Below are 833,441 nucleotides of genomic sequence, written 5' to 3' on the forward strand. Positions count from 1 at the left end.
GGATTTCACACAGGCTTGCTGGGCTGCGCTGTTGGGGTGGGATGTGCAGATGCAGGGGAATGGGGGCACTGTTCTCATGGACTTGATAGTCCAGCAGGGGTATAGGATAACCTGAAGGGGAATCTCAGGTGTAGCCTCGGTCTGGAGAGCTGAGTCCAGCTCTTTCCCGGCCTGTTTCTCTTTACACCAGGGTCTTGCTCAGGGTTTCAGTTATTCCTCTGATTATTAGGAGAGAAGCAAGCAGCTCACCTGAATGGGATTTTAAGCTGACCACTTGTCCCATTTGCCCAGCTCTTGAGGGGTTCCTAGGATGCAAGACTTCGGTACTAAACCCCAGGAACCCCAGGGCAGCTGAAGCAACTTAGTCACCCTATTTGGGTACCAGCCACTTTTCAGGCATTATCTCATTTGTTCCACATCAGTGGTCGTATCATCATCCCTGTTGTACAGAAGAAGAAACTGAGGGTCAAAGAGGCCAAACAAGCTGCCCGAAGACTCAGATGGTGAGGGAAGAGCTGACCTTTGAATGCAGGTCCACTTGATGGGTGTTTTTCTGCTGTCCACCCCCCATCTCCTGATGCCTCTGAGGTTGGGAGCTGAGGAGCACCTTTCATAGGCCACTGTGACAGTAGGCAGCCCTTTGGGAGAGAATTCATCAAAAGGAGGACAGTGCCAGGCATGAGTGGGCATCAGAGTGAAGCTGGAGGTGTCTGAGGTCTGGGTGATGCTCTCCCCACCTGCCCTTTCTGCGCACAGAGTAGTCAACTCTGCCTGGGAGGGATTCTGGAGAAGTTATGTAGGAAGACAAGGAGGAGGAAGGGTCTCCTGGACAAAGACTAACGTGTGCAAAAGCACAGAGGAATAACACCTCCAGGCTGCCTGGCGAGTAGGGTGCACGGTGGTGACAGTAGGGGAAGAGGTGCACAGGATCCAGAGGCAGGGGCCTAGGCTTCTGTCCATTGCTCTGTGATTGAGGCCAGGATGGGACAAGCCAGGCTGGAGGGAAGCGGGCAGCAAGAGAAGGCCGGCCTGGGGGGTAACCCTTCTTTTTGTTGGCTCCCCTGGTATTTCTTCCCCTACCACATACATGCCATCCCCAGAGACCTCCATTGCTGCTCTGAGCTCTGTCTTCATGCCATCATGCCCTTCCCTGCTGGGAGTCTTGGAAATGGAAGTTGGGAGCCTTCCTCTCAAGCAGAAATGTCCAGTCCGAAGAGGAAAGCCCCGACTCCACATGTGTGCCTGTAGGGACTAACAGCAGATGCCATGGGGGTTCAGAAGGAGCCAGTCCCGTGGTTGGGGTGGTCTGGAAGGACTTCTCATACCTGCCCACTGCTTGTGTAGACCTGGCCCGGGGCACTGGGTGAGCCACATGCCCTCCCCCTGTGCTCTGCCAGCTGCAGAGGGCACAGCAGCTCCCACTCAGCGTAAACTGCCCGGATGTCATTGCTGTTCTTCTTCCTCCTGGTGGGTGGCAGCATCTCAGGGGCCAACTCCCGCCTCTTGCCCACGTGTGCGTGTGCGCCAGAGTGCGGACCTAGGTTGGATTCCACATAGCCAAGGAATTTGGCGCTTTTCCTTTTCTCCTCAGTTCTGGTTTCTCTTTTTGGAAGGCACAGGGAGGAGGCTGGAAAGAACTCACTTGACCGATGCTGATCTGGAAAGCGTGAAATTGTGTGGACAGTGGCTAGCGGGCGAGGGTGGCCCTGTCCCGGGGGCCAAGCCCCACGCTGGGCTGTTCTAACAAGAACTTGAACTGAACCAAACCGTGACCCCCAAATTGGAAAAACACTGCCCTGATTCGCAGAACCCAAAACTGAATCCAAATATTATCATTTTTTGACTGTACTCTGAATTGAACTAATGTTTTTTCTTAAATACCAAACAAGCCAGTTTGAACTAGACACAAACATATGTGTTTTCTGAAACTATTGAACCTAAACTTCAAAATAGTCTCCTATCTGAGGGCTAAGTGAGATTGTTTGCTTGAGAGTGTCCTATTCACGGCAGGCCAGTAGAACTTCTGTTACAGCAGGAGTAGCTTTCGTTTGTCCAGTTTTTCCTCTCATCTTTAAAAATCAGGGTACAATTTACATGCAGTGGGCTGGGATGCACAGACCTGAAACGTACACTTTGATCAATTCTGACAGATGCCTGTACCCAAGGAACTGCCCCCACCTGTCAAGATACTGGGCACTTGCCTCAGCCCAGAGAGTTCCCTCTGTCCCCCCAGTCCATCCCGCCCTCCCCCCGGACAACCACTGTTCTCACTTCCATCTCCTTTTGCTTCTAGTTTGAGGCTTACGAACAACCCTTCTCCCCAACCCTGGAAATAAGGACAAATATGATAATACCCATTTTATGGATGAGATAATTGAGGCACAGAGAAACACACATGACTTTCTTGATTGAACTCATAGAGCTGGGTGGTTGCAGGGTTAGAACAACCCAGCTTTCTGGTCTCCCAGCCAAGTGCTCCTTCTCGCCTCAAGGCATCTTCTGAGCAATGGATTTAGCACCTCCACGGGCTTCCTTAGGGAATGTACCCACCTGTGGCTTCCAGGGCCTGATGGGATCTGTTCCCGTCACATGCGGGGTGGTTTTGCCTATTTTTAAGACCTCTTGTCAAAGAGGGCCCGGCGTGTCTGGGTCCCAGGCTGCGCCACCCCTGCAGGGAGGACCCTCTCCTGGGGCCCCTGTGCACCCCCGCGGCGGCAGCCTGCACTGGGATGCCTGTGCCCCATCTCCAGCCTGCCTGTGTGTGGCTGTCTGTTGGTGTCTCTGGCCGCCTGCATGCAGACAAACTGCGTCTGACCCCCAAGGAGCAGCGTCTGTCTCCCTGAGCAGCCCAGCTAGAGAACATTGACCAGGTTCCCAAGCTGGTTTTCCTGGGGAAACATTTTCCAGAGCCTACAACAATGTTGTATTTGATTTGATTTTTTTCCCCCCTTTGCAGGCGATTGTGTGGTTTGGGGTGTTTTGCTCCTAGTTATAATCCAATAAAGAGCAGCTGCTGAGATTTTTCCAAGAGTGCCGCTTTCAACCGCCCTCGTTGAAAATGCTCTAATTTATTTCAGTCGCTTGTGGGAAAACCAGCCTCAGCTCAAAACAAAGGCGTCCTGTGCTGATGTAATTGCCCCATGAGTCTCTGCTCAGGGATCCAGGCCTGCTGGTGCTCACTGAGGCACCGGGGAAGATGCATCCTTTCTAGATGGCGGAAGTTATCCTGAAGGACCCTGCTCTCTCCCCAACCTCCCAGGGGGACACAGGAGTCCCCAAACCCAGTGTGGGCCGGAAGCCAAGATGTCCTCCATGGCTTGTCCATTTCCCATGGCTCACAGAGGTCAGTCTGTTGGTCTGTCACACCTTCAAGTGAATTAATCTGGTCATTTCCTTTCTGTTCAGTAGGTAGTTGAGTGCTGCCCATCGAGGGGCAAGAAGTTTGGGTGACAAGAGTGATTAAGAGAGAGAATTTTGGCTAACCAGACTTCCGATGGGACCCAGGCATGGTGGGACCAGGCATGGTGGAACCTGCAGGAGCAGGTTGTGGACAGTTTGTCGGGGAGGGGAAGGTGGAAGGAGACCTTGGGGGTCAGCATGCTCTCAGCCATCCAGTCTGGCCTCTTCTGCCTCCCATCTGTCCAGGTGACACTAGACCCCTGGCTAAAGTGATTCCAGGCCACCCCGTCGTTGACTCTGTGTGATGGTGTGTGAATGCCTTCCCTCTTTTGAAGCACGAGGGCCTCCTGGGCTAAAAATCACAAATGGTGGCCCCACGGCAGAGGGATACGTGGATCGATTTTGTTATTTTGTCAGCTTGGAGATAAGACTCTGCTTGAGTTACACGGGGTGGTGCTACCTGTTTGGCCATAACTGTGTTTCCCAGTGAGAGACCTAGGGGTATGCTATGGGGCCAGCAGTCTCCAAGGCCCTGTTTTACATTTTACTGGCAAGGCGATTTTCATAGCCACAGCCAAGTCAGAGGAAGTCACGTGCTGGTGAGCATTTGCCTGGGAGGTGCCCTTGCTCTCCCCGGGCTCCCCTCTCCACCCAGCCGTTCCTCTCTTAGACCCACCTAGACGCGCAGAGCGAGTGGTGGGCTGAGTCTTGCACAGGTAGGAGCTAGACCGCTTTCAGCCTTTGATTGTTAGTGGTGATGCAGGCACGGAGGACACCCGAACGCTTTAAAAGTACAGGTTTCTAGGATTCACAGCCATCAGTGATTCTGGTTTAGTCTCTCTGAGATGGACTCAAGCATCTGTATCTCAGAAAATCTTGCAGGGTGCACGCTCATTGAGAACATTTAAAGAAATTAAGAAAATATCTAACATAATGGTCCCCCCTCCAGCAGCCACACTGAACATCACTGCAGACTTCCAGGCTTTATTATTCATACATACATTTCTATCTGGAGCCGAACCAAGCACTCACTTCGGTGGTGTCCTTTTCCTTTCGAGCATCAGGACCATTTTCCCGTGAAGTTCAATATTTTTTGAAAGTATGGTTTGCACAGGCTGCGCATAAAGGAATCTTTGTCCGCGTGTCTGATTACTTCCTTGAGCTGGGTTCCCGGGTGTGTCAGAAAGCTCTAGAGGAGATGTTGACACGCTTAGCTTATTCCCTTGTGCTGGGTGCACCCACCTCCTGCCCCTGACCAGTATGGAGCGCATTTGCTCATTTATTTTCTTAGTTTTAAAATCACAAAGGTGGCGCCTGCTCCAGGAGAACCGGTCAGGCGATGTGAAGGTGCGTGAGCCAAAAGCACTGCCTTCCCGTTTCCCTTCAAGGAACCATTCCCAGTTTGGGTGCACCCTCACACCCCTTTCTCTTGTCTCATTTTTATTTTTAGTGAGTTCTGCTTATGGGCAGGCAGGGAGCTACTAGTGTGGGGAAAGTACAGGCTGGAATCTGAAACCTGAGGACCCATCCTGTCCCCACCCCCACCCCCTCCAGCTCTGGGAGTGTGAGCCCAGTGGAACATCCTGGACCTCGCTTTCATCTTTGCAATGTAGGGATAATGACCTCTCCGCTGCCTGCTCATCCAAAGATTGTTCTGGGATTAGATTAGCTACATTTAGCAAGCAAACAAACAACGAAATAACATCCAACCAAACAGGATGCCTAGTTAAATTTGTCTTTCAAATCAATAAGCCACATCCTCATGGCTGCCTCTTCCCGGGATCAGAGCGCCTTAGACCCTACTTATGTGTGTGCGCACGCTGTGAGGATTGTGTTAAAATGGGGGGCCTGATCCAGTCAGTGTGGGGTGGGGGCCTGAGATTCCCCATTTCTCATGAGCACCAGGTGGCGTCCATGCTGCTGGTCTGGACCACACCCGAGCCGCAGTGCTTTCACTTAGCTAGCATCGCAAGTGTCCAGGCTTTTTAAGGGGGTTGGGGGCAGTTGAGGGGGTACAGTTGTGGTGTGTGAGCCGTCATTGACCTCCAGTCTGGTGGCCACTTTGACCACCATCACTGTAAGCACCAGAGACCAGAAGCAGCCACAGCACACCCACTGTCAGAGCTAGGGGGGCCCCGAGAGACCAGCTAGCTCAGAACACTGAGGCTCAGAGTGGGGACCCAGGGCCGGCCAGATGCCATGACTCTGTCTCACTCAGGCCTCTCACATGGGTGGGCCCAGGGATGCTGTGGGTGCAGGACCCCGGCCCCCATCCCCTGTCCGAGTTATGTCTTCTTATGTCTCACCGTCATGGCTACAGAGGTTGATTTGGGAAGATGGCTGGGGCCTTGGACAGCAAGGTGCCCCTTACTGTGCAAAGAGGCTTTTTAAAAAAAGGTTTTATAGATTTAATGGCACATATTCTATACTGGTTTCTGAACAGAATGCTGCTGAAAGCTTTTAACGGGGCCCAACTGCCAGCCCTTGTCCGCAGCAGGGCTGGCCACTCACTGGGTTTGGCAGCCAGTGCTTCTTGGTCCCCTGCCTACTGCAGCCTCCCAGCCATGAACCACCACCCACCATCCACCTACCCATCCATCCATCCACCCAGCCAGCCAGCCAGCAAATGTCTTTTGCTTTCCTATCATGTGCCTGGAATGACCCTAGAAGCTGTAAGGGGATGCAGAGATGCAGGAATCTAGCTTGTTGCCTTGAGGAGGGGGAGAGAAGTCAAGATACCAGTTATAGTAACTCTCTCCAACTCTCTCCGTGTCCCAGTCCAGTTGCACCCTCCATTCATCTAGTCTTTAAAATCAGAGACTGGACCCCTGGGAGAGACGGTGGTTGAGCCAAGCCACCTGCATCCAGGTGACAGCCGTGCTCACCCGCATCATTTCCTGGGAGCAGTTCTGTGAGGGGAGATGCTAAAGGCACTGAGTGCGTGGGACCTTGGAAGGAAGAGGAATGGTGGGGCCCTGGAGGCCATGGCGGAGCTCCTGTGGGGAGTTTACCATGGAGGGAGGCTTGCAACACAGGTGATTCAGGGTCCGAGGAGCGTGGGGCTGGCAGGGGGACAGCCTGCTAGTCCCTCCCCGGGGAAGGAAAGGAGCCCAGGGCTCACGCTGGGGAGATATTTGCCCCAAGTCATGCTGCCAGTGGGGGCAGAGCTGAGGCTGGGGCCCCCTTATCCTCAAGGGCTGGTTCCCTGCCCTGTTCAGAGCCTGAGTAGCGACCTCCAGTGGCAGACTTGATGTCCCTGCTGGACCCTGCCTGCCCTTCTCCTGTCTTCCGCTGGCCTCCCACTGCACCTCCTCTCAATTCTCAATTTAGGGTTGAACTCCTTTTTTAAGTTGTGACTTTGGGTTGATAATCTCGAGTGAGGCAGGTAAAAGGCCAGGCCTCCACTAAGCTGGCGGCTACGCTAGTCGAGTCACTGATGGTTTTTGAGGACTGCTGAGCTCCCCGTGAAGGGGCAGGTGGGTGTCTGGGCAACGGAGGGCATGGAGGTTCTGGATGTTGTGGGGAGGACAGCTGCTTAAATAGTGTGCGTGAGGTGTTGGCAGTGGGTGGTGTCTGCCCCAAAGACGCTGGCGTGGTGAAGGGGGCTGAGGCGGGAGGTTGCACCAGAGCAAACCTCACTCACCTCGTGGGTGCTCCCTACAACCTCCGCATCTGGGCTTGTGTGTGGGGGCTTGTCCAGCAGCTTCGGTGGGGGCCAGTGTCGGGGGAGTGGTTTCGTTGGTGGTGATGCCCCACCTCCCACTCCAATCTTTGAGGGCTGGGGTGGTGCTGATGGTACTGGCTGTCCTCCTGGGCCCCTGACTCTCACGAGGTGAGGCTTGGGGTCCTGCTGTGACCCAGTTGGGAGCAGGGGAGGCCTGGCGGACCTTTGAGGCCTCACACACTATTTAACGAAAATCATCACTTAGCAGACCCCAGCGTTTACCTGGCACCTTGGGGGTCTGGAGTTGCAGAGGGGCTCTGGAATATTTATGCTTTGCAAACAACCCCTGGGGAGCATCTCCTGGGGTCCATGCCACATGTGTGTGCTAAGGCCCTCACCTGCCTCTCGATGCTCCTGTGAGGCCGGGGGAGGCTGAGGAACACAACTGGGAGGGGCTCCAGCAGCTCTGCCTGACCCCACAGCTCAGCTCCTTCACTCTGAACTCGTAGGATTTAGGTTAAACGTTGGAAGAATGGTCCCCCCGTGATGCACCTGGCCCCGTGCTGGCCTGGGCAGTTGTGGTTTGGTGCACATTGAGATTCCGTCACCTGTCAGGATTTGGGCCCAGGAGGGAAGAGGGGACATGCCGAGTGGGGGTCTCCCTGCTCTGTCTCTACTCCCATCTCACTGTCTCTTGCTTCACTAAGCCTCAGAGTCTGAGAGGGAGAAGAGAGGACACCACTGTGGGTGACTCCCTCCTGTTGCCTTTTTACACTGGGAAAACTGGGGCAGGGAAGAGGGCAATTTGCCCCAAAGCAGCTTCCAAGAGAGTTTTGAAAAGTTCTGGCTCCACGAGAATCTTGCCTGACCGCCTGTGTACCTGGTCCAGCAGCTCTATTCTGGCTCAATTATCTGATTTGTTTAACCCGGGTGTATGTGTGGGCACGTGTGCACATGCACACAAGTGGGCATAATTTTGTGTACAAATGTGTGTGGCACAGGGAAGTCCTCCGCCCTGACTTGAGGCATTGGTGTGTCTTGGGGCAGGTGATAGGCCTTGGGAACAAACTTTTCTTGGGGGCAAGAACCAAGCTCTGAAGTTTCTGTGGGTTTCCATCCGGCCTGAGAACGGGTGCATTCCCTGTACGCTGTACCTGCATCTGAAATGTGTGCGTGTTTTTAGGTTTTCTGAATGCCCGTGACTTAATGCACTCGGAGAATAGGGATGTTTGCAAAGTGCAGATATTTCAGAGATCCTTAGCAACTTCAGATGTCCAAGGTGCCCCTGCAAAGAGAGGAATCCTTTTGTATTAGGGGATAAACCTTCTCTAAAGTGATCTCTGGAGACACTTAAAAATTGCTTCTCTTTAAAAGAGAGGCACCTTGAAATAATGGAGCTTCTTATCACTGAGGGGGAGGCGTGGACTGCAGTGAATTGGGGGCCCTGGGTTTGAGGCTGTGACAATCTTTAACTCAGGTGAGCTGTGTCACCCTGGGCCTAAGGCACCTCCTCTGAAATGAGGTCATGAGCCTGGCTTGTCCCAGTTTTACCGTGCACTTGAATCCCCTGGGAATCCTTACAAAATGCGGGTTCTGATTCAGTAGACCCGAGGATGGGCTCCAGAGCCTGCATTTCTGACCAGCAACAGGTGATGTGATGCTGCGGCCCCTGGGACCACACCTGGAGGAGCAAAGCTCCAGGAAATTCCCAGCCCCCTTTCCATGGGAACGTCCTGGGCTGCAGGTTTGAAGTGGGAGCACAGAAGCTGGACTCCCTGGGCCCAGAGGTTCCCCACCCCCACAAACATATCCCCCTGGGAGAGACAGAGGCAGAAAGAAGGACCAGAAAACAGACAATGGGCACCATGCAGCCAGGAGAAGACACAGTGAAGGATGCTGTGAATAGGAAAAAGACAGGAGGAGGGACCTGGAAACTGAGAGAGGCAGGGGACGTAGATAGGAGGAGGGAGACGGCCCATTAGAGTGCGGAGAAGGAAGAGGAATAGTGGGGGCAAAAGCTTTGCCTCCGTGGGGTAGAGTGTGCAGCCCTGCCCCAGCTTCCTGGTACCCCAGAGGCTGACGCTGCCTCCAGCTTTAATCAGGTCCGCTTCAAGCCCTGAGGGCTCCCATTATTTTATTTCTCATGTTTATATTTGAAAAAAGATCTTCCTTTCCCTCCCCTCTCTCTTCCCCATCACTGGACTCTAGCCACCATCCCAGCCCCGAAGGGGAAGGGTAGACCCCTCCCCCATTAATCAGAGGCAGCCGCGTAAGGGCAGTGAGCGAGGGGGCTGGAAGCTACTGTCTGATTGAACATTAGTCATGCAGCACGTTATATTCTCTAATGAGAAAATTATTCCAAATTGCCCCGAGGGATGGTTGTGATTAAACTATTTGCCTTGACTTCCTCTGCTAAATTGAACGTGTGTGCTTGTGCACACGGACACACACGCACACACACTGATAGTCACCGCCACCAAATCTGCTCACCCAAGGCCTTGGAACACACCCTCCGTTCCAGCGGTTTGGTACAGCTCAAAATTCCAGAGCGCTTATTCCCAACCTGCTCACAGCTTGCCTCTTCCAGCTACAGTCTGAAGCCATCCAGGCCCTGAGGGGGAGGAGGGAGGCTGTTAGCTGGCGGTAGGAAACCCTGTCAACCAACCGCCCCACGAAGGTCCTAATTGCCCACATTCCGAAGGGGGCTCAGCTTCTGTGGGTGAGCGTCTCCTGGGTGTCAGATGTCTTTTAAAAGGAGAATCGTTTTTCAGGGAACAATCTGGAGCTCTTTTCAGATCCTTCTTTATTTGCTCTGAAACTCAAATTTTATTTGGACCTCCTTCACATGCACAAGGCTGGGCCAAGCCATTAATATGCAGCCCCTGTTTGCTGTTACAGGTTTTGGAAGCATTTTCCAAGAGAGAACCAAAGCATGCTATAAAACAAGTATTTGTAGGAACTAGAAAGTTTTTTATGCAGAAGTTATAACATAAAAAAAGAACCCACGAGTACGTGGTCTTGATTATTGGGACATTGTCACACCACTTCCCTGGGTGCCTCCTTTAAATCCCGGCCAGACTTCAAAGTCTAGCACAAATGTGCCCTTCTCTGGGGTCCCTCTCGGATCATCATCTCCATCATAATTAAGCACCCCCCAATCTGGGCTCTCATCAGTTTGTCTCAAGTTGATGAGGTTCAGTGAACATTCGCTGAGTAGCTATCAGTTAGCTTTTGCTGGGTTTTACCATGTTAGGAAACACCCCGACTATCTCAGTGGTTTACAGTAACAGCCTTCCATGTCACCTACAGGCTGGCTGTGACACTGGCTGTTCACTCCGGGGCCCAGGCTAAAGGAGCAGCCTCATCTGGGACATGCTGTCCTCAAGATCAGGGCGAAAAGGGAGCAATGGGGGCTCCACGTGTGGCTCTTCACACGTCTGCTCAGGTGGGGCACATATGCCTCTGTCTACATCCTACTGCCTAAGCTGGTCCCAGGTCTGATGTCCGTGAGGTGGGGTGGGGTGGGGAAGAATAATTCTGTTACCAGAAGCTTCTATATAGCGTCTCCACTTACTGGTGTGGTATGTCCTGGGTATGGATACAGGGGAAAATTCAGCGCCTTCAGACTCATCACCCGGAGCACTTTTGTGTCTGCTCTTTGCACTCTTCCTAAGTTCTCTCAACACTGTCATTAGGGTCTTTGCAATCACCAGGTCTAATCATTCTGTTTTCTTTTTTTAAAGGCAAATTGTGTGCAACTTAATACCTTGGCAGCATATGATTCTGTCAGCAACTCTCTCCTCTCAGCTTCCGGGGCAGAGTTTTCTCGTGCTTCTTTCTACTCCCCTGGCCACCCTAGCTCATCTCTTTGGGTCCATCTTTTCCATCAACCTCTTAAATTCCTTTAAGTGTTATGGTTCCCTTTGGGTTGTGAAACCTCTTCCTTTGAGTTGACTTTAACTTTCTCTTCCATCTCTATGACCGTGAACTTGTTTTCTCTGCTAAACATGGTCCTTCTCTTATGTGACAGATTAAATATGGCCACACCGTTTTTGCAGCTTCTCCTGTCAAGAAGTGGAATCTGTTTCCCCTCCCCCTAAACCTGGGCTGGACTTGTGACTTGCTTGGATGGGCAGAAGCTGATAGAAGGGGCGTTGAGAGAGTTCTGAAGCCTCAGCTTTAAGAGAAGCCCACAGCTGCCATGCAAGGATGCCAGTCTGGCCTGTTGGAGGAAGAGAGGTGGGAGCGAACTGAGGCGCCCTCACTGATGGCCGGTGTCCACTGCCAGGCTCACAGGTGAGGCCAGCTTGGACCTGCCCACCCAGCTGACCCTCCAGCTGAATGCAGCCCAATGAGTGCACTCAGACTAAGCCAGCAAAGGAAGCAACCAGCTAACCCTCTAAATCATGAGCAATAATAAGTCTTTGTTGTTTTCAGTCACAAAGTTTTGGGGTGGTTTATGAGCAATAGAAAAGTGGAAGTGGTTAATGACACCACCGCCTAACCAGCCTTCTAACCCCCAAACCCAGGAGTCCCCCCCCTCTCCTCCCTCTTCTTTATCCCCACACCTAGCAAGTCAACAACTCCTATCGAAGCGATCTGAGGGAGGAGTGGGGGGTTGTTTTTCAGTGGATACAGTTCAGTTTTGCAAGGTGAAAAAGTTCTGGAGATGGATTGTACAACAATGTGAACCTACCTAATACTACTGAACTGTGCACGTAAAAATGCGCAAGATTGTAATTTTATATAACTGTGTTACCACAATTTTAAAAAAGTGATGTATCTCCTGATCCCGCCCCCTCCTCTCCATCTTCACCCACTGCACTGCTTTCTTTCTGAGATGCAGCTCCAACCCTGACTCTTATTTTAAAACCCAGAGTCTCTCCCACTGCCTTCAGGGTAAAACCCAAACCCTGTACCAGGAAGGGTAAGGTTACCAGTCAACGTCTGCTCTCACTAATGTTCTCCCACTGTCTGGGTGTGTTCCAGGCCCTTCCTTGCCTCCATATCTCCAAGCCTTTGCACAAGAAGTTCTTTCCACCAGAATATCCTCACTGCTTCTGATTCAGCACTGGCAATATCCATTGGGTCTTCAAAGGTTCCCGTTTTTACATACAATTTAAATAACCAATATATTCAAACCCTTAATTTTTTTCTTTATTCCTACTAACTGGCTTACTAATTTTAATTTTGAAACTCTAACCCATGACAATAATATCAATGTTAGACAACCAGCAGACACTTCGGGGTTAATGGTTGAGAATAGGCGAGCAGACAGGGCAGTGGACGCCATGGTTTATTGTGACAATCCTGCCCTGTCACAGGAGGTGAACACCTGAACACATTTTGTCACATGCAGCTTCAGCAGGTGCTGAGTGTCTACTGCATGGTGTACCGGGCGGGACACTTTCTGTGAATATCTCTAATCCTTGCCACAACCCCCGTGAGGCAGAAGGTGTTTTTTACTATCCCTTTTTTACAGATGAGGAAACTGAGGTGCAGGTAGAAAAGGTAATTGAAAAAAAGAAACTTTTAATGGAAGTATAACTTACACATAGAGATGTACACACATTCCGTGGAGGATGCTCTGTCCCAGAAGCTGAGAGAAGAGATCAGTTGACAGATTCATGTGCTGCCCAGATGTCAAGTAGCAGGCAACTTGTCTAAAAAAAAAAATGAAAAGAGTCACTAGATTTGATTGAAAACCTCGATGGGTTAGCACAAAGTGAACACATCTGATGACCGCCCCCCAGAATAAGACACAGGACATCTCCAGTGCCGCGGGAACGCCCCCTTGTGTCCCTCCTGGGCACTACCCCACCCTCCGTCCCCAAGGTAACCACCACCCTGGCTTCTAACAAATAGATGGGGCAGTTTGCCTGAAGTTACGCCCTGGGTAAAGGGACTGGTGCCTTCTCTACACCGGGAATATGAGCCCTCAGAGCGGGCAGTGTTCCTGTGAGGGCAGTCACAGGAGAGGTGGGGCAGACTTCACAGTTTGGCTCCGTCTGAGCCCTGACTTCATGAAGGGTAGGCTGGACATCTGTGTGTCTGGGGTGAAGGCCATGCATTCTCAGCAAATGGAGAAAGGCTTTTCAGGGGACCAAGTCTTTTATCTACCTGAGCCAGGGCCTTGGTCTTTTAGGCATGTAGATGTGTGTACAAACACACACCCACCTATGATCCTTCTACCGCTTGAAGTCTGGTTGCAAAGGCAAGCTTTCCTAATAAATCTCTTTTCTCTCCCAGAAAGCTGTTGTGAACTTGGTGGAAGGAAAGCTTTTAAAGTGACCCTCCATTTAAGCCCTGAGTCAAAGCCTTGTGTGTTTTCTTTCCTTTTTCTTAACTGGAAGGTTATGTGTTTCTTAGCTACTGGTCAGACTGGATGAGACTGCCAAAAAGCTTTCAGGGAATTTCCTCACCATGTAACAAATTTATGAGTCATATGAGAAACTGGGAAATGCTTCAGCCAGCTGCCTCTCATTGACTCGGAGCCTTTTTTACAGCACCTTGGTGCTGGAGCCTTGGATGGAGCCAGCAGAGGGGTTCGTTATAACTACAAAGGGCCCAGCGTTGCCTGGGAGGAGCTGTCTTGGTCGTCCTTCTCATTTCCACTCTCCTGTCCTGCCCAGCGGAAAACTAAAAAGTTCTCTGAAACGGCTCGGCCACTGAAAGGCCAACTATGAGGATCCTGGTTGTTCCCTAAAGAACTGGCAGAGGGGTGGGCTGGTGGGTGGGTGGATAAAGGCAGGTCTGGGTCTGTAGCTCCATCTCTGCTTGGATAACCAGTGGGCACCTCGAACTCAATCCGCCTGAAACTGAGCTCTGATCTCCTCCTCCCCCTGCGGCCCTCCCCGAATTAGAAAATGCTAACGTCACCTGCACCGGATCATGTTATCCAAAGAAGGTCACAGTAATATCTACCGTCCCACACGCTCCTCTGCAGTGTAACCTTGCTAACCGTCATCAGGACATAGAGTTAATTTTCCATCCCCTTGAAATAGGCCAGGCCCTGTGACCGCCTTGAATAACAGAACAGGGTGGGAGTGACACTGTGCCTGTTTGGGGCATAGCCCTTAACTAGCCTGGCAGCGTCTAGGTCACGACTCTTGGAAGGCAGCCTCCATGTAAGAGGTGGGACTCCCCAGGTACCACCAGCTCTGTGTGTGTGTGTGTGAGTGTGAGACAAGAAAGGTGCTTAGGAGCACTGAGGAAGCCATCTTGGAGGTAGATGGATCGCCTACCCCAGCCTCCCTGCTGATGTCACATGGAGCAGAGACAAACTACCCAGCCAGCTTTTTCCTAACTCCTGACTCACAAAATCATGAGCAAAACAAACGGTTGTTTCATGCCACGTAGCACTGCGTAACCGAGACACCCTCTTCCCAGTTGCCAGACCCAAACCTTCTCAGATCATTCCTGACTCTTCTCTTTCTCTCATACTCACATCCAATCTGTGTGCAAATCCCATTGGATCTGTCTTCAGATTACATCCAGAATCTGACTATGTTTCATTACTCCTGCCGCCGTCACTCTTGCCCAAGCCCATTTCTCCCCTGGGTTATTGCAGCAGCCTCCTGACTGCCCCCTTCTGTCTGCTCTCTACAGAGCAGATGTCATGGGGAGGGGGAGCTCCCAGGGAAGGGGGCCGTCTGCATGATACCTCCTCGTTTACTTGTGTTCTGCTGATGGGAGCCTTTCCCCTGACCTCATAGTCCAGGATCTGGGGAGCAAGGCTGTGGCCCCTAGGATCAGCCCTGTTTACCCTGACAGACCCTCCCGCTGTCTCCTCATCCGTCACTCCCGAGTCTGGGAGGCCCATCTCTTTAGTCCGCCTGCAACATTAGTGGCCCTTCCCTGCGTTCCTACGGGAGGCCAGTGGCACGCTGACAGCAGGACATTTGGTGGTGGTGAGGGTCCTGTGTGCAAAGGTGTGGGTGTAGGGGAGCTATAGGGATGGTGCTGTGACCTGGGCTCGTGCCAGCCCAGCTGTTCCCACTCTGAGGCCCAAGGGAGGGGAGGAGAGCCACTAAGAGGGGCAGAGGACACGGCCAGCTCAGGGCGACGGCTCAGGGAGGGAAACAGTGAACAGGCACGAAGCATCATTCTCTCCTGTCCTCTGAGCTTCTGCTGGGGCCTCTCGCTTCGGACTGGACCAACCAGAGACCAGAGGACGCATGGGTTGTGGCTGTAGCTGTGGCTGGTTCCCTGGGTCTTGGAGCAGGAGGAAGGGTGGAGAGGATGGGTTGCGGTGAAGGAAGGCCCGGCGCCCTCCTCTGCACGCTCTCCAGCTCCCTCCAAGCGCTCTCAGTGTTCCTGGCCGGCTGCCCTGGGGGCTTGGGCAGGAGACCCTCCAGTTTCTGGTAAGCCTTCAAATAATATCTGCCTTTTGGGGCAAAGAATATAGTGGCCATTATCTTTAGGAATTCTTGAGTCATAACTGATGATTAGTACGAATTTACAATACACAAAGTTTGGGTCATTTCCCCAAATGCAGATCCTTAGACTTGCTCCCCTGAGACTTCCATGGCACACTCCGCTGGCGGGAGCCCACCCTGAGGCTTCTTCCTGGTTGTACAGTTTTGGGGACTGACAATGGTAGAACTTATTTTCTTTCTTTCTTTTTTTATTTTTTAAAAATTGAAGTATAATAAGTTCACAATGTTGTGTCAATTTCTGGTGTATAACAAAATGTTTCAGTCATACGTGTACATACATTACATACATATATTCCTTTTCATTATAAGTTACTAAAAGATATTGAATATGGTTCCTTGTGTTCTACAGTAGAAACTTATTTGTTTATTTTATATGTAGTAGTTAGTATCTGCAAATCTTGAACTCCCAATTTATCCCTCCCCACCCCCTCTCTCCCCTAGTAACCATAAGTTTGTTTTCTATGTCTGTAAGTCTGTTTCTGTTTCATAAGTTAATTTGTGTCTTTTTTTTTAAGATTCCACATATGAGTGATATCATATGGTATTTTTTTTTCTCTTTCTGGCTTGCTTCACTTAGAATGACGATCTCCAGATCCATCCATGTTTCTGCAAATGGCATTATTTCATTCTTTTTTATGGCTGAGTAATATTCCATTGTAGAAATATACCACAACTTCTTTATCCAGTCCTCTGTCAGTGGACACTTAGATTGTTTCTATGTCTTGGCTATTGTAAATAGTGCTGCTATGAACATTGGGGTGCAGGTGTCTTTTTGAATTAGTGTTCCCTCCAGACATATGCCCAGGAGTGGGACTGCTGGATCATACAGTAAGTCTATTTTTAGTTTTTAAAGGAATCTCCATACTGTCCTCCATAGTGGACATTCTCACCAGCAGCGTAGGAGGGTCCAGGTTGTATTTCCTGATAGTCTAGCTGTATCAGTCTGTAAGAAAATGGAAGCCCAGATGAGAAAAGTAATGTAAGGAAAACAAACTTTTCCTTCATTCTCTGCTACTCCCATACTCACACATCTGCTGACCAAATGTGTGGATGTTTTCCCACACCTCCAGATCTCTGGGGGTGGGGGTGGTGTGGGACATAGCTGGGTGTCTGACAATTCTGACAGCTCAGTCATCATTCGAATGAGCTCAGTCAATTCCAATGAGTTCAGACATCAGTCTGCTGTGTGACCTTGAAAAGTCACTTTCCCTCTCTATGAATTGTATATAAAATGACAGGGTTAGACAACGTTGTCCCAAAGGTTCCTTCCAACTCTATGCTTCCTTCTCGCAGGCGTCAGTGGCTTCAGGGATGAGGGCTGATTGAGCAGGAAGGGAAGGGAAGGGGGACAGTTGCTGTCCAGGCTATCGACATCAGAAACAATAGTCATGAAAGCCATAACGTGAGATTCACTGGCAGGGTTTTGTGAAGAGGAGGAAAGGCTCTTGAAAATCATCAAGAGAAAGTTCTGAATGGAATTTTTGCCTTAAGGACAGCCTGGGAGACTCCCTCTTTCCTTCCTACAGCTCCTCTCCACCAGGCGGGCCCCCTTTCCCCCACCCCCTCCCCACAGCCACCACCCAGAGGCAGAGGGCAGAGATGATGGAGAACTCACCTCTGGATGAGTCTCGGTGAACAAGGGGCCTCTAAGGGACTTGGGTTCCTCCTTGGCTACATGGAGCGCTGGTGCTGTCCTCCCCACTGGCCATGGGCATCGAGTAGGAGAACCGGCCAAGGGCCTGGCCTGGACGTGCTACCCTGGGGATGCTCACAGGTGAAGAGTCCCTGCCCTGCTGGGTCCCTAACCCTCCCCAGTGTGGCCTCCCTGCTCCCAGCCTCTCATGCTGTCCCTGTGCAGTAACCTCCCCACCTCTCCGGGCTGTGAGCCATTTGGTCACCACTTTTCCCAGGCCCCAAATGCCCCATCTTGGCCCCAGCTGCCAACCCTACAGTCTCTGGCCACCCATATACCATCACCCCTCAGGACTGGGCCAGCAGTCCGCCTTAAAAGCGGCTCCTCTTTACACGTCCCATCTCTCTTGCTCACCCTCCTCCCGGCCTCTTGCTGATTTTAGTGACACAGGAAGCCTCTAATGGACTGCTTCTCAAACTTGCTTGGGCGTCAGTCTCCTGGAGGGCTGCTAAGGGGGCTTGTTAAATATAAATTGCCAGTCAGAGCCCCAGGGTCCCTGGTGTAGGAGGATGGAGTTGGGGCGTGAGAATTTGCATTTCTAGCTACTGGTCCGGGGGGCAAACTTTGAGAATCACCACCCTGAACAATTTTGAAGTGGCACAAAATTCTTCTGAGGGCCGCTTGGGAAATATGGGGACGGGCAGCTCTCCTCCCCCAAGGCCAGGCTGACGTTGCTTTTGTGCTTCCCGTTTCCTGGCTTTGCTGCTCTGGCAGCGGGTGAGTCTCTTTCTGCGGCTCCTGAGCCCGGAGACATTTGCCTAATTTATGAGACTTGGCGGACACTCAGAGGCTGAGGGCGGACAGAACACTCCATACAGCACATCTGACTCTTGTGTTTGGGCGTTTTTTTTTTATTGCTCATCGGGGAGAGCTCCACGTGGAAGGCCTGCTCCCTGGCCTGCCGTAAAACTCAGTAATGGAGTGCAATGGAGTGGTTACGAGCTCTCCGGGGGCTGTGCCCTTGCCCACCCTGGAGCAGGCTGGGGTCCTTCTGAAAACTGCTGGAGGTGGCACTCAACGGCACTGGTGGGGATTCGTGTGCCCTGTGGGCTGTCATTGTGCACAGAACCCCTGTGTCCCTCGGACTCCCCACCCTCTGTGCCATATAGGCTGGCTCATGTGGTCAGGCTGACTTGTGGGGGGCTAATTCCTCATAGGCAGGTAACCAGGAAGCCCGCCTCAGAAGATGTGTCCAATCCAGGGACAGCACCCCTTGTCTGAGTAATTGGACAGTCACCTTGCTGAGGGCTGAATGCTAAACAGCTTCCCTTCACTGACTACCTGCCGGCTGCACCATTTCATTCTGTCCCTAATGAGAACCCCCGACGCCCTAAAGCACAGCGCCTGCTTGTTGTGGGCCCAGTCAGTACTTGTGCATTAGGGAAGGTGGGATTCAAACCTGGCTCTCTTCTGCACCAGGATGCAGGGAGGGCACCGCCCTTGGCCACGCCTGCCCGTCAGTGCCAGGCTTGTTTCACTCACTGCAAAAGCACCGAAAGCCAGGGCTCCAGCCTTCCAGGTTTGGTCAAGTGTGAGCAGGAAAACCAAGCAGACAAGTGAAGATACATCTACTGTTTGTCCTTCTGGAGAGCCTTCCTTGTGCTGTGCAAACAGTAGAACCTGCCAGAATCCCTCTATCTGGGTGTTGGGGCCACACTCGGTCTGGGCAACTACTCTCTCTTTCATAAAATTGTGCCAGGCAGCTTCAGATGGTGAGGAAACCAGGCTCCAAGAAGTCACCCAGCTCTCTGGGGGCAAAGGAGGAGACTGTCTGCCCTCCCCTCCGTTGGAGTCTCCTCAAATCTCCACATCCCCACTGCCAACTGCCCTCTTTTACACTCTAGACATAAGCAGGAGGAAAAAGTCCCTTTTCTGTTCTCTCCTCAGAGCAGCTGAGAGAGCTGAGACTCGCCTTTAGGAAATTAACTAAGAAACTGAGGATGAAAGATGAGGATAAAATCCCTTTGTGGATGGTAATGAAAGCCCTCAGCACCTACACGCACTGTCCTAAGATTTTCACTGATATTAACCCACTGAATCCTCAAGGAAGCCGTGGATGAAGGGTTATTATTTATTTCTACTTTGTCGATGAGGAAACTGAGGCTCTAAGAGGTGACATTGACGTGGCCAAGGTCACACAACTAGTGATTGGGGAGCCAGGATTTGAACCCAGGCCACCCAGCTCCTCAGTGTGACCTCTGTCAAGTGTGGCCCAACCTGCTCTTCCAGCCTCGTCTCCAGTTCCTCTAAGCCCCCTAAGCAAGCCGTCCAGGAAGCCCACCAGGAACCCACAATGCCTTTGATAACCTAACTTCAGAAGTCATGCACCATCCCCTCCACACAATACTATAGTCACACACACCACCCTGATTCAGTGAGGGAGGAGGCCCCACAGGGCATGAACAGTAGAAGGCAAAGGTCACTGTGGGCTATCTTGGAGGCTGGTGACCGCAAACGCCTAACCTGAAATGATTACAATGATCTGTTTTAGACGAAACCCAGGCAGTGAGCTCTAAAAGGACCACATTTGGAATCAGTGCCTAAATATGAATAAACAGAAAGATTTCTATTGACTGGTTTAATAGAATTGGGGGCCTTTGTAGTTATGAGGTGACTTAGAAGTGATTTATTTCTATACCCCCATTTTACAGAGGAGGAAATTGTTTCCAGGGAGACAAAATGGCTTGTTTCTGGCTAGAGGGTGAGTTTGTGATTGATTAAAGATCAAAGATCCAGTCTCCTACCTTGTGGGTCTGCAGTGCTCGGGACAGGGACAGGACCCTGGATTCAGAATCCAGACATTTGGCCCAAGGTCTCTGAACAGTGACCCGTTCCCCAGTGTCTGCCTCCTGAGCTTAGTCATTGTCTAGACAAAACTGTCTTCCATTTAGGGACAATATTTACGTCTAGTGTTAAATATTCTCAGTGAAACCCAACGTGCTCTTTAAAACATTGGGTTGGTGATGCTTTGTAGCCTTATTCATTTAGTTAATTTATTTTGCCCCAGTAAACAGCTTTGGGGAATTTAAAGCCACGTGACTCTATTTAGTTTGGCTTCATGGACCTGCTGTCAACGCTGTTGACATCCAACGCCTGAGAGTTCAACTCTCAGACACCATGTGCACGAAGCAGCACACTGGGGCACCCGTGGAACACGAGACTTGTTGTCCTATTAGTTAAGCTGTTTTGTTTGTCTTGTTCTGTTTTCCAGTTGCATGTAACAGAAACCCCTCTGGCTAGCTTAAGCAAAGAAAAGTGGTAATTTGTCAGAGAGACCATGGGGTACGTCACAAATCAAAGGAAGGCTTGAATGGCTAAGATCTGGAACGAAATGGGGCTGCCCCTGATGGCTCAGCAGCTGGAGTTCCTGGATCCTCTAATGAGCGGGCTCCCATTAACACAGCCCAGCCCCAGAGATTTCCAGTCCACGTGTGCTGATACAGATGTCACGTTCTTGGGAAGAAGAAGAATGTCTCTGACCCACTTTGGGCCACACGTTCTCCCAGGGGCAGTCAGCTGTGGCCGGTGGCTAGATCATGTCACAGAGACCTGGCCTTTGGGGCCCACCTTGAAATATCCGGCTGTGTCCCCACCACTGGAGGGGGCGTTCCAGGGAGCCACCCAACAGGTGTGCATGGCGCTCTGTGAAATTCCACCACATCAGCAAGGCTTAACCTTGGATGGTGTACAAAGTCATTCCTACCACTTTACAACACAGGAAACCAGCATCCTTAACACCACTATTAACTCACTTGTTTTCACTTATTTTAAGCTTGGAGCTTTGGGATGCTGGCCAAGACCCTTTCCTTCTTGGGATTTAGCTTCTCATCTGTATAGTGAGGGGCTGTCCCTTCAAATTCTAACATAACCTGCTGCCTGGGGAAGCTCAACAGCCCCCTTCTCCTGCCCAGCTGTTGAAGATTCCCTGGCTGGACCCCACACTGTGCAGGGGAATACATACAAGAACATGTGTGTGAATATGGTCTTTAGGAAGATATCTTCTACAGCTCCTAAGCTGCAGTGGTGTATATTCTTTTAATGTGAATGGACCAGTTCTGGGCTGAGCTGGTCTTATGATGAGGGGGGAATCATCTGAATGGACTGTTAAATTTTCCAGGCAGGAAATTCAAGGGCTGGTGTATCTCTCTTCACGTTGTACAATTGTTGGTGTAATTTAGGCTAGAACTGAAATTAAGGGTTCTTCCAGGGTCTGACTGGTAGGAACTGCAGCAACAAGGAGGGGACAGGAAGGGGTAGATGGGTTTCTGGCGGAGAGGGCATGGGTGAATGAGAGGGAGACTTCAGTACATCTCAGAGGCTCATTAAGGGTCAATAGGTACATGGGCTTTAGATGAATATAATCTGTGGGAGGCTTGCAGGAACCCTCTCATCATCAACAGTGGGGAAAATGTGCATCTACCTTATGAGTCATCTAGGGCTGTGGGGGTGGTGATGGAAATGGGGTTGAGGCATGTGTCAACCCCAAGCTGGGAAACACCTATCACTAGGCTCTCAAACATGACCCCACCTTGGTCCCCACCTATGATGGCAAGTCCAACTCAAAGATGAATCTTGAACAATTCCATCCTCTCCTTGGGATCCCAAGTCAAAATCTTGGAGTTAGATGATGATAACCAGACATGTCCTTAGAGAGAGCACAACTTGATCCCAACACTTTCTCCCCAGATCCTCCAAACTCCCGAACTCACATCTTTGGCAGGTCCAGTCAGGTAGGTAGCTCTCCTCTCTGTGATCACTAGGTTTCCACTCTATTGGCTGCTACAGAGACAAGCATCTCACCCTCATACACCCAACCACATTCAGGGCTCATCACTTTTTATCATGGAAGAGAATCTTTCACAGAAACTCCCAACAGACCTTTTTCCTTTTGTCTGACTGGTCAGAAGAAGTGGGTCAAATGTCACCTCAAAACCAACCACTGTTAAAGAACACTGGATTGCCACTCCTGGCTCAGTCTAACCCTGCTTCATCCCCTGGGGCTGGGGGCAGGCATCCCTTCCCTGAGCCCACCGCTGCCCACTAGGTGTGTCTATGGCAATATGATGGGCAGATGTGTGCCAGGTGGGGACGTGGGAGTGGGGAGGGCCACTGGCTGACATGACAGTGGTGGCACTGTCTATCTCAGTCTGGCTATCTCAGTCATCCTTGGGCTCTGAGTGGCCTGCCTGTGGTTGCAAATAAACAGGTCATGTAGGGTTTTTAAAAGCATTTATTTGCATGAGTGTGTGTGTGTGTGTGTGTGTGTGTGTGTGTGTGTGTGTGTGTGTAGCAGATGTGTGCACATGTGACAGAAAGAGAGTTATGACCCAAGGCCTTATAATGTTCCTTCCTTAATTAGACTTGCGGAAATGCGCCATTTTTGCTTTAAAAGACGTGTAATGAAGATGGATTATAGTTCAGGGTCTGATTGGAAAGAGCCAGGAACTAAGATTAATTAGCAGCAGCATGTGGTTTATTTTCAAGGTCATTTTTACTTGGCTTCCAGAAATCCTGGCGTAATATCTTCAAACTCTCACTGAACTTCTCATGTGCAATGGGGTGGAGGGTTTTGTGCTCTTGTTTGCTGTGGAGAGGCATTTGCCCTCCTGTAGTACTCTCTGGGCACCCAGCCCCTGTCACTTGTCCGACTGTCCGTTGATGACCAGTCCAAGCTCAACCCACCCAAGCTCTCGTACCTCGGTATGGCTTTCATATGAGTCGCTTTCCAGCTGACATTTATCAAGAGGTGTGTGGGTGTTGGATTTGATCGTGGTTTTTAATTGTGAAAACTGTTTAAAGTCTCCTAAAATTCTTCAATATCTTTTCTTTTTATTAGTGCTTCACATTTCCAAAGATTTTCTGCGAGAGAGAGAGAGAGGAGAGAGGAGAGAGAGAGAGAGAGAGAGAGAGAGAGAGAGAGAGAGAGAGAGCGAGAGAGAGAGAGAGAGAGAGAGAGAGCTTTAAAGTAGCCCAGTCAGAGCTGTTCTTTCGCCCTTTGGTGGATCTAGACTCCCCCAGGGCCCCACCTGCCCTGACTCTCAGCCCTTCCCCTTCCTCTCTGCGCTCCAGGCACACTGGCTTTCTCTGGATTCCTTAAATAAGTGAACCTTTTTTCCTGCTTCAAAACCTTTCCATAAACTGTCCCTTGTGCCTGCAACATTCTCCCCACTTGGCCACTGGCTAATCCCTTCTTACCTCTCAGGGCTCAGTTTGAACGTGACCTCCTCATGGTGGCCTTCCTCCTTCCTTGACTCTTCCAAATGGGGTCCCTTCTTCAAGTAGCCACCACACCCTCCTGTAGGGTCCTCCATAGAACTCTGTGCCAGTTCCCGTATTTTGCCATTATTTCCCATGCTGAGCCAGTCCTAGTGGGACTCGCCCAACATCCACCCCCATTTCCGGAGGACAGAACCCAGTTTTATTCAAGTGATAGCACGTTTAGTCTTCAGAGGTGAAAACTGGTTCAACTGAAGCCAGCAGTTCATGGCTGCCCTATTTCCCTTTGCCAGGGTTGGTGTGGGGAGGACATGAGACCCTGTTCTGGTCAGTGAGATGTAGAAGGAACTCTCTGGGTGCTTCGAGAAGAGATTTTCTTTCCTGCGGAAAGTAGAGGGTAGTGTGAAGAAAAGTCTTCTGTCCCCCACCTCCTGCTCTAGAAGCGGTTGTGCCGCAGACAAGCTATAGTAGCCGCGAGGGGAAGCCAAGGGGAGCGGAAGCCCTCCGACCCTGATGTTACTGAGCTCCCATCTAGCCCAGGACCCATAACTCAAGTCCTGCTATGATAAAGCAGCAGGAGAAAGTAGACCCTGAGGCCACACCATCTTGGAACCAGTCAAGTCCCGGCTCTGCCACTCACTTGACCTTGGGCACGGTGCTTAACTTTTCTGAAGCTCAGTTTTCTGATCTATAATGTGGAGACCACATATCACCTCCCTTGTAGAAAGGATGTTAGGACTAATTGTATGAAGAAAACATGTAGAAAGGCTGGCAGGCAGCAAGTACTGCATAAGTGTCTGCTATTATGATGTGAGGTCATTAAATATCTTTATTATTTAAACAACCAACAGTTAGGACTTCTATTACTTGCAGCCGAATGCATTCTAATTGATATGGATGCCTAACAGTTATTACGTTTTATTTCATTCCATAGTGGTCTGTCTTTATCACCATCATCAGCATCAGCACCGTTATCTTTACCATCACCAACATCGTTGTTCTCCACATCATCATAATCCTTGACATCATCTTCCTATTTACCCCTTCTCCTCCTCCTTCATCATCAGTATCATCATTTTCATCATCACGGACACCAGCTTCTTTTTGTCTCCTCCTCCTCCTCCTCCTTTTCCTCCTTCATCATCATCATCATCATCATCACCATAACAGGACATTTTATTCAGGTGATTTTGAAAACCACAGACAGACTGTCACTAAGGTTTACCTAGTACTGATAATTTAGGCATCTCTGATCATTCCCTCTTCTCCCTGCCAAGGAGTCTGCAGGGAAGGCTGGCAGAACACCCCAGCAGGAAGTGAGGGGCTCTGGAAAGGTTCAATGCAAGCCAGCCCTGGGGCAAGCCAGGCTGTGAACCAGGAAAATTGGAGCCAAGAAAGCCCACTGAGAACACGGGACTTGGGTCCTGAGGACCATCACCATTTCCCTCAACTTTATGGCAATCTCTGCTGATTTGGGTGGATCTTAGAGATAAAAACAATATTCCTTGTTGTCTCTTCCTTTAAAGCAAAGGCAGTGTGTTGTCCTAGGAGTGAATTTAGAAAGAATACCATCATTCTATTCTGTAACAGACACAACCTTAAAGCTCATTTTTGTCCAAGATTCTTATTTTATAGTGAGGAAATCGAGGCCCAGGGAAGGACAGTGGAATGGCCAAGGCCACGTGGCCAGCTTACTCATCCTCTGCTGGAGGGTCCTACTTGCTGTCATGGACTACACCAGGCTCCTTGTTATGAAGTCTTTTAAAAAACCAAATCAATATGCTTACTATCATTTTTGTTCATCTCTTTGAAAGATGCAATATGCCAGCAAAGTCCACTGTCAATATTTTTATGAACTCTGTGGAAAATATGATGTTAAAGGCTTTTGGTAACCACTTCGTTAAGCTTGGCTTTTTCTAGGCCACCACAAAAGGTAAATAAACCCTAATGAGTAATATGCCCAGACTGAGATCCTGTAAGTTATACAAAAAGTCAGTGCCTCAAAGTACACTTATCCCCCAACTCCAAGCCCCAGGGGAGTCTGGGAAAGGTGATCCCAGCTCTGCACTGTGCACCAAAGACCTTCAGACAAAGACTTATTAACCCGCAAATTAGATACTAACTAAATAAAGCCAGAATTTCCATAGACTGAAAAGAATTACACAGCGTCAGTAATGCTGCAAAGTTAGCATTTGGCCAATTGGCCTCCCATCAAAGCAGAATTCCCTGGTAACCAGTACACAGAGATTAATGTGGGCTGCCAGGCCTAACAATGACCCCAGCTTGTTCTTTCACCCCTCCCACAAATTCTCAGCTAGATGTTGGGGATTCAACAGTGATTAAGACAAAGTACCAGCCCTCAAGGAACTTGTCTTTTGGGGAGAAACTGCAATGCAAGGGAACAGACTATAATCCTGGGGTGCAGTGGGAACTTGTAGGGAGCAGCCAAGAGTACTTACTTGGAAGGACTGCAGAGTTGAAGGAAAGAGCTCCTTTTTCAATTAGGAAAAATTTGAAAATGTTTACAAGATGATGGGAAGGAGCCACTGGAAAAGAGAAAGGGTTGAGGTCAGTTATTGGTCTGAGGTTCCTTAGAAGGATGGAGCCAGGTGGAAGGAAGAGACTCAGGAAGGAGACTCTTGCCTGTGAAACAGATGAGAAAGACACAAGTGTGGACACAGATGTAGATGAGCTGGAAGACAAGAAACCAGAGGCAGGAAATGGGAAGATGCAGCTGCTCTGTGTGAACCAGGAGGTGTGAGCATCTTCTGAGAGTGTTGGGTGGGTGGTGAGAAGGTATAGGGCTTTCTGAGAGGGAAAAGTTTAACAAAGCTGCTGGGAAGGACAGGCATGGGGTCTGACCGTGTCATAGAGGACGTCTACTGGGTGGTGATGGGGGCCTAGTTGGTGTTAGGGACCATGAAAGAAGTGTAGCACCAAAACGAGTTGTTGGGTTGGTTTCCTCAGAAGTGTTCAATAGTATGAGTATAAAAGCCGAGAAAACTGGCTCAATCTGGGGTTCATTTTTTCCAGGTAAATCCAAGGAAAGGAAAATTGGGGTAAAGGGATTAGGAGTTTCTATAAAACAGAGGCTGAAGTGATGGGTCTTGGGGTATAAAGAAGGGATTGGAGACAGAAGGGGCTGATAGAAGAAATGAAGTAGCCAAAGGTCTCAAAGTCTCATTAAAGTTAAAAACAGGTACTGTGAGATTAGTGGAGGAAAAATACTAGGAGAAATGGGTGATCGTTGATAGAAATGAACTATTAGAACTTTGGTTCCAGATAATGATTAGTTAGATTATTTGGACTATCATGCCTATTGGATAAAATATAAAAACACCTTCTTAAAAGTAACAAGAGCAGGCAAGATTGTAAGGAATTACCAGGCCAAGATTTAAGGGAAAAAGAAGCCAGAGAATTAAGTGAGCACAGAATCTGCTTTTGCCCTGAGGAAAGTTGACATTTTAGCAAAATAAACTTTTGTTTTGTCTACCAAAATCGAAGTCAAAGGCCAGCACAAAGTGTAGAGTCTAACAGGAAGCTTTCCCCATTTTAAGCTGGGCTTCCTAAGCCACCTTAATTTGGGTGAACTGAATTAAACCAATTCTTATATAGTCTTAGAGATCATACTTGTATCACCCAGGTGGTCCAGGAAAACTCAAGCCTTGATTGTGGATTAAAGTTGGGTTCTAGACGAAGATTATCAGACACATATTCTCTATAAATAATTTTTCAAATGTAATGACCAGCACACAAATATAACTAAATAACATAAAAAATACAAATTTTACTTACAAACCAGAAATAGACTCACGGACATAGAAAACAAATTTTGGCTACCAAAGGGGAATGGGGAGGGATAAATTAGGAGTTTAGGATGAACAGACATGCTGCTATATATAAAATAGATAAACAACAAGGACCTACTGTGTAGCACAGGGAACTAGATTCCATTTCTTATAATAACCTATAATGGAAAAGAATCTAAAACAGACATATAGACCAATGGAACAGAATAGAGAGCCCAGAAATGAACCCACAAACTTTTGGTCAACTAATCTTCGACAAAGGAGGCAAGAATATACAATGGAATAATGACAGTCTCTTCAGCAAATGGTGTTGGGAAAACTGGACAGCAGCATGTAAAACAATGAAGCTAGAACACTCCCTTACACCATATACAAAAATCAACTCAAAATGGATTAAAGACTTAAACATAAGACAAGATACAATAAACCTCCTAGAGGAAAACATAGGCAAAACATTATCTGACATACATTCAAAAATTTTCTCCTAGAAGAAATAAAAGCAAGAATAAACAAATGGGACCTAATGAAACTTACAAGCTTCTGCACAGCAAAGGAAACCAGAAGTAAAACAAGAAGAAAACCTACAGAATGGGAGAAAATTTTTGCAAGTGAAACCGACAAAGGCTTGATCTCCAGAATATATAAGCAGCTCATACGACTCAATAAGAAAAAAATAAACAACCCAATCCAAAAATGGTCAGAAGACCTAAAGAAGCAATTCTCCAAGGAAGACATACAAATGATCAAAAAGCACATGGAAAAAATGCTCAATATCACTAATTATTAGAGAAATGCAAATCAAAACTACAATGAGGTATCACCTCACACCAGTCAGAATGGTCGTCATTCAAAAATCCACAAATGACAAATGCTGGAGAGGCTGTGGAGAAAGGGGAACCCTCCTACACTGCTGGTGGGAATGCAGTTTGGTGCAGCCACTATGGAAAACAGTGTGGAGATTCCTCAAAAGACTAGGAATAGACTTACCATATGACCCAGGAATCCCACTCCTGGGCTTGTATCCAGAAGGAAATCTACTTCAGGATGACACCTGCACCCCAATGTTCATAGCAGCACTATTTACAATAGCCAAAACATGGAAACAGCCTAAATGTCCATCAACAGGTGACTGGATAAAGAAGAGGTGGTATATTTATACAATGGAATACTACTCAGCCATAAAAACTGACAACATAATGCCATTTGCAGCAACATGGATGCTCCTGGAGAATGTCATTCTAAGTGAAGTAAGCCAGAAAGAGAAAGAAAAATATCATATGAGATCACTCATATGTGGAATCTAAAAAACAAAACCAAAAACAAACAAGCAAACAAAAACAAAGCGTAAATACAGGACAGAAATAGACTCACAGACAGAGAATACAGACTTGTGGTTGCCAGGTGGGTGGAGGGTGGGAAGGGATATACTGGGATTTCAAAATTGTAGAACAGATAAACAAGATTACACTGTATAGCACAGGGAAATATACACAAAATGTTATGATAACTCAGAGAGAAAAAAATGTGACAATGAGTGTATATATGTCCATGAATGACTGAAAAATTGTGCTGAACACTGGAATTTGACACAACATTGTAAAATGATTATAAATCAATAAAAAATAAAAAAAAGAACCAGAAAAGACTGACATTAAAATGAAGTTTCTTTAAAAAAAAAAATCTGAAAAGAAAACAAATATGTGTGTATATGTATAACTGAATCACTTTGCTGTACACCTGAAACTAGCATTGTAAATCAACTACACTTCAATAAAAACAAAATTTAAAAAAAGATACCATGAGCAACCCAAGGATTCAACAGACCATGGATTTCAGATATTGTTACTATCAGACACATTATGAAAAACTATGCTTATTCTGTTTAAAGAAATAAAAAATTAGCTTATTTAAAATATTTAATAGTCATTGTAATAACCACCTCTATGACCACTTTTTAAAAATCATCTTTTTTTTTTTTTTGACTAAACTCTGTCCTTAGCCTGGCTGGAAAGTAGGGTTTTTTGACAGGGTACAGGAAACTATAAAAAAAAAAGACATAGATTTGAAAATCAAACAGAATTCTTAGAATTAAAAAATACAGTAATCAAATAAAGAATGATCTACGTTCGGAGGGAGAGCAGTTACTAGTGTTGACATTGCCCAGCGTGGAGCCAGTAGGAGCTTGTGGCTAAGGTGGAGTGGAGGAGTCATTCAGACGAGCTGAGGTGATGAAGGAACTGAGAGCCTGTGGGGTTGGGTGGGTGGTTCTTGTGACCTGTGAACTCGCCCAAAATTATGGCAGGACTTGGGGTGGGGAGGCAGGTGCCCTGGATGAGGGGAAGGTTAGTAGATGGCAGAGATAAAGAGAGTTGCCAGATGAGGTTGAAACAACGTGGCAAGGAATTCTAACAGGAGTGGAGAAGGAGTGATCTGGAAGTGGCACTGCAGGGTGAGGAGATGGATTTCACCTCCGTGTCAAGGGTCTGGGATTTTACCCCACTTGCAAGCTAACAGGTTAGTCTGATACAGCTTCATGGATGCTGGCAGAAGACTTGAAACTTCCAGGTCAGAGACAAAAGACAGTTTATTACTCACAGCAGGGTCAGTAGCCAGAAGATTATCACTTGCATGGATTCTTTGAGCCTCAGTCCCTACAGGGTGATGTAGAGAAGGTCAAGTGATACATGCACATGAAGTGGGTTATGTTTCAGCATAAAAACCCTGAGTTTAAAGACTGACTCTTTTATAATGGGCAGTAAGTTGGTCTGCCCTCTGCTCTGAAGGGAGACACTATCTCCATTTTCAAAGCCTGGTTACCATACAAACACCTTGAAAAGAAAGTCCAGAATGGAGTCAGTCCCCTTGCTGGCAAGATGTGCTGAAAGGTGAAGGACCCACGGAGAACTGTCAACATTTACAAGCCCAGGTCCACCAGGTAGGAGGATGAATGGTTTTTACTTGACAGGGTTCAGAGGAAGGGATGTTCTCAGAGGCCATCAGGATTTTAAGTCAGGCCAGCAGGTGAAGGATGTCATGATCTTCTGTGAGGAAGTTAAGAATTTATGGGATTTGCTCCACCCATTAAAAACAGAAGTGCTTATTGAATCATTAAAAAAATAAAAACTTGTATCAAAATTACACTTGGTACAACAGAGTACAATACAACATTGTGTTGTATTGTGTTCCACAAAAGACAGAGTTGGGGAGGGGCTGGGCCAGGAAGGAGGAGACCTGGATGGTGGTATAAAAAAGGTGACTAAAAAAAGTGGCTGTAAATAAATAAATCAAAAAAAAAAAAAAAAAAAGGCCATAAAGGTGTTGGCAATGGCTATGAAACAGAAGATGGAAAATATGGCTCCCAATCTAGTGCTGTCCTTTGCCTGGCTTTGGATGCCAGAAGTATATCCATGGCTATTACTGCCTAGATAGTAAATTTGTTTTAACTTTCTGGAGAGGCTGACAGACCAACTCTGATTTCCTAATATAGGAGGAGACATTCAGAGCCTCAGAGAGACAGCATGCATCGGAGAATGAATGTGGGCTTTGGAACCCAGCAGGCCTGGGCATAAATCCAGACTCTTCCACTCATTGGTGATGAAACTGGAGTGTGCTACTATCTGGTGGCCCACCCCACACCCCTTTACTCTGGGAGCTGCGCACGTCCTTTCTGGAGGCTGCCCAGGTGGTTCTGTGGGAAGCTGCACATCTCACATGACCACACCCCCTGGCCACAGTTGATTGGTTAAGGGGTGGGTATCTAGCCCATACTCAGCCAGTCAGTGCCTTCCCTGGGATTTCTAACCCTGGAACTAAGGAATGGAGTCAGTCCTCTGCCAGTGAAGGCTGTGGATGACAGCCATGAGGGAATGTAGGCTGACACATTTCCTGCTATCTGCAGAGAGAGTAAAGACCCAAGGCGGAGAGAGAGGCCTGGGGTATCTAAGCCCCTGCTTCTAGTTGCTCTGAGCTGCTGCACCCTGTCACTCCAGGCATGGTTTGCTTCTTAAACACTTGGTTGGCTAGGTATCCCCTGCTCTTTGAAAGTTCACTTCACACCACTTTGCTTTTATGAGACATCTACACTAGTACCTGTTTTTGCTGAGAGAAATCCAAAGAGGATTTTCCCTAATATGAAGGGGAAAAGCAAAAATAGCGTTCAGTGTTTGTTTTGCAGCCAGCATGATAGGGGCAGCATGCACCCCAAGCAGTGAGAGGGGCACCACCAAGCTCCTTCCCTGGGAACTGCACTCAGCATCTCAGTATCAAGCTGCCATAGCCTTGAACTGTGTCTGTGAGCATCTGTGCTTTCTCTCTGTTTATTTTGTGCATTCCTTAGCGATAGGAGTCCTAAGGTAATTGCTTCTTCGCTTTAGCACTGCTTTCGTACTGTGAGGGAAACCTGTATTTTCAGAACAATTGAGTCCCTTTGTGTGTAAGGTTGGCTGAGTTGGCTTTAACCATTTGCATTTCAAAGAAGTCTGACTCTTTCAGTGCTCACATTCCTGGATCCTCTGTCCACATCAGGGCCTTGAAGGATTATCGCAGGAGCTAAATATCAGTTCACATCACTGACGGGCATCAGGTGCCCTCCAGGCCCCAGCTCCCCTTGCGTGAATTCAGCGCCCCTGTGTAAATGCAGGTGGTCATCCGCGCCAATGGGGCTTGGGTGCCACTGACCTGGGCAGGCGGAGTGTGTGGACCTGCATCTGGTAACTATTACCTTGCTCGCCCGGCTATGCCCTCACCGGGAAGCACCCACCTGCTGCTAGAAAGGACTGGATTTCACTTTCAGCATAAGAACGTAGACATCATAAGGTTTAGGGTTACCCTGAGGAGTAAATGGGGAGGAACGTCATCTGAAATCCAGATTCTAATCACCTTTGGTGGGCGTTTGATGTGCTGGTTGGAGCCTGGCTGTTGGCCCAGCCAGAGCCCCTGGGGCAGGCGCTGCCCAGAGCTGCCTGATGGGGGAGGCTGGAAGGAGGCTGGTGTTGGTGTTGCGCTGCTTAAAACTCCTCAAAGCCTCCCTAGTGTCCCCAGACTCAAGTCCAAATAGACCCTTGTGATCTGGTCTCTGCCTTTCTGGAACCAACTCCCTGATCATTTCACAATTTTCTGAAAGGGCCCCCAACAGGCGGGCCTCCTTTCTCTCTCCTCCTCTGGGATGTTGCAGGTATTCAGGGTGGGGGGCTCCAACCTGTACACCCATCTCTGCTCTGCCTGTGGACTCTTCCTCCTCCTTCAAAGTCAGTTCCAGAAGTTGCCCCTCACTCCTCTGGGCAAATTTATCCTTCAGTGCTCCCCAGAACTTGTTCAGCAAGGGGATGCCAGCTGCTAGAGGGGGCAGCTGCCAAGGTGTGTGCTCCCTGCCTTGGACCCTGCACGCGATGCAAAATGCTCCCACTTCTGCAGCTCCCACTTTGCTGCAGGCTGGGTTCCCTGGGAAGCAGATTCTGAGAAGTTTATGCACAGGATGTTGAGTAAGGAGGGCCCTCGGTGCCTGGGATGGGGTGAAGGGGGAGGCAGGCATGGGCAGGGAGAGAAGGAAAGTGACCCCCAGGGGGGCTCTGCAGCTGGCCTGGCGTTGTTGGAGTAGACCTGCTTTTGGCAGAGATGGCTCTTCCCAGGACCCCAGATAGATCAGTTGTGGACATGGGCTGCCTGGAAAGGGCACAGCTGTGAGGAGACTGCTCCCAGCAGCTGAGGATGCAACTCCTTCCTCAAAGAGGGATCTGGATGGTACATGACAGTGCCCACTACAGGGGTGGGTCCCAGCACCCCGGCAAGCATGAACCACTCCTTCCTCTGTCTCTTCATCCTTTGCATACACTTGGATGAAAGCGTTTGTGGCACGGGGTGGTGGAGCTTGCAGCTATCACTGGGACAGAGATGGTGATGATATAGTGATATGAGGACCTCTGGCACAGAGTGCAGAAGAGGGCCAGCAGATGTACATGGTCTGCTCAGTTGCCCACAGCCCTCGTGCACCCCCAGGGCTGCCTCATCACATCCACGGACCCCAGCTTCCTCCTCAGGCTCCTGCCTAGTGCCAAGCAGGCCACTCTCCACTGAGCACTCACATTTTGTTGGCCTCTGATCCTGCAGTTTCAGGATCCTTTTCCTTTCTGGGCTCCTTTGCTGGGCTTTGGATCCCAGGGAACCCCTCGGGCCTCTGGGAGCAATCTGGAGAAGGGGATGGGGCTGGGTGGCACAGGGCCATGGGGGCTGGAGTCATGGCAGTGGGGTGGGAGGCCCAGCCTTCATCAGCATTCCCCTCTGCAGGGAAGCATGCTGTGGACAGAGATGCATTGTTCTGGGGGAGTCAGACGTGAGGCAGAGGGACTTTTTGCAGCCGCTGGGTCTCTGCCAGGGAGAAGCGGGGGCTGGCTGCCACGTGGAATGCATTTGGTCCTGAAGAGCGACAGTGAGAGCTGTGAGGGTGCAGGTGGCTCAGAGCCGGCGCCTCGAGAAGCACTGGGTCCTGGTAGGCAGTTGTGGAAGCACCGGGTGGGCCTGAGTGCCTTAGGTTGGGGGAGCCCAGACTGACCTGCCCCCCACTTCCCGGGGTGGGAGTGGGTCCCCAGCTGGGCGCCATCTTGGTTGCGTCTCAAAGCCTCTCCAGCCTTCCGTTTCCTCCATCTCTCCTGCCATCTGGCTGCTGTGGGAGGATTATCATGCACCCGATGGGGGCCTGTGTTCTTTGGTCATGGTGACCGAGCCCTGGCCCGGGACCCAGGGCCTGACAAAGACAAATACGATTTAATTAGGGGCTGTGCTGCAAAATCAGGGGCTGACGCCCCCGTATCCATGTGGTGTTAACTGAGGTAAAATAAAAAATCCTCCCTTCTTCCTCGAGCGCCTTACGGGCAAAGCATGAACCCTCCGGGGACCTTGCTGGCCGCGCTGGCGATGGAGTTGTGGAGCAGGGCGAAGAGCCTGTGGTTTAGATCAGGTTTCTTTTTGACTGCCCGGTGAAGCAACAATCCTCTGGATCCTTCTCAGAACACTGTTTTCAAAAGCGTAAGATAAAAAACAAAGGATTACAAAGGAACCCAGTTGTACTGCCATAGTTATAAACGCTGTGCTGGAGCAAAACCTGTTTCATTACAAACCCATCAAACAGCGGGATCCAGCGGCAGGTCGGCAGGACCGAGCTTTGAGGACGCGAGGGGCGTAAGCGGAGTCTGAGTCAGTCTGCGGGGACTGGGGCGTGGCTGCAAACAGGAAGATCGCCACTGCCACGAAGTCCAGGTGTCGTAAACAGTATTTGCGACCACGTTCGTAATGGGAGGAAATGCTAGACTTCCGTTGGCAGTTAGTGAGAAGGAAGGTGTACTTTTTTTTGCACACGTTAGGAGCCAGGTTCAGAGCCCCTGTTCTAGGGCCCCGTGCACGTTACTGGCCGGTGAACCCAGCAGGTGAGTCCCCCCTTTCTGAGTCTCGTTTCCTCACTCGTGACGTGGGGATCACAACACCGACAAGCTCAGAGGTACGTGAAAGTTAAAGGAGACGCTGCGTGAAGAGGCTTAGCTTCTAGCTGCTCAAGTCGGAAACCTGGGCGTCACTCTGAACGTGAACCCTTGCCTCACCCCCCATCCAGTCGCCCCTCAAGCCCTGGTGCTCTCGCCTGCCAGAATCTCCGCGAGCTCCTTTCCCTTCTGTGCCCACTGGGCTTCGCAGTGCCGGCCCTGGGCCCCCGCCTCCGCTGCCCGCTTCAGTTCCAGGCCTCTCAGTGGGGCCAGGGTGCGATGCTCACACGGGCACCACAGGGCCCCTCCACTGATTAATTAATTTATTTATTATTGACGTATAGTTGATTTATTGTGTTGTGTTAGTTTCTGATGTACAGCAAACTAAGTTACACATGTATATGTATATATATAGTCTCCTTTTTTATTATAGGTTATTATAAGTTGCTGAATACAGTTCCCTGTGCCATACAGTAGGATTTTGTTGTTTATCTATTTTATATATAGTAGTTTGTATCTGCTAATCCCAAACTCCCGATTTATTCCTCCCCCTCTTTCTCCCTGGTAACCATAAGTTTGTTTTCTACCCCTGTGAGTCTTTTTCTGTTTTGTAAGTAAGCTCATTTGTGCCATTTTTTAGATATTTGTGTGATATTTGTCTTTGTCTGACTTACTTCACTGAGTATGATCATCTCTAGCAACTGATGTTGCTGCAAATGGCATTATTTTATTCCTTTTGATGGCTGAATAGTATTCCATTGCATATATATACCATATCTTCTTTATCTAATCATCTGTTGATGGAAATTTAGGTTACTTACAACTGGGCTCCTCTTGCTTCAGACCTTCTAGGGCTCCCAGGAGGCTTCAGTGTTGGGCCCAGATGCTGCAGGAAGATTCTCTGACCTCTGGCCTCAACTCACCTCCCCATCTCCCTGGGACCACACCCTCCCTCGCATGTTGGGCACGATGGCTCCTCACCTCCAGGCTGGCCACTTGCTACTCTTGACCCGGCACAAACGTCCCTGTCTTCTCCTTGTCGACTTCTTCTCTGACAGCTTGGTCTCTGGTGTTGCCTCCTCTGAGAAGCCCTCAGCCCTGGGGGGTCACCCTGCCAAGTATTCTTGTGGCAACTGTGAACATTTCTGTCAGGGTTATCACTGTATGATCTGTGCCTTCATCTGCTCAGCTCCACACAGTGTGGGGCTGACCTCTGCAAGCCACGTTTCCCAGGTTCCTGCCCTGGTTGTGGCTTTGGTCAGGTCTCGTCAATGGGAGGCAATGGTCGGAAGCTGGAGAGCAGAGGGCAGGGGAAGCTGGGGGTATTTCTTACCTTCTTCTGGATACTTTGGCAGGGTCCACATTTCCTCCACAGCTTCTGCCCCCACTGGCTTGCTCTGGTGCCTGGGTGTCACTAATCCAGGTTGCCTCCCTGTCCTCTGTGGGTCTCTGTTTCCCTGACTTGATTCACCTAAATGATTCACTTCCCTTGTCCTCTCCAGAGAGTGCATCCCACACCTTTGAGTCCTCAGAGCCAGCAAGAGGATGCTGCATCTGTGCTTCTCCCAGCTCTTCTCTGTCTCACAAGCGTCTCACTCATTCCTGCCTTTATGGTTTCATCTGAACTTTTTTTTATGCCCCTTGTTTCCTCTCTTTCCCAGGTCCATCCAAAGTCTGCCCTTCAAGGTCCCACTCAGATGCCACCTTCTGCATGAAATCCACCTAGACTGCTCCAGCCTGGCCTGTACTGGTTTTGGTGGAGCACATTCTTTGCTCTTGTTTCGAGGTATGTTCATCCTTTTGCCCAGAGATTGTAACTCTTGATGGCAAGAGTAACATGATAATAAATATAGAAATAGCTAGCTGAGGCCCAGAGAGGTTAAATAGCTTGCTTAAGGTCACACAGCTACAAAGTGGCAGAGCTGAGGCTGGATTGGAGCTGCCTGGCTCACAGACTGTGCTCTTACCTGCTGTGCCTTCTCCCTGGGTCACGTTTGGGTCTTGGATAGAAAACACCTTACAGGTGTTTATGGTTGGAGAGTAGGTGTGAGGGCAGATGAAGGGATCTGAGAAGGTGAGCAGAGGGGCTTGTTACCTATCAGATCTCAGCTTCTCATGACAGGGAGACCTGGGTACCAGGCCCCTGAGGTCAGACCCACATGCCCTTCTTTTTTTTCTCATCCCTTGAATTCTGCACCCCCAAGAACTTGCTTCGTATCTCGTTCTCAGCACAGACGCTCCTCCAGCTGTTTCTAACAACTTGCTGCTTCACATGAAACCCCATCCAGGTCATTTCCCACTTCACACTGCAAAGAATAATAGCCAGAGGTCTCTTTCTATAGGAAACACTCCTCAAAGCAGAGCAGCCTTCCACTCGGGGCAGAGAGCAGAAGTCTCAGGGCAGCAGCACCTGCAGGAGCTGGGAAACATTAACTCTGCAGATAGATTTCCCTTTCTCTCTGGCTGCTCCTTGCCGTGGTGACTTTCTGTATTTCCTGGCCATCTGAATCCACTTCTGTGTCTTTAATCACAGGGCCTTGTGTGTCTTTGGGCCCCGCCTGCCCAGCCTCCCTGGGAACTTGGCATGTGGTGTTCTTGGGGCTCTCCTGTCCTGCTGGAGAGATTCAACTCCAGCTGCCTCCAGAGAGCCTTCTGTTTATGCCTCACTGTGGGGCAAGGAGGGGAGTGATGTTTTCGAGCACCTTCTGTGTGTCGGGCATGGTGCTGGTGCTCCTGGATCATAAATTATGATCCTCACAATCTCTGTAACAGGTTGGTTTCTCAGTAGAAGGTTGGTTGTCGAGATGGAGTTTGGGCACAAGATGTTTATGAGGGATTTAGATTGAGGGGTAGGAGAGGAAGCAGGATGTGCAGAGGAAGTTGGTGAATTATGACCTAGGCCTGGTGGGGAGCACTGGGCAAGATTTGCCCCCTAGAGTGTCCAGAGTTGGGCCAAAGTACCTCGTCCTATACCCACCCCCCCTACCTGGCTTTGTAATCAGAGGCAGGCTGTCCTGGGAGGGTTGTGACCTTGGGGATGGTGGGCAGCTCTCTGTAGGGACCCAGATCCTGAGGATCCAGCAGCTGGGGGCCATCGGCTGACTGCACCCCCAGAACCAGGGGCAGTCATGTGTCCTTGAAGAGAGAGCTGGGTGTTGCATCTTTGTGTCTGCAGGGTAGGAGGCAGTCCTCACAGCCTTGTTTTCCGGATGGGGCTCATGGAGGGCATGACAGCCAGTAGGAAGCAGAGCCTGGATCTAAACTCAAGGCCGCTTGAAGCCAAGCCTCATACCTTTCCCGTGATATTTTGCCCAGGGCATGGGGGAAGAGTAAGGAGAACATAGTGTTTTATAACATTTATTTCTGGAGTTGTTCATCAGCGTGCTTCCTATGCAAAGGGAGAGAGAATTTGTTTTGATGAGCAGATGATGACCTGCACAAGCCAATGACTGGGCCCAGAGGCCTGGGATGGAGCTTCACAACTGGGGAGGCTGGCGTGGTCATGGAGTGGGTCATAGGCACTACGCTGGTCTTTCAAATGTGCCTGGGATTTGCATAAAGGGAGGAAGGGAAAAGGCCTGAGCAAAGCAATGGGAGTCAGAACTGAGAAGCCTTCACAGGGAAAGTGGGCAGGGGGGCCGGGTTTGAGGGGAGCAGTGGGACCCAGATAAATGAACTGCAGATGGGGAAAATGAAATTCAGCTTCATTCTATTCAATTCCACCAGCTTCTTGAGCTGGGCCCAGAGTGGACAAGAAGGCTCCCTCCCTCACCTGGTGGACAAGGCCTCAAGCATCCACCTATCCTCTAAGCTTTGGAGCCAAGAGGCCCCAGCCAGTCATGGAGGGGCCACTGCAGGAAGGCTGCTGAGGTCAGCTTGCCTGAGTCTAAGTAGAGCCTCCTTCTCCTTCAGGGAAGGGGCCTTGGCAGGGAGGCAGATTAAGGCCACTCTGTACTCAATGCCAGTCCTCCTTACCTGCCAAGGGAGGGTGAGGGGTCGCTTGTGCCCTCTGGGTGCCCGGGGAGAATGCAGTCAGGCTGAAACCAGCCCTCACTCCTCTGAGGAGCCCTGGGATGAGACCTGGGTGGGAGCTGAGCCAAGGTGGGGTGAGGAGGTGGGAGAGCGGGTACCGAGGAAAATGTTCCCTCCTCTAGCTTCTGGGTAATGGGGTTTCATCACCTGTAAAACAGCAAGAAAAGTAAACAGAAAGCAAGCAAACATCTTTATTCAGCTTAATGACTGTCAGCTTTTTCTTTTTCTCAGTGAGGACATTAGGGGAAAAAACCCACTGTGATTGAATTGTGACTCGCCCCCACCCCGCCCCCGATATGCTGAAGTCGTAACTCTTAGTACCTGCGAAGATGACTTTTTGGAACTAGGGTCATTGCACATGTAAGTGGTTTAAGTTAGGATGAGATCATGCTGGAGCAGAACGGACCCCTAATCCAGTATGACTGGGGTCCTTATGAAAAGAGGAAACTTAGGGGAAAGGAAAGGCGATGTGAAGACACAGACACAGGCAGAAGGACATGTGAGGACAGAGCAGAGATCGGACTCAGGCAGCTGCACTTTTAGGGATGCCAAGGATTGCTGGCTTCCCGCAGAGGCTGGGAAGACACGAGGAGGGATTCTTCCCAGAGGTTCAGAGGGAGCCTGGCCCCGCTGGCACCTTGATTTTGGACTCCTGGCCTCCAGAACTGTGAGACAACAAATTTCTGTAGTTTAAGCTACCCAGTTTGTGGTACTTTGCTTTGGAAACCCTAGGAAACTAACACACTCACTATCTAACAGCCTCTTTATTTAAGGACATTTTAACTCCCGAGTAGGATGGACAGTCTCAAGATACCCTTTGAGCTGAATGCATATAACTTTATGCCAAGTCTACTAAAGGGGCACTTTTCTCTCCTTTTCATCCTGGACCAATGAAAAACCATCCCAGACTGGCCCCTACACTGGACTGGGGCTGGGAGTCTACAGCTGTGCCAGAAGGAAATGGGGGAGGGCGGCAGCCTCTGTGACCCCTGGGGGTCCTCACCCCTCTTTGGGCCACGTGTCCTTGTGGGTTGGACTGTGACCTCTCCTTGGTCCCTCCCACCTCCAAGGTTGTGGGGATCTGTACCTGGGGATGGCTGTTTGGGGGTTCAGGCGTAGTGAAAAGTTCCTTAGTTACTTCTTGTTCCAGAAAATGCACATCCAGAGCTATGGGATGTCCCCATATCTGGAAAGGGGAAATCGGATGTATTGAGGACAGATGAACAATGCTTATGCTTGTAAGATACTCATAGAGGACACGGTGAATATTGTGGAGGCTGAGATGACGAAGATCCTGGTCTCCCAGGGCCTGAGGGAAGGTTACTATTTTCAAATAGGAGGGAAGAATAGGTGATTGGGGGCTAGAATATGCACCTGAGAAAGAGTCACACTGGTGGCTCATGAGTGCATCTGTGTTCATGTCACTACTGCCTGCACAGTTTTAAGCTTTTAGAGCTGCACTTATCCTGCTTCTGTGGAGCAAGGGTTCATTGTGATGTTAAGGGAGGTTAGGTGGACTGGATAACACAAGGAACTATATTCAATAGCTTGTAATAACCTATAATGAAAAGGAATATGAAAAGAACATATATATGTATAACTGAATCACTATGCTGTGCACCAGAAACTAATACAACATTGTAAATCAACTATACTTCAATTAAAAAAAAAGAGGTTAGGTGGAAAACATAATTTACTAGTAAAATATACTTGAGAAATATTAGGTCAAACAGCCTCAGACAGATTTCTCTCCTGCAGGACTTTTCAGAATCTTTAATATGCAAAAGTGCATTGTCAATATGCAGCATCTCCCAAATTCAGTTGGTAGTGGAATTTTTTTTTCCCTCTTAAATATGACCTATCTTTTGGGATTATTTTCTAAAGGACACTCTTTGGGGATCCCTCTTCTAGAAACTAAGATTCTCAAGTTTTCCATGAAGTACCTAGCAGAGTGCCTTGTGAATTTTATCCTTAACCTTTCCAGCTGATGCTGGTGGTCAGGGTGTTATCAATGGTGATGGTGACGGTTGTGAAGAAGAGGTGGGAGTCATGGTTCTGGTGGTGACCCTGGTGAGCAGGACACGGGTAACGAGGGTGGGTAGTTAGGTATCACTTTAGTAAACCCCCAGGGAGGAAGAGCTCCTGACTCAGATAGGCCTTCTGTGTGTGAATGGTACTAGTAGGCTTTGCAGAGTTGATGACCTGGGCTGCCAGGAGATGGTACCTGAGAAAGTCAGGACTGTGCAACCCCAGGAGGTCAATGGGCCCAGAGCCAATAGAAGACCTTAGTGAGCTGGGAAACCCACCGAGGGTGTACAGTCTTGTTTCCTGGAGCCTCTATCAACATGAATGTAATAAAAAGAGTATCATTTCCATGACCATATGAGTCCTGCTATGGCGGAATGCTGAGAAGGCTTGTGAACCCATTAAGAAGTGAAGTGGAAATACGTGTGCTTGTTTCTTCTGGGCTGTGTCCGTTGGAATGGCCCATTCTCAGCTCAGTCATGCTGGAGAAGGTCAGATGATTTACGACCCTCTGAAGGGACCGAGGGAATTGTGAATGTGGCTGTGAAGCTGTGGTGGAGATTTTCATGGTGGTGGCAGTGGTACTGACAGTGATCATGGGGGATGGACAGTAAGGATGATAGTGGTGGTGGCAGGGTCATGGTGAAGGTGAGGACAATGCTGGTGGTGATGGGAGTGACAGAGGCAATGATGGCAGGGTGCAGTGGTTGAGGGTGGCAGTGATGGGGACGCCCCAAGCGTGATACTGGCAACGGTTCTATGGGAATAATGGCAAGGGCTGTGTACCATTAGGGGTCTAAAGTGGCCCTGTGGTCACCTGCCTCCTTTCTTTACAGGTAGGACAGGCTCTGTGAGATGTCAGCTGGCCTGATAAGAACAAGACCTTGCTTTGGAGGCATTGAGTTGTCTTCTGTGTAGAAAGGTGGCCCTTCACTTTCTCCATAAATCAGCGCTGTAAACTTTCTGCTTTGTAATTTGCAGGTTGTCAGCCCCACAAACCATTCCTGCCTGGGATATGGAACTTGAACAAATAAATCACACTTATTATTCACATCAGCAGCAATGTCATCGTGGCACGGGAGTCCAGACCTGGACTGACCTACCCAGGGGACACAGGCAGCACCCCCCGCAATATTGTTCAAGCCAAGCCCACCATGATTCAACACTGAATTTCTAGACAGAGGCCCTTATATCAAAGTGACATAATTTAATAGCACTCTTCTCCCTCGTTGGAGTGGGGCCTCACTGGGGGCGGCAGACATACGGCTTCCCTGGGAGAGGGGCAGTGACTCTTGGAGGCAGGTTCATGCCCTTTCCCTCTGAGAAGACCACTGTCAGGTCCCCAGCCTGTAATTCATGCGGCTTAGCCTCTGACACATTCCTACGCGCACCAGTGCAGCTCGGCTCCCCGCTTTCTGCACATGTCAGCTCCACCTGAATTTAAGGAGGAAATACAGGCTCAGTCTGGGCTCATGTCAGGGTGGCCCCCGCCCTAAGGATGCCGAGATGGCGGCCTCTGGGTAGATTTTTAGCACCTGTGTAGCACATTTTGGCAAGGGCTGCTCATTTACTGATCACAGGCTTGCTATTTGGGGGTCCCTGTTCTTCCTTTTGGGGAATGAACGCTTGATCAAGGCCTCACCGGCCTTTCACGGACGGAACGTTCACTGCCATCCACGGCGTCCTCGACACGAACCAGAAATCACAGCAGTAGTTTAATTAAAGCCGCTGCGCCGTGTTTCTCCATGTTTTTACGCAGGAGGGGCAAGGTGACAGTGGGCTTGCCCTTTTTGCTCTTTTCCGGAAGGAATTATTAGTTTCATTTTATTTTTTGCTTGTTTCTTTTCTCTGGGAATGAAATAACATTCCAGCAACTTCTGGAAAACACCTGCGCTAGTCAGCAGAATGTTAAAGCAGGCGGAGCAGCTCCTTCATAGATGTATCCAGTATTTCCCTATGACTCCACATGGTTGTTAGGGTCCTTGGGAATGCCAGTCAGCAGGGGTGTAGGGCTGTGTGGGGGCTCCTGTTTCAACGTTATAGAAATGAATGTCTTGGGGGAGAAATCTCTGTGGCTTAGTAAATTAAAAGTTCTAGAATATACTGGAAGTAGGTATTTTTGGTTTGGAATATAAATGCATAATACATGGAGAATATATGTTTTGGGGTCATTTTAGGCATAATTCCAGAAGGCAGAGCCTGTGTGTGTAGGAGATCATAGGACTAAGTGAATGTTCACAACAGTTTCATTAATGCTGTGAGGAACAGGTGACATACAAAATACACCACCATTCTTAGCGATTGAATTCCAATTTGCTGGGGGGTAGGGTAGAGCTCAGTGGTGGAGGGCGTGCTTAGCATGTACAAGGTCCTGGGTTCAATCCCCAGTACCGCCATTAAATAAATAAATAAATAACTAGATAAATCTAATTACCTCCCTCCCCCCCACCAAAAAATTTCCAGTTTGGCTTTGGTTTTGAAATGTTTCAAAACACAGGATGCCGGGACGTGAGGATGTGACCAGACAGCCTCTATGATTTTTGCAGTTTCGGTTGTAGGAACCCTGCGGTTGACTCCCCAACATCCATTGCACCCAGATGATTAAGCAGCCTAATTCGGTCACGCTAATTCCACTCCATTTGCCAGGGACTGGCTCAGTGCCTGGCAGGCAGGTGTGAGTCAATTTGGGTCAATGAGACTCCAGGGGAGAAGCTTGGGGCTTCTGGGGAAGAGCAGCCAGTCCCGCTGCCCTTCTCCTTCCGCCCGGCTGGATGTGAACAGGGACGCATGTTGCTCCAGGTGCTCTTGGCAGCCACTTGGAGCCCATGACTCCTGGAGGATGTGGGTGCTAAAGAACAGAGAGGACATAGGTCAGCTGGATCTCTGCATGTGGGTCTTAAAAGACCATGCCATTCTATAGTCTGATGGGATTTCAGAAAAGAAAGACCCCCTCCCAGGTCTGCCTCCTACCTGGAGGGCCACAGGTGGGTCTAGGTAGGGAGCAGTACAGAGTAGGCAGCCCTGGAGTACAGACATGAGTGTTGACATCACCGTGTCCAGGTACACGTGGGTCTTCCATGAGGGGAGCTCTGGGCTTTCCCAGAGTCGGAGGCTCCTGGAACTCACCTCTGGGGGCAGTGTCTCAGGAGCTTGGCTGTGATGACCGGCTCAGAGAACTGCCTTCTAAGGGGGACTTTGAGGATGGGGAGAATTTGAATAAGAGGCAGGTAAGCCTGGGCAGGTGGGAATAATCCCATGAGCAGAGACTTGGAGGAGTCCCCATGGTGTGTGAGGGGAAGCTCAGGGATGACACCCCAGAGGCTGCATGGGGCAGCTGTTCCCCCAGACACCTCGAGACAAGAGCCGGAAGTTTCATTTGAGGACAATATATAGGTATTTAGTATTTAGGACAATTACACCCATCAGTATTGACCTACAGGCAGAGACTGGGAGCAGTTAAGTCTGAAGAACGTCAGTGGGGTTTACAGGGCTTGGTGGGGGCAGACCAAGAAGTGTGCGGAGAGCATCACAGGAGGGGGCCGTGGAGTGGGAGGGAAGAGAAAGCCCAGGTGAGAGGGATGGTGTCTGGTATTTTGGGACTGAGTGCAAGGCCATCCAGAAAGCATGGTCACCCTTCACAGGGCAGGGGAGGGTGTGGGTCCCGCCTTGGGAAGGGGAGCCTTGAGGAGGCTGGAGTTTGCAGGGGAAGGATGACATTTCTGAGACAGACAGCATCGTTCTGAATGGTGAAACCCGGCCAGCTCCCCACCCTCAAAGGCTGCAATTTAGGGACGGAAAAGTGTTCCACCCGTGTTTTCTTACTTCGATGTGTAAACACAAAGCAATCTAGTTGGAGACAGGAGAAAAAGAAACCGCGCCTCGTAGTAATATCCTTTTGCAAAGAAATATGTATTTTGTAAAAGGATGGAAACTTGTGGACGCTTTAGGAGTGTGTTCTTATTTTTAAAAACTCAAGGGTTTTGGTGAAATCAACTTTGTTTTCTCAGGTCCCCAAAGGGATAAACATAGGCGCAGTTTTGGCTGGTGGCTTAGAGAGACAAAGGAAACCACAAAAATAGCTTTCTAATAATTGTCCCCGTCCCCAAACACGGCTGTCGAGGGCTAGTTGGTGCCAACCCCGCTTCCCTAATCGGCGCTCGCTCCGCCTGCCACCCCTCTAACACCCCAGCTCCCACCAGCCGCTGGGGGTTCAGACAAACCTTGCATCTGGTTGCCTTTTGCTTCTTTCTCTTTCTGTCTTTGTTTACTTGCACGAAGAGATGGTTGTTTTTATTAACCCCCTCTGTTTTCTTTAGGTTTTGCACCTGTTTTCATCTGTTCATTTGTCTCCGTCTGTTCCCATACCTTCCTTCTGTGCGGCTCTCGGTGACCTGGTTCCAATAAGGCAGCTGGGTTTTGTCCAGCTCCTTCTTTAAGCTTGAGGAAGGCCCTCCGAGTCCTGTGGCTTCCACCTCTCCCTGGGAAGGCTTTTGTGTTTTGTTATTCCTCTCTTCTATTTGTGTTTCTCCATGCAGGGATCTTGGGTGTTTATAAACTTTTCAGGAGCGCTTACTTTTGAAAGGAGAAAATTGCTTCTGAATTTCTTGAGCTGCCTGCCTGCTGAGATACGTTATCTGTGAAATACCCGCTCTGATGATTGGCAGACTTCTGAGCAGTAGCTCTGCCTTTCCAAGGCTAGCCAGCCCCTCGAGCTGTTGTGTCAGCCTCTGCTTGTGCGTCTTTCTAGGACAGAACAATAATTAAACAAGAACCACTTCATCTGTGCAATACTTTGCCCCCTCAAACCTCATCTTTAAAGTGAATCAAGAAATAACACAGAGAGGTGGATATAGCTCAGTGGTAGAGCACGCACTTAACAGATACGAGGTCCAGGGTTCAATCCCCAGTACCTTCATTTTAAAAAAATAAAAAATATTAATAATATTTTAAAAAGAGAAATAACACAAAATGTCAAAACCTGAAAGAAATAAAATTCTCAGCTGCATCACAAACAGTTCTTCCTTAAGTTGTTACAGTATTGCTGTTGTGTGATCCAGATGGAGACCACGTCATCCTTACCGCTAACCCTCTAAATCTTCACTATTCAAAACGTGGTCCCTGGACCAGCAGCATCAGCATCCTCTGGAAGCTGGTCAGAAATGCACATTTCTGTATTTACTATATCCCAGCTGCTCCTGGGATACAGTCATATGTACCATGAAAAGCTTCTCCGTTGTGTCACAATTATTTCTTTGAGACTTGCTGCAAAAGTTCATGAAGAGGAGGAGTTAATGCCACACGTAAAAGTCTTCATTCGCAAAGCTCTGTGGCTCTGGCTATTCCCCGAATGAGCCACTGAGGATGGAGTTGGCTATTGGGACAAACTGCACTGGGACCTCTATAACGGGACACTGCTGGACTGGCTGACTATATTCCATGACCTGGTGGTCCTGGGCTGGCCCCACGTGAAGGAGCTGCTGCCTCCGAGGACTCCTCTCCACGTCGCGTCCCTGACCAGGCAGCTGTAGGACTGCACGGAGGGCCACCAGCTGCTGCAGTTCAAGGGCGCCACTCTGGCCTTGGTCATCATCACCTTAGAGCTGGAGAGGCTCACGCCCCACTGTTGTTCTCCTATGTCTGATCTGCTAAAGAAAGCACAGGCAGTTGATGGCTTTACAAGGAACTTGTAAAGCAGCAGCTGACATGCTTTTAGTCATCCTCCCGCACAGACAACTTTCTGTTTCCCCTGCCAGCCCCTGTGCCCCGACCCCAGTGCCCTTGAGAGCATAGTGGCAGTCCCTCCTGGCTTGGACTCCTCTTTATTCTAGGCTTTATGGATCCTATAACAAGAAAGGACGAAGGCCCTGGAAGAGCAACTGAGAAAACATTCTTGAGTCTCATAGTCATACTTCCTCCAGATCTACTGAATCAGAATGTGCGTTTTCTAAAGATCCCTGCGTGATTCCCGTCGCGTTGAAGTTTGAGAAGTCCTGCTTTCATAACCATTAAAAACATTAAATGGAGTGTGATACCAAACAAAAATCAGTCAAGTATGTAAATGATGATGTGGCACAGCATCAAGACTGTGGGCAAAATGTCTATCTAGTTTTAGCCTCTGCTCACAGGTGAGTCACCGAGTTCACCTGGCCTCAGCGCTGACGTGCCAGACGGGAGGACAGCACTCCCGTCCCTCTGCACCCGTCAGGGTCGATGCAAGGCTTTTTGGATAAAGATTAAGTGAAACAAATGGGTGAAAAGGCACTTTGTAAAGCACTCCAGAATGTTAGCTGTTCCCGTTTACACATCGCCTCGTTTTAATTTGCGGGCATCTTAGTTCTTCCTTTGCCTGATGCAGATACAGAGGGGAAGTCACCACAGTCAGGACACATCAGGGCAGGAGATGTCAGAACGCCTCATTCGTGAATGGGAATAACAATAACTTCTACTCTGGGGGACACTTGTCAGTTTTTCGCTCTTGCCTGGCACCTGAAAGTCCTTCCTACAGTTGGAGAATTTCTCCCCATATGGGTCTTGATGGGAAGCAGTGCTGCTTCAAAGACAGAAAACCTGAAAGGCAGCCTCTTCTGTCTCCCTGCTGGGCTGCCAACCTCCACCTGCTGGCTCAGGACATAGGCACATACTCCAGGCTCAGCCAAGCCCATCCTTCCCCCCAGGGCTTTGAATCTGGGAGACGTGATGCAGAGGCATGGATGGTGGAGGATTTCTCAGCACCAGCAGCAGCTGCAGTGGCCGTGGCCACATTTGCTATTCAGGGGTGGGTGTGGGGCTGCAGTACCAGGGATATGCTCATCCAGCAATGGCATTAGCTGCTCACAATTTGAACTCAGCTCCTGGTTTCTGCTGGCTCCTTCCCATTTTCTGAACATTCCCTGTAATTCTCTGAGATGCCCTATATCCTCTTGGTAAACTGCTTTTTTCTGCTGAAACCACCCAAGCTGGTTTCAATCACTTGATACCAAGAGGTCTGAGTGATCACTCCACCTACCTGAGTGGCTTGCTCTGAGAAGTGAGGAAACAGTGCACGGTGGATGGCACTTAGAAATGTCCCATCAGTGGGAGCAGAAATGAACAATGCATCTACTTCTGTTTCAACTTGATCGAGCCCCGTTCTTTGATCCTTGAATTCCAAGCTGTGGCTTCTACTAATTCACGGGCAGCTGGCCATCTTTCCTTTCCCATGGAAAGGAGCCCCGCGCCCAGGAAGCTCTTCCGCTGCCCTTGGTTGGAGGCCAACTCCATGTCCTGGTCCTCTAAGGTCACTGCTAAGATCCGGCCCACTCTTCTTTCTTGTCAGCAAAACCAAGGGTGACAGGTTCCCAGACTTCTCCCAACGTTTCATCCAATTTGCCCATCGGCCATCTACTCCAAAGATCTTTAGGACTACTTTCAATCTCTTTTTTGACTTGTCTGGGTTACCAGATTCCCTTCGCTGCCCCACTAAAATTGAACATAAAGCAGACTTCATCAAGGCCATCGTTTCTTGCTCATGGTCAGTGTCAACATGAGGGACCCTACCAGGAAGCTAGTAGGATAATTTGTGTGATTAGCTTTGTTCCTTCGTTAACCCATGTCAAAAGCTGTCACCGATAGCCTTATTTCCCCTGCTTCATTTACTTCCTTCCAGGGCCATATGCTGGTGATTACCAATCTTTGGGGAGTTGAAATACCTTGTCATTATTTCTTTGATTCCAAGACATGCCTCCCTTTAGCAGAAAAGGAGGGGAAAAATCACAGCATGGCATTTATTTTCAAAATGGGAGCAAATGAAAATTATCTTCACGTTGACATCTTCTGAGAATTCAGGTTGTCTATTGAAATGGTGACATCTTAACACTGAGGAACGCCACCTTCAGAATTCCAAATTGTGTGAAAGAAAGCTGCTCAAGGCCATTGTTTATTTCTTCTTTGTAAATTTGCAGGTTTGTGCAGACATTTACTTAATCTTGGACTTATTCTTCCTCAGTCCAATCTGTGCCTTTGAAAGAAGAAGCTGTGACCTTCCTACACCCTGGCATTTGCCTACTTCCATTTACCTTTCCTTTTAAAAAAAAAAAAATCCTGTGTTGCAGCCTCCCTTTGCAAAATGGAAAAAAACACCAACACAACATGTCCCACCTTTGGCTGCTTCTTCTTCTCGTCCCTCAAGTTAGAAAATGTGGCTGCTAAAAAACATAAACAACCTGTGTCCCAGAGAAACTCCTGAGCAGAGCACTGGGAACCTTGAACCAAGCAGTATTGTTGGTAATAGCACGAGACTGGAAACTCCAGCGTCCCTCATAGGAGGGTGGACATAATGTTGAGACACAGTATTCCCACCATGGAATATTATACACCAGTGAAAATAAATGCCAATATGGCTACCTGTAATAACATGTAGAAAAATCTTAGAGACATGGCAGGGGATGAGAAAAGCAGATTGCACAGCACTATATACCATATATATGTGTGTGTGTGTGTGTGTGTGTATTTTTTTCTTTTTTTTGAGGGGTAAAGCTCAAAAACTTAGAGAATCTTGACACAACATTGTAAACTGACTATACCTCAAAAACAAAACAAAACAAAACAAAACTAAGAGAACCCAAGCACAAAGTAAACATGTTGCCTGGGGGTAATATGGAGGAGATTTCTAGAGCTGACTCCTTTCCTGTTATCCTCTCCTCCTGGGCATATGGGAGCATCCCCTTGCAGTGGAGTGAGGCCAAATGACCAGTTCCATCAATGGGCTGTGAGTGAAAGGGGCACATGCCACTCCTGGGTTGAAGCATTTACTCGCTGCTGAGGTGATCGTGGGGGGAGCCTCCTGTTTAGATGGTGGCACTGAAAAATCAAAGTGTTCTGCACTGTGGAGTTGCCACGTGTGGGACAGTTGTCCTGGAGAGCCCTCTGCAGCTGCAGTGGATTCTGCTTAAGCCAGAAACCAACCTTGGACGATGTGTTAAGCAGTTGAGATTTTATTTTATTTATTAATTTTTTTAACTGAAGTACCATCAGTTACAATGTATCAATATCTGGTGTACAGCACAGTGTCTCAGTCATGCATATACATATGTATATTCGTTTTTATATCTTTTTCATTAAGGGTTATTATGAGTTATTGAACATAGTTCCCTGTGCTATACAGCAGAAACTTTTTTAAAATCTATTTTTATATACAGTGGCTAACATTTGTAAATCTCAAACTCCCAAATTTATCCCTTCCCACCCCATTTCCCAGTAACCATCAAATTGTTTACTATGTCTGCGAGTCTGTTTCTATTTTGTATATGAGTTCATAGTGTCCTTTTTTTCTTTTATCTTTTTAGATTCCATAGATAAGTGATATCATATGGTATTTTTCTTTCTCCTTCTAGCTGACTTCAATTACAATGATCATCTCTAGGTCCATCCATGTTGCTGCAAATGGCATTATTTTATTCTTTTTTATGGCTGAGTAGTATTCCACTGTAGAAATGTACCACAACTTCTTTATCCAGTCATCTGTCGATGGACACTTAGGTTGCTTCCATGTCTTGTCTACTGTATACAGTACAAGCAGTTGAGGTTTTAGACTGCTTTGTTACAGCAGCATGACCTGGCCTGCCCTGGCCAGCACAAATGCACACAAAAGCTGTAAGAGAGTTGAAATAACAATCAACCCACCGTTGAGGATATGGCTGCTCTAGGGAGAAGGCAAGTGGATTTTGGAACAGGAAAGAGCACACAGGGAGCTACAAGAGTGAAAGTAATATTTTGGTTCTTAAGCTGGGTGATTTGTTCGTAGGTGTTCATTTTATAATTAGGCTCTATAATTAACACATGGTAATGTAAGTGCCAACTATCACACAATAGAAAACGATTTAAAACAATTTAAACAGTTTAAAACCTAAGCAGTGTTAAAGGCAGAATCTGAATGGCAGGTAAATGGGGAGTCGCTGTAAAATTACCTCAGCTGTGCTCTGCGTTTGACAATTTTCATAATAAAATGTTGGCTAAAAACTCTGAAAGGCTAACAGTTACATTAAGAACTTAAAAAAAAAAAACTGACCTATAATTCAGCTACCCCAACACAGCAACCTGTATTGGTGTTTTTGAGCTTTTCTCTCTGAATACTGTTTTCATAGCTGCGGTCATAGTGTACGTAGTGTTTTATGGCTTTCTATTTTCACTTAACATTTTATTATCAACAATACGTATACTTTAGTACTTGTGCTTTATTTGGATAAATGCATTCATGTTTGGGGAATTCCTTCTATTCCATGCAAATGTGGGCATCCCCGTAAACCTCAGTCATACTTCAGAAACTAAAGACACTTTTTAACTCGATAGTAAGACTAGTCAGAGGTCTAACACACACTGTGCCTTCTAAAGTTTCCTCAGGAGATGCTGTCTGTCTGCCAACTACTATTTTCTTAAGACAAAGGGAAGCTTTTTGAGTTTAAGAGATACCGGGCGAGTAATAGCCTTTCCCCCAATCACGGTTGCGTGCCCACCGTGAGCTTGCGGGGGCACCTGCTGCCCCTTTTCTTCTGGACTTTTCTCCTTTAGCTTTTTTGCTACTTCTGTCTCTCCACTATCTAAAAAACAGCGCTGAATTAAAATCTCAGCAGGTATAAAAAAAATCCACGTATCTTTGGAAGCATATGTCATTTCTTTTTTCCAGGTTGTAAAAATCGTTCATGCTCATAGTAGATAATTTAGAAAATAATGTAGAAAGGAAACCCACCTACCTTTCCACCAACCAAAACTAGACTGCTACTAAAACTTTAGTTTTTTAAAGAAATGTACACTCTTTAATAGTCTTTCTGCCTGAAGACCAAGTGTAAGAAGCCAGATCGTTCCCTGTGTTCGGTTTCTGCCGTGTGCCTGCACATCCACAGTCCAGGTGAAACTGACACCAGCCGTACGGCCCATCCCTTTTTGGCCACGCGGTAGCTGGAACAAGAAGTCTTCCCAGTCATCATTAAGATGTGATTTAATGTGTCGTCAAGTATATAGAAGGCTCCTCCACTCAGAATAGCAAACAGCTGTTCACCATTTCTTGTGAGCCTGCAGGCAGAGGAAGGGGGGACTAAGGATTGGGGTTGCAGGCGAGAGCCTTCATGGGGAGGGCAGGCCGCTCCTGGGGGGTCCTGGCCAAGACCCTGAGCTGTCCATTTACCTAAGGCTTGGATATTTTTTGGCTTGAAACTATGGACCAATTACTTTTCTCTCTCTCTCTTTCTCTTTCTCTCTGTCTCTGACTTTTCAGGACAGCATGTTGGTAGTTTACAGTGGGAGGGTCAGGGGTTGTCTGATTCTCTGTAGGTCTTTAAAAGTAGCCTGTGTTCTCTGAAGGGCATAAGGTGGTCTGAAGTGGGATGGGTTTGGTGACCTCTGGGGGTTCTGTCCACACAGATCTGACATTGCTATTTTGGCTCTCAGCTTCCTTTTCCAGAGATCACTTCTCTGCTGTCCAGCCTCTGCTAGCTGCCACCTGGCCTTCTAGTCCTTGGCCACCCCCTGGGTGGAGGGCTGGGTCTCTTGCTCCGCCAGTCCGAGGAGTGAATGGAGCACAGGCTTGGAGCAACGCGTGTCTGTTTGGTCCACCAGCCTGCGGGAGTGCCTGCCATGTGCTCTGCTTGTCTCCGGGGGCTTAGGATGGTAGCAGACAGCATACAAATCATGGAGCCGGGAGCTCTGAGGCTGTTGTAGCTACCCTCTTGATATTACAGATGAAGAAACCCAAGGCTGTCCTTGTAGAGGGGAAGAGTGGGTGGGTAAGGGAGTGGTTACCGAGCACCCAGTCGATGCAAGGCTGCGTTAGGCAGCCATCTGGGAGGTATATTCTCTTTGTTAATCCCATTTTACAGTTGGGAAAAGTGAGGCTAAGTCACTTGCTAGACACTGCCAGTAGTGGCAGAGCTCACACTTAAATCTGGTGCTCTTTGACTCTAAATCTTGTGCTTTTCTCCACTCTCATGCTGTGGCCCAGAATTTACAAATACGCCCATCAACCGTGACCCTGGCCCTGGGTGCCTTGCTGCTGGCAGTGGCATTCTTAACCATATCATCAGGCCACAAACATGGCCTCCCTCCCCCTTCCAAAACACAGTGACCCCGCACTCCCCTTCCCCACGCATGTGCCCTTTGGGGACTCATTTTCCTCTTTGTCCTGCTTGAACCTCATGGATCATCTGTGCAAATATTCTGTATCAGCAAACGAAGGTGAGGGGTCCCAAGCTCTCCTCAGGAGGGACGCTGGGCAACCTTTGGTTGCCTCCAAGCATGCCTGTGGTATGACTGTGGGCGGGCTGTGGGTGAGTGTTGGCTGTGCAGGTCTGGGGTGGGATCTGTGCCGGACCTCGGCTGACCCAGCCTGCCACGTGTGTCCCTGGCAGTCACATCTGCCTTGTTCCGCAGCATGTCACCTGAGTCTCATGTCCCTTCCAGGTCCTTGAGAACAAGGACTGAGCCACCTTCTCTTTGTGCCACCAGAGAATCAGAAACGTTCATCCCATTAGCAACAATAGACGTTGCTGAATGAACCATGTGGCTGCTTTCCAGAACCAAGCTTCACAGACATGTGCTTTTTCCTTAGGAATAAGCTTTAGGTTGCTATTAATTTTTTAGACTCCTTTTTTTAACCTTTTTAAATTGAGTTGTAGTCATTTTACAATATTGTGTCAAATTCCAGTGTAGAGCACAATTTTTCAGTTATATATGAACATACATATTTTCATTGTCACATTTTTTCTCTGTGAGCCACCACAAGATCTTTTATTTATTTCCCTGTGCTATACAGTATAATCTTGTTTATCTAGTCTACATATGCCTGTCAGTATCTACAAATTTTGAACTCCCAGTCTATCCCTTCCCACCCCCCCGGACTCTTTTTAATGAAAATGTTCAACCTAACAGAAAAGTAGCATGAATACTTTTGACTATAACGAATGCCGTGATGAGAGCTCTTTTACCCTCTGTCTAGATTTAACAACTAGCATTTGCCACGTTTGCAGTAGCTCCCAGAACCCCGGGTTCTCATCTACTCCTGTGGCAATAATGACACTGCCCTGTAGAGGGACTTGTCCAGCACTTCGGAGAAGCGGCACACACAGGGGCCAAGCCCCGGCCCCTTCGAGCTGACTGCTCCCCAGCCCCTCACGACGTGCGGCCCACTGCATGCCGGGCTGCGGGGAGGGCGCCCAGTGACCTCATCGTCTCAGGTGAGGAAGCCTGGGTCCCCGTCTTGAGGCCGTCACCCTCAGCCTAGAGACGGAAGCGTGAGGAGCCGGTTGTGTTCTGACGTGCTGAGTCTAACGCTCCACTTTACATAGACGGACAAACGGAGAAACTTGGAAGCCTGCGGTCTCCTCTCCGGTGAACGTTACTAGTCACAGTTGGGAAACTGCGGCCAGCGGGACCCCGTTTCTTAGCTGTGTGGTCCTTAGCAAGTCCCTGCCCAACTCTGGACACGGTTTTCTCCTCTAGAGGTTAGGGGGTCAGGCTGGACTATTTCAAAGGCCCCCTTCAGCTCCAAGTTTCTAGAACTTTTCATGGTAAAGTATTTCACCGTCCTCCCTTCCGCTCCCTCATTTGCCTGTAACTTCCTCTCGGAGCCAGGGCCTGTAGGAATCGCCAGCTCTGCCTAGATTCCGTGATGGGTTCTAATCCCACCCTCAGTAACCCGTGCCAGGCGGAGGTCTCCCAGTCAGGAATTCCTCTTGTGGAGCAAACCCATGTCCCCACTGCTGCAGTTTCCATTTATTTCCTTTGACTTGTCCTCGGGGGAAGCTCGTGATTACTGGTAATTCTAGTTAATCCTTTAACTAGTAAAAGGAAACTAACCATCTAATAGGCAGAATGAGGGAACGACTTGGCACACGATTTGCAAAATAGAAACCTAAAATATTCCAGAATGTTCTCAGGGAGGCCACAACCATTAACGGCCGGGATCTGGCTGCTGTGAAGCCTTGTCTCCTAGCGCTGGGCACACTTCTGAGCCGAGCCAGGAGCGGGCACAGGCGTCGGCAGCCCCTGCCGTCTTCCCCTCTCCGCATGTTTGTGGCATAATCATTTCACTTGCTAAAGCAGAGCAGCTCCAGCCCCGTAAAGGGCTTTCTGACATTCTCTGAGCAGCTGGCCTTCCCCCATTTTAGGAGATGTCATGGTTTATTAATTCCTTGCAGAAGCAGTAAGAACTGGGTATTGGCTTAATTTGGGGCCAATTTACTGTTATGGTAGAGAAATTGGCTCTGTCTCTTTTTATTCAACACAGGGCCTATAGTTTCTCCCTTAACCCCTCCCTCCTGTGCAGGGCTCTCATCCCACTCACTTCTGACTGTGTGACCTTGGGCCAGTGAGTTAACCTTTATGTGCCTCAGTTTCTTCAATATAAAATCAGGTTAATCACAGTACATATTTCACAGGACTGTTTTGAGTGACTATTAAATTAATGAGTTATTTTAGGATCTCTCTCTACCAGAGGCTTTAAGTGTTTTTTTTTTAAAATCTGGAAATTTCACATAAAAATGCAGATTTTCAGTTTCCCATGTATATGGGAGCCATGACAACCTATGTCCACATTCCTGTGTGGAGCAACTATTTGGAGCTGACTAGAGGTGGTTTCCCTTGTAAAGGATGCCTGGTGCTTCCCAGGTCCCTGGCCCTCCCACCCCATCCTTTCCTCATGTCCCATCTGGCCCTGAGGCCTCGAGTCTGTGGTCTGGACTCCTCTGTTCCCTCATGCTGGGCCGGGCAGAGATCCACACAGCTAAGCTCTCTTCAACCCCCAAAGCCGCTGAGAAGTGTCCTTCTAGCTTTACCTGTACCCACGGTGGCGGGCAGCTCTGATCACGGCGGAAGAAAATCCAAACAAAAGAAACAGAATCTCTCCTGGGGCAAATCTACCTTTGTGGATTGAAGATGAAATTGTAATTTGGAGGAAGAAAGAAGGAAGGGAATAATGCTAAAATGTAGCATGACTCCTATTTTTTTTTTAAATTGAAGTATAGTCAGTTACAACGTGTAATGTTTCAGTCACATATGTACATAAATATACTCCTTTTCATTATAGGTTACTACAAGATATTTAATATAGTTCCCTGTGCTATACAGAAGAAATTTGTTTTTTTTAAATCTATTTTATATATAGTGGTTAATATTTGCAAATCTTGAACTCCCAATTTATACCTTTCCCATCTCCTTTCCCCCCGGTAACCATAAATTTCTTTACTATGTCTGTGAGTCTGTTTCTGTTTTATAGATAAGTTCATTAGTCTTCCTTTTTCTTATTTTTAAGATTCCATATAAAAGTGATATCATATGGAATTTTTCTTTTTCTAGCTTACTTCACTTAGAATGATGATCTCCAGATCCATCCATGTTGCTGCAAATGGCATTATTTTATTCTTTTTTGTGGCTGAGTAGTCTTCCATTATATTTCCTCATCATAATACCATTGTTGAGTCCAAGCTGACCGGTGCTTTATGTACATCCCATTTAAGTGATATCATAGTATCAGCTGGGTAGGGGGGCTTGTTCCTATCTAGCAGATGAGAACAGTGAGGCTCTGAGAGGTTGGGGAACTTGTCCAAGGTTGCATCATTAGGAAGTGGTGAAGGCAGGATAAGGCAGCCCTCATCTGGAGGGCTGGATGAACTGGACTGGATAAACGTGCTCACCTGGGTGGGGCTGGGCTGGAGGCCATACTGGTAGAGCTCACAAGGCATTTAGCGTCCGTCCTGACGCCTGTACGCTGAGCCAGCCATGCGGGAGGTTCCTGCCCTGGGAGAGGATGGGGGAATTTTGGGGAGGAGAGTGGGAATGCTCGCAGGCTCAGAAAGCCCACGGGGCTGTGGTTCTCATCCGAGGGTGACTGGTTCCCCCAGGGCACCTGTGACAAGGCCTGGAGACATTTTCAGTTGTTGTGACTTGGGGGTGCTACTGGCATCTGGTGGGTGGGGGCCAGGGATGCTGCAAACAGCCTACTGTGCACAGAATGTTCCCACAACAAATAATTATGGGTATAAAGTTTGCAGTAGTGTTCAGGTTGAGAAAGCCTGCCCTTGAGCCTCTTTTGAGTGTAAGAGTCTGAGATCGATTTAAGGGTCACCAGAAGCCCCTCTGTCTTGAAATATCGTCTGTAATCATCTTGTCACAGCCTTAGCCCTGAGGGTCCCATGAAGTGTGGACATTATCTGGAGGAGGATTTATCAACAAAGAAAGAATGTCACACCTGGAAGGGACCTTAAGGTCATCTGAGCAAATCCCTCAGTTGTTTTGATGAAGCAACTGAGGCCCAGAGGAGAGAATGTCTTGCTCGGGTTACAGTTAGCTCAGCTGAGCGGTCTGACACCTTATCGCAGAGGGAGGGACACACAGGCAGGCAGGTGCAATCCAGGGGAGGTATGGGCGGCACTCCATGGGAATTCAGGCTACCGGTTGCTTCCACGGCCCCTGGCATGTCTGTCTGTAACAGGAGGTGGAGGAGGCCCAGGCCTCGGGCATTCCCACCCAGGTCTGTTCTCACACTGTCTAGGGCAGTGCTCTCAGTCTCCTGCTGGTGTCAGCATACCCTGGAGGGTCTGTTAAAACACCGATTGTTGGGCTCCACCCCCTGAGTTCCTCATCTAACAGGTCTGGGGACCCTGGATTTCTAGCAAGTTCCCAGCTGATGCTGATGATGCTGGTCCAGGGACCACACTTTGAGAAGCCTGTGCTAGGAGAACAGGTAGATCTGAGATACCTGTTCCTGGGAAGGGTATGAAACATGGCCTCGGAATGGGCTGCTGCAGGCTGGGTGGCAGACACCAGAAGACCCTAACCCCTGCAGTCCTCCTCACACTTTGGCCTAGAGTGGGTCTGTGCCCCCAAACTTGGTGTAGTGAGATCCAAACCCTCGCTTCTGGGAAGGCCACTCTACCTCAGGGGTAGGGTCACCAGATACTTATCTTCCAAAGTGGGTCACACTTGAGTGAGAGATGAGACAGTGCTAATAATTATGTGGAAACAGAAGGCAGACCCTGGGCTTGTCTATGGCAAATTGAGCCGTGGGAGGTCTGCTGGGCCCCTGGGATAATGGCTGGGCCCACATGGAAGCTTAAATCTCCCTCAAAGACCTTTTGATGTGGCCAAGTTGTTTCCACAGGGATCAGAGGAAGGGATGGGGTAATGCTGGCTACCCGAAAGGTTTTCAGGGTGGCCTCCAAAATATGCAGAGTAGAAGCCAGCAGAGCCATGAACTGTGTCACCATACCACCCAGCGGTGGGCTGGTCAGCACCTTGGAGGCCAGCTGGGGCCACCGTCCATGCCTTGGGGAAGCAGTGCCATCAGAGCCAGCCTCACCTGCAGGGTCCTTCCCTGTACGTCCCAGCAGTCAGGGCTAGAGGGCCTCGGGGATCCAGGCAGGAAGGATGTGGGGGCCTCCCCTGGTGTGTAAAAGGAGAGTCTGACGCTCAGGGTGGGGGGGATGGGCTCAAAGTCACCAGTTGGTCAGTAGAGGGACCCGAAGCAGGCTTTCTAGGTCAGAGATCTTTCCATGGACACTGATATACAGATACACTGAATTTGGGCAGGTATGTACATTCAAATGGACGCGCTGCTAAATGTTGGGGCCAACAATCAGCTCAGAGCAGGTGTCGCTTATTTCTCATGCAGATACAGAAACGGGGGCATATGCCTAACTTGAAACCTCGGCTCGTAATTCAGCAAAGACCTGTGTGTTGTAGTGGGGCGCTCATCCTCCTCTGCCGTTGATTCCTATTTCCTTAAAAGTGAGTGTTCCAGATCTTCTTTATACTGTTTTTCATCTCTTGTTCTGCATGATGGTATGGAGATGGCAAGGCGGCCAGGGGAGGAGGACAGGCCACTCCTCAACTTCTGGAAAGGCCATGTTCTCTGGACCCAGTCCAGCAGGAAAGCCAGCAGTGCCACCCGGGTCACCGGCGTGGACAAGTGGGGTGGGGGACATTGGGGCGAGCCCTGGGCCCAGATAGCACGTGATGGGGGCCTGGGGACTCCAGGACAGGCCTGGGCAAGAGGGATCACAGGACCGCACAACTGGAGTCCTATAGGCCAACCCGTTGTGGTGCGGGTGGGGAAACGGAAGCCCAGAGAGGGGAAGGGATTTGCCCAAAGTCACACAGAGAGTTACGCAGCTGGGACTGCAGTCCTTCTCTCTCACTCATGGTCTAGGCCTATTTCCAGCACATGTCACTGGCCAGGCAGGAATCTGGGGTGGGTCTTTAGGTCTCTCACATATTCTGGAGGTGGAAGGTGTAAATACACAGGGCTTTGTTGGAAGCTGTGTGGGGTTGGTCAGGGAGAGTGATTCCTTCATCTCTGTGTCGTCACAAGATGGCGCCGTGCCCGACACAGGTGAGATGGTCGGTATACATTTGTCAGTTGAATCACTTAACAGTGATGCTCCCAAAAGTTTTGTGTAAACAGTTTTTGTAACTTTAACCTACCTTCTAAGGCATCTGAGTGCAAGGAAAGGAAAACAACTAGGGGTTTTATGTGCTCTGTATGTGCATTTTCTTTTAAAAATATTTTATTATTTCATGCATTATACAAGCAATGCATATTTATTGTAGGAAAAAATAGATAAACAAAAACAAAACAAAACAACAACAACAACAATGATGCAAGGAGAGTATGTTTCGGGCTGTAATACTTTGGAACCGTCAGCTCTCTCCCTGTAGCGCCAGACTTCATTTCTGTGTTCTGACCCCCGTTCCGTGTATCCTTGGCGTCACCATCTTTGAAGGAAAGAGCCCCATGAACAAACCAGGTGCTAGCATCTTACCTTGTTTCCTCAGCAAGTACAGCTCAGGGTGGGGCTGCCGCCCACCAGTTGTTTGGCTCAGATGTGTGTTCCTATTTTCCGGAAGAGTGAAACCAGTGTGTCCTGGGAGACTACCCTGGGCCTGGCACGCTCAGAAACATGCCTAATGTGATGCTCGCTAGTGCTCCCCGTGCAATGGAATCTAGGACTTCAAGGAAATAGGCAGGTCAGCTGGGAGCCCAGAGGGCACCCCAACCACCCCACATACTGGGCATCACTGCCACGGATCCGCTCTCCATCAAGGGCATTGGAGCCACGGAAGTCAAAGCAGCTTCTATGCTTCTGTCACACACTGTCTCACAGTCCATTAGTGAGCGGTCCTGAAACAGAGCATCACCCCAGCCCTGCCAAGCTGACACTGGCTGACCCAACGTGTGATGAGGGCCCAGCAGAAGTGGGTCAGGGGACTGGATTTACCAACCTCTGGCAATGTGCCTGCAACAGGCCACTACTGAGCTGTCCCTCTGCAATGTGGGCCAGTACCCTGGCCTGACCTGTTCCATCCTCTGGGATGTTGTGGGACCTGAGGTAACGAGAGTTGAAGTGTGCTCTGGAGGGACCATGCCGCCACCCAGAGTGTTCTCTTTCCACGCCAGCACGAGCTTGACTTAGCTCGAGTGGTTCTAGGATGGACGGCTTTTCTTTCCTTCCTTGGCCTCCTGTCTAGCGATCGCGTTCCCCTCCCCTGCCAAGTGGTGGCATCACTGGCTCCTCGGGACACCCCCTGCCCCCCGGCACCACTGCTCCCCAACTGTTAATGTTCGCTTCTGTGGAAAATGATAGGGTGACAAGCTGCTTCCTGACATTCCCACCATCAGATAAGCCAAGGGGGAAGCGAGTTCTTCTGGAAGAGAAACAGACTGTGCTTGGGAAATTAAATATCCCTTAGAGGAGAGCAGGAAACTTAAGATTCCAGCCATGGGTTTCCGAGGAGGGCTCACCCAGGAGCCAGTGGCACCCCCAGGGTGAGAGCTGGGAAGGATGGAAGCCCTGCTCCTGTCATCTGCAACGTTACCTGGGGACCAGGACAGGGCTGGGCGTCTACCCCAACAACACAGGCAGTGGGGTCCAACCCTTCTTCCCTCCTCTCCCTGTCGGCGTCCCAGCCCCCTTCCATCTGCTCAGCAATCAGAGCACTTGGAGGTTTCCAGCCTAGTCTCTTGATGCTCTCTGCAAGCTGGGGTGTGAGATGCAGCCACTCCCCACCAGGGAAACTGAGACACAAAGAGCGAGCAGTGGTGTGAGTGCCGTTCTGAACAGAGCTCCAAATATGCTCCTCTTTGGCTACCCTGCAGGCGCGCGCGCACACACACGCACACACTCCCGAGTTTTACAGCCCTCTAAAATTTATGAGGAAGTCGAGTACCCAGGATTTCTTAATTAAGCGGCCTTCCCCTAGGAGAAAGGAAATGGGCTTCCATATTCTTAGCACCGACATCGGATCACATGATTTACTACCCAAGACCTGCGTCTCTCCCCAAATCAGCTCCTCTATAGTACAAACATCTATCACTTTGAAGGCGGTTCAGACGCCACTTTCTCCACCTCCTCCCCCTTTTCTGGTGCCCTCTGGGCCTCAGCACTTCTCATCTGCCCCTTATCCTAGAAGTTCGAGGTCAGGCGGGAGCCCTGAACAGACACCCTACTGTAGCCACCCCGGAGAGAGGGAAAGCCCTGAGCCCAGGGCTGGCACCAAGGGGCTGCCCTCACCCATGCGGACGCAAGGGCTGGTCCTGGTCCTTCCTCACAGCCCATGACAGCTGCTGATGGCTGCCATGAAGATATATGGGTTTAATCAGGCCCCTGACAGGTAAAAGACCTTAACAACGAGGACAGTTTGTTCTCCCAAACTGTTGAGTATCTAAGCCCAGTGTTTACTTTGGAATTGAATGAATAACATTGTTCTGGGAAAGGAAATTTTAAAAAGCAGGCTTGTAATTTACAGTAGAGAGAAGAACAGATCTGGAGGTCTTGTCACCCCCACCCCCGAGCCCACACCCACCCCTCCCGCAAACCCTCGCTCTGTCTTCTTGCTGTTTTAAACTTCTAAACACACCACAGCCAACCAGCTCATCCTCTCAGCCCTGCCAGGAAAGGTCTCAACATTGCCAGGCTCCCTAGAGCTGCCAAGAGAACGCATTGCTTCAAGGCAAAGGTTTCCCGCCCCCCATTTCTGTTAAAAACCAAAACCAAATGCCTCTGAAATTCCAAATGCTGTGAGAGCCATTCAAAATGTGGAGCGAAGGGCGATGATTGGGGTGGGCAGAGGTTCACCTGCCCCATGCCCATCAGGTCAGGAGAGTGACTACTTCTAAAAGAAATAAGATGGGGAAGACCACCCCACCAAAAAGCCAGACCTAATGAAACATGCCCCCTCCTAGGGTGGAGGAATTCCTTCACTGAGGAAGCTCGATTTGTCTTTAAATTCTTGGAGTGGGAGTGAGGGAGAGTTTCTTGGTACCCAGCATCTAGAATACTCCCAGGGACTTTCCTTGAGGAGAGACCAGGGCCTGCACCTCTAGCCTGGGCTAAGATGTGGATAGTGGTTTGCCGCAGTGGATGTCCCCGGCAGCCAGGGGGCGCTCGAGACCAGCCTGTTTCCTTCTAATAGAGGTTCATTTCCAAATGAAGCCCTTCACTGAGTGACAGGACCAGCTCAGAGCCCTGAGAATTCCCTCCCTCTCTGGAATCGCCACCAAATGTAAGACAGGAGGAAGGGGTCTGTGCACACAGGCTGCTGAGTGAGGGGAAGGGGTCTGGCTAGAGGGAGGCCCTCAAAACTCCTGGCCTGACCTGGGCAGGGACACTTACCTCTCCTGTCCTCCCCCAGAAACCAGGGCCTGCCTGCCTGCCTGCCCGCCAGCCCGCCCGCCAGCCCACCTCAGATGCCTCGGATTAGCTAACTGATGGGGGGAGACCACTTTGAACATTTCAAGGCCTGGTCAGGGGCCAAGTCTCATTACTTAGCTTCAAAGTCAGAAACTCCATAAAAAGTTCATTGGTAGGGCTGATTGTCCCAGATTGTTCCAACGGAACTGAACCCACCACGGCACCCCGGGCCTCATGTTTTAATGTGGAGTGAGAACACGTGTGTGGTACTGGGCCATGGGCGGGGGGAGCAGGGGCCCCAGACCCAGGTTGCATTTTTTTTCTCTTTTCAAACACTTAAAAATTACAAAAGAAGTATAATCACATTATACAATATTTAGAAAACAGAGAAGAGAAAAAGAAAATATTTCAGAAGCCCACACCTTATTACAACAATAATATTTCTTTCTAGGCATGCTTCTTATGTACAATTTTTATATACTGTTCATTAGCACATGCAAACAAAAATGTTTTTTTTCCCCTCTAAGCATTAAATCATAAGCATTCCTCCACCTCTTCAAAACCGGTATATTAGGTGGCTGTGTGATACTCTGTCCTAGTAATGTAGAGTAATGGTTACACATTTAGGTTGTTTATAGTTTTACTTTTTTTTAATACGAATAACATGGACATTTTCATATTTCCTCATGACTGATTCCTGAATTTACTTTGTTAAAAAAGTAACATTTTTCTGATAATAAAAGTCGCACATATTTATATTTTTGAAGTGTGGAAAATCTGGGGAAGGATAAAGAAGTTAATAAAAATCACCCATAATTTTTCTGCCCAGAGAGGATCACTGTTAACCTTTGGGTTTATTTCCTTCATATATGTATATATTAGAAACAGGCTCACGCTGCACAGAAGTTTTGTAGGTCCCTAGGGCCAGGAGAATAAAATTGGCAGAGGAAATATTATTTCCAGGAGAGATTCAGTGTGCGATACGTGTGGATTTGAAACTGGATGACGTTCTCATTCAGAACATGCAAGCTGGGACAGACCCGTGTCCAGCCCTGAGGCCGGGCGGGCGCCCCCGGGGGTGGCCAGTGGCCGTGCTGTGGCCGTGCTGTGCCCAGCACCGGGGCCTGGCTCAGGGCTGGGGTCAAGGTCAAGGCCATGGTGGGCGTGAGCAAACGCACTTTCCTCATTTCTCCTGACAAGTGCCGCGGAGCCCCTGATTTATGGGCCCACTTCACGGGACACTAGTAAACGTCCCATAGTATATTTTGTAAGAGTAATGACGTCTCAGTAACCCCGGCCCTCCCTGCCGCCTCGGCTAATAAATTTCCTTCCGTGAGCGGGGTGAGCCTGCCCAACGCTTGGCGAGAGTGGCCAGGTGGTGGATGAGCAGGGGGCACCAGGGCCCCTGGGGCCACTGCTCTTGGGCCCCAGTCGTGCTCAGGAGGAGGTGGAGGGCCTGGCTGTGCCCCCCACCTCCTGCCGCCCCTGAAGACAGGCCGGTTGAGCTAAACGCTGAGCTCTCAAAAGGCAGAAGAAAGATGAAGAGTTGAGTCAAGGAGCTGGAAAAGGAGGGGGAGAAACCCCAAACCATAATTGCCCCTTTCCTTCTGCAGCTCAGATTACTGGCCAGGGGCTGATGGGCGGAGGGCTGTTTCTTTTTTGACTACTGTTTCCCTGGGGTTTGAAGATGAACTCAGTATGGGATGAAAGGACATTTTGGGGTGATTGAGATGGGCTAAATTGGGGGGTGCAGGGGCCACCACAGACCAGGAGTCAGGGGCCAGGCTCTCCTCAGTCTCCAGAAGTGGGATGGGGGCGCTGGGGACATCACATCCCGCTCCCAGCCATGTGGACACAGGCACTTCAAAGGGCCAGGGGCAGGGAATCTATCTGCTCTACGAAACAGCTGCCCCTCGAACCTCCCCTCCCATTTCATAGATTTAGTTTCGAGTGCCAGGTTTCTTTTCTCACTATTTTATTCAAGGCTCCTTTCCACCAGTGCCTGCCAGGACTCACACCAGGTGCTGAGGGCACAAAAATGAGTCAGACACAACCCTTGTTGAAGTAACCAAAGTACAAGCTAATGCTTAGTGCTCCTCGTGTGTCAAGCACTGTTCTAAGCACTTTATGTGGATTAATTCATTTACTCCTCACAACCCCCAAAGAAGCAGGCATTTTATCATCATCATTTCAGTGCTGCACAGGCACCTGGAGGTGACGGCTCACCCAAGATGTCCCTGGTTCCTGAGTCCTGGCTCTCAGGGACCCTTGGACTCTTATGAACTCTGAGCAGGCAGGCTCCCCTGGACTTCAACTCCAACAAGCAGGTTACACTACAAACTAGGAAACTGGGGCCCAGAGACAAGAAGTAACTTGCCCAAGGCCACACAACAAAGTGACAAGGCTGGGATTAGAGCCCAATGGCCAGACCCAGTGGCCAGTGCCCTCCCTGCTGTACTGCCCAGCTGCCCTTTAGCCATCTGGGTCCCCCTCACATGTATTCTAAGAAGACAGAGAAGTGAGAACCATTTTATTTTTTTTGACATCTGGAAGCTTCCTGTTTGCGAGCAACTACACTAAAGACCCAGTCTGTGGACCTAGAAGGAAGCGTGAAGAGAGTTGTTCAAAGAAAGAATACGAATGCCAAACCAGCAAGCTGGGGAATGTTCTTGTATCCATGGGGTGAGGAATGAGTTTTGCCAAGTGAAAGATTTATATTTTAGTAACTAGAAATTTCCCATGTGTGTCAATGGGAGTTTACCGATTTGCCCACCCAGACTTGCAGCCCAGGCATAGCTGCCTGGAACAGGGCGCCCTGTGTGACAGACTGTTGGGACATGCGGACACTGGTGCGCACATGAGAAATGGCCCGAGAGCTTGTATCAGAGCCTGAACTGCTGGGCCCACAGGAGGCTAGCTCCTGAGGCTGCTCTAGGGCCCCAGCAGGAATGCCCAACCCCAAAAGCCATCGCGTGCCTGAGACAGACCTCGACGGTGGAGAAGCGAACCTCGCAAATAAAATCTGGGTTTTGAAAAGAACGTGCCTGGCCTAATTCGACAGTGGTTGCTTAACAAGTTGGCTTGTGTAGGAGCACTGGGGCACTAGGGCACTGGGGCTGTTTCTTGCTAGAGTTACCCTGTGCTCTCATACAGGGAAAACCTGGCTCATCTCAGGCTGGTCTCCCAGCAGCACTGGGCGAGGGCCTTCCAGTGGGAGTCAGGGACCTTGATGTCACCACCAGCAGTGGCACTCCCTGTCTCTGTGATTCGGATGCAGCACGTGGTAATCATGGCCATTTCCAGATGAAGAGCCCAAGACGTCCATGGGCTCAGACTCACAGTACTTGGAGGATGGGGTGGAGTGACTCAGAGATAGGGACGTGCTCAGTCAGTCCAGAAGTGCAAAGAGCAAGGTTTTAAACTGTCTCCAGTAAGTGGCTGAGCCCTGCTGCTGGCGGTTCCGGTGCTCAGTCCCTGTCAGTTCCCTCCCCGGTGCCTCCTCCCTCTTTCCTCTCCAGGGCAGGGGACCACCGGAGGGGGCATGTGATGTGGTGACAGAACTCTGGATTGTAAAGATTTGGGGGACCTGGGTTCTGGTCTTGGCGCCAGCATTTACTGGGTGATGGAACAACCTCTCTCCCTCTCTGGGCCTCATTTCTCCACCTGGGAAGGGAGAGGCCTCAGCAGCGCCTTTCAGATCCATAGTTAGAAGTCATTTCACTCTTTTTTAAAATTAAAATAAAAAAAAATTGAAGTGTAGTTAGTTTACAATGTCGTGTCAATTTCTGGTGTACAGCATCATGTTTCAGTCATACATGTACCTACATGTACATACGTATATTCATTGTATATTCTTTTTCATTATAGGTTACAAGATAGTGAATGTTGTTCCCTGTGCTATACAGTAGAAACTTGTTGGTTATCTATTTTATACATAGTAGTATCTGCAAATCTCAGACTCCCAATTTATCCCTTCCCACCTCCTTCCCCCATTGGTAACCGTAAGTTCGTTTTCTGTCTGTGAGTCTTGGAGCCATTTAACTCTTAGGGGCCAGTTTCCTTGTCTGTCGAGCGCCATGCCTCTCCCGGTCGTCTTCAGCGAGTATTTGTATTATTAGGTTGGGCTCTTGCCCAACTCACGGAGCTATTACAAGGGTCAAATAAAATGAAGAAGTTGAAAGTGATTCTTTAACACTGGAGGACTGTTTGTTACCCTGACAGGGAGGATCGGGGGGGAAAGGAATCCCCAGCTCGTCACTTCTGCATTCTTCCTGAGGACACCAGAGAGCGGGGAGCGTGCCCCTGGCAGAAGCAGACACATTTATGGGATTTCTCGGCCTTTCAAACTTGGAACCCCCTCCTGATGAGCGTTAAAAAATCTCAAGCCCTCTCTTGATTTTTTTTTTTTAAATTTCAAAATAAATGAAATAGGGACTTCAAAAAAAAATCAATGGTAATTTTAGATCATGCTTTTTCCAAACTTCTCACGTCCCCTGGAGAGTCTGATAAACACGAGGCGGGCACTGAAAAATCCTATTTTTCATTCAAGGCAGGTGTGGAAATTGAGTTGGTCTGGTGTTGCTAGCGACTCGCCCCGGCTGGCAGTCCAAGGCCATGATGGAGAGGCTCTGTGACAAAACGGTGGGCCATGCCACGTACATTTCTTGACATTATTAATCATGTGGCTACCATTCTTTATGATCCTGTGCTTTTCCACTAGACCACACTGCTTTTTTTTTAAAAAAACTTTTTAAAATTTTATTGAGGTATAGTTAATGTACAACATTATATGTTACAGGTGTACAGCAGTAATTCACAGTTTTTAAAGGTTATACTCCATTTATAGTTATTGTAAAATATTGGCTATATTCCCCGTGTTGTACAACATATCCTTGTCCCTTATTTTATCTAATAGTTTGTACCTCTTAATCCCCTTCCCCTATCTTGCCCCTCCCCGCCTCCCTCCCCGCCCTGGTAACTGCTAGTTTGTTCTCTTTCTCTGTGGTCCACACTGCTTTTTAATTTTGTGTTGACTTCTCAGCAGGAGTGAGCTGCAGGCGCCTTAAGAGAGTCTCTCGGCTCATCATTTATTCTGTTCATTGCGTGGGCTTCGTCTACTGTTCTTTCCCCTTCTCTGTTCACTTATTTGAGCCAGGGCTTCCTGGGTGTCTGTGACACAAGAGACTCTTGGAAACAAATCCCTCCTTAAGGAACTTAGACTTGCTTAGAGGAAACCAGACGGAGACCGATCATAGGTAAATGATTAGGTGTCATTATATGGTTGAGTGCCTTAAAACACAGGCTTTCTGTCCAAGGTAACTATTTTTTCAACTTTCCCTTCCACTCTCTAAGGCCAGAACAAATCTGGCTTAATTACCAACACGGGCAATTCGTCGAACCTCTTTGAACATCAGTTGACTTGAAACCAAGGTTAGATGAGATGGTGCTTAAAGCCCCTTTCGAGTCTGGCCTGGGAGGTGTGGGGGGTTCCTGTCAGCACAAGTGGGGCTGAAGGTTCCTTGTCCCTGAAGCCCTCTGCTCCCACCCTGTCTGGCTCCTCCCGATGGCGCCTCCCTGCTCACTACTGACCCTTTGCTTTTCCAGCTCCTTGTCTTTTTTTTTTTTTTCCTTCTGTCTTTAGGGAAAAAGTGAAAACAGAGGAGTTGGCATTTCTAGGACATTGTGGGTGGCCTGTAAGGGGGATGATGAGGTGGAGGACGGTGGGGAGGGGCGCCCTGGTGACTCACCGGGTTGCCCCGTGGAGTCGTTTGACATCACCACGGCCCTACCCACTGCCAGAGCCCATCACCATCCTTGCTAGGGCCTTGCTGCCAGCTGGCGGGTCCCGCGTCCTGTGGGAGGCCCCCCACGAGCTCGGAGTGATGCTGGCTGTAAATTCAGGGAGGATGGGCTGTGAAGCCCCTTCATCTGGCCTTGGGGGCTGTGGTCCTCTCTAGCTCCAGGCCACTGCCCTGAAAGCCTTCCTTTCTCCAGGCCTCCTTCCCCTGGCCCTGCAGACAGAGAAGCCCCAGCCTGGGCCTTACGGACCACGCCCAGCCCATCCTGGGCATGCAGAGGGGGTAGCTGCTGCCCAGCCCGGCGCCTGACCGCATGGTTGGGACGTGGCCAGTGAAGGTCAGCTTAATGAACAGCTGCTTCAAACCCACAACGTAATAAGTTAAAATAGTTACAAATGAGTAGCCATCAACAAAGCACTTTCTACACGTCACTCATTTTCTTACTAAGATGTATTTACTTTTCCTTGTCCAGCACTCATTGTGTTAAGGACCCAAGGGTGAAGTGCACTTGAACTGGGAACCAGAACGCCTGGGAGAAGTCACTTTACCTCCCTGTGCCTCCGTCACCTGACTGTGCAGGCGATGGTGGTGACATCTGAAGCCTGGCCTGCGGATCGAGCCCACTGTCCTAGGGGAAGGGTTGGGGACAGTTAAAGCAGCTGTGAAAGGTGCGAGGGGCTACTGCTGAGATGTCCCACACGTGCAATGACCATCAAGAAGAGTGTCCCCCATTCTCCCTGGTTAATCGGGCCCCCAGCCCCACTGTCCTGGCATCGTCCAGGAAAGCTTTGGCTCCACCAAACAGTGCTAATCCTGCCACGGGTGATATGATTCTAACGCAATGAGGCCAATTTCCCGAAGCCATCCAAGATGGTGCCATGGTTTTCCTTTGGGCTTGCAGCTTAAATGCCTTCTCATCAGGAAGCCTTTTCTGAAGGGACTGAAGGAGAGAGTGGAGCAAGCAGAGCGTCTGCAGGGAGAGAGTCCCAGACAGAGGGACTGTCTGGCTAGGGCTGAGGGAGCCTGGGGGTGAGGAGGCAGCTTACAGAGCAGCCGCATAGGCCTCCAGTCCATGGGAGGACTTGGGTTTTATTCTAAGAGCAGTTAGAGGTCCCAGGTGGGTTTTGAGTAGGAAAGTGGCACCATCTGGCTGCCTTGTGGAGAGCAGTCCTGGGAGAGGGAGAGAAAGGTGGAGACAAATTTACTGGTGAATTGAGCATGGGGTGTGAGGAAGGAGCAGTCGATGACAGAACTGAGGCTTTCGGTTTGAGTAACCAGATGAATGGAAGGTGTGTTCTCCTGGAACCGGAGTCCAGCCTCACCAGATCTCTCCTTCATTCCTCTCTGTTCTCTCTGCCTCTCCTCTCACTCCTTTCAGGGGCTCCTGCAGAGGCCTCTTACTGCCAGTCAACCCAATGCTTAAAGAACAGGTTTGATTATTTCACAATCATGCTTGAAATGTCTGAGACCCACTTGTATTAGTCATCTCTTGCTGTATAACAAATTGACCCAAAACCTAGCAGCTTAAAACAGTGAATGGTTATTGTCTCCCAGTGTCTGTGGAGCAGGCGTCTGGGGGCAGCTCAGCTGGGTCCTCTGTCTCAGGTCCACATACAGCTGCCATCAAGGTGGTAGCCAGGCTGCAGTCTCATTTGAAGGCTCAAATGGAGGAGGACCAATCTCACTCATGGGGTCATTGGCAGGATTCAGTTTCTTGCTGGCTATTGGCCAGAAACATCCATCTTTTGCCACATGGATCTCTCCATTGGGCAGCTCACAACGTGGCACTGGCTTCCCTCAAAGTGAGCCAGTGAGAGGGCAAGAGAGAGCACCCACGAAGGAAGCCCTAGCCTTGTTAGAGTGAGACAGTAGGTCTGGGCGCCCATGCTCCAGGGCGGGGGTCGTACAAAGGCATGAACACCAGGGGCAGGGACCAGCAGGTGCCGTCTTGCAGGCTGCATACCCCTTCCAGCCACTTCCCTGTGTCTTCCGCACACACTGCTCGCTCTGGTCATGACACCGGACTTGCTGGTCCCAAAAGAGCTGCTTCCTCTGTTTCCTGTCTCACTGCCTTTGTGCGCTTTCTGCCTGGGACTCTGGGAGATCTCTCCTGCTCATTACTTCAGGCCTAGAAGTAAAGCTTTTGGGCATGATCCTCCCTCCCATTTGCTTGCGTCAGCATTCTTCGTCCATGCGTTTGCTCCTCCCAGTTCAGATCTGTGCTCTGTGACAGTCAGGGCTATGTCTTATTCATGTGTGACTTCCCACTGCCAAAGACAGTGGGTGGCATGTAATCAATTCTTATTCAACTCTTTGTTCAGCATAAATGAGTGAATTTTAGTTAAAGTGAAAGAAAAAATTCAGGAGGGTAAATCTACTTATAGGATGGATGCCAAGGTAAAACAAGGCTTTAAGATGATCTATTTTAGTTTTTGATTTTGTTTTTGTTTTTAATTGAAGTATAGTTGATTTACAATGTTGTGTTAGTTTCTGGTGCACAGCATAATGATTCAGCTGGGGGCTCAGGTTTTGACCCTTTACCTCCTTCATGTCTTGGTTCAAATGTGACCTTCTCAGCTAGCATTTCCCTGGCCAACCATTTAAACCTCACTCCTGCCTCCTAGACGCCCAGTCTCCATAACTCTGCTTAAATTCCCCGTAGCATCTGTGACCTTCTGCTTCACTAAATCACTGACTCATTGTCTTCCTCATCTCTTTCCTGACAGTGGCATGTAAGCTCCCGGGAGGGCAGGGCTTTCTGTCTCCCCTGCGCAGAGATGTCTCCCCAGCACCTGGCACCGTGCCTCACACAAAATCAGTGCTGTGGGAAGATGTGCTGGATGAATGAATCCTGAGCGGTGCCCTTGCATGTAGGGTGTTCTCGAAATGCTCGTTTGGTTTTTTGGTGGATTGATAAAGCCAGCCAAGTGAGATCAAACCCATATCCCTCCCTTCTAGAAGAGGCCCTGGACAGATAGCTGAGTCTTGGAGACTCATTTCTCAAGGTCAATGGAATGAGTCTTGTTGAGATTGTCACGGCCCTTCGCAGCTGGGCTGAAAAATGCCTTTGGAATCAGATGCTGGGGAGGCGGGAGGCCAGCTCCAAGACTTCCCAAGGAGCCGGAGTCAGAGCTGGCTCCACATCCCGTTCGTCAGCCCCAGCACGCAGAGGAGAGGCCTTTAGCTGCCAAGGACTTTGTTTTATTGTCACTGCAGCTGGCTCTCCACTGGGTGGGAGCTGCCAGGGCAGCAGCCATCAAGCCTTGGACACCGGGCTGGGGTAATAATAGCAGCTCCATAATTCTTGCTCGAGCCTCAGCTGAAAGGAGGAGCTGCTGGAGGTGGCGGGGAAACAGGAGCCCAGCAGCAGCAGGAGGAGGAGCTGGTACTGGCTGTTCCCTCTCTCTCATAGACCTGGCCCTGGGACGTGGCTCAGGGACCTGCTTCCAGCCTACTCTCAGTTCAGTTTTTCCAAAGCTTGTCACAGGAAGAGGGCTGGATGTTATTCTTAAGTCTTGGGGACATAGCAGAGGATTCTCAGGTAGGAAATTCTGATATCATCTTGCAGACCCTGCCACTGACAGCCTGTATGACAGGCAAGAGGGATCACTGCTTGGGGATGCATTTGAAATGCTACTTCTGTTGTAGGTACCTTTTGGCCCCTGGAAAGAGGTGCTGTTGGACTGAGAAATTACCCCCAAACAGTTCTTGCTACCTCTGGGCTGTGAAGTCCGCACGTGTGTGGGACAATAAATCTTTGCACCAACCTGGTCTGAGATACCCCTGGGTTCTAGCCTTGGAGTGGGCAGGCCAATGGCACTGCCTGGCTGTCTGGGCATCACTGAGCCACTGCAGTAGGCTCGAGTTCCTTGTTTAGGAAGAGGAAATAACTGATGTCCTAAAGCCTCTCTTGTCAAAGAGCCTCCCTGCGGCTAGACCTAGAGGCTCGATCACGTTCAGGTTTGATTTTTCTCCCTAGGTGAGAGGTGGACATGTGCTCTTACATCAGGAGCCTCATAATGTCTGGCTGTCTCTTTTTCTGTGGTGTTAGTGGCTGTGGATCCTCAATGCCCAGATTGATTAATTCATTTGTGCTTTGCTCTGATGTCTGCAGTCTCTGCTCCATGGCCTTGCATCTGGCTTTGCCTCTGGAGTGACATGGCTTTTTCTGATCTCCTTTTATAAACCCCACCCCTTCAGCCTACATGTCCATCCCCAGTCTCCTGTCCAGGAGACCCAGTCCAGGTCAGGAGAAGTCTGAAAGATGAAATTCCCTCAAGGAAGGAGGAGAGAAGACAACTCCATGAGGAGAAGGTGCTGCCAAGGCTGGCAGACATCCTCTGGTCACCCCTGACATGGAATCTAGGGCCAGGCTCTTAGACCCTCGTTTTTGGGTGATAAACATATTCTGAAATTAGATAGTGATGGTAATTACACAACTCTGTGAATATATTAAAAAACATGAAATTATATACACTTCAAGAGGGTTAATTTTATGGTATGTGAATTGTATTTCAATAAAGCTGTTTAAAAAGAGAGGGGGGCGAGTAGGTCTCTGGAGCCAGATTGCTTGAGTTCAAATCCTAGCTCCTCTGATTACTATACGTGTGATCATTTACCCACTCTGTGCCTCAGTTTCCTCATGTGTAAAATGAAGATAATAGTAGTACCTGCCTCATAGGGTTGTGAGGGTTACATGGTCTAATGGGCCGACTCCTGGCACAGAGCAAACACTCCATAAGGGTTAGCTGTTGTTTTTATTATTAATATGCCATGATCCCTGTCATCTGTACCTAAATCAAGAGCCAAAGAAGACGTGTCAGCAAGGCAGGCCTAGTCCAGGGTGATGTCCACAAACAGGGCCAGGGCTTGGAGATGTGGGTAGCTCCCATGATGACAGAACCACTCATGAACCTTGTAGAGCACTTAGTCACCCAAACATACATAAATACCGAATCTGGCTCAAGATTTTTGGCTGGAGTCCACTGAGAGTTATGAATCCCTCTTTGAACAATGGCAGCTATTATTAAAATCTAGAGGCTTTGAGTTGGACGCTTTCTCCAGCCCAGACACTGATTCAGAGCTGCAACATTCTAAATAGCGAGGCTAGAAATTGATGCCGTTTTTGAGCTGATTTATTGAGAGGTTTCTTGATCTGGGTCAGTTTCCTGCAACATTTGGAAAGTGACGACTGTAGCATCATTATTTTCCCCAAATGACCAAAATTATAACCAGTAACTTGAGGCCAGTAAATTTCCCTGCAGCAGATGTTAAACTCTTTTAAAAGATGATTAACAATGGGAGACTTAGGCTCCACGGCAGAGTAACCAATCGGGTGGTGTTGCTGAAGTCAATGTGTGAGGTAAGAGGCACATCCAGACCCCCACGGCGTGGTGGGGGCCCAGGTTGGAGACTGTAAGAACCCACAGGTTGTGATGTAAATCAAGCCTGTGGTCCTCGGTGGCAGGACGTGTGGTACTGTGACAAGAGACCTAGACTGGGTATTGAGAGACCTGGTCTTGCTTCTCCCAGCAGCGTGACTCAGGGCAAACCATTTCCCTTCTCTGGGATATAGTTTCCTCATACTTTAAAATTAGGAGGGACCACAATCAGTGGTCTCTTAGGTATTTTGTGAGTTTTAGACTGATTTGTTCTGTTACTTAAGGAGAAAGCAAATAAATCATTTGCTAACCTCCAAAGAATCTGTGATTTTTAGATGGAGTGGCCACAAAAGAACCAAGTTGGGTTATACAGTTATGATGATGCTTGCTTCACATCACCACTGCCAGAAAGTGTGGGAGTGAAAGGGCATAAGGATGGGTCCAGGGAGACCACCCTTGGATACCCAAACCAGGGCTCTGGGACCAGACACAAACGTTTACTGGTTGAGGACAAGGTTCCATTGCAGTCTCCTTGAGGAATGTTATGTAGCTTTTACTCATCTCTCCAGTAGATAAGTTTCTCTACTTGTTCATCTCTCCTCCCCTTTCCTGAAGGCTTGTCATCTGCCTAGGAGATTTGTGGATCAACTACTCCGTGTGTATACTTACACACGTCACATGCACACATGTCTATGCAGTTGCTGGGTAGAGTTGAATGGTGTTCTAATGAACTTCTCCAATGAGATATCTTTAGACCCCCTTCTCTAACAAGTCCAGCCTCTCCAACCATGCTCCCAGCTTGAGGTCACTGGAGAGTGGAAGGGAATAAACCCAATGGATAGGATCATTGAGATCCTTTAGAAAAATCCCCTTTATCTCTTCCCCCAACACTAAGGGGAAGTGGCCCAGATCCTACACCTCATAGCACTTGAGCCATGGGGCTCTGGGGAGTAGAACTTGAGTTCTTCCAAACTCCCTCTGCTTTATCGTAAGACTCAACACAGCAGCCCTCCTCAGAGGAATCATCCATTCATTCAATCAGTAAATATCGAGCACTTACTAAGTGTCAAATTTGGTGCTAGCCATAGAGATACAATGCTGAACCAATGCCAGGGAAGATCTTAGAATATTTTAGGAGATGAAAAAAAAGCCAGTGTGAGGATTGCATTAGTCCATCTGTTTGGGCTTCTATAACAAAATGCCACAGACTGGGTGGCTTATAAACAACAAATATGTACTCCTCAGAGATCTAGAGGCTGAAAGGTCCAGCATGGTCAAGTAAGGGCCTTCTTCTGGGTCACTGACTTCTCACTGTGTCCTCACATGGTGACAGGGCTGGGGAGTTCTGTGGGGTCTTTTTTGGAAGAGCACTAATCCCATTCATGAGTGTATCCCCCTCCCAAGCACCTTCCAAAGGCCCTGTCTCCTAAAATCATCACATTGGGCACTAGGACTTCAGCATATGAATTTGGGGAGACAGACGTTCAGACCACAGCAAGGAACAATGTAAGAGAGGAGGGAGAACGATACAGGGCAAGACTGGGAACATAGGCAGGGTTCTGGTCATGCGTGGTCTAGGTGGCCCAAGAGGTCAGTTTTCCCACCCACGGTTCTGAAAAACGAGGAACACAGAGAGACATGGCTGAGGGAGGCATGTGGAGTTGGCGTATCCCATGGACGTTTCTTGGATCTATCAAATGGAATTCTTACATCAATTCTAAACTTAATGAAAACTAGCTTTTTAAGGAAGTGAATTCCTGGACATATACGAGAAATATCTGGAACAGAAGAAAGAGCATAGGCTTTAGATTCAGGCTGGAATTTGAATCTGGGCTCTGCTAATTGTTGGGAAACTAAGTTACCTAACTTCTCTGGGTTGAGTTTCTCTCATCCATACAGTAAAGGCAGAGGTATCTCATGGGCTTCTTAGGAGATGATACCTAAGGTCGTGTTTGCAGTATCTGCAGTTGCTGGCATGTGGGTGGTACTCCCTTACGCACCAAGCTCCATACCACCATGCAGACAGTTGCATGTTAAGGTTCTCAGTTGCAAGCAACAGAATCTACTCTGGCTAGTGCTTCCAGGAACTCTCCCAGAACCATGCTGTAGAACTGACCCGATCTGGAAGCTTCTCCCCTCACAAGTGACCTAGAATTACTCCACTTCTACCATCACCCACACCAGTAACAATGGAAGCCCGAGCCATGGAAGTTTCTGGCACTTGGCCGGTGACCCATTTATTCTAGGCAACATTTTATTCATCAAGTAATAAAGGCCTAGACGCCCCCCTGCTATTTCTGCTACACCAGTTTGAACTACCAATGTTAGCTTTTCTTAAGTGAGGTCGTGTGATTCTCCACATGCTTAGTTTGGTGGGGGGTACATGCTCAACGAAAAAAATCAAATTTTCTATGCAACTGATTGATGTAGTTTGTCTCAGCGCTCCTCATAATCTTCTCACTTTTCCAACCTACACTAGGGATTAAAGATAAATTGTGCCATTTGGGGTTTTTCCAAGCAGCTGCTTTCTTTCTTTCTCTCTGCCTCTGTCAATCTCCCTCTCTCCACACACACACATCTTCTGTCTCTATTTTTCTTTCTCCTTCTTCATTGCTTTAAAACAAAACAAAACAAAACAAAAATCACAGAATTTAATTTCTTGAGAAACCTTCAACTTGGAGTTACTAGAAGTCTCTCTGTAGCCTTCTTCTCCTTTCTTCTAACTCAGTTGGGATTTCTCCACACAGTGGGGCCGTGGCTGCTGCCTGCTCTTGACTGACATTTCCCAGATTTATCACTGAATAGGAAAGGGCTTCTCTCTAGCTCTAGCTTAAAAAGTCCCAGGAAAGGTCTTTGGTCATGTAAGCCACCCTTTGGACCAATCATTGAAGCTTGCCAACTGTGATTGGCTGAGGTTAACAAACTACCAGGTCCAGGGGTGTCAGGGTGAGAAGGGAGGGCCGGGGCCTCAGAAGCAGCTGGTGGGGGCACAGACATGACCACGACGAGTCACTGTGGCCAGACAGCAAATGATTTGTGTGGCCTCCACTGTCTCCAGATTTTGTCCTCTTATCCCTCCTGTGTGGTAATATGGAAGGAAAACAGGTGTGCAGTGGAGCAAACAGGATTTGCTTGAAGAGAGGGCCCCCTACACGTTTCCCAGGAGGGAGAACACTTTCATATTCTTGTCCCATGGATAGGGACCAATTCATGCTTGTCCCTAGGAAAAGAGCAGAAACCCAAGTCCACTTCCTGGTCCTTGAAACTCAAACTTGTTAAATTGTAAGTTCTAGCTTGATGACAGGCTGTTTTAGGAAAAAACAGCATTATTGTCTGAACGGTGAGCTTCAGACTTCGGCCCACGAGTGTTGTTACTGTGTGGCTATTATTATTGTTGGTATGTAAAGCTTGCTCGTGAAACTACGTCCAGGGCCTGGAAGTGGTTCTGTTGCACTCCTGCAGACCTCGCTGTTGAGTCCCTTCCAGGCTTAAGGCAGGGGCTTTGTTTGATTGAATCTTCTGAATGGGTGGTTGACTAACAAGAAGACTTTTCTTTTTAATTTAAATCTTAGGGTTGAAAATCTCAACAGAACTTATCAGCCTCTGTCCCCGTCTCAAAAGAGGAGTTCTTCAGAGAGGCAGCTCCAGAAGCAGCAAGGTCTTCGGCAGAAATCAGGTACTGAGCCATTGGCTCTTTCTGAAATTCATATTTTGTCTGTTTCTTATGTAACCTGGTCTGACAATGCCTGCCCTGGTCATCTTCCCTACTACTTCTTGGCATTTCTGTAAAAGGCAGAACTTTGTTATCTTCTCATTAGTCACTAGACACAAGGACTTCCCTTTTTCGGTGGATCCACGCTGCTTCTAAAGGGCTACATCTGCTGTTGCGCTGGCTTCATCCTGGATTTGTTTTCATGGCTGACTGATGAGGAGGGACCCTGGGTGTGAAGAGCAAGAGGGCAGGACTCTGCTGAGTCCTGATTGTCTGAAGTCTGGGCTGCGACCTGATGGACAAACGTCAGTCAGCATCACACATTTAAGGCAGTGCGTTGTTGGGCAACAGCTCCAGAAGGGAAGTTAAGCTGCATTTAATTTATCTCTTACAGAGTGTGTAGAAGCTTTTAAAATTATTCCAAGCACGTAGCCCAAAATATCTGGTTCAAAAGATTCTCCACTTGGACATTCCCCCAAACACAATGTCTCTCCTTGAAAGACGACAAAAATAAAAAGGATACCTCGATCGTGTGGTCCACGCAAACTTCCCTTTGTGAATGACGTGGAATATGATGCGTGTGATGGCGGCAGTCCCCATCCTGTGCTGGGAGAGCTGGGACCGGGTTTACTGAAGCCTGAGGTCTGCAGTTGCCTTGTCCACCTTGCAGAGGGTGCAGCCTCTGATAGTGAACACACTTGATTCTTTGTTTAATGACAGAGTTACTCAGAGATAGAATTATGAACATAAATAATCACTTAGAGGAGTTGTTGAATTTGGGCTGAATGTGAACTGATCCCAGGGTTTATTCTGGAAGCTGAGCTTTAAAAGAAAATGCAGGCGATGGCTCCTGAGAGTGTAGATGTCATATCATCTTGAGTTCTGGCTACCTGGGTTTTATTATATCGAAGAGTTGGAGTGGGTGGGGGTAGAGAGAATTTGGGGGGGGGGGTTGTTGTAGAACCAAAGGTGTAGGCAAAAGCCAGGCGTTGACATGACCAAGACCAGCCTTAAAGCTATACTGATGAACTCAGCCCTCTCAGGCATGGCCCACTCCCTGACACCCCACCCTAGGTTACATTAGGGGGATGTGGCATTCGGGAAAATTTACTGGCTGAATATACTGCCCTGCCCACCTGAGCCCCAAATATCCACTGAAAAGAACTTCCTTTAGAGAAACTAAATAGAAAGGGGCCCTCCCATCGATCCACGGCCATGTATCTCTTTGACAATTTCCTCTGTCTTCTTTTTTCTTTCCTTCTGGAACTCTGGTTAGAAATGTTAGCCCTCTTCCTTCTGTCCTCCACGTCTCTTAATGGCCTCTGGTCCCCATAGGTCTCTCTCTTCTCTGTTCTCTGACAAGACTCTAGTTTGTGCTGTGGGGTTGAACACACGTCATTTCTTCCGAGGCTGCATGTCTTAGTCTTGTCTCCTCAACTAGACCGGAAGCCCCTGGAGGTCAGTGAGTCTTAGGCACCATTTGTATTCCCATGGCACCTGGAGCAGTGCTTGATACAGTAAGTGCTCAGTGAGTACCCCATCTATACAGGCCCATTGGCTCATGCTCCCAAGTTATCCCCGAGCCTGAGTCTTGCACACGTGACCTCTTAGGAGCCAGTTGAGTGCGTTGGACCAGGGCACACCCACTCTTTCTGTATCAGCCTTGGGCAGCCCAGTACGGTGCTCTGCTCCCCTGGCCTCCGCTGACTTCCTTTGGATTGTACACTTACCTTCATGATCCTTCCAGCCCAGGGGGCTTACCTGTGTCCCGGGAACTCACCTCTCATCTTCTCTATCTGGTCTTTTCAAGTCAGTTCTGTTTGGCTGCCACCCAGAGTCCAGAAATACATTTCCAAGGGCAGAACTTGGAACTCTGCGGGACTGAGCGCTACTTCTGAGCAGCAGTTTAGAATTTGACATGTGACTCTACCAGCTGGGAGGCCCTGGGTTCTGAGCCTTAGTTTCCTTATTTGTAAAATGGGAATGATGTGGTGGTGAAAAATAATTGAGGTAATGAATGTGAAAATCCTTAACCAAATGTTGGGTACAGTTATTATCTGCAAAACAACACTGAATGATGGTTGTAACCATTAGACACGGGAAACATAGAAAGTAATCTGCACCAGCTTTGGAAAAATAAAGTTAAACTATATTATTCAGCCTATCTTTTAAAAGATTACTTGAAAAAACTCTATCAATCAAAAAGTGCTCAAAAGAAAAAAAAAACATTTTTTTTTCTGACCAGCAAGATGAAAATTTTTTAAAAAGGAGAGAGAATTGAGTGGTTTATTGAAAACTGTGAGCACCTTGAAACTATTTGAAACCCTGTGTCCTCTTTAAATCACGTTGCTCCAGAGTTAATAGGGAAGATTACAGCCAGGAAAAAGAGAGTAACAGGAAATAAGGGAGAGGATTTAAAACATAAAAAGTGTCAGGCTTCAGAACTTCAAGAATGCTGAATTCCATCTCAAGTCCCAGCATCCTGCCCCTTAAGCCTTTGGTGAGGCCACTGCCTTTGCAAGGATCATCTTCTCTGCTACAAACTGCTTGAAATCAAAGCCACGTGCAAACCTCGCTGCTTCACCCCGTGCCCTCCCCTGTCTCTGTTCCCACTCTCCTTGGGGGCTGGGATGCTGGAATCTTGAAGCCTTTGTAGGAAGCAAGTTCATCCTTGGACACTTTTATGGCAGCAGAGATAGAAAGAGTGACGTCATGACGATGGATGTCCCTTGTCATTGTTACAGACTTGGGTTCATTTCTCCCCAACCACCCAGTGCTCTGTGAGGTGAATAAAAGAGATTAAATGCCCATTTTATAGATGAGAAAACTGAGACTTGCTCAGTTCCAAGTGCTGGGAAGTAGCTGATGCGGAATGACAGCTCAGGTTTCTGTCTCTTATTCTCCCAGGATGGTGTGGGGCTGGGGCAGTTACAGCACTGCTGCTTGTGGGAAAAAAAAAAAGACCCCAAGCTCAAGGGCCTCCCAGGGGTTAAAAAATGCCTGTAAGAGAACCAGCTGTAAGTCCCATTTCATCAGTAAGAACACTGCGGCCCAAGCACTTACCCACAGACCTGCCCACTGGAGGACAGATGGAGCGTCGCTTGTAAACCCCGATTTTGTGACTTTCATTCCATGCTCAAAATGCATTTAATGTTGTGCGTTCTGTTTCTTTGAAAAGTGGAAATCTACGTTTGATGTTTCTATTCACTAGAGGGATTAATTAGTCATTGAAACTGTAGCTTTCATTCACTGAGTTGTCCTCGCTCTACAAAGCCCTTTCATATTCTTGGTCTCATTCGGTCCAGACACCCAAGTGTGGAGGGTGCCAACTAACCAGGATGTGGCTCATCTTCCTGGAAGCTGGAGATCCACAGTATTTCTACAAGCGCTCTCATTTCACAGGCGGAGAAACTGAGTTACAGAAAGCACCTTTCCTCAATAGGGTTGGCTCAGAGTAGAGTTGCTTCTTTTTCGGTCTAAATTACCACCCATGTGTTGTGCCACTAGACTCTCCTTGTAGAAACGTCGATCGTGAAAAGATCCCTGCTTTGGGAATCAGGAGACCTGGGTTCAAGTCCTGTTGGTGCTCACTAGCTGAGTGACCTTGGGCAAGTCACTTTCCCTGTCTAAGCCTCTGACCTCAGAGAGTTCCTGAGAAAATACAAGGTGACTGTGTAAGTTCAATGTCATGTAAAGTGTGCTCAGTAACTATTAGTTGAATTCGAATCTTTCTAGGGCTTAGTTTTCTTCTTTATAAAAGAGGGATAGTAACCACCCTGCCTTGCCTTGTTCATTGGGCTGTTATACGCCTCCGAGGAGACTGTGGATATACAATAACTTTGGGAAATAATGTTAAGATGCTTTTAAAACCATATGGAAGTTGCTGACATTCCTTACAAGTAGGATCCTAGGTACGCATTGGCTTTGGCTCACGCACCTCTCAAACCGGAAGCTATGACGAGCCCTACTTTGCAGACAGAGCCCTCGAGGAGTGATTTACCAATATCAGAACAGAAAGCAGCCGTGGGGTCAGGCACCTGAGACAGGCACGAGTCAGTGAGAGAATTCATAATCTCCCCTTCAAGGATGGTTTGCAGGAGTGCAGTATCTGTGTTGGGCCATTACAAGACTGGGATAGGTAGAAACAGTAGAGGGCAAGGTCAGGCCCAGAAACACCACGGGCGCAGGGCAGGGGACGGGAGAGCACGCAAGTGCAGGAGAGAGAGCGAGTCCTCTCATTTGGGGAAAAATAAAATTCACCAGAAAGTGGCCAGACTAAGAATCCAGCCTCTAGACCACCAAGAGAATGGGCTAGAAGGTTCTGGGGGTGTGACAGGAGGAAAGATTCCACTCAGCCCCTCACTGGTGGGGGCCATGAGCCCAGCCTAAGGGTTCGCTCTAAAAAGAAGGTGATTTCAAAGCTTTAGGAGGCATCTTTCCATTGCTATGGGTGCAACCTGGGAAGGTGTCCCTTTGGTTTAGCAAAGCAGGTGGATGACTTTTTTTCCCTGTAATGATCACTTTCAATGAAAAGTTAGCTTCAGATAATAATTAGGTCCAATAATAACAGCTGCGAACATTTATTGACCGTTTTCTGTGCGCCAGGCACTGTGGGGTTAGTTACATTACTTTCTTAGAGCTACCGTAGCAACTGCCACAAACTGGGTGGCTTTAAATAACAGAAATGCATCCTCTCAAGGTTCTGGTTGCCAGAAGTCCAGACTCAAGGTGCTGGCCTGGCTCCACTCCCTCCGATAACTCTAAGGGGAGAGTCCTGCCTGGCTTCTTGCAGCTTCCATGGCTCAGGCATTCCTTGGCTTGTGGCTGCATCCCTCCCGTCTCTGCCTCTGTCTTTCCGCGGCCTCCTCCTCGGTGTCTCTTATAGGACACTTGGCATTGGATTTAGGGTCCACTCAGGTGATCCAGGATGATCTCATCTCGAGATCCTTCATTTCATCAGCAAAGACCCATTTTCTAAATAAATCCATGGTCACAGATTCTGGGGACAAGTACTTAGGCATGTCTTTTGGGGGATGCCGTTCAAACCAGTTGCAGGGGTTTCCATGCAATACACCATTCAGTCCCCAAAGCAGGGTCACCCTGTGGGGCAGGTCATAACGTCATCCTGGTTTTATAGATGGGGAGACTGAGGCAGGGAGAGAGGTCTGTGACTTAGCAGAGTCCTACGGCCCAGAAGTGGCGGAGCTGGGGTGTGAAGCCCAGGGGTGTGGCCCGGGGCTCTAAGGGCTCCTCACCACCACGCGATTCTGCCTTCTAACGACGTTTGTGAGAGGAACCACTCCTGGTGATAAAGAAACCAGGAATTTTGGAGCCTGTCCTTGGCAGGTTGGGAGGAGGTGGGTATGGGGTCCTTGAAAGGAAGGAAGATGTGGCTGTGGAGACAGGGCTCTGACAAGAGGGAGGACAGGTGGAGTCAGGCCGGAGGAGGAGGACAGCTCCGAGAGTCTGCTTTGAGTGTGTGAGTGTGTGTGAGGGTGTGTGTGTGTGTGTTGGTGGCTGGCTGGGCACCAGGCCCTCTAGAGCAGTGAGGTCTCGCTGTGGCGATATGTGGGTTCCCAGCTTGATACCTTCTTCCCTCTATCTCACAGTAGCGGGTGTGGATTTGTGGTACCTAGAGGAAGGGAGGACGAGCCGTGGGAGTGCAGGAGGACAGCTGCCACGGGAGGTGGGGACCCTGAGAGCGGACCCTCCCAGGAGTCTCTGAATCTGGAGGCAGAGCCGCTCTCCCGCATTCATACGGAATGAGACTGGAGCCTTGTGCTTGCCCGGGTGATCCAGGCCCCAGGAGGTTGGAGAGGGGCTCCCGCCCTGGGTAGCTGACAGAAGGAACCACCCTCCTGGGAAGGGTGGTGAGGCTGTGCCCACAGGAGGGAAGCAGCCCTCGCAGCTGGGCGTTCAGGCGCTGCCGGCAGCTGCAGGGAGCCCGTGGAGGACGCCCTTCTGCACCCGTTTCTTTCCTCCTCCCCAAGACTATTCTGGGAAGGAGGGGATGTGAAGACTGAGCTACGGGGTGGGGGACAGAATTTGCCTTGGTTTTCTCCACTTCATCGCCCTGATGTGCTGTTTTCCTGTTTTCTACCCTCACTGCCATGTTGGCCCCCAAGTGGAAAAGTGACCTTCCCAGAGACAGGTGGGGACACCCCAAAGAAAGACTCCCTGTCCCCAGTGCCTCTCTTGACTCCCCTGGCTGGGTTCTCACGAAAGACTGCAGGAGGCCACCCACCATGGGAGTTCTGTAGAAAAGAGAGAATGAGATGAGATGTGTGACAGTCCGTGGTGGGCCCCACGGTCCTACGCAAGTGCCAAGTGTCAAGGTACTTCCAACAGCTGGACGCCTGGTGCAGTCACCCAGGGAGCTGGGCTCGGTGGTGCTGAGGAAGTCAGAGGTCAGGGGTCTGAGAGCCCCAGTGGCCCCACCTCACTCTGGTCCCCACCTCGTTGTCCCTGCTGATCTGGCTCTTGGTGCCACACACCTGCCGCTCGGCGGTCCTCCTGGCAGGGCCTCACCCGGGGCAGAGCAAATGACAGAGCTCACCGGTCCCCCGGCACGCTAAGGCAGGAGTCTTTGCTGCGGCCCTCCCTCTCCCCCCAGCAGGGCCCCTGTGTGGGAGGTGTGGAGGCAAGCCGGTGATGCATGGACGTCCTGGGGGCGAGCGAATTAGGCAGAAATGGGACTTCTTTGGAATTCTTGGAAGGCTGCGGCCACCGTGGAGACCGTGTGGTCCAGACGGGCTAACCGTGAGTTAGGGAAAGGCTGCCCAGCTGGCAGTGGAATTTTCCTGGGTGAGAAGTAAGTCTTTATCATGCTGAGCCACCGAGATTTGGAGGTTTACTGGGTGGCTCCTCACATTCATTTCTTTGGTGAATACAACCCCTTACATTGAAATAGCCCCTTTGGTGTGCAACATCACTTACTTTTCATAACAACCCTAGGAAGTAGTTTCTCATTTTACGGATGAGCAAACTGCAGCAGTGACCTGCCCAAGGTCATGCACGTAGGAAATAAGCAGACTTGATTGTTGAAGGTTAAGGGGAAGCACAGAGGAGGCAATAAGAGTGACATGAAGAGGTGGCTCACCTGCTTTAGCGATCTAGGCAGGGGGCCAGGCTGAGGGTGGGGTAGAAGGAAGGAAAGAAGTGAGAGTTTCAAGGAGAATCTTGGCTTCTTCTTCCATATCCTTAGCCTCACAGCCAACTTGGGACCCTTGGAAGGCAAAGGGGTGCCCTGTGTAAGCCTCAGCGTCAGGGAGGTGAGACCAAGGAAATGTGTCTTTGGGGACTCCCGAACCTGGTTCTAGATGTGCTCTGGATAGGAGGGTTAGTGGCAATGAAACCAGTGAGACTTTGCACAAAACATGGCAGAATGAGATGTCCCATGGATGCTCTGCCCGAAGCCACCCCTCGTTCTAACCAGGCTGTCATTGCTCAACATGCTTCAGGGGCCCTCTGTGGGGTGTGCCTGTTTACCAGCCACATCCTTTATAGCTAAGCCACGTAAGGGTTGGTTCTGTTTTTCTCTTTCTCTACTGTTTTAAATTTATTTTTCTGAATAGATAACGTCTATAGGGTTCAAACATTAAAACCTATTTCAAGGTATAGCATAAAAAGGCACTCTCCCACCCATGTGCCCACCAGCCCATCTGATGGGTAACCATTGTTGTTAGTCCATTATTCCCATGCAGATTTGTAAATTGGTGAGATAACTGAGATATGCGGTATTTTCATCTTTGCTTTTCTTGTGAATAGTGTGACACTATACTGCATCCTGCTCTTTTCACTTACTCCATCTTGGAAGTATTTCCATACAATAATACAGAGCATAAAGATTGCCCTCTCTCTTTTCAACAGTTGTATAGATTGTAAGAGTACCATGATTTAACAGGTTCCCCACTCAATACATTTAGGTTGCTTCCAACCTTTTGCTGTTACAAATCATCATGCAATGGATATCTTGCACTTATGTCTTTCCCATGCATTCAAGTGTACCTGAAGGATAAATTCCTAAAAGTGGAATTGCTGGGTTGAAGGGTATATGCATTTTATATTTTGATAGATACTAAATTGCCCTCTATAGGGGTTTATTGTGACAATTTTTGTTCCTATCAGCAGTATGTGAGAGTGCCATTTTCTGTATAGTTCCACCAACAGAATGTGTGTCCAAACTTTCAGACTTCTGTCATTCTGATAGAAAAAAAGTGAAATAGTTTTAATTTATATTTTCTTATTATGAGTGAGGTTATAAGGTATTTTCAAATGCTTAAGAGAGATTTGTAGTTCTTTCTTTAAAAAATTACCTGTTTCTATCCTTTGCTTATTTTTGCACTGTGTTGTTGGTCTTTTTTCTTATTAATTTGCAAGAGCTCTTTATTTATTCTAGAGATCAGCTCTTTGTTGATGAGATGAGTTGCAAATGTTTCTTGCTAGTTTGACTTCCTAAAAATTTTTTTGCTTAGGATTTGTTTGCTTTCATTTTTTTGCTGAAGCTTTGATTTTCACATAATCAAATCACACTTCCCTTTTATAATATGGATATTCTGATAGAGTTAGAAAGGCCTTCTCTACTCCAGGGTTTTTAAAGAATTCTCCTATGTCTTTATCTAGCACGTTCATAGTTTTATTATCTTTTGTTTAAGTCTTGGATCAATTTTGAGTTTTCTAAATGAGTGAGTCCAATTTTATTTTTACCTAGCTTGCTAGCAAGATACTCCAGTGCTATTTATTGAATAATCTAGATTCTCCACCAATGATTTGAAATGCCTATGTTTTATCATCACAAATCCTATGTTATTTGGACCCGTTTCTGGTCTTTCTATTCTGTTCCATCCATTTATCTATTTATGTGCCAGTATCACAGTTCTTTAAGTCATTGAATGTGTTTTAATACCTGATAGAGTAGGACCTTCTCATTTCTCTGCTTTTTCAGAGTTGTCTATGTTATTCTTATTTGTTAATTTCTCCATATGAAATTTAGAACCCTATAATCTGGTTCAAAAGATACCTGTCAGCATTTTGGGGGAATTCATTAAATTAAAAGAGTAATTGAAGAAAGATTGACATTTCATTTTGAGGCTGAATCTTCCTCTCCAAGATTATGGTGTGACTTCCATTTTTCTGAGTCTCCATTTGCTTCTCTGTCAGTTCTAGTCTTGCTTACAGAGGGAGGACCTTTGGGAGGTCGAAACATCTCCAAATGCATAAGTAGGTTTGATCTGATCAACATGGCAGCTATAACTAAGGGCCCGGCTTGGTCTCCACTCACCTCTCTCTGGGCCAAAGCGCACTGGCTTCTCCCACATGTGGCATTGGGTTGGGGTTTCGGGGGAAGAAGGGAGGGTCTGTCACCAACAGCTAGAAAAAAGGGACAAGGGAGGGGGCGGTGGAGGTGGGGAGAGAGACACCATCTGGCTATCCAGAACTGAAAGTCAGCAATCTCAGACAAAGATAGAAAGAAAGGGCAGGCGTGGAAGACTGCGGGTTACCGGTGTTGTCTGCAGGAAGGTGGGGAGGAAGAGAAACCAGGACAGGCAACAGCAAGGGATGGGTGAAGAGGAGGGGGCACTGGTCAGGAGCACGCACCAGCAAGGCCCTAAGTAGACCACAACCTCTTCAAGGACCAGGGCGATGTCTTCAGTGTCAGCGTCTTTTTTTCTGTGTAATAACACACATATTAAAAAGTATAAAACATAAATGCATTGTTTACTGAATGGTTATGAAGTCAACTCCCTTTCAATCACCACCAGGTCAAGAAATGGATTATTTACCAGGACTCCAGAACCTCCCTATCCTGTGTCTCCCAGAGGCGACCACTGTCCTAATTTTTTATGATCAGAAGGCAATTGCTATTACAATAAAGAAAAAACATGGTGAAAGATTCCAGACCAGGATTGAAATGTGTAGAGAGGGGACTGGAACCTCTGCTAAGAAGGGACATTCATTGTTTCTATACCAGGACTTTTCCAGCTCCTGAACCCTGTGTCCTCCATGCCTGAGCTCTCTTCCCCAAAAGGAGAAACTGAGAGCTTCCCCTACAAGGGACCCACCGCGGACCACTGAGCGGTGCCCCTGGGCCCAGACAGCCCACCTGATTCCTGAGGTGGGGACCATGCATAGGGCTCTTGGCAAATTGTCCGACACGCAGGGCGTACGGCGGCCGGCTCCTGGTATTGGTGGGCAGGGCACCTGCGGTTCCAAAGTCTGATTGGTCCTGGGAGGCAATCGGGAAATTTGCTGAGGCTCCGTTTGAAGCACTGCTGCCGTGGAGAACATGGGGGAGGGGGGTCACACGAGCAGCCGGCACCCCCTGTTCTCCTGTCGTGGGTGCATCTCAGGGTTTGTTTCTAGGTGAAAGGAGATCTTCCAAAGAGAAAGCGTTGCTGGTCTGCAAGGCGGTGACCGTGCTGTGGGAAGTAGGTGCAGAAAGCTCAAGGTTCTCAATGCCTGGGGCCTGGAGAGACATATTTGCTTTTTGGAGTTGGAATATTTGCATCTGTGCTTAGCCAGTCAGGAGCAAAAAAAAGGGCATGGCCCATGTGAGGCTCTGTTGGAGGAAGGCAGGAAGCTGGGAAGTGGTGCCAGGCCTAGTCAAAGGTCAAGGCCATGTAGGCAGACAGAGGACACTGACAGTGAAGCGGGGCAGGGCAGGCGGTCCTGGAACAAACGTGTGCCTGGGGCGGGCGGCCTGCCTGCGAGGGGCTGGCCCCGTGGTGAGAAGTCCGGCCTCCTGGCCTAAAGATACCACGAGGGACGAGGTCGGGGCCTGTGCTGTCCCCCACAGGGGCATTCAGGGAGGAACTCTTTCAGTCATTCAATCCCATCATGTTTCTGTAAGGCCAGGCTCCAAGGACAGACCGTGCCTATTCGGTGAAGAATCTTTGTGGGGTTCTAGAAGCCCCCTAGGTCCCTTAACATCTCTCCACCCCTCTTTCAAAATCTGGAAATGCCTACGCAAAATGAAGTCTTTGGCTTGAGAATGTTGCTAGAAAGCCCATAAATCGGTCCCATGCTCAAAGCCACGTCTCAGTGAGGTCCGCCGGACCTCCATATTCAAACTGTGGTCCCCTCCCGAAACTTCCAATTTCCCTTATCCTTTCCTACTTTATTTTTATGCACTCTTACCTAACATATGATACCCTTTTGAAGGGGGGGGTGGTAATTAGATGTATTTATTATTTATTTACTTAATGGAAGTACTGGGGATTGAACCCAGGACCTCGTGCATGCTAAGCACACGCCCTACCACTGAGCTGTACCCGCTGCCACAACACCCTCTGCCTGTTTATTTTCTGTCTCCTCCTACCAGAACACATGCTCTGGGGAGGCAGAGGCTATTGGTCTACCATGTTTGTGGATATACCACCCCAGCACCTAAAAAGTATCTGGCATCCGGTGGGCACCCAGCAAACCTCTTCCGGATGAACTGAAGATCTATCTGAGGATGCTGAGGTTGGGATGGAGTGTGTAATATTTTAATCCACGATTCCTTTTGCAGTAGGAAGGCTTCTTTTAAGCTCAGAACGTTTCATGGATACAGATATGATAGTAGCTATACTTGGAAAGTACAAAGTGCTTTTAAATGAATTTGAACCTTATTATCCGTTTGAGAAATATTATGTTATAATCTCTATTTATATCCATTTATGTGACATACCAACACTGCCTGACATCTATATAGATTCACAAACTGTGTGCAGTAACTCTGAGGGCACCAATGTCAGACGCTTGTTTACAGAAGGAAGGCCCCTTTGGGAGGTGGAAACATCTCCAAATGCACAAGTAGGTTTGATCTGATCATCATGGCAGCAATAGCTAAGGACCTGGCTTGGTCTCCACTCACCTCCCTCTGGGCCAAAGTTCACTGGCTTCTCCCCCGTGTGGTGTTGGGTTTGGGTTTAGGGTGAGAGGGGAGGGTCTGTCACCAACAGATAGAGAGACAAGGGAGGAGGTGTTGGAGGTGGGGGAGAGACAGCAGCTGGGTATCCAGATCTGGAAGTCAGCAATCTCGGGCAAAGCTAGGAAGAAAGGGGCAGGCGTTTAAACCATTTGAAACCATTAGCTACTACGAACAGTTGCGCTCTTACAAGTTGACTAGCTTTTCAGTTATTAGACAGGTAGACGCCAAGGGTTTCGAAAGACTGGCAGCTCAGTTTTGGGCAGGGGTTGGAGGCAGCAGGAAAGGACTTAAGAGGAGCATGAGCTTTGGTGCTACAGAGGTTATTTCAGATTTTCACTCTGACAGGGACATGTGGGTGATGGGAAAGATACTTCTGTCTCTCCGTTTGGGACGTGGAGGTAATACGTGACAGTGAGTGCTGGATGCTGAGCGGAGGACCTGGGACATCCAGATACTTAACAAATGTTCCTTCTCCCTAAAATGTCTGAGAGAGGGGCAGTGTCCAGGAAGGCCCTGGGCATCTAGGGGAAGGCAATGAAGCAGGGACAAGGAGGCGCTGAAAGATGGGCTGAGGGTTTCTTGCTCCAGGGCGACAAGGGCGACCTTGAGTGGTTTAGGAACTCGGGGCTCCCGAGGGGTGTGGACAACAGTTATTGCCTGGTCTCTTGAAGCACCGACTTCGGGCAGCAAGGCGGAGTCCTTGGACACATTTGCAACGGGTGAGGGGCACCGTGGTCCCGCAAGTGGTAACCATGTGTTCCTGGCTGAGCAACTGATGAGACGCAGTCCCCTAATTAGAGAGGGAGAGTCCTGTTTGAAGCCTCAAACTGACTCTAATTCTAATCAGCAATTTTAATTCCAGTACATTTGGCAAAATAAAAACAGCTGTGAAGAGAGCCCGGGAAAAAGACAAGGGACCTCTCATCCTTGCCTTTCAACCCTCCAGCTTTTGGAGACGCTTGGCCATTTCGGCAGCTTGCTCTCTCCCCTGTCTCTTCTAGACTTGCCAGGGAACACGATACCTGCCAACAGGCATGTGCCCCCATCCCCTCACCCCCCTAGAGACCTTCCAGGTTCCCGAATGGAGCCGGTCCTCTAGCGTTGTTCTATACGAGTGTCTGTCATTTCAGAAGGGCTCTGTGTCAGGACCAGCCACAAAGACATGAGCCACAGGGATGGCAGCGAGTCTATTTTCAAGAGACTGGGTTGTGAGCAAGTCACAAACAAAACCAGAGAACACGGCCCATCGCCCCAGAGCACCACTTTTCAGCTACTGATGGGTTTGGCCTTGGTCCTCCCTGTTTTTGTGGGTCAGGCGAGAAGTGTCCACTTACATAGGATGTAATTTTAAAGAGCTCAAAGATGTCCAACTACCCTTTGGCCTGAAATAGAAATTCTCCTCCTAGGAGACATGCCTTCAGGTCAAGAAGTCGCCCATCAAAAAACACACACACACACACACACACACACACACACACAAAACAACAGCTAACCAGAGAGGGGCAGCCTGCTTGACCCCAAGCAGGCACCAATACCCAAGCAGGCTTTCATATTTTTGGAGGGGGAGGGTCCATGGTCAAGGTCATGTAATATAGGACAGGCGCCTTTTGATGTGGAGGTGGGTACAGGAAAATCCCTGCGGCCAGAGGAGGAAGTTTCTAGTGGGAAGAGCAGCTTGGGGACCTGCCAACTAGTAAAATTGTATTGAGAGGTGCAGAGCGGGAGTGAGTCCTGATCTCACCCCCTTCATTGTCTTGGCCAATTGACTGTGGCTTCAGGGCTGTGCACTGGTCCAAAGGTTCATGGAACTAATAATGAATTGATGACTCTGACAGTGGTCTCCTAATATTTTACTATGTTCTACAAGGGAAGTGTAATTCCCACTTCTACCTCCCTCAGTTCAACCCTCTAATCTTCTCTCCAGGCTCCATGTTGGATGGCAGGGCCATGACTTTGCTCCTTAACCACCCCTGGGGAGTGGGGACGAGTCAGATGTATGCTTTTTTTGTTATGCTCTTTGGTTGGTGAAGGAACCTGCAACCTGGTTTTGCTCTGACTACCAGGGAAATTAATTCAACGCGGAGACCCTGAGCAGGCCACTGCTCCTTTGGTGCTGTAAAGTAGGACCCTCTCAAAATGAAGGTTGTTTCTGTAGTTGGTGCAGCTGCTGAGATGAAAGTAAATCCATTGAGCGGAGAATATTTAGTATTCCTGATATTTCTCAGTATGTCTTCTGTGCAAAGTTCTGTGTGGGCCAGAGGGGGATCCAGGAGGAATAGAAGTTGGGGGGGGGGGCCACGCTTCCTGTTGCCTGGGGCGGTTCTGGCTTCTGGCTTATACCTGTTGCTCCGATGTAATTCTTTTTTTTTTTTTTTTCTTCCTGTTTTAAGCCTCTGTGTTTTGGGGGTAATTTGTCACATAGCAGTAGATGACTAATACAGGAAGTGAACGGGAAAAGGGGGAAAACATGTAATAGAATCTGATGTAATTCTTATTAGCGCTGCCTGGTCACCTCAGGAGTGCCTGTTTTGGACCATACATCATATGTCCATCTTCAGTAGAAAAGTGCTGCCAGGAGCTCACAACCTAGTGATCTCATGTTTTTGGAAGGATTGAAGTGAGACAAAGCTGGACTGCAGGTGGGGAGCGGCTTATTGGGGTCCAAAGAGAGACCGGCATTCTGCCTTCACTAGCTCCTCAGGTTCCTGTGCAAGCCCCATGTGGCATGGCTGTGGGCATCATAAGCATCCATTCCATGTTGGTAGCACCCTCTGGAGATATCTCTGATGTCTCCAGAGTGAAGGGTGTCCCCTGGAGTTGTGTATCACAGGGCCCTGGCAAGATGCTGAGAGGTCATTGTCTTGTTCCAGCTGCTCACGCCAGCACCTCAAGGCAACGCTCACACCTTGTGCATCTTCACACGTCTTGGCACAAGTTTATGCAACAGAGTAGTTCTCCAATACATGTGGTTTGAATGGAGCCTGATTTAACAATCAACCCCTAAAATGAGCCCCTCAAAGACCTTCAGTAAAGGTGGTCTGACCCAATGGTTATCAAGCATGGCTGGGGAGGTATTAAGATGACTCATGTGCCTTTTTTATCTTTGAATATTGAGTTATATGAGCTATTTATATAGTTTGGATGTTAACCTGTTATCAGTCACATCATTTGCAGATGTGGCATCCGTGTGTGTGTGTGTGTGTGTGTGTGTGTGTGTGTGTAGTTGAATACTACTCAGCCATAAAAAAGAATGAAATTCTTTTTTCAACATGGATGGACCTAGAAGGTATTATGCTTAGTGAAATAAGTTAGACAGAGAAAGAAAAATACTGAATGTTATCACTTATATGTGGAATCTAAAAAAATAAAACAAATGAATATAACAGAACAGAAACAGACTTACAGATATAAAGTACAAACTAGTGGTTACCAGTGGGGAGAGGGAAGGAGGAAGACGAGGGAGGGGATCAAGAGATACAAACTACTATGTATAAAATAAATAAGCTACAAGTATATGTTGTACAGCCAATATAGGAAATAGAGCCAAAATTTTACAGTAACTTTAAATGGAGTATAATCTAGGAAAATAGTGAATCACTATATTGTACACCTGAAACTGATATAATATTATAAATTAACTATACGTCAATAAAAACAAGATGATGTATGTGCCTGGGCCCCTCACAGGTGGGTGGCATCCGCATCTGGGTGGCGGGGCCTGGCGTGTGTGGGGTTCTGCTGTGTACTGGTCCTGGGAGGTCAAAACCCTGTGGGTGGCTCTCCCAGCCTGTGGTTTTAGGACGTCCGTTGGCTGGTTCTCTTCCGAGGGGCTGACTCTGGTTTAGAGAGTAAGTCCAGGCTGTGGGGCTCCACTGGGGGCAGGTTGTGATGCCAGGAGTTGCTAATGTGCAGGGCGGGGCCTCTGCTCTGGAGAAGGGGTGGCTGAAAGCGGGGCGGGTAGGATGCATTTGGATCGCTCCCTTCAAGGCCCTCACTAAGTTAATGCCCCACTTGGACCTCTCCAGCAGGGCCAAGGGCAGGCAGGAGGGAGGAGATCAGGGAATGTGGACCTCCAGACTTGTCCTCACACCAGGCCTTCTGAGGGCTGTGGCAGTGGGTGAACCTCAGGGCCGGCGAGAGTCATTCATTGGTTTCGAGAGAGCCATGTGGCACTGGGTTCGGGGCGGTGAGAGAACTGGGGACAGATGTGAACATATCTGATCCCAGGAAAGGTCTTGGGGATACTCATCAGGGAGGTTCCTCATACAAGGACAAGCTTGTTTGATAAAGGAGCCCCACCTCCCCAGGCTTCTGCCCAAGGCGAGTCGGAGCGTTCACTGGGTGGGCTGGAGCAGGGCAGAGAGCAGACCCAGGAGACCTGGGCGGCTCCTTGGACAGCACAAGGTGCTTTGTGGCAGGCCCAGACCCCTGATGGGGAGGGAGGTCGAGGACGCCGGTGGTGAGCATGCGGCTCTCAGGATGCCCCAGAGAAGCCACTGAGTGGTGGGGTGAGAGGGGGGATATGGGGGCTGGTTCTGATGTCTCCATCAGCTTTCAGAAATTGATTGCTTTAATTCCCAAAGCGCTCTGGGAGTTGCTTCTGTTTGCTCTGTATCATCTTACAGGAGGAGAGGCAGGAAACACACGGTGAAAACAGATGAACTTGGGCAGAGGGATTTCGATTACCCCGTAACCTGTCTCCCAAAAGTGACCAGAAAATCTTGTGCTCCGGCTTCTGCTCTTGAGCCTGGTAATTGGGGGTCCAATCCCAGCCTGGTCACTTTCTCCCTGGATGGCCCTGAGCCTCACTCTTCTCAGCAGTTGCTTGGCGGGCTATGTGAGGACGGAGGGTAACGTATGTCCCTGGCTCTGTGCCAGCCACATCTCAGGGCTCAAGGCCTGGTGGCTGTTAATATGGTCTGAGGAATAATAGGAAGCACCTACCCAGTGCTCTCCAGGCGTCAGGGTCTGCAGTGTACACCCACCGCCCGTGAATCCCCTTAGCCCACTTCCCGAATGACGAAACAGACATACCGAAGGGCCCGATAGGGTCCAGAGACGTTCCCTGTCTTGCTAGTGCAGCAGAGCTGGGATCTGAATGCAGGCAGCCAGAGTCCGGAGTCCACGCTTGTTCTACGGCCTCTGTCCAAAGACAGAATTTATACCAAGGCTAGCAATGACTCCTGTTCTTCCTTGCCCGAGTGCAGCTTATGACACTGACCTCTCCCCTGGCTGTTTCTTCCCTTCTGTGAATGGTCCACATACCTTCTCCGTGTTTCCGCCCCTTGGCTCTGGTGTGGCTGGTGTGGTTCGAGGCACTCTGATTACATCTTCTCTTTGAATCCTCCTGGCAGTTCGTGAAGGTGATCATGCTCTCTTGATTTACAGATGGAAAGTCGTGCTCTTTGGATCCCCCAGCACAGCCTCCCACCCTCAAGGGTCCCTCCTCCAAGGGAGAGCAGTGTGGGCAGAAGCTCTGAGACACCATGGGCCTTTGGGGAATCTGTACATATTACACGCTTAGCGGATGGTCAGAGGACTTGGGGAGTGACATAGTCCAGTCTGTCCTCTCTGCTCGGCCCAAACCCAGAGGGCTGGGGTCACCCTTGTTGGTCCTCACACCGGCCTCCCAACTGTACCTCATGCATCTGACCTGCTTACAAAGTCTTCCTGTTGCCCTGTGGGTCTGCATTTGGGGTGGGTTAGGAAGACCAGCAGGCCCACGAGTGGGGATGGGGGTTTCTGAGGTCTTACTTTCCAGCCCCTCCTCTGGGCTACAGTGGGATGTCACTCAATCTCTAGTGACACTGTGTCCTCAGCTATAAAATAGGTGAGGGCGTGAGGGTAGACATATCTGTTTGGTGAGGAGGGCAGCTGAGCTATGGGAAGGGGCTTCTTGGGAGGGGATGTGATACCCAGGTACCTCCCGGGAGGAGGCTGGGCTTCCTGGGGGCAGCATGGAGGCACTGGAGCCCTGTGGAGACAGAAGAGGGCTTGTCTCTGAAGGGGAAGAGGATGCTGGCAGAGAAATACAGGTGATCACGGCTCCCTCCTCACTCCTACTCTGGGGGTCCACAAGTTGAGTGAGTCCCAACCAGCCGAGCCATCCTGGCTAGCTCCTATTTGAATGCACCCCTGTGGGTTTCCTTCCTGGTTCTCCAGGAACAACCTACATGGTCATTATGATGCACTTACTTTCTGGTTCTCTGGGAATCTTTGCCCCAGTGAAGCAGAGTCTCATACTCCAGAGTATGGTCCAGAGACCCCAGTTTTCCTGGAGATTTCTGATTGCCCGATCTCTGCTCTGAGGCAAAAAAAGTCTATGGGTTCCATAATTTCCAAATGTCCACAGCCACCCTCCATCTTTCCTAAATGAACAGGAGAATCACAGGCAGTGGCCCTGGTCCTTGCGTCTTGGCTGGGGGAAGCCTGCATCCCCGATTCAGAGGAACCCTGGGGCAGCAACTCTGTGTCCTTGAATTTCCAAAAACGTCTTGATTTCAAACCATCTGCCATGTTGGGAGACCATGTGCCAGGCCAGAACCAGATGTGTCCTGATTTTTGTTTCAGAAAATATGGTCTGCTTAACTGGGGAGAGAGAAATTGGAAAGGACAGTAATTGGTGCCTGGTCCTGGGTGGGAGGTGGAAACCACAGAGAGTCTCTGTGTCAGTTTGCTTAAGCAATGGTAGCTCTCACGGCCTATCAGGGCAGAGCAGCTGTCAACGTCAAGGTCGTCTGGTTCAGCCTCTGTCTTTCCATAAACATGTCCTGGTGGCTTTGAGCGCTGGCTCCAAGTCAGACGGAGGCGGGTTTGAATCCTGGCTGTGCTACTTCCTAACTGTGACGTGGGGCGAGATGCTTAACTTCAGTCTCCGTAGTGTGTAGACATGGAAGAATAGTGACACCTATGCCGCAGGGCTGGTTTTAGGGTTAAACAAACAAATGAATGGGAATTGATTAGCCCAGCACCTGGCTCAGTAGTGGTTGCTGTCTTCTTCCTCCTCCTCGCCATGTGCCCGGCACTGGGCTGAGGGTGGGGACACCAGAGTGAACAGGGAATGTGGACACTGCGGTAAACACTGCTCATTGCCTGCTCTTTATCTAGTCTTTCTCCCTCTCTCTCTTCTCCATCCCTCCCTTCCTTCCATGATGAACTCTGGTTTATTCAGGGTGGCAAAGTATCCCTCTAAAACCCACTATGTTTCAATTTGTTTTGGCTGATAGAGGTGGTCGTATGATATGGTTTGGGCCAGTGAGATGTAGGTGGAAGTAACTGGGTGGAATCTAGCAGGATTCTGTAAAAGGAGATGATGCTAGGGGTGGAGTAGCCACCTGTGACAATGGTGGAACAAGCATGATGAGAAAAGCCAACATGCTAACGCAGAGTAGGAAGACAGAGGAGTTGGGTCCTTAATAGCAGAGTCAGCAAAGTCAGACCTGTATGTCAAACCTGGCCCGCCACCTGTTTTTGTCAGTAAAGCTTTATTGAAACACAGCCATGCCTATTCCTTTATGTATTTATCTGTGACTGCTTTCACATTACAATGGCAAGATGGAGTAGTCGTGACAGTGTCTGTGTGGCCCGCAAAACCTAAACTATTTATGATCTGATTTTTTTTCAGAAAAAGTTTGCCAACCTCCACTTAACGGCATCAGCGTGTCTTGTGCCAACTCTGGATTGCTTATCCCCGAGTGTCTTAGTGATGGCAATATAAATCCTTGCATAAATCATTTAATTTAGTGGATATTTTGCTCTCTGACTCTCCCATGCAATAGGAAAAAGTGCACTGTTCTCCCACAGGATTGCTTCCGGTTTTGAAAAAGACCTTGCAAGCTTGTGCTGGGAGACTCAGGAACAAGTGTATGTGTGAGGAGTCATAGGTGGTGAGCAACAGAAACCCCTTCTAACTGATCAAAGCAGAAAGGATATTTTGGGACAGACAAGGAAAGGTTTAAGAATGGATCTAAGAGAGGGACCTGTACTAGGCCGTTTAGGGGAGGGGGGAACAGGAATCAGTCTCTCCCTGAGGCTGGAGGCAGAGTGAATGATGGAACTCTTGGCAGTGGTAGACCAGCACCTCCATTAATAGTCCCTTCACACAGCCTCATGGGAGAGAGGTCCACTCCCAAAAGGGGAATCAGGGTGCTACTGGAGTGCCAAACCACTGAGGATCCATCACAGGGAAGATAGTCCCTACCTCCAAAATAATCCTGTCATTGCTGCGCAGAGCCAGCTGGTTTCCCCCTCCCCATAATATCAATTATTCCCTCCTCTCCCAAGGTCGTAGAATCTCCAAGTTTTTAGCAGGTTGTGTGGCCACCAGAATAAGGATGAGTTTCTCAGTTTCCTTTGCAGCCAGGGGAGGACATATGACTGCATTCTTGAGAGTAAAAGTGAGTAAAAGTGACATATGCGGCTTCTGGGATGTGGACTTAAAGGTGGTGCCCTTCCCCCTTCCTGCTGCTGGGGATGTGGAAGAGCTGTTTCCCCATCTCAGAGGACCGTGTGGGCGAGAGGATCAAGCCGGGGGGAAGCAGTGATTCAAGGCTCCTGGAGCCCCCAAAGCCAGTCCTGGAACGCTCACCTCTAGAAGGCATTTACCATCACAGAAGGGACAGTTCTCTTTTGTTTAAGCCATTGTTAGTTCTGGTCTCTGTTATTCTGGAGACAGTCATTGACTTCCAGGAAGCAATTACTCATATCGAGCTGAGTGCTGAGTTCTGGTAGCTTCCATCCAGTAGATCTCCCCTTGGGACTGTGCAGGATGTTTCTAAGTTCTCTGCCAAAAGACAGTCCATCAAGTATTTCCCAACAACCCCATCCCATCCCCACACCGCCGCTGTCTTTTCAGCCCTAGTTTCTCCGCTGTTTTCTCTGGGACACGGCAGTCTCCTTTGGAAGTGCCCTGATGGTCTTCCTCCATACGCCTCACACCACGTACACTCAGGCCAAGCAGGGAGACCCAAGGAGACTGTCACCTACTCCATTCTATTTTATTTTATTTTTTACATATATACATATGTTTTCAGATTCTCCTCCATTACAGCTCATTACAAGAAATTGAATATAGTCACCTACTCCATTTTAGATTCTCCATTTCAGCTTTTATAAATGGTCAGTGGATCAGTATGCACCCTGAAAGCTGTCAGTTTAATCTTTCTCTTTAGCCCCAATAAAGTATATAGCATTGTATTGGTTTTCTATGGACGCTGTAACAAGTTAATAAATATGTGGCTTAAAACAACACAAACTTATTCTCTTACGGTTCTGGAGCTTTGAAGTCTGACATGGGTCTCACTGGGCTAAGGTCAAGGTGACAGCAGAATTGCGTTCTGGAGGCTCCAGAGAACATCTACTCCTTGCCCGCTTCCATCTTTGGCCACATCCCTTGGCCCATGGTCCTCTTCTTCCATCTTCAAAGCCAACAACCCTGGGCCAAGTCTTTTCATGCTGCCATCTCTCTGGTTCCGACTCCTCTTCTGCCTCACTCTTCCATCTTGAAGGACCCCTGTGATTACCTAAGGGGCTAATGCAGGGTAATCTTCCTATTTTAAGGTCAGCTGATTAGCAACCTTGATTCTGTCTGCAACCTTCATTCTTTTTACCATGTGCCATAACATATTCACAGGTCCCAAGGATATCTTTGGGAGAGGGGGCAATATTTTTCCTACTACATATATTGATGGTGGTGACTCTGGCTACCACTTGTGGAAACTTTCTGTGGGTGAGGTGCAGAGCTAAGCACTTTGTATAAAGTATCTTACTTAACCCCACAACTCTCTGGTAGGCAGAATTCTAAGATGGTCCCAGAGATCTGCCTCCTGGTGTACACATCCTACATAATTCCCTTCCCTTGAGTGTGGGCAGAACTGTGAACATGACAGAATGTCACTCCTGTGATTAGGTTACACAATAAGGCAAAGGGGATAGGACTGTTCATGCCATGATTTGGTTAATATAAGACTTTACATTAGCAAACAGGCAAAGAGACTGTCTCGCTGGCCTTAAAGAAGGGAGCTGCTATGTTGCGAATGGCCAATGGAGGAGGCCACATGGCAAGGAGCTGAGGGCACCTTCTAGGAGCCAAGAGCAGTCAGGTCCACGAGCCGGCAAGAGCACGGGACCTCAAGCACATAGCTTCCAGGAGCTGAGCTCTGCCAACACCTGAATGAGCTGGAGCCACGTTCTTCCTCGGAACCTCCAGAGGAGAGTGGAGGCTGGCCGACACCTTGACTCCAGTCTTGTGAAACCCTGAGCAGAGGACCCACCTGGATTCTGACCTACAGAAACTTTGAGATAAGGAATGTCTGTTTAAGGCCACTGTTGGTGGTCCTGGGTTACATGGCAATATAAAACAAATGCATCTCAACTGGAGAGAGCCGAAGCTCAGAGAATCTAAGAAACTTGCCAAGGTCAGAGCACCAATGAGTGGCAGAGCTGGTATTCAGACTAAGATCTATCCCCAGATCGGAATTTTTAATCCTTACTGCTTCCCAGCTCACAAAAATGAATAATAGATTTGGTGGGTTTTTTTTTTTTTTAACTTGTTAGTACTTTATTTGTGCCTGATAGAAACAGCTCCTGGTTTTTGGAAATGAAATGATGACTTTTGTCTCTGTGACAAGATACCTCACCAATTCTACACCATTTGGGCATTTCTGAGCTTCTGCTGGGCCTCCCATGGCAAAGCGATGCTCTTGTTTTGAACACCATGGCCTCCAAATTTAAATTCTGGAACCAGCTGGCCCCAGAGGCAGCTGTCCCGCAGGTAGCTCAGTGCCTGGCATGCAGTAAGTGCTCAATAGCGCCCAGCCCAGGGGAGTGAGAGCAGGACAGAAAACCCAAGTGGGGCACAGCAGGCCTGGTCTTTCCCCTACTGTGGGGGAAGGACTCGTTCCTCTGGGACTCGGGGACACTAATGGTACTTCAGGCACCCACCCCTGCTGACTCCCTTTGACTTTTGCTTCCTCTGTTTAGAAAGGCCACATTTGTGGCTTCAAATATATCAAGAGAACCTGAAAGAGAGGCAATTTGGCCAGGTTTCAAACCCACTTAAAACTCTGGCTCTAAATTTAGATGTGATCTGGAAACTTGAGTTTCAAGTTCCCCTTAAGTTGGACAAAGCCTGAATTTCAGGCTGTTGCACATTTTAATATATCCGTTCTCATCTTCTTCATTTCCCTAAACTGCTTGCTCCCTTTCCCAAAGCCGTCACTCTGGCTGCTGTATCTTGCATTTGGCCGTGGCCATGACTCTTCTTGCATTATTGCTTGTCATAACTCGGACTTGTCCTGTATGTCACCCTTCAGTCTGGTCTCCGTGGCTGGACTGTAGACCCCTGTGGGCAGGGACTGTCCTCAGACCTTTTTCCTTTCCCCTCAGTGAAACCTGAGTTTCACTGGGTCCAGCATGTCGGGGCCACAGTTAAGGCTGGAGGGGTGTCCTGTCATGAAGCTAGACCATGGGAGAAGGTGGCTTCCTACCAGATTTCCAGAGCCTTGGTTTTCTGATTGGGTTAGTTCCTTCGCTGAAAGTAAACAAGTCAATGAGCGTTGCCAACGTCCAGAGAACAGTGGTTTGAATTAAGAAGTTTACACAATTTAACACAAGTGTGATGAACATCAAGCCTAAATACAACCCATTCAGAAAAACGTTCCCTTGCTCCTGCCACACCGGTGCTGACAGGCTTCTTTGTCTCCATTTTGTGGGAAGGAAAGGACTCAATGGTTAGAATTTAGCACGTGGGGCAGGACTAGAGTTCAGCTCACACATACCTTTCTCACCTTCTCTCTGCTTTTGAAGAAAGAGAGGGTATTTCATTTCCTGGGGCTTCCATCACAAAGCACCACAAACTGGGGAGTGGGGAGGGGTGTGGGTCAACAACAGAAATGTATTGTCTCACAGTCCCAGGGCTGGAGCCCGATCAAAGTCTGGGCAGGGCGGGTTACTTCGGAGGGCTGGGTGGGAACATCTGTCCCCTGCCTCTCCCCTTGCTTCTGGTGGTTTGCTGGTGATCTTGGCTGTTTCCTGGCTTGCAGAGCGCTGCCTTCATCTTCACGTGGTGTCCTCCTTGTCTGTGTCCACACTTCCCCTTTTTGTAAGGACACCAGTCATATCAGATTAGGGGCCCGCCTCAGCCTAGTACGAGCTCATCTTAACTAATCATGTCCATAGCAAGCCTATTTCCAAATAAGGTCACATTCTGAGGTAGTGGGGGAACACATGAATTTTGGGGAGGAAGGGGACAGACACAATGCAACCCATAACAGAGAGTATTGTATTCTTACTTGATTTTATTGTTTTCCAAATCAAGGTGTATCCATATGATTGAGTCTGTGCCACACCTATGAATTTGGATGATAAACATCTAGAAGAAGTGGGTTCCTTTCTCTCACCATTCATCTGTCTATTCATCCATTCATCCATCCGTCCATCCATCCATCCATCCATCCAGTGGTCCATCTACCTAGTCATCCATCCATCCATCCATCTACCCATCTCTTATTACACACACACACACTTTATATAGCTGGGACTTTAGGAGTTTCTAATTGGAAGTCCCTGCTGTGCCAAGGGCACTACTTGGAGTCCTATTGTCATATGTCCTCTGAGCCATCTCAGAGGAGTAAGGTCTGAGTTCAGAATGCAGCCCTGCACTTACCAGCTCCAAGCCTCAGTGACTTCTTCCCCTTTGAGCCTGGGTGTCTTCATTTGTAATGCAGCAGACACTAGAGGAGAGCCTGGTGCCCCACAGGTCCTTGAAAAATGGTGGTAGTTATTAACACTATTACTGTTGAGTGACGTATGGAGAGAGGGAGAGAGTGGAAGCTTGGCCTATCTGCCAACTTCTAGGAGCACAACACGAGACATTCCCCATGTGGAGTTCCCAGCTCCCCCACAGACATCACATCACGTGGTCTGTCCTCACAATAATCCTGGAGCTATGATTCTCACAGTTTTGGAAACTGAATCCCTCTGAGCATCTGATTAAAGCTCTGGATTCTCTTCCCCAAACAGCACATGTGCCTGGACTGCATGCATAAATTTGCACATGATTTCAGAGAGTTTATGCCTCTGCTCCAGCCCATCTGCAGAGGCTAGGAACCCTCACTTGAGAGGGAGAAACCTCAGAAATCCATTTGTTCACTCAGTAAACATTTACTGTGCAGCTGTCACATGCTGGGTGCTGTGTGAGGGGAGCCGGAGAGAGGGCAGGCAGGAGACCGTTCCCCAAGTCTCTCCCAGTCATGTAGAACCGCAATCAGGAGAAATGATTCAGCCTTTTAGGAGAGGTGTAGCTATACTGATGTGAGGATTCTGAGGGGAGAAATTGTCTCCACCGTGCAGGCGGGCGGAATAATCAAGTACGTTCAGCAGCCAGAGTTAGAAAATATAAGGAGAATGAGAGTCTGACTTCAGCTTACACGTCGGCGTTCCCAAGGTGTGCTCTGCGATGGCTCACACAAGCGCGCGTGGGGCATCTGCCTTCACCTGGATGGGACTAGATGGTAGCTTCCTGAAATGCTGCCTCTCTGATGAGAAGCCAGAGACAGTTCATGCTGGGTTCTTCAAATACGGTCTTCTAACTCAAGATCACGTGCCCAGAACACACACGACATTGACGCTCTGCATTTCTTCAGTGTTCACCTCTGTCAGGAGGGAATGTCTGGGGTCTTGACCCCCCAGGGTCAATGCCACGGAGGCCATAGCTCAGCTTTCTGTCCCGCCTTGTAGACAGGAGTCTCAGATGCCCAGGAAGGTGTGGACCTGGGAAGTGCACATCTCTGGGTAGCTGACCACTAACTTCCATTTTCTCTCTACTGGGAAAGAGCTTTCTTCCTACCCTCCCTCCCTCTCTTTTTTAATCCAATCACTAATGGCTAAGAGCTGGAACTCCGTGGGGTCAGAGAAGATTCTGAAGTGGCAGGTTCTGTTCTGCTTTAGCTGCAGTGAAAGTGTGTTTCCCTAGAAGTTTTTCTGAAAGACTTTAGTTCCTTTTGTGGTTCAGTGAAAAGACTGGTATTCAGGTTGGGTGCAGGTTATAGTTAAGCCAGGGTGGAGGCCTGTTCTGGTTTGGGTTTTCCAGGGGGGTTGTTGGCAAGACCTTTATCTCAAGCCATCTTGGATAGACAGGGTAGGAGGATGTGGTGGGGGACCCTTGTCATGGAGAATTTGGTGAGGAACCCAGCAGCAGCAAGCAGGCTTTGAAGAAATATGGGGCCTCGTTCCCTGCACGATAGTTTCAGGTTCCCAACTTCAAAATGAGCTTGGTTTCTGCTTTGTAAATAAGCTCATTTGTGCCATTTCTTTAGATTCCATGTATAAGTGATATCATATGATACTTGTCTCTCTCTGTCTGACTTACTTCACTTAGTATGATAATCTCTAGATCCATCCATGTTGCTGCAGATGGCATTATTTCACTCTTTTTTATGGCTGAGTAGCAGGAAACTATATTCAGTATCTTGTAATAACCTGTAATGATAAAGACTATGAAAAAGAATATATGTATGTATAACTGAATCACTACGCTGTACACCAGAAACTAAAACAACATTGTAAGTCAACTCTACTTCAATTAAAAAAAAAAAGATAGACATTCAGAGTGAAAAAAGAAATGAGTTTGGTGCAGCAAGAAGTGAGGAAAATGATTTCTGCTTCAGACTTGGCTGCAAATTCGCAACATGAGCCCAGGAAGATTAGGTCCCCTCTCTGAGACTCAGTTTCCTTATGTGTAAAATAAGGAAATTGGACTACAAACCGGATGATAGTTAAGGTACCTGTCAGAGGTAAAATGTTATGATGCTATGAAAACAACTTTATTTTAAATTAACTACGACTCTAAGGAAAAGACTCAAAGTCTCCCCTCCCCAGGCACATCTACTTCTTCCTTCATCAAAATCGATCCCCCCGGGTGCCTTAATGTGATGCTCATTAGAGAACTGACTTACTGGGTTAAGCAGCCTTCCTGGACCCCATTTCTATTTTCATGGGGACCTTGGATGTCCTTGCCTGAGGCTCCTTCTAACTGGGGTTGTGTAATAGAGTTGAGGGCCCCCAGCTCACAGAACCTTCCTGCCTCCTTGCCCCCTTCTTTCCCTTCAGTAGACCGTGTGTTGAGAGCTTCCTTTGCATGACACCTTGTTAGGGCAATGTTATGCATGACCCATGTATCCCTTCAAGGTGCTGGAAGGCAGGGCCCGTTTCCGCAGGAAGAGGCAGAGCCCTCCCAGTCCTCCTGTGATCCCATAGGCTGTGGGCTGGAGGAGTTCTAAGGAACTTTACCTGGACTCCTCAGGTATTCACTCCTGTGAATGAAAAATATTGCCTGCCAGGTCAGTAAACGAAGGATGCTGCGGCCATCAAGTCATCAGCCACTACCTACACGTCGTCACCCCACCTCCACCAGTGAGAACTCTGGATGGAGATAAGCAGGCAGCCCCAAGGGTGCCCCCTGAGGGAACTCAGGATAGGAAAAGAACAGGATACTGGCCCTAAATAGCTAGATGCATATCAAAGGATTGATTTCAATGAACCCAGATTTTTGCATCTTCCCATACACAGAAAATCACTAAATTCCTTAATTTGAGATATCTGGTTTTCTTTAATTAATAAGAATCTTTTGATGTTCTGACTACCTGGCCTTTGTTGCAAAAACCATATATCCTCTTCGGGGCAGTCTTTCAGTGCTGAGAGGCTGTCTCCTGGGCTTAAGTTCTCAGAAAGTCCGCCGAATAAAACATAATTCTCAACTTTTAGATTGTGCTTTTTTTCCAGTGGATACTCCCCAGCACCACAAGGTGTGCTAGGTGTTTCTCACACTTGAAACTTACCCTTTAATGAATCAAAGGCTCTCATTCATTTTCGATATTTGAAATGAGAATTGGTCTACTTTTGGTTTCTGGCTTCTAGGCCTTTTAGGATGTGATAAACAGAATCAAACCTCCACCCTAACAAATATTAACTGTCATGCCTCAGATTTTCAGGGGTAAACTGAGGAAATTTAATAGCTCCCTCACATGGCCCTTGGTGGCCCAGTGATTTTGTAAGCAAAGCACTTGCCTGGAAAGAGGTAGGTGCTTCATTAACGGTAATTATTCTTCCATTTGCCAGTTGATTGTATGGTGATATTTTTCAAGGCAACTGGTTTATGGAGAGCAATTTGCCCTCCGAGGAAGTGGCCCCTCGCCCATTAGGCATTTTGATTTCTTGGATGTGAATTAAATAGTTTCTCTTCCTCTGGTTTGTCCCTGGTGGGAAGGCTTGCACCTGACTGCGGCGGCCTCCTCCCGCTCTCCTCCCCCCAGCCTCCCTTGCCTCTCCCTCTTCCCCTTTCCTTATTTCTCTTTTTAAAAGTTTATTAGGAGTTTTTTCATTATTAAAGCACTACACACACATTACAGAAAATTTGAAAAACAATTTAAAAAATGAGAAATTAAAAAAAAAATCACCCATGACATCCAGAGAACTGGATATACTTTGGTATATTCCTCCTTTGTCTCTTTTTTCTTAGCTTTAAGTTGTGTTGGCTTGTTTTACATGTTGAAGTCATACTGTTGATATAATTTTGCATCCGGCTTATTTTTAGATACAATTACAATTACCCTCTGTTAATTAAAAATTCGCCACGAACATCGTCTATGTTGGCAATAGATATAACCAGTTGGCTGGGCACGGTGCTATGGTTTAACTTATTTCCCCCCTTTCAGGCGGATGTTACCTTCTTTCTAATTTGTTGTTTCTAATAGGCTGTGGCTGGGAAACCACCCACCAGGCCTGTTAGAACTGCATGTAAACTAAGAGTTAATCGGTCTTGTGATCTCTTGGGAAGGCCTGAGGGGCTTTCCTTAGGAGTCTTTGGATTTGAATTCTGTGCCGCATTTTTCAGTCTCTCAAAGGCCCCCTTTATGGTTGGGATTATCAAATAATTGACCAATTTATAAATGGAATACACTGTGGTAATAAAAATGATAACATCTACCTTTTTCCAGTTACAGAAAACTTCTCATTAGGGAGGTAGAATGATGCATTGTTAGGAGCTGCCTGTGTTCAAAGCCCAGCCCTCCCACATCCTGGCTGGGTGACCTCAAGCAAGAGCAAGTGCTCGCTGTGCCTCAGTCCCCCTCGTAATGGTTTGATAACAGTATCCACCTTACAGGGTTGTTGTGGGCAGTAAATGAATTTATTCACGTAAGGTCCTTAGGCCAGGGCCTGGCGCTTGGTAAACTCTCGGACATATATGCTATTATTATGGTCTCTATGTGCAGAGAGCATTTTAAAGTTTCTTGTAAACATTTTGACCAAAACTGGGCCAGGAAGTGAGAGTGAAGGCCCAGCCCCAGCCCGGGAGGGAGGCCAGAGCTGAAAATTCCAACCTGAAGGAGGAACGGGCTGGGGTCCGCCCTCCCCCAGGGTCACAGCCAGGAGCTAGAGCCCTGCAGAGTCTGCAGATAAAGCCTGGAGTTTCAGGAGGTGGGTGGGGGAAGTCTAACTATAGAATTTGCAGCTTTCCTTACAGGAGGTCCACCACGGTTGCATTCTGGTAATGGAAGCAAAATTTAAAATATGAGCAGGAAATAAAATTAATTTAAAAATATCTGAAAACATGTATTCTGTGGCTCGTCCAACTGGCTGAGCTTGGCTGGCTTGTTTTTCCTCAGACTGACTGATTAATAGGACAGAAATGAGGAGGTGTGAATTTATTTTGGACCTGGGTGGGGGAGAGGGGGGGCCAGTGGCTGGCATCTACCCACTTAGGCTAAATCTGCATCTTAAAGTCCAAGGAGGAGTGCCCACCTACTGGATGTCCTGGGGGTGGAGGAGTTGGAAGGGAAGCCTTTCTGGCTGAGCTCTTTCTCAGCGAGCTTCTAGAAGCACTTTGTTTTTACCCCTGTTTTGAAAGCACAGTCGTGCAGGCCCAGAGACAGCCCTCTGACCAGTGGGCCCTGGGGGCCTTACCCCTGACCAGGCTGCCGACATGGAGCTGCCCCATGAGGGGAGAGGGAGGTGCAGAGTTTTGAGCCTAAAATGCTCCCTGGGACGAGTTGGGAGGACAGGCCGGCACTCGGGGAAATAAAATAAAATCCCGCTGGGCTGTTTTCTTCACCGAGCATGGAGAATCATTTAGCAGCATGAAAGGTGGTTGAGAAGCAATAAATAATCTTCAAATGGGGAGCCGCCGCCTGGGAAGGGGAGAGAAGGCCGCCACACAGAGCAGTTTATCTGAGTTGAAACTCCGGAGAGAGGCTGATTTCACTGAAGCCCAAGACATGGATAATTAAAAACAAAGACATCTTTAAGACGGATTTAAGTCAGCCTCCTTCACCGGACAAGGCCTGCATGTGCAGCCCCCACCATCTCCTTTTCCCAGAAAAGGCCGGGAACACCCTCTGAAGTAAAATCATCCTAATGAGAGAAGACATGTTCTTGAAGAAATTTCGACTTATGGTTTACAGCCTTAGAAGCATTTCCGTAGAAAGATGTCCCCGCTCGGGCACTCAGTCAAGGGCGCAGGGTTGCAGGGCTAGCGGGGTCTCCTGTGTGACGATTTTTACATTCGCAATTAAAGGCAGATTTTCTGCTGCCTGGTTCTGCCTGGACGAGGGGCGCTGGTGCTCTGGGCTCTCTCAGCCAACACGCACCGGGCGCACGGAGTCACACGAAGGGACACGCTCAGGCAGGACAGCACCCCGCCCGGAAACCGTGCGGGACACGCGTGCCTGCAGCAGAGCCGCCTCTCCCCAAACCCTCTCCGTGAGAACCGGATCGCTCTGCTTCTCTGATACTTCATTTTGATGACGGGAATTTTCCTCAAGCAAAAGTAGGGATAATGGTCTTTTTTTTTTTTTTTTTTTGATACTCCAGAAATGTCAAAGAAAATATGATTACATAAGCTCATATACTGGTCTCAAGAGAAACTGATTATTGTGTGTGTATGACTTTGTGTCTGTGTGTGCATGCATGTGATGCATGTGTGCATGTGTGTCTGTGTGTGCGTGCATGCATGTGTGTGTCGGGAAGGTGGGGATCCTGAGAAGAAAAAGGCAAGGAGGACTCTGCAGAGACGAGGAGTAACGTGGTGGATCTGACAGGAGGTGCGAGGCAGTAGTAGGTGCCGCCCAGGAAGAGAAACGATAGGAGAGGAAGTGTGGAAATCTGGGGGTTCCAACAAATCCCCTGTGAACTCAAGGACTTAGCAGAGGACTTCCAGAAAGTTCCATATTGCCCTTTCTCCTGGGGTGGCCAGTGCTGCCCAGAGTTAGTTGAGAGCAACTTGCAGAAAGAGAAAAGGTTGATTTTTAGGCCTATAACTACCAGCCCCTGCCCCATCGTGCATACCGTGGGCTCTAATGAGGGGAGTTGTTACTTGCCTCCCAGGGTTGGTTTAAGAAGCGGTAAGGAAGGTCAGAGCTCAACTCACCTAAGCAGACAAGCAGGGTTGGTAGCGGAACATGCCAGGCTTCAAGGGGCAGAAAGACCTAGACTTGAATCCCGCTGGCTGCTTCACAAGCAGTGTGATGCTGGGAAAGCTCCTTGACCTCTCTCAGCCTTAGTTTTCTCATCTGTAAATGGGGCCAAGGATCTACATGAGGTGCAGTTCTTATAAGCACAGTGGTGGGTACCTAGTAGGCGCTCAGGAGAGTAGCGGCCCCACGCTCTCCTCTCCCACCAAGCCCTCCAGGCTGCTGCTGGAAGTGGATTCAGCAGAAGGAAGGCTTAATTCCCTGTTAGAAGATCACCCTCCTACACCCCGGCTGCCTCCCTGGCCTTCCCCTCAACACGGGGAGCTGGAGTCTGTCACTCAGGCCCAGGAAGGATCTGGCGGAGATGTTCAGTAAGGAGAAAAGGACAGTGAAAGCTCCACCTGGTCGGGGTGCTGAGGCCCGAGGTGATGGGCAGGACACAGAGACAAACTCCCGCCTGCTCCCAGTACTGCGCCGAGCCAGCCCTGGGTACATGGAGTCCACTGTCTCCAAAACCCGTGTCCTCAGCCCTCCACACCCCCATGTGGACTCCCTCTTGCTCTGGAGAGCATTCTTTGTTTCACTCTGACACTGTCTGTGACCGCCCCGAGCAGCCCCCGCGAGAGTGGCTCTGATGCTGTCCCTTACCAGGCGGCATTCCTAGACGCCACCGTTACTGGTCCTGGGGCTGCCTCTTCGCATCTTGTCTGATCTCTCCCGGAGCCCCTGGGGCGTCTGCACCCGTGCAAGGCTGGGCCAGCCTGGGAGAAGGAAGCCGGAAGTAGGAGTCCCCACCCAGTAACAGTGTGGAAAACAGCATGCAGGTGCTCAGGCGAGGTCTGTGGGGCTGAGGTCGTTGATTTGGAAGTCAGAAGCTGGGCTGTTGGACACTGAAGCTTGGTCCACTGTCAAGTTATTTTCAACCCATCTTTCTTCACAGAAAACTAACTGGATGTAGAACTTTCCTCCCAGCCCTCACTCACCCAGACGTCTCTGAAGCTGGGCTTTCGACATTGATTTTCCCAGCTCGGTGTCAAGTATAGCATCGCTGAAGATCACCCAACTGCTACTTAGACATTTTAAAGATGCAATTTGAGTTCCAGGCAGGGGAAAGGGGTGGATAAAAGAGATTATATGATAATGATATGGCTGTGGAAGCCTGTCAAATAAAGTGCATTTTCTCTGGTGGGTAGGCTATTTCTGGAGCTGGGCATGGGTCGCACCGCCGAGGGGTGTGTTTATCCTAATGGGAAGCAGGACTGAGCTAGGCCGCAGCTCCCTGCACAGTTTTTAAAGTCTTAAGATACCGCAGAGACATTTGTGGTGTCCAGAAGACGCATTTAGTCTGCCCTGGCCCTTTCAATGTGTGCTGACTTGGCTCTGACAGGAGTCAGGAGAAAGCAAGGAGACGTCAGACAGCAGAAGTGGGAGAAAGTGTGTCCGTCCAGACCTGTCCATTCAGGTGCCTTTGGACACAAGGAAGAGAAAAGTCAACAAAAACTGGCTTAAACATTAAGGAGTTTACTATATGATCTAACAAGTAGCCCAGAGCCAGGGCTTCAGGTAGGGTTTCATCAGAATGCTAACTCTGCTTCCCTGTAATCCCGCCTGCTCTGCCCTCTTCTAATTCTTTTCCTTAGGCTGATTCGCCTCATGGCTGCAAGATGGCTGCCAGCAACAGCTCTGGCACTTGCTTCTTTGGTCACATCTGGAGAGAAAGAGAGGAAACCTTTCCCTGCTGTTTGAACTTAAGTCAACTTAAGCCACTACCTGGATTAATAGCAGCCACCAGGCTGACCTCCTGGGCTGATTGGCCCAACCCAGGGTTTTGAACCCTACACAAGCAAAGAGACTTGAGTCACCCTAACTGCTGGGATCAGATTCCTTTGAGACCTAAGCATTCCATGGGGGTGGGGAGGGGAGCAGGGAGAGGCCTTAACGGGACTTTGTAAGGAAGGCAGGGGGACGGTGAGTTGAAAATGAAAGCAGTTAAGCAATCAACAGTGTTCCCAACGAGAAAGGCAGGAGCCCTGTTCTAGCAGAGGTCTGTCGTGGGCTGAGAGACTCAGTCTGGCCTTTCTGCCTCACAGAGTTGTCAGGATCAAGAAAGGTGATGGGAAAGTAAAAATGTGAAATAGGTGTCAATAGTGTGTGTGTATAGATATAGATATAACATAGTAAAGTATAAAATATACATATACAAATAGTATTACTACTGAAGCCAGGAACTTCACAGATGAATGGCCTCACATCTCAGCTTTCTCTGCTGTAAAATGGACACAGGATTACTGATTTATCATCCTTTGCGAAGGGTACAGACTTTTCATGGATGAATTCCAGTGCTCCTAGGGACCTGCTGGACTCCCCAGACGGGGGCTTGTTTTGCCCCATATGGGATGGCGACAACTCCAGCCCCTGGGTACCCTCTCCCTGTCTCCCTATCCACCCCAACCCAGGCTGGTCTCAGCAACACTCCCTCTAGAAAGTATGAAACCGAAACTTCCCAGGAGTTGTCAATCACTGCCCCGACCACCACCTCCGGGGCTGGGCCTCCTGGATCAAAAACATGGAATTCCTTGGAATCACAAGTAGGAACCCACCAAGAGTTCTGGCGGGGCTGCTCAGGGACCATCCCAGGGACGAAGCCTGGCTGTGAGCCTGAGGTGGTGTGGATAGGACGGAGGCAGAACCTGTCGGCTGGGTCTCAGGATGGAGCAGCGCCAGTGACAGACAAGAGGGAGTGAGGAGGGGCGGTCTAGAGCAGGACGCGGCTGGGGGAGTTCCGGAGTGTGAGGAGCAGGGTTTGCTGATGGCCCGGGGAGGTGCAGGTGGGCTTCCACACTCTGCACTAGGACACTCTGCTGCTGTTGTCACAGGTGTACAAGTCCCACCCGGAGCTGAAATAACGGCCATGAAGGCTTCTAGTTCCTGAGAGGCCCCCTGGGAAGTGGAATTGATCACTTCCCCAGGCCCAGCCTCGATTTTCACGGAAGAAGAGCCAGCATTTCAGTTTCCCCAGATGCCAGCCTGGGGGTAGCAGGGAGAGGGAGCTCCTCCCTAGCCTCCCTCTTCCTCCAGGTGTGGTCTCTTCTCATAGGGGAACAGGCACCGAAACATGCATACACACACGTACACACGCACGCACATGCACACACGCACAGACTCACACATGTGCATACACACACATGCACACAGACACAGACTCTCACACATGCGCACAGACTCACGCACACAGACACGCACACACATACATGCGAACACACATTTGCGCACACACGTGTGCACACACACATGTACACAGACTCACGCACATACACACATGGACACAGACCCACACACATGCACAAGCATGCCCTCTTCCGGGTCTTACCTGCTCTGTCCCTCTGGCCACCACACTCAGAGATTGCACTCCACTCTGGGCATGGAGGGTAGACGCAAAAGAGGCATTTTCCCCTTCCCTACTTTACAAGGGGAGATGGACCGTGGGAAATTCTCAAAGGAAGAGCATTGTGGCCTTACGCCTCAGGCCCATCCAGGGCGCCGTCTCTCAGCAACCCCAATTCCATGGATATATGATGCTGAGTGCTTTGGGGGGCGGGGTGAGGAGCAGCTCCTAGAGCTCCTGGGTTCCCCACCCTGTCTTGCACAAAACAGTGACTGTATCAACTGGAAGGGATCTTAGGGGCTTGTGATGCCAGGACAACCTGCAGGGCGGTTGGACAGGGCGCAGGGAGGAGTCTCCTCCAGCTCATGACCCATCTCCTGGAACCTGGTCCAGGCCGCAGGTCTCCTGGGGGGGGCGAGTGGAGGGTGGCTGTAACCCTAAGGAGGGATGCGTTTCCAGCAACATGGTCAGCTCCCCCCTGCCCCCTGCCCTCCCCCCCAGCTTGTTATTGAGAAGAGTCTGGAGGGAAAATCAGCAAGAACTGCGAGGCCCACCTCTGCTCACCACAAGATGGCAACAGAGCTTTGTAGGAGCCCCAGCTTGGTTGGGGGGGTGTGGCGTCCAGCACTCCCCAACAACCGGACCTCGCATCCCCAGCCCCGATGGTTTGAGTATTCTTCAGTATCTTCAGGTCAGGCTGAGAGCTCATTTCACGTGGGCCCGAGTGTGACTCTCCTTCCTGCTTTATCGCCTTTACTCAGTTCTGATGTGCACCGACTGACCGGTCCTGACCGCCGTCCCTTTAGCTCTTCTGTAAGCTCTGCAGGAGTGTGGGCTACGGGCGGACACAGTTCTGCTCACGGCACTTGAGAAAGGCCAGAGGGAAGACCAGCCAGAGATCAAAGCCTGTTAGACAATAGAGAATATGTATAAGTTAGTGTCACATGCGGTGCTGAATTTACATCGTTCATTTTAGAGAAGAGTTGAAAGTGGCTTTTCTGCCTGGCAGCGATATTGCTTGACTCGTACAGACTCTCTCCAGCAGCACTCCCTGCCCCTGCACTCTTCAGTGTTCCTTCCCGGCAGGCCATGTGCTCCGTGGTGTTCCCCCTCTGGGGTGGCAGCACCAGGAGGAGGTTGGCAGCTGGAGCGGGAGGGTGGGGGGCGCACAGCATCCCCACCCAAGATCCCGTTCTCACCGCTCCCCTCCCTGCCTGTGAGATGGCCGACCAGGGTGTCCACTGAAGAATTCACTCCTGTCATGCCAACCACGTGGTGGTCATCACTCCTTCTTGGCCCTGGAAGGCCGGGGTGCCGAGGGAGGAAAGAACAAAACACAACAGGGCGCTGGGCCTTTCAGCACTGCCCTGGAGGCAGGTGTAAGGGGTGAACGCAAGGAAGGCATGGACGCGTTGATGGCATGAATGAATGGTGTGCATGAATGAATGACGTGAATAAATGAATCAATAAAGGTATGGAAGTTGTGGGGGCTAGGGGTAGAGCTCACTGGTAGAGTGCGTGCTTAGCATTCACGAGATCCTGGGTTCAATCCCCAGTACCTCCGTGAAAAAAAAAAAAAAGAAACAAAGTCAAGGCGAGGAGAGGTAAACTTCAGCACACGCCTCTGGCTGGTTGGCCTGTGTGTGCTGTGGCTTTTCCAGTCCCTGGGACGCAGCTGTTCGTGGGTGCTGGGGAAGTCAACCCTTCCACGTGGGAAACACGAGGAAGCCTCTGTTTTGTGCCATCTCTGCCCTGTGGGCTCTCTCATGTAGAAATGAACATCTCTACCCAGCAGAGGCATGGTTAGAGACCCTCTGCGTGCCGCCCAAACGATAGACTTTGGGGGCAACTCCACGGTCAAGGGCCAACAGTAAACATTTTTTACTGATTGTTTAACCACAAAACAATGCGTATGTATTTACATATGTATGTCCAATCTTCTTTATTCACAATTCCGTCATGTGAACTTGCCCACTCAGTGAAATTTGTTTGTAACCCACACGTCAATACACGTGGTGCTCTTGCGGCCATTTGTGGACATGGGCAGAGTGGCAAAAAATGTGAGTCACTCACAGGCACAGCCCCAGCTGAGGTCAAACAAGGTGACACTTGTTTCAGCTCTCATACTGTCAAACTAGGACCCTTCTCCCCATCTCATGACTGCCACGGTTTTTTGCATTTTTGTGTTTTTTTTTTTGTTGGTGGTGATTTTGTTGTTTAAAATGGCCCTGCAAATGTAGTGCCAAAAATCTAAGTGCTTCTAAGTCAAAGGAGGCTGTGATGTGCCTTACAGAAAAAATGCACGTGTTAGATAAGCCTCGTTCAGGTCTGGGTTACAGAGCTGTTGGCTGTGAGTTCGGTGTTCAGGAACCAACAAAATATGTTAAGTAAGGTGTCTTTATACACAGACGCACACATTTTGGCATGACTGTTGTAAGAATAATTTTAGATTCAGAGGAAAGTTGCGAAGATAATACAGAGGGTTCAGTTTACCCGTGGCCTGGTTCCCCCGGTTGTTAACATCTCACACACATTTGTCAACACTAGGAGATTAACGTCGATACGTTACTATTAACTAGACCTCAGACTCTTTTCAGATTTCCCCGGTTTTTCTGCTAATGTCCTTCTTCTGTCCCAGGGTCCCATTGAGGATCCCACATTTAGCAGGTTTGCTTTTAGGAAGATAAACAGTGGCTGTGGTCTGTGGAGTGGACTGGAGAGGCCTGGGTCTGGAGGCCAGGGGACCGGGGAGGAAGTTGGGCCAGGAGACTGGTGGGAGATGCTGAGGCCAGGAATTCCAGCTGTTGCAGAAGGGGAGATGGGAAGGGAGATACGGCCTCGGAAGGTTAAGGAGGTAAACCTGATGGGACTCAATTGGTCTAATACAGTGAGGTTGCCGTGTTACCATGTGTTGGTTGCTGCTACATCATAGCCAGTCGTCCAAGCAGCAGACAAGTATGGAGCACCCACCGGGTGGCAGGCACACATGCTCTCCGGACCCATGGCTCTGGGTTCCACCTGCCACCCTCATACATCTCCATCTTTAGCCTGGTTTTCCCATTGAACTGCCTGGGAATATGTAAAACCAAACTCCACTCCTTAAGAGAAGTCCAGTGCTAAAAGAATTTTCACAGCCTGTCGTTGCTGCTGCCAAGAATATATATTACCAATTTCCAGTGGAAGCTCAAATGTCCCTTTGTAATAACCTGGCCTCCAAGCACTAAGTTCGAGGGGTCACCACAAGTTGGGACTCTACCTGGGGGACCAGTTGCCATGCTGCCAGTGGAGCTGTGGAGGGGAGACAGGTACGAGGCGGGCATGGAGCCTGAGACCCTGGGCCGGGGGTCCTGGAAGCACACTTCCTTGGGTTGCAGCCCAGGGTTTAGAAAAAAAAAAATCCAGAGAAATCCTGGTTGGCATGTTTCTAGCCCAGATGGAAGAGAAATAGGACCAACTGCTAAATGGTTCCAAAACCAACACAGGAGAAGTGCCTGCTGCCAGCAAATTCGAGGTATGTTGGCACGCACAGCAGAGGAGAAATGTATTCACCCGGTGGAAAGGGGAAGACAAGAAGACGGACGGCTGTTGAGAGAAGGCGGGGTGTTCCCTGCCAACTGCGAAACGCCAGCTCTGGGAAGAACGGCTGCTTCCAAACGACCGCGCAGGACTGGCGCGAGCCAGGAGGAAGGGGCGCAGACAGCCAGGCGACAGGCATCTCGAGATGTGGGGCTCGTGGCTTGTCAGCCCGACTCCCCTCGGCCATTCCTTTAGCCACTCAGCCCGCCTTTCCGCACCGCTTGGGAGGCGTCCTGTCCCCACGTTCTTTCAGGAGACCCCCTTCCCTCCAAAGGGCTACTCTTCCATCCTTTGCTAATTCACACTCTGCCCATCTTTGGGGGCATCTCTGCACACCCTCCCTACATTTTAGCCATCTCCTGTGTTACAAATGCCATGTTATCGAGGAATAAGCTAGGAAAACATCTCTAGACTCCTATGCCTTGCATTGTTTGGGACCCGTACGCTTGAGATTTGGGTTTGAGGAGGTGCTCCCATCAGGAGAACCACAAGGGGGCAGCAGAGACCCTTGGTTCCGGAGGATATAGGGTTAAACTTCTGGTTTCCAGTGCAGAGGGTCCTAGGTCCAGAGTTGTTGTGGGGTCTTCTCTAAGGAACTCTTTCCCGTGGTTAGGTGCTTTATGGCTAATGGCTTCAGAATCAGTCTCTCCTGGACATTTTGTGAGCTCTCTAGTAGTCTTGATTAAACTTTTTTCCCCTGTTAAATGATCAAGAATGGATTCTGTTGTTTGCAACCGAGGACTGTGACTATTACACCATCTGTCTTAGTCATTTTGGGGCTGCTATAACAAGGTACTGGGTGGCTTGTTATAGCAACAGACATTCATTTCTCACAGTCTTGGAGGCTGGGAAGTCCGAGATCAGGGTGCCGGCAGATCCGGCGTTGGGAAGAGCCCTCTTCCTGGTTGGCCATCTTCTCCTTGTATCCTCACATGGTGGAGAGAGAGAGATCATCTCTCCTCTTGTTAAGGGCGCTAATCCCATTCATGAGGGCTCCACCCTCATGACCTAATCCCATCACGTTGGAGCATTGGCTTCAATCTATGAATTTGGAGGCAGGGGTGGACACAAACTTGTAGTCCGTAGCACCATCCCTCAAGAGCAGCTGAAGAAACAGCTTTTCTACGACCCCATCTGGGGCTGTAGATTCTGCTGATGTGCCTGTCTTCAGTGCCACCCCATCTCACATTAAATTGCTGGGTTTCTCCTAGTGTTTGCGGTGGTTGGGCTGCCTCCTCCCTGGGTTGGAAACATCTGAAGGCTATCTTGTCTGGTTTGTAGCATCTCACAGCCAGAAAGGGATGAGAGCATGTTGGCCAATCCACTCATCTTTCAGGCAAGGTGGGGCTCAGAGCAGTGAACAGTGGGGTGACTGGTCTAGGGCTGGAGGGAGGAGGAGCTGGAGAACCAGAGCCAGGCCTTTTCTCCTGTCACTTCCTGGTAGGATGCTGGGCCCACGTAGGGCGTTTCTGCGGAAGATGCGTCATGACAGCCCTTGAATTTAAAAAGGGCCTTCCAAGGAGTTCAAAATGCTTCGTTCGACTTGTGAGTTTCCATTTATATTCTTTATACTCCTGGGAGGTACAGTAGGAAAAACTGAGGTCTCAGAAACTGAAGTGATTTGCCCGAGATCAATATCAGAGTTAGGAGTCTCAAGCTCCTCGGATTCCCATGTCTGTTTCAGGAAAACCATAGGATGTGGGTTCCAGTAACAGAAACCCAAGGTGTGTTGAAAGGGGGTGGCCACCTGAGACCCGCCCGCTGAGTGAGGCTGAGTCTTTAGGGGTTCCTTGGAGAGGAGAGGGTAGACAGTATCCATTGCTGCTTGACACAATGCCCAGAAGCTTAGTGGCTGGTGATCCTTTATTATCTCAGAGTTTCCGGGCATCAGGGATTTGGGAGTGACACAGGGCCTCTCATGAGTTTGCAGTTGCAGGACACCTGCGGCTGAGGTCGCCCTGAAGGCTCCTTCACAAACATGTCTGGGACTCAACTGGGAGACTGGACCGGCTGGGGCCCCAGCATCTCTCTCTCTCTGTCTCTATGTGGTCTCTCCAGCAAGGAGGTTTCAGGGTGACACTCAGGCCTCCAAAGCTGTGTGTCCTGTGAGATAGCACCAGGCCTAACCTCGGGGGTCACACAACGTCACCTCTATCGCGCTCTATGCTTCTGTGAGATACGAGTGAGTTACTGAGCTGGCGGTGTGCACAGGGAGGGGAGTCAGGCATCATCTCTTCACAGGAGGAGTGTACAGAATCTGTGGCCCTGTTGTAGCATCACCACAGACTCAGGTTCCAGGGAGTGAAGTGATTTCCCAAAGTTACATGGCCAAGGGGTCAGTGAGCAGGACCAGGATTGGAACAGGATACCCAGTGGCTCGTCACCTTCTTAAAGACCAGCATTAAAATGCTGACAGAAAGCCAGATATGGGTGTCTGACTTGGGGGGTTTTCTTTAGAGTGTTACCTCTTTTTTAAGCTGCTGCAAATCCTCTGGAGAGCAGGATACCTGAAGGGAGCTAAACAAACCAGCAAACCAGCAGACAGACAAACACACCCATAATGAGCTGCTTTTGGTAAGAACTGTGAGCCGGCCCCTTTCTGTTTGTGGAGCACTTGGTCCAGACCCATGCTGAATGGCTTGTCTGAGATCACCCGGCAAGTCAGGTCACACACAGAATTAGAGCCAGAACCCAGCTGTCCCTATTTCTCTTTGCTCTGCCGCGTTGGGTGCCCTGGGTAACCCATCTACTACTTGACGAGGGTTTTCTCATTTCGTCCTTCCTCAAAACAGCAGGAGTGGGACCCATCACTGACTCCTGGGCAGCTGCAGGCAGGGTAACAACCGGGCAGCATGGCTCAGGCCGTTGCTGGGCAGGGCAAGGCTTCACATGGTGAAGGGAACAGCACACAGCCTGGAGCTTGCTCCCAGACCCCCTGGATTCAGAAACTGAGACCAGGTGGGCTGATGGGGTACTCCTCAAGTCCTCTGATGAGTCACAAAGAGGCTGGAGTTCAAATCCAGACCTCTTAATGCAAAATCTAGTCCCCCCTCCCTGATCCCTGTGTGTTTCTGAAGTGAAAAGCAAACTGGTTTTGAAAATGTTAATTCTCATTGGTTTGCTTCCTGCAGAGACCCTGGGAGAGATATTACACTGGGCAACTTACCAAATCCATCGGTCAACGTGCAATTATTCATCACCGTCTGTTGGCCCAGCCTTGTGCTAGGTGTGGATGATACTGAATGTAAAATCTCGGTTTATGCCACATTCATAGTGATGGTTCTTGACTTCAAATAACTTTATGAACCAAACCCCACAGGGCATGCCCTTCAACCAAATATTGATCACAGGGAGGACACAAAATGACCTAATTTCGCAGAAATCACAGCTTCACCGGTACTTTCTAGGAAAAACAAATAATTAATAGTAGTGTGCTTTTATAAAACACACACACACACACGTGATGGCAGTGAACTTAAGTGCTATTGGAAAATCTGAAATGTGTGGCAGCTTTCTAATTAAAAAGATTACTTCCTGCAAACTCAGATGGACTATCCTTCCCCTGCTTCTATTTTTTTCCCATAAAACAAACTCTTTGCAAGAAATGTGACGTTTATTATAAGAGGGAACAGGCTAGCTATCTAAGCATCCTCGTCAGTCTGAGGAAACGAGGCAGTCATGACGCAAAAAACATCTCCCTTTACATACACGTCGGTTCACACGCGTCCGGGTACAACCCAGCACCATGGCCCAAGCCGGCCCCGCAGCAGACTCCGTCTGGTGAATCAGAGCAATGCCGATGAAAATCACCTTCTGAGTCTCCTGCCCCCCCAGACTGCTCCAAACCCCAGCTTCGTCTATTGGACATCCTCCACGACTCTTCCCAGCCAAGGTTTAAATGACTCAGGTTGCACCACGTTCCCCTGGAGGGGGTTACACTGCAGCCAAATAGAACGAACTCACCATTTGGAATTTTTTTTCCCTTTTATTGAATCTAATTTTTCCTCTCCTTCTTTTCCTACTGTCATGTTCTTGCTGGATCCCTCTGGACCACCCACTGTGCCTGCTCTTCCAGCGTGTCGAGCGGAATTTCCCAACGTTACTTGGTCTCTGACACACTTTCTGAATTGTCAGCAGTCACGGCTGTGGCACTGGGGTCCTAACCCTTAGGTTCAGACGTGCGCTAGGCACACCCCTCTGTCTGACCGCACTGTTGATGCTCTAATATGTACATGTACAAACATTCCCTCTTTGTGCCAGGGTTCCATCAGCCCCACTTTCAATCCCTGCGCCAGGTTAGCTCAGTGGAATAAGAAAACGTAGAATGTGGCAAAATAGGAAGATGTCTTTCAGATCCAGAAATAGGTTAGGCTGTCCCAGCTGAGAGTCACTGTCAAACATGAATCTAAAGAGAGACTCTAACTCACTGACTTTTTCTCCTGAGGCATTTTTGCTCTCTTTTGTCATTCTTGCTACTTCATTTTTGAAATCCAACAATTTTCTAAGTCTTCCTTCAAAAACCTTAAGCCAAAGTAATTATGTCTAATTATAGGTGAATAGAATCATTTGGCTGTTTAATTCATATGTTAATCATAATATGGGAATACCAGAAATAAGCCTGATGATATTTATTGATAAATGTACCAAATCATAGGTAGTCTTGTCTAATTCCGAGAGATAGTAAGGAGCCCATTGTACAGGCGAGAAAACTGAGGCTGAAAGGTGTTAAGTAACCTGTGACACAGGCTTGGAATTGGAATTCAGATGATCTGGAGAACATAACCACTGCCAACACTGTCTCCTGATCTCCAGGCAAAGTCACCTTGGAATGACCAAGAAGAAGGTAAAGATGGAGGTGGCGTAGGAACCACACACACCCACACAATTCGCACCACTGAGCTTCTGTCTGCCGTTCTACTGTGCTGCACATAGAACCATATGTGTCAGACTCATTTTCAGGTCCCAGTGACAGTTGTGAGGTCCAGATGTACGTATGTGCATGTCACTCACATAGATGTCAACACTGCATGTGATCAGCCAGGTCCAAGTCCTCCGATGTAGACAGTCACGGGCCATTAGGACTTTGCCTGTAGGGAAGGCGTTCAGACCTGGGCCCAGGAGAGACTCTTGCAGAACAGCGTCCTTTTGTGCTTTGCTCTTACTTTTGAAAGTCTCATCAGGGCTGAAATGATGCCAGTGGCTCCGTCCATCACTGAAGTGGGTGTACCAAATGCAGTGTGCATCGGCATCTCTGGGTTAGTTACCTGAGGTGTCTGCCCCCAGGATCAACAAACAGAAAGAGCTCTGATCCCCGGGCTGCCACTTAACTCTTTCAGAACTCTGTTTTTGAACATCTCTGTTTTCTGTGCTTCAGTTCCCCAATCCCCATGACAGATCAGAATCCGTGTGACCTCTTCTCTCCCTTTCTCAGAAGGATGTTGCCCCCAAATGACAAAACAGAGCTACCCCTGCTGTTCTTGCTCTGTGGTCCTGGAGCAGGGCATGTCCCCATTGATTCTCCACCAGGAGGAACAGCGAGGTTCCCTGCTTTGCGTCCTCCTCCACGCCTCTCTGAGGTGCTGAACCTCCTGTCCGCCCCACGGGACTAGTTCCCGGGGTGCTGGCCCCATCAGCACACTCTGAGGTCATGCTGCTCCTCACATGCCTCACCTCTGAGCATCCCAGTCCCACCCTTTCTGTCTTCACGGCTCAGCCGTCCTGAACCTGCAACTCGGTGTCAGTTCGGGAACATTTCCAGCTATTATGTCTCTGCCCCGTTTCCTCTCTTTTTACCTTTTGAAACTGATTCGACACATCTTGGGCCTTTTCACTCTGTCTTCTATTGGCTTTTCATTTATTTTACATTTTCTACCTCTTTATCTCTTAGGGCTGCATTCTGGATAATTTCTCTGATATTATCCTCCAGTTCACAAAGCCTCTCTTCATGTGGTATGTGGCCTGCTGCTTAACTGTCTCCATTGAGTTTTTAGTTTCGATTTTATTTTATTTCCATACTTTTATTTTCTAGAGGTTCTGTTTTATTCTTTTACAAATCTAAGGCCCTTGGCTCATGTTTTAAAGATTCTCTACCTTTTATGGAAAGAGGTCTGTATTTTGGTTGATAATTCCCAGGCTAGAAGTCTTTGCAGGTTGATTCTGTTGCCTGTCATTTCCACAGCTCTCGCTCTGGGTGCCTCGTTTCCTTATATTTGTGGTGACTCTTAGCTGCGAGCTTCTCATCTTCCTTCGAAATGGCTGGAAATCTTTGGAGGCCAGCAGAAAAAGTGAATTCCTTCAGAGAATATGTCTGTTTGCCTCTTTGGGTGCCCCTCCGTAGTCTAGTCTGGGATCACTTTAATCTAAATGTTCTGCCTGTTTGTTTTTTTTTTTCACATGACCCACGTAGAGTGAATTAAGCTGCAGATACACAAGACGTCTGGCTTGTATTTCTCGGGAGAGCCATTTTCCCCCTTTGCTCCAGTTCCAAGATTCAAGATAAGCAATCTCCCTTGCGGGTGTTACCTGCTCCCCAAATCTGGCAAGGAGGTTTATTTCCAGTCCTTCCTTACACCAAAGGTATGGCCCTTGGATGTTCTAATTCTGTGGGGCGTCTCCTATTAGATTGTCCACCTTCGGCCGACCTGGGTTTGGTCTCCTGCCCACCAAACCTCATAAGGCTCCAAACATATCAATTCTCAAGTTCACTAAATCCAGAAAATTCCTTCAAGGCAAATGCCGGTTCAGTGCCCTTCTCACCTTCGAGTTCTACCTTCATGTATTATTTTGGCCAGAGTGTTCCATACTTTCTTGCTAACTCGTGGAGGCATTTAAAGACAGTAAAAAATATTTTCCCCCACATTTTTAGTGTTTTGAGCCAGAGGGCTAGCCCAGATACTTCGTCCAGCACAAGGCTAGGAGCAGAGGTCTCAGTGTAGGTCCTACCTTTTCTAGGAAGATTTCCACAACCTCTTCAGCCTACAGGGCATCTTGCTTCTCAGAGCCTTAGCTGAGTTTTATCTAGTTAGTCATTTGGTGCTGGAAACAGCTAACTCTTCACCAGCGGGTGATGGGCTGCCCTAGTTGGGAGCCCATCTGAGCGTGGGTTTTTTTTCACTTTCCATCCTACCCAAGCCCCGGAGCTGACCCGCTGACACAGAAAGGTAAGCCCCTGCCCTCCCTTGTTCCTCATGTGCTGTGGTCTGCATTTCCCCCGTTCCTTTCTTTGGTTCCTCCCTGTTTGCTCTCCTTCTAAATAAGTGAACAACATTGTGTCTGTCACTGGGCTAACATAACTCCCTCTACTTTATTTGGGTCTCAACGAAATACCTACTCATGAGCCAGAGGAGAGCAAAAGCTCGTTTTTCTGAACCGAAGGAAATATCTGGTCTGGGTAGTATCTTTAGATGTGGTCAGTTTGTGGAGACCTTTGTGTGTTAAAGGACAAACTGATGTTTCAGATTCTAAATGTGAAGAAAGAAAAGTTAATTCAACAGATCTTAGGCATCTCTGTGACATGCACTGCTAGGCTATGTAAAAAGTTGTCATCCAGTTAAGAAAATGGAAGAGACTTGTCCAAAATTGTTCCAGGATCTTCAACATTTATTCATTAAATAAAAAAATCCATTGTGCACCCACTCCATGCCAGACATGGTGCTAGTCCCAGGGTCCAGCGGTGAGCAACACAGACGTGGCCTTTGCTCTTGAAGGGCACACAGTGTGTACGTATGTGTCCATGATGGGCGTTGGAACCTGAGCTTGGACAACGGCAGGGGATAGGTGGGTGGGTGGGTTGTGGATGAGTCATCAGCCAGACCAGCACGCAGTCAGTGCTCTCTCAAAAACGCCCCCTCCCAGACAGTATGGATGACCTGGGCATAGGTATTTTTTTAAGCACCCTAGTTGATTCTAGTGACTATTCATAGTTGGAAACTTTTGCTTTAATCAATAATTTAGGACAGAATTTCCAAGAAGGGATTCTGGGGATGGGTCACAGAGTGCAAGGTCTTGGTCCACCACCCTCAGTGCTCAGCCAGGGCCTCCAGGTACGTCTCCGCCTCACTTGTTTGCTGCCTTGTGCCTACAAACAACATGCCACCCTGTGGAAAAGGTCGAGAGGTCCTGAGTTTGAATGTCTGTAACATAGGATTTGGCTGTGATTGGCAGAGTGATTTAGTAAGAAAATTAAGAATTCCAGGTCAGATGGACTTAGGTTCTGTCCCTGCTCAGCCCCCGATGTACTGTGTGAGCTCGAGCAAGTTATTTAGCTCCTTGTGGCCTCAGTTTCCACATCTGCAAAATGGGACTCTCACCTATTTTGAACCATTCTTATGGAGATTAGAAATAATACCTGTAAAGTACTTGACCCAGGAGCTGGTTCGTATGGCAGGTGTTTAACGCAGGAGCTGTTATCATGGACGTGGTGACCATTGTTGGCGAATTCTACCCAAATTCCCACCAGGGTCAGAGCCAAAAAATTAAGGATGAAAGAAAAAGATGGAGTCAGGCAGAAACATGGGCAATGGTTTTCCTGGGGCTCTCAGGGATGGACTGTCAACACTACGTGTCTCTCTTCAGGGCCTCTGTGAGCTCCAAGGTCGATGCAGCAACGTCAGTTCAAACCCCCTGGGAAGTGTTTGTGGAGACATTTCTACCCAAGCATGCTGTCCCGGGGCCTCTGGGGCTTCTTGCCTGTTCTTGTTTCAAAGGTACCGGAGGAACCCTAAAGGTCGTTCTCTTCTCTGGGCCGAGTCTGGGGGCTGTGGGAATCGCCTAGGGTCTTCCAAGCCAGGTGTCCTGGCATCAGGAGGGGCTGGGTGAGAAGCTGGGCAGGAGCTGCAGATCCTCCCTGGGACAGGAGAGAGGGGCAGGGACCTGGCCTGCTGCTGAAGCCGCGGTCCCTGCCGCGGGTCCAGCCTCAGGGCAGCTTCCTGAGGGATGGCGGGGCTGAGACAGCTGGCTTCTGGGGTAATCAAGTCTCCCACCCAGACACTGGTGGCAGGTGTCCTCGGGTGATGGCAGCCTGAAAAGCAGAGGTGAGCGTGGACTCCAGGACACCTGCCCTTGATCCGAAGGGACTACTGGGGTGTGTTCCCATGGGGGCGACGGCTACCCGTTTTGCAGAGGGAATGCGTCCATCTAGAAGGTTATCTGTGGGGTTGCCTTCTTCCTCTTGCTACCCCTCACATCCGCCAACCTTCAAGACCCTCAGTTTTTCTCTTGACGCTTCCTATGGTCTGTTTCTTAGTCCATAACATAAAGAAGACGACATGACACCATCTATGCAGGCGCTAACCCTGCACAGGGCCTCGCTGAGGCTCCAGTCCACACTCGGAACCCCAGACTGGGCTGCTTCCCAGGCCAGACTTGTCTCTTCAAGAAGACAGTCAGCTCCTCCAGGGCAGGGACTGTTTCTCCCACGTCCTGTGCAACCCTGGCATGACCTTCTGTTGGAAACAGAATCAACCACAAGAATTTTCTGCGCGCCTGCCAGAGAGGACGGCCCCGGCCTCCCTGCCTTAATGGAAACCCTGCTCCTTTTCACAATCAGGCTGCTGGGCCAAGGAAGCCGCTTCGGCTGTGTGCAGCCAGGCTGGGCTCCCTCCTGGGGCCCTGGTCAGGAGAGGGGACCACGCTGGGCTCAGCCAAGCTACACCCCCGCACCCACCTGCATCCGGGGCAGCCTCCTGTTTCCACGGCACCACCTTGGTGGTTTCTGGGAGCCCATCTGTGGACAGTGCAATTGCACTCCAGCCTCTTCTAGGCCTTTCTCATCTTTCCTCCTCTTCCTCTTCAATGGTCTGAGTCCCAGGACCCACCTATGGTTCATTCTGCTATTAAAAAAAAAAAAATAAAACTTCCTGGCCAGAGGATTTGGGCTTCCAGGAATGCTCTCCCATCACGCGTGGGTGTTGGAAGCTGACCCGGGGGGCCTGCCTGTGGTCAGCCCGCTGTCCCTCCTCCCGGAAGCACTCTCTTTGACTCCCCTCCCCCACCAGTGGAGTTATACTAGCCTCGGGCAGCCAGACCCCGGTGGAAGGAGTCTTGGAGAAGCCCACAACTACCAGTTAGCCAAAGAGACACCACAAGAGGACCTAGGCCGAGACCCCCTCCACCCCAGGCCTGTCCCCTCACCTGCACAGACCCGTGGGTCGGACAGGCCTGACCTCCCACACTCGATTCATAACCCATGTCTCCTCCTGATAAACATTAAAATCCCATGACATCCCCCCCAACCACCAAAGAATACGGTGACCAGCTGCAGTTAGGAACGATGATTATTTTACGTCCTTTGCTGTCTGTGACCCAGTAGATGGATTCCATCGGGCACGTCATGCCCTCGAGCCAAGAAGACGCTGTAGAGCTGCCCTTTCTGTCTCTGCACTTGTGAAAACAGTAGTGTCCCCTATGCTTCCAACAGAACGTCTAATGAGTGTTTGTGAAAGGACAGGTGCTCCCCTCTCACCCCGGGCCCCACCTCCTGGAGAAATGCATGAAGGAGGCCAGGGGAACGGGCACCGGGAGGGGTGACTCCAGGCAGGGAGGAGCCCCAGGACCTTACACCCTGAGGGCTGTGCCGGGAGAGGCCTGCATGTCTGTAGAATGCTGGGCTCTGACAGGAGGTCAGCTCACAGCATCTCAGTCCTGCTTCCCGCTGGTACCCCCCTTGCCCCACCCTCCAACCGACCAGTGGGGCCAGAGTGACCAGAAAGGGCCTGAGACCCCACACGGGAAGCCAAGAGAAGGAAGGCACGGGACCCTGCGGAAGGGGGCAAAGGACCAGGCACCGTGAAGCCACAGAGGGAGGTAGGAGGGCCTCCCCAACCCTGTGGACTCAGGACAGAACAGAGGATAAGACTCAACCTCAGAGTCAAGACTGCTGGGTCCATCTGGGGCTCCCTTCTCAAGCATGACTGACTGATGGCCGCAAGGCTGATCTACCCCATTGAGCGTCAGAGCCTGTGCTTTGGGGTCTGTCACCCCACGTTGTGTTCCCTACCCCACACCGGGGATTCCAGGAGGCCTGCGCCCCCTCCCCCCAGAGCACACAGTCTACTGCTCTGGCACACCTTGTTCTTTGATTCTGGACAAAGTCCTGCATCTCTACAGCATCTCTCAACCGTATCATGGCCTTGCTTCCCCCAGGATTTTACAGACGAGATGTGCCTTGAAATTGCACATTTAGATCCCTTGTCTACACCCTCACCCTCGTTGTCCCCCCACCCCACCAGTCACACCCGTAGCAGCCCTGCCACAAGTCACATGACCTCTCTTACTCCTTCTTTGCCGCCGGCCATGGCCTTCCCGGGGTCCAACCAAGACCAAAAACCCCATGCTGCGTCTGTAACTTGTGATCCTTCTCCCTGTTGGAGCCCCTAATCTACAAATCAACCTCCCCTCACCCCCCAGCCCAACTCAGGGCTTCTCCACTGATGAAAATGAAGTGGGTATTTGAACAACAAAATAAATATCACTGTATTGGATTATAAGCCAGAGTCTAAAATATCCATGAGTTCATACTTGTGTAAATAAACGACTGAGTCAGTAAATAAATGGGGAGAAGAGACAAATCTTCCTACAGAAGAACTCTAAATAAAATGTAGACACTCCCTCCCCCAGGAGGAGGGGCTGAATCCGTCTCCTCTCAGCATGTGGACTGCACACAGCAACTTGATTCCAGAGAGTGGAGTGTGGGAGGGGAGGGGGCCGCTTTATGGTGGAGGAACCAGGCCAACATGAGCAAGGTGGACCTCACCAGTGATAGTCCTGGTGGCCACACTCGGCCCCAGCACGGTGCAACTGAGCAGGCCATTTCACCTCTGTGGTTTTCTCCCAAACCCCTGTCTAGTCATGAGAAAACATCAGACAAACCCAAATTAGGGGCGCGTTCTACAAAATGCCTGGCCAGTGCTCTTCCAAAGTGTGAAGGTCATGAAAAACAAAGACGAGACAGAGTCATCGGTGGAGCCCAGAGGAGCCTCAGGAGACAGGATGACTAAATGCATTGTGGGCACTTGGATGGGATCCTGGAACAGAAAAAGGACGTTCGTGAACTATCTGGTGAAAGCCAAGTGAAGCCCAGAGGCGAGTTAATAGTGATGCACCAACGTTTCAAACCCATGAGCACCGCGCCACAGAAGTGTCAGATGGTAACACGTGGAGAAGCCGACACGGGGTGGGGCAGGGAGCTCTCTGTGCTATTTTGCAACTCTTTTGCGGGGGGTAAAGCTAAAATGATGCCAAAATAAAATATTTATTTCGAAAGACGAGGTGGGCTCATCCAGCCCATTTCTTTCTTCGGGGTGTGTGTGCCTTATTACACAGTTAACATAGAAATATGATCTCATTAGACAGGATTCAAACAGACAGAAGTTTACAGAACAGCACCTGAAAGTCTCCCTGTATCCCCATGTCCCTGCCTTCCGCTCTTGTCCTCAGAGCTGAGATGTCAGTTAGGGCCCCGGCCTGAGAACTGCTTTACCATGTGCTTTATCTCCGCTGAGCGACTGAACTTTGTCTTTACAACAATCCATTGAGGTAGACACGACTTGTCCCGTTTTAAAGGTGGAGAAACTGAGGCACATGGATTAAGGACATTGGCCGAGGCAGGTAATAGGTGGTAGAGCTGGGACTGGAGCCCAGGTGATCGAGTGCCAGCATCCACACTTTAACCGCCTAGAGAGAAGGCACCACTCCCACTGTTTGCACACAACCCTCGTACACACACACACACACACACACACACACCCCTGTTATTGGGACTGACATCCATGTTGTTGGCAACTTGCTTTTTATTCTTAACAGCACATCCCCATGCACCTTCTGTGTCGGTGTCCAGGTCTACAATGTACCGCCATCTTCCCTGATTGCTCCACGCCAGCGGTCTCGGTCAGGGGCAGTTTTGCCTCCAGGGCTCACCTGGCAAAGTCTGAGACATTTTTGGGTGTGGGTTTTACTGGCACGCAGAGGCCAGGGATGCTGCTAAACAGCCTCTAACGCACCAGACAGCCCCCACAGTATTATTTTGGTCTGGAATTATCTGGCCCAAAATGTCGATGGTGCTGAGGTTGGAAACACCTGCTCTGGGGTACTCTGTGGCAAAACCAGAAGATTCCAGCTCCAACTTGCCACCTGCATGCATCTCCTCTCAGACCTAGCACTTGACAGCTCTCTCTGCTCAGTCCTGTTCCATCCCTTCCTGCCGTGGACCTGCCCCCTCCATCCTCAGTGCCTCAGGGCAGGTGCTTCTGAAAACCTGGCTGTGGGTGGCATCTCCCGCTCTGAATCTCACTTTGTCCTCAACAGAACTGCAAGCTCTTGGAGAACAGTCATGGTATCCACGCCTGTATCCTGCACAGGGCCCAGGATGGTATGCGTGGTGGGTGAACCGGAAAATTACATCACTCCTGTCCCTAAAGAAGTCTCACTAGTCAAAGCGATATTTTATCTCAGGATCTCCCGGTCCCAGCTCCACAGTGCAATCACCTGGAGCTCTAAGTAAACACAGATGTCTGAGCCCCTTCCCAGCCACCAGTTGATTCACCATCTCTCTGGCCGGTTCTGCACGTCCCCATTTAAACAAGTTCCCTTGGTGATTCTCATGCACAGCCGGGGAAGAGAGCCACTGGCTAGTGAGTCATTCTGCAGAGTGATCACAAACATCTGAACTGGGTTCTTGAAATTCCTAAGATGATGCCTGGTGATCAATTCGTGTCTCTAATCCAGGGCTTCTCAAATCATGCACACGAATAACCCGGTATCCTGTGAAAATGCAAACTTGGGTTGAGTAGATCTAACAGGGGTGCAGCCTGAGACTGTGCATTTCTAACACGTTCCCAGGGGATGCTGACGCTACTGGTCCAGGGACCACTCTTTGAATAGCAAGACTTGCCATGGAGCATCAGTGGCCAGGGGCCTTCAGGCTGGTCCCCAGAGGGAGGCTCCGAAATGTTTGCTCCTTGGCCAAGCACTCAGCCACCCTCCTGGAAAACTCCACTCAAGCACAGCCGAGCTGAAGCAAAACTGAGGGGAAAGGGCTAACGTTGACCAAGAGTTAGAAAATAAAACGAAGGAATAAACTGGGAATGCTTCAACTCCTAAAGCTTTAAAAAAAAAAAAAAAAAAAAAAAAAAAAAAGAAAAGAACCCAAGCAACCCAACTGGGAACTTCGGGGGCCCCTCCAGTTTTCACAGCCTTGCTGCCACGTCCATTAGAATGTCAGCTAAGATCCATCAAGAGCGCAATTTCCTCCCGCAGACCAGGGACCTCGTTTCTGCTGCCCCGGCCGCACTCTGTTCTCCATCAGTGGGATTTACGCATATGGAACCGAGTGTGGAATTGGGCCCATTACGTTTAACTTCCTTTATCTGACATATTTAATACCTACTTTTCAAATAAATGAAATCCCTGTTTAGTGCTGGCCTGGAAAGGTGCAGTTGGTTAGGGGATTTTTCATGGCAGTCCTGGCTGCACAAGGTGGTTCTGTCGGACCCAGCAGCCTTTTGAAGAGTGTGCAGTGACCCGAGTCCCCTGGAAATCAGGGGACAAAGTTATAGAATAATGGAAGAACTTGCATAGGCAGAGGCATTTTAAAAAGTCTCACTAAAAGAAGAGCTGCTTTGTGTCAGAAATACAATCACTCACACTTAGAAAGGTATGTGTTAGCACCGCTGTGGGAGAAGCTTCTAGAAGGCACTGGATCCATGCATCTACTTTCATTATCTCCTTCCTTCAAGATCCAGAGGGATGCGTGGACCTGGAGTTTGCAGAGTATAATAGTGAAGTCACAAGTTGGCCCAGCTTTGACTGGTCAATCAGGTCTTCATGAATGTTCTCAGCTGCTCATCAGTGACTTGGCTCAGGGGGCTCAGGAAGCGGGTGGCGGAGGCTGGAGGTCAATGCCCACATGCATTCCACCCTTACCAACCGGCTACTTGGCTGCTTGGCCAGCAGGTGTCGAGGTAGACAAACCACAGGTGTCTGGGCTGGGCCAGTGCCGGAGCTCCAGAAACTGGAGCTTCTGGGGAGAAGAGTGAGGCAACCCCACATGCATCCACCCCGAGGACCCTTTGGCAAAAGCTCATTTGCATAGGGTCTTGGTTTGGGACTAATGGGGAGGTGGCACGTGATCAAGTCAAAGAAGAGAAAAATACAGATAAGGTAGAGGATAGTGTGCGTTTCCTAATCTTGATGGAGAAAAGCCAAGATGCTCCTTTCAAGACCTGCTCTGTGAGTTTCCAGGGCCCAAGCAGCATTGCTTCTCAACACAGCGACAGGATGGGGTAGGGGCGGGGTTCGCCAGCCTCCCCTTTCATGTGCAAAACCTGGACCCTCTAGCCAGAGTCACTCCTACAACTGCAGAGGGTGTATCCTGGCAAAGCCTGTCTTTTACACCGGGTCTCTGGGCTTTGGGTCCCTGAATGGGCCAGTGAAGGGGAGGTGGGGATGGGGCGCCCATTAGAGCGTGCAGGGGGAAGTAGCTGTGAAAAAGCTGGTTCTCTGCTTTAGAGGAGTCCCTTTTAGCCATGCATCTCACCCCAGGACACACCAGAGCTTCCAAGAGCAGGATACCCTGAAAACCCAAAAAGAGAACCTGGAGAAAAATTCATAGTTGTGATGTTGTGGTTGTATATGTCCTCAAAACCTCAGTTCAAGTTCAGGGCTCAGCTCACCAGTCATCCGGGCTGGTTCTCTTACCCTCCCGCAAGTTTCCGTCAGGCTGTGATCACCTGGACATCAGAGCTGAGGCCGCCTTGGTCCCGTCCCTGTTGCTTCTGCTGCTGGAGATCCTGGAACCATCCTAGCGGTTTCCGACTGGAAGACAGATGGACGGACGGCTCCACTGCGCACCCCAGCCCCACCCCTCCCAGCCCCAACACAATAACAAACAGCCCTGTAAAAAGCACTTACATTTATGAACTGTTTATAAATTTACCGACATTGATTTATGACCCTTGGCTGGACCCGACATTAGACTCTTTACGGGTATTTCTTTCTTTCTTCCCTTCTCTTTTGGATTTTTTTTTAAGTGTTAATGTTATGGTTCACATTCTTAATATAGCCACACGCCAGGAACTAGGCGGAAGACAGCTGGGAGCCTCACCAATGACCCATGGGCAGGAACGAGACGCGATTTATGCCAGGGGCGGGGGCTGGTGGAGAAAGTCGCTGCTGGTTGGTTCAGGGACAGGTTGGCTGTTGGTCCAGGAGAAGATCCCTGAGGGTCCAGCTCAGCTCCCAGGGGCGCTGGGAGAGCTAAGCAGGAAGAGGCGAACAGGATCTAGAGCTGTGTAGACCTCACCACCTCCTAGATGCGTGACCTTAGGCAAGTGACTTGATCACAATAATACTGACCTGGAATGGTTGTTGCAAGAGTACATGAGGCTTGTCGACTTTGTTTACTCTTTCAAAAAAACAGCTATTGGTTTGATTGATTTTTTCTATTGTTTCTTAAATCTCTATTTTACTTATTTCCTCCCTGATCCTATTATTTCTTTCCTTTTGCTGACTTTAGGAAATTGACACATTGTAAACTGACTATACTTCAATCTAAAAAATTGAAAAAAGAAAGAGTACATGAAGCAATGCTTATAAAATTCTTGACTGTGCCTCCCCTACATAGGGGCTCGGGAGCTGGCGATGAGCATCATGGGGTGAAAACTGATCTGAGCTGGGCACACGGGGCTCTGGAGGACTTTCCAAACAACGCTTAGTCAACAGTGAGCTAGTTGCCTTATTACTCACTAACCTGTTGGTGTAAAGTTTGGAGTGGAAGAGGCTTCAGTGGAGGTGTGATCAGGGACTCCTCTGCCCGGACGTGCACAGGCTGAGGAGCTTGGAGGAAAGCGAGAATGAAGCCGTTCCCTCCACCCCTGAAGTGCTCTGCCCACCCCTCCCACCTCCACCCCCCTCCAAGAAAAAGAAATGTGACTTGCCTTGTGTCGCTAGCCTCTAATTATGACCTGTGTCATTGTCTACATTTTCCTACATCTGCTGAGGAAAGGAGGAATGAACACTTATTGATCACCCTCAGTGGTCAAGAACTTGGCGGACTTCTCTCATTTTAAATCTCGCAGCGCCTCTGAAGTGGGTGTCATCCTCTGTGTCCTTCAGAGAAAGAAACAGGTTCGGAGAGATGAAAGTAGCCTGCCCACCGTCGCACAGCTAGTGAGTGGCTGAGACAAGACAGAAACCCAGCCTGGCTCCTTTAGCCCCGAATCTCTCTCTATACAGACGTATTTATTAAAACAAAACAAAACAAGACTGACTGGGGTCTCTGAAAGCTCCTTGTGGTGTGTGAGAACTGGCCCGGAGCAGAACAAGGCCTTTAATGTGGGGCATGTCCCCAGTTAGCTGTGCCTTCTCTGCTGCTGTCATCCGACAGACCCCACCTTTCACCACAGAGCCTAAAAGAAGAGCACGAAAAACAAAGACAAAAGTGAAAACCTATTCTTCCCGCTTGGCTGGAACCCATCAGCAGTGACCCTCTTGGACACCAGGTGGCGCCCGAGTAAGGCCAAACGGGGAGCTGAGGGGAAACAGCCACCACAAACTGTCAGATGGAGTGGATTAAGGTGACCGCCAGCCAGAGAGGTGTCCTGGCTCTGGTCGGGTGGCACTTTGGTGACAGGCTATGTGACAGGGCCCCATCTCAGCACTAAGCCTCAGAAGCCAATCTCCTGCTGTCCCAGGCAGAGAGACCAGGCAGGGGTTCCCGCCAGGCGGATGAGGGGACCGGACACGGAAGGTGTGTGGTGGGGAGGGCTCCTTCAGTTTATCTAAGACGCCCATTCCCAGCCCCTCCCCAGCTCTGGGTGGCCCTCCATGACCCTCTGGGTAGACATCAGCAGATGCATGTAGTTACATCTGAGGGGCCCTCCTTAGACCCCAAGGTACTTCTTTTGTTGGAAGGGGGGTAATTAGGCTTATTTATTTAATTAATTTATTTTTTAGTGGAGGTACTGGGGATTGAACCCAGGACCTTGTGCATGCTAAGCACCCACTCTACTACTGAGCTATACCCTCCCTCCTAGACCCCAAGCTTCTAAGTCCAGGGAGGGCAGGAGAGGACTCTGATACCAGCACTGCTCCTTAGAAGTGAGGCTTTTCCACCCATGGCCCCCTCCCCTCTCCTGTCCTCGGAGCCTTGATTCCTGATTTCAGTGTGATACCATGTTTGAGGGCAAACATGGACATCTCGGGTCCAGGGGACACAGACAGCCCCCCAAGACGTAACAACATAGCTCACGTAGAGAACAGATATCACCCCACCCTGCCCCCACCATCCCGTTACTGGCACTACCTCAGCCCTTCCAGGACAGGTTCATTTCAGACATCCCAGTTTTTCTCATAAATCTTTGGAAATAGTCTAGAACGCCCAATATTCAACATGGTATTTCCCAAACAACTTCTCTCAACCAGAAGGGGGACAGAACTCCTCTGTTGGGCTAAATGTTCAGGGACTTTGTTTAGATGGAAGGTTGTCCAAGGTGCATCTTATCTCCCTCAGGGCTGGGGGCTCAGGGGACAGGGGAGCTGATTCTCTTCCACCCTTGGCATGTCCACGAGGACAGCCCCCCTGCCACCTAAGCTTTCAGCCTGGAGGCCTTTACCTTCCTCTCCATCTACATGTTGCAGGATTCCAGAGCCAAAATCTTCTAGTCTTTTAGAAACTGGGTTCATGCAGAGATTCATTAATTACATGGCCAAGGAAAGGAAGGGGAAGGAAAAAAAAAACTCATGAAAATGTTCATTTAAAGTTAATTGCTGCCCATACTTTTACTAATTAAAGTAGCTCCATTGGCTTCCACTCACGTACCTGCATGTATATAAAATGGGATATCACACAGTATAAACGCAGCCCCATCACAACCTAACGATGTGGAAAATCTCGGTTTCATAAACAAAGCTGGCTTTGAGTTACTCAGGAGAAACGCCCGCTCACACACACACACACGCACACACGCTCAAAGCACCGGGATCTCAGACCTTCTTTCTCATGTCTTTTCCTTCGTCGTTCAAATTAAACACAGTCTCAGTCTCTTGCTCTCTCTCTTCCTCTCTCTTTCTCTTATTAAATTTATTTTTAACAGCACCTTAAAAAAATAAACACACCCCTCTGTGCCACTCCTATGCCAGGTGCAGCCAGGGGCAAATTTTTACAGCTGAATTACATGACCTGAAATACGGAGCACATAATGAGGACATTGAGAGACACCCATGCAGAGCGCCGGGCTAGCGGCTGGTGTAATAACATTCCTGGATAGAGCAGCAGCCCGAGCAGCGGCAGAGCAGGGCTGGAGCCCTTACTCAGCATGAGGAATTATATATATCTTGGAACTCTTTCCCGAACCTAAACATTATTGCTAAGAAAGGGATAACAGTGTAAGCAGCCATCGCTCTCCAGCCGGGGCTCACACACCGCTGCGTATGTGAGTTTCCACGCGAAGCTGAGGGAAATCCGCCAGACCCGGCTCGGTCTAGGACGGGGACAAAGACGCAGATGAAGGCCAGGGCAGGCTTTGGCTTGAGACTGGCGTGGACATGGCAGTGGGACAGAACTTGGCCCTCTGCAAGCCCAGACTCTGTCACCCAAGGGCCTCCCGAAGGTGTGATGGGCTTTTGAAGTCTTGTGAGCCTGTTCCCTGCAGTGACCAGGCATCGCCCTGGAATCCCTGAGTTATCTGGAGCTCAGATCAGAGCCCCCTCGAACTCAGCAAGAGGCAGGAGGGATGGTGAAGCCATCAAGCTGCAGGAATTACAGCAACAAAGATGGCTTTTATCCTGTGCCCCATCCTAGACAGAGATTTTTTTTTTTTGGAGCTAAAATTCACAGCATAAAATTAATCATTAACCATTTTAACGGGAACAGTTCAGTGGCATTTAGCACATTTGAAATGCTGTGCAACCGTCACTCTGTCTAGTTCCACGACATTTTCATCACCCCTAAAGGAAACCTCTTACCTATTAGGCAGTCACTCCCCCCACCCTCCTCCAGCCCCTGACACCTTCCAGTCTGCTTTCTGTCCCTTTGGATTGACCTATTCTGGATGTTTCATACAAATGGAATCATACGCTGTGTAACTTTCTTGTAAGATACAGATTTGTTAAAGCCTTTATTGGTGCATAATATGCAGACAGTCACAGATCCTAGCTGTACAGCTTGACAAACTTCCATTAATAGACCACACCCAAGTAACCACCAGCCAAATCAAGAAAGAGAACTTTATCAGCCCCAAGAAGCCCTTCATACTACCTCCCAGCCCTCCTGCCCAGAAACAACCGCTCCCTTGACTTCTGCGTCCTGGATTACTTGTACCTGTTTCCATCCGGTTGTGTGTGGTTGTAGCTTGTCCATCTTCATGGCCATGTAGTATTTCATCATGTGACCACACCATGATTTCTAGATCCAGTCAACTGTTGATGAACATCTGGGTAGTTTTCAGCTTCCAAGCTATGTGTTTTTAATTGATATTCAAGTTCAAAAATGTGTTGAGTGGATTTCTCAGACAATAGCAGATTAAAAGCGTCAAAATAGAGGGGATGGGGACTTGTTGGTGGAGGGGGTTGCACTAACTGGTCCCTGAAGTTTTCATGGCTCGGATATCGTATCATTTGAGGCATAGGAGATAAAGCAAAGTGAAGCAAAGCACCTCTGAGCGTCCTCTTCCTAAATAAACTGGGGACATGGGCAGGTAATTGGGTCATGGAGTTAGGAAAGCCCAGACCAGCTCCCAAGTTTCAGGTACCTTTCCTCTCTGCCATTTTGGACTGACAGCTGCTTCCTCTGCCCACAATGGCACACCTCCAGGCCCACCAGACAGTCCCTTCCTCTGTAATCCATGTCATTATAAGGGACAGGGAGCTGGGCACCCAGTGGGGAGAAGGTTTGACCGACTGGTTAATCGGTGGTCTGGGGGCTGCTTGAGGCAGTTTGTGATGAATCCAGGCCTGCCCAGGGCTCGCAGTCCTGGGACTTGATAAGCGCCAGCTTGTACCCAAATTCAGCCACTGTAGAGAGGAGACAGGCTTTGATTCTGTTGTCCATCTGGCCTTGGCTAGACCCAGGGAGATGCAGAAGATCCAGTACATCCCTTTACAGTTTGACTGAGGTGCGTTCTCAAGTTACCCACTTCAGAAATCAGTAGTACATCAAAATATACTTCTCTTTACTATTGTGCCTTTTCCCGTTACACAGTCTGCGCTGTTACCTGCACAGCTAAAGCAGGCTTTTCGCCTGTAGGTTCTGCCTTGGCCAGCCCTATTTCTGGAACGAAGGTTTGGGGCAACTGCTTTGAAAACAAACAAAAGATCCGGGTCAAAGAGTCACGGTCTGCAGAAACCCAGACCCCTCACCTCCCACATCTGTCCAGTCAAAATCAGGGGACTCCCCAGTCCTTTCTCATCCATCCTTTCTGCTAAGCACAGTCTATGTGGGGAAGTGGAGTGAATACCCACCCACCAGCAGACTTCTTCCCAGTGGGACTCCCTTTGTGGAGGGGAGAGATGACTTTGAATGGAGAATTCTCAAGCTTAATTTCTTTTGCCATAACGGGTGCTGTTAGGATGGCACCACCTAACCTCCCCGTGGACATTAATTACATCTTATCACTCCTGAGAGCAGACGGAGAGCCCAGAGCCAGGGCCCGATTTCTGGGTGACCTTGGCTCTTCTCGATGTTTTGTCTACTCTGTTCATTCTTCAAGGTTCAATTCATCTCTGTTTCCTGGGAAACCTGTTCCAGCTGCCCCCCTCCCTCCATGTCACATCCACTTCTGGCAGCCTGGCTACCTGTGGTCACTTACCTGGCCCTTGGTGTTGCACTGTGGTCTGTCTTTCCTCTCTAATTCATCCCTCCCCACCCAAATCAGAAGCCCCTTACGTTGTAGGAGTAGGGGGTGAGTGTCACATCTTCTGCCAGTATCTCAGCTCCCATATGACACTCAGCAAGCCACAGGGTCTCCATAACCTTTTGGGTTGTTGATAACAAACAAACGAAGTGATGGTGTGAAGTAATGGTGTGCTTGGATTTTCTCCAGTGATGTATTTTTGATCAGGGCTCTTAAATTCAGAATTCTGGGAAATTGAAGGCCAGACAGAGATGGCAGGTAAGTTTGAGGCCGGCATCAGTTCCCTCTGATGGTTTGTGGGTGCCTGGAATCCTCTGTTGCATATGCCCAGTGTGGCTGGGCTCAGTGGGGAAGGGTGCTTAGATCAATTAGCAATGTCTGCTGTGGGCACAGAGCAGTGAGAGTAGCAAGTGTGCCACACGTTTGCCACGCTTGATCTCATCCAACTGCTTCATCTTACAGTGGAAGAGACCGAGGTACAGAGAGGGGAAGTGACTTTATCCAAGGAAAATCAATTTCCTAAAAGGACTTTGCGCTCTGGGCGATGAGCTAACACATTGGCACCATTCACGCGCGGCTGTCTCGAGCACGGTCTCCGTAAGACTATCTTCCACTCCCCTTTGAGGTGGTGGATTTTGACACGGGAAGACATGTTAGGAAAAGGCATGACTCAGATCTTCTGAAGCCGCTAAAGAGCATATTAAGCCATCGACAGCTTTTTCTGATTTTCGGTTTTCTTGCAGTCATTGAACTGATTTTTTTTTTCTTTTTAATGTAAACAGACTTTCCCCTCCATAGCCAGCCAAGTCCCCCCAGTGAGTCTGTTTGAGTATGGTGGCTTTATGACTTCACAACCAAAAGAGCTGGAAAAGCAACTGGATGTCATAAGAATTTGTGCTGCTTTTTCTGAGATCATTCCCCAAGGTTTTAGCTGGGGCTTTGCTGTCTTCATTCCTCGAAATTGGCCATGCCTGTTGCCTTGTTTAGCGTCTACTCTGCATTGACTTTGTTCTGAATTACTTTCACGATTGTTGTCTAAACATCGCTGGCCCCAGTGGACAGTGGAATTCTCAAGGGCAGGGACCGTGACTTCCTTATTACCACGTCTGTCCCACAGCCCGGCAGACTACCTTGAACTCTGCCCGTTCAGGAGTTCGTCCATTCGCTTATGCCCGTGTGCCAAAGCTGTTTGTGGTGGGCGGACCGTGTACTGCCAGAATTCATTATGGAGAGAACTGCTGGGATGAGATGGGCAGTGCAGGTACCAGTGACCATCAAAATTCTCGAGGAGTGAGGACTGGGCCGAATGTGGTTTCTCTTCACACAGCTTGCTGCCTTTTAGAGAGCATCAACACAGAGTCCTAGAGGGGTCTGGTTAAAGGGCAGACTAGGAAAAGCTGGGGAGAAGGTGACAGCAGTTATGTGAGGAGGAAAAAAAAATCTCTCCAGCTTCAGAATCTCAGCTATGATTTCCCTTCTTTTACTCTCTTCCTTTCTTTTATGTATTTGTTACTTAACTAATTTCAAACACACACAGGAGTACAGAGAAGAGTATAATGAACACTGAGACCCCATCAGTTATCTTTAACTCGTGACCAATCCTGTTTCATCCTTGTTTTGCTCCCTGTCCCCCGCTCTGAATTATTCTGAAGCAAGGCGTAGACATCATTGCACCTCATTCACCCCGTTTCGATGTGTATTGCTGAAAGAGAAGGAATTTTAAAGACACTCGTAATGCCGTAACATGTAAAAAGAACGGTAACTCCTTAACAATATCAACTATACACAGTTCTGTATTGTCTCATGAATGTTTCTTTTTAATTTTTAAACAGTTGAATTTTTCCTTGCTTGATGCAGTATCCAAATAAGGTCCATGCATTGTGACTGGTCAGTATGTTTTCTAAGCCTCTTTTAGTTTATAGTAATAGTTCTTAACTGAGGGCAGTTTTGCTCCCAGGGGCACTAGGCAAAGTCTAGAGACATTTTTGGTTGTTGCTGCTCAGCTGGGGGGGCTACCGGCATCGAGTGGGTGGAGGCCAGGGTTGGTGCTAACATCCTACGATGCTCAGAACGACCCCAAGGCCGAGAGTGTTGAAGCTAAGAAACCCTGACCTGGGGGTTCCACTTTCCCTTTTTTTATTTCCTTGTAATTTCTTGGTTGAGGAAGCCAGTTTGTGGAGCCCTGCAGCGTCCCCCCGGGTCTGGATGTGCTCCTTGTGCCTCTGTGACGGTTCAATGCGTCCTTCTTAACTCTGAATTTCCTACATCTTGGTGTTTCAGTCGCCCATGTTTTCTCACGATGGGTCCTGTGCCCGGGCCTCTCACACACACGGACATTGTCCTCAGTGGTTGCACCCCATCCTGCCTTCAGCTGGGTCCTTGTACTGTTGGCGGACCAGCGTCACGGACAGCACCTGCCTGCGGGAACCGCCGAGTGAGCCCTACGGGAAGGCACTTGGGGGCGGCCTGGACTCCCCTGGTGGCCCCGTTTGGCCTTCCCTGTGCATCCTTCTCCCAAGAGGGCTAGTTATCCTCCAGCTTAAGCAAAACCTCTGTCCTTTGTGGTTTTGAATTTGAGACTTAAGAAACTTGACATTTACACAGATGCAAGCTTTCAAAGCAGGTTCCAGGAATTAAAGTTATTCTTAATCAAATGAGCCCTTAAAACAACCCGGAAGCCCTGGTTTCTGCAGTTGGCACACTGTCCGTCCCCATCCCCCAGATCTACACGAGGTACTTCACACACACCCCACACGGCCTCCCCTAGTGCTTGTCCGAAAGCCAGATTCCTGCCACCCCAACAACTGAAGACAAAGCCAGGGAGACAAAGGTAGGGAACAAGACGCTGCTTTGTGGGCAGAGCAGCTCAGGGGCCCCGCAGTTTCGTTTTTGAGGCAGGAGAGGCCCTCGCCCAATCATTGGGCATGAAGTAAGACACACAAGTCAACAGAGAGAGGTGAGAACTGACAGTAGAACAAACAGAAGGACTATTTTAAAACCCCCATGGTCTGGGCTTATTCAGGGTGCAGATAAACAGCCTTACTCATGGAGCCCTGGGTTGTAATTACCACCGCCAGCATCAGAGCTAAGGGCGCTGTAGAGCAAGAAAGGAAGAAAAATGGCGCCAGGAGGATGGCGGGCTGACAAGTCAGTCATCACTTGCCATTCTGGGCGCCGGGGAGCAGAGGGGAAGGACAGCTCGGGCCCTTGAGAAGTTCAAGTGGGCACACAGGCAGGATTTTAGTGGGGTGAGATGAATTCCCTAAATGAGGGAGCCCCCCGCCAAACAGGTGGGCTGAATGAAGTCTGGGAAAGCTTCCTGGAGGAGGTTGAAGAAGAGTAGTCAAGTAGAAGCGAGGACCAAAGGACACAGCCACTCTGACCTGCAGGGCGTGTGTCTGGAGTCCAGCATACAGGCTGGAGGTGGGTGGGGTGGAGGAGGGGAGGGGGGAGGGGGGTCGAGGGGAGGGGGGTCGAGGGGAGGCTGAGCAAGAATGCTCAGCGCAGCACACCAGGCATTCAAAACTTGTTCTCAGAGCTACAGGGAATTCTGAAGATTTTAAGAGGGGAGAGACACAGCATGATTTACATTTTGTAAAGGTATTTTGGCCGAAAGCATCAGAGAGAGGAGAGGGAGCAAAAGCAGAGGTTTATTTAGCGGTTGGAGGTAACCCAGGCAAGCAAGGGAGAGTGTGCATGCAGGCAGTGTAGACAGAGAAGAGAGAAAGGGGGTGACAGGGTTATCTCATTTAATCCTCCCCACACCCCCGGAGGTCTAGGGAGACAGACACTGGGAACTGTCAAGGTCATAGGTGGTAAGTGAGGCTGTCCGGATCTGAACCCACTTCTGACTCCCAGCTCTAAGCTTGCTCCAGACCACCAGGGTCAGCCCTCATTTTACTTCATTTCACATCTTCGAGTTAAATTATGCTCAACACAATCAATATGCAGGAAATAAGGCAGGCAGGCCCAACATGTTTTAGAAAGATTTTCAAGAAAACATAGTCGCTGAGAGCATTGTCTGGGGAGAACCTGTAACTTGGGGAGCTGGTGTCCCTGGCTCAGTGGGGGCTGTGAGAGCTGTATCCAGCCACTGGGGCTTTCAGAGAGGCCCTGCCATTCCTGGGGTTATGGGGGTCCCACCAGTTCTCCTAGAAGGCCTGTGTCTGTCCCAGAGACTCATGGAAAGCTGAAAAGACTTTGGGGGAGGACAGTGTGGGTGGCCTTTGTGGAGAGCACGGACCCAGGTCCTGCTGCCATGGGAAGGGCTTGCCCGGCGAAACCTACCACCACCCAAGGGGCTCTTATTGGAAAGTGTGGTGGTACCGTGGGCAAAGACGAATGGTATATTCAGTCTCTCTTTCTCTCTCTCTCTATCTCTCTCTCTCTCTCTCTCTTTCACACGCACAAACACGATCTTTTAAAACGTAAAGAGCAAGGGGAAAAATGTCTCTTTGCACCATCTGGCTTGTTCTTTAAATAGCTCATTCCAAGAAAGAAATATGCTCTCCTTGCCTTAATTTATGTTTTTACCTTTTCCTTCCAATAAGCCTGCAGAAGGAGAGGGGGAGGTGGGGGCAGCTCTGATGCCTCGCAAAGATTCGGCAATGGCTTTGGTATGCTGCTGCCTACACAGCAGTATTTAACCCAATTACAGGATAATAAGGGCTCAGACAAATTATCTGCAAATAGATATGTCTATATGCAAACCCTCACATTTGGAACATGCATCTGGGGCCAAAGAAAAGTTAAGCGCTTACCCAGAGAGGGACTGAGCTGAGCTCACGGCTTTTAATTTTTTTCCAGCCCTGTACATGGAGATATTTGAGTTAGATAAATAAGAAATCCCAGGTACAGACTAGATGGTCCTGCCTTGAAGCTGTCCAGATGAACAGTTTGGCTCCAAGACTGTTGCCGTCGGGGGGGTCTGTGCCTGCCCAGTGACCCAGGGGACACTGATGGGCTCTGCCAGTTGGCCCAGCGTAGCCCTCACACAGACTGCACCCACCCTTCCTACCGGAGGCCCAGCCACCCTCCTCCTGCTCCCTCCCAGAGAAACGGGCACAGGCCGTCCCAAACAGAATGGCTTCAAACCTAAGTAAGCAAAGGCCGTGGACTGGGCATGGGGGCAAAGTGTTTAAGTTGCAAAGGAACTCAAGCTTGCATTTTATGGTTTTAAACCATCAACCAATGCTGACAGAGCTTTAAAATTTCCCTTTACGGCAGAGCAGGAAACTGAGGTCCAGAGAGAAGGGGCTTGCTCAGGCGCCCCAGCTGGCGGGTGGGGAAGCTGAGACAGAAGCCAGGTGCCCTGGCCCCAGGGCTGGGCTCTCCACAGGACCTGCGCTGCCCTCACAGCAAGCCTGGGGGTGTTGAGAACGGGACTTTTCTCTGAGAACACAATTTAAAAGAGAAATTGAAATTCACTTTCTTTTTTCCCCTAATAATTTACACCTAGCGGAAAAAAATTTAAGTATGAGGTATATAACATGTACGATAAAAGTGTAGATTACATGATGCAAAATTCCTTTGTTGCTATGGCAGGGGCGTGTTTGCATGTGCATGTGTGTAAGTGTGTGTGTGTGTGTGTGCGCGCGCACAGGAGCATGGTGGGGACTGTCTCCGAGTGTGGATCTGTGTGTGGGTGCCCTGCTTCCCCCCAGCGCTACAACGTGTTAACCATTCCTGTTGGTTTAACAGTTCCCACTTTTAGCACGTCTCCATCTGCCCCACCCCCACAGCTTGCCTGTGCAGGGTTTTCTCCGTCACGGTGTGTTCTGCTGCACCTTAAACACTATTTTCTTTAGGTGGGCTGTTTGCTGTTTTATGTAGGGCAGTTGACACCAGCCCACATCTAGGCCTTGGAAAATAGTTTTGGTTCCCAGGGAGAGGGAGGTGGACCAACTGTAACCGCTCTCCCAGTGGCTGGGGGCAAGGGGGGCTTCTCTGGTGAGGCCTGCTAAAGACACCTTGATGTTTTACCCTGTCATTTCCAGGAATGTCTTAAATCAGTTTGAACATCTGGCAGACTTTGAGGACGGTCGTGGCAGGGTCTGGGGAGAGGCTGTAGGAGGCACGGGGGGTTGGGGAGGAGGGAGAGGGGTAAGGAATAAACCCAGAGGCCCACCCTCAAAAATCTCCCGTCAGAACTTTGCAAGATGCCCCGATCTACCCAGACCTCCTCCTGTCCGCTTCTACCACCTGTTTTTAGTACCAGAGTTTTCAGTTCATTTCAGTTTCCAGAGAGCAGGGGTCCAGATGAGCACAGAGCAGGCCAGGAACAGTGGAAACACCAGGGTGCTGTTTTTGTAGAGAGGAGGCCTGGTTTTCCTCCGGCGTGAAGAGGTACCCAGGTGTTTTAATGCAGCCCCCAGTGCAGGCCTGGCTGGCTGGAGTGAATTTCAATTCTCCTTTGCCAAACTACACTTTCAAGAGGTGTCAGATATCGAAAACCTCTCCCCTAAGCCAAAGCAAGCATTTGAGGGAGGAGAGGTCCAGAAGGGGCTAGGGATGGTAAGAGAAGATGCTGGTTAAAAAAAAGGGGGGGGGGGTGGGAAGCAAAAGCAAAAAGAAAAGTTCCTTCACATAGTGTTCCAAGTTGGCTGTTTCTTTTTAAAATAATTGGTGAAGCCGTGCACAAAGCCAGGTGAGTCTGCTCTGCATTGCAAAGGCGCCTGGGCAGACTGTTCTTCTTGGCACAGCTGGGCTTTTGGGAATCAGAGCTTTGTAGGACAAGGGAAGGGGCTGTGTCCGGTGACCCAAGGTGACCCATCCCTTAAGGGAAATCCAGAGAGAGAGAAGTAGGTACGAGGGAAGCAGTGGGAGGGAGGAAAGGGAGGGGAGGAGAAGAAAAAGGAGGAGGGGGCAAAGGCAAGAGGTAGGGGGTGGGCCTCAGGTCCCTCGCCTGCAGGATAGGGCCCGCGGGCTGGTCCTCTCCCAGGAGAGCTCCAAGCCTCAGGCTTTAAGCATCAATAACTGTTGACGGCTGCCCCTTCTATAGGGTTCAGAATTCTTCTCTCTAATGACTCATGAAAGCATAAAATTAAGACATTCTGGGAAGCCAAAGGAATCTGGTTTAAAATGTGTGTTTGGGGAATGGAAGGCATTAAAAGAATGCTCGCGTCTGGACTATTCTGTTGTTTTCTTCTCCTGTTTTCTCTTCAAATTAATGAATGAGTCATGGTCGTCTCTAGGCCTGTAAAACGCCCAGAAGGGGGAATCGGGGAGGACTGGGGAAGCTGACAATCTCATTTTCTCTGGCTATTCCGATTCTTCAGAGCTGCTGCTGTTTCTCTCTTCGTCTTTCTCTCCAGAGAAACTCTTTCCCAGGAGTAAGCAACACGACTTGGGCACCTTTCTCCTCCCTCCTCTCAGCCCTGGGACGAGACCGCCCACTGTGAATAAAGTCCAGCCAAGTTGGGGGGATGTGCAGCTGGGTTCCCCCAGAATCTGGGAGGCCAGGCCGACCTGATACCTCACTGGGGTGGGTCTTGTTGGAGCCTGGTTTCTCACCCCCACCTTGGATTCAACCCCTAGTGCCTGCCTCTCATCAGCTCTCCAAACCAAGGGCACCCCCTTGGGGGCCAGGGGTAGGACTAGCCCAACCAACTGAGGGTTAAAGAACAATCTCTTAGCTTCTAAAAAGTGCAGAAGACCTCAATCTTGCTTCTGGAGCCTTCCCCCTGGTCCCTGTCCTGCACCTTAAGGACCCACTCCATCCAGGCCCACTCTCCTAGCCCCTCATCCCTGCTACCAAGCCTGCCCGGCCCCCACCCCCAGGCATCACGTAGCCACTGGGCACTTTAAAAGTAGTCCTCATTCCATAATTGATTCTTTCTTTCTTAATTTCTTCCTTCCTGCCTTCCTTTCCTCTTTTTAAGTTTACAATGTTGTGTCAATTTCTGATGTACAACATAATGTTTCAGTCATACATACACAGACATATATTTGTTTCCACATTAGGTTACTACAAGATAGTGAATATAGTTCCCTGTGCTATACAGAAGAAACTTGTTCTTTATCTGTTTCATGTGTATAGTTAGTATCTGCAAATCTCGAACTCCCTATTTATTCCTTCCCACCCCCTTTCCCCCTGGTAACCATAAGTTTGTTTTCTATGTCTGTGAGTCTGTTTGTTTTGCAAATAAGTTCATTTGTGCATTTGTGTCTTTTTTTTTTTTTTTTTTTTTAGATTCCACACATGAGTGATATCATATGGTATTTTTCTTTCTCTTTCTGGCTTACTTCACTTAGAATGATTATCTCCAGGTCCATCCATGTTGCTGTAAATGGCATTTTTCTTTTTTATGGCTCAGTAGTATTCCATTGTATAAATATACCACAGCTTCTTTATCCAGTCATCTGTCAATGGACATTTAGGTTGTTTCATGTCTTGGCTATTGTATATAGTGCTGCTGTGAACATTGGGGTGCATGTGTCTTTTCAAATTAGAGTTCTTTCCAGATATATGCCCAGGAGTAAGTCTATTTTTAGTCTTTTGAGGAATCTCCATACTGTTTCTTCATAATGGCTGCACCAAACTACATTCCCACCTACAGGGTAGGAGGGTTCCCTTCCCTCATCATTGTTTCTTGAGGGAGCCTCTTTCCTCCACACAGCTCTCCCCTTCCTGCTGGCACTAGGAATTACTCTGATTATCAGGAGGGGAAGAGGGGGTGCTCACCTTTGATCAGCCCCACAGAGGACTCCTCAGCGGAGCTTCTCCAGAGCCCTGTGCAGTTACCATTGACGACATCCCAAGACTGCCCCCCGGCCGGTGCCCCTGACCTTGCTGAGGGCTTCTGTGGGGAAGAGGGGGGAAGGGACCACAGACAACTTACAGGGCGTTTAGTATGCGCCTGGAGGCATACGTTTACGACCCACAGGCCCCTGAGCCTTGCGGAGGTTGAGAAGGAGCCCGAGTTCATACTCCTGGTTCACACCTGGACCAGGGCCAGAGCCCCCTGCCTCCTGGGGCCTCAGAAGCATCTTCCCAAGAGCTGACTCTTGCTCCTTCTTCCAAAAGACAGAACTGGCAGCATCTAGAGCCCACTGTCCTCAGAGGCCCAGCCCGCAGGCTGGGCGCCAGGGAGCACATCTTAGCTCAAGGGTCGGATCAGACCTTCTGGGGAGGGATGTCAGGGGAGGGGGTGTGGGGGGCCCAAACCCTCCGCCTTCCTCCCTCTCTCCCTCTCCCAGCCCATGTCCAGAATGCTTCAAGTTGTTATGCCCAATTGTCGTGAAGAACATTTCTGCCTTATTACCGAGCCGCACAGCAACAACTATGTGAGTAATTAAATATGTATCAGATTCACGGCGCTGTGAGTCTGATTTAATTACGACGCCGGAATTCTACATACCTCTCTACTGTTTTTATAGGTTTTTGCTTGTTGAGTATGGTCATTTGCTCAAAATAAATTGAGGGAACACTGTTTATATGTGCCAGCTTCAGAGCCAGGAGAGAAAAGCTGGTGTTTATGCAAGTTGTGATGATAAAATAATGACTGTGTTTTTTCAGCAAACAGACTAGGACTCCAAAGACATTCCACTGGAAAGCTCCATCCTATTCCAGGGAGGCTGCCGCTGCTCAAGTACCTTGTGGCATCTCTCTTGGAACTGCCTTCAGAGTCCGTTTGTGTGGCCACGTGGAAAAAAAATAAACCACTCCGCCCCACCTCATTATTGACCGAAAAATTCTATTACCCAGTTTGATTACTCACCTAATTCCCTGGGATTGGCCTCAAATGGCTTTCAATTGCTTCTAAATATCAGATCAACCCTCAAATAATGAGAACAATCTTTGGAGGACATTTCCAAGAATGCTGAGCAGGCTCTGGGAGCAATTCCAGAAGAACTGAGATCCCGGCGGGGTTGGAGGGCGAGGCCAGCGTTGAGCTGAGCCTTGAAGGGCAGGAAAGCTCTGGGTGATATGAGCCCTGTACAACTTACCAAGTGCTTTTCCCACTTCTTCCTTCTTTGAAATCTCACAACCAGGGCAGGTGTCATTATGATCACCTGATTATAGATGAAGGATTTAAAGCCCGGAAGAAATCATGTGTCCTAGTTACACAGCAAGCAAATAACAGAGTTGGGACTTGAAATCAAGGCTTTGTGTGCCTGAGTGCACAGCACCCACCATCCTTCTCCGTCCTACAGCATTTCAGGAGGCAGAAGCTAGTCAGCTGGGCTGCCTGGAGGAGAGGATTCCTATAGAGAGGAGGGGGAGGCCGGCCGAGGGAGCAGGTTTTGCTGGCTTCTGGGAGGCCTTTGGAGCAGTTGGAGACTGGCAGTCACTGATGATGTAGCCACTGGCTGTAGACTGGTGGGGACCACACGCATCCCACAGCCTGACCTCTTTCACCTGGACCTGGATGCTGACCCCGGAGACTGGCTCAATAAACATCTGACCTGCCCACCTTCCTGAATCCTAGGGACTGCCCCGTTGTAGCCAGACTTCCCATGATGGCCCAGGTATGCGGAGTGGTGGTCCCACATGAGGCATGGAAGGCAGCAGTGAGCAAGGTGAGGTGGCTGCTGGGTGTGGGGACATCAGATGCCCTGGAGGAGGCATTTGTTTTTTCTGCAACCATCCTCACTGGTCTCCAACATCAGAGGGGTGGACTTTCTGCTGAAATTGTCCCGCAATGTGGTTGGCTGTTTCCTCAGTCTGCAGTTTTCCTAGCTTGGTTCCTCGGCCTTCCAAGAAAATTTAGGAACTCCCCAAAACTCTCTAATAAATTCTTTTGTGTGAACTAGCTAAAGTGGACTCTGCAGTCTGCAACTAAGACCAACTAAGCACTCAGGTCGATCCATCCTCCCGTTCATGGCACAGGTACATCCTTTCCTTCAAACAACTTCAGCATCTACTATGTGTCAGAATTTGTGCCTTGATGTGCATTTTTCTCATTTAACATGACAACCTGCCTTGTGACATAATTATACCCACTTCAAGAGGAACAAACTGAAGCTCAGAGAGGTTAAGAAACATAATTTCAGTCACACATTTGGACAAGATTTTTAACTTTCCCATCATTCCATGACTTAAAACTTACGGATACTTTTGAAAGAAGGCTGGGCTGGTGAAGGAATGAAGGTATGTGTGTCTTTAGAGAGAGGAGGTCCAGCATGCCAGTCTGGGGGCATTTTCAGGGGCCCTGGCTGCACACCATTTAGAAAAATTAGAGGATGATGTGCTGAGGAAGGGACAGAAGAGGAGGCTAATGGAAACCGTCCTCCCGGGGAAGTCACTAGATGTGCCCTATCCCTCGATGTGCCTTGCTTTCCAATAGGGATAGACTTTGTAAAAAGAGGACCAGATTCCTGTAAATTGAGACCTATTTTAAAGTCCTTTGGATAGCTCACTATTCTCAGGACTAGTCTGTAAGCTCTCTTTGTCACAAGAAAAAAACCTTCTGCAATCAGGCTGTCCCCCGAGTTCTCCTTTGTAATTCCAGATTTTCGCCACCAGAGTCCATGTGCAGTGGGGCCCCTCCCCTCCTCTGCAGGGTCCCCCAAGCTTTTCCCTTCGCTCTCTGGACAAAAGGTGCAGGAGCATTTCTTTCTTTTTTTTTTTTTTTAATTTTTTAAGCTTTTTCTATTTTTATTATTTTTATTTTTTTAACTTTTTAAATTGATTTATAATCATTTTACAATGTTGTGTCAAATTCCAGTGTTCAGCACAATTTTTCAGTCATACATGGAGATATACACACTCATTGTCACATTTTTTTCTCTGTGAGCTACCATAACATTTTGTGTATATTTCCCTGTGCTATACAGTGTAATCTTGTTTATCTATTCTACAATTTTGAAATCCCAGTCTATCCCTTCCCACCCTCCACCCCCCTGGCAACCACAAGTCTGTATTCTCTGTCTATGAGTCTATTTCTGTCCTATATTTACACTTTGTTTTTGTTTGTTTGTTTGTTTGTTTTTGTTTTTTAGATTCCACATATGAGCGATCTCATACGGTATTTTTTTTTCTCTTTCTGGCTTACTTCACTTAGAATGACATTCTCCAGGAGCATCCATGTTGCTGCAAATGGCATTATGTTGTCGGTTTTTATGGCTGAGTAGTATTCCATTGTATAAATATACCACCTCTTCTTTATCCAGTCACCTGTTGATGGACATTTAGGCTGTTTCCATGTTTTGGCTATTGGAAATAGTGCTGCTATGAACACTGGGGTGCAGGTGTCATCCTGAAGTAGGGTTCCTTCTGGATACAAGGCGGGGAGCATTTCAATTCTCAAACCTTCCCTCTCCCTGAAGTAGGTGAATTCTTATGCTGCTGGAAGAAGGATCTTGAAAACCCAGGGTGTGCTTCCTCTGATTAAGCCACAAGGAACTGAAAATATGGAAGGCAAAGATTTACGTCAACTGGCTCCCGTTCTCCCTCCTGGGTTCCCCCCTGAGCCCTTGCCCAGCAGGCGTGGGGGTGGCCGGCAGTCAGAGGGACGAGTCTGGCAGCCAGCTGGCCTGGGGCAGCCCTTGGAAGGCCACCTCCCCGCCTTCCTCGCCTACTTCAGTGCCTCACTCTCCTCACTCCCTCACTTCCTTACTCTCTCACCCCTCACCTTCCACATCTCTTTATCTCCACCGCCTTGTCCATCCCTCCCAGATACCCTCATCCCCCTTCACGTCACTTACTCTTCTAATGTCTCCCACCCCCTTGTCCCCTCAGCCTCCTCACCCTTCACCTCCTTTCCTCTTCCCTCACCTGCTTTGTGTCCCTGCATCTGGGTTCTCCATACTGCTGCTTCACTCCACCTGCAGCCTTCTGGCAGAAGCAACAAACCCGGGCCAACTTCTTGGAGATTCTGGGTACGATCATTTCTACTGCAATTAATAGAAAACCCGGCTCAAAAATGACTTGAACAGCAAGGGAATAATACATTAGGAATGTAACTGAAAGTCCAGGAGTGGTTCAGAGAGTGGTTTGATCAGGGCTATGTTTCCATTTCTTTGTGATCCTCTTGGCTCTGCCCTTTTGGATGGCTTGGCTTCACTGCAGCCTGATTTCCCAGATGGCGGCAGTTCTGGGCTTCACATCTACATACCACATCATGGAGAGCAAGAGAGAGAGCTCTCCTGCCTGATGTCACCCCACCTCAGATATTCAACATGAGTCTCATACTTCACTCTGATTAGGCCAACTGGAGCCAGTCATTATGGCCTGGAGAAAGTTGAGCTCTCATTGGCTGGGTTCCTTCCCATCCCTGAACTAATCATTATAGGAGGAGAAGACTGTGCTGATTGGCTTACGGATCTGGGAGAGGGATTAGTTCCCCCGAACAAACGTGGCTGCCCCACTGTGGGAGAGGCATCACATTGTCCCCTCCCCAGGGAGCTGGTCTTTGGTCTTAGATACAATTTGAGCCAGAGGACATGGGCTTTGGGTCCTGCCAGACCCAATTTTGAGCTCATATCATTGGAGCTCAAAAAATTTGGTGAAGGAAGCTTTAGTAAGTTAGTAAGTTCAGTGAGCCTCAGTTTATCTCAGTTGTAAAATGGGCGTAATTCTACCTGCCTTCCAGAGAAGTAATATATGCGGAAGATCTGTGTGATGCCAGGATACCATGGGTACCTGATAGGTAGTAGCAATAATTGTGACATGAGAAGTTTTAAACTCCTGAGTTCAGGTGCAGGCTCTGTCTGTCCCCTGCCCACCCCACCACTGCCCCCTGCTGGAAGGAAGAAGCCCTTTGGGTTGCATCTGAGCCAGAGGCCAATCCAAAATCCTCAGGTGACCCGCTGAGCCTCTTCCCATCCTTGCAGTGTCTGGTGAGTCAGGGACCATGGAGATGCAGCTGATCCCCTCATCCGTTACCCAAGGGCATCCTAGGAGAAGTTGCTCCAGGTGACATACTCAGAATTGGCAGGCATGAGGCTTTGAAAACATTGTTTGCTTCCAAAGTACCAAGCGAGATTCTGGGAAGAAATAAAGGAGCAGCCTTGACCCTGGACATGGGTGTCAGGCTTCAGGGGATGAGATGGGCTTTGGAGTCAGACAGCCCTGGTTCCAATCCCTGTGCTGCCACTTAGGAGCTGTGTGGTTTTTGCCCAAGGGCTAATTTCTTCATTTGCAATAAGGAAATAATAATGGGGCTCACTTCATGGTTTTGTTGTGAAGATGGAGTACAATAAAACAAGCAGTCAACCTAGAACTCTGTCAAGGATAAACGATTATAGATGAATGTTATTTTTATTATCAAATGCCAACAAAATTATTGTATTTGAAGGTTCTCTCTTCATTACATACTAATATTCTAGGATCTTTTAAATTATATCTAAGATTTATAGGATGCTTATACTATCCTCTCAGTTAGTTTAAGTTGAATCAACATGTATTCATTCAACCAAAATTTGATGAGCACCAAAAAAGTGCCAGGTACTCTGCCAGGAGCTCAAAACACAATGAGCTGCCATGCCTGGTTGCACAGGTTGTGCACTGCACAATTCCAGGTGTTCAGTCACATCCTAATCTACATAAATGACCCCCACGCCCCAGAATTGTGCCATGCACAGCCTGTATGGCTGTAGAGTCATCTCCATGCTCTCTACTCCAATCATCCACCATGATATGACTGAAAACTCAGATTCATACAACATAGAAAAGGTAAGGAGTATGATGAGATTTTTATCAAAGGAGGACACAGAACGAGGGCCGAACCATGCAGGCTGGGTTAAACATTTGAGTTTTTATTTCTGAAGCAATGAGAAACCACTGGAAGATTTTTAAAGGGGAACAACGTGATCAGATTTGCATTTTAAAAATACCTGTGTAGACAGTGGACTCCAGGGGGAAGGGTGGAAACAGACTCCTCTGTGAGGCTTTCATGCGAGAGAAGGGGTTATGGCTTGGACCAGTGGGGTAGGAAAAACAGAAAGGAAGGACAAATGCAAGAGTTAACAAGAGCTGGGGTGGAGAGGAAGGACTCAGTGGAGACTGGTGAGTTTTTCTGAGGAGAAACCTGGGAGGAAACGTGTTTGCTCCAGACTTCCTAGGAAGATCTACAATGCCTTTATGTGGTCCTTAGATTTCCACAGAGCTGCAAGAGCAGAGCACTCAAGGGTGAGCAGACAGGGTGGGGTAGAGAAAGAGGCTTGGGGACAGAATCCCAGTCCAGCAGCCCTGCTTGGAAAGATGCTCTGATCTCGGTGAGATTAGAGCTGGCCGTACCTCTGTCATGAGCTGCACTGACAGCCTCAGACAGAGCAGATCCTCGCCCACAGGTGACAGCAAACCTGGCACTTGAATTCCCCAAGGGAAGGAGCCATTATGGAAGCCTGCCCAGGGTGCTGGAAAGATGAGTCAATCCCAGGCACCAGAAGTCTGGGAGGATTGAACCAGCGTCAAGAGTTTACCTGTTGGAAAGCCTATTATTAGCCTCTTCAACTGCCTTAACCCGGCCTGCAGAGGCACACCCTGACGGTATGCAAATCTCCTTTCCACCCTTCACGTCGGGGCCATGAATCACCCATGTCTCCTGGCTTCCAAATGTAGTTCTCCTCCACAGAGATGATCCAACGTGGAGCTGGCACCCCTGAGGACAAAGGTCCCACACACATCAACTGCTCTGCGTCTCCACCACAAGCTTTGACAAAGAACCACTGCCCGGGGCCCAGGCAGACAGGCCACTTTCTCCTGGATGATGGCTGGACCTCTGAGCTTCTCTCTCTCCACAGCTTGACTGTGAAGATGCAGACTCAAGCCGAGTTGCTGGGCTCAGTGGTGAGGGCCCTGCCGGATGCTAGAGAACCCAGTGGGCGCTATTTCCAAAGTGGCCTGCACTCTGGCGCCTCTGGGGGCAAAGAGCTCCGATTGTCAGAGCCACGCTTTACCAACAAGTTCAGTCTCTCAAAAAGAGTGAAAGGTAGGCTTTCCAATGAAAGAGTCCAAAGCACTTGCCTTTTACTGTGTGCTCTTTCTCAGTTCATGTATTTGCTCCTTCATTCACTCACTCATTTAGAAAACGTGAATGGAGCACGAAGTATGCACCAGGCAGCGTGCTGGAGAGAATGGGAGAATAAAGACAGTGGAATTGCCACCAGGCATGGAGTTTGCATCCTCATATGTTGAAATTAAACAGTCTCTTTCGTCCCAAGGTCTGAAAACTTGTGCCTAATGGCCAGATGTGCCCCTGTCACTGTGCCCAGACTTGAGGAAAGGTGGCTTTTTATGTTTTAAATGACTGGTACAGCCGCTGAGTGTGACCACCACCACCCAGCCACTCTTGGAATATCAGCCATGAATTCAAGACCCTGTGGCCAGGATTGTAGAACAGATTATTAAGGGAGGGCTTTACCTAAACCTAGAGAAGCAAATAATAAAGAAAAATAGTAGCTAATACTTGGGCTTTTCATCTTCATGGCCACAGTATGAAAAGGATACCGTGATTGCTTCTACTCCGCAGACAAGGGTAGTGAGACAGACAATGGTTAAACCGCCCGACTCACCCAAGGGGGCCCAGCGGCAGGGCCCGCGCCCCGCCCACTGCACCACACTTTCTCTCCATGAGTGCCTCCTGGAGAGGAATCTGTCCCTCTGGGAGCATGTATGTCAGTCCGTCCACATTCCTTCCTTGACCGGGTTCCAGGAGGAGCACATCAGTCCAGAAACCTGGACAAGACTGAGAACTCCGCCCAAGGGCTGGGTGGGAGGATAGTTAGTTGAGTAACTGTGTTCACGGGGGTGCAGTGGCTGGGTGGGTGTCAGCCTGGAGGGCACTTTCTAGAGGAGAACCACATTCTAGAATGTCGGAACCAAGCATTCAGACAAAGCTGCCCTCAGCTCTGTCCTGCTGAGAATTTTGTTGGTGGTGTGGATGAAAAGTAGCGTGACTGTGCCTATGAGCCCTCAGGGGCCGGGGGAGAGCCAGTGGGCCGTGTAGTTCTCTGCCTTTTGAGTTGGTAGCTGGCAGGTCAGCGGGCAGTTGTTGGCTGGCAGGTCAGCAGCCCTGGCTGGATCCAGTGGGGATGCTGGTTCTATGGTCTTCCCAGGCCGAGACACGCTGGAGCTTGGGGTTCAAATCCCATAAGACCTGGCTGAGTCAGTGGAAAGGGCTCCTCACTCAGCCTGCAGGCAATTTCCGGTGACTGGATCTCCCAGAAGTGATGCAGACATGAGATCAGTAAGCAGAGGCAGGGTTGGGACAGGGGTCAGCTCCAATGGCTTGGCTTGGATCGCCACCCTGGCTTCTGTGAACGCCTGCAAGTCTCCTATTCAATCTGCTCCAGAGCCTCAGCCAGAAGACACCTGTGTCATTGCCGTTTGCAGATTAGCAGGAATTTGTTTATAGTTCCCAGGCCTGGGACCAAGAAGTATAGAATGTTATCTCCAGTTCCCCAGGTCAGAGGTCCTGCAGGGCATGGCTCAGCCCAGAGTCTCACAAGGTCAAAGTCAGGGTGTCCACTGGTCTAGGCCCTTATCTGGACTCTCTGGGGTAGGTGCGCTTCCAGGATCAGTTCAGGTTGTTGGCAGAATCTGGTTCCTTGCTGGATGCCAGCCGGGAGCCTCTCTCAGCTCCTTAAAGCCACCTCATTCCCTATCATTCTGCCCCCTTGCCTTCAAACAGCAAAAGTGGGTCAAGTGCTTTTCATGCTTTGAATCTCTTTGCCTTCCTCTTCTGCCTCATTTCTCTGGCTCCACCCAGAGAAAGTTCTCTGCTTTTTTAGGACTTGAGACTAGAATGGGTCACCCAGGTAATCCAGATTCATCTCCCTGTTTTAAGGTCCCTGACCTTAATTACATCAGCATAGTTCCTTTTGCCACATGATATAACATATTTACAGGTGTAACATCAAGGGCAAAGGTCATAGGGGCCAAAGTTCTGTTCCTCTGCTCCCCAGATCCTTCCTACTTTTGTGACTAGTTCACACCTTCTCAGAATGCAGGCTTCTTGCTTCTTTAACAATTGGGTATATTGTATCTGATGAAATTCAGTTTTAAAATCCACCTCCTCCAGGAAGCCTTCCCTGATTGCCTCCAGCTCTACCTCTATGCCTTCTTATTTGGTGTCCCTTAGCAAAGTGGCTTTTCATTTTCCATCTGTAGGCTTGTTTGCTCTGTAAGCAGCCTCAGGTTAATTCACAGGTGTGCAATCAGACTTGGCAACAGTGTAAGCTCAAGGTCAGAGAGTACTTCTAAATATTACTATTATTATTAGTAGTAGTAGTATTACGATTATTAGTATTATTATTTGTAGCTCCTAAAAAAGGATAAATGGGGCTGGGCACTTGACAAGATCCAAATGCTTAGTTAATTATGGTAAAGATGAAACAGTGAGTTCTAGAAAGGAGGCAAGAGGATAGAAGAGGGATGGTGTGAGCCTGTTTTTTTACCTTCCTATCCAAAGTGAAGATGCTGGGGATGGAGTTATTAAACGCAGGTCAAGCCCTGGCTTCTCAGCTCTTCCAATGACCAACTGTGTGGCTTTGGGCATTTTACCCTAATCTTTCTCTCCCTGAGCCTCACTTTTCTTATCCCCAGTGTGAGGACACCAAGCCCACCTGTGTTAAATGAGAGTGCACAGGGGTAGCTGGGGGCGGCACACAGCTGCTCCATGGCTGGCCCCCTCCCTCCCTCTGCCTGCAGCCACACATCCAGCTGGGACCCATTACTCATTCTCCAGCGTGGGCTCTGCCTCCCACTACCCAGTGGCTCCTGGGCATCTTTGCGATTTACACCCCCACCGCCTGCCCCCAGCCTGATTGGCTGCTCTTTTAAGTCTGTGCACATCCTCTGACCCAACTTGTCCCAGCTCTCCAATCCCAGCCCTGTGGTCACTGGGTCACCCTGTGGTTTGCTGAAGGTCAACCCTGGAGGGTTCTAAACTTTTTTAAGCAGCATCCAAATGCTACCAGTTGGGAGGGCTCGTGAAGGGCGCCAGTGGTGAGCTCTGGCTCCTTCCTCCAACTGCCCTCCCCACCCACATACCCAGGAGGCACCCAGTGTTGAAGGGGCCCCTCTCCTCTTATTTCTTATGCTTTAGCTCAACTGTGTGCCAGCTGATAACTTGACTCAGGAGAGGCAGTCTGGGCCCGCAGACCTGGAGCCATCGGAGGTCCCACACCTTTCCCTGGAGAGTCACAGGGGGCAACTTTGAGTTTCCCAGAAGGGAAAGGGGAGCCATCAGCAGAGGTAGGTCCTTTCCTCACAAACTCCTTGGCAGCATCCTTGGTGGCAACCGTCAGCTCTGTCCGTCCTGGCAAGATGATCACCAGAGCTCCTCAGCCAGAAGTCAGTGACCCCCCACCCATATCCTCAGGATTCACTGTGGATCTGGGCTCCTTGTCCATGGGCAGCCATCACCCCTCCAAGCCCCTCAACAGCAGCTCCAGGGATGGGAGCCAGGATTCCAGTCGCAGGCTCCTGTCCAGGCTCCTGTGTGTCACTTCCCACTCCTCTGCTTTCTTGCTGCCCCCTCCCTTCCTCTGTCCACACTTCCCACCCGCACCTCCGCCTTCTGGCTTGCAAAGCCCAGGCTGTGCTCCAGCCATAACTCAGACTTGTGACCGGAGGGCCATGAAATTAAGGTGAACTCCCGACAGTTGTGACATCACCCTTGTTCTAAAAACCTCTACTTTGGCTCCTCTGACGAGCTCACATCCACTCTAGGGTTTGGCTCCAAAGCCACTGGTCTTAGTTACTCCACGTTACCTAAAAAGAGCTACTTAAGTTCTGCAAACCTCCCCAGCCGCTGAGGTCAACTGCAGCTCATGCAGCGACCATTCCAGCGTTCTGAGGGAAAGGACAGAGGCCCGTGATGCTTTTGGCTCCTCGGAGCCCTTCTGCGGAAATCCCTGCAACCACCAACCAAGTATTTCTCAAATCCCCTTTAAATATGTTCGTATTTTCAAAACATAGAAGGCAACAGCGGAGCCTGGCTGCTTGCAGGCCATCAGGGTGTGAGAGGCAGACCTCACCCCTCACCACTGTCATCCCTCTCGTCTACAGGATCTAGTTTTCCACCCTGAGCAGTTCCTTGCTGTCCGTATAATAAGCTTCATACGGTTGGGTACTTGGATGGTGAAGTTTGATCTTTATTTTGGGGGAGGGGTCCAGTCAGGCCACAGTAATAGTAATAAAATGGCATTTCTGTAGCCCAGAACTGTGACAACCCTGACCTGGGTCCCTCCCCCAGCTCCTCAGTCATGGTCATCCCAGACGTTCTGTAACATCTTGTATCTCGGCCACGTCAGTCTCTGGCTCCAAGGCTGTGGCTCCAGATGGAGCCTGGGGTGACCCAGTGGCTGCTTCACTAAGGGCTTATCTCCTCCTGACATCGGCCAGTAGCTCCCAGGTTGCTACAGCTTCCAACATACCCAGTTTCAGCCCTGTCTCTATTCTGAGTGCCACTGGCCTGAAGTCAGCAAACATCCTTCCCTGCCTCGACAGCCCCAAGGAGATCAGCCTCGACACCATGACACAGTTCTCTTTCTCTCCCAAACTTCTTTCTCTAGAACTCTGGCACCAGTCCGAGCTAACTTGTGTTGGAGGGCTTTTGGTAAATGAACATGAAAAGGAGAGGATGATCTGAGTCATGTTGAAATTATTTTAAGAATGTCCCTGCTCCTCTGGAGATAACCCATTGTCCTTGCACCAGGCGTATGCAATTGTGCATCTCTTCGCTTACAGAAGTGACTCTCCAAAGTGACACACCCGGTAGTAGGAGCACCTGGGGGGATGGCCAGCCTTTCCACACTCACACACAGGCTCTGATGTCTGTGCTCTGCATAGGTGTAGAAGACACTGCTACTTGCCCACTGTGCCAAATTGACTCTTGGTACTCACCACCACTTGGGCCCCCATCTCCTCTGGAAGGCAGGGGCTGGACGCCTGGGAACTACATTTCCCAGAACCCACTGCCAGCAGGCTTGCGGTTCAGGTTTCCCAGTGAGGGACACTCATCTGAGAACTGGAAGGCAGAAGGGAAACACTGGCCACGTTTTTCCCTCCCGCAGTGGTGGGAAGACACATTGGTGTGGGCAGGTGTGAGGCTCTGCCGCCACCTCTGGGTTTCCGGTGAACCACCTGCCTCAGGGCGATGGGGAGTCCCAGCAGCTGTAGCACTAGAACTCGTGGTGGCTTCCCATGGTGGTAACTTCCTGATGTCCTGAAGGCCAGCAGTGGGTGTTAGAGCCAGCACCCACCTTCACTTCCCTCCTTTAGTCCTTCCGATAGTCTTGTAAGCACTCAGTCCCCTGTGCCAACTGTCTTTCTGTTTGAACTACATAAACTGGGTTCTGGTTTTTCTGACAGATACGCATATTCAATATCCTGCTTCCTTAGGAGTAGAATCCTGATTTTACGAAGGCCGCCCATGTAGCCCAGCTAAAATGTCCAATTGTTTTTCTGACCAATAAACCATAGCGAAAGTCTACTGCAGATTTGGGGGAAGCACTTTGCTTTTCTGATACCCAGTATTGCCCCTTCTTCCTTGCCCTTTATTCCTATTTTCCACTTTCTGGCTAGAATTTGGACTTAGTGGCTGGAGATACAGCAGCCACATTGTGACCAGGAGGGAAAGGCCAAAGAAATTCCAGAGACCTTAGCCTAGGAATCCTGAACCCCTGAATACTCAGAACTCTCTCTTCTGGAATTCTTGCTTTGGGAGGGAAAAAATTCTCCTTAATTTATGTTAATCACTATGGAGTCATGATTTCTGTTACTTTTAACCATGCCCAGCGCTAACTAATTCTGTGAAATTACCTCACTGATTTGGGAATCACTGTCAAGCTTCAGTCTCACTACTTTTGAGGTAGAACTTTCTGTAAGGAGGATTCCTTCCAGAGGCTTCTTGGCCTCTCCTACAAATGAGCCCTCTCAAGCTGCTTCAACAGCTTCCAAGCATGCCCAGGCATGTCTGCATCCTCAGGATGTAGACTTCTTAGGCAAACTTTCTAGCATTTCAGCATCTATGAAATTTATCTAGAATCTCTTAATCAAACTCAACCCTAAAATATTACTTGTCTGTTTCATCTCTCTAACACCAAGGCCTACATAACAATCACAATAATCTATTATATGTAACCCAGGGTCACAAATCCATACAAAAAGAAAAAAGAAAACCAAAACCAAAACCAAAATGACCCCCCTCCCCTCCAAATTTCCCAACCACCAGTTAAACAAAAAACCCTTCTGGGTCTTACCATAGAACAGAACTGGCCTACTTTGGAAAAAGTTCTAATCAACATGGGTGATTAATATTACACCAGGAGTAATAGTGACAGAGAAGTATGTCTGTTTTTTTAAGTTGGTTTTTTTTGCTTATTATGGGGAAAAAAGTAATTTTGTCCTAAAATAAGGAGTTTGATTGTTCCAGATGTGAAAGAAGATGGTGAGGGATAAAACATCTATGAACACAGGAAGTATTCAAAGCTTTGTGAAAAGAGAATTTTATTTGCCTTGAATTAGAATGCCTACAAATAATGAGTCTCCCAAAAGGCAATGAAATGTAAAGTGTACAATTTTGCCAAAGCTGGCTAAGGTTTTATGGACTTTTTCATAAGATTTTTAAAAACAAGAAACCTGTTAAGCATTTACTGCCAAATATTATATTAATGCAGAAGTCAGAATTTTGTTTTCTCTCTACTACAGTGACAAATTGGTCCTGGAGTACTCAGTCTGTTCTTAACAAGCCATAGTAAAAGGTTTCTCTTTACCTAGATAGCAGACATTCCATATTTCAGAATGACTTTCTGCCCTCGGTGCTAATTTTTTTCATGCTTTTGATTGCTTTTAACACAGCAAACCACAAAACTTACTTTCAAAAGAGCTAAAGTTCTCAAAACCATTTTCAAGTTTGCTGGTTTGCTAAAACTCACAAAACTAACAGCAGGTTATAATCACAGTGAAGGTTTCTTACAGAAAAAGGAAATAGAGCAAGATAAGAGGAAAAAGGCTGTGCACTCTTGATTTGGGATTATTTTATAGATCCATAACGATAGATGTTAACCTATAGAAAACCAAGAGTGATGCAAATGCCTTTAGTCCAATAAACGTAAATGAATTTTGTTCAGAGGAGATACAATTGTTTCTGTCTGGTAGAAAAGATAACCCCAAAGTTTACAGTATTTTTACTCTGTGGGATATTAACCAGTTATATATCTCAATTAGTCAGTATAAATGGTTTGCTCACTCCAGTTTTCTTTGAATTAGTCCTACTGTCTTGCTGGTTCCACTAATGATCCGTGCTAACTTAAAAACAAACAAAACCCTGAACGCTCAGAATGAAAAAACATCAAAGCTGAGACAAGTTTCTTAACGTTCCTTTGACAATATCATGTGAATCTTCTGACTCTGCAGGAAAACAAAGATAGGCTATCAGTCATCAACTGTAGCCTGGAGTGTCTCCCAACACCATGCAATAAATCCCAACAGAATGCCTTGTGAATACTGTCCAAGTATTGGGACAAAATAAACCAAATAATTTATGTATCTGGAATGACAAATAATGTACAACTTGATTATTTCAACAAAAACCTGACTAGCTTATTTTGCTAGTAATGGGAATATGGGATACAAACAGTGCTCACAGATTGCACCATTAAAACTTGAAAATGCTAAACACTTAACTATGTAATCAGAATAGCAGTTCTCTTCTGGCGAAGCTCACGGTCAGAAGAAAGAAAGTTTGCAGTCATTGGGGAGGAAAAAGGTAAAAGATTATCAGCAGTCAGTTTTATATAAAACAGCATTTTGAAGTCACCAACATTTCTGAAAATAAGGGTTTATCAATGACTGTCAATAAAGAAATAAAAAAACATGTGGAATATACCATTAATCAGACTTTGTAACAATATCAAGTGGTTAGTTAAAAAAACACAGTATTTTCAGATATAAAATATTGAACGAACTTCAAAAAACAGCAATTTCCATATGGGCATATTATAGTCTAGATTTATGGTCCTACTTGTTATAAAACATTTACCTGCTAAAACATGAAATTGTTTTTTGGAAAACTTATACAGCAAAACAGCAAAACGTCAACCATCATTGACAAAGGCTTTAGCCGTTTCACATTGACGTTTTCTTAAAAATGTACTAGTGCAATTTAGACTTTGAAGATAGTTTAATAGATTTTGTTTATCTTATGGAACTGAAAGTAGTGACATTTGAAATAATATATCTAAATTTATCATTAGTGCTTGAGAAGAATAATTTTTCACTGAGCAATAATGATACGAAAATCTCTTTGGATTGTGTACAGGGTACCGGTATAATGCTGTGGAGGCTATCTGAGACTTCAGCCCCAATTTTAGAGAAATTTCCAGTCTATTTTAATTCGGTAAGTCAGTGTGTTCATTTATCTTTGAAATATGCAATGGAAGATGTAAATCAGGTAAATCACCTTAGATCTTTCTTCCATAAACTTTTATCCTTCAAACAAAATATTCTTAGGGATGGAATAATACATTGGAAGACATTAGAATTTAAATAATAAAAACTGGAAGAATACTGAGACCCCAAGAGGCACCCCTACAGGGTAAGAGCTGCATGAGTGGATTGAAAATTGTGTCAAGGTTGGGTATCTGTTTTAAGAGAAATTATGAATAACAATAGTTGAACATTTTGAAATTAAGTTTTTTAGAGATTCAGCTTTAATAGATGATATCCTAACAAAACTATCAATTCTTTCTTGAGCTTTATAAGGGAAAAAAAGTCTCTGTGATGGTTAATTTGGGGGCAGTACATACAACTAAATATGGGGAACTAGGAAAGAGAAACAGATGTTACAGGGACAAAGCGTGCGACCCTCTTCTAGTTGTGCCCGGAGACCCTCCCTCCTTTCTGCTCTGCTCTCTGTCCTGTCAAAGCTGACCTACTGGGCTCATCCTGGGCTCCCTGGCGCTCAGCCTGCCCATGAGCCTGGCGAACTGGAGGATCAGCAAGGGGTCTGAGAAAGCAATGCATCTCCGGTCCCAGCGGGGAGTCTAACTAAGGGCCTGTGGGCTGCCCGTCCCACCCAGTTCTCTCTCCAAATGTTGGGAACAGCTCACTTCTGCCGGGAGCCTGGGCTGAGTGAGGACGCCCTGCTGCTGCTAGCTCCTGGGTGCCGCGCTGTCCCTGGCGGCACTGTCCCTGGCCACCTTCTACAAGTCCCTTTATTAGACTCTCCTCCAGTCACCCAGTTTGAATGTGCCACCTGTTTCTTGCCGAGACCCTGATTTATATCCATTTGAAACAAGAAAAGGATTATCTATTCCAAGGGAGGCAGGGGAAAACTATTAGTTTTTTATTTTTTAAAGGAAGAAACACTTTTAGATTTTTTTTTAAAAAGGAAGAAAAATATTTATCATTTGACAACAAAAAATGGAAAATAGGATGAATGTTTATGTTCTTTTGATTTATTGAATCCTAAAGTATAACTAAATATTTGGGTTGAAGGTGAACAGAATTAATAAAGCGAGGCCAATTAGTTGAATGACATTCTAATAAGTGATTTTGTATGACTCCTTCAGTAATGGAGATGTGGGATACGGAACAGTCAATATTTTAATTTATAATATATAATGAGTGGCTGTATATTTTTAGTAGTGCCTGTGCCATCTACTGTAATATGAATAATAAACAATAGATGGTAGAAACCAATTTAAGTACAGAAGAACTTAAAATAACACAATCCAGACTTTATATTTTTTAACAAAGTAATATTCCAATTTCTTTTGGTCATTGTCTGGGGTTGAATCATAACCACAGTTTTTCATAAAACAGGACACAGTCAAGGGAACAGGACCTGTGATTTTTTCCAGGCACAGGTTCTGGGAGCTAGAAATGGGCTCCCTGTCTTAGCTGGGAACGGACAGACCCCTGACTTCAAGGTTAGAGCGCCGGGCATGGCTATAAAGACCACAGGCCTCCTGGGATAGCACAGTGAGGACCCCGGAGAGCCCAGCCTCTCCCTAGATCTCTGGGGAAGGAAACTGGCGACCATCTGCTTCCCCACCTTGCTTCTCCTGGGAGACCCCGGCTGCAAGTCTGAGAGGGTGCGGGCTCTTCTCCAACCATGTGGGCTGTCACCCAGCCATGGGGATGCAGCCTGCTCAATTCAGACAGGAGTCTCCCTCCGGTTTCAGAGCTCTCGTTGGCAGCCCCACTGGCTCACGGGGGACACCCCACAACCCTAGAGTGAGACCAGCATGGGCAGTGGTCCACCCTGGCCTCCCCAGGGACAGCACGCTCCTGGGACCCCGGGAACGTCTATAGCGACCGCACGAGCCTCAGCCAGGCCTGCCAGGTCTAGTGAAGTTCCTGAGTTGGTGGGGTGGGCTTCCTTCCAACACATGGAAGCTTCAGACACACATCCAGGGCAGGAAAGGTGGGCTGGGGATGAGTCACAAGGGCAGGGAGGCCAGCGTGCTGGGATGTGCAGGGTGGGAGGGGAGGCGGGTGCACTGTTGGCGGCCTGGCCCAGCTGTGCTGGCCTCACAGGCCTGTGAGGCTGGTCTCCAGATGTGCCTTTTCCGATGGCCCCTCTTGGACCAGGGATTCCCTTCACGCTGGGGGACTGGGGACAGGGAATCTCAAGAGAGAAAAAGTTCACCACAGCCAGAACCAAGAGTGGACAGGACCCTAAGGAGTTCATGCCTTGTTTCAAACCTTTCTCCCACCCCAGGAGGCAGGAGAAATAAATTTGATATATTCGTGGCTTAAAATCACACACACACATCAGTCACGCTCGGGTTTTGAGAATGTCACTTACAAATTGTTTTAATGTGGCTGTGATGATGACATCCTTACATGCTAGAAAGGGATTCTCCAGGGACCGAGGCAGCTGGAGGGGGTCACAGGATGGGGCAGACAGTTAAAGTCCTCCTGTGACTCTCGGAGCACACAGAAGAATCTGTCAGCCATTCAGGAACCACAGTGTCAGGCTGCGGCTGCCCCACGAGGAGGCTCAGAGACAGTTCACACAGGGCGGCCGAGGCCCGCGGTTTGGAGATGTGTCTCAGCCCAGCCAGCTGTCGGCATCCAGACCCGAGCGTCAAATGCCTCGGAGGTGGGCCGGGGGCCCTCGCGCTGCTCTTCCCAGGTTGCTACTTCTTATATTACCTCCGGAAAGAAGGACAGGCATGGGCAGCGGGGCGATGAGTTCTCGGGCATGACTCTACTGGGCATGCCTGACTCCTCTTGAGATCTCAGGTGAGGGGAGGGTGGGGGGACAAGGCGAACACCACCTCCACTTCTGGCGGACAGCCATGTGAACCAGGCTGCTTTGCCCGGAGGGTGTGGAAGGTGGGAGAAGAGAAAAACAGCTGCCTTCACCAACTGTGCCCTCTGTTCGGGAAGGCTGGACCCCTCATGGAGGCTGTGATGTCACCCCATGCTCTTCCCTGGGTCCACAGTGTCCCTCTCTTAGTGAGGACCACAGCTTCCACCCATTGCACTGGGAACCACCAATTCACATCTCTCTCCTCTGCCTAGTCAACTTTCACTCCATACACGCGTTTACTCAACACACGTATTGAGCACCTACTGCAGCCTAGACCCAGTGCTAAGCCTGAAAGCTCATGAACTCAGACAGACCTCGGTCCAGATTCCAGTTTGGCCACTTAGCTGTATGACCTCAGGCGTTGCTTAAATTTCCGAGCCTCAGATTGCACAGAAGGGGGACAATCACACATGCCTTAGAATGCAGTTGGGAGAATGAAGTGAGATGATACTTGTGAGGTGCTGAGCACAGGAGGCAACTATCAGAACTCTTGTTCCTCAGCTCTCTTTCCCTTCCTCAAACTTGTGCATCCCCGAGTGCCAGCAGCACCTAGCACATGGGGAGCAATTGCAGAGATGAGGAGGACTCCAGACTTTGCCTGGTGACGAATTAAGACAAAAGAACGTGCCTTGTGCTGAAGGGGTCTCGCTGGGCTGTCCAGCCCTGGTTATGAGCCTTAGAGCGGGAGATGTCTTTAGATAGAGCCACTGTTTCATGTGGTTCTGTTTTATTCTCTTTTTCGTTAGTGAACGAGCCAACCAGGACCGGAGGAGGTGGCTATTTGCCAAGCAGTGGAGTAGGGAGCATGCTGGCCGGGGCCAGGAGATCTGGTTCCAATCATGGACACCACATGGACCACGTGTGTGCTGGTGCCTTCTGTGCTCTCCATGTCCACACCCGCCCCCTCCGAAGCCGTGCGCTCACCCCTGCCCCATCTACTCTGTACAGTTGTCGGCAGAGAACAGAGGATGGTACAAGTACGATTAAAATGACACGGAGGGGTAGCAGAGCTTTGGCAGTGGGGGCTGTCACTGTGATTGTTATCGCTCCTTATTAAACCAGTGCACGTTTGCGCAGACTGAGATGGCTGTCATGTTGGAGTGAACAGGCCACGGGATGCTGACACAGCTACTAAGTTGCAGTGTGGCCTTGAGCATCTCCCTGCCCTCTCTGCAAACCCAGCGGCTGTGCCCGGTAATCATCATGTCCCTCTGGGATTGGAAGGTTGGTGACGTTGAAACGCAGCAAACGCACTCTGGCTCTAGACGCTTTGGAGAGTGACGATCTGGTAGCTGCTTTGGGCCAGACTCTCTTGGCGGTTACCCTGGGGGTGCTTGGTGGGGGGTGGAGAGCTGCCCAGGCCCTCGCTGCAGCCCACATGCAAGGCATCTGGGAGGTTGCAAGGACATATTTGAGAGGAAAATCATTTTCCTTCAGCACAAAGTCTGGCAGCTGCAGAGGATATAGATCCCTGGCCCTGGGGTTTTCTAAGCCCGGTCAGACGTCTGACTCCTTCAGGGAGTTTCTGCACGGAGACGCAGCGAGGGGAACCTTCTGATTTCCCCACTCCTGGTTCTGGAATGGGACTCTCGACACGCCGCCAAGTTACCCATCTTTCGGACCTCTCCCCGCTGTGTCGTGCTGCTCTGCCTCTCAGTGGTCCCACGTTGTATCCTGAGCCCACAAGGCGTCACAGAGAATCAGGGGCCACAGGACCTCTGCATTGGAAGAATCTAGAGACTTGATTTCACTGGTCTTTAGCTCTTTTCAGTAGTTTTGTCAAAAGACAAGGAAATCACTGAAAGTGATACTTTTTTAAGCTCGACTTTGTAACATTGGTGTATTATAGAGCCAATAAGTGAGCACATTGCTGCTGTTTTGATGGACCTCAAAATTGAAAATTCGACGTTAGGCTGATGGTTATAATCACGTTGACATCAGCATTCAATTTAATTCTGCAGCTGTTGTTGCTGCAGATCATTAAGAAGATAAGTGGCTGCAAATGGTAAGTAATTGTTTTAATTAGCTTGCCATCTTAGGATACCCTTCAATTAAATGGAGATGGCCAAGAAGCATCATTTGAGGTCTACTCAAAACAAGTTCACCTGTCTCTCTGGGCATTAGGTTGGATTGGCAAGTTCAAAAACCACAGACAAGTTTACTCAGGGTGACAAACATGCCTTCCACGTCTGGATCTCAGTGCCCAGCACAGCACCTGACTCATCGTAGGAACTTGGTAAGTGTTTGTTGAATGACTGAACAAATGAATGATCAGTTTACTTGATGTTTCCATCTTGAGCCTGTCTTCTTGTCAATTTTTCCATCACATTTTCAGTGAAGATGATGATACAAGTAGATGGTAGATGGATAAATAGATGATTGATGGTAGATAAAGAAGGTTCTAGGAGTGTCTCAGAGGCACCCTTAGAAGAATGAGCTCTCACTATCTGGTGACACTGAACAGCCCACATTCACAGTTTCATACAAAACCTTAACTCCTTAACTCCTCTTTGCTAGAATCCATGCTGTTCAGCCTCCCTTGCAGCAGAATGTGTCCACATAACTAAGTTCTCTGGTGGAATCCGAGCAGAACCGAGGTGTATAACTTCGGCATCACTTGCTTACATGAAAATTAATTGCCTTCCACTTCTGCTGCCCTTTGCTCCTGGGAGCAGGAGCTCTGAGCATCTCCAAAGGATGCAGAGCAACAAAGAGAAGGAGCCTGGGGTAAGAGTGACGGTGCGGAGCGGAGCTTCCCAGCCGGCCTGGGCCCCTCACCTCCAGACTGTGATGAGACAGAGAAACAGCCTTCAGCCTGGTTGGGCTCTCGGTTCCGGCCGCTTATACAGCCGACGCCCGTCTGGGATGTAATCCTCAACTACAATTACTTTTTGCAGAGGATGCATTTTGCTAAAACTATAAAAGGTCAAGGTCAGGGTGTGGTATGGGGAACTCAGGAGGGAAAATCAGATCCCTTTCCCCTGGGATCCAACCTCTCAGGGATGTGTGGAAAGAACCAAGGTGTTGGGACACTAGCAGATGAGGGGGCGGTTCTCTGGGATGTGGAGGAAAGACACTGAGGGGTGTCTCATGGGGCTTCCGTAACCCACAGCTCTGATCACTCCCCTCGGTCCCAGCCAAGTTCTAACCTCAGAAGGGTCAGGGCAGCCTTTCAAAGAAGTAGTGTCATCCCACGACTCCCTTCTGACTAAGAATTTCCGAGTCTTTCTTCATTATGCAGAGTGTGTGTGTGCATGTGTGTGTGCACGTGTGTGCTATGAGGGATAGAAAGAGAGGGTTGAGGATTTAAACAGGCCCCCATGGAAGGCGTACTGCAACTTCCATTCTCTAAATGTGCCAATAACCCAGCTGTGATGGATTGTGACTTTCACACCAGAATTGGCTTTTTCCCCAGACCTCAGGGGACAGCTTCACTGGATTAAGCCTCCCTGGGATGCAGGTCCTCTCTGCCCAGCAGGCAGCCCCTTCTTGGCCTAGACCTTCCATCTCCAATGCCAACATACAAGGCCATGGCGCTGGCAGCCTGGCTAGCTCGCAGGTCTCATGGCTGTTCCATTCCAAAGGCCTCGTCTTCCTCCCTTTTCCTGTTTCTGAGGCTGACAGAAACCCCAGGACTGCAATGGGACTTTGATCCGAATAATAGAATCAGGCAGAGGGAGACAGGAACATATGTTGAAAAGCCTTTTCGGCTGGCTTTGGCTTTAGATGTTTAATAAGAGCAAATTCTGGAAAACCCGGGAAATAAAAACTGAAAGATGTAAATCGGGAGAGATTATCGCTGAATTCTTGTAATTGTCTTACAAGTCCCTCTGGAGGGGCAGACAGTGACTAAGAAGGGACTCTGCCATAGGATGACGATTAGGGCTTGGCAGGCAGAGGTGCGGTTTAGAGTTAGTCCTGAACGAAGCTAAATGTTCCAATCCGGGTTTTTGTTTTTTTTTTTTCCTTCTATCACTGGTTTTGTCAGTTTTCTTCCTCACGCCCCCGCTCTGCAGGCTTGTTAGGCATGAGTCAGGAAGAGGAGGCTGAAGGTCTAGGGAAGTGGGCTGGGTCCCTCCTGCATCTCCACGTGGATGGGCTGCGTGGGTCCCTACTCTGCCCTAACCAGTCACAGGAAGGGACAAAGCTTTCCTTTCACCCTCTGTCTCTGTCCCAGAAGGGTGGTTCCATTCACCTCCCATGATCTCTGTTGGCTTGTTTTCCCTTTTACCTGTGTGCCTGCCCCGTGCTAGACCCCAGATATGGCGCCCAAGAAAGGGGTAACCTCAGGAGGCCAGGGGTCCTGCTGAGGCTGCGAGGCTGAAAGTTGCAGGAACCCATACTCAGAGCAACGCCCGGCTCTTGCCTGGAGCTGGCCTGATCTCCCTGGCTGGGTGTGCTTGGATGTGTTACTTAGCTTCTCCCAGCTTCAGTTTGTTTTAATCTATAAAATGCAAGTTGTGAGTATTGCCATTTGGGACAACAAGGATGGACCTTGAGGGCATCATGCTAAGTGAAACAAGTCAGGTAGAGAAAGACAAATATTGTAAGGTGTCACTTACATGTGGAATTGAAAAAAAAAAAAAAAGTCAAACTCATAGAAACAGAGAGTAGAAAAATGGTTGCCAGGGGCTGGGGGGTGAGGGAATTAGTGGGAGGCTGGTAAAAGGGTACAAACTTGCAGCTAAATGATGAGTAAGGCCTGAGGATCTAATGTACAACATGGTGGCTATAGTTGAGAACACAGATTACATAATTGAAATTTGCTAAGAGAGTAGAACTTAAATGTTCTCACCCCCCTAAATTTATATTTATATATCAAATCATTGTGATTAAAATATCTTACAATTTTACTTGCCAGTTATACCTCAATAAAGCTGAAAAAAATGGGAGTTGTGAGAATGAAATAAAATGTCCTACGTGAAATGTGTAGCATAGTACTTGGTTTGGAGTGAGCGCTCAGTTCATACTCAGGACCACTGCTATTTTTTCTGACTTCTTCTTAGGCCAAGACTCCCTCCTGCAAACCAGACCTGGCCTTTGGATTCTTCAGCCTCCCCTCACCCTCTGACTTTGAAGCTCAAGCTGACCTTGGTAAAGATGGTATGGCTCACCCATGGTGAGAAAGGCACCCTTTAAAAAGATTTTCCTCCCGTCAAGAGCTACCAAGCACTGCAGTTGCCACTTTGCATCCTTATTTCCAATTCTTTCAGCATTCTTACAGGTCAGGCATGATTTTTTTCCCCCTTTATCTTATAGAAAAGAAAACTGGGTTTCAGTGAGACTCAATGAATTGACCAAGGCCACACACTTACAGTGCTGGAGTCAGAATTTGTACCAGTTGGGTCTGGTGCCAAGGCCCACAGAACATCACTGGGTACCAGATGCGCCCTTCCAACTTCACCTTGCCCTCTGAGACCACGTGTACAGTGGCTGACTTGGGCCAAGTGCACAGGATGGGGCCTATGGGTCTGGGGGACACAGCAGGCCAAATGCCCGATTCTGGCACATGGGCTTCACGCTTCTCTGGGCAATGGAGCCAGCCTGCAGGCCAGAGTCCTCCCAGGAAGACTGGGAGAAGAAATCAAGACCTGATTGGAGACATCCAGCAACAGACCCACAGAACGATGGGGAGCTTCACTAAAATGGAATTTTAAATCTGGATAGAGGCTGGCAATGAATTGTGTCTTATTCCTATCAAGAAAAGAACTGGATGTGAGGGCGATCTGGCTGCGACATCTGTCACCCCACTTATCACCAGGGTTGATTCAGCTGATCTGGCTGGCTAGGCGGGTGTCCCCTTCCTCCCTCACCACTCCGTGTGCATCCTGCCTGAAGCTGCGCACTTGGTCGAAGAGGATGACCATCCCCAATAGAGGAGGACCATTCTTCTGGGTCAAGGGTATACGAGCAACTGCGCTCCCCTGCTAGAACCTCCAAACAAGCTCTCAAGAAAGAAAGAACTTGCCAAGCAAATTAATAACATAAACAGGATTTCCCAGAAGAATCTTTAATCCATGTTATCCTTTCCAATTCAATAAACATTTCATAAGTGTATTGGTGATAACAGAACTGAACGAATCTTTCCCTTTCAGTGAGAGTTCACAGGCCAGCCCAGAAGCAAGCATCTTAGTATTCACACACACACACACACACACACACACACACACGATACACTTAAAACATTTTTTAAAATTTTGGGGTTTTTTTGGTTTGTTTTGGGGAGGTAATTGGGTATTTATTTCTAATGGAGGTACTGTAGATTGAACCCACAACCATGCATGCTAAGCATGTGCTCTGTCACTGAGCTGTACCCTCCCCCTACATTTTAAACTTTTTAATGTAAAAAATCAAGTTTTGCATGAGCACAGTGATGAGAGGGATGAATTAGGTTTGGTAAGGTTCAAAAAGCCAAAGCCTCAGTCAACTATTTTAGAAACACGTTCCCTTCAGAAGTACCTTTAATTTGAAACATGAACTTAATGATTCGAATTATTCCTATCAAGTTGGATATCAAAGCAGGATATCAAAGGGCTGATACCACCTCAACTTTGGGAAGCCTAGTTGAAATGATTATGTTAGCTTTAAAATAAAAAGATTTCCCGCCTCCTACGGATAGCCTAGAATTTAAATGTATATTTAGTTCAAATGCCTGTTCCTGTCAGTCCAAGTCAGTCCAGCTTCTCTGTGGGCCATAAGTAGAAAGCTTATGTTTTCCGTTTCTCAGGGGGCCCCGAGCATTTCTTTTCTTTTCCTTTTCCTTTTCCTTTTTCTTTTTTTTGCGATGAACATGCCCCAGAAAAAAATGTGGAGAATATGGTACACAGGGATTCAGGGTTAAGGTCAAAGGGAGAGCACATGGGATGGTACCGAAGGGATGGGAACTGGACCATGACCTCGGCCTTTAATCAGATTTCCTGGAGAGACAGGAGAGGAAGAAACTGGGTGAAGATGTTAGTTAATACACGTCCATGTTCAGAGGCAGAATTGGCATGAGGCAAGAACAGTGGAGCCAGAGGAGGCTTGGGTCTGAGGGATTGACTTCCGAAGGTGGTTGGGAGGTCGTGAACCCTCTGTGACAGGATGTTGGAGCCATGGGAGGTCCATGGACACAACCAGCGGCCGCCCTCAGCGGTTACCTCCCCTGGCTCAGCCCAAGTTGGCTTGTCCCACACACCCCCTCTTTCAAAACCCGAACCTTGAAAGTTCACCCAAGCCCGACTCCACTGACTCAGCAGGCCTTGAAGCACCGAGAAACCCTTTGGGGGAAATCCAAAGCCCAGATCTCCTTATTCTGAGAACCTCCCACCACCGGAAGGAAGCAAAGATCGTGCCACTCAGCACTTTCCAGCCACCATTCCTCTCTCCCGCGGTGGCACTGGCCAGGGGCTGGCGGCTCTGCAACTATTTTTACCCTCTGATTTCCGGAATTGCCGGCTAATCTTGGTTACAGGACACCACAGTAAACTCCACTGTCCACAGCAGTCACAAGAAGCCTAAGCCACAACGCGCAGCTGTGCACGGCCACACTCAACCTTACCCTGGACACACGGCCCCGGCTGCAGAGCCAAGTGCCCAGGTCCCCGCTGGATGGAGGGGGCGGAGGGCAGCTCCTTCCGGCTGCCCAAGCATCAGACGTGATGTGACACATGTCATAGCCAACAGCCTCTGCCTGTTGGAGGAGGACACCAAAGTTTCAAAGTTGGTGTTTTAATCCTTCAAAGGACCTCTAAGTTGAGTGTTCCCATGGTTTTTGGCAGATCCAGTCCAGAGTGGTTCTTTACAGCCACAAAGAGCTGCTTTCTTGCTCCAACCCAGTTTCAGTGATCCCCAACTCAACAGTGGTTCTTTGCCCCTCTTTAGACCTCTCAACTGTGAACTTCCAGGCAGGTTACCTCTGCTTTCCATCTTCCATGTGTCTTTCAGACTCTCCCAGAGGTTCCAGAGGCTGGTGTATTTTATGAAGGAACTCCTTCCTCCTTGTGTAGATGGATAAATAATTTTAAGGCCGGAGAAAAAAACTGAAAGCAAGATAGGAGTTTCCTTCTTCCTGGAAGCTAGGGGAAAGAATCCTATGAACCGTCAGCTCCCACTCAAGGCTTTGTTGGGCGGCTGCAAGGATGGAGGATGAGAATCATTACAGTGATCCCTTCTCTAACGGCAGCCGAGGGCCACAGTTAGAAAACAGGGGAAGGATAATTCCTCATAATTGTTAATAACAGCAGTTGTAACTGTAATGCAGAGACTCCTGCCTGAGGCCAAAGGCTGGCTCTGCTGCGCTCTCAGCCTTCTCCCCGGTGGGGCGGGGGTGGGGTTGGGGGGTGAGGAGGATCACATCGAAAATTTCTCTAACCCCTTGCCATCAAAATGTTGTCAACCGAAAGCCATGGAATAGTCAAACTACCATTTTCTCCTTCTGTCATCGACCAGTGTTTTTTAGGCCTCAAAACACCATGAAATTAGGCGTTGCCCCGTCGGACTTCCCTCGGAAAATGACCTTGGATCAAGGATTCCGTCCACGTGCCTCGGACTCAGGCTCCGCCCACGTCGGCCCGTGGCCCCGCCTTCGCAGGGCCGCTTCCGGTGACCCTAAGTCCGGGGATTTGCAAGCAAGTGGTCTCCATTTCAGTTTCCGAGCCGTGACTCACTGGCTGCAGTGTTTCCAGACCCCCGGTAAGGGCACCACGGGGCTGAGACGGCCGGCGGGGCTGGGGGTGGGAGTGCGGTGAGACGAAGGGTGAGGAAGAGGGAGAGAAAAGAGAGTTACAAAAATCACAGGCTCGATATGCCCACTATTTCATCATGTAATATTCAAATATTAGACCCTGGCCTAAAATAGCTGCCTTTTCCCTTTGCGTTGGCTCCAAGAAACACGACCCGAGAGGGAGCCGAACAAAACGCCTCATTCATGAGAGTCTGGCGGATGCGAGCGGGTTCACGACTTGATAATCCCTGACAGCCCTCATTAAATCTGGGAGCTGCAGGTGTGAAGGCCGCGGGGGGGCGGGGGCTGGAATCCGGGCCAGGGCGCTGCAGCGCGGTCAGCGGAGGGGCCTTGTCAGGACGGGGCAGCCGTCCAAGTTGATAAGGGAACAGCGCCAACTCGGAATGAATGCTTAGGGCAGAAGTCTCTTTTCACGGCAAGAAGTCAGAGGCTGTTCTCTTAATCTGATGTGTGTGCATAAATGCTCGGTTTCTTCAACAAAATTGGACTCCAGATACCCTAAATCTGGCAAAAACGGGAAAAATCTCCCGGTAGGTAGGAGATCCTACTTCTCACAGTCTTGACTCTTCGTCCCTCAGAACTTACCTTCTCTTAGGGGTCAGTCCTAACCACTGTTTCCTGTACCCCAACTGCAGGAGACAGTCTGCCTCCACCAGCACCAGGGAGCAAAGGGGTCCTGCTTTGGTCAGGGAGAGAGCATCTCTACTCCGGGAGGAGGGCCTCCCCCTGGGGCCCTCCCTCCTCATCCATCTCAGACAGAATTTTATTAGGGAAGTGAGTGCACCTCAGGGCATGTTTGTCTGACAAAGGAACAGGTTTATGGGGTTTGGAGGGGGGGTTGTGTGTTGGATTGGCTGCCACCATTGTAGTGTGATTTAAGGAATGCTTTTAGGAAAGTTTGAGGTCAAAAAAATTTGTCCCATACTGCCTTTTTGTCACCTATCCCTGAAATCCCTCAGCAGAGGATTTGTTAATTTTGGTGAATTGCAAGTACTAGTGAGAATCGTAACGCAAAATGCCGTGCCTAATATTACAAGGCACCAAGGTGGGGACACCAAGGAATGAAAGAACCCAGGGCCTGGCCCCCTCACCAGCAAACTTTTGATTGGTAAGGCACAGTCACAAAAGAGAACTGACACGTAACGCAGCTTTGGACAACCTCTTTGGTCCTGTTTCTTCATCTGTAGAAGTGAGATGATGACAACAAAAATAGCACCTAACTCCAGAAGATTGTTAAGAAAATGTAATAAAGTCCAGATATCTGTATGAGCACCTCAACATTATACTAGTCAAGTGGAAACTTCCTGTGTCACCCTCTGCCAGAAAACGGGATGCAGGGAAGTGCAACTCTGTTTGACGCTTTCAGGTGGTTTTGGTTTTGACCTAGTATAGGACGTGCCCTCCAGGGGTGGAAGGCCACAGCATGTGCCCCAAAGATTTGGCTTAGTGAGATTTCAGAGTCAGCTGCTCCAGAGAGGAAATATTGATACACAGGTTGTCTTGTATCTATCGGAACATCTGATTTTCAACTTCAATATACACATTTAAACCTATACTTAGGGAAAATACCTCTTCCTAATTAACTCATTCACCTGGTCACCTAGATAGCAACCAGTATTTGGGGGAACTGGGAACAAAAACACAGAAGTCATTCAAAACAATCCAAACCATTGAAATTCAACCACCGTGTCAACACACTTTGCAAGCAGACAAGAAAAATGTAAAACCGAAGCTATTTCTAATGGCTTTAGCTAAACAAAATAAACCTAGAGGGGAAAATAAAATGATTTCTTCCAACTGGAGTTTTTACAAGGGGAGAAAAAATCAAATGCTTTCCTCAAACTCTACAAAGCAAACATAACCCTTCAAAAGTCCATGAGAAATGGCAGGTATTTAGGTGATTAAGTTTGAGTGGACATGCAAGAAATGTTTCTGGAAAACTGTGGGGAAACTGGCCGGGACAGCACTCATCAGAACCATCAGGCTTTGACAGTATTAGAAATGCAAGCCTGGAGCTACAAACTTGAAACCCAGGACTTGGAAACTGAACCCATTCTTAAACTCCCCCCCACCCCCACCTCCCAACAGAATAAAACCCTAATGTCTTCAGAAAGCCATAATCGTTGAGAAAGAACAGGCGAAATATTTGAAATCATTAACATTTACTGAGGCTTTCCTTCTGTTTTTCTAATTGGCCTTCCTCTGTGTAGTTTGCTAGGGCTGCCATAACGAAACACCACAGACTGGGTGGCTTAAACAACAGAAATGGATTTTCTCACAAGTGGGGAGGCCGGAAGTCCAAGATCAAGGTGTTGGCAGATCTGGTTTCTCCTGAGGCCTCTCTCCTTGGCTTGCAGATGGCCATCTTCTCACTGTGTCCCCACGTGGTCATCTTTCTGGGGACGTTCACCCCTGGAGTTTCTTTGCATGTCCAAATTTCCTCTTCTTATAAAGATATCAGTCAGATTGGTTGAGGGCCCACCCGGATAGCCTCATTTTAACTTAATTTCTTTTTTAAAGTCCCTCTCTTCAAATATATTCACACTCTGAGGCACTGGGAGTTAGGATTTCAGTGTACGAATCTGGGGGAGGGCGTGTGGTACCCAATCACCTCCGTAACACTCTGTTCTTACTCTTTCTACACCTTTGCACTGGGGAGAGTCTGCCATGTGCTCTCTTGCCTGTTTTTCATCTCGTCTTCTGGTCTTTGCTTCTCTGTCTTTCTGACTCTCTCTGTATCCTCAGTTCTTCTCTGGGTATCTCTCTCCCACTCTCACCCCAAGCCCTCTCACCACCTCATTCTTCCAGTCTTTCTTCAAATATCTAATAAGTAATTTCTGCATGCCTCTTATGAGTGATGGCAGCAGAAAAATACTGCTGTTGCCCTCAAGGAATTTTTATTCTAGAAGTTGAAAGGAGGTTTGTCCTCAGATAACCATAACACAAAGGCCGCCTGTCATGAACACCATAAAGGACAAGGGCAGAGATCGGCACACTTCAGCCTGAAGGCCAAACCTGGCCTGCTACCTGTTCTTATAAATTATCATCGGAACACAGCCATGTCCATTTAGGTGTGTATTCTTGATGGCTGCTTCTGCAGAGGGGTGTAATTGTGACAAAGATATTTACTGTCTGGCCCTTTACAGAAATGATTTGCTGACCCCTGGACTAGAGTCAAATTTTATATGAGACAAGATGCAGAAGGAAGCCCATCTGACTGTTGTCTTCTGGGATGTGTCACTGAGAACATGTGACTTAAACTGGGCTTTGAGGGATGAATAAGAGTCCCAGTGGTAAGGGTGGGAAGGGGGTTCTAAGCAACACCAGCAGCATAAGCAGATGTGTGGGGTGGTGGGACTCAAGGCACTGCTGCAGTTCTAAGTGAAGACCGGTGGACATCGAGATAGGAGACTGGACCGCTCCCAGAGGGCTCTGGAGCCCCTTGGAGGGTTTTGGAGCAGGGCCCAACGTATAAGTAGCACATTCTGTGTGAGAGGCCCTGCACACATGCACAGATTCCTGCCATCAGGAGCTTATGACTCTAATAAAGGGAATAAGACAAGTACCCAAACAATGACAGTGCAGGGCAGATAATGCCCCCGTAGGGGGAACTTAAACCAGGAAAGTGATCAAAGAGGGGTTCCAGCAAAGTCTAAGCTGATGATCAGGTGGAGGATGGATTTTTGACGATGATATTGACAGTGCCTGCAGTGTGCACTATGAATGAGGAAAACAAGTGGCTCAGACTGAGGAGGGGTTCAAACCCAAGTTAGATTCACCTGTACTCCATACTTGGTGCACCCAAGTTAGACTCTCCCATCCATGCTCTTTACCACTATGGTGAGTGGGGAGGCAGGGAGGCCTATTAAAAGATTTTTGCAAAAGTTGGAGAGAAGCAAACAGGAGGATTTAGGAGTCATAGTTTATAGTTAGCATTTGCATAGGCTTCAGGTTTTGAAAAAACAATGTACGTGTACTTGGCTCTGATATGGGGTTTGTAAAGGAACAGACTCCCCGCCGCTCCTGTGGCTGTGATGTGCACCTCCATCTGACACGCGGGCCACAGCGCTGTCCTGAGAGATGGGCAGACAGGGAAAGCTTGTCCTCCCCCGGGGGGGCTCTAAAGAGGTGCCATTCTCCATACCGATCCCATGGTGTGTGCTCAGACCATATCTTGTGCTTACGTTTAAATGTACTATAAAGATACTCAAAGAAGTCTCTGACCCCTCCCACCATCCAGGGGGCTACCTTGGATACTGGGAGAGATGCCTCCGGAGGCCTCATGCTACTGAGACCCACAGGTGGAACCAGGACAGAGCAGGGGGCCGGTGCATCACCAAGGAGATCTGTGAGCAGCGATTCCAGTTGGTGGTCAAATAGATGCCGTGGGGTCCTGACAGCCAGCAGGAAGCCAGCAAGGCTTCTTGGCTGCACCGGGGTCCTGATGGGAAAAGTGGGGAGCTGCCCCCAGGGTCCCAGGGAACACAGCGTGGATTAAATGCAGGAACTCAGTGGCTCTTGGCTCCCCCTCTGCCTATCTCCTGGGTTCCCCACATACCACTGGGCTCTAAATGACAAGCGGCAATTACAGTAAAGTGCTAAAGTTACAAGTTGTTCTAAACACTCTTCGACAAAGCGTACTCAGTGAGAAGGAACCCCAGGCGGTTAGAAACCCTTTTAGCTGTGTTGAAACCATAAGGTTTGCATCCAAGAATGTGTTGTCTGTTGAGACCAGCCTTTATTCTTTCTGTCGGGTGCCAGTGGCATACATTTCAAATGAGCGCTTGTCTGTGGCCCCAGCGTCTGTGGCCCAGGCATATCTAATCGGGTTGAGCGGCCGTTCATCCCAGCTGTCAGCTCTCTGGAAATCAGAACATTATCTGCAACCACACACAACTCAAATAGAAGGTTGGCGCTCCAAGCCCTGAATCTCCGACTCCCCCCAACTTGACTGTGGTGGCCCCTGGTTTTTCCTTTTCCTACGTGACTGTATACAACAGTAGCGAAGCTATTTTCAGGATTAAAAGAGCTAATTGCAGATTTCCATCTGGGCCAGCCACTCAGAACACAGGTTTGGAGAGCACGTTGGTGGTCTTCGCCTGTGGGGTGGTTTTGGCTTGTTGGCCTCAAGAAGTCGCTCGTCCACACCCCAGACCCACAGAGCTGTTAATTGGAGGCTCTTCCATGTGAACTACTCGGTTCTGGGCGTGAGGAATTTGGTGGAATTTAGTGCAAAATAGCGTGTGATGTTTTCTTGGCCCTAAAAGCATGGCTGGAAGGGGCCTTTAAAAGTCATCTCCTCAGCCTGCTTCCTGGATAGATGAAGAAACAGCGGTTCAGAGAGTCCCACAGCCAGTTGGAGGCAGAGGTGGGGAGAAGACTTGGGGTTTCCCAATTTTCGTTCTGGTGCTGTCTCTTCTGAAATGTCTGCACAAGTCCATCATGTCACTTAAAAGCCTCAGGGAGGTGGTAAAACAGGCTGGTTTATATCTAACCCCACCTACTGCCCCCACACAGCAGTATGACCCTTGGCGAATTACTTAACCTTGCTGAGTTGTGGTTGTGCCATGTATAAAATGGGGATCATAGGCCTGCCTATCAGGTTGGGCAGTTAATTAAGTGAGATCCCGACACATAGTCAGTGGCCCCTGGACAGTGCTCGGTGGCCGATCACCAGCAGCCCTATATGTGGCTCTTTTCCCTGAGGGAGACTCTGCAGATTCTCCACCTGGGAGGGGATGCGCTAAAGATGGATTTTCATACCGTGACCTCCTCCAGCTTCCGAAGTACTTCCTGTCCTTTCTGAGAGGTGGTCTCCACAAAGTCAGTGGAACCTAGTGCTGGGAAAGCTGGGGACACAGGGGGATCAAAGAAATTCAGGAGAAAAGTGTTATTTCCCACCAAAAAATAATGAAGTTCTTATTTATATTCCAATGAAAATAAGACCTTTGGATTACGGGCCTCCCTTTTCTTTAGAACCGAGTAGATGTGCGGGATAAAGTGCTCACCTCCTGCTCAATGTCCTTGGCCTCTGGGAGGATGCAGTCTGTGTCCCTCCCCCACTGGCCTGAGCAGCAGGCAGTGGCCAGGGACGGCTTCCCTCCTCCAGGGAAAAGCATTTCTTTCATGAGGAAAGACAGGACAGCTTCCTGCTTTGTTCCATCCATCTTCTCCTGCTGACCTGAGACCCGAGAGGATTCAATAGGTCTGAGGACCCTTGAAGACCCAGGCAGGTGCTGGACATGGTGGAGACCACCTGGGCTCCTGGAGATGCTGGGAGGGAAGAGGTTATCCTTCTGCCTAAGCAGAGACCTGTCTTCTAGATCATGTGGGAAAACTTGGAACTTACTGGCAATCTTGCCAGATCTTTGAGGAGGATATAAAAAATGAAGCACTAAGTGAAAAGAAATGTAAGTCTGAAAGTTATGAGACCGATTATTTTGTGTCATAGTGGATGACTTATTCAAAGAACATTTGGTGATTTCAGAGATTTGTCTCTCTTTCTCTCATCAGCTTTTTTCTCGTATTAACTTGTCTTAGCCAATTCAGGTTGCTCTAACAAATACCATAGACTGGGAGGCTTGTGAACAACAAAAATTTATTTCTCTTAGTTCTGGAAGCTGCGAAGTCCAAGACCAGGTCATGGGCAGATTCGGTGTCTTATGGGGCTTCACCTCCTGGGTCACAGACGCACGTCTTTTTGCTGTAGCCTCTGATGGCAGAAGGGGCGAAAGAGCTCTCTGGGGTCTCTTTTATAAGGGCACTAATCCCATTCATGAGGGCTCCATCCTCATAATCTGATCTCCTCCCAAAGGCCCCACCCTCCTAATAACTTCATCTTGGGATTAAGATTTCAACATATGAATTTGGGGTTGAGGGTGGTAAACATTCAGATGGCAGCAGCTGTTCTCTCAAAGAAAATAATAAGTTCAATTAATATATGCATATAATTATATACCTTTATCTTACTATAACATTGACATCTTTTACTAGTCTTAATTCTCTGCCAGATCCTCATCTACAATTTCTTAAAGTTGAGCAAGAACCATGATGTACGGTTTTGTGACTTGAAACTATTTCTAGTGTAGTTTCTCAAAGAATATGTTCAGTAAGGTTAAAAATTTTAAATGCCAAATAAAATGTCAGCCATCCTATTTCAACATCTTATTTAAAAAAAACAAACAAACAAAAAACATAATCCCAGTTATGTAAAGTTTACCCCATGAAGAAAAAGGTAGTTCAAAACCAAAACATCCATCATATAATTCCTCACATTCATGGGTTAAGGAGAAAAGGAATAACATTACCCACTCATTCTAGATGCAAAAGAAGCATTTTTAAAAATTTCAACACTTACATGTGATCAGAGACAAAAGTCTCTGCTGTGGGCTGAATGTTTGTGTCTCCACTCACCACCAAGTTAGTGTTGAAATCCTAACCCCCCAGGAGGTAGTATTAGGAGGTGGGGTTTGGGAGGTGATTAGGTCGTAGGGCTCTGCCCTCATGAATGGGATTAGTACATTTATAAGAGGCTCCAGAGACACCCTTCGCCCCTTCCACCACTTGAGGACAAAGTGAGAAGTCAGCTGTCTACAACTTGGAAGAGGCCTTCACCAGAACCCGATCATGCTGGCATCTTGATGTTGAACTTCCAGCCTCCAGAACTGGGAGAAACACATCCTTGCTGTTTATAGGCTACCCAAGAAGGGAGGGAAATAGCTCAGTGGTAGAAGGCATTTTTAGCAGGCACAAGGTCCTGGGTTCAATCCCCCGTACTGCCATTAAAAAAATAAAAAACTAAAATAAGCCACCCAGTCTATGGTATTATGTTACAGTGGATGGAAAAGACTAAGATAACCTCTTTACAAACGAGAAGTAGGTGGGTACTCCCTCAAGCTGATAGAAGTCATATACATCAAACAGCTATAGTAAACATCATATTTAATGGAGAAACTTTAGAGATCCCCTTTAATATTGTAACAAAACGGGATTTCACTATTGCTGCTGTGACTTAGCAAAGTATTAGTCCTGGAAAAAAAACTATTAAGTACCCTCCCTTCCCCACCAGAACATATTCACAGAGGAACAAGACAATGATAAGAAAAAGCACATAAAGAGTAGCAGAGAAGAAATAGCTATCCTTACTTGCAAAACAGAAACAAAAACAAAAACACCCCCAGCAAACTCATAAGACTGATAAGGATAGTTAGCAAGGTTGCTAGATACAAGTTTAACTTACAAAAAATTAACTAGTAGTATTTTCTTCTGGCAATAGACAACTCAAATGTAATCAAAAATAAAATATTATTAATAATAGTGTTGCAGCAAAGTGTGTTACAACTCAGTATTAAAGCTGAGTGTTACAGCTCAGTTGTGACAGTGACCTGTATCCTGACAAGAGACCAAGCAGCACTCAGAGAGTTGGAGAACTCAGGTTTATTATGCCAGCAGGCCCAGAGGAGGTAACACTCCAAGCTGTGGACCCCAGCTGTAGGTTTACACAGGCTTTTATAGGCTGCCAGTCTAGACTTTTCAACATCATATGCAAATAAGGTGTAACAAAGTTGACTTAATTAGGAATGAGCTTTGTAGAAATGGACCAATCAGGAGTGAGCTCCATGCAAATGAGGCATTACAAAAGGACCAATCAGGAGTTAGCTCAGGGAACCAATAGAATCTTAGGGGTAAGTTCCACTTTCCTAGAAGCAAGCCATTTCAGAGACAAAAAGCCAGATAATGCCGCTGGGCCAGGGAACTGGATGATGCTGGCAGGAGAGTAGTGGCCTTTCCTGGGGGTCCTGCTGATCTTTTTCATGGGGCTTTCCACCTCAATAGAAAAACCTTTTTTATTACTGACATTCTTTAATTTCATTTTTTAGTCTTTTCTTTTTTTCTTGATGGTTTATACTATGAGCTAAATCTAGGATTTCATTTAAAGAATATACCGTGGAAGAAAGTTAAAGTTCTTCTAAGGGGTACCAAAGAAAAAATCTAAATAGCCGGGAGTGTGACTCCATACATTTAGATGGGATGGCATAACATTATAAGGTCGAAATATCTCTTAAATGATCTACAAATTCAATATAATCCTAACCTATAAAAATCTGTTGCAATTTTTGAGAAATTAAATACATTTATTCTAAAATTTTTACAGAAACATAGAAGTGCATGAATAATTATGTCAACAAAAGATGAGCAAAAAGAGAGATTTGCCTTACCCAACATTAATATATATTACAAAGGAAACCCAAATAGATAAAAATGGGAAAATGATGTGAACGGGCAGTTTACAGAAAAGGGAGACCAAATGGCTAAAGAAGCAGGGGGTGGGTGGGGAATATTCAAACACATCAGGAGTCAGAGAAATTAAAATTGAATCGACAATAGAGTTTACACACACTGGGATGTCAAAACTGGAAAGCTGGGTAATGCCAAGGTTGCATGGATCTGGGGAAATAAGAAATATGTGGACTCTGGGTGGAAGTGAGGATAGGGGTACTCATGCTGGAAAACAACCGACAGCACTCAGTCCATGAGGTGTGTTTATGCCCCATGTCTCCACAGCCCCCCTCCTGCACGGGCAGCCCAGTGAACTCATCCTCCAGGTCCATAAGGGAACATGTACGAGCATGGTCACCACAGGTTGCTGTGGAAGCAGGAGGTGGAGGTAACCTCGGTGGAGACAAGTAAAGTGAGTGAGTGGAGCTCTGCGTAGCATAGAAACACGGGGCAACGTACGTCCTTACAACATGGTGTTTAGTGGGGAGGGGGGAGCTAAAACACAGAATGAGGTTCCTGGGACCATATCACTTATACAGAGTACATGTTTGCATGCTTAAACACCATACTGCTCATTTAGAATTATGTGTACAAATTTAAGGATGCATATGACACACATTAAAGGGTTGCCTGTGGGAAGAGAGGATTGGAGACCAGAAATGGGGAATCGGTGGATCCAGGGCTAGCCTTGCAGAGTGGCCAGTGACAGGTGCTGTGAACTGAGTGTGATGCTCTGCACCTGGGGTTTGTATAAAGGGGAGAGAGGAAGGTAAATTCATTGTATATAAAAGAAAGTTCTATGTTTGGCATTTATTTTGAAGTTGCACAACAGCAAGTTTGGAGTGATTTGTTCTCCTAAGGAGATTTTGGTGAGTCTAGTGGGAGTTGACACATGAGATCTGAGGGATTTTGGCTGTGACTAACTATGTCTCCAGCATCTTGCCTGTTTCCATTATGTCTTACAGAACAAGGGCTTAAGGTAGTGTGAGAGCTGGTAGTTGGAAAACAGTGCTTTGCTGTGCGTGAATATTTACAGCAAGAGTTGGTTGTTTTGAGAGGTTTTTAACACCAAACAGCTAAACTGGAGAAAGAATTAGAAAGCCTCACTTTAAAGACTGCTATAAAAGGTAAAAGAGAGAAAAGAGCAAAAATGAGAAATATTAGGTTGGGATTGATGCAAATTTGTATTTTGAAAGTTCTACTCATCTTAAAATTTCGCCATGGAGAAATATTATCTCAACATTTCTTTCTAAATCTTAAGTTCCTTCTCTGTGTGAGGAATGACCCAAACATGAATTCATTACATTCTTTAAGAACACTGTGAATGAGATGATGTAACCCCACTTTGCAGGAGGAAAAACCTGAAGAGAGATTAGAGAGGATGAGTTACTTTTTCCAGGCCAGGAAGGCAGGAAGTGGAGGAGAAGGGGACTCAGCCCAGATGTGGCTGGTCAGCTCCAAAGCACCTGTTCTTTCTAACATATTTGAGCTTAACGATGCTTGTTAAGAGAAGTGTTTTTGACATTATAACAGGGTATGCGGAGTTCAGTGCAGGAAAACCAAAAAATGCTCTCACTGAGTGACAGGAGGATGGTGGGGTCCAGAGGAGACTGAAAATTCAGTGGGCAGGTGTGGGTGCCCGTGACCAGCAGTAGCCAGCCTGGCAATGGAGCCATCTGTTTGGCTGGAACCGACTGCCAGCTCATGGAGGACCAGGCCTCCGGTGCGGAGCAGCTGCCAGGGCTGGAAACGCCTCCGCGGATCTCCCGCAGTCCCCCCAGGGCCTCCGGCTCATTTCCACAGGAGCTCAGCCACTGCCGGAGAGGAAGCTGGAGGACATGAGCAAAGCAGCCAGGAAGGCCCCGCTCCTGCTGTGGGTGCCAAGGATGGAGCTTACACGCGGGAGTCGAGAACCGGGATCACGTGAGTAACTGGTTTAAATGGCCCTCGGCGGAAGGGCCTTTGACAAGGCCCTTTGGTGCCTCCAGAATTGGACCCTGGGGTGCGGCTCATGCTTGACAATCCTTATTTTCCAAATAGCAATGTGAGTGACACATCTTGCATCCGCACCTCCCCACGCGGTGGCCGTGGCCGGTGTGCGCGCTCTGGCCCCGCCGCCGCCTGGCGCTCCATCTCAGAGGGCTGGGGGAGGGCTCCCAAGCCGCACAAGACACTAGAGTGGGATACACGCGCTCGAGCTATTCACTCTCATGACCGGGAGGTGGGCAGAATGAAAACAACGCTGGATTTCAGCACTTGCTTTAGAATCAGGCCACCTGGGTTTGAGTCCCAGGTTTTAATCCTCAAAAAACAGTCTCATCTCCCAGACCCTCAGTTTCCTCATCTGTAAAATGGGGATTAAAAACGCCTACCCCTTGTTGCATTGGATCTGTAGATTGCTTTAGGTAGTATGGCCATTTTGATAATGTTGATTCTTCCAATCCAAGAGCACAAGGTATCTTTCCATTTCTTTGTATCATCTTCAATTTCCTTCATCTATGTTTTAGTTTTCAGAGTATAGATAACTCCTTGGTTAGGTTTGTTTCTAGGTATTTTGGTGTTTTTGATACAATGGGAATGTTTATGCCAGTTATAAAATTCTGGTTTTTGAAGTGCAAAAAAAAAAAAAAAAGTGAGTGAAGGGCCTCAAATGGCAAAATATCCTTCTTTTTTGTGGGTGAGTTGTATTCTGTTTCATATGTGCTACATCTTCTTTATCCATTCATCTATTGATTTGCATTTGGGATGCTTCCATGTCTTGGTGATTGTAAATATTGCTGCTGTTAATAGCAGGGAGTATGTATCTTTTTGAATTAATGTTTCTGTTTTTCTCCAGTATATGCCCAGGAGTGGAATTGCTGGGCCATGTGGTTCTGTTTTTGAGAAACCTCCATATTGTTTTCCATGGTGGCTGCACCAATTTACATTCCCACCAACAGGGTACAAGTGTTCCCTTTTCTCCACGTCCTTGCCAACATTCGTTATTTGTGTTCTTTTTGATAATGGCTATTCTGACAGGTATGAGGTGGTGTCTCGATGTGGTTTTGATTTGTATTTCCCTGATGCGGGGGATGCTGAGCAGCTTTTCATGTTCTTGTTGGCCAACTGCATTTCCTTCGGAAAAATGTCTGTTCTGTTCTGCCTATATTTTAAGTGGGTTGTTCGTTCGTTTGCTTTTTAATTGAAGTACAGTTGATTTAAAATGTTGAATTAGTGTCTGGTGTACACCATGGATGCACTTGGAGGACATTATGCTAAGTGAAGTAAGTCAGACAAAGACAAATACTGTAAGATATCACTTACGTGTGCAATCTAAAAAAATACAACAAACCAGTGAATACAACAGAAAAAAACAGACTCACAGATGTAGAGAAGGAACTAGTGGTTACCAGTGGGGAGAGGGAAGGGGAAGGGGCAAGATGGAGGTGGAGGATTAAGACGTACAAACTATCTGGTGTAAAATAAGCTACAAGGGTGTGTTGTACAGCAGGGGGAATACAGCCAATATTTTATAATAACTATAGTCTAACACACACAATTAAAAATTGTGAATCACTGTATTGTATACCTGTAACATATAATATTGTACATCAACTATACTTCAGCTTAAAAATATGATATTGTAAAGTAAATGCATAAATAAATAAAGTTAAAAATAAAAGCCTATCCCTTGGGGTTGTTAGGAGCATAAAGGAAGGCAAGGGGAGTGAAGAGCTTATACAGAAGGCGCAATGATAACAGTGATAATGATGACGGTCCTTAAGGAAGCTGAGCTTTGGCAGGTAAAGTGACCTGTCCGCCATCATCTATTCAAGAAATGGCAGAACCAGGTCCAGAACCAGGTTTTCTGTACCTACCTTGGAAGCTCCTGCCCCGCCTGGCACTTGCCTTGGAGGCCGCTGCGTTTCGATGGCCAGTGCTCGGGAGTTTTGTTCTCATGATGGTGTAAGATGCACCACCTGTCTTGAATCCTGAAAACTTTATGCTTTGAGCCCGTAGCAGCCAGCCCAGCTCAGGAGGCAGCATCTTAGGCTAATTTCAGAAGAGTGAATTTCCAGTTTGCGGACAACACTATACACTTTGCGGGAGAAGTGGGTCTGTAATGGGGGAAATTCTTTTGGAAAGATAATTTGACTAGAAATAGAAAGAGAAGGGAGCTGTGAGGGGGGAGAAATGCTGCAGGCCTTTGGGCACGGGACTGGACCAGGAGGGCCTGAGGGAAGAGCTGAGCAAGGCCTCCCGGGCGCTGGGACGAGGGCCGGGCGAGGGGCTCTGCCCGCTGACTCCCCTCGGGGAGACGGGCTCCTCACCCTGGGAAGCCAGTTGAAAGTTCTACCTGGTTTGTGCTCCTCGGCTGTTTTCCAATCGCCATGTAGGACTGCCAGCATTTTCCACATTAAGAACAAATCAAAAGAGATTTTTCACTAAGCATGAGTTTGGGGAAGGGAATGAGAGCAAATCAAATTCATGCAAAAATAGAGGAAATTAATTTTTAAAAAGTCCAACCAAACACCCTGTAATTTTCAGTGATTTCCTTTCAGGGAAACTGACCACTGTCACTATAAACAAAGCAAAGGATAAATAAATAAAAAGGGAAAGAAGGGTGTATTTTTTTTCTTCTTGCCTCCCTGATGGATGGTTTATAGAGGCCTCGGGATAGAAGTCAGCCTCTAATCGTTCCCAGATGGTGCCCGCCTCTCCCCTGACTTTGGTGTTTCCCTGAGCCTCAGTCCCCGGCCGACCAGACACGCCGGTGGTGACAGGAGCCGGACCCTCAGCCCCTTGGCTGTGGCCGCAGCCAGATACAGAGGTGCAGCAGAAGGTTGGGGCTGTTGGTAGGAGGGGCAGATGGCCACAAAAACCCCGTTACTGTCATGGAAATGACAAGCCACTGAGCCAGAGCCCGCGCCCTCTCCCTTCAGATGGGCTGGGCTCCTGCGTCTGGTCCTCTGAGGGTCACCTCTCTTACTTGCTCATCACCATGCTCTTGGGGTCCACAGAGATCCAGCCACAAGGAGGGGCCTGGCTGGGCAGAGATCATCTCGTAACTCGGGAGAACTTGGCCCTTCCAGTGCACCACCAGTATTGTGGCATATGGACCAGCAATCATGAGCAGCCTCAAACCCTTTCTGAAATAAGGCAAGGTGTTGGTCGTAATTAGAGAAACCATCTCCTAGCATCTTTGGTCCTGTGGGGTTGGGGTTGGGGGTCTCCATGGCTTGCCCTCAGCTGGCACTGCTGTCCCATCTGCTAGGAGTCCCTCACCCCACGTTGCTGCCCCCAGCACCTCTGCTGCATGTCTGCTTCCTTTAGCACATGACTCTAGGGTTGTCCCTTGGGAAGTGCCTCCTCCCTCCTTCCCCCTCCCTGAATCTGCCTCCCAGGAATGACGCTTGGAGTCCCACGTGATTGGGTCCCCTCCTGATTCCTCGACAACTGGGACTTAGCAAAAATGGGGGTTAGGAGTGCAGTCAGATTCTGAACCTCTATTCTCACCATCTCGGCTTATCTACTGACTGAATTGTAGGGATTCAGGCTCTTTTACAAGATCAGACCCTCTTCTCTATGCATGAGAGGACAAAAACCTTTCTCTAGGAAGGACTTGAAAATAACTTTTTCGTTGTTGAATATCTCTTGCAAAACAAATACCATGATGAGTTGGGGTAAATGAATCAGAAACAGATGGATAAAATTTATCTGAAATACACAGAATTTCAACCCAGAGGGAAGGGGTAGGCAGGGGGAATGTTGGGGTTTCCATGATCCCAAGATACAAGCAAAGGGGCTTGACCCACCTGACTGATCCAGCCAGCTCACCTGGGAGCCTCCGGCCCAGCATCGACAGAGGATGTGTGTGCGGCCCTCCGAGGAGTTAGTTATCAATAACCAGAGCTGCTATCAAGTTTCTAAAACGTGGCTTCTGAAAATAAGCTGTTCTAATTTACAGTATACCTTCTCTTAACTACGCCCCGGGAGCACACGGCCCCATGGGAGATGGAAATTATTTTGGAGATAGCCAGTTGCTGGGTTTGGCATCCATTCTGCAACAGTTACACGTGTGGAAAGAGGCCCTGATTGGTGGGGTTGGGAGTGTGTGGAGGGGGCGGGGGTGGACACATCAGTGGTTTCAACAAGAATGCGAAAATGCTATATTTTGTGACAAAGTTGCTCCAGGGTAGGCAGATTGCTCACAAATCGGTTACAGATTTTCCTGAAATATGTAAGGGCTTCCACGCAGAAGAAAGGGAGGTTGGGGCCCAAATGCATTTGGGGTTGTGCTGAGCTCAAAACTGGGAACAGAGCTGGAGGTGATGACTGGTCCCAGCAGTGGCCCCTGGACCTGCCCTCACCCTCCTACACGTGGCCGTGCTAGTCACACATCTGCAGAAGTCTCAAGGGAACTTACTGCCCACTGGGTTCTCCAGTCGGCCCTGTGCTGTGAGTCCCTCCAAAACTGACCCGAGTCTGTGACCACCACCACCACCATGCAGCTGGCTCCATCTTTCAGAGAAGAAGCCTGCTTTCCATTTTGGGGCATGACATTTTGAAAAGGACAGCGGAATGAAAAGTGATTGGGAACCACTCAGTGCCTGCCCTGAATTTAACGTTCTACTGAAAATTTTAGATTCTCCACCACTGGCCCAACGGTGGTCCTTCCCAGAAAGTCAAAAGCATTCATTAATTTATTGGTTCACACTTTAACGCATCTAAAATGGGACTCTTATTTTTGTTAGTGTCTTACATTCTTATCTCAGATTTCTATTTGATCGTTCCCTCTCGCTCATTCCTCAGACCTGGTCTATAAGGAAGCCCTAGAAGTGAAACCCCCAGGCCCCAAATATTCTGGAGTCTGTGCACTGCCACTGTCCCCCTCCAGGCCACCAGCATCTTCTACCTGGACAAACTCAATCCCCTCTAAGGTGGCCTCCACCACCTCCACTCACTGTTCTGCCTGCCTTTCTGCCCATCCATCCTCCACACAGCTGCCCCAGGGGCCGTTTTTCTTCTCAAAACGTAATTCAGATCATGATGCATTTTGTACGCGTTTCTCAGCGTAAAACTGCTCAGTGGCTTCCCATTGTAGTTGAAATTAAATCCGAACTTCTCACTGTGACCGTTAAACCTTGTACGAACCAACCCCCACCTCCCTCATCTCTCTGTCAGGTTTCCCTCTGCCCTGCACCCCGTCTTCCCTGGGAGCCATGTACGCCCCCTCCTTCCATCTCAAGCCCTTCACAGACACATCACTGGTTCCTGTTCTGCTTCCTTCGAGTCTCAGCTTAACGTCATCTCCTATTTGTTCATTGATAACAAGAATGATCCAAAGCCCGGAGACCTTGATGGAAGTCAGCCCTTGATCAGACTGGAAAATAGAAACGTTTTCTGGCTGCAGATCTTACTTTCTGTTTGGCTGCTGATGCTGATCAGCACATGGATGTACACGTACACTTACCCGTAACACATCCGCGAACCCCGACCCTGGTGAGGACTGCACTGGTGAAGAGGGGCTGACAGGAGCCGAGCTGGGGCTCATGAACAAATACTCGCAACGAAAAAACCAACTGACCTTGGATCCTCCCAGCCCAGTAAACCCTGCCATGGTGGTCCTGCCAACAAGGGCCTCTTTCCTCTTTCCCAACTGTGGAAGATGGAGTCTTGGGACACCGGCTGGGTCACTGGTGTATCAGTTGGGAAGCGCGAACATTCCACTGCACCCGGGGAGACAGGACAGTTTTGTCTAGTCCAGGTCAACCGTCCGGAGCATAAAGGGGAGAAGGATTGTAGGAGGAAGATCTGACCCAAGACAGACGAGGGGCAGGGTGGGGTCCCCTTAGAGCATTTGACTGTCTCTTCTATAACCTATCCCCATTACAAAACAACACAGACTCTCTTGGAAACTTTTAAACATTGTAGAAAAATTAAGATCTATGGGGAACAAATCTCCTTGTGTTTTCTTATCCAAAGACAGCCATTGCTATTAGTTTGATGCATTTATTCCTGCTTTTTCTCGGAGCAGAGTTTTGTTTTTTTTTTCAAGTGTTACACAGCAGCCATCATGCTGCCTATAAAACTTCCTGTCTTGCTTTTTTTCCATTTCACCTAAATTTTTTTAGGTTATTACTTTGTCACCAAGAATATAATTATTAAAGGGATGGATATACCCAAGATACACACTTTCCCTGTGAACAGGCATTTGTTTTCTCTCTCACAGTCAATGATTACACATAAAACAGTGATTAACAGATTTTGTGTATAAGACTTCGGACGACTTTCTCAGGATAGATGAGATGGATTCTTTAGGTTGGGCTGGTTATTTTAACCTGTAACTTCAGATTGATTTAGTTCGTTGTGGTTGGCAATCATTTTGAAGTCTCTTTCTCTCTTGATCTTCGGATTTCCCCGAGTCTTTATAAAGTGCCTTCTGCATGCTGGCAGGGGCTCAGCATCTGTAGGGGTGTGATCGCTGCTCGGCAGCGTCCTTTCTCCCCTTCTTCCTGGGACACAACCGGATCCATTTCCCAGCTTCCCTTGTTGGGAAGATGTGCCACGTGGTTGAGTTTCAGCCAGTGGACCGTCAGAGGAAGTGAGGTGTCCCCCTTCCAGGCCTGATCATAAAGTCTCCCATGGACGGTCCACCATGGTTTTCTCCTTCCGGGAGATGGAGGAGCCTGGGTCCCTGCATGACATGGAGGAGAATCATGCTCCCTTTCTGAACAGCTGTCCAGAACTGTTCATGTGAGTGAGAAATCAACGTGTGTTGTGTTGAGACAGTACTATTTGGGTCTGTTTGTTACAATGCTTCGCAGGGTGCAGATAAAGCCCTGCCACAAGTAACTTCCATGCTTCCAAGTCCTGATTAGAACGAGTGGATGACCTCCTCATCCTCACCCAGGTGATTCTGGAGGTTCTGCTCAGGCTTGTCCCCTTCTTCAAGGTAAACAGAGCAGAGCTGTTATGGAGGCCCAGGGGCATGTGTGGCCTGGGAGTGGAGAGAGTCAGGGCCTCCCCTGAGCTGTCCTCTGGGAGGGGCTCCAGGGGCCCATTAGGACTCCCAGGCTGGATGGAGCCAGGGAAGTTCTGAACGGCATTGCTCAAGGCAGAGGCAAGGTTAAGCAAAGATAGCCTCCTTAAGCCTCCTAATTGAAAGGCGGGGTCCAGGAGGCAGGGGGCAGGCAGAGGGGTGGGGGCAGCAGAGGGTGGGGTGGCCCATCCTGGAGAGTCCCAGGGGCTGGGGTTGGCGGGAGTTGGGGGGCGGGGGCTGTGGCCTTGCTCGCGGGAGCCGAGGGGTCTTCCAAGGTGCCAAATCTGTTTAAACGCGTGCTGCAAAATTATAAATTGCTATTTCCTGAGCTGCCTAATTTAAAAAACCCACATCAAGGACCGGGTAATAAAAATATCATTTCATATTCCACATACGATGAAAGTTTCCTCAGTGCCAGTGTCTCCGCCAAGGAGCCTCTTGCTGCGAGGGTCCCGCTTGCACAGGTTCACGACCCGCCTCTGTCACAGGCGAAGCCACAGCGAAGCCATCACATCCAGCTGCAGCCACTCAGCTAGTCAAGGGCAACGCTGTGCCCTCACTGGGTCCCAGCTTCCTCTTCTGTAGGGTGGGGACAGAAGTGGAAAGCGTCCACAGATATGAGGAGGACTGGGTGAATCAAATCTTGAAAAGTCGCCTAACTGCCTGCAAGATGGCCATTGTTACAAGAAACAGGTTTCCCTGGCTGAATTCGACAGCTTCACACAGACTCTGACCTTATACTTACCGGACACCTGAACCAAGTAAAATAACTGGCCGATTTGGAGAGCACACTTAGGCTTTGTTGTTGTTCCAGTTCAGGTTTTTATTTTCATTAAAAAAAAATTCATCCAAGTCCAGTTATTTTTTTCAAAGTAGGTTTGCTGGGCTTTTGGAAAATCTTTGGTTTGGTTAGTGTCAAACTTTGAAAAACTAGCATTTGGGGTTGGTTTGGCTTTTAGTTGAAGGGAGCAGCTTGGCTGATTCGGGGTACACCGTTTTGGTTCGGCTTAAAGCCCGACCATGGGGTTTTGATTCCGTTTCTCTGCTGCCCCCGGAGCATGCACAAAAAGAGAGAGAAGCAGTGCTGTAGCTACAGACAAGCCAGCGCATCTGAAGAGCCTGCTAGCTTCTGGGACTCGTGCTCTGCATCAAAAAGTTTCTTGCAAAAGCATGGCTCCCGTGCATCTTGAAACACAACAGCTTTAGTGGCCTCAGCACCACTGAGTGTCTCACATGGAAGGACCATGGCAGAGACAGTGTGGGTTTTGTTTTGTTTTGTTTTTTATAAGCAGCATAAGAGCTCTACCTAAGAAAACCACAAGCACCTGGAAGAGTCTGTGGCAGAACCAGGTCTTAACCTGGAAGTTCAGCAGTTATTTGCTCTAAATTCGTGTCCACTGATGAATTTTAACTTCCAGCCTCACACTATGTGAGAACCTCTGAATTTGTAGAAAATGTTGGGGTCATTAACTAAAGAATTGCTTTTAGACATATTTTCCCAACTACTTTGAACCAGAGAGCTTAAGTGATTTTCCAAGTCACCCTCCAGCACGTGAGGTCACAAGAAATACCAGTGAAACCCCTGCTGACTGGAGTCCTGCCCCGACCTCCGCCACAATGTCCTCGTATTCAGGAGGGTGGATACACATCTTACTAGGATCCCAGTTCCCTGGTAAGTCCACGGTGACCCATTCCCCAGGTGAATTTTCTCAGTTCCCTTTTGGGTATCTCAAAATCTGAACAGAGATTTAGGCCTCTAACAGAACAACAATTAAAGTCAAGTATATGAATATGCTGTGACTCTATTTACATCACTTTTCCAGGGCTATTCTTCCCAGGGATCCCAGTTTCCCCAGGTTACAAGCAAGGAGGGATGCCCATTAATGGTAAGAACTAACATCTCACTGTCTCTCTCCTCTGCTCAGGAAGGACCTCAGCATCAACCCCCCAGGTATTTCTGGGAGTTGTTCCCATAGACTCAGCCCATGGTCTGTGGGGAAGGGGCCCCCTCCTGTCTGGGACTGTCCAAGGTTCCCCCTGCCACACTGCTTCCAGATTTTGTTCGTGAAACATCTTCTGTCTGCTCTCAGCCTTCTACCTTTTTAGGTCCCAGAAATGGACCGATGTGTGTTTCAGAGTTGACAAACCACGGTCGCAGATTTCAAGCTTAAACTCTTCAGAACTGCGGCTTCCCTCTGACTCTGATGGGTGTTTTCCCACCTGGGGGAGGTTGGTCCCGCGTGGCTGCCTGTCTCTTGGGCTGTGTTCTTTCAGGTGTTCCCGGTTCCTTTGGTCACATATGCTCCTTGTGACCCTGTCCGTGAGCTTCCCGGACACACCCAGATGAGTCCAAATTCCAAGGGAGGCCTCCTCTGTGTGTCTTGATTAATATAAATCACTGTTGTGGGTAAATGAAATTATCATGAACTTGGAGCTGGAGCTGTCAGTTTATGAGATGGATTTAAACTGGACATATTCAATCAGTAATGAGGAGGCTCACTGTGAACTGTGAGTGCTCCGCAGATAACAGACTAATTTGCCGAAAATCAATTTGCTACACAATCTGCTTGCTAGTGTGCTGGTGTTTCCCGTCTCACTGTGGGCCCCTCCGTCTTTTGATCAGGCTGAATTACCTAATAACCAAAATCGTGTTTCTATTAACTAATTACAATGTTGACAGTTAGTCACATGGCATGAAATGGTTTCCGCAGCCTTTGAGGGTTTTTGTCTTGTTTTCCATTCTAGTTTTGCTAAGGTTTTCTGCAGCCAGTTTCTGTTGTGGGAGAGGGGTTCCCAAGATACTGCCTCTCAGAGCAACAGTGGGGCCCTCCCCTGCCTCATCCTGGCCCCCTAGTTGCCCTGTGTCCTGTCCTCATGCACACCAGGGTGCAGCTGTCACCGCCTCCTCTCACACCATCACAGATCCTGCCAATCCTGTTTGGGGGTAAGACTTAATCTTTTTTTTTTTTTCCCCAACTGTTTTAATTGTGTAAGAAAATACTAACACCAATATTTTAATACATATTTGTTTTGCAAGAACTTCGACATTTTCAATTGAAATTTGATTACAAAGCGTGTCTGTGTGTCAGGCTGAGTTATGAATGAATCTGGTCCTGGGGCACACGTGGTCTTGTAAGACTTTAATCATCAAAAGTGGTCCTGAAGCATATTAATATGAGGATATTAACACTAACACGTGGGATATGCAAATATTTGGATACTGGATTTCTTTTCACTGTATTTCTGTCTCTCTTTTTAAGACGACTTCTTATTGGCGCAGGTTGGCTGCAAATACAACCAGTAACAACTCTTCCCGTCCCTTTGGGCATTGGGAGGGAGGGTCTTGCTCCTTCTCCCTTGGATCTGCGCTGACCTTGTAGAGGTTATATCCCAGAACTTCTGAGCTTAGGCTTTAAGAGGTCTGGTAGCTTCTGCTCTCCTGAAACTCTGAGCCACCCCATGTAAGTCAGACTGCCCTCCAGAGAGAAAAGTTCCATCAGCCCTGGGCTGTTCCAGCCACAGCAGCTGAAGGGCCAGCCATGCGAGTGAGCCTTTCTTGATTTATTCAGCCTCAGTGCAGCCTCCAGACTACAGAATCAGGAGCAAATTAATGGTTCTTGTTTTCAGCCACTAAGTTATGGGGTAGCTTGTTACAAACCAAAAGAGAACTGATACACCATCTGCAGCAAGCTGATTACTCTGGCAGCTTGCCTGTGATTGACTTGAAACTCACTGGGAAGATGTGAGTACATTTGCATAAGGAACTCGGGCCTGCTGGGAGAAACCAGAATGAAACCTTAATCCCTCATCCCAGAGATGTCAACTGGTGGACATTAGTCAGCATGGATCTAGTGTCGACCATAATCCAGGGAGACGGGAGTGCAGCAGCTTCCTGAAATAAGACCAGCGGAGTAGCTGTGATCAGGGCTCAGGACCCTCACTAATGGTCACAGTGCTTCCTGTACTAAGGCAGTAGGCACAGGCAGAGGGAGTCCTAGCCCTCTGCGTAGCTAGCTTCCCTCAGGAACAGCCAGACGGACATACTGGAGTTTCCTTGACATACAGCGAAGGGCAGGTGAAGAGAGGGATGGGCTTGAGAGAGAGAGACTCAGCACACTGGAGTCTCAAGCCCTTTGTGACCATCTGGGATGTTATATTTTGATGCCTGAACTGTGAAGCCAGGCATCCCAGGTGTGTTACTATTAAAATTTTCGGTTTAATTTTCTTTAGATATTTCATCCTGAGGAGGAAAAATCTGTTGCAAGAAAAAAAACCAGGAACAGACATTGTAAAGAAATATCCTCCCGTTCACAAGCAATGTCACTCTTTCTAGAAACAGTGTGTGTAGTGGAACACAAAGGAATAATTTTTAGCATATGAGGAAAATTGTCCGTAACATTCCTGCAACCTACTGCTAGTGCTTGGAAATAAGCTCTTGCCCTCACTGAATACATGAATGGTTAAAATAGTCTTTTTTTTTTTTTTTTTAAACAAGGGCTCCAAAAATGAGTGATTTGGGCTTTTCTCTTCTTTCCTTTTCTCCCCACAACATCAACAAATCAGAACGCACCTCCACCTCGCCGAACTTGAACTCCAAACGTGTGCTTAAGGGAGACAGGGCTGACAGCCCAGGGACTTGAGGGTCCCGTTAGCAGTCATCTACACCCATTACCCTGTCTCTCTGGATTTCCTTTCCTGCCACAGTTCCAATACTCTTTGCAAAGAAAACAGGCAGACAGGTTCTGAAATTTGCATGCAGATCCTTCTTGATAGTAAAAATGCTTCAAGATGTGGCTGGGAGGGTTGCATGGTTGATTTCTGGGGCTTTAAATGGCTCTTCCTGGTTTCAACCCCATTTCTCACGGTGGAGGAGTACTGACCCTAGGCTCTGGAAGAGCACTCCCTCACCTCCTCTGCAGTGAGGCGTTCCCAGAAAGGACAACGTGCCCCGCGGGGTGATGTTCTCTGGAGCTCTTGGAGGTCAAAGCTCAGAGAGGTGGTCTGGGCAGCAAGGAACTGCAGAGGGCACAGTGCGTCAACACAGTGGCTTTGCAAATCCTGGGCAGTGAGTTTCATCATGGCCTGAGTTCAGTGACCAAGGATAGACTCTGGGTAAAGGGGAGGCTGTTTACCAGCTGGGTCCCTCTGCCACATCCCCAGGATGGTCAGAAAGTGGATTCACACATCTGTCAGACATTTTCCTTTAGTGTTAATCTGTCAGATTTCTAGGATTCTCCTCTGGGTATGTCTCTTCAGCACAGGTCTTCTCAACCTGGGGTTAAGATTTCAAGGTGTCCACCGATCTGGATGAGAAGAAAAGTGCATTTTAATTTTTTCTCATCTCAAATTGAAATTTAGTACTCTCTTTTTTAAAATTCAGATGTAACTGACATTTAACATAGTAGTTTCAGGTGTACAACATGATAATTCCATATGTGTACATACGGTGGTGTGATCGCCACAGTAAGTCCAGTTAATATCCATCACCTCACAGAGAGGCAAAACTTTTTTCCTTGTGAGTGAGAACTTTTAAGATCTACTCTCTTAGCAAATTTAAAATATGCAATGCACTATTATTAACTGTAGTCACCATGCTGTACATTACACCCCCACGGACTTACTTATTTTACTGCCAGAAGTTGGTACCTTTTGACCACCTTCACAGGTTCCGCCCACCCCCTACCCTTTAAACAGTCTTTATTTAATCAGCAGAAATCACAGATGCTTTCATATTACGGTTGCACACATCAGAAAATCTTATGCCCATCCTTACTTCACTGTTAACGGTCGTCATTAGACCTACTACGAAAGCTTGTTATTTAAAGTCTTAAGAAAGAAGCACATATAAAAACTACCACATAGTGGGGAAGGTATAGCTCAGTGATAGAGCTTAGCATACATGAGGTGCTGGGTTCACTCTCCAGTACCTCCATTAAAAATAAATAAAATAAAAATAAATAAATCTAATTACCTCCCGCCACAAACAAACATAAAAACTGCATCACATATCTCATACCCATGAGGATGGCTACTACCCCCCCCAAAAGAAACTGCCTGGGACCCAGCCCTGGTTCCTGGATGAAAAAGGATGGCCCCTAGAAAACCAATTTTACTCAAGCGTTACACCTTCCAAACATTTTTATGTGAAAGGAAATGTGGATTATCTTCATGCAGGCAGTGCATGCCTCTGCTGGCCGACCGCCTGTCCTCTGCTCCCCCGACTCCTCTGCAGGTGGCAGCCCCCGTGGATGAGGGTGAGGGCATGTCAGGGGCCTGGGGGTGGGGGGGGGTGGGGCGTGGGGGGCTCTTTGGCCCGGCCTCAGGAGCAAGGTGGGAATCCGGGAGCTCAGGATTGGAGACAGGGAAGGTGAGTGGAGGTGAGTGCCCAGGCAGTGAAGGAGCATTATGACATATTTGTAATAGAGAAGAGACATTGCCCTTGAGAAGGTTGAGAATCCCTCCTCTGAGCAAATGGCAGTTTCCTTCTTCTCCTAAGAATCATAGAATTTCAGGTTTGGAAGAGACCTTGAAGGTCACCTGGTCCTGCCCCTCCCTCCATCCAGTGCTCAAATCTGTGTAGTTGGAATAATGAGAACTGGGGTGCTTCACCCCCTCCTCTCCTTCCTTCCCCTTGGATGTGACCCCTGTGATGCAGCCACGATGGGGCAGAGCAGGACCAGGGGCCTGGAGGACTAAGGACCCAGACTCAGTGAGCCTTTCGGGTCTCAGCAGGAGGTGGTGTAGATATTGGGGTCCAAGAACCACTTATGATGTCCACTGAAAGTTGCAGGCACCATCTTGGTGGGAAAACCCAGGCCTGCCTGCCAAGTAGAAATACTCTACTCTCAAAGGCTCATCCCATCTCAGAGATCCCAGAAATCCAAGCTGGTGAATCAAAACACTGTGTCTCAGTGCATGTCCTGGTGCTTGAGGTCTGAATGACACTGGGCATCTGATACTTGTGAAGCCCTGGGCTGGTGGAGGTGAGTGGGCAGGTGGGCTGAGGTCAGTATGGACTAGAGAGCAACTAACCAAAGGTGTCCACTCTTGGTAGTTTATTCCAGAGCCAAGCATCTCAGACTCCATATTCTAGGACAACGGGACTATGTCAGAAGGTGGGCCAGCCTATGTTTCTGCTGACTCAGTGTCCTCAAAGCTGCTGGGACAGGAGAGAGACACTGGAGAAACCACACATCCTGATATTGGTGTCGCTTTGCTGCACGCTGGTACCACCCTCCATCCTCGTCCTTCCTCCCCAGCGCCCCCTCCACCCCCTGAGTTTGCGACTCTCGTCCTGTCCCACGCCCTGTGCTCTTTCCGCCGCGGGCTGGCCAGCCTTCCTCCACCCCTCCTGCCCACCCCGGGCTGACACAGGGCCCTTGTCTTCCTGTGGAATGCAGTAGCAATTCTGAGCCTGGTGTGTCAGACAAGGAGTCCAGCTCCCCTATAAACTTTTTATAGCTTAGGAAAATAAACATGTGGTTTAAGGTCTTTGCATAGGCAGTGCTCACCGAGTTTGAGCTTGCTTTACAGAACTACGAAAGAAAATATTGGTAGAGCTAATAAATTTCCGAGCCAGCCAAGGGACAGTAGTCCAGAAATCTCGGGGAGGGTTGATGGTTTCGATGATAAAGGAGGGGTTATCTCTGCAGCTGTCATCTTGTCCACTCCCGCTTAGAATCTGCCTGCCTGAGTGATGCAGCCAGGCTCCCAGGTTCCCTGGGGCTGGGAACCAGCAAAGGGATGGGGAATCGCAGCATTTCCCTGTCAGAGCCCTTGGGGATAAGTTTACAAATCAGGAAGCAGAGTCCAGAGAGAGAGAGGAGGAAGTGATCTCGCGGGTCCCACGGCTTGTTAGAGATGGGGACCACCGTACTTTTCACTCAAGCAGCTTTCCAGGCATCTGCCGTGTGCTGGCGGGGGTTGAGGGGTGGGCAGGGAGCCCACTGAATGCACGTGCACAGGGCAGGGCAGAAGACTACTTCTGGGGTTTACTTCCTGGGTTTGTGGAGGAGCAGAGACCCCGGGAGGAGGGGGAAATGAAAGGGAGGTGTCCGATTAGAGCATTGGGTAGTGACAGTAAAAATGATAATACATGTTGCTCTCGTTACCATTTATGAAGCATTGACACTGCATCCGGATCCGATGTCACCTCACTGAATCCTCAAAGCCCTGAGAGGCTATGGTTCTGATCCCTATTCTGCAGCTGGGGAAAACTGCAGCTCACTTTCCCAGTCACCTGGCCGGAAAGTGGCAGAGCCAGGAGTCAAACCAGGCTTCCCGACCCCGACACCTGTGCCTCTGCTCACACAGCTTGCAGGAGCAGGTATGGGAAAGGCAAGAAGGCTGGTTGAGGCTGGATGAGTGTGAAGCTCCCGTGGGACAGTCAGGCGGCGATAAGGTCCAGGCAGGAGGTGGGCATCAGAGCAGGGCAGGTAGATTTGGGGTTACCTGCTGGAGAGTGGGCAATGAAGCTGGGGAAATCCAGTGTGTAGAGAGGGGTGCTGGAGGGTCGGGTGGAAACCTGGGGCACATCACCGGTCATGGGCAGGCAGAAGGCTCCCAGGGCTTTAGAAGTATCTCTGGCCTTGCTTGCCGCATGGAGCAGCGAACGGGGAGGAAGTCCCTGCTCAGGGTGCCATGGCTCTCAAGGCGGACACCACTGCTCTCCAGCGAGAAAAATATGATCCCACGGCCCACAAAGCCCTGGGAGAATGTGCACGTGGGTCTGCCCTCTGAATCCAGCATTTCTGCTTCTAGGAGTTTATTCTGAGGATGTGATCAGGGACATGGCTGAGGAGTCATCCCGGCAATATATGCGCACGAAAAATCCCAAATCATGTAAGTGTCTCCCTATAAGGCATCTGTCACACAACAAAACACACGTAGTCAGTAAGATCAAGAAGTAAAGTAATATTTATGACCAACACTTTTGACATATTCTTAAGCTTTATTTGACAGGCTGTGAACAGTGTGAATAGAGTGAGACAATTTTTTGTCCAGAAAAGAATGGACATTGGTACGTATTTCAGTGCCCACACCAGGTGGTTCTCTTTGGATATGTGGACTGTGGAGGGGAGTTTTTGTTTTTCCTCTGTTTCAGACATTGCCAGGTTGGTCTGCTTCTGTTTACATCTAATGTAGATAATTTTTCTAAGTGGGAGAGAAGTTCTTTCTGGGAGGATTCATCATGGACAATATTGGCAAGCGTTTGCCTGGTGCTGATTCCCTGCCAGGGCTGTTCTGAGTACTGTCCAGGGATTGAGGAATTGACACCTCCAGAGAATTCAGATGGGGAACGGGAGGCTCAGGAAGGTCGGGCAGGGGGCCCAAGTTCACAGAGCTGGTGTGAGGCAGGGCTAGACTGTGAAGCCAAGCCATCTGCCAACAGGGTCCATGCTCTTAACCCCTGCGCAGCCACTCTTGGTCCCCATGGCCCACAGGATGTGGGGGGACCAGCGCGCGCTGCTGTTGGTAACAGGGTTGCCTTATTACACCTTGATCCCCGAGTGCCCCGAGATGGCAGTGCTCCGCACTGTGTCCAGTGAATGAATGAAGTAATTAAAGTATGAATGCATGCATGCAAATGATGGTCCCACTTACCCTCCAGGATCTGAAAAGAAATCCCTGCATGCTTTTTGCATGATGGTGTTAAAACCCAAGGAACCTCCCCCCACTTCAAGAGTGGAGGACTCTAGGAAATGTCTGTCTGCTGAGAAATCTGCCCTGTCTTCCTTCTCCTTGGGAGAAGGGAGGATGGTGCAGAATATGATGGGGGGTTTAGGGGGGTGGGATTCACCAGCTGTCGTCGATCATTGCATTGGTGGCCTCCAATGGACCATGTCTCCCAGAATTCACACTTCTCTGTGGTCCCTTTCCTAAGATTGGCCATGTGGCTTGTTTGGGCTGATGGGACATTAGCAAGTGTGATGCAAGCAGAGGCTTGATAGGGCTTGAACACGGGGCTTGTCATCTCAGAGTGGTCCCTCTGGGAACCCAGCCACCACATTTTAGGGAAGTCCAGATGAGATCACTGCATAATGCCAGGCTGCGGGAGAGAGGCCCCGGAGGGTAAGAGGCCACTGTGGCCACTCCAGCCCCAATCCAGCTCCCAGGTGAGCACAGCTGCTGAGAGAGCCCAGCCAAGCCACAGATTCATGAGAAAGAATAAATCGTAGTTGTTTTAAGCCACTAAGTTGTGGGTGGTTTGTTTGGCAGCCACGGGTAACTGAAATGCTGTCTTCCTTTCCTGGACAGCTCTCGGAGACTCTTTCACATACATTTATGAAGCACCTACTGTGTGCCCAGCCCTATGGGCCGACGACGACAGGACTCTGATGGAGAGATGTGAGCCTGGGGAGCCGAGACGGCTGCACGCAGTAAGAGGAAGAGGCATTTCTGGCTGAACTCCCTGCACAGGGCGGAAAGGTACGCATTTCCACAAGAGTTCACCGCCCAGCAAGCTGCTGCAGCTGACGGGCTTGGTACCCGAGGATGGAGCAGTTGGACACATTGACCTTTTACTTCATTGTAACCATAGTCTTTTTGTCGCCTGGATCCCTGCTTTGCTAAATGATCTTCAGATGAAAGGACAACATTTGATTCCCCATGAGCTTAAAAAGGAACCATCTACATGGACCCTCAGAGCAATGAGAGCAGCTGAGGTGGGAAACTGAGTGGTCTGCTCAGCTGTGGGTGGACCGAGGCACCACCCTTGTTCTTTAGGGGGCAGGAGGGGGACTGGCACTGCACTGGGGCTCTGGCTGGGACTGGCTGCTCCTTGAAGACCCACAGCCAAGAACATCGGAGCTGAGAGGCTCAGCAGTCACCCAGGCTGCACGTTCCCAGGTGTCCCCATTTCCCACCTGGCCCAGCCTCGCACGGCGGGGATGGGCGGGACACCTGGCCTCGGGGACCTTGCTGCAGACGCTGGCCCCACACAACCTTCCCGTAGGGCCTCCCTGAACCAGTCACTCCTTTTCTCTGTTTCCCAATTTCCTCCCTGGGACCAAGTGAGGAGAGCCAGGACTGCGGGAAACCCCGTGGACCCAAGACACATCTGGAATACGCCGGAGGGTCTGGGAGGCCAGGCAAGCCGAGCGTCCGCATTTCACAAGCCGAGGAAGTGCCGGTGAGGAAGGGCAGGGTTTTCTCAAGGCCTGGGGCTGGCGGGCTCCGGGCCAGGAGGGTGATCTCCCAGCTGGAGGGCGGGATGAGTCAGGCCCCGAGGTGTTTTCCTCACATGGTTTCAGTTCTCAGGTCAGATTCTTGGCACCCGAGGGGAGAGCTTGGTCCAGGCCGCTAGGAAATCCTCAGCAGCAGCGGGCTCGGATTGGGCGTGGCCAGGAGGAGAGCGGGCTGCCAATAAGTGATTTACAGCCTGTTCCCTCATGTTTTACGTTTTCATCATTTCGTGTTTCAGCCCAATCTCCAGTAATGGGATCTACAGAGGCGTCAGGCTCCCCAGACTGCTGCCTGGGGGTGGAGCCCGAGTGGGGAAGTCTGCCCAGTGCTGGGCACTTGGCCTTGACTTTCAGTGTGGCTCTGTCGTGTCGCAAAACTCTGTGTCCCAGAAGCTTGATCACGATCACCTCCCTGGACCTCCCTCCCACCTCCTCTTCCTTCACACCTCAGACCCTGAGGGCCTCTGAGGCTGCACTGTTCTGGGCACTGAACTTGGGTGCCCGGCGAACACCAGGGAGGAGCCCCATCTCGACCTCCACACATCACACAAAACCCCCTGGTGAATCCTCCACCACGTGCTGTCTGTCCGAGGATTCCTAGGACCTTTCCACTGGTGGGGACATGAATGACACAGCCCCTGTGGAAAACTTGTCAGCCCTTCCTCCAAAAGTTAACATAGAATGATTTTGTGACCCAGCAATTCCACTCCTTGGTATGTAAGAATTGAAAGCAGAGAACCAAACAAGTACTTGTACACTCATGCTCGGCATAAATCACAGGAGCCAAAGGTGGCAAAAAATCTCTGACAGACAAATGGATAACCAAAATGGGGTATAGACATATAATGGAATATGATTCGGCCATAAAAAGGAATGAAGCAGTGACCTGTACTACATCGTGGGTGGACCTCAAAGACATTACTCTTAAGTGAAAGAAGCCAGACGCTAAAGGCCGTATCTTACAGGACCACATTAATATGAAATGTCCAGAATACGTAAATCCATAGAGACTGAAAGCAGATCAGTGATTGCTGGGGCTGCGGGGAGCGGGAATAGGGACTGCCTAATGGGTGTCGGGTTTCCTTTTGGGGGTGATGAGTATGTTTCAGAACTAGATAAAAGTAGTAGTTGCTAAAGGCCACTGAAGTATACCTTTTTATATGGTAAATTTTATGTTATGTGAGTTTCACCTTAAACCCTTTTTTAATCAAAAAACTTGTCCTATTGCCTTCAAATCTCACCGTGCCCTGGCATATACATCCGTCATTCATACCTCCAGCTACTCACCCAGAACTCCAGATTCATGACAGGAGGTGGTTGGTGAGGTTGTCAAGGTAGGAACTGAGGACTGGCCTGTAATAGGGCCTGCGGTGGGGGCCGTAAGGGCTGCTCTTAGCCAATGGGTGCACAGAGGCCCTCCCTGGGCAGGTCCTGCCCCTCCCAGCTTCTCTTCTCTCTTCTGTCCCCACGCACATTGTCACTGCATTTTTGAGGAAGGTAACTGATGCATTAGTGGTGCCTGAGAAACTGGGGGAGCAGAGAAGACCCCAGGCGCATCCTTTGTGGCTGACGGGACTATCTGAGGCCCAGGTCTTGAGCTTGGGCTTCCAAGCACAACTGCTGGGCCCTCTAGCTCCCTAACATTGTAATAGAGAGGAACAAATCTGACTCCATGTTGGATGTTTCTTTTACTTTAGCCTTTGTGTTCTATTTCTTTCTCTATAGCTGAAAGAAGTTTGCCTATAGCCTGAAAAACACAGGAGAGCCTGTTCTCAAGGTTCTGACCTTTAAAGGTATGACACTTTTCCATTCCCATAGAGATAAAAAGTTGCAGCACAGAGAAGAACATTTGTCTTATTGGAGGTTTATAGGAACACTGTGACCTGACCAATGTGGACAGCTGCAAGAACAAAGGATTCTAACACTAAGAAGTTTGCAGCAACCAACCACACCTCCTTCCCTTTTTTTTTTAAATTGAAGTACAATTACAGTGTGTCAATCTCTGGTGTACAGCACAATGTCCCAGTTATGTATATACATACATATATTCGTTTTCATATTTTTTCTATTAAAGGTTATTACAAGATATTGAACATAGTTCCCTGTGCTATACAAAAGAAACTTTAAAAAATCTATTTTTATATGTGGTGGCTAACATTTGTAAATCTCAAACTTCCAAACTTATCTCTTCCCACCCCCTTTCCCCAGTAACCATAGGATTGTTTACTATGTCTGCTAGTCTGTTTCTGTTTTGAAGATGAGTTCATAGTGTCCTTTTTTTTTTTTGAAGATTCCACATATGAGTGATATCATGACCACATGATACCATTTTTTCTTCTCTTTCTGGCTTACTTCACTTAGAATGACATTCTCTAGGTCCATCCATGTTGCTGCAAATGGCATTATTTTATTCTTTTTTATGGCAGAGTAGTATTCCCTTGTGTAAATATACCACAGCTTCTTTACCCAGTCATCTGTCAATGGACATTTAGGTTGCTTCCATATCTTGGCTATTGTATGTAGTGCTGCTATGAACATTGGGGTGCATGTATCTTTTCACATTAGAGTTTCCTCCAGATGTATACCCAGAATTGGGATTGCTGGATCATATGGTAAGTCTATTTTTAGTTTTTTGAAGAATTTCCATACTGTTTTCCATAATGGCTGCACCAAACTACATTCCCGCCAGCAGTGTAAGAGGGTTCCCTTTTTTCCACACCCTCTCTAGCATTTATTGTTCGTGGACTTTTGAATGATGGCCATTCTGACTGGTGTGAGGTGATACCTCATTGTTGTTTTGATTTGCATTTCTCTGATAATTAGTGATATTGAGCATTTTTTCGTATGTGTATTGGCCATTCGTATGTCTTCATTGGAGAAATGCATGTTTAGGTCTTCTGCCCATTTTTGGATTGGGTTGTTTGTTTTTTTCTTATTAAGTTGTATAAGCTGTTTATATATTCTAGAAATTAAGCCTTTGTCAGTCAGTTGCACCACTTGCAAATATTTTCTCCCGTTCTGTAAGTTGTCGTTTTGTTTTGCTTTTGGTTTCCTTTGCTGTGCAAAAGCTTATGAGTTTAATTAGGTCCCATTTGTTTATTTTTGCTCTTATTTCCATTGCCTGGGTAGATTGCTCTAGGAAAAGCCTGAATTCTAACTTGGTAAGATGCTTCTTTGGTAAACTAGTCTACCATCTTCTCGGTCTGCTGGCTTTCTGAATAAGGTTGCTATTCTTTGCCCCAACAACTAATCTCATTTGTTTATTGTTTATTATTTAAGGGGATTTGGAGTGGGGAAGGGGAGAATAGGCAGGCAGAGGAGACAGAAGGTTAACATAGCCCTGTTGGCTGTCATTGGGGCAGAGTTACCACCTAGGGGAGAGACCATGGAGGGTGGAGGGCACAGGGAGAGGAGGGAGGCTGAGAATAAAGTGAATACCCCCACCCCACACAGAGAAAAAAGAAGAGAATAGGGGGAGGGGCGAGAACACAGAAGGAGCCCTAACTGTCCCCCTCCCTTCCCCTCCACCTCCCTCTGCTGCCAGACACTGATGTTCAGGGGCCTCCCTCTCACATATGGGCCTAATTCAGGTAGAGCGAAATCTCGCATTGCTCTGGTAAAAAATTATTACTTCGAATAATGAAATCTTTGTCATTGAAAACTCCAAAAATGAAAGAAAAAAAAAAGGCCCTCAAAGCCGTGACTTACGGGCAGCATGGTGATGGAAATGAATTCATCATCCCATTTCCCCGCATCTGAACGGGAGGACAAACTTGATTCATAACAGGGCCACGTGCACAGGTCCCCACAGGCAGGGTGGCTGATGGACCTGTGAGGAGCCGGCAGGGGAGGCTCCCGGGGGCATGGGGAGCAAGCCATAAGCATCTCCTTGGCACGTTTGGGCGTCGGGTTTTCTGAGTTTGGATGAGCTGTCAAAACATTTCAGGGCCCTGCAGAGACCTACAGCTCCTACGGAGAAAATCCTGTAATAGCTCTATGAAACGGGCTGTGTTTTTCCTTCAAACCCTAAACCTCACACCCACATGAAAATGTCCCAGACAAAGCAGCGAGACCTGCAGGGGCGAGCAATGCGGCCGAGAATCTCCCTCAGACTGTGATGCTTTTCATCTGAGATGCACGAGTACTTCCGATTTCATATATCATTGATCCCTGCCTCCCTGCAGGGCAGTTAAAGACAGACTGGCTGCATCTGTTCGCCAGAAGAGGAACTTAACTGCATCAGGGTGATGACAAGCCTGGTGGAGGCGGACCCGGGGCCTCGAGGTCCACGCCTGGGGCTGAGCCTCGTCCTCAGGCCTCGACGGGTGGCTCCTGTGCTGGGCCCTGAGTACCTTCCATTCCACCACAAGGCCCCCAAGGCTATGATGGGGAAGAGCTGTCTTTGTTTCCCTGCAGCCCTGAGGTGGGTGAGCAGAAGAGGAGGTGGCAGAGGGGTGGGTGGCTGGGGGCCCAGTGTCCTCTGCAGAGGTCAGGTCAAAGCCTGCTCAGCCAGCCAGGTGGCCCACCAGGTAGGAATGCCGGCTTTGCCTGGGACTCCTACTGGCTGACATCTGCTTGAGATGTGATTTCTCCCCATAGCAATTTTTCAGGGGAAAATGGGCACAAAAAAGTTCTTGGTGAGGTGATTGCAGAAAGAGGGGCATCAAAATGGATAAAGATGATCTGTTCTGGTAATCAGTCTGCCCCCTTCATTCACCAGATATCTGGTGGACGATGGCTGTGTGATCCCTGATCTGGGTGCCGGAAGTTCAGGGAGGGTGGGACAGACATGCTGGTTCTGTCATGCTGGGGGAGGGTGCAGACAATAAATAATGAATGATTAAAGGAACGGAGAAATTTCAGGCCAGTGCCTTGAAGAAAATACACAGGTTGAGGAGGTGGAGAGGGTCTGGGGATGACTTTGGATGGGAGGTTGGGGAGCTTCTCCAAAACCTGAACTGAGTCCCATATTGAAACCTGGGGGGAGAATATTCCAGAGCAGGGCAGTGTCCCTGAGGTGGGAATGGACAGACCCAATTACCAACAACCCCTAGGAGCTGATTTTCTTCCCAGAGCCAACATGGCAGACCCTGGACTCAGGTCAGCCACAGACACTCACCCTGAGCTGGGAGTTGGCAGCCAAGACAGGACTTGGGTTCTACCTGCCCCAGAACCAGGGGCCCAGGGCACAGCCCAAGGCCCCTCACCTGTTGGCTCAAGTTGTGGGGAGAAGGGGAACCGTCACAGAACTTGGAGGCAGACACACCTGATTTGAGTCCTGGCCAGCTGTTTACTAGCCTGGGGCTCTGAGGAAGTGACTCTACCACTGGGAACCTCAGTTTCCTTATCTATTAGTTGGGAGGATAGGTACCTCTCAGGCTTGCTTTGTGGGTTAGCAACGACAGCTGTAAAGGCTTTAGCACAGCTCCTGGCACCCGGGGATTGGATGCTTTGTTTTAGAGCTAAAGGCTCCCCCAACCCTCCCAGGCCTGCCTGCTTTTCTCCTTCCTGACTTCCTTCAACCTGAATCCTGTTGCTCGGGGACCAAGGCCCTCCCTTCTGTGCCAGCCCCTCCCCCTAGGCCCTGGCCTGTGCTCTTGGCCCAGCCACCTACCGTGGGCTCGCGAGATCTCAGGATTGCCTGTCTCTCTGGACTCCAGGCACCCCTGCTTCCTGCCTGGGTTATGCAGACCCCTTCTCAGAACCCCCTGCTCCTCTGGCTGCTGACCCCTCCTGCAGGCCAAGGCGTCAGCCCAGCCCAGGGTCAGCCCAGGAAGAAATGCAACTTTGTGTGAAGACAGATCCCAGTGTGATCCCAGTTCTACTTCTTACTGGCTGTGTGACCTTGACTAAGTTACTTAGCCTGTCTGAGCCCAAATGTCCTCATCCCTAAAGAGTGGTACTTTCAGGGGAAGAAAAGCACCATTTCACCACAGCCCGCATCAATTTCACTTAGGAAAGGAACAGTCTTAGTTTATGAAAATGCACAGATAGGACCCTTAGGGGTGGGAGGGGGCTCCTTGGAGGAAACTGGAGGAAGAGGAGGGATGGAGACTCATCCTAGACTGCATAAGAAGGGACCAGGAGGTGGTGATGGGTTCAGGGCAGGGGGATTAGGGGAGAGAGGGCTGGAGCAACGTGGACCTGAAGCCGAGGGAGAGGAAATGGCCCAGGGACTTCTTAAGAACTTCAGGGTCCACTCTTTATTTCCCCTGCAGCTTGGAGTGAGAGGCATGCTTCTTGCTGTTGCCCCTGAATCTTCAGAAGAATCTCTGCACCCAATTTCCATGCCTGATTGTGTGGAGAGGCTTGGCGGGTGGGGAAAAGGGTCCTCTTCTCCTGGCTCAGTGCTGGGGAGGCATCACAGGAAGAGCACAGAGAGGAGGAGGAGGAACAGAAGCCCAGAACCAGAGCCAGAGGAGGCCAGGATAAAAGGGTCTCGGAGAACTGCTGAAGTCTTGGTGAGGGGACATTGGACATGCCTACTCGGTCTGCATCTTAAGGGACAGGTGGCCTTAGGTGACACTGGGGTTACGCCACCTCGCAAGTCTTGGGGGAATTCAGTGGCATCTGTGGGGATTTGTTTTTAAAGGGCTCCCTTACCGGGCACCTGCTAGCCATTGTCCCAGCTGAGCCCCATCGTGGTCTCTCTCACCCGGCTTTGTCCAGATGATGGGGTTCTGGTGATTTCGGCCAGGGAGAGCTGGTTGGGTAGCTTCCCCACAGTGTGTGGATGCTGGCTGGTACCTTAACGCCTTCTGACAGTTCAGCGCCCCCACTGCGGCCTGTGAGCGTCAGGCTGAGCCTCGGAGAACAGACAGCGCACACTGAAGCCATTTCTGCTCTGAGTGCTGGCACGCTCTGTGGTCCTGCCGGTTATCTGAGCGAGCAAGTGCTGCCGAGGAATTCCCTCCTGTCCGGGGGTTTGTGAGACAGCACCCCTCAGAGTGGGGGATGCTGCCAGCTTCTGCGAGTGAGCCGAGTCCCCCACACCCCCCTACACCCCCCGACTGCATTGGGGGTGCGGCTCCCCCTCCCCCTCCAGAATGGGGTGGGGAGGTTGCAGGGTGGCACCTCTTTGACACAAAAGCCCAAGTTCTAGGCTGGGAGCTAAGAGGGAAGCCAGATACTCAGGCCCGTCCTTGGTCACCCTGGTGGCCAGTGAGCCCCCAGGAGATCTCATTTGGTCTAATGTGGGGGCAGGAGGAGAGAGGGAAGGAAGGCTTGACACAGAGACAGGAAGAGATAAGCAGACAGCTCTTGGCATAAAGAAAAGTCAAACTCCATTATTTGCTGTATATCAAATTAAGTCTGACCCTGAGTCCCCACTGCCTTGGGAGCCCCTCTCCTGGTCTAGTGCAAGAATCAGGGAGTTTGTGGGGCGGAAAACTGGGGTAGGGTCACCTGCAGCTCCTCTCGGTACGTGGTTTCCTCTTGCGGTCAGCCAGGACATCTGCCCCACCCATTTGCCCAAGGCTTACCTAGTTTTAGGGCTGAAAGTCCTTTGTCCTGGAATCCCTTCAGTTCTGGGAAAACTGGGATGGTGGGTCACCTTCCCCACCTCCATCACCCAGGTGCACCGGGTGACCATTTCTCTGGGAGGTCCTGTCACCTCTGTGGGGTGGGGATGGGAGGCTACAGGTCCTACTGATGAGGGAAAATCCAGAGACTGCACTGTATAGGGTCCCCTCGCCCCCTCTCCCCTTGCCCTCTCTTCCACTGACAGATCCTATGAAGCTTCTCCGGTTTCTGGAAGGCATAGGCCCAGAAGATGGATTGTTCCCAAGCAGCCTTTACCCCGAAACTGCACCACAAACCTTCCCAGAGGTGCAGGAGCAGAGGCTTCCTACTTGCAACAGAGGGACAGAGTGCACGTGAGTGTCCCCATGACTTCTCCTGCCCCCATCTTCATGTAAATCACTTCAAACAGGGCTCAGACGTAGGGGAGTTGTAGCAGGTTTGTGTTACCACAAGAAGGCTTTTCCTGGGGCCCTTGGGAGTGCATCTCCTTGAACCCAGGGCTTAGAGAAGGCTCTTAAGCTGCAAAAATGTAACCCCCAGAGACCCTAGCCTCCTCCTTCAGCGTCTCCGCCTGCAAATGGTGTTTACTCACTCCCAAAAGGCTTTTCTCCCTTCATGTTTCCTGACTGGAAGGGTTTCCTCCACATGGACACAGTGCTTTAATGTTTCTGAAGATCGAGAACCTCAGACACCTGTATTTGCTACTGATTAGAGAAATGGCCTGCAATTTAGGACAGTTCTGGGCAAAGTGCAAAAGCCAGCCTAGAGAAAATGATGCTTATTAGCAGGGTAACAGCATGGCTGGTGAGAACCCACCAGCGGGGAAGTGGCGGGATTGGGCTGGGGGCCAGGTAGGGGGTTGCCTGTTTCACCGACTGCAGAAAGATGTAAGGGGGAAGAAAAGGTGGAAGGAAGGGAGACGTTTAATCCACTTAAGAGAACAAATGGCTTTTAAGTACTTTGGAGGTGTAGTTTACATGTAACCAATTGCTGTGCTAATTCCACTTCATTCGTCATCGAAGCACCAGAGGCAGCCCCGCCGCTCTCTCCTTGCCAATAGCCCGTGTCAGGTTACTCTCCGTCCTCAGAAGGAATAAACTGTATTTCTTTAGACGGTGTTTGATTGCTTTAAGAACAGTCTGTAATTGAGAGTTTTTATAAATTCCACTTATTTCCAGTTAGTTCATAGGCAGTAGGCCCATAACAGTTGCCGTCCAGGTGCCCCCAGGTCCCCTCTGATTTCCAGTGCCAGGGGCAGGATGAGGGGGACGCAGCTGGAAGATGTGACATCACCCGCAAGAGGTGAGGGGCATTTCTGAACATCTGTAGCTTCCTGACTCACAAGATTCCACAGGTCACTTAAGAGATGGTGTGGTTCCTCCATGGGCCCCTGGATGGGAGGACATGGTCCACACTTCCCCACAGAGGAGATGGCCTTCCTTTTATTTTCCAGAAGTCAGCTCTGCAGCCCCCCATAGCAGAATCTTTCCTGTCAGACCTGGGGAACAGGGAGGCGTGCCGGTTCACTCGCCTGGACCTCACCCTTCTCAGCTTCACATCTTGAGGGAATGGGCCCCATGCTGAGGCTTTCTTCCCTCTGCTCTCTCTTCCTCTTGGTCAAAGCTGCCCTTCTCGAAATTAACCACATGCCAGTTTTTGGAGGGCTGGCCTGACCTCAGAGCCAGATGAAAGTCACTCAGCACAAAGATCACTCACTGGGATTCCCAATTCTCCTTCCAGGCACTTGGGAGAATTACATTTTCCTGCCCACCTGGAGCCGGGCTTGGCCAGGTGACATGCTGTGGGCAGAAATATGTGAACAGAAGAGGCACACATCACTTCAATGTGGAAGCATTAAGAGCCAGCATGTGATTTCCATGTCTGAACATCCCCTCTGCCGCGATGACTGCCGCCCTACCAGAGAGTGGAGGCTCTGGTGTGCTGCTGAGGAGTGCTGCTCAGCCCCCCAAAAGGACATGGTCCCCAGAGCTCACTTCTGACTTGTCAAAGGGAATAGTGAAAGGCAAAGAATCCTCCAGAGAGCTGATCAGAGGCCTCAGAGAGCAACGGACAATGGGAACTTCTCCAGAGAGTGAACTTTGGGCCAAAACAGGAAACAATCCTGGGTGCCCTCAAAGTGGGACCTCAGTGTCTGCTCTGGGAGGATGGGTGCCCTTGAGGTGGGACTTCCGTGTCTACTCAGGCCTCCCTTTGTTCCCTAACAGGATTGCAGAGCCGTCCTGCCCCGGGCCCCCTGGTACCTTGGAGGGGTGGGGCAGATAACTTGTCATCAAGTTATCAGGAAATGAGCTACTGTGTGTCACCCAGAGCTGCTGGGCCTCCACCAGACGTCTGCAGGGGACTTTCCAACTCTCCCTGAGAGAAGAGGGGACTTGATTTCTCACGGGATGAAGAGGGTGAGTCAAGTATTCTGGGAGCAGAAGGGCAGACTATCACACAAGTGTTTCCTGACCTCCCTCTGAGCACATGGAGGGGCGGTTCTCTCCTTGAAGTGCAGCTTGGTGACTTGCTTCCGTCAATGACACACGAACAGAGGTGAAGTGGGGGTACTTCTGGGCAATGCACAGTCCACAAATCCCCATCTCTCCCTCTGCCGTGGTGACAGGTGCTGTTCCAGGTGATGGCTGCTCCATCAGCCCGAGGCCAGCCTGATGGCAGTTTCCAGCTCTCCGTCAATTGAAGGACATGTTTCATGAGCAAGAAATCAACCTTTTGTGTTTGTTCTAAGCCATTGAGATTTTGGTTTTATTGGTTACCACAGCATGATCTAATTCATTCTAATACTAACAGGCACACGCATGGTTTTATTGAACACATGTTGACTTAGTATGTGCCATCCTGAGTCCAGAGGAGACAGAAATGAATAAAGCTCAGTCTCCTGCTTTTCAGGAGCTCACCATTTGGTGAAGGAGCCAGACAGGGCAATAGCCAAACAACATTTTCCATTATCTGTCCACCTCATATGTATCTGCATTAGATACTAGCATTCTTTGGCACTTTTCTGACTGTATTCTAGTGATCTCTGCTCACCGCCCCTCTACCCAGACTCAAAACTCCTAGAAGACTGGGATTGGTTAGAGGGTGGATAGATGATGGATGGATGGAAATATGGGTGGAGGGATGGATGGTTGGATGGATGCATGGACAGATACATGGATGAAGGGATGGATGGAGGGATGGATGGATGAATACATGGATAGATGGATGGATGGATACATGGACTGAATCATGTGGAGCTGGTCTGATTGATTGAAGAGGCAGCTTCTCAGGGCCCATCCTGTATCCTTTCTCCATACCACATCAAGCACCACAGCAACAGGGACAAAGGTGTTGTCCTTCTCTGACTCTCAGGTATTAGCGGGCTTGATATTGGTGATTCTAGAAGTGTACCTGTGTGACAGCAATACTTAACTCTCTCCCTTATTCATTTGACAAACCTTTGTGAAGCACGTTCTATAGCCATCCTTCCTTTGAAGGACCAAGAATGATTCTTGAACATTTTTGGCCTCTGAACATCTTCCTACAAGCGCCCCCACTGCCCAAATCCCTATATCCCACTCTTCTCTTTTCCATTTCATGCTGCCACTGACTTAAGAATTTGGGGCAATTCCAGGAAGCCTTGAATCTGTCTTCTCTCCACGGTTGCTTCTGACAGGATGGATAAGTCTTTTAGGTCAGACTAGCAATATCAGCATGCAATTTTTAAGTGTTTTGTTTGCTTCTGAACACAGTTTGAGGCCATTCACTACAAGAGTATGTTCTGCAGTAGATGTTACAGTAAGAACAAAACATTGAGAATTTGGGGGGGGAGGCTGGGAAGATAATTTCAGGTAGTACTGGTTGTAGGCTAAATTGTGGTCAAAATCATGGTCTTCAGCCCTATTTTCAACATCCTTATCTCACTCATATCTGATGGCCTCTTCTGATCCGGCCTGGGTGCTGGAAAGAACACGGGTCTGAAGGTCAGGGAGTCTAAGTTCCTCCAGGATCCACCAGGAACTAGCCAGGTAAGTCATCTCATGTCCCTTGACCTTGGTCTCCTCCTCTGTGGGAGTCCAGGGTCATAATTGATGTCCTCTAAAGCCCTTGCCAGGTCCAGAAGTCTAAAGTTTTGTGACTCACATACCAAAGTAACATTTTTATTTCAAATTAAATATTACTTACGATTGAGCAAGTAATACAATCATGTGGTTCAAAACACAACAGGATGAAAAGATGCCCCAGAAGAAGTTCCATCCTACTCCATCCTCATATATCTCATTCCCCTCTTCCTCACCAAGAACTGAGAAGGGATTCACCACCCGCGGTCCAGCAGACAGCAAGCCTGATGCTCACATTGGTCCTCCACGCCTCCCAGGTTCCAGAGGCTACATGGAGAGGCCCAGGTGGGTGCTACACACGTGGTGGGTTTGCCTCACAGCTGAGGATCCCTGAGCTTAGGAACCCTCGATCTTTTACATTGGGCTAAGAACAACAAACCTGCCCAATCTTTGCCCTGGGGTGAGACATTATCTTAATTTTACCAGATTGAAAACAAACTTGTTTTCTGCTCTGGAGGGAGGCACTTATGTATCTTCTTAGGCTGTTTCTACACAAACATCTTTGAAAAGATAATTCACAACAAAACACTGCAGTGCAGGTAATACATCAGTGCAGAAGACGTGCAGAAAACTGTCTTGCAACACCCCCACTCCAACTATCTGGGCAATTGTCCTTCCTAGCTTCCTGTGTATCTTCCCAGGGCTTCTATAGGCAACTGTAAGCAAATGGAAACATGTTTTTGAATCTTACCCTGTTGCATAAACACAGAACCGTGTTCATCATCATGCTTTACTTTTTTCATTTAATAATCTAAGTTTTTTTTTTTAACTACTGCAGAGCAGCCATTGTGGGGATATACCCTTTTATTTAGCCAGTTCCCTAGAAATGGACACTTTTTACTGTTTCAAATGATGCTGCAATAGATAATCTTGAACATGTGCCATTTAGAATGAAGAGAGATTGATTACTGGGCCAAATGGTAATTGAATTGTAATTTAGTTAGATATTGTTCAATTACTCTATGTAAAGGTTGTACCATTTTGTGCTTTCACCAACTTTACCGATTTTATGAGTCATTTTTTGAGTGATCCTCTCAAAAACAGTAAACAAGCAGGAAGCAGACAGGAAGCAAAATAGGAAATAGGAAAGAGCGAGTTCCTCCTCCCACCTGCAACCTTGCAGTCTCCTTCTAGTGTCCCCTAATGGCAGAGCCTGAGAGGGAGCTGCTGGCGAGGCAGTGGTCTGGTTTGCAGTCTCAGCCCCAGCGTCACAAAGCCCAAGAAAGGTGAGTTTGGAGCTGAGCGCGGGTAACTTAGTAACTGGCATGCTTCAGGGTGTGTTGTCAAACATCTGCATGTTTGCCAACCTGATAGGTGAGAAATGGTATCTCAATGGACTTTAAACAGGCATTTCTCTTCTGATGGGTGAGATCGACCAGTTCTTTACACACACAGGGGCCATCTGTATTCTCTTTCTCTGAATTTGCTGTTCGTACCCTTCAGCCACTTCTCAGTTGAGTTGTTGGTCTTTCTGGGCAATATCTTAGTGCAGGTAAGTATGGTAGCTGAGTGATTCCTCACCCAGAGTGTGTTCATGTTGGGGAGCGAGAGGCACCAGGGCAATGAGCTCTTCTGGGTGATTTCAGACATGGACCCAGCTTGGAGACCATTAGGTCTCCAAGTGGACCCCACAGGTTACTACTCTCTTTGCTCAAGTCTACGTTCCTTGTGTCACCAGTTCCTGACCTTGGAAGCCGCCTGTGACTGCCCCTCCTGGAGTGGTTCCCTGCCACCTGGGACTGTGGCTTGGATGGTTGTTTGTACACCTGTGGTCTCCTTGGTGAGCCCTTCAGAGACACACACCTGCCCCTTATTTGTGTCTGAAATACAGGTGGTCTCTGCCAAGGCCACTTCCTCAGCTGACTCACCAAGATGGGAAATTCTGTCACAGAGCAGTTTTTTCAATACCTGGAAAGTCCTGGAGACTTTTACTCAAATTCAGGGAAAGTGGCATTGGAGGCGGAAACACACTTTCCAAAGGGGAACAGAAACCTGCACAAGATGGTTAAATCACGCAGCAGGCTGGGAACCCCCTTGACTACTCTCAGCAGAGAACCAGGAAGGAAGTAGAAAATCCTCAAACCTCTAAGAGGGCCACTCGCTTCCTTCACACGGTTCAGCTCCTCGGCCCCCATCCACAGCCTGTGCACTTTTCTGTAGACAGGAGAGCCAGTTACACAAGAAGAGGGACATTTGGCCTTGAATCACAGTAGCTACCATTCATGGAGTGACCACATTGAGCCGTACTGCTTTGCAGGTTGTTTCTCATGCCTGATGCACTGAGGCGGGGGGGGGGGGTGATGCAATTATCCCCATTTTACAGATGGGAAACAGAGGCCCCTTGGGATCAGGTGACTTGTTGCAGGGCACACATGCAGGAAGCCTGGAGCCAGGTCTGTTTATTGGGATGAAGACTGACAGGTTGACGAATGTGCTAAGGTGGGGGTGGGGCTGCACAGCCCTCTGCGGGGCTGGGAGGATACAGTGGAGGAAGAGACTGGGGCCTAAGGCAGCCCCAGGAGACTTTCTGAAGGCGGTGAGGCTTGAGCAGGGTGTGTGGAAGGTTGAGGAGGATCAGGGTGGGGCGGGGACAAGCCTTCTGACCGTGGGCATGAGGAAGGGCCTTTTATCCCCTTTTCACAGGTAGGGAAGCTGAGGCTTTGAGAGAGTAAGTTAGGCTGCCCAGGTTATGTGAATGTCCAGTTTGAGTCTTTGGTCATTTTGATAAGCTGCTATTGGTCAGACAGAGATGCAGATCTATGATCTCTGGATGATTTATGTCTTATGTCTCCCTTTAAAGTGTCTTGCTTTCTCACCTGACAATACAAGTGTCTATCTTCCTCTATCAGTAAATAGTCTTCTACCACGAAAGGTTTTTTTTTTAATAATTTTTTTCTCTTGTTTTTTTTTTTTTTTAAATGAGGGGGAGTTAATTGGGTTTATTTATTTATATTTGGAGAAGGTACTGGGGATCGAACCCAGGACCTCATGCATGCTAAGCATGCTCTCTACCACTGAGCTATACCTTCTGCCCCCACCACACAAGTTTTACTGTCAGCATTTGGATGCGTGATTTATTAACCAATTTCCTGTAATTGTTTTTTTAAATTTTTAAAAATTTTCCTTCCTTCCTTTCTCTCCCTCCCTCCCTCTTCCTTCCTTCCTTCCTCCCTTCCTTCCTTCCTTCTTTCCATGGAGGTACTGGGGATTGCTAAGCACCGGCTCCACCCACCACTGTGCTATTTCCCTCCCCCGACCCTGTAATTGTTTCCAACTCTTCCCTCAAATGCTCGAGGCTGCTGCAGGCACTCCTTTAGCCGAAGCCCTGCGTGCGTCCAGGACTGCTTGCTTACGGCACACCTGTAGTTTAGGAATTCCAGGTTCAAACAGCGGGTGTGTTTTAAAGGCTTTTGATACAAACTGCCCAACTGCTTACCGAGGGTTGTGACAATTTACCTTCCCGCTGCCACAGGAACAGTGGTCTTACGACATCCTCACAATGCTGGATTTATATTTCAAAACATCCTCGCTGATTTGATGGGTGAAAAGCGATGACTTGTTTTAACTACATTTCTTCCACTCCCCATAGACCGGTGGTCCCCACTGTGGGTCTCCCTCTGAGTCTCTGGGTTTTCTACTTGAAATGAAAAAGTGGTGACACCCAGACCCCTCCCCAAGGTCCCCACACTCCAAATCCGCCCCCTACCCCGCCAGGAAACTCTTCCTAATTAGACCCCAAATGGAGCCACTGAAATGTTCTTTGCTTTGCTCCTTCAAGGTTTTCTCTTTTTTCTTTCATACAAGATGAAACAAATCCACTGTTTCTTTTGGGGCTTATGCACAAATTTCACAGGTACACAAAGCATCCATTACATCCTCTCCTGTAGGGAAGGAGAAGGAAAAGAGAAAAAGGAAGACATTGCAACTCCCAAAACTGTAAGGGAGTCACAAGCAAGGACAAAGTGAATGCGGACCATTTGGAAACTGGATCCTTTCCTCCCTGGGAGGCCACTCGGAATCCTCCTCCTCCTCCTCTCCCACTTCAGGAGCTGGACTGTGGCTTAACAGGTGAGGGTGGAAACTGAGTTAGAGTAGAAAATGCCGGACTCTGCCTCCCCTGGGGATCCCGATGTGAACAGCTGCAGGAATGACTGTCCTTGGGTCCTGGCCGAATGGTTCAGGCTCCCGCCCTCGGCGTCTTCCAGGGCAGAGCTGGCCCTGGCGGCGGATTCCTAAAGTGGTGCTAACATCCTCCGGCTGGAAAGCAGACAGCCTGGTGGTGCGTGGGGGACAGGTCTCCCCTGACCTTGCCTCCCCTCTGGGGGTGTTCGGTGCATTTTTGGAAGCTTCCACATCAGTGTGACTCACATCCAGCACCAGACCCTGGCTGGGTCCCAGGATAGCAGGGGCACAGGTGGTGAGCAGTGTGGCCCCAGGCATGTGAGTGGAGGGGAGACTCTCCCTCTCAGCCTCTGGCCCAGGGCTGGGCCAGCCATCTGGACGCAACACGGGCACCTGCCAGCTGTTTTTAGTGAAGCATGTTGACAAGCAATTCCATCTAGTAATATTCCTGGCTCAGTGGACAATAGTGTGTGGCAGTTAAGAACCAGCTGCATCACTTCCTACCTGGGGGCCTTTCAGCAAGGTACTTAAACTCTCAAAATCTCACTTTGCTCACTGGTAAAATATGAATAGTAAAGGTTCTCGAATTGTATGTAGGGTGACCACCTCCGGTAGTGGGGATTTCATGCCTCCATTTTGCTTAGATCAAAACCTTATCGATCTTCTTGACTCTTCTCTCAGACTCCTTAGCCAGTCTCTCAGCACATCTTACCAGCTCTGCTTGCAAAATGTCAAAACATACCCGGAACCGGAATCTCCACCACGTCCACTGCTTTTTTTTTTCTCGTCCAAGCCACCATCATCTCTTGCTTACATAGTTTTATTAGCTTCTAAATAAGTTCCCCATTTCTGCCCTTGGCTTCCCACACAGCAACCAGAATGATCCTTGTTAAAATATAAAGGCAGACTCTCTCATGTATCCCTTGCTTCAGGGAAGCCAGCTGCCGTGTCATGATGACACTCAAGCAGCCTGTGGCAAGGGCCACGCGGTGAGAAACGGAGGCTGCCTGCCAACACCCATGTGGGTGAGTCAGCTCGGAAACTGGTCCTCCAGTCCCAGGCAAGCCTTCTAATGACTTCAGCTTCTGCTAATATCCTGACGATAACTGCATGAGAGGCCCTGAGCCAGAACCTCTCAGCGAAGCTGGTTCTGAGTCTCTGAACCCCAGAAACTGTGTGATAATAAGTGTTAGGGAGTAATTTGTGACACAGCAATCCATACATAATACAGGTTTTTGGTACCTGGAAGAGGAAGGTCTGCCATAATAAATACCTACGAATCTGGGGTGGCTTTAGAACCTGGGAGTGAGTGGAAGCTAGGAGGATGTTGATGAGGGTGTAAATGAAGACCTAAACAGTTTTGCCTTGAACAGTCCGGATGTAGAGGTGGCTGCAGGTGTGGGCTTAACAGGCAACGAGGATTATGTTATTAGAAATGGGGTAGAGGAGAATCGCTGATATGTAGTGGCAGAAAGTTTAGCAATCGTGTCGCCTGTACTTCTGGGGGGATAGGAGATGCCGCCAAGGAGCTGGGTGAACTACCTAAGATATTATTAGCCAAAGTAATAAAAGTTCCCCTGGATTTTGCTGCTTGCACTGAAATACAGCAAGAGGCAGATGCACTAAAGGAAAGACTACTGAACAAAAAGGAACCAAGACTTGCTGATTTAGAAGCTTCCAAGAACCTCCAGCAGCCAAATGATTATAAAACTGAGAAATATCTTTCAACTAAAGAGTAAATTATGCCAGGAAAGCACGGTCGAGAAATAATGCTGTGGATGTGGCTGTAAAATCCTTTGTTAAGACATCTGAAAGATTGAAGGGTGTGCCTTAGAGTACCATCCATCTAGACAAAAGGTGTTCTAAAGTGTTTAAGGATGTGTCTCACAGATCCTCTCAATCAAACAATAGGGCTTCTAAGAAGCTTACAGGTAAGTTTAGTCATTGCAGTAGAAGCCTAAGGTAGAGAAGAGCTTATCTCAAAGAGATTTGTGTGTGTGGTGTTTGTCTAATGGAGAAAACCCCAAGATCATTCATAGAAAAACCACAAATTTTTAAAGATAATTGTATTAATAAAAAGATCTTGAGGTTGGGCTGAAAAGGTCATTGTGTATATATGTGACTATATATAGTGTGTATGTGTGTGTGTGTATATATATATATATATATACTCCTAAATTACATATATACACATTGTATATCTTATATATATATAGTGTGTATACACACAGACACACACACACAACGAAATACTACTCAGCCATAAAGAAGAATAAAATAATGTGTCTATATGTTTTTAACTTGTATAACTGGAAATATGCTCTAATTTTTGTTCAGTTCCATATTTTCCCACTCAACACTATGCTTTGAGAAATATCCACGTATGTGCTTCTAGTTCATTGCTTCTTGCTGTTGTCTAACATGATCTCTTTACGACTTTAATTTTGATGTCATCACGTTTGTCAGTGTTGTCCTTTACAGTTTGTGCTTACATGCCTTGTTAAAGAACTCCTTCTCTACTCTGAGGTCATGGCAATATCCTCCCCCACTGTATTCTAAAAGATGTACACTGTCGCCTTTCACAGATTTGTAATCCACCTGAAAATTTTTATTTTTATGTAGGGTGTGAGGTAAGAATCCACTTGTATTTTTGTCCTTCATAGGTAACAACGTGTCACAGTTTATGTTGAGTCCATTCTGCTGCTTCTGCCCTGGGTTTAGTATTCTCTTCCATAAGTCTCTTTGTCTCTTCTAGTGCAAATACCACACTATCTTAACCTTATAGTTTTACTGTATGTAAGTTTTGATATCTGGAAGGACAAGTCCCCCCACCTTCAGATTATCCTGACCCCTTGCTGTGTTCTTCCAAATAAATTTTAGAATCAGCTTGTTTAGTTCTTAGTCCACCAGTTCTTCCCCCCACAACCGCTACCATGTACACACATCCAGTGAGATTTTGCTTGGAATTTCATTGACTCTGTACATCAACCTGGGAGCAAATAGACATCTTTTTTTTTTTTAAGTTTTTTTTGGGGGGGGGTAATTTATTTTATTTATTTATTTATTTATTTTTAGAGGAGGTACTGGGGATTGAACCCAGGACCTCGTGCATGCTAAGCACGTACTCTGCCACTTGAGCTATACCCTCCCCCCGCAAACTGACGTCTTTGGACATAGAATCTTCCCATCCAAGTACATACATCATTAATTTAGTTAGGTCTTTGTATCTCTTAATACATGTTTATATCTTTATCTATAGAATGCTTGCAAATCTTTGGTAGATTTATTTTTGCATATTTTATATTTTTGTTGTCATTGTAAGTAGTATCTTTATTACATTGTCTAACTGATTGTTGCTAGTATATAGAAAGGAAATTAACTTATATGTCACCTTAAAAATCTATTTTATTAATAATAATTTATCTCAAGATTACTTTGGGTTTTCTATATGGAAAACCAAATCACCTGCAAATAATGATACTTTTTCTCCCCCAACTCTGCCATCTTATTTCATTTTCTTGTTTTATAGAGATGACTTGGGGCAGTGTTGACTAGGAGTAGTGAGAGTAGGTAACCCCACATTTTTCTGATCTGAAAGGGAGGGCTTCTGGGATTTCAAAGGGCACCTGAGATTTCTGCAAATTCTTTGTAGTTTTCCTTCTCAGACTTAAGAAGAGTTCTTCTATTTCTAGTTTGCAAAGAGCTATTGTTTTCTCATTATGACTTTTTCAATTTTACCTAATGCTTTGTAAGAAATTCATCCTCTTAGCCTGCTCAATAAATTAGAGAGGAGAGGATAAATTACTTTTATTCTCTTCCTTGGTGTATATTGGAATGATTGATTCTTTAAATGACTTATTGAACTCACTATAAAGCTTTCTGGACTGATGTTTTCTTTTAAAAAATTAAACTAGCAATTCAATTTCTTTAATAATTATAGGATTACCCAGATTCTTTATTTCTGCTTAAGCCCCTTTTGGTAAGTTGTATTTTTCTTAAGTTTATCTATTTCATTTCAGCTAAATTTTAAAATTTTCCGACATGAAGTTTTCCCGAAATCTTATCTGTTTCGTCTCTACAGTATATGCAGGTATCTTCTATTTTCATCCCTAAACAAGACCAAGTGAGCCTTCAGGTGGCACCAGAATGACTTCACCCTGTTTCCCCTGCACAGGTGGTGGTATCTCAGCAGAGACTGGCTAATCCTGGAACTTGCCTCACAATTGACTGCTGGCCAGCACCCAAGGCTGGGATGGGGAAAGCGGGGAGCAGCTTGAGCAGAGCCAGTTTCAAAATTGTGAATCCAAGAGTGTGGCCACATGTGAGCCTTGGCGGATGGCCTGCAGCCCTGCTTGCGGGTGGGAAGGGCTCTGTCCAGGCCAGAGGGGTAGCTCAGGCACCAGGCCACCTTTCTGTTGTCTGATGACTCCCAGGATTCTGTGAAGGGCAGCATCTCCCCATCTCACGGTCCCTCTTCTGCATCACTGACCCATCTCACCCCGACACCCACAGGCTCAGGTCCCCTCCGGCTTCCCAACGCCACTGATGACTCAGCACAGGCCCAGATGCCCACTGGAGGGCCATTAGAGGCCCAGCCTGAGCAGAGGGACGGGCAGGATGACAGGGCTGCCCCAGGGGCAGCTTCCTGGAAGATGTTTTAAAGACAGAGCCCGGCTTCCAAGCCCGGTCTCTTGTGATCTTAATTTGTGGCTTTGTCTGATGGGATTCGCTTCCCTCTGCATCTTTGTCTGGCTGTTTATTTGGGTAAAGGATATTCTCCGCCCTTTCATGTCTGAGTGGTTTCCTCCTGCTTGTGTTCACTGTGAGGTCTTCTGCACGCCTGGCCCCGCAGGGAGGGGTGGGTGGGTGCTTCTCCTGAGAAGGGAGCCCTCGAGGGCGGGGAGGTCAGACGGAGCCTCCCTGGGGCTGCCTCCTGGGGGGCCACCGCTGGCCCGTGGACCATCCCTGCCGATCTGAGTGAAACTCTCACAGATTCCCTTGGACTTGGGCTAATAAGATTTTTCCTTTGAAAGGAACTTTCCATTGTTTGTTTTAAAAGTGAAATGAGCATTTTTTCCAACCACAGAGGCGATGCTGAAGGAGCCTGTAATTTCTAGGATCCAAGACTGGAACTTAAAAACAAGAAGAAAAGGAAAATTAAAAAGAGCTTTCCACTTAAAGTGGGTCTCTCCCTTCCTCCCCTCAGGCTTTCTCTCGTCTTCTGTCTCACCTGGGGTATCAGCAGGGCTCATATCTTTCCTTATGCCTCAAACCCTAATGAGCTCAATCTTCCATTCTCTTCGTACCAATGAAGAGATACCTGTAGCTAATTAGTCATGGGGAGTGGGGTCGAATCGGAATCTGAAACTAACATTTCAATGCCACTCAGTTCAATGCGCACCTACTACGTGCCATCTGGTCAGGGCCCACAGCAGGGCCCCTGCTCTCAGGGGACGCATGGTCTAGTAGGGAAACTTGACTCTCTTTTTTTATTTGCTACAAAAACTGTAGCAAATAATCACAATATGGAGTGATGAGATCCACAGCACAGGATGGAAAGGAACAGAGAGGTGCAGGGGGATTGATTGTTCGGTGGTTTGTCTTTTCCTTTTCTCCTCCCAGAGCAAACCAGTCAGTGCTCACCAGGCAGGGGACCAGGGTGAGGGAGATAATCCTTGCCTTCAGGGGACCACAGGCTTTGGGGACAACAGATCCACTTACAAGTCTGGATCAAACCACTAAGCACCTTGACAGAGAAGAGTATGGAGGCTGAGTAGAGGGGCTGCCGAATCTAGATGGGAGGAGGGCTGGGAGGAGACAGAGAGCCCAGGGGTCCCACAGGCCTTTGTGGGGAGAGGGTGCCTGGCCTGGGATCCGGGAGGGTGGCGGGGCGTCAGGGGGCCACCGTCGAGGGAGAAGTGAGGGCCCTCCCCAGTGGTGGGGGGGCTGCCAGTCACTATTCAAAGGAGCCCAGAGCTGACCCGGGCTGAGCACTTGAGTTCATTACCAGTCTTGGTTCTGCCTTCCAGAGTCTGCCGTTTGGCTGGAAAGTTTATGAGAACTGGCTTATTCTCTGGTGTCTTGGCACTTACCCTTCATGTCCTGATTGGAACCAGGGAGGCTGTAAGTGCAAACGTTTTTGTACCTTAGAGTAAATTATATCTGCGTTCCTGGAGGAGGCCGCGGTGAAAGTGTCTCTTGTTTCCAGTGGCCCCGCGCTCCCCCCTCAGGAGACCTGAATTCCAAGCCGGCGCTACTATAAAGTTGATGAATGCGTGCCAGGCCCCCATCCAACAGGCAATTCCCCTTCTCTCTTCCTCTCCTTTCTGCAGGGAAAGGAAGCTGGAGTTTTTAATAAGGTAATAGCACCTCTTTTATATTTTCCTTTCATAAATTAGAATTGAAAGCAGAATCAGGCAGCAGCTTGGCATAATGGAAAGATTACTGAGCTGGGTGGGAGTGTAAATTGGTACAACCACTTCTGGAGAGCAAATTGTCAAGATCTAGTAAAGCTGAAGCCGTGGCTATCCCAGAGCCCAGCGATTCCTCTCAGAAGTCCCGGGAGAAACTCGGGGCCACGTGTCCAGGAGATACGGCAGAGTTGGCTGGGATAGCAACACATTGGGGAAAGAGTCCATGGATAGGAGAATGGAAAAATTGTGTTCTCCAGATGCTTATGGCAACATTATTTGCAACAGTGAAAACAAAAGAAACAGTGAAGAAAAAAAAAAAAAGATCTTAAATGTCCATCAGTGGAAAGAGAAATCAATCATTGTATTTGAGTAACTAAAATGAATGAACCAGTCCTGCACTTATCATCCCGGTTCAATCCCAAAACCATAATAGCAAGTTGCAGAAGGACACGTACAGGGTAATGCTGTTGATATCAAGTTCAAAAACATACAAAATGATTCTATGTACTGTTTATAGATGTATACATGTGTTGTAAAAGTATAAAAACACGTGGGAATGATAAACACCAAATTCAGGATGGTGGTAACCTCTAGGGAGGCGTGGAATTGGGGAGGGTACCCAGGGACCTTCTACTGTGTCATAATGTTTTAAAACAGAAATTGTAGCGAATTTTTGCACAACATAAGAATTCAACAGAGTTGGGACATGGGTACATAATTTACTATGCTTTTCTGTCTGTAGGGTGCCTGGTTATACCCCATGTGACTTGGGACAAGTCAAACCCCTCTTTGGGTCTCAGTAGCCTCATTGGTAGAATGAGAGCTTTGGACCAGATTATCTTGTAACCCAGCAGGAGTCTATGGGCTCTTCCCAGGACAGACCCCTCCTCCATATCCTCTGCTTTAGCTTCTCTCTGAAGGACCTGGCTAATTGCATCTAATATGTCTCTCCGGAGTTTTTCAGATGCTAATTTCTTCCATTGGTGGTGGGTTTTAAGTGCTTGATGATCATGAGCAAGATCCCAGCCCCACTGGTGCCCAAGGATTGATCACCATCAGCCAATCCAAGAATGGTGCACAGCTTAGTCCATTCCTTGGGACGCCCTGCTCTTACCTGGCCTTTAAAAAGGCTCAGCTGAAACCCTTTAGGGATTTTGAGGCTTTTTGGCCATGAGCCCCACCCGTCCTCCGGCTCCTCCCACGTTTCCGTATTGGTTGGCATCACAGTGCGTGGGGTATAAATGCAAGTTCGGTGGCCATCTTGTGGAAGCGAGCTGAGGAGTGTGTGCCCGTGGTGGGTGGGTCCTGGTCCGGGGCAGCCCTACCTGAGTCCCTAGCAGCTACCTGAGTCCCTAGCAGCTGCCGGAGCTCACTTTGCTCTGGGGAACCGGGGAGGACTCTCCCTAACAGGCCTCGGCTGCCCTGCAGGAGGCTGTTTGGAGCCGAGAAACACCCAGAGCTGCCGTCCACATTCGAGAAACATTTGGAGCTGCGTCCACCTTCCATGTCGCTGGAGGGTGAGTCACTCCAGCTCGCGCCAGCTGGGAATTCTCTCTACTCCGACTGGGGTCATTCCTTTCCAGGAGGAGAGCCGCTCTGGGTCCATTCTCTTTCGGGAGCTGGGCCCATCTGTTTGGAGGCCTCTGTCTGGGAGTGGAAGTGGAATTTAGATTTCACCTCTTCTGATTTTTTTCTGTGTGGCTGTAGCTTATTCGTTGTTTGTGTTTTTGTCTGTACCGTTTTGGGGTGAGCCACGCTGGCTTGAGCAGGTTGGGAAGATTCTATCCGCTCCACCTGGGCTAATTCCCTTCCCGGAAGTGAGCCGTTCTAGGCTCATTGGGAGCCACTCTGGGCCCATTGGCTTTCGGAAGCCAGGCCACTCTGGAAGCCTCTGTCTGGGAGTGAAGTGGAATTGTTGGGCTGTGCCTTGTTTGTGGGACCACGTTTGTTGTGTCTGTGTGTGTGTCAGTACTTGCGCTGGCTGGTTTAGAGGGCTTTGGTGAGTAACAAGGTTCACCTGTGACGACTCCCGGGCCTCCTTCCCTAGTGCGTTGGCTTCGCTTGTGTTGGCGGAGCTTTGGTTGAGAGTTTCCCTTTTGGGATTCAGCTTCATCTCTGCTGGGGTATTGGTTGGGGTTCTCCCCTTTTGGACTGATGGAGCGTTGGTTGGGAATCCCCCTTTTTGAGGCTAGGGAGCTGTGACCCTGAGAGACCATTTTGAATTGTTGTTTGCTTGATAGTTGACAACATCAGCTGTGAATAATTAAGTGTGGATGGTCAGAGCTCTGTTAACAGAGCCCTGGGGTATGTTTTGCAAAACTGGGAGATCTTCAGCTATGCTTCCATGAATGAAAGAAAATGATTTTTTAAAATTGTAACACTGTGGCTCAGTACTCCCTGAGATCTGGAGAACAACGGCCCTAATGGCTCTGCTGTGGTATCAAAGTGGGCCTTCTGTAGCTTGGCTTTTATTCTGGGGGGGGGGGGGGTGCGTTGGTGTCTCGGTATCTGAGTTCAAATCCTGTTCTCTTCCTGGTTTTGCTGAAACTGAAACATGTGAATGTGAGTCAATGTATATGCACTATTGTCTATTACTGTTATTTTTTTAAACTGAAGTGGATATTTGGGAACAACAGTGACAAAAATTCTTGAAAATAGCCAAGATGGTTGGGTTTTTTAAAAGCAGTTAAAGGAGCTATTTGCATTTCTCTTTGCCTTCGAGATGTAAATGATCTACCTGGGCTCTCAAAAAAAAAAAAAGTTTTGAAAACTCAAGCGGAAAAACTGAGTTCTCTGTTTCTATCTTTGTGTTAAAAAAATTTCTTTGTGTAAAAAAAAAAATTTCTTTGTAAAAAAAAATTGTAAAAATTTTTTTGTAAAAAAAATCTAACTTGTAAATGAGTTCTATTTAATAGACTTAAAAGTAAATGCTTAGAAATTAAATACTTCTAAGTATAAGAAGCTAGACAAATCTCAGGTTCATGTGATCTAGGAAATACTATTGAATTGATAACTGATTAAAGCTAGCATAAGCTTGTTGGTATAATCAGTACAGACATGTATTTATTGTACGTAAGTTTACTAAAGGTCAATAAATTCATGTTTGTTTCTGTTGCAGTTAGTCAGCAGAAAGAAAAAAATTAACTTGGTATGATGAAATTCTTATAAGTGAATTAAATGCAAATGAGATAGCTTTTGGGTGAACTCTTTAGAAATAATTGTTTTAGGACTGTCTACTTAAGAATGATCTCTCCAGATATTCGGTAACTTGAAATTTTAGAGTTGTGCTAAATTAAGTTAAATGAGGGAAATTTATTGAATAGCTGGGTCATCCTCAAACAAAATAAGATACTGAAACATTCACTAAAGGTTGCGATTTTTAAGAGTTGAGGATTCTAATTTAAATATGTAATTAAAGTTACTAAAAATAAAGGAGACATTTCAGTGAGCAGCAGGAAAGTAGGATTTATGTTTTCAGTAAAAAGGTTTGAGGCGTTGAATTGCATTTTGTTAAGGGATGGGAAAGTGATTTGGTCCTGGAGCTGGTTGTTTCTAGATGGGAAAAAATAAGGGACAAATTAATATGCATACAGAAAGTTGTGAAAAGATTGTAGAAAGAAAACTCTTCAAAAGGAGTTCTGTGCATGGTTGGGCCAAGGTTAGATTAAACTTAATTAGGTAAATGGATTTTGTTATTTAAAGTAGGCTGGTGCAGGACTGGATTTAATTCCTCTCTGTTAAGAGAACACGTTTACTTAGAATGCTTTTGATAACAGATGTGTGGCACTTGATATTTTTTATAAACTTCCTGTCAAATTCTAATTTAAGTTCTTTTGACTTCAGCTAACTTTGCTTCAGAGGGCCCCTGAGACATCTCAGAGAAAGATATTTAACTAGGATTGGTTGGTATGTTGAATTATACAGGAAGCATTGTCAAATGAGTGATGAACCTCTTCAGATTGTATGGTATGGATAAATGTTAATACAGGTATTCTAGAAATTACATGGAGTTTCTGAAGTTGGGATCTGCCCTGATGTAATACTATTAGTCATAGTTCTGGTTGTTAATGTACGTCATAGCAACTTGATTAAACTTCTTTGTTAAAAGCATTGTGATTGGATCTTTCGCCTTGCCTTTTTGGGTCTTTTGTCATTTATGGACAGTTAAGCTGATGCTTTGCAGAACTGCTTCGTCTTCAGGAGGATTCGTGGAGAAGACTTTTTGCTGAGTACAGGCTTCTTTTAAATCATACTGCTGAGCTGGGTAAGATATTTAAGAGTCTAATGAAAACTGAGTTTCATAAAACTATTAATAAAAAAAGATTGGTTGCATGGGGTCGAATGAACTGATGAACATGGTTTAGAATTTTTTGGTTGTCTGAAATACTACTGGCTTCTGCTCTACGTTTTTTAATTGAACTGTTTATCAAATGTTTGTCTCTCTATCAATATTGCCCCCAATGTTTAGGAAAGAGAATTCTCTCATGGAGTTGTCGCAAGAGCATAACTACTCATGATGTGTAACATTGCTTTGAGTCAATTGCTAAAAGCCCATGTACTTGTGTAACAATGGGGTATAAGTGATCAAATGTATGGCCTATAAAATGTTTCCCCACTAACATACCCCTGAGCCTGTTACGACATCTGATTAGCTTCTCCAACGTGGATAACTAGGCAGACGCAAAGGAGGCCTCGCACCGGGGGACATGATCTCAGCCTGGGGCAGGAGCCATCCCCCCCCCCCCCCGCATCGAGGGACAGATATTTTGATCATCAGTGTTTTCTATTGAAAGATTTGTAATCAAAAGAGGAAATGATGGAAAAATCTGTACATATTGAGGTATGGGAAGTCATTCTGGCCTGTGCATGGTTTGACTCAAACTTTACTGACCAAAGCGGCCTGCTGCGTGGCCTTTGGGACTTGCATTGTACGTCTTGTTTGGCCTTGAGGAGGGGGATGCGTTTGAAAGTCTGAATGGAGTAGCTGTGGTTCAGACATCCAAGGTAAAATGAGGTGGCCATTGCGGACATGATTTCAGACGTGTTCCTGGGTTGTTGAGAACTCGGATTTTCTGAGCTGTGTCAGACTCAGGACACCACTAGCCGTTCTCAAAGTGGTGTTGCTGGCAGATGGCAGCTGCAACCTTCTGACCTCAAGGTCTCCTCTTGTAACTTAAATTTTTACACAGTAAAATTACTTTAGATCAGGTGTTAGCAGAAAAAAAAATGTGATGTGTAGTGGCCAATGGCTCTTGTTATACAAATGTTAACACCACATTGAAAGTTAAACCTACTCAGATAAAAGTAGATAGCTGGCTGCAAGTCTCCCCCAGAGTGCCAGGTTCAGACTGATGTTCAGCTTAGTCTCCTGAATTCCCCAGGGAATGAGATCTAATGCTAGAAGACTCAGATCCAGGACTTGGAACTTGGGAATATTTCCAACTCAGTGTCCTTTCCCCAGATCGAGGTGGCCCACACGCCACGTTTCAGCAGGAAGCAGCCCGAGTGGTCATCGCCCGATTCCCTGAGAGACTGAGGGAGGGATGGAACGGGATTAGAGGGTGAAACCGAGTTCCTCTGCTGAGTTCATGACTGACCTCTCCAAATACTGTTTCCCTTTTTGTCCAACCTGGGATCCTCAAGATTGAGGAGTATCAAAGAACAGGGGAAATTGTAACCCAGCAGGACCCTTATGGGGCCTTCCTGGGGCAGCCTCCTCCTCTATACCCTGTGGTAGCTCCTCTCTGAAGTACCCAGATCACTGTATCTGATGGATCTTTCCTGAGTCTTTCAGATGCTAATTTCCTCCATTTTTGTGCTGGTTTTAACTACTTGATGATTCTGAGAAGGTGGCCCACAGCCCTTCTGGTGCCTAAGGACTGATCACCATCAACCAGTCAGAAATGTGCACAGCTGATCACACACGCCCCTCCCTTTAAAAAGGCTCAGCTGAAACCCTTCAGGGAGTTTGAGGTTTTTTGGGGGCACAAGCCACCCATTCTCTGACGTTTTGGTATTTGGCCTCACTGTGCGTTGGGCACATGAATGTGCGTTCAGTCACAATCTGATGTCCTTTCTGTGAGTCAAAGATCTGATGGAAGCTTGGGGGTAATTATGTGATGAGATCCTGAGCATATGTCCAGTGGGACCAAGGAAGGGGGTTTGTGGAGAAGGCCTCCTGTGGCGGGGAAGTGGCTGGCTCCTTCCTGTCCGGCCTGGATCCTCAAAGTGGGGACCCATGCAGAGGATGGAGGACAGAACTCACAGCACTTGGGCGGTTTAGTGTCCAGCCTTCCTGGCAGTCCAAGAGTAGGACAGATGTGGCATATGATCATGACAGAGCACTGAACTGGGAGTCTGGAGAGCTGGGCTCTAGACCCAAATCCTATCAACTGGCTGTGTGACCTTGGGAAATCACCTTACCTCTCCTGATCCCCACGTTGGTGAAAAAATGAGAAAAATGAGGGATTACCCATGCGAGGGGGCTTTTGACAGCCAAATAAGATACCTGGGAAAGTTCTACAGAATGGAAGTCACTGGGTTTGTTTTTTGTTTTGTCTTTGTCTTTGTCATCTCTCCCTGATCCTCACATCCAGTTTTTCTTCCATGTATACCCACCCTGGACAAGGATTCCCTCTACCCACTCTTGTACTCAAACCACACTTTCTTCTAGGACAGAAAGACTGACCCCAGCTACATATGAGTTTGTGGATTCATTCATTCCATAACTATCTGTTGAATTTCTAGTGTTGGGGACACAAGGTCCCTGGGTTTCATAAAATTTGTATTTGGTGAGAGGAGACACAATCCAGTAAATTAACAAGATAGTGTTGAATGATAAAAGGAAACTAAAATAGTGTGAGTGGGTCAGTGGAGGGGAGTTTCTTGAAGTCAGGGAAGGACTCGGGGGTGACACTGAGCTGAAAGGTGAAGACAGGAGGGAGCAACCACATTCTCTCTGTGGGGAGGTAGGCGTGGCAGCAGGAAGTGACTGAAAATTCTAGGAGCTCAGTTCAGAAGTAATGGGGTCTTGGATTAGGGCTGTTGCCATGGAGGTGGAGTGGAGTAGATGAGTAAAGGGGTATATTTTGGCTTGGTGGATATGGGGTTTGGGGGTAGAGGGTGATTGATTGAGGTAACTCCTTACATTCTGAACTCAAGCACCTGAGTGAAATTGGGAAGAAGTTTCTGGCATCAATTGATAATTCTTGGTAAAGAGTTACCTTTTGACCACGTGGAGTTTGAATTGGATATCCAAATGAAGACATCATGTAGGATGCTCACTGGAGAAGCCCGGGCTAGGGATACATATGTGAGAGTCCTTGGCAAAGAGATGGTGTTTAAAGCCGTTAAGAGTGGGAAAGGCATAGCTCAGTGGTAGAGCACATGCCTAGCATGCATGAGATCCTGGGTTCAATCCCTAGTCCCTCTGTTAAAAGTAAAAAAAAAATAAGCCTAATCACCCCAACCCCCCAAAACACCAAAAAAACAAAAAGCCCTAAGATTACAGATGGTTCCTGACTTAACGATGACTCGACTTAGCATGGTTTGACTTTGATGGTGAGGAAGAAATACACATTCAGTAGAAACTGTACTTTGAATTTTTATCTTTTCCTGGGTGGTGATAGGCGGTGAGATCTCTCTCGTGATGCTGGGCAGTGGCAGTGAGCACAGCTCCCCGTCAGCCACCCGGTCATGAGGATGAAAACCAACATGGACCACGGTATGAGACCATTCTGCACCCAGACAACCCTTCTGTTCTTCACTCTCAGTACAGTCTACAATAAATTACATGAGGTAGTTGACACTTAATTATAAAATTGGCTTTTGTGTTAGATGATTTTGCTCGACTGTAGGCTAATGTAAGGATTCTGAGTGTGTTTAAGGTGACAGGCTGAGCCATGGTGTTCGGTAGGTAAGGTGTATTAAATGCAGTTTCAACTTACGGTATTTTCAGCTTAATGATGGGCTTATTGAGATGTAACTCCATCGTGAGTCCAGGAAGATCTGTAGATGTGATCCTCTAGGGAGAGACTGGATAGAAAAGACCTAGGACCAGGCTTTGGGTTCCTCAACAGGAAATGTGTGATCAGAGGAGAAGCCAGCTGAGGAGACAGAGGAATAGCACCTGAGGTCGGGGGAAAGCCAGGTGAGGATGGCCAGTGCTGGACGGACACAAATTATTCTGAGACAAGTCAGACCTCACAGTTACTACCACCGCTGAAGGAGTGTGTGATTTCAATCAATAGGCCTTGAGTTCTGCCATCTTTCTGGTGTCTGTTTCTTTTGTGGGGTCAAGCTTTCAGAGCACAAGGGCTATGTCTAGTGATCAGTGCCACAGTGGATACTCAAGGAATGTTCAGTAAGTGAGTGATTTATTTTTTTTCCTAGACAGATTCTTTTACTTCCGGTAAGAGGGAAGGAAGGAAAGAAAACTAAAAATTTCTGTCCACACAGAGAGCATTCAGCATCACACTGGTGACTGGGAGCCACTTCGCTAATCCACATAACGTGTCACTCCTGGTGGTCTCTCCGGTCGCATGCTGTACCACGAAATCATCCTGTCCTTCAAACCCTCTCCTCTCACCCATGTGTTACATATGTTATATGTATATGTTACACCTTTTGAAGTGTAACAGAGTATTTTTCTTATTTGTCTTTCTCTGTCTGACTTATTACATGTATTTCATTTAGCATAATGCCCTTGAGGTCCATCCATGTGTTGCAAATGGCAAAATTTCATTTTCTTATGGCTCAGTAATATTCCATTCCAAATATGTATTCCACAATTTCTTTATCTGTTCATCATTCATCCATCGACGGACACTTAAGTTGTTTCCCTCCCTACCTTTTTAATGCCATTGATTTGGTGGAGAAATCAGGTTACTTGAGTAGAGGAGGTACCATGTTTTCGGTTGCCCTTCTAGATGTCTTGCTCTGTCTCCTGGGTTTCCTGTATACCTGTAGTTAGAGCTACAGCCTCAGTTAGGATCAGATTCAAGGTTGTTTGGTGATACTTCATGGGGTACATCACATCGTGAAACACAGAATGTTCAGCTGTCCCACCTCTCGTGTTGCTGAGTCTGATGGGGGTGGGTTGAGGTGGTACTGCCTGACTCTCCCATTGTAAACTTCCCTATCAATCTTTTACCCAGTGATTTTGGCAACCTTCAATGATTTGTTGCTAGATACATATTTTGTTAGTTGCAAAAAGGTGATTTTTGTACTTCTATAAGTCTTTCTTGCATTTATTGTCTGGAATTCCTCCACAAGATAAAACTCTATTAACAATTTGGTCACTCCAAATATAGTACATACAGCAAAGATGGGATAAATGCTTAATTTCTTCCAGTTTTTAAAAACAATTTGCAGAATGAGTTGATGGCTCAGTAACCATTAAAAAGGTAACAAAACTTTTCACTTTAGAAGTGTGTTGCGCTCACAGATAAAATATGTAAATATATTTGATGTGTTTTGATCTTTTTGATGTTCAGATTATCCTTAGGCTAACAGGAGCCCCTTCAGGTAGACTCTCCTATGCCCTATGTTCTGTAGAGTAGATTCATTGAAATTAGTCTTGACAGTTTCCTTACCTTCTCGTACAGGGAATCCAAGGCTCATCTTTTTTTTTTAATTGAAGTATAGTCACTTACAGTGTGTCAATTTCTGGTGTACAGCACAATGTCCCAGTCATTTGTGTATGTATATGTCCCATACATATATTTGTTTTCATATTTTTTTACATCAAAGGTTATTACAAGATATTGAGCATAATTCCCTGTGCTATACAAAAGAAACTTGTAAAACATCTATTTTTGTATATAGTGGCTAATATTTGTAAATCTCAAACTCTCAAATTTATCCCCTCCCACCCCTTTCCCTAGTAACCATAAGAATGTTTACTATGTCCGTGAGTCTGTTTCTGTTTTGAAGATGAGCTCATTAGTGTCTTTTTTTTTTTTTCCAGATTCTACATATGAGTGATTATATGGTATTTTTTTTTCTCTTTCTGGCTAAATTCACTTAGTATGACAATCTTCAGGGCCATCCATGTTGCTGCGAATGGCATTATTTTATTCTTTCTTACGGCAGAGTAGTATTCCATTGTATAAATATACCACAATTTCTTTATCCAGTCACCTGTCGATGGACATTTAGGTTGCTTCCATGTTTTGGCTATTGTATATAGTCCTGCTATGAACACTGGAGTGCGTGTATCTTTTCACGTTAGTTTATTTCGGATGTATACCCAGAAATGGGGTTGCTGGATCATGTGGTAAGTCTATTTTTAGTTTTTTGAGAAATCTCCATCCTGTTTTCCATAATGGCTGCACCAGACTACATTCCCACCAGCAGTGCAGGAGGGCTCCCTTTTCTCCACAGCCTCTCCAGCATGTATCGTTTGTAGACATTTGAATGATGGTCATTCTGACTGGTGTGAGGTGATACCTCATTGTAGTTTTGATTTGCATTTCTCTGATAATTAGTGATACTGAACATTTTTTTTTGTATGTGTATTGGCCATTCGTTTGTCTTCACTGGAGAAATGCTTGTTTAGGTCTTCTGCCCATTTTTGGATTGGGTTGTTTGATTTTTTTCTTCAGTTGTATGAACTCTACATATTCTGGAGATTAAGCCTTTGTCAGTCACATCATTTGCAGATATTTTCTCCCATTCTGTAGGTTGTCATTTTGTTTTGCTTATGGTTTCCTTTGCTGTGCAAAAGCTTATGAGTTTAATTAGATCCCGTTTGTTTATTTTTGCTCTTATTTCTGTTGCCTGGGTAGACTGCTCTTGGAGAACATTGTGAAGATTTATGTCAGAGAACGTTTTGCCTATGTTTTCTTCTAGGAGATTTATTGAGTCTTCTATATTTAAGTCCTTAGGCCATTTTGAGTTTATTTTTGTGTATGGAGTGAGGGAGTGTTCTAACTTCATTGATTTACATGCTGCTGTCCAGTCTTCCCAACACCACTTGCTGAAGAGACTGTCTTTTCTCCATTGTATATTCTTGCCTCCTTTGTTGAAGATTAATTGACCATAGGTCTATGAATTTATTTCTGGGCTGTATTCTGTTCCATTGATCCACATGTCTCTTTTTATGCCAATATCCTGCTGTTTTGGTTACTGTAGCTCTGTAATATTGTCTGAAGTCTGGGAGGGTTATTCCTCCAGCTTCATTCTTTTTATTCAATATTGCTTTGGCAATTCTGGGTCTTTTGTGATTCCATATAAATCTTAGGATTGTTTGTTCTAGTTCTGTTAAAAAAAAAAAAAAAGTCCTGGGTAATTTGATAAGAATCGCATTAAATCTGTAGATTGTCTTGGGTAGTGTGGCCATTTTAATGATACTGGTTCTCCCAGTCCAAGAGCATGTGATATCTTTCCATTTCTTTAAGTCTTCTTTAATTTCCTTAATCAATGTTTTGTAGTTCCCCATGTATAAGTCTTTCACCTCCTTGGTCGGATTTATTCCTAATATCTTATTGTTTTGGGTGCAATTTTAAAAGCAATTGTTTCTTTATTTTCTTTTCCTGTTGATTCATTGTTAGTGTAAAGAAATGCAACTAACTTTTGTGCATTAACCTTGTATACTGCTACCTTGCCGAATTCTTTTATTAGCTCTAGTAGTTTTTGTGTGGAGCTTTTAGGGTTTTCTGTGAATAGTATCATGTCATCTGCATATAGTGACAATTTTACCTCTTTTTGAATTTGGATCCATTTTATTTCTTGCCTGATTGCTGTGGCTAGGACTTCAAGACGATGCTGAACAGAAGCAGGTAAGAGTGGGCAATTTTGTCTTGTCCCAGATTTTAGTGGGAAGGTTTTTAGTTTTTCACCATTGAGTACTATGCTGGCTGTACGTTTGTCATAAAAAGCTTTTATTATGTTGATATATGTTCCCCCATACCCAGTTTGGTGAGGGTTTTTATCATAAATGGGTGTTGAATTTTATCAAATGCTTTTTCTGTATCTATTGAGATGATCATACTGTTTTTGTCCTTTTTTTGTGGATGTGATGTATTACATTGATTTGTGTGTGTTGAACCATCCTTGTTTTCCTGGGATGAATCCAGCTTGATTGCGATGTATGATTTTTTTTTATCTGCTGTTAGATTCTGTTTGCTAATATTTTGTTGAGGATTTTTGCATCTATGTTCAACAGTGATATTGGCCTGTAATTTTCTTTTTTGGTAATGTCTTTGTCTGGTTTTGGTATCAGGGTGATGGGTGGCTTCATAGAATGAGTTTGGGAGTACTCCCTCCTTTTCAGTCTTTTGAAAGAGTTTGAGAAGGACTGGTACGAGTTCTTTGTATGTTTGGTAGAATTCCCCAGTGAAGCCATCTGGTCCTGGACTGTTTGCAGGGAGGTTTTTTAATTGCTAATTCTATTTCATTTCTAGTGATCAGTCTGTTCAAGTGGTCAGTTTCTTCTTGATTTAGTCTTGGTGGACTGTATGTTTCTAGAAACTTGTCCATTTCATCTAGGTTATCCAGCTTGTTTCCATATAGTTGTTCATAGTATTCTCTTGTAATATTTTGTATTTCTGTGGTATTGGTTGTAATTTCTCCATTTTCCTTTCTTATTTTGTTTATTTGTGTTCTTTTTTTCTTGGTGAACCTAGCTAGAGGTTTGTCAGTTTTATTTACTCTTTCAAAAACCAGCTCTTGGTTTCATTTCTTTTTCTATTTTTTAATCTCTATTTTATTTCCTCCTTGATCCTTATTATTTCCTTCCTTCTGCTGACTTTTGGTTTTGTTTTCTCTTTTTTAAAAAATTCTTTTAGATGGTACATTAAATTGTTTATTTCAAGGCTCATCTTATATATTTCTTGCCATAGACCTAGAATCAACCATTTCTCCAAGAACCTTTGTTTCCTTTATATGGGAGATCACGTTTAGAGATCAAGAAACTAGGATCTTATTGCTGCTGGGTCATCAGGTTTATAAGTCTTTTAAAGTGGTTAGAGGTAGGAAATATATCATTTTTTAAGAGAAAATGAAATTGTGAACTCATTAATTTTCCATTGAGAACGTAAAAGTATAAGGCTACTCAATAAACTTTAAGATTTCTTTATGGTTCTTTTTGTCCTGGGAATATATCTTAGGGATGTCTAATCAAAATACTGTGTTTTAAAAATAACCTGAAGTAATTCTTTTCTCTGTGTGGCTGTTTCAACATGCAGTATACAATTAAGGCTATTTCTTTCAGTTTGAATAATTTTAAATATTCATTTATATGTTCAGTCATACATCCCCATAGCAGTTATTACTATTGGGAACTTGTTCATTGTTAGTTAGGTTGTCCCTGACCTTCCCCCTTTAGCAGGTGAGCTGCAGGCGACCCTCCCCCTTTAGCAGGGCGCTTCACTTAGCTGTTAAGAGCAGGAGACACAGCAGTGCCCCAAGGACTCCTGAAAGATCAAGTCCTGCTACTGAAGTCCTCTGTCTTGTTCACTGCTTACCCCCCCCCGGACCTAGAATAACTCCTGGCACATAACGTACCCACATAAATGCCTCCAATGTGGTGACTGTTGACAAATGAGAATACATCATCCCAGCAGTGAGAAGTAGGCATTATTATCCCCAATTAAAAGATGAGGAGACGAAGGCTCAAACAGGACTCACGTGAGGCTTCACATGAAGTAACAAGTGGAGACTTGCGTGAGGCTGGGCTGGTGGACGAGATGCTGGACTTGCAGTGGTGCCAGATCTGGATCAACCCCACCGCTGAGTATAGAATGAGAGGCCCCACATTCTCCTTCCTGGAAAAGGAAGCTTGACAGTACCCTTCCAGCAAACGCAGGAAGCGAAGCAGGCTGGGCTTCCCTTGTTGCCCCAGGTCCATATGCTAGGCCATTGTCAAAAACCTTCTGTCTTGGATTTGCAACAAGAAAAAGGATTTCTCCTCAAAGAGATTCCTTGTGGTGGAAAGAGCATTGATGCAGACTTGCTTTGCTTCCCTCACTCCTAGGAACCCCCTTTTTTTGTCTAGAACCACAGAGGGATCTCCAGTTCATCCCGTGGTTCAATCTGTGTGGTCTTAAACCCCTTTGCACCCAGATGTTCATCTGTAGAATAATAGTATCAATCTCAGAGGGTGGTTGTAAAGATTAAATGAGATACAAATCCATGTATTTGCATGTGTGTGTGTACTTTAGGTAACCTTATGTGTAATGTGTGAGCGCTTTTAAACAGTCCTCTCTCTGTTCACTGGGGAAAACTGTCCAATTCTGATCCCCTTTTCCATACCATCATTGGAAGCCAAGATGTTAAGGAGTTGGTTGGAACCGGGAACGTCCAATTCTGAAATCTTAACTTGAAATCATAATAGGGAGAAATGTTTTCCTCTGGTCTGAGAGAAAGGGAAAGAGAATTATGACTGCAAATTGCTGGAGTTTAACTATATGTGTAATTATACATTTATTCTATATAAATACTTCTGCTACTTTCATTTTGCACGAGAGGGGAATAAATGACTTAATTCTCTTTCCATTCTTTTCCTGATTGGAATTTTTGCTCCTCGGTCTCCCTGCTTATTCATCTCTTACACAGCATATCTCAGGTGACGAAGCCTCAGAACAGAAAGGAACAACTTGAGGAAATTTGGGGCTTCTGCGGAGAGCAGCGAGCCGTTGCTAGGGAGGGTGGCGAGAGTGTATTTAACATCCTCACTCCTGCCCTGTCAAATCCAATGGCATGTTATTTCCACTGGGTGGGAGCCAATGCTGAGTTCCTCCTCCCTCTGTCCAACTTTGAACATTGCTCTGCGATTAGGTTTCACCCGGGGATTAGCCGAACGCAGAGGGCAGAAAGCCCGAGAAGGTGTTTGGCACCGGGGCTCAGTGCTGCGTTAGCACAACCCGCGGGCATTCTCGGCTGATGGGCTGATGGCAGAACAGCAACAAACAGGAGGGCTCAGAAGCTCCCGGGAGCGCTGCGGCTTTGGTTACTGTCAGTGGTTTATTTATTGTGTCAAGCTTTTGTGGGTGTTTCTGTTTGTTTGTTTTTTTTATAACCCCCGGAGGAAATGCCAAATAAACAAGCAGTTCACACCCCGCCCCCAACCCTGTCTGCACCGTTTCTGAGCGATCAGAGAATCTGGGAGCAGCTGGGAGTGGGCAGTGAAGAGTTCTTCTTTTCAGACTTGCCACGGGTCATCATTCAGTTTTGAGCAAATCTCAAAGCTGCATTTTTCCTTTTATAAGGGGATAGCGCTTCACTTAGCTGTTACGAGCAGGAGACACAGCAGTGCCCCAAGGACTCCTGAAAGATCAAGTCCTGCTACTGAAGGATCTGCTGGCAAAAGAGGTACAAAGTGGACACTACCGAGTCAGCCTCCGTCTGCCCACGGCCGTCCCTTGAGGGCTTCGGAGCGGAGCTGGGCGTCCGGGCGGCGCTGGGGAGAAGAATGTGCCTGGCGAGGGCTGATGCATTGGCACTTTGCCTCTTCACCCCACACCTGCCCTCCTTTGCTGTGTCGCTGCTGATCGTGAGCATGTGGCCCTTAGAGACGGAGACGTCCGAACAAACACGTGCCGGGAGGAGGAGGGAGGCTGCTTGGAGGAGGTGGCCGTCTCTGGTCCAGGAGCCTGTGTGCAGCGGCCTCTGGCCAACCCTCAGAACCCTAAACTTTTACAGCCCGTCTGGGGGCCTGGGCTGGGGGAGGGGAAGCAGCACTTTAACAGGTACTGAGCTGCCCCAGAGTTGTACAGACCCAGGAGCTCCAGGTCAAGTTTCTCATGGAAACTCTGGGACCGGTGCTTGTGTTGAAAGGCTTAGTGGCACAGTCAGGGAGTGCGTGAGGTCACTAGCTGATCCCATAAACACTGGATGAGGGTTACAGTCCTGGGAAAACACCAGAGACCCTGAGATATCACAGGATGACATCAGAAGAAGGCGGAAGTAAGTGTTCAGGATTCGAGTGACAGGTTTGGGGTTGGGATGTGCAGCCAGAGACTGAGGTGTGAACTGGGACAGAGACAGAAGTGCTAAGGCAGGGCTAGCTGGTAAACCCAGACTTAACAAGAAATAAGAGAATTAAAGTGAGCGAGGGTCTTGAAATCACTTCGTCTGGAATGAAGTGTCTGAAGGTGTGTGGAGGGCAGTGTCTTGCCGGGAACATTTGGCTCCAGGGTTTCCAATACTGTGCCGAGGAGACATACACAGGCCAAGAGCATGGGGTCAGGCTGCATTCGGATCATGAACGCCAGCGCCACTCCCTTCACATGGCCACAAATTGCTCGCTTCTTTGGAGGAAACTACTAAATTCATGCCGTTAGGCCAGAGGGGAATCATCTGAGCGGAATATGAGAAATGGCTTTGAACTTGCTATCAGAAGACCTGGACTCAAGTCCTCCATGGTCACTTACAAGCTCTTGGCAAGCAGTTTACCCTCTCGGAGGCTCTAGTCTCCTTAGCCAGAAAGCCTGAGGGTTGGGCATATTATATAAAATAATCCAAGAGCTTTAAAATTATAAAGCCATTTATTCAGTCACTAAGATTTCAAATGAGGAAATAAAAGCTATTAACAGAGTCTTGGTAGATTAAATATAATACCCACCCTTTGTTACCTTTCCCCGTCCACATCCTTCACACTGTCACTTTGCAAGTCTTCTGGTGAAGAGGTAGAGCCCATTTCCTCACCTGTTGAATCTGGGGAGGCTTTGTGATTTGTTTGGGCCAATAGAATGGCAGAAAGGTTATTTTCCCTTTCCTGTAGGGCTCCGGAGACCTGAGTGCTTGCTTCCTCTCTGTCATGGAATCCTACTGCCTCTGTATGAACAAGCTTGGGCTGGAGACCACAGGGAAAAGAGCCCAGGTGTCTTAGCCACTGCCATCCTAAACCAGCCATGGCCACCTGACCCCCAAGTGTCCAGCCAAGGAATAGCAGAGTTGCCTACCAACCCACTGATGCCAGCTGAGTTGGCCAGCAGAGAGCAGAAGCCCTCTGAACTCAACAGCGATAAGTGCTTATTGGTTTAAATTACTGAGTTTTGGGGTGTGTGTTATGTGGCAATAGCTAACTGATACAGAACTTGCAGAGATTTTGCCACAAAATTAGAACTAATCATCATGGCCCAGATCAATTTCTCAGGCAATGGGAGCAGCACCAACTGAGAGGAGCAGCTAGAGGCCTGCCCTGGGGGGCTCCTCCCTGAGCCCCACCCTTGGGCAGAGGATGCAGTGGCACACCAGATGGTGTCCTGGCCAGGTCTCAGGTGGGTCTGTGATAATACAAGAATAATATGGTGTTAGTGCACAAGAGGCAGTCTCTGAAAGGAAAACCAGTGTTTATTGGACGTTTATGAAAACACCACTGTAACCAGTGAATTCTTCCTGTGGAATCTGTTACACCAACATGCAGCAGCACAGGTAGAAGGGCTCACAGTCAAGATCCTGTTCTTGATTTATAGACTTACCAAATTGACCTGCCAGACTAACACCCTTCTTGCAAAGACAAGCAACTTCCAAGAGTGGGTTCAAATGCCGCGTGGCATTTGCAGGGAAGCTTCTGCTGTGAGGCCCCTGGGATTCCCGTGGGGGCTGGTGGCAGAGGCAGAAATCAACTGATACACGGAGCTGGGGTTGGCATAGCTAACAGGAGTGCGGGGTGGTCCCCGTGGAAGATAAGCTTAGTCAAATCCCTGTCCAAGGGAGCATGGTAATCAGGGCTTGGGCTGGGGTGTCTGTGCACAAGTCTGAGCCGCTGAGTGGGGCCTAGCGGGAGTCTGCACAGGCGGCGCTCAGGAGGCTGGCTCTGGGACCTCCCCTGCTGGGCTGAAGCTGGATCTCAGCGGAGGTTAAAGGAGTAGGAGGCGGGCGTGTCGTGTGGGGCTGAGGGTTGCCATGATGGGTCCTTGCACTGTCTCAGTGGACTGGAAAGGACCTCAGGAAGCCGAGGATGAAACGCAACATCCTCCAGCGCTGGTGAGAACAGCCGTCCCGCCAGGCAGGGACTGGGGCAAGGACGAGGCTAAGACTGGGTTGATGGCTCTGAGTCCCTCTGGAAGTTGGTGACAATTGTGGACAGTCAGGAGGGTTTGAGCCATCATGTCCCTCTGTGTGGATGGAAGACATCATTCGGTCATTAATATCAGTGAGACCTTTCCCCAGGATTTGTGGAAGGAAGTGAGTCCATCCCAGGAATTGGAGTCCTCTCCCCTAAAACTCTAGAGCACCAGGATAGGGAAAGAATGGATGTGGAGGGAGAAGTGGGCTCCTGGGGCTGGGAAGACCACCACTGCAGGCAGAGAGGCCCATTGTGGAAAGTGGTAACTGGATCTGACAGGGCCCAAGACCTCTTCCTGCCCTAGACTTACTGTTTTATGGCAAATCGAGGGAAAACAGCCAGGCCACCCCCCATGGCTCATATCCCCCAACACAGAACCAGACTAGCACCTGATGTGAATGGGCCATGGTTCTCTCTGTGAAAACGGGTTCTGTGGGCTTCGGGCTGATTGAAAATGATTCCTCCTGAAACTGTGGCTGATCCTGGAACTTTGAAAGGTTCCAGACTTGCTGTCTAGGATGAAATCACTTAGGCACTTTTTCCAGAGAAGCAGCACTGTTTCCAGTCACTGCTGATCTAGCCAACATGAGAGGCTGCAGGACCCCGTCGTCTCCACATGCCACGTCCCAACTCCCCCAGGGCTGGTCTCTGGGCCCCTTTGAGTGAACGCAGTGACTCTGCACAAAGGAAAATGTGTCGTCTCAGGGCAGAATTACAAAAAAGCACCTCCTCTAGGTAGAAGAGTCAGAAACGGTCCCTCTGAGTGGGCCCCACTCCTGGCTGACACAGCTCCCGTGTCAGGACACGAGGCTTGGCAAGTGAAGCCCAAGCTGGATGTGGCCCTTCCAGCCCTGGGCAGTGTCTTTGTGCAGGGCAGTCTGTACGACCCTACCCAGGCCCACCTGCTGCCTGGCACCCAACAGCCTGACACCTTGTCCCAACAGGGCCTGGTCCTGTAGGACAGGACAAGCAGGATTCAAACTGGGTGACCAGGAGGCCTGGAGAGAGAGGGTGTGTTTGTGCATGGATATGAGGAAAGGCCTCCCTCCCGAGGAGACTGAAGCTCTTTGTCCTGTGCTGACAGACTTCTCTGAACTGCTTGTCTCTTGCTAATTAAGTGAGGGAGGGGACTCAGGTGAGCTGGAGGAAACACCCCTGTCTCTCTCCAACAGCTGGAACAAGGTGGTTATTTTCTAAAACAAATGTGGGTAATGACCAGAAAAAAGGCCAGTAGACAGATCAAGTTCTATTAAAATAAAAAACAAAAAACAAGTGCAAACATTGCACCCACCATGATGCAGCTCAGGGAGATGACAAACTGGCTGTGTGAGACGCGTCCTGGGCCGGGGGCCGGGTGACCCTCGGAGTCGGGGGTGGGGGCGGGGGAGAGGGAGGCGCAGCCTGGCACGATCTGCGTTGGAGACGGGTTTCATTTCCCCTCTGGTGCATCTCCAGAGCCTGCTGGCAAATGAGCGATTCTACTGTTTCTTGCTTCTCAGCACCAGTGACATCACCACTTAATAAGTCAGGGAATCACAACCACATTTCAAAGAATCATTCAGTTTTCTCATTAAGATTCTATAGGACTTTTTTTTCCACAGCAGCAGCCTTGCCAAAACAATGTTTAAAAATAGACCTGGTAATATTTTTCACATTGGTAGGCAGTCATGAATGTTTAGCAGTGTATATGTCCAGCAGATGCACATAACTTTACAATCAGGCACTGAGTTTTACACAGTAATACAGACGACATATATTTGCCAAAAGGAGTTTTTTGAAAAATGAAGCAAGAAATAAACTTTGGGCTAGATTTACCTAGGGAAAGCAAAACCTGTCAGCCACTTCATTTTCTTGCAGGAAAGTGTGTGTGTTCAATGCATAGAGTATTTAGGGGGTAAATTTTTTTAATTCAAAAGTGGTTAAATTTGGATATGTTGACTTACCAGCTCGGATGGTAAATTTCCCAATCTCAAGGGCCTGAATTCTGGCTCTCAAAGTATAGAAGTATTCCAGAGACTGGAGGCGTCATATGCTTGTCAGGGCCTGCACTGAGTGGGTTAAGTGGGTTAAGTTGGGAAGTGGTTAAGGTCAGAGATCCCCGTGCTGAGAAAATGTACTGAGTCTGACAGCCTGGAATCTTTCAGCAAGATAAGGCCTAACGAGGCACTTTCTAAAAAGAGGCAATGAAGTAAAGTATCACTGTGATGAGTAGGACATGTAAGTGCCTCACATTAGTAACTTTATTTGAGGACTGTGCTGTGTGAGTTCCAAATAAATCATTGGTTTCCAGGGAAAAGGCTAGAAATGGGCCTACGTGATGTCTTCAAAGGATGGCACATGGGCCTCCCTGCGTTTGGAGAATGGAAACGTGCGTGTTTTCTGAGTTCCCTACTTTCTGTCAGTAGTTGGAACTGATCGGTAGGTGATAAAGAATCGATGGCTTTGTAAATACGGCTCCGAAACGTAACCATCATATTGGCCTCGGCTAGAACTTTTTCATCTCTAGAAGTACATCCAACTGATGACACTTTTCTTGCTTTTTGGGCAATCATATAGATGGAGATTAACCCTCTTTTTCCCCCAGGCCCTAAAAATTATTTTGGCCAGAATGTTTGAGTCAGGGGTTTCACATAGCTTAAATGAACTTAAACGAGTCATTAAGAATTTTATTGGTTAAAGTAGGCATATTTTTTTCCTAGTAGACATAATGACATAATGACATAACAGTAATAAAAATGTAATATTCAAGTAATTGCTGTAATGTAATTATAGTTTGGTCATAAAGTAAGATTAGAGGTCTGGGATGGCTGTTTTGTGGGTGTGTATTTTAACGTCTGAATGGAGTCTCCCAGGTTCCTGTCCCGTCTCCCTGGAATTCCAGTGCAGTTCATCACATAACCAGGTGGCCAGGAGCCTGGCTGAGCCAGCGTTACCCAGGGGTTCTGTTTGCCCCGACTGCCCTCTGGACCCCAGCATCCTGCCTGCCGCAGTTACCTAACCATCACCGTAACTGGAAACATTGTTTCTAGTCTTACGTAGACAAAAGAAGGGGAAGTCAAGGCCAGCATCCTCACGAGGGAGGGGACCAGATGGGGTTCAGGGGCCAGCCTGGAACCGCCAACTCTGCCCACAGAGTCCTGTGGCTCTCCGGCTCCCTCTGATCCAGGCGTGGGGTGGGGGGCTCTGCCCTCGTACGTCTCTGCTGTGCTGCAGGGTTGGCTGCTCTGGCTTTTGGAGGAGAGAACAATTTCTGGATTAAATCTGAACAGAAAGACCTGAATTAGGCATTTACCCAAAGTATATTTTATCAAAGGATTTGTTGTCATTGGAGATATTCTTTGAACTATTCTAAGTGAAATTCTGCATTTCTTATTGAATGGCATGGCCTCAAGAAAGAATTCAAGCAAAAGAAGTGCTTAACCATTTGTGACCCAAAACATTAAAAAAAAAATTTAACGTAAAAGTATTTACCATGAATACTTGAAAGAGCAGCAGATTTTCTTTGTTACTAGTTTTCCTTTGTAACTAGCAAGTAATTTGTTGGGAGATAAATGAGACTGTAAACTTCTGCTCCTTGTCAGGCTTTCCCTCACTGGTGATCTGGTAATGCCATGATTCCCCCAGTGTTTATTAGCTGGCATTTCATGGCAAAAGGAGCTTTTGCTTCCTCCTCTGTTGATTCGCGTATTTATGGTGTACTCAAAGCTATTTTATTTTTGGGGTGGTAACTCATTATTATCATCAAATTTCCCCAGATTTAGCCAGTGGGAGCCTCTTCAAGCTCCCATTTTTGACATATCCCTGTGGTTCTTTGAGCAATATTCCTTATTTTCTGGCAAATTAAGACGTTCCCGGCTCATTTTTCAAGGCATCTTTTCCTGCCCCAGTCCTGGAATGAGTTGTTTCTCCAAGGGGCCTGAATACCAGTGGAGAATACTTAGAAGCAAAGATCTGAGTACTAGGTGTGAACGAATAATCACTTTTTAAACGTATAAAATGTATTTCCAGTGTGATTGGTCCATTTGCAAGAATTTAGAGTGCCGATAAAGAGCTGAGTATCCAGAAGTGAAGGCTCCCTCTGGATCCCGAAAGAGGTGGAAATCAGCCCCCTCATCCCCAGTGGTGGCCGTCACGGTCTCGGCAAGTTGATAAGATCCTTAGGCTTGTCTCCCTCTGAGCAAACTCTGTTCTCTGAGCCTCTGATAACCTAGGTGTCTGTTAACCCACGGTTCAATCGCACATCAACAATGTAGATATTTCAGACTTCTTGCCAGTATCTGTGATTTTAAATATCCATGGTCTCTAAATGCCCTCCTTTATGGACAAAAATCTCACGCCTCCAAAGGCCGGTTGTGAATACAGGTTGCACCTGTGCAGTCCGTGCCTCATCACTCCTGCTTCCGCGCCACGTCGGGAAATGGTGTGTAGAGTCATCTGCGAGCCCACAGTCCACGGCTGAGCTGCGGCCTCAGGGGAGGTGGGGGAGCCGGAGGGGGGCAACCGTGCCGGGGCAACGCTGGGCGCACAGGATTTCCTTTTCTTAACTCCTGAGTGAAGTCGAGGGGAAGCAAAGCTTGGGATTTGACTGATCCAGGAGAGCTGTTGGCTTTTACTTGGCATCTACACTCTGACTGCTTGAGAAATGTTATTTTTTCCCTAAACTTCTATCTCATTAATCTTGTGTTAAGACTGGTCTAACCCTGTTAGTTGGGCAGGCTGCTTCTGTTCCAATTAGCATATATCTCCTTAAGTGCTGAGTGCAGAAGGGGACGGAAGAGGCAGAATTTCTAAACTATTGACCTGGAGGGACTTGTACGAAGGTGTGCGTGACGAGAGTGTAATACAACTGAAAAGTGTAATACAACTGGAAAAGCCCCAGTGCTTGGTAAGTTATGGTTGGCCCTGATGATTTATGCTAAGCAGAATAAACTAGGATGGAAACGTAAAATATTTCTAAGCTTACCCTTTAGTCACTCAATACACATAAAACTCAATTTTCCGCCTTAAAAAGTAGATATTTAGAGCACTGAGAATCTCCAGAGGAAATCAGGTTATTTACTGTCTTTCTGTTTGTCCAGGTCACACACTCCCAAGTTTATGAGTTGGACATGCTTTGATAGTCTCAAATGAGAGGTACCGTGTGATGGGCCCCATTTAAATATGAAAACTACTATTCTCCCTGCTATGACATTAAATGACTTTCCTTTCCACTGACAATTTGAAGGGGTAGTGTCAGAACGAGGCTTCAGGAGCTTTTTTATTTCATTGTTCAAGTACTGCAGGCTAGTTGCCTAACCAGGAAATGCAGAATTAAACCAAGGAAGCTTATTTTCAGAGCAGGCCTGTCCCCATCCATGATACATGTGACCAGGAGGGCAACAGGAAGTACTGAGCTGGCTTGGTTTATTCCTACAGGCAGAGAAAGAAATAAAATCAGTGTTTACCAACTGGAAAAGCACAAAACTGGTACACAGAGAAATGCTATTTTCAGGCTTCTAAAAAGGTATTACAAATAACACAAAATTTTAAGCCTATAATTAAAAACTATTTTAAAAAGGCTTCGATTAGGTTCCCTTCAAAAATAGACATTCCAGGCTGAAATAGATTTCTTAAAGGTGACTTCCACCTATGCTGGTTTCCCCTAATCCATTCTCTCTAACGCCCTCTTAAAACAACAGACTTCAAGAGTAAAACCTATGCCTAGAGTCATCGAGAAGTTCAGTGTTCCCACTGAACACATGGGGAATTCAAGGCCCCAAAGTTTAAGCAATTTATAAAATGCCACACAGCCAAGGAGGGGCAGGGGGAATTCAGGATCCAAGTTATTCATGAGGCAAAAGTTATGGATAAACTGAATTTCTTAGTGCCAGACACAAGGACACAACCCTTGTGGTGAAAGGTGCTAAATGCATTGTTGGTGTAATTTTGACTAGAGGCCGAAAGCGTGGTCCTGTGGGTCTAAACTGAGGACTCCCCACGGTCAGAAAGGACGAGACCCTTTCCTCTTTTGGCGTCAATAGTCTCAACTGAAAAATGAGGTGATTTTTGGAGTTCTAATATTGTGAACCTAAGAAGAGAAAGGACTGAAAAAGGTGATACGATCTAGGGAAATAAAAAATAAATGAATGGAAATGAAGGTAATTATTTCGGGCAAGAGTAGTTCATAACATTCAGAAACCTTGTAGGGTTGTCTGAGGTCAATTGAACTTTAATAACCCAGATTTCAGACCAACATCAACACTTAAACCAGGAATAGCCCAAGAAAAGAATGGGCGAAGTACAAGATTAGGGAGTTCAAAAAAAGTGTCTACACAAGGCCAATAAACACATTCAAAATGCTCAACCTCAATGGTATTCAAAGATGCAAATAAATGCAGTGGTCAGAACTTCACCTTTAAACTGGAAAAGACTGAGAAGGGTAGTGATATCTCATGTTGGTGAAGGCACAGAGACACTGATTGTTAATGAGGATGCAAACTGGAAAAACCCAATTGGACCCAAGGTCATTTGGATAACTGTCAAGTTTTTTAAAATGAGGAATACCTTCCATGGAGCAATTCCAGTTCTGAGAATTTGCCTTAAAGGAAATAAACAGATTTCCACAACCAGTTTGGCAGATTGCACCTGGGCACAAATTCTTTGCTGCTCCTCTTAGCAAGTGGTCGAGTCTATCTTCATCCCCTTTAATCTGGACTGGTCCTGTGATTAGTTTTGACTGCAAAATACAGCAGAAGTGATGTTGTGGAACTTCAGAGCCACACCTTAAGAGGCCTGGCAGTTTCCGTTTCATCCTTTTTGGAAGCTGGTTGCCTTTTTTTTTTTAATTGAAGTATAGTTGATTTACAATTCTGTGTCAGTTTCAGGTACAGCCACATGATTCAGTGCATGTACGTGTATATACACTCACACACACGTATATACATACATGCAGGTTATTTTCCATTACAGATTATAAGATGTTGAGTATAGTTCCTTGTGCCATACAGTAAAACCTTGTTGCTTATCTGTTTAATGAGTAGTAGTCGGTATCTGTTAACCCCATACTCCTAATTTGTCTCTTCCCTCCCTCCCCTTCCCCTTTGGTAACCATAAGTTTGTTTTTATGTCTGTGAGTCTGTTTCTGTTTTGTAAATAAGTTCCTTTGTGTCATTTTTCAGATTCCACCTATAAGTGGTATATATTTGGCTTTCTCAGCCTGATTTACTTAGTACGATAATCCCTAGGTCCATCCATGTTGCTGCAAGTGGCATGATTTCATTCTTTCTTATGGATAATTTATGTCCATTGCATGTATATACCACATCATCTTTATCCAGTCATCTGTTGATGGGCACTTGGGTTGTATGTATCTTTTCCAATTAGTGTTTCATTTTTCACTTTCACATATACCCAGGAGTGGAACTGATGGATTATATGGTAGTTTAATTTTAGTTTTTTTAAGGAACCTCCTGTTTTCCATAGTGGCTGCACCAATTTACATCCCCATCAACAGTATATGAAGGTTCCCTTTTCTCCACATCCCTTCCAGCATTTATTCTTTGTAGACTTTTTGATGATGGCCATTCTGACCCGTGCAAGGTGATACCTCATTGTGGTTTTGATTTGCATTTCTCTGCTAATTAGCAATGTTGAGCATCTTTCCATGTGCCTCTTGGCCATCATTATGAAGCCAGCTGCCTTTTAAATCCAACTACTCTTAAAAAACTACCATGCTGTGAGGAAGCCAAGCTTGTCACAAGCCAAATGAGAGATCATGTGGTGCTCTGAGGCTCCAAATCTCCAAATTGATGAGCAGAGCCTTTTTGATCTTCTGGTCCAGTTCAGCTGCCTGCTAAATGCAGCAGACAAACTACCAGATGATGCCATGTGGAGCAGAACTATCTAGTCAAGGCCTGCCTGAATCCCTGACCCCCAGAATCTTGAATAATAAATCACTGTTGTTTTAAGCCACTAAGTTTTGGGGTGACTTGTTATAAAGCCAAAGATCACAAACGGCATCATCCCGTTGAGCAAGGAACCATATGAGCTGAGGTGTTTGTTGAGGACTAAGGGAATATGAACTGGCCAGTGGAAGAAGTGTCACAAACACTAGCCATGACCCTTGGACAGCTACAGGACTGAGGACAGGAGTAGTCTTGAGTACCTCTTCTTCCACGTGAACAGTGTGTCTGTCTAGGTGTTAAACAGTTCTTTTCCTTTACTTTCCCCTCTCCTGTCCCGTTATCAGGTACTAACAGCAGTGACCATGCAGCTCAGCACTTAAGCTACAGATGTTAAAGGGAGAATATAACTCAAGAGGAAAAGAACAAATATCACCCAAAATGGATTTCACATGGGACTTTATATCTTTTTAAAAAAAGACTTATTTTAGAATAGTTTTACATTTATGAAAAATGTGCAATGATAATACAAAGTTCCCATATGCTCCATATCTAGTTTCTCCTTTTACTAATATTTTACATTAGTATGTATATTACGTTATTACATTAGTTACAATTAAGAACCAGCTTCGGTATGTCATTATACACGACAGCCCACACTTATATTCAGATTTCCTTAGTTTTCACCTAATGTCCCTTTCCTGTCCCAGAATCTCATGCAGGATAGCGCATTACATTTATTTATGCTAGGTCCCTCAGGCTCCTCTTGGCCATGACAGTTTCTCGAACGTCCTTGTTTCTGGTGACCTTGATGGTTTTGAGGAGTGCTGGTCGGGTATTTTATAGAATGTCCCTCAACGGAGATTTTTGTTCGGTGCTTTTCTCATGATTAGATTCGGGTTAAGGGTTTTTGGGAGGAAGACCACGAAGGTATTCGTATCCCTTTTGGAGGACAGGGCTGGCATGCCTCATGCTAGTTGGAAGCATTTGCTATTATTTGGGAGATTTTACAGTACGATTAAAAGAGGTATACATGAGTGTCACATTGACAAAGGGCAGACTGGTCATTGGTACTGTGTCAACTTGCTGAAAAGGAAACTGCTTTTCCAAAATCCCTTTCCCTACATGGTTCTGAATTAGAATTGGCCGAAAGAGAAACTTACGCAAGATTAGGAAGGTGGAAGTGAAGCAGTCATTGCCCTTTGACGGTCACTGTGGTTGGATGCAGCTGCAGAGACACAGAAGGGCTGCAGCTCTGGCTTGTCCCTGCTTTCCTCCACTGTACATCCAGCTCTTCTTCCTGACTGAGGACCCCGTCTGCCTACCTTCAGGCTCACTGCCGGACACAGGGAAATGGACCCACAGAGGTGCCAGTTCTACAGAAGCACAGCTTCCTATGAGCCATCACTTAGCAGCTGCTTTTGGCAGGTGGTTGTGCTTTGCTGCTTAAATTGGCGGGTTGGTGACTTTTTCTCTGATCCTCCAGCTTCCTCCCTAGGCTTCCACTCTCCCCAGCCCTCCCACAGCTCTGCAAGATCCGATTCCTGTAAGAACATCTTTATCCCATAACACACAGTGATTCTGACTCTGGTACATCAAGAGATGAGAGACTGATCCTTGACCTGAGAACAATTATAAAAGCTAGACAAATGCAAAACTGTGTAGTAGTTTTCTGTGCGGCTGTTCCAAATCACAACTTTAGAGGCTTAAACAGCACAGCTGCATTATCTGACAATTGTGCAGGTCAGAGGCCTGGTTTGGGTCTTAGGGACTAAAATCAAGGTGTTGGCAGGTGTGCTGCCTTTTGGAGACTGCAGAGGAGAACCACTTCCCGCTCAGCTGGCTGCAAGTTGTCAGTCCCTTGGCCGTAGGACAGATCCCAGTTACCTTGCTGACTGTGAGGGCCAACCTAGAGCCACCACATTCCTTGGCTCATGGCACCCTTAGTCCATCTTCAAAGCCAGCAGCGTTGAGTCCTTCTCAAGAAGGTGTCATATCTATCTTCCCCACTTTTCTGCCTCCTCCTTCTGCTTTTAAGAGCTCACGTGATTAGACTGCGCCTACCTGGGTCATCTAGGATAATCTCCGTAAGATAAAGTCAGTTGATCAGCGACCTTAATTCCATCTGCAGCTTTAATTCCCTTTTGTTATGTAACATGACACATTCACAGCTTCTGGGGGTTTGGATGTGGACATCCTCGGGAGACCACACGTTATCTGAGGCATCAGAAAAAAGCCAAGGTAGTCAGGGTTTGAGAGACTAAGAAATTGAAGAGGAAAGTTCATTTTTTTTCTTGAGGGAATTTGCCAATTAAATGTGAGAGTAAGAGAAGCCACACAGGAAGCAGTAGTCGAGGGCTTGCGGCAGTCTCACTGGGCTGGAGAGGCAGAGGCTGGAGCCTGGGGCTGCCAAGGGAGCTGAGGGACCGAAACGCACACAGGAGGAAACTGCAGAGAAGTAAGCCTATAATTCTACATGCAATTTCCCCTTGAAATGTATGTCAGCTCCAAAGCTGCACCTGTGTCGGGTGAGAGTAGAAGCTGGGGGGCTAACGAGGTAAGCAGAAATTTCATCCATCTTGGGTCCAGGGAGTCAGAGACTGGATTTCAGGGCTCACCAAGGTTGAAGGGTCTGGTAAACACCACAGACTCTCAGCTGAGACCCTAGGGATACTTTCTAGGAATAGGGGCAAAGCAGAAATAGATCAACGTTGATCTGATCACACCCCCTCACCCCCATCTGCCTGTCAGAAGATTGAGTCCTCTCTGGAGGAAGTCATTGTCCAGAGATTCTATACTTTTTCATATACAGTGTCTGATATTCAGTAAAAAACAAACAAAAGCAAAAAACTCCTAGGAATAGCAGGTTACAGAAAAAAGTAACTGAAAACCAAGAGGGAAAAAACCCAGACTTACAGAAGCAGATCTATAAACAATCCAGACACTGGGATAATCAGAAAGGAGATTAAACAAATGCTTTTTCAAAAAAGAATCAAATGGTGGGGAGGGTATAGCTCAAGTGGTAGAGTGTGTGCTTCGTATGCACGAGGTTCTGGGTTCAATCCCCACTACCTCCTCTAAGAATAAATAAATAAAACCTCATTACCTCCCCCCACCAGAAAGAATCAAATGGTGAATGTATAACTAAAAAGAAACCCTGAAATTAAAAGTTGAGTAGATGGGCTTCATAGAATTGGAGACGCAGCAAAAGAGAAGATGAATAAAGAAAAGATGGGTCAGTAGAAAGTATCCAGTTAGAAGCAGAGAGAAAAAGAGATGGGAGATTCTGAAGAGAGCAGAGGAGACACATTGCCTGTGGTGAAAAAATCTGACATATATATAATTAAAATCCTAGAAGATGAATATTTGAAGAAAAGTGGCTGAGGATGTTAAAGTTAACATCTTTCATTAAGCCACAGATTAAATTAGTTCTACAAACTCCAAGAGAGAAACTGGATACAACTGAAGAAAATAAAAACACTAATTTGAAAAGATAATGTACCCCAATGTTTATAGCAGCATTATTTACAGTTGTCAAGATATGGAGGTAACCTAAGTGTCCATCAGATGAATGGATAAAGATGTGTGTGCGCGCATGTGTGTGTGTATTCTATACTTGGCCATTAAAAATGGAATTTTGCCATTTGCAACAACAGATGGACTTGGAGAATATTAAGTGAAATAAGTCAGAGAAAGATAAATACTGTGTGTTATCACTTACATGTAGAATCTAAAAAATAAGACAAACTAGTCAATATAAGAAAGAAACAGACTCATGGAGAACAAATTAGTGGTTACGAGCAGGGAGAGGGAAGGGGAACAGGGCAAGATGGGGGCAGGGAATTAAGAGGCACAAACTACTATGTATAAAATAAAGCTACAAGGATACAACATACAGCACAGGGAATATACCCAATATTTTATAATAACTAGAAATGAAATCTTTAAATAAAATTTGTGATCACTATGTTGTAACCTGAAAGTGTGTGCTACAGGAGCACATTTGTGTATTAAAATGTCAATAATGTTTAGCCTCAATGTTGAAGGGCTGTGGATAATTCTAACCATATTCTTTGTGTTTTTCCAAGTCTTCTATATTTTTGTTTGCAAACAAAACAAGTTGAGTTAAAATGATAAAAATAAAGGGACATAAATTAGTATGTAAAAAAGCTATGATGAGGCCAAGACTAGATCTGCATGCAAGCGTATCAATAACTACATTAAATGTAAACAGTCTATACACCTCAATGAAAAAGCAGAATGTAAAAGTGGGCAAGAAAAAATCAAGAACCAATTTTGGGCTGTCAATGAGAAGGACACTTTTATTAACTTATTTTTTTATGTTTAAAGTAAAAGGGTGTTAAAACATAGAACACACAAACACCAATCAAAAGACAGGCGAAGTGGATTCCTTAATATCAGACCAAGTAGACTTCAGAGCATGAAATACTGCTGGGATAAAGAGGGACATCATATAATGCTAAAGGGGACAATTAATCAAGACAACATATTTCAAAATGTGTATGCAACTGAGAACAGAACTTCAAACAGACTGAGCAAAAACAAAACTTATAAGAGAAATAGACAAAGTCACAAATTTAAGGAGTTGACAACTTCAACACTCTTCTCTCAGTAACTGATTTTTTAAAAAGTAGAAAATCAGTTAAGTATACAGCAGAACTGAACAACACAACACGATCAACCAGCTCAGCCTATTTCATTTACAGAACGCTACGCTGAACACAGCAGAACACACGTTTGCAAGTGCACACACACGTATTCTGGGCCGTATAACAAGCCTTAAGAAACCTGAAAGAACTGTAATCATACAAAGTATGTTTTCTACTATAAAGTTAAAATTTAATAACAGGAAGATAATTAGTTTCCAAATATTTGAGAATATTCCAGATTAACACATTTCTAAATAAGCCATGGGTCAAAGAGAAAATCAGAAAGTAAATTAGAAAATGTCTTTAGTTGAATGAAAATGAAAACACAACACATCAAAGCTTTTGAAGTATAGCTGAAGCAGTGCTTAGAGGGAAACAGATAGCATCAGAATGCCGACAGAAGAGAGAGCTCTCAAATCAAAGAAAAAAAGTGAATTCATCCAAAGTAGAAGGAAGGAAATAATAAAGATAAAAGCAGACTGACACTGAAAATAGGAAAAAAAAATCAATAAAAGACTGAGTCTTTGACAGCTTGTCAATTGTAGTGGTTTTTCAGACTGAGAAGAAGAGAAGAGACAAATTGCCAATATTAGTAATTAAAATGAGAAGCATCAATGCACATCCTACAGACATGTAAAGAATAAGAGAATTTGATGAACAATGTTATGCCACTAAATTTGCTAATTTAGATGAAGGACACATACCTTGAAAGACAAACTACCAAAGTTCTCTCAAGAGAAATAGATAACCAAAATAGCCTTATATCTAAAGTTATTTGTAGCTTAAAACTTTGTCACAAAGAAAAACTTCAGTCCCTGATAGCCTCACTGGTGAGTTCTACTGAATTGAAAAGAAAGAAATAATACTAATTCTGTAGAAACCCAGAAAATAAAGAGTAATATCCTACTCATTTTATAAGGCCAGCATTATCTGATCTAAAAACCAGAAAAAAGACATTACAAGGAAACTCAAGATCAGGATCTTTTATGAACACAGATGCAAAAATACTTAACAAAATATTAGCAAATCAGGTCCAGCAAAATGTAACAGGATTAATACATCATGACCAGGTGGCATTTATCCCAGTAACAGAAGGCTAATTCAACGAATAAAAATCAATGTACAGCTATAAACAAAATGCAAAAAACACAAACATGTAGAGGCTAAACAATACGCTACTAAACAACCAAGGGGTGACTGAAGAAATCCAAGAGAAAATTAAAAAATACCAGGGGACAAATGAAAATGGAAACACAATGATCCAAAACCTATGGGACACAGTGGAAGCGGTTCTGAGGGAAGTTTATAGGAATACAAGCCTACCTTAGGAAACAAGAAACATCTCAAATAAACAATCTAAACTTACACCTACAGGAACTAGAAAAAGAAGAAACAAAACCCAAAGTTAGTAGAAGAAATAATAAAGATCAAAGCAGAAATAAGGAAAATAGAGACTTAAAAAAATAGGAAAGATCAATAAAATAACAGCCAGTTCTTTGAAAAGATAAACAAGACTGATAAACCGTTAGCCAGACTCGAGAGAAAAAGACGGCTCAGAGAAATCAGAAATGAAAGAAGTTACAACTGACACCACAGAAATAAAAAAAGATCATAAAAGATAACTATGAACAATTATAGTCCAATAAAATGGGCAACCTAAACGAAATGGATAAATACCTAGAAATGTAAAATCTCCCAAGACTGAATCAGGAAGCAACAGAAAATATGAACAGACTGAATACCAGAAATGAAATTGGTTGTTGGGAATTTTTTAAACTATTCAAAGTCTAGGACCAGATGGCAAACATTTAAAGAAGAAAAATACAAAAACAAGTATATGTATGTATATTCATGACTGGGGACACTGTACACCAGAAATGGACACATTGTAATTGACTGTACTTCAATTACAAAAATTAAGAGTTAACACCTATCCTTCTTAGACTATTTCAAAAAATTTAAGAGGAAGGAATACTTGCAAACTCATTCTACGAGGCCAGCATCACTCTGATACCGAAACCGAACACCACACAAAAAAAGTAAGTTACAGGCCAATATCACTGATGAACCTAGATGCAAAAATCCTCAACAAAATATTAGTGAACTGAACACTACAGTAAAGGGGTCACATACCGTAATCAGGTGGGATTTGTCCTAGGGATGCAAGGATGGCTTAATATTGGCAGATCAGTCAGTGTGCTACACTTCATTAACAGGATGATCATATGATACTCACTTTTCATCTCAATATACACAGGAGAGGGTTTTGACAAAATTCAACTCAACATCCTTTCATGACAAAAAAAAAACTCTTCACAAAGTGGTATGTATGGAGGGAGGGAACATACTTTAACATAAAGACCATATACAACAAACTTAGAGCCTATATCAGACTTAGAGGAAATGCTTTCAGCTTTTTACTGCTAAGATCAGGAATAAGACAAGGATGCCACTCATTTTACTTTTATTCAACATAGTAGCAGGTAAGTTGTCAATTCTTCCTAAATTGATTAGAAGGCCTAATACAGATATCAGTTCTCTTTGAATCTGAGCTACAGATTTAAAGAAATTCCAATCAAAATCCCAACTGTTTTGTAGAAATATGGAGAATCAAAAAACCTAGAATACAAAAAGATTTTGAAGAATAGTTGAAGGATTCACAAGATTGGATCTCATGACTTTAGTAATCAGGATAGTGAGGTACTGTCTAAGGATAAGATAAGCATATAGATCAATGCAGCAAAACAGACCCACACATATATGGTCAGTTGCTTTTACACAAAGGTGTCAAGGTAATTCATGAAGAAAGAACAGTCTTCTTAACAAAAGGTGTTGGAACATTCTGACAACCATATGGAGGAAAGAAAAAAGAAAGAACCTCAACCCTTATACTTTGGTTTTTTTATATGTTACAAACTCAAAATGAACCAAATACCTGAAAGTTAGAAACTGGAATTTAAAATATCAAGAAGGAAACACTGGAGAAAACCTTCATGAGCTTGGATTAGATCAAGATTTCTTAGATAAGACACAAACAAGTATGATCCATCAACTAATAAAAATTGATAAATGAAACTTCTTCAAAATTAAAACCTTCAGCTCTTCCAAAGACAATAAGCCAAGCTCCAGAGTCAGAGAAAATATGTGAAAAACACATTTCTGTATCTAGAATATATTAAAAACGCTCATATTGTAATAAGACAACCAATTTAAAAAAACATACAAAAGATTTGAACAAACACTTTAACAAAGAAACAAGAGACATGGATGGCATATGAGCACATGTAAAGTGCTTGAGATCAGTCACCGGAGAAAAGCACGTAAAAGCCCAGTGAGATACCATCCTCCTGTTAGGATGGCTAAAATGAAAAAACAGAACAAACAACAGAAGAGATCATACCAAATGCTGGCAAAGGTACAGAGCAACTATAATTCTCGCATTTCTGAAGGTGGTGCCAAATGGTACACACAGCACTTTGGAAAAACACTTTGGCTGTTTTTTTTTTTTTTTTTTTTTTTTAACAAAATTAAGTATTCACTTACCATGCAACTCAGTATCCAATCTTAGATGTTTACTTGTCACAAGTGAACACAGAAGTCCACACAAAGCCCTGTCCATCCATGTTGTTAGAAGCTTTATTTGTAGCAGCCAGAAACTGGGGAACAGTCAAGTTGTCCACTTAATAATGAAGGATAAACAAATGGTGTAGCCATACAAAGGAGTATTACCCAGCAACAGAACGAAACCAACGACTGACACACACTACAACATGGATGAATCCCAAAAGCTTTACGCTAAATGAGTCAGACATGAAAAAACTTTACATCCAAATTCAGATGGAATCATTCCATTTTATATGTGACTCTGGAAAAGGTAAAACTACAGAGACAGAAGTCAGATCAGCAGTTGCCAGGAGTTAGTGATGAGTGGGGGATCAATTACAAAGGAACATGGAGAACGCCCTAGCATTCATGTACCTTGATTATGGTGGTGGTTACACAACTGTTCTTATTTGTCAAAAGTCACTGAATTGTACCACACATCTAAAAAGGGCTTAACTACTCTATGTAAACTATACATTAAACTGGCTTTTAAAAGAGAAATTAGTTCTGTGTGCCCAGTCTAAAAAAAACCCACTACAACATAAGAGATTATAAATAAATGCACTTAAAAATTTGGTAACCTGGAGTTGGGGGGAAAAATTTCAGTAAGTAATGAAATAGATATATCAAAAAGTTTGATAAAATGTTACTGAAAAACTAAGTACATCATAATAACTCTTGCTTGTGTTGGCCAAATTTTTTAATCTGTTGAAGGGACATTGTGATTCAGGAAGTACCGAAATGTAAAAATGCTTAAAGAGTTTTGTTGAACAACACAGTTGAAGTTCAGAGGACTTTGGAAAGTCAAGGGAAAGCAAACAGATGAAGCATGGAGTTGAACCACAAGGCAGGACAGCAGTGAACGGGAACAGACTGGGGAAGAACCCGAGTACCATGGCGTGGGTAGAGGGCTGCAGGGATGTGTGGGATTAAGAGCCCGGTCAGCCATTCAGTCACGTGGGAAAACACTGACCAACGCGCACTAGTTAGTGTCGGGCCCTGCTCTCAGTGCCGGGGACACGACAGTGGACAAAACAGACCGTAATCCTTAATCTCAGACTGTCTACTTCTAGGGAGAGGAGACAAACAAAATAAATGAGATGGTACATACGTGTTACAGTGAAAAAAGAAAAAGGGGAGTATGGTATGTAAGGTAGAGACTGGGGTTTCAGTATTTAAGAGGCAGTTAGAGAAGAGGTTATGTGAGAAAAGCCTTGACGGCGAGGGAGCCATGAGCGTGGCTTTTAAAGGTGGGGGCTTGTACCGCTGGGTTCTCAGGGTGTGCTCAGCCAACATCCAGCCGCTGTGTTGAGACCCATTTAGCTTCCATAATAATGATATGAAAAGATACCATTTACTGTGAAAACTGGTTATGACAGTTTATAAAAATGATTTACGGAATAAGTATAATCTTCATTTTCAACTGAACAAGAAACATTAGAAACCCAACTGAAAGAAAACCACACACCTCAGTTTATTTTTAACTACGACTACCCCGTCCTCTCTCAAACCTGTCCCTCTTTCAGTTTTCATTACACATGATTTTGGAAAACCTGAATGGCACAGTTTAATATTAATAAATTTTTGAGGATCAGCTGGGAAAGGAGGTTAGAAAAAACAGGAGGAAATAGCCTATCCATATGAAAACAATAATCACATAATATTTATTGTCTGGGATTGAAATGTTTCAAATACGCAAAGCAATAAAATGTCAGGAAAAGCAAAACTTCCTAATGTTAAAAAGATCATAAATTTTCCCCAAAATACGACATATGAAAAAAGTTCAGGTGATACTTTATGTCAAAAAAAAAAAAAAAAAAAAAAAACTTTAAATCTGAGCTCAAAAAGCTTAAAACCTTTAGTGGTGAGTAAATTGTGCCTTCCAAAGAACTGTGCAGACAACACGGTTACTGGAAAGCACAGAAAGCCATAGTTTTTTTCTGGTTTTTTTTTTTTTTTTTTTTGAGCTTGAGAATCACTTTTTAACATAAATGAATTCGCTGACCCATGCATTCTATAGCTTGTACTTTTGCTACCTCTTAAATGAAAAAAATATGTAATGTCAGACAGCTACCAGGATTTCAATATCCCTTTTAAATGAATTTATATAAGTCACAACGGCACACACATAAATATTTAAAGCACAGTGGCAACCTAAATGGGCAAAACATTTAATCTATAGATAATTTAATCTACGTGGCCTCCTGAGTCCTTTTAGGAATCCCATGGTTCCCCACAGATCCTTGACTCACCAGGAACTGGAGACTCTGTATTGAGTGCTTGGCTTTCACAGGTGCTAAAAAAATTTTTTGAATGAATGAATGAACAGAGATAAAGCAGGCATCTTAATTGCAAGCTACTGCTGGGTGATAAACTGTTGCTTCCAGCTTAGAAAATCTCATTTTCAGTCTAAGTAGATCTTCATATTTGCTTTCGGTTCAGTGAACATGCTATTTTTATTAGCTTTAGGGAAATCTCATCCTAAAATAGCTCATTGTCTTTACAGTAGACTGGTGGGGAGCCAGCATTGTTTTGAAAAACGGTGCTATAAACAAAAACAGTAACACTATTTCAAGCTGGTGTAGATTCAAGCAGGACACAAAGGTTTAGGCCTCTAGTGACACACAGCTGTGACTGAGGTCACCTCCCTTTGAGGTCGTTGACCCCTTCCACCAAGACTGAAGTCAGAGCGACCTACTCACAAAGACCACAAGACACCTGATGCCCAGCTTGCTTTGAACTGGGTTTCTCTGAAACACTGTATTGTCTTTAAGAAAGAGCCTGTGATCATATATAGGTGAGATTTGCAGCCAAGTAAGTAACACGACCATCAATAAGCAATTAAACAAAAACCTAATCAAAAAAAAATAAGAAAAAATCTCGTGTTCATGTCTAAATGAATAATTTCTATCAACCAACAAATGTTTATTGAATATCTAATATGTACATGTGGTGATGACAAAAAAGTTCTAGATTCAAGATTTACCCTCAAGAAATTGTTAATCTGGGGCAGGCTACAATGCACACAGAGATGATTAGGGACAGAAAATAGGAAGTAGAGAGACCAACAGGGGCTTAAAAAGTCCCGAGGATGCAGAAGGCCTTGTGCACTGAGGCAGGAAGAAGGCCTTATGGGAAAGAAGATGAAAGGAGGCCACCTTGAAAACCTAGGGAAGGAGAGGCAGGTTAACAGGCACATAACTGCACACTGCAGGGGAAAGGCGTGTACATGACCTTGCGCGTCTCCACACGGGCCACGTGGGCAAGGTTCCACCCTCCCCTGCCATCATTTAAGGGATGTGGCAAGACAGCCAGTCCTGGGAGGACGGGGTCATCTGCCTCCCTGGGTAAGGATGCAAGCTATAAAGCTGCCTGTTAGTGGTGTGCAGTGGGTGTCCCATGACACAGTGACCCACCACTCTTTGGTCAGCGGGCCCCCCTGGGTTTGGGACCTTCCAGTGGGACCAGGGCCCTGGGGAGCTGCACCATGCTGGTCTTGCTGAGGCCGCGGGTGAGTCTTCAACTCCCCACACCCACCTGGGCGCATCAGCCAAGCCTGGGGAGTGTGGCCAGTCAACCCACCAGCACAGGAGTCTCTGCGGCTTAGGGACTGCTTGACGGGTTGGCACACAGAGGTCTGGGAGGAGTGACAGAGGTGGCCAGTGTACTGGCAGGCGAACTAACTTCTCCCAAGTGGAGTGGATGGAAAGAGTAAACCGACACCATTCAGAAAAGACAGAAAGCTGCAGGTGTACCGATCCCCAGGCTGAGGCACGGCTGGTTGGGATCTTAAATGTAAGTCAGAAAGTGACTTGTCCTGAGGCAGAAGAGACCCCGGGGTTGAATTAAACGAGCTGCTACCTACTGATGAGCGAGGAAAACCATCATTTCTAATTCAGGTTGTGCTCAGCAACTTCCCGCTTTGTTCAATCTCTCTGTCCATTGCTGCCCCCAGGCGCACACAAACCTGTGTGAGCAGACAGTGACGAGATCATAGTAAATGGGCAAACGTCTAAAAGGGGCGCTTGTATGAAGTCTCAAGGGGCTGCCTTCTGTACCTGCCACTGCAAACACGTGCAAACAAGATGGGGCTTCCTTCACAGCACGGGGATTTATTTTATGCTGGTAGGGAAGTGTAAAAGAGTAGCCCGTGTAATTAGAGCCTTCTGGAGAACTCCAGTCTCCACATAGAAGAGGCCTGTGCACAGGCATCTTTGAGGACGTTTTTCTCATGATCTGTATAGGGGTTCCTAGTGTGTGCACTGATCATGCGCATTTACCTTCAGGTTTCAGATGTTACAGAGGACCTGGCGTCATTCTGTGTAATTATATTCTATTATACATTATGTGATATTCTATTATGTACGTAACACTTGGCCTTATGGAAGGAATGTTGAGTTAAAATGAGATTTCCTTGTACTCACGTTTTTTGGTTCCAAGAAGTGCTTCTAGGTTCAGGGCAGAAATTCTCTTTAATACGTTATCACAAAGCTTGAGTACAGTCTGTGCTGTGTGACTGCGGTTGAGAGTGTGAGCTCTGGGGTCAGTGTGCTGGGGAAATGCTGGCTCCATCTTGGACACTGGGGCATAAGGCACCAAACCTTCTGTCCTTAAATTTCCTTTCAACTAACTCTGGGCAACAGGGCAGATGACAATGCGTATCTCCTAGTGGGGTTGTGAGAATTTAATGAGATAACCACACAAAGTGCTTAGCACACAGGGTGGTACACCACGTCCTATAATTATTACGTGAAACTTATTATTAAAATGCTTACACAATATATCATCATTTTTGATAGCAAGTAAATTGTTACTTAATTAAGTAATCATGATGCTTGACTTTTCCTGTATCTTCTATTTTTATCTTCCTTTGAAAAAAAGGGAAGAGTGACTGCTGGGTGGTGATGCGCAGAAAAGGGAGCATGAATGTAACTCTACACAGAATCACAGTGGTTTCCAACAATGAAATATTGTATGTGGGTTGCTCATGACTTCGTAGGAACTGATTGTTTTAAAATATGCTTCGATTGCCAAAATTCCCTTGACTGATGACAGCCTAGTATTTGATATTTTCTTCCAGAAAACAAATGTAAGTCTCTGTTTTATTATATGTTTTTAAAGTGCTATGGTATCACTAGCCTAGTCATGACACTAGAAATTTACTTTAAGAGATGTGACTTTTTAATATTCGAGTTTTTAAAGGCATCTGGCCCTTATTTAACCATCACATTTACATCCAGTTCCTGCAGGCATGGTTTTGTTGTTTAAGCTTGGCTTGATGCCCTCTGCAGAAAGCCTTTGCTTTGATGAACACAACTCCACTAAAACTGCTAGGGTCCCCTCCCCCCTCTGCCCCCCACCAACTGTACAGTAAGAGCACAGAAAATTTCATCTTGGATTTCAAATAAGATAAAAATGAGACAGTAACTTGCTGTGGAGTCAGCTTTACATGGCCGCCACTGCTATGACATATCCCACTCGATGTCCTTATATTATTTGCAGAAGTGTTTATGTACTATGAAATGTTCAGCCAGAGCATACAGGAAACTGTAAAATATTTTATAAGATGTACATACATGGTTGATGGTAGAGTTTTAAATGCAACCTGGGAAGGTTCTCTCTAAATTCCAGGAGGGCAGATGAGGGAGTCCTTTCTCTGCAGTGACTCGGTTTTATACAAGGGGTTATATGAACTGTAAGGGAAGTACCTGATGTGGGAACTACATAGAAGTTTTTTTTTTTTTTTTTTTTTTCATAAAATCAAAGTTCATAATTTCTAGATTTACTTGTTTTATTTCAGAGCAAGAATCAAATCACAGTTATGTTTATTTGTCTTCTACATGGTAAAGGCATTATGTGTGGATTGTTTGTTATTTTATAGGAATAAAGAACAGTAATAAATGAAGAATTCTCCCCAGATATAGGAATTATATACACCATTAAAAAATATTTGTGCTTTTGATGGTTTTTAAATAACAACTCTTGGTTCTAAAACTGGAACATTATTTATGAATCTCAACTATTGCAACATGTGAAGGCAGGAAGGTTAATGACATAGCCTCAAAATGGCATGTTTGGAAAGTTGCATTTCCAAATTCAGGTGAAGGGAGAAATATTTCTATTTCCTTTACCCTCAAATTTATAAGGCAGTGTCAATTTCCCATAAGAGAAGTTACTTATTTACTTATTTTCAAATTCCATTTCCAAAACACACAGGGCTACCAAAACAGATGCTATTTTGTGTCTTCAGATTTGATTTACAATTGAGTCTGATTTTTATTTTTGTTTTATAGCATCTACCTCATGAAGTCACTGGGAAGAGAATGAAATAGCAAAGGTGAGGTTCCTGACACAAAGGAGGTGCTCAAAGTCTATTAATTCCCTCCTCCCTTTGTTTAAATCGATGTATAACTGACATATTACAGATTATTTAATTAACATCACAGTCCCTCTGAAGATTTGATTTAACATAACACCTGTGCTTCAGGATGTGCCCATAATTAATATCATTTAAAAAAAATGTAGGTTATTGTCTAAGATAAACATGCCATAACCCGTGATGTGTCCTGGTGCTGTCTTTTGCACACAGTGCGGGAAAGTGCAGGACCAGACTGGGAACGAGGGACCGTGGATCCGGCCTCTGGTCTGTCACTGCCATTCTTGAGTGACCTTGGAAGAGTCAGTTTTCCTCCCCAGGACATCATTTTTCAGTTGTAAAACGAGTGGTTGTTTTCAATGGTCTTTCAGACCATCTTCTGCTCTGACATTTTCAGATTCTATATAACACTTTAATCTTCAGAGAAAAACTTATTTAAATCACAGTTTCTGAAACTTTCCTTCTAGAAATGTTCTTTCTGTTTTCCTATACTCAATGCTTAAGGAAATTTTATTTCACTTTAAATTTGTGTTGTGCAAAAAGTCAAAGAACCTAAGTGTAGAAAAGAAAAAAAAATTACAAATATTAATACTGAGCAATTATGGGGACATCTAGGCTGGTTTGGGACAGACATAAATGACCTTGTTTTATTCTAAATTCAGCTCACTGGCTTATGATGAAAAGTGAAAGGTTATTATATGAACTTACTGGGCAAAACCAGATTTTATAAATAATTACCTGTCAGACTGTTCAAGATAGACAAACATACGCCAGACCAACAAAAACACAGACCTGTCATATTTCTGAGAGAAATGTACATTGAGTCTTCCTTCTCTGGGACTATAAGGAGATCAGGTAGAATAAAATGAAGGGAAAAAACCTAAACCCTGTATTTTCTGCCTTGTGCATATTTTAAAATGTATAATGTGGGAGAGGAGGAATTTTGATGTGAAAAATCAGCTCCTGAAAATTTTATACATCTATAAGCCTGGCATCGAAACCAAATACAATAAATGCTGTCGTTTTAAAAGTTAGGATGTTTACTGCAAGCTTATAATTTTCCATGATTAGGGATGCCAAGAAAAATAAGAATGATGATAAAAAGAAAAGTTTAATCATACATTTCACCAAGCACAGATGGAACATCAAAACCCCTTGGCAATTTTTTGATATTATGTATTTGCATTTTTTTGTTGTTTTTGACATGAAGATTTTTTCCATAAGGACTAACATAGAACAGGTAAATGATAGTTAACAAATGTGAACAACACAGTGCAATCACATTAACTGAGCCTCACAGTGATCTGGTCACAGGAGGGAAATCTTTCATGCTTCTCATTTCTGTTTATATTAATTCTTTACAAAGGCTGATCCAGGGTGTGTAAAAACCATGATAAAAGTAAAATTACACAAAACTAAAGAATGAGAGAAATAACTTACTTTTTTTTTTTTTTTTTTCAATTCAAGTTGAATCAGGAACTGTGTATAGCTGCTGTATTTTGGTTTGGTTCCCAGAGTTACAGTTCCTCATTCACCGGAGAAAGTAGAGATGCCAGAAGGGTAATTCAGCCGCTACCAGCAAGAAACTGCCCGGTGCACACCAGGGTTGAGGCGAGAAAGCAGATCACTGGGCTCCCCTCCTCCTGATTCTAATTGTTTTGCTTTTAAATGGGCATGGTGAGTGTGTCGGGGGTGGGCCTGGGATCGGAGGGACAGGGGAAGGGGAGAAATGAAGATGGGGAAGAGGGGTATACTTGAGGGAAACACACGGGAGATGCGCAGGGAGTTGGGAGGAAGGCAGGGAAACGACACAGACGCTACGCGTGGAGTGAAGGGCAGAGAAGATGTAAGCAGACAGTCCATCAGGCCAATTAGGTCTCTGATTAGTGTGAGTGTATAAAATGGACATTTGTCTCTAAGATCACATAGATCTCAGCAGCAGATGTCGGAAAGTAAAGTTGGTGGGATTGTGCAGGGGAAAGCGACCATCCTTTTAATTTTGCTTTCTGTCCCAAATCTGGATTACAAAATGCATCAAACAAAACATAGACTAAACACTGAGAGAAAAAAAAAGACACTGCTTTTAAGATGTGAGCTGAGGGCAGTACATCTCATCCGAATTAAAATTTCAGAATTGTGTGATGTGCATTCTTGTCCACCTACACACCATCCCAAACATCCTGCCATTAATTAGCTAAGTGGCCCATCTGGTAAACAAGACTAAGCATTGAGGGGGCTGGAAAAGGGCTGGAGTCAGCCAGTTGATGGTCACAACAAACCAATCCACTTCACTTGTATTTTATTTTGTCCAAGGAGTGGAACAGAAATCACCTGAACATAACACTGCCTTTCCTGTTGTAGTCAGTCACATCAGCAGGCCAGGAAAGCCATCCCATTCCTGCGGTAAGCACTCTGTCAAAGAAAAAGAAATCTGCAGTGAATTATCCCATCAAGTCAAACCGGGAGAGGAGGCAAAAAAAGCAAGCAGAGCTTTCTTCCTGTTTTGTAGACTGCTGGCTGCAACCTAAGAGGGTGCGTGATCTGTACATTGCTGGTGGCCGAGCTCGAGCCACCACTCTGTCAGTCAGCATGGTTAACAAGTGGTTAGCGATTCTATTTTGGGGGAGTGGGAGATGTATGTAAAATAAGACATCCCACTCTGTTAATTGATTGTGTTTGGTTAGGCCGAAGACACACTGTACTGATCTGTTTGTCCTTTATAAACATGTGTTCTCTATTGAACATGCTCAAGAATCACTTCTAACTAAGTACCCTAATAGTCCATAAATTACTGACTCATTAAATGCTCCCCAGGCCTAATTTATAGTCTCAGCACAAAGCTGTGGGGACAGACACTAATAGAGGCCTTTCTCCCACCCGCCAACAATACCGTGACCTCTAAGGAGCTCTGTACATTAGACGTTACAGAAAACTTCATTTTTACATAATTATATACATTCATGTATACATAGATGTATATATGGATATTCATGATGGGATAAAAATATTCCTGTAAAGGAAAATGGATCCTAATTGCAATAATATGATATATTCCAGTAAAGAAAGTAAAACGGCATGATTTTTTATCCCGAGAAATACATTCTGCGTGTCAGAGCTGGAGGAGCTGGGCCACACGGGACCTCAGTGAGGTGTCCTGAGTCTCACAATGAGACCCATAGTGAAGCAGAATTAAAATCCAGGACATAGGAATAAACTTCCTCTTTCTACCACCATTGCTTTCATTATTTGAATTAGGAACAATCATAACCTTCAACTGGAGCTTTTCTACAATCTGTTTTCAGAAAAATGGGAAAATGACAAAAATCTCATTAGGGAATTTTTTTCGCTCTAGGCTAAGAACTCGGGCTTTTCTGGAGTCTGTATACTTTCAATGAATTTCAATGAATTTACCTTCAATAGCCATATTGTAGGAAATACAGCAGAAACTTTGATTTTTTATTGACATAGTCAGTTTACAATATTGTGTCAATTTCTGGTATACAGCATAATAGTTCAGTCATACATATATTCCTTTTCATTATAGGTTACTACAAGATACTGAATATACAGTATTCTGTGCTATACAGAGGAAACTTCTAATTTATCTATTTTATATATAGTAGTTAGTATCTGCAAATATTGAACTCCCAATTTATCCTTTCCCACCCCCTTTTCCCCCAGGTAACCAAAAGCTTGTTTTCTATGTCTGTGAGTCTGTTTTGTAAATAACTTCATTTGTGTCTTTTTGTTTTTTTAGATTTCACACTTTTTAAAAGATACATGCTATTTTTATTTCTCTTTCTGGCTTACATCACTTAGTATGATGATCTCCAGGTCCATCCATGTTGCTGCAAATGGCATTATTTTATTATTTTTTATGGCTGAATACTATTCCATCGTATGCATATACCACAACTTTATCCAGTCATCTGTCAGTGGACATTTAGGTTGCTTCCACGTCTTGGCTATTGTAAATAGTGCTGCTATAAATACTGGGGTGCATATATATTTTCGAATTAAGAGTTCCCTCTGGATATCCGCCCAGGAGTGGGATTGTTGGATCATATGTTAAGTTTGTTTAGTCTTCTGAGGAATCTCCATACTGTTTTCCACAGTGACTGCACCAAACTACATTCCTACCAGCAGTGTAGGAGGGTACCCTTTTCTCAGCCTCTCCAGCATTTGTCATTTGTGGACTTTTTAATGATGGCCATTCTGACTGGTGTGAGGTGATACCTCATTGTATTTTGATTTGCATTTCTCTGATAACTAGTGATATTGAGCATTTTTTCATGTGCCTATTGGCTATTTGTATGTCTTCATTGGAGAATTGCTTGTTTAGGTCTTCTGTCCATTTTTGGATTGGGTTTTTTTGTTGTTATTAAGTTGTATGAGCTGTTTATATATTCTGGAAATTAAACCTTTGTCAGTCACATCATTTATTCCGTAGGCTGTTGTTTTGTTTTGTTTATGATTTCCTTTGCTGTGCAAAAGCTTATAAGTTTAATTAGGTCCTATTTGTTTATTTTGCTTCTATTTCTATTGCCTGGGTAGACTGCCCTAGGAGAACACTGCTAAGATTTATGTCAGAGAATGTTTTGCCTATGTTGAAAAAATGATTGCTTTTAATTATACTAAAAAAAAAAAAAAAAAAGACAAAAACAAACTGGATCCAAGCTTTTTAGAAAGGCTTCTACAAACATGAGGTGAAACAAAAATGGTTTCCTGAATAACAGTTAAGCATAAAATTCAATTAACTTCAAAACCTTTCCTCCAAATCGCCTGCTTACATCGGATTTACTGTGGTGTCAGTCATTGGCGTCCTGGCTTAAGTGTCATCCATTGGTCGTGCTGTTGCACAGCTGACTCTGGCTCAGTGTATCAAGGACGAGAAAACAGGGGCACGTTCCCCGTTTCCTCCCTCAGGGCTTTCTCTGCGAGCTCGACCTCCCTGCCGGACAGCTCGTGCACGGGACGCTGCCGGCCAGAAGCAGACATTCCAGCAAGGGCTAGGAAACCCCACCTCCACCTCCTGAGCCTGTGCTGGAGCACGGTGCTGAGTGAGGTCCCCGGAGAGCTGCAAATAACCTGCAGGGATGGATAGAGTGTCTTCCCACAACCACAGGCCCGGGAGCCTCAGGCCTTAAACAGCTCCGGCCGCCTCCGGGAGGCTCATGCCCCAGTAATACTTAGCCCTGATACTTCACATTTTACAACCACAGCGACAAACTTTAACATAATATTTAAAGCACAGGGATGGTTTACATGGAGATAAATGGACCTGGGAGTAAAGCTGGATTCCTTTTCAAGGTAAATGGCTGAAGTGAGCCTTGCTTGAAAAAGAAGTCTTGGCTCAGGAGAAGACTTGACTGAGCCCCCCTGAGAAATTACCCAGTTAAATCTTTCCAGGGTGGGTGATCTGAAATGATTCTCTCTAGGATTGAAAAGGTCACTTTTCAAAGATCAGTTCACCTTCACAGATAATTTATCAGTATTATTTGCAAACAACTAAAAAGATTACAGGCTTATTTAATAGCACAGAACCTCAAGTAGCGAAGTCTACTGAGAAAACCAAAGTTTAGAGCTGACCCTGATTTCTGGAATAAGTTCTTCGTATTCTACATCTAAAATAAAGGACAAACAAACAAGCATGTGTAATTAGTGAAGGGCAGTTTCAGCAAACCAATCCCCGAGGGTCCCCCACGCTGAGTCACTACTTTTTCCGTTTGATGTATAAAGGATGTATGTTGTCTGTGTAGGGCAATTATGGGAACGTCCCAGATTTGGCATCCTTTCTAGAGTAAGCAACTTGAAAGGAAGATGGATGAAGACAACTCATCTTTGTGTCAACTGTGAATTTCTCTCTATTTGTGTTGCAAATGCTGAAACTAAATTTAAACACTGCTTGGTGTGAGGACCCTCCAGAGGCCACGTTCTCATGAAACACTCCGTAGCCCACTCACTCTCTACTGTCAGAGCCTATGAACGAGTCCCAGCTCTACATCTTCACAGACACTCTTAGTAAAACCTAGACCTTGACCAGAAAAAGCCAGGACTTGCCCAGCTATTTAACAGTATAAATTAATGACACAATCAGACTTCTCTCCAATCAGCTCTTACCTGCTATATGCCACTTAAGCTTTATTTCTGATTTAATAAAGCTCTGTTCTCAAGCCCTAGTTGCTCCCATGTGACTGTGTTGAAAAGCTCAGACAGTAGCATCTCTCAAAGTTATTAACAAAGATTTTTTTTAAAGGACCAGTGGTAGTTCTTAGGCTTTTTTTCCCTTAATTGGGTATCAAGCTAGATTCTCATATTTGACATCCTTTATTCAGCTTCAAATTATGACCTGTTACTGGATTCTCAATCTATCTGGATAAGCAGACACAGATGCTACCTAATGCACTGAGCACTGGTGGGAAAATTAACTCATAAGTGTGCACTTTTAAAATATGACTTAAAAAAATCTGCATATGGACAGTGGACAAGCTAAAGGAAACATTAAAATCTCAAACTGGCTTGTTTTCTACGGTTCATCATAAATTGCATGTTGTAAGAAATACAAAGTAATATTAAAAAGCAAACGATTAAGCAAAAGATAAATATGCTACAAAACATACCCTGCAGTTCCAAATTGAACATGATTGTGTTTGTTATTTGTGTCCATTAGCCTAATCAGTAAGGCTTTAATTATACATAAAACCACCCCCTCAGTTCAGACCCACGTTTTATTCTCACTACATTTCCTAATTTTTTTCTGCTTTCTTTAAGTAAAATAAGAATTTTAGGGACTGATATCAGCAAGATTGTAGGCTAGAAGGTCCCAAAGCTTGTCTTTTCCACAAAAACAGTTCTGAATGCCAACAGAGAAGCAGCAGAAACTTTCAGGAGCTTAAAAACCAAGCCTGACCGCATCAAAAAGTATAGGAAGCATTTTTTTTCTTTTGCATCACTCCATCCAGGAAGTTCCATATGTGCCTGATCCCAGAACCCCAGCTCCACTGCCAATCTGAATACCAATGCACCAAACCTGGCATTGAAAAGGATCCCCTTGGCTAGAACTTCCTCCCACAGGCAAAAAAGGAAGACCCCAGCAGCCCTGGATACCACTGCCACTTGCAGGACCTCCGCAGTCTGGGCCACCGAAGATCTCCGCAGTCTTTGTCATGTTGACCTCGGCTGATGGAGCGGCATAGAAACTCACTATGCTCTCCCCAGAATCAGAGCTGCTGAGACCCACCCAGCCACAGCCCTCACAGACACCTTCAGATGAAAGTCCTTCCCCATCAGAATCAACCTGAAAAGGCCAGAGGTGACTGCTCCCTCAAGTGTACAAATGTCAATGCAATGCAAAACATGAAAAAGCAAGGAAACATAACACAACCAAAGGAATTCGATAATTTTCTAGGAACTAACCCTAAAGAAATAGTTATCTGTGAGCTACCTGAAAAAGAATTCAAAATAATTATTTTAAGAAAACTAATAAACAACTCAGAGAACTCAGGAAGGCAATGCATGAACAAAATGAGAAGTTAAAGAGACAGAAATCATAAGAAAGAACAAAAGAAATTTTGGTGCTGAAAGATACGATGAATGAAATGAAAAATGCAAGAGAGCTTCAAAAAACAGGCTCAATCAAGCAGAAAAAAGAATGTGCAAACTTGAAGACAGATTTCTTGATATTATTCATTAAGAGGAGAAAAGAAGTAAGAACGAAAAAAGAGTGAAGAAAGTCTATGTAAATTAGGAGACACCATTAACTGAAACAATACAGTCAACCCTCCTCATCTGCAGGTTCTGTGTTTACACATTCAACCAACTGCTGGTCAAAAATAGTTGGAAAAAAATTCCAGGAAGTTCCAAAAATCAAAACTTGGATTTGCTGTGGGCTGGCAACTATTTACATAGTATTTACATTGAATTAGGTATTAAAGTAATCTAGAGATGATTTAAAGTATATGGGAGGATGTACATAGGTTGCATGCAAAACTGTTATTTTATATAAAGTACTTGAACATCTGCAAATTTTGGTATCCATGGAATTCTAATTCTCTGCAGATTCTGAGGGACGACTGTATTTGATTTACTGGAGTTCATAGATGGAGAAGAGAGAGAGGGGGTCAAAAAACTCATTTAAAGAAATAATGGTTGAAAACTTCTGGTATCTGGGGAGAGACATGAGCATCCAGATACATGAAGCTCAAGGATCCCCAAACAGATTCAGCCCAAAGAGATTCACTGAGACATATTATAACCAAAATCTTAAAAATCAAAGAATTCTGAAAGCAGCAAGAGTTTAGAGTCATTACATACAAGTGAACCCAGCTAAGGTTATCAGCAGATTTCTCAGAAGAAACCTTGCAGGCCAGAAGAAAATGAGAAGACATGTTCAAAGTGTTGAAACAAACAAAAACCAAAAAACCCCGCCAATCAAGAATTCTTTACTCAGGAAAGTAGTTTCTGGATAGAGAGAAAGCCTTTCCCAGATAAATTCCCTCAGATTTTGTTTATCACCACTATACTACCTTACAAGAAATACTAAAGGGAGTTCTTCAAGCTGAAGCAAAAGTATGCTAATTAGTAATGTGAAACCTATGAAAGTATAAAAGTCACTGAATAAAGGTAAATCTATAGATAAATTCAAAATATTTTAATACTGCAATGGTGGTATGTAAATCAAGTTGGATTATAGCATATAAATTAAAAGAAAAATGTGAAAAAACTATAGCTGAAATATTGTCATTGATACATGCTATTAAAAATGGAAGTTGTGACACTGACAAGGTGTGTGGGGGACAAGTAAATGTGTAGAACATCTTTATGCAATTAAAGTTGTAACCATCACAAAATAGACCGTTATAAGATGTATTAAGAAAGCCTCGTGGTAATGGCAAAGCAACAGACTATAACTGGAATGCTAGTGATAAAGAGAAGAGACTCACAGCATACCACTACCAAGAAGTCATCAACGCTTAAAGTGAGACAGCTAGAGAGAAAGGAAGGAGGGAACTACAAGATCATCAGAAAACACTTACCAAAATGGCAACACTAAGTCTTTACTAAGTCTTTACCTATCAGTAATCACTCTAAATGGTTTAAATATTCCAGTTAAAACACAGAGTGTGTGAATGGATTAAAACAACCAACCAACAAACAAAAACAAAGAACCAACTGTATGCGGCCTACAAAAGACTCACTTAAGCTTCAAAGATACATAGGCTGAAAGTAAAGGGAGGAAAAAGCGATTCCCTGAAAATGGGAAACAAAAAAGAAATTGGGTAGCTATATTTATGTCAGAAAAAATAGACTTTGAATCAAAAGTTGTAAGAGGAGATACAGAAGGTCCTTACACGGATAAGGGGTCAATTCATCAGAAGGCTGTAACAGTTGTAAATATATATGCACTCGTCATCAGAGCACCTAAATATATTAAAGCATTTTTTAACAGATCTGAAGGCAAGAAACAGCAATATAGTAATAGTAGGAGACTTCTATCCATTGTTGAAAGTGGGGTATTAATCATCCAGACAGAATATCAATAAGAAAATAATGGACTTGACCTACACTTGAGGCCATTTGGACCTAAAAGACATTCTATCCAATAGCAGCAGGATACACATCCTTCTTAAGTACAGACACTCTCCAGGGTAGACCATATCTCAAAACAAGGCTTAAACTTAGGAAAACTGAAATCATACCAAGTTATCTTTTCTAAATGCAATGAAACTAGAAATCAGTAACAGGAGGAAAGCTAGAAAATTCACAAATATGTAGAAATAAAAAACCCCACACATCTGAACAAATGGGTCAAATAAGAAATCAAAAGGGATGTTAAAAAAATCTTGAGACAAACAACAAAAGCCCTACAAACATACCAAAACTTAGTCGCAGCAAAAGCAGCTCTAAATGCCTACATTAAGAAAAAGATTTTAAATATATAAAGTTAGGTTGCTTATTTAAATTGTCCCTCAATAAAGCTAGACAAAAAGGAAAAAAATTATAGCAGGTCTCAAATTCACTTACAAATATTTCAATTTTTCAAAGGCCTAACACAGAAGATTTTGATTCTATAACCTGAATTCCTATACAATGGCATAATTTGATTTTAGCACATCTCAGATATTAAGTTCTAACTCTGTATAAGTCACTATGTGCTTGGTGGTGCAAAGGACACAAAGCTATGTAACACAGTCCCTGCAGTCACTAAAGATTCCAATTTACTGTTAGTGGTTTAACCACCACAAGTAAGATGCATTAAAAGGTCATTCTCAAGGGTTACAAAGAGAAAACATAAGCAATCATTCTGTTTGCTCTTACTTTTAATTACAATATTTAATTTCAAATAACAAAAGAACACAAGATTTGTGTATTTCTCAAAGCAGGGAGGGGCAAATATTTAAAAAAATACATTTTTAATGGGTTATGAAGTCCATATCTAATTTAGTCTTACTACAGCTAATAAAAAAGGTCCTATTTTTCTCCTTTTTAAAGTGACAAGTCTAGTGACTGGTAGATTTAAGATTCAAAGCCCAGGGCCTGTATTCTTTTCATTATACCAAACTGTCTTACATGAAACAAAAGAAAACAAAGAACCCCCTGAAATATGGCCTGATTTATTCCATCCAAATTACCAGAGGCATATTGTCTTCCCACTCCTAATGAACTCGATTCTTGCTAAAACATCACTTAGAGTAAATCAGAATTGTACTTCAAATTTCAGCTAGAGTAGCCCAGCACAGTGCTGCTGAGTGCAGCGATGTGACTTGAATCTGAATCATCTTCGTTCTCAACTAGTGCTTATTTTCCAGACTAATTTTAAGAATAGTATGTAATAAAAAGCACTGTGCATCCAGATCACCTGGGGAGTTTAAAAAAGTGAAGCCAGAATATGTTATTTATTTTTTTTAAGTCAGTTGGGCTGAGTAGGATCAGGGTTTGGAATGTCTTAAAACCAATCCAGGTGACCCAGATGCACGTGAGGGCTGACGGCGGCGGCAGAGGAGGCGAGTATACCGTTACCAGGACCCCAAGTGGTACTGTCAATAAATGGAACCCTTTCAGAGTCTGTCATGATGATACAGTAAACAGTATTTCATAATGGAAATCCTGATGTTAGCATTTAATACAGAAGAAGTGTACATTCTTTTTTACGCAGAGAGCAGACGGGTTACCTGCGTCTTGCACACTCCTTACTTCCTGTGGGCGCCTTCAGACCAGTCGCTGTTTTTCCTTCCCCGATGCTGTGATGCCCTTGTTAGGGACACAGCCCTTCAGATGGCCACGGCACGTTTAGTTCCATAATGACAAAAAGGATGTGGAAACTAAGCCTGTTGACCCAAGTTGAACAAATCTTTTGCTTACATCTAAAACCAAGGAACATTAAAGTTTTGGAATTAGAGAGTATCTTTGTGAATTCTAGGCCAGTTCCTAACTTAACAGATGAAAAAAACTAACGTCCAGAGACAGTGACCCATCCATGGTCACGTGGGCAGGGCCCAGGTTCCTGACTCACTCTAGGGCTCTTTATAGATGGTTCTCATTCTGCCCAAAGCCATGTGTTCAGCTTCTCTGACCTTAATGGGCAAAACAGATGTAGGGAAAAAAATTGTTTTTCCAGATAAAGAACCCCTGGGAGTAGAACAAAAGTGGGGAGACTAGGGGAAGGGAGACGTAATGCCGTCTGAAACAGGACCGCTGAGTCGTCAGAGCTGAGGCCACTGCGAGCTTTCAGCTCTACCCCCGCCTCTCCTGCAACGTGATTAGCTCTCCCTTAGAGAATCACAATTTCCCGGAGTGCCTCACATAATAGTTTTGATAAATGGATGCAATATGAAAATAATTAAGATACCCCTGATGAAAGATTCTGTGGCAAAGTGAGCATCTTGAGGACCTTTAAGGGGGCGTCACACCACTTGCACTGAAGTCTTACTAAGGCTGTGCTCAGTGGCTGATTTAGGGCCAAGCAAATAATGTGGCCAGTCTGGATCTGTTTGGAGTTGGCCAATTTGGGTTAAATCCAGTAGAAAAAGGACAATAAAAAGATTTGGAGCATACATTCACCCTCTCCCAAGCTACCGTTAACTCCCAATTAACTAAGTGTAGGGTAGGCTCTCTGCATTTTGGATGATCTGCGGCCCACAGGAACTGCCCTGGCTGCCAAGGACCTGGTGGTTTCCCGAAAGCTCTCTTCTACTCCACAGGGATGAAGAGGGCACAGGGGGCAGAGGGCCCACAGCGACTGGCTTGGCTCTGCCGGGAGGAAAAGAGGAGGCGGTCATGGAGTAAACGGAAAGCCACAGGCCTCCACTAGTCCTTACAGATTAAGTGAGCCTAAGTGTTCGATTTATTGAAGACTGAGCTGGGCGGGGCCTGGGAAGGTAGGTACCTCTCTGAATTTCATGTATGCACGCTGTTTCCCAAGATAGCTAAATCAGCCCTCCTCACACCCCACCTCTCTCCCGAGTTTCCAGTCAGAACCAGCTGTGCTTTTACCTGGCCTTTTTCTATTTCTGGGAGCAACAGTGGAGACTGCATCACGTTGTGTCAAGTTCACTGCCCCTACCCTGACCCCCTCAGCCCAGATTCAGCCCTGCCCTCTGTGGGGTCGCTGGATTCAGAGTCCAAGCCCTCTCCCAGCCTCCGTTTGCTAAAGGAGGTGACTGTGCCCTCGGAGACATACTGTTTTGCTTTAATACTACAAATCTTTGAAGCTCTGGAGCTTCATATCAAAGCTCTGTAAGAGCTTTTTCAAAGATAAAATATGCCCCCTTTTCTTGCGTGTGGGCAAGAGATTTAATTACAGTGAATAAAACTGAATGGTGGTCTAAGCCTCTTAAAATCAAAGTGGGGCTCATGGCTGAATTTCATTAGCAAACCTAAATACAAATAGGCACATCTTGTTTGTACCAATGCCATGTGACTTGCCCCCTTTTGATAATTTCATTCTAACTCTGATATGTCAGAGAATCTAAATTGAACCATATGATGTATAGCACTGGAACATGCAAAGCTCTTCATTAAACATTTTCCTTTTCTGTATACTTCCCAATGTTATAAACATCCCGTGAAAAATCATGGAGGGCAGTTTGTCAGACAGGAGAGGCTTGATTTAAGACAGTGGAGGGAGCCCTGCCCTTTAAATAAGAGGTCTTCCCTGGCTGGCAGAAGAGGGAACAGACATAGCATTAACTCTCATTCTATTCCAAGTAACTGGAGCCTATAAATCTTGAGGAACGTGTCATTTTATGCATGTTTTTCTCTAAGTCTGTATCATATTCTTCTTAGAAGTTATTTCAGCATTGTAAATAGAAACATCTCTACATTAAGATTTAATTATTAAAAATTACCATTTCTAGTTGCCCAAGTCATCTCAATCAAATTATATGAGAGAACTGGTTAATTTCTTTGCTGTCACTGAGCAGAATAATTACATAGTTGATACAAATAACACTGTATTTTGGAGAAAAGCTTTTTGTGAATGTAATTTTTAGCAATCTTACTGAGACTAAATAAAACTGTACGATTTCTATGTATAAGCTATTCTTTCCATGATATTGTAGACACATTAAACTTTTCTTCAGCTACCTATATTATACACAACCAAACATGGATGTCTGAAATTATTCCAAGCTATAAACACGTATCAATATATGTATAAACAGTAAACTGGCAGGAGGTAGTAATCAAAATCTCCATTTTGGGGGAGCTCAGTAGAACAATTAATTCTCATTTTTCTTGTTTGACCCAAAGTTCTCCAGAAGGCAGGGGTGTTGCCATTTTATTTATCTCTGTATGTCCAGGCTGTAAGCCAACACACGGCACATAAGTAGGTACTCAATAAATAATAATCTAATGAATAAATGCATTTGACTTGCAGGTAGCTTAGTTTCCTCTGGACAGCAATGTGAAATGCTAACGTGTTCACTAGGCTAGTGGGGGCTGAGATATTCTTAGCTCCTAAAAATTAGGCTTAGACCACACACTTATCATTTCACTAGATAACCATCAGCAGCAATTGTAAAGAAAAATAAATTAGTGACCTGAATAAGTCCTAAGCAATGCTGCAAAGCAAATGGTTCCTCTCACGCCAGTTCTCAGCTCCCCCTGGGAGCATGTCTGGGCTTCTCATTACTGTTAATCTGCCAGGAGTAAAAACTTCTGCATCAATGGAGCCAAGTGCCTTGTTTGCCAGGAACAGAATCCAAGTCGTCTGAAACAACACTGTTAAATGGTTTTGATGCATCTAAACATTTTAAGTTCAAGTATTCTGTTACTGAAAATTATAATCAATAGTAAGTTTATAGTAGTATAAAATAATTTTTTAACAATCTCAATTGATTGACAGTGTTACTCCATTGAATTTTCTATTTCCAAAGTTGTCAACAATGATACAATAGAAATTAAAAGAAAACACTGTCTCAGTGCCCTTTGCCACAGCAAAAAACATGGCACGGGACTAAGAACACAAATAGCAGCTGTTTACCAGTGGTGAGGACGTCAGTGGTAAATGAAGGTTCTTAAGAATTTTTGGAAGACAATGAATAACAAAATTATGACACAGAACAATCAAGACAGAGGAGTTAACAATGGCAGCCACCTGAGATGGTGTATTTCTGTATGAACCGACTGTCAGTCACTCATTTCTGTATTTAGTAAGCAGGCTGCAGGTGCAGTGGGGACAGCACTGGTCACAGGTGTGGTTCCTGACCCTCCCGCCGAGCAGTCTAAGGGGAGAGACACTGAGTGAGAAGTGATGGGTGTGATGGGAGTTACACAACGAGAAGTTAGTGCAGTGGGACCCGGTGAGAGGGCAGCAGAGGTGGGTTGTGGTGGTCATGACAGCTTCTTGAAGGAAGAGATACTCAGCTGAGGCCTGAGTTGGGGATGGGAGGGGAATGGGTAGCAGGACAGGGAAGTGTTCTAGGTGAGACCCAGGGGAGAGAGCCTGACTTACTCCCAAATGCCAGTCCAGAGGCTGTGCTTGTCACAGTAAGTATTAAATCCCTGACACCAAACTGCACCACCTACCACTGGAGGGTGTATCAAAATTCAGGTAAGAATTATATAAGCATTCAAACAGTTCTTTTAAATTACTGCTTTAGAGCCTGATAAACTCTTTATATTAAATTGGAATAACTGGAGGACTTCTGGTTTCTGGTCCAGCGTGTAAGAGGAGCTTATAAGTTGCCAATCTGTCCTAACAAGTAAAAGTTATGATATAGTTACAGTACAACAAACTGGAAAAAATCAACTCTTAGGTCCAAAGGAGAAGTAACGTCAGAGGCAAGTACAGACAGTCACAACTTACTGAGGCACAGATCTACAGGCAACAGCCTCTGGGAACCAGTGCTGGGGGAGCGAAAACTGAACTGTAATCAACAAACTGCTAGAAGCTCTGTGGACAAACGTGGGAGATAAAACACGGGGGGACCCAGTCACGTGAGATGGGGAGGAGAACTCAAACTTGTATGAGTTTCACCTCCTGGAACTCTCCCAGGTTCTCACAGTGAATATCACATCCTTCAGGCGAGGAGAGGGATGAAAAACATTTTGAAATACACCAAAGCATTCTGTTCTTCTTAACAAGGTCTAACCCTCAGGAGAAACAAACCAGAGCCTAACTCACCTGGGAAAAGGGAACTATCCAACTTCAGTCCACTGTAGCCACCCTGACCCACATAATAGGTTGTTAGGGGCAGGGGTGGATGGGACACCAAGAAGCGGTTGTGAAATTCACACTCCAGAGGCACAGGCTCACTAAAAGCCTGAGACCCAATCATAGTAGTATAGAATGCCTTCCCTCCTCCCACATCTTACCACCACATTAATACAGGCCTATTTGTGGCAGGTCTTTTTACCTAGTACATCATGTCTGGCTATCAAAACAAAATTACAAGGTATGTTACAAGGCAAATATCAGTTTGAAAAGACAGAGCAAGCATCAGAATCAGACCCATTTGTGCCAGGCATGTTGGAATTAACAGACTATGATGCTAAAGGCTTGAATGGACAAAGGAGACAGCATGCAAGAGCAGATGGCCTATGTAAGCAAAGAGATGGACATTTTAAGGAAAACATAAAAAAAGAAATGCTAAAGATTAAAAAAAAACAGTGTAACAGAAATGAAGAATGGCTCTGATGGGTTTATTAGTAGGCTGGATATGGCTGAGGAAATGAACTCTGGAGCTTGAGGATATCACAGTAGAAACCTCCAAAACTGAAAAGCAAAGAATGAAAAAACATAACAGAATATCTAAGAGCTGTGAGACTGCTATGAATGGTATAAAGCATGCATAATGGGAATACCAGAAGAAGAGGAAAAACAGAAAACAACAAAAGAAGTATTTTAAAAAATGATGACTGAGAATTTTTCCAAATTAATGTCAGACATCAAACTACAGATCCAGGAGCTCAGAGAACACTAAGGAGAATAAATACAAAAAAAAAAAACAAAAAACAAAAAACAAAAACTACACCTAGGCATGTCATATTCAGAAATCAAAGAAATTTTACAAGAAAAATCAAAGAAAAAAATTCAAAAGATGCCAGAGGAAATAACACCTTACATACAAAGAAGCAAAGATAAGAATCATACCTAACTTCGCAGAAATCATGTGGGCAAGAAAAGAGTGGAGTGAAATATTTAAAGTGTTAAGAAAAAAAAAATCCACCAACCCAGATTTCTATACTCTGTGATATAATCCTTTAAAAGTGAAGATTATCAGAGTGGATCAAAATAAGACCCAACTATATGTTGTCTATAAGCAACCCACTTTAAATATAAAGACACACATAGATTAAAATCAGTTTCCCAAGATATAGCAATCTCCAACAGGTTTATGTCTAACAATACAGCATCAAAATACATGAAGCAGTGGGGGAGGGTATAGCTCAAGCAATACTAGCGTGCACAAGGTCCTGTGTACCCAGTACCTCCCCTAAACAAACAAACAAATCTAATTATCTCCCCCACCAAAAAAAGCAAAAATTCATGAAGCAAAAACTGACAGAACTTCAAGGAGAAACACATGAATTCACCATTGTAGCTGGAGACTTCAACACCCCTCTATCAAAAATTGGGGACAGATCCAACAGGCATAAAATAAGTAAGAACATGGAACTCAACAACATCATCAATTAACTGGACATAATGGACATCTTTAGACTACTTCATCCAACAATGATAGATTATAAATTCTTTTCAAGCTTACATGGGACATTGATCAAAATAGACCACATCTGAGGCCATAAAACATACCCTAACAAATTTGAAAGAATGGAAATCATACAATGCTCTCAGAGCACAATGGAATTAAACTAGAAATCAGTAATAGACAGATAGCTGGGGAATTCCAAAATATTTGTAAATTAAACAGCATACTTCTAAATAACACATGGATCAAATTTTATGAGAAATTAAAACTGAAAACACAACATCAAAATTTGTGGGATGCAGAAAAAGTGCTGTTTAGAGGGAAATTTATAGCACTGAATGCACATATTAGAAAATAAGAAAGATCTAAACTCATTCATTTAAGCTTCCAAATTAGGAAACAAGAAAAAAGGGGAAATAAAGAATAGAAATGATAGAACAGATGAATGGAAATAATAAAAAGCAGAGCAGAAACCAATGAAATACAAAACAGGAAGTCAACAGGGGAAAAAAAAGCCCAAGAGAACCAAAAGCTGGTTCTTTGAAAAGATCAATCAAATTGGTAAGCCTCTAACCAGCTAAGAAAAAAAGAGGAAGCAGCTTATTAGTATCAGAAATAGAGGAGGAGATACCACTACAAATCTCTTGAACATTAAAAGGGTAATAAAGGAATATTATGAAAAAACTAAGCTCAGAAACATGGTAACCTAGACGAAATGGACCAATTCCTTGAAATCTGCCAAACTCACACAAGAAGAAAAAGACAGTCTCTATAAATCTATTAAAGAAGTTGAATCAATAATTAATAACCTTATAGAACAAAGAACCAGGCCCAGATGGGTTCACCGGTAAATTCTACCAAACATTTAAGGGAGAAATTATACTAATTCTCCACAATTTTCTTTAAAAGCAGATGGATTCTATCTAATATAACTAATTCTATGAGGTCAGCATTACTCTATTAGCACACACAGACATTACGAAAGAACTACAGACCATTGTCTCTCATCAACACAGATGCAACAATCCTCAAAAAAAAAAAAAAATCAGCAAATTCAATCTAGCAATGAATAAAAAGAATTAGATGCCATGACCAAGTAGGATTTAACCCAGGTATGCAAGGCTGGTTCAACATTTGAAAATCAATTAATGCAATCCATCACATGAACAGGCTAAAGAAGAAAAATCATATGATCACATCAATAGATGCAGGAAAAGCATTTGACAAAATCCAACACCCATTGAGAAAAACTCTTAGTAAACTAGGAATAGAAGAGAACTTCCTCAACTCGATAAAAGAATATCTACAAAAATACTACAGCTAGCATGATACCTAATGGTTACATACCAGATGCTTTCCCACTAAGATCAGGAAAAAAGGCAAGGATGTTCCCTCTCACCACTGCTTTCCAAAATTGTACTGGAAGACCTACTTAATGCAATAAAAGAAAAGGGAAATAAAAGAGAAACAGGTTGGGAAGGTAGAAAGAAAAGTGTTTGTTTGCAGGTGACATGATCATCTATGCAGATAGTCTGAAAGAATGAACAAGATACACTCCTGGAACTACAGCAAGGTTGCAGGGTATAAGGTTAATATACAAAAGTAAATAATTTTCCCATATGCCAGTAACGAACAAATGGAATTTTAAATTAAGAACACATTGCCATTTACATTAGCACCTCCAAAAATAAAATACTTATATATAAATCTAACAGGATATATATTAAGATATATATGAGGAAACTATAAACCTATGATGAAAGAAATAAAAGAAAAACTAAATTAATGAACAGATAATCCATGATCATGGATGGGAAGACTTGATATTGTCAAGATGTCAGTTCTTCGTAATTTGATCTGTAGATTCAAAACAATCCCAATCAAAATCCTAGCAACTTATTTTGTGGATATCGACAAACTGATTCTAAAGTCTACAGGGAGAGGCAAAAGACCCAGAAGAGCCAATGTGAAGAGCAGGAGAAGAAAGTTGGACCACTGACACTACCCAACTCCACGACTTTTATAAATTTACAGTAATCAAGACAGTGTGGCACTGACAAAAGAAAAAGACAAATAAATCACTGCAATGGAACAGAGAGCCCAGAAATAGACTCATATAGATACAACCAAATGATCTTTGACAAAGGAGCAAAGGCAATAAAATTGAACAAAGATAGTCTTTTCAACACATGGTGCTGAAACTAGACATATACATGCAAAAAATGGATCAAGTACCAGACCTTAAACCTTTCACAAAAAATAACTGAAAATGAATCATAGATCTAAGTGTAAATACAAAACTATAAAACTCCTAGAAGGTAACAGGAGGAAATCTAGACAACCTTGGGTTTGGTGATGACTTTTTAGGTACAACACCAAGGTCACCATTCATGAAAGAAAAAAACTGATCAGCTGGACTCCATTAAAATTAATACTCCATTAAGCTGCAAGAGACACTTTCAAGAGAATGAAAAGACAAGCCACAGACTGTGAGAAAATATCTGTAAAGTATTAGGACTGTTTTCCAAAGTATACAAAGAACTCTTAAAACTCAACAGTAAGAAAACAATCTGATTAAAAAATGCCTTGACCAAAATGAGCTACAGCAAATAAGCATATGGAAAGATGCTCCGTGTCATATGCCATCATCAGGGAAATGTAAATGAAAACAATGACAAGCTACCATCCCACACTTGTTAGAACGGGCAAAACCCAGACCACGGACGGCATGAGTGATGGCGAGCATATAGAGAAAGAGGAATTTTCATTCATTGTTGGTGGGTAGGCACAACTGCACAGCCACTTTGGAAGGTGGCTTGGCAGTTTCTCACAAAACTAAACATACTCTTACCATACGATCCAGGGATTGCACTACTTCATATTTACCCAAAGGAAATGAAAACTTAAGTCTGCACAAAACCCTGCACATGGATATTTATAGCAGCTTTATTCATACTTGCCAAAAACTGGAAGCAACCAAGATGTTCTTCAGTAGGTGAATGGATAAATAAACTGTGATACATTCAGACAATGGATTATTATTCAGTGCTAAAAAGAAATGAGACATTAAGCCATGAAAATACATGGAGGAAACTTAGAGCAGTGTTTTCACTTTGAAAATTTACCTGCAAGTATCATAAATAACCAAACTGTGTTCTCCAGTGTGAAAGACGAATTTGAGCAGAGCTATCATATTAAATGACTAAATCGTCTGAGGAATGAAACCATCCCAAGTCAGGCATACTATTTGTATAGCAGCGACAGTGTTCACTTTATTGGGTATTATTCTAGTTAACTCTACAAGGTGGGCTGTTTGGGTCATGGTAACTAGGGTACTGCACTGGCTTGGGCCACCTCTATTACATTGTTGTTCAAAACTAGTTTACTGGTCATATTGCCTCTCAGAAACAGAAGGTTTAGGTTTAGCACATTAACATGAGATGTTCTTAAGTACTTTTAACAGAGTTACTACTACTGAAAATACTGCCTTTTGAAATATTTTGTATTATGAATCACCAGACAGATCTTCAGAAGGCCAGTGGAAAATCCAGACTCAATCCTGGAGGAGGGAACTAAGAAGTCAGTTGAGATTCTTGTCGGCAAAAGTGGAGATCAGAGACACGCCTGCGAAAGAACGTGGCTGTTCTGTTTCGAGAACTCTCTGCGATTTCTCAAGGAAGGGCCGAATGAATTCTACCTTTATGTGTTCTCCTCATGGAGCACTCACATGGAATGTAAGCAGGCATTCTATAAAGTATGGCCTCAGGATGTATAATCCTTACATTGACATTAATCAATGCATCATTTCAACCAGGTTTTAGAAGAGGGGAAGGAAAGTTCTTTTGCACACGAGCCTTCCTCTGCCTGTCCAGTCCCTGCGGTGGCAGCAGCGACTGGGCGGGCAGGTCCCATCACTTGCAGGGTCCACTGGCCCCTGTGCCTGTAGCCAGCCTCTTCCCTTTCACTGCAGCTGTGGGAGGTGAGAGGAGGTCAGCTAACGCGTGGGAAGCTGCCAGGAGAAAAGATGGGAGGGAAAAAAAGCTAAAGAAATATAGTATTTCAATCAAAGTCTGAAATTTGTAGAAGTGGTTTTGGTCTCCATATAGTAAAAATATTTATCCAAGAAACTCCTACTCGGGTGTGAACATCCTACTTCTAGTGGGATTTTGTTTGGCACAACGCTGTGAAAGAGTGGAAGCTAATACAGAACATGTCTATAAACAAATTTATTTAGTTAGTACAGATTGACACATTCACCAGAGGATTGCAGCAATTACATGTGTAAAACTATTTCCTCCAGTGGTTTCCTTTTGTGATTTTGCTAATTTATTCAATCTAGGCCATTTTCATGCATTGACTGTTAGGAGCCATTTAGCCACCCAGGCTGAAATGAACAGATGGAGACTCCATGCCTTCTTTCCAATTTTTCAGGTAAACATGATTATATGGTGATATTAAACAGTCAAACTTTTAGTGAAAAAAAGCCAAGGAAGGTTATGATACTTTAAACCAAGATGCTGTAATCTAACTTTGGAGAAGAGAGATTTGGGCGTTTTGGCTATGATAATGTATACAAAGGTATTCAGTAAGCTGTAAAGCCCTGTATAAGGGTAAGGTGTTTGTATTTGTATTTAATGTATATTATTATTTTAGTTAAATTATAACAACATAATCAAATCATATGTTTGGCGAATTTTAACTTTTGACAAATTACATTAATCGAAATGCATATTCTCAATTCCAGACGCACTTTGATTGTAATTCTCTAATAATACATAGTTCTGTTTGTAAATGTTAGTAAACTTCATTATAGTCCACCTTTCAAACTCCATTTTGGTCATTATTATAGACCCCATAATGCCTTACATTTAGATGCTCAGTAAGTATTTGGTAAACGAGTGAAGCCTATTCAAACCTGGGTAGGGGTAGTCCTCATGTAAGAAAATCCACATTGATAGACACTTACATTTGCAAAATAACTTGTTTTACAAATTGAGAATTTTTACTTCTCAAACATATTTTATAATATATTTGTGATTAATAAAACAAAATGCAGAGTAAATTTCTTAAGTAAAGAGCTGCGCAACTGCTTGAGCGAAGGGACCTGCCCACCCAGTTGCTGCCGCCACCGCAGGGACTGGACAGGCAGAGGAAGGCTCGTGTGCAGAAGAGCTTTCCTTTCCCTCTCCTAAAACCTGGCTGAAATGTTTCATTGAATTAATGTCAGTGTAAAGAAGTGGGAAGGCATCCATAAAATATATTTATGTGAAATGGAGTCCTCGTACTCAGAATAGTTGGGAATCATTGGCCTTGCCCTTGAGCATGGGTGGGCCGACCAGGCAGGAGATGGCAGGGAGTGACAGGGTCCCGGCGTTCAAGGGCAGAGGGAACTTGGGAGAGCTGGTGCCTTGAGCAGGCTGAGTGACAAGCTTCTAAAATCTCCAATCTGGACTCTCAGATCCCTAGGCCACCTGAGAGCTCTCGGTGCTGGGTGGAGAAAGGTCAGATGAGAGGGCATCAGTATCAAAGAGCAACCCGTACGATAGATGAGCAGTGGAGGGAAGGTATCCCATGACTTCATTGTTTTAGAGTTAGGTTGTAATTATCTTTAATGTTCCATGTAAAAGTTCTTTTCTTCTTTTTTTTTTGGTCATTTGTGTTACCATAATAAAATCAGCAGAGCCATTATTTCTATGGATCTTATACTAGTTCTAATTTCATTTACAATTACCATCTTGATATAACAGTAATTAGACGGTGTTATTGGTTAAACTGTGTCCTCTAAAAAGATAAGTTGAAGCCCTAACTCCCAGGAGCAGTGACTGTGACCTTACTTGAAACAGGGTCTTTGCAGATGTAACTGGGTTAAGGTGAGATCATTAAGGTGCCCCTTAATTCAGTATGACTGGCGTCCTCTTAGGAGGAGACAGAGACACACAGGGAGGATGCTGTGTGAAGACAGAAGCAGCGACTGGACTGATGCATCAATAAACCACGGGACAGTAAGAATCAGCGCACTCAAGCACGCACACATAAAGCTACCACAACCTTTTCTGGAAGGATGGTCACAGACCTGCTCGGTCCCATGTGAGTGACAGAGCCAGTTTCAAGTTTTTTTTTTTTTTAAAGTGGCTGTTTTTCAGGAGTTTGCTCATTGGCAAGGGCTGAGTGTAAGCTCTCTAATAACATTTGCAAATAAGAAATAAATAATCTCCCAATTAATTTTTAATTAAAAAAACTCTAAACACAATTCAAGGAAATATTTTTCCTCAAAGAGGTTAGGTTTAGTGATATATTTCCCTCACAAAGTCCTTTAAACCAACCAGTGCCACACAGCATGTGAACATCCATCTACGTGCCAAGAGGGAAAAAATGCACTGATCCCATCTCCACTGTGGAATCATCTGGGAGGAAGAGATGATGTATATTTGGGGCACTTATTTGCAACTCTGACTCAGATACAGCAGCATACAAACATTACTTTCACGAGGAACTCGAAGTCCATCACACATCACGCATGGTGCCACTTCTGTCCTTTTGAGGTCTCACAGAGAGCTCACTGATCCCTAGCAGCTAATACAGACTCTTAACAAGAGACACCAGGGGTTTCAGCAGCTGTTGAGAACACTAGGGCACGGGTGGGTGAAGTCCTGCCTAAAGCAGCTTGGGTTTAGAAATAAATGTGAAAGCTTTGCTTCCTCTAGAAAAACGGGTAACTGCTGTCAGTTTAATAAGAAGCCTGCCAGGACATGCGATCACGAGGCTGGTCAGTGCTGCCCACCTGGGATCATTTCAGTATAAGCAAATGAATGGAAAGAGAAAAACATTACCAGCCATCAACCATTCAAAGGCTTTTTATGCTTCCATACACCTATTTAAAAATTTTATCTCTATGTAATACATACATTAGAGAATATATATAAAAATTAGAAAAAAATCTAAATGCTAGCGATGTAACAAGAGCTGTTCGATGGTCAGTGCTTTCACACGAGGGGGCATGATGACTGTGCGGTGACAGGCAGGCCTGTTCATCCAGCTCCTGTAAGACAGGACGGGACCATTTATCACAGCAGCAGCACAAGGTTATGGCGGCGTCTGTGAATGAATGCGCACATCGGAGTGAATCGTATCAAATGTTCAATGATGCCACTTAATTTTGACGGGAACAGAGACACTGCTCAATGAAAAGGACTCAGGTCCGCTGACTTTTGAAAAGAAATGTACTGTAGTGGAAGGATACTGTCACCTGCGCACTCTGGCCACCTGGATGACAAGATGGATTAGAAAAGAAAGTATCCAATATTGCTAGAGATTTTAGAAATATGAACAAATAAAAGTCTAGTTTTAGGACACACACACTTTGGCATGCTAACAAAGACCTAATGGCAGAAATCATTGTCAGTTGTTTCAAATTAGCAACCTAACACTATACATAAGAAAAAGCCTTAGGAATTCCAAGTGAGGCACATGCACATTTACAAAAAAGACTAAAAACAACAGTGTTTCCCAATTTGATGCAGGACATCTATGAAAAATCCATAGCTGGCATCAATTTTAATTGCGAGGGTTTGAACACATTCCCCATAAGATCAGAAATAAAGCAAGATATCTACTCTTACCATTCCTCTTCACCATCAGTACCAATGAAGTCAATAAAACAAACAAAAGCCATACAAACGGAAAATGCTGAAATAAAGCTGCCTCTGTCTACAGACATCACAACTGTCTACACAGAAAACAGTAAAGAATCTAGAAAATAGTTACTAGAACTAATGAGTTTAGCCAAGGTTACAGACTATGAGGTCAACATAAAAATCAATTTTATGTATGTATTCTAGCTATGAACAAGTAAAAACTGAAATTAAGCTATAAAAGCATAAAAAATTTTAGGGAAAATTTTAACAAAATACACGGCAAGATCTATACAATGAAAATTACCAAATGTTGATGAGAAAAAATTTAAAAGATCTAAATAAATGAAGAGCAATACTGTGTTCATACATCACGAGATAATACTGTTAAGATGTTCTCCACAAACTTATCTATAGATTCAGTGCAATTCCTTTCTAAATCCCACCAGGCTTTTCTGTAGAAAGTGAGGAACTGATTCTAAATGAAAAGGCAAAGGACTCTGAACAGCCAAAAAAAAACCTTGAAAAGGAAGAAAGTTGGAGGGCACACACTACCTGATCTCAAAGCTTAGTATAAAGCTAAAATAATCAGGTCAGTGTGGTAATCACATACAGATACAGATGTAGATGGAAACAAGGTCCTACTGTACAGCATAGGGAACCATATTCAATATCTTTTAATTCCCTATAATGGAAGAGAATATGAAAAAGAATAGATATATACACATATATATGCATGTATAATGGAAGCACTATGCTGTACACCAGAGATTAACACAGCATTGTAAATCGACTGTATTTCAGTTAAAAAAAAAAAAGATGTAGATGCAACAGATGTGTCAAACAGACCCACATGTATGTGGCACATTTATTTTCAGCAAAGGTGCCAAGATAATTCAGTGGAGGAAAGGATAATCTTTTCAAAAGACAGAACTTAAACAATTGTACATCTGTATGCAACCCCCCCACCCCCGCCCCAAACTCTTAATCCTTCCTCACACCATATACAAATAGTCATCCCTCATATCTGTGGGGGATTGTACTGGGAGCCCGACTGGACCAAAATCTGAGGACGCTCAAGTTCCACATCAGTGGATTCAACCAACCTCAGATGAAAATTTTGATCTTCAGTGTGCTGAGTCCTCATATGTGAAACCGGAAAATAAAAGGGCCGCCTGTGTTTATTGAAAAAAATTGCATGTAAATGGACCCACAGAGTTGAAACCCATGCTGTTCAAGAGTCAACTGTATTGACTAGAAATGAATCACAGGCCCAAACATTAGAAACTATAAAACTAGAAGAACAAAGGGGAAAATCTTTGTGACCTTGTGATAAGCAAAGATTTCTTAGGTAATATACTTATACACAAAGAAAAAACACGACAATTTGGACTTCAAAACTACAGACTCGAGAAATGAAAACATGCCCACATAAAGACTTACATGTGAATGTTTACACAGTTTACATTAAACTTTATTCATAATTGCCCCCAGTTGGAAATAAACCAAAATGCCTATTAGCATAGATAAAGAAAGAACTATGGATGGATTTCAAATGCATTATGCTAAATGAAAGAAGTCAGACTCAAAAGTGAACATACATATGATTCCATATTTATATGACATTCTAAAGACAAAGCTACAGGAGCAGAAAACAGATCAGTAGTTCACAAGGCTGGAGATGGGAGGGGAAAAGACCGATTATAAAGGGCCATAAAGACATTTTTTTTCAGCAATGGAAATGCTCTATATCTCAATTGTGATGGTGGTTAAATGACTATAGACAGCTGTCAAAACACATCAAACTATATAAATTACACTTCACTCAAACAAACAAACAAAAAACCCCACGAAAACAAGTATGCTTTCCTGAGGGTGGTCAGAGTTTCTATATCACAGGCAGGAAGAATATCTGGACTTGAACAGTGCCAGGAAATGAAAAACACCACTTCGGAAGTTGCCAAGTTTTCTACATGGCAGCATTCTATGTTTTCACTAGAAAGGTCTAGTTGAATAGAAAACATAGATGACTAGAATTCTTTTGTTAAAACCAAAATTAACTGTATATATATATTTATAAAATCAATTTAATTTGGTGAACATTACTTGCCCACTATGTATCAGGCACTGGCCAAGGCACCACATGGCAAGAAAAGAGATGAGGCATAAAACGGCATCTCCAGGGTCTCTCAGTTAGCAGATCTGAGCCATCCATTCCCACGCTATCACTGGAAAGGACTGGCAATCAGAAAAAGCCTTGAAATGGTGTTTCTCTGTGGACTGCCTGACATCTAACTCCGGAGCACGGCCCTCTCCTAAGGGTGTGTGAAGCAGTGGGCTTTGAGAAGTTGTTTTTGACCATCTCTAGCCCTCGGCACTTTTCACCAACTTGCTCTCCAACTTTGCTCCTTTCCGTGCTATAATTTTCAACTTGACAATCAGGAACTTTTCCTCAACTTAATGCAAAAGTCTAGCTAAGGATACAAGCGGTTGGGTTCACAGATCTCTTCAAGAGCGAGACTTCCAGCTACCCCGACAACATCCCAACTGGCGACCCACATATGATAGTGGCAAGAGGCTGGAGAGCAGTACGGGCACCGAGAAGCCTTGGGGAGAAACTTCAGAGCCTTCAATAAACCACGGGGAGCAGACAGCAAGAGAAACAAAGAGAGCTTTTAGAACTCGGGAAAACTGGGGAAAGGAGGTAAGATGGAGACAGGCGTACAGGCTGCAGGGAAACTGAGAAGGGTCTTTGGAGAGAACACGGGAAGCCTGGCCTTTCTGAACATTTTTGTCTTTTCCCAATTGAAAATATTTTTTGAAGAGTAAAGAATAACTTTCCACACCAGGAATGGAGTTTTTAGCATTACGGTTTCTTTGACTTTCTTGGCTTTTTCTGTGTTTAAAAACAGAACTGAAAACACAGAAATGTGACTTTTTCCTGGTAACTGACGTTAAGGGTCAGACTGAACCCTCGGGCATAAATCAGGACAAGGCTCTGGGAACTGGACCCTGAGCACCACAATGAAAGGCTAATACTTTGTTTCTTGCGTTTTATTTTGGGACTCTGCTAACTACTCTATACTTTTCCAAATGCTGATACAGTTATTTTGCTAAGCATAAAATGCCACTGTCTTTCTTGTGGAAAGATTTTTTTTTGGGGCATTTCTGTAAATGACCTGAGACTACAAGTCTGGTCACAATCAAAGTGTCTGCACAGTAAAGGGAACCGGCCGTGATTAGTTGTAACAACTCACATTAGCCGTTACATAAATATTTACTACAGGGAACAAGAATTGTGAAAATAACACTTAATGCTCATGTTTACATATACCTGTTACCACTTGACTCACTCCACAGCTATCATATTACTGGCTGGAAACTCATTTTCAGATGGAAACTTGAACAATTCTGAGAAGATTTTTGTAACTCCCTCGGTCTTTTCTTCTGCCCTTATTTGCCACCTGGAGGGATGTCAGCTAAGTTACTACAAGACTACTGTTGGAGGCCTGTGGGTTCCACCAGTCTCCTCTACGTTCGTTAGACACAGATAGTCTTCTACCATTGACAGTTATCTCTGTGTGTCCATAAATTCTATCTTTATAACTAGACTTTGGGAGGGTTTTTTTTTTAAATCTCTCTAGCACAGTGATTTTTCTCAACACCAGCTGACTGAACATGAGAATCACCTGGGAATCTTAATCCTAAGGTCCAGACAGCACCCTGAGATAACTAATTTCTGGAAGTGTGGCTGGAGCATCAATTCCAACATTCAATCAGGGCGGAGAACCATTATATAGGGGGAAAAAAAAAATCAAACCCACCTTTGTCTTTCAGATTCATTGAATTTTAATTCCCTGCTGCCCACATCCCTTGTGAGTAAACAGAAATATTGGTTTTAAATGACTTGTCTAAACCTCAGAGTTCAGTGACACAGGCAGGACTAGGAACCAGGACATCTAACTCCCAACCCAGCACAACTTCCACTATTTCATTCCACCCAACCATCCTTTGAAGAACAGAGGTGAGAGATGACTTTCTTGCTATCTTGTGACAAGTTTCAATTCAAATGTGACATTAGAGGCTAAATTAGAGCTGAAGCACTGGGTGCCATATGTGGACTCAGCTTAGTGTAATTTGATGAGGTGCTTGGAATACAGTATGTGGTCAACAAATATTTGTTGAGGGAATAAATGTGCAAAATCCTACCTGAGGCAATGTATGTAACCTTTCTACAGATGTGTCATAGCTTAGAGATGGGCACCCCAAATAATCCCAATTTTCATCCTGGCTTCATCTGCCTAGAACCATAAGGATCTGGAGAATGGGTCAGAAGAAGGAATTCAGCACTCAGGTTGAAATCATCTTGGAGGAAGACAGAGGCAGATGAATGGACCATAAGACTAAACAGACACGGTCCTCTACTCTTCCTGCCTGGAAGGATAATCTTGGGAAGTAATTAAATAGGTACAGGAGAAAATATTAACCGACAACAGCTTGTAAGACCTTCGTATTAAATGAAGATAACTGCAGGAAGAATGAAGATCAGCCAGCTATATGGACCTGAAATGCAACTGTAGAGGCTGCATATTCATACATTTATAAATGCTAATTCATAGTGTTGGTGATGATTTAGTTGGGAAGAAGACAGTTATTATGTATTTGTAATAATGCTCCCAACACACCTGGCCAGAGGACCACCACTAGCAGACATTTGGAGCAATGCAGAGATGCCACTTCCTCTCCAGACATTCAAATCTGAGAAGTTACAAAGTGGATATGAGGCTAAGAATTGGCCAGAGATGACCTGAGAAACAACATGCTAGTTGATGATAATCTAACTACCAAGAAACCAAATTGACAACTTTTAAAAATTCCTAAAGTAAGAATGTATTAATGATCAGACTAGATTTTAACAAAACAAAAAAAAGGTTTTTTAAAAATTAAAAATAATTTTTTTGGGGGAGGTTATTTATCTATTTATTTATTTATTTTTAGAGGAGGTACTGGGGATTGAACCCAGGACCTTGTGCATGCAAAGCACACACTCTACCACTTGAGCTACACCCTGCCTCACAAAAAAACGAATTTTTAAAAATTTAATTTATTGTTTTTGTACTCTGCTTTTATTATTTTTGATTTAACACCTTTATTGTGGTATAATTCCTGTACAGTAAACTACACATATTTCAGATAAAAAAAATTTAAAGAGGCCTCAAGGGTCCATCTCATTATTGAGAAATAAAAACTTACATAAAATAAACAGAAGATTGTTTGGCCCATAGTCTTCCCACTTCTCCCTGCTCTTTTTTCTTGCTTTCCAGATTCTTTCGTCTCTCAGAGAGTCCTTGGTGGGGCTGTGAAGGGACACACACTTCTTGCCATGTATTAGGCAGGTCAAATCCAGATGTATGTTTTTTGAATTAAGATGGCTTATTTAAAGCAATAAGAAGCTGCCACAGAATAGCCAAAATTATAGATATTAGGGATGGAAAAGACCTATTAGATCATCAAGTCTGTCCCCCAGGGCCAGTGCCGGAGAAGCAATCGAAAGAAAATGACCCACTCACTCCAACTGTTCTCTGTGGTTAGTGAGACAAAAACATTCTCAAACAGAAATGAGTCTTGGAAATTTATGACTGAAATGCTGAACTCCCTCTTTTCAGTTATCTTGTTCTTTGTCAGTCAGTCTGGGGCAGCTAGGCTCATTTTGCTATTGGTTTTATGTCCTACCCCTCTGACTATGGAGATGCACCCCTACTTGTATGTATACACGAGACACACACAGGTGCTGTGGAGTCACCGCTTACCACGGCCTTCACCCACCTCTCACAGAGTCACAGCCAGAGTCACTACGAGCCACTGATTCATCCAGAGGTAGAGTCAGATCATGTTCACCACCTGCCAGCGCAGGAATCACACCCATAGGCTAAGCCTCCTCTTTTTTGGACGCTCCACTCAAGATCTAATGATGAGTCTGTGATCACTGGCCGATGGTGCACACGGACGGACCCTCAACGTAGTTCACGGGACGGAATTCTAGATAATGCATTAGTGACGTGGGGACTTTTCCACGTGCAGAGACCATGGGCAGGGAAGGGTTGTTTGCTTCCGTTACTGAAATGGTTCCAGTAATTCTGAATGATACCTTTCCATGAGGTTTTTTGGTATAGTTTTTGAAGAATTTGTATATAAAATTTACCTAAATACAAGAGTAGGATAAAGCCACATCAGTATCTCAGGAATAGAGAGAGTTTTCCAAACTGGCTGGGGAGAGCAGACATGGGGACACAAGAGATCCCCCTTCACTGGTGAACAGGAAGTCCTGGAGGGATACAGACGGGACTCGGGGCGACGAGCCAGCCTGCGTTAGCACCCGCCGCAGCGACGGCCGGCTGCACAGACAGGCTTAGGAGGCAACTCCCAGGAGATGAATCCAACCTCAACCTGCTCTACCAGAAGCACTCATTCTCTAAAACTGGTGCTGGCTGTAGTGGACTCAGCAATGAGAAAAGGGTGATTTCTTCATCAAAGGGCCATCATGGACTGGCCCTACATCCCCCCGAAGAAGCCTGTCAGAATGTTCTCCAAACAGCTCTGACATTTCCAGACTAGTGTAGACATATTGTCGCCTTCTAGTTCCTTAAAATAAAAATGTGAGAGAAATAATTTTTAAAAAGATTCCATATGGTTTACTATGACCTTATAGTAAAAATACATGAAAGTCTTTAGTTATAAAACATGAGAGCCCCTTCTTTAATTGATTTAGTTGATGAAATCTTGGTGTCTGGAGTTATTGCTGTAAAAAGCTGGGCATTAGGCCCTTGGTCAGAATATAAACTCCTACTGAACACTTTCTATGGGAAAATTTTAAATTGACTCACACCATTTTGACTTGACTTGTCAGGTCTTTTCCAGGAATTTAACCTGCCAAAGGGATGAAGATTGACTCCTTGTTTAAAGAGGGGCCCACAGGCATTTCCTATAAATTTGGGTGCCAAAGGAAATGGAAAATCCATCATCCTCTGACACCTGAAGACCAATTCACGGTAATGATACCGTATCTTCTATTTTCCAGCCTTGGGAAACCCAGACTTTTGCTTCTAATTTTTACTGTATTCTAGTGAGGAAGGAAGAGGCTCAGAATCAGCTATTTAGGCCAGAATAGGAAAATGGGCACGTGAGCAAAAGTAATTATTGGTGACACCGGACAAACTCCCCACTACGGTCACCTTTTCTACTTTCACTTTTCAACGAATTCCACTCTTCTGTTTCTTCCCTAATTATGCCCAGTGCTTGGCTATGACAGGCTCAGACCTTGGTCAGCTTCATTAGCCATCCTGAAAGCTACCCCGCGGAGCTGTGAGCGTAAAACATGGCACCCACCTTAAGATGGCTTTAGAGGTCGAAGTTTGGCAAGGCTTCAATTTTGCATTTTTACTTAACTTCTGATTGTAAGGCTACTGAAGGATTTAATCCTTTGAAAAACTGAATGGAGAAGGAACCCTCTCTTCTCCCACGTCTCTGCTTCCTCTCCCTATCCCCCCTACCATTTCCCCACACGAGAAACAGTATTCGTGAACAATAGAAGAAAACAAAAATATTTTAAAAGACGTGCTATGTTCATCCATTCTTCTAATTGGGAGAACACACCATCTTCACAAAAGAAGAGCTGTGATAAATTCTCTGTATTTTTCACCTTTCAGTGTTTTATTAAAGAAAAAGAATCCCGGCACACAGTCTTGTTCCCTCACAAAACTAGTAGGTAATTTGCACAAAGCGAACGTTGCTGCAGACAAGTTTTTCTTGGTGAGCGGACCTTAGGGGAGGCGGAGGGAAGGGGCAGCACCTCGCTACCCAGCAACTGGGTTTCACGCTGTGTGTTTAGGAGGATCCATTCCACCACTCGGTTCAAAGCAATTCTGAACAGAAAGTTCTCCGCTGATCTCTTAAGCATTTCTAAATAATGTCCTAGTGGCCGCAGAAAGTATTTTACTTAGCAGCTGCCTCGCTCTTCTGGAGATTAGAGAGAAATAAGCTTTGTTTCTTTCTGATAATTATAAAGGCTAACACACTGTGTTCCCTCTGTGCCACACACTGTTCTAAGTACTTTACTCACACGAGCACATCGGCATGTGGGGCGGGCGCCGTCAGGAAGGCTACATAACTTGCCCAAGGTCACGTATCCCCTAAGTGGTGGACTCGTGATGTGAACCTATGCGGCTGCTCTGGGGCCATGTTCCCAAGTTGTGTACAGATATGGGCCTTGAATCACTGATACCTCGGGGAGCTCTAAAATCATTGCAGGAAACACACACTCACTAACTGCATGTGTGGGACGAACGCTCACTGAGTGCTGACCCTGTCCCTGACCTCGGCTGTGCACAGGAGACAGAAGAATGAGCAAGACACAGACATCACCGGCAGGGCATGCGGTCATCTAAATAAATGAATACTTATACTATGCTCGGGGCTGGGAAATGCACATAGAGCAAATTAGAAAAGTGAAAAACAGAGGTGGCCCCAAGGAGGGGAATAAAAATGAATGCTGAAATGGTGACAGCAGGCAAAAAAAACAACTGACTGAAGTCAACTTCCCCAAAGCAAAATACACTGTGCCATCTCTATGGACTCCTGTAATAACCTCTGAACTCGTCTCTCTCCTTCTCTTCTGGCCTACAGGACACTCTCTTCACTGCATCTACTTCGAAAAGAAGCCATCAGTCAATCAGGAAAAACTAATACCGAATAGTAGATACTGTGAGTCATTCTGCTCCTCTGTTGAACCTGGTCCTGGAGTGGGACAGAGTAGTGGGGTTGACATCACTGAACAGCCTCCCCCTGCAGAGGCTCCTCCTCCCTGCCTCCATTTGCTGTGTCCCCCCGCCAGAGGTCTCCTTTCTTCTCTTTATGCCTTTTGTAGACCCAGCTCCAACCAGCCTCTGCCGGCCTCTCTCTGCACCGTGTTCCTGTCCCTACTCATGACCAAAAACACAATAAAGCAAAAGTTCAAGCATTTAAAATATATCTAAAGAATGGTTTAATTTTTTTAATGGAGGTACTGGGGATTGAACCCAGGACCTCATGCATGCTAAGCATGCACTCTACCACTGAGCTATACCCTCCTCCTAAACTGTGATTTTAAAATATTCACATAGAAGATAAAAAGACACTTACTTACTACTGAGAGAATTCTTTTATCTTTTAGAGATGTTCTAACAGAATCTGCAAACAGGATAGATGCCTTCAAACACATGAAGGTCTATCTTATGAACCAGGATTAGCTATATCCCTTACATTCCAAGAAACCCCCCAGAGATAAAACAGCATTTCCCTATCTGAAAGGTAAAAGTGAAAAGGAGGAAGTACAATACATGTTCTCGATGAGATACGTGTTAGGATGAAAACAAACACAGAAGTCATTCTTTTCCATTCAGTTCTGCAACCTGAAGTCCTTGGGTTATCAAAGAATGGTCAGACCTGGAGAAGGAACTCATGTTTTCTGATTGCAAAGCTCAGGCTCTTTCCATCACATGGAATTGCATATATAAACACATGCTTTGCTTTCTTGAGAGGGTTGTAGGACACTGCACACTTAACTGTGCCCGCCTCAGCCGGGGTCTCCCTGAGCCGTGGAGGAGGAGGGTGCTGATGGGCTTGAGACCCACCTCTTGGGGTGGGCAGTTTTGATTGGCAGATGCTTCTACTGAGACAGTGGTTTTTCATCTCCCTGGCTTGACGGGCCACACTGGAACAGGTAAGGGGTAGCAGACAGCCTGTCTCTGGTGCACTCAGAAATGAATGCAAACTAATGCAAAACAGAATCAGAAGGGCACAGTTCTCCTTATTTTGCTCTCCTAATGAAACTGTCATTTTTATTCATAGAATGGTTTCTTCATGTCTTCCCACTACTCCTACTGTGCAGCCACAGATACTGACCTGAAATGCGCTGAATTTGACCCTTGGTCAATTCCAGTTTCTCAAATATTGCAGGGAATCAAAAGCTAATACACAACAAAGGCCACTATGACAGAGATGGTGTGTCCATGATTTTGGGCGCATGTGTACATAAGGCAGACAAATGTCAAATACATTCTTACATAATTGTACACCCCTTATATAAGTGTCCACATTTTTTTTTCTATTTTGGTTCAAGAATAGCCTTTAGGTTCCCCCTCTTTCTCTGATCAGGGACATTTCTTATGGCCTAAAAGTCAGTCAAGCATTTACATTATTATTCTTACTTAATAACAAGACTGAAAAGCTTCCTACTGTCTGCCACTAGGCCTACTCAAGTTGATTGTCTTTTAATAGTTTCACTGAAAGTTGTGCAAGGAAATAACATTCTATAACCCTGCATCTCCAGGGAAGAATACAGTCATGCCCTGAAGAGAGTGAGCCTTTGCTGAATCTGCTACTTTAGGAGTAAAACAGGAAGTTCAGCCCTCTTTTATTGTACCTTTTTCATTTTTTGAAAAGCTGCCCAAATAGTTCCAAGTAGAGTTGAAGCCAAGTTATTAATGTCAAGTAGCCAAGATCTTTCTCCATGGTTTGCTGAATGAGGAAAGAAGAACACGGTTTGGACTCAGCTGTCCTCTGCTGCTTCAACTTGAGCCAAAGAAGAGGAAGGAGAGGGAATGGATAAGTGAAAAGAGATAGTGTTTATCGTTTAACAAACTCATGATGTTCTGCACTCAGCTCCGGCAGTCAAATGTGGCCATTGCATCTTTAAGACAAGTAGTCTCTCCTCGGAGAGACGACACACGCATCACAGTGCAGCTGCCGGAGGGAGCTCACACATGCAAACCATTATGTAAAATATAATTTCTTTTTCTTTAAGAACACTCAAGATCATTAGACATGGTTTCTTCAATGCTAGAAAATCAGGCCCAAAATGAAAACAAACAGTTTCAAGTATTTGCAACCTAACTCCCTGCGTGCATTTATGGAAATAGACTGAAAGCGCCCTAAAATGCGGTTTGACATTTCAGGCTACACTGTTTTTCTCTTTTTCCAGTTCTCTCGCGTGGGTCCTCTTATCCTATATCACTTTAGTTTCACTGTATTTCAAATATTCACGTAGCAGTAGCCACAGTTATTAGCAAAGAGCTGGGCTTGGAGGGAGCCAGCGAACAACAGGAAGCAGACCAGAAGCTTGCCGTAAATTAAACCAACTCCTTGTAAATTAAACCCGGTAACATATGAACACCAACGCAGGGCATGACAACATGACATAACTTTTAAAAACAGCAATTAAATGTGTAGCGTTGCTTTCCCTAATGATGTGCTATGCTAATTTAAAGCTAAGGTGATGATTCCGTTGATTTAACAGTTTAACATGGAACTCATAAATGAGAATAAAATCTGTAATAAAGAAATCATGGGGACTGTAGCATTTATGAGCATAGAACTAGGTATGTTATTACACGGGAGAAAGATATACATTTCAGTTCAATCAGTTTTCCATATCATAAACTAACCTAAAATATTTAGGCTGAACAGTAAGCAGTCTTTTCAGATTGAAAAAAAAAAATACATCCCTTTACTAAATATTCAGATTCTCAGTGGGATATTACTTGGTAAATTCTCTTTTTCATTTCTACTCTCTGTTTTGTTCCTTCCACATGATTTACATTTTCAATCTTTAAAAAAAAATAGATATTCTGAAAATACAGTAGAGAAGTCAGGCATCACTTATAACAGGTATCAAACATAAGGTACCATAACGCACATGCAAGTTCTGTCTCTGTACGAGGACAAAGGCAGAAAGAAAAACATACGGGTTTGGCATGGGAAAGGGATGTTCTGTTTGGGTGAGCAGCCTTGCTGGAAGGGATCAGACTGCAGTAATCTTTTGCATTCATTGGTTGTCTCTGTTCTAGGGAAAAAAACCGTATTAGGTTGATCTTTTTCTTCCAGGTTGATTTTTAATGTCCATGTTTAGCTCAGTGATAACTGGCTTTGCTTTTTTTTGAAATGTGCCTTTGAGTTATTCAGATAAATAGGTAATCCAGCTTCTACAATCACATTACTAACTGCTATTATTATGCACTACTATGAACAGATTTCCTTTAAAAGTCCTCTTTCTTATTCCAGAGGTCAGTTTTTAGTCCATTTTTCCTACCTAGGACCTCTGCTATAAAAAAATACCTTTATACATATAGCTACTTACGTACAGGACAAAAACATTAAAGTCAGAATCCCTTGGTGACCAGCTCTCAAGCTATCCGAATTGGCACCTGGCAATAGCTCTTGATCAGACTGGTCGAAACCACACACATTTCTGCTGGGGTGGGAACAGGTGAAGCGTGCTGCTGTGTGGGGTGACAAGCACAAAGCGGGAGGGAAGCAGTGACTTTTCAGTCCCTGCTCAGGCCACACTCAGCGACTTGCAGGGCTGTGAACACATCACGCCCTCTCTTCCTCAGGCCTCTGTTCTTCACACTCATGCTGACAAGACTGATCTTTCTGGCCCTTTATGCTTAACTAACCTCCACTCGTCCCTTGGCTTTCAGCTTAGATGCTGCTTCCTCCAAGAAGCTCCCCTGACTATTAAGACAGAGAGAGGCTTCGCCTATGTGCATCCCCAGCACCCGTTGGCCCCACAGCAGCATTTCCCACCCCACATCAGAACTGTGGTAGACTTGCTTGGAAGCTCCTTAGGGCAGAGAACAGAACCTCTTTAGAAATTTGGTTCCTACACCAGGCATTCAGCCTGCCGTGTAGTCAGATACCAGTAAGTTTTTGTTAAACAACTGAATTAGTAAGATGCTGATAATGATGACAATGTGAATGATGGCCGAATTTACTGAGTGGTGACTGTGTGCCAAGCACTGCTCTGCTAAGCCCTTTACATCTAATCTTCACAACAATCCCACAAGGCAGGTTCCATCACCAGCCCCCATTCTACCTTCTGCATCTTTTTGAGTTGCTTTGTTTTGGAACTGGCTTGTCAGTTTAGGTGAATTTAGCTCATATGCTGGGAACAAAGTTGAACTGATGGGTAACTGCTAATTGATAACAGATCAAAATAATTATTAGGTTGAACCATATGAAACTGTTGACATTCAGTTGGTTTTGACTTACAAATGTGGTGATTTCATATGGTTCAACCTTACACACTGAGTTCAGCTATAGCTCAGTCTTTATCCAAGTGCCCCAGCCCAGGCCCGCACAGCTGGAAAAAACACCTGAGTCCTACAAATTGTCATGCTGGAGAGTGACAGGTACATGGATTAGGACGAGGGAAAGCATTTATGCACAGGCTTCCTTTAAACTGTGTCAACAGAGCCTTGTTTCTATGGCTGTCCGAGACTTAACGATCTCTTTGCCACATACAACCCTCTGTGAACAATGACGTTGGTTGTGATACATTCTGCCTACGTAGACCAAGTCAAGGGCCCCAAAAGACGTACAATCAGTAATAACATGTTTTTCCATAGTTTAAACCCCTCTATGATGACATAAAGCTGAAGGTAAAAGAACAAACAGAATTTGGAGTTGAAAATGATTTTAATTTGCCAGTTCCCGGCACTTCTGGAATGCTGCCAGGGTTAGTTGAGATTGGGCCTTTCAGAGTCTGCATTGCTCCAACCTGATGTAGCCGAAAAATAGACTTGATATAAAGAGGTTATAAAAAAAAAAAGTCCACCTTTTTTGAGTTGTAACTCGACACAAGTGACAGTCTGTTCTCAAGTTGCCTAGCCCTGAGCCAGAATGTTTTATTTGTTTCACTCCAGAAGAGGGTGATACTGTGTCTCGGAGTGAAAGGTATTTGTGATGGAAATAATTTACAGGCTAATCCAAGGCTGTGTAAGGCAAGTGCTCACAGGAGGGACGAGGACTTGTTTTCGAGGTGGAAACATTTTTAGAGTTTGCTGGAGATTTTTATTTCAAAATCTCCAAATTCAACAATTCTTCAGCCTCTGTAAACTTTCAAATGGAAAGCTCCAATATTTAGAGTAAATAATGTCTAAGCTTCCCCTTCATAGCAAGTTTTCTTTTTCTCCCCTGTCATAAGAGTGTTATATCCTGGCAACTGAAATACAGAACCCCTTTGTAGTACAGCTATCATACTATACCACTCAGAATGTGTTGCTAATGAGGTTATTGCTTAATAGAACCATAGAAGGACATTGAAAAAAAAAATTCCCTGACAAATGTGTTGACCAAAGGATGCCAACAACTCTCCCAGGGTCCTGTCCGAAATTCAAGGATTTAAAAAAAAGTAAAAATGAACTTTAGTGTATGTGAAAAATCATAACATTGAAACATAAGTCCATTTATCTTTTAACTATTTTTCTAGTTCTCTTCCAAAATTTTACTGGTTATTAAAACACTGCTGTGTAAATAAAAATGTTCTGCTTTATAACTCACCCCCTATTTCTTGTCCTTACAATATAATAATGTCATTGTTTGTTATATCACACTTATTCTTAAAGTAGTAGGGCTGGATGTGAAGGACTTTAAATAGCATACAGAGGAAGGGCTTCTGCAGAAAGACGAGATTGGGGAATCAAATACAGAAGGGGGAGTTCAGGCAAGGACTCCGAAGGACTTACACAATTCTGCATCCTGAGAGAGTTTATACACCATGAATTTCACAGAGATCAGCAGAGCTCTTCCTAAACATCGCCCTATCTGCTCAGTGAGCTGTCCAAGGCTGAGCTGTCCACTACTGATAAGGTCATGGGGAATGTATTACTGGAATTGCAGTGAAGCCATTCCAATCCCAGACTGGCAATGTAGTTGCAAAAAAATGAATGCACTTCACGAGCATATATCTTTTGCCCTGATGAGTAAATGCGTAAATGCCCACTTCTCTTTCCAGACATTCGCCATCACCTGCTTCATGGACCTAACTGTCCTGAGTCATCAGGACCACCAAAAACGAGAGCTCACGGCAGCCTATAAAACGTCAACACTCTTGAAGACAAAACACAACGTGTGCTGTGATTAGAATCACAGACTGCAGGAGCTGGAATAGGCCTTTGAGGTAATTTAGTTCAATCTTCCCATTGTATAGTTGAGCTCGAGTGACTTTTCCAAATGTTATTCAGCCACTTAATGGCTGGACTGGGAGTAGAACCACGTCTCCTGACCCTTACTCCACTGCTTTTGCCATTAAAACAGGCTTCAGCCATGATATACTATGTAGACAAAGTCAGTAAACTCAGGCATTATCAAGACTTACTGGGGAGGGATTCCACTCACAAGAGGCCTTAACAGCAAACTCCCTGAATCTAACTCCTAAAAATTCAACTTTAGGAATAACTTGGCTACTCTCTCAGCATGAAAAGGCAAAGGGAACTCTATAAACTGGATCCAGTTCTCAAAGAATCTAACATTTAAAAAAATGCATTAAAAATTAATAAGCATGTACTAAATGCAGAAAATTAACTCTAACTTGGACAGTTTTTCTGTCTCGTATCCTGCACCTGCGCAACAGGCGCGAGCAATTTCTGCTGTACGTATTTAAATAGTAAAATCTTCTCCAATGATAGTATATCATACTGCAAAAAAGCACTAAATTTGGAATCAAGAGACCTGGTTCTATTCTGGACTCTCCCATTAATTAGTTTAGATACTCTTAACTTTCTGAATCACAGTTTTCTAGTCTATAAACTGAAAGGGTTGGTTTTTTTTTTTTTTTCTCCTTTAAAGTATGGTCAGAAAAGCCCTAGAGGTTCTGTGAAGGTGTCCGAGGACCTGACAGAGGGTCCCGGAGAAGCGTGAGGGGAAGGCCAAGCGAGGGAGTTCTGAGTTTTCCACCCCGACCTCAACTGGGCAGTTCTGCTCTGATCTGGTTTTGATACCAAGCTAATAGGTAAGATTCTGTTTGAAGAACAAGTGACGTGGTTAAGTTTCAAAACCACCAACTGGAAGTACAACACACTATTCCTTCTAACTCTGATGGTCACTCCCCAGCCGAAAGGGCCTGCAAGCACAGCCGGTGGAGGATTAAGTCCACGCTGCACGATCCGGCTCTCGCCGCGCCCCCGCTTCCTCTCATCTCCAGCCACTCCCACCACGCACTTCGTGCTTTCACATTTTCAAATTGTTGGCGGTTTCCTGACCCCGCGATGCTGTTCCACATGTCCTTGGAGCTCTGCTTTAGCTCACGTTCCCTCTGCATTCCTCCCTCTGCCTGGCTAAACCCTTCCACCCTTCAGACGTCACTCAGGGCCTCCTTCCTCTAGGAAGCCTTCTCTGAAGCCCAGCACTTGCTCCCAGTGGTCCTGCGAAGGATTATCACAGTCGTTAAGCTTTATAATGAAATTCTGTAATTCCCTACCATCTCTTTCCACTGGGCTGGGAAGGTCTCATGGGCAAGGCCTTTTCTTTTACATGTGTTAACATCTCAGTGCCTGAAAGTTCAATAAAGACTTCTAGAAAGAGGGAATCAAGAAAAGAAAAACCTTGATCGAAAAATTTTAATTTCAAAAATTCCAAAAAAGCCCTTGATGACGCACAACTTAACTCTTTGAAGGCGTCTTCTCTTTTTGTGAAAAGCCTTAATTCCGAGCTAAATTAAGAAATGAGTCTCAACAAGGATTTGACTGTGTGATGTTTTGTCTGTTATGAAGCAATAGGGAGGTTCAGCCAGAGAGAACAACACTCTATTTAAAAACTTAAAGTTTTCCTCAAAGGAAAAAACCGAAAAAAATCATGAATTAAAAACAAAAAACCAGAATTACAAAGTTAATCAAAGGGTCAGTATGTATTTGTAGAATATTTATATGTCTCTGTATTTATATGTATCGTTTAGCCAACCATTCATTCATTAGTTATCAAGGACCCACTACTCCCTGGCACTTGTCTACGGGCTGGGGATCCATCTGTGAGCAGAACAGGCCAGGCCCACGTGCAACACACTCCAGTGGGAGAAATACACAGCACAAATACACAGTACTGTCGGGCAGCAAGTGCTGTGGGAAAACGTTAAGCTGGGAAAAGGCGATGGGGGCCCTGAAGAGGGGATGGAGTTACTATCACATGTGAGGATTGGGGGGCGGGGGCTGTCAGCTAAGGCTATGTCTGATCAGAGACCTAGAGGAAGTGAGGGAGTGAGCCATGCAGATACATGACAAAAGAGCGACCCAGGCAGAGAGAACTGCAGGTGGAAAGGGCTGGAGGTAAGAGCAGACAGGCCCGCAAGGCTGCAGCTGAATGAGCAGGACGGTGGGGAGTGGGGTATGAATGAGGAAGGATGTCAGGGACAAGACCGTCAGTGGGCACTGGAGGAAAAGACTCGGAGCACGCCACACACATGAAACAGAATGTTCTCCAACCTTCTAAGGAGTTCTGTTGACAAACGGCCGTAATGGTAAACTGAACTGTCAAGATGGGGAGACTCGAATCTGTTTGTATAGAGACAGGAGGAAGAGAGAAGAGTGAGGGGGAAGGGGAGCGGAGTTCAGGCTCCCTGCTTGACAGGGCAACGAGTACTTCTTCCTCAGAAACAGGCCCAAAACAGAAAAAAGGAATTAGACTACAGACATTTTGAGGTGGAAAAGAAAATAACTTAGAAAGCCTACATTGGCCTTGGATATATTTTTAAAGCAAAGCAGTCACCCTCCTGAGAGTCATGGGGACAAAACTGGAGGCTTGGGAAGAGCTGACAGTTTGGCAGAGTCCCTATGGGGGACGCTGGTGCCACACAAACAAACCCTTCCAACGTCCTTCCCCTCCCCACCCCTGACTTACAGGAGACGGCACAAAAGGTCTGCATGAATCATGTTTTACTGTTAAAGAAAAAGATTAAATGATGAAAGCAGCAGGTTGTAGAGTGAGTTAAGTGAGGCTCAGTCTTTTTCTGTACTAGCCAGGGTGACAACTCCTTTTCCGGTCCAGGGAATCACAAGACCTGAAACCATGCGCCCCGACTTAAGTCCTAGAGAAAGCTCTGGCTACACACATTTATTATTTCCCACAGCCTTCCATGGCTGCTTGAGTGAAGTTCTAAATTATTCTTCAGTTGGTAAAACACTGGCTCCCAGTAAGGCAAGGAGGAAGGAGCGATTGAAATCAGTATAAACACAAATCACTACCTGGGGCTGCTCTTAAGTTAGAGGAACCACACATTTAGTTAAGAGATGTTCTTCAGTTATAAAGAATATCCAAACCCTAGAAATTCTTACATACTGTAGGGAGGAAAGTGAAAGTGTACTTTCCTTGCAATTGTTACACAGTAACAACTGGAAGAAAGTATTCTATTTCTCCAATGAAATGAATTTAAAACTGTCACCATAACTACTGAAATGCAGGCCCTAGATAATTAAATCTTCAAAGAACTTTTTAGACTGCTGCTTATAAAGAAAGATGCAACTTTTATTATTAATGAAATATACATCACGATAAAGGTCTACTAAACAGTCAATCTTCATTCAGAATTATTTAAATTAAATATCTTCTACTACAAGTATGGTTCACTAACATCTAAGGAAGATTTAGCTAGTCAGAATTCCAAACTCCCTTGCTACCTCTTCTTGCAAATTCTTTTTTTTTTTTTTAAGTGGTAATAAGCAACCCCAATGCTGATTTACAATCACAGTTTGCACGTGCAAGCCCATAACAAACGTGCATGACACGTGGTGGAATCTCATTGGTTCACACCCCTGCAAAAACCACAACCCCCCAACTTTGAAGACAGCAAAGGCCTCTTTCCCTAAGTGCACATTAGCTGCTGGCTCAGGCTGGCCGTGTGACATGGCCGCCTCCCCAGCGGGCAGGCACGCCACAGCAAGGCACTCATTAAGCTATTGAGTTTCATTCCAGTAACCATTCAAATGCATTTTTCATTGTACCAAAAGTATGTTTGTTTGATGCTGGAGCTTTGATTCCAACCCGCCCCCCCAAACTCTGCCTCCATTACCCCCTCATCCCCTTACCCGTTTTGGTATTTATTCCCATGCTAACATACTCACAAAAAATCAGTAATTCTCAATGGGTCTCTTGGTCATTAGTGCAAATTAGTGAGGTTTTACTGAATATGGTCAGATTTGATTTGCCAAGTTCTTTTCCCCTTTAAGGTTTTAAACCCATGTGTATTTCAGGGGAAATCTAATTTGTAGGTTTCGGATTCATTTACACTCAACTCACAAACGTGGTTCTGTGAGCGCCTCCATAGCTGGTGTACAAGAAGCCACAGGAGCTGGTTTCCCTTCCTTTTAACAAGTTCTTGTTAGGATGTTGGCTTTGAAGTAGGTATTTGGACCATGCTGGAAGCAAATAGAACTAAACCCCAAGAAAATGTAAAGTCAAAGTTAAAAACCAAGTTCAAAACAGTTTTCCCTTGCCCCAATAATTATACTTTTTAAAGAACACACTCTAAGCCTGGAACCATCCATTTCAGCCTTTCAAGAATGATGTCACCACCTGCCTGCCTAGATGAGACTGCACCTCACAATGCTCCTGTCTTGCAGGATGACAAGAAAACCATCTGTGAGTAGGTGACCTTCTCTGCTGAGCCCTGCCCTGTCCACTCGGCCATCTGCTGACTCTTTGCAGCTGCAGGGACACCCACCCTGCTCCAGCACTCGCACTGGGGCTCTGCTGCTGGGATCCTTCCACGGGTGTGCCCACACCTCCTGCCTCCTGCCTGTCTCCTCCTCTTCGGAGTTCCTGAGTGCTGCCTGTGTTCCTGAACTTCACCCCAGCCGCAGCTTCCTGTGCCCCAACCTTCTGACAGGATAGATCCCTTGTCGCCAGTCACAGACCCCCAGTGCTACTTCTGGTCTGAGGTCCACGACTGCACACCAGTTGCTGCCGTCCTTGAACCATGTCCTTTCACCTCCAGGCTGGGCTTCCATGATGACGACTTCCTGGGTACCTATCTCTACCACCCCAGCTGGTGGACCTACTGCTGCTTCTGCCTCCTCTCTCTCACTCTGGATTGCTCTGAATAAAAGGGCCAAACTTCACTGACGTTTCTGTTACCCATTTCCACAGTGTGAGACCGTCAATAGCAGCACGGGAGTGCTGATGAGACTTCGTGTCCTTGTGGATGGCATCAGCAGTGCTTAAAAAGGCAGACTCCCTCCAGCAGTGCCAGCTCTGGTCCAAACATCAAGTAAACCAATTCTCAACACTGAGAATATGGTGGTTTGTCTTTTTTCCTTTTCTCTCCAAGAGTGCCTGCTTGGAATAGCATATCACACCCCAAGGACTGTGGCAATTCCAAAAAAGCCCTGCTTTACCAACTGTCGCCTGCACAACAACTCCTTCCAGTGCCTGAGAGTTCATTTCCAGTTGACTTGGGAGAAAAACAGCCCTGGATGGTGCTAAATGCTGGGGTGATTCATTATGACAGTGGTGAGCTCCAAGCCATGAACAAAGAGCTGAGAAATAAACCACTAAGAGCAACTAAGACTCCAGCAGATTCAGACAGACTTTAAATTGCATCTGTTCTGAGAAATCTACAATGAATTCAGGGACTAGCAAGAGGCTTGTTGACAAATACTCCTAATATGCTCAGACAATGTGTCTCTGTATATAACTACAAGTACATATGTATTATATACTTGTATTATATAATTATACTATGTATATTACTAGGTATAAGTGCAAAAAAACTAAGTCAATCATGCAAACCTATGAATGACAAAGCCCCTTTCTATTCTAACCTGCCTGGAATCCTTTGCTCCAACACTGCTGGGGAGGACAGAGTGTGCTCCATGAGATGTATCGTAATTATCACCACCAGTGAGGAGTCCCTAGAAAGGACTCTCTGCTAACGACAGTCATTCACTCATTCTCACTCATTCACTCCCTCATCCATCCATCTTTAACAAGGTGACAACCACATGTCTGGAAATACTTGAGATTTTCTCTCTTGGTTAAGAAAGGATTTCTAGGGATAAGTGTGTGGAGGAGAAGCAACATCTTTTTTTTCCCCCCCATTTCCCCACCCTCACATTTACAAATCGAAGCAAGGGCAGGAAGCAAATTATTTAAATATGTATATAAAAAGTGCTCAAATGCCTATAACCTGTCTTTTCCCAATCATCTGCCAAATTTGCCTTTTTAAAAAAAGAATTTTGATATTCCTCTTCATTTTCCTTCTATGCAGCTGTGTCCTTGTTAGTGATTTAAATAATGGTGCTTTCAGGAACCAGCATGTGTTAAAAACAGCGTCTACTAACGGAGCAGTGCCCCTTTCCTCACAACACAGCTCTTCCAATTAACACGTACAGAGAACACAGCAAGACAAATGGCGACCTAAAAACTTCATCAGAATGGTGTGCTTAGATCAGTGCACTTCATTGTATGAAAATTTTATCTTAAAAGAAAAAAAAAATGAGAGGCTCTAAAGTAAAATATCTCAGGGAACCGCTACAGATGTAATTGTGTTTCCCCTTCAAAATTGCTATGCTGAAGCCCTAACGCCCAATGTGACTATATTTGGAGACAGAGCTTCTAGGAGGTAATTAAGGTTAAATGAAGTCATAATGGTGGGGTCCTAACCTGACAGGATTGGTGGCTTTATAAGAGGAAGGGAGGGATCTCTCCCACTGAGGGAAGACCAAGTGAGGTGGTAACAAGAACGTGGCCATTTGCAAGCCAGAAAGAGAGCTCTCACCGGGAACCAAACTGGCCAGCACCTGGATCAGGACTTCCCAGCCTCCAGAACTGTGAGAAAATAAACGTCTGTCGTTTAAGCCACCCAGTCTACGGTATGTTGTAACAGCAGTCTGAGCTGACTAACACAAAGCCTGGAAGTTAAGCATCTGAGGATGCCGAGGTAGTCTGCATGCAATTAGCATGGAGGGGAAGGAAGATCTGAATCAGTCCACCCAGAATGAGAATGATGGAATGTTGTAACTGGAAGAGGTTTCACCAAACATGTCATCAAAACCCTCATTTTACAGACGAGGAAACAGAAGCTCACAGAGGTCAAGTGATTTGTCTGAGTTCCAGCAGAGAGATTAGTGGCAGCTGCCAAGGACTCTAATTACTGCTCTTTTCACCGCACCCTACAGCCTCATTAAATCAAACCCCGTGAGCCAAGTGTTAGCAGCCCAAAATACAATTTCTTTCCTTCTACTGACATCTATTTCAAGAATTTAGCTCCATTTTCCTGACTCTGTACTTTTCTCTCTACTCTTATTTTTATTACAAATCACTTTACTCAAACAGAGTAAAAATTAGAGAGAAGTCTTTTGAATGAACACAAAAACCAACATTTAAATTTAGGCAAATGGTAACTCAACTATTCATTTACAGCAGACGTCTGCATCCCCAAAGACAGCATAGGTGCACGTGAAAAACATCTTACTTCCTAATAGTCGCCTATTATAACATATAAAGGCATTTTAGAAAAATAATAAAAAGTATTTGTTTTCCAAATTAATCATTTATAGTCTAATTTAGCACAGTACTACATCTTTATAACATTTAAAATATCCATTTTGATAAAACATTCTCATAAACAGACCAAGAAAATCACGTTAATAAGCTTGTGTGTTTTATAGGGCAATAAAATAATACATTTTTATAACATTTAAAAATAATATAAAATATAAAAATTGAACAATATAATTGAATATTATTTTCCAAAAAAAAAGTTCTTATAGAACATTTTATTTAACTTTTCCACTATGTAAACTTAGTGTGAAGACAAATACTCTTAATGATGTTGATATAATGGAAATGTGCCAATGACGTCCAGAAACGGTAATAATCTACTATTACCAGTTGATATTTAAAATTTTTTCTTTAGCATTTTTTAAATTTTCTGCATCAACTTAGTTTCACTACACACAGCCACTGAATTGAGCCACAAGACAATCCACTCCGTAATTTTTCTTTTTACATTTGCTAGTAGTTCAAATCTATAGCTCTATGGTATGTTAATAAAATAATACAATTGATTTGTCACCAATGAGTCTTTTCAAAAGAATGTGTTGCAAGTTCTGAAGATAATTACCAGAGTAATTTAAAAAATATTTTGAGTAAAGGCAGCACTGTTTAGAATTGTAGAGCTATTCAAGGACATTTTGTTTTGAAAGACACGGCCTCGGAGAAATAATGCTCTGGTTATATTTGAAAACAAAACAAACAATAAGAATCCTGAAACTAATCAAACTGCCTTCTAGTTTCCACTATCTTTTTAAATTGGCTAAAAGGATGTTTTCACTGTCTGGGGCCGCGGTCACTCCTGATGTAGTAACTGCATAGGAGGCAATGAGATTTTACTTTCTGAGCACTCACCCAAAGCAGAGTCACCGCTAGTGGAAAAGAATGGGGAACAAAGAATCTACTTTAAAACCAAACCACTATTTACTGTGTTGATAGGCTATACGGTAAAAAATGAAGCTCCTCCTCCTCATTCAAGTAAGTGAGGAATCTGAAGACAGAACTGAAGTAGGGTAACCTGAATGATGCCCTCACGGGCAGTGTTAGTGGAACTGAGGCAGCGCGGAGTCCTGGGGAACTAAGTGGAGTTCCCTTCCCGCTTCCTCAGTGGTGATGCCCTGATGGGACTTACTTTTGAAGGCGGCATTGCCATAGTCCCATAGACATTCAGAACCTGAGGGACAGACAACACCCCACCTTCTCATTCCTTACCTATTTTGGTAAAACCACCTTGGCAGAGCTGTTTAGATGGTATGAAAGTAAATTACGTATTTTAAAATAGACAACAAGGTTTGAAAGACATATACACAAATAATGGGGTTTAATAGAAGATGAGAATTCAAGTTCCCACTCTATTATTGTGTGATCTCAGAAAAAAGGATTAATTTTCATGAATCTCAGCTTCCTCGTCTACAAAATCATCACCGTACACATCCTCATCACCGCTAAGACTTAGAGGGTTCTCATTACATTCCGGGCACTGTTCTAAGGGCTTTACACATTTTAACTCATTTAATCCTTAACAAGCCCGTGAGAGGCACTATTGTTAGTCACATTTTCTGCATGCGGCAGCTGAGTCACAGGAGTAATCTGCCCAAAGATAACTCTTCCTCCATAGGGTTACTGTGAGATCAAATAAAAAAATCAGTAAGATGCTGAGTGATGAGAGGAATCTTTAAGATCACCCCATCTTAAACACTAAGTGTAAATACGAGGCATCTCAGGTTCACAAGAGAGCTTGTTAACTGAAGACACTAAACCTCTTCTAGATCTCACACTCGCGGCCTTTTAAAAGCACCTCTTTCCTGTTTTGCGTTTCTCTAAGTCATTTTCACATATTCTTTCATTTATGTGCATGTATGAAATTCCTGTAGGGTAGAAAAGTCAGAAAGGGTGGCCTTCCACTTTTTAAAAGCCAGGTTAGAAAACTCAGGGTACCTCAAAGCAGCATGTAGTACAGCTGCACAGAAGGTCAAGGCCAAGTGTGTGCAGTGGTAATGCCAACATGGTTAGAATGGCTCTGATGCCACCTCACTGACTGCGTCCTGACTCTCTCTGGGGGACTGTGCCAAAGCACCTTATGCACATCACCTCATTTAATGCTAAATCTACCTTTGAGTGTGTAACTTAAAATGTTACTAGTTTTAAAATCAGAGAATGGCTGAGCCTGAGGTTAAAAAAATGCAGACTTTCTGGAGTCAAGATTCCAAATCCCAGTTGTGTTGACTCAGCCCAAGGTCCTGCTACAGAGGATAAACTGAAGGCCGGGCAGACTAGTGTAGGGTTCGGCTAGATGTGGGGAACAGAGGCTTCTCTCCGTGGAGAGGACTCACACAGGCCCTTCAGTACTTTTCAAAGAGCGGGGGGTTAACCTCAACTCTCTCAGCAGAATGTCAGGTTTGTTTGCCAAAATGGATTTTTAAAAACAATGGCTGAATTACCCTCCAGTCCATTAGTCATCCTACAGAAATCTAATGTTAGAAAAAGGCTCACTTAAGATTTAGTGCAGGGGGGAAAACTGGCTGTGGTCCTTTATTCAGTAGAAATTTCCTCCCTTAAAACTGGACATAATATGGCCTAATCTTTAGCATTTGTACTTTTGGAGACAAGATGAAGCTCCTGATTGCGTTACTTTTTTTTTTTTTTTTTTTTTTTTTTTTAAAGTGAGCCCAAATCACTCTCTTCCTAAAGACTACATCCTGCTTGGGATGCTAGGGTAGGCAGCTGCCAGGATAGCCCTTGGAAATTCTTGCCTCCTTGTACTGAAGCCCTTGGGTCGTTCTCTCACACAGAATCAGGGTTGGTGAGAGTAACAGTGTGTGACCTCGGGGCCAGGTCACCGAAGGCCCTGTGAGTCCCACCATGCTCTCTGGGGTTGCTAGCTCTGGAATAAGCCAGCTGTGGTGCAGTGAGGACACCTGAGTGGTACCACGGAGAACTGAGGTCTCCAGTCGTTGGCCAGCACCCCCGTGTCCGTCATGTCAATGGACCACCTGGGAAGTGCATCCTCCGGCCTCCAGGAGCCCCAGGCTGACGACTGACTGCAACCTCACGGGAAACCACAACTCAGAACTGCCCAACCATGCTGTTCCCAAATTCCCAGCCCACAGAAAACATGCCATGATAAGAAACTGATACTGTTGTTTTAAGACACTAAGTTCTGGGGTTGTTGCAGATATCACAGATCTGATACGATAGATAATGAATATGTTGCTAACCTTGAGAGCACGCAACAGCTTACTGCGTCTCATCACCCGTAAACCGCCGCCGTCCCACCAACGTTATTACAGATGGTACTGTCGTTAACGATCACAATTGACTGAAAGGTCAGTAGTTAAATCACCACATTCTGATTTATATTTGGATGTTACAGGCATCACTGTTTCGGGAGGTGCTATTTTTCAGGATGATGATATACACAACATAGCTGTCTCCATTTTCTGAGATGTTGACTTCAAAGGCTTGCAAAATTCCTAATTTGATACAATTATTGGTACTATATGTGTATCTGTATTTTCTCCAATGTTAAGTTTAAAAACAAGAGAAAACTTGCTTAGTGTCCGTTCTGCAGTTAATGTCATGGCTTTGACTGTGGAGGAGTAAGGAAGGGTGAGGGACCGAAACAACAAAGGGAATTTGAAAGAGCAGCAAGAAAAAATCTCCACTGAAATGCATTGCAGTGACTTTCCAAAGGAAGACGTTTTAACAACTCCCCACGTGTCCAAAGGGCTTCATTTCAACTGGTGCAGAAATGAAGCAAGATTTTCAGAAAGATAATTTTCAAACTAGGCACTGGGCACTGGATCTCAATTCTAAACAGAAAAGAAATGCTACACATGAATTCATGGAACTTGCCTGGCTGCCAAAAGTTTGATATTTCACACTGGTACTATGGCAAAAGTATTTAAGAAGACTGCCAACTCTGCAGTCCTGCTTCTTAAATTAGACCCATTCCGTGGTAAAGGAAAGTCACCTCTATACTCCAAAAAGTCTATACTACAAGCCAACTCTGTGTGGGACTATGCAAAGAAGTGCAGAAAGGCAGGTTTATACAACTCCTGGTACGTTAGATACCAGAACACTAAAATACCCGAGAGAAAAGTTAAAAAGTCATCAAGATATTTTGTTTGTAAAATTTCCCACTGGCTCTGCCTTACTCTGAGCTACTGTTTTCTTTAAGATATTTAAAAATAGGTAATACTTGAAACTGGTTTAAAAACTTCAAACCATAGCAAAGGGTAGTATTAACTAGTACGCCTCCCTCTCATCTCTGAACTCACTCCGACAACCACATTCACTAGTTTCACGTGTGCCCTTCCAGATGAGTCCTTGTACAAAGACAGACGTGCACAGACAGACAGCGGTTCTCCCTGATAACCGCTCTTCATGTAAATAATAACGCAATGTTCCTGTCTGTGGCTCTATATCTTAGGTTTTTGTTTTTGTTGTTTGGGTTTGGTTACAAACGTATTTTTGGAGATTATTTTTCTATCTATCATATGCTAAATTCATCATGCATATTTGGGAATACTTTTGGTCTTTCTAGGCTTCTCAAACTATTTATGTACCAACAGCAAACTCTGAATTACTGTAGCTTTGTAGTATGTTTGAGTATTTGGCCTGGCTAATTAATACTCCCTCCCCCAATTGTGTCTTTTGAGAATTTTCCTGGCTATTCTAACAGATTGGATTTTCTAGATGAACTTTAGGATTGCCAATTTAGTCCACTCCCACTTCAAATTTGGATTTTAAAAACTGGAGTCAGAAGTGATGTATCTGTATTTAAGTCTCACACAATCCTATGAAGTAGGTACTCAGGTCTTAACCGTACGCTATACTAATACAATATACACCAATTATCTTACAATTTACATTTATCTAGAATTTTTCTATTTATGAATGTTCACTTTTATCATCTCCTTGACTATTCTTAAGCACTCTGGGACTAAGCAGGACCTATATTATGACTCGCGTCACAGATGGAGAGAGGTTCACGGACTTGTCCTCACGGCTGGGAGGCGAGGCGGGGGCTCTGACACTTGGCCCAGGGTTCTTCCCTCATACCAAAGGCAGAGAGAGTACTGTGATTCTCCAAGAAATATTTTAACAACAGGGATGGTTTGAGTTTTATTGCCATGCTACAGTTTAGGAATGTTGGCAGACTATCAAATTATTAAACTTTTAATGAAGTTGAAAACTTCTAATAATACTGGCAAGAACACAGTGAAATCTGACTCTCACAAATGGCTGGTGGGAGAGTCAACTGGCACAGCCCTGTGAGGACACATTTGGGCAACACAGAGCAGAGGTCTCAGAGTGTCTCAGAGAAAGAACAACACTGCCACTGGGATTTCTGGGCCGCAGCTTCCACTCGCCTCCACTGTGACGCGTATCCTGTGCAGCAGTTGGGTCTCCCATAGACAACTGTTTACTTCTTATAGTTTATACTTCGAAATTAATAAATACTGTTCTCCTCATTAAAATTAAATGATAAACTTTTTCCAACAATGCATGTCCCCCTACTCACCCCACAGAATTTAAATAACTTTGCCAGACATAAAATAAGAGATTCATTGAAAGGCTTTTGTTAGAATGACACACCTTCACCTATAATAAACAGAAAAATCCTCTACGGAAATTAGTTTTAAGATGGCTTGTTTGTGAAAATTCTCCTTCATAATTAGGCAACTGTTTTCATTTCTGGGTTTGAATTTGCCTTAGATTTAGAAAAATATTTTCTCTTAAATTAAAAAAAAAGATATGGCCAAACTTAGGTATAATTTATTGGTATTCTTTTGCTAACATTATTCCCAGCAATTAATAGTTCAAACCAAGTAACTTGTGGATAGCACAATTTCAAATTGATTTCATGTTCTTCCAAAGACTTTAGTTTATTCCTGATTTGAGAAACTTCTGTTGTTTTCTTTTGGGTTCACCTTGTATCTTCTCAAAATTAAATCGAATGGCTTTACTTGTTTTTAGTTTGCATTCCCACAATGTGTTTGACAGTGACTGCAGGGTCAAATTTGGTATCTATTTCATCAAGATGTTCTTTCCTTGGGAAGATCCAGAAAATATCATAAATAACCTTCAAATTGTTTCAAAGAATGTCATTGCTTATTGGCAGGGTTGTCACCACAACTTCTAGTAACAAATTCAAAAGACCAGGGGAAGGGAAATAGCTCAGTGGTAGAGGGCGTGCTTAGCATGCATGAGGTCTTAGGTTCAATCCCCAGTCCTTCAAAAAAAAAAAAAAAAAAAAAAAAAAGGACCACGTGTTGCTCAAAGCATAAAAAATACTACTGTCATTTTCCCCCAATTCTGGCATGTACAGCTTCTCCTTTGCCAGCTGCACTAACACCATTATGATGGCCTTGCCTCTGATATGCTTTTAAATTATTTAAATAAAATTAAAATTTCAATCTTAATTTTTTGAAAACTTAATGGCACCTCCTTATATATTTTTTATTAAAAATAAATATATTTGTAATTCTAATGTTTAATGCTCATCTCACTGCCAACATAAATGACATACTATGCTTCATGTATGTTACATTTAGACTCTACATAGACCAACAAATTTTAAGAGTAATATGAGTAACACCATTTTTCAGCCAGCACATGCAACCACTGTGAATACTGTGTTAATTTGTAAGTATACACTGAATCTTGAAGGAGCACATGAAGAGAAGGATTTGATGAGTTAATTTGCCTTTTCTCATACTTAAAAGCTTCTGCAGCTCAAACCCACCCTTCCTCTGACTTAAGCAATACCCATCTAAGCCTCAGGCAGCAGCACTGGCCACAGACTGTCACCATGTTCCAGGAGCTGCCTTCTTGGAGGGTGGGGGTGGGAAGAGCGAAAAATACATAGAACATAAAATTTTTCAGTTTTTTAAAACATATTTTTGTACCTTTTTTTTTTTTTTAAAGAAAAACCTTTTATTTATTTACTTATTGGGGAGGTTAGGTTTGTATTTATTTAATGGAGGTACTGGGGATTGAAGCCAGGACCTCGTGCAAGCTAAGCACGTGCTCTACCACTGAGCTATATCCTCCCCTCTACATTTTAACCAGTTTTAAGTTAACAGTTCAGTGGCATTACTCCCTATTTCCAAAAATTATTCATCACTCCAAACAAAGGCTATGTACCCGTTAAACAATAATTCTTCCTCTGTTCTGCCCCTAGAAACTTCTAATTTCTGTCTCTATGAATTTGCCTTTTCTAGATATTTCACATAAGTGAAACCAGGCCGTATCTGTCCCTTTGTGTCTGGTTTATTTCACTTGGCATACCGTTTCCAAGGTTCATCCATGTGGTGGCATGGATCCGTACTTCATTCCTTTAGGCGGCTGAATAACAGCCCACTGGACAGAGCCCACATCTGCTTACCCAACCGTTACCGCTTGCCTTTGACTGAGGGCATGATGTGCAGCGAGGGGCCCTGAGCAGTGTTTGTGATAGGCGGCTCCCCCCGCGCAGCGTGCGGCCCAGGGCAGGAGGGCTTCCCACCGGGGCTAGGAGATCGTGCTGCCCCACAGAACCACTGATGCCGACTCTTGGTTAATGCAGCTGTGTGTTTCCCACTGTGTTCCCAAAGCACCTGCCATCGGTGAAGTAAACTGTGACATTTATCTGCAGAGTATGTTACTGTTGCCTGCCCCACAAATGAACTTCAAGTTCCCTTTCTATTCCCAGGCGTTGCTGCCGGGAGTTAATGAGGACTGGCCCTCGGGGTGGCCATGACTTTGAGAGGTGATGGGGCTCAGTGGACGTTCCTTTTCTCCCTGCCTCTCTCCTCCAGGGTCTAATGAGGCATGGATCACACACCAGGAATTCAAAACTGTTGCTGATTAATTAACTATCTAATTGCAAAATGATGTCTTCCTGGCAAAATATGTGAATTACTCATAACCTTAACTCTGTCTTGCCCATCGGGGGAACTGACTTCCCTGCCCAGTGAGAAGACACAAACCAAACACCCGCCTCAAGAAAAACCCAAACTCAGAGAACTGGCTTTCCTATTCCTATACGGGAGGGGTGATTTCCTCGCGTTTCCTTCCCAAGGCTTACCCCCACCTGCCTGTGGGGCAGAGTCACCACCCTTCCAGCCGACAGTGTACATCAGGACACACTCATTTGTGCTGTTTTCCTTTGTTACAATCCTGAGAATTCCTGTTTTTCCCAGGGAAAGCAAGAACTGCAGCATCCCCATGGATGTCTGCTTTTCTTTGGCCTAAAAAGAAAGATGAATTCTCGCCCATCAAGGAAACATGCGGAGCCCCAGTTTCAAACTGCGGCTGTCCAGTGATGTCATTTAGCGAAAGAGCACAAAATATTATATGTTGGGAATGTATTTCTTAATGGGGCGAGAGGAGAGCTCCTCAGTAAGAATGCAGACAACTACCGTCCGTGTGGGAACCTGACATATTTCATGACAACATGTGAAGCTGTGATCCAATGAGGAAACAGTTCTTCCAAATTTGAAAACAAGATGTCTAGACTCTCTTCCTAATTGATGGCCACGCATAAAAATGTATCATAAAAATGTGTCTGAAACTGTACAGGAGCATACCACTAACAAAGGCCCTTTTATCAGAAAAATTAGGTTGTGTCTGTGAGAATACATAATCATCTAACAAACAGACATGTCTTACTATCCAAATAATTCTGTTATTTTGGGTTCTCTAAATCTTGTTTTCTAAGTGGTTATTTCTGGTGCCTATGATTTTTGGCCAAAAGCTTCCAGAATGGATAGGATAGCAGTGATTCAGTGCTACCCCTACCAAGGTACGGTTTCATATTTATAATTGTTGGCCTTAAAAAAATTTTTATTAACTATCAACTTGAGCTCATAAAACAGCCACACCAGTAAAATCTGACTTCATCCACAAAGCAGAATTTTCTATAACAAGGTTACTTCCAGAGCCCAATAGTTGGACACTGCTCTCCTGGATGTTTAAAAAAAACAAACAAACCCTTGCTGTCAAGAGCAATTATGTAAACAAGACTGGGTTCTGTAATAAAAATAACAGCTGGGAGGATTGGACACTTTATACATATATTATCTAATTTCCTAAAACCACTCTGCAGAGTAACTGAACAGTGATGTTAAAAGATAATCCTTAGAGTCTTACAAATGATAGCAAAGTTCCTTCTCATCGGTGAGTATGTAGAGATCTGTCCCTCGGCACTGATCGGAGGTGCTGAGTGCAAGGGTCAGTCAGTTAACAGGTACACATGAGCTCCGGTTACGGCTCCGGCATGAAGCTGGGAGCTGGGCTTCATGCCTTCCCAGTAAGCCAAGGATTCTTCAGTATGTTTGGTATATAACTACCCACTGAACATACTCATTTTAAAATAGATATTGCTCGTGAGGTAACTTGGACATTATTTTGCCTTAAGATTCCAGAGGAATCAATGATTAAGGGCTGGTAATAACGAAGCGACCATATCATCCTTTCTACTGCTCTGCAGTGATCTATACGTATTTAATCCTAGGTAGCGGAGTACCCATAGTTACAGGGCACACCAAATTCAGGGGGCCTGATCAGGGAGATGAAAACTGGACTTTGTTAACTGGAAGACTGTTCTCTCTTCAGACCATCATTTCATCCATCTGACCTTCCATTCATCCTTTTATTTTGAGCTCCAAATAAACAAAAAGCACTGTACTTCACTGAGGGAGATGCCAAGATGATTAAACATAGTCCCTCAGTCTACCTGGAGATAGGTCCTCAGTAGGTTCTGATCAGACCAGGAAACAGGAAGCACCTTGGGGCAAGTGGGTTAATGTTTGGAATCTGGCTCAAAAGGAGAAAACAGTTCAGAGAAAGTCAAGGAAATAAAGAGATGGAATCTTGACTCTCCTACCAGGCCCCACATCACCAGAAGCTCCCTGGGCCCAGATCTACCCAAATCTGAAAAGGACTCCTTCTCTAGCCCTGACCTCTGAGAGGAGTGTGGGCGTACAGAAGCTGTCTGGAGATGAAAGTGGAGACAGTGACAAAATTCTCCCAAGCAACTGTGAGAAATACTGCTACCAAAATTAGACAGGGCCTCGGAGAGTTTGTTCATATAACATTATAGTATTTTTCTTTCCACGAAGGAGAAATAAAGAAAAAATTTCAATTTAGGTTGGAAGAAAAGTGTGCAATGGCTGGATGCTGGAATAACCTGGGTATAGATTTCAATTCTTAGGAGGTTTTTGGAAACAGTATAAATTCTCACTTGTCTTGAATAAGTCGAGTAAGAAGCTTCTACTGAAATGGACCGGGAGAGCGGACCGAGACCATACTAGTTACCACCGGACAATTCTGCTGCATGTGAATCCTCTCACCTAGATATCTGAAATGAAATTTTTCACATGGATACAAAATATATTTTAAGAGAGGACGATGACTCTCCACTAATAGAAGTTTAGGAATCAGCGAAAGAAGGAGTAGGAACCTTTCTAGGTAAGGTCCTTCCCTGATCCTCAAGTTGGAAACTTATCATTAAAGCCAGTTTGCAGTGCACTGGATCCTCCATTCTTTCCTTTCAATCTAAAGCTTCCAACTTCTCAAAGCTCTCATTCCTGGAAAAGCTTCTGGCAGTCACTTTTTGCAACCCACAATTTCTGTGGTGTTTCATCCTTTTACCATACTCTTTCTGCATCTAAGCCTCACTTCCCATATGTGGTCAGTAATGCCACCGCCGCCGGAAGTACAGTGGGCCTCAGCCTGGGCCTGTCTGCCCACACGAGGGCAGAGACGTGGGGCAGGAGAGGAGTCCGGCGGTCGTGGCTCTCAAGATACAAACTGTAAAGAGCACACTATTACCCGTTTTATGCATGTGAAAATGGACGCAAAAACACTCGGGAATTCTCTGAGGGCTCCAAAGAAGCCCATCGGCGCGTCTGGGCCTGCACCCCACCCTCACGCGCCGGGCTGGGCCTGCCTCTGCCCTTCTCAGGGGGGCACTGCTGGCCAACTGGCCCTGCCGTCTCCACTTCTGCATTCCGTCAGGATGATGATATTTCAAAAGAAAACATTCTGTGTGCATTGTGGGAAGCACGCTCTACATTCCAGGCTCTGTGCTAGGAGCTTTCAAGTGCTATTACAAACTACTTACTGAACACCGCTCACTGCCACAAATGATTCAGCTGAGGCTCAGGCAAGCCATCTGACTCCGACCATCAAAGACGGGGGAGTGAATGCACAATGGTGATTTACATGAAACAGCATCGGTGAAATTTTCGGTTCATTTAAGACAATCTTTTACTGTTTATTGAGGATACTGATAATCGTATTACCTTCTAGGTTGTTGTAATGACTAGACGATATCGAATATTTAAAACCCTTAGAAGATAATCTTTTTAAATGAGACACACACATACACATATCAATTATACCTATCTTAAAGATTATACACACACACATACATATATATATGTAAATAAAAGTGACATCTTAATGGAAATACAGTGCTCACATCTCCGACTCTATCTCCTAACAGCAGCAGTCCCTCGTGATGCTTCTTGGAAAGGTGTGTTGGGATCATGACTGACTCACAGACGCGTTCCTGAGACATGTAGCCCCTTGGCAGAACACAGGGAGCTCCGTATCAAGTTATAGGAGTATAAATGAAGCCTCCCGAGTTTTTTGGGAATAAATACCTCTGGGCTTGGTGGAACCACAGAAAAAGAGCCTAGACGCTCTGTTCTTTCCTTACAGTAGTTTGTGAAGTATGACACTGACATCTGTGGAATCCAAGTACTTGAAATGCCTGCACACCATCGTAAGAACAATCATGACATTTAAAATACTCCTCTGTCATCATATAGAACAGAAAAACAGCAGTTCTTTGCAAAGCTTTTTTAACTGAGCTATCTGTATGTCTAAAAGCTATTTTTAAAATTCTGTAAGCATTGCCATGCTCTGTCGGCACAGTACTGGCTTCCTAGTTAGCAAATTCACTGTTAAGTATTAAAGTTGCCCCAGCGGTGATGGTGACCTGCAAGATGAAGTTAAACGGCATATTCAGTGACCAACGAACATCCAGAAAATTAATTCAAAATGATGCATCATTTTTTCAAACGCTCTTAAGAATGAGCTTTTTAGGATCTCTCTTTAGAAATATGAAACCCCTCGAAACCACTACCACAAATAACCAACATTTAAGATAACTGCCAAGCCACCTGCTTTTCTCCAGGAAACATCATAAAACTCACAAGTTTAGTAAAGCTTTGTAAAGCCTACAAAGACTCGCTCTTTCTGATGAAATTTACTTTATTTTGTTTGAGGGACTTTATTTCCCCTGTTTTGAGAAATGAAAAGTCCCCACATCCGAGTCAGTTCAAGACACAGACTTATGTGCAAAAGAAGGTCTCAGAACAGAGGTGGATGCTACAGAACACTTCTTTGTCACTTCAGTTGTGAGCTGCACAATGTTTCAGATGGTATTCATTTGGAATAAAGAGATCGATGACTTCACATGTCCAGTCCTCCTCCATACAACATGGCTTTACTAGAAGTGGGTAAGGGCAGAAAAATATAAATTCATCTGTCTAGAGGCAACCAAAAACATACCAACTGGTCTTGGAGTAATTTAACCAATAAGATGATTTAGAGGACAGTTCAGTGGCACCATTTTTGGAAGGGAAAAGCTTAGCAGGAGGAACATAAATCAAAGGTGACTGGCAGGTAAAGGATATATGTAGCAATCAGCCAAACCATGTGCACACTGGCACAAATTCAATAAGATCATTTATAACATTTCTAAGGCAGGAGTACACAAAAGGGGGTCTGGTGCTAACTAAATCCACAGATAGCTTACATGCCACTGAAATAAACACTTCCAGATGCGGGTGTACAAAAACCTTTCACAGAAAGAAATGTTTTCTTTCATAAATCTGAAGGAGGGACTCGGAGCAGGGAAGGGCGAAACGTCTGAAACTGAGACGGAGCTTCTTATAGATGGAAGTGTTGTTGAGGAGTAAGCACACGGGAGGGATGAGCTGTGCACAGCGTGTCCCCACTTAGAAGCATCACTACAAACACTAAGACTGGACTTCTGTTAAAACAAGGAAAAACGACTAGTGACCTATCACTCCATCGATCCTCTGAAAGCCAGTGTCGGAGCCAGCGATGCTCTCACTCCTTTCCTTAGCGTTTCTTTTCTAGGGGTGGGGGGTGCTGGAGATAATGGGTTCACAGAGAGATGAAAGCCACTAATCAAAGTTTAGAAAAATGATGCTTTGGAATTTATACTTGCACAAAGCTATCGTAGGCATGGCTTTAATGATGAAAAAAGGTCAAAATCTGGTTAGATTATACTCATCTTTCAGGAATGCATGACCAAATTCATTAATGGCTTAGAAAGTCAATTTGTTCATCAAAACAGCACAACAGTATGTGGGACTTTTTTTTTTTTTTTTTGCGTAAAGGTAGATTTATTTAGAGAGATAGATACATACTACATAGCGTGTAGGCTGTTTCAGAAGGCGAGAGAAGGGACTTTCTGGTCATGTATATAAACATTCCCAGAAGTTCAAACAGAAAGCTAGAATGTCTGTGGTTTTTTGGTTTGTTTGTTTTTTTAGGTTCAGGTGAACTATGCATTGTGTTCCCCCCCTTCCCCCAAGAAAATTCCCTTGAAATTAGTTTTCTTCTTGAATCTTTACACTTCATGCAAATTCTATGTATTGAGCACTGAATTTATTGTTGAGACTACTTGTAATTTTCTATTTTATGCATTGACCCAAATGACAAACTCCACACCATCCTCCATACCATCAGCTGCATTTTTTTTTCACAATATGGATTTGTTCCTATCAACCCCTTGCTCAAAAACTCTAACGTAGCTCCTTGATGACTATATCCATTGTTTAAAAAGAAATTTTTCAAACAAAATCTTGCTGAAAACTCAGTATGGATCAGAGATAAGAACTGATCTGCACTATTTAGGGAAAACACTTCATTATTTTGCAGAACACCTGTAAAGTAATTTGCGGTCTCTGCAGAGCACGGTTATGTAACTGCTGGCCTACATCGTAAAGTCCACGTAAACTGGCTTGGGATTCAAAGTCCCTCTCAAACTGTCACCAGCCAACCTCTGATGCTTTATCTGCTCTCAACGTCCTCCAGACTCAGTTCCTCATCTTGGCCTAAAGAGCTACTCTGCCTTCCTACATCTATTCCCCCTCGCCCCGTTTTATTCCTGCTCTTCTTTCTGCCTGAATCATTTTTTCGCAATTCTTACTCATTTCCCTCACCCTGTCTCATGAACTCAGTTCAAATGCTAGTGACCCGACGAAGCTTCCTTGACATTCACAGGCAGGTCGCAGCCTGGTCTCTGTACCGGAGGCGCCATGTCCATCCCGCGGTTACCACGCCAACCACATGGCTCTGTGTACATGCGTGACTCTTTTGCTGTGTTGGACATCCAGCTACTCATGTCCATCTACCCCACCCCCATCAACAGATTTCTAACACGACGTCTGGCAATTGATATTGACTTAATAAAAGAAGACACCAGAGTTCTAAGGATCTCAGGACACGCAGGGGCATTAACACTGGCCCTCTGGCTTCTAAATCATGTGTAATTCAATCATACCAATGCGGAGTCTGCCAAATGGACTGTTACCCCCTAGTCCCAACTCAGAAAGTGCATGCTGGCCTGTGTATGTGAAGGGTGGCTCCATCCTATCAGCAAGGCAGGCACTATGAATGGCTCTTCCAGCAGTGGCTGGTGACAGACTGACTTAGATCAGTACACAGCCCTGCTCCTTGCTCTGCCTTCTTAGTCATTTGTAATTTTAACCATTAACCAAATGGCTGAGGGGGTGAAAGATACCGCTGCCTCCAAACATGGCAGCGAAATGAGTTTACCCACATGAGGATCAATACCAACACTGTCTTCTTTAGATGATGGCTTCAGAGAAAAGTACACTCTCCCTTCCCCCTTCCCTCTCTTCTTTTTTCTTCTCTTCTCCTTGCTCTTTTTTTTTTTTTTTTTAAACCGAAAGCTTGCTTGGATGAGGAATGCTTGTCAACTATAACTTATTAACGTATTGGGCTCTTACCTAATTAGTCTAGAATACGGGAATGGGTGTTTTAGGTTAGATCAGGAATGCAGGATTAAATCAGAGCCAGAAATAGAGTCTCTAACTTCTCTACTGGAAACTATAAAATCTGCACAAGTGTTTGAATTGGAATTGACAGGAACCTGTAGGCCAGCCTCTGAACCTCGGGAGCCAGAGACTCAACTCAGATACTCCCTCCCTGGTATTTCCACCAGGGGCACAGCTGCCCAGCTGTCACCTTGAATGCACCTGGGCAAATGCAGAGCCTGACACTGGGCTCTGCCCTCATGACCTCTGCCAACTAATCAGCCAAAATATTTCCAGATCTGGAGAGCCTACTCCACATTTTGGGTACATGCCCAGAATGGCAAACGCCCTGCAATCAGGTGGGAGCGCCTCTCCAGGTGCCAGGGCAAGAACTAACATCTGACTGACATATGGGCTATGAATTTTCTCTTCTCACAGCTTGGGGTCATGCAGAGGCGGTGTGTGGGAGTGGAATATTTGATCTGTGCCTACATAGCCTAAGGGATTTGGCTTAAATCAAATCATAATTAAAACACCAGTCAGGAAAACAAGGCATAATTATTTTTTTCCTGCGTATTTCTCCTACCTTGGATACAGCCTTAAATATACGCTGGGTACACTAAGGGCAAGGTATCAGTTTCATTTTTGGAAGGTGTAAATTTTCCATTTAAAACAATCCACTTATTATGTTGTGCGATTAACTCTGCAACTGCGTCAGCAAATTAAATGACGGTTCAGTGATTATATTTGTGTGACTAAAGTATATAATACTATTTGAGAAATCACCAAAAAGTAAATCATCTCCAGTCCAACAGGCTCTCGTCACGGCTGTCTGGAGGGGCTTTTCATCACACTATCAATAAGACAGTACACAAATGTTTCACTTAAACAAAACATACTTACGACTGTTAGATGTTTCTGGAAATGGTTAATAAAGAATCTATTTCAATAAGACTAATGTGTTCTTTTCTAATGTCCTTCTAGTTTAGATATAAAATATTACCTGAACAATTTAAACAGTATTTTTGCTAGGTGAACACGAGTAATTTAACATACTGAGTTTATGTCTGACTCATTGTTTACAATCTTCTTATTTATAGACTTTTAAGGAATTTCTTGTCATTTTTAGAGCAATTTTTAAGTTTAGAGATATCTCAGCTTAGTTTTTCCCAACTAATCTTTTTGCTGCTTTCAGGAATTTATGAGTTAAAAGAATCCTCTGATTTTTTTTTTTTTAAGAAAAAATAATTTCCGTTTGGGAGTCACTCAAAATATTTTTCCATTCTATCTCCATTCCCTCAGAAGATGGCAAAAACCTAGAAACTATAATAACACATTCAAATTTCAAGATTTGGTCCTTTTAGAATATTCTGTTGAAAAAGTTCCCCTTTGTCTGTCAGTTACTCCTCTTTCCTTGCACTCGTGCTCAAGTGCTTCCTCTGTTCTCCAAGACAGAGCCTGCCTTTTACAACCAATACAGATACATTTCCTTTTTGAACTACTTCAAGTCCATGTTCCCCATGAGGGAACACCAAATTTCTCCTTTTCTAATCATGTTCCTGAAAACTCTAGGATTCCCTGCAGGATTTCTAGGGGCCTCATCGATGTTTGATCTGAATCACCACTTACAATTTTGGTGCTACTCAAAATAAAAGTTCTGTCATCTTGTGTTGTACACTTGAACTTCCTGTAAATGTTTTGTTGATTAGGAAGTTACGTGTTGGAATTCTGGCCTGATAGTTTTGTGTTTTGATATCTAAAGCAGCCCAAATAAATATTCTGTGTAAAACTGTGCATGTGAGTGTATCACCTTAGGATGTGTAGCCCGTGACGGACTAACCGTGAGGCCTTCACTGTTGATATAAAAGTGAAGGCAGAAAGAAGGAAATGTGTTTAAATAGCCACTGTTTACTGAAGAGCCATACCAGCTGTTAATAGGTTTTCAAAATAGAGCTGGATAACTCCTTTTTAAACAAAATTCATTGGCTGCCCCAATTTAAAGTGTTGCTGCAGAAAGTTCAAATAACATAAGATCTCTCTTCCCTTCTCCTCGCATTCTCCCTGACGATTAAAAAAATATTAACTAAACAGTTTTACAACACAGCAGGATGGTGCCAACTCTGTCTGGCAATATAGAATTAAGATGCTGTGCTTCCAAGAGCAGAAAAAGGATCAGAAATGAATTCACCAAATCTGGGTTCCACAGCCAAAGCAAATAAATTTGACTCTGAAACCTTAAACTGGTATTTTTCAGGGAAGGGTCTTCTGGTGACTGACATTTTCTTTATGACACCTTTGAATAGCTTACAATGTTTGAAGATACCTTAAAAATATTTTCCAGAAAACCATGAAGAGTTATGCTGGATAGGAAATCCATATATTGATTCCCTCTAGACATCACCAGTTTAAAAATGTGACCACTTGTTAGATATTGTCAGTGAAACATCTTTAAAGCAAAAAATTCTTACTATTTCTCTTCTGAGCCAAGACTATTGCAAGTCTCCGTAGAGCCTTATTAAAAACAGCTATATTTGTGAGCCAGAAAGCCTCAATGTTGTGTACATAAAATAAAATATGGAAATCAAGTGTACACTGCGATGAATATAATGTTACAACTTTACTCTGATTTTGAAACAACCTCACTATTCTTATTGAATGAGATTTGAAGAGTGGATCTTGTACGGTGTTAACATACAGATTTTCTCAAATATTTGAGAAAGAAACCTTTTTCTTACGGAGCATCTTTTAATACCTCTTGGAACACCTGTCTTCCACACAGTGTGGTTTAGGAAATGCTACCTTATATTTTCAGGATAAGACCACTTAAAGAGTTAAGAATAGAAGCCAGTCTGCAAAGAGGAGTTTAATGAGGAGGATTAGTGAGAGAATTCATTGAAGCCTGTGGTCCCAGTGAACCACAGAGTAATTAGCTCCTGTCCAATACAGAGAGCCCTGATACTTAACAATACTTAAGCTGGTTCCTTAATTCTCTAAATGTCAGTTTTCTTATCTATAAAGTGGGGATAATAACCCTCATCTTACTTTTGTAAGAATAAATAACAGAATGCAGGTGAAAAGTTTCTTTAAAAAATTAAATGTTATTATTTGATCACACAGCACTGTTCTCAGATTCTAATAATCTTCTCTCCCAAACTCTTCCAATGTCTTTACTCCCGTATTTCAAACATTCTCGCCCTAATCCTAAATTGAACACCATGTAGTTAAACCATATAAAATTTCTGACATTCAACTGTTTCTGACCTAGAGAAACCATTAGTTTATATACTCTTGACATCATAAATTTTGTAACTGAAATTTTTGCTCCACTTTATTTTAAAATTAAAAACTAAATTAAAGATTTTACATTTTTTCTAGAGAACACTCACTGTGAGGTTATTCTTATGTGGTAAATATGCCATATGTTAATTTTTTTTTCTGAGAATCAGCGGCCCCCAATTATAAAAAGGTACTTGGCCCCAATGTATAATAACAGATATAGTACTTCTAAAAAATTATCGAGAAATTTTCACTTGTAGTAAAAATACAAATATTTAAGAACACCCAATTTCTACTTGGTATTTATGTTTGAAAATTATCCCAATCTTTATGACATTTAATTTTTTATGTTGAACACATAAAATGTAGACAGATCTAATGGACTCAAGAGATAAGAATTTTTTCACGAAGGTGAAATTCTAGATAGAAACAGTCACAGCAATCTGCTATGCCACTTTGGTTTTTAAAAGTTTAATGTGAGGAATTCTTAAAGGAAATTTCTTATTTTCGATCCTTATTTGTCTACTGCAAACATTCCCGAAGAACCAGGGATATGAGAGCGTCCCTAGCACCCTAACAGGTACACACACCTCCAAGCGCGTGGCATGGCCGGCCAGCGGAAGAGCGGGCAGCCGAGTCAGAAGGCTGGATCCCAGGGTCAGCCCGGTCAGTCACTCACCAAGTGCCGCTGGGTACGTGGCAAAGACTCTCTGAGACTGAGACTCACTGGCTCTCTCAAGTCTTGGCCTGTTTTAAAATCCTGTGATTCTGTCTCACAGTTTAAGACAGCTGAGTGAATACTGAAGCGATACCCTGAAGGTACTACTTAGATTAATGATCATGCTTAAATGAGAAATTTTATTATCTTGCTACTCTACTTTGATAGAAAGCCAGCTGATAATATGTAAGCTCAGGGGGTTGAGATATTTTTCTACTGTGACTAGCTCTCAGGAGAAACTAAAATATATTTAAGCATTACATACCGGATTATGTCATCCCACTCGGTGAACACAGTTTGCTTTCTCTGGCTTTCAAAATTATAGAGCTGGTTTTATATCAGCCATTTCCAGCACTTCTCACTGAGGGCTGGGATTGCATGTCAGAGCAGGTAACCGTGGGCACCACCCCTGCTGGCATATAGCGAGGATCTACATTAAATGTACGTCTGGCCATCTTTTTCATGACACACAACCCAGTACGCTGGGTTCCTCTTTGGGGAACTTCCTCTGAGAGGAAAAACAAAACGCTCTACCTACAAACACCTACTCTATGTCGACTTAAAATGTCACAAAATTTAAAAATGCTTTTTCCTTCTAGACCTGCACAAGTAAATTCTAAGAATTAAAAAAAAAAAATTACCAAAAGCATTTGAATTTTTAGGCTACAAGAAAATACTCCTCAATTAAACAATTAAATTCAACTAAAACAAATACCAATTAATTTTCTGGTTAGGACAATTCATTTAAAGCTTTGCTACACTTTTTTTCTGGGGCCCGAAGCCCTTCTTAATGTAAGTTTTATTTTATCCTTTACTTTTCTATATTTTCTTAATTTTCTCACATACTAGCATTACTTTCATAAACAGTAAAATGAAGAAATTTTTAAAACTGAGGAAAAATGAGGCTAGTAATTTATTAAAAAAATTATCACCAACTTTGATTTACACATCAGTCTCTGAAAACTTTTCAATAACTTATACAAAAACTCATATAAACTGAATTTGATGAAGCTTCAAAAATCTGAGGCCATGCCATTTGTTCCCTAGACTTTTGTTTCACAGCAGCCAGTCTGCGAAATCTAGCTAGTTTGCAAAAATCAAGTGGTATCTATGTACACCCAGTTACTGAGGCAGTATTTTTTAATGTGACAATGGTGATTAAAAAATCCATTGATGTTCTTTACCACGATTAATTCAAAAAATGAAAATGAACATTTATTTATTCTCAGGAACAATCATCTTTAAATAATATTTAAATTTTAACAGTATAAACTATTAGTCTGTAAAGAAATCACATTATTATACAAGTTTTAGTTTCTTCTGGGATTACAAGGTGAGGCCTGTGTGTGTGTGTCTGTGTGGCTGGGTGTGGGGGAATGGCTTCTACTTTAGTCATTTGTGTTCTTACCTGATACCTTCTAGAAAGTACACTGCAGGCACTACTGCTACTCTTAGTCGCACTGTGATTAACAGAATATATTAAGAGCTCACCACAGTCGGGTTCAGAGTGCTATCTCCGACACCTATCATGATAGAATTCTATCCCGAGGCGTGTACTACTATTTAACTCATTTTACAGATGAGGTAACTGAGCCATCACGAGGTTAAGAAACTTCCTTAAGGCTACTTAGCTAGTAGCTGCAGAGCTGGGATCTGAATCCCGGCCATCTGGCTCTAGGATCAACAGTCTTAATTACCAGGCAATATAACCTCACACAATACCAACTACAATGAGGAAAAGGGCAGGATGAGATGACAAGCATCAGAATGACTCAGGACACTCCAGGTTGCCCAAGAACTCTAAAACAACGACTACAAATCATAGTCTGAAGTGATTTTCAGAATCATTTAGGAAAAATAATAAGCAGAAAGTAACTTAGCCTCTTTACATGTTCTTTAGCATGTGTATACAGAAGGTCAGGTATACAGAGGTGGGGAACAGTTGCAAAAAAATCTAATTCATAGCTTAACCTCAGGAAAATGAATCTCCTAGGTATGATACTCTCTTTTGATCTTCTGCATAGGACTGAGAATACATGAGAACACAGAAAAGAAAGAAGTCACCAATTTAAACCGCCGTGCCAAAGACAGGACTGCTCTAACTGGCTGAGTGGGGAGGGGTGGATTCTAACTGTGTCCGCTCATGTGAGCGGCAGGACACTGAAGTTTCTGCTACCCTGGCCACTGTCCTCTCCACTCCAGCAGCTACTCGGTACAAAGCAGGGTTTGCACTCTTCCCCGCCCCGCCTCCACCTAATGTGGCTTTAATCACTCCTGTCTTCCATCACTTCAACTCATCCCCAAGGTGAAGAACTCACAATTCTTTCTACAATAATTGTATTCCTGAAGTGGATTGTGTCGTAAATCTGTACAAAATTATTTCAGAAGCCGTAAGCAGAAGATGGAACGGCGCCTCACCAAAAGCAGATTTTTCTTAGTTCACTGATTGATGCTGGAATTAAGTTTCCATGTAACCTACTGGTTGTCATTTTAATTCTCCAAATTGGGAACTGGCTATGTATCAATCAAGTTACAAGTATTCTACGTTAGATATCACATTTATACATATTAGGCAAGCAGTTCAGGTTCAGAATGACACGCTGCCAAGACTAAATCTCTATTTCATGAATATGAACAAATTGTTCATGGCCATCTTAGCCTACAAGGGAACTGTATATTGGAGGTAAGTCAGCTCAGCCTTTCTGTATGAAAATTTAGTCTCAGCCTATGGTTGCTATAGAGGCAGCCCACATGCCCCCTCGCTCTTAGGAGCCACAGCTCAAAGCCCAGGCAGCAGAAAGGTCATCTCAGGGAGTGAGCACCAGGGACCTCAGCATCAGCAGCACCTCCTTTCAGCAGCCGAGGGTACATGGGAGCCAGGGCAGCTATTCACACTGTTAGCATATGCCGTCTGCACATCTATCCCACTTCAATGAGAATTTTTAACTTTAAAAGGTAGATTTCTGTATTGCAATATATACCAAGAAACTGCGTCTGCAGGATCCTACTACTCATGGTATGAAATGGAGTATGCGTATTCAGTCCTGCAGGCTGGGCACATTCTCAGAGCCCCAGGTAATGGAGCAGACCTTTCAGCATGGGTCGTTTCCGAGGAGTGATGAAAGCTCAGTGTCCCTCTGTGGTGAAGCTCTCTCTCATCTGCTCTTGGTTTTGCCCGTCTGCTCTGGCAGTGGCTAAGTGAACCTTCTAGATTATGGCTTATTTGTTCTCTATTTTCCAGATCTATTTAAACTAAGCATTTTAAAATTGCATTAGTAGTTTAAAAAATATTAGTTATGTGTTCATTAGGTAAAAATTCGCTTAAACTATATCTGAACCTAGATTCAAGTACATTTCTGACCATCTACTAAAATCTTAGATTATAAAAGCAGCAGTACCCGAGTAATAAGACTATCAGGTGAGACATGCAGGAATGAATACACACACACACAGACACACAATAATGTCATCAACCAAGATGATTCTCAAGTGATCTTTCCAGTCTTTTTAAAAATAAAAAACCTGAAGAATGAAGCAACTACCATTGCCACCACTTCCTTTTGAGGAAGCTTCACAGACCCCATGATTAGGAGACCCCCCCCCATATTAGATACATTTTCCCACTTGTAATTTTATCCATCACTTTCACTTGCCATTTTAAGTTTATTTCTCAAAAATCTTGCTGCCCCTTGCTACCCTTTAATTACTTCTAGATTATTATAAACCCTGCCTTTTTTCTCTCTCCACTCCATTGCCTCAACCTATTAGTCATCATTTGGCTCTTATCACTGGACTTGATATTTTCAATCCTTTGTTATAAATTGGTTCTTTCAACTGCAGTTGGTTTTTAAATTCTTCCAGTCACCTCGTATTTTTCTAAACCTCATCTACCTTTCGGCTCATCACTTAAAATAGTCAGCTGGCATGTAGGAAAAACTAAAACAAGGGATATTGATTTCATTCTTTCTTTTCAATTGTGATAGTCTAGAAACACTCATGCAAAAGGAAATACTGCTTAATCAGCAATATGATGAATATAAATATGATAAATCCTATTCTTATATGACCAATTTTAAATATTAAAGTGAAAATAATCATCACCATTACAAAAACCTTCCGAGACATACATAAATAGCTTCTGACACATTCTTACTGTCACACTGAGGATGCATACAATTAACAATAACTAATGAAAACCAAGAATGGTGAGAAAGCATTCCCTTTAACTAAAACACGGGAAAAAAGGAGATGATACAATTTAGAAGAAATCATGACTTCTATCAACAGATAATAGTAAAATCCAGCCTTAGGGGTAAAAAACATATACCATGCTATACTTACATACGTATGCATCTATAATGCTATACATGTATATTCTGCTTTAGTATGTTAAAGTAGGGTGAATATAAAAAAAAACAAATGGTAACTTCTACCATTCTTTAGTCACAAATCAAACCTCATTTTCTGAAAATTCCTTAAAATTTCCAAACTAATTCCTTAAAAGAGAGAAGAACTTGGAGAAAGTTATATTAACATAACCAAAGATTTTTTTTTTTTTAAAAGGGCCACAAGATGACTATCGAATTTAAAATACACACACACACACACACACACACACACACACTTTCTTTAGGCTGTTGAAATAAAAGTCTTTAATTCTCCATTAAGAAAAAAAAAAACAAACCTTGATTATAAGCTTTAAAACCATTTGAAGATGTGAAGGACTGTCTGCCTTTCAGTCTACTTCAAAGCCAGAAAGAAATCATTTCTTCTTCTTCCAACTCAAAGTATGTTTAGGAGCAGGACCTCTGATAGAAGTGGTGTTGCCAATCTAACCAATTTTAAAATACAAAGTGCTTCGAGCAATATTTGGATACATATAATTTGACAAAAAAAAGTTTTATAAACCTAAGCTTTGGAAAATAGAAAATATAAGCCCCAACAAAAAAGCATAATTCGTAATTGCAAGAAAATAATATTTTGTAGAAAAAAATGGTCCTTCCAAAAAGAGACAAAAATGACTAACTTATTTCCCAAGAGAATTATGCCACTTTTATACAACAAAATTACAGTCACCACAAATTGCTTTCAACAATTCCACTGCTTCTTCATTTGACCACTTGAAAATCAAAATGCTTTCAGATTATAAATATAACTTTTTATAACTCTGTTATTACGTACTGTGAATGGGGAAAGGGGGCCAATCTTGTGGCCGTAGCGTCGAACGGCCTCTCTGATGTGGCAGGGCTGGATGGCATCGCTGTGGGCCTCAACGCCACAGGCCGCGGTGCTCTGCGACAGAAAAACACAGAAATTGTTACTAAATCAAAAACACACAACAGAACTACAGTGTATAAAATACGAAAATAAACTTTTATAAAATGGATGGTTTTTTCCCTTAGGATGCACATCACTGCTGCTATATACTACATCCAAAAAAAAAAATTCCATTAACAAATCAAAGATGACTTTTATATGACCCCTTCCGAGAAGACCAACCAAATGCAATTTTTATGCCCACAATATTTCACCTAGGCCTACAGGTCATGGTACCGGAGAACACAGCTACTTGCGTGCTGATGAGAAGTGTCATGGGGGCTTGCTGACAGAACCGCAGGAAGCTGTTTTTTCAAAAAAATTAAAACATTCATAAATGTTTCTTGGGAGCTTGTTGGATGTATTTCTGAAATAACTTGAGGGTCATCAATTTTAAAATGAAAAATGTGAAACTGCTATATATTTATTTATAATCCTGAGGACTGTCATAAGAGATCAAAAACTTTCCATTTTTATCTGCCTCCTCTGTAAAAGACAGCTTTGAAAGTACAAAAAGGTACAAGAAAGGGAAAGATTATTTGCAATGGAATATGGATGTTAACTCAAGAAATGTATGTAACATGATTAAAACAAATAAAATAGGGGCATTACAGTCTCATGATTTAGTTAGTTGCAGGTTCTGGCTTCCCAGACACCCGAGCCCAGATCCCAGCTGTGTCAGTTACCAGTTCTGTCAAGTTACATAGTATCTCTGCACTTTAGTTTCCTCATCTGTAAAACTGGGATCATAATTACAATTCCTTCATAGGGTTATTGGGAAAATTAAATGAGTCGATGTGTAAACCACTTAGAACAGTGCCTGACACATGTTAGCTATTAATAGCATTAGTTTACTATTTAAATTAAAAATGGAACTTCCAAGCTTCCCAAAATGAATGATAAGCTAATTTACTTAAAAGTGCGGTGGACGCTGGATGCCAGGTCATCAATATTAAAAACTCAAGAGAAAGAAACTTTACTATACTTTAACAGCGGTCTAGAAGTATCACTGTCAGAATTCCTTATAGGGGTGTAACTCTACAACCTCTATGGAGAGCAATTTGGCAAATCTTATCAAAGAAAAAACACAACCATTTTTTGACCCAGCAATTTCATCTCTAAGAATTCATCCTACAGATACATTACACAGGTACGAAACAAACAAATATAGATAGATCGATATACACCACTGCACTATTGGGATTGATGAACTTCATCAATGAGGGAATAGAGAAATAAATTACTATATATTCATTCAATGCAACAGAAAGTACAGCAACCACTTAAAAGAATGAGGCAGTTCCGTACGTATTCCCACAGAGCTATCTCTAAGATACACTGTTTGAAAAAATACTAGGTGTCCACCTGGATAACTATGTTACCACCTGTTAAAAGAAAAAGGGCTGAACATTATATGCTCATTTAAATATAGAATGTTTCTGCATGTGTACACCAAAAACCAGTAACAGTGCTTATCTCTTGGAGTAGAGATGGGTGTCTGGAGGACACGGTTTAGAGGAGACATTTTTCACTGTGTATCCTTCTGTACCTTTCTGTGCTCTGTACATGCTTTTCCTACTATAATCTAGTAAAATAATTTAAAAATTCCTACAAAGAGAATCAGCTAATTAAGCTGAACCCTAAATAAAACAAATTATAAAACAAAACAGATCTTGATTATTTTTATTATTTTAACAAGATTTCAAGTAAGCCAAATAGGAATTTACTATAGAGTCTCTTTCTCAATTTCATTCCAACAATACCCTAAATAACATATCTGCTATGCCCATAATCACAAGGATTAAGTTATCTTAACCCCTCACTTTGGCACTCATATAAAACTGCACAGGGCTGTGTGTGTGTGCATGTGTGCATGTGTTTTAACAGTGTTCTCTTGATTCTCATTCCAAATACTTTGTTTCAGTTGGAATATATTAGAATATATGCAATTACCAGGTACCTGGTAAGGGTAAACACTCTTTGGTGAGTCTGCTCGCCTCCAAGATCTGAATGTGGCTAAATGCAGATTCATCTGCTGCTGGGATTAACAGATGCTTGTGAAGGAAGTTGGGGGGTTCTATCCATTTGTGGAAACGAATGCAAATAATTAGCTGTATTTGGATTCCAAAGTAAGTTTTCCAGTGGAATTCAAGTGGAAACACAAAAGGGAGACATCAAGAGGTCAAACAGCCTGCACACTAAGTGGGTGGGAAGTCCTACCAGAGCATTCCTCTGTGGAATCTCCTTTCTCCCTGCAAGTTGGATTTATTTTTCATTTCTTTTTCTCCATGGCCAATGGAGAGTCTATGCTTCCTCTATTTCCCCAGATAAATATGGTTTTGGTATAGAGCATTTTGGTCAAAATGTCTTAGAACCTCTGGCATGGAAATCAAACAGGACTTGAGCACGCTGAAGCAGGAAGCCTGTTAGAAACTACTTGGGGTTGGTATTTGTAAGATGTGGTGGCAAGTAAGGCAGCCTGTCTGACTCATGTTATCTTTGCTAAAAATATGGTGTTGACATGCTATATAAAAATAAAAACATTCAATTCTGAAAAAATGTTAATTTTATGAATTTCAGGTTTATCGGCTGTAAGTAAGCAACTGCAAACAGTATAAGTTACCATGTGCATGTCTACACTTTCTTGATTTGCCCACTGAGTTCTTTGGAAAGGAATCTTTAAACCTAAAATGTTGTATTCACATAGAATACTACTCGGACACAAAGAAGAATGAAATAATGCCATTTGCAGCAAAATGGATGGGCCTAGAAATGATTACACTAAGTGAACCAGGACAGAGAAAGACAAGTAAAACGTGAAATCACTTTATAATCTAAAAAATGATACAAATGAACTTACCTAAAAAACAGAAGGAGACTCACATAGAAAACAAACTTTATGATTACCAAAGGGGTAATGATGGCGGGTAGGGGTAAGCTAGGATTTTGGGATTAACTGATATACACCACTGCATATAAAATAGATAAACAACAGGGAACTACTCTATAGCACAGGGAACTATATTCAGTATCTTCTAATAACCTATAATGGTAAAAAATCTGGAAAAGAATACATATACATGTGTATGTATAACTGAATCACTTTGCTATACACCTGAAACATTGTAAAATCATTGTAAAATATTTTAAGAAAAAGACTTTTTAAAATATTGTATTCACAGTATTGTTTCCACCTCAATAAATATCTTCTTCTCATTTCTGTAAACATCCAATCCCTCACCAAGGTACCAGTAATCTGTTTAAATTTGAAATCCATATTAAGTTTAGAGTTTTTAATTCATCAGTGACTTCATAATTTTTGTAATATTCTTCAAAATTGTTACAGAAGGATTAGCATTAAATTTATATATCTGCTACTTACTATAAAATATTGTTATAAATACATATGAAGAATGTTACATTTATGTATCAATTCTGCTTTGTCATTCTGATTGTGCCTACATTTTAGAATAGTCTTTAAACTTTCAAAAATGAAATCCACATGTTTGACAAAATACTGAGTCCTGCTGTCCACAAGTGTATCTGTTGAAATCTCTGCAGGACTAAACTCTGTTTCCTTAAGTAAAGCACAGGGGGCTTCACGTGTCAGGTATTCTTTCTCTTGGCTCCATTCATACTCCATTCTTGTGATTCTTCCATTTCATTTTTATGTATGTCTTTTCATCCTGAAAAAGCTTGCTACTGGGTGCTGGAAGGTGAAGTATCATATAGAGTCCTGCGTACTTCCTGGATTTGAGTACCGTTCCTCTGCTTGTTTGCTGGCTTGCATGGAATAAAATCCTCCAACAGCTTTAGACTCTCAACTGTGGTACAAGGAAATTATACTGAAACTTCTATTGCCCCAGGATCTCTTACAAATGTCTATACCTGTCCTGACTCTTTTCTTCCCAACTTAAAAGTTGCTGGGAAGAAACAACTTTAAAAGAAACTTTTTTTCTGAGCCTTCCCCTTGCCAGGTAATGCAATATTTAAGAAGGACGTGAAATCTCAGATAATTGCCTCTTTATTTGTTCCACATCCATAACGGTGGGCTAGATCTTCTGTTAAACTTGATACATTAGATTTTACATAGGAGTAATACATATCTCATGTGAGAGCAAGTAAAAGGTTAGTAGCACTATTACTAACTTCTGTCACTCAGACTACATGATTGATGTATAATCTGAGTGGCCAAGCAAGTGTCTTCTTTCTCCTTACTTGTGTACAAATCTCTCTCTCAGAGCTTTGTGTTTATAGAGGATTTCTTTTCAGATGAAGGTGGGCCATTCTGTGGCCAAAAGCTATAGTATTATATAGTTCAATTTCCATTTTAAAGTTCAATTGAGATGCTGATTATTAAATTTGTAGTTCTATGTAACTATGAAGTTTTTTTTTGTATAAACTTTACACAAATCTTTGACTAAATTCTAAACCATTCCTATGTGGTACCAAATCCAAGAAACCCAGGTTAAAGGTACATGAAGTGAAGAAAGAGTTTAGTTGCTGCCACTGAAGAGGAGTCTGAGTCTGAACTTTAGAGTTTAGTCTAGAAAAGTAAACTGCTTGTTTAACACATATACACACACCACCACCATGACCACCACCACCACCACCACCAACTGTCTTCACAGGAATATAACAATCTGAAATCTTTACAATGTATTACTCACAATGTCCAAGATATAATTCAAAATTATTAGACATACAACAACACAAGAAAGTATGACTTATACTCAAGGAAGACTAAACTAATCCAGATACTTCGCATACAAGGATTTTAAAGCAGCTATTATAAAATAAAATAAACCTGTAATAAATGATAAAAATAACAGTAGATAAGAAGAAATTATAAACAGAAATGAAAATTATAAAACTATAAAATAAAATATCAGAAATAAGACATTACTGGATGGTGTTAAGACTGAAGCTGACATAAGAAAGAGTTTAGAACATAAAGAAAGATTAATAGAAATTATTGAACCTGAAGAACAGAGAAAAGATTGAAACAAATTAAACAGAGCTTCAGGCACACATGGAAAATATCAAAGTAACTGACAAATATGTACCTGGAGTCTCAGAAGGGGAGAAGAGAGAGCATGAGGCAGAAAAAATATCTTAAGAAATAACTGCTGAAAGTTCTCTCTAATTTTAAAATATTCAATATTCAAGAAACTCAGTGAACCCTAAGCAGAATAAATTTTAAAAAAATCATATCTATGGATATCATGACCAAACTGCTGAAAACCAAAAATAAAGATACAATTTTGAAAGCATCCGGAGAAAAATAACACATTACATACACAGAAACAAAAGTACAAGATCTACTGACATATGATTAAGAACAATAGATGCCAGAAAACAGTGGAATGATACAATTAAAGTACTGAAAATAAAACTGCCAATCCAGAATTCTATATCCAGTGAAAATATCTTCCATGAATGAAGGAAAAGTAAAGATTTTTTTAGAAAAATGAAGGTTAAGAGAAACCATCACCAATCACAATGCGCTGTAACAAATGCTACATAAAATTCAGTAGAACAAAAAGGAAAATGACACCAGAAGGAAAGTCTGATCATCAAAAGGAAATAGTGGAACAGTGAAAATGGTAAATGTTAAAATTATTTGATTATTTAAAGCAGAAATGGTATTATGGTTCATAACATATGTTGATGTAAGATGTAAGACAACTATGGTATAAAGAACAAGCATAAACCAGATGGAGCTACATAAATATAAAAGTCTTACTTTTTGTGTGTGAGTACAATAGTACAATAACAACTCCAAGCACACTGAAAATTTACAGATCTATACTGTAATTAGCATAACCACTGAAAAAGTGATGCAAAGAGATATCACTAAGAAATCAGCAGATACATTAAAATGAATTTCTAAAGGAGTGTATACTTAACCCAAAAGAAGACAGGAAAGAAAACAGGAAAAAAATTAGAGAGGACAAACAGCAAAATAGTTGTACTATAGCCAAACCATGTCAATAAATCCATTAAATATCACAGAATTAAAGACTAAAATTAAAAGATACAGTAAGAGAGGAAAAGAAGTGAGAGCCAATAATTTTTTGTTTGTAAGAGATATACATTAAATATTAAAGATAGCAGAAATATTGAAAGGAAATGGCTAAAAAACATATTTCATGTAAACAGCATAAGAAGTCTGGAATAGCTATATTAATCAAATAAGAGATTTCAGGATGGACAGTGCCAGTGGTAAAAAGAGAGATTTCATAAAGGCAAGAAAATGAAGAGATACGTCATGTTCATGGATTGTAAGAGTTGGTATTGTGAGAGCATTCATACCCTCAAACTGACGTCAGTGTTCAATTCAATCCCTTTCAAAATCCCACTAGGCTTTCCCTTTTTCTCTTTCTGTATCTCTCTCCCCCTTTTTTGGTAGAAACTAAATTTTAATTCTAAAATTTACATAGAAATGCAAAGGACACAATGTATCCATATTAAGCCTGAAAAATAAAGTTTGAGGACTTACACCACCTGACTTTAAGACCTACTATAAAGCTACAGCAATCAAGACAGATGACAATGACAACAGAACTGACAAATAAGTCAATAAAACAAAACTGAAATCCTAGAAATAAACTGACGTAAATATAGATCACTTGATTTTCAATGAAGCCACCAAACCAATCCAATGAGAGAAAAGAATCTTCAACAAAGGGTTCTGCAGTAACTAGATAACCATGTGTAAAAGAGTGAACTTGCCCGTAACTCATACATTACACAAAAATTAATCTGACTTGATTAATGGAACTTAACATAAAAGCTAAAGCTAAAAAGCTTCCAGAAGAAAACACAGGAGAATATCATTATGCCTTGGGAGTAGCCAAAGGTTTCCCAGACAGGACACAGAAAGCAATAAACAAAAGGAAAAATCGGATAAATTAGACTTCATTAGAAGTCCAAAACTTCCGCTCATCAAAATACACCATTAACACAATGAATAGGTAAAGCCACAAACTGAGGGAAAACATGTGAAAAACAGATATTTGACATAGGATTGTTACACAGGATATAAAAAGAACTGCTACAAACTGGTAATAAGACAGCCCTTCCTCAAAAATACTGCGAAAAATATTTGAAGAGACTCCTCCCTAAAGAAGATACATGAATGGCCAATCAGCACCCGAAAAAATGCTGTGTTACCAGTCATCAGGGAAACAGAAACTCAAGCTGTGGTGAATTATTATTAAATATCCATTAGAACGGTTCAAAGTAAAACCACCACCACCCCTAAACGCTGATGAGCATGTGAATCTCATATTGCTGGTGGGAAGTATAAAACGATACAACTATTTTGGAGAAAATTCTTGCAGTTTCTTTAAAAACTGAACATATAACTAAGCTATGACCCAGTCATCTCATTCCTAGCTATTCACCTAAGAGAAATGAAAGCATTTGTCCATAAAGATCTGTGTAATAGTGCTCAGAACAGGTTTATTTGTAATATCTCAAAACCTGGAAACAGCCTAGCTGTTCACCAAAAGAAGGAATAAATGGATAAACTCATCAAGCAACTTACTCATCCGATAAAGAAGAATAAATTACACTTACACTGAAAAACGTAAATTTCAAAAAACATCCTGAGTGAAAGAAACTTCACACAAAGGAGTATACATATTACATTCTCTTTATATAAAGTTCTAGAACAGGAAAAACTAGTCTATGATGGAAAACTCAGAACAGTGGTTGCCTTTCTGAAGACAGTGGCAGGACTGATTGCAGGAGGCATGAAGGAACTTTCTGATCTGATGGGGATTTTTTTTAATCTTGAGAAGAGATTAGAAAACAACATTTATACATTTGTCAACATTCCTGAGAGTGGTCCACTGTGTATAAATTTTACCTTAAAAGAAGAAAAGAATCATAGATAAATTATATACAATGAAGCGCTTAGCATGAAATGTACTGATGTCTGCAGCTTACTTTTCAATGTATTAAAAAAAAACCCAGATAAACTGATGGATGAATAAAAGAACAATCAGATGCATATCTATATAGTAAATGTAAATAGAGTAAATATATAGTTAATGTGGTAAATATAGTAAAATGTTAACTGTGGAACCTATGTGGCAGATATATGGCATGACCTCCACAATTCTTTTAACTTTTCTATATGTTTGAAAATTTTTATAATAAAATATTAGAGAAAAACAGAGCACATTTTCCATACCTGTGAAAATGACAAGGCCTCTCCACTCTGTACCAAAAAAAAAAAAAAAAAAGGAAGGAAGGGAAAAATATCACTGACCTTTTTCCTTTTCCTTTGCTTGGTCTTAGCTGAGTCTTGCCCGGCACCCCCGTTCCCTAGGGACGCTGACATGGTTTTCCCCGAGTGCTGTGACCCAGATGACGGAGCTGTTGGTGTGGGAGGAGGTGTGTTCTCAGGAGAGTCTGGGGAGGACTTCATGCAAGACCCCTGTCCAAAGAGATGCGGCTTTGAAATACAGTGACCAGAACTTCCAGTGACATTCGATTTTGCTTACTATCTCATGAACTCAACATTTGAAGGTTACAAATATAAAAACACTATTATTATCCTATCCACAGAAATGATACGTCCATCTTGCCCCTAGGGGTCTAAATATATTAATTTTCAATCTGTCTAATCACTTAGATAAAATAAGGATTCCTCAGATACAGCTTCCAAAATTTCTGATCTTGTCAGATACAGATATTTTCACTGAGAAATTTTGTCAGCACTGCAAACTTACTCAAAAGGAAGCTCTGAACTTTCCCCTCAAACAGGATGCCTTTCCAGATATTATTTGTCAATGGTGACCAGCCTCCTAGTAACTCAGGCTCAGTGCTTTGGGGTCAATGTAGATGGATCTGTAGCTCCTCCAACCCCTAGTTCCCTCCTTCCTTCAGAATATCCCTCACATCTGTCTGGTTTCTTTGGCTATGACTGCAAGTCTGTTCTCTCTTCCATGTGGAAGCACTTCAAATATTTGAAGACTGTTTTATTTCACGGCCTCCTTTCTTATCTATAAGTCAAACACCTTAAGTTCTTTCCACCACTACTATGAGACATGCTTTCAGGGTCCTTCACTCCTGATTACTCTCCTTTAGACATCCTCCATGTGTCAATGTCCATCCCACAGGATGGTGCCTAAACACTGAAACAAAACCAAAAAAGTTTCCTTTTCAGTAACATCACAATATTGGCTCCTAAGAAATTTAACGGCAAATACAAGTCTCTGAGTCTTTTTCACATACAGTATCGTTAATCCACCTCTTCCGCATCCTATCAGCTGCACTAACCCTACCACCTACTGGCCTACAATTCTGTCACACATTTAAAAAATTGTGCTAAATTTTGTAAAATGTTTTGCTGAAATTCAGATATTGGTTTCAAGAGTATTCCTTTGATCTGCTTGCCTAGAAACATCAAATAAGGAGGAATAAAACGAATGTGGCATGAGCTGTTCTTAGGAAAAATAAGGTAACTCCCAGAGCTCACTGCTTCTGTTGCATAAACCGTATGTTAGGAAAAAATATGGAAAATTAACTTAAATTAATATTGAACTCGATAATCTGAGAAACCTAAGCTTAACCTTAATCAGCTCAGTTCCATATATGGTTACTGTTCAAGGATGACAATCATTAAAACAGAATGCGCTGTGAATTAACTCCATGCCTTGAGTTTCCAATTCTAATCTATGGTACATAGCACCTCCATTTGGACCTTCTTAAAATACCCTTTTGAACTCATCACCTGTTAGCCAAGAAACTTTCAACTCTTCCTTAATAACTCTAGGTGTCTAAGGCCTTTATTTTCTAACCACATTTCCTACTGTTCCTTCTCAATGATTCCTCTGCTTGAATATTTTCATCAGTTTTTTTTTTTCCCTGTACAGGTACTCTCAGGCTGCCTCTGAGGCCTGGAGTGTTTCCCGCACTTCTGCCATCTCACTGATGTCCTAGTGCCTCCCTTCAGCACCCAGTTTCCTCCCTGAGGTCTTCTTTGTGATTAGGGAGTTGTTTTTATCTATGAACTTTCTGTCGATGCCATTCATTTGGAAACTAGTATATGCAATCTTGAATTGTCTGTTGGTTTGCTTGTTCATTTATTTCCTTGTTTGTTTTACAGAATATTCTATCTCCTGGAACACAGATTTTATCAGTCTCCAGAGTCCCCATTGGTACTTGATTCGGTAAAGTCCTTAAAAGCAGGCTCTTGATATTATTGGTTGCTGATTTGCAATGTGGATAAGTAAGATTCCCACTTTCGAGTGGCGATTCCTTTTGTGTTGTGGCAGGTAACAAAGGGCAGGAGGACTTCCAGTCCCTCCGAATATCCATTCTGACCTCCATGTACATTGGAGGAGGGGGATGTCCGGTAGGCCAGGGAAAATGTCAGGCTTGTAGTAACACACTAAGCCAGGATGCTACGTATGGGAGCTCATGCCCCCACCTCCCAGAGAGCCCAGGAAATTCAGCACACATAGGGCATTTTTTGTAACTGCTGGGGAGCTGGGAACAGCTGCTGTGGTGGCTGAGCAGTTGCCCAGGGCAGTGTGGCCACCCTGGAGAGCCAAAAAGTGGGGGGAAATAGTTTTCCTAGCCATGCAAGCAATCCCTTGAATTCTAAGGGAAAACTAGGCTTGTTATGTTCACTGTAAATTTCTTCAATTAGAAATGTTACAACAAATTTGTCTGATGTTAATGAAAAGCATACTTAGAGTCACAGAGTGAACATGTACCAAAGACAGTTTAAAGAGTGTTCTTTGACATCATAATTTGGGTTTGTAACATAAAGAAAACAAATAGTGTTTAATCAACTGGGTAAGCTTTAGGGACTTTTAATGTAAGTTCACTGATAATGATGTATGACCTTTGCCAAGAAAAAAATGGATTTTTAATGGGCACAAACATTTTAATTCCAACTTCAATTCTAAGCCAATTCTGGTTCTACAAGGGGCATAAGAAAAGTCAAACTTTTGGCTTGTAGTAAGATATGGCCATATATCTTTACATACTTTCTAAGTATCCTAGAGCAGAGATACTTAAATTTGGGGCTCTTAGGATTCATAGATCCCTTACCACAGAATGGTTTCAGAGGGTCTCTGAACACTCTGAAATTATATACAAAATTTGCTAACGTATTTATGGAGAAAGGGTTTACAGTTTTCATCAGATTCTCAAAGGGGCTTAGTCATTTTCAGGTTATGTTTCATCCGACTTGATCCAGAGCTCACTTCATTATTCATGTGGATATTAACCTAACCTCCTTGCTGCCTTCTCTATGGTTACTAGATTGAATTATATGAAACTGATGTTTCTGCTAGTGAAAAAAAAGGTCAAATATTGGCAAATTCATTCAATAGAGGATTTTACATTTCTGGGTTTTAGGCACATGTTGCTTACAGAGAGTATTTTTTTATACCAAAAATGGCACACGGTTATCACACAAAGCCTTAAGTTGGCAAGAAGACTTTTTGGTCCCCATCGGTGGGGATCCCAGCAACATACACTGAGTCAGAAAGGATGTTACCTTCACATGACAGGGCCAACTGGAACATGGAGGGTAAATGGAGCCACGCCTCCTTAAGGCATGTTCAGAGATGGATCAATAACTAGAGAGTAAAATTAGCAATAAATGCCAGAAATTATTACTACCTGAATAATAATAATCATCTTTTCTTTGAAGCAAAAAGAAATAAATAACTTTTTTCAATGTTATCCTATTACCTAAGCCAGTTGTTCATCTCCCAAGGAAATGAGAGAGGCTCTTTCCCTGAAGGGCCAGAAGGGCTAAATAAGGCAAGGAGAAGGTGAAGACATCACCACACTAAGTGTGTACCTGTTAGGGCCTGGTACATAGTAGATATTTGTTTGAATGCTGAATGTATCAAGATTCTTTGACTGAAAGCTATACATTTCTATATCATCTTTCTCTTAGAACTACTAATGTAAATATGAGACATGAGAAAAAAAAATCAATGGATGTCAAAGACAGATTTTTTTTAATACTTACCTCAGCAGAGTTGTGATACTGAATGAAGGTTGCAGAAATGGCATGGCTGAAGGGGTCTCCTGCCTTGGTCACCATGTCCTGCCTCACGAGAAGTGCCAGATCCACCAACTAGAAGATCAGAGAAATGGAAACAAAGTCACAAGCTGGAAATGATCAGCAGTGTCACTGAAATGGCTGAACTAAAAGTAATATACCCCAAGTGTTACTGATAGTCCTGCCTGCCTACAAGCATGTGCTGTGGGCATGAGCATGTGCTTTACTGGCTGGTAAGTGGACCTACCCGTGACAGAAATGATAGATTCTGACCTTCTAGGGAATGGTTTTCAAAGTTTATAGTCAGTAGGGAGCATTTAAAATACAGATTTCTGGGTTCCAAGCTCCTAGATTCTAATTCAGTGGGTCTGCTTCTTGGGTGTAGCCTAGAAACTTACATTTTAAACAAGAACCAAGGAGATGCTGGTGCGTGTAGCTTAAGAACCATGCTTTGAGAGACTGTTGGAGGGCAGTGATTCCAGACTCGGATCCTGGGAAGCACTCAGCAGATTTTATGAAAGATATTTTTCAAAGCTCAAAAATAATCTCTAAATGAGAGCTGTGTATTTCAAATTCAATGTGGAGGAAAAGTTGGCAAGGGGCCCATTTCTGGTTTGGCTAAAGTTGCAAGAGAGAGTCCTTTTCACCCTAACACACATCAGAGCTGAGGATGCGAATAAACATAATTGAAGTAAATTTCAGAAAAGGATGAGATTATCACAGGAGAAGACTCATGGCTGTTCTCACTCCTGGCAGAGCATCAGACAGAGAAGGACTGACCGTGGAAAGGGACAAGGAGACAGCAGCTGTGTATGGCCTGACACGACAGACTCAAATTCTTACCTGTGCCACCGTCTCGTACGCTAAATATGCTAAAATCTCCATTGCGACAACATTGGGCTTTATCTCCATACTGCTGCAGTCCAACCAGTCTCGAAATTTGGAGGCTTTTTTGGCTAGCCGTTAAAAAAGAGTAGAGGAAATACAGTTTTAGGAGTGTTTTACTACTGCATGTTACTAACACAAAAGGAAAAATACATCTTTTGAAAATTGCATATGAAAATCAGTGCATACAAAAAAATGCAATGTTTTTGAAGTTTTATTACTGCCTTGATGTTCTAGGACCAAGAAATGCCTGATACATCCGCATCCTGTATTTAGTACCTATGCCGTGGAGCACAGCATAGCCAACCACTTAATGTTTAGCACTTTTCACACTGTGTTAAAATAAGTTATCACTGGCCACAGGTTATGTTATAGCAATAGTCAGAAGAATTATTTGCTTGATGGAACTTTAATTTATTCTCGTGGAAAGAAAATTCTGCAAGAAAGAACCTGTGATGAATAAAGGAACGTACAGAAACTGTATTTCTAATCACTTTCAAAATGTATTGAGTACTAGAACTGGCTCAAGGTTGTGAATTTAGAATTAAATAGAATAAACTGGTATCTGGGCTAAGCTAAGCCTGTGGCTACATTTTCCTGATTACAAAGATATACAAATTCTTAAGCCCGACTATCAAAATCATCCAGACTGATTCCAACCTGCCTTTATATTGTTCCCCGTGAAAACGTCACCCAGCCTTAAGTATAATCCTCTCTGTGTTCACCCCTGCTCCTTTCCCTCCCCATCACCCTGCTTCATTCATATGAACCCTGCCCAGACAAGCCAAAGGTGTACTTCCCCACTCTAGCCATTTACTGAACACTTACATCATCAGAGATCTTTCATGTCTGCTTATAATCTCTCAAGCCACATTAGAAGTTTTTTGTGAGCCAATACCATGTGTCACATCTTTCTGCATACCTAACAGTACTAAGCACACATGGAATCTTCCATTCAGTTGCCACAGTGCTAAGCGGAGTCTGACTCGACATAGGGCCTTCATTAGATATTACTAAATTTAACTAGTAACATAGAGGGAAAAGATTGATAGAGAAGATTTTATCACATCTATAACATAATAATCTTAAAAAAAATCCACTGATTATTCTTTTGATTAATCGGGTCCCACTGGTCTACAAAATACTATGATGTTTTGATCCTTATAGATACAGACTTCATGAATTCCACATACAGAAGAGTTTTCTTTGAAATAAATCACTGAAGACATTAAGTCCTGCTATCGAAGTACTTATCCGAAGCTGTCAACTGTGGCAGAATTATGATAATCCCCCTTAAAGTTATCTCCCTAAAGGAACCAATCTTCCAAATTCTCTCTGACATGCAACATTCCATCCACCCAGTACGCTGCAAGGGCTCACAGACACTTGCTTAACATCTGTGGAATACTCTGAAGTCACAGGTAACAGGCAGCAATTTGGCGAGATCAATAAAATGTAACTTATTCACGTCTCCCTTTGACAGGTAACAACACGGAAACAGACATTTTGTGATTATGCTCTAAACATGTTATTTGTAAAGTGAGGGAAAGGACAGTTCTTAGTATTCTGTCCGATCCGTCCACCTAAGCAACAGAATTGGTAGCGTCTTCCGTATATTTTTAGCTGAGAAGGCAGAGGTGAGGGCCATGTGTCCACCATGGCATCCCAGCACCCAAAACAGTGCCTGGCATTAGCAGACTGACAACAAACAGTTCTAGAAGAAATGAATGAGTGAATGAATGAACTAATGAACAAACAAACAAAAGATATTTCTTTAATAAAAGAGTAGGGTCCAAACTTTTCTATACATCAAAGAAGATGAATAGAGGTCCCATCAAACCACTTGGGTGACTGCTATTCCTGCCACAGGTGAAGATCTGCTGAGCTAACCCCCTCCCTGTCACCTGCTTCAGAGATGGACCTTCCAGGATAACGCTGGTTCCACCAAAAGAGGCTCAGATACCCTTAGTCATGGCAGCCTGTTTCATCAAGAGGTGAGGGGTAATCAAACTGAATGAGTTACTTTTCCTTCTGCCCGTGTCTCAGGAGAAAGGGTAATCCTGGGAATTGATCAACAATTTAAATAGAACCTTGACCAAAGGTCAAAAGTTCTAGGAGTCTCAGTTTTCTGACACTACCGGGGTTTTTAGCCCACGCTGGAAATAAAACAAATTTATGTAATAATTTCACATGGAAATTTAAGGTTAGTTGAATCTCATATACTTTCTTTCTCACCAGTGATCACTGGCAAAATTCAAATTTCTCTCAATATTCCATGCTGTCATCCCTGCACACTAGTTCATTATTTCTACCACACCCCTTCTCACCAGCCTTTCTGTTCCTGATCCTTCCCTCAGGGCCCTCTGTGATGACCATTCCACTCCCAAGAAAGTTGTCTGCAACTTCTATCTCTTCAAAATCACTGTTCTTTGGGTTAACTGAAAATAGCCTTCCTCAGAGGGTGTGATTTTCCCTGGAAACTTTTATAGCAGAGATTCCTTCTTTCTTTCCTTTTATTATATATTGATCAGTTACTGACTGCTAGCCTGTTCATTTCCCCATCTACCCGAGGGCCAGGGGCAGTGTCTTCATTCTCCTCCCTCCTCCCACCGGGAAAACACAATGCAAGTAGACGGTGGATTTCTAACCAACAACAGAGGCTATGAGACAACACAGTCATGTTTTAACCAATAACTATTAGTCTACAGTTTCCTACTTAACTATCATTTAAGTATGAGGGCAAAATAAGGCTATTTTTTAAGACGAAAATGAGTGCTTTAAGCACTTACAGAGTCCTAGGAAAAACAAAATTAGGCCAAGAAGAAAAGTTCAGATACAGGCATACCTTGGAGATATTTTGGGTTTGGTTCCAGACCACCATAATATATCAAATATTGCAATAAAGCAAGTCACACAAATTTTTTGGTTTCCCAATGCATATAAAAGCTATGTTTACACTATACTGTGCTCTATTAAGTGTAAAATAACACTATGTCTAAAAGATGGACATAGCTTAATTAAAAATAGTCCTCTATGAAAAATGGCACCAAAAGACTTGCTTGACACAGGGTTGCCACTAACCTTCAATTTGTAAAAATCAGAAAACCTGTGAAGCACAATAAAGCAAAGCCCAATAAAATGAGATCTGCCTGTATTTATCAGCTTTAAACAATCTAAGTCAGGGATGTACTTTAGAAAAATTAAGGATAGCAACTAAGATAAGAACAATATAATATATAATATATAAACTAGTTGAGGAAAAAAGGACTGAAGAAAACCTAATCAACCCAGAGAAAAGGAGGAACAGCAAATAAAAAAAGTACAGTAAATTCAACACACAAACTAAGACAGTGTATGTAAACCCAAACGTATAAGTAATTAAATACATATGAATTAAACTCATCAATTAAAATACAAAGAGACTCTCTGACTGACTAAATAGAAAATTTAGATATTCTGTTTACAAAATCCACATATAAAACAGAAGGTTGAAAGGAAAGGACTGGGAAAAGATTTACCAAATTGTAAGTAAATTAAAACTTTGTGAATCAGTATCAGATTTTTAAAAGACTTTAAGGGAGATGACTATCTGACTTATATACACAAGAAAACAAAATATGGGTGAATCTGATCAGTGTCTCAGTTCTACAACTTACCTGCAGCCTATAAAGTTACAGACTTGCTGTTTTAAAAGGCACCAGGGGTCTCAACTGGGGAGAGCTATGATCAAACATTTAAGAACTCACATACGGCTGGATCACAATTCCTACGTCCTGGTAATCTATGAGGAAAGGAGGGGAAAGAGCCTAACACTGCCCACTGTGGGTATGAGTTCTGAATTCACCCATCCCCTTGGATTAAGGACCCCCAATGACAGCATTGCGGCATATAAAACAGATTGTCTCACTAAGGTTTCATGATGAAGCGTCAATGGGCATCGTGTAAGGAAATATTTTTAAATGCCCAAATCCCTCTTCTTTAAGGAAAAAAAGTTAAGCACAATATACTCTTTATCCTGCAGTTATTTTATACAGAAATGGGAAATATTACTTTTTAATCTACAATAGTTTATTACTGAGTTATGAATAAAAAAGTGAGTTATGAAATATCAGATTTTTCAAACAAAAGGTGTATTAGGACATTTCAATGACTATGTTTTAGTGTGAAATAGCACTTCTGTTCCTTTAAGTAAATTAAGTTTAAAATATGATTTTAAGAAATAGTTCAATAGCACTAAATGTTACTTTATAAAGTGGAGATTTATACTTATAAAAGACTTGAATGCCATTTTTAAACCTAAAAATTACAATACAAAAACCTCTCATTTGCTGAAATTGCCATGATCTGAAGTGTCATTTACTTAATGCTTCACAGATGTATGATGCCAAATTGTTAGTCAGACTGCAAAGTATATTTAGTTCGGAAAAAAATCTTCCAAAACATGTTTTCCTATATTTTACTGACATTTACATGGGGCACTATTTGAAATGTGTCATTTATTTGCACTTTATGATCCATAAATGAAGCTCTCAGTGTCTTTTCCCAAATCAAATGCGTTGTTATTGTGACCACAGAATAGCTTTTCGTTTAAAGACACCATTGTGTTTCTAGTCCCCCAGCCCAGGGTCATGTGCTACTTTGTCATGGTTTTAACTGGACTTTCCATCACACTTACTCTTTGACCTTTACCCCAGGACTCTTAGTCATCACAGAACTGTTGCTGTAAGGAGGTTCTGCTACACAATCTGGCCCCGTATTTCTCACGAGCCTTTACGCACTTTGAGGGAGGCAGTGTGCAGTGATGGAACAGAACTAATTTTACCACTGGGCACAAGAGCACAGGCTGATGAATCTGGCAACCACGGAGCTCATACCACAGCAGGAGGTTACAGACAAAAATGGAAGAGACTGTTGATCTGATCTTCTGTGGTAATATAGATATGCATAAATAAATGGGAAGTTTGGTATTTATTAATATTAGGGGCTTTTAAATGTCATGACTGTACGACTAGAGTCCATTATGGGTCAAGTACAATCAGCAGTACTAGTGTAAAGATGACTAAGAAACAGGAAAAGAAATTTAAATGAGAATATTAAGAAAAACGGAATTTTTCTGACTAGAAGTAATGTGAATAATTGACATGGCCCTCTGTGTATTTCCAGCACCCCTTAAAACCTCTTAATACTATTAACTGCAAAACAGTAGAGTGGGATAAAATTTTTTATGGGTTCCCTACAACGCAGAGGCTATTTCTATAACAGTTATAACCAGGCATATATGTATTAAATTCACCAATTTCTAAGGAACAGAGATTGTGTCATACTTTAGTGTACATAACACATAATCTCCTAAACATATAATGAAGCAAAGTTAAATGCTTACTTACAGAAGCTTAATTGTCGACTTTCACAGAATTCTGCATACTGAGCTGAATCCATAATTCGAGTTTGTCTTTCGGCTCTCTAATAGATAAAAATAAAAAGACACACAAAAGGTTTTAAAGCAAGTGGACTATTACATTTTCACAGCTAAAACTCAGAACTGAAGTTCCACTTCCTTTCCTTACTCTAGGGGAACAGCTGAGTACCCCCATAAATACCATGATACATGAAATTATGATAAGTCACAGCAGTTTTGAAGCTTGTTTCTCTGGGAAATGAGGTAAAAAAATCATTTTCACTCCTCTGTTATTTTTATTATAGCGAAAGAAAATACCTAAAGGGCCTCAATTCTTAGATTGTGCACTTCTAAATTTTATAAATCTTGTCATCCTTTTAAAGAAAAAGCAAACCGTGAGAAGGTAACAAATCAAACAGAAAATCTGTTATTAACTGTCACTGCCCATCTGCCTTAAAGCTGGGAGTTTTCAGCGTTAAAATAGGAGTCAACAAATGGAATCCATATATTTCTCTCATAACATGAGGCCAGAGCTAACAAATCCATACTTTTAATTGCAAAGAAAATAAAGAAAAAGGTAAACACAACACAAATCCTTTGATCTGAGTCCAGGTATGATTCACAGTTCGGTATAGTTTCATTCGTGGGTTTTCTGATTCAGTACAGCAGATGTTTGCTGCTTCACTGTCCCACAAGAGGTAGGATAATTATAATTCACCCATAGTTTGGTGGGAAAGAATATGACCGCTTCCGCTTCCTTGGCAAGGGAAGCGTTTTGAAATAAGACAGGCTGGTACTTCTTGGAATGAGTTTCTGGCCAGTAAAGGAAAAAAAATTCCCTGAGATTTAAAATTTTTTTCTGCTTTGGAAGGACTTTTAGCAAGTTTTCTTTATCACAGTTGATGGAGTGCATACGTACCACTTCTAATGTCTGCGGATATATATATTTTTAAACTAAAATGATTATTTTTCATTTTGCCTGATTTGGGTGAGTGGACAACTTAATTCCAATGATACATCAGTTGATGGAATGAATAATGGTACACTAGCTACAGCTCAATACAGAAAAGACAGATGGGGTGGTGGGAGTTAAGGCAAAATTTACTAACTACTGCAGTTCCTTCTACGACCACTGGCTTTTTGCCCCCTTCCTCTCTTCCTCTCCTCCTTCCCTTCTTTCCTTCCTAATCTCCCCCACACATACTCACAAACACGCATGTGCACTGACACAAACCCGGGCTTCTCTTGTTTATTTATCCTCTAGCTTCAAGTATCCTTTTTGAACATCTACAAATAAATATTACACACACATGTGCGTGTACATGTATGTGTATGGGTATCCTGTTGTGTGTGAATCTGAAACATCAAGTCCCTTAAGGGTATATATTACTGGATAAATTTTTACATACTTTAAAGTATTTTTTGATATATGAATGCATGATTTAGCTTTGTCCTTCTTTTTAATGATTCAACGAATGTTTGCTAATGAGAAATAGGAAGGGATAATTTCTGTGTTTTGAGCATAACAAATCAGTTACTAATGTGTTTATTTAAAAAACCTCTAAAACCAGTATCTTTAATGTATGTTATGTATTACATACGTATGTCTGTATGTCTGTCTGTGTCTGACTGTAGCAGGAACCTCTCCAGTTTGGATTTCCAGCTCCTAGGATATATCTGACACATGATAAATGAGCAATAAAACATTGGTGAAACAAACAAATGCTACCATTTTGGTCATGATGTGGGCAAATGACTATAATGCAGCCACCAGCCCCTGATTATCCAGGCGCCAAACACACGCTAGACAGAAAGCCGGCAGATGACGACGGAAAAAGAAAGTTCCCAACGGGATTCTTAACACTAACTTTGCTTCCAAAAGTTGGACATTCAAGATTTGGCCTCTGCATACATGCTGAGATAGTTGATATACCTGCAGTAAGTATTTCTGGAAATGAAAGTTCGGAAAACTGATCCTAAGAAGTTAAGGTTGCCAGGGTTGCCAACATTAATTTAAGTGAGGTGTTTAACTAGTTGGACACTTCTGAACTGCAAAGCCTACCATCTCACTACATTTCAAAGACACGAGAGGACTTTAAGTGATGAGAACTTAGCTTCATTTCTTTTAGACACCCTCTTCGGTGTCTATTCTCTTTTCTTCATTAAGCATCTTAGTCTGATGTTAATTCCTCTACACAGTAACCTTTGATCTCAGGAGCCCCACGAAGCCACTAGGGCACACAGAGGAATCATCCAAGTGCCTAGCACGCAGCAAGCACTCCATGCAAAGCAGCTGACTCCACAGCAAAGCTTTATAGGCAGTACAAAATCACGGCCTATCAGAGCTCAACAGTAGCTTAAAGCTCCTCTTCTTCAATCTCCCTCACTTTAAAGATAAGGAAATCAAGGTTCAGAGAGAAATGATTTGCCAAAGGTGACAAGTTAGAACTGAAGACCAGAGCTCTCAGTCCCTTGAGCCAGCCTATTTCATTTAAAAGGTTGTCCTCCACCTAATGTTTTACTCCAATATTTTTCTCTGGGATCCCCTAAATTCTATACATTATCTTACTGAAATGTATCATGAAGCCACCATAATTAACACACCCAAACTATTCATGAGAAAATGAAATTAGCAAGGCCCTGGGTTGGCAAAGAAGGCAGATCCTGGGATAATCCAGAGCGTGTACACATTGTCACGCATGTGACAGTGCACAGGGTGGCTGCGAACACGTCCCAGGTGCGCAGGGACACCGAGTCCCCTCAACCTCTGGGCATCACACAAGGCTGTGGCAGCAGAACCCCAGGCCCGTATCTGGTGACGAGATGCCTTGTGCATTTCCCTCGGTGTGGCATAAAAATATGATTTTCTGTGTGTGCTTGACATGAAAAAGGTTGGGAAGACTCCTACTAACACCCTCGAATCCACACCACCTGGCACAGGGCACGTACGCTACTCAGCTCGGTCAAGTGAGTGCAACCGGAAGTCAGAGACACTGCCTGGGACCTGAGGACAACAAGGACGATTCAGACACTCCTCATGCTAAGTTTTGTTTACCTCTCTCTCTTCCCTAGGAATTGTTTCAAGTGACGGAAAGGGGACAAATTCAGCCTTATAAAAGGGTCCCAGTCACTCGGCATCCTGTTGTATTACCCCTTAGTCTTACGCTATTACCTTAAATACCAGGAAAGGCAGGGAATATCTAACCTTCGTGGACTATGTACTGTTCAAGGACAGTAACTATGTTTTGCTTCTATAAACTCAATGTTGGCCACTGCTCAGCTTAGATTTACCTGGGCCTCAGTAAACATGTGCTGGTTGGCTGAGTGACTGGGCAGATGGATGGGTGGATTAAGGCAAAAGAAATGTATATAAATCCTTGTTGGCTGATCTAAAATTAGGAACTGTAACATCTGTAATCAAACTGTACAAATTCCAGAGAAGGTAGGCAGTTTTTTAAGCCAGAGACCCATAAAAAACAAGACCCTGGCCAATGGTGAACTAAGGTTGGCTCTTATTTTCTGTGTGGTCCTAACTCTACTTTCCCTTCTGGCTCTCTTCAGATCACCCACTGTAATCCACACTAACGTGCACGCTGGCAGTCCTCTTCTATTCCTGGAACTTTAAGAAATCTTTGGGAAGAGACACAACGGAGAAAAATCATAAACCTAATAAAAGAGCATGACCAGAATAACAACGCCTCCTCCTTACACAGACCAGCACAATAATCTTTAAGATAAACAGTTTTAGTGAGAGCCTTTCTTTTCATCCATGTAACGGAAATAAGATGCCTGGAAAAAAAAAAAGATAAATAGTTTTTATAGCTCCATCTTACAAGCTGAGCACACTGAGATTTAGGGAAGTAAAAAAAAAAAAATTAAAGCACATAGTTAATAAAAAGGCAAAGCTAAAGTAAAACTTGGGTCCTGAAGGACCTACTCTGAGGCACATCAATGAATAATCGCAACCACAGCTTTTACTCATCCTGAGCATTCTCAAATGACACATGCTCCCCTGATCCCGGGCAGCCACATGAATGTAAGATCATCTCTGGACACTCATGCTCTTGTATCTGCAAGTCCATTTCGTCTTCTGCTTCATCTGTCACTTCTGCCCACTCCTGGTTTTCTTTAGTGTCAGCAGTGTTCTTGAAAATTCCTAAAAATATGCTACATACTCAGAGGCTTTCTTGAAACTGAACCTTGCTAGGACCACAATATAGTGAAGTATCGCCAGGTAGGGGCGTACATGGATAAATTACTTTTGAAAGAATTATTCCTAAAATTTTCCAAATATCCAAAATATTTTAAAATTTAACAGAAATAGCTTAAAAAAAAAAAGGTAAAAGAGAACAATTATGTTCATAGTCATTCATCTCACTACCAAGGTTACAGCTCTTTCTGGTTATTGTACAACTGAAGGTAGAATTCCATGCCAGATGAACTCATTTTCTGGTCCTACCTTAAAGAAAACAGAGGAGAAAACATCCCTACAGATGCAGTATTTCGTAAAATTTGTTTGTTTAATGAACACAAAAGACTCTCAGTATATGCTGGCTAATTTAAATTTTCAGTGAGAAGTTTTTTTTTTCCCCCTTTCCGGTTAATGTGAAATTGCTTGTCTTTGAAAAATACTTTCAGCAGTGACAATCAGTATTTGCCCCTGCCTCTATCAGTCTGAGGTATGAGGTTGGATTATCTCTGCAGCGTGCAGTTTCATTTAAATTCTCTGCGTGCTTTCACTGGCACGTGTGTGAAAGTTCTAGAAGCTGTGTGCCGGCCTGACTCTTGGTGGCCTCTCAAGACACATGACTGTTGTCTTTTCTTCAGCAACACAGAATCACAGAACATAACTTTTAAACCAAGATGAAAGTTTATCTGCTTTGACTTCCACCTGGGATTAAAAAAAAATTCTTATTTTGATTATACTTAGAAGTCTTACAGCCAAAATGCAAAGTCCTTTCTGCATGGAAAAGGCTAAATGCCAATGGTAATCTACCAAATACCTCACATTAGACAGCAAGTGGTTGCTGAACTCAAAAACTTTATATAGAGGGGTTGCCGCGGCCTCCCTGACAGTACGTGAGTTATGGAATGTTTAAGCGTGTTCCTGTGTGCTGTGGTCCACTGCAGAAGGATACCAACAGACCAGTAAACACCACAGAATACTGAAGAATCGTAGGAACCACACCCCCAAGTCACTGTAGACCAGGAAGCTGAGGTCCAGAAAGGTTATAGGGTTTATCTGGACTGTTACAGAGGCAACCCAGTACCCAGGCATGTACTGGTTCTACTCGTGAGATTAGATGTAATTTACTAGATCCTCCTACACAAGAGTTAAGTGAGTCTCCTTCAAAACATCTGGCAGATTCCCCTGCCTTTAACGCTCACTGCAACGCTCAACATTCGGGGCCCGAAGTACTGCAACACGTTTTTGCTGGTTCCTTCCAAACATTTTAACTCTCCCAACCCACCTGGGTTCGATTACTTTAAATGAAAACATAGAAAAAACCTTGGCACATAGGTCTTTTACTCAGGTCACCCTTTGTCACATCCGCCATGCTTTGCTGTTCCCTGCCCCTCCCTCATGAGTGCACTGGCCATCTCCTCTCCCATCCACGTGGTAACTTAACTCCTTCCCTTTCAGCATTGGTACCACCTCCTCTAGGAAGTCCTCCTTGAAGATTCCAGGTCACATTGATTTCACATTGATTTCTCTCTTCTGAAACATATTTGTTCTTCTAGATAGCATTATACTCCACACTTTTCTATGTGTACTACTTCTGTCTCCTCTCAAAGATTACAGCAGTGAGAATGTATTATTAACCAAAGAAAAGCAAGTTGAGAATTAGAATGCTTATGTTTAACATTTACGTTTAAACACAGAAGCGTCCATGTGCACGTGCATACACGTGTGCAAACATCTAGAAGTATATGCCTTATACTTTTGATAGTATTAACCTCTGGGGTCAGCATTATGAGGAACTTTTACTTTTTCAGTTACGTATTTCAGTAATTTGAAATTTTTTAAGTGAATGATAATCAGAAAAGAAAAGATTTTTGAAAGTAAGGCAATCTTGCTTGATTTACAGAAGGTCATTAAATAAATGTCCATACACACAAAAATAATCAAAGTGGTTATGTAAGAGGGAGAAAAATCACAGAGAGACAGCATAGGCTTATGTCCTCAAGGGAGATAAGGCGAGAGCGAGACAGAGAAAGGAGAATGTTACTGCAATATTTAGGAAGCTAACCCAGAATTCTGAGTGATATAATCTTAAAATCAAAAGTCATTTAAGTTTGACTCAGAATTTTCTCTGAATTATACACCTGAATAATAATACAATATATTTCCTAGTCTAAAAATAAAGGTTTCCACTGGTATTAATTTGTTCCCCCAGAGTGATTTTTATAATCCACCAATTTTATGTGTCCAAGGTATTCAGAATGTATTGTAGTAATCATATGCAGTTTCCCAAAGAAACAGCTACAGACTCTAGAACAGTCAAGGGATTTAAAAGGAATTTTGTGCTAAAAATAAGTGAGTAATTCTTAGCAAGTACAAAGCATCAGTGATTGAGAAATACACAAAAGGATATTTGTGATATGAGTTCATAATAGAGTTGTTTCAAAATATTGGATTTTTTTTTGGTCTATACTCTATGAGTCTAAATATATTAGCTAATGTTAATATAGGAGTTTTTTCTTTTTTATACATTTTAAATTGTCAAGAATGAGCACGACTTGTTATATAAGGAAAATATAGTTGTTATTAAAATCAAAACAGTGCATTTAAAATCGGTTTAATGCCTGCTTCAAATTTTTTAAATCTGAATTTATTAAGCTAATGGTGGGGAAAATTATATACAATAAAAAATTCCTGTCCTGGAATAAAACCTATGGCAAAGAAAAGTATCGCTTTTTTTTTCCCCCAGTAACCTAGTACCATACAACCTAATCCGATGTTTAGTTGTAAGCCCTCATGTAGTATTAGTACTAATTTTTACCAATGTTTTCCTGAAATTATAAACATGCTCTGTAATAACTAAGTTGGCAAATAATATAAAAAACTATGCGAATTTCTGCCCAAACTAGTTCTTTAAAGCAAAGAAGAATGGCCTCTTTTCTATTTTCCTGATTGAGGGTGCTCTAACCCTTTTCTGTGGTTTCTACTTGGCTGTACATCCGCATACAGTATGTGCATACTGGATATGTGAGCTCTTTAGGTATTCTGAGTAACACTGGTAGAAATTCTCATAGGTTTATATAATATTCAGACGAGTCGATATGACTTTACAGTCTAGTAAATATACAAGGATATAGTTAAATATTTTGGTCATTTAGGGTAAAACTTGCAACTGGAAAATACGTATATAAAGCAACTATTGACCAAAATTTAGTTCATACTTTCTTTTTAACCCTGAATTAGAAAGCTGTAGACCTTTCCATTTTGATTTAGTCAAGATCACATTCTCAAGCAGACCAACATGCACACCGAACCGAGGATGGCCTCACTTATGCGGTGGGAAAACCTGGCAAATACAAGGTGAAATCCTGCAACTTGGGCAGCCTGTCAGTGCAGCATGGCCCTCACCGTCCTCTTCCAGGATAAACGGGACACTGTACAGAACAAGGGAGAGCCCTGCCTGGAATCTCCTTTTGCTGCTACATATGTGATACATCTGAGTATTTTAATAAGGATTTTTTTATACATGTGAAAATAAAAATTTTATCTTAGCTTAATTCATCAATTAATTCCCCCTAAGCAAGTTCCATGAGCCCTACCTTTAAAACACACCTGGATTAAACCACTTTTCACCACCTTCCACTTTCTGCTACTACTCTGGTCCAAGCCGCCATCATCATCACCATCATTTCTCCCTGCATCATTGAATAATCTCCCAAAGGGTCTTCCTGCTTCCATTCTTCCTCTTCCCCTACCCTTGCCCCTGACTGTCTATTCACTGCACAATGGCCAGAGTGATGTTTTAAAAGATGCAAATCAGATCATGCTATTAAATGATCAAAACTTCCCATAGCTTCTCATCACACATAGAATAAAAGCCAAAATCATGAGAATGGCCTATAAATCCCTAGATAATCTGGTTCCCTGTTCCCTCTCTGATCTCACCTCCTGCCACAATCCTTCTCACTTATTCCACTCCAGCCACACTGGCCTATCCTGAAGTTTCTTGAAAATGCCAAGTACATTCTCACCCCAGAGCCTTTGCATCTGCTATATTCTGTCCCGAATGCCCTAACCGTACATCACTGTCTGGCTTGCTCCTTCACTTCCTGCAGGTCTCTGTTCAAAAGTCACCATAGGAAAGAAGCTGTTTATGACCACTTTACAGAAAGCAGCAGCTCCCCAGGTCACTCTCTACACATTACCCTGAGTCATTTGTCTTCATAGCTCTTACTGCCATCTGCCACAATGATATTATATAATTATTCATTTATTGTCTCTTCCTCCCCAACTAGAATGTAAGTTCCCTGTTGGCAGAGACTACATCTATTTTATTCACTGCTAAACCCCCAAAGCTTCTGCAGAGCTTGACACATAGTAGTGTTTCATAAATATTGGTGGAATGAACCCATATATACTTCTTCCTATATTCTCTTCATAGAAAAGTTAATACCCCTAAGGCAGGGTTTCTCAGTCTTGGCACCACTGACATTTGGGGCTGAACAGTGCTTCGTTGGGGTCTGCCCTGGGCACCGTAGGAGACTTACTGGCATCCCTGACCTCTACTCACTAAATGCCTTTGGCACCTGCCCATTACTCTGTGGGCTATGAAAACCGAAAATGTCTCCAAACGTGGCCAAGTGTTCTCTTGGGGGCAAAACCACACCCAGTTGAGAGCCACTAGTTGAAGGGGAAGGGGACTAACGGCGGTTGACTCATTACTGTATGTGGGTGCCACGCTTGGTCCTTTCATTATCTCTTTTAATTCTCAATGGGCAGATATGATTCCTATTTTTAAGGTGAAGATGCTATGGCTTACACGCGTTAGGCAACTTGTCTAATTTTGCTGAGCAAGCAAGGCGCGCTGCCTTCTGAAGCCAGGTCTGTCTTACTCCAAAGTCTGCGCTCTTCTTACCATGAGCCTCATGGATGACACCGCTAACGCAGAGGTGACACAGGTCAGGCATGCAGCCCTAGAGCCCTCCTATTTTCCTTCTCCTCTGCCAGGTGTTTCTCAATGAAACACCAGAAATTGCAGGGCAGAACTTGAAAACCACTGTGCTTTCCTACACTGCCTGTCCTTCAAGGAGCAAGCAAGCGCCTCCATGTCTCGTTTCAAAACAGAGATCACTTCACACATGGGACTCACAGGACGACCACAACACTGAAGGAACATCGAATCCCCAACTCATCAGAGTGACCTTTAAAAAACGTAATCATGTGTCATTTCCATCAAATCGCTGCTTGGTGCTGACATCATGGTCTGTTGCAAAAGTGACAGGCTTATCCACAGAGCATGTACGAAAGAGCACTTGTCAAACAGAGACCGGAACCAACGCTCCTCCTTCTAAACCTCCTGAACCAACACACCCAGACCTGCTCTTACCTCGCATATGAATCCCACTCCCATCCCAATGCTACACTCTTGCTGCCGGAAATGCTGAGAAGTAGCAGAGAAAACTGGCTCAGTGATAAATTAAATAACCAGCTTATAGTCTCCACCTCCTATAATTTATGGTGATGGTTTCAATCACCCAGTTTATAAAATAATTTAAAAACTGGCACTTCACGTAGTAAACCTTAAGTATTCTAATTAAGACGGTATTCCAGTAAGATAGTAAAATTTTTCATTTAGGAATTTTCAATAGAAGGAATATACTGCTGTAAACAAACTCTGAAATAAAAGGGGGATATAGAAAAACATGTTAAGCAATAAATTTGAATCACACATGCTTTAAAAATTCAAAAACAAGAAAGACGAATAATAAAGATGAACTATTACATGATGAACCAGTGAAGAAACGAAGTCACCAGTCTAGGAGAAATTCCCAAGGGAATATGTTGTAGAAGAAAAATAGGCTTTTATAACTGGACACCATCTGAGTTAAGATGAGAAGCAAAACAAACCAAATTACATTGTTTATTCCCCTAAAGAGAATGCTCTTAATCATTTTAGAGCTGACATTTCTTTGCCCATAATTGGCTGAGCTGTCTTCATGAGTCAGAAATGAGCAAGTTCACAACAGAAACCTGCCACACACTGATCTGGCTGAAAGCATGAGTTAACACAAAACAAAAAGAAGAAAGGGACTTCCTGAGTCTGCCAAGATTTAATCAATGAAAAAAAAGAAAAAACCACACACACACACACACACACAGAAACAGACTTGACCAGCTATGACTATAATGAGAACACAATAGCAATCATCACTATCCAAGTTGCTTTTGTTTCCAATGTAATAAATAAAAGTTCCTAAATTATTAACAGGAATAAGCAGAAATGTCTACACATTCAAAAAATTAATGTCTATTTTCAATTCTTATCTTTTAAAAAAACTCTGCCTAACTAATTAAAAAATAAACAAAAACAGAACTCATCTTTGAAATAACTGTGGGTTCACAATCTTGGAAAGATAGTCCTGTAGGGACTTATCTCCCGAAGAAGCCTGGTGTGTACTTAGATTCAGTATTTCAAGCAGCCTGAATACTATGACAACCTCTTGGGCTTCAAAGAATGCAGAACAGCAAAATCCCCTGGAATCATAAATGTAAAACCTATAATTATGGTTATTTAACAAAATGGTTTCTATTAAGATATTTGATGATGAAATTCCCATCCTTAGATGTCAGTGCCCAAATCTTAATCAGCCTTTACTCATGAGTAAATGTATTATAACTGTTATTTGATTAAATGTCAGCCGCCATTAGGCCGACTTTTTCAGTAAGCAGGCTTGCAGCAGGCAGGCCACAGCGGGTGTGGAATGGATTCCAAAGGGGGAAGAAAGGAGAATTGTTTTAGCAACGTGGTGATGTTAGGCAGTGCTTCATCTTACAGAAAGTAACCACGAAAACTTTAGAGAAGCGAAGACCACTTTGGCAGCGAGAAGAACGAAAGATCAGAGGTAGTTAAATGGGTGAGGTCAGCGAGGAAGACTCGGAGCACAGACAGCAGCGTTTCTGATGTTATGGATACTGCCTTGTTGATTCTCTCAACAGCTGTGTGGGTAGGAAGACCAGCTATTATATCATCTCCATTTTATAGATGAAGACACTGATCTCACTGACTCTCTGTGGCTTAAAAAAAGAAAACCTCTTATTTTGAAATAATTTTAATTTGCAGAAAATTTGCAAAAATAGTAACGGAGAGTTCCTGGGTCCTCTTCCTGCAGGCTCACCAGCCTGGAGACTCCCTGTCCCTTCTCACCTCAGAAGCCAAGCAGGGTCAGGTGTGTTCAGTACTTGGATGAACATTTCTGTTGCTTTTCCTTAAGGCATTTTGCTAGAAAGACTTAAGATTCCTTCTCTAAAGCCAGTGTGCTTCCCACTAGATCACTGACCTATAGAGCAAAACTCCTTCCTCACACAGAACATTTTCTAACTGAATATAGATAGAATTAGCCAAGTAAAATTACCAAACAATTCAACTAGATATTACTGCTACATGTTACAATGCTAGAGACCTAGATTTGCCATAATCTAAAAAATGTTACCTGAAAACCTCTTCAGTAGCTCTGATAAGAAACTGGTTTAGTTTTTACAGAACTGAAAACCCAAAAACTTGAGTTATGTTGTGATAAGATTTAGAAATGCATTCTAATGTGAACAGGGTATTTAGTAAGATCTGAGTGGACCAACGTTACGGAGTTATCTTACACAGTGCCTCTGAGGCTACACACTTTTTCTGAGTCAGTTTACTGGGGACAGCAGTCAGTGTTAGACAGATACTCCAATAACTTGACCTTTCATATATGCTGTAAATTCTCTGGTTCTGACTGTAGTCACTATGAAAGGAAGACTGTACCCAAGCTAAATTTCATTTGTATGTACATCCACAGGAATTGAGCCTCACTGTACATTTTATAAAGAAGACTCTGTTGAAGACAGATACTGTTTCTTAGACACACAGGTGCTGGGCACTGAGCTAGGTACGTTCCAGATGTTACCACAAATCCTTCCCAACAGTTCTAAGATGTGGCCCTGGCTGAGAATCTGAGTCAGAAACATTTAGTAACTTGTCTAGGGTCACAAGGATATCCCAGACAAGATAAAAGATGGAACTGTGATTTGAGCACCAAGGTCTGTCTGACTCAGAGCTAATACTGTGCAGTACAAAGAGAACTCAGAAAGGAGGCAGGAATGTAGCAAACGCTTGGTAAGAGACAGAGAAAAAATCTGTCACTCGATAATAAAAACTTTATACTCTTCTGTGATGACTGACATCCTGAATTAGGAAAATGATGCCAAGGGAAACACACTGGCTTAACACTCTGAGAGTGTGTAGTGTGTGTCTGCGCACGTGGGCGCAGGCGTGCCTGTGTTGTTAGTTTGTAGCTTTAAAGCGGGGAACACACTGTAGTGACGTAAAGCATGTTCTCATCTGTGGGGAAGGTCGTCCTCTTCCACAGAGGAAGACGCAACAAGAAGGCTCCACGGGGGAGGAACAGGGGGAAGGCAAAAGCGGGGAGAGCAGAGTGTAGCCAGTCAGAGAAGTCCCATCGCCCTGATGATCACTGGGGCCACAGTGATCCAATGACCAGATTGGATGTTACCAGATGTTACAGGTGAATTCAAACACACACACACACACACACACACACACACACACACACACACACACACACACACAGCGGCAACACTGAGATGAATGTTGACAGTCCACACCATGAAAATACGATCCTTGCCTAAATAATAAAGTAAGATCCTTCATTGCACAAAAGCAATCCTCTTAAGAGTTCTTTTATATTGGTGCTTTCCTGGTACATTTACAATATGATGAAATAAACTACAGTTTGATTTATATACTACTTCTAAGTAATCCTCCTCCGGCAGCACATCAGGTGTCCCACAAGCAGGGTTAAATGGAGCATGCCCTGTTACTTTGCATGCCCTCCTTTGCATAGTGTTCTTTAGAGGAGGTAGGAAAACACACAGCCCAGATGGTACTTATTTTCTATAGCACAGTATTTTAATTTCTTAAGTAGCAGGATGGATATTTTGATTAACAAACAAACAAAAAATCTAAAATCAAATCCTTTCCCCTACTTTCCCCTACTTCCCTCTGGAATTTTAGAAGCAGGACGCATACTAATAAATGCTGAATGACTTCTTCAACCTTTTGATGTTCCTAAGTTCTGATAAACAAAACTCTTTTAATTAATATGAGACTTAGGCTGAAACGCATTAAGACATGAACACTTGTCCTGGGGGTAGGACAGTTCTTTGAAAATCACAGGCTGTATGACAGAATATTCCTTTAATATGAAAAACAGACTTAGTTTGTCAATTATCTTGGAATTAACAAGAGAGGACAATCAACGTTGTAGGTAAAAGACCCAGACCAGGTCTATGCTAAGAAACGAATTACTTTCTAGAAGTGTATTCTCAATTTTATCAACCTAGGGGGCTCATCCAACAGGTTTCACTAGGTTAAATAATTCTGGCTGCATACAATTTGATACCAAATTATAGTTGTTTAAGCAAGACAGATGTTTATTTTTCCTCATCTACGTGAATTCTGGAGATAAATAGTTCTGGCTTAATATAACCACTTACTGAAGTCACGAGGGCCCTGGTCTCTTCCAGCATTTGCTCTGACATTTTTAGCTGTGGCTCCCCTCCCCTGCCCGCCCACTCACCTTTTAAAAGCTCGCTCTGTCTGTCTGTCTATCCATCCATCCAGTCATCCTGTATGTATATCTATCTACCTACCTACCTACCTATTCATTCACTCACTTGTTCCCTGCCACGCCCCACCCCTTGCTTTATTGGGATATAACAGACATACAACGTTGTGTAGGCTGTGGCTCTGTCTTCATGATTCAGAATGGCTTCTGAAGCTCCAGAAATCACATCTGGATAAAGCAATCAAACACAGAAAGGTATGAAAAAGGCTGCACCCCTTCTATTTTAAGAACACTAGCAGAAGTCCAGTAGAATACTTATGCTTACATTTCACAGGCCACAACTCAGTGGTATGATTAAATGTAGCTGCAAGGTACAAAGAGGGATGTGGCATTTGGATGGCAATATTTCCAGCTACCTGACTCCTGCACCAACTTTCGTTGTGCCTCCCATCTCCCCCACAGAAGGGCACTGGACCGAGGAAACCAGGAGGCCTGGTGATACTGATGATGGAAGAGAGACTGAGGCGTTCGTAAGAATCTGCACTTTCATAATAGATGGAGAAAGGAAAAAGAATTCCAGGTACACTTTCTCAGGGAAGTTAAAAGAGAAGATCATGACTGCTCCGGCTTCAAACACCTCCCCCTCGAGAGGCTCCTGTCACGAACGAGGTCCAATACAAGAAATCTAAGAAGACGTACTAATGGACTTGGCAAAAAATACCAACCACTATGCAATTCATGTGGAGGCTGAATAGTAAGTCTGTCTTTTTAAAATAAATAAAATATACGCTAAAAGCTATCAGCAAACAGCTTTTTTAGAGCAGCAAATCTAGGAGATTGTAGTAGCCAAAGGCATGGATGATGTTCTTTGAAAACAAGAGCAAAATTTTCAAGTGGATGTTTTTCAATACAGATGACCAGAAGAAAAGGGAAACATAATCAAACAGTGTCAGTTACCTCTAAGTCACTGTAGCGTAAGACTTCTTCACTGTACTAGTCTATACAGAGTCACTTGTGAGATTAAAACTAGAAATTCTACAGTTCTAGAAAAGCCTTTGGCATTCTGATCATATGAAAGTAACAGTGAGGCTTCGAAGATGCAGGTATACTTAGTGGACACGTTTTAAACTTCCTTAAAGAAAGTTCTTGTCCATTTTCCAACAGCTAACAAAGCCAGTAGACACCCTCAGTAGGCAGGGAACATGGCCGTACCTCTGCATGTCCCTTAAGAGAAGCATATCCTATACCATTAACTGAAGAAAGAAAAAAACCCTACCAAGTCCCTATTAAGAAGAAATCATATTTGTTATGCCTGTGACACTTTAAAGAGCATATTATGTGGGAAAACAAAATAAACATTTAACCTGGCAAACAAAAATGGATTTGAAGTTTCAACATATTTGGCAGACAGGTAGAATTAAATTCAAGTCAAGTATTCAGAGAAACTAATATAGTATTTAAATATTTGCTTAAGTAATATAGTATTTAAAATAACATATTTGAAGAAATGTTTTTGTTGAAAAGTTTTACGGTTTTAAGTGAGGATACTTCTTTAGAGAAAAAGCTTGACTGAAGAATATTTTACTTTCTTTGTTGTTCTGTGAACTTTAGTGGGATTTTTATATTTACTCTTTCATTAGCCATTTTCTTTTAAGTCTAAGATAACTGGACGGTATCTCCTGTAGCTTTTACGAAGAAATTAGAGTTTGATGAAGATTATGATTGTCACTTTGGAAGTAAAACACTGATAGTCTCAGAACAACTCTTGCATGTATGCGGGCACGCTCTGAATGATGAGCGGGTGGATGGAGGGATGGTCTGAGCAGTAAACAGCTAAGGCGCTGGCTGTCTACTCTTGCTGCCTCCATCCCTAGGGCTGCCCTACAAGCCTCCCTAGGAGAGTGGTTACCGCATGATCCTGCCTTCCAGCCACGCTGCCTGGTCCCAGCCTGGACACCCAACACTAACTGGGTCAACCGGATGCCATTTCCTGAGACTGGATATGGTCATTGCAGAGAGTTGGGTCTGCCTCTCTCCAGGTGAGGAAGTTAACTTTGCAGCACCTGCTGGTGGAATGTTACCCACCAAGTAAAACATGTTGGTCCTACAGGAAGAGAAAAATTAAGCCTCTGTGGAGAGAGAGGCAAGAGATTAGAAACAATGAACAGAAATCTGATTTCACTGGTGTCTGAGTTGCAGTTCCTGAGGCTAAGCTGTATTGCCATCCTTGGGTTGCTTAGAAGACACAGATCCTTACATGAGAAATGTGTCTACATGCAGAGTTAAACATTTTTCTAAACAACCCATCATATGGACTAGAAGTGAATTTATAAATTCAGTTTGTCATCCCTAGTCTCATGAATCCACGATGTCTGTACAGTTGTATACCAATCAGAGAAAGAACAGTGGTAACCTTTTTTGAAGTATAACTCCCATGACAAGTTTGCGTTATCATCCTGAAAAAACTGACCATTGAATTAATACGCATCTTTAATTTACCATCAGTACATTGCCAGTAGCTTGGACATAAATTATATAAAGTCTTAGATGCAATCATAAAGTCCTTTACTTAGGAAATAAAATCATCCTAAATAACGTTATAAAAAAAAATCAGGTGGAGGTGCCAATTTTTTTTTTTTTTTTTTACTATTCTTTAATACCAGGAGTTTTCTGTTTTCAGAGAAAACCAGCTGGACAAAACAGTTTCCAGAGACAGTAAGCGGCTCTGTTGTACTGAAAATGTGTGAACACACAGAAATTCACTTTCAAAACTAAAGTATAAACTCCTCCAACTTACAAATGTGTTATATCCTAAGAGTTTGTTTTAAATTCAGACTGCCTCCTCTCATAGAAATATTGTCTTAAATGGTAGGTAGGTTCCCAAGTAATCAGAAATTAACACAAAAAGTATTAATACAAAAACCTATTTAATCATAGGCATCTAGACTCTACCTGGCTTATCTAAGGATCAGAAGAGGCATAAAAAATTAAGAGAATTTTGTTCACGTCCAATGTTGTGCAAAATTATAAAAACAGGAAGTTGGTGTTTGGTATCTTGTTTTACTTCTTAAATCTCAACTTTCTAGCATCTCTCTCTTGAATTTTCTCTTTCCCACAAACATATAACTTAGCACATCACTTAACGTTCTCTGCTCTTTCAATGTTTCTGTGGTTCAAGACTACCTGACCTCTATTCCTCGCTGACCAAAATTCTTCCGAGAAAGGCCCTTTCAGCTAATGATTAAGAGCGAAGCACTGCGATTTCACATCAGTAGGTAAGCAACTGAGTGTCCTTGGCCCTTCATGTGTTTCTGAAATTTCTGAAAGAAGAAACAGTAATCTCTGATCAACTATGGTTTTGAAAATAGTGGGTTTAAGTGATGAGGTTTCACATTTGTAAAACAAATGTGACAAGTCTGTTCTTTATTAAAATGTGTGATTCTGTTCAGAAATTACCTGAAATGACCAAAGAGAAGCAAAAGTAAAGCAAAATAACCATTTGCCTTGAAACGAGAGCGGCAAGTAACCACACACAATGAAACTCAAGGAATTTCTTTCAGATAAATTTTTCTGGGTTGGAAGAAATATGACACTCTCCTGCTACTTTCCTTTTCCAGACAGTGCAAGCACCCATGCGTTTTCCTTCCTCACACCTTTGCTTTGTAACTGTGATCCTAAGCAAGTTACCTAATCCCTGTGCTTCGGGTCCTGGTCTGCAAAGAGCGGTAATAACAGGACTGACCTCATGGGGCAGACGGTGACGTGAGCTGATACCTATGTCAGGGTTTAGAGCAGCGTCTGGGCATGCATTAAGTCCACACAGGGCTCTTACTATTACTACTATGTCTACTTCTCTGCTATATTACAAATTCTGTCAAGGAAACAACTGTGTTGTGAACATTATGCTATATCCCCAGGATCTAGTACAGTAGATGGCATAAAAAAATTAAAAAATACTAGTTCATTTTTAAGGTTGATAAATTGAGACATATTAAATTCCTGATTCCTCAGAATTTAAAAACAGCCACTGAAACATTTAAGTACAAGTAAATTCTGAAATTACAAATAAAAAGTAATGAAAGAAAAACAGCAGGAAAGCAAAAAAAAAAAAAAAAGCAGAAGAATAAAGTAAGATTAAAAAGATATCTGTTATGTAAATAGAGGTAAATAGGGTAACCTCATCTCCTCAACTGAAAGAAATCAAAGGGAAAAAAATCTTAAGATTTTGGGGAAAACACAAAATTCCACTATATATACACAAAACAGTATACTGTTAATGATGGTTACACCCAAACCAACTGGCTGAGAAAGACTGACAGTAAAGACAGGCAAAGCTATTACAAGCCTAGGTATTCACTGGGACAAGAGAGCCAGTTTCTACTGACGAAGGGTCTATCAACAACGAAGAAAAACTCTTGAGAGTCTCCCTCCTAACGCAGGATAACTGGCCTATGTACAGGAAAAAATGGTTGGATATTAAAGGAGGTATTTACAGAAACATCCCAGCAGTAAAAAACTTGAGTTTTTATGTATCTCTTGTTTTCTATTTGATTAAGTACGAAAAAAGTATGGGGTGTTCAAAATGGAAACACCTATTTCTATTTAATTTACAAAGTGAAATGCATTTTACACGTACTGCTACCTGCATTTGTCCACATGTCCAGTGACTGCATGTAGTAAGTGAAACATCCTAGGGGAGAGCAGCGCTGACATGTGGACGGGCTGACTGTGGCGTTTGCTCAGTTGGAGGTCATCACAATTTCTTTCCCCTTACTTTGTGTAGGAGGATGTCTTCATTGTATCGATTTTCAAAAAAAAACACCAGTAATAGAATCTTTGCAACACTATGAATTGAGATGGAGAATGAACATAAAAACCTTTTATACTACTCAAAGGTTCACAGCTTATCTCCAAGCAAAGTAATTCAAAGCGATAGACCTCAAACACAAATGAATGTTTTCCGTGGTTAGAAGACAAGTGTTATAAATTTGCTGTCTGTGATGACCACTGGATGCTACTAACACATATTTAAAAAAAAAAAAACAACACACTTTACGTATCCCTTTAAAGATCAAAGTATTAAGAAATCAGTGCTTTCCAAATGATGAAACATCTATGACTTACAGATGTTTGGAAATAACTTCATTATTATTAATTTGTTTGTTTGTGTAACATATTTACTGAGTGTGTACTATAGCTACATACTGTTCTGGGCACTGAAGATACTGTAGAGAAGAAAATAGACAAAGCTTTGTGCCTCATCATTAGGGCACTAATCCCACTATGAGAGCCTCACCCTTATGACCTCATCTAAACCTAATTATCCCCCAAAGGCCCCCCCACCCCTTAAATACCATCACATTAGAGGTTAGGGCTTCAACACATGTATTTATGAGGAGACACAATTCAGCCCATAGCACCTTTCTATGCAAGGATGGGGCAGGTCTCTCTGATGATGTGATATCTGAGCAGAGATGGGAGGGAAATGAGAAGGCTAGAGAACCACATGTGAAAATGTCAGTAGGTGGCAATGTGCTTGTCCAGTTCAGAGCCACTGACAGCAGGAGAAAGATGGCAACAATTGAGGTTATTAATGATCTATTCATAAGAGCAATCTCATGAGGGTGGTGGGGATGAAAATTTGATTCAAGTGGGATCTAAAGTGAATGGGAGAGAGCAAATGCAATTCTTTTGAGAAATTTTACTGTAAAAGAGCTGAAGACTGTCGCTGTTTTTTGTTTGCTTTAAGGCAGGGAAAATTACAGCAGCAGAGTTATATTGTGTGTCAGCACTGTGGTAGGAACTTGCAGAAGTGTTCTGATGGCTTGTCTTCTCAGCAAAACAGGAAGCAAGGTGCCGGCTGAGTGAAGACAAGAGAAGTGCCAGAGGTCTGATGAGAAAGGAGGTTGAAATAGGTACTGAGGTCAGGGGGAGAATGAGAGAAGATGTGGTATATTTATACAATGGAATACTACTCAGCCATAAAAACCGACAACATAATGCCATTTGCAGCAACATGGATGCTCCTGGAGAATGTCATTCTAAGTGAAGTAAGCCAGAAAGAGAAAGAAAAGTACCATATGAGATCGCTCATATGTGGAATCTAAAAAACAAAAACAAACAAACAAAAACAAAGCGTAAATACAGGACAGAAATAGACTCACAGACAGAGAATACAGACTTGTGGTTACCAGGGGGTGGAGGGTGGGAAGGGATAGACTGGGATTTCAAAATTGTAGAATAGATAAACAAGATTACACTGTATAGCACAGGGAAATATACACAAAATGTTATGATAACTCACAGAGAAAAAAATGTGACAATGAGTGTGTATACGTCCATGTATGACTGAAAAATTGTGCTGAACACTGGAATTTGACACAACATTGTAAAATGATTATAAATCAATAAAAAATGTTTAAAAAAATAAAAAAAATAAAAAAGTGCAATTAAAGAATATTTACAAAATAATGTTTAAATAGAAGTATTATATATTTTTAGAACATGCGGTCTACAGCAAAAGCTATTCTAAAAAGAAACTTTACAACTTTAATACTTCCATTGTTATACAAAATACTGCTAGAAAGTAAACAATGAACACATCTGATTTTTCAAACAAGTCTTTCTTCAATTATATCCTTAGGAAAATAACTAGAAAGGCAATTTTTGGATCAAAGGGCACATAGGTTTTTTTTTTTTTTAATGTGTCTAATAGATCTTGCCACACTTCTCTCCAGAAAGCTATACCAACTTAGTTTCCCACTAATACATGAGACAGCCTGTTTCTCCACACTCGAGTAAACACTGAATAATCCTTGGTACAATTTAAACAAAATAAATACGTTTTCTAGCTTAAATAAAATGTGATTTTTTTCCTGCTAGCTTTGGTTTGGTTTCTGGAAAGGAAGGGGGCAGATTGAGAGATGAGATTCAATATTATTAAAATGTATTAAAATGAGTTATAAATTTTCTTGCCTCAGAGAATCCACAATTCTTTGGACCCCGAATATAACCAGCTGGCCTACAGTCATCAGAGATGAAAGTACCCAAGTCCCACACAAGTGGGTGGAGTGACTTAAAATAATACCAAGAGACACCAGTAGAAGAATTTTTTTTAGAAGAGCTGATCAGTTGGAGATGACTGCTTTCCTAAAGAAATAATATTCAGGCCACCAAGACACCTTGCCACTCTTTGGTTATAATACATTAAAAATTAAATCTTCATGCTGAGTTTCTCTGATTCATAGGAAAAGTTTAAGCAATATTTAATTATACAAATAATGTACTACATTTTCTCCTTCAACACCATACGATCGATTATCAATAAGAACTGCTTAAGATTGTGTGTGTGTGCACGTGTGTGTGTGTGCGCGTACAGGCATGTGTGGTGGGGCAGTATGGGAAAAGAGAGAGAGGAGGAATGGTGGGAGATGAAGATGAAAAGCTGGTTGGGGCCAGATCATAAAAGACATATTAGTAACATGCTAAGGAATTAACACTCTTCTGTAGAAAATGGAGAGTCATGAAAAGTGGAAGCCTGGTAGGATCTGATCTGCCTTTTGGACCCATTGCTTTAAAAAGAGAGTTCCCGACAGTCATCCAGATGCAACAGATGACACAGATCATTAAGTACTCACAGCCTACTGCAGAATTCCTATTTCTAAATGAGGAATAGAGTGATCTAGGAATTAAGTCTAATTGCACTGAACAGCTTGATTTGCATGATTTACCATCAAGTGGTGGCAACAAAAAGAACTGAACTAAAAGGCAGCTCCTTAGCACGGATGCAAATAAAGGAATAAAGGGAAATTATCTATACCAAACAAGCAATGATCTGTTAATTCTTCTAAATCAACGATGGCATTAAAAAGACAAAACTCTTTCCACAGCACACATTTAACTTCATATTTAGAAGGACTAACTTGCTGAGATTAAACTAATAAAGATAAATAAAAGCCAGACTGTGTAACAACAATCTGCCCACCTACTGTGGAGAATGTGGGTGAAGGAGAAAGAATAGGGAAACATAATACAAAATATTCAGGGCAAAAATATTTTGATTATTACAACAACCACATTTTGAGAACTATAAACATTAAATGTAAATTAGTGGTAAATCCTGTGGTGTTCCTAAATCTGATGATATTTTAAAACTCTTCTCTGCCAAGGTGTTTTATAAACAAGCTGGTGGACTGATCTCTAAGAAAACCCTTGAGATGTATCTTTTAAAAGAGAAGGATTTCATTTTCAAAAGAACAAACTGAAATTCTCTGAGAAAGAAAATATTGATTGATTCTATAAAAAACTTAACTGGGCAGTATAATCAGATGTCTTAGTCAAATAGCCATTTCCACAAGACTAAACAGAGCAGCCCAGGAAGGCCCGCACACGGGCATCAGCACCGGGAGAAGCGCATGCTCTGTTTGCAGTGCTGGTGTGTATCTTCACCCGAGAAACGACCCTCTGCCTTACTGGAGCTGCAACTCCTTGGTGGAGAGGTGGAAGTGAATGGTAATCACTGTCCCGATACTCAGCTACCAAGGCCTGATTTAAAATGTTCTGTCCCCGTAACAGAAGATACTTGTGGACATCAGATCCTAAATCCTGCCTGGATAAAGGGAAGCAGAACTACACTGAGCATTGCTTCAACGCCGTCACCATGTATGTAGCTCGTCAACAGACCGGGAAAAGGGCAGGCAGAAGAATCTTCTAAATTTCACCCAGCCAGTAAATAGTAAAAAAATTCTACACGGGTCTGAGGGTGGAAGACAAAATGGGACTGGGACTCTATTTTTCATCATAAAGATGGTAGTTATTTGATTAATCTTGTTCTAAAATTTTTCTACAGTAAATCAGAACCCAAGAGATTAAACATCCTGTATGTCAGAGGGTGATTAAAGCAACAACAGCAAAACCAAACCGCTGCTGGTTTCATACCTGGTGAGTGAGGGGCTCTAATCAGAGCAAAGTCTGACTCTCCCCACAGTTCACACGGGTAGGAAAAGCCTAAGACAATCCCTCAAGAACCACCGGTTAAATCTGATGTGTTAAAGCTACAGAACAGTGAGGACCTGAACAAGACTTACGGGATGTTCTATTTTTATAAGATCTGTAACTTACTCTTCATGCTTTCTCCAGACGTTTTATGGCAACGAAGGTACAGATCTTACCATTACATAATCAGAAGGTGTAGATAAAGAGTAGTTTGATCGAGCTGGAAGCCAGTTTCAGAGCTACACATTACACCTACCTTTGGGCTCTCCACGTCACACAATACTCCCTGTTCTGCAGTTTCTAGGCCAGAAAAATACATGCTAAATTACATGAATTCTGCTCTGTGTAGCTAGAATTACCATAGGTTTGGGGGAGTATTTCTTCTTAATATTCCCTGAAGAATGATTTCACAGAGTATTTTCAAGTTATCCAAACAAAAGTTACCTTCAAAAGAATAAAAAGACATACACCGATGGGTACTCCTGACACCTCTCTTTTAGAGAAACTCTGACATTTTACACTATTTCATGTTTTTAAATGTATCCTAGTTCTATTATTTTGTTTTATGCCCTCTTCAGCAAACCACACAGAAGCTAATTCTACGGCCCTTTCTGAAGTTAATTATAAAAAATTTCTTAAAGAAGTGACATGCCTTCATGTATAACTGAAAAGTTATGCTCTACACTGGAATTTAACACAACATTGTAAAATGACTATAACTCAATAAAAAACATTAAAAAAAAAAAGTAACATGCCTTACCTCAGAGTAAACTAAATTTCAAATAAAATAGCAAGTGAAATAGTACGTACATGACTCCATCGCACAACCAATAATCCACTAAGAAGGTTCAAAAGCCAAGACCGAATTTAGTAATAATGAGAAGAATAGCAACCATTTATTGAGCCTGCATTCCCCTTACCAGAATGCTCAGTTATCTTGACTTGCCAGTGATGACTAGAGGACTGTGAGGGCAGAAATCAAATTTTGTCTTTTTTATAGTCAAAACCTCAGGACCTAGTACAGTGATTGACTCACAAAAGAATCTCAAGTAAATGCTGAATGAATTTAAGAGTAGAAGGATGGATGGATGATTTGCTTGAATCCAGAGAAAATGCTTTCCACTCATTCTGCCATGCTTGTCTCTCAGGGCAAACCTCCTGGAGATCTGAGGAAAGTCAAGGTTATGAAGAGCCACTCCGTCAATTCTTACATATAACGTAGAGTTCCTTTACATTTAAGGACCTTTGGCACTGCCTTTCCAGCAACCATTCCTTCTTCCTAAAGCTCCAGGGATCCACACTTTTAGAAGCTGATCGCACCCTCCTTTAGGCATGGAACACATGGCTTAGGCTGAGCCAATCAGAGGTGTCATCCTAGCAGCTACTGTTGATAGTGGGGGTTTCAGAAGATCTTGCGACCTAAGTATTTGCAGAGGAAACCCTGTGACAAAGGCTTTCTGTAAAGACCTGGAACTTCTATAGCGTTAGTGCTCCTATGAGGTTATCAGTCTAAAGATTAGGTGAACAAAAACAGAAAGGGGTAAGAAACAGTGGGAAATGGAGCTACAAATCCAGTAACCTCCTGTGAGCCTCAGTATCAAACCTTGCTTAAAGCCGAGTCCACCTCTGGTTGTTCACCTGAGCTGGTGCATTTCCCTAACTGGTTCATTCCATTTGAAAGGGTTTTCTGTTCATTGCAATTAAAAAGCATCATGTGGAAATGTTAACTATTTTAAACTTCTTATGTCATTACTGCAGCTCTAAATAGAGTCCCTATGACACTGAGCAAGGTTATATTCTCTGACTCAGTTGTATAATCATTTAATTTACCTCAAAAAGCATATCCTGTAGCCCCACATGAAACTAAATGCTTTCAATGGGGGGGGGGGAAGAGTAAGATGAAAAGAGAATGTATAGAATAAAGGAAATCAATTGAGGATTAAGAGAAGCATAATATAAATGATAAATACAGTTGACACTTGAACAACGCAGGAGTTAGGGGCCCCAAAACTCTGCACAGTTGCAAATCCAGGTATAACCTGGAGCTGACTCTCGGCCCTCCATAAAAGCAGCCCCTTCACACCCCAGGGTCCACACTGCAGGAATCAACCAGCTGTGGATGAAGTGGTGCGGTAGTACTTACCATCGAAAAGATCCTTGTATAAGTGGATCTGTGCAGTTCAAACCAGTATTGTTCAAGAGTCAACTGTATATATTTACATACAAAAAGCCTCTGAGAAGTCCCAAAATAAACCTCTTAAGTTTCTTAATCTAGGATTTCACAGATTTATCTGAGAGTAGACCACTCCTCTCCACCCCACTCCCCGCAGTGCACCTGTCACCATCTTGAGGAGGAGTATTTCTTGAAAAGCTAGTTTGGGAAACAAAAGCCTGGAAAGTCCTTCCTCAACCCCTAACTGATACTTACTTGTGTTGATTTCTATTTATTAAAAATGGCTTTATTTTTATACCTAATTCTTTCATTCATCTGGAATTTATTTCGATGCAAGGACAAGATTAGGAGTTATCTTTACCATTTTCTTTCCAAATCTTTCACGGATCTCTAATGCTACCTTTATTGTGACTAAATTCTCTCTACTGAATTCTGTCATTTATTCTCTTCACTGGTATGTTTGTTGGACTTTACACCAGTACTACATTACCTTGATGATAGTAGTTTTATGGAGTGTTATATCTGGTAGCACAAATCGAACTCTGCCCTCTACGCTAACCAAAATTTCTTCACTATCCTTATCTTTCTATAATTTTCAATACATTCTGATATTTTATGGTTTAAAAAAATTCTGCTGAGATTTCTGTTAAAATTACATTAAACTACTAAATTAATATGGGCACAGCTGAGGCATTTACAATACCTAGTCTTTGTATACGGGAACAGTGTTCCTTCATATATACTCTCCTATCTCCGTACATTATTAAATCTCACTTCCATATTTCTCTTGTATTTCTTGTTAACATGAAGTTTATCTCCAAATAAGTTTTTTCTTGTATTATTTTGGATAAGACTGTCTTCTCATTTTTGTTCACTGTTAGTGAAACATGAGGGAAACTGCTGATTTTGTAAGCACCTATATAATTTAATAAAGATTTAAACTGATTGTAATAGTTTTTAGATTTTCAAGAATTAGCTAATAAAAGTTGTATTTTCTCTACATAATGATAATTTCTGTCTCATCCCAGTAGCTAAGCCTTTTACTGCACTGGCTAGAACTCCCTGAACTCTGGCAAATAAAAGTGGTAACCGTAGGCATCCTAGAATTTAATGGGACTCTCAATATTTTTAGAACTGTGATGATGTTTGTTCACTTGAATGAGTTATTCTGTATCATGATACGGCAGTATTTTTCTATTTCTAGTTTATTGAGAATTTCTAAGGAGAACAGGAAGTGAATTTTGTCAAATGTCTTCGTATCATCTGCTACGACAATCATATGGGTATTCTCCTATGACCCAGCTATCTGCTGTGCAACAGTAATATATTTTCTAACACTGAAGCATATTTGAACTCATGAAAAAATATCCTATTTGGTTATGGTACATCCCTTATTATTTATACTGTCAAATGAGAATTACCAATATTTTAAGATTCCTGTATCCATATTCATAAGTGAGATTATATTATGATACTTCTGTAAAATATGATGAGTCTTCCTTTTTTCTGTGCTCTGAGATAGTTTATACAGCATGAGAATTAACTGTTTGGTAAGTGTTTAAAAAAGCTCCCCCATAAACTGCTTTAAATTCATAGACTTTGATGACATAATTCTTTAAAAACATTTAGCATTTTTTTCAAGGTTATTGATCCCTGCAGGTTCTCTACTTTCATTTGAATAAAACTAATCATTACATTTTCTTTGGAAAAAACCTATTCTGTCAAGATTTACAAATAGATTAGTACAGAATTATGAGAATTAATTTAAATACATTAGTATAGTTACGAGAACTAATTTCTCCAGCCTATCCTTACTCAGTGCTAATTTCTAGCAGCTATTTTTTCATTTTGTTTTTTATTTAGACTTGTCATAGATTCATTCTGCCACTTCATTTTTATTTTTGTAAAGAATTTCTTAAATTGGTAAATTCAATTACTATGTGTTTTCTAACTTTATGCGTTTATTTTTATATTTTCATTTTTCCTGTTTTCTATTTATTTTTATGTAAAATTTCTAATTTTAGTTGAATGTTGTATTTTCATTTTTCCTAATTTAATAATGAAAGGCTTAAGAGCAAAAAACTGCCCCTTTTTAAAATAAAATTTGTCCAGTCTTAGTAAATTTTATATGGACTATTCTCATCACTGTTATTATCTAAATAGCTCGTGGGAGAGTAATTTTTAATTTATTTGTTGTTGATCCATTAGTTGGTTCTATGGTGTTTTTTTTTTTTTTCCTTTTTAAGTTTTCAATCAGTTAGAGCTTTGTTTAACCTCTGTGACTGCTTTCAGGTTATTATTATTATGATTTTTGCTCTGGTAAGGTAATATGCTCTATAAATTTGTTCACTTTTGGAATCTGTCGACTGTGTGTGTGTGTGTTTATGAGAGAGGAGAGAGAAAGACTCCCTAGGGCAGCTGAGTAGTGGTGTTTTGTAATGATTTTCAATAAAAAAGTGAAACTCCTTTTTTATATTGATGATGTACAGATCCATGATGTAAAACCGAAGGAGTTCTTCTGGTTGAAGGTATGGGGGAAGAAGGGGCCTAGAGCCCCATTAAACCTCCTCTCACTTTCCCTAAAGAGCACCATGGAATCCTTAGAGTTACCTGGCTGAGATTTTTAAAACTGCTGCTCATTTACAAAATGTTTTGTGTGCATTTATTAGATAAACTTAAATTTTTATTATTAAAATTGTTTTCCCCAAGTTAATCTGTTAAATACTGAGAATGGTGTGTTCAAGCCTCCACAACACATGCATTTCTCTGCCCTCTCCCTGAACTACTTGAAGCGTTTGCTTGGTATGTTTCAATTCTCTGGAATTTGATGATTAACATTTTGTATTTAGTATCTTCACTACCTGCAGCATCTTTTAGTAACATAAAAATTACTGACTTTGTGTCACTTTAAAGCTTCTTCTTCTGAATTCTCTTTTCTCTGAACTAATACTGTTATCACTAGCATTTGGGTTTGTCTAATATACCTCTGATTGTTCTTTTACATAAAAAACTAGTAACATTTTATTTCTGTTTGTATAGACACACAATACACACATATGTGGGCACAGTGTATGTATGCATATAAAGGTAGACGTGTATTTGCATATATTGTGAATGTATGTGTACATAAGCTGTATTTTTCTAGTATATAAACTGCATTTCTTAATCCTGTAAGGATCTATATTTTAAACTTTTTTCTGGGTTTTAATCTTTAACGTAACCTTTTCAGTTTTTTTGGTATTTGTAAACTTTTATCTTCCTAGGTTTAGCCTTTTTTATTTTATGATACATCTTATCTAAGACACTATTTTTGAACTCTTAGTCTTAAAGGCATGTTATTTTACTTTCCTTCATAATTAAAACAATCATGATAGGTAGAAAAGGGGAAGAGAAGAAAGAACACACTTCATAAACAGGAGACAAAGAACTTGTACATCCATCCACCTCTCTGGCCTCTTCACCGAGTTCTCCAGTCTACTTAGCTCCCAGAACTATAACACCAGGACTGGAGTCCCTCAGGGATCACACCCTCATCACACCTGGGGCATAACTGACTTCTGCAATCATTCAGCCTTTATTAGAAACTGTGTTTAAAAATCTATGACCAGTCACTTCAGGTTAAATTCATATGACCACCTGGGATCTTATTCAACTTTAAGTCAATTAAACAATTTTTAAGCTGCCTTAAATTTTATGTATTCTGTTCTCCCTTCTCTCCAGATTCCAGGATTGGGCCTCTGACTTAAAAACACAAGATAAACAGTCACTGGGGATTCTCAGCACCCTAAGCTGTTTAAAGGCCGCTCTCTGGGGACCCCTCATCTTCGCTCTCCTGTTTACTTTTACCAGTTTGAGGATGAGTCAGAAGGTAGAGAGCTCACCCAACTTTTTCAGCGTTCCTTATCTACCTCCCCTTCACAAGACCTCATGGTTTATCAGACCAGATATTTACATGATTAGTGACAAGCTTGGGCTCCTCAAGTTCCTTCACACTGGAGCAGCAGCGTCTTAAGGCAGGGCTCTCCTGTGAGTGACCACAGGTTCTCTATTAAGAAAACCCAAAGCTATTTGTAGCATTTAGTGACCCCTTCCTTGGCCTTTGGTTGACACAGTCACATTTAGTTGATTAGATCTCAAAAAGTTAATGTAAGAAACAGGATCAACAGTCAAACACACCTGGTCATTCCGGGGTGGCTTTGCTAAGGGGATTAGGGGTGGCTGGAGGGGAGTTGTATTTATATGTATTATTATGTTTACCATTTCCCCACTTCTCTCTCCCACTCCCTCAAATACACTAAAGCCAGTCTCAATGTTATCTAATCTTTATCTGATAATTTAGAAGTATCTTCAGAGAGCATGGATCATAGATCTCTACTATATCTACACCCATGTGTTAAAAATTTGGTAAAGAAAATAAATGGGGCGAATTATTAGTTAACATATCGTGATGATGGACTAGTGAGTGGAAATGGATACAAAATTTCAGACATTTTTAATTTTTCAAATCATATAATACTTAATGGTAATGAAGTAAATTATGAGTAAAACAGAAAGAGATTATCAGCTGAAGACAACAGGAAAGAACTCGGTTTTTCATATGCTTGCTCAATGTTTTGAGAAAAAGCTAGGGTCTCGAGTGAGTTTTTATGTCTGATTTTTTTTCTTTTCTAACTTAGATTTAAGTGAAAAAAGAAAAAAGAAAAAAAAAACAGCAATAAGCTTTGTTGGTAGGTCTACACCATTTTCATACATTCTAAGGGAGAAGGTAGGAAACAAAGTTTCTGCAACTGTAAGTGATGCTTAGAGGAAAATTAAATCACTGAGTGATGCCAGGGCTGATTATTCTCCTGCACTTTAAAAGCAAGGGATTGCAGTCTGTGAGTCCAAAGTGGTTTCATATGAACTGCCACAGTTGTGGTTTACGCTTGAAACTATAACCTGTCAAATTAGAAGCAGGCAAGGACTATGCTCTTAACGGCTCCACTTTCTACTGTCTACAGTTATGTCTACAAGTTCAGCATTTTTGTTTATTTAAACTCTGTTATTTGGATGAGCAGAATCTCAAAAGTACTCTTTGTTATTTTGGTTAGGATATAAAGCTTAGAGGAACTGCCAATCTAATTTTTATTGTATAGATGAAGCTGACTTCCATTGTAACTATTTTTATCAACTATCGGTATTTTATTAGCCTGGTTACCACGATGAAATATATAATGGAACTACAGTGAAGAGAAATAGAAACCGCATGAGTCCCCAAGCCTTTTCTGCCCTGCATTTCCAAATGCTTTATTCACTTGAACTTGTACCTTCCTGACTCATCATTTTTCCAGGCCTGCAGTAGCCTGCTATTATGAGCTTAGTGGTACAACATGCTCCATTTCTTTTCTTCTCCATGACTGTGGAATGCCCTTCCGGGCAACAGGCTTGGTTGCCAGAGATTTTCCCAGCAAAACTGAAAAGCTGCTTGTTTAACTTTCCTAATATTTCATGTAGAGCCCTTCCTTAATAAATTTTCTTAATGCCCATTTGTATAATATAAAAATGTTTTAAAAATAAAGTGTAAACAATATTTGCTCTCTGTATAATGTATCATAAGTGAAACCATGCCACTAAACAATCACATCCTGTTAAGGCCATAATAACATCAGAAATATATGTTTATCATCTACTTTGGACAACTTTGTATGTTTTTGGCCCAAGGCGAAGTGGAACTAAAACCATTTGCCGTTGCCCCAAACCAAGATAACCACACATTTCTAAGGTAATTGATACCTAAGAAGAACATTGCCTTTAGATCACAGTTCATGATCCAAGCATACTAATTCTTTAAAGAAGGTTGTTAAGGTTTATAAAGCATGTATGTCTATTGGACTTCCTCCAAAATTTAACACTGAAATAATTATATTTTTAGCATGCATAGAGACTATGATAAAGTAGGCAGTTAGCATGATCTTTCTGAGTTCTGGCATTACCTCTCTTGCCTAATTTAAGAGAAAAAATGGAGATTTCTTATTTTACATGTAAAAGTGTTATAATAAGAACAATAAGAGTAATGCCTGTATTTCGGAAGGCACTCAAGTGAAATCAATCATTACTTTTATTTTTCCAGAAGTATTTAAGGAAACAATTTTATAAACAGCTAGCTAAGGTAAATAGAAGGCATACAATTTTCATACTCATTGTTGAAACATACCAGGGAATCCAAACACATATCCCTAACTTTGTTTTACAGTGACGTAAAGCACGTAATTGCCCTGGATACTAACGTAGCTAGAGAGCCCAACCGTAGCCACTACGGCCTGAAAAATAGCTCTTCACACTGTATGTCGACACAAAAGCAGTTAAGAATCACCTTGGCCCACAAAGATAACTGGATGATTTGGAATAAAAACTAAGTAAATACTTAACTACAAGCTAGCTTTTATGGGGTAAAATATTATCAGTAAAAGTAAGATCCTGAAGGAAGCTTAGGGAAATCTACTCCTAGTCAAAGGAGGAAACAAAGAAACAGAAAACTGAAGGTGTTCCCCAAGGTAAACTATGAAGGCAGAGCTGACACCCTTTCCATGGCTCCTCCACTGCACAATGCTGCCTTCAGACATGAAACCACTGATCTGGACATTTCAGACAATGTTTAGAGAACATAAGAAAAGAATCAAATGGTACAGGGATTGCAATGGTTATTCTATTACTGTCTAAAGGGAAAAACGTACTGTACCTCCATTCTTTCTTGTTTGACTTCATCAATTTCATCATCTTCAAACATTGCCAAGAGTTCTCCTGTTTGGTCAATAGAGTTGAGAAAGTCTTGAGCGATTTTTTGTCTTTTGTTCGCATTATTGCTGCCACTCAATTTGTCTTCATAAAGATAAGGGAAGGAAGAAAGAAATCTTCTTAAATAGATTTACATCAGCCCCGATCATTATACGTAGTGCATACTGCATATAAATTCAGAATTGTAATTCTATCAAAACAATCTTCAAAGGGAGAATCCTTGCAACCAAAACAAAAGTTTAAGTCATGCAGAATTAAATCATCTATCTATGTCATGAATAAGACTGAGAGAATAAAAGCAGATGATCAATTACCCCAGTAAGTGTGAATGGATTGATTAAAACTCCTTATAAAAAAGAGAAAGGGCTCTCAGATTTGAAAAAAGAATCCTGCTATCATAAGCCTAATTAAGAAAATAAATAAAAACAAAGGAATAAATAAAAAACATCAGGATTGAGAGATGAAATTAAAAGAAGAAAATATGTATGCTATTGTGCCAATACATCTGAAACCTATGGGATGAAATCTTACTTTTTTTCTCATAAAAGATAAAACTACCATACTTATTTAAAAGCAAAACATAACTCTGAGAAAGTTACTCCAAAAGGTCAGGAAGGAATGTAGTATTACAATAGGTAATTAATATAGTTTAGTACATGAAAGTATCACTGTGAATGAGTAAGAAAGAACTAGATTATTTTTAATGTGATAAATTACATGCTCATAGACCAAATGAAGATAACCCAAACATTTTCCGGGTGAAAGCATCCAATCTTTCACCATTAAGAATGACAACAGGTGTGGCATTTTCAAAGATGGCTGTCTTAGTCAGTCTGGGCTGCTGTAATATACCACAGACAGCTAAAAGACCAAATATTTATTTCTCATAGTTCTGGAGGCTATAAAGTCCAAGATCAGGTTCTGGGGTCCTGATGTGTGATGAGGGCCTGCCTTCTGGTTTGCAGGTGGCTGTCTCCTCATATCTGCACGTGGTGGAGAGCAGAGAGCAAAAGCAAGCTCTCTGTGTCCCTTCTTACAAGGACACTAATCCCATGCATGAAACCTCTGCCCTCATGATCTCATTACTTTCCAAGGACTCAAAATACCATCACACTGGGGATTAGGTTTCAGTATGTGAATTTTAGGGAGATACAAACATTTGGTTCACAGCAATGACCTTCATCAGGTTGAGAAAGTTCCCTTCTCTTGCTAGCGTGCTGAAGAATGTATCAGGCACGTACATACATTGTGCTGAACTCTCACAAGAACACCACATGATAACAGCACAATTTCTGACTTACAAATAAGAAAAATGACCCTCAAAGACACGTAGAAAGCACAGAACTGGGATTAATTGGACTTTAGTTCTGTTTTACTCCATGATGCTTTATGATCTCCACAAAAGCAGTCATTTAAATTCATTTGTAGAACTATTTTCCAACAGTTAAATTCAATGAGAACTGCAGGAATATTAAACAGACAATACTGATTAAACATCTGATCAGAATTTTTTCTTTCATGGCATGGCTATTACACTTGCTGATTTATTGGGGGCCAATGAAAGTGACTGGTTCTCTTTCAAAGTCAGCGAACTCTTCAGTTGGTTTTGAGTAGTTTTCTGGAATCCTTAATACAGTAGAGTTTGTTTAGCTACTTTATCTGTGTATCTTCTAGCAAAGGGGTAACATTATGAGTACCAATATAAAACATGAATTATTTCTAAAAACAGAAAACATTTATTTTGATTAATAAGTATTATTTATTAATTAATAAATTCAGCTTGGCACTATTTGATTTTGCAACATTAATATTTTTTCTAAATATCATAAAATGGAGAACTGAGTCGGAAAATCAGCTAAGGAAAATTTTCTTCTCTGTTAGGCTTTTTGTTAGATTTCAAACAGCATGGAAATAATACACTAAAATGAAGTGACTTAACATCATAAAATAAATGATACTTTCTATAATAAATGAACAAAAAGAAGTATGTCAATTTCAAAGATATTTTATAATAGTCCTGGCTCCCTAAATTCACAACAGAAAACTATGCTTGCTAAAATCGATTATGTTTTTAAATCACCACAATTTTCCTAACTTCATGACATTCTGATGTAAATAAAGCAGGTCATTGTATTAAAAGAAAGTAGTGAAATACCAGATTACACTGAAGTCACACAAATAGAAAAATCATGAGATTTAACTACTAATGAAACAAGTATTTGGATAATTTCTAAACTACATCATTTAATGGAAATACATATATTCTACTCTGCTGGGAAAAGCTACACTGACGTTGTACAAATGTGGCCCGGGCATACACGTGTCTACTGACTAGCTTAGTGCTCTGCTTCTGTTACCTTCCAGAAGATCATCCTCGTCGATGCCTTTGACAATCTTTGATTTGTAGTCTCGGAAAAACATGTATTTTAGCAGTCTTCTGAGTTTTTTCTATTAAAAATATGAGATAAGTAAATAAAAAAACCTTACACATATATTTACTTTACTGATGAAAGACTATTATAACTAAATTGAATAAACTTGTACCCCAGGACTCTGGGGAAATAGAGGAATTTCTCAGTATAATACTATGAATTCAAAATTTAGTTATCAAATTCAACATAAAAGCTAAAACACAAGTAGTGTTAAAAGCACTTTTCATTTGCAAGTATCCAGATGCTCCAGAATCACAACTGTCTTTGCTTTCTGGGATTTGTTGTTGTTGTTGTTAAATTCTTTCTGAAGATTGTAATATCACAGTTCCACACTAAACTGACAATACTGACTTTATGGAATTTTGCACATTCAACACCAAATTTTATTTTTTGAAATGATTTATAAACATCTAGACAAGGAGTATATAACAACTGTTTTAAAAAGCCCAGCACTCTGTGTTTTCTTGTTTTTTTTTTTAATTCTCTGAGAATCTTTTATTTAGAAGAGTTGGTTTATGTTTTATATTTCTGGAAAACATTCTGTAATTTGAGAAACATATGTTTCTGAAACTCAAAGCTGATGAGTGATAGGTGAGTCTTAATGATGGCTTTCTCTGGGTTTATTAGAAGACTAAAATACTGCTTAACTTTAAAAGTAACTGATAATACCTTGTAATCTGTTGTACACTTACACGTAGAATGGATTATTAACGGTTCCTGACCTCCAGGTTTGAGTCAGTGACAGCTGAAACATACTGCTATTTACAAAGCTCTTTTACACGCCTCTATCTGGTATTTTCAACAGCCCTGATACAAATAAAACAAATATAATCACCTCCTTTTTATATATAGGGAAACCGAGGTTAAAGATAGACTTACAACTAGAGCTTAGCAGGGCCAGAAGTAGAACATAACCTTTGAACCTGTTTCCTTATTAACCAAGTAAGTGAAGTGCCCACTTTAGAGGACCGTTGTGAGGAACAAACCTGAGAACGAGTGAGTCTGCCTGGGGAATATGTAAAATGGAGCAGGCAGGCAGTGACCGCTGCCCACACACCGACTGGAATTATTAAGAGAAAAAACACACACCTGTAGACTGGTCTCTGCTACCCTTCTGTCTTCTTTGCTCTGATTCCACCCAGTACTTTAGATTTTATTCTGTCTTATATTCCATCTGAGTAAATTACTTTAAATTCCCTTTGGAACATGTCATCATATAAATGAAATTATTACTTTGAGGAGAAAGATGAGAATACGGGCAACTGTCATATTACAGCTATGTTCTTGGTTGCTAAAAAGATTGTGATTAAGAGTCCTCCTGGATAGTAGAAGGATTTTGACAATTAGTGTACGTTCCTGAAGTTTCAGTATGATTTTAAATTGTGATTTCCCCAAAAGGCAGGAAAAAAGTGTCAATATGGACTATTTTTTGTGCTGGCCTGTTTACCTCGCTAATGCCACTGCCCTCCAGCTGCCTTCATAAAGAGGCTTGGCTCAAGGTCCCCACTCGTGCCAACAGCACCTGCAGGCTTCTTCCTCACGGCACCACTGCTGTACAGCGCCCGCTCCTCCTTCATCTTCCAAGTACGGTGAAGTCAGCAAACCCTGCATATTCTCACTCTTCACTCTCTCTCTGAATAAGCCCCTCCTACCCACTGCCGGAGCCATCATACCAGTAACAGTTTGCCTTGATTACAGAACCTGCATGCTGGTTAGTTCCAATCTACACAGAATTGCACGAGTCTCATCCTATGCAGAAACCTCCACTTCAACAAATGCTACAGCCTCTCCATCTAAGCACACAACCTTAAAATGCTGTGAGTCTCAAAATGGTTCTTCAACTTAATTGTACAGATTTCCTAAACCAGATGATAGCTTCTTGATAGTGAAGCCGTTCTCTTTATAGTCCTGAGCTGGTGTAAGAGTTAATGAACTAAAAATTTATAAAATTTAATGGCAGATTGGTCAAGGTGCAGTTTGTAGATCTCTGAATCTCATTGCGTAAAGAAGAGCAAATATTCCATCCAAGTTCAGTCAATCTTCAGTCAATCAAAAGGAAAAGTTTTACAATATAAAGTAATTGAGTATCAGAAAGGATGTTAACAAGGATATCCAGAAGGTCAGATGTCTGCTGATTAAAAAACAGAGCCAAAAATATACAAAAATGGTGGGAGAGAAATGGGTAAGTGGAGTTAAAAGGCCAGGGGAAAACAATGAAGAATGAAAGATGGGACCTTAGGAACTAAGCCCCAGTTTGGTCACTGAGGGCGTATCCACCATAACATACTGTGGTTATTCACTCAGGTTTTCCACATGTAACTTTGAGATGAAAATTTTATTAAAGACATGTAAAATGTCATAAAATATTTTCAACCAGCTATGCACGGAAGAGAGTTATAACAAAATTAGACATGTCAATATCAGCTTAAATATTTCAATACCAGAGTTCCAAAAGTAAGAAAGGTGGATCTTTATGAAAAAAACCTAGACATTATGGAGCATATTTATGCTATTGGAATATTCATCTTGATCGATTTGCTTTTTTTAAACCAGTGTCAGAGACTAAACTTAGTATTTGAAGTTAAAAACTTACTCTATGAAAGTCTATAATCCTATGTAAAATAAGAAGAAAAATAAATATGCCACTTAGTTATATTCCAGTTACCAGAACAAAGCACCCAATCCAACATTTAGTGAATATTACATAGCAGTGAAAAAGTCTAAATAGATATGTAAAAGTATGTGACAATTAGTTGTCAGCATAGTTTTCCATAAGTGCCCTTGTCCATGGTAAAAATAAAAAATCAATTCTTCTGCAGTAAACCATTTTGTTGTGTAAACGACAAAGACTAAAACATCAGCTCAAGTGTTACGATCCCGATGTGAAAGCTATATAAAAGGACACACGGTTTCCTTATCTAGGTGTAATTAAGCACCAAGCATCACATTTTAATACAATGAAATTGTTTTCTATTACCTTATCTTTGCGCATCAGAAACAGAAGATCTTCAGCAGAGATGACCCTGGCTCCCCGAAGCTGAGAAACTTCAGCAGCTTGCTGTAACTAACAACAAAGGAAAATTTTCTCAATAATCTAAATTAAATACACTACAGTTATGATATCTCAAGAGAGAGAAATACACTAAGAGTTAAAAACCTTTGGGAACCATCCAGCAATCATGTTACTGCTTTTAAAAGGAAAATGTCTTACGTTTTAAGGTATAAAAGAAAAAAATGCAATTAAATTAACTTACAAGCCCACCTGTAACTGATACAATAAACAGCGATCCTTGATTTCTTTCATGCAAAAGAAAAATCATGCGCAGCTTCCAGAAATGCATTAATGCACCTGAAAATAATTTTATGAAATTTTATCCTCATATCCATGTGAGCAATGGTTTCACTCAGTATCACTAGTTGAATAAGTATATTATTAATGTGAGCTCCCATGCTGGTATGATTTGAAATAGGCCCATTCAGAACTTTAAAAGATCAACAAAAACAGTAGCTGTTTCTAATATCCAAAGGAAAAAAAATAGTTTTAGTTTTGGCAAGTCTTCAGTGGGCAAAGGATTCAGTCCATAAATCATAATACTGGACTGCATTAATTTCTTTCCACACTAATCACACACACACAAAAAGTTAACTGTATCTGGAATGCACAACACAAAACATACTGCATGAAAAGTTAGATTCCCCCTGAAATGTTCATCTGGGCCCTTGTATCTACAAAGTCAAGAGTTTTCTGGAATTCAGAAGTCCTAGAAACACAATCTTACTTGAAAATGACCTGGAAAATAAAAGAATGTGAAAAATGATAGTTCTATTTTTTGGCACAGGCAAAATCAGTTTCTTATTTTGATTAGCTGGAAGGAACATAAAATACATCCAGCTGAAAAAAATAAAGATGCTGGAGAAAACACTACAAAAATGTGCCTGTAACTTCTTCCAAATTTGATCAAACCATGGTGATTGCACCAAACCAACTCTATCCAATATTATAAAAATATTTACATATAAAAGCTGTTTCTGAATGCATCTTTCTTTGAAAGGAATAAATCTAACACGTATTTCTAAGAACTAATCTTTAAAAAGTGAACACACTGTTATCTTAACAATTATAAGAAATCAAATAGTGCATTTGTACTAAAGAAATTCTGAATGTTCAAGCGATTTTGCTAAGTAAGCTTCAAACCTTGTCTAAATACACAGACTACAAAATAGACTATAAACTCCCTATGTGTCAGCCTTACCACTGAATTTCCTGGATACTGGTGGTTGGTATGTAAACATAATTCTACCTAAATATAGAAATTTAAATTTAACTGTGAACCATTTAAAAAGAAATCTTGGGGGAAAGGTTTTTAAAAAGATGATATATCTACCCAGAAAGAAACTAAGTTTTCAGCAGGAAAAATGTGAATGTATTTTTCTAAAAACTGGAAGGATGTCAAGGAAATGTGTGTACATGTGTTTTTTCAAATAAAAACATTTCTATCACAGTATAAAATACATAGAATCAGTGTGGAGAGGAACAGGGAGCTCAGTGTCCACTTGTCTGGACACACACAGGACCAGGAGGCAGCACTGTCAAGGAACTGCGTATTTTCTTAAATGAAGGATGGTGGTGATTTGAAAACTGTAAGATACTATACAGATATAAATAATTTTACTCATGCTAAGAGAGAATCAGGATACATATATATCCCTAAACAGCTTTCCCAATTAATCAACTGCTTATCCACACCACATGTAAATAATCTGTATTTATAACACTTTCCAAAACATCAGTTTATAAACACATCCACTAGAACAACAACAACAGAAGAACAAAAAGAAAAAAAAAAAGAAGAAGAAAAAGAAAATGGAAAATAAAGGCAGAGGGTTAGCCACTGTAAAATAAACTTTCCAATCCAGTATACAACTACCGTAGGGATCCAGAATTTATGTCGTGTTATATTGTCATGATTGGCAGGAAAACTTTACCTTTAGTTTCCATCGATCCTTGTTTACTGGTCTCCCTCACCTACCCCAGCACCCTCACTAGCAGGCCCACTGCTAGCACTCTCCACCGTGCTATGCCTTGGACTCCCAGGAAGTGAGTCCTCAGGACTGAAAGCTATCACTGTGTCACCGCACCAAGCTTCCCAAGCCCCGATGTGTCCCCTGCTCCAAAATCACCTCTCCCACACTCTCACCTCCTCTTCTCTACTGAGTGAGGAGAGCAAGTTTATCAGCTAATTATAGTCATCACAATAAAGTGTGTACCACCCATGGGGGCTTCTAGAATTTCTGTCTACAATTACCAGAGAGAGTAAAGAAATTCCTGTTTAACAACACAAGCTTTAAAAAGCAAGCTAGCAGCGTGGCGGTCCAGTCCACAAGAGGCTGGTGCATTCAATGTGGAAACAATGCTGGAACCAGGAAACCGAAATCACAAAATATTCCTAATACCTTCAGTGTTTAAAAAAAAGTTTATTCCATGTTATAAAAAATTCCTCAATTTCATAATCCCTGAAAATGGAAGTGTACTTTATTACTCACTGTAGCAAGTTGAATATTTCTAGCAGTGATTAAAATAACATGAAATGATAGTACATTTTATAATTTTTTCATTACAATGAAAGCAGTATACATTTAATTGCGTTATAAAATATGCAAGAATTGACAGAGCAGAGGAATACTTTAAGACCAATTACCAGTTGAATGAGAATACAAAATTAATTTCTTAACTATATGGACAAAAGTATGGTGACAGTACCCTTACACAGGTTTATCTGCAACTTAGTAAAATTTTGCTAAACGACCTGATGCTACAACAGCAAGTCACCTACAGCATTTTTTCTGATATTATTTCTATTCTTCAAAGTAAATTAAAAACAATGTTATACTTGTAGCAACTGTTTGAAAAAAAAATTTCCCCTAGCATATTAACACTCATCGTATTCGCATTTTAATTATCTTATGATACTTTATCTGCAGGTTGAGCATAAAAGGCACAATTTAAACTTTACACGTCATCCTAAATGCCTCGTCTTTAATCCTACAAATAAATCTCTTCTCAATCTCTCATTGCTATCAATGACACTAACATTCGAACAGTTTGTTTTTTTTTTTCTCACTCTATTTTATTTTCACCAACTTCTGCTGATTTTGTTGTTTGTTTTAATCTGTGCAGGGTCCTGGATTTGCTCTCCATCTCCACAGTATTCATCTGAATGTAGGCCTTTGGAACTTTTCACTCACTGGTTTCCAAATTTCAATTTCAATGTCTCCAAATGGTGAAGCATCCTAGATTTGATCTTCCTTAAATATAATGTTCACAAATCTTGTTCCAGGATTTATGACAATTCACTGTTACCTGACTTCAATGTGGTCTTTAAAGGCTAACGGACTCATGGATTTTCCCTATCCCTTCATTCTCATTAAATATCTTGTTTTTTCTGTCATATTTTCCTACATCTAAGCTCCAATAATTTCAGTTCTATCTTTATGCCCTTGTGTACTTGTGACAGTTCATTTTATGCATCAACTTAACTAGGCCATGGGGTACCCAGACATTTGGTCAAAAATTATTCTGAGTGTGACTGTGAGGGTATTTCTGGATGATATGAACATTGGAATCCCCAAGCTGAGAAAGCAGAGTGCCCCCTGCCCCCAGCTCTTGCTAATGTGAGTGGGCTTCCATCAATAGTTGAATCAGTGAATGGAACAAAAAGGCTGAATAAGAGGGAACATCTTCTACCTGACTGCCTTGACCTGGGACACAGGTATTTTCCAGCCTTTTAACTTAAACCAAAACATCGCCTCGTTCTCAGGCTTTTGAACTCAAACTTGAACTACACTTTGCCTTTCCTGGGTCTCTGGTTTGCCAACTAGAAAACTTGGGATTCTCAGCCTCCAAAGTTATGAAAGCCAACTCCTTATAATAAATCTATCTATCTGTCTATGCACACACACACACACACACACACACACTCGCTCTCTCACACACATATCTTATTCGTTCTAGCCTTCTGGAGAGCCCTAATATAGTATTATATTCAAATTATGAGGTATTCTTGATTCTTTATGGGATATCTTTACGGGATACAGCACTTTCTTCTTTAAAATACAGACTATAAAATAATTTTCCAAAAACAATAAAAGATCTTTGATTATCTTCATACAATAGTGTTTATTATCTAACTTAGGCACGGAACTTATATGCTCACTTGACAATATCTTCATTGTACCTGTCAACAAGTTTCTTCTTTATCTTCCTTAATCAGTCACCTAAAACCTTCACTTCTCAACTTCCTTTTGGACAATATCTCTAGGTCCAGGACCACCATTCCCTCAATGGGCAACCCCCTTGACGGTTTTAAATTTTCCCTCGGATAATATAAATGAATTGAACTAGATGAAGTCAATAACCCCTGCATTTGGCTAGGGCCCATGTAAATTCAGCAGAAAGATTTCTCCGAAGTTCTAAAAGGTTTCAGAAGTACAGCAAAATCAATCCAACGAGTTCACATTAACATCCTGAAAGTATTGCATTTTAACCACACTTCTATTGTATCTCTTTCCTTTGGATTCTGGCTAAATCTCTGGATCTTTCCTTCTGAGAATAAATGGTAATTAAATACACACTAAAAGGTAGGAGTTGTCAGAAGCTACGTGATGGAAGAGGTAAAATCTTAGGGCAGGCTGTCACCTGGCCTAAAATTTATTTGTCTGTCTTTCTATCCGTTGGTCTATCATGCACTATTTATTGGGCCAGGGACTAGGTTAGGAAAAAATAGCTCTGCTTGCTGCCGTATTTGTCAGCCATAGATAACCTCAAAGATCCTCTCCGAATCCTCCATGTTGTGACTAAAGGAAGTAGGAGTTAGGAAAACAAGACTCTAATTCTAGCTGGACCACTGAGTAACTGCATAACGTCAGACAAATCAAACAACTTCCCTGGATTTGCAAGATTATGTATTTTTTTTCCAATTAAAATGGGTAAGCAATGATTTTAATGATTAATAATAATCTTAATAATAATAATAGTAACAGTGACCATCTATTAAGTACCTAATTTGTACTGAGGCCGTACAGGCACTGTGCTATAGGCATTAAAATATTTAATTCTAATTTAAAAATTACTATCTCAGTTAAAATGTATGTAACACTAGAAGTCAAATAATATTCTAAGTTTTATAATGACAGACAGGAATACCTAGCCACACATCCTTCCAGTCAGTAATTCTGCTTCCAAAGGCAAATACTTTCAACTTTTCTAGCTTGTTCTGTTATTTACCCCCATATTTGAAATGTACTTATAACACTAGTTTTATTTTTCAGCTTTAAAAACTACCAATTGACTTCTCACTATGGAAAATGAAGATTTAGTGTCCTCGGCTATCTCATATTTAATTATTTCCTTCCTCCCATCTTGATCTTACTTCTAAAATATAATTTTTTGTTAAATTAATATGTAGTGTTTATATTGTTATGACTGCACAGACACTGTTACAGCTTGGCCACTATGATCAGATTTCTTTTTACAAATTAAAAAAAAAAGTTTTTTCCTATAGTTAAGAATTTCCTTTTCTTTTTTCGGCTTAATTTTTTGTGAATCCAACACTATTTCAACCACATTATTTGCAGTATTTGAAACATGTAAGGATTTCTTTCAATTTCATTGCTTTGTTTTCTCTCAGAGACTCATCTGAAGTCTGTCAGACTCTCTCCAACAATTATATTTTGGACTTTTGTTTTCTTGATCCCATTTGTTCTTATTTAATTTACTTCTGTATTGTGGTAGAGCACATTCTCTGAAGTTTTTAAAGTTTAAAAAGTCTCTTTTTTGTTTTTGAGCAGAGTTGTAATAACTGCTTTAAAAATCCCTGTCTGCTGTTTCAACATTTGGGGCATCCTGGAGTCTGTCACCATTCTGTCTTTTCTCTTGGGTTTGGGTCCTGTTTTCCTGTTACTACATATTTCAATGAATCTGTGATTTTATATGAAATATTATAAATGGTACACTGAAAGGACTCTGGATTCTGTTATGTTCCTCTGAAGAACACTGATCAATTTTTTTTAAGCAGGCAGTTAAGAATAAACTGGAAGTGCAGTATCTCCCTCCCTCCTCTAGAGGTGGGCTGCAGCTGAAAAGTACCTCTGACAGTTTCCTGAGAAAGGGTGCATGAAAAAAAATAAACTTTTAAGGATGCTGTATTCTGAAAATTCATTTATGCCACCCTTGTATTCAACTGATAATCTAACTAGGTATAGGATTTGAGATTAAAAATCATTTTCCCTGAGAATTTTCAACAGACATTGCTCCACTGTCTTCTAGCTTAAAATGTTGCTGTTGAGAATCCAGTTATTTTTTAATTCCTAAACCTTTATATGAGCTTCCCCTGCACAGAAACCTTTACTATTTTTCTTTTTATACCTGAAATTCCAAAATTTCACGATGCAATGTCTGCGTGGGTGGGTAATCTTTCTTCATATGCATACCTGGTTCTCACAGGTGTACTGTAACCCTTTATATTCTTGTCCTCCATGTCTGGAAATTTTCTTGGATTACTCTGAAAATTTCTTTTCTTCTGTTTTCTGGATTCTTTCTAGAATGGCTATTAATAGAAAGCTGGTGGTCTTTGTGTTAGATCTCTAATACCAGAGTTCTCTTTTATTCAGTCTCTCCAGAGAGTAAGCCTATACTGTTTTGCCAGAATGGCAAAGGGCAGTTGACAGCCTGTGTGGTTTTGATAAGGTACTGGGGTAAAATTACTCCCTTACTTTCTACTAACCCTCCTGTTTTTCATCTACGTAAGACTTCTTTCATCAGAGGTAACTTGAATCCTGATTTTTTCCAGGTTGAAAGGCTTCATTTTTCTCAAATCTGTTAAACCTTCAGTATTTCTATCCTCTTTTAAGTTCCCGTAATTTTTTGATATGTCTCATCTGCTATTTATTCTCCCGTTTTCTTGATCTTCATAGATTTATGCTTTTAAAAATTATTTTGCTGTCATTTAGTGGGGTTTTGAGAAGGTCTGGAAATAAACAACGTATCACCCATGTTTACACAGATTCTCCTTTTTCACACTGACATTTACTGACTATATTATCCTGTGCTTCGTGCCTTCTAGATATTATCTCACTGAACCCTCACAACAAACCTACAAGAGATGTCCAGGTACACAAAACGGGTACTAATTAACAAATGCTTAAAATCAAGCCATTCACCTTTCTTGCTAAGATTAATTTCTTATTCAGAACACAGGAAGGTACCATCACTAAATAAAGCCCTCACATTGCATAGAAAAGTCTACCCACAAAAACATTTATTTGCCTTTCAAAACATTTTCATTGCTGGCAAAGAAATGGTTGCCAAAAAAAAAAAAAATAAGGTTTGGATCAAAACATTCAAGTCAGTTACTTCACAGAGACACAGCTTAAGGACTGAGAACTCAGCAAGTGTTTGAAATGAAACGGATCTGTAACTGAATACAGTTAACATTCAGAATACTATAAATGTAAGATATTTGACTTAGTATTTTCCTATCATATGATCTCCTTATTCTTTTTGGTGACTGGTCTTCCACTGTCTTAGACATTTGAAACATAAACAAGTATATAAATTGATAAAAGATGTGCCTAACTTTTGAGAATTTCATTTTAACTCTTCTTTGTAGAATAGTAAGTCAAACACAGTTAGTCAAATTTTAAAAAATATGATAAGCCTATAATCATCAGTACCTCATGACTCAATTCATTTTAATTTATACATATTTTAAAGAATTACTAAGACACAATCAACATAAGCCTGCAAAGCTTAAAAAACATCCAGTAAACAATGACTCTATATATGGTATAAGAACAGCAACCCTGACAAGAAACTAATTCTTTAGTTATTCTTATTTAAATGTGAAATTAGGAGAACAATCATCTGAAAGTTTTCTTGTAAACCTTTTTGCATGTAAGTTATTTGTAAGCAACTTTCAAGTTTAAATATCAAGTTTTGAAAGTAAACAAAAGGATATTTTGGGAATTTTTTGAAGCTGAAACTAAAGTAATAGATTAGACTATGCTTTAACTATTATAGTACACCTAAAGTACTGTACTATACTAAACTAGATAATAATTTAAATACTACATTATGAATTCACTACAGTTAATACTATTTAAAATTTAACTACTTACTATCTAACTATTTAAACTAAGATTCTATTTAACTATTTAAACTAAAACACAATGAAAATTGTACAAAGATGGTAGCAGATCTTGAATTTGCTCATTGTTACATACAGCTATCTTTTGGATAGTCAATAACTGAAAAATGATACAGTTTAAAGGAACAAATACATACATTTCATATGCATTTCCTAAAATTTCAGAAGCATAAAAATTTTTGGTAGCCTACAAAATGTGTACTTTCCTTGTCTACATGTAATAATGTCTTTTTTTCTTCTCTGCTTATTTCTTGGCATCTTTTTGTCTCCTTTCATTTTCCCTTCTGTTCACACTTCTAAAAAGGCATCCACCCAAAGAGTTGTAGCCATTATTTACTTCTCCAAAGGACAAAAAATAACAGACAGAACTCTAATTACCTTTCTTCAGAACGCTACCAAAATTTTTACACGATAACCCAATTTCATTTCACCCTAGATGCTGAGGAAGAAACACAGGTCTCGTACTAAGTCTTCATGTTTAGATCAGAGTATTAAAAGCACTGCCTTACACAAGATCACACACAGACCGATGTGATGACTGGAAAAATTACCAAAAGTAATGCTTAAGAATCATAAGGAAAGAGGAAAACTGATTTCTAATTTTATCTCTATTACTATCACCCTTGTTTTGGCAAAGGCAATTTTATAATTTTGTCTTTTTTGTTGAGAAAATACATGGATAAGATGCCAACTTTAGAATTTTAGAATTGTAGCTTTTGATGCTGGGTTTCAGAGCCTGATCCACGCACGAGGAGGGCAAGAGTGGGCTATGAAACTCAGCTAAAGCTTGGTTTCCTCTGTCAGTGCTGTGGATCCTGAGGGGTTTTCCAGAGCATTCCGATTACTGCTTCCATTTTAAGGTCTAACTCGGCAGATTATCTCCACAGAGTCTCCACTATACAAATTTATTTCACAAGTAGTTTAATCAAGAAGCTTTAACAAAACCATTTCTTTAAAAAAGTTTCTAGAACCATCTTGAATTTTTTCCTCTCATAAATTTTTTAAATGCCTATGGCTTGACGTTTAAGGGAGATAATGTCACGTGGCATAAAGTAAGGCCTGAATAAATGCTATCTACATCCATTTAGAACTGGGAAATTAAATTTCAGGATCACCATAAAGAAGTTTACAATTTTTAAGCTATCATTGGACTATTACTTAGCACTTATGACTTATTTTACCATAAACAAACTTAGGGTGTGAAAATCTGTATGGATAAGTTATACACAATACATATATACACACACACAGCTGTATATATATACACATACACATTTGTATGTATATACAAACTCATACACACGTGAGTGTGTATCACCAGAAGCACTTTCTTACAAGTTTTAAGTAACTCTCACTTAAAGGTAAAGGGAAAACTATGTGTGGGCACCTTTTGATAAGAACCAGTAGCTTCCCTAATAATTTCTCATGTAGAATCCCTTCACCATGAAATACAATTCACGTATTAGTGTGCATGCATTAAAAGTTTTTTTAAAATTATTTTTGGGGGGGAGGTAATTAGGTTTATTTAACTTATTTATTTAATGGAGATACTGGGGATTGGACCCAGGACTTCCTGCATGCTAGGCACGCGCTCTACCACTAGCTATACCCTCCACCCACCCCTCTGCATACATTTTTGAAATTATAGTTTTGAACAGAATAGCTGATCTCTCTGATTCTCAGGTGGGACCTGATGAGAGGGGCACCCCAATGAGCTCCAAAGAGCCTGTCGGCTTTTGCTTTCTGATCCTAATATTTAAGCTCTAGTTATAGTTTACTTTTGGCTCTTTCATCAATGAGAGAAGAAATAAAAAAGAAGAATCATAAGAAGAAATAGTACCTACTTGGTGAGGTGCAGATGGGAGTCAATTTTCAAAGGAAAATCCGCTTCGTTATTATACCAATGGAAAGGGCAACCAAGCCAATTAACTCGATGCGTGTGGCAGGAAGTAGGAGGCTAGATGGTTACTTAGCATTAATGACCTGCTTTACCATAATGTTTGCCATAGTACACAAATCAGCAGGTGATGTAGTTAATTATTCCAGTATCCTACCCAATAGTTCCAGATACATTTGAAAGCCAAAGACAGGATTAAAGCAATGCAATCACTAACGCGTAGAAGAGATTGGTCTCTATCCATTTCCACTCTGCTGTACGCTTTTATCATATGTGGAGCACAGGTAATTTGTATGTACTTTCCCCTCAGTCGGTCAGAGAAAGTAGCCCTTATTCAAATTTTGTATCCAAACATTGCTTGCATAGGAAAACCCATCAATGTTGTCTATAGTATTTATCAAATTAGATGTAGTATATGTAAAACTAAATGAAAAGTCAGGTTTCCTAGGCTCAGGTGTCAGTCCCAAATTCCACCTGAGAATTTAAAAGGTGATTAAAAAGGGCTCAGGAAGGTGATACAGCACAGGTCTTGTTACACAGACAGGTCACTGTGAAGACCGGATGAAATAATGCGGGCAGGCACCTGGAGAACTACCAGGCACTATGCAAAAGAGATCCTGGGCAGGGATGAGAAAGGGGAATAGCAATCTATATAAGAAAAGAAAAAAAATTACTGATGATTTCGCAAGCAGAGAAAATGTTTTAGATTTACTACTAAAAGCCACACTAGGATATTCTTAAAAGATTTATTCAGATCAGGATAAAATGTTACCATCATCCAACAACACTCACACAGGCACACGTGAAAAAGCAGACAGCACAGAGAGGACAGAACCCTGTGTCCTTCAAAAGTGCACGCGAGGCACCGCAGCATCAGAGGTCCTCCCCTGACTCAAGCACAGACCTAATCACCCCCCTTCCATTGTGTCTCCTGGGGACCTTGCACAATTTCAGCCAGCTTATCACTTACCACCCTATTTTATAAAGATCTTTTTACAAGAAAAAAGCTTCCCTTCCAGAGCACAAACTCTCCATTAATGTGTGTTAGAATTAAGTGAAATGGTTATTAAGCAACTGAGCAAAAGCCATGTAAAAGAAGCTGCCTGACTAGGGCAGGGAACTGGCACAGGGGCCAGAGTAGGAAGGCTGAGCCCTGCGGGTTCCAGCACGGGCTGAGCTGAGTGCGGCCAGTAACCAGACGTAACGGAGACTGCACCAACCCAGACGAACAAACCAACCCAAGAATGAAAACAGTTATCTTGAAGGGATGTTAAAAAGAACAAATGAGGAAGAAAAAAATAAACAAAGAGGGAGGGGGTTGGGAAGGGACAGACTGGGAGTTCAAAATTTGTAGATATGACAGGCATATGCAGAATAGATTAACAAGATTATATGGTATAGCACAGGGAAATACATACAAGATCTTGTGATGGCTCACAGCGAAAAAAAAATGTGACAATGAATATACGTATGTTCATGTACGACGAAAAACTGTCCTCTACACTGGAATTTGACACCATGTTGTAAAATGATTATAACGCAATAAAAAATGCTAAAAAACCCCCCCAAAAAACCCCAAAGATAACATCTAAAACATGTATTATGCCCAGCAAATATTAGTCTTTTATTTCCTTCTGTGGACTCTCAGGGCAGTGATGTTCATAAAAGGGAAGTCATAGAAGGGCAACCCTTCAAACAACAGTCTTGTCAGATGAAGCTAAATTGAAATAAATAAGCATGGAGGTTAAAAACCCATGACTTTTAATTGAACATTAGCCCCAGGTTTGTGCAATATCTATTATTGAGCACCTAGTACAGGCCAATTACTGAGCTTAGAACTGGAGATTATGCTAATCAGAAGCAAAGCAAAGCAAGCAAGCAAACAACAAGAAAAAAATCAAAACATGGTTCCTAATCTCAGAATATGTAGACTGTGCTTATTTTTTGAGTTAAGATGCACAATAAATAATATATTATAAAATTCTTATTTTAAATAAGTTAAACAAGTTAATGCTGAAAATTAAAAGAATTGGGAGATAAGTACCACAATTTACATACTACGTGGAAGAGTTCATTCAGCAAATGTTCAAAATGTACAAAAGGTACAAAACGTCCCACAAGGAAGCCATGGACTACACTGAGGTTATTATCTGAAATGAGTCCTGAGACCTTGCTACAGATTATCTAAAATGTCTAAAGAAAATATCCTGACTCTTCTGGAATTAGTTCAGTTAGATATTAGCCATGATGAATTTCCAGCCTAAAAAGGCGAATCAGATTGTGCTTCTGAGTCTCTAATCAGGATTTGGAGAAAACTTCAATTTTTAGAATTTACCTGGCTGAATCTCAGCTAACACATGTGTGTTGGGAGCATCTGTAGGAATGACCCAGACGGGGTCATTGATATTTATTTGAATATACGTTTATCAGTCAGGGTCTTGGAAGGAAAAAGCATAGTTAAGTGGGGTAACTGGAGAAGAGCTTAAACAGAAACTATTCACAAAGATGCAGGGAAGGTTTTGGGAAACTCCATGGGACAGTGTGGTAGCCCCCTGGGTTTAACAACAGGAAACTATTATTAAATTAGGCTTAGAGGGTTAAGGGAAAGGCAACTGACACTGGAACCTAGAAGCTGGAGAAGTTACCTGATGGGGACACAACCAAGCTTGGCCTTACATTCGTCAGGCTCTCAGCTCCCCTGCTAGTGCCTCCCACCGGCCAAACTGAAGCAGAAGTCGGGGGCAAGTAGACTGCAAGAGATGAGCCTCCCAGGTTACAGAAGAGGAGGAAGGGTGAAAAGTGGATCCAGAGGGACAAGCATGAGATATCCATTATCATGAGCGTCTTCACACCTATCAAGGATAATCTCCTTAGGGCCACCTTTCCCCCTAAACACCTAAAGCAGAATGTTTGTCACCCCTCCCCACCTTTAAAAACAGAAACTGGGTGGGAGGTGTTACCCTCCAAATAAACTACGTGATCCAGTGACAGAAACTGTCATTATAGATTTCAACACTTAATTTTAGAAAGGGCGGCATCACTAAAAAGAGCAACAAGAACATAAACTAGCATTTACTGAGTACACTACAAGGTATCTGACACTTTTTACATATTGTAAAAATGGTCAGTTCATCGGATCTTCACAAAAATCCTACAGGTTAAGTGAGATGAGTATTTCATAGATTTGTCATAGATCGGGAATCTGCAGCTCAGAGTATTCACGTGACGAAGATGGGATACGAACCAGCCTGTCAGACAGTGACTCCCTGTCTCCACTGTACCCCACAGATAGTAGACAGCTAACTTTTCTGTTTCCCTTGGGTAAACTCATGCTTAATAGTTTCCTCATATAACAATATTTTAATATGGGAAATTCAGTAACTTGACCAGTCAACATTTAGCACTTCACAGGACTGAGACAGAACTGGCAGTTTAATATAGTTTTTAATGGAGTTTTAAAAGTCTCTGGCAAATTTCTGTAAATATTCTTGTGTAAGCATGTTTTATTTTTTGGAGTAGGAAAACAATCTTTCATATGATCCATAAGAGATCTACACTTAGATACATAGCAATTATTTTAGGAGTCCAAACATGTTATTAAGGCAATTATAACAAAACAGGAACAGACTCACAAATACAGAAATCAAACTGGTGGTTACCAGAGGGGAGAGTGCGGAGGCAGGGGGTGGGCAGCAAAATAGTGCAGGAGATCAAGTGGTACAAACTGCTAGATATAAAAGTAAAAAGTTACAAGGATGGACTGCACTGCCCAGGGAATATAATCAGCATTCGACAATAACTTTGTACAGGTATATAACCCATAAAATATCAAATTACTACACTGTACACCTGAAACTTCCAATATAATACTGTAAGTCAACTATTCTTCCATAAAATAAAACAAAACTAATTAAACTCTAAGTTATCAGTTGATGTTTCAGATCTGACACTGTGAGACCTTGTGCTAAGTAATGATGCAACAATTTTCCACTTTTAGTACGAATGTAATGGCACCTACACTTCAGGATTGTGTAAGGATCATATTAAATTATACATGCCAAGTGGCTGGTACATTTTCTGATATCAGATTCTTAAGAAATTTCATTCCCGTTGTACCCCAATCATTTTCTGTCCAGAAGGATGGATGTGGGAGTTAATGCGAGAAGTCCTAGTACAGAGCCTGACTGGAAGCCCTGCTCTCTGCCTCTTCATAGGCATGGGTGGAGGCTGGAAGGGGAATGTTCATGAACTAATTGGATTCAGGTGTCATATATTTATAGATTCTGGTGTTTCCCTTGCCTCCATCAATATTTATGCCACATATTTGTTTAAGTGATTTGTTTAGTTCTGTATTGCCACAGTCAGAGCCATGAAGTAGAACTGAGAAACTACCAAAGCCAGTTTACTTCCTTGAGTATGCCAACCGGCAAATAAATGTAAATAATTACTACAGATTCAAAAATAACCATAAGTAGGAACCTCACTTTGCAATTTTACTTCTCCAACACACTTAACCTAGCAGAGCACAGTACAAGCAGTTAACCAAGACAAGAAATGACAAATAAGAAAGGATAAGTAAACTGGACAATCAGTCCAGGTCTAACATCCCAAAACAGAAGTTCTGGAGGAGAAAAAAGGAAGGAAAGGAATTACTGAAGAAATAGTTCAAGAGGGTTTCCTAGAACTGATGAACCTAGGATTCCAGAATGATCTACGAACTGCCCAACACAATGGTGAAAAAGGCACAACAAGTCGCACTCACGCATTCATTCACAAACTTCTGCCGAGAACCAGGCACAAGTCCCAAAGGCAGCAATACAACCTTGAGCCAAACAGACAAAGTCCATGCTGCCATGGAGCTTATACTGTAGTGGTCAGGAGACAAATAATAAGTATATTAGCATGTCATAGCAACTCCTATGCAAAAGTAAAAAAGCGAGCAGGAAAAGCGTGTTGGTGTGCTGGAGCGCTGGCTGTGGGTTCGTATTTTATCAGGGTGGTCAGAGAAGTCCTCATTACTGAGGTAACATGTGAGCAGAAATAAGGGAGTGAGCCACAAGGGTATCTGGAGAATGTCCCACGCAGGGGAAGCACAGAGCCTCTGAGGCAAGACCACGCCTGAACACATCAGGGGAAGAGAAAGGAGGCTAGTCTGGCTGGAGAGCGGAGAACGGTGAGGGGTAAGACCACAAGAGCGGCCAACGGAGGGGAGCTGCATGTCATGTCAGACAGTCTAGACGGATCATCGTGAAGTGTCAGCACTCTGAGGGCAAACAGTAGATCCTAAAAACTTACAGAAATAAGGGGGAAAAAAGGAGGCCACACATAAAGCTATTAGAATGTCATCTCAACAACAACTTTTAACACCAGAAAGTAGTGAAGAAATCCCTTTGAAATTCTGAGATAAAATCATTTCTATGAGTTTTCACACATAGGCAAACTGTCAAAAATCTGTGTTAAAACATGCAAATTAAAAAAAATTCACCTCCTATGGATTCTTTCTTAGGAAAACAATAGACAATGTGCTCCAGCAAAACAAAGGAATAAACCAAGAAAGAGGAAGAATTTTCCTTGGTTTACTGCCCTGTAGGAAGTAGTGTAAGACACAAGTGGTCCCACAGGAGATGAGGGAAGTGCCCACGATGGGAAAGGAGATCTCTCCAGGACGGCCGGTGTGTGGCGAGCCCAAAGGAGCACCCTCTTCAGACTGGAGTAAGTGACAGAGAGGTGTTCCTGTAAAGAGATCAAATTACGGGCCATGCCCTTTTCATTTCTATTGGGAGGAGAGTCACACCTAAGGATAGCTGGGCGTGAACTACTGCTGGATAAATACAAAACTAAAAAGAAGTTAAGACAATTGTTGCCAAGAAAACAAAAATTACAAGTAACAGAATGCAGAAGTGGTACAGTACCTAACTCAGCTCTGAATTCCAGCGATCTCAGAGACAAAACAATGTAAACAGTGACTAAAAAACTAGGTGAAAATTACGATGTAACCGTATTGAGAAGCTGGTGTTGGAGTGGCTGCAGGGAACGAGGCGTGATGGATGGAGGGAGAAAGGGATAAAGGAATAAACAAGAAGAGATCATGTGTGAAAGGAGATGAACAGAATGAGAAACAGATGAGAATTTAAGACAGAAGGAAATGGACAGTTTATTTCAGTGGGAAAACAATTTTTTTCATTAGTGGTTTGACAAACAGCTAACTATTGAAAAAGAAGAAAGATTTTATCTTGTTCCGTATGTAACAATAAATTCCAGATGAATTAAAAGCCGAAAATATAGAAGACAAAATGATTAAAAAAATCATAAAAGATTACTTAGGGAACTAGAAAGACAGTCCAAGGGTGCAGAAAACATTCTTAGGCATGGCTAGAAGGTCACAAAGAAAATGCAGACATTGTGGTGGCTTGTCTCCAAAGAAATGCCCCAACGAACAGCACCTCCTGTCCCTGGGCCCTTAAGTAGTTCTATCCTGCACTGAATCTGGGCTGGCCTGTGACTTGTACGAACTGACAGAATGTAGAGGTAGAGATGTTCCAGGACTTAACCTGCCCAGGCAACGAAAAGCCGATGAAGCGTCTACTTTTGAACTTCTGGGGGTTTGGTGAGACATGTAAGACTCTTTTGACAGACCATACAAAGAGACCAGATGGAGTGGAGAGGCTGTGAGTGAGGCTGCACACAGGGAAGGACAGGGGTCCAGCCTTCCTAAGCATCCTGGCTGAGACTCCGGATGACTGAGCACCAGGTACCCTCGGAGTACAATCATGTGAGAGACCACAAGGTGAGTGGAACACCCAGCCTAGCCAAGTCATTGAACCATGAGAAACAATACAAAAAAATTAGATTTTAATCCGCTATATTTTGAGGTGGTTTGCTACACAGCTAGAAACAAAACAATAAAAATTCTGTAAGATGATCTAGGACACAATGTATACAATGTATGTTTTGGAGAGACGTTCTTAACGAAAGCTAGATGCTCAAAAAGGAAAATATAAACACATGTGATTATATAAAATTTTAAAACACTTTCATGGCATATTTGAAATAATCCTGCAATGTAAATTTGCAAGATGAAATATATAGAATAAAAGTTTTTGGAACTTTATAAGAAAATGATCCAATAGAAGGATGGACAAAGGACAGGAACAAGCAATTTAAAGAGGATCAAATCCAAATGTCAACCAACACAAGGATGCTCAGAGTTACCAGAAGTCAGACTGCAACAAGTAAAATGAGCTATTTCTTGAAGCTAGTATTCAGGCAAAAAATAAAAGGAGCTGCAACTTCTTCTGCTAACAGGAATATGAGGAAAAGAATCGGAGAATATATATTAAGATTAATCAAATAAACAAATGATAAAAAAAGAATGCTTATCAATAGAGGAAAGGTAAATTATGGTGCATCTATATTCTGCAACCATTAAAAAACAATGAAATGTTTGCAGCAACATGGATGGACCTAGAAATTATCACACTAAGTCAGAAAGAGAAAGACAAATATTACATGATATTACTTACACATGGAACCCTTAAAAATGATACAAGTGAATTTATTTACAAAGCAAAAACAGACACACAACATAGAAAAACAAATTTATGGTTACCAAAGGTGGGGGGAGGGATAAATTAGGAGTTGGGATTAACAGATACCAAAAAAAAAAGCACAATGAAATAGTTTCACCAGTAGACTTAAAGGAATTTCTATGAAGTATTTTTTAGCAAGAAAGACAAGTTGCAGAAAAGTATGTATAATATATAGTCCCATTTTTATAAATCAGGTAACAATGGGAAAAAACCCTTACATATGTTTATGTTTCTATATATTTAATCATCCACCTAGATATGAATATTAAAACATGGAGAAAAACATGGAAGGATAACTAAAAGGACAACATGGGTTTAGGGATTCATGGGGAGAACCAAACAGAAAAAGGAAAACATCCCTTTAAAAAGGCATTTATGATATGAATACAGTGACATATTCAGTTAAAATTATTTATATGTAGGCTGGTATACAGAGAGACAGCAAGTAAAGTTAGATCTTAATCTCATTCCTTACATCCAAAGAGTTTACAGCTGTGCAATTTAAAATGTAATAAATAAATAAATAAAGCTTAAGATAACGCACGTGAATATTCATTTGTTCTCAAGAAGAACCTTCTCATCACAAAAGCGTTAGTGGTAAAGGGGGAAAAATTAGTGACTTGGATTATATTTATAATGAAAACTTCTGGCATAAAAAATGCACCTAATTAAAAGGTATATGCTGGAAAAATATTTCTAAAGTAGTTCATAAAACACTACTATCCTAAATACATAAAAAGCCCAAGGAAACTGAAAAGAAAAACACTCAAATCCTAAAGGAAAAATGAGCCAATGATATGAATAAAAAATTCATGTAAGAATCTAAGTGGCTAATGTGATCATAAACACAAATTAAGACAACTATAAATTATCACTTTGCACCTCTTAAATTAGCAGGCTTTTAAAAATGCTAATAATCCTGGTTGGGAGGAGTTCAGAAAGCAAGCTGTTTCACTGTTGGAGGGTACAGACTTCCGGAGAGCAATTTCAAATTGTGTAACAATACCCTCTGATCCCTAATTCCATTTCTAGGTATATCTTACAAAATAATCACAAATTCATAATAATGTATGAACATGGATGTTATTTAGTACATTATTTAAGACAGTAAAAGGGGTGGGTACTACCCCAGTGGTAGAGCGTGTGCTTGGCATGCACAGGGGGTTCAACTGTCGGTACCTCTGTTAAAAAATAATAGTAATAAAAAACTTAAAAAAAAAAAAACTGTTAATGAAAATGAAACGCCCAATGATTAGAGCAGCTATTTAAAAGACTGTATTTTTTGTTTTTACATCAGTTTTCATAATACTCAGAAATGATTATTTTACTAGGATAAAAACAATAAAACAGTTAATAATTTCTCCCTCACTGTATCTCTAATCACTGAATAATAACGGCTGGGCAAATACCAGAATTTGCTTTTGCTTTTTAAGTACACACAAATAGCTATCATGTTCTATGCAAATACGAAAAAAAAAAAAATCCCCGGCTGTTATTTTGTCAAAGGCACCAGGATTTCTTACACTAAATCTGCAATTATTTTTATAATGCTAAGAGAAAATCATTTATCAACATAAACAACATGAGTGAATATAGTACGTACGATGAAAATACAATTTGAAGAGAATGTATGATTTTTAAAAGGTTAAAGTACCTATTTCTCTTGATATAAAAACTAAAACTTCTATGATAAGGATTAAGTTGGCAACTAGTTAAATTACACCTCACTGTGTGTATATTATAGCACTGATTTTTTAAATGAGTGAATAGTTACTAAAAATCTTAACATTAGTTTTGGAGTAGCATTTAACTAGATTTAACCATTAGCTATTTCCAGAAAAAAAATTAAGTTTCTGTTCTTTAAAGTGTATTTTTTAATCAACATTCACTTTCCAAGAACATTGATTTGAATGGGCTATTTCACTTCCCTTCAGTACAGAGAGAAAGGATCCCATTTAAACTTTAGAAGGGCCCAGAAAAAAATAAACAAGTCTGCTGAACATAATTTCCCCTTTATTCCTTCTGAAAAGTTATGAAATAAAATCTATTATTTAATTACATTGGATCAAGAAACAGGAAGAAAAAGATGCATTTAAGTCACAACACCCCTAAAAGAATAAATTACTATACTTCCTCTGGGAAGAAAAGTGCTTTAATATGTGGACGGGCACTGCCTAAACATTTCAGATCTACTTTACTAAGGTGTGAAAGGCTTTCAACAAAAATCAACAATAAAACAGCAATGTCAAAATTGAAGGAAGAAATAAAAAACTGCTTGTTCGAACTGATTTATGAGTATTTCTATAATGTTAAAGAATTTTATTCTTGCTCTGAAATGTTTCCATCAGTTTACTTAAAAAAAAAAAACCCCTCTGACATGCACAGCTAAGAACATTTTATTAGACAAGTAGGATTTATCTTTGCCATGCTTGAATAAAGTTTACAAGATGTGCCAAATTTAGCACAATGGTTCTGGAAGTAAGAATAAAGGTTTTTAGCTTTTTTTTAACCTGCAATAGGATTTTGGAGATGGGCAGACTCCAGCAGGACACTAAGCAGATGAGCAGTGATGAACAGATCAGACAAGGTCCCTGCCCCACGTGACCTGCAGCAGAAGCCAAGCAAGCTCTTACTGCAAAGGGCCAAACGGTAAACATTTTCAGGTTTGCAGGCCATACTCTCTGTCACATCGACTCAACTCCACCAATGGAGCATGCAACTAGCCATACACAGTATACAAACGAATGAGCATGTCTGTGTTCCAGAAAACTATTTACAAAAATAGGAAAAGGGCCAGGTGTGGCCCACGGGCCATAGTTTGTTGGCCCCTGGTCTAAAGTATCACGAGGAAAATATAAAAATGATATTGTGTCAGAAAAACAATGCTATGCTATAAAGTAAAACAAATTTAAAAAAAAGCAGCACTCAAAACCCAACATAAACTTGAGAGTTTAAATGCGCGATCCATATACGTACATGCAGATAAAGAATAGTTGGGAAAACACGTGATTAGTTATATTTGCTGTTCAGAAGTTTTGATATGATCTTACAAACTATTTTATTAAAACAGCAGTCAGAACTTTTGACTTTTACTTGCAAAGTCCTTTTCTCTCTGAATGCTATTACTCTTACAAAGACCATCAGCAACTAAAAAAAAAAAACCCATCAGCACCTAAAACAAAAACTTTTTTTTTAACATTTTTTATTGATTTATAATCACTTTACAATGTTGTGTCAAATTCCAGTGTTCAGCACAATTTTTCAGTTATTCATGGACATATACACACTCATTGTCACATTTTTTTCTCTGTGAGTTATCATAACATTTTGTGTATATTTCCCTGTGCTATACAGTGTAGTCTATTTTACAATTTTGAAATCCAAGTCTATCCCTTCCCACCCTCCACCCCCCTGGTAACCACAAGTCTGTATTCTCTGTCTGTGAGTCTGTTTCTGTCCTTTATTTACGCTTTGTTTTTGTTTGTTTGTTTGTTTTTGTTTTTGTTTTTTAGATTCCACATATGAGCGATCTCATATGGTATTTTTCTTTCTCTTTCTGGCTTACTTCACTTAGAATGACATTCTCCAGCAGCATCCAGTTGCTGCAAATGGCATTATGTTGTTGGTTTTTATGGCTGAGTAGTATTCCATTGTATAAATATACCACCTCTTCTTTATCCAGTCACCTGTTGATGGACATTTAGGCTGTTTCCATGTTTTGGCTATTGTAAATAGTGCTGCTATGAACATTGGGGTGCAGGTGTCATCCTGAAGTAGAGTTCCTTCTGGATACAAGCCCAGGAGTGGGATTCCTGGGTCATATGGTAAGTCTATTCCTAGTCTTTTGAGGAATCTCCACACTGTTTTCCATAGTGGCTGCACCAAACTGCATTCCCACCAGCAGTGTAGGAGGGTTCCCCTTTCTCCACAGCCTCTCCAGCATTTGTCATTTGTGGATTTTTGAATGACGGCCATTCTGACTGGTGTGAGGTGATACCTCACTGTAGTTTTGATTTGCATTTCTCTGATAATTAGTGATATTGAGCATTTTTTCATGTGCTTTTTGATCATTTGTATGTCTTCCTTGGAGAATTGCTTCTTTAGGTCTTCTGACCATTTTTGGATTGGGTTGTTTATTTTTTTCTTATTGAGTCGTATGAGCTGCTTATATATTCTGGAGATCAAGCCTTTGTCGGTTTCACTTGCAAAAATTTTCTCCCATTCCGTAGGTTTTCTTCTTGTTTTATTTCTGGTTTCCTTTGCTGTGCAGAAGCTTGTAAGTTTCATTAGGTCCCATTTGTTTATTCTTGCTTTTATTTCTTCTAGGAGAAAATTTTTTAAATGGATGTCAGATAATGTTTTGCCTATGTTTTCCTCTAGGAGGTTTATTGTATCTTGTCTTATGTTTAAGTCTTTAATCCATTTTGAGTTGATTTTTGTATATGGTGTAAGGGAGTGTTCTAGCTTCATTGTTTTACATGCTGCTGTCCAGTTTTCCCAACACCATTTGCTGAAGAGACTGTCTTTATTCCAATGTATATTCTTGCCTCCTTTGTCAAAGATGAGTTGACCAAAAGTTTGTGGGTTCATTTCTGGGCTCTCTATTCTGTTCCATTGGTCTATATGTCTGTTTTGGTATCAATACCATGCTGTCTTGATGATTGTAGCTCTATAGTATTGTCTGAAGTCTGGGAGAGTTATTCCTCCAGCCTCTTTCTTTCTCTTCAGTAATGCTTTGGCAATTCTAGGTCTTTGATGGTTCCATATGAATTTTATTATGATTTTTTCTAGTTCTGTGAAATATGTCCTGGGTAATTGGATAGGGATTGCATTAAATCTGTAGATTGCCTTGGGCAGTGTGACCATTTTAACAATATTGATTCTTCCAATCCAAGAGCATGGAATATCTTTCCATTTTTTAAAGTCTTCTTTAATTTCCTTCATCAATGGTTTATAGTTTTCTGTGTACAATTCTTTCACCTCCTTGGTTAGATTTATTCCCAGATATTTTATTACTTTGGGTGCTATTTTAAAGGGGATTGTTTCTTTACTTTCTTCTTCTGTTGATTTATCGTTAGTGTAAAGAAATGCAACTGATTTTTGAACGTTAATTTTGTAACCTGCTACCTTGCTGAATTCTTCAATCAGCTCTAGTAGCTTTTGTGTGGACCTTTTAGGGTTTTCTATATATAGTAACATGTCATCAGCATATAATGACACTTTTACCTCTTCTTTTCCAATTTGGATCCCTTTTATTTCTTTCTCTTGCCTGACTGCTGTGGCTAGGACTTCCAGGACTATGTTGAATAGGAGTGGTGATAGTGGGCATCCTTGTCTTATCCCAGATTTTAGTGGGAAGCTTTTGAGTTTTTCACTGTTGAGTACTATGCTGGCTGTAGGTTTGTCATATATAGCTTTTATTATGTTGAGATATGTTCCCTCTATACCCACTTTGGCGAGAGTTTTTATCATAAATGGGTGTTGAATTTTATCAAATGCTTTTTCTGCATCGATTGAGATGATCATGTGGTTTTTGTCCTTTCTCTTGTTGATGTGATGTATTACACTGATTGATTTGCGTATGTTGAACCAGCCTTGTGTCCCTGGGATGAACCCCACTTGGTCATGATGTATAATCTTTTTTATGTGTTGTTGGATTCTATTTGCTAAAATTTTGGTGAGGATTTTGGCGTCTATGTTCATCAGTGATATTGGCCTATAATTCTCTTTTTTTGTAGTGTCTTTGCCTGGTTTTGGTATCAGGGTGATGGTGGCTTCATAGAATGAGTTTGGGAGTATTCCCTCCTTTTCAATCGTCTGGAAGGGTTTGAGAAGGACTGGTATGAGTTCTTCTTTGTATGTTTGGTAGAATTCCCCGGTGAAGCCGTCCGGTCCTGGACTTTTATTTGTAGGGAGGTTTTTAATTGCTATTTCTATTTCCTTTCTAGTGATCGGATTGTTCAAGTGTTCAGATTCTTCTTGATTTAGTTTTGGTGGACAGTATGTTTCCAGAAACTTGTCCATCTCCTCTAGGTGATCCAGTTTGGTTCCATATAGTTTTTCATAATATTCTCGTATGATATTCTGTATTTCTATTTTGTTTGTTGTAATTTCTCCATTTTCCTTTCTTATTTTGCTAATTTGTGCTCTCTCTTTTTTCTTCTTTGTGAGTTTGGCCAGAGGTTTGTTGATTTTATTTACTTTTTCAAAAAACCAGCTTTTGGTTTGGTTGATTTTTTCTATGGTCTTGTTAATCTCTATTGTATTTAATTCCTCTCTGATCTTTATTATTTCCTTCCTTCTGCTGCTTTTTGGGGCTTTTTGTTCTTCTTTTTCTAATTCATTCAGGTGGTGGGTTAAATTGTTTATTTGAGATTGTTCTTCTTTTTTGAGGAAGGCCTGTATCGCTATAAACTTCCCTCTTAGCACTGCCTTTCCTGTGTCCCATAGGTTTTGAGTGGTTGTGCTTTCATTATCATTTGTCTCGAGGTATTTTTTAATTTCAGCTTTGATTTCATTGATCCATTGTTTTTTCAATAACATATTGTTTAATCTCCATGCTTTCCTTTTTTTCTCCTTTGTTTCTCTGTTGTTGATTTCCAGTTTCATGGCATTGTGGTCAGTAAAGATGCTTGAGATAATTTCTATCTTCTTAAAATTGTTGAGGTTTCTTTTGTGCCCAAGTACATGATCGATCCTGGAAAATGTTCCATGTGCACTTGAAAAGAATGTATATCCTATTTTTGGGGGGTGTAATGCTCTGAAAATATCCACCAAATCTAGTTTTTCTATTGTAGTATTTAATTTCTCTGTTGCCTTGTTTATTTTCTGTCTGGAAAAAACTTTTTTCAAATAGAAATTCACACTCTGGAGCAACACACTAAATATTGTATTTCTACTACGTCCTCATGATACTGAGTATCAATAATTCTGCTGAATGGAAGAGAAGTACCACAACTTTAAGATGCATGATTACTCAAACATAGGGACAGTGATAAGGAATCCAGAATAAAAACCCATAATCAGCCAAAAGCTTTGAGATTGCTGGTTCTAGCCATTCAAAGAGTGTGCACTGGTGGGGAGAGAGTGGTGGGGATGTGCACACCAGGTAGAAGGAAGAGCATGTGCAAAGGTCCCTGGGCAGCAAAGAACCTAGATTGAATTAGAAATGGAGAGATGACAATAGTGAGTTCAAGAAAAATAAAAATGAGTAAGTGAGGACAGAGAAAAGGGCAGTAGTCAACTGAGGCAGGGCAGCATTGGCCACCGTAAGATGTGTGAATTTATTCGAAGTGCAATGGAAACCACTCAAGAACTTTAGGTTGGTTAACCACATGACTTATCCAGATTGAGACTCTTTGTGAGCATGAAAGAGGGCGTTATCAATAAGTACCCTGGATAACTGGCTTAAACCAGACTGTCCTAAACAGAAAAGCTACAGGTCGGACTGCATTTTTAAGAATTCTTGCGGCTATGAGGAGAATGAATGGCAATGGAGCGGAAGTGCAGGCAGGAAGGTGGCCAGGCCCCTACTGCAGTGCTCTGAGAGAGAACGGTGGTGCCACTGATGGCCCCGGGACCGGAAGTCGCCAATGAATATCGTGGAGGCAGACTCAACAGAACTTGCTACTTTCATCAATAAGTTTATTCAAGGATAAAACTGGTAAAATGTGAAGTACTATTAATGGGAATGAAGTAATGAGCCGGTATACTGATTGACCAGACAATACGTTAGAACTTTTTAAGCCACAGTGACTACCACAAGATACTATAAAACAAAATAAAATGATAAACCAACATGTGCATACCATCTTTGATAATTTTCCTTATGTACTCAACAAAGGTAAACATTTATACAAAATACGAGCAAATGTTGATTTTAAAAACTATTTTAAAGAAAAGCTTATGTAAAGCTAAACTCAGGTTTCTGAGATAGCTACTTCCTTAGTTTACAAATCTTTAGAATCGATAATGGATAAGGTTTTCATAGATGTGCGATATTTCATTAATTTACAAGTCTGTAAGTTCGAAGTTTAACTCAGATGCCTATCTTTATAAACCTTCAAAATTAATAAACTGTAAATGGCAAACTTTCCAAAGCAGAAAATGGCTCATGAAATGGAAATTTCAAAGAACACCAAATACAAAGAGAAAATATACCCTTTTTCTTATCCTGCATTTTTTAAAAATTCTAAACATGTCCTCCTCACTACCAGTCACAAGTCCTGAAACCAGGTAGAACTGTCTTGTGCCAACAGGACATTACAAAGGTCTTTGTGTATTCTCAGGACTCAGTGACTTTGTGTTTCTGGGCCTCAGTTTCCCCATTTGAAATGTGAGATAATAGTAACTACGTCTCCTTAGGTTATTGTAAGATGAGTATGGGCTACTGCCACAGTGTGCGAAGGTGCCCTGGGATGCAGACCTATGCAATAGAGTAAGAGAGGCTAACAGAGAAACACCAGCACATCTTCCAAGTGTCGACTGTACTAGACAGTAATTAAAATATTATATTCATATTGAAATATACACAGAAACAGTATGATATAGAATTAAACTTCATTACTAAAAGACTTCTAAAAAGACAAACTTACTTAAAAATCCATGTAGTCTAATTTCCCCAATATTGGTAAAAGTATGCGAAATGCCTAGGACCTGGGTGACAGCTGGTTACTATCTGCCTGCAACAGGGCAGGCACTCCATGTGAGGCATTATTAGAGAAAACTGCTTTACTGCTTAAGAAACTACTAAGTGCTAAGCTATATACATGTAATTATTTTTATTAAAGAATTATCCCTTTCTCTCAACACTTTGTTTTTAAAAAAGGACTTTACAAAATGGCATTATCCTCCTTTCCTAAATATTTTAAAATGTGGTACTCAACCCATGTAAAAGGACCTTTTCTCCTCGGTTATTTAGAATATTGTGTAAAACATACACTCTTCTGAGAGACTTACATCTAAAAAACAAACCGAAAATCCAAGGCAGATTGCAAAGTGGATGTAGAATCTTTAACTCAATTAATTTGGAATGAATTTCCTTTTATTTCTCCATCCATGAAAATGAGAGCCAACAAATATACAAACACAGACCAAAGAAGTAGAGTCAATGTTGTCAGTCCTTTAAAAAAAAAGCCCCACTCCTCCTTGGGCAAAATCCCCCCCGGGAGCAATAACTGGACTTACATGTTAAGTTAAAAATCCCTTTCTGAAAACTTTCCGAGCATTTGCTTTATTCTCCTTGCAGAACACTATGTTACATGCTATTTAGATTCACAAACAAAATAAGAGAGAGTGGGAAAATGTACAGTAAAAAGTCCCAACCTGCCTTAGGGGGCCTATCCCAGTGTGGGAGACTGTACACACATCTGAGGGGTTGAAAATAAACATACCGAAATTCATAAATAAATATGACCTCAGTATAGCTGTGCATAGCTACTATTTGATAAAATCATATTCCTTTATCTTTCACTAATTTCAAATCTGTAACTGTTGGGATACACTGGACATAGAAATTCAGCTTCTACTTACTGAAGAAAACTGACTTACTAAATGTATTGAAGCTACAAACAATTTAGCCTTCCAAGGCTTTCAAAGGAAGGGCTTTCAAGAAGCACTCATTCATTGCCTTTCTCAGAAACATGTAACTTCAAACAGGATTGACTGATTTCAGGTATGTGAGTCAAGAAAAAGACATTTTTTTTCCCTCTACTTGTATTTGCAACAAAGTGAGCTAAAGTATTTCATTTAAAGTGGAGCTGCTACAGTTTCTTCCCACTCATCTAGCCATGATAATAGTAAAAAAGCAGTGACAGTGGCCGTGGCAGAGTGTATCTATTGATTTCTGAAGCCCCCCGTGCAAATCACATCCCTGTCTTCATCTACCCATCCCCAGGTACTGAGGCCTGCCGCTGTCTCTGAATCTATTACTCCATCAGGTTGGAATAATCTTCCTCATTTTGTCTAGCTGACTCCTACTCCATCTTCAACACTCAGCTCAGACTTCATATCCTCTAGGAAACCTTGCTTAATCCCCTGCGGTCAGAATGCCCAGATCACTACCGAATGAATGATGGCACTGAACCAGGCAGGGAGATTTCGTTTTCTATCTCTACTACTTATCTGCAAAACTACTTGAGGTCAGGAATCACCTCTTATCCAAATGTCTCCCTGGGGTCTAGCATTAGAATACACATTTCAAATATTTCTGTTGAATGAGTGAATGTGACAGGCACTATTCTAGGAATTTAAATATGGCATAATAAATACTTGAATATTTTACAAGAGTAATTACAGAGATAGAAATAGAAATAACTTGCTGAAGGTCTCAGAGTTCCAGGTGATAGAATTAGGAATAAATCCAGGTCTGTTGGGTTTCAGGCCAGGTGACCCTGTGTTGTCAACTCAGAGTATTATCTCAGGTTCTTAGCTGTGATTTCTTCCAGTATGAGAACAGAGCCACAACCCTCTGGCCAGACGAAGAGTCATTTTCAAGCATGCCAACTGGCATTTCACTTAAAAATTTTATTTTAGTGTTTCAAAATGCCAGCAAAGGACTCCTCGAAGCTTCCATAATCATATAAACCGTTTGCTATTTCTAAGGTAGCGGTTCTCAGTTTCACCCCGTGGATTATTTCACGAGAGGAAGAAAGAATGAGGGGCCCAGCAACCCCACCTATACCCGCTTGCTACTGAAAAGAAACCTCAGCATTACTCACGGGAAGAATGGCATCTGAGAAAATACTTCTGAAATGTCATTAAGCAAATTATTAATCCAGGCCATAAAACAGACTACAGACACTGTCATATTATAAGCCTTAGGAGAAACCAGCTGGCAGACCACCCAGAGACTCCTAGGAGCTCATCAGCGGTCTGTGGGGACCACACTTTGAGAACCACTGTTGTAAGAAATGAAACTGCTTCCTCCTCCGTAATTCAGGAACTTTTTTTTTTTTTTTGGTTGGGGGAACATACTGTCCTTGTAAGCCAAAAACATCAAAGTATTAAGACCTCTAAATTCTTCTAAAATACTGTCATAACCCCAGACTACCTTGTTTATGGGATGTAGTTACACAGCTGTAATTAACAAGGCAGTGAACTTCTAATACGTGAGTATGTGTATCTGTACAGAATGTGTACACATAAACACAGCTCTTATTTAGCTTTTGAAATTTCTTTCTTTTTAGCAGTGGCACCACCAGTCATTCTGGAAAAGTAGAACTTACTATATAATAAATGGGCTTTTATCAGATGTACCTAATGTCAGTACCTCAACAAAACAAAACAAAGCCAGGCTGTCATTTAAAGCAGTCTATCTGGATGGCTGTATTCTTAGTCTACAAGGCCATCATCACTGAGAGCACTGCCTTCTCAAAAGGTTTACGAGCCACAGAAAAAAGCAGTCTCAACATTCTGCAGTAAGCACCCAAATGTCTATTGGTCACTGGTTATGTGCCAGGAATATTTAAGGAACTGAGGACACAAGAGTGGGAAGAGAAAGGAAAGGAAATTATCTTCTCACCTTAGAACTTACATTCCAGCAAAGAGAAGGAGATAAACAAGGAAAAGACAGAAGTATGACAGGTGACAGAGTGACAGCGGGAAGGAAGAGGGAGACCGTTAAGTCTGAATGAAGCAGACAGGGAAGAACTCACTGAGGAGGTGACGTGTAGGAAGTGAGGGAGCAAGACAGGCAGGCATCTGGGACAAGAACATTCTAGGCCAAGGGGGTGGCAAACACAAAAGCCCAGAGGCAAGGAACAGCAAGGAGGCCCCAGAGGCAGAAATGCACAGAGTGTGAGTGGTAAGGGATGAGGAAAGTGGTAGGAAACTAGGTCTTGTAGGGCCTGATAGTGACTGTGAGATTCTGGCTTTTATACTAAGTGAGATGAGAAAACACAGGAGGATTTTGAGCAGAGGAATGACAATATCTGACTTACACGTAAAGGATCATCCTGTCTGTTCGGCTGAGATTAAACGCTAGGGAGGACACACCAGAAGCAGAGAGACTAGCTGTAAAGGTTACTGTAAACTGGATAGACAAGTCTGGAGACCAGTTACGAGGTCTGGGCTAGAGACAGAAACTGGGGACTTCCCAGCATGTATCTGGTATTTTAAGCCGTATCCTAAGGCCCAGAAGCAAGTAAAGACAAAGCAAAAAAGGGCTAAGGACTGACATCTGGGGAGCCCCAGGCTGAGGAGGAAAGCCAGCAAAGGAGACTGAGGGAAGTGAGCAAAACAAGAACCTGCAGTGCCCCAAAGCAGAGAAAGACTGTTTCACAGAGGAGAGGACACACAACTGAATCCAACACGACTGACAAATCAAGTAAGGAGAGCACTGTCAATCACCACCGGCCTCAGCAGCTGGAAGTCGCCTGTCCCACAAAAATCCAGTTTCAGAGGAGTAGGGAGGGTGCAATCTGACTGGGAGAGTCTAATGAAAATTGGACTCAAACAACAAAACGATTCAGTAAGGTAGCACAAATATATAAAATTAAAATACAAAAAATCAACACATTTCGATACACAAAGAATAATTATAAAGAGGTAATGGAAGGAAAGACTCCTTTTCAGTGGAAAAAGAAAATACTTTAGGAATAAACATCACAAAAAATGTACAAAACTTATATGGGGAAGTCATTTTTAAAACTCCTGAAAACTATTATAGACTTGAACATGTGAAAAAGACATCCCTTATTTAGAGATAGGATGACTCAATAGTATAAAGATGTCAGTTTACCTTACAGAATTGATCAAGTCAAGGCGATCCCTGTAAAAACACCAATACATTTTTATCTGGAGCCAGACAAGTTTATATGAAAACTCCTGAAGGAAAATAAACATGCAAAAATAGCAATAAGAACTTGAAAGAGAAGAAAAGTAATGGTGGACTTGTCCTATCCAAATTATTAAAATACATGACAAAGTCTCTGTAACGGTTAGTGTGGTGCTAGCATGTGAACCACCAGGCAGACTAGCTCAACAAAGCACGAAGTCCAGAAATGGATCCAAGAATACATGGAAATACTAGGGGAAAGGTAGACATTATTAAAGTCCATTTAATAAATGAAGCTGGGACAACTGGACTGTCATTAGGGAAAAAAAAGATAAATTGTCCATACACAAGAACAAACTCCAAATGGATCACAGATATAATTGTATAAAAACAGAAAGCCACACAATACTTTAAGAAAAAGCAAATAAAGCTTTTACAACCTGGGTACAGAGAAATGCTTCCAAACTGATTCTAAAATGCGGGTGCAATAAAGAAAAAGATGGGTGTATTTGACTACAAGAACAAAAATTTCTTGCATGCAAAAATCACTGTAAGAAAACCCAAAAGAAACATGACAAATTGGGGGAAAGACATTTTCAACATGTGTAAAAGTATATAATAGCCCTAATTTATAAAGAACTATTAAAAACCCCAAGGAAAAAATAAAGACACTACTGGAAAAATAGGCAAAAGATTCTGACAGGCAGTTCATAAAAATGGACATACAAGAAGCCTTTACACATTGATTTCAACCTCACTTGAAATCAGAGAAAAACAAATTAACACTGCACTGAGATATTGTTTCTTGCCTATAAGATGAACAAAAATCCAAAAGTTTAATTTTATTATCCAGGATAGAGAAACAGGCATTCTCAGTCACTGCTGCTGAGAGAGTAAAACTGTATAATCCCTGTGGAAGGGAATTTGGCAACATCTAACACTGATTTACCCAGCAAACCCACTTCGAAAATTGACTCTAAGGATACAACTCCAATAACATGCAAGGAACGTATGCTTAAATTATTCACTGCAGCTTGTTTTGCATACAAAATATTATAAATACTCAAATATCAAAATAATGGAAACTACCTGAATGCCTGTACAATACAGACTGGATGAATAAACTATGGTATAGTCACACAAGGTAGCTCTACTTGGCTGTGGAGAAAAGAATGAGGAATAACATCTCTATGAACTGATATGAAGTCATTTTCAGGATATATTGCTAAATGTTTAAAAAAAACAACAACAATGGGTAAAAAAGTATATAAAGAATACTATCTTTGTGGAGATATCTGTATCATTTATGGAATATATATGCACATGTATGTGTATATATACACATGTCTGTGAACAGGTACATATGTATGTGTGTATACATTAATACAAAAATAGGACTTTACTAAGGAAACTCTTTAATATGTTTCCTGATTTCTGAAACACTTTAATGTTTTATATATTTAAAAAAATCACACTGAATCAATGAGAATGTGTGTGGTTGGGGGAAGGAGGGACTGAAACGAACTAAACTGATATTCACTGATAATATCCAAAAAGAAAAAAATACCCAAATACATTAAAAAAAAAAGTCAACTTTACTAAGTTATAATTTACATATAACAAAATGTCCCTGTTTGTAAGTGTAAAGTTTGATGTGTTGACAAATGTGCACACTCCTGCCCTAACCACCACAACCAACACCTAGGACGTTTCCACAGCCCCCAGACCCTGCCCTGCTCCTCTGCACTCAACACTCCTACCCCCAGTCAACTACCGATAGGGCTTCTGTTACTGTGGATTGAATTTCCCTGTTTCAGAGCTTCGCATGGATCAATCACACCATATTGTATGGAGTCTTTCATTCAGCACAGTGTTTTCTGAGACTGATCCATGTTATTTGTGGTAACTTCAATCCATTCTTTTTTTTCTTGAGTAGTATTCCATAGCAGGAATATCTCACAATTTGCTTCTCCACTGAACTTTTGACAGATACTTAAGTGGTTTCCAATTAGAGACTACTGTGAATAAACTAGAGCCATCATGTAAAAGTAACTGTGCAGGCCTTTTTCTTTTCACTTGGCTTTTCATTTCTCTTAAGTGAATACACAGTAGAATTGCAGGGTCTTAAGGTAAGAATATGTTTATAAGAAGATGCAAAACTCATTTCCAAAGTGTTGGTACCATTTAACATTCCCATCAGCTCTTCACCCTCACCAACAATAAGCATTTTCCACCTTTTTCAGCCATTGTAATGGAAGTACAGCAGTATCACCTTATGGTTCTCATCTGCATTTCTCTCATGACTAATGATGTTGGGCATCTTTGCCTGTGCCTACCAGTCACTCACAAATGTTCTTTTATGAAGGGTCTTTATGAGTTTTTTTGGTCCACTTTTTATTGGATTGTTTGAATCTGCTTGAACACAAAGGGGAATGAACACATATACAAGGGAATGATTATAATTATTGACCATGAAATCTAAAAATAAGTGAGGGGTAAGGGGGGGGGGTGACCGGAGAACAGGACACTTGAAAGTGAAGCTGTAGATGGGCTGCAGTTGTTGACGACAAGGTCTGGGGTGTGCCCGTGGGAATTACTGGCTGACGCAAGACGGAGGACAGCGCCGCTGGAGGGCAGGGCACGAAAGGGAAAGCCCAAGGCATGGAAAGGGTCATGCGTGGAGCTTCTGAAAGGACCAAACAGTACAACAAGAGTGTTATGGACAAGAGGACAATGAACTGGACAATAAGATCTTTTCTGAGAAATCAGAGAGAATGACGTAGATATTTGGTGGTATTATCGTGGAATACTGTTTTCAGTTATAATAGGGAGGTGAGTCAGTGGTAGAAGATTTAAAACACATTTTCTGAAATGGGATAATTAATGGGGTGGGAGAATTATGCCATGAGGGAATTAAGAATCTGAAAAAGCACATTTAAAACAAGATTATTATGATCTGTTTCATCATATTTAATTCATTCTAAAATTTAAATTAAGAAAGGGTATGAGATTTTGTTTACCCGAGGTGATAAGAGCTAAGAAAGATCGTTAAACAGATATAAACTCATACCAAGTTTCACTGAAAGGTTCTCTAGGAATGTGCTGAATATAATTTCCAAATTACGGCATGAATACCTTTCAATAGCTTTGCAAAAATTCAATCATACAAATGGCAGAATTCTGTACAGACTGCATTTCTCAGTAGATGATGACTGTCAATATAATTAAACACCTTTGACGCAGACACTCTTATTTAACTAAGTTTAAAGCAATAGCAAAACAAAACCTCTACATAAATATAGCTCTTAGAAAATGCCCCATTATTACTAACAGACATTACCTTAGTCCTACTGTCAGGAGACACAAATCCATAGACTGACTGTACCTTACCTCACACCCTGAGAGGATTGCCAGTGTACTGGACACTACACCAGAGGCTGGGAATGCAAAGATGATGAAAATGTGGTCCTCATCCTTGGGGAGGTCGTATTTTAATGGGTAAGACAGACCAGAAAAGGAGGGGTGAGACAAGAGGATGAAAAGGGCAAAGTAGATCTGATTGCTCCCTTGGTTGAGTATCTAAGCACCCTGTATTTGTTTATGGCACTTATATTTAGGAGGCTTCACAGAAATAAGACAGGAGGGTAGGATCTGTGTTTTTGCTCATCTTTGCTTTGCTTTAGCACACTTCTGGGCATACTGTATTGGACCACACTCTATTCAGAAATTAGGGATTGTTTATACTTTTAAGCCTGTAACTTACTAAAATGTACACCCATAATTTGTATTATTTTAAGCTTTTGCAATGTTATCTGTGTAGTTTAAAAAACCCATTATCTATGAGTATATAAATCAACATTAGACTAATATTTTAAATGATATTCACGTCAAAAAAAATTCTAGCTAAGCTATCTTTGAAAAAGGCACCCACTGTTCTCAGTTGTTACATTCAGAGTTACATTTCAAAATCAAACTGTGGTACAGGTAAGCTTTTTATCAATGAGGTATTTTTTTGGCAAGGACCCAAATTTTAACTGAAAGGGATTCAACTGAGTGATAATGTGTTGAATGAACATCTACACACTGTTAAAATGGAAGTGTTATTCCATGCCCAAATTTTCTTAAACAATTTAAACAGTATCCAGAATCAATCTACTTCCAAACACAAAGCAAGCAAATTTTCAGATGAATATGCACCTTGCCTCGCGTTTACACTAGAGTCTGAAATGCAAAAGGTTACCAGACGCGTCTTCTAAGTTAGTCATTCAGTCTAGCCCACGACAAACTCAAAGGTGCAGTGCTTTCTGGAAAAGCTGAACCATGCATCTTACCAAGTAACTTACAGAGTACTTGCAAGTAAAGTAACAGATACAACACTACAAAAAATTAAATAATATGAGATAATGACCAACATTATGGCCAACAAGCATTAAATGGAGTGTCAAAGTAGTTCAAGCTTCTTAGGAGTGTATTTTATAGCTCTGGCCTGTGATTCCTTGATATTTACTGACCCTCTATTATGCTCTAGGCATATATGTAAATATAAGTATTTATATATATATAAATAATTGTATATTATATAATAATGTATAAATATAAAACACCAAATTAGAAGCTGAGGAGATAAAGGGAATAATGGATCCTGTCACCAAAAATATTGTAAAGATAGTAAAACACGGCAGCAAATTGTGACCACCACAATGATAGTACAAAGGTATTAGATGAACCAAAGCAGGTGTTGAACAACAGTCTAGCATTCTGAGCAGGGGAAGTGACATGATAAAAGTTGTGTTCAGGAATTCACAGCATGTGTTAGAAAGGGGGGGGGGGGAGGGGGCGGGCAGAACTGCAATCCAGACAGCCACATGGACTAATTTTTAGAGTTGTAGAAAGAGAATGAGAAAAAAGGATGGATCTGTGGTCCTAAGACCACTTAGATTTATAGGCCCTTATAAATTGGCACAGCGTATTTGGCTTGGTTAGGAAGCTTGGGAGGGAAAAAAATGTAAGTATGATTCATGTAAGTATATGTAAACTAATGGAAGGAAACAGTATACTTGTAGTCTCCTCCGTATTTCCTAGAAAGTTCCTGTTAAGAGTTTTAAAGAGTAACTGCTTCAGCACTGCACAAGAAGAATCTGAGATACATGGGCTGAGTAGAGGAAACCACCAAAAAATCCACAGTTTAACAAAATTATATTTTGTACAGAACCCTTAAAAAAAAGTCACTGAATTAGTTTCATTTTTTGAAACACATATGAATGCTAATACTGAGCTACCTTCTCCTCTCCAGGACTTGGGTAACTACTCATACACAGAGGCAAAACACAGTAACTCCGTTCCACCTGTTTAACTGTGCCGAGAGAGAAGACGACCAGTAGCTACTGGGAGCAGCATTTGTTACCTGCTGGGAGAGGGAAATGGCTCTGCTCACATCAGCAGAGTGATGCAACAAAGTGGCCAGATGTGGAAAAGCCATCAGACCAATGCCATGTATCAATACATCATGGTTGGCTGGTTGTTTTATCGTTCGTTTCCAAGAAAGGACTTGTAACAGAGACTGCTTTGAAGCTTCCCTATGCATCCAAAAAAGATCTCCTCCTTTTCATTGGCTATGAATCTAATAAACAGCATATCATTATTAACTTCATATAATCTGGAAATTTAAGGGGGAAAAGATCATTGCTGATCCAATAAACCCATGTTATTCAAGGAACAATCATTATTCAAATGGGAGTTAAAACACGTTGAAATTTATGAGAATTTATAGAGTTTTCAGATCAAAAAGAAGATTTTTGATCTTTTCAGATCACCCCAAAGCCAGTCTGTAAACTAGAGGATCAATCCATTCTCACTGAGTGTTCAGACTCAGAAGTTTCTGCTGAAGGGGTTGCATGCATGGACAACAGCTGGGAAAACGAAACCCTTTCATCTCAAAATGGAAACAATTTCTTTTTACAAACTGGAGTGATGACATGGAAGCAACTGTCACTACCAGGGTAGAGCAAGAAGCCCATGAGTTCAAAACCACCCATGAAATCACAGGAAATAAAACAGATGTGTAAACAACAAACATCTGAGCCACAAAACAAATTCCCTCTCCCTGATGTCTTCTCTTGCCACTTACTGTTAACATCATCAGTGCATTCACTGTACTCAAATCAGAATAAATATGGTAAAGAGTTTATGACTCTTTGACCTTTGACTGAAAAAGAAGTTTCTCAGCATTTTATTTCTGCCTCCCCTTCTGGAAAATATAAAACAAAGAAAAGTGGATAAAGTAATAGAAAGATATGCAGCTTCATATCAGGCAGGTTTCTGTTCACCAAGAGTTTCAAGTTTATTGAGAGACAGGAACAATGAAGCCATGGGAAAGACATCTGGGAAACCCAAATTTTTATTCATTCCACAGGACAGTGAACTGAGGATTCCTTAGGCCAACACTGAGAAGATCCAATCTACATTTTAAAATTACTGGTCAGACACATTTAGAAAGAGCTGCAAAAGTCACAGGTGAGGAATCTACCTAGCCAAATAACTATTATTTGCCTGTCTTTGCTTTGCCCCATTATATCCATTAAAGATCATTAACCTATAAACTGAGTCCTTTCCTAGGCATGGAGCCAATGAGAATGAGTCATCAGTCAGAAAGGGCAAAAGAGAGTCTGTTGTTTTAGCCTGATACCCAACGTGCACAGTAAGTTCTTATACACTCACATGCCAACCAAGACACAGCCTTCCGACACTGTATACCATGCCTCCCAACTGGGCACATGTCCCGGCTGTTAGACGGCACTCCAGGTTCCTTTTGGGGCTAGAGTCTTGTCATGAACACCAGTCTCTAGAAACTGAGATTTGAGGACCCTCTTAGCTTTCAGTGGATCCCCTTCCCTGGAAAGGCAGATCTTGATTTAGTATTAATTGCTTCCTAAAGACCTACTTCAACCCACACAGACATCCTTCCTTCAATTTGACAAAGAAACCTGATGCCCAGACCTACCAAAAGAAACGCACAGGCTGTTGGTGTTCCCTGAATTAAACCTGAGTTTATTGGTCCTTGACATCCAGCTCTATAAAGAGAGGTAATCTCTGTGATGACTCCCAACCAGACCTGGCATCCTAATCACCTCTCTACAGTGGCCTGTCATTCAGTTCCTAGGATATAAAGTCTGGGTGAGAGCGACAACATGGCTTAATTATATGACACTCCTACTATGTCATGCCAAGCAATTTCCATTAATTTTCTTAATCAGCACAACAATGCTATGAGTTAGGGACTAATACTATCCCCATTTTACAATAAGGAGACTGAGGCTCAGAAAGGATATAGGACTTGTCACCAAATTAACAAGGCAGTCTGACTGCAGAAACTGTGGTTTCAGAGAAATTAAGCAATATATACCAAATATTTCATTAAACCTCTAACACCGTTACTTTAGCACTAAGAAAAAAAAAATACGCTGCCAATGAAACTGATAACAATGCTTTCTTATCAGCGCCACTCAAAATACGGGCCCTGACTAGCACCAGACCACAAACTGCTGTCAGTCTCCAGCAAGATAAGAACAAAAATGAGGGTTTAGAAATTTTCATAACATTTTGTTATCATCATGATTTGTATTATCCTTTATAAATGTGGTAAAAGTAAAAAATAACAACAACAACAAAAAAAAACCTGGACTTCTACTTCCAATAGTTTAAGAAGCACTGACTTAGAATTCTGACCCTTCTGAATCTGTTGTGGACGCAGAGTCACCTGTACTGAAGTCCCTCTGTGTTACCAAGGCTGCTCCACAATCAGCTACTGGGCTTTAATCCCAGACACGGACAAGAACTCTTCAAGCCTGGATCCTGGCCCAGAAGGACGCAGGCAACAGCAGTTGTGTCATTACACATTCAAACATCAGAAGGTTAAATGGTAAAAAGAAGCAATCTTAGAGTTCATAAAACAATGGTATCACTTGTCTCCCTGTCATTTCTAAAATTTATTGATGCTCTCAATTGTTTATTTACCCAAATGCAAGTTTGAAAAAAAAATTACTTTTCCCTATAGTGTGTTTGTTGCCCTTTACTTATGCTCATAAACATTTTGGCAGTCTTCATTATCTACACAGACGAGGTACAGGTAGTCCACAAACAGTATTATTAAATATACAGATCTATACAGTCCAAACAACATAATCAAACACATCAACTGAATGTATTCTAGTGGCTTAATTTTCTCCATCTCTTATTTATATGAACTTGAAAATGCATTAGCCAAAATACCCTGATATCTAAATACATCCTCTTAATTAAGCAGACATTGACAAATGTTTAAAGAAAACATTCTACTCTTGGATGTTGTTAATGGCTACTCTTTTGTTCCTGGTTATAAAAGCAGTATGTGTTTATTGTGGAATGCTTGGAAACTATAGAAAAGAATAATAAAGATAAAAACCACCCTTAATCCAAAGTTCAACTTAATTATAATTAGTTTATAAGTAAGTCTAGGGTGAAAATAGACTACTCAATAAAATAGATTATTCAGTTTGAAAAACTACAAATCAATGTTTTGATAACTTCAGTAATGGAAGTCATCAAAATGTGTTTCTAAAGTAAACACAGAACCCTAAGGAATCTTCTACAGAAGAGCAATTGGGTTTCAACCATTGCATGATGCTACCACACCTTTAACACATTAGGGATATCACGTTCTAAAAATTCAGCTAAATAGTTTAAGAAAATACTTAAGATCTTATGGCTGTGGGAATTATGCCTTAGCTTTGAGAAGAGCGGGAAAAACAGACTGAGATTCTGAGAAGTTTAAGAGAGACATTAGATACAGATTCACCAGAGTCACTCCACGTTGACAAATGGAAGTAACCAGTCTGCGTATACATACAGAGGAGAACAGAAAACGAATATGCACAATGACACCAACTTGCTGAAGTGCTGTGGGCATTTCAGGCAGAATTTCATGAATTCACTAGCGGACAAACTGCAGTTAAATACACAGGAGCTAAGGAAAGAGAAATGTTGTTGAACCATACAAATAATGTAAAGGTCACATGGTCTTTTATCCAGTTCCCAAAATGTTGGTGAAACATGGGTAACAAATGTGGCTGGAACTACTGGAGGGGAAAAATAAGCTCCAATATCTATCGCATTCCACAAATAAAAATTCAACATCGATCACAGACTTAAGCATAAAACCCCAAACCATAAAAATGCCAGGAAAAAACCTGAGAATCTTCCTGACTTTGAAGTACACAAAGATTCTCTGGACAAAGCATGGGAAGTACAAATAACCCCTTCAAAACTGAACAGACACATCACAAAGTGCGATACATGAATGGCCAATAAACATATTAAAAGATGCTCAGTATCACTCAACATTAAGGAATGGAAATAAAAATCACAGAGGGATAACACTACGTACCCACTAGAATGTATAAACTTAATAAAGACTAACAAACCCAAGGAAGCTAGACACAAAAAAGAACACTCTATGTAATTCCATTTATGTGAAACCTAGGAACAGACAAGCTGATCTATGGTGATGGAATCACCTAGGGGCAGGGGACAGTTGTGACAGGAAAGAATTTCCTAAAGGAATGGAAATGTTAGTCCTAGTTTGGGGTGATGGTTACACTGTGACATAGAATTGTCAGAGCTCCCCGAACTGAGCAACTAAAATGTTCACTTTCCTGTGCTAATTATATATATATATATAAATATGGATATTTACATATATTACACTTGTGTATTTATATATATTTTCCCCCTCTGTCTACATATAATACTCATAGTCTAGAGGAAGTGTTAAGTTTAATTAGCTAAGCCTTCTTGTAGAACACATAATTTAATATACATATACTGAGTTCCTAGTATGACAAATTACTGGGTTTTGTGTTAAAAATAAACATATCTTAAGTTGACTTAAATGTTCCAATACAAATACTGTGTTTAAAGTAAAACACTCTTTAAATCTCTCTCCTAAGGGATGGTAACTTGTCAATGCTCACATGATAACATGGTTCATTTCCTTTTTCTGCATCCAAGATATCCTGTATCTTTTTAAATAGAATATGCCACAATTTGCAGAAATGAAAACTACAATTACAATAGTTTAAGAATTATTGGTGTTTGCTCTCAGTAACTTTCTATTTCTGTGCTCGAACATTTTAGAACACCTTCCTAAAGCGTACAGTTAACCAAGGCCAGAGAAAAGCACCTGTGCAAGAGCCTGTCAAATCTTGGTCGCGCTTGATATGGGGTCTACTTGGATGGTCAGAACTGTCCTTGCTTTCTCCGCCTACATGGTATTTGTGAGCAATACTTAGGTTTCTACAGACTAGAACATTTCCAACAAAACAGTGCTAATCACTTGCAAAACAACCGCTGAATTTCACAATGTTTCTTTGGTAGAGAAATGCTTACTGTCTTCTGCCTTGACTGCGATGCTTGCGTCACTGCACTATCTGCTGCATTTTCTTGATAGGAAATTCCATTTCACGATAGTAAATTCTCAACACTGTTGTTACAGATCTCTCAAAGTATATGCTATTACAAATTCATGTGCTTCTTGGTGATTTCAAAATTTCTGTAAATACAACAACTGCAAGTTCCAGGCAGAGGAATCTATTATTAGACATACACAGTGTTCCAGCAGTATGCAGAACATGGCCCAGGATGTTCTGATTTTTCCCAATTCCTTAGTTCTTCTAAATTCAGTTAAAGGAAAAAAGTCATCTTGATTTAAAGTTCTCTGAGTCATGTATTATCATTAATAATAATGATCTAAAATCACTACATTTGCATGTATCTAGGATTATAATAAATGCCATGTGTCCAAGGGGGTGTTACTAGAGTAATTTTCATTATCTATAGAATTAGTTCACATAATATATTTAATGGCCTGTTATATGTTTAGCTGGCAAGTTTCTACATTGACTAACCCCATAACTTTAAATTAGAAAATTACATTTCAACCTACTGTTTTTATTTTGACTACATCCAAAATATATTAATTGTGGCACATACCATCAATAAATGAGCCATTATTTCTCCAAGGTGTATAAAATACAAACACAGTGATGCCAATTGCATTAAATTTCCCTGCCAAACAGGAAAACAATTAAAGTTGTGTTAACTATAAAATCAGGATTACATTTATTTTAATAAAAGGAAAAGATTTACCTTATTATTTTTTTTCAACTTCAGACACGCAGTTACGTGAATGGTAACTCAATGCTGACTGTATAAAATATGAACTATGCAAAGGTTTTACAGCTGGTTTTGATCAGCTTCCTTTGTTTAACATTAAAAGTTAACTTCCAGAAGACACATACAAGCTACAGGTAATGATTACCAGATGGAGATGGTCTTCCTGTTACTATGTCCGATATCGTAAAGAACATGCTGTAAGAAGGGAAAAAATAACTCGGGCAGAGGTTCTGATGTATTCTGTGGCACAAACAGGCTCTTCCCAACCTACACTGGCAGCAAAGTAAGATTCCTTAGCATCGGAATGCTTTTGTACTTTTACAACAGAGTGAAATCAGGTTATACTCAGCAGAGAAGGCCAAACATTTTTAAAATTTAAATCAACACTTTTAATTATTAGCTCCTCTTTCCTGTCAAAATGATTTAAGTTGCAGCCGACTGAGTAACATTAATGTTTTCTTACAATCAGCTCAGAATAAAAGCTTTGCTCCCCATCACATACACCACGTTTCCACTGTGCCTACAACCACCTAACCTACTGTCAAGCCCTAGGAGTCTAGACGCCCAGTCTCCCAGCAGGGCCCCCAGCAAGAGCCTCTCTGCCCCAAAGTTCCATGTACTCATATACTCATATTAGCTTGTCATCTAAAAATAGCAACTGAAAGATAAGGCCAAAACTTTAAGAGACTCTCAATTTGTATTAAATGTGGTCTGACAGTTTAAAATTTTTTATTTTCCTGTGTTTCTCTTTCTGGATGATATATGTCCCTCAAATGAACTACTCACTTTTTCAAACTATTTTCTTACCTATTCCTTCCACTATCTAACTCAAAAATTATTTCTAGTCTCTATGAGATCACTTCCTAAGCCCAGCACAAAAATTATTTCCTTCATAAGGCTTTTCCTGATACTTAGAGGAAGAACTAACTTCTCCCTCACTGAACTACTGCAACATCTCATATAATATAACATCTTAGTCAGTAGTATATTCATTTCATAATTGATCATATCCACTATGGACTATATATAACCTCTCTGGTAAGGTAAGTAGAACTCATCCTATATAGTGCCGAGCTCAGGATTTTGCTTATGATAGGTACGTAAGAAATGTTCACAGAATAAATGAATAAACACCTGAATTTCTGCAGGACTGACTGCAACAGTGGTATGGTAGGCTAATTAAGGGAAAAAAAAAAAAAAAAGAGAGACCGTGAACACACATTACAAATATCAGAAATAAAAGAGAAACTACATCATTACAGATCTCATGAATATTAAAAGGATAATAAAGAAATGCTAAGAACTCATATACCCACAAATTTCATAACAGAGATGAAAAAGATTAATTCCTTGAAAGATAGCCTCTCCCAAAACTCACACAAGAAGAAACAGAAAATGTGAATAGAGCTACATCTATTAAAGAAATTGAATCAGTAATTAATAGCCTTCCAAAACAGAAAGCACTAGGACCAAACGGATTCACTGGTGAACTTTATCAAACATTTTAGGAAGAAATTATCCCAATACAATCTCTTTACAATCTCTCTACAATCTATTTCAGAAGATATAAGCTAAGGGAATACTTCCTACTTCTTTCTGTGAGGCTATCATTACCTTAAGAGACAACCAGACAAAGCCATTACAAGAAAGGAAAATGACAGACTAATATTTCTCAGGAACACAGAAATAGAGAATCTTTAAGAAAAAAAAACTGCAAATTGAATCCAACAAATTATAAAATAATCATACACCATGACCAAGTGGGATTTATCCCAGGTATCCATGGCCGGTTCAACATTCAAAATAAATTAGTGTCTCAGTAAACAAGGAATAGAGGGAACTTCCTCAACCTGATAAAAAGTATCTACAAAAAGCCTATGGCAAGCATCATACTTAATGGTGAGAAAACAGAAACTACACACTGGGGAAACAAGAAAACACCCACACCAAAACAGGTCTTGGCATACTCTCAATTACTGGGAGCCACCAAGATCAAAGATAGCTGCTTAGGAAAACACAGAGCTTTAAGAGACAACTAAGAGAGAGGATGAATGATAAGTTTCATCTCCTACACAAGACAATTCCATGAAGACTGGGAGAAGTGGCTCTTATATCTAATAAACAGAGATTAACATAGAGAGTGAAGGAAAATGAAGACAAAGGGAAATATGTTCCAAACAAAAGAAAAAGGTAAAACTCTAGAAACAGACCTTAATGAAATGGAGATAAATGATTAACCTGATAAAGAGTTCAAATGCCCACCAAGGTCAAAAGAACAATGTATGATCAAAGGGAGAATTTTAACAAAGAGACAGAAAATGTAAGAAAGTGCAAGTCAGAAATCACAGAGTTAAAGAATACAATCATTGAACTGAAAAATTCAACAGAAAGGTTCAACAGCAGACTAGATAAAGCAGAAGAAAGAATCAGCAAACTCAAAGACAGTGAATTCATTTAGTAAGAAGGGCAAAAAGAAAAAAAAAATGAAAAAGAGTAAAGACAGCTTAAGGGACTTAAGAAACACTATCAAGTGGACCAATATTTGTGTTACAGGGGTCCCAGGATAAGAGTGAGAGAAAGGAGCAGAGGCTTATTTGAAGAAATAATGGCTGAAAATTTCCCTAACCCAGAGACAGAAAAAGACAGCCAGATCCAGGACACCCTCAGAGTTTCAAAAAAGATGAATCCAAAGAGAACCACACTGAGACATATTATAATTCAATTGGCAAAAGTTAAACACAAGGAGAGAATCTTAAAAGCAAGAAGAGAAAATCAACTGCTTATGTACAAAGAAACCCCTATAAAACTATCAGCAGGTTTTTTAGAAGAAACTTTGCAGGCCAGAAGGGAGTGGCATGATATATTCAAAGTATGGAAAGAAAAAAACTGGCAACCAAGAATACTCTGAACAGCAAAGCTGTCCTTCAGAACTGAAGGAGAGATAAAGAATTTTCCAGACAAGCTTAATTCATAACCACTAGACTGGCCTTACAAGAAATATTTAAAGGGAGTCCTTGAAGCTGACAAAGGATGCTAATTAGTAACAGGAAAATATATGAAAGTGTAAATCTCACCAGTCAAGGTAAATATACAGTTAAATTCAGAATACTTAAATGTTTTAATAGTGGTGGGTAAGTCACTTATAAATCTAGTATGACAGTTAAAAGACAAAAGTATTAAAAATAGCTAGAACTACGACATTGTGTTAATGGATACACAAGGTAAAGAGCTGTAGACTGTGACATTAAAAACGAAAAATGTTGCGGAGGAGTGTAAAAATGTAGAGCTTTGGTATGTGTTTGAAGTTAAGTTGTTATCAGCTTAAAATGGACTTGTATAACTCTAAGATATTTCATATAAATCTCCTGGTAATCAGAAAACAAAAGCCTATAGTAGATACAGAAACAACAAAGAGAAAGGAGTCTAAGCATGTTATAAAAATCATCAAATCACAAAGGAAGAGGAGCCAGAAAACAATGAACAAAATGGCAATAGTAAGTCCATACCTATCAACAATTACTTTAACTGTAAATGAATTAAATTCTCCAATCAGAAGACAAAGAGCAGTTGAATGGATTAAAAAAGCAAGACCCAATTTTATGTTGCCTACAAAACACTCACTTCAATGTAAGGTCTCACAGAGACTGAAAGAAAAGGGATTGGAAAATACATTCTACGCCAATGGAAACTAAAGCAGGGAGAGCTATACTCATACCAAACAAAATAGACTTTAAGCCAAAGACTGTAGTAAGAGACAAAGAAGGTCAGGGTATGATGATAAAAGACCAATTCAACAAGAGAATATAACATGTAAATACTTAGGCACCAATATATGAGTACTTAAATGGTAGGTATCTATTTGTCCAAACTCATAGAATGTACTATACCAAGAGTGAATCCTAAAGTAAACTATGGGTCTGGGTGATGACTATGTTTCAATATAGGTTCATCAATGTTAACAAATTTACCACCCTGAGGAGTGATGTTGATAACGGGAGAAGTGATAAATGTGTGGGGGCAGGAGGCACATGGGAAATCGGTCCTTTCTGCTCAATTCTACTATGAATCTAAAACTGCTCAAAAAAATCAAGTCTATTTAAAAACAAGACTTTAAAATACTTTCCTTCTTTTTTAAAATATCTATATGAGATGACAGAAGTCAATTAAAATTGCTGTGGCAATCATTTCACAGTATATGTATACATTAAACTTACACAGTGCTGTCTATTACATCTTAATAAAACTGGAAAAGGAAAAAACTTAATAAAAAAGAACTTTATTATAATTGATTAAATATGATCAAATCCTATTAGATATTGATGAAGAAACCATTAAAAATTCTTGAAATAGAAGAAACATAATGCCCGCTCACCTTTCACACCTCCTCTCCTACCATTTGACCTACAACTCACTCCACTCCAGACACCCTGAGACTTCTATTTCTGAAGCACATTTCAGTCTCAGGGCCTTTACACCTACTCCCCAGGTCTGGAATGCTCTCTCTCTAGATCCATGGGTGCTATTCTACGTCACATTATCCCAGTTTTTGCTCTAATATCATCTCCTCTGAAGTCATCTAACTTTATCTCTCCCTTTCCTGATCCTGCATGATTTTCTTCATAGCAGGTAATACTGTCTGTTATCATTTATTCGGATATTTATTCTCTTACTTGCACACCAAAATATAAGCTCTATGAGGGCAGAAGCTCCTTGTACCATTGTACTCCCAATGCCTAAAACAATGCTTTGGAACATTTATCAATAAATCTTTGATGAATCAATGAATGATGGAGCCCTGGTGAGGCTAACAATCCACCCAGTCTAACTCTATCTCTTAACATATGTAACATAATTGAGGAGACAAGATTTTACTTATATCACATCAGAATTCACAAAATTATACACTGGTTTTAACAGGGTTCTACCTTAAGAGTAGCAATATAAAACTGCAGTAGTTGCAGAATATTTTACTCTTGGGCCTGTTAAAACATTAAACTAGAACCTATTCTAAAATAACTGCCTGTCCCAGTAGTTTCAGCCAATTTTTGCATCTGGAACAGAGAGGGAAAAAGCCAGGTGAACTTTCACTCAGTAATATGTAAGTGTGACGCCTTTCTTTAATTTTATTTGGGCTTCTAAATGAAATAAGCAATTTGAATACAAAGGGAGCCAATGAACTTTAAAATTTAAAAAGTACAACATTAAGCATTTTCATTAACTGCCTAGGGAAAAATGTGATTTGAAATTTTACTGTCCTGACTTACAAGAAGACTTAAATATTTGATTAAGTCATCTGAAGTATCTGTATACACAGAACCATTGTATTTATGTACATTATGTACCACTACTGCAGTTTTCCCTCAACATTAATTATGATGATATTCCAAATTAAAAGTTTCAATCCATTTAAGCCAAGGAAAAACTATGCACTTCACAACTGTTACCTACTTCATTACTCATTTTTGTTATATTTGACAAGATTCTCTCAGATCTTTTATGTCACATGTGCTATAATGAAAAGGACTGGGCACCTCTTTTCCAAGAACTTGGTTGATTTTTGTGTGAACCTGATTATCCTAAAAACACTAATTCAGAAATGTATTGAAATCTAACCTAAAAAAATAATGTGAGAAATATATTGGAAACTAATAAAAATGAAGAAATGGTAATCAAAATTCTTTCTTATTTTTTTCTGTATTTTTTCATTCTTACCATTTCTGTTAACCAAACCATATGCACAAAAAGACCTCATTAGACACTTACCTCCTGCATCGAAAATACTATCTATCAAATAGCAGATAATATAAATTGTAAATATGTAATATATAATGTGAATTATAAATATAAATTATAAAATTATAAATTATATATAAAATGACAGCTTATGAAACAATTTCCATTTCAAAGTTCTTAGATTAACCAAAAATGTCATAATTATTATTAAAAATAAATCTAGCTCAATTAGGATTATCTCCTATCCTTAAAATGTTTGATTTTTAGTTATAAGACAATCATACTCCATTGAAAGGTATATTTGCATATTTAAATACTGTGAAGTTTGCAGCAATTTTATTAGAAATGACCTGAAATTTAGTCTTTGTCACTGTAAATACTTTAGCAAATTTAATGTTCATTTTTATTTAAAATGTTCATCTTACCAATAATGTCATTCCCTATTTTAACAAAAGATATAAAAAATGAAATGAATAAATTTTACTAGGTGTGCTGGCCACTTGGATTTCTGCTTTAACAACTGCTAACTGCATAAATAAAATTTCTCCAACTTAAATATACATTTTCACTTAACTGCAGATAATCTGACACTAATCTTCTAGACCTTTAAACTTTATTACCAGAAAACCTGGAATACTTAAATCACCCTTAAGAACTCACAGGAAATAGTAAACATATAATATCACAAAGTCACCCATTTCAAAAATTAGAAACTGCACAGCACAGTGACTATAGTTAACAATACTGTATTGCAAATTGGAAAGTTGCTAAGAGAGTAGGTCTTAAAAGTTCTCATCACAAGAAAAAAAGAATTTTTTAAACTATGTATGGTTATGAATGTTAACTAGACTTATTGTGGTGATCATTTTGCTATATCCACAAATACTGAATCATTACATTGTACATCTGAAACTAATGTTACATGTCAAAAGATTATACCTCAATAAAAAAAAAATCAGAAACAACTAAATCTTGCTTCAATCCTGGACAATTAGTAATATTCAAATCTTCACTTGCTTATATGACTAAACATGATTTGTTCTATTACCCAGGAACCAGACTCTCATAAACAAAATCATCCACTGGCACTTGTGTCTTGAAGGAAATTATGTACATAACAAAGCACTGAGATCTTAAGAATCCCTGTTTTAAAAACTCAAGTTCCTTCCACTTCTAAACCTTGATGCTTCTTTCAGTCTTGCTGTGTTCCAAAGAGCATCAGCAATTGATTCATAATGGTGTCATATACATATAACTAGAAAAAATGGCGTTTCACTGGTATTAAAAATAGGAGTTATTGATCTGTGAACAGGTGTACTGCTAAAAAATGCATAACGTAATTTTAGTTCCATAGCTATTAATAACTAAATTTCGATATTTAAGATATCAGGAATAGTGAACACTAGGTGTCAGTGTAAGAAATGGAAAAATATTTTTAAAACCTTTGTTTCCAATCAGGTGTATAACAAAGAAATCAAAAGCAGCTGTGACCACATTTACTTACAATTGCGTAATTCAGTAAACTAGCCAATCTTTCTTTCAAACAAAAATTCCTGTTCCAAAACCATCAAGAATTTAAAATCAGATTAAACTGATTATTAGAAGTCGTGAGTCTTTTGTAATTTCACCTACATAAAGCACAGCAAATAATTTTACTTTTAAGAATACATATTTTGAAGAATGGTGTTAAATATAGGTGTAACTCTAGAAGTATTACGTTGTATAATTTTAGTTGGTGGAAAATAATTATTTTTTAAAATAGTAATGCTAGATGATTAATAAAAATATAGAATTTTAAGTTTTCCCCTGAACAGAAGTCTCCTATACAAATGTCAAGGTATTAGAAGTTAAAATGCTTAAAGGGTCGATTCATAGAAAAAAGAACACATGAACACAGGAAGGATGACTGACTCCCCAAATCCTGGTACCTAGAGTTATTTCTTAAATACAAATGCTAATACTAGTACTAGAAATTGCACGTATTAACTATATTAGAATTTCAGATGAAAATCTTTTCCTATAGATTCTTTGGGTAAAGACTTTTAAAATAAGTTTTGGAAAAGATCATTATTAGCAATGATAATAGAAAATACTGCCTCATACTTTACAAAGTATATTCCTAGTAAATACCTGATTTAGCACCAGTAATAATTTCACAAATCTATACTCACTAGCACAGTAGTCATTCAGGGGCTTAAGCTTTCTTTTCTATCTACTGAACCCTCTCTCACCTACCGATTTACTCATTTCTCTGTTCCATCTCTCAAATCATTATTTACTGATTAAATCTTTCCATGTATTTTTCAAGCATGTTGGGAAACTTTTTCACACAATATTCTGGAAGTTACTAGTTTGTGGGAAAGACAAAAAACTAAACATGGTAGTCATCACTAAAATACAAAATGTTGGGACTCAAAAAAATCATTTAGGAGAACATTCAAGGATCTGTTGAAGAAAAATAAATGGTTTTAGTCAATGCTGTGCTCGTGTTTCACTGATAGTTAAGCTCTACTTGAATTACAGTCATAAAATGAGAAAGCATGAAGTATATGGAAAAGTCTCTCAAGCCCCAGGACTCAAAGGCAATTTGGGCCACTCTGCCTGAAGGGTTCTTCTCAGGGACAGAGTTCAGATGGGAACAGAGAAGGAAGGATCAGGGAGATGTGCACATAATGAATTATATAAACTGATACCTAAAATTTTAAGACACCTAAGTATATCATGACTGAGAAGCAGAAGCAGGAGAGACCGAGATAGAACTGTAGACAGTGGGACATTTAAAGTCAAGAAAGTGACCCCAGAAACAGACACAGCATATGACCCTTCAAGCTCTCTTCTGGATCTTTAGTATCTTTGCCTTTAACATTGTGTTACTCCAAGTGCATAGATTTATGATGAAATTTTTTGGCTGAAATTAATTAAATCATGTTTTCATTGAGAGACAGCATCAATCAGTGCTAAATCATTTATACACATCACCTTAAATAATGCCTACGAGGTAGGTAAATTCCTACAGATAAGTAAACCAAGACTCAGAGAGATAAACAAATAATGCTCAAGGGTGCATAACCAGCAAGTTATGAAGCCAAAATGTAAACCCAGGGATGTGTGTCTCCTGAAGCCCTCCACCCTACCAGCATTTCCCAGCTGGAGGTTCAAAAGCTGTTGTGGGTTTTACAAAAGCAACCAGGAGGGTCACATTTAGAACACTGATCAATAAGTGAGAATATGCCAAACTGGCATGTCCACATGTACTAGGAAGTCAGTCCTCCCATCAGGTTTTCACTCAGATAAACACTGATATCTGTCATAATGGACTTGATTGAGATATCATTTTGAAGTCATTTATTCTTACAGATACAGGATTTAATTTACACCCATAATGGACTGCTGTTTACAGATAGTAAATTTAGTTCAGAACCTGTCACCATGCAACTCAGAGCTAGTAATCTCTCACCTAAAAACTTCAATAACCTTCCAACAGACCTGTCCAGAAGTGGCATCTTGAATCTTTCACTGTCCTACGTAGAATAGCCAGGTTCTTCTGTCGACTTTCCTGACTAAGCCACTTTCTACAATTTTCAATGCACCAAGCAATCTACAGAATTACGTAAATTCCTTAGTTTGAAACCTAATGATCTTGAATATCTAGTCCCAAGCTTCTTTTTCATCCCTTTCTCCAGTATATATTTAAGAAACATTGTTTATATTCCAACTGGAAATCCACATGACTTGATCAAGGTGATTTCACATAAACCAATGGCTAAATTTGATTTCTTGGCATAAAGTGCAAGTTCTGTGCAATTTATCTGACATTTTAAATAGGAATTCTACCTCTGACAACATGATTCACATCCATCTTGAAATCCAATCATAGTTCTAGATATTAATGGCTACTAAGTGGCTTATCATTCAAGCACAAAAATTTAGTTAAAACGAAGAAACAATTGGTTTTAAAATTTGAGTGTAAATAAAAGGATAATTTATTAATTATTATTCCTTCTTTTGGAGAGAAGCCATTCATTCTTCAGTTTTGACATAAATAACTTCTTTCTTGCTTACAAGGAACTTTCATTTCTTGACCAGCATAAAAAGAGAACAAAAAAGATGTGTTAGGAAAAAAATGAATTCTAGTATTTTCTTTATTTCCAAAAGAGAGACATTTGAAAATATTAACTATATCACCATCTGTTCTCTGATTTATATGAAAATGTAAGCTTTATTTTGTACCCAACATGATAGGAAATATTAAAATAATTTAGAAAAAGAGTTAATATGTTTGCTTTTAAATGGAAAAATACCAACAACACACTGAGTTCCTAGTAAAAACAGGCACTGATAGCACCCTTATTCTTATCAATGAAATCAAATGCTCATATATGTTTAGAAAAAAGAACAGTATTCAATTTTTCAAACCTGCCATAGACAACATGATTGAACAGAATAAAGTTGAGACTTTTGTGATGATAGAAAAAGTTAATATGAGAAGAGACTGAAAAGGTATTACTCTTTTTATCTTATATGTGGATCATGAGAAATTTGTTAGGAATATTACTAGCTATTTCACTTCCCATATTATCACCAAATCTTACCTGAAATCTAAAGCTCTTAACGAAAATCTTTAAGGGGACACTTCAAGAAGCAACTTCAGTTCTCAAGGAAAAGGCTTTATTTGCTAGAACTTTGCTTCTTGAAGTCTGCCACCACCACAAGCAGCAAATGGTAGATTTCCAGAGACGTCCACAATATTTTAAATATCTTTTTCAAGTACGTTTTAATCTCTTCTTTCTTAACATTTAATTACTTTTGTCCTGAGATCTATCAAGTTTTGCCTACTTTAATGTTATAAAATTAGCCATTATCCCTAAAACATTTGTTGGCTATTAAGACCATTTCTCACACTGAAGAATGTTACCTTTTCTCTTGATAGACTTAAAAAAATGGGAAATCTTTATCAAAGACACGATAATGAATTTGTATTTTCCACAACAAAAGAAGATTCTGCTTATCTTTCTTGGGGCTTCTCTTTTCTAACCATTTCTTTATGCCCACTATTCTCCACAAACCCTTTAAAAATACAAATCTATTCCGAAAATAACAGTCTTCACTTCGGAGAACCACAGAATACTCAAAAATTAGAAGAGACCTTAGAGATACATAGTAAATTCAGTCAGAAAAGTACCCACTAGTACCCATAAAGGAATCAGAACTTTTCATCCTAAAGCCTCCCAAACTCCGTAAAGAAGAAATTACTTGAATTCTACACCCCCTACTTTAAAGCTGTGTGACTGGACAAGTTGCTTAATCTTTCTGTTCTTCAGTTTCCACGCCAATAAGATGAAGACAGTATTTTCCAGCTCTCTGGGTTTATTGCAAATATTAAGTAAAATGTTTATTATAAGAGATGTCATTCTGTCAGAGTGTGCCTAGATTGAAAGTTTAAAAAGAAAATGTATTTTTTCATGTTCTTAAGGACATTGCTAAATCAAGAAACCTTTACATAAAGTTTCGGCAAAAAAGTTTTTGATCTTTTAGAAACGTATGCTATGTTATATACAACTAAATTTCCAGATAAAAAATTAAACTATATTATTGAGAGACGTGAATCTCTGAAGGGATTAAAAAATATTGGGGGAAAAAAGGATTGTTATGTATTATTCAAGTGTAGAACAAAATATAATGCCGGAATCTGAGAAATAAAGGCTTCTAATTTTATCTATGTAACACTTAATGCAATGCCAAATTGGGTTAAATTTTTCTAAGTTAAAAAGCTATGCAGAAATAATATTTTTTTAAAACCTGGAAAACTGCCAATATATGTACAATAATATATAAAAAAATGCTTTGAGACTGCCTGGCACATAAGAGATATTTACTAACTTTTCTTTTCTTCTTCTCTGCATAATCTCCACACTAATCAAGAGAAACAGCAACACTGGGGAAAGAAGCTATAGGGTTATAAAAAAAAAAAATAAAAGACTTTCAAAGATCTTGTTAAAGGTACTGGAGAACAAGAGCCTGAAAACAACCTCTTGATTCAGATACAGAAAAGAACACAGAAATATTATCAATAAGAATAGAGTTCTTGGGAGACATTTGCCAAATTAAAAGGCACTAGAAGCAAAAATAAACAGAGAGGGAGAAATCTCAGGAGAACTCAGCGCCTGCTAATCCAGACAGGAGATTAGATGGTCACTTCATACATGTAAGTTTATTCTTTACTTAGTTTTCATAATTAATGATTACTAGAATAACTTTAAAAACCAATTTATATCTAAAAACATAATGCAACAGATTGCATGGTTTACTGGTTGGCTGATAAATTCATTTAGTGAAAATACAGGGTGACTTTTAAATGGGATGGTAGATGATTATACTCTATGCATAAAACAGAGAGGTTTTTCAGATATTTAACTTTGAGAAATACAAGTACCTATACAGTCATCAAAAATCATGGTAGTCTTTTTGAGCTTCACTCAAAATGGGCATTATCAAAAACATTATTGACAGCCTTGTAATATGGATTCAGTCACACAATTTCCAGCTGGCACTAATCTGTACCTATTCTAAGTAAGTCATGCAACTCTATGTGGAGAGAAGGAATTTTAGGAAAGGTCTGCATCTCTTTCGTAAATCTGAAATTCTTAGAAGCTATGCCTTAGGCATTTAATAGGAGTTCCAGCACAGGTCAGAAATCTAAGCTTGGCACAGGATCCAAGTAGCCTGCAGAGCTTAGCTTAAGTCAGGCGCTAGGATCCTAGCTGAGCAGCAGGAAATAAATGAAGAACGTGAAAGGAAAAGGCTTGAAACACACGGAAAGGAGGAAGAAACTGTTTTATACCCACGCTAAGCCAACCACGTGACGTGAAAGAGTGCTTGTAGCTTCCTGGAACTGTAAACAGTTTATGCTCTGAGACTATCTCACTTTGAAGAGCTGAATAACTGACTCTGGGTGGGATATACCCCAGCATGAGAAAGAAGACACGCTAAGAGTGGGGCAAGGACTGGAAACTCCTTCCTGGTCAGTCCTCTAGGTTACACCTGTAGCAAACCACCTGGGGCAATTTGTGGGAAAAAATGTAGCTAGAGGCAATCTACTTAGAATATGCCCATCTTGTGTCACAGATTAAAAACTGGGGGGAAGGGTATAGCTCAAGTGGCAGAGTGCATGCTTAGCATGCACGAGGTCCTGGGTTCAATCCCCAGTGCCTGTTCTAAAAATAAATAAATGAATAAACCTAATTACCTCTCCCCTCAAAACAAACTAGGTAACTAAATGTCAACTGCAATACAAACATTTTTTTAAAGAGGAGATACAATACTATTTCTTGAGGTATGGGGTAGTAACATATGACAGAAAATAAGACTAATTAAATAGAAAATATTAACAGCAAACCATCAGAAACAAGTGCCATTCAAAACAATTAGTAAATTTTCCACGGTACATTCATAAGGAAAGGAGTGAAAAAGAAGGAAAGCAATCACTCTTTCGTGACATCCAACATTCTGTATTTCGAACCACTCTGAGTGCATATGTGTGCACGTATGTGTGTGTATTCCACAAAGCAGGTGTGCTTTCCATCTGTTTATGCTAAATATGTGGTACTTCATTTACTCTGCAGTAGAAACAGATGAAATAAGCCAAGAATTTTCCCCATATGGTATCTGTGGACCTCTCTATCCCACTTGTGTAACACAGTGTGTTCCGCTTTGCTGAGTTACATATCCACGCTCTGACTTAGTACAAAGTCTGAATGTTTGGTCAAAAGTAAAAGACTGTTTCCATTCTGTGATTCATTGAGTCCCTGTGGTACCTCTACTTCCTTTATTTTATGCAATCACAAATTATATTAGTTTGTCCTATTTTCATAACCCTTATAATTGAAGTTCTGCACAGGAAACTTTCTTACTATTTTAAAACACACTCATAAACCATTACCGAGGTGGCATAAGTGACAGCCCTGCAGAAGTGGTCATGAGGACTGAACAGTGCCTTGCGCGAGTTCCTTCTAGCAGGAAGATAAACTGCCAAATTAAGAAGTGTTACAAGTGGGGTGGGGGAGGGGACAACTCAGGGCATGCTAATCCAGATGGGAGATTTAAGCAACACTTTTCACTCTTTAATTTGTTATTAAGACTATTAGAATAACCCTGAGAAACTGGTTCTGATGCGAAAACATAGTACAACAGACTGAACAGCTTACTAGTTGCCTGGTAGGTTACACAGTGGAAATCCAGCAAGACTTTGAAATGAAATGGGAGATAATTACATTCTATGCATAAAATAAAGTCCTCTGATATTTAACTTTGAAGGCATACAAAAAATGAAAGAAGCTATTCAGCCATCAGAAATTGTGACAGTTTGGGAACTTGAAAGAATATTATTATCGACAGCATCAACAGCAATCACAAAATTTCCAGTTGGCATAAATTCCTACCTACTTCAAACAGGAGACAGAGCTCAAGGTGGGAAGCGGAGGAGAGGGAAGGTGAGGACACAAAAAGGTTTGCATCTCTTGGGTAAACCTGAAAGAGTATTTACACGGATTCTGCAATCCATTTCTAACATAAATCATGCTGATAAATAGCCCTGTTATCTTATCAGGATTAATCACAATAGTAACCATTTACTACTAGTAACTTCACTAAGGCCTTTGTATACATTATAGCTAAATTTATGACCCTCTATATAAGCACTGTAAAAAGTAAGTATTAGTATTTTATTTTACAAAATAAGAACAGTAAAACTTTTGAAGACTCTCTCTAGTGACAACTAATTAGTATTGCACTGAATCATACACAATTACTGATACTCAACCATTCATGGCTTACTAAAAAAAAAGGCAGTGTCACTTGGTTCAAACTATTAAATAGTAATTTCTGAAATATAATTCAACTTTAAAATTCTGACTTTAATAGTCTAACTTGTTCTTAAATAAAGTCAACAGCTTTATAGAGATTTTAAACTACATGTTTGCATAATTTAACATATTCCATAATCTTCACTCCAGTGAATAAGAGTTCACCGGGGCCTGAGCCGGTCACAGTCTAACAAGTGGAACAGAGCAGAGTCTGCTGGAATCACTCAGAACGGAGGGCAGGCCTGGCGGGAGAACTGAGAAAGAATTAGGAACAGGATGGGAGGGCACAGGTCTCAGGCGGGAATCAGAGGTCAAAGAAACGAGACAGAAGAAAAGTTGTAAAGAAAATCTCCTACATTGAGTCTGCTGCCAGTCTTACTGTTCTATTTCCCAAATGAAACGACACGCAACTGCTGCCCAAGTGATCTAAAACACTGGAGAAAAGTTACAAGGGGCATCTAGCTTAACAACCTTTAAGATACATCATAAAACCTACATAATTAAGAAGGCTGTATTAGCACACGCATAGACAAATAAACCACTGGTATAGAATATACAATCAGAAATAGATCCCAGTTCATATGTTAATTGAGTGTATAATAGAGGAGGCATCTCAGATCATTAGGGAAAGTATGTACTTTTTAATAAATGATGATGGTGTAACTGGAAAAGATATAATTAGATTCACATCTCACACAATAACAAGAATAAACAACAAATGGTTAGGAATCTAAAGGTTAAAAATGAAACTATACAGGTGCTAGAAGGCAATGTGATGAATTTCTCTTTAAATGCAATATCAGAAAAGTGTTCCAAATGGTAATTCAAAATCCAAAGGAAATAAAAGATTGAATGCACTGACTACTTTAAAATAAAAATGTCTGTATTCCCCCCAAAAAGTTCACAGAAACAAAGTCAAAAGATAACTGACACACTGGAAGAATATACTTGTATATATACCACGAAGGACTGATATGCTTAATATGTGAGACATATGACCAAAAATCTGATAGAAAAAATATTACTGCATAATGATCCTAAGAATAAAATTAAATATACACTAAAAATTTAATTACATAAATGGTGATAAAGGATAGCTATTCCTTTCAGAATAACCACAATTAAAAAAGATAAAAGGAAGAAGGAAATAGAAAAACATTATTATGCAAATGTCAGTAATAATTGTCTCAGACAACACCCACCCAAAAATTTTCAGAAAAAGAGTATTTGCACAGTCACAAAGTATCTCCCACAAGATATTTATTAACAACAAAATATAAAAAAGATAGTAACTTCATTATAGTGGAAAAATTCAGCATATACCATTTTAACCAAGTTATGAAGGTTAAGAGGACAAGTAACACCTCAACAACATAGACCCACTGATATGATACACTGAGAAAATCCCATCATGTCTAGTAATCTTGCCAAAAAGGCAGGGAAACCCTCTGACCATAAGAAAACATCAGACCAACTGAAAAAGAAGAGCATTCTAAAAAATAAGATTCTGGTACTTCTGAAAAATGTGAAGGTCATGAAAGAAAAGGAAAGACTGAGGAGCTACCATGGATGGATAGGAAGAAGACCACAAAGATACGACAGCTCACTCCAATGTGTTATCCTGGACAGAAAAGACACATTAATGGGAAAACTGATGAAATTCAAATAAGGTTGGTAATTTCACTTACAGGACTGTACCTATGTTATTCCTGGTTTTGATAGCTGTCCTATGCTTATGCAAGATGTTGAGAGAGGAAGCTGAACGGTATCTGAGAATTCGCTGTACTATTTGGACAATTCTTTTATAAGTCTAAAACTCAGAATAATTTTTTTAAAGTGCTGAAAAAAACTATGCTGGTATAATGATTAAAAACAACAAAACAAAACAGATTCAGTGTTACCAAGGGTCAGTAGTGGGTGAAAGGACCGATTACACAGGGGTACAAGGGTGATAGAAATGCTTCTATATCATGATTGCTCTGGTAGTCACATGACAATATTCAGTCATCAACACACACTGAATTATGCACTGGCGAAATTTCGTTACATGAACAGTATACCTCAATAAGCTGACAAAAAAGAAACCCAAATACAAAAACTGTTTGAAAAAAATCTTAAAAAAAAAATGTTGGGTTGCAATGCCAATATAGGCAGAATACAGAGGAGAGACACCAAATACGATGACACATGCTCTTACCAGATTAATTAACTGAGTGTGTACTACATCTTCGAACCAAAACTGCTGTTTCATGAAGAGGCCTCCTAGCATCACCTAAAGAAAACCTGGAAAGAAAATTAAACACACCAATATTAAGGACTGTAAAACTGAAAAATTATTATAATACTCTGTTTAATGAAGTCCAAGTTGTTCTCTCAAATAACAGAGTGGGTATATAGTTTTCTATGGTCAAAAAATTACATAAGCTGAAATTTCCAGAGGAGAGTGCACTGCAATCAGTGTCATTTCTTGATTTGTGTAGTCGTTTTTGAGAGCATTTACTCTATCAAAATGTAACATATTAACAGCCACTTCATAATACTGGCAACCAGAAAATTAAGTTACCATATCCAAATTACTAACACAACGGGCCCTCCACATCTTTAGGTTCTGCATCCTCAGATTCAACCAACCACGAATTGAAAATTCAAAATAAATTTTTAAATTCCAGAAAGTTCCAAATAGCAAAACTTGATTTTGCCATGCGCTGGCAGCTATTTACACATCATTTACATTGTATTTACAATGATTTATATAGCGTTTACTTTGTATTAAGTACTATAAATAATCTAAAGATGAATTAAAGCTTATGGGAATATGTGCATAGGATATATGAAAATCCTACGTCATTTTATATAAGACACTTGAGCATCTAAGGATTTTGGAATCCGTGGAGGGTTCCTAGAACCAGTCCCCCACAGACACTGAGGGACAACTGTACATGCATAATAGCCATGAAGAAAACTATAAAAGCATGTGATGTAATTAAAATGAATTTTTAAGAAAAAAAATTTATGTAAATGGTATAAACTATCATTTCCAATTATATACAAACGGATTATCAAGAATGAATGATAAGACTGATCTTAAAAGTCTTCTTCCCAATTTTCATATTGTAGACTAGATGTGCAGTGAATCCCTTCCTAAAGAACATTTGAAAATGAACAATAATGTATTAAAAACTTATACTTAAAGCACGTTTTAACCAGCAGTGGAGAAAACAAAAGTGAAGCCAGAGAAGATGAGAAATGTAGTTCCATAGGATTAAGAGAGCCCTGGAGCCAAAACTTATTCTGAAGGCATCTACTGACTCACAGTACCCTATAGCCTAGATTTCAATTAGCACCTTTTTCAAGGTATAGAAAAGAATGCTGTGATCTTAAGCAAGGTAGGAGGTCAGTTTGCGGAACCTAATCTGAAGGTGAAAAAAAGCAACGATCAGATGGTGACACCTGCAGTGTGTAAACTGGGAAATACCACTCCAGGGAAGGCACTTTGCCTATCTTACCCCAGGCTATGAGTGAAAGAGGAAAAAAATGTGGGACTGGCACAAGCAGACAAACAGACAAAAGGAACAGAACAGAAAGTCCAGCGATAAACTTATTATGGTCAACTGAGTTTCAATAAGGGCGGCAAGAACACCCATTTGCAAAGCACAGTCTTTTCAACAACTGGTGGAGAGAAACAAGATGTCCACATGCAAAAAGGATGAAGTTGGAATCTTACCTGTACCATATATAAAACTAAATAAACTAATCTAAGAAAACACCTCAAAATAGATCAAAGACCCAAATTAAAGAGCTAAAACTATAAAACTCTTGGAACAAAACAGAAAGGGAGATCTTTACTACCTTGGATTTGGCAAAGGTTTCTTAAGTGTGACTCCAAAAGCACAGGCAACAAAAGAAAAAATAAATGAATTGGATCAAAATTTAATCCTTTTAGAAATCAAAGAACACCATTTAGAGAAGGAAAAGATAACCCATACAATGGGGAAAAAAAATTGAAAATCATGTATCAGCTAAATAATCAGAGTATGTAAAGAACTCCCACAACACAACAAAAAAACAACCCAACTTAAAAATGGGCAATAGACTTGAATAGACATTTCTTCAATGAAATATACAAATAGACAATTGCAAATGAAAAGATGCTCAGTATCATTAACCATTAGGGAAATGCAAATCAAAAAAAACAGAGATAGCACTTCACACCCACAAGAATGGCTACGATCAACAAAATGGAAAATAGTAAGTGTTGGCTAGGATGTGGAGAAATTGGAAACATTGTACTTTGCTGATGGGAATGCAAAATGGTGCAGCCACTGTGTCAAACAGTGGTTCCAGGAAATGCTAAAAACAGAATTACCATATAACCTAACAATTCCACTCCTAGGTATATAGCCAAAAGAACTGAAAACAGGGATTCAACAGAAATTTGTACACCAGTGTTCATAGCTACATTATTCACAATTGCCAAAAGGTAGAAAACAACCAAAATGTCCATCAACAAATGAATGGATAAACAAAATGTACTATATACATATGATGAAATACTATTTAACCATAAAAAGCAAATAAACACAATACATGCTATTTATTACATGAATCAACTTTCTACTACATAAAAACACCATACTAAGTAAAATAATCCAGACACAAAAGAAAAATATTATATGATATCACCTATATGAGGTACCTGGAATGGGCAAATTCATAGAGACAGAAAATAGAGGTACCAGGGAATTAAGGGAGTTTTTGCTTAATGTGTAGAGAATTTCTGTCTAGGATGATGAAAACTTCTGGAAAATGGTAGTGATGATGGTTGCACAACACAGTGAATATACTTACTGCCAGGGAACTGTACACTTAAAAATAGTTAAAATACAAATTTCATGTTATGTATATTCTACCACAATAATAAAAACAGATTGAAAAAAAACTAAGACCTGTCTAGATTCAGCTAAAAAGATAATTAGTGTTCAGGACACCAGATCTGAGGAAATTACCTGTAGTGTACCATTGATTAGTAAGAAGAGTACCATGACTAATGTTATGCCAAAAATGTTCATGCTATGGTGAAAGGAATAAATTTCAAAAAACTATAAATGATCAAAATTGACAAAGAAAAAATAGGAAACCTGAACAGTTCTATAAATTTTAAAGAAATTGATAAAAACAAAACAAAAAACCTTACTTTTATCTGTAATGTTCCAAATATGTAAAGAATAGGTTATACTAGTTTTACATGATTCTTACTAAGAACAGAAGAGAGACACTCCCTAACACATTTAATTAGGCTAGTATAACCTTGGTATTAAAACCAGAAAAGAAATGCAATAGAAAAAAAAATTACACATAAATATTACTCATGTATATAAAGAGGAAAAAAAAAAACAAAACCAAATAAAACAAAAAGTCTGAATAGTACAAAAGATGGAGTAAAAGTGAGATTCACTCCCCTACCCTGTGCCCCTGGCCTCATAGAAGGCTCCCTATACCCAGCTAACAGAAGAAAAGACTGAGGCCTAATTTACATATGGTTCTGCATCATATGCAGACACTACCTACAAGTGAACAGCTGTGGGGCTCTAGTCCCCTCTGAAGCCTCACTGAAAGGCAGTGGTAAAGGAAGAACTTTTAGCAGTGCACCTTTGTCTACTTTACTTAAAAGAAGAATTGGTCAGATGTACAACTTTATACTGATTCATGGGCTATGAAATGATTGGCTAAAAGGTAAGGGACATGGGAGGAATATGATTAGGAAATTCGTGAGAATGAAATCTGGGGAAGAGGAGGACAGATGTCTCTGAATAAACAAACAAATAAATAAAAACCAAACCCACAAAGACACTGACTATAATTCAATAAACATGAAGATATCTGTCCTGTGTAAATGTTCATGGGAGACCTCAGCAAAGGAAGATTTTAATAATTAAGTGAATACCATCAGCTTTTCCCTCAACCACTCTATCACTGCCCAACGGGCTCATGAACAAAGAGGCCATGGTGGGAGGGACAGAGGATACACAGGGCTCAGTACCATGGACTCCACTCACCAAGGCCACTGCTGAGAGCCCATCTGTCAGCAGCAGAGATCCACACTGAGTTCCCTACATGGCACCGTCCCACAGGGCGATCACCAGCTACCTAGTAACAAGTTGATGACATTAGACCACTTCCATCATGGAAATGGAATTGTATTATTCTTACTGCAATAGACACTCTGGATGTGGCATTGCCAACCCTGCAAGCAGTGCATCTGCCAAAACTACCATCTGTGGACTTACAGAATGCCTATTCACTGGCATGGCATCCCATACAGCACTGCCTCTGATCAAGAAATCCACTTCCCAGCAAAAGAAGGGCTACACTGGGCCCACGCTCACAGAAGTCACTATTCTTAGCATATTCCCACCATCACGAAGTGGCTGGTTTGACAGAAAGCTGAAAATGCCTTTTGTAGACTCCATCATGGTGCCAGCTAGGTGGAATATCTCGCAGGGCTGGGGCAAGGCTCTCCAGAAGACTACACAGCTTATGAAACGGCACCCTATGGTGCTGCCCAAAGACCTACTAGCAAAACTGGTGCTTCCTGCTCCCATGGCCTCACAATCTGCTGGTCTAAAGGTCTTAATTCCAGAGGGAGGAATGCTTTCACATTTAGTCCACTGACACAATTATTACATTGAAATGGAACTTAAGAATACAGCTGAGTCACTTTGGATTCCTCATGCTTCTGAATCAACAAACAAAGGGGGAGTCACTGTGCTGGCCGGAGTGAGTGATACTGACTACCCAGTGGCAACTAGACTGATACTCCACAGCGGAGGTGAGAAAGAGTATGTCTGGAATACAAGAGATCTCTTAGGACATCTCATAGTCTTACCATGCCCTGTGGTTAAGGTCAGTGGAAAACTACAACTCAATCCAGGAAGGACACTAATCGTTCAGATCCTTCAGGAATGAAGGTTTGGGTCATTCCACTAGTTAAAGAACCACAACCAGTTGAGGTGCTTGCTGAAACCAAGGGGAATACAGAATAGGTAGTGAAAGAAGGTAGTTATTAACATCAGCTATGACCATACGACCAGTTACAGAAAGGACTGTAACTGTCATGAATATTTTTTCATTTTGTTATGAATATGTTTGTATGTGTGTGTGAATGTGAGCATTAAAGAAGTATGTTTCCCCCTCTCTTATTCCCTCATCATGTAACACAAAATGTATTGAACTTACAGTATTTAATTAAGTATTATTCATTTTATATCACATATTTAAGTTAGGGATGTCAAGGAGCAGTATGGACATCACTCAAGGACTTAGCCTCACCTTCTGGGAAGGGGTTAGTGCATTCGCAGTAGTGCGCTGGATAACTGCATCACTGTTAGGCAGAACTACAGCCTTGTTATTGTCTATATTTGGAGATTAAGTATAGTTTAAGGAGATGTATATGGGTGTCAAATTGACATAGGTGATGGTTAATTTTACGTCTCAGTTTGACTGGCAAACGTGGTGCCCAGATATTTGGTTAACATTAATTTGATAAGTATTTGAAGGTATTTATGAGTGAGGTTAACATTTGAATCAGTAAACTGAGCAAGACAGATGCCCTCTTCAGTGTGGGTGGGCCTCCTCACTCCTTCTGCTGAAAGCCTGAATAGAACAAGAGGAGGAGGAAGAATTCACCTCTCAGCCCATTTTCAAGTGGACTCATTGGGCTTCCTTCTACTGCCTTTGACCTTGTTCTGAGACACCATCAGCTCCACTACCTCCCGGGTTTCCATGCTGTATTTTTACCCTCCCCCATCACATTTTACGTTTTCATTCTACAGTGTACATCCATTTACTTTGTATATCATTAACAAATTATTGTAGTTACAGTTAATTTTTACTACTTTGGTCTTATAACCTTCTTCTAGGTGTATAACTGATTTACCCACGATTAAAACATCCTGAGTATTCTGAATTTAACCAGTGGAATTTATATTTTTTACTGCTTACTAATTAGTACTCTTTCATTTCAGTTTGAAGAAGTCCCTTTACTATTTCTAAAAGGCAAGTCTAGTGGTTATGAACTCTTTCAACTTTTACTTGCCTAGAAAATTCGTCATCTCTCTTTCAATTCTGAAGGATAACTTTGCTGGGTAGACTACTGTTGGTTGCCAGGAAAGCAAGAGTAAACTATAAATCCATTAATATAATTAACTACATAAACTATGAAAACAGAAGAACAATATGATCATCTCAATAGATGTGGGAAAATCACTAAACAACCATTCCTGACAAAAATTTTAGCAAGCTGGGACCAAAAAGGATTTTCTTTAATCTGATGAAGGGACTCTACCAAAAACCATACAGGAAACAAAACACTCAGAAGCATCCAAACCTTTTGAAACTCAGACCAATATGAAGATTTCCACTATCATCACTTTCAGTCAATATAATACTTAAGATTTTAGCCACAACATTAAGGTAAGAGAAGGTCTAAACTATATAAGCATTGAACAGAAAAAACTAAATTGTTCTTATTCACATTAAATCTGACTATCTACACAGAAAACCCTAAATAATTGGGAGAGAAATTATTTCAACTACTGAAAGAACCAGCAAGTTTTTCAACTATAAGACAATCTAAATGTCACCATCAACACAAAGGCAAAATGAACTCACTGAAACAGACAGCAGAGTGGTGGCTGCCAGGGCTGCGAGGGGTGGTAGGGCAGGGAACAGGGAGATGGTGCTTAAAGGGTACAAACTTCCAGTTGTAAGATGAGTACGTTCTGGGAATGTAATGTACAGCACAGTGATCAGAGTTTACAACATTGTATTATACACTTAAAAGTTGGTGAGAGTAAATCTTTTCTTTTCTTTTTGCCACTTTGATCAGGACTTTATTCAAAATTAGCTGTCCAAAATGATCTGACCTCCATGAAATAAACAAATTTAAGTTTATGCAACAGCCTTCTTTCCTTCTGTGGTGGGCTTCTTTTCTGCAGGCTTCTTGTCAGCTGCTAGTTTCCTGGTCACTGCAGCCTTTTTTCCCACCACAGGATTCTTCTGCTTCTTAACGCCAACAGCCTTCTTTCCTTTCTTTCCCACCACAGGCTTCTTGCCTGGAACCCCCTTCCCATCGGATCTGGCTTCTAGTGCTGCTGTTGCCTTATTCATTCGGATTTTGATTCTCAGTCTGTCCAGAATGGTGTTCTGCTACACCGTCTTTGCATATGAGTTTAGCTTCAACATGATTCTCAGGTTTTTTCAGTGGATTCTTCTTCAGGACTGTGCAATGAGTCTTCTCGCGTGGTGCTCGGAGGGCTCTCTGGATCTCTGGGCTTTTCAAGATTCTGCTGAGGTCTGTACTGAGCATCTTGTGCATGGGGAGGTTGTAGCTCATCTTCAGGGAGGCAGCTTCATGCCAAGCGCCATACAGCTCACCTAACTTGTGGAAAGCACTTCCAGTCCAGATGCAGAAATATTCCACATGCCAACCAAGAGCAAGTTTTACAATGTTCAGCTTGCTTACATTAAGCGGAGTAAGTCCAGGGATGTTTCTGAAGCCCTTGATGACACCACTGTCCTCATGATGGATGATGCAGGGTCCCCTGTGCTGGTTCTCATTTTGCCTCTGCCAGCTCTCATCTGCCGAGAGGTGGAGACCTCTGATATCATTCCAAGCCTTAAGTTTCTTCAGAAGTAAAACAGGCTCCTTGGTCTTCTTGTAGCTTTCAACTTTATCTTCAACCACCAAAGGAAGTTCAGGAACATCCACAGTATGATGACCTTTAGACATGACCAGAGCTGGTAAGGCTGAGGCAGCCAGTGTGGAGCATATGGCATATTGCTTCTGCGCTGTGCTGACTCTCTGGTGCCAACGTCGCCAAATCTTGGTTGGTGCAAACATGCGGCCCCCACAACACGTTTCCAAAAGGATCCTAGCCAGAATGGTGAGTCCCACCACCTCAAACACTGGGAATTCGAGCTATAGCTCTGCCTATGTCCAAGACTGGTTTGATGACCTGCTAATTCACGGACAGCATAGGGCTGTCTGTTGTTTTTGCATCAGTTGGTGTGAACAAAGTTCACAATATCCAGTCGAATGGGAGCCTTGAACACAGCAGGCAAAGTGACATTTTTGTCAGAATACTCCCCCTTTTCAGACAACACTGATAACAGTGGGCGAGCACACACCCTAGCGAGGAGAGGAGAGAGCCACACTCCTCTCACCCCAGGGCTCCCACAGAAAAAGTAAGAGAGTAAATTGTAAATGTTCTCACCACAGAAATGAAATGGTAACTGTACGATGTGATGGAGGTATTAGTTAAAGCTACATTGGTAATCATTTTGCAATAAACAAATATACCAAATGCATAACATGTTGTACTCCTTAAACTTACACAATCTATGTCAATTACACCTCAATAACGCTGGGGAGAAAGGCAGACAATGCAATTCAAAATGTATAAATTAGCTCTAAACTTTCTGTGAAAGAGTCAAGAGCCAAGGAAAGCCAAGACACGTTGGAAGTACAAAATGGAGGATATTTCCTACAAGACTTAGTAATTAAGATGGTGTGTCACTTGCACAACGACAAACAAATAAACCAACAAAACAGAAGGAGAATAAGAAGTCCCCATTAGAGAGCAGACTCCACAATGGCAAAACTCATCTGTTATGTTCACTGACATATTCTCTGGACTGCCTGAGCAAAGTTTCTCTTCCATTATTTTAATTTAAATCTCACCAAAGAAAAAGTACTAAGTTATCAAAGTGAAATAATTGAGTCACAGATAAAACAATGAATTCAATTCACATCTCTAGTAAAAAGAGTATTTTGAAAATACTTCTTATATTAATAACATGTACAAATAATCAACAAGTTTTGCCTTCAGCTTTTATGATAAAGTTAAAACTTTTCTACTAAAAATAGTCTTCATTAGCATAAACATATAAAGTATCTAAAATCAGCTAAAGCTACAACTAGGGATGGGATTTTAATGAGTATATTTTAATTTTCAGGTTGTTAGTTCTTCAGCTTTAACTCCAGAATTTTTTCTCACATTACTTCTGCCGATGTTCCCCCTCAAACACAGAAAGCTAAATATTGTCCAAGTGGTTTCTGGAAAATAGAAATAAAAACCACTGTACCCAGCCGTAGTCTCTTCTTTTTTTGCCCTGCAATGTATACAGTATTTTAAAAGTCACTTAAAGACAAAATCCAGGTAATTGGTACTTATACAAATCTCTTTATTTATTTATTTATTTTTTCCATTAAAGACCTACCTTACTACTCACGGATCCCTAACTGAACTTTCTTGGATCTATTCCCAACCAACGGGACCTGATGCTCAATTCCTTCACGTACTGCTAGATGCTTCTAACTACACTAGTACTACTAAACCACCCTACACTAAAGGTCTTTTTAGGAAACTTTCCTGAAAAAGCTGTCCTTCCCCTGGTTCTGGCAGTAGCTTTGTTGCTGTAACACCAGCCTCCATTTTAGGAAGTTTTGTAATTCTGATAACTATGGTCATGACAAGTGGTAGGTCCAGAGCAACCCTGCTGGACTCCACTTAAATATGACAGTGGCAGAGCCACTTACATTCTATCTTCTCATCCAAACAAGGTTAGTTTTATTCAATCCCAGGATCAGCTGTCTCAGTGAGTACCAGGGCAGCTAATTCTGCAATTCCTTTGTCAAGTGCATAATGAAAATATGAAATAATCAAGACTATTCATGAGACAAAGTTATACTTCTTACTCTGTACTCTTAAGACACACAGGAGAATGTACACTGAACAAAACCATGAGATACTGTCCCCCAAATCCTGCAGAACCTACCACTAAGCCTTTCAGTACTTTTGCCTGTTATGTGTAAGCCCAACAGTCTAAAACTGGGAGATATCCTTTATATAGACATCTATTAAAGTGAAAAAAAAATCTATAAATAGAAAGTGCAGAATAAAATAGACTAAGAACTAGTTACAGAAACATTTCCAAAACACAGAAAATAAATTTTTAAAAATACACACCGAATATTACTACAGTCACTATGTGTTTTCAAAAAATAACACAACTCCATTTAAGTAGTTTCCAACCTCAGTTTAAAAAAAATAGTCTTAAAAAAAAAAACAGAAGGAAGGTGCTAGATATTTATGATCTTACTCTCTGTTGAACCTCTGCTGACATATTTGCTAAGTAATTTAAGTCAAGATGGTTCCCAAATACGGTGATACACCTTTAATGTCCGAAAATTCTAACGCATTATTCATTTACCAAAACCTTTTTGCTAGCCTCCAGATACTATGTAAATGTATATACCCAATGATGTATCCTGGACCTACTCTCCCTACATCCACTTATCACCAACTGTGATAAGAAATCAACCCCAAATTCTTTTTGTAAAATAATTATAACACATTACCTTTTTCAGAGCAGTTACAGAAAAACTGAGTGAAAAGTACAGAGTTTCCATATATTTCCTCGTTTCCTCTCCCTCCATACCCAAGTTTCCCCTATTATTAACCCTTGTATTAGGGAGCCAATATTGCGATGTTATTATTAACTAAAGTCCATAGCTTACTATTAGGGATAAGTCTCTGTGAGTTTCTCTCTCTATGGGTTTTGAGAGATGTATAATGAGATGTATCCACTATTCCAGGATCATACCGAATCGTTTCACTGCCCTGAAAATCCTCTGTGCTCTGCCTATTCATCCCTCCCTCCCCACTACCTGAGGCAATGGCCGATCTTTTTACTGTCTCCACAGTTTTGTCTTTTCCGAAAATGTCATATAGTTGCTATCACACAGTGTGCAGCCTTTTCAGATTGGCTTCTTTCACTTAGCATTAATGCTTTAAAAGGTTCCTTCATGTCTTCTCATGGCCTGGTCACTTTTTTTAATACTACATAATATCCCATTGTATGGATATACCATAGTTTGTTTATCCCTTCACCTACTGAAGGACATCTTAACTGCTTCCAAGTTTGAGCAATTCTGAATAAAACTGCTCTAGACATTTATGGAAGTTTTGTCTGGACATAACTTTTCAAGTTATTTGGGTAAATACCAAACAGTATGTTTACTGGATCACATGGTAAGAGTACTGAGTATTATTTAGTTTTGTAAGAAACTACCAAGCTGCCTTCCCAGCAGCAATGAACGAGAGCTCCTCTTGCTCCACATCCTCTCTAACACCTGTTTTAGATTTTGGTCATTCTAATAGCTGTGTAGTGGTACTTCACTGTTGTTTTAAATTGCAATTCCTTAATGATGTATGATGTTGAACACCAACCCCAAATTCTTTTAATGGCTATAATTGTAAGAAAAATAAACTTTTTTCAGCAAGTACACACAGTATGTATATTCATCTCTTTTAAGTCATACAAACATATTTGTATTAGTACAAAAGCACAGTATAAAAGAAACACAAAAGATAAATTTCAAAGGAGGTAAAAATATATCAACAACATTTTAAAAATAAGTACTATTTTACTTATTGAAATGAAAAACTTTTGGTCTGAAAAAACTATTTATAATAATATAAGTTATTAGCATTATCAACACTGCCAGTTTGCCTGGGACTACAGGATTTTCCAAATTATTTTCTACCAAATAAATCAGCTTAATTAATACTAAAAGGTCATGACATGATTTTAAAAAAAAAAAAACCAAGAAAGAAAGACAAGCCAAAAAAGTTTCTTTTTTAAAGGGAATGAATGAATAATAAATAAAACTTGTACACCAGCTAATTTCAAACAATTACCCTTATTATTTTAATTCTAGGGTCCTAACATAGAGAAACAAATAGCACTTGGGAAACGTATCCCTTCATTTGGAGATGCTTTTCCATGCTGTGAAGTTGAGGACTACATTCATGGCAGTCAGTGAGTGGGTAGCTACCCAGCTGAATCGCACTGTAGTCACTGCCTTCACTCAGAGAAGAAACAGCACCCAGCTGCGTGCAGGGCCAGAGATGTGAGCCGAGAAGAAATGGATATAATTCATATGGACAGTATCCAACTCAGAAGATTACAATAATGCAGCTAAAAGTCCCACTACATCCTGGCCATCAGCTACAAAGAAGAGGCAATCAGTTATGATGAAAAGAAATTAGACTGAAAGTTAGATGACCTGGTTCTGGTTCCTACTCTGAGGCTAAGTTGTACTGCAATCTCGGGCAAGCAACATTTCTGGGTACCTCAGTTCCTCAACAATGAAAGGAGGGGACTGGATTCAATGATTTTAAAGATGCCTTTTCAGATATTTGTTTCAGCCTATGAAAGCAGCCACAACCCTTAAATCCTAAAAATTTCTGTCTTCAAGCATTGTAAGAAAATTATATTTTAAGAAAATCACTTTTATAACTCATGTAAGAAAAGTAAATCTTACTAAATTAAGTAAATTGGGCAATACTCATGAAATTAAGAAGAAACAAAGAAAGAAATTCACAAAGTGAAATAAATTTAAAAAATCGGATGAAAGGCAATAAAGCTACAATTTATTCCCAGGCCTATATGTGGAAATAGTTTCCAAGAAACATTCCACCGCCCCTTAAAAGGCATTAAAAAAAAAAGTGCTTGTACTTGGGGATAGTATCACAGGATTTTATATTATTCTTTTTTAGTATATTTAACAGGTTAACTTTTAAGTCTAAAATACTTGTTTTCAAATTTTCAAGCCTGATTAAGAACAGAGTGGAAGGACTGAAGAAGTTTTAATTAAAGGGATTCCTCAATTAAAGAGATTCTTTCACAATGTATATCAAGTCATCACCCTGAACACTTTAAATATTTAAAGTTACAATTATATTTGTCAATGAGACTTCAGTAAAGCTAGGGGTAGGGGGCCAGGTGGAGTCTGAAAAGGAAGCCAGGAGTGTAAGTTTGGTAAAAATCTGTGACCCAGAGTCTGCTGGAACCATCCTAAAGAACACAAGGCCCACAGGCAGATCTGCACATAAAGATCCAGGAATCCAACATAAGGACAAAACACATTTCTTTATTGCCATGTGTGCATCTTCTTGGATGCTGAGTTGCTTTCAGTACTTACCACTGGCTACAAACTCTAATGCGGTTAAATTATTCTGGATACTGTGGTTAAGTAATTGCTGTGGTCTTGGGAGCTAGTTACTTTTTTTTTTTTTTTTTTTATTACTTCTGGCTTTTTGAACGTTTTCTAACTCAGGTAGTTGACATTACCTTGGAATGGACACTGTGTGACTGCTGCTTGGTGTACGAAGGCCCTGGGAGACTTTCTGTCCCCAAAAGAAAGTTTCCTTTTTCTCTTCAAACCACTTATTTGATTATACTTTTATAGGCTAGGTATTACTATAATACCCAGGAATTTCTCCTAACTGGAATTAGAGTGAATAGCAGGCGAGAGCCCCAGCATACACTTAGCCGGCTACGCTGGCACTAGACAGCACATGCAAACACAGACATCACCCTGTCTATGTCATTCTTACCCAATATTTGTTGAGACTGATTTATCCTCTGTCCAAAAGGGGGAAAAAAATGCAGAAGTTTGACCATGAGCAGTCATTTAAGGCAATCAGACAGCCATAAACACATGCAAATTATCCGTACTCTTCAATTTTTAATACCACTAACCTTCATGACTCTATGATTTTATCTACCTGTTTTCCAAAGGAAGAAGTGAACTCAATTAGCAACAACTCTGAGAAAGCCAAAGTGGCAAGTAAATGAAAATATTAAATAAAGACCTAAGACAACGGTTTTTCTAGCTGTGATCATTTTTCTCATTGCTTGCTTGATTTTTCAACATCCATCCCCTACCCAGTCCTCTACTTTAGTATATATGCATATATAATTTAAATGAACTTTGAGGAATACTTTTAGAATTTTATAACCCTCCATGAGATAAGTATCTTAAGATATAAGAAAAGCAAGATTATGAAATCTTCACTTACAATACAAAATTTACACAACTGATGGGGGGAAAAAGAGATTTATTAAAAATGTACTAAAGTAAAATAAAATTTAAAACAGAGTAGAACTTTGAAAAAGTAAACACTTAAATCACTTGTAAGTACTAATTACTATAGGTACTAATACTCAATCAAGAAATACTTCCCGAGTGTCTCGTATGTGTCAGGCACTGTTCCAGTGACTTAGGATACACCAATGAACAAAGTAGATTTTAAAAACTGAGTAGAGCTTGCATTCCAATGAGGAAAGGATACAACAAACAATATACATAATAAATTACTAAATAAATGCATTGTGTGATAAAATGATGACACAGGACAAAAGAACATAGAAGAGAATAAGGAAACGGGAAGTGTGGACTAGGGGAAGGGAAGCAGTGTGAATATTAAAACGGATAATTACTACTTTTTGATGTGTGGAAGAAACTTTTCGGAAACAGCAAAGAGAAAAAATTAGAAAACTCAGTAAAAACCAAATACCTAGGAAAGCCGATCTAGATTTATCACAAGGCATGGGATTATTTATTTGAGAAAGTTTACAAAAATAGCGTAATATTTATACAAATTTTTTCTAACAATTCATAGGGCAATTTTTCTCACATATCCTGTATTCCTAAGCAGCAAGTAGCCCCATACTCAACCTCTAATGAATAGAAGCATGAAGCAAATGATTACAAGCACTTCTTATTTGGGGAAAAGCAAAGATAATGAATGAGAAGTATACCAATCACTGCATGTTGGGTCAGGAAAGGGCTGAAAAGATTTAGCTCATTCATCTTGTTTTAAGAAGAAGGAAAATAAAGGTCAGAGAGGTTAAATAACCATCTCAGGGTCACAAATCCAGGTAGAGGTTATTTCGTCCAGAACTCTTTTTCTGCAATACCATGTTAAATGTGTGAAAACTGTAACAAATAAGACAAATTAACCTTAAATGCTCATTTATCAAAGATTAAGATTAACGAAATTACATAAAGGAAACCCGGCTCAATTACTTTGTATAACTAAGTAATTTTTTAAGGCTTTTAGAGAGATATGTAATAACTTCAAGAAAGTTATTTTTAGTCCCTTAGGCCCTCAAAACATTAACACAAGGATTTAACTATCTTCTTATTGCGGGAATTTAACATTCAGAAATTAACTTTCTATAACATTGGATATAGACACAGTATAATCACAAATTTCACCCAAATTTTCAAGCACATTTCATGGACTGGGAATCAGAGATTCAAGAAAGTTGAGAGATCCGCCCATGGCGTCAGCCACAGTAAGCTTCAGAATTACATGCTGTTACCTGGAGACAGGAGAATTTTTGCACTATACAGATATTTAGAGAATTAGCAAAACGGATAAATGGGCCATATTAAACCATCATTTCCCAAATTAATGTTGTCCAGAAAAAGAGTAACGTGCAGTCAAATCAATTTAGGAAATGCCTTATATTTGATTCTTCTCTAGATCTGTAATGCATGTTACCATTTTAGACACTCTGAATAGTTCTGGAGGACAGAAACTTTTGGTTTTCAATGTATTTACTGTGCATGTAATCATTTTTCTAAGCTCACTTAGTTACACAGTATTGAAAATCAATTTAGGCAACATTGACATAAGCAAAAAGACTCCAACTATGAGTTAAGAACTTCAGAGATAGGATTCCAAATAAACTGCAGCCTAAGGTGCTTAAACTTCACAGTTCTTCAGTGGTAAACAATTAGACAGTGGTGATAGTAGCAAGCGACTGGTTCGTATGATTAATTTCTTTACTCATTCTACAAATATTTATTGTGGTTCTGTATTTTAGGCATGGAAATTTCCACTAGATGGGAATTTTTAAAGTTACTACAAACTAAGGGTTTCTCTGGAACTATGGTAAGCAGCCACCAGAACCAGATTAGCATTTGGATCAGCGAACAGTGGCAGCTCCCCACTTCTGAGACAATTAGGAACAGACTGATGCCAAATAACCTGCCTGAGTACCAACCAATCCACAGCAGCCTCATCTGGGTGACCTCTCCTCTACAGGTGATGTCAACCTCCACGACACCACCAATCCCCGAGCTCCACGCTTCCTGAAAACTCTACGTAAGATCTGCAGTCACCCCTGCTGAGAGATTGTGCCTGACCAGCACATACTTTTCCTTTATCAAAATGAAAAATAAATCTAGCTTTCAGATATTGAATGCCAAGTAATGGTCTCACTACGTGTCCACTCAGTGTCTGAGAAAGACTGCTTTCACAACCCCGTCAGCCTAACCCCTCCTCCTCTCTTATTTCCCCACTTAACTTTATTTTGAAAGACTTCAAATCAACAGAAAAATTGAAATAACAGTATACTGAACACCTAACATCCTTCAGCTCGAATTACCAATTGTTAACATTTTAGCATATCTGCATTCTCGTACATTCTTGTATAAATGCACACATACATTACACACTAAATACATATATACTTGTATTGCCATCTTTATCTATTTTCCTTTGAACAGCAAACACCTACTGAGTGTTTCCCATGTGCCTGACATGAATGATGTCATATAAACCTCTCTGAGACACCATAACCCACTGTCACTATGCCTACCCCTCCCCCTCTTGGAGAGACATACCTTACAGTCAATTTCTGTTTGCTAACTTACACACACTGGACTTAGTTTTGCCACTGAGAACTGGATAAAATATCAAATCTATTTTTCACAGGTCTTCAAAAATAGGAAGAAAGTTTGCTTAAAATTTTTTTCAGGAAACAGAATCTTTTTAAAATAGTTTAATTGATATATATATCATTTATATGCCAAGAAAATCACATTTAAAGTATATAATTCAATGATTTTTAGTAAATTTAATTGTTTTAATGAAGTATAGTCAGTTTATAATGTTGTGTCAATTTCTGCTATACAGCATAATGTTTCAGTCATACATGTACATGCATATATTCCTTTTCATTATAGGTTACTACAACATAGTGAATATAATTCCCTGTGCTATACAGTAGAAACTTAGTGTTTATTTTATATATGGCAGTGAGTATCTGCAAATCTAGAATTCCCAATTTATCCCTTCCCACCCTCTTTCCCCTCTGGTAACCATAAGCTTGTTTTCTATGTCTGTGAGTCTGTTTCTGTTTTGTAAATAAGTTCATTTGTGTCTTTTTTTTTTTTTTTTTTTTACTATTACACATATAAGTGATATCATATGGTATTTTTCTTTCTCTTTCTGGCTTACTTCGCTTAGAATGACAATCTCTAGGTCCATTCATGTTGCTGCAAATGGCATTTTATTCTTTTTTATGACTGAGTAGTATTCCATTGTATATTTATACACACACACACACATAATATATACATACCACATCTTCTTTATCCAGTCATCTGTTGATGGACCTTTAGGTTGTTTCCATGTCTTGACCATTGTAAATAGTGCTGCTGTGAACACTGGGGTGCACATATCTTTTCAAATTAGAGTTCTCTCCAGATATATGCCCAGGAGTGGGATTGCTGGATCATATGGTAAATCTTTTTTTAGTTTTTTTAGGAATCTCCATACTGTTTTCCATAATGGCTGCATCAAACTATATTCCCACCAACAGTGTAGGAGGGCTCCCTTTTCTCTACACCCTCTCCAGTATTTGATTTTTGGTAAATGTAAAGAGTTGTACCACCATCACCATAATCCTAGTTTTAGAACATTTCTATCATTCCAAAAAGATACCTCATGCTCATTTACAGTTAATCCCCATTCCCACCCCTAGCACCTGGCAACCCCTAACCTACTTGAAGAAACCATGCACCCTCTCCGTTCTTCTTCAAGGTTAAAGATTCCCCACTTCTTATCATTTAGGTCTCTACTTAAAGGGCATATCCTTGGGAAGACCTTTTCTAATTGCTACCACTTCCAATACTTATGCGAATCACAGTATTCGGCATTTATTTGATTTATATATTGGGGTCCTGCCCAAGATTTCATTTGATGAAAAAGGTTCCAAAATTTTTAAATAAACAAAATGAATGAAAACCTTTAATTTAAGTAGATAACAAGTCATAAACTAAATATCAAGTCCTGTTAGCTAAGAGATATCCTTGACACAAAAGATTCACTAATCAACGCTTTACAAGCTGGATGGAGTTGGGCCAACTATCCAGCCACCTTTGTCTGGACTATAATTCTCCATCTCATCCATAAGAACACCTTATTGAAATTGGGTGCTCTACTGCCATGGCATCTATCAGAAAGGGAAATTATTTCACTCTCATGTGAACTGTGAACTCAGGTCGTTTCCTACTCATTACAGATCCTGGAATTCTTGTTGAGATTGATGTCAAATTCACAAGGGTGTAATGACCAGAAATCTGCCTTCCCCCATCATTTTTTTAAGTGAAGCAAACTCGTGCCAAAATTATAACTTAATTACCCTACCTTACATAGCATTCTAGAAAAACCACCTGGTAATAATTAATACCACTGTTGTAAATAATCTCTCTCTGAATGTACTTTTATTTCCAGGATTTAATTTATCACCCAAAACAATAGTTTCAGTCTCATATACCAGAACACTAAATCTGTAAATTAAAAAATATGGAAAACAGTACAAAATTGTTATATTACCAATTAAGCAACTTAGAAATTAATTGTGCAAATATTCATGACTGCCAACAGGAAAATACATAATATATTCCAGTTGTAGTACATAATACATTCCATTTGTTCCTTCACAAAGGGCTTCAGTTTCAATCAGGAAGTGTAAAAGACAATTGTCTTTCTAGAAAATGTAAACTGGATAATGATCAGTCACTTTTGTTCTGAGAAAACTAAGAAAAAGTTTATATCTAGTCTCCACAATTTTCCTCAAAACAAAATGAAATTTAGTATGCCCAGAAGAAATGCATTTTAAGTCTGTTCTCAAGAACATGGATAAAAAAGGGATCACATAAGAAAGATGTTAAGACAATTATATACAATTCTACTGAGAATAAACATATACGATATAATAAATGATCTTTTGGTATTCAAAATTTTGGCATGTGTAAATAAGAATCTTTTATAGATGTTTGTACAAATTATCAGTGAAAGTCAAATGTTAATCTTTAATTATATTATGAAAATCTTAGTCTCTATTTCTAGAAGCTTACAATGAACAACACATGCAGTCTTCTAAATGTGCTAGAAATATTAATGAAAACATACATCATGTACCAACTACCAGCCTATATATTACTAAGGATCTTATAAGGTCTAGCTCAATAGTATCAAATAAAAATAGTAACAATTAACATTAATAAAATAGTGGTTAACACCTAGGCTTGGAACCATCACAGAATCCTACAACTGTCAAACTCCTTTGCTTTGAATATAAAAACCTTTGAAATCTGGCTTTTGCCTTTGGTACTGGCCTTATTTCCAGCCATACATCCTTTGCTCCTGTCTGACGTATCGAAAACTACCTGAAGACAGATGACCACACTGAGCTTTACATCTTCTGGCCTTTGTATATAACATTCTGACAAATGTGCCTTTCTTTTTTCATTCAACAAATTCCTTCAAAATTTTGTTCAAGGGGCAACACCTTTGGAAACTTTCCCCTAATCTCCAGTTTCAGTGAGCTGCTCCTCTGTGAAATACTGCATTGATAGCCCTAAGTTTTTACCACACACCATATCCATTCCCACTGCCAAGAAACTTTGAGTGTCTTCACACTGTAACTCTGAGCTCAACCATGTGGTGCGCTTTGGCCAACAGGATGTTAGCAGGTGTCAGCAAGCAGAGGAGAGGCTAAGAAGCACTTAAACATTTCAACTTGTGCTCTTGTGCTCTGCCACGGCCATGAAAATGTGCCCAGGTCAATGTACCGGTGGAGTAAAGATCCAGGAAGTGGAGCTGAATGCCTCCAGCTCTCCCAGCTGAGGCATCCCAGATCAGTCAACATGACAGAACCCAGGCGAGAGTGATGGAGCTGCCTGATCGACTATCCTGGACATTACACATAAATGCTCAGGTTTTATGGCTTTTTGTTATGCATCATTATTGTGGCCATAAATAACAGATTCCACCCGGCTAGATGCTTCCATAGCTCTTATCACAGCATCTATTACATCATATGTTTACAGTGACTCGCTTACCTCTTCTCTCTAAACTTTAAAGGAGAGAGCATGTCTTATTTAAATTTGTGTTCTCAGCACCTAACACAATGCCAGTTGCCTGTGGGCATGAAAAATATGTTTGTGAAAATATGGGGGGAAGGAAAGGTAGGGAGGGAAGGAAAGAAAGAGAGAAAAAAAGGAAAGAAGGAGGGAGAAACAGTAGGAAGAAAAAAGGAAGAATCAAAAGGACCGGCCTGTTGAAGAGGAAAACATTCTTAAGGAAAAACATACAGGTGATGATGAAGGACGGCTATTTAGATGGGATTCACCTCCCATCTGATTTCACTGAGGTCTCAGGTTTCCAGGAGTCTTCTTCCCCATGGTGTGCAATTTCAGTGGGTACACACACTACATACTGCACAGATGGAAACCTTCAGGCACATAGGTGGCTGCCTCTTAGATGAGAAAAAATACCTATAATTCATGGGACTTTTGAATACAATGTTGGCAGGAAAGAGACAATAACTGTCATACTCTGGCTGACAGCGTTGGATGGCATTACGTTATGCAGTAGAAGATACCAAGGCAGAGAATCAAAGGATATATTTTTGAGATCTTAACATTTTAACACACAGATATAATAGGCAGAAGAACTTCAAAGATGCAAAAGGAAAGGAGCCCCCATTTTTCCGTTTCTCCTGCCATCCCTCACATGCATACCACTACTTCTACCCCTCTGCCTCTACCTAGAAGGCTTGGCTGTTCTCTCTCAACCTGCCACCACCTTTTATTATCTGTTCAGTACCACTGTATCTTTTAAAGTCTTGATCAAATGTTTCCCCTTCTATGAAATCACCTCTAACATCTACCCAAAGAAGAACTAATTACACCCTTTGAAATCTGTACACACATATCTAAAGCACAAGAATACTACATTAGTGGTAACTGTATGATGGTAGAGCCTTGATCTTTTTCACCTTTATGAAATGAAACAGCACATAGTGGAAGCTCAATAATGTTTACTGGATAAAATAACAGCACAAGGAAAAATTGTTCAAAGCTGTGTGACAGTTGGTATGCTTTTGGGGAACAGGTAAAACTTATTCAGAAAGGTGCCAGATTGTGATATATATTTTTTCATAGCAGCAGATATAGAAAGAAAGAAAGAAAAAGGCTCTGAAAGGATGTAAGGTTTAGTCACTACAATAGCAGTGATGAGGAAAATAACAGTAAATGATATTTACGATACACACTGAGATATTAGTATTTGGTGGACACTACTGAACTGATTTAAGTGTCAAAACAGCCCATGAGGTAGGTACTATTATCATTTCCATTTCTAGGCTTGAAGAGTTTAACTAGATTAGCTACAGTCATACGTTTATTGAGTGGCAAAAATAGGATTCCAACTCTCACCAGTCTAGATGCAAACTTTAAAAATCAACCCCCTGACTACTCTGTAATATTGTCTTTCATAGAAACTGAAGGGACCACAGACACAATTTAGTTTAGCTTCTACAACAACAAAAACAAAAATAAAAAACTTAAGACCATGTAAGCATATATCCAATTAGGGTACCTGCAGGAGGTTACTGAATGACACCCGGATAAATTAGAAAATGACTTTTTGACAATTAAGTGTGGAACATGCAGAAAAGTAAACCAATGTATAAAAGGCTACAATGGTTAAGTTTATAGGAGTAAGAGGAAAAATCTGGAGAATCAGAACGTCAAATGCTTTTTGTATTAAAAGCCAGAACAAGAAATCTACTGAAAGGTTAAAACAAAAACAGAAACAAAAACAAAAACAAAAACAAAAACAAAAACAAAAATCTTCCAAGTCAAATGCAAATAAATGGCTTCCTCTCTATTCAAATAGTTTACCACATGAAATTCATCTTTTAAGTCTCAAGAATTATTGTAAATATTAAAACTGCATAACTGGGAAAATCCATGACATCTTTATGCATAAATCACACGTACATATACATAAATCATTGGGTTCTGGAAGAAAGTTCAGAAATTACTCTACTAATTAATGTAAAATTCCCCCAAAGCTAAAATTTGGTAAAAGTTATGATTTAATGAAGAACTACTAAAACAGTAAGTGTAGGGTTAACCTCATCATACCAGATGTGTTTTAATGCAGATTACACAGAGATTAAAATTGATACTTAGAGACAGGTTGATTGACTGGGTATGTAATAATAAATAATAATATGAATATTATTATTCATAGTGAAATTTTCTTTGCAGCTTAAAGATAAGAACACCATTCACATAACAAGCACAGAGAGTTTGATAAACAGTAAAAAATCCCAGAAAAATCTCAGCCTAGAAAAATTTGGCTTCCCCAAATAACTCCAGGAAGCTGGGGCCTTTAACTTCTATAACCTCAGGTTCCCACAGAAGAATTCAAACTTCTTTTGTTGGGAACAAATTTCGTATCTCAACCCGCTTGGCAAATCTCTGCTTAGCCTTTACAGACAGAATCCTTAGGCAACTCTGAGAGGGCAAAGGGAAAGTGTAATGCTCTCTGCCCTGGAGCCCAGGAGCTTCCAAGATTCAAACCAGTGTAACAATCTGTCCGCGTCAGCGCTGGTGATGAACTGGAGTGTGAGGTAACAGGTTCTCTCAGCTTCAAGGAGCTCCCCCTTCTCATTCAGAAAAGTCAAAAAGCTAAGAAATTATGATTAAGTGATTTCAAAATATATCTTTCACAGCTGAACAACTCAAAATAATACTTAACATTTCAAACAAAACTGTTCATATTGTCCTATTCAATTCTTCATTGAATTCAGAGAGCTTGTTTTTACTATGTCTTCTTAAAACCCTATGTGAAAAAAAATCAGTGAAAGCAAGATTGCATTTTTCAAAAAATGAAAGAAAATAAAAAGTGTCAAAGGGAGGAAATACTATCTTCTATACACATGAACTTTAACTTTAAAAAAGAAAATACCAAATTAATCCATTTACCCTCACTATATTTTCATATAGGTGTATCCACTACATTTCACATCTTTATTATGCTGTTAAAATGCAATAGCCTACGACAGTCTATTCCAGACCAGGGCCTGGGGTGAGAGGAGGGTGGGTGATGAACAGAAAACTAACAAGGTTGTCTGTAGCACTTTTAGTACATGTTATAGGAATAACAAAGCAGAAAAACCATGGTTCCATTTAGTGTAACTACCTCAATTTTCTTAAAACTCACACACACTTTATTGTTAAAGCTCTTGCACATTTTCTCTCTAAAAAAACTTAAGAACAATTTGGAATTGAAATTTGGAATAAGAATATTTATATTTATAAAATATTTATGTTTTAGCTGTATAAAATACTGATATTTAATCTATTTTAATCTATTTGCTAAGAAAACAAAACAGTGGATTTTGAAAGGGTACTAAACCCACCAGCACTAAGTTTATTTCTGGTAAATAACTTTACCTTAATGTCTTAGTAACAAAGCCTTAAGGCTAAACCACCACAAAGATGATTAAAACAGCAAAGATAGAAGAGAGGGTTGCTCTGATCCCCATAAAATAGTTTTGTTTCTAATTTTTGTGAAAAGAAACAAAATGGGAGTAATGTTGGAGAAGAGTCACATCAGAAGGAGGTATTTTCAAATTAAACAAGGAGGAGCACTTTGTATGTATTTTCTAAATTTAATCTCATTGAATACTAAACTCTTAGACCCACTTAACAAGAATAACCATCATTGGCAAATCACTAAATTCTGTCATTTTGGATTGTATAGTGAAGATGAAAGGTGGAAATTTAAGAGTCTCTGTGCTCTATTTTCAGCTTCATTATTAATATGTTGGAAGACCTGGGGTAAATTTCTTTACATCAGCTAAATATTCTAGATACGCCACTTAGTTGCCCAACACACACAGACGCATGTGCAACTTAATCTACAGGTGAATTTGGTTAACAATAATCACTGACCCTGAACCAAGGTGAAAGTCCTCTACTGAAGGCTGAGAAACTCAAACATGAGTAACACCAAGTCCTTGTGTTAATAATAGTAATAAGTAATAAAATTAAATCAATTATCTGCTTTTTAATGTGAGATAGCCTAACAGGCCAGGAATAAAATATCAGTAAATCTAGGGCCAGCAAATTTTTTCTAGAAAAGGCCGGATCACAAATCTTTTCACCTCTGGGGGCTGTGAGGTCCCTGTTGCAATTACACAACTGCCATCAGAGCAGCAAAGCAGCCAATGACAATCCAGGAATGAATGAATGAGCACGGCTACACTCCAATAAAGCATCTTCAATGGTCATTAACATTTGAATTTCAAGTAACTGTTACATGTCACAAAATATTCTTATTCTTTTTTTATTTTTTCCAACCATTTATAACTGTAAAAAACGTCCTTAGTTACACATGATGTACAGCCGTCAGGATTTGGCCCTCAGGCCACAGTCTGCTAACTCTTGGTATCATCAAGCACCAGTACCAAATAATACATGAATTTAAAGTGACTTTTTCTAGTAGATACTGACCATAATTCCTACCGGTGTTCAGAGAGAAGACTGGAATATGATCGAATAATCAAGAAATACTTCTTTGTGAAAAAAGAACTTGAGCCAGGGCTTGAGCTGACCTAAGGCTGAGAACTCACTCCTTCCTGCTACTATCTAGTTGATAGTATATATGCAAGAAAGTTCTTCCACTCTCTGGGAAAAAATCCACTATTTTGTCAAAACATGTAGCAAACAACAAGCAATTACGCATCAGACTGTTTGTTTTAAGCTGTTCTGTACAGCTTACCAATTTCTGAAATACTGTACAGGCACATTTAGAATAATAACAAAAAATGGGTTATCAGAAAAGGTATGTGAAAGTCCTCACCCCTAGTACCTCAAGAATATGACCTCGTTTGGAAATAAGGTCTTTACAGAGGTAATGAAGTTCAAACACGTTCACCAGGGTGGGCCCTAATTCAATATCCTTATAAAAGGGAGGAGTTCAGACAGAGACAGACAGAGAGGGAAGACCAGGCGAAGACACACGGGGAGAAGACAGCAGGGTGACAGGAGTCATGCACCTAAATCCCAAGGAATGTCCTGAGAACACCATGAGCTGGAAAGGACACGGTAGGTTCTCCCCTAGAGCCTTCAGAGGGGGAGCACAGCCCTGCTGACACCTCAATTTTGGACATTCAGCCTCCAGAACTGTGGAACAATGAGATTTTGTGGTTTTAAGCCACCCGGTTTTTGATACTTTGTTATAGATGCTCTAGGAAACTAATACACAAACATAAACATTAAGAATGTTTTTCACTATCACTACTGAATTCAAATAACATGTCATCATTTAATGAACAAATAAAATATAAGTCCGAAATAAACCGTGCATTAAAATTGTCATGTTAAAACTGAATGGACTTTCTTCACATGATATCGCTACCAAGTAAGTCATTTCTTGTTTTTCGTTTTGTTTTGTTTTGTTTTGTTTTGTTTTGTTTTCTCCTTAATACCTCAACCCAGCTATTCTTTGGCTAAGGTGGACAGCTAACAAGCAGACATAAAGACACAGTCCTGCTTATTCATCTTGTTGCCTCTTGGTGTCAGGTGAAAGTTTCCTGAATGAAGCAGCTGAGTAATTCATGAAGTTGCTGCATTTAGGGGCCCAGGTGTCCTCATCGTCTAAATGGTGTATCTCTGCTCATTAAGCATCGTGTGCTCTTGAGTAACTCAAGAAATGACCATTAAGACCACGTTCCTCCCAAATAGAGGTCACATAAGCAACGAGGAAATTCACTAGGATCCATGTCAGTCTTTTTCTTTTTCAAGATGGAGCTTCACATTAAAGAGTCAAAGAAACCTTCTTTTCTTAAAGCAAATGAAAGCATACCCACCTTACCCAAGAGCTCTTTCTTGCAATAGTTAAGCTGTAACATTTTCATTAAATGTTCTGTTAATGCTTTCAATATGAGCACAGCCATACTTCTTCAGGAAAAAATAATAATAACCAGGGCCTTGTCTTGGATGGAGGCCACTCAGTAAAAATAAAGTCCGTCAGCAACATCAAGGCTACCAAGGAATCGTTAGATTGCCTCTTTGTTACTTTAAGAGTGTGTATCAATCATTTAACTTTGTTTTATACAATGTAGAATATCTTAAGAGTATTCAGAAGAACTCAAATTATAAGATACCACTTGTTATCTTTATTCTATGTTTTGACAGAACATCTCGGAAAATTTCAGTTTACTAGGGATGTTACAGAGAAAGCTGATGGATCTAGCCCAGATTTAGCTGTTAAAACCCCTTATTTTGTTTTCCTTCCAATTTATACAAACACCTTATCTGGAATCCTTTCTAATCTGTTTTCCCATTGTACTATTTTCTATAATGTGTAGAATTAAAACAAGGTGGTAGGGTCTATCCAAGCCATTAACCATGGTCCCAAGATTATAATGACCTATAATGTACTGAGATAAGAAAAAATTCTTTGGGCAAATATTAGAGTTGGGGAAATGTATAAAAAGACTCCTGCGGTAGTAAATTAGTAGAGGCGTACAAATTTGGAGACATACATTCCATTTATATTTAAAGTAGAAGTTCAGATTCTACAATCAATCAATAAAACTTATACTTGGGCTTAACAATATTCCCTTAAGATGTGGTAAGAGAGAGCTCTTCCCTGAGATTGAATGTCACAAACACAACTACATCAATACTCATCACTGGCACATAACCTAAATCATCCATTCTCATGACTAACACCATTCTGCCCCTAGGGGAAAACTTCTCCATGTTTCTCTAAACAAAAGGTTACTGCATCAGAATGCCATGGAAGTTTGTGGGTTGTGTTACTACTGACATGGGAAACGCACACTGCTCTGGGGAGTCGAGGATTAAGTGGTAGAAATGCTGAGGTTCTCAAGTCTTCCTCTCAGACAGCATGAGCGCAAAAGACCCCTGCGTTACAAAGCACCGTTCTGAAATAGTGCCAAGGATCCATTTTCTTCCTTCTCTTCCTGTTCTGATTTGTGAGTTCAGGTACATTTATGATGACCCGTGGTACGTGGGCCTTCACTGACATTCTTGCTCTTTACCCTACACATTTTGGGGAGCAAGCCTGACCAAAACCTGAATCGGACACACGATGGCTTAAATAAAATCTCATTTCTATCTCATTTCAGCACAGGTTTATTTTTTGGTGGGAAAAGAACAGAGTATGTTTAGAAACTCTGGATTAAAAACGTGCAGAACCACTGACCCCCACTTAGTCCAAAGAAGTGGCCATCTTTCTGTTTTTAAAGATTTCCAGTAAAAGAAAGTCCAAAGCTGTATTACTGTTTGTTAAAGTTTCCATTTTCAGTTTATTTGTATTTCATCCATTAAAAAGAAATGTTTTGAAAAAGGAGATTCGCATAGAATGTTGGCCAAATTTTCAAAGCGATCCAAACATGATCTCTCAAAATATGAACTCACAAGTTTCTCAATGTCTCTGAACTCAGATTTGTGCATTTCAATGTTACTTAGGTGCCCGAAGTTAAATTGCAAGGATGCTTATCAAGCACGGTAACTGAAAACTTGAACCAAACTCACAAGTGTGCAAAGAAGTAAATATCCATTGGAAAAAAAAATCCTGATTTACAGGGTGGCCCATTTAAAACAGTTCCTATTTAATAATGTGGCTGTGTACAGGGCCTCTTTTAAATGGGCCACCCTGTATGAAGCTTAAGTCCAAGATAAAAAATGTCCTCCCTTGAGAATTTTTAAAAACCAAAAACACTGTAGGTTTAGTGGTTATTTTTAAGGTTTTAGATGGTTTCTTTGGACTCCTTGAGAACTGAAAAAAGATGGATACACATTTTAAAAATGAAATGTTACAACCACACATCTGTAATGAGAACCAGTGCCAGTGGATATTTTTAAAGCAAATTAAAACGGTCAACTTTTTTTTAAACTTAGGCAAACAGCTGCTACACATACAGTGCACAGTAACTACTTTTCAGCAAAAGTTCAGAAGGAATTTCCTAATGAAGATTTATAGGATGTCCTGGGATTGATAATTAAAGGTTCCCCAAAAAAGATATGAATGACAGCATCAGAGACATGAGGGTTAAGGGCACTGAGCATGCCTGTCCTCCAAGGGAGGGGCCTGGAATTTAGAATAAAAAAATACACAGTAGTTACCACAAAGGGAAATGAGGATAAAACAGACATGGAGCAAAGCTTTATTGTGTATCTTTTCTCTATTGACTTCAAAGTGTTTCTGTAAGATTCCAAAGTTATTTCTAATGTTTAAATAACATTAATTTAACTCCTCTGTAATTTAATTCCTTCTTTCAAAAGGGGGGAGGGGGAAGTGAGGGGAGAAAAGAGAGAAAAGGCCTGCCTGAAAAAAATTACATTGTTAAAAGAGATTATGGTCTCTGAAGATTCTTTCATCTTGTACCTGATTTTAGTAATATTTTCCCCTCCAAATCAATAGTAATAATAATGGTAATAATAACTAGGAAACTTCCCATCATACTATGTGCCAAGTACTCTTCCTAAACACTTGACATCATTTAATTATTTGATCCCTACAGCAATACTATGAGGTTCATACTGTTATCTCCATTACAGGTAAGGATAGTGAAACGCTAAGAGATGAAGTAATTTGCTCACAATCTCAAACACAGTAAAACTGCCTGTTATGATTCAAACTAAGACTCAGGTTCCAGAGTCAGTGCTTTTACGTATTAGGCTATTTCCAGAGCTCCAAAAAGAACAAGAATTCACATAGTTCCCTGAAAGTATCATTTTGGAAGAATCACATTCTGGATGTCACATGTCATGCCCCCTCACAAGGGAAGCAGCCATTGTCAGTTTCACGCTCAGAGGTAGCTCACTCATTCAACAAGCATTTATTGAACATTCTACCATGACAAGTACTGGGCATAAAGCAATGAATCAAAGAGGCACTGTACCTTACCCTGATCGTCTGAATACGACTCAGGTTGTACCTAATGGGATGAATGCTTAATCTTGAAGGCATGTATCTATTGACAAGCCAGCAGATAACGAGGTGGACAAACATATTAGCTTTGCCGTACAATAAAGCATCACTCGATTAGATTTATTCTCTTGAAAAACTGACAAAGTCAACAGGAAGTAGAACAGGCAAAGTGAGGAAACACAAGAGGGAGAGCAGTGAGCTGAAGCAATGGAGTAACAGAAGCCTAAGCAATTAAAAACTGCAAGACAGACAGGAGGACAGTGAGGAGGAGGAACACAGCAGAGATGGAAGCTGCAGCAAATACGTAGAGACCAGAGACAAGAATCTCAACAGCAAGCTGCCACAGGGTGTATGTAATAGTATCTCATTATAGTTTTAATTTATATTTTCCTGAAGACTAATGATGTTTAGTAGTTTTCATGTGCTAATTGGCATTTTGTATGCCTTCCTCTGTAAAATACCGAGTCTTTGGCCAATTTTTTATTGGTTTGCTTAACTTCTTATTGAAGTGTGATACTTATATAGATACTCTGGATACAATTCCTTTGTCAGACAAGGTACTGCAAACGTTTTCTCCCAGTCTGCAGCCTATTCATTTTTCTGTTTTCAGCAGATCCAGATCTAGCACAATTTCTTTTTTTTTTTTAACTATATCTCATGATTTTTCAAATTGAAGTACAGTTAGTTACAATGTGTCAATTTCTGCTATACAGCACAATGTTCCAGTCATGCATATACATACATATATTTGTTTTCATATTCTTTTTCATTAAAGGTTATTACAAGATATTGAACATAGTTCCCTGCAGCACAATTTCTTAAAAGGGTATTCTTTCATCATCTTTCATCTCTGCGGAAAATCAATTGGTCATCTCTGTGGCTCTATTTCTGGACTCTCCACTCTGTTCCAGTGATGTATGTGGCTATCCTTCCACACCTATATACACTGTATGCATTACTGCAGCATTTTACTCTTTTAAGGAGTCTTGAAATTGGATAGTGCAGAGCCTCCAACCTTATTCTTTTTAAAAAAAACTTTCTGGCTATTTTCTGTATCCATGTAAGCTTAAGAAGCATAATATCAATTTTTATTTTTAACAAAGCCTACTGATTTTGATTGGAAGTGCATTCAACTATAAATCAATTTGGAGAGAACTAACAATATTGACTGGGTTACATTAAACTACAAATCAATTTGGAGAGAACTGACAATAAATTAAAGTGGTATATGTCTCCATTTACTTTTTCTTCTCTCAGAAAAATTTTGTAACTTTAACTGTACAGACTTGTCCTATTTTAAACTTACTCCTACTGTATGCTTTTTAATGCTATTCTAAATGGTTTTATTTTAAATTGTATTTGTATTTTAAACCACTTTATTGAGGTATAATTGATATACAAAAAGCTATACATATTTAATGCATACAACTTGATCAATTTGGAGATAAAGTCTATATCCACATCTGTGAAACCATCCCCGCAATTTATGTATATAAATATTCACATAATCTCCAAAAATTTCCTCCTGACCTCTTCACTTTTTTGTGATAAGAACACTTAAAATAAGGCCTATCCTCTTAGAAAAATTTTAAGTATACAATGCAGTATTAATTACAGGTACTATATGCTGTATAGTAGGTCTCTAGAAATCATTAATTTTTATAACTGAAATTTTATACCCTTTGATAATACCATCCTGTTTTTCCCCCTGCCAGTCCCTGGCAATCATCATTCTATTCTATGAATTGACTGATTTAGATTCTTCACATAAGTGGTATTACGTAGTATTTGTCCTATGCCAGGATTATTTCACTTAGCATAATGTCCTCCAGGTTCATTCATATTGTCACAAATGGCAGGGCTTCCTTCACTTTTAAGACTGCATAATAATCTTATTATTTGTATGTACCACATTTTCTTTATGCATTCATCCATCAATGGTCATTCAGCTTGCTTCCATGTCTTGGCTACTGTGAATAATAACTCATTTACTAATTCTTCACTGCTTAGTTATAGAAACATGAATCACTAACTTTGTATCCTGTGATCTTAATACATTGTTTTTTTAGGTCCAATAGTTTTAAACTATTATCGTTACAATCATTCTTTAGCACTTTCTATATATGAGTATGCAATTTGTGAATAATGATAATTTTACTTCTTTCTCAACTAGAATGTTTCTTTTCTCTTCAGTTGCATTCCTGTACTGTCTAGAATTTTCAGTATTATATCAAATAGAAGTGGTAAAAGCAAACATCATACCTTGTTCTTGATCTCATAGGGAAGATGTTTCATCATACACTATGATATTATACACAGGTTTTCACAGAGGATCTTAATCAGTTTAAGGATACTTCCATTTATAGTATCCTGAGGGTTTTAGAATTAAGAATAGATACTGAATTTTATCAACTACCTTTTCTATATCTATTAAGATGACTATGGTTTTTACCCTAAATTCTGTTCATGTGGAGAAACAGTGATGGATTTTTTGTAATGTTGCAACAAATATGCATTGCTGGGATAAATTCTTCATAGCTTCACAGATTATCCTTTATATATACTGCTAGATTAGATTTACTAACATTTACCTAAGAATTTTTGCATCTTATTATGTTCATGAGAGAGAGTGATTTGTAGTTTACTGAAAATATTTAAGTCTAGGTATCAGGATGAAAATCTCATAAAACAAAGCTATCTGAACTAGAGTTTACTTGGTGCAAACTTTTCAATTAGTAATTCAGTGTATTGACCTGATATAGGACTACTTAAATTTTTCTATTTCTTCTTGTTTCAATTTAAGTAATTTGTATTTTTAGGCAATTTGTCCATTTCATCTCAGTTATTAACATTCATTTATTATCCTTTTAATGACAGTGGGCTCTAAATTAAATCCTCCAATCAAAAGACAGAGATTGGCAACATACATAAAAACACATGCTGTCTACAAGAGGCTTGCATATGATTGAGAGACAAACAGGTCGAAAATGAAAGGATGGAAAAGATATTCCAAGCAAATTGTAACCAAAACAGAGCAAGAGTGACAATACTAGTAACAGACAAGATAGATTTTAAATTTTAAGAAGGTTATAAAAGACTAAAAAGAACATTACATATTAACATAAGGTTCAATACAGCAGAAGGCTACAGTAAGTACAGACATCTACATACCTAACATATGAAGCAAAAACTGACAGAGGCAAAAGGAGAAATAGTTCTACAATAGATGGAGATTTCAATATCCCACTCACTATAATGGATGGAACAATCAGTAAGTAGACAGAGGATTAAAAAACATAACAAAGGAAATAGAACAGACATCTGTAGAACACTATGCCCAACAACTACAAAATACACATTCCTTTCAAGTGCACAGAGGATGTTATCCAGGACAGACCATGTGTTAAGAAACAAAATAAGTTTCAATGAATTTAAAAAGACAGGTATCATATGAAGTATATTCTCTAACTACAATAGGAAGGAAAGTTGGAAAAGTCACAAAATTGTGCAAATAAAACAACACCATCTTAAACAACCAATGGATCAAAAATGAAATCAGAAGGGAAATTAGAAAATAATTAAAGAAGAACTAAACAAAAACACAACATACCAAAACTTGAGGTATGCCCCCAAAACAATGCTAAAAGGGAAATTTATAGCTATAAATGCTTACATTAAAAACAAGAAAGATCTCAAATCAACAACTTCCCCTTACAACTTAACTAGCAAAAGAACAAACTAAACCCAAAGCTAACAGAAAGAGGGAAATAATAAAAATTAAAGCAGAGATAAACAAAATAGAGAATATAGAAGCAGTAAAAAATTCAATGAAACCAAAAGTTGGTTCTTAAAAGAAATCAAGAAAGTTGAAAGCCCTGTATCTAGACAGACTCAGAAAAAGAAGACTGAAATTAGTAAAACCAGAAAGGAAAGTGTTGACACTGTAGCAAATTCCAAAGAAATAAAAAGGAATATAAGAAAGTACCATGATAGTATGCCAATAAACTGGATAACCTAAATGAAATGGAAAAATTGCTAAAAACATAAAATCTATTAAGAGTGAATCACAATGAAAAAGAAAGTATGATTAGACCTATAACTAGGAAAGACATTAAGTAACCAAAAATCTCCTTACACAGAAAAGCCCTAGTGAATTCTACTGAATACATCAAGAAGAACTAATACCAATCCAAACTTTTCCAAAACTTTGAAGAGCAAGAAATACTTCCTAAATTGTTGTATTAGACCAACACTACCCTGATGCCAAAACCTACCCTGATACAAAGACACTACAAAAAAACAAAACTAAGGACCAATATCCTTATGAACACTGTTGCAAAAAATTCTCAAAAAAGGTGGCAGATTTCAACAGAATATTACAGATTTATACATCATGACCAAGTGGGATTTATTCCTGGAATGCAAGACTGGTTCAACAAACAAAAAAATCAAGCAATGTAATATGCCACAACAACAGCATGAAAGAGAAACAAAGGACCACCTCAAATGATGCAAAAAAATAAAAAAATTGACAAAACTCAACATACTTATATGATAAAAACATTCAACAAATAGGAATAAACTACTTCAATGTAATAAAATCCAAGATAAAAAACACACAGCAAGCATCAACCTCGATGGTGAAAGGCTGAAAGAAAAGCTTTTCATCGAAGATCAGGAAGAACAAGGCGAGGAAGGCCACTTTCACCACGTCTGTTCAGCACGGCACTAGAGGCGCTAGCCGGAGCTGATGCAAGAGGGAGACCTAGAAGGCATCCACACTGGGAAGAGAGAAGTCAGATCATCTCTTTTTGCAAAGGATATGATCCTACGTGTAGAAAACCCTAAAGATTCCATAAACAACCTGTCGGAACTAATAAAATGATTTCAGTGAAGTGGCAAGACACGAATCAATGCACAAAAATCAGTTACATTTCTATATACACACAAAAAAATCTGAAAAGGAAATTATAAAACCAATTCCATTTACAACAGCATCAAAAAGAATAAGATACTTAGAAATTATCTTAACTAAGCGAGTTTAAAGACCTGTATAATGAAAACTACAAAACATTGCTAAAAGAAATTTAAAATTTTAAAAGATACAAATAAATGGACCCACATCCTATGTTCATGGATAGGAAAACTTATTATTAAAATGTCAATACTACCTAAAATGTTCTACATTAAATGCAATCCCTATCAAAATCCTAATATTATTTTATGTAGAAATAGAAAAATCCATTCTAAAATTTATGTGGCATCTCAAGGGACCCTGAAGAGCCGAAACAATTTCAAGAAAGAACAAAAGTGGAAGACTCAAAATTCCTGATTTCAAAACTTTTTACAAAGCTCCAGTAATCAAAACACTGTGGTACTGGCATAGAGGAAAACACATGAGACCGATGAAACAGAATAGAGAGCCCAGAAATAAACCCTCACACATACAGTCAATTCAACAAGACTACCAAGACCATTTTATGGGGAAAGAACAGTCTGTTCAACAAATGATACTGGAAAAGGTGGATATTTACATGCAAAAGCATAAGGGTGGGCCATCACCTTAAGCCATGTACAAAATTAATTCAAAAATTGATCAAGAACTTAAATATAAGATATAAAACAAGTATATACTTACAAGATGACACAGGCCATAAGAGTCACAAAATTGGATTTGGCAATGATTTCTTGGACACAACAAAGGTGCAAACAACAAAAGAAAACAGAAAAACTGGATTTCATAAAATTTTAAAAATATTGCGCATCAAAGGATACCATCAACAGAGTATAAAGGCAACCAACAGAATGGGACCATATTTTTGCAAATCATGTATCTGATAAAAGATTAATATCCAGAATATACAGAGAATTCCTAACACTCAACAAAAAACAACCCAATTCAGAAATAGGCAGAAGACTTAAATAGACATTTCTCCAAAGAAGAGGTACAAATGACCAGTAAGCTTATGAAACGATGCTCAACATCACTAATTATTAGGGAAATGCAAATCAAAAGTATGACAAGATGCCACTTCATACCAATTAGGTGGTCTACTATTGAAAATCAAATACAAACACACAAAGTGTTGGTGAGGATGTAGGAAAAAATGAACCGTTGTGCACCGCTGGTGGAAATGTAAAACGGTATGGCCGCTATGGAAAACAGTATTGTGTTTCTCAGAAAATTAAAAATAGAATTACTATGATCTAGCATTTCCAGTTCTGTGTATCATCCCAAAGGAACTGAAAGCAGGGTCTCAAAGAGATTTGTACATCCATGTACATAGAAGAATTATTCACAATAGCAAAAACATAAAAATAAACTAAGTATCCATTTACAAAGGAATGGATAAACAAAACATGGTATATACATACAATGGGATGTTATTCAGCTTTAAAAAGACAGGAAAATCTACAATATGCTAACATGAATGAACCTTGAGGACATTATGCTAATGGAATAAACCAGTCATAAAAAGACAAATACTGTATGATTCCACTTATATGAAGAATTTAGGGTAGTCAAAATCATCATGAAGACAGAAAGTATAATGGCAGATGGTAGGGCTAGGGGAGGGGAGAATGGAGACATTTAGTGGATACAGAGTTTCAGCTTTATAAGATGAGAAGAGTTATTATGCGGGTAGATGATGGTGATGATTGCCCAAAAATGTGAATGTACTCAATACCACTGAGCTGTACACTTTAAAATGGTTAAGATGGCAAATCTTATATGTATGTTACCACAGCGAAAAAAATTAAAGATATATATACAGGAAAACATAAGAAATGGAAAATGTTTGGATATAAAGGCTCATGATTATAAAGATGTTGATTTTCACAAAGTTAATCCATAAATTCAATACAATTTCAATAGGAATTAATGTAAATTTTAAAACTAATCTGTATTATGTATAAAACTATGAAAAACTAATGAAATAAATTAATGAGGAGGATACTGTTTAAAAATATATATTTAAAAGTATACTTAAAACAATGCAACATTCAGAAATGGATAAATGTTTTGTAGGAAGTTCTCACAGCACTGAACATCTCTCTCCTTCGCCGCACTTATAACATTAGTGATTTTATATGATATTTAAAGCATTTATTTAATGGCTGTCTCAACTACTAAGGTATTCCCACTTTGTAACATATCTCCTGCTACACACTAGGTACTCAAGACCTATCTGCCAAATGAATGAATAAATAAATGAAACAAAACAGAATGTAGTGACATCATCATTTATAAAATAAGAATAATACATGTATTCTCAAGTCAAAGAGAAAAGAATGGATTATTCAGTTAGTGGTACTAATAAACTGACTAGCAAATTTGGAGGGAAAAAAGTTAGCCCTTAACCTCACATCGTTTATACAAATATTTTAGGATTGCTGGAAGATCTAAATGTCAATGTAAAAATAGGGCTAAGAACAAAATCAAATACCATTCTTAACTCATTACTTTTTAACTATTGTAATCTAGCTAAGCATACAGAATAAATAGTATTCCCAAGAAGCAATGTGAAATAGAGAAGAACAAGTAAATTACAGCTTTACTTAAGTATTATATCATCGTAATTATAGTGACTAGACATTTCAGGCTGGTTGGAACAATGTTGGATTTATTTTCCAGCCCTAGGTACTGGCAATTCCAAATCTCCTCTAAAATTGGATCTCTGTATTCTATGGAAGCAGTCCAAACTGAGAGGTAGGAAGTTTTGCCTCTTCAGACTGTTTGCAAACCTCTCATTAACTTTGATACACAAACAGGCTGTCAGATAATAGTAAGGCCTTTTTCAATTCTATTTTCTCATTCAAAATTGCTGCAAAAGATGACTTCAAGTGGCTCCATGTCTGAATTTATTAAACCAGTAACAAAAGCAGAAAAAAGTTATGGCTCTCACCTACTTTAAATGTTTTCCCCAACACCTGATAGCCTACTCCAAAGTCCAGCCAAGGAAATAAATGACAGAACAGAATAGAAAAAATACCCTCTTTTGTTTATTTTTTGCTTTCTTACATTTCTCTTTGACCACTGGACCTTTCCTGAGACCAATGCATTTTATATATTAAATTATCTGAAACAGTGTGTTAAACATTGATTGAGACTTGTAGTTGTAATTCTACAAAAGACTTAGCAGATTAGCATTTCACTTTTTAATTGATGATTGTTCAAGAGGAAAAAAAAATCTAAGTATACCAGCACCTTACACTTTGGAACAACCTAATGGAGAATGACCCATCTGAACTCACAAAAATAAATTTTCAGATGGAATGTAGAACAGAGCCCATGAATTCGTAACAGTAAATTTAGGAAGTAATTCTTTTCTTACATAAATTTTCTTTACTTTTCAAAATTAATTCAACACTGTTTGCCTAGAGAAGTGTCGTCTAGCAATAAAACTATAATAATAGATGCAATGTAGCTGAATCCTCAGAGAATATGAAGATGGTTACTATTATCATCCCTTTACAAAAAAGAAAACTGAGACTTAGAAATAAAATTAGTCTGATGGATAATAAAGGACTGAGGGAGAGCAATCTCCTAAAAGTAAACATACACACACAATTAATAGTTGTAATCTTCATCCGCTTAGTTTCAGCTCAATTCTACTGAACTGCTCAGCCCGCAGGACACGCTTAGATTGAGGAAGCAGTATACAAGTTCTGAACTTGAAGAGCGAATGATGTGACACAAAGTTCTTTTCTTCTTGCTAATACTAATGTTAATTGCTAATTGCTAACAGGAGATATTTAGACTCCTGTAGTCCTAACTTCAGAAAGTGCTTTGAAATGTGAATAGTCCTTTTCTTCCCTAGTGGAATTTTTCTTTCCGATATACAATATTCACGGCAGGAGACGACAGCCACACAAACCTGAATTTCTGATTATCTATCATATTTGAATCATTTTAGGTCTGAAAATAAACTGTACCACATACTTAGTTATAATCCTAATGTGGATTCACTCCTGCAGGATGGGAGGGTCTTCTGCCATTCCCCCCAAACTATAAAGCTTAACAGAAGTGTCAAAAAAACAACCATTTTCTCACTCAGAAAAACTGACCATAGGATGACAACAAACTGAGAAGTGGTTGTTCATAAAAATCACTGAACTCTGAGTAAGAAAAGCATAAGCCTGTGGTGATTCTCCTGAGACTTCTGACAAGTTCTCAGCTCTGTATACGCAGTAGTTCAATTAGGACAAGACAAGACAAGATGGATAACTGGGAGTTCTGCTGCTGCTATGGAAGGGGAGCTCGCTTGATTTAAAGTGTCATCATGTAAAATGATGATCTTAGTCACACATGAAGAGGGAGGGCTGCTACCTCATCTAGTTTGTACTGTTCTTTTTCAGGCAAGCAACAGACTGGCAGGCAAGTGAGGAATTTACGAGGTAATTCTGGGAGGTGAGACAGCCACATGGGCTAGAAGAGACTGCCATGTAACTTTACTGACTGAGGCTGATACAAGCAGAGACGGGAGACAGAACCTGCACTAACACAGAGGAGATGCAAGGGAGCCCCACAGAGAGCAGGAGCCAGGAAAACTTCAAAACAGCCTGAACCCTAAAAGCACCCCCAAACCACACTCAGATCCACAACGAGACACAGGAAGCCTTACTGGCTCAAATTATTTGAGCACAATCTGACAAACAGCTGACTAAAGATGAAGCTAAACAGAAACAGGGGAAAACAGCTAGGAAGCCAGGCTTAAAAATAAAGACAGTTAAAAAAAAAAAGTTAAAGATATCAGTGGCCACACAGTTCGCGTGAAGATTTAGTCCAGGTAATTACCAAACACACAAACAAACAGAACAACATAAACAACAATCCTCAGGGGGGAAAAATCAGAAACCAGAATTGCTATGAAATATTATCTAAAATGTTCAGTATTCAACAAAAAGAAATTAGGAGACATACAAAGAAACAAAAAAGGTGTAACCTACTGATGCAAGGAAAAGGTAATCAATTAAAGCTAGCTCTAAATGTTGAACTTAACAGATAAAGACGTCAAAGCATAAATACATTGAAAGAACCACACTTCATTTCACCATGTTTAAAGAATTAAAAGTATCACAATGATCTACTAAATAGAATGATATAAAGATATGTTATTTAAAAACAATGGAAATTCTGGTATTTAAAAGTTCAATAATTGAAATGAATAATTCACTAGAGGGGTTCAGTGGCAGATTTTAGCTATCAAAAGAATCGGTGTATTTGAACTTAGATCCATAGAAACTATCCATTCTGAAAAACAAAGGAAAAAATGATTTAAAAAAATTAACAGAACCTCAGAGAAAATCAAGTATGCCAGTATAAGTGTAAACAAAGTACCAGAAGAAGCTAGAGAAAAAGAAGACAAAAATATTTAAATAATGGCTGAAAATCAAATTTGATTAAAAATTAATCAATGCATCCAATCTCAACAAACCCCACACAGAATAAATTCAAAGAGATTTACATTTAGACATTTTATATACCAGAGACAGAGATAATCTTAAAAGTACCAGAGAAGAATGACTAGTTCCATGCAATATTAACAGCTGATTTCTCATAAAAAACGATGACAGTAAGAAGCAATGGAATGTCATGTTCAAAATGTTAAAAGGAAAAAATCATCAACCAAGAATTTAGTAAAATCATTTTTCATAAAGACATATCCAAATAAAGACTCAGAGTATGCATTGCTAGCAGGCCTGCCTTATAAGAAGTACTAAAACAACTTAAAAGAATGGGAGAAAATAAAAGAATGGGAGAAAATACTTGCAAATCATATACTGAATAAGGGGTAAATAGTATCAAAATATATAAGAACACATACAATTCAACAACAAATAAAAACAATCTGACTTTTAAAAAGGACAAAGGAATTGAATAAATATTTTCCCAAGGAAGACATGCAAATGGCCAACAGGTAGATGAAAGATGCTCAACATTAGTAATCATCATGGAAATGCAAATCAAAACTACAATGAGGTAACACCTCACACCTGTTAGAATGGCTATCAACAAGTGTTGGCAGGGGAATGAAGACAAGGAAATACTAGTACACTGCTGGTGAGAATGTAAATTGTTGTAGTCATTCTGGAAAATAGTAACAGAGGTTCCTCCAAAAATTAAAAATAGAACCATCATATGAACCAGTAATCCCACTTTTGGATGTATATCCAAAGGAATGAAAACAGGGTCTTGAAGAGATATCTGCAGTCCCACGTTTACTGGAGCATTATTCACAAGAGCCAAGATAATGAAACAAACTAAGCATCAAGACTAAGTGTACAAACAATATCAAAATAACTTCAGGGGAGATGGGAAATATTTAAAACTGGATTGTAGTGATGGCTATATAACTTTATTAAAAAAAATCATTTAATTGAACACTTAAAATGGTGACTTTTACACTATGTAAAGTTTACCTCAATAAAACCTAAGAAGCTAAGTAAAAAAACCCCGAACTGTCAATCGTATTTCTACTGCAACATTAAGTTCAATTCTAGTGTCAGACAGTAACACCCAACCTACTAGTGAAGGACATATTTGGTGGCATTGCTGCCATCTTCTGAAATTTTAGAAGAAAAAAATTCCTCACTACCTATAGCATTTAAACACAGTGTCTGTTAAATGTCTTCCTTTTTCCAACCTTACTGTTTTTAAATCCACATCCGATTCTTCACATGAGGGCCTCTATTTTTATTATGTTGTTATTATAAATTAAAGATGAAAGGTAAAATTTAATTATTTAAAAACATGTAATTATCCAGGAAATTAACACAAAAATACATGTAATCAGCAATAAAAACACAAATTAAAAAAGTTTTCCAACTTTATAAAGCAACTTCTTTTACAGTTAACAATTATTATTATGTGGCAGGAATTTGGGTGAAACAATATCAAGTCACATTTTGTTTTGAAAATATTTTTCTTGTTGCTGGGATGGTGGCACACTGTGATCGTATAGTGGTTAAAAATATTTTTCTTATTTTGTACTCATCTTTAATAGCTAAACAAGTTACATGTACAATATACATAGCAGTAACACAAAGACAGTAAATGCCTAACAGTCAATACAAAAGGTGATTTGTCTTTAGAGCTTCAAGACCGGATGAACTAAACTTGGCTGAGATTAACTTGCATCGCTGACTGACACCTAAACCTGGCCAGATTTTCTTTACTGCATTTAAAAGAAGCATCACTTTATAAATAAGTAGCATAGAATGGTTTGAAAGGTTCTTCTGATTGTTTATAACTGTCTACATCTTTTTCTGCTTTTAAAAATGTTCAGGAGAAAAATGGTGTGGCGGCTACTCGAGAAGTTTGAACCACTGTAAAAGCGGAGCGAAAGAACACAGGTACGTCAGCCACTATGATTTCACGTGTTCCATTCAGGAAGGATCTCTTCCAGGGAAGTGAATGTGCCTAGCAGTGAGAGAAGTCATCAGAGAGGGGAGCTTGGCTGTAAATCAACTGTGTTCTGCTACAGAAGGGGAAGAAGTCAGGAAAGGACTTGATAGAGCCTGTGAAACAAGACCTGCAGTGCCTTTGTTCCTACTTTTGAAGGGCAGGAGGAAAGACGCTCTCGAGTGAAAAAAGAGGAAAAACTCCTTGAATTTTAACAGCAAGTTATACCATCAGGAAATATACCACTGGCTGAGACAAGAGCTGGTGAAAAACCCGCCAGGGCTTGCCTTGAAGCCTTGGAAAGGCCAGAAAGGCCCATGTCCTGAGGAACCTAATAAACCTAAGGAGGAAAGGGGATGGAGCATCTGTCGTTGAGATAGTTCATAGTAACTGAGGACAATAAGACAGTTAACATGTACTGAGTATCTACCATGTGCCAGCTACAACTCTAAACACTTCACAATTAGCATTAATCACTAATCATCACAATAAGTCCTGTAAGATAAATGTTATTATTGTCCTCACTTTACAGATCAAGAAACTATGGCACTGGGAAGTTTGGTAAATTGCCTAAGGTCCCCAAGCTAATTAGTAAGTGGCTGAGCCAGGAATCTAACCAAGGCCGTCTGGAGCTGGAGATTGTGTTTTTTTTTTTTTTTTTAAACATTTTTTATTGATTTATAATCACTTTACAATGTTGTGTCAAATTCCAGTGTTCAGCACAATTTTTCAGTTATTCATGGACATATACACACTCATTGTCACATTTTTTTCTCTGTGAGTTATCATAACATTTTGTGTATATTTCCCTGTGCTATACAGTGTAGTCTATTCTACAATTTTGAAATCCAAGTCTATCCCTTCCCACCCTCCACCCCCCTGGTAACCACAAGTCTGTATTCTCTGTCTGTGAGTCTATTTCTGTCCTTTATTTACGCTTTGTTTTTGTTTGTTTGTTTGTTTTTGTTTTTTAGATTCCACATATGAGCGATCTCATATGGTATTTTTCTTTCTCTTTCTGGCTTACTTCACTTAGAATGACATTCTCCAGGAGCATCCATGTTGCTGCAAATGGCATTATGTTGTCGGTTTTTATGGCTGAGTAGTATTCCATTGTATAAATATACCACCTCTTCTTTATCCAGTCACCTGTTGATGGACATTTAGGCTGTTTCCATGTTTTGGCTATTGTAAATAGTGCTGCTATGAACATTGGGGTGCAGGTGTCATCCTGAAGTAGAGTTCCTTCTGGATACAAGCCCAGGAGTGGGATTCCTGGGTCATATGGTAAGTCTATTCCTAGTCTTTTGAGGAATCTCCACACTGTTTTCCATAGTGGCTGCACCAAACTGCATTCCCACCAGCAGTGTAGGAGGGTTCCCCTTTCTCCACAGCCTCTCCAGCATTTGTCATTTGTGGATTTTTGAATGACGGCCATTCTGACTGGTGTGAGGTGATACCTCACTGTAGTTTTGATTTGCATTTCTCTGATAATTAGTGATATTGAGCATTTTTTTCATGTGCTTTTTGATCATTTGTATGTCTTCCTTGGCGAATTGCTTCTTTAGGTTGGAGATTGTGTTCTTAACCCCTACACTATGCTCTGAGATGTGTAAAACACTTTGTCCTGCACGTAGAAAATAAAAGAATCTGACGTTAAGTTAAACAATAAATGATAAAAGCTGAAGTGAATACCTTACTAACACTGTACCAGGTGTTCAAATTTTAAAATCTTGATTGACATTTGGCTCAATGTTCGTTCCTTCTTTCCTTCATTTAATTCCCTAATATTAATCAAATACCAAGTGTGTGCCAGACCCAAGAGAAAACAAGAAATACAAAAGACTCTGAACACAAAAGCCTTAGATTCCAATGTGGCCATAAACTGGGAAAGAATTACTGTACAGTGTAACTGCTGTATGACGGATGCTCAGAGTGGATGTGGCCTGAACAAATAGATACACTCCAGACACCTCCAGCAACAGGGGCAAGAACTAGCTCATTCAGGATGGCTGCAGTGTACTGGTGTCATAGGAGGAGACGGCTTGAAGGGGAAGAGAGAATTCTGAGCGCCCTGTCACTGTCGGCAGTATGGAGCATGGGCGCATCAGGGCAATGGGAGAACGAGGTGCATCTCAGTACCAGGGACAGGGAAAGGGGTGAAAGCCGAGAATTCAATTCCGTTCTGGTAACACTGAAGGTGAAAGATTAAGGCCTCAGATGAGACACTAGAAGTGAGGGAAGAAGAAAAGAAGGTAAAAGAAAAAGTGTCAGTTAGCTAGCAGTTAAATAAATATGTTATTTTAATAAAAATATCACTGTAGAGAAAATTAAGCAATGATCACATGCTAACTTTGTACCACGTATGTAGTCCCACAGTAAAGCAAGGCATTACTGCTGACAGGAACTGGATGACAGGCTATAGGCTGATACCACCTGTAAAAAGCTAAATCTATGCTCCTCTCTCTATGCCTAACTAGAGAAATAAAAATCACAAAACATGTATTTTACATTTTCAATTTCTCCAGATAGGGCAATTTCTAAATAGAGGTTGAGGGAAAGTGCTTTGTTTTTAACAAACACGTAGCATATTCTATTCTAAATTTCAATGTATACGTTCACTTAACCCTCCCCCAAACCCTATAAGGTTATTATCCCTACTTCACATATGCGAAAAGCAAGGCTCTGGAAGGTCATGAAATGTGACAAAGGTCACTAGATGGTACTGTTAGTTCTGCAGTAACAGTTTGAAAACGTAAATTTATTACAGTACAATGGATATATGAGGGAACAGTGTGAGTATAACTCAAATTTCATGCTTGCTGTGAGCAAGTTTATCCACAAGAAACAAGGTGAACGCAGAACACCCCGGCCCGCTGCACTAAGCCACGCAGGAATGCAGGGAGCACCCGCTGCACGCAGCTACCGGCGGCCTCGGTCCACCACGTGGCCTGGAAAGCACACCCACTCACATCCAGTGTTACCAGCTTTCCTTTAGGTATCAGTAAGCTTCCTCCCATCACTCCGCAAAAACTCACCATCTTGCAACCCTTTTCACAACTCCCTCTACAAGGGAATAAACATATTTTGCAATATGAAGTGTCAAATGTATTGCAGTATTCACTTGTTGACCATTTAACATTTCTGATTTTCTAATACATTAATGACAAGTTTTTTATCGTGCCACAATCTCATTTTCCCTGAGTCTTGTGGCTTCCCCTGTCTGATTCTGCATGCCATGATGATTTTTTAGCAACAAGTTATGCTTCATTAGAGTAGAACTAACTTTCAGTCATGAAGTGACATCCGAGTTTGCTCACATCAGAGCCACTGCTCTCAAGTTACAGGGGGGTCTCCCACCTTTATTTACATACTCATTCCAAACTGTTAGCATACAATGTGCTCTTAAACATTTTAACTTCTGGTTCTCTTTTACATAAACTATTGTGACTATATATATACACTCATTCACCCAATTCTTCAGCCCAAAGGCCTTAGAATCATCTCCTCTTTTTCTTATGTTCCACATCTGATCTATTAGTAAATCTTGCCAACTAACTTCAAAATATTTCTAGAAACTCATCACTTTTCACATCACCAAATACTGCTGCCCTAATCCAAGCCACCATCATCTCTAGCCTAGTCTACTATGATAGCCTTCTATCTGGTTTTTCTGCTTACACCTTTATCTCACCTCATGTCTTTCCTCCACACAGCAGCTAAAGTGAGCCTTTTAAAACCAAACACATCCCTCCCTCATCAAAGTCCTCCAATGTATATTTTATATATATATATATATATATATATATATATATATATATATATAGTGCGTGTGTGTGTGTGTGTGTGTGTGTGTGTATATATATTTAAGTAAAATCACAACCCCCGGCCATGGCCTGCAAGGTCTGGTTTCTTTGCCCTTATCTACCTACCGTGTTCCTTCTTCCCTCACCAAACAGCCTTCTCACTGTTTCTTTAACAGTCAAAATATGTCCCCACCTCAAGGCTTTTACATTTGCTTTTCCCTCAGATGGGAACTGCTCCTTCCTCCAATATTGGCATAACTTCATTCAGATCTCTGCTCAAATACCACCTTTCAAAGTGGTCTTTCATGAACACCATATTGAAAATACTCGCTTCTATCACCCTGTAACCTCTCGCCCTGCTGTATTACTGCTCCTAGGACCCAGCACTGTAAGACACACATCGCGTAGCTACTTACTTGCTGTCTACCTCTGCGATCAGAATGTAGGCTTCATGAAGACAGAAACTTCATCTGGTTTACAACTGCAGCCCCAGTGGCTGGAATAATGTCTCAGGCATGGTAGGTTGAAAGAATTAGCTCTTAATAAGGACATTAATAGGAGCAAAAGAACTAGTCACTTTAATAGGAACAACAGATAGACATTAGACTATATTTCTCTGCATGAGGTCCTGGGTTCAATTCCCAGTACCTCCATTAAATAAATAAATAAGCCTAAATACCCCTTACCCCCCAAAAAAGCCCAGACATAAAATATATTTCTCATGTTTGTTAAATAATTTTAAATAATAAAGTATAATAAATAATGGAACAATAAAAAAACAAACTGAAAACTAAACCTTCATAGGAACTATAATACATTATTAAGTATTAAATGGAAGCTGACTGTGTATATTTGTGTTGCCAAAGACAGGTCAAAAATTATTGCTAACATTCACAAAGTACTATATTGTTTTGAGTTGCCAAGTCCACAGTTACATAATTAAAATAGGTTTTAAAAGTTCACTCACTCCATTAGGCTTCGCTCCTTCTTACTAACATGAGATGGGGATTTTGCTATAACCCCACCCTGTCTAACCTTGTATTTCCATGAATCACAAAATGTACTCAGAGAATTCCTTGTAAACATAAAAATCTTTACATAATTCATCTACTCGTTGTTGACATGATATAAAAGATTATATCATCATATACCTTAAATTTCTATAAAATTCAATTTGATTTCATCTTTGTATTTAGAATTGTCTTAGAATAAGACTTATTTTGAGGAAATAGTAAAGACAAGACAAGACTTTATAAAGATTATCTAGCCCAGTAGTTTAATACTACTTTTCTTTTCTTTTATTAAGCAGCTGGTATCTTGTCCTTAACTGAAATCTTACATAAAAGCCCAATATGTAAAATTTAGGTGGATCTATTTTAGGCATGGAGGTGGAGGGGAAAAAGATGAGTCTAGAAAGAAAAGAGATTCTGAAATCTTGACTGTTTATTCCCCTAGGATTCAAGATCCATAGCATTTACTATGAGTATCTTCAGGAAACTCTAAAGGGGAAAATGTCTCTTCTAGTCAAAGTGCTCGTTTACAGTAAGAGAAGGAGATGGAGGTTCAAAGATGGCTGCAAGAGTTAATGTATAGGCTGAATCATAAGTTTCTCATAAATAGTAAGTAGGTTTTGCATTATAAACAAATGATTGAGAATGCTGTTTTTATAATGAATAAAAGAAAAATAAGACAAAAGAAAGAATAAGGGACAAGACTGAGACCCTAGGGTCACCATGAATTAGGGCAAGAAAGTTAACTAGAAGCTACTGTGAAGCATTCTGCTGCAAGACATCAATAAAAGTTCCCTTAAATATACATGAGAGGCCTTTCTACCCACAATAGGGCAATTTTCATTTTTGAAATACATATTACAGCAAATTATTCATCTGACATTCAAATACAACGAGAATAAAGCCAAACTCAGTACTTCTATCTTAAACAATGTATTTGTAATTCTTCAGTGTTACCCATCTACACTCTATAAAAAAAAAAAAACAAAAAAAAAAAAAACAAAAAACAAAAACATAGCTACATAGCTTGCAACAAAATGGTCAACAGATCAGATCCCCTGGCCAATAATTATACTACCAAGCTAAATGGAGCTAAAAAGACTGCTCATTTTGCATATGTAACTTGTTTTCCTCAGTGTCTGAGACTAGCAGAGCCAAAGAAACCCACATCCTAAGCCACAGAATAGAGCCACCTGGTCTTGTTCTTATCACAGGATGACAAAATGATTTCAATCCCCGAATGTCATGCAGACATCCTCAACATTTGTATAGTGTTTTTTTAACTAACAAAACTGTTGCATCCTTCCTGAATTCAAGAATGGTGAAAGGGTTCAATGCAAACACTTCTTTGGATAATCTTTCCTACCACATTTAAAGGCACAGGCTCAATGACTGGTATAAATTTTAAAACGCTATCTCCCTTTTCTTTCCCTTTTCTGTTCTGCTACTCATATGATTAAGAATGATTTCAAGAAGTTTCTGGGATTAAGAATGATTTCAAGAAGTTTCTGGGATTAAGAATGATTTCAAGAAGTTTATGCTTCTAAAAATGTTTAAATCAACACCAGGTTTGCAGTATTCATTCATCAATCCACATAAAATACTAACAATTTTATAAGCACAATATAAAACAACTTTTTTTTTAGGCTCCAATTCCATGAAAGTAATTACAAACAAGGGTGAAAAAAAAGTAACATTAAAAAAGTATCCAGGACTTATTTCTTTTAAAAAAAGTTGTCTATATTAGAACGATGAAATCTTTTGATTTTTGACAAGATTTTTGGAATAAATAACTTGAAAGAATAATTTGTAATTTTTAATTAAAAATATAAGTAATTCTGTGGCATTTTAATACCATAATTTCCACAGTACTAGTAAAAGAAAGAATATAGGATTCTGATAATATGTTAAAGTTAAGATACAAGTGCAAAGAATTTAACAGACTTCACCAATTATCCTTGATCTCTGCTGATTTGATCAGGGAATGTTAATAAGTAAACAGAATTCCAATTCCAATAACTTTTAATGAAAATGCAATTATCTGGCAAAAATACGATTTTTTTCTGATGAAACCCTCATTTTTCCTCCTTTCAACTTCAAAGGACTATTATTCAATTCTATTACGTTTACATATAAAATCATTTTTAGAAATGAGTTCCAGTGATGTCATAATAATTAAAAAGGCTTAACAATCAACATATGACTCAGAAAAAGGAATATCAACTTTAATATTTTAAAACGTCATATTATTTTAAAATACAGTAATTAAAACCAGCTTCCAAAAATAAATATGATTTAACTGAGTCACTATGCTGTACCCAAGAAACTAATACAACATTGTAAATCAACTATATTTCAATTAAAAAAGGAAACAAAATAAACACACGATTTAACTTTCCACTGATAATGTATATTACAAGTGAACTTCCCTCATTCCAGATTGGTCATTCTCAAACCTAACTGCACAACAGAATGACTGAGTCACTGAAAAACATATCAATGACAAAATTCCACTCCCTAGGACATTCTGATTTAGTTGGTCTGGGTAGGGGCTCAGGCATCAGTATTTTTAAAAAGCTTTTTAAGTAATTCTAATATTTAGTCAAGGATGAAAATCACTGTTCCAGATCATAATCATCATTCTGAAAATTAGGTATCTAAAATAACTTTTGAAAACTATTCAATATAATTATTTTATAACTGTAATCCCTAACAGTCACTTTTCTCAAGCTCTGATGTACAGTAATTTTTCAACCTCTACATTCTTCTTTATCAAATGAAAGAAAATGATTATTTAATAAGGAATCCTGCAAATATCCTTTTTTGATTACTTTAAACACTGAAGACATTTATGTAGTTAAAGTGGTTCCATAACTTGTATGCAAAATTCTTTCAAAAACTATTTAAAACTTTCCTCGTTAATTTTTTAACTTGAAGTATAGTTGATTTACAATATTATGTTAGTTTCAGATATACAGCAAAGTGATTCAGTTATATATATATTTTTTCAGCTTATTTTCCATTATGGTTATTACAAAATGTTGAATATAGTTCCCTGCGCTATACAGTAAGTCTTTGTTGCTTACCTATTTTATGCATAGTAGTTTGTATCTATTAACCCCAAACTCTTGATTTTCCTTTCCGCTCTGTCTTTCTCCTTTGGTAACCTTAAGTTTGTTTTCTACGTCTATGAATCTGTTTCTATCTTGTATATAGATTGATTTGTATTACTTTTTAGATTCCAAATGTAAGTGATATCATACGTTTGTTTTCCTCTGTCTGATTTACTTCACATAGTATGATATTCGCTAGGTCCATCCATGTTGCTGCAATTGGCAATATTTCATTCTTTTTTATGACTGAGTAATAGTCCATTGTATATATATACACCACATTTTCTTAAACTGATTGTCTACTGATGGGCACTTGGGTTGTTTCCATGTTTTGGCTATTGTAAATTGTAGCAAAAGAGCTAAATAGACATTTAGGCAATGAAGACACACAGATGGCCAACAGGCATTTGAAGAGATGCTCAACGTCACTAATTATTAGAGAAATGCAAATCAAAACCACAATAAGGTATCACGTCACACCAGTCAGAATGGCTATCATCAAAAAGTTTACAAATAATAAAGAGGGTGTGGAAAAAAAGAAACTTTCCTACACTGTTGGTGGGAATGTAAACTGATGCAGCCACTCTGGAAAATAGTATGAAGGTCCCTTTAGAAAACTAAAAATAGAACTACTATATGATCCAGCAATTCTACTCCTGGGCATATATCCAGAAAAGATAAAAACTCAGATTTAAAAAGATAAACACACTCAATGTTCCTCAATAATTCTAATCCTAACCTATACAGAACCCTTTGAAAAGGGCTTTACATAGAAATTAGCTTTTCCATAACTATGCATCAATATTTTAAGCTAAAGACTCAACAAAATGAAAGGTACTTAATGTTTTAGTGGAAAAAAACCAAGACTTTAACCAAGTAGTATCATTTTTTTTTAAGTATCATATATTTTATTCTCAAAGGCACACTGTAAGTCAGACGCAACAGGTTCATCTCTGAATAGAAAGAGCTTAAATGGTTCCCTTAAAGTAATGTGGCTTCTGTGGCCACATTCAGAATTATTTTAATTTCTCTACTGACAGAATTTCGAAGAGGGAAGTAAGATTTTTCAAACAATAAGAATCTGCCTAGGTATACTGCATTGTGAAGACGAAGTCCTAATGCCCACCTTGGTCCTAAGTCCCCCACCTTGGAATGTGGCCTTAATTCAATATAGGTTGACTATCTATGTAATTAGATACATAGATCATACTGCAGTAGGGTGGGCCCCAAATCCTAATATGACTAGTGTCCTGATAAAACGACAACCACGTTAAGGCACAGAGACAACACCATGTGAAGATAGAGGCAGAGATTGTGGGATTCATCCCAAACCCACCAATCTCAGTGGTTGCCAGCAATCACCAAAGCCAGCTGAGCACGGGACCACGGAGCTTTCAGGAAAAACTAAGCCTGCTGACACCTTGATTTACGACTTGTAGCCTCCAGAACTGTGAGACAATAAATTTATCTTCTTTTAAGCCACCCAGTTTGTGGTATTTTGTCGCCTGCAGCCCAAGGAAAAAAATACAGTACAATTCCACCATATGAAACATAGTACTATAACAAGTGTTTCACTATTTACAAAAAGAGGAAAAGCGTTTTTTAATTAAAAAAAGATACGGTAGGGGGAGGGTAGAGCTCAGTGGTAGAGTGAGTGCTTAGCATGCACAAGGTCCTGAGTTCAATCCCTAGTACCTCCATTAAAAAAATAATAATAATAAACCTAATTACCTCCCCTCAAAATGAAATGAAATGAAATGAAATGAAATGAAATAAAATAAAATAAAATAAAGAGGCAAATAATATGGATCCTGGTCCTAGCTCCAAGAGTTACTTGCTGATTCTGTTTCTGCAGCTATATAATGACTTCTCTCCAGGTGCTCAGAGAGCTGTTGTGAGGAGAGCATGATTCTCTTACACAATATACAGTTATTAGATGTAATTAGCATAATGTTGTAAATTACTCTTAAATTATTCCATATAAGTCTATTACTTCAATAAGACTTATAAACTCCCTTAAGATAAGAATTATATGTATAACCCCCATAGAATCCCAACATAAGGCTGCATAAAGGCTAGACATAAAATAAAACTTGATTTAAATAAAAATCAATTCAGAACTTTTAACACAGCTTATTCAGTAAACCATATATGTACGTGTGAATAGTGAAAAACAGCTCTTACTACTTCACAATACTGTATTAATAAACTCATACTGTTTTGTCTATTTGCATTGTGTTTTCTTGATCCTGTAATAACTGTCAAGTTCATCTTACATACTTCACAAACATACACAAGTAGATTTATCATAAAGTTAATGAAATTAAGCTTCAGGCCCCCTCATTTGTACTGACCCTTTCCATGGGCTTGATGAGCTCTAAGATACATGGTCATATGATTTTATTTTTTAAAAAACTCAACAGAAATGAAGTCATTTTCTTTTACAGACAGTTAAGAAAGCTGTCTCTTTCCACACTGACTTCCCTCCAACACAGTTCCCTCTTGTCAGGTGACTCTAAGTGGCCAAAGGCAGTTTTAGAATCCAGCTAACGGAAGGATGAATTGGGGATACCTTTTGAGGGGGGAGCATATTTAGTGGTTAACAGTCACTTCCTTGCGTGGTTATTGTTAGTTGTCATGGTATAGGAATGGCTTCCAGAAATAGTCCTGTTTCCCACTATACTGATTCATCTGTTTTTAATGCTATGAAGGTACACAGCCAGAGGTTAGATCCTGACATAAACAAATTGTAGAGCTCCTGGCACCAAGAGTATGTACCCAATGGGAAAACAACAACAGACACCCCACCACTAATGGTCACCCTGAGGCAAACGGTCCCTGCTAGTCACTGGGGCTCACTCACTGGGAAAAGTGGTTGCCAGATCAAAGAAAAAGGAGAGAACAAAGGGTTTCAAATTCAAGGGGCAAGGAATACACCTCTCAATTTGACTGAGTGTCCATCTCTATCGCTGCATTCCACAATCCATAATGGAGTATGTCAAAAAAAATCCATGCACCTGTGTTGGAGTCCTGTCTCCACATCCCTATCCTCCCACCCTCAATGAAGGACATGACCCAGCTGTGCAGTTCTCTAGTCATCTCTGCAGGTGTTCGAGCCTCCACCATTCAAGGACAGTATACCATCAAATATTACAGTATGCTAGATTTGCTCAAGCTTGTTGGCAACGCAACAGGACCTTTTTCCTGATGGAACAGCATCAAGCACGGCCACACTGGATTTGGTGACACTGAAGCCACCCTTCCAGAGGTAAAAGATTACTGGGCATGTCTGAATGCACCTGCTCAGATTACTTCTCATGAAGTCACAATTCCAAATCCTCAACTGGCTGCCCAACTGGGCATCTAAAGTTCCACAATCAATTAGATACCTCAGATATCTGAGTTGCAGATCAAAACTGTCATCCCAGGGAACAGATCCACTGATAGGCAGTTACCATCAAGGGATCTACGCCATCATTTAGCCCAATAGCTAAACATCAGACTTCCTTCAGAGACAGGTGTCACGGAGACTAGCTAGAACCATGCAGACTCTCCCATAACCCACGATTCATCTACATAGTTTCTGAACAGCCAGCAATTCTGTGCATACTTAAATAGACTATAAATTTTTATCTTTTGTTTTTCTTAATCCTTTTTTTTAGAGGAGGCACTGGGGATTGAACCCAGGACCCTATGCATGCCAAGCATGGGCTCTACCACTTGAGCTATATATTCTCCTCCCTAAATTTTTAGTTTCTATACAACTCTGTCATAAATTTGGAATTTTTAAATTACAGTATTTTAATTCTTTTCTTTATTTAGCTATTATCACTGAGATCCATATTTAGTTAGCTTCTCCCTATTATGTTTTTTGTTTGTTGGTTGGTCTTGCTCTTGAACTATTTTATTTTCTGTTTTAGAAATCTAAGATTGAAACATTAAGATATTTCAGTTCAGTAATGTCAGGAATTTTTCAAAAACAATTAATTAGTCAGAACTTGTTTCCTGAAAGCAGGGACAGAAGCCACAACTAAAAACATAAACACATACATAAAAGTCGTAACAAGATGGCTCTAACATCCCCCAAATTAGTTATAGGTTACAAATAATAAAAGAAATTTCGGTCCAAATGATTATGTTGTAGTCATCAGAGAAGTGAAATAGAAGTTGAAATATCACTTGAAATGTAGGGACCGTAAGACTATTATAAAGCATGGCATGTACTTCCCAAATGGTTAAAACCAAGTTCATTGACAAGGATACCAATTGTTTCTCTTAAAGGGCCATTTGGCCAGGAGAGATGTGAGTCATTTATGTTTTTGTCAATGAAGACACAAACTCACTAATTGTTTATTTTGAAAAATTTTTAGTATGAGGCAGGTCTCCAAACAAGGCAGTTGAAAGTTTTCAGAATGTTAGAAGGGACTTTACAAAAAGATAGACCCACAGCAAGTGTTCAGAGGAGCAGCACAACAGCAGGACTTTGGAGAAGAGAAAACATTTTCAATGCATGACCAAATGTTTTCTTGAAAATTAGTCTAAAATTAGATGACCAAAAATATAGGTACTATGTCTACAGTCTAGAGATATAAAGATTTTCCATAAAAATGAATGAGCACAACACACATAGATTCTGCAAGCATAGCAAAATCTGAAACTAAAAATATTGTTTTAGCTGGTAAAAACATTTTTTATATGTAAGTGAATTATGGTGAGTTTCCTAACTGCCTGAAATGAATACTGAACTGAATAAAAAAAATTCTGTAAAATTTGTATGTTTAAATGAGAAGTGTAAAATAAGAAATTAAAGTAAGTACAGAAGAAAAAAAATAAATGAACACAGCAAAACTCACAGGAGCAAAGGATTATAATTTGTAGGTGACACAATGCTTTTGTTTTACTAGGAAAAATCTAAAAACCCAAAGATTCTATTCTAGGTCTTGATAAGAAACTCCTTCTACAAAATCTTTTGAACAATCCACAAATTTTCCTGCCTCTGAACAGGCAATGTTTAACTGATAAAGTATGGTGTCGAGAAGGAAGCATTACCTGGGTCTGGCTATAAAAGTGACTCTTGGGTCACAGAATAAGAAGCCCTAGTTCGCAGCCACATTGTAAGTCTTGGGTTGACTCCACCCACCTCAGGAGACCTGACTCTTATGCTGGGCAATATTTTTCTGCAAGAGAAGTTTCTAGAACTACAGACACCAGTGAAACCTCTCTACTGTGAGAACAGGGTTGGCTGCTCAACAGACACAACCCAGGAACCTGATCTTTCCACCTTACTCTTCTGTTCTTCATCCTCATGCCCGTCACCGAGCTGTCGGAGGACCACTGCCACATGTTCCAACTCCTATACATTCACCTCAGAAGGAAATGGGTGATGCAGCACAAGTCACTTTGCCACTTTCATTAAAAAAAAAAAAAAAAAAAAAGCAAAAGCCCAACAGCAGAGTTTTACTTACTCCTCATTTGCCTACCCACCTCTAACTAGTAAGGTGGCTGGAAAAGTAAATGCAGTTGATCTTCCTAATTTATGGATTCTGTATTTGCAAATTCATTTACTCACTAAAATCTGTTTACAACCTCAAAATCGATACTTGCAGTACATTCACAATCATTCACGAACAAGTGCAGAAAAATTTGAGTTGCCGAAACATGAACTCCCAACTGAGGTCTAACAAGGTGACACTGCCTTCTCTTTTCTGCTCTCACACTGAGGTGACCAGAGGGTGGGGACGCAGGGGCAGAGGAACGCAGTGCAAGAAGCCCCTACTCTTGGGCCAGGTGGATGGGGTTTGACTCTTAACTCGGGGACCTGTCAGTGGTGAAGCCTCAAGCAAGTGAGTTAACACTCTGAACCTCATTTTCTCTTTTATAAAATAAAGAAAAAGTAATCTACTAAGATGAGTTGTTTTTAGGATTTAAGATTACAGCCTGTGTGGGGGGTGTGATGGGGGGGCATGCACATTTCCCCTAGGAGCAATGGTCCAGTGTCTAGCAACTTTATACAATCTACTTTTCGTTAATAACAAAACATCAACTGTATTTACCTTTCCCAGCCACCTCTCTATTGAGGGAGACACAGGAAGGACCTGGAAACCAGTGGCCAACCTACAAGTGTGTATGTAACCGGTGACTAACCAATGCTTTAAGCTGAATTTGTCTGCCTTTGTTGTTTGCTTGGCCTAAGATTCAGTACTTCTCAAACTTTCCACAAAAGTTCCCCCAATATCAGGGAAAAGGAGTAAGTGTGTCAGACGATTTGAGGCATGCACCACAGAACAGCTTGCCATAAACAGATTCTTTGCAGATTCATATTTTATCATAAAAACTCATCCCAATCTATAAAAATCATTGTGTCGTTCTGCTTCTGCTTTAGGATATAGAGAACCACAGGAGACTGCTGCCTGAAACGAAGGAATGAGGAAACTCCAGATAATCTACAAAATCGTAACTTTCCTTGCGCCCATCAGAGAGCTGAGGTCACGAGCCACCACACCAGGTAAACACACTGCAGAGAGCAGTAAAAGCCTCTCAGGAGAGACGGGATGTACACACTGTCTCGCCACTGACAGAGCACTAGAGAAAGAGATGGGCGAGAAGAAAACAGGTACAATTTTAATACATTTTAAAGGGTGAGCATGGGCCCACTGGCACACGTACAAAACCCCATGCACATCCTCAGACCGTTACCTTACACCAAACAGAAGCTCACACTACTAGGGGAGAAGCAGAAAACCCTCCTGGGCCCAGTACCTCACGGATAACAAAGCAAAGCCTGACTCCACAGCGGGGTGAGCAGGATCCAGAGAAGGCCACACCCCCAGGCCCACGTGCACAGGGCCCACCTAGGATTAAGGCTGCACAAGAAGAATTGAGAAATGTCCACCCTGTCCCCACCACAAGCCCCACATCCAGTAGTAACAAGAAGTAGCATTCTACTGCAGGGGGGTGGGGGGCAAGAGCACGGAGAGACTCCCCGCTGTGAGGCAGGCACACAGGGACTGTTGACAGCTGTCCTGAAAGAGCAGGACACTGAGAAAAACCACCAGTACCACAGACCCCAAGCTAAGCACAGGTAACATGAGCTCCCACTGAAGGGAATCCAAGTCTGCTGCACCAAAGGTGACAGAGCAACAACAAGATCCAAACTCAGTTCAACTGCTGGCTGACTCAACTACCCATGTTTAACAGAAGCAGAGGCATGCCCATTTCCAAGAATAAATACTATTCACCCAAACATAGACTGTTCCTCTACAAAGAGTATATAGCACTCAATAACAATTGTGAAACATACAACAAAGGCAACTAAAATACCATCAATTATCAAAAGACAAGTGGTCAACAGATCCAGGATCAGAGAGGATCCGGCTGTAGAAAATATTACATAGGAACTTTAAAATAACTGTTAGCAATATGTTAAAGGATCTAGTGGGAAAGGGCACAACATGCATGAACAGATGGGGAACAGCAGCAGAGAGAAGGAACCTAAAGTCAAAAAGGGCTAAAAATAAAAAATAGAATATCACAGATTAATTCCTTAGTTGGGCTTATCGGCAGTAAAAACACAGCTAAGAGAAGAATCAGGAAATTTGAGCAGGTAAACAGAAATTATCCAAGCCGGAACACAAAGCGGAAAAAATGAATGAAAGAGAAAATGACCCAAGAGCAGTGGGGTAGTCTAACGGTTTCACATACATAAAAATGGAAGGTCAGAAGAAGAAATAAGTCACATACTAAGGAAAAATATATGTAAAAGACATACCTGATAAAAAACTTGTATCTTCAATATATATGAAGAAATCTCACAACTCAATAATAAAAATACCACCCCTGCAACACACACACACACAAAGAAAACCAATAAAAACTCAGCAAAGCATTTGAACAGATACTTCACCAAAAAAGATATTCAAATGGCTAATAAGCACATGAAAGGATGGTTATCATCATTAGTCATTAGGGAAATGCAAATTAAAACCACACTTACATACCCACGAGAATAGCCAGAATTTAAAAGACACAATAGCAAGCACTGGCAAAGATGTGAAGTAACTAAACTCTTATGCACTGCTGGTGGGAAAGGAAAGTTGCATGACCATTTGGAAAATATGTTGGCAGTTTTCTATACAGTTAAACACACACTATATTTAACCAAGCAATTCCACTCCTAGGTATTTCCCCAACAGGGTAGCCAAATGGTTAAAAACAGCCTTACATTTGAATTGCCAGGAGTATATTAGGCTCTCTGATTAGATACAGCCACAGCTCTTAAAACCACGCCCAAGCAGGAGTCTCCAAATGAGTTAAAAGCTTTGAATGAATAGGAGTTGCAGGCACTCTAAAGTCTAACCAAAGTCATTACTTTCTTTCCACCTTTAACCTAATGCGATGGCGAGAACAAAGAGGGAAAGAAGTGATGACAACAAAGAGTGTGTATTTTAGGTACACCAAAGTCTGACGCTCTCTTGGAATTTCCCTTTGACCTTTACATCTGGCTCCATTGCTCCCAAAGGGCTTGTTAAGTGATAACTAAGCATTTGTCTTCCCTGCAAAGCTTCTAGAATCTGTAACTCTGTTTGAATGACTCGGGTGCAGTCCTGTTAAGAAATTCTAAAGGGTAAGTTTTGGTAGTGTGGCCAATAAAGTGGGGAGGCCTTGGTGAATTTTGGTTTACTAATCTTTGCTCCTGTGCTAAATTAGCTGCTTTATATTTTTTAAGTCTTCATCATCTGCATCATTTGGTTAGACTCAATATTTATTACTTTAGGGATTTTGGCATCTAATTAAAAATCCTAGGAAGGAAGAGGTTGGTGATTTTGGCTGATTATTTTCCTTTCTGGCTGGAATAAGGAAAACTTAGAAGATGACGAAAACACTGAGAGAAGTATTTATTGAACTTTTGATGAAACATGGCAGTAGCCTGACTCTGGTCTTGATTCCAAAGCTGGCAAATTAAAGTTCCCTCCTCATGCCACATGAATCTGCATCCCTGATCACAGTATTAATGATGTCTTTTGGTTTTAGTCTATGACTGGAGCACTGTTCACCTGTGTTCCTCAAGAAACTACTGCTTTCTAGGACTGCCACAATTCATGCTAGTAAGTACTTTGTTACAGCTGAAATTGTTCGTAAATTAACTGTCATAACTAGCATGATCAACTGTGAGAATTTTCTCAGCCTCATGCTTTTCAAACTGGAACCGAGGTACTTCTTTCTCCAAGGACAATAGAAAGTCATAAGACAGAAATGGCACACGGTCAGTGGGCATCAGGTTTACTTCATATTATGTAACGTACAAAGAATTTTTTTAAGCCAGACTTAGTGATATAATTTTGATGCAGTAAAATTTACCCTTTTTGAATGTATAGTTTGAGTTTTGACAAAATGAATACAGATGTATAAATGCCACCAGAGTCAAGGCAGAAAACATTTCTATCACCCCTGAAAGTTTCTTTACACCCTTTATAGAAAATTCTTGCCCCCATCTCTGCTGACCACTGATCTGTTCTCTGTTCCTATACTTTTTGCCTTTTCTAGAATGCTATAGTAATAAAATTATACAGTACATATTCTTTGATGGCTGACTTTTTTCATGTAGCATAATGCTTCTGAGATATATTCATGTCATGGTCATCAATAATTTGTTGCTATTTATTGCTGCCTAGTATTCCACTGTATACAGGTACCATAGGTTGTTTATTCGTTTACCAATTGATGGACATTGAACTGTTTCCAGTTTTGAATAATTACCAGTGAAGCTTTTAGAAACATATACTTCGCTCTACCCCTAAGATATTCCTACATCTCACCCAGACTAATCCATTTGAAATGGTACTTCCCATTTTCGAGCTCCTGTTTTCCTTCGTCAAAGTGCTTAGCATTACCATCTAATTAATTACACTTTTCACAAAAAAGACAGATTCTATCAGCCAGGGTTCTCCAGAGAATAGAGACAAAAGGATATATCTTCATACATATACATAAGAATAGAGCCAATAAGATACATTTACATAATTTGAGAGCTGAAATCTAGCCTAATTTGCTCATTTACAGATGGAGAAAAATGAAGCCCAAGGTAGAGATGTAATCTGATCTAACATAAGTCTTGTAACTACTCAAATGTGATCTTATTTTCAGAAGCAACAACTATGCTACTATTACACAAAAAGAAAAACAAAATAATTATTCTGGGAAGATAAGAAATCTTTTTTTTTTTTTTTTTTTGCCAGTGGGGGGAAGTAATTAGGTTTGTTTATTTATTTATTTTTAAATGGAGGTACTAAGGATTGAACCCAGGACCTCGTGCATGCTAAGCATGTGCTCTACCACTGAGCTATAACCTCCTCTAGTTTTTTTAAATTTATTTATTTTTTGAGGGGAGAGGTAATTAGGTTTATTTCTTTATTCATTTATTCATTTATTGGTGTGGGGAGGTAACTAGGTTTATTTAATTTTTTTTTTAATGGAAGTACTGGGGATTGAACCTAGGACCTTGTGCATGCTAAGCATGTGCTCTAGCATTTGAGCCATATTCTCCCCCTCAAAAATCATTCTAAATTATAAAAATTACTCTAAATTATGCAGAAATTAGGGTATTTATATTTATATATATATTTATATATAAAATAAAAGGATATTTATATCTAAAATTATGGAAAAGGATATTTATATCTAAAATTGTAAAGACTCCCTCAAGACTGACTTTTATCCAATAAATATTCCTGAACGCTGGCCGTGAACCAAGTGTGTGTTGAACGTGATGTAACGTTATTCCAAATGCTACCTTTTAAATAACTAATTAAATGAATCACTACCGATTTAATAAGCACTTACTGAGTTCTTACAATGAAAAAAACTATGAAACGCATTGCTCAGAGGTTAAAAAAAGTTACTCTGTCTTCAGTCCCTATCTAAAGTTTGATATTGGAGCCAGAATCTTTAAGCATTTCACATGACCACCATCTCACAAGTTTGAAACAGGAAAGAAAAGAGGGTTTTCCAGTATTAGTGTAAACATCCAAATTGGGAAGTGACTTTGATAAAGTGGGAAAAAAAAAAAAAAACAACTTGAGACTTGAGGCAGGAGACTGGAATCTATTCTGGGCTCTGCCATCCACAGTCTCTGGACAAACCAGTTCATGTCTTTGGGCCTTGCTGGAAACAGGAAAGCACTGGACTTACGCAGCTCTTAACCACGAGTGTGGATCAGAATCATCTCCACAGAAGCCTTATCTGATTGTGCCATGTATGGGAGCCACCTCAAAACCACCTAATCAAATGATCTGGGGAAATTTGTGGAAAAGTTCTTCAGATTATTGCACTGTGGCTCCCTGGTCAGTGATCTCAGTTTCTAACTCTAGCACACTCATTCTGTGAAATGCAGGTTTAATGTTTTCCAGCCAGAACAATAATTTTTTAAAAATCTCTATATTTCTACAGTAAATGAGACTCATCCTTGTATTTCAAGAACTGCAGTCAAAGTATATAAAAATGTGACCAAAAAATCATTTAAGTAGGATAAATGGCCTGAAATGTAATTTATTTTTAATTTACAAAGTTAAGCTTCAAGCCAGTATACGAAGATGCTAAATACAATTATTCACTTTGAATCTGGCAACTCAAAACAGATTCACCAGGGCAGAACCCCAGGCGGTGGGAATAGGAAACTGGCCCCTGCAGCCTGCTGTGATGTCTCCCATCCTATCTTTCAACACAGGCGGTATTACCAGTTGCCTCACTTTGGTTTAGGAAAGGCTATGATTTGGAAAACAACTCTTGGTGACTTCTAGAGAGGAACTTTAGCCTTTTAAAGGGCACACTGGCAATACTTGTATCAGCTATGGAGACGTAATCAATATTCTGGGGGCTGATAGAAAAAGAAAAAAGTCATTTTTGAACAATTCTGTAAGAGCAGTCCTACACTGAGCATAAATGTGCGCTTTATGGAATTAACAGCAACGGAAGACATCAGGTAGGACCTCGTGTGTCCTGAAATCTTTTTCTGATTAGAACAAAATCACAACATATGAAATTTTCCTCAGTCTTTGTATGTAGAGCATTTCCCCCCTCTTTCCTACAGAAAAACCTTTCTGCCTCTCTACCCAAGTGAAATGTTTACATTCGTTGACTGTTGACTAAGTCCACAAATCCCTTATAGGTGAAATGAGTTGAAGGAAATTCTGTTTAAGGGAAGTAAAGCACATCTGTGCAGTTTATCATAATCTTTAAACGATGTATTAGTACATCATCAGTACCTTTAAAAACAGGCACATTAGTATAGCATCATTACACCGAAAGCTGGTGTTTTGGTTAGCTTTCTTTTTGTTTTTTTCCTTTAAAACCCTGAATCTCAAATTCTCACTTGGTTCTGTGTTCAGAATGTATATATAATTTTCTTTTACTTAACCTGGATCCTGTAATTACTTTCAAGTCCATTTCACTTCCCCAGCACCTCAACAGTTGTCATTTCTGACTAGTAACATAAGAACATTGGGGAACCTTTTGTTAATTTTGTTTCCAAAATGCAATGGAAGAGCATATAAAATACTTCTAACATATTCTGACTCCAATATTCATTAAGATTAATTTTAAAATCAAGACATGTCCCTGGGCAATGTAGAAAAAGAAATGCAGAGCCTAGCATCTTGGTGGTGTCACTTACTAGATGTTATGATCATGGGCAAGTAAATTAAGCTAAGATAATAACACACCTTCATCAAATTGATACTAGGATCAAGAGGACATCCTGCACAGATAAGGCTTTATACATAGCAAACGATTACATACATGTTAGCTGCTGGTGTTTTTAAATTTTCATTTGGAAGCAAATCCATAAAAGTCTCTGTCTCTGACCAATGAGGACCACCAATAATAGGCTCTTCACACATTTGCTTCAGATCTCAAAGACACCATAGAAGCCCACTCTTGTCATATCTGAATGGACTGATTAAAAATCCTGAGTATTATCATCTCTAGCAGAATACTTCATGTGTATAATAACTATTCAAAATTTCTAAAATAAACCTCACCAAGGAGGTGAAAGACACACAGAGAACTATAAAAAGGAAATTAAACATGATTTAAAGAAATGGAAAGACAGTGTATGCTCTTGGGTTGGAAGAATACTGTTAAATGGCCATACTACCCAAAGCAACTACAGATTTAATGCCACCCCTATCAAATCACCCAGAATATTTTTCACAGAACTAGAACAAATAATCCTAAAATTTACATGGAATCACAAAACCCAGAATTGCTAAAGCAGTACTGAAAAAAAAGAATGAAACTGGAGGAATAACCTTCCCAGACTTCAGAAAATACTACAGAGCTACAGTAATCAAACAGCATGATACTGGCACAAAAACAGACATATGGATCAATGGAACATAACAGAGAGCCCAGAAATAAACCTATGGTTAGTTAATCTTCAACAAAGGGGCAAGAATATACAATGGGCAAAAGATAGTCTCTGATGAATGGTGCTAGGAAAGCTGGACAGCCACATGTAAATCAATGAAGTTAGAACACTCCGTCACACCATACACAAAAATAAACTCAAAATGGCTTAAAGACGTAAACATAAGACAAGATACCATAAACCTCTTAGAAGAGAACACAGGCAAAACATTCTGATATAAATCAGAAATGTTTTCTGAGGACAGTCTATCAAGGCAATAAAAATAAAAGCACCTAATTAAACTTACAAGCTTTTACACAACAAAAGAAACTATAAACAAAATAAAAAGACAATCTATAGAATGGGAGAACATATTTGCAAATTATGCAACTGACAAGGGCTTAATTTCCAGAATATACAAACAGCTCATACAACTCAATAACAAAAAACAAACAACCCAATTCAAAAATGGGCAGAAGATCTAAACAAACATTTCTCTAATGAAGACATACGAATGGCCAATAGACAAATTAAAAAATGCCCAATATCGCTAATTATTAGAGAAATGCAAATCAAAATTACAATGAAGTATCACTTCACATTGGTCAAGGTGGTCATAATTAAAATGTTCACAAATGATAAATGCTAAAGAGGGTGTGGAGAAAAGGGAATCCTCCTACACCTTTGGTGGGAATGTAATTTGATGCAGCCATTATGGAAAACGGTATGGAGTTTCCTTCTAAAACTGAAAATAGACTTATCCCTAGGATCCAGCAATACCACTCCCAGGCACATGTCTGAAGGAAACTCTAATTTGAAAAGATGGATGCACCCCAATGTTCATAGCAGCACTACTTTCAATACCCAAGACATAGAAATAACCTAAGTGTCCACTGACAGATGACTGGATAAAGAAGTTGTGATATATTTATACAATGGAATATTATTCATCCATAAAAAAGAATAAAATAATGCCATTTGAAGTAACATGGATGGACTTGGAGATTGTCATACTAAGTGAACTAATCCAGAAAGAGAAAGAAAAATACTAAATTATGATCACTTATATGTGAAATCCTTAAAAAAAAAAAAAAAAGGCAGGGTGGGGGGACACAAATGAACTTATTTACAAAACAGAGACAGACTCACAGACAAAGAAAACAAATTTACAGTTACCAGGAGGTAAAGAGGGATAAACTGGAAGTTTGGGATTTGCAGATACTAACTACTATATATAAAATAGGTAAACAACAAGGTCCTAATGTATACCACAGGGAACTATATTCAATACCCTGTAATGGCCTATAATGAAAAAGAAAGTGAAAAGGAATATATATATATATATATCTCATTATGCTGTACACCAGAAATTAGCGTAATGTAACTCGACTATAATTTAATAAATAAAAGAAAAAATAAATTTCTAAAAATTATTCCTCTTTTGTGCCTGTATTAGTTTTAAACATCAGCATTAAGATGATCAAAACTGCAGCAAATTTTAATTACTCTCAGGGCTTTATTTATCAGAAGTACAGAAAGAGACCAAAAAAAGGGCAACTTACCTGATGTTATTTGCAAAAACAAATACCTTATTTAACACGTTATAAAATGTGTATGAATTTACACCTTTAGTTTTGCTTTTTCTGTTTTGTAACACAAACAAGACAAAAATACACTTTAGAAATATTTGCTAGAAATAAAAGCAATACCAACACTGAATAAATGTAAACAAATATGGCAAGCATGCCTACGCAGAAATCAGCACACTCTATTTTTAATCAAAACCCCAAACCACCATGGCATTTTTACGGCTTATAACTGAAGAGGACCTTTCAAACCAGTGTGCCCAACTTGAACAGTGAGTCACTTTAAGATTGATAAAAGTAAGATCACAATCTAAGGTAAGACCAACACATTGCTGTTATAAACTGTAGAAAACTCTTTGAAATCATCCTCTCCTAGTAAGGCATTTACAAAAATTCCACTTGCTTTTGTTAAAAGTGATGGGTTGGTATTCCAACAGAATCTGGTCATTTATTTATTTTTATCATGTCAAAATGTTATCCTTAAGTTACCCTGCACATATTTGTATCAATCTTCTCCACCTCAGATTTTAAATTCCTTTAAGCCAGGAATCACAACTTTCTTTTTATTAACAATGGACCCAATATATTCGAAAAAAGAAAAAAGAACTCTGAAGCCAAAATAGTTTAGTTGTTGAGCAACTAACTGTACTGGGAATCCTTCAACACTGATAAAAGAAGCTACCTAAATTATTAATGAAACAAGAAGTTTATGAAAAACTTCTTGGTCCAAAAATGTGATGAAACAAAAATTTACACAAAGCACATAGATTTCCAAGTATGGAAGAGAGCACACACAATCACATGTTAAACATCCTGATGCCACACACTGAAGAACTCTATGGGTAAATTCTTTGTGGTTTTCTTAGAAAAACACTGTTTAATATCTATTTACCAAAATAGGACTGCTCTTAATTCTTATTTCTTCACACATGTTCAAATTTATGGTTACTACTGGAAATATTATTTTAAGTCTACCTAAACTTAAATAAAACATTTTCCCAACTATTTTAAGCACAAGCTTAGCACCAGACTAACATGTACTACCATATTTTTGTAATTACAAACAGTTAGGTGAGGCTTATTTATTAATAAAAGCAGCTAACGCAGTACTCAGTATATGCCAAGCACTCAGCTGAGAGCTTTATAAGCATAATCTCATCTAATCCACAAAAGAGCAGTGCCCCTGTTTTACAAAGATTATCGACTTTATCCATGGTCACATAATTGCAGAATCCAGATTCAATCAAATTGGTTCTCCCTAATTCTAGAGCTGAGCTCTTACCATCACAAAACAAACTATTTGTCATTAAATGTCACCATCACGAACATCTCTCACTTGTAGCACAAATAAACGTTTGATTCTTTTTCAACGGTTCTAAACCAACAAGTGTAAGCCAACCTTTCTCAGCTAGGGCACAAAATCTTAGGAGGTTGAGGAGGACTGCTGTCAGCATAGAGCCAGAAAGGACCACAAACATATTTCAAAAGTCTACAGATAGATACTTCAAAGACATTAACAACCCTTTCACGATGCCAACAGCAAAATTCAGCTTAGCTGTCTCCTTTTGAAGGGAAGCCACCTCTGATGTCTTGCCGCACTTCTGTCACAGCTGTAGCCACACTGCACTCTCTACTGCTCTATTCACCGCACTGCTTCTACCTTTTTACCCTTGGGCCTCCCACATCGTCACAATTTACTACAAAAGAGAACATCTGTATCATACTATGACACTCAGGGATAAATTCGGTCCATTGGATTCTGATTCTTCCTTCTAGACCACTTCAGCAACTGGGCTTCAATATTAAAAAGTGAAGAAGTCTGAAGAGGAGCTTCAACGCGCAGTCCTTCCTGGCAGAAGCACTGGTCAGTCGTTGAGAGTTCAGTTTTAATCTAACATGAACTTTCTGTGTCAATGTGGATAAGATTACCCATTCCTCAAGTTTATCAATACACAAAATATATGAAGACATACTACAGTCACAAAATAAGAGTCTAATACAGGGTGGGTTTTGCTTTTCTTTAAAGGAAGAAAATAGGAAATTGACCTTTTATATCTTTGGAGTTTGGTTCCTCCTTTATAACTAAAGGTATTTAAGTATATGATCTCAAAGAGTCTGACCCCTTTCTTGCTTATCTATAATATATGCTCCAAACATAAGACACAGACCATGAATCATTTTAAGAACCGCTGGGAATAAAAAGTGAGGTCAATAAGTGGAAAACTGAGCAAACATGAACATAAACTGCCATAATGGTGCATAATGCTAATTGCTTAAATTGGCGTTCCCTTTAAATCAAAATATCACCTTTGCAAAATCCTCTAAGAGAACAACTAAATGGTTTGTAGTAACTGGCTCTATTTAAAATGAGCATTTATAAAAATGGTTTTTAATTATATTTCACCTTCCTAATGTTCTGAAACTGAATTACAGTCTCCAAATGTTTCGATAAACTAACTTTAAAAAAAAATGGATATTTTAGGATACTGAAGTAGGTATAGTAAAACGGTAAGTGGTGCTAGGAGTTGTGGGGGAGGGGAGGGGAAGGATGACCTAGTAGAGCACAGGGGACACTCAGGACAGTGAAACTACCCTGTCTGACACTGTAAAGGTGGACACATGTTACTATACATTTGTCAAAACCTACAGAATGAATATGTAACATCACGAGCTGTAACAAAGGCTCCACACTAATGCAAGATGCTAACAACGGGGGTGGGAGGGCAGGGGGACGTGAGAACTCTGTACTTTACACTCGTTTTCCTATAAACCTAAAAACAGTTCCCGAAAAAGTCTATTAATTAACAACCAAAAAGTTTTGAAAACAGATAATGGAGACGGTTGCACAACACTGTGAACAGAATTAATGCCACCAAGCTGTACACTTAAAAATGGCTAAGATGGCAAATTTTACATTGTATCTATTTTACCACAATAAAAAGGGTCAGAGACACTCATTGTTTCATAAGAAAATAATCCTGTGATTCTAGGGGGGAAAAGGTCCTAATAATGAATCACAACCCAATATAGAAATCAATGAAGAAAATCTATATGGAAAAAATTTTCACAAGATAGTACCCTACTTTAATAAGAATATTTGATTTTATTTTATGTGCTTCTGTGGTAACAAAGCAGTATAAAGCAGTATCTCGAGGGACTTCTGGTTCTGTCATGATGGAAAGCCCCATGCCTCCCAAGTCCTTCCTCTCACAACTGAAAAACCCTTGCTATAACAAGACAAGAAAGCACAGGAAGTTTCTGAAAGGCAGAAAAAAGAAAGCTGGCTGCCGCGAGACCTCCCCTCCGGAGGAATAACCTGGCAATGAGCACCCTGGGTTTCCTGACTGCCCCCCCTCCCCCTGCACCGTGTCCCAGGCAGGGTGCTGCAGCAGATTGCTTGTGGAACCTCCAAGAAAAGCCTGCTCCCTCCAGCCAAGGACCAGAAACAGGGTGGACTAACAATAGAAATTACGTTTTTGGCAATTCGTCCCCACTCCACTTTCTCCCATCCCTCAATGCCACCGAGGCCCGGTGGGGAGCTTAATCTCCACACCTCCCCAGCAGTGCCACGCAGGGCTGGTCCACACTCCTATTCCCCACTCCCCTGGGGTCAGCAGTGCCCAGGGGAGGCAGAGTCCCTGCCTTACTCTGAATTCATGAGGCCAAAGGAGGTTGTGGGATGCGGAGCTAGCTGACGCTCCACTTCCCCCACCCTCCCCTGGTGGCAGGAGGCTCAGCAGGAAACTGACACTATAACCCAAATCCTGCAGCAGGGAAAGGTGAATGTCCAACCACCATCCGCAGCAAGGCAGTGGGAGTCAGCATCTCACTTTCCCGCTAGGGGTCCTGGAGTACTCTGGGGTAACTGGGGGACCCTAGTGGGACTCTGAACATATACAGACACCCAACCCTCATGATACACTTAAACAGAAGGCATGGCTGATTGGGGAAAAAATTAAATGGGCTCCAGAGTCTCATTAATAACAGGATATAATTTTAAAAAAATCACTGCCATACTAAGAACCAGGGAAGCACAACATGTATGGGGAAAAACCCAACAAACGTCAAAACCAAGACGAATCAGATGTTAGAACTGTCTGACAAGGATTTTAGAGCAGCTGTCACACATGCTTTAACAAGCCATTAGAATTCTTTTAACACAAATTAGGAAGCTTTTTTAAAATAACCAAATAGAAATTATAGAACTGAAAAAATAAAATAATCAAAATAAACTCACTGGATGAACACAAGGCTATAGCAAAAATGACAGAGGAAATCTTTAAGTCCAGATGGTTTCACAGAATTCTATCAAACATTTAAAGCAGAATTAATATGTTTTACACAATTTGTTCCAGAAAATTTAAAAGGAAGAAAAATGTTCCCACTTATTTTAGGACTCAGATACCAAAACAAAAGGACATAGTACAAAATTGGGGTGGGGTGGGGTACTATGGACCAATATCTCTCATAAATTTAAATGCAAAACTCCTCACCAAATATTAGCAAATCATATTCAGCAATATATACAAAGGACTATATATATAATGACTACTGGAACTTATTCCAGTTATATATAAGGCTGAATCAGTATCAATAGACTAAATAAAGAGAAATCATAAGATCATGTAAATAGATGTAGACAAAGCATTTGACGTAATACAACATCATTTTATAAAAATTCTCATCAGATGCTTTCCTCCCAAGATGAGGAACAAAGCCAGGATGTCTGCTCTTACCACTCTTACTCGACATAGCATTGAAAGTTCTAGCCACTGCAATAAGATAATAAAAAGATATAAAAGGAATACAAATAAGAAAGAAAGAAAAGTATCCTTTTTGGAGATGAATGATTCTCTACATAGAAAATTCCAACAGATCTGCCACAAAACTCTTAGAACTGTTTGCTTAGTTTAGCAAAGTGACAGGATACAAAACTAACACACAAAAATTAAATTTCTATATGCCAATAAGGAACATGTGGAAACCAAAATTAAAATATTACTTATAATCACATAAAGAAAATGAACTATTGAGCTATAAACTTAACAAAACAAGTGCAGGACCTATAGGCAGAAACTTAGAAAATATATAAGAAAGAAATCAAGGAATACTTAAGTGGAGTGAAGAAACACAACATTTTCACGTATTACAAGACACAACATAGTAAGATGTCAATTCTCAAATTAATTTTTAAGTTCAATGCAATTTCTATCAGAATCCCAGTAATGTTATCTGTAGACACACAAGCTAATTCTAAATTTTATGTAGAAACACACCCTACAATAAACAATCTTAAAAAATAATAAAGTGGAAAAAAAATATATCTCCTCTTCAAGCCTACTACACCAATCAGACAGTATTGACGTGGCAAACAAAAACACATATAAATCAGTGGAACAGAATCTAAACCCAGGAGCACACACACAAAAATACACCCAACTAATTTTTGAAAATCTTGCAAACATAATCCAATGGAGGGAGTACAGCCTTTTCAGCAAATGGTGCAGAAGCAATAGAGAATCCACTGGCAAAAACAAAAACTAAACCTCGTATCTCAGACAAAAATTAACTCAAAATGGGCCATGGACCTTAATGTAAAAAACTACAAAACTTTTACAAAAATATAGGAGAAAACCTTCAGAATAAAGCGCAAGTCAAAGAGTTCTTAAACTTGACAAACAAAAGCACAACCCGTAAGAGGCAAAACTGATAAAATGGACCTAATTCTAAATTTACAACTTTTCTCTGCAAAAGACTATGGTAAAAGTATGAAAAGACAAGCTATGGAGCTTTGAGAAAAATACTTGTGAACTACATATACAACAAAGGATAAGTATCTATAAAGAACTCTTAAAAACTCAACAGTAAACAATAAATAATCTAATAATAAAATGGGCAAATATGTAACAATCGTTTCATCAAAGAGGAAATACATAGAAAACAAGCATGTGAAAAATGTTCTGTATCACCGGTTATTATTGAAATGCAAATGAAAATCATACAGAGATGTCATTATACACCTATTAGAATGCCTAGAACCAAACCAAACCCACCCCCCCCCCAAAAAAAAACAGTAGCACCAAATGCAGGAAAGGATGTAGAGAAACTGGGTCACTCATACATTACTGACTGGAGTGCTGAGTGGTACAACCACTCTGGCAGTGTAATAAAACCGATCGTGTCATCATCAGAACACCCAGCAACTTCACTCTTAGGCATTTACCTCAGAGAAATGGGAACTTATGTTCACACACAAAAATCTGTACACAAATATTCACAGCAGCTAAATATATAATACCCCCAAACTGGAAACAACCCAGATGTTTTTCAACAGATGAGGAAGTAAATTAACTGGTACAACGAAATACTACTCTTTAATAAAAATGAACAAATACTGATATATGCAGCAACTCCAGGAAATTATGGTGAGTGAAAAAAGAATCCCAAAAGGTCATATAGTGTACATTTCCATTTATGTAAAATTCTTGAGTTGACAAAATTACAGAAATGGAGGAGAGACTAGTGCTTGCCAGGAGTAAGGACAGATAGGGGTCGGGGCGGAGGCAGTGACTATGCCTATAAAAGGGTAACCAGAGGGGTCCTTGTGGTAAACAGACTCTTCTTGACCTTAATTGCATTAATGCCAACATAATGACTGTGACTTTGAACTATAGTTTTGTAAGATGTTACCACTGCAAGAAATGGGCAAAGGGTGCCAAGGACCTCTCTGTGTTATTTCTGAAAACTGCATGTGATTGTATTATTATTTCAAAATGAAAAGTTTCCTCTTAAAAATCCGATATAACAGTTTTAGTCTAGAATATAATATCTTAACATATAATGTTCCATTATTTTTTCATTAGCTTTGTTAGAAGATATTCATGAAAAGAGAAATTCACTGTTTTTTCAGGTAGGGGAGTATTCTTACTCTTTTTTTCCCTTTTCACTAAAAAAAGGGGGGAATAAATGGAGATGATTCTAGAGTTACAGAGTCAAATCATGCATTTGTGTAAGCTTTCAAAATTTTCAAAAGGTTTTGAAAACATATAATCTTTGAAGAGCTTTATTACACACTTGGGTCTCAAAATTAGAGGGCAGATAATTTAATTTAAATAAAAAAAATTAACAGAAAAGTTAAGCAACTTGGCCAACATAACAAAACAAGCTGATGGCAAAGCCAAAATTAGATTCAGAATTTACAAACAAGTCTATTTCTAGAATTTTTCCTACCAAATCAATTTCTCAGTCATAATTTGGAGGTAATATGATTCCATAAAATACATGTTTCAAGTTTATATTTTGTTAATAGTTAATTTATTTTTTAAAAAAACTGAGTGCCTGATTTGTATTACCATCATGTTCCCTAGTTTTAAAATAACATTTATAAACATTACAGAAAATATTTAAGTGCATGCAAAATGTGGAATCCTCCAACTAAATTTTAATCTGAGGTTAAGCGTTATTTTTAAATATACACTACTAAAATAGATAATTGCCATTTCTCCTTAAATTGGAGACACTGCTGAGTACAAGAAACCATTAACAGAAGCTACAAAGGTTAAAAAAATAATAACAACAAATATCAATTTAAATAAACTTATCAATTTAAGAGGCATTCCACCTTCAGGAAGTTAAAACACCTTTCTTAGAATCAAGGACATCTGATAGTTCACAGAATTCTGTAATTATGGGGCTGAAAAACAGTATGGTGTCCTCTGCTCTAGTCAAATGTGAAAAACAAGTCTCAAATAGGTTAGACCATCGGACCAGTCACAATCACAAATCAATTAGAAATTAGAACCTAAGTCTCTTGACTCCTAAAGTCCAATGGAAAAAATCTCTATATAAAGTAAATACTTTTAAAGATACATCTTCAAAATGGTTTGAGCCAGTGTCTTAAAGTACTTCCTAGAATATCCAGTTTTCTCAACACGACTTCTTGAGGAGATAATCATTTCCCCATTTGTCTCTATTCTGTTCCATTGATCTGTGTCTGTTTTTATGCCAACACCACATTGTTTTACTGACTGAAGTTTTGTAAAACAGTTTGACTTCAGCAAGTGCTGTGCCTCTAACTTTATTCTTCCTTCTCAAGACTGCATTCTCTATACCTTCTCTATACATTTTGTGGTTCCACATAAATTTTATGATTTATTTTCAGTTTCTGTGAAAAATGCCACTGGAATTTTGATAGGTGTTACACTGAATCTGCAGATGGTTTGGGGTAATAGAAATACTTAAACAAAATCAGTTTTACCCAAACAATGAGAATGGAGTATCTTTCCATTTATTTGTATTTTCTACATTTTATTTCATCAAGGTCTCACAGTTTTTAGGGTACAGAACTTACACCTCCTTGGTTACCTTTATTCCAAGGTATTTTTATTCTTTGAGATACTATTCTAAATGGGTTTTCTTAATGTCTCTTGTTAAGATTTCATTGTTACTGTACAGAATGCAAATGATTTTTATACATCAATTTCACACCCTGCAACTTTAATGAAATCTCTGATTAACTGTAACAGGTTTTCTTGGTGGAGTCTTCAAGGTTTTCTAGATATAAAATCAGGTCATGTGTAAATAGAGACAACTTAATTTCCTCCTTTCTGACTAGGATGCCTTTTATTTACTTTTCTTGCCTAACTGCTCTGGCTAAGACTTCCAGTATTATGATGAATAAAGTGGCAAAACTAGACAATCTAATCTCAGAGAAGCTTTCAGCTTTCACCACTGAGTATGATATTAGCTGAGGGACTATCATATAGGGAAATTAGTATATTGAGGTATGTGTCCTCCATACAGATGGTTGAGAATTTTTATATGAAATGATGAATTCTACCAAATGATTTTTCTGCATAAGTTGAGATGATCATATGAAATTATGATTCATTTATTTATTGTGGTGTATCACACTGTGATTTGCAAACACTGAACCATCTCTGCATCCTGAGAATAAATCCCATTTCCTCATGGTATATGAGTCTCTTAATGTACTACTGAATTCAGTTTGCTATTATTTGGGTGAGGATTTTTGCATCTATGTTCATCAAAGATATTGGCCTGTAATTTTTATTTCCTGCAGCATCCTTGACTGGTTTTGGTATTGTGGTAATGATGGCCTCATAAAATAAGTTTGGAAGAGTTCTCACCTCTTCTAGTCTTTGTTAACAGTTTGAGGAGAATTGGTTATTAATTCTTCTTTAAATGTTTGGTAGAATTCATCAACAGAGCCATATGGTCCTCAACTTGTTTCTTGGGAGTTTGTTGATTACTGATTTCATCATTACTAGTGATCAGTATATTCAGATTTTCTACTTCTTCCTGATTCAGTCTTGGGAGAGTGCATGTTTCTGGGAATGTATTCATCTCTTCTAGGTTGCACAATTTGTTTACGTATAATTGTTCATAGTAGTCTCTTACTCAAATTGTGTAGTATCAGCTTTAATGACACGGTTTTCCTTTATAAATTTATATTTGAATCCTATCTTTTCTTTGTTAATATACATAGACATTTGTCTATTTACCATTTCAAAAAGGCTGCTCTTAGTTTCACTGATCTTTTCTATGCCTTCTTAGTCTCGATTTCATTTATTTCCACTCTGATCTTTATTATCCCGTTCCTTCAATTACCTTTGTGCTTAGTTTGTTCTTCTTTTTCTAAGTCTTTGAGATGTAAACTTAGGTTGTTTGAGGTCTTTCTTGTCTCTTAATGCAGGCATTTACTGCTATAAACTTCCCTATTAGAAATGCTTTTGCAGCATCCCATAAGTTGTCATATGTTGTGTTTCCATTTTCATTTACACCATTATATTTTCTTAATTTTTCTTTTGGTTTCTTTTTTGAACTATTGATTATTCAGGAGAATGTTAGTCTCTAAATTCTAGTTTTCTTCTTGTATTTATTGTTAGTTCCATACCTTTGTGGTCCAAATATATATATACACTTGAAATGATTTCAATCTTCTTAAATTTACAAAAACATGTTTTGTAGCCAAACATATGATCTATCCTGGTGAATGTTCCTTGTGCACTTAGGAAGAATGTATATTTGGCTGCTGTTGAGTGGAATGTGCTTATAAATGTTTCTGAAATAATCTGGCGTAATGTATAGTTTACATCCAGTGAATACTTACTGATTTTCTGCCTGGATGATCTATTGCTAAAAGTAGGGTACTGAAATCCCCTACTATAATTGTATTGCTATCTATTTCTCCGTTAAGATCTGGTCATGTTTGCTTTACACATTGAGGTGCTCCTATGTTCTGTGCATAAATATTTATAAACATTATACATTCTTGATGAACTGAGCCCTTTATCGTATACTGACCATTTTCTATGGTTACTCTTTGGTTTAACATCTATTTTGTCTAGTATAACTGTACCTACCTCTGCTTTCTTTTGATTTCTATTTGCATGGACTATCTTTTTGCATCCTTTCACTTTCAGGTGTATCCAGACATCTGAAGTGGGTTTCTTGTAGAAAACATATAATTAGGTCTTGTTTTTCATCCATTCAGTCACCCTATTTCTTTTGATTGGAGAATCTAGACATTTAACTTAATTATTTATTTAATTATTTAAAGTAATTATTGATAGTTATGAACTTACTATTCCCATTTTGTTAATTGTTTTCTGGTTGTTTTGTACTTCTTTTGTTCTTTTCTTCCAGTCTTACTCTCTTCTGTTGGGATATGATGATTTTCTGTAGTGGTATGCTCAGATTCCTCTTTCTTTATCTTTTTTGTATCTACCATAGGTTTTTGGTTATGGTTACTACGGCACTTACACAAAACATCTTATAGTTATAGTATTATTATTTTAAGATGACTTAATTTCAAATGCATAAAAGGCCATAAACTTTCACACTCCCCCCAACATCTTATGTTTTTGATATCGTAATTTATATAATTTTACCTTGTGTATCTGTTAACAAATTATTGTACTTATAGTTCTCTGTAATACTATCTTTTAATCTTCATGCTAGAGTTACCGGTGCTTTATCCACCACCACTACGACATTAGAATATTCTGAATTTAACTATCTATCTACTTTTACCAGCGAGTTTAATACTTTCATATGTTTTCTGTTACTAATTAGTATTCTTTCATTTCAGATTGAAGACCTTTCTTTAACACCTCTTGTGAGTCTGGCTAGTGGTAATATATTCCAGTTTTTGCTAGTCTAGAAAACTCTTTATCTCTCCTTCAATTCTGAAGGACAGCTTTTCCAGGTACAGTATTCTTAGTTAACAGTTCTTTTCTTTCAGCACTTGGAATATACTGTATGATTCTTTTCTGGCCTGCAAAGTTTTTGCTGAATAATCTGCTAAAATAATAAAATGAATAATTAACATACGTCTTTATACAAGTTGCATTTACTGATTTCCTATGGCAAGCTTCCTACATACAATAAATGAAAAGGTAACTTGTAGGAAACTTAAAACCAAAAGCAACAGAATAGAATCCTAAAATGTTAGAAATTATGTACTTCTGTTTATTTTACAAGTAATAAAACTAAGATCCAGCAGCTATGACTTTCAAAGATATTAACAAAGTTTGACAAAGCTAGGAAAAAATACTCAGATCTCCTGTATAAGACTTCTGTTCTTTAACCACATCAAGCTTTTTCTCCTGGGTAAGTAGGAAAATATAACTTTTATATAAAACCCACTCCCCACTACCAGAATTTTAGGATCCATCTATATAGTATTTATAGAAATATTCTGTAATAGTGTATAACTGAACATGTCTATTTCTTTAGATTATTTGCATTGAGTAACAGGAAAGGTACACAATCATGTGATTTCCTACCAAGAAGGAAAGAGGGTAAAAATAACTTCTAGACTGAAGAAAGTATATAAATGTTACTCAAACACAAAATCGCAACAAAATGAAAACAAGGAAACATATCAACATGCTTTGAGAACATATTATTTGCCAATAATGGAATTCAATACTTGACAAATATTATCTTCTTTATATTAGTATAAGAGGCTAGTAATGGAAATGTTAAATCATCATGGTTCCAGTCTGGTTCAACCATTTGCTGGCTCTGTGACAGGGCACAAGGTATTTAACCTCACAATATATCAATTTCATCTGTAAAATGAAATGTAAAACCCCCACACCTTAGAGGATTACTAAGAAAATTAAATGGATTAATATAAAATACTTAGCATAGTATCTCCACACATGGAAATATTGAGTAACTGTCAATACAATGATAATAATGAAGGTATTTTCTCCAATTTATAGATGAGAAATAAAAGGTCAAGAAAAAAAAAAGCAACCTGTCCATAGTCACGTAACTAGTGAGGGGCAAGATCTGACCCCAGTGAAGGTATATGTCTGATACCAAAGCGCTTACTCTATCCACAAAACCACTACAAAGAAAACACTTCCCAAGTTCTATACCAAAGATTCTGAAGAAAAGAAAGCCTTCTAAATGCTTTCTTAATACAAAAATGTGTGTGTATCTTTAAATGTTAGTATCAAATGTACTTTATTGTACTGTAATTCTTTAAGTATTAGATATTCAGTATATGATAAATCATTGTGAATCAGAATATATAATTTCCTGATAATGAATCCATAAAATACAATATATGTACATAATGTCAAAGGTTGCATATTCAATGCCAAAGGCAACAAGATGAGTAAGACACACTAGAGTAGCTTATAATGTATTAAAGCAAAAGGCACGCAAATAAAACCACAGTAAAATAAAAAATGGTGTGATAAAAATAACATATTCAATTAGTGAGTAGACGAGAACAAATGAAAGGGAGCAAAGGAAACTGATCACATATTTTAGAGGTATGAAAATTTCACCCTAAGAAGTTACACGACTGGCCGAAATGCATTAATTCAATCATTAAAAAGTTACTTATCTGCTAGGCAACCTTCTATGAGCTTAGAGATAAAGCAGAGAACAAAGGAATGATCCTGTACTCTTTGAATACATTCTAACAGAGGTAACCAAAAAAAAGTGAAGAACAAATAAATGTATAATATGACAGGTAGGAAGAAGTGTAATGAAGTAAAATAAAATGGAGTTAGAATGAGAATAAAGAGCGACGAGTATTATTTTAGGTAAGGTAGTGGCTAAGGTGGTAATCTCAGAAGGTGAAATATTAGGAGAGACCTGAGGGAAATTATGCAAATATTGGGAGGAATTGGCTAGGAAGAGAATTCCAGGAGAAGGAAGCAGCAAGTACAAAGGTCTTTGGAAGAGTTTGCTAGATGTATTTGAGGATGTAAAAACCAACTTTCTTGCATTTTGATTCATATCTCTTTCCTCTGTAGCACACTAGATACCTCAGTGCTTACCACCACTGAACAATGTTACTCGTTCTTACAAGGAATTTGAGTTCACCTCATAGAAGTCTTTTTATTCTATTTTATGGGTGTAAAAAATTGCTCACTGTATAATAAATTCTCTTTAAAGTGGCTAATATCATTTGCACTTTCTTAGAAAGAACTCTTTTAAAAAATGTCAAAGGTCATTTGTCTTATTTCCCAAACAAAATAAATTATATTAGGCAAAAGCAAACTTTGTGTGTTAAAAACACTGAGAAGAAAAATAGTCCTTTAGATAATCACTGTATCACTCAAATCTCTTACACAGTTACTCTAATGCCCATTACTTGATACAAAGTTTTCCCTATTTCCTCCTTTAATTTTAAGAACTAATTTTTTAAAGCCAATCATTTACACACCATCCTCAACTAACTCCTATAACATGAAAATAATTAAGCACGTAATGTACACACATAAATTTAAAAAAAAAATTACCTACGCAGGAAAAGCAAAATGTTCAAAGAAAGGGAATAAGAATATGAGGAAATGCAAAGAACAGTAGGTATAAATGTAATCTGTAATTTCAAAAGTACAAAAACACTTTAAGGAATAATTTAAAACCAAAGGAAGATGTTTTATTTTTTTCCTTGCCTTGTTCATAAATCAGAACTTGGCATTAAAGGCTCAGAGTCTTCAATTAGAAACAACAGCTTTGAAATATTAGTCTCTAAAGTGCAAAGTATAAATTTTAATGTGATTATATTTCAGGTTCATTTCAGTTTAACTAATGACAAATGTTAAGGTTATCATCAATCCAAGATTTCAGAGAAACATGGTTCCCTTTTTTTAAAAAGCAACCCTCAGAAAAACCCATGTGCCAATTCTACTTGAGTCACCAGATCTATAGAGGAAACCGTGAGATCAGGTTTAAATAAGAGAACTACAGTAACTATTTATCAGAAAAGGTAAACTAATATTTTTCTATCAACCTCCTGGGTGAAAAGACCACCCAAAGACACTTTCACCAGACAAATCTTCTAAAATCGAAGAGGAAGTCCTCACCACCAAAGAAAACAATACTCTTTCAAGGAGAATTTATTTGTGAGAAGAAACCCTTAAGTTTCAGACCCCTTTTTTATACAACACTTGTAAAATGATTCTGATTGGAAAGCCATTAAGTAATAGCCCCATGTTCCGCGATATCACAAGCTATATATAACACAACTGGTCACTATCAAGAATAACAGAGGAAAAAAATCTCTTTATTCTCATGTTAAAAATTACACATTTTAACTTTTTATCTTCCCTTTGGCTAGGCCAAGGGAACTTCCCAGGGCATGCAACATCAGGGCATCATTTTCCTCACTACTTTTCTGCACAATGGCATGGGTGAGAGCTGTAGTAAATGTTCCAGAAGAAAAGGTTCCGTCATCAAAGACTTCGGGGATCACTGTATTAAACAAATACAATTTACTAAAACCTTGTTTTTAAAGATTTAATATGCATTGTGAATGTTTAAGCTGAGATAAAGTATGAAATATTTCCTAAATTATGTGACTAAGGAATAAAAACCTAGTGCATTAAAAAATATCTACATACATCTTAAACAATATTCAAATTCCATGGAATATAGTTTGAGAAATGCTATTATAAGTGCAAGCTTAGAGGAATGAGGAATTCTAACTGGCCCACAGAAATCAGTGGGTTCAATGCAAAGCTTCCCAAAGCAAAACACAACAAATGCTCTATGCTTTCAAATCTGACATTAAACTTTTAGGAATGTTTTTACATAAACTCTGTAAACAAGCCAATTCTTTGTGCTAAACTTTGTGAAAAAATATTTCACTATTTAGTTAAGTAATAGAAGATTTTCTTGGATCATTCTCAATAAATTAAGAGTAGATACTTTAGGTCAGAATTAAAATAGAGATTGAAAAAATATGAAGAGTCTGAGTGAAAAATTTTTAAATAAATGTTTACAAACAATGAAGAGACAAGCCATAGATTGGGAGAAAATCTGTGAAAGACACATATGTGATAAAGGATTGGTAAACAAAATATACAAAGAACACTTCAAACTAAACAGTAAGAAAACAAAGAACTCAATTTAAAATTGAGCATAAAGAGCTAAACAGAGACCTCAACAAAAAAGACATTCAGATGAGAAATAAGCATATGTCATCAGGGAAATGCAAATTAAAACAAGATACCATCATACATTATTAGAATGGCCAAAATCCACACACATCATGTTGTCAGATACCAAGTGCTGCTAAGGACGAAGAGTGATGAGAATTCTCATTTGTTGCTGATGGGAATACAAAGTGATACAGCCACTTTGGATGACAATTTGAGAGTTTCTCACAAAACTAAATCTATTCCTACCATATGATCCAGCAATCATGTTTCTCAGTATTTAACCAACGAGCTGAAGTACTTACGTCCACACAAAAACCTGTACATAAATGCTTACAGAAGCTTTACTCACAAAAGCCAAAATTTCAAAGCAACCAAGGTATTCCTCACTAAGCAAATAAACTGCAGTGCATCCAGACAATGCAGTAATTCAACAATAAAAAGAATCACCTATCAAGCCTCAAAAAGACATGGAAGAACCTTAAATGCATATTATTAACCGAAAGAAGCCAAACCAGAAATGCTACATACTGTATAATTCCAACTACAAGGTATTTTTGGAAATGGTAGAACTATGGAAACAATAAAGAGATCAGTGGTTGACAGGGGTTGAGGGAAAGGGAAGGGATGAACAGGTGGGGCACTTCTAGGGCAGTGAAACTACACTGTATGATAGGAAAATGGTAGATATGTGTCATTATACATTTGTCCATACCCACTGAATGAGCCACCAATGTAAGTTAAGCACCAAAATGAGCCACCAATGTAAGTTAAGGACTTTAGTTAATAGTAATGTATTAATATTGGCTATTCAATTTTAAATGAAAGCGGGGAGGGAGCAGTGGTGGTAGAAGGGGTATATGTACTTTCAGCTCAATTTTGCCCTAAACCTAAAACTGCTGTTAAAAAATAAAAACTATGAATTTTAAAATAATACAATAAAGGCAAGCATTTTAAGAAAGATAAAAGGTATCTACATTCAAATTTTACAAAATTATTATTTTAACTAGATCACACATTCCACAGTAACACTAATTTTTAAATATTTATGTCATCTACTTGAGCAGAATAAGAAAAAATATTATGCAGGACTTCCAGTGTCCAAGACTTAAAATAACTCAGGTCATGAGTAAAAAATATTAAAATATCTAGTATCTTAATTGATGTCATCAAATTTTATACCTGCTGTATATCTGACATTTTTTATTGGAGTCACCTCATATTCACTTAATTTGCTGAGTAAACTGATGTCAGAGAGACTGCTACATCCAAAAGGGTAACATTAGTTCACAGGAAAGCTATGACATAGCAGTAAGTTCATCTATCACTTAGGCCAGCACTCTCATTCTCTAAATCTCTTCTATTTAGATTTTTAGAAAGGTTTTTCCCAGGACATTTCTAATAACTTCTGCAGGCAGACATCTGAATTCTTCCTTGGTTTAAATTAGTCAATTTCATTCTTTTGGTCTTCTGATAAAAGGAGAAGTCATGATTGTAATTATTGCATTATAGATCCTGGTCCTAATAATAAAGTGTGAGAAAAAAAAAATCAGGGTTTAGGGCAAGGGGAAAAAAAATAAAATAAAAAACCACTTCCTATTTACATAGCGTTTTATTAAAACAAAATTGTTTGAAGAGCAAAAATCTGACTAAATTTAAGAATTATATGCTTCAAAATGAGAATGGAGAACTGAGATCATGCCAGTATTAATTACTTCAAGGAGCAAGTTCAAACTTATTTGAGCTTTAATCTTAATTTTTAAAGGGTATATTTAACTATATCTCAAATAAAAGTCAGCCTAATGATGGTGAATAATTGGGCATTTTTTTGGTTTCTCATATAGATAGCTATAATAAACTAAAATTGCTTAAATTAGTATTCTTAACCCTGGATATCAAAAAAGAAGTATTTTACACATTTCATAAGATTTTATCATGTAAGAAAAACTCATTTAATAATGTTTCTGAATTAACATTTCTAATCAGAGCAAAATGGTTATCCCTGAGAATAAAAGTTACAATGAACTTAACAACTTATTGATTATGATTCACCACTTAGCACTAAGACAGGTACCTACCATGGAAATTTTAGCTACAACTTATATGCTAACTTGGAAATATAAAATTCCATAAGGTTTAAAACAGATCAAAAACAGCAAACTGACTTCCAGTATTGTAGAATACAGGAAAATATGAGCAATGTAGAATTTTGAGACAATGCATCCCATTCTTTTACTCTTTAAGCCATATGAAAAGATGCTGTGATCAACCCAAATATTCTAGATTTGATGAGGGTATTTACAGTAGAAACCAGGACAAAGACAGAAATAATTTTGATAGGATTCCAAAGAATACTCTTTGACATTGTTTTTCAAACACCACAGGTTGTGACTCATTAGGAGAACATGACCATCAGTTTTTCAAAACTGAAGTATCAAATTGAATGTATATGTACTTATGAATACGTGTTGCTCTTTGAAAATCTGATTCCAGTTCATAAACACACACGACACACACCAGAAAAATACCTACATATATTTATGTATAAATATACGAACATTGGTCCCTAATAATGAACAGTTTAAAAAAAAAAAACAAGGCATCTATATGCTGCCTAGAAGAGACTCACTTTAGATGTAAAGACACACACAAACTGAAAGTACAGGGATGGAAAAAAATATTCAATGCAAACAGGAACCGAAAGAAAGCTCTAGGACAGTGATACTTGTATCAGACAAAATCAACTTTAAAATAAAGAATGTATTAAGAAACAAAGAACAGTGTTACTCAATGATAAAGGGGTCAATCCAAAAAGAGGATATAATATTTGTAAATATTTATGCACCAAACACTTAAATATATAAAGCAAATAGTAACAGACCTAAAGGAAAAAATACACAGCCAAACAATAGTAGTAGAGCACTTCAATATCTCACATCAATGGATAGATCATGCAGACAGAAAATCAATAAGGAAACATTAGCCTAAAATAACACATTAGAACAGATAGACTTAAAAGATATAACACTCCATCCAAAAGCAACAGAGAACATATTATTCTCAAGTGCACAAGGAACATTTTTTAGAATAGATTATATGTTATGCCACAAGACAAATCTTAATAAATTTAAGAGTACTAAAATCATATCAAGCACCTTTCCCACCACAACATGAAACCAAAAATCAATTACACAAAGAAAACTGGAAAATTAAAAAATGATTAAAAAACATAAAATTGAACAACAAATGTATTAAACAGAAATCAAAAGAGAAAACAAAAATTATCTTAAGAAAAATGAAAATGGAAATATAAACCATCAGAATTAATGGGATGCAGCAAAAGCAGTTCTAAGAGGGAAGTTCATTGTGATAAATACCTATTTCAAGAAACAAGAAAGGTCTCAAATAACATAAATTTACACGTCAGTGAATAAGAAAAACAGAATAAATTAAACACAGAATACATTAAAAAATTAATTAGAAAGAAGAAAGCAACAAAGATTATACCAGAAATATATGAAATAGAAAATAAAAAGAGAATAGAAAAGAACAAGAACACTAAGCCCTGGTCTTTGAAAAGATAAATGAAGTTGAAAAACCTTTAGCTAGAAGCACCAAGAAAAAAAGAGAGATGATTTCAATAAATAAGATCAGAAGTAGAAGAGATACTACAACTGATACCACAAAAATTTAAAGGATCATATGAGGCCAATATGAACAATCATAATACAAACAAACTGAACAACCTACACAAAATGTATAAATACCTGGAAACGTACAACCTACCAAGACCAAATCATGAATAGACTGATTACTAGGAAGGAGATTGAACCAATAATCAAAAACTTCACAACAAACAGAAGTCCAAAACCAGATGGCTTCACTGGTGAATTCTACCAAACATTCAAAGAAGAATTAATACCAATGCTTCTCAAACTTTCACAAAAAATAGAAGAGAAGGAGACTCTTCCAAACTCAATTTATGAGGTAAGTATTACCATAATACGAAACCAATAAAGGACAATATAAGAAAAGAAAGTTATAAGCAAATATTCCTGATGAACAGAGATACAAATGTCCTTAACAAATGTTAGCAAATCAGGGGGTGAGTATAGCTCAGTGACAGAGCCCATGCGTAGCATGCACAAGGTCCTGAGCTCAATCCCCAATACCTCCATTAAAAAAATAATAATCAAATAAATAAATAAACCTAATTCCCCCCCAAATAGTAGTAAACTGATTTCAATAATACTTTACAAGGATCATACATCATGATCAACTGGGATTTATTACAGGAATGCACAGATGGTTCAACAGCTGCAAATTAGCCAATGTGATATATCACATAAACAAAATGAAGGACAAAAATCAGATAATCATCTTAACAGATGCAGAAAAATCATTTGACAGAATTCAAAATCATCCTTTTATGATAGAAATGCTCAACAAAGTGAGTATAGAGGAAATGCATCTCAACATCATAAAGGCCATTTACGACAAGCCCATGGCTAACATACTTAAAGGTGAAAAGCTAGCAGCTTTTCATCTAAGATTAGGAACAAGACAGTACACCCATTCTTGTCACTTTTATTCCACACAGTATTAAAATTCCTACCCAGAAAAATTAGGTAAGAAAAAGAAATAAAAGGCAACCAAATTGGAAAGGTAGAAGTAAAACTGTCATTATTTGCAGATGAAATGGTATCATATATAAAAAACCCTAAACAATCCATTAAAAAAAATTGTGAGAATAAACAAATTCAGTAATGATGCAGGATACAAAATCAATATAAAAATTGCATTTCTACACATTAATAACCAGCTATCAGAAAGAGAAATTAAGAAACCAATCCCATTTACAATTGCATTCCAAAGAATAAAATACCTAAGAAAAAACTTAGCCAAAGAGGTGAAAACCTGTACAAAAAGCTGTAAGACCTTAAGGAAAGAAACTGAAGAGACAAATGAATGGAGAGATAGTCCATACTCATGGATTAGAATAATTAATATCATTAAAATGTCCAAATAACCCAAAGCAATTTACAGATTCAATACAATCCCTACCAAAATTCCAATTACATTGTTCAAGGAAATAGAAAAAAAAAAAAAACCTAAATTTTTACAGAACCACAAAAGAGCCCAAATAGCCAAGGCAATCTTGAGAAAGAACAAAGCTGGAGGTATTTCAAACCATATTCTAAAGCTATAGTAATTAAACCAGTACGGTATTAGAATTAAAACAGACACATAAAACCCATGCTTATGTGGTCAATTAATGTACAACAAAGGAGCAAAGACTATACAATGGGAAAAGGACAGTCTACTCAATAAAAGTTATTGGGAAAACTGGTTAGCCACATGCAAAAGAACGAAACTGGACCACTATCTTACACCATTTACAAAAATTAACTCAAAGTGGATTAAAGACTTGAATGCAAGACCTGAAACCATAAAACTCCTAGAAGGAAAACACAGGCAGCTAACTCCTTTATGAATCCATAAAAGATATACATTAAAATGTACTATTGTGAAAAAACCTGTAAATAGCAGAATGGTGTCTCTTAATTGACGACTGTGGATCTAATCCTCAAGAATTTCCAAGTTTCGAGCAATGTTTCCTGTATGATTAAATTTTTCAGTCAATGAAAAACAATGAAGTGGCAGCCAAAGTCTATTTAATTGTGGCAAGATAATGGGGATTCAGGAAAAAAGAAACATGGAATGATGCTAACTTAATATACAAATAATGGTTAAATAATGCCAGGTTACACTACACATAGATTTCATAGTAACTAGCACAGAGAAAGTCACAGGAAATTGAGTTATCACAAGAGAAAAGACAGTAACAATTGGAACTTTCCAATCCATGTCCTTTGGAAAAAGCCACCAACTGGGTACAGATGCAAAGATTTCAATCCAGTCGGCCTGTGGAATGGCAGGTTGGGGTCCGGCATATGTAGGACCCCACCCCCTGGCCTGTTGCCTTATGTCAGGAGCAACCTTGCTGCGCTTTTTACACTCCGTGGCCCTATGAATACTACTATCATTTTTAGTTGTGCCATGATGTGAAAAAAAGACTGCAAACTACTGAAAAATAAACTCTTATACCGCAACAGTCACACTGAGGAAGGAAAAGATTTATCTAGGGGTGAAAAGTCTTCATATAAAATTAATACCATTAATTTGATTGTTATTGGTATTATGGATTTAGCTTTAAATTCTATAGTTGTTTCAAATTTATAGTTTTATTAGATTTAAATGCAGTAAGAAGTTGCTATGTGCATTTTTATGTTTGTACATATTTCAGTAATGTTAGCACAAAAATGTTATAAGTTAATATGGGGTTCTATGAGGATTTCTCTTTCCCTTTTAATGGAATCTGGACAAAACACGAGGTTGAAAAACACCACGATTTGTGGGTCTGGAGTTAGTACTCGCTTGAGGCTCAGGTCTAGCAGTTACAAAATTTGTGATTCTGGGCAAGTTATTTACCTTTTCTTTAAACCTCAGTTGCCCCATTTGTAAGCTAGGGGTAATAGTTCTTATCCACAGAACGGGTTTTGTGTGCATTCAAGTCTATAAAGTGTTATCATTAACAAACATTTGCTGGTGAGCAAAGAGAGTTGACTCTAGGATGCTGAAAGTGTGTTTCACATCTAACAAAAGCACATTTTTAACTTCATTTATTTAATCTATCTTAGATAAAATACAATGGAAACCTGACTTCATATATGTGAACCATATTCCATCTTTAAAGGGGGTAGGGGACAGTTATATTGCTTTAGAAGGACTCTACCATTCTAAAAATACTGTCCCCGCAGCTGTTTAAAATTTATTTTTTTAGACCATAGCACCACTGTTTGGTTGTTTCCAATTTCTAAAACCACAAATAGTAAAAGTGTACTCAGTCTACTGCAAACATAAATAGCAAATGCACGCTTCAGCACTTTTTAAAGGATATGGAAATTGGCAACAAAAATGCAGTTCATGTTGAAAATTTATGACAGCCCTGCCATATTTCTTCAGAAATACAATCAGGTAAAAATTAGGAAGATCTCTACCAGCTGGGTGGTATTTTTATGTTTTTTTACTTATATTTTCACTAACTGAAAGACTTTCATTATGCAACTTCTGGCACTTGATAAAATAGAGCAATAGTACCTTTGCTAAAACCACAGTTTCTTTTGGTTATGTTTAGCATTACACAAACATCTTTCACCTTAGATATCCTTTTGCATTAGAGTGTTTAATTTTAAATTGACTAAAGGGAATTTCTTTTTTCAGAATATTATGCTTTCTGGATATCATTAAGCACAAGAATTGTATTTTCATAACTTCTCAAAAGATTATGTGTGTGTTACAATTATTAGGCATTTGGTTCCATAAAAATATTGTGAAAACTACTGCTAAAAGGTGAGAATATTAAAGTGATTCAGGGAAACACAGAAAGGACTGATTTGCTGTAATGCAATAAATCACAAGAGAAAAAAAAAAAAACCTGTCATAAAATACGTAAAAAAGGAACATGGATTTAGTGTCTCTTCCCTGATATGGTTTATCTAATATAACACATCTGCAGCTTCTGAGGCAGAGAAAGGGGAAAAAAAAATCCTTGTACGAAAGGCTGAAATAATCAGTAATTTTTCCTGTTAAACTCAATGGAGAAAAAAAGTTTTGTCATTAGGAATAATTCTTCAATACTCTATTTCTCCATACAGCATTAAAATTCCTACTGCTACATACTTAAACTGGTTTTTAAATACCAGTGCTAGGAATACTGAAAGATTATTTGTTAATCTTTTGATAAAATTTTTAAAAAGTTGAATTAACATTGAGTGAACAAATGATTAAACAAATGAGGGAGAAATGGCACTTCGTCATTTCAGATAATTTTTGCTTTTAATGAGTTTTTTTAATGAATGATTCATAAGTTGATAAACAATTAGACTTTCCTTCTAATTACTTAGAAGATTTGAAAGGAAAATAAAACTACCAAGGAATTTTAAATGGCTCCTATTTTTCATGGTTGTTTTCCTTTAATATACGCATTTTTACCAAACATCCTTAACTATTAAACATTTTCACTAAATACATGTTAATTAGATTGGATGAAAACTTCTTTATCTCCCTTATCCTTGTATGTTTCTACTTTATACTTTATAAAAACATATAAGGAATAATTTAGATTAAAATATGCAATGTAACAAAATTATAAACTGAATGAGGAAGACAAAAATTCTGGGGTACTTGCAGGAAAAGAAACCAGTTATGTTATATTTTATAATTTACTGGAAAAAATAAGAAAGTCAAGACTATAAATCTATTATCCTTTGTAGTTTTAAGTCCCTAGATAGTTATGCAAACAGTGCTGTTTCCCCATGTCTTGTAACGGGCATCTGTTTTTTGCTAGACAATTGCTTTTCTCTGAATTTACACACTGCAAAGTGAACCTAACAGCTAACCAAAATCTCAAAAAAAAAAAAAAAAAAACCACCCAAAATATAGCATATATTAAGAAGCATATATTTTTCTTATCTATAGTCAGCACCTATTCAGATTGTGAACTTATAACATTCAGACTTAGTTTCTTCTTACTTTGAATGCTGTTTAAATACAAACTTGATAATACTGCACCATTACATGCCTAGAAATTATCTAAAAATCTCTAAGTTCTCAATTTATCTTTTATCTTGTCTGCTCACTGAACAAGATATCATCTGAAAGATTAGCTGCTTTGAATTGCCCATTATTACTTGAAAAGGATACTCATATTTTTAAATAAGAGATGATCTAACCAATATGAAAGATATGAACAAAATAATATCTTCAAAATAGCTTTTCAAAATAGTAATTATATTCTAGTGATGCAGTTTTCTGATTTGAAAAAGGATTACTTTTACAAAAACTGAATGTCATTTTGTATTCAGAAACAGCAGGAAGAGAATAAAAGTATAAATGTTTACCTCATTTGCTATAATCGTAAGTTCTGAGATGGAAAGAAGTTAAGAATTAAACACTAGCAGCTTTTGGAATATATAAACCTTGCAATTTAAAGCTAGAAAGTCTCCTAATATAATATCTTTTGATTAAAATACATTTTAAAAAAATTAACCATAAGAAAATGGAGAGAAGAAAAGAATCAGTCTCTGATGCATTATAATAATTTGCTGAAAATTTCATTTGTGAAACTAATCAAATTTCAGAACCTGGGAATAACCACATACAATGAATCAATGTGTCATCTACAGTCACACTGACATACTGAAAAGAACTTCCATTTTTAAGTTATGAAATAACTTAGATTTTAAGGAAAAATTAGTTTGATCCTAAGTTAATTCTAATAGCCTACATGCATGTTTTCTGACTACATAAAGAGCTATAACATTTTAATTCTATACACACAGCCCTTGAGTTACTCTGAGTTAAGTCACACTACCTGAAAGTACAACATTTAGAACACTAATGTCTTAGTTACTGAAACAGTTACTTATTCTTTTTGAGTAAACCCATTAATTTCTAATCATATCTGTTATTCTAATCTCTGAATAATACAGAGTTAAATCATAGAAGCATATAAGAGAATTTCAACAAACTGATGATAACATTTCCCGTACTGTTATTTCCTTTTCAAATATTTGTTTTATTTTATAATATTTTAAAATCTTAAGAAAAGAAATATTAAGTGCTTATTAAGGCTGCTGTCATCTTTAGGGAGTCTCCTTAAAATCAGAAATACATATAATTTTATGTTTCAAAATGGATTAACTAAAGGATAATAGGATGCATCTATTAAAAAACAATTTTAAATGTTTTATTTTAGATTAAATTATGTAAATAGTTAATTAATATCACTAATACAGTGTTGTCTATTTTTCCTTGCCAGAAAAAAAATTAGCTTAATTTCAAGCAATTTTATCATACCATTACAAACTTAAATTATGTACAAATAATGTGCATTATTTGAGACCTACTCTGATCATCTAAGGAATTACCAATCAAAGCATGAATCTTCACAGTTCAGCAGCACTTCAAGTAATTTTAGAAAAAAAATTTTTTTTTGCACATTTATTCTTTAACCACATGAAAATCATTTCCTGGGCTTCTTATAGTGAAAAAAGTCACTTGTTTTGGAACAAAGTATATACCAAAAATACTTGGTAATCCAATAGACTATTTTTCCTACATTATGGTCAGGCAACAAACCCCATGAAATATTGAAGATTGACATTTGTAGGTAATTCAATAGTTAGATGAGGATTCTTCAGTAGTTTCACAGTAGCATAATTTTTCACATTACTTGAAACCACTGTTAAACCTATAACACATTTTCTGTTTCGCTATGGGTGTTTTTTCTGTCTTTAACTCTAAAAGGACTATCTTTTATCTGTCTATAGTACAAAAAGCATTCCTAATTCAGAAATGTTCTCCCTTTTTGCAATGCATGACTTTGAACTCCAGATTTCTCAAAGATCAGTTGAACATTATGTTTCTTTAAGACCAGAGCCTAGTCTGTGGCTTAACTGACAAGAATTTTTCTGTTCCAAGGAAAGTCAATCTGCATCTCACACATCATGATCTAGCTTCAATCCATACAGATATCTGCAAGGGAAGACACTCTGTCAAATGCCAAATGCCACATCCCCCTTTAACCAAATCACAGACTGTAACAAACATTACTTTATGCAAGAGACAAGAGAAAAGAAAAGCAAAATGATGGGAGGACATAAAATATTTATAATTTTTAAAATTAATTAGCAAGAACACATCTATGTACTATTTTCTATTTAATTCAGCAAACATTAATGAAACCCTATATGTGAACGTAATGAGTGCCATGTCTGATCAAATGCCATGGGCCTCCAGAAACATCTAGAAATTTGTTCTCTAATTGGAGTGTTGTACAAAATACTGTCTATATAATGGTCATGTATATTTTATTGTCTATTTCTAAAAAGCTACCAATATTAAATGATAGTTAAACTGCCCAATGTTAAATGAAAGCAAGTATAAATTAATACATCAATGAAAAATGAACCCACAATCAAAATGTCTGGTAAAATAGCGAAAGCAGATCCATTTTTGACTCATTTTTTTAATTAACAAACTTTCAAGATTCTAAAATCTCATATTTAAGTGCAGCTAGTATAATAATCTCATACATATTTTATGCTAATAGCACTTATTACGTGCAAGATACAAATGTTAAACACTTTCCATTTTTGAATTTCTTAATGCACAGATTGTTTAAGTAACTCACTAGAAGTCACAGTTATTAATCAGCAGACCAGTTGGTTCCTAAGTCCATGCTCTTGAGGTCTACCCTTATAAGTAAGCAGCACGGTGAAATATGACTTTCTAAAATTTGAAAAAAAAAAGTGTGATATTCACTAACATAATGCCTGGATCAAATATGTAAAAGTTTATTATATGAGCATACATAAATACCTGAAGCCTTATATAAAATAATTGCACAGTACTTGTAACAAATGGTCATTCTAAATATTATTTGCTATCTTCTATAGACAATAAAATCAAATTAATGGTTACCTATTCTAAGATTTGAATAGTCTAGATCTAAATTAATTAAACAGTCACATGTGCACATATACACAAAGCACATGTGCACTAACTTCCTTATGAGAATAATGTGAGGATTTCCAAGTAACTAAACCGAACTAAACAATAAAATCAAGCATAAAAATAATTTCTGATTAGTAAACCATAAAATAAAATAATCACGTACATATTAAACCGTACTTTTACTGGAATTTTAATAAGTTTAAATGAATCGTATTATAGATAACATAATCATCATTCACGTTACTTTAAATGTGAACTAAAAGTTAGGCTTTTTAACTGGCTCAGTCATCCTGCATTTTAAAAAACTGAAGGCCATTCTAGAATTTAATGCAAGATTTGTTAAATGCAAATAAGCTCCTTCAGTAACTCCCCTGAACATCTTGTTCAACAAGAATTCACTTTTAGTTGCTTGGACTGTTGTTCACTCAGGTAAGACTCTTATTTCTTTTGCAGTGAACAATGTTTTGTGTTTGGCAAAATATAGGAAGTTACGCCACCAATGGGATGTGATTATCTATAACAAGAATAAGTTATTCCATATTCCCATTTTGAAAAATAAATTAATACATCAACACACTCTATAAAATTTATATAAACTTTAAAATCCTAGCTAGCTAAAAGTGAAAAGAACATATAATCGGGATAATTTCATACCATGCATAATCATTCTTCACAGAATTTTTATTACACAGTATGGAATGGATTATAGTAAATGTATTTCACACATGCTATTTCTTATTCAAAAGGAAATACAGAATAGGATATAGAAAAGTTCTAGCCAAATCTTCATTCAAATCCAACATTCATGGACGCCACTGTAATTGAAAGACATTTCCAAACAGATAGCTGTGGACCTCATTTTCCTTTAAAATAATATGTCTTTCACATCTGTTCCAACTAAAACATTCATGTTCTTAAACTTTACCAAACTGCCTTATGCCTAGTTTTTAAAATATTGTAGTTTTATTTTGCTTTACTTGAATTTACAACTAGTTAAGCTCATAAAATATAGTTCAAATTTTCAAATTATATTAACATGTTAATATGCATATCTAATCAACATTTTATATCAGTTATTTCCAATATTTCTGAAACTCCATTGATTTTAACTGGCCTTCAGGAAACTTCCTAAAATTTTGTATTTTGTCATTTTAAGATCAATGTGAATTCACTTTTAGTATATCTTGTATAATATTACATATAATAATTCACTTTGAATATATCTTCTCAAAAAAGGTCAAATTTACAAATTCAGACAAAATGAATTCTATTAATTTTCAAAATTCTACTTTTCTTTCCATCTACTCAGTAATTACAAATTAAAATAAACATGCACGATTAAAACATGACAGGTATCTTTGAATTAATGATGATACTATCATTGGAACTTCTACAAAATTATCATATCTCAGGTAATTATGGAATGAGTTCAAAGAACTTTCAGATCCAGGGTGTATTAAAAACTTATTATAAGAGTAAAGATAGAGAGAAAAAATAGAAGAAAGGAAAACAGTGAAGGCCTTATGTGCTTCTCAGTGAAACATATTTAAAAAGCAAAAATCTACAATAACAAAAATTTAAGATTACTATTTATCTAACAGTAAATTCAAAAGCACTTACAACGTTAATGGAAACTTAATCAGATTGGTTTTAACCAGTGATCTTTTGCATAGAGCAGTCAAATGTCCAGTTTAGGAAGACTGCCTAAACAATTTTATCCATAGGCCTTTCTTAATAGTTAATTTTAAAAAATCTTGTACACTAGCACCACTCCTCCCATCAAAATCCCTATTTTGAAATATTTTTGCTATTCACTTTAGAGTATTTACTTAGAAAAGGTAAATATAAATGCAACATTTAGAAACAATATAAATTGCATTCAATGTACTGAAGAGTGAACTGATACAGCATAGGGCTAACTTGTACTTCATACTCTGATTTTCAGGTGCAGACATTCATAACATAGAAGGAAATTACAATATAAATTGGGGACATCCTATAAAAGGATGTATATGCATATAAAAATAGAGAAAATTTAAAAAGCAACATCAAATATAAGAAAATAAAGTACAGATTATACACAAATACAGATAAACTCTGCGGGCATTAAAAAAATACTGATAAACTGCAAAGTAAAGATAACATAATCAAAACTGTTGATAGTAGACTTCAAGATGGAATTTTTGCACCACAGTTTGGAGGAGTTTCAATGTGAATTAAACACAGAAAGAAGCAGTCATTTTTCATGTGTGGAGAACATAAAGGCATGGAGAAGATGGTGAACTAAGGTGTTCAGAGGACAGAAGGAATAGAAAAATGACTTGTGAAAGCAACATGAAAACAACTAGAAAAAGGAGGTACAGGCCATGAGGCTAATAAATGACATTAACGTTTATCCAACTGTTCAGATCAAAGTCTAAGGTGTCATCGACGTTACTTCCTCTCCCTGCACTCTGGAGCTAAACCATCACCAATTCCTATTATCTCTACCTCCTAAATATATCTTGAATCAGTTAAAACAAAAAGTTCCTCACGCTTGAATCAGTTTCTCTCTCTAGTTTCCCAGTAATACCACCCACTGATCAGACTCTGTGGTCTCCAAGGTAGTCTCCCTGTCCCCATCTCTGCCTCACCCTCACTAGAAACCAGTTCTCTGTCACGCTGGTCTGTTAAAAATGTCACTTAGGTCATTCTGCCTCCTCACTAGAAAACCTCTCAGCGGATTACCAATGCTCTCAGAAGAAAGCCTAGAATCTTTAACATGACATATATCATTTCAGTGCTTACCTATATCTCCAGTTTGACCTTGTACCCTCCAGCCTTAGGTGAGCCTTCTGCCCTGCCATGAAGGACTCCTCTCAGTTCCCCAGACACAACCTGCTCTCTCTTCTTGTCTCCAGGCAAATTCTGCTGTAACATTCACAAGGAAGTCCTCCTTTGTCATCCCTCTCCTCAGTCCCCTCGGACTAAGCAAGGTGTTCTTACCAACTGAGATCAACTGGTAACAGACTCTCAGGTCACCACATACTCAGTGTAGGAGGGCACTTAGAGATGACTTACTTCTGTGATCTCTGACTATACTCATCAGAGCCCTCAGATTAAACAAGGTGCCTCAGAGAATAGGAGGAGGACCGGCCAGTGAGATGTTGGTCCCATCTACCACAAACTTCTGCCCCTGCTCCAACCAAATCGGCTTCATTTGCATGTGTTTTTACATACTGGGTCTTCACGTAACATTTCTTTTGGGGAAACAAAGTTCGAAAACCTCTGTGCTGAATAATTTCCAAATCCTGATCTGTAGTCCATCCATTTATATGAGATACCTTCCTCCTGCCATCAGTCCTAGCATCCTAACACAGTGATAGAAACCACCCTAGTAACTCTGGCTGAAATCTCCCATCATCTGAATTCTCTGCTTCCTTGATTCCGCCACATCTCATCAGTCACCAGATCCTGGTGTTCCTCCCTTCTCACATCTCCCGCTTGTCCCCATCTGTGCTGGCTACCAGGCTAACACAGATAGGGACCCTTTTTGTTCCTGGAATTACTACAGCAGCTTTTCATGTGGCTTACTTAACTCCAATCTCCCCTTCCTTAAAAACACCCAGGTTGGACTCTCTTTCATACAGTGCTTTCGTTTTATCCATAATAAAAATCTATGGTGGATTCCAGTTTAATATCGTAACAAAGCCAAATTCCCCTCTATCTGGTTTTTAAAGTCCTCCTTCTACAACTTGCCCAAACTACCTATTCAACCTACCAGACTTCCTTCTTCTTTGATCAGTCTTCTCAAAAGTGCATCATAATCACTCAAGCAGGATGCTCTCCACCTCTCCTCCTAAACCAGAGATCCAGGGCTGCATGGCCTGAGTTACCGAGGCACATCAGACACAGCAGAGTAGAACTTCGTGTCACCAGCTTGACAAGTTTATAGGAGCAATCTTCACATCTGGTGCATTCCTGTACTTCTTAGGTACATCAAGCCCTGGCATAAAATCCCACAGTTACGTAACGTAAAATTACAGAGTTTATGAAAGACACTGGATAACATATATCTTACAATACATTTTATAGATGAGGAAGTAAAACTTAAAAAAATGAACTCAACCTGTTCAAGGTCACACAGCAAAGTTAATGGTGGGCCAGGAACTAGGCTACTAGTAGCACATTCCCTGCTCTCTCTCCTGATCCAGCTCGATTCCAACCATCTTCACAGGAGAACTTACAGTGCAACAGTTAAGACAGGACCTTAGACTCAGACTGCTGGAGTTTCAATACAGGTCAGAATGCTTACTGGAAAAAAAAAATTTGGTTCTCTACTACAGTAATTTTCAGCTATTTGTCTTCATACCTGTGCACACTGACTTATGCTTATGCAAGCATAGAGTAGACAGAAAGCTGAATTTAACCCAAGGGAGGAGGGAGAGAGGAGCAAAGAACTGAAAGGGGAGAAAAGAGAAAGAGCAAAAGAAGCTGAAGAGTGGAGGGTGTTTGCATGGGAATGATTATAATGACAAATGATAGACTACAGGTAGGTAAGGGAGAAAGGTAAGAATTCAAGAATGCAGTAAGAAAGTGACCAAATCAATGGATTTGTTGGAATTGAGAGAGTAAAGAGGTGTGCTATAAAGAGAAAACTGTGGTGACCACAAAGAGTGGAAGTCTTGAAACTGAGTTTTTAAGTGGTTGTCAGTATTGATAATAACAAGATTAAAAATAGGAGGAAGGAAATTAGTAGTTACAGTAAGGTGAAGGACAAGATGTTTTGATCTAGAAAGTATCCATTTGCTAGCTCAAATTTCTAACCAATTCTTCACATCTCTAATACCACCCTTTAAACCTAGGCAACCAGGGGCCTGCCTTGAACCATGTGTTTGAAAGAACCCAACTTTTTCCTCTTCTGGCCACCCCACTCCTACTAGGGGAGAAGTCCATGGGAGCCAAGAGGACTTTCTTGGCTGCATCCCCCTTTCTAGACTTTGCTCTGGGTACCAGGACTCTCAGAGTCCCTGAACAGTGTCCAAAGTCCAGGTTCAGAACCTATGCAAACATATTCCTCAGATCCATCTTCCTGAGAACTGACTATACTGCCAGCTGATGCTCCCTGAAATCTGAAGGATGGCCAAGAGGAGATACAGGAGTGGGCAGAATGTGAACATGTCAGCTGGAGTACTCATATCCATGCAAGTAAGATTCTTCACGACTGGGAGTGACAACAAAGGACAGTGGGCTACCATTTGAACTGTTGTCCCAGAACTCAGGATATTTCTGTTAGACTGGGACACCTCACTCCACTCTGGTTTATATTTCTGTCACTCCATTGGAATTATTCTCTCCAAAGACACAAATTACTTTATTCCCCAAACACAATGGTACTTAGCACCTTTAATCTTATTTGATACTCTTAACAAACTGCACCTTGAAAATCTTTCTTCCCAGGGTTTTGGGTACCACTCTTCTGGTATTATTTCCTACTCTCTGGTTATTCCATCTCAGTTATTTTGTTGACTTCTCTTCCACCAAATGATCCTTAAATATTGGTGTACTTTCGGAGACTCTACTTAGCTTTCTTTTCTCCCTCTACAAATTCTCCCTGAGAAAACCATCATGGCCATGGCTCCAACTGCTCCCATGAGTTGATAATTCTAAAACACTTATCTTCAGCCCCCCAAATCTTCTTGATCCATATTTTGACTGCCTACTGGATTAGCAATTTTCGAAGTCCTAACACATATTAAATTTGACTTGCCTCAAACAGAAGACACCAACTCACCCTCTAAATCTGCAACGAGTTTCACATTCCTTGTTTGACTAACATCACCATCCTCCAAGCCCAAAACTCATTCTAAACTTTTGAGCTCACACCCACTCACCAAGTCCCATGAATTCTACTTCTTCAGTATGTTTCAAATTTTTATATTTTTCTTCAGGATGCCAATTCAGTACAAGCCCTTGGCATGTCTCACCTGAACTTTTGGATACAGTCTAGTAATTGGTTTCCCTGCCTCAAAACCCCCATGTAGCTGCCAAAGCAATTATTCTGGAAACTCAGATCTTGAGAATTCCATTCCTCTAAGTAAAAATCCTTCAATATTCCTTATTTCCTATAGCAGTGCCTCCCGAACTTTCTGGCCTTCCTGTTTATTTCACTAACAGCTAAAGTGATCAGTACCTTGGCACCACTATCACTCATTCACATGCTCCAGGGTCCTGGGGCATACTGTTTGCAAAGCCCTGACCTACAAATGAAGTCCAAATTCTATGAAGTCATTCCACATTGGCTTCTGTTTATTGCACCAGTCTTACTTTCCCCTGCACTTTAGAATTCAGCCTCTATCGAACAATTAGTCATTCTCACTCTTGTACCTTCTTGTCTTTCCATACGCATTTCCCTCTATCTACAACATCCTTCCTCACACTGTCTGCAGAGCAAACTTGGTAAAACTCTGTCATTTTCACATCACTGTTTTTAGCTCATCTTACCTACTTAATGAAGAGCTTCTCAAGGGAAGGACCATGTTTCATTCCCATAGACTACCAGAGGATTTTAATTAATATTTGAAAAATAAAAATCGGAATGAAATTCTTGCTTCCCATGTATTATTCCATTTAATCATAATACTAAAAAGCCTTAATACACAACATTAAAAATGAAAAGAGGAACATAACTACACATATCCACTTATACATTAATCAACTATACACAGAATTATAACCTCACAAGACTTCAAAACCCAAAAGGGAATAACTGTTATCTTATTTCATGAGTGGAGACAGTAAAGTTCAGGGAAGTTAGGTAATCTGACAAGGTCATAGATGTAAGAGGATAACATAATCATCTTATTCTCAAAATGCAATTAATTAAATTTGAAACAAATAAAAATGTAACCCAAACTCTCAAATGTTGGGAAATTTAAAAATACAAGTCAAATAAATGTCTCAAAGAAGAAATCATAGTAAATATTAGAAAATGTTTAGAATTGGCTGACATTGAAAGCTGATGCACCAAACGTGATATTATGATTTATAATTTATAATGTGAAATATAACAAAGGTGTCTTATGTTATGTTAAAGAGGCGACTTGGAAAGCCCCTAGGTAACCAAAAAATGAGGCTGGCTGCCAAGGTTAGAACTTTCAGTCCCACACCCCTACCCACTACATCCTCCAGGAGGGGAGAAGCCTGGAGAATGAGTGCAATCACTAATGGCTGATAATTTAATCAATGTAACTATGTAATGAAGCCTCCATAAAAACCCGAAAGGATGAGGTTCAGAGAGCTTCTGGGTTGGTGAGCACGTGGAGATTCTGAGAGAGTGTCTCACTCTGAGAATGTGGAAGCTCGCCCCTTCCCACACACCCTGCCCTGTGCATCTGACGGTTCCTGAGTTACTCTTTTTTAAATAAATCGGTAATCTACTGAGTTAAATGTTTCTCAGAGTTCTGTGAGTCACTCAAGCAAATTAATCGAATCCAAAGAGGGGATCGATGAAACCATATATAGCTGGTTAGCCAGAAGCACAGGTAACAACCTGGACTTGCAGCTGACATGTGAAGTTGGGGTGGGGGTGGGGGGAGTCTTGTAGGACTGAGCTATTAACCTGTAGGATCTGGCTTGGTGGTGTGGAGACACACACACACACTGAAACTGATGTCAGAATCATACCAAAACATGTGGGATAAGCTAAAGCCAAGAAAGGCGGGGTGGGGAGGAGGAGCACACTTTAGAAGATAAAATATCGGTGTTCGGTGTTTAACTCAAGATGTTGCAGAGGTGGAGAGTGAGTCCAAAGAAAGGCAAAGGAAAGAAATAGTAGTTATAAGGGCAAAAACAAGAAAATAGAAAACAATGGAAAAACAGCATCATCAAAACTAAAAGCTACTTCTTTTAAAATAGTATTCACAGGACTGAGTTAGGAAAAGGAAGACACAGTATTAGCAATGAAAAGGGCACCATTACCACACACAGAGAAAATACTATAAATACTTTTAGTAAGATATATTTGAAAACAAGATGAACTGAACAGTTTCCTAGAAAACTGTAATTTAATAAAATGAATAAAAAGAAATAGTAAACCTAAGTAGACCCACGGCTATTAAAGAAATTCAATCTGCAGTTAAAAAACAGAACAAAACTCTTACTCCTCTATAAAGACACAAACATACAGACACACACATAACAGGCCTGTCCAAAAAATACACAATTTTACATGTGAGTTAAATAAAACCGTCTACAAACAGATAATCTTGACCCGATATCAATGGTTCCAGAGAGGAGATAAATGGGGAAATTTCTCTTATCCGCTAAAACTGCACATGTCTGTTTATAACTGAGACCTAACAAGGGAGAATTAACTACATAAGCATTTTGGTTGGTTTGCTTCCATATAATGAGAAGTCTAGAGTTGATTGCTAACTTTGGCTTAATGGCTGTATTATTTTCCTATTGCTGCTGAAACAAACTGGGAGGCTTAAAACAACACAAATGTATTATCTTATAGCTCTAGTGGTCAGAAGTTTGAAATGGGTTTCAACGGGTTAAAGTCAAAGTGTCAACAGGCCTGCATTTCTTCCAGAGGCTTGAGCTCCCTTTTGTAGATTCTAAACCCTCTGTGGGACAGTGCTATGGAAAACAGTATGCCAGTTCCTCAAAAGATTTAAAATAGAATTATGCAATTTCACTTCTGTATATATACTCAAAATGACTGGAAGTAGAGCCTCGAAGAGATAACTGTACACTCGTGTTCATAGCTGAGTCATTCATAATAGACAAATCGTGGGAGCAACTCAAGCTTCTATTTAAAGATGAATGGATAAGTGAAATGTAGAATAACAATGGAGTATCATTCAGCCTTAAAAAGGAAGGAAATTCTTGACACCTGCTACAACACAGTTGAATGCTGAGGCCATTATGCTAGGTTAAGCTGGTCACAAAAAGACTGCGTGACTTCACTTACATAAAGTACTCATAGGAGTGAGTCAAAAATCATAGAGACAGAAAGTAGAACAGTGGTTGCCACGTGCTAGGGGAGGGAGGGGATTGGGAATTACTGTTTAATGGGTATAGAGTTCCAGTTTTACAAGATGAAAAGAGTTATAAAGATGGATGGTGACGACAGTTACACAGCATTCTGAATGTATTTAGTAACACTGAACTGCACACTTAAAGATGATTAAGGTGAAATTTTATGCTATGTGTTTCTTGTCACAAAAAAAAACCAAACTGGAGACAAAAAGAATTTAAAAAGTACACACACACAACAGTTTAGCCATACAAGTGCCATTCTCCTCAAATATTGCAAAATGGAAGAGTCAGAAAGAGAAAACAATTCTGTTTGCCACACAACTCAATAGGTCTATGCCTGTCAATACATGCTTAGACCTAGTCTCATTTAGCCTGAGCATCCCACCACACAACATGTCTAAAGAGACTTGTCATTTTTCAAACAACAGGACCCCTCACTACAAGCATTCTGGTACTCAAAACGATCTAAAGCAAACTGCTAGACGAAGAATACAATAGACATGCATTACAAAACAGGTTACTACCTGTAATATACAAAAAGCCATTCAGATTTAAGATGAAAAACATCAATGCCTCAAAAGAGGTATGAACTGTATGTAATTCACAGAAGAGCAAAATAAGTAGCCTAAACCTTTGAAAACATGTTTAAGTTTACTAAGAAAATTGTAAAATTAAGTAAGCTATTATCCTACATTAGTAATAATAAAACAGATAAACACTAGTGTTGGTAAAGTTGTTAGAGAAACAAGTTTCCAGAGCCATTGTTTTAATAAGAGTATAAACCAATACATTTATAAAGCAATTTGACAACATTAATCACAACTTTAAATGATCAACCCTGTTGAAACAGTAGTTACGCTTCTAGGTATATATCCTATGATAATAAATTGAAGAAATTATTAGAAACAAAGATGTCCATCAAATGTTGGCTAATTATTTAAAAGCTGGAAACAATCCAAATGTCTGATAGAGACTGCCGAGAATAAATAACAGAACTATGCAGATATAAAAATAACAAAGGAGACTTCTGAGTAATAGCATGGAAAGATGTCCACAACCTATCACAAAGTATAAAAAGGTTTTATATCTTTATTTCCAAAATAAAAAGTTTTATTCAGTCTTTCTGATTATAAAGATAATTTTAAACTCTTATTGAATATGTGTGTAATGTAGAAAAGATTAAAAGAAAAAAAATCATCCTAGATTCTTTAAGCAAATAATCTTCCTGGGTCACTAGTCTAAGTTACACAAAAATTACTCCAAACTGAGAATTAAGATAATAGTCTTTAGTACAAAATCACTATCATTTTAACCTTAAGATCTCTTAAATTCTCATACAGAAATAAATATACTATGGAGAACACTGAAAGTTGGTACTAAAGAAGACTTATTTCAAAGTCTCTAAAATTTATTTAAATTTACAAAATTTACCACTCAGAGGTAAAAAATCCATGTCAATAATGTAAACAACTATGCCAATACAACAGCATTCAAAAGACTTTTGAGATTGTGAAACTGAAAAAAAAAAAAAAAGTTAACAGACTGAAAGCAATTAACTGCAGGAAGAGATTTTAAACAATAAAGCAATGTATAAATGACCAAGCACAGCTCACAGCTACAGTATCAAACCATGCAGTGACCACCCAAGCACATGAGAGCTCAGAAGAAACGGGTTTTCTACAACACCTTATGAAAAAAATTTAAATATCTGACCACACACATTCCCAGTCCATGTAGTTACAGAGGAGTGAAAATAACAGGAAAAATGATATAAAAATGAAGAAAAGTATAAATTACGCCAACTGAGAGAGTGATTTGATGAATAGCAATCAAAAAACTGACAATAAAAAGCTAGTGAAAGGAAATCAGCATCATCTAAAAGAAATACAGAAACTTTTGTCTAGTGAAACATTTATTAATTTACAACAGTAAAAATACATAAGTTTTTATCATAAAGTATAGACTATTCTGAAATAGAGAATGTTATCTCACTCCAGACACTGAATATGCAGGAAAAACACATTTGTGAGACCATTAAGTATAGTCAAATAGTATCTGTTTATAAAATTGAAGAGAAGTCAAATGCTTTCACATAAAAGAAAATTATCAACAGTTTATATAATCATAACTTACTTCAAGGTACCAAAATTCATATGTAATTACTTATAAAGTTAACGGCCAACAACTTATATATACTGTTAAATAAATGGAACTCCAGTTAATCTAAGAAGCCCCAAAACAAGTTAAGACCTTTATTCAAAATTACATTATTTTTTGACATCTCAACTTGAAAATACTACTCTCTTTCACTCATAATATGAACTGGTGGGGAACGTTATAAATTAAGCATAGAATATTATTAGTATTATTAATAAGATACTATTATTAGTGTAAAAATCAGCACAGATGAACATACTAATTACAACACTTTGATCTTTCCTTAATGTAGAAGAAAAAGTATGGAAAAAGCTCTTACTCAGGTCTTACTGTCATTATTTCAAAGTTAGGACAATGTAATTAGACATGTTCTCATGGGATTTTACTACAATCCAAAAATATTTTTGTTCATTCTCACCAAGTACAAAATATCTCATTTATATAACAAAATGTTTTAATGTTCCTTATACTACTAAAACATATAATGTCTCTAGTATATAGCCCATTTACACCTACTTTGAAAACTTAATCTCAAATTGTAAATCTTAAATTTACAAACAATAAATGAAGAAATTCATCCTTGAAGACCAGCTAAAGAAAGTTTCTCAAAAAAAAAAAAAAAAACAGAAATGAAAAAGAAGAAATCTCAGAGCACAAGTAAGGAAAAAATTTTAAAAAGCAGGAATATGGGTACATTCAATAGCCGATCACTCCAAGTTTTATAAATCATATTTGATAATTAGAACAAAACCTGTAACAACACCATCTGATACTAAGATGATATTTAAGAGAGGAAAGTAAAGGGACCTAAATACAAATAAGGCTTCTACACATCACTTGAAGAGAAAAAAAAAAAAGGTTGCTACCAGTATATTAAGATAGCTCATATATGTATATTATAATACTCAGAGCAACCAGTATGAAAATTATACAAAATATGCTCAAAAATGCTAATAAAAACTCAAGATGGAATCCCAAAGAATGTTCAAGAACATGCAGGAAAGCAAGAAAAGAGAAAAGGAGAAATGAGAAAAAAGAAAATAGTAAACAACAAAAAAATAAAATGAAAGACAAACTATCACACATTAATAATTAACCTAAATGAAAATGGTTACAATTCAATTGAAATAGCAGTTTGGCAGAGTGGCTGAAAAACATGAAAGTAATATTCTAAAAGCAAAAGCTTGAAAAAAGACATAACATGTAATACTAATCAACAAAAAGCAAGAGTGGCTATATTAATATCAGAGAAAGTAGATTCCAGAGCAAAGAAAACTACAAGAGGCAAAGGCAGAGATCACATAGTGATAAGAGGATCAATTCACAAGGAAGACATAACAATCCTGCAAAATTTTACACATCCATAAACAAGAGTCTCAGAATATATAAAGCAAAAATAGTGCTGAAAAAAAAAAAAAAAAACCAGACAAATCCACAATTATAACTGGGACTCAATAATTCCTTCTCAGCAAATGATAGATGTATTTGTCAGAAATTTATCAAGGATATCAAAAATTTGAACACCAAAACCAACAGGACCAAACTGAAACAAACAATACCCCACCCAACAACAGTGCCTGGGGAATATTCAAGACAGACTATATCCTAGGATATAAAGCAAATCTCCACATATTTAAAAGAACTGAAATCATACAAAACATGTTATCTAAACATGATGGTTCAAAGCGGCATTCAATAACAGAAAGACAATGAGAAATCTCTATAAACACTTGGAAATTAAACAGCATACTTCTAAATAATCCATGGGTCAAACAGGAAGTCACAATGAAAATTTTTAAATATATAAAACGGAAACAACAAAAACAAACACATCTATTTTTGTTTGATGTGGCTAAAAGCAGTGCAGAGAAAGAAACTGATAGCAATACATGCTATTATTAGAAAAGAAGAATGATCTCAAATGAATGATTTAAGTTCTTACCTCAAAAAACTAGAAAACAGAGGAGGAAATAAACCCAAAGCAGGCAAAAGGAAGAGAAAAATAAAGACAACACATAAAATTGGAAATAAGAAAACAGAAAAATTAACAGAACAAAAAGCTGGTTTTTAGGGAAAAATGCATGAAACTGACAAACCTCTGGGAGGACAGACAAATAGATAAAAGACAGATCACTAATACCTGGAATGAAAAGGAGAACATCAGTACAGAGCATACAGCCATTAAAAGGATAAGGAACTACTAGTAACAACTTTATGTTAATAAATTTGACAGTTTAGAAGAGACTAATTCCTTAAAAATCAAACACTACCAAAACATAACCAAGATAGATAATATGAACTGTCCTATAACAGCTAAAAAAACTTAATTCATAACTTAAAAGCTGCCCCTCCCCTCTCCCCAAGTCACCAGGCCTAAATGGTTCCAGTGGAGAATTCAAGCAATCATGTGAAAAAGAAATAACACGAATTTTCACAATCTGTTCAAGAAAAAGAGGAGAGAAAATGATTCTCATTTTATAAGACTAATACTATCCTGATACTAAAACTAGATATATATTATACAAAAAGATAACTACAGGTCATTTTCTCTCATGAATGTAGATGCTAAATTTTTTTTAAAAACCTCAACAAAACATTAGTAAATCAAACCCAACTACATATATAACGAATTATAAACCATGATCAATCAGGGTTTATTCCACATATGCAAGGCTGGTTCAACATTTTAAAAAATCAATATGGTCCATCATACTAACAGGCTAATGAAGGAAAATAATATGATCATGTCAATTGAGGCAGAAAAAAAAATCTGACAAAATCCAACATCAATGCATGATTAAAAATTCTCAGCAAATTAGGAAGAGAGGGAAGCTTCCTTAACATGATAGAAGAGTATCTGCGTAAAACTTAGAGCTAACATTGTACCTAGTGACAGAAAACTAAATTCTTTCTCCCTAAGTTTGTAAACAAGGCAAAGACAACCATCTCATCACTCTTATTCAACACACTAATGGAAGTTGTAGATTCTGCAATAAGGCAAGAAAAAGAAACAAAAGGCACATCGTATGAAAAGGAAGAAATAAATGTCCCTGTTTGTAGACAATATTATTTTCAATAAAGAAAATTTTTAAGCAGGCTACCCAAAAACCTCCTAGTACTAGTAAATGAGTTCAGGTAGGTTAGAGAATACAAGATCAACAAATATCAAGGTATTTCTAACCACTAAAAATGAACATGTGGAAAAAAACTAAAATACTCCAAATAAATTATAGTTACTCCAAAGAAAATGAAATACTTAGACATAAGTGTAACAAAACATGAACAGGAGCCATATATTGAAAAGTATAAAATGTTGATGAAATGAAACAAAGGAAGACCCAAATAAATAGAGAGACATACCGTGTTCATGAACCAAAAGGCTCAATATAAAAAAAATGCCAATTATTCCAAAACTACATGTTTGATACACTACCTATCAAAATCTAAGCAAGGGACTTAGATCTGGGACTCTTATTCTATATTGGAGCACTACAATAGATAAAACCATCTTCAACAAAGAAGAATAAAGTTGTGGGAAGACTCACTGTACATGACATAAAGACTAAATTTAGCTAAAGTAATCAAGATACTATGGTACTGGTGCACGGACAGACACAGAGATCAATGAAATGGAATGAAATAGAGAACAGTGGAGAACACAATATGGCCTCCTGATTTACAAACACAAACCAATACAATGGAGAAAGTATAGCTTTTTCAACAAATGGTGAGGGAGACTTGGACGTAATAGGCAAAAAAAAAATACTTCAAGCTAAACTTCACACCTTATACAAAAATAAACTCAAAATGGATCACAGTACTAAATGTAAAACATCAAAATTTTAGCAAAGAAAAAATAGGAAATCTTTGGTCATCAGGTCTATTTATTTTATTGTTAGTTTTTGTTTTTTTTTTTAATGGAAAGACTGGGGATTGAACCCTCATGCATACTAAGCACACGTTCTACCTAACTGAGCTACATCCTCTCCATAGAAAATCTTTGGGATGTAGGGCTAGGCTCGATACCAAAAGCATGATCTACAAAAGGAAACGCTACAAAATGGACCTCATAAAAGTTAAGCCTTTAGCTTTATAAAACATGAAAAGACAAGCAACAAAAAAATGAGAGAAAAATATTTGTGAACCATATATCTGACAAAGGACTAGCATGTACATCTAAAAAGCACTCTCAAAAAGCTCAACAGTAAAACCACAAATCACCCAATTAGAAAACAGCAAAAGGGATCAGTGGACACTTCACAGAAGAGGATACACAGATGTCAAATCAGCACACAAACAGATGTTCAACACATTAGCCATTAGGAAAATACAAATGAAAACCCCACGATTACCACTAAACGCCTATCAGAATTGCTAAAATTAAAAATGGTGGCAATACCAAAGGCTGGCAAGGATGCAGAGAAAATAGGTCACTCATACATTGTTGATGGTAATGCAAAATAGTGCAGATACTCTGGAAAATGGCTTAGCAAGTTTCTCAAAAAAACTAAATATGCAGTTATCATATGACCTAGCAATTATGCTTTTGGGCATTATTCCAGAGAAATTAAAACTCACAGTCATACAGAATCCTGTACAAAAATGTTCACAGAAACTTTATTTGTAATAGTCAAAAACTGTAAAAACAAACAAAAAACACAGATATCCTTCAATGGATGAATATTAAACAAACTGTGGTATAGCCACCCCATGGAATACTACTCATCATTAAGCAGCTATGAATTACAGATACACGTGACAACTTGAATGACTCTCCATGGAATTACGCTGCATGAAAAAGCTAATACCAGATTTCATACTGTAGAAATCCACTTAACTTTCTTAAAGTGGTAAAATTATAGAAATAACAGATTCATGGTTGCCAGGAGATAAAGACAGGGATGGCAGACATGTGAGGTGGTTGTAAGAAGGCAATAAAAGGAATCCTGTGGTGATGGAACTGTTCTATGTCTTGACTACAGTAACAGATACACGGGAGTATGTGTAATGAAAATGCACACACAAGAGAACTAAATGCAATAATCACACACACACACACACACAAACGAGTACAAGTAAAACTGCAGAAATCTGAATAAGATCAGTGGATTTTATCAGTGTCATTATTTTGATTCTGACAGTATACTAGTTTTGCAAGATGTAGCCACTGAGAGAAACTGCGTAACGTATAAACAGCATCACTGTATTATTTTTTTACAACTAAATTTAAATCTACTTTGAATCTCAAAATAAAATATTTAATTTAAAAAACAAAAAAAGAACCAGAAATGATACAATGTACTATTATGAAACCCTAATAGGGTGTGATTCATTAAATTAATACATGACTAGCAGTTCTAATCAGAATACCAGCATTGTAAATTAAAACATTAAGCTATTTATAGTACTTTTCTTAATTAGATAAACCATGTCTTAAAAAGCTTCTATAATTTGCATGAAATAGTTTATAAATTAAACTTTTTAACTTGACATCATATCTCTTCAAGTTATCTTGCCCTCTTGTAACAAATAAATTAAAGCTAAATTATATGCTCTATCAAATTCCAGGAAATTCTGAATCAATAAAGTTTCAAATTAGCAAATATTTTAAGAATGTACTGACTACACTTATTGCACAAACATATTAATATAATCAAATTTAGAATTTTATTTAAGAACTTACTATAAAACTCAAAATTCCAAGTTTATTTTAAATTTCTTAGTTGAAAACATTACTATAACTTTAATGTCAAATTATAAGTTAGAATCTTATAAATATGATATAAACATTTATTAGGATTAAATTACATGAAAAAAATCAAAATAAAATATGCCTAAATATATGAGTTGAAATGTATATATAATACCTACTAAATTTAGGATGTATAACTGAATTTCTACCAAAAACAAATTTTTTGAATCAAATTCCACAAAGAAGCAAAGATTATATCTTTTCAGTTAGAATTCATCTATAAGATTCAAAGTTAAACATAATACGTAGTCATATAGAATATAAATGTCATCTTAAAATTAATCAACATCATTCTTACCATCCACTATTTCTGAAGCTTTCCTGTTCCCATTGCATAGTCTAATTATTAGACGTTGTTGTTACCCATACACAAGTACTCCCTCTAAATAGCATGAAATTCTCTCAATGGGATTATTAAAGAATCTACAGTATTTCAGGGTTTGAGCAGAACAAACTATGACATGGTGAAAAAAATGTTTCTCCCTGTGTGGTTCTGCCACCACCCACATACAAAGTTTACTGTTAAAAAAAAAAAAAAAGTACTGACACTTCACACTATATAGCATCTTAGCACCAATCAATCTCAAAAAATTTAAATCGCTCTATGTTATCATTTCACAAAAGGACAAGAGAGATACAGGAGTTAATTAAAACTATACCAGATTTTACAGAGTACCAATAAAGGCAACAAAATTCATTCATTATAATGTCTGTTATTAATATTCAGTAAATTTTGAATGAGGAAATAGCAAAAAGTGACTCATAATTATGTATCTTTTTGAACATATACAACTTTCCAACTGTTTAGCTTATTTTTAAACACTTTTTAATTATCTACATTGTAAGAAGGATTTTTATGTCCTTTACTCCAAGGCCAAAAGAACATTTAGGCAAAAATAACTACCTTAATTAATCTATATTTTATGGAATTTCTTATACGTCTTAATTTTCAAGAATCAGGTTCAACACCAAAACAGACTGACAGCTGTTCTATCATATTATTAGTACTGATCCCAGTTGTGATCACTACTGGGTTCATGTACTAAAATATTAAAATTCAAACTCAGAAACATTTCTATTCATTTCAAATATGGAGAGAAATTAGCTGGGTGGAATTTACCATTCTTTTTTCCTCTATCTTCCTCTTCCTCATCACTGAGTATGTGGTTAGCGAGCATTTTTTTTTCAACCCAGAAACTACCTCGAAAGTTTGTCTCAGGTCTTTCATTAAGAATGCCTAATAAAATTCCACTTTTTTCCACACAAATTGCTTTAAAGGTACAATTTTAATACATTTCACTCTCAACCTACTTTTAAATATGTATCAAAACCTGACTCTACCCACATTTCAGACATATTTCCAAAAGACACACTGACCTACAGCCTTCCCTCTCTCCCTCTTTCCACATGGTTATGATGGTTTATTAGTAAAATATATACAACTAAAAAATTCCTATTCTACATAACAGGTGACTAACATGAAGCAAACTGTTTAGCACAGTGGGAGAAGGAGCATAAATTCATTAAGGGGAAAAAACTAACCCAAATACTACCATCCTCAGAAAATTTCAATATACCAATGTAATCTTCACATAAGCGACAGCTGGTACTAGATTTATTAAGTACTTACAATGTGCCAAGACCCATGCCCTTTACATGTATTAACTAATTTTATCCTCTCAATAGTCCTAAATACTACTGCTACAATTTCACAACAGATATATCAAGCCCAAAAAATAATGACATCTTTGAGTTGAGTGTATTAAAACTATAAATTTTGTTTCAGAAAAATATTGCCATTTGGAGGCAGTTAAATTATTTTAAATAGTTTTCTGCCACCACTGAGTATATACTATGACTCTATTGTATATGTTACATAATATATATAACTTGTTTACTCAAATATAGGAAAAAAATAAGAAAATTTTAAGTCTGCATAATGAGTGAATGTGTTGTTATAAGAGGCTTAATAAATTACAAATTTTTATCTCATTAATGATCTTTATGAAATTAAAGAATACTGAAAATACTCTCCACTTACACTACCACCAGGCCTATTTAATTAAGTGAAAAGGTAACAGTGAAAGAAAATTTCCATTAAGAGTAGAGCCATCCAAGGTCAGTTCAACATTCTCTATCCATATAGTTAATCCAAGAAGCCAGAGTTCTTACATCATAAAAATATATTCATACTATAATTACACTTAAAGGGCACTTCAGTGATTGAAGGGGACCACAATGATGTCTTTATAATAGAAGAATTTCTAGAATTAAAATAGTTATGAAAAATTATTTGTATTAGATATCCTAAGAAAATATGCTTTCCTTTCAGAAGTTCAGTATTTGTAATGTTAATTAATTTGATGAATTCCTTAACCCTATGAAGTTTGTGTGCTGGTCCCTTCAGATTTACATTTGTTATTTAACTCAACCTAGACCTAAGCCTTAAAAATATATAAATGCCTAAGAGAAAACAGGATACTGCTAATATAAAAAATCTATGGGATTTCAATTACTAGGTTTTTCTACTAGTTTTAGACTGATTCCAAGAAAAGGGATATTTATATTTGCTTTCAGTTTCCATTTGTGTTTCTGATTTGGAACTTATACATTAGGTAAGGGAAAGATGGACCAGACATTGGTTGCATTCCCAGATCACAACCAGTTTTCTAGAGAGAGAAGATACCCAGAGCCACCTGGCAGATTTACGCCATGAACAATGAGAGACAAAGGCAGGAAATACAAGAAGTACAAAGGCACAGGTACTGGGTACTTCACCAAGCAACTCAACGGTAACCAGTCTTTAATTTACCATTTTGTCCGCCCAGACAAATTTTTTAAAAAACACACTTAAGTTACAAAGTACTTTAGTGAAGACTACATGGGAATTCGAAACATATTCCAAAAAATAAAAATAAAATTTTTTTTCTTACTTTATCAAAGTAAGATGGATGGGGAAGAAAAACGAAGCAAAACAAAATATTTACTCTCAAAGCACATAATAAGCCTTTGACAATATGAAAACACAAAGTAACAGCAACACAATGGCAATAGCACATATGCAGGCGTAACCTCTACAACTAAATCATCTTCCAGCTGCTCCTCAAGTAAAATCAGTAAGTCAACAGAGTTTGCTTTTATTATTTTCTGCTTCCCTTCTGGACAATGGTTAATTTTGTGTATCAATTTGAATGTGCCAGAGAGTGCCCAGATATTTAATTCAACATCATTTTGGGTGTTTCTGTGAGGGTATTATTAGATGAGATTAACATTTAAATTAGTTGACTGTAAAAAGCAGAAGGCCCTCCATAATGTGGGTGGGCTTCATGCCACCAAGTGACGGCCTTAACAAAATGCTGATCCTCCCACAAATAAAGAATTCTCCCACCTAATGCCCTTCAACGGGAACACAGGCACTTCCCGCTAGACATCCTTCAAACAGAAACATCAGCTGTTCCTGGCGACACAGCAGCTTCCAGCCTTACTTGCCCAGCCTCCAAAACTGCATTAGCCAATTCCTTTTAAGTCTCTCATATAGACACATACACATTTATACACACAGAGACCTACTGGTTCTATTTCTCTAGAAAACCCTGACCAATCCATTTTCCAAAAGTAAGTTTTTCACATTCAACTTATCAACAAGATTACGGAAGGTTAAGACACTGAGAAAATATAAGCCTGTTCAAAGCATTTTATTCAAATCTGTGAATTAACACTCTAAAATGTGCTAAGGATGAATACTAACGTTTTTAAAAACTGTTATGTAAAATCAATTACAGCCTTCTGTTATATGAAAAGTCATGAATTTTAAAGAAGAGTAAGTTTTTAAAAAATACTAATTTTATTTCTTATTTTTTATTATTTTTATTTATTCTTATCATAATAAGTAGTTTCACTAAAGTATTTATTGAGTGAACTCCTTGGGACTCTGTATGTATCACAGCAGGGGCTAAAGCCTTTAACCTAGGAGAACTATAAATCAAGTGACACTGAAAGGGCAGTGTTCTGACTTAGATGAGCTTTTCATTCTGAGAGGTGATTTTGCCTCCAAAGCAGGTAACACATAGAGTGAGGTAGATATACACACATACATGCACGCACGTACGCACACACACATGAGTCATGCACCCTATACGACACCAAAATATCACCACAAAATAACAATATTTGACATGTACTGAGCACTTACTATGTTCCAGACAGTGTTCTAAATATCTTATTTGTATGATGTCACTTAATCTTCTACTCAGCCTCCATTCCTTGATAGCATTACCAGCCACATTTTGAAAATGAGAAAACTGAAGCCCAAACACCTCAATTCCAAAAACACACAACAAGTAAATGGCTAAACCTCCACTCAAATTCCAAATTGACTCTAAGCCCACATTCTTCACCACTACATTATACCAAGAGTTACCCTAAGGGAAATGTTTTACTTTCCAGGAAATCTTCTAGAACAGTGTGGCCGAAACTGTAAGTTACATTCAAAACGGCTGTGATATGCAGAGACATCACTTAAAAAAAAAAAAAAAAAAAGACACAATCTCAAATTCTTTCTCTTGTTCAAAAAAATGGCTGAGCAGTCCTTGTAAATTAATCACAACATATCTACCAAATTCTAATACAGCTCTGATGTTACAACAAGGATTCTCTTTGCACAAGCTATAAAATCGCCATTTTCTTTTAAAATGTCACCTATGTATATTCAACTCCTGGATAAAATATATTACTGAGAAAACAGTGATGTTTTGTTCAGTTACTTAAAATTCTTTAATCGTTTGGTAAGCCACATCAAAGTTGTTGAATAACAAAAGCAAGTATAAGACTTTGTTTCTTATTTTTTTACTGGACTGAGTACTTATTTGCAAATTAAATAATTACTGAGATTTTCTTAATCTTTGGTAGCAATATTATATATTTTGTTTTCTTTGTTTTACCAAGCTTAATACTCTTCCTACAGCATAACAACTTAAAATTATGATACTTTAAGACTTTGAAAGTGTGAAGAAATTATAGCTGGGTATTAACTTACTATCTTTATGTCCAATGTATAATTTTCTTCATTTAAACGACAAGTTTTCCACGGAGTTGTATGCTGACTGGAGGCTTCTCGAGGGTACAACAGATTTGTATAAAATTGAATATTCATGTTTTTAAAACCCCTAAAAATAGTTCAATATAATACAAAGGCCTTCTTAATAAAATATAACAGCCATATACACCAGACACCTTGCATAATTCTGCCCTAACCTCCCTAACATGAAAATATCTCCCTTGGGATTTTTTTTTTTTCAGATTTCAATTTCTAATTTTTAATTTCTAATTTCAGATTCTTCTAATTTCTTAGATTAGAAAGACAGAAAGGGAAGAAAAAATTAAAATTAACTGTAGGAAAAAGGCCATCACAGAAATCAACTAAATAGCTAAAAATTAAGTTTCCCCTTATAAATACTTATGAACAGTTATAATATCTGAAAAGTTTTAAACTATTGGTAAAGGACAAACTGCATCACATCTTCTATATAAATGTCTTTTCACTTAACGTACCAAAATCCAGAATAAGTTCTCTTCTGAAATCTGCGAGGCTCAAGGAGCATTACTTCTGAGAAAGAAGTTTGTAGATACTTCTCCCTAATAGTATTTGGATTAGTAACTTCTTAGAAACAGTAATTTATTTTCAGTTTTTCAGGAACCACCACACTGTTTTCCACAGCAACTGCACCATTTTATATTCCTACCAGCAATGCTCAAGCATTCCACATTTCTTCACATCCTTGCCAACGCTTGTTTTTTTGTTTTTGGGTTTTTTGGGCTTTTTGGATAACAGCCACCTTACGGGGTGTGAAGTGCTAGCTCATTGCAGTTTTGATTGGCATGTCCCTGATGATTAGTGATGCTGAGCATCTTTTCACATTCGCAATGGTCATATGGATTATCTTCTTGGGAGAACTGTCTATTTGGGTTCTTTGCCCATTTTTCAACTGGTTTCTTTCTATGTTGTTGAGTTCTAGGAATTATTGATATATTCTGCAATATTAACTCCTTATAACTTATATGACTTGCAAATATTTTCTTCCATTCTGTGGGTTGCTTTTTCACTCTCTTTAGAGTGTCCCTTGGTGTACAAAAGTTTTTAATTTTGAGGAAGTCCAACTTACTGATTTTTTCTTTTGGTGCTTTTAGTGTCATATCCAAGAAATCCTTGCCAAATTAAATGTCATGAGGATGTTCCCTTATGTTTTCTTCTGAGTCTTACAGTTTTAGCTCTTACATTTAGATCCATGATCACTCAAGTAAACTTCTGAAACATAACCACTCACAAGTAGAAAACTATCATTAAATTCCAAACTAATAAATAGTTTTTACATCAATCTAAACTATAAATGATTTACACTGAACCCTATCATAACAGTCTTTTTTACCACAGCATGAAGTACTTCATTGTGAGGCCAAGGCTAGAAAAAAAGATATTAACCTTTCAGAAAATAACAAGAATAAGGCTCAGGTAAGAATACAGGTCATAATAAGATCTAAATGTACACTTCTCATCAACTGTCAATCTGTACAGCACAAGGACTCCAAATCACTGTCCTATATGGGAGGTCCAAAAGCACAGTATTCGCACTGTGACTCCTTTTGATCATAAGTATGACAACTAAGATAAGGTAAGACAGATCTTCAAGCAACATTCAGCAAAAATGTAAACCTTTCTGTTTGAGAAATTACAACGTTTTTTATAAATTGTGAGGGGAGGGGAGAATATTTCAGATGGTCTGAGGTAGGAATGTGAGAGTTATGTTTAAGAAACAGTAAGAAAGACAGTGTGGCTAGGATGATGTAAGCACAGGAGACAGGCAGGAGACAGATCTGTGAGGTAACTAGGACCAACTTACATAGAATATTAAAAAAATATTGCAGAAGTTGGATTTTTGCACTGACAGTCTAGGAAGACATGAAAAATTTCTCAACATAGGAATGATAATGAATCATTTATATTTTAAAAATAAAACATGATTACTGGTTAGGAAATAGATTGAGGAGGATAAGCATATATTTTAACTAACAAATACATAGCACTGCTCTAAGAATATTGTAAATATTTTTTTTAATTCTAATGTCAACTCTATGGGATAAGTACTGCATCTCTATGTTGAGGTGAGGAAACTGAGACACACAGAGATTAAAAAAAATATGCCAGAGATTAACAACTAGGATACTGTAAAACTAGAATTTTAACCCAGGTAGTCTTATTCCCTTGTCTATGATCTTAACCACTAACCTCTGCTGAATTTTAAAAGTGGAAATATTTATAAATAGAAATTCCCTGAGTTACGGAATAGTAACCTGACTTAAGCATATCTTGAAGACACAGATGAGAGGATTTGCTCTTCAGCAGATGTAGAGGATGAAGGAAAGAGAACAATGAAGAATGATGCTAAGGAGTATGACATCAAACTGAGATGAAAAAAGTGGGAAAGAAGAATGTCTGGAAGAAAAAACCAAGGATGTTGTTTTAAACTATTAAACATCCAAATGAAGATATCAAGTAGGCAGTTGAATACAACAATCCAGAAATCAGGAAAGAAGTATAAAGCAAAGACAAATTTGTCATCAGACTATCAATGGAATTTATTAGTCATTTGAAAGATGAGATAATTAAAAGATTACAGATAATTTACTTTGTATACAGCCTGATAAAGATTCTAGACCAACTAAAGACCAAGGAAATTATTTCCCTAAAAAACTAGTGCACAAGCACTGTGATTTGCAATTTTTTTGTGAGTCCATTTCTGTTTTATAGGTAAGTTCATTTGTGTCCTTTTTTATTAGATTCCACATATAAACAATATCATATGGTATTTTTCTTTCTGACTTACTTCATTTAGAATGACAATCTCCAGGTCCATCCATGTTGCTGCAAATGGCATTATTTTATTCTTTTTTATGGCTAAGTAGTATTCCATTGTGTGTGTGTGTGTGTGTGTGTGTGTGTGTGTGTGTGTGTGTGTGTGTCCCCATTCATCTGTCAATGTACATCTGGGTTGTTTCCATGTCTTGGCTATTGTAAATAGTGCTGCTATGAACATAGGGGTACATGTGTCTTTTCAAATTATATTTTCCTCTGGATATAATTTGCATTTGAAAATGTCTAAACTTCCATTTCCAAAAACATAGAGAAATATTTTATTACAATATATTTTTGTGATTTGTGTGTATGTTCACAGAAAAATTAATTCCACAAAGCTGAACAGAATATATGGGAGTGCAGACATAAAGGCAGACACAGGCTCTGAGCTGGACCAAATGTGATTACTTTAATGCTAATGTAAAAGAAATGACAGAGCACCAAGAGAAAATGAAAAGGTCATGAGTTTCATGCAAACTTTATGTACCAAAACCATATGTGAAAATATATAGAAATTACCCATAATGTTCTTAGCCCTCTGCCTGCACTTCAAATTATCAGTGATCAAACACAGTTCTGAACCTTAGAACTGACGATGCATATTGTGATTAGGGATCCTAGGATGGAGAATGCTAAAAAGCCTATAACCAAGCCTCAGAATAGAAAACTTGGTAACTGCTCTTAGGAGTTTTCTGATTCTTTTTACTACTTTACAGGACCATAGTCCAGTTGTGCCATCCAATTACAACTACAGCCTAAAATAAAAATCCAGAAACAAATTCAATTCCTGGTTAATCCCAAAACATCTCTTTTTACTTCACTTATGGGTACAAAAAGGCAAGTTTCTTCCTAATCATCTAAACAGATGAAAGCATCAAAAAGAAAGGCTTAATCCACCTTAAATAAAGTGACATAGATAGGTTTAAAGTAAGACGATGAAAAACAGATCTAACATGTAAATACCTAATCAAGAAAAATGGGTGATTAAATCAATATCATACAAAGTATTTTTCAAAACAAGAAGTTAGAACAAATAAAGAACATTACATCATTAAGACATAACAATCCTAAATGTATACATGCCTAATAACAGCAATATGTAAAGCAAATACAGATTAAATAGAAGAAATCTATAAATCCATTCGTAGAGATGAACAATTCAACATACTTTTCTCAAGTAATCAGTAAAACAAGATGACAGAAAATTAGCAGGATATGTATGACCTGAACACCATCGCCAAACAACCTGACCTATAAGACATCTACAGAATACTACCTTCAACAATAAAATACACATTTTTTAACTGTACATGGAAATTCACCCATATAGACCACATTCAAGGTCATAAAACAAATTTTAACAGCTAGAAAAGAACTGAATCTCACAAAGTATATTCTCTGACCATAAGTATATTCTCCAAAGTATGTTTTCTGGTGCTATAAACTAGAAATCAATAAAAGAAAGATAACTGGAAATCTTCCCAATCAGATACTATAAAACAAACGTTTAAACAATCCATGGGTCAAAGATGATGTGTTAAGGAAATTAATAAATACTTTTAACTAAATGAAAAAGTAAATAAAACAAATTTGTGGGATACAACAAAGCACTACTAAGAGGGAAATGTATAGCTAATTAAATGCATATTATTAGAAAAGAAGGTCTTAAATCAATAATCTAAGCATTCCACCTTAAGAAATGAGAAAATTTAAACTGAAAGCATGCTAAATGAAAGATATAAAGAGCAGAAAAAAATCTTTATGATTTTCAAATAGGTAAAGAGTTTTTAGATACAATACCAAAGGCATAACACAAAAGGAAAAAACTGATAAACTGAACTTCATCAAAATTAAAAACTTTTGCTCTGTGGAAGATACTGTTGAAGGAATGAAAGACAAGCTCAAACTCAGAGATATCTGATTATCCTACAACAAAAGTCTACCTCACATACATTTTGGTGCCTCCATTTTAAATATAAATGAACAACTAAATAAAAACAAAAATGAACAGCTTAAAAACACCAGATGATAAGAAAAGCCACTAAAATGAAACATGGTAACCAGAACAAAGAGAATAAAAAGGAAATCAAATGACGCAGAAAAATAAAGGGACTAAAAGCAAGCTTCACATAATCAGAAACGTACTTGTGGAGATAAGATATTACACCCATGAAAAGACAAGCGAAGGGGTTTTAATAAACAAGTAAAAGAAACACTCAGAGAATGAAAAATTTAAATTATGACTATAAAAAAATTTAATAAAAAGTTTGGAAGATGAATTTAAGGATAATCTCCCAGGAAGTAGACCAAAAATGTAAACAGGATAGAAAAGGTAAGAAAGTTGAAGGACTAGTCCAAGAGACCCAACAGTTGAGTCATGGCAATTCAAGAGAAAGAGAGAGAGAAGTAAAGACAGAAAGATGGACAGAAAGATGCAGAGCAGGAAGGAAGGACAGACACAAAAAGACAGAAACAGAGAGACAGAGGAAGAGAAAGAGAAATTATCCAAAAAAAAACTCAAGAAAATTTCTAAGAATTGAAAGATAAAAGTACCCAGCCAAGTTGGTGAAGAAAGACCCATATCATACCAACATTATCATAAACTATCAGAACAGGACAGAGAAAGAAAAGATCCTAAAAGTGTGGAGAGTAAGGGGGAAAAATGGTCACGTATAAAGGCATCTAGATCAGAATGACATGAGACTTGTCAACAGCAACAATAATAGCTAGAAAATACTGGGAGAAAGCCTTCAGAATTTTAAGACAGAATGATCTGCAACTCAAAACCTACTGTCAAATGATCTGAAACGTTTACACAAATGTTCTGAAATGTATATGTGTGCTTTTACACTCGGCTTTAGAATTCATGTTTATCTTTCAACAACAGTTAGCATCTAAATTATGCTTTTCTAAAACCAATGCTGAAATTAGTCTCTTCTTTAAGTGAATTCTAAATGACTACGAAGGAAAGCCGCCAAGAGAAGTGCTCAATGCCAGGAGACAATCAGAGTAAGATTAAAAATGTGCTGCGGGTAATCCCGATGTACAGTTCACTAGAGAGAAATGTATGCCTGTCAGTTTCCATCAGAATAGCAAGCCAGTGACAGAATTTTCAAGTCCTCCCCAAATCCTCTTTATAATATGTTGAAATTGGGAAATTAAAATGAAAAGACAGATTTAATAGATAAGATGCACTTTTCAAGTAGAAAAGGATATGCTTCAATAAAGTTACCGCTATCTGAAATTCATCTCCAAGGTCAAGGTACTTTCACACACCTCATATACTGGTAAAATGAAGCCAGTTCTAGCTTTATTTTACCACTGATGAAAAAAGCCAAGTTACTTGAATGAATTCCCCTGATGATAAACTTTAATGCTTCTTCCACTAGGCTGTATGGTTTCCCAAGGTTTAGATATTCACTTCTTTATTGTAAAAGGCAGGGCTTCAAGATAATAAAGATCATCTAGAAGACAACATAATCATACCATTCTCTCAAATGTTCTATTTCAACAAATTATGTTTAAATAAAGAAGTTTCATAGGAGGGTATAGCAGGGAGTGGAAATGTGAAGGAGGAAAAAAAAAAAAAAAACCCAGCTGACTGAAAGATGAAGGGATATACCCAAATTTAGCTCTATGTCCCAGAGTAAAAGGAGACTGGATGACAAGAACATGTAAATATTTACTGATTCTCAAATAACGTGCCACATATTGTACTACAGACCCCTCCCTTGGTCCTCATCAACAGGCATCAGTTCCATTTTATAGACAGGAAATTATGCTGAGACAGGTTAAGTAATTTGCCCAAGATCACAGTTAATAGAGAGAGGAAGCTTCTGGTTTAATTCTACAGTTGATGTGGTTCTAGTCCAAAACTCATTTATACAGAATTTTTAAATGAAAACTTGTATTTTCACTTGAATATACGTTTATGGTGCTGTTAAGCCCATAACACCTTTACCAAAATAATAAAACAACTCAGATTCAAGGATAAAAATTATTTGCCAGTTGTCCTTATGCTGTCCTTTGGCTCAACTTGCTTATCAGTTCAATTCAGTATTTACTCATTTCCTACTACATGACAAGCTCTGTTCTGGGGCTCACAGTTCTCCCCAATAGAATTTCATATCTGGAAATGGCACAGTAGACACTTAAACATGTAAATTAGAAAAGATTAGAAGTTCTAATACAACTAGGCACCAATAAAAGAAAAAAAAAGGTATACCAAAAGAGATGACTCTTACACCAGTTTATGAAGTTTATCCATTCATTCAAAACTATTTCCAACCATCCTATAACATGCCAGTCATGTTTAGTGGTAAGTAACAATATGGACATCAGTGACTAAGTAGGGGTGGGGTTGTAAAGAAAAAAAGAAAATCAGGGATAATGTATGTATCAGAACACAGCAAAACAAGCTGAGAAAGAAAATATTTTAAATCCTAGAGATTATTCCTGGGAGACCTGGGTTCAAGGTCTAATAAGCATTAAAGGAGACCAAAGATACAACATGTGAACCTACCACCTTCAATGAGATCTTCATATCAGCTACGAGGTGACATAATACCAACGCCACCAAGAGTATTCACCAACCATGAACCAAAGCTAGAAAACCACAAATAACAATGCTGTATGTGACATCAAGATTTTAAACCCTCTGAATGAAAATCATACTATAAACATGCAAATTTATTATTTCAAATAATAAACTTAAAAAAACTTTGAAATACAAAAAAAGGTTTAAAGACCCTTTCTTAATATATGGAGTTCTTATAATTCAATAAGGAAATACAAATAACTACCTTTTAAAATGAGTAAGAAATAACAGATAATTCACAAAGGAATTTGTTTGAAGCAAGTGTAGAAATCTAGAAATTACAAACATATTTTGTACTCAAGGATAATCTGCTGATGACCCAATTACCAAGCACTACTGGGCAGCTGGAAGTAAACTCCTAGAAAACAGCATAAATGAGCAGTTAATTTTTAAATTTCAGTTAATCTAATTCTCCATCTGCTCCAATGCCATCTCCAACTCACAATCAAAATTACGTGGAAGCACTGAAACAGACTATAAACACACACACAAACACATACACATATATACATACACATACATTGGTATCTCTACCTATGTCAATTTTTGGAGCAATATACATCAAATAATAGAAATTTTTTTGAAATGCTGAGTTTACTGGTATTTTGTACTTTAAAAAAATACTTTACATCTGCATTTTTTTTTCTTTAAATGAGCAAGCATTACCTTTATCATCAGGAAATAACAATAAGAACGCATCCCAATTCTATACGGCAACTGAGGTAAAAAGGCTGGGCCAGGTAGCTATTAGTATTTTAAACATTTTTCTATTTCAGTCAGAATCAAAATAGGAATTCAGTTTCTATTAAATCTGCAGAGAGACTTGAATCACGAAGCACTGACAAGCGTAAGACAGAAGTAGAGGAAAGGAGCATCAAAAAAATAAGTCAATTTTAGGTTATGCCAACAAAACCTAAAAGTCACTTTCTTTTCTTTCTTATTAAATGATTAACCACATACTCTCAGCAAGCACAGTCTAATGCTCAGCAATATAAAGGACATCAAAATTTAAAACAGCCCATGCTATGATCAAAGAAGTTTTAATTCAGTGATGACACACAAACCAAAAATACACAGATATTAGGATCTACCAAGGCCAAAGGTGACAAAGCCTCTCCAGGTTACACGCACTGAGACAGAGCAAAGAAGATCACAGGTGTTACATCAGTAAAGTGCCCTCAGCTGCAAAACACAGAAAGCTCTGCATCACACAGCTTATTTTATTGCATAAGTAGTTTCAAAGCAAGGCAGTCTGAGTGCTTTCCAACTCCAGGACCTTCTCTCTTCTGTGTATTGCCTGTTACCCGACTAGCTCCTCTCAGGGCTATAATTAATTCTTAGCATACTTAGCATTATTTGAGTTCTTGCTATGAGCCAAGCACTGTTCTGAAAAACTTTTTGTTCATTAACATATTTAATTCTTACAACAGCCTATAAAGTAGCTCCATTTTTAACAGCTTTATTGAAATATAACTCATATAGCATATAAATCACTGATTTAACATGTACCATTCAATGGCGACCATCATCATAGTCAATTTTAGAACATTTTTATCACCTGAAGAAGAAACCCTGTAACCTTTAGCTATCACTTCCCATCCTCTGTCCTGTTGTCGGCCACAACTCTAAGCAACCACTTATCTATCTTCTGTCTCTACAAATTCCCCTACTCCAGACCTTCATTTGACCGAGTAATGCTGTATGTGGTCCTTTGTGACTGGCTTCTTTCACTTACCATAATATTCCCACGGGTTCACCCATGTTGTGGCATGTATCAGTACTTTGGCCCTTTTTGCAGCCAAATAATACTCTGTTGTACTGACACAGTGTTTTGTTTACACATTCATCCACTGAAGGACATTCAAGTTGTTTCCACCTTTTGGCCACTATGAATAATGCTGCTGTAAGTGTAAAGTTTCTGTGTTGATGTATGTTTTCAGTTCTCTTGGGTATATACCTAGGAGTGGAACCGCCAGTCAGTCATACAGGCAACACTATGTTTAATCATTTGAGGAATTACTATACTGTTTCCCAAAGCAGATGGACCATTTTACGTCCCCACTAGCAGTGTATGAGGGTTTGATGTCTCCACATCTTCACCAATACTTGTCGTTTTCTGACTTTCTGATTCTTTTCTAGCCATCCTGGTGGGTAATAAAAGGGTATTCCACTGTGGTTTTGATTTACATTTCCCTAATTACTAATAATGACAATGATTTTTCTCTAGTGACTAATGGTCCAATTTTTACAGCCCCATTTTTACAATAAGAGAAACTGAGATAGAGAGAGATGACATAACCTGCCCACAGTCACAAAGCTAGTAAGGGAAAAGCTGGGATCCTGACCCAGGCAGCATGATTCCACAGCCCAGACCCTTCCATTATAATGCGACAGCAGTTTCATGCTTCCCACCCAGGGGAGAGGGGCCACTTTTCCCTGGTAATTTGTTTTATCAGGGAAGGAACCTTCCTAAGAAGCCATTCAAACTTCTCGTATCTCACAGACTATGTTTGGGTCACATGACTCTTCCTAAACCAATTACTGATAAGAAAAGGATCATCATTATTGGGGTTTGGATTATTCAGGATTTTTAAATACGTAAAATCAGGACTCTTCCAGAAAGAAAGAAGGTAAGAATGGGCTTAATCAGCCAAGTCAAAAACATCTGCTACAGGTATATATGGAAAGAAACAAAACTTCTGATTTTCTTATTTATATGATCCCAGAAATGAGAGCAGTTACCAGCTTTAAAAAGAGTTACCACTCAGTTACTATTGTGCTAGTGTTATTTGTAGAAGTAAATGGATAATTACAATGTCAGTCAGTGAGTAGAAGACTTAGATGACAAAGAAAGCAACCATTTCAATAAAGCAAAGAAACCAAGACTTCCATTAGGCTGAAATCTGGCTGTGGAAAATTAAGCCTTAACTACAGAAGCAAAGCATTAAATGTGAAACATTTATTTGTACGTCTTCAAACAGCCAAAATATAAATTAACTGCAGTTTAAAGCTGGAAAAATGACAAATAATCATTAATAAAAAATAGGATTTTAAATTATAACGCTTTGAAGTATCCCTTCCAATGAAATATCAGCATAACAAAATTTTTCATTCACTTTAAGATTTTGTGAGGCTTAGATAAGCTTTCCTTAAGAATGTAAAGTTTAACTTTAAATGATTTTAAGTACCATTTTGTATTACTTTAGCAACTACACTAGCAAACAGAGATAACAAATCATATTTTAAACACAGTACTAATTCATAATGGACAAATGATTTTCATTTTCCATACTTTTTATAATATATTACTTGTAAATTAGCACATATGCTCCAAAAATGATATAATACATATTACCATTTGCTTCTTGGGAAGAGATTAGAAAATAAGATGAGTTTACCAGATCATTCAAATGTATATTAGAAATACTTTCCAAGTATCTATGTTGATCCCTCATAAAAAAGAATTTTTTTAAAGTGGGAGAGCAATTGAATAAATAATTACAAGCCAGGCCTTGCCTTTAGATAGAGGGTTTATCATGTAATTATAATGCTGATCATTTAAAAGTATCCAAAATGTCTCCAGCATTTTAAAGAGCTAAGCAGAGTTATTTTTAAAATCAAACATATGTGCTTTTTCTGTTTATGTCTTTGGAAAGAACATTCTGTATAATGAAAAACACGACCAAATTTTTCACAGTACATCACTATAAAACCCTGTAATTGACTTTTGGGGTTGGTTTACTCTATATCTATTTTTGACCACGTAGAAAACAGCAATGATGTGGTGAAAAGCCCAAAATGTAAGTCCCATTGCAGGATAAGACTCCATCCTGATTAGTACAGAAGTATCATATTTATGCTGGGAAACGTGCCCATTTTAAAAGAGAAAATTTCAGTGCATAGAAGCCTCCTCTTTTTTAATCAAGCCATGTAAAAACTAGTACCTCTGGTGCCGAGGTTGGGCTTTGGCTAGAACCTGCATGCTGCACACTGATCCCCTCCACTGAAGGCAGCTTAATGTTGATGCTCAAAGCTGATACTGGAAGTAATCGGTTCATTTCTGTCAGTTAATCTAACAGAAGGTAATGTTGGATATTATAATTTAACAGTGCAATTAACTATTAAAAATATAAATTAACAATAGATAGTTACTTTTCTCATGTCTTAATAGAGAGTAAATAAAAAACTTAATCCTCTCCTAAAAGCTGTGAACTTACTCAGTGACAAAACTAATTTGTCATTTCCTAACAAAAGCACTGTTTTCCTTCCCTGAACAGAAGTCTAAAACATATCTGAATGAGCCCTCCTGGCTTCGTTAATGAAATTTACATATTAGCAAGGAAAATAAACTAAAAGAGGGAGATGGTGTGTGGCTTAAAAATCAGCCTGTATACACCTACCACAGATTTATCTTCTGTGAGTTGACTCAACCATTCCTTCTTTTCGGTAAATAAACTACATTCTATGAAGGGTACTGCGGGAGAGTTTTTCAAGGGCCAAATGAAGGAATATGTTTTAGATGGAATCTTCCAAGTTGACAGCCTGCCCACTTTTGGTAGGTATTAAAGGGTCCACAGCACTTTATGAATTAGCTGTGGTTTACCTAAAAAATCATGGCCAAAGCGGACACGGTCACTGCACATTCAATTTATTCCTATCAGAAATCAATGCGCCTTAAAAAAAAAAAAATTAACCTATTTAGAGAAAAGTCAAGCTAACTAAATAGCATTCTAAATAGCATTACTGATTGAATGGCAATCATAATATACCATTTTAAAATCTACAATATGTTTAATGATAAGTCAAATTTTAATTAATATTTAGGTCTTTCATAATACAGATCATCTGTCTGTATCCCTACATTTTAATTAAACCAATAAAAAATGAACTAACATTAACTGCATAAGGATATGTAATAGCTTTTGCCAATTCCTTGGGGAGTAGTGGTACAAAAATATTCATAGAATCTTTACTATTTTATGAAAAACAAAAAAACTCCTGAAAATCCTTATCTGGATTACCTATATAAAAGATTGTCTGAACAACAGAAGACTTTCCTACCAAGCTGACCAAATAGCCAAACAAAATACAATCAGGTATCTGCTCTCTCAGTAAGAACTACGTGAAAGCCTTGGCTGAGCTACATCGAAGTCACCAAGGTGAGCACTGGTGGGAAAGGCCTGACCCGGCTGTGTCACAGTCCTAGTCCAACTCCTTGCAATAAATTCCTGATCTAAACAAATGAAATTACCCACCATTATATTACCTGCATCAATAAATAAGCCAGCTTTTACTTAAAGGTTTTATATACATTTTTTAATTGTGGTGGTGAAGGGAAATGGAAAGATTAGCAGCCAACTTTTTTTCTTTCATTTGCTCAGTTTCTTAAGAAAATTAAGCCTATTTTAAGGCAAGGCAAAAGGAGTTACCTTATTAAATGACGTAAGGAGAGTAGTAGGTGGGGCTGGTTTCTTCTAAATCATTGCGCTGATCCATTAACTGGAAAAGTTTTCCACTACATTAATGTTACATTTGATAGTTAAAATCTGATAATTAAGCTCAAACTATTAAGACATTATTAACGCTAAGCCAGGGGCCTGGAAATGTCTAAATCTTCTAAACTGGAAGTAAATTCAATCTAACTGCTGCTGCGAATTTGTAATGATACCAAGACATTTTTCCTTTCTCCATCACTTTCTTACATAAGGATAAGGTACTAACGCAGCACAAGCCGGTGGGCATGACCTCCCTGTCACCCCAGTCAGCTGGTTCTTCTTGTACAGTGTACTGTCTCCGGGAGAGCACAAGAATGTATCTGGCATCCAGGTTCTGATGCTCACTAACTGTAAGACTTGGAAAACATAACCCATACCAGAGTTGTTTCCTTCAACAATGATTTAACCTGGGGGGACTGTAGCAAAGTTACAGTTAAATAATTCAATTCCTTCAGTGAACTTTTTCTAAGGACCTACCAGTTGACAAGTCCTGTCCTAAGCCCTCAGGACTAAAACTCAAAAAACACAACTTCTCAAGCCTCAAAATCCTTGTCAATAAGGCAGAGACAGTACCTATAATTGGAGGACAGTATCATAAGTGATACAGTAGAGCTCCAGAATTAAGGGTATGGAAAGGCATTTGAGGAGACATGACGGCTGACTAAAGTTTTGAAAGTAGAGGTTAATTCTTAAAAGAGCAAAATAATTTTGACTGCTGTAGTAAATAATTCATATTGGGGAGCAGAAGATGAAACCAAAGGGAGTATGTAAGAACAAAAACATTATGCAATCTATAATAAAAAATATACAAATACAAGGTATTATATCACAACTAAATCATTAGTCAGGCCATGTTATAATGGTATGTTTAAGTATCTGCTACATAAACTAGACAGTGAGCTCAGAGTCCAGGAAGCAGCAGAGTGATCCATGCAGTGTGTAACTTTGTGTATCTGATCTTTTCCCATCCTCAAATAAGTACAATTTTTTTAATTGAATCTTTTTTCTTAAAATAAAGCCTATCAATAATACTTCCCATTGAAAATAACCTGAAGAAAACCCACATTTCAGCATACTTACTTATTCTTTCCATTCCTCCTTTTGAGTTTGGATCTAAATCTCTGTCTACTCTCTTAAACTGACATATCAGAAGACCTGAGTGTGGACTCAGGATTTCTTACTTAATAATAAAAACACACTAGACAAACTACCTAATCTTTTTTGAACTTCAATTTTTTTCATTCTATAAAATGTATTTATTATGATTTAGTGTGTCTGTCTCATGGAGTTTTGAAAAAGCTCAAATGAAGAATGAAGTTAGACATGTACATTAAACACTTGGTTTATAAGCCATAAAGGACTTCGCAAATGTAAAAGTGTAATTCTCCACAATAATACACTGGACTTCCTCCTCTTCCACACACAAGATTAAACCAATTCATTCCCCTCTCCCAACTATCCTATTCTCCCTCCTAGTGAAATGACTAAAGGTACTAATGTGGCAAACTAGGGACAATCTAAGTAAGACCTATGCAGGGGAAAAAAAGCACACAGCATGAAATGTCCCAGAGGAAGCCCAGATACTTGACTTACTAGACAAAGACTTTAAATAGTTATTTTAAGTATGCTCAAAAGCCCTTTAAAAAATGTCTAAATAACAAAAGGAGAGACGTATGGGAACTATGTTTCAATAAACAGAAAGAGGCAGAAATGATATAAAACAAATAGTTTTAAATTCTGGAGTTAAAAAGTATACGAACTAAAGTAAAAAAATTCACCAGAGGGGTTCAAAAACATACCTGTACAGGCAGAAGAAAGAATCAGCAAATGTGAGAACAGTAAAATTGAGATTATCCAGTCCAGAATAACAGAGAGGGAAAAAAAAGAATGAAGAAAAATTAAGAGACGTATGAAGCACCATCAAGCTAACCAACAGACACATAAAGAGAATGTCAAAGGAGAGTAGAGAGAGGAAAAAAAAGAATATTTGATAAATAATGAATGAAAAGGTCACAAATCTGATGGGAAAAATTACACATCAAAGAAATTCAACAAACTCCTAATAAGATACCCTGAAGAGATCTGTACCTAGATACAGCATAGTCAACTGCTGAGAGATGCAGAGAGAATCTTGAGCAACAGAGAATCAAATCATTAAGTACAAAGGGTCCTCAATGACAGTAACATCTGATTTCTTACCAGAAACCATGGGGGGGTGGGGGGTGGGGAGACTGTGGGGTAATATTGAAAGTGTTGAAAAGAAAAAAAAAATGTAACTAAGAATTCTATACCTGGCAACCTATCCTTTAAAATGAAGGAGAAATCAATACATCCCCAGGAAACAAACTGTTCACTGCTAGGAGACCTGCCCTACAAGAAATACTAAAGGGAGTCCTTTATGCAGAAATGAAAGGACAGTAGATAATAACCAAACTCCAAATGAAGAAATAAAGACAACTAGGATAAACCTACAGCAATCAAGACAGTGTGGGCTAGTGAAAGAACAGACAAATAAATCAATGGTTCCAAATAGAGCCCAGAAATAGGCCCACATGAATACAGCCAACTGATCTTTGATAAAGGAGCAAAGGCATACAATGGAACAGATGGTACTCAAACAGATGGACATTCACGTGCAAACAAATGAATCGAAACACAGACCTTATATCCTTCAGGAAAATTAACTCAAAATAGATCGCAGACCTAAATGTAAAATGCAGAACTGTAAAATTCATAAAAGGTAACACAGGAGGAAACCTAGATGATCTTGGGCATGGTGATGACTTTTTCAATACAACACCAAAGGCACAGTCCATGAGGAAATAACTGAGAAGTTGGACCTCACTGGAATTAAACATTTCTGCTCTGGGAAAGGCACTGTCAAAAGAATGAGAAAATAAGCCACAACTTTTGCAAAAGACATCTGATAAAAGACTGTTACCCAAAATACGTGAAGAGCTCTTAACACTCAACAATAAGAACCGACAACACCACATGTTGACAAGGATGTGGAGCAAAAGGAACATTCACTGCAGGTAGGAATGCAGAATGGTACAGGTATTTTGGAAGGGGAAAGGATAACTCAGTAGTAGAGATTTACACACAGAACTCCACACACTACTTGGCTCTCCCCTTAGGAAATATAAATTAATAATATTTCAAGTCTATAGAGGTCTTTTTCTAACTATGGTCTAAAACACAAATCACATACTGACCATCTTAAGTATAAACTGTTGCCTTTTAAAAATTCCATCATTATCTTAGTCCATGAAGGTATTAGCAACTATGAAAATAAGTGGGTGGGAAAGTGTAATTTGAAAATATTTGGTCAAAGAAAAAGCCCAGTATGACTAAAACAAGATGGCAAATGACTTCATCTTCTTTTGGAAAATGACCTCATTATGACAACTAGCTAACCAACTGGCTTCCAAAGCCACTAACAGTAGCTTACAAAGTCTCAGCTGTTACTTTTTCTAACAACTAAAAGTTGATTTCATTTTAAATGTCATTTCAAAAGAACTAAATGATTTCTTCAAAGCACTACAATTTATGAGCAAGAATTACATTGAAAAGAGTACAATGATAAGTCTGTGACTTGTTCAATAAAGATAATAAAGAATGACAGAACAATCAGTTAAAAAACACTTGACTGGGGCATTCTTGGACAACAAGCAGACATATTTAGAAGAACTATAAATCATCCATGAATAAGACAGTAAACACAGAAAGTGCTTATTTTGACCTTTAAGAATATAAAAATAATCTAACTGACAGAAGTTGTGATATAAATTTTTGATAAGTAGTTTATTTCAAAAGAAAAACAGGAATATTTGAATAATCTTTCTGGAAAAAAAAATTCAAGTAATTCTTGAACTTTAAAACTTTCAGATCCTAAGTACAACAGGAAAACTGTCACTAAATAAAATTCTGTGGAATACTGTTCCTGATATTCCTAAAAAGCCCTACATGATGGAGTCCCTAACATGTCTGAAATCTTGTCTTCTGCTATAACTCCCCACCCCACCTGTACTCACTCCAGAGAGACGTAAATGAACGTAGACACAGGTACAAATTTTGACCTCAAAAGAGACAAAAGGAACTAACACACAGTCACCCTCAAAGCAGCGCAGGATTTCAAGATACTGTAAGCATAGTACACAAAGTCTTTCGTTATCTAAATCCATTTACTTCCCAGCCTCATCGCCCACCAGTCTTTCACATACAAGCCAAGTGCCGAGTACAGAACCCACAGTTCCCTCAGAATGGCTACGATCTCTCAAGACTCTACAACATCACATACAATGTTCTGTCTAGACAGCCCCATCTCTTTGGAATTCCCAAACTTACTCCCTGTATGTCCCCGTGACTACCGGCCCCTGTGGCACAACCCTCTCCCCTATCCCAACCCTGGGACTCCAGGAGGCCTGAGAGACAATATAGCAAATGTTTAGGAGCACGGGCTTTGGGGCCAAACTGCCCAAACCTGAATCCCTCCTCCAAATTGAACCAAACCCTGTATCATCTTGGCAAAGTCCTTATCTCTCTGTGTCATGTCTTATTTATTTGGAAACTGTGATAATAATGGTAGCTACATATAAATTGTTGAGATGTAAATAAGTTACTGTATATAAAGCCTTAAAAGAGTATGAGTCATGCAAGATATTCTTCAAGTGTCAGCTATAATTATTCTCTTAAAATTCAGTTTAAGTATCACATCCAGCCCAACTGCTCTCCCCTAAGGCTGAGTTATGATCCTCTCCCCGTCATCCTTACGATGCTGTTTTGCTCATCCATTTACCACCTAATACACCCCAATGTCCTTTATCCACTCTATACCTCCAGCACTAAGCACAGTTACTACCATGTGCTGTATTGAATAAGTACTCTGAACATACAATGAATGAAAGCAAAAACACAAAGTAATAAAGGATAATATAAGGCACATAGTTTTAACGATAGGAAATACATAAACAAGCAGGACTGTCAAGCATGGTTAGAGGATTTACACTGGCTGAGAGAGCAGGGAAAGGCTGAACTACCCAGGGGAGCCCCCCCGGGGGTAAGGCAAAGTACATCAGAAGACAGTACCAATCTAAGACAATACTATCTAACCATTAGTGGTATTATATTCAGAAGATACTCTAATGACAATAATTTACTGAGAAGTCAGATAATATATTAACAGACTTTTTAGAAAATATTTATGTATAATTACTTATCTTCAGTTCCTAAAAAAGAGGTAAATATAAGAAAATATCCATCAGTAATACCTGCATTATCTTGTGTGGTGAGTCTCAGAGCGAAGGGTGAGATAGTTACTAAATATGCTTGCTGAAAGATTTTAAAGAAAAATCATACTAGTCAGCTGTTAACACCAGTACAGAGAAGACTGAAGTATGAATTATTTTTGTTAATAGCAACAATTTCTTATTCAAATATTAAAATACAATTATCTTTCTTTGGACAAATTCAGTCTAAATTTTAAAACTACTTGGGAAATATAAAGCCTCTTGCTTTCTCTTGTGGATGAAAAGGAAGACAAGCACTGAGCTAACAGCACACAGACGTGAGACCACGACTGTCCATCAGGCACAAGCTGTACCACATTGGCCGCCCTGCAGGCAGCTCTGAACTGCACTGTCCGAGGACCAAATGAATCCCTTCTGGAGAAGGACCAGGACATCGACAATTTCACAAAAAAGTCCGGAGTACGGAATAGAAAGGGAGAGAAAGCTAATATTTTTTTTTTTGTATGTACTCTTCTGGGCATTGTTTTAAATCTCTCATCATTTAAACATCAACAAAAGTCCTGTAAGGTAGGTTATTATCTCTCTCTCCAAAGACAGGGAAAAAACTAAGTTTCAAAAAAATTAACTTGTTCAATGAAAGCCTCACTCGAAATTAAAAAGTAGGAATTATACCAGATCCCAGGTCTACCCAATTCCAAACTCCTTCCACACTACTGTTTCAAATGTCAAAAGACAACAGTAGCGAACATGACTGCAGGCTTCCTCTGTGTACTAATGTATCCCACAATACAACATCCTCAAATCCCATTATGTCTTGCTACTCTCAGTTGACAAATGAGGAACCTGAAGGCCAAGAAAGTGAAGTACTTCACTCCTAGTCATACAGCAAACAAATCATGAAGCCAAGTTGCAAACCCAAGAAGTCTGACTCAACCATTAACTGCAAGCAAAACAGAAAAAGTAAGAAGGCTGGCCTTGGGAAGATAAAGCCTAACAGAGATACCATGGGCATTTTCCAGTCTAACTCCCACCTGAAACACAACTCTTCTATACGGAATTCTAGCTAGCAATGAGAGGCAGACAGATCTGGGCTCAAATCTTAGACTCACTACCTGTTAGCTGTGTGACCCTAGTCAATTCACATAACCTTTCTCTAATCTTTAGCTTCCTCATTTGCAAAAGAGATAAAGAGGCTCTACTCAGCTGACAAAGGGATGAGATAATGCATGAATGCTACATCTACTATAAGGGAACGAAACTTTATCTCATTTTAGCCTTACAATAATCTTTCAAGATGCATTATCATCACTTTTAGTGATTTAGGATAGCATCTCAGAGGTTATGTGGCTTACTCAAAGTCACACTTATTAAGCAATAGAAGAAAAATTCAAATTATACCCTTCAAAATTCAAAGATAACACAGCTTTCCTCTCATACCAACAGTATCACCAAGTAGAAAAGAGTTCTCAAAATACTATTCTCTTAGAAGTTAATCGGAACCACAACAAGATTATCAATTCATATAACCTTTCGGCAATCTAACAGCAATTTTGGACATACAGTATTTCTCCAGACTCTCTAGACTCTTTACCATCAGTAAAATATCATTGTTATGCAACTTCCCGTCAATGCTAACAGCCACGGAAAATCCACTATGATTCTTGCCCCTTGCCTATTTCCCTGTGTAACAAAGATCTGCATTAAACATAACATGGTCAAAACTTTAGTGAGGCCAGAAACCACAAAGTCACAGTGGGCAGTGAGAGGCAGGTGGAGACTGGCAGCTGCTTCTCCTGCCAACCCTATTAACTGCAAGACTGTGGATAAGTCACTTAGCCTCCATTACTTCCATTTCCTCATCTCTCCTAGCATTACCGTGAGAACTTGCAATAGCACTGTAGCACTGCACTTATTTGCTTACATACATTATCTAATGGCATCCTTACAAAAGTCCAAAGGCGGGGGGAGTACTCTCTTAACTCTGTCTTACAGATGAAAACAGAGGTTGAGGTTCACCCAAAATCACACCATCCTGAAGCTGCCCTAGGTCCCAAAGATCTAAAGACATGATCATAAACATTCTATATATAGTCTCTTACATTGCAGGATTATATCTAGGAGTAGGCCCTCCTGACACTAAAACATAAAAAAAATAAAACAAAAAACCTTTGCTTTTGTTATTGAAAATACACACAGAATTACAATATGACCCAGTAACTCCGCTCCTAAGTGTTGTCAGTAGCTGGGTTTTTTGGGGGGTGTTGGGGTGGGGGTTAACGTAAGTAACTACTCAATGAGTATGGGGTTGCTTTTTGGGGTGATGAATAAGTTCTGGAACTAGACAGTGGCAACTAGAGACTAGTAACCAGATAATTGTGCAACACTGTGAACATACTTAATGCCACTCTCTATTCTCATATTTTAAACATATACAAGGGAATACTACTCAGCCATAAAGAAAATGAGAATGAAATCCTGCCATCTGCAACAACATGGATGAAACTTGAAGGCACTATGCTAAGTAAGAGAAGTCAAAAAGAGAAAGACGAGTATCTTATGATTTCACTCATATGTGGAATCTAAAAAAAACAAGACAAAGCAAATAAAACAAAGCAAACAAAACAAAACCAAACTCATAGATACAGAGAACAGATTAGCAGTTACCAGAGGGGATGGGGAGTGGTCAACTGTATGGTGACAGATGGTAACTAGACTTGTGGTTGTGATCACTTTGCAGTGTATACAGATGTTGAAATATAATACTGTACATCTGAAACTTCTGTAATAAAAATAAAACATTAAAAATAAATTAAAAACTAAAAAACAGTCAAAATGATAATTATTATGCATATCTGATGACAAATTTTAAATAGGAGGGAGAGTATCTTAAGTCAAGTTCCCAAGAAACAAAACTCGAAAATGAGAATTCTTTGTAAGTGACTGAGGGAGTGCTCTTCTGTAAAAAATTTTAGGAAGAAGATAAAGCAACAAGGCCAAGGGTGTTGCTAAAGTCTAGCCTGATCCCACGGTGAACTCTGGAGTCTAAATGGCACCAGGGAGTCATCCTGTCTTGAGACATGGCCGAGTCCCCATACTCCATAAAAGTCAGTCACTGGCTGCAGGCCACCCATCCACCCCCTGGGAAAGTGGGGCGCTTACTGTCTCAGGTACCTCTGGGCGAGGTAATTCCCAGCAGTGCTGTGGAGGAGAACTGTTACACCTAAGAGCTGTCAGTCACCAAGTCTACAGATGAGGAATAGGCAGGTACTCCATCCAGATTAAAAACATCTGGGTGGGGCTTCTATACCATTTACTACAAGGAAAGAACAAGGAAACTGAGGAACGTATCCAGGATCACATACCAAGTATAACTGGAACTTAAAACCTATTTTCTTCACCTTGTAACTCAAACTTTTTTATTCCAGTTTGCATGTTAATCCCTTTTCTGTCACTACCTACTATCATGTTTATACTTCTATGTGGTACTTAACCTACAGTATTAAGTTGATTTGTGTGCTCTAAATAGTTCCTTCAATATAAATTCATTTGACCTGTGAATATGCCTTATTCAACCTGTAGTCCCACCAAAAACACAGAGCCTAATGTATAATTAGTGTTTAATAAATGGTCATAGAATGAACAAATAAATGAATGATACTGAGCTTCTAAATTCCATGTTTTAAGACACTGTAATATATAAAATTGTTGTTAAAAAAGAAAAAAAGACACTGATTTCAGGTTTCCAGTCTGACATGTAAAGAGGCTAGAAGGCATCACATTTTCCTCAAGACAAGAAAAAAGTGAAACAAACTGAAAATCAATCCGTCTTCTTAGGTGGAGAAAACACTCCTGTGTTTCACCTCCCAGAGCCCCACCGGGTTTCATAGTGAATATCAGAAAAAAATCTACTCTAGCAGGGAGAAGGGGAAAGTAACTGTTTTGAAAAAGCCCCAAAATACTCTGTTGTGCTGAACAAAAGCTAGCTCTTAAGGGAAACCACTTACCAGAGCCTAACCAACATGCATTACACCAAAGACTAACTGCCCCTACGAAAGGGAGGCACTCAAGTCTAGCGGTCTCTGGTCTGTGACATGGGAGATGAGAAATACCCATCCCACCCTCAACTAGCCCTCCACATGAGAAAAAAGAAATGCTCAACCTCTGCTCTTCTAGCCTTCCTAAGACAATGTGAGCAGAGAAGATGGGAGAAGAGAAGCACTTATAAAGGTCACAGCCAGGCACACAGGCTCAAAAAAGACTAAAAACTGAATACAGAATTACAGAACACTTCCCATTCTCCAACCTCTACCAACACATCAATCAGCTTTTCCTATAATAACAGATTGCAGCTGCAAGACCCCCAACCTCAGACTCTACTTAAGAAGGACTCTCAAGGTAAACCCAAAGACAACAAAAGGAAAAAAAAAAAAAAGAGACCCTAGAGGAAATTTTAGTCTCTGACATTATGACTACAGTAACAGCTGTTACTGCCTAATTCCTAGCCAGATAAACATAAAAACCTAACACTGAAGATCTGTCTATCTCAGTTTCTTTCACCAAATGCATTTGGACTTCCAAAAAATTACATGGCCAGCTAATCAGGCAAAATAGCAATTTGAAGAGACAAAACAAGCATTAGAATCAGAATCAGATATGGCAGAGATTTTGAAATTGAAAATAACTAAAATTATTTTAATTTTTTAAACTGGAATTATCTAAAATAGTCTGGAATTTAAAATTACAATGACTCATATGCTATAGGCCCTAATAGAACAAGCAGACATGTGAGAACAGATAGGTAATATAAGCAGAGGGATGGAAACACAAAGAAAAAAATCAAAAGGAAATGCAAAACAACAACAACAACACTATAGAAGAAATAAAGAATGCTTTTTATGGACTCAGCAGTAGATTGACATGGTAGAGGAAAGAATTAACAGAGCTTGAAAATATGTCAACAACTTCCAATATTGAAAATTTAAAAAGTATATGAAAAAGAAATGAATATTGAAAAATTGTGGGAAAATTAGCACAAAAGTAACATACATGTAATACATGTAATGGTAATATCAAAAAGAAAAGAAAGAGCAAAAAGGAAAAAGAAATCTTTGTAATAATAATGGCTGAGAATTTTCAAAAACTAATGACAGACACAAAACCACAGATCCAGGAAGCTCAGAGAACACCCAGCAGGATAAATACCAAAATATCAACATCTAGGCATATCACATTCAAATTGTAGAAAATTAAACACAACTAGAAAATCCTGAAAGAAGTTAGGAAAACAAAAACCTTACCTATAGAGGTCAAGGATGAGAATTACATTGGACTTCTCTTCAAAAACTATGCAACTAAGAAGAGAGAGAAATTAAATATTTAAAGTGTTGAAAGAAAAAAAAACAAACACCAACTTAGAATTCTGTGTCCATTAAAATTATTCTTCAAAACTCAAAAATAAAGACTTTCTCTCTCTCTCTCTCTCACATACACACACACACACAAAAGCTTGGCATTACCAGTAAACCTGCCTCACAAGAATGTTAAAAGAAATTCTTCAAAGAGAAAGAAGAAAGTCAAAACCACAGATCTATGTAAAGAAAAATAATAGCATTAGATAGAGGATGAAAAAGGTAAAATAAACTTAGTTATTCCTTATTGAACTAACAACAGTTTGTTCAAAATAATAATAGTAATAACGTGTTCAGCAATTACAGCTTATAAAGAAGTAAAGTGAATGACAGCAACACTATAAAGGAGGGAGTACTCTTTTATAAAGTACTTGGAATACTCATGAAGCCATATAGTGTTACTTCAAAGTGGACTTCGATTAGTTAAGCGTACATTCCAAAGTCTAAAATAACCCAAAAAAAAAAAAAAAACTTTTTTTAAAAAAAGTAAGTATAACTGATATGTTAAGAGAGGAAAGAAAATGGAATCATATAAAATGCTAATATAACACCAACTGGGAAAGGTATAAAAAAAGTGGAATACAAACAAACGAAGAACAAGAACAATGAGAGTCAAAAGTTACAAATATATAGATATTAATCCAACTATATCAGTAAACAAATGTATCAAAGAAAAAAACTAAGATAATGTCCATCAACAGATGACTAGATAAAGAAGATGTGGTATATATAAAACAGAATACTACTCAGCCACTAAAAAGAATGAAATAATGCCATCTGCAGCAACATGGATGGACCTGGAGTTCGTCATACTAAGTGAAGCAAGCTAGAAAGAGAAAGAAAAATACTATATGATACCACTTGTATGTGGAATCTAAAAAATGGCACAAATGAACTTATTCACAAAACAGAAACAGACTCACAGACACAAAACAAACTTATGGTTGCCAGGAGGGAAAAGGGGTGGGAGGAATAATAAATTGGGAGTTCAGGATTTGCAGATACTACCTATGATATATAAAACAGATAACCAACAAGGTCCTACTGTATAGCACAGGGAACTGTATTCATACTTTGTAAATAGCTTATAATGGAAAAGAATGTGAAAAGGAATATATGTATATATATATATATATATATATATATATATATATATATATACCTGTATCACTATGCTGTACACCAGAAATTAACACTACACTATAAATCGTCTATACCTCAATTTTTAAAAATTATAAATTTAAAAAAATTAAAATACTCAAAACATTTTTAAAAGATGGCTCTTTTTAAAAAATGACATTTATAAAGATTTAGCCAATTTAAGAAAAAAGATACAAATTACTAATATGAGAAATGAAAGAGGGAACATTACTACTTATCCCATGGACATTTAAAAGATAATAAAGGAATACTATGAACAACTCTGTGCCAACAAATTTGAACCCAGATAAAGTGAACCAATTCCTTGAACAACACAGGCTACCAAAACTCATACAAGGACAAACAGATCATCTGAATATGTCTAAATCTATTTCAACAATTGAATCAATAATTAATAACCTTCCTAAACCGACAGCATCAGTCCTAGATAGCCTCATTGGTAAATTGCAGCAAATATAAGGAAGAAATTCTCTGCAATGTTGTACAATCTAATCCAGAGGGAACACTTCTTAACTCATTTTATGAGCCCAGCATTACTCTAATACCAAAAGCAGACAAAGACATTACAAGTAAGGAAAAATACATAACATATCTTCCATGAACACAGATGCAAAAATTCCTCCACAAAATATTAGCAAGTAAAATCCAATAATGTATAAAAATAAGTATTCACCACAACCAAATGGGATTTATTTGAAAATCAACTGATATAATCCATCACATCAACAGGCTAAAGAAGAAAGACCATATGTTCCTTTCAACAGATAAAGAAAAAGCATTTGACAAAGTCCTCCAACACCCACTCATGATAAAAATTCTCAGCAAATTAGCATTAGAGGGGAATTTCTTCAACTTGATAAAGAACACCTGTAAAAAAAAAAGTCTACAGCTTACGTCATTCTTGATGGTGAGAAACGAGATGCTTTCCTCCAAGCTCAGTAACCAGGCAAGGATACTCCTTTTCACCACTGCTGCTCAATGTCATACTGAAAGTTCTGGCTAACGAAATAAGCCAAAAAAGAGCACACAAACAGTATAAATGTTGAAAATAAAGAAATAAATCTGTCTTTATTCACAGAAGACTTGACTATGTGTAAAATCACAAAGAATCAACAAAAAGCTGGAAATAACAGACAATTAATAGCAAGGTTGTAGAATACCAAGTAAATAAACAACGGACAATTACTTCCCTATACACCAGCAATCAATAATTGGAATTTTAAATTTTAAAAAAATACTATTTACCTTGGCATTAAAAAATCCTTACTTAGATATTAATCCAACAAATTATGCAGATCAGTATGTGGTAAACTACAAAACTCTGATAAAAGAGACTAAAGAATATTTAAATAAATAGAAAGATATTCTGTGTTCACTGACAGGAAGGCTCAATACTGTTATGGTATCATTTTCTTCCAACTGAATCTACAGATTCAATGCAATCCCAAAGAAAATCCCAGCCAGTTATTTTATGAATATCAACAAACTGATATATTGTATCACTGTAGCATAATAAAGCTACAGTAATCAAGACAGCACATGGTACTGGCAAAAGAAGAAACATCTAAATCAATGGGATAGAACAAAAAGCCCAGTAACAGACCCACAGAAATACAGCCAATTGATTTTGTCAAAGGAGCAAAGCCATGCAATAGTCTTTCCAACACATGGTGCTGGAATAACTGAACCTCCGAATGTAAAAGAAATGAACCTAGATACTGACCTTACATCTTCCAAAAAATTATCTCAAAATGGTTCACAGACCTAAATGCAAAATTTAAAACTATAAAATTTCTAGATATAGGAGAAAATCTAGATAACTTTGAATTTGGAAGGCCTTTGTAGATACAACACCGAAAGTATGGTTCATGAGAGAAAAAATTAAGTTGGACTTCATTAAAATAAAAAAACTTCCACCGTATGAAAGATACCATCAAGAGAATGAAAAGACAAGTAACACTTTGGGAGAAAATATTTGCAAAACACGTGTCTGGTTTGGTGGCTCCTCACAAAACTAAACACAGAAATACTATATGACCCAGCAATTCCACTCCTAGGTACACACTCAAAAGAACTGAAAATAGGAACTTGAACAGAGAAGTGTATACCAGCGTTCAATTACAGTGTTATTCACAATAGCCAAAAGGTGGAAACAAGTTAAGTGTTCATCAATAAACGAACATATCAACAAGATGTGGTATATACAAAGAACTCTTAAAACTCAATTTTAAATAACAAAAAATTTAATTTAAAATAGGGAGAAAGATCTGAACAGATACCTCCCTAGGAAGATACATAGATGGCGAATAAGCATATTAAAAGTTGCTCAACATAATTTGCCAATGAGGAATTGCAAATTAAAACAATGACGAGGTACCACTACACACCTATTAAAAGAGCTAAAGTCCAAAGCACTAAGAACAGCGAATGCTGATAACAGTGTGGAGCAAGGGCAGCTCTCATTCATTACTGCTGTGAATGCAAAACGATACAGACACTTTAGACGATAATTTGGCAGTTTCTTACAAAGTTAAACATAGTCTTAGCAGACAATTTAGAAATCGCACTCCTAAGTATTTACCCAAATGAACTGGAAACTTATGTCCACACAAAAACCAGCACTCATATTTTTAGCAGCTTTATTCATAATTGCCAGAAACTGAAAGCAGTCAAGATTTACCTCAATATGTGAATGGATAAACTGCGGTATATCCATACAATGGAATATTTTTCAGCAGTAAAAAGAAATTAACTTTAAGCCACAGAAAAGACACATTGCTTTTAAATGAACACTGCTAAGTGAAAATCTTTAATCTGAAAACGTTATATTTTCTATGATTCCAACATATGACATTCTGAAAATGACAGTAACATAGAGAGTAAAACAACAGTTGCCAAAATGGTTAAGATGTTAAATTTTCTTACATGTATTTAACCTAAAATTTTATGGTAATTTAGAGAAAAATGCCCTGTATGATAATGTAATTGCAGATATATAACATTATACAGAATTGCACAACATAAAGAATGACCCCCTAATATAAACTACTGACTTCAGTTTAGGAGATAACATATCAATATTGGTTCATCAACTGTAGCAAACATAGGGTCCCAATGCAAGATGTTAACAATACGGGAAACTGAGGGCTGAGGGAAGGATATAGAAACTCTGTACTTTGTTCTCAAATTTCTGTAAAATTAAAATGGCTCTAAAAAATAAAACCTATCAAGCTTTGAATGGTTCTGACATTTCCAGTATTAAGCTTTTGAAAGATTTCATGCAGTAAATAAGTATCCAACAATGCTGCCATATATATCAATTATATGGAATAAACCATAAGCTCTTTCAGAAACGTGAAAACTTCAGGATTCTTAATTTTTTAAAAAATAGACAGATAGCTATAATGAGGAGAATCCTAGAGATTTACAATAGTACAAAGAGAAAGCAAACTATAATGACTAAATCTGTATATATCCATTAATTTTTAGGCCAGGTTTTAATCTTCAAATGCATAAATATTAAGTATTTCCTTATCTTTTTAAACAACATATGTTTAATTAAATGTTCCTCTTGTTTGTTAAACTGCTACAACAGTGATACCTTTTAAGGTAGATAGGGCAGTCTGACTCCATATTAAATGACCCTGGAGGATGGTTTTTGAGTTTTCGTTCATTAGTATCTTCGTGTGTTTCCTTCACAGAGAGGCTATTCTCATTACTTACAATGACTTGTGTGTCTGTTTTAAAATTAAATGTTAGGGAAAGGGAAGTGGTGTAAAAACAATCATGTTAGAACTTCATCAGAAATGAGGGCAAGCAAGCAATGGCCAGAGCTTGCAGGGGAGAAAGAAGGGAGGACAACTGCTCCTTTATGATGAAATTATATGAGATTTATACAGTAATACTTTTTCAACTGATCCTTCGTTATTTGTGCAATAACTGGAATTGCTTAAAATAATCATGGATAAAATAAGGTGTTTATGAATTGTCAACTTTTGCCATCTCACTTATATATAGCTCATTTATTTAAAATCTTAAGTATTAATACACTAAAGGTCTCAAATTTAGATCAAAATATGGGTTCATCTGCACTTTACCAATAAAAAATAGTAATGGTTACTTCTCCTGCTCAGTTGTTGTAACCATCGTCATCACCCAATAAATAATAGTCACTCTAGCTAATGTAGGTGAATCCTCAGAAAGCTAGTTTACTTTGGATATCATGAACAGTGATGGATACAATAAATTTTTTGGAGATTAATAGCAAAAATAATTAATTTCTTTCTCTGCTCAGATTAAAATTCAAATATAAATGAAAAAAGAGGGGAAATAGCTCACCATAATCACTAATAAGATTTCTGTTAAATATTTTATGCTTGGGCATTAAATTCAGTGCAATCTGTAAAAGAAAAAATTTCTGTTCACAAAAAGTATAAGAATCTTACCATACTTCTTATTAGTAATAATGAACAACTAAGATAAATACTGAGATTTATGATAATTGGGGGACGGATTATAATCTAGATTATTTATTTGGATTCCAGCCTTATTCCTAAAAGAATTTTAGGATGCCTTATAAAATTATTCACAGTATGTAACAATTATGTTATCAAGATGGAACTTACACTACTCAATTCAAAAGACAGTCATGAAATCTGACAGATATGATCTTTCATACAACAATGAACTAAAGACAAAAACAAAAAAAATGGGGGCGGAACCAAGATGGCAGAGTAGCGAGACTACAGCTCACCCTCTCCCACAAATACACCAAGAATCACATCTACAAACCCACTGAATCGCACAGAACACCTACTGAACTCTATAGAGTGTCTCTCATTTTGAAATACAAGAGGATTCTCACAAAATCCGATAAACAACAAGTTTATACTATATAGTACAGGGAACCATATTCAATATCTTGCAGTAACCTATGGTCAAACAGAACATGAGAACGAATGTACGTATGTACCCACGTGACTGAAGTATTGTGCTGTGCACCAGAAATTGACACAACATTGTAAACAGTACTTCAATAAAAATGTATTTTAAAAAAACTCAAAAAACCTCCAGATTTTGTACATACTTTAAGAAAAACTTCCATTATAATAAGTAAATTAAAAGTTTGGATCATTATTTCAAACTAATCTTGCCTGGTCTACTAAAGAGGCTCTCCACTAAGGCCACAAATCTCTCTATATAACAGTACAGAGGCAGCAGAACGGCAGGCCAACTGCCTGTGAGTGAATACACAGTTTTACTGAAACACAGCCATGCCCATTCATTTATTGTCTAATACATTAACTGCCTCTCTTTCAGACTATAGTGGCAGAGCTGAGAAGTAGACGGGGACCTTATGGCTCCCAAAATATTTACTATCGAGCGCTCTACAGAAAAAAAATGTATAGATCTTTGGTAGGGTGAGAGCTGACAACATAAATTCTAATTTACATATAGAGATACAGGTTTCTGCTCATTAAAATACTTCAAAGCATACAATCTAATAGTATAAACAACTTAGGAGAAGTACAATTCAGTAGTATTTATTTAATGTGAATGAGCTTTTAAAGGCATTTTTATGTATTTTAGAAGCACCTAATTAAAAATAAACAAATGACATAAAATAAGATGCCTGTTTTGATTTTCTAAAAAACCTCTAGCTTATTGGTCTAGACTTGAGTAACTATCATTCGAATGTGAAAATTTTTCAGATTGGCATTTTCAAAAATATTTTACCATTTCCAATTTATATTTGCCATGTATAAATTTGTGAAAATTAGCTGTTTTATCATGAATAGAATTCAATGCAAAAAATAAAACTATAAGCTAAAATCTAGAATTGCTGTGAACAGCCAAGGCTATTCATATTTACACATTTTAAAGCTATTTATACAAGTAAATGAATTTTCCCCAACTATCTAATTTCAATTTGAAATCAAACCCCCATACACAATTTACAAAATGCTTCACTTTTCAGAAGTTACTGTTTAAAGTGAAAAATAGTAAAATAAATGCCTAAAATAAATAGTAAAAAAAAAAAGTTCCTTCACCAGGACTCATCAATTGTCCACATTTTGCCACATCTGTCTTATGTACATATGTGTTTAAGTATGGTACTGACTTCATGAAAATAACTCATCATGCACTCTCTTAAGAGTAAGAGTATTTTCCTATCTATGTACAATAGCTTTATCGCATTTAATGAATATTCCACAGAATCATTAATATCCAATCCATATTTGAATTTTCTCAAATATCCTAAAAATGACTTATGAAGCTTTTTTAAAATCTAGCATCCAATCAAGGTTCACATACATGGCCAATTTCTGAGACAAAGACCAAATTTTTCTTTAAATAGTCTTTTCGTGCATACTATCTTCTCTCTTCTTTCCATAAACTGGTTCTCTGGAAAAGCTGTGGGAACATACTTACCCAGTACTTTCCAGCCAGAACCATTCAGCAATGGAAAGGTACTGGGATAATGGTGGGGAGGAAACTGAATTTCCAGTTCTCTCGGGAGATTCTGTTTTCCTTATGAAAATATCTAGAATGAAACTGCAATCTTATCACAGCTGATTACATTTTTATAAATATATACTTAGCCAACATTCACTGATCAACACGTGAAAAGTCTTGTCACTAAGACCTGCCAGGATTTAAGAAATTAAGTTTTAATACTGTTATCATGAGTAACTTAAGAATCATGAATAACTATCTAAATACTATAACATTTTATTTAAAAACAAAAACCCTTTTTAAAAGTCTTAAGAGTGCTCTTTACTGGTCACTGAAAAAGCCAGTTTTAGAAGACAAAACATACTTTTTTAAAAAAAATGTAGTCAATTTTTACACTTCACTAAGCTGAATAAAGTTTTAATCATCTCATAAAAAGAGTGGATAGCTTGCGTATTATGCCTATGCACTAAGAAACTGACTTCTTTAGCAATCTGTTTTGAAGCTTTCAAACTTTTACTAAAGTGTAAAACTTACATTTTGAACAATGCTTTATTATATCAATATTATAAAAATAATGTACTTCTGAATAACATGAACCACAAATTTTTTACTATTAATATAACTAAAATATATGAATATTTTAAAATTCTTTTCTAATTCATTTAATCTTAAAGTTCAAATTGGATCAATTTCTGACTCCTAAACTGAGAAATTGAGATTTCCAATGAGAATACTGTCCAATTTATGAAAACAAAAAGATCAGTACTCCAGTGACTCATAGCCAATATATTTTCTGTATTGTTAATTACAGCTGAACTCAGGAGTATTTTCCAGTGTAAATTACACACAAAGCTTAACAAATAGAGACCTAAATATGCAATCGCCTTTACAGAAACCAATGAAAAATCTATACACAGCAATGAAATTGGCATGCAAATAAAAGAACTGTCAAGACATGTATCCCTAGAAATAAGCCTACAATAACTATTTTAAAGGCTGTGTGTGGTCTCACCCATATATTTTGGCAAGATGCACTTTCTCCAACCACAGCTAGATTCATCCAAATGCAGTGGCACTGGAGAGCCTCTGTCTCACCTGTCAAAGCTGAAAAACGTTGTTCCAAAGACCACCATGAGTCCATGGAGAAAAGCCACAGTGCTACAGCTGTTATTGATAAGCCTCTAAAGGAGAAAATACTTCAAACAATTAAGCAAATCATCCTTAATAGAGATACAGACAGACACTATATTAATGTTTCAATGAGAAGATGACAAATACTGTGGCAGGTCTGAAACAGTGACAATTTATATACCAGAATACTAAGAAGAAATCCTTCAAAAGTACCATAACTTAATGGTCTTTCCTATTCTTTATCTAATACAATTTCTATACATTCTTCATCAATTCAAAAACTATTATTTACCTTACTTAAATCTTTAAAAAACCTACTGTATAAAACCTCAAAATTCATCTAAGTTACTAAGGTACTAAATTCATCAAAATTACTAAACTCTGACAGTTAAGAGCACAGAAGATTAAGATTTATAAACAGAAACCCCAAAATATATTAAAACCTGGTTTTTTTTTTAAGAAGAGCTCCTCATCTTTTTCACCCACATTATAAAAGCAGTTTACATTTTGCTTTAGACTAACCTCCCTACAGTAAAGCAGACTGAACAGGTAAGCTATAAGTAGGTTAAGATAAATAAAAAGAAAGAACAAGAAAAACAATTACTTTGAAAAGAAAAATGCCTCAGTGAACAATTCAAGTCCCATCTGAAACCTGGCAATAAAAAACAACTTTAAACAGAATGTAAGGAAATATACCTGGCTGGGTAAAAAGTTTAAAAAACAGTGGTGACTGTATCATCATTTAACTTATTTTTCCAACTAGATGACAATGTCCTCGAACCCTATTGAACACTGCAACAATTCAACTGAAAAAGAAAAAGGGTGCCTTTTCCAGGAAAGTGAATATCCAAAAAGTTCTCATTACAAGAGTTTCCCCTCCAAGCGAGTCCCACAGCACAAAGGCTCCAATGTACTATGATGCCCCACCGTTTCATGTACTATATTCTCTTAAGTACAAAGGTTCCAAAAAGATTAGTTTCACTTTTCCCTAGATATATTTAGCACATTAACTAGTATAGTTGGGATATTATTTTTCTTTGGTTTTGTCAGTAGCATGTTTGATATAAATTTTATTAAGTGGTAGTATATGTAACATTGCATTGTGGGTAGTAGTTTCCTGCTTTACCCTAGCCACATCCTCAGCTGTCACATGAGCATGTTTCCCATATTTTCAGCAAGTTCTCGCCTTTTTTTCTTCTTAGAAAAATGACAGCAATAGAAGACGAATTGTTCTAATAATTATAAGAAACATGAATTATTTATACAGTTACATTAAACAAATATGGGTCACTGTGTACTTCAAAAACAGAGGGGGAAGAAAAGTAATCCTCATAATTAAAGTGGTAAAGTCATGTGAATCAACGTGTTAAAGTAAATTAACACAGGGGAAGGAATTAAAAACTGTTAAAGGAAAATCTCTAATCAGATGCCAATACCATCTAACAAATGAGATGTACTATATCAAGATATAACAATGATTTGTCTTGAATGTTAGAAGTTTCAAACTTGCCAGGTGTTCATTAGTGAAGATTCATGCCAATGTCCTCTACTAGACCCTTCAGAATCTACTCTGAGATTTTATAGAAATGTCAAAACAAGAGAAAGAGAAACCAAAAAAGCCTGTAGGACAGAGGGAAGAAAGGAGGGAGAAGGCGGTGGGGGCGGTGGGGGGTTGTGGAAGGAGACAGAGAACGGGAGAGGAAGGGAGATAGAAAAATTAAGTACTTTCTCTTTGGCACCCAACTTTCACATAATCTCACATTTAGACAGAGAGCTGCAATACTAACCAAATGAAGTTGTTCAAACAATCATGGATATGATAGTGCTTTGGGTTTTTGCATAATTTAAAGAAACAGAGAAAAAAATTCTCATTATAAAAAGTACCAAAAAATAATACCTTGTACACACATACAGCCACACATGTGTGCAGCTGTGTGCATGGATATATACCCCATTAAAATAAGGAAGTAGAATTAAATCTCTCATAACTATCATAATTTAAAATATTAATAAAACTATATATATTTTACTAATATAAAATTTTTCAAACCAATACAAGGCCCAATAAATGTTATATAAGCTTCAACGGCTATATATCAAATCCAAACATAACTGTCAAAAAAACTGTCACATACCAAGTTGAAATAATAAAATAAGAAAATTCCTTGCTAAAACCTCATAATCAGTGGGAATATTTTAAGCCAAAATAGGATTTCTATAATTTATAAAATTCCTACATCAAACCTATTTTGCTTCTACTGTTTTCAATTAAATGAAAAATAGAACAGCAGCAAATAGAAGTTTAAAATAATCAAAAACTAGAAATGGGTACAAGATTGATATTGATAAAACTGCTATATTAAAATACGATCATTATTTCAGAAAATAAAAAAATAATTCAAAAGGTAACAATGAAGATATATGCAGCATTTAAAACATTATAGTGTTATATAACAATATACAATATAAAAAGCTCGACTAATGTTGACAAATTTATTAAATACAAGGTACTGGGGAAGCAAGATAACTACTTTCTGAAATGTTTTCAAGTTCAAAGCTGTATTTCATTTCCGTGGCATTATAATACATCATTTATACAGCAGACCTAAACTCACTACTTATTTCAACATAGCAAATACTACCATATCCCCCCAAAGAACGAAGTTTTGAGGGTCTTTGAAAAATCAAAAAAACCCTGTGGTTTCCATTTGATTTTAAGCACAGTATAAATCAATAATCAAGAGCTTTATCTGCAGTGACTCTGAGTCAGTCTCTCTTCATCACATGTGGGTAAGCTATTTCTAATGAGACAAACTGTCGATTATCAAATGTGTACCAGTTATCGCTGTTGTTTCTAAATGTTTACCACAAAGTACTATTTGCTCCAAAGAGGAGAGATTTTCAATTTAGGGGAAAAAAAATGTGCATATATATACATATATATATATATGTATATATATGCCCACACACACATGGATGCATGTATGTATGTGTTTGTGTGTGCGTATATATAATGAATATACAAACTTTAAAGCACATGACCTCACTACCTTTCTCCTGCCAGAATTTGATGGGCCTCACACAAAACAGAAAGGGCATATTCAACAATATCTGTTAAACTCTTAAGCAATCAGAGGGATCACTCTGCCCCCAAAATTATGTGCAGGAAGGTTACCTACAAAAAGAGAACAAGTAGATAAGAGACACATACATGTTAAAAATTATTCAAATACATATAAAGTTAATTTGTAGGGCCTAGATACACTTAATTAAAAAAATTTTAAGGGAGAAAATAGAAAGGTTTGGGTTTTAAGATGTCGGGGAATCCTAATGCAGAAACCAAAAACTTATTCTGAAAGAAGAAAAGCATTTGCTTGCCATACTACAGCAGCTAAACGTTTTTTCAGTTGCCTGATTCTGCTGCTATTGTATGTGCATATGGAACTATGTTTGAAAATTCCACAAATTATATAGACAAAGCCCTCCTTTAACTTACTTTAGATATTAGAGATATAGATCATACCGTACACCTTATTTATGAAAGAATAAATGAATAACTTTTCTCTCTCTTGCATGAATAACTGCATATTAAATGAAGCTTTTACTTTTCAACGTAAAACTTGTTTACATACACAATGAGGCATGATAAATCTATATTTAAAATAAAACACCAAAATGTATTTCTGGTTTTTTAATCACTGAAAGTTTATTATGGCAAAGTTGAAGACATTTGAATAATAAAGGATTAAAGTCATTCCCATGTCCTCCCAGTGTATTTTGGGCAAATTATTTTTTGGTAAAGAGACTTATGAACATGTTAGTACATTTATCTCTATTGTATGTAAACCAAAAGTAGATAATGAACTGTGCTAGGATGTCCGCACAAAGGGATATTTTGGCTCTAACATCGTCCTTACTATTTCCCGGCCCTTACCACACTATACACCCCAAATAATGCTTTGTAATTCACTGTCTCCGCCCACCTTCCAAGTCATTTACTTCGTGCCACTCCTGGTTACTATCACGCTAGGAAGAAGTCAAACATGCAAATTCAGAGTGGCATGGATAAATGGCCAAAAAATGCCTAGAAAATTGGTCTGTTCAGCTTTATAATTTTTGTTGAAAAATACCCCATCGCTCTCAACTGATGAAAACAGGAAGCTCTATTCATAAATATGAAATTCTCTGCCTATGATATATAATCATCCTAATAAGAAAATGAGTTCTATACATACATGTCCAAAGGGGCAAAAAAGGAGATAGTTCCCCAAAGATGTTTCCAATTTTCTTCTGAATCAGAATTAGCAAATCAAGACTAACATACTCTGTGTGCATTATTCCTTACTACACACAGCATTTTGTAATTTATTTCAAAGCTTCTATTATAAACAAAAAAATACAGCTTCTGTTAACCCGCTCCATTCTGAGCTTATAAAAATCAGTAACATTGAATAATCTAAGTTACAACATAAGAATTTCACTTCATATTTGTGGAAGATTTGCTATCAAAGGCTCTGTTAAAGTTAATATCCAAATAAACTTTTTAAAGGATTATACAAAATGAATATACTTCCTTGAAAATTAAAAATTATTACAAGCATTAAGAAAACTAAGATTTAGCCAGTAAACTACACTACAACTCTTGCTATTCGTTTTTATAAGATACTCAAACTAGCCATGAGATAAAGGTAAACATAACACAAAAGATACAAATTACATTTAATCTTTATTGTAGGAGCCGGCCTTCAATATCGATCAGACATAAACTAGACAGACATGATTGAATATTTGTAAAAGAATCCCCAGACTAACACTTTCATGACAGCCAATTACAGTCAAGCCCAGCAAACAGTTTGCAACCAGACCTTTAAAAAGGTAAACTTTTTTTTTTTTACAATGAGTTACAGATTCACAAGTTTAAGAAGACAAGGAAAAGAAAAACAGAAGGACTCCAATCACCCAGCAAATAGGAAGCAGACCCCAGAATGTGATACAATCCAAGGATGTAAATTACTGTAAATCATCACTGTTGTTCAGAATTTCACACCGCCTCTTGAGCCAATTTTGCTCACGTCTCCACAGACAAACTCATGGACTAAGTAAGAGGAGGCGGCACAAAAAAAGTAGGAGTTGAGGGGGACAGAAAGGACAGCCCACAACTGCAGAGTTCTGCTCCACAAATGCTGAACCTTACAGGAGTTTGGGCTCCTTCAGCATTTGTATTCCATCCAAATCCTCATGAGTCACAAAAATTAAAAAGCTATATCCTTCTGGATGCCAGGAAGGGCCTTACCACAAGCCTTTTGTCAGAGAGAGAGAGAGAGAGAGAAAGACAGACCAAGAGCAGGGGGAAAGCCACAGTGGTAGGCAGTCCCACTGTACTGTGAGCACCGTGAGGTCACTAACCACATGACTCTGTCTCTCCAGTAATAGTGCTTGCAAAAAAAAGGAGTTTTAAAGCTTTTGCTTTTTTGGATTGTGTGAATGCTTCATTCGCCTCACAAACAACCACAGAACCACAAGTGCGGTGCAAACTTTCTCCAGGAGGACAGCAAGAAGTCTCTGGTTTTTAAATGGTTAATCTCCGCAGGTCACTACCAGCCACCGAGACCAACAGAGTCAGTGAGTGCTCTCTAACCACAGTCTATGCAGTAATAGTAGGTCCTTCAAATATTTGCTCATTCTCTTTTTGTTTTGTTTCCTTGCTTTTCACATGTTACCAGCTACATGATTTCTTGACAGAAAAAAATAAATATGAAGTCTATGTACTGAAGGCATACTGTAAAACTAAAACAAGGTTTGGGTATGGTTTGTATTTTCAGTTTAAGGCTGCAAGCAGAATTTACAACAGAGGGTACAAGTTCTATCTGAAAAAAAAAGGAGGGACTATGGCATCAAACAGCCTCTTCAGCACAGTGACACCATGTCAGCAAAACTTCTTTTGGGGTAAGTGTTATCATATTTTAAAATCCTATAAGAGATGAACCTGTTAAACATAAAGGTATGTTTCTCGGATAAACTGCTAGCTTTTCCGGATTACATTATACTAAAGAGCAGAATAATGCTATTTTGTTGCACTAAAAGTTGAAAAATGAAATTGCTGTACAAATCTGCATTTGGCATCTGTAACTTATCTACTTCTCGGACTAATGACTTGAAATAGAAAAAAATTAAAGTATCTCACATTAGTCTAAAGGCTTTCCAGGGTTATAGAAATGAAGTAGTTGAAACAGTAAAGGCAAGTTTAATCTTCTCATTAACCCTCACTGAAATAAAATTAGACACTAAGTTAATCAAAGTATCGTGAAGTATTCATGCCGGCAGCTCCCAATATTTGAGCAAACTATAAAAAGGAAGCAATTTTACAAAATAACAGACCACAGAATTATCTCGACATTATACTCTACCGTATGAAATAGAGAAATAAACCTGCAGTATAACTAACATTTTAACTAGCTCAGCTAAAAGAAATCTATTTATAATTTTAAACTGCATTATAAGATATCTGTATAAGTTTGTTTCTAAACATCTTTCCATAATCAAAGCATATATTCAACCGCAGTAAAATTATGATAAGGAGGTAATAGCCATTTTTAAAAGATTTTCTAGTTGCCCAGGATATCCAGGATATTAAAAAGCTCACAGAAGTCTTTAAAAACTGACATGCAATTATAATTTTCTATATAATTTTTATTTGCATTTACACACTATTATCCATATGGAGAAGTTGGTATGAACACATAGCAAACACTGAAACCTCTAGGATTCTTTTAATCATATTCTTGGACCTACCAAAATGAGTATCGTTTAGTCTCATAAAAAATAAAACTCTAAGGATACTCTGCATGATTTAAAAGAGCCATACCAATTAAATCATGCTGGACTTTAAAAGAAAACAGGCATAATATAGTCCCTTAGTATTTAATTTCAATTCAGTGTTGATGCACAAAAGTAAACTACTTCAACATTCATCAGCTAACATGGTATTATAGTAAAATATCTAAACACTTACAAGATTTTCTTTATGATGTCCAACATGCTCCAACTACAAGGCAAGTTTATAAAATTTTCTTTTTATCCTTTAAAATAAACCCTTTTGCTGTGTATACCTGTATTAACTTTGCTTTATAACTTACAACTAACAATTGGAGTTTCCTTTACTCCTCCTACTTCACACATTTTAACTGGCTACCAGAGGATCAGTCTGACTTTCGGTCAAAGAGAAATAATTAAACCTGAAGGAGAAAAAAGGTTTCTCTTAAAAGGGTGAGGAAATGTACTTTGTATTTTACACCAAAAAATGTAAAACTGCTGTAGTGACTCTCTCAATAGCTCTAAGTGGGCCCCCTCAGTTCTAACACATACAGTATAATAATCACAGATTATTTTTTTTACTTTAATGGTAGGTAATAAGCATTACTGTAAAAATTTCTGCATTAAGGAAGCAGAACATATATACAACTAGACTGCATTACAGCTTATATTATAATTATAGCTGATACATGGGAACTTCTGCTGTTACCACCCGAGATGAGGAAAAAAAATGGTTAAAACTATTGTTCAATGGAGGCATAACTTGAAACAGGCATCTCAAGCAGTTAAGTTACTCTTCACAGAATTACTCCATTTTAAAAGAAAAATAGATTTTTAAACCAGACTGAGAATAACACAAGTTTCAAGGACTACTTCAGCATTCAATGTAGTTATTAACATAGTCATGTTAAAATGTTCTTTATCCTATGAGGGAGTCTTTTATTTCTGTGACATCCTTAATAACTACTTCTACAGTAAAATTTTCAGAACTTGACCAAGTTTCAAATAAGACAGACTAGTGAATTAAAGATCATCTTCTATCACATGTCATATTTTTTAGATATCATAACTAATTCTTCCTCTTCTGAAAAGTAGCATTTATCCTTTCCCACTTTTAAATAGTATTGGAGAGCCTGGGTAGAGAACCTAAGATGAACCCACCACACCGGGCTAATTACAGGTGGGTGGTGGACATCATGTATACGTTATCATCACACTGCAAGCATTTCCCCATTCTGTAAGCTATCTGAAGGCTGAAACCTCACTTCAGGCTTTAAATCCTTACATAATGACTATCAAAACAACCTCATGAAATGGCAGAAGTATGTGCTCTGATTTTGTCAAGTAGTTTTAAAAGTTCAGGCTCTTCCTAGGTGAGGGACAAAGCACACACTGACCAACTGACTTACCTCAAAATAATAAGTGAAAAGTGTGGGGGGGGTGCGTGTGTCTGTATGTGTGTGACAGAGAGACAGTGAGACAAAGAGGAGAGAAAGTGTTTCAGTGTTCTTGCTTTCTCAGCATACTATTTATCTTGAATTAAACAAGAATTTTCAATCTGCTCTATTCAAAATCTGTCCATTATTTATCATAAATAGTCTGTTAAAATGAACTCATGTAGTACCTTAACATTAAGAACTTATTTATGAAAATATATCAGCTGACAGACTGAATTTTTACATAAAACCTTTGTAAGTGACCATAGTGCCTGACTGAACATGAAATGTGAACACTGATTTCCAAAATAATAGTTGTTGTCATAGTAGTGATAATAATTTTATAGTTTCAAGATTTAATAGTGACAAAGTGCCAGAACTTGCTTTTAAAATAAGAGACTTGAATTCCAAACCCAGGGAGACGATTTAAAAGTCATGAACATACACAGAGGACCACGCCTACATATATTAAAAGCTAACAATGTTAATGCAGTTCCCGAAGATTCATATTATAGGTTATTATAAATTATAATAATTATAAATTATAATAATCCTAATTTTACATGAAAAATTGGTAGATTTCACTTGTAAACATTAAAATATTTTAAAATGTAAAAGATTTCAAAGAAATCACAGAAAAATACTTTTAGTCTGTAGGAACCTCCTCATAGTCTCTAAATCACAAGAAAGGCATGAAATACTCCTGGTTACATTATATTTTAGTTATTTTAAAAAGAAGAAAAATTAATCTATTCAATTACACCCTTCAAACTAATCACTGATAGTCTGACTTGTTTAAATCAGTCATGCTGAAGTTAAATTCAGTAAGATAGAAATGTTCCAGTTTATTAAAAGAACACTGAAATATTTGATGGTTAAATAAACTGCAGAGGGGGGAAAAAACTAACTCACTGAAGGCACTAAGATTTTATCAAACACACAGAATTAATCTTTATTGAATAGAACCATTCACAAATCAAAACTCACTGTACTTCAATACTTTCAAGCAGCGCTAATCAATTACAAACCTTTTCTAGTGCTTCAAAACTCATGTGCTTTCAATTTTATACACTGGTGGTCCTCAAGTGCAGTATTGGGGCTGAGTTAAGACATTCTGTATCACAACTTTTTTTTTTCAACAAATATTCATCTAGAGGGCTTTTTTTTTCCCTCTCAAGAGCTGCTCACATGAAAACTGTGGTAATATTTTTATACTGTACTTCTTTGTTGAAGCAAAAGGTTAGGGGTTACCTAAATACCTCAACTGTATATACAAAAAAAGGAAAAGGTAAGTATTCATATAAAAAAATCCAATGGGACTGGATTATTTATTTTTGCATTTCCTATGATTAATGATGCACCCATGCATACTTGAAAGCTGATGGCAAAATAAGGTAACATCTCAAATTCCTCTCCAAAGCATACAAATACCAACCTTCCATGCTGTTCTAACCCTTGTTGCAGGATACTAAAATGTGACAACTCTAAGTCAACAGTGACATCATGGAAAAGCTCCTCAAAAGCATTGAGATTACAAATGCAATTACCTAGTAAAAGTCTTCAGAGGTATTTTTACATTAAAGGGTTCAATGGAACAGTCTACCTCTACAGTGCCTCTCTTTAAAAATAATACACATATGGTCAAATAGACAAATAGCTTCAATATGAAAAAAATCTTTCCAGCAAACAATAAAATTATAAATGTGACAAAGCATAGCTATTTTTTCTAGTCAACTGCCATGAGACATTAAATGAAGGCTAGCAAAATCAATGCTAATGTAGGCAGATTTCCTATCAGGTTACTCACACGCACTATTTTTCCTCTTATAACAATGAATTCAACTGAAGATAAAATTTTATCCAAAAAAAAAAAGAAAAAAACATGACCTGTATCTCACATAATAAGGCTCACAATAAACTCCAGACTTGTTCTTTTCTAAAGAGTAAAATATTCTATCAGTCTAAAATATATGGAAATTCTTCATGAAATCAGAAATGTTTAATGTTTTAAAACAAATTTTTAGAGAGGGAAGTCTCACATGATGAAAATATACACCTTAATACAATCCATTGCTGTTTCAAAGTTTATGGAATTTAGTGGATATGTATTTTGATTAATGTGTCACAATTTTGAAAAATAATGGGGAAATTCTATACCGTATTCAAAGGGAGTTTCCTTACAATTTTAACCACAGTTGGCCACAAGCTTTTGTCCATTCAACAACAAGCACACATAAAACAAGCCATACATTCTCACATAACTTATTAAAGACGTGAATAGCAATTGAAATTAAGTGCTCATTTATTACATTATATACAATACCTTCATCTTATGTTGTATTCTTAGGAATTTCTCCCTTTTATATTATATACTAAGGACACAGGACTCAAGTTTGGAAGAGTATTGAATGTAAGCAACACCATATTAAACATTTCAGATGTTTACTGTTGTTGAACGGGCTCCTTCTATTAATAAATAAAAACCTCATAATTTATCATGCTGTATAAAACAATTCCCAAATAAAATGAGCTGTAGAATTAAGAGTTATACATGAGCATTTAATACTTGCAGTGGAAAAAAAATTCATTACTCGTAAGTCTCCTATAAATACCCTATATTCTTATTAATAGTCATAAAGCTAACATCCAATATATAGTCTAGGGCTAAAAAGCATATCAAGTGTGATTTTGGCTCTAATTAAATGATTTTCAATTTTTAAATCCAACTGCCCACAAAACAAGGAATTCTGCTCCACGCAGACATACATTAAGTGAATGTAATTTTTAATAATATTTAAGATTTTTAAAATTATTATATTGATGTCAGAAAATTGACCAAGTGACATTATTCTCAGACATGTATTTAAGATTACGGTGGCAATCAGTTTAAAGACTGTTATCTGCACTACTTCTACTGCCGTCCCTAAAGAAATTATACACAAGAGTTACATTAAAGAAGTGACAGTGACAAGGATAGGCAAGTGACAAGGTATCTCCATCCTATGCAAGGCAAATAATTTTTACTACAAAATTAAGTAAATTAATTTTATTTTACTTTTCACTTTTTACATCAATTATGTCTACTGAAATCATTATGCCATCAACTATAAAAATATATTTACATAAAATGCTTAGTTAAAAACTCAAAAATGTGAAAGTTCCTTGAAAATTATATGAAATGTAAGTGTGCCAAACCTTTGTTTATATTCCTTATTATCAGATAATCCTTTTAGTCAGATGTCTAACAACTAAGTCCATTTTATGGTTCAGTAAAAGTAAAAACAAACAAAAAAGGAAATAAAGGAATAACGCTAGCCAAATCACAATAACACTTATCAGTAAGGTTTTAAAACATGTAAATACATTGTATTTCTTTAGAAAAATTAGAATAACGATGTTGCAGTATTTCACAGAACTTTATATGGACATAGACACATTTTTATACAGAAGCTAAATATCTGTCACATTTATACAACTTCAATTTCTTTCATTTACCAAAATTTTAATATGTAGTATATGAATTTCCCTATATACATGAATCCATACTCACACACGCACACATACACACACATTAAAGAACTGGGGATAATAATTGTAAACCAGGAAAAAAACAATTGTAAATTATTTAACTGAGGTATTGTTTGCAGTTATTTTGGAAAGATAAGCAATTACTATTTGCATGTATACTAACAGAGAAATGCTAATCCATAAAATCAATAACAGATTAGGCATCTATTGGGAAATACAAGATAAAGATAACCAAAAACTAAACTCGTAAACACAAGGATGTTATTTTCCAGTTATAAATTTAAATAAATTATTATAGTTCACAAGGGAAAATATGAATGTAATTAATTTGCTAACAGATCTCTATTTAAGGACAATACCTCACAGAACTCTGGCTTGGAGCTAAACAGGTATATTTCCTATGTACTTACTCATGGCCCATGTAACCTATGTAAACAATTTAAATTAGGCACTGTGATTTTTAATTTGGTTATTTTGTTTTGATAGTAATTATTATAATTAATTTTATTTTTAAATTTCTCTACTGAGCTTCCCAGTTTAAACTTCAAATTTCCAGGATAATCTTTTTAAGTACAAAGGTATTGTTACTTCTACCAAATGATTAAAAATTACTTAACTGGATCTAAACAAAGTGAATTCACTGTGAAGCTGAAAATTAAAATGGTGCTGAATTTTACAATTAATATTTTAACCCACTGGCTTTACCGTATTAGTGTAATTTGATCCTAGACACATGAGTATCCTTTGGATACAGGGTGCAGATTCCCTTTAATCAATAATAATTTTATTGTAAGATTTTTTTGTAAAGATAGCTCAAAGAAAGTTATTTTTTGAAGTGAATTCTCACTTTATTTCATAAACATCTATCAGATTACAGAAATCTGCCATGTTATACTACCACAGAAAGAAAATTTTACCCTAATAATCTACATTATATCAATTACTGTGTTTTTCCATAAAATGTTTAACTGTAAAAGTATGTAAGCATTTCATACTAAGGACCTTAGTATCCAATTCAAAAATACTAAGACATTATAAGAAGATACCTACAAGAAAACATCCATCAAGATGGTACTATACCAACATCAGGCAAGATAATTGGTTACAAAAGGTAATCTAGTAAGATTAATTTTTTCTCCCATGAAATTTGTAAAGCTTTTAGGTAATTCAGTTTTTTAACAAAATGCAGAAAAAAGCTGCTACTGCTCTTACAGAGTTCAACACAAAAATGAAAATATTTAAGAAGATAATCCATAAAACAGATACTACTTACAAAGACAGTGTACTACAGTACATTTGTAAAGGAATATAAACATGAAAGTCAGTGTAATCCAAAACGTTGATCATTAATCCAGCGTTCTCTCCAAAGCAGAAACTCCTCTTTTTCACATTATTAAAACTCCAGTGTTCACACAGAATTCTTTACATCCCCTCAGTTGTTAAAACTAAACACACACTGTATGTTCTCTCTCTCTCTCTGTTTTAGGAGGAAAACTTGTAACATTTTCAAAATTCTTTATCACTAGCATCCGTCTTATTTTAAAATGTTAATATCTTATTATCTAAGCTAGATAGAGACAACTGGTATTGTCAGTAGAACATCATTCTTGATTTGATAATAAAGATTTTAAAATACATTTCCCTTATAGTATGTAGAAGCATACTGCAGAATACTTTAGTGCACCAATAGGACCAAAGAAAACACACAAAGAAATTTTTTTTTTAATTATCATTCACAAGTATCCAGAAAGAAAACTGAACCATATGCTGATTATTAGGCTTATTTTTATTTTCATAAATATTCATATTCTTTTAATATAATGATAAATCAGAATATATCAATAGAGATTTAAATAATTTTTTAAGAGAGCAAAATACTTGGCTTAAAATGCTAAATTATTTCATTAGTAAATGGTTAAACCATTCTATATATGTTTATAAGTGTAAAAACTTTTACTGAGACACATTCAAACAATTTTCTTAGCTATGAAATAAAATCTTGTGCTCTGACAAATAACAAAGTATTTTTGATAAAGTATGTACGAAGTTAATTATATAATACAAGTACAAAATGACAGGAAGAGATTTTCTAGAATGAAACTACATCAATATACATAACTCAAATTCTCCACCTTGATTTAAACCTTATTCAGCCAAATACACGGTCAATTCATTGCGTTTCCATGATCGAAAAACATCTAATATCCTGAATGCTGTTTTTTAAAGGAAACTTTAAGAAAAATCATCTTATTATGATAAGCTGACAGAAAGGTATTTTTTGAAAAGCAACTGTAGAAAGAGTGTGATCTGGAAACTTACATATGAACTTAAAACTTACACACTCAAACATATGATATGAACAAGAAAACAGCAAACAAATGCATAAAATAAAACTCTACCTAGCAATAATACCATACTAAGAAGCCAACCCTGAGCACAGGAGAAATACACATGCTTTTTAAAATAAATGTTCAAATGAAAGCTTGCCTTTTGAACTGCTCAAATGAACAGATAACAACCCAGTGACTACAGAGTTTTCTTCTAACCCGGCAAGACTAAAAAGAATCACATCTAATTCCTAATTTTGCAATTATAATGTGCAATATTTTCTTTACTTATAAGACTACCATTTATTCTCAACTGGCTGAGAAGGTTTGCCATTCATTTTTCCTGTACGTACCTCTTTCTTATCAATTATGGTGTATCTTCAGCATTCGGAGAAAAGAAAAAAAAAAAGCTTCAAACTTTAACTGAGTTTTAAACACATCATTAAATCAATATACATAGGGCTACTCTAAAAATATTCATTTCTAGAAGGCCAGAAAATCTTACTTTTTTTAAGCTGATGCATCTACACATAGAAAGCAACTTTTAGTAAGTTCTTTTGCTACGCCATAATGATCTGCTCCAGAAACTCAAGGGTACCTAAAACAACGGGCTACCTGTTCTAGCCATGCTTAGGAATGTGTCCAAATCATTTTTATTGATTTAACCTTTATAGGAATGCTACATATCCTCAGAGCAAAACATTTTGAATGTATTTATAATATGATACACTTCTGAGAAACCATGAAAAAGAAAGCTAAAAACAAATCTAGATACTCCTCCACCCTTGGTTGTTATGGGTTTATTTTTGTTTACTTTAAACACTATCAACAGACCTAAATTTTAAATAATTCTGTTTAGGAAATCTTACTTAGGCACCACTGTAAGTAGAAATAAAAATTTATTTTGGAAAAAAAATGTGCATTTAAATAAATTTTACCTTTAAGAAATAAAATGCCTGACTTGACAATGATGTCACATCTACAAATTTTAACAGACTCTAAATACTCCTTTTATATTTTAGTTACACATTAATCATGGAACCTTACAAACATATCAAACTTAAAGAATTTAGTCCTTATTGAATAAACTAAGTTGCACCCTCGTTTACATTCGGATAGATTACACAGGAAGTCCTGTGTTGCCCATCTCTCCAGCTTTCTGTGAGTGGTACTCTGTGAATAGCTTCAGCAGCCAATGCCTGCATTCGTTATGTTTGCCAACTAATAATTCACAGTATGCTTCCTCACATTATGGTTCATCATTCGTTAACTTGAACCTCACCTCTAAAGAAGTTATACTTTCACTGCAAACTGTTCTCTTAAAAACGCAAACAAGTTTTGAGCATTTCCAGATGTAGCACTCAAAAAAAAAAAAAAAAGAAAAGAAAAATCATAAGCAAATTCCCAAAGAATTTTAAAATTATTAATAAAAATGCGGTAAAACTGGAGTCACTACTTATTGCTTCAATGACCATCCCTAAGTTTAAGAGCTGAATGTACTATTCATTACATTAAGAAACTTATGACAGAGCACTAATGATTTCAGATAGCTGCCAGTAGATAAAACAACCAAGCACATTTCAGTGTAAGGCAAGATTCTACTGAAACTGGAATTTCTGAAAGTCTGACATTACTGAACATACAATTATAAAATCGTAAGGTTATCTTTTACAAATAGTTAACTTATTTTTTTTTCCTGGGAATATACATTTGGGTTCAGCTACATTATTTTCATTGTCGTTCTTTATATGAAACATCCAAGCATGCGTAAGATTATGCTAAACTAAAATTAAAAATAATTCTTATGCAGCCTACTTCTCTGGAGAGGGGCTGGGACTAGAATGAGGCCAGCAGGCAGGCACTAGGGTTCAGAATTTAAGGAGATCCTCACTCAGGCACCGCCCCCAGTGAGTGCCTCCTTAAACGCTGTGCCGGGGGCGCCCCGCCTGCCTCGCTTTAGGCCCAGGTCCTGCTCCGGAGACACATTAGTGTAAACCATTTCATGAGACAGATTCTCAGCAAGGTAGCATAAAGCAGAAATATGGTAATATAGAATAACAAAATTAAAAATAAGTTTTTTTCCTTAACACATGATCAGATTTATATTTTTCTAAATCAAAGGAACCACTGCAACTTAATATAAATATTTTTTAAATGATCACTTTATATTATAATGAGTAGTCAGAATTCTGAGATGGCACAAATTTTCTTTAACAGAGACTTACACCGGCCATAAATATCTTCCAAAGTAAACTAAGTGGCCTTATACTTGACCATAAGGCTTAAAAAAAAAAAAGGACTGATCATGTTTCATTAAAGGGGTTCACAGCGTTACACACTAGCTGTTGTAGCCCACTGATCAGGAGAACACCAGAGGACTAGGTCCTGGGGAGGGGAGGGGAGGGGAGGGGAGGAGAGGGAGCCTTGGGAATTTTTTTAAGCAAAGCTCTCTAGGTAAATTAGCCAAGTTTGGGAGCCAATGAATAACCAACTTATAATAAACTTAAGACAGAAATAAGCTTAAGATAAGCTGTATATACTAATTATGTACTTAGAAACTATAAATTTCCAAATTTAGAAACTATAAATTTCCAAATTGTCTCCCTCCTAAACATTTGTAAGGCTTATTCACAAAAAAGAAAACACGAACATTGCAGTTTGTCACTTTCCTTCCCTGTCTTCAAGTAGAGATGTTAACCAATGATGACGTTTCCAACAAGTAACATTAATAAGGAAAATAAAGTCAGAAGCATTGGCAACTCACTGAGATGAATACAGCCCCCGAAACAATATTTTTATTTTTATTTTAGGTTTAAATAGCTATTCTAAGAATGTAATCTCAATCTATTCTAAAAACCTAATATTTTAAACTTTAAATTCATTTAAGTTCAAATTAACATATTTAAGAAAATACATGTGCCTAACACACCTTCATGATTTTTAGGGCATACCTTAATTGAAACTGTACTGTTTTTATGTTAGCTTTTCTTTCTTGACTGTTATTGTGCCAGATAACTCCTTATAAACTCCTTATAAACATTATTTCCTTCAATTCTCATAACCCTTATAAACTCCTTATAAACATTATTTCCTTCAATTCTCATAACCCTCTTATATGAGATGGTATTATAATTATCTACAGATAAGGAAACCGAAAATGAGGTAATAAAATCTGCCCACGGTCACACAGTTGAAGAACTGGGATTCAAACTCAAGCCTTCTCACTTTTAATTACTATCTTAATGTTATTCATAATCTTAATGAAGTTACTTCCTGGTCCCCAATTTCACCTGTAAAGGTGTTAGTTCTTAGAGACGTAAAGTTATTAAGTTGACAAATACAAAAGAGAATCTGTGAGTCTCCAAAGTCTCCCAAAGTATATCTTTAAGTAATACTGATCAATGAGAACCAAAAAGGTTAAGAAACAATAAAATTTAAGAGGATACCGAGGGATAAGATTTAGGTCAGGTTTGATCAGAAAATGAAAGTTCCAAGGAAATAAATAGTTCTTAACCAATTACTATAATCAATAATCTTATTTAATGTCCCCTACCACACAGTGTATACTTCATATGATATGAAAATACCATTCTAGGAGTTAAAAATTAAGTTCTTAAATTGAACATAAGGAATTTATAATCTTCATTATTTATAAAATTAAAATAATAATAATTTCAATCATGGACTTTGGTGTCAGATCTGGAGTCAAATCCTTGTTCCTATAATTATCCATAATATTCCCTGTACCATGGTCCCATTGTCCTACCTAAAGAAGCATACTACATGCCCACACTTACGCTAAGTGACTGAGACAACTTTAATTTCTAATTTATATTTTCTATAGTCTTAATTTCAAATTTCTTAAATTCTTACTCAAAATCTTTGATGTTCTCAAAGATCTACTGACAAAGGTACATTTTTCTTTACCTACCAAAGAGATTACATACATGACTCTAGAAAGTAAATCTTTGATATGTAGTGTTCATCCCAATTTCATCCACAACCATTTCTCTCTTATTATTCAAAACAAAAATTCTTAGAGAAACCACAGAAGAGCTCTAGCTGCCTTTTTTTTTTTCCTGGCAGGAGGTAGGAATAAAGCTGTGAGATTACATTTCTCAATCTACATGGATCCACTGAGAAAAGATGCTCTGACCAGAAGCCACAGGTGATGATAGGCAGATGAGACATTTTTGCAAAGAATAAACATCTCTAAGAGAAAGCTATGTGAGCATCTATAAATGTCAACAGACTTCTCCAGTCATTCCACACCCATATTTAATATGATATGTGAAGTGTGAATGATCAAACCAACAACTTTAAAAAGCCTAAATAAGGCAGAATCACTTATTAGAATTAAATAAGCAAGTATAAAATCATAGACACTACATTTTAGAAAAGGAAACATGCAGACTGGTACTCTATCTGGCAGTGGAAGTAAGAAGTTAAAAAAATTGTTTTGATGAGAAATATAAAAGCTAAGCGGGTAATAGGGTAAAATATTTCACTGACTTTAAACTCCACAAGTCTTCACACTGATTTTATCAAAGTCACTGAAAACATGTGAGAAAAGGAAGACAAAGTTTCGAGTGCACCCAAAACAGTCAACCAAGGAAGCAGAGACTGAATTTAAGAATTATATACTGATTTAGGCATCATTAATCTAGAAGAAAAAAGTAAGCCTGGATGAGAAAAACATGGGCAAGTTAAGGAGATAATACAAAGAAAGTAGCAGAAGAATTTGGCAGCAGTTACTGGGAGAAGCAAGAGAATAAGGAAAATTAGACTGCAGCCTAGGAGAGAATGGTGTGGTTGCCAATGATTAAGAGAAAAATAGGAAAGGGTGAAATAGAGTTTTGTCACGTCATTATTAAATTTGTGCTTAGTGTGGAAAAAACAGGTGTACACAACACAATTTCAATCCTTTAAAAATTATACAGGGGTACCCATGTGTATTAGAGGAACTTAAAACAGTGACAATCATGTTTTGATAACAGTGTTATAAAAACTGTTTTGTTATACTTGCCAGTATTTTTCAACTAAAAAATGAATAAATATTCTAATTTTTAAAATTTAGGTGATAGAAGTTTTAATGTTTAAAAAGCTTATTTTTCCTGAACTCATATAACAGATCTGGTACTGGGAACTGCCTGGCTGTTTCTTTTTCCCTTATGCTCAAGTTTGAAGAAATAGAGCAAATTCCTACAATTAGAAACTTTTTTAATGTGTGAACATCAGTTTCACAAAAACCACAGAATCTCATGGAAACATGACAGACCCAGCAAGGGTTCTGGTGTCCTTTAGGTTTAAATCTTGTACACCAATTATAAAATTTTGAGCAAGCTACTTAAGCTCCCTGTGTCTCAATTTTTTCACCTGAAAAATATTACCACCTACCTTGAGAGTTTTCTGTGAAAAGTAAGATAACACATGTAAAGTACCCACACCCAACCAGAAGGAAAAAAATCACTGCAGCTATTGCTCAAAATCGACTTTCCAATTCTTAAATCCCTTAAAAGTCTCACTCCTCAGAGTGTGGTCCAGGGACCGGAAGCATTAGCATCACCTGAAAGCTTGCACAGAAATGCAGAACCTCAGGCCCCGCCCCAGACCTTCTGAATCAGAACCTGTATTTTCACAAGATCCCCAGGAAAAATAAAATTTCAGAAGCCCTGTTCAAAATCACATTCAAGTAACAGGGGTCCAATTTGTCTGCATATTCCCAGCTCCCTCGAGTTGCCCTCTCCATCTCTGTTGCAGACTCCTTTCTGACGCTGCGTGAAGAGCACCTCAGGGTTTACTCCTAATTCCTAATTCTGAGAGACTGTCAAGAAACTGACAAAGTCTAATCTATTTCCTCTTCAAAACATAACTTTTCACACTTAAAGATAACTCTCCTCAACTTACCCACCACGACTGAACAAGAAAGAGGGTCCTATGGTCCATAACTCTTTCTGGTAAAACAAAGTCTTCAATAATTCAATAAACTCAAAGTTTTCAATGATTCCATAATTACATTTTATAAATTATTAAGCTGCACAACTGTATTAACCAGGTAACAGGCTATCTTTATCCATGTTGTCCACGATGTCTCACTGCAGACCTGTCAATGCCTTCCTGAAGGTTAAAACACTATCTGTCCCACGTTCCTGAGACGGCTCCCTAGCAGCCCTGACACAGCACAGAGCTTGCGAGGCAGGGCTACTGCTGAGTTCAACCATTTGGCTTCCAGTACTCACCCCTTCCAGGTGGCTCATAAAACATGTCTTTAAGAATCCACTCTAAAATCTTAGCCAGCAGAGGCCTCAAACTAAGAGGTCTTCAGACTTTCATTCTGAAACTAATTCCTCTCTTTGGTATCTTACACTGTTTGCTGTTAAGTATTTTACAATAATCGCAGGTGTCTAGTCTTGTCTCTTTCCTGTTACATGACTACTAACTGAATAAAACAGGAAATACAGAAGACAGTTGTAAATATGAAAAACTGTCAGGTGAAATAGCAATTCAAACTTCCTGATTCAGAGAAATAAAAGGCAGAATGATGTAGCTGCGACAAAGGAAAGGAACAGCTACTAGACTCACAGCACCTACTAGTTCAGCAGGTGTGTGTACTGAGTTAGACTGTAAGAGAGCTCCCAAAAGTTCATCTCTTCTGATGGATTTCTTAGACTACTTTGAGCACAGCTTTCATCTTTCTTTTATTTCTTACACAGCTGTGAATTCTCTCACTTACTCAGCCTAAATCTGCCCCTTACCTGTATGCTTATTCTTGCTCTCTACCTTAGAAAGGACGTGCCCTGAGCTGCCCATTCATGCACTGCTTTCTTTTTTCCATTCTCCTATCTGACTTTCTTTTCATTCATGTCCACATGAGCACTGCCTTGGATTCCAAAGTTCCAGAAGAGGGTCCATATGTGTAGATTTCTCTTTGAAAATGACCTAGAATAGTAACATTTATGACAGGCACACCCAGTAACGATTAAGAGCCCACAGAAAGATATTCTTAACACGAATTTCAAATCCATCAAAAATTAAGAACAGAGAAAAGCATGTCAACGTTTTGGAACTTGTGTATGAACCAGCATTTTACTCTTGGCTGGGAAGACTTAGAGAAAAGGAAATCTGAATATGAAAGGTGAACCAGCCTTAAAGACAAGAAAATATACTTAGTGGATGGAGAAAGAAATAAAGAATGTGATGAGCTAGACAAGGGAGACAATAAAACAAGTGGAAGGCAGAGAATTTTTAAATCTCTGAAGAATAAGGGACTATTTACAAGCAGGGTGGCTTAGTAGTTGCCATATACTAGTCTCTAAAGCAGGCTTCATTTTTACGAGTTTGGAAAGGTCTCCACTGAAACTAACTGAATCAAATTCAAGCAAGCTGATTTATGCTAACAAAGGGGCTATACATTAAAATGTTCCTCATGACCAGTATGTACTTGCTCAGTGCACCAAAATATCTCATAGGTAGGCCTACAAAGGAAACAAACTTAAAAAGCTTGGTAGCTAGGATGTCACAAAGTCAAAGTTAAAGACTAATTATAGTCACAGGATATAGTCTTAATAAATTATTCCTCTTGATTTTTTACACTGTTTAGTTTTCTTGGTTTTGGTTTCAAGCTTCCCACTTCACCCCCGTGTTTTCTAGCATGATATGATTTTTAAAGGACTAAGCTCTAAGTCTGGAGAACGAAGAGCCAGTCACAGAGTTATCATGACATAAAACAAAAGTTTTTCTCAGCTTCCATTTCATCACTGACCAATACTGAACTACGTAAAACTCTCTAAGGCTTTCCCCAATTCTCTATCTCTGCTATACTTATTATATTCTGGATAGCAGGCTATTTCTAACAGCACTTCCTGGTTAGCATAGGGCCATTCACAGCAGACACCATGTACAAGGCATTTTTTCCCGAGACCCTGCATAACGACAATCCTTCTCAACTCAGGTCTTCAAGGAGCCACTGATAAACAGGATTGGCAGACTAGAAGAAAGGTTTTTAAAGTTTCAAGCCAAGGCGGGGGGGGGGGGGGTCTATATTTCCACTGAAAATTCAGTTTCTTCTTCCTTACTTTCTTCTAATCACGCTCATTTCTACTGCATCCTTGACATCTATCTTTTCCTTTGAGTGTTTGCTTCTGCAGCCGTAGATCCATGATTTAAGAAGGCGCTAGCAGGGCAGTGATGAGCAGAAAAGATAATGAAAAAGGTAGACAGACAGAAGAACTTCATTCTAGAGCCCTTTTACTTTCTGCACGGCTTTAAGAAAAATAACCACCTCCTCATGCCTCAGTTTACAACCGTGAAGTAAGAGGAAAAACCCACCCACCTGCCCTGCCTCACATGGATGTTTTGAGATTTAAATGAGATAAAATATGTCAAAGCCCTAATAAAAACCTAAAGTATATCATATGTAAGTTATTACAATCTAGTACTATTTAAAAAAAAAAAAAGTCTAAACCTGAATATGCCAAAGGAATGCACTTCTGTCTTTAAATGGCAATAAAGGATATGGGTTGGCCAGCATTTCACCAAAGGATAAAACTTTTAAACTTTCAGCAAATCAAGTAGCTCTGAAGACTCAACTTTTTAACATTCATTAAAAATGATCTCAAAGTTACTCTGTCTATGCATTCCTCTAGCTCAGTGGGTCTCCTCTTTCTTATAAAGTAACCTATCAATAAAATGTACATGTAATCACCCTACTGTTTGTTTATAAATTACATATACATACATATATATACATACATATATCTATATATATATCTGGTATCTTTCCTACATATTATTTACCTTATAAATTATTCATGAAAATAGAAAATTTAAGGTATGAAAAAATATATAAATGGAAGCCAATATTTTTTCCCTAAAGTCTACTTTGAAGACCACTTCTATAAGCCAGTGGTTTCAAACTCTTTTAGCTAGGGAACACTCTGTTCCAATACCAAATTTTAAAATGCAAACCCAATCTGTATGACAGATAAAGGCAGACTTGCTCTGATTAAAGTGGGAATAGGGGAACAGGAACCTGGGGTCCATGATGAGACGCCTACTGTTCCAGAAAGCACAATGCGAAACAACTAATCTTGAGGTCAGACTTTCCATTAGCCTCTTAATAAATAGGCTTTACTTAATAGTACTGTTTCCTTAGCTCAAAGTCAAAGATGTTTTAAGAATCAACTGAATACTCATATTTGCAGCAGTGATACAGTTAAGGATACTGCTGACTACATAATTAAGTGTCCTCACAGGCTTCCAGGCAAGAAAATTCTCATAGGCCTCAATACCAAAAAATGTTATATTCCTAATAACTGCTTTGTGTTATAGCATGGACTGCAACTCCAGCTTCTTTTGAGACAGTCTAGTGTACAACACTATGCCTTCCTATTTGCTAGGAAGCTTGACAGTAAAACTTCTGCCCCAACTCGGCAATCAGAGAGGGACTTTATTACATGTATCTCTGTGCATTTTTACCTCTTGTACTGATTTTCCATCTTTACTCCTTTTAAGCTTCATCTTGATTCTCATTTTTTCTGTCCTATTCTATTATAAACGATTATGATAAACTCCTGAGGAGCTTATCAAATCTTTTTGGAATCAGCTAAGATACAAATGATAAACATTCAAACTTGCCACTTGGCACCATCAGCTTCCCATTCCTCCAGAATAGAAACCTTGGAATTTTCTTTGGTAACTAATGCACTAACTCCAACAGCCCCCAGAACTAACGATCTAGCCTTTGCATTACCACTTATGATCCTTTCCCTAGTCTTCATTCCCAATGCCATGACTGCTCACCTGGACTATTACAGCACAATCAGTCCTCCCAAAGCCAATCCATGCATCTTACACGCTGCTTACAACCAATACTTCTTAATCAGTATCACCATATATCATAACTTTATCACTTCAAGTGCCTTTTAAAGGTTTCCCACTATCTATGGAAAAGACTAAACTCCTTAGTCTGGCATTCAAAGCTTGCCACCTACTGACACCAATCACCAGTTTTGTCTGTATTTCCTACAATCAAGTTTCCCTCCAGACACATTAAACTTTTTGCCCCATGTGCCTCATCTCTGCCTCTAGATCTTCGATTATGCTGTTTCCCTCACTTGCATTGTTCCCCACCTGTCCTCACTGCCACCCTCCCTCCAGATTTCCACAATGCCAAACATTACCCATCCTTGAAGACAGAGCTCAAATGGCTTTATTTTAACAAGTTTTCAAACTCCCAATTGAAAATCCCTGTAACCTACCTCTGTACTGCCAGAGTGGAACATCTGTAACTCTTTTCACATATTGATCTCCATTGTTATCTCATACCCACCTTCTGTCATTCTCCATCTCAGTCTCTGTATGAGAATGTTTCTCTCTTAACATACATGTAAACATAGATAATTCTTCTAGATCAGTGACTCTAAAGCTTTTTTCTTTTTAACTGCAAAATCCATTTTTTCACATGGGATGCTATGAGAAAGCCCAATAAAAAAAAAGGAGTTTTAAAGGAGCTTTTCTGGTTGCAAGGGAGAAGGGCTGAGAAGAGAGCTAGAACCTCACCCTCTCCCCGGGCAGGCCTGCAGACATCCTCACAGAGCACGGTGACGCGGCATGCTAAACCACACGCACACTCTGTGAAGACAAGCAGGATACTTATTTTATTTACCTATTTCCCATGCAGAAAGGCAACACTGTGTAAAATCAGATAGCCCTGGAGTCAAATCATAGTTCTGTTGCTTATAAACTACGTTCTCTATGCAAATCCTTAATTTCTCTGAACCTAAATCCTCATCTGTAAAACGGAAATGGTAAAATCTTTCTCATGTGATGACCACATGAAATAAGACACTTATAAAAGTCATACTTCATACCTAATATATGAATGGGTACAAAAGAATTCCCATTCCCTTTCTCCTCCCCTAACTTTCTTTCCCTATCATCTAGCCAAATACCTAGCATATAACAGGAATTAAATCATCATTTCTTGAATAAGTGAATAAGTAAGTGGATGAAATGGTGAATGAACAATTGTCTAAACAAAATATTTTTAAAAATTAGAAAGGGATTGGATAACAGGTACAGAAAAAAGACGTTAAAGAAATACTACATAAGAAAAAAGGAAAACTACCTTAAAAATAACTTCTATGGCTAGAAAAGAAAAAAGTGGTACTTTGTATGTTTTTAAAATGGAGCCTTTTCAATAAAAATTTACTACCAAAGAAAGAAGCTAAGATGAAAGAATTATTTACACACATCATTTTAAGGCTTATGTGTGAATAATATGATACCTGGCTAATATCTAAACTCAATTTACATTCAACAGCTTAGAAATAAGAGTTATGGTAAATTAAACTACAGTGAATGATTATCATGTTTTTTAAAATGAATTTTCTTTCACTGATTTATGTGTGGCTGGTATGGAATGGTGTTCTAATTTTCTTTTTTAAATGTGTTTCCTTGTTTCTCAAGTAACAAATGTAAAGTTCTGCAATTGTATTTAAAATCTTTTGGAGGTAGATGCACACAAAATACCTCAACACAAATCACTATGACATACAATAAACCCAAAAGGAATAGGCATATATCATTAAAGGCAAGATGTTAAGTTTGATAAAAACAAAACCTGACCTTTAATATTTTTAAAAATTGGTCAATAAACATAAAATGTGGCAAGGCTTACATTCCACATCTTCTTAAACTCTTCTGGCATCCTTGAGGTCTGTCTATAAAAGCAAAGGAGTATATACATGCTAGAGGAAAAGATGTCAAATAAAAGAAACTTACTCCTGTGGGACTGTCCTTTAAATAGAGGGCTGAAATCCAAATGGTTTCTTTTTCTGTATTCACAAAACAAACACGCTAACTTCATGCAATGGATAAAGATCAATAAATGAAAAGCAATTGCATAAAAAAATTAGTGACACTATTAGCACAATATTTTGAATGGTAAACTACAAGTCAAGATTACAGCTTATTCTTTAAAGCTATTTATACTCTTTAAAAATGAGAAAAACAGACCAGAAATTAGATTATAAATATCTCTTATAAAAACTTCACTCCATCTGAGCAACAAGGTTGAAGAATGATTTACCAAATTTGACTCCCAGAGATGACTATAACAGAATGCCTTTAAAGTGACTTCATGAAATACGTGAAATCTCTTCCTTCTCGCCATCTACATGAAGGCTAAAGTCAATATATTATGGAATGAAACTATCACAAAATTATTAATATTCCAAAAACAGATGGGTATTTCATTTGAACAGTGCAGATCTATTTATCAATAAATAATTTTGTATACCAGGTATGATTACAATTTTTCAAAATAATAAATGCCTAAATACTGAAATAATCAAACATAAAATGTCAAAGTGGTTATCTCTGGATAATGAAATTATTTCCATCTTTTGTCCTTTGAGAGATTTCAGAATCTCTCAAAAGTGTTACCTTTACAATGACAAAAAGTTATTTTAAAGTTACAGAAATATAAATATGTATGTATGTGTGTGTGTAAATGGCCTACTCCAGGCTAATTTATAGAAACAGCAGGGCCCTGGTGTAAAAATGAGAAAAAGTAAAATAGGAAGGCAGCTCATGTTATTTGATAATTAAGAAAATATTCTCGAATCTCCCTGATATAACATAGTAGTTCAAAGTTTGGCTGTAGAGTCAGAAGGACCTAATGAAATTCCAGCTCTACCACTTAATAGCTAGGTAACTTTTGAAGTTGTTTAACTTCTTTAATTCTCAGTTTCAGCTAAAATCTAGGAATAATATTACCCAACTAACAGGCCATATATTAAATGAAATTCATATATTAAATGAAATATGGAAAGATGTTAGTGCATAATGCCTATTTAGTAATGGCAGGAGTCTTCCCTTTTCCTGTCAATCTTTGTGTTGCCAAAACTCCTATTCTTCAAGTTTCAGTTTGAATGAACTTCCTTAGAGAGGCTTTCCCTAAATAAGTTCCCACATTCCACTATTTCCTAGTAGCTTGTACTTTCTTTAATAATCCTTATCACAATTTATAATTATTTATTTATGCAAATGTATCCATTTTGTGGGGGAGGAGGTAATTAGGAGTGAGATCTTGATTATAAATATTATTGACTGTCGTATGAATGTGAGATCTAAATCTGAAATTTAGTACTTCTGGGGACAACTGCACAAGGAGAAAAAAGAACATCCCACTGCCAGTATTTCAGTCTACCCCTACAAATTTAAAGTAACAATGACTGAATCATAGTAATTTTCTACATTTTGTCCCTCGATCTTCCATTAATGAGTCTACTAAAAATAAAGATTAAGAAAAATGTTTAATTTCCTTTTTGGCTTTTAGTTTACCCACTGAGTTTTCTTTTAATCACCACTTGCTAGAACTGTGATTAAATCAGCGATTTACTGATGAACTGGGAGCACTACTGGAGAACACTAGTGTGCTGGCTCTCAAAGTGTGGTTCCCTAGACCATCGTACCAGCATCACCTGGGAATCTACTAGAAATGCAAATTATTGGGCTCACCCTACATTTACTGAATCAAAAGCCTGTAGGTGAGGCCCAGCAGTCTTAGGGTTTAACAAGGCTCTGAGGTGATTTTAATGCACACTGAAGTATGACAACCATCACATTAAAGGATTTAGTCTTTATAAGCAATAGGTTATTTCACTGATCGTCACAATTCAATTTGCCAGTCTTTATATTTCACCATTAAATTCTAATATTGCAGTATAGTCTCCTAAATACTCTAAAGTCTGACAAACACATGTGTCAGAAATATAGACAGATAACCAAAGAATGATTGCTTACACTGTTCTATCCACATATGCTGCATAATCAGTTCATGTTGTCACTGTTTGTTCTTTTATTAGAAATTAACTTTCTCTGCACCTCCTCCTAAATAAAAAGGTCCTTGCTTCAGAACCACTAACTTCGAGTAAAACTGGATAATGACAAAAAATATAAGTACTGCTTTCAAAGGTTTTTTTAAGTCACAGGAAAAAGAAAATGATCTGAGCCAAAAATGTAATTATAGAAGTATTCCCACTATATGTAAAGATATGCACAATTAAGTCAAAGATTCAAGTGGGTTCTACGTTAATCCTTAGAGGTGTAAATGGGCTCTAGATTAATCTTTATTTTAGAGATATAATTCATCTATAAATGATAATAAACCTCCACAACAAGACTGTAAACATAGTTTAATGATAGAAACTTTGTTAACCTAGCACATTAGTAGGTCAAATGCGAAAAAAGCATATAATCATCTCAAAGGCATCCTTTTTGGCATCTGATAAAACTTAACTCCCTTTCATTTTCTTTATAAATCCAGAAAAATAAAACTACTTCCTCAGAGTGATTTAAGCCATTTTAAACCAAGAGTCAATATCATACTTACTAGTGAATAGAAAAACATTTCCATTAAAATCAGAGTAAAAAGATCCATTACCCTCACTCTTAGCTATTAATGTTCTGGAAGTTCTGATTTAAAAAAAGAAATAACCATTATTTGTGGATAATACAATTCTTGACCTAAAAGGGAAAGTCAACTAAAAAATTAAGTTGATTAAATAAAAAATTATTAATTTTTTTAAGTAGTATTACCTCTATATGTAAAGATACACAGAATTAAGTCACTGGTTCAAGTGCGTAAGACCATAAACTGCAAAAATACAGTTTACTACAAAAACAAGAGAACTCCTGAGAAAAGAGAAATAAAAATGGTATTTCTAACAGAACTAAAATGTAAGCTCCATGAGATCTGGGGGGTTTTTTGTTGTTGTTTTATTCACTGCTATATCCCCAGATCCTAGAAGACTGTCTAGCAAACAGTAGGCACTCAGCAGGACTTTGTTGAATGAATAAATAAAAGCATTAGCACTCAATAATCCCATAGAGCAAATGTGGTCTGCCAAAAAATGATGGTCTCAGAACTGTTCACTACAAGTCCACAATGAGAAAAGGAGTTTGCACCAGAATGTGCATCACCACGTACATCATTTAATTCAGCTTGCATCACAGGGAAACTATCTCGACAAAGGAAGCAGGGGATTGGAGGCTCAAGCTACTTACCTCATAAAAGACAAACAGTTCACATACTGGCTACACTGGGTGGCACCTCTTTAGCCTAATGGTTGGGAGTTGAAATGAGAGAGAGAGAAAAAAAAACTAACTTCAAACCGAAGGATCGAACCAAAGAATACTTTGTAAAAATTATGTCTGGCTGCTAAAATGTGGTCATTATTAGGTCACCATGTCTTTTAAAGGAAGCTTATAAAACATGAAAGCAACAAAAAAATGTTAAGGATAAGCTCTCTTTGTCAGCTAAATGTCAGGTTCTAATCAGGAAATTTAGATATCCCAGGCATGTGTGAATGAATGAAGGCTTTTTATTTTCAGGGAAGTTTATAATAGATGATCACAGGAATGAAGGCACATAAAGATGTTATGCTCTGAATTAATACAAACACTTCAAGTATATACCTCGCTCCTCACTTTAAAGTGAGTCCAATATTGTGGTGTCATCTCGAATACAAAAGTAAAACATAGAACTGAGTCAGTGCTGGTGGTTCAAAAAATGAAGAACAAGTGAGGAATAGTCAAATAAACACTAATTTATAGCAGACAAGCTCTGGGAAAGTGAACTGGGCTGACAGAAGACCAGGTATATAGCCCCAAACGAAAAACTAACCTACTACACATTCTAAGGAAAATCACCTTACTTCTCTGCTCTTCAGTTTCTGCAGGAGTAAATAAAAAGATCATGAGATTTTTCCACTAAGTCTAAGTAACTGATACTACCCAGATTCCTCTGTTTTTGAATAAAGGCAGACAGGTGGTCCTACAAAAATATGCTGAGGTTCAATTCTGTCTGTAACACTTTATAAAAGTCAAACTAATTTAAAAGACATTTATTTATATAGAGATTTGCACTGAACACCTACCTATCTCCTATGTAAATGACTTACATAATCTGATTCAATCCACATAAGAAACCTGGGAAATGGATATTTTTATTTGAATTTTATAAATAATAAAGACCTCACAGTAATACAAAAAAGAGAACTAATGGCACTCACTCAGATTTGTATGCTCCAACAGACCATCCTTCCCTCTACAAACCAGTCACAATATACAGTTTATTTTCTAAGGAAGCAGTAAAGGTTTCAAGTAAATCAGAGACACTCAAAATATAGAATATTACACCAAAAAATGTTTTTTATGCAACTAAGATGAAGAAGAATCTAAAGTGAATATAGTAAGGGAATCATGGGAATGGTGAAACTTCCGTTCTAAAGTTAATAAGAAAGCAAAATAAATACCTGATCGGTGACAACAATGTGTTCAAAACCTTAAAAAAAATCAGGGAATGCCCAAAATAAAGCAGTAATCTGAATTCCTAATATGGACACAGAGTATGCAGATAGATTACCCACACTCCTAATTCCTACCTCTTCTGTGCTGAAGATTTGTAACCTCTTCTCAACTTTAGCAACTCCCACGGAGACTGTCTTCCTAAACCATACTACCCGGCTATGCACACAACTTCCCATGCATTCTATTAAATTCAACACCTCCTAGGCACCTAACAGGTCCCAGGTACTGTAAAACAGGAAAATTAAAACAAGCTCTGTACTCGTAAAGCTTACAGTGGGGAACAGAAATAGACACGTATATAGATCCCTGGAACACAGTAAAATAAAGACCTTTATTTGTAACAGTGGAGTACCAGGTGCCCCAGCACACAGAAAGGAATTAACAAGACTGGACAGGCCAGAGAAGTCTTCTTGGAGGATGAGATGTCCAAGCTGATGTTTCTATTTTGCTACACTTTCTAGCCCTCCAGCTCTTACCTAATTCTTCTGCTTCACTTAATTTTATATTTCATTGACATCTCTAAACTTTCTCCTTCTCCCATTTTTCTACAAACTGATCAACTCCTTCATACCTTCCTATTCCATCCTGCCCCACCAGCCTAGTCTCAGTGATCAGAACTCCTAACATCTCAAATTTCAATATTCTTGTTACATCTGTCCTTCATATCCTTAAATCAATCCAATTATCTTTCTTTTCTAGTCCTGCGCCCAGCAGCTGAGCTATGCTATAGAAAACTATACAGCCCTGCTGTTAGAGCGCTGTTATAAACTCTGGGGCCCTTGACAACTTAGGCGACACTAAGCATATTCTTGATTAGCTTTCTCTCCCTAACTCCACTGTTGCCATCACAAATCTTCACTGCTCTCAAGCTTCCCGACGTCCCTGTCAATCCCAGCCAGCAGTCTTGCCCACTTCAGAATGGTATGAATGACAATTACACATAGCTGAAAATATTACTCCAGACTATTTTTTACAGGTAAAAAAATTGTGTTTACTGAACTAACCCAGCAATCTAACTAAAATTCTTAACATTGTTCACTGAGAAAATAGATTTAGGGATTCCCAAAGGATTTACAAATAAACTTTGACCTGCTATCTGACAATTTTAGCTATTAAAAATGTAGCTTGGAACTACATTCAATATCTTGTAATAACCTTTAATGAAAAAGAATATGAAAACAAATATATGTGTATATATATGCATGACTGGGACATTGTGCTATACACTAGAAATTAACACGTCGTAACTGACTGCATTTCAATTAAAAAATAAATAAATTTAAAAAATTTAAAAATACAGCCAAAAACCAGAACTAAGAAGTAATAAGTGAACTCAACTCTCAAAATTGATATTAAGTTTTTGTACCAAAGATCAAGCGACCTTTCTCTGAAGACAGTGTAATGCTTTCCTGGAGTACAACCTCTTATTTTATGTACAATCTAATAAATTTACTACTCCATAGTAGACTGGAAGCAGCAGTCAAAAAGTGGGGTCTGGGAGGTGAATCATGGCACAATGACAGCAAAAAAATCAGCGGATGAAAAGGAGAGAAAAAAACCTAAAAACTCCACCAAAAAAAAAAAAAAAACAAATTCAAACAGCAAAGCAAAGTAGAACTATTTATCACAGGAGTATAGCACACTTTATGCCTCTATGGTGTCCTAGGGCATCAATACAGTACAAGTGGACTACAATACCTCATATATACAATGAAATTTCACTTAAAAAAATTAAATTGTACCTGTCATACACAGTCATAAATGTGCTATAATAAATTAACTACAGAAATATTTCCATTAAAATGGTCAAAATAAGATCCATTTGATCACTTAGATTAGCTCATGCATTTATAAAACAAATATATTAAATACGTATTTCTCTGTGACAAATATGGCATAGATTCCCTTGTATGTAATTCCACTAGTCGGAATATAGTTTTACACACCTATAAAAAAACTAAACTAGCCTTTTGTTTCCAATCATGCTCTTCATTCAAAAGCAAGACAATAACTGTATGACTTAAAATTGAGGAGATAGTCTGGCTGATGTTAACATACTGCAGGCACAGCACAAGTCTACATTCAAGCAAGAAAAACAAATATTAAGGAAAACTGAGACGTTCTTCGGAGTCTCTAATCACACGCTATTAACCAAGTCACTCATTAGTCAGTTTCTATCCCGTGTTGTTTCAAATAAACTTTCTAAATGTCAAATTATTTCATTAATCAACTTTAAAAGTAAAATGAATCACACAGACCAATGTCTGAAATTTGAGCATAGAGCAGAAAGCATAAAAAGAAAAGAAAAATGAAACTGCTTAAAATTTGCACTTAGAATTTGCCTTGGAACTTGATAAAATGATTCCTAAAAATTCATCTGGAGGAATAAAAATAGGAAAAGAGACAAGAAATATTTTAAAAAGAAAAGTTATGCAGGTGACCTTAAACTGTAATACCAAATATTAAAACATATTAAGAAGCTATAATAACTCAAGTAATGTAGTGCTGGCAAAGGAATAGACAATTCAATGGACAAAAGCAGAAAATTCAATAATTTTTTATCTGATAAAGGTAGCATTTCAATTCTGAGAGAAAAGGGAGGTTTATATAATTTGTGGTGGTGAGACCACTGGCAAACCAACTTAAAGTAAAATTGTTTTAACTCAGAACCCTCTCTGGCACTATACAACAAAACAATGGATTAAATATTAAACTGTAGAAACTGAAAGCCTGAAACATGAGGAGTACATGATGATTTGTTCAAAAACTGAGGGTAGGACTTTCAGTCAAAGTAGAGGCAATAAAGAATTTTAAGACTGATTTAACTACATTAAACATTAAAACGCATGTATTAAGAAGATATCACTATAAACAAACCTTAGGGAAAACAAAAGATGAGGGTATGGGGGGTTGTGGGGAGACTACCATGTATGATCAATAAAGGCTTGATGCCTTTAATATATTAAAAACCCTTAATGAACAATGGGAAAGCACAGGACTTGGTAAAACTGTGCTAAGAATATGAACAAACATCCACAAATGAAGAACTATAAATGGCCAAAATATTTTCAAACTCAGTAGTCAAAGGAAAGCTGTAATGTAAAGCAGTCAAAGAAATGCACAATATTTCCATTGTTAAAATGTCAGAGAGGAAGGGAGGTACTCTCATAACTGTGGACTGAAATGTAAAAAGTCCAACTTTCCTGGAGGAAAAATTAGGAAGTTACTATCAAAAAAGCTTTTAAGCCTCAAAAATTCTCATATATAATATGAGGTAATAGGTATTAAGATTTCATTACATCATTTTTACTAACAGTGGAAAAATTTGAAATAATCAAATGGTTCAATAACAGAATTAAAATCAATAGATATCCACACAATGAAATAACTGTCTAATAGCACAGTAAAGGAACAGGATGCCAAAAAAAGCACAGTAGTGACTACAAATTACTAACAACTTAAAAAAATTAAGTCAGGCATGTGCATGCACACAACCCCCTCAAGGTAGCAGACTCTCTTGGTAAGAGGTTACAGATAGCTTTTATTTTCTTGTTTTTGCTTATCTGTGTGACTTAAGTAACTCATTTAGAAGTTGCCTCAGTTTCCTTGAAAAGTAAAGGAGTCCCTTGTTTATTTAGGCTGCAGAATTCATCAGTTACTCAACTACAAAATGCTAGAAAAACTTTAAATTAAACACACATATTCTCTCTCTCTCTCTGAAGCACACTGCTATGCAGAGATCTCCAGGTGCATTTTTTAAAAAACAAAATACAAAAGAATGTCTACAAAATGGAACTCCAAGTGTAAAAAGGAAAAAATAAGATTATATTCAAATGTGTTTATAACGTGGACAAAGAAAGCCCGAAAAAATACCCGAGAATGAATAAAATCAGGCAACAGGGATAGGAGAATTCTTTATCATATAACTATTTTAAATTTTTAGGTTTAAATGATTAAAAATTAAATTAAAAACTAAACTAGAACAATTCTTTCATGATAATGTATACTTAAAATACATAAATTAAATCACATTTATATATAAATAAATATAAACATATAAAATAAATGTATATATAAATAGTATATATTATATATGTATGCCTCGCCAATACTCAGTATTGGCGAGGCATACATATACTATAGGAGGGATTACAACTCATTAAAGCCTTTATAGAAGGTCATCAAAAACCTTAAAGGAATTATTCCTAATGAATCCAGTCACATGCTCAAAGATACAGATACAGATTTGGGAAAGAGAGAAGCAGGTGAAGGGCAGGAGGGAAAGAGGGGGGAAGGGAAGGTGGGAGCGAGATCTATTTCTATATATAAAGTAAGCTCATTAAATCCTACCTGTATAGCTGAAAAGTCAGAAATAACCAAATGTATTTAACAAGATTGCTTAAAGATATCATGATGGAATACAAACTATTGCAGCTACAAAAGTAATGCCATATATTTACTGACATGGGAAAAAGGGCTAATGATATGTAATAAATAAAAACCTGAATTATGCCAAAGCATTACAGTGCTCTAATTCAGTTACTTTAAAATATTCTTTATTATCTTTCTGTATTTCCTGATTTTTTTTTCTTTTCAGAAAACAATATGAACTGCTTCTAATATAAAAGATACTTCATTTTGAATAAAATACTAATACAGCAACTCCCCTATCCATAACATCTGCATGGTTTCTTATTTCGTTTTTTGTTTTTGTTTTTGTTTTTTTTTTTGGAGGGAGCAGGTATTTTGTTCTTAACATAAAATCTACCAATACAGAAGTGAACCAAGATTTTCTGGCTCCCTTTCCACTGTATCATGTTATCTTAATCACTCACCTATATGTGGCATTACTGTCCTTTATATTAATTTAGCCTTTAAAATATTTCTATTTTATTATAAATTCCAGATCTGTGAAGACATACTGTATATTAAAAACACACATTATCTCTGTTCACATCCTTCTAAAGGACTACAGACACAAAGGACACTGTTAATCCCAAATTCTAGGTTGGAAAACACAGAATAAAAAAATAGTGTTTGACTTAGAAATGGGTTGTACTCCAAGTTTGGCTATTTGGAAGTAATTCCACACAAAAAAGAATGTTATTTTTGTTGTAGAAATAAGTATTAATTGATTGCCAGGCCAGCCCAAAGAGTCTGATTTAACCCACAACTGGCAGAAACATATTACTAGTATACCGTTATCCCCACTGAACACTCATTACCAACCCATGTAATATAGAGAAAGATACAAAAGGTTAGTAACACTCTATCAGCCATGGCAAAAACTGGTCATAACCTGGTTCTTTCAAGACAAACAGGAAGAAAGCAGTTAGTCGAAGATAAGAGATGAAGGGTTAGTTCTCACTGCTCTTCCCTAGAAGAGTGGTTTGTGAATTCTATTCTGTCCTAGGGAAAAATGTTATGAGGGTTAGAAAACCAAATTACTACAGTATTTTTTAAAAGGCATATGCTGTTTTACTTAAGATTGTTTAAATGTAGATGTGTCAAAAAAAGATGTATTTGCACAAGGCATACTCATACTAATATATATTTTTGTGATGTATTTTAATATGCTAAAAATATGTACATGCACATATTAATATGTATGTTGACATATTAAAATACATTACAGAATAAGTCAGTTTCCATTTCTTTGGATGTAATGTAAAACTGCTATCAGTCTCACATCTAGAGAGAATCAGAACTGTGCCTCAGCAAACTTAAAAACAGCCATGGACCCTATGACTCAACAGATAGTCAAAATCGAAAAGATCCATTCTGCTATACTGAAAATTGACTACTCTTTTATAAAATCATATTGTTCTAATTTTAAGAGCTGTTTACATTCTACATCAACAGAATTTATTGTAAAGAGGGAATGAACACATAGAGAAGAAATTTTAATTTCCTACCCAAAACTACTAACCACTTTCTGATATATTTTCAGTATAGAAGAATCCATTTTTATCGAGTACATTTTTCAAAGATTATTCTCGAACTTGATACATTTAAAAATAAGTTTTCAAAATCTCAGCATATTAAAAATAAAAATAAACTGACAAAATGCTACATAACATACTGCTAACTTTATAGCTACCAGAAATTGTGCAAATCTAGTTATTTGAAAACGAGTGCCCAAAACACACAATGACGTTATACATTTGGTTACACACACTGGTATGATAATCAAGTGCAATACAATATATTCAGAGTTACAGTCATAGGATTTTCAGAAAGACTAAGTATAAATATATTATGTAAATTCACAAAAGAACATTTTTAAGAAACACACCTCAACATTATCCAGACTGTCTACAAAATGGAACATGAATGTGATATTAAACCTCTCCCAATCAAACTGGACCTGCCAAAGTAACCAAAAATCAACATCCCCAAATCGTTAAAGAACTATAAGACAATGACAAGCAAAAAAAAAAAAAAAAAAAGTAAAAAAGTAAATCAATGACAGCGTTAAGAGTACAAAATAAATCAAATACAAAGTAAAATCATAATAACATTTAAAATGTATTTTTCCAGTTTCAATAAAAATATAAGCATACCAGAAAAGTAGTATTCCATGTATTATTTATATTTGCTGTATTTCTTCTATGTTGTCCAATAAGGTAGCCACTTGCTACATGTAGCTATTTAAATTTAAATTAATTAAAATATGCAAAATTCAATTGCTCAGTTGCCTAGCTCATTTAATGTGCTCACTACATGTGGTTAGTGGCTATCACACTGGAGAGCGTAGAAACAGAAATTCCTATCACTACAGAAAGTTCTACTGAACAGCACACTATTATACAGACAAATCAATTTTTTTCTCTATAAAACTTCTGCCCATAAAACTACAAACATTGCCCCCTGCACTTGAAACATTTTTATAATAAACTTCCTAAATCAACATGTTGATGATGATAATTATTCTTCTAAATGCAATCATAACAACAAGACAGTGTTTATTATGTGCCAGGAACAAAACTATATGCTTTGATGTGGTATCTCATTTAGTTTTCATGTACACCCTGTGAGATAGATACAAATCCTCAATGCCTTATCTGAAAGATGTATTTCAGAATTCAGAAGTTTTCAGATTTTAGAAAGTCAATACAACACAAAAACCATATGCTACATAACACCTTCAGCAGGGTCTAGTGAAGCACTCAGGAACACAGTATATTATATAATCATATAATATTTAACATACAAATATTAACACTAAAGATCAGTGAAGTCAATGAATAACTGAGTATCAGGTAGGTCTTGTTTCTGTCACGAAATTCGTTCCAAACAGATGCTCCCACTGACTGGTGTAATAACTTGCAACCACACAGCACTGCAATCTTAGAATGACAAATTGGTCATTTTTCTAAATTTTTATCTGTTTTTCCCCGACACAGCTAAGGATTTTCTCACCAAATTGTTAAAATGACTCCATTTCCCTGAATTTCAAGAATTCATTTCTAAGACTGAGCAAAATGTTTTTTCCCTCTGGTAATTACATGCATGCTATCCTAAAATAAAAGGCCTAGGTATTTTCTTTTCATAAAATAATTGATAGAGATATTTAAATGTAAACCGAAAATTTTATTTTCTCACATTTATAAGATACATTCTTTCAATGCAAGCACTTAATTCAGTTGGATCTAGCAACTTAAACATTACCTTATTTCATTTCTGAAAGGCAAAAAGTATATAAACTTTCACTTACACAGGGCCTGTATATTCTCAATCAACTTTTGCACATTTTCTCACTTTCAGGAAAGACTGTGACCAATTTTATATTACAACTTGAAAATCTTCTTCATTATCACTATATTTATAAACCAGTGTATGTATACCTTAAAACATTCCAAACAGATGCATTTCACAAAAAAGTACAAGGATAAGTTTATCCATAAATTTTAATGTAATTTAAATGTCAAGAATTAAAATATTATTTACCAGTGATAAAATATAAAAGTAGGATAGACATTTCAATATTCAACAACAGGGCCATGTTTACATCCAAAACTATGAAATAACACAAATAATAAGTATCTAATAAGGAGTATACAGTATTTAATTTCTATGAAAAATTACACTTGCTTTTGGTTACTGATATGGCCTTGCATAAAAAGATTTGGTGGTTAGGTATAGGAAACTGAAATAAATGCTATGATAATATGAGAACAGCAACTTAACATAGCAACCTAATGCAATACTTATTATAAAAATTAGACCTCATCACTAATAACAGTAATTAACTGAACAATTACTCAGCTTTCCCATTATTACTTCATTACAGTACACTAGTCACACACAAGTTGGTAAAAGCTCATTTGCAAGCTAGATGTTATAAATCAAAATGAGCTTTGTTGATTGCAGTGTAGTTTAACATAATGTGTCAAGAGCATGAACTCTGGAGTTAAGACTTCCTGGCTTAAATCGAGGTTTTACACTTACTGTAATGGCAATTTTTGGTGAGTTACTACCTTTGTGTCTCAGTTTCCTTATCTATGAAAGGGAATACCGGTATCCTCCTCATAGGGTTGGGTGATGATTAAATGAAATAGTATATGGAAATACTCAGGAGAGTGCCTGGTACACATAATAGCATTCACTAGTATGGTATTATTAAAGCATCTGAAACTATAATTTGCTAATGTTAGACCTTCTTATCTTTAAGAATTTCTTTCCTCCAGTTTCCTGAAAATCTTAAATGCACCAGGAAAACTCACTGTTTGAAGGAACCCTGTGTCAGTTTAATAAATATCTATTACTAATTCAAATATTTATAGATTAAGTCCTTTTAAAGTCAGATCAAGGAAAGGACAGAACTGGGAATATATTCTTTCACAGCTTGTAACTTCATAATGCTAAATCACAGCCAAGTGATAACCATTCCACACACACAACCATGCCCTAGGCTCGTGTAGCAATGAATAAATGATTGTTGCCATTTATCCCAAAAATTCCTAAGGGGGGGGAGGGTACAGCTCAAGAGGTAGAGCGCATGCTTAGCATGCACGAGGTGCTGGGTTCAATCCCCATACCTCCTACAAAAAACTAAATAAATAAATAAACCTAATTACCTCCCCCTGCAAAAAAAATTCCTAAGAGAAGAAGCAAATCTTACAGAGAAAACTTTTAGTTCAGTTTTGGACATACTAAGTTTAAAGTGCTCACAGACTACTCAGTGGACGTTCCAGGAAGCAGTTACAGGTACAGACCTAAAGCTAGGATGTTTACACTCAGAAGTTCATATCCCCCTCCTCGATACTACCATGGAATTTTTCACATCCTACTACATGACAATTATTGGTCTCCACATCCCTTCTCTACTGCCAGACTATTGTGAAGGCATTTAGGCCCTCCCATATAAGGGCTCAATAATGTTGATTTTTAAGAATGTAAAACTTGCAGAATAGCACACTTAAAGGAGTGAATTTTATCGTACAAAAAGAAAACTGATTTAGAAAATTTTTTTCAATCCGTGGATTTTAAATAAGGATTAAATTTTCATTTAGAAAAATTCATATAAAATATAAGCAGTATACAAACAAAATCCTTTTTTTTTAAAAATTTGGTCACATGAGAATTATTAAATACTACCAAACAGTGAAACCTGACATTATCACCAGGGCTATAAACCTGAAAAAGTACAATATAACAAGGCAAGAAATTTATAAATGAGTAAAATAAGAGAAAGTCCAATGAAGATTCCTTGAAGTGCATTTCAATTCTTAAGAAGTCTGCCAAAATACCTGTAATGTGGATTGAAAAGATTTCACTTTCTAACTCACAGGCTACTTCAGTTCAGTAACTTAAAAATGAAAAGCCTCTGGACTTTCCAGCACGTGTTATTCACAGAGCTATGATAAGGAGCATACAGCAAATGTGCTCAGTTAGATGCGCTGAGAACCTGGTAGCAACTGTCTGACTGCGCATCCTTTAGTTTAAAATCTGTAGAAGCACTTCCTAAGGAAGGCTGCACTAGCAGTATTTATCACCCACTCTTGAAATATGGTCAGTCCTGTCAAGGCTCTAACAGGAGAACAGACTAGCTGCCAGGTCTATATTTAATAGCAGATCAAGACAATTTCATTTGTGCTCAACAACTAGATCCCTTTCAGTGACACCATCCCCTGGAAATGACACAACAATACTGTTACTTATTTAGAGGACAGGGAGCCAAGAGAAAAACAGCTCATTAGTGGTGAATGGGTGGGGAACACAGCAGCAGCACAGGATTAAAACAGAGCAGTACAATGCAACAGAAAAACTGTGAAAATGCAGGAAAAGAAAAAAGCAGAGATTCACAGAATGAAATTCCTACAACATAAAACAAACAGAGACTTAAGTCTGCAATTTCTCATTTAAAATCAAATAAGCAAGGATCAAATGCATATTGATTCTAATTTTATATAATCAAAAGCCTGAAAACCTTATACCAATAGAAAATATTGGTAAATTAAAAAGGATTCCCCTAATCCTGGCCCTATTTTCCTGTTCTATGAAGCAATTCATAAGGAGAAAAAAAGTAACTTCAGACCATAAATGATGAATGTAACTATTAGGAGTGGCCTCTCTATGAGGTCTGAAATAGAAGGAAAATGTACATTTCTTCCAAAGCTGTGGCCAACAATAACTTTCACATTCTGAATCCAGCTTAAGCACATTAGCTGGGAAGATGTTTGCAAAAGTATTTAATAAGAAAGTGCTGAATTTAGCTTTTATTTTTTCTCAGTTTTCTTAAGTGGCCTGCAGTCTATCAAATGCACTAAGTAGAACCTCTCCTAAGTATAAATGACAAAAGAAGATACAGCTTTCCTCTTATGGAGGGCGGTTTCCATAGACAAGGGCTCATCAAACTTTCTGTAAAGGGCCATAGAGTCAATATTTTCAGCTTTACAGGCCATATGGTCTCTGTCACAAATACTCAACTCCACCATGTAGCATGAAAGCAGAGAAGATAATAGATAATTGATGAGTGACTGTGGTCCAAGAAAATCTTTTTCAAAGACAAGCAGCCAGTCTATGGACCGATGGCCATAGTTTGCTGACTTCTGCTATGGCGCATGTTTTTTTACTTACTAATAAATATGTTGTTTTACTATATAACACCGAATTTGAAATATGGTATCTGGGATTTGCTTTAAAATATTACATCTAGAAAAAAAAAGTAAATGGGGGGGAGGTAAAGAGCTCAGTAGTAGAGTGCCCACTTAGCTTGCACGAGGTCCTGGGTTCAATGCCCAGTATCTCCATTAAACAAATAAATCTAAGTACCTCCCCCTCCCCCCAAAAATTAATAAATGAAGACTAGGAGGAAAGGTTAAAGACTGAAAAAAACACAATTATTGTTTGTCTGATGATGGATGCATGGGGTTCACTAGACTATTCCAATAATTTTATGAGTTTGAAACTTTCAAAATTAAGAGTTTTTAAAAATAGAAAGTAAATCAATGAATCAACTCTACAGGAAAATTAATTTCCTCACTTTAGTATAAACATTCTAAAATATGTCTAGTATTTTTAAACATAATTAACATAGCAAAACATAAAAGCATCTTAGTATAAAGCTATAAACTATAATGATAAAACTTAGATACACAAGTGTATTCAAGCAGAAACCCTTAAAATTTTCCATAATTTAAAACACAGCCTTACCTCTTACAGCTCCTAAATTAACACATTTATTCTCATCTTATCTACCAAAATGTGTTACCAGTTTTTGGTTTTAGAATATAATTATTTTTACAGGGCATATATTACTTATGTTAACATATAATAGGTTTATTATTTTTTAAATAAATTAATAAACAGTTGATTTCTCAGTTTTAAACTCCAAGCAATAAATATTAATAGACAGAATTAACATCAAAACCGCTGATTAAGGCTTTTTATAATTAGGATCCCAAGACCAAAAAGTTTGAGAATCTATCACCTAAATGTTTTCAATTTGGTTTAAAGTATCTTACAAACAAACAAACAAAAATACAATAAAATAAAAAATAAAGTATCTTCACCAAGCAATTGTTAGATATACGCTCAAACTCATTTTTCCTCTGAACAACCATCACACAGTGGAGTTAACCCACCATGAAGGCTATCAATTTACACCCACAAGAGGAAGGCACTTAAATCTTCAACAGAAACGTTCTTTTCAAGCTGCTGGGTATGTCATGAATAATGTATCCATAAGAAAAGAAGACCTCTAATGTGTTGTCCTCCTTATGCAAAACATTGTCTCCTGAACCAGTAAGAAAGAAAGACTAACGTGTGCCAGCAGAAATTTCCAATAAATACACTACCTTTCATCAAATCAAGACATGCAGTCTCACTTAATGAAAAGCCAGAAATCAAGTTGAAAAGAGCTTAGGAAAGAAATAGTAATGATTGCAATTTCTCAAAAACTAAATGTGTTTTTAAGATGTCCTATGTTTTTTCTCAAGTTCTGAAATACAGTGATTTCACATATTATCAAAACTGAAAACAAATTTAAGTTAGGCTCATTGGATTATTATGACATTTGAGAAAAACTGAGAACTCTGGGAAAATATTTCCAACTATCCAAGAACATAATCACTCTCAAAATTTTTTCTATCTAAAACTAAAATAGTAATAATCCATAACACAGATTTGGGCAGATAATAAAGCAAAAATGTTTCTGTGATTGTTCATTCTTTTATAAAGATGAACCAATACTTACTTTTTGAATACATTATCATTGCAGTATTTTTAACCAATTTGTCCCTTCTGTACATGGTTGTTTAAAATGTTATCGGGCTATTCCATTTTTACTTGATTAAGTACAAATTTCCAAGTTAAGTTTTATAAATCTTATTTCTGTTGTCTTTTATCAACATGAATAAACTTTAAATAGTAATAAGTGAGAGAGAGATGTACTTACATCATACTCTGCAATTCTGCTGCAAAGCTGATAGACTTCCCTGTACCTCTTCCACTACTTGAAGTGGCAGTAGACATGGGGCTGGCTGCAGTATTATTCATCTAAGTAAAAAAGAGAAATAAGCTTACAGAATGCATGGGAAATGCAAGCACTTATAAATTACTTCAAAAAGTATAGAAACTTTACATTTCTGATTTGTTTTATGTAAATCTGATCTGTTTATACTTAGTGACCTTTATTAAAATGAAAGAGGTTAAAAAAACTGCTTAGCCAAGTGTGCTATCAAAAAATTACTCACTTGAGTGATAAACATTTCAGTATACATTTTGTAATAAGTACTGGAAGAAAAAACTCATTAAAATATTTTAATAGAGCTCAGTGGTTTTCCAAAATGTGTTCCAGGGAGCCCTAAGAGTCCATCCAGAACACCAGAACAACTCGGATTTTTCTATATTATATACTGGGGTTCCAAGTAGGATTTCATTTAAAGAAACAGTTGCACAGCTGTAAAATACAAAGTTAGAAAACCATAGCATAATCTAATTCCCATTTGAACCAAAGCCTAAAATATAAACGATACAAATAAAGCCAATCAGGAGATCAGAAGTTAGCACTCTGATATTTTATAATCTTATGGTTAAATAACTCATCAATTTAAAATGACTTTTCCCAATAAAATTAAGCCAATGTATAAAGGGAAAACTAAATGCCAATCCTAATGTACGCCGTTTTATTTATTGCATGTGGCAGTCCCATAAAGAAGAATTAGTGAAAATAACATTAAAGTAGTAAAAGCAGATAAAAGCCTCAGGGATTTTACCTCAAGGATACAGTCAGTACTCAATAAATGTTAGTTATTATTTTATGCTTATGAAAACTTTGCAATACTATCATTTTCTTTAAAAAATACTTTGCAGATTAAAGAAGAATTTACAAATTTAAAATATATAATAAAATAAAGCAGTACTGAGAAAACTATATATACAGTAAAATAATTAGGAGTCAGAAGTCAGACTGCCTAGGTTAGAATCCCAGCTCTGCTAATTTACTAACACTAGGGGCAAGTTTCTTAACTTCTTCCTTCTTCAGTTTTCTCATCTGTAAAATGGGAATGATAATCGCATACTCTAAAGGTTGTTGTAAAGATTAAAAGAACACGTACAAAGTATTCAGAACAGTTCTTAGCACACAGTCAACACAAAATGTTAGCTATTACTACAAATAGAACTCAAGAACTTTTCTCCCTTTCTTGATCTGCTAAAAGCTTTTATATGACAAATTTAGATCATCCTTATTTCAGTCACAAAGTTTAAGAAACTTGAATATCTTCACTAAAAGAACTCAATACAACTCAATACGAATACCAGTTTCCTTATAAAATAAGTTGTTTTCACTACTGACACCACTACTGTGACTAGACAGCCTAGCTCAAAAGCTCGTTGACTCCTGCACCCTACAATTTGTAAGAAGCCAAGTAAACTCTACTTCATGTTTTTACATCCTCCTCTTCTTGCTGAGCTCTCTTTACAGCTCCTGTCTTTGCATTTCAGTTCATGCTTCACATTGCTATCAAATTTATCTTAATACATCCTCTAATCTGACCACTTCTGTGGGCAATGGAGGCTAAAACTGACAAAAGGAAACTTGAACCAGAGCATTATTCACCAAGGGCTGAGATGGAAAGACTGGGCCCCATGAGGAAAGCAGAAAAAACAAACTGCTACAAAAACCACTGCCTGAGACAGGCCACATCTGAAGCTTTTGAGGAAGCAAAAGGACAGAGACCTAAGACAAGCAGCATACTAGCTGGGGGGCTGAATGGCCCCGTATCATTCTGGGGCAGGACCAATGATCTGCCAACCTGAGGGCCCTAAGGGCCAGGCCAAAACCACTAGACAGAATGCAAGAGCACAGAAAGAAAAGGAAAAATGTTTCACTCCAACTGAGCCTAAAAACCAAAATTCTAATGCTATGAGAGACCATCAGTCTTTTTAAGACTAAATTTGTCCGTTTTATTCACAATGACTTTTTTGGAGTAGGTACTTTTTTCTACAAATAATATAGGGAAAGAAACAGCCATCACCATTTGGAACTCAGGTTTAAAAAAAAAAGTCACATCACCAGTCCAAGATCGGGAAAAAGTAACACAGGAAAGCAAGTGCTTCCAGGAACAGTCCTACAGAATCAGGACAACATGATAAAAAAGGAACTTGGCTTTCCCAATGACCTCAGAAAGTGTTTCACACGTCCCAGCAGAAGACTGACAAAGATAGGATATCCTGGAGAAAATGTCAAATGCAAAGATTACATATTAACCCCAGTCTCCAAAAACAGTTACGATTTAAGTTGACTCATATCAGATTTGAAGGCACGCCATTCTGTGGGATTATCCTGTGGCCAAGCGTCCTGAGACACTGCTGGAGTAAATGCCCCTTTTTCATTTTGCAAATTCAACCACCCGGCTTTAACGCTCTCTGAAGAGGAGACATTTCAGAAAGTAAATTCATACTAAAACCACAGCTTTCTTAGGTTGTGCCCCTACTGCAAATGTTTCATATCAAGAGTATTTATTGGTAAGAGGGTAAAGGTCTCAATTCTAGTTTATTATAACCACGATCATCCTTTCACAGTCAAGTTATTTAATTTTGAAATCAAACAGGTGAATAACATCTTTCTTGACATGATGAGCTGATAGCTCATTAGTATCTTCAAAATAATTATTTCCTGTGCCCACATTTTGTTTGATGATTTAGATAATTAACTTCTTCAGACATTAACTTCTTTACACATCAAAGTCCTATCATTCCAATGCTTTATTTCCTATCTCCCAGACATTAAAAAAAAAAAAAATGTTGGTTAAAAGCAGAAGCACTCAAGTCAATTTTCTCTAATAAATACAGTTAACATGGAACTGAAAACCTACTGTAATCTTCTCAATGAGTTAATGTCCTGCAGTTGTTTTAGCTTTCAATTCAAATGCAGCTGTTTGCCATAAAATGAATTCAGATGTGCAGATGGAGACCCAGATTATTTCAACATGCCACAGTTTAAATGTGAACTCGAGTAAGTTCATCTCTGATTAATACTTAGACTTAAACTTGATTATTAAGCCCATAGCCAATACTATGTCACACCTGTAAAAGCCTACTTCAGAGTTTAAAAAACATTTTTTAATAAGAATAATGGAACTTAAGGATATACCCTTTCTCTCAGAAAATATTGCAACAATAAAAAATTATAACAATAGTAAAATTATGTATCATAAATGTGAATTAAACAAAAATGTTATGAACATGTTACTGGATTTCTATTTATAGCCCATATTTTTAGTGACTAAATGACCAAAGAAATACCATGAAACATCTTCAGCTTAAAATACCTGAGTTGAAACCTTTATTACTTTATTATTACACCCTCAAAACAATGTCAAAATCTGGATTGTGAAATCAGTCTACCTGTTTATTAAAAGTGGAAACTTTTAAATTATTTCTTCTATTATATCACTGCTGAGAAAAATTAATTCAGCAGACCTATGTAACTGATTCTGAACATCTACAGAGTCTCAATTTCAATCATCATAACCTGAGCATCCTACATAACATAATAGAAAACTGTTATAATCAGAACATTTTCATTTTCATAGAACTCCAAAGGCAGGAAGCAATTATGGTTAAGCCTACTCTATTATTCACTACATTTTAGTTCTGTTGTTTAAAAAAAGCAAAACAAAACCTCAAGTTACATCATGTTATAAATTTCTCCTGCTGTGAAAAATAATGATCAATCACTGAGAATGCAAAAAATAAACAAATTAAAATGTGAAAAATTTTTAAACTTCCATACCTAGTGTTTAGGATAACACAATGGTAATTCCAATATATTTATACATATGTCCCATGTCAAGCGGACTTTAGAAGGCATAAAACTCAAGTGCCTATTCAGTTATCTAGTAGAATAAATCATTCAAAGAGCACATGATTCACATATAATTTATCATTTTTCTGAAGCTGCTGCCAATTGTATTTTAATAACTAACTAAAAATCATTTGTATTCACTTACATACTTCGAATGAGTTCAAAACCTGAAATAAGATGCATCTATCATACCACTTCTCACACCGTAGTTTAGTTCCTCATCCTTAAAACTGCTAACTCCTTAAGGACAGGGATTCTGTTTTAACTGTAATTTTGGTACCTAATTGACTGCCCGACACAGCTGATGCTCGGTATTAACAAAAAAAATAAGAAAGACTTCCCTGCCATGTAGTAGCTTACAGACATGCCCAACGGAATGTGTTTAGAGATAATGCACAAGATATTATGAAACAAGGGGAGGAACATCAGACCCAGTTAATCATTATGGGAAAATTGAACTGGGATATAACGCTTGTTACAATCTGAAAATATACCATATTTAACTACAACTTAAAACACACACACAAACAGATAAGAGCAAATCCAAACCACCCATATCTCACTGGATTACCGTTAAATGAAGTAAATCCACAACTGAACATACTATGAAAATTATGATGCACCACAAAGAGCAATATATGATCTGGGGAAATCTGCTGCCTCACCAATCACTGAGCAATTATTTTTCTTAAAAACTACTAGAACAGGAATAAGTACTTCCTAACCAAAATCAGCTTGATTGTAATTAATATAGATAAGAAATGATAAACATTCATAAGGAACACCTAATGATCAAAATGACAAGTTATTAACTATACGGGGAGACCCACCATTTTAATATAATTAACAAAGACTTCATATTCACTGATGGAAAAAACTCTTCTCTGTACCATATTATACTACCTCCTGGTACATTTCTCCCACCAAACCTGCTTCCCTGGCTGTAAGAGCAACACCTCTTCAGTCACACGAGGTCAAAAACTCCAAGGCTTGTTTGACTCTGCAGCTTCTTCCCTGCTATAGCCAGGCACTCTGATCACCCCCGCAGCACTCTTTCTACTCCTCTAACTCGAAGCCCCAAATGGCTCTGCTTTCCCGGGAAGATAAAATTTGTCTCAAATCAGTCTCACCTGACCTCTCCTGCCTCCTTTTGTAGAGCAGTCAAATGAAACATTCTCCGTTTCTAGAACCATCTCACGTTCTTCTGAACCTTTTCTCGACAAGTCCTCCCTGCTTGCAATACCTTTTGTTTCCTCTCCCCCTATCCAACTCCACAAGGTCTAGAAAAGCCGGACCTAAGCTCGACACCGCCAAGAAGCCTCTCCAGATACACAACTGTCAGGAATTCTCCTTTCTCTGATGTGTTGTTTACTAATTCTTTTGGTTTAACATTAAATATTTTAGTACATACTAATTATTTTAGTTTAAAATAAACCTTTGCTCCCTAATCTCTCCCCAACTCTTGGCAGATGACTCCACCTCCTACTTCACAGAGAAATAAAAAGCCTTTACTTAGTAACTCCCTCCACTCTCCTCTACTAAAGCCACTACATCTTCTCTTAACTTCCTCCTCTGACCATACAGGTGGCCTCCTATTTAAAGTCAATGAGCCACAGGTGCTTTGGCTTATTCACTCAGAACTATTTACTGGGCACCTTCAACAAGCCACACTGTGGTAAGAGAGAGGGTGATTGCAGTGACGAAGCTAGACAAAAGAAATACATTATAAAGCAGGAGACAAGCAACTAAATATAATCTGAGGTATTGACAAACACTATGAAAACAAATTAAACAAGCTGATATCAACCAGGAGGTGACATTTAACATAAGATCTCCACAAAGTCAAAGAGGGGAGTCTGGAGAACTTCCAGACAAAAAAGAACAGCAAAGTACCAAGATCCTGAGGCCAGCGTGGCTAGAGCGCCATGAGCAAAGGGCACAAGCAGCAGAAAACAAGGTCCGAGAGTCAGAAAGAGGCCAGATGACACACAGCCCAGAAGGCCCCAAGGGTTAAATTTTAGTTGAGTGTAACGTGAGGCTATTACAGAACTGTGAAAAGGGAAGTGACCTGAAACGTTTTAGGTTTTAAAAAGATAACTCTGGCAGCCGTGAGAATATACTATAAGGGAGCAAAGGTACAAGCAAGGAGACCAGTGAGAAAGCTCCTGAAGCTGTACAGACAAGAGATGGCAGAGGCTTCTTGTGACGAGTGGAGATGGTGATGAGTGGTCAGATTTCTGGGATATATTTGAAGGCAGAGCCAGTTTGCTGCTGAGTTAGATGTAGGGTGTGAGCGGAGAGCTGTCAAGAAAGACTTCAGAGTTTGGAGCAGGAGCAACTGGTTGAATGGTAGTACCATTTACCAAGATCAGGAAGATTGGAAAGGGAGGGAAAAAAAAGTTCAGTTTGGGCCTTGTTAATTCTGAGACAACTACTGGACATTCAAGCATAGATGAAATTCTGCAGACGCTTTGAGACAGATGCTGTAAGGCAGAAAAATGAAGTCATGGTCATAGGGTTTTTGTTAAGATAATTAATCAACCTGGTAGAACCTAGTAATAAGGATCAACTAATCTCTCAAGTTCAGTTTCCCCACATGTCAAGAACAAGTTCTGCCTGATTCAGAGGGGTGCTGTAAACAGGGCAGTAGCTACAACACAACGGGCACTCAAAACATGTATCTGAATTGAAAATATTAAAACATTTGTCAACTATGAAAATTCTCCATAGACAGACAGATATAAGCTGCATTCACATGTCTTAATTGACTACATGAGCAGTTTTTTTTAATCTACAGACACAGAAGCCCAGTGACAGACTGCTCAGACACATAAAGTTCTATTATTATATTTTTCTTCAGTCTCATGTTAATGTAGGTTTCTATTCCATGTGCTTTCACATCCAGTACTCTTACAGAAATACTGAGTTTCAAAAAAATTTTTTTATTCTTTTCAAAACTGGTTCTTAAAGTACATTGCCAATGTGCTTATCAGATCATCCTAAAATATAGGACATCCAAACCCTGACAAAATGGCAAGTTTACTTTTCCAATATTGAAACACTGTTGTTTTTACATAAAATATTATATTGAGTGACAATGGTTGACTTTGCAGATATGGGCAAAATTTTGGAATCAGTTAAACTTCCAACAGTAAGAGGTAAGTGTATTTGACAAGGACGTCAAAAAAAAAAAGAGCAGATCTCTTAAACATCAAGATTCTCTTCCAGTATAGATTCACATTTTAGAAATACTAAACCTATATTAAATATAAACAATTCAATAAATTATCTAATGTGGTTAAAGACATAGTTCACGTGACTAAAAAGAAAAAGCAGTAGATTTACTGGCGGCATGTAAAAAAAGAGATGAATTAGTATAAGCGTTTTGGAGCTTATAAAATGTCTTTCACCTGTATTAGGTCACATTTTTCCACAAAAATCCTACAAGTCGTGTATTTCTCCCGTATCAGTGAAGCAGCTGAGAGTAAAAATACTAGGTAAAGGTCCCAAATATAACACAAAAAACAGGCTTTGATCTCAAATAACCTGAAATATTCAGACTATCCATACACATATTTTAACAAAAATTCACCAATCTTCTACCATTTTCATGCCTTAGTTTTTTTCATTTGTAAAAGATGCCTATGTCCTTTAACACGCTAAAATAATACGGAATTACTGAGAAGCTGCACACACAGTAGCCAGGAGACCTGTCATTAAGTTTTCTTAGAGACTGATAAAGTCGACTTTAAGTTTAGGAATTCTCTGCTTAAAAGTAAATCTTAGACAGATGGATAAACAAGCATAGCAGACAAAAGTATAACTATGCAAAATGGTGGGAGGGGGAACCAAATACATCTGAGGTTCAGAACTACAGTTTGAAAAATCACTAATTTCATCCAAATCCCTCATTTTTCAGGTGAGGAAACTGAAGTCCAGAGGGGTTTCTTGAACTGCCCAAGGACACATCACTATTTAGTGATACAGCTGGGACTAAAACTCAGGTCCCCTGACTCCTGGTCCAGAGTTCTCTCTACTATCCCACAAGGAACATGCAAATAAAAGTTGATTATAATTAACTCACAAGACCTCCACAATGTGTTTGTCATAGCGAACTTTGTTGTGAAGTATCTGCCTATGCTGACTCACAGATTAGCAGTAAAGAGCTGGGCTCTGGAGTTCAAATACAGGCTCTCACACAAACCAGGTGACCTTGGGCAAGTCACATCACCTCCCTGCCTCAGTTCCCTCATCTTTAAAAAGGAGATTAAAAATACTCCTCTCACAGGTTACATCACATAATACATACAAAGCAGTCAGGACAGTGCCTGGTACACAGAAAGCACCCAGTTCATCATGATGACCACGATAGTGATGAAGAAAAAGAATCCAAGCATGAGTATGACTTCTTGACAACATATCACAAAGTATTCTTATTAAACATGTATCTCAGAGAAAGAATGTTATGATTAGGAGCAGCCTTTTAAAGATTCAGAAACAAACGAATACAGTGAAATATAAAGGATTCAGCCATAAAACCTCCATAGCATTTGAAACAGCAAAAGTACATGTGAAGATTTTAAATTTATATTTGTATAATATTTCAGTTTATAAAGTTCACATAAATTATTTCAATTTACTGCTCTATGAACTCAACGAACACAGCATTTTTCAGCTACTGCATACTATATGCCAGACAGCACACTATTTTCATATTCATTACCTTATTTAATCTTTAATATCCATTAACTATCAGTCAGATATTATCAGAGGCAGTAGTATAAAGCAAAAAAACTTACAGATCCATTCAAGAAAGTAAGAGCCTCAACATTTATCACCTATTAAGTGGGACTGACATGCTTGGGTAAATAAAAACAGCATTTAGCTGGAACACATCAAATGCCCATGAAAATGCTGGCTCTCCCTTAGCAGTAGTATGGAGTTGTTTTGTGCAGAGAATATACTGTAAGCAGGTCAGTAAAGCACTACCACTGTGATTTACTTAGAGTATCACTTGTCAAAGAGAATGATCTTAAATAATGATGCCCACCATACTCTATGACGTTTCACAAATTAAACTACATGGGGGAGGAGGGTAAAGTGGTAGAGCTGTACAGCGCGTGCTTAGCATGCACAAGGTCCTGGGTTCAATCCCCAGTACCTCCATTAACAAAAACAACAAAAAAATTTTTTTAAATAAATAAACCTAATTTAAAAAAAAATTAAAATATATGTAAACAACTTTTGCAGATTTAGGGTCAGTCTTTACCAGAGGTATTAGGTAGACAAGTTGAGACAAACCAATTAAATCACTGAATGTCTGTAAAACAAGAAAACAATTTATGTAATTCTCATCTGAAGCCTCCAGCAATCCTGTGAGGAGGTGGGATAAGGTTAGGTACTAATTTCATTTTACTGATGAAGAAATTGAGGCTCAGAAAAGTACCTTAACTGAAATCAACAGAGAGAACATGGCAGAAAAGGGCTAAACCTAGGTTTTGGAATTAGCTTCAAGTGCCCTCTGCACCTATCCATGGGGCATCTCAGAACACTATCAATGAACTGAAGGCTAGAGCAGCTCATGTTTGTTGGGGACTCACCTCTCAGGTGCTTTGCTGCACCCAACACATCACAAGGTTACTCATTTAACCCTCAGCAGTGAGCATTCAAACCAAGTATGCTTGACTCAATAAAATACTTTATCCACTGCAATATATAATACCACAGTGAGCTGAATTATTTTTCACTATTTAAGTGAACCCTAAGCAAAACCAATTTTTAGCATTCTAATACATAAAAAGCAGATTTCTAACAAATTTCACTATTCAACCTCACCATAAAGCAAAATGGGTGTTATTTTCAACAAGAATACTCAACCTTCTGATTTGACTGGCATGGCCTTTCTCTGCAGACTCCTACACCAAAAGATCTTTTTCTAAGAGAGAACTAAAAATCCAGCTGCCCAAGATTTCTATCCAATTACCGTTGAGAATAGTAACATACTTTAATTAACATGGGCTTAAATACAGAGGTCACTTGCTGGCCTTACTCCAGATAGCTGCTGTTATTTAGGCACATAAGCAGTAACTTTGTCACTACTTTGAAGCAAGTACATTTCTGAGATTGCAATATGGTTAATCCTGCTAAAATTACATATTATAAATTTCAAAAAGCCTAAAAATAGGTGACTATATTATGATGCGGACCCGACTAGACCATTTTTGACAATGAAAGGAATTCTATTAAAAATGATGCTGGGACAAACAGGCTCTAAACCATGACTATCCCAGAAAGAGCAGGGTGTACAGTCATGCTACATAAGAGCAACCCATTTAGATTTGTATGTTATGAGCTATCCTCGGTATAAACTTAATTTGGGAATTTAAAGTTTTTGTTCTAGATCTAAGGGTTATCTTTAGCCTTGAGTCCAAGGGTACCACTTTACAGACATCAGGCCAGAGTTAAGGGTGTTATCTATAAAGCTTTTTTTTTTTTAAGTTTTACTTTCAAACTTAACTTTATAAACATTTACTTGAAAAAGAAAAAACCACTCTACATATTTCAAAGAAAGCAATCCTGCAAAATATCACTAAATGGCAGACTTATCTCTTCAAAAGTTTTGAATACCAATAACCACAAAACTAATTCTAAAATGGTCCAACGTTCAAAGGTTACTACTATAAGTTATCAAATTGTTTTTATACAAAAAGTTAAAATTTTTATAAAGCAGCACCTATCCAGTGGAAAAAACTTCAAGAATAAGAGTTGAGAGGTTTTCACAGAAAACTAACTAAAGTGATAAAAGACAGTGGAAATTCCTGGTGATAATACAGTAACGATTAAAGGAAATTCCAGTTAGTATTGTTATGACTCTCTAAATGTATCTGGCTTTAGCTGTACAACCCAGGAGTCAAAAGAATGCTTTACATTAATTTGCAAACTGAAAAAATGTACTAACAGACCCAAGCTTTGAACTGTAGTATTTGAATGAAAGGCATTATTTGAATATATTTGATTCCCTAAGGCAACAAATGTTCTAAGAGTTGGCTTCTCTGACTTAAAACTCAACCACATAGGAACTGGAATTGGAAAAGGTCTCAAAGTCTAGATTCTAGACCTATGCTGTCCAATAAGGCAGCCACAAGGCACATTTGGCTATTTATATTTAAATTAATTAAAATAAAATTAAATGTTAAGTTCCTCAGTGCACCTGCCACATTTCAGGTGCTCAAGAGCCACTTGTGTCTAGCTGATACCAATTAGAACAGTGCGGTTTACAGAATATTTCCATAATGGCAAAGTTCTATTGGACAGTGCCGCTCTAAACCTAGGCTCCTAGATATTTGCCTGAATATTCCCAGAGACAAGAAACCTACAATAGCACCTTTAAGTGCACTTTATTTTTGCAACTTACTATCAGGAAATTAGTTACAACATTCAGTCAAATCCAGCCTCTCTAAAACATCCACCAGAAATTCCACAAGTTCCACCATCCTCAATCTGGTCTTCAAGTAAATCTTCGCAAAGTTAACTTAATTCTGTTTCCAGAGTTCTGCCCCTCACATATACTGAGACCCTAGGTTCTGTCCTCCCAAATAAATATACCCTCGTTTCTTAGGAACGAAGCAGTTCAAAGTTACTATAGCCTCACGGAGTTATGCTCGTTTATCCATGTGTACGTTAATAACACCTTTCCAGGATTGTCTCTGACTGTCAAATATTACATTCCACTGACCCTCTAAATCCAGACCAGTTTCTTGATTTTCCACTTAGAAAGCAAGGTCACAGTCATTCTGAATTTCTTGAAACAAGGAGATCAATATGACAGGCAATTAACGGGTAACTGATCAGTGTCTGGGGCTTGTTATAAGCAGTTAACGTAATCCTCACAATTCTCAGCTGGGCTATTATTATCCCCATTTTATAGACCAGAACACCCAAATAATAATTTCCCCAGGGGTCAGAGATACGCGGGCTCACCCCAAAAGGAAGGGACTCGATCTTTTCCTTTTTCTGGATGCTACACTTATACTAACGCTACCTAATTCTTCTTCCATCTGGCCCATAGAGTAACACTTCACTTAAGAACTCTGCCCCCCAAAACACTACCTAGACGACACGAGGAGGTGCTGCTTTACACACCCCAGAGATGCCCGCTCCTGCTCCCCTGGCCCCACGCCCACCCGCCGACGGGGAGGAGTCAAGGCCAACTCCACATTCGGCTGGGGAACCCGGGCGCCGCGCGGGGCCAGCGCCCCAGGAGACGCTGCTGCGGTCCTCCCCTCACCTCCAGCACGAACGCCAGGGACCACCCCGCCCGCGGCCGCCCTGGGGGCAGGGGCCGGGGCAGGGCCCAGAGACGCGGGGCTCGGCGCCCCTCCCGGCCCCCAGCCCTCTCCCCCGCGCGCCCCCGCACCGTCCCCGGTCCCCCCTACAACCTCTGCTCTAAGAACACTTGTAGGCACGGCTGCGCGTCCCGCGTGGAGAATGTAGGGGTAGAGACGGTGCGGTTTCTGCGGCGATGGCCCGGGACACGCTTGGAAAGGGGCGGGGTGGGGGGCTGAAAGCGGCGAAAGGGAAAAGGTGGTTCGGCGGGGGTGGGGGCAGGAGGGGGGGCTCAAGATGGCGTGAGCCCGACCCTCTCTGTGGAGTGGGGGTGGCGGAGCGAGGGTTACCGACGCCCCCACCGCTCTCGGCGCGGGCGCGGGCGCCGGCGCATGCGCGTTCATCCAGGTGGCGCGCGGTCTCCTTTTCCGAGCCAGCCACTTCCGCCACGCTCGCTGGGGGCGGGGCGTCGCGGAGCGCGCTGGCCGGCACTTTCTCTGCGGCCGTGGAGCGCGCCGCGCAGGGCAAGGGGCGGGCGACCCTGAGCCACGCGGCGGCCCTCGAAGCGGGGGCTGCTGGGAAATGAGTAGGGATGCGCTGAAAGCTGGAGGGGGTTCGGGGGCCAGGCTTGGATTCTTGAGGAATGAGCTGAGAGGGCTGGGATTTTCGAGAGACTCGGTGACCGACGCTGGATGTTTGTTTTCAACTTCAGGGCAGAGATTGGCCGCTAACTTTCTCTTACGGAGCTGGGGAGAACTGGGATCTTAGCGGAACTGGTGCTTTTAGAATGGTGCCGGGAAACGGAGAGATCAGAAAGACCCGCTTCCCCGAAGGTCCGCAGTGCCCGGGTGTGGACATGGTACCGTTTCTGAGACCGTGAAACACCAGCTTTTCCGCCGGCTCCCGCACATCACCACACCCCGGCCGTCCCCTGCGTAGTCACTCTGGAAGTGGGAGGAGATGATGGTCTGCAGTGAATTTTTTCCCCCTATTCATTTTACCAAGCTCAGGCTTTTAACGACCACGTTTTTATTATTGAAACCTTTATCTGTTTCAAGGTTTCCTAATGGATGATCCTGTATTTATGTTTCCTTAGAATTTTAGCCTGCTCCTCCTCCTTTTAAAATCTTGCACACACACACCCGCTTTTGCAGTGTACATCCTGTCCTCTTACATTTGATTAATACAGATGTAATTCTTTAATATAGTCGTAAACACAACGATTTGGCCTGCTTTCAGTATTTTATGTGAAGTCTTTTTATTTATGTTGTTTTCAGCTGTCAGGGAAGAAAACTGGATTATCTACTCAGGCCCACTTCTGGAACGACAAATATATTTCACAGATATTCAACTAACCTTCATCAAGTATTTTTAAAGCATTAGTGCTTCAGTTATTTTCTTGCCTATGAATATTTGTGTTCTGAAATAATCCCTTCCTTCCTCCTATTTGCTTACATTGTTTAAAATAGTAATTTATTTGGTTATTTCCTCTGTGGGTTATAGTTGAGTCTTCTGTTAATTTTGCGTTTCATTCTCTTTACTCTCCCCAACACTTAAATATTTGCTAAATAATTAAAGTTCCAAAAGAATAAATATGTCTAGGATGTAAAAGCTCACCATAACGTGTAAATCAGGGCTCAGTTCATTGATGGGCAAAGTGTGGAGTATAAGGGAAAGTACCAGTGAGAGAGAATTGTCATAATTTCTTACGAAGGAAGACTGATTTATGCCAAATAGTTGAAAAGCCCTTTTAAGTACATGACCGAGAAAATAGGAGAAAGTTAAGAGGAAAATTAATATTACATCTAAGAAGATATAACCCAAAGGAAGTCATTTCAACATTAAAATTATGTTCAGTTAATGTTGCCATAGCAGTTTTATCTATATCATGTGGAGGCCAGATTGGACATACTTTTTTAGAACAGAACCCAGATCTTACTCTCAGGCCACTGGCATCTAACTTACATATAACTACACACAACAGGAGCTAATGACAGTATGCCAGGGAAAAAGGAAACAGTTAAACAAAGCCCTGGTAGAGGGAGCTCAAAAACTCAGTTTTAGAAAATTGTGACTTACACTGTTGGCAGAGATCTTAGCTTTGTAGTCACATGAGTTATCCTAGTAGTCTACCTCCTGGAACCTGTTAAAATCCATTTTAAAAAATTGATTTAGTCCTAATTTTGTCTGTAGTTTGAGAGCACTCCTGTACACAAAAGGTCAAAAATATTTTCCATTAGGTTAATATCAAAGATCCTAGATGATCAGTGCTACTAAGTTACCTCCATGATAACAAAGCTAAAACAATGACACTACTGCTGAAATTAAGACATAGATGACTACCACCTCTCAGAAAAGTACGTGATTTCCAAAGCATGTGGAGAAAACACATCAGGAGACCAAGTGAATTCATCCCACCACAAAAATCTCTTTATCCCTCGGACAAAGCCATTAAAGGAAAATGAAGCATTGTTACTGTAAATTTTTACATTCCTCTGGCGTAATAACCTTCATATAGACTCACTAGTGCAAACAGAAAGTGTGCATATCTAAGTAAAAATGTCTCTTGGTATCTTAAAAGATGACTAGATTAGGTAATAAAAGAAGCCCCAATTTTCCAAATAATAGCAGAAGCCATGCCTAATATGGAACCATCTTCATGATAAAGTGGTTTCTTCTGTGGATGCCATGAGGGCAGATCACTTCAGGTGACCTGCAAATTCTTAGTCTTTTGTGACCTGTGATTCTTATTTATTAGGATGCTTGTGGAGACTTTCTTTCCTTATTTATCAATTATTTTATCCTTTGCTATATTTGCTATTCTGATATTAATATAGTCACCATGGAAATAAACTGTGTAGAAGTGCATGTTGTTTAGAATTGCGTATTGCAATCGTTGCTACATTCAATTAATTTCCTGATATTAAGAACTGTTTTTCAATTGCAATCTCAAAGGTACCTTGTTTTATTTTTAGAATGAGGTGTTCTGATCAAAAAGATCATTCAGCTCTGTGGTATCTGGGCAAGTCATTGGATATCCTGCAGCCTCAGTTTTCATATCTGTAAAATGAGGCCATCAAACCAAATGAAATAAAACCTTGTAGCCCTAAAATTCTATGCTCCTTTGAAATAGGAATGACCAAAGTGTGGATCTAAAAGGTGTACAGAATAATTTCAACATTCATATTTATGCTACCAAAAGTAATGTGAATATGCAGGACTCTTGCTTTAGATGAACTTGGATGTTCAACTGATGTTATGCATTTTAAAAGAAAGACCAATATGAAAAGGTATATACTAATCAAATCTATTGATACACTGGAAGAGAGTGTCACATCATTATTCAGAGTGTCATCAAATTGGCTTCCCATACCTTCCAATTATATTCATATATTTCAAAGCAGGAAGAGCAACACAGTGATGAGGGAAAAAAATGTTATGAATTCCAGTACTGAGCAGCTTGTGGAACTATAACACAATCCATCCTCTTAGGATACAAGCTCATTGCAGGTTTAACACTCCAGGATTTTTTTAAAATTAGTGCTTAGCTGCTGAAAAATGATCATGTTTTTAAGACTCAGAATGGGAAGGGATTCATAGAATATCAGGGTTTCACAGGGCCCATGAACTCTATTTAGACATGGAAATTTAGTTGCTCCCATTTTCATAAAATCCAATATATAATACCGCTTGTACAGGAAATGAACAACTTTGACATTTCTCCCCTTGAACATAAGGTCTGTTTGCTGAGTGTTAGTGATGGGTGCTAATTATTTCATTCATTCAACAATAGTTTATGATGGACCTACCATGTGCTAACACTATTCTAGGAGCTGCAGATACAGCACTGAACAAAACAAAAATCCATGCCACCGTCAAGCTCACATTCTAGAAGGAGTTGGACAGTAAACAAAATAAATACCTAAATACCTAAATTATTATAAGGCCATGAGTGTTGGAGCGGGTTAAAAATGGTACAATAGGGGTGGGGTTATAGAATGAGAAAAAGCACAAGAGGAGTGGGAGAATTGTGATTTTTATTTTGGGCAAGCAGGGTAGGCCTCATTGAGAAAGCGGCATTTGAATAATGACTTGAAGAAGGTGAAGGAGGTAAGAGTAGATATCTAAATAAAGAGCAATCCAGACAGTGAGAAGAACTTGTGCCAAGGCCCTGAAGTGGGAACAGGCCTGGTAAGTTGCAGGAATGGCCAGGAGGCCATGTTAGCTGAAAAAGTGACCCAGAAAGAAAATAGCCTAACATGAGGTCATAGAGGAATGAGGAGGCCAGATGGTAGAAGGCCCATGTGCCCGAGAAGGGGAGGCCATTAGCTAAGGATTGACATGCTGTGATTAGGGTTTCCAATGATTACTCTGGCTGCTGGGTTGACAATAGTTTACAGGGGCACAGGCACTAACCCAGGCAGGAGGTGATGGTGGCTTGTACTAGAGTTGTTAACCTTAGATGTTATAAGACATGGTTGGATTCTGGATTTAGTTTGAAAATCAATATGATCTACTGACAGGTTGGATCTGGGGTTATAGAGAAAGAGAGGAATCAGGGATGACTCTAAAGTGTCCTGAGAAACTGGAAAAGTGAATTTGCCATTAACTCGGAAAGGACCAGGCTTGGAGTATGCTGGGTGGGTGTAAGAGATTCAGAATTCAGTTTTAGGCATAAATAAGTAATGAGTATGTTGTGGAAAATGTGTTACAGCTCAGTGTTATAGCTTGGTGTTACAGCTCAGTTGTGACAGCAACCTGGATCCCTGCGAGAGGCCGCTCAGAGAGTTGAAGAACTCAGGTTTATTATACCAGTGAGCCCAGAGGGGTTAACACTCCAAGCTCTGGAGCCTGTCTGTAGGTTTACACAGGCCTTTATATGCTGCCTGTTTACACTTTGCAACATCATATGCAAATAAAGTATAACAAAAGTTGACAAACTAGGAACAAGCTTTGTAGAAATAGACCAATCAGGAGGGAGAGAAATAACCAATCAGGAGTGAGCTCCATGTAAATGAAGTACTACAAATGGACCAGTCAGAAGTTAGGGAAATGGGCCAATCAGGAGTAAGGGAAATAATCAAGGAAGAGTGAGGGAAATAACCAATCAGGAGTGAGCTCAGGGAACCAATAGAATTTTAGGGGTAAGTAAGCCATTTCAGAGGCAAAAAGTGAGATAGAGCCTCTGGGCCAGGGAACGGGATGGTGCTGGCAGGAGAGTAGTGGCCCTGCCTGGGGGTCCTGCCGGTCTTTTTATGGGGCTTCCTGCCTCAAGTACAGTGTTTATATTATCTTTAGTGCTTTTGCATCATAAGTAAGTTCTTATAGAAATGAGGGAAAGTTTGTATTTGTAATTCTTTTAATAATAATTTAATTTCCAATCCTACTCACCTAATAGAGACCCATCTAGACATGTCTAATGTATGTCAAGGAGTATTTTGATGTGAGGAAAGCTAAACATTCCCTTCATTAAAAAAAAAAAAAAAAGTACAAAGAAAACAAAAACTGTTTTTGATTTGGGTGGGGTTTTTTTTGGGGGGGTGTCTATCAATACCTGAAAAGAAAGTAGAGAATTTAGAGGTAAAACTGGACTTCTCCTAGCCTCAGTTGTCTCATCCATAAGTCAAGGATGATATAAACTTCAAAGTTTTGTTATAAGGACTGCATGAGAATGTTATGTAAAGTGTCTGGCACTTAATAAGCACTTGATGCATCTTGTTTTTCTTTATTATTACGGAGAAGATGACTCAGAAACTCAGTCTTGAAAAGTGGATAATAGTTGAACAAAATGAGGAAGGACCATTTAGGTAGAGGGAGTAATATGAGTAAAGCCACAGTGTGTTAGAGGGAATTGGAAGTTGGCCAGCATGATGCGATCACGGGGTGTAAAAAGGGAAGCCAGAAACTTTGTTGGGGCCAGATCATAGAAAGTCTTGTGCATTCTTTTATGGAATTTGAACTTTGTCTAATAAGAAATGGGGAAACTTGGAAATATGTTTTATAATGATATGATTAAATTTGCCTGTTAGTAAGTTGGCAGAAATATGCAAGAAAAGTTGGAAGGGTGAAAAATTGGAAGAAGTTAACAATTCAGGATTGGAATTGGGGATATGGGCTCGAGCTATGTCAATGGATAAGGAAATGATACAAGATGACAGGAAGAAGAAATTCTAAGGAAGTAGAATTTATAGGACAAGTAACCAATTGGTAAGATATGAGGATGGAAGTAAAGGAGAGAGGAAACAGGATGATTCCAAGTTTTCTCACCTTACTGAGAGGCAGGTTAGTCCTGTTGAGTTTAAGGTGATCGTACAAAATTTCAGGTAGCTATAACCAGTAGCCAACTGGGCTATTCAGACAGAATGGTAGAGACAGAAGCCAGAATGAGGTCTGGTTTAAGAGAGTAGATGGACATTTAGATTTGGGAACCAGTAGCGTAAAGTATACAGCATTCCACACACATCACTTAGATGTGAACTTTAGCCCTGTTCCTAGGGTTGGCCTGGAAACATTCTCACGATGATCTGTAGGCACAACTGAAGCCAAGAGAGGCAATGAAATGCCCAAGAGAACATTAATGGAACAAAGAGGAGTGAGTCAAATATTGGATTCTAGACACCCACATTCAGTAGGAGGGCACTGAGTAGGTAGTGATGTCATGGAAACCAGGAGAGCAGGGAGTTTCAAAGAGAGATTAAAGGTACTAAAATGAGAATTAGAGTTAATTGGATATAGTGGGTTCAAAATGACTGTTAGCAAAGCAAAGTCCACGGAGTGGTAGGATTAGAAACTTGGTTGTAGTGACTTGAAAAAGGAAGAATAGATCAGGAAGTTGAGCAATCAAGTGTTATTCTTTCCAAGAACTTGGCCTATGAAGAAGGAGAGTAGCTAGAGAAAAATATTCAAGGTCACAGGATAGATTTTTTTCTCATGATCAAGACCTTGAGCTTGTTTTCAAGCTTTGGAGAAGAAGCTGGTAAAGAGGTTGAATCCCTGATATAGAAGAGGGCTAATGACAGAATCTCTAGGACACAGAGATGGAATTAGAATCTGGAAGAAACTGGGAGTCTTTTTATCAAGAGTCCAGAAGAGGGATGAACCTTAAAATGGAAAAGGATTAACTGGAAGAAAAGAATAAGAACTTGAGACAGTTCATACCCAATGATCCCAATTTTCCCTGAAATGTAGGAAAGCAGGGATGCTGAAAAGTGGGGTAACATGGATATGAGGAGATAAAGTTTGGTTGAACCACTGTGGAGAATGGGAAAGAGACAACCACAAGTGTGTTAAATGGAAGATAGCCAAGGGTATAGAGCAGTGGTCCTAAAATCTGGTACATCTTGTTAGAAATGCAAATGTGGACCCCACTCTATACCTGCAGAATCAGAAATTCAACAATCTGCTTTAACAAGACCTCCAAGGGATTTTGAGTTTCCCTAATACTTGAGAACAACTTCTACAGAACTTGTAACTTCCCTCAACTAGCAAGCATGAACTATGCTACTCGACCACATTCTAGTCATTTTTTAGTAATAATTTTTATAGCATTGTGAAATATATTTATTCAGAACAATATCCTTAAGGATTTTTTTTTTAGAAAAAGCTCTGCTGGTTTCTTCTGGAAATGGAAGTCATACAAGATTAAAAACTCTGAACCAAGAGAATCCTTTCTTCGAAGTTTTACAAAGCAAATACTGTAAAAAAAAAATACTGTAAAACAGTTAACCCTCTACTCAATTTCTACATTCATAATAGAAATAATGAAATTGTCATTCATTCCATCCGAAGTATTCAGTAACTCACTGTACAGTAGCAGTTCTCCAATTATGCTCCTGCATTACTATCACCCCATTCTAACTAAATAATAGTGGTCACTTCCCAATTCATTTGGGAGAAAATTTATGAGTTGAATTTTCTCAATTTTAAGTTATTCTCCCATAAATTTTTCTTAAACTTTTGGCTCTTGCAACTGCTTATCTTGCAAAAAGTGCTAAGAGATTACAAAATAAGTGAACAAATTAATGAAACTTGAAGTTAGCCAGCCATGCTTAGTTCAGTAGTTTCTCTATAATTGGATGCATCTTTGTGACAGTGATTTTTATGACATAACAAAAATATAGTCATTTTCTGCTACCATTGTTCCACCAATATTTCCTTTGCTCAAATCTTTGGAACCTAACTTGGAACTGCTTTCAGGATCTGGGGTAAAGAATACCTTAAACAAGAAAAGCCAACAGTCACAGTCTAGAAGAATCTTAAAGTCTTATTTTACAGCCAAATAGGTAGGTGGGTGATCAGGCTGACTTATCTAGGTATGCCTTGCTTTAAGAAATATAATATGTGGAAATGCATATTTACAATCTACAGGTGCACATAGCAGATGACAGTGAGATATCTCCGATTTCAGATAAGACCAATGTCTGAAAGTTAATTTGTACAATAAACAAAAGATGAATCACAAAAGGGATATAGATCCAAGACAACAAGCCTTCATTATAACCTGATTAAAATAACTTGTAAATAAGAAGAGAGGTTAGTTAGTTACAAGGGACAGAAAAAGCAGAATTGGAACAAATTAGCATAGCACATTTCTATATTGTAGAGATGAAGTGGGCAAAGATAAATGAACCAGACTCTCGGAGTCCTAGTATCATTCAAGAATTCAGACTAGGTACCTCACTCCTCTTACCCTGATTCTGTTGTGATCAGCAGTTTTTAGAGATTTTGGCTTCCGTGGAGCTTTCCAAATAGTATGATGATCTGGCTGACAGGACAGTTCATTCCACCCAACTCAGCATTTTAGTTTGTGTGCTGGGTCTCTTATGAATTAGGGTGTGTCAGCTCTGGAACAGCGATAATGTTGCCTGGTAAGGCTTGGGGAGCCAAACCCCAAACTCCAAGTCTACTGTAAAAGACTAAGACAGCCCTCCTTGGCAGCACCCCAACCTGGAAACCTGCCTTGTTTCTGAACAACTACAGGAAACAGATAAATTAGCATGTGCTTATTCACTTCATAAAAGGATCATTTGCTTTATGAAAATATTTTAAAGCATGGGGAACTTAAAATAGATGAGAAACTGAGACAGGACTTCTGAGTTCAATCAGAAATTCTTTAACCTTAATATAACCAGTCTTGATGGCGTGGTGGGTTGTCAGTCTGAATGTATTGAACAATCGCACGTTTGAGAAGTTTAGCAGGTAAAGGAAGGAAGGAAACAAGATGGAAGGCGGGAAGGGCACCAATGGAAAGAGTTTTATTGTGTTGTTGTTGAGTTCCCCTCCCCCACCACGAAAAGGACACTAGATCAGGAAAAAAGAGAGGAGCCAATAGAAACAGAAATACAGAAGTCATTGGGTAGGGGGAAGATATAGCTCAGTGGTAGAGCACATGCCTGGCATGCACAAGGTCCTGGGTTCAATCCCCAGTACCTCCATAAAATAAATAAATGGGGGAAATCGGGTAGAAGAAGGGAGTTGAGTGGAATCCAGGCTCCCAAGAAGACTGAGTTTGCGGGGCAAAGTAACATATGTCTTCTCCGGGAAAAGCACCTTCAAAATTCCTCTGAAATAGAACATTCGGGTACTTCTATTAAATGCATAACTTATTACTATAGAATGGCTTTAGATTCCCCTTCCTCTGATCAGGTATCTCTCAACTTTTTATTTACCAAATATGAATTAAGTGCCTCTCACAATTAAAAGAGGAAGAAAGACGTGGTCCCTGTCCTAGCAGAGCTTACACTTGAACAGGAGAAATGGACTTGTCAACAAATCACTGTGGGTCTTATACAGGTGCAACATACTATGGGGTCATAGAGGGGATGAGTTTTATTTCTAAATATTTAAAGAAGACTTCAGAACCATTTAATCCGCCTGGTTAGTGACATCTCTTCACCAGGTTCCACTCCTAACCTGCAGGTTCCAGTGTAATTAGGCTTTTACAGTTGCTTCCAATCAGTTAAAACAGCAGGCATGTCATTTGCTTTAATAGTAGAAACAGTACTACATACTCTAAGGGATTCAGAATTGTGTAAGATATAATCCCTGTCTTCAAGAAATCTGCGGTTCATTTGGAGAGATAAAGCTAACAGAACATTTTATTTTTTGCTACTTGTGTTTAAATAAACTTTCCTTATTAAAGGGGAAAGTAATTAGGCTGTACATTTTTCCCAGACAGAAGAGACTTTAGATGGGGGGGGGGGGGAGTCTGAAGAAAAAGGCAGACCAAGGAGTTGTGATATTAATTAGAAAAAACAAAGCAAAAAACCCTTTACACTTTGGATCCATGCTCCAATCTCTCTGATAGTCTGCAGTTTGAATACCATAGTCCTAAGTGTAGATTTTTTTTTTTTTTCTTTTGGCGCTTATTCTGCTTGGTGTTCTCTGAGATTCCTGGTCTGTGGTTTGGTGTCTGTCATCAATTTTGGAAAATGTGCGGCCATTATTCAAATAATTCTTTTGTCCCTCTCTGTCTTTCCTCTTTTTCTGGTATTCCCATTACAATTATGTTACACCTTTTCTAATTGTCCCCCAGTTCTTGAATAGCCTGTCCTGATTTTTTCATTCTTTTTTCTGTTTTTCAGTTTTGGAGGTTTCTACTGACATATTTTCAAGCTCACTGGTTCTTTGTGTCATTTCTGCTGATGAGCCCATCAAAAGCATTTTTCATTTTGGTTACAGTGTTGTTGGTTTTTTTTAATCATTTCTTTTTTATTCTTTCTTAGCATTTCCATCTTCCTGCTTACATTATCCATCTGCTTTGCAGTCCACTTTTTCCACTGTTGCCCTTAGCATAGTAATCATAGTTATTTTAAATTCCCAGTCGGATCATTCCCAAAACTCTGCCATATCTTAGTCCGGTTCTGCTCCTTGCTTTGTCTCTTCAGATTGGATTTTTAGCCTTTTTGGCACTCCTTGCAATTTTTTGTTGAAAGCCAGACATGATGTATTAGGTAAAAGTAAGTGAGGTAGATAGGCCTTCAATGTGAGGTTTTGTTTATCTGGGCTAGGAGTTAGGTTGTGTTTACTACTGCTATAGCCATGGTGTTAGAGGCGAAATCTCCTCTAGTCTCCTTATTTTTGTCTCCCTGAGAGATTCCTTCTTAAGTAGGATCTGAGGCTTCCAGGTCTTTCAGCTATAATTGTTTGTTTTTATACGGGAAGCTGATTGGCATGCTGGGAAAGTATGGGGCAGGGGGAGTGTTCTATAAGCCTATGATTAAGTTTCAGGTTTTCAGGGAAACTGTGTCCCTGGACTGTGGCCATCTCAAGTACGTCTCATCTTTTCCTCCCCACTCCCCTACCTACCCATCCTTAAGTAAGAAGGAAGGCAGTGGATCCTGGAACTGGGTATTTCTCTTTCCCCCAGGTAGACGGCTAGAGGGGGCTGGAATTAGGTATTTCCCTTCCCTCGGGTTAGTTAGGCTCTGGCAAAATAGTCTCTGTTGAGGGCCAGCAAAGGCAGAACAGAGTTAATCAGAACAGAGTGCTCTGTGTTTGTTTCAAAATGACTGCTTTTCCCATCCTTCCTGCAGGAAGTTGCAGGCTATATCTCTCTGATCTTCGCCCTGAGAACCTAGTAGGACTCTTGGATGTAAAAGTCAGGAACGCGGAGGGGCCCCCCAAAGGCTGGGCTCCAAGGAGGCTTCATCTCTTAAGCTATCACTGCAGCAATTAGTCAATTACCCTCTAAGTGTCCAGTCAGGTTCCACCAGTGGCTTCTGTTCCTGGTAAGCAAACTATGATGGTCTGTATTCATCTGTCTCTGCAGTGTTTGGGGCAGTGGTTTTGAATATAACCACGCATAAATATTCAAAACATGATATGTGATCCCCAGGGCCTCCTCTAAAAATAAATTAAATAAGTAAGCCTAATTACTTCCCCTCCCCCCCAAAATTAAAAATAAATAAGACAAAAGATACGTGAACAGCAAAGTTTTAAAGATATTGGCAACTGGATACAATATGGTGTCTTTATGACTTATCCGTAAATTTTTGCAAGTATTACTTTACCCCAATCTAGCATCATTCTCCAGGCCTAGATAGAACACTTTCTTTTCTAAGTCACCTTAAATCTTTATCTTGAAATCAGGCAGTCCCTCAAAAAAGCTCTTCTAACCTTAATACCAGTTTGTCGCTGGAGCCCTGCTTTAGGGCTCACCGCCTTGTAACAACCAGAGCTGTCTTTTATGGAGTGCCTGCCATGTGGTGTGCGCTCTAACGCACCTTTATCTCTAACGCTTACAATGACCTAGGAAAGTAGGTATTATTGGCCCCATTTTAGACGAAAGGAAATTGACGCTCAAGGTGGATATATAATTTTCTCAAGGCACACAACAAGTAAATAAAGAGCTTGCATTTAATCCAATGTTTGTGTGACTCTCACGTGACTTGAAAATAACAGAGGTGCGGGGGGGTTGGGGAAAACAGGGGAGAAGTGGCGGCCGAGACTGGGTCTTAGTGTATAAGTCAGTTTTCTTTCCTCTCTTTCTTGCCCCTTTCTTCCAACCACAGGTGTTGCTTCCAGCGATAGAACAGGTTTAGTTCTAGTAAATGGTAACTGAGAAAGAGGCGGTAATCTCCTTCTAACAGGTGTTTGCCTGGCCTTTAAAGGATCTGGGTAAGACGGCCTCAGATCCCTCCTTCCACCTTGGGCAAAATTGGATGCTCTCCGCAAGACTCCTCCACAGTCCAGGGAGTTTATAGTCTTGTGCTCACCTCTAATTCTGACTTCCTGATTCGACTAAATTTGGCTTCTCCCCTCTGTCTTGTATATTCTTTTATCTCAGTTTCTACATCTATTTACACTTGGAACTCAGCCACTTTCCTTGACTTCTATTATTTAAAAACACCATTCTTACAAGGCCTCTTTGTGTAGAGTGAGCTTTGCTGAAGGTAAGGAGACATGAAAAATTGCAGCGCAGCGACAAAGATAACTTAAAATAGAGTACAATACATCCCTGTTTCAAAAATGCCTGCAGCGGTACTGATGTCTGCAATTTACTCTGAAATTCATTTTTTTTTTTTTAAGAAAGATGAGTTGCTGGAAAGATAGAGGGATGATAGATGTACAGATAAAACAACTGTAATAAAATATTAATGGAGACTATAGGTGGGTAAGTCAACAGGCGCTTGCTGTAAAAATTCAACTTTGCTGTTTAAAATTTTTCTTAATAACATATTGGGAAAAACAAAAAACAAAACCAAAAAAATCCCTCCCTTCTCTCTGCCAAGTCACTCAGCCCTTCATCCTGCTCTCTCTTCCATTTTGGATGTCTCTACAACAGGGAAACCCTGCCAAGATTTCTGTTTATTTCTAGTGGAAAGCAGTTTAACTTTCTTTGTTGCATTATCTCCTACTCGTCATACTTTTATTGTCATCTCACCCAAGCTGCTTAAGATCTTCTCCTAAACGGTGACCTCCTGAAGGATTCTTTAAGAGCAAGAATCATCTTATATATATATATATTTATACTCTCTTTAATGCATTTAACAATGCCTTGTCCAAAAGAGATACTGAACATTAAATAACAGTACATGAAGCCTAAAGAAGCTGGTTTAAGTCCTGGCTCTCACTAATTGTGTGACCTTGGCCTTGTATAACTTCTCTGAGTCCATTTCCAAGTTTCCTAATCTGAAAAAGAGGTATGACTTAAAACAAACAAACAAACAAAAACCTACCTCACAGGATTGCCATAAGAGTTAAATTGGATACTGTGGTCTTTTAAAAACTATAACCAGCAATTGAACAATTGGATAATAGAAAGAAGGCAGAACCTGTTTATGTGACTGACTGGTGGGGGTCCCTGCCTTTCTGGCTAATGAGCAACAGGAATTCAAAAGCCAGTACATTTTCCTACTGGGGCAGCTCATCCTCTTCCAATGGCTTTCCTTCTCCGGTTCCCATTTCCAAGACTAGTGGCAGCCCTCTTAAATGAGCTACTGCCCAGATGGTATGGCAACTTTCTGCAGATTCCATTTGGCACAAACAAAATGCATGCATCCTTGTCAGTCCAAACAGTGGTAATGTTCATCTGTAACTTCTCTTCATCTTCAGCTTTAGATCCTAGTGCCTTGGGTTTTAGTAGTTACTTCTGGAGCATCAGAAATGTCTGTCTGGTTCAACATTTTATAACACTATGAGATATACATTAAATAATGCAAGGAGGGTATTGGTTAAAGTGAAAACAATTTAAGTATCCCTTATCCTCTTTTAATTTATCTGCTTCTGTAGCTGAAGGTAATATAAATGGGAATTTTAAAATAATTGTTCCCTCAGCAACTGGCAAATTTTGCAAATTGCCTCTTATTGATCTTGGAGTTGCAAAAATCTTACACCACAAGGTGAATTATGAAAGATCAGTCAATATCAGGATGCCTTTCCAGGGCAAGTCATTTGAAACCAACATTTAAACATAAGAAAGATTTTAAAGAGCCTTGAAATGGTTTCACCAAAGTTGGTTAAATACATATTCATATTTTATATATTTCTCAGGGAATATTTTAGTAATTATAAAGCTTCTTATAAAATGTCAAAAGATAATAACCAGTTATATAGAGCATGTTTTAAAAACCTTGACTATAACAATTAATACTTAAATATCTATTTAAGAGTCCTTTTTTGGAAAGGCATAAACATAGATTATTTTTTTAAGTATCTTTACCACAATTTCTGCAAAACATTTTGGCAGACCTATGCGGTTTTAAAAAGTAACCCACACTCACAGGACATTTTTCTTCTTAGGATCATAAAACACTTTCAAGGATCCAAGTTCATTGTACTAACTGTGTCATTAACACAAAAGTAGGATTTAAGGATTTAAGGATTTCTTTTGTTTTTCTTCAGCAGGTTGGCAGTGGGTATAGGCTGTTTTCCTCCATACTTAATTATTCTGATTTTCCTTATAATTGATAGGGGTGGGTTTAATCTAGCAGGCCAGTATTAGATGTAATCTATTCGAGGAACCAGAACATTGCTGCCACATTTGATCACCCCCTCTTCCTTTATTTGGATTCAAACTAGTATCTGTTGGGTGCCTACTGCGCATGAGGCAGTGTTCCAAATGCTGTGGGTTTAGCAGTAAACAAAACAGAGATGCGCTCATGGAGCTGACTTTGTCATAAATGTGTGAGTTGGGGGAAGAGGGAACACAGATTATAAGTAAATAAACAAGTAAGCATACCAAATGGTGAACTATTAGAGAAACAGATAAAAGTAACACAGGAGAAGGGACATAAGGGAGCCAGTTGAGGGTGGAGAATTGCTATTTCACACACAGTCTAGAGAGACCTCACTGAGAAGGTGATATTCAAAGGATAAGGGGGTGAACCACAGAGACGCCCTGGAGGAAAGTACTCCAGGCATAAAGAAATGCAAGTGTAAAGGACACACATTCTTGAGACTGTCTCTGAGATCTTCTTCATGCTAAGCACGTGCTCTACCACTTGAGCTATCCATCCTTTTTGACAGTGCTGTTGTCCAGGGACATCTCTTAATTCATTCTTAACAGTATCCATGCAGCTGAACACAATTTACAATTCTTAGGCTATCTGTCAACAACATACTAGACATCAACGTAACAGACCAACCTGATTGGTTATTCACAGTTTAACAAAAAGAAAAGGATGTGAAATTCATATTTTAGCAAGAGAAAGATTCTTGGCATTCCAGAATCAGAACATCGCATTTTGAAAGTTAGATTTTAATACTCTCTTCATTAATATATTTTAAGATCAGGAAGGCTAATGAGTTATAACTTTAAGAAGTAGCAAACTTAGAAAAGATTTCAAAAGGTCATCTGGTTTATCCCCCTGCCCCTTGGCAGATCCGTACTGAAGCTGATCTAGGTTACTGAAAAAATTTCCCTTAAGAGAGGCTCTACAATTTCTTTTTGTAGTCTGATTCAGGGAGCTGAACTGATTTCAAAGAATGTTAATTCATTTAGATAGCGCTTTTTGTTCATGTGATTAATCCATTTAGAATGCTTTTCTCTCTACCTACATAATAAAGTCTGCAACGACTTAATAACATTAATTCTTAAGACTTTGCTTATGTGCATAGAGGCCACTGCTATTTTTTCTACCTCTAAACTAATGTCTATAACATTTATTTGACAACTAAATGTGAACTGTTGTTCATCTCATCAAGTTACATATGTATGTTTTATTCATATTCTGCAAGTGAATGTATCTGTTTAACCTGCACTGAGGTAGAGAAACAGAGTGTTATCAGCATCCCAAAAACCTGTCCGCCACCTTACAGTCACTAACCTCCTTTCTGCTTTGGGAAAGTGTTACCCTGACTTCTAACTTTGTAGATTAGTTTTTCCTGTTTTTGAGTTTTCAGCAAAGAGAAATATACAGCATGAACTCTGTCACTTCCGGCTTCTCCATTCAATATTATTTTTTATGAGATTCATCCATATTGTTACATGTAGATGAACTTAATTCACTCTCATTGCTCATCATATTCCACTATGTCACTACGTCACAATTTATTTATCCATCCTACTGTCGATGTCGGTTTTGTAGTTTCCTTTCTGGTTATTATGAAGAGTGTTGATATGATCAGTCTCCTGCTTGTCTTTATACTTAAGCAATTTGTTGTTTTAGTTCAGTATTAGTTTCCCAAGATTCAGCCATGATATTGTGTGTAGCTGTTGTCTATTCATTTTCACCATAGATTGTTCTATGGCATAAATATTCCACCATATGCTTACCCTTTTACTGTTGATGTTTCTAATGTGGCTATGAATATTCATAGATTGTCCTGGAGCACGTATGCACCGGTTTCTCTCAGGAATAATTTCCCTGTTGAAGTGCTATAGCTCCTTCCCCTCAACAGGTTTCTAGTCCCACTCATTCATTTTTTCTTTAATTAATTAATTATTTTAAAATTTGAGACATTCCCATTACATAAAATTCACCCTTCTAAAGTGTACAATTCAGTGTTTTTTTTTTTTTAGTGTATTCACAATATTGTGTTGTGATCACCACTACCTAATTCCAGAACATTTTTATAACTCTGTAAAGAAATACCACTTGTTAGTAGTCCCTTTCCTTTACTCCCACCAGCCCCTGGCAACCACTAATATACTTTTTTTTTTTCTGGATTCTGGACATTTCATATAAAAAGAATCATGCAACATGTGATCTTTTGTGTCTGGCTTCTTTCACTTAGCATAATGTTTTCAATGTTCCTCCACGCTGAGGCATGTATCATTACTTCATTCCTTTTTTATGACTGAATAATATTCCACTGAATGGATATACCACTTTATTTCTTCTTTCCAGCAGTCAATAGACTTTTGACTATTATGAACATTTGATCATATAGCCACATTTTGGCTGTTATGAACAGTGCTGCTATGAATATCTGTGTTCAAGTTTTTGTGTGAACATATGTCTTCTTTTCTCTTGAGTGTAATTGCTGTGTTTTGTGGTAGTTTTATGTTTAACTTTTTAGGAAACTGCCAAACTGTTGTCCACATTGGCTACATTATTTTACATTCCCACTATCAATATTTCAATCTCCCCATACCTTCTACAACGCTTACAATGTTGTTGTCCATCTTTTTTATTATAGCCATTGTAGCAGGTAGGAAGCAATCTCATTGTGTTTTGATTTGCAGTTCTCCATTGGCTAATGATGTTGAGCATCTTTTCATGTGCTTATTGGCCATTTGCATTTCTTCTTTGGAGAAATGTCTATCATGATTTTTTGCGTATTTTTAAAAAGGGTTGTTTTGCCTTTTTGGTTGTTTTGCTGTTGAGTTGTAAGACTTCTCTGTATATTCTGGCTTCTAGAGACTTATCAGATATATGATTTACAAATATTTGCTCCCATTTTGTGAACTGTTTTTTATTTTCTTTCTCTTATTTTATTTTATTCCTGTGAGGCCATAGGACATGTTGGTCTAGAGCCCTTGTTCAAGACATTATAGGGAGTTAGTTAAAAAGAAGTACCAGTACACATCCCATTCTGCACCTCTACCCTCTCTTCTAAAATGTGCTGAAAAGAAATATAGTTCGCATGTAGTCCTGTTTCTCTGCTCCTGGAAGGGAGTTCAGAGGAAAGAGACCATGTCTCCACTCCAACATAAACCTTTTGAAAGTTTCTTTTCTTTCAATGGCTCCAAACTGCATACTCTCTCACTGAGAAGAAAAGAAAATTGAGCAACTTGTATTAAAATGATCAAAGCCACATAGGTTTTTCACATAATACAGTGATTTCACAGGTGAAGTGAATGAATTTAAACTAGTTTATTTTTCCTTTCATACATACATAATAAAAATTACTGATGGATTGTTTAAATTTATTTTATTTAGATATAAGACACCCTCGTTTTTGGGGGGACAAGTGCAAAGCAACTTTCTGACTATTTTTCTTCCAGTTTTTAAATTTTTAACTCTGACAGTAGGAAATATTCTATAGAGTGTTATGCTCTGAAAGGAAATATTTTTGCCAGATCTCTGCTGAGAGGGAAACTTGAAGGCTGAGTTTATAAAAGTTTACAAACAAAAGTTGAAAATGGAAAAACTTTCAAATTTCAAGGCTGACTCTAAGATGAATTATGGTGCTTAGGTATCATATGCTTAGTAATTCTTTCCTTATTAATATATGTTCCACAGTTCAAGTTTTTTTAATGTAAAAAAATTTAATAAGATTTTTTTAATTGTTATTAAAAATTTTTTTTCCACTTAATAAGGGCTCTGGGGATTGAACCCAGGACCTTATGCACACCAAGCATGCAGTCTACTACAGAGCTATAACCCCTCACCACACAATTTGTTCTATCACAGATACCTCTGCAAAAGATATTTATTTTTGTATGAACCTATACCACCAACATCAGAGAAGCCATGATTAAATCCTGAATGACAATATATAATAAATTTTAACACCTCAACTAGTTTCTACATTTACAGTTATGGGTACACTGTAATAATCCCCTTCAATAAGGATAAACAGCAGTGAAGTAAGTTAAAAACAGAAAAAAGGCTATGAAACTACTAGATACAACCCATGTTTTCAACAATCTTGGAGAAAAATAAGCTTTAAACTAGGTAAATGAGTGAAGATCTGGAACGTTTCATCAGTTTCTGTTTTACTTGACAATAATGAGAAATCATCCAATAGGATTTTAGAATTGTTGATGAGCCACGTACATATTAATCTGACCTAAATGTTGAAGTCAAAATCCTAATTAAGACTTTCTAGGATGAGACAAGTATAAAGTTTGATTTTAAGGCATGTGAGAAATTCCTGTTTCAGAAATTCTAAGAATCAACACAACATGGTTAAGCCTCAAACCTGGTCATCAAAAACTACAGAAAGCTAAAGATTTTACTTAAGAAATAGAAATAAATATATTCTCCAGGCAAAGATGTGAATTAACAGAAAAAAAAAACTGTATTGACAGAGGAAAGAACAGTGGTCAAATAAGTTTTTTTTTTTAATGTCTTACCATTTTTTACACTCTGGTGAAAGTTTATTTCTGCCGCAGTGGCACTAGTAGGAATTGTCTCTTATAAAACCCCTGTAAAGATTAGATAATGGAATCCATTTAATTTATGAAAAGAATCAAATGAATTTAACACCAAAGATATATTTATGGAAATGAAAGATAACAGGCTCTAAGTGTTTTGTGTTTGCAACATATTTAATTTAAATAAAACTGAATGTAAAAGAATATGGAAAGTCTATGTACATGTAAGACTGAAATATTATGCTGTTCACCAGAAATTGACACAACATAATAAACTGACTATACTTCAATTAAATACATTTAAAATTTTTTTTTAAATTGATGATAGTTCTCCTAAAACAAAGTTAAACAGCAAAGAAGGTACATCTTTCCCTCTTTCAACTTGTGTCATAAAGAGCGTATGATTTGTATTTTTGTTGCCAGAGTATGACAATGAGGTAAACACAAACATGGAGTTACTCTTACATATTATTATATTATTGAAGGCCACTCTTCTGTTATATCTGCTGTTGAGACCTCAGTTAGGTTTTTGAAAGTTATGAAATGTATTATTCTTTTGTGGGAAAATATGGAGTTATTACAATTTGTATTTATATTTGCTAATATATTTTAAAAAGGAAAGGTGGTGACAAAGCAGGGAGATCAGGAAATCACTCTGTTAAATTCTGTATCCCCACTGAGCTAGGATTAGGATTAGGATGAAATTAACTGAGGCACTGGCCTTGAATGCAAAATTTAAGGGCATTCTAAGAAACTCATTATTCAAAATAACATTTCAATGCAGTAGTCTTAAAAATCAAATTTAATACCAAAAGATCCATGATGAGTGAAGTATCTAAACTTTAAATAAAGATAGGACTGGCTCCTGCCTTTGCAGGCTCTTCTGCCTCACCTTTCTCCTGGCTTTGCTCAGAGAAGCCTCCATTCAACTCTCCTGTTCAGACCGAGAAGGGTGAATTGGGCTGGAATAGTGGAATAAGGACCAAGAGCACGGCTTCTAGAAGCAGACTGAAACTTCTCCCTCTTGTAAATGTGTACAAAGGTAGGAATTACGGTACCAAGGCCATCTGCGACCTAGCTATAAGCAGCCTCGCCAACTTTATTCCCCCACTGCATTACAGTATTCCCTTCTAGACGGGATGGTCCCTTTAATGTTCCCACACATTTTTTTTCCACTTTGATTTAGCTCCGTATTTTCTAAAAATACTTCAAAGACCTTTAAATTCGCTCAGAAGCAATAATTAAGTAAATTTGGGAAACAGTGTATTCTAGTTTCTTCTCATGGAGATTCAAGATGCATACAGCACACTAAAAGCTGGGAGAAAATTGGCAGTACTAAGTCTGTTTATTTTGTTTCATTCAATGTTTCTCTGATTTATTTTCTGGAGAACCATAGCATTGCCTAATCTCTGATCTCAAGTACAATAAGATAGCATCATCGAATCCAGCTCCCTGCCTTTCCTGGGTGGTAGCAATTTGCTTTTCAGATCCTGCATGATATCTATCTACCCACCTTCCTGGTTCTTTCTTCTTCTTCTTCTTCTTCTTTTTTTTTTTTTTTTACTTTTCATTTCATTTCATTTCATTCTATTTATTTATTTGTTTGTTTATTTATTTAATGGAGGTACTGAGGAATTGAACCCAGGACCTTGTGTATGCTAAGCATGCACTCTACCACTGAGCTACACCCTTTGCCCCATCCTGGCTTTTTATCAGCTAGACATATAGCAGCTCTGGAATTTTTGCCTGTGGTTTTATTTGTGTATATATTTTTTTGATTTATATATATTTTTATTGAAGTACAGTCAGTTTACAATGTTGTGTCAATTTCTGATGTATAGCATAATGCTTCAGTCATACATGAACATACATATATTTGTTTTCATATTCTTTTTCACCGTAAGTTACCACAAGATATTGAATATAGTTCTCCGCACTATACAGTATGAACCTGCTCATGTACTTTATATATATTAATTAGTATCTGTAAATCTTGAACTCCCAATCTATCCCTTCCCACCCTCTCCCCTCTGGTAACCATAAGTTTGTTTTCTATGTCTATAAGTCTGTTTCTGTTCTGCAGACAAGTTCGTTTGGCTTTTTTTTTTTTTTTTTTTTTTTTTAGATTCCACATATAAGTGATATCATATGGTATTTTCCTGGTTTGATAATTTTCTTTTGTATTAGCTTGGTTTCTTTTTTATTTTTGTGACTCTATTATATGCTTCTGATCTGTGGTTATTCTGCTTTTCAAGTATGTTAACCCCTTACAATACTGTTTGCTTTAGATTGGTAGTCATGTAGGCTCAAACACATCCTAAAAATAATGAAGAAAAAAAAAGAAAAAATCTATATTTTCTTGCTTCCCTCTCTTACCTTTTATGATTTTGATGTCCTTTTTTTCCCCTCACATCTTCATGTTTATTCCCTTGCAACTCATTGTAGTTATTGCATTTTCAATCATGGTTTTCTTGTTTCTATAGCTTTCTGCTCCTTTTCTATTTAGAGTAGACCTTTCAATGTTTCTTTTAGGATAGGTTTAGTACTGCTGAATATTTTTAGGTTTTGCTTGTCTGTGAAATTCTTTATCTCTCCTACTCTAAAGGATAGATAGTCTTGCCAGATAGAGTATCCTAGGTTGCAGCTTTTTCTCACTCAGGAGTTTGAATGTATCTTGCCATTCCTTTTGGCCAACAGTGTTTGTGCAGAGAAATCAGCTGAAAGCTTTATGGGGGTTCCCTTGTAACTAACTCTTTGTTTTTCTCTTGCTACCTTTTGAATAATTTCTTTACCTTTAACTTTGGCCATGTTAATTATATGTCTTGGTGTAGGTCTGTTTGGGTTCTTCTTATTTGGAACCCTTTGTGCATCCTGTACTTAGATATCTGTTTCCTTCTTTAGGTTTGGAAAGTTTTCAGTTATGATTTCTTCAAATATCTTTTCAATCCCCTTTTCTCTTTCTTCTTCTGGGACCCCTATTATGTGTAGGTTGGTATGCTTTATATTATCCCACAGGTCCCTTATATTGCTTTCATTGGTTTTTACTTGCTTTTCTGTCTGCTGTTCTGATTGGGTGATTTCTGTTATACTGTATTCTAAATTACTTATTCGTTCCTCTGCATTATCTGATCTGCTTTTGATTACCTTTAGCTAGGCTCTTATCTCAGCCATTGACTTTTGTTTTTAATTAGCTGCTCTTTATAGTTTCTATTTCCTTTTTATAGTATTCTCTGTCTCTATTCATAGTCTCTCTTACTCCCTTCAGTGCTTTTATCATTTCTTTTTTGAAGTCATGATCTATCTCATTTGATATCAAAGTCCATCTTATTGCTTGTTCTTTTAGGGGACTTCTATTATTCTTTTAATTGGGAATGGATCCTCTGCTTCTTCATTTTACTTATATTTCTCTGGCTTTATGGATTTAGGAATATCAGTTAGCTACTTTGGTCTTAAAGGGCTGGGTTTTTTTTTGTTTGATTGTTTTTATTTAAAGTGGGAGTATTCCTGTGTAGACTGTGTGCATCTAATAATTTTGTTTTGAGGGCTGTTAGTATGGATGGTTGCTACATCTTTTTTCCATGTGTGTTGGTTGTTATCCCTTTGATTGGGGGTATGGTTGGTGTGGTGGTGATCACAGTCTACCCTGATTGTCGTTGTTCAGCAGAGCCTCCTTTTTTGTTCCGTGGCTATCACAACCTTGATGGGGGCCAGGTCTGCTCCCCTGTTGCTGGAATAAGAGGCTTCTAGACCCGTTTCTGAGCTGTGGTGTGTGGCAAGCAGGGTTGAAGCACTTCAGCTAGGAAGGAGAGTTGCTGAGTATAACTCTGCAGGAGATGTCCACTGGGAAGTGCCCTCTGTGATGTTGTCTGTCACTTGGTATATGGGCTTAGATAGTACTCTTTGTTGACACTGCCTTTGTCCCTACCTTAGCTGCAGGAATATTGGCCACCCACTCTGATGTCCCCCAGGTTCTGGGCCCGAGGAACCAACAGCACAGATCCACCAAAGTCAGGACACTAGAGCCCACCATAGTGAGCATGTGGTCACATACCTGAATCCCTGGTGTGCCAGAGTGTCGGCACACCTCTGGGTAGAGTACTGTACACTAACCTGTTGTAAATACCGGTACTAACCCCAGCCATGAGCCAGAAATGTGCTCATTGCCTACTCTCCCAGAGGTACTAGTCCACAAAGGGTCCAGAGAGAGCAAATCTGCCCTCTCTGCCTGGGTCTGTAAACAGATCTCAGTCCCACCTAAGAATTTGCAGGGCTCCTGGGTATGGATTCAGCTTTCAGCCCCGCCTCTGCGCAGCAGTGTTGACTATGACCAAGCCCCACCTCCTTTCTCGCGAGAATATGCCAATAGAGCCAAACGGACAAAGCGGCAGTGGCGTGCTGTGCTGTGCCCCTCCCCACCACACACACCAGCAGTGGTGCTTTTTTATGGGGGTCCCAGGCTGTTCTGTTCCGCACACCCCCCCCCAGCCAGAACTCACACCACCCTCCAGGCTGCCTCTGTGCAGTGGGCCCCAGCCCTCTCCCCGGCTCCCCACCAATCTCCAGCAGCCAGTCCTGGCATGTCCCTGCTGGCTCGTGTCTAGGGCTGGGGATAGCAGGGACCCTCTGTGCCAGTTTTGTCTGCCAAGTGGCTACCCTTTTCTCCCCCAGGCCTCAGAAGCTCCGCTTCTGTCCTTGCTGACCTCCCAGCTGGAGAGGGGACGTCCCAGCATGAGGGTGCCTTCCTTCATTTGTCCCTACCTCCCTGCAGGGCCAGTCTCACACTGATTTTTTTCTTTTTTTCTCTTACCGGATTTTTTGAGAATCCTCCTGTATTTCGAAGTGAGAGATACTCTGCCAGAGTTCAGTAGGTGTTTCGTGCGATTCATTGGGGTTGTAGATGTAGTTCTTGGTGTATTTGTGGGAGAGAGCGAGCTATAAGTCTTTCCACCCCGCCATCTTGGCACCTCCTTTGTGTGTATTTTAACTGAAGTGTGGACTACGGGATTTCATGGGAGATGTCAAAAGGACTCTGGGCGTGGGGGAATATTGACCAATTTTACCTCCACTCTCTCCCTAACTTCTTAAGAATCTGTCTTCTAAGTATCCACTTATACCTCTCAGGTAGAGACAAATCATTTAATAGATGTGATGTAATGTTGGAAATGCTCACCTTATAATGACCCAAATGGAATGACCTCAAATGGAAAACACTATGAACAAGTACATCATGGGGGCCAAAAAATTTTTTAATTCTTATATATCAGTCTGAGAACAATGAGGAAAGAGAGACCACACAGTAATTTTTAACAAGGAAAGTTTAATATAAAGAATTGTTGACTATAAAAATGGGTTGGCGTAACAAAGAATTGGCTAGGAAGAAGAGAACTCCAGAGACTATAGGAATAAGAGCATCCACTGCCCTCAGGACTGAAATAGAGCCTCCCCTTTCCTCCCCTTCGGCTGAGATACAAATCTTATTGGGGGAGCATAGCCTTGACTCCCTGGATGGCAGACAAGTTACATTGGTGGAATTTGCTGGAAATCTTCCCTCTAGGGTGCTCAGGAAAGCTGTTTACAAATAGGTGTCTTACTTACCAGAGGCACACTGCTACAACACAGTCAAAGGTGGAGGGTGCTGGGGGAAAATCCTGGGTGGTAGTGGCAGCTGGCTGTGCACAGCAGGAGCCTGGCACTGGAGAAACCAATCTTGCTGCAGCAGCTGGGTCCAGTGGAAGCTGTAAGTGTGTGCACTGTAGGAGCCAGGAGCTGGAGAAGCTACACTTGCTGGGTTGTAGCAACCTGCTGTGTTGAACACTAGGGAACCAAAGCCCTTTTCCTCTGTAACTTTCTCCAATGCCCCCTACTGACAAACCATCAATGCCAGCTGGTAAGGAGAAATATTTAAAGGACCCAATTCCATTTTTCACAAAGAAGGTAAAAAGATGAATTTGGACCTGAGAGGCAAGAAGTTGCTAACTGGCAGCACTACGGAAGAAAAATAGTGACTTGTAGGAATGCGATGAACAGATCCCGCCCAACAAAAAGATAATTCAGTGGAATAGTAATAATTCTGGAGAATCATTTGAAGTCAAAGAAGATAGAAGAATCATTGTTTATAGAACTTGATCATGGTGAGATGGGAAAACGAAAGTGCTTTCTCTGAGAAAAGTCTAGTTCAGGAAATCCTGGGGGAAAACTCTGGAGGAAGAGTTTCTGAGTATGAAATAAGAGGAACAAACCACTTAGGATGGTGACCTAGAACTGGCATTCTCCAAGATTGCAGCTAATAGAACCGAGTTGCACTGTTTTTCTCTTCTATGTTTCCTACGTCTCTAGTTGGTAATTCAAATTTCTCACACTGCACAAATGCTGATTTTGTACTTTGTTGTAGGGACTGAGTCTATTATAATTTACATTTCTCACCCTGATGGCAGGGTGTAGAGAGGGGACAAGCGGTTCAGGCCACCATCCCAATGTCTAAAGTGAAACTTTAGAATTCTAGGCAGTGTGGATTAGAATTGGAGAGCAACCTTCCTTTGTGTCCTTGAACGTAATATGCAAGCACATCAATAAAGAATGGTTAAATTGCTATGGGAAACATTTCCTTTTAGGGTGTTCTTAGATGTTTCATCACAGACCTCTGTAAACTTTTACATATAATATTCCACTACTTCCCAGAGATCACTGCCACCGACATAGGACAACTGCCAACACCAAAATACTAAAGGGCTGATTTGGGAAAATGAGTTTTATTCCTCTGACTCTTGGGTAAGAAATTAGACTCTTTTTAGAAATCACATTGGTTGCCTCAGGTCAATAGGGTGTCATTTAGTAAGCTGATATTTTAGTCAAACACAACATGTACCACTTTAGTCAGCGCCATTCCTGAAGTACAATTAGAAAGGTGTGTTTACAAGTACAATTAGTACAAGATATAAATGTGGTTCTGAAAGATCACATGGCGAGCGTCAGCCTTTTTATGACAATGCTGCACTCTCTTATAAATGCCTGAACATGGCCCATGGGAATGTTAACTAGAACAACAAGGAAGGGTTTATGATGCTAAGCCCTCCACTACAAACACTTCATCTCTTGTTACAGCCATGCAAATTATTATAGGTCCACTGGCAAAGGGAAAAATTTAGTGAGCTTAAAATAAATCATACAGTATTTAACCATATAAAAATTAAAATAAAAATATGTCAGAAAGCGTTGGGATCTCTTGAGTTATTAAGCTAACCATCTTAAAAGCATAAATGGGACTTGTGAAAATACTGAATACCCAAAGATTCTTGGGAAGCTCATTTATGTTTCTTATGTAATCATCTGTAAAACAGATGGAATAAACCTGTTTCAGCCTTACCTATTTCTCTCCTGTTCAGACTGCATGAAAGTTTCTTTACTCTTTTCTCATCTATGCAGTTAATGTGCTCCCACTAGGAAGGACAATGTTGTCCCATTCTGCCAGGATCCTGCATCCCAGCCTTTGCTCTTCAGGGCAGGGACTGGCAAAATTTTCTGTGAAAAGCTGGGTATTAACTATTTTAGACTTTTCAGGTCATCCAATCTTTTTCACAACTACACATTCTGCTGTTTTACACCAAGGAAGCTACAGACAATACCTAATCCAATGAATAGAGTTGTGTTCCCATAAAATGTTGTGGACACTGAAATTTGAATTTATATCAGATTTGCATGTCATGAATATTATTCGTCTCTTAATTTTTCCCAACTATTTGAAAATGCAAAAAAAAAAAAAATTCTTAACTTGTGGGTTATACAAAAACAGGCATCAGGCAAGATCTGGCCTATGGGCTCTAGTATGACAACTTCTGATCTGGTGGTAGTGCTACTTCTACAAGGGCTGGGGGACTTTCACTCAATCACAGTCTGAAGGAAAACGCTCTAAAGGTGGTTCTGTGTATAAAGTTTACCCAGACAACCGTGCAAGACTTGAGGGATCATCAGTATGTCCATGATTTTCCAATGCACGTCTGAAAGGTTGTCCCGCTTTATTAGCTGTTCCATTGAAAACTGTTGTAAGATTTCATAGTGACTTTTTCACTTCCCATCAAGAAAAAAAATGAAATAATTTCATAGTTAGAAGATGAAACCTGAATGAAAGAAGCATGGTTCTGGTCCCAGTTTGGGGAGTTCAATTCTCTGACTAGATAAACATCTCATTTTATTTGTCTGGAAAGTCAGACTTTCCAGGTGTTGTTACTAAACAGCTATATTAAACGTTAAAAGAGATGGAGGGGAAAATTATGCCTGTATTTTCCAGAGTAGCCACATTTTCAGAAAAAGATATGTTCTTTTTTTCTGCCATAATATACAACAGAAAACAGGCATACTTCTGAAAAGGAACCTAGTGGATGAATTGTTCTGCACATTTTGGGGTAGAAAAAAATCTAAGCCCAAGAGTGAGATCTTGCAAAGTATAGCACAAAACACACATATGTAAAATTTCACAGTTTTCCTCTGTGCCTACTATTACAAGGAGAGGTTTGGTTTAAGGGTCTGTAAAAATGTTTTCTTCCTTTAAGTATAATACTCTGAGCCAAGACATCATCAGTTCCAGGCTCAGCCAGTTCCAGTTGAAAGTGTGAATGTTCAGCAAGAGGATATTTTTGAAAGGAGACTGAAAATCGGCTGTGCCAGATACCTGAAACGTTGTTAGGGTATTCAGTGGAAAATTTCATTTCCACATTATAAATAACTGTAGGATATTTTAAGGGATCCAAGACTAGTAACTTCCAAGAGCTGCTTATACTAGCTCCACTGAAATGTGAAATGGCGGGAGGATGTCCAAGGAAGGCTATAAAGCTGAATTACCGGATATGATTAATTAAAATAAATAATTCGCCATTGATTAAAATGGCCCTTAAAATCCCCAAAGTATCCAAGCATTGAGGCCTGCATATTCTGCTATCTACCGAGTAAAGCAAAGAATGGACAAAACAGAGATGGAGAAAGAAAGAGGAAAAGTCCCCAAGATAATTACTTAAATTCAACTGCCCTATAATTTCTGATTCAGAAAAGCCCGTCTGGTCGCCCATATTTGAAATACTGACTGTTACTTAGCGTCTCCACATTTTCTGGTAGTTCTCGGTTCTGTGGATTTCGCGGGAGAAGCACGATCCCAGAGAAGGCGGCGTAACACCTACGATGGTAGTTACGGAATTTTTATCTCTTTGACCACAGAAACAATCAGCTTCCAGTAACTTCTCTCCTCCTTCGCAGCCCCTACAGATGGAAAAACTCAACAAAACAAGTCAGAGATCTTTGATAGACTGAGGTACAATGTGTCTGAAATAAAGCGCTGCCCCGCTAAAAGACCACAAAAAAAAAAAAAAAAGCCGTGTGTGTGTGTGTAAGTTGTATATGTGTATTTATATGTGTAAGTGTGGGGATGTGTGAAGAATGTGTGTTCCAGCGCATGTGAGTAAGTGGGAGGGGAATGTGAAAGGTAGGAAATTAATGATGCAGTTTTCTCTCTCGCTCTATGAAAGGTAAGCCTGGCTTCCCTTCGCTGGTCTGCCGCGTGCGGCTGGGGAAGACCCAACCCTGGTGCGCGCCGGCTGCGCGCCGGTGCCCGGGGTTAGAGCTCTCCCCTGTGACCGAAAAGATAATTAAAAATCGCAGGCGCAGGAGACAGCTCCGTTCCTCGCTGCGCATCAAGTCGGTGGGGTTAAGTAGGTTCTCGCATTCCGGGCGCGCCAGGGTTCGGAGGCCAGTAGGCTGGGGGCGAGGAGTAAGTTGGGGAGGGGGTGTCATAGAGGGTGATGAAGAATGCGTCACCGATGGTGGCAGGCGGCCGTGGGAAGGCCGAGGAGGCGAGAGGGGCGCGGCGTGGAGGCTGGCGTCTGTAGAGGTTTTGAGGAGAGGCGGGAACGTGGAGAGAAAAGTGGGAAAGGAAAAGCCAGACGAGGGAGGCGTGGAGTTGTGAATGGGGAAAGGGAAGGTAAAAATTAAGCCCCAAAGAGGAAGGACAGAGCAATGTCCCCAGAACCCCATCCTTAGCCCCGCGAGGGCGCTCCGCTAGCCACCCCCGCCCCCGGCCTCCGCTCCCACGATTGGAAGTCGCCGTCGCATCTATTTGGAGGGCATTCCCTGTCCCCAGGTCATGCAACTACCGCCCTCCAAGTTCACCCTGAGCTTGAAATGGGTTCCAGAGTCCGTGACAGGCACCAGGTCCCCTCTTCCGCACTTCCCACGCTCTCGAAGCTCTTCCAGGTCCCTTCAAAGGTGCAGACCCCCAAGCGCCGGCTCGGCGAGTGGAAGCAACGCTTTAAAAACCGGGGGGGAGGGTCGTGGCAGGTCGCTACCAGGGTGAGAGAGGCATTTGAGCAGAGCAATAAAAACACCAATTAATGGGTCCGTGAATTGATTTAAGTAAGATGGGAGGAGGGAGGTGAATGATGACTCAACTATCTTTCTTCCTGAGAACTCCGAACAGGAGGCATTATACATTTTCACTTTTGTAAAATCACTTACTACTGTGTAGTGTCAGCGACCCTGTTAGGAATCTTTGAGACTATGGCAAATGATGATTCTTTCTGCAAACACGTTTTCAAGCTTTGCGAGGTTTAAAGGAGATTGACAGCAAGGAACGTAGCGGTACACGACGAGGAGGGGAAACGGCCCTGTACCCCCTTCTCAGGGGTGCAATAGCCTCAAGCGGATTTCCCGGCTTCTGCGGGCGCCGCACATTGTTTTATTTGTTTTGAAGGCTCAGAGTTTGAGGCTGGTCGGAGACACCCACGTGCTTCTGACTCTCATCAGCGTAATGATCGCCTTAGCCAGAGTCGTGTCTATATAAACCACAAAAACCTAATCATTAGAAATCCCAGCCTCCAAAAACCACATTTTAGGTAAAACTGCCGTTTTTTTCCCGCGCTCCTTCATCCTCTCAACCACAACTTTTTGGGGGATCCAAAGTCGCTTTTTTAACCCACATTGGGAAATAAATACATAAATAAATAGCCATAGAAGCATTTTGAATATTTTATTTTGTATTTTTATATTTCTCCCCGGGAGTGGTGGGGGAGAAAGTTAAGACATTAGATCTAGTTTTAGATACAGAATAGGTTTAATAAAAGGCTGAAATTCGTGGAAAACTTCTGGGGTTTTCCCTCAGCGAGAGTTTTTGCAACTTATTTTAATCATCAAGCTGACAGTTTTCTAGTCCTTAAAAAAAAACTCATCCTTGTTCTCTAGGAACGACAAGTTTGAATACAGAAGAAAAAAGTGTCCAGCCGCTCTCTTGAGTTTCTAAAAACTATTTTGACAAGTGTCCGCTCCATCCTCATTTTTTGATGTCACTTAACACAAAAAAACACCCAAACCCTGCAAAATCTTTTTTCTCCTCGGGAGCAGCTCCGGCAGAGGTGGGGGGGTGGGTGGGGGAAGGGTGAAGAGTGCTGAGAAGTCAGCACAGACGCTCAAGAATTTTCCTTCCTCCTCTCCTGAAGTTACAACGAAAAATAACGACAGTCAGATCAGCCGGCGGCTCTCTGGCGTCTCAGCTTCAACCTCCTCCGACCAAGAGGGGGTTCCTTGTCCTGGGGGGAGGAGGCGAGAAGCAAGAGGACGCGACCAGGCGAGATCCCCCTAGACCGGGGCCGCCTCTCTGGGCTTCGGAAGCTGAGCGCGGCGTCCCGGGGGCTCCTTCCCGCGGCCGGCGGGCGGCGGCAGCGGCTGCGATTCGCAGGCTCGAGATCCGTTGCCCCAAGATCCGCTGCCCGCGACTTACCTCCTGACACCTCGAAGCGCGAGGGTCAGGGGACATTTTGCAAAGAGCAGGAGGGAGTGGATGCAAGGAGGTGGCGGTGAGAGGGCGAGAAGAGAAGGGAAAGGAAGGAGCGGAGCCGGGGAGCCGGGCTGGCAGCCGCCGCGGGAGGAATCTGAGTGTGCAGCCGGCGCGGGGGGAGCGGCGGCCGCCGCGGAGGAGGCAGCGGCGGCGCGGGCGGGCGGGCGGCGGCTCGAACGCCTGCAGCTGGGTAGCTGCGCGCGGGGCGGCGTGGCGGTGGCGGGCAGCGCGCGGCGATGCTGGCCTCGGGGCTGGACTGCTGAACCCACTCCGCTCCACCGCCGGACTCGAACTGGGAGGGGGCGCCAGCGCACCCAGGACGCAGTGCCCCAAGGGACCCCACTCCAAGCTGCTGCAAACTGAAGCCTCTCGCCTCCCCGGGCCAAACACATCCTGGTGCCCGTTCGCAGCTGCCACCCTGGGTGTTCCAAAGGCTCCGGCAAGATCTGCGCCTCCCGGGTCTCCCCACCCGCCAACCCAATTGCTTCGCACCGCCACCGCTGGCCCGCGTCAGACTCCGCCCGGCAGTCGGCTTCATCGAACTTGATTTCTCACCTCTTCAGCCCCATCACCTCCATCCCCTTTCCCCCGTCTCGCCTCCACCCCCCCAATTTCCTCCTCCTCGCCCCTCATTTCCACCCTCCTCCCCCTCCCCCGGCCACTTCGCTAACTTGTGGCTGTTGTGATGCGTATTCCCGTAGATCCGAGCACCAGCCGGCGCTTCAGCCCCCCCTCCAGCAGCCTGCAGCCCGGCAAGATGAGCGACGTGAGCCCGGTGGTGGCTGCGCAACAGCAGCAGCAGCAGCAGCAGCAGCAACAGCAGCAGCAGCAGCAGCAACAGCAGCAGGAGGCGGCGGCGGCGGCAGCGGCGGCGGCAGCGGCGGCGGCAGCGGCGGCCGCTGTGCCCCGGTTGCGGCCGCCGCACGACAACCGCACCATGGTGGAGATCATCGCTGACCACCCGGCCGAACTCGTCCGCACCGACAGCCCCAACTTCCTGTGCTCCGTGCTGCCCTCGCACTGGCGCTGCAACAAGACCCTGCCCGTGGCCTTCAAGGTAAGAAGCTGCGGCCGCCCCCCGCCCCCCGCCCCCGGCGGAGCGCCGCGGGACCTGCCCGCCGGCATCTCCATGCCTGCGGGAGCTGAGGCCCCGAACCCGGACGGCCTCCAAGGCTCCTACTTTGGTGGTTCTGACTCGAGGGACCACCGTCTGGCCCTCTTCCTCCGGATCCCCCAGCGAGCTCCGAGCGTAGTGACCCCGCGCAGATCCTACCCTCTCCCACCTGTGCCCTTGGCCACCACCTCACCCCCTGTCCCCTTGAGCCTCCAGGCCAACATTCTGACCCACTCCTCTGAGCCGTCTCCCCTCCCCCAGGAGCCCCCCGGTGCCCACTCTTGGCGCTGCCGCCCGGACTTGCTCCACCCCGCCCCCACTCCCCCGGGGCCAGGATCCCCGGCATTCTCTCCCGAGACTCCCGCGTCCCCCTCCCCCGCATCCCCGCGGACCCCGCACCGCGGGCTGCCGCGCCGCCCCTCCCCGGCCTCCCAGCCGAATGCCCTCCGCCCGTCTCGGCGCCCCCTTCTCTGACCCGCTTGAACCTTAGCGGCCCCGGCCCCTCCCAGGCTCGGGGGCCGGTGTTCGTGGGGTGCCGGCTCCGGGCGTTCGCGCTTGGGGCGGGGCTCAGGGTGCCGGCTGAGGCGCGTGGGCCGCCTGACCGTGTCCGAGAGGGTCCCGGGCAAACCTAGCGACTCGGGGAGCGTGTGAGGAGGAGACAAGACGGGGGCGTTTTCTCTGCCTGTAGACCGGCGCCCGTTCCCGCTACCGGGAGGAAGGCGGGGCCGCCGGGGTCGCCGCGCTTCCCGAGGCGGGGGAGCCCGGGAGTCCCGGGCGCCGGACCCTCGGTGCAAGGCGTCGCGGGCCAGAGGAGGGGGCGGGGGCTCGGGCCGCCTCTTCACGGGGACCCGGCTCCTCGCGTCGCCGCGCCTCAGAGGGAGAAGGGAAACCTGTGAAATGTCTTCGGCTCGCCCGCATTGAAAACTGAGGTGACATGGTGCAATTCGTCTTATTCTCACTTTTAAGGACTCAGATTCCAAAGGTCCCTCCCGCTTCTGCAAGGCTGTGGGAGGCTCGGGCCCGTGACCTGGGAGCGGAGGGAGTGACCCCGGGGCCGGAGAGCGCCCTCCGCGCGCCCCGCGGCCTCCTCCGCCCGTCCGGGCCCGTTAGTTTGAGGGCGGGTGTCAGCAGCCGGAGTCGCGGGCAGCGGCTCGGCAGGTTGAGAGTGCGGCGTCCGGGCCCTCTCTCAGGAGCCGGATGGGTCTCCGTAGTGCAAGGGGGATCCGCTGGCAGCCCTCGCCCCCTCGCAGAGCCCCCAGGGCCGAGAGCGCTCGGAGTTGTTGGGGAAATGGGATCCCGGGCCGTCCTCCCTGGCGGGACTGGGCGCCCGGGATGGAGGTGAGCCCGCCCGGGAGAAGAGCGCTCCCAGAAAGACGCTTCCGGCCCGGTCTCGTCTCTGAGCCCGGGACGGTGGGCCTGGGTCCCCTGGGCTCTGGGATCTGTGGAGAGCAGGGTAAGGCAGGCCTTGCTGAAGGGGGTGAAAAATTGTGCCAGTTCCTCCCTTGTGGACCCTGGGGCCAAACTCCCACGGGCCACTGGCAGTTCCCAGTTGTGGATCACCCCCCACCCCCCACCTCCACGCACCTATTCATATTCCGTGTGTGGGTGGGGTGGAAAGAAAGAAGAGTCCAGGTCAATTAGAACTGATTATCTCGCAATGTCTTATATCAGAACAGAAATCAGAATGAATTGTTATGGAAAAGGGATGTTGCATTCTGGGGCAAGTTTCATTTTGCAGTTGGCTCAAGAAACGTGTGTGTGTGTGTGTGTGTGTGTGTGTGTGTGTGTGTGTGTGTGTGTGTGTTTTAACCGTCCTATTTCTCCTTTTATAACCATCCATTTTGTAGGTTAGGGTTTTCTTCCTTGAAATATGAAAAGCTCAGAATAAATGTGAATCGCAGAAATTAGGATTTTCATTTGAGAAATATCTTTTACAATGTTCATCTTCCAAGAGCCCAAAATTTTCTAATTAGCCTTAAGTGAGCGTGGAAATTTGTTTCTACCCCTACCCCCCAACCCCTCAAAACACAAACATAAAACCTAGGTGGAAACAGCAAATAATACAAATAAGTAGATATTTTATATATAAAATGCCACAAGTTGGGATATGTAAAAATATAAGGATAGGTGCTGACGTTTTTAAAGGTATCATTTAAATGTTTGATGTTCTCTGTTATGTTTGTTCTGCTAAACATGTTTAAGGTATAAATGTCTTGAACCATTCTCTTAAATTTATGGTGCTGAACTGATTTTGAGCTAGAAAGGATGTTTTTGGCATAAAGATAGAATGCGATTTAGTTTGAGTTGTTCTTAGGAATTCTTAAAAATCTTTAGATTTTTCTCACTACCACCCTTTTAAAATTATTTTGAAAATCAATTGCTTTTTCTGCTATTAATCCTACTTACCATTAGTTACAGAGTAATTTTACTTTTAACCAGTCAGCAAAACCATTGGTAACACACAGCCATATTAAATTGAATATTTTAATTCATATTAATTGAAAGATAAATTGATTTAACCTAAAACTTGACTTTCATGTTTTCCCTTCCCCACACCTGTGTTTAACAAAATTCAAATAGCAGGTGATAGCTAAGATCGTCAGTATTGAATTTTTGTCTCTGCTGAAAAAGATGTGTAGATATTTGGAACATCCAGATTTTGAGAACAGCTTTTTTTGTTTGTTTTCATCTGAATGTTAGTAGAAACAACCGCTTTTTACCTTACTTTCGAGATAAAAGCCTGCAAGCCGTAGACTTTGTACACTCTTGCAACATAATCAAATACATCTGCAATGAAGAAGTAATATGAAGAAGTCTCAGTTTTAAAAGTGGTGACAGCTCTTTGGCTATCATATTTAGAGCTATGCACAAAGTAAATTATCGTGTTGTTGGGTAGATATCAGATAGGTACATATATTTCAAAACACACATACAGAACTTAATTGTTGAGAAGTCTGGCATTCAAATCAATATAATATTTATTGAACCCATATTTTATGTCTGTGGCACTGAGCTCAGCAGTGCAGAGAATGAGAAATGAATTCAGTAGACTGTGTTTTGATATATTAACTTAAAACAGTGCTTCAAAATGATACTGGCGATATAGTGTATTAAGACACGTCACATATTAGTGCTGTTCACCTGATTTTGTTTTGGGATTATACAAGAATACCGAATTCATTTATACTCTCGCATGTAAAAGTGCAAAAACAACTGGTATACTTTAAAATATGTAAAGTTGTTTATTAGCGTTATATTTTTAACAAAGTTCTGCAGTTTTGAAATGTTCAGTCCTCCCAGGTGTCAAGGAAATGGAAATAATATTTTTAACATTTGTCTCAGATGTATCTCACTGAAAGCTTAAAATAGTTAAGGCATACTATTAGAGGATCCCTGGCCCTTTCTGTCCTAGGTAATTGCAGTGATGAAAAAGCAGTTTGCAAATTCAGCTCATTAGTTAATGGTCAGGTAGAAACAGTGGAGAGAGAACATGTTAGCCCTGCATCCAGTAGCACCCTGTCCTTAGAGGTCTGTCAGCATTTCCACCCTGAAGCCTGGTGTTCAGGGTTCATAACTCCGTTGCTTTAAATAGCTTCAAGCTGAAACACTGTGCAGAAATTTTAAGTCCAGATGTATGTTTGAAAGCTAAAAGTAGTGCAAGACTGTTGCACTGTTTTAAGTTAGAGAACACTGGACTATATATTTACCAGAATCATATGTTTTTCTGGCAATGTTAAGGAAAGAAAACGCATTTTTAGATATATGATCTATTGCTCATAGTTAATTCTGTATGTTTAATGATACCTTTCAGTATTTGTCATAAGCATGGTTTCAAAATGATGGAGCAATTTCTATTTGAAAATAATTTTTTCAACATCATTGGCCATTTTTCTCTTCGTAAACAAGTATGCAGCTAGTATTTGACATAATGATTTGTATTTTCCTTACATATTTAATGATCACATTTTATGTTTGTGTCTTTTTGAATGGAATTATACCTAAACAAAGAAAAACAGGTTATTAAACCTGTTTATACTTTACAAAACCTACTATGAATTGCTGTGCAAAATTGTGTAAACTGGAATAGATTTCAAGTTGTGTGAAGACAGACACATTTTTGTGTCATGCCTTTAAATGCAATGCAAATTATGTAAAGATAAACATTTTAGGATTGAATGTATAAAACTTACTGGTAAGACACTGGAAACAATTTTAGATGGAAAATAAATAAATAAATTTTTAGAAAACTTGTATTTGAAAACAGGCATGGGAAGATAGCCTTCATTATTTTCTCTCCATTGACATTGCTGTTTGTTTGCATCCTTTCAAAATTCCAGGATATCCATTGTCAGATGATCTAAACCAGCTTGCTAAATGGTGTATAATTCCTGGCTTAAACTGAAATAATTTCCACCAAATTTCTCTTTGACATATATTTTAAAATTATGAAATGATATTTTTATATTGTATTTATTCTTTGCTCTATAATTCAGTCTGGTTTTTCTAAATTCTAGGTTAGATTCTAAGAAGTAACTCTAATGTTTGTGAAACTTGTTGATAGTTTATTTAAAGTTATCTTTAAATAATTACCAAAGGACTAAAACTTCCTTTTTGCAAGTATGCCCTTACCTTTCTTTTTATTCCAAAGAAAGATTTGATCGAGTTTTATCTTGAAAAATAATTACATTTCAATTTTGCTACAAGTACAATGTGCCAAGTGATACTGGTCTGTAAGAGTAACTGATTGGTTAAGACTAGTCTTCTGTCCATGGAAATGTCATAGGCAATTTAAATTTAATATAATAAGACCACAGAAACAATTTTAAGAGTCTGAGTTAATTCTCCATTGCTCCTCTTTCAGAATAATTCACAGATTTAGTCATAGGGAGTCTCATAAAAAATTTCAATAGCATTTCTAGAGTTAAGTATCCGTTTACTTTATTTTGCACAAGCTACATATCATGTGATTTAAATGCTAGTTATAGCGAGGTGCACGAAATAAAGGAACTTCTTTCTCTAGTCTGAAATGCCAGGACACAAAATTACTTCCCTCTGCCCTGTGAAGTTTCTGGAATTTGTCAATTTTATATTTTAAAAGCACCTAGAAAAGTAGCTGTTATGGTTTCATCACAAATTATTCTTTGCAGAACAGAACTTTTTGTATTGGGTAATATGGAAACAAATTTTAATGCGTGCTAACTCCTCACTAGTTAAAAGGCGATTTTTGACTGCTCTCTACCCCTGAAAATGTTTTTCATTGCTTGGGTTCCGTACAGATGAAGTGTGTAAAAAATTCTTGATTCTTTTGGTTTTTTTTTTTTTTTTCTTTTTTAGATAAACACAGTTGAGAATCTCCAAGGGAAACTTTTTAGCTACAGAGATCTACTTTTTTTCTTTAAACACTCAAACGTATAATTATACTTCTGATTGATATAAAGTCAAATACAGTCCTCTTTAGCCCCCTCCCTCTCTTTCCCCCTCAGAAAAACATTAGGCAATCTGATTTGGTAGAGTGAATAGCAGAAAAAAACCAATATATTTAGCTATTAAAATAGAATTCAGCCGTAACAGGAAAAGTTGTCACTATATCTTGTTAGTTAGCTTTTTTTTCCCAAGCCAAATTGTAAGCCTTGTAGAAGACACACAATTTGTGATTACCTATTTGTTTTGTTATTAAATGTAATATGTAAAATATTCCAATATTTAATATAGCCCATTATTATGCTGCTTAAGCAAAGAAAAATAGATTTATGTATTTCACTCTTAGGGAACTTTTCTTTCATATTTTCCCATATTGAATCAATTTTCCTTTTCTTCTAGCTAAAAAAAAATCCATTATGTTAAAAATATGCAGTAAAATAATAATGTCCCAGAGCTCTTAAAAATCTTTATATTGGGGCAGATTTCTTCACTTTTTTCCCCCTGAAATTTAGCCAGCTGGGAGTGTGACCCATCGGCAGTCTTCTTGTATCTCTCAGCAACCCCCCAGATCATCTCAGGCCATAAAGTGCAGAATTACATATTCAATTGGACCCTTTTAGGATGCTTATAAGTAAAAGCCTATGTTTAGCACACAGCCGACTTGGAGCAGAAATTAGCCTCCTCATCTTATAAAAAGTACATCGTTACATTTATTCTCAATACTTATATAGTGTCTACTACATTATAGACTTTAAAAAATGATTTCCAATTTATATTGGAAAACTGTGGCTCTGGGAGATGAAGTTACTTGAGATCATAGCAGATGTGTAACAGAGGTGGGGAAGAAGTGGGGCCTCTTGATTTTTGGTGCATTAATTCTCTTCTAAACAGTACAACTTTTCTGCCTTCATTAATACGCTTACTGGTTCCATATTTACTTTGACATAGAAAGCCACACAGCAGGTGTTAAAAGCACAATATGCTGAGTGTAAAAAATGTCAAACATTCAGATGAATACTGGCAAACAGAGTCAGTTATTTCAGTATTTTTTAAATGTGCACATTCTTGGCATGGTGGATTCAAAAAGTTGAAATGTGCCTGGCCTCCATCAGGGGCAGAGCATTACCTGTGTTCAGTAGCCCCTCGAGGCACTAGATGAGGGACGCAGGAAGGAAGTTGTGTTCTCAAGGGATTTACCCTGGACCCGGGAGACTTCTCAGATTGAACAGAGTAACCGTATATTCTGGGTAAAGGATCGTCGGCATGATTCCTTCTCCTCTGAGACGAAAAAAGGTGTCAGAAAATGAGTTTGGAGCCAGGGCATATTGCTGCTAGCGGGGTTTGCTGACTCAACCTTTAACTGGTTCTCTCACCGACGACTGGCAGTGGAAGTGGTGCCCTTTCACTTATTTATTTCAAATATTTATCGATCTCTTACTATGTGCCAGGCACTGCTTTGGGAGCTGGGCATATGGTGGTGAGCAAGACAGATGAAGGCCCTTCCTTCATGTAGCTTCCAACCTAATATAGTCTTGACACCTATGCGTGAGCCTCACCGCTTTGGGCTAGTGTATCAAAAGGAGTAGACAGATCATTCCTACGTGGACATTTAAATGAGGAGCATCTGAGTACAGTGGCATGCTACAGAAGTGGGTTCTATACTTTAGGGAACATTTTAGGATTTTAGCACTTTGAATAACAAAGTACTAAAGAAGGACTGGAACAGAGAAACAGCCTAAGAGAAAAGGAAAGATAGAGAAAATATTGACAAGTTTTTGTTGTTGTTGTTGTTATTATTTGTTTGGCTGTTTCCCTGGCTCGAGCAGAGGGTGGAGAGGAGGGGCATTGGGCTAGGGTTCATGGGTGGGAGAAATGCACCTAGAATATAGTGATAGTGTCTGTTTCATCACACGATAAGAAATCTGATTTAATGAGAGTTATGTACAAATTGTACTGGGAGCATGAATTAAAGGCTTAGGTTTGCCTTGTGGAATTGTTGACAAAGGAGGGAGCAGCACTAGGAGTAGAAGGCTGAGGGTAATACTTGCCAGATAGGCAAGCACACATGGGTCTTGTCGTTGGAGAGGAGTGGGCTACTGTAGCTGGAGCCATTGCTTAGTCACCGCAAGGGCATCTGGAAGTCGAATGAGGGAGAGATGGAAATCATCTGAATGTTCCAGGAGCCTGGCAGTTAGTCAAGAGAAAGGATGTCAAGGGGCAGGGCCGTGGTAATGGATTAAGAATAGTGCGTTTTGTACATGACAGCAGAGACACTGCACCAACATTGCTCATCAGAGGCACCCATTTTGCGAATTAGCCGACCCTGGTTCAAAGTGTGATCCCTTGCCTTGCAGCAGGGAAAAGGTTTATTAGCCTCAGAGGCTGTTTGTTCTGGATCCTGACTTTCCCGAGTTAATCCGCTGCAGGTTAACTGTTGAAGATAAGGAGGCAAGTGTGTCATTCCAAGATGGCAGATGGAACAAGACAGAAGTTTGGCCAGGGGTGTATTTTCTGTCGATACCACTCATTTGTCAGTGATCATTTTCAGACTGTTATATATGTCTATTCTGTACCTAGACTTTAAACTTCTGGATGGCTTTACACATTCTGCTGGGTCCACTGAAGAGCGAGCATTCAGTAATTATTTGCAGTGTGATTGACAGTTGAGTATCCAGCCCACAGTAAGGAGATGAAATGTAGTTCTGGATACCTCACCATATTTAGGCTTCTTTGTAGCCAGGAGCTCTAAGGTTTCCCCTAACTGTCTTCTCCCATAGAGCTGCCCACACCTCAGGGCGCTCCAGGCTGCAGACAGGCGGTGCCTTATTATGTGCTATGCAGTCTGCAGATGGGGGGCATCAGCTTTCCTTCTGCGGCGTAATTCCTATGGACAACTTAACATGGGGATTTAATAAAAATGTACATGTATGCTGTGAAGAATCCAACAACAAATGAAGGGAACTTCTGCCTGCCTTTGAAATGGGTGGACCCTGAAACATTGGTCTGTTTGAAGTGGCATCCTAACCCATGTGCAGACGCTTCGTTCCTGTCTGCCAGGACGGGCCTAGAGCCCTGAGTACTGATGAGATGCATCATTTACAGTGAGAATGTAGTCTCAGTTTTTACGCTTTTCTGAGGTGCCATTATTGCTGCTGTGTTTCCTGTTTTATGTAGGTGGTAGCCCTCGGAGAGGTACCAGATGGGACTGTGGTTACTGTCATGGCGGGTAACGATGAAAATTATTCTGCTGAGCTCCGAAATGCCTCTGCTGTTATGAAAAACCAAGTAGCAAGGTTCAACGATCTGAGATTTGTGGGCCGGAGTGGACGAGGTAGGTCTCTGATTTTTAATACTGATAATGGACTAAACACATTAGGATCCTCGGATGAAATGTAGGCTAGTCTGTATACAAATCAGCACCTTCTACTGAATAGAGTTACTGAAGGTTTTATTTAAATCCATCCAGATGAAGTTGAGTGTTTTAGTGAGTGCTCAGGCCTTTTTCATTTTCTTTTATGATATCGAAAATTCAAACAATGTTTTCAGAAGAACCAGTTCCACTGTGTATGAGCATATAAGGTAGAGGGAAGAACAGTTGGAGGTTCCAGTTATGAGTTTTAGGGAGCCAAGTAACTGAGCAGATTCAGTGGCAAAAGGGAAAGAAAAAAGGAACTGCATTGGATCAATTTCCTGGTAATATCAGTTTTGCTGTAAGTTGTAGCAAGGGCAGCTAGCATAATGCTCTTCACTAATCACACACGTTACCTCTATATGATTTAATTTACTCCTATAAGAACCTATTTAAAAATTACGGTTTTTTTTTACAGAGGCCTTTCATTTGAATAAGTGAATAATATGTTACTTATGTTAGAATGACTACATAAAGTTGCCTAGACAGATGAATGATCAGGACTCTAAATATTTCCACATTAGTTAAGAGTTTCCACCCCATTCAAATATTAGGAATCCTTCAAAAGATCGTAAAACAGAAAATAACCCCTTTTAGGGTTTTCATAGCTGTTTCATAAAAGGGGTTAATGTTTTTTTAAAAAGCCTCTAAGGAAACCAGTATTTTGGCTTTTATTTACTTATTCTGTAGAGAGACTTTTAATAGTCAGTCATTAGAAGTATTATGTTCATTTATTTATTTATTGAATCTAATATTTCCATTTTTAAGTATTTCGATAAGAAGATAGAAAATAGACCCCTTTGGAACGTGGGTGAAATAAATTATAAAGACCTATGGAATTACTTCAACCCAAGTTTGAATTAGGAAATGAGAGACATCAATTTTTAAACCATGTCCAATAACTGCACTTTAGTTTGGATCAGATGTCAAATTATTACCATTGTAAAAAGTTGATAAGGGAAATTTAAGCAAGCCTGTTTCCGATGAGTAGTTTTAGTTTACTTTCTAGGAATAGGGCCAAGAAGTTGTACTTTTAACTTAAAAAAATGATGCATGCTAATGAGATACTGTCACTGAAAGGTCTGAACTAAAATGAGGCTCAGAGCCTCTGGTAGAATCAAAACTTAAGGGGTTATCTCTGCATCAGGTTTAGTTCACGTTCATTAAAAGAAAAAAAAACACACATCGTATCTCACTATTGACTGATTAGGTGTGAAGTGTGTACGTGTGTGCATTCTTTTTTTTTTTTTTTCTTTCTCAGTTACTGGTGCAGGCCCACAGTACAATGAAAGTTTCTCTTTCTTCTAGTAAGAATCAAGAAAAATTTGAACATGATGATTTACCTGTATGCTCTGAATTACATTTTCTTCTTATGTAATATTACTTTGTTTTGATCTAGAGTAATGAATTTTGGTATTTAAAAGACCAGGCGCTATACTTTATTTTACTTTACAGATGCAAGCTAGTGTTTTCATTTATCTTGCTTTTGTATTATATAGATGCTGCATAACTTTTCTCTGATCAATTTGAGTAGGAACTATGGCAAAGTGATAGTGTACTTTGTAAACCCTCAACATATTTATTTAAGAAACTTCAAAGAGAAACAAAGGGTGTGCACTGTTTTACTATATTGGCTTTCTGAGTTTTGGCTGGTTTCCCAAATAGCAATTTTTATATTTAAAAAAAAGAGACAGACTTAACTGCTTGCAGACTTTTCACGCATGGAAGATGAAGAAAGCTTCTTTTGATGAAGTGTAATTATGTCCAAACAGAGCTGACCCCCTCCCCCTATATTTCTTATGATCTTAACTGAAGAAAGTAGGATTTTTCCTTTGAAGCAGCCGGGACTTGGTGGAGGATCTGAAATGCTACAGTCTGCTGCCAGAGGCAGGATGGAGAAATTGGTCCAGACTTGTCTTCGAGACTTAGATTGGGGGTAGGGGGGAGCTGGTGGAGAGAGGAAGAAAAATTGATTTATCACTAATAATAGATTTTTATATCACAACATTAACATTACATGAAAGGAAATAGTAATATCAAGCCGAAATGGAGAAAAAAAGGACACTGATAAGAGATACCACTCTTTGAAAAAAAGAAAAAATGGGTCAGTTCTTCAGTGGCAGGAAACCCTTTAACCTGCCTGTGTAGCTGACCTGCTTTCTTACAGGCTCTTTCCAGCTTCCTCTTTGACTGTCACACTGCTACACTTCTCTTACAGTTTTAAGTCTCGGTCAACATGCTGCTACCTTTGTATTTTTTCCCCCAGCTATTTAAATTTTCTATTTTCAATAGCATTAAAAAATAAAAAACACCTCTTCCTTAAATGTTACATTTTTTCTTTTCAGTGGTAGGAATAGAAGCTCTCAAGAAACTGGAAGACAGTTTTAGATCGAGAAAGGAGTCCATCACTACTTTGGCATTACAGGTTCTCTGATGACCACAACTTTTGGAAGTGCTTTGGAATAAAAATAGAACATTGGTGAAACTTGTATTGAGTTAGGAGTGGCTTATATTTTTTTAACCGTCTTTTCCTTTTTCTCCTTTGTATTTTTAAACAGAAGTATTTATTTATTCATTTTTTGAGGAGGGAAGTAATTAGGTTTATTTGTTTATTTTTTTGATGGAAGTACTGGGGATTGAACCCAGGACCTCGTGCATGTTAAGCACACACTGTACCATTGAGCTGTACCCACCCCCCAACCCCCTGCGAAACAAAACATATTTAAAATGACTTTGGTCCTTAAGTTTTCTTGGTGTGCTTCCTCACTCTTGACATTAAGCTTGTTGCTTTTAATTTACAAGCATTTTTAAGCACCTACAGTGTACAGAGCATGGCACTTTGTCAATGTAGGATACAATCCCTGCTTACAGTCTTTACTTTCCTGACTATTTCTGACAGCCTCTCAGGCTTGGCTGGAATTGTCCTTCAATGACAGTTTCTATGTGTATCTCAGAAAATATATGACTTGAGGACATATCGCAAAACTAGTTCCTAGATGAAGCCAAGAATGCTACAATTAGTTGACTAATGAGTGCTAGCTCCCTCGGTGAGAGCCTGCATTTTTATCACTTACAGAAAGTAGTAAACAATGGGATTTGGAAAAGTTGGTTTTTCTTTTTAAATTTAAGAAAGTCTCAAATACGCATACAAACATTTGACTTAGGAAGTGTATTGCTGTTTATAGGGTGAAGAACAAATTACCTAGTTGAGTGGTAGTTTCTGGAAGTTTCTTGAACGTTATGTCCATTTTCCTTCTAAGAGGGCAATAAGGAGTGGATGAAACCTCCGTGGTCTTTGTTTTAGTTGTTAAAGTACTTCTTGCTCCTAGGATTTGATTTTAGAAGGCCACAGTCACACTTGCATGCTTGTTTCCTTTCCCCTAAAGCCACCTCTTTTCATAAGAAGCCTTTATAGGAAACTGGTTCTGCTTTGAACATTTAGATGCTTTATACTTATAGGGTGAATTTCAGGTTTGGCTTTTGTTCCTACACGAGCTGTTTCTCTGAACTTGGGAGAAGCGTCTCTGCCTTTTAATATCCTAAGTACATTGTAAAAGTCTCAAATAGAAATATTCTCAGAACCAGTCTGGATAAATTCAAGGATAGTGTCTCTAGCAGGTTATTTAGAGTCATTAAGGATGACTGAGCTGTGTGCATCCTTGATTTATTAAGATTAGTGCCATGGATGACAACTGCCTTCCAAGCACCGCCCTAGAAGCCACTGTTAGAAATGCAGTCCTGGCTCACAGACCATCGATCCAGCCTAGAATGGCATCTTTCTATGGTTTAATGCAAATTAACTTCCAATCTAGGTTATTCAGCCCCTTCATTCCTCCAGATCTTCCCGTTGTCTTAAGGTCCTCATCCCGATCCAGTGGCTTCCCACTCAACTTCCTAGTCTCCATTTCTGTGGACTTGCAGTTTTCCATAACCAGTTTAGACTCCTGGCTGCCTTATTCTTCTGGTTAGTCTTACTGTTTATAATAAATCCTCTGTTCCCTAACCATACAATTAAATTACTTAAATCCATGTAACTTTTGATATATAATGGATAAAATATGATCTATCAATGACACTTTAAGGGTAGATGATTTCAACATTCTGGCTGACATATCACATTAGTAGATTTATATTTGTTTCTTGGGCCGATGGAGCTGTTTGGGATACATGTAGCAATAAATCTCCTATTAATTTTTTAAAGTATTCTCTGACAAAGTTAAAAAGAAGAACGTTAATTTTAGGGTCTGGAAGACCCAAGTTCAGATCCTGATTTTTCCCATTTATTATTTGTGTGGTTAAATTACTAAGGCTCTCTGGGCTTCAGTTTCCTCATTTGTGAAATGGGGGTGATAAACCCAACTGGGTAGGAGTCTATGACATAAAGTGTATGAAGCGACTGGCACTTAACAGGTTTCTAATCAATGTTTATCTTTCCCTCTACTTTCCACCCCCCAGTTTCTCTTTCCTTTTTTTTTCTCTTGGCCAAAGTATAGCCAAAGAGATTTAAAACTGTATATATTGAGTAACAAATGATATGTGTCTTAAATGTATTTTAAGAACTTACATGGTTTGGGTTGAAAAGAAAACCCATTCACTAGACTTGACAGCCAAAGACCTGTTCTACATTAAGCCTTGTATGTAACCTGTTCCGTATTAAGCTTTGAAAAGATTGCATTAAAGTTTGCGTTGCTACATATTGTTTAAGATTTGTGTTTTGATTTAATACCCTCAGCTTTCGACAAAGGGAAAAACAGTCTCTGACCAAACAACAAAGCAAAATGAAATGAGCTTTTTAAAGATCTGTTACAGGAGCAGGCTAAATGAATGCTCTGGCCCGAGATTGCTGAATGTTTTATTGAGTCACTGTTTCACGCCCACCTTTTCCTGTCTTGTAACAGTTTGCAGTTTTGACTATCTGACATGACTAACCGTTGCAAATCTAACTGATTACAACTGTCAGTGAGTCTGGGTAGCAGAGTCTGGTATCTTTAGGAGAAAGCAAACATCCAAAGTCGGCTCCCAAACTTTTCTCTGTCCCCCCACATTCATCACTTTTAGTTCATTAATTTGAAACATCAGATGTAATATTTCAATGAAGCACACCCTCTGCTAAAAGCAAGAATTCATATTTACATTGGAAGATGTCATGTACATTTAGCAAAAAATAAGTCACTGTCGGGGAGTTATTTCAGGATTGCTGCTAAGCAAGGATGTATGTGAGGGAAGGGGGGTCAGGGAGGAGAAAAACTTTGTTCCAGCAACGATGAAATCATCATACCACAGGCACATTAAGGCCAGGACAGGAGACACTGGCTCCTGTTAAAATGATTCCCAGAAGAACCTTCCTCTTTCATCTTCTTATTGTAGTGCAGTTAAGCAAATGAAATGCTAAAGCCATATGAAGTAAATAGCATAATCAACAGTGATTTACTATTGTTCTCTCATGGGGTCATGACCTAATCCTAAATAAAGACTTCTAAAATTGTCTGGGCTTGGATGTGTTCCTGATGTTGGAGAAAACTGTAAGGGGAGAGAACCCTCTTCAAGTGGACCTGAGTTTTTGTTTTCTTTACAACTCTTGCTACAGAGCTGCTCTATTTTGGAACTGGAGCCTTCTCCGCCAGTGCTGGCACGAAGGTGATGTTCCTAGCACTCAGCAAGCTTAGTGACTTCCTAAAGTGGCCACCCGAGCCTTTCTCATCAGAATAAGAAGTCCTGACCCTCACCTTCGTTTTGCTACCTCTTCAGAGATGCTTAAATGCAATCGGGACATCTGTCCTGTTATTTGTCATCAGTACTGTCTTTTTATATTCACTGTGAATTTTCCCCTTTTCCATCCGCAGGCAAGAGTTTCACCTTGACCATAACTGTCTTCACAAATCCTCCCCAAGTAGCCACCTATCACCGAGCTATTAAAGTCACAGTGGATGGACCCCGGGAACCCAGAAGTAAGTGCTTACCTTCCTGTTGAAAATGGGAACAGAGTTTGCGGAGACCCTGTGGGGAACTTAGCCCAAATAAGCTGAGAATGCTGCTTTCACATAAATAGTTTCTTTGCAGAGTTTGCTATCGATATATATTTTTCTGAGGGACAGTGAGGAGAACTTCACAGTTAGTAGAGAATCATATTACACTTTTAACTTTTGCCACAAAATTGCTAAGACCTACATCACTTTGTGACTTTCCATCACTGTAACACTTTGCTAAACGTTCCGCTCATCCACTGTACACAGTAGACAGACAGCGCGGAACAGCCCCGTGAGAGCTGAGAGAGAAAACAATAAACTAAGAAATCCCGACCTTAGTCAAGAAGCATCCGCGTACGTTTCCCATGGTCTAAGAATGTGTTTTAACTTTTTGGCTCGCCCACTCAGTTCCCTTTGTAAAGAGCACACTGCTTAATTACAAAGAATTTATTTGCAAATGATAACTTGCTTGATTGTTACAGCACTGTTGTTGGGTCATGTTCTAGTAATTGTCATAGATCTTCTCTTTTAACAGATAGAGACAAACCTTGGTTTATTTGTCTGTCTGGACATCCAGAAGGTATAGCCAGCATCCTTTAAGACAGTGCCCATAATCCATTTGGGTTAAAAGGCATCTCCCTCTCAATCTAAATTAAAACAGGTTTACTCCTCCCTCCCCCTAAAACTGATCTGAACATCCTCACCGCAGCAGTATTCAAATATATGTATAGATTAAAGATCATTGGACATAGACAACATTAAAAATTCTGTGCCAGCGGAAACATCACACAGAACTCTGTCTTTGATGAGTGAATACCCTGGCGTCCCAGCCATTGTCTTTTAAGAGTTTAATTTGGTTTGTGGTGGAGGTACAGCTGGCAGAAATGTTGGTTATATAACGAGACACCTGCCTGGACAGTGAGAGAGGCATCGCTTTTCTTCCCCTAAAACCAAGAGGAAGGGCTGGTGAAGCCCTGCCTCTGCCCGGGCAGCCTGGCCCTCAGCGGTGGGAACGCACGTTGCCCTTCCGCCCCTCTTGCCACTGCTTCTTTTCACAGAGGCTGACTGCTCGTCTGAACTAGGGAGGTTTCCTGCCTCAAAAGCCAGTCTTTGAGGTTTTTCTCTTCTCCTCCTTTCACGTGTATGGCGTTCTTCTAGGATCTCAGCGTCGGGAGTGCTGGCCCTGTCCCTTCAGGTTGAGAACGTCCTGTTAGGTGGTGGCCACACACAAGTCATCAGGGCCAGTGGCCATGCAGTGCAGGGGATGAGATCAGCCCAGGTCTTTCTTGCCTGGCTTGGGGTTCTGCCTAACTTTTTCTGGACTGCCGTCCATCTGGGAAGATGCCTTAGGATGGAAGTTACCTCCTAACATTTTATCCCAGTAGCTCCTGCAATCCTGAGAAGTGGGGGACGTCCATTTTGCTGATGCTTAAAGCAGGATGGTAGTTTTTAAACATTTAACACTACTAACTTATCTTGTAAAGATGTTTCCTGCTGATCTCAGCTGTTCTTCTCAGTTCTTGGAAAAACCATTATTGTTTGTGTGTGTCTCTGTGTGTGTGTGTGTCCAGATGCTTGCGAGCTGATGCTCAAAGTTGATGGCTGGTAGAGGAAGCAGAGAAAGGTGGGCTCTGCCTCATTCTGAGAGTTGTGACAAAAGTGAGGAGGCAGAGTAGCTTTGGGAAAGTTACTTCTCTTCCAAGCGAGGGTAGTGTGTTATCTCACTCCCAGGAGGTTGCTGGCAGAATTAATCACTTAATAGGCTCACTGCCCTGCAAAGGCAGAGAAGTACTCTGAAAGCAGTAAGGGTTATGGGTAGATGGGTGGATGGTATGTGTGTGACCCGAGTTCAGGCTTTGGGTGTTGCTGAGGGTGCAGAGGGTGGAGGGGGAAGCAGATACAGATCTCGAGGGGCTGACCACCACCCTAGGTCAGCCTGAGGATCATTTCTCACAAGCCAGAAACATCCAGGAAAATGTGATGTCATTTCTCTGACCTCATGAGGTGACTGGCTACACTCAGTGTCTGGATATAAGGATGGGTCTGGTATCAGTAACATCTTAATCCTACAACCTGGATTCTCTGTCCTGGATCTTGGCCTGCTCTTGGCCATCTGGGCATTGAATGCTTGTAATTATAGCAGTCTTCTCAATATGGTTCTTTAATTTTGAGACTCCCAGGACTTTCCATTTTCTTCAGCTGTGAGCGTAACAGGATTTTGATTGATTGGTGTGTATATGATGTTAAATGGAGAATCCTTTAGAACGTGGGTTGGCAAACATTTTCTCTGAAGTGCCAGATAGTAAATGATTTCGACCCTGTGGGCCGTTTGATCTCCATCAGCAGTACTCAGCTCTGCCACTGTAGCTCAAAAGCAGCAGTACATACACGAATGGTTGCGGCTGTGTTTCAGTAAAACTTTATTTACAAAAACAGATGGTGGGGCAGATTTGGCACACAACTTGTAGCTTACCAACCATCACTCTAGGTTTCAAAGTGGCTAATTTTATCGATGGTTAAACAGAGAAGGGCTTTAGAAAAAGGCTTTCCTGAGGGGAGAGAAAAAAAAAAGAAGACAACAAATGCAATTGTTTTAGCATCCTCTCCCACAGAATTTTAATTCTTTAAGTAGTGGTTGTCATCAAAATAGTGTACATCTGTTTATTACTGGAGAGGTTTGAAGGAGCTGAGTATTCTGTACTATAGATTCCTATTCATGGAATTTCATTCCTTCCTCTGCAGATCATGGTGTATATTGGAAAGGCTACTTCTGGTAGATGAGCTGTTTGAACAAGGACACGTTCTGGGTTAACTGACTGGGTCTTTGCTCAGCATACGTAGTGATTAAGGGTGTGGCTTTAGTGTCAGGCTTGTCCGGATTGAAAGCCCAGCTCCCTCATTCACCAGTTGTGTGGTGGTAGGCAAGTTACCTAGCTTTTCTCTGCCTCAGTTTCCTCATCTGTTAGTGAGACTAATAATGATAGCATCTTTCTCATCAGCTGCTGCAGAGATGTTAAATGATGTAATGTGTGTAGAACACATAGCACAGTGACTGTCATGTACAAGTGCTTATTAAGCGTTAGCTATTATTATATCAGTTTCCTTCAGTGTCAGACGTTTGCTGTAGTTTTGCTTATAGCATGCTTCCAGGAAATAGATACCATCTAGATTCTGTTCTCTAGGGTAATGTTTTTTTTTTTTCTTGCAGATGGCTTTACTAATTTCTGCTCCTTAGTAAATGACACTAGTAAGTGTTATAAATTGTGCCTGAGCAGGTGTTCCTGCTGTGTGGGGACAGCTGTGCAGAGCTGGTGATGAACACAATTTGCTTGTGGCAAAGTCCAAGAGAGGATGCTGTGACACTAGTGCCCCTCTTGGAGGCCCTGCTTATCAGCACATCTGCCAAGACTCGCTTTTCACTCACAACCCAGAAAGGTTTCCTCCTTCTGTGTTTTCTGTCTCTGGCAGCTGAACCGGTGCTGTACGTCACAAAACAACTCCTTCTCTTAATAGACACATCTGGCGTTGGCAGTTGGACTCACTTCATAAGAGCACATGATCATCACTCATTACAAGATTAAAAAGTACCCCATGGCATCACTGATGTTTTCTAACTTTGATCTTTTGCAGTTGTGATTCATCTCAGTTATAAAACTTCCCTTTAAAGGAACATAGCTGATGACTTATTAGAACCTTCATCTTAAGTAGCGTAAACATGAAAATGGTGCACATCTTTACAGAATGCCATTTATTCTCTCTGCCAGCTTATCATTTTAAGACGTGACATCATACTTAAGATCCCAAATTTGTAAGTCTCGTGTTTAGGCAAGGTGTTTTGACCTCCTGTTGGCAAGTTAGCTCCGAAGAGCAACTGCTGTGTGTTCGCCAGCAGGAGAAGCCAGTGGAGCAGCAGCGGCGGCAGTGATGCGTTTGGAGACCTAACTCTTTTAAACATCGGTTTCCATTAGGATCCTTGGTTCCCTTTATGCACTTGGTTCCAACTGATTTTAAGAATTTCTCCAGCAAGGTGAAATCTTGGTTAGCAATGTCATATTCTATTGTAGTGGCTCTGAGTGAGGGAAGAGAAGTGGTGGAAAAGGTATTACTGGCTGGGCAGAGGATAGAAAAAGTAAATCACCTTACATGGAATCCTTTCAGTTCTCTTGCTGCTTTTTCAGTTACCTGTTGCTAAATAACAAAACCATCCGCAAACACAATGGCTTGAAACAACAACCAGTTTATTGCTTCTCATGGTCCTGCAGGTGGGCTGGGATTGCATCCGGATGGTTGCTCTGGGTTCTCGCTTGGGTCTTTCGTGTGGCTGGTGCTGGAACATGTGTGACGGCTTCAATCCCGGGTCTGGTGCCTTAGTGGCATGGCTGGAAGGATGGGACAGCTGGGCCTTTCTCTCCTGTGGTCCCAGTTCTCCCTCTCCACGTGGCCCCTCTGGCAGAGTCTCATTTTCTGCATGGCAGCTCAGGGCTCCCTCAGATGCAAAAGTGGGAGCTTTTAGGCCTTTGTAAGGCTTCTTCAGAACTGGCATGGAGTTACATCCTCCATACTCTGTTGGTTGAAGCAAGATACAGGTGCAGCCTAGATTCAAGGGGAAGAAGCCTCACAAAGCTATGTCTGATGGGTGCAGTGGTTCCCTGGACCAACTTTCATAAGTGCCTAGATGGTCAATGTCATTGTTGCAATAGGAGAAATAATTTTTTGATGTACCATCTCCTGAAAGGTCTCTTGACTTTCTAATCTGGGAGACAAGTTTCAGTGATAGTAGCTTTGCACTGAATTGGACCAATTAGGTAATTTTCAGATGAATTAAGGGTGAGTGTTACCTTGTGGTGCTTGGTATTAGCAGGTTCATACCAAGCCAAGCCCTGTCAATACTCATATGAGGGGAGAACATTATTAGATGCTTGAACATAAAGAGGTAATTTGCCTTGCCTGGCAGCGTGGCAGGTCTGTAGCCCAAGTATCTTATGAATTCATAAGCGAACCAGCCTGGAGGTTTTATACTTTATATCACCCAGCTTGGAAAATTCTCACTTGCCAGCACAGCTGCACACCTGACACCTCACACACATGAGTGGGCTTCTAAGAGTTTGTGTGTGTGGTGCCTCAGGGAAGTAAACTGTGGTTCCTTTCAAGGAGAGACCACAGCCGCCACCTGTGTCCTTACTGCTGGGACACTACTGGTCCCTGCCGGCCAGCTCCCTGTCCTGACCTGGTGGGGAGGGGGATGCCCACCTTTTCTTTCCCACGACCCAGCTCCTTCCCTGCAGACTTTGAGGAGGCCGTAGGCAGTGCTGCTCCGTGGCTCTGTGGGTGACTGCAGCCCGGCTGGCACTTCGGTGAGTGGGAGCTTATCCGGATGTGCAGGGTCCCCTGCGTGTTTCTGGAACTGCCCCAACAGCCTGCTTCCCTCGGCTTGTCAGGCAAACTGTTCTCTTTTCCTGCTCGCTCCTTCTCACCTGTGCAGCTCATAAGCACATTTTTAATTCTTTGGAGAACATTTTATTATTCCATATTCTCTATTTTATTTTATTAAAAAGTTTTGTTTGTTTGTTAGCTGTTCTTGCAACTCCCAGTTGCAGACGTTTTTACCTGATAAGCTGAAGGAAACAGACTTAATCAAAACAGAGTGATCTGGGCCCAGAAGCGTCCCATTTTTCCTCCCATGCTGTTCTCCAGCCCCATAAGGGGCGGACAGAGCGATGGGCTTGGTGCTCTCTCTTTCTCATTCCTGATGGCGTCAGTGGCAGCTGGCTTTTCTCCCCCACTACTCGTCATCCTACTTGGGTGAAGGAATAGGCTTCTGATGGTGGCTGGCCCGCGACCTTGACTTATTTATCAACGGTGGATGCTTGTTTAGAGGTTGGTCACGTGCAAAAGAAGATGGGGGAGTCAAGTGTGTTGGATCGAGGGACAGCAGAAGGGTTGTTTTAAGGCTATTTGATACGTCAGGGCGTGGTTCTCTGCATCCACATTCTTGCTGTTTGTGAAGACAATTTAAGAAAACCTGGGTCAGCCTCATACTGTACTCCTGATGCCACAGGCCTGAATTTTACTCTTTGTTGGGAAGCATTAGTAGAAGAGCCCTTAACATTTTTTTTTAATGGGAAAACAATATTTTTAATTGAATGAAAGATTCTTTAAATTCTGTAGTGCTTTACAATTTTCAAAGGCTTCACACACATGGTTTTGTATAATCCTATAGTATCCCTTTTTTCCCCTACCCTCATATTACCCCTCCCCCTTCCCTTTCCTCACTGGTGACTACTGGTTGGGCTCTCTATCTGTGAGTCTGCTTCTTTTTTGTTTTTGTTCACTAGTTTGTTGTACTTTTTAGATTCCATGTATAAGTGATAGCATATGGTATTTGTCTTTCTCTCTCTGAGTGACTTCACTTAGCATAATGCCCCCCAACATCCATCCATGGTGCTGCAAAAAAAGCCCTTCACTTCTTTTTTTTTAAGGTTTATTTATTTATTATTATTATTTTTAATGGAGGTACTGGGGATTAAACCCAGGACCTCATGAATGCTAAGAACACACTCTACCACTGAGCTATTACCCTTCCCACAAGCCCTTCACTTCTTGACTTGCAGACTTGCCCTGATTCTTGCCTGTCTGTGACATGCCCAAGGAATGGAAGTTACGGGTAAATGCCATGATCTGATATTTACAAGTCAGCAAATACAAGCAGCAGTTTGATGGTCATAAATATTAATCATTTGGTCACTGGTAACACAAAACATCCCTGAAAATCTTTGCCTTTGGAGAATAATAACAGTTCAGAAAAGCTGTCCTCTTTTACCCTCTCTTTGAGGAGGATGGTGAGGGGGAGTCAGAAGCGCTGGTGGAGGTTAAGTCTGGTGGTGGTCGGTGGAATGCACTCTTGAGAAGAGCAGTTTTAAATCTCTTCCAGTCCTTTTTTTTGGTTTTGTTTGGTTGACTGACTGTCAGGAGCTGGGAAGATGGCCAAGAAGGAAATGACACATCGAGAGGCATTTTGTGTTGTGCAACATTCTGTGGAACTGATGCAAGGCTATACGGCCTGTTGACACATTCCTCCGCTCGCAGACAGCAGGGCAGTAATTGAGCTCAGCCGCGCCGCGCGCTGCAGAGAGGAGCCGGGCCTCGCCGCCTTGCACGGCGGATTATCACGGCCGTTAAAACACGCTCGGGAGCCTCCTTTGCCCTCTCCCCTGGCTTCCAGTCCCGAGTGTGCTTTCTTGCCCTCTCATTCACAGGGCACCGTGGCTTCCACGGTAAGAGCACCCTGTCCACACATGTGGGTTCTGGTGGATCTATTCACTTCCAACCAGATACAGCACTGCGGGTTTTCAAGTGACACGTGCTCTAAAAACACACCTAGACTTGATTCAGATGGGTCACCGGCTTATTTCGCAGTGTAAGTCAGAAATCATTCATTCTTGAAACAGTGTTAGGGACTCAAGAGAGAAAAAAAGTGAGGAGGGGGCTTTATTTATTCATAAAAAATAAATTTTCCTTCCAACAGAGGGAATTCGCAATAGATCACTGAATCTCTTTACTTCTATTTAGTTTGTACTCTAGCACGTTCTTCAGGAAGGGCTAGACCAGAGCAGAATAGAAAATACTTAAAAATAACAGAGAAAAGAGTTCCGTTGTGTTGCTCTTTGTAGTCACACTTGTCCCTACCTGGCATATTTATAGGATACCTTTGTGATGTCAACTAAAGCCTGTCTTTGGGCTTCACATAAAATCTCACAAGTTTTAATTTAGGCAAGTATGGGAATGAATTGCTTATGGTTTTCGAGCAACTCTTGGAAATTAAGAGAGTGCGTAAAAAAGCCGTTGAAATAGAAGATATTAATTCAGAGTCGTGTACAACAGTTCAAGTAGGAGACTGTATTTGGGATGCAGCACTCAAATAGCAAAGGAAGGGTTCCCTGTTCCTCTCCACATTTCTCTGCTGCTGTGGGCTGATGTGAGACTCGATTTATCAGTAGACAAAAGCTCTTTATTAAAACTCAAAATTCAGGCTTACATCCGAACACCTCTGGAAAAGGCAACACAGACTTAAATTCATACTAAGATAAAAATAAGTCCTCAAAATCCTTTTTTGGGAGTGGGTTTGGGGAGATAAAGGGAGAATGAAAGTCCTGGGCACTCAAAGTAAACAGAGAGTCAGATGGGCAGGCCTTGAAGGTGGTCATTGCTGACTTCAAGTGTGGCCATTCTGCTGTAGGCTAGCCGTAGAGCTGTGGATTCCTGATGCTTTTCAGGTCTGGTGTATTATTAAGAGTGCAGGATTCTATCATTGCAAGGTGTGAGTTTTGGTTTTTGTATTTCCGTATTTCCCCTTTTTGCACATGTTTCCTTTGTACAGAATATTTCTTATTCATTTTTGTTCTAGATACGTGCCAGCTGTTTTCTTCTCCTGGTTTGCAAATCATCATTCAATTTCTTTCTTTTCTTTCAGTAATTATCATTACTGTTTTAATGTGTATATTTGTCTTAATAAAATTAATCATCTGTCCACCTCTTAGATACGAGAACTTTAGCATGCTTTAAACCACAGTCACTCCCTCTCTTCTAATGTTGTTGTTCGATGTTTTTATCCTTGTTTTATGCTCCTTAAATCAGTCGTCAGTGTTTAAACTGTTACTTTCACATTTACCTATATGTTTATTGATTTATAGGCTCACCATTCCTTCTTGCATGTCAGTTCTTCCTTCTGGATTAAGTTTTCTTCATGTAGATCCTTCAGTGAGAGCCCGTTTGTGGCAAACTCAGTCTGTGTCCCTGGAGATGTCAGCAATGGTGTACACTGGCTGCCAGCGGGGCAGGACGTGAGAGGCCCCCTGCTGAGAGTCTTGTCTGCTCAGAGGGCCTGAGGGCCACACTCCTAGCCATCGTCTGGGCTGGGACTTTCAGGCCGTTATTATCAGGTTAGTGGAGCAGTGCTTAAAGGAATGGAATCCAGGACAGATATACTTTCACGGAAGACGGATGAAGGGAAGTGGGGGCTCTGAAAAGTCCGGGGCCAGTGGGTGGAGAGGTGGTGGGAGGGAGTGTTCCTGCAGACGCAGGGGGAGAAGGCAAAGGCAGGGGCATATAGGGACAGGAAACTCAATCTTCAGTTTCACCGTCTTGCCTTAGGCAGGCCCTGTGGTGCTCTGGAACTTTCTGTCCAAATTTATGGTAAAGAACTCCATCATTGCATTTGCCTGTCCAAGGTCTTCTGGCTGCTGCTTGTTGAACAGCCAGAGCAGCACTTCTTAGATGTGGTAGCCACCCACCCATTTTCCATCATTTTGGTGGGAGTACAGGATTCAGAACCAAAGGATGCTTCATTTACCAAAAGATGGTAAATGACGTTGAATGAAGCAGGGGAAGAAAATAGACTTGGGGACACAAGGAGCAGGGCTGAAAGAGACCTGGGAGGCCACGATCAGGGTGGCACTCTCTGTAGGCAGAGTGGGCGGGGTGACTCCAGTTTGTGGGCACCCCTCATTGGAGCTACCGAGGAAGTGGCTGGTGGGGAAAGGGTCAGCTGACACTCAAGCATGCTGATATCTTCCGCCTTTCCATGCACCCACAGATGGTGTATGCACCCCTTCACCCTCTGTTAGGTGCATCTTCTCATCCTGTACCTTCTCAACACGAATTTTCATGAGCTGCAACCTGGGTGAAAATGCTAACGTGTGTTTTGGCCCAGAAAAACTCAGGATGATTTAACCTGGGCTCTGGGCTCCTTAGGGTTGGCCTTGGAAATTATTAGTAGAAAAATACGAGTTTTTCAAAGAGATTATGAAAGTACTGAAACACTGTTATACCGGAAGTGAGGAGAAATATAGATGTGTTAAAAAAAAAAAGGCTGATTGTGAAGTCTGGGTTACTAATTCTAGCGCTTTGGTTTCTGTTTCACCTCTTCACTATTCACTCTATCCTACAAAAACAAGTTACAGTGTTTTTTGTATCGTGAGGGCTATTTCAGAGCAGTTGAACAGGGAATTCATCTGTATGGGTAGTTTGTATTTAAGATGTGGGTTCAGTTATGGTTAAGGGAATTGGAGGACTTGGAACGTCCCCTTGAGACCTCAGTGCCATCTGAGTGACCCTAAGCAAATTACTAAGCTTCTTTCCAGTTCTATTTCTTCATCCTTTAAGTGGAAATAGACACGAAGACAACTTCAGAGTAGCTGGGAGTCACTGCTGAGGAATGATCATAAAGTACTTGGCACACATGAAGGGCACTTAAACACCAGATAGTAATTATGTAGCGCCTCTCTGCCAAGGAGTTCCAACCGCTTAGACGTTACCTCACTGATTCTCTCTCCATCCTTTTGAGGGTTGCGGTATACATTTTACAGGTGGGTAAACTGAGGCCTGGGCACTTGAAAACTCATTTGCTGCATGTCACTCTGCAAGTCAGCAGATGATTTATGGAGGTGGGCAGGGAGCCCAGGTCTATTCCTGTTCAGTTATTCACTACCCAGACTCCCCGGTGCTTTGTCAGTAAAGTCATGGGAGTGCCTGGTACTGTGCTCAGGGTATTCTTAGTTGATGTTGTGAAGTAGTATTACCTGGGAAGCAAGCCTGGTGATGTGCTAGCATTGCTGCATAGTAAATAAGTCCCAAGGTTTGTGTGTGAGTGCGTGTGTGTGTGTATGTATGTATGTATGTATATGTAAATATGTGTGTATATATATATAAATGTTCATTGAATGAGTCTTTTTAATTTTTATTTTTTATTTATTTTATTTTATTATTATTTATTTTAAATAGAAGTACTGGGGATTGAACCAAGGACTTTGTGCATGCTAACTCCCCCAATTTTTAATTTTTTAATTTTTTAATTGAAGTATAGTCGATTTACAATGTTTCAGGTATACAGCAAAGTGATTCAGTTATGCATGTATATCTATTCTTTTTCAGATTCTTTTCCATTATAGGTTATTACAGGATATTGAATATAGTTCCCTGTGCTATACAGTAGGTCCTTGTGTTGAATGAGTCTTGAATTCATCAAGATGAAAGTTTTAACAGAGCTGAAAACACTGAATTCTGTGAGATGAAAACACTTTTTTTTCTAAGTTAACTACCTCAGTAGAGTTTCACTTTATACCAGTGAAATTAAGTTAGTTAGCCTTAAAAAAAATTACTCAAGTAGAAAATGCAGACAAGTATATGATAGAAAAGTTAGAGAATAAAAATTAATCAAAAGAAGAAAATTTGAAATGTCCATAATCTCTTCTCCAAAGATTTCCACTGCCAGAGTGTTGATACATCCTGAGTATTTTTCTATGAGAATGCTAGTGCCTCTGTGACGGTGTCAGCCGTAAGGACGTAGCATTAAGAAGATGGTGGAATTCTGCAAGAGGCATGACCATGTTGACCCTAAAAGGAGAGAGAGTAACTGGAAATAAGACTGACTGCTCTAAGGAACAAGAACAAGATGATGGAACTGACCACAGTTTCTAGTTAATGTCTTGGAAGAGACAGCAGCTGTCTGTGTGATGGCAGGGCTGGGGGTAGGGGCTGAGAAGGAGAACCCCTTCCTTCCACCACCCCATTTCACTGCTAATAGCTGACCGAGCCTTTTTAAAATGGCAGTTAGAGGTGTTTTTCCCTTCCAGTTTTATTAAGATGTAGTTGACACACAGCACTGTATACGTTTAAGGTGTACAGCAGAATGATTTGACTTACATACAACATGAAATGATGACCACAGTAAGTTTAGAGTCTCATATAGATTTAAAATGAATGAAATAGACAAAAAATGTTTTCCTTCTGACGAGAACTCTTAGGATTTACTCTCTTAACCACTTACATATATAACGTATAGCAGTGTTAATTACATTAGTAATATTGTATATCACATCCCTAGTACTTATGTATCTTACAACTGGATAGCTATACCTTTTGACTGCCTTCATCCAATTCTCCCTCCCCCGAGATATGTTTTAAAATGTAAATATTTCTGGCAGTAGGGGCATGTATTGGTTCAAAAATTATTTTTGAGTGTGTACTGACAGCCGGGTGCCAGGCATTCAAAGCAGAGCAGACATCACCCCACCTTTGAGGAACCTGCATTCTATAGGGAAGACAGACAAGAAATGGGTGAACGAAACTTTACTGTAATTGCATTTACTTGCAAATTGTGATAAGTGCTATGAAGGGAACTGATGTAGTAGTAAAGAAGGTTGGGGCGTCAGGGGACAGAGAGGGACCTATTCTGGAGTGTGCAAGGAAGGCCTCTTGGAGGAGACACCATCAGAGCAGAGACCTGAGGGTGAGGAAAAACCAGCTCCAGGAAGAGTGGGGATGAGGCTTCAAGGCAAAGGGCAGTGTTAGAATCTAATATCTCATTTGATAGGACAGATGCCATTCGGAATGCCTCAGTGGTTGGAGAAGGTTGCAGAAATTGTTAACTACAGGCACACACCCCAAAGTCGCCTGTTTTATAATCCCGCCTGGGCTGGTGTGGTGGAATTGGAGGAGCACAGGAGGGGTCCCCATGTCCTTCCCCACTGGCCCCCACCTCTCTTGTGTGAGTTTCACCAAGGTGCCAGAGAATCATCGAGTGAAGGCTCTGAGGACAGGAACTTCATAGATGTTATCTGGGAAGCATAGCACATTTTAAGACATTTTGGGTTAACAACTTGGTTTAAGTAAGTGGATCAGATCAGACTAGCTAGATACTCATTGTGTAACAGTATCGTTTGGGGAAAACGGTTTGAGAAAGGCCTTGAGGAGCCCTGGTGAAGAAGATGAAGTGGGAGTGAGAACACTGGTTCCCAAAGAACATGTTTTTCTTAGAGAAGGAGCCGTAGGAGCAAGTTTGTCCCCAAAAGAACCCAGAAAAGCAGTAGGTTACCTTTTTGAGTAGATTCTGGGGATTCTGTGTGATGCATTGAAGCCTTGGGCTTTTTTACAGACAACAAGAAGCAATTCCAAAGGTGAGCTGGGTTTCAAAACATAAGAGCAACGTGGAAAACTTAAGAATGTTTAGCACAGAGCATTGATGATGATTAAAGGATTGTAAAATTGAACCTATAAGGATGAGTTGAAAGACTGGGGATTACTTAGCTTCAAGAAGAGAAGGCTGAAAAATGACTTAATAACAGACTTCGAAATTATGAGGAGTTATTAGGCTGTGTATGGTGACCAGCTGTTTTGTTTCTGGCACACTCAGAGAAAGACTAGGTTTTCACCGAAGCAGGAGAGATTTAGGTTAGATTTAAGGAAGAACTTCTTGACTCTAAGAACTGTTAAATAAAACGGGGTGCTGAAGGCCAAGGGTTTGGCTGGAGGGCTTGTCATTCACATCCCTTCCATTCTAGTGATTCTCTGTGTGTTTATGAAGTGCAACGAAGTGCCACCTTTCTGCTTTTAAAAATCAAAGGCCTGATTTCTGTTTCCCATTATAATTCTGAAGCTCAGAGTCACAGAGGTTTGTAGACATAAAGGATGAGGGTAATTTGTCTTGCTTCAACGGCCATTAGAATCTTTAATTGAGAAAAATACGATGAAAAAGAGGAACAGATCTGCCATATGGTCAAAAAAATGGTCACTGATAATCAGAATAAATGCATTGTTAAGAATGTGGAGCCACGTGAGGGTGAGACTGTTTGATCGTTGGAAAAACTCAGGTTTATTTGACTTGTATGTGCCAAATTCAAAAGGTAAAGTTTTATGAAGTAGATTCATTTCACTCTGCTCCCTCCCTACTGAGAGGAATTAAAAACATTTCCAGGTGACACCAAAGTTCATATAACCTGGAGGTGGAGAGATGTAGTCCAAAAACCACCCTCAAGGAATTTATCGGCCCAGAGAAGGAAGGAGGGAGGAAATAGGATTTATTTCTGAAAACAGAAACCTTCATGCATTTAAAAGCTGGCAGAGCAGCGAAGAAGTTGAGCAGAGCAAATCTGAGAAGGGCTGACCGCGCACGCCATTCCTGTCAGAGCTGGAGCCGCGGGGAAGCAGAGCCCTGCTCCCTGGGTCAGCCTTTCTCAGTGAAGCCAAGCATCCGAGTTCTTATTTGAAAATTTATTCTTTAATGCACTCTTTCACTGATGAAATTCCTGTCTGAGCAACTTCTGTGACAACAAATGAGCACACCTGCGGGTGGTTTGCTTGAAGCACTCACATCTCCCTTATGCAACTGTGAAAAACAGGGCTCACGCACATACGTCGTGTTCTCAAATGGGTTCTTTGTCTTGAATTGAGTGGATATAGTTTTCTCTAAAGGGAAAAAAAAATAATCAAAGAGACCAAAGAAACAGACTTTGAAACAGGTGACACGGCTGGGAAGAAGGCTGAGTGGGTGTGGCGCTAAGCTAGGGGAAAGGAAAAACACTCAGAAAACGTATTTTTCTTTCCTCCCGAAATAACTTGGGCTCCTTGGTTCACTAAGCACATTTAGACCCTTGAGCCACTACCCTTGACCTTTCCGAAGCATCGCTGGCCATTGGAGAGCCACCCACAGCCCATGGCAGGGTCCGAAGTCGCTACCCGCTTCCTTTTACCCGCCTCCTTTCTTCCTTGTCTGTGATATTTGCTTAGTGGCCTTGGCACTCTGGGATATTATTGAGTTATTTTTGTAATTTCTACATTTGGGTCTCCCACAGCCCTCACACCCAGGTGATTTATTTTCAAAATTAATCACCCCTTCTGAGGATTCTTAAAACCCACAGCGGCCTTTCCTATAGGAAAAGGTGACCTAAAGGGAGTCAGTGGCCCTTCTTTTCCGCTCTCGGGGCCAAGAGACTGATAGTGGGAAGGCAAAGCAACTGACACGAGGTGTGGTTTACCGCAAGTGTAGCAAGGAGCCCTCTTCTGAGTCCTTCTTTGCTATAGGAAGGGTCTGTTCATTATACATAGGTGGGCGGTGGAAGGGCATTTGTTCCTTACTGTCTGTGATACCAGTGCGGTGCTGTGAACCCAGGCTGGCTGTGTGTCCCCGAGGAGCGAGCTGTGAAACTGATCATGCTTTGGTTTATCTGAAGCAACAGAAGACCCGCTGGCTTAGCTACAGAAACTCTCTGGTTGTCTGTTCCCTGAGCCCCTTTCTTCCCTCAGAACTTGACTTAAGACTGATGAATGAACCCCCCTTTCCTTTAGGGAAACCATGATAGAGACAGGGTGAGAGCTTTCAGTGGTCAGGGCTTCATAGAAGGTTGGACACGTGGCCATGAGAACGTCTGAAGTGTCATCGAGAGGGACAAAGGTTTTATAGAAGTCCTGTGGTGTGAACAGAGCAGCAGTGGGTGATTTGGATCGCTTGTCAGTGGAAGGTCCTGTGCTTTGATCACTTCTTGGGGCTGGGGGGAGTGCCCCCACGGGGTCTCCTTGGATATTTTTAGAACTTACATTGCTGGCACTGATGGGACATAGCAGGGACATTTCCTGGGGCCAGGGATGCAGGAGTTTTTGGATTCTATAATTAGGAAGGCATAGCTGGACCAAAATGAAGTATATGTACCCATTTTATGATTTACAGAACGTATTCTGGGCCCTTTTAAATTTATTCTGTATTGATTCTCCATATTGTGAGCCCTGATGCAGCCATCCCTTGGTGGAGCCCAGTAGCTGGAAGAACCCAAGCAGAACAGGTGCCTTTTCCCTTTGCTTTCATCCAGGCTGCCTGGGAGCTGTGCTGAGGTTTGGGTTTGGTTGTAGTTAGTCTGTCACAGACTGGCCCTGGGTTGGTATTTGGATAGAAGTTAGTAGCAGAAAGGGGGAAGATGTAGCAGCACCACCCGTCCGTTTCTGCTGAGGGTCCGCCTTCCACCATGAGTGACAGTTCAGGAGAAGCCCTTCTGTGGTGTGGGGTCACCATTTATTCATCCTTTCTTGTTGGGGGAACTGAAATAGAGGTATGTAAAAAATTGCAACTGAACTGGAGAAAATCTAACACTGAAGAATGAGATGCAGCTTTTGCAGCATGAGATTTGTGGCACCTGCTGACCAGAGGAAGGAAATCTGATGGTCTAGATAGATGCCTCTGGTTGTTCGCACGTTTGCTATGTGCCTCGAGGCTCGGCGCTCCACGGGATGAGTCCAGTACAGCTGTAAATAAAAACTTTCAAGGGGGAGGGGGCGGTCCTTGTGCTTGAGCATTTCCTGGCTCATTTATGTAAGTCTCCTTTCATTCTTTTTTAAGTGGGAATAAATTGCACCATAAAGTCTATTGGAAGACAACTTTCTTTTTCTTTTTCTGCTACCACAAAGAGCCCCTGAGGGTGAACCCTAGCTGGGTTCTCTTCCTAGTTCTGTCCCTGGTACTGTTTGGCCAGTTCCAGGAATGGGTGTTGACAGTTTTCACGTCGGTAAAGTGTGGTCACACTAGTCTCTTCCATGTTTAGCCAGGCTAGTGGATGCCTCATGGTTTGTAAATTATTGAAAATAACTGCTTTTAAAAATATTGTTATTTGTACGTTAGGATCTGAAATACCAAGACCTCTACACACTTACAAATTACCTGGAGTAATTCAGTGAAATTCTATGTTGATACTTAGAACTTTTTGTTCACAATGACTTTGAAAGTTAAAATAAGTTAACCTTAGGGAAAAAAATCAGCATACACGTATGTGTGTGTATGTGTAGGTATATATATATATCTTCTTTATTTCCACATTAACTTGGCATGTATAGCAAGTCTGCTCTGTGTCGCAGCCTCTGAATGCTATGTGCCGATGGAGTAACTCTGAGACTCTAACTTGGAGGAGTCACAGCAAAATCAGGACTAAAGCCAAGGGTATACACAGCAGAAGTTTGAACATATCAGGACATAAAGCGCTTCATTTGTCAGAAAGATGAGCAGGGTCCCAGCTTTTATTTCGGGAACTTGAAGGTTTATGGCTAGCATATCATACGTTGTTATCGGTTGTCCCCTCTCTGGCCACAGCCACATCCCCTGACATCAGCGCCTCTGCTCTCTGCCCTGGTTGAGGACACAGTCCTGCCACCTCCCAGGTCATGTCTCTCTTCAGTTCCTTGTCAGTCACCAGACCTGCCTCCTCCCTGGCAACTTTAGGCTTCCTCACTCTCCACTCCCTTCAGCTGGAGCTGGGGAGCACGGCTCTGCCTCCCAAGATGGGCTTCCAAGTACATTTTGATTCGAAGAGTGGGTTCCAAAGCTGAGTAGAGTGTAACAAAACTCACCCATTTTAAAGTGTGTGTGTGTGTGTATGTGTGTGTGTGTGTGTTGGGGTGATTGGGGAGGACAAAACCTGATGCTCATTTGTTCTCGAGGCTCCATGCGGGATGCCTTCCATCCATTAACCTCTCTTACAGGTGAGGACAGCGAGGCCTCACAGCGTTGCAGTGACTGACCCACATCCTTCACAATAGGAAGCCGCTATGTTTCCTGACTTCATGTCCGTACTTTCTCTGCTACTTGACAACAAGGGCTTCAGATGCCTAGGAGTGATTCTGGGGGGAGACGTCACAGAAATTTCCATCAGAGGTTAAGACACATCTAAACTAGCTTAGTCTCACATATTATTTGCAGTCATTTTATTTGTCCTTAGTGCATACAGGGGAAGGGGTTAAGGACTGGGGGCAGGGTGAGGGACCAGGGTAAGGAGTCTTCTGTGACAACCAGCACTACAGCTTTGGACTCCTCTGAGCCCTGCTTAACATGACGGAGCCATCTCTTCTTCTTAGAGAAATTGGAAGTATTATTACTAGTCACAGGAAATGAATATTCTCACCTGCTCCCCGGGGTTTGTTTTTTCCCATTGGCCTTTAATGCCATAGTGGATAAGCGCTCCGCCATTGTAGAGAAGAGCAATACTTTTATTTTCAGTAGTTTAGATTACGTGGAAAATACGCTGTTTTGGTGAAAATATAACATCTGAGGAGACAGTAACAAAAGCACGTATGATGTTCGGCACTGCCCATTGCTGCTTCTTATGTTTTAAGTAACATTGATTTTTGAGATTTAATTTTTTTAGAGCAGTTTTAGGTTCTCAGCAAAATTGAGAGGCAGATGTAGAGAGCTCCCGCGTACCCCCTGCCCTCACATGCGCACAGTGCCCCCACCGTCCATGTCCCCCACCACAGTGGGACACTTGTTACAGCTGATGAACCCACAGTGATCATCACATCGTTATCACCCGAAGTCCTTATTTTAACATAAGAGTGCAGTCTCGGTGGTGTACATTCTGTAGGTTTTCACAGATGGGTCATGACACGTATCCACCATCGTAGTATCACGCCCAGTGGTTTCACTGCCCTGAAAATCTTCTGTGCTCTGACTGTTCATCTGCCTCAAACCCTGCAAATCTCTGATTTTTCACTGCCTCCATAGTGTTGCCTTTTCCATAATGTCATATAGCTGGAATCATACAGTAGGTAGCCATTTCAGATTGGCTACTTTCACTGAGGAATATGCATTTAAGATGCCTCCATGTCTTCTTATGGCTTGACAGCTCCTTTCTTGTAACACTGAGTTCCACTGTCTGGATATACCACAGCTCGTGTATCCATCACAATGACATTTGTTTGAATTTAATTACTACATGAGAAGAACATTTGTTGTAAAAATCTCAGGAAATGCAGACGGTGTAAAGAAGAATATAAAAGTCACTTGAAATTTCACACCAAAGATAATCAGTTAACGTTCTGATGTATTTACTTTTAATATTTTCCCAAAGTGCCTATTTGTGTGGATGCATATATGTTCACACACTTTATTTTATACAATTTTGCTCATATCTTCTAAGCTGATTCTACTTTTTACTTACTAGAAGGAATTGGGCTGTCCCCTGATTCTTAATCTCAATCTCCTGTTTGGTAAAGATGAACATCGTGAGAATTAGCTTATAAAAATTTGGCATAGAATTTCCTATTCTGGTTCCTTTAAATGTATCATAGCTCGTGAGATTATTTATTTCCTGATATAGTTGCCTGGTCTCAGAATATCTCTTATCTAAATTGTACCTTCTCCTCCTCGCCTTTCTTGTCTCCTTTCCCATTCATCTTCATTCTGTGACATAGGTACTCACGTGATGGCTGGTGTGTTAAGTGACAAGCACATGCTGTGCTGGGCACCACAGTCATGCTGTGAGGGTCTCGTGGGTCTCCTCTCAGACCTCTTGGAGGCTCCACATGTCCTCCTCTGGAGTGGTCCTGAGTGCCTTAGCTTATTATATGCTGTAGTTTTATAGTTTACAAAGTTCATGCTAACTCTTTTGGTTTCACAATAACCCTGTGGAGTAGGCAGCAAAGACGTCACTTTGCAGGTGAGGAAGAAGCCTTGAGAAGCTAAGGGACTTGCCTAGTGTCACACATCTCGATTGAACATTTAATGTTTCAAAACAGTTCAGTATATGACTCAAACCAAATTCAAGAAAAGGTTCCTGCTGGAAATTTAAAGAAAAGTACAGAAAACATTACTACAGTCAGAATAAGTTTAAGTTATTCTAACTAGAAAAATTAACCAATTTTTATATGCTTTTTTTTTTGGCAAAATAAGTAGGAATCAAGTACAGGTGAAAAAAAGTTTAGATCAGTTAATGGAGGAAAATATACGTAGGAAAAGAGATTGTCTCTTCAATGCAGCAGCTTACACATTATCAGGAATGAAAGGGAAAAAGTGGTTCATCTTTCCCGACAGAAAAAGCCTGCAAGGATGGCGCCCCCATCAGTAGGTGGACCAGTTGTCTCTCCTGGTCCATCTCCTTGGGAGCTGGGGAGTCTGTGAAGGCCGATGGAAGAAAGATGCAATGTCAGACAGTGGCTTTTCCTATTCTGCAGTTCTAAAAATGTGAAAGATGATAGAATGTAGGTTCAAGCTTCTTAGAAAATCCTGAAACTTAGAACATCCTCAGTTCATAAGGATATCTGGAAAAAAGGAAGCTTCCTGTTTGGCAGATGCTCTGTATTAAGCTACTTAGTCAACCTGGAAATGTAACTTGAATTATTATTACTTTTTATTCAAAGCCTGCAAAAATGAAACCAGCCTTTCTAGTGTCTGACTTCTTACGTGGCGGGGCTACGCGAATTAGGGAAAAAGACAAGGCAACCGTAAGTCGGGGAGTCTGCCCCACAGAACAAGGCAGAAGAAATAGACCAGGGCGATGATGACTTGGCTGAGGAGGGAAAAATAGGAGGCTCAGTCAATCACTGTGGTCCAAAGCTCTGTGAGAAGTGCGTTTTCCCAGTTAGTAAGACATGGAGGCTTATGGGCCTGGACTAGGGCAAGTAAAGATGCTCCGATTCTGTGACAGATGCAGTGATGTGTTCTGGGATAGGAAATTACAAACAAGTCAGAGCTAACTTAGAGGCAGTGCAGAATATTTGTTAATAAGCGTGATAAATTCTCGATGAAACTACCTAAGAGTTCATATTTAATTTCTGTAACCTTGAAAAAAATCACCAAGAAATACTGGGTTCCTAAGGAACTGACTTTGATAACCTCAACACACTATACCCTTATTTAGTGCCAAAAAATGATGACAGTATGACCTTCTTCAGTTTCTAATCCCTTTTTCCATGTAAATGAAGTCAACAAAAATAATTTCTTGATTATTTTTCCTCTCTAGTAGAAAAAATTCCACTAGAAATCCGTGAATAGCAGACTGCTAACAGAATCGTCTAGTTCACTCCATGAATCTGTCAAGTTTCACACATTTTTTATGAATAAGTCTTATTGGTAGTGATCTGTGGCAGGAGACAGAGGCTGGTTTCAAGAATGATCTGGAAACATTGAAGAACCTCCTGACGCCCTGAAATTCCAGAGCTGCTGCTGTAGTGTTGATGGTTCCAGTTCTCAGATCAGTGGTGCCCCTGGTGCAAAACCTCAAGTCCACGTCCCATCCTGAGAATGGACTTGTCCCCAGGGTTGTGTTTCTTTGGTTCTAAAACCTGACAGGAGCCTGTATCTTTGAACCACTACCTCTTCCTTCCCCTCTCTTGGTCAGTTCCCCTTCCCCTTTCATATGGAACCTGATTCAGTTCTCATTTCTATCTCAACTTCTTGAGTTAAAACACCATATCCCCTCTTTAGCCTCAACCTCTACTCTTCTGTCTTTTAGTTGCATTTATTCCAACTTGGGTTCTGGCCATAAGGGCTCGAAATAGTTTTAGTTATGTATATACTTTTAAAAAAATTCCACAGTACATCATGATTTTTCATTTGCAGTATCATACAGCTATATTCCTACAGGGCAGGGACTGTATCAGTTAATTTCCTTTGTAATTTTCTTTGTGCATAGAATTACCTGAAAGTAACTACATGTTGGATATCCTTGAAATGCTGGTCCTGCTTTTCTCTGCAGTGCTCAAGTCAGTCGGGCAGCCAGAATCTTTATTGGGCACCTGCTGTGTGCCCACAAGTATGCCAACTACATGCACATTTGGAATGTAAGGCACAAGGTTCTGCCCTTAAGGAATTCAAATATGGTTCAGGTGATAACACTTACGATTACTAAACAATGAGACAGTACAATCTTATTCATTTGTTTGGTGTTACCATACATCCATCCCTGTAACAAGTGTTTATTGAGTCCTGCTGTGTGCCAGACATTCTTCTAGGTGTTAGGGAGACAGCCTTTAACAAAACAGACAAATTTCTTTCCCTCATGGACCTTGCATTCCATTGGAAGAGGCAGATAATTAGCAAACAAGTAAATATATAATATGCAAATATGCAGATGATGATAAGGGCTTTAAAGGAAAACCAGGCAGGGTAAGGGGATGGAGGTCATGGATGGCAGGGGGTGCTCTTTTATGTAGGTCAGGCAGGACTTGCTGATGGGGTGACGATTGAACAGAGACCTGAGCTAAGTTACACATCCAGCAATGGAACGCCTAGAGCAAAGGCATCGAGGCTATGTTACTTGGCTTGTTTAAGGAGCGGCAAGGAGGCCAGCATGGCTGTGGCAGAGTGAGTGAGGGGGACGATGGTAGGTGATGAGGCCACAGAAGTAGCTGGGGGCAGAGGCCGGTGTTGGAAGGCCCAGGTCATACCTACCTAGACTGTGACCTGGAGTTTAGGCTACAGAACAAGTCTAGAGTGGTACTTAGAGCCACGGGACTGAAAGTAATACTTTTAGGTAGAGAAGAGAAGGGGGCCAAGGACAAAGCCCTGGGGTCATTCCCAACATTTGAAATTAGAATGGGGAGTGGGGACCAGTGAGGGAAACTGAGCAGGTGCAGTCAGTGAGTAGGTGGAGCCCCAAAGGATGTGGTATCCAGGAAGCAAGGGACTCTGTTCCAGAATCACATCACCCACGGTGTCAACGTCTGCTGAGTAGCAACCTTGAAGCTACTGGTGATCATGGCAAAATAAGTGTCAGTGGAAGGACAGGTTCAAAAGATTGTTTGGTAAAGTTTAGGGAGAAAATGGAAGACAGGAGGTGGAAAAGGGAATGTAGAAAGTTAACAGCCCTCCCTACGTGTTCTCTGCAAGGGGATCAGGGAAGTGGGGAGGACCGGAAGGAACATGTCACACCATGGGAAGACCGTTTGGACTTTGTTACACGCCTGGAGCCCCACGGCCAACCCTCAGGAGTGAGGGTCCTTGACAAACCACTCTGTCTCTCGGGGCCTTGTGTCTTCAATGGAAAAATGGGACTAGCGACACCTACCTCTAATGGTGATGGTAGGGGATCACGTTGAGTAAGTTTGTCACCTGTAAGCTGCAGTATAAATATAAACATCTTTGCATCTTTAGTATGTGGTAGAAATTCTGCAGAAAGATGTGAGATGAATTACTGGGTGAAGTGAAGACATTCATTAAAGGAACAGGGAAAGGAGAGGCCATGGAGTGTGAAGAAAGAGAGTCGAGAGAAAGGCCAGCGTGCAGCGGAACAGAGCAGAGTGGTGGGAAAGTCCAACTGGATGGGTGGAGTTGGGCCGAGCACGCAGGGCAGGGCGGCCATACGGAGGCGTCGGAGTTGACGGGGCCGAGGGGGAGGTGAATGTGGAGGCTTTGGATTTCTGCGTGATGTGGAACTGCAGGGATTGCTGCAAATTCTGCCTCCGTCTGTGGAGGAGCTCCAGAGCTGCGATGCAATGGGGATATTGTAGGTTGGTGGGGAAGCCGGAGGGACCAGAGGCAAGGAGGAAGCAGGAGGCAAGGAACATACCGAGGCCAGGAGGCCAGCTGGAAAGGTCCTTCCACAGCCCGAGCATGATGAAAATCAGGGTTGAGTGCACCTTATTGATGGGGAGTTTATGGGCCATTAAAGTCAGTGTCAACACCATGGAGGAAAAGTACAAAATGAAACAGTGTCCCAGAAGGGGAAGCATTTCACGAAATGAGTCCTAGGTCTGTCTGTCAACAGGTATTCATTGAGCACCTATTATGTGCCACTGCTGTTCTTGGCCCTCCTTTGGGTCCTCCCCCCAGCTCGGTTCCAAGCATGGATGACACACAACACCCGTGATGGCAGGAAATGTGTGGGAGGAAGCCAGACTGTGACAAAACCAGGCTTCGGTTTCTTTTCCTTTTGTCTTTTTGTTTTGTGAGGGATTCTGTCCTACTGGGACTTTGCATATTCTTCTGTGCCTAGAATATAGTTTGCTAATCAAATCTGTTAAATGAATTAGCTATGTTAATGTGTTGCTGCAGTTTAAAAAAAAAAACAACAACAGTGACTTGTCAGTAGACATTAGTTACTAGCCTTAAAAATGTTCCCGGGGCCACTGTGGTTAGAACGCACGACCGGATTTGGCTTGTCCACCTGCAGAAGAATGCTGTCAGTTCAAGCTCCCCCACGGCCCGCTGTTCATTTGACACTCACACAAGTAAACACTGAAAGTAGATGTTAACTAAGTTAAATAAAACAAAACCTGCAGAGAAGCACTGATTAAAAATAAAGGAAGAAAATGGTTCCCTTTCTGAAGTCTATCTTAAGGAAATTGGTTTAAAAACATGAAAGGTTTTAGACTCAATGAAAGGCACTGCAGAGTTATTTACAAATATCAATGAAGTAACTGGTTTTCTGTTTCTAATCCTGGGGGATGTCCTGGTTTGATCTTCAAGGACGGATGGGAGAGGAAGGGGGCGGGGCTGGTCCTCTGTCACTCATTCAGCATCAAGCTCAGGGGTGTGGCAGCCTTGCCAATGTTCTCCCCTGAGTTTGGTGCTCTCACTGGTCCATGTATATACATAGAAGACCACAGACCAGTGCAGCTGGAGCTTTAGGTGATAACAGACAGATATATGAATAAATGAACTCTTGAACTGGCTGAAAATTAACTTCAAGCAGTGAGAGAATGAGTGGGCACTAATTTGTGAACTGTAGTTTTGAATAACTCATCAGGACTAGAACGCTGGTTTTCATGGTTTGTGTGGTGATGATATGCAGCCATTCAGAATAGAATTTTATAAACAGTGTATCTGTAATTGATGCCATTAAAATGGTGGACTTGGGTTTGGGTTTTAAAGCAGATGTTCAGTGGTTAAAATTAATTTCTAGCAATGGTTTTGGAGGTTGAAACCAAAATGTGTGCAGGAGTAAACATTTCCCTTTCAGAGCAAATAATTTGAACACAAATGAAACGTAAGCAAGTAGACATCAACTACAAGGTAATTTTGACACTGATGTCTGGAAAGCATCACCAATTAGCGTACCTTTTACGAGCTACAGTGTAACATCGTGTCTCTGTGCTCATGGAAAGAAAGAAACAAGTTACTTGCTTGAGCAGGGACTTGTACTGGCTGCCCAGACCCCGAGGCTTCAGTCATCCCACCTGGACCTGTGTGGAGGATGCACTGAAAATAGGCAGCTCGTCAGACCCGCAGCCACTGGGGGTCTGAACTGAAACAGCAGCTTGTCACAGCCAGTTTCTCTTTCCACCAAATTTTGATCAATGACTTTTAAAGGGAAGGAGTCTTTACCGAATGGTTTTGTTCCTGGTTCACTTCTTTGTCTTTCTTTCTGGTTTTATGAGCACAGGAAACAAAATACATGTTGATAGTCTCTAATAGAAATAAAATGCATGCCACTGCTCTCCAGTAGAAATAAAATCTTTCCATACAGAAGCAAGAGGAAAAGTCTATACACAAAGAAGAATTTCTGTCATCCTTAGGCATATTAAAAAGTGAGTGAATTGATTAAATAGTAAAATAATGTTATCTGCAAAACAGGCTAACATTAAGGCATTTTAAGTTTCCTTATTCCGAAAGGATGGAGGTATTTCCTTTGTAGCTGGGGATAAAAAAAAAATCTTTCCCACATTTGTCTTTATTTCATTTGGTATATGTTTTTTTTTTGCTGTTTTGTTCTTTTTACTTTTGTCTTTCCATTAGAGTTAAAACTGATAAGTGTCCCAGGAGTAAACAAAAAGAAATTTATACAGTGATGCTCACACTTATTTAAATGTTTTTTTAAAACATTAATTATTTCTCCTCTTATTTTTGTTCTTTTTCCCTTCCAGTTTAGTTTTCCCTGGAAGAAGCGGATAGCTCAGTGTTTGTGTTTGTCTGCTTTAGCTGTATCGTACTGCCTTGAGACATTACAGTGAAACATTTGGGTCCAGGACTTGACTTTACCCTGGAAATAAATAAATTAATGGGAATGTTTTTATATTTATTAAGTTGTGGGATAAGACCAACTATGCAATGAGCTGGACTCATTGTGGATTATGTTCAAAATTAGAAAAATGTTCTCAACCATGGAGGTACTTGGGCTCCTAAACGAACATTGGTAGCTTGTTTACCAGGGACCATGTCTTTTCCTCCTAGTGTGCAGGTGCCCAGCCCAGTACCTGTCAGGTGGTCGTTTACTCTAATGTTTAGAAGAGTAAAGGAACGAACTGTTAAGTGACTGCTACACCCAAGAAAATACCTTAAATATAAACATTCTTTTTTTCTCTTTAGTGGACTAGGATGATGACATGAGAATAATGTAAAATGAAATGCAAATCCTTTATTTCATTTTGAGACATGTCAGTCTTCCAAAGCTGTGTCCACAGTGGCCCTTGATTGGCATGAGCTGCCTCGAAACAGATTATTGCGTCCTTTGCTCTTTACAGAGCTGGAAAAACCCAGCGTCATCCAGTACTTTCTTACAGGAAGCAGAGGGATTTCCTTCTTTAGAATCTGTATAGGATTGAGCTGGTATCCATAGCCTGTTTGTCCGCTTGGCTCATTTTACTCTAAGAAATATCCTCTTGTCATTAGTCACTGCACAAGCTGTCAGTTTCGATAGCTGTAGGCACCTAAGTGGGTCTCAGGTGGATTTGTGTTGTCTGGGCAAAGCCTCTGCTGGGTGTGAATCAGCAGTATCTCTCGTTACGTGGTGGGATCGCGGCAGCCTGTTACATATCTGGGGCATTTGTCTGTAATGATGCTGCATCCCTGCTCTCAGACACAAGAGAACTCTAAGGAGAGTGATGTTGACACTTGAGCACACAAGATTTGCTATCTTTTGTGATGTGTAAGATGTTTATAAACAGAGGGAAATGTTTTAGAATTGATGTGTGATTCTTTCTTTGGTCTCTACTGTATTTTTTTGTCATTCACCCAGTGGCTCTGGGGCGTGTTTCTGAAACAAGGTCACCTCTGTTGTGACATATTTATAAGTCTTGGCCAGGCCACTCCTTGTGGCAATTCATGGATAGATACTCTGAAAACTCCAAATTCCTCTAGTGATCCCAGGGGATCTTAGTCCTGAGAAAAACACACTGGCCAAACATCTGGGACATCTTCAAGTGGGCCCATGCCAGCTGGTTGGGCTCCTCCAGGCACCAGATCCAAGGGCCCTTCTCTCCCTGGTGGGTAAGGTAGGTCAGGCTTCCCAGATCAGAAGAGGGCAGTGGAGTGGAAACATGACAGATTTCACATTCTTCTGAAATACTAATACTCATGTTTCATTGTATGAAATTCTGGGGGTTTGTATCATGTATTTAGCAAGAGACACATGTCACTGGTCAAAAGTCTTATTCTTCAAGGACTCTAATTATGGTACCACACCCACCTTGTAGGATGGGTCTCAATACTGTGTTGATCTGAGCTGGTACAAACTGTTCAGTTAATAAAGAAGGAGCCTGGTCTGGTTGATATGGTCACTATGTTGCTAGCTTAGAAATTTGCCTTCCGTTCTACATCCTGTAGCAACCTAGGAAAGCCACTTCATCTTCCCATGCCTCAGTTCTGTACTGTTAAATTGCAGCAGTAACTCTAATCTGGAGACACTAAGAATACCAATACCAATACCAATATCAATACTAATACTAATACTAATACTAATAATACTAATACTAAAAAAAACCTTATGTTATATAATATTCACAACAACCCTATGACTAGGTGCTGGTATGATCTCAGCTTAAATGTAAAAGAAAAGGAAAGGGCCTGGAGAAGTTAAGGAATATGTCTAAGTCCTCAAAGTCCCCATGGGTGGCAAAGCCAGGGTTGGAATCCAGCACCTTCATCCACACTGCAAAGCTGGGATGTGGTCATGCAGCGGGCTCTCAGGTCCCCAGGCAGGGCAGCCAGTCTGGCTTCTGGCCTCTCTTCATGGGTGGGCTTGGTGAGCCCTTCAAATATCATAATACTTTGTAGTTTATGGAAGGAACCTCGTAGGAGTGGAAGGTTTGTTTTTCCCTCTTTAAATCTCGTGGAGAGATAAATCCTATTTCCACGAAATGGGCTTTTGTTAAGATGCTTTATTTCCTAACCAGTATGATTTGTACATTTGAGCTGCTCATCAGAGAACATTAGGGTCGTACCAAAGACCCCTGGAGCCCGGGTCATTTATTTAACAGGTAAGGAAACTGAAAACCAGTCCCTGCAACATTGTGTTGTCTGGTCAGATTCACCATCCTAAAACATCCCTTTTCTTTCCTCCTCCTTTGAGCTAATATCTTATTTCTCTTCTTTCTAACCACCAAACCTCTTGAAAGAGTCACTGAGACTTGTCGCCTCCACTTCCTGACGCCCACTCAGCCTGGGCCTCCTGCAGGCCTGCTTCCGCCCCTGGCCGGACTGAGGCTGTGTCTTGGCGGTTGCTGGGTTGCTAGCGAGGGCCCAAGCCTCCCTCCGGCGGCCTTCCTCCTGGTCCCAGCCTCGACCTCTGTTCATGACGTCCTCCGCCTCTGACCTTGGCTTTGGCTGCATCGTGCGCCAGTTTCCTCATGCCGGTCTGACTACTCCTTTCTCTCTTGCGTTATCTTTTAAACTCCCACCTCCTCCTACGAGTGGACGTCACCCAGAGTGCGGAACTTGGCTCCTCTCTTTATGCCTTTGCCTGCTCAGCTCAGGCAGTGTCATGTGAGCCCCCCCCCCCCCCGATTTCATGAACAACTCCCAAGTCTTTAGCTTTCATCCCGACCATCTTCAATTTCCCCATCTTCCTCATCCCTGAAACTAGTGCCACAAAATCCTTTTGATCTTTGACCTTTAAATAATACATCCCTGTAGAAACCACCCCTTCTTGACCTTAACCTGGGGGCTGCAGCGACAGGCCCGGGTTACCAGCTGTTCTTGCAGCCACCAGCCTTTCCCTACTCAGAGCTGCAGCCCAGCTCTCCTAAGGCTCAGCTTTGATCATGTCAACAGCAGGGCCTTTTGCTGTGTCACCCTCGTGGGGCCCTCATTTTTCCCCATTCAATTACAGGCTTCTCAACACCTGGCCCCATCTTATCTTTACATCTCCAATCACTTTCCTACACACATTCTAGTCCAGGAGTTCTCAAATGTATTAGAGCCAACCCTCTCTTTTTTATAACAAAAACTCGGTAATCTCCCTCCACTACCCTGAAGGCGTAGGTTTTCTATATCTATCCACATAGTAATTTCCCAAAGATCAATGCAATGCCATGTTTGCAGAATAAGGGGAAAATCAAGGAACTTAATTTAAAACAAAATTGTATTTATATACGTTGGTGTCTAAACACTTGAGAACGTGAGGAACTAACCAGCTGTCTGAACGTGTGCAGCGCCATCCCGCGTGTGACAGCTGCGAATGGAGACTGAGGCAGGTGTGTGTTAGCGGCTCAGGCACCGAGCGTGACGTTGCTGTTGCTGGAGATTTTCTGAAATGCTGCACAACTCTTGGTAAAATTCCTAACCCCAAAAGTATGCTCTCCCCTTGACTTCTAGGTAGTTTTATTGCTAGAAAACCCAGTGTGTTAAAACTGTAGGAAAAAACCCCAGATCTTTATGTTTATACATAAGTAGAGTTAGGTTGTAGGCTCAGGTAATTATAACCAGATTTTTTCACCTACTTGAATGTCTGATGGATTTTCCAAAAAGTGTGAGGGATGTGGGAAAACTACATTGTGTGGGACTGTTCCATGCATTGCAGGACGACCAGCATCCTTGGCCTCTGCCCACCGAAGTCCAGTTGTGCCTCTCCCATCATGTGACAGTGAAAGCCACCTTCACAGATTTCGGAAGCTCCCCCAGGGGCTGGTACTCTGTACTGAGAACCATGGCTATTGCCAGACTATTCTCACTGTCCCTGAACGGGCCTTGCCCTTCATGCGGTGCCTTTTGCTCTGAACATGCTTATTCCATCTCCATCTTTTGAGATTTTATCCCACCTCTCTAGCTCAAATGGTACATAGTCCATTAAACTTTCTTCAGGAGAGATGTCGGGGAGCCTAAAATCTTGCAGCACCCTGACGGCAACGCTTTACAAGTCTTAAAACAGATTGCTTTGTGTTAGTTATTCATGTACAGGTATTATCTCAGCTGCCAGCTTGTAAGGTCCTTGAGGTTACAGACCATACATTGTGGGAGGTTATATTCCCCAGTGTTTGTAGCAGCATGCCTTATGCATAGTGCATACACAGTTGTTGTTTATTGGGTAAATGAATGGATAGCTTTCAAAGAGTATTTGTAGAGAAAAGCAAATGGAAAGATTGGTTTTGATTTTAGCATTTAAAGCTTCTTTTTAAGTGATATTTACATCCTACCTTCATGTCATAAATTTCTTACAGTACAAATTAATGTCAGAAAAGAACATAAAAAGTCTATGGGTCTATAGGCTTGATCTGTATAAATATTTATGGTATGTATTTATTAGAATTACTATTAAATTTAAGGACCATTCTCTATCCAGAGCGAGAATTTGGAGCAAAATTAAACCAGCATTCAAACGTTGTAGAGAAAACGTGAATACATGTGGCTGAAGTGCGTCTTTTTCATTCAGTTCTGAAATGCACAGATAAAATCAACTTTTGAAGTCGGCCAGGATGCCCGTGCAGTTCCCCTTGTTTTCCCTCTTTATTCAAAAACCTCAAAACCACTGTGGGTAATTCCCTCAAGATCTACTTCTAGCACATACAGTCTAAAGTGTAAGCAAGATTTCCAAGAACTGAATGCTTTCCACTTTTACTCTTTTCACTCCAGTTTTGAGCATCTCTCTCCAAGGGCAGGAGCTTGGAAAGCCTAGTGCTCACCCCACATCCACCTTTCATCTCCAACTAGAGGCGCATGAGGCGTTTGTGCAGACTCTCCTGCCACGGCTTCACTTGCTGTCATCTTAACTCCATCACCAGTCCTCAGCCTCCTAACAATATCCGTATGAAAGAAATCAGACCCCTCCGACAATGAAAAACACATTTAAGCTACTGCACACCACCACTGCCACTGGAAAAGTAGATATTATTTTTCCTGTCAATCCAACTGCAGCACTCTGGCAAATTGTAGTTTTGATGGCTGTGTTTTCATGTATTAAATACTGAGTCAAGCCATAGGTGCTAATCAGCAAAAGCATTGTTACCAATGAGGGTGATCAGGAACTTAGCAGCTCTTTGTTTACTTTTTTTTTTTGACGTAGGAAATATTTGTCTTTGATTGTAGAGACTATGTAAAGTGATCCAAGAAAATGATCCAGCCAAACGACATCATCAATTTTCATTACTTTCTTTCCATCTCTTGCCTCAGATGCATTTGAGCCTTGTTGAGATCCCGTCTTGATAGAAGAAGCCCAGACTTTGGCTAAATCAGTCAATTAAAAACCAGCTCTTCTTGTAGTTTGGGGGACATGGTGGAGAACAGAGATGTGCTCTGACTTCAGGGATCTTCTATAGAATTGGGAAGTTTAGAAATACTCGCCAGAGGAGATGACAGAGAAGAAAATATATGGTAAATGTCAGATGGGTGATACGGGTGAGACTTATGCAGATTTCTGGGACAAGATCGTTGTGGACTCTGATGCTCAGAAAAAGCATTGTGGCCTCTTTCTGAGTCCACGATTGTCCTTTGATCAGCTTGTCCTTCTTTGGTATCTGGACTACATCTCCTGATCACTGTGAGCTTCTGGTGAGGCTCAGACACTGTGCCTCTGTAACACAAGTTCGGGCATTAAAAAAATCTCATTTCCAGGCCTGTTCCTTTTTATAATACACCTCTTTGAAGACATGCCCCAAATTCTGTAGTTCTGACATTTGTTAGCTCAGGACTCTGGCAGGTACTGTGGCTTTGGGGAAGGTAAAAAGTGTCCATAGAAATGAAATGGATTCATTTTAACTTCCTCCCTTCCCCATGCTGTCCCAGGGAAACTTTTGTAGGTTTTGTGGATTCAAGTTCTCAAATTTGAGATTTAACAAAAACTTACTTAACAATGGTATTGTGGTAATTAAAATGGTATAGCTGCTTAGTTTTGCCAGTTAAAGCTAAGGAAAATAGGAAAGCAACCCAGGAGCCATCTGAAGAAGAGGGGACACTTGGGTCTTGGTGGTTGGGGTGGGAGATTGCTACATGTCTTCCTGATCTTTTTAGCAAAAGGGCCTCAACTTCTAAACTGAGGAGAGTGATTCCCACCCATTGCTTTACCAGATTTGTTACATCAAAAAGCAGGTTCAGACCAGAGGAATTCCTGACTGTAAGGAGTATGTACGGCTTTTGTATAAAATGCTACTGATTGGGTGATGTTTATGGATATAAATCAGAGAATTGTTTTATTTGTAAATTCCTAAAAAGCAGGGTCTGTATTCTGTGCGTGGTTTTTTTTTTTTTTTTTCCCTCTGCAGAGCTCAAGGCATCTTCAAAGTTATTTAAATTGAATGGAATAGGCAAGAAGGTGGTGTCCTATTATTGCACTGAGATTGGAAGCCGGGTACTGCTCTGTTAATGGTTAATTTTCCAGGCTTGCTTTCCTTTTCTCTATTGAGCTCAGTTTTTTTTTTTTACTTTGAAGGATGTCCAGTAGAGGCTGGCTTGCTTTATTTGACAGGACTCTGTTCTTGTTTTACTGTTTTAGCCAGCATACTGTCGAAGTAAAACTTCAGTACTGCTAGTGTTGTAAGAAAATAAATCTGATAAAAGAAGGTAAGTTAAAAAAATTTTTTTTTTTGATTTAAGAAAATTCAGCCGAAACCTGTTTGGCAACATAGTTCTCATGCACGGCTAGGCCCTTTCCAATTGCTTCTGTTTTTAAGAAATTTCAAGATTTCCAGTTTGTTTTTTTTGCTTAAACATGCCCCTGAATTGTTCAGAACAAAAATGCCTTCTTGTAGGCTGGTGCAAAAACGAGATGTAAGAGGCTCGCTGGAAGTGAACATGAGCGGAGGGATGTCTCTGCCCAGCCAGTCGGCAGACATCAGATGCACAGTCAGAAGTGAGAAGCCAAACTGAAGCCTGGCAGCAAAGGCAGAGTTTCAGCCCGATGTGTGTGATGTTGGAATTTCATTCCCCTCTCCCCTCCCAAAAAGAACATCCTTAGATTTTTCTCCCATTCTGCCAAGTACACCACCTCCCAAGCTTTCGATACGTTCTACAGGCCACACACACAGGAGCGGGGCTGTCTGTCATAGAACCCAGATGCCCAGCTGTGGAAGATATTCTTTCAGCAGCATCCGTCTGTTTCTTGGCAAGACTTTGAGGCAGTCTAAAGAAAACAGTCCCGGAGCAGCCCTCGGGCCTGCCTTGTGGTAACACTGCCGCTTGAGTCTGGGTCCTGCTCCACGGGCCTGGACGCTGCTCGTCCTGCAGCCTTTCCCTCTCTCTCTCTCTCTCTCTCAAAGAATGTTTGTGATTTTGGTTCAATTTTTGTGAAACGCCTGCTGTGGACCTCTACAGAAATTTTACTTTTCTTTGGTTGTTTCTCTGCTGATTTCACAGAGAGGTGGGCAGGTATTGGAAGGCAGGGATCTCATGGGAGGAAAGGAGGCTCCCTCTGCCACGTGCCAAGTATGCTGGCAAAATGAAAAATAGCTTTCCTGGGTTCATTTTCAAGCTCTGTGATCTGTAATCGTCCAAAAGGGAGAAACTGGTTCATTTCCTAGCCAGCCGCTGTAATAAAATTCAGATTCCTGGGCCACCTGGCGTGGCCTCAGTGTGCTCTGTTCTTAAGGGAATAGTCTTCAGCTCAAAGGGTGGTCTTCTTTGAAAGCACTATTTAAGGGTTGTGTTCTTTGGTTTAAATCTTTATTTTTACAGCATTTGTGTTGTTCAGCTTTGGCACTGGAGGGATTTTATTTTCCTGTTCTCTTGATTATTTTAAGGTTAGCAGTTGAATGTTGCTAAAATTTACATAAGGGAGTGGTCCCCGCCCCCTCCGCCCGCCACAAGTGCTGCCTCCCTCCCCCCAGTCATCCTACCTGCCAGTTGTGTCTGAAGTAATTTCCCAGCAGTGCTGTTGACTTTGGGAGATTCAGTATTTCTGGTTCTCTCTCTCTGTGTGTGTGTGTGTGTGTGTGTGTGTGTGTGTGTGTGTGCGCGCGCGCGCGTTTGCCCTAATATCTGACTGATAATTAGTTTTTATTTGACTTGGAAATTCTGTTCATCTCCCTCCTCTTTCTTGGCCGAGTCAGAGAATTAACATGGGACAGTCAAAGTGGGGGAGCCTTATGCAGGGCGACAGGTGCTAATCTTCAGGGAAATTTCCCCCACATTCTACCCATTCAGGGCACGGTACATAAAAATGGCTTAATGTCTCTTTGAAGGTGTCAGCAGGCATGTGTGGACCACACAGAATGGGTTTCACTGAAAGTAATAGAGTGAAATTGTCTGCATAATTATTTTCCTTGGATTGAGAATCAGCAGCCCTCTTTGGGTTCAGGAAATAAACCTCTGTTAAAACCATATGGCACTATTCTCAGAAGAGATGTTATTACAGGGCCACTTCCCTCTGCAAGTTTGAGTCAGGAGTTCTTGAAAGGAGTCACATACATCTGAGAACGAATGTCAGGTTTTCTTCCTCCAGCTTGGATGGGAAAGTCAGATGTTCTTTTGCCTTTTTCACAAAGGCCACCCCACTGGTCAACAAGTAGAAGGTCTTGGGACGGGGCCGGCAGAACAGTACGGCCGCGGTATGGCCATCTCAGGTGTGTGCGCTTTGAATTATTATCTGGGGCCACAGGATTTTGTTCTTTAAAGAAAAGAAAAATTGCCCTTAATCCAGCAAAATGTGCTTTGTCAACACCAAAAACACATCTTAAGGTCAGGATAATTACATTCTGTCACCCAGACCCTTAATGCAAATTCAGTTGGCTTTTTGCTCTTTCCCACCCCGGTCCAGTATCAGTGGCTGTAAAACTTTCCTCTGAACTCGTCAGAGGACTAGCGTGCCCTAGAGATGGCTGTCTTACAGTGAAAGGGAAAGTGAGTAAGAGTACAGTTTGTATGATGGCTCGGGAGTGTTGGGAGGACAACTGGGTTGGTAAATATGTTAAATATCACTCACGATATTTTTATATTTTACTTGTGTGTTTAAGTATTTAAGCACACCATATGATACGTGCATTGTGATGAATCATTGTGCATTTCGTCTTTTTTGGGGGCAAGTAGTCTTCTTGCCTAGTCTTTAATGTATAAGCAGTAGAAGTCGATATTTGCTCATTTCTGTTAATAAGCCTAGAAGGTGACCAGAATCTGCAGCGCTTAATCTGGCTACTGGTAAATTACCAGGAAGGTAGAATGTCTCCTTCAGGGTCAGAATCTCTCTTAATAGATATTAAGTCCAACTTTTCGTTTCTTACCCCAGAAGAAGAGGGGACCATACTGGAAGTTACGAGGCTTTTCTGTTGCCTTAGGTGTGTTTGTAATGAGAACTGTTCCCTGCTGGAGAGGATGGCTGTTAACATATAGATTCCTTCCATCACTGGCCCATTTGTTTATTCCACAGACACTTCTTGGGTACCTGTATGTACTTCAGAAAGGGCTGTGAGGATTCAGAGAGGACTCAGTCATATGGGGGGCCCAGGGGAAGGTCAGTCCAAGAAGGGGAGAAAACATGGGCATTGGTGACAGTGCCCGTGTGGACAGAAAGCAGTAGGAGAGGAGGGAGAGCATAGGACGTGGCAGCTGAAGTGACAGGGATGTCCAGAAGCAGCTTTACTTTCATCTGGAGGGTAGAGGGAAGGCTTTTTATTGATGGGAAGGCCTGTGAGCTGGATCCTGAGTATCAATAATTAAACTTACTGGTCGAAATTCTTGAATATTAAATTCTCGGTCGATTGACGATGACTTTCAGAAGACGAACACTAAATCTCTTCTATTTTTATGATTAATGCCTCTCCTCCCAGCCAAAAAAATAAAACAGCCTCAAACCAAGAACCTCTTCACTCTGCTCTTTGCAAAGATCTATTATTGATGGCAGTTATGAACCGGCTGAGGTGCTTTCAGTCTTAACTCTCTCCTCTGCTCCTATTAATCTGGGGCCTCCTCAGCATTCGGGGCTGAGTTCCAGTGCTGCCAGTGTTAACAGTTCTGTCCTTTTTTTCGTTCTGTCCTGTTTGATCCCCTCAACTCTGGTTCTAGTGCGACGGCCTTCTTCCGGTTGGGGATACGCTGTTGAGTATAATTCAGGGGAACAAAGTAGATCAGATAATTGCATTAACTTTGAAAATACACTCTGAAGTTTGTTTTTTCATATCAGTAATGAGAAATAAAAATTTTATACCATGAGCTGGTACATAAAATTATTGACCAGCCCAGGGCCTAATTTTGAATTCACCAAAGGAAAAAAAAAGTCCATCGCAAAATCCGTGGAGGTGATCATCACGTTTTTTTTCAAGAGAACTCCTAAACTTCTCTAGAATGTGGCAGCCTCTGGAGTTCATCTTTTTTCAGGTAGGGAAAAGGAGAAGGTCTAAAAATCTTGAGGCCAACTTGGTGGCTCAGACTTTGTTTCCCAAGTCCTTTCACGTGTGTGATTAGTTAGGTCGGCAATTCTGTAAATGCTGTCACCGCCCACTATTTGCATTGTGTCACTGCCATATCTGCATCCAGAACAGATGGAGTCCTTTCTTCCATCCACATGGATGTTCTTCAGGGCTTGCTGCTTTCTGATTGACACCTGGAGTGAGGCTGCAGAGAGGGAGAGGGTGGAGAAGAGGGAACGCGTTCATTTTATTGTGTTTCTCTGTTTCTCCTGAGCTTACCGGAGTGCACACGGTAGGATGAGAAGTGGTCAAATGTACTGCTCTGTGGGATTCGGGAAGGGTTTTTCTTGGAAGATATGCTGGGAAAGATGGTTAGTCTTGGAGTTTGTGTTTCACGGTTGCTTCGTGTTTTCCTTTGCTCCCCTCTGTCTTGGACTCTGGTTTTGGTGTTCCCGGTGTAGCAGTTAGACCAGCACACGTTTTGGTTGCCCTCTGACCTGTGTGACTAATAGGTACAGAGTCGGAGTCTGATTTGTGACGTGGTCCAGAAAGGGCTGATCGCCCTGCAGTTGGGAGGCTTCAGAATATTCTCTTAAAATAATGTGACCAAGATTGAACTCAGAAGACACTGTGCACACTTGTGATCACCATAAAGGTATTCTTATTAAAAAGATGCCCAGGAGGCAACTCGAAGTGTGAGTCTCAAGTTCAGGAGATGCTGGAGAAGCGTTTGTGATAGTCCCTGGAACTTGAAGCCGTTGGTGTGGGTGAGGTTGCTTGGGGAATAGGTACAGAGTGAATGGAGGAGAGTTTTCTTCTTCTTCTTCTTCTTCTTCTTCTTCTTTTTTTTTTTAACCATTGTGGCTGAACTAACTTTGTGCCTTTGGCTCTGGAGTAGAAGGAGAGGCTGCTTTCCCGCCGGACTTCCTCGGGTCCCTCAGGCAGCAGTGGAGTGATGGCTCCTGGTTTGCGTCCTTCCGGGAGTGCTGCCTGCTCCTTGGTCTCCATGGCACCCCTCCTTCCCCCGCATCTCTTTATTGGCTTCTTTTGCTTGCCGACTCCATACGCGTTTGTGCTTCTTAAGTTCCTTTTAAAATACTTTCCTCTACTCTTTCCATATCTCCTTTCCTGAGTGACCATGTCAGTTACATCAATGGCTTCAGGTTTCTGTGATGCCTGAAGATGCATCTTCACCCTCTTCTGAATCTCAAACTCGTGTTTCTGGTTTGCTTCTTGGGCATCTCCACCGGAGTCTGTCCCCCAGGTATTTCACACTGATGTCCCCACAATATTCGGGATCCTGCACCTCCACTTTAACCAAACTCCTGCACCCAAATAGGACTGCCACCCACCTAGCTTTACCAGTTTCTAGTGCCCCACAGTTCACCTGTTTGTCCAAATGTGAAACCCGACATTCATCCTCTCTGCCTTACTCCTTTTATCTTCTCGTTCTACTGTTCTGTGTCTGAAATGTTTCCCGCACACCCACAGGCCTGGCTTTAGCTTAGTTCACCCTCTCAGTGTTTGTCTCCTGGTCTGTAACATACAAATAATCTCCTAACTGGTTTCATGCCTCAGACTGCACTCCTTTTGAGATCTGTTTCCCCTTGTAAAGTGGTCCTCCGAAACTGTAAATTGGCTCATGGCACACCCTTGCCTAAGATACCTCAGTGGTCCCCTGTTATTTACAAGATGAAGTTTAGACTGTGTGACTTTCAGCATCTGGCCTGCCCCACTGCCTCCCTCCCACACCCCGTGGCTGAGCCCCAGCCATGCCAAATTGCTTCACTCTCAGCATTTTTAATCTCCGTGTCTTTGCACCTGCTGTTCCTTCTGCTTGGAGTGTCTTTTTCTTCTGCACTTGCTTGACTGACTTCTGCTCATCCTTTAAGTTTACTCAAATGCCATCTCCTCTGAGAGCCCTTCCTGAGCCACTCTTGGAAGTTAAGCATTTATTCTTTGGTTCCCCGCTGCCTGTTCAGACCTTGATTATGCTAATTGTCGCATTGCTGTGATTCTTTGCTTAAAAGTGCCCTCGTTTGGGAAATTTTAATTGATAAATGAGTATTGTATTTGCATCGTGGTTTCACCTGTGAAGGACGTTTTCACCTCTATTACATTTCATCCTGATGACATCCCTGTGATGCAGATATTCTGATCCTCATTTGACAGATGAGGAAGTTGAGTCATAGGAGGAAATTGAGTCATAGAGATGATAGGTTATTTGCCTGTATCTCCACCACCAAGTTAGTGGCAAAGCCAGGAACATTCTACAGGTTTTCTGCTCTTTATAAAACCAGGCCCAGATTTAGATATGGGATTCTGCTTTCCAATCAGACAGTGGCTTGGTCTTTTAAGTATTCCGTTAAGTTCACTGATCTTGTCTGTAACCCATGGCGACAGGCAAGGCATCCATCCACAGCATCACTCGTTCTTAGAACTGGAAGTTAGGTCGTCTGTTATTTCACAGTTGGGAATTCTGTACCCAAGAAGCTCACAAGCTACTGTCAGTGGCAGAACCCAAATCTCCTGCATTTTAGTCATGCCTTATCTTTCTTACGACATGTTGAGAAATCTTCAGTTCTATTGGACAGAGTTTTACAACTGAATCTCAAAGATTGTTAGTAGGACTTGTTGAGCCATTGGGCCAGTTGACTCTTGGGAAGAACCTACCCTTGGAGGATATCATTTCTGTGACCATTTTCAGTGGACGGCCCGTGAAAGAGACAGGACCCAGAAGAGAAAGAATCAAGTGATGACGTGCTTTCTTTGGTTACCCCACTTTCCAGATTGTACTACTTCTTTTCCAGTAAGCTTCCTGGACTCTTGAGCACGTGCCATTTTGAAAAAAAACAAAGGCATCTAATTAGGCTGATGGTAGTCAGAAGGGTGTGGTTTCATGGTGTCACTAGGCTGTATGGCATATTGGGCTTCAAGAGGAAAGTTACTTGGAGAGAGACTTGGAGCTCGCGTTGGTAGTATCTCTGTTCCTTCTCCTGGGCTTTCCCTGTCTGTACTTACATGTATATGCATAGGATAGAGATAATGTAAATATATAACCATATACACGGGTACTTGGAAGAGCCAATACTTTATACATTTTACGCAGACAAAAGAAAAATCCTCAGCAGTCATTACTGATTAAATAAATCACTGTGAAGCTAGCAGACAAAAGTTCTTAAAACTTTACATTTGCTTTTGAAAAAAAAAAAGTTTCCATTTTAATCACCTGAAGGTTTTCTAAAAACATTTTTTGAAAAAGGTATTGAGCTGGTGTCTCAATCGTGTTCTTTAACTGAGGTGGGGCTGATGATGAAGTCTGAAAACTGGGCACCAACCCACTTCCTTGGGTTTGAAGAGAATGCACTTTTCTAGTCTGCTGTTCCTTGAAAAAAAAAAGGTAAAATCTGCTATCTTCTAACTCCATTTAACACTACTTTAGATTCCCTTTTATATAACAATAACCTGATCCTACTCAAACTACTTGGCACCTTTAGTGACAGAGTGGAATGCAAGAACACTTTAGCAGATCTGAAAGTGAGTACACTGTCGTTTTGGAATGAAGACATAGAGTTTTCAGTTCTTTATTCCGAGTCCGCAGAAGATAAGAAGACAAGGATTAACACAATAGACTTCCTTCATTACACTTGGCTGAACAAGGCCGTGATCTGTCAAGACTACAGTCAGTTGTGAAGCAGCATTCAGGAAGGGTGGGTGGCTCGGGGCATAAACGCTAGCCCATCGGAAAAGGCTGCTGATACATGAGGAACTTTTTCTGAGTTTAACTTGTAAACTGTTTTATTTTGGAATTTATATCATATTACCCTTGCAGTTTAGAGAGAAATGAGGGTTTTGGGTTTTTTTTTTTTTTAAATGTTGTTGATGGCATTTTTTAATTCCTTCACCCATCTGAATTTTATTAGGGGGGTAATTTCAAAGACATCTCCTGTTTAATCATGTTTAAACAATCTGTGTAAGACCTGTTGTGTAGATATAAACACAATAGTCCTTTAATGTAGTAACACAGACGTCTGACAGACATGGCCCGTAACAGACATCCATCCATTATTGCTTAAGCTGCTGTTCCTTCCATGCCTGACCTGAGAGGCTAACCACAGAGCTCAGCTGACCGCATTCGCTGCTTGGAAGACATTGACATACCCCGAATTAATGTCTCGTGAGCAGAGAATTGCAGAGCGGCAGACAATTGGAGAGGCCTTCGCCCAGATTAAAACTAAGTACCTTAAATCTGTTTTAATGGCTGTGTTTATATCTCCTTCTTCTTCATTCCTTTAAAAAAAGTAATCAAGTTTCGCAAGCGTTAAGAAAACCACCTCTTCTTGCCAGCTGGACGAGGTCCAGTTTCACCAAGAAATTCTGCCCCCCCCCCCTTATTTTTTCTGTCTTTTTCTTTTTTCTTCCTCTGTGATCTTCACTGCCATTCAACACAGCAAGACCAGGCTGCGGGAGCTGGCTGACTTTTTCTTTGGTTATTACTTTTTAACATTTTGGGAAAATTGAAAACGATGTTCTGTGGCTGGAGCAACAAATGTCAAGAGAGGAGCCCTTTGCAGTTTTTAATTGCTTCAACATCGTGCTTTTTTCTTTGCTTAAAACACACAGTCACACACACAGCACATGCACAAAACCCTAATAACGAAAGAGAAAGAGAAGATCGCATGCTAAGGAAACTCAGCCAGGATCCACGAATTGCGTGACAGTCTCTAGGCTGGTTGTCACTAGACTCTTTGAAGAATAATGCCATCCATGTTTAGCTGGATTATTGGCAAATAAACAGTGATGCTTTTTGTTCAGCTATGGAAACTACCATTTCCATTGCTTAAAACGTTACCGTTAAAAAAATCTTTACATCTCTCAGTGGGGTCTCTATAAAAGCTAGTCGCACAGAACTGTGGTGTGTGTGAATGTATCATAGTCAAAGAAGGCAAAGGAAATGTTTTCAGAACTAACGCACTCAAGTGTTACTAAGTTTTGGGAGGAAAGTGTAGACAGAGAGAAAGAGATCTTTTGTTCATTTCCCAGAAACTGAAGGGAGAGATGCAGATTCAGACGGCCCAGGGTTGTTGTGGATGTTAGGTTGTAATTAGTAGAACGAGATGTGTTGTGATAATATGGAGTCAGGAAGACCGGGTATCATGTAATAAAATTTCTTAGTTAAGCTTCTCTGCTTTTTCTTATTTTGTTCTTTCTAGATGTCTTTTCCTCAACTTCCCCCACCCTCCTCCTTTACTCATATGGTAGCCTGGTATATGAAAAAGACAGGAAAAAGCATCCTTCAGAAACAACAGGCAGACAGAGTCAAGGATAGCAGGATTGGAGCTAGGAAGAAAGTGCCGGAGAATTTGGAGGTAAAGAGGCAGAGTAGAGGAGAGGTGTGTTAGGACAAAGGAGAGGGGCCATGCGGAAGTCAGCCCTGTGGTTCTCTGTTGGTTCTTTCCCCACTGCCTGCGAAAAGTGGTGCATCTCTTGTTTATTTCCAGCATGCTTTCATCTGATCTGTCTTTACATTTTTTAATCCTTTTTTCTTCTTACCTCCCTTGAATTTCTTTTCCTTTAGATAGTTCACTTTTCTTGACTTCATTAATTCAAGAAAAAGTATGGTACCCTGAGCACATGCTTATGAGAGGTTATTTATTCCCCGATGCATGACGGCTGCTGGCAGAGCCCAATAGCCCAATAGCCCCGTCCCTTCTTCCACGTGCTTTATTCTTTGATCACCGCGAGTTGCCACAGCCTAAAATCTAAAATTTATAAAGGAACTTGTGTTTATATGCACGCAAACTAGTATCTCACAATTCTTTTGTTTGCGTATTTATCGAAAGGGCTTGAATTCTTTAACCTTTAGAAGCCTACATTTTCAAAGAGGCTGTCCTTCAATGATCTCTCTCAGGCATCTAATTCTATTTTAAAAATGACTCTGTATGACTTTGAGAGAGTGAACTTTTTACTCACTGATCTAAACTGGCGCCTCTTATTATTAAAAGAAAGCAAATTCAGCTTTTAACATTTTTTTCTATGAGCTGGAGTTCCTAGAATATTTCTACGGAGTCTATGGCTGAACTATGTAATTATGTCTCTTGAGTAGATTATGTTTTTCTTCCCATAATTATGTTTTTACCCAAGAGACTGGAAGGCTTCAGACCTCTCTGGGGTGAAATTGTGTTTCCTCTCTTCTTCCCCGATAAACTGAATTCTGCAGGCCTGACTCTGTTCCAGGGCTGAAAGGGGCTTGAAGATATGTGGTAGTGATGATGATTTTTTTTTTCTTTAGAAATTGGTTTATAAGTGAAGAAGGGCCCTTAGAGGGAAGCTCTGTTAGTTCATTTTTGAGATGCCATCAGAGAAGAATCTCCTGGAAGGAGATTTGTTTATGATCTGTGGTCCTCTGTCTGAAGTCACACACTAACAGCAGGCTAGGGCCGTCCTGTGTGAGCGCTGGGGCCCTGGGCACACAGCATATTGTGTGGCTGCTAATTTCCAGTGGCTCAGAGGGGCTAGAGGCCTTAATCATGAAGACAGTTTCATAGTCCATTTCATTATTCTGGTCCCGAAATAGTTTTTGACCTGAACCAGACAGCACACTCTTAGGAAAAAAGATGATTCAGCAGCCTTTCCCAGCAAAGATTACAGACTCATCAATTTAACTGTGGGAAATGTTTCCCAATAACCAGGCGTTTTTCTTTTTTTCTCCTCCTCTCTGACTTTTACTGGACAGAAGCAGAGAGGATTCTAAATGTATCGGTGTTCTCATTTATTAATTCAACACACATTTGTTGTGTGCCTTCTCTGTATCTAGGCTCTAATCTAGGTTACGTGCTAGATTTGAGACGTGACACCTGTCCTCGGGGTTCAGAATCCAGTCCAGGAGAATCTAGGATAATTTTACATAAATATTTTATATCAATTCATAGTAAATTAATGCTTACTGAATCCCCTCTATACTTAAGTACAACACAGTAGTAGACCAAAAAAAAAAAAAAAAAAAAAAGTTGTAGCTGCTCTCCACTTGCTGAGAAACCAGATAGAACCTGAGGGTTCACTAGAGACAGAAACAACCAGAACAATGTGATGACCAAGTTGAGACTGGGAAGGGATTTGGCGTGTTGGAGATGCTGGGGAGAGGCAGTTCTGAGTGGGGGAGGCAGCTTGGGCGAAGGCACAGGGACTCTCTGAGGGACAGTGGGGAGTCCAGTGTGCGTGGAGCAAAGCCTGGGAGCAGTTTAGTAGGAGCCATTGGAGTGAGCATGATAAGGTACGTTGCGACCATCTTTTCCAGGTCCTTGTTTGCTGGCCTCGGGGGAGCTATGCTTAGTTTGATAGACAGTGAAAGGCAACCGAAAGGGTTTGAGCAGGTAAGTAACATTTATGTTAGAATTTAGGGACTGCAAGGACTTTAGAAATTATGGAAACGATCTTTTCGTTTTTGGCAGGCCCAGAGAGTTCCGTTAAACCCTTCCTGTGGTTGTAGCACTGGTTGGTGCCCTTGCATATATGCTAGCCCGCTGCTCTGCTGTCTTGGCCACAAGTGAGAGGTCGGCAGTGGTCCTAGTGGGAATGGGAGCCAGGGGCCCGTCCCAGGGCTGGGCTTGACTGGATGATGGGGTCTAGGAGAGGGAGGTGGCAAAGACATACCTAAGCTGGATTTTGAGCCAGGGAGACTGGAAAATGGTGATATGAATGGAAATACAGAAATTAGGGGAGGCTGATTGGGACTCTTTGTAGTGGCGTGGAGGGTGAAGGTGGGGAGCTGTGTCAGGGAGAAGCAAAGAGCTTATCTAAACATTACAAGCATTACGAGAGTACAGGCCGTTGATTTTTAGACTTTTACAAACTACCAGTGAAATGTCATCTGAATGTAAACAGAAGAATTTCATTTTTCTCAGTAGTATTTTCACTTTCTCACGTATGTAGGAATGCAGAAAATCAAAGTTTTTTAATCTGGAGCCTCAATAATTATAAGGTATTTGGATCCAAAGTTTGCTTGGCTTCCCTGAGAACTCACTGGAGTCCGTGTCATCCTCCTGTTATCTTGCTTTTGCTGGAAACTGTCTAAACTGAACTCTCTCTGATATAGTAAGGCTCATCCTTAACAGTAAAATTCCAAGTAATTTCCTTTGGAATTGAATGATGACTTTAAAATTAGTCATCCTGTCCCCCACGCCTTCCCTCCAAACACTCCTTCATGTACCACTTTCAGGGTAGAAAGATTAGAATTGAGGGAATCATTTTTTCCCTCCCAGCACTGCCGTGGAGTTGTATCTCTTTTGCTGTATAACCAGTTCGCTTTGAAAAATGGTAATTAATTCTGGTGCAAGTCCTCTCTCCTCTTCCTTTTTACTCCAAGTCATTGTCACAACATTCTTAAATGGTTATATCCTGTGGCTTGGAGTACTGGACCGGATCTCATTCTGTTGCTTACTTGCCGACAGCAGAATTAGCTCATGTCTCCCCAGACCCCTCCTCCTCCAGGGAAGCCTGAACCCAGGAGGCTCATGGGCTGCCAACGTATTGTTTTATTGGTTAAGGGGTAAAAAGAATCTATCTTTTAAAAGGACAGCTTTCCATATATGTTGCGTCGTTTGAAAGAATTAACGAGTCGTGGTAAAATGAGAGGCATCAAGTGATTTGAAGAATGGTGTCCTCCGTTTGCATCACCACATCCATGCTCAGCACCATCTTGTCTCATAGGACATTCATGATCATATTTCTGTCATCTGTCCTCCAATGAGCTTTTCTCCTTCCTTCTCTGCTCATCAGAATCCTCCTCAGCCGTCAAGGACATAGTGATCTCATCGGTGAGTTTCCTCTTTTCTCTCACCACTCGCTCCCCTGTTCTTCCAATGGCATTTTATTATCTTTAAAAATTGTTTTTTATTGTGAAAAATTTCAAACATCCATTAAAAGAGATTAAAAGATATATATATATATTCATAAGATCCCCATATACCCATCATCCTTATTTTATAATTAATAACATTTTGCTGTATTTATTTCATCTGTTATTTTGCCTAAATATTTTAGAGCAAACAACGGACATCATGACATTTAACCCCTCGTTATCCTTTCTAAGAAGTAAGGACGGGTCCTTACAGAAGCACAAAAACACTTCTTCCTTGGTATTTTGAAACAGTCCATATTTATATTTGTTCAGTTGATCCCCAAACTGTAGCATTTCAGTGACTGCCCTCACACTGCCTTCCCGACCAGACGGTGTGCTGCTTGGGGGCCAGGACGTTATCTTATATACTTTCCCCTCCTCCTTTCAATGCCTAGTGACACTTGCGTGGCAGGTGCTTGGTACTCGCTAGCTGGACTGAGTGACCTGAATGTGGCCATGGTACTGATTCCTGATCGGTGCTCCACAGCAGATCTGTCTTTTAACTTTATTCTATTTAAAAACGGTATCTTTTTGATCCCGAGGATGCAATTAGATAGATACTTAATAAAAGAAGTGAGTGTTTAAAACCGATTTAAAATCCTGCTGTAAAAAGAGGAGCTGTCAGACATCATGCTCTAGTAACCAGCAAAATGACCCCACTGTGCCATGTGAGGGTGGACGGGCCGTGACACAGGGCACCTGTTGTGAAAGGCCTGCTCTTTTATAAGTGCTCTTGGACACCTTCAAGAGGGCGCTGTAACTGGGGCAGTGCACCACACTGGGAATACATTGCACAGAGCGCAGGGTTCTGGCTGGGCGCCCGCCTGCCTCCCCAGAGTTGTTTAGTAGTGCTTGATCGATCGGCTTATAAAAACGGGCAGAATGGGTCACATCAGACAGACAGGTTTATTTTTGTTGTTCACATACCAGTTTCAGAGTCCTCATATACCAGTTTCAGAAGCGTGATTTTTTTTTTTTAAGCAGAAGTCCTAATGGCAACATCACCAACTGTGGGTGAGTTGCCCTTGCACTGAAAGAGCTGGGTAGGGAAGAATGGGACCATTAGCTGGACCATTTGGTTGGTGACTTAACAGTTCTTCATGCGTCTTTGCTTTAAGGATGTGTGAATGCTGTGACCTTTCCATCATGCTTTCTTCTTGTGGCCTTGAGTTTGTTGCAACAAAAGTCATATTCAGCCAAACACACTAAACTTTTTGAAAGAAATTTGTTCTGAAAACTACTTTTTTTTTCCGTTTTAAATTCATTTTTGACCGTGATTTCTCCTGAATGACTGATGATCTGCTGTTTTAATCTAAAATAAGCTGTTTGAGAAACAGACTCACAGACATAGAATACAAACTTGTGGTTGCCAAGGGGGAGAGGGGTGGAAGGGACAAACTGGGAGTTTGAAATCTGTAGATACTGACAGGCATATGTAGAATAGATGAACAGGATTATACTATATAGCACAGGGAAATATATACAGGATCTTATGGTAGCTCATGGTGAAAAAGAATGCAGCAATGAATATATGTATGTTCACGTATAACTGAAAAATTGTGCTCTACACTGGAAATTGACACAACATTGTAAAATGACTATAACTCAATAAAAAAATGTAAAAAATAAAATAAAATAAGCTGTTTGGCCATGGGATGGTAAAGTGCCCTGGACCAGCAGTCAGAAGACCTGGGTTCTATAAGCCAATCAGTTTATTAAACTTACTGTGATAATCACTTCATGATGTATGTAAATCAAATCATTATGCCATTCACTTTAAACTTATACAGGGCTGTCTATCAATTATATCTCAATAAAACTGGAATAAAAATGATTATATATATTATCTGTTCTAAATTATAGAAATGTAATAGAGAACAGAGATTGGTACAGAGTAAGTACTTACTATGGTTAAAATTACATTGATATTATTAATGCATAATATTAATAATGCTTACCTCTGGATAATTGGGCTTAAAAGTAGTTCTTATTTTCTTCTTTATAATTGCTTTTATTTTCTAAATTGTCTAAAATTCCCATGAATAAAGTTCAAATTGTTATTTAAATAAGAGAGAGACAAAAAAAAGAAGACCTGGGTTCTCATCTTGCCACTAACTAACCTGTGACTTTGGCAAACCACTTCCCCTCTCGCCGTCCTCATCCACTAAAGAGTATACTGCTCAAAAATTCAGAGTTGAAATGATTTTTGTTGTCCTTTTCAGCTCTGTGATTCTGGATGACTTACAGCTGTGCTTAAGATTTATGGTGAGAGCAAATGGGGCTTTTTCAGAAGGCAGGCAAGCAAACTTTCACTTAAATGAATGTGTTTCAGAGAAATTTCTTAGGAAGCACCAATGAAGGCTGGTCTCTAAAAAAGGGCTTTGCCCACTGGATTCAAGAGACTGCCAAATAAGAAGGGAAGAGTTTTTTGGGGAAAGGCAGTGTTGTAAGAGGAGAACCTTGGCGAGGATATTTTCTCTCAAGCAAGACATCTGTCTGAAAGAGGAGACCATTCATTCATTCATTATTTATTTATTGAGCACCTACTGTATGGCAGGCACTGAACTAGGTTGTGAGGATCCAGCCGTCAACAAGCCAAAGCACTCATTTTCATGGGACACACAGTCTTGCAGGGGAGACACCGGGATGCGTTAGAGAATGACGCATGGTGGTAATGGCCCTTGGGGAAATAAACAGGATGTGCTTGTAGGGAGGCACCCTACTCTGGGTGCAGTAGGCAGGCACCTCTTGTGGGAGGGGGTGTTCACTCCGAGACCTAAGGGATGAGAAAGAGTGGGCTATACAGAGAATTGGGGGAAAGCATTTCTGGAGTTTGGAAAGGTCCTGGTGTGGGACACGAAAAGGATACAGTGGCAGATGCCCAGAGAGGGACGATGGGGCCCTGGACTCGGGTTTTGTTGGTGGAAATGAAAGGACTGAAAAGATTTGAGATAGACTTTCAAGATGGAAATGACAAGATTTGGTAATGGATTAACGGTGGGGAGTGAGTGATGAGGGGAAATCAAGGAAAGTGTCAAGGTTTGGGGCTGAAGGGACTGATTGGCTGCTGCCACTTACTGAGATGGGGGACTCTTAAGGAGGAACAGGGTTTTTTGGAGAGATGAATCAAGAACTCTTGTCTTAAATATTGCTGCATTTAAGATACCTTTGTGTCATCCCAAGGGAGAGTCAGGTAGGCAGTGGGACACAGAACCTGACACTCAAGACAGAGGTCAAGGCTCACCCTAGCAGTGGGGACAAATTGGTGTCAGTAGGTGGCATCCAGTGTGTGGGGCTGGGAGCTCAGCTTGGGCTGTGTTTCTCTACCTCAGCTGCACATTGGGTTACGTGGTGAGCTTTTAAAAATGACTTTCCCCAGGAACTTCTTCCAGAGATTCTGATTTAATTGAGCTGATGGACATCCATGTTTTTCAAAGCTCCCTAGAGAATTTTTTTTTTAATTGAAGTAGAGTTGATTTACAATGTTGTGTTAATTTCAGGTGTACAGCATAGTGATTCAGTTATATACATATATATTCTTTTTCATTATAGGTTATTACAAAAATATTAGCTATAGTTCCTTTGTGTTATATAGTAGGACCTTATTGTTTATCTATTTTATATATAGTAGTTTGTATCTGTAAATCCCAAACTCCTAATTTATCCCTCTCCTACCCCCTATCTCCTTTGGTAAACATAAATTTGTTTTCTGTGTCTGAGTCTCTTTCTGTTTTGTAAATAAGTTCATTTGTATCATTCTTTTAGATTCCACATATGTTAAATATGATATTTGCCTTTCTCTGTCTGACTTACTTCACTTAGTATGATAATCTCTAGGTCCATTCATGTTGCTGCAAATGGCACTATTTCATTCTTTTTTATGGCCGAGTAGTGTTCCATTGTATATATATACCACATCTTCTTTATCCAGTCATCTGTCGATGGATTTTTAGGTTGTTTCTATGTCTTGGCTGTTGTTGATAGTGCTCCTGTGAACATTGGGGTGCGTGTGTCTTTGCGAGTTAGAGTTCCCTCCGGATATATGCCTGGGAGTGGGATTGCTGGATCATAGGGTAAGTCTATTTTTAGCTTTCTAAGGAATCTCCATACTGTTCTCCATAACGGCTACACCAATTTGCATTCCCACCAACAGTGTTGGAGGGTTCCCTTTTCTCCACACCCTCTCCAGCATTTATCATTTGTGGACTTTTTAAGTGATGGCCGTTCTGACCAGTGTGAGGTGATACTTCATTGTAGTTTTGATTTGCATTTCTCCCTAGAGAATATTTTTATCCTGTGATGGTGGAAGAGCCATAGCTCAAGGCAGGCAGTGCAGCTGGAAAGGAAGACCCAGCACCGAGCATTTACTAGTCTTAGGTAACACACAGCAATTCTCCATTCTTTATTGCTTTCTCCTGCTTGGAAGATCTGCTCTTTGGCCCTTTAGATGAGATCTCCTTCTCCCTGTCCCAGGGCAGAGCCCCATGTCCTTGATTTAAGTCAGCGTGCCCTTTGTCTTCTGAGTTCTCCGTTTCTGAAGGGAGCGCTCGGGTGCTGAGGATTGAAGTACATCTTCTTTCAGCCCATCATCCGCGTGTTACTCTGATGTGGTTTAGTGGTGGCAGGTATTCGTCACGGTTGAAAGATGAAGACCCCGTTGGGCTTTTGCTCTTCATTCTGCCTTAAGGATTTTGTTGTGGTTGCAGTGGTGGTGGTGAAGGAGCAGCCGTTCTACAAGGGAAAACACGTATGTTTTTTGTGTGTATGCAGCTGCAGAGAGATGTTCCCTGAGTTACTGGAGGATGTCTGTAGATGCTTGGTAGCCAGTCTTTGAAGATCATTTCCAAAAGGTCATTGAGGCTTTTAGAATTTCACCTGCTGTTAAATTTCTCACCCACATCAGTGCTCCTCCAAGGCCTTTATTCTTGCCTATGACCTCCGATTACTGCCCTGTGGCACCGGACTTAGAGAAGACACACATCCATATTCTGAGTTCACATCTTAGACGATCTCCATGAAAACCTAATGAAAGGGCTGTAGAAAGCAGAGGCTAGGCTTATTAAGTTTTCTCATGACCCATGGCCCACAGGAAGTCCCAGGATATAAAGGAACCACGCAAAATCATGCAGCTCTCCCCTCAGCCCTCAGGGAGTCTGCCATTCCAAAAATATGGCCTATTAAAAAATAATTTCCAGGGACCATTCCATAAGCTTTCTTGTTAATATTTACAGCTGTATCAACACCACACCAGTGCTTTTTTTTTTTTTTTCGGTATGTGTAGGAACAGAATTGGTAGATCTCAGTGTGACAAGTACTGTGTCAAGTACTCATGAAACTCGTAAGACACAGCAAGATGGATTGATGGAAGTTTGTTCAGGGTACTGGGATGAGCTGTTAACTTGGCAATTGAATCCTTGCTGCTGCTTCTTTCTGCCTTGAAAACCAGCCTGACACCTCCCAGGGCTTGGTCCTCAGGGGCCTCACTCAGGCGAGTCCCCCACAGTAGCTGGGTGAGGAAGAGGAGAGAAGCGGGCATGCCAGCATCTGTGCCACAGGATGAGTGGAAAGCCCAGTCCAGGAAGACTCGGACAGCATCCTGGTCCAGCAGCATCCTGGTCCAGGCCTGGCTAGTCAAGAGCTGAGCCCACGAGCTAGTTGTTTTATCTCTGCAGGCCTTGGTCAGTTCATCTATGAGCACCTGACTTGCTGGGGCCTAGGAGCTGTTTTGGGTCATCTCTACAGGTTCTTTAGATTTCTCAAATCTATTTGGAATCTCAATAAAAAGTCGTAAATGGTGTGGAAAACAACCATGAACAAACAGGAAGTTTCCGCAGTTTTCCTCTGATCATTTTTCTCCACGTCTTAGACCCCCGTTACAGCACATGCCCCGCAATGACACTGGCAGGAAATAAGGTGGTGGGTGCATTTGAGTTAGTGGGCCCAGTTGGAACTTGTTTGGCTGTGGAGACAGCTACACTCATGTTACCAAGCCTTGGCTTCCTGTCTGTTTTCTTTGGGCTGGGTAGGCAATGAAAAAGGAGACAGGAAAATACATTTAGGGGCAAATAAAATAAGGAATTTGTCTTAGGAAGACAGCTTATAGTTGGGAAATTCTAATGTTCAGCTTAACCCTGTCCTGATACATTCCTCCTGTCGCGTACCTAAGTGGGAGATGAGGTGTTCTTGTCGCTTGTAGGACATACATGTCCATTCTAGAAGGCTCTTAGTAATCCTCCTGCAGGATTTTCTCCTGTTACGGATAATACTGTGGATGCCCTTAATTTTTCTTCAGAGGGCAGATTCCTATTCTGCCATCATCTTAAATGGCTCTTCTTTGAATCAGCTTCAGTTGCTTAACATTTTACTAAAATGTTGGGGCAACATACTAAGGCTTCACCAGTACAGACCACGGAATGAGGAATCTGCAGTACATTTCTGACTGGGCAGTAGGCAGGCGTCACTGCCTGTCCCCCACAGCACCACTCTGCTGGAATACACCCATCTCATGTCACACCAAGATTCAGGTGTCTTTCTGTTACCCCAGCACCAAGGCAATACCACCAGACCCTTTGCTAAGAGTGATTTGAGGATATTTTAAAAGTTTTAGTCCCTCAGTTATATTTCAATTTGCATATTTTTTCAATATCTAGAATCTCCTTGGATTTTACACTTGAAGAAACTAGAAGAGAGACCGAGTGGTTTCTTTCTGTTTTGTTTTGTTTGGATAATAGGTTCTTACATTCACATGGTAACCCAAAGGGTATTTTTCAGTTTCTCTGACAGAATCCCAGTACTATATTTAAAATAAAAAAGCATCCTCTCTGATTTAACATAGTCTATTAGGTGCTTTCAGGCTTTAGGGTATCACAAAATAACCATGTTCCTCTTGAGGATTTGAATTTCCTTGCCTGTATTTCTGTTGTTTTCCTCTTAAAGGAGTTCTCAATTTGAGTTTTAATTTTTTTGAAAAGAGTCTCAGTAAGGTACCGTTGTAACATAAGAAAGAAACAGTCACATGTGGTCATCGTGAAATGCCCCTTTGACAAATGTGTTTGTTTCTGCCCCAAGTCTGGCGCCATGTGTGTCCCATGAACGGACTCTGAACGTCCAGTGGAGGCTTCCTCCTCCATGAAATGAGCAAACACACCCTGGGACATGTTCCTTCACCCTTTCCATCCTCACTGAGAGGCCAGAGGGGGTGTCCAGAGTGTCCCTGTGGGCTCCAGCGTCCTGGCCCCACCAATGATGCTTGGCTCTGAGTCACCCACTGGGCCCCTCAGCTCTCCATTCATAGAACAGAACCAGGGATGCTTATCACCAGGTGATACTTATAAACCCATTTGAAAGGGAAGGCATTATACAGACACTTCACTGTAAATATCAATATTGAAAATTCCTTGGCTTAACTACCCCACCCCCCGTATGTATGTTCACGTATCTATTTAGCATGGTCAATTGTTCAGCTAATTAATATGCTTTTATTTTATGATTTGCTGTTTCCAGGGCACAGACAGAAGCTTGATGACTCTAAACCTAGTTTGTTCTCTGACCGCCTCAGTGATTTAGGGCGCATTCCTCATCCCAGTATGAGAGTAGGTGTCCCGCCTCAGAACCCACGGCCCTCCCTGAACTCTGCACCAAGTCCTTTTAATCCACAAGGACAGAGTCAGATTACAGGTAAGACAGACTCATAGGTTTCACTTGCACAGACTCTGGCAGCCTGGGGGTGAGGGGCTAAGAGATGAGATGTGTTCACTGCAAAACTCCTGGAGCTGGGAAATGGCTTATGATGAAAGAATCGACACTTGAAGATGTTGACCTTCTTCTTTTTTTTTTTTTTAAATGAACAACAAATTCCAATATTCAATAATTTGGGGATAAAATTTGGGGGAAGTTTCTGCTGATGCTGTCCTCTGTAGCGATGGCGGTCCGCACACTGGTGAAATGGTAATACCACGCTCTCTGGGAGAATGTTTGTTGTAAGTTTCTATATCGTGTCCAGGTGGTGCAGGGGATAACATCACACCCTCACTATTAAAAAAATTAGTGTTACCGTCTCAGATTTGGGCTTAAATTTATTACATGTATAACTATTTCATTAAGTTTGTTTAAAAATTGCCCAGGGCTAACAGGAAACCTTGATTGGTGGTTATAAGGCCGGGCCAGCGAGTGGCTCATCGGGCAGACAGAATTCCCTTCTGATTCACATTTAGCTCCTGTTCCTCCCGCGACATTTCTCTTTTTGCATTCTAGCGTGCTGCTGGCTTCACCCTTCTTCTTAAAAAAGAATATCAGCCTTGCATTACAGACTAATCATTCACATTTGGTGCGTTAAGACTCCCAACTCTTTTTTTTTTTTCCTCTGCCCCACTTGGGCATAAATAGATCTTACTATAGGACTAGTCTGATTGCTTTTATGTCATGGTGACAAGAGAGTGTGCTAATCATCATAGCTCTTCAATTTGCAGATCGCAAGTATTGAGAGCCGAAAGGAACTCACATGTCATCCAGTTGCTATTGTTGGCAGAGGGGCTAGACCAGAGGGAAAATAACTCAAAACAAAATGTACAGTAAACTCTCAACGTGGACCTTTTCTCAAGGTTGGGTTTTTTTTTTTCCTATGGTGGTTAGGTTTTGAGTGTCCTTAATGGTTTATAAACATAACTGTCTATAAATGAAATGACCTACCTTTTCTTCTCTCCTGCCCACTCAGGTGTATGTCTTCTTGGATATTAACTTAGGTTTCTGTGGGTACATGTGTATTAGTCTGAATATATGGGTATGCCTGAGTATATATTTTTTTAAATAATATAGAATTATAAAAATTAAACATCTAAACACTGAAGAGAACCAGATATGTGCATAAGGGGAAAACCTTGGAACTCTGTGAAGAACAGCCATATGTTAGATTTAAATAAACCTCCAAATGTTGAAATGTAGGAATCAGGTTAATGTGCTCACTAGACATGTGTCCTTCCTAAAAACGCAAGGGTGAAAGTCACACTAACTTGTGAATTTGAAGCTTGTAGCTGTAGGTTCAATGGCATTTAAAGTAGTGGACTTTATTTTTTTTTTTAATTGAGATACAGTTGATTGACAGTGTCATATTAGTTTCAGGTATACAACACAGTGATTCAAAAATTTTTATAGATTATACTCCATTTATAGTTATCATAAAGTATTTGTTGTGTTCCCTGTGCTATGCAATATATCCTGTAGCTTATATATTTTATACATAGTAGTCTAAGTGTGGGCTTTAGATCATTGATCAAGGCTCATAATAGCTGTGCTTTTGTCTTCGTAGTAATCTTTAGACTCTGTGTGTATAGAAGCATTTGTGTATATATTTATATGTGTGTGTGTGTGTGTGTGAATATAAGATTTGTAAGGGTCTTATGGTAACTAGTAAGATAAATACAAGAGAAATATATGTTCTATGTTTTGGCAGCCCCTGGGTTCTTCAAATGTTTGATTTCTATAGTTGAATCCTTAGGCATGAATTATTTTTTGCCAATGACTAAAACCTTTAAAATGGCCTTCGGAACCTGTGTGTTCCTAGATTCACGTAAGAAGATGCTTTTCTCAAGGCTTTGTCCTCAGACCTAAAGATGACATTGTAAAATAGAGCCAGAGGGCACTTTAGCATCTGAAGGGCCCATAGGTGTCATTACCCGAAAGGCTGGTGAAAGTTGTGAGGAGGACCCACATTTGAGCAGCAGCCCCGCCCCAAGATCTGCTCCCACCGGAGGCTCGGAAGGTCAGGCTCCCTGCCTGCGGTTCCGCAGCAAGTGAGTGACAGAGCAGAACGCGGTCTCTGGATTCCTTGTGCAGTGTGGTTTGCCTTACACAGTCCCATGCTGCAGTTCCATCACGATCGTTTAAAAACAATATTTAAATATTTACTGGATATACTCCTAAAAGAGAAAATATAAAATGAGTTTATTTCTGGATTCTGATAACTTTCTGGAATTATGTAACAAGAATATTAGCTCTCCATTTAGCCATTATGACAGCAGTAGAATTGATTTATAGATCAGTCTTCTCTCTCTCTCTCTTTTCTTTTCCCCTCCAACATCCGCAAGGTATTGGGCCCAACAGCTTTTTCCAACTTTGCAGATTCGCACACACATTAGTCCTGCGCCTCCCCACTCTTGGCCACGTGCACTTTCTTTAAATGCCCCTATGTTGTCAGTGAGATAACACAAGTGTCTACCCAGAACCAAGGATGTGCAGAGTTCTGCACCTGAGAACCCAAGAACACCCAGAGTAGCAGCAACTTCAAAGCGAATTGGATGGATTTCTTTTTTTTTCTCCCTGGATTTACTTTCTTCTTTATTTAATACATATGATTTAGAGTGGACCCCACGTAGAGAACTGGGTCTGAGGGAAAGCAGGGGAGAGCAGAAAAGCTCTGTCCTTGAGTTAGAGTCTAACTGAAGAGAGTTATGTTCCCCAGCCCTTGCATGACCGCAGCCTGTGCCCCAGACCATAATGCATACGTCTTCTCTCTGTTCCCTGTCACTTAGGCTGGTCTATCTACTCTGGCCTCTTTCTGTCAATAAGACCCACCCATCCTTCCATCCTTCAAGGTCATTGTTATCTTCCTCAGGAAAGAGTCTTGGAACCTTGGAACTGCCTCTCCATCCTCTAAGCTTTAGTAGAGATTGCCTTATTTAATACCTTCTGTGTATCTGCTTTTGTCCCCACCCCACACTGCTAGATTATAAATTCTTTGACAGAGTTATTCAGGGGATTTATTTTCTTTTGTGCCTAGCACAGTGGTAGCTAGCATCTCATTAAATTCTCAATATATAGACTCACAGACATAGAACACAAACTATGGTTACCAAAGGGGTAAGGGGTTGAGGCAGGGAGGGGAGGGATAAATTAGGAGTTTGGGATTAACATATACACACTACTACATATAAAATAAGTAAACAATGAAGGACCTACTGTCTAGCACAGGGAACTATATTCAATATCTTGTAATAACCTATCATGGAAAAGAATCTGAAAAAGAATACATATACATGTATATGAATACCTGAATCACTTTGCTGTATACCTGAAACTGACACAACATTGTGAATCAACTAGACTTCAATTAAAAAAAAAAGAAAAGTAAAAGATGTTGAATGAATGAGAGTTTAGATGAGAAGAGGTTGTTGCAGGCAGGGCTAGATCTTCATACCATGTTAGTGTTAACCGTTCTTTCAGATTTCCTCTCCCAGGGAGACGTTGCTCCCTTGCGGTGAGCGGTAACAGCGGAAATCACACTTCAGTATTACACTGACACGGCTAAACCTTTTGGTTCCATTTCAGTTTAGGAGCTAACATTTTCGCATGATGACATTTAAATTCTCCTTGTGAGCCTTGCCTATCACAGGTTTTGCAACTTCTTTGCAATATGCCACACCTGCATTTTAGTTCACGTAATCCTTTGGATAAAAGTATTTGTAACAGAAAGGGCCCGGTGACATCTCATTGGCTTGGCTCTCTTATCTCAAGTGCTCACCTCAAAACTGTAGGTCATGATCACAGGTACACGGTCACTGCTGGGTCTGCCCGCTTGCCAGCACAGAAAGCAAGTCAAACTCCCAGAAGAGCGAGATGAAATTAGGAATCATAAACTGAGAAAGTCATCAGCATTTAGTGTTTCATATGAGTGTCTCTCACAGTTCCTAGGGCCGAAGGGCCTGGCCGTGCGGGGGGCCGGCTTCTTTGCGGTGCTGCTCTGACGTGTCCCCCGTCCAAGTCTTTAATGGCCTATGGTCTTTATGCCTCAAGGGCCAAAGACCTCCCCACAGCTTCCTGTAGCTCCTTTTTGTCTTTCAGACATCTGTTGCCTGTCTCTGGGCGTCGGGAAGCACCTAGTCTGTCACAAATGTCCACTTCTTCTGATTCAGAATGTGGAGGTAGCAGCGGAGCAGAGATACTATGGGAGGAGATATCGCTCTCAATACTCACTGTTTTGAACCTGATGCTCTGTGGATGGGTGAGCGGCATCTAAAAAAAAGAAGCTGACTCAGGCCCTTGGTAGATTGATTGGGAAATTCATCTAACCTTTGGGGTGGCCGTTCTGCTATTCTGTTATTCATTCCCTCAAAAAATATTTACCAAGTGCTTACTGTCTGCCGGGCATTCGTGGAAGTAAACCAGATAGTTACAGTTTCTGCTCACAAGAGGCTGACTTTTTAGTGACCTGTAGTCGGGGACTGGGTCAGTAAACATACACACAAGAGAATTTCAGATCATAAAAGCTTTGGGAAGATGAATTAGGGTAATGAGAGAGAGAGCAGGACAGGGAGGGAAGAAACTAATCTTGTGGGAAGCTGGGACAGGGCTCTTTGAAGAGGTTTGAGAGCCTGTGAGGAACAGCAGGAAAGTCAGGCAAAGGCTGTCAGGGAGCATTGAGTGTGGTGTGCTCAGGGGATGGCAGGGGCAGGGCGGGGAGAGTGGGGTGAACTAGGGGAGCAGGCGGGGGCTCTATTACAGAGAGTCTCCCAGGCCCTGGTGAGCAGCGGGGTTTTGTTCTGGTGGTAGTGGGTGCTATCAAAGGATGTGAAGCAGGAGAATGACATCACCTAATTTTTATGTTTTTTTAAAATTTTGTTTTTTATTGAGGTATAGTTAATTTACCATGTTAGTTTCAGGTGTCCAGCAAAGCAATTCAGTTACACATATACATATATGCATATATTCTTTTCAGATTCTTTTCCATTATAGATTATTACAAGAAATTGAATATAGTTCCCTGTGCTCTACAGTGGGTCCTTGTTTATTGATCTTGTACGTAGTAATGTATATCTGTTAATCCCAAACTCCTAATTTATCCCTCCCCAGCCCTTGCCCCTTCTAATCTCCATGTTCGTAAGAACTCACTCTGGCTGCTGTGGGAAGCGTGGATGGTAAGGGGGCAGTGACAGGAGCAGGCCTATCATTCAGGAAGCTGCTGCTGTCGCCCAGGAGGGAATTCAGGATGGTCACGCTTCTCCTCTTCCTTCAGAACTCAGATCAAGCGCTGGCACCTCCGTAAGGCCTCTTCCCACCCACCCAAGCTGAGTCTAAGGCTCCCACACCACCGTGGCACGTAGTGACAATTATTTTGTGTACACCTCTGTCTTCTCCATCAGACTTTGAACTTTCAAAATCTAGGGCCATGTTCTTTTGGTCTTGGCGTCTTCTGCTGTGCCTGTTGCTTGGTGACTTCTGGTTTGGTGATGAAGGAATTTGGTTGTTGGCTTCTTCAGGAAGTGTGGCCTGGTGTTATCCTCGCCCTGTTATTTTTCCAGTACCTATTTGGCTGGATTACTGTGAGCTGCCACTTACTGACTGTGTGATGTTCTGATGAGGCTGACGTACGCATTTCCCACGACAGCTCTATGAGGTGGGTGGCATTATTGTGAAAACCAGGGGACAGAGGGGCTGAATAACTTGCTCAAGGTCCTGCTGACAACTAGTGAGTCATAAATACAGGAATTAAGGCTAGATCTACATGGCTGGAGGGTCCTACGCTCCTAACCACCCTGCACCCTTGGGAGGCTGAAGTGTACTTCTAACCTGGCCCAGCTTCCTCCCATGTCAGCACCCAATGACTTTCATCTGTGTAGCCCTTCACCATTTACAAACTAGTTTTACATAAAGTTCTTATTAAAGCCTTAAAACAGTTCTGAAAAGTACGTATTTTACGGATGGAGGAAGTGGACCCTTCAAGAGATGGCTTGCAGAAGTCCTGTTGAGCTAGTGCAGTTGACTGTGAGTTCCAGACCCTTAGCGGGCAGCCAGCCTCGTGGCTGTTGAGTCTGGCCTGTTGCTGACAATCTCAGGGACCTAGGGGACCTATTTCTTTTTCTTTCTCCGCTGGATATTATTTAGGACCCTCAGTGATGATACATTCATCAAAGGGATGCATTAGGAGCATCAGAATTATGGTTTATTTATTTATTTTTAATTTTTTAAAGTGGCAGTTTTAATTAATTTATTTATGGGGGGAGAGATTTTATTTATTTGCTTACTTAATTTTTAGTGGAGGTACTGGGGGTCGAACCCAGGACCTTGTGCATGCTAAGCACTTGCTCCACCCCTGAGCTGTACTCTCCCCCTTGAATTATGTTTTAAAATGCAACATAATTGTTTTTGATGAACACATGACAGTTCTATGAGCCTCTGTTCAAGGTCACCTTTCTAGGGCTGTCTTGAAAAACAACTTGGCAGGCGTCATGTAGCACGAGGACAAGCTTCTCTGCAGTCACCGTGACTGAAGGGAAGTCGTCCCCGCCCAGCTCCAGTCTGACCCTGTGTCCCGGAGGCACACATGCCCCCTTAAGCATCAGGAGGATCTCGGCCAGTTGAGCTTCCGCTGTGTCTGTGTTTGGATGTCTGAGCCCTCAATCCTCCGTGCTTGCCCTGAAACATTTACTAGCAAAAGCCTTTCAGAAATAGGGGAGCACAGCTGTGATAGGTGTCTCAAATGACTGTCCTATTCAAACACTGAGTGGCCATGCGATTCTTTAGTGGGAGTAGAGTTAGGAAGTGAAGTGGCTTGAGTGTGAGAGAGGATGAACCCACAAGGGGCACAATGACTGTCACTGAGCAGGAAGCCTAACTGGGGGCCATCAGTGTGTGAAGAATTGTAGGGGTAGAGGCGTAGTCAAACGAGGTCTCCTGCTTGGTCCTACGCACCCATAGGCATCCTATGTCCTAAGGAACTGAAGTCAAAGGCACCCTCAAAGGCAGGTGGTTGGAAGTACTTCTACTTTGGTGGTGGTTTTCATTTCTGAAGTCACTGCAACATCTTGTCTTCTTCCCTTGAGATCCTTTGGGGAGGATAGCCAAGAAGATGTGCTGCTCCCTGCATACCTGTGAGTAGGAAATCTCTTTGGAGGAGGTTGCTGGTTATAGTCCTTCTGAAAGAAACAGCACAAGTGCTGGGTATGAACACAATTTCACATCTCCTTGACTCTGGCAGCCACCTTATAAGGAAGAGCAGAGTTCGGGTCCAGACCATGCTGGCTTTGAAGGGTAAAGCTCAGTACGACCCCATGAAGGCCTGGCCATCAGCAGGCCATGTTGTTGCCGCAATTGCTGGCAGCATCCACGGATGAGCCCCTTCAAGGTCACTGGACTTCTGTCAGTTGGAATTCTCTTATTAACTGAAGATGCTCTGGCTTTATTATGCTTTTAGAGAAATGCAGGAGGGGTCATGTTCCAAGAAAAATCAATTTCTTGAGTTCCTAAATCTCATCTTTGTAATTTCCTCCTATCTGGAATAGAAGACGCAGAGTTAATGTCTAATTGTGATAAAGATCTCCATCTCCTACATAATGCCTCACTTCGCCCTTCTCCAAGACTGTCCATTTCTAGCCTGACTTAAGGACTCTGCCCAGAGGAAGTCTTCCAGGTTTCTTTCTCTCATTCTTTTCCAAAGCATCATCTTTCTCTTGTTAGTTTCACATTTAGTTTGAGCTTTACATACATGCATATCATATGTATATATGTGTACACACATGTATGCATGTCTTCCTCCTTCGCTAGTTGCCTGGGAACCTTTCTCACCCCTTTTTACCTTTTGTAACAGACTCTTAGCAGATGGATCAGAGTAAATGTCTACTCTGAATGAAATATTTAACCTCTGGGGCAAACCCAGGAGAGGGGCGAGTCAGGCCTGCAGTTTGATGAAACGGATGCTCTGGTGGTGTATTTTGATGTTTAATTGTAGATGGGCACCCAGGGCTTCAAACAGAGAGTTGGTGTATATTGTACTATGGGGTATTAATAGCAACAACAATATATTACAGATGTTATCAGTTTAAAAAGTATTTTCATTCCTTTTTTTTTCATTTTAATATATGCAGAAGTATTCCAGGAATAAAGTTGTTTGGCACTATTCCCAGTTAAGTCCATCAGATTCTTTCTGGGGCTTTGTTTATTTTGATAAGGACTTGCTTTTTTGACTGTTTAAAACCAATTGGTTGGAACAGTCTTTAAAGGACAGATTCCTCAGAAGAGTCAGTATTGTGAACTCCATCCAGCTAATAATAAAACTTAGGTTCTAGAACTCTCAGGACTGAAATTAGAAATTGGCCCAGGAAGGTGAGATCTGAAGGTGGTTTTGGGTGGGGAGGGGTAAGGGTGTAGGGAAAAGGGCTAAGAAGAATAGTACACCTTTGGGGCAGTCACCAAGGTGAGTGGTGGGAGAGGAAAATAACTTTGGTTGAGCATCACTGAGGACTCAGGTGAGAACAGAAATACTGGGAAGAGCCAGTCAGCACAGGTGCATGGTTCTCTCCTGCAGTGGTTGCAGTTTGTGAATGGGAGCTGGCCCTGGCGTGATGGATTGTCAGTGGGAAAGACAGCTTCTACAGGACTCGGTAGGACTCGGTACAAGTCAGGGAAACAAGGAAGATATTGAGCTGCTTACCAATGTAGGGGAGTGTTCTGGAGGTTTGGAGCTTAGGGTAGAGGTGGAAGAACTTCTGAAGAGGAGGTGGCTCATCTCGGGACCTTGGAGAATGAGCAGCAGCCACATGGAAGGGTTAGGATGAAGGAGCTGGGGAAATAGGGAAGTAGGTGTCTTACGGAAAGGTTGAGCGTAGATGGGAGTTCTTGGCCATTCTTTAACCAGTCCCCTTGTGACAGATGGAGGCCCCACACCTGGCCCTGTCTTCTCCAGTGCTCCAGCATGACACCACCCCGAGAAAACACAATCCTCTACCTCTGTCTGACCAGGGCAGTAGGAGTCCGCTAGTACTCTGTTCATACAGCCCAAGGTTGTGTTAACTTTTTGCCATCCCATCACACTGTGGCTTGCAGTCCACGAAGAATTCTGCTCTTAGGGCAGGCTTCCCCCAGTCCTGTCTTGGAGTTGACCAAGTGCAACCCTGTCCTTTTGTCCTTTGTCAGTTTCATCATGTCTCTTTTATCTCCTCTTTCCATCTTGTAGGGATCTTTTATAGTTCTGGTTCTTCATCCAGTGTTTTGGCTGTTCCTCACAACTTTGTCTCCTCTTGAAGCATAGAAAGGTTGCTTCTCATTCTTCAAGACTCTGCTGAAGATGCTGGACATAACCATGACCTGTATCAACGACCACTTTCTGGTGGGCCTCTTAACTATCTTTACTTCCCATTAGAGGGAAGGCATATATCTTGTTGAGGTCAAGATACACAATAGAGGAACTTTCTTCTAATCTCTTGCTCTCACGATCCTAGGAAACAAGTTTTTAGTGAACCCATTCTGCTTTCTGAGAGCCACTGTGGGGATCAAGTGTGTGAAATGTCGATTGTACACAGGCTATTGAAAGTGACCCCCGTGTTCTTAGTGGACTGCAAGCAATGGCTCCAAAAAACTAGTTGGAGTTTAGATTTTACAAATAGCAATGCCATTCTCTGGATAAGATAAATGGGGTAGGAGAATGTAAAAGCACTGTCTACCGTGTAGCAAACTTTAAAGGCATTGTCCTCAAATAATTTAATAACTGTCACATGGAAGAAGAATCCCAGGCAGCGAAGCTAAGATTAGGAGTGAGTGGAGTTACAAGGAGATAAATTTTCCTTAATGTAAGGAAGAACTTGCAGACCCTGCTCTGTCAAATAGAAGCCCTTTGTCTTCCAGTCTCTACACATTCTTGCCGTATTGTGGGGCATAATTCATCTCGGAGCAGAAACTTGAGTTCATTTAAAGCAGTGGGTCTCTCTTTCTTATCTCCTTACCTCTCTTGGGCCTTAATTTCCTCTTAAGCATGTTTGTTCTGCTCGTATTTGAAGATCGTTCTTCTTGATAGGGAAGATTAAATCAAAGTTGTGTTGGGTAATTTTCCTTTCTAACTGTCATCAGTAAAAATTACACCCATTGTTCTCAAACTTTGGCGTATATCAACATCACTGAGGGGGCTCGCTAGACGTGCAGATGTCCAGGCTTTTACCCCTGAACCAGAGGGTATGAGGTGGCGCCTGCCCAGATCACAGCTGCAGGCCCAAGGCCCTTGACCGCGGGCTCACCTTGCGTGCCCGGAGCCAATCTGATCCAGCTGGGGCATCTCGGGAGCCTCATGCCCCAGGTCTGACGCTGTGTGAAGGCAGCTGAGTGCCTCAGGCTGCTTCCTGGTTCTGAGTGCAGCTCCTGGACTCCACCTGTGCGTCCATTTCAGCTGCTGTTTTCCCTACACACCCTTCTCTGTGTGCTGAGTCCTGAGCTGGACTTCTGCCCTGTTTCTATTATGATGCTGTCAGTGGGAGATTTAAAAAAAAAAAAAGCACTTCTGATTGCATCACCCTGTACTGAAAAACACCCCAGTGACCTTCCACTGCACCTGGGGTAAAGACCAACACCTCCGGTGTGGCCCAGCAGGTTCTGCATGGCCTGCACCCTCCCTGCCTGTTTTCCAGTCTCGTCTCACTCTGGTTTGAACCTTTTGCCTGTCATCCCACCACACTGACTGTCTCAGATCCTCAAGAAAAACCATACTGCTTTCATCCCAGGAGCTTGATACATGCTTCTCGCTCTGCCCAAAGCTTCTTCACCCGCCTGCTTACCTGCTGGACTTCTACTTGCCCTTCAGTTCTTGGCTTAATCATCATGTCATTACAGAAGCCTTCCCTTGGCCCCGGCACGGCTAGAGTCCCACACTGTACATTCTTACGATGCTAAGTCCATCTCCCTTTTAGCACCTGTCAGAGTTATGTGACTAGTTATTAATGTCAGTTTCTCCTACCAAACTATAAGCTCTGTGAGGGCGGGCAAACTCTGTATTCACCATTAGTGTCCCCGGTACCTGGCACAGTACCCGGGCAGTCATTCCATAAATATTTTTTGAATGAATAAATGGAGGGATGGATGGATGAATGCCTGGGAGCAGTTCTTAGAACCATGGATACTATTATCCATCTGACAGCAGGAATCACCATGCCTGGGGACCTTCTGTAACACCCCAGCTGCTGTATTCTGACCCCCTGGATGTGAATAGCCTGAACTTGACTTTACTGCACCCACTTCAATGCTGTGATTTGAACTAAGGTCACTTTTCCTGGTCAGCACCACATCTCAGCTGTCTTTCAAATGCTGGTCCTGTCTGTCTGTGTCTAGTTCCCTTCCCTCCGCTGACTTTACCACTGAGGTCTGGGACATGCCAAGGCTGAGGCCAGGTTAGGTGTGACGTATGGTACAGCCTCTTGTTTCTTCTGTTAGGCTTTTTCTTTTAAATAAGAAAATGCCTTCTTTTTCTGTAAGACAATTATGAGTTCCATCTAGCCCCAAGTTGGTGATACTGAGAAGGCACTTCTCAGAGCTTGTCTTAACAGCTTAACTTCCTCCCAGTTTTTCTTTTAACTTTTTGTTAGGGGATGTGATGTCTTAGGCTATAGCATCATTTCTCATTCTCTCCCCTGCTATTGTCTCCTCAGATTTACTAAGTCCCTCTTCTCCCATTGTTTGTATTGAAATATAACTTGTCATGCCTGGGGCACCCTGCATAGCATCCGGTTTTATCTAGACTGTTTGCTGCTATTTTTCCTCAAATTTCAGTCTCAAGCTCTGTGCATCGGTTGGCTTGGTCTTCTGCCAAATGCTTCTGGTAGCCACCTTGGTCAGTTTGAGAAAGTCCCTGGTGAGGATGGAAGGGGGGTCAAAATCCTGCCCTCGGTGTCTTCCCTGCTGATGTGAGCCCAGATGCTCAGGGATGGGACATGCCATTTGCCTCACCCACCCCGCCCCTCCCCTCCCTGTCAGCTCCCTTTCCCAGCACCTCCCACCCTGCCATCAGCTCAATGTAGCTTCAGTCATTTCTGTTGTGACTCCTGTCTCCAGAAAAGACTGGGGGTAGGGAGCCCAGTTTTCTGAGTAGTTAGAATCACAGCATTTCATAGAAGGAAAGCATCTTAGAGGAACCCATCCCTTCCCACCTTACACCTGAAAGCAGTTGATGCTCAGAGAAGGCGAATTATTGGTGCAGGAACTGCACAGTTAGTGCTGGAGCCTCCAGTCCAGGGCTCTCCCTGCACTTGGAGGAGCCTGTTTGTTTTAAGAACGTCATGAGAATTAGAAATGAGTGGGAAGGCTTGTTCTAAACATCCAGTCTAGTTAAAAGGGTTATTAGGGAAGACATAGAATTTAACATTTAGCATTTAGTGTAAATGTTTTGAAATGGGAACTAATGGACGTTAGAATGTGAGTGTATTTGCACTGTGAGTGACAGTAATATGACAGAAAGAGCTGAGGACAGGAAATGGTCAATCTGCCTCTTTCCATTAAGATTATTGACTTTATTTGACCCTGGTCCCAATTGAGAGGGATAATCTTCAACTTGTAGACTCTACGCAGTTCATTTTAAATACGCCAGTTTTCTCAAGAAATATTTGGAACGCTGATGAGCGGCAAGGCAGATGGGGGTACGGGGGGCATGCAGGGCTCTCTGAGTGCCTGGGGATCCCCCAGTACAGCAGGTGCTCACTGGGGACACACTGAGCTTTGGCAGAAATCACTGCCTGTTGTCCTGCGACGTGACCCAGCAGCCTGCCCGCCCCGCAAGCAGGAAGGGCCGTCTGTGGGCTGGTTCAGGCTTGGCCCCTTTTGGCTTGTTTCCTCCTGTCTCTGCCTGAAATTCAGCACCACATCCAGGGTGTGCCCTGTTATGAGTGGTTCTTAGGAAGCCGGCCCTTTCTTTCACACCCACATATGTGTTTGACCAAAGCATTTACCGAAGGGAACCTGTTAATGGCAGCTCCTGAGTTTCCATGTGTGCCTTTCCCTAGGCTTTTATAAAGCTCTCTGCCCACTCTGCTCTCCCCACTCAAACTTCTTTATTGGGAAAAGACTTCAGCCTGTTCTCCCAGAGTCAGTTCTTTGCCATCTGCCTTCTCCTTCCTCTCTTATCATGACCCTAAGTGTTCCGAATTCAAGTGTGCAGACGTGAACTTTAGCATTTTCAGTCACTTGAAAGTCTGGATCCTCTTCGAGCCCGTGACTCTTTACGAACCATTTTCAGAAATGCACGGCGCTGCTTCCTTTTCCCCATACCAGTTATTGAACTTCAGAAGCTCTGGTCCAACTCAGAGGAGAGAGCGTGCTTTCCCCGTGGCCGTGGGTGTAAGTAAGCGGTTGTCTCTGTTGTTGCCGGATGCAGGGGCGGCCTGAGACCTGTGAGCACTTCTTCCCCAGTCAGCATCAATCTTTGAGCCTCTCCTGGATATGTTGCCTCCTGTCCTTTTATGTTTGGGGGTTTCTAGAATGGAAAGCAGATGTGGCCAGTCTCTTAAGGAGCCTCCACTGAAGGGACAGCCCCCTAGAAGGAGATCCTGTAATGTCTGCACTGACATGGTGCTCCTTGGTTCTTATCTATCCTGAGAGAGCTCTTTCAAAAACACAGATGGGTGCTTTGAACGTTGTGAAACTCATTGTTGGTTATCTTCTAGTCTTACTTTCTCTAGCTGCTTGTGTAAGCTTTTTCAGGGCAAGAAATATCTTTTGTTTCTCCTCTGTCCCTCAGACACGGTGCTGCCACCCAGGCATACAGAAGCTGTTCTTCACAGTAAAAATGGGTAATTTGCTGACTCACCAGAATAGCATGTATAACTTCTCCCCCCCCCCCCAAAAGCCGTGTTAAGGTGGCAGTAATGACTGTTGGTACTTTGTGGGTGAGAAAGGGACAGCTAATTAAGCGCCTTGCCCTCAACTTCGTGAGTTGGGAGAGAAAGTGCAAAGTGTGTGTGGCCCCTGAACTTCCAGTGTTTTTTTATTGTATTTTTTAATTAAAAATTTTTTTTTGTTTTTTTATATAGTTTTTAGAGGTTACTTTCCATTTATAGCTATTACCAAATATTGGCTGTATTTCCCGTGCTGTACAATACATCCTATCTTCCACTCAATAGTTAATTTTCTTATAAGCTTATTGCACAAGTGTGTATGTGTGTGTGTTTTTTAAGTTGTGAATACAAACTTAGTAATTGGGAACAAAGGAGATACAAATAACAATTTCCCCTCTTTCTTGTTAATTTTTTTTTGAACAAAATATCTCACTATTGTCTGATTTTACTGTTTCCCTGAAAGCTTTTGTGTCCTCCAAAGTCGGAAGCTCTAAACAAGCATCTCCTGAGCCCTGTTTAGCAGGGGGGGAAGCACATGTGTCCAAGGCTCCCATCCCGTATCAGAGGCGGGCCCCACCAACCACAGAGCGCCCGCTGCACCCAGCAGTCTGTGCCTCTCCGGCATCTTATTAACATGCAAGCTGTATGGAGTGAGGGATGCCACGCAGTTTGGGTGATAGTGTCTGTGGTGGATGTTGCCTCAGTTGAAACAAGTGCTGATGGGGATTCCTTATGTAAGATGACTGGTTCCTTTTTATTTAACCCAAACTCTTAGTAGCTAGACTGGGTCTCCTCTCACCACAATTCCTTCTGGAAGCGTGCAGCTGTATGTCTGAGGTGTCCACGTGCCAGCCTGACCTTGGAAGCCTGGTGGTGGTTCTTGGCGCGCGTTCCCGGGGAGCCTGGGGATGCCTTCTCCCTGGAGTCCTCTCTAGCGCGCCGGGAGCTCTGCCCTGCCCTTGGTCCTCTGCTTCTTTCTCTCCTCTCCCTTGTGGGCATCTTGACTAGTTACAGCCTGCTGTGAGCCCAGCAGCCCGTTGTATAGGGAAGACCTGATTTTCTTTCTCAAGTTTAAGTTACAGGTCAAACTTGATTATGACTTCCCTTTAAAACTCCCCCTTTTTTTAGGTGATAGAAGAGAAGTTTGGGGAGAAATGGGGATGGAGTCTTAATTAAATGCTCACATGCTATTTAGTATTTCCAATTTCTCAAGCATGAAAGAGTATGTGCCCTTAAAAAAAGCCAACACCTAAGGTTTTCTTTTAAATTATATCTACATAAAAATATACATCAGTGCTTTGAATTTCTAGAGTATAGTAATAAGAGCAGTATTGATGCTGTTTCTGAAGTTGCCTTATAAAAATAATGAATCATAGTTTTCAAAGCACCCTACAAATATTTGCAGTTCAATAGCAGTTTTCATGTCTTTTGGAAATTTCTGTGGCATAGAGTTCAGTTTCTTTCTGAAAACTTGTGGGTGCTTATAGGTAATTGCAGATCACCCAGGGTGTAATATCAAGGCTTATTATTGGCACCTCTGTCCTCTGAGACGCAAAAAATCAAGGATATTCTTACTTACATTGGAGGAGAAGGACCCGATACTTCCCTCCGTGTTTCTGTAGACTCAAAAAGACAAAATGTTTCACTCTAACTCTGCGCGGACAGAGTGAAGGAATGCATTATACCAGCTCTGGGGGTCCTGAAGTTGAGATGAAGACTGTTTCTTGTCTGTTAGTTGTTAACGAGTAGGTTTATCTCAGAGATTGGCCCTCGGTTCCTTCTTCCCTACTAGTAACCTCAGGCTTGACTGGTGGTGCCTGAAAATATGTCACCTGCTCTGACTCATCCAAATTCAGAGTGACGCTCAGAAGTCTCAGGTTTCTTCAGGAAGCTGAGTTCAGAAATCGTTTGTAATATCAGGTTAAGGTGACTTTTCTCTATTGTAAGCGTTAATAATTGTCCACAACAAAGCAAATACTCCATAATTATGTATTTATGATAGGATCGCATTTCTTAGTGATTGGGCATTTAGGAAGTCAAGATATTTTATAGTCTTTTTTCTTTTTCAGGAAAACTTTGAAAAAAGTTGAAGTGCACAGTATTAGAAGCTACACTAAACAGGTTAGGATTTCTCAGTCTGGGAGACACCAAGACTGAAAAGGAATGTGATTCAGGTTAAATGATTGTGAAGGGTATAGACGCCACCAACACACATATGGTCTCCAAATAGTGGATTTCAGAATTATAGGAAGCTTTCTAAAAATTGTCCTCCGCTAGAATAAGAGGTTACAGGCTGGAAACTTAAATGCAGATTGAAGGCTTAGTAAAGCAGGTGCTTTAACAGTGGTGAACATTTGTTGGCTTCTTTCCATCTGCCAAGCTCCTTCCTACATGACCTCATTTAATCTTTAAAACAACCTTACAAGGGAGGTCTTCTTATTTATCCCCCATACACACATTAGGAACCTTGATGTCAGATAGGTCATGTAATTTGTCCAAGATCCCACAGACAAGACATGGTGGAGCTGGGATGGGTGATGCCCTGTCCGCAGGGTACTAGAGAAGGCCTGGGTGTTTGGAGACTGTTACTGCTCCCTTTTAAAATTACTTAGGCTAGATCTAGTGAACCCCATATGGCAGTTCTTGTGTTTTATTTTTTTTAGTAACTCTCTCTCCTTAAATAGGTTGTTATCATAGGATCTTAGGATGGTGACCTTGAAAGGGGTACCGGCTGCTGGCCCTGAGAGACAAAAAACAGAGACCTTCTCACTTGTGGAGGGAGAGAGAGAAGTTCTTTTTGCTCATCTTGGACATCTTCAGGAAGGACCTCCACTAAAAGGAAAACTATCTTTTGATAGAATGTTCTGGTATATATTCTGGCAGTCAGGAAGTTTATGTAAGCACTCAACCCTCACTGATACAAATTCTTTTGTAGCCTAAAGGGAAGTGTACTGCTTCACTATAAAATTCCATTGTTCACTCCAGGCATCCTGGGAGGTTCATTCAGTGATTGTTTCCTGAGCGCCTACTGTGTGCCAGGCATTATACTGATGATTTGTGCTGAGTCTGATCTTAGAAATCTTCAAGAATAACTGTAGACAAGCCAGCCACCCTGAGTAGTTTACAGTCAGATTTTTACCTTTCTTGAGTAATCATGATGATTTGCTGCTCACTGTATGTTATTTAATCCATACAACACTCTCTGAGGTGGTGTTAAGTCACCCACTTAACAGATGAGCAGCAAATCAGAAACACGCCCCGCATCGCACAGCAGGGCCTGGGCCGTGTGAGGTGCGCTCCTACGGAGAATAATTGTCCTTCTCATACAGTGCTTTCCACTTATCAAAGTGCTTTTTACCCATATTGTCTCACCTAGCTCTGTGAACAAACATGGTAGTAGTTATAATTATACTCATTTTACAGACAGCAGTAATCACTTCTATTTATTGTATACTGATTTTGTGCCAAGAGTGCACAGTAATTCACCAGATAAAGGCCTAGTTCATGTAATGCCCACAACAGCCCTAGTATCATGATCCCCACTTCCCAGGAGAGTCACTGAGGCCCGCAAAGTGTAAGTGACTTGCTCAGCATAGTGGGGAGCTGTGAGTCAAGCCTGGGCTTGTCTGCCCAGCCAGCACGTGTGACCACTTTGCTTCATTCACGTTACCGTGTTACGCTGCCTCACTTCCCAGACGAGGAAACTGAAGTTCAGAGAGCCAGCTAGTACTGCTGAGATCATCCAGCTCACAAGTAGCAGAGCTGAGACTCCAACTCGGATCTTTGCTTTAGAAAGCCCCCTCGTCTCCCCCTGACCTGGCTGCCTCCCAGCACAAGAACAGCTGAAAGGCTGTGTCTTCCATCCAAGTTCAGTTCCCTGATTCCTTTGTGATGTGTCTAAACTTCTATAGTTTTAGTCATTCTTTAGATTTCTCTATATTTCCCCCCCCCATTTTTAGGCAGAGAGCCCTATCCTGCTGGTCATGACATGTTACAGAAGAGGAATGGAGATGCAGGAAGTCATCTGGTGAAGTTAGATCAGAGCTCAAATCCAAATTTGAGTCCCTTGTGCCCAGCGCATTTAGTTATGTGGCTGTTGTCCCTTTTGTCCCTTGAAAATATTGCTTGAGGGAAAGCCTTACCTTTGTGAGGTTGCTCTCTGATGCCGTAAAGAATGCCTCTTTTCCCATCTGAAGATCATTTACCCCTTATCTAAATAGTGAGCTACATTAATGGTTAAAGCAAGGAGGTATATCAGTATCAGACATATAACAAGGACCATTCACTCAGATTTGAACTGTTGCTAATCTATACAATCTCAGCCTTGAACGTTTTAAAGCACGAAAGTTCATTACTTTAATGATCAAGTAGCCTTTAGATTTCTGAAGGAAAAAGTTATGTTAACCGTTTCCAGGACAGTCCTTTTATTCAAATTGCAAACTCAGGTACCTGTTCCTTAAAATTGAACTGGATGAAATTTATATATATCTGTTGATACGTAAAACATTAGATAAATATCCAGATGTATTTCATTATTCTGACTCAAGAAAAGTATGTCCTATTTAGATACTCTTTAAATAAATTGTTTCTGAATTGAACAAATAAACAAGAACTAGCTGCAACTAAATGGCTTTGTACAAAACAAAAACAAAAACAAAAACAAAAACAAAAACAAAAACAAACCCTGAGACGCTTTAAAAGAGCAATCATCTCAGAAAACCCCATGCCTTGTTATACTCATTTTTATTTTTAGAGCTAAACCTGAGTGGACTCAAGTATATTATAGTTTTTGAAAACAGCTTTTCATTTTCAGAGGCCATCAGGTGATGTGGAAATAATTTAAAAATGAAACCAGGGGGGATAGCTCAAGTGGTAGAGCACATGCTTAGCAGGCACAAAGTCCTGGGTTCAATCCCCGGGACCTCCTCTAAAAATAAAATAAATAAATAGGCCTAATTACCTCCCACCTAAAGAAGTAAAACTAAATACATAAAAAATTAAACCTGTTCCAAATGTATGAACTCCAGTTTAGATATGTTTTAGCCATGGAACTATTCCTGTGCCACCAAGAGTTTTTTTTAAAGATAAAAATGAATACTTTCCGAGCGCCTCCTGTGCCGGCCCTCTGGTCACGGTTTCCTCACGCATTCCCCACGCTCCTGTGATTCCGATACTGCTCCTCCCTGACCCCCTTTTACAGATGAGGAAATTGAGATCCAGAGTCACTGAGTAATTAACCCAAGATCACACAGCTAGGAAATAGAAGTCCCAGAACGTGAACCTAATTTCTGCACATTCCAAAGTCCGTGGCTGCTTGAATACACAAAGCTGTCTTGTGATCAGCTTGGCATACTGGAATTTTAAAAATTAAAAAAAAAAATTAAAATTAGCAAAAAAAAAGTTAGGAGAAATTTCCTTATGATTCTGTTTGATTCTGTAAGAACAAAACAGTTTAGTTTGAAATACACACTTTTTTTTTTGCCCTGGAAACAAACAGCAAAATTATCAGTTTTTCTTATGTAGATCGAAGAAGCTCTCTTGAGTTTATACCTCCAAGAAACTCCACAGACATGCATCAGAAGATACTGCTAATTGTCAGCAGTTCTCCCTAACCAGTTGGTTGCCTATTGTCCTGCTCATTGTAGTGACTGTAGGTAACCCTAGGTCACATTCCAAATGTGACATCTTTTAGATAGATTCCGATAGGATTAAAGACATTTTCCTGTTCTGTTTTGGGTCATTTTCTTACTGACAGAAACTGATGGGCGTAACAGTGAAACTAGATGGTGATGAAGCTTTTCAGTTCTCAGATGGCTTTGAAATTAAGTTTTGTCTTTTTCTTAAAGGTTAATTTCTGGGGTCACTTTAGCATGAGAATAACGTAACAGGCTCCCCTCCTTCCCGTTCCTCTTACCTGCTGCCGCCTCTCTTCTCACCCCTACCCCAACCTCTTAACCCCCAGGCCAGAAAGTGCCACCCCATTGACCTGCCTGAAATTTTGCACTTTGAAAACCAAAAAGCACATCCGAAAGAAAGATAGCTGGACATGTAGCAGTAAAAGGCACAGTTTTCCCTGTCCTTCAGTCATGTAGATTGTCCAAAAAATTTCTAACTTTTAAAAAAAGAAATAAGTAATGCATGTTTGTTGGAGTAATATGAAAAAAAAATACAGAAAACCACTGAAATAGAATTTCACTTTGTAAAGATAACCGAAGCAGATTGTTTTCTAAATGACTGTTGGGCTTTCCAAACAGAAATATTTATGTGAGAGGGAGACAGATAGTCTTTACATACGATCCATTTTGTTACTTTCATCGAGACTCAAAGTCTAGAAAGCTCTGTGCTGTATGGGGCCTGAAAGGGTGAGGTTGTGGGAAAGAAATAGCCCTTGTATGTTCTGTTTTTTTTTTTTCTTTCTGCTTTATCCTTTCTAAGTGTGGGGTTGTGTGTTCGAAGGCCACAGCGGTTGGTGTGCTAAAGATTTTTTTTCTTTTTCCCAGACCCCAGGCAGGCACAGTCTTCTCCGCCGTGGTCCTATGACCAGTCTTACCCCTCCTACCTGAGCCAGATGACACCCCCGTCCATCCACTCTACCACCCCGCTGTCCTCCACCCGCGGCACCGGGCTCCCTGCCATCACCGACGTGCCCAGGCGCATCTCAGGTAAAGACCATACACTTTAACTCAAAACCCACTCCCGTGCCGGGGTGGGGTTGGGGCTGCAGGGTGGGCCCAGCTGTCTTAGCTCTGCTCACAGTAACTCTCCGTCAGAGGTCTGTGGACAAGAGTCTGACCACCGCACACCTGAATTGTGGGGCTCGCAAATGCTTGAACTTAAATTTAAGTCAAGAAAGAGACTGAAAACCCACCAGAGAGGGCATCGTTTTCTAAGCTGACACTTCATGCCACCCAGCCTTGGCCCTGCTGAATCGCATCCCCTTTGGTTGGCGCTGTCTCATAACTGGGGCCTTCTCCTGAGGGTCTTATGCCTGGCCTTCCTCTGCTTGCGTTTCTTTCTATTCCTAACATCCGCCTGTGAGCCAGATTCCAGACTGAGGGCCCGGCCCTCTGTGTCTAGAGGCTCTGAACTCCCAGGAGTCCCAGGTCGCCAGTTCCAAGAGAGAGCGCCTGCAAACTTCAGATCCCAGTCCGACACTAGCCCCTTGGAGCGCAGTGAGGCTGCGAGAGTCTGAGAGACCAGCTGTGGCCTCTGAGTGGCCCGCTCCAGATGAGGCAGCCTCTCGGGGAATCGCACAGCTCCCCGCCGCCGCCCTCCACGTGGCGGCCTACTGCTCACACCTCCCTCTCCTGAAGGCACCACGAGTTCCCAGGCTCGTGGGGGAAGAGCGAGTCATAGCCTCCTGGCCTCCCCCCTCTCTCCTGGCGAATTCCTTACGGGAGCCAGAGAGTGGCCACAGAGACGTCTAACTGGCCGGTAGAGGAGAGCTAAAGGCTCTTGGCCAACCACACGAGTCCTGTGAATAAGAAAGAGTCTCTGAGACACCGGGCCATCCAGACCGCGGCCCTGCCCCTAAGGAAGCCGCCCCTCAGAGGCTCACACAGCTGGATCCTCCTCTGTCTGTCAGAGACTCTTCTCGGAGGCGTTCGGGCTCTGTGCACCTGTTGACTCCTGGCCAGGTTAATGCCTCTTTCTTTCTCTTTGTGTCTCTGTCTCTGTTTTCTCTCCCTCTCTCATTTTCTGCAAAGCTCGAAGCCGTTACTCACTCCGCTGAGCTGCACCGCTGGCAAGCTGACGGCCACCAGCAGGCTTGCAGGTTTTGATTAGCTCAGACTCCTTTATTTCTTTCAACTTGGGAGGAGGGAAGGCTTTGTTTCTCAAGCGAATAGCAGGAAAGGGCTCCCCGGTCCTAGCGCCTTCACATTTTCTGCTGCAGCTGGACTCCCGTAGGGGTGAGTAGGGAAAGAAGGGGTCGGTTGGGGAGGGAGAACCTCAAGGTTCTTTGCAAAACCACGTCACCACTTCTCATTCTGACCGCTGTTATTAGTTTCATACATTGCATGGTATTTACTGGGGAATCATGCGGAGTGTAGAATTTCAGTTATCATTTCCCTTGACTGGAATGACCACCCCCTTTAGGCAAACATCGATTAACGAGACGAGGAAGGATGTAAGGCACAGGGGGATACCCAGGGCTGATGTGAGACGGCGTTGGATGGTGTTGAGTTAGTTCTGGTCATTTCTACGGTATTTTAGGCTGAGTCTGTTTTGTCTCACATAGGACCGAGGTGACACGTGGCCAGGACAGATTTGTGCAAGCTTTCCTCTGTTTAGGGTCCTCTGGGGCTTCCGTTTGCCCAACCCTCTGTGGCGGAAGCAGATTTTACTGTTTGTCCTTTGGCAGTACCTAGAGGAGAAGGCAGCCTCAGGCAGTGAGTGGGGCTTTGGAGACCCTCAACTGCAGCGTTTTCTTGCTGAGGTGTATTCGTGTATGACTTCAATGGGAAGACCATTGAAAATAGCCCTGGGAAAATGCCACATAAATGATATTTTGTCATTTACGTGTGTATTCTAGAACAGACAGATTATTTGGAGTCAGTTTACTGATAATTTCTTAAAACATTTCCATAAACGGATAGGACACAGCTTCTCCCATTTCACAGGGGAGGCAGTAGGAGCAGAAACTGGCCAATTATCCAGCTGTATATTGATCCAAGGCCAAAGGTAGGAACCGGCCTCTGCTTTAAACTAGTTTGAAACTGAGTTTAGTCCAGTTTTTTCCTCCCACCCCAAACATTTCTATGAGTTGTTCCTGGCAAAGTAACAAGGTGCTGGAGTGGGAGGTTCTGTATAAACATGAGAGCGAGGAGAACAGAAAATCCCTCTTATCAGCATGCAGGGACACAGGAAGAAAGAACCTGATGCAGGCTGTCAGGGAACCGGAGGAGCCCTGCTTACCTGACCTTGTTCTTGGGCACGGGGCTGTGTCCACACCCATGATGCTGCCTGGTGGGCCCGGGGACCAAGTCACCTGGAGTGAGCACTGTTCTCCCTTCCCTGGGGACCCGTCCCGGGAAGCTCCTTGGAGAGAAGCCTGTCTCAAAGGCTCCCAGGCACCAAGTTGCATACTTTCTGTCTTATTATTTTTCCCCTCAGTATCTAAAGGTGTCCCTAAGTTCCAAGATGCTATGTCTCTGGAACACGGATAGCTAAAATATTAACCTCTATCTGCATCTCCAAGCAGTCCTATGTTCACTTTTTGAGATGCGTTCCAGAACAGTTCATGTTTTTGTGTAGAGAAATCAGCCCTCATGTCCCTGTATGCAGGGACTCACAAAACAACCTTGTACGATCTTGGATGAGAAAGAATAAAATCCCTCACTTAGGTAGTAGGATTGGAGGTTCAGACCCAGGTTTGAATCCTAATTGATGCACATGTCAGGCAAGTTTCTTTTGTCTCTAAAACTTAGTTTTATTATTTGTAAAAGGAGATATGATATTTAACTCTTGGGGTTACTGAGAGGATTAAATGAGATGCTTTTTGTAAAGAGTTAAGGGCAGGCCTGACACACAATATGTGCTAAACAGATTGTAGCTGATATTAGGAAGCCAAAATTGTTTTGTAAAAATTGTGTATCTATATATATAATTTACAGGCAAGCCCTGGCTTAAATGAATCAGTAGATAAAAATCTAAACTTTTAAAGGGGGTTATTTACTTTATAAAAAGTATGGTCACAGAATGCGTTTAAAATGTAAAAACCTCCTTGAAATATTTAAATATTTAGATGAGTTAATACTCATATGGCATTCATAAAGCACTTAACATAGTGCGTAACACATAGAAGTACTCTGTAAGTGTTTGTCACGATTATTATTATCCCATAGACTTATGATGAATTTTTATCACACTAAAAAGCAACTGGGAGCCATACAGAAAAAATTAATAAAACACTAAGAGAAAATAACTGTTCAATTGTAACATCAGAAAATAGAACGTGTTAAGTTACACCTGCACATAACTTGGGAATCAGAGGAATAAAAGTGACCAGAGAGACCTTTCAGAAAGGAATATTCTGAAAGAAATTCTGTTTCATCCTAAAAGATCATTCCAAAGAAAGACTGTGACTGAATCTATTTAAAGACCCTCAGAGAATCCAATTTTACAACTTCTTTTTATTTTTGGTATCATTTCTTGCTGAGTAATTTTCCAAGTGTGGCTACAAATGCTAGAACTTAATGAATTACAATAATGACGTGTGATGTTACACCATAGAGCGCCTGTAGCCTCCCTCAAATCCTGCATGGAAGCGAGGAGTAAATAAAATAAGATGATACCGGTATATTACTCACAAGCCTTGCTTTGCTGCAAAGACAAATACAGAACCAGATATCTTGAAGTTCGTAGGTGTAACACAAAGATTCAGGAACTATTTCCTTAAGCTAGAGTAGCCTTCCGTATTCTAACAAGAGCAAAAGCATCAGTTTAAGTTTATAACTGAACAATAAATTATTGTCACGTAATTGACTGAGAGGGTCTACCTTACTGTACTCAGTTTAGGTAATATCCAGTTCGCTTATGAAAATCAAGCAGAAACCGGTCTAGAGACGCCTAGCTCAGAAGACGCTCTGTAGGGCTTGGTTCCCTTCCCACCACACTTACTATGATAGGCACGGCCTCATCACGTAATAATCTGTATTTACGTCTCACTCCCCAACCCCTCGTGGTTTCATACGTTACCTCATTTCATCTCATTGATCCTAAAAGAATATTCCCTCTACAGAGGTGGCCCAAGTTATTTCGCACCGATGCTATGAAAGAGCAAGGTGTGTGGCAAGGTGAAGACCAGAAAGCTTGACAGGGTCTGTATCATTGAGATAATGGATCACCCATGGCGTTTTCGGTGTTCAAAGCGCTAGTGAAGCTTGACCCCAAGATTATAATTACTCTTCTGGAGCTCACTTAAAAAGACCATGTAAATAAATAATTACTGACTTCGAAAAATGTATATTATGTAATTACACGATTACAAAAAGAAGCATAACTCTTTATTGACTCTCATTCTTTGACTTATGGGTCAGAGTATGAGCTATTGTTAGTCTCCTAAAGGAGACTGAACGTAGGTTTATTCACTGTGAATATCTCCTCCCCGTCCCACTCGTGTGAGTCTTAGATTCACCTACTTCTGTGCTGCTCTTTGGCGTGCACGAGGTGGAAGGGGTCTCACAGGCATTTTTCTGCGGTCTTGGTCTTTGTGCCCGTGGACCTCTCCGATGCTTTCTGGAGGGCTCTTAGAGACGGATACGTGGATTGCAGATGCGAGGGACAACACAGGTTGTTGGTCTCAGTTACCCTGAGAGAGACCAGCGCAGGTCGTGTGGATGACTTTTCTCTGCAACGGTAGGATTATTTTATGTGAGGCAGAGTTAAGAACTGTAATCTTTTTGAAGGTCCGTTTTTTTTTTTTTTCTGTGTAAGCAAATAGTCTTGAATTTCTTCTTTCAAAATATTCAAATATTAAATACTTAAAAAATTCCACTTAATCAACTGTACAGGACTATTCAGTATGTCTCCATTTTTACGACTCTTAGTCACTAAACAATAATATTTCCAAAGGTCAGCAGAATGGGCATCAGCCTAATCAATAAAGTTACTAAAAATGATTGTATTACTGCCACAAAATCTAGAAATTGCAGTGGAAAAACTCCATTTGATCACTGAAGGCCTAGTGGGAGGACTTTTTCATGTCACGTCAAAGCCGGCGGTGTTCGGTGCAGGTCCTTTTCAAATGTCCCTTCCAGCCGAGTCTCTATCTGTTCCCCCAAGTCAGGGTTTGAAAGCAGCGGCTTCAGTAATGTGCCAAGTGTGTTTGGACATGGATTTTAGCTGGGGCCACTCAACTCACAGGAGGGAGTGACGCCTTCAGAGAGGTTAAAAGGAAAACTCCGGCAATTAATACTAATAAACCAGAAAGTTAAAGCAACGACAGCAAAACACTAGAGCATCTACTTTTTACTGCAGAACCATTCCTTTACTCAGGCCCACCTGTTGGGTAGACGGCACCTCTGCCGTCGCCGCCATGGGCAAGTAATTATGTTTAATAGGAGCCACTCTTATTTTGAAGAAGTTCTCCGTTTAAAGCCACAGAGGGGGAAGTTATTAAATTTAATGGACCCTAAACAAAGGCCAGCCCTGTGTTACCAATTGAATATTCAGTACTCTTCCCTGTACTGTTGACTGTGATTGGTTGGGTTGGTTTTGCATTCTGTGAGCTGAAATTCATCTCGCTTTCTTTAAAAGCAGGCTGTTTTCTGACACGGGCAGAGGATATTTTTCTCTCTTTGCGTGTTGGCCCAGTTTCAAGGGCCTACCTGGGCTTCAGTTCATCATCACTTTTGAGTTCCTGATGCGGAAGGGCACAAGAAGCGGTTTCCATTCCTACTAGAGCAGTTGCGGGTAGTGGGCCCAGCTCACAGAGCTGACGACACTTGGTCGTGTGACGAGGTGCTGTTACTTGTAGCTAGACTGCGGTATCAAAGCGCAGACTGAAACCTGCGTCCATGGTTCGACTGACTTTATACATGGCTCTTGTTGGTTGTTTTCGTGAGGACTTACTTTTGATACACGTACAACCACCCACACGTGGAGAAAAGACTTAGTAATGGAAGCAGTCGCAGTTATGCAGGGACGGCAGAAACATGGTTATAAATTTTGTTGAAAGATCTGCTATAATCCCTTTCTTTTTGTAGAAGAAAGCTGGGGAGCTTGAACCTAACTTAACCAAAAATATTAATGTTACTTTTCTAACGACGCAGTGGCTTCTGTGGTTCCCTGGCATCTGAGAAAAGGGTGGAGGTAATTTCACTGAAGAAAGCTGAGTTTTAGTTTCATTGTTACTGAAGGTTCTTTGCACTGTTCTTAGATATGTCAGTTCATTTACTGTGCCTCAGTGGTCCCATGAAAGTGTATTCCTCACAATTGCCCATCTGCATGTCTCAGACGTTCTGCAGGGAGTAAGATCGTTTCTGTCCAGGAATTTTTGTCTTTAGGACTTCTGGTAAAGAAAGCTTGCCTTACCTGATAAATGCTGGTGGAAAACTTAGTTGTGTCACTAGCTTCAAAAGAGTAGAAACATACTATCATATATATTTGTTTTTAAATTAATGCTTAAATTTTTTAAAGCATTTTAAATTTACAGGGAAGTTGAGCATAAAGTACAGAGTTCTTATATCTCTCCCCCCGCCCCTACCGTCCCCACCGGCCACTTTTTCTTATTATTAAAATCTTGCATTTGTGTGGTACACTTGTTACAATTGATGAACCAATATGACTATTAACTAAAGTCCACAGTTTACATTAGGGTCCACTCTCAGTGTTGCGCACTCCTGTGGGTTTTGCCAAATGCCCAATGCCGTGTATCCACCAGTACAGAGGCACACAGAATAGTTTCATTGCCCTAAAAAATCCCCTGTGCTCCACCTGTTTATCTCTCCCCACCTCCCCTCCCAAACCCTGGCAATCACTGATCTTCTTCCTATCTCTATATTTTTGCCTTTTCCAGAATATCATATAATTGGAATCACAGTATGTAACTTTTCCAGACTGGATTCTTTCACTTAGAGGTGTGCATTTAAGGCTCCTCTATATCTTTCCATGGCTTGATAGCTCATTTTTGTTTACCACTGAGTAATATTCCACTGTAAGGATGTTATTAAATTTTTAAAAACATCCAGACTGCTCTCCCTGCACCAATGAATACCACCCTCCCGTTTCCTTTTGTTACCGACTTAGGCAATGATATTTCTCTTTAGAAAGCATTTCATGCATTCCTCCTGGTGGAACACTTCCTCTGTCAAAGCAGCTGTCACCAAGTGGTCCACAATATGATGTTCCTAGTCTTTGGTCTATTTCTGAATTAAAATTGTTTTCTCTGGTTTTGCCCATGGACACATTTCTGAACACGGACCTGTAGGTGGTCATTCATAGCAGTTCAAGTACAGAACAGACCCAGCTTGAAATAACAATCCATTTATATGACGACTTAGCTGCCTCCCCAAATACCCACCTGTCCTCGGGAAAGGATGCTCCTCTTCTCCTAAGAATGCCTGGCCTGCCTTCCTCAAGTGTGCTGTGCTATTCCACACTTCCAGGCCAGCCCCCTGCCCTGCCGTGGCCGGGCATCCACTTCTCAAGCATCACTTTCCTCAAAGTGAATCACTCTTTCACCATTCCTCATCTCTGTAGTTGGGACACACCTCTAATGTGTATGTATCTTCCTTTAGCAGTAGTTTGATTACATGCCTTTCCCTTATATAGGAGGTCGGCTTCTCAAAGGACAGTGACTGTGTCTTACAGATCCTTGAGTCCTTAGAACCTAGCACAGTTATTGGCACATAGTAGGTGCTCAGTAAATGTTTACTGGAACAAGTATTAGTGGGAAAGATGTTAGGAAAAAAAGGATAAGCATGTAGGAGAAAGATGAAAGAAGAAAGGGAAAAAGAAGAAAGAAAATTTTGTTCACCTGGGACCACAGATAAAGGGCAAAATAAGAGACACTTTCTTTTGCTGATAAGGACAGGAAATAGCACAGTAAGAGTGTGCATGAGCAGTGTGTATTTTTATCTCCGAGTCTTTTTGCAATGTGTTTCACATTTAGAAAACATATCAAGACTGCATCTGTTTCCAGAACTTGCTGCTAACAGTTAGTAATCATGCCAAAACATACTTTAGGTCCAGCTTGAAACCAAATGATCAAATAGAGTTTTTGATTTCTAATTTAGAGTCTGACATTAATTATAGCTGTCATGTAATAAAGTGTCAAAGTCTTTTCTGAGAAAACGATGGAAATTCTGTTAACGAAAAGCCATAAACTGAAGCAAAACAGTCCCTGTAAAACAAAGCAAAAGATCTGGTTTGGACAACTATCATTTCTCACGAAGCCTGACCTTCTTAATTTTTCCTGTTCTCCTCCGCCCTCTCTCCTTTTTAAATTCTTGCCGTGTGATGGGGTTTTGTGTCACATGACCTCACCGTCCTGGTCAGTGATCTCTGGGGAGACTACACCTTCTCAGTGGTCCCTCTTCACGCCTGCCACCCACACCAACCATGTTATGCTGTTTTCTCATGTTTACCACTTTCTGTCAAACTGTATTTTCCATTTTTTTTTACTTTACCAGTTTTCTTTTTTTTAGATCAAAGTATGAAAATTTATAGTTATTCCTGTTAGGTTTTATCTGATTTAATTCAGTAATAGTTTCTACCTGGCACGAACTTTGGATTTTTATAAATGTCACCCAGTAGATTCGTGGCCTCTTGCATTTCTTCCTCCCTAGGGTGTCTTTTTTCAGTTCATTTCAGCCATTTCAAATCAGCTCAACAGATACTTGGTACATAACTTAAAATGTGTTTAGGCGTGCAATGAATAATAATGAAATAGAAGACGTTGTCCCTGCCTTCAGGAAGCTTTCAGTCTCTTTTAGAAGACATAATGGGAATATGATGTGGTTACATAATGACATCAGACTGTGTGGAGGCCAGAATATGCAGAAAATGCTCAGGATTTTAGTGAAAGATCTTTTTTTTTTTTTACTAAAGTCTTCTCCTTTAGAGGATTAAAAAAAAAAAAATTCCATTCTGCTCAGATTATATTTTTACTCTGAATTGCTTCAACAATTACATTTTCAGCTGAAAAAAAAATTACACTTGTTGACAGGTGTGGTTTCATAATGTTTCTTAAGTTATGACAAGAATATATAAGATCTTGTCTTTTTCCAGCTAGATTGAAAGCTCCCCTAGGCCAAGGGCCTGATCTTCTAATCCTTTGCTGTCTCTCCCAAGACTTCAACTAGATTGAAAGCTCCCCTTAGACCAAGGACCTGGCCTGCCAATCCTTTGCTATCTCTCTCTCTAACTTCGAGCTTCATGCTCTAGGTGTAGGTGCTCACGGGAAGTCCTTGCCTGCCGTAGAAAGGTCTACCAGACAGACGGTGCTCTGTGCTTCAGATTCATTACGCTGTGACTATTAGGAATTGGCTAATAGATCTGGAAGTGGAGCTGTACAGGAAGCTAAGGACAATTGTCATTTACCTTAATTATACATGCCATATATACAGATATGGTCCTAGCATGTGATTATAATCTAGACTTTCCCACTATCTCTTTTAAAGTGGAGGAACATTGTTAGCACTGTGCTGTAACAGATATATGCACGTAGGCATCCATTTACGTCTTCATTACCTTTAGAATGAATATACATGTAAATATCCCTGACAGGTCTTTTATTGGGGAGTTAATAAATATTAGCCAAGGTACTACTTACTTTTTTTCAGGAAAAAATAGGACCATTGAAACCCCCATGTGTGAGTATTACTTTGTTACTTTATATTGAGCATTGGTTTCTCAGGAAATATTAATTGACTACTGTTGGTAGCAAAAAGAAAGAGAAACTGCTTGATTATATTAAGTTACTTTTTAGGTTTATTAATATGTGGAAATAGTTATAAGGGGAACCTTAGAAAAGGATATTTGAAAGAGGTAACTAAACAAGTAAAAATCTTTTTTATAATTAAAATTCTATATGGTAAAATGCAAATGACAGCACTTTAATTTGAATTGTTCAAAGTCACTTTTGAACACTGTTTTTGTATTTCAAACAGTTCAAAGTGATTTTCAGAAAACAAGCAGGGGGGTATATATTATTAAATTGGGTCAGAATTTAAGTGACTTGGTCTGAGGAAAATCTAGGATCCCATTTGACTAAACTGTCTAAATTATTTTTTTGATGTGACTCTCAAGAAGTTGAATGTCAAGTCTGTGAAAGTCACATAAATTAAAATAAAATACTACTCAGGCAACATTGTCCCTGAGTATCTCAAAGGGTTTCTTAAGCAGGGACGTATCATATCTTTTCCAGAGAGACTTTGGCCTTAAGTGACCAACTTAGAAACACAGCCAAGCATGGTGGGTGGGGATAAGACCAATGTTTCTGTATCCAAACTTTGGACACAGATCTCTCTCCAACCCAAATGGTCACCACTCCAGCTCCCTGTTGTAATTGGTAGTAATGCCATCGTTAGTGGAATAATAACAACGCTCCACCCTGTGCCAAGGAGAGTAGTAACTCACGATAAATCAATAATAAACCCATTGATGTGGTCACAATAAATCCATATTTAATTAAGAAGAACCCTTTCTAAATAAAAACTACGAAGGAAATAAAAACAGGCTTGGAAAAGAGGAAAAAAGTCCGATAATAATGTTGTAGTATTCATCATTAAAAACAACAAAACTTTAAGCTCCCAAACTGTTCTGTTCCTTGGGAAAACAGTATTGCTTAAAGGGGTAGTGGAGGGAGAGCTGACCTAAAAGATTCCAAAAAGGAAAGAGTTTGTCCCCCTGGGCGGTTAACAGAACAAGTTACAGTTTTCTGACCTCATAAGTGAATGGGTTGTCAGGGGTATCAAATGTTTTTTTTTTTTTTTCTCCTTTTTTAAAAAGTTTTTATTGAAGTGTAGTTGATTTGCAATGTTAGTTTCAGGTGTACAGAAAAGTGATTCAGTTGCACATATACATAGGTACATATTTCCTTTTTAGGTTCTTTTCCATTGTATGTTATTACAAGCAATTGAATAGAGTTCCCTGTGCTATAGAGTAGGTCCTTGTTGTTTATCTATTTTGTATGTAATAATGTGTGTCTGGTAATCCCCGAAGGCGTGCCATACTTTTGAAGCATTATCTGGCTCTTGGTTTTTGACCTGCTCTGACAGTCTCAGTCTTTTAATCGGTGCGTTTAGACCACTGACATTCTAAGTGATTACTCATGTAGCTGGATCTGTCTCTACCGTATTTGTTACTGTTCTCTTTTTATTGCCCTTATTCTTTATGCTGTTTTTTTCTTCCACTCTTTTTCTGCCTTTGTGGTTTTGAGTGTTTTATAGGATTCCCTTTTCTCTTTCTTAGCATATCAGTCATACTTCTTTTTTAATCTTTTTTTTAAGTGGTTGCCCTAGAGTTTGCAATATACATTCACGACTACTCCAAGTCTACTTTCAGTAACACGGTACCACTTCAAGGGTAGTGTGAGTACCTTACAACCTATAAACATCTGTGTGTAGGTTTTGTGTGGACACAAGTTTTCAACTCCTTTGGGTAAATGCCAAGGAGTGCCCTTGCCAGATCGCATGGTAGAAACATGCTTAGTTTTGTAAGAAACCGCCAAACTGCCTCCTGGTATGGCTGTACATACTGCGTTCACACCAGCAACGAATGGGACTTTCCGTTGTTCCACATAATCTCTGTGTGTCTTTATATTTAAAGTGGGTTGCTTGTAGATAATTTATAGTTGTGTCTCGTTTTTTTGATCCACTCCGACATCTGTCCTAATTGGTGCATTTAGACAATTGACATTCACCACGATTACTGATATAGTTGGATTAATATACCTTTGAAGGATTAGTAAAACCTCAAAAACCTCTTTAATCCAGCATTTAAATTTGGGATATGCATCCCCAAAGAGAATTAAACCCAACACTGATAAAATAGTAGGTGTTCAATAATTGTATGTTGAATCGACTTGGTTTGTCAGGAAAACATTTCTTCTAAGGCCCAGGCATATTTATGGTGATTAAACTGTCAAAGAATCATTGGAAGGTGTTGGAAGCAGCACTTGGCTGGGAATTGAGGAACCTGTAGTATAATTTTAGATGGGCCTCTGAGCACATCACTTGAGCAGGTCGCTTAACTCCTATGGGTCTTAGTTTCCTCAGGGGTGAAATGAGTTAATTGGGCCAGACATTCTCCAAGGAGCATCAGAAAACCTTCAATGTCTGTGATTCTAAAATAACACCTGGAAGGGTAGATTTTCTCACAGAAAGATTTAGTAATTGCCACATCAGGAAACTGGGGACTGCCATGCATAATAAGAATAGAGGCAAGTGTAATATTTGATTTATGAACGAACTTAATAGGAATAACTACTACAGATGTCACGGAAAGCTTTTTCTTGTTCTTTGGTTGATTCTGATGGGAAGCAACCTAAAATCAGGTTGATCTATGCCAAAGAACTGTACGTTCAGACCTTGCCCCTTGCCCACAGTTAAGCTTCTGTACGTGGTGAAACCTCATATACATGCGTGTGTGTCAGCATCTGCAGACAGGTTTTGAAACCCCAGCTTTAATTTAAAATTAAGGAGCTTTATTTCATTGACATAATACACAGCGTTGCAGGGTTTTAATGCAACTTATCTGTGTTGTACCCTCTTTTCCTGGGAATGGTTATAATGACATGTACTTTATCTTACTGGGGAAATGAGACTCTTATAAGCTAAAGATTACTAAAACAAAAGAGCAGCTGAATTGTTAATAACAGAATAAATGAGATTCGAGGACCAGACTTTCTGTAGTAAAGAAATTAGATATATTTGGAGAAAACATGATTAGAATTACAACAAAGTTCCTTTTAGTGAAACATTGCTATTATGTTTTATGACCACATGACAAAAATCTTCATTAACATGGTAATGAATAAGACAAAAGTTCAGGGAGCGTTTTCTACTAGGGTATGGCGTGGTGATTAAACAGTCTTTGGAGCCAGATTCCCTAGGTTTAAATCCAGGCCTCTTTACTCACTAGCTGTGTGATCTTGGGGATATTACTTAGCTTGTCTATACCACAGTTTCTTCATCTGTAAAATGGGCTAATGATAGTATAATAACAATAATGATAATGATAATGATAATAATAATAATAATACCACCAACCTCAAAAGGTTGTAATGAGGACTAAAGGATAGTTAATATACATAAAGGCCTTAGAATAATGCCTGGCACTCAATAAATGTTAGCTATTACTGGGAAAGGGAAAATAAGAAAGGATTATCTAAGGATATGTGCTGTGGAAAAGGTAAAATAGGGTGATGTGAGGAGGAAGAAACATTTAAACTGAGATCCGGAGAACAAGGAGGAGGTAGCCTGGGGAAGATGACCGCAGGCAGTGGGGAAAGCCGTGCAAGGGCCCTGAGTTGGGAAGAGGAGTGTCTGGGGCAGGAGCGTGTAGAAGACGAGATAAAGTCGGCAAGACGGGCTCCCCAGCTCACGTGGGGCCTCGGCTGCTCAGGATTAGAAGTTGGGATATTTGCTGGCCCCTGCAGTGATAAGCCACCGGCAGATTTTAAGCAAGGTGATGATATAAACAGATCTCTATCTCCCGGTGGTCACTCTGGCTTTTGGGACAGAACGTGCAGGAGGAGAGTGTGGCGAGAGTGTGGCGGGGAGCAGTGTCGCCAGGGTGAGAAGATGGTGGCAGGGCTTACCTGGAAGGGGCAGGGAGGAGACAATGGATTGGAAGCGGGTGTTTGCCTGCATCATCAAAGTGTTTTAGCAATGCTTTCCCCCAGTCCGTAGTTTACTTTAAAAGGAATAATACTGCATCTTATAAAATCTTAGTTAATGTTTAGACACTGTTCACACGCCCCACAGTGAAGCGGTATTTCAGGAATTGCTTGATTTATTGGGTGAATACAGAACCACCCACCTGGAAAATTCAGGCCAGAAGTCCATTTGGAGAGCTGAAATGTTTGGGTTGGTTGTTTTCATTGACACATTAATCTGATTATTTCCAGTAGCGCTCCTTCCTAGGCGTGGGGCAAACTCAGATGGCCATGCAGTGAGGACAATGCTGACATTCATTTGGGGGGCCGGCCAGCGTGGTGTGTTCTCCTCCTGAAACATAGGTAGTGCATGCTCGAATGTTTCACGGCCTGGATATACTCCTTGTAGGGTGGAACAAAGTGCTACACGGGTGCTGTAAGATGATCACGCTCGGAAAAGTGAGGCAACCAGTGAAGTGGGGAGACCCCTGGGTTGGGGCAGGGGGCCCTTACATCAGTCTCGCAAGCCGACCTCCTGCATTTGAGCTGAGGGGAGCCAGGCGAGACCCCAGCACTTGTCCTCCCTGGGAATGGAGTCAACATCCGGGCAGCTGCTGCCCAGAGGACTGGGAAATCTGCACACGTCTTAAACTGGTAAGGACTTGAGTTGATCAAGGATGAGGGACTTGTTCTAAGCAGAATCTTATGAGCACAAACGAAAGGTAAAGGCGGAAGCTTCTACTCGGTGAGACTCTTAGTGTAACAGTTGTAGTCAGTGTTCACTCCTGTCTCAGATCCTTTAACCGGGCCTTAAAGAGAGATTCTTCCCCCCATCCCCACCCCCAAACCTTCCACTGTGGTTCTAGAAATGAGCTTCCCAATCTTATGAAGACGGGAGCACTTCGTGCATTTCCTGTTTGAAAAGTAACAAATGTCCTGCTCCCTGTGGACGCCAGTGTCCTTCCCGCAGCGCCAGGGCGCAGGGGGACGCGTACTGAAAACTGTGACCACCGTTTGTTAGCTTGTTTTAAAGGAAAGAAGAAGAACAGCAAAATCAGAGTCTGGGGAGTACATTTCTCAGTGACCTAATCTACTTAAAATTTATTTGATGGATTTATATTGACTTTGGGAAGCTCAAAGGACCCAAAATAAGATACAATTCAAAGAGCATCAACATCTCATGGGATGAGACATCTAGAATGAGTCCAGCGGCTCTGACAACTTCATGGATTGGAATTCTGGATATTAGGTTGGCTGTTTCTTTGGCTGTGGAAGCTCGTTGTTAACCTTTCTCTCTGGCTTGGTCGTTTAGAACGTAACAGGAAGGGAGAATTGCAGCCAAAAAGATTCAGTGTAAGGAGGAGGCAAAGCCCCTGAAAAAAACAGTCACTTTTTAAAAGCAAGAGATCTTAAAGACAGTGTGCTCTAGAGGGAGGGGTGTTTTCTGCCCAGAAGCCAGGAGGTCTGCATCCTGACGGTCAGACTGCCTTCCTCTTCAGGCAAGGGGATCTTGATCAGACTCACGCCTCCCTTCAGTCTTAAGGCTTTGGTCCTGTTCTTTTCCCCTACAACTCTGCAGTATTGTGTTGAAAATCATCGCTAAAGTGGGTAAGAAGATGCCTTCCGAGGCCTCTATTTAAGGACTTTGGAGATGTGGGTGTTTCAGCCCCTGCACAGACCTTCGGAGCTAGAATTTGAAATGTCAGCTTGGGACTCGTGAAGCCACAGCTTGCGCCCCGGGTCCCCGCAGATGGGCTACACTGCATCACCCTGCTCTTTGTGCCACGTTCCCTGGTGCCTAAAAGAGAAAAACTATTTCACCAAAGTGAACCCCACCCAAGGGACTTCCTGCTAACATTTTAATGAAAAGGTTACATTTCAAATTGCAAATAACAGAACTTCTAGTTAAAAGTTGGAAAGGAATCTTTCTGACAGTTTGTAAAAATCAAATAAGCAAGTACCATTCTGGATGATGTAGAAGGCAAACTGGAGCCACTCACATTGAGGTAAAACTCTTCAGTGCCCGGAAAATGTGGCAAGTATGCTCTAACAGATAGAACAGACAGGCAAATGAGCATTGAGGGAAACAGAGAAAGAAGAAGGAAATTTGTACAGATACCACCTGCGGGTTGGGATTGTGGATCCTGGCAGCGTCACACTGGGTGGCACGAGATCCAGGGCCCAGTGCAGTTCGATGACCAGTGGCCTCCAGCAGCCCGTGCGGCTCGGGCTAGGAGGATGCTGGCCTGCAGACTGGGTTGGCGAGGAGAGATGGGGACTCGGGCAGGTGCCCTGGAACACGTGAAGAAGAACTGAAGACACTACCAGGAAGGCGGGAGCATCCTTGCGAGGGGAGGCTTGAACTCTTCTGCTGCACTAATTCAGCAACTCCAGGGAGTGAGGAAACCGAAAGGACCTGGACAGTCATATCAGCGGTAACAGTGGCTTTTCTAATGGCAGAAGTCACGTAAAGCTTACAGACAGCACCTTGTTAGAACAAGTTAGGTGCAGGGGAAAACGGGAAGGATTTCAGCAACTAAGTCCAAAGGTGATAGTAAAAGTAAGTGCATAAAATACTTAGCATTAATAACTGTAATGATATTTAGATAGTGTTTTAAATAGAAGAGATGCTCACAGACATTCTCATTTAATCTCACAGCAGTTTATCGGAATATAGATGTTATTATCAGTTATCCCTGTTTTGCCAGTAGGAATTAGAGCTCAAGAATGTTCAGAGACTTGACTTCTAGGTCACATAGTGAAAGAGGGGGAAAGACTCACCCCCAAGTCTTTGGGCCCCAAGTGTGCTTTCCCCATGATGTGTTGTCATCGCAGTCTCCGTATGAGAACCAGACTTTGCGACAGAAGCCTGTTTGGTGCCGTCCTAAGAGGAATTTTTATCACATTGGCCTTGCCTGGTCACCCTCGGGGGACATAACACCAGTAATCCTTACTAAGCAGCCAGAGTTCGTGCTTGATACAGGTCGGAGAACCCAACTAAAATAAAATTTACCGGATTCCTACCAGAAACCACAGTGAAAATAATCCACCTCCTGATTTCGTAAATCTAAATTTTATTCTAGAGATTAAAAATGTACATATTAATGAAATCTGCAAACCTGAAAGTATACATGTTTATGTATGAGGGCAAGGAAATTTAAGCTATTTAAATTATGCTTAATAATATATCCTTGTCCTGCAAGAGTTGGAAAGGTGGATATAAATATTTATTTTTACTTCAGATAGTTCAGATCAAACCAGTTTACTTAAAGGATCTGGAACAAAGGAGAAAGAGAAATAGCTCATATCATATCCCTCATTGAGTGTAGGAGCCTAAAGCTAATTTTAACCCCTTTCACTGCTAAATTTAATGACAAAAATCTTTAAAAGCTAACAGTGTTCCCGTTTTCTTTCGGCCTCCTTGCAAACTGTTGTTAACAGTTACTTTTATTTTTTTATTTAGTGGAAGAATATTCTAAATTTTCTAATTGGCATTTTGTATCTAGAGAGAAAACCTGGGTATTTTTTGCACAGTGAATATACCTTGTTTTTAAAAACGGTAATAACTGTTTTTTAATGAATGGGCATCTTTCTTTAAAGGAACCATATTTCTAGTAGAATTTTAAAGCTACTTTAGAATTCCAACGTTATCTAATATGTAGTTGAATCAGAATTTTAGAGTTGGAGCCCATGGAGAGAGCTTGAGTCAAGGTCCGTCATTCTACGGACGAGGAACATGTGGGGACAGGGAGGGGAAGGGCTCAACAGCAATCACCCTGCCCGCTAGGGGCAGTGCTGGGCCAGAACCCACGCCCCCGACTGCGTGGTCCAAGGCTCTGTAATTGTATTCTCCTGCTGCATTTCCTGTAGGCCACTGGCATTTTTTGGCTATTGCTGTACATGGCCGTTGTGATATGGAAATAAAAAGCTACATCTGAATTATCTCCTCCTCCTTTGCCCCTTTCCTCTTTTCACCCTCAAATTAAATCCTGCTGGAGAGACTGGGTAGACTTTGCCCCCCATTTGACAGCTCCATCACTCTTGACTGGCCATCATCAGCTGTGGACGCAGGGGAGAGGACTCGCTGGCCGGCTAAAGTAGGGCTCCAGTTTTGGGCAGGCAGAGAATGTCCACTGTTGGGAGGAGCTACCACTGGCTATTTATTGTGTTTTTGTGTGTCTCTCTCAAGGATACCGAGATGACTAGGCCCTCTCTCTCTTTTTTTTTTTTTTTTTTTTTGTCATCAAAACAAGTAGCTCCTCTCAGACACCTTAATACATAATTAGGTGTGTCTGTTTACACTTGGGAGTCAGCAGGCTTCATGTCCTGAAGAAATACAAGGTGTCTGGGAGCAGCCACAAACAGATGTTGAAATTGCCCATTTGCGGCGAGTTTATTACTATAGCACCGGGAATAAACACTGAGAAAGAAACCCCTCTGCAGGAGTGTGTGTGTGTGTGTGTGTGTGTGTGTATGTTGAGAGGGGAATGTTACCAAGCAGAGTAGAAAGTGAAAGGAGGTCCTATATATATATTTTTTTCTTTTGTCGATTTATTTAGTATTTGTTTATTTCCTACAGCAAGGAAAATCTCCCTATGTGACTGGCTATTGCTTAGCAATCTGCAGGGTTTGATTTCTGGTCAAGAAAAAAAAAACACCTTGAGAACAAGGTTCTATGTAACTAAGACACGTTTGTTTTTGTTTAAGTCACTCAGAAGAGAAATCATGTCTTGTCCATTGTTAGAAGAGAAGTTTCAAGCAAAGGAAAATTCTACATATGCTAAAATATACAAACAGCTCTTTGAAACTGATGCCAAATCAAACTCTAAAAGCAGGGATGTTTTTCTTGCAGAGGTTTTGAGTTAATTCTGTGTGCAGGGCTGGTGTGGAAACCTCTGACACTGTCGGAGGAACGAGCTACCGCAACACTGCGTTTGGATTCGGAAGTTACCTGAGAAACATTGTCTCAGGACAGTATGCAGACGCTTGTACATGCTTTTAGGCTAAATCCTAGCAACAAAGGAAAAGAAATTCTTTTCAAAGGGAGTCAGTTTTTCAGTTAAATTAAAGGTAGTAGGTTGCTTTCTAGACGTTATTGGATCTAAACCTCCACTGTGAGAAGGCACACTGGTCATTGCTTTTTTAAATATTCAGTTAGAATGATGCCTATTGTTAAAGAGATACTATCTTTCCCCCTGTCAGGACTTCTCTTAGGATGAAAAATTTTAGATGCTAATGAGACAAGTCTAGCTGGGGGGAAGGGACCCAGGATAGGAAACCCAACATTATTTTGGCTCTGCCCCTGATTGGCTGCATCCTTGAGACAGTGCATTCTTCCCTTGACGAAGCGTCCTCATCAGGTGGTACCTGTCAGTTGGGCCTTTTGTGATGGCAAAATCAGATGTATGTGAAAATAGACAACCTCAAAAGCAATGTCTACATTTGAGACATGATCTTTTAATTTAATTATTATTTTTGAGAGTCAGCATTGATGTGGACAGGAGGGTTCGCTTTGGGACTGACAAAACCAGAACACATTTTTGCTCTTAGGATTAGGGAGCAAACCCAGGGAACAGGGTGGACTGAGAGATGTGCCCCAAGACTGGTGGATGGGGCAGAGCTGTGGACATGGAACTCATGAGCGCAGGTAAACCACAGGTGCAGTGGGGCAGGAAGAGCAGCTGGCTGAAGAGGGACAGGCAGAAATCAGAAGGCACGCACACTCTGCAGTTAGAGACAAGGATCGAGGTTGAACCTGGCATCGCCATCCCTTTTTCCTCACACTGACATTTAAGTACCGTCCGAATGTCACTCTGAGAGGAGCTATAGTGGTTTTAAAGATAAGTAACACAGCGTCTGGTTCTCAGGGACGGGACAGGCTGGTAGCAGTGATGGGGGGATTGTGGGGCCTCTGACATGCATCCTACAAGAGAAACACGGATGAAGAACGCCGTGCGGGGAGGGGGGGCCGCTAGGGCCCAGAGCGAGAGCACGAGGAGAATCGTGGGAGCAGAGGGGGACTGTGAGGTAGACTTTAAATGCTGCTTAGACCTTGGAGGGACTCAGGTGGGGTGGGGGTGGGGATACTGAGGGCAGAGGGAGTAACAAAGCTGTATGGGAGGGGGGTGTGGACCACGGACAGGGCTCTGGTCCAGCTGGATCGTAGAGTTCAAGAAGAAGTAATGAGGGACAAGGCTGGAAGGGTAAGTCAGGACAGGATCGTTAACCCTAGCAGATGCTTGCGGTGTGCCTAATCCAGAGATCTGGAAATGTACACACGTGTGCGTATCAATAGCATGACCTGCAGCCCCAGACTGGGTAGGCAGTCGTGAACAGGGAAATCCTGAGACCGGGATTTCCAAGGTGGCCAAGACCAGGATTCAGGAACTCCTGCTGTCTGGGCAGAAGATACAGCACATACACACATGCACAAGTGGGTCTCAATTCTAAGGTTACCTTCCATCACAACCAGGAAGTCTCTTCTGTGGTCTTCCTGGGGCAGGCACCAATCCCAGGGCCGGGTCTGCAGGGAGCAGGTAAGTGGATGCATCTGACTGAAGAGGGAGGGGGGCAGAGATAAGGAAGGGTCCTGGCAGGACACAGTGGCGGCTAAAGCCTGTGGCTTTGACCCCTGATTCCCACAGTTGTGTGAGGCCTGGGATAGCTCTGGCCTGCAGTGCTGACTTGGAGAGACTGAGTGGCACTTCGGTCATCTGGTTCACATTCTGGGTCCTGGGGCACTGAGGGGGTTTGAGTCACGAGCACTAAGGTCCGGGATGGCCTCAGGGCGCTTGGACCACACTGGGGTGCTAAGCCTTGTGAGGGGAATTTTATTTGAAAAACTGTTCCCCGAGCTTGTCAGGTTTTGAGCTGTCCTACCTCGGAGGCAGCTGCTGTCTGGAGCCAACCCTCCCTTCCCTTGGGCCGTCCAGGGTCAGCGCTAGGCTTGATTACAGGGCTAGCCTGAGACTGGATCGGTGCTGGACTTGGAGGAGCAGACCAGGAGGGAGAATGGAGCTGGACCTGAAAACGGTGTTTGCGCACTTAGTGGATGGGGGAATGTGGTCTCTATGGTGATTATTTGCTCTCCTAGCCTCCTTTTCCCACTGCAACAGGTTTGTTTTTCTTTTTTTTTTTTACAGAGGAGTTTGGTTGGGCCTGGAGCTGGGTACGTGGCGTTAATTGGGAGTTTCAGGATTCTGTTTCTCAACCCATGTCTTTCCTAGCTCGGACCCAATCTTTTCAGTCTCCTTATTCTCTATTCAGATAATCCCGTAAGCAGGGACACCCTTTGGAGAAGGAGGTGTTTGCTATTTGCTGCGTCCTTTTGCCAGTTCTCACTTACCCAGTGAGAGAACCCAAGGAACATAAGATGTGATTTGCTTACGGTCAAAGTGTCAGTGGTAAAGACACCGTGAGAGTTACGGGCTGAGTCCACCCCTGCCTCCACCCCCCCAGACCCGCACGATAGTGCATCATTGCCCTCCAGGTAGGCATAGCAATTCGCCGTTAGAATTCGCGTGGAAATGACATTGAATCCCTCTGTACCGTGGAGGGGACTGACAGCTGAGCGCCCTGGGTCTGGGGCCATGTCCTGCACAGGCCACCATTTACTGGTCTGTAACCTTGAGGAACTCCCTTCGCTTCTTTGAGCTTCAGTTTGTCATCCGTAATGTGGGGTCAGTGACACTGTCTACCTCCCAGGGCTGGGGTGAGGACTTAATGCCGTTACATGAAGTAAGATCCTTTGTAGATGGGAGCCTTCGAATCTCAGGAGTTTGGCCGCCACTCTTTCCTCTTAGTAAGTCCTGTGACAGTGATACCATGGGGTACGGTGACTACGAAGTCACTTAGAGGATCCCTATGGTGGGAGCAGAGACTGGTCTGTTAAGCAACAGCCAGTGCTGGTTCCCAGCCCATCCCCAGGGCATTCCTAAATGGAGGGTTTAGGCTGCTGCCAGGCTGGAAAGAAGCACCCCAAGGGGCAGTGGGGACTCCAGGGCCCCTCCCCTGCTCTGCCCTCCACAATCTGTTGACGTAACCCAAAACAACCCCAACTCCCGCCTGGAAAGCACTTTTGCGTCTCTTGTTATATCTTAAAATTCATGTGAATTTTACTCCATCGTAGGCCTGTTTTGGTTTTAATATAAAAAACTGTTTTAACTTAACAAATATCAGTTAAATGTCCCTCTTAAAAAACCCTCCCCCACTTGTTCCCTTCTTGTATTTCATGCTTTCCTATCAGCTAGGCTTGAGTGTCTAATATATAACATCTCAACCAGTTCATAAATTTCTGCTTTTAATATAGCCTTTTAATATAGTTACCACTAGCACAGGCCACAGGAAAATACCAGGCCGTCCTTTCTGTATTCGGGCTTTTTGGAAAGATTTACTTAGGAACAATTTATCATTTAGTTGCAATTTTAAAAATAATCTTAATTGGCCACATATGTTATCAAACAAGAGCTGGTCTTCCAGCCTCTGCCTTCGGCCGTGTCGCCCCCAATCCCCGTGCGCATGCGCGCTGCGTACAGCCAGGATGTCAGAAAATTAATTATGCCACTAGAGGCAGATACCATCAGAGGAAAGCCTCCTCCTGATTTCAGATAAGATTACCGATATCGAAGCTGTTATTTTTAGGAGGGCAAGACTCTTGCTTTTAAACCTCCTTCCCTCTTTTTCCTAGTTTCCCCTCTCTCTCTTAATTGTGGCTCTGTGTTTTGGTAGCCATAAGTCATTAGTGGTTTTTAATTTCTCTGAAACTGAAATAAGGTCTGAAAGGGTGGATTTGTCCCTTTTTTCCTCCTTCTTTCCTCCTTTTTTTTTTTTCTTTTTCCTTCTGGCTAATCGGAGGAACGCAACCACATCTGAAGCCACTTGGCTCATTATGAATTTCATGGAAACTGATTCTCTGAAAGTGTTTCCATATGTGTGTTCCCAATATATCCCATCCTCTCTAAATGGGAGCACAGACGTGTGCATGGGCTGGAAATGGCTTCAGGATGTGACAGAGCAGTCATATGACTGCCGCGGCACCGTGGGTGGCCCCTGCTCAAAGACACGGTGTCCTGGGTGCTGGCCTCCTTCCTGCCGTGGATCTGGTTTCAAAGACTATCCACCCTTCCTCGCCTTTAAAAAGTTCTTAATCAAGGCCTAGCAAGATGATCTCTCATTTTTCCTCCGTTTCTCTCCCCACCCCCTCTTTGGTTTCTTCCTTCTCTCTTACCCTCTTTGGACGCGGGTGCACGCGCACACACACTGCCCATCTTCTACCTCCTCCCTCTGTCCCCTTCACCAAGAGGAAATATATTATTCCAACAGTATCCTCAAAATTTGGGTGGGTTTAAGGAATGGCTGAAGTTTCTGAAAATTGCCAGGTTGTGGGTTTTTTTTTTTTTCCTTTTCCTCTCTCTCTTTCCTTCAGCATAGCATACTTTCTTAGCCTTGGGATCAGCTGGTCTTTAAGAATTTGTGAGCGTGCAGTGGAAAAGTACAATTCATTACAACACGGAAAATAAATATTTATCCTGGACAGTTGAGGCACTTTCCTCTCTTTTGCAAAACTATGGAGTTTGCTAGCCTGACCTTTCATTATCTTCAAAAAATTGATTTCAGATTCTCATTTTGCTGGTTTCTTCTCCATCAGCATGATCTGTTGCATTTCTGCCACCTCGGGTATGTTTTTCCAACCATTATCTAATGAAATTAAAAGTAAAACTAATTTAGTGATAGAGACTTATCATTTTTAGTGTGAAGGGCCAAGTTCAGGGAAATTAAGAAAATTGATGTAAAATCTCTTAAAACCTCAGTGTGGAAAAATGCAAAGTAATATTCTGCACATAATCGAAAATAGATTTTTAGATAATGTTTACATAGCATTTCTACTTCTGTCAAGTTGCCTGATCGGGACTAGGCTAGTAATTCATCAGTTCATCGCACTTTTTGGAAGTACTCGTCTTTTGTCAGTACTGTGCTATGTACTAGGTAGGATCTGAAAGAGGGATACGTGGGTCTTATCCTTAATTTGCTTTCCCTTTAGTTGGAATATGAAAATATTTATCTAAAACCAATGACGGTACTTTAAAATGCATGGAGTGGTAAAATTTACATACGTAAACGTTCAAGATGTAGATGGGGAAGGAAAGATGATAAGAATTTGTAGCCCTGGGAAGTGCTTGTGTAATGGTGAGCTTTTAAGACAGTGCTTTCATCTCTGGGTCTGGCGGAGGGAAGAGAGGTGGCTGTGAGTCTGGGGACAGCCTGAGTGAAGCTGCAGTAAGGGTCTGAGTATGCGTCCCACCACGTTGAGGAGGGTTCATACTGGGGACATAGTGGGATGTGACCTTGGGAGAGTAAGACAGGGGACTCCGTGCCAATAGCCTCATTGTTCGCACCTTCTTCGCCGAGTTCAGTCATTCCTGGTGAAGCAAGGCTGTGACCTGTGCTGAGTCAAAGTGACACCCTCTGATCTCAAGGCTCTGCACCTGTGTGGCCTGAAAAGGTAGAAGATTTTCCCCTTCCTTGTGTCATTTTGGAGGACACAGATCTCAGGAACCTCAAGGCGGATGCTCTGCCTTTTCCAGCTGGCTCGCTGTCTGGGCAGCAGAGGTGGAGTAGAACCCACGGGCCTGGGGCGGGAGAACCGTTCTCATCTCGTGATGTCACGCAGGCCCACGTGTCTCAGCTGCCATTGCTTCCTCCATAAAGGTCATCCATAATTCTTTTTTTTTTTTTCATTCCACCTAATTTCTTCTTTTTTTAAAATAGACTTTATTTTTTTAGAGCAGTTTCAGGTTTACAGCAGAATTGAGCAGAAAATAGAGTTCCCACATAGCCCTCCCCACCCACACATATATACTTCCCTACCCTCAACATCTCTGATCACTGTGGCATATTTGGTACAATCGACAAGCCAACATGGGAACATTATTATCAGCTAAAGTCCATAGTTTACATTAGGGTTCACTCTTGATGTTGTACATTCTATGGGGTTTGACAAATGCATAATGACACTTAGCCACCACTATAGAATCATATACAATAATGTCATTGCCCTAAAAATCCCTTGTGCTCCATCTATTCATTCCTCCCTCCCTCCCTCTCCCCAAACCCCTGGAAACCACGATCTTTTTATTGTTTCTGTAGCTGTGCCTTTTCCAGAATGTCATTTGGTTGGAACCATACAGTTTGTAGCCTTTTCAGACTGGCTTCTTTCATTTAGTAATATGTCTTTTAAATTTCTTCTATGTCTTTCATGGCTTGATAGATTTTTTTTTAATTTAGTGCACATATATTTTTTAATTTACATATATGTACTGTTCATTGTTTCTAAGAATGTTTAGAGCTTTAGCTTTTTAAACTTACATTTAAAAAATTATTACTGAATTATAATCGGTTTATAATGTTGTTAGTTTCTGGTATACAGCAGAGTGATTCAGTTATACATACATACATATATATTCCTTTTCATATTATTTTTCTTTATAGGTTATTACAAGATATTGAATATAGTTCCCTGTGCTGTATAGTAGGACCTTGCTGTTTATCTATTTTATATGTAGTAGTTAGTATCTTCAAATCTCGAGCTCCTAGTTTGTCCCTCCACAACCCGCCTTCCCCCAATCCACAATTCTTGATGTCACAGACATACTGTCTCTATATACTGCCTAGGAATTCAGACAGGATGTGTCTTATCCTCTGTTACCTTTACTACCCATTCCCAGTAAGTGACGAGGCCTTAGTGGCAGTGGTCACCCTGGGATCCAGGGGCAGAGGGGTGCTAACTCACCTTCCCGCAGGCTGTGCATGTCTGGCCTGGCCCTCCTCCTCCTTCCTCCCTTCTCCCTGTGGGCCCCCGGTTTTAGATTTAACACACCGATACCAGCTCTGAGGATACTGGGAACAACACTGGTGGCAAAACAGAGGCATCCATTCACCAGTGGCAACTGCCATTTGTGGGCCCCTGTCTGAACCGTGAGGTCCAGTGATGTAGTGATGCTTGGGAAGAGCTCTGAACACCTTTTAAAGAGAGTTTTATCCGGTTTCATAGGTATAGAGTGGTATTTGGGTTACATTTTAGGTTTGCTGTCAGCATTGCTTACTGCTTATTATAGTATCTCTTTTCTTAATGTGTCAGAAATGTGCCAGGTACTGTGCAGAATTCCTGATCCCTGGACATTTACTTATTCGTTCATGTACTCGTCCATCCATCCAGACACTTAACATTAAAAAAAAAAAATTAGGCTCATACGATGTAGAAGGTTCTGAGGGATATGAGAGGAAAATAAGTCATGACCTTTACCATCCAAAGCTCACTTTATAGTTGGAGAGAACAGGCCAAGAAACAGCTAATAATTCAGGAAAGTAGCAGCTGAGGGGCCGAAAAGAGCGATCCAGAAAATAAATGCTGTTAGAACAGGAGTGAAACAGGAAATCGTGTAAGAGTCGGTTGGGAAAGGGGCAGCCAAAATGTTGTCAAAGGGGAAGAAGACTCTTAGTGGAGAGCAGCTCTGCGGAGGTCCCGCGTATTACGTCTTCCATTGGAAAGGAGGCCATGAGGGGGGTACTACAAAGTGCTTGGGTGTATCTGAGATGCATTGAAGCAACACCTCCCACCATTGAAGAGGCCTCAGCGAAGCTTTGCAGTTACTGCCTCATTGCTGAAAAGTGTGATGGCTTTTGGTTCAGTTACGTTTTTGCCCTTGTGTTGAAAAAAGACAAAGGACTCTGCCTTTGCCAGCCTGCGTTCCACCTGAACTAAGGCCCCCTTTCCTTTCCTCTGCCCCGACCTGCCCTCCTTGGCTGGGCTGTGTAAATTCCTCTGCTGAGACGGGGTGAAACAAGGTACACTGTTTCCCAGCTGACAGCCCCGAATGGCAAGTGCTCAGTCTCATTCTTTTCCAACTCCTTTAAAGATCTCCTTGCCCATTTTCAACCAACTGGTGTTTCTTGAGGGGCCACTAAGTGAGAAGATGCATATTAAAGTACTAGGTGAAGGCTGAGAGATGTCAAGAACCCTTGTTATTAAGCCCCGAAGAGGAGGGCAGACATGGATAGAGAGCTCACGGCCCTCCATGGCTCACTCTAGTGAGGAGTCAAGTGTGACCCAAGAGACTGGCATCAGACAGCGGGTGCGAAGGCACTAGAGGACTGCAGGCCACGACAGTCACAGACCAGAGCGTCTCTTTCGTTCTCCCTTATCTCGGTTTCGCCCCCTTCCACCACACTTTCCACCTGCTCTGAAGACCCAAGAAATCTGGCTGGGTAAAGCGAGGCTATTTCATTTCCTTTTTCCCGCGGGGCAAGAATTTTTTTTATTTTTAACATTGATTTTATTTTTAGTTGAGCTTCACGGGCATTTTATTAATATTCTTCCCCAGGTGTATTAGGTTATGGAAAACTGCTGCTGCTGCTGTTTCCATAGGCAAGGTTCTTGCAGCTCTTTTTCACCACAGCTCCACGCGTTTGCAAGCTATCTGACTGTGGCTGGGGGTGCAGGGAGTGGTTCTGGAATGAAATGCATCCAGAGAGAACCAGCAGGTCCTAAGGGAATCAAGCCCTTGACCTTGGTCTCATTCACATTATGCCATGATCAACTGAACTAATTGCTCACTGATTAGCAGATTAGACCAGCAAGACTCGGAAAGAGTTTTTAAATAGTGTCTCAAGGACAGTAGCCCTCAGTGGGGCTGCACACGTGGGCACCAGAAGAGCCTACTTAAATAGGCAAATTTATTTCGGCAAATAGACTTAAGACAACAAATACACATATATGTGTGTGTGACTGTGTCAACCAAATTCCTTAGGGGTAACTAAGATTGCAGAGAGGTCAGAAATCACAGCAGTCTTACCGACTTGTGACTCTGCCTCTCTGGGGCTGCTTGATTTTGTAGAGTAAATGCCTCCTCTTCTCAGTTTAGTTTTTCTGTCAGCAGGTTAGATTAGGATTAACTAAATAGTAAATGAGGGGTTTGGATTTTTTTTCATCAGAGTACCCCAACCAGCAGAGGGTAAATGGGTACCTTAGGGGATCGGGGGGGGGGGGCGTAGTCTAAAGCTTCACAAGTGCAAAATTTTGTTGAGGTCATTTTTTTTTAATTTGTTTGTCTAAAAATTCACCTAAGTGTTCTGAAGCTTCATGAATGCAAAATTCTGTCACAGTCATTTTTTTGTTTGTCTGGAAATTCACCCTGGTGTTAGCATTCTCCTCCATGTCATATCCATGTTTACTGTATGGCGTACCCTTGTCTCCATATTGAGTAGAACCAGCCTACTGGGAAGATGCACCGTGTTTGTCTTGGGCTTCAAGTAACTCCTGGTGGCACTGGCTTTATTTAATCTGTGGGCTGTAGCCGGGAGTTTTAAACCGGCTCTGAGGCTACCAAGCAGATCGCCCAGGCAGTTACTGAGTTTTGCATTTATAAAGTTAGATTGGGGTAGGAGCACTTTTAGAACTCTCCAGGCTTTCATCTTGATCCTTTTAATAAGTAGAGGTTACATTTTCTTTACTTTAGTCGCTACAATATCTAGGTCTTGGTTTTTCACTTTTATAGTTGTCTGTAATGTGGTTAGTGACCCAAGTATGAATAGTTTAAAACATAAGGTCAAAATAACCCAAGGAGGTGGTCTGAAAGAAAACCCAAGTTCATGTACAAAACAGATTAGGAATACGGATACAACCATACTCAATGAAGGAAAATTTAATACATCATTTGCTTCTGTAATAATCATTATAAATAACTGAAGATTAGGGAGGTTTTTTGCTTTTAGTTTAGGATTCCTTCCTTCTCCCCATCACCGATTATTATATGAGATCTCATGTGATACTGCAGCAAGCCGTGAAAATTTTTTCCTGCAGAACACATTGCAGTATGTTTCAGAAAAATTTCTTAGTAACACAAAAATGACTAAACAAGTTCCAGAAAATTTTATTTTTTGTGAGTTATAAAAATTAGTATATAAATCCCTTTCAAGCCCACATTGGCTCTCTTTGCAATCCTTAAGACATGACAGTCTCAAATGACTAGAAGCCCTTGGTCAAAATTCTGTAAACCTAGCAGAAATTTGTTGCATTGTTTTCTATAAACCACAACCAGAGCTCATGAATTCAAGAATGAATGTCAGTTTGCATTAGCTGGCATCTATAAACCAAAAAGGTACAGTGAGCCTGACATGTGACGGATAATAAAAACATCAGCCAAATGTAGCAGGTAAAATAGAGAAGTTGGGGCGGGCGGGGGGTGGAGAGATAAATTCAAAACCATATTGGAGTTTACTGGCAGGGTCCCACATAAAGGGTTTTAATGAGGCTTCTGCATCAAAAGAAGGGAAACCACATGGAATTTTAATTATGACTACAGTATATTTTAAGTATATGTACTTACGAGAAGCATATTATACCAGGAGCAGCATTTTTCACCTTGACAAGTCTATCTGTGTGAGCTCTGTGCTCCTGGGGGGTGGGGGAGGGAACGCTGGGGTTTTAAGTGTGACTTCTTTCCCTTTGAAATTGCTCACATCATTCTGCTTTCTCTCGCTAGCTGAGCCTTGACCCTCATGCGTACCGAAGTGGCCTGCCCATAACTGTTAGCTCTGCTGACTCCTGTTCACCTAGACGGGCTGGCCGGGAAAGGCTGTGGTCTCCGCCCAGTGTGGGTACTGTGTAAGGCGCTGAGAAGCCCGGGGCGGGCTTGTGAGCCGATCATAATCACCACTCTACCTTTTTACCCTTGAGTGTTTCAGAATCTCATACTCGGGGAAGCACTAGGGAGAGGCCAGTGGAGGCTGGAAGAATTTATCTAGAGCAGAGAGTCACTGCCCAGACAGGGCTAGTTTTGGTTTGTCATCTTGAAAGTGTTTGCTTCTGGTCTTAGAGGCTGCTCACCAGCTCTTTACCCTCTGCTTCTGGGCCTGTGGATTCCGGGAAGGTACTAACGCGGGGTGGGAACTTCGCTGCCCATCCCACCCCTCTGCTCCCACCTCCCCCAGGGCTGTTGCTTCTCCTTCTGTCTTGGAGTTCACGGTGATAGAACGTTAGAGCCGGAAGGGAACTTAGAGCTCATCCCCCTCATTTTGCAGATGATGACACTGCCACCTCTGACTTCTGCCTCTGGCCTTCCACTCTCAGTAAGAAGAGCCAGGCAGGTGAGACTTTTCACAATTGCTGGGCTGGGCTGGGTGGGGCTGTCTGACTGGGACTGTCCGATTTGTGAGAACAACTTGGGTTAACAGTATATTGCTTTCAAGTAGTCACTGTTTATGGTACATGCACATCCTGGCACTTACCGCGAGCATCTTACGAAGATGGCAGGCAGTGTGCATCTTAACAGAAAGGAACAACTCTCAATCAGCACCTTGAAAGACAAGTATTAGGATGATTTCTTTCATCAGTACTGTAGTATCCAAGAACGAGGGCGAAATAAAAATGAGGCTGCAGGAGTACCCGCTCACTGAGGCCCTCACGAGTTACTGAGTGCTCCCCCTTACAGATGCAAGCTGTAGGAGGGGCACACACATGAGAGCCGCAGAACTGGACGGTTTCAGCTGTGAACAATATCCTGAGGACACTGGGGTTATAAAAGGGCTTGCCACAGCCCCGTCAGTTTTAGAAAATCATAACCCAATCTTTAAAGATCACAGCTCTTCAGTTTTTTGGCATTTCAGGAAACGAATTTCCACATGAAGCGGTTTATAAGTGTGGTTTCATAAGTGAAGCACCAGAAATGCATAGGAAGGAGGCATTTAGAAGTTAAAGGATTTTACATTTTAGGGGAAACCCGGATTTGCTTCCAGGTTCTCAGTTCAAATTGGCCTGAAGCTAATGCTGTAGGATGTGGTCCAGGGGCCTGGCAGATGGGTGGTGAGGTGACCTCTTTTATCTCCTCTCCCAGTGAGCCTTTCCCCAAAGCTGCTGTTGGCACCTGGCCTTGATCAGGTCCTCCATCTCCCGTTAAGACTCGAAACGCAGTGATTCCTAGGTGCTGAGCCTTCTTCCCCCTCCCCACCCACTTTCAAATCCTACGATTTAGGTCATGTAGACCCTCGGGACAATTTCTTAGGGCCAGACTCTCCCTATATGCCTCCATAAGGAAGATAGTTCCAGAATACTTTGAAGTCTGGTTTGATTTGTTTCAAAATCTGTTACTAATATGAAGAATAAAACAGGATTTTACATTGAGAGTTGAGACGGGATAGGCCCATGTTAGGGTCTCTTTTTGAAGTTCTTTCATTGATGAAGGGGCCCTGCTAAGTGTACTAATAACAAAACTGATCATTTTGGAGTTTCTTTATATTGAATTGAGAAAAAGAAACATATCCGACTTAGTAAAAATGTCACTTTCAAATATCTGAGGTGTAACGAGAAACAAAGAGAGAAACATAAAAATCAGTGAGGGTTCAATCTTAAAGTGTGGTGAGTGAATCTGTCTGATCCGAGTGTTGGGTTGGTTTGCACACATGACCTAGCACGTATTTGGGTTTTTAAAGCCCTTTGGGGTTCTCTGAGGGGTGAGGAACTTGAGGATAAATGCTGCTAAGACTGTCAAGTGAAGAAAAAAAACAAAAAGACTGTGTAGTGACCGGTGCATTTGAAAGTCTGTCTGTGGCTTGCTGTTCCTTTCTGGGGAAGCTTAAGTTTTCTTTCTTTATTTTTTTTCTTGAAAAAAATTTCTATCATATTTTAATTGATATTTACAGATTTTTCCCCCCATCTTCTGTTGTAATTTTTAGGTGCTTCAGAACTGGGCCCTTTTTCAGACCCCAGGCAGTTCCCAAGCATTTCATCCCTCACTGAGAGCCGCTTCTCCAATCCACGAATGCACTATCCAGCCACCTTTACTTACACCCCGCCAGTCACCTCAGGCATGTCCCTCGGTATGTCCGCCACCACCCACTACCACACCTACCTGCCACCACCCTACCCCGGCTCTTCCCAAAGCCAGAGCGGACCCTTCCAGACCAGCAGCACACCATATCTCTACTATGGCACTTCGTCAGGATCCTATCAGTTCCCCATGGTGCCCGGGGGAGACCGGTCTCCTTCCAGAATGCTACCGCCATGCACCACCACCTCGAATGGCAGCACGCTATTAAACCCCAATTTGCCTAACCAGAATGATGGCGTTGACGCTGACGGAAGCCACAGCAGTTCCCCAACCGTTCTGAATTCTAGTGGCAGAATGGATGAATCTGTTTGGCGACCCTATTGAAATTTCCTCAGCAGTGGCCCAGCGGTCTCTGGGAGCCACGTCCCAAACGTGTCGACATATACATATATAGAGAGAGTGCTTATATATGTATATCAACTAGCTATCTACAAAGTGCCTATTTTTTAGAAGTTTTTTTGTTTTGTTTTGTTTTGTTTTTTTGCATTCACTCACTCTGTCACCATCTTGTGACCCTCAGAGGGTAGATATTGAGAAGCAAAAGGCCCAAGAGAGACAATCCTAATCAGGCTTCAGATCGTTTTCTCTCTAAAATGTACTTTTACGAACAAACCAAGGAGAGAGGTGTTTTCGCTGCCGTTGTCGCTTGTTCGGTCTGTTATCCTAAGTAACCTGTTGGTGCGCCAGTTCAGAGTGGTGGACTCCAGGTCCAGGAGGAAGAGGAGCCCAGCGCTCCCTCCCTGTGCTCTGAAACCACCCGCGCTCATGGCGGCCGGTGGCCACGGTGCGTGGACACGTGCCCTCCGCAGACCCGCTTCCAAAGCCAGCCGAGGTGCACGTGAAGGGAAGAGGGGCAGGACGGGGGCTCCCACGCCCCTGCCATCCCTCTGCAGCAGCTGTTCCAAACTTCCCCTTCCCCCTTCTCTGCAAGTATTCATTTGAACTGTTTGGTTCAGTTGGTTTTTAATTTTTTCCCCCCTCCTTTAAGAAAGTGACTTCAAAAATACTGACCAGGATAGATTATTTTATTTTACTTTTTTATACTTTTTCCCCCCTCTTCCCATTTAACCAAAAAAGAAATCCCATCCCAAAACCACACCCCAACACCCCAACTCTGCCCCTGCTTCTTTTATGCAAAACTGAAAATGGCAATGCCTTATTATAGCCATAATGGTATAGATAGTGTTTGTGTTTGGCTGTGTGTTATTTGTCTTCTTTTTTTTTTTAAATTATGAATATGTGTAAAATCTGAGGTAACTTGCTAACGTGAATAGTCATATAACTTTAAAGATATATTTATAATTATTTAATGACATTTGGACCCTTGAAACATTTCTTAGTGTATTGAGATGTTGACTTCGGTCTCTAAAAGTGCTCTTTATTAAATAACAAATTTCTTCAGTGGGCTAGAGCCATATCTGAAATATTGCTAAGCAATTTCAGTTCATCCAGGCACAATGTGATGTTTTAAAAATACTTCCATCTCCAAATATTTTAGATGTAGCTTGTTTTTGTGATGTATGAAGGAAATGTTTTGTTCTTAGTTCTTTCAGATCTTTCATTGCCTCTAACACAGCTTTGCCTTTTAAAAAGCAATAATTCGAGATTAAAAAAAAAAACTCTCAGTCCTTTATCACTTACGTTGCCCTTCATCAGCATGAAATGCTGGAGCGATGTGGTTTCCTAATTTCTTTGAAATAATGATGACTCTTGTCGTGTTAAGACAGACAAGCACAAGAGAATCACTGAACTGCAGAAAAATGTTCTGTGGTTTCATAGTTAAAGCAAAACTCTCAATTGCCAGGCCTCACAGTGAAGACACGATCAGCTTAAAGCCACACGTGTGGCCCAAGGATCCCTCGTGATACACGCAGTACAGGAAAGCAAAACTGCCCCCACCCGCCTTACCAGTTAAGACAGGGGAACCCAAATCTGCCTTTGCCTAGGCCCCACTGGCGGCTCTCCACCGAATTTGCATTTCAAGGAGCAGAATTAAGTCACTGCCTCCCAGGAGCGGGGTCAGCAGCAGGCAGCTGATCTAAGAGCACACAGGCGGTGGAAACCAGGTCCAGCTTCTGACATTCGCATTTCTCACGATGGAGGGCGAAGGGCAGGCCCGGCCGGTGGAGTCTGGCGTCGACTACTGTGTGTGAAGCCCTCCTGTCGGATGCACTTTGACCACTCCTGGCGGCCACGTGGCACATCCTCAGGCCCAGCCAGGACCACTCCACGACACCACCGGGCAAATCCTCACCCTCCTCCCCCGCAGGCCAGGGCCCCGGCATTTGAATTCTATGTCCCACCCTAAGCAGAACCTTCTAGGGATTTGCTTCCAGCCCCCAGAGGTCCCTGGCTCCCCGGTCATCCTCCAGGCCACTTCATAGGCCGCCAAGCATCTCCGGCCGGCTTTGCGGGACGTTGGACCTGTCCTCGCCTGGGAAAGCACCCTGACTCCTCCTAATAAAAATCGAGGGGAAAACCAAAGCAAACCAAAACACTTTGCCTTCTAAAGGTTGTATACCAAGTATGCTTCGATAAATAAGCCACTTTTTTATTAAGATGGAAGTAGTAATTGATACTATTTATTGTTTGTGTGTGGTAGCTTGAAGCACGCCACTGCCCATTTGTTTGTAAGTGTAAAATATGTGTGTTTCTTTCAGCAGCACTTAAAAAAGCCAGTGTCTGGTTACACATTTCAATCTTAATTAATTGACATAAAAATGTTACCGCCAGTGCCAGCTGTACCCTATTTAATTAAAAAAAGGTACTATATCTGTACTTTATTTTTAATGTTAAAAGGGCTTTTTTAAGTTTACAGGACACATACAAAGTGACTTAAGGGATGCTTTCGTGTTGAAATGTTATTATAGTGGCTGCAGGCAGCAACCCAGAAACACTTTAAAAGTTTTTTTTTTCCTTGGGAAAAATTCAAGCACTTCTTCCTTCTGCCCTCACTCCAACCACTCCAATGGGGTAATTTACATTTCTTAGATCAAATTCTGCCCTTTTTCAGCCTGGGGGTTAATTTTTTTCTTTTATCTTTTTTTTTTTTTTTTAAACTGAACCTTTAATTTGCACTGGGTCACAATGTATGATTTGTGATTTCAAGACCAAAGCAAAGCCTTACTGCTACTCTGGAACTAGCCAACACTCCACTTCCTTCAGGTTCAAATGGCATGGTTCTTGGTGTAGCACAAATGTCGCTGGAGTTTACAGCATGACCAGTACAGCCACTTTTCCCACCTGGCTTTAGCCTCTGTCAGAGTTCTGGAACCGGTACCACAGCTTTGGGTTTTTTTGTTTTTTTTTTTTTCCTGAAATGACGTCCAGCCTGGAACTGGGAGACTCAGCAGATCAGCTGTGGTTTGCTCTTCAGACCAGTTCTCCCCACCAGGGCCTTTTAAAAGTGAGCAGAGAAATCCCCACTGTCAGGGACCATCCAGTGCAAATTCCGAGGGGAGGAGACATGTGCGTGTGTGTTGGCTTATGGAGTTCCCTGCGTTCCCAGGAAAGGGACTGACTCAGAGTCTAGGTTAATACATGGAAACACAGAGCATGAGCGAAACCAATCATTCTGTCTGTGAATTCGAAAGAACAATCATAAATAAAATCAATAAAAGACGACACTTCCAAACTTTGAATTTGTTATTCTTAAAAAGATAACGCGTTTAAAAAAATACTTTCTCTGTGAGGTTTTTTTTTAGATGTTTGTTTACTTCATGTTTACAAATAACTGTTTGCTTTTTCATGCAGTACTTTGAAATATATCAGCCAAAACCATAACTTACAGTAATTTCTTAGGTATTCTGAATAAAATTCCAATTTTTTTGGATATGCTTTACCATTCTTAGATTTCTGTGGAACAAAAATATTTGTAGCATTGTGTGTAAATACAAGCTTTTCATTTTTATTTTTATTTTTCCATTTGCTGTTGCCCAAGATTTGCTTCCCATGCACATATTGTACAAATTCTGCTTTGTGCCACAGGTCATGATTGTGGATGAGTTTACTCGTAACTTCAAAGGGACTATTTGTATTGTATGTTGCAACTGTAAATTGAATTATTTGGCATTTTTTTCTCATGATTGTAATATTAATTTGAAGTTTGACTTTAATTTTCAATAAAATGGCTTTTTTTTTTTTTTTTTTTGGTTTTGTTATGTGTGTACACTGGGTCTTTTCTCATCGGCGATTTCTCCTCTAGTCTGACGCCTCCTCCTCCCTACACCTGGGCACTTATGGGTGGTAGGATTTGCCAGGGTTGGATGAGAGCAGGGATCCTATATTACTGGTGAGAGGAAAACTGTCTTGGGAAGCGCTGGGTTCTTGTTTGGTCCTGCCCCTAGAGAGAGGTGGGCGAAGAACCAAGCAGTGCACTCATTTCCTTATCAGCCTGTTGTCTGAAGGAAGGAGTGCCCGCCCCATCCTTGGGAAAGCCCCTGATTCCAACCACGGGACCAGTCAGGGTAGAAAGACAGCAGCCTGGATGGTTCCGTGATTCTCAGTCTCTGGGCCATGAACGGGGCCGGCAAGTGAACCCCCCGGCTGTAGTCCCAGGAGCCCAGGCAGCCCAGCCGTAGTGGGTAGTGTGTTTTCCTTCCCACATCTCTTTTGGGTTCTTAAAAAGAAAGTCAACCAAAGACAAGGATGAGTGAAAATGGACCTGGGCCTGGAGAGCTCAGCCTCAGAGAAATTCTGCTACTAGTGAGCTTCACTCTAGTTTGGAGTCTTTTTTCTGGGCCACTGTTTACTTTTGGTAAGTCCCTCCCCTGCCAGGAGGTGGAGGGCCCGGGGTAGAGTGGTTGCTTTCTTCATGTCCTGTGCTGTCCGTCCGCGCGGCTGTAGACGGGGGACCAGGGACCGCGGGGCCGGCGAGTACAGTCACTGGGCGGCCGCCCACATCCCGCAGGAGTTAGAGGCCGCCTTTCAGATCTACTCATTCTTACCCCTTTGGCACTGTTTTCTGAGCCGTCTTGGAAACTGCTAGTTTCTAAGACTGGGAGGCATCCTAAAAGCACTTGGGTGAGCTTAGGCCAGGGACCTTGTTTGCAACTCTTGGAGGGTGTATATTTATTTATCCTTTTAAATTAAACATTGGTGTGACTTTGGAAGGCATCGCACGGGAGGTGGGCACCGCGGCTTTCTTTGCCTCTCCAGCTTTGTCCAGCAGCAGCAAGGTGTGGGGCAGATCACTTTCCTCCTCTGAGTCTCAGTTTCTTGGTCTATGGAAAGGCACTGGACTGGCCCTTGGTACCAGTGACACTTCAGGCTGGATAATTCTTTGGTGTGAGTGTAGAGAGGGCTGCCCTGTGCCTCGTAGGATGTTTAACAGCATCCCTGGCTTCCGCTTGCTACGTGCTGGTAGCATCTGCCCAGTCGTGACCATGAAAAATGTCTCCAGACATTGCCAAATGTCCCCTGGAGGGCAAAATCCCCCGACTGAGAACCACTGGGCTCCAGGCTCTCTCTGACTTCCTAGGTCAGGCTTTCTGGCCAGAGCTGGTGCAAGAACCCATTGCTTGTTGACACAGGGCAGCCAGGCAGGAGACTGAGGGACCTCCCAGTGATGGATGCCCATCCGCCTCTCCCATCCCTTCACCTGACGGCACCTGGAGGTTTGCATGTGTCGTCAGGGAGGCTCCCGGCTCTCCCGTCTGCACTTCCTCCCTCCTCCTGCCTCGCGGGCCCTGCAGCCAGCGAGCAGCACAGCTGGAGGCTTGGGCGTGTGTATCATGGCTGCTTCTGTTTCTCACTGGAAACTGCAGGCGGGAGAAGAAAGCAGTGTCTCCAGTGTTTCTGACCTTTGTGCCTCCCCGCCCCCCAAATATTTAATCATCAGACATTTCTCGGAGAGTGGGTGTTTCCTGTTAACTCAGTCCCGGCCGAGACTGGCCCAATAAACACCTCGACTCTCCGCTGCAGAGTTTATTTGGCTGGGAAATGGGTATCGCCGTGTAAACAGGAAGCCCCCTGAAGTTATTATCTACAGATGCGGTTGAAGAGCCACATGTTTATATTTATGGGATTTGAGAACAGTCTGAAAAGGCAGGCGGGGAGGTAGAGGAGGCCCTTGTTCACAGCCGGGGGAGCAGGGCCCACTGATCTTCAGGAGCTGATTTTCAGATTTTTCATTCCCTCTGGAAACGGGTGAACGGTACTGACACGGCCCAGAGCCACGGGAGAGATGGTTGATGATGTAACCGCACCCGGATGATCAGGTTAACAGTAGGCAACCCGAGTTAAATCTCTGTCCCACTTATTTAAAGCCATTTTAGAGAGCAGTCCTAGGAAACAGGGTTTCTGTTTTTGTTTTTGTTTTGGCTGGGGTAGGGGGAGTTTATGATAAGACTGCCATCTTGTAGTCTCTTAAGTTTTTCTGGGGAGAGCTCAACTGACTTCCCCATTTCAGTGAGCCAGCTACCCTGGGAGACCCCCGGCAAACTCATGCATTTGCTCAAGTCAGGTCCTAAGGGCCTGGAGAGGATGCCTTCATGGGAGAGTCTGCAAGGCCTGAGCTGGCCGGGTGTCAGTGCAGAGAATGAGTGGGCCGAGGGGGCAGCCGGCCTGCACACTGGCGCTGGGTACCCCGGGTTACTCTGAGTCCTTCTCCACCACCTCATCTCTTCCTTTCTTGGCTCCCTCCTCGGGCCAGAGGAAGATGCTTAAGTAAGGCCAGGTAGTAACCAATACTTGGAGTGGTGATGCTTTCTTATTTAAATGATGAGCTCTGAGCAAAGTCAAGGGAATCTCCCTCCTCCCCGCCACCCTTCCTGCGCACCCTCTTTGTGACCCGTGAGGGGCTTCACAGACATAGCCGTTCTATCCGGAGGGCTTGGAAGTGAAGTTTTTAAAAAAGTAGTTCATCAAAATTTAGCGAAGAAAAGGATCCACTGCAGATGTAAAGGGTCCTATACTAGGCAGGGTGTGTGTGTGTGTGATTGGGTGCCTGCCCGCAGGAAGGGAGGGAGGCGGGGAGGGAGGGAGGAGGATGGAGGAATGGGAAGAGGTACCAGGGCAGCCACAGGGAAAGCCGAGGCTCACCAAGCACACAGGTGCCCCTTGACACAGCATCTTTTTGCCAGATGTTATTATCCCTGCAAATTCTACAAAAACACACATCTTCACCCACAAGTCTTGAAGCAGCAGTTACTCTTCTTCAAATAGGTTATTTAGAAGAAACAGGGGACACTGGACACCCCTGAGATGTCAGGGGTACAGTGACACTGACATTTAAGAAAGGGTTATTAATTTTTGTAATATTTTTATTCGGAAGTGTTTAGGAGATTCAACGGGCCCTGCTGTCCTGACGTGCTCAACCCACTTAGAAAGCGGAGGGATCAAGTTTCTGGAAACTTACTGAACTTTAACTAAAACTTATTTTAATTTTGTTTTCTTGTTATATTGTTGCAATGATATCTTGAACATTTAGTGGAGTTTTCTGAAGAATAGGCTTTATGATTTAGCATTGCAAAGGTGTTTCACATCATGGTGGCTGAGTGTTCGTCCCAGGTCATCCCGTGTCAGTCCACAGCCAATAGGAAGGGAAAAATCCTCCCCTCCCCTCCCCCGCCTGTCAGCCTTATAAAGAAACCAAAACCATCTAGCAAAATATTTTTTTAAAACAATGGGGCTGGGGGAGCAAAAATTCTTCCACACAAGCCCCTCAAGAAATAGTTTTGTCTCCTTAATATCAAACGAAACCAGAGCACAGAATCCACAGCCAGGTCTCAAGCAGTCTTGTACTCCTTCTGTCTTGGGACATTTCTCCCGGAGAAGCAAAAGTACCAGACTTAGCCCGGATGAGGTGGTGGAAATAAGATGCAGTGGGACCAGTGGAGTTAGAAGATACAGGATGTAGTGGCAGAGCTGAAGGGGTCTCTGGAGAGATGAGGGTACCAGGAACCCCCTAACCACAATCAGATGATGGATTGATATAAATGTGCAAATTTATTATTTAAAACCAGCAAAAAGCAAACACACACAGCCACATGACACGCGCAATCTCGGGAGCCTTAATACAACAGTTTTATGATTTAAATCTTTGACATCCTTTCCTTCCTAAAGTAGGTCGTTTATTTTTGTATAACTCCATCCATCTCTGACAGTGCAACAACTCCGGCCAGTTTCACTTTCTGTTTCTCTGTGAGTTTCTCTCTCTTCTTCTGCCCCGAAACGAGAGGAACATTTTGTGGGAATCATGACATATTCCAGTAATGCCTTAGCCCTTTTCTGGTTTTCTCTCACAGTCGTTTAATATTGAAATCTTGAAAATCACAGTGACCTTTCTCCTTCTTAGCAGTGTGCTTCAGGAGTCTTTCTGGGCGTGGCTTTGGGCATAGAAAATCTGACTCCTTATTGAGATCTTATTAGTGGTTTCACAGATGAGAAATGCAGAGATTAGCACTGAGTATACTTCTCAACCAGCACTTCTGGGACACACCGTGAACTCAGGTTGTGCAGGGAGAGACTGATGGACCAACTTTCATTCCTCATGGGCCTGAAGGGAGAGAAGGATCCAAGTCAGGGTGGAACTTCATCAAGGAGTTAAGTGGTTAATAGGAACTCAGTTTTTTTTATTGGCTAGTAAAACCTCTCAGGGTTTTTCATATTATATGGTTCCTTGGGGCTCCTAGCCCAATGCTTTAAAAAAAAAAAAAAGCAAAAGACGAAAACAACAACAAAAAAGCTGGAGCCTAAATACCGATGCAGTCCCAGTCTTGTTTACTTTTTCATTTCCGCAGTTGTAAGAAAAAAAAAAAATTCCTCTGGTAGTTCAACTTTATCACACTGCAGGAGCGGGTCAGTGTTTGAACAACTCCAGTGAGTTTTGCCTCCCGGTGAAAGGAAAAAGTCCGCTCTGTCTGTGTCTCTCTGTTTCAGAAAAAAGGAGCCCATGATGCAAATAGTAGAGGCATCGGGAAATTTTAAAATGAAAACCTCACAGGATGGGGGCGGAGGAGGGAGAGCAGATATTGAACCAAAACTCCGACTCTGGAATCCTGAATGCAAATATCTCTGTCCTTCATTGCCCGTGGTGCTGTTCTCTCAGCAGAGCAGGATGTTCTTGTTTTTAATAATAGCCAGACCAGATGCTAAATTCTCCGCGGCAACATGCTGGATAAGTGAGAAGGCAAACAGCTGATTCCTGTTAAGATGAACACCAGGAGAATAAGCCAGAAAGTATGAGAATTCTCTGGAGGTTTTTGCTTTGTAAACCCCCGTTTGGCAGAAAGATCACAGAATCCGAGCTGAAAACACAGTGTGTCCTCCTGCACCCGGTCCTCCTCCTCCAAGCTGCTTGCTGGGGGCCTTGGAGTCTCCTGCCTTCTGGCCATCCAGCCCTTCCCTGAGTTTTCCAGAGGACTGGCTCCCAGGTCCCCCAAGAGGGAAAGTCGGAAGCCCCGAGCCCTTTGGCTTTCAACGACTATAAGGAAAAAAATTTTCGTCAATAGGAGGGATTTTTTTACTCGCTCCTTGCCATAGAAAATAGTGAGGCCCTGAACCCGAGCCAATGATTTTAAAATGGCATCTTTGTTCCATCTTTTTCACTCCCTTCTTCCCCCTGTCAGAGTCCATCAAATCTCTCAGTTACTGTTTTGTTTTAGAACATGCCACACATGTAAGATGCGGCTTTCTCCTTTCCCGGGGAGCTGCCAGGGCCGCTGCGGGGCTCTGTGGGGCCAGACTGCCCAGAGCAGGCGGTGACCAGGCCGCAGCTCCTGCTGGCTCGTGCCACCCACAAGTTGCTTCCCAGAGAGCAGGGGTGCCCAGTGCTGACAGTCTGTCCCAGGGGCTTTGCTCCCAAAGCCTGCATGAGAGTGAGTGAGAGAAGGAAGGAATGTTAGGAGCAGGTAGAGAGGTGCATACCGGTCATGAGTTCCAAAAAGTGGAACTCTCTGTGGCCTTTCCTCTTCACATCCTCCTCCTAAGCCCCAAACGTCCTCTCCCCGATTGCTGCCCCCTCCTCTGCAATGCACAAAGGACACACCAGCCACCCTTTTCTCATTGTTTTCTTCCTCCGTGGTTGTCCTTGAAGTTTACTTGGCCCTGATCTCACTAGTATGAACATCCCGGAGGGAGGAAGGAGTGGAGACTGAAGGTGTTTACCTCCTTCTCCTCCTGGGATGACACGAAGGGCACTGTTTTCATTTCCACCTTTGGGGGAAAAGTCATATTATCAAATAATAATACTTAATAACATTTAACTTTTATTGCACACTTGACTATGCCCTTGGCCTTTGGCTGAATATTGCCCATGACTTATCTCAATCTTCCCAGCAACGTATGAAGAAGGTAGGACTATTTTATCCCCATTTTACAGATGAGGAAACTGAGGCTCAGACTTGCCCAAGTCACATGGCCATTAAGACTCCAGCCTAGAGCTGCCTGATTCCAGAGACCATGTTCCTAAGCAAAAACTTCAGACACAATCTCCTTTATCATCTGTGTAAGGGAGAAGGTAAATGAGTTAATGATATATAAGAAAGCCTTGCACAATGTCCATAACATAATAAATATAAAATAGATGGGACCTATTATCCTTACTCATAGTAACTAAGGATTCTTTTAAAGTGTGTCAATAAAATTCCCAAATAGTTTGAATCACAGTAGAGCTGGAGCCCCAAGTGGAATGCTTTTTTAAAAAATACTCTTTTAACATTAAAAAAAAAAAAGTTGCTCTTTAAAAGTAATCTTTTCTATGTATTTTATAAACTAATTTTCTACTGAACATTATGGCTAAGTTTGGCAATTGGCTTAACACAAGGGAACTCAGAGACATCACATCACAAAATCCATACATTTAAAATACACGGGCACATTCAGAACAGAAATGTTGACTCCACCCCGACCTCAATCCCCAATCTGTAATCTCTTTCAAGGTTTTCCATGTCAGTGTGTTGAGTTTCGTGTTACTGTTACTGGAAAGTGTATTAATGGACCTAATTTGGCAGCATTGGCCTCATCTAACAAGAGAAAGGCCCAAGCCAAGAAATTTCTGTCAATGTCAACTCTTACCTTTGCAGGAGTGGCTCTGGGGTCCTTCTCACCACCTGACAAAGGGGCAGCACTCAGGTCTCCCATTTCTGAACCGGCTCCACTAACAGGCAGCACTGTGTAGTGGAGAGAGTGGATCCTGGAGGCCCCAGGCCCGGAGAAACCTGGCTGCAGCCTGAGATGGGACACCTGGTGTGTGCACGGCTTTGTGTACTTGTGCAAGGGCCTGGCGGAGCCTGGGAAAGGGATGTCAGTGTTCTCTGCCCTGAATCATTTAAATCTCTTTAACTGAATAAGTAGGTTTCTCTCCAACTGTCCTAAAGCTTTTTATAGACTATTTCCTTACTTACTTTATATGGACTTGATATCCCATTTTCCTGAAATCTCAGAGAGAAGAAATGACCTCTCTCCCTCTCCCCCTCTGCCTTCTTTCTTTTATTCCTTCTGCAAACATTTATTGAACACCTACTGTAGGCAGAGCAATCTGCTGGAAGGCTCACCACCATTGAAAAGCACATTGGAGAGCATCTCTGTTCAAGTTAATCCTTCCCAGTAAGGGATGTTTGTCACGCCATTCTTTATTTAAGCAAATTCATGAATGTTGCAGGTTGCCTAAAACAGAGATGAAAAAGTTAACAATTATTTTCTAGAGAAGATTTAGATAGTTCTAATTTCTGCTTATAGCCGATTTCGTTCTCCGTTTTTCATTTCCTAAGATGGTCCATGGCATCTATATTTAGTCTTACAAGCCTTTCACTTCCACCACCATAGGGGAGGCTTGGTGTTTAAAAAGTGGGTGATTTTCATTTAATCATAAGGGAAAAGCTGCTCTTCCATTTCCTCTTTCCTGTTGTCACAGTCATGCAGCCAACTCTGCATTAAGAGGTTGAGTGGTGTACTGAAAAGGGAAAGCAGTAAGTGGCAAAAAGATCTGGGTTCCAGATCCCTACTAGCCAAATGTGTGACCTCAAACAAGCCACTTAACCTCTCTTGACCTTCTCCTTAAACGTGGGCAGTAATATATTACCTTCCAGGTAGGATGCTAAGGTTCCATGGAGCAGCTCCTGTAGACTTGGAGTGGCTTTTAGAATGGAGAAATTACGGGGAGTTTTAAGAGGCAGCTGGGGTCTTCGTAGCATTCAGAGAGAGAATGAGGTCCATTGTTTCTCACAGAACTGGCAAAAATGGCCATTTTGTAGAGGATTAGGAAATGAAATCCCAGAGAGGTCAGGTCACTTAGGTGGGATCACCCGTAGACAGGTGAGGGGAAGACAAGCGTTGAGCACCTATCTCCAAGCAGTTCTCATACTCACCCCCTGGAAGAGACATCTCCCTCCGTCGTACGAGTAGCAGCTTCTGCATTAACTTTTCACTAAGCACTTGTTTACTTTTCTACTTTTCATGAACCTATTTCCACTTGTTATAAACTTAGACAAACTGATTCTGTTAAAAATTTCTTATACTCATGTGAATTAATTTCCAACATATAGATTCCATACCATACTCCCAGCTAACCTTATTGAAGAAAGACCTATTATACATTACTTCATAAAAATCATAGCCAAAGATACCAGGCCTGACTAAGTGAGAAATTCAACCCGATGGCATCAACGTCATTCCTTTCTGGACAAAGATGATCTATCCGTTGGCCACATGCTTTGAGTTGATTGTCCATTAATGGAAACGAGGCCCCCCTTGCCCTCATTGGTAAGAGTAGATGTCATGACCTTGTGTCCGAAGTCTTTCTTGTCACGGCTTCTTGCTGTGGCTATAAAGATGAGGTCACGCTCTTGATTCCATTAAGATGATATCCTAGCCATCTAAACAAATGGTACATGACAGCTAATCCTGAAGAACGATAGACTTCCCATCTCAATTTTGCCTTTTATCTGTTTACTACCTGAGTTACCTATAACCAAAGTCGCTTCGATTTTAAAGATGCAAGAGGAAAACCATGCTAATGGGGCAAGAATGGAAGACACAGCTACCAGGTGTAGTGTTCTTAGACGAAAGTTACAATGTGGTTAATCATCCAGCCCTGGTTTAAGGAGAGACACAACCTTATTGTACCAGGTGATTATCAGACACAAGTGCAAAGCCATTTACAGGACAGAAGGGAATGGAGGGCTAAGAAGAGGAAGAATTGGTAGCCTCCCCCATTCCTTACTGGAGAGAACAATTGTCACAACTTTGCTTCACAATCTCCAACTCTCATCTGATCTTGAGGGAGGGGGCAGCATTTTTCTTTATTCAATAAATACTGATTGAACACTTGCTATAAATGGTGCAGATGTAAACGTCTGAGACACACCCCACACCCTCAAGAAAATCACCGTCTGCTCAGAGAGAGAAATAAGCCTGTGTTATTAACCTGTGACGTCACAGCCCAGTGGTGCCACAGCAGAGGCGGGAACTGAGGGTAGAAGAGCCCCACGGGGGCAGAAACCCCTGGGCGGGGCAGGAAGATGACATGGGAGCTGGGTCTGGAAGTAGTGAGTAATTCCTTGCCGTTCTGGGTCTGCTGCCGATCTGGCATCAGCCCCCATCCACCCTGCAGCACAGTCCCTGGGAGAAGACAGGTCCCTCACCACAGAGGTCCCACCGAGAGCCCTCCAGAAAGAAAGAGAGAGCCAGGCGGCAATCCCAGGCATTCTGGAGCATTCCAAATCATCCCCCCGCCCGAGAGGTTGGGCACCCGGGGTTCTCGGAGGAGTTAGAGATGGGCATGTGGTGGGGGGTGGGGTGAGCAGTATCAGAATCTCTGTGGGATCCGAGTCCTACTGCAGAAACCATATTCAATATCAGATACTTAAAAACCCAAAGAAATACCTATGGTATTAAAATATACAACGTGAAGGGGAAAAAAAGCGAGATCTTAATGTTTAACAAAAGGAAGTGCCAGTGTGAAAACTACTGAGGGACAACAGCACGAGAGGTCAAGTTTTCAGGACACGGCGTAGGAGTGTTTTCTCTGCTTGCTTCTCAGCCTCTACTGCCGGGTGGACTGGAGTCTTGATGAGGAGGTGAGGGGTGATTTGGCACAGAGGACCCTTCCGCGTTCAGTAGCGTGACAAGTATAAATGGTGGGGATAAGTTTACGCTCTGGATGGGACTAGTCAAAGCACTTAATGAGAGAGTTATGCCCGTGACTGCCCCTGCAGAAAACTATCAAGCAGGATTGTGGGTCTCCTCTATCCACCGCTCCAGACCCGCCTTGGGAGGCCTGCCATGCCCCTAAGGGACCTCCCACGGACCCTGCTTCCCTCCCCAAGCCCACACCAGCTCCCCCTGCACTGTGGACCGCCCTTCTCCTTCCCCTTTGAGGAGTCAGTATATTTGCCTTTCAAGGGCGGTTTTCTGGAACCACTAAAACCTGACTTCCAAATCCATGTTCCCTACTCAGAGGGCAGGAAATTTCCTGGGGTTGGTTTTTTGACATCCCTTGCATCCCATTCTGGGGCTGCTGCCTTCTTGCAGACTACTTTCTTAGTCCGCCAGTCGAAAGCCAGTTCTCGTTCCTCTCTCTCTCTCTCTCTCTGTGTGTGTCTCTCCTAAGAACCCTGCCCAGATCCCTTGAAGTAATAGGGGGGCCGTGATCTTAGCCTCTATGGGTTGGAGTGAAAATGAGGGAGAGAGTTCTGGTTCTACCTGAAGCTCAAGTCAGGAGCCTTGTGTTTTATTACTGTCTCTGCAAGAGACAGTTTATTGATTAATGGAACTTTATTAGAGTTATTAGAGCAAATAAAACACACGCACACACCCGTAAATCCATCCCTCCCCTCCCAAACCACCGGCTGGCGAAGTGAGTTCTATTTCCAGCCCTGACACCTTGCCCGTTTGTCAGTCTCCGTCTTGGCCACATCAAGTTCCATCGGGTTTGAGTTTATTGGCGACGCAGTGAAGTTTATGTTGTCATAGAAATTAGCCTTGATGGACAGGGATACAGCCATGGGATTGGGGCGCTGGGCAGCCTCGTGGTGTTGGCATGGCTGGGATGTTAGGGTGCCTGGAGCCCTCTCCAAGAAAAATCAAAGCTGGCTCTTTGCATCAGCGAACGAGAGCAACAAGACACTCCTGAGGGACAGGCGCTTGGACGTGACTGTGAGCTGCCCAGTTCCCATTTCCCCCACCCTCCTGGTGCCCCCCCGGTGCCAAAAATCCTCCCCCATGCAAGGGAGGCGGGGTGGGGAGACCTGAGGTTAAGCCTCTCTTCTCCAGTTCGTGGTTAGCTTTCGTAGGCTCTTGGCTGTTTGACAACGTTGGATCATAATTCAATATTTCTTACTGAAATACTTGACCTTATTGTTAGTTTTTGTGACAAGGGGAATTTAAAGGCACTGCAAGAATACAAGCAAGTGTGGCTGAGAAAGGCCAGGGTATGCTGCTGACTAGCGCACAGTTTCTTTTTCTGACATCTATAAAATTTAGGTGAAAACAGGTCAACATTGATGTTGGCAAATGGGAAGGCCGGTTCTATTGTTAGCAAACGGGCTTCAGATATAAATGTAAGTCTGGTTCAATCAAAACCACGTTTGGTTTTAGACACCAGTGATGTGCTTTCTATTAAAAAAAACCCTATTTATATAGATGCACAAAGTATAAAAATATTCTTTGGCCAAAAGGATCCTTTTCTAAGTCTTGTGTCAACTTGTTGAAGGACAAGACCTCTTTCATTTTCTTTTTAAAATTTGTAGGGTCTGTGCCCTCAGCAACCGCCCCCCCCCTTTATTTTGAATTGGCCAGGGCTGTTGAAGATCGAAATCATATATTAAGAAAAATCCTGCCTTGCCTGACATGGGGACTTACTGGAGACTGCTGGCTGGTGGCTGAGAAAGAAATGAAGTTACAGGAGTCAGATATATAGCCTCCCAGATCTGGCCTGAGTCTCTGATCGCTTTTATGGGCCCCTCTCAGGAGTCTCATAAGACAGGTTGGAGCTCACAGAGGAGGAACAGAGAGTTCAGTGACTTGCCAAATCTAGATCGTGGAGGGTCAGTTAATTTTAGCCTACTGGGCAGCTTGCTGGTCTTGTTTTCTCTCTGTACGGGATGGTCTGAAGTCCTCATCCTGCTAAGAACTGGAACAATTGTACAGTGTCGGCTTGTGTCCTTCCCCACCCCCTCCCATGAGCAAGTCAGGAGATGGAGGACCAGAGTCAAATGTGGGCTGGTTGACAGGATTCTAGATGGGTTTCCTCTTTCTTGGGAAATCCTTTCTTTTTCCTTTTTGTAAAAATTGAGGTGAAATTCACAGAGTATAAAATTAACCATTTTTTAAAGTGAACAGTTCAGCGGCATTTAGGGCACTCATTCTCATCACCCCAGACAGACCCCCTGCACCCCTTAAGCCCTTCCCCCCTGTCTCCACCTCTAGGTTCATTTTTGAATGCAAGCTGGTGAGCCGTGCGTTCCTACAAAGTGTCGTTTTAGGGTTTTGCAATTTGAAGTAAGTCACGGCTGTGTTTCCAGGAAGGACAGAGGGGAGAGTGTATTTCTTGTAGGGAAGGGCAGAGTCCCTGGGCTGGGAATGGGGGGTGGGTGTTGGAGGTGCAGGAGAGCCGGTGTCTGGAATCACAGGGTCACCCCAGAGTCGAAGACTTTCTAAACTGACAGCGGGACCAGCAACTGACAGTCTGTTGGGGTAGCTGCTTTCTGGGGCTGACTTCTGGTCTCCTGCTGAGGTGATGATCCCTTTAAAATTCTCAGCATTCTCACTCTCCCGCGTCCCGTGTCCCGTCTCAGAGGCAGTTTATTCCTCTAATTTGTGTTGGGAGGCATCCAAGTCTGGCACCAGGCAGTCCCCGCTCAAGAAGCCGGGAGGTGGTGCAGGCTCACCCAGGTCTGGAAAGGGAGCTCTCCCCAGGATGCTAACTGCAGGCTGTCTCCTTCAATACACATCATCCCGCTGGGTAATCATTTTCAAATGGCAAACAATAATAAAAGCTTTCCTCTATTTTGCTTCCAAGTGTCAACGTATCGACTCTACGCAGGCTGTAGATGTGTGTGTGTGTGTGTGTGTGTGTGTGTGTGTGTGTGTGTGTGTGTGTGTGTGTGTGTGTGTGTGTGTGTGTGTGAATTGTCTAAGAAAAAGTAGTTTGGGGAGCATTCAAGTGCATTCGGAACACTGGGGATCACCTGGGGTTGCTTTCCAAACCCTCTATGGGAGCTGACCTGGAGTGTGGGTCAGAGACAGACCTCGAGTGTCAGGTGTTTTCAATCCGCCTCTGGAGGGAGCCAGCAGGGTCTCTCCTGAGTTGGGTCCCGTGTGAACCTAGGGGTAGCTTAAAGCTGGGAATGAGACAGTTGTGGGGAAGCCAGAGGCCACATTTGGCTGCTGAAGATGTGTGACTAGATCCTGAAAGGAAAGTGCCAAGTGTCTGACCACAGAGGGAGGGTGGGGCTGACACCCTGCTCTGGGTGCACATGTGTCCTGGAGGCTACAGAGGGTCTCGGGTCTCATCATGACCCATCTTCCTGGAGTGTCTATTTTCCTTGAACAGGTTGGAGGAGGGTGAAGTTAAGTAATTTAACTGGTAGGTAATTTCAAACAGCTTTTATATTAAAATATAGATGAATAAAGTCTGGAATGCTCTACAAAGTTCCAAGGATTTGGAGAGAGAAAACATGACTTTGGATAAATCTTCTATTTGTAACGGGTGACTCTGGGCCAAACACAGGCTGATGCCCCGAGTTAAGGGTTTGCACTCTGCTGCCGGGTCAGTTGGCTGCAGTAGAAATAATGCAGGGCACTTTCCCAGAGGCCCGTGGAGTGGGTGGGTCTTGTCCAGTTTCCCTTCCCCATACCCTGTCCCTGCACTCATCCAACTCCATCCCCTCCTGCAAACTTTCAGGTCCCCTCCTCCAGGAATACTTCTCTACCACTCTGACCCAACTGCTCAATGACGCCGTGTGTTACCTGTGCTGTGAGTTTGATGCTCCAGTCCTCTTGCGCTCTGTTTCGGTTGTCTATGTTTCTGCTTAACAAACGACACCACAACTTAGTAGTTTAGAGCAACCGCTGTTTTATTGCTTATGATTCCGGTGGTGGTGGGGGGAGGAACACAGGCAGGGCTCCACGGGGCAGTTCTGCAGGGCTCCCTTGGGCTTCCTTGCGGCATGGTGGTCCCAGGGTAGCCAGAATTCTTCCACAGCCCAGGCTTCTGAGAGGCACAAGTTGTACATCTTCTAAGGTCCACCTTGGAAGAGAAGGTGGGCAGGGTCACTTCCGCCGTGTTCAGTTGGTCAAAGGCAGTCACAGGGGTCAGTCCAGAGTCAAGGGGAGGGAAGGAGACCTGCAGCTCTTACTAGGAGGAGAGGCGAAGGATTTACGTTATCGTTACCCTGCCACACGTATTGAACCCCAACCTGTCCGGCTTTGAAGCCTGCGATCTTAGCCACTCGGCAGTCAGACCCTTAGATACCACAGTTCTGAGAGACCCCTCTCAGTGCCAACTGCGGTGGGACTTAGTCAATGTTTGGTGGTTATTTCAGGATTTGGACATCAGTAACAGGTGTGTGAGAAGAGGTCTACAGCTCGAGGAGTCCTGTACAGGCAGCCCCTTTGTCATCAAAGCACAAGGATAAATGGCATCCTGGTGATGGAGAAGGTGTGTGTTTGGCTGGGAAGGATGAACCCCTAGTGTTTTGTAAAGAGGGTCATTAGACATTTCCCTGAGTCCTGTGATGGACCGAGTACATGCCTGATAACCCAGGGCTGAGGGACTCTTGTTAAGGGGAAGATTGATGCTCTTCCACTTAACAGTTCTGCAGAGAAGAGCTGGGTGGCAAGATTCCTCCAGACTCGCCCAGGGCACCTGGGGGCAGTCAGGCTGGAACGGCTGCCTGGTTGTCACTCAGAGACTCAGCAGGGTCCAAGAGCCACCCTTCCAGGAAAGCAGAGAAAGGGGCTATTGTTTCTTGCCACTTTAAGTAGCTGATGACAGTACAAAGGAATGTAGTTAGAACCTTCCCTCTGAACTACGGAGGATTCTGAACTACGGAGGATTAGAACTGACTGAAGAATCAGACTCTCGAAGCCTCTGGGCACAAGGTGTGGGAACCACTGTGGGGGCAGAGAGGGGAGGGAGTGCCCCTGATGGTGGCCATGTAGATTCTAGAATTCCATCCCTCGACCTCCCAGGGACTGAAACTGCCATCCCACTCTGGGCCTCAGTTTCCTCATAGGCAAGATGAGGACCCTGGTGCTTAGGATTCTTTTTTTTTTTTGAGGAGTAAATAAAATAATCTACATAGAGGGCCTGGCGTGGTGCTTGCCACAGGGTAAGCACTTAATAAATATTAACTTCTTTCTCTTAAAAATGTTAGAAAAGGGACCTTAGAAATCACTGAATCCAATTTGCGAGTGACCAAACTGAAGCCAGGGCATGTTAACACGATTTGCCCAAGTTTAAGCAACATGTTGGTGAACCCTTATTTCCTTCCTCCTGTTCCATAGACGTCTGAATCCCTCTAAGGACGTAGAAAAATTTTCACCAGAGCCACACTGCAACCCCTAAATGGCCACTGTTGGCTTTTATTCTAGAGTAAAGTGCTCCATATGACCCCAAAGGACACGGAGTGACCAGAAGCGAATATGCTAGCAAAACATCAAAACAAGACCAAAAAAATCTACCACACTGGCTAATTTCAACATGAAACTCTTTGAATAAAGCCATCCACTGAAATCACATGTCTTTGTTCTTCTACCAATTTCTTTTTTTTATTAAAAAAATATTTTTAGAGATCCGAGTCCAGAATTATAATAAAGTAAAAAATAAAATGTCTTTATCCTGCCTGAGTCCCCTCCCCGACCAATTCTACTCCAGACAGCTCTTAACTCGGGTTCCACCTCACCTCTTTGTTAATCAACAAATCGCACTGGGAGCTTCATAGCCCCCTACCCCGACAGGCAGGGCATTCAGTCCGTGGAATTCAGTTTTCCAGACTCCCCGGTTCTATGGGACATTGTACTCAGGCCCTGTCACCTATTTCTGAACAGTAAGTCATCCCAAAATGTAGTGGTGCAAGAGGACGACATTAAATTAGGCTCACAGGTTCTGCAGGTCAGGGATCGGAACAGGCTTGTCTCCACTCTCAACAAATGGCCTTAGCTGGGAAGACTCGGAAGGCTGGAGGTGTCTTGACTCCTATGTCTGGTGCCTGGGTTGGGCTGGATGAATGGTTGTCTGAGCTGGGACTGCCTCCTGGGGGGGGCCTCAGGGTCTCTGGACATCGTCTATACTTGCCTGGGCCCTGAGAACAAGTGTCCCAGCCAGCCTGGGGCGGGGAGCTGCGGTTACGCCACCCTGCACACACGGTGATCGTGCCTTCTGAACGCTGAGATTCTGCCGTCTAACAAAGGATTTTGCTGCTGCTTCCCGAGGAGGGAGGGAATCTAAGAGGTGAGATTTGGACTCCATTTGATCTCTAGGGCATTTTGCAGGATTACAGAGATGGAATCATTAAAAATGGAGCTGGCTTTTGGGTAATCCTGCGGAAAGTATGGTTTTTAAGCTGTTTGCTGGAAATTTTCCCTTGCCAAGCTGAGAAGTGGGGCCACCACCAGCTGCATTTTAACTAGAGTGAGACCCTCCCAGCAGACCCCCAGGGCTTCCTTCACCCCAGAGCCTGTGTGGGGGTGAACTGGACTTGGCATTTTTCCCATCGACAGCAGGAAAATGGCAGCGCGGGGAAATCTCAGGGGCCAAGCAGCAGGAAATGTGGCCTCATTTGGAGGGGTTGTTGGGCCCCACCCTCTAGCCTTTTTCCCACCTGTGTACACACCCAGAAGGAACATCATTTGTATTGAATCCAAAGAGGAGCCTTTGAAGCCCTTGGAGATCTTCAGAGCAAAGTGCTGGGTGAGGTCAGGGCATTCAGGAGGCCCAAGTGGAGGGCGGGAGGCTGGGTGTGTGGCTGGGTGTGTGCCAGCCTGGCTGCTCTGAGGCCGCACACAGCCAGAGTGATGCCCCACTCACGGCCAGGCAGCCCAGCAGCCGTGTGGTCCAGGGCAAGAAACATGATGTGCTGCGGCCCCATCTCCTTATGTTCCCAGAGTGAAGGGAGAATTAGCTCACAGCTTGCTTTGTACGAGGCACTGTGTTAAGCACTTGGTATCATTAGTCTGTTTTGCTTAATCCTATGAATCCTATCTATGCCTGTGAAGTAGGCATTTTGATTCCTATTTTATAATTAAAAGACCGAAGCTCAGAGAGGTTAATTATCTTTTCTAAGGTCACACAGCAAATAAGGGACGCTGGAATTCCAAAGGGGTAGTGCCATTTGCTGTTTCAGACTCAGCATGGCCACAAGGCAAGGAAGCCATCCTCTCCTTTCCTTCTCTTCCAGTTTTCACTCCTTTCCACACTTTCTCCTTTACTCAAAACCACAAGATGTCCATCACCAGGCTTCTCGAGGCTAGCTGGTTAGGACCAAGAAGAGGTTTTCTGCAAAATATACTTGAAGAAATGATGTTAGAGCCATGCAGTCCAATACAATAGCCTCCAGCCACATGACTGTTTACATCTAAATAAAACTAAATAAAATTAAGAAAATTGATTTAAATTTTAAAATACAGTTCTCCAGTCACACCAGCCATATTTCAAGTGCTGAATAGTCACATATGGCCAATGGCTACTGCATTAGATGGTGCAGGTGGAGAATATTCACATTATTGTGGAAAGTACTATTGGACAGTGCTGCTTTGGAGAATCAGCGTAGAAAGAATCACACTTTTATAACTAGCAGCATTGCTAGTTTTATTAATATTTCTAAAGGGAGATCGAGGTGTTTATTTTCTCCAAATCTTTCTCTGAGATTAAAAAAGAGACTATGTTTTTACAGTGCTTTATAGTCTACAAACTGCATTCAAATACGTGATCTTATTTAATGCAATAGGTTTGCAAAGCATGGTAGGTAATGATGTTACAGGAAAAGTAACAAAGGCTCAGAGAGGTTAAACAACTGGGCCAAGTTTCTATAAAGAACCCAGATGTCAACACAGGGTCCCTCACTGTGCATTTTCCATGGAGAGAATCTGTGTCTATGACTCCTGAAATTATCCTTAGGCAAAATCATTCAATCAAAAGTACTTTACTAGGGACAGTATAGCTCAGTGGTAAAGTGCATGCTTAGCATGCACAAGGTCCTGTGTTCAATAACCAGTACCTCCATTCAATAAATTAATTAAAAAACTTAATTACACCCCAACCTCCAACCCCGAAGTAATTTACCAGTGTTCTTGTGGGGGGAACTGTGCTTGTCAGTTTTTCTTCTTTAGACTGTCAGGTTTTTCATCAGGTCTTGCCACTAACAAAAACTTCGTTTTCTTCCCAAAGTTGTCAGCAGCTTTTATAATTAGGAGTTTGGAGTTAACATATACACAGTACTATATATAAAATAGATAAACAACAAGGACCTACTGTATAGCACAGGGAACTATATTCAATATCTTGTAATAACCTATAATGGAAAAGAATCTGAAAAAGAATATATATCAGTATAACAGAATCACTATTCTATATCCGAAACTAACACAACGTTGCAAATCAACTATACTTCAATAAAAATAAATTTAATTTTAAAAAGTGAAATCCCCTAACACAGGAATTTTATAGTTTGCAGCTTCCTGCCTCTGCAAAACCCTTCCTTCCTTTCCCCAATTGCTCCTGTCGCTCCTACCCCTCAACCAGGAATCCAGAGAGTAAGAAAGCATCAGACTTAGACGCCGTCCTCCTCTGCGTAGATCTGGGTCCTCCTGTGAGCTTGCTGGCCTTCCCTGTGCTGCCAAGTGGCGGTTTCTTCATGGGATAAAGGGATGCTGGCCACCACCTTTGAGGGTAGGGCGGGAGGGAAAGCCTGGCCCATGAGCAGGCTCCCAGGTGGGCGGGGTAACCAGGACCTTCTGGGAGAGCCCTTGCCTCTGCGATCTAGTCCTGAGAAGTGGCTCAGGCTGGGAGGATGGCCCTTGTTGGTGGAGGGACAATGTGGCAAATGAGTCTTGAGTAGGTGGAGATTTGTGGGAGCCTCTCAAAGCCCACCAGGTCAAATGGCTACTCTCCTGTTTCTCACTACGATACCTGTCCTTCCAAATGCTGGGAAACATTTAAGCACTGGCTCGCCAGAACAAAAACAGAAACCTTTGTGTGTAGTTTGCAGATTTCCGTGGTATAAAGCTTCCCTCCCCAGCTAAGTTCAAGCTACCAGTATGATGTCACTACAACCAGAATTCAGAATTGATGGGCACAGCTGGCTCCCACGAGCTGGTGTGAGCCAGCTTGGCAGACCTTTTCTCTCTGCCTCTTTAGAGGACCTCTGGAGATCCTGGGGCCTCTCAGAATGTCTGAGCACAAGTAGAAACCACAGATGCATTTTCGGGGCTAGACCTGGGAAGAGCTTGTGCTCTGGGGCGACATTGCTGAAGTTGGAGGGCTCGCTGTTTGGTGATTCCACCCTAAGCTGAATCTGTTGGTTGGAATGTGTATGCTAGAACGGTTACTGGGTCTACATTCTGAAGAGAGAGCCCTGATTATAAGTTTGAGCAATATGATGGAAAAGAACTGTCTACAAAAAGCTGAAGGAGAAAACCTGGCTGATGGTAAAAGTTCTCATGCTTGGTAAGGGCCACTTGCAGGAATTGTTTCCCTGAGAAAACCTGGTGGTATATTGGAGAGTGCACAGGCTTTGAAATTAGGTGGCTGTGATTTGAATCTTTCGTGGACCTTGGGTAATTGTTAACCCTCTTGGAGTTCAGTTCTCACATGTCCCACGTAAGAGCGTGGTGCAGATTACATGAGAATGTACATGATGTGTACAATGTGCAAAAAGACATATGCGGTGCCTAGCGTGGTGTCTGGCCCAGAATTGGTACTTCTTTCTTGATCCCTGCAATGTATGAGCCATGGCCGTGAGTGTACGAGGAAGCCACCCCGAGGTTATCCTCATCAGAGGAACCCGAGGGGAACCAGACTGGAGAATTGGATTGAGGGAGGCTGGGCGGACAGAGGGTGAGATGGAGCCAGGCAGAGTCCAGCAGCTGAAAGACCGTAACAGCCGTTAAGTCAGGGCCGTATCAGTCACCACTGCTCCAGCTGGTGGCCTTGGCTTCCTCCTTAACTCCGTGGTGAAGGTAGTAGCACTAGATGGTTGATTTCTAAGGGGGAAGTTGAGGAGGAAAAGTCCCCGTAAGTTGCTTTGTTTGCCAAGCAAAATATAAACGAAGAACTCTGCACATGGCATGGGTAATTAGCAGTGGATGCTTTGGGAAGAATTTCCTACCATCTCGGAGTCTGTAGGAGTTCATCATGGTCTCCGCCCCTCTCTTCTGTGACTGAAATTGAATTGATACAGGAGCAGCTTGTTGGCTTAGAATGAAACATGACATTTCATGGGCCAAGCAAAACAGAGAAAGCAGACCAAGAACGAGAGAAAGCCAAAAAGGTAGGCAGGAAAACATCCCTTGAAACACAAGCCTGGGAGGGTTAGGTCTGAAAGGACCAAAGATCTGGGCTCCAGAGATGTTACATTATGAGCCAATTAGTAACACAAGGCTCGAGGCTGCAGACCTGGTGAGGGACACCCATGAATAACAGAGGCAGGTGCCAGAATCAAAAGCGCCTCTCCTCCCAGTGCATTCCTGGGTGATCTAGCATGTCTGGGACCAGCTCTCAGGGCGCATCCCTGAGGGCATGGCCATGGCAGTGGGTCAGTGAGCACGCACTCGTTGGGGTGCAGCATCCTTCCTGCTGTTGCATGCTGCCTCCAAGTACTTCTCATACAACCTGCTGGTCAGGGAGCTTTGCTCCCTTGTAATGAAGGGTACAGACACAAGGGTGGGGAACCAAATGTGTGGAACAATACCCTCTTCTTAACTCAGACTGGTGAGTACCTGAGCACTGGCTGCAGACGAGTAATAAGGGAGAGCCAATGGATTAAGAGGGAAGAGGAAAAGTCAGGCAGGTTGAGTTAAAAAACCCTCTGGTTCGATGCAGGAGGCTGAGTGAAGATAGAGCCACATTCTCCATCAGAGTCCTGGGTTCTTAGCACTGCTCTACACTGACCAGCCTTGCTAACTACGGCAAGTCCCTTCACAACCAGGAGCCTTTAGCTTCTATGTTAATGAAACAGTGATGGTGGGAGCCCCAGGTGGTTTCCAAGTTCCTGTCTAGTGCCCTTATTCTCTTATTTTACCAAGGCCAACTCGGGCTGGCTTCTGAGTAGTGCAGACGTGGGCTGGAGTCCCAACCACCCAACTGGCCAATGTGGACCAGAAACATTGCATCACCATCTCCATCATCCAGTGCTTGCCATTCTCTTCTTAGTTCCAGTGGATAATGGCTCTAGTCTGGGACAGTCAATAAATACATGGCGTTCACATTCTGCCACACCATATGCCAATGGTATGTGTTACTACATAATCTTTGGTTTCCCACTGCATCTGGGCTAGATGTTAGGACGCTTCATTGCATCACAGGCGGCATTGAGGCGAACGCTCTGCCTGGACATGGTGGCCATCATTTATATTTTGACCAAGCAATGGGGACCTTGATAAGAGTTTAGCTTGGGAAGGACTTCTGATCTTCAGAGGTGCCCAAAGATGGCTTTTCACACCTGCTAAAAAGTATCCTTTTCATGGGACACTGACCCACTTATCAACTAACTCCTTGGTCATGGGACCAGTCAATCCTGTTACAGTGTTGCTTAACTTGTAACATGGAAATAATACAGCGTGCCCTGCCTTCATTTTAGGATTCCAGGGAAGTGCTTGGAAAAATACCAAGTGCAATGCAACCCTATTAATAATGTTGCCATTACACATCTTGATTGATGAGATTTTGATAAAGGGAAAGGCTGCCCTCCTTCCCCCACCCTCGGACACAAGACTTGTTCCCAAAAGTACATCTCAGTCCACACTCCAAAGACATTTCTTGGAACCACATCTTAGTGCGGTTCACCCAATAAAAAGCTCCTCCGGCTCCAAGTGGGCATGAAAGTTCATCACAACATTTGCCATCAATAAAAAAACCAATTATTTCCATATGAAAAGCATTACTGCCGTCGAATGGTTATTGAGTGATGATACCTGAATGATGGGAAGCAAGGAACAGGGAAATGTACAAAGGGAAACTTCACAGGGACGCCAAATTGTAAAGATAGAAACGCTGATATCAGAGGGAATTAGTTAAGCAGAGCAGAGGACGTTTGCCTTCACCAAACGGGAAAGATGAGGAGAGACAGGAGGTGGAGAGAAATGACAGGTAGACATGAGAGGAACAGGGCTGCCTGGCAGATGAGTCACAGATGAGGGTGACACACAGAGGGTGGTGGTGACAGCCCACAGCTGCCTTATGGCCAGCCCTCTCAGTCCAGGAGTTTGTCAAAAATTATCTTCCAGAAAATTCTGCCACAATAGCCCTTGCCTTTATAATTAGAGCCCCTTGGGCCACACAGGAGCCCTGAAGTTGGTTTGAGCCACATCCACGCCTGCAGGGTGGGACTCAGGGCCAGGACACCAGAGCAGCCGTCTCTGAGAGCCCTGGAGAAAGTCAGCTGCTTTCAGAATCCCAGCCTGCTGCCCGCCAGCCTTCCCGGCTGGGACATCCTGTGGCTCCTTAGTGCGGCTCTTGATTTCTGCCGTCTTTCAGTTCCCATCCATCTTCCAGTTCTGCCATCCCCGTCGCACGCTACCACTCACCCCCGTGGCCATTCCTGGCTGACCAAAAGAAGTGTGGGTCAGTGTAGCGGATGAAGGATAAGGCTCTGAAGAGGAGTTGGGGTTGAGTGTGGTTCTATCTACTGCCTGGCGGGCCTGGGGCAAGTGGCTTAAGCTTTGCAGTCTCAGTTGCTTCATCTGTTCAATGGGAGTGGTCCCTCCTTCATGGCTGAGGGTGAGGGGCCGATGAGATCAAGCAGGCAATGTCCCGTGTACAGAGTTATACATACGTGAGGCGGGGAGACCATATGCCTGGTTTACCTGGGACAGTTTAGGACTGTTGTCCTGCAGAAATCAAGATTGGAGCCCTGTTTTATTCTCAAGTGTCCTGGTTTGAGTGGTAAGTCACATCACCCTGGGCGTTGTAATTATGGACAGACAGAAATCTGGGGGCACTAAATGAGGCTGGGCGCTCTCTACAAAGGCCCCCGGATGCTCAGAGTCCTCACCCCTTCCTCCCCTGTTACAGAGCTGAACTTTTTGTCTGTCAATCTGGACTCACTTTCAAAATAAAAATTCTTCAGCTAGTCCATTGAAAGAAATAACAGCCCTGATTTAATTTCAGCAACAGCCTTGGAATGAAAAGGCTACTAATTACTCCAATTAAACAAGCACATTATGTGCACATGTTCAAACGAATATTAAAATACCATCAGTCCTGGTCCTCAAGTCCCTGAGATGCTGGAATGCGTAAACATTTAGTGGAAGAAATTGTGACTTCAGAGAAAACACAAACAAAGCAGCCTGTTTGTTTCTGCCTACTTGTAGAGGAACAGCCAGAAGATGCAGAGAGACACGAGGGTGTCTCTCCAGTTTATGTTTCCAATTATTGCCCAGAGGAGACAGAACAAAGAGGCTCCTATTTTTAGCCAAAGTCTATAGAGGCAGTGAGGAGATGGGGGGAAGGAAGGAGTTTAATCATGAGAAAACACACTCCACTTATTGGCCTTAATAAAAGGAAATCAAACTGTAGTTTAGCAAAAGAACAAACTGTCCTCAGGGAAAAGAAGTAACTCCTTCTATGTCTCGACTCTATGCACAGGGTTCTCTGAAACCACTTTATTGACCAGTGATGAGAGCCAGGGTGGGCGTCGGCTGATGCCTCTGGAGCAGACTGGCTTTGTGGCAGAGGGCAGGTCTGGAGTGGTGTGGGTACCAAAGCTTCAGGCTAGCACGTGCCTCTGTATCTGTGGCCAGTGAGGCCAATGGCAGCCACACTTCTTTGAGTGTACCTCCAGCCCTTGGGTCATTGCTCAGGGCTCAGAACTCAGGAGTTGCTATGAGGGAGCAGGGGACAAAGCCCTGGGACAGTGTTAGCTTCTTGGAAAGGATTCTGGTTAATAATGTGCAAGCGGCCTCATGGTTCAGAATCCCATCTTGTTTGGGAAGAGATAACACGTTGGGATCCTCCTGGACGCGGGCGAGTTGCTATCCCAGCCCTAGGAGGGGGCACCTGCCTTGCGTTACGGTTAGTTCTTCCTCCTCACTACCCTGTCTCCCCGATTTCCTCTTCATTCTTTCCCTCGCCCTTATTTATTATTCACTCAACAAACACTTTTCGTTTTTTAGAACTAAAATAATCTTTGATTTGTTCTCAATGTTGTGGCAGAGAAGCACAGTTTCTTACCTCAAAGATCTTACCATCTTGTTGCAGAGAAAAGACTTCCTCTCCTGGCAGCTTTGTTTTGATCACTGATAACATACCTTCCTTCATGGCCCAGGCATATATTTTCTAAATTCATGAGGATTTCCTCTCCTTCATCCTCGCTATTCAGTCCTGTTAAGTCTACCTTTCCTCTCTTTTTCCTGTTTCTTCTTCCGTTTACATCTCCACTGGCACTTCTCCAGACATAGAAGGGCTTCATTTATTTTCTTTTTTTAAAAAACTGATTAAAAATGGGTATCAAGGTTGGGACATTGGCCAAGCCCTCTGCCAAGTAATTTCTATATCATCCTGTGTAACCCTCCTGACACACCTGGAGGTGTCTGTTGCTGTCATCCCCGTTTACAGATGAGAAAACTAGGGCTCAGAGAGACTAAGTGACTTGCTCGGGTCACACAAGAGAAGTCCTGGGAAGCCTGGGAAATGGCCAGTTTGGACACTATTCTGGAGGCCCCAGAAATGATGATAAAAGTGCTTGCATTTTCAGGCTGTCGGTTTCTTGCCTTTCGGGGTTTAGGATCTCTTATCCAACCACTGGACAATGTGCTGCTGGTGCCACCATCTGAACCTTATTTATAACCTCCTCACCTGGGACCAGCTACTCCCTCTTGGTCAGTCTCTAGTCTTTGTCTTTTAACTAGAGAGTTTAATCCATTTACCTCATTTGTGATAACTGAATTCTTCGAATTCATTTCTACCATCTTATGTTGCACTTCCTAGTAATATTTATCCTACTTTTTTCTGTGTTTCTTTTTTCTCTCTTCCTCCTTTGCTTCCTGTTTTGAATTGATTGGTTCCATCCCCCCATTTCATTTTTCCCCTGTATTCCAGTTTTTTTAGGGGTTACCCTAGAAATTTTAATATGGACATTTTACATAATAAAATTGAAAGTTAATCAACATACTTAGGCTCTTTGTGGAAGACACAAGAAGCAAAGAACTCTTGAATTCTAACTGCTCACCTTCAGATATT

General features: G+C 41.4%; 2 protein-coding genes, 5 long non-coding RNA genes and 1 other non-coding gene across 13 annotated transcripts; 6 read left to right on the top strand and 2 right to left on the bottom strand.

Moving 5' to 3' along the window:
- Nucleotides 1-166,810: 166,810 nt before the first annotated feature.
- Nucleotides 166,811-169,790, top strand: LOC116658291. Its single transcript, XR_004313614.1, has 2 exons — nt 166,811-166,923; nt 169,694-169,790. It is a non-coding gene; the product is annotated as an uncharacterized LOC116658291 (long non-coding RNA).
- Nucleotides 169,791-197,303: 27,513 nt separating this feature from the next.
- LOC116658292 lies at nt 197,304-204,155 on the top strand. Of its 3 annotated transcripts, none has more exons than XR_004313616.1 (5): nt 197,304-197,967; nt 198,768-198,939; nt 199,836-200,039; nt 200,474-200,554; nt 201,971-204,155. It is a non-coding gene; the product is annotated as an uncharacterized LOC116658292 (long non-coding RNA). The 3 variants fall into 3 exon arrangements; XR_004313617.1 differs by lacking the exon at nt 197,304-197,967 and having other exon boundaries at nt 198,007-198,939; nt 201,971-202,844; nt 203,136-204,155; XR_004313615.1 differs by lacking the exon at nt 197,304-197,967 and having other exon boundaries at nt 198,007-198,939.
- A 2,944-nt stretch (nt 204,156-207,099) lies between these two features.
- Nucleotides 207,100-213,293, top strand: LOC116658293. Its single transcript, XR_004313618.1, has 4 exons — nt 207,100-207,319; nt 209,115-209,357; nt 210,623-210,770; nt 212,158-213,293. It is a non-coding gene; the product is annotated as an uncharacterized LOC116658293 (long non-coding RNA).
- Nucleotides 213,294-214,246: 953 nt separating this feature from the next.
- LOC116658121 lies at nt 214,247-215,855 on the top strand. Its single transcript, XR_004313293.1, has 3 exons — nt 214,247-214,445; nt 214,645-214,823; nt 215,673-215,855. It is a non-coding gene; the product is annotated as an uncharacterized LOC116658121 (long non-coding RNA).
- A 2,544-nt stretch (nt 215,856-218,399) lies between these two features.
- On the top strand, nt 218,400-223,481 carry LOC116658120. Its single transcript, XR_004313292.1, has 3 exons — nt 218,400-218,606; nt 222,680-222,750; nt 222,835-223,481. It is a non-coding gene; the product is annotated as an uncharacterized LOC116658120 (long non-coding RNA).
- Nucleotides 223,482-266,707: 43,226 nt separating this feature from the next.
- On the bottom strand, nt 266,708-652,683 carry SUPT3H (SPT3 homolog, SAGA and STAGA complex component). Its single transcript, XM_032463187.1, is given in 13 exon segments — nt 266,708-268,027; nt 337,023-337,133; nt 345,439-345,606; nt 349,168-349,275; nt 350,044-350,156; nt 355,473-355,548; nt 387,175-387,314; nt 389,588-389,678; nt 392,640-392,726; nt 451,127-451,159; nt 451,161-451,212; nt 639,965-640,065; nt 652,318-652,683. Coding segments are annotated over 13 exon segments (1,413 nt in total). The 5' UTR covers nt 652,609-652,683; the 3' UTR covers nt 266,708-267,985.
- On the bottom strand, nt 299,453-299,524 carry TRNAA-AGC. Its single transcript has one exon. It is a non-coding gene; the product is annotated as a tRNA-Ala (tRNA).
- RUNX2 (RUNX family transcription factor 2) lies at nt 601,252-823,786 on the top strand. 4 transcript variants are annotated; one of them, XM_032463183.1, is made up of 9 exons: nt 601,252-602,204; nt 602,405-602,528; nt 684,204-684,559; nt 693,212-693,368; nt 699,290-699,394; nt 751,827-752,000; nt 772,399-772,560; nt 802,299-802,364; nt 803,949-807,761. In XM_032463183.1, exons 1-9 carry the CDS (start codon nt 602,067-602,069, stop codon nt 804,425-804,427), a joined length of 1,761 nt encoding a protein of 586 aa, XP_032319074.1. In that variant the 5' UTR covers nt 601,252-602,066; the 3' UTR covers nt 804,428-807,761. The 4 variants fall into 4 exon arrangements, with proteins under 4 accessions (XP_032319074.1, XP_032319075.1, XP_032319077.1 ...); XM_032463184.1 differs by lacking the exon at nt 802,299-802,364 and having other exon boundaries at nt 601,253-602,204; XM_032463186.1 differs by lacking the exons at nt 802,299-802,364; nt 803,949-807,761 and adding an exon at nt 823,640-823,786 and having other exon boundaries at nt 601,254-602,204.
- Nucleotides 823,787-833,441: the final 9,655 nt, after the last annotated feature.

This window comes from Camelus ferus, chromosome 20, assembly GCF_009834535.1.
Source record: "Camelus ferus isolate YT-003-E chromosome 20, BCGSAC_Cfer_1.0, whole genome shotgun sequence".
Lineage (NCBI taxonomy): Eukaryota > Metazoa > Chordata > Mammalia > Artiodactyla > Camelidae > Camelus > Camelus ferus.

What these genes read in the sequence shown, in the direction of transcription:
- RUNX2 (XM_032463183.1), top strand. Translation starts at nt 602,067, where the DNA reads ATGCTTCATTCGCCTCACAAACAACCACAGAACCACAAGTGCGGTGCA. An exon ending in TGTGGGCCGGAGTGGACGAG is followed by an intron (nt 693,369 to 699,289) that starts GTAGGTCTCTGA and finishes TTCCATCCGCAG; the next exon opens with GCAAGAGTTTCACCTTGACC. An exon ending in CGTGCCCAGGCGCATCTCAG is followed by an intron (nt 772,561 to 802,298) that starts GTAAAGACCATA and finishes CTCATTTTGCAG; the next exon opens with ATGATGACACTGCCACCTCT.